The sequence below is a fragment of the Fusarium fujikuroi genome, chromosome FFUJ_chr05 (assembly GCF_900079805.1).
Source record: "Fusarium fujikuroi IMI 58289 draft genome, chromosome FFUJ_chr05".
NCBI lineage: Eukaryota > Fungi > Ascomycota > Sordariomycetes > Hypocreales > Nectriaceae > Fusarium > Fusarium fujikuroi.
In genome coordinates this window covers 3,118,611-4,071,904 of record NC_036626.1, presented here as the reverse complement: position 1 = coordinate 4,071,904, position 953,294 = coordinate 3,118,611, and the positions used below count along the sequence as shown (strand labels likewise).

At 48.6% G+C, this 953,294-nt stretch overlaps 321 protein-coding genes and 1 non-coding gene, besides 4 other annotated features; 155 read left to right on the top strand and 167 right to left on the bottom strand.

Moving 5' to 3' along the window:
• Positions 1 to 13,498: 13,498 nt before the first annotated feature.
• Positions 13,499 to 15,203, top strand: FFUJ_08031 (related to pisatin demethylase; the record flags this gene model as incomplete). XM_023578352.1 has 5 exons in its annotated part: positions 13,499 to 13,757; positions 13,796 to 14,339; positions 14,392 to 14,517; positions 14,561 to 15,044; positions 15,090 to 15,203. The coding sequence occupies 5 exons, from the start codon at positions 13,499 to 13,501 to the stop codon at positions 15,201 to 15,203; spliced, it is 1,527 nt and encodes a 508-aa protein (XP_023431175.1).
• An 855-nt stretch (positions 15,204 to 16,058) lies between these two features.
• On the top strand, positions 16,059 to 18,548 carry FFUJ_08030 (uncharacterized protein; the record flags this gene model as incomplete). XM_023578350.1 has 3 exons in its annotated part: positions 16,059 to 16,846; positions 16,900 to 17,607; positions 17,663 to 18,548. The coding sequence occupies 3 exons, from the start codon at positions 16,059 to 16,061 to the stop codon at positions 18,546 to 18,548; spliced, it is 2,382 nt and encodes a 793-aa protein (XP_023431174.1).
• A 979-nt stretch (positions 18,549 to 19,527) lies between these two features.
• Positions 19,528 to 24,229, bottom strand: FFUJ_08029 (probable ABC1 transport protein; the record flags this gene model as incomplete). XM_023578349.1 has 5 exons in its annotated part: positions 19,528 to 20,301; positions 20,355 to 21,407; positions 21,454 to 22,380; positions 22,431 to 23,470; positions 23,518 to 24,229. 5 exons carry the CDS (start codon positions 24,227 to 24,229, stop codon positions 19,528 to 19,530), a joined length of 4,506 nt encoding a protein of 1,501 aa, XP_023431173.1.
• Positions 24,230 to 24,837: 608 nt separating this feature from the next.
• FFUJ_08028 (uncharacterized protein) lies at positions 24,838 to 25,165 on the top strand (the record flags this gene model as incomplete). XM_023578348.1 has 2 exons in its annotated part: positions 24,838 to 24,988; positions 25,062 to 25,165. The coding sequence occupies 2 exons, from the start codon at positions 24,838 to 24,840 to the stop codon at positions 25,163 to 25,165; spliced, it is 255 nt and encodes an 84-aa protein (XP_023431172.1).
• A 1,738-nt stretch (positions 25,166 to 26,903) lies between these two features.
• Positions 26,904 to 28,700, bottom strand: FFUJ_08027 (uncharacterized protein; the record flags this gene model as incomplete). XM_023578347.1 has 3 exons in its annotated part: positions 26,904 to 27,143; positions 27,218 to 27,782; positions 28,537 to 28,700. 3 exons carry the CDS (start codon positions 28,698 to 28,700, stop codon positions 26,904 to 26,906), a joined length of 969 nt encoding a protein of 322 aa, XP_023431171.1.
• A 2,585-nt stretch (positions 28,701 to 31,285) lies between these two features.
• FFUJ_08026 (uncharacterized protein) lies at positions 31,286 to 31,882 on the top strand (the record flags this gene model as incomplete). The annotated part of the gene is made up of 1 exon (XM_023578346.1): positions 31,286 to 31,882. The coding sequence occupies one exon, from the start codon at positions 31,286 to 31,288 to the stop codon at positions 31,880 to 31,882; it is 597 nt and encodes a 198-aa protein (XP_023431170.1).
• A 3,320-nt stretch (positions 31,883 to 35,202) lies between these two features.
• FFUJ_08025 (related to feebly like protein) lies at positions 35,203 to 37,311 on the top strand (the record flags this gene model as incomplete). XM_023578345.1 has 3 exons in its annotated part: positions 35,203 to 36,321; positions 36,373 to 37,185; positions 37,237 to 37,311. The coding sequence occupies 3 exons, from the start codon at positions 35,203 to 35,205 to the stop codon at positions 37,309 to 37,311; spliced, it is 2,007 nt and encodes a 668-aa protein (XP_023431169.1).
• A 273-nt stretch (positions 37,312 to 37,584) lies between these two features.
• FFUJ_08024 (related to dibenzothiophene desulfurization enzyme C, thermophilic) lies at positions 37,585 to 39,015 on the bottom strand (the record flags this gene model as incomplete). XM_023578344.1 has 4 exons in its annotated part: positions 37,585 to 37,989; positions 38,037 to 38,145; positions 38,199 to 38,672; positions 38,723 to 39,015. 4 exons carry the CDS (start codon positions 39,013 to 39,015, stop codon positions 37,585 to 37,587), a joined length of 1,281 nt encoding a protein of 426 aa, XP_023431168.1.
• A 712-nt stretch (positions 39,016 to 39,727) lies between these two features.
• FFUJ_08023 (related to multidrug resistant protein) lies at positions 39,728 to 41,433 on the bottom strand (the record flags this gene model as incomplete). XM_023578343.1 has 4 exons in its annotated part: positions 39,728 to 40,543; positions 40,604 to 40,681; positions 40,735 to 41,328; positions 41,374 to 41,433. The coding sequence occupies 4 exons, from the start codon at positions 41,431 to 41,433 to the stop codon at positions 39,728 to 39,730; spliced, it is 1,548 nt and encodes a 515-aa protein (XP_023431167.1).
• Positions 41,434 to 42,069: 636 nt separating this feature from the next.
• On the top strand, positions 42,070 to 44,565 carry FFUJ_08022 (uncharacterized protein; the record flags this gene model as incomplete). XM_023578342.1 has 4 exons in its annotated part: positions 42,070 to 42,218; positions 42,276 to 42,882; positions 43,005 to 44,289; positions 44,387 to 44,565. 4 exons carry the CDS (start codon positions 42,070 to 42,072, stop codon positions 44,563 to 44,565), a joined length of 2,220 nt encoding a protein of 739 aa, XP_023431166.1.
• Positions 44,566 to 45,403: 838 nt separating this feature from the next.
• On the top strand, positions 45,404 to 46,921 carry FFUJ_08021 (related to thermophilic desulfurizing enzyme; the record flags this gene model as incomplete). XM_023578341.1 has 3 exons in its annotated part: positions 45,404 to 45,610; positions 45,658 to 45,998; positions 46,045 to 46,921. 3 exons carry the CDS (start codon positions 45,404 to 45,406, stop codon positions 46,919 to 46,921), a joined length of 1,425 nt encoding a protein of 474 aa, XP_023431165.1.
• A 653-nt stretch (positions 46,922 to 47,574) lies between these two features.
• On the top strand, positions 47,575 to 49,065 carry FFUJ_14426 (uncharacterized protein; the record flags this gene model as incomplete). Its single annotated transcript, XM_023578338.1, has 1 exon — positions 47,575 to 49,065. One exon carries the CDS (start codon positions 47,575 to 47,577, stop codon positions 49,063 to 49,065), a length of 1,491 nt encoding a protein of 496 aa, XP_023431164.1.
• A 1,590-nt stretch (positions 49,066 to 50,655) lies between these two features.
• On the bottom strand, positions 50,656 to 51,395 carry FFUJ_08020 (uncharacterized protein; the record flags this gene model as incomplete). XM_023578337.1 has 3 exons in its annotated part: positions 50,656 to 50,734; positions 50,789 to 51,094; positions 51,142 to 51,395. The coding sequence occupies 3 exons, from the start codon at positions 51,393 to 51,395 to the stop codon at positions 50,656 to 50,658; spliced, it is 639 nt and encodes a 212-aa protein (XP_023431163.1).
• A 2,264-nt stretch (positions 51,396 to 53,659) lies between these two features.
• Positions 53,660 to 54,975, top strand: FFUJ_08019 (uncharacterized protein; the record flags this gene model as incomplete). XM_023578336.1 has 2 exons in its annotated part: positions 53,660 to 54,161; positions 54,410 to 54,975. 2 exons carry the CDS (start codon positions 53,660 to 53,662, stop codon positions 54,973 to 54,975), a joined length of 1,068 nt encoding a protein of 355 aa, XP_023431162.1.
• A 426-nt stretch (positions 54,976 to 55,401) lies between these two features.
• Positions 55,402 to 55,475, bottom strand: a tRNA (tRNA-Val).
• Positions 55,476 to 56,058: 583 nt separating this feature from the next.
• On the top strand, positions 56,059 to 56,395 carry FFUJ_08018 (uncharacterized protein; the record flags this gene model as incomplete). XM_023578335.1 has 2 exons in its annotated part: positions 56,059 to 56,295; positions 56,345 to 56,395. The coding sequence occupies 2 exons, from the start codon at positions 56,059 to 56,061 to the stop codon at positions 56,393 to 56,395; spliced, it is 288 nt and encodes a 95-aa protein (XP_023431161.1).
• A 520-nt stretch (positions 56,396 to 56,915) lies between these two features.
• On the bottom strand, positions 56,916 to 58,241 carry FFUJ_08017 (related to monocarboxylate transporter 4; the record flags this gene model as incomplete). XM_023578334.1 has 3 exons in its annotated part: positions 56,916 to 57,434; positions 57,483 to 58,044; positions 58,108 to 58,241. 3 exons carry the CDS (start codon positions 58,239 to 58,241, stop codon positions 56,916 to 56,918), a joined length of 1,215 nt encoding a protein of 404 aa, XP_023431160.1.
• A 970-nt stretch (positions 58,242 to 59,211) lies between these two features.
• On the top strand, positions 59,212 to 60,498 carry FFUJ_08016 (uncharacterized protein; the record flags this gene model as incomplete). XM_023578333.1 has 2 exons in its annotated part: positions 59,212 to 59,376; positions 59,461 to 60,498. The coding sequence occupies 2 exons, from the start codon at positions 59,212 to 59,214 to the stop codon at positions 60,496 to 60,498; spliced, it is 1,203 nt and encodes a 400-aa protein (XP_023431159.1).
• Positions 60,499 to 60,611: 113 nt separating this feature from the next.
• FFUJ_08015 (related to hydrolase of the alpha/beta superfamily) lies at positions 60,612 to 61,584 on the bottom strand (the record flags this gene model as incomplete). XM_023578332.1 has 2 exons in its annotated part: positions 60,612 to 61,377; positions 61,427 to 61,584. The coding sequence occupies 2 exons, from the start codon at positions 61,582 to 61,584 to the stop codon at positions 60,612 to 60,614; spliced, it is 924 nt and encodes a 307-aa protein (XP_023431158.1).
• A 360-nt stretch (positions 61,585 to 61,944) lies between these two features.
• Positions 61,945 to 63,444, bottom strand: FFUJ_08014 (related to formaldehyde dehydrogenase; the record flags this gene model as incomplete). XM_023578331.1 has 4 exons in its annotated part: positions 61,945 to 62,223; positions 62,271 to 62,749; positions 62,794 to 63,237; positions 63,285 to 63,444. 4 exons carry the CDS (start codon positions 63,442 to 63,444, stop codon positions 61,945 to 61,947), a joined length of 1,362 nt encoding a protein of 453 aa, XP_023431157.1.
• A 373-nt stretch (positions 63,445 to 63,817) lies between these two features.
• FFUJ_08013 (related to putidaredoxin reductase) lies at positions 63,818 to 65,489 on the bottom strand (the record flags this gene model as incomplete). XM_023578330.1 has 2 exons in its annotated part: positions 63,818 to 65,220; positions 65,270 to 65,489. 2 exons carry the CDS (start codon positions 65,487 to 65,489, stop codon positions 63,818 to 63,820), a joined length of 1,623 nt encoding a protein of 540 aa, XP_023431156.1.
• A 1,451-nt stretch (positions 65,490 to 66,940) lies between these two features.
• Positions 66,941 to 69,224, top strand: FFUJ_08012 (uncharacterized protein; the record flags this gene model as incomplete). XM_023578329.1 has 2 exons in its annotated part: positions 66,941 to 67,087; positions 67,245 to 69,224. 2 exons carry the CDS (start codon positions 66,941 to 66,943, stop codon positions 69,222 to 69,224), a joined length of 2,127 nt encoding a protein of 708 aa, XP_023431155.1.
• Positions 69,225 to 69,424: 200 nt separating this feature from the next.
• On the bottom strand, positions 69,425 to 71,478 carry FFUJ_08011 (uncharacterized protein; the record flags this gene model as incomplete). XM_023578327.1 has 2 exons in its annotated part: positions 69,425 to 71,370; positions 71,418 to 71,478. The coding sequence occupies 2 exons, from the start codon at positions 71,476 to 71,478 to the stop codon at positions 69,425 to 69,427; spliced, it is 2,007 nt and encodes a 668-aa protein (XP_023431154.1).
• A 2,814-nt stretch (positions 71,479 to 74,292) lies between these two features.
• FFUJ_08010 (related to NADH oxidase) lies at positions 74,293 to 75,740 on the top strand (the record flags this gene model as incomplete). XM_023578326.1 has 3 exons in its annotated part: positions 74,293 to 74,486; positions 74,532 to 74,791; positions 74,836 to 75,740. The coding sequence occupies 3 exons, from the start codon at positions 74,293 to 74,295 to the stop codon at positions 75,738 to 75,740; spliced, it is 1,359 nt and encodes a 452-aa protein (XP_023431153.1).
• Positions 75,741 to 76,064: 324 nt separating this feature from the next.
• Positions 76,065 to 78,260, top strand: FFUJ_08009 (related to transcriptional regulator; the record flags this gene model as incomplete). XM_023578325.1 has 4 exons in its annotated part: positions 76,065 to 76,110; positions 76,158 to 77,110; positions 77,154 to 77,761; positions 77,807 to 78,260. The coding sequence occupies 4 exons, from the start codon at positions 76,065 to 76,067 to the stop codon at positions 78,258 to 78,260; spliced, it is 2,061 nt and encodes a 686-aa protein (XP_023431152.1).
• A 504-nt stretch (positions 78,261 to 78,764) lies between these two features.
• Positions 78,765 to 79,748, bottom strand: FFUJ_08008 (uncharacterized protein; the record flags this gene model as incomplete). Its single annotated transcript, XM_023578324.1, has 1 exon — positions 78,765 to 79,748. The coding sequence occupies one exon, from the start codon at positions 79,746 to 79,748 to the stop codon at positions 78,765 to 78,767; it is 984 nt and encodes a 327-aa protein (XP_023431151.1).
• Positions 79,749 to 81,153: 1,405 nt separating this feature from the next.
• On the top strand, positions 81,154 to 82,279 carry FFUJ_08007 (uncharacterized protein; the record flags this gene model as incomplete). XM_023578323.1 has 2 exons in its annotated part: positions 81,154 to 81,318; positions 81,368 to 82,279. The coding sequence occupies 2 exons, from the start codon at positions 81,154 to 81,156 to the stop codon at positions 82,277 to 82,279; spliced, it is 1,077 nt and encodes a 358-aa protein (XP_023431150.1).
• Positions 82,280 to 82,816: 537 nt separating this feature from the next.
• FFUJ_08006 (uncharacterized protein) lies at positions 82,817 to 83,933 on the top strand (the record flags this gene model as incomplete). XM_023578322.1 has 4 exons in its annotated part: positions 82,817 to 82,886; positions 82,946 to 82,980; positions 83,032 to 83,228; positions 83,279 to 83,933. The coding sequence occupies 4 exons, from the start codon at positions 82,817 to 82,819 to the stop codon at positions 83,931 to 83,933; spliced, it is 957 nt and encodes a 318-aa protein (XP_023431149.1).
• Positions 83,934 to 84,146: 213 nt separating this feature from the next.
• FFUJ_08005 (uncharacterized protein) lies at positions 84,147 to 86,005 on the bottom strand (the record flags this gene model as incomplete). XM_023578321.1 has 4 exons in its annotated part: positions 84,147 to 84,568; positions 84,614 to 85,580; positions 85,628 to 85,788; positions 85,837 to 86,005. 4 exons carry the CDS (start codon positions 86,003 to 86,005, stop codon positions 84,147 to 84,149), a joined length of 1,719 nt encoding a protein of 572 aa, XP_023431148.1.
• A 1,759-nt stretch (positions 86,006 to 87,764) lies between these two features.
• On the top strand, positions 87,765 to 91,413 carry FFUJ_08004 (related to linoleate diol synthase; the record flags this gene model as incomplete). XM_023578320.1 has 6 exons in its annotated part: positions 87,765 to 87,970; positions 88,020 to 89,851; positions 89,888 to 90,642; positions 90,689 to 90,907; positions 90,957 to 91,233; positions 91,283 to 91,413. 6 exons carry the CDS (start codon positions 87,765 to 87,767, stop codon positions 91,411 to 91,413), a joined length of 3,420 nt encoding a protein of 1,139 aa, XP_023431147.1.
• Positions 91,414 to 93,959: 2,546 nt separating this feature from the next.
• FFUJ_08003 (related to acetylxylan esterase precursor) lies at positions 93,960 to 95,000 on the top strand (the record flags this gene model as incomplete). Its single annotated transcript, XM_023578319.1, has 1 exon — positions 93,960 to 95,000. The coding sequence occupies one exon, from the start codon at positions 93,960 to 93,962 to the stop codon at positions 94,998 to 95,000; it is 1,041 nt and encodes a 346-aa protein (XP_023431146.1).
• Positions 95,001 to 95,232: 232 nt separating this feature from the next.
• On the top strand, positions 95,233 to 96,032 carry FFUJ_08002 (uncharacterized protein; the record flags this gene model as incomplete). XM_023578318.1 has 3 exons in its annotated part: positions 95,233 to 95,331; positions 95,376 to 95,559; positions 95,611 to 96,032. 3 exons carry the CDS (start codon positions 95,233 to 95,235, stop codon positions 96,030 to 96,032), a joined length of 705 nt encoding a protein of 234 aa, XP_023431145.1.
• A 132-nt stretch (positions 96,033 to 96,164) lies between these two features.
• Positions 96,165 to 98,274, bottom strand: FFUJ_08001 (lepA-like elongation factor-type GTP-binding family protein; the record flags this gene model as incomplete). XM_023578316.1 has 5 exons in its annotated part: positions 96,165 to 96,376; positions 96,429 to 96,616; positions 96,665 to 96,847; positions 96,898 to 97,854; positions 97,946 to 98,274. The coding sequence occupies 5 exons, from the start codon at positions 98,272 to 98,274 to the stop codon at positions 96,165 to 96,167; spliced, it is 1,869 nt and encodes a 622-aa protein (XP_023431144.1).
• Positions 98,275 to 99,017: 743 nt separating this feature from the next.
• FFUJ_08000 (uncharacterized protein) lies at positions 99,018 to 103,028 on the bottom strand (the record flags this gene model as incomplete). XM_023578315.1 has 3 exons in its annotated part: positions 99,018 to 99,205; positions 99,254 to 101,753; positions 101,799 to 103,028. 3 exons carry the CDS (start codon positions 103,026 to 103,028, stop codon positions 99,018 to 99,020), a joined length of 3,918 nt encoding a protein of 1,305 aa, XP_023431143.1.
• A 1,250-nt stretch (positions 103,029 to 104,278) lies between these two features.
• On the top strand, positions 104,279 to 106,134 carry FFUJ_07999 (related to nuclear associated protein; the record flags this gene model as incomplete). XM_023578314.1 has 3 exons in its annotated part: positions 104,279 to 104,305; positions 104,354 to 104,402; positions 104,456 to 106,134. The coding sequence occupies 3 exons, from the start codon at positions 104,279 to 104,281 to the stop codon at positions 106,132 to 106,134; spliced, it is 1,755 nt and encodes a 584-aa protein (XP_023431142.1).
• Positions 106,135 to 106,312: 178 nt separating this feature from the next.
• FFUJ_07998 (putative H(+)-transporting V1 sector ATPase subunit G) lies at positions 106,313 to 106,971 on the bottom strand (the record flags this gene model as incomplete). XM_023578313.1 has 6 exons in its annotated part: positions 106,313 to 106,474; positions 106,563 to 106,663; positions 106,722 to 106,730; positions 106,789 to 106,822; positions 106,881 to 106,919; positions 106,969 to 106,971. 6 exons carry the CDS (start codon positions 106,969 to 106,971, stop codon positions 106,313 to 106,315), a joined length of 348 nt encoding a protein of 115 aa, XP_023431491.1.
• Positions 106,972 to 107,417: 446 nt separating this feature from the next.
• Positions 107,418 to 107,744, top strand: FFUJ_07997 (related to cytochrome c oxidase assembly factor; the record flags this gene model as incomplete). XM_023578312.1 has 2 exons in its annotated part: positions 107,418 to 107,513; positions 107,583 to 107,744. The coding sequence occupies 2 exons, from the start codon at positions 107,418 to 107,420 to the stop codon at positions 107,742 to 107,744; spliced, it is 258 nt and encodes an 85-aa protein (XP_023431141.1).
• A 266-nt stretch (positions 107,745 to 108,010) lies between these two features.
• Positions 108,011 to 111,917, bottom strand: FFUJ_07996 (probable DNA-dependent RNA polymerase II RPB140 (RPB2); the record flags this gene model as incomplete). XM_023578311.1 has 3 exons in its annotated part: positions 108,011 to 108,173; positions 108,222 to 109,450; positions 109,497 to 111,917. The coding sequence occupies 3 exons, from the start codon at positions 111,915 to 111,917 to the stop codon at positions 108,011 to 108,013; spliced, it is 3,813 nt and encodes a 1,270-aa protein (XP_023431140.1).
• Positions 111,918 to 113,876: 1,959 nt separating this feature from the next.
• Positions 113,877 to 115,069, top strand: FFUJ_07995 (probable endoglucanase; the record flags this gene model as incomplete). XM_023578310.1 has 2 exons in its annotated part: positions 113,877 to 114,205; positions 114,253 to 115,069. 2 exons carry the CDS (start codon positions 113,877 to 113,879, stop codon positions 115,067 to 115,069), a joined length of 1,146 nt encoding a protein of 381 aa, XP_023431139.1.
• Positions 115,070 to 116,082: 1,013 nt separating this feature from the next.
• Positions 116,083 to 116,985, bottom strand: FFUJ_07994 (related to endo-1,3-beta-glucanase; the record flags this gene model as incomplete). XM_023578309.1 has 2 exons in its annotated part: positions 116,083 to 116,166; positions 116,224 to 116,985. The coding sequence occupies 2 exons, from the start codon at positions 116,983 to 116,985 to the stop codon at positions 116,083 to 116,085; spliced, it is 846 nt and encodes a 281-aa protein (XP_023431138.1).
• Positions 116,986 to 118,884: 1,899 nt separating this feature from the next.
• FFUJ_07993 (uncharacterized protein) lies at positions 118,885 to 119,731 on the bottom strand (the record flags this gene model as incomplete). XM_023578308.1 has 2 exons in its annotated part: positions 118,885 to 119,363; positions 119,413 to 119,731. The coding sequence occupies 2 exons, from the start codon at positions 119,729 to 119,731 to the stop codon at positions 118,885 to 118,887; spliced, it is 798 nt and encodes a 265-aa protein (XP_023431137.1).
• A 727-nt stretch (positions 119,732 to 120,458) lies between these two features.
• On the top strand, positions 120,459 to 120,700 carry FFUJ_07992 (probable TOM-6 tom6 protein (translocase of the outer mitochondrial membrane (TOM) complex); the record flags this gene model as incomplete). XM_023578307.1 has 2 exons in its annotated part: positions 120,459 to 120,587; positions 120,647 to 120,700. The coding sequence occupies 2 exons, from the start codon at positions 120,459 to 120,461 to the stop codon at positions 120,698 to 120,700; spliced, it is 183 nt and encodes a 60-aa protein (XP_023431136.1).
• A 721-nt stretch (positions 120,701 to 121,421) lies between these two features.
• On the top strand, positions 121,422 to 123,622 carry FFUJ_07991 (uncharacterized protein; the record flags this gene model as incomplete). XM_023578305.1 has 2 exons in its annotated part: positions 121,422 to 121,881; positions 121,932 to 123,622. The coding sequence occupies 2 exons, from the start codon at positions 121,422 to 121,424 to the stop codon at positions 123,620 to 123,622; spliced, it is 2,151 nt and encodes a 716-aa protein (XP_023431135.1).
• Positions 123,623 to 124,150: 528 nt separating this feature from the next.
• FFUJ_07990 (probable pheromone receptor) lies at positions 124,151 to 125,351 on the bottom strand (the record flags this gene model as incomplete). XM_023578304.1 has 2 exons in its annotated part: positions 124,151 to 124,551; positions 124,622 to 125,351. 2 exons carry the CDS (start codon positions 125,349 to 125,351, stop codon positions 124,151 to 124,153), a joined length of 1,131 nt encoding a protein of 376 aa, XP_023431134.1.
• A 994-nt stretch (positions 125,352 to 126,345) lies between these two features.
• Positions 126,346 to 128,103, bottom strand: FFUJ_07989 (related to component of actin cortical patches LAS17; the record flags this gene model as incomplete). XM_023578303.1 has 4 exons in its annotated part: positions 126,346 to 127,524; positions 127,584 to 127,822; positions 127,901 to 127,988; positions 128,053 to 128,103. 4 exons carry the CDS (start codon positions 128,101 to 128,103, stop codon positions 126,346 to 126,348), a joined length of 1,557 nt encoding a protein of 518 aa, XP_023431133.1.
• Positions 128,104 to 129,444: 1,341 nt separating this feature from the next.
• FFUJ_07988 (related to tryptophan 2,3 dioxygenase) lies at positions 129,445 to 130,908 on the top strand (the record flags this gene model as incomplete). The annotated part of the gene is made up of 1 exon (XM_023578302.1): positions 129,445 to 130,908. One exon carries the CDS (start codon positions 129,445 to 129,447, stop codon positions 130,906 to 130,908), a length of 1,464 nt encoding a protein of 487 aa, XP_023431132.1.
• Positions 130,909 to 132,592: 1,684 nt separating this feature from the next.
• On the bottom strand, positions 132,593 to 133,360 carry FFUJ_07987 (related to hexamer-binding protein HEXBP; the record flags this gene model as incomplete). XM_023578301.1 has 3 exons in its annotated part: positions 132,593 to 132,994; positions 133,043 to 133,206; positions 133,255 to 133,360. The coding sequence occupies 3 exons, from the start codon at positions 133,358 to 133,360 to the stop codon at positions 132,593 to 132,595; spliced, it is 672 nt and encodes a 223-aa protein (XP_023431131.1).
• Positions 133,361 to 133,423: 63 nt separating this feature from the next.
• FFUJ_07986 (uncharacterized protein) lies at positions 133,424 to 133,978 on the bottom strand (the record flags this gene model as incomplete). The annotated part of the gene is made up of 1 exon (XM_023578300.1): positions 133,424 to 133,978. The coding sequence occupies one exon, from the start codon at positions 133,976 to 133,978 to the stop codon at positions 133,424 to 133,426; it is 555 nt and encodes a 184-aa protein (XP_023431130.1).
• Positions 133,979 to 135,869: 1,891 nt separating this feature from the next.
• On the bottom strand, positions 135,870 to 137,225 carry FFUJ_07985 (uncharacterized protein; the record flags this gene model as incomplete). XM_023578299.1 has 3 exons in its annotated part: positions 135,870 to 136,094; positions 136,145 to 136,449; positions 136,505 to 137,225. The coding sequence occupies 3 exons, from the start codon at positions 137,223 to 137,225 to the stop codon at positions 135,870 to 135,872; spliced, it is 1,251 nt and encodes a 416-aa protein (XP_023431129.1).
• A 1,578-nt stretch (positions 137,226 to 138,803) lies between these two features.
• On the bottom strand, positions 138,804 to 140,016 carry FFUJ_07984 (probable U5 snRNP-specific 40 kD protein (novel WD-40 repeat protein); the record flags this gene model as incomplete). XM_023578298.1 has 4 exons in its annotated part: positions 138,804 to 138,853; positions 138,903 to 139,658; positions 139,708 to 139,834; positions 139,885 to 140,016. 4 exons carry the CDS (start codon positions 140,014 to 140,016, stop codon positions 138,804 to 138,806), a joined length of 1,065 nt encoding a protein of 354 aa, XP_023431128.1.
• Positions 140,017 to 140,442: 426 nt separating this feature from the next.
• Positions 140,443 to 141,187, top strand: FFUJ_07983 (putative protein BET3; the record flags this gene model as incomplete). XM_023578297.1 has 4 exons in its annotated part: positions 140,443 to 140,477; positions 140,540 to 140,548; positions 140,603 to 140,825; positions 140,876 to 141,187. 4 exons carry the CDS (start codon positions 140,443 to 140,445, stop codon positions 141,185 to 141,187), a joined length of 579 nt encoding a protein of 192 aa, XP_023431474.1.
• A 2,978-nt stretch (positions 141,188 to 144,165) lies between these two features.
• Positions 144,166 to 146,929, top strand: FFUJ_07982 (related to Som1 protein; the record flags this gene model as incomplete). XM_023578296.1 has 5 exons in its annotated part: positions 144,166 to 144,657; positions 144,817 to 144,983; positions 145,040 to 146,375; positions 146,424 to 146,720; positions 146,771 to 146,929. The coding sequence occupies 5 exons, from the start codon at positions 144,166 to 144,168 to the stop codon at positions 146,927 to 146,929; spliced, it is 2,451 nt and encodes an 816-aa protein (XP_023431127.1).
• Positions 146,930 to 148,534: 1,605 nt separating this feature from the next.
• On the bottom strand, positions 148,535 to 149,272 carry FFUJ_07981 (uncharacterized protein; the record flags this gene model as incomplete). The annotated part of the gene is made up of 1 exon (XM_023578294.1): positions 148,535 to 149,272. One exon carries the CDS (start codon positions 149,270 to 149,272, stop codon positions 148,535 to 148,537), a length of 738 nt encoding a protein of 245 aa, XP_023431126.1.
• A 767-nt stretch (positions 149,273 to 150,039) lies between these two features.
• Positions 150,040 to 151,185, bottom strand: FFUJ_07980 (uncharacterized protein; the record flags this gene model as incomplete). The annotated part of the gene is made up of 1 exon (XM_023578293.1): positions 150,040 to 151,185. One exon carries the CDS (start codon positions 151,183 to 151,185, stop codon positions 150,040 to 150,042), a length of 1,146 nt encoding a protein of 381 aa, XP_023431125.1.
• Positions 151,186 to 151,925: 740 nt separating this feature from the next.
• On the bottom strand, positions 151,926 to 152,327 carry FFUJ_07979 (uncharacterized protein; the record flags this gene model as incomplete). The annotated part of the gene is made up of 1 exon (XM_023578292.1): positions 151,926 to 152,327. One exon carries the CDS (start codon positions 152,325 to 152,327, stop codon positions 151,926 to 151,928), a length of 402 nt encoding a protein of 133 aa, XP_023431124.1.
• A 1,372-nt stretch (positions 152,328 to 153,699) lies between these two features.
• On the bottom strand, positions 153,700 to 156,422 carry FFUJ_07978 (uncharacterized protein; the record flags this gene model as incomplete). XM_023578291.1 has 4 exons in its annotated part: positions 153,700 to 154,374; positions 154,421 to 154,687; positions 154,734 to 155,947; positions 155,996 to 156,422. The coding sequence occupies 4 exons, from the start codon at positions 156,420 to 156,422 to the stop codon at positions 153,700 to 153,702; spliced, it is 2,583 nt and encodes an 860-aa protein (XP_023431404.1).
• A 1,612-nt stretch (positions 156,423 to 158,034) lies between these two features.
• Positions 158,035 to 160,960, bottom strand: FFUJ_07977 (related to micromolar calcium activated neutral protease 1 (capn1); the record flags this gene model as incomplete). XM_023578290.1 has 5 exons in its annotated part: positions 158,035 to 159,578; positions 159,629 to 159,836; positions 159,885 to 160,181; positions 160,234 to 160,748; positions 160,804 to 160,960. The coding sequence occupies 5 exons, from the start codon at positions 160,958 to 160,960 to the stop codon at positions 158,035 to 158,037; spliced, it is 2,721 nt and encodes a 906-aa protein (XP_023431123.1).
• A 1,169-nt stretch (positions 160,961 to 162,129) lies between these two features.
• On the top strand, positions 162,130 to 165,005 carry FFUJ_07976 (related to Modin; the record flags this gene model as incomplete). XM_023578289.1 has 4 exons in its annotated part: positions 162,130 to 162,619; positions 162,669 to 162,839; positions 162,881 to 164,224; positions 164,272 to 165,005. 4 exons carry the CDS (start codon positions 162,130 to 162,132, stop codon positions 165,003 to 165,005), a joined length of 2,739 nt encoding a protein of 912 aa, XP_023431122.1.
• A 685-nt stretch (positions 165,006 to 165,690) lies between these two features.
• On the top strand, positions 165,691 to 166,671 carry FFUJ_07975 (uncharacterized protein; the record flags this gene model as incomplete). The annotated part of the gene is made up of 1 exon (XM_023578288.1): positions 165,691 to 166,671. The coding sequence occupies one exon, from the start codon at positions 165,691 to 165,693 to the stop codon at positions 166,669 to 166,671; it is 981 nt and encodes a 326-aa protein (XP_023431121.1).
• Positions 166,672 to 169,586: 2,915 nt separating this feature from the next.
• On the top strand, positions 169,587 to 170,606 carry FFUJ_07974 (uncharacterized protein; the record flags this gene model as incomplete). XM_023578287.1 has 3 exons in its annotated part: positions 169,587 to 169,637; positions 169,876 to 170,269; positions 170,329 to 170,606. The coding sequence occupies 3 exons, from the start codon at positions 169,587 to 169,589 to the stop codon at positions 170,604 to 170,606; spliced, it is 723 nt and encodes a 240-aa protein (XP_023431120.1).
• A 2,429-nt stretch (positions 170,607 to 173,035) lies between these two features.
• On the bottom strand, positions 173,036 to 174,834 carry FFUJ_07973 (probable RCO3-glucose transporter; the record flags this gene model as incomplete). XM_023578286.1 has 4 exons in its annotated part: positions 173,036 to 173,764; positions 173,819 to 174,279; positions 174,349 to 174,674; positions 174,728 to 174,834. 4 exons carry the CDS (start codon positions 174,832 to 174,834, stop codon positions 173,036 to 173,038), a joined length of 1,623 nt encoding a protein of 540 aa, XP_023431119.1.
• Positions 174,835 to 177,706: 2,872 nt separating this feature from the next.
• FFUJ_07972 (uncharacterized protein) lies at positions 177,707 to 179,005 on the bottom strand (the record flags this gene model as incomplete). Its single annotated transcript, XM_023578285.1, has 1 exon — positions 177,707 to 179,005. One exon carries the CDS (start codon positions 179,003 to 179,005, stop codon positions 177,707 to 177,709), a length of 1,299 nt encoding a protein of 432 aa, XP_023431118.1.
• Positions 179,006 to 180,178: 1,173 nt separating this feature from the next.
• On the top strand, positions 180,179 to 181,819 carry FFUJ_07971 (related to oligosaccharide transporter; the record flags this gene model as incomplete). Its single annotated transcript, XM_023578283.1, has 1 exon — positions 180,179 to 181,819. One exon carries the CDS (start codon positions 180,179 to 180,181, stop codon positions 181,817 to 181,819), a length of 1,641 nt encoding a protein of 546 aa, XP_023431117.1.
• A 26-nt stretch (positions 181,820 to 181,845) lies between these two features.
• Positions 181,846 to 183,696, bottom strand: FFUJ_07970 (probable ATP dependent RNA helicase; the record flags this gene model as incomplete). XM_023578282.1 has 3 exons in its annotated part: positions 181,846 to 181,999; positions 182,047 to 182,159; positions 182,206 to 183,696. The coding sequence occupies 3 exons, from the start codon at positions 183,694 to 183,696 to the stop codon at positions 181,846 to 181,848; spliced, it is 1,758 nt and encodes a 585-aa protein (XP_023431116.1).
• Positions 183,697 to 184,668: 972 nt separating this feature from the next.
• On the top strand, positions 184,669 to 185,821 carry FFUJ_07969 (uncharacterized protein; the record flags this gene model as incomplete). XM_023578281.1 has 2 exons in its annotated part: positions 184,669 to 185,282; positions 185,329 to 185,821. 2 exons carry the CDS (start codon positions 184,669 to 184,671, stop codon positions 185,819 to 185,821), a joined length of 1,107 nt encoding a protein of 368 aa, XP_023431115.1.
• A 194-nt stretch (positions 185,822 to 186,015) lies between these two features.
• FFUJ_07968 (probable mitotic spindle assembly checkpoint protein mad2p) lies at positions 186,016 to 186,987 on the top strand (the record flags this gene model as incomplete). XM_023578280.1 has 6 exons in its annotated part: positions 186,016 to 186,111; positions 186,174 to 186,199; positions 186,252 to 186,290; positions 186,340 to 186,368; positions 186,433 to 186,578; positions 186,628 to 186,987. 6 exons carry the CDS (start codon positions 186,016 to 186,018, stop codon positions 186,985 to 186,987), a joined length of 696 nt encoding a protein of 231 aa, XP_023431114.1.
• Positions 186,988 to 187,376: 389 nt separating this feature from the next.
• FFUJ_07967 (related to ubiquitin thiolesterase) lies at positions 187,377 to 189,935 on the bottom strand (the record flags this gene model as incomplete). XM_023578279.1 has 4 exons in its annotated part: positions 187,377 to 187,521; positions 187,571 to 189,654; positions 189,730 to 189,797; positions 189,908 to 189,935. 4 exons carry the CDS (start codon positions 189,933 to 189,935, stop codon positions 187,377 to 187,379), a joined length of 2,325 nt encoding a protein of 774 aa, XP_023431113.1.
• A 927-nt stretch (positions 189,936 to 190,862) lies between these two features.
• On the bottom strand, positions 190,863 to 194,896 carry FFUJ_07966 (uncharacterized protein; the record flags this gene model as incomplete). XM_023578278.1 has 2 exons in its annotated part: positions 190,863 to 194,378; positions 194,441 to 194,896. 2 exons carry the CDS (start codon positions 194,894 to 194,896, stop codon positions 190,863 to 190,865), a joined length of 3,972 nt encoding a protein of 1,323 aa, XP_023431112.1.
• Positions 194,897 to 195,552: 656 nt separating this feature from the next.
• On the top strand, positions 195,553 to 196,545 carry FFUJ_07965 (uncharacterized protein; the record flags this gene model as incomplete). Its single annotated transcript, XM_023578277.1, has 1 exon — positions 195,553 to 196,545. One exon carries the CDS (start codon positions 195,553 to 195,555, stop codon positions 196,543 to 196,545), a length of 993 nt encoding a protein of 330 aa, XP_023431111.1.
• A 582-nt stretch (positions 196,546 to 197,127) lies between these two features.
• Positions 197,128 to 200,228, top strand: FFUJ_07964 (uncharacterized protein; the record flags this gene model as incomplete). XM_023578276.1 has 6 exons in its annotated part: positions 197,128 to 197,534; positions 197,589 to 198,075; positions 198,215 to 198,336; positions 198,394 to 198,578; positions 198,634 to 199,841; positions 200,004 to 200,228. The coding sequence occupies 6 exons, from the start codon at positions 197,128 to 197,130 to the stop codon at positions 200,226 to 200,228; spliced, it is 2,634 nt and encodes an 877-aa protein (XP_023431110.1).
• Positions 200,229 to 202,167: 1,939 nt separating this feature from the next.
• On the top strand, positions 202,168 to 202,817 carry FFUJ_07963 (probable ISU1 protein; the record flags this gene model as incomplete). XM_023578275.1 has 2 exons in its annotated part: positions 202,168 to 202,597; positions 202,681 to 202,817. 2 exons carry the CDS (start codon positions 202,168 to 202,170, stop codon positions 202,815 to 202,817), a joined length of 567 nt encoding a protein of 188 aa, XP_023431109.1.
• A 1,315-nt stretch (positions 202,818 to 204,132) lies between these two features.
• On the bottom strand, positions 204,133 to 205,913 carry FFUJ_07962 (related to beta-carotene 15,15`-dioxygenase; the record flags this gene model as incomplete). XM_023578274.1 has 2 exons in its annotated part: positions 204,133 to 205,746; positions 205,794 to 205,913. The coding sequence occupies 2 exons, from the start codon at positions 205,911 to 205,913 to the stop codon at positions 204,133 to 204,135; spliced, it is 1,734 nt and encodes a 577-aa protein (XP_023431108.1).
• A 1,613-nt stretch (positions 205,914 to 207,526) lies between these two features.
• FFUJ_07961 (uncharacterized protein) lies at positions 207,527 to 208,333 on the top strand (the record flags this gene model as incomplete). XM_023578272.1 has 2 exons in its annotated part: positions 207,527 to 207,857; positions 207,906 to 208,333. The coding sequence occupies 2 exons, from the start codon at positions 207,527 to 207,529 to the stop codon at positions 208,331 to 208,333; spliced, it is 759 nt and encodes a 252-aa protein (XP_023431107.1).
• Positions 208,334 to 209,749: 1,416 nt separating this feature from the next.
• FFUJ_07960 (uncharacterized protein) lies at positions 209,750 to 210,866 on the top strand (the record flags this gene model as incomplete). XM_023578271.1 has 2 exons in its annotated part: positions 209,750 to 210,329; positions 210,469 to 210,866. 2 exons carry the CDS (start codon positions 209,750 to 209,752, stop codon positions 210,864 to 210,866), a joined length of 978 nt encoding a protein of 325 aa, XP_023431106.1.
• A 158-nt stretch (positions 210,867 to 211,024) lies between these two features.
• FFUJ_07959 (related to beta-glucosidase) lies at positions 211,025 to 213,571 on the bottom strand (the record flags this gene model as incomplete). XM_023578270.1 has 2 exons in its annotated part: positions 211,025 to 213,453; positions 213,502 to 213,571. 2 exons carry the CDS (start codon positions 213,569 to 213,571, stop codon positions 211,025 to 211,027), a joined length of 2,499 nt encoding a protein of 832 aa, XP_023431105.1.
• An 8,696-nt stretch (positions 213,572 to 222,267) lies between these two features.
• Positions 222,268 to 224,130, bottom strand: FFUJ_07958 (uncharacterized protein; the record flags this gene model as incomplete). XM_023578269.1 has 3 exons in its annotated part: positions 222,268 to 223,091; positions 223,160 to 223,828; positions 223,980 to 224,130. 3 exons carry the CDS (start codon positions 224,128 to 224,130, stop codon positions 222,268 to 222,270), a joined length of 1,644 nt encoding a protein of 547 aa, XP_023431104.1.
• A 5,654-nt stretch (positions 224,131 to 229,784) lies between these two features.
• Positions 229,785 to 231,329, bottom strand: FFUJ_07957 (probable RIB2-DRAP deaminase; the record flags this gene model as incomplete). The annotated part of the gene is made up of 1 exon (XM_023578268.1): positions 229,785 to 231,329. The coding sequence occupies one exon, from the start codon at positions 231,327 to 231,329 to the stop codon at positions 229,785 to 229,787; it is 1,545 nt and encodes a 514-aa protein (XP_023431103.1).
• A 1,361-nt stretch (positions 231,330 to 232,690) lies between these two features.
• FFUJ_07956 (related to thioesterase) lies at positions 232,691 to 233,446 on the top strand (the record flags this gene model as incomplete). XM_023578267.1 has 3 exons in its annotated part: positions 232,691 to 232,773; positions 232,970 to 233,020; positions 233,089 to 233,446. 3 exons carry the CDS (start codon positions 232,691 to 232,693, stop codon positions 233,444 to 233,446), a joined length of 492 nt encoding a protein of 163 aa, XP_023431102.1.
• A 306-nt stretch (positions 233,447 to 233,752) lies between these two features.
• Positions 233,753 to 234,721, bottom strand: FFUJ_07955 (related to dehydrogenases and related proteins; the record flags this gene model as incomplete). The annotated part of the gene is made up of 1 exon (XM_023578266.1): positions 233,753 to 234,721. The coding sequence occupies one exon, from the start codon at positions 234,719 to 234,721 to the stop codon at positions 233,753 to 233,755; it is 969 nt and encodes a 322-aa protein (XP_023431101.1).
• A 2,580-nt stretch (positions 234,722 to 237,301) lies between these two features.
• FFUJ_07954 (related to 6-hydroxy-D-nicotine oxidase) lies at positions 237,302 to 238,760 on the bottom strand (the record flags this gene model as incomplete). XM_023578265.1 has 2 exons in its annotated part: positions 237,302 to 238,597; positions 238,644 to 238,760. The coding sequence occupies 2 exons, from the start codon at positions 238,758 to 238,760 to the stop codon at positions 237,302 to 237,304; spliced, it is 1,413 nt and encodes a 470-aa protein (XP_023431100.1).
• A 280-nt stretch (positions 238,761 to 239,040) lies between these two features.
• Positions 239,041 to 241,333, bottom strand: FFUJ_07953 (related to 6-hydroxy-D-nicotine oxidase; the record flags this gene model as incomplete). XM_023578264.1 has 5 exons in its annotated part: positions 239,041 to 239,932; positions 240,018 to 240,426; positions 240,480 to 240,928; positions 241,013 to 241,095; positions 241,235 to 241,333. The coding sequence occupies 5 exons, from the start codon at positions 241,331 to 241,333 to the stop codon at positions 239,041 to 239,043; spliced, it is 1,932 nt and encodes a 643-aa protein (XP_023431099.1).
• A 1,997-nt stretch (positions 241,334 to 243,330) lies between these two features.
• Positions 243,331 to 245,298, bottom strand: FFUJ_07952 (related to calcium-independent phospholipase A2; the record flags this gene model as incomplete). XM_023578263.1 has 3 exons in its annotated part: positions 243,331 to 244,549; positions 244,607 to 245,174; positions 245,232 to 245,298. 3 exons carry the CDS (start codon positions 245,296 to 245,298, stop codon positions 243,331 to 243,333), a joined length of 1,854 nt encoding a protein of 617 aa, XP_023431098.1.
• A 4,330-nt stretch (positions 245,299 to 249,628) lies between these two features.
• FFUJ_07951 (uncharacterized protein) lies at positions 249,629 to 252,286 on the top strand (the record flags this gene model as incomplete). XM_023578261.1 has 3 exons in its annotated part: positions 249,629 to 249,721; positions 249,778 to 250,166; positions 250,225 to 252,286. The coding sequence occupies 3 exons, from the start codon at positions 249,629 to 249,631 to the stop codon at positions 252,284 to 252,286; spliced, it is 2,544 nt and encodes an 847-aa protein (XP_023431097.1).
• Positions 252,287 to 252,967: 681 nt separating this feature from the next.
• On the top strand, positions 252,968 to 254,149 carry FFUJ_07950 (uncharacterized protein; the record flags this gene model as incomplete). XM_023578260.1 has 2 exons in its annotated part: positions 252,968 to 253,409; positions 253,458 to 254,149. The coding sequence occupies 2 exons, from the start codon at positions 252,968 to 252,970 to the stop codon at positions 254,147 to 254,149; spliced, it is 1,134 nt and encodes a 377-aa protein (XP_023431096.1).
• Positions 254,150 to 254,565: 416 nt separating this feature from the next.
• On the bottom strand, positions 254,566 to 256,326 carry FFUJ_07949 (related to metaphase-anaphase transition protein (Mlo2); the record flags this gene model as incomplete). XM_023578259.1 has 3 exons in its annotated part: positions 254,566 to 256,041; positions 256,097 to 256,151; positions 256,202 to 256,326. 3 exons carry the CDS (start codon positions 256,324 to 256,326, stop codon positions 254,566 to 254,568), a joined length of 1,656 nt encoding a protein of 551 aa, XP_023431095.1.
• A 764-nt stretch (positions 256,327 to 257,090) lies between these two features.
• FFUJ_07948 (probable DNA replication licensing factor (nimQ)) lies at positions 257,091 to 259,588 on the top strand (the record flags this gene model as incomplete). XM_023578258.1 has 2 exons in its annotated part: positions 257,091 to 259,283; positions 259,337 to 259,588. 2 exons carry the CDS (start codon positions 257,091 to 257,093, stop codon positions 259,586 to 259,588), a joined length of 2,445 nt encoding a protein of 814 aa, XP_023431094.1.
• A 530-nt stretch (positions 259,589 to 260,118) lies between these two features.
• On the top strand, positions 260,119 to 260,523 carry FFUJ_07947 (uncharacterized protein; the record flags this gene model as incomplete). Its single annotated transcript, XM_023578257.1, has 1 exon — positions 260,119 to 260,523. The coding sequence occupies one exon, from the start codon at positions 260,119 to 260,121 to the stop codon at positions 260,521 to 260,523; it is 405 nt and encodes a 134-aa protein (XP_023431093.1).
• Positions 260,524 to 261,054: 531 nt separating this feature from the next.
• Positions 261,055 to 261,927, bottom strand: FFUJ_07946 (probable alpha/beta fold family hydrolase; the record flags this gene model as incomplete). Its single annotated transcript, XM_023578256.1, has 1 exon — positions 261,055 to 261,927. The coding sequence occupies one exon, from the start codon at positions 261,925 to 261,927 to the stop codon at positions 261,055 to 261,057; it is 873 nt and encodes a 290-aa protein (XP_023431092.1).
• Positions 261,928 to 262,766: 839 nt separating this feature from the next.
• FFUJ_07945 (uncharacterized protein) lies at positions 262,767 to 263,428 on the bottom strand (the record flags this gene model as incomplete). XM_023578255.1 has 2 exons in its annotated part: positions 262,767 to 262,795; positions 262,849 to 263,428. 2 exons carry the CDS (start codon positions 263,426 to 263,428, stop codon positions 262,767 to 262,769), a joined length of 609 nt encoding a protein of 202 aa, XP_023431091.1.
• Positions 263,429 to 266,647: 3,219 nt separating this feature from the next.
• Positions 266,648 to 268,844, bottom strand: FFUJ_07944 (uncharacterized protein; the record flags this gene model as incomplete). XM_023578254.1 has 3 exons in its annotated part: positions 266,648 to 267,311; positions 267,378 to 268,248; positions 268,313 to 268,844. The coding sequence occupies 3 exons, from the start codon at positions 268,842 to 268,844 to the stop codon at positions 266,648 to 266,650; spliced, it is 2,067 nt and encodes a 688-aa protein (XP_023431090.1).
• A 2,117-nt stretch (positions 268,845 to 270,961) lies between these two features.
• Positions 270,962 to 273,517, top strand: FFUJ_07943 (uncharacterized protein; the record flags this gene model as incomplete). Its single annotated transcript, XM_023578253.1, has 1 exon — positions 270,962 to 273,517. One exon carries the CDS (start codon positions 270,962 to 270,964, stop codon positions 273,515 to 273,517), a length of 2,556 nt encoding a protein of 851 aa, XP_023431089.1.
• Positions 273,518 to 273,960: 443 nt separating this feature from the next.
• FFUJ_07942 (related to mei2 protein) lies at positions 273,961 to 276,340 on the bottom strand (the record flags this gene model as incomplete). XM_023578252.1 has 10 exons in its annotated part: positions 273,961 to 274,109; positions 274,162 to 274,276; positions 274,326 to 274,405; positions 274,456 to 274,528; positions 274,583 to 274,631; positions 274,681 to 274,802; positions 274,855 to 275,259; positions 275,402 to 275,656; positions 275,712 to 275,882; positions 275,936 to 276,340. The coding sequence occupies 10 exons, from the start codon at positions 276,338 to 276,340 to the stop codon at positions 273,961 to 273,963; spliced, it is 1,824 nt and encodes a 607-aa protein (XP_023431088.1).
• Positions 276,341 to 281,163: 4,823 nt separating this feature from the next.
• On the bottom strand, positions 281,164 to 281,530 carry FFUJ_07941 (uncharacterized protein; the record flags this gene model as incomplete). XM_023578250.1 has 2 exons in its annotated part: positions 281,164 to 281,236; positions 281,316 to 281,530. 2 exons carry the CDS (start codon positions 281,528 to 281,530, stop codon positions 281,164 to 281,166), a joined length of 288 nt encoding a protein of 95 aa, XP_023431087.1.
• Positions 281,531 to 286,121: 4,591 nt separating this feature from the next.
• Positions 286,122 to 288,883, top strand: FFUJ_07940 (related to secretory pathway protein (exocyst complex protein Sec15); the record flags this gene model as incomplete). XM_023578249.1 has 9 exons in its annotated part: positions 286,122 to 287,213; positions 287,265 to 287,396; positions 287,460 to 287,561; positions 287,612 to 287,721; positions 287,769 to 287,904; positions 287,955 to 288,247; positions 288,294 to 288,450; positions 288,497 to 288,750; positions 288,802 to 288,883. 9 exons carry the CDS (start codon positions 286,122 to 286,124, stop codon positions 288,881 to 288,883), a joined length of 2,358 nt encoding a protein of 785 aa, XP_023431086.1.
• Positions 288,884 to 289,228: 345 nt separating this feature from the next.
• Positions 289,229 to 292,720, bottom strand: FFUJ_07939 (related to KAP122 Member of the karyopherin-beta family, nuclear import; the record flags this gene model as incomplete). XM_023578248.1 has 8 exons in its annotated part: positions 289,229 to 289,313; positions 289,419 to 289,699; positions 289,757 to 289,941; positions 289,995 to 291,768; positions 291,818 to 291,938; positions 292,004 to 292,345; positions 292,394 to 292,575; positions 292,691 to 292,720. The coding sequence occupies 8 exons, from the start codon at positions 292,718 to 292,720 to the stop codon at positions 289,229 to 289,231; spliced, it is 3,000 nt and encodes a 999-aa protein (XP_023431085.1).
• Positions 292,721 to 292,981: 261 nt separating this feature from the next.
• FFUJ_07938 (related to FCF2 Essential nucleolar protein involved in the early steps of 35S rRNA processing) lies at positions 292,982 to 293,814 on the bottom strand (the record flags this gene model as incomplete). XM_023578247.1 has 2 exons in its annotated part: positions 292,982 to 293,338; positions 293,566 to 293,814. The coding sequence occupies 2 exons, from the start codon at positions 293,812 to 293,814 to the stop codon at positions 292,982 to 292,984; spliced, it is 606 nt and encodes a 201-aa protein (XP_023431084.1).
• Positions 293,815 to 294,712: 898 nt separating this feature from the next.
• FFUJ_07937 (probable CCAAT-binding transcription factor subunit aab-1) lies at positions 294,713 to 295,708 on the top strand (the record flags this gene model as incomplete). XM_023578246.1 has 3 exons in its annotated part: positions 294,713 to 294,790; positions 294,898 to 294,951; positions 295,028 to 295,708. The coding sequence occupies 3 exons, from the start codon at positions 294,713 to 294,715 to the stop codon at positions 295,706 to 295,708; spliced, it is 813 nt and encodes a 270-aa protein (XP_023431083.1).
• A 321-nt stretch (positions 295,709 to 296,029) lies between these two features.
• On the bottom strand, positions 296,030 to 297,295 carry FFUJ_07936 (related to tryptophan-tRNA ligase, mitochondrial; the record flags this gene model as incomplete). XM_023578245.1 has 5 exons in its annotated part: positions 296,030 to 296,484; positions 296,541 to 296,659; positions 296,718 to 296,830; positions 296,881 to 296,961; positions 297,017 to 297,295. The coding sequence occupies 5 exons, from the start codon at positions 297,293 to 297,295 to the stop codon at positions 296,030 to 296,032; spliced, it is 1,047 nt and encodes a 348-aa protein (XP_023431082.1).
• Positions 297,296 to 297,848: 553 nt separating this feature from the next.
• FFUJ_07935 (related to ribosomal protein S10) lies at positions 297,849 to 298,695 on the bottom strand (the record flags this gene model as incomplete). XM_023578244.1 has 3 exons in its annotated part: positions 297,849 to 298,397; positions 298,558 to 298,614; positions 298,657 to 298,695. 3 exons carry the CDS (start codon positions 298,693 to 298,695, stop codon positions 297,849 to 297,851), a joined length of 645 nt encoding a protein of 214 aa, XP_023431081.1.
• A 350-nt stretch (positions 298,696 to 299,045) lies between these two features.
• On the bottom strand, positions 299,046 to 299,666 carry FFUJ_07934 (uncharacterized protein; the record flags this gene model as incomplete). XM_023578243.1 has 2 exons in its annotated part: positions 299,046 to 299,477; positions 299,532 to 299,666. The coding sequence occupies 2 exons, from the start codon at positions 299,664 to 299,666 to the stop codon at positions 299,046 to 299,048; spliced, it is 567 nt and encodes a 188-aa protein (XP_023431080.1).
• An 883-nt stretch (positions 299,667 to 300,549) lies between these two features.
• Positions 300,550 to 303,244, bottom strand: FFUJ_07933 (related to translation initiation factor eIF3; the record flags this gene model as incomplete). XM_023578242.1 has 3 exons in its annotated part: positions 300,550 to 301,812; positions 301,868 to 302,844; positions 302,911 to 303,244. The coding sequence occupies 3 exons, from the start codon at positions 303,242 to 303,244 to the stop codon at positions 300,550 to 300,552; spliced, it is 2,574 nt and encodes an 857-aa protein (XP_023431079.1).
• A 755-nt stretch (positions 303,245 to 303,999) lies between these two features.
• FFUJ_07932 (related to iron transport protein) lies at positions 304,000 to 304,759 on the top strand (the record flags this gene model as incomplete). XM_023578241.1 has 2 exons in its annotated part: positions 304,000 to 304,338; positions 304,388 to 304,759. The coding sequence occupies 2 exons, from the start codon at positions 304,000 to 304,002 to the stop codon at positions 304,757 to 304,759; spliced, it is 711 nt and encodes a 236-aa protein (XP_023431078.1).
• A 325-nt stretch (positions 304,760 to 305,084) lies between these two features.
• FFUJ_07931 (probable 60s ribosomal protein L7 subunit) lies at positions 305,085 to 306,526 on the bottom strand (the record flags this gene model as incomplete). XM_023578239.1 has 3 exons in its annotated part: positions 305,085 to 305,711; positions 305,884 to 305,992; positions 306,516 to 306,526. The coding sequence occupies 3 exons, from the start codon at positions 306,524 to 306,526 to the stop codon at positions 305,085 to 305,087; spliced, it is 747 nt and encodes a 248-aa protein (XP_023431490.1).
• A 277-nt stretch (positions 306,527 to 306,803) lies between these two features.
• Positions 306,804 to 307,489, top strand: FFUJ_07930 (probable 40S ribosomal protein S14; the record flags this gene model as incomplete). XM_023578238.1 has 4 exons in its annotated part: positions 306,804 to 306,873; positions 306,959 to 307,031; positions 307,122 to 307,282; positions 307,338 to 307,489. 4 exons carry the CDS (start codon positions 306,804 to 306,806, stop codon positions 307,487 to 307,489), a joined length of 456 nt encoding a protein of 151 aa, XP_023431077.1.
• A 360-nt stretch (positions 307,490 to 307,849) lies between these two features.
• FFUJ_07929 (related to DNA repair helicase ERCC6) lies at positions 307,850 to 311,332 on the bottom strand (the record flags this gene model as incomplete). Its single annotated transcript, XM_023578237.1, has 1 exon — positions 307,850 to 311,332. The coding sequence occupies one exon, from the start codon at positions 311,330 to 311,332 to the stop codon at positions 307,850 to 307,852; it is 3,483 nt and encodes a 1,160-aa protein (XP_023431076.1).
• A 1,309-nt stretch (positions 311,333 to 312,641) lies between these two features.
• Positions 312,642 to 314,057, top strand: FFUJ_07928 (related to 2-dehydropantoate 2-reductase; the record flags this gene model as incomplete). The annotated part of the gene is made up of 1 exon (XM_023578236.1): positions 312,642 to 314,057. The coding sequence occupies one exon, from the start codon at positions 312,642 to 312,644 to the stop codon at positions 314,055 to 314,057; it is 1,416 nt and encodes a 471-aa protein (XP_023431075.1).
• A 3,073-nt stretch (positions 314,058 to 317,130) lies between these two features.
• Positions 317,131 to 318,068, bottom strand: FFUJ_07927 (uncharacterized protein; the record flags this gene model as incomplete). XM_023578235.1 has 2 exons in its annotated part: positions 317,131 to 317,358; positions 317,430 to 318,068. 2 exons carry the CDS (start codon positions 318,066 to 318,068, stop codon positions 317,131 to 317,133), a joined length of 867 nt encoding a protein of 288 aa, XP_023431074.1.
• A 5,263-nt stretch (positions 318,069 to 323,331) lies between these two features.
• FFUJ_07926 (probable splicing factor PRP8 (U5 snRNP)) lies at positions 323,332 to 333,778 on the bottom strand (the record flags this gene model as incomplete). XM_023578234.1 has 5 exons in its annotated part: positions 323,332 to 325,758; positions 325,820 to 325,872; positions 325,936 to 333,478; positions 333,526 to 333,538; positions 333,675 to 333,778. 5 exons carry the CDS (start codon positions 333,776 to 333,778, stop codon positions 323,332 to 323,334), a joined length of 10,140 nt encoding a protein of 3,379 aa, XP_023431473.1.
• Positions 333,779 to 334,448: 670 nt separating this feature from the next.
• Positions 334,449 to 334,840, top strand: FFUJ_07925 (uncharacterized protein; the record flags this gene model as incomplete). XM_023578233.1 has 4 exons in its annotated part: positions 334,449 to 334,461; positions 334,515 to 334,550; positions 334,619 to 334,734; positions 334,787 to 334,840. 4 exons carry the CDS (start codon positions 334,449 to 334,451, stop codon positions 334,838 to 334,840), a joined length of 219 nt encoding a protein of 72 aa, XP_023431472.1.
• Positions 334,841 to 335,033: 193 nt separating this feature from the next.
• On the bottom strand, positions 335,034 to 335,787 carry FFUJ_07924 (uncharacterized protein; the record flags this gene model as incomplete). XM_023578232.1 has 2 exons in its annotated part: positions 335,034 to 335,637; positions 335,702 to 335,787. 2 exons carry the CDS (start codon positions 335,785 to 335,787, stop codon positions 335,034 to 335,036), a joined length of 690 nt encoding a protein of 229 aa, XP_023431073.1.
• A 327-nt stretch (positions 335,788 to 336,114) lies between these two features.
• FFUJ_07923 (related to potassium channel regulatory factor) lies at positions 336,115 to 337,205 on the top strand (the record flags this gene model as incomplete). XM_023578231.1 has 2 exons in its annotated part: positions 336,115 to 336,831; positions 336,882 to 337,205. The coding sequence occupies 2 exons, from the start codon at positions 336,115 to 336,117 to the stop codon at positions 337,203 to 337,205; spliced, it is 1,041 nt and encodes a 346-aa protein (XP_023431072.1).
• A 324-nt stretch (positions 337,206 to 337,529) lies between these two features.
• Positions 337,530 to 339,164, bottom strand: FFUJ_07922 (related to COP9 signalosome complex subunit 1 (G protein pathway suppressor 1); the record flags this gene model as incomplete). XM_023578230.1 has 5 exons in its annotated part: positions 337,530 to 337,763; positions 337,813 to 338,574; positions 338,627 to 338,907; positions 338,966 to 339,010; positions 339,095 to 339,164. 5 exons carry the CDS (start codon positions 339,162 to 339,164, stop codon positions 337,530 to 337,532), a joined length of 1,392 nt encoding a protein of 463 aa, XP_023431071.1.
• A 5,144-nt stretch (positions 339,165 to 344,308) lies between these two features.
• Positions 344,309 to 347,404, top strand: FFUJ_07921 (related to transcriptional activator Mut3p; the record flags this gene model as incomplete). XM_023578227.1 has 4 exons in its annotated part: positions 344,309 to 344,558; positions 344,657 to 346,034; positions 346,095 to 346,479; positions 346,532 to 347,404. The coding sequence occupies 4 exons, from the start codon at positions 344,309 to 344,311 to the stop codon at positions 347,402 to 347,404; spliced, it is 2,886 nt and encodes a 961-aa protein (XP_023431070.1).
• A 974-nt stretch (positions 347,405 to 348,378) lies between these two features.
• Positions 348,379 to 350,222, top strand: FFUJ_07920 (probable prolidase; the record flags this gene model as incomplete). XM_023578226.1 has 5 exons in its annotated part: positions 348,379 to 348,491; positions 348,568 to 348,635; positions 348,702 to 348,828; positions 348,877 to 349,950; positions 350,003 to 350,222. The coding sequence occupies 5 exons, from the start codon at positions 348,379 to 348,381 to the stop codon at positions 350,220 to 350,222; spliced, it is 1,602 nt and encodes a 533-aa protein (XP_023431069.1).
• A 382-nt stretch (positions 350,223 to 350,604) lies between these two features.
• FFUJ_07919 (related to EMP47 Golgi membrane protein) lies at positions 350,605 to 351,989 on the bottom strand (the record flags this gene model as incomplete). XM_023578225.1 has 2 exons in its annotated part: positions 350,605 to 351,814; positions 351,895 to 351,989. 2 exons carry the CDS (start codon positions 351,987 to 351,989, stop codon positions 350,605 to 350,607), a joined length of 1,305 nt encoding a protein of 434 aa, XP_023431068.1.
• Positions 351,990 to 353,169: 1,180 nt separating this feature from the next.
• FFUJ_07918 (related to glucosyltransferase) lies at positions 353,170 to 354,787 on the top strand (the record flags this gene model as incomplete). XM_023578224.1 has 3 exons in its annotated part: positions 353,170 to 353,246; positions 353,302 to 354,068; positions 354,126 to 354,787. 3 exons carry the CDS (start codon positions 353,170 to 353,172, stop codon positions 354,785 to 354,787), a joined length of 1,506 nt encoding a protein of 501 aa, XP_023431067.1.
• A 1,864-nt stretch (positions 354,788 to 356,651) lies between these two features.
• On the top strand, positions 356,652 to 359,939 carry FFUJ_07917 (probable ITC1-subunit of Isw2 chromatin remodelling complex; the record flags this gene model as incomplete). XM_023578223.1 has 6 exons in its annotated part: positions 356,652 to 356,780; positions 356,835 to 356,893; positions 356,950 to 356,968; positions 357,024 to 357,089; positions 357,140 to 358,824; positions 358,880 to 359,939. 6 exons carry the CDS (start codon positions 356,652 to 356,654, stop codon positions 359,937 to 359,939), a joined length of 3,018 nt encoding a protein of 1,005 aa, XP_023431066.1.
• Positions 359,940 to 360,648: 709 nt separating this feature from the next.
• On the top strand, positions 360,649 to 361,574 carry FFUJ_07916 (related to glutathione S-transferase; the record flags this gene model as incomplete). XM_023578222.1 has 3 exons in its annotated part: positions 360,649 to 360,686; positions 360,745 to 361,139; positions 361,195 to 361,574. 3 exons carry the CDS (start codon positions 360,649 to 360,651, stop codon positions 361,572 to 361,574), a joined length of 813 nt encoding a protein of 270 aa, XP_023431065.1.
• Positions 361,575 to 361,912: 338 nt separating this feature from the next.
• FFUJ_07915 (uncharacterized protein) lies at positions 361,913 to 364,453 on the top strand (the record flags this gene model as incomplete). Its single annotated transcript, XM_023578221.1, has 1 exon — positions 361,913 to 364,453. The coding sequence occupies one exon, from the start codon at positions 361,913 to 361,915 to the stop codon at positions 364,451 to 364,453; it is 2,541 nt and encodes an 846-aa protein (XP_023431064.1).
• A 249-nt stretch (positions 364,454 to 364,702) lies between these two features.
• FFUJ_07914 (related to MTW1 Determining metaphase spindle length) lies at positions 364,703 to 365,789 on the bottom strand (the record flags this gene model as incomplete). XM_023578220.1 has 2 exons in its annotated part: positions 364,703 to 365,671; positions 365,727 to 365,789. 2 exons carry the CDS (start codon positions 365,787 to 365,789, stop codon positions 364,703 to 364,705), a joined length of 1,032 nt encoding a protein of 343 aa, XP_023431063.1.
• Positions 365,790 to 366,308: 519 nt separating this feature from the next.
• On the top strand, positions 366,309 to 367,619 carry FFUJ_07913 (uncharacterized protein; the record flags this gene model as incomplete). XM_023578219.1 has 2 exons in its annotated part: positions 366,309 to 366,383; positions 366,447 to 367,619. 2 exons carry the CDS (start codon positions 366,309 to 366,311, stop codon positions 367,617 to 367,619), a joined length of 1,248 nt encoding a protein of 415 aa, XP_023431062.1.
• A 298-nt stretch (positions 367,620 to 367,917) lies between these two features.
• FFUJ_07912 (probable IgE-dependent histamine-releasing factor) lies at positions 367,918 to 368,742 on the bottom strand (the record flags this gene model as incomplete). XM_023578218.1 has 5 exons in its annotated part: positions 367,918 to 368,002; positions 368,059 to 368,221; positions 368,276 to 368,413; positions 368,492 to 368,603; positions 368,728 to 368,742. 5 exons carry the CDS (start codon positions 368,740 to 368,742, stop codon positions 367,918 to 367,920), a joined length of 513 nt encoding a protein of 170 aa, XP_023431471.1.
• A 1,999-nt stretch (positions 368,743 to 370,741) lies between these two features.
• On the top strand, positions 370,742 to 371,929 carry FFUJ_07911 (related to SUR2 protein; the record flags this gene model as incomplete). XM_023578216.1 has 2 exons in its annotated part: positions 370,742 to 371,462; positions 371,529 to 371,929. The coding sequence occupies 2 exons, from the start codon at positions 370,742 to 370,744 to the stop codon at positions 371,927 to 371,929; spliced, it is 1,122 nt and encodes a 373-aa protein (XP_023431061.1).
• Positions 371,930 to 378,221: 6,292 nt separating this feature from the next.
• On the top strand, positions 378,222 to 379,428 carry FFUJ_07910 (uncharacterized protein; the record flags this gene model as incomplete). XM_023578215.1 has 2 exons in its annotated part: positions 378,222 to 378,855; positions 378,902 to 379,428. 2 exons carry the CDS (start codon positions 378,222 to 378,224, stop codon positions 379,426 to 379,428), a joined length of 1,161 nt encoding a protein of 386 aa, XP_023431060.1.
• A 711-nt stretch (positions 379,429 to 380,139) lies between these two features.
• On the bottom strand, positions 380,140 to 382,743 carry FFUJ_07909 (uncharacterized protein; the record flags this gene model as incomplete). XM_023578214.1 has 2 exons in its annotated part: positions 380,140 to 380,720; positions 380,775 to 382,743. The coding sequence occupies 2 exons, from the start codon at positions 382,741 to 382,743 to the stop codon at positions 380,140 to 380,142; spliced, it is 2,550 nt and encodes an 849-aa protein (XP_023431059.1).
• Positions 382,744 to 383,585: 842 nt separating this feature from the next.
• On the bottom strand, positions 383,586 to 385,469 carry FFUJ_07908 (related to starvation induced protein PSI-7; the record flags this gene model as incomplete). The annotated part of the gene is made up of 1 exon (XM_023578213.1): positions 383,586 to 385,469. The coding sequence occupies one exon, from the start codon at positions 385,467 to 385,469 to the stop codon at positions 383,586 to 383,588; it is 1,884 nt and encodes a 627-aa protein (XP_023431058.1).
• An 856-nt stretch (positions 385,470 to 386,325) lies between these two features.
• On the top strand, positions 386,326 to 388,245 carry FFUJ_07907 (probable POB3 protein, that binds to DNA polymerase I; the record flags this gene model as incomplete). XM_023578212.1 has 4 exons in its annotated part: positions 386,326 to 386,336; positions 386,461 to 387,186; positions 387,238 to 387,609; positions 387,660 to 388,245. 4 exons carry the CDS (start codon positions 386,326 to 386,328, stop codon positions 388,243 to 388,245), a joined length of 1,695 nt encoding a protein of 564 aa, XP_023431470.1.
• Positions 388,246 to 394,070: 5,825 nt separating this feature from the next.
• FFUJ_07906 (related to helix-loop-helix protein) lies at positions 394,071 to 395,369 on the top strand (the record flags this gene model as incomplete). The annotated part of the gene is made up of 1 exon (XM_023578211.1): positions 394,071 to 395,369. The coding sequence occupies one exon, from the start codon at positions 394,071 to 394,073 to the stop codon at positions 395,367 to 395,369; it is 1,299 nt and encodes a 432-aa protein (XP_023431057.1).
• Positions 395,370 to 397,293: 1,924 nt separating this feature from the next.
• Positions 397,294 to 399,708, bottom strand: FFUJ_07905 (uncharacterized protein; the record flags this gene model as incomplete). XM_023578210.1 has 2 exons in its annotated part: positions 397,294 to 398,224; positions 398,279 to 399,708. 2 exons carry the CDS (start codon positions 399,706 to 399,708, stop codon positions 397,294 to 397,296), a joined length of 2,361 nt encoding a protein of 786 aa, XP_023431056.1.
• A 7,897-nt stretch (positions 399,709 to 407,605) lies between these two features.
• FFUJ_07904 (uncharacterized protein) lies at positions 407,606 to 409,790 on the bottom strand (the record flags this gene model as incomplete). XM_023578209.1 has 2 exons in its annotated part: positions 407,606 to 408,900; positions 408,953 to 409,790. 2 exons carry the CDS (start codon positions 409,788 to 409,790, stop codon positions 407,606 to 407,608), a joined length of 2,133 nt encoding a protein of 710 aa, XP_023431055.1.
• A 1,017-nt stretch (positions 409,791 to 410,807) lies between these two features.
• Positions 410,808 to 411,773, top strand: FFUJ_07903 (uncharacterized protein; the record flags this gene model as incomplete). Its single annotated transcript, XM_023578208.1, has 1 exon — positions 410,808 to 411,773. One exon carries the CDS (start codon positions 410,808 to 410,810, stop codon positions 411,771 to 411,773), a length of 966 nt encoding a protein of 321 aa, XP_023431054.1.
• Positions 411,774 to 411,967: 194 nt separating this feature from the next.
• FFUJ_07902 (related to nucleolar protein NOP4 (NOP77)) lies at positions 411,968 to 414,181 on the bottom strand (the record flags this gene model as incomplete). The annotated part of the gene is made up of 1 exon (XM_023578207.1): positions 411,968 to 414,181. The coding sequence occupies one exon, from the start codon at positions 414,179 to 414,181 to the stop codon at positions 411,968 to 411,970; it is 2,214 nt and encodes a 737-aa protein (XP_023431053.1).
• A 284-nt stretch (positions 414,182 to 414,465) lies between these two features.
• On the top strand, positions 414,466 to 417,589 carry FFUJ_07901 (related to condensin complex component cnd3; the record flags this gene model as incomplete). XM_023578205.1 has 2 exons in its annotated part: positions 414,466 to 417,124; positions 417,174 to 417,589. 2 exons carry the CDS (start codon positions 414,466 to 414,468, stop codon positions 417,587 to 417,589), a joined length of 3,075 nt encoding a protein of 1,024 aa, XP_023431052.1.
• A 249-nt stretch (positions 417,590 to 417,838) lies between these two features.
• On the bottom strand, positions 417,839 to 420,752 carry FFUJ_07900 (related to LAS21 transferase, adding a side chain to the GPI core structure; the record flags this gene model as incomplete). XM_023578204.1 has 7 exons in its annotated part: positions 417,839 to 418,404; positions 418,460 to 418,914; positions 418,967 to 419,851; positions 419,904 to 420,031; positions 420,085 to 420,376; positions 420,433 to 420,477; positions 420,538 to 420,752. The coding sequence occupies 7 exons, from the start codon at positions 420,750 to 420,752 to the stop codon at positions 417,839 to 417,841; spliced, it is 2,586 nt and encodes an 861-aa protein (XP_023431051.1).
• Positions 420,753 to 421,157: 405 nt separating this feature from the next.
• Positions 421,158 to 421,634, bottom strand: FFUJ_07899 (uncharacterized protein; the record flags this gene model as incomplete). XM_023578203.1 has 3 exons in its annotated part: positions 421,158 to 421,294; positions 421,353 to 421,412; positions 421,472 to 421,634. The coding sequence occupies 3 exons, from the start codon at positions 421,632 to 421,634 to the stop codon at positions 421,158 to 421,160; spliced, it is 360 nt and encodes a 119-aa protein (XP_023431403.1).
• A 1,047-nt stretch (positions 421,635 to 422,681) lies between these two features.
• Positions 422,682 to 424,334, top strand: FFUJ_07898 (probable relatd to E3-like factor in the SUMO pathway; the record flags this gene model as incomplete). XM_023578202.1 has 5 exons in its annotated part: positions 422,682 to 423,006; positions 423,070 to 423,377; positions 423,430 to 423,535; positions 423,593 to 423,818; positions 423,872 to 424,334. The coding sequence occupies 5 exons, from the start codon at positions 422,682 to 422,684 to the stop codon at positions 424,332 to 424,334; spliced, it is 1,428 nt and encodes a 475-aa protein (XP_023431402.1).
• Positions 424,335 to 425,010: 676 nt separating this feature from the next.
• On the bottom strand, positions 425,011 to 427,404 carry FFUJ_07897 (probable bifunctional purine biosynthetic protein; the record flags this gene model as incomplete). Its single annotated transcript, XM_023578201.1, has 1 exon — positions 425,011 to 427,404. The coding sequence occupies one exon, from the start codon at positions 427,402 to 427,404 to the stop codon at positions 425,011 to 425,013; it is 2,394 nt and encodes a 797-aa protein (XP_023431401.1).
• A 575-nt stretch (positions 427,405 to 427,979) lies between these two features.
• On the top strand, positions 427,980 to 428,808 carry FFUJ_07896 (related to TRS33-TRAPP subunit of 33 kDa involved in targeting and fusion of ER to golgi transp; the record flags this gene model as incomplete). XM_023578200.1 has 4 exons in its annotated part: positions 427,980 to 428,296; positions 428,350 to 428,467; positions 428,521 to 428,610; positions 428,677 to 428,808. The coding sequence occupies 4 exons, from the start codon at positions 427,980 to 427,982 to the stop codon at positions 428,806 to 428,808; spliced, it is 657 nt and encodes a 218-aa protein (XP_023431469.1).
• Positions 428,809 to 429,184: 376 nt separating this feature from the next.
• Positions 429,185 to 430,674, bottom strand: FFUJ_07895 (probable malate dehydrogenase; the record flags this gene model as incomplete). XM_023578199.1 has 7 exons in its annotated part: positions 429,185 to 429,325; positions 429,379 to 429,538; positions 429,593 to 430,055; positions 430,163 to 430,250; positions 430,334 to 430,444; positions 430,508 to 430,539; positions 430,662 to 430,674. 7 exons carry the CDS (start codon positions 430,672 to 430,674, stop codon positions 429,185 to 429,187), a joined length of 1,008 nt encoding a protein of 335 aa, XP_023431468.1.
• Positions 430,675 to 433,612: 2,938 nt separating this feature from the next.
• FFUJ_07894 (related to ribosomal protein L28) lies at positions 433,613 to 434,445 on the bottom strand (the record flags this gene model as incomplete). XM_023578198.1 has 5 exons in its annotated part: positions 433,613 to 433,793; positions 433,878 to 433,999; positions 434,074 to 434,097; positions 434,181 to 434,275; positions 434,388 to 434,445. The coding sequence occupies 5 exons, from the start codon at positions 434,443 to 434,445 to the stop codon at positions 433,613 to 433,615; spliced, it is 480 nt and encodes a 159-aa protein (XP_023431400.1).
• Positions 434,446 to 435,336: 891 nt separating this feature from the next.
• Positions 435,337 to 435,729, top strand: FFUJ_07893 (probable protein precursor; the record flags this gene model as incomplete). Its single annotated transcript, XM_023578197.1, has 1 exon — positions 435,337 to 435,729. The coding sequence occupies one exon, from the start codon at positions 435,337 to 435,339 to the stop codon at positions 435,727 to 435,729; it is 393 nt and encodes a 130-aa protein (XP_023431399.1).
• Positions 435,730 to 436,433: 704 nt separating this feature from the next.
• FFUJ_07892 (probable sterol delta 5,6-desaturase) lies at positions 436,434 to 437,522 on the bottom strand (the record flags this gene model as incomplete). XM_023578196.1 has 2 exons in its annotated part: positions 436,434 to 437,220; positions 437,266 to 437,522. 2 exons carry the CDS (start codon positions 437,520 to 437,522, stop codon positions 436,434 to 436,436), a joined length of 1,044 nt encoding a protein of 347 aa, XP_023431398.1.
• Positions 437,523 to 441,204: 3,682 nt separating this feature from the next.
• FFUJ_07891 (probable transcriptional repressor rco-1) lies at positions 441,205 to 443,233 on the top strand (the record flags this gene model as incomplete). XM_023578194.1 has 4 exons in its annotated part: positions 441,205 to 441,313; positions 441,391 to 441,472; positions 441,533 to 442,487; positions 442,538 to 443,233. The coding sequence occupies 4 exons, from the start codon at positions 441,205 to 441,207 to the stop codon at positions 443,231 to 443,233; spliced, it is 1,842 nt and encodes a 613-aa protein (XP_023431397.1).
• A 486-nt stretch (positions 443,234 to 443,719) lies between these two features.
• Positions 443,720 to 444,607, bottom strand: FFUJ_07890 (uncharacterized protein; the record flags this gene model as incomplete). XM_023578193.1 has 2 exons in its annotated part: positions 443,720 to 444,251; positions 444,327 to 444,607. 2 exons carry the CDS (start codon positions 444,605 to 444,607, stop codon positions 443,720 to 443,722), a joined length of 813 nt encoding a protein of 270 aa, XP_023431396.1.
• A 1,806-nt stretch (positions 444,608 to 446,413) lies between these two features.
• Positions 446,414 to 448,666, top strand: FFUJ_07889 (related to amino acid transport protein; the record flags this gene model as incomplete). XM_023578192.1 has 5 exons in its annotated part: positions 446,414 to 446,583; positions 446,639 to 447,717; positions 447,773 to 447,933; positions 447,989 to 448,054; positions 448,106 to 448,666. The coding sequence occupies 5 exons, from the start codon at positions 446,414 to 446,416 to the stop codon at positions 448,664 to 448,666; spliced, it is 2,037 nt and encodes a 678-aa protein (XP_023431395.1).
• A 1,201-nt stretch (positions 448,667 to 449,867) lies between these two features.
• FFUJ_07888 (related to serine/threonine-specific kinase KSP1) lies at positions 449,868 to 451,772 on the bottom strand (the record flags this gene model as incomplete). Its single annotated transcript, XM_023578191.1, has 1 exon — positions 449,868 to 451,772. The coding sequence occupies one exon, from the start codon at positions 451,770 to 451,772 to the stop codon at positions 449,868 to 449,870; it is 1,905 nt and encodes a 634-aa protein (XP_023431394.1).
• A 6,156-nt stretch (positions 451,773 to 457,928) lies between these two features.
• FFUJ_07887 (related to enolase-phosphatase E-1) lies at positions 457,929 to 459,225 on the top strand (the record flags this gene model as incomplete). XM_023578190.1 has 3 exons in its annotated part: positions 457,929 to 457,974; positions 458,151 to 458,518; positions 458,584 to 459,225. The coding sequence occupies 3 exons, from the start codon at positions 457,929 to 457,931 to the stop codon at positions 459,223 to 459,225; spliced, it is 1,056 nt and encodes a 351-aa protein (XP_023431467.1).
• Positions 459,226 to 459,662: 437 nt separating this feature from the next.
• Positions 459,663 to 460,538, bottom strand: FFUJ_07886 (uncharacterized protein; the record flags this gene model as incomplete). The annotated part of the gene is made up of 1 exon (XM_023578189.1): positions 459,663 to 460,538. One exon carries the CDS (start codon positions 460,536 to 460,538, stop codon positions 459,663 to 459,665), a length of 876 nt encoding a protein of 291 aa, XP_023431393.1.
• Positions 460,539 to 461,012: 474 nt separating this feature from the next.
• FFUJ_07885 (probable ribosomal protein L23a, cytosolic) lies at positions 461,013 to 461,999 on the top strand (the record flags this gene model as incomplete). XM_023578188.1 has 5 exons in its annotated part: positions 461,013 to 461,031; positions 461,390 to 461,451; positions 461,512 to 461,643; positions 461,702 to 461,793; positions 461,843 to 461,999. The coding sequence occupies 5 exons, from the start codon at positions 461,013 to 461,015 to the stop codon at positions 461,997 to 461,999; spliced, it is 462 nt and encodes a 153-aa protein (XP_023431466.1).
• A 582-nt stretch (positions 462,000 to 462,581) lies between these two features.
• On the bottom strand, positions 462,582 to 462,923 carry FFUJ_07884 (probable mitochondrial import inner membrane translocase subunit TIM8; the record flags this gene model as incomplete). The annotated part of the gene is made up of 1 exon (XM_023578187.1): positions 462,582 to 462,923. One exon carries the CDS (start codon positions 462,921 to 462,923, stop codon positions 462,582 to 462,584), a length of 342 nt encoding a protein of 113 aa, XP_023431465.1.
• A 582-nt stretch (positions 462,924 to 463,505) lies between these two features.
• Positions 463,506 to 465,427, bottom strand: FFUJ_07883 (divalent cation transporter-like protein; the record flags this gene model as incomplete). XM_023578186.1 has 2 exons in its annotated part: positions 463,506 to 464,091; positions 464,142 to 465,427. 2 exons carry the CDS (start codon positions 465,425 to 465,427, stop codon positions 463,506 to 463,508), a joined length of 1,872 nt encoding a protein of 623 aa, XP_023431392.1.
• Positions 465,428 to 467,097: 1,670 nt separating this feature from the next.
• Positions 467,098 to 467,518, top strand: FFUJ_07882 (related to microsomal signal peptidase 12 kDa subunit; the record flags this gene model as incomplete). XM_023578185.1 has 3 exons in its annotated part: positions 467,098 to 467,148; positions 467,207 to 467,266; positions 467,336 to 467,518. The coding sequence occupies 3 exons, from the start codon at positions 467,098 to 467,100 to the stop codon at positions 467,516 to 467,518; spliced, it is 294 nt and encodes a 97-aa protein (XP_023431391.1).
• Positions 467,519 to 467,664: 146 nt separating this feature from the next.
• On the bottom strand, positions 467,665 to 468,177 carry FFUJ_07881 (probable ring-box protein 1; the record flags this gene model as incomplete). XM_023578183.1 has 4 exons in its annotated part: positions 467,665 to 467,763; positions 467,818 to 467,888; positions 467,946 to 468,024; positions 468,079 to 468,177. 4 exons carry the CDS (start codon positions 468,175 to 468,177, stop codon positions 467,665 to 467,667), a joined length of 348 nt encoding a protein of 115 aa, XP_023431390.1.
• Positions 468,178 to 469,482: 1,305 nt separating this feature from the next.
• FFUJ_07880 (uncharacterized protein) lies at positions 469,483 to 470,655 on the top strand (the record flags this gene model as incomplete). The annotated part of the gene is made up of 1 exon (XM_023578182.1): positions 469,483 to 470,655. One exon carries the CDS (start codon positions 469,483 to 469,485, stop codon positions 470,653 to 470,655), a length of 1,173 nt encoding a protein of 390 aa, XP_023431389.1.
• A 1,478-nt stretch (positions 470,656 to 472,133) lies between these two features.
• Positions 472,134 to 474,188, top strand: FFUJ_07879 (probable aminopeptidase P, cytoplasmic; the record flags this gene model as incomplete). XM_023578181.1 has 4 exons in its annotated part: positions 472,134 to 472,209; positions 472,269 to 473,361; positions 473,447 to 473,708; positions 473,760 to 474,188. The coding sequence occupies 4 exons, from the start codon at positions 472,134 to 472,136 to the stop codon at positions 474,186 to 474,188; spliced, it is 1,860 nt and encodes a 619-aa protein (XP_023431388.1).
• Positions 474,189 to 474,213: 25 nt separating this feature from the next.
• FFUJ_07878 (uncharacterized protein) lies at positions 474,214 to 474,756 on the bottom strand (the record flags this gene model as incomplete). XM_023578180.1 has 3 exons in its annotated part: positions 474,214 to 474,366; positions 474,418 to 474,497; positions 474,552 to 474,756. 3 exons carry the CDS (start codon positions 474,754 to 474,756, stop codon positions 474,214 to 474,216), a joined length of 438 nt encoding a protein of 145 aa, XP_023431387.1.
• A 508-nt stretch (positions 474,757 to 475,264) lies between these two features.
• On the bottom strand, positions 475,265 to 475,671 carry FFUJ_07877 (probable histone 3; the record flags this gene model as incomplete). XM_023578179.1 has 2 exons in its annotated part: positions 475,265 to 475,480; positions 475,537 to 475,671. The coding sequence occupies 2 exons, from the start codon at positions 475,669 to 475,671 to the stop codon at positions 475,265 to 475,267; spliced, it is 351 nt and encodes a 116-aa protein (XP_023431386.1).
• Positions 475,672 to 476,491: 820 nt separating this feature from the next.
• On the top strand, positions 476,492 to 477,300 carry FFUJ_07876 (related to F-LANa protein; the record flags this gene model as incomplete). XM_023578178.1 has 2 exons in its annotated part: positions 476,492 to 476,656; positions 476,746 to 477,300. The coding sequence occupies 2 exons, from the start codon at positions 476,492 to 476,494 to the stop codon at positions 477,298 to 477,300; spliced, it is 720 nt and encodes a 239-aa protein (XP_023431385.1).
• A 708-nt stretch (positions 477,301 to 478,008) lies between these two features.
• Positions 478,009 to 478,640, top strand: FFUJ_07875 (related to P.aeruginosa regulatory protein mmsR; the record flags this gene model as incomplete). XM_023578177.1 has 3 exons in its annotated part: positions 478,009 to 478,038; positions 478,089 to 478,460; positions 478,512 to 478,640. 3 exons carry the CDS (start codon positions 478,009 to 478,011, stop codon positions 478,638 to 478,640), a joined length of 531 nt encoding a protein of 176 aa, XP_023431384.1.
• Positions 478,641 to 479,736: 1,096 nt separating this feature from the next.
• Positions 479,737 to 480,859, top strand: FFUJ_07874 (related to ketoreductases; the record flags this gene model as incomplete). XM_023578176.1 has 2 exons in its annotated part: positions 479,737 to 479,859; positions 479,933 to 480,859. The coding sequence occupies 2 exons, from the start codon at positions 479,737 to 479,739 to the stop codon at positions 480,857 to 480,859; spliced, it is 1,050 nt and encodes a 349-aa protein (XP_023431383.1).
• Positions 480,860 to 481,508: 649 nt separating this feature from the next.
• FFUJ_07873 (putative GDP-mannose transporter) lies at positions 481,509 to 482,839 on the top strand (the record flags this gene model as incomplete). XM_023578175.1 has 4 exons in its annotated part: positions 481,509 to 481,766; positions 481,829 to 481,919; positions 481,972 to 482,352; positions 482,403 to 482,839. 4 exons carry the CDS (start codon positions 481,509 to 481,511, stop codon positions 482,837 to 482,839), a joined length of 1,167 nt encoding a protein of 388 aa, XP_023431382.1.
• Positions 482,840 to 483,665: 826 nt separating this feature from the next.
• FFUJ_07872 (probable membrane-bound O-acyltransferase domain-containing protein 5) lies at positions 483,666 to 485,575 on the top strand (the record flags this gene model as incomplete). XM_023578174.1 has 5 exons in its annotated part: positions 483,666 to 483,687; positions 483,755 to 483,799; positions 483,866 to 483,965; positions 484,027 to 485,045; positions 485,109 to 485,575. 5 exons carry the CDS (start codon positions 483,666 to 483,668, stop codon positions 485,573 to 485,575), a joined length of 1,653 nt encoding a protein of 550 aa, XP_023431381.1.
• A 792-nt stretch (positions 485,576 to 486,367) lies between these two features.
• FFUJ_07871 (uncharacterized protein) lies at positions 486,368 to 489,026 on the bottom strand (the record flags this gene model as incomplete). XM_023578172.1 has 3 exons in its annotated part: positions 486,368 to 486,621; positions 486,671 to 487,095; positions 487,150 to 489,026. 3 exons carry the CDS (start codon positions 489,024 to 489,026, stop codon positions 486,368 to 486,370), a joined length of 2,556 nt encoding a protein of 851 aa, XP_023431380.1.
• A 3,648-nt stretch (positions 489,027 to 492,674) lies between these two features.
• Positions 492,675 to 493,825, top strand: FFUJ_07870 (related to CAAX prenyl protease 2; the record flags this gene model as incomplete). XM_023578171.1 has 3 exons in its annotated part: positions 492,675 to 492,728; positions 492,821 to 493,201; positions 493,346 to 493,825. 3 exons carry the CDS (start codon positions 492,675 to 492,677, stop codon positions 493,823 to 493,825), a joined length of 915 nt encoding a protein of 304 aa, XP_023431379.1.
• Positions 493,826 to 494,129: 304 nt separating this feature from the next.
• On the bottom strand, positions 494,130 to 495,451 carry FFUJ_07869 (probable maintaining mitochondrial morphology protein mmm1; the record flags this gene model as incomplete). XM_023578170.1 has 2 exons in its annotated part: positions 494,130 to 495,348; positions 495,414 to 495,451. The coding sequence occupies 2 exons, from the start codon at positions 495,449 to 495,451 to the stop codon at positions 494,130 to 494,132; spliced, it is 1,257 nt and encodes a 418-aa protein (XP_023431378.1).
• Positions 495,452 to 495,895: 444 nt separating this feature from the next.
• On the top strand, positions 495,896 to 497,682 carry FFUJ_07868 (probable vacuolar protein sorting protein VpsB; the record flags this gene model as incomplete). XM_023578169.1 has 2 exons in its annotated part: positions 495,896 to 496,966; positions 497,077 to 497,682. The coding sequence occupies 2 exons, from the start codon at positions 495,896 to 495,898 to the stop codon at positions 497,680 to 497,682; spliced, it is 1,677 nt and encodes a 558-aa protein (XP_023431489.1).
• Positions 497,683 to 497,958: 276 nt separating this feature from the next.
• Positions 497,959 to 500,140, top strand: FFUJ_07867 (probable MTO1 protein; the record flags this gene model as incomplete). XM_023578168.1 has 4 exons in its annotated part: positions 497,959 to 498,053; positions 498,129 to 498,393; positions 498,454 to 499,527; positions 499,637 to 500,140. The coding sequence occupies 4 exons, from the start codon at positions 497,959 to 497,961 to the stop codon at positions 500,138 to 500,140; spliced, it is 1,938 nt and encodes a 645-aa protein (XP_023431510.1).
• Positions 500,141 to 500,573: 433 nt separating this feature from the next.
• On the bottom strand, positions 500,574 to 501,591 carry FFUJ_07866 (related to cardiolipin synthase; the record flags this gene model as incomplete). XM_023578167.1 has 4 exons in its annotated part: positions 500,574 to 500,673; positions 500,725 to 500,971; positions 501,026 to 501,345; positions 501,404 to 501,591. 4 exons carry the CDS (start codon positions 501,589 to 501,591, stop codon positions 500,574 to 500,576), a joined length of 855 nt encoding a protein of 284 aa, XP_023431377.1.
• A 1,441-nt stretch (positions 501,592 to 503,032) lies between these two features.
• Positions 503,033 to 505,872, top strand: FFUJ_07865 (uncharacterized protein; the record flags this gene model as incomplete). XM_023578166.1 has 9 exons in its annotated part: positions 503,033 to 503,614; positions 503,712 to 503,891; positions 503,956 to 504,131; positions 504,226 to 504,263; positions 504,319 to 504,392; positions 504,463 to 504,523; positions 504,622 to 504,779; positions 504,903 to 505,183; positions 505,419 to 505,872. 9 exons carry the CDS (start codon positions 503,033 to 503,035, stop codon positions 505,870 to 505,872), a joined length of 2,004 nt encoding a protein of 667 aa, XP_023431509.1.
• A 4,286-nt stretch (positions 505,873 to 510,158) lies between these two features.
• FFUJ_07864 (pac2-like protein) lies at positions 510,159 to 511,211 on the top strand (the record flags this gene model as incomplete). XM_023578165.1 has 2 exons in its annotated part: positions 510,159 to 511,073; positions 511,125 to 511,211. 2 exons carry the CDS (start codon positions 510,159 to 510,161, stop codon positions 511,209 to 511,211), a joined length of 1,002 nt encoding a protein of 333 aa, XP_023431464.1.
• A 252-nt stretch (positions 511,212 to 511,463) lies between these two features.
• On the bottom strand, positions 511,464 to 512,480 carry FFUJ_07863 (uncharacterized protein; the record flags this gene model as incomplete). The annotated part of the gene is made up of 1 exon (XM_023578164.1): positions 511,464 to 512,480. One exon carries the CDS (start codon positions 512,478 to 512,480, stop codon positions 511,464 to 511,466), a length of 1,017 nt encoding a protein of 338 aa, XP_023431376.1.
• Positions 512,481 to 513,776: 1,296 nt separating this feature from the next.
• On the top strand, positions 513,777 to 515,639 carry FFUJ_07862 (uncharacterized protein; the record flags this gene model as incomplete). XM_023578163.1 has 2 exons in its annotated part: positions 513,777 to 514,079; positions 514,131 to 515,639. 2 exons carry the CDS (start codon positions 513,777 to 513,779, stop codon positions 515,637 to 515,639), a joined length of 1,812 nt encoding a protein of 603 aa, XP_023431375.1.
• A 1,127-nt stretch (positions 515,640 to 516,766) lies between these two features.
• On the top strand, positions 516,767 to 517,845 carry FFUJ_07861 (uncharacterized protein; the record flags this gene model as incomplete). XM_023578161.1 has 2 exons in its annotated part: positions 516,767 to 517,122; positions 517,179 to 517,845. 2 exons carry the CDS (start codon positions 516,767 to 516,769, stop codon positions 517,843 to 517,845), a joined length of 1,023 nt encoding a protein of 340 aa, XP_023431374.1.
• A 568-nt stretch (positions 517,846 to 518,413) lies between these two features.
• On the top strand, positions 518,414 to 519,443 carry FFUJ_07860 (related to PMU1-high copy suppressor of ts tps2 mutant phenotype; the record flags this gene model as incomplete). XM_023578160.1 has 2 exons in its annotated part: positions 518,414 to 518,719; positions 518,775 to 519,443. 2 exons carry the CDS (start codon positions 518,414 to 518,416, stop codon positions 519,441 to 519,443), a joined length of 975 nt encoding a protein of 324 aa, XP_023431373.1.
• Positions 519,444 to 520,223: 780 nt separating this feature from the next.
• Positions 520,224 to 521,069, top strand: FFUJ_07859 (uncharacterized protein; the record flags this gene model as incomplete). The annotated part of the gene is made up of 1 exon (XM_023578159.1): positions 520,224 to 521,069. One exon carries the CDS (start codon positions 520,224 to 520,226, stop codon positions 521,067 to 521,069), a length of 846 nt encoding a protein of 281 aa, XP_023431463.1.
• A 300-nt stretch (positions 521,070 to 521,369) lies between these two features.
• Positions 521,370 to 522,961, bottom strand: FFUJ_07858 (uncharacterized protein; the record flags this gene model as incomplete). XM_023578158.1 has 2 exons in its annotated part: positions 521,370 to 521,651; positions 521,702 to 522,961. The coding sequence occupies 2 exons, from the start codon at positions 522,959 to 522,961 to the stop codon at positions 521,370 to 521,372; spliced, it is 1,542 nt and encodes a 513-aa protein (XP_023431372.1).
• A 3,336-nt stretch (positions 522,962 to 526,297) lies between these two features.
• On the bottom strand, positions 526,298 to 528,714 carry FFUJ_07857 (related to microtubule-associated protein; the record flags this gene model as incomplete). XM_023578157.1 has 3 exons in its annotated part: positions 526,298 to 528,237; positions 528,287 to 528,551; positions 528,601 to 528,714. 3 exons carry the CDS (start codon positions 528,712 to 528,714, stop codon positions 526,298 to 526,300), a joined length of 2,319 nt encoding a protein of 772 aa, XP_023431371.1.
• Positions 528,715 to 531,594: 2,880 nt separating this feature from the next.
• Positions 531,595 to 534,499, bottom strand: FFUJ_07856 (related to nitrate assimilation regulatory protein nirA; the record flags this gene model as incomplete). XM_023578156.1 has 8 exons in its annotated part: positions 531,595 to 532,012; positions 532,065 to 532,159; positions 532,216 to 532,771; positions 532,828 to 533,279; positions 533,333 to 533,471; positions 533,519 to 533,707; positions 533,769 to 534,247; positions 534,329 to 534,499. 8 exons carry the CDS (start codon positions 534,497 to 534,499, stop codon positions 531,595 to 531,597), a joined length of 2,499 nt encoding a protein of 832 aa, XP_023431370.1.
• A 1,858-nt stretch (positions 534,500 to 536,357) lies between these two features.
• On the top strand, positions 536,358 to 538,509 carry FFUJ_07855 (probable glutamine-tRNA ligase; the record flags this gene model as incomplete). XM_023578155.1 has 6 exons in its annotated part: positions 536,358 to 536,747; positions 536,797 to 536,804; positions 536,852 to 536,925; positions 536,986 to 537,501; positions 537,553 to 538,379; positions 538,429 to 538,509. The coding sequence occupies 6 exons, from the start codon at positions 536,358 to 536,360 to the stop codon at positions 538,507 to 538,509; spliced, it is 1,896 nt and encodes a 631-aa protein (XP_023431462.1).
• Positions 538,510 to 540,283: 1,774 nt separating this feature from the next.
• Positions 540,284 to 541,390, top strand: FFUJ_07854 (uncharacterized protein; the record flags this gene model as incomplete). XM_023578154.1 has 2 exons in its annotated part: positions 540,284 to 540,681; positions 540,736 to 541,390. The coding sequence occupies 2 exons, from the start codon at positions 540,284 to 540,286 to the stop codon at positions 541,388 to 541,390; spliced, it is 1,053 nt and encodes a 350-aa protein (XP_023431369.1).
• Positions 541,391 to 542,618: 1,228 nt separating this feature from the next.
• Positions 542,619 to 544,487, top strand: FFUJ_07853 (related to increased rDNA silencing protein IRS4; the record flags this gene model as incomplete). Its single annotated transcript, XM_023578153.1, has 1 exon — positions 542,619 to 544,487. One exon carries the CDS (start codon positions 542,619 to 542,621, stop codon positions 544,485 to 544,487), a length of 1,869 nt encoding a protein of 622 aa, XP_023431368.1.
• Positions 544,488 to 544,949: 462 nt separating this feature from the next.
• FFUJ_07852 (uncharacterized protein) lies at positions 544,950 to 545,425 on the bottom strand (the record flags this gene model as incomplete). XM_023578152.1 has 2 exons in its annotated part: positions 544,950 to 545,140; positions 545,191 to 545,425. The coding sequence occupies 2 exons, from the start codon at positions 545,423 to 545,425 to the stop codon at positions 544,950 to 544,952; spliced, it is 426 nt and encodes a 141-aa protein (XP_023431367.1).
• A 1,102-nt stretch (positions 545,426 to 546,527) lies between these two features.
• FFUJ_07851 (related to ribosomal RNA processing protein RRP5) lies at positions 546,528 to 552,008 on the bottom strand (the record flags this gene model as incomplete). XM_023578150.1 has 3 exons in its annotated part: positions 546,528 to 547,076; positions 547,131 to 551,552; positions 551,604 to 552,008. 3 exons carry the CDS (start codon positions 552,006 to 552,008, stop codon positions 546,528 to 546,530), a joined length of 5,376 nt encoding a protein of 1,791 aa, XP_023431366.1.
• A 340-nt stretch (positions 552,009 to 552,348) lies between these two features.
• On the top strand, positions 552,349 to 555,105 carry FFUJ_07850 (uncharacterized protein; the record flags this gene model as incomplete). XM_023578149.1 has 3 exons in its annotated part: positions 552,349 to 552,573; positions 552,636 to 554,552; positions 554,608 to 555,105. The coding sequence occupies 3 exons, from the start codon at positions 552,349 to 552,351 to the stop codon at positions 555,103 to 555,105; spliced, it is 2,640 nt and encodes an 879-aa protein (XP_023431365.1).
• Positions 555,106 to 555,556: 451 nt separating this feature from the next.
• On the bottom strand, positions 555,557 to 557,303 carry FFUJ_07849 (probable mitochondrial processing peptidase alpha chain precursor MPP; the record flags this gene model as incomplete). XM_023578148.1 has 2 exons in its annotated part: positions 555,557 to 557,122; positions 557,172 to 557,303. The coding sequence occupies 2 exons, from the start codon at positions 557,301 to 557,303 to the stop codon at positions 555,557 to 555,559; spliced, it is 1,698 nt and encodes a 565-aa protein (XP_023431364.1).
• A 789-nt stretch (positions 557,304 to 558,092) lies between these two features.
• Positions 558,093 to 560,003, bottom strand: FFUJ_07848 (related to dma1, component of spindle assembly checkpoint; the record flags this gene model as incomplete). XM_023578147.1 has 3 exons in its annotated part: positions 558,093 to 558,698; positions 558,753 to 558,846; positions 558,898 to 560,003. The coding sequence occupies 3 exons, from the start codon at positions 560,001 to 560,003 to the stop codon at positions 558,093 to 558,095; spliced, it is 1,806 nt and encodes a 601-aa protein (XP_023431363.1).
• A 3,098-nt stretch (positions 560,004 to 563,101) lies between these two features.
• FFUJ_07847 (related to vacuolar protein sorting VACUOLELESS1) lies at positions 563,102 to 565,919 on the bottom strand (the record flags this gene model as incomplete). XM_023578146.1 has 6 exons in its annotated part: positions 563,102 to 563,353; positions 563,408 to 563,489; positions 563,567 to 564,809; positions 564,858 to 565,354; positions 565,405 to 565,669; positions 565,775 to 565,919. The coding sequence occupies 6 exons, from the start codon at positions 565,917 to 565,919 to the stop codon at positions 563,102 to 563,104; spliced, it is 2,484 nt and encodes an 827-aa protein (XP_023431362.1).
• Positions 565,920 to 566,328: 409 nt separating this feature from the next.
• Positions 566,329 to 567,073, top strand: FFUJ_07846 (related to Autophagy protein 16; the record flags this gene model as incomplete). XM_023578145.1 has 3 exons in its annotated part: positions 566,329 to 566,413; positions 566,508 to 566,845; positions 566,900 to 567,073. 3 exons carry the CDS (start codon positions 566,329 to 566,331, stop codon positions 567,071 to 567,073), a joined length of 597 nt encoding a protein of 198 aa, XP_023431361.1.
• A 183-nt stretch (positions 567,074 to 567,256) lies between these two features.
• On the bottom strand, positions 567,257 to 568,791 carry FFUJ_07845 (related to protein-lysine N-methyltransferase; the record flags this gene model as incomplete). XM_023578144.1 has 2 exons in its annotated part: positions 567,257 to 568,184; positions 568,238 to 568,791. The coding sequence occupies 2 exons, from the start codon at positions 568,789 to 568,791 to the stop codon at positions 567,257 to 567,259; spliced, it is 1,482 nt and encodes a 493-aa protein (XP_023431360.1).
• A 903-nt stretch (positions 568,792 to 569,694) lies between these two features.
• On the bottom strand, positions 569,695 to 571,177 carry FFUJ_07844 (uncharacterized protein; the record flags this gene model as incomplete). XM_023578143.1 has 2 exons in its annotated part: positions 569,695 to 569,914; positions 569,973 to 571,177. 2 exons carry the CDS (start codon positions 571,175 to 571,177, stop codon positions 569,695 to 569,697), a joined length of 1,425 nt encoding a protein of 474 aa, XP_023431359.1.
• A 686-nt stretch (positions 571,178 to 571,863) lies between these two features.
• FFUJ_07843 (related to integral membrane protein PTH11) lies at positions 571,864 to 573,343 on the bottom strand (the record flags this gene model as incomplete). XM_023578142.1 has 4 exons in its annotated part: positions 571,864 to 572,427; positions 572,480 to 572,927; positions 572,976 to 573,103; positions 573,152 to 573,343. The coding sequence occupies 4 exons, from the start codon at positions 573,341 to 573,343 to the stop codon at positions 571,864 to 571,866; spliced, it is 1,332 nt and encodes a 443-aa protein (XP_023431358.1).
• A 1,461-nt stretch (positions 573,344 to 574,804) lies between these two features.
• On the bottom strand, positions 574,805 to 578,036 carry FFUJ_07842 (probable translation elongation factor eEF4; the record flags this gene model as incomplete). XM_023578141.1 has 2 exons in its annotated part: positions 574,805 to 577,924; positions 577,974 to 578,036. 2 exons carry the CDS (start codon positions 578,034 to 578,036, stop codon positions 574,805 to 574,807), a joined length of 3,183 nt encoding a protein of 1,060 aa, XP_023431357.1.
• Positions 578,037 to 578,635: 599 nt separating this feature from the next.
• Positions 578,636 to 580,175, top strand: FFUJ_07841 (probable eukaryotic translation initiation factor 3 subunit 6 interacting protein; the record flags this gene model as incomplete). XM_023578139.1 has 3 exons in its annotated part: positions 578,636 to 578,944; positions 579,002 to 580,039; positions 580,092 to 580,175. The coding sequence occupies 3 exons, from the start codon at positions 578,636 to 578,638 to the stop codon at positions 580,173 to 580,175; spliced, it is 1,431 nt and encodes a 476-aa protein (XP_023431356.1).
• A 6,049-nt stretch (positions 580,176 to 586,224) lies between these two features.
• On the top strand, positions 586,225 to 587,364 carry FFUJ_07840 (uncharacterized protein; the record flags this gene model as incomplete). XM_023578138.1 has 2 exons in its annotated part: positions 586,225 to 586,632; positions 586,690 to 587,364. 2 exons carry the CDS (start codon positions 586,225 to 586,227, stop codon positions 587,362 to 587,364), a joined length of 1,083 nt encoding a protein of 360 aa, XP_023431488.1.
• A 1,739-nt stretch (positions 587,365 to 589,103) lies between these two features.
• FFUJ_07839 (uncharacterized protein) lies at positions 589,104 to 590,744 on the top strand (the record flags this gene model as incomplete). The annotated part of the gene is made up of 1 exon (XM_023578137.1): positions 589,104 to 590,744. The coding sequence occupies one exon, from the start codon at positions 589,104 to 589,106 to the stop codon at positions 590,742 to 590,744; it is 1,641 nt and encodes a 546-aa protein (XP_023431355.1).
• A 704-nt stretch (positions 590,745 to 591,448) lies between these two features.
• On the top strand, positions 591,449 to 592,069 carry FFUJ_07838 (uncharacterized protein; the record flags this gene model as incomplete). The annotated part of the gene is made up of 1 exon (XM_023578136.1): positions 591,449 to 592,069. The coding sequence occupies one exon, from the start codon at positions 591,449 to 591,451 to the stop codon at positions 592,067 to 592,069; it is 621 nt and encodes a 206-aa protein (XP_023431354.1).
• Positions 592,070 to 593,094: 1,025 nt separating this feature from the next.
• Positions 593,095 to 595,082, bottom strand: FFUJ_07837 (related to translation initiation factor eIF-4B; the record flags this gene model as incomplete). XM_023578135.1 has 7 exons in its annotated part: positions 593,095 to 594,272; positions 594,325 to 594,606; positions 594,656 to 594,727; positions 594,785 to 594,790; positions 594,852 to 594,902; positions 594,996 to 595,049; positions 595,076 to 595,082. The coding sequence occupies 7 exons, from the start codon at positions 595,080 to 595,082 to the stop codon at positions 593,095 to 593,097; spliced, it is 1,650 nt and encodes a 549-aa protein (XP_023431461.1).
• A 1,143-nt stretch (positions 595,083 to 596,225) lies between these two features.
• On the top strand, positions 596,226 to 597,009 carry FFUJ_07836 (uncharacterized protein; the record flags this gene model as incomplete). XM_023578134.1 has 4 exons in its annotated part: positions 596,226 to 596,343; positions 596,392 to 596,505; positions 596,555 to 596,671; positions 596,723 to 597,009. 4 exons carry the CDS (start codon positions 596,226 to 596,228, stop codon positions 597,007 to 597,009), a joined length of 636 nt encoding a protein of 211 aa, XP_023431353.1.
• Positions 597,010 to 599,219: 2,210 nt separating this feature from the next.
• Positions 599,220 to 608,348, top strand: FFUJ_07835 (related to FMP27 Found in Mitochondrial Proteome; the record flags this gene model as incomplete). The annotated part of the gene is made up of 1 exon (XM_023578133.1): positions 599,220 to 608,348. The coding sequence occupies one exon, from the start codon at positions 599,220 to 599,222 to the stop codon at positions 608,346 to 608,348; it is 9,129 nt and encodes a 3,042-aa protein (XP_023431352.1).
• Positions 608,349 to 608,920: 572 nt separating this feature from the next.
• FFUJ_07834 (uncharacterized protein) lies at positions 608,921 to 609,228 on the bottom strand (the record flags this gene model as incomplete). XM_023578132.1 has 2 exons in its annotated part: positions 608,921 to 609,128; positions 609,179 to 609,228. The coding sequence occupies 2 exons, from the start codon at positions 609,226 to 609,228 to the stop codon at positions 608,921 to 608,923; spliced, it is 258 nt and encodes an 85-aa protein (XP_023431351.1).
• Positions 609,229 to 610,497: 1,269 nt separating this feature from the next.
• Positions 610,498 to 611,475, bottom strand: FFUJ_07833 (uncharacterized protein; the record flags this gene model as incomplete). XM_023578131.1 has 2 exons in its annotated part: positions 610,498 to 611,116; positions 611,279 to 611,475. 2 exons carry the CDS (start codon positions 611,473 to 611,475, stop codon positions 610,498 to 610,500), a joined length of 816 nt encoding a protein of 271 aa, XP_023431350.1.
• A 1,725-nt stretch (positions 611,476 to 613,200) lies between these two features.
• FFUJ_07832 (related to maltose permease (MalP)) lies at positions 613,201 to 615,172 on the top strand (the record flags this gene model as incomplete). XM_023578130.1 has 4 exons in its annotated part: positions 613,201 to 613,547; positions 613,600 to 613,913; positions 613,964 to 614,212; positions 614,262 to 615,172. 4 exons carry the CDS (start codon positions 613,201 to 613,203, stop codon positions 615,170 to 615,172), a joined length of 1,821 nt encoding a protein of 606 aa, XP_023431460.1.
• A 4,042-nt stretch (positions 615,173 to 619,214) lies between these two features.
• FFUJ_07831 (uncharacterized protein) lies at positions 619,215 to 620,993 on the bottom strand (the record flags this gene model as incomplete). Its single annotated transcript, XM_023578128.1, has 1 exon — positions 619,215 to 620,993. One exon carries the CDS (start codon positions 620,991 to 620,993, stop codon positions 619,215 to 619,217), a length of 1,779 nt encoding a protein of 592 aa, XP_023431508.1.
• A 6,265-nt stretch (positions 620,994 to 627,258) lies between these two features.
• On the top strand, positions 627,259 to 627,374 carry FFUJ_scaffold07.rrna3. Its single transcript, XR_002792843.1, has one exon. It is a non-coding gene; the product is annotated as a ribosomal RNA (ribosomal RNA).
• A 530-nt stretch (positions 627,375 to 627,904) lies between these two features.
• FFUJ_07830 (uncharacterized protein) lies at positions 627,905 to 629,107 on the bottom strand (the record flags this gene model as incomplete). The annotated part of the gene is made up of 1 exon (XM_023578127.1): positions 627,905 to 629,107. The coding sequence occupies one exon, from the start codon at positions 629,105 to 629,107 to the stop codon at positions 627,905 to 627,907; it is 1,203 nt and encodes a 400-aa protein (XP_023431349.1).
• A 648-nt stretch (positions 629,108 to 629,755) lies between these two features.
• On the top strand, positions 629,756 to 630,609 carry FFUJ_07829 (related to cel1 protein precursor; the record flags this gene model as incomplete). XM_023578126.1 has 3 exons in its annotated part: positions 629,756 to 630,202; positions 630,259 to 630,511; positions 630,566 to 630,609. The coding sequence occupies 3 exons, from the start codon at positions 629,756 to 629,758 to the stop codon at positions 630,607 to 630,609; spliced, it is 744 nt and encodes a 247-aa protein (XP_023431348.1).
• A 253-nt stretch (positions 630,610 to 630,862) lies between these two features.
• Positions 630,863 to 632,410, bottom strand: FFUJ_07828 (uncharacterized protein; the record flags this gene model as incomplete). XM_023578125.1 has 4 exons in its annotated part: positions 630,863 to 631,534; positions 631,585 to 632,095; positions 632,174 to 632,246; positions 632,296 to 632,410. The coding sequence occupies 4 exons, from the start codon at positions 632,408 to 632,410 to the stop codon at positions 630,863 to 630,865; spliced, it is 1,371 nt and encodes a 456-aa protein (XP_023431347.1).
• A 1,525-nt stretch (positions 632,411 to 633,935) lies between these two features.
• On the top strand, positions 633,936 to 637,107 carry FFUJ_07827 (uncharacterized protein; the record flags this gene model as incomplete). XM_023578124.1 has 8 exons in its annotated part: positions 633,936 to 634,032; positions 634,122 to 634,159; positions 634,210 to 634,389; positions 634,439 to 634,507; positions 634,564 to 634,635; positions 634,685 to 635,104; positions 635,155 to 636,789; positions 636,841 to 637,107. The coding sequence occupies 8 exons, from the start codon at positions 633,936 to 633,938 to the stop codon at positions 637,105 to 637,107; spliced, it is 2,778 nt and encodes a 925-aa protein (XP_023431507.1).
• A 2,444-nt stretch (positions 637,108 to 639,551) lies between these two features.
• On the top strand, positions 639,552 to 640,626 carry FFUJ_07826 (probable COP9 signalosome subunit 5 CSN5; the record flags this gene model as incomplete). XM_023578123.1 has 2 exons in its annotated part: positions 639,552 to 639,579; positions 639,632 to 640,626. The coding sequence occupies 2 exons, from the start codon at positions 639,552 to 639,554 to the stop codon at positions 640,624 to 640,626; spliced, it is 1,023 nt and encodes a 340-aa protein (XP_023431459.1).
• A 3,650-nt stretch (positions 640,627 to 644,276) lies between these two features.
• Positions 644,277 to 647,039, top strand: FFUJ_07825 (uncharacterized protein; the record flags this gene model as incomplete). XM_023578122.1 has 2 exons in its annotated part: positions 644,277 to 644,396; positions 644,454 to 647,039. 2 exons carry the CDS (start codon positions 644,277 to 644,279, stop codon positions 647,037 to 647,039), a joined length of 2,706 nt encoding a protein of 901 aa, XP_023431346.1.
• Positions 647,040 to 647,804: 765 nt separating this feature from the next.
• Positions 647,805 to 650,003, top strand: FFUJ_07824 (uncharacterized protein; the record flags this gene model as incomplete). XM_023578121.1 has 2 exons in its annotated part: positions 647,805 to 648,541; positions 648,590 to 650,003. 2 exons carry the CDS (start codon positions 647,805 to 647,807, stop codon positions 650,001 to 650,003), a joined length of 2,151 nt encoding a protein of 716 aa, XP_023431345.1.
• Positions 650,004 to 650,393: 390 nt separating this feature from the next.
• On the bottom strand, positions 650,394 to 651,773 carry FFUJ_07823 (uncharacterized protein; the record flags this gene model as incomplete). The annotated part of the gene is made up of 1 exon (XM_023578120.1): positions 650,394 to 651,773. The coding sequence occupies one exon, from the start codon at positions 651,771 to 651,773 to the stop codon at positions 650,394 to 650,396; it is 1,380 nt and encodes a 459-aa protein (XP_023431344.1).
• Positions 651,774 to 652,660: 887 nt separating this feature from the next.
• Positions 652,661 to 653,452, bottom strand: FFUJ_07822 (probable ribosomal protein S19.e, cytosolic; the record flags this gene model as incomplete). XM_023578119.1 has 3 exons in its annotated part: positions 652,661 to 653,016; positions 653,069 to 653,132; positions 653,420 to 653,452. The coding sequence occupies 3 exons, from the start codon at positions 653,450 to 653,452 to the stop codon at positions 652,661 to 652,663; spliced, it is 453 nt and encodes a 150-aa protein (XP_023431343.1).
• A 658-nt stretch (positions 653,453 to 654,110) lies between these two features.
• Positions 654,111 to 655,145, bottom strand: FFUJ_07821 (probable ZRT2-Zinc transporter II; the record flags this gene model as incomplete). Its single annotated transcript, XM_023578115.1, has 1 exon — positions 654,111 to 655,145. The coding sequence occupies one exon, from the start codon at positions 655,143 to 655,145 to the stop codon at positions 654,111 to 654,113; it is 1,035 nt and encodes a 344-aa protein (XP_023431342.1).
• A 2,055-nt stretch (positions 655,146 to 657,200) lies between these two features.
• On the bottom strand, positions 657,201 to 658,572 carry FFUJ_07820 (probable mitochondrial inheritance component MDM10; the record flags this gene model as incomplete). XM_023578114.1 has 2 exons in its annotated part: positions 657,201 to 658,417; positions 658,476 to 658,572. The coding sequence occupies 2 exons, from the start codon at positions 658,570 to 658,572 to the stop codon at positions 657,201 to 657,203; spliced, it is 1,314 nt and encodes a 437-aa protein (XP_023431341.1).
• Positions 658,573 to 659,218: 646 nt separating this feature from the next.
• Positions 659,219 to 659,309, bottom strand: a tRNA (tRNA-Glu).
• A 4,208-nt stretch (positions 659,310 to 663,517) lies between these two features.
• FFUJ_07819 (uncharacterized protein) lies at positions 663,518 to 664,720 on the top strand (the record flags this gene model as incomplete). XM_023578113.1 has 3 exons in its annotated part: positions 663,518 to 663,809; positions 663,855 to 664,219; positions 664,274 to 664,720. 3 exons carry the CDS (start codon positions 663,518 to 663,520, stop codon positions 664,718 to 664,720), a joined length of 1,104 nt encoding a protein of 367 aa, XP_023431340.1.
• Positions 664,721 to 665,892: 1,172 nt separating this feature from the next.
• Positions 665,893 to 667,176, bottom strand: FFUJ_07818 (uncharacterized protein; the record flags this gene model as incomplete). XM_023578112.1 has 3 exons in its annotated part: positions 665,893 to 666,503; positions 666,555 to 667,095; positions 667,159 to 667,176. 3 exons carry the CDS (start codon positions 667,174 to 667,176, stop codon positions 665,893 to 665,895), a joined length of 1,170 nt encoding a protein of 389 aa, XP_023431506.1.
• An 11,120-nt stretch (positions 667,177 to 678,296) lies between these two features.
• Positions 678,297 to 679,715, top strand: FFUJ_07817 (related to protein LDB19; the record flags this gene model as incomplete). The annotated part of the gene is made up of 1 exon (XM_023578111.1): positions 678,297 to 679,715. The coding sequence occupies one exon, from the start codon at positions 678,297 to 678,299 to the stop codon at positions 679,713 to 679,715; it is 1,419 nt and encodes a 472-aa protein (XP_023431339.1).
• A 4,217-nt stretch (positions 679,716 to 683,932) lies between these two features.
• FFUJ_07816 (related to dis1-suppressing protein kinase dsk1) lies at positions 683,933 to 685,387 on the top strand (the record flags this gene model as incomplete). Its single annotated transcript, XM_023578110.1, has 1 exon — positions 683,933 to 685,387. One exon carries the CDS (start codon positions 683,933 to 683,935, stop codon positions 685,385 to 685,387), a length of 1,455 nt encoding a protein of 484 aa, XP_023431338.1.
• Positions 685,388 to 686,365: 978 nt separating this feature from the next.
• FFUJ_07815 (related to anthranilate synthase component II) lies at positions 686,366 to 687,269 on the bottom strand (the record flags this gene model as incomplete). XM_023578109.1 has 2 exons in its annotated part: positions 686,366 to 686,898; positions 686,948 to 687,269. 2 exons carry the CDS (start codon positions 687,267 to 687,269, stop codon positions 686,366 to 686,368), a joined length of 855 nt encoding a protein of 284 aa, XP_023431337.1.
• A 585-nt stretch (positions 687,270 to 687,854) lies between these two features.
• On the bottom strand, positions 687,855 to 688,772 carry FFUJ_07814 (uncharacterized protein; the record flags this gene model as incomplete). XM_023578108.1 has 2 exons in its annotated part: positions 687,855 to 688,675; positions 688,730 to 688,772. 2 exons carry the CDS (start codon positions 688,770 to 688,772, stop codon positions 687,855 to 687,857), a joined length of 864 nt encoding a protein of 287 aa, XP_023431336.1.
• Positions 688,773 to 689,529: 757 nt separating this feature from the next.
• On the bottom strand, positions 689,530 to 692,438 carry FFUJ_07813 (uncharacterized protein; the record flags this gene model as incomplete). XM_023578107.1 has 2 exons in its annotated part: positions 689,530 to 691,200; positions 691,248 to 692,438. The coding sequence occupies 2 exons, from the start codon at positions 692,436 to 692,438 to the stop codon at positions 689,530 to 689,532; spliced, it is 2,862 nt and encodes a 953-aa protein (XP_023431335.1).
• An 822-nt stretch (positions 692,439 to 693,260) lies between these two features.
• FFUJ_07812 (related to myo-inositol transport protein ITR1) lies at positions 693,261 to 695,212 on the bottom strand (the record flags this gene model as incomplete). XM_023578106.1 has 3 exons in its annotated part: positions 693,261 to 693,982; positions 694,038 to 694,758; positions 694,805 to 695,212. 3 exons carry the CDS (start codon positions 695,210 to 695,212, stop codon positions 693,261 to 693,263), a joined length of 1,851 nt encoding a protein of 616 aa, XP_023431334.1.
• Positions 695,213 to 697,279: 2,067 nt separating this feature from the next.
• FFUJ_07811 (chitin synthase class II) lies at positions 697,280 to 700,873 on the top strand (the record flags this gene model as incomplete). XM_023578104.1 has 2 exons in its annotated part: positions 697,280 to 699,659; positions 699,711 to 700,873. 2 exons carry the CDS (start codon positions 697,280 to 697,282, stop codon positions 700,871 to 700,873), a joined length of 3,543 nt encoding a protein of 1,180 aa, XP_023431333.1.
• A 622-nt stretch (positions 700,874 to 701,495) lies between these two features.
• On the bottom strand, positions 701,496 to 706,559 carry FFUJ_07810 (probable sulfite reductase (NADPH); the record flags this gene model as incomplete). XM_023578103.1 has 4 exons in its annotated part: positions 701,496 to 701,525; positions 701,576 to 705,961; positions 706,163 to 706,311; positions 706,514 to 706,559. 4 exons carry the CDS (start codon positions 706,557 to 706,559, stop codon positions 701,496 to 701,498), a joined length of 4,611 nt encoding a protein of 1,536 aa, XP_023431332.1.
• A 2,023-nt stretch (positions 706,560 to 708,582) lies between these two features.
• On the bottom strand, positions 708,583 to 709,447 carry FFUJ_07809 (uncharacterized protein; the record flags this gene model as incomplete). XM_023578102.1 has 2 exons in its annotated part: positions 708,583 to 709,320; positions 709,406 to 709,447. The coding sequence occupies 2 exons, from the start codon at positions 709,445 to 709,447 to the stop codon at positions 708,583 to 708,585; spliced, it is 780 nt and encodes a 259-aa protein (XP_023431331.1).
• Positions 709,448 to 710,475: 1,028 nt separating this feature from the next.
• On the top strand, positions 710,476 to 711,377 carry FFUJ_07808 (related to D-ribose-5-phosphate ketol-isomerase; the record flags this gene model as incomplete). XM_023578101.1 has 2 exons in its annotated part: positions 710,476 to 710,878; positions 710,935 to 711,377. The coding sequence occupies 2 exons, from the start codon at positions 710,476 to 710,478 to the stop codon at positions 711,375 to 711,377; spliced, it is 846 nt and encodes a 281-aa protein (XP_023431330.1).
• Positions 711,378 to 711,786: 409 nt separating this feature from the next.
• Positions 711,787 to 712,716, bottom strand: FFUJ_07807 (probable Ras-related protein Rab-6A; the record flags this gene model as incomplete). XM_023578100.1 has 6 exons in its annotated part: positions 711,787 to 711,842; positions 711,892 to 712,170; positions 712,261 to 712,390; positions 712,443 to 712,531; positions 712,593 to 712,618; positions 712,670 to 712,716. 6 exons carry the CDS (start codon positions 712,714 to 712,716, stop codon positions 711,787 to 711,789), a joined length of 627 nt encoding a protein of 208 aa, XP_023431329.1.
• Positions 712,717 to 713,253: 537 nt separating this feature from the next.
• Positions 713,254 to 714,625, top strand: FFUJ_07806 (related to myosin heavy chain proteins; the record flags this gene model as incomplete). XM_023578099.1 has 2 exons in its annotated part: positions 713,254 to 713,408; positions 713,461 to 714,625. The coding sequence occupies 2 exons, from the start codon at positions 713,254 to 713,256 to the stop codon at positions 714,623 to 714,625; spliced, it is 1,320 nt and encodes a 439-aa protein (XP_023431328.1).
• Positions 714,626 to 714,871: 246 nt separating this feature from the next.
• Positions 714,872 to 716,999, bottom strand: FFUJ_07805 (probable NADH dehydrogenase (ubiquinone), 64 kD subunit, mitochondrial; the record flags this gene model as incomplete). XM_023578098.1 has 2 exons in its annotated part: positions 714,872 to 714,888; positions 714,935 to 716,999. 2 exons carry the CDS (start codon positions 716,997 to 716,999, stop codon positions 714,872 to 714,874), a joined length of 2,082 nt encoding a protein of 693 aa, XP_023431458.1.
• An 871-nt stretch (positions 717,000 to 717,870) lies between these two features.
• On the bottom strand, positions 717,871 to 719,705 carry FFUJ_07804 (probable uridine kinase; the record flags this gene model as incomplete). XM_023578097.1 has 9 exons in its annotated part: positions 717,871 to 718,354; positions 718,412 to 718,643; positions 718,695 to 718,764; positions 718,824 to 718,909; positions 718,966 to 719,008; positions 719,067 to 719,211; positions 719,274 to 719,323; positions 719,382 to 719,459; positions 719,526 to 719,705. 9 exons carry the CDS (start codon positions 719,703 to 719,705, stop codon positions 717,871 to 717,873), a joined length of 1,368 nt encoding a protein of 455 aa, XP_023431327.1.
• A 1,291-nt stretch (positions 719,706 to 720,996) lies between these two features.
• On the top strand, positions 720,997 to 722,175 carry FFUJ_07803 (related to LisH motif-containing protein; the record flags this gene model as incomplete). XM_023578096.1 has 4 exons in its annotated part: positions 720,997 to 720,999; positions 721,071 to 721,147; positions 721,331 to 721,526; positions 721,705 to 722,175. The coding sequence occupies 4 exons, from the start codon at positions 720,997 to 720,999 to the stop codon at positions 722,173 to 722,175; spliced, it is 747 nt and encodes a 248-aa protein (XP_023431505.1).
• A 333-nt stretch (positions 722,176 to 722,508) lies between these two features.
• Positions 722,509 to 723,233, bottom strand: FFUJ_07802 (probable NADH-ubiquinone oxidoreductase 21 kDa subunit, mitochondrial precursor; the record flags this gene model as incomplete). XM_023578095.1 has 3 exons in its annotated part: positions 722,509 to 722,818; positions 722,885 to 722,989; positions 723,055 to 723,233. The coding sequence occupies 3 exons, from the start codon at positions 723,231 to 723,233 to the stop codon at positions 722,509 to 722,511; spliced, it is 594 nt and encodes a 197-aa protein (XP_023431326.1).
• Positions 723,234 to 723,529: 296 nt separating this feature from the next.
• FFUJ_07801 (probable mitochondrial ATP synthase subunit f) lies at positions 723,530 to 724,195 on the top strand (the record flags this gene model as incomplete). XM_023578093.1 has 5 exons in its annotated part: positions 723,530 to 723,577; positions 723,662 to 723,676; positions 723,832 to 723,982; positions 724,046 to 724,111; positions 724,170 to 724,195. 5 exons carry the CDS (start codon positions 723,530 to 723,532, stop codon positions 724,193 to 724,195), a joined length of 306 nt encoding a protein of 101 aa, XP_023431516.1.
• A 1,405-nt stretch (positions 724,196 to 725,600) lies between these two features.
• Positions 725,601 to 729,434, top strand: FFUJ_07800 (uncharacterized protein; the record flags this gene model as incomplete). XM_023578092.1 has 3 exons in its annotated part: positions 725,601 to 725,660; positions 725,823 to 726,312; positions 726,364 to 729,434. 3 exons carry the CDS (start codon positions 725,601 to 725,603, stop codon positions 729,432 to 729,434), a joined length of 3,621 nt encoding a protein of 1,206 aa, XP_023431325.1.
• Positions 729,435 to 730,529: 1,095 nt separating this feature from the next.
• Positions 730,530 to 733,526, bottom strand: FFUJ_07799 (probable replication licensing factor; the record flags this gene model as incomplete). XM_023578091.1 has 3 exons in its annotated part: positions 730,530 to 730,649; positions 730,706 to 733,178; positions 733,246 to 733,526. 3 exons carry the CDS (start codon positions 733,524 to 733,526, stop codon positions 730,530 to 730,532), a joined length of 2,874 nt encoding a protein of 957 aa, XP_023431050.1.
• A 3,377-nt stretch (positions 733,527 to 736,903) lies between these two features.
• FFUJ_07798 (related to transcription factor medusa) lies at positions 736,904 to 739,400 on the bottom strand (the record flags this gene model as incomplete). XM_023578090.1 has 3 exons in its annotated part: positions 736,904 to 738,846; positions 738,985 to 739,171; positions 739,356 to 739,400. 3 exons carry the CDS (start codon positions 739,398 to 739,400, stop codon positions 736,904 to 736,906), a joined length of 2,175 nt encoding a protein of 724 aa, XP_023431049.1.
• A 13,260-nt stretch (positions 739,401 to 752,660) lies between these two features.
• On the top strand, positions 752,661 to 753,389 carry FFUJ_07797 (uncharacterized protein; the record flags this gene model as incomplete). The annotated part of the gene is made up of 1 exon (XM_023578089.1): positions 752,661 to 753,389. The coding sequence occupies one exon, from the start codon at positions 752,661 to 752,663 to the stop codon at positions 753,387 to 753,389; it is 729 nt and encodes a 242-aa protein (XP_023431048.1).
• An 854-nt stretch (positions 753,390 to 754,243) lies between these two features.
• On the top strand, positions 754,244 to 755,044 carry FFUJ_07796 (uncharacterized protein; the record flags this gene model as incomplete). XM_023578088.1 has 2 exons in its annotated part: positions 754,244 to 754,619; positions 754,668 to 755,044. 2 exons carry the CDS (start codon positions 754,244 to 754,246, stop codon positions 755,042 to 755,044), a joined length of 753 nt encoding a protein of 250 aa, XP_023431047.1.
• Positions 755,045 to 756,407: 1,363 nt separating this feature from the next.
• On the top strand, positions 756,408 to 757,421 carry FFUJ_07795 (probable CyPBP37 protein (protein binding to CyP41); the record flags this gene model as incomplete). XM_023578087.1 has 2 exons in its annotated part: positions 756,408 to 757,275; positions 757,327 to 757,421. 2 exons carry the CDS (start codon positions 756,408 to 756,410, stop codon positions 757,419 to 757,421), a joined length of 963 nt encoding a protein of 320 aa, XP_023431046.1.
• Positions 757,422 to 757,671: 250 nt separating this feature from the next.
• Positions 757,672 to 758,052, bottom strand: FFUJ_07794 (uncharacterized protein; the record flags this gene model as incomplete). The annotated part of the gene is made up of 1 exon (XM_023578086.1): positions 757,672 to 758,052. One exon carries the CDS (start codon positions 758,050 to 758,052, stop codon positions 757,672 to 757,674), a length of 381 nt encoding a protein of 126 aa, XP_023431045.1.
• A 693-nt stretch (positions 758,053 to 758,745) lies between these two features.
• On the bottom strand, positions 758,746 to 760,208 carry FFUJ_07793 (related to isopenicillin N epimerase; the record flags this gene model as incomplete). XM_023578085.1 has 3 exons in its annotated part: positions 758,746 to 759,919; positions 759,970 to 760,030; positions 760,082 to 760,208. The coding sequence occupies 3 exons, from the start codon at positions 760,206 to 760,208 to the stop codon at positions 758,746 to 758,748; spliced, it is 1,362 nt and encodes a 453-aa protein (XP_023431044.1).
• Positions 760,209 to 760,782: 574 nt separating this feature from the next.
• FFUJ_07792 (related to silencing protein) lies at positions 760,783 to 763,736 on the bottom strand (the record flags this gene model as incomplete). XM_023578084.1 has 2 exons in its annotated part: positions 760,783 to 763,518; positions 763,566 to 763,736. The coding sequence occupies 2 exons, from the start codon at positions 763,734 to 763,736 to the stop codon at positions 760,783 to 760,785; spliced, it is 2,907 nt and encodes a 968-aa protein (XP_023431043.1).
• Positions 763,737 to 764,507: 771 nt separating this feature from the next.
• On the bottom strand, positions 764,508 to 766,297 carry FFUJ_07791 (related to tripeptidyl-peptidase I; the record flags this gene model as incomplete). XM_023578082.1 has 2 exons in its annotated part: positions 764,508 to 765,084; positions 765,132 to 766,297. The coding sequence occupies 2 exons, from the start codon at positions 766,295 to 766,297 to the stop codon at positions 764,508 to 764,510; spliced, it is 1,743 nt and encodes a 580-aa protein (XP_023431457.1).
• A 1,854-nt stretch (positions 766,298 to 768,151) lies between these two features.
• FFUJ_07790 (related to cysteine synthase B) lies at positions 768,152 to 770,060 on the top strand (the record flags this gene model as incomplete). XM_023578081.1 has 7 exons in its annotated part: positions 768,152 to 768,344; positions 768,398 to 768,590; positions 768,643 to 768,766; positions 768,821 to 768,911; positions 768,961 to 769,021; positions 769,070 to 769,430; positions 769,479 to 770,060. 7 exons carry the CDS (start codon positions 768,152 to 768,154, stop codon positions 770,058 to 770,060), a joined length of 1,605 nt encoding a protein of 534 aa, XP_023431042.1.
• Positions 770,061 to 772,408: 2,348 nt separating this feature from the next.
• Positions 772,409 to 773,274, top strand: FFUJ_07789 (uncharacterized protein; the record flags this gene model as incomplete). XM_023578080.1 has 2 exons in its annotated part: positions 772,409 to 772,585; positions 772,639 to 773,274. The coding sequence occupies 2 exons, from the start codon at positions 772,409 to 772,411 to the stop codon at positions 773,272 to 773,274; spliced, it is 813 nt and encodes a 270-aa protein (XP_023431041.1).
• A 757-nt stretch (positions 773,275 to 774,031) lies between these two features.
• Positions 774,032 to 775,783, bottom strand: FFUJ_07788 (uncharacterized protein; the record flags this gene model as incomplete). XM_023578079.1 has 2 exons in its annotated part: positions 774,032 to 775,039; positions 775,130 to 775,783. The coding sequence occupies 2 exons, from the start codon at positions 775,781 to 775,783 to the stop codon at positions 774,032 to 774,034; spliced, it is 1,662 nt and encodes a 553-aa protein (XP_023431040.1).
• Positions 775,784 to 777,363: 1,580 nt separating this feature from the next.
• FFUJ_07787 (related to C2HC5 finger protein) lies at positions 777,364 to 778,938 on the bottom strand (the record flags this gene model as incomplete). Its single annotated transcript, XM_023578078.1, has 1 exon — positions 777,364 to 778,938. One exon carries the CDS (start codon positions 778,936 to 778,938, stop codon positions 777,364 to 777,366), a length of 1,575 nt encoding a protein of 524 aa, XP_023431039.1.
• A 1,132-nt stretch (positions 778,939 to 780,070) lies between these two features.
• FFUJ_07786 (probable MDH1-malate dehydrogenase precursor, mitochondrial) lies at positions 780,071 to 781,422 on the top strand (the record flags this gene model as incomplete). XM_023578077.1 has 3 exons in its annotated part: positions 780,071 to 780,124; positions 780,301 to 780,418; positions 780,584 to 781,422. The coding sequence occupies 3 exons, from the start codon at positions 780,071 to 780,073 to the stop codon at positions 781,420 to 781,422; spliced, it is 1,011 nt and encodes a 336-aa protein (XP_023431038.1).
• Positions 781,423 to 782,033: 611 nt separating this feature from the next.
• FFUJ_07785 (putative ion-transporting P-type ATPase SPF1) lies at positions 782,034 to 786,093 on the bottom strand (the record flags this gene model as incomplete). XM_023578076.1 has 3 exons in its annotated part: positions 782,034 to 782,565; positions 782,620 to 785,681; positions 785,737 to 786,093. 3 exons carry the CDS (start codon positions 786,091 to 786,093, stop codon positions 782,034 to 782,036), a joined length of 3,951 nt encoding a protein of 1,316 aa, XP_023431037.1.
• A 963-nt stretch (positions 786,094 to 787,056) lies between these two features.
• On the top strand, positions 787,057 to 788,025 carry FFUJ_07784 (related to lipase/esterase; the record flags this gene model as incomplete). The annotated part of the gene is made up of 1 exon (XM_023578075.1): positions 787,057 to 788,025. One exon carries the CDS (start codon positions 787,057 to 787,059, stop codon positions 788,023 to 788,025), a length of 969 nt encoding a protein of 322 aa, XP_023431036.1.
• Positions 788,026 to 788,116: 91 nt separating this feature from the next.
• FFUJ_07783 (related to pisatin demethylase) lies at positions 788,117 to 788,965 on the bottom strand (the record flags this gene model as incomplete). The annotated part of the gene is made up of 1 exon (XM_023578074.1): positions 788,117 to 788,965. One exon carries the CDS (start codon positions 788,963 to 788,965, stop codon positions 788,117 to 788,119), a length of 849 nt encoding a protein of 282 aa, XP_023431035.1.
• Positions 788,966 to 789,163: 198 nt separating this feature from the next.
• On the bottom strand, positions 789,164 to 790,917 carry FFUJ_07782 (related to pisatin demethylase; the record flags this gene model as incomplete). XM_023578073.1 has 4 exons in its annotated part: positions 789,164 to 789,928; positions 789,980 to 790,464; positions 790,522 to 790,557; positions 790,605 to 790,917. 4 exons carry the CDS (start codon positions 790,915 to 790,917, stop codon positions 789,164 to 789,166), a joined length of 1,599 nt encoding a protein of 532 aa, XP_023431034.1.
• Positions 790,918 to 791,223: 306 nt separating this feature from the next.
• On the bottom strand, positions 791,224 to 792,807 carry FFUJ_07781 (probable dityrosine transporter; the record flags this gene model as incomplete). The annotated part of the gene is made up of 1 exon (XM_023578071.1): positions 791,224 to 792,807. One exon carries the CDS (start codon positions 792,805 to 792,807, stop codon positions 791,224 to 791,226), a length of 1,584 nt encoding a protein of 527 aa, XP_023431033.1.
• Positions 792,808 to 794,309: 1,502 nt separating this feature from the next.
• On the top strand, positions 794,310 to 796,613 carry FFUJ_07780 (uncharacterized protein; the record flags this gene model as incomplete). XM_023578070.1 has 6 exons in its annotated part: positions 794,310 to 794,480; positions 794,535 to 794,651; positions 794,703 to 795,539; positions 795,933 to 795,981; positions 796,044 to 796,093; positions 796,152 to 796,613. The coding sequence occupies 6 exons, from the start codon at positions 794,310 to 794,312 to the stop codon at positions 796,611 to 796,613; spliced, it is 1,686 nt and encodes a 561-aa protein (XP_023431032.1).
• A 480-nt stretch (positions 796,614 to 797,093) lies between these two features.
• On the bottom strand, positions 797,094 to 798,236 carry FFUJ_07779 (related to mitochondrial intermembrane space protein Mia40; the record flags this gene model as incomplete). XM_023578069.1 has 3 exons in its annotated part: positions 797,094 to 797,556; positions 797,610 to 797,973; positions 798,026 to 798,236. 3 exons carry the CDS (start codon positions 798,234 to 798,236, stop codon positions 797,094 to 797,096), a joined length of 1,038 nt encoding a protein of 345 aa, XP_023431031.1.
• Positions 798,237 to 798,882: 646 nt separating this feature from the next.
• On the top strand, positions 798,883 to 799,776 carry FFUJ_07778 (related to THI80-thiamin pyrophosphokinase; the record flags this gene model as incomplete). XM_023578068.1 has 3 exons in its annotated part: positions 798,883 to 799,015; positions 799,072 to 799,142; positions 799,198 to 799,776. 3 exons carry the CDS (start codon positions 798,883 to 798,885, stop codon positions 799,774 to 799,776), a joined length of 783 nt encoding a protein of 260 aa, XP_023431030.1.
• A 162-nt stretch (positions 799,777 to 799,938) lies between these two features.
• FFUJ_07777 (related to acyl-coenzyme A:6-aminopenicillanic-acid-acyltransferase precursor) lies at positions 799,939 to 800,720 on the bottom strand (the record flags this gene model as incomplete). XM_023578067.1 has 2 exons in its annotated part: positions 799,939 to 800,664; positions 800,718 to 800,720. 2 exons carry the CDS (start codon positions 800,718 to 800,720, stop codon positions 799,939 to 799,941), a joined length of 729 nt encoding a protein of 242 aa, XP_023431496.1.
• Positions 800,721 to 801,206: 486 nt separating this feature from the next.
• On the bottom strand, positions 801,207 to 802,352 carry FFUJ_07776 (related to Acyl-coenzyme A:6-aminopenicillanic-acid-acyltransferase 40 kDa form; the record flags this gene model as incomplete). XM_023578066.1 has 2 exons in its annotated part: positions 801,207 to 802,250; positions 802,317 to 802,352. The coding sequence occupies 2 exons, from the start codon at positions 802,350 to 802,352 to the stop codon at positions 801,207 to 801,209; spliced, it is 1,080 nt and encodes a 359-aa protein (XP_023431029.1).
• A 626-nt stretch (positions 802,353 to 802,978) lies between these two features.
• Positions 802,979 to 804,178, top strand: FFUJ_07775 (uncharacterized protein; the record flags this gene model as incomplete). The annotated part of the gene is made up of 1 exon (XM_023578065.1): positions 802,979 to 804,178. One exon carries the CDS (start codon positions 802,979 to 802,981, stop codon positions 804,176 to 804,178), a length of 1,200 nt encoding a protein of 399 aa, XP_023431028.1.
• Positions 804,179 to 804,751: 573 nt separating this feature from the next.
• FFUJ_07774 (related to TRI15-putative transcription factor) lies at positions 804,752 to 805,517 on the top strand (the record flags this gene model as incomplete). XM_023578064.1 has 2 exons in its annotated part: positions 804,752 to 804,828; positions 804,893 to 805,517. 2 exons carry the CDS (start codon positions 804,752 to 804,754, stop codon positions 805,515 to 805,517), a joined length of 702 nt encoding a protein of 233 aa, XP_023431027.1.
• Positions 805,518 to 806,061: 544 nt separating this feature from the next.
• FFUJ_07773 (uncharacterized protein) lies at positions 806,062 to 806,781 on the bottom strand (the record flags this gene model as incomplete). Its single annotated transcript, XM_023578063.1, has 1 exon — positions 806,062 to 806,781. The coding sequence occupies one exon, from the start codon at positions 806,779 to 806,781 to the stop codon at positions 806,062 to 806,064; it is 720 nt and encodes a 239-aa protein (XP_023431026.1).
• A 958-nt stretch (positions 806,782 to 807,739) lies between these two features.
• On the top strand, positions 807,740 to 811,437 carry FFUJ_07772 (related to nik-1 protein (Os-1p protein); the record flags this gene model as incomplete). XM_023578062.1 has 3 exons in its annotated part: positions 807,740 to 807,816; positions 807,873 to 810,767; positions 810,825 to 811,437. 3 exons carry the CDS (start codon positions 807,740 to 807,742, stop codon positions 811,435 to 811,437), a joined length of 3,585 nt encoding a protein of 1,194 aa, XP_023431025.1.
• Positions 811,438 to 812,332: 895 nt separating this feature from the next.
• On the bottom strand, positions 812,333 to 813,695 carry FFUJ_07771 (uncharacterized protein; the record flags this gene model as incomplete). XM_023578060.1 has 2 exons in its annotated part: positions 812,333 to 813,193; positions 813,321 to 813,695. 2 exons carry the CDS (start codon positions 813,693 to 813,695, stop codon positions 812,333 to 812,335), a joined length of 1,236 nt encoding a protein of 411 aa, XP_023431024.1.
• Positions 813,696 to 814,708: 1,013 nt separating this feature from the next.
• Positions 814,709 to 815,545, bottom strand: FFUJ_07770 (uncharacterized protein; the record flags this gene model as incomplete). XM_023578059.1 has 2 exons in its annotated part: positions 814,709 to 814,818; positions 814,873 to 815,545. The coding sequence occupies 2 exons, from the start codon at positions 815,543 to 815,545 to the stop codon at positions 814,709 to 814,711; spliced, it is 783 nt and encodes a 260-aa protein (XP_023431023.1).
• Positions 815,546 to 816,328: 783 nt separating this feature from the next.
• On the top strand, positions 816,329 to 818,351 carry FFUJ_07769 (uncharacterized protein; the record flags this gene model as incomplete). XM_023578058.1 has 2 exons in its annotated part: positions 816,329 to 817,037; positions 817,090 to 818,351. 2 exons carry the CDS (start codon positions 816,329 to 816,331, stop codon positions 818,349 to 818,351), a joined length of 1,971 nt encoding a protein of 656 aa, XP_023431022.1.
• A 496-nt stretch (positions 818,352 to 818,847) lies between these two features.
• Positions 818,848 to 821,369, bottom strand: FFUJ_07768 (uncharacterized protein; the record flags this gene model as incomplete). XM_023578057.1 has 6 exons in its annotated part: positions 818,848 to 820,117; positions 820,168 to 820,258; positions 820,309 to 820,716; positions 820,776 to 820,875; positions 820,946 to 821,200; positions 821,298 to 821,369. The coding sequence occupies 6 exons, from the start codon at positions 821,367 to 821,369 to the stop codon at positions 818,848 to 818,850; spliced, it is 2,196 nt and encodes a 731-aa protein (XP_023431021.1).
• A 1,352-nt stretch (positions 821,370 to 822,721) lies between these two features.
• Positions 822,722 to 823,483, bottom strand: FFUJ_07767 (related to GNAT family acetyltransferase; the record flags this gene model as incomplete). XM_023578056.1 has 2 exons in its annotated part: positions 822,722 to 822,899; positions 822,951 to 823,483. 2 exons carry the CDS (start codon positions 823,481 to 823,483, stop codon positions 822,722 to 822,724), a joined length of 711 nt encoding a protein of 236 aa, XP_023431020.1.
• Positions 823,484 to 824,641: 1,158 nt separating this feature from the next.
• On the top strand, positions 824,642 to 825,536 carry FFUJ_07766 (uncharacterized protein; the record flags this gene model as incomplete). XM_023578055.1 has 2 exons in its annotated part: positions 824,642 to 825,395; positions 825,451 to 825,536. 2 exons carry the CDS (start codon positions 824,642 to 824,644, stop codon positions 825,534 to 825,536), a joined length of 840 nt encoding a protein of 279 aa, XP_023431019.1.
• Positions 825,537 to 826,564: 1,028 nt separating this feature from the next.
• Positions 826,565 to 828,460, top strand: FFUJ_07765 (related to sporulation-specific protein Sps2p; the record flags this gene model as incomplete). XM_023578054.1 has 2 exons in its annotated part: positions 826,565 to 826,634; positions 826,701 to 828,460. The coding sequence occupies 2 exons, from the start codon at positions 826,565 to 826,567 to the stop codon at positions 828,458 to 828,460; spliced, it is 1,830 nt and encodes a 609-aa protein (XP_023431018.1).
• A 622-nt stretch (positions 828,461 to 829,082) lies between these two features.
• On the top strand, positions 829,083 to 831,232 carry FFUJ_07764 (uncharacterized protein; the record flags this gene model as incomplete). XM_023578053.1 has 3 exons in its annotated part: positions 829,083 to 830,623; positions 830,668 to 831,060; positions 831,109 to 831,232. The coding sequence occupies 3 exons, from the start codon at positions 829,083 to 829,085 to the stop codon at positions 831,230 to 831,232; spliced, it is 2,058 nt and encodes a 685-aa protein (XP_023431017.1).
• A 1,035-nt stretch (positions 831,233 to 832,267) lies between these two features.
• On the top strand, positions 832,268 to 833,821 carry FFUJ_07763 (uncharacterized protein; the record flags this gene model as incomplete). XM_023578052.1 has 2 exons in its annotated part: positions 832,268 to 833,044; positions 833,093 to 833,821. 2 exons carry the CDS (start codon positions 832,268 to 832,270, stop codon positions 833,819 to 833,821), a joined length of 1,506 nt encoding a protein of 501 aa, XP_023431016.1.
• Positions 833,822 to 834,084: 263 nt separating this feature from the next.
• Positions 834,085 to 834,158, top strand: a tRNA (tRNA-Val).
• A 630-nt stretch (positions 834,159 to 834,788) lies between these two features.
• Positions 834,789 to 835,703, top strand: FFUJ_07762 (uncharacterized protein; the record flags this gene model as incomplete). XM_023578051.1 has 3 exons in its annotated part: positions 834,789 to 834,974; positions 835,233 to 835,391; positions 835,485 to 835,703. 3 exons carry the CDS (start codon positions 834,789 to 834,791, stop codon positions 835,701 to 835,703), a joined length of 564 nt encoding a protein of 187 aa, XP_023431015.1.
• Positions 835,704 to 836,411: 708 nt separating this feature from the next.
• On the bottom strand, positions 836,412 to 837,743 carry FFUJ_07761 (related to diaminopropionate ammonia-lyase; the record flags this gene model as incomplete). Its single annotated transcript, XM_023578049.1, has 1 exon — positions 836,412 to 837,743. The coding sequence occupies one exon, from the start codon at positions 837,741 to 837,743 to the stop codon at positions 836,412 to 836,414; it is 1,332 nt and encodes a 443-aa protein (XP_023431014.1).
• A 647-nt stretch (positions 837,744 to 838,390) lies between these two features.
• Positions 838,391 to 840,031, bottom strand: FFUJ_07760 (related to GABA permease; the record flags this gene model as incomplete). XM_023578048.1 has 2 exons in its annotated part: positions 838,391 to 839,274; positions 839,329 to 840,031. 2 exons carry the CDS (start codon positions 840,029 to 840,031, stop codon positions 838,391 to 838,393), a joined length of 1,587 nt encoding a protein of 528 aa, XP_023431013.1.
• A 2,085-nt stretch (positions 840,032 to 842,116) lies between these two features.
• FFUJ_07759 (related to isoflavone reductase family protein) lies at positions 842,117 to 843,102 on the top strand (the record flags this gene model as incomplete). XM_023578047.1 has 2 exons in its annotated part: positions 842,117 to 842,349; positions 842,406 to 843,102. 2 exons carry the CDS (start codon positions 842,117 to 842,119, stop codon positions 843,100 to 843,102), a joined length of 930 nt encoding a protein of 309 aa, XP_023431012.1.
• Positions 843,103 to 843,946: 844 nt separating this feature from the next.
• FFUJ_07758 (uncharacterized protein) lies at positions 843,947 to 844,710 on the top strand (the record flags this gene model as incomplete). XM_023578046.1 has 3 exons in its annotated part: positions 843,947 to 844,172; positions 844,232 to 844,389; positions 844,483 to 844,710. The coding sequence occupies 3 exons, from the start codon at positions 843,947 to 843,949 to the stop codon at positions 844,708 to 844,710; spliced, it is 612 nt and encodes a 203-aa protein (XP_023431011.1).
• A 377-nt stretch (positions 844,711 to 845,087) lies between these two features.
• FFUJ_07757 (uncharacterized protein) lies at positions 845,088 to 846,128 on the bottom strand (the record flags this gene model as incomplete). Its single annotated transcript, XM_023578045.1, has 1 exon — positions 845,088 to 846,128. One exon carries the CDS (start codon positions 846,126 to 846,128, stop codon positions 845,088 to 845,090), a length of 1,041 nt encoding a protein of 346 aa, XP_023431010.1.
• Positions 846,129 to 846,870: 742 nt separating this feature from the next.
• Positions 846,871 to 847,515, top strand: FFUJ_07756 (uncharacterized protein; the record flags this gene model as incomplete). The annotated part of the gene is made up of 1 exon (XM_023578044.1): positions 846,871 to 847,515. The coding sequence occupies one exon, from the start codon at positions 846,871 to 846,873 to the stop codon at positions 847,513 to 847,515; it is 645 nt and encodes a 214-aa protein (XP_023431009.1).
• A 1,654-nt stretch (positions 847,516 to 849,169) lies between these two features.
• FFUJ_07755 (uncharacterized protein) lies at positions 849,170 to 849,833 on the top strand (the record flags this gene model as incomplete). XM_023578043.1 has 3 exons in its annotated part: positions 849,170 to 849,440; positions 849,490 to 849,603; positions 849,652 to 849,833. 3 exons carry the CDS (start codon positions 849,170 to 849,172, stop codon positions 849,831 to 849,833), a joined length of 567 nt encoding a protein of 188 aa, XP_023431008.1.
• Positions 849,834 to 849,903: 70 nt separating this feature from the next.
• Positions 849,904 to 850,805, top strand: FFUJ_07754 (uncharacterized protein; the record flags this gene model as incomplete). XM_023578042.1 has 3 exons in its annotated part: positions 849,904 to 850,239; positions 850,288 to 850,695; positions 850,752 to 850,805. 3 exons carry the CDS (start codon positions 849,904 to 849,906, stop codon positions 850,803 to 850,805), a joined length of 798 nt encoding a protein of 265 aa, XP_023431007.1.
• A 164-nt stretch (positions 850,806 to 850,969) lies between these two features.
• Positions 850,970 to 851,667, bottom strand: FFUJ_07753 (uncharacterized protein; the record flags this gene model as incomplete). XM_023578041.1 has 2 exons in its annotated part: positions 850,970 to 851,504; positions 851,558 to 851,667. 2 exons carry the CDS (start codon positions 851,665 to 851,667, stop codon positions 850,970 to 850,972), a joined length of 645 nt encoding a protein of 214 aa, XP_023431006.1.
• A 1,375-nt stretch (positions 851,668 to 853,042) lies between these two features.
• FFUJ_07752 (uncharacterized protein) lies at positions 853,043 to 855,380 on the top strand (the record flags this gene model as incomplete). XM_023578040.1 has 6 exons in its annotated part: positions 853,043 to 853,360; positions 853,408 to 853,977; positions 854,027 to 854,129; positions 854,176 to 854,579; positions 854,654 to 855,233; positions 855,286 to 855,380. 6 exons carry the CDS (start codon positions 853,043 to 853,045, stop codon positions 855,378 to 855,380), a joined length of 2,070 nt encoding a protein of 689 aa, XP_023431005.1.
• A 435-nt stretch (positions 855,381 to 855,815) lies between these two features.
• On the bottom strand, positions 855,816 to 856,071 carry FFUJ_07751 (uncharacterized protein; the record flags this gene model as incomplete). XM_023578038.1 has 2 exons in its annotated part: positions 855,816 to 855,986; positions 856,039 to 856,071. 2 exons carry the CDS (start codon positions 856,069 to 856,071, stop codon positions 855,816 to 855,818), a joined length of 204 nt encoding a protein of 67 aa, XP_023431004.1.
• A 737-nt stretch (positions 856,072 to 856,808) lies between these two features.
• On the top strand, positions 856,809 to 858,443 carry FFUJ_07750 (uncharacterized protein; the record flags this gene model as incomplete). XM_023578037.1 has 7 exons in its annotated part: positions 856,809 to 856,926; positions 857,000 to 857,113; positions 857,170 to 857,302; positions 857,362 to 857,779; positions 857,845 to 858,046; positions 858,098 to 858,321; positions 858,375 to 858,443. 7 exons carry the CDS (start codon positions 856,809 to 856,811, stop codon positions 858,441 to 858,443), a joined length of 1,278 nt encoding a protein of 425 aa, XP_023431003.1.
• Positions 858,444 to 859,723: 1,280 nt separating this feature from the next.
• FFUJ_07749 (probable cytochrome P450 monooxygenase (lovA)) lies at positions 859,724 to 861,481 on the top strand (the record flags this gene model as incomplete). XM_023578036.1 has 5 exons in its annotated part: positions 859,724 to 860,062; positions 860,117 to 860,207; positions 860,260 to 860,328; positions 860,391 to 860,984; positions 861,042 to 861,481. 5 exons carry the CDS (start codon positions 859,724 to 859,726, stop codon positions 861,479 to 861,481), a joined length of 1,533 nt encoding a protein of 510 aa, XP_023431002.1.
• Positions 861,482 to 861,547: 66 nt separating this feature from the next.
• FFUJ_07748 (uncharacterized protein) lies at positions 861,548 to 862,847 on the bottom strand (the record flags this gene model as incomplete). XM_023578035.1 has 7 exons in its annotated part: positions 861,548 to 861,568; positions 861,624 to 861,766; positions 861,819 to 861,943; positions 862,000 to 862,385; positions 862,441 to 862,460; positions 862,508 to 862,530; positions 862,582 to 862,847. 7 exons carry the CDS (start codon positions 862,845 to 862,847, stop codon positions 861,548 to 861,550), a joined length of 984 nt encoding a protein of 327 aa, XP_023431001.1.
• Positions 862,848 to 864,994: 2,147 nt separating this feature from the next.
• On the bottom strand, positions 864,995 to 865,536 carry FFUJ_07747 (uncharacterized protein; the record flags this gene model as incomplete). XM_023578034.1 has 3 exons in its annotated part: positions 864,995 to 865,112; positions 865,162 to 865,369; positions 865,419 to 865,536. 3 exons carry the CDS (start codon positions 865,534 to 865,536, stop codon positions 864,995 to 864,997), a joined length of 444 nt encoding a protein of 147 aa, XP_023431000.1.
• Positions 865,537 to 866,268: 732 nt separating this feature from the next.
• On the bottom strand, positions 866,269 to 867,159 carry FFUJ_07746 (related to ribonucleases; the record flags this gene model as incomplete). XM_023578033.1 has 2 exons in its annotated part: positions 866,269 to 866,903; positions 866,958 to 867,159. 2 exons carry the CDS (start codon positions 867,157 to 867,159, stop codon positions 866,269 to 866,271), a joined length of 837 nt encoding a protein of 278 aa, XP_023430999.1.
• Positions 867,160 to 868,861: 1,702 nt separating this feature from the next.
• Positions 868,862 to 870,616, top strand: FFUJ_07745 (uncharacterized protein; the record flags this gene model as incomplete). Its single annotated transcript, XM_023578032.1, has 1 exon — positions 868,862 to 870,616. The coding sequence occupies one exon, from the start codon at positions 868,862 to 868,864 to the stop codon at positions 870,614 to 870,616; it is 1,755 nt and encodes a 584-aa protein (XP_023430998.1).
• Positions 870,617 to 870,672: 56 nt separating this feature from the next.
• On the bottom strand, positions 870,673 to 871,136 carry FFUJ_07744 (uncharacterized protein; the record flags this gene model as incomplete). XM_023578031.1 has 3 exons in its annotated part: positions 870,673 to 870,878; positions 870,929 to 870,986; positions 871,041 to 871,136. 3 exons carry the CDS (start codon positions 871,134 to 871,136, stop codon positions 870,673 to 870,675), a joined length of 360 nt encoding a protein of 119 aa, XP_023430997.1.
• A 662-nt stretch (positions 871,137 to 871,798) lies between these two features.
• FFUJ_07743 (uncharacterized protein) lies at positions 871,799 to 872,194 on the bottom strand (the record flags this gene model as incomplete). XM_023578030.1 has 2 exons in its annotated part: positions 871,799 to 871,946; positions 871,998 to 872,194. 2 exons carry the CDS (start codon positions 872,192 to 872,194, stop codon positions 871,799 to 871,801), a joined length of 345 nt encoding a protein of 114 aa, XP_023430996.1.
• Positions 872,195 to 873,169: 975 nt separating this feature from the next.
• FFUJ_07742 (putative HOL1-like protein) lies at positions 873,170 to 874,903 on the bottom strand (the record flags this gene model as incomplete). Its single annotated transcript, XM_023578029.1, has 1 exon — positions 873,170 to 874,903. One exon carries the CDS (start codon positions 874,901 to 874,903, stop codon positions 873,170 to 873,172), a length of 1,734 nt encoding a protein of 577 aa, XP_023430995.1.
• A 1,125-nt stretch (positions 874,904 to 876,028) lies between these two features.
• Positions 876,029 to 877,799, bottom strand: FFUJ_07741 (related to acriflavine sensitivity control protein ACR-2; the record flags this gene model as incomplete). XM_023578027.1 has 2 exons in its annotated part: positions 876,029 to 876,722; positions 876,778 to 877,799. 2 exons carry the CDS (start codon positions 877,797 to 877,799, stop codon positions 876,029 to 876,031), a joined length of 1,716 nt encoding a protein of 571 aa, XP_023430994.1.
• Positions 877,800 to 878,730: 931 nt separating this feature from the next.
• FFUJ_07740 (uncharacterized protein) lies at positions 878,731 to 879,561 on the top strand (the record flags this gene model as incomplete). Its single annotated transcript, XM_023578026.1, has 1 exon — positions 878,731 to 879,561. One exon carries the CDS (start codon positions 878,731 to 878,733, stop codon positions 879,559 to 879,561), a length of 831 nt encoding a protein of 276 aa, XP_023430993.1.
• A 40-nt stretch (positions 879,562 to 879,601) lies between these two features.
• On the bottom strand, positions 879,602 to 882,995 carry FFUJ_07739 (probable Na+-transporting ATPase ENA-1 (sodium P-type ATPase ENA-1); the record flags this gene model as incomplete). XM_023578025.1 has 4 exons in its annotated part: positions 879,602 to 880,231; positions 880,286 to 881,751; positions 881,808 to 882,690; positions 882,741 to 882,995. The coding sequence occupies 4 exons, from the start codon at positions 882,993 to 882,995 to the stop codon at positions 879,602 to 879,604; spliced, it is 3,234 nt and encodes a 1,077-aa protein (XP_023430992.1).
• Positions 882,996 to 884,296: 1,301 nt separating this feature from the next.
• FFUJ_07738 (probable ACC deaminase) lies at positions 884,297 to 885,366 on the top strand (the record flags this gene model as incomplete). XM_023578024.1 has 2 exons in its annotated part: positions 884,297 to 884,596; positions 884,644 to 885,366. The coding sequence occupies 2 exons, from the start codon at positions 884,297 to 884,299 to the stop codon at positions 885,364 to 885,366; spliced, it is 1,023 nt and encodes a 340-aa protein (XP_023430991.1).
• Positions 885,367 to 885,480: 114 nt separating this feature from the next.
• Positions 885,481 to 886,872, bottom strand: FFUJ_07737 (uncharacterized protein; the record flags this gene model as incomplete). The annotated part of the gene is made up of 1 exon (XM_023578023.1): positions 885,481 to 886,872. One exon carries the CDS (start codon positions 886,870 to 886,872, stop codon positions 885,481 to 885,483), a length of 1,392 nt encoding a protein of 463 aa, XP_023430990.1.
• An 845-nt stretch (positions 886,873 to 887,717) lies between these two features.
• FFUJ_07736 (related to hard surface induced protein 3 (sterol glycosyl transferase)) lies at positions 887,718 to 889,223 on the bottom strand (the record flags this gene model as incomplete). Its single annotated transcript, XM_023578022.1, has 1 exon — positions 887,718 to 889,223. One exon carries the CDS (start codon positions 889,221 to 889,223, stop codon positions 887,718 to 887,720), a length of 1,506 nt encoding a protein of 501 aa, XP_023430989.1.
• Positions 889,224 to 890,474: 1,251 nt separating this feature from the next.
• On the top strand, positions 890,475 to 891,767 carry FFUJ_07735 (related to alpha-1,6-mannosyltransferase HOC1; the record flags this gene model as incomplete). The annotated part of the gene is made up of 1 exon (XM_023578021.1): positions 890,475 to 891,767. One exon carries the CDS (start codon positions 890,475 to 890,477, stop codon positions 891,765 to 891,767), a length of 1,293 nt encoding a protein of 430 aa, XP_023430988.1.
• A 372-nt stretch (positions 891,768 to 892,139) lies between these two features.
• Positions 892,140 to 893,876, top strand: FFUJ_07734 (probable 3-ketosteroid-delta-1-dehydrogenase; the record flags this gene model as incomplete). Its single annotated transcript, XM_023578020.1, has 1 exon — positions 892,140 to 893,876. One exon carries the CDS (start codon positions 892,140 to 892,142, stop codon positions 893,874 to 893,876), a length of 1,737 nt encoding a protein of 578 aa, XP_023430987.1.
• Positions 893,877 to 895,001: 1,125 nt separating this feature from the next.
• On the top strand, positions 895,002 to 895,890 carry FFUJ_07733 (uncharacterized protein; the record flags this gene model as incomplete). XM_023578019.1 has 2 exons in its annotated part: positions 895,002 to 895,242; positions 895,298 to 895,890. 2 exons carry the CDS (start codon positions 895,002 to 895,004, stop codon positions 895,888 to 895,890), a joined length of 834 nt encoding a protein of 277 aa, XP_023430986.1.
• A 294-nt stretch (positions 895,891 to 896,184) lies between these two features.
• Positions 896,185 to 896,619, bottom strand: FFUJ_07732 (uncharacterized protein; the record flags this gene model as incomplete). Its single annotated transcript, XM_023578018.1, has 1 exon — positions 896,185 to 896,619. One exon carries the CDS (start codon positions 896,617 to 896,619, stop codon positions 896,185 to 896,187), a length of 435 nt encoding a protein of 144 aa, XP_023430985.1.
• A 1,174-nt stretch (positions 896,620 to 897,793) lies between these two features.
• On the top strand, positions 897,794 to 899,377 carry FFUJ_07731 (related to allantoate transport protein; the record flags this gene model as incomplete). Its single annotated transcript, XM_023578016.1, has 1 exon — positions 897,794 to 899,377. One exon carries the CDS (start codon positions 897,794 to 897,796, stop codon positions 899,375 to 899,377), a length of 1,584 nt encoding a protein of 527 aa, XP_023430984.1.
• Positions 899,378 to 899,676: 299 nt separating this feature from the next.
• On the bottom strand, positions 899,677 to 901,480 carry FFUJ_07730 (related to thermophilic desulfurizing enzyme; the record flags this gene model as incomplete). XM_023578015.1 has 8 exons in its annotated part: positions 899,677 to 899,901; positions 899,949 to 900,126; positions 900,178 to 900,734; positions 900,782 to 900,841; positions 900,891 to 900,903; positions 900,992 to 901,163; positions 901,218 to 901,358; positions 901,408 to 901,480. The coding sequence occupies 8 exons, from the start codon at positions 901,478 to 901,480 to the stop codon at positions 899,677 to 899,679; spliced, it is 1,419 nt and encodes a 472-aa protein (XP_023431456.1).
• A 768-nt stretch (positions 901,481 to 902,248) lies between these two features.
• On the bottom strand, positions 902,249 to 903,912 carry FFUJ_07729 (uncharacterized protein; the record flags this gene model as incomplete). XM_023578014.1 has 6 exons in its annotated part: positions 902,249 to 902,555; positions 902,607 to 902,827; positions 902,880 to 902,959; positions 903,006 to 903,517; positions 903,568 to 903,796; positions 903,843 to 903,912. The coding sequence occupies 6 exons, from the start codon at positions 903,910 to 903,912 to the stop codon at positions 902,249 to 902,251; spliced, it is 1,419 nt and encodes a 472-aa protein (XP_023430983.1).
• Positions 903,913 to 904,536: 624 nt separating this feature from the next.
• On the bottom strand, positions 904,537 to 906,476 carry FFUJ_07728 (monooxygenase-like protein; the record flags this gene model as incomplete). XM_023578013.1 has 2 exons in its annotated part: positions 904,537 to 906,081; positions 906,135 to 906,476. 2 exons carry the CDS (start codon positions 906,474 to 906,476, stop codon positions 904,537 to 904,539), a joined length of 1,887 nt encoding a protein of 628 aa, XP_023430982.1.
• A 641-nt stretch (positions 906,477 to 907,117) lies between these two features.
• Positions 907,118 to 907,492, bottom strand: FFUJ_07727 (uncharacterized protein; the record flags this gene model as incomplete). The annotated part of the gene is made up of 1 exon (XM_023578012.1): positions 907,118 to 907,492. One exon carries the CDS (start codon positions 907,490 to 907,492, stop codon positions 907,118 to 907,120), a length of 375 nt encoding a protein of 124 aa, XP_023430981.1.
• Positions 907,493 to 908,257: 765 nt separating this feature from the next.
• On the bottom strand, positions 908,258 to 909,262 carry FFUJ_07726 (uncharacterized protein; the record flags this gene model as incomplete). XM_023578011.1 has 2 exons in its annotated part: positions 908,258 to 908,494; positions 908,600 to 909,262. 2 exons carry the CDS (start codon positions 909,260 to 909,262, stop codon positions 908,258 to 908,260), a joined length of 900 nt encoding a protein of 299 aa, XP_023430980.1.
• Positions 909,263 to 909,867: 605 nt separating this feature from the next.
• FFUJ_07725 (quinate utilization oxidoreductase QutH-like protein) lies at positions 909,868 to 910,938 on the top strand (the record flags this gene model as incomplete). Its single annotated transcript, XM_023578010.1, has 1 exon — positions 909,868 to 910,938. The coding sequence occupies one exon, from the start codon at positions 909,868 to 909,870 to the stop codon at positions 910,936 to 910,938; it is 1,071 nt and encodes a 356-aa protein (XP_023430979.1).
• Positions 910,939 to 911,350: 412 nt separating this feature from the next.
• Positions 911,351 to 911,459, bottom strand: a tRNA (tRNA-Pro).
• Positions 911,460 to 912,069: 610 nt separating this feature from the next.
• On the bottom strand, positions 912,070 to 913,632 carry FFUJ_07724 (related to tetracycline resistance proteins; the record flags this gene model as incomplete). XM_023578009.1 has 4 exons in its annotated part: positions 912,070 to 912,765; positions 912,823 to 913,224; positions 913,272 to 913,286; positions 913,342 to 913,632. The coding sequence occupies 4 exons, from the start codon at positions 913,630 to 913,632 to the stop codon at positions 912,070 to 912,072; spliced, it is 1,404 nt and encodes a 467-aa protein (XP_023431455.1).
• Positions 913,633 to 914,745: 1,113 nt separating this feature from the next.
• On the top strand, positions 914,746 to 917,160 carry FFUJ_07723 (uncharacterized protein; the record flags this gene model as incomplete). The annotated part of the gene is made up of 1 exon (XM_023578008.1): positions 914,746 to 917,160. The coding sequence occupies one exon, from the start codon at positions 914,746 to 914,748 to the stop codon at positions 917,158 to 917,160; it is 2,415 nt and encodes an 804-aa protein (XP_023430978.1).
• Positions 917,161 to 917,781: 621 nt separating this feature from the next.
• On the top strand, positions 917,782 to 920,172 carry FFUJ_07722 (uncharacterized protein; the record flags this gene model as incomplete). The annotated part of the gene is made up of 1 exon (XM_023578007.1): positions 917,782 to 920,172. The coding sequence occupies one exon, from the start codon at positions 917,782 to 917,784 to the stop codon at positions 920,170 to 920,172; it is 2,391 nt and encodes a 796-aa protein (XP_023430977.1).
• Positions 920,173 to 920,480: 308 nt separating this feature from the next.
• On the bottom strand, positions 920,481 to 921,785 carry FFUJ_07721 (uncharacterized protein; the record flags this gene model as incomplete). XM_023578004.1 has 3 exons in its annotated part: positions 920,481 to 920,644; positions 920,700 to 921,426; positions 921,474 to 921,785. The coding sequence occupies 3 exons, from the start codon at positions 921,783 to 921,785 to the stop codon at positions 920,481 to 920,483; spliced, it is 1,203 nt and encodes a 400-aa protein (XP_023430976.1).
• A 902-nt stretch (positions 921,786 to 922,687) lies between these two features.
• On the bottom strand, positions 922,688 to 923,200 carry FFUJ_07720 (uncharacterized protein; the record flags this gene model as incomplete). Its single annotated transcript, XM_023578003.1, has 1 exon — positions 922,688 to 923,200. One exon carries the CDS (start codon positions 923,198 to 923,200, stop codon positions 922,688 to 922,690), a length of 513 nt encoding a protein of 170 aa, XP_023430975.1.
• Positions 923,201 to 933,183: 9,983 nt separating this feature from the next.
• Positions 933,184 to 934,446, top strand: FFUJ_07719 (dioxygenase-like protein; the record flags this gene model as incomplete). XM_023578002.1 has 2 exons in its annotated part: positions 933,184 to 933,283; positions 933,413 to 934,446. The coding sequence occupies 2 exons, from the start codon at positions 933,184 to 933,186 to the stop codon at positions 934,444 to 934,446; spliced, it is 1,134 nt and encodes a 377-aa protein (XP_023430974.1).
• A 1,065-nt stretch (positions 934,447 to 935,511) lies between these two features.
• Positions 935,512 to 936,324, bottom strand: FFUJ_07718 (uncharacterized protein; the record flags this gene model as incomplete). XM_023578001.1 has 2 exons in its annotated part: positions 935,512 to 935,903; positions 935,955 to 936,324. The coding sequence occupies 2 exons, from the start codon at positions 936,322 to 936,324 to the stop codon at positions 935,512 to 935,514; spliced, it is 762 nt and encodes a 253-aa protein (XP_023430973.1).
• Positions 936,325 to 937,626: 1,302 nt separating this feature from the next.
• Positions 937,627 to 938,427, bottom strand: FFUJ_07717 (related to spherulin 1B precursor; the record flags this gene model as incomplete). XM_023578000.1 has 3 exons in its annotated part: positions 937,627 to 938,054; positions 938,106 to 938,248; positions 938,303 to 938,427. 3 exons carry the CDS (start codon positions 938,425 to 938,427, stop codon positions 937,627 to 937,629), a joined length of 696 nt encoding a protein of 231 aa, XP_023430972.1.
• An 824-nt stretch (positions 938,428 to 939,251) lies between these two features.
• Positions 939,252 to 940,789, top strand: FFUJ_07716 (uncharacterized protein; the record flags this gene model as incomplete). XM_023577999.1 has 2 exons in its annotated part: positions 939,252 to 939,971; positions 940,070 to 940,789. The coding sequence occupies 2 exons, from the start codon at positions 939,252 to 939,254 to the stop codon at positions 940,787 to 940,789; spliced, it is 1,440 nt and encodes a 479-aa protein (XP_023430971.1).
• Positions 940,790 to 940,981: 192 nt separating this feature from the next.
• On the bottom strand, positions 940,982 to 942,127 carry FFUJ_07715 (uncharacterized protein; the record flags this gene model as incomplete). The annotated part of the gene is made up of 1 exon (XM_023577998.1): positions 940,982 to 942,127. The coding sequence occupies one exon, from the start codon at positions 942,125 to 942,127 to the stop codon at positions 940,982 to 940,984; it is 1,146 nt and encodes a 381-aa protein (XP_023430970.1).
• A 474-nt stretch (positions 942,128 to 942,601) lies between these two features.
• Positions 942,602 to 944,842, top strand: FFUJ_07714 (uncharacterized protein; the record flags this gene model as incomplete). XM_023577997.1 has 2 exons in its annotated part: positions 942,602 to 943,072; positions 943,121 to 944,842. The coding sequence occupies 2 exons, from the start codon at positions 942,602 to 942,604 to the stop codon at positions 944,840 to 944,842; spliced, it is 2,193 nt and encodes a 730-aa protein (XP_023430969.1).
• A 4,263-nt stretch (positions 944,843 to 949,105) lies between these two features.
• FFUJ_07713 (uncharacterized protein) lies at positions 949,106 to 950,422 on the top strand (the record flags this gene model as incomplete). The annotated part of the gene is made up of 1 exon (XM_023577996.1): positions 949,106 to 950,422. One exon carries the CDS (start codon positions 949,106 to 949,108, stop codon positions 950,420 to 950,422), a length of 1,317 nt encoding a protein of 438 aa, XP_023430968.1.
• Positions 950,423 to 951,227: 805 nt separating this feature from the next.
• FFUJ_07712 (related to GDP-fucose transporter) lies at positions 951,228 to 952,347 on the bottom strand (the record flags this gene model as incomplete). XM_023577995.1 has 2 exons in its annotated part: positions 951,228 to 952,046; positions 952,108 to 952,347. The coding sequence occupies 2 exons, from the start codon at positions 952,345 to 952,347 to the stop codon at positions 951,228 to 951,230; spliced, it is 1,059 nt and encodes a 352-aa protein (XP_023430967.1).
• Between the last annotated feature and the right edge of the window lie 947 nt (positions 952,348 to 953,294).

Sequence of the window (953,294 nt, the reverse complement as noted above, 5' to 3'; positions counted from 1 at the left end):
AATTAATTTATACTAATAAAAAGTTTCCCTAATCCTCTTATAAATAAACTATAGCAAACTATATTATTAAAATTATATTAAAGTAAAGGTTATTAATATTTAAGTATTTCTTAATATTATAAAGGTCTTCCTTACTATTCTTAGCATAATATCTACTATAAATAGCAAGGTATTACACTAACTTATTAATAAAGTACTAAAAGTAATACTTATTATTATTTCTAAATACAGAAGGCAAAAGGCTTAAATCCTTTACCTTAAAGGAATTAGGGTTTTTATTACTTATAAAGGCTAATCTACTATATAAATAGTTATTATTAAATATTATTATTATAGTAGAAAACAGAAAAGGTATTTAGTTTAAAGGTAAGGTAAGTCACTTAAGCAGTAAAAAAGGTTTTCCTTAAGCTTAATAAATAAAAGACTAAATAATTAAAAACTTCTAACTTTAGCACTAAAAGGGAAATATAATTACAATTATAAGATTTATAATTATATAAATATAAATTAAGGCAGGAATTTAAAAGTAAATATAATTATAAAATTAAAAATAGCTTTAAGCAATCTTAAAGTATAAAGACAGGCAGTTAAATTAATTAATAAAATAGAAAGTAAGTAATATATTAAATAGAGAAAGAAAAAAAAAATTAAAAAAGAGAAAAGAAAGCTTTTTATATCTATAGAAACCCTCTATATAGCTATATCAGTAATTTATCCCTATTATATACCTAAAAGCTTTTATCCTAAACTTAAAATCCTTTCTCTTTTTATTACCTTCTACCTCTTTTCCTCTTCCTTTATTCCTCTAATCTCTCCCTTAATATTTCTTATTTAATTAATCCCTTTTATTACTTTAATCTTTTAATATTAGCACCTTTTAATATATCTATTAAAGCCCTTAATAGTCTTAATCTCCTAAAAAAGGGAAAAAAGACTCTTTTAAATCTTATAATAATCACTAAATACTATATTTATAAATCTAATTTCCTCCCTAAAGTTAATTATTATTAATAATTATATAATAGCATCTAGATTAATACTAAAAATTTTAAGAATTTTATTATTTATATATTTATAAATACTACTATTTTCTATACTTTCTTTATATATTAATTAATCTCTTAAATCTTTAATTCTTTTAATATTTAGATCTATATTAATATAGCACTTAACTATATATAATATCCCTTATATATTAAACTCTTATACTGCCCTACTCCTAACTCTTTAAAACTAACTATTAAATCTACTCTTATTTTCTAAAAAAAAATAATGTGGTTAATAAGCGAGCGCCGCAGATAAGCAAGTGCCGCACTTTTCCCTCCTATATTTAACTTTTTATCCAATTAGATAATTCTTAATAACTAAAAATGCCATAACCTTTAAATAAAGCTAGAACTCTTTTTGCACTTTAGGCCCTTTAAAATAATCCTAAACTTAATATTTAATATACTATAAAGAACTATAAGATTAATAAGAGGTAATTGCATTACTGCTAAAATAGCATTTAATTATAATGCAATTTTATCTTAAATTTATAGAAATTATTTAATTTAAAGGAATAAATAATAGTCTAATTTATTCTTAATCTAGATTTATAAGGATTTGCCTTATAATTATATTTTATAAAAGAAATAATTAATTCTTTACTAACTAATTGCAATATATTATCTATTAATAAGTGCTAGGCTTATAACTTTATAAAGCAATAACTAAAGCTAAAGATATATTTATTTTAAAGATATAACTATTAGAGAGCTAAATATAAAAATCTAGCTATTATTTATAGCTAATTTAGGCTTATATAGAATATAATTGTAAAATATAATATTTATTTAAATAATATTTAGAACTTTAATAAAATAGGCTTTATAATAGGCCTTATTATAGCTAGAATGGCTATTATAGGTTTAGAAATATAAAGAAGGCTAAAATTAATATAGCCTAAAAACTAGAAATGGATTACTATAATTTAGGTAATTAATATAGAAGGTTAAGTAATTATACTATTTATTATTAATGCAGGCTAATATTACCTTACTAATTAGTATTAAGAATATAACTTTCTATTAAATTAGGTTATTATAATAAGCTAAAATAAGTAGATAAATAATAAGCTAGATCTTAAGTAATTAAAGTATTTTAATTAATTTATAATTAATTAATTAACTAGTTTTTATTATCTCTTAATCCTTAATAGTTATAAAAGCTATTACTTAGCTAATTTTAAGAGATATTATAAAGAAAATAAGATTATTATACTTTATATACTAGCTTATATATCTTATTTACTTTAGCCTCTTAATATTAAGTACTTTAGGCCACTAAAAAAGGCTTATAGTTAAGAAATAAAGTATTTAATTAAATACTTTATAACTTATATTTTTAAGATTAAGTTCTTTTCTGCCTTTTATATTATATTTAAAGCTATCTTTATAGAAAGTAATATTTAGAGGGGTTTTAAAGAAGCTAGACTTACTCCTCTTAACCTAAAAACTATAATCTTAAAGCTTAATATATAGCTATAGACCCTAATGCCTTTTAAGGAGGCTACTTAACTATTAATACTATAGGCTTTAAAGACCCTAAAGATAGTAATAAAGGCCTAATTTTAATTTAAATACCTTAAAAGGTAAATTAAAAGGCATTATAGTAATTCCCTAAAGTCTATTATTAAAGCTTTAAAGTCAGCTATTAAGGCAATAAAGGCAATTATATATAAGGTTATTTTATTAAAGGCTAAGCTTTATAATCTTTAAGATATAAATAAGATATTAAGTTAGTGCTATAAGGCAAAAAGGACTAAATTATAAAAAGAGGGGATTATAACTATATAGAAAGTATTATAAGTAATTAATTAAATAGATATTAATATATAGGTAGTAGCTAAATTATTAAGAAGTAGTAATTAAAGAAGGTTAAAGCGACTAGGCAGTTAGCACTATAGTATATATAGTAAAGGCAGTTATAATATAAAGACTTATTAGGTAGCTTTTAAGTTATTTAGGAAGGAATTTAATAAGTAAAAATAAGCCTTTTTAAACTATAGCTTAAGCTTTTAAGCTATAGGTTAAAAAGGCTAAGGAAAGTGCAGCACTTACTTGTCTATGGCACTTGCTTATTAACTACATTACTTATAGTTACTAATTAAAGTAATACTACCCTTATTAATTAGCTTATTAAATATACTTATTAATAACTCTAGCTTATATATATCTTAGCTAAATTTACTTATTATTAAGGCTAGTTCTTTTTTAAGCTTATAAAAAGCAAGCCTTACTTTAAAACCCTTTTAATTAATTCCTTTAGCATTTATAATCCTAAAATATACTAAAATTACATTAATTCTTACCTTTCTACTACTAACTAAAACAATAAATATATCTTTTAGCCTTTTTATTACTATATTTTAATTAAAAGTTTTTAAAGCAGCTAGTATTCTAACTGTATTTAAAATATAAAGGCTAATTATAACTAGCACTATCTCTCTATTTACTAGGCTAATAAACCTTAATTTAATCTCCTTAAGGCTTTCCTACTAAAAAAAGATAATATTATTTAAACTAGTTCTTTTTAATAGATTAAAAGATTTTACTAAATATCTATAAATTAATTAAACCCTTAATCTTCTTTAAAAATTACTAACCAATAGCCTATAATACCTTAAGATAATAAACTAAATAATATAGTAATAATAAAAAACATTAAATTTATAATTAACTAAATAATAGATAAGAAATAAAATATCTTTAAATAATAAAGACTTAATTTTTAATAATAAAAATATAAAATTAAATAATTAATTAATACCCTTATTTTAAAGATATTATTCTCTTATAATAAATCTTACTTTATTTAATACTTTTAAAGTCTATATCCTAAAAATATATAATTTTAATACTATATCTAAAAAATCTAAAATATATCTAATACTTATTTAAAATATTAAAAGTATATCTTTAGTATATCCTATATATTATCTAGGCATTTAAGTAATATCTAGTCTAAATCCTAAGTTCTTAAGGCATATTTAGGCCAATCTATCTCCCTTAAATCTAGACTTTACCTTTCTTATCTTAATAAAATACTAATTATCTAAAGGCTATCTTTCCTATATACTAACTAATTATTTAATTCTAATCTTCTATTTATAATCCTTAAGGCACTCTTATTTAATATCCTTTTCTTATTTTAATTACAGTTTATATTCCTCTTTTAAATCTATAAAATCTTATACTAAATTTATCCTTCTTTTTTATTATAATTAAATATATACTTATAGAGTTTATAGGCTCTATCCTATATTAATATTATTCCTTTTATTATTTTTTATAAAGATAGTATTTTATCTCTTTATATTATTACTTATTTTCTCCTTTTCTGCTAAAAGTATAATACTATAAAATACTTTTAGCATTAATAACTTCACTTTCTATATCTTAATTGCCCCTAAATTAAGGCTCTTAAAATCTCTATTAATTAATTTAAAATTAATTAATTAATTTATAAGTATCTTTCTTTCCTTTAGAAAGCCCCTTAAGCTATACCTTAAAGTATATTCTTAATCCCCTATATAGGTTTAATATTAAGTTTAATATATTTAAATCCTCCTTATTTTTATTACTATTATTAATCTTATTTTTTAAGTTAATAATTAAATTAGCTAATAGTATTAACCTAATTACTTTTCTCTTAATATAATTAGCCAGTTTTATGCCTAAGGTATTAAAAACTAGATCTTATAAAGGCTTAATACTTATCCTTTTCTCTTTTAGCTTTAGGTCTTTCTTATAAATTTACTAATTATCCTTATTCTTAATAAACTTCTAAAGTTAATCCCTATATATTAACTTATTTAATAGCCTTAATATACTAAGCTCTTAAAGTAAGTAATAGTTAGCTTTTAAGTAATACTTAATAATATAAAAGAGACTATCCTATTTTTTAGTTATTTTATACTTAACTAATATATTATTTACTTATAGCATATTATATTTAAAAATAAGGTCTTTAACTCTTAATAGCTAATATTATACCTTATATTAAAGCTTCTTATTCCTTAAGGCTAAAGCCTTTTTTTAGTATTTAATAACCTTTACTTTAGCTTTCTTTATATTTACTTCTTTTATTTATAAAATATAAATTTATACCTTAAGCCTCTCTTTTAATATATAAATCTTATTCTAATTAATTAATTACTAAATAGGGTATTTAACCTCTAAAGGGTATATAGGCTTCTAGCTATATATTAAGTAAAAAGATAAAAATCTATAGAATCCTTTTATAGCTATCTATTTAGTAAATAAAGTATATTTAAGGTTATCTACCTAAATATATTTCCCTTTATACTTAAGCTTCTTTAAAACCTTTTTAAGTATATAATAACTATACTTATTTAGGCTATTAGCTTTAGGGTTATATAATAAGATTTTAACAGTCTTTACTTTATATTACTAAAAAACCTATAGTAATTCCTTCTTTATCTCTAGGCCTCTATCTACTACTGCAATTATTATTATCCTAAATTGCAAAATCAATCCCTTAATAAATCTAGCTATTACTTTCACTAATAAGGCTTTTAATAGCTTAACTTTAATCTATCCTATTAAATTATACCAGGCCTTAAGTAAATACTTATACCTTTAGTTATTTAGTATATACTAAATATTAAAATAGACCTTAATAAAGGGATTACCTAATACAGTATAATAGACTACTTCCTATAATCTCTTAAGGTAATACTTTTAATAAGTTTTATATAACCTAACTGCAATAGCAATATCCCCCTAAAGGTTTTTCTAAAAATACCTCTTCTAAATTAAGTTAATAGTAATATTATATCCTTTATAGCTATATCTTTTATAATACTGCCTAATTACTTCCTTTTAAATTATAAAGTCCTCTTTAACTAATATAGACTACTTCTATTTTTAATATATATACTTTTAGAGCTAATAGTTATAAATAAAAAACTTCTTATTTTAGCTCTTTAAAATATAGTACTAAAAGTCTATTATATCTAGTAGCCTTTATAAGGTTAATAGATAATAGACTAAGCATTTAAATTTTAGTAAGTAATTCCTATTAAGGATTTTAGGCAACCTATTAATCTTAACTATATTAAGGTAGAGGTTAATAAAGTCCTTAATATCCTCTTTAACCTTAATATCTAACTAATTAAATAATCTAGCTAGCTTATATAATAGTCTATTAATAACCCTATTCTTTAGTCCTAATATATATTAAACTTTAAAATTAAAGAGAAGCAGGTAGTTAATCTATTATAAGATTAATAACCTAAATATATTATTTACTTTTCTATTTAATTAATATACTAATACTTATATATCAGTCTTAAAAGTAAACTTAATGCTATATATTATCCCTTTTAACCTTTAAAATATATATAATGCTACTTAATACTCTCTCTTTATTATATTATATATAGACTTAGCCTTATTCTATAACCCTAACTTAAATTATATTAAATAGTATTTCCCTTTAATAACTTATATTAATATAATACTCTAACTAGTTAAGCTTATATTAACTATAAGGATTACCTTCTTTACCTTTTTAGTATAATTAAAGGTAATTAATAAAAGTAATTAAATAATTTTCTCTTTTAGAATATCTATTACTTTTTACTCTAGCTAGCCCTATAAAAACTTAATATCCTTTTAGAGTAACTTAATAAGGGATTTAGCAATTTAAATAAAGTAATAAATCTATTACCTATAGTATTTAGTAATTCCTAAAAATAACTATATTTTCTCTATATTAATATATTTCTTTTATTTTATAATTTTAATTACTTTAGTATTATTAAGTGCCCTTTTATATATACTATAAAAGTATCTTACTATAATTATTATCTTTTAGTAGAATTAAGACTTTCCTTTTATAATAATATATCTTAATAGCTTAATATTAAAGAGAACCTTATTAATATTAATTAAATATTTAAAAATATATCTTTTTATACTTAAAATAACTTATTCTTTATTATAGATAGTAATTAATCCCTTAATATAAATATTATTAAAAAAAGCTTTATAGACCTCTAAAATAAGGTCTCTAAAGATATAAATAATATTTTTTATAAACTAGGCCATTAAGTTTATTACTCTTTAAGGTAAACTATATATCCTTAATAGCCCTATTAGTATATTAAATATAATTATATTTTAACTCTTTTTATTAAGAGAAAATTAATTATATCTTAAAAAGAAATTTAATAATAAAATAATCTTATATATAGTAAAATCTACTAAAAACTTATCTATATATAGCAATAATAAGCTATCCCTTATAGTTACCTTATTTATTAAAGTTATAAAATTAATTAAATAGAAATTACTATTTTTCTTAATAACTAAAAACTAAATATTCTAATAGATACTATAGGATTCCTTTAATACTCTATATATAAGTCACTTCTTTAATAGCCTAATAACTATTACCTTATAACCTTTAAGTATTAAGATATCTCTTACTTACTATACTTTATATAGAACTACCTTTAGGACTTATAGAAAAGTAATAATTAAATCTAACTATCTATACTTTAAGAAGTCTTATATTAAGGTTACCTCTTAATTATATATTACCTTAAGGAATATATTTAGTTCTATATCTATTAATATACTACTTATTTAATCCTTTAGTACTAAAAGCCTTTCTCTTTTTAGCTAATAACCTTACTTAATCTTAAAGAACTTAAAGGTAATTTACTTAATATACTTTACTGTAATATTTAATATATCCTTAATTTTAGCCTATTTCTTCTCCTTTTAAAAAGGGTTACTATTTAAAATAAAACTATCTAAAGGTATATTATTTATAAAATAGATCTTTACCCCCTTTTATTTATATATTATATTAACTATAATATTAGCTACCTTTTTATCCTTATTTATACCCTATTTTTCTTTCTTTCTTTTCTTAATAGCTCTATCTATATACTATTTAATTTTATTAAAAGCAGCTCTAAAGATCTCTTTATATTACTTTATCTCTTTTTTAGTAATTAACTTAATAACCTTATCTATAGATTTATAGTTTATTGCCTTAATTAATAATAAGATATTATTCTCTTTTAAGCCTAATATATCCTTAACTTCTAGCTTAATAATAAAATTAATATTTATTTTAAATTAATTAATCCTTTAGTTTTAATCTATATTAACTCTTACTTAATTAATTTTACTATAAAAGTAATAAACTTTATATTACCTAGCCAGTAAATTAATAGTATTAATCTATTTTATAGTAAATAATTAAATGTTATTTATATTAATTTTATAAAAGGCATTTTTAAAATAAAAAGTACTATTACTTTAGTTAAAATAATAAAGAACTACTAAAAGACTTAAATATTTACTAAATATATCTTAATATCTATTTAGCCTATTATCTTAAGCTTATTGCCTATATAAGATATTATTATAGCTTTAATATTAATTATCTTTAGCTTACAGTCCTTTATAACTTTTTTAGAGATAATATTCCCTTTAGATCTAGTATTAACTATAGCTTTTATAATATAACTATCTAGATTATTAAGCCTAACTATAATTTTAGGCAGCTTCTGCCTTTATATTATTAATTTATTACCATTTTAAAAGTAAAGGTTTAAGTTAAAGTTATTTACTATTAAATTTTTTAATTTTTTATTATTAATTAACTGCAGTATTATACTTTAATTAATAGTTTAGACTATTTATTAAGTTTTATAAAAAATACCTTTATTTTTAATAATTATATATTTCCCTTTTATTAACTTCTATTCTTTACTGCTTTAAATATATCTATCTAATTAATTAATTATATCTTTATTATTAATCTTAAAGTAAATAGTATTAATATTAATATTAATCTTAGATATTTCTTTTATTAAATTTTAGTAATTCTTTTTATAATTTTAGCTTATAAACTAAATTGCATTTATAAAGGTTAAGGTAATTTAAAAAGTATTTTAATTAGTTTTTATATCCTTAACTATTTAGTATAAAACCTTAATAATGCTATTTACTATATCCTTTATTCTTTTAGTAATCTCTTTACCTAGCTATAGGTTAAGTATTACTATATTAGAAATAGTTAATTTAATCTTCTTAAAATAGATATCTACCTTTATTTAAATATAAATTTAGTTTTAATAAGCCTTAAAATTATCTAATTTTTTAAGTCTCTTTTTCTACCTAAAAAGATTAAAACTCCCTAAATCTTTTTCTATAGTTTATCTCTTTAGGATTTCTATAGCCTAAACTTCCTCTTTATCTTTAATATAAACTTACTTTTTAGTATTTATATTTATATTAATATTAAAAATTTAAATCTTAAAAAGCCTAAACTTTTAATTATTTAGTATTATATTTAGGTATTTATTAAATATAATAAAATTTATTTAAATTAATTTAATATCTTAAGGCTAAGTATTATTATATATTCTATTTATAATATTTACTGGCAAGTAGGTATTACCGCTAGGGTAGGCATATAGGAGTTTATAGAGATTAAAATTAGGCTTTTTATTTAGATATTTCTAAATAGTATTTAAGACCTTTCTTTCTATATTTTAACTAATTTTTATATTATTATATATAATTATATATTTAGTATTTCTATAAAGGAAGGACTTAAAAAAGTATAAAATCTAAATATAGATTAGTTTTTTAATGCTAAAATTGGCTTTTACCTTATAAATTAAATAGCTTAAAACTGGCTTTTTATAATAACCTATTTAGGCTATACTACTTAATATATTATAATTAGCTATACTATTCTTTCTATTAAATTCTAAATTATAACACCCTTTTAAGAAATAGCCCTTCTTAATATAATACTAATATAAATATTATTAGCCCTAATTAATATAATTTATATTAATATATATATTAAACTCTTCTTTAGTCTAATTAGTTAAATCTATAACTACTAAATATATTTAAATGGTTATATACTAAAGCTAGCTTATTATTTAGTTTATAAGCTTTTTATCTATCTATACTTAAAGTATCTTAAATATCTTTTTAATTTTATTCTTTATTTCTTTAGTTAAGTTAACTTATATTTCCTTAAATAAGGCAATTAATTTATCTATTAAGGTATTTACTATAGACTTTTAATCTTTCTTTAGGATTATTTTAGTAGGTACTTTTACTACTGCCTTTAACTTTAAGATCTCTTAAGCCTAATCTTAAAGCCTATCTTTTTTATCTTTTTCTAAATATTAGTAATTGTTAGCTTTAGTAATTTTATTACTAATAATTAATCTAATTATTTAAATAAATTAGCTATAAAATATATTTTATATATTATCCTACCCTTTTTTATACTATAGAAAGACCTTATCTAAAATATCCTAATAAATTATATTAAGGACATTCTTAAACTAAATAGTTATTAATTTATATTCCTTTTTAAATTTCTTAAACTTAAATTAATAGTAAGTTAACTATTTAATTATTTAAGGGTAATTATTAAAAAGCCATTCTTAATTAAGTTTCTTAAGCCTAGCTTTAAGGCTATTTATAGCTATATTATCTTTAGCTATAAAGATCTCCTTTAGGTTCTTTTTAGCTTCCTCTTATATATATCCTTTACAGGCACAATAAATATCACCTATAAAAGACTTTATAGTAAAGGTCTTAAGGGTTATAATATATTTCTTTAATAAAATATTAGCATTATCTATATAACACTTAAAGTAATAAAAATACTCTATAATATTCTCCCTAAAAAAGGTTTCTTTATATAAAGAAACTTAATTAATAATAGTATACCCTCTACACTATTTATAAAATACTCTAATAAAGATATAGAATTAATTATCAGTTATAATAAGGGCTATAATCATACTGCTAGCCTAAATTAGCAAAATTATAGACTTTATAAATTAAATTCCTATATCCTTAAAGGTTAAAGCAGTATTAAATAAGCTTATTATAGTAAGTATTAATTAATTAATTAATTTAAAATATCTTTATAAGTTTTCTATAAATACCTCCTTTTTATAAAAGATTAAAGGAATATCCCTTTTATCTATCCTCTATAAAACTATTATCTTAATTATTATTATAATAGCCAGGTCTTTTATAAAGGTTTAAAATACTATTAATATAAAAATATCTTATAATACTACTCTTAAAGACCTTTTAATTAAGTAATTCTAAAAGGTATTTTATTAAAATTCTAAAATACTATTAATCTTAGCCTCCTTAAAAGAAATAGCTCTTTAAGTCTTAATTTTAATATAAAAACCCTAAAAAACTTTATTCTTAAGGTAGGCATCCCTTAAGGATACCATAGCTATATTATAATACTATTAGGTTAAGGCCATTCCCTTCTATTCATTAAAACGCAAAATCTTTATCCTATAAAATAAAAGTATAAAATAATCTTAATTCTATAATTATAGTATTGCCCTTTATACTTATAAGATATTTAATATTATTACTTTTAGCTTAAAAACTAAAAGATTTATTACTATCTATAGCTTCTATAAGTAAGTTATTATTTTATTATTATTATTATTATAGCCTTTTGCCTTATATCTTCTTATTTTAATGCCTTCCTTCTTTAATATATCTATAACTTTTAGTAATATAAAAGTGCCCTCCTTTCTATTTAATTAGTTAGTTCTAAAATCCCTTTAGGTAGTAACTATTAATAAAAAGAATTTTCTAGGTTTTAAAGACTAATTTAAAGGTAAAAAGTAATAATAAAAAAAAGACTATAAAAAGATAATAATTTCTAATAGCCTTAATTATAAGCTAAATATATATAGCTATAAAAGTTTAATTAAAATAGGATCTTTATTATTAAATAGGTAATTAAGTAATCAGTTTAATAATATTAAATATAAAGATAAAAAGTATAAAATTTAGTCTAAAAAAGCATATTAAAACTAAAATATTAAAGGGAATCTATCTCTTTATATCTATTACTATAGATAGCCTTCTGACCCCACCAATAAGGCTAGACCTCTTACCCTGGAATGCTTATTATAACTATCACAATATAGTATTTATAACTAAAAGCTTAATCTTTTTATATAAAGGTATTTAATCTTTCCTTTTTATATTCTTTTATAAAAGAAAGTAATTTAAAAATTAGGATTTTAATACAGTATTATTACTAGTTAATACTGCCTTTTTTTCTCTCTCTTATTAGCCTTATTTTAAGACTATATAGGCTTTTTACCTAATAGGTTATAAAGCCCTAGCCTTCTTATTTTATTTTTAAGCTTTTATTTCTCTTTTATAACTAGCTTAAGCTCTTTATTTATTACCTATATTGCCTCTTTAGCTTCTTTTTTCTCTTTTAAGGTCTCTAAAGACTAGTAATAATAAAGACCTTTTTTATTATATAAAAAGCAGGCCTAAAATATAAACTTACTAAAGCCTTTCTATCTCTTATAAATATAGCTATAGAGAAATTGCTTTTTAGGCTGCCTTTAAATATAATAGCTATTGCAATAATAAAAAAGCATTATAGAAGTCTTATCTAACTAAATTATAGCTTTTTAATCTTTAAGGGTTTAATCTTTATAAGTAATATACTATTTTAGGCGCTCTTTTTTTATTACTATAATTAATTTAGGCTTTTTTATTAGCTTTATTTTCTTATATTTTATTAATTTAAGGATTTTACTAATAGATATTACTAAAATCTTAATGCCTTAATTACTAAGCTTAATAAAGATATTAATAAATATTTTTTTTCTACTAAATTAATCTATATTAACCTTAATAATAATTAGGCTGTAATTTTTATTAATTTACTTTAAAGGCTATTTTAATTAAGAACTATCTTTAAGCTAAATATTAATAAGCTTAAGGGGATATTTATTAAACTTAAAGCCTCTTTTAATTATATAAAAATATATCTTATTAATTATATATTTAGAGATATTAGTAAGAAAATAGATTTAAGGTATAGTTTTTACTTCTCTATAAGGCACTTTTAATATTATTATTAAAGCCTAAATTATAATATCTATTTTTATATATAGTATTTTCTTTATAAGTTAAAGAGGGAAAGAATGGTATAAAAATTACTTATAGAAGATAGTTAATAAATTTAGTAGGGATACCCTATTTAAGTTTATAAGGGTAGTTGCTAATCCCTGCTTGCTGGCAAAGACTTTTGGTATAAACCTCCGTAGCACGATAGAGGATGGGTTTAGTGGTCTAGAAGGTCTAGCGCTGAGTTTAGTCTGCTGTGGAGGGGCTGGAACACAAGACAGCTTCGTTCGCATTCGTTGTCTTACCGAGGGGATGGACGCAATGTAATGCACGATCATATGCTAGTGCAAGGAAGGGAACATTAATGATCCTCTTGAGCCTGTAGAATTGTTTCTTTTTGTAAAGCCAAGTCCCCACGGGTTCGGCCCGCTGGTCCCTGATCCAAACTGTTCGCGCGAACCAACAGCTTCAACGCTTGGTGATATAACCACCGCAAATTGTTGAAGATTGTTCTTGGCAGTGCCATCATGGCTGCAGATTCTTTTCTGGGCCATTTGCGCGAAATGGCTGGTGATGTTCGTCCATCGATCGCAATCGCAGGGCTGCTTCTAGTCTTCCTGACACTCTGGTCCGCCCTCTCAACATGGCGACAGTACAACCGCCTGCGCGAATTTAAGGGCCCTCGCCTAGCAGCCCTCTCAAAATGGTGGTTAATCAAGAAAGTCGGTGGTGGAAGAGCATACCTCGACTTCTGGGAGGTGACAAAACAATACGGCAAATTATCCAGTAATCGCATCGCCATCGCAAGCTTACAATCTCAACAGGCTCAATCGCCCGAGTCGGACCCAATGATCTTCTCACCGACGATCCAGAACTAATGCGCCATATCCTTAACGTACGAACCGAGTATCGTCGATCAGATTGGTACGACGGCATGCGCTTCGATCCCGGAAACAACAACATTCTCTCATGGCGCGACGAGGACGAGCATTTCAAGCTGCGCTCTAAAATGTCAGCTGGCTACGGCGGTCGCGAAGTAGAGAATCTCGAACCAAAGATCGACAAGAACATACTCTCCTTCATGAACTTATTGGGAAAATACGCCGATGAGAAAAAACCCGTTGATTTTGGTCGGCGCGCGCAGTTTTTCACTCTAGATGTCATTTCGGACCTGGCGTTTGGTGAGCCGTTTGGGTTTCTGGAGACGGATTCGGATGTGTACAAGTATATCCAGATCACGGAGGAGACGCTGCCCGCTGTCATGGTGACAACAGTCATTCCGTGGCTGGTCAAGATTTTGAGTTCGCCACTATTCAAAAGCCTTTTGCCGTCGGAGAAGGATAGGCTTGGGTTTGGAAAGTTGATGGGGTCAGTATCATGGTGTTTAATTGACTTGGGTGAAGGTGCTGACGGATTGAAGGATTGCGAAACAGGTCACGGCTGAGCGATTTGGACCAGATAAAAAGGTTCAGAAAGATATGCTTGGGTCTTTTGTTGCTCATGGCCTCACACAGAAAGAAGCAGAGTCGGAGATTCTGTTGCAGATGTAAGTGCTTCGAGTCAGTTGGTGTCTTGGCTAACAGTCGCAGCGTCGCGGGCTCAGATACCACAGCTACAGCCATTCGCTCAACCATGCTTTACATCATCACCAATCCCCTCGTATACACCACCCTCCGCACTGAAATCTCAGAAACCCACTTCTCAGAACCCATAATCCCCGACTCCATCGGCCGTGATCTCCCCTACCTCCAAGCCGTCATAAAAGAAGGTCTCCGCATATTCCCCCCCGTCGCAGGTCTTATGTCCAAACAAGTCCCTCCCCAAGGCGACACCTGGAAAGGAAAGTTCATACCTGGCGGCACCAAAATAGGATACTGCGCGTGGGGAATATTCCGCCGTGAGGATATCTGGGGTTCTGATGCTGGAGAGTTTCGGCCGGAGAGATGGCTGGAGAGTAAGGGTGAGAAGTTGAGGGAGATGGAGAGTGCGCTGGAGTTGATCTTTAGTTATGGAAGATGGCAGTGTTTGGGGAGACCGGTTGCTTTGATGGAGCTGAACAAGATCTATGTCGAGGTAAGTATTTTGATGATGAGGGAGGATGAGGCTAATTTTGTGCAGTTGTTGAGACGGTTTGACTTTACGATTTGTGATCCTACCAAGCCTTGGACTGTGTTTAATTGTGGCATTTTCTCACAGTCTGAGCTCATGGTTCGCGTTCACCGCAGAGATTGAATTGTCAAGGGTCATCTGATCACGGCTACGGAGACATGTACAATGGACGGACCGCAATGGACTCGCTGGGTTCCTGTATGCACCATGATAGTTTACTTCCAATTGCGTTTGCTCAGATCACTGTGTTTGTAGCTGGATACCTCCAAAATACGTATACAATAATAAACGTCCTCTGCAATCCAGAACAACCTCAGCCATCACCTTGCTTGATTTGTTCTACAATAACTAAGTATCTAGGTGCACATGCAGTCGGATTGGATGGTTTTTGGGCAGTGTACGGATAGCCGTAGCGAGATGCAGCGGGCAGGATTGGATGTGGCAGATGAAACATTGGATGCAACGTAAGGAATTAAGCATAAGCGAGACAGCAGCAAAAATGGGACTAATCGGGCAAGCACATATCTATTGTAGGTGAACATTAACACAGCAGCCAGATTGACTCCACTATTCCTGTTTGTGCAACGCCCAAAACCAAGCATTCAGCTTGCAGTTGCGGACACTGTTTGTTGGTGCGGGCAGTTGCTGTTTGTTTGCCAGAAGCTGCGGCCTTACAATGCACCTGCCCTGGAAGATGCGAGAATTCATTGCAACCTGAACAGAGATTGTTGCCTTGCCACCCGACAACCACCTCAGCGCTCCTTCCATTCTGTCCAACCCCAGCCCGCGACTTTCCTAACCTCACCTAAGGTCTCTTCACCATCTCATCCCCCCCACCTCTTGCTCTCCCTCGCAACCTCTACGTCCTCATCTCTTTTCGTCACCAGCAATTTCGTTCTTATCCTTTCACTTCTACGATTGCTCTTTACCTCGCATCACCAATACTGTTCACGGAATCACGCCGCAGCCACGACCACGATGGATCTCCTTGACGGTTCATTCGACCCGAATTTGGTCAAATGGGTCAAGACTACCGAAACGGCCCTCGCCGAGGCCCAAAAGAACAAGGGCCAGCTTGTGACCGACCATCCTGACAAGGATACCGTCAACAAAACCTTCATGATCCGAGCACTCGGCAAGGCCATGATCACGCCCGGCTTATCCCCCTCTGGCGGATTTATCCGAATGGTTTGTGGAGGTGACTACCCTTTTCCAAACTCCAAGCTTGTTGAAGACCAAATGGAGGTTCTCCCCATCACCACTGTTGAAGCCCCTTATCCACCTTGTACCATCCCTGAGAAGGATCTCAAGCCGATCAGCATCTCCGAGATGCGTCTTGAAACTCATCATTGGGGATCAAAGGTTTTCCTCCACAAGTTGTCGACTATCGACCGTCATGAGGCTATCATGTTCATCGTTGAGGATCAAGCGGGTACAGCTGTCTTGCTCAAGCTGTATCACCAGCCCTTGGAGAAGGAAATCTCCTGCAACTGGACCATGTTGGACTATCACGTGTGCATCGTCAAGAACCCTTTCTTTCAGCGGGTTAATGACACCATCTCCCCGAATTTCTCTCAGATTCCCCAGCTTTACTACTCGCTGAGAGTCGACCACCCGGGCGACATCATTCCCGTGCGCCATGGCGATGGGCGAATCCCGGAGGCATGGAAAGTTGACCCATGCCGAGACGACAAGACCAGTCATGGCCACCGCGATCACGGCAACAAGGCCTTTCGCAACAAGAATTGGGCAGAAGCTCATCACTCGTCAGTCGCCCATCCTCCTTCAACTCACTCATAGCTAATATTGTGAACTGCAGGTACTCTGAAGCCCTCGATGTCGCCGAGACTCCCCAAGACAAGCAGCTGGCCCACCTCAACCGCTCCCTCACCAACCTCAAGCTTGGTCGACCCGCCCAAGCACTGCTAGATGCCACCCGGGCTTATGACCCCGAGGCGCCTACGGAGAAGGCTTTGTTCCGTCATGCCACCGCCCTCTACAAACTGAAGCGGTTCGAAGATTGCGAAGCCATGCTCATCGACCTCCTGGACAAGTCTCCTGACAGCAAGGCGGCCGAGACAACTCTTCTTTCTGTCAAGACACGACTGACAGAGCAGCACACGGGTAAATACAACTTCAAGAAGATGTATGAGACTGCCAAGGCAGCCAAGGGAGCTCCCTTGATTGATTGCGCCACCTACTCGAAGCCTGTTGAGATTCGGGAGTCGCCTGGTCGCGGTCGCGGTCTGTTCACCACCAAGGCTGTCAAGGCGGGCGACTTACTCCTCGTTGAGAAGGCCTTTGAGTACTCATTCATCGACGAGACCCGAGTCATGGAAAAATGCACCCACATGGTCAACTTCAACACCAAGCGCCTGACGTCTGGTGCATCGGCGAATCTCTGGCCCAAGGTTGTTCAGAAGTTGTACCATGATCCAGAAGCTCTCTCTGCCTTTACCCAGCTACACCATGGGAAGTATAAACCGGTAACAGCTACCGAGGCGGATGGACGTCCTGTTGTTGATTCGTAAGTTGACTTGCCCCTGGTTCCCGATGGAACACTTGTTAATCTGGTATCGCAGTTTCCTTGTCGAGAAGATCCTTTCTCTCAATTCCTTCGGTGCCCCACGATCCACTCGCGACTTCTGTGGCAACAACGTCTGGGGCGGCAACCCAGCCCCCGAAGTCTGCGCCTCCACCCGTGAGAGGCCTCTCTTCACCTCCGTCGGTGTCTGGCTTCTCGTCGCTCGCATCAACCACTCTTGTGTTGGCAACTGCCGCCGCTCATTCATCGGCGACATGGCCATCATCCGCGCGGCGCGAGACATACCGGCCGACACCGAGTTGACGTTCCCTTACCGCCCATCTACTGACTCGGAGTCATACCAGGATGTTCAGAAGGGCTTGGCCAAATGGGGATTCAAATGTGATTGTGAACTGTGCAAGGACCGACTCAAGACCACCGAGGCTGTTCGCGTTCAGCGTAAAGAGCTCAGCGAAGAATTCCACAAGCAGCTGCCTTCCGATCAGGAATTCGACCTTGACAAGGCCACTAAGCTTCTGCGTGTTGTCGAGAAGACCTACTCTGGCAAACCCGCCAAGCAGATCCGCTGGTGCATCGCCCAACTTTATGCCTACGTCGGAATTCGCTGTCGTCAGGATGAAGATTTTGTCGGGGCTGCTGAAATGCTCATCAAGGCTCTTGAGACCATGGGCTTTGTCATTCTTGCAACTCCGCCGGATGACGGTAGTGCACAGGCTCGTTTTGAAGTCAAGCAGTGGGGAATGATGGAACATCACATCCCGTGGCTCTTCTTCCAGTTGATTGAGTGCTACGAAGAGATCAACCCGTACTTGGTGCCTGTCGCTGAGCATTATGCTCAGGTAGCGTACTCGATCATTGTTGGTGAGGGGGATTCGATGTGGGATATCATGCCGGCTACTGGCAACAAGGCGGAGCGAACCTGATGTTGGAATGCTCTCGCGTGAAGATTGTCTTAATGAACAACAGGCAAGTGTTGCTAGGTAGCTAAGATCGAGAACCTTGCCATGGTAGATGGAATTGAGCACATTTACACGTATGTAGTAGTGCCACGAATTGAACCATGACCCAGAAATTTGTCCTCTCACCGTCAAGTTTAACCAAGTGCCGCGCGCATTGTTCTAGGAGGCTCTCGCCTTTGCCAGCGCACCACCGACTGTTTCTGGACAGAGTCAGTGGTATTCCTCGGTAGCTAGCGCTTATCGGTGAATCAAACTGCTTATACCCGTACATACTGAGCATCCACGCATGGTTTTGCTAGCGCGAGTTATTCTCCAGTTCCCATTGCCAATGGCCACAGAGGGCACGATTACATCCGGCGGCATGTCAAATCCGGTGACAAGACAGTCCTAGATGCTACAGCGAGCCATGATCCCGACTCTCCTGTCGACAACTCTCAACTAGGATTCTAGTGGTACCAGTACCTTGACCCGACTCTCAACTACCCCCCGTAAGCCATGGCACACTGCGCCATGAAGCTTTTTACTAGTGGCAGTGAGGCTGACGCCAACATTAGATTAAATGAATGCGGCTTCCAAAATGTTACCGGATCTGGCGTTGCGATTACAATCCTAGATAGCAATGCTCCGAGCTTCTCCAATTTACCTCGTCAGCGTCAGCAATGGCGTCCTCATACGGGAATTGACGGAATGTGTTTTCATGGCATCCTGAAAGTATCTCAGGAGGTCGTGGAGCTTTGGACACGTACTTAGGTACAGGCGCATAATCCTTGATGCAAGTACCTGGTGAACCGTAGGGAGTGAAATCAAGGACCACCTAAACAAGGCCACCGGCATTGGTATTATGAAGGAGTAGCGATTACGACAAGTGCGCTATCAAGTAACCTTTCAAATAGTAATCATATGATACAAAGAAACAAGAAAGTCGATCCCCCAACAACGCCTCTCACTCTTTCTTCTCCTTCTCTCCCTTCTTGTTCTTCGGGACTCTAACAAGCCAGTACAACGCTAAAGCCGCAAAAACATTAAAGATGATATAAACCCACATTAAGCCAAAATTCCTCCACCGCTCATCATAGTGCGACTGAACCCGCGCCAAAAACACATTACTATCCCCAATGGTACAATACGTGCATGTACTGTTACTGCTCTCATCCACAAGATATCCCCCCGCGCTCTTGATATACGCCTGCATGTACTCCCCGCATGTCTTTCCCTCTGGCGGTGGAAAAACAACATATTCGTTTTGTGCACAGACAGCTTCTGTATTCGCCACAGCGGTGGACAAAATGGCTGATATAAGGTATGTAAACGGACTGACGCGATACATCCAGATCCAGAACTTGGGGAAACTATCCGGTGGCGCGAGAACACCGCAGAAGATGAGACACATCATGAAAAGCAGGTTGGCGATGTTTCCTCCTGTTTCAGCTGAACTGCACCCTGCGATTATGAAATCGGTGAAGGTGCAGGTGAAGAGCATGAAGACGAGGAACAGAAGAAACATCAGGGCGCCGCGCTCAGCTACGGCGTCGGTGGGTTCGGCGTTGCGGTAGAGACCGATGGGGTAGTACCAGCAGAAGTACATAATCGCAGCCATGAGGGTGTTCCATGGGATTTCGACGATGATCTGACTTAGGATGAAGACCTGCCAGCTGTACGTTTTCGAGGGCCGTTCTCTGACTTCGTACAGATCTCTTTGAATGACAAAATGCGGCATCTAAACAGTCAGTCTTGCTAATTTTAGGTTAGATTTGAGGAAGTTTGGCTTACCTGTTGCTGCGTGAGTTGGCCAAAGACAGTCAAGACCTGAAAAATCGCAAACATTTGATTCTGCAGCCCAAGCGCCGTGTTAGGCGCCTGATAAAACGAAAAGCCAATGAACAAGGCCACGAGCGTACACAGCGCCGCCTTGGAGTAAATATACGAAGGCGTTCTCCAATACTGCTCGAACACTCGCGTGGTCACGTACTTCAACTGCGTCGTAAACGTAGCAGCAAACTCATCGTACAAATGCGGATCTTCATCCTGACTCTTCTCAACCCTATGATGAGATAGTTCCTGCAAGTGTTTCTGGACCTCAGCGAACTCGGAGGAATCCCTCCAGATCTGCGGCCAGTCGAGATCTGTCTCGGAGCCTGGCGCTGCGCCGATTACTTCGAGCATCCATTCTGCGGGGTTTGCTTCAAGGGGGCATGGCTCTGCACCGTGAGATTCGAAATACTGCGTCATTGTGCGGCTATGATCGCCGACGTCTCCGAAGTACACCGTTTTTCCTCCGCTCGCTAGGAAGAGTAGGCGATCGAAGCGCTGGAAGAGCATGGCTGATGGTTGGTGGATAGTGCAGAGGATAGCTTGTCCACTACGAGCCAGCTTTTCCAACAGGTCCAGAATAGCCCATGAAGTCTGTGAATCCAATCCCGAGGTCGGTTCATCAACAAATAACAAAACTGGCGGTTTCGCAGCGAGTTCAACACCGATCGTCAAGCGTTTCCGCTGTTCCACATTTAAGCCCTCGCCCAAAACACCAACGACTGCTTCAGAGTAGTCCTGCATGTCTAGCATTTTGATGACTTCATCAACGTATGCGATCTTCTGCTTCACCGGTATGTGTTTCGGCTGCCGCATTATAGCGGAGAAGTTGAGGGCTTCGCGGACTGTTGTTGTGGATAGGTGTAGGTCTTGTTGCTGGACGTAGCCTGTTTTGCGCTGGAAGGAGGCGTCGCGGAGTTTGTCGTCGACGAGGATGTCGCCGTGGATGACGCCCATGCTTGTGCGGTCCGCGAGACAGTCGAGGAGTGTTGTTTTGCCGGCTCCTGAGACGCCCTGGGCTTGTTAGTATGGAAAGAAATGAGTTAGACGGGGGGATTACCATTAGAGCTGTCATTGTACCAGGCTTGACCCATCCGGCTACGTTGTCAAGAATGCGCCTGTTTTCGCTCTTGATCTTGATATCGTAGCACACATTATTCCAGTGAAAAACACTCGTTGACTTGAAGTTTGACGGCTGTCCTTCTCCATAGCCTTCTTTCTCCGTGATAGCCACACGACCCGCTGGACTAGACTCAGCATCGACTCTGTTCCTCGCAAGTCTGTGTCCTCGACGGAAAACAAGGACCTCTCCCTTTGACTTCTTTGCGCTGACAGTTTCAGCAAAGAACATGTAAGTCGCAAGGAAAAGAAGCGTAAAAGCAATGACGATCCCAACGTTTCGCCACTTATGCGCATGGTAGTATGAGAACGACAAGTTGATGTACCTGTCCCCTGAAACCATAGGTTCGCCCTGAACAGCCCCAACAGTCGAACAAACGCGGTTCTCAGGCGCTGCATCCGGATACGTAGGAATAAACAAGTTACACTCAAACTTGCGGTTGTGAAACTCATTCACCATAAGCGACTCAAACGCATACGCAAGCGGATTGACGTAGTTGATCCATCGGCACCAACCGAGCATATAATCAATCTGGATAACGAAGCCTGTGAAGGTGACCAATGCGAGGATGAGCAGAGCAGCTGGGACCATAGCTTGCGAGAGTGTTCGCGACGCAGAAGCAATTGTTCTGAAAATCATGGACATGCAGAGCGTGACGAGGAATGTGATGAAAAGGAAGAAGAAAAAGGGACCGGGTTCTCGGCGGAGGTTGGTCATGAAGTATAGTGTGAGATTGTACGTGAAGGCGTTGAGGATCTTGTAGGGCATGTCGCAGAGCATAGAGGCCACTGCTTCAGACGAGGGATGATACAGGGCGTAGCGATCGTGCTTCTCAACGATGGGTCGTTGAGCATACAACGTAAGAATCTAAAACTGTTAGCCAACGCTCGGAACAAGATAAAGATTGATGAGCGTACCTCAAGAGCACTAGAAAACGCATTAGACAAACACGCCAAAAACAGCAAAGCCCCCCTCTGGAAAAAGCTAGAAGTCGTCTGATTGATATTATAAAACACACTCCCCACAATCAGCGCCATGATGAAATTCCCAAACAACTGCGTCAGCGTTATAGTCGGATCCGTAACCAAGCGCTTAAAGCCCCGCCAGACACAGAGCTTTGTCTGCTGCCAGTAGCTCAGCGTGTAGGGGCTCTTCTTCCGCTGATTCTTAGCCTGCGCTGCGCGTCGGTTCGCTCGAAACTCCTCTGCTTCAGGTCCATTTATCGGAAAGTCGCGTTTATACTCTTCGATCTCTCGTTGGAGGAGGGAGTTGGCTTGGGAGGCTTTCCACGCCGCTGCGAATTCATCTGGTGTTCTCGGTGCGCGACCTTCAAACCCCTTTCGTATGATTCGCTCTTGCGGACTTGTCATTGACGTCAAGAAATCAGGCACCGTCTGTCGAGCAGGACACTCAAACCCCAGATCTTCAAAATACGGCTTCGCCATTTTTGTCCCGCCAAAGAAGATCTGCCTCCCCTCATACAACACAAGAACCTTGTCAAAAATATCATAAGCAGCTTGCGGAGCCTGATATATCGAGACCATAGCCGCCGTATCAGACATCTGCGTCTGCAGCCTCAACGTCTTACAAAACTCGACCGCATTCGCTGAATCAAGACCTCTCGTACTATTATCCCAGCACTGCAGCGGTGCGCCACTGAGGGATGCTTCGGCGATGGTGACGCGTTTGCGCTCGCCGCCGGACACGCCGCGGACGTACTCGTTTCCGACTTTTGTGTTTACCGTGTGGCTTATGCCGAACATGGCCATGACCACGTCGCGGGAGTGCGAGATGAAGGTCTCGCGGTCGATGTCGCCGGGGATGGAGCGTGGGGCGCGGGCGTGGGCGGCGAAGTCGAGGGTGTCGCCGACTGTGAGGTGGGGGAAGTGCACGTCTACTTCTGCGGTGTAGATTGCTTCTCCGCGATGGCGGGTGTGCATCTCATGGGCCGTTATGCCTGGCGATGTTCAGCCAGTCCAGAATCTGAAGAGCTTGGTGACTTACCCCTGTAGTTGAAGTATGCATCATCGTTGATGTAGATACCGCTTGTCTCGCCGGAAATTGTCTTGAGATATGTTGAACAGCCAGATCCAGGCGGCCCTAATACCACGAGCATCTCTCCGTTCTTGACGACTCCATCAAAGTCTCGGATGATGTCGATCCTAGTCTTTCCATACCCCATCAGCTGCCGTGGGAGTGAAGCGACGTCAAGCCAGATATTGGCCACGTTCTTTTGATAATCCGTGGGTTGGCCATACCCAAACACATTGAGGTTCTGATAACAAACACCAGCTTTTCGATTAGTAAAGCCAGTCTCACTGTGCAATTTCGAAATGGCCTTTGCCCACGCCAAAGCTCTGAACTTGTCGCTTCTGGGGTTCAAGGGGCTGTTTTCATCTGCTGTGAAGGGGTTGCCACTGATAGCAGACATCTGACTCTGGTTGGTATACTGGCGTGCCAAGTCACGGACAATACTGTGTCTGCGCTCGAGTTCCGAGTCTTCTTCATCTTCTGTGGTGGATTTGGCTGGTGCTTCGTCCTTGGAAGCAACGTGGTCTTGAGAATAGTTGGTAGGAGTTGTATCTGAACTTGGATTCACGGGTGTATGAGGCTCGTGAGCTGAAGCAGTAGTCTGATTGTTTGCTGTCACATTTGGTCCTAGTCCCGGCAGTGGTGCTGGCTGGACGGATGTGCCGCCCATATAAGTCGATGCCATGATTGATCTGCCAGAACTTTGTGTCTTCTGGGGTGCTATGGGGTATTTTTATTACTCGCTTCTTAATAGAGATAGTATAAGTCAAGAGTTTTGAGCTTCAGAAATCAGAAATTGAGTACAAGCGACTTGTATGCGAGTGGACTCATAATGATCTGATCTCCAATGCTGCAGCCTCTCATATCAAAAGAATTTCTAATACGAAAAACTGAAACGAACTGCTGGGAATAAAACTTCAGTATCGTGATAATGAACACATAAACCGCACAGTCCTTTTAAGTCGGCCAAGCGGACTCTTGACAGATTGCGTCTTCCGAGTCGCATGTTGACCAGAATTATCCGCATCTCCAGGTTCCAATATCCTGGTATGTCAACCCCTGACCTCGGGAAGTTGTGGGGAGCTCTCGGGATGAGTGTCGAGCCCGACTGCCCGAGTGTGGCACCCCATTTTCCGCCATGGATTTGTTGCATGATCTGTTACCCAATCGTCTTTACCCTAGTCCTCTAGGGTTAGAGTTTGAGCTACATGCTTTTAAAGTCGACATCTACGTCTCATGAGATGTAAGTTGAAATATTGTAAGAAAGATAATTGTCGTAAATTTCATACGAAAATGTCGAGTCCTGCTTCGCATCGGGATGAGTCTACGGACTTGAGCCCTACAGTTACAAACACATCGATGGACTCGGAACCAAAGAAGGCGGGCAAGAGAGTGCTGTCATGTGTGCTCTGCCAACAGAGGAAAAAGAAATGCGATCGGAAGAGTCCGTGTTCGAATTGCATAAGGGTAATCCGCTCTAACAAGTCCCAATAGTCCTGGTACTGACTGCTCAATAGCTCAAAACAGTCTGCACTCCAAGTTCGCCAGCTCCGCCAAGGAAGCGCAGGCGTCCGAATCAAGATCTTCTCGAAAGGCTTGCGAGATGCGAAGAACTTCTTAGGCATTGCACTTGCATAAGACTTCCAACGCCAGAGCATAGTCCGCCAAATCAGCGCGAGCAGTCACCACTGAGCTTACACGACGGCGAAGATTTGAAAAGGAAAAGAAGCAGAGAGCCGTCGCCTACTAGAGCAAATTGATGGATACCTGGAGTCATTCTCTTCGCGAATCAATTTTCTATGAAAACACGGATGGTCGGGCGGTCGTTGTTTGACATTGAAGTCTTCCTGGTATGAAGTTTCTGGTTCTCTGAGACCAGTTCTTTTGCAATTGGGCTTTGTCTTTATGGGCGTTGAGGTCTTTCTTTGGGGATGGACCTTTTGGCAGTTATTGATGGACGACTCGCCTGCATTTATGACGATACCCAATTCTCTTTTGCAATGTCTCAGTTACTGAGGTAAGAGATAATTACTACTCTCGATCCCTCTTTATACAAGACCATCAGATACTTATAAAATCTCTATCCAAGCCTACTTGTTCAAACGCCCGTCTTCTCGTTTAGCATAGCGAAACCGAAATGCGAAAACGTAAAAAACCTGGGGCCTTTGAGTTACTCGGACAGATCTGACCCTCCATCAGCAAAGCCATTACAGGGGTGATTTACAGGGATCACCCGCCAGAGCCCAATCATACAGCAGCCCGCTTTTCAAGGGTTGCAGGTGATCAATTGACGTGAGGAGATCAGGCCAACCATAGCTTTTTTTGAGGGGATTGGTGGCGTGAGCTTAAAGTCAGTGCAGTGGTCTACGGGGTTTTTGAGTCTCCGCTTCCCGGATAGCTTCAGATTGGGTGATGTGTATGGGGGCTGGGATGGGTGAGGTGGTATTTGCTCAGCATTAGGTGAGATTGACTCGAATATGTTGACACGACGAAGTCTTGGAAGGTGGTACTCATATGTAGATAATTTGTCAATCTGAGTGCCTGTCTTGTCTACCTACTTCATGCCCAGCCGGAAAATAACACAAGACCGTACCCCTGGATCAATAATTGACATGTTTGCAAGCGAGGCGGTTATACGGATATACGCAAATAGAAATGCTTATTTCGATCCCTCGATCCATTTCTTCAACGGCGAAATACCCACCTCCACAATGTCACCTCACCATCAACACACCACTTCCTGAATCCTACGGACGGAATGTTTCTCAAGTCCGTTTCCGGCCGATACCCCAGATTTCCAGAAATGGAAGATAGTCTGATGCTCGTCGGGCCTATTTACTGATAGTCTTCTGAAGATGTGGAATGACATGATTTGTTTCAATGCCCAGCAAGATATGACTCGGATAAAGTCATCACTATTTGCCAGGATAAATTAAGCCAGTTCTGCTAACAACTATCGCCTCGTAGACATCGCGCGATACATAGATGGCTAAAGCTGTTTCTCCAACTGTCCCTTTCTCCCCAAGGTCCATTAATAAGTTGTTTATTATTTATGTATTAAACGAGAGATATCATCTAAAGACGCAGGTAAGTACGGCTGAATATCCAAATTCTTAGCATGTAACGAAACTAAGCATAAATAGTCGTATATTAAGTGAAGAATGAGTATGTTTCTTTTACTCGTTTGATGATCCGTCTCTCCCAGTCTCTGTGTTGCCGCGTTTACTATATTAACTCCATCTACTCAATTCATATACTCTATTCAGCCTATCCCTTAATTTCTCATTAATCCTGTTTGGCGATGTAATGAACATCTTGCTTGCCTTTCAGGTTTCTTCTCTTGCTCTTCTTTATCTGCCTTAGCAAGAGCTCATGTAGCGAGAGACTTCTGCTCCAGTGAAACGGCGTCCTAGCTGAGCTTTCTCGTTTTTTGCATTGAGTTCAGGTACAATCAACCGTTGTATAGCATCTTCGACAGTTTTGAGCAGCATAGGGCCTTTTTCATCTGGCGGTGTTCCTGGATTGACTTTGTGGAATCGGTGCTTTTGCTGTGGTCGCTTTGTTTGGCTCTGGAGCGTGATCTTCTGGCCGTGTTTGGTCTTGTTTCGTCGTGTGGTATATATACCGAATCATAAAATTGATACCTTGAGTCGTTTGCATTCTTTCCTGGTACTTTTGTTGTCACGCTGCCTTTCCGCATCTCATCCGAGATCTCGGCGGATCCTCGCGGACTTGCCCGTCGTCGTTGTGCATGACCGTGCTTAGCTTCAAGGTCAACAAGACTTTTTTGGAGACCGAACTCTTCAATGTTTGGGGCTTGGGAACTCCCCATGGGGCTGCCGTCGAGTAGCTCATCCGAAACCATGTCAGAAGCTAGGACAATACGACTCGCCTCTGCAACCGCAGGATGAACTTCAGGTGGCAAGCTCGATTCTCTCAAATAGCCGGTTATTCCTCGTGTATTCATAGGCTCCGCAGCTTGACTAACGTCAAGTCTGCTAGGGCTATCTACCTCGTCGTCCGAAGCTATCGGCATGAACTGCAGACCTATTAGGTCCGTGGACTGAGGGCGGATAAATGGCGGCATCAAGGTGGCTTGTTCACTCGGTTCACAGCTCAAATCAATGAGATCCTCAACTGGCTTTATGATAATAACGTTAGATTCCTGGGCCGGTGTGTCAAGCTCTCTGCGTGGTAACTCATGGCTGCGTTTTGATAGGTTCGTAGTCAAAGTCAAACTGAGTTATAGTCAGCTTGCTCTCTCGATCCTCCCGGCCCGCATAGATGATATCAACCTTTTTGCTTGTTCTTGTGATAGGAGCTTGCATCTTGACAAGTATTTCTGCTAATATTAAGTTACAGAGCTACAATAGGGAACTAAGGCAGCCATTTTATCCCTTAGGGAATGTATTAAGAGTTCTCTTTATGTATTAGATGTAATTATTATTAGATAGGCTTATAAAGGTTATCTTAAGCAATTATATTAGGTAGCTAATATATTGCCTAGACTGACTTTAATTAGAGTGTTATTTTGAGTTGATAGACCCCACAGCTGATGGCTCACATCACGCGCCTCACACGCTATCAACCGTTTCCTTATCAAGGGAGTCAATGATTGTATCACGGCACGTCCAGTAGGTTGGTATAAGAGCCGTTATGTCTTCTTTCGCATCCGCTAAAGCGCTATGTTTCTTGGCGACCAGCGCCTGGACTTCTCGTACTGAGCTCCTTTATCGATACAATTAGCTCCGTATTACAGTTTCGCATTGGACCTTTGGGGTAGGCTCACAGGCTCAGAAGTTGAAGCAACAGCAGGATGCTTTTTCATTTGCGATCAAGTCGTCCAAGCAGCCTTTTCATGTCCTCCTCCTTTCACAGAAACAAGAATCGAGCTTTCTAGTCACTTCGATTAAAAAGCAGCTCAAACTCCTGTTTGATTCACGCTAACGTCGCGCGGCAGCCCTTGACTGCAATGGAGTATCGCGAGAATACCTCATGATTGTTCGCAAGGCGTCCTCAACAACCTGGAGAGCCCCTTGAATTAATTGAGCCTCTTCTGCTAAATCCGAGAGCGAGTCGGTCGCGTCGGCGATCGTGCATTTATAGACAGCGGCGGCCAGCGCGACTGAGGCACTGGTGATGCTAAGAGGATCCATTCAACATCTGGGATCCGTCTGTAGGGTTCGAAACAAATAATCATGGTCTGATCAAGTCGAGATTGCTGGGTTTTCAGAGAATACTGTTCACCCGATGCAGCCGGCCTGTTGAGTGCTGACTCGGTCTGTTCATTTTCAACCTCCACGGTGGCTGTGCGACAGGAAGCAAATTGAGGGGTTCTAGGGCGTTGGATAAGAATGGACGTCAAACGAGGTACGGGAAATCTTGGATTTCCAGCCAATACATTCAAATGACGCTGAGCCTTGCCGTCAGACAACACCTGGTTCGATACGTATCGTCTGCGGTGCGCAATGACAACAAGTCGCGAGCAGAGCAGAGCACTCCAACACAAAAGCATACTGATTACATCGAATGACTGGGATTAATCGTCACTCATCTGGATAAATACCGAAGTTGTCTTGTCAATGGGGTTGTGATTAGGTACTTGCGCTAATTAGAGGCTCATCCCCCTACACCATTGACCATAAGCCAAGTCCTTATCACCCCCTTACACATTCGCCTTTAACAGATCAGGTTGGGAGAATCGGGCTCGAAGCTGTCTAATCTCCAATTAAAAAAACACTCTCAGTTGTATTTGATATGAAAGATAGGGAGGCCATTCACGACAGTTGTGTTCACGAAATTCCAACCTCTGTTGCTCCTCACGAAATAACAAAGTTTGTGTCAGAGCTAAAATCATCCCTGCTAGGATCGACAGGGCCAACAGGATGCTCAACAGGCCTTGTTGCATGTAGGGGGTTAACTTTGTACTCCCGACGTACCTGTCAGTGAATATTATCCGCTTTCCAATGCTGGCTAGGTACCCCGTACGTGGGATCAAACTGCGTGCCCAGGCTCCTTGTTCACCATTATCGTTGAGATCAGCGGACTCTGCATGCTTGCTTACCAGCTATAAAAAGAATATGGTCTACATAACGCGCGTACAACCTACAGCGTTTCATAGACAAGATTCATCAATGCGTTTTCCTCTTGTTCCTTACCCAGCAGCTCTAAAGAACAGGCACTCTACTTTTTCTTCTAGGAGAGTACTTTTATACGATATGACAAGGATATGAAGAGAGGTGCCCAGCTAAGAGTGGATTCCTTATGTTAGCGCTTTTGCCAATGACGTATGCTTATTTTGCCATCCCTGAGCGCTGGTGACTTGTTTCTTCATATGATCTAGACGATGAAGTATGGCTGGGCAAGGTAGGAGATTGACAACTCAACTCAATTGCTCAAACCATTACTTTAGATGCAGGAAATAATGATATCAAAAGTGTGAATTTACTTTCACAATCGCTGCGGATGAAGTCGCTCAACTCTACGTTACATGCAACCACCTCGTTTCTTAGCATCAGGCTATTGAAAGTAGAGGAGCTAAGAGGTCAAATAAACACTCATTGACCGTGTCCAGCGGTGTCGAAACCCGACGTTGCATCGTATCACTCGGCTATCTTATCGCATGGTTGGTTCTGATCAAAGAAAGCGTGGCGAGCTGACAACCCAACATGGATCTACCGTTTCTTGGCAATTCAGTTCATCCAATTAGACCTGTCCGATGATACACAGCCATCAAGGCACAGGAAACACAATTCCGCACATTTCCCCGACCCTTCCGCTGCTGGGACCCAGGATCCTGGTAAGGCCGACAGCCTAAGCCAATGGCACATTGCTACGACCTTGATGGTTCCCAAGTTTTTGGCGGCTATACAGTGCGTTGTCAACAGCGGCCGACCTCTGGTTCAAACAGCTCGCCAAGATTGATGGGACGAAGAGAAGGTTGGAGTGTTGTCGGAGGATTAATTGGGTACTGTACACGGGGCTATAAAAGCATGCTCGCTTAGAAAAGTGGCTTTGGACTATTGAAAGCCTCGGGCGACTGTCAACTCTAAACGAACCTCGTAATTCTCATCTCACTTGGGGTGACGCGGCCAAATCTTCATAGGAATTATGAATATGGGCAGCCTTTGAAACATATGTACCACGTTCAATATTAGAGGGTGCTGCTGATCATTCTGCCAGATCTGCATTCCGAGTACCCCAGATTTTGGCGATCATCATCTCTGCGTTCCAAACCCTCCTGCATTCACCGTTACACCTGTTGTGGGCAAAACGACAGCCTACCAAATGTTCGAAAAACAACACATGCTCTGCCCGGCTAAAAGCCGTTAGTCCATCAGTTGTGGCTTTTTGCTCCTGATATTTTGGTGCTTATCTTTACCCCAGCCAAGAGCTGACCAGGCCCAATGGGATACCATGCTGATATCTCCGATTGTTAAAGCCAAGGATGAAAACACAATTAGCAGCAAACAGCGTAGCAGCCAAGCAAAAGCTATTAGAAAATCATGCAGGCGGATCAATAGTTTGATTCAGCCTTTCAGCTTTCGGAAGTCGGTGGGAGTCGCTCCGGATCATACGGTGAAATCGCTCAACGGAGGCGAGGGCGTTTAAAAGATGTAAAAATCATCAGAGGGTCAACCAGAGTCTCCTATATAAGGCACCACAAGAGCCGGCTTTATGGTGCTGCATCCTCTCGAACAACTTCACAAACATTCACATTACTACTATAACAACCATCACTATGCGCTTCTCCACCGTTGTTGCTACCGCCCTCGCGGCTTTCTCCAATGCCTCCCCTTGCCTCGCGGGTGCACCTGAACCCGTCATCTGCGGCGGAAACGGCTATGTCGGTGCCACGAATACCCCTTGGTACAAGAAGTCCCAGGCCGAGGGCACCATCGAGGGCTGCTTCAACTCCTGCACTGGCGGCTGCAAAGCCATCAGCTTCGACACCCAGTACAAGACCTGCTACTTCTACACCGCCGAAGTCTCCAAGATGCGCCTTTACCAAGTCACCAACTCGCCCATGACATTCCACTACTTCGACCGAGCCTGCGTCGCGGACGCTGTTGGCAAGACCTGTGGAGCTACTGGCTACGTCGGAGCCACGAATACCCCTTGGTACAAGAAGTCGCAGGCTGAGGGTAACATGAAGAACTGTCTTGATGCTTGCCGTGGTGGATGCAAGGCTGTCAGCTTTGACGTCAAGTACAAGACCTGCTACTTCTACACTGCCGAGGTCTCGAGCATGCAGCTTTACACTGTCTCTTCGCCCATGAGCTTCTACTACTTCGACCGAGCCTGTGGATATGAACCTACCGAGACTGTCTATGTCTAGTCTGCCCATGCTACTCTTAAGACCTAGCCCAGTTGCCCCCAACCCTTGGCTTTCATTGTAGTGTAGGAGGGCGAATGCAATACGATGTTGCGAGGGTGACAAGGCTACGTTCTACAATCCTGGCCGTAAGTGATGATAGTTATATGGGGTTCGCCGTTTACGTTCAATGTAAATTAATTCGGATAAGGTAGATAGTTGTATTTACTAAACTCATTACGAAATAGCAAAACACGCGTGAAAGAACTCCGATGCCTGATAAACTGTAGATTAAAAAGTATGATACAGCTCTAGGTTATTATTAAATTACGATCTGTGTTTGTCAAAGGGACTCTTACGCGATGTGCCCCCAATTCGCTAGCGACTGTGGCGCATTGTATCCTAATCTGTGGTTGCAGTGCTAGTGTGGTGTTCTTGTACTAGCAAACTGAACCAAAATCTGAGTAAAGGTCCATAGACATCGGGGCGCCAGGGATGGGCCAAAGTTTGATGGTCGTGGAAGGAACCACGAGTCCAACAACGAGGTTGCTGGCTAGACTATCTGAAACATGGTGTAATGCATGCTGTAGGTGAGTCAGACTAAGTCTGTATGTTATGGGGAAATGATCTCTGTCGCGGACTTATCATTGTTATACGGAATGTGAAGAGAGGTAAGGTATAGCATCGCAGGTGATCGCAGCACATATTGAATGGGGCAGACTATAGCACAACCGACTGTCAAGTGCAATTGACTCATAGAATTTTCTGGCAACATTCTTAAGAGCCTTAACTACAGCTATTTGCAGGATCTGATCGGTGATCTAGGGCTCAACAATACGTATATCGTGAACTTGAGTAGCGACCAACTCATTTTCTGAGTAAATCTAAAGGACAAAGATGCTAATGAGTCCAACGAGCAGTAATGTTCTAGTCTTTTAACAATTGAGCAACCAACTCTAAAAGACTAGTGAGCATAACACTGATATACTAAGTGGAATAAATGTTATTGCTGCCAGCTACCTCCTCCCTTCTCTCCTTTACATTAACATTTTCAATTCCATTTAACCAACGACAAACATTATACATCCAGGAACAAATATGTCTCGATTGGTACGATCGATTATTCCCATGCGACAGCCCATAATAAAATCAATACAGCCAATTCTAAATATCATTCGCTCCCCCCACACACAAAGCCCTGCCGTCGACAAACCCATTGTTGGCAAAGCAGAGTCAGGAGTATACACAGAGAAGCAAGAAGCGGTCCAAGACTAACCTTGAATCAAATGGTGATCTCTCTTGTAGATCCTCGATTAAAACTCGACAACGGTGAGGAGACTGGTCTTGGTCAGGGACTGTTTGGTTGACAAGGAGGATGCCAGTGCTTATCGCTTACGCTACAGCGTGTGTACGATGTCTACGGGATAACTTTATGGTGATTATTACAGCAAACAATAATAATAGAATTTTGATATGAGTAAGGAGCAAAAGGCCATGGTGTAAATAGTAGATGTCCTATATGCAAAGTCCTGTGTAATGTATGATAGGGCTGAGAGGTGGGTAATAGAGCAAGCAGTGTTAGCACAACTAATAGAAATCAGATGTCTCTTCTTAGTCTGTCTCCAGTAACTACACTGGTGAAAACCGACATCTTTCACGTGTAGTATCAATGACAAGAGAACAACCCAGGTCTATACCCCGAGGACTTTGCTATCGTCGGAGGAAACCCTAGGGTTAGGAAAGCGACGAAGTAGAAGAGATATGGCAGTTTCCCAAGAAGCGTGGCGCAGGCTGGTTGCGTGGAAACGCCCCCTTTCCCGGCTGGGTTGTCAAGGATGAAACCTTAGGTAGGTACCAATGCAATAACACAAGCGACTCATGATGTCGCTGCCTGTTATGATGTTGGCGACGAAGAGTTCTTCACCTTTGAAGATGGTGACTACTTGACTTTTCTTAGTGGAGGAGGTCTTAAACACGTTCCCGATCTTGATACTTGTATTGCTTACTTTTATGGACAGGAGACGGCTGTTTTATCGACAATGGGGGTCCCTGTCATGAGCCGGCCGGTTGTCACGCGTCCCAGTCAGAGATTCTTTCCCTAGTCTATAGCGGACGTGCTGTCATCTTTGGACAGTGCTCGTTTTATGACACTTGTTGCCCCCAAAATGGCCGAAATTCCTTATGCGATTTCAATCTTAATCTTGTTATGTAGGATTATAGATTAGCCTTTCCAAGCCGTAGCGAGACTGACGTTTAAACCTCACTTCAACTTAGAGACAGGGCGGGCCGAAACGAGTCACCAGCGGCTCAAGATTGAAAATTCAGATTTATGAAACATGCATTGATAGGACTCAGCACTGCTTAGTTCTAACAATCTGTCCCGCTATTAGCCAGATATATCCGAAAACCTCTTAAATACAAGTACCGCCAGGCCCCTCTTGAAGGTAAAGTTTGTAGCAGAGTATGCGCGACTTGATGAAATTCCTATCGACTGACGTATGAAGCGCCTGTATTCATGTCGCTACACCTCTTTGGCTTCTTGATCCCGTCAACTTCTCATGGACCCCAACGAAGGAATCGGAGAACCGTTACCGAAAACGTAGTCCAGCTTTCAGCTGCATAGCCATGTCTCACCTGCGAACCCTTATCAACCAATCAAACACGACGTTTTCGTAACGGGAGGAGCAAGCTTCAACCACCAAATACCTAACGTATCTTCAGCCGCAGCCACGAGATAGATTATGACGCTAAAAGGCCATTTTTGGTTGTAGACCGATAGGCTATTGATCTTACGGGACACTATCACATATTCTGTTGTGGATTTGGTATGGTGCATGTTCTATACGCGCTTAGCTCCCGCCACAGGGCTGAACTATTGAGGGCTGAATAAACGCCACACGGACCTGGCCTCCCCTCTTCACATTTCACATGTTCGTAATACTCATATACGAAATGGGTCATTTGCAGTGAGCAACACATGCAATGCACAACCCAAACGGTGTGTGACGAGACTCCTGTGACTGCCTACATTAAGCTTCGGCAGTGACCGATATTACACTTTGTGGAACGCCATTTCCCTCTTCTACTAGGCACCGCCGCCTATCTTGCTTATGATAGGCGAATGGCTCGGAGGAATATGGAATGGAGGGGAGTACAGCTCTGTGAGTCAACAAATTAGCTTCGTCACATACTGTGATACCTAGCACGACGCCTCTCGCCCAACGGGTGATAGATCACAAGGAGGGATGACTTGCATGCGTCTGTATTCTGCCTAGCTTGCAGCTTGTGATTGCAGGTATAAAACGACCATGATCCCCTGCTGAAATGTAAGGGACACACGCACCATGGCTTCAGTACTCAGTAAAGAGTCTCTTGCCGTTACCTTATCCATTGTTACACTACTCATTGGACTCTCTCACTTCAACATGATCTCTTTCAAATCCATCTTCAAGTCTGTCTACATCCGTCTTTGGAAATTTGTCAACATCTTTGTCCACTGGCACAAGCTCCCCACGTGGCTCGGTGTTTTCAATCTCCTCGCTCTTCGATATGAACTCCGGGAAAAGAACCTTCACGACACCTACCCCAATGCCGAATTTCAGGGCACTGCAGCTGATTGCCCCATGAAGAACTCCAAATTCATCGCGAACAGGAACTCAGATGGTGATTTCAATGATCTAGCGCAACCAAAGATGGGTTGTGCTGGTATGAGATTCGGTCGAAATGTCCCAAGAAAGTACACCACGCCGCCAACTCAACAGGAGCTGCTCACTCCCAACCCGAGAATTATTTCAGAAAAGATTCTGGCTAGACCGGAAGGAGAGTTCAAACCCGCTGAGATCGTCAATCTTCTCGCCGCAGCGTGGATCCAGTTCCAAGTCCATGATTGGGCACAGCACTTCCTCGTCACAAACGGCGACAAAGACGTTGAGATTCCTCTAGACAAAGCCGACAGATGGTCTGAGCGCATCATGAAAATCCCTCGAACAAAGAGAGACGATGCCCTTTCGCAGCAGGATATCGAGACACCAGCTTATACCAACGAGTGCACCCATTGGTGGGACGCCTCTCAGATATACGGATCCACTGAAGCTGAGACGAAAGCTCTCCGAGCGAAGTGTGATAAATCATATCCCGGTCAACTCCATGTTACGCGCGAAGATGGCGTGCAGTTCCTCCCTCGATCGAATGATGGCATTCCCGAGACTGGGTTCAGGCAGAACTGGTGGTTGGGACTTGAACTTCTTCATACGCTATTCGCGCTTGAGCATAACGCCATTGCTACGCAGCTTCATCTTTCGAACCCGAGCTGGTCGAGTGATCAGATCTTTGATACTGCTCGACTGATCAATTGTGCTCTTATGGCGAAGATTCATACTGTCGAGTGGACACCTGGTATTCTGCAGCACCCTGCGCTGCAGATTGGAATGAATGCGAACTGGTGGGGACTTTTGGGCGACAAGGTATGTATTCTATCCTGCTCATGATGACTGATTACTGACTGGACTTAATAGCTTTGGCATGTCTTTGGCCGTGTCTTTGATAACAAATCAGAAGTCATTTCTGGTATTCCCGGATCAGGCGTCGATCACGACAATGTCCCATACTGCCTCACTGAAGAATTCGTCTCCGTCTACCGTCTTCATCCTCTCATCCCCGACAACGTAGCATTCTTCAGCATTAAAGACGGTCAACACAAGGGCACACTGCCCATCAAAGAGGTTTCGTTCGGGTCAGCCCGCAAGCCCTTCGACGAGAACAAATCTGGCCTCGGCCTTTCCTTCGCTGATGTCTTCTACTCCTTCGGTGTCAATCATCCAGGTGCCATTCGAGCTCACAATATGCCGAATTTCCTACGAGACTTAAATATCCCAGGCGACAAAGACTTTCCTCACGGTCGACACTTGGACTTGGGAACCATTGACATTCTTCGTGATCGTGAGCGCGGCGTTCCTCGCTACAACGCTTTCCGCCGCTTATTCCACATGGCACCTGCAAAGAGCTTCCTTGATCTCACAGGCGGTGATGCCAAGCTAGCTGCTGAGTTGGAAGAAGTCTACGACGGTGATCTCGAGGCTGTGGATCTTCTGGTCGGTACGCTCAGCGAGCCTCTGCCCAGGGGCTTTGGCTTCAGCGACACCGCTTTCCGTGTGTTTATTCTCATGGCCACTCGTCGCATTAAGTCCGATCGCTTCCTCGCTGGTGATGGCTGGTGTCCCGAGGTTTATACTCGCGAGGGCATCAATTGGGTGCAGAACAATACCATGAAGGATGTTTTATGTCGACACTTTCCTGAACTTGCTGCAACGCTGCACAACGTTAAGAATGTGAGTATTCTTCCTAGTCAACGATAACTCAGAAACTAACCAAAATAACAGGCTTTCGCTCCTTGGACCAAGATTGGTCAGACTGCGGCATACGCGGGTCCAGAGACTAACAAGGCAAAGAACTGAGCTTCTGGTTCACGAAAGTAAGGACCTCTTTTATTCTGGGGATCTTTTTAGGAAATGGTACGTCGGAGATATCTGGAGGTAATTTGGAATTCTACACGACGCGAGGGCTGGCCTCTTGTTGGCTTGTTTCCCTATGTATCGGAGATTAGGCTGTAGAGAGCCAAGTATCAGCGAATTGCACCCTTCGTATACAATAGCCATTTGTCTCAAGTACTAGTCGGGGTATAACAGTCTCATTTAATATAATCCGACCCATCTAACAGCCAAAACTAATCAAGTATACCAAGTAGGCTCGGGATACTCTCCCAGCAAAAGATATCTTCCCAACTCCCGGTTCTTATACGCTACAGGATCATGCAGCGTATGCGTTCTCAAATCCCTCCAGAATCTATCCAAGCCAACCTTCGCAGCCGTAGACCTCGAGCCCGTAACTTCAAATACTCCAGAAGTGATCTTGAGACCAGTGTCTGTAGTGACGACCTTGAGACTAGCGACCCATTCAGCAAATTCACCGCGTTGCTCGGCTGTAACCGCGGAGCGATCTTGTGAGTACTTGGCGTAGAGGGAGTCAGCTTCAGCGTTGACTTTCTCGGCGAGAGCTTCGGTGGCGCGGAGGTGGGCGAAGAAGTTGCCGTAGGTGGAGAGGATGTAGAACTCATCCGTTGCTTTCTCCTTGTTCTGAAAATTTGTTAGATAATGTTGTTATGGGAGACTTTGGTACTTACATCACCACCAAAGGGCCAAGCTCGAGTATTCTTGAGAGTATACTCCTTCGCAAACTCAAGAGCACCAGCTGCAATGCCGAGGTAGAGGTTGGCAAAGTTGAGTTGAATTCTGTGTCTCACGTTAGAAGATCCGAAGAATAATAACAAAAAGGAACAACTTACGTTGGCAAGAACAGACTTGTGAAAGGAATAGCCAGAATATTAGGATCAGGCTTCTTCGCCTCAATATCCCATCCTAAGGCATCACCCCACGGCGCCTCAACATTTTCAATGTTAACACCCCCCGACTCTGTAAGTCTCAGTCCAACATTATCCCAGTTATGCTTGAACTGGATTCCAGGCTGCTGCGTCGGAACAATAGCAAAGATGTGCTCTTCCTTCTCACCATAGACACCCTCGAGAACAGTCAAGTCTGAGATAACACCACCGGTGCTAAAGTTCTTGAAACCGTTGAAGACAAGCTTATCTCCATTGGAAGTGATCTTCAGATCGTTGTCGCGAGGGTTCACAGCACCGCCGACAAAGTAGTTGTTTGAGATGATTAGTTTGTGCGTGCGGTCTGCCTGCTCAGGCGTTCCGACTACGTTGGCGGTTGTGGACCAGACGAGATGGTAGCCGAGAAGCATGCCAACAGATCTACCATCAATCAGCGTTCATCCTTCAATATCATGTAGATAAAAACTCACCCATCCGTCCTGGCAACCTCACGAATTGCTCTGAAACCAACACTCCACGGCTGTTCACCGCCGCCATATTTAGCTGGACCCAGGATCTTGAGAAGGCCAGAATGCTTGAGGAGAGCAACTTCGGCCTTGGGAGACTTGTTTGCGCGTTCTCGAGCTGGAGCGTCTTTTGCTAGGACTTGAGCGACATCTTTGGCACGCTTGATCCAGCCTTCAGCGTCAGTGGGGAGAGTAGACCATTGAGCCTCGTACTCCTTGTAGACAGCTGGGTCAGAACTCTCGAAAGTGGTGGCCATGATGAGAAATGCTTGGGTATAATGACAATATGACTCTATGGAGAATAATAATCTGAGAATAGTGTCTGAGAATCATGCTGTCTATATAGGCACACGGCTCCTCACATTGCGTGTACAGCTTCGGGTATGTCGTTATCATGGCTGCAGGGACAAACGGGTAACATTGTATGCAGCTCCAGCTAACCTCGGCAGTTGAGCAATTTATCTATGGCGATCATTCTCCAGTAATTGTGTCAATGTCAAAGCGGTTATCTGAGGTTTGCACCCATGGGCTGATCTTCTATTGCGTGATTGGCGTCATCAAGGTTCGACTGGGGTATTGGCGTGTTTTGGTCTAAAATGATGAGATGAGCGGCACAGAGCATGCCATCCAGCATGACTAAGCACTATACTTCAATGGTCACCATTTTAATGAAAGTATTTCAATTATTCTTGATTGTTTGTTAATGTCTTGGGGTACTCAATGACGAGATGACTGTTTACATTATACGAGATTGTATAATAAATATATGATTCTATCTCTTCAGCTTGTTCTATACCATAGTCCAATCTAAAACAAAACAACCAAAGATAGGAAACAAATACAGTAAAAAGGAAAGAATATAACATATTAAAACCATTTGTAGACAGAATTATAAAAGATTCAGGATCATTTGGTTCCTCTCAGATAATAAAATTCCCAAATAAGGTAGCAGCAGCACAAGCCTCTACGTCAGATCTCGACAGGAAACCTTTTTCGAAGGGAAGCACCGTACAAGTAGAAGTAAATCGGCACGGGGATAAAAGCGACCGTGATAAAGGCCAGCACACTATTCCCCCAACCCAATCCAAGGTTGGCATAGAGTGTCGGAGCGGCAAGGGGCAGAAAAGCACCCGTAAGATTGCGAAGAAGAGTAATCGCTGCAAGTGCCGACGCCGCTGCTTGAGGCCCAAAGATGTCGATTATGTACGTCTGCGACGATGAATTGATGATGACGGCTCCAGGTCCGCAGATAGCGGTACCGATGATGGGCACGACCCAGTGTACTCTAAACTCAGTGGTCCAACCGTATATAAACAAGCCGATTGGAAACATTGGAGACACAAACATCATCATGATAAGCCGTCGTTCAGGGCGGCATTGTCCTTCTTTACCATTTAAAAGGCGATCACTCAGTTTGGCAAAAGTGATGACACCTATTGCGCAGCCAACTCCAACACCAATGTACGCCAGCCCGGAAACACTGACGCTCCAGTGGTAGGTATTTTCGTAGACGGTAGGAAATGTGGCGAAAAGAAGCATGGTTACACCGAAGTTGAAGGCGATATAAAGTGAAATCAAAGCGACGACGGGTGATGTGAAGAGGAACTTCATCGGTCGGGTTAGGGCGTGGAGCACAAGCTGCTTGACTGGAGTTTGCTTATCGCCAACAGCGCGGAGGTTCGGATTGCCAGTTTCTTTATGAAGTCGAGCAGCTTTGGATTTGAGTATGTTAATAGAGCTTGTTTCGTGCATGAATAAGAAGGTGAGTAGGGTGACTGCGCCGGCCTATTAGGAATTTCATCTGTTAGCATGTTTCTGATAAATAGTAGACGGCTTTAGACTTACAAGGATCAAAATGAGGTAGAAACACCACCTCCATCCGAGATGCTCAACAACGAATCCTCCCACGATAGGACCAAGGACCTGTTTTCACTATCAGCCTACTCAATTCCCCAGAACACCGAAAGGAAACATACAGGGCCGAAAAGTGGTCCAGCCGTGAAAATAGCCATCGCAACACCCCTCTCCTCCTTCGGCAAAAGGTCAGCCACCGTTCCGCCTCCCGTAGACATATACGACGCAGCAGCCATTCCCGTCAACAGCCGAAAGACCAGAAACTCTGCAACATTCGTGCTACGCGCGCAACCAGCCGTAAACCCCATGTAAAATATTGAACTTATCCGGTAGATGGGCATGCGGCCAAACACTTCAGACATTGGGGGGATGAACAACTGGCCGAGGGCGAAACCGAGTGATGCCATGGTGATGGTAAGGACTTCAGTTGTGTTGCTCTTGAAGCCGAATTCGCGTTTCATGGTAGCGGCGCCGGGGGCGAACATGGTGGTTGCGAGATTGGTGTATAGGACGGATAAGCTGATGATTATGATGTTGGTCAACTTGTAGGCTTTGGACCAGTTGCGTGGATTTTCAGGGTCGTTGGGGCCAGACCAGTCGACGATATTTGGATCTGGTATAGGAGATGCTATAGAACTCTTCCTGGTGTCTTTGCCTAAAGTTTCAGACTGGGTATCATGACGGCTCGCTTCTCCTTGGTTGTCGATATTTGATTCCTTTTCATGGTCAGTTACGCCCTGAACTATTTTATTGGAACTGACTTTCGTGCTCGCTTCATCAACGCAAACGGTGTTACCACTCTCGGCTTGACCTTTCGCCATTATCACCAGATACCTGTCGTCGTGTGGTGTAGTGGCTGGGGAAGCTATTTGAAATCTTTAGTTTTTGTGCTTTATTGCCTCTTTTTATATGGCAATCGTGTTGAAGAATAACTTAGGTATTGTCATAAAAGAAGAAACAATGGCTCTTTTAAGGCCAAACTCAAGTAGTAGTTTCGTGAACCTGTTTGCCCCGGATTTGCTCCGTTGGACATTATTAGCAACAGAGCATCCAGCGAATCAAAATCAAAGGAAATGATACCAGGACAAACACTCCTATAACTATTATCGATCTCAAATAATCTATAGCATCTATCAAACTCTCGACAGTGATTCTAAAGTCCTTTAATAGGAGGCATGAGATAAGTAATTATGATATCCAGACGATATTCCTCGTATATCAGTCCTACTTATGCCTGGTAAAGCCGGAAGCGAAAAGGTGGGACGTCGACAATTACGATCCTCTGACTGGCTCATTAAATGCTCCGTCAAATGCTCCGTCAAATAATCCGGCCATAGCCCCGCCTTTCCTCAACACCGGCCACCACTTTGCTCCGTCGATTGCTCCATATGCCAATTTTCAGTCTTGTTTTCAACCGACTCTCATTCTCCATACCAAAAAGCTAAAGCTTGCATTTCATGGATCTTTTTGAGACCCCCGCTTATACCGATATACCGAACCAGCCGCATCAGCAGCCCAGCACTGTAATCAAAGACTCGCTGCCTCAGCTTCGAGATCGTCGGAGGGAAAAGCCGCTGTTGTCATGTACCTTCTGTAGGAACCGAAAGTAGAGTCACCCAGCTATCGTTCTCACCATATGTTAGACTAATGCGTAGTTAATCAGAGTGCGATGTGACCGTCAGCTGCCATGTAAAACCTGCACGAATAGAGGAATCGGGTTATCATGCACCTATGAGTTAGGCGGGCCAAATAAGAGCAAAGGCAAAGTTAGTGTTGGTGATCGCATCCATCAGCTCGAAGAGCTTGTTCGTTCCCTACTGGCGCAGCAGCAACAAAATACGCCCGATGTTGATCCCGATGGTCTCATTCGAGGGCATTCATCCCAAACCAAGCCATTGCAGAGAAATGGCAGTGCTGAATCCCCCGCCTCTGCACTATCACCCTCACAGCCCGGCAGCATGCGTCTCAGCTCACATGGTGTCGGTGCCAGCTACGTCGGAAGCGTTCACTGGGCCGCTGTGCTCGACAGCATTTCAGAGCTTAGAGACCATTACGAGGAGGAAGAGGAGGCCCGCATGCTCGCCACCAACGACCAGGGCCTTCTCCAAAACCCTGGGCCTAGACTACTATATGAGCCGGTTCATACCACAAAAGCTGATCTTCTTACCTCTATTCCGCCTCGACCTGTTGTGGATCGTATGGTCGCGAGGTATTTCAACACACAAGGCGTTGTGCCAAGCATACTTCATTTTGGGCATTTTCTTCAAGAGGTATGAAATTTGCTACGCATCGGGTCGTATCTTATGGTTCAATATGAAGCCTACACCTGCCCCCCCCCCCTTTTTGAAATGGATTCCCTGAGTTCTTTGTAGATTGGCTGACACTTGAATAGTATGAGAAGTTCTGGCAGGACCCCTCAGCAGTGTCTTGCACTTGGATTGGACTCCTTTTCAGCGTAATGTGCGTCGCGACACTATGTCAACACTCGATCGACGACCCAACAGATCCAGAAATTCAAGAACGAGTGCGCTTGTTTCGAGAACAGACTCTTCACAGCCTAATATTGGGCCAGTACACCAAAGGCGGGGAATACGTAATAGAAACCTTGATTAATTATCTCATCTGTGAGTCGTTCATGTCCCAGAATGATGAGACCGGGCTGTGGCTTGTGCAAGGCATGATTGTTCAGCTCGCCTTGAGTCAGGGTTACCATCGGGACCCCAACAACTTCCCAAGCATTTCCCCATTTGCTGGCGAGATGCGGCGGCGCGTATGGGCAGTCATTGTGCAGTTGGATCTTCGTCTCTCGAGCCAGATGGCATTGCCATGTGTTCTTAAGTCACAGCAGTATGACACGGCTGAGCCTCGTAACTTGTTAGACTCGGATTTCGATGAGAATACCCCTGAAATACCTCCTTCGCGACCCGAGACGGAAGTAACACCTGTGCTATACAGCTTGGCTAAGGGGAGGATTGATAAGATAATGGGACTGGTCAACGATCTTGTCAACGACACCAAGGAGCATCCGTACACCGAAATTATGGACCTGGACCGCAAGCTACAACAAGCTGAGGGATCACTACCGCCAATCTTCAAATGGCAGCCCCTTAGTCAATCTTTCATGGTGGCACCCGAGATCGTCATGCACCGCGTGTTGCTCCAGCTCACCATACAAAGACTAACGATCTGGCTTCACCGGAAGTATCTCGCACCACCGTATATCCAGGCATGCTTTGAATACTCACGCAACGCTTGCGTCCAAGCAGCGATCAAGATTCTTGAGTTTCAGCAGATAGTGCTCGAGGAAACACAAGGAGATGGGCTGCTGTATCCTGCAAGGTGGGCCAGGTGGATGCTTCTGTCCTCGCGGCCGAGGGCGGTTTTCTTGCTGGGCGTGAGTATCCTGTGTTACTATGTACAGCTGGCCAGGTCACGACCGGACGTTTCGCTAGATGACAGCACAGTGACAAAGATTCGCGATCTGCTGCGCAACGCTTATCCCCACTGGCTGCACTCTGCCACAGTATCTATAGAAGCTAGGCGGGCGATTGATTATCTGAGCCTCAGACTAGGGTTGCAGGAACAAGAAACTGATCAACCTCTGGCTGCTTCTACCTCCGACACGCCTCGGGATACAGATACGTCACTTGATCAGTCTACTTGGGACATATACGAAGGTAAGTTATCCAAGTGAATAATATTTCTGGTCTCTTGTGACAGCATCCTTTTTATCCGATTCTGCCTTTGAGTATGTCTGCTAACACGAAGCGCTAGAGACTGATATTTTCTCAGAGTGCATCCCCGAGTTTCCCACGGCAGCATTCACTGACGGGTTCATAGGAATGGGGTCATCTTTTGCGACGAGAGATTCAGTATTGGGTCTATTTTCAATGAATTTGGAGACTCCAAGGTCGGCGACTGGTCAGGCGGAGGAACCTCAACAGGAGCAATAAAACCCATAATCCTCTATTTTAGGAGATTAAATGTTTAGCAAAGCTGACAATATATTTAAAATGTATTTAATTAGTTATTTTATGACTTTAATAACGATTCGGACTCTTTTATATTCTACAACCTATAATTGACTGGTATACGGGGGTTGTCTTTTTTCTTAACAAGGTACACTCAGCCTCGTGCTTACTTTGTGTTACACAACTGTAGGGCATAGTCTCTGGACACAAATATACATCGATATTTTTGTCTCTCTTGCTTCATCTTCAGGATCCTAGCTAATTTGGGGTATCAAGGTTGTGGCGCGTTTCGCCCTAAAATGATGAAATATGATATCCAAACCCTGCAGCTACAAATTGACGTGATCTACAACGCTTATCTCGGCAATTACTTACCCACCAACTCCCCGGTCCTCGGTACATCGCATAGAAAAAGGAAAAATAAAAGAAGCACTGACCCGTTTCTGTGGTAGAACATCAGAATTTCCTAAAGTGGAAGTCAGGGGTTGTCTCAAGTAAGCTGAACAGCTGTCAGGTTACACGATTAAGCCACAAAATGAAATATGAGCGGGTTTTTATATCACATCCATTTATCCGAGAAATAGTGTTTAGTCTCGTCACACCATCTGATATCGGCAATTGATGTAAGTAGATCTCAAGGTACACGCGAATGCCCCACCATCTCCGCAAGCACGCGATTCTGGTCGGTCGATTGCGCAACACTTTAATATGTCGCATTTCACTTATATGAGTAGTACACTCACCTAAAGTCTCATTCACTAATATTACCTCATTCTTTACCCCTCGTTCACTCAATTTTGAGTGATAACTTGCAGTCAAAATGTCTGAATCACAAGACGCCCCCAAGGCTAAGAAGCAGCTCATTATCAACGCCTTTGTTGAATCATGCAGTGGTCATCAATCGCCTGGTCTTTGGAGACATCCAGATGATAAATCATGGGATTTTAACAATATTAGTCACTGGGTGAAACTGGCTCAACTTCTTGAAAAGGGAAAGTTTCACGGTATTTTCATTGCTGATGTTCTTGTGAGTTTCTCTCATTGCATCATATATCATATCGCTCACATTCTCAGGGTTCTTATGATGTCTACAAAGGCCCTCGCAATCCAGATCCTGCCATTATTTCAGGTGCACAGTGGCCTGTCAATGAACCCCTGGCTACTGTGCCGGCTATGGCAGCAGCTACTAAGAATATCGGTTTTGGTGTAACTGTGGCGACCACTTATGAACAGCCTTATCATCTTGCCCGCAGACTCAGCACTGTGGACCATCTCACTGGTGGAAGACTGGGCTGGAATATCGTGACTGGCTATCTTGATTCTGCTGCTCGAAATCTCGGGCATACTGAGCAGCCGAGCCACGACGAAAGATATGCTATTGCGGAAGAATACGTCGATGTCACTTACAAGCTTTGGTATGTGACTCACCATCCTCATTTGAGTTTTCACTCACAAACTTAGGCAATCATCGTGGCGAGACGACGCAGTCAAACTCGACCGTGAAAAGGGTATCTACACAGACCCCTGCCTAGTCCGCCTAATCAACCACGAAGGAAAATACTACACCGTCCCCGGCCCTCACATCTGCCAGCCCTCCCCTCAACGTACCCCCGTGATCCTTCAAGCCGGGACTTCCAAAGCTGGAAAGAACTTTGCCGCCAAGCACGCCGAGGCCATTTTCGTCGCTGGCCACAGCCCCGTCACAGTGGCGAAGAACATAGCTGAGATCAGAACCCTAGCAAAGGAGCAATTCGGCCGTGATCCTAAAGCGATCAAGTTTTTGGCTCTGTTCTGTCCGATCATTGGAAAGACGCAGGAGGAGGCTGAGGCGAAGTATAAGGAGCTTGTGAGCTATGGTTCTGAGGATGGTGCGTTGGCGCTGTTTGGGGGCTGGACGGGCATTGATCTTGCGCAGTATGGTGATGATGAGGAATTACGGTATGTCGAGTCAAATGCAATTCGCTCAGCTGTGGAATCGTGGTCCAAGTCGATTCCAGGTGTTCCGAAATGGACGAAGCACACTGTCGCAAATCATATCAAGGTCGGTGGTCTAGGAGCCACAGTCGCAGGAACACCAGAGCGTATTGCAGATGAGATGGAGCGATGGGTTAATGAAGCTGACGTTGATGGTTTCAATCTGGCATATGCTCTCATGCCAGCGAGTTTTGAGGAGGTGATCTCTGATCTGCTGCCTGTTTTGAGGGAGAGGGGGTTGTTTTGGGAGGATTATGCTGTGGATGGAGGCACGTATAGAGAAAATGTCTATGGGAAGAAGGGCGTTGCTAGACCGCCTGCTGATCACCCAGCTGCGAAGTATCATTGGGCGAAGGATGATTGAGCCAATCAGGAATGATAGAGTTGTTGAAAGAAGATATGACACGTCATGAAATAAAAGGTTTTGGAACATGCAATCAGGTGTTTATAAACTATATTTTAGGGAAGCTTATCGTTTTCTGTTTATTTTCTTATTCTTTTCTTTGGTTGGTCTTGTTAAATTTGTTGGTTGACTCATACCCTCACCCCACTCCTGAGCCTCTATTCCAAACCTTGAGACCTTCAAGCTTTCATTCTCACACATGACCACACCCATACAAAAGTCTATACAATCATGCGCCAGCCACCTTATTTCCTTTGAAAGAATAACTTCAAGTTTTCAAAACGTTATGGCTCGCCTCACTGATTGGCCGTCATAGCCAGTCACGCTCCCAATCTTCTCATTTCGTTCACGAACTCAGAAATCAAGCTTTTATCAGATGGAAGTTTCTAACATTCTACTGTCTATAAAATCCCGTGTTCGTTCTGAAGTTGTCCCAGATTTTCTTTTCCTCTTTTATATTTCCGAGGACCTGACTCGAGTTGACCCCACCAACCGCCTTATCTCTCAACGCCAACTTCAGTCATCTCATCTCCGCGGACCACTCATCAAAATCAATATCAGCTTCACTCTCAATTTCACTTCACATCTTGACTTCTCTCATCATTGTCATCATCATGTCTACACCTTCTTTTTCTACCCTCCCTGAGGAGCTTCAGGTTCAGATCCTGGGATACATGTACAAATATTCCCTCATCGACCTTCGTCTCGTCAGTCATACTTTCTGCCGCCTCATCACACCAATCATCTTCCGCGCCATTCGCGTCCGCGCTTATAGAGATGAGCCACAGCGCTTCACCAACATCGCCATGACGCCACATCTGAGATGTCACGTGCGAGAAGTCACTTGCGATACATGGACAGGATCTTGTCCGATAGATAAACGCCAAGAGCTCATGGACGAGTTCTTCAGTGCTATTCCTTCCATCTGCGTTTTTCCTAAACTCGACACTCTCAACATACGTCTGGAGGACGATGACTTTCATCTCTACCACAGTACGCAATTCCGACTTTTGCAGATGCTGTTTGACTGCATGGAGGGGGCCTGGAAGGTACATGAATATGTTGGCAGGGATATCATGTCTTCACCCAAGGTGTCTAGTCAGCAGGCTAAGACTGGGGTTTCACTTCCTCTTAAGACTCTGGCCATCTCGAATCTCGTTGATGTCAGTGGTCTCAAAGCGCTGCTTAGTTTTCAGTCTCGCGTGAACTCGGGATCTCTGAAGGACCTGCGCATCAGCGTAGCTGATCCGCCTGATCTTAACGACTGTAAAGTCATCCCTACAGCACAGGTTATCCACGACGAACTTCTTGATGCAGTGCTCAGCCCCGGCATCGCCAGCAATCTCCAGGTCCTGTCCCTGTTTCCTTCAGTCTCATGGGGATGGTTTCCCAACATGGACTTCCGCCTGGTTGGTGCCAACGATATGCCTAATCTCAAGGTTCTTGCCTTGGGAGGCTTCGAGTTCAGTGAGTGGTGGCAGGTTGAGTGGATCGGATCCCTTGGCATCGAGAAGCTTTATCTCGATGAGTGCAAAGTTCTGCACTCGGATCGCAATCGGGCTAACTCCACTGCGGTTGCGGTTTGTCAAGAGGAGGCCCAGTGGGTAAAAAGCAATGCCTGGCGCGAGGGTTCAACTTACCATACACATACCCGCTGGCACCACATCTTTGAACACTGGGCTAATACCATGCCTAACCTCCGCGTCTTCAAATTCGGACAAGGCTGGGGCTTAGACGACGGCAGTGCTTGGAAGGCGATTGACCCTACCTACGAGGGGGACTTTTACGAACACGTCGAAGAAGACCACCGGGCTATTTTCCAGCCTTTCCGACATACCAAGCATCAGCACTTTGAGTGTCCTTTGCCTCATACCACGGGCACTGGTATTCGACGGTACGGATCTGAGGCTGTTCAGCATTATGGCGCTGTCTTCCAGTACGTGGAGCGTATTGAGGGTTGGGGCCATACTTATGATGATGGTGCTGGGCTTGGGAAGGGGTTCATGAATGTTAGTTCGGTGGAGAAGGAGAATGATCGGAATGCTTTTCAGAAGTTTTTGACCGTTGTCGAGACGAGACGAGACGGGCTACTTGGTAAGGAGTAGGATGGACATTGTTTTGATGCGTTACATTTTGCGATTGGTTGAAGGATTGGGAGCGATAAAAGGGAACTGCATTTGTATACAAAAGCGTTGGCTGCCAAGACCCAGGGAGGTATTTATTTGGCTGTATTCTCTGTTTGTTTTTTCCACTTTGTTATAGAAACAATGATTGGAGGTATACCAGCATATAGAATGAAGTACAAGGATTGCATGCAATTTATTCCAGTTCTCTATTTTTAAAGTGCCAATTTGGTCAGTCGGGTTACACAAGAAATCTACTCTGTACAAATTCAACAAACGACATTTCATAAGGCAACCAAGCGGCCCGAGATGCCTATTCAGACGACCGTACATGTTACATTGGGGGCCTTTCAGTCATGTACCAATAAATCCTTATCAGAAGTATTCTTGGCTTGCGACGTGTATTTCCTTGATTGCCCATTCGTCCTCATAATCAGGCAGATACCGCCGAGTAAATTATTTGTGGAATCGTCCTGCACAATATGGAAATTGCTCAGTTATTTGCGGTGAGTTCTACGTAGGCCAAGTGTAAGACAAGACCAAATAACGCAATGATGTTCTCATCCAAGCCTGGGCATAGGGTATCATGGTTTGGTTTTATTCACGTACTGGAAGGTTATGTTTGTATACAGTATAGTCGATTGACGCCCGAGTTGCGCTGGTTCAGCGCTGACTGCAAAGTCTAACCAATCCCCAGTCCCTGATAAAATGAGACGTGCGGCAGGGATTCGAGCCAAGGCATTAACCTCGGAAGACGGAAGATAACATTCAATCGGGCGTAGCGCCCTGCCGGCTACGCCCACGGAAGCAACCGAACGAGACAAAACGAGGAATTCGCATCTTGAACGAGGTTAGCAAAGGTCAAGGGACATTCTCAACATGTCACAAAGAGGCACAGCTCAATGCTGGGTTCTCTTTTTTTACCGGTCTAGCTCGGTAGAGAAAAAGTGCACGCGAGCCACCCGCTTGCAATCAATTCTTTTTGGCTGCATGCCAAAGCTCGGGCACTCACTGTAACGTGATGAAAATCGGAGGGCTGAAAAGTTGGCTATGCTTAAAACAGAGTTTGGATTGGATTGGATTGGATTGCAGTGCGACGCGAAATGCTTACGACAACTGCCGGAAAGTGGGAGATCCGGATTGTATCACCACGCACGCAAAAACCAACGCAACGCAACGCAACGCAACGCAACGCAAGCGATTTTCATTGTCGACGCATGCATTCGCTCGATAAGGGGAATTGATTCGGGAGGCGGGTATCTCGGGAGGGGAGAATGCTTGGACGCCCCATGGACGTGGCGTCATTCAATGATAACGCATGAGCGACATCCGAGCACCAAAAAACAAGCACTTACGATAGCACTAAAAAGCACTCAAGCAGCACTAAACACAGACCAGAACGTCATCAGAAACAATACCAAGTGGTGCCGAAAGTTTTCGGTTGAGGAATCTTGAAACTGGGAGAAAGTTTGTTTGTTTAATAAGTGGTTGGCTTTTATTCAGTGTATTTTATGCTTTTCTGGGGTATCGTTGTTACAAAAGATCATGACGCCATAGACTTTTTCCAAAACATCATGCAGAGTTCGAGTCGGTGCAGCGCTTCGTAGGTCGTTGTTCTAAATATGAAGATGTAGCAAAGAGAAATGTCGCACTGATGACATGTTAGCTTATCGGAAGAGATTTAATTCAGTCGAAGGGGACGTACATAATTCCAGCGCGACATAAAGCAGTCGCTTTAATGAGACGAATGCCAACTTGGCAGATTGGCTGATGCATATCCAGATCATCTTCCGGATCGCATGAAATGTCGCTCGCCATCAAAACGACCATGGTTCCTGTGATAAATGGACTGATGAACAAAAACCAGAACCAGGCACGGAAGAATTTCTCTTTGAGAGTCGTCGTGCTGGGGCTGGGTTCGGTGTCGAGCGCTGAGGGGCGGAGGGATGTGAAGATAAAGACTGCGACGATGCTGAGGACCTCGAGGGTGCTGATGAGAGCGGCGAGAATACTGCAATCGTTAGACACGGTTAGATGAGGCGTTGGTGATGAACGTACAGGAAATCGGGGGCGTTGTAAAGAGAGATCTTGGTGAATGGGATCCACGAAATTAACATCCCCATCACCCACGGGAGAGCGAATGCGACGGGCATAAGGCGATTGTTAAAGATTTGCTGCATATCCATCGTCTGTTGATTTTTCGTATTGTCGTTCAAAAGCGTCGATTTCTCATCATGTCCAGCGAAACCGTCCTTCTCGCTCGCGGTTTTGTTATCCTGCCATGTCGGCAAGTGGGATGTTTTGTGATCCATGCTGTCCCGACTCCCCGCTTTGCCGATAAAACAATAACTGTCGTGAATCCAAGCCCTGAGACTTGAGCAATAGTGTATAGCAAATAAAATAACGTATAGGACCTGGGGGAGAAGAGACAGAGATCAGCAGGGTGCAGATGGCCCGGCTTTTAAGAACCAAGTAGGCCCGCCCACCTACGGGAAGCTGCATGCATTCATACACTACACGGTCCCCCCCTCGAGTCGTGGTCTAGTTGAATACGGGTTAGAGAGGGAAAACAACAAGGATCGACGAGGGCCCCCACGGCAGATAAACAAGGGCCCACGTGCACGGGAGGGATGAAGCACATGTGCAAGACGATTGGATGTGGTGGGAATTATTCCTCTATCCGACACTGCACACATCCCGTAGACAAATGGCTGCGTCACATGCAAGGTACATGCCTCGAGGCAGGGAACTAAAAGGCACCAATCACTTATACCATGTGGGCGAGACTCGGCTTCGTGGGCCGTGTGGTGGGCGGGTGCTGGATGACGCAGTTTGGTACGAGTAATTAATCTAGCGGCTGGGTATGTATTTGGTATGTATTGTGAGGGGCCGAATTGCTGTCGTACCCAAGATCAATTAAGCACGTTACTCCGTGTTCTCGCGAACTGCTGCAGTTGTTTTATGGTGATCAATGAAGATCTGGGGTATTTCCCCAATGAGCACCGAATAACTCCAATCTCAATTGAGGCTCAATTGACCCAATCATAATCGCTAATCAGCCACACCACTTTTTATCCGTCCACAAATTGTCATCCGACTCCACTCACGATGTTCTCTGGCGCATCTAATCTTATCTGATCTTTTTCCCCAGCTCATTTGAACCAACCTACCTTGAATCCGCAAGTCCTTAATGGCTTTCATTTCGCTGCGAGATAAGATAGAAAGATTTTGCATTCTTTTATTAAAGATTTAGTATATAGAAATACAGACATACAATGCCATGAGCTTGGGGTTGCCTGGATGTTAATGTTCTCGTCTTTAAGTCGGCCTGTCTCTATAACTAAAGTGGCTCTTACGTGCCTTGACTATTTGTGTGAGATACAGAGGGGAAACGGTATTAGTTGAGGTTGACCTGTTTATGCGTTGATTCCGCTTTGATGAGAAACGAGAGAAGCATCCGCCTGCCTTGCAAACTAAGAGAACAACCTGGAGCAGATCCAAAGAATGAAGCCTCGTGCGAAAGGCATATTCTATTCGCACCTTAAGAGCATGATTCAATCATCTGGACATTAGTTGCGATCAACTGACGTTGCAATATACAGCTGGTTTAGCCGATTGCAAGCAAAGGGTAAGAACTGAACAGAGTGGATGCGATTCATCCAAGCGAAAGAATTCGACGCTAACTGGTGAGAAGTATATCGGTGCGGCGGAGCGATCCCTGCATACTTGGCATATGGCAAATGGAGCGTTAAGTGTCTTGACTACCGACAACCAGTCAAATGGTCCGACAAGTACTAGAGGGAGGCGGGCGGACAGTGATTTAATGACGCAACCAGGGTCGGAGAGCTTTTGGCTGACTTTGGAACAAGAGGCTGCGAAACTATAAGCTGCGATCGCTTCAAACGCAGTACCATCACCCCAGAGCATAACACTTTCGACACCAAGCGACGACTATGCTAATACAGCGTCGCCGGGCAGCACTGCTAGTCCTAGGGACGCTTACCACACAAGTTCATTTGGCCACTCAGTTCTTGGTACTCATAGCGCAAACAACAAATGGCAAGCAGTTAAGTCTCCACACCATACGATATCATCACGCTTTCTCGCTGACAATGACATCGGCTCGCTCATTGATCCTCTATGCTCGCACGTTGCGCGGGACACAACCAACCTTGTTTGTTTCTGGTCAAGCTAATTTCGATATCGATGGGCCATGGCTTGAAAGAATGGCTGAGCTATCCGAACAGCGCGATAAGCAAAGTTCCACCAGTGTTGGGAGGCTCTAGGATGACATGGAGGGTCAAGAAATAGCTACAGACAGAGCTTGCCGCACACCGAACCAAGACATCATATGAATGAGCCAATCCACGCGTTGGGACTTTACGTAAAAGGCAACCGGTTCTCACAAATAGAGAAATGAAAGCAAATCTATTGGCAGATTATTTCATTGGCCTCTTACTCGGTTGCTCTATCCCTGCCAAACTCAGCACCCAACATCAAATCCTATATCGGCCTCCGAAACCCTCAACTTGCAACGGCCAACAACCTAAGCCTTCATTCATTCCTTCTACCCCCCATGGATCCTACCGAGCGTCTACCACCAGAGATCTGGAGAGAGATCATCTGGAATCTCCGTAAGCCATATCATCAGGGGATAATATGCGGACTACGATGGAAAGAGAATGCTGAGCCTCAGCGCCCTTGTCACTGTATCACGGCGCTGGCAGCAGTCATCGAACCATTCCTGTTCAAAGACCTACACTTGAGAATAGATAAAGTCCTTGGATTCAAATGTATCATATTCCTGACACAACAAAGACTCTCATATATTCGAAGTGCTGCGGTCAAGTGCGGTCTTGCTAGCCATATATGCAAACGATCGAAGCGATGCACGCAAGGCCCTGGAGACTGCGCCTTTCGTCAACATCACCTGAAAGATGAAATCGAATTTAATGACATCGTATACAAGATCTTTGGGATCCTCAAAGATCTCCCACGTCGAGAGAAGCCTTACATGGACATGATCTTTGAGATGCCACGGATCGGCTTTGGCGTCACGTTTACGCAAAAAGGATGCAGTATTTTATGACACGTGGAAGGATTTTCCAGAACTCTCCATGATATGAGTCTTTAGAGCATGCGGATCTACTGATACACCTACATTTACGCCTGGGGATATGTGTCGACTTGCGAGTAAGATACCACGGTTGGAGAAGTTTGGGGTGAGGGTAATAAAGAACATACGGGTTAATGGCTATGGGAAGCTCTAATCAGAAAGAGTAAGGGTGCGTTGTCGCTGGGGCCTGTTCAGCTAACAGCATTGTAGGCCTTGCAAGGTCCTTGGATTTGATACCTTTGTCTGTGCAAACGTTGCTTATTGACTACCAGCGGGAGATGATTGTAGACCAGACATTTAATCCTCCAAGCCTCATCCCCATTGGTTCAAATAGAGAGGCTTTTGCCGAAGCGATGCGACCACTTGCCCCGAGACACGGTATCCGAGAAATCACCCTTCTTGCAAGCATCAACATCGCCATGTTCCAACCTACGACGGAAAATCCTTGCTGGCCGATCCCCAAGAGTTTCACATTCGCATTTTACAACGTTCTTCAGTCCTATCAGTGGGTAGTCACAGGCGAAAACCCTTTGTCGGCAGAAGAGGAAGAGTGTGAACGACAAGAGACCCGTGAATGGGTGGGTGGTTTGCATTACTGCCCCCCAGGCTGCGAGATAGAAAATAGCTTCAAATCCTACATGAGAGAGGGAACCATGGATCGCTTTCTTTTGGCGGCGGCACAGGCTGTTTGCCATATGCCCAAGATAAGAAAACTCTCGGTTCGACATGTTTTCGATCCTGCCGGTTTTAAAGAGGATATATTGCGTGGGGTTTAGCTTTAGCACAACAACGGGCCTGATTGTACTTAGGGAGACGAATGTTCCTGCAATTAGCTGCGAATCTTTGGAGGCATTGAGAACGGCTATGAAGATTCACGATGTTGTGTTTGATTGGTGTCTTACAAATGAATTGGAGATTGCGGGGAGGTATGCTAATGGGTTTGGAACTGATTTCCAATATGTCGATCAGGATGTCTATTTGTTCTCACTTATAAACAAGAAGCAAAAGCAAAAGGAGGCAAATTAGTAGCAATCAGTCATTTGTCGATTGCTTTCACACTTGAGCATTTAAGTCATGAAAAACCTTCTATAAGAAATTCAGCATCAGAGCAGTTGTTATATGTTATCCAGTTGGCCATATCAGCGTCCCCGAACGTACGAATAATATGCACTCGATAAGAGTTGTTAAAAAGAGCAAAAGAATGGTTCCGCCCGGGCTCGAACCGGGGACCTTCTCGGTGTGAGCGAGATGCCATAACCAACTAGACCACGGGACCTAACCAGGAATGGCTTCCTATTGGATGCCAGACTGAAAAGTTATTTGTGAATATAGACATGATTCTTTGTCCGTCCTTGCCGAGTGATCATCCACTACGCGAGTCTTTTTACATGGCATCGAGAAGCGAGTCAATGATAACGATTTTATAAAATGGCCTGGATTTGTGCTTATTGCGGCTTGCTTGAAATAATATTCTCTTAAGTTCTCCAAGTTCTGTATGGTAAGGAGGCAATGGCTCTGACTGTAAGTAGTGCATGTTGCTTTAATTCTTGTAGAAGGTTTATTCTTGGAACGAGGAAACTTATTGCTTAGGAAAACTTTATTTACAGTCACTAACGCCTATAGAGTTGCATAAGGCTTAAGATAATGCCTTACTATTTATGCTTTAGAGAACGGAAATGCAAACAGAATTTTAAAGACTAACTTTCATGCTCTGTTTATGTGGCCTCTCCGGAACTTGAGCAAGGTTTCCCAGGAAAGAATCTATAAAAGACTCCTGCATCCCTCTTCCTTACACCTTCAAACTTGATCTCTTTCATCATCCACTCCAATACTTGGTCACCTTTCTCAGAAACGCAACAATGGCCATTACCTTCAACGGGAATCCTTCAACTAAAGGTCATGCACTATCTCCACCCAACGACCAAGGCGTCGAGAAGCCTGTGCAAAACTCTTTTGGCGAAGCCAAGACCGACAACTCAACCGAATCCGCTGTTTTCCACCTGGAAGCCACCTGGGGTACTGAGACAATTGACGTGTTTTTGAAAGTAGGCGCTGTTGGCATCGCTTTAATGATTGCCTTGGCCCTTCTGGCTCTGGTATCCTTGACAGCATGGTTTCTGACACCACTTGCATGTCCCGCTTGAGCTTTCGGGTTCCGGCGACCATGTTGGTGCTTTCTTTGGTGGTCTTGGGTGATACAGGAGGATCGGTCGACGTGAGGCGCGGTAATTGAGGCAGCACGAGGTGTTCTCACTCGAGGCTGAGGTATTTCGGGCAATCACCAACTTCATGACCATGAATACTTTACTTGTAAAACTAGAACTTCTATTGGCTGACCCTGGGCAGTTACGCAGGAGCATATTAATATGATTAGTTAGCAATAAACTTGTATCATCCTAGGCAGACTAAACTTGTTCTAATCGGGTTTTATTATCTTTAACTCTGAGAACGTAATTCTTCAAGTCATTGAATCGATAATTGAGATTTATAATTGATGTTGATGTGAAACTACTGGCTAGTTACTGGACGCGACTGATCATGAAGCCCATTCCATTGGTGACAATATCTCTCTATCACTGTTACGTGGCAAATAATATCGGTTGCTTTACTTCTGAAGTATTTCCTTCATGTAGCTCGATACCAACCTCCAACTCTCCTGAAACGCTTGGCCATACGGATAGACACCCTACCCAAAAGAAGCGATGCTAAGTTCTCTCTACTGATTTAAGCTCTCAGCCACAAGTCTCAGCTGCAAAAGAAGGGATGCACCAGCAAAGATCTGCGCACTTAGGTAGTGACCGCCAGAACGCCTAGTAATCATACCAGCGATAGGCGGGCCAGTGAGTGTTGCGATACTATTCGTCGTAAAGATCATGCCCATCCTGACACCTGTCTTGTGCACAACCATTCTCAAATCTGGCAAAGCTGGAGGGAACAAACTCATGGATGCTCCAGCGACGATACCGTAAGCACTAGCCCATGCGTACGAGCCCGCTTCTGTGGATACTGCAGGCCACGTGAATAAACACTTAGATGAGATGAACACGACGGGTATGAGGACTGTGATGCTTCCGAAATGATGTGCGATGGCGTTTGGTAGTGAACGGCCGATGATTCCGACACCGTTGACAACAAGCAGGATATTCAATGCGGCTGAGTACGTGAGGGTTTTGTCCAATTGTGAAACTGCAAAACAGGTGAGGCAGTAGAACGGGAAGAATGTTGTCCAGAATGTCTATTCCCGCTAGTATGCTCATACGCCTTACCAATAGCATATACTTACGAAGATTCCGATTGCAAAGAACAAGTAACCCTCCCTCTTGAACCATACTAGATCAATCCACGGAACCGATTGTCTCGGTGGTATTCGAGGTCTCAGAAGTAGATTCGCCATGTCCAGTGTGATAAGCTGCATCAACCCCATGGCTCCAACCGCACAAGCAAAACCAATACTCCCAAGAAGCTGACGAGCCATAGATGGAAATATCGGACCTCCCGCGGCACTTCCAGTAGCAGTTATACCAAAGGCCCTTCTCCGCTTAAAGTAGGTCGAAACAACAGCAAGGCTGGGAGTAAACATCAGACCGTTACCTAGCCCTGTGCAGAGACTCTGTGAGAGGAGGAGTTGCCAGAATGTCGTACTGAGAGAAGTCGTGAATACACCGAGACAGGTGAATAGTGTGCCAGCAGCGAATGTGATACGGAAGCAGCCGGGATCTGTGAGACGACCAGAGAGGGTTTCTATAAAGAACAGTGCAGGTATTTGGACTGATCCTATCCAGGATATTTGGCTTGTTGAATTATCGACGTGTGTTGTGTAATAGGTCTGAGAGACGCCAAAGAAGCTGTTGTAGCCCCCAACAGAACGTCAGCCCTCATAGTGCACGGAGGATCCAAGTTTGACATACCGTGAGTTCAGCGTGACTATATGCCCGGCAATGGCTACAAATAGGTCAGTCCTGCATTTGGCCCTGTTTATAGAAGAACAAACCTGACGCCCAGGCCCAAAAGCTAAGCTCATGGTCGGAGAAGATAAAAACATAGCGGGTTCACACGTCGTAACAGTACGTCCCCAAACGAAGTAGAGGCTGGGGCTGATACATCTCACTATCTTCCACCTGGCGGGAGGTCCACTGGTTGGAGGTGTAGGCGCGACTAACAGCAAGGTGTTCGCCGCCGCTGGTCACGAAAGATAGGGCAGAGCGGCGGCCCCCGGCCAGACGTTCGTCCGTGAGAGCCGAAACAACTCGGCAAGCTTCGCTGCACCGGCTTGCGAGAATTGCGAAAGAAAAGCGAAACGAGCAGATATGCTGAGTTCCGCGTCAAAACGAAACGGACCACAACCTTTCCCATTCTTTGCCTAAATGGATATGAGATCAATCGAACGGCCGCCCTGCCTTTAATGCTAATAAAAAGTGAAACGCAGTGGTTGAACAAAGCGCAGACAGACAGACGAGAGAGGGCAATGTCCATGACCGCCCTCCGCCAAATTTCTCACCTCTTCATCTTTCATTTTGCGCACACAACAATGGCGGGATTCTGTCATATTTTGCTTCTCCTTGGGTACCAGTATTCTGGCCGTGTTGTCGCCAGCCCCCTTTTTGAGAATTGCTGTCGGGCGGTTTGCAGAATCCCCCATCCCCCCCCCCCCCTCCTAGCATAGCCTGTACGGTTCCTGGGCTCTCCCCTTTCATCGATCATGGTAGTGTGCTGTTCGCAGAGTTTGCCCTTTGACAACGAGGGCATTGTTCGTAGGTTCTCTCTTTGAGAATTACCCCACGGTTGGCAGACTCTCCTTGTTACAATTACCGCGCTATTTCTGGACTCCTTCTTTGACAATTGCGCTGGATGCTCTGGCATTCAATGCGTTTCGACATATAAACACGTCCCATGTCGTCTTTTATTGCGCATTCATCAAAATCTAAATTCATTCAGAATCCTGCGACCTTGACACTTGAGATACCTTACTGTAACAACACCTCACGTACCACTGCGAAGCGACAACTCTTGTCATGCCTCGGCTGAAACCGCTCCCGGACTGCCAAGGTCCCAAGCTCGAATGTTTCATTGATGATATCGCGACCTGCGACTTCAAACTTGTCGAGCTTCTCGGCTCTGGATGTCATTCCCAAGTTTGGAAGGCCGAAATCAATGGCAAAGTCTATGCTATCAAGCTGGTAAGTGTACCATTCAACCCCCTCCCCACAAACCCCTCTTCCATTTCCCTATTGTCTAACCATGCCATGCATTGCATCCATTAGTTCTTCAGTTTCTGGGCACACGAGCCAAACTTCCTGATGGACCCTATTGACGACTTTGAGCGCGACCTGGATGACGGATACGAGCCCCCCGAAGAAATGAGTCGAATGTCCCAATCGACGATCGCTAGTCTGCGCCTCCATGCAACCTCGTTCTACAACGAATGCCGTGTCTTTGGGCGCCTGAAGGAGCTGGGCCGTGAAGACCTCACTGTCAAGTCCTATGGGTACCTGCAATTCGATCTCAGCGACGACAAGGTCCAGCGGCATTTCCTACCATTTGGAAACGGCGCCAGAAAAAGGCTGGCTTTTGCCGGGAACAAAGAACCCACCGACGAAGATGTGATCCGCTACCTCATGCAGCACGACGATCTCCGCATACCCATGACGGCCATTGTCAAAGAGTGGGTGCCCTCTTCTAAGGATCCAAAGTTGGTGCGTGATGTTGCCGAGGCCCGAACGTATTGGCCGCCTGTCAGACCAGACCGGGAAGTGGTCAAGAGAAGCATTGGACACCTGCCTCGACTGCTGCGTAATCTTCGAGAGCTGCACAAGTCAGGCATCGTGGTTCGAGATCTCGAGTGGCAGCAGTATCAGGACGGGCAGCTTGTAGACTTCAGCTTCGCCTGGACCATCCCCCATATGCTGGGTCCAGAGAGCGGCCTCCGACCCCGGTGGAGCTTTGAGAGTATGGCGGCATGGGACCTTCAATGCTTCCAAACCATTCTCGATGATTTCGACAAGCAAGCAGAACTCGCAGTGCCTCGCCTACGGAAACACAACCTCGTCGCATGGCAAAGCGACGATATGTACCAGCGCCTTCGGCCCAGGCCTCAGTCATACGGGCCTGCCCTTCCCATGCTCGTCTACGACGCCAATACCAAACCCATGGTACATCGCCCGCCCTTTGACCCCGCCAAGTTCAACTGGCAGGCTATGCAGAAGCCAACAAAGAAGGGTGCCACCGGGCGCGTCACCAAGACAAAGGCGCCTCAAAGAAGAGCGCTAAGAAAAGCGTCAAAGAAGAGAGGGACGAAGTGACACGCCGTGCAGACACCTCGATAGACCTGATTGCGTTTTCAATTCTGCTAGCTACTTGCAATGTTTTAGTACCACTTGATGTTTGATGTAGATAGAATAAACATGCTCTGAACTTACTGCCCTGCACGTTGATCCATGAGAAACCTCAACAGCCCTCTCTGCAGCGCACACGGTGCCGCGCAACCATGATCCTCACCCTCAAACTCCCAGCACCAAACATTTCTCAAATGACGCGACTCTTTCATCCTCGCCACCAACGCTAGAGCATTGTCCCTCATCTTTCGCTGCGTCGCGCCCTTTTGTTTCTTCTCAAACTTCTCATCCGACTCGCCAGGCAATTGAATCAACGTCTGTTCCGCTCCACCAAACATGACCAGCAATCTTGGCGCGCGTCCAGTCAAAGGGTCGCGCTTATTGAAGCGCTGTTCCTGGTCGCGAACAACACTGCAATTGTTGAACCAGATAGACGGACTCGCTGCGATGAATGTATCGAAAGACTCTGGCTTGGTGAACAGCGCGTTGAGGATGAAGAGACCACCGTAGGAATGACCGAAGAGTGCTTTGGGACCTGTTGCCAAAGGTACATTCGGGAAGAGCGTGTTTTCGATATACGGCTGGATATCATTCTTGATGATATCCAGAAAGTCCGACGCGCCGCCAAAAGGACCAAGCGATGGTTTCCCATCTGGTCCAGGGGGGATATCATAAACTCCATCCGAAGACTCCGGCGTCAAGTCTCCATTCCTTCGTTTGTCAAAAACACCAGTCTTGTTAGGATACCCAACAGCCACGATTACAGCTCTCGTCTGATGCGTAAACTCCAATCTCCTTGCGATATCCGTCGCAGTAAAAAAGTACGCATTTCCATCGACAACATACCTAATCCACATTAATCCCTGGTTTGTATTTTCGGTGAGGCTTTTCTTACACGGTGGAGACGACAGTATCGTCATTTACTGGTGCGCGATGATTCCAACAAAGAGGCCAGGATACTTGAATGAGATAATCGCCTCGTCGGGTGGGGAATAATAATTGGCATGAGTTATGCGCGCTGGCGCTTTCGAGAGTGACTGGGACAAGAGTCATGGTTACGTTGTTGATAGGAGAATCAGGAGATGGAGATGGAGATGCGGCTGATGTCTGATGATCTGATAAGATTAGATAACCCAATGAAAAAAAACGGGGAACATACGGAGTAAGTAAGTACCTACATCGGATTCAGTGTAATAAGCACCATGTAACCTTTAATTTATACCAGGTGACCCTACTCTTAAGGAAAACATCTTAAAAGCCCCGGCCGTCTTATCTTATCACCCCAGTTGAGTCCGTGCGTGACGTCTCCACACGCGACAAAACAAAACACCACGACAATTAACCAAAAGTAACATTCTCATTCATTTACTCAATTCATAACTCATTACCTTTTCATCCATCCATTTCATCTCATCAATAAGTCGTGAGACTAGGCGTGGTAGGATCCTGAGGGAACGAGAACTTGGTCTCCACAAAGATCTTCTGCATCCCATCCTCCCGCTTCTCAAACTTGTAGTACACCTTATCCAGATCCTCGAGTCTGACACGGTGCGACAGCATCTGAGCGGGATCAAGCTCGCCCTTTTGAATCATCTCAAGAAGCTCATGCCAGTATTTGTGAACGGGCGCTTGGCCGTTGCCGATGAGACGGATGCCTCGCTCCATGAGAGAGCCGATGTTGAAGTGGTTGGTCTAATTCATGTTAGTCGCGTGCAGTGAGAGTGATTGGGAAGACTCACGTAGCCGACGTAAACACCAGTAACGCCGCATCGTCCGTAGTTTCGCACACCCTCAATCATCTCATTGATAATCTCACTCGTGTCCGTCTCAATCCCAACAGCCATCTCGAGCCAGTGCATCCAGCCCTTGGCATACTCACCAGCCGCGCACTCAATCGCGCAATCGGGTCCACGGTTACCAGTGAGTTCCTTGAGACGACTGACAACGGTAGGCTTGTTAGTTACGCCGTGCGACAAGTGCTTATAGTCCACCAGCTCAAGCTTGTCCTTGTGCTCAGCGGGCCAGTGGTCTCGAATGAACGACAGGCGCGGTTCAGTGTCGACAAAGATGATCTGGCTTGCGCCCTCTTTGATGGCAAAGACACCCGCCATTTGGCCGATTGGCCCAGCGCCGAAAATGGCGACCGAGTCGTTGGGATAAACGGCTGTGTCCTTGACAGCGTTGTAGGATGTAGCCAATACATCAGACAAGTACAGCGCTGGATATGTTAGCATAGCTCACTCAACAGAGAAGCGAACTTACCCTTCTCATCGGGAACATCATCAGGAATCTCCAAAAGATTCACATCCCCCAGCGGAACACGCACATACTCCGCCTGCCCGCCCGCAAAGCCACCCGTGAAATGCGAATACCCAAACATACCCGCCGTGCGACCACCATACATGGCCCTCTCAGTAGTATTCGAGTTAGTCTTCTCACACTGCGACGAGAGCTTCTGCTTGCAAAAGAAGCAATCACCACACGCGATCTGGAACGATGCGACGTAGCGCTTTCCAACGTCAATCCCCTTGACGGCTGAGCCAACCTGGTCGACCACGCCGCAGAACTCATGCCCGAGAATGTCGCCCTCGCTGAGCTGCACGACTGTGCCGTGCAGGAGATGCAGGTCTGAGCCGCAGACGGTGCTGCCTGTTACTTTGAGGATCACATCGCGGTCCTCAATGATCTTGGGCTTGGGGGCGTCGACTGTTTGTGTTAGTGGTGATTCTGTAAGTGCAATGGAGTTGACATACCCATCTGCACTTTGTTCTTGCTAATCCATGCGAGAGCCTTCATAGTCTCGCCGGACTCGCCGGCGCCTGGCTCACGGTATGAAGTGACATCCTGCGCTGTGACGGCATTGTCGCCGTGTCCAATGACCTTTTCGGCCTGGTAAGCTGCTTGAGTAGTCATTTTAAGAGTTCTGATGTGATGTACTGTTGACTGGAACAACCTTGATGGCACGACGAAAGGCGGTATTTATCAACATTTATTCGTCTATCATGACTTCATATAACAATCTTCTACCCGTCATACGTAGTATCGTCACCATGACTGTGTGTTGTTGTGGAGTTGATGCCATCATGACGATCCCTGCTCCGTACGTCATTGACTTCTCGAACCCGGGGATTATCTTCCACCGTGACATGTAAGTGGTCGCTCGGAATTATCTGCTCAACTAAGCTTCATTACCGATGAAACAATTTCCTATTTTGTGCCTGTCATCTCGATCTTAGCTCATAGCCTCATCATAGTTCGACCCGTCGCATCGCTCCCGCGCCAAGCTTTACACTACACTGATCCCCTCTTGGAGCTCCGTCTTGGTGGGCATCTTGTTAACCCGCATTAATTCTGCACTCTGGGCCATAGCTGGATCCCTTCCCATGCTGGCCATGGCGACGACCGTTTCGCCCTTGCAGTAGTAGGCCACAAACTTATTCTCGGCCGGACTACCGTCCAGGACAAGATCGTCCCAGCCAGAGGCCATGGTGTTGCCGCAGTAGCGTAGTTGAGCTCCCAGGGCAGACCAGAAAATGGGAATAAAGTGCTCAGTCTTGCCACCTGGGTTGACGATGTGGTTCGCAGCGATGCGGCCCGCCTTTTGAGCAACGTTCCAGTGCTCAATTCGCACGTGCTTACCTTCACCTCCGGGGCCGTGATACGGGAAAGTAGCGATGTCGCCGATGGCATAAACATCCTTCAGACCTTGAACAGAGTAGTCGTCGTTTGTCTTGATAGAACCATCATCCTCCAGTTTGATGCCGCTGTTGTTCTTGAGGAACTGAGTAGCAGGTGCGACACCGACGCCAAGAACGACGAGGTCCGCCTCCAGCTTGGTACCATCCTTGAGGGATACTGAGCCAACCTTGGAAGCGTCAGATGTAGAGGGCTCAGCCTTGTCGACACTTGCTCCCATGTAAAACTTGACACCTTTACCTTCAAGCGCCTTCTGGAGGCCCGAACCAACCTTTTCGCCGAGGACGCGCTCAAGAGGAACATTCTCCATACCAATGACGGTCACATCGTTATCGCCGGCTGTCGCGACCGCCAATTCAATTCCGATGAATGAAGATCCGACAACAACAATCTTCTTGCCCTTCTCGCCAATCTGGTCGACAATCTTTTTTGTGTCGTGAACACTTCGGAGAGTAAAGATGTTGTCGAGGGTCTTGAATCCCTCGAGCGGAAGTCGTCTGGGAGTGCCACCAGTAGCAAGGACCAACTTGGTGTAGTCAATCTTCTCGCCTTCGCTGGTAGTAACGAAGCGACCCGAAAAGTCAACATTGTTGACCTCGCCTTGGACAAACTTGATAGAGCCACCTTCGTAGAAATCCTTGTTTCGCCATTGCAGTTTGCTGAGGTCGGTCATGAGAGCCTTGCTCAGCTTTGTTCGGTCGATGGGGTAGTAGCCCTCGTTGGAGATGACGGTGATGCCACCCTTGTATCCATTCTCGCGGAGGCTCTCGACGACACCCAGTGTTCCGGAACCACCACCGACGACAACGACATGGTCATCCTGGACACTGCCAAATTCGGTGCACTTAACATTGGGCTGTCGCTTGGATGACTTGATTGCGCTCTCCTCTCCTGTGAGGTACACTGCGCCGTCTCGTTCGGCGACTTGGAAGACGGGAAGATGATCGAGGGCGGGGGCATCTTCAATATCGCCGGTCTTTGCGTTGAAGCAAGCTACGATCAATTAGTACAAGCATAAATGGTTGACTGCATTCGGACATACCTCCGTGCCATGGGCATGTGATGCGACCATCGCTAGTCAATACACCTTTTGCGAGAGGTGCACCATAATGAGTGCACTTGGAACCTAGAGCTTGAGTCTTTCCCCCAGTGTTGACGAGTAGAACCTTGCCGTTCTCGATACCCTCAACTTCAACCTCCTGCTTGGAGCCTGCGGAGAGGTCGAGCGATGAAACGCCCTTGAGCTTGTACTCTTGCGCCATTGGTCTGTATGTGAAGAAAGTCCTTGCTAGAAATAATCGAGGTGTTTGTATCCGAGCTGAGCGAAAGCTTTGAAGCAATCTAGGATGTGGACGCATCAAGACGTCTTATTAAAGAAGAGGGAGAGAGAGAGAGAGAGAGCTGTGGGATGGTATGACAGGTAGCAGTGGGAGACCGAAATTGGGGGAAACGAAGAAACGTGGACATGGCGCCATCAATTCGACGGCAGCTGCAGAGCAATGCAAAGGTCCCTCCCTAACAAAACGCAAGCATCACCACTGGAAGCTCCGTATCATCCATGCCCACGATGATGTGGGGGATGACAATGGGAGTGATGTGACTGGTCGAAGCTTTACGTGCGAGGTTGTGTATGACGACATGCCGACGTTGTAAGCCGTTCTCCTGTTAAGGCTGCACCACAATCCAACCGTTTCCGATTTGTATTTGTATCCGTAAGCAATGCCCCGCATAGAGCATGATGCCACTATTAACTGCCGGCTTACGAGGCATTGAACGAATGCAGGCGGTGTAAAACATGAATGCGAAAAATGATAGGGTAATGATGGCTTAGAGGGCATTTAGAGTTCGTCAAATCAGATAGACTACCCTGGACCATGTCAGTTGACTCATCACGTGCCTTATCGTCTTATCTCTGAGCGCTAACTCTGCGTCATGGCGGATTCAGCAAGGTGTGACAACCTTGTATTCCACATCCAATCACGCGCGAAAAGGAAATGAGGGAATCGCGAGCGTTCAACACGTCTTCCCTGCAACTCTATCGCGCTAACCAAGTCCAGAGTCTCTGTCCCTGATGAATGCCTAAAGAGATCCCCTGTACGAACTGTTCGCAGCCTATTACCCTGGCCGTCTTTGCATCACATGGCTTGTGCAAGTGGCTGAGGTTGGTCTCTTTTGAGGCCTCATCTGCCTTGTTTTTTACTCAAGCACCTACGAATACAAACAAGTTCTCACTGTAGTCTGTCCATATTTATCTGCTTCACTCTCTTTGTTTACTCCAAAACTTCAACTGTCGGCGATCTCGCTAAGTCAGGAACAAAACTCCACTCCTACCCAACTTAGACTCGCGCGGGAGCCCACATACCAATTACAACCTCAGCCAATTATACACAACCAAGACCCTCTTTGTTTGGCTCAACAGTAAACACCAGCCGTTCCCATCAAAACGACTCGAACCCGACGAGACGGCCATCGTCTTCTTGCCTCGCCTGGACTCTGGCTTGTCACGAGTCTAATATCCGCTGCCGACGGATCATGTCCTAACCTCGCCCTTCGATCATTCCTCATCTCCTCCGATCTACAGTATTATCATGTTGCCGACCGATCCCTTATCTTCCGCCGCCCTCGTTACCCTTCGCCAACTCTTTATCCTATTGTCTGTACAATAATCAAATTTTCAAAAGGCCTCTCCATCTCCGATTTCGCTCTGCCCATCATGGAGAGGCCGGATTTTGGGCCGGAGCCGCATATCTCTGAGATGACTTGCTGCTGTGGGCGAATCGACTGCGCTCTCCTCAAGAAAAATTGCTCCATTCTAGAGACAGTCGAAAAAGATGTCCATACCGCGGCACAACTTGGTCAGGTTAGTCAGGTACCAATCCTCAATCTTGGGGCATTCCTCTGTTTTTATACGCCTGCCACTTCTTCCACCGCCTAAACACCCGCGTGTCCCGCATGCCAGTCCCCGCTAGACACGTCAATGCCCCATCAGACTGCTGACTTGTCTGTCTCCCTTGTAGGCTCTACTCGCTAGACATGAAGCATATATGGCCGACGCGGAGAGAGATCGTCTTGATCTTTCCTCCAGGATAGAGCGTCTGGAAATGGCCAAGCAGGAATTAGAGGCTGAGAATGCCCTGAAAATTGAGGAAAATCGTAACCTCCTCGACCAGCTTGAGCTGCTCAACAACACCGTCTCCGAATCCGATACAAAGATCAAAGCGCTCGAAGCAAGTCTGCTGTCGTCTCAACAAGCCGTCCGAAGACTCGAGTCTGCTGCCCTGCGAGCCGAAGATGCTGAGAGGCATATTTCCCTCTTGGAATTGGAACAGGATGATCTCTATCACGAATTGAGGTCGACGAAAGAAGATGCTCGAACACATGCACAGCGTTGCAAGGAGGCGCAACGCGGTATCATGGACATGCAGGATCAGCTGGAGAGGATGGAAGAGGAAGCTCGAGAGGAGCGGCAAAGACATGCCGAGGTTATTGGGCGAATGGAGCGTCAACGACAAGTTGAGAAGCAGCTCAATACAGCCGCCGGTCGTCTAAAAGGCGCAGCTGCATCAAAAACACTGCAAGAACCGAAGCCAGGGAATCCTGTCGTCAATCATTTTGTTCGGGATCTTCTTCAAGACAATGCCAATCTACAACTTGGCATGGCTGAGTTGCGAGAGATGCTTCTCAATTCGAACGACGAGATTCAGTCTCTGCGAGAACAACTTGTCACCCACCAGCCCATCACCGATAGCAGTACGACTCTCAAAGACGAACTCGAGGCCTATGAGCCGCCGACGACTCCTCGAATTTCGCAAGAGCTTCACATCCACCACCATTATCACGTTACAGCCAAGGCTGACAAACAAAAAATGAGGCGGAAGCGCGCGAGCTTGAACTCTAGTATCTTTTCGGCATCGACAAGTTCTGGCACATCCACCCCGAAATCTTCTGCTCGCTGGAGTTTGGGGCCTGCCCTGCCCGCCCTCGCTTCCATCAGCACCAAGGAACCCAACTCTGTTATATCGATGCCCAAACAGAGGTGGTCCATGCTCTCAGAGCAACCCTCTGAAATCGCGTCGTCCGTTCCAAGTTCACCACGATCGAATCTACGCAACTCGATGTTTGACTCGAATTTTGGCGACAGCGATTATCCAATGTCACCAGCTACGAGCTTTGACCCCATGTCGCCCACCTGGCGGACGCACCGTAAAGGCCCGTCTGACATTTCGGCTTTCAGCCTTCAAGCACCTTCCCTCCAGCTTGATCCAGGCACGCCACCTCAAAATTCGCGTCAGTTCAACGATGATGTGATACATGAGGAGGACGAAGATGAGGGCGAGGAGGCCATGTCTCGAACTGAGACACCCGATCTCGGCAACACCCCGTCAATTGACGAGAGCTCAATCGTTGAGAGCTCTGAGGACAATAGAGACGACTACATGCCGCGTCCGAGGATTCATCGAGCTATCTCTCATGAATCCATCATGTCTCTTACAGGCGGCCTTGACATTCACACGCTCAAGGCTCGACCTAGTCAGCTCACCCTTCGACCACTTGGTGGCGCTGAAGCTGTCGTTACGGGCGTCACAGCGCAGCCCACACTTTACAGAGGTGCAGCTAAGCGAAGCACCGCTGCCCTCCGAGACACTTTCGCTGGTCTTCCCACTAGTAGAACTGTGTCCAACCCACTTAACAGGCCTGGGTCAAACAGATCTGCGTCGCCAGCTCCTTCGGATACCCCCCAAGGAAGCCCCGCAGGAGGAATAGGAAAATGGGTTGGCTGGAGGCCTTGGGCTTCAGGCAATAGTGAAAATGCCCCTCCAAAACCTGCGGAGAAGGAAAAGGACAGGAATCTTAACCGGACGCCGGGTATCAACCAGCCCGGGTCGATTCCTGGCTTTCATCAATACTGGGCTGCTCAGAAACGAAAGGGCGCGCCCGCTCAGGTCACCACTGTTGATGTTGACCGTGAGGCCCTGGTAGAAGGCTTACAGGACTGAATACTACCTATGCGCTCAAACATACATGCACCTAGATACTGGAGTTGATCTCATTTGTGGCGTTTGTGAGGAGGTTACCTGATGGAGATACCCTGGCTAGACAAGCCTAGTCCCTTTGTTTTACACGTTGGTATGCATTCGCTTGGGGTTTTATTGGTTCATCTTGGGTATAAATATCATAATCATACATATCTTTATCCTCATGCTATACTGCTGTTGAGCATAGTCCAGTACGTAGTGTCTACACCTTGCAGTGCCCAATCCTCCGGGTCGGCCGTGAAGCAGGGCCAGTTGGAGTCCAACACATCAGGCGCGAAGGCGCACGTTGTGGATAGGTCGCAGTTTTCGGAGCCAAAGCTTGGCGAGTTGAAGGACAGCGGGAACTGTGACATGTCGACGTTGCCACTGGGCGTGGTGCTGTTGGACGCTATCATGCTCGCTGTGGAGGCGGGCGGCGTCGGACCGGGGTTGATGTTCACCGTACCCAGGAACGGGACGTTGAGATGGACGTTTTCTCCGCTCGTGCCTGATTGTCTCTGCACGATGGGCAGAAGCTGCCGGATCGTTTCCGCCGCTTCAATGCAGAGCCGGTCATTATTTAGCGCTCCCATTTCTTGCATCCTCTCTTGTGTCTTTTCGGCGAGGTCTCTGTCGTGCTCTTTTTCTGTCTCGTAGCCTGGCCAGCGCCACCCGAGGTATCCCAGAAGGAGTGTCATGGCCGCTACAAGGGCAGAGTAATCGACGTGACGGCCTGATACGGATGTAGTAAAGCAATTGCGGTACTCGAGGAAACGGTCGAGCACGTCGCGACTTGCTTGCATGCATGTTGCGCGGTTGTACTCGTATCGTCGTTGGCCGCGATCGCGAAGAAGATAGGGAAGATGGAGAAGGATCAGAAGCGAGAAGTGCCGGATTTGAAGCTTGATGACGCTCATTCCGTCGCCTGACGCGTCGGATGTACCGCAGCATATGGCCATGTCGGGTAATTTCCACCACAGACCATCATCCATCATCTTGTACGCCTTTTCAAGCTCCATGTCAATGGACTGCGTGAGGACATATGCCTCGCTGCCCTTGAGTTCATTCCTATCCGCGATCTTACCCGCCATCATCGCATACACTTTGCCAAGCTTGTCGCTCGGTGCATCCGACACGAGAGCATTGTCTTCTGCGAAGCTATTATCGCGCGAGCCGATAGGCAGCCCGAGAATGAGAGAGACGTAGCGGTCGTTGCAGTTGATGCGGAACCAAATGACAGGCGGCGAAGGGCGATGCTTGTTGCTGAATGATGGGTCTACGGATTTGATTGACTTGGCACTCTTGCGATCAATGCCCATGAGCTGCGCCATGTTCAGAGCGCGACGGCCTGTTAACCACGCTTTTCGCAAATGGCCTGCATCGCTTTGGTAGAAGCTCTGTAAGATGAGACACTCGAGACCTTCTAAGCACCCGACAAAGTCGTCGTCTGACGTGACTAGACGTCCAGTAACATCAATCCACTCTTCCATCGTCTCGCGGGGCGATTTACTCAACCCGAGGGTACTCCCATCGAAAAATGGAGGCATCTGCTGTAGACAAACAGCAAGTTGTAGAAGACGCTTGGCGAGAATGGCGGGATGGCTTGTAACAGACGGTATCTGCGCCAGTGACGATAAAGGCTCAGGCTTCCCATCAATCTGATCCTGCTGCGAGTAAAACATGGCCAGGACAAAACGCGCCCCCGGACTCTGCTGCGAAATAGCATACAGAATCTGCTGCGACGGGAAAAGCGCGTGCAGCTGCGCAGACACATGCGTCGCCTTTGCAGAGCGGCTCGGGAACTTGTGCGTCACGATCGCAGCGTCAGGCTGGTCCAGGATCTGCTGCGCATTATCCACGACCGACGACTCAAACACATCAGCCGTATGCTGCGTGAACCGCTCCAGCGCGGGGTCTTCTGATTCAGGCGATGGCAGCGGCTTGTCGACCAGCTTCTCCATCAGCTCCTCCAAACGGCCGAGGCGCTGGGCAAGACGCTTGTCTTGGGGCGCGGCGGGCGGCGTGGGGACATATTCCTGCGATATACAGCTTGTCTCGCGCTGTGTGCAGCCTATGCAGATTGGATCGTCTTCCTTTGAGAACTGGCATTTTATCTTGCGGCGGCGGCCTGGGCATGTAAGCACCTCACGTTGTGTGAGTGGAGGGGAGATTTACATTCCCAGCAGCTTCGTGTTCCCTTTCGAACTTTGCGGCGCTTAGCGGGTGGTTCGGACATGGCTGTAGGAGAGCAATTCGGCCGAAGAGGAATGAGATGGTAGAGAGTGTGAATATGAAGGGGTTTGATGGGTGAGAATCTGAGAGGGTGTTGATGATGTACACGGACGAAATGCGGACGAAATGCGGACGAAGAGGTGAGGTTTTGTGGGGTGCAGCGGGAGGATTAGCCCGGCTTATGGTGTCGGCGTCCGGACGGGGGAAGTGTATTTGTAATGCAGGAGTGAACAACGAGAGGCACGGTAGTGTTGTGCTGTAATTTATCTAGTGTGTATTGATGTCGATCTATTGTTTATTAAGAGGTATTTGGTGTTGATAAGATGCTGGGGATTGCCGCGACGTGGTTCAACCCGAAGCACGAGTACACGCTTATGGTAGAACGTGATAGTAATCTCAAAAGGCAGCACGCACTACTGATTCACTCGAGCAATTGTTTCAATTTTATGTGAGATTATCTGCAGACGGATTTAGCAGTCTCGCTCAAATCTGGATGAGGTGGCCATTTGTCGACATGCAGTCCTTTCTGAATAGCTTCATTTTACACCATCGCATTATCACAGCGCACACGGCCTCTCAAACAATGACTGATGATATTATGCTCATATCAATTGCACGTCTTGGTCCATGCCACGTACAATACTCAAACTCGCAAAATTCTCCATACTATGAAGCAAGTCACGTTAAACCGCGTTTAATGAGTATTGCATTTACCATTTCCCGCTGAAAGTGCGCCTGTTATCATCGCTCGCAAACACATTCCCTCTTCATCTTGAGAGAAGCGGTACTACAATCTATCAGGTAAAAGAGATTGTAGCTCTCGATGTCACGTTCAACGTTGGAGAGGCTAGCGACTTTGCTTACAAAAAAGAAGAGATGCAGGTTTGTCAGAGGAGCGGGGACTGCAAGCATTGATGAGTTTTGATGAGTTTATGACGATTTTATGATCATTTTAGGATGAGCTTAGGGTAAGGGTATTTCATGATCATTTAATGAGATTTGATGAATGAGGAACAAGCTTTTGGTGGTGGCGATGAGCACTCATTCATTCATGGTGTAAGTCCTGGATTCGCGGTGGTTCCACATTGAGTGATTACCCTATCTCAAGAAATGACGTCCTTACCAACCCCACGATTCTGTTCATCTGCCCGAGCTTCAATGCACTAGGGGAGCAGTGTGGCATATTAGCGATCTCAATACTTCAGGAACAATAGAAAGTCATCATCAAAGAGACATACATACAACAAACGCAGATTACAGAGCAGTCTTGAATCGGTTTAGGTATACGTTGTTTAAAAGCCGCATTTGCCCCACCACCCTTCAGCAGTAGGGCACACAAACTCAAACCAGTCATTCTTTGCAATCAAGAGAACTTTGACTTGCAAAAACTGCAAAATGAGTCAAGCATACCTCAGAAGTAATGTCTCAATTGCTATGCTATGCAAAATGACTTGGTTGGTTGAGTTCGTCTCAGTGAGAGACCCTGCTACTTGGGCGTCGCCAGATATCTTGGACTGAGTCGGCCATACTGAGGTTCTCTACCATCGACAAGAGAGCATGGCACTCTGCAATGGATGAGAAAGACCAAAGAACTCTATTCAGAGCCTTTGGATTCATACAGAGGAGCGTTGGTGAGGACCATCAGAGGCTGACAGTGCCACTGCGGGCAGGGACCCTTGTCACATAGAGTGGCAAACCAACGGTATATAAGCCGTAATCTCCGAAACTCTTTCGTCCTCCGGGACACATTGGTCTAGTTCGTCTACCCGTTAAACTTTGCAGTTCTCTGCAGAGCTCGTCCGTTCGATCGCATACTAACCGGTCAATAGTTGAAACGATACAGAGAAGATTAGCATGGCCCCTGCACTAAGGATGACACGCTCAATCAAAGAGAAGCTACCAATTTTTTTTTTCTCTTTCTTTTTATTCCTCTTTTTTTAAATCTCGTCCTAAGGTTCTTTTTTGGTGTTGAAATGTATTCTTGCGTGGCTGGTAATCGCTCATCTCGCGTCGCGTTGAACAGACATCCGGAGAGTGGGGCCGTAGTTAGCCGGAGCAGGCCGGCGCACGCCGGCCTCGTGGCTCTTAGCCCGACACCTCACTTCAGCCTTTTCAACCTGAAGGATCTATACCAGTTCTATTTCCCAAACCTCAATCTGGAACGGATTGCCATTGACTGTATTCATCATAACTCTTTCGTCTTGTGACCTGATCTAATGTACTACTAATCTGGCTGTCGATTGTTCAGTTGTATCTTAAGATTCGAGGCAGTAGACGAAAGAGGGCCAGGAAGTTCGAGTCCACCGGGCACTCTTTTTCCCGAGAAAATAGTGATAGAAATGTATTAGAACTCCATGAATGATAACTTGTTATTTTCAAGGTTGCTAGTTGCTAATGCTGCATTTGTAATTCGCGCGCGCTGGATGCTGAAGAACGGTCCGACCCAGTGGACTCAACTCCGTGGAACACCGTGGAGTGCAAATCCGGGCGCGCTTGTGCGCTTATCACACAGAGACGTGCTGTTACGGAACGCCATGGATACAACGACGATGGATTGCTTTGGGGCTGTCCCCTGCTATTGAAAGCCCGTGGAGCATTTAATTTGGCTCGGACTCTGCTTCTCGGATCGGACACGTACAAACTGGAGCAGAGTCTCTCCGCAGCGCGGTGTTGCGTACTCAGCTTTGTAATGATGCGGAATTGAGATAATGGTACTCAGGATGTCGCTGTATATAAATGGCGACCGAAATACGTCGTCAAAGAGTTCATTCAACACACAGCTTTAATTACAATCACCACTTCAATCACAATCGTCAAAATGCCCGTCCGCTACACCTCCAAAGACGTCAGTCCTGAGCCCTTGGCCAAAGAACTTCAACTCTATCCCTCTGGCCGAGTCGCAAAGAACAGGTTCCTCAAGTCGCCCATGGCTGAGTCGCTTGCAAGTTGGGATCCCGAGATCGTCTCCAAGAGAGGAATCCCGACCGACGAGCTGATTGAGCTGTACCGACGGTGAGTTCATCGGCGCCGACAGATGATACAGACTGACAATCTTAGATGGGGTGAGGGCAAGAACAATTTTGGCATCGTCGTCACTGGCAATGTAGACATTGATCTCACCTCTGTCGGCGGCGCTGCGTCTCCCGGAATTCCCGTCGATGCTCCATTCGAAGGCGAGCGCTTCGAAAAGTTCAAGCAATTGGCCGCAGCAGCCAAGAAGGACGGCTCTCTGTTCCTCGCTCAGGTAAACCATCCCGGGCGACAGGTTCCCTACAAGTTCAACCCAGTCGCCATCTCAGCCTCTGACGTTCAACTCGGTGAGTCGCTCGCTGCGCTCAACAACACGTACTGACTGTCACAGACCCCAAGATGGGAATGACCTTTGGCAAGCCTCACGCCGCGACAAAGGAGGAAATCGCCCAGATCATCGAGGGTTTCGCCCACGCCGCCGAGTATCTCGAGAAGGCCGGGTTCGACGGCATTGAACTGCACGCAGCTCACGGCTACCTGCTCTCTCAATTCCTCTCGCGAACCACCAACAAGCGCACCGACGAATACGGCACTCAGACGGTTGAAAACAGACTCCGCCTCATTTCCGAAATAGCAAACGCCATCAAGGCGCGCGTCTCATCGACATTTATCGTCAGCGCAAAGCTCAACAGCGTAGAGTTCCAGGACGGCGGCGTGACAGCCGACGAGGCGAGGGAGCTCTGCGAAAGGCTTGAAGCGCTGGGATTCGACTTTGTTGAACTCAGCGGCGGGACCTATGAGCGCATGGCATTGTCGTGGGAGAAAGAGTCGACGAAGCAGCGCGAGGGTTTCTTTCTTGAGTGGGCCGAGACCATCACCAAAGCACTTGATCCAGCGCATAAAATGAAGATCTTTATCGCGGGTGGGCTGAGAACGGTGGGCGCCATGGTGGACGCGCTTGACGTTGTCGATGGCGTTAGTATTGGACGGCCTGCGGCGGCAGAACCGCGTTTGGCTGGGGATATTATCGAAGGACGCATCAAGGGCGCGATCCGACCGACTGAGATGGTTGAGAATGATCTTGGGATGGGTATGGGTGTCGCTGGGGCTCAGTTCGCACAGATTGCAAAGGGCTTTGAACCGCTTGACGCGAGCAACACTGAAGTTGTTCAGACATTTGGCCAGGATATGGGCGCGTGGTATGAGAAGCTCGTACAGGATGGGGACAAGAACGAGTTTGTTCGTGCCATTCAGTATTCGGGGCCCCAAGTTCCGTATGGCACTATGAAGGCTTGATAGATCATGGGTTGATTGAGCTTAGACATGTTTATTAGAGTGTAGGGTATTTATTCCGAGTCATTGATTGTGTTTTTCTGAAACAACTCTTGTCATGTCATGGCGTTTTAAACGGTTCTAAATTTAGGGCTGATGATCGACAGCCTGTTGAGGCTATGTGGAACCCTGCGTTCGGAGGATTTGTCAGCCCTTCAACCTCACTTCATCTCACTGCGCATCTGCAACAAAACTCTCAACATTACCTTCATCAGCTGTACCCGTCATTTTTAACCTCTGAAACTTACGAAAACAAGTCTACAGCTAAATATTTCGCCAGTTATAGCCATGTCTACTGCTGAGACAGATCCTACACCGTCTAATCGTCGCAAAGGTCAGCAACTCGAATTATGAATATGGACCCAGCTGACAAATTCCCAGCATGCGATTTGTGCTTTACGAAAAAGATCAAATGTGACATGCTAAAGCCAGATTGTTCGAATTGCATTCTCTATAATACGAGCTGTCGAACCAGCATCATTAGAAGGAAGCCTAATTCTGCGAGAGTTAGATCAGGGGCTAAGCAACAAGAAGAGTACGCCCCTATTCCTGATTTTGCTGTTCAGATTAGTGACTCTTTCAGGAACAATCGCCAAGAAGGCCTTGAAGCAAGATTAGCTCGTATTGAGGAGCAGCTCCAAATTGTTCTCAACGCTGCCAAAGATGCTCAAAACGCCAGGCCGCAGTCAGATGACCATTCCAGCCCAAGTGACTCAGCGGAATCAGTTCTCAACAACTCCGTAAATTTCGAAGAGATGGCCAAACGGGGATTCGCTTGGAAATTTGACCCAGTTAACCCAGCAGTCTACCAAGGACCTCAACCAAACATTTTGGAATTGCCCCCTCTTGATGAGATTCTACCCATAGTAGACCACTACTTCACAACATTCAACGGCGTCATCCCTCTCTTTCAGCAGCCAGAATTCATGAAGCTTCTAGCGGCATGGTATAAACAACCCGAAACTCGCGACAGAGCTTCTTGGGCGGCTATTCAAACCGTCATGGCCATTGGATATCGCACTCCGCAGCTCTCGCTACGAGACAGTCAATCAGTGCACATTGAAAAGGCAGATCAATGTTTGAGGAATGCACAGACTGTTGTGTCTGAACTTGTCACGCGCGATGAGGATTTACTCGGCGTTCAGATCTTACTAGGTATTGTGATGCTGTTCCAGAATAGTCGTGATCCGAAACCCGCGAGTGTTTTGATTGGAACAGCGGTTAGGCTGGCGCATAGACTCAAGTTGCACTCGCAAGAAGCGGCGATGCAGTTTCCGGCTGCGGAGGTAGAGCAGAGATCGCGAGTGTTTTGGATTGCGTACACTCTTGACAAGGTAAGTTGTTCGAGAGCGTAAAAACAAGAGCTTATGTTAGTAGGACATCTGTCTTCGTGCGCAAACACCTTCATGCCAGTTTGATGAAGACATCGACATAAGTCTCCCTGTACTTGCGCCACCAGATAGCGTTGGTTTGATATGGACGCAAAACGGCCAGGTTCACTTCAACTACCATCGAAAGCGCGTGGAACTCGCTTACATACAAGGCAAAGTATACGATCTTTTGTACTCCAACCGCTCGAGCAAGGTGACAGCCCAAGAGCGACAACGACGGGTATCTCGGCTTCAAGCCATGCTCGATCAGTGGTATGAGCGCATTCCAACCGTCTTCCATATCGAGCATGTCGCTGCGACAGTGGGACCGAGTCAGCTTGTGCAGATGACAAAGATGCACCACGCATTTCTGCTGACGGAAGTGATGATTCATGGTATTTACAGCCATAATGCAGAATGGGTCAAGAGGATCAGCTCTTTTAGTAGAGCTACGATAACTTCTGTTGGAAACTTGGAGAACAGGGGCTTTGATGGTGCTGGAAAGTGTCAGGACCAAGCACCGCCTTTAGCTGAGGGATGGAATCATTGCGTGGAAGTGAGCAGAGGGTGCATGAAGTTATTCCAGGAAGCTACACCAACAGAGTGTCTAATTTGGTATGTCAGTTGCAGAACGTCTCGGGAGACTACTGACCAGCGCAGGCAATGCAGCTGCTCTCATTTCTCAGCGCTCATCGTCCTCCTCGCCAACATGATCCTCAACCCCGGCCACAACTCAATCCATATTGATCAGCACCTCTCAGTAAAGGCGCTCGATCTCTTCGACAAGCTTCTAAAGATAATCGACGACGAAGCGTTCAGAGCATTGCGAAGTGTTGTTGGTGAACTCAGCCAGAGGGCGCAAACGGCTGTGGCGGTATATAGAGAGGAGCTGAAAGGATCAGGGAAGGATGTCTTTGAGGCGCTGAACGTGGATGATGTGGCTGTGCACGAGGTGGATTTCTTACCGGCGGGAGACATGTTTGATGGGCTTGAGGGGCCGTTTGTGGGGTTGGACGGACCGTTTGTCGGATTGAGTGGGGAGCTTGAGCGGGGCTTCGGAGACGGGATGAGCTTCATGGACGGCGGAGTCTTGGACATGGAGTTTATGAGATGAGATGAGATGAGATGAGATGCGACAGACGCTAATCTACATTGGCACAGGAAGGGAAAAAAAGAAGAATCATAAGCTTACCAGTGCGATACGAACAGTCACAATCGTTGAGCGAATGGTGAGAGAGAGAGAAATTGCTTCTATGGTATCTAGTCTAAAGTTCCAAAGTGCGCGACAAAAACAAGAGACAAACAACAAGGATCCAAGGTAAAGACTGACATATTACGGCGATTCTCACCACAAGCAAGGAAAAGGCTGCACCACGACAATTAACCCGCCAGACGCAAGGAAAAGAAAAGAAAAGAAAAGAAAAGAAAAGAGAAGGAAGAGACAGACATCACGACAAATAAATAAATAAAAAGGAAATGGAAAACCAAGCGCCATCCCTCTCCACTGTATGGTCGCGCCTAGGTCGGGAGGACGAGGCCTGTACCAGGTGTCGACGTCGGAGGAATGCTGAGTTCGACGTCGGCAAATCCTGCGACAACGAAAAGACGCTCAAGATGTTCAAGAGGAAGTCCCATGGGGGGAGTCCTCGAACTCGGCCCCTTCAGGAAGCTCGGCCTCGCGTTGCCCAGAAGAAGGGTGGCGGTAGAAGAACCCTTTAGGGATCTGGTAACGCGCCCAAACGTTCAGAGATCGGGGTGCAGGCAGGTAGTATGGAGGTGGGAGGTAGTGTGGGGGAGAGCCTGACAGGCGCAGGTCATCAAGACTCAGCATTACCAGAAACCAGATAGACAGACACGCGGTGAGTTCGTACGGGCCATTTACGGACCATGGAATAGCTTGCCATTCGACATGGCAAGACATGCTAGTGTCGAACACTTTGCCTCGAATGCGCATGACAACGATTTCCTTCGTGCTCATAAGGAACCCATAACGAGTTCGGGCAAGGAGACAGTATTTAGCAAGACGATCAAGGGGCCGTCTAGCTATCGTAGCCTTGTTGCCGCCAATCATACTTGAGTGCCATGCGTTGGCATGCAAACAAATGTTGACGACCAAGGTACGAGCATCAGGCTCGTTGCCGGCCACGTAGGAAAGGGTAGGAGTCTGTCTATCGAATGATCGTCCGGGCTTGACCACGACCGCAGGGAATTGATGACCGAACTGACTGCCCAGAAGGGCCGCACCTTGCTCGATGGGGTCTTCAAGCCGTGGACCCAGGTGTTCAAGGAACATCTTTTTGGCTTCTTCGATGTTGTCGAGATGAAAAGGGCCGCTCTTGGCGCCGCTGGGGGACAGAACCATTTGGCTCAGCATGTCCTTGTAGAGGTCTTCTAGGACCTCAATATTGAAGTCGGTCCATTTCAAGATGGACAAGGCCTTGACAGCATGGCGAGTCGTGTCGCCTCTGGTAGATGATGGAGCGTGCTCAGCGCCGAGGAGCGCGGGGTTTGGTTGCGAGAGAGCATATCGGATTGAAACACTCCGCTTCATGTGTACAGAAAAGTCGGGCATGGGAGTGCCTTGAAAGGTCGGAAGGCTCATGTTTCCCGTTGAGTTCGTGAATAGATAGATGATGTAGTATGGATAAATAACGAGATGCAACAATGCGAGAACCAGAAAATATGTCTAGATTTAGAGGCGAAAGGAAAAATGAATATTTCAACACAGCTGGGGGCAGGACGGATTTATCAGTGTTCATCCAAATGGTCTTGATACTTAACTCATGGACACAGTTCACAGGCCCTGAAGAACCCTTCGCAGTTGTCTCAATAAGAGCGCTAGCGAAATGTGACATGCCCTGTTATCTGACCTACGCGTCCTCACTTCTGCGTCGATACCTAGAGAGACACCACGAAATTCAGAATATCAGTTCTCATATAAGTTCAGAAGAAATTAGGCAGCCCATGAGCCGCACTTCCCGGAGCCGGGAGCAAACACAGGACATTGCGGAACGGGAGTCAGGACAGGGCACTGCCAAACGACAAACAGGTCTGCGTGCCATCGCTACTTAGAAGAGATAGATTCAGGCGGATCACCTTTGAGGGTTTGGTTTAAGATAACGACTCCATGCCTGTTGGTGTAGTGTCGTGGAATTCTTCTTGCCAGACTCATCAGCCTGTGAACCTAACACTTGGTGATAGACTACCGGGAGGTATTGGAAGTGCCAAGAAATACAGTGGACAGCTGGCAATCAGCCATCTACGCCATTAAAAGCTACCGTAAATAACCCAGACCGCTACAACGGCTAGGCAACGAACGTTTGATATGAGACTCAGACCTGCTGTTATGGCGCCGCGGCTTGATTGCTTGAGGTACGCCAAGCTCATCATTTTGTGACATGAAAATTAGGGGGTGGACTGCTGCAGAAAGCGAAGATGCGCTGTATTATGATGAGAGGGGAGCGTTGCTGCGGCATGTTAGTTGGTGTAACAAAGAAATCAGGTTCTCACTGGCGGAGCTGTGAGGTACTGATGGTCAATGCTGACAGCTAATAATACGCTACTGACATTAGAAAGACCGCCAAACGCATAAACCCTGGCGCCGACAAAGAAATTCACGGTCGGTATCTACGTTGCGTTGCGATTTGTGCGTTCAGTTGTTTATTGCCCCCCCTCCCCTTTTGAGATGCTATTTCCGGATTCCTTTTCTTTTCGGGATGATGTTCGAACAAGGAGCTGGCGACAGAAAGAAAACAACAAAGATAGAAGCTTGTTCTGCCTGAACACACTTTTCGCCCTGTGTTTTGGTGTTGTCGGCTCCTAGTTAATAAACACCCCAGGGAAGCCCTTCAAGCCTCCTCTACCTGAAACCAGGACAGCTATACCAGACAGCAAAATATCCTTACCTCCAAACAAACAAACAAACGAACGTCGGGAACTCTTCCAAAACTGTCCTTTGCTCACCATTCGATTTCGTTTCAACACCCGCCACCACTGTATCTTTAACAATGCCTACACTGAAACCGCTACCGGATTGTGAGGGCCCAAAGCTTGAGTGTTTCACCGATGATCTCACCAAGCACGACTTCAAGTTCCTGGAATATCTCGGCTCTGGCTGTCACTCAGCGGTCGTTAAGGCCGAGATCGATGGCAAGATCTACGTCATCAAACTTGTAGGCACCGTGAACAGAATCACCATGCCAGCTGCTAACTCGCCTTCAGTTCTTCCCAGTTTATGTACACGAGCCCAACTTCGAACTGGACCCCATTGACGAAGGCTATTTCGTTGGAAGAGAGGAGAAAGAGCGACTGACCGCCAGCGAAAAGATGCCCCAGTATGTTGTCGACAGTCTACGTCTTCATGCAACTTCCTTCCACAACGAGTGCCGGGCCTTCGGTCGCCTCAAGGAGCTCGGCCAGGAGCATCTTGCCGTCAAAGTGCACGGCTACCTGCGCCTCTATTTACACCAGATCGACGAGCAGATCCAAGTGGCGGTCCAGAACTCCTTACCGGAAGCCATATTCCCTTCAGAAGAAGTGATGGAAATGGAGGACGATGAAGTCGATCTACCCATCATGGCTATCGTCAAAGACTGGATCCCCAACCACCGAACGCCTACAGGTGGAATGACACGAGAAGCGGAACAGAGACAGATCAAGCATCTACCACGTATGCTTCGCAATCTTCGCCAGCTCCACAAATGCGGCATCGTCGTACGCGACCTCAAGTCTCAGCAGTATTACGAAGGCCAGCTGTGTGACTTAAGCCACGCCTGGACGATTCCACACATTTTTGGCCCGGAGGGCAGGATTCGGCCGAGATGGACCTTTGCAAGTATGGCAGCCTGGGACGTGAAGTGTTTCCAGGATATCATCGACGAGGTAAACCTCTCCGCGCCCCGGGCCAAGCCACCTCTCAAAGGAACTGAATTGGTTGCAAAGCGCAACGAAGCGCGCTATAGAAGTCTTCGTCCTCGTCCAGGCATGCAGGGACCTTTCCTCCCTCTGGTCAACTATGATGAAGGCGGCACCTGGAACTTGGACTACTATCCTTCACATGACCCGGGGCTCTTCAAATGGAGGAAAACCCCGAAGCCGACCAAGAAGGAGTCCATTGGCCGTACCCTTAAGTAGCCTGCCGGTCGTTTCTCGATGAAGCGAAAGTCCACTGCCGCCAGAAAAGCCCGACAGGCGAGGAGGGGCAACAGCAAGAGGGGGAAACGATAGACTTCTCACGCAACTCTATTGTCGCTTCTTGAATATGCGTTCAATAGCGGAAATGTATTTTGACGTAATTTATTTTGGAGTTTTAGTTTCGGTGTTTTATGTTGGTGTTGCGATTCTGTTCTTGGTGTGCCTCGCTTTAGAGTTGAGGCTCACGCACGCGTTTTGTTCACTCAGATCATTAGACCATTGTATTCATTTAAAATAGTCCATTATAATCCTGAAATATTTTTTTACAGCATCTCAAGAGCAATAAATGATGATCCCGAGAGTACTGCTGGAAACCGTCCTTGTAAGACCACCACCCAACACCGATCACCGCCGTAAATGGTCCGGAGGCGGGTTTAGCCCGGAACATTAAATTCCCGCTCGGCCCATTCCTGGAATACATCATTCCCTCCATGGCAGTCTACAACCCCAAGTCTATCGCGACAATTCCTTACAAAAATGCTATCACCGGCGATATCCTCTACAGCTTCTACTCCCGGTCGGGCCAGAGCTTCTTGCGAGCCCTGTAGTAAGTGACAAGACGTCGAGCGCCGGTTCCAGCTGGCTTATCCGTATCCAAACCCGTAGGATTGCGAAAGGTCCGATGCTCAGGAGAATACCCGGTGTGTTCGAAATGCACCGTTTCTAATCGAGGATGTATCTACTCTTTGCAGAAACGCGCTGGCAGACCAAAGAGGCCCTGCGTGATAGCGCGCGCGCCGTTCAGTCCTGCTCGGGAGGACGATCGCGGGCCGTCACCAGCGCAGTCGAATACCCCCCGAATAACGATCGCTACAGAAGAGCGACCGACCCCCGACGAAGCTAATACAGATATACCGCCATACCTCGTGGACTTTGAGAGCTTTGCGCCGTGAGAACCTGTCGAAAGAGCCGCCCTTTTCGCTTTCTAACCCTCCGCAGTGCGCAATCTCACAGCGACATCCTCACACAGACAGACATCAACGCTTCATGCGCATGCCTGTCGATCCTCTATCTGCTCCTCAATCGCCTCGGAGTCCGTACCGAACTAATTGTCACCGATGATCTAACTACTCTTCGAAATACATTCGAGCGCGCAACAGATGTTCTAGAATGCTCAAAGTGCCCAATGCGCTTCGCATCCGTGCTGCAAAATGCGGGCATCTTGGGCATTCTATGCGTCTGCATCGCCGAGTCCTACGTTAGGCTCACCAAGGCGATTGATGCAAGGGCAATTGAAGCGACCCGCAAGGGAGAAAAGTTAAAAGTCGCGCTCAATCCCCTGGGTCAGTCACTCACCGCGGGCGAAGCCGTGTTGGTGCCGATTGAAGTGTCGCCCGAACAGTGGAAGAGTCTCATGTACAATGTCGTCAAATCGGAGATATTCGGCATTGAGAACCATCGCGACAAGTCGTTCGTCGCGTTCATTGAGCGGTTGGAAGAGCGACAGGCGAGATGGCGTACGCTGCCTACAGCGCCTGACTGCCCGCCAACGAACCAGTCTGCTTGCTCGTCTTCGGATGAACTGCCGCTCTGCTTAACCATCACGAAGGCGGCGAGAAAGGTCCTTGACCAGATAGCTTCTGCTTTGGAGTGACGAAGAGAACGCGCAGATGAGATTCGGTGAAGGACACGGCTGGCTAGCACTTTTCTCGAGATGATTGAAGATAAGAACCCCCCAAATTGGTACAATATTAGCCTAGAAATTGTAAGATCATCCCTTCTTGTTACACCTGTCAACCAAATTACCCTCAATACCGTACATCCAAGCAACCGTATCGCCAACTTTCCCGTCCCGTACAAAGCTCTACTACTGAACAATTGCAGGATGCAGAGCGCCCTTGAAATGAGGATTGAAGTCATACGTCTGATGTCTCTTATCATCCTCCCAGATCAACGTATCCCCCTCGGAATGGATCTTGAAGTGCGATTCAGTCAACTTCTGCGCCTTCGCATCCTCCGACAGACCCTCAATCTCCTTCTCATTATACACCAAAGCCTTGTCACGGCCCTTGAAGCAGGCATTCGACTTGTCGCCGTGGTTGTTTCCAGGCGTGTAGCTTGAGAACTCCTGCAGTCGGTCTAGAAGAGATTGATGCAGGACTGCGCCGCGCGGAATGTCGCGGTATGAACCTTTGTTGGGGGGGAATGTAACGGGTTTCCAGCCGAGGAGCTTGACGTTGGCGTCTGTTGTGTCGTCGAGTTCCCAGCGTGTTAAGAAAGGGAGCCATTCTGGGACGTGTCAGCTGGGATTGAGATGATCTGGGAGGGACTTACCCATGAACTTCCACATGAGGACTTTGAAGAAGGCTGTTCCGTAGCCAAAAGCGAGACAGTCGTGCATGAATCCATGCGTCGCTTCTCTCCGCTTCGCAGGATCTTCCATACTCCTCTCAAATGGCTTGAGGCTATGGCACCAATGCACTCCCGCCTGCAGCGACTTATCCATCTCGCCACACTTCTTGACCTCACGAATCATCCACTCAAGGGGGATGTCACTCATCTGGAACCTATCTTTGTTCAGGTTCTGACTCGCCTTGCCAGCTTTCCTCGTCAGCCACGCGTTCTTGATCCGGCCCCAGAAAGACGGCTTCTCAGCTTCATCTTCCTGCTCATCAGGCTGTGCGGGCCATCCGCCGCCGACATCGCCGTGATTGCCTGGGAACCAGACTTCCTTGATGTCCTCTTCATCATCGTGGCTGTGCACTGCGGCTCTAATGTCCTGCGCCAACAGAGCGGGCTTGAACTTGACGCGACGCTCGTCAACGGCTACAGCATGACGAACATGCGTCGCTGTACCTGTAACAGGAACTGGCATCTTTGCTTTACGCTCGAGAACAGCGACGGAGGCGACGCAGTCCCAGATTCCGAGGAAGAACACCTTGATGTTCTCCTCTTCGCCGGCGCGGTTCGTCTCCTTGCGACAGAATGTCTGGCTGAACGCCTCAATCTCGTTGGAAGCATCCTGAGTTTCTTCACTGACATCTTCAGGCTTTGTGCCCAGAAGCTGTGTCGTGTCGAAATTTGCTGGCTCTTCTGTGTCTGAGCTGCCGTGCTTGGAAGCGCACTGCGCATGCTCGCTGTCTTTTATCTCGCCCTGGAGGTAGCGCTGATAAAGACGGTAGGCGAAGGGGACCATCTCCTCGTTGCCTTTGCAGAGAAGGCCGACCTTGTTGACCATTCTGGCGAGGAACTTGGCTGTGTAGGCGCCTCGGCTGAAGCCAAAGACGTAGATCTTTGCGTTCTTTGCGATGTCAATTGAGGAGCTCGATATTAAGAGATGTGACTTACAGTTTCATAGTAACGCATGAGAAAACGATAGCCAGCAATGACGTGAGCGTCAAAAGTGGTGCCAAAGCCTTGGTCGATAGTCTTTGAGATGTTACTCCCAAATTCACCAAGGATGCCCTTGTTCACAGACGTCTCATTGATGTCATATGTACCAATTCCAGCTATGCACAGTTAATAACCATATCTCAACTCAATGGCTGTCATCTTACTCTGGTAGTAGTGGAACTGGTTCTTGTTGTTTCGATCCAACTTTCGAAGGATCTTGACAACATTGGTATCGGCATTGGAGCCACTGAACGTGTTTCCCGTGCCGTCAAAGCACAGGATGAGCTTCTTGGGCTCAGTAGAGTCGGTGCTTTCGTTCTCAGCATGAGGCATCTTTGGAAGAAGAATGATGGGGGAGTTTCCAAGGTGAGACGGGAACTCAGTGTCTGGGGGCCAGCTAGGCTTCCTTTATGCGGAGACAACCAAGTTCCTTGCGTGGCTTTTGATTGTGCCACTGGGTTACCGGCCCGTGCAGCATAGCACACCTGCAACGGGAGGAGAGATGTATACGGTACGGAGAGTGAGATATTCACATGCATTGTTGTCTCCTCCCTTACGAGAATGAATGAAGGGATGCTAATCGGAGAATATTGATTCGTCCTTGGCATTTCGGTTCAGCCAGCCACAAGAATGCCGATTTTTCCTCAGTTGGGTGAATTGTCAGGTCAAGGGACAGCTCGGGGAGGGGGAAGAGAGGAGAATTGAGTGAGCATGTTGTGATACGGTGCGGCTGAGACTTGATTTCTGTTTGGGGTCTGTTGCAGTTGATGCTCGACACGCCACAATTCCATTGTTGGTGGTTGGAGGTTGAACGGCGGGGAGATATGCACGACTCCGGTCTTGTGAAAGTCGGTGACTGTTGTAGCTGCATGGAGGTACTTGGCTTGGACCCTGATGTTTTGGAGAAAGGTTCTGTATTGGTTGATTTTGCTTCTTTTGTCGCGGTGAGATTCATGTAATAAAAGGAGTGTTATTGCAGAGTGCAGATCAGCGGTGTTAGATAGAGTCTAGAGATCTGAGATGAGAAGAGATTGACGGGAGGGGTTGATACCAAGACGATCTCGAGCTTCTTTGGTTTGTGTAACTTGAAATAAGCAATTGATTTGATTCAACCGATAATAGCCTGAAGATATGTCATGATATGATCCCAGCTCGACCATCAGTACACAACTTGTCTCACCCATATCTCTCAATGTCTTCCGATCCCCAGCTCACAGCATAAACATTCAGATCTAGATTCTCTTTCCTTTTCTCCTCTCCCCTCACAGTCCATGTATTTCCAAGCACCAGCAAATCAAACAACACATGAACTGCAGGTCTCACAACCCCTCACTTGACAACATCCCCCCAGCTGAGACATTAGCTCACTCCGACACCTGCTATTTGCCGGACGGCCCGATGGCGATCATTCGTAGCGTTGCACGGCATAAACGCCCGTCAGCAAATGTCTAGCTTCGGCAGATCTAGCTCCAGCCAATTGTGGACGCGCTGGTTGGCCGGAACGGACCGCCTGCATTGGCGGTAAAGCTAGGAGATTTTGATGGGAAAAAGGTTATCTAGATGAGGTGAGATGTCACGTAGATCGGAAACGTAGCTTAATTCAACTTGAACGCTTATAGAGAGGAATATGGGACAGTTAATGAATCATGAGAAAATCAAAGGAATGTAGAGCACAGGCTTGGTAATTGAAATGTCAGATCATCTTTGAGGCCGCTGCACACCCTCTTTTCCAAACATGAAAGATCTCGCATCAAGGTCTCACAAAAGGCAATAGCCTGTGAGACATTGCTTCTCGCCAACCCCTCATTCTCAGAGCTTCATCCCGGTACAGCTGTACGCCAGCTTATCACCTTCCGTCATTGTCCCAGCTCGCATCCCGCGTTGGCAATACGAGAGCTTGCATTGGACAGACTATGTTATCAGCTCTCGCTGTACCAAACGCCACTTACACTCCAAAGTCCGCGATGTGGTTACCGCTCGTGAAAGAAGCTACAAGTGACATGTTTGGTATAAAGCATGGGGGGATGAAGATGCCCGTGAAGAATGTTGGAACTGGTTTCTCCTCTTTGCACACGCTTCTTCTTTCTTCATCATGTCGTTCAATGAAAAGTTTCAGGCTGGTGAGTCGTACGGGGACTCTAAGGAGGATCCGGCGAGTCTGCTGAATAACCCTGAGAAACTCGTTGCGGACCTCATGAAGGACTTTGCTGGTGTTCGAAGCCAAGCTAGTCCTGCTCAACTCCTCGGCCTTGTCAAGGAACTTCTCCAAAAGGGCCAGCCTCTTGATGACAAGAAGGGGTAAGTCACTCATCTACATCATATCCCAGAGCACGACTAACAAGCGTAGAACTACTGAACTCCTCATCGGTATCCTCACTGCCCTTCCTGCATCCTCCAAAGCTCGCACAGCTCTCACAAACAAACTCATCGACACCCTCTGGGGCAACCTTCAACACCCGCCATTGAGCTACGTCGGCGGCGATGTCAAGTACGATGTCGTCAACTCTGATAAGCCAGCCCACAAGCATAACTGCGACCTCTACGATACAATTGAGTTCAAAGTCCCAGGCACTGATGTTCTTCTTCGAGAGCAAGTGCCCCAAGCTCCAGATGGTCTGCATCAGTACCGCATGCCAGACGGTAGCTTCAACAACATCCTTGAGCCTAACCTAGGCAGAGCTGGTACACCGTATGCCAAGTCTGTCAAGTCAGAGAAGAGACTTCACGGTGTTAAGCCTGACCCTGGTTTGTTGTTTGATCTTCTCATGGCGAGAGATGAGACGACGTTTCAGGAGAATCCAGCGGGTATCTCGTCAATGCTGTTTTACCACGCTGCGATTATCATTCACGATATCTTCCGTACAAACCGTACAGATATGAACAAGTCTGATACCTCGTCGTATCTTGATCTTGCGCCGCTGTATGGTTCTTCACTGAAGGATCAGCTTGAGATTCGTACCATGGAGAAGGGCAAGCTTAAGCCTGATACCTTTCACGAGAAGCGTCTTCTTGGTCAACCAGCTGGTGTCAACGTCATGCTTGTACTGTACAGCCGTTTCCACAATTACGTGGCTGACATTCTGCTGAAGATCAATGAGAATGGACGCTTCTCAATGTCAGTACCGGCTAACGCTTCCGAGGAAGAAAAGGCAAAGGCTATTGCAAAGCAAGATCACGATCTCTTCAATGTAGCTCGTCTGATAACTGGTGGCTTGTACATCAACATCTGCTTGCACGACTATCTTCGTGCCATCACCAACACTCACCACTCCGCGAGTGACTGGACTCTCGATCCTCGTGTTGCAATTGACAAGCAATTCGACGGCGACGGTGTCCCTCGAGGTGTTGGCAACCAAGTCAGCGTTGAGTTCAACCTCCTCTACCGCTTCCACTCTTGCATCTCCAAGCGAGACGAGAAATGGATCAACAACTTCTTCCTCAAACTGTTCCCCGGCCGCAAGGCTGAGGATCTCCAGGACGTCAGCTGGACTGAACTTGGACAGGCTCTGCTCACTTTTGAGAAAAACACTCCCAAGGACCCTAGCGTTCGTACCTTTGATGGCCTTGAGCGTCAGGCTGACGGTACTTTCAAAGATGAGGATCTTGTCCGTATTCTCAAGGACGCCATGGAGGATCCTGCTGGAACTTTCGGTGCTCGTATGGTCCCCAAGGCTCTCAAGGTCGTTGAGGTTCTGGGCATCATTCAGGGCCGCAAGTGGCAGTGTGCTTCGTTGAATGAGTTCAGAGAGTTCTTTGGTCTTAAGCGCTATGATTCGTTCAGCGAGATCAACTCGAACCCTGATATTGCGAATATTCTGGAGAAGTTGTACACTGATCCTGACATGGTTGAGTTGTATCCTGGTCTCATGATCGAGGACATCAAGCCCCAGCGCAACCCTGGCTCTGGTATCATGCCAACTTACTCTGTCGGTCGAGCTGTTCTGTCTGACGCTGTTACCCTCGTGCGATCAGACAGGTTCAACACCATTGACTACACCGTGTCGAACCTCACTGCCTGGGGTTACAACGAAGTCCAGCAGGACTACAAGACTCTTGGTGGTTCAATGCTCTACAAGCTCATCCAGCGCGGTGTACCAAACTGGTTCCCATTCAACTCCATCGCAGTCATGCAGCCCATGTACACCAAGAAGGCCAACGAGCAGATCGCCAAGGAGATCGGTACTTTTGACCAGTACACTCTCGATGATCCCAAGGCACCCCCTAAGGTCGCCGTTCTCACCTCAGGACCCGCTATCAAGCAGATCCTCAGCAACACAAAGCAATACGTCGTCCCCTGGCTCAAGCCTCTCAACACTCTGTTCCCGGGGAAGAAGGACTTTGGCTGGTTCATGCTTGCGGGCGATCAGCCTCAGAACTACACTCACCGCGCCAACTTTTCCAAGGCGATGAGCAAGATTCCCAACATGCACAATGCAGTCCACGCGTTTATTGAGCGCGAGGGTACCAAGCTCATCAACAAGGAGACCTTCACTCTCAAGAAGGGTCTTGACCAGATCGACATTATTCGCGATGTCGCTATTCCTCTCAACACACAGCTTCTCGCTGATCTGTTCTACTTTGATCTTAGAACCGATGAGAATCCAGATGGTAAACTTGGTGTTGCAGAGCTGTACCGCAGTCTTCTCGACATCCGTATCTGGGGCGTCAACAACAATGATCCCGCCCAGGCATGGAACCGTCGTCGTCGTGCTCAAGAGGGTGCCAAGAGAATGATTGAGACGACAAAGACTATCGTCGCGGAGGCTGACGCTGGACGTCCTCGGGGTATCGGACTGGTATCTGCCGTTGCTAACAGGATCGGCGCCAGATCTTACCTCAAGAAGGACTCGCTGCGATCTTGTGGTCTCAAGCTTGTGGAGGAGTTGCTTGCTCAGGGAAATAATGTTGATCAGGTCACGGATAACCTCTGGCTTACTGCCTTTGGTGGTATTGGTGTTCCCGTCACTGCTGTAAGTTGAGTGACAAGATGGAAGATCATGTGCTGATGATGTGTAGTTCTACGAGGTTCTGTCGTTCTTCCTTCGTCCTGAGAATGAGGCTATCTGGGCTGAGGTCCAGGCCATTGCTCAGAAAGGTGATGATGCTGCTCTTCACGCCTACGTCGCTGAAGCTCAGCGTATGACGAGCTCCCAGCGCAACGTCCGTGTTGCGACAGCACCAGGCGAGGTACAAGGCCAACCCATCCAACCTGGCACCGCCGTCGTTCTCATGCTCGTAAGTTACACTCTCACCTCACAAGCTTATCATGTCTAACAATGAACAGGGCGAGGCTGGCCGTAATCCTAAGGAGGTTCCCGACGCGGGCAAGTTCAACCCCCAGCGCAAGAAAGAAGACGTCTCAGCCTTCAGCTACGGCCAACACGAATGCATCGCCAAAGACGTCGCCCTCGCCTTCGTCACAGGCCTCATCAAGCTCGTCGCCGACCTCAAGGAGCTTCGACCTGCTCCTGGACAGATGGGAACTGTCAAGACTATCCAGGTTGGCACTGAGAAGGCTTACCTCAACGATAGCTGGTCATACCTCGGCTTTGACGCAAGCAGTAAGTTTTTGAGTCCCTGGTGTGTGGTAATGGTGCTAATGATGTGTAGCTTGGAAGGTTCACTTCAACGGGCATGGAAGGGGTCAGTTTGAGGGGGAGAGGGTTCCGACGAAGAGTACCCCTATTCAGGAGTATTATTACTTGCTTCAGAAGAGAAAGGATGAGATTTTGGGGAAATAGGCTTTATTTCCTTTAGTCAGAGAAGTCTTGAATGATTAACGATCGTTATGAATCAGTTATGGAACTCAGTTACCTGTTATCCCTGAGTGACATATGAGGCGTTAGTCGTCACTCGGTCACCTACTGTCGCCACCTCGTTCTCATCCGCTTAACAAGGGAGCGCGCTGCCTCCTTAGCTTGAAGGGTCGGTGCTCCCTCACCTCTCGATGGTTCTCTAGGAGATTGGGGTCCGCTAACTGTCACTGAGCCTCTTATCTTTGTGCATACTTCTATTTTGTGTGGCTAAGCTAATCTAGCTTGAGTTTGATCTGATCTCTAGCATCTGAGCGTCTCCTCCACCTCATTGTATAAGGAGACTCGGGGGTTCTCTCCTAGGCCATTGCTTCTTCAGAAGACCAATTTGAGCCGCCTATCAACGATCATGGCTCTTTTATTTTATTCTGGATCCAGTCCGACCAGACGTGACTCTAGTTTGGTATTGACTCCTGCTTCTGAACGCCCCCGCTACCTTCTTGCAGGCTCCCTCTGTGCTTCATTGATGCTTCAGGACGGCTCCGAGTCATTTATCAAGGAAACGGAGCTGTACAGTCAACCAAGATTCACATCCGCAACTCCATATAGCTACTCAAACTCTCGTTGAGTAGCCCACATGATGCCCAAGAGACCGGGCTCCTCGCACCGCAGACGATGTCAAGTATGATACCCTAATGGACGAGTGCGCCACCTCTTTTCGAGGGCATTTTGGAGCCTGTAAGGGACTCATTTGTATACTCTAGTTCGCTTGGGATCGGGGCAATTGGAAGCCTATCAATCCAGTTCTTTTTGGTCTTGGTCGTGGTCTGCATCTGCATCTCCAGCATCCAGTGCCACCGGATCAAGTTATAGCCCAGGCACTGGATGAGTTTAAACACAGATCGGACTGTTAAAAAGCCCCTTTCTTGTTTACCTCAAATTAGTTCACAGTCTCTCGCATATGAACATCACTACCAATGCGTCTTCCTCTCCATCACTCAGCTTTGCTACGACCCGAGTAACGCCAGTACAGCTTGATATGAAGTTGAAAGCCAGCTACAAGTTTTACAAACAGCAATTTGGCGGTCTATGACTTACGTTTTGACCAAGAGGGGTCTTTCCAATCAGTTCTTGGGCACAATATACTCGTTGTCTATGATCAAAGAATACCACGTACACTCGAAAACTTCGAAGCTACCCGATTCAACACTGGCCACCATGACCGGCGAAGCTCACCCAAGTCTTTAAATTCCCTCACAACCTTATAACATGACTCATTGAATGTGCTGGGTTGCCATCCCCTTATGCATGTCTCTACAGACTAGTTCCCACTGACCACTCGTAGACCACGAAGATGCCGACTCTCAGCCATTTAACTCAGCAGCGAGTCTACGTCAATCGCTCAGCCTTTAATCATTGAGTAAGAAACTCTAGAGTAGAGATCGAGGTCCATCCGGTGAAGGAAGAACGAAGGTCGCAGTCCACACTAACCTCGAGTAGTCACTCTACAGCTACGAAGCAACCACTAGCAGTTTGGCAGAGATTCTAAGGAAGCTTGAAGAGTAGTTGAGTGGCTTCGCTGGTATGGCGATAAGATGAAGGTAAGGGCAGGAATTCACGAAGCAGAGAAGAAGGTACTCGATGATAGTCTCGATGATTGATGCTGCAGCGATGAGATGCTTAATAACCAGACCCAGAACGACATCTTGGAGACGTTGAGGAGCGATGAGGCCTTCTTATACAGAATTCAAGGCACGCACGGCTCACAAAGGAACGCCAACGCCGGGTATAGTTTACTCGTACAGCCAGAGATGTGACAACTTGCCCGAGCCACAGCGCTGGACCATAGAAGATACTTTACCTAGATTATTGGAAGTGGGGGAGCTTAACACTTGACCTTGAAGAAAACAATAATTGACAATTCTGTATAAACTCAGCGGGCTATTTGGCTAGACAGAGCCAAGTGTCTTATGTCTTCTGACACCCGAGGCTACGGTGAGTCCATCTCCATTTGGGATCGAACATGGCAGCGATGATCCAAGACATGCTCGGCAGACTCTTATCGCTAAACGAGATCCAGATCGTCTAGTGAGAAGTTGGCCTGGCCTAGTCCTCGCTTCTCGCTCAACTGACTCAGTCAACACTCGCTTAAGAGACATTTTCTGCACCATCGAATCAGATCATTCTAGCTGAACTGTCTTTGGATGACATCTCAAGTGGATAAAGCAATTAATTAGACTCGTTTACGGAGTATACGAACGAGTCCCCATTCTTTTTGACGTGTCGTGATTAGCCTGATTAGCCCGTTATCGCAGCGCAAATTTGCCCAAAGTCGATCGTCCCATATTTTTCTTGCTGTGGGCGAGATAGATTAAAACCCGGGGCGTCTTCAGGGGATCCTTGTTCAGCTGATGAAACAGGTTCTGTGACCGGCAACGTCGTTCCTTGTCTCGGTTCGTGTTATCATTCTTTTTCTTCTACCGTGACATGTTTTTTAATTCTTTGTTTACTTTCTTTCTCTCACCATCATCAAAATGCACAGCTCTACTACACTTCTACTCATCGCTGCTACTACAGTCAATGCCATTGGCATACGCGACGACTGTAAAGACGTACACATCTTTCTTGCAAAGGGCAACAATGAACCCTACCCAGGACGACAGGGAAAACTCGCCGGTGCCATCTGCAGTGGCTTAAAGAGCTGCGACTATGAGGATATCCAGTTCCAGAATGCTCTTGAAGACCCGTTCTGCGATTCTGTCACGGAGGGTGTCAAGAATGGCATCAAGCAGATCACAGCGTACAACAAGAAATGCCCAGACTCCAAACTCGTCGTGAGCGGCTACTCACAGGGCGGCCAGGTCGTCGGCGACATCCTCGGCGGCGGAGGCGGCGTGTTCTTCCAGAACTGCGTGGAGCCTGATCTCCAGGGCCTGAGTCCAAAGACACTACCGGGGAGCAAGATTGTCGCGGCGATGGTGTTTGGGGATACGCGACATACCAAGGATCAGCCGTACAATGTGCTCTCTGGCAAGGGAAAGGATGGACTGTTTCCTAGACCGGCGGGCATGTTGGAGAATCTGGCGAGTTATGGGGATGTGTTCAGGAACTACTGTGTCGAGACGGATCCGATTTGTGCAAAGGGTGATGAGGTCGAGACGCATCTTAATTACTTTGACGTGTTTACTGATGATGTTGCGGAGTGGGTGAAGGAGAGGGTTGGAGAGGATACGACTACCACGACGGCTGCGACAAAGACGAGTACAAAGGCGAAGAGTACAGCCAAGGAGACGAGTACAAAGGAGGAGGTTGAGTCAACCACTGAAGCTGCGTCAACAACAAAGGATGCTTCAACAGTCTCAACAACAAAGGACACTACCACTACCACCGCTGCTGCGTCCACCACGGTCGATCCAAGCTCTACCACAGACACAACCTCAGCCCAAGGTCGAGCTACAGCTGGTGAAGCATCATCAGATGCCGCTGCGCCATCATCAACAGACAACGCAGCCACGTCAAAGGGCGCATCTCTAATGGGCATGATAATCGGCGTCGCAGCTCTTTTGGCAATCTAATGCATATAAAAGCGATAGACATTTGCAATTGGATATAGAAGACGAGTAATTATAATAATAAATCTCTAATTATTATCTCCATGCTATGATATACTGAGCTGTTGCTATTGTTGCGGTGTATGCACGTTGTAAAGTCAATTGAGCTTCACGTCGTCATGACCAATCGCCCTCTCCGAAAGCGGACCCCATCACCGCTCCCGTCTTCACCTCAACATCATCACTTACAGTTGTAATGGCTCCTACTATCGTGCTCATCCGCCACGCTCAGGCTCTTCACAATGTAGCTCATAAGTCTCCCTTTACACAATCTCTAGAATACATCACTGACAATGTGTACAAGAATGGTCACTGCCTGATCCTCCGCTCACGGAAAAGGGCGAAGAGCAATGCGCTCTCCTAAGAGAGAACCTCATCTCTACATTCTCTGATAAGGTTGATAATGTAGACGATGTAGCTATCGTTGTCAGCCCCATGCGGCGTACGATGCAGACTGCTATGCTTGCGTTGGGCTGGCTTGTTGAGCGGGGTGTTAAGATCGAGGGCAACGCAGACTGGCAAGGTAAACCCCCAATCCTCCCCTCTCACACCCAAACTCACTCACGGTCATTAGAAAACTCTTCAAAGCCTTGTGACACAGGAAGTCCCCTCTCCTCGGTCTCACCATCCTTCCCAAAGGTAAACCTCTCCTCCGTCGATCCCCTCTGGCCAGACAAGACATCCCCAGCCGCAGAGCGATACTGGTACACCAAGAAAGCCATCCTCGACAGAGGTCAGCATGCACTAGAGGGTCTGAAGAAAAGACCTGAGAAGCTCATCTTTGTGGTATCCCACGCTGGGTTCTTGAGATTGGGCGTTGCGGGCTATTGGTTCTTTAATAGTGATTATCGTGTCTTTGACTTTGAGGACGAGGGGATTAAACAGCGGGAGGCGACGGCGGCGGGAGGTATGGGCTTGTCGTTTACGGAGCCGGTTGAGCTGGGGCTTGATTTGCCGGAGGAGGATCCGGGGTATGATGCTGAGGTCAAGGCGTAGATGGGATGTGCTCTTAGTGTTGAGTTAAAGGCCTTCACGTAGATCATATACATGGACTCGAGTCATAGAACAGTTCATCTTTTATCTATCATCCAGTCATGATGTTACACTATAGTACACTATATCCAAGACTCATCTCGACATGAAGCTCTGGAAAGCCGACTGATCGATAATGACATTACCCACAGCACGTAACCTCTTCCTACCCTCCTTTTGCTTCTCTAGTAGCTTCCTTCTTCTCGAGACATCGGCAGCATGCAACTTTGCAAGAACATCCTTACGGAAAGGCTTGATGGTTTCCCGCGCTACGATGCGATTACCTGCTGTAGCTTGAATGACGACCTCTGGCGAAGAATGTCAGTACATGGAAAACGGGTTTGGAGGGGGGCTACGTACCAAAATGTTGACGATCGACATGCTCCTTGAACTTGGTAACCCACTGTCTTCCAAGCCTGTCAACCTGCGATGAATGAACGACCTTGCAGATCGCATCGACAGGCTGTCTGTTCACCAACAGCTGCAACTTGACGAGGTTACTCTCCCGCCAACCGGCATCTTCATAATCCAATGTCGCGTATCCCTTACTACAAACACATCAGTATAGTCTCAAAACACCTGAGATACAAACATACGTTACGCTCTTGAGCTTGCCAAACAAGTCATCGACTAATTGAGCCGTTGGGATCTCATATTGTAGAATAACCTGTGTTGTATGGAAGAACTCTAGACTCTTCTGTTCTCCACGATTCGCTTCGCAGAGCTCAATCACACGACCGAGATATTCCTCCGGCATGGTGACTGTCGCAGTGACATATCTAGCAGATACAATCAGTAACGCTCAACTCAACAAGTTAGACAGACTTACGGCTCGAATAGCTGCGACTGCTTCACCTTGGGATTGCTCGTCTCCGGAAACAGCGCCGGATTCGACACTATCTCCTCCGATCCATCAGGCCAAATAATCTTCGACGGCACAGTCGGCTCCGTCAAAATAACACTCTTGCCATGTTCCTGCCTCAACCGATCTTGGAACACAGAACAGTGCAAACTCCCCAGGAAGCCTAAGCGCCAGCCCGCACCGAGCGCTTCAGAGTGATCCTTCTGCAGCGTCACACTTCGGTCGTTGAGGACGAGCTGCCCAATACTATCTGCCAAACGACTGTAGTCGCTCTGATCAGTGGGGAACGCTGCCACGAAGACCATGGGCTTGGGCTCCTCGAAGCCAGGATACGGCTCGACTTTTTCTTCGGACCCGACGAATGTGAATGTGTCGCCCAGTTTGGCGTCTTGGATCTTCTTCATGCCCGGGTTGAAGTACACGTAGCCGACTTGTCCTGCGCTGAGAGTCGCCTGGGGTATGGCATGCGGGTACTGAATGCCAACCTGTCCAACAGTATACTTCATCCCCGTCCCCAAAGAAACAACGTTATCGCCTGCTTTGATCGTGCCGTCGAATAGTCTCACCAGCAGCACTACACCACGGAAGTTATCGTACCATGAGTCCACCAACATCATCTTGAGCGGCTTCTTCTCGTCTCCAACAGGATGAGGGATCCTCTCAATCACAGCGGGCAAAACATCCGGTACGCCCTTTCCCGTCTTCGCGCTCAGCATAATAGCGTCTTTGGGATCAAGCTCAAAACTGTCCTTCATCTGCTGTAGCACCCGCGGTACATCTGCAGCTGGCATGTCAATCTTATTGACCACTGGAACAAGAGCCAGATCCTGCGCAAACGCGAGATGGAAGTTTGACACAGTCTGTGCCTGAATACCCTGCGATGCATCCACGAGAAGCAATGCTCCACCACAACTAGCATACGATCTCGTAACTTCAGCTCTAAAGTCCACGTGCCCTGGTGTATCAACCAAATGAAGCAGGTAATCTTGCCCGTTGTGCTTGTGAATCATAGTACACCGTCTGCGCCTTGACGGTAATACCTCGCTCCCGCTCAACATCGAGCTTATCCAGAATCTGCTTATTCGCATCGCTGGCTGATATCGTACCAGTGTACTCCAACAACCGATCGCTCAGCGTACTCTTCCCATGGTCAATATGCGCCACGATACAGAAATTACGGTAACGTTCTATGGGTATGGCGGCGATTCGGGCTTCGAGTTCAGCGGGCGTAGGCTTCGTGGCGTATCGACGGAGGTTTGCGTATATCCTCGGTGTGAGGAAGCTGGACGCTTGTGAGAGGCATCGCCGACTCCAGGCACGGCCAGCGCTCCAAGCCAGGCTCATCTAGACTTTTCTAGGGCGCATTTGGCCAAGGGTTTGAGGTAGGCGGTGGTTCAGGCCGATTCAATGGCTGAGGGAGAGTCAATGGTGGAGTCGTTGAGGCGCAATTCGAGATTGAAGATTTCCCCATGATGCACGAAATCCTTCTGAAGTGGTAGAGGTACGTACCCGTGTCCTCGTCCCGTACTCCATTTCCGTGATATTGCCGGATAGCATCTTAAGATTCCGGATTCAGAAATAAACATACTCACAATTGTTACTTCGGAAATATTTAGCAGAAAACTCATAGACTTAAAAGTAAGGTTAAGTCCTTGGCCATAAACAAACTGTCTACTCAAACACAAGCCATAGTGCAGGGCACACAAAATAACACCTGTACACATCATCAAACTGTATGTCTGCCCGTCAATACACACTTCCAAAGGGACCTATCACAATGCTATTCATCCAATCCCATTTCATAAAACTAATCTTCAACAGTGAAACATATAGATCGCTTGGGTATCGAGCCTTTTTCCCGTCACACGGGATACATCTAAGTACTTGGCCAACAAGAAAACCGAATGCATCACGCCTTGCCCATGCATTATAACGACCCATTCGTTCCATCCCATTTCATTCCCATTCCAAAAGTTCAAGTTCGTTTCCTCTCCATAGTTCCAAGGTTCATGCTTCTGCATCCCAAGTTCATCCATCTCTTGTCGTGCAAGTGCTTCGCATGGGGTCTAGTCCGTCCCCCCTCCCAATCATGTGAGAACCCATTCACTACCGCGCTTGAGATACTTGTCTAGCAATAATCCCAGATCCGACAGAACAAATCGACACACGTAGAACCCAAAGAACTCCGCTGCATGTCGCGTGCATAGTTCAAGACCAACCTGTGTCTTGTCGGCGTGTCGCAATCCAGGATCCTCAACTTGTCTGGCTATTTGGTCTAATTCGGGTTAGCATACTAAATATAATCTAGGGCTGGTGAGCTTACCAATGGCTTGAGCTGCATCAAACAAGCGTGCCAATGAGCTCATGTACATTGCGTTCGGGCCTGTGAATTGGACCTGTGCCAGATCCCGCTTGGGGGGACGGTTCGTTGGGGTAGGCGTCATTGGCAGACTGGCAATGCTGGGTATATCTTTAGACGTTTCCGTGTTAACACGGCTCATGTAAGAGCCGCCGAGTCCGACTGCGGAGTTCTTCGAACGAAGACGTCGCCATGAGAAGGAGGATTTGCCAGAAACACTCGCTGATCGCGGCACGCCTGCAGCGGCATCCCCATCGCCGGTGGATGCGTCCTTGAATAGTGCCCCAGACCCATGGACGCCAACTTCATTGCCAAGTTTGCGACTCAATGCTGTTTGGACTTGTTCTAGAATGCCCTCCAGGGATTGCATCTCTTCCAAGACTGCATCGGCATCATAGGTATCCACTCTCGCAATCTTGAGTAAAGCGGCTGTGAGGAAATCGCAGTTGGCCACCTTGTCTTCGATGTTCTTGAGCTTCACTCCCTTCACCCTCCAAACATCTCTAGAAACAAAGAGCTTGCTGCTGATGTAACCGCCACGTGGGTGAGCCAATGTCTGGTAAAGGCATCGCATCAGCCAGAAAGGTCGCAGCATAAAGTCAGTAGGGCATGGCTCAAGAGGAGCCGGAGGATCAGAGATGAGTGGGTTAGGCGAGCCAGGGCTTGTTGGGGAATAGAAATGATCATCGAACAATGACAGCCCAGCCGCGTTTGTTTCCGATCGCTCGCGGAAGCTCGTGGCAAGAGGTGTAGGCAGAGCTGGGACTGATGGAGCATTGAGAGATCCAAAAGGGTTACTTCCTGGGGTTCCAGGAGATATATCTGAGCCTTCTTCAAGATGTGTCAACGACATGTTGCGACTCTTCATACTTCGAAGACTCGAGGACGAAAAGTTCTTCCTCAGTTTTCGTGTATTCGGAGAGCCGGTGATGTCGTCATCGCCCTTCTCTGAACCCAACTGTCCAAACGGCGATGGTGTAGGTCGAGATCCTGTCATATCCGTCGGGCTGGCTTCGAACAACGGTGGTGAGGGTTGTCTATGATTCGCACTCGCGGCCTTCGTATCTGGCTCAACTGTGGCGTCAACGTTCTGACTGCTCAGAGGAGCAGACTTGGCCTGGTTGGCGTCGGCATAACTCTGCATAGGAAGAGCGAGTTTCGAGGTTTCAATCTTGAGCTGTTTCGGATTCTGTCCTGACAGTCGTCTATTTCGCACACTTTGAGCAGATGATCCAGGTCGTTGAGGTAGTTCAGGTAAAGACTGTGTCGGTGGAGGGGCAGCTGGGCCCTGAGTAAGATGCGTTAGAGGTGGTGGTAATTCTGTAACAGTAGAGAGCGAGGTGGCTCCCGTTGGGGGATTCGATCCTTGTGAGCTGTGCCATGTACGTGAGGTTACGCCGCTGGAGTCAGACTCTCGGGGCGGTGGTGGGCGATGTCTATATGATTCGAGACCGTAATCTCGAGCAATCTCATCCAAAATCCTCTCTTCTTCGTCGGATGAGTTATCGTTATAAAAGTCGTTGGGTGTCCCTTGGTACTCATAAGACTGGTATTGCTGTTGAGAATGGTTATCCCTCTCCATCTCATAAAGCTCTTGCTCAGTCTCTCTAACTTTTTGACGGGCAAGTTCAACCTTGCGCATAGCATTGGCTACTACTTCCTCGCCAGCATCCACTGACACCATTCGTCTGTGGTCCATTGGACTCATTGGCTCATACCCATCATCATAGGCGGCCTCAATAGCTGCGTCCAGTGCGGTGTCGAATTCAGCCTCGGTTTCTCCACTAACGCCCCGAATGTGCTTCCTTCTGAAACCAAGCGATGAAGTGCGCGAATGAACAGATGATGTCGTCGAGCCTCCTGATTCGTCAATGGGATCCAACCAAGAGTTCATGCTGTCTTCCCGGAAATGTGTTTGCGGCACGTTATGCTCTTGCGCATGGTCGTTCTGCTGGTCATGGCTCATGGAGAAATCGGTTCGCACAGGCTCGTCCATGTCATTGACTTCTTTTGCTGGAGATAGTGGGCGTCTGGGGGAGAGCGGAGCTGGCATGTATGGGTCCGCGGGCCGCTGTGGGAGGAAATGCTCAGGAGTGCGAAGTCGAACTGGTGATCGTGAAAAGGATGACTGAAGAAGTCCAGGCTCAGGTGTAAGACTTGTGACGATAGGTTTCGGCTTGTTCTGAGCACTTCGTCTCTTATAACCTTGGCTATCATCTCGTGGCGGTGAATTGACAATTCGAGGTTGAGGGCTGTGACTATCTATTCTGGCAGCTGTAGCGGTGTCAAAGACAGCGGTATCATTAGGTTCATCATCATCATCATCATCATCCAATCGTAATACAGACTCTGACTCGGAATGCTGTGCTAAACTCTCAGGGCGGGCGGGCAGCGCCTTGGTCTCTTCTTCTTGCCAGGGTGCCATTTGATCTAACTCATCAATTCGACTCGTATAAGTTCGTCGCTATACAGGTTAGTATGAGATATTGATGGCTGGACATGTTCTTACAATTGCTTCCAGCTTGCGTTTATCCTCATCGGCAGTTGTCTTTTGTAGTACCTGCTGCAGGAGGTCGCAAGCCTCCGCATAAGCTTCTCGTGCGCCCTTAAAATTCTGTGCATTATCCAACTGGACCGCTGTATTCGCCTTCTGCAAGGCACGATGTAACATGGCCTTTTGAGATGGCGGTTTGGCGCGCCCCCTATCATTGCTTCCCTTTCCAGAACGACTCCTTGAGTGCCCCCTTTGAGGCGGGTAAGCCTCTTGGTCCTGATCGTACTGCATATTGGGTCGGTATGCAGCCATTGAACGTGCACTGCCCGGCGTTGAAGTAATGGATCGCGCTGGAGAGTCTGAATTGTCGGATTGCTTCAGGGACTGTCCCTCCTGGCGGGCGCCTGTTGATCGCCCAGGCTCACTCGAACCAGAGCCAGGGCCAGCCCCTTCGGATTTGACGTTGAGTATATCGCTTAGCGCAGCGGGCGCCTCCAAGGGCGATAACGTTACGATTAGCGGCAGGGATTGCGGTAGCTGGGTTCGTTCCTCTGAGGGCCTAAAAACAAAGGAGTCGGGGTTGGAGACTGATGTACTTGGTCGGTGATTCTTCTGGAGTTTCCGAGGGGATGGTTTGGGAGGCGGTGGAGAGTTGTCAATGAAAGTGGTCGCATCGATACTGGGGCTTTTACCGAGTCGCGAATTGGTATGGTTGGCGCGGGGGGGTAGCGCCGAAACACGACTGAAATTCGTGGACACAGTCGAAGACGAGAGACGATTCAATAACCATGAGCTCTCGGCGGCGTTGTGGGGGATTCCGTTCCCGTTTCCGTTGCTGCTGCCAGGCGTGGGAGTGGGCGATAAGCGATCCGATCTCTGGAAAGTTACAGCTCTCGGCGATGGTTCGATATGGGGCGGAGGGAGAAGTGAGGAAGTTCGTGGCAGACGGGGACCCGGGGCCCTATGATGAGAATTGGCGTTTAGCGAGGTGGAGGGCGAGGGCGAAAGCGCAGATCTCGACGGGTCGCGATGAGGATAATAATGTGATCTACCAGTCGCTGGTCTAGAGTCGGTCGATACGGAAGCGGAGGACGCATAGGCAGGCATAGCCCAAGGCGGCGGAACTGTAGCGGTTGCGGAGGCGGTAGCAGCACCAGAGGGAGACGCGCTCGGACGTTGGTGGTGGTGGTGATTGTGATTGTGATTGAGAAATTGAGGAGAAGACGAGATCTGACCGTCGTGCATCCTCTTTGAAAATGAAATCGATCTTCTAAAAAGGAGCCAAGCCAAGACGAACGAATCCAATCCGATCCGATCCAATCCAGTCCAATCCAGCGATACTACTGGATCCTCACCAAAAAGCCAACAATTTCCCCCCTTTCCCTTGTACTCCAGTTGTTGGCGATTTTAGGGGACCTTGGACTGCTAAGGCTTAGGTTAGTGGAGGTTAGTGGAAGCCCGGGCCTTTCCCACCTCACCTCGCGATTGGCAATAGCGGACAGTGACAGACTCGTGCTTCAGTGAGAGGTCGGGTGTCGTGGAGATGGGGTCCGCTTCCGGCGTAATTAACTTAGTTCAGGTACAGAACAGAACAGTACAAGTTGCTCGTCGTAAAAGTTGTAGATCCCAAGTTGAATATGGTCGCAGATTCGCTTTCTCATGTCGATAAGCCTCTCTCTCTATCTCGCTCTATCGTTCGTATTCGCAATGCAAAATGCAACACTCGCTGTCGAAACAAAAAGGGGATGTTGTAGAAGTTAAAAAGACACAAGTCAAACATTAAACAACTCAAGTTCGTGCCAGAAGACAGCCGCCCAGTCAGCCCAGCCCAGGAAACAGATAACCCAGCCCATCCATGTCAGGGGACGAGCCGTACCTGCATCTCGGGGTTTTGGTTGGTGGTTTGGAGCCATCGGCACCCCAAGGTACAGGTACCTACTCTAGGGGAGGAAAGAAAACACAGGACCTTGATCCTAGATGACAAAAAGACTTAGGGTAGTACAGCTTAAGTTTAGGATGACTTTTGCCAAGTTTATTTTGACACCCCACAGTAAGGTTCGCTGTTTTCTTGCCCCCCGAGGCTACTGTAGGGATGCGTTCCTCTCTGTCTCTAATCTGTGACAAGATAGCGCATTATGCCGAGTGACCGGCAGTTGACCTGTGCATCTCCCTACCCCAGCCCTTCGGCCAAGTATTCCATGGTATCGGCTGATCCTAGGGATCCTGTGTGTGCCGCGTGTCTGACCCTTAGGTTCCCTTGCCTTGCCTTTAGCGGGAGCACTGTGCGGAATCTCCCTGGACCCCCTGGACGACGCTGTCGTGCTTCAGCTTTAGCGCGTTTCGTTGCCTTATGTAATAATTGTAACCGACATCAGACATCATCAGCCTGAGCGCGTCGCTGAAAGGTATCGCCGAAACGATAATTTGATCACCTAGAGATATCGAAAACGCTTGTATTATTTCTTTCGCTCACAAATCACTTCTGTTCTTCTGCCATGGCGAGCGTTGATGATATTTTCAAGGTTTGTTTACGTCAGTCTTTAAGTTCAATACCATCTAACAAATTCTAGAGCTCAGGCATCTCGGGGAAGCGCAAGCTTGATCCCATTCGAGACCCAAGTAAGCCTCAACTAAGCCTTTCCTTGTCGCGAACTTCTACTTACATTCTTCAGATGAAATCTACAAATCAGCAAAATTAAACGCCAACGGCTCGAACCGCCATGCCCAGGTCAACGATGCGCCAGACGAAGATGAAGACATGGAGGCTGGCCCAGCGCCTCCACCCGCCGACGACGAAGACTTCGGTCCCGAACTCCCTCCCGACGATGACGAAGGTCGCTTCTTCGGCGGTGGCATCACAAAACAAGAATCGGAGATCCTCGACTACGTAGAGGAAGCCGACGCTGGCCGAGCACCTGAAAAGATCGATGCGGCATGGTTGCGAAAAACGCTGACCAACTTGGAGAGGCACATCAACAAGAACGCCGAGCTTCGCGCCAAATTCGAAGACCAACCGCAGAAGTTTATCGGCAGTGAGGCTGATCTAGATGCCGACATCAAGGGGCTGTCGCTGCTGTCTGAACATCCTGAACTGTACCCAGAGTTCGTCAGGCTAGAATGCGTAGCCAGTGTTGTCGGCCTGCTGGCGCACGAGAACACTGATATTGCCATCGATGCGATCGAGATTATGGGCGAGTTGACCGACGAAGACGTTGCGGCGGAGGATGAGCAGTGGAATGTGCTGGTAGATGCCATGATGGAGGCAGATCTTCTCAGCTTACTGGTTTCCAACTTCTCCCGCTTGAACGAGGACGATGAGTCAGATCGAAACGGGATCTACCATGCTTTGGGACTCATTGAGAACTTGTGCTCCCGACAATCAGTTGCTGAGCGCGTAGGAGAGGATGAAAAGCTGCTACAGTGGCTCCTCCAACGCATCCAACGAAAGGAAGATACTGTCTCCCAGAATAAGCAATACGCTGCAGAAATCTTGGCCATTCTCGCCCAAATGGCCGTCGCCAACCGCACAAAACTCATAAACCTCGATGCTGTTGACTTGCTTCTTCAGCTCATTGCCCCCTACAGACGGCGCGATCCCGACAAGGGCGGCGATGAAGAAGAGTACATGGAGAACATCTTTGCATCTCTGACATGCCTAGCAGATGAAGCTGCAGGAAAGGCAAAATTCATCGACGCAGAGGGTGTAGAGCTCTGTCTCATCATGCTCAAAGAGGGAAAGAAGAGTAAACCACCAGCTCTTCGTCTTCTCAACCACGCTGCAGGCGGTATCGCTGGTGTGGACGTCTGTCAGAAGATTGTCGAGGCCGGTGGTCTCAAGGGCCTTTTCACGCTCTTCATGAAGACGCAGGATCATCGATTAGCAGAACATCTCGTTGAGATCTTCGCTTCAATGCTGCGCCTTCTACCAGCCAATTCCGCGGAGAGGATACGAACACTAGCCAAGTTTGTGGAAAAGGACTACGAAAAGATCTCCAAACTCGTCAAATTCCGACGAGACTACGTCGCTCGCGTCTCACTAGCAGAGCAGCAAAACGACGCTGAGAAAGCCACTACTTCAGAAGATGACCGGGAAGCAGCAGAGCTAGAATGGCTATCGCGTAGAATCGACGCCGGCCTCTTCACACTACAAACCATTGATGCAGTTCTCGCTTGGTTAGTAGCAGAAGACACAGGAGCAGCACGCAAGATTAGACAAATCCTCGCCGAGCGCGACGAAAAGGTCTCCGTAATCGGTCGTACACTAAAGGAGCAGCTGGACGCTCTGGACACAACGGAGGAGAACCAGGATCTGAGGGACATGTTGAGCACTCTAGTCGAGTTTGTCCAGTGAAAAATAACTTAATAATTCAAAATGGGCGTTTCCTTTTAGAGAGGGAAAACGCTGGCAGGGCGGACCACGCAATTTGGTCTTTGTAACACAAATCCTCCTCGTCTATTTGCATCTCCTCTCCTCGTGTGTCAAGCTGAAACGCTCGTAATTATAAACATGTGCGCGGGTGCTCCGTCGTTCAGGACTTGGTGGGGGCGACGGGGTTGACGTCGAAGACGGCGCTGAGGAGGTTCTTGATGACCTGAGCTTGTCCCTTCTTGCCAGCCTCCTGGATGCTCTTGATTTGCTTCTCGGCTTCCTGGTTGGCCTCTGCCTCGGCTTGCTCGTTGCCCTTGCTGTGCTGTACAACCATCAGTATTATTCCATCGTTGTGGTAGACCGTATCTTGCGCAGATGGACGGTATGTCTTTTGGGTGGAGGCATCGTACCTCGGCCTCGAATTTCTTATATTCGTCTTCCTTCTTGGCCTTGTAGTCGGTTATCTCTTGCTTGGCCTCATCGCGAGCTTCCCTGACGCGCTTGGTACGATCTGTCGTTCGGTACTATTAGATAGGTGGTTCATCGGTTCGTGAGGAAATGGCGCTTACATTCTCGGGCTGTGAATCGTTGTCAGTTTAGCTATAAACAAGGCGGGGAGATGAGATTGTAGCGCACCTTTCTGGACAATCTTGGAAGCATCTTGCTCAGCCTGACAGCACAGATTAGTTTCCCGTCCGATGGCAGTAAAAGCGCTCGATGCAGCATACGTTGAGCAGCTGTTGAATACCAGCTGAGTTCTGGGCAGACTACGAATCATTAGCCATCATCCTCCATCCTATTCGCGAAGCATCTAACCATGATGTCGTAGTATCAAACGTGACGATAAAGCGATCGACTCGGTGGGGGATATTATCGTGTTATCAGGTTCGAGGGGTGTTCGTGATGGCGTCGTTGTTGATGGGAGTTGATGTTGCGAATGGTTGCATACAAGCACTTGATGGAGGATTACGTCGGGTGCTGAGCTCAGGCAGCTGATTCGCAGGTACCGCTAGGTAAGGTACGTTACTTGTTTGGGGGGAGCTACAGCGCTTAGCGCGTGTGAGAACCGCCAGAGACGCTGTGCGCTTGAAACGTCATGGGCTGACAAAGTCCCTTCTTTTGGCGACTTGATCATAATCTTTCCCAAGAAATATTGTACTCAAATTGTCTTTAGTTGAGTCAATTGACCTGTCGCAAACCGATCAACTCCCCCAGCGATCTATAAACCCACCATTTCCAACCCTGAAGAAGACCTTGAGATCGCCATGTCTCGAGCATCAAAGCTCACCCTACTGGGTACATCGCTCCTCACAGTCTGCACAGTCGTCGGCGTACATTTCCAGCAAAAGTTCGAGCAAGCCGTAAGTTTTCCACTGCTCAATTGATCCTCCAATCCATCACCAACGTCTCCGAACTAACCATGATCGCAGGCCATGCACGAGGGCGTCGTTCGAGATATGGAACAACAACGAATCAAGCGAGAAAGACAATTGGACTTTGACTTGCAAAAGCAACTCGAAGCAGAATACAAGCGCGAACAAACAGTGCACGACTCGATAGAAGCAGCGGACAAGGGTCTTCCGAATCGATAACACCAAGAGCGGAGGGAAAAGTGAATTGGAAAAAGTGTACTATCAGCATACTCCTCTCTAGCGACTACGGCGCCATTAAAGATTTTTGTTGCATCAATGCATTTCGTTGTTTGCTATATTTCCTAACGAATTGGCTATTTTATACACGAGGAACCTCCCCAAACATTACAAAGCTCAGGCAAGCTGATCCTGGCTTGCAGCGCTGCCAAAGCTTTCCCTCTCCAATATTTTATGCATCATCAATCTTTTTTCGTAAGCAATCTAAATTATCGGTTTGAAACTCCAGATCTGTTAGTAAACATTCTTGCGGCGATGTTCATGGCCTGCAGCTCCTGGAAGAGCAGCTTGGCAGCGTAAGGAATATGGATTTGCGCGATCTTGGTCTTGTTCTTGCAAGGTCGGCATTCAAATGACTGTTTGGAAAGGTTTCTGAAACATGTTAGCTCTTATTCATCAGTGTTTATAGGGATAACTTACGCAATTGGTGTCATGAGTCCACAAATCTCGCAGACGTGGACACGGAAAGCATCCGACACCTCAAACAGACGCTCCTTCAGGAAAGCAGCGGCACCATGAGCAATCATACAATCACGTTCCATTTCTCCGAATCGGAGACCACCATCACGAGCACGACCCTCGACAGGCTGTCGGGTCATAATCTGGACTGGACCACGAGCACGAGCGTGAATCTTGTCGTCTACCATGTGACGAAGACGCTGGTAGTAGGTAGGTCCGAAGAAAACCTGGGCACGGAGCTTTCGTCCCGTGTGACCATTGTACATGACCTCGAAACCTCGAGATTGGTAACCGTGCTTCCTCAGAAGTTCAGAGACTGAATCGACTGTGACATCAGTGAACGGTGTAGCATCACCCTCCATACCTTCCAGCGTTGAAACCTTGCTAAGAAGACACTCAATCAAATGAGCAATTGTCATTCGCGATGGAATGGCGTGAGGATTGATAATGATATCGGGAGTGAGACCTTCTCGGCTGAAAGGCATATCCTCCTGTCGATATGTAACACCAATTGTACCCTTTTGACCGTGACGAGAAGCAAACTTGTCACCAATTTGAGGAATCTTGGTGGTTCGTACTCGAACCTTGACGTACTTGACGTTGTCGGCGTTGACTGTCAGAATGACCTGATCAACGATACCGTTCTCAGTACTTCGCAGTGGTGTCGAGATATCACGACGCTGGTGCGATTGAGTTCTTGTGCCAAGGTCTTGGTTTTCTTGGTCGATGGGTGCAGTCTTGCCGATAATGATATCCTCACCTGACACACGGACACCAGGCGCCACGATACCATCCTCATCAAGCTTGTCGTATGTTCCATGCTTCATTCGGAGTGTTGTCTGCTGGAAAGGCTTCTCGAAGATCTCAGTGTAGTTGAGACCGACCTTCTTCTCTTGATCTGAGTACGATCGGAAGAACAGACTTCGGAACAGACCTCGATCAATACTACTCTGGTTCATAATGACGGAATCTTCCTGGTTATAACCTGAGTAGCAAGCAATTGCGACAATGGCATTTTGACCAGCTGGCAATTCACGGAACTTGAGGAACTCCATGGATCGGGTAGTGGCGAGAGGCTTTTGAGGATAGTATAGAATGTTGGCCATGGTGTCCATGCGGCGAGAGTAATTTGTCAAGAAGAAACCCATGGCTTGTTTACCCATAGCAGATTGGTAGGTGTTACGAGGAGACTATTGCTGTTAGTTGAGTCCATGCATGGTCATAGGACATACATACCTGGTTGTGATCGGGGAAAGGAATGATACTGGCACAGATACCGAGAATCATGCTGGGGTGAATCTCGCAATGTGTGTACATGTGAGTTGTGGGGTTGACCTTCGTCTTCAATCGCTTGTTGCGGTCCTCTTCCTGTTCCCTCTTCTCTGCCTCTGCCTTGGCTCGTTTCTCTTCTTCTGTGAGTGTGGCCTCATCATTCTTTTGCTCACGATAAAGTTCGAGATCCTCTGGCGTCATGCAAATCATGGCTGTCTCTTCTTCCTCGGCATCGAGATACTCGACAGCTCCTTCGCGAATCAAGCCATCCCATCCAAACTTGTCCGCGGGGTTGGCAGGTGGCTCTGCCTGCTCTTGCGCTAGCCTGTTGACATGTTCCTTCGTCAACACTAGTTGTCCCTTGGTGATGTTGTTCTCATAGTCATCCTCCTGGTGGACTGTGAAGACAGGTCTCATGACACGACCAGCATCTGAGAAGATCTTGAATTCACGGTCTCGGATATCACGAACAAGCGATACTTCGAACTGGACGTACGACTTTCGTCTTGTGTCCAAAACCTGATTCACGAGATGCTTGGGGTCGGCGTGAACACCAACCCAGCTACCGTTGACGAAAATCTTTGTAGCGTGGGGATATCTTGTCGGCTCGTACTCCTCAACGACTTCCATACCTCTGTTGATCATGAATTCGATGAGAGGTTCGGCTGGAGAGCCGACACTGACATAGCACATCAGGGACAAGTTTTTGACCAGACCACAAGCTTGACCCTCAGGCGTTTCGGCAGGACAGACCAGACCCCAATGAGTATTGTGAAGCTGTCGAGGCTTGGCTAATTTACCATCTCGTCCAATGGGAGTGTTGGTTCGGCGCAAATGTGAAAGAGTAGAGGCGAAAGTATATCTGTTCAACACCTGAGAGACACCAGCTGTCGAGCTTGCTGCCTTCTTCTGATCACCCCAGTTACCAGTGGCCAAAGAGTACTTGAGACCGTTGGAAAGCGTTGATGGCTTGATAGCGACAGTCAGGTTGAAGTTTCGGTTGCTCTCAACACATCGCTTGAGGTAGTTGGAGAGTTCAGTGTTTATCCTTCGAATAATACCGCGGAAGAGCTTCGCCAGTAAAGGACCGGCCAAATCAAGTCGCTTCTTGCCGAAGTGATCACGATCATCGGGCTCACGACGTCCAAGAGCACACTGCAGAAGCTTGTGCACCATGTAGCCCAAGAAAAAAGCCTTGCGTGTCTCGCTACCCTCTGATTGGGAGATATGGGGCAGGGTCTCTTTTTGGAGAATATCCTTTGCAACACGAACACGCTTCTCACGACCCAGACTAGCCTGGTCTCTGTTTCCACGCTTTCCAATAAAGTCAAGAGCAACTTCTCGGTCCTGGACACAGAAAGCCTCCTCAATACAAGGGCGAAGCATTTCCAGCATCTGGCTATCGTTGCGATCGTAGCAAATGTGGTTCAGAATATCCTCATCAGACACAACACCAAGAGCTCGGAAGACGATGGCGACAGGAAGATCTGCCTTGACAAAAGGCAGGGTAGCCTGGATAGTCTGACCAAAGCCACCGCGCGCAGAATCTCCCTTGCCGTAGAGCTTCATCGTAAGACTCGAGATAAGACGAGAACCCTTCTCAAGAGCACTGCGGATTTCAGCAGTGTAGGTGAAAGGACTGGGCTGGGCCTTCTTGAAGACTTGAACGATGTTGGCCGCAGAACGTTCCTGGGCGATCAGGACCTTCTCACTACCGTTGATAACGAAGTAACCGCCCTGATCATAAGGACATTCATTGAGCATGAAGAGGTCTTCGTCGGAATGGCTACTCAGATGGCAAATCTTAGACTTGACCATGATGGGCATCTTTCCGATAAAGATCATCTCCGAAGGCTCATCCTCAGTTTTTATGCTTCCAGCATCCTCCTCAACTTCCCATACCAGCTTTGTGGGGTTTTCACCGGTTCGCTTGTACTCGGCCTGCTGCTCGTCGTCCATTTCGTGCAGAGGGATCTCCTTGTCGACTGCAACGGAGACTTTCTTGGTGATCTTGAGGTAGGTCGGCGCGGCGTAGGTGAGGTTGCGGTCACGACATTCGTAAGGTAGGAGGTTAGTCACAGTTCCATCAGTCTCGCTCATAGAGGGACGTGACACCATGACGCTCCCGAACTTGATTTCATATCGTCGCAAAGCAATGTTGACGCCAGGGGGCGCAGGAGGGTTGTGCTGGTCGAGGGTGATTGTGGAGTACTCGTTGACGAGATCCTGCACCATTGTCTGGGTGAACTCGTCAAAAGAGTCGGTCTGTTGCGATGCAAGACCCTTTGTCTCGAAGAAGGACGAGATTACGGTCCAGCAGTCCTCGGGGGTGATACCCTCGTCGTAGCCATAATCGTAGTCGGATTCGTTCTCGTAGTCGTCCATGATGTCGGTATTTGTCGCTATAAATACAGTGATCGAGTTCTCGGGGTATTGAAAGGTAGGCGATAAGGTGTTGCTGCTCAAATCGATGGAATGCGCCCGTTAGGCAGTTGCGTCGAAATTATTCAAAGAAGGACAAAGGAGCTACGACAGCGAAGTCAGGGCGGTCAGTTTTGGACCTGGCGCCTGATGCACCCCGTGAGCATCTGCCGATGAGTTGGACAGGTCGACAGGAATCTCAAGCCAGGAGATAGAGCGATGTTGAGGAATGCGCGAGGTGAAGGGTCGTGGTGGAGAGGTGATGAATTTGTTACAATGAATCCTCACTAAGCATTCAGGAGCCTGAGGTTGAGGCGACGAGACGCGCCCAGAGTGAGCTAGTCTTAGTATGGTTAGCGTCATAAGGAAAGCGCCACGTTGATGAATAATCCTAAGTTCAAGAGCGGGTGAGGTGTGGCGTTTACGACCCCATAACCTGTGGCTGAGTTTCAATCAACTTTTGACCCCATGCCCCCCATGATAAAAAGACAATCCTCGATCCATTTGGTCTAGGGTAGCCAGACTCCTGGTCAAAACAGCTCATATTCTCTTGAACCGACTCTGCCATTGCCTTGTGCATGAACAGAAAGGAGAAGTTGCACGCTTTTGCGGTGTTATTCAGTTCAAGTATCGACCTCGGCATCAGGTCAATTACGGTAACCTATTAAATAGCCTCTTGGTAATCGCGAGGTTAATCTCCGCTATACAGGGTGAGGTGTGATGGTCTATGGAATAAGTACGACAGGAAAACCGAGTCCATTTACCAGGTCCAACATTGAGAAAATAAAGTTAACTGTACTCTTAGCACTACGATAACACATAGAGTTCAGCCTAAACAGATAAACTAATGCACTAAGCTTATGATACACCCAGCAGAGTCAATCAGAACTTCACTGTGAACTTACGTAGATTAGCCCAGAAGCATATCGGCATATGCTCTTCCACCACACTCAGTATTTATACATTAGTCCTAATCAATCTTGATCCCGGAGCTAAGATAACATGCTCCGTACATACTTTTACTGCACCGCAACTTGAAGCCATCGCGGCTTCATAATAAGTGCTTAAAGGTGCCGACGATCCGTCGCATCCGCCATCTCAAAGTCTATGTGTTTCACCTCTTGGCGCGCGATTCGCGTCAACGTTGCATCCGGCAACGCTACAGTAGCTCACCCATCACAGGGGCACTTACACCAACGGCGGCCCCCCCTCCCCCCTAGTGCTAAACCACCAGAGGATTCTAGAAGGAGTCTCATCTTATTTCCAGCGTCTACGGTATAAACGGCATCGCTTCTTATGAACCACCTGTATCGTGCAGGCAGTCTTTACCACTTCTAGAACCATCGCCTTTATCTGCTCCTTTCAGCCTCCAATCTCTATCCCTGCCACTCGGGCCCAATCTCGGGAGAGGCGGCCGAGAGAAAGGACAACGGTTGTCAATTTCCCCACAACTGTTCCTGAAACCAAAGTCTCCTAGACTTCATTTCTCACTCGTTCGGTCCAGCCTTGCCGTCCCTTGTCCGTCAGACCAGCTCCTAGACGTCTTATTAGTGGAGGATCTGTTTCCCGTTCCCGACCTGCATCGATATGCTGACTAGGTCCAATCATTGCACCACCATCAGCTTGTCATCTTGACTTTTCGTGATCCTTGAATCTGTACCTGCGCTAGTTTGACCTAGACTAACTGACCACTTGGACGAAATGTGCTCATGATGTACGACTGTTCACGGCGCAGCATAGGCTGAATACGCGGGAGTTCGGGTTGGGCGGTTGTATATAAGATGAAGCCTGCGTCCCGACGTTCTGGTTGCTGGACACTCGAGCACTGCCTTCTCATTCATTCATTCATTTCATTCATTCTTTAGAATTACATACACTCTCTTTCAAAAAAGTCACTCTTTAACCAAAACAACTTTTGCAACAATGCGATCTTACACTCTCCTCGCCCTGGCCGGCCCTCTCGCCGTGAGTGCTGCTTCTGGAAGCGGCCACTCTACTCGATACTGGGATTGCTGCAAGCCTTCTTGCTCTTGGAGTGGAAAGGCTGCTGTCAACGCCCCTGCTTTGACCTGTGATAAGAACGACAACCCCATCTCCAACACCAACGCTGTCAACGGTTGTGAGGGCGGTGGTTCTGCTTATGCTTGCACCAACTACTCTCCATGGGCTGTCAACGATGAGCTTGCCTACGGTTTCGCTGCTACCAAGATCTCCGGTGGCTCCGAGGCCAGCTGGTGCTGTGCTTGCTATGCGTCAGTCTCTCGCACATAGATCTTAACAACATGCTGACTCTTTCTAGTTTGACCTTCACTACTGGTCCCGTCAAGGGCAAGAAGATGATCGTCCAGTCTACCAACACTGGAGGTGATCTTGGCGACAACCACTTCGATCTCATGATGCCCGGCGGTGGTGTCGGTATCTTCGACGGCTGCACCTCTGAGTTCGGCAAGGCCCTCGGCGGTGCCCAATACGGCGGTATCTCCTCTCGAAGCGAGTGTGATAGCTTCCCCGAGCTTCTCAAGGACGGTTGCCACTGGCGATTCGACTGGTTCGAGAACGCCGACAACCCTGACTTCACCTTTGAGCAGGTCCAGTGCCCCAAGGCTCTCCTCGACATCAGTGGATGCAAGCGTGACGATGACTCCAGCTTCCCTGCTTTCAAGGGTGATACCTCGGCCAGCAAGCCCCAGCCCTCCAGCTCCGCTAAGAAGACCACCTCCGCTGCTGCTGCCACTCAGCCCCAGAAGACCAAGGATTCCGCTCCTGTTGTCCAGAAGTCCTCCACCAAGGCTGCCGCTCAGCCCGAGCCCACTAAGCCCTCCGCTACCCACCCCGCTGCGAAGCCCCAGACCGACAAGCCTGTCGCCACCAAGCCTGCTGCTACCAAGCCCGCTCAACCCGTCAACAAGCCCAAGACAACCCAGAAGGTCCGTGGAACCAAAACCCGAGGAAGCTGCCCGGCCAAGACTGACGCTACCGCAAAGGCCTCCGTTGTCCCGGCCTATTACCAGTGTGGTGGTTCCAAGTCCGCTTATCCCAACGGCAACCTCGCTTGCGCTACCGGAAGCAAGTGTGTCAAGCAGAATGAGTACTACTCCCAATGCATCCCCAACTAAATGGTAGACCCATCGGTTGTGGGAGAGACCATAAAACGTCTCAGAAGGGATCCTCTCATGAGCAGGCTTGTCATTGTATAGCATGGCATCCTGGACCAGGTGTTCGACCCTTGTTGTACATATTGGATCTTCATTGTATATATTTAGACACATAGATAGCCTCTTGTCAGCGACAACTGGCTATAAGGACTTGGCAGGCTTGTTCAATATTGACATAGTTTCCTCCATGACATGGACCCGGTCGTAATGTCCTTACAACGTGAGCAAGCGAATAAGCTGTAGAGTTGATTGAGCATAAAGGATGTCATCCGTTCGTGAAAGACGATGACAAAAAGAACTCGAGAGTATATCAGGTTGATCTTTTCGGCACTATCGATCACTTAAGCAAAGGTAGTTAAGGAAGGTAAGAAAACACTTGGATAAGTTTAATATATCTTAGCAGTCACTAGCAGCCCCGACTTAATACTATGAGTTTTCATGCTCCTTGGGGGTACGCAGTTCCATGATATTCCATGGTTGACATGGATCTGGACTTCATGCCACTGGAACCCATCGATAACTCCCCCACAAGCTTGTTTTCAGGATGCTTATCGTGCCAATTACTATAGTACATACATTCAGAGAAACGAATATGGTACAGAGCTTACATGATTGGGAAAGATTGTCTCTTTCGGGCCAAAAGCACAGAAGTCACATTGCAGAGTCGGGTCTAAGTTCGTGTCATAACGTCGTGAGTCTTGTTTTTGTATCCAAGTATCTATCTACACCGATCCGCTGCACGGATAATGAACTTTGGGTATCCGCAAGTTATACAGCGGAAATGGAACAAGACAAAGCTGGGTTTAATCCAGCAAACAACCGTCGAGCCGAACAGAGAGACCAGTCTCAAAGGGACTCGATGGTCGCGCACCCTCAGATAGATGAGGGTGGGAAGAAAATGAAGAAAGTTCCAGGCAAGGCCTGGCAGAAGAAGTTTCAAACGAGTTTTAAAGAATTACTAGTTACGAGGGTAGCTAGTTTGTGGTTTCGTAGACGGCGACGTAGGCGACTTCCATCATGTTCTTGTAGCCGGCTTCGGTGGCCTTGTTAGGGTTGCCCTGCATAATACGATTAGTTTTATGATACCTTTAAACACTAAAATTGCTGGAACTTACAGGCCAGGTTCCGCCAACAGCGACGTTGAGGAGAATGTACATGGGAGAATGAGCCAGAGTAGCCCAAGTTCCCTCATCATTTAGTGTCTTGCCCGTGATGCTGTGGAAGGGCTGTCCGTCAAGCAGCCAGGTGATCTTTTCATCCTGCCAGCTGCTAGCACGACGGTCGATAACCACAGACCAAGCATGGAATTCGTTGTCTGGAATAGTGACTCGCTGTCCGAGACCCTCGGGCTCATTGCAGGGACCGCCGCCCTCATGACCACAGTGAACAGTACCGAAACCAGTCAAGTCACCATTAACTCTCTCGAAGATGTCGATCTCGCCACAAAGGGGCCATCCAGTTCCGTGGCGGAGTGCATCGCCAAGCATCCAAAACGCAGGCCAGATACCCTGCTTACGAGCTGAATCACCCATGCGAATACTAGCCTCTACACGAAGAGCTTTGTTCTTGTCTGCGTGGAAAGCCTTCTTGGACTCAAGACGTCCAGAGGTCCATTCGCCCTTCCCGTCCTTCCAGGGAACGAGCTGGAGGGTGTCACCGCCGGAAAGCTGGATGTTCTTGTTGGAGGTGGAGTACACCTGGAGTTCGTTGTTGGAGTTGATGTTGAGAGCAGTGTTCCAGTTGTTCGTCTTGGGTGAGCAGCCTTGACATCCGGTGAACTCGTCTTTCCAGATGAGTTTGAGATCGGGGCGGGTTGGGGCGCTGGTAGCTGAGACCAGGGAGGCGAGGCCTGCGATGATGGGAATGAAGTTGAGCATCGTGTAAGTCGGCGTGGAACTGATCGGAACTGTATAATGTGTCTTTGATACTGAATTCTAAAGGAGTGGACGAGAACAAATGTCACAGGTAAGGAATGTTATGCCTCCAGGGCTAAAGGAATGAAACCGGAGAAGGCGATATATATGAAAGGAACGAAAGAAGCTTGAGATACACGTATCTCGAAAGCAAAGAGGTCAGAAAAGAACGTCAAGACACAGAAAGAAAGACCGGTGTGGAGAGGAAGACAAGACAAGTTTACATGCGCATTGTTCTATATATACGGCTCTTATGAGTGGAGTCCTCCATGTTAGGGGAGACAGAAACGAGATGTGAGGACCGGATGTTTCCTGTTCACCTCGGGGCTCAGTTGCCCAAAGGGGCATGGAGAGAACATGGGGTAGAATTGTGTTGCATGAATCAAAGGCTGGGCGGGCGGGTGATGTTCAGGGACGGGAGGAGCATGACTGGATGGTTTGATGTGATGGGTTTATGGGAATGGAGCTAGCACTTCGGGATAGGTACGCCACAAAACGAGAGGGCAGGGGTTGAAAGACGCTATGTTTTGAAGATTTGTTATGGAGTTGATTCGTTGTTGAGAGGAGTTTTGATATGGAGGTGCAGAAGCCAAGTCTGGAGTTGATAATGTCTGTAGTATTCACCACCAACCACGATGTGCCAAGTTCGTCTTGTACAACGCATTCATGCCTAATATTGACCAAGATAATACACTCTCAACAACCTCAAGATAACTCTCTTCACAGAAAACGTGCGTGGCAGCGTATGAACCGGGGCTAACTAGTGCCATCGGAAATAAAACCAGGGGGTCAGAGAAAATATGGATATCATTTTCGCTTTCGCCGACCAATATGAACCCCAGACCATTCATACCAGACAAGAAATTCATCTCCGAAAAGAAAAGAGGTTTTATTCTGTGAAATTGTTTCTGAAAATAAGATAATGACTTGGTGAGCGGTTACTGGTGGTGGGCATGGATGGTGCTTGGATCTTGGCAGGTACATGAAACAAAACCGTGAGAATCATTAACCAACGAGGAAAAGCAGCCTACGCGGCTCAAGAAAGGAGGTGTCAGGGATGAAGGAGGACTAACAAGGACATGCTACGGTCTGATCTTTATCATGAAGACGCATATAGTTCAATACTGAACATCTCAGTCATTGTATTTTTAGAGATGCTTCTTTGTGTCGTAATGGCTCACTGCCATTTTGAGAAAAGTGCATCTCGGCTACCGTGAGACAATCAGTTAGAGTTTATGCTACTGTCAATCATTAAGACGATCTACGATTCGGAAAGTCAAATGTATTGAGCAGCGGGGTTTTGGCTGAGGCTTGGCTTTTTGGTAGTGTCGAGAACTGGTAATTAAATTTCCGACGCCTTGTGTTTCACGATTTGACAGGTGAGGCCAGTCACAGCCTCAATTGACAGCTCACGGCCCAGCAACGTGTAGTCAAGTAAATGGCCGTCTCGTTATTACTGTACTTGAGCAAGTCGATCAGAAATAATTCTCGAGTCGTGGTTAATTGTAGATGACTGATCCGTCGCAGATTTGCCATGATTCTCGGATATCTAACACCATGCGTGATCTCGACAATCAACTATCCGTCTGTGCTGGTGTCATTCACTTCATCCCCCACTGATCTACCAGCCTTATCAAACCCTATGTATCCCCATGTTATAGAAGAGCCGGTTCATCTCTCTTCGCAAAGCATGTCCCAAGACGGTCCTGCAGCCAAGCACCACGATCAAGGCCCACCCCACAAAATGTCCGGTTCAAGGTTCAGCTCATATCTGTGCATGATCACGCCTGTAACTAGTCACTTCAGCTCATTGAACGCGGCACCTGAATCTCCAGAATATAGTGCTTCTGTATTTAGAACACCTCAATCAGCAGACATCTGCAATGGCTCCAGATCACCGAGTCTCTCGTTGAGCTGCACAATTGTCTTCTCAAAGACCCGTGCCGCATCAAGCTGGAGCATCATCTCATCATCGTCCTCCACGCCTCCCCATCCCTTGATCCCCGGTTCTTCCGCGTCTGTGTCGGTATCTGTCTCTGCTTCTTCATCTTCTTCGTCCTCTTCAGCTGGATCTCGCATTACTTCCACCATCAAAACGCGACATTGATCAACTAAACTTCGGCAGCGGATCATTTCTGTCGTTGTCATGCCACCGCGTAGTCCGTTCTCAAATCCGGGTAATGTCTCGTGAGTTTCAATGTCTTGGCCGGAAAGAAGACTTGCAAAGCAGTGATCTAGTTTGCGGAGTATTGCGAATGAAGCCTTTGGTGCGGGAGGGAATGAGCGGACATAGCGTGTGAAGTCACTTGTGAGACGTAACAAGAAGGGTATTTGGAGGGATGCTGCCCATTATTAGTGTCAGGCTTCGATCCATGGATTTGAGTGACTTACGAGTGCCTGATTTCCACAAAATATTGGTGATACTATCGAGATCTCGGCATACTTCGCCAAATCTAGTATATCCCACCACTGTATCGCCGGGTTCTGGATTGCCAAACTTCTTGACATATCGCCGTGTTACTAGTAGAAGTTGTTCCTCGGCATATCTTCGCACCATGAACTCTTTACTTGAGTTGGGTTTCAGGGCCTTCGTTCTTGGTGTAGGAAGACCTTGGATGTTTGAGAATGATGAAGCTGATGAGGGTGCAGGTGAAGGAAGACTTGCACCAGCAGGTGCTAGCAAGAAGCCACCGGGGCCTGGCGATTCCATTTTCTATATGTATGTCGTTTGCGCGATGAAGTTCGGGTTATACGTGCAAGGTAAGTTGATGAAAGAAGAGTGAGCACAATGGGTGAATGCCGAGAGTGAAAGTGAAGCACTGTTGCTGCCTCTGTCTTTGCCAAACCGAAAACTTATTTATTATCAAGAGGGTCTCCAAGAGATTATGTTTAAGACTTAGAAAAAACAGGTATAATTCTTTGTGGGTGAATTTGATGAAGTATACGACGGTTATGACAAAGAGACTGTTCCAAGCACAATTAATAAGATAAGCCGCGATAAAGATGACGAAGGTGTTGGCGATACTCAGTCATGGTGGGGTAACTGCCGGATTCGGTACGTACTCGGTTCTTGCAGTGCCTGGGAGCTGGACCAGCATCAAGGAGTACAAGTACGATTGAGATAACAAGCCGAGACTTTTGAGTAAATGGGATAAGTTTGACTTCCTATAATACTGCTTCTAACTGAAGTTTATTGGAATCATACTGCATTCCATCTTTTCTGTAGGCTTTGAACCTCCAAGTTGCATCTCACAAGCGCGCGTCATGTGACTTTAGCCGCTATCGCGCTATCAGTGGAAAAGCTTCATTGCGAGCTGTACCGGAAATTTTCTCTCCAATTCGACGACCAGATCAACGACAACCACGCGCCCGCTTCTTCTATCGACTTAGAGTCATCACGAACCCACAGACCTCGCATACCCGACCATATAATCGCAATGCCTCCCAAGCGCATCCAAGTTGAGCCTCGAGGTCGCCGTGCCCCCAAGGGCTTCATCGGCTCCACCTATGACGCTCTTACCTCTCCCGACAACGCCGCTGTCGTCCGCAGCATTGCCATCTTTGGTGTAAGTTTGGTCTTGCGATCTTGAATTTGAAGATGAACCAGTGCTGATGAAGTATTTAGGCTGTTGTGACATTCTTGTCTAGCTCTTGGGGCGAGATCCTTCTGCCTCCGTAAGTTGACCCGGCATGCGAGCCTCGACGAACACGAACTGATCCCTCGACAGCCAGTAAATGACGCCGCAACGATACGCGATCAAGAATTTGGAGGAGGGGAAAAAAGTCATTGGTAGGGATTGCGCATCCCTCATGAACTACATAATCGAAATACTTGTACATTAGTTGGCGTCCAGTGTACGTTTAGGCACGATGGGATTTCAAGGTTGGCCTGTGCCTGACTTGGGCATTATGATATGGGCTGTATAGAAATCGACATAGCCGTTATGGCTGGGGTTGGAAATGATAAGACGTCTCCCCTACTCCTGTTTGGCTCCTAAGGCTACGTCGAATACTGAAGACTCGTCTTTGTTATGCTAACCACAACAGACTGGAGACATTTATTTCCGAGGATACGGCTTGCGGTGCATATGTACCTTGCCGTAGGTTCCAGTGCTAGGTAGCTCGGGAGGCATGTGCATCATCTACATCGCGCTTTCCATCTAGATGCGATGCGATCGGGCGAGGGTGCTCCTTCCATCTGCAATCATGGCCTTGTCGTCTCCATCTGCCAAACTCATGACATCTCTGTCGATTCTACAATGTTGTTCCAGGCAGATTCATCCTCATCTTTTGAACAGACTTCGACGGCATCGACATTCGACACTTTCTCGTGATATTATACCATCAAGACGTGATCTTCATCAATATCACAGCCTCGCCCGTCTTTGAAGGCCGCCAACATGAGCACGCATTCGTCTTCCCGCAAGAATTCACCACGCAAGTTCGTCTCCGAAAGCTCAGATACCCGCAGCTTGGCCAACAGCAAGTTCGCCCAGCTTCTCTCAAAGTTTGAGGTTCTTGAAGCAGTCTCCTCCGTTGGCAGCCCTCCTCTTCCTTCATCAAAGACGAAGCCCACTTCTGTTATCAAGGTCACCTCGACAATTGAGCAAACTTCATCAAGCGCCTCGAAGCCATCATCTCATTCATCGACAAAGAGACGAGAAAGAGGCTCCACCGGTTCTAGCCATGTCTCGTCTGGTCGTTTCGTTCCTTCAAGCCAAGAACCCTCTCGTGCCCGTCGAGTAAAAACTTTTGGTGCCCAGTCGCCTGTGATATCGACTAGAAATGCGGACTCAAAGGCAAGGCAAAAGTCTGTGGCAGAGAGACGAATAATGTTTGAGGCTGCAGACCAACAGGCGCGTATGTGTTTCGGGTGTATCTTCTGTAGGAAAGCATTGACTCTCTGATAGAAATAGAAGCCTCCAGTCGCACCCGTACCTCTATTCCTCGTTCGCCATCAAAGCTGGCTCATTCCAAAAGTTGGCAATCGATCAAGACAAGACGGTCAGCCACAGAACCACGAGCAGACGATGTTCCCACTACGCCGAATTCAGGGCACGTTGCAAAGCCATTCTCGCCTACGTCTCGTATTGTCCCCTCACCGCGGACACTCCTGGCTTCTGATGACCCTTTTGGCACATGGCGATCTCCTTTGAATCGACCAGATGACTCATGGACCTCTTTCAAGCGTAACAGTCTCGTCATGAGTGCGCCTGATGCGAGTCCAAGCTACATCAAGTCTCAGTACACCGAAATGACACCATCATCTGTGCAGGCGGTATCTACGACTCGATTCAAGCTTGATGATACTCGCGATGATGTTTTTGTTGACAAGAACGAAGTCACAATCGAAGAAACCCGGCAGAATGGCTGGGTGCGAAATGCTCGCAAGATAGCATCTTCATTGTCAAATACAGTCGCTGCAGGAGGCTCAAGCCTTCGAAGGAAATCTCGTGGATCCCATGATGTCCCCAGCCAACCTGCGAGTAACAACAGCGGTCTCATGTCTTTCAGGTCCGCGAGAGCAAGTACCCCAAGTCGCTCAAGCCTACCACGTTCTAGGATTTTCAGTCTCAGGAAGCAGTTTGATCAGTTGAAGGATCAGCCAGTGGCCCCTGTCGCTCCTCATGACACCAAAAAGCGCGAGTCAATCCTTACCAAGAACAAGGCGCCTTATTCGCCATCGAAGCATCCTCTTTTGGGATATTCCGATTCTTCGGAGTCCGAAATATTGAATGCGCCAAAATTCAGGTCCAAAAGTTATGCTCCTTGTGGGAGCCGTGCTACAGTGGAACGTCCACAAACTCCTGTCGGTCGGCGTAACACAGAGAAGTACATTTCACCGTTGAAGCAAAAGATCGACCTTTTTGAGTCCCTTGATCGCCAGGTTCCTCCACTTGATTCTCCCCGTCCGATCGATACTGGTAAGCAGCCTATGTTCAAAATCAGCAAGCGAAAAAGTTCTGTTGTTGGTCCTCTGAGGACCTTCAAGGGCACCCTTCGACAGATTTCTACATCTTATCGAAGGATACCCTCAGAATGGAGCACTACAAGTTCGAGAGACATCGCCCCATCCCAACTTAGGGGCTCTGATGATGATACTGTGGTGCAGGATGGCCAGGCTGCTGAGTTTGCAAATGACGAACCGCTATCACCCCATTCAATTGATGCGATCCCCAGTCAGCCCGTTCTCGGTCAAACTTTTCTCACCACCGAAATCATCTCGCCTCTTTCGCTGGGAAAGCCATCGTCCCTCCCTAGAAGTTCCATCACCCAGGCAGGCTTCAACATTGATGGAGAGGCTGGACTTAGTGTAGCGCCGCCTCCTTTGTTCGCAGAACCTCAAAGGCGGTTCTCTCGCACCAAGCATGCCCTCTCCCGAGCGGCAAACCGGTTTTCTCTGCCCGACATTGGAAAGGAACTGGAACTCATCGAGCTTCTTGAGAATGATCGTCAGACTGCACCCGCGCACAACACATTTGTCTCCAAGGTAGTCTGCGAATTGGAGCAACCTCGACCGGTACGCGCAAATGAGCTGAAGCGCCTTGTTAGTTTGTGCAAGGAAAAGGTCAGAAGGATTTCAGGAGGCCGCAGCGAGTAGATAAATGCCTCATCGCACGAGGTCCAGATGAAGGAGTAGGCTTGGTTATGTCATCTTGGTGCGACTCGGGCTTGGATGGTAGCTGTTATACAGTATTTAGCGTCAATCACTCACATCACATTCTGACTGTCTTACCTTCCAGCTGACAACATAGCACTCTGAAACTAACACTGGGCATCACAGTGGGTAAGGCAGGGTTGGCAATCTGAATGTATTCATCGCTATTGTGCGCTTGAGCGCTTATCCATCTTTTAACTAGAGAAGTAAGGCATGGATAGCATCGTCCATGATTAAAAGCCGTCGATTCAAAAGAGATATCATAAACTAAAGAATGTAGTATGTGAGTTATCTCAAGCATCATCAACCGCATTGGGTATGAAAGCTGTTCGCTAAGAAAAGCAGTAAATGAAGAAAGCAACTTGTGCCGATACGCCGCGCTAGAAGTTTTGTTTTGGTCGAAAACATGAACATGTAATACCATTTTCCAAAAGCAGTCTTTTCGTGGAAGCTGAAATTGAAGAGGGTGGCCTAGATCCGCTCTTCACGTTGCAAGAAGGCTTTGTCAACCCGGACATGGTCACCGTCCATCTTGCCGAGCTCAACATCCTCGGGGTTGATGTGATCGCGAGACGAAGTCCCCGCCTCACAGCGGGCGTACACGGAGACGTGAGGCCTGTCTGTGGTGCCGCTGCGGTTGGTGCTGAAGCTGGGTGCCTTGAAGCCGGTGAAGGAGCTGGGCCCGCTGACGCCGTAGCAGATGCCACTGGAGGCGCCGGAGGCGCCGGAGGTGTTGGCGCTGTTGGCGTTGCTGGCGGCGATGCGTTGTGCAGCGAGGGTGCCGAGGGGGAGGATGACAGCGACGGAGGTGAGGGTGAGAGATGCTGCTTCGAAGTCGACGAAGTGAGCCCATTCAAGAGAGGCGAAGATGACTGTGGAGTGTTAGTGAGGAATTCGAGTGGTTGTGAGGGAGAGACTTGCCTGGGATGATCATCAGGAGACCGTTGGTCATGACAAGGACCTCCATGGGGTTGAGTGTCTTGTAAGATGGCAGGATACCACGGTTGGAGATGAGATGCCAGATGAGCTTGATGTTGAAGATGGCACACCACCATGAGATTGAAGACACGTTCATGATGACCGTCCACTTGATGAGCCAGAGCATGTGCCACGGCGGAATGGTATCGAGATTCGCCTCGATCTGAACAGCCGTGAAAGCAATCCTCACACAAATCGTCATGAGAGAAATGACGAGTGAAAGACCAGTGATGATATACTTCCACAGATTCGGCCACAGCTTAACCATCGTCCAAGCCTGGCTCATGAGCATCGTCTCGATCGAGATGACGAGCAAGAGCGAGATGATATTGGCAGCAATGGCAGGTGCATACCCACTGGTAGGAATATGGCTAAAGTCATGAGACCAGAAGGGGTAAAAGTCGGCAAACTTGGAGATGTTCCAGATACAAAGCAGCACCATTCTGACCGAGCAGATGACGAGACTGAGGATCTGAAGAGCGTTGAACGGTCTCTTGAACTTGGAAAGGGGCACCATGACGAGGAGAACGACAAGCATGACGAGACAGGCGCCGAGCTGTGTGGCATAGTTGATGACGGTGTTGACCATCATGCGACGCATCTCGTCAACGAGCATCACGGGGATGCTGATGGTGGTGTTTCCATCTGCTGCTAAGAACGTGACGTTCTGCGTGAACGGATCAAAAGTCGACATTGCTTGCGATCTGATAAGCAGTAGTGAAATGAGTGAAGTGTAAGTGAAAGGGGAGTTGGCTGTTGGTAGATGTTGATCGGATCTCAACGTGGCAAAGATGGATGGATGTAGTTCACGAGCGAACGGAGAACTAAGAGGTCTGAGCTCTTCAAGATATATATAAGAGAGAGTAGAATGGAAGTGAAGTGAGAAGGGAATTCTTGTATAACGCTGAAGAGAATTGAGAAAGTGGCAACATGGTTAAACAGATCACACCAGGCGAGAACGGTCTTGAAGAACAAACAGTTAAGCTAACTTGGCAAGCAATAATTAGATATTGTCAGCGGCAAGGAAGAATGTAGTCCAGGAACAGGATTTGTATTCAAAGGGTGTTATCACATTCAACCAAGAATACCAAGGTCGGTGGGGGTGAGGTTGGCCTTAGTATTGTTCTTGCAGTTCGTGGCGTTTTGAGGCTTAGTATTGTTCTTTGAGCCCGCTAGACTCGTTCGGCGCAGAAGATCGATCCGTGCATATCTTGACAGGCCGAGAGCTAACGGTCCAAGTGACGGATTCGTTTCTTTTTCCCCGTGTTCCTGACTCCGTGCACGCCAATTGCCGTCATGGATGGGGGAAGGGGAGTGGATTTGATATGGGGTCCGTTTTGATATCAAGAGTTTAATTATCCGCTTTGGTCTCGATCGTTAGACTCTTAATCTGCCCAGTCTTTTTCCAACCGTATCGGGAGCTGTTCGCCGTATCGATGGCTTGAGATCGCAAGATAGACTTCACGGGCATCCAGCTAGCCGGTCGACTCACTCGTTTGGCTTCGTTTCAAAAGTATGTTGCAATCCACCTCTTAATTGTCGTAGTTTGCCCAGTGCCTCGCCACGTAACTGCTACTCCATGCACGATGCCAATCCTGGAGCTCCTCCCGGCTGCCAGCTGTAAGAACAATACTAAACCCCCGCTTGGCAAGGGAGCTGCGTCAGTCCAAATCTCGTATGGTATCCCATCATGAGGCCAGGCCCATTCCTTGCCCAATCTTTCGCACAAGTGCTTTTTTCAGATACCATTCTCTAGCAAGAGTTCTTGTCGTCTTGGCAAACACTGCTGGTGTAATGCGGCCGCGCTCGACAGCCCGTCCAAGCATGAATATGGCGTCACCTATAGCTCTCTCCTCTGCCACTAGTGTGTATAGCTGGTTTGCGACTACTGTAGGAGCTACAAGGAGCTCATCAACATCTGGAACAGGGTGGCTCTTGGATCCTTCGATCACTGCATCCGCTTTATGAAGAGCATCGTGTAGAATGTTAGAGTTTGACGTTAAGACATTCGACAATTGTGTCAACTGGCCACCTTCGGCCTGGAAGGCTGGTATCGCTGACAGCATTGCTGTTCTTTGTGCCTGCAAACCAGCCATGCTTGAGTCGTTCTGCTGCCGGCTGCGCATCCTGATCGAATACAGTGTCTGAGCTAACTGTCGCAACAACGCATCCTTTTCGGGATTGGGCGGGATAGGAGGAGCCGCTACGGTACTATTTGGCAAACTTAACTCCAATGGCTCATCAAGCAGATCAGGAGGTGGTGGTGGTTTTGCAGGGCTTTGTGGTGGTGGAGCTGCCTGGGCCGTCCATGCCGGAGGTTGTGGAGGCTGTTGATATTGCTGATGCTGTGGTGGCATTTGCCATTGTTGTTGTGACGGAGACGCAAACGACTGGGTATCGTTCATGTATCCAGGTTGTGCAGCCATTGGCGGTCCAGCAGGCGGTATATGACGAGTCGCATACTGCTCCTGAGGGCGAGGCAATCTTGGGTCCTGTGCATTTGGACTTCCAACTTGAGGTGGCAGAGGAGGAGCTGAGTCGTACCGTGACATGCGGTTGGACTGCGCCGGGGAGCGTCCAGGGATTGGGGGCAAAGGCGGTCCGTTTTGAGATTGTGTCTGCGCAGGCGATGTAGTCTGAGGGCCCTTCGGGGGTGGTGGAGGAGGGCGTGGCTGTTCTGAGGGATGCGGATCTTGTGTTGCAGGCCGCGAGGTTGATCCCATGCCAGGAGGCAGAGGCGGCACAGGAGGAGGTGTCGGATTGGCTTGAGCTGGAGGTGGTCGGGCCTGTGGTTGCCGAGCTACGACTGGAGGTTCTTTTGCGAAGATGTCGGTTAGGATGTTGAGGAAGTCCCTTAGGTTAGATTTCTGGTCATCTTATCAGCAACAAAACATCACATTGTAGCTGTGGCTTGGGGGCAACGTACATCCCAGAATTCAGCCCATCCCACCAAGTATGGATGATACACCAGACCCTGCGGATCGATATGCTGTCCCGGTCGAATCATCATGGTTTCAGTCGGCACAACGTATATCATGGGTGGTTCTCGCGGATAAGCGTGTGGCACCCATATCGAAATGGGGAAACGGTACGTCGTCCCGCGAAAATTAACAGGGAGAGTTCCCGAGAGATGAAGCAACAAGGCATTGGCGCCATTCGAGAACGCTGGTGAGGGTCAATATCCGAATGCGACAAAGCTGGAGTTTAGAGCGCAAGCTGGTTGATAGCTCTATGCGAACGTACTGTGCACATCGGTTCGCGGCGATAGCGAGGGGAATCGGTCGAGAGCCTGCGCGACATCGTTGTAGGCACGATTCACATCGTGATACTCCTGTAGCGCGTTCAAGTCAGCTCTTGTGAACGAGCGGGGGAAGCATGGAGGAGGAGATACGTACGCTTGTGAGAACGCTGTAGAGCCAGTTCAGCACATGTTGCTGGACAGGCATCGTGTTATTTGCCAAGTAATCCAAGTTGTTTATGGAGATATCAAGGAAGATGGAGCTCTTCACATCTGAGGCTGACCTTGAAGGTCGTCGTGAGGTAGCTTGGTTCGGTGTTGGTGGTTCGTGCGTCTTCCATGTTGGACCTCATGCGATCGACGTAATGGAGTACGTACCGTGCACCTTCCTAAAATCGACCCGAGCCGCGGATAGTGGGGGTGGGGGTTTTAAGACTTCAACACCAACTGAAGCAACTGAAATGGGAGATGGTGAGTGAGTACAGGTTTGTCTTCGTTATCGTTATATATGTAGGAGAAGAACTCTGGTATCAGTGGCTCTTAATGGTTATGTTGCCCGAGTTAATTACTTTTTAAACAAGGCTGAGGAGGCCACATCATGGGAGCCATACATAATCTGGATAACCTCTGTCTCACAACGATTGAGTTTCGGGTGGTTGAAGCCATTTGCCTGTCGCTTTCCACCAACATGACTGAAACATAAGTGAACAAAAGACCGCTTGGCCGTTGGTGACTCAACCACCAACAGCCAAATACTCTATCGAATACTATTTAGTTATGTGATCTGCGCGCCGGAAATAAAACCGAGACATTTCCCTCTAGCTATAGGGTAACAAGAACCAACCATTCAGAGACTCAACTCTATCTCAACAACACCCTTCGCAATAACATCAATTAATAATGTCCTCCCATCAACGTTATCAAAACCCCAAACCCCAAGCCACAAAACATCACATGTAAATGTAAATTACAAATCCAAACACCATCACATCGGCCGAAGACGGAGTAAAAATCCGGCTTCACGTCCGCAGACAGCCCCGTCCCTCCGCAACCTCTTTGGCACTTACAAGTTCACAACCAGGGAAAAACACATTATGCGCGCTAATTAAACCTTTTTCCTGCATCCATGTGGCGTTCTAGAACCCTCCCTCTTTACAGTGGTTCTCGCAACTGTCCACTCATCCGAATCGGCCAATCATGCTCTCTGCTCGACCGTTTCGCCGCAGAAACTAGCACGAGAAAACATAGGAAGAGTCATTTATTAGACCTTGTAGTCTATCCCCAGAACTAAATTTTTTTAAGCTGGTTCTTTCTTTGTTTCTCCATCATATCCATTATTCCACAACTACCGGCCTTGGCTTCAACTACCCCAGAGTTTTAAAAGCATCGTTGTTATTTCTTCTCTGATCTGATCCTTCCGGAGCGGCCCCACTATTCCGTCTCCGGTTCCCGGAACACGGCTCTTTCGCATCTGCTGATTCTCTGTTTCAGCTTGTGACTTCTCCTCTTTACAACCTTCAACAACTTTTAGAGGGAATATTCACATAAAATGCTTCCCTCTATCCCAGTCCTAGCCGAGTACGGCATCTCGCCAACTCACGGCTTCCTCCCGGATACTCTTCCCTTGACCCGTCTCCCAGATCCATACTACAACAAATGGGAGGCCATCGCCGCAAACCTCCAGGCTCTTATTCTCAGCCGCAGACTGCGCGGTGTTATCGACAGATTACCAGTTCTGTCGACAATCGGTCTTGAGCATGACGCTGAGTGGCGACGTGCCTATTCACTACTCGGCTTCATGGCCCATGGATATATCTGGGGTGGTGATTCACCGTCAGATAGACTTCCTGCATCTATCTCTGTTCCGCTACTGGAGATCTCTGAGCATCTGGAAGTGCCGCCCGTTGCGACGTATGCGGCTGTTTGTCTCTGGAACTTTAAACCCCTCTTTGTTGACGAGGATATCGATAACCTTGAGAACCTCGCCACTCTAAACACATATACTGGAGCTCTTGATGAATCATGGTTCTACCTTGTCTCAGTTGCTATTGAGGCTCGTGGCGCGCCAATTATTCCTTTAATGTTGACGGCTATTGCTGCTGCTCGTCATGGAGACAGTGCTGCCGTTACGCGCTGTCTGCGCACTTTCGCAGAGCGTCTCACAGACTTGACGAATATTCTTCAGCGGATGCACGAGAGTTGCGATCCTACCATCTTTTATCACCGAATTAGACCTTTCCTTGCTGGAAGCAAGAACATGGCGGAGGCTGGCCTCCCTAATGGTGTCATTTACGAAGACGGTTCCGGCACTGAGGAATATCGACAATACAGCGGTGGCAGCAACGCTCAGAGCAGTCTGATCCAATTCTTCGATGTCATTCTTGGAATTGAGCACCGTCCGACAGGAGAGTCTCGCGATCCTTCTTCAGACAGCGATCGAGGCCGTGCTGCGAACCGACACAACTTCATCATGGAGATGAGACGCTACATGCCCGGTCCTCACGCCCGCTTCCTCAACGACGTAGCCAACGTCGCCAACATCCGCGAATACGTCGAATCCCACCACTCAGACAAACAACTCTGCCTCGCCTACGACGCCTGTCTCGCCATGCTAAGCGCATTCCGCGACAAGCACATCGCCATCGTGACACGCTACATCATCAACCCGTCCAAGCAAGTCCGCGCGCGCAGCCGCTCCCGCAGCCCTGAAGTGACCCGCAACAAGCTCAACCTCGCAGTCGCATCGCGCAAGAACAAGGAGAACCAGAAGGGTACGGGCGGCACAGCGCTTATTCCGTTCTTGAAGCAGGCGAGGGATGAGACGGGCGAGCCGGCGGTTGAGGAGTGGACGAGGCGGTTTATGAAGAGGAAGATGCAGACGGAGGGGAGAAATGATTTCTTCTTGGGGAAGACGTTGCAGGATGATGTTAGTTTGACGGAGGATGTGGAGATTAAAGGTCTTGCTGGATCGTGGACCATGGACGATGAGATTGGTGGTATTTGTCAGTATTAGAGGAGGACCTCATAACAACGAAAATGATGACTGATGGGTAAATTAGATGGGTTGGGTAAGGGAGTGATTAGATAATTTATGGTAAATGCATATGATCAACTCATTGCAAGCGTTGGGAATAGATGAACAATACTACAGTGAACTGCAATCCCTTTTTTACTATTAAGTTGATACTCATAATCTTGAGCAATGTTAATTAGAAGGACAATTTCCCTTCTTTTAAGCCTTACCAGTGTTGTCATTCCATGCCTTCGATGAATTTGCCCTTGCGTACGCCTCTGATCTGTGCCAGATCAATATACCTTATACCAAACCATACCTAACAAAAACAACCTGTCGAGTCCTGACTCTGACAGGATTAGTTACCGAGTTATACATATCGTGTACCAACCGTCCAAAATGATGATCCCAAACGCCGAGACATTATGCTCTTGTCCCATGTACCAATACAAGAGCATTGCCGTGACAAACACAACGCCAGTCGTAGTACTCATGCTCATACTCATACAATACAATCTTCAGTCATCAACACATCTCGCCGCACACATTCTGCTTCGTTGATGCCACTTCGCTTCATTGGGGGTTATGGGTGCGTATCAAATCATTTACAACTCTTCTCGCCGCATCTTGCGCGTCTGTCACTAACCACCACTGCAGCCTCCACTCCTCATCCATCAGCCACGCCAAAACAATGAGCACAAGCAAACAGCCATTAGTAAGGAAGCCTCAGTACTTCAAAGGCTTCTGTCCTCACAAACTGTGTTGCTTGTCTGTTTGTTTGCCGTTCTGTAGAATGCCATCTTCCGCATCGAACGAGCTCTTCATGCATCAGCGCAATCAGAAACCCGTTACCCACAAGAAACAGCATCCTATCCCCTATGATCATTGATCATCTGGCCTTCAGCCCACCACTCTCACGCACGCATCCACTGGTCTTTTCTGCCGCCAGGCGACAACACAAGCTCTCCCGAGGCTTAATCTCACCCGCATCCTAGCGGGACATCTTCACTGATCAAAGCCTGAGTCTCTGCGCTTTTCTTTTCCAAGCTCAACAACCAACACATCGCCTCGCGGGGTATATCCTTCGCAGGGTGCCGTAATTTTCGAAAGTCGTTAAGAGCTACGTGACAGCGTCTGTCGTTCAAATCGTAGTAGTAGTCCTTGGGTGAATGATCCAAGGTTGTATCTGAGGAAAGGTGTCAGATAACGGACAAGCCGTTCAGAGACCCCCTAGTAACCAAGGATCCACGCAAACAAGTCTAGGTGAATGTTGGAAAAAGGAAATTCGTTGCTAGAAATCTTTCCTTGTCAAGTACCGACATTTCCTCGCGGGTCGTGGTAGCAACAATGCTGCATCGACTATGTACCACCGCTGGAACAATGTGGCATCGCTCAAGTGAAAGATGAAAAAGAGGTTCAAAGATGAATTCGGACGGACCGAAAATGACATGCAAGTCGAGGCCAGATAAGTGATGCTGGCAAATGCATGCTTCGGATCAAAGAACAAGAACCAAAACAAAGAAATAATTTGAGAGTAAGGATGTAGTGATATGTTCACGTGTCGGCATCAAAAAGAACAACTGTTGAAAAGCAAAAGTGTCGGCCATCCCAGAACGACGCTCTGAACCGCTGTTGGGACATACGCCACCAGGGGCATACACCAACAGCCAACTCCAGGGTTTGTTTAAGCCACGGGAGCGATAGAAGCAACGGGAGGAGCAGGAACGCTGCTGATATCAACCTCCTGAGGGATCTCGCCAACACCGGGAGCGTTCTTCTGAGGGCAGTCACGAGAGATGTGTCCAGCCTCACCGCACTGATAGCAAGTCTTGCCAGCAGTGTTGAGAGGACCGCCGTTAGGAGCAGTGCAATCCCGAGAGATGTGACCGAGCTTGCCGCAGGCATAGCACTTCATGGCCTGAGCCTGGCAATCACGAGCAAAGTGGTTGGGACCACCACACTTGTAGCAAGTGGCAGGGCGAGGACCACCGGCGAAACCACCACGGCCGTAACCACCGGGGAAGCCACCACGACCCATGGGAGCACCACGGCCCATAGTAGTACCAACAGGGTTGGGGCAGGCGCGCTATATCAGTTAGTTATGTCCATAATTCAGGGTAATGCCATCACATACAGCAAGGTGACCGGGCTGGCCACAGTTGTAGCAGCGGCCGCTGGTGCCGGTACCGCTCAGGCGGAGGGTAGGGCAGTCAGCCTGGACGTGACCAAGACCCTGGCAGTGGTAGCACTGCTTGGCCTCAGTGGTTCGGGGAAGAGGGCATCCGTTGGACTCGTGGCCTTTTGGAAATTAGATCAAGTCTGTCTTGACACATCATTGGCACGTACCAGGCTGCTTGCAGTTGTAGCAGAGACGCTCAGCAGAAGAGCAGACCTCAGCGTAGTGGCCAACATTGCCACACTTGTAGCAAGCACGTCGAGAGAGAGAAGACATTTTGAAGATAGGTCTGAATCAACAAAGTTAGTTACAGTATTCAATGCAGTGTTTAGTTGTGCATTATGGTGCTGCTGCTGTGTATCTGCTGTCGCCTAGTCGCCAGTATGGATATTTTGTCGCAACTCCAGGGTACATCAGAGCGGCATGTTCCATCGTGTCTTTGGTCCAACATGGAATGATAGATAATCCGTCCATTGATTGAGGTCGAATATGCCCTTGTAGGCGTCGAGAACCCAAGGTCGACGGCGACATGGGCTTGTTCCAAGTCGTCATAAGCTTCGTAGTGGCGCAAATGCCGTTGAGGCTACCGCAGCTCTTGTTGAACTCGGTTCCAATACTGAAGGTCGGGACAATGTGATTGTCCAATTGGTAGTCATATGATGAGCTCTGACAATCCGAGATCGTCAACCCCGCACTTCGAGTGTGCCGAGGGGCAACACCAAGATCAGAGCTCTCGAGAGAACCGGGAGATAAAAGGCGATATAGTTCGGACGCGGACCGTTGAAGGCCGGAGCTTGCGCCGGAATATCGGGTCGTACACGGAGGCCAAATACGGAAGGCTTTTGGAAGTGGGTTGTTGTGAGGCCGAAGCTTCAAACGAGGGATTTCTTGCATCGACGGATTTGAGAGCAGAAAACGGGGTTTGAATCGCAACAAAAATTCGATATTGATTTTGTATTCGATAAATTCGAGAACGGGGGCCAAAAGTATTTCGCTATTTGCGATAGGCGAGGCATGTCGAATATGGGCGTTGTTGTCGCGCAAAGGAGGGGCAGCAAAACACAGCAGCAGCACAAAACCAAAAACCGCAATGCAGCAACGCACGCTCTAGCATCAACATACCTTTATGGACTCGGAGGGAGCTTGATGGGTAGGTATAGTAGGAAAAGGGAAAAGTAAAAAACAACGATGGTCCAATAAGTGGATTTTGTTGAACAAAAATAAAGAATAGGTAGAGAGGTATCGAGACACCGAAAAATGGCACTTCAACACCAAAGAGAAACAGTATTCGTTATGTATGGTTCTTTGTTTTGTCCTAAATGGAATGGGAAAATGGGAATAATTTTTCGAATTAAAAATTTTTCAAAATGAGGGGAGCACCCAACCGCGGGCACACACACAGCGCAAGGAGCGAATGACACACACTGCCTGCCATTTCTTCACCATACGACTGGACAACCCCCGACCCCCGAGACTGACACTAACGAGGCCTAAGTCGAGTTACCACCCACAAACGAGTCGAATCAGAACGGAAACGGGATCCATTATGATGATTGTGGATGTTTGGGATGTGGGGAGGGGCGGACCTCGACTCAGGCTTGCTCAGGCTGGCTCACTCAGCGGCGCGACTGAAGTGGGATTAGTTAGCCAAGTGGACGGGACTTTTGGACTAACTTAAGAGGGAGGGAGGGGGAGGGGAAATGGAGTTGGTACATATTGAATTGCCTCGGTGGAATGAATATAGCTGTGTAACAGTTGTTGAACCTCAAGCCTGAATGAGCTCTGAATAAGTGTAGAGCGTGAATTGTGATTATACGCATCAGATAAAGTAGCTTAAGCATAACTCAGTCACTATCCAAGATCAACTCATTCTCATAAACTCACTCAGTCAACTGCAGAATCTCCCTTGACCCTCGCTTACCATCATCACACACGCTCTAAACGCGCTGAACTAAAAGGACAAAGGGCAGAGAAGCCACTGACTGGGGGTCGAGTCCACGCTCCAATCAGGACTAACCCTTGCCCTTCACATCTCGCCTCGAACCTCTCTGCTTTAGGAAAGAATGAGAGTTCACTACCTAGGGAGGAAGCGATGCTTTCCCATCTGGCCTCGCTGTGCCTGCCAAGCGAATTGATGAAGCACTGATTCACCTTAAGGTGTTCACGTGATACAGACAACCAACCTCATTCTCCAACTGGCCTATCATGCAAACGCAAAATGCAGATGGCTCCAACAGAATGCCCTCTTTAATGCGGTCTTTGTTCCAAGCTGGAATTTGGTTGAACCCTTTTTTTGGGAACTTTGATTTCCTGGCCCAGCTGCAGTTGGCAGGGGATGGGATATAACCGCGTGATGTCAAACCCCGGCCATGGCAACCCCACGCCTCTTCCGAGACTCGCCGCGAGATAATTACTCCCTGCTCAGTGCTCAAACGAGAGGGATAACCTGATCGCGAGATTGAGCAACCACCACCTGCTGAGTATCACTGCGACTGGGTCTCTAATTACCGATAGACAGGCACGAGCAACCTCACCTGAGAGCAAGCCTATAGTATTGCCTTTCCTATCTGGTATCTCGTATCTCATAGCCTGAACCTCAATTCCTTTCAAAAAGCAATACTATGCAAAACTTCACTAATATGTGATATCAATGCTGCAGATACTCGTGTACGCTGATTTGACAATGCCTCTGAGAGGCTCTGGGTCTTCAAATGTGTCTTCGCTTTCATATAAACCATGCACATTGCTCGCTATTATGCCCTGTGAAATTGTCCCTTGATGATTCCTACTCTGTTGGTACCCTAGCCACTCTACCAAGCTCCGATGGATGTGTTGGTAGAGGCACTTCAGTTGTAGGTGCAGTTGATCGAGGTTGCGCCTCGACTACATATGATATACCATCTTCAGACACATACGACGGTGGCCTGGGACCAGCTCGAGTATTAGGTCTTATTTGAGAAAGGTCCACGGCCTCGTTGCGCTGCCAGAACAGACGATCGGGATCAACTCGCTGCAAATTGTTAGCGTCATCCTGTCAAAAGTTACAGGCTAGATACATACCACTGTCTCACGCCATCGTCCATAGGCTGGTGGTAGTGTCTTTGTTGCTTCACTCTCCATACCGACAGCTTCCTCATCCTGCGCAAGAACAACAGGAATGGGAACAGGAGGTACAGCATATCGAGGCGCACGATACCGAGGAGGTCGATTTGCCCGCTCAGCGGCTTCGCGATTACTTTTTATTATTAGGAGACACAGTCTAATAAGACCGTGGAAGAAGAAGGCGGCGGCGAACAAGACGACAAGAATGAGCATGATGTTCATTTCGCGCGTGTTGACCTTGTGTGTCATGGAAAGGGCGAGATCTATTCCTGATCAGTATCGCAATTATACAGGCGGCACGATTGGGTCTTGACTTACAGACAGTGACGAGAATTATAAGAAACAGACCTGAAGTCAAACATCTCAGGATCTGTGCTCTCATGCGCCTCGATCGAACCCATGGTATACAGCCCAGGAAGAACTTGGGATGTCGCTGATGACTTCTTCGCGACCTGTGGCGGTCACGTTCTCTTTCATGGTATTCCCTCCTTCTTCGATGCCTTCTAATAGTTGATCCACCCAGGATTTCAGAGAGATGTGCTTCCAATGGGTCTTGAGGAGGGTTTCGTTGTCGTCTTTGACGTCGCGATCGATGCGATTCTGAAGGTGCAGCCACAGGTTCCGGTCTCGTCGGTGACTGAGATTCAGCGATGGGTAGAAGCGGCGCGGGAGAAGCTGTGGCAATGCGAATATCGTCGGATTGTGGTGTGGTGTTGTTACGTCCCCATATTCGCAGGAACCCCGGTACAGCAAATCTTCGAGAGCCCCCAGGGCGATTCGTATTCGAGTCTTGAGACTTGACGCTCTCGATCTCGGCGAGATGAGCTTGTCCCGTCATTGAAGCAGGTTCTCTCCGACTCAGCAACCGTGACAGGGGCGGAGGACTCGAACGAGGTTCTTGTATATTGTGCTGAGCTTCGACATCAACATTGACGTCGAGGTTGACGTCGCCTCCATTCGGACTACCACCTCGCTCCATCCTTGATCGTTGTATGAGATCAGCACGAAGCCTCTCCATGTCAGAACGGTTCAAGTCCATATTTCGACGGGGGCACCCGAGGCAGTATATAGATCCGTTACGACTCAGGTAAAAGCGACTAAGGCGGCGCTATCGTGAATTTTCAACAGTCCACGGGAGAACATAAAAAAGAACATACGATAAAACTACACGCTCAACATGAAAACTTGTACCATCTCGGTCATTATTAGTAGAGAAGGAACAAGATTTACAACAAGTAAATAACAAAAGGATTCAAGAACCTGTCTTGACTTTTTCTGAGACAACAAACGCCAAAAGGGACCGAACGAAGACGGCAGCGAGAGACAATAAAAGAGGGTCAGGTTTCGATAAAGCAAAAAATGGCACCGGCTTCAGTCATGATCTAATTATGTTAGTGGGCAGATGGCCCGTCGTTTGTCTTGTCGTTTTCACACGAGGTTCCCTTTTTCGACCCCTTGATTGAACTGAAAGGTTCAAGGACCCATGTTCAAAAACCTTAGCCTACGGGTCCTCCGAAAGGGACAAACCGCGTCAGGGATATCCCCCCTCTCCAAGGAGGAGCCCAGGTTCAGCTGTCGAAGGATGTACATAAACAACAGGGATTGAGGATGTGATTACTGTGCTGTACAATTTACGGCTGTTTGTGGCGATGGATTTTGGTTGGCTTCCACGAAATTAACCTGCTACAGTTGATAAGTTGCTCTAGCAAAATAGATTGGACGTCCCGTGCGTGTTGGAAAAACGTGGGAGGTGGAGATCTACAAATTACTACCCAGTCCGAGCTCTATCCAGGGGTAACCAGCTTCAGAGCTAGTCGAGATGCGGCTTATCTCTGGAGGTCGACCGTCGGCCTTCAGCTCAAGATGATGCCATCACATATTTTCACAATTACTTTGTGTTATGCTTAAACCGCAACTATTATGTCACGAACTTATAAGTTTCAGAGCCTTTTTGCCTTGTTGCATCTGAACGTCTCGTGTTGAAGTACGCCGCATTTTGCTTGGAGCGCCTCACAGCCAACCAGGGGTATGAACCTGAAACCCAAGTATTCTGGCTATATGCAGCTGTAACCTCACAATCATTGGATAGTGTCTGAGGAAGGGTTACATACAACTAACTTCATTGGAAGATAACATCTCCCTCGAGTTTTGATCGTGTTTGATGTGGCTTGTTTCTTCAAGGGCTTACTATTAATCGACTATTTGCACATATAGTATAAACATCCATGCGTGCCCCTAGCTCATGTCTCATCTTTTGATACAAGCCATAAACGCCTCCTTCACCCTTCCCAATGTTATCTCAAGAACTTTGTGCATGCTGTAATCCGCTTTTCTAGCCGTCTCCAGAGCTTCCCCAGATTGAATATTCATGCTCCCTAGCAATATTGGAGAGACTTAGTTACACAAAGCTCCCTGCGTCATCCTAACGGCTACACTATTCAGCCACGGTGAGGGTGAGGGGGATGCCCGTCCCTTGGTACGCCCTCAATGGTAAGCTTCAATGGCATAAAGGTTACCAGAATACTGAGCCCTGACACGGGAGCGCGCATCTCGTGGTTCAATATGTCAGGGAGAGTACGGGTAGTAGATTTAAATATCGAGTTATTGTTTAGCCTCCTCATTTCAACTCGCCAAGTAGCATTGTGCGGTCTGACGATGCAGAAAGTACTGTAACTTGTTAGTTCACCGCCTCGCAGAGGATCAGCAGAATACTTACGAATAGGCTCCTTGTTTGGCGAGAACTCTGCGCAGTTGACTGTGCCCTTATGACCGGGCAGCTTGTAAGCGAGCTTGCCTGTCTCGCTTGACCAGACCATGACTGTTCCATCTCCTGATGCTGCTGCAATTCTCTTGCCTTCTGAGTCCCAGCTTGCTCCGAGAAGGTTCTTCTCCGTGCCCGCTGTCGCACCGTCGAAGGTTCGAATCTGTCGTTCTGTTGGTGCAAAAGGTCGGATATCCCATGTTCGAACTGTAGAGTCCATGGCGTACGAGACAAGTGACTGAGAATCTGGCGAAACTCTTAATGAGGTGATGGTGTCTGAATGGCCGAGCATCGAGTATATCACCGACTTCTTGCGCAAGTCCCATACTCGAATATCGTTGTCGATGCCGCCAGCGTATATCTCGTTACCAGCCTCGGATACAGCAATGGCGGTGACAGGGAGCATGGTATCGATATAGTCGACGGCGTTCTTCGATCGGGGGTCCCAAATTCCAATTGTCGAGTCGTCGCTACCACTGACGAGTATGTCCTCTCCTCGTCTGCTGATGCCCACAGTGTTGATAACCTCCTCATGTCCAATATATCTGCGGATTCGTGTGCCCGATGTCAAATCCCAGCTCGCAAGGTGCATATCGGCCGAGGCACTGTATAGAATTTCCGAGTCGCGCGACCATTGTAAGTCCAGAATGGCACCGCGGTGACCATTTAATATTCCGTAGTTTTCACAGTCGCCATACGTTCTCCAAAGCACTACCACAGTCAGTTCGTTATCGCCTAGAAGGTATTGTTCTTGGCTCACTTAGTGATCTATCCATTCCACCAGAAGCAATCAGGTTGCCTGTAGGATCGAACTTTGCTGCAAAAATCTCGCCCGAGTGTCCTGAGAGTTGCATGACAGGAGCTTGAAGCCCGCTTGTCCTTGGTGCCTGCATCAGTCAGTACAGCGACCTAAGAAATTAGACAGTTTCCAACGTACAGATTGCACCAGCGCATTGCTTGACGCGTTCAGACGCGCGAGAGCGCCCGTAGAAGGGTTGACATTTTGTCGCTTCACGAGCGACTGAGAAGAGCTGGGATCCCCATCGGCAGGACGTTTTTCGGCGGACATGGCGAAGTTGAAAGGGTATCAAGGAAGACAACGATCGTATGCGACGCTGATTATGTGAATGCGCCAGCTTTTGCCGAGTTCAAGGGTTGTCAAGTGAGCTTAGAGCTTCCTGTTGCTTTACTTTTTGACGACGGCGGTGGTGGGCTTCATGCAAAGTAAATCGAGCTCCTGCGATTGATTGGTGGCCGGGCCGAAGATTGTTCCTGAGGTCGGTGTTTCGACCCTCCGTGCACCGACATTCCAGAGCGGTGTTGGCGCTACTGCTTCACCTCCCTGGTTCAAGCTACATCGACATAGCTCTGTTCACGTATGATATTGGAGTCTCTTCCATTTCTACGATCTTTTCACTCCTCGCCAACGTCCTCTTGATTGTAGAGCTCGGTCGCTGTTCAACTCTTCCACAACCCCTCCCTTACAGCCGCAATAATGGCGGCCAACAAAGCGTCCCGCGTGGGCGAGGAGTAAGTTCATCATGACAACTATTCAGTCCCCAAATTATTGTTAAAGACTAACCCGCTTCTAGAATCTGGAAGTAAGCGATTGCTGCTTGGGACCGCAACGGGACGCCTCTCTAACAGAGCAACAGAACTCGAATCGACAAAGTCAACGCTGAGCTCGTCACTTTGACCTACGGAACTATCGTCGCACAGCTATGCAAGGACTACGAGAGCGACTATGCCGAGGTGAACAAGCAGCTCGACAAGATGGGTTACAACATTGGCCTGCGACTTATTGAAGACTACCTCGCCAAATCCAACACCATGAAGCGATGCGCCAACTTCCGCGAGACGGCAGAAATGATCTCCAGGGTAGGGAGACTTAATGCGCAGCGTTAGACAATGACTAACGAGAGAACCAGGTTGGATTCAAGATATTCCTCAACATTACGCCCCAAGTGATGAATTGGACAAGCGAAAATGACCAGTTCTCACTGGTATTCGAAGAGAATCCCTTGGCCGACTTCGTCGAGCTCCCCGACGATGGTCGAGCGCAAGATCAACTTTGGTACTCCAACATTCTGTGTGGAGTGCTACGAGGAGCTCTGGAGATGGTGCAAATGCAAGTTGAAGCTCACTTCGTCAGTGACGTGTTGCGGGGCAATGACAGCACAGAGATGAGGGTATCGCTAATTCGATACATCGACGATGAACTGCCCCCCGAGGATGACTAAGAGATGCAAAAGGGGGGGGCTATGAATGTGATTATGTGACGACGATTTAGCAATTGCAGGACACAGATGGATGGGTGGCTATGAGAAATTCTAGATTTTCAGGGGGAGATGCCCCCAAATGATCGTCGACGGCATAGACGGCAAGATTGTGCCGATCACGACGATTGGCATGGAAGCAAACTTACTTATGGAACAAACTTCGTTTTAGCAATCTTGCGAGAGTTGGCTTGGGATCATGGCACGTGTAGATACCCATGGAAGACAGCTGTCAGCCACGTGCTAGGCTGGAAATGCCGGTTGATTGAGCTCACGCATAGTGATAGAGCCAGAATATTAAGATGAAACATTTTGCATTCGTTTTACTGGGCAATAAGAGCTGGTATATTGCGAGCTGAAGTTTGTTTTATTACGAGCAACTGCAGTAATAAATGAAAGCGAGAGCACCAAGACAACCAGGCCCTCGTCTCATTTAGTAGAGAGGCATCATGGATATTGGTTTTTAATTTCTCTCTGCTTCCACAAACGTATATTATGAGTTAATCAGCAACCGACACAAACACAATGTCAACTATCCACAAACGCGACGTAGATTGTTGGTAGATATCTCAACCCCGCCGGACATTGAACAGTTGAAGCTCCATCCCACAAGGGGCAGATTTTAGTAGATTGATAACGTCAAATCCCCGCGAAACGACGGATGATCAATTGGCAGTCAAACGGGATTTGTGAGTGGAGGTACCTGACTAAGGGAGGCAAGAAAACCCAGGGCTTTGTGAATGGGTGATGAAAAGATTCAACTAAGTTCAGGCAATTCTCAGCAGGCTTCCGACCCATTGATTTTGGCATCCTGGCTCAGCGTCAGAAGTTTTCTTGCTCTCAGACCATAATGACGGTAACACATATGCCTGAGGCAAAAGGGCTACCGTTATGTCTCCGATATCATGCCTGAGGTCTCAAGACTGGCGACATTTCGAGCAACAGTCCAAAAATTACGCACCTTGGTCTGAGATTTACGTACCAGAATGTAACGCGACAAACTCAGCGCGCCAATGGCGAGGATGGCCGTCTAGCCCCAGGGCGCGTCCCTCAGATCAAGGGTCCATTGTGTGGGGTGACGTGACCTATGATCATTCGGGTCCGCTAACGTGCGAACCTTGGTTGAGAGCCCCTGAAGAGCATCCACTACAGCTGCGGTCTAGGCCGCTGAGCGTCGCTGAGACGCGCTGAGCCTACTGAGCCTCACAGGGCACGTTGGCAGCCCTGTGCTTAACCCCGGTTAGAAGCCAGCCTCCCTTCTGTACATGTTCCATGTGCATCAAACCGGTCTCGGCAGTTTGTGGCCAAGTCGAATGTCTTTGAAGAGGATCACAGAGAACAATGAGGGACTAAAATAGTCAATTCTGACAGAATCTCGAAGGGGGTTTCAACGTCTCGCAATTGACTTCAATGTTTACGTTGGATTCGCTTATATGCGTCCCTTCGTTCTTATGATCGACCGTCCCGATTTCTTTTAGCTGCAAGGAGTCAAGGCATCCCAATTTGGTGGATCTGTCTCCAGGTCCCAGGGAAACCTAAGCTTTTGACAGACGGCCAGCCTTGTAATTTGTGTTTTTACCGTTTTGGAGCAAGGTCTGCTGTGCTTGTAAATTGCATGCATCTAACCATCGGAGGCGCATCACTGACTGTTGGTACCAATTCTAATATGCGGAGAGAGGGCTACATCACAATGCTGTAGTTGGGAAACGTTTGGTAAAAATAAATAAAGGTTTCACATGATTAATTGGCCGTTGTTCATAGACTCTGTCAATTGACAAAGTTTCAGGGAGCGATTCACAGGGAAGAAGGAAGAAGAAAAGTTTGACCGTCCTCCTCCTTTTCCTTCACTCACTGACTGGAGGGATTCCCACCGCCCAAATCAAGGACCGACCACGTTTTTTCACCCACAACCTCTGTCTTGCTCCCTTTTACTCGCCCTCACACCTTTTCCTCCTCCATCAAACAAAGCACCTCATTCCTCCTCGGCCGTTGTGCCATCTGCTTTGAAGAGCTCCAAACGGCGGGTATCCGTCGCGTTTGATAATTGCAGCCAGAGTTTGACATACGTTGATCAACCTACTGCATCTACCTTATACTGGGTCTCTCCCCGTCCTCCACTGTTCCCGTCCGTCTGGCGTTTGGATCGTTTCCGTTTGCTGTCGGTACTTGGATAGAAGGGCACTCAGCATATAATTTGGAGGTACCCGCTTGTCCTTGGGGGCGTTCCGTTGAATTCTCCAAGGTACTTGGCCTTTGCCCGAGCTGCCCGCAGAACCACAAGTACCCTCCCACCCCTGGCGAATGCCCAACCCCAGGCACTCGTTTTTTTACACTTAGCAACTGAGGCAGCGTCCATCACCTCAGGAAAGCACAAGCCCAGCGCCCACTTTCCACTCCCAGTTACCTCGACACTCCGCCAAATCCAACCTACACCAAACCAACCACACCATATTCATCCTCCATACTTCTTATCTCCTACTCATCACCGCGACATCGACTATCGGTCGACTATCGCATCGCGTACTATCGCACAACAGTGCACGCTACGCTTTTATCACTTTTGATTTCCTGCGATATTCCTTTCCGCCGATTGCCGACGCCTGACACGATCCTCCAATTCCCTCTACTCGGGCTCGCCTCCCATTCTGGTCTCCTGGTCTCGTGGTTCTCGCGATCCTCGCCCCCCCGCCCGACTGCGCGCCTGGCAACTTGGACCGCGTCCACGCCTCCTTCGCTGGTGATCCCCTCGCTCGCGACCTTTGGCTTCACTGCCCGTCACGTCCACGTTGGGACGCTATCCAGCGCTGCTCCGCCTGGTGGCACGCCCCCGTGGCTACACGAGCCCCCGACTGCTGTCGTCGCTGCAGCAGAGCCTATAGGCCTCTCTCTGTCTTCTCTCCGGTTACTTCTGAACTGTCATGGCCATGAATCCAAACGTCAACATGGCCAACATGAACCCCATGGGTGGCCCTGTTGGAGGTGCCCCCATGCCCATGATGAACAACGGCGTCGTCAACCCCCAGGCCGCTGCGGCTGCCGCCGCCGCGTCTCGCCAACAGGCAAACGAGAACCAGCGCAGCATTCTCAACACCTACATCTACGAATACTTTATCCGCATGGGAATGTACGATTGCGCCCGATCTCTCCTTTCCAGCGATCAACAGGTCAATGTCCTCGGTAAGGATGGCGCGAACCGTCGTCGCGACGAGAACGGAAATATCATCAACGGTGTTGGCGACGACCCCATGGATACCGATTCGAAGGACGACATCGACTCCAAACTCCCTGAAGACTTGCCGCCGCCAAAGCTTCCCATGCCTGCTTCCGACACCTCTTTTCTCTACGAGTGGTTCTCCGTCTTTTGGGACATTTACTACGCGCAGCGCGCCAAGAGCGGAAACAATACCATTAATCAATATGTTCAACATACTCAGGTAAGCCATCTTTTTTTTTCTGTCATGCTGCCACCCAGGGTACTCCAATCCGGCATCTCACCCACTCAATGGATGATGGTGTCAGATTGACTGCCATGCCCCTAACATTTGGTAACCACTTTGGCTGGTGACCAATGCTGACCCTCGGTGGCAATGTAGCAGCAATCCCGGCTAAAGCAGAATCAACAGCAGGAACTTCTGCGAGGGATGAGACCAGACATGGCTGCGCAGCAATATCAGATGATGCGCAACATGCAGAACGGCGGCATGATGAATATGAAGCAGGGCAATCTTGCCCGCGCCGCCATGGCTAACAGCCAAAATAAGTGAGTATCTTATTTCTCATCGTACTACAAGCCCCTCGCCTAACAGTGATATCCAGCCCTCAAATGATGCTACAGCAGGCCAAGCAGAACCAGATGCAGCGAGATCCCTCCGGTATGGATGGCCAAAACAGACCTTCTTCACCAACGTCTGGGGAGAACGCTCCCTCGCCTTCCAAGCGACAGCGCATCGACGGCGCACCGTTCAACCCTAACCAGCCTGGCATGATGCCTAATGGCCGCCCCGGTCAAGGCATGCCAGGCCAGCAGATGCCCGGAGGAGCCAATACTGCCGCCGCTCAACAAACCTTACTTGCCAATGGTATCAATCCTCACTCGTTACATCCTCAGCAGCTGCAGAACTTTGCCGCCGCCCCGCCCGCCGCTCAGCAAAAGTCGATCGCGACCTACTCGCAGAACCTGCAGCAACACCATGGTACTCAGATGGGAGGCAAGCAGATGCCCAATGCCGTTCCTCAAGGCCAAGGATCCCCAATGATGGCCCAGGGTCCCGATGGAACTGCTCTCAATGCGTTCTACAACCCAGGCGAGATGGGAGGCCCAGGCGGCATCCGGGCGGGACCTGGAGGTCCCCAAAACGGAGGGGGAAGCAACCATGCCCTCCAAGACTATCAAATGCAGCTAATGCTTCTAGAGCAGCAGAACAAGAAGCGACTCATGATGGCCCGCCAAGAGCAAGATACCGTCGGCGGCAATGGCATGCCCCGCGAAGGCCAACCCGGACAACCAGGTGGCCCTCCTGGACCCAACGGCCAGTTCCCGGATACTTCGCCCCAGGCCATGCGACCAGGTGCCTCGCCCAACCCTGCTGAGCAGATGAAGCGCGGCACACCCCAGATGAACAACTCTGGCATTCCTTCACCGGTCCCCGAGGGTGGTCAATCCCGTGGCTCTCCCAACCCGGCCATGAACTTCATGGGCAACCAGATGGATCCCAACATGGCACCTCACTTCTTCAAGCAGCAGATGGATGGCAACATGGGAGGCCAACCTCCGATGAACGGCGGCATGCGACCCCCTAGCTCTCACCCTGGTGCACCTTTCAATGGACAGATGAACCAGCAACAGATGATGGCCGCCGCACGACAACAGCAAGGCCAGCCAGGCCAAGGGCCTCAAGGAAATCCTCAGCAGTGGCAGCAAGGACCTAATGGACAGATGGTACCTCAGCAGATGCAGCAGCAAAGTCCTCAGATTCAGGGAACTCCCCAGCAACGATCGATGCCTCCTCCCCAAGCACCACCCGCTGGCGCAAATGGAGCCAACAGCAGGACGACCGCATCCCCTCAACAAGCAGCAGCTGCACCGCCAACTCCTAGCCAAACTAACAAGGCCGCGCCTAAGAAGAAGAAGGGCGAGACCGCCAAGGATAAGGTATGTCTAACTGGTGAACTATACTCTGCATGTACTAACAAGTTCAAGCGCGCTGCTGCCAATAAGAAGGCGAACCAGAACCTCAGCAATGCTGGTGCAACTCCTTCAAACGAGAATAATGAATCACAGGAGACTCCAGCTCCTGCGACACCCATTCAAAACGCCAATGCTGCCAACTTCAATAAGAATGGGCAAGCTGGCAACACCGGTCAGAATGGTCAACCAACGACTGGCCCAGCTGCTAATGCTCCCGCAGCTGCAACAACCGCTCCTCCTCCTCAGCCACCAGCTCCTCAGCACGACCCCAATCAAATGATGGGTATGGATAACAGCTTTGGCCCATTGGTACGTGCAATCTCCTTAGTGGTGAAACTAGATACTAACTCTGCTTACAGTTTGATGGCGGCGGCATGGAGTTGGCCAACCCCCTCAACTCGGGTGACGTGCTCAATGACTTTGACTTTGATTCGTTCCTCCACGACCAAGATGGTGATAACTCAGCCTTCAATTTTACGGAAGCATTCCCCATGGGAGATGAGATAGGAGCAGATTAATGACTTGCGAGAAACTTTGGGTTGGCTGGCATTACACACACGATCTTGGGTCAGACTTAATCAGGCATCATTTGTCACGGCGTTCTGAGTGGAAACTATATCATGGTCATTCGGCGATCTGGTCCTGGAGGTGAAATTCCCTCATGTGGTGGCTTCAGGGGAAAAGAGCACTTTTTGTTTTTTGTTTATGTTACCGACGCTTTCGCGGTGTTTGACTGAAACAGGTTCGACACAACTGACATGGTTCTTTCCTTGGAAACTTCACATTGTCCTACTTGGTCTCTTTCCTCTCTTGTCTTTTTGTTGTTGTTTGTTTTTGTTACCACACTTCGTCATTTTGCTTGCGGACCTGGGGTACATGGGTGGAAAAAATCCTGGAAGAGTTTCAGCAGATTTTATTTAAGGATGGAGGATGAGAGACGAAAGGGGGGGGGGGGGGAGGGCGGCTGATATCCCATCTGTGTAAAGTGTCGAAGTTTATTCATCCGGTGTATCCTTAAAGCTCACGGCGAAAAATTACATACCACGCTTATTGTTGCCGCCTTTTGTTGTTGCTTTTACTGTTAAGACAGACGTCACATCTTTTTCCTTTTCCCTTTATGGTGGTTTGGTTATCTGCGGCTACTACTCTTTTTTTTATTATCTTACGAGTTGACATGGTGTCATTTGTCAAAGATCAACATACTATCATAGTTACTGTCTCTCAGGTGGTGCAATAAAACGTCCCTTTGTCTTGTTCGATATTTGAGAAATGTGATGTGGCTTGTGTGTAGGTTTGGCTGTTGCTGGGTGAATGGTTGTACGATGGCTTCAAGAGGTAAGCGAACTTCTGACGTTAAGTCAAAGTCCAAAGCTGGTCTGAAGGCATCAAAAATTTACCCAAATCTTTTGATCGCATCGGATGGGTCGATATCTGGAGGTTTCTTGCCTTTCTTCGGTCGGTTACGAGGGTTTTTAGAGTCTACCTCTCAAATATCTTTACGTGGAGGGTATCACTTTTCATGGATTGGCTGACAGTACGTGTAGACAACGCAGCATCACGATCATTCTTAGCATGTAGACATGGCTTCTGGCTTATTGATAGCTATGTCGAACATCTCCGTACATCTTTTCGGGCCTCGTATGCCACTCTTCCGTATTTATTACTGGACAGGTTTATTGATATCTTCCTATTTCTCGGATGATCGAAGGAAAACCCATGTTCTGAAGAGGATCTCACGATTCCTACCAAAATTAACTCCGTTCCTTGTACTAAAGCATATCCGTTCCCACAAACTCGGTTGTTCGATTGCTACTCATCGGGGACAAGAATACCGAGACACTTAATAGCTGTGCTGCAGCTCCTGCTAAGCCAGTAGTCACTATCCTTCTTGTCTTCTGGACTTAGTTCTCGCGAAGACGCTTGTTGGGCCGTTTCTCATCATCAGGAACACCAAAGATATGATGCTTGGCTGCGTTAAACGTATCAACAATACTTTCGGCGATCTCGATAGCAGCGAGTGCGTGCTCCTGACCCCATTTGAAAGCTTCTTGGGCCATCATCGTGTGTTGGTGGATTTCTTGTGCCTTCTCCTGCACTTCCCGAATGCGTCGCTCTGAATCCTCCTAGGGTTTAATAGCGTCTTGCTGCATCTGAGCTTGGAACTCGGCAAGGCGTTGCTCAAAGTCGCTTCGGATACTGGCTAGTTGTTCGTCGTAGTTACGAAGGGTATCGGGGGCACTGGCAGGTACTGGCTGGGAGATATGAGCGGTGTCGGTGGCCACTTGAATGCTGCCCTTCTGATCTTCCGTCTCCGAGTCACCGTCATGAGTTAGAGTGAAGAGTGCGGTGGAAAACTGGCTCCGTGAAGAGCGCCCGACTTGTCCCCGAGGACGTGGATTCTTCCCCATGATGAGTTCCATCTCCCTCTCGGTGTCTTTCAGACGGGGGTAAAAAGGTTCCTGGACGTCAACTTGAAGATCCCAGTGACGGCCGAATTCCTCACAGACAATTCTGAGAGACTCGGACGGTGGAAAGATTGCATGTAAGACGAAGAAATAAGGATAGTAGAGCAGACGCACCCCTCTTTTAGGGCCACTTGACTGTCCTTTTATATGCTTGTATGCAGGGTGTCTACTGGCAGAGGGGGCATCGTTGATCCATCTGCCTGCTTTGAGATACTTATGGATCTCATGGATGGCTTGTGCTGACATGACCTTCTTGGCTTCCTCGAAAGATGATAAGACACTATCGACCTGAGAAGAGCGCCAGTCGAGATCTCCCTTTGAGATTTCGTAAGAGAAATAATCTCGAGTGAGGTTGTATTCATTACTAGCCGCTCGGCGGGAATCATTGTTCACCATGTTGATGGCAGCGCAATAATCGTCGCGAGAGCAAGAAACTGAAGTAGTATCAGATGCTGCAGAGAAAGAAGAGGAGTGTAACTTGCGAGTGAAAGCGCAAAGACGAGGAGTGAAAGGGCGGCAATCGAGACTCTAGAGGTTTGTCTTCTTTCTGGCTCTGTTGAAAAGATGAAAAAGAGGCACGGGCTAATAAAGAGGGAGAAAGCTGTTTGGGTTTGCGCCTGCCATACGCGATAGACAGGAGAAGGTCCAACGCGTGTGCGCCTGCAGACGGGAGTTGACACTGACTGCCAGTACATCCATGTTAAGAATGGTCGATGGCAGCAAATGGCAGATGTCTTTCAATATTCCTGCCAGATTAGCATTAATATATATCAAAGTGAATATGTACTACATTTCCATGTAAAATTCTACTGCGTCACTTGCTTCAGTACACAGACTAGGGGAGGAAAGAAAACACAGGTCCTCGATCCTAGGTAGATGACAAAAAGACTTAGGTAATATAAGGTAGGCTAAGCTTAGGATAACTTTTGCCAAGTTTATTATCTCTCGGTTATCAACAATTGACATAACTCATACATCATTAGTCTTTCCGCAAGTAGCTCTTCTATGGCTGAATTCATAATTCGTCTCGTCTTATTTGCCCTTTACCAACAGCTCTTACGTTCGGTTGCCCTTCCTTCCGCCAAAGGCGATGTTCTCTTGATCCCAAACTCTCTCCGTAACTACTCCTAGATCCAAAAGTCTTTTTGTATCCTTAAGGTAGCTCAGTCCTCACGAGCTCTCTTGTTGGTTCGTTGACCATTCTGGGCTGCGTGACTGGGACTCTCAGCAGTAGCATTGAACTCCTCGATGGGCTCGATTAGGAGATTCAAGACCTTGCTCTTTTGCTGCTGGCCGAGGGTCAGAAGACACTGGATCTTGTGGGCGGCCTCGTGCGCTTGGTTGGAGAATGATTGAGACTGTGAGAGGTGATGATGGGCCTGCTTCTCCTTCTCTTCGTACTTGCTCAGGAGAATCTGGAACTCACGGCATTGTTGCTGCGTATCGCGAAGTTCTCGTCGAGTCTCTAGCAGTTGTTCCACAGCCTGCTCATATCGCTGTTTGTACCCGAGATTGTTCATCTGGAAGTCTTTGTCCTTGAGCTGCTGTTCTTTCTCCAGGATCTCGCGCTCGAGGTCCGCGACACGTTGGTCGTACTCGAGGAACTTCTGATTGATATCGGCCAGGTGGGGGCTCATACCGATGGGAAGGTTGGTAATGGTCAATCGGCTGTGGCCAGATGTGCTAGGACCGGGAGGAGCAGCGACGATGCTGTCCTGGGTGGTTGGGGATGCGGCGGTTCGTCTTGCAGGCCCCGGGGATACGACTGCGACAAGGGATGTGGCAGGATGTGAGTGAACGGGAGCAGCAGATGTTCTCACCTGCTCAGAGAGCATGGCATGGTTTCCCAGTAGTAGTCGGAGTTCTCGCTCAGAATCAGGCAGGTAGGGGAAGAATGGGACCCCCGGAGTAGCCTGCATACCCCAGTGCTTAGACACCTCGTCATACAGCCTGCCCACTGCCTTGAGGATACCTTTGCCTTTGGGGTCGGGATCGAAGATTGCCTGAATGACAAAGAAATGCGGGTAGTAACGCGACGGTGTTTTAAATTTGCCTGTCCCCATGAAGCGCGCGTATGCAGGGTGGCTGCTGGCAAGCTTTGCCTTGTCAATCCATTCACCCGTTTTTAGGTACGCATGAAGTTCAGCAGTAGCTTGCCGAGACAATTTGGCTTTTGCTTCTTGATAATAACCACGGACCCTCATGGTCTGATCTCGAAGTTGAGCAAGATCCTCGCACCGTTCTTCTTCATTAGGAAATGCATAGGGCAGGACATATTCATCCTCTCCAGCATGACGGTCAGACGCCATAGTATCAGCCTAGTTATAAGAAAGAGCGAATAATAGAGAGAGAAGATCTAAGAAAGCAGTAGCTATTAGTATTTAGTTAAGGAGAAATAGGAAAAAGAAGGCAATATACTTTTCACTGCTTATAGAAAGCAATCAAGATGCAGTGCACCTTGCTTGCAACCACTCGGCCGAAAGAAAGAGAGTTCCTTTTTAAAAGAGGAAAGGACTCAACATAAGAGAAGGACTATAAGATCCAAGGATAGTATTTATGAAGCGTATCGAAAAGGGTGTTATGGTTGAGTGCCTTGAGGGGTTGCACTGCTTGCTGGTGATATGCTGAAGGCTAGCAGAAGCAAATGCCTACTATTTAGAAAGAATTAGTGCTATAGCATGCCGGAATTAAAATCGGCCCGGAACCAAACTTGATGGAATTTCTCTCCCTCTGGTAAGTAAATAAATGATTATATGTAGCCCTTGTTTACTTCTTGACTGACTGAATGGGATGCCTGTAACCAGGGACCAGTGATACCGGAATGATATCCCAACAATTAGGAGAATGAACCTATTCTCTCTGGACAATTAAGAGAAATTATTAACAAAACTTATGTATTAATGCTTTCCTCTAAGACACCTTATCTGGGACTTAGCTTGACAGTCATTCTCTGTCCCACGTATCACTTCCCAATATCCGTCGCTGATCATCCTTGTTACCAATGAACCCCCTTTCCCATGTCTTTGGCTTCAGTTTGCTTCCTGAAAAGCTATTCCTGGCGAGGCCGCTTGGGCTCTCTGCCGTCTGCGATCCCATCCACGGGACGCTTGGTCGCCGCCTTGAACCCTTCAACTCGGGAAAGGCTTCGTTCAGCCACTCTGTTCATGCACTGCTGACGCATAGAACTCTTGGCCTTGCGCTGTTTGTCGATCTCTTGGATCTCTATCGACAGCTGTTGGTACTGGCTGATGTCGTTTCGCATTTGACTCTGGCCGTTTTCCAGTGCATTTGCATATTGGCGTGAAATTGTCAGTTGATGCTGTGCGTATCGTAACTGGCCTTCATTCTCCCTCAGTTTGTTCTCAGCATTCTGCCGAAGATTGGATTCGTCCCGGACCTGTTGTTTTAGGTCGAAGTCTTGTTGTTGCAAGGTTCTCAATTGTCCTTGCATTCTTTGCAAGTCCGTTTCGTGTCGTTGCGCTCCGACTTGAGCCTAATTGCTCAGTTCCGCTGACAGCCTCGCAACAGACTCGAGATGACTCCTCAAGGCCTTTTGTTTTTCCGAGTTTGTGTTGTTGTTGTTAATGCTGTTGTGAGCACCGATATTGCCTTGGGTCGCGTCGCTGACTTGTCTTCCACTTGGGGCACTCGGTCCTTGGATGTTTCCCAGAATCAGAAGACGCTCTTTCTTCGAGTCTGTGAGACGCGGATAAAAAGGCTTGTCCGGGGTGATATCCATACCCCAGTGTCGAGAAACCTCTTTGTACATCCCGCGGATGGCATGGCATCATGTATAGGCTCTCCACCTACAACATATATGGCCTGGATGACGAAGAAGTGTGGGTAGTAGAGTGTACTATTGTGGTGAGACTTTCCCATGAACCGCCTATAGTCTATATGGGCACTCGCCAAATGACTGCTCTGGAACCATTTTCTACCTACCTATCTTTGAGGAGGTACTTGTGTACCTCTCCTGCCCCATCTCTCGACATGCGCCCCTTTTCCTCTTCAAAAGAAGCAAGGACACGATTCACCTGGCATCAACGCCAGGCAACATCGCCGCCATGCTGGGTGACATGCCTTTCAAACTGGGCGGCAGTAAGGACGTAAGCAGCACCAGTAGACTCTATAGTATTTGATCAGATAGATGCTAGGGAAAAGGGATGCCTTAAAAGTAATCTCTGTTAGTATCAATCCTGTAAAAAGGAAATAAAGTAAATGTAACTTACTGGCAGTATAATAGGGATAGCGGATCAGATGCGATAGTCCTTTATGATATCGGCTTCAACTCTAGATTGAGTAGGCCACTTTGATCAAAGAGAAGATTGAAAGAGAGGCAAAAAGCTGAGATTCTAAGATGAAAGCTTTGGTGTGTAAGTGAGGAGGTTAATTGAGAATAAATACTTGTCGGAATTGTGATGCCTGCATATATCATGCTAGATCGCATTTATGGTGAATCACTGATATTTTAAATAAGCTTGGTGCCAAAGCCTAGCCGATAATGGATATGCAGCCTGCACTAAGACAGATCACTGCTGGATCTCAGAGATTAAGCAGCTGCAGGAGTTAAGGATGTCTTTGTGTGATTAAGCCTGCAAACTGTTAGGACAGTGGCTGCTGGTGTTCTGAACATCCAGTTGGTATGAGATCACCATAGAAGAAGCCAGGGAATCGTAAAAGAGTATCTGATGAGATGGTATTTAAGATATATGTATGTATGTACGTGCGGCGGTAGTGTGATACCCCCAGCTGAATATGATAACTCCCCGACCATGCATTCTGGAACGCTTGCTGATGCAACCCAACGACACCCGCAGATCAATCTACAGCCAAGTCCTACTCATGCTGAGTCTCTTGTAACTGCTCACCCTCGGTTCCCCATACTCCCTCGCCGTACTCAACCCCTCATTCTCCTTTCCAGGCGAGTTGTCCTGGAAAAAGTAATGGTTCGCACTCGGCGCATACGCAACCTTCCACGGAACAACAAGGTGTCTCTTCTCAGGACCTCCACCACAGCTGCCGTGGAACGAATTACTTGGCGGACTGTTGATCGCCAGAGAGAATAAATTCTGTGGTTCGGTGAAGTCTGTTACTAGCCCGGAGCGCATGATGAAGTAGCCCAGACAGAATAAATTGATGGCGAAGACGAGGACGAGGACGACGTAAAAGATGTTCTGCCATGATTGAGTGTGTCCGGATGTGTATTCCTGTGTGATGAGAGATGCGTTGAAGGGTTGAGGAAAACCAGGTGCTGGGATGAGGTTTTCGGGGTATGCTTTAGGGTCCTGATCCCAGTAGTGACGGAAAGATGTATCGATGGCACTGATCATGATGAGAGAGCTGGAATACACAGCAAGGGCTTCGGCAAGTGAGGGATAAGAAGCTGGCATCTTGGGTTCATGAAGGGCAAGTTGAGTGAGGATACGAGCGTTGGAAGCATTGTTGTTAACAGAGCCACCATTAAGATCCATAGACAAACGCCATTGATCAGCGAGCCACTATTGTTGTCAGTCTTGTTCATACAATGGACGAGGTGAAACTTACCTTCCAGTCAAGAGAGGGAGCAGACCAGCCTTGGTCTGAAGGGAATGATCGTCGATAAGCATTCTCGTCGGCGTCGTCTTCGCAGTGAGCTTTCATGCTGGCACCGGCGATACCGGAGATGTTGAATTCGGTAGAACAGTTGGGAGATACCCATGATCGCAGTTGGCAGACGGTGTAGTTTTTGCTCTCGGGTGATTTGCCGAGGGTGTAGATGGCGTCGGCAGCATAGACGGTTGCGTTGGTGAGAAGATTGAAGTCAAAAGGGTACTGCGATATGTTAGCTACGACATTGGGATGTGTGTGGATGACTTACCATCTGGAAGACAGGAGGTCGACGTTCGTACTTTGGTCCCCATCTGAATATATCATCCACATCAGTCCGGTTAAGATAATAATCCTTGTTCTTCCCATCAAGTGGCTGAGGAACTTCGCCCGTCCAACCAGACCAGCCAGTCTTTTGACCAGGGATATCAGTGTCATTGACCTTGGCATTAGGCCACGTCGTATAAACAAGAGGCGCAAGTTCCTTTTTATCCATGTCGACACACAAGACGTTGACAGATGGTGAGACAACGCCTGCCCGAACAGTGTACTCTCCCACACCAGCGAGATCGTCAGGTTGAAGAATTCCGTTCACTTTGAGTTTCGAAGCACCATAAACACCGGGGTGAGGAAGGGCTAGAGTGACATTATTGATAATACGCCCTGTTTCCTCAAAATGCGCTTCAACGTCGCCGTGCTCAGTCTCGATCCAGGAAGAGTACATCGTAGTATTATCGTGGAGTAGTGTCGTTCCACCAGGTCGTTTCTTCAAATCCGATGAGATTTCGGTTCCGTTTTGGTTCAGGTTCGTCCACATATTCATATAGTTAAGTAAATTCCTGTAAGATTGACCCGAAAATTGAACATTCATGCACGACTCGGCGGCATGGATATCTTCAGTGATGTTAAAAAGATACGGGCAATCCTCACGCACATAAGCTGCATTAGCATACGATGCACGCACATATCCAACAAGCTCCTTATGCTCCCAGCTCCCAGACTTCAACTTGGGCGAGACCATCGCATCAGAAGCAGTCGTGTAAAACGCAGCTGCAATCGTAGCGGTAAGCGACAACATGCCCAGAAGCGTCAACGACGAAGAAGGCAGTGTTTCGAAGTGAGTGATGAGTGATCCAGGCTGAATAACCCAGTTCCTCATCGTCATCTCAGCAAGTGACATGCCATGGGCTTTTCGAATAAAAGCTCTGCGGGTGAGAACTTGGCCTAGGCATGAGACGAAGACGGTGACGAAGGACATTTCGATGGTCTTTGCTAGTAGTGCTGCAAGGGTTGTTGCTGTTGATGGTGAGAGGGATGCGCCAGAGGCGATTTTGTGTCCCCATCTTGGCTGGAGGATGGCTGTGACGAGCCAGATTCCACTGCCGACTGTTGAGTAGACGGAGAGGACGTAGATGGTAATTGAGAGCCAGCTTGATCTTGGCTGGTGAATATCTCGCGTTGTTGAACAACCCTTTGGGGGTTCCGCTGTTCAAGTAAGTCTCACACCTTCAACAACAAAATGAGAAAACTTACCAAACTTTTTATAAAAGATCTCATCATCAAACTCATCATCCATCGCATCCCCCCTCGGTTCCACAATCTTAGGAAGTTTCCCGCCCTCACTCATCTTGACTTCTCGCTCCATGGTCCTAGGCATATCGATCTTCTTCTCATCACCACGCGGCATAGACGGGGCCCAAATCTGAGAGTACGGCTCAGGCGTTCCTTGAGAATCAGCGACTCTGGGACTGGAAGAAGAACTCCCCGCCGGGTGCCCTCCAAGCAGGTTATGAAAGGAATGCGGTGTCTCGGGAGGACTGCTGCCCGTTTTTGCTTCCGGCGAGGGGCTGTGAAGATCGGCCATTTCGTGGGGCATTAGATGATGATAGCCGCTGCCAGAGATTCCGAATATGTTTATACCGGAGGGCTTGCGGGCGTGTATGTCCTCTGACTCGGCCATGGCGAGAAGAGAGGTTCCCTTTTTCTTTTTGTGTTTTTTTTGTCTATGGAAGGGGATTGCAAAATTGGACCTGGAGAAGCTGGGATGAGGGACCCATGCTAAATCCTGTCAGATTGTAATGCGTGTTGTTGGGTTGGGTCAATTCCTTCGGCAGGGATCGCTGGGCGAAGGGTGGCGCAAGCAGTATAGAGATTGAGGGATGTAAGACACAAAGAAAGACACCAAGTTTAAGATCGGCAAGGAGTGATGATCTTGGATTGCGGGTGTGTTCGTGCGCGGTTGGGCCTCAGTTAGCCTACTCTACAGTGAAGAAACAAGTCAAGCTCTGCTCTTCATCGAGGAAAAACAAGAATGAATTGCCAAGACTGTTGGTTATGAAGGATTGCTGAGAAGATGATGCAGACCCAATTTACTATACAAGGGTATATAGCTTAGCTGTAGTAAGGCTGAGCTTTGTTCAGGTTTAAAAGGGAGGCTGACTGAAGTCTGAGTGGATAAGTTACGATCGATCGCAAGGCTCGGTTACAGTAAGTCTGAGTCTCCCTGTAAAAATAGTCTTCCAATTCTTTTCGTCTGTATCCGTCGTTGTGTTACCGTCCCTTAAAAAATGTCCCAGATGAATGCAATGCAATGCGAATCATGCCTGCAGATCTTATCTTAGCTCGGCATTATCAGCCACGTCAAAGAACGGCACGCGTGTTTCACATCTCAACGTCGTTATATCATGATGAACGCTTCAATTGATACCTCGCAAATAGATCAAGTCATGCTTTCTCTCCTGGACACCGACAGTAGGAAGGGCTGTGTAACTATCTGCACCTCGCCTCTGATTCCCTAAATTGTGGATCAGAAGTTGCTGACAGTATCCACAGATGGTCCTTTTTATTACATGGTAATTCCAAGTGACAAAAAGGCTTGAGTACATGTAGGGGGTTTTTTAGACTGGGTATTTCTGGCACCCTTGCTGAGCTGTCAGCATGCCAAGGCTTTGCGTCGTGTGCTACAAAGATGAACTGATGATCTGTTGATGATGCTACAGCATAATTTCGGAGACTTTATTACTGCTGTTGTATGTAGAGGTGAGAACTCGCGGGAGCTAGGGAGCTATTTTGAGATGCTTGGCCCCCCCAGGCTTGTTAGCGTTGTCCACTATCGTGGCTTAGACGATGATCAAGGACGCTTTCGAGGATAAATACATAAGCTTGAGAGCTGACGGGATTGGCTTCTAAAGTTCTTCCTCTTAGATGGAGATGAGGAAGTACGAGATCGGATTGATGTGATCACTAATTAATAATTGATCGGTATCATGTTTCTTTTCAGGCTTGGTGAGAAATGTGTCTGGGTGGTTAGAGCTTGCCTGGAAGCAGAGCTGCATATGACAAGTTTGCGGTCTCACTAGGAACTCTAAAGCCCTTTTGCAATAGCTAGGTAATTGATCAAGTGGAAAGAATAGAAAACGGTTGTCGTGGTTTCAGCCTTATAATCTCAAAGAGGTAAGCGTAAACTCAAGCATAATTTGGCACGCGACACTTGACCACCACATAGAAACACATTCTCAGTCACAAACCCGTTTCATTCGCTATCATAACCTATCCAAACCATTCAATCCTCATCAGAACAAAGACGTAGCAGTTCTTCTCTTCGCCCCATCCCCCTTAATAAACCGAATCTTCTCACTCGCATCCCCCACAAGCGTAGCATCCTTGGCACTATCATCAACATCCAGCACCTTGGTACTGCACTTCTTCTCAACATCAACCTCCTCGTCATCCTTTCCGAAGGGGATCGGTCGGATCACTTTCAGGTTGATGTCGCTGTCGTCCTCACCCTCGCCGAGCCCGGTGTGGAAGATGCGGATGCCGGCTACTACCACGGCGTTCCAGGGGTCTTTCTCGGCTTCGGAGGCGGATGAGGACGAGGAGGTGGTCGATTCGTTGTCCGAGTCGCTGTCGGAGGAAATAGTGCCCGTGTAATTGTCGACGTGGATCCAGAGTTCGCGATCGGCGAGGTTGGCGAGTGTGCCGACGCTTTCGACATCGGTTTCGGGTTCGCTCTCGATGTCTTGCTCTTCCTCCTCTTCTTCGGCGTCGGCTTCAGCTTCCTTCTCGTCGGCCTTGGGCTCAGCTGCTTCAGCTTCCTTGGCCTCCTCCTTCTCATTCGAGTCCTCGTCTGCGGTAGACTCGGGAGTCATGGGCTCTTCAGGCTTGGACTCGACCTTCTCCTCATCTCCCTCAGCCTTTTCTTCCTTCGCGGCCTCAGTCTCTTCCTCCTTTTCTTTCTTTGCGGCTTCCTCTGCCTCAAGCTTGGCCTTGGCTTCAGCTTCAGCAGCCTTCTTCGCCGCCTTTTCAGCTTTAATTGCAGCCCTCTCAGCCTTGCGAGCTTCCTGTCTCGCCTTCTTAGCAGCCTTCTTCAGAGCAAGCTTCTCCTTTCTCTTCAGTCGCTTATGCTCATCCCGCTCAAACTGTCGTGTAGCAAGGTAGTGAGCCTCTTCCCGCTCCTTGAGAAGCTTTGCCTTGATCTTATCTCTCTTCTTCTGCTTGATCTTGGCCTCATGCTCTTTGCGGGCGGCCTTTTCTTCGGGTGTCTCGACGAAACGGCCCTTGCAGTGGCCGAGATCGTAGGCGAGACCGATGCGGAGAAGCTTCTCGCGACGAGACTTGGCGTTATCTTTGATGACCTTTTCGATGGGTAAGATATCCTGGTTGCGGGTGGCGTTGATCTTGACGCGGACTTCGTAGTCGCCAGCCTCAAGCTCCAGCTCAACGTTGACGGAGCGCGTCATGCGGTATGGTGTCTGGCTTCGTACGACATAGTCAGAGTGACCAGCTTTGTGAAGACGGAAGCCAAGCTCAAACATGTACTGGCCCTCGAGACCTCTAAAGTAACGATCATCGAGCTGAGCGAGGACAAGAACGACGGGACCAGGCTTGGAGAGGGTGAAAGAGAAGTGCGTGTCGTGGTAGTCCAATGCCCAAGGGACAGAGAGCGTAGTCCAGAGCTGGCTGACGCGCCAGTCGTCGGTGAAGAGACGGGTTCTCTCAAAGGCCTGGTACTTTCTAAGTAGGTCTTCATACGAGATCCAGAAATCTCCGTCGTCGCCGAAGCGGTGGTCGAGCTTTTGAAGCCACTCGGCAGTCCACTCCTTTGAGCCGTCGCCTGTAGTTGGTCAGCATTTGTTCATTAAGGAAAGATTTGGGATGACTTACTCCATGGACCGGTCCATTCACCCTTGCCCCAAGGGTTCTTGAGCTTGAGGAGTCGCTTGCCATCAATCTCGATAGCTTTCTGAATGGAGTAGGCGTGGAGTTCAACAATGCCCTTGCGCTCACCCCAGCCACGACCCCAGATGCCGGTGTTACAGCCAAAGAGGAACTCTTGGTTGACTTTGAGCAACTCTTCCTTCCAGAAGTACTCCTACACTCTCGTTAACACTGTGATACGTGTTGACATTGTGGAACATACCTTGTCAAGAATGTCGGTTGTCAGAAGCTCCGAGGTGACACCACCGGTAAGATCCTCAATACCCTCGCCTCCGAAGCCGCCCTCGATCGCACCGTAATCTCCGTGAGCCTTGGCGTAACACTTCTCAAGAAGGGGCAGCCAAGTCTCCTGAGGATGCTGACACTGGGCAAAGTATAGCGCACTGCTGTTTGACTGGAAGATGCGACGGTATGCTTCATCCGGATCAACGCGCTCAACGTCGTCAAAGAGGATCCTGTCAAAGTACCCCTCGTCATAGTCCGGCTTGATGAGGTACAGCTAAAGGTTTGTCAGTTCTGTATCACGACACACAAACAGGCGGGAAACTTACGAAATCGTCAACAATCTCGGAAATCCAAGCTCCGTCCCGATAAAATACAAACCCGTAAACACCAACATCTTGATCATGCGCAACACAAAGGCGTTCAATCAAACCAGGCTTCTCACTAAGCGTGCACAGCGCCGCCATGAGCCAGCAATCACCATCTCGTCCCTGCCTAACATCATTCGCAGTAGGGCCATCAATGTAAAAACAAGGCTTTTCAAAGATATCACCAACGCGCTTCACGCTCTGCGGACGGAGATCTTCACCGGGCTGGTAGTTCTCAACATTGGAGAGAGAGTGCAGACAGTCGTTGCGATAGAGCTTGAGATCAACTTCAATGTCAAAGTGAGGATCACGGTACTTCTTGTTGATGCGACGGCACTCCTTGACGATCTTTTCGACTTTGGCGCGGCATGTTGCTGCGGCGTCTTCGTAGGATGCTAGGGTTGTTGTGGTGGTTACTTGGTTGCCTCTCTTGGCGGCGAGATCAGTGTAAGTGTTTGAGGGAATGACAGTAGTTGCTGTGTCTGTTAGTTAGTACATGTTTGGTTTGGGGACTAGGGAGGGATTGGGCACCTTTGCCGGGGTTCTTGGTAGTGAATTGCTTCCAAAACTTGTCAATCGCTTGCTGAGGTGTGACTTTTGATCTATCGCCGAGATCAGCGACACCAGATGCAATCTCGGCAAACGACGGGCTTGCCGAGGAAGAACTAGAGGAAGAAGATGAAGGCATCTTGCTTGACTATTAAACCGACGACAACCATAAAAGATATGGAAAGAGAATGAAGAGAAGGACAGGAGGAGAGGAGAACTTGCTGACCTTTTATCCTCACACAATCATGCACGCCCAGAACACACAGCGCTTCACGACATTTCAGCTCTCAGCCCTGTAAGCGGACAACTCATCAAAGAGACCCCTAGATGCAACACTCATCCATGCAACAGAGTGAGTGGTAAGAAGAAAGATGTAACCAGAACGGGCGTCGCTCTACCCGCCCGTCTCTGTAGCTGTGTGAGCGTCCAACGACGATAGAGCTTGGCCCCCAAAAGTCCCATTTTCACGGGCCGTAGTACCCCTGTAGCGTGCCCGCATGTCAGCCCACCTAGGCTTGTAGGGCTGGGGAAGAGGGGGAGGTGAATTGTGAGTGGTTGTTGCTGATTACGTTTGAGGATCCCTGTTTATTGCGGCTGGATGCATGGACGGGGCGTTAATACTGTATTGGAAGGTCTTGGGATGATGCCAAGTTGAGGGTGCATCTTGAAGGATTGTCGATGAGTTTAGGCTTCCTTTTAAGGTTTCAGTTTGTATACATGGGTGTTTGTTTTGTTAGTATCACAACTCTCAAGGTTGTGGTTTGAGCTGAAGATGTTGATGAGGTGTATCAAGCCACCCTAGACTGTTCACATGCACAACCACAAACGTAGACAAACTAATGAAACTACTGTAGACCATGCATGTTCCTAAGCTCAATATGTGACACGTCTTGTAGTTCAGGTGAGTACGTAACGCATAATCTGTTTGCCCTCGTTTGACCCATCTTCTGTCATCCTCTGCCAGCGTCACACCAGACGAGAGCAAACTGAGGACAAGGCACACAAGAGACTATCCTGCTCTGTCAAGATGCACCAGAATCGAACCATGCTAAGTACATTTCCGATGATCGATCTCACTGTCCCTCATTTGTCAGCCGGACAGACTGACCCTCCAGTTTTTCGCCAAGCCAAAGATGCAAATGACTACATCATCAAGACAATATCGCTCAACAGCTGCATACCATCTACCCTATCGCAGCTAAGCAACCACAGCCTGATTTTGAGCTGAACCCTTCTACCATATCTATAGCCCCCAACCTCCGCAACGATTTTCACAATGTCGTTCATCATCAACTCGCTCACTCGGCCATGGATCCCCTCAGCATCGCCAGCGGCGTAGCAGGCCTTCTCACAGTCTCAGCCGCCGTGATCAAAACCTTCGACACCGTCAAAACCAGCATAGAGAACTGCCCCCGAACAGTATTCTGGGCACACGCTGAAACAAAGGAGATCAATTGGGCGATTAGACGTCTGAAGAGTTTGATCGATGATCCAGATTCGGTGCCGAAAGCGGCGAAGATGTCGGTTGGTATTCATGATGCGACTGTCACAATCAGTGAATTGATCAAGACGTGTGATCATCTCATCACCACGCTGAAGCCGTTGGATAAGGATGGGAAAGTTGTTCTGACGAGATGGGACCGGGTCAAGTGGTTGAGGGTGCAGGATGATGTTGTCAAGTATATTCGGCAGCTTCAGGCGCACAAGGGCTCTGTTACTCTCATCTTGAACATTCTGCAATGGCAAGTCTCATTCATCCTTGGTATTGAAGGCGCTAACACCGAGAAGCGAGTCAGACGTAGTTATCGTGGAATCACAGCGCGCGCTGGAACTCAAGATTGATGCAGTCCTCAACAGCAGCGAAGCAACCCAGAGACGAATCGAAGGTCTTGAAGCGCTGTTCAACAAGTTCATCGCCGACAACTCCACTCTGATCCCCTCGAATCGATCATCCCGACATTGCATCATTGGAAAGAAGATGACACCACAGAAACTGATTCAGTCGCTACATCACGGAAGTACGACCAAGACGAATGGGGTGGCTTTCACGCGAGCGCAGAGCGATCACTCAGCTTCCCGACATCGAGCGTCCCAGCATTAGGAATGCCGACACTCAAGCGCTCAACTTCAGCGGAAACTTCGACGAAGATTGAGAGCAACGGCGCGACTTCACCACCACGTCGAGAGTTCGAGGTAACCCTTGAGAAGACAGACGTCTACAAGCGCGTGTACAACTCGACAGACGCTTTCTCAATTCACTCTACTCATGGTCGCTCCATGACGGGCTCAGTGATGACGAGTTTCAGTCTCGCCGATGATTCATCCATCCTGTCGGCGTTTCCCATCATGAGCAGAACGGAACTCCAACACCCTGAGTTCTATACCCAGATGAGTGGCAATCAACGCATATCCCGAGATCTCATGAGAACCATCACAACTCGAAGTGTTGTCAAGTCTCCAGTGGAACCACCTCCAGGAGCACCATTCTCGCTGAAGCAGTTCAGATCGCCCCCGAATTGTGGTGAGAACGTCATGGGGAGGTGGCATCAATCCCGGATCAAAGCCTGGCGACCCAAGGAATTTCGAACAGAGATTCAATTCGAAGTCCCTGTTATCTTTGTCTCTACTTCAAAGACTGCGAAGGGACCTATCGATGGAGCGGACGTGTTTTTCATCGATGGAACGAGAAAGAGTCTTGATAATACGTGGACTGATCTCGAGCCACCATCTACCGGTACATTCACCAAGACAGGGCGCTTCATTAAGAATGAGCGCGCGACTTGGCTTTCACTGCTATCAAGTTTACAAAAGATGGAGAACGAATCGCAGAATTGGACGAGGCAGCAGATCATGGGCTTGAGGCCTCGACCAGCAAGCGCCACAGCCATACTCACTTCCATCGCTGGTAAACACACCCTCAACGCCGCTCTGCAACGCGAGAAGAAAAGCTGGGATGACATGCCCCCATCAATTAACCGCCCATACGCTACAACTACCATGAGCAGCTTGATAGAAATGCTCGCTATGCTTGGTATCTACTGGAAAGACTTCAACACCTTCCACAACGTGTATCAAGCTGAAGGAAACGGATTTCTCGTCAAAGGCCATAAGATCAGTGGACTTGGGATCATGTTTCACTTTCAAGCGTTGGAAAAGGCTGTGTTTGAAGGGAACAGAACGATTCCGACGGAAGCGGTGACGAGACTTGCTTTTGGACAACTTCCTACGATGTTTACTGAAGGACATCCTGGGTATAAGGGCGGTAACACGTTATTTGAGTGGCCGAATGTTGGATTAGGAAGTAGGACGGAGATTGCGGAAACGTTGTCTTCATTTGGATGTGGACGCAAGGCAGTCAATTACTTCCTGAGAGATGGAGCTGTGACGTCTCACATCTTTCCAGGTAAGCTCTCGTCTCGCACATTAAACTGACAGCACTAACATATCTAGTCACTTTTGAGCTCATAGGCATGATCGGCCAAGTCTTTCACATCAAGGACCTCTGTTTCAGATATATTCCCAACCCATGCTACTGCACCTGGAGCACAAGAGGCTTCTCCCTCTCTAGATTACTGGCTTCGTATCAACGATATATCCAAGACGACCCCGACATGGCAAACGGAAAGCTACCACTTCATGCGAACACCATTTTCGCTCAGAAGACAGGTGTTCGACCGGGAGATGACACCCCACAGAACTACACTTGGCAAGCACAGGATGCACTGCACTCTGTTCTCGACGAGCTCGACGACTCACTCAAAGACTACTCTTCACCAAAGCATGGAAGTCAAAGAGCATCTCTCGGGCAGGAAATTGTTGGCGCACATTTTGAAGAACTTCTCTCCCAGATGAACAGCGCCTCAGCATTCCCACCTGCAAACGCAAGCAACAAAGAAGACGCCCTGATAAAAGCATACTCCCAACAAATACTTCCCGCTGTGTTGAGGGCAGCATCAATGAAGTTCTTCAGTCTCAAGAACGCAGATTCTGAGTTTCAGGTCGTCAAGGGGGAGGCGGCCCAGACGGCTGAGTATGCAGCATATCTTCGTGCTGCGAAGGAAGTTTGGTGTACTTTTGTTCTGCGGATGATTTGTTGGCTCATGCTGCATGATTTTCACCGGGATGATGTTCAGGTTCAGAAGGGGAGTCTGTTTGGGAGTGATATGCCTGTTTACATCTCTTGACAGTAAGAGGTTCGATCAGAGCCTCGTCGAGTGAGTGCAGGTAGGAGTTGCGGATTGACTGGTATCTGGAGTCTCGGAATTGAAAGAGGAGAGACTTTTAGAGACATTGAATGAAGATGAACGTCCATTTTCTTTTCCCAACACCATCTGCACCTTAATTTAGAGAGGAGTGAGACGTCAGATGCTGGGCACTTTCTCAGCCAGCTTCAATTACTTGTAACAATATTAATGAAACTGATACTTAACTGGATTCATTGAGGGTCACTACCAATGTGGACTTTCATATATGGGAGTCCTTGTGGTATATCCAGGATATCATTGTTGATAATTGAGTAGAAGACCGTCAGTGTCATTTAAACAAAGTCTGAAGTATTGTTTCTCGCCCCAACTAAAATCTAGAAGAACATAAGTTGATGGCTAAGATTGACTCCTTAGTTCCGCAGTGCCATGCGTATGCAAAAGAACAGAGCCGCGAGCCTCTGATTCACCGTCCACACTCGCTTCATAACAGCAACTCTGCCTCCATTTATTTCTCAATTCTTCTTTTCTCATCCCCTACACAAACTCTGATTCTGCCACTCACCTACTGGCAGAGATTCGGGAGATGCACTGAAATTCTAGACGACAAGTTCAATCTTTTAACCAGGACCCTGAGATTTCCAAGGCGAAACCATTCTCACGAAAGATGGGTGAGATCCGCAGTCCCAGACCAAAGCGAATGGCACCAAAGAGAAATACCGACATGGAAAACTACAGGCTGTCAGAAGAGGGTAAATTGCTTTGGGAAGCTTTTGAAAAGGTGAAGCCACGGATGTGTGGGCAAGCGGCGAAGTTGACAATTGAGGCCATGGAAGAACACCGCGAGTACAGAGATCGCACGGGCCCAAGCAGTCACCCCTTTTACGCTAGAATAAAAGGAAAAGGTCAAATCGACGACCCGGAACGGTACTACTATCCTTATCTATTGGTCATTCAGACGATATGGCCTGAAAGTTACCACGTTCAAGCCATCGGGAAAGCGTTCTCGAGGTATTGGGGTGTCCCTGACTTATGGCGCGGCCCAGAAAATTATCCCAGGATCCACGACATAGATCGCGAGATGAGACTCGTCATGGGACGGGAACCGAAAGAGGCCAAGGTACGAGAAGACAAAAGTTCATCAGGAAATGGTGAAGAGAGAGAAGAAGAAGAGAAATACGTAAAACAAGAGGACATGGGAGAAGAAGACCAGCTACAAGAGGATGGACAGGAGGAGGAGGAAGAACAGGCGGATGGAGATCAGAATGAAGATGATGAGGACACGATTCCCGACGTCGACGCCATTACCGACATTTACGAACTCGACGGACTGGAAAATAAATTCGAAAAGAGAGAGAAAGAGCTCATGGCTCAGGTCCATAAAGCAAAGGAACTGATCCGAAAGGTCCAAGAACGCAAGAGGAACATTTTCAAAAAGAAGGCCCGTGCCTCAAAGAAGGTCGAAGAGAGATTATTGAAGAAGGCCGAGGAAAGGCGTAAGACCTCCGAGTACTGGGCCAACATGGAACGGGAGTATACCAAGAAACTCGAGCAACCTGCCGCCACGTCTTCTGCCATCTCTCCCCCGCCAGAGCAAGAGAATCAACGTCCTGCAAAGCGACAGCGGGTTATTGAATCGGAGGAGTGAGAGGCTGTTACAGTAAACGACGGGGAGGGTGTCACGTAGCTTAAGTTTGCTATTTGCAAAGCAGCAAAGGAAAGCGACGCAGGATTGGCAGGACAACAGTTGTTGCTCAAGTTTTTGGTCAGATTTGTCAGTGGAATGAAAACCACCGCGAAAGGGTTTGGTGAAAAGCAAGTCAAAAACGGGGAGTGATACGAAATGAGAGTGCTATTGCCTAGCATTAATAAATACTAAGATTGAGTTTGCAATTGTTCATCATGATGCTGAAGAAAACTTGATCGTGAAACAGTTTGTCCATCATAAATATTTGCTCTTTGCTTAGGCAGAAAGCAAGCTTGGGCAAACCGCTGAAAACACCACAGCCATCATATGATGGAATGATGGCAAGTGGAAACAAGATTATATAAAGCCTGTCTCTGAAAATTATAAATACCCCGATATCCCCGGGGTAGAACTCAGTCAATTTACAACTCAACTCAGTTACATCAGACAACATCTTCAACATATATGTGTATATATTCCTTTTTCTTTCTCTTTTTTGAGATCTCCCAACGCCTCAGTGGTTGCGATTGATCTCGAAACATATATATCTGCCCAGAATGACCCTTCAAACTGGCACCAGACGAGGGGATCAGTGTAAGAAGCGATCATGATAGTCCTCGACACCATAATGATCGGACTTGATGGATATAACAAGGTACCTTTATTACTCTGTCAATAGCCTTACTTGCAGTGCTAACCTCTCAGCAGAGAGAACTCCTGCGTAGACAAAGACTGCGAAATGTCTACATGGGGAGTCAAGGAAATTTGGGACATCGACACCAAGAAACGAAAATAATTAGGTAAGTCTAGCCCGAGCTTAGGATGACTATAGGACCACCTTTTCTGAATTTCTTTTTAGTACCTACATATGATGAACATTGCTATCGAGTCGCCCGTGGGGATCGAAGCGATCCTGTCGGTTCTCGCCATCGTTGCTCTGGCATGGAGTATTTGCAAGTTCTTCCAACCTGGCACACCTGAGCCTGTCGACCCTAGGCATTATTCTATACCCTCTTTTCACCAACAGAAGCATACAGTATTTTCGACCAACCTACTATGTCCATCCTAGTATCGTTTCAGTCAAATCGCCTGTCGCTGCAGGTTGCCTTCTTCACTTCTGGGCTTTCTCCTGCCCCTGTCGGCCCCTGACTTCATTTGTACCTGCTTTTATATATGTATTCGGCGCCGTTCTGCTATCTCCAATGGACCACCAGGACGGAATTTGTGCCTGCCATACCAGTAAGTGTATTTATGATAGTTTCCAGGTTGGCACTGCGCCCTGAGTCTCGCGCTGTCAGCCTGCGTATGATATAGCATATGTTAAAGCAATTGCTCACTTTAACTTACTCTGAAAAGCCAGCAAGATGGCATAGCGAATCGGAGAGAAAAGAAGGATGAAACAGCACCGAGAGGGTTACCGATCTTGGCCGTTTCTTTGTTATAATTATAGAGCCTGAAAGGTTTCCCATAATCTTGCAGGGCGAAAAGATTCTAGAATGTCACAGCCTGGACGACATCACGGCCACTAGGCGTTTACAGTCGCATTCAGAAAAGACACAACGACCCCCCTCCCCAACAACATCTCTCTTCACGCATGTCTTCTACACAGAACAAAACAGTTGAAGGGCGATCTTGTGTGCTTATATATATCCTTGCCATTGTCAACATATGATGATCATGGTGATTTCGACATGACGACTCATGTCTGACTGCCATGACCCCTCAACCTTATCACAGCATGCTTGGTAGAGCTATATACGAGGCTCTGTTTTCCTCGGCGACCAGTGGACCGGATTCCAGCTCTGGGTTGCCAGTAAGACAAATGAATTTAGACTGCTGTCTTGGCTGGAGGAGAAGCAGGAATTTGAGGGTGTTGAAATACCTTTTCCGGTTCCATGGGCGAAGTTTTGGGTCATGAAAAACCTTCAGGGGATCCAGCTGGACCTCTGGTGGCTTACAAGCTTCCAGAGAGATGAGTTGCGCGATATGTGCTCGGAACTGCCTGTATGGAATAGCCTCCGGTCAACCAATATGGAGAACGAAGCCGACACAGAGCTTCTGGCTATCCTGGTTAGCAAGGCAAGCCAAAGAAGGATGGGGAGGTAGAATTGTCTCTACACCAGCCATCTTTAAATGTGGCTTTCGGACTTCAGGGTTGAATAAGGCTAAAGTAGAGCCATTTCGAGCAGACCGAGACCGAGAATCAGTATGCAAACGATCCGAATGACCACCTCTGTGACAGAAACAGCGAGCACACGATCGAAAACGACGAGCTGAAGAAAAACCTGGCTCTTGCGGAGGAATGAATCGCGCGAATCTCCAGCTCTTGAGAATCGGCCGATGAGGTTCATTCCAGAATAGTACTCGATTTACATATATGTTCTCGAGAGACTCTCCGGAATATCACACTTCTATTATATATCAGAACCATAACCCCCGGTTTCCTCTCAGCATCGAAGACCAACTGACGATGACAAGTCTCACCAAAGTAGATGGGTCATTTGCTATATTGGAGCCCTCATCTTAGGATATACTCCGTACCGCTGGTATGCAATACGCTCTTGCCCAGCGATGCGTCACCGAAACATCTTTGTTGCCTCGTGAGTCAAGAGATTTTTCGGCGTAAAGAGACGGTAGTGGAGTTTACAAAAAGCATTGCAAGCATTTCCCTGTTCGCCTCTACACTTAGACGGATACAGAAGATGGGTTCGTTGCCTATTGTATCAGGCGTCGAGCTGCCTGTTACCACCTAGGCTACATATAAAAGCGAAAAGAAGCGCAATGCTGAAATTTCTCCTGATTCTTCTCCCCATATTTCAATCTCCTAGCTGCAACGGCACTCATGGGCTCGTAAACTTGCGCGGACGCGCCGTACCATGAATGAGAAGCCTGGTTCAGGAGTGATTTATCTCCCCCTCGTGGAGCTGGTCCGCAGTTTGTCGTCTTTGGATTTTACGGGGCAGAGTTGAAGAAGGCCGCATACAATCTATAAGATCCGGCCTCGCAGTCTTGCGATTACCTATACGTTCATTATATAAACAAAACATCCTGGTTGGCGGATTAGGAGGCTCGAGAAGCGGCACGCAAAGCGAGAGTGGCAGCTTGTAAAGCAGCTGGGGAGGCAGCGAGCCAGGAATAGGCTGACGAAAACACCTTATTGGCAAGTCATTAGAAGATCAGTCGAGATGGGAGTTGGATGCGAGTGACGCCGGTTCCGGTAGTGCAACTGTCAGTCGACAACATGAAGTCCGGTTTCTCTGTGGTCGTGGTCGTGGCCGTGGCCGTGGCCAAGGTGATCGGTGGTCTCAGCTTCCAATCGACGCCGCATGGATTTTGCCGTGTGTTTGTTTGGAATCATTTTCAAATTATCCCACGATTGGTTCTGGTCTGAAAAAATCTGATCTCTGTGGCCGCCACAGCAAAGAATCGGAAAGCAAAGAACTCACTGTTCTATCCCCGTCCCCCGAAGCCACCATCAGGTCTCTCAACCGACATGCTCTCCCTGTAGAGAATTTGCTCAGTGTCTCACGCGCTATTTGGCTCCCGCAAAGCCAAGCTCGTGAGTATGCCCCATTCCTGCTTTATTGAGATCTTGAAATGGCATGCTAACGTATTTAGCTCCCGACGAAGATGACCAGAGCGATGGTTCTGGCCACGGACCTGACGAGGCTGGGCCATCTGACGCCCCCCCTTCAACATATTACGACATGACGTTAGAGGAAGACCTGCCGATCTTATCCCGACCCTCCAAGGTGAAGAACCTGGCCTTGGCCATCGAAAACGCAGGCCGCGAATGGAACATCGATGGCTTCCAATCTTCTCTGATATTCCCGAGACGAGACACATGTCTCTCATCATCCACTATTCATCACAAATCTACCGACCTTCGCATATGAAGACAGACGTAGTATATAAGACGTCGCAGGATAAAGACTGTTGCTTGCGGAACACGAATATACAACCGGGCAGCTGAGTTCGCTGCAATACGCCGCGTCTTTTTGCAACCTTCACCACTTCTTTCACTCACATACCACCAAAGATTTTATTCGCACATTTCACCACATTCAAAAGCAAACAAAAGCGCCTCCTTATAACTCAAAAGCTCCTCAGTTCTCAAGTCAGTCCTTGCTCCTATTTCCGATATTGGGAATGTGTTGAGCGAAATAATGGCCCAGGCAGACTTCCTCTGCGTACATTCATTCGACGCCGAGATCTCGCCTGTCCCTTATTGGAAGAGATTTCTTGCCCAAGGACTTGCAGTCGATGACGCTGGAAGTATGAAGTCGTGGCTTATCCGTTTCGAAGTATCTGAGCGAACAACTTCCGAGAAGAAGCTGGTCGAACGTGCTCATGATTTGACTCCAAAGGCTGATTCACGTCCAGCCTGCCCAGACAATGGAAATACCGGTCCTAAATAAAAAGGAAGCGACCTCTGATCTATATAATTAAGAGTACGGTAGATATCTGAACAACTACTCATGATGACAAACGCGCCTCCGGATTCTTGGGATAAGGTACAGTCCCTGACATTGATCAACAAGTTCCTCAACGGCTTGGTATCAGGGGCTCGCACAGAAAACAACAAGACTAGACTGATCTTTCATGCATGGCCGCAACCGGAATTTATGCCCAACGTTGACCCTTGCGGATCTCTTAAGCCATCACCCCTGACTACGATGCCCACTACCATGATGCTCACCCAGAACCTGACTCTGGTGTCATCACCAACACTTGGTACTCACGCCTCCTTTCCCTCCAGGCCCTAATAAACAACGTTCCCTATATACTAACGGGCGCAATGTGCGTTTAAAGATTCGATGATTCACTGAATTCTGCAATTCACATTACTTGCCTATATAGAGAGGAAGAAACAATAAATTCTTTGGGAAAACGCGATATTATTGCAGGTTAAAGAACAGGAGGAATTTTGCGGCATGTTGGATGAAATCTGCGACCAGATGCATCTTATGCTCTTTCAGAGACTGAGTCTCCGTCGCAGGATTGACAAGAGCCCCTTGGGTAAGTTTGTAGCACAGTCCATCTGCTTCATTTATCTAACATATGAAGCAGTTGAATATAAGGGTGCATGAGTAGTGATAGGTCTTCTTAATTTTTTATCTTCCTTGACCCACATCTTCTCGGACCTTCATTTTCTTCATCTTAGATCCCCTTGGACTTATTCTCTTGGAATCATCTCGATCCTCACTACAAAGTGGATATCATCTGCTGTTGGAATACCCTAGTACTTAATAAATTCTCTGAAGGGGGATTATAAAAGTCGCAGGAGGATCCATCTGATGCTGCTGATTGGAGTGACAATGCGGAAGACAACGATGGGGATGAGAGGACCTATAAACCTACCGCACTCGGAAAGAAGGCTAAGAAGCTGGGGGCTGCACACAAACCGGCCTTGTTTGCTTTTAACTCGACGCTTACTATATTTGATGAGAGACATGTTAGTCCTCGTCGGCGATGAATCTGTTCAGATGGACCAGACTCGATTTAATTTCATTGTAGATATTACCCCGTGGCCCAGAGTAGAAATCAGCTAGGTTTAGTAAATGGCATTTAGATACATGGCTTATTGATAGTGTTATATCGAGTGCAAAATTCGGCATGGGCATAATCTTGGAATATATCCTTTGGTCATAGGTTTTGAGTCAGTAGCCCCAAACATCGTGATTTTTGAGCTTCGCGAAAGCCCGAAGTATCCATAGAAATTGTTATCATAAGTTTCAGTCTCCAGAAGCTTTTTAACGTGAGCATTTCTTGATGTCCATCCACCGCTCAGAAGCTTCGGTCCTTCTGAAATTGATTCAGAGTACCACAATAAACCAAACTCAAGTGCTCATGACATTTACCATGTTTACCCAAGTCTCTTTGTCGCTTAGATGAGAGGCACTATGTTTTCTTGCCTGCCCTTGCCACTTTACAAGTCCCCAGCTCATCGTTGCACGTGAGGGCTAGATGGCCTCACATGAGGGGCTTCGTGCTATACCTAATGGACTGCTTGACCTACGAAACAACTATATGTAATGATCGGTAGAGACATACAGTGTTTGGTTTGTCTCAAAGTTTGTGCTTCAACCTTTCTTCTTAAGAACAAATGTGAGTGTTAGCGGGGCAAATCACTCTGGGCGACACATTTTTGTATCTCATTTCATGTCACTAATCAAGAGAGATCAAATGAAGAAAGTAATAAATTCATGGATATCAGCTAGTTATTTTTCTCATCTCATAATCATAGTCTACCGACAGCAGAACTTCCAAATTCGGTAACCCAACCAACATGTTCCTCAATCGATATTTTACAAGATTCTATTCTTTAGACATCATTCTTCTCGGTGTGAGAAACCTCGCCCTGCTCGTGGCCCTCGTTGAACATCTTGCCGCCAGCTCCGGCAACGCTGTTGCGGTGCTGCCAGGTGTCATGGGGCTTCCAGTCAAGGGACTTTCGAGCAACGCTGACCTCGTCGTAGAGCTGGTCAACCTCCTCGAGGGTCAGACCCTTGGTCTCGTAGATGAAAAAGTAGACGAAGGCGATGCACAGGAAACAGCAGCCGAACCAGATGAAGAAGATCTTGGACTGGAGGTTGGCCTTGCCGGAACCGTAGTCGACGAGGTAGGGAGTGGAGTAGGCGATGGCCCAGTTGAAGAGCCAGTTGGTGGCAGTGGTCATACTGAGGGACTTGGCACGGGTCTGGAGAGGGAAGATCTCGCCAGTGACGACCCAGGCAAGGGGTCCCCAGGTTGAGGCGAAGAAGAAGATGTAGATACAGACGAAAGAGACAGCAGCCTTCTGGCCAGCCAAACTCTTGACGAAGATGACTCCATTGCTGTCTTGGCCGGTGGAGAAGGTACCGGACATGGCGACGATGAACTGAGACACACACATGCCGACAGCACCCCAGAGGAGAAGAGGACGACGACCCCACTTGTCAATGGCGTACATTCCAGGGATAGTGGAAGCGACGTTGATGGCTGATGTAATCATGGAAATGATGAAACCGCTGGAAATACCGGAGTTCTCGAAGTACTTGGTACCATAGTAGAACTAGAGCATGTTAGTTATGTCTCATAACCACGAGATAGTGAAACAGGAACTTACGATGAAGTTGATACCAGTGAGCTGCTGAAGAGCCTGGAGAGCACAGCCAGTGAACTGGCGCTTAAGAATAGGAGGCTTGAAGCAGTCAAGGTACGAAGATGTTCCGAGGCTCATCTCATGGTCGTGGTTCGCCTTGATCTCGCTGAGCTCAGCCTGAATAGCAGGGTGGTCAGGACTTAGACGGCGGATCTTGGAGAGAGCTTTGGAAGCATCATCGTGACGGTCTTTCTTGATGAGGAATCGAGGTGTTTCGGGTAGGATGAGCATGCCACCGAAGAGGACGAGAGAGTAGGCGAACTGAACGGCGATGGGGATACGGTATGACCCTGTGTCATTGCGCTTGCCTGTCGCGTTGTTTACGATTGCAGCGAGGAGGAGACCGATTGTAATGGCCCATTGGTATGCACCGACGATGGCACCTCGAATCCACTTTGGTGCTGTCTCAGACTGGTACAGGGGGACTAAAAAAAAAAGCGTGTTAGTGAGACCTAAACTCTGAAGACGTCATGTGGTAGTGAGCTTGAACTTACTAATAGCAGAAATTTGACCGACACCAAAACCGGCGAAGAATCGACCAGCCAGGAACATGGGGATAGAAGTAGCAGCAGTTTGGAGAGCGACGCCGAGATTGAAGACCCAAGTGGCGATCATGAGACCGGGACGACGACCAATGTAGTCACTCATGAAGGGGGAGGAGAGGGCGCCAAAGAATGTGCCGGCTGACAGGATGGAGACGATGCTGGACTCTTGGCCAGTTGTGATGTTGGGGTTGCCCTTGGCGTCTGTGTAGCCGGTGCTGAAGAGTCGCTGCCAGTAGGGCATGGCCAAAATACCAGAGATGGTACCTGTGTCATAACTGCGAATGTTAGCCTCATGATGAATCTCCAGGTGAGAAGCAGTGTGACTTACCCGTAGAGAACACCACCAAAGGCGACAAACAAGCCGATGGCGATAGCAGGCCATGCCTTGCCAGCCTCCTCGGGCTTGCTGAGGGATGCCCTTCGAATTGCGTTCATAATGAAGATCGACACTCAAATAAGAGTGCGCAATAAGAACTAATAGTGTATAAACAAGTGCGATGTGTGTGTGAGATGAAGAATAAAGCCCAAAAGTCAAGGCGGGAGATTGTCTCTTTTAAACCCCAAACGAGCATCATAAACTTCTGCGTTGTTATACTTAAAGCCTGCATAACCAGAAACCCTCTTGCGTAACATGACCTCTCCCCTCCACCCCCAGAAGCTAAAAAGCTAAGCTAGATATCCCACGGCCTGTCCGAGCTAGTGGATTGCGGAGCAGCCGCACCATCAACTTACGATGGTGTAGTTTAAAAACGACTAAGCTGGGGGTGAGGAGGTCATGCGCTTCATTGGTTCAGCAAAGATTTGGTGTGGTGGTGGTTTACTGTAATACTTCCCTCCCCCTCAACGAGTGTCGTCACTGGCGAGGGAGATATAACGCCTTCGCCGTGGAGAACGGCTTGTACTAAAACGACGGGTAGATGGTGGCGTTTTGATCTATTCTATATGATGATATAGCTATGGCAGAATATATAGTGCATTACAACTATGTAAACCTATCTCGTCGTGTTGCGCTGCAGAACCCGTCAGAGCAAACAAGCTTCCCCAAACAAACTCCATCTTCCCCAGGTCTTTTTTCCTCGGCGCCCTCGTGCTTAACGGACTCATCTCCACATCCAGGTTTATTTGGAGTACATGCACTCTAATGTCCCATGGCCTGGGGTTGTAAGTTAAAGAGTGGATACCCTTTTCCCCCGAGCCAAGAGCCGGGACAGGCCGGCTCGGCGACGCAGATGCCGAAGAGTCTATTACCATTTTTGGTAAGTAAATTTAACTTTGGTGAACGAGCTTAGTTGACGATACCCTTTTGCCACGACTAGAGACTAGAGATATCCAGCTAAAAGAGAGAGTAATTTTCAATAGTAAAGGTGTTACCTCGCTGATGGTGCTTGCAGCAACCTGTGAGAACGGTGTTGAAGCAGCTGACGCCCAATTCCGCTGGTGACGCTTTCGGAGCCGGCGGCTTCACGAGTAGCGCGCGCAAAGACCATCAACCACTTCGGCCCTATTGTGGAAGAGCCTCTTTTCTTTTCATGAGGGCATTCAGGCCCAACACTTTTTTTTTCACATCTACTGACTACCTACGCAGTACTCTAATAATAACCCCAAACTCTAGCTCAGTTCAGCTCAGCTCACGTTCACGAGTTACCATAACGACGCTGTCATATCATAAAAATCTGCATTGAATGTGGAAACATGTCTCATGCATTATTGTGATTGCGGAATGGCGTCGCGCCTCGCTTAGAATGAGGCGCTTGGCGCTACAAGGCTGAAGATGTGTGTGTGCGTGAGGCGGCAGAGCTGTAGCTTGCAGTGGCTGTTTCTGTGGTTGGAGAAGAGGATGGGAAACCCTTGTTCAGGCCCTAACCTTAACTTTATACTGATATTCAACAATATGCATGCAGAGAGTTGTTTGTTGGTCCTATCATAGATTTGCAACCTCGCAATATGCAATTGATGGTCTCGGTTGTACTGAACACGATCTCAAGTATGATACGGGTCCCGAGAAGCTCAGTTAAAGAATCACAATGTATTGAGAACCATTCTTAGTGTCAAAGGCTGTACCGTATCTTTCAACGACTCGACTGATCAGCGGCTGATTCTCTCAACACTAACTCAACAGTCCCGTTCCGACTAACAAACCACTCGACTCCCACATGCCTCGATTCCCCCAGACCTTGACTCCATAGGGCCATCAGCATCAGCATCGCTTAGCACCCAAAACCCCGCATATTGGGGCGAGACCAGCCTGTCAGTTGATGATCATGTCCATTTCCAAAACTCAATCCTCCACCCCAATAACACAACCCTGGTCACTAGCTTGTCGGACCGGTAATGCCACCTAGCGCCAAGTCTTGTTAACAGAAGCACCGAGATCTGCACCGTTTCTCACGGATACCGGCATCACGATATGGAGACCTCGAGTTGCGAACAGGGATAACTCGACTCGTGCAATCCTTTCATCTTTTTTTCGAATCGGCGGTATTATGGAGTCGATCACTATATGTCTCTCCATCCCCAACGTCCGTGGGTTCATGACAATCCCCGCGGGGGAGGGGGATACCTGATCACCGTTGGACGAATATAACCAATGTCCGTTTATCACTGCGACCTTCCTAACGTTAGTCTAGTCTCTTTTATCGGACCGTTGAATGCTTAACACCTCCCGCTATTGTTTGACTACAACCCCCAGGTTGTATGACTGCATCCTTCTCCATGGGCACCCCATATCCTCTCCAACATTTGTAGATTGGCTCTGCCTACTCCGTACTTTTTTGATAACGCTACCCTTCTGTGGTTGGGTATGCGGGGGTGGCCATGTCACTGTAGGATCTTGGGAACTTCCTCCGCTTACATGAAACAAATCCTTTATTGCAACTCACTGGCCTCGGGGAGCAAGAAAACACCAGACCTTCATACAGGGTGCCAAAATAAACCTAGTAAAAGATATCCTAAATTTATGTAAAGTTACTTAAGTCTTTTTGTCATTTAGGATAAAGGTCGCGAGTTTTCTTTCCTCCCATTGAAATCTCTGACGCTTGATATTATCAGTCACTTTCAGATGTGCAACCAGCGAAACGGGATAGAGTGAATTGAATCGCTTCGTCTCTGTATCGTCTATGTGACTAATCTATAATTACAACTCAAGGAAAGTTCCCATGACCTCTTCCGCTGATATACACATGAATGATAGACTTGAAATCGATATACGCTTTCCTCCCGAGCGAGAGCTCTGTCACCCCGTATATGTGGGTGGCGTCTGCTAGTCTTCTGGAATCGCGACCTCCATATCCTCGATTTTCCGTTCGTGCTAAACCATTTGGTCCATCTTCTCCCTTATCTGCTTTACCAAGCTTTTAAGATCTGTCACAAGTTGATCAAGCTCGTTGCATTGGGTAATCTTCAACGCCGCAAGCTGTTGCTGATTTCGAGAGCGTTGCCTAACAAGGCTGGATCGTTGTACTGCTGCCTCGTACAATGCTAGGGTCGTCTGTTCGTACGCAGCGAAGTCCAACTCGCCGTTAGTGTCCGACCTGTTCTCGCTACCACAGGATGTAGGGTCTGTATCTTGATCATTCAGGTCGTCCAACTGGGGGGTTTCTGAGGCATGAGAACCTTGGCCATCGTCCTCGTCAGCTGTCTCATCAGAGGGCTCACCGCCTACAGGCGATCTATAGCCATCACCCTCATCAACATTCTTAGAAGGCTCGCCCTCATCAGGCTTCCTCTCAGAAAGCACTCCACCCACAGGTGGTATATGGCCAACCTTTTTCTGAGCCTGAGATTTGCCGCAAGTGGCATGAATGAATTTCGGGACTGTGAGATATTTTTGTGGATGATCGGGCTCTGCAACTTTAGCTTCAACTTCCCCCTCAAAAGACTTTTCGTTCTTGTGAACAGGGCCGTCGACCATACTCCCGGATTGAGAACCATCCCTGCTGGCGTTGGTAGTCTTGGATCCGTGCTTGCTGGAAGCTTCATCAAAGTTGACCAAACCGGTAGTGTCCCTCCGTGCCATGATGCGTGTTGCGTCGGGCCAAGGGTCTGAACCATCCGGACCAACAATGGTATAAAAGAAAGGTACCATGCACTCGAAAAGGTACTTCTGTATGCAAATAAGAGCAAGGGAGCTTGTTAGGCCTGCATCTCCAAGAGGCACCATTCGCTCGGTAACGAATTCTCTCAAATCATGGTCTGTAATGCGTTCAGATCGCAGGCCCTTGCGGATCAATGCTCGGATGTTGTCATCATTGTCCTCACTACGGATAGTGCCGTGGAAGACGTAACGTGGTCTACTGTCGGGAGCTTGACCGAAGAAGGCGGAGATTCTTGCTATAGCGGCTTGCTCAGAAGCATTTGGTGCACTGACAAAAAATTCGGAGACGCTTCTTTCTTGATCTTCAGTGCTGATGAGATTTGCTTTCAGTTGATGGTAAACCATTCGTTTGTGATTTTGCATTGCCCTCGTGATCGTTGGAGGTGATGGGGTAGGGAATGAATATGGAACCGTGTCAGGAGTTGTTTGTATGTCTTTTTGTGATGAAGCTGCAGCACTCTTGCTGCTCTCTCCTTGCTGCTCGCCATTTTCTTTCTCGTTCCTGTTGGCCATATTTGCCGATGTAAGGGATGCAGTGTGTGACGAATGTTGTGGATGTGGATGAAGATGGAGATGATGGAGATGATGGAGATGAAGATGAATGAAGACATTTGGTTGTTGTATGGACTGATTTATGACCCAACTGGCTCATACCTAAATGAAGTAGTAACTGGAAGCATGATTGATATTCGGCAGGCTCAGTCCATGAGGTGAGTAGAGCCTCTGCGGGCGTTGGGGAGTCTTGGGGGGCAAGAAAACAGCAGACCTTACTGTAGGGTGTTAAAATAAACTTAATAAAGGTTATCCTAGACTTAATAAAGATACCTTAAATTTAATAAAAATATCTTAAATTTATACTAAATTACTTAAATCTTTCTATCATTTAGGACCAAGATCCTGTATTTTCTTTCCTCCCCTAGGGGAGCAAGGAAACAACAGATCTTAATATGATTAGAGGTATCCTAGACTCATGCCTGCCAATCTTCCTATGTTACCTAAATCTTTTTCTCTTGTAAGATCAACCTGGAAAGTCCAGGGTTCTTTTCACTCCCTAGGTAGGCACAGGTAGACCTTACCTTATAGAAGTCCCCGACCTCCATGGTCTCAAGATACAGGTAAGTGCCCTCGACCATGACGCGGGACAACAGTTGATAGACTTTTTTCTCAATATCCAAGTGTAGGGTAGGTAGTATTAGGAGATCTCTTGCCTTTTGACGGCTCCAGCCCTCAAGGGGGCAAACAAAAAAACTCAGCAAAAGATATCCAAACTTATGCCAAGTTACTAACCTAAGTTTTTTTTCCGTTCAGGAACAAATACATAAGGCCATGTAAGGGCTAAAATGGAACTCAGGTTCTTTAAAAAAAAATATTAAAAAAAATGAGGTAAATTCTCATAACTTCAGGGCTGTTGGATGATTCTATATCGGCATATCTGATATTAGTCTGTTTTCTTCCACCCTATACCTGGCGGGACCGCCCTGCATTAGCACTCCCGCACCCCCAGCACCCACTGCAATCCACTGGAGCACTGAGACATCCGCGTTTCCCATCAACACGTGTCAAACAACCCGAGATATCTTCATCTTCAACCTCGTCTCATCCTCCCTCAACCCACAGTCGCTCATTTCTCCCCCAACCGCCAAAATGCCCCCGTCCACTGAAAAAGAAAGCCCGCCGGCGCCTTCAATGATCAAAGGCGCTTCCCTCCTCATCATCCTCCAGCTCGCCTCCCGCCTCATAACTTTCATCGCCAACCAGCTACTCCTGCGGTATCTCACTGCACCGCTACTAGGTCTATCAACACAACTTGAGGTTTACTACCTCTCAGTTCTCTTCTTTGCTCGCGAAAGTCTTCGTGTTGCTATTCAACGCCGAGACTCGGGATCGCAGGCCAAAGAGGAGAGTCAAGCTGTGGTAAATCTAGGATATCTCGCTATTGGACTGGGGAGTTTTGTCAGTCTTGGGTTGGGGTGGATGTACCTTGCGTATGCGAATGAGATCACGCTTGCTACGCCGTATTTGGTTGAGTCGTTGTATCTCTATGGGTTTGCGGCTATGGTGGAGTTGTTGTCAGAGCCGTGCTTTGTTCTCATGCAGACAAGGCTGCAGTTTGGGACACGAGCTGCTGCTGAGTCGATTGCTACGTTTTTGAGATGTATCGTTGTGTTTGGTTCTGCTGTCTGGGCGTCCAAGCACAATGATATCGGGGTGCTGCCTTTCGCCCTTGGACAGATCACGTATGGTGTCTCACTACTCCTGGTCTACTTGGTCTCAGGATATCGCCTCGCCTCATCAATCGGGTTCTCACTACTCCCCAAAACAATCACCTCAAAGGACAATCGCTTCTGGGCCTCCTTGTTTGACCAGTCAACTATCGGTCTCGCAGGGAGCATGATGGCCCAGAGCGTGGTCAAGCACCTCCTTACCCAAGGCGACACATTTCTCATCTCCTTCCTCGCATCCGCCAGCGTCCAAGGCGCATACGCTCTCGCAAACAACTACGGAAGTCTCCTTGCTCGTCTTCTCTTCCAACCTGTTGAAGAGAGTAGCCGAAGTTACTTCTCTCGCTTGCTGTCATCTGTAACACCTGTCAAACAAGGCGGCAAGCCAGTTCAGGAAGTGTCAGAAGCGAAGCAGAACCTACAAACCCTTCTTCGTCTTTACATCCTTTTGGCTTCAATAATCATCAGTCTTGGCCCTTTTGCTGCTCCGCCTCTTCTGGCTATTGTGGCAGGCAAGCAGTGGGCTGGCTCAGGGGCAGGTGATGTGCTTGCAGCGTACTGTTTCTACATTCCCTTCATGGGTCTTAACGGTCTCACAGAATCATTCGTGGCGTCAGTCGCTACTGAAGCCGAAGTCCATATCCAGTCTGTCTGGATGGGCGCATTCTCTGTCATTTTCGCTGCTTCGGCCTTCCTCTTCATGAGAATCTACCCTCTCGGTGCTATCGGTCTCGTACTAGCCAATATCATCAACATGGGATGTCGCATCATCTGGAGCGGAGCATTCATCAAGCGCTTTTTCAGAAGACACGGAACCGACTTCAAGATCAAATCACTTATTCCCGAGAGCACACTCGGCGTCTCAATCGCTACAGCTATCCTCCTCAAGCAACTAAAAGTCGTAGACAACGCAGATCAACCGATCAAATCTCTCGTCAAGATCGCTGGCTCCGCTATCCCATTATTGCTTCTAATGTACGTCTACAAAATTCCAAAAGCAAACTTTTTGAAAACAACATCTAATCATCGCAGCCTGGTCCTCGAGCGCCATTTTATCCTTGAGTGTCTAAACTCGGTCCGCGGTCGCAAAGCCGCAAAACAATAGTGCTCCACATAATAGTTGTAATTCTCTTAATCAAATGTGATCTTGGTCGACTTGGCGTTCATGTCGACATCCTTGAAGAAAGCGCCGTACATGTCGTGAGCCTTCTTCTTAACGGTGGTGCCGAACTTGAGGAGATCTTCGGGTACGGGCTGGTTGGCACCTCGGAGAATGTTGACGAGCCTGAGAGTGTAAGTATATATTCAGTTGCGTGAGTATCGGGTACTTACGAGCCGGAATGCGACTTATCCTCAACGGTAAAGAAGGTGATAGCCTCACCAGTCTTGCCGGCACGGCCAGTTCGGCCAATGCGGTGGACGTAATCTTCAATGGTCAAAGGGAACTAGGCAAATTAGCGGATGTTGGGTGGCAACTTGGGTTGAACATACTGTAACGTTGATAACGAGCTTCACCTCGGGGATATCAAGACCACGAGCAGCGACATCAGTGGCAACAAGAACAGGAGTGGCTCCAGACTTGAAAGCCTCAAGACTCCTTGTTCGCTGCTCCTGTCGCAGATCACCGTGAATACCACCAACACGAATACCCTTGCGGGCCAAGGTATTCTCCACACGTGTAGCCTCCTTCTTGTACAGACAGAAGACCAAGATACGGTCGTTCTTCTGCTTGCCCTGTTGGTGCTCCTTCAGAAGCTGAAACAGGCGGAATTCCTTCTCTCTAGGCTCAAGAACCTCAACTCGCTGTGTAATTCTTGAGTTGGCTTGCAGCTCAACGGATCCATCAGCTGTCTCCTTACCGCCAGATCCAATGGCGATCTTGACAGGGCTGACCATGAAGGAAGAGGCGAGGGACTGGACGGATTGAGGCCATGTAGCTGTAAACATGAGTGTCTGGCGCTTCTCGCGAGGTTGGCAGGCACCAAGGATCTGCTTAATATCCTCCTCGAAACCCTTGTCAAGCATACGATCAGCCTCGTCGAGAACGGCGAAAGTAACTTGGCTCAGATCAACGGTTCCATCAGACATGAAGTCCTTAAGACGACCGGGGGTAGCAACAATAATGTCAGCACCACATCGGAGAAGGTTTCGCTGATCGTCCTTGGAAGCACCACCGTACAGACACACACACTTGAGCTTGTTCAGCGCAGCGACGGAAGCCATCTGCTCATAGGTCTGCATGGCGAGTTCTCGTGTAGGCGAAACAATAACGGCCTTGGTGCCCTTGTACTTGATTTCAGAAACAGCCTCAACGCAGGGAAGAGCGAAAGCCATGGTCTTTCCGGATCCTGTCTCAGCGACACCAATGACATCGCGGCGAGAGAGAGTGAAGGGCCATGAAGCGGACTGGATAGGTGTAGGGGCCTTGTAGTTGGCGAATGGCGAGGGTTTCTTCTCGAGGAGGTTTGTGGCAGGGAGCTGGTGGAATTCCAAAACAGGGCGAAGAGTGACGGTCTCGGTCTTGGGGTCGGTGATGGTGATCTGGTTCTTGGAAAGGAATTCGTCAATCTGGGCTTGAGGGACGTTGGAGAGGCTTGCGGTCTGGACGTAAGCAGCATCGGAGGATCCGTCGTCAGAAGATTCGTAAGTGACCTTGGCTTTCTTCTCCTTCTTAGACTTCTTCTCCTTGGGGGCCTCCTCCGTGGCTTCGGTAGTCTCAGCAGACTCCTCAGCGGCCTTGGCCTTCTTCGCCTTCTTCTTTTCCTTCTTAGCCTTCTTGCGCTCAGCACGCTCAGCCTCAGAATCGCCAGTCTTTTCAGCAGGAGTCTCCTGCTCTTCAGTCTTGCGCTTCTTGTCCTTCTTCTTATCCTTGCGCTCCTTCTTCAAACGAGCCTTCTCGTCGTCGGTGACCTTGGTCTTCTTGGAAGGTCGGTCGACGACGGCATCCTCGCTATCAGCGAGGAGATGCTTTGTAGCAGCCATTGTAAAAGATTATATGTGGTATTCGACCGAAGGGAAGGTCGTACGAATGGCGGTCGAGGGTATCGCAGAATGGCTGGGAACAAATTGCGACGTAAAAATGGGTGGGATGTTTTACAGAGCGAGCGCAAAAAATCTCTTATCGATAAGACAAAAACCGTTCGCCTTCCAGCTTAGACCCACATTCCGCTGCCCCCGGTAAAAGGTACGTACCCAAACTCCTTTCTTTGAAGACCCTGGATTGAACCATTTCATGAGGTGCTTCTAAGTCGCTTCACAATCACTATATTATGCCTTAATAGCATTTCATGTTGTGACATTGAACTAATTCTTGTACGATGCAATGCGTCGCTTTGTATACACTAACCTATGTCCACAGTTCAAGCAGTCGGCGACACGTGTGCCCTGTTGTGTCTTCGCTTTTCAACCCTTCAGGTTTAGACGATATACAACATTTGAAGTCTCGTGCGTAACGATCGTGTATGCTCCCGTTCAAGTCGGTATCCGAATGCTACAGGTGTCATACCATTCAGTCCTGTCACAAGACCTATCAAAATGCAAGTTGCCGTTCGGTTCTGTCAAGCTGGGGATGGAGTTACGTTGATGCCTCACTTACCGGGCGATGTAACAGAGTCATGATTGGGTCAATTCTGGTTTTCATTTAATCGCCTTGGTTTATATGACATTTGGTTTGTTATATTTAGTCCTAGGGAAGTCATGAAGCATCGCTTGTCCTCCTCTTTGCCAAAAGCTTCATAGTCTCTGTTGGACTACTTCATGATCGCCTTGGGCGTCTGTTGTGAGAGCTTGACTAGCATGTCTGTCTCATTCTCTAGATGACTATTCGAGAGTCCCAAATAGGTGTTTGAATGAGAGATGGCATACAAGTGTACGCCGGCCCCCAGTCACCATGGGGGATGAACTGTGTTCCCCATGTTTCGCATTGGTCTCTTCAGCGGCCCATGAGACTTCACCATGAATACTAGGAGCGAGCCGCTTTGTTCTCTCGAGGGTCGTTCTGACGTATACGGAGTCGGCATTCGAGCCGCATTTTACGCACAATGGCTTGGCTCTCTTCTCATGGAATACCTCTCTGAGGAGAACCTTACAGATTTGCGGTTTATCAGTCTGTTTTCTTCAGCAGCCGCTTCCATATCTTTCGTCATTGGAGTCGCTTACAACTCCCTTGAGCCACTCGACATACACTTCTTGCTTCTTCTAGCCATGGGTTTCCACATATTTCAGATGCCATTATACATCTGGCGTATTCTCACCAGATGTCAAGCTCACCTTGACCCGTTCCAACTCTCGAAGGAGAGCCATGGGCACTTCTATCATCTCATGAGTCTTACAGTACTCTCAGCTAACGTGTCTATTGGAACATGGTACTTCACGACCTTTCTCCCTCAACTGGACCGTGATTGCCGTGACCTGGTATTTCTATTTGGTAAGGTCAGTCTGGAAAATCAGGGATATAGCATGGGTGGCTCCATATTCTTCATTGGGGTTCTTGTAGGCATTGGCGGGTTTATCTTTTTAAACGCTTGTTGCACTATCACCAAGTCGAGTTCACGACATAGGAGAGCGAGGTAAGATCGTTCCAAGCTACTCAATTTCAGTACTGAACATATTCAGGTCGAGAAATATCTGGCGACTCAGAATACTCCGCGCAACATCTGGCTTAATAGTATTTACACTTTTGGTTCTCTCGATCGAACTTCCTATACAGTGGAACCGTATCCAAGGCGTTTACGAATTTACTACAGTGGCACAATTACTGCCCCTTATGCTCACTATTGGAGTATTTCTTCGATCTTGGGCTGTTTATGCCAGCAGAGCCAACGATACGTCGGGAGGACGAAGGCATCGCAGATCTCCTTCAAGGTCCTCCTCATCAACATCTACATCTACATCTACATCGACCACATCAAGCAGCAACTCTTCCCCAGTCGTTGGCTATTATCACACGTACCCTACTTACCAAAATGATCAGGAAGATCCCCAGTACGACTACGATGATTACTATGATTATTATAACGATTACAATAACTACAATTACTCAAATACAGCAGAAGATGATCAAGCCCAGATTCAGTGGCCACAGGGAGTTCATTTTTCACGTTGGTAAATTGGCAATAAATACATCCTTATCACCAAAACAAGGTGAAGCTCGGTGACCTCGGTGAACCCCGCCGCACAGACCCTTGAGACCCCTTCCACCCCGCAACCGCAAGTAAACAAAACCACCAATTCCCAAACTCAACCCGTCACAATCGCCTGCAGATACGCTTCATTCCAATTGATATCCCAGTAGCGCCGAAAATGTCGTCAAAGGAAGCTTCCAAGAGTAAGGACAAGGATAAGTCCAAGGTCCATAAGCTCTCCCTCAAGGGCAGCGCTCGTCTTGTCGCTGAATTTGTACGTTGAAACAAGCTGATTTCCTACTTGGGCGAGAGTTTGCTAATCGTTGGGATTTACAGTTTCAATATTCTATTCACAGCATTCTGTACGCGAGCCTACACTTTATCGGTCGGCGATTTTGGTTAACGATTTGATAGCTTCCAACGAGGTGTCTATCCCGCTGAGGACTTTACAGTGTACGTTCGTTGCGACCGATGTCTCCAAACACCAACTGACAGAATCCAGCGTTAAGAAATATGGCCTCAACATGCTGGGTAAGCCCGCAATCCTTGACTCCACAACCACCCCTCTACGACTCTTGCGACTAACACCATCTAGTCTCGGCCGATGACCAAGTAAAAGCCTACATCAAAAAGATCATGTCCCAGCTCGACAAATGGATGGTCGGCGGCAAGATCTCCAAGCTCGTCATCGTCATCACAGACAAAGACACGGGCGAGCACGTCGAGCGCTGGCAATTCGACGTACGCCTTTCCACTCCCCCTATCTGTGCAAACCCCCTAACTTCAACAGGTCCAAATCTTCCAACCCGTCAAGAAATCCAAGTCCTCCAAATCCTCCTCCAAAGACCAAGAAAACGCCGCTCCCGCTGGTTCCGCGCCCACAGCCCCCGAAAAGACAGAAACAGAAATCCAAGCCGAAATTGCAGCTATTTTCCGACAAATCACCGCATCTGTTACGTTTCTACCTCAGCTCAGCGGCGATTGCACATTTAACGTCCTCGTTTACGCTGATGCGGATAGTGAGGTCCCTGTTGAGTGGGGTGATTCGGATGCGAAGGAGATTGAGAATGGAGAAAAGGTGCAACTGAGAGGATTCAGCACGGCGAATCACCGTGTTGATACTTTGGTCAGCTATAGATTTACTGACTGAGCTGGAGGATCTCGAGTGTATAATGGAGGGAAAGAGATGGATGAGTTGCTTTTGGTGGATTTCGGCATAACTCAGGTATGATTTATCTTGAGAGGCGTTACAAGGCGCCTTGAGGACTTTGCTTGTCCATATTCAATATTCAACGACCGCGATGGATTTGTACGATACGTATCAGGATGTCTTGTTATCTGATCTTCGCAGGCATAATATCCCAGTCACTTCTACATGCGTGTCTCATCTGCTTTTCTAATGTCCAGGTACCAAATCATGACAGCGTAGACATAGCTGCCATCGCCTCTTCAACCTCGCGCCATTCACCGTCTCATGCAACCGGCCTATCTTCAAATCAAATGCGCCTCACCCATTGCTATACAATCGATAGCCTGGACCTAAACTCGCTTGAAAAAGTACACATACGCAAACTTGCGCATCTCATCAACATCATGGGCTTCAACGACCTTCTCATCATTGAAGAGCACCCAAGTTGGAACATTAGCATCTCCCAGAGCCTTGCGGATGAAAGCAACGTAATGTCTATAACTAATTAGCATGCTGTGTGCTGTAATTGCGTAGAAATACTTACCCAGCATGGATACTTGTGCCCTTGTGGCACACGATTGATCGAAGTTGGAAAGTAGCGGGCAAGTCAGCACTTCCAGCAGGTTCCTTAGGAGCAGCTGCTTCGGTGGGAGCATCATCATCAAAAGTGCCTTGGTCGTCAGGATGGCTGAACAGCCACTCAACAGCCCGCTCGACATCGCCACCTGTCTCTTTCAGGGCCTTCTTGGCCTGAGGGGCACCGAAACCCATAGCTCCGAGCATCTCAATTTTCTCAGGGTCAGCGGTGTTGGCGCCGCCACTTTGAGCACCAAGATCAAGGGGCGCATCAATGTCGGGGTCCTCCATGTGTCCGAACAACCATTCCATCGCGGCGTTGGCATCGGAGTTTCCGGTGGCATGAAGAGCACGCTCGCAGCGGTTGCGAGGGAAGCCCATGGCTTCGAGCTGAGCAAGAGCGGCAGCATCGGGTTCAAAAGCAGGGGCTTTGACCTCAGGCTCGTCTGGCAGCTGCTCCTCCCCAGGCTGCAGTCCCTTGGACAGATATTCGTCCATGTTAAAGGGCTCGTCCGGTACAAGAACAGGAACATCAACCTTGATAGGAACCCAGTTGACCACAGTCATCTTTCGTGCGTTGACAACCAGGGTATCGGGGAATGTCTTGAACAACGATCGCTTGGCGAAGCCATCCTTGCTTCCGCAAGCTGAGCAAGTCAGCTCAACCTTCTCCGCTCCTGTGAAGTTATCGAGACACTCTTTGAGTGACACAGGCTTGTAAGCATCTGGGCCCTCGGAACCCTCCTCCCGAGGTAACTTTTCTAGGGGGACGTCGATGAAAATATTATCTTGCTCGTTGCTGCTGTACCGCACCTTGTGGCATCCCAAACATTGAAGTCTTTGCTCTAGGACAAATCGGAAAGGTTGTGTAGGGTCCTTTCCATCGGGATGGGGAGATCGAGTGACGAGTTTGAATAGGTGCTGAAGGAATTCGAGGGCATCCTGCTGTCGCATTGTAGAAAACTCTTCATGTCCTCGGCCGATGAGGTGCTTGAGCATGGCTGGCGCAAGACCCTTCTGGTGTGTGATTCCCTCTGTAGCAACATCAGCGTCAGGTTTAGAGTATCGTCCAGACAAAAGTCCATCGGCTGTCTTTCGGAGCTGGGTCTCAATATCCGCAGCTGGTTCGGAAACGATGGGTAGGTCGTCATTGGGTCGGAAGTATCGCTCCTGGAATGATGGCATGTCAAACAGACACTGGATGATACTGGCAAGGTAGCAGCTGTTTCCGAGGTTCTTCAGACCAGTGAGGCCAGGACCAAACAGGGGCTTGAGCTCCTTTCCGTCTTCCGTTGTCATGCTGAAGTCCCATTTGAGATTCTGCTCGATCTGCATCTCAGTCAAGCTCTTTTCCGTCTTCTGACGCTCTGCCAATACGATGCCCCAGTGGTTCAAGTGCTCGCCCAGGTTGTCGTCCACTCGTTCGTCATCACACTTGTAGCAGTAAATATCGGCGGTTCCCTCAGGAGTGATAGATCCGAGCTTCACAGCGACGCCATGACCGGACTCGTTGGCGTGAGCAAGAGCATGCGAATTTCCGTCTACGCCACCCATCTGCTTACGGCCACATCCCAGGTTGCCACACTCGATACACAGCCAAAGGTTCTCTGCTAGGTCACAAGCATAGCAATGGCTCAGGTCGTTTTGCTCGATCTTCTTAGCAGGCGCTTGCTGAAGCATTAAGATATGCTCGCAGCTGGTCAGCTCCTGTTCCCATGCCTTAACCTCTTCCTTTCGAGAGAATGTGTTCGCCTTGAGAATACCGTCGACCACAGGTGCGAGCTTGGGATGCGTTCGGTCGAGTTCGGTATTACAGTCAAGGCACTTCACAGTCAGCGCTGTATCATATCGGTCCTCCTCAGTTTCAGCAGCAATAGCTAGCTTGGACATCTTGGCGGGTGGTTCGTCTCGTTCGACAATCTTTCTTGTGCGGCGGATGTTGAGAGCGAGGGGATGCTGGGTCAGCGCATAGTGGAGTTTACCATGGTTACGGTCGCCAGCGCATCCTCCGTTGAAGCACTGAAGGCAGACATCGAGTCCAGCAGGATCATCCTGTTCAACTTGGTCAGTAAGCTAAGCTTGAAGGATTTCGAGGGCTTGGCACTCAGCAAGCGGCGGGAGTCTTACGATGGAGTCGAAACATTGAGTACAATCTTCGCGATAGACGGACTGAGAAGGGTTAGGGGGTGTCAGCCCTACAGTATAGTCAGTCCACAAAGTCCTACTGAGGTCGACCGCGAGCTTGTCGCAACTATCATGACTGGTGGTTGATCAAATGGCGGGGTCGATTTTAAGATTCACGTACCGATCAAGTCGAGATGCTGGCAAGCCATAATGGGGAAATTTTGGTTTTTCTTCCTCTTATTACAGGCCAAGGTTTGTTCAGGACAAGTAAAAGAGAAGATTGAGGTGATATGTGTAGGAGGTGGATGTGGAATTAAGCTCGAGCTGAAATCAGCACTGCCTGGAGTTGGAAGCTTCAAGTGCTTTAGTGATAGGCGGCACACGTCACTGGGGTAAGGCGGCGGGGCATTCCACCAGCCACTCATCCCGTTTGGTGGCGCTGTGGCGTTATTCCTTTGATGATTCCATCCAAGATCCAAGTCCAGGCTTTGTGATGATTCCATATGGCAGCGGGAATTGTGTTGAGTCTTGACTGGTTAATCTCTGTTCGACCTCTATCTCGAAAACGACATGTTGACAGGTCAAAACGTTGCATTCATTGATGGCATTTCCTGATTGGCACCGGCTTTCTAACAATCTTGAATCACCTTGTAAGTCTCGCAACTCCAACAAGGCCGCCTGACGTTATACAACATGGTCTCGACTTATTTGTCAACACTGCAAGCTAGGGGCTTGGATTTGAGTATTCCTACAACTGGGATTCAAGGTGAACAGTGCGTCTAAGGCATTCATTCATTCGCATTGAATGGTAACTAACACAACAGATGGCCTACCCTAAAGACACTGACTGATCTACATCTGGCAAGCACCAGGCACAGAATTCACCAATAATCAAGTCACTTTGTAGGTTCTGTCTTGCTAACAGCAATGCGATTAAATTTATGAGATTTGAATGCTGGTTAACACTATCTCGCCTTGCAAACTGCTCTTACTAGGTTCTCTGTGGCTTCGGGCGCAATTACAATTTCTTCAAAGAAGCCAAAATACCAGGTCTCCCCTCATCTAAAGTTCTCTCTGCTGATTTAAGCTCTCAGCAGAATGTAGAGGTATAGCGCCGTCGGATCCTTCACATGTCACTACCTATTGTGCAACGACTTGATGTCCTGTCCCGAAAGTAGGAATTGCCAACAGCCGTGAAGCACATATCCTGCCCATCTATAGAGAGGCTCTTGCTTCTCATCGTCCATGTCTTGGTTCGTCGAATGGTCCATCGCTTGGGCGGCGACCTGCATTGCTTTGGCAAGATTCACTATGAGGCTGCCACCAGCTTTGGATGTATTGCCATCTGTGGAGGTGCTCTGTTTAGAGAAAGAGTCGAAAAACAATTTCGAAAACCTCGACCCGTGTGTGTCGTTGATTTTCCACAGCGTCGATACAGTTGAACTGGCCCCAGAACACATCAGCGCAGGGACAAGTCCCAAGACCTCGTCTCCTAGAGGCACATCCACGACACCCCCCTGGCACGCTATCATGTTGATGTGTGTGCCTGGTGAGACTAGAATATCAAAGAATTCTCGGGCCGTGACACTCTCAACCGGGCGTTGCTCGTTAGGTGGCGCAAACGGCATAGGAAACTCGACCATGTGATCCAAAGGATCTTTCGATCCCCAGCCACAATGAGTGTGCATATGGAGGAGACGAGACTTTCCAGCAACAGTCAGGAAGTCCTTCTTGGAGGCAGTCCGGTCTATCATTGGATCTGTGTGGAACTCACGGGCAAGCGTCTGGATACTAGCCCGTCCTGCTTTAAGGTATGTGGATTCGGATTCTGCGATGCCTGATATGAATTTGACGTTGATAGGCGCTAGCGATGGTCGTGCCACCTCCGTGGCCGCGAAGCAGGAGCGCAGAAGTGACTGACTGTGTGTGTAAACGACTGGATTCCGGTGTATCAACGCTTGATGTCCTCCGATCGCAAGTGCGTGGAGCGGAAGCCGGTGGAGAGAGGAGGATGGACACAGGACAACGAGCTCACCCGGCTTGACATGGCGGGAAAGCGGCGCAATGAGACCACCTAGCATGCTATCGAATGCTTTGCGTGCCTCTGGGGTGTCGAGATTCTCCTCTTGTATATCTTTAAAACTTTCTGGGGTAAGATATGTTTTCATCCAATCAACCACATCCCCTACTTTCGTAGCCAACATATCCATGGTTAGTTTTATATTTATGTTTCGTTTAGATCGGTTCTTAGTTGTGAACAGGAAGAATCTACCGACGTCGCCAGTGAAATATGGAGGGAGGTAGAACCAGTCAACCAGGACAATGCTTGTACCACTCTGGGCTGTGATTCTGGCCACATCAGACAAGTCAAATGGCTGGGCCTCTTTCAAGTCGAGGAGTTGCCTCAGCAAGTCGTGTGTGTCTCTCATGGTTCGGCGATGCATGTCCAGCTGCCGACGCAGATTGAATTTGGCCATCCCCTCAGCCTTCTCAATACGCTGTTCCAGCTCCATCATCTCATCGTAACCGCGTGCAGCTTCAGGATATGCCTTGATCTTACTCACAAGCTCGAGTGGAGCGGACATACGCACTCCGATGGTCCGCGCCAGTGACCGTGCTTTGAACTTCTGCACCCACTGCCATACCTTGGTGATAGTCTCATCAGATGGCTCACCTGGAGCCGCGAGGAGCAGCTCGATGGCTGTGAGGACCGTGAATGCATTGGCATTGCCCGCGGTGATGCTCTGCCGGTGTGTGATTCCTTCTAGGCCTGAACTTGTGGACGCATGGAGCTCGCTCATCGAAAATATCTCATCAGCCTCTTCAGCCTGACTGATCCCTCTGTTGCGGAGGTCGTGGATTTGAGCCTTGGCATAGTCTGAAAGGCAATAAATATCATTCTCTGCCACTTTATGCCTACTTTCTGCTGTTCTGCCTTTGGTATCGTTGGAGCTCGCTGCTTGCTGCTCCAATTGTCTTATCCGCCTGATCATGAACATGCAGATTTGCGCTCCAGATCGCTGGTGAAGAGCCACCCGAACGAGGTCCTTGTTTCGACGAAACTCAGCCAGAGCACGGTCGTTGTATGTTTGGGCATTTGACAATCGTTCTCCTGATTCAGCGCTGGTGAAATCCGCCCAGTAATCTAGCGGTGCCATGTATGTGAGTGCTATTTGGGACAGCCAACTGCCCTTGCTACCTGGAAACTTGTCCCGGATGATCTGGGGGAGGCTTTCTTCGAGCTCGAGTAGACTCTTGAGCTCAGAGAGGCGAAGGTCCCAGAGCTGAAGATCAGAAAAGTGCATCTGCCTCCCGAATCTGAGCATGACCAAACAGAACAGTCGACGGTTCTTTTGATGCACAGGGGGTTTACTGAGCCATGCACAGAGACGCGTGTACCGTTCTTCTGTGGGCTCATCGATGTCGGTTGCTTTGGGGAAGACAATAGCTTTCAATGCGGCTTCTTTCATACTCTTGAACTCTTCAAGGGCAGAGTTCCCAGTGGCGATGTCTTCAAGCAGCCATGTCAGTACCAGCTGAATGGACATTTCTTGTATTTTTGCCTGGTCTCCAATAGCATCGCTCCAGCCCCAATAGAATGTCTCCTCCCCATCATCGTCCTGAACCTGATTCTGGGTATCTTGTTGTACAGAAGGAGTGGTACCCCTTTTCGTTGGATCGCGGCGGCTCTGTCTCGAATGCATCCAATTGCCCACGGATGGTGTGGATGTCTCCAATCGACTGGCCTCCTCGTCGATCCTCCCAGCCTCATCCTGCCGACGAAGACTTCGCAGGAGTGATGCCTGACTCCTAAGGAGCAACGCCCGCACCACTGGGGCGTCGAAGTGCGGATACTGCTTAAAGAAGTCATCAATCCAGTCGAGAGCCTTATCGCGATCAATTAGGCTCGCGAGCGCAACAGAATTGAGGTCAACATGATGGTGCACCAGATCGCAAATGTCCTCCGATACAGTCTGATCATACGTATCGAGGCGCCTCAGCACATCAAAATACGTGGTCCTGAACAATTCCATTCCAGTGACTTCGTAATATTTCCTCGAGAGATCAGCAGCTGCCGCTAAGCAATAGCCAGTCTTCGTGCCGTCGACAGCTTCCATATGAGCGGCTAGCTCCTCTGTCCGCTCTAATTTGTCGATCGGGTCGTTGATGCATGACAGCCTCTCGTAGGCCATTGCTTGCATATGCGGTGTGGCCTCCTTGTTTCTAATACCAAATTCATCACAGAACCTCTGGAAAGCCGCCTCAGATTTGCCGAACTCCTCAACGGCGCTTTCTGGTGCTTGTAGCTGAATATGTGTGGTCGCCCACTGGAGGCGAACCACAGCATCGATGTAGTCCCGACCCCGACTCAGAGGGATGCTCGCTACAGCCTCCAGAAACTCGTTGACCACAGGGCCTCGGTCTTCTGGTGGCGTGCGATTCAGCTCCGCGCGGAACAGGGCATTGGCCTCGTTGAACATGCCTCGCTGCGTCAGGGAGCGCCGCAGTAGTTGTAGCCCACCCCAGGGTATCCTTTCACCTGAAGCGTCTGTCCTGCCATGTAACGGGATGTGCTCTGACTCTGGATTATTGTATCCCGAATAGAGCCTGGTGAACAGACTTGCGATGACATATCGGCGAATGCAGCCTGCCTAAACACGATGTTAGATCGGTCACCATATCAAGTTCGACGGTTTGGGGACAGCAGTCATACCTGGATGTCAGTATACTCCTCTACAGGTACTCCAGCAAGCCAATGCTGGGTTCTTTCAATCTCTATAGCTGACGACGTCACATCACCTCGATGTCTCGTCCCGAGCATGGCCCATGTCAAAAGCATGAGTCGATGTTCGGGTGATTCAAGGTCTTCTTTGGCTTCTCGCAGCCGTAAAAGCTCTGAGTTTAGGATGCCCCATGCCCGGCCCCATTTGCCCGCCTCCAACTCGAGGTCGGCGTGCTCAATAGCGACAACCGGAACTGCTGCAAAAGATCCGAGCTCATTGCCGAATATTGCTCTGGCTTCGTTGGCGAGTCCTGACATCTTGAGCCAGATGGCACGCTCGAGCTGTTTGACGGCCTCCGGGGGCAATGAACTGTACAGGGATGTATATATCCCCCAGTAGCGAGGAGATATCGACATCTCACTCAATTGTTCTAATGAAACATCCATTTTGAAGTTCTGACGTTGCAATAATGTTAGAAATGCTCAATTTGGATCAGAGCAAGTGAGAACAGTGTATAAGATGAGAATCGAGATGATGCTTTGAGTATTTGTAAATGTTGTATCGCTTCTTACAACAAGGCCCAACCCGGTCTTACTATACCATCCCTTTCATATTATCTCTCCTCCTCTTTTGCTCTTCGAACTTGCCGTCTTGTCCAACATGCTCTTTTTCAGCTCGTTTCAGCTTCTTTCAAATTTGGGAGTTGAGGGGAAGTCACATTGATCCTATTGGACCGTATGCATCGATAGCGTCCAGTGTGATGCGCGAGATAAAGCAATAAAGGTGCATGACAAGGATGTTCGGGACGACTTAAATTTCTGAAGATACGTTACAACAGCTGTTACGCGCCGGTGGCGTGGTGGTCTAGATTCGGAAGCCTGATTCTAGAGCGCGCAATGAAAATGGATGTGTTGCAGTGAGGCTGAGTGCTGATAGTATATATCATGGTGCATGCGTGTTGATCCAACACCTGATCCAACGGCTGATGCTGTGCGAACCTAGAGACATTTTGTTCATTAACGCTGCTCAACATACACTAGCCCTCTATCAAGGACTTCAATCCCACTTACACACAACAAGCGCCTCCATTAGTCTGGGCATAATGTCAGAACTCCCTGACAAATCGAATTCACCAATCCCGCCATCTGTGTTTGATAGCGACGTTGATGACACCAATTCGTCTCCAGTCCTTCTACCATTGACTGTGTCGATCGATGATGATGGTGCAGGACAGCTCTCAGCACCGCAGACGAATACCACGGCTGAGCTCTCAGAGCCGCGACAGATTATATCGTCTGGAGACCCTTCCAAATTTCTCCAGGCTGAGCTTGGGCGACCTGTTTTCGCAGGAACCTACTTCAACGAGCCTGCGTATCTCGTCCAGCTGCGATTGCACTTGTCACTGTCAAGCGGAAATCGAAGCTGGCTCAGCCGTATCCAAACGGTTGATATTCATGTTCATGTAGAAGACGCACCGAGAGATGATGCACAGAATGCTTCGGAGAATTCTGATAGCAGTGACAGTGATTTCGAAGAGGAGGAATTTCCGCACCCAGCAATCGTCAAAGCATTCCCTAGTCCCGGTGGTTGGGAGGGTACACCACAATCCGCTGAGGTGTCATTAACGCACGGAATCGGCATGCAACTAGGCTACAATCCCGCTTCTGTTTCCTACAACATCGGCGAATCACGCACCTGGACCAAGACCGGAGCCGTCAAGGTCAAGGTAGCACACAAAGGCCCTGGACAGAACAAGTTGCATGTTCGGGTCGAAGAGAGCTCTGTGGACAAGGCTGGAGTGCCGGACTATCTATTAGTACCTTTTATCATCAGACACCGGTCTCGTCGCTTCCGTATGCGTGTTGGCATCCACGCCCGCTTTGGTTTCTGGCGCGGCAAGCTGGCGGAAGTGGTGCCCATTCTTGGTCGCGCTGATGAACCTTTGTTCTTTGATCCGCTGGTTATGCGCCGGGCTATGGAAAAGGGACGGAGGGGCGTTAATGGGGAGAAGGTCGTTGAGTGGCGTGGTGCACTGGATGAAGTTGCGCTGCAGGAGTACTCGTCGCTGATTGATAAGAATGCCACTCAGGCGTGACAGTGATTTATTAGGGAGGGTGGCATTCAACTCTAAAGCCGATATATCAGGGAGATAGCTGTCTAGGTTAATAGATGTGTTTCAATGGCCTGCATTGCTCGCTCGAACCCGCCTCCTATTGGGAACTGTGAATTTGGCTTGGCCTCATGACGCTGTGCTGTTCGGTATGTGGCGATGCTTCAAGTCTCAGTTCTCGTTCCTAAAATCAAAGGTATTTCGAGATTATTGGAATTCTATACTGGTCGCAAAATCATCTGAAGGTCCTATTCAGGTATGGTAGAGTAGAGGGAGGGTCCGATAACGTGAGAACGCCTCACGTTGACTCAGCATGCCCAAAATGCCTTGTCATTGACTTATTTTTGTGCTTTTCTCTTGCGATTTAGGTGTGTATTGTTGTTGAAAGTTTCCTGAGTATTCCTGCAGAGGAACCCAGAAAGCCTTGCCGTCCAATAACAGCTTGCAGCTGAGAGCCTGATCAGGCTGTGCAGAATGTACCATCAATCATCAGAAACCGAGCTCTGTGTCATCTTTTCAACTCTCCTACAACATCTCCATCAGTACAATCGTCGATATTTCTACTAAATGGCAGAGCTTCTGGGCATCGTCGCTGGCGGAGCTGGACTTGCCTCTCTGGCACTCCAGTTAGTCGATGGGGGCCAGAAACTACGACAGCGCTACAAGAACGTCAAAGGCCTTGGAGGTAACATTTTGTGGCTGAGTGAGGATATCGAACTCATCGGCAAGCAGCTCATCCAACTCGAAACCAGCGCAGACGACATCATGCAAGAGCAACTTGGCCCGATCATGATGGGGAGATGTCGAGACCGCTCTGCGAGAGTGGCAGATCGCTTAGCAAACCTGGCTGGTGATATACCAGTCAACTCTCCAAGAAGACAGATCATACGGACTACATTCAGGTCGGGTCAATGGAAGGGTGAGCTTGACGAACTTCAGGCCCTCATCACTGGTCTCAAGCAAGACATATCACAGTACGCTATTCCTCTACCCGTGGTGAGAAGTAAAACTAACCATCAAACTTACAGACTCTACATTATTCAGCAACACTTATACATGCGTAACAGCCGGAGTTCCTTAGTCACAGCGGACGCTACATCGTCAACGACCCCAATCTCCGGTCTGTCAACAGAGATTACTCCACACGATAACACTTTAGGCACTACTGCGACTTATCAAAACGATATCATTCAATATTCTTCATGTAACTGCGATTGCTCATGCCACAAGAAGCGCACAATAAGTGGCACCTTCTGGCGTCTGCAATACTCCCCACTGGCTGAAATATTCCAAGGTTGCGATAATCCGGACTGTTCTGTGAGGCGTTACCGTTTTGATCTTCGATTGACGTTGTATCACTACGGAATCCCATTGAAAGCAGCTCTTGGACTTGATCTCATCACTGAGCCAGGACGATATTCTCTTCAACCATGTCTACAAATCGAAACTGTCGTTGACTTCGATGCACCTGGCTTTGTGATTCTGGAAAAGCTGGTCTTGGAAGAAATAGACTGGGTAACAGCCGAGACCGAGTTGAAAGGTCTATATAATTCTTGTCCTGGATTTGTGAATCAGGTTGATCCTTTAGGTCGTGGCTATCTTGAGGATGGTCCCCCCTTACACAAGTTTGGAGTATTGCTAACGTGAGCTGTAGGTAGCTGCTCGTTATTTCGGAGTATATACTGATGTGAATGTTGAAGACTCCAAGACTATCACGAACCTGATCCAGCTTTTCGTTTCATCGCTTCGTACCAAAGAAACATCTCACAGCGCCGGGTTGGTCCCCCTTCCCTCTCACTGCTATGCTGATTCGCGGCCGTTAACATGTAGCAGTCTCTTGAGACAACTACTGGATCTGATGGAACTGGGCTATGTGGGTTCTGTTGACTCTCTCGCTGCTCTTGGATGCGATTTCAAGACTGTGGTACCCACTTTGTCCTCTTGGCCAACACCCTTCATTTACCAAGATGACCCTTTCAATTTCCAGCGTATGAAAGCATTTATAGGAATGGGTACAGGTGAGTCTGGCATACAATCTCAAGGTTCGGCCAGTCTAATAGGAGCCTGTCCAAGATTTTGGAGATAGTCCTCCGCTTCACACCTCAACATTGTTTGACTCGGATGAAACTTTTATGCTTTGCCTTGAGAGAAACACACAACCATTCGATACTGTTGTTAACTTCTTGGGCCAATCGGCACTTCACATGGCAGTACAACAGCCTTCACGTGTGGCCCAACTTCTAGCTGCTGGGCATCAAGTTGATCAGAGCGATAAGTATGGCGGGACCCCTTTATTGTATGCCGCAGCGATGAATATTCCAGACACAGCTATGATGCTTGTCGAGAATGGTGCCAACTTATTTAGCACTCTAGATACTGGCTTTCCGATTATCTGCATAGTTGCGGGACGGCAGAACTGGACTTTGGTATGGCGGATCATCGATTTTGCAGCAGCATCCCATCCTGATCTTACCCCTCGCCTAATTCGAGACCTATTGGAGTTTAAGTTCGACGAAGCTTACTGCGTCGCACACGGACAACATGATTCAATAGATTTCTGGTCCCGGGTGATCTCTAAACTTGGCAGCCCCAACTTCTCCTTCCAGGATGGCAAGACTTTAATGCATATGACCCATGGTGTCAGATCGGCGAGAGCGTTGATAAAATTGGGCTTCACCAAATTCAAGCAAACGAAAGGAGACTTACTTGAGCACATCGCTTCGTTGCATGATCTGCCGTTGTTCCGGTATGCTATCACGAATGGTGGTGATGCGCATTTGCACAAAGTCTGGGGTTGGCGCATCCTTGACATGCTCCTTCGAGATCTTGCAAGAAGTCACTCAGTTAGATTTCCAAAGATCTTGGAATTATTGCAGGCCCTCCTTGATAGTGGAGTCGAAATTTCGTCCCATGATGAACGGGTGTGCAATTGTTTGGTTGGTGGATGCGTTCCGGGTTCTAAATGGTTATCGACTAGACCAAATCTACGTTTATTTGCGTGGCTTGAGGTATTAGAAAGGCAGAGAGGTATACAAGAGGCTAGGAAAGTTTCCCTCGCCCTTCTACGACGAATGGCTTTTGATCAAGCTGGTCTACATCACATTTGCGATACAAAATGCCACTTTAATTTGATCTCTGATGTCGACAACGATCGATTTTGGGATATTGCTGAGCAAATCAGCATCAATGAACTTAAGAAAGAGATGGAAGACCTGGCTACCAAGGCGTACTCGGAGTTGAAGATCGAGATCATGGTTCGCCTTCGAGGTATGTGGAGGAAGGTACGTGCGAAAGAAGGGCCTCCCAAACTCTCACGTAGCCTGATACAAAGGTTTTCAAGTCGCAGGGCGAATTATCTGAAAGAATTGTTGAAGGTAATTCGAGTAAGTCTCCTTTGCCACTAAAAGTTCCCAGCCTCAAGCATTGTTCTGATGAAGCGATAGGCCTCGAGTTATCCCAGTATTCCAGAGCCTTTCTCAAGCTCTTGGGATCACATACTTCGGAAGAAAATGGAATCAAATCAGTGGATAGTGGGCCATGATCTTGAAGTAGCGATGATCGAGCTTGGGGTTGGGCTTTATCGATGCGGAGGTGATCAGTTTGAGAGCTGGATTCCACTACTGACCCAATTGACGGGTATCCTACTTGCAGAAGAACCGGAGGTGTGAGAGCCCTGATCATCCAGACATATATCCATGGAAAAAATACGAAGATATATGCTGTTCGATAATAGGCAGCTATGAGGTATTATTAAATTGCAAATGCCAATTGGTTCATATGGATCTACATGTAATACGTGGAAGCTCAATCCTGTAGCACCCAACCCGGTGACATACTAGAGATCATCCTCTTTGTGAATAACATAGCTCCCCATCATCCCCTTAGATGCCTATTTATCGTACCACAAGTTGTTGGGCCATATCTGCACCTGCAATTTGAGACGAGATCCATGTGAAGGACAGGCAAAAAAGACTTCAGACCTTATCTTTGGGTAGAAACCAATCTGGAGGGATCTTCAGTTTTGACTAAGTTTATCATCTATGCCTTGGGATAAAGTTTCTGGGTTTTCTTGATCCCTGAGGCATGTGCATAGAGAAGAATCCCCTTAGTAAAGAAAAGCAGAAACTAGGCCCTATACTACACTGTGGTAGTTCACGGAATGTATTGTCTGAAATGCTATATACTTGTATATATTCTCGTTCTAGTTCGAGGAATGGCTTAGCAGCTTCTATGATAGTCGACGCCGGACCGTCGGAGGTTGGCCCCGGAGATTTGGGCAGGGTCCAATACCTTTAGACTTCCATCGCATTACTGAAGCATCATGAAATGTCCTTCGTGAATAAAATATGCCACATGTGATATTTTAAGCTAACGTCACATTGTTGCAGCGGCATACATATCGACGTAACCCAGCTTCTTTATTCGTCATTTCCGTTAAAGTGCCAAATGCCCGGGACCATATCCCCGACTCCGTGTAAAAAGCGAGCGGGGATTTCAACGACCGAGATCCACCAACTTGCAATTCGTCTTTGATCTGACAGTCAAAGTCGCAAATTAGATCATGCATTGACAATGGACATTTTTCTTTCGGTCTCGGGCCAATTGATAGCATTCTTACCCGAAGGTAGGCATCCTCAATTTATGACCCCGCGGACTGTGCACGGAGAAGCTGTGTCGATTTATCAATCTGATGTTGGCCTTATCAGATGGACAAAGCCATGCACGTTGACAAATCATTTCCAGTGCCGGTACGCCAACGCCGATGTCGCCGGGTTTACACCGAAGGTCACGACTTTATTAACTATCAGCATCTTCTTATTTGGCCAGTAATAAATCGATCTGCACTTTAGGGTTGAGACTACAGTGTCTGTACGGAGAAGAATACCGATGGACCGCTTGAAGGGTCGAGAATCAAACGGATAAATTGCCGCTCCATGTTCCATGACGATGTGTGATTCGCCTCGGCATGTCATTAGTAATGAATGTTTTTGGTGTCAAAGGCTGGCATCTTATCAGATGCAGACTAGTCCGGGTCCCCGGCCACAACCTACACCTAAGCTGTCGGTTTACTCCTCACCTGTGAATCCAATCGGACTGACTTTCCTCCTGAGGACGGGAGAGCATGATGGTCAACAATAAATAAATAAATTAGATGACCACTTAAAGACACAAATAAATGTTAACAGTAAAGACAAAGTCAGATAAACGTCAATATAAAAAAGAAGTGGGAAATGGGCGGGTCTTGAATCTGTGTCTCTCTTCTCCGAGGAGTACCGAGCTAATAAAGACGTAATGGCCGAGCAATCGAAGCTCACTGATTGGCCCCGGTCTACTCCACACCACCGCAAGCCATTGCCCGAAATCGCCATCTCCTCAAGTCCCGCCCGCAACAAGAGGAAGAGCATCTTTTTTTTAGCCAAACCCCCAGACTTGATCCTCCCTCCGTCATCGCTTTTCGCCTCCCATTCAACTCAACTTAACTTTTGATCTTTGCATCACATCACTTTTCAATCTTGCATCTTACAACAATCCTGACAACACGACCTACGCACAGCCTGATATTCGGCAAACCTCGATATATCACCAAAACCTACTACACATATCACAATGTTCGCTAGAGGAATTCGCGCTGTCTCGCGGCGAGCTGCTGTCGCTGCCCCCCTCGCCCGTCCTACCATCCTCCCTGCCCGCCAGATCTCTCCCGCCGTCGCCGTCAACGCTACCCGCTCCTACCACGAGAAGGTTCTCGACCACTACTCACGACCCCGAAATGTCGGCTCCATGAACAAGAAGGACAGTGATGTCGGAACCGGTCTCGTCGGCGCCCCTGCTTGTGGCGATGTCATGAAGCTCCAGATCCGCGTCGACCCTGAAACCCAGAAGATCTCCGAGGTCAAGTTCAAGACGTTCGGATGCGGCTCGGCCATCGCCTCCAGCAGCTATCTCACCGAGCTCGTGCGCGGCATGAGCCTGGATGATGCTGGCAAGGTCAAGAACACTGAGATTGCTAAGGAGCTTTGCTTACCCCCCGTCAAGCGTAAGTTTACTACCCTGATATTTCGCTTACCGTTTGCTCAAATGCGGTATATTGCGCACTGTGATGCTAACTTTGTTTGATAGTGCACTGCTCCATGCTTGCTGAGGATGCTATCAAGTCTGCCATCTCAGATTACTACACCAAGAACCCCAACGCCAAGGTCAGCAACCTTAGCGGTACCGGCATGAAGCTCCCCGAGGCCGACGCCGCTGCTGCTTAAACGTGGTAATCCATCAAGAAAATCTCAACATTAAAAAAACACGAATATTGCATTGCTTTTACGCCATGTCACAATACTTGGGAAACTAGGAAATGATACCCTCTTTGAGGCAGGATGAAAAAAAAGAAAGTCGTTCGGAACACCAACGAAGGAGGGGGAGTCATCTTTGGATCTAGTTTGGAGTAGGATTGTCTGACGCAACACGTCTGACTAGTCTTGCCCTTCTTTATCCGCACACTATGGGATCAGTATTTGGGAGTCAGGGGTTCTTTATTTATTTTCTGCCTGAAATCACTATGGTTGTGATTGGGCTTACAGGGGATGTGGCGAAGAAGGGGTCTGTCTACATTGGAGCGGGGTCGGTAGAATGAGATGAACAACTGTATCAAATAGCACAAGCGCGAAATGTCATATGCTTTCGATTGAACGAGTCTTGTTGTTTGTTCGTGAGTCAGTGAAGATTGATAAGCCGTTATCTGATGGGGTGATGAATATCGGCCTCCGCGGAGATGGTCTGTCGTTGTGATGCGGCTCGTGTTATCAATCGTACAATTTTCAGGGTCCATGCCTCGGTCACCGAGGCTCCTCGCTTCTTGCGTTGGACAACCTCATTTCTGGAGCCTAATAGTCATCATCAGTTCAGTGAGCGCTCACCACGATTAACTGATTAACCTTGTGCTCATCTCCAGATGATCTCTCCATAAACCCAATTCCTGAGACCCTGTCCAATCGGTAGCAAGCGATCCTAGTCCCAATCTCGTGATTCACCCTCAAAACTCCTTATCAATCACCCCACCACAGCATATAAACAACAAGTACAATAACTTCGCTTCCAAGTCTCAAATTCACGTATACGAACCCAGTTTACTTCTAGTACCAGCGTCATATGCACTCAATTTAGAAAAAGAGATCTCTCATCCCTGCCGCAACTCATGCAAGGTCCGGTTGCTGCTCGAAAAAAAATCCTCCGTAGCGCGTCAGCATCAGGCCATTTTCCACCAAAAAAGTAAAGCCACCGTTGCATTTCGCGGGGTAGCTCGATCGAATTGAGATATTAGGTTCCGAGGGTTTGGGAGAGGGAAATTGAGTGCCTGTGGGGGTTTTCGTATCGGATTTTAAGGTGGTGAGGATTTGGGCGGTGGTGTAAGTGAGGGTTTGAGGTGAAGAGCACGATTCGAGGCCGAGGCAAGTCTTGATTACTTCAATATGCTATGATTTGCTAAAGGGAATACTTTCCATCTATGAGATTAAACGTCCGCTCCTGGTAAATCCATGTCTATCTATATGCACGCATCGCTCGATTCGCAACCCTCGATTAAGCAGCTGGCAAATGAATGCCATGGAATCCCTGTCCAATCGCAAAATCAGCCTCTGCCCTCCCCAGCTCCTCCATAGTCTTTCCATTTAAGCACAGTATATATGCCTTCTCATTAACTCCATCGACGACCAGACTGAAAACAATCCCATCATCTTCTGCCTCTGCTCCAGGCCTTGGCACAAAGACTGGCTCGCCAGGGGTATGTCCTTCAGGTCCTGTCCATATGAATGCTTCACTGGTATCTAAGTCGGTCTTTACCAGAGCATCAACTGAGGTTGTTAGGCCGCGCAGTGAGGCGCTGTAGACGTAGCGATAGGGTTTGCCGTTGCGAAGGGGGTGAATAGTTGGGAGCTCGCCGGCGTGTGGACTAGGAATGGCAAGGACTTGTTCTGCGCTGGCGGAGAATGTTGTGTCTGGTGTTGGTGCCGAGGGAAGTCTGAAACGGTATCTTGTGAGAGTTGGTGCACAATTCTTGTACCGGTCATTCTTGAACCAGTATTTCTTCGTAGCGTCGTCGCGATCCATGAGAACATCGTAGTAAAAGCCCTTGATAATATCCATATTGTTATACTTGGCCAAATCAAAAAACAGATCTGTCTGCTCAGTACCATCTTCATCTTCAATGTTCTTCTCAAATGCATTGATGCTATGGAAGAAGAAAGCAGCGGGCGTTGAAAAGGTAGCGACAAGCCCCTTTCCGTGCCGGCGATCGACAACTAGCCACTTGCATTTCCTCTCTTTATCGAACGGTTTCATTGAGTCAATAATGTTTCCCTCCCATTGCGTCTTCAATCCTCTCCATGCATAGTGTGATGCAGGTATGCATATCACAACGTGGTTTTCTGTGAGGAAGAAACTGTGCATGTAGGCCGGTGGAACGTTGAGATCGGAGATGGTAGCGAGTACCTCTGTTTCTCCTGAAGCAGTGTCGACTCTGAAGATTCGATATGTGGGAACTCGGCCGAATGCAAGGTTGAAGTTGAAAAGGTCTCCTGAGTCGGGGTCGCGTTGGGCGTGTGAACAAGAACAGGGACCGCTGAGAGAGGGGTGTAGATCGTACTGCGTGGTCTCGGCCAGGGGTTGGAGCGTTGAAGGGTCGATGCGACGTATTCCAGTGTAGTCTGTAGAAACAAACAGATTGCTCGTGTTCACACGATGCCCAAGAGGTCCCGGCACTCCATTCGATACCTCTGTCTCCTCATCCTTCGGTACACCAGGAACGTTGGCCAAAAGCGCAACATTATGATTCCCCAACTTTGGTTCAAAGACAGTCATGACCTTTGCAAAGATCCCGACACAAGGATCAGCTTTCTGTCCAAACGTCATTCCTGATCGCCATCCTTTCTTCTTCACATCGGCAATCCACTCATCGGCCTGTCGTCTTGATGAGTACCACACTTGTGTCTCGCCATCTTCAGAAGGAATGATATCAAAGCGATGAGTCTGTGCAAAGCCGTCGAACCAATGAGTTGTGAAGTGTGTGCCGCGCGCTGTGTCTTCAACGCGACTTTGGCCAGGACCAGTGCGGTAGAGAGAACCAGCAGCCCATGAGGGGATGGTGCCTTTGAGAGTCAGACGGAGAGGACCACGATGTTCTTCTAGACGATCAAACTGAACATTTTAGTTTTAGTAGTTGGATCAGAGACTTAGGAACTTACAGCGGCTTCGTTGGGCCATGATTTCCATGATTCGGCGAGGATGTTCTTGGTGATGTCTGAGGCGTCTTCTTGCTCATGCTCTCGGGTGCGGTGATAGACGCCCGGGCCGTTGAGCGCCATATTAAAGTTTATTTGCGAAAATGTCTAATAATAAGTGAGAAACAGTCGCTTGCTCAAAGTGTCTCGTTTCGTTTGCGACAGTATCGTTTGGCTTTTGGGAAACAAAGATGCAAGAACAAGGAGGCATGCTCTGAAGAAATGTATATAAAAACAAGCGTGAAATGAGATTCAGCTCGTGTGACAAGTGAGAAATAAAGCGTTGGCTGTATACAAACACAACACAGTGCACCCTGCTGTCTGTGTGTGTGTGTGTGTGTGTTGGATGTTTGCAACACAATGCAGTGTTAGCACCAATGATGAACTTGCAAGTGAAGATAGCCACTTTAAAGCTTCACTGTCGTCATTCAACTTCAAAACAATAAAACACGGCTCCTTACAAAACGCATCATGATAATAGGGTATTTTTAATATGGACCTCAAACTTATTAAGTACAAAAACCCGCCCCGTTGTACTCCCATGCATGGGCTGTGTAAAGTCAATGACGCTACCATCAGAAAATGAAACCGGATTCCGCGCCAGGAAACGAAAATACTAAGCCCCGACACTTCCGCATCGAAGAAATCACCACAAAACAACTCATCCTTGAGATGTCGGCACCCGAAGCTGAGGTTGTCAAGTTGATTTTACTCACTCACTAGTGGCTCAATACTTTGTGCGCCTTCGCGTGTGCGGTATTGTTCCGCTCGTCGCTTGGGGAACCTATCAACGGCTGAAGACGACGAGGGAAAGGTGGTTAGTTTGGACGTTGGCGTTTAAGGGGATGCATCTGCGTGTACTTGCGATACTGCCTTAGCGAAAGCGAGTATGGCTTGACGAGAGTGTGCTTCGTTGGCATGGGCATCGTGGACTTCTTGTTATACGGCAGGCGGGGGATTGACGACTCGAGGTTACGGTGTGTGACTCTTGGCTGGATCCTGGCGTTTATTGCTTGTTGTGCTAGATTTAGAGTAGGCTATTAGATTCCGATGTAGTACATACTATCAGGCGGTGATGGTTTAGACTATTGGTGATGGGGATATCGATGTCGGTGAGAGAAGTTGGTCATGATCAACACCTGTCCTGGTCGATATAATCAAGACAGTGGCCCTATCGAATGAGATGAGAATATATGAGTAATTTCTGGAATGAGCAAAATTTAAAGAATCACTGTTACTCAATTGCAGATCTCATAAATACCAGCCTTTCGTCTGAATAACCAAGCAAATCATGCATAATAGCCAGATGGGCTCTCAAGGTATTGGATGTTTTCTTCATGGCCGACTCCGTTCTCTTTACGATTTTTATTATCTTGCCAAGCAAACAATAATTGATTCCATGGTTTCATTAATTGCTTCCATGAAAACGTCTAGCAGAACATTGAAACTTGATTCATGTTGAGTATTCTATTCAAGACGGGCTCTAATCTTTAGGTGATCATCCAACCTGATGAAGAAACCAAACAATTGGGTGAGGGCCGTTAGGGGCTCACCCACTAAATCGGTGCTGATCTTAGTGGACCCTTCTGAGCGTCCATCTCTTTACACGTGATTGGCCAAGCATCATCAACTCAATAATTCATCAACACTGACTGTAATCACGATTGTCAGAATCCAGACTACAAAGGAATATCACCATGTCATCTCGTCCAGCAGCACCGACGATCCCTTCGTTGAAGCAGTCTTTCATCACCAGCCAAACAACACTTCTCTCTCAGCCTATCGCTCCATCCCCCTCATGGCAAGAAACCAACGACGCGTCAGATGAAGCTATCCCGGAGCGCGTCGTTCAAGAAGTCTTATATAATCTCAACCACACCATCCAGCAGCACTGTCGTCGCGTGTACCCTCCGCAAGCTAGTCGTAGTATCGCTGAGCAGATCAATGATGTTTACACTAAGGACGCTGAGCGCAAGGTGGGGGGTGCAGCTGATACTGAGGGCGGTATCGGCAGAGAGCTTGACTTGAGTGAGTACTTCAACAACAGATGTTAGATCTTGAGACTGACTTTGGTAGCCGAAGATAAGTCTATAGAAGCATTGCCCACTTCATGGCACCTAGAAAAAGACATCAACGACCATCCCATGGAAACTAAGCGCTACGCAGACGCCGTCCAGCGACTCACTGAACTCAACGACCAGCGCAAGCAACTTCGGGACAAAGTTGCGCGCTTAAAGCGCCTTCAGACTATCGTTGAGCCACTTCAAACAGATGAAAATGGAGCCGGTATTCAAGAAAACTTACTCACTCGGAATGGACCCGTTGAGAAGGAGCTCGAGAGAATGAGAATCTTGTTGGCGAGAGTTGGTGGCCGTGTGCTTTCGCTGCCTGAGGAAGCTCCGAATGGTGAGGCGAAGGAAGTCAGCTTGACTGAGATGGGTGCACAAAGACGGAAGAGACGTGTTGATCAGTTTCTTGCTGATGATAAAGTGTTTCCGTCATGAGCGTGGACTGAGATCTGGTCACGATGTGACACGAAATCTCTCAAGCTGAAGAGCAATAATCGGCCTCACTTGCTATATGGAGCTGTGAGGAATACGACTCTCAGACTACGCGATAAGCCTTGCCCACTAGTTCGCACCTCGCATTGTCGGGTCTGGCTGGTCATCGCCCTTTTGAAGTGATGCCAGGTGCCTCACGTGAGAACCACTCATCACACGGAAGAATGATGACAAGCAGAGTGTCCCCCAACTACTAGAGTAGCTAGCTTCGGATATGGGTGGTTTTCTATATCTGCCTTCGGGTTGAACGTCCGGGGAAGTGAGTGACTGTCGGGCTTGAATTGCGGCAACCAAGAGTACGCAATCAGCGGCTACGATCAGGGGAACTGACGCCAGTCAGTCTTCGAAACGTCTCATGTATTCATAAACGACTGGTTGTTGGACAAAGGGATATTGTCGCCGAGGCTCAATGTCCAAGAAATAGCCACTCATATTGCATGAAAGTTTGTTCTTTAGAGACCCTTCTCGCTTATGGTGGTGATTAAGATGTTTGCTGGTATTTGTAGTTGGTGAGACCTACGAACGGTAGTCGTTCAAGCCATTGACATAATCGTAGTCATATATCGAGCTTCAATGACGGTCAGCGTCAATAATTAAGAATTTGGTGCGCTTAGTACGGAGCAGTCACTGATCTCTTGGCTTGTGTACCACCAACGGCCTCACTGCCGAGGCTAATACAGGATCTCTGTACTCAATCTGGCACTGAATTGTCTTTCTGATACGGTTTACAGTGATCTATCCCAATGAATTGTGCCCTGTGCTACCCTTGACTCACACATTAGCCTAAGCTTTCATCTCGCGTACACGTGTAGACAATGCGTGAGACACTGTTTAGCCTTGCTGCATCACTACTCTCGTCGGTAGCGAATCATACGGACTGTCCATCCAGTGTCCTTGTTGGTCAAGTGCTCCTCCAGTGTCGTCTGCCGCACGATATCGTGCCCAGTTGAAGGATTGGCCGTGGTCGAATACCCGAGAGTGTACAAGCTCAAGAGAGAACCAAAAACAGACGTCTAGTTCTAACCAATCAGAGTTCTGACGAATCTAACGGATATCTTGATGTGTATCAGTGGCTTGATGGCGATCTATTGTGCTGCGTTTGTGTGAGAAACTACCAGTTACTCAGCACACAATGGCGGCGTCAATCATCAATGATTTGGTCGAAACACTGTATATTGGGAATACATTGAGCTAGTGCACGGTAAATATCGATAGTGAATCTAAGTATGCTGCCAGAGAGGACACGAATGGGTCTTCGTGCTCGGTCATAAATACCGGCGCGAGGGTAGGTTGGATATGGGACATCTTACTACCTATACGCTCATTCTTACACGCACATATACATATAACTTCAACAAAATGGACCCTAACAAGCCTCAAACTTTACCTTACACTACCCGCTTACAGCGTATATACCGCGCCTTTGGCTTCACCAAGGGGTACAGCTTTGTTCTTTGGTTCCTCTTCGGCGGAGCCTTTCTTGCTTTTACACTATCTCGTTTTATATATCTCGACTTTGACGGGCAACTATGTCCTAGCGAACCACCAACCAACAGACCATACGGCTCAAGAGGAGCTGTTCCCGGAGAATGTTACTATTATCGACATGGTGTTGGCAAGGCTGGTATAATCATGCATCTAGCTGGTATTCTCCCGGCAGCTGTCCTGGTGGTCTTTCAGTTTCTGCCGGTTATTCGACATAGAGCACTCGTCGTTCATCGAATAAATGGCTATATTGTTCTCCTACTGTCAACAGTCGGAATGATTGGAGTCTTTATGATCGCTAGACACACTTTTGGTGGAACGTTGGAAATGCAGACTGTCACTGGTGCTGCGAGCATATTGTTTGTTACATGCATGTTGTTGGCTTATATCAACATCAAGAAGCTCCAACTTGAGCAACACCGAGCATGGATGATCCGAGGGTGGATTATTGCGAGTCTCCATACAGAACTTCAATAACTGGCTTGCTAACACTTTGAAGGCCGCTCATGTTGTCACCATGAGGCTCATCGGGATTATAATGGCCCAGATTACCAGCCGAATGGACCCTTACTATACTACTACACCATGTGCAGTCTTGGACTCAATGTTCTATCACAACAAACCTGCCGTGGAAGCACTATACCCCGACTGCATTGGATTCTACACGGGTGTAACTCCAGACCAGCGCGTCATCATCAAGGGAACATCGGGTGGACGCCCCGATGAGATTGCAGCCAGTCTCAATAGTGCTTTTGGGGCGAGTGCCTGGCTTGCTCTGCTCATTCACACCATCGCTGCGGAGTTGTATCTTCGACTTACATCTGCTGAGAGCGAGAGATTACGAAAGGTATCTTATAGGTGGCAGCAAAATGCCGGGATGAAGGATCCGGGCAATGCTGGGCTGACGGCGCAGAGACTTGGTGATGCGGAGCCGTGGGTATGCCCTGATGATGACCAGACGCTCTATGGTGATGGAGAGAGTTTTAGGTGAATGAACGGTAATTCATGGAAAGGGAGAGGACACGATCTTATCACCTACAACTTCATAGTAGTTAATACGAAGCACAAGCTGCTATTGACAAAATGAGCCGAGTGAATCAACAGGTCAAATTATATCGAGTTATTGCCCAACGGTTTATGATTCATACATCAAATACCAGACCACCAGTATGTCTCATCGACCTTGAACGAGCCCTTGAGCGCCTTGTCGGTCACAGCACTGCTATCACTAATAATCACCTCGTACTCACCAGCCTCAACACACCACTTGTCCTTCTCCTCATCAAAGTATGCAGCGGCATATTTCTCCAACTCAGTGATATTCACTGCCTTGGACTCGCCAGCATCCAGCTCAACCTTTGCGAAACCCTTGAGCTCCTTGACGGGACGGTTCACCTTGGCGGCTTGCATTGGGCGCACGTAAAGCTGCGCAACTTCTGCACCACGTATGGAGCCTATGTTTTTAATGGTAACACTTGTGGTAAGCTTGCCCTCCTTGGAAGAGATATTCAGGTCTGAGAAGGCAAAAGTGGTGTATGAGAGACCGTGGCCGAAGGGGAAGTTGACCTCACGGTCGGCAAACTCGTAGTATCGGTATCCCATATACACATCCTCACCGTAAAGTGTTCGCCCGGCTTCAGTTCGGAAATTAAGGAATGCTGGCACATCGGTTAAGCGCTTGGGGAAGCTCAGTGATAGCTTGCCAGATGGGTTTGCATCACCAAAGAGAATATCCGCAATGCAGTTACCCGTCTCGTTACCACCATACCATGCCTGGATCACAGCAGGGACTTCATCCAGCCAGGGCATCTCCTCCGGCGTGCCAGTCTGCATAACAACAGCCGTCTGCGGATTCGCAGCTGCGACAGCGGAAATGAGCTCATCCAGAGCTCCGGGAAGCTTCATGCTCTCACGGTCGGAGCCCTCCGTCTCCCAGTCAGAGTTGAGACCAGCACAGATAATGACCTGATCATGCTTCTTAGCGAGAGCGATAGATCGCTCGATTTCCTGCTTCGCATCGATGACCTTCGATGCGCCGACGCGAAGCGATCCGTGGCCGACGACGGGGTTGTCCAGCTTGAGGGTGAAGCTTGGGGCCGAGGCAAACTCAATTCTGACCTTGTACTTCTCGCCTTTCTTTAGGTCCTTGCGGCCGAGCTCCTCCCGTGTCGCGGTGCCGAAGAATGCGTCGCCGGCGATTTGCTTGGTCGAGTTGTCGACGACAAGCTCGTCGTTGACGTAGAGGTTGGCAGTCCCGCATACGATGACGCCAAACTCGTACGTGGAATCTTCCTCGACTTCTAGAATGCCTTCTAGGTTTGCGAACCAGAGATCTTCGAGCTCAGAGTTGTAGTAGTCAACGAGGTGCATTTCCGACTTGGCGAGCCACAGCTCGTCGACGGGCTTGCGGGATGAGTCGCTGGGTGGCTTGTTGTACACCTTCCAGCTCATACCAGCCTTTCCATCTTCACCCTTGGTCTGGCTTCCCAGTAAAGGACTCAGCTTATGGGTGTATGCGCCGATAGTGTAAGCAGGCTGGCTACCGAGCTTTTCAGCGATACCATCGTAAGGTGTCACAGCGTAGTAGGCGGCTAGAGAGGCAGAGCCACCACCGTGGTAAGTCGCAACCTTGGCGTTAGGTCCAATGACCAAGGTCTTCTTGTCCTTCGCCAATGGAAGCAGGCTCTTCTCATTTTTGAGGAGGACGATGCTCTCGTTTCCTATCTTGCGGAGAAGAGCGGCTGTCTCAGGTGTATCAAGTGTTTTCTCGGGGCCGTTTTCCTCGACACCAGAGACAGCGCACTTCTTGACAAACTTGAGGACCTCTCGGGCGCGATCATCAATAACATGCCCCCAAACCTTCTCACAAGCAGCTGCAAAGTTAAGGACATCGCCTCGCCAGCGAGTAGGACCAGGCATCTCTAGATCAAGACCAGCTTTGATGGCATCCGTAACGCTGTACGTACCGTACCAATCACTCATGATCAGCCCCTCCCAACCCCATTCTTCGCGTAGCATGTCGTTCAGTAGCTTCTTGTTCTCGCTGCAAGCAGTTCCGTTGACACCGTTGTAAGATGTCATGAACGCACCGGGCTGTGAGTCTCGTACAACCAGCTGGAAGGGGAGAGCGTAAATCTCTCGGAGTGCACGCTCAGTGATAATAGCCTGAACACTCATACGCTTGTGTTCTTGATCGTTGCATACGAAGTGCTTGATTGTTGACTGCACACCTGTGCTCTGGATTCCACGGACAAGCGCAGCGGCACCCAGACCAGCGAGAAAGGGGTCCTCGCCTATAGACTCAAAACCACGTCCTCCAAGAGGTGAACGCTGCATGTTGATGGTAGGGCCGAGGATTACATGAGCACTCTTTCCAATGGCCTCTTCGCCCATCTTCCTTCCTGCTTCCTCGAGCAGTTCCTGGTTGAATGTTGCACCGAGACCAGTGCCGCAGGGAAAACATGCTGCTGGGATTCCGTTGAAGAACCTGGTGCCTCTTACACCGTTGGGGCCATCTGATAGGCGTAGAGATGGGACTCCATGCTCTGGGAGTGACTTTGTGTGCCAGAAGTCAATTCCTATGGAAATGTTAGTTGCTGTTGTTTCCCTCATGTGATGCTACTAACCTGCCAGAAGAGAGACCTTCTCAGCGAGAGACAGCTTTTCCAGGACCTCTTCAACGTTTATATCAGCCATTTTCGTCGCTTCCAGAGAGCCTGAGTCACGGTAAAAGCAAAAATAATGAGAAAGTAGATCAATTGACAGAAATTAGGTCCTCTAGTTGTCAGATAAATACTCGGGCCCTGAACAAGCTGTGAACCTGCCTGGGTAAATGACAACCCCGCAGCAACTCAGGTGTCTCTGCTATTCTGCCTGATACATATGCATCCATCGGGCGAGAAAGAAGCTCGTTCTCCTCTATCATTTGCCAGTCGAACAGACCAATTCATTCTCATGATGCCAGATGAGCATCTAGCTGGTGGTGAGCCCCACGGATGATGAGCTTCTAGATTCTACCCGTGGCTTAGCCGAGATTTCCTCCAATCATTGAGCGTATCGACAGGAACTCATTCCAGGTTGTCGCTTCGTCGGGACGAAATTCCGTCTCGTAAACCTCGGGCGAAAACAATACGAAGCGGGGGATATCAGCGTATTGCGTCTTGAATATCATGAGATACGCGATGCCAGAGTTGAATCGATGAATGGAAGGAATCGAATGAGCTGATCATGTGAAGAGTCACGTGGGGCTGGCTTTGGAAGGTTCGTGGAAAGTGGGGAACCGCTCGGGGGTGAGCTTGTCTTCACCTCGGTAGGGGCAATTCTCATCTCGATCAATACCCGAGATTTCCACCTCTCAAACTCGGATTAACAAAGGGACCCTGATGAATCCGGCACCGAAGATCGTGCCTTTTCCGATGGATCCTTCAGGATCCGACTACTTTACGGTACTTTTCCACGCTTACTACCAACAAATTAAACGGGCCGAGATTTAGCAGCAAAGAAGAGATACAGGCCAAGACCCGATCACTAATCGTAGCGGTCCGTTACGATCCGGCAAATGGACCAACATGTTTGCTTTGTCTCGCTCCCAAGTCCATGGTATCGTCGCCGCCCCAAGGCCCAGGCACGAACGGAGGGGCGGTGGTTCCGCTGAGCCTAATCGTAGCAGGTCCACAGAGCTCTCAACAAAAGAACCACAGTAGTTGAGAGCTTTGGGAATAGCTAGAGCTTCTCCGTCCCGAAGAATATCCGAAAGAGACGGCGCCGATTGCACCCGGCCCGAACTTTTCGGACTCGGGCCGGAAGATACCCGGTTACGGGTGTCTTCCGGCGACTGCGCTATGTATGACGAGTAAATGGTGGCAGATGAGACGAAGAAACTTCTTCAGCCATCATATCATACACGGCAATCGAATTCTCATCCCCCATCTCGATTGCTTCTCAATTATCTTGACCAACTATCACGTATTTTGCAGATCGAATTGTCATCATGATCCGTATGAAATGCCAAGACTTATGCTTCACTGCATTCACGTGTATCTAACACCATTGCTACGCTGTGCAAACCGGATTAGACCAGCCGTGGCAGAGTTTTGGGTTCCTGTTTCCTGGGACTAGGCTGAGTCCAGATCACCCCGCGGCATTCACTAACGTGGAACTAAACCCTTGGTTTGCTTTCACCTTGCAGGATGGATACCCTGGATCAAACCAAGTACCGGTCTCAATCTCATGATTTCTCGGCTTTCGCTCCGACCGTGATGCATCATGGCTTCAGGGTCAATGACACTGACGACTGACACGACAAACCTTCTCGCAAAATCACCAATGGACGGATGCCATGCCTGCCGCGACAGAGTTAAATTACTACCGCCATATGCGCTACAAGCGGCATTTGTTGCGCTTGTGGCTGCCTTGCTGTTACCCAGGGTACCAATGGTATCAAGACTTCGTTTGACTCTTGTCATGAATATAAAGTTTGAAGCAAACAGATGACTCTGCAGAGTATCACGGGTGTGCATAAACAGCAACACTCTATCACGAATTGCTCACTCGATTTGATCTCACGTCGTGCTAGGGTTGCCGTTCGCTGGGGTTCGTTGTCGAAGATCCAACTCGGCCGGGCCTCGAGGATCTGGTCTAAAGTGACATGCATAGCTGGAAAGTGAGGCCTAGGGGTCTGCGACGAAATGACGGCAACGGTCTCTAGGCTGATGTTGCAGTTGATGACTAGGGGTGATCTGCCACCAATGGGCTGCCTTGATACACGCTTTTGGCGCTGTCCCACGAGGGTGGCATGCGGACCGCCCTGTGGGATCGAAAGTATGTTTACATGCATCCGTGACCCCAACGTCTTGCACGTTTCTTGGCCTGAGTGCCGGCGTCTAGTGATAAGACTAGTTACCAATAAGTGAAAGGGTCTGAAATTAGGAAAGCGAGCAGGACAAGATGAGAACGAATTCGAGATGGATGGTTAAAGCGGGTCGTGGAATGAAGTTATGGAGCTTGGATATCGGCATCTCTCCTCCCCGAAACAACCCTTGCTCAAATCATCGACGGCTCCCGTTGATTTGACATCGGGCGTTGAGACCCACGATAAAGTCCCACAAGGCCGCCGAATAGCTCTTGAGTCCGGTGTTCCTCGCGACCGAGTCCGTCCCACGCCAAGAGTCTTTGGTCGAAGCCATAGACCGTGAATGGACATGATAGATCATTATCCCGCTAACAATGATTGGCGACGAGAGCTTCATGTTCGAGGGTTGCCGAGACAACCTCATGGCGGGTTGCAGTCGGAGCGCGCTTCCCGGTATACGGACACTTTGCTCGGTATCTCCAGGTCCAATCACCGAGAGAAGTGCCCTGAACGGGGAGACTGGGAATGAAACGGGCGGCACCACCAACCCGTCTTTGATCAAGGCTGAGCTACAAGCTCATAGAGCACAGGCTCCTTCCTATCTCTGTAAGCCTCACAGAAGCCAGGTTTCAGCCACAGCTGAATGAGTAAAGCATAATGAGGATAGGCTCAGTCGCGCGGGTTACGACCAGTTGGGTTTCTTACCGCGTTGACGATGATCTTCACAGACATGCATTCTTGGTCATGGATACGGTACACACTTGAGTCCTTCAGACCGCTTCCAGAATTGATACAACAGTCCACCAAGTCACACCTGTGTGAAAGCTCGTGTTTCCTGTCCAATCCTGGCTTACCAGAATGAAGCCCTCCAACTCAAGGGTTTCATTTGCTGGCATGCTTATCATTGCAACACTTCCAAGGAAGCTTGCATATCCTACAGGCAATAGCGCATCCTAGAAGAATACAATCATCTCGCGGGAAAAGAAAATCTCATCCTTACGGCCGAAGAACATTGCAAAAGGACTATGGCACATGTCTTGGCGGTTCATCCGTTTGGAAAGAACACTGCCAAGACTAATTCTCAAGGAGGTTGCAAGGTGAGACAGTCTCCCAGCGCAAATTCATACCGTTGGGTACCAGCCCCGAGTGAACCCTGTACCCGTTTCGAAGAACGTCATCAGCCACATAGTTCTATCCTCACCGTCACGGTGTGTGAGAATATGATTGTGGACGCCTCATCCGAGGTGCTTACTGGAAACAAAATAAGACGAAAGTCAAAATGGTGTACGGAAACAAGATGAGGGCAAATGGAAGCTTCTGTACGTTCCGTCCAGCCTTGCCGCGCACGCGTATCACCACGTCCACATGGCTTGCCGCTGTGCAAGCAACAACCGTCAAACTCTGTCGGTCTAGCTCGCGAAATGCCCCGTATCTTTTGGCAGATGAGATGGAGACACGGAGGATTTTTGACACACGAGTATCGAGTACTTGAGATACTTTGTCCTTGACCCCCTTTTTTACATTCGAGCGACCCCATTGCATCGCATGGTTGGCGCCTCGCCACGTGCCTGGTAGCAGTGAGGGCGTGCATCAAAGATTTCAGATGCTGCAAGAACAAACTCTATTGTCTTCTGCACTTGGTTCGAGAAGAACCTTGCTGTTAGCCACACTCAGCCACAGCAAGTACATATTTCATGATGAGGGTTTGATAAAACATCGAAGTTTTTACGTATGAGATATTAACAGAGAATGCAACACCTCCTCGGGCCTCTTGAACGAAAGCGGTGGATTCTCCTTTCATTGAGTAATGAGTACTCCTTACGGCAGTCGGTCTCTTTTCCTGCAGCCATCATGTCTGTGCAACGCAGGGGGCATTCTTCAGACTCTGCTTGTGTCTCCTGTCACCTCAGGCCCTATCCATGCTTGCCTCGTGGTTTTTAGGTACAGAGATGGAGCTAACTGATCTGGTCTCTTGGTTCTTCTTAGGAAGGGAGATGGGAAGTTGGGAGATCCACCTGCGTCCAACCTCATCTCTCCTCGCAAATCGTGCCGCTACTCAACTAATCCCTGGCTTTAGGCCTAATTGAAGATCATGGGCTCTATGGATATCCGGCTCATACGTCTTGGCGCAACTATTCACACGGTTGTTTCTTTTTCTAACTGCACATCACTTCACCGTCTAGCAATTTTAAGCAGCCGCGCATGAGTTATATGCCGCGACGTTATTTGCTGATGGATTGAATGAGATATTCTAGCGCCCCTACTAGCGTCATGATCTCCCAAATCCCTGTCAACAAATCCATGCAAGCCACGTCCCCTCAGTGTGAACGGGGGTCCATGGCGAACGACCCAGGGGTTGTTGCAAAGCCTGTAATTTGCAGCCAGGATTACCCCAACGGCTCGAGGCGGATCGCCATATTCAATTTCTACACCACGATATTAGTCAAATGACTTTTTTATGATGTGCTGGCAACAGCAGGGCCGTATCTTTGCATATGACAGTGTACAAAAGACAGTACATATAAGAATGGCGATCAAGCAGCGGTATAGGCCCTTTTCCTATCCTCGCATTTGCCAGTTCTCAAGGGGAGAATGTCATCATTGCAGAAGACAACCACAGATAATGCAACTCTATACTTGATCGGGGAACCGTAACAACCCCTGGCGCGGCAAACCCAATCTTGAGCCTTCAACTCAGGCTGCCCCCTAGTAACGAACGAGCCAACAGATTGATATGAGGGTATAATTACGGTGATTAATCTCGACAGACTGTGGTATCTCTCAAGTCAGCCCCAAGAGAATTTGGCTGATGTTAGTCCGTTTTGAGCCATGTGTGTCTGTGTGGTCGCATGGCCGACACGACAGAAACGGTAACAGGACGGAAATCGACGCTGACGAGGACACCATTAGAGAAGAGATGGAGACAACAGGCTGACGCCTTTATTCGGCAGGACTTCTTTCCATCTTCTTTTGACGTAGCATGTCTCACTGTTGGTTACTCCTGCATGAGAGCCCCCATCCTACAGTTCCAAGGCCCCCCCTTGGGAGCGTCGATGATTCCTCGATCATAGCACCACACGTCAACCTCTGACTTCCATGGAATAGAAGCTGCAGCAACCTTCTAGCGCAAACTCTATGACCATACAGAACCCCTTGATTCTGCAACTCTAGGGTCCTCGATAAATTCAGCCTGTCATATACCGTTATTTGTCTAACAGTTCTCCACACCTCGGACCGCTTCGCCCTCTTCAGTTAGACGTATTTTCTCCAACTCAACGCAACTATCTTCATCTTTCAGTCACGAAGAAACGGCTTTGCAGCAGATGAAGTTGGAAGCAGGACAGTACGTACAGGACTTTGAAGCGCTTTGGGGGACTGTAGCCTCTTCACCCTCCCTCCCGAATGGTGGCTCTGCATCCACACAACACGTGCCGATGCCATTCTCGCCTGCAGATTGGCCTTGCATTGGCTTCGATCACCCTTCTGAGCAGTCTTCCAGGCCCCTTCTAGGTTTTCTAGCCCTGGAGCTGATTTGCTCCCATATTGCGGTGTACAGGATAGCACAGCACAACGTATTGTACATTGTGCATCTCACACATCTGGGCGTCTTCACCGCAAACTGGGCGTCAGACGTCAGATGCAGGTCATTGTTGTACATACAGGATCTTGCGGCCTTAACGACATCGGGGTCTGAATTGCGACGGAAAATTGAAACAAAACAATTAAATGCCCGCGCTTTGCGTGAAGAATGGCTCAGACTCAAGCAGGCCAAGCCACCTACGCAATGAAGCCCTGAGTTGCTGTTGTCAGTGTCTCACGGGACTGTTGCTTCGTTGCACCGCTAGGTTGGGAAATGCCTGTGCGTCCCTTCTGCTGGCGAAGTGCATACTCGGAAGGGAAAAGTCACGATTCTACGTACAGTACAGTATGATAAAAATACAGTTCAGAAGAGGAGGATAGGTAATAGCCAACCGAAAATTGGGGGATGTTTAGTGGCCGATCTTCAGTGTCACCAGTTTCACTCCCAACGTCAGCGCAGGCCTTACCTTGAGGCTTCAGGTGAAAGTCAGATGCAGATGCGGAGGGAACTTTTTAGTGCCACCCATGCCCATTGTTTCCCGCGGGAACAACCCGGTCGGGTCGGTATCTTTTGGGTTTGTCTATTACTGCAAGGTACTTTTCTTTACTTTGAGCCAAGCAATTGCGTGACGAGGCCTCTGTTTCGCCCTCTCCGACCAGCCGTCGTCTTCTTCCGATGGTCGGTGGTACAAACCGCCGTTGACGAATTGAGGCTCGAGCCGCAATGCTGTACAATCGCTTCTTTGCTTTTGCGTGTTGCTAATCGAGAAAAACGTCCGACTCGACGGGATCACGGAAACAAATAGAGTTTCCGCGAAACATAACGTTTGAGGCTGTTTTACGCCCTTATTTCACGGAATCTAGACGGAACTTCCGCGAAGAATGTCCATTACGTAGCTCCGGAGGGCTGAGACTCTGTCTCTCTCTCTCTCTCTCTCGCTGTGTGTGTGTGTGTGTGTGTGTGTGCGTGTGCGACTGCCTCTCAGCCTGTGTCTGCCTGTCTCAGTGTCTCTCTCTCATTGAGTGTGTCGGTGTCGGTGTCGCACCGATAGACAATATGGAAATCACCGTTTTGGGCATACAAGACCGTGACGCCACCCCGGCTCTTGAGAAGAGAGACAAGAGAAACGGCACAGCACAGCACAGGATGGAACATTTACTGTACCTCGGAGCTCAGTTCGTTCAAGCCTAACCTGAGACTAAACTTTGTGCTTGCTCCCTCGGGATCGCAAAAGTCCATGTTTAGAATACGCATGTGGCCGTATGAGATTGTGTCAAGCTGTCATTGCGAGACAAGGGCCATATGGTATGGATGGGCCACGTGCGTGTCCATGCAGTTTCGCCACGATCTTTTACAAGATTGGAAAAACTTGTACTTGAGAACGTGGGAGGCAAAAGCAGGTATCTCAAGTCACTGTACTTGGTATTGTTGCGGCTCAATGTTGCGAATTTTCCCTGCTCGAGATCTCCCGCAACCGCAAGGGGCTCGAGCAGTGACATGTGCGATGCAACGCAACTGAGAAATGATATAGTTGTAGCCAAGGTGGACAACTGACGTCTTTGGGCAGAACAAAAGTAAGCTACCCGGTGAGTATTTCTTACTTAGCATCGGTATCAGGTATATCTGCTCCAAAACTCCAAGGTGCGATACCAACTAACACTAACAGCACAGCACAGCAGCATGCATGCCTGTCGTCGCTGGAGCAGCTTTTACCCCTTGGTGCATAGGGGGATAATCAACTAGACCATTAGCAGTATAAGCGCTGGACCGATACATATCAGATATCCTCTCCCTGGTCTATGGGTTTAACCGTACACTGTAAGTGGGGGACCCTCAGACTGCCCAATGCTCGACACTCCCCCTCCCTCTTTGGGACTCTGAGCCATGTGCGTGACGGGAACATGGCGGTGGAGATGCATTGTCGATGTAACTCTCCTACGTATGTAGAAGACGCTTACCAGTAAAGAAAAGAGAAGGATAATTTTAACAACAACAACACTACATACATACATACACACAGCAGCACAGCAACGTACACACCCTTGTAGATATGGGAATATGCCATCAATTACAGGTCGAAATTGGACAAGGGTCCATGCAGGGTTTTGGAATGTCATCGACCATGTAAGTGTATGGGGTAAAATGAAACCAGAGGATTTTCATCATCGGACCCGCCTGCTAGTCGAAAGATAGATGCTCATAGTAGAAGTTGCAATCACGATCCATGAGACGAAGAATTGAGGCCAGAGTGTGAAGATTCCAACGTGTGTATCTTGATTCGTAAAAAATGTACCTAGTAAGAACATGGGTAATACCATCTTACACCCAGTAATGTATGTCAAAAACACCTCTAAAAACAAGAACCCCATATCGCCAATGGTGAATTTCCTTAGATTTGTCCCAATGCCTGTTTGTGTGTGTGTGTGTGTGTGTGTGTTCCAAATTGCACGCCTCCGTCCCGTTCCTTTCATGTTCAAGTATACATGTCTAATAACAGTATTGGTTTTCCCATAATGTAATGTTAACAGTACAGTAAGAAGTATAGTATGGCCGTTAGAGATCTTGTGGGGTACTTTGATTCCTCCTCTAAAAGTTTCCTGTCATGTTATGTCATGATTTGTGTTTTTGTGTTTTTTTTTTTTTTTTGTTGAGAAGATGATGACGATGTAGTAGTGGTAGTTGATAGATAGATAGGGATGTAGGTATGTATGTGGATGTGTGGGATGGGGCATGATCGACGTAGGTTGGAGTAGGATAGAGACTTGCCGCGGCGGATGATCCCAGCACACGGTAAGTTCTTGGATCGATGTTCTGTGGTGCCGTGTTAACCACGATGTCATGACATGCCTTGCAGCATGTGATTTATGATACAGGAGTCGAATCATGTGAAGTAAAGGTGAGGTAAGGTGAAGAGTCATGTCAGAGTCAAAAGGTGTGGTCGATCCCCATCAGACAGACTTTCTACTCCAGAGCCACTAGCCCGCAAAGCTCAGGGTATCTTTGGGCAAAGGTCTCAGCCAGACGCCAGTTGGAACCGTTCATGGCATGGGCCATGAGGGCATCCGTGAGCCCAACGTGGCCCGTCTGCGGATCTGTGACTAGGCCGTCTAGCGGCTGATAAGGCCAATTGACAAGGCGCAGCGCGTCGAAGTAGACCCTTTGAAACTCGTCTGTAGCGTAGAGATCCTGCCGCTCGATGGCGGCCTCGCGCAGACTGCCCCAGAGGAGCAGATCGAGCCATTGAGGGTGCGGAGTTGTCAGCTGGCGCTCTCGCGGCACGTAGTCTTCGCATAGTCGCGCGCGTCTCTCTGGAGTAGGCTGCGCAAGCCAACAGATCATGGTTTGCAGAGGCGCAAAGATGGCGATGCGCTCAGTCAGTCGTGCCATTCCTGCTGTGTCGATGAGGCTGCGGATGAGGTCGGTGATGGGATGAGGTGAGCAGGCGATCTGACCATGGCCATCATGGCCGCGAAACAGTGAGCGCACGTCTATCTGGGGAGGACCCAGAGTGTGAGCTAGAGACTCTGTGGTGATCATGCGACGGCAGTCCTGGAGGAAGCCGACTAAGAGCTCATCGAAGCGACAGGCCGGCGGAGTGGTGAGAACGGGCCCAGATCCCGGCCAGGATGAGCCCGGTTGAGTTTGGCCCTTCAATGGACCGAGGACTGAGCCTGGGGGTAGTAGACGGGATACATGTTCCAGGCGGGCTGCTGCTGTTGAGCCATGTAAGTATGGGACACGGGATGAAGCGAGGGGTTGCTGAGGCGGAATCCGGCGTCTAGACACTGAGTGTGATTAGTCTCCTGTCCTGAGAGCGAGAGCGAGATTGCTGGGTGCTGCTGGATGACCGTACCGTGAGAGTCAACATCTTCATACTCCATCTTGATCACGTCCTTGTGAGCGTGGCCCACGCTGATGCTGGAGGAGCTTGTGTTGTTTGAGGGCATCAGCGAGGTAGGCACGCTTGTGGGAATGTAGCCGGCGCTGTAGTCGTCGGCAGATGAGGAAGGGCTTGAGACGTTGGAGGGGACGGGGCAGGGGACTGTGCTGGCCCATGACTCGCAGTTGTTAGGGAGGGGGACATATTGCTGTCCATAGTCGGGGATGGGGCTGTAGTCGCCAGAAGGGAAGGGGGAGCCGCGAGGACTAGGGATGGCACCGCTGCCTGTGCTGAGGTTATCATCGTATACTGAGGGGCTTGTCAGAATGCTGTTGTGCGGTGACGAGGACGTCGGGATGGAGACTGAGAGAGCCGTACCAGGTGCAGAGTAAGGCGACGAGGTCATTGAGACGCCCATGTTCTCCTTGAGTCGCATAAGCTCCTCCTCGAGCGCCTGGTTCCGTCGCAGAAGCTCCTGGACTGTCTGATCACGGCTTTGCTTGCTCTTGAGGTCCTCCAGCTCGCGCTCCAGGCGGTCAATGTGCTCCTTGGTTCGCGCCCGGATAGCTCTTTGAGCCTCTCGGTCGTTGGCTCTCTTGCGCGCGAGTTGTGAAGGTGTGAGGGTAGAGACGCTTCGTGTGCCTGTTGTTGTTGCGTGTCAGTCAGTGTTGATCATGGGTATTTGTATGAATCGAATTGACTTTGCTGTCTGGGCGCGATGTATGCAAGTGTATGTGTGTTTTTTTTTTTGCTTTTTCTGTCCCGCGTGGCTGGTTAGGTTTTGTTTACTTACCCTTTCGCTTAGAGCTCTTTGCGGGCTCGGCTGATGATGAGCGGACCATGTTGTCGGTGTTGTTGTTTTGTGAGGAGTAGGTGATTGTTTGAGAGTCGGGTGAAGAAGAGTAAGGCATAGACGACGGCGACGAGGTGGGCGATGCGATCATGTCAAGTCAAGTCAAGTCAAGTCGAGGTGAGTTGACAAGATAGAGTGTGTATGTGGATGTGAAGTGGGTATATATATATAGAAGGCCAAGACTTGTATGTGACGGATATGTTATACAAGTATGAAGGATGAAACTCCAAGTCAAGGTGAGGAAAGGAAGGGTCCCTGGATGGTGTATATATGTAAGTGAGGTGAGGTGTGGTGAAAGTTAGGATGAGAGGAGATGGTAGCAATGTAGTAGGTAGATGCTGTTGAAGTCTGTGGAGTCCTTGTAGTCTTAAGTCAAGGTCAAGGTCAAGGTCGTGCAAGTAAGTGTTCGCATGGAGATCGGCCCAGCTATTCGTACTACTGTACTAGATTTGATCGACGAGGGGACAAGGGGTGTTGCTTATAACCATTTTCCCTATAGCGTCTCTGGCGTAGAACAACGAACGAAACCATCCTCTTTTTTCTTTTTTTCGCCTTGGAGAAGGTGTATCTCCAACGGAGGAGGCGTGCTCCAACGTATACGTACAGTATGTACTGTCGTGACGGACCCTTCAGGCATGGCTAGGCACACCCCCTAGAGTGGGAGGCCATCATGCTCCCTGTTGGTATTAGTGTTAGCGTTGGTCTGTCCGGCTCATGGGCCATGGGTGAGCAATGGAAATGGAACAGCAACAACAAGGCTGGTAGGGCGTGGGTCCTTCTGGTACGTGCTGGAGATAGATGGAGCTGGTCCTGTTGCTGGTGCTGGTACTGGCCCTGGTGCGCGGTCCGGTGCGCCACGCTTCTTGTTAGGTTGGCTGAGTTTGAATGAGAGTGTACTTTGAGCTTGTACTGAGGACATCGAATGTGTACATCCTCCTTCGAGAGACTCTTCTTCGTCTTCTTCAGTCTGGGGTGGCTTATCCCTGCTTCTCGAGCGTTTCTTGCTTCCAGATTATCTCCTTCGGCCAACCCCATTCTTCTTCAATGTACGTCGTCGATAGGTTGACTTTCAGAATAGCATTTGCAAGAATGTCCAGTTTTTCATATCCACAAACCAGACATGACCGTAGACATTCAATGGCATGCTCTCGTCTGGCCTGACCTGGCCTGACCTTGATTTGACGCAATAACCAATTCCTCCTCCTCCTGCTCCTCCTCCCCCCCTCTCAATTGTCTTCAATGAATTCTTCAATGAATGGATAATAACACCACAACACACTACCGCAAGTAAACTCGGCGGGTCCCCATCTTCCTCGTGGTCGTGGTTCCAAGATTAATTGACGCTCCACTGCAAGCTCTCGGACCCTTTCTCTTGCGCTGAGCTGAACAGAGCTTCGCTCGAGGGCCGCTTCTACCGTCAAGTTAATTCGTGTCTCGCCTCTATTGTCTGCAACAGGAAGAGCCCCCGTTTTGTCCTGAACCATCAATCGTTATCGATGTGGGCTCTGCGGCTGACTGTAAGGCAAGTATCGTAATATGCTCCTCGCTTGACAGCACGTTAGCAGTTAGAGTCGCCGTTCCCTTGGACGGTTAGCTTTTTGGCTCCGATGCATCGAAACATTTCAACGCATGTCTTTTTGCATTTCATTTGGCACGTCAGAAGTATTCCAGTTCGCCGCGGCTTTCGATTCTACAGTACCATCTCCGATAGCCATGCCCATGGTACAGATGAGCCAGAGGATTAATGAATCCAATCATCTGTCTTGCTATGCAGTAAAATGTCACTGCAATTAGCGGTGGAGTCATTCGGCGGGCGTATTGCTCCCAACCATGCCTTGCTTCGAGGCGTTGTGCTGTGCTCTGCTATGCCATCCTCGATTAATCATGGAATATCGATGGCCATGTCTATTGTGTGTGCCTCAGTATCTCCCATCCTGATAAAACAAGGGTGTACTTTGTTGTCTCAGAGCCTATATGCCCGGGGTGCCCTTAGATGATTGGGCCCTGAAGGAAGTCTACTGTTGGCCATGACCTTGAACTTGAACTTGAACCTGAACATAGAGCAAGGTACTGTAACTCGTGATGTAGTGCACTGTAGCGTAGCGTGGCCCCCAGGGAAGCTCCCCCAGAAGCGTGGAAAATGGACAAGTCCCAGGGCACCAAGATGACACTCTGCAGCACTGAATCGAGAGCCCATCCCTACCGCGCTCCCCCCACTACCCACTATGCACTGTCGTAGCCTATGACCCCTGCAGGATTAGACTTTCATCCCTCTAACCTAGCCGATTTCCGGCGTAGTCGGAGTCGGGGTCAGGGTGTGAGGGGACCCAGTCGGTCGCCAGTGACGGCTCCCTAGTTAGCGCGCTTCGCGGTTCTAACCTCTCTAAGGACTCTGGGACTCTTCCACAGTTGATCCAAGGATCGTAGTGTAGTGGTGGAGCACGTGGAACCAGGGGGGCCATCAGTAAGTGAGTGTATGTACTGTAAGCCAAAGTAAACCACCACCAGACGCTCGTCCTTGACTTTAGTACAGTATCAGAAGTCGGACAAAACGTGGGAGCGTTACCATGGAGTGGAAACGGCACAAGCCATGCCTATCGTGAGTCGTATCACTGATCCTCCCTTTCATGCTGACTCTACTGTACTCGATGGCGTCGATCCAAACCCGCCCCCATATGGCATCATCACGGCCGCTCGTTTGATCTGTGAGTACAGTACCGTCGACCATCTTGCGGTCAAGTCCAAAGCCAAGAACCAATCCCCAGATCAGGTGCCGGGGCACATGGCAATGGAGATGGAGCCACGCTGCGGTCCTCTGTATGTATCAATGATATCTCTTCTGCAGTCTTCGGATTCCCCGCCAACATTTAATAAGAAACCATACAGAAATCCACCCCATGCAGATCCCCCGTGTAAGTACACCTCGGGGGGCAAGAAAACACCGGACCTTGATATGAGGTGTCAAAATAAACTCACCAAAAGGTATCCTAAAGGCATCCTAAACTTGTACCAAGTTACTTAAGTGTTTTGTCATTTGGGATTAAGGTCCTGAGTTTTCTTTCCTCCCCTAGGTACAGTACAGTACAGGAAATACTTGGCTGCAGCGCACGGAGCCAGCATTCAGTGCCCAGCGGACAAGATGCCCCCTTTGAGGAGTTGTCGGCCCTCAAAGTGCAAAAGCCATTTCCACTACATGCATCCAATCTGTCACTCTTCAGCGTGGCAATTCGTAAAGCACTGATAGACTCGGACAAATGGGCTGCACATTTCGCAGTCGCCGTAGGAAAAAGCAAGACAACCTAATAAACCACGGTCGCAATTCGGGGCTGAAAGTCTATGCTGCGGCGCAGCCAGGAGTAACTCCCCCAGGAGGAATAGCAGCACAGGGCGGTTTTAATGATGTGGCCCCCTAAAACTCAAGGCCGTGGTGAGCCGCTGCTGACAGCTCATCTGTGCTGCTTTGAGTTTTTGGGGCTTGCAGGTGAGCTCCCTCTTTGAGACTTTGGAAGGAAAAAAAGAATCTTCTCTGCCAGGTTCCCCGAGCATGGTCCCGCGGGACCTAGACAGAGACAGACCGACAGACAACATCCTGCATGGCGTCATTCTTTGGTGTGAGGCACCTCGAACGTAAGCTTGCTGAGAATTTTGTTTGTTCGTTTGTACTGTATTGCGTGTGTCGAAGGTCCTTCAAACTCACGGTTGCTTCACCAAGTTCCGTTGTATTCTATTCTTGACAATGATGACCCAACGTGTCTCGGCAGTTGAAAAGCTGAGCTGATCTTGATCCGCGTCCGTCAGCTGAAATCGTCAGCAATCCATAATTCTCAACCGTTTTCAGCATCTCTCTCCAACGCCGCGTTGCATCAATGACGTCTCACTTAAAGGGTTCCTTGCTCCCATCCCAGCAGGGCCTCCCCCCGACTAGAGCCATCTTTCTCCCGCCGCCAAACACAAATCTTGCTTTTCGATCTTGCTCAGCGTTGCATTCAAGATGAGAAAAACTCTGATCGTGAGGTTCATCCCGCGCAACTCGAGCGGCATGGACCTTTGACAGTTTGACTAAACTTTAGCAGCGCGAATTGATTGCCATTCCCAACTGTGACCAAGAACCAAGACCCGGGGACTTGGTAACTGCTGCTGGCAAGGGTGAAGAGAACCGAACCCGTGGAGAAGGAATGGGTAACGCAGAAAAAAGCAAGCAATTCCCAATCATGAACTTGTCTTCTTTACCCCAGAAAATAGGGAAAAAAGAGAAACTGCCGCAAATGGTCACCCGCAGCGCAGGCTTCGATCATGGCTTGCTTGCGTGCTATGATCCATATCTCGCCAGCCACAATTCCGTTGCTGTGCTAGAGGATGGACCCCTTGCCAGCGATGATTAAACCCATGCATGCTTCGTGGAGCTCACGATGTGATACGGAGTACATACATAATGATGTGATTCGACTTGACTGGGGCTTTTTTGTTTTAGCCAGTCCAGTGGGTAAAGCAATTGAATGAACTTCATCAAAACCCTGTCAGGGGCCTTGTCTCGTCTTGATATTCTCGTGATGGATAAGGTCGCCAGCAGTTGTCTGGTGAGGCTTCAATCCGTATAATTGCACGTAATCAATGCTCGACCCAAGATCCCCGTGAGGATCTACAATGGCCCCATGACTCTCTACCCCATATATCGAACACCAGGCCCATGATGCCTAGTCGGAGTTCTGTTTCTCCATCTATTGGCATCTATCAACCCAGTGAACTCTCTGGCTCCGGACCCGGAGCGCGTCGAGCAATCTTAGACCTGTCTCATCATCGACCCTATCTCGAGCTACTTCGCAAGTCTCGTAGCCAAGGCGGTCATTACGGACTTTGTCGGTTGGCATAGCTCTTGGCAAGGGCATTGCGTTCAACTCTGGGGTCCATCTTTCTAGGGTCCTTCGTATGTTCTGATCTTGTGTGTTCACTGTGGAATGCGTTGAGAGCTTGAGCTTTGAGTGCCCCATATTGGCTGATTGCTGCCCCATTAGAGACTTACGGTACTTCGCTTAGATTGACCCAATCCTCCGAGAACCATTGGCCTTGATTCCTCCCGGTTCCGCTCCAGAGAACTGGGTTCCGAGGGTGAGGGATGAGTTTAGTCTGTCAGTGGCTTCCGTGCTGGTTGCTTTATGTTGCGCCTCTGGCGTCGACGAAGCCTATAGTAAGTGCCCGTTGTTAGCCACCGTGAACCACTGAATTGTCTTAAACTTTGGGCTTATCTGTTGTAAATCCGCGCTCCCGGGTGAAGGGTATCCCGAGAGCCATAGCTAAGACAGATATTGGTCGCATGCCTCGCATCACAACAACACAAACCCTAGGCTTGCAATTTTGAAGAATGTTCAAGGGTTTCGAAGCCAAGCCCTATCTTGGCTCAGCCTCCAGTGTATACGGGCTAGGAACCTCATGCATAAGCTAAATAGTCATAGTCTGCCTGTATTACTGACGGGGATAGGCCGACCCTGGTCACGAATAGTAGATCCACAGGATGATGACCCGGATATCGGATCCTCACCCTGGCGCCGGGGGATCAAGCTGGTCCTGTCTGATAGGTTCGGCGGCTTTGCAGCTCTCATCCGAGATGTGCTATGGTTCAGCTGCTCATGTGTATCTACGAGTTGCCATCTCGTTCTATTTGGTGGCGTTGTCCACGCGATGGTCGTAATATGTATGTAGTGTAGGCATCTAAAGTTGCTTGGTGCTTGTTGTACGGAATGGCAGTTATCATGATATCTCAGGGTTCTCGTCCTTAACCGCCTCCACCAACTCCTCCATCCCACCCACCGATGTTGGGCCACTCATTCCCTTCGGTGGAAGAGCCCATCGAGGCAACGGGCTAACATATGACCAGGCACCGCCTGCATCTTCATACCGAAGACTGTGGAGCCACAGCGATAGCTCATGTTCACCAGGGTCTGAGTATAGAGGTGTCTCGCAAATGTCGCAGAGCTCGCCCGTAAGCTTCTCGGCCCTCTTCTCTTCATATCTATCCACCATGGCATCGTAGTAAGCAACAGCTTCCGCCACTTCGTCTTTGCCCATCCGAGACAGCCGGCTGACAATGTCTTCGTCTGTGTTCTGAGTCGCATCGGCGTCGTTTTGTCCCAGATCAACGCCCCAGACCCGCCGGTTAGCATAGATAGGATCATTTTGAATAGGATGGCCGAGATGTTGAAGGTGAACCCGCAACTGATGAGTGCGACCGGTAACAGGGAGACATCGAACAATGGAATACCCCTTCTTGTTTACCCAAGGGCGAAGCTTCTCCTCTTGAACCTGTTCAGGAGTTTTAGGGCGCTCGTTTACGTCGTTCTCTCCCTCGGCAGGATAGTAAGCCAACTTCTTAAACACAGTTCGGGCTGTCTTGCCATTCGCGCGCACCCTGTTAAGGCCAAGCTTGGGAGATATTTGTAGAATGGGCTGGTCGCAAACGACCTCTCCATCAGGGAACTCGCCCATCACTCGAGCGATGTATTCTTTTCTTACTGTGCGGTCCTTGATCTTGATACCCAATGCTTCTGCAGCCGGTGGGTTCTTTGCAATGAACATGATACCACTTGTGAGACGGTCCAGGCGGTTGCAAAGGTATGGCAAGAATGCTGGGCCACGGTCTGATTTCATAATCTCAACAACCGAGTTGAAGTTGTACCTGCCGGCAGGATGCACAGGAACTCCCGCAGGCTTGTTGATAACGATCATATCTTCATCCTCGTGGATGATCTGCACAGGGTCTTCTGTTACTGGAGGTTCATGACGGTGCAGAGTGTGAGAAATGAGGTCGCCATTTCGAAGAATATAATCGGGGCCGACTCGCCGACCGTTAACAAAAATAGTTCCCCGTATCATCGACTGCCGATAGTACTCTAGCGGTCGGTCCCTGAATTCAGATTCATAGATCTCAAGGAGGGGCCTGTTCCGCCATCTTTCTTTGCAATGTGTGTTGTAAGTATAATGGTATGGAACTACCCGACGCAATCCATCTCCCTCAAAGTGATACGGCCGAGGCCAGGGGTCCCCAACTGGTGTAATGAGGGGCTCGTCTGACTCCGAGACCTTTGGCGGATCTTGCTTCTTCTTTTGCTTTGGACGTCTTTGATTTTGTTGTTTTTTGTTGTTGGTGGCGGTTTGTGGTGGATCGGAGCTTGGTTGGTTCGGGACAGGGCTTGGTGTAAGACCCTTGTCACTCTGAATATCAAGATCCTGGAAAGAATTCGCAAAGATATTGTCTTCGGAAGACGAAGCCTCGAGCTTCGGTGACGACGTAGCCATTGCAAAGGGGCGCCTTTCACGAGGGGGTAGCGAGGATGCTCTGACTGTGGCCCTGGACAGGGACCTAGATGTTCGTAATGCGGAGGAGTGCGGGCCGAGGCGAAGAGCAGCAGCCCTCATTCCTCAGTAGCAGTCGAGGAGTACAAGCAGCGCTTTTTGCGGCGCTTTTTCAAACTTGTGTGCGGTAGGCAACGGTATGCATGAAAGAGAAGGGCGTTTTTTCGGCAAAGGGCTGAAAGAATGTGTAGTGACAAATTATCACTGAAGTCTACGTTGTATGCGTGGGCCCGGGGATTGGCGAGACTCCCTTGGCAAACATTGTCTTTGAAATTCTGATGATATCTTTTTCTGTGGGTTGAGGTAACGGCAGAAATGAGCGGTGACATACGGCAGGAATGGACCCCTCGCCTGTTCTAGGTAATTAATCCCCGGGCGGTCTGAGCCTTTTTGGATGAGTCGACTCCTCTCCAGGGCAAAGGCAAAGCCGTGATTTGCCCGTGTTGGCAGATGGTTTCAAGATTCCCCCGCCAAAAGCCCAAAAGGTCAATCTAGAGTCCACTGACGAACAGGGCTTGGGGGGCACTGGCCTGCAGGCGTCCAGCCCAGTCCAGGCCAGGCCTCCCCGTCACCCACTGTCTCTCGGGTGCTCTAGGGGATTTGAGTGCCCGGCCTTAGCTGCCACGACCGCAGAATCTAGGTCAACCGTCCACTAAAGTCAGCCCCGCGCGCGGACAAACCGCCGCTGTTGAAGACGGGAATGCCTCATCAATTCCCGGGGCTGGGAACAAACAATTCAGACAGCGCATCCAAGAAAGAGTTGGATCGAACCTCGGCTTTTCCATTTTGAGATTAGGCAACCCAGAACCTCGGAAACACATCCAAGAGTGAATACCCCAGGAATTCACTGTTTCTCGGATCTCATCTTATTCCATTTCATTTCAATCCATTTCAATTCTGCCTCATCGTGAGATTGAGATTTTGCCCTTGGCTCCCGATTCTCAAACATTGGGGCTGTTTCCTCATCGAAAACATAAACACCATCGAGGAGACATAAGGGGTCCAGACTACAAAGCTACCCCATAACTATTTCACATATCGCGCAACTGTCGAAGGATCATATCATCAGTCTCAGTCCCTTTAGTCTAGACTCATTGACCTCGGTCGCATTTCTTGCTTGATTTGTTTTATTTTCTTGGCAATTCGCCCAATAGACTTCACGTCTCTCGACCCACGCAGACCGGCGCTACCGGTTGTTTACTACAGCAAAACAAGTCCTTCGTAAAGTGAAAAGGGCATAAGCAAAAAGCCACGGTCGAGAACGCTACGGATCCATTAACTACCCCAGAGAATCGAACCGCGGAATGGGTAACAAGGCTTCACCAGCGGAGCTAAAGACCCGCAAGAGAGAAGACTATCGTTTCTTCCTCGACTACCGCACGCGATGGTGAGTTTGCGCCTCATTGATGCTTTAACTTAGTAGCTAAAGCCGTATCCTTTGCTCCGGATTATTACCATTGCTCATCCTTTAACCCTACCTTGTCTTTGCGATTTGCGGAATGCGTCTACTGTCACAGTGACATTTCTCACGTGTAAAAGGGATATGATTTATCGCTCCGATAGACTGACTCCCTTGTTAACAGGAACGACAATGATATGTATGACCACATGAACAATTCCGTTTACAACTTTTTGTAAGTGTGATCAAAAGCGACGATCTCTCTAAGATCTCGAGATCCAGCGAGTAACCCTCAATTCTCAGATTCGACTCTATCATCAACGCATACCTCATTGAGAATTGTGGTCTCCATCCTCCTACAGCACCACAGTTTGGCATGTGCGTGCACACCCACACAAACTATTTCTCGTCTATCGCGTACCCTGCCGTCGCGGAGCTTGCCCTACGTGTCAACAAGCTAGGTAAATCTAGCGTCACCTATGAGACTGCGCTCTTTGAGAAGGGCAAGGAAGAGGTGAAGGCGGTAGGGGAGTTTATACAGGTGTATGTTGATCGTGAGACGAATAGACCGCTAAAGGACGGTATGGCTTCAACGCTTCGTGAGAAACTGCAGGAGCTGGTTGTTAGTGACGATGCAATTAAAGGAAAGGCTAAGCTTTAAGGATATATGTAAGCATATAAATGGCCTACATGGGCCACTATAATAAAGAATTAATGCTTTAGTGCTACTCACCTACCAGCCAGTATTGCAGACCAGGATCATCAGGGCCAAGAGGCTCAGTACTGCGAATTTAGAAAGTCACAAACTTGGCTTGCATCCAGTAAGGTGCATTTGCATTATTCGGTTAATGTTTCGTTTATATTACTGTTAGCTGCTGTATCTGATGCCTGTTCATATTCCTGGCGCAATATTACTACTATTCATTGGCTTACACACCGGCCTATTGCTTGCACCAAAATCTCACCTTCACAACTGACACTCATACTTCTTAGCCTGCCCTCCATTAAGGCCACTCTCAAACATCAACTCCAAAAACTCGAGATCCGCCAACGCCTCCTCAACGCTCTGCCTTTTATCCGGCTTTCCCTCAGCCAACGCCTTCGCCCACGCCTCAACCTCCTCCGTCACACCGCTGGTCCTCTCAAACTCTTTCACAGCAGGCTCACCATCCCACGGCTTAACGGTTACCTTATCTCCGTCGACCACCACGGAGCCCTTCTCGTAGCCGAATTGGAATACTGAGGTGCTCATCTTGGAGCCGCAGGACTGCTGGTACGTGCCACTTACACCGCCCTTGAGTCGGATCACTGCGTTCACGGTGTCGATTGGTGCCAGGTGAGGTTGTGTCTGAGTCGTGAAGGCTGTCACATCGACTGCTGGATCTGTGAGGAGCTGTCGTGTCGCTGCAGAGAAGTGCACTCCGCCGTCGAGCAGGAAACCACCCTGAAACTCGGGCTTTGCGCGCCAAGCGGTGCCGTACCATTGAGAATCCTCGCTCATGTAGAAGAACACACGTACACTGAAGTGCTGCAGCTTTCCGAGCTTGGAGGCCTCTGCAGCGGCATAGTCGAACGATGGCTTGTAGCGAAAGTTCTCTGCAATCGAGAAGGTAGCTTTGCCTCCTAGACCACGGTAGTACTCGATCAACTTCTTGCCATCAGCTACGGTGGGAGCAAGCGGCTTCTCGGCAAGGACATGCTTGCCAGCAGCGAGAGCAGCTCTGATGTGCTCGGGCTGGCTCGGGATGGGCAACGCGATGATAACAGCTTCAATGTCCTCGCGAGCAAGAAGGTCGTCAAACGACCTGCCGGATCCCGAATCGGCCGAGTACAAGTCCGGGTCTTGGCCGGAGCGGGTGTTCAGGGCAGCCGTCTCCTTGGCCGACTTGAGAGAACGGGAGTAGATGGCCTTGAGGGCGAGGTTATCTGCCTTCATGATAGCAGGCTGCAGGGCCTCTGTTCAGCATCCTGCATACGTAATTGGGCGGGCGGTTGTATTGGGGGTTTCGCACCATGTGTGCCTGTTTAGCGAACAGGCCTCCGCCGATCAATGCTACGCCGATGGGAGCCATTGTTGATACTGTACTGTAAGTAGAGCTATTTTGAGGTTGTTGTTTGTTATCTCTGGGGGTAATGAGTTGCTATCATATGTCGGCAGTTCTCTTGAGAGGATAGAGAGAACAAGAGTTATGATGTCTTGAAGGGCGGGGTTTCCCCTCCATCATGGAACCCCCACTGTCAATTCCACCTTGTTCTGTCCCGTCTACGTAGAAATTTGTCAATCATGTTGGCCAAGGTGCATATTCAGTTTAGCATAACCATATGTACAATTCTCTCTCTATGTACGTGATGTCGTTGAAATCTCTTCAACTCTATCATATTGTCATGATGATATACAAGTGAGGTTACCATCTCCCTTGTCCTTCAGAACCTAGAAAATGCCCTGTGCTTCTTGAAACCGTTACTAGTCCAAACCACCACGGAAATAACTCACCCACCAAAAATGCATGCATCATGGTAACATGGATCGCATCTCTCACCGCCGCTACAGACCCCTGACGTCACTGAATATAAATATTCCGTCGGACACTTTCGGTATACTGTAACCTACTGTATGGGATGTAACTCCACCCCCGACTCTTGTCCGCCAAGTCTGAGTGAGTTGAATTGACCGCCGCTGCCAAGCCAACATGCATAGAAGGGGAAAAGACGCATGAGAGAAGCTGAAAATCCAACCCTGCTATAACTGCCCAAAGCAGCTCAGGTGTGGCAGGGCGTGTGCATGCATCGGCCGCATCTGCAATCTCCTCTGTTGTATGTGCTGGGCTGTCAGTACATACGTACATACATAATTATTGGCTCCAACTGCCATGAAACACAATAAAACAAGAACAAGATAAAGAAGAGGACCCTGCTCAACTACCGCGATGCACTTGTACTGATCGGGTATGCATAAGCATCGCAACCGTTGGCCTCTTCTGTGCCGCGGATCTCACTCCGCAGAGCCTATGTGGCTGTCAGCTAACTAATCGACTACAACCGTAACATGCAACTATATCCGCTACACTACACTATTACACTACACTACCTTGCCAGGCAACCAGGCTTACCTTACAGACTGCAGCTACCTACTAGGTATCCAGGTAGGCTAGCTACAGCCTCCTTACACCTACAGGCAGGACCTGTGCGTGATGGATGCGATGTGATGCGATGCAGTCAGTGCATTAACTTCGACTTATCTGTAGCATGTTGCTTCGTACCTGTTCATCACTTTGCTTTTTCCTTCTAGGGCTCGGTATACGGTGAGCCTCATCATCCCATCTCCCTACACCTTGATCAATAACTCAAACCTTCAAGTATGCACTCACTCCCATGACATGACACCACTTGTAAGACAAGGAATTCCGCTTTACGCATTCTCAACATCGCGATACCGTTACATTCAACCTCCACCAAATCCCCTGTAGATCCCTCTGCATTGCTCAACGAACCCCCACAAAACACCAGCCCTTGGGCATTTTCCATCGCCTAGAGCGTCTCTTGTTCCAAGCCAAGCTCACAGACAATGACATATCGTAAACTTGTGCGGCATCTTCCGTACGTTTTGTCGCGCCATAACATATGTATGTCGCTCACCAGTGCCATTGACCTAACTAACTAAACCTTGAAACCCTCCTATCTCCGGGACTCGGGCCCAGGAACGCACTCGCTAGCGTCACTGGCATCATCTACGTGCCCACGGTACGGTGCTAGAACTGGCGTGTCGTCTCCCGTTTCTCGATGGTCGCCAAGCAAAGTCCCCTCCATCATCACCAACGTGACCGAGTGATTCTTGAAATTCCAAGTCGTAGCCGAAACTCAATTGTAATCCAACCCCTTCAGGTTTGCTTCACTTCACTTCGCTTATGTTGGTTATTGGTTGGTGCGCTTCAGGCGTGAGACTTTCGGACTCTATCAAGCTGCCGCCCGGTGCAGGGCGTTCGGTTGGTTCCAACCAAGGTTCTATTCCGCAGCGCAATAAGTGAGTCGTCCATAGTTGAAACAGCTGATGTGGAAGGCAATTGCCTCCATTCTCTCTCGGCAGCGTCCCGTCAGCTTCATCATCTCTTGTCTTACAACCGAACTACTCATCTTCCGAGAGATGCGTGGAGAGGCCTAGGGTAAGCTTTCTGGAGAAGGACATGTTCAACCATGGCACCAGCTTGGTGTGTGCAATTGAATGAAGCAACATGATAATGAAATCAGGCCAGGTCAGATATAATATCAGTGCTATCGTTCACGTACGGACAGCTATAGGTGTCGTGCGGCTCTGTCAATAACGACAACGAATGGCCTAAACGATAGCTTTTGAAAATTACGACACATGTACACAACCTCGTAAACAGAGATTAGCTCCTCTAGGGATTGCAATGCAGTTTATCTTCCAGCTTATGTGAATAAATCTCAAGCTCAAATTGTTAGAAGGTAATTGAATTTCGTCAATCATGATGTCTCGAATGGCTTCCCTGCAATCTCATTACGCCGTCCCAGCACCATCTTCAGCAATACCATGCCACTTGTTAAACACATTATTCGGATCACACTTCCTCTTCAACTCCCTCAACCTAGGCAGATTCACCCCCCAAGCATCTTTGGGCGATATACTATCAGCCTCGATATTGATATAAACCCCCACCGGCCCCTTGCTCCAGTGTCCACCCGCCGTAGCTGAATACCCATTCGTCTTTCGGATCCTCTTACACAGGCTCCTATTGAACTGCCGTATCTCTGAATCGTAGTCTGGGTTCACCCATGCAAATGAAGTCATGGCGTCGTAGTAATCGCCTCGATTGGCGTAGGCTGTTGCATCTTGGGGGACTTCTCGAATCTTGTCTGTTGGGAAGAACTCAATAGCCAAGACAGATTTGCCCATTCCGTCGCGCGATTCGCAGAATTTCCAGAAGTTTTCTGCTGTTTGTAGCATTGGCTCGATAACAAGGGGCATTGTGATGTTGCCTGAGCCCATGAGTCGTCGAATGCCATGGTCCATGACGGAGTTGAGGAGCGTGTTCGTCTTCGCCGTCGTCATCATCTCCGTATTATTAGCTATTGCCTCTATCTCGAGGAGACCAGAGAAGTATCGCTTCGCATAAACTTCTGAGCCGTGAAATAGAGGAATAGCGGACACGACACGGGTTGCCTCATCAGGCCCAAAGCCAATGCCCAATGCGAAGCAATGCCCCTCTGGGTTCGGTCTTCCATACAACACATTCGCAAAGCGAAGCAAATCAGGTAGCTTATCAGCCGAGTACGCCAAAGTTCCACTCCAGACTTTGTCTTGTCGGTGAGCTCGAGATACGAAACGCGTTACGACTCCAAACTGTGCACCAGCGCCTCGAATAGCCCAGAACAGATCCCGATTCGTGTCTTCAGACGCTTCGACGATCTTCCCATCTGCAAGAACAACTTCCGCCTTCAACAGGTTGTCGATGGTAAGACCGTGTCTAGGTGTGAGAAAACCATGGCCTCCCCCGAGTGTAAGTCCTCCAACCCCTGTGTGATTGACGACACCTCCAACTGTCGCCAAACCATGTCGCTCAAGGGCTGTATCAACATCTTTCCATAGACAGCCCCCTTCGAACTCGACGGTCATAGCTTCTGCGTTAACTTTGACCTTTCGCATCTTTCTTAAGTCAATGATCATACCCTTGGATGATGAGGCACCGCTGGATGAGTGGCCACCACCGCATACAGTCATTGGTATTTGATTCGAAACTGCAAATGTGACTGCAGTGGACACCTCTTGCGAGTTAATCGGTAAGACGATAGCTGCCTACGTCATGTGAGTATCGTGAGGGAAGTCGATGCGTTTGACATACTGCTCTCTTCACGCAAGCCGCGCTCCATCGTTGCAGCCCTTCCTCATAGCCCTCATCTCCAGGCAAGAGAACACTACCGTGCGATGTATCGTCTCTAAGCGGTGTGAAGTCGTACATGGTACCGCGTAACAACCAGATTCAGTGCCGTGCAACTTTGTGGACTGCCCTCTTTAAGTAGTAAGAAACGGCATGAGAGGGAATAGCAACCTGTACATAATTCGAGGAGAAAGCGAGTATTTGACAATTTTTTATTGTCTCAAAATTGTTCCCAGTTGAGACATGTCGTCATTGAACATCTAAACGGATATGATCTCCGCGTTCAGAGACAATTCATTGCTCGTATCTGCATGTGACCGAAGACGGAGCTTTGTACTTTTCAGAGCCGAGGCCTGCGTATTTAAATATCTTCTGATGATTCCACATCAGCTGGTATATCGACAGGTGGTAATGCGCCTATCATCCCAAAGCCATATTTGTCCACCACTTTCTCTCCTCCCATAAGGTCATTTGTATGATCTTGTCCTCCTGCCAGCCATCTTTGCAGTCTGAAGGCTGTTTTCGCTATATGATTGAAGACGTCCCAGTTCTCCATCCCGATAGACATCATTGTAGACATGGTCAAGGTCTTGATGAGGCGGCCAGGACCAATTTTGTGACAATTTGTTACAAGGGCAATCATGACCCATGCGAAGATACCGAGGACTGATTTCCAAGTTGCCAGACCGGAATGCCAAACTGATAGCCAGATCGCTTGAATGTCTTCTTCAGAACAAGCAGAGCTGATTGGGGAACGATTAAGGATTGCTTGGCAGTAGATCAAGGCCACTTTGCGGATGACGCGATACATGATGTCTGGAAGTAGGGAGGGTGATGAAGACTTGTCACTTCTAAGTGATCCCGCAGAGCTGCCTGGGCTCTCGACCGAGCTTGCTCGAGATGACTGGGAAGGTCTTGGAGATTGAAGAGATGGTGTGTCCTCCGGCAAATCCAGGATCCTCTTGTGAAACCACTGAGCCGTTGAGAGAACCCTTTGGACGTGTTCAGAACTTGGATTTCTCGGTAAAGCTAGAACTGCTGAGAATAAGCCCCTCATGTCATCGAGTATTTGAGCAGTGCTTGGGTGTAATTGTAGAGAATTTGAACATTCTTTGAAGGATTGCCAATTGCTAATAAAGGGGGTGTTGAAGGCCGTGTTGAAAGGCATGGATCGAGAATCCCGGAACTCAAAGCCGGGATGCCCATACATGGAGGGCTTGATCTCATGTGCGAGCGCCATGACGATGTCGTGACTGTACCACGTCAGATTCTTGTGCGATGAAGGTCAAGGCACCGCAGCTGCAACATTCTATTGGCAACTTCTGTGCAACAACTTACATGAGAACCATCTTGGCCAAGTAACCACGCAAACCGAGCTGTGACAGTCCACCTCTCAGGTTGATCATCCCTCGGAGACCACTAAGGTGTGCTTTTAAATCATGTGTAGCGCCCCAGTACCAAGAGTCCGCAATCATCTGGACAACACCAAGAACTAAAGTATCGCTCGTCTGTGCTTGCTGATCCGTGAGCTGAGAATTCAGCATCCGATAAACCTGGTGCTTGTGTGCGTATTGTAAAGCCTTGGAAAAATGACGAGTTTCGGACAGCCAGCATGACGATGTAAATAAGACGATTTGCAGAAGGAGAGGATCTTGCAATGTGCAGGGAATCCAGAAGTTCATGAACTCGTTGGCAGGGTCTGGATTGCCGTCTACTGCGCATTTGAAGCGTGAGAGTAATTGCAAGTCTAGACCACAGGCATTAGTGAACAAGTAGACAGAAATGATAAACGCGACTTACGAATGCGTACTAACTCCTTGTTTAACTTGGTAGGTTTCATAGGAAGATACTCTAGCTGCACTGCAGAGCCATCAACTGGCGGAAGGATATTGTATCGCTCATCGTGATCTTGAGACCCCAAGATCTCTGTGACACGTTCCTTGGAATAATTGAGTTTGGCTTTTATGGTGCTCTTTTCCGTGATGATCCGGACAGACTGAGCTATCGTGTCGTCGTCGTCACCATTTGCTGATGAATGAATCTTGTAAGGTAACCAGAGATCAGTTCGTGGTTGTGTAGCTGAAGTGGCGACGGATGTGCTAGGACTAGTTGCCGAGGAAGATGGTGATTTTTCATCCTCGAGATAATAGAGAGCGTCTTGGATGGACGCAGGGTTGAGATGTGAGTAAGGACCTTCTCGTACATCTACCACCAGAGGCGGTTTAGGCCGTGAAGCTATTGGATGATGTCTAGGGCATGTTAGTCGCTGTAGACGAGGTCTCCTGGAAGGGCGATGATGAAGAGTTCACCCACGGTAGTACAGATACACTGACCTTTTGGAAGACTTGACTTCATATATACATTCAGGTGAGGGAAACCGACGAAAGCAATTTGTACATGGTTGACTTTGAGAGCACTATAAGCATTGAGTGTTAGTCGGGTTCTAGCCGGTCGTAGGTAGGTAGTTAGTTGAATATGGCAGTGGCAAACAATTAGGCTGAAAAGACCAAAGATATACCGATTCGATTGACAAGTTGTCAGTGAATAAAACTCACCTTTTGCTTGCGACGACGGCATTCAAGGCACGATGACGTTTGTCGCGGAGCTCGTTGTCGAGGTGCGACTTGCATCGGCGTGGCTCCAAGTACCGGCATCATCGTTCCACCAACAACTCTAGCGATTTCACTATTTTTCCCTCTCCCACTTTGCAATACCCCCAAAAATGCCCAAATCGAGAATGACAGGCGATCTATGTCGGTAATACTCGGTGTCCCCTTGACGTCGCTCAAGCGATTGATTGGCTGAGCACTCCCAAATAAGAACCCGTCAGAGACACTGAGTGAGGTTGTTGGTTCGACGACAGGCCAGGGGTCAACCAGGATTGTAGCGGCGGGTGGTTGTTGGTTCTACTGTAAATCGAAGACGCAAGTTTGTGTGTGCAAACTGCAGGGAGCGAAAAGAAAGAAAGATGGGTGTGTCTGTCTTGTCTTTTTTTTGTTTTTGGGCTTGATGACTGAAATGCCCTGATGTTGTAGGGGTTTAATTGAGAGCCATGTTTGTTCCTCAAAGAGGAACAGAGACAGAGCCAGGGAGAAGACGAGCAGATGGGAATATATCTGATCTCAATTGAAGCGCGAGGCCGAGCGTCCTTCGCCTGTTGACCAAACGCGGCAACGGGCGGCTGTAGGCTGTAGCCTGCGTCCTTCTTCCAAGGCCTGGTCCAGGGAGGGATTGTCTGGTTGCAGCGCAGTATGCGTGTCTCTGGCGCAAAGTTGCGCGGATACAGGGAGTCTCTTCCTGTCGCCTCTTCTCTTGTCTTCTCTTCCTTGGGATATGCGGGTTGTAGATAGAAGGATCCAATATCGATGCAATGTCACCCCCAGCACAGTATCGAAAGAGAAAAATAAAAAAGACCTGGTTTGTTTTCCCCCGTCGTTGAAGATGACAGAAACCCCCAATTCTTCAGAGGCGTTTGACAATATGCCAAGCAAAACCAGAACAAAGAAATGTCGAACCAGGGCCCGCGTGTCTTTCCGTGGGTGCCGATCACAGTGACGATACGCTTGCTTGCTTTTTCTTCTTCCCTCCCTTCTAGCGGATGTGATGGAACAAAGAGAAGAAGTTGCCTGGAAGAGAGAACGAAGCCGTGCTGAAACTGTTATGCACCTCTTGTCTTGGTGATGGCTAATCGTATCGAGTCTCGAACTTGAATTAAAATGCCCTAGCCAGAAACGTTTGCTACAAACTCTCCAATTAAAGACGACGAGCTCAACCTGAATCGAAGGTTAAATCGTGAAGCTATCCTAAACCGGTCAAGCATAGTCGCGAATACCGACGGACGGGGGAATGGAGTCTCATTTTTGGCTCCAAGGCGAGCCTTCAGCTGCCTCGTGGTTAAGACTCGATCAGTCCATTGTCTCAGTTGATGGTTGCTGATAATGAAAAGAGCGAACCGTGCGTTACATCTTAAGAGAACGTATAAGAGTCCTACGACATCCCTTGAAGGAATATTCGTCGTCTCCGTGGACCAGAGGCAAACAGGGATTATTTACGACGTTCTTACCTTCCGTACGATCTATCAAGGCCTAGGCCTCAGCAGGGAACAATCAGTGGGGGGGGGGGGAGGGGGGGGGGGCCGGACCCTTCCGCGAGTCCGTCGTATTGAAGATCTGCTTACCCGCGATCTTAGAGCTCCCAAATCCTCCGAGCCCCAGGCTGATCGAACAATGAGACGGTAAAATTCCAATACATCCCATTTTTCGCTTTAATTAACCTTCATATTTCCGAAGAGAATAGGCAGCCGTTATAAATAAAAAGCTAATTTCCATTATACAAGTACAGCCACTTTGACCAACAGATATATAGTTATTAACCCAGAATCTTTCCATCAATTTCATAGCATCAAGTACATTCAAAGGTTCGCATCCAAGTAAAACCAGGTGGTATCTAGTCGTGAAGAAGCAGAAGCAAAAGAAACAAGAATCATCATCACCGATTCCTCCACCCTCAACGCCAGTCTTATAATCGTTCTAGTTCTCGTTTCATGGATTTTTCGTGGATTCGAGCTCATGGTCAAGCTCGAGACGTCATTTTTCATAGCCAAACTCAAATTGCAAGGATTGTCTCATGACGAAGCGGCATCAAAATATGCTTATCTTCCCCGGTAGTCCGGCTTTCGGGCCATGTTCACAGGCGGGGGCTCGTCATCGTCTAACGGATAAGGAGGCGCGGCTGTAGGCACTCTTCGACCTTGATGCTGCTGGCTCTCGGGGAGAGGCGTCTTGGGGGGCAGCGGCGGCGGTTCAATCCGTGTCGGTGGCGGCGCGGCCATGTTGGGAGGCGGCCTAGGATACTCATCTGGGCTCACAATAGCGATCAAGTCTTGGCCCGACACACCTTCGCGATACTGCGCAGGTGTAGGTGATGATACTGCCAAACGATCCTCTGGGTGTAAAGAGGGAGCGCTGGCGCTAGGACCTCGGGGTCCTAGGGGAGGAGAGTTGGGAACGTTATGCGTTTCTGCGTGCATTCGTTCGTTTGAGGTTCGTGGCGAACCGTTATGGTTGTTGTTGCGGATATGCAAACTATCCGAGCCCGACTCGAACGAAGACCGGCTCGCGGGACTGTGAGGAAGTGGAACAGTAGTTGGAATATCGCCTGCAAGCTCAAATGCCATAGGCATCTCCCATGTGGTTGAAGTTGACTTGACAAGTTCTGGGATTCCTTCCGGAGCTCGTGCATGACGGATCCTGGCTCGGTGAATTTTGGCAAGCTTGGAAGAAATGCCCTGGATCATCCTTTGCTCGGCCTCCCTTGACATATACCGTCGAGTACCAGTGCTGATTTCGCCCAGCCGGTTCCACTCATTCATTCCAAACTCACCAACACCAACTTCCACATTAAGACGGTAGTAGGCGTCAATACTGACATTTCGCCTTCCAAGGTGCTCGCGCATCATGTACTCGTGAATCTTCTCGCAGCCTTCGATCTTGGCGATCAACTTCCTACGCGCGTCGGCAAAATCGCCCAAGAAGCCTTCATACCACATCTGTGAGTTCGAATCGCTGCCCTTAGGCCGTCTGCCAGTACCGACGCTAACAAAAACACCCACTTCGCGACCGGGCCACTCGTTGACCACAGCTTCGTCCAGGGCTTCTGGACTAGGGTTGAAAGTGCCGACACCATCATCGTGAAAAACTGATTGACCAATGGTGATGGGCTTGAAGGCCAATCCGATCGCACAAGTGGCTCGACCAGCCTGCCAAATCTTGCAGTCGAACTCGGGAGGAGGTTCTTTTCGAGAATCGTAGGATCGCAAAAGAGCAGCGGGTGAACCTCGAGGAGAACCCTTATAAACTGCCGTCACCGCACTAGAAGATATGTTAGTGATGCTGTCATGGGTGGAAAGCAATTGAGGTATGACTCACGTTTTGGTGCGGTTTTCTCGATGATCGTATAGGCGCGCATTAGGATCGCCGTATCTTGAGTTATACGCAGGTCGATACGCCATTTGCGAAGCAGGACTGCGAGCGCTAAAGCTAACGGTGCTTGCGTTGCTCTGGTTTCGGCGAGGGGCACCGGCGCTTGAGTACATCGCAGCGTTGAGGGGATTGGTGAGGGGAGAATCTGAGCCATCGTTGCCTTCCCTCTCCTTCACCGTGTGTTCTTGGACAGCGGCCTTGATAGCCTCCTCGAGCTTGCTGGCCTTGAACAAAGTCGATCTATAAGGAATGCCCGCAATAGTCTTGTCGGTCTGGAAAACCATGCGCGTTAGACGAACGTAGAGCTCCTTACACGTCTCGATGTCAAGACGCAGTCGACCCAGCATCAAGGCAATCAGGCCGCCTGTGCCAGTACCGACGATTAGGTCGAAATGATCGCATGGCTTGGGAATTTCGTGTCGCTTGGGAGCGCGGCCTTCGATCTCGACAAAAGTTCGGTGCATAAGCTCCTGGATTATAATAAATATGGAGTAACCGCGGACACCTCCTCCATCTGGCGCGTATTAGCATTGGATCAAATGAAGCAGACGTCATCTTGGCGGGCGCTTACCGAGTGATAGAACTCGAAGAGGCGGACCTTTGGTGGTATCCTTTCTCCTGACTCCGCCGGAGTCCATGGGCGCAGAGGGCGTAGTTGTGTTGCGGCTTGCGCTTCAATCGAGTGAAGAAAGTTGAGATACAGGCGATTTGGGTGTTTGTAAAGGTGTCACTGTCGCGCAAAGCTGTTGGTGAGCTGTAGGTCTTGGCTCTTGTCGCTTATCGAGATCAGGTGGGCGGCTGTGTTCAGAGAGGGTTGAAGCTGATCACGCCGCGTGGGCTAAGATGAGTGGTCTTTGATGTTTTGGAGAAGTTGAAAGCTCACGTCAATATTTGATTGATCTAGGTAGGTACAGTAAGGCAGATTGTGGGCAGCCCAGGCAGTCATAGTCATAGTTCCCAGCAGAGCAGTTCTTGGCTGGCAGTGAGCAACAACCCAAGACTAAAGAGTCGGCACTACGTAACGTAACGCAGGTCGCCCCGCCTCATGGGAAGCCCAGGGCACCTCTCCTCAGCCATTTTTGGATCCATCATCCCTGGAAGCCCTGACGCAACAGTGAGCGGACCTCTCGGATTTGCGCGGGAGCCAGGCTCGTCAGTGGAGGAATCTTGGAAGCCTCTGCTGGGAACAGCGAGATGGTGCCCCTCGACCCCTGTAAATTTCGAGTCTTTGACTGCAGAGGCGACGGGAACTTGCCCAGGCCTGGAAACTCACGCGCCACTTGACATCCTGACAGCGGCTTGTCTTGTGGTTGGACACAGGACATTTCTCCTGGCTACTGCACGTTTAATAGAGGACATGGGGGATGCAGATGATGATCGCTGAATCCCTCTCTGCTCGTCCAGTACGCGTAGAAATCATGAGGTCCAGTTGTCTGGGCTGAAACGATGATACCATATAAACTCTACATCCCGTCCGTCCCATGTGGTTCGCAGACACGAGACGGCTAGAGAGTGGCTGTGTAAGCTTGGCTCTTCTCTTTTCGACCATCCATGCTCTCCCGCCCGTTCACGGGTCCATCGATTGTTCTTGGCGTGTTCCAAAAGCTTTGGCTTTTTTTGCCTCGATGATCTTGGCCTGTGGTTTGTAGAGATGAATCGCCTGCGTTTGATCTACAAAACGAATGAACGGGAATGAGCAGCTCCGTCGGAAAGCCCATATCCCCTCAGTGGCATTTTCCACAAGAAGGGATGGGATTTACAGTCACGGAAATAGAACGACCGAAGTTGGAAATTGTTAGTCCGTTGTGAACTATGATTGGCTGTGTAGATCTCCAGGCTGTGGCTGTGCTCGCCACACTCCCGCAACCGAGCCCTAGGGGGAGAAAACATCAAATCTTGAGAGAAGGTGTCAAAATAAACTCAGTAAATGTCGCCGTAAGCTTAGGCTATATTACCTAAATTCCTTTGTCACTTAGGATCAAGGTTCTGAGTTTTCTTTCCTCCCCTACCGAGCCTCACCCACTTGGCTGTTAGTTGTCGCTATCTTCAGGGTTTCTCATTAGAATCAGGGACGTTAACGATTTCGTCTCCATATTGGGAATGCTGGGTTTCTCGATACCAATTCTTGAAATCTTCATGAGGCAGCCAAGTGATACCCAAGAGAACCACAATTGCCTCCATCGAGTTACATGGAGTACCTGGATTTCTTGGGCTTCGACGGGAATCCACGGATTAGTTGAACGCTACGCCCAATCTTCGGCACACGGCACCAAGGCTGTATCTTTACTTTACACGAGCTCTTGACGAGACGCGCGGTCTTTCTTTTCGTCAGGAACCTTCTGACTGAGATACGAGGATTAAGGATTCAACCTCGTAATCAACCTTGGGGCTCAACAGTTTTGCTGACGAAGTCCGATCAAATGCGCGTTTACTGTACTCGTCAACCTATTGGCGAGGTGTTACTTACAATAGAAGTATATTAATAAAAACTTCGAGCCTTGTGTTCCTCAAGTAAGTATTTGTAACCCCCAAAGATGGAATGGAATGTCAAGAATGCAAACTGATCTGATTACGGTAGAATGAGGAGATACAATGTCTCCGCTTACTGCAGCAGGCTCTGGATTCCCTCCCAGTCTACCAGCCTCCACTTACACCCACCTGAATCTATTTCAGAGCCCTACAGAGTATCAACTGAAGCTGTCAGCATCCTTCCACTTTCATTATACCAGTTGGTACAATTATATTCGAAAGGAAGTGAAGGATGCATCGCGCATTCGGTGATATAGATGGTTGCTTCGCTATTCTCTACTACCTAATCTTAGACGATGTTTAGACGAAACCTCCTCCACATGCAACTTGAGCAGTTGAGTTTTGCCGAACTCAACAGGGATATGTGCTGCATCTCAAACAATAGGATTGTTTGGATGCGTCAGCCCTGCCCACACCGAGGCTCTGCTTTTGTGGTTGCTATCTGCAGACGTACCTCAGGATGCTAGGCTGCGAGGCAAGTGATTCTTATCACTTATGCAGCTCAATGGCCTTATATGTGAGCGACCAATCCATTGAGTTTCAAGACATCTACTATCTACGCTGGAGGCTTCGGGTTGCATGATCCCGTGCCAGAGAGCATAATGCGGCAAGCTCAAGGTCTACAACGACTGGCGACACAGGCTGTGCTTCTGCACACTCAGTGTTACCGTCGTGCATGCTTAGGACAAGGTTGCCGAGCGGCCCTCTCGCCGTCTGCTGCATTCATTCGTTGGAGACCCGGCTGTTTCGTGTCCTGTTCTCCTACTCGTCCTCCACGGCGCAGCAAGCTGTTGCTGGCTGTCCACAGCCGTGTTGACAAGTCGACACGGCTCGTCCGGGGCTTGAGTTGGGTGCGCCATTTCTCCACCCCGAGAGCTCATTGCTGCAATACTTTCGATTTGGTTATGCCATGGTGACATTAAAGTATGAATCGAATGATAACCGAGGACGATAGCAAGTGTTTGGGTGTAGACGATTGAGGGGGGCTTGCGCCGTTGAAACTCTGAAAGCTGATCAGCTTGAGCTAAAACGCTGCAACTGCAAAACACATCTCAGGGTCTCAACAAGCGGCCCACAAAGGACAGACCCCAAACCAGCCTCGGTGCTCTTGGTCTCGTCGTAGTTAGCGTTCAGGCGGACTGGGATAAATTCACACACTGTAGTACCTCGACGCAGGTGAGATAAGTAAAGTAAGTCAGGTAATGAGGGTGTTGTCAGTAGAGGCCGTTATCAGAGTTTGGAGAGTGAAGTCAACTGAATGAGAGTGATTCACTAACAAAAAAAAATACTCCAGATTTGACTCGACCGTCCCCAATGTGTCAATCTTATCGCAGCCCACCCGGCGTCTCAGTGAATCTGTAGCGTGTAGTGAGAATAGAGGGGGATGGGGCATGAGGCTCGGATTGGCTGGGGGAGTTGTTCAAAGTTGTGTGAGAACTTTAGCTGTGCTGGCCATGGATGATTTGTGCAGGTCAAGCTCAAGGTACTATAGGTAAGGCGCTGGAAATAATGCTGATCTAGGCTTTTCCTCTCCTGCCTCCTCCTCCTTCTTTTATCAGCTGAGAACTTTTGTGAAGCCTTCCATCTTCGGTTCTATTCGCCAAACCCCCTCAGTTCAACATTCAACCCCTCCATGGTAGTTCCAGCTACCTTTTTTCTTCTCTTCTCACAGGAGCTGCTGAGACAGACAGCTGAGTTTGCTGCTGAGCGAAGTAAAGGTGAAATAACCTGATACTGGGGAAATTGTTCAGAAGTGAGTACATGATCAGACAATCAATCAGTATGCTCTTGTTGCTCGTACAAGGCGAAACAGCCCCATCTTACCCAGCTCTCGCTGAGGTGCACGCGTTGACTTGACCTTGCTCTTGGCGAGTGAGAGGCTGACGAAGTGGAGGCGGAGGCCGCCACTTTCAGTTTGGCTCTCCTCTTCTGTGGCATTTCTGCTCGGCTAATAGCCAATGAAGAACCGCTAGCACCAACTGTACCCATCTTCCATGACCTGGGTCTAGGTCGGCCACGATAGCCTCGCCGAGCCAGCCTCACCTGTTTCTCTCTGCCATTTTCTTCTTCTTTTACCTCTTGCGACTTGGGGGGTATCTCTTTGCTCCTGGACGCGCTTTGACTTTCCACATTTTTGTAGCCATTGGCCTCTACCTTGTCCCTCCTTCTGACCTCATCAGCCGAGACTTTGTTCGCACATCGTTCGATTTCGACTTCAATTCCCCTCGCCTGCCCGTATATTTTTGTTTCGCCGTCTCTATTCACTTCTCTTCGACGTCAATTATACCGAAACTGCGACGATATTGACTCTTAACCACCGACTAGGTAGCAGGAAATTTCGTGCTCGATCCCGTGGCCGATTCGTCCTCGATTGATCAATGACCTCCTCCGGCTTAACCTGCTGACGACTGCATCTACATCGACTCACAGCCTTGCCCGATGGAACCTTCGAGTAAAAAGCGAAAGCTGGCCCCTAAGGTCAACACGACTCCCAGCAAGCCGCCGCCGCCAACACAATTCCCTCACGAATCGGTCAGCCTTGTTTTCCAGCTTTCCGCGTGTCCTTGCTAACCCAGGCTCGGATATAGCCCCAGCAACATTATCCAGCTCAGGAGGTCGCAGCTCCTCTTTCCGAAAGACATGATTTTGAGTCTTTTGCGCGGCATCTACAGGATGCTGCTATGCTGATCCAGAGACAGACCGAACGTCACCCATACACTGACGTTTCTGTGTTACTATTAAGGTGGGAAGAAGACAAGTCTGTTGATGAAGACCTGGCTGCACTCGAGCAAGTGTTCCAGAAGCACTACAAATACCGAACTGAGCGATGGCATATTCCCACGGTACCGAACCCTAGCATAAAGCTCGGAGTTCAGATTGCTTCTTTTCTCGAAAATGCAAGAGCCAATCATCTGCTCATTATCTACTATGCTGGCCAGGGCTACGTAAGCTCTGATGGCCAGCTTTTCTGGGCTTGGTGAGTCGAACATTTCTCAAATGTCCTCTTCCTCCTGCCTCTGACAGCCTTCACATAGTAATGCACGAGAAGATGCTGCAAAACTCAAGTGGGATGGCGTCCGTTGCCTGTTCGAGGATGCCCAGTCCGATATCCTCTTGTTGCTGGACACATGTGCGTTACCGGATCCTCCCATGGCCGGTAGTCACGGCGTGAAGCAAGCCATAGCAGCCTGCACATCCGACCGTAGCCCAGACAGTACAGAACGCTCCTTTACGTCAAATTTGGTTGAGGCTTTACAGAAGCTCAGTAGCGGGCGTCCCTTTACGACACAGAAGCTCCACGAGGAACTGTTATCGCTGAAGCAGCAACAGCAACTGGTTCAGACTCCTCGGCAAACGAATGGCAGTACCTCGAATACACATTCGTCTCCAAATCATCCGGTTTTTATGCCATTGACACCAGGAAAGGGTCATAGTATTGCTCTTGCGCCAATGCCCTCAAGATCTCGTTCAGAATCACAGAATGGAGTCGACACAGAGGGTCAAGGGAACCGCGAAGAACAGCTCATTGACCCAGAGTCAGTTGTTGACCTTAGGTTTGAAGAGCACCGTGTCCTCGTTTGTACGACTTTTGTTGGTGATGCTAGCCCAGATATGTCCTTTTTCTCCCAATGGCTACAAAGCACGCCTCCCCTGGGCGATAAAATTGCGGTGGAAGGCATGTTCCTTGGACCACCTACGATGCTTCTTATCTCCATGCCCCACTCCATCTGGAACGTGGTACAGCACGACAAAGTTTGTTGTTTCTTGGGATATATAAGCTCTCACAACATGATTCACTTGTATCACAGACTTGTAGGTTCTTCTGGTATTAAGCCTTCTGCAAGAGAAGTCGAAGATGGCCGAATTCTTCTGGAGGCAAGGGACCACGCATATGGGACACCCGCACGTGTTCGACGAGACGAGGGTCACGATATTTCTTTCCATTCCCCGGCCGTGAGGGAAACTCCCAACTCCGTAGAACGAAACGAGCATCTTCCACAAACAAGTCCTTCAGCCCCATCGTATGCGAACCCGGCAGGTGGACATGGCAAACCCAAAGACGAAGTGGAGGACTCTGCGGAGATGCAGGAAGCTGCTGAACAGTTGAAGGCCTTGAGCCATGTGCGGCATCGCAGCGACGAGACCCAAAATATCAACAGGCCGCGCACGATCCTTCCTGACGGGATGCCTGACATAAGGCCAGATGGCGAGACTGAGGAGCATGGTAACGATGATCCTTTGGCAACACTTCGCAATGCCAACGCGGCAGCCAAGCCGCCACGACGGTCCCTCCCCAAGCAGGACACTCGCTGCAACCATTGCAGTCACGCCCCTTTTAAGGACTCGTCTTCGTTGAGGAAACACATTGCTGCGGCCCATACCAGGCCGTTCCCATGTGCGTTTTCATTCGCTGGATGTACCAGCACTTTTGGATCCAAGAACGAATGGAAACGACATATTGCATCTCAACATCTGTGTTTGCAGTACTATCGTTGTTCATCCTGCCCTCAGAGCACGGCCGAGGGCAAGGGCAACGAGTTCAACCGCAAAGATCTGTTCACCCAACACTTGCGACGCATGCATGCACCCTTCCAGATCAAGAGAGCGATTGCTAAGGGTGATAGTAAACTCCAATCTGAGTGGGATACGCATGTGAAGGACATGCAAGTGTCGTGCCTTGTTCAGCGTCGCCTACCACCTCAGCGCTCAGCATGCCCGAAGCAAGGCTGCCAGAGCGTCTTCGAAGGCCCATCGTCCTGGGACGAGTGGACCGAGCATGTCGGTCGGCACATGGAGAAGGGCGAAGGTGGCAGGCTTGGAGTGGATGGCCTTCTGGCCCAGTGGGCACTGGATGAGGGCATCATCGAGCGCAAGCCTGATGGCGAGTACCGGTTGTCGGCAAGCAACGGTATGGGAAGCGGCGGAGCTACTGGGGGTACGAGTGGCAGCAGCACAGCTGTTCCCCCTGTCTTTGAACAGAAAGAGTCGACTATGACATCAACATCGACAATTGAACCCTCACAGCCGGCGGAAGAATCCCTGATCATGGACACAAAGCCTTCAGAAGACAGGATGGAGGTTGACACTCCAGAGTGAAAGAAGAAATTTGGCGCTTGGTGACTGACTACAGGACCCATGTTACGAATCAGTGTAATGCACTCAACGATATGACGAAACGAAGTAAATGACCTGAGATTTTATACAGCTTTCCTTTCTTATAGTAGTGACAGTCGCTACCTTACTCAGCAGTCACTCGCTTAGATGACTTCTCATAAAGACTACCCTGACGGGACGGATTGAGTTCAATCCGACTGGAGTTATGAGAAATGTAAAAGGATACAAAAAGTCAATGATCAAAATAAGAGACAATCAAATGAGCTTGCTAGTATAAGTGATCCATCTTTTGTATTGTACAGGTTTAGCTTGTTCCTGAATATAAGTATCTATGTTAAGAGATATGACCAATTGGAGTTTGTCTGGAAGTGCTAAATAATTAGCAAGCTTCATTGAACCATTACTTCTATCAGAACTACGGAGTAAAGATCTTTCTATGAGCATTTTGTTCAGGGGATTTCTTCAATCGTTGTCAATCAAGGCCCACCAACATCGGTAAAATAATTTTGCGCCCCTCCGAGTGCTGGTGAAGTGTCGCAACACTGAGGGGGGGAACCGCTAGGCTATACCAAATCAAGCACCCAGCTCCATCCACAAACAAGGCTAAGACAACCAACACCATCCTCCAACCGCTCGAGGCCCAGGTTCCCGAGTGGACAAGACATGAGCTTTCAAGCGCCTCCAAGCCCAAGCCCCCACGACCCATCACTATCCTCACCTTCTTCTCCCGCGCCTGCGCCATCTCCAACATCCACGGCGCGTCACTACCAGCAGCAGCAACAACAACAACAACAACAACAACAGTACCAACAGCAGCAGTACTCCCCGCAGCCGCAACATCAGTGGCAGCAGCAGCAGATCGCTATGATGAATGGTATGAATGGGACGAACATGGCTGCCGGGATGCCTGTTCCTACACCTGCGGGCCACCAAGCTGAACTTAACTACATCTATGGTATGGTTGAGGAGCTCAGCCGCCAACTTGCAGAGAACCGAAGGGTTACAGAGGATATTGTCAATGGGTTGGGAAGAGTGAGGAACAGGGCGAGGGCACAGGGGGTTAACAATTCACAAGTTATTGAAAATGCTGCCGATGATATAAATGGTATGTCTTCTATCTTACACTCACTGAACCACAGCTAACCTATCCCAGGCCAAGAACAAAACATCGACGCTCTCGTATCCCTCCTCACAGAATCTCTCGAAAAGGCAAAGTTCAGCCGTGACTCCAATGCCAAACTCCTCTCGCAATACGCCAACGCCATGGCAAACCTCCTTCGACAATTCCACGAATACAAGACAAAGCACGTCAGCGACGTAGCCGCCTGGCACCGCTCCTACCGCAAGCAACTCGCCGACGCACGCGACGAGAACGCCCGTCTTCGCGAACAAATCTGGCAGATGCAAGCGCACGCAGGTCGCGCGAACGAGAGCCTTCGCGAGTACCGGCGCAAGTACGACGAAGACGAAGGGCGCTGGAACAAACTCGTTGATGAGAAAGCGCATCGTCAGGAGTTGCGATTCTGGAAGCGCATGGCTATGCCTGAACTCGACGATGATGATCCTTACTGGAGTGACGATGATGATATTATCGACCCTGCTGAAAAGCAAAGGTTGCATGAACTGGACCTCAAGGCGGCGCAGGAGCAGTTGGACAGTCAGGCAGAGGATAGTGATGGACAAGGTCCGCCGCCTCAGCTGCCTCTACCGGGTATGGGTATCGGGATGGGCATGATGGGAGGTATTCCGATGCAAAGGGAAGATTCTGGGGCTTCGCATGGTGTACCTGCGTTGCCACCTCGGCCGTCGAGCGCGGCGTCAAGTACAGGGTCGACGGGACAGTAGGGGGAGTGTTTGAAGGGCAGGGAGACGACTTGAAAAATGGGACTGTTTTGATTTAGCGATACCCAAGACATGAATGGATATGTACTATAGGAATAAATGGATTTTATGTGTTAAGAAACATGCTATTGCTCAGTTCCTCAAGCATCAGGAGCCACGAAGAATGAAGCAGTAGCTTGCCTAGCCAATTCAGTGTTTATGATGATGAATGGAAGCCATCAAGAGAAAAACTGATCAAGAATTGTATGAAGTATCGTCTTGCACTATCTTGTATCCCCATTTCCGGTATCAAACTATGGCATGCCGCCTTTACTGTACACTACTCTTACACCAAACAACCCAACCGTGTATCTAGTCCGGTCAACTCCCCGCTCACCCTTATAGCATCGATTTCATGTTCATGTCTCACATTTTAATGATTAATAACCACTTTGCTCCTTTCGCGAACCTCCATCGCCACTACCACCACCCTCACCATCCTTGGCTCCAGCAGCTGCCTCCTGAATACCCTGCTCATCACCTCGAAGCTTGGCAAAATATGCTTTGATATCCTCAGCGCCAATGGCTTGTCCGCTCTCGGCAAACTGCTGAAAGAATGGCTTGAGTCGTTCCTTGAGGTGGTTGTAAGCCATGACACCCTCGATGGCTCGTACGCGGTCGACATTGCGAAGTGCGCTCTCACCACGCTCAAGGAGACTGCCACTGCCGTGAGAACCACCGCCATTGCCGCCTGCTTGGGAGCCATCGTCGGACAGGGGTGGTTCGTAGACTTCTTCCTCTTCGAGGAGCTGAGGGTGGGGGTTGAGGTTGGGATAGCAGGATGAGCAGCGGCAGAATGCTTCGCGAAAGTCTTCCTTCATGAAGAGCGAGAACTGTCCCTGAAGGGCAGGGGGAAGATTCTTCAGTTTGCAGGGGACCGTATCGGTGAATGACGTCTCTGCGGGCTTCGAATTTTCGGATAGGGACTCGCTCTTGACACGCTTAACTTCTGTAGACTCCTCGGTATCATCTTCGGCCTTGCGCTTTCGCGAGTCTGATGCGGACCCGTCTGTAGGTGCTTGCTCAGTAGCAGTAGAAGATTCCTCTTTGACCGAGGGTGCCTCAGCTTTTGCTTCTGAGTCGGCCTGGTTGACAAAGACTGCGGGAAGAAAGCCCGAAGTACCAGCGTAGCGCTTGATCCAGGGATGCGCATCGACACACTTGTAGCATAGGAAGGCCTCGAAGGCATCCTCCTCTGGAAATCCTGGGGGCATGGGGACATCTTCATCCTCTTCCTCTTCCTCGGCAGTAGGCTGGGCAGTACCGTTCGTCTCCCCAGACTTCTCGGCCGGATTCTGCTGCTCTTCGTTACCCTCGGTGATCGTCGTCAACTTGGCTTCGTCAGCATTCTCTTTAGCTGCCTTCTTAGGCTTCTCCATCTTCTCGAACCAGTTAGGCCCCATGCCAACAAGACAACCTGGATGATACCAGTCTTCGCCGCATCCACCTGTTTCAGTAGTTCCCAGACCAAGACACTGGAACATTGTGCCCTTCTGTTGGAACGGATCATAGTCGCACTCGCAGCCGCAGAATCTATTGCGGAAGTTGTGATTGTACTTATTGTTCACATCGGGCTCCTCGGAGTGAACCCCACCTCGAGTGTTGGTGGCCTCGTTCAGGCGGAGAGTACATGGGCTTGTCGATGGGATGCGCTTGGTACCGCAGTCGCATGTGAAGTTGCGCTTCTGGAAAATCTCGACGAGTGTATGTTCGCCGTGACATTGGATAGAACAAGCATAGCAGACACCTGCGGGGGTCCAGTCGTCGCCTTCTTTCGCTGGTGGGGGGTTGCAGGTCAGGCAAGCAAAGACAGCTTGTCGCAGAGGCCCGAGAATTTTGGTACATGTATCAATGCTCTACAGAATCGTAAGTCAATGCCGCAACCGGAAGAAGAGTGGAGTGGAAACAAACGTAAGGAAGTGCCTCGCGGGCATCGGCTTCAAGAGCTTCTTGAGATCGAATAAACCTAGTTGGTGTTAGAGAGCTACTACATGTTCAGAGAAACTGGCATCCTACTCGGCAGCTGTTTGCGATGTCTCGGAAGTTTGCGACTTTCCAGAAAAGCTATCCTTGCGTTCTCGAGATTGTTGTTGAGGCGCATCTTGCGCGGGCGCAGAGGCCGAGGGGGCGTCTGCAGACATGAGTGCGATTGATGAGATCAGAGAGAGGCTGTCGAATATTGAAGATAAATGTGGAAAAGAAAGAAACAGATGAAAGATGACTGTCAAAAGATCGGATGACAGATTTGTCAGAATTGATGGGTGATGCAAGGTTTGATACTTGTACAAGTACAAGATGAGGAGAAGGGTCAGTTAAGGTCCTACCTTATCGACAGTGCGACAGTTCCTTAACTACAGCTCGAGTTGGAGGTTGCGAAGCTCGTAGGGTGCTATAATAACGCGGGCATCTATAGGGGAGCTTGTTGTAAGGTTTAGGCCAAGTAATTCTGTCAGCAGAGGCAAACCACTTTACGCGTGGCACGTCAGTACCAATCAATTAACGCGTCGAGCCGCGCCTTGATACGCGAAATTACCCCCTGTCAACTCCACCCACTTTCATGCTGTTGTTTCCCTTCCAACCATGACCACGAATTGAGCCCCTCAATCTTGACACTTTCAGTTCAAACCAAACTTTTGGTCTCCAGAATTACTCAGATACTCTATCACGATATCACCAACTCTCGATATCTTTGAAGAGTTGCAATCATGAGGTTTGTCTCTCCAGGGTGTTCTTCACCATCATTTAAGCAAAAGAAAATTAGCTAACAGCCACTTGAAGTTCCCCGCTACACCCTTCTTCGGCTCGTCCGAACAGAAAGCGATCGAGAACAGGAGGAAGCGATGGCCCTTCACCAGCAGGCTTCGGCTCAAGCCCTATGCCTTCTTCGCCCCCTGCCGAGTTCAACATGGCGCACGGTGTCGAGGACGACGATGACATCGAAGAAGAGGCCCAGATCCAAGACGATATCGATGAGCTAGACGAAATGGCAGAAGACGACGTTGATCTGTTCCGTGAAGGCTACGAGGCCGATTACCAAGAACGAGAGAATGACATGTACGAAGGCATTGGCATTGACGACGAGGGCGATTATGACGAGATGAACCTTGCCGATCGACGTCGGCTAGAAGCTCAGCTCAATCGAAGAGATCAGGCAGTCAGACGGGAAATTCCCAATATCTATCTCGATGGCGATGAAGATGATGGCGACATTGATCTCACAGCCCAGCCCCGACGTCGCCGTCACCATTACGATGAAGATCCCGACGATTTCATGGACACCGACATCATGGCCGAGGAACTCTCCCTCGAAGCACTTGCTGATGTAAAGGCTACCAACGTCACCGAGTGGGTGTCGCAACCCTCAGTCCAGCGAACCATCAGACGCGAGTTCAAAGCTTTCCTCACATCCTACACCGACAGCTCTGGTTCATCCGTCTACGGTAACCGAATCCGAACACTCGGTGAGATCAACGCCGAGTCTCTTGAGGTCTCATACGAACACCTCTCCGAAAGCAAGGCCATTCTGGCTTACTTCTTGGCCAATGCGCCTCAAGAGATGATCAAGTTGTTCGACGAGGTTGCCATGGACGTCGTTCTGCTTCACTACCCCGATTACGAGCGCATTCACGCCGAGATCCACGTTCGTATCTTCGATCTGCCTGTGCACTACACACTACGACAACTCCGCCAGTCTCACCTCAACTGCCTTGTTCGAGTCAGCGGTGTCGTTACCCGACGATCGGGTGTCTTTCCTCAGCTCAAGTACGTCAAGTTCGACTGCAGCAAGTGCGGTGTTACTCTCGGACCTTTCCAACAAGAGTCAAACGTCGAAGTCAAGATCACATTCTGCCAAAGCTGCCAGTCGAGAGGCCCCTTCACTCTCAACTCGGAGAAAACTGTCTACCGAAACTACCAAAAACTCACCCTCCAAGAATCTCCTGGAACAGTACCCGCTGGTCGATTGCCACGATCGCGCGAGGTTATTCTTCTCTGGGATCTGATCGACAAGGCAAAGCCTGGTGAGGAGATTGAAGTGACTGGAATCTACCGCAACAACTATGATGCTCAGCTCAACAACCGCAACGGCTTCCCTGTGTTTGCTACTATCCTCGAAGCAAACAATGTTGTCAAGTCTCATGACCAGCTGGCTGGTTTCCGAATGACTGAAGAGGATGAGCACACAATCCGCAAGTTGTCTCGCGACCCCAATATTGTGGACAAGATTATCAACTCGATAGCACCTAGTATCTACGGCCATACTGACATCAAAACCGCCGTGGCTTTGTCGCTCTTCGGTGGTGTTGCCAAGGTTACCAAGGGTGCTCATCACCTCCGAGGTGACATCAACGTACTCCTCCTTGGTGATCCAGGTACAGCCAAGTCCCAGGTTCTCAAGTATGCTGAGAAGACAGCTCACCGAGCTGTGTTTGCTACAGGTCAAGGTGCCAGTGCTGTCGGTTTGACGGCCAGTGTCCGAAGAGATCCTCTCACCAGTGAATGGACTCTGGAAGGTGGTGCTCTGGTGTTGGCTGACCGTGGAACTTGTCTCATTGACGAGTTTGACAAGATGAACGACCAAGATCGAACATCTATCCACGAAGCAATGGAACAGCAGACCATCTCCATCTCCAAAGCCGGTATTGTCACCACCCTACAAGCTCGGTGTGGTGTCATTGCTGCCGCCAATCCCATCGGTGGACGATACAACTCCACCGCCCCCTTCTCTGCCAATGTTGAGTTGACAGAGCCTATCTTGTCTCGTTTTGATATCCTGTGTGTGGTGCGAGACACCGTTGAGCCCGAGGAGGATGAGCGTCTGGCACGATTCATCGTCGGATCACATAGCCGAAGCCACCCTCTCAGCCAAGCTCAGCAGGACTCGATGGAAGTTGAACATGATACACAAGCTGAGACACAAGCCACGAATGGTGGTCGCAAGGCCGAGGGTGATATTCCCCAGGAGTTGTTAAGAAAGTATATCCTCTACGCGCGCGAGCACTGTTTCCCGAAGCTGTACCATGTCGACGAGGACAAGATTGCGCGACTGTTTGCCGACATGAGACGAGAGTCTCTTGCCACCGGTGCCTACCCCATCACAGTAAGTTCTTCCTACATCATGAAAACCGCGACATCTCAAACTGACAAACTTAGGTGCGACATCTTGAAGCCATCATCCGTATCAGCGAAGCCTTCTGCCGCATGCGCCTCTCAGAATACTGCTCATCACAAGACATGGACCGAGCGATCGCCGTCACAGTGGACAGCTTCGTGGGCAGCCAGAAAGTTAGTTGCAAGAAGGCTCTCGCGAGGGCATTCGCCAAATACACGCTCGCGCGGCCTGGTACTCAGAAGAAGACCGGCGGCAACAGCCAAGCGAGACGGCAGACTGGTGTTGTTGGTTAAAACGGATAGTGCGTCTGTGATGTTGTAATGAGGACGGGTGTTTTGGCGAAGAGGTTTGGAATGGATATCAGCTTTGCAATGACGGCTTGTATGAATGAGTTGAGAATACCTCGCATGTAGATTTAATGTATCATGAGATCAAAATACACGATCACAACGTGCGGATCATTCCGTGTTCGCAGAATTGCCCTTTTCATCATGCCAGTTTCTGTATCATTGCCTTGTTCACGAAGCACAACGAGTGTTCGCATTTCACACCAGATATGGTCATTGCCCGAGCTTATAGAGTACTCATAGTGAGAACAGCGACACTTTCTATGAACAATGTCAGTATTACAACTTGCTCTGCGGCTCGTGCACATAGTTATGGACTGGGAATGCTCACTCAATGAGGGGGATTTCAAGCAATGAATAGGCGTCGACTCATCTGCTGACTTCACCTTTTCCCCTCAAGACATTCCATCTCAGCAATCTTATATCAACAAGGAAATACCTTTATCTGTCAAACGAACTACCCATCGACAACCACCATGAATTCCTTTATCGCATACACTGCTCTTCTCTTCCTCATTGTCCAAATCATCGGCACAGCACCCCCACAGCATATCTTCCACAAACCCCGAGACTTTCAACCCACTGGAGACCGGAGAGAAAACGGCCGACGATCTTTTGCCAACATGCATGCATGGTATGATATGCACATGGACAGTCGCGTGTGGGATATGTATCTCGGTCTCTGGTGGACCAAGCTCGTAATCGCTCTGCTCATTCTTGTCACTACTGGTCAGTTTCCGGGAACACTGATTGGATCGTTGGCTTACGTGGTGTTCTATTTCTTCCTGGCTCTGGTGTTGATAGTTACAGAGAGGCTTTGGGGTACCGTTTGCGGATTATTTGGGTTCCATGACCTACTTGCTACGTGGTTCGACCCGTGAACAACTAACTACATTGTATTTCGAGGTCAGGTGCCTTGTCCGAGTGAGTATAATGTTGCTGGCTAAGTCAATATTGCACCATTCACTTGGAGCCCTCTCCTGGGACTGCACCGTAAGTTGGTTTGCTAACACAATTATCAGAAATATCAGCATGACAAAGGTGGCATTATGTGAAGCCGGCAAGCCCATATACAGGACAGATAAAAAATAGAAAAGAGAAAAAGAAAAGTGGTAAAAAGACTTCTGCTGTATCAAACAAAATGCCCTCGTATTTCCAGCAAATGTTATGAATATGTGACTGTACCCAGTCTGATCTTCCCCCAAATCGTAGCTCTGTTGGTAAGATCGTGATAAACCTCAAAGATATTCAAAGGCTGTAATCAAGGATACATATTGACAATCAGAATGAAACAATTTTCATATTCCTATGTAACAGGAGCTTCTATCGTGAATATGGATGAAGAGAAGTCTTCTCACACAGGTTTTCTATTTCTAAACTCTTGCTGCAGTACAACTGACCCATACATAGACTCAAGGGATTGGTGCTTCAAACCATTCCTCGATAGCCTTGGTGAACTGATCAGGATCCTGAAGCGGCGCAAAGTGACTCACGCCAGTCAAAATCTCGACGTGGCTCCCATTGATAGCCTTGTGCAACTTCTCCGGCACATCTCTGTTCACAGCCTCCTCATGCTCAGCCCCAACAATGATAACCCTCGGTCCATCGATAGATCCAAGCTGCTCATCCGTGAACTGGGGAAGCGTAGCCTCCATCGTGGCAACTTTGGTGCCGAAGAGGGTGAAGTTGGCGTGAGGCTGTAGTTCAGCGTACTCAGTACGGCAGCGAGATACAAACTCCGAGAAGATATCTGTACTTGAGAACGTGGCGTTGGTCTGCTCGGGGTTGGCTGATCCTCCAAAGATGAAAGCCTTCTTGATGGGTTCTGACATGACAGGGTCGATGAGTGCAGCGAGAGTTGTGATGGCACCATCGGACCAGCCAACGACGTTGTACTCGGAGATGCCATGGCTCTTCAGCAGATCATTCGTATCTTGAGCGAACCCTTCATAAGTGAAGACATCGTTCTTGTTGAAGGTTGAACGACCGTGGCCTCGGCGATCAACAGCAATGACATAGTATCCGTGCTTGATAAGACGGGAGATGACGGATCCAAAGTATGCAGAGTAACCTAGACCGCCATGGTCCATAACAATAGGGATAGCATCCGCTTTTTTGTTGTACTCCTGCATCCAGAGAGAAACATTGTTGATGTGGGTTGTTTTGTGGGTGATGGGTGCTGGCAGGTCTGGCGTGGGTGGGAGAGTCAGCCAGATTGGCTTCTCCTGACGGGTAGCCAGACCGTTGGCGAGAGCTCCGAAAGCGAGCAATTGCTTGAACAACATTTTGAATGGATTGCTGGTTTCTTCAGTCACATTTCAGGGGCTGTAGAGGCATTATATATTCCAATTGGTGGTCTAAGCTGTAATACGAGATGGGCTAATACATCCCAGTCAATGCTCAACTGCCGGCGAGCACGGCTGTGAATAGAAACTCTAATCCAGGGAGCATAGTAATTTCCCTTAGAAAGACGCTATGCTAGGATATCCTAGTCGAAATACTGTGTTCTGCTTGGTGGATAGTATGTCCATAGAACTTTTCGACGCCGTTGCAAACTCTATCTTTCGCTTAGCGGACAACTCGGAGTCGATGATTATGCTATCACAGCGCTTATTAACAAAAGCGTCGTAATTTATACGACTATCCGAGGTTTCCGAGGAAGATTGGTCGCGTATACTTTGTGTTTCCAACTCTTGATTGAGCGTATGATAGGCTGTGAGTGTTTATTCGACACCAACTTGCACATCTTGCCATTTGCTTAGCATCAGCGATTGGGGAGTGAAGAAACCGTATTTTCAAGTCTCAAAGACTGGTTGGTCAGTCACATCGGCTATGACTTCAGGTGGAATGGAAAAGAGATGTGTAACAGGGAAGGGTCACTGATCACTCTAGTGATGCAAGGTCTCACGATATATCTAGGCAAGTTGAGATAATTGAAATATTAGATTCATTCATTATATAGTAACCCTCGCCTTCAAGCCATCCAGTGACCATGAGAAAGCGAGCCCAGTCCTAATCCATTCCCAGGGTTGATAGTTCATTACACGTGAAGGGTATGGCTTGACCCGAAGCCTGCCCATATTCAGGAGTACCTGCCCCCTCATCAAGTAGACTCCCAGCCTCTTTACTTGGCAATGATGATGTTGTTGTTGACTAGTGAAGAGTTAGCACTTGTTGAAAACAATCGATTCGATTTGATCACTTACCCTCTTTAGAGATGATAGTGATCTGGGGCTTCAAAGCAGCATCGATGAACTGAGCCAAGTTCAGGCCAGCAATGCCGTTGATGAGCCCAAGGTTCAGGTTGCCAAGGTCCAGTCGAGACAGCTCAAACTGGTCAAAGATACCAGTCTCGGCAATAGCAAGCATGGTGGAGAGCTGCTGGAGCTGGAGAAGAGACTGGAGGCTAAAGTCCCGAGAGGCGAAGAGATCTTGGAAGACGACGACGTTGAAGTTGTTTCGCTGGCTGAGGACCTGGAGCTTGCCGAGGTTGAGCTGGTTGACCCGGAGAAGGTAGTTGAGATCGACTTGGCTAAAGGCGAGGCCGCCTCGGTTGAGACGATCATCCTGGCGACCACGGCCAGCACGGTCCTCTCGGTCATCCTCGCGCTCGCCCTCACGGCCCTCCTCTCGTCCAGGCTCGCGGAGATCAGCACGGCCGTCCTCGCGGTCTCGGCTGGGGGCACTCTCATTGAGAGCAGCGCGCTCTTGAGAGAAAGTGGCAACACCGGGGGCGGCGGCAGCGAACGCGGCAGAGGCGATAACGAAGAAAGCTGAGAACTTCATCTTGAAAGGATTGAGAAGGTGGTTTGGTTGTGTGTTGAGTGAGTGAGTGAGGGTTGGAGTTGGACAGTAAATATCAAATGGGTATATGAATGTTGCGAGCACAGCTCTAAGGGCGAAACGGTGGAAGGAATGAAAGCCGACAAGAGCACAGCTGGAGAGTACAGTGTTAGTAAACTTGATGTTTGCAGTCGGGAATAGTGTTAATGGCTCACCTCTTTAGGAAATGACTGGTGTTTGGAAGGATGGACTGGGAGATGATTCTGAGATGAAGATTCGAATTATTTCAGCGGGAGTTCTTCCCCATCTTTATAGGTAAACTACTCACAAACATTGTCAGCTCAGATTCAGCGTTGTTTCTTGATCGGAAGCATTCCATCCCCAGAGCCGTGCTGGTCGAGCACGTCAAAACCGCCATGAAAGGCTCCTTGTCACCGGCAACACCAGAGGCCGGAGCTAGCCCTATGACGATACCGTACGGAAGCGTAATACAATGTCTCATGGTATCGATCTGGCGTGGTAGAATGCAACATGTCCCCGGAAGTGGGAACGCCAAGCTGGGCTCTTTTTCATCCGCTCAGGTCTTGCAGGGATCAAAGTGTCAGAGCTTCGGGGACTGCACGAGAGAGCGGAGCCGATGTGACTATAGGAGACATCAGATAAAGCCCAAGGCTGAGTTTCAGATCTCGACTTTGCACTGCAGATTCCTGTCTCCAAAAAGTTAAGGTTGGGTTTATGCTTCTTGGATCGACAGGGGTCTGGTGCATGCCCTGTCAGAGCGTGGATGGTTGGCGTCTCAACCTGTCAATCAGTCAGCAGGCATTAACACGGCTAGATGAACAAACGTCTCAGGTTTGTGACGGAAGAGCCATCACCGAAAGATACAGAGCCGCTCATTGGATGTAGTTCGTCGAAACACTTTCAGAACCTTAGTCGAACGGATGACGGGAAACTGTCATTGCCGATCCTTGACTTTGCACTTGACCGAATCAGAGAACCAGATGGCGAGTTGGGATTGCTCAGAGGAACTGCCGAAAAGTTGGACTAGAGTAGTAAAGTTGCCAATAGGGTAACCGGCCGTGAATATCAAGCCATGTTGAGATCTTTTGAATCTCAAGAGTTCAACGAAGCTCTTGCAGCCGATCAACATCTGGAGTGATGTGTGAATCGAGACTGAGAGCGGCTTTCGACAATTGGCCCTTCTCGGTAGGTTCGCTGTATCTCGTGGGACTCATTATTCATCTGATAATTTGTCCATGTCATATCCGACTCGACTGAAATCTTGGCTGTGAGACACTCGTCCAAAGTTGTGAACTTGCACAAACCATCTTGGCATCCATCAGACGAAGAATATTGAAATACCCAGGCCATAGTGCTTCAGGTAACTCGCTTCAGGATACTGAGAGCCTTTTTGCGTTGCAGTCGAGAATATGACAGGCTTAAATATTGACCGGGGGCAAATGAATATCCTTTCTTGGCAAGTATCGCAAGGTGCCCGGCCAAGTTTGTGTCTCCTCGGGCTTGGGTTGGGTTGAGTTTCGAAGAATAAGACAGGCAATTGCTGGGTTATTTGACCGGCTTAGTTCAATGTTAGTGTCTGCGAAGCAAAGAGAGTGACCTTGGACTCACTTGGTGTGGTAGCTATTCCATTGGGGAACTCAGCCAATTGCTCTTTCTTGGCCAAAGTCTAGTTGATAGTTTGAAACATCTCTCACAATTTCTGTGGCAAGACTTTGCTTATTCTTCGTCTGGTGTTGATATCAAAGCTGCCTGCTCGATTCGTCACAACTCGTCAGCGATATCGGACTCCCTCATCGCTCCCAGCACTGCAGACCGCCGTACCCGCTCGTCGAAGCTCAGTAACCGGTCTGAAGATCTCTCCCGATCTTTGAGAGAGCTTCGAATTTCTTTCTCTTTTGTTGAAAATCAAAGTGGTGCCTTGGCGACGATGCCGAGGACTTTGGCCACGGCGTCTGAGGAACTGAACAGCAAATAGAAGAAATCAATTCATGTCCGGCCAAGCTACTGCCGGCCATCAGCCGATAAGAAGTGGGATATGCTTCTGAAACCTCTTGGCTGGGAAGAATTCAATGATCAGTCCCGGCTACTGAGTTGGTTAAAAGGTTTTTGTCTCCCCTACCAAGTTTGGTTGACGATGAGGAACTGTCTGGCTGCTCTCAACTTCTGATTTCATATTGGATCTTCTCATTATCAGAGCATCAACGCTTACAAGACCCGGAACGGCTTCCCATCGCCGAACAAGAAAGAAGGCTCAGTACAGCATACGACACCCGACGGACCACGGTAGTATCTTTATATGCCCTGTTCCCCGTTATCTGTTTACATGGCTGACTTTTCATTCTACCTCCCAGGTTCTTAAATAGCATCTCAGGCATCCTAGCTACACGAAAACACCCTCACAGAGCCTCCAGCTTCCGAAAGCCAAAAGTCATGTCCAGGCTCTCAATATAACCTCCGAACGAGGCAACCCCTTTTCGTTCAAAGACACGACCCATAATTATCCTCTCCATTTTCAAGAGAAACATCATTGTCCTTCGAGGAGAGAGTGATAGTTCCCTCACTATATCTATCTCAGGAGAGAAACGAGACATCAGACAAGACAAGTCCAAATCTTCTCGACCTCAACACATAGTTGAGGTCCAGGAAGCAAGAAGACTTGTGACCTCTTTTCTAAGTTATGACAGAACTCAAGTAAGTCTAGGATAAGCTTGGTAGGATTTGAGGCCAGTCTATTCTATTCCAACACCTTGATTCAATATCAGAAGTTTTCTTGCTCCCCAAAGACCTGGCTCCGACCCAGGGTCCAAGTGCCAAACCAAGTGCTTTCCCTCCAATTTCCCAGCTTCAATATATGCTGCCTACCATTCTGCAGATTAGTCTCATCAGATGGTGCGCGGAGCTCTACAATGGTTGGGTGTATCGGCTTTCTCAAACGCCAACCGCACATGGTAATATCAAATTCATTGATATTAGGAATAACATAGGATTTTCGGAAAGGAGTCCCAACGTCAAAGTCGCTTCAAACTTGCTTGCCAAATAGATTCATCATGCTTGGACTACAGTAATCGCATCTGCTTGCATTCTCCTCATCGCACCTCTGTTGATCAACGCCTCTCCTCCAAGAGTCAGATGAAGAGGCCCTGGCTGCGAAGCGGTATTCTGCTCTGACGGCAGTCTCACCGATGCCGCCTCGGCTTGATGTCACATCTCATCAACTCCCACAATACCATTTATCTGCCTCATATCCGGTCTGGGCTCCCCCCACTCCTTAAGCTGACTTCCTATATGCGCCAAAGCATCAGCATCAAGAGTCTCCGTCCATGTAGGGGCACGTAGAATGAACCACATCAACGCAAAAAGCCCCATAACTTGAAGACATATCAGTACAGTGACAGTTATCACCGCTGCTGAATCCTTTTTGGGCTTTATGACTGCAGTTCCCGGGCTATAGAAGATGGGGCGCTTCTCAAATAGCGAGGCGGCTGTGGTGAGAAGGGCTTCGTTTGCAAAGAGCATGGCCTTTTCGAGTGCTTGTGTAGTGGCCTCTTCATTCTTGAGGCCATCGAAATAATAGTAAATCAAATCCTGCATTTTCAGACTATGCTTCCGATTTCTCACAGATGGACTGCACCAGCCCAGGTTGTACTCGCGCGGCATCATTCCAAGCAGTGGAAACAACGAGTTGTCACAGATATTTTCGATGGTCTGATTGTAAGTGTCACGATCAGCAACCCTAGCTGCTTGAAAGAAAGAGGAATTTCCAAACATAGCCAGAGCCACGGTCATGAGTGGACCTGGCACAGGGGGCCCTTGGTAGGTGTTGCTCGGTTTACCGCGATACTTTTGCAGTTCTTCGTCCGGGATTCTAGTCAGCGGTAAGTGGTTAGCCAGGGGCTGTCAAAGAGATATCATGACTGAATGGGGTGCATACTCTGCTGCTGGATATCTGTCACCTGGAAATGTTTGATCCCACTGAGGGCTATTGATATAATAATCGTTGAACTCATACTTGAGTTCTCGCCATGAAGGCCACTCGTCACGAAAGGGCCCAGGCTTTCCGCCGTTTGCGTTGTTCGGGAGCTGGAACCATCCTCTCCTTGAGACACTGTCGCATCTGAGGACGTAGCTATCATTATTTCGAAATTGTCCGGAGCTGTCTTGACCTCCAGGAATACCCCATTTCATAGACAACCACAAAGTCTCGTTGTGCTCTTGTTTGTCTCGACTTCTGTTCCAAGCCACAGTGTCATGACTTCCCTCAGCACAAATATCGACATTCAGCCACTCTTCTGTGAAAGATGGCGCGAATGGCTTGTCCCCCTTGCACTGTTTCGGAAAGCTTTTGGTCAAGTAACAATTTGCTGTAGAATCCATCCTGGCTGCGTGATGTCGATAAACTCCGGTGGCGGTGCCGTTAGGGACGGAAGACGCATAATATCGCCGTTTGCCCTTACCGTACGACGACTCCTGGTAGTACCAGTCGAAAGTCCGTCTGTTGTCCGTATAGTAATTTGGGCTCTCTCCAAGAGAAACCTCATCAGACCACAGATTGATTTGGATATCACTATTAGTGGAGCCGAGTAGCTTCTGGCTGGTCTTCATGACGACAACGTCTTGTGGGCAGAAGTTCAGATCGATGGGCTCCGCGTCCCGCGCAATGATCTGAGTATTTAAATCCTTGAAAGGAAACTTGCAAGCTCCCGAACCGCAATCCCGGTACGCCGCGGGATGCCCTTTGCACGTCAAAACGTTAATCTCTTCGTCTCGGACTAGGGTGGCTTGTATGGGTGGTTGGATAGCGGCTGTTCAGAAACGGTCAGTGTAGGGGGCATATGGTGCAGGATCAGGGGGCGTTCCCGGACTTACTGATCAGGATGAGGAAAGTCGCCAGCCAAAGGTAGAGTGACCGTTCCGTGATTTGAAGCTTGCTTGGAGGTTTAACCAGATATCGCGGGTCTAGCCATTCTCTATCTGTCAGCGCAAATAGCTGCAAGACGCTCAATTTCTGAGCTGGGCTTCGACGCTGCGTGTAGACGACCGCTCCATGGGCAAGGAGGCCAGAAACTATCGGGAGTCCAACAACACTTGAGAGTGCAGTGAGAGACCTGAGAGCAACACGCGATCTGTGCCAATTATTTACGTCTCCGGGGGTTATTGATCCCGCCTGGTTGAAGTATGATTCCTCGTTGATGGGCCTGATCATCAAAACACAAGTGAATATCCACGGTAGGACGAGAATAAGGAGATGGAACCCAAAGATCCATAACGAGCGTTTGTAGTAGCGAACGACTTGCTTATCTTTTGCTAAGCTCGAAGACTGCCGTGGTCGATGAGGCTCACGATCTGGATCATTGGTGAGTGTAACCACCGACCTGAGTTCAAACTCTTGGGGACCCATAATGAGTCAAGGGCGCGCATAATTAGCTGGTAAGTAAGGCTGATGATCGACGGGATTGTGGCTTCTTTTCAGCGCGGACGTATCATATATACCAAACATTAAAAAGAATCAGGGGGTTCTCGCCCAGCCTCACATTGCTGTTCGTGGTGATCTTAGGCGGCGGCAAAGACGGGATTGAACGAGGTTTGAGCCTTCTTGGCAATCCCACGTCAATTAAAAGTCGCTGCACAAGATCAGATGATGGCGAGTTGGGTGTTGCCTCTGGCCAGGGGGTGTTTTGTTTGTGCATGCTTCCAAGGAAATTCCTATCTCCTAATTGGCTTGGAGTTTCTCATCAAGGCCTCACGGCTATTTGAACGTGCCTAGAAATGAGGATGAAATTGGCTCTGGTACTTTTGTTCTTGGCAGGCCAAATTGTCACACGCAACACTGCGGCGTGGCTCGGACCAGCCAACGTTGAGTAAGGTTTCCATCGGTACGGGTTTGGGCCCCGGACGTGAATCGCAAAAGATGACATATAATATCATGATTGTCGACCTCGAGGAATGAGAAGTCTGAATTGGTTGGAAAGCAGGCACCCGATGGAGAATTCTGTAGGCCGGAGGGTTTCGTGGGGCGGTCTTTGCGATGTTGATGTTGATTTTGATTCTTCATGTAACATCTTGTCGATAATTTCTTCGCTATGACTCTATATTGAAGGGAATATGGATGAGATCATGAGCCGAAAGGTGCGTATCCGTTGTCGTAGAAAGGCAGGTATTTTTGTTTCTCATGCCAAGTCGCGATATGACACGAATCTGCGCGCGAGAACGTGAAGGATAGGATAGGGAAGAAAAGGCTAGTGAATGAAACAATTGGTCAGTAAGTTATGCGCATTATCTTCTTTCATTACTCACAGGGAAGCAACAGCGACGAGCTCTTGGACTTTCAATGGCAACGAGGCCGGGATCTGGCTATACACGCCAGCGCCCCCTCGAAAGTCGCAATGCATGCGGCGGCGCAGGAATGAGGCAGACGGCAGGAAATAGCAATATTACATAAATCTGGCATTAAGGGTACCCGAGCTTCGATTAGGCTGGTCCCTGTTGCGTTTGCGATGTTGGATTGGATTTAGATGAAAGGTCCATGTAAAGTAGAGGTTTGGCCACAACCGCAAAGTGTAACTGACAGAGGAGGTAGGCATCCGTGCAAGCAACAAAGTGTGACTCAAATGAAGGGAAATTTATATGAAAAAACATCTTGAAATGAACTTGATAACAAATAAAACAATTTACTCACCCCACAGGTTGCTCTAAAGCAAACCGTTTCGTCAGTATCAAGCAAAGGCATTTTACATGGATCTCAATTCTTACATATCTACCATAAGGAGAGTCACCGTCTCAATCTGGGCTCATCAAACACCAGATACCCGAGTTTATATACTTTGGTTATTCTTTGTAATTTTTCTGAACCTCAAAACACACTGAAATCAAGTCATCTAAAGGCGTTGCTATTCCTCCAAGCCATTTTTCTAAAGCACAGGACCCTATAGTGAAGAACTCGCATTATCCGCAGATGCCCATCATTAATCAATGTATGCTCTACTAAGCTTCTGTGTCTCTTGTCCTGATATTTTGGGCCTAGTATCAACAAACAAACAGTTCATGATTAGCTGAATGCCCACCAGCTTGGTATCTCTCTTCTCAAATCTACTTCGTCCGATGTCAATCCACCCTGTTTCATGGCATTGGCCTCAACAACGAGGTCACGTCTTTAGTCAAGTCCCCAGTTTCGAGTCTTTTACGAATTATAGAGGCCATAGTGAACGTGTGTTTCCGTGTGTAAGTCATCAACGCCCAATTTCTATTTTTACCTCGATCTAAGAAATGGATCTAATCAACAAGACACACTTTACTGTTGGTGCACCAATCAGCATCTGACAACGTCAGTGGGCCACGCTGAAGTTAAACGAGCCTGGGCTACGGGGTAAGGTACGGGATACGCTACACCTACTTCGTGTCTAGTTCGACGCTGATCAACGACACGACACAAACCCAACCTCCATCCATAATTCAACACCATTTCCATTAATTCGACCTCAGCGACGCTTCAATGTGCCGCCAACACTCGAGGTCACGATGCCTTCGCTAGGCTCAGCCCTTCTACGATCCCTGGCACTCATCGCAGCCTGGACACAAGCCCAGACCGAGGCCCAGTCCCACGAACCCAATGTCATCCCTGACCTAATCGACTTGACCTGCGATGCCCGAACCATCAACTACATTACCCACACGCTGCCCCAAGCTTGCCTCACAAGCTCCTGGACGAGCACTTCTGTGAGCGCAACCACTTCAGATGCCAATTCGACCTCCGACGCCTCCCCCGACTCGACACAAAGCGATGCGCCACCCTCAAACACACAAAGCGAGTCCCCTTCCCAATCCCAGTCCCAACCGTCAGCGTCCACCGCCACTGCCGCCAAAGATGACCCGGAAGACGCCGCTGCAGATGGAGATGCAAAGCCTTTCATGTCTTTCGAGGACTGGAAGGCCATGATGTTGAAACAGACCGGGCAGGACCCTCAAAACCTACACAGGAACGCCAAGCCCCGCGACAGGACACCCCCGGATATGGGCTACGGCGGTCTCGGCGAGGAAGATGAGATATCCCTGAACTTTGGCAGCTACATGGATGACACGGGGGAGCAACAGGAGCGCCCTTCAGATCTCGAACAAGCTAAGAACGAGGGATCAGGAAAGGATGGCCGTGGTGTTGCAATCCATAGAAACAAAGATGCTGGCAAGACTTGCAAGGAACGCTTCTCATACTCGTCCTTCGATGCCGGCGCCACCATTCTCAAGACGAGCCCCGGCGCAAGGAATGCAAAGGCAATTCTCGTCGAGAACAAAGACTCTTACCTACTCTTCGAGTGTAGTGCCAAGGAGAAGTGGTTTATTGTCGAACTGAGCGATGATGTCTACATCGATACCGTTGTCCTCGCCAACTTCGAGTTCTTTTCTAGTATGATCCAAACTTTTACTGTCAGCGTTAGTGACCGGTACCCAGTCAAGAGGGACGAGTGGAAACAGATCGGAGTGTTTCAGGCAGAGAACTCACGAGCTATTCAGCCCTTCTTGGTAGAGAATGCCCAGATCTTCTCCAAGTATGTCCGCATCGACTATCTCACCCATTACGGAAAACAGTACTACTGCCCCGTTTCATTACTTCGAATCCATGGCTCGCGCTTCTTCGCTGCATTCAACGAAGATCGTAACGATGATACGAATGAGGCTGAGGAGGCCAAAGTGACTCCTCAAGCTCTCCCTTCAGGAGAAGAGCCGGCCAAATCCCAAGAGCTCGAGAGTCCTCCTGAGCCTGCTAAGCCCGCTAAGCCCAGCTCGATGGGATTAATGCCATTCTGTGAGGTCAACACCGCTTCGCAACTACTTTTTGAGCCGTTGTTCTGCTCTGCCTCCCTCAATCAAACTACACAACCAATCTCAAACCCCAGCAGCTCTGCTGAAGTCACCAGTGCTGCATCCACAACCAACTCCCCTGACGAGAGGGCACAAAAGGGGACTTCAACACCACACATTCCCCGATCAGAGCACCCTGCAAGTGAAGAGCCCACGGCCTCATCATCTTCCACCACTGCATCTCCAAGCGCCACGCCCGCTGTGTCCCCGACCAGCCCATCCTCCATCTCATCCTCCAACGTCGAATCCCCTTCAAACTCCACCACTTCTGCAGCAGGCACAAAGACGACCGCAACACCATCTTCCTCGACGTCATCATCTACTCAGAAGCCCTCCCCTGCCAATACTGTTAATGCCAAGAAGGGCTCCACGGGAACGGCCTCTGGCTCACCGGCCTCGCCAACTGTTCAAGAAGGATTCTTCAAGTCCATCTCCAAGCGTCTTACAATCGTTGAAACCAACCTCACACTCTCCCTCAAATACGTCGAGGACCAAGCCCGCCACATGTCCGAGACTCTGCACCGCACAGAGCAGAAGCAACTTTCAAAAACGACACTGTTCCTCGAGAACCTCAACAAGACCGTCCTCGCCGAGCTGCGCTCCGTTCGTGAGCAGTACGATCAGATCTGGCAGTCAACGGTCCTGGCTCTGGAGAGCCAGCGCGAGCAGTCCAACAGAGAGATAGTTGCCCTCAGCGCTCGCCTCAACCTCCTGGCCGACGAGGTCGTCTTTCAGAAACGCATGGCCATAGTACAAGCCGTGTTACTCATGTCATGTCTGATCCTCGTCATCTTCTCCCGAGGTGTGCCACTACATCACCTCGCACCTTTTTCGGACCAGGCTGGTCTCGCTTCTTACGACGGTGCATCATCGCCGGCTCGCGTTCGAGCCATGCATGGAGGTGCATACGACGGAGAAGATGCAGTGTTACTGGCAGCCCGTCAGAGAAGCCAATATGCTCCTACATCAAGAGGAGACGATGGTGCTACTGAATTACAACGAGGGCCTTTTGCCGACGACATACATCATGATCGTGTTGAATGCGAGCAGCTTTCACCTCCTCCAACGCCAAGATCTTCTGGGGGCTTTTCTTCTTCGTCTGATCTATCGCCCCCATCCCACGACACAAAGCCGAATGTGTTGCGTCGCTCGATCGCGCAACCTACCAATTCGCGAAAACCGTTACCAGCGCTGCCCGAGAATCCATCTTCTCCATGACTGTTAAAAGTTAGCTACGTCTTAAATAGAATCAATAAACGAAAAGCGTCATAGAACTGCAGTTGAACATAAATATCTGTGTCTCGCGTGATCCAGCGTCTACTTGGTGACCCTTGCTACAATGTTACCGTCACAAAACACATCCCGAGGTTTGGCTGATGAAATCTATTCTGCGCTTGCCAAGTACTAGGTATCTACGTGCATCAAGATGCTACCAGTTGCTGCTACTTAGGGGTAGAGTCCAATGGAGATTGTACCAAAGGAGATCCTGCAGAATAGTCAGACCATTCAAAGGTCTTCGAAAATTTAGTTACGGCCATGCCCAAGACCTCAAGATCTCAAAGAGAATCAAAAGAGATCAACCACTCCAAAGCTCAAGATGACTTTTGAAAAAAAAAACGATCAAAAATCAAGATAGTCTCCGGGTGATGTCCGGCGCTCACTTAGTAGCGGCCACGACCGTGGTAGGGGATGACACCTGACCCATAGGAGATTTCCTCCAGTTCAGCCAAGCGAGTGCCGCGATCGTACTGCGAGTGACGACGACGCTGCTCGTCACGGAAGTATTGCCCAGCTGTAGGCGTGAAGAGTCCTATAGTATGTCAGTGACTTGTCATTGCGGTTGATCATGAAGAACTGCTTACCAACGTGTTCAGCGTTCTCAACCGAGCGCTTCATTTTGGACTGATTGTCCGGGCCAGGGAACGGTTCCTCTCGACCCACGAGGTTGGGATCATCACTGTGAATAGTGTAGAACAGCTTTATCTATTAGTTGGTGAAGGTGAATAGTAAGCCATCGGCCACTGACCTTCGGACGATAGTGCTCTGCCTCAAGCATCACGGACGAGTTGCGAAACTTCTGCACAAGGCAGTCCTTTCCCTGGATAGCTGCTGTATGTCAGTGACTGCGGCACAATAGGAGAGAAAGGAAAGCTTACTCGCATAGGAGATCTCAGCGACCTTGTCCGAGCGGAAGCAGTTCCAGCGTTTGTTAGCTCGTGCCTGGAAGAACTACCCTCAAGTTAGAATATCAACAAGATGGGAATATTCTCAGCGGTAACTAACGTCGATGATGTACTCCGCTTTGACGAAGTTGATGAAGGCGTAGCCGACGCTGGGGAATGGTCAGTATTGGAGTCAGGTATCACTGGGGTTGTACTTACTTGCAATCGTTGGCAAAGTCAATTCGCAGGTACATAAAGTCGTACCGACCAAAAGAGGAAACATCCACGATCTTCTTCAAAAGAGGCTGGTCCACCTTGTTCGGAATGTTGCGAAGCATTATCTATCGAGATGTCAGGGCTGATGGTGATGCAAGAGAGGGCGGTAGGACTTACGGTGGTTCGCACGTCACGTCCGGCGATGAGCTCGTTGAGGTCAACAATGTTGTTCAGCCCACGAGAGCCACGACCATACCGGCCCGCACCTCGACGCGGGTCGAACCTCCCGAAGCCGTTTGGGTTCGTAAGCGCCAGGGTGTTGGACGCGCCGGGGGGCCCAAACTGCTGCCCAGTAAAAGGATGTTGCTGAAGGGTCGGGGGAAATGGAATGCTGGCAGCGCCAGCTGCCGCAAATGGGTTTCCCTGTGGAGCGTTGAGCGCGAAGAAGCTTTGGTGACGACCTCGGTCGACACCGCGGGTACCTTGCTGGATGGCCATATTCCCGAAGGCACCAGCGAGTTGGTTGTCGACAGAGGCTGCATTGCCAACGTCCTCTGGTTTAGACAGGGTAATGACGACGCCCTGACCAGGTTAGAGAATACAACTTGAGAAGAAGGATCTGAAGACGGAGCTTGTTGGGAGAGGAGGGGGGAGATGTATGAGAAGAGATCAAGAGGAAGAGATACTAGAAAATGGGAAGAGAAATTGATGAGAAAAGACTTACGCCGGTGGTAATGCCGTTACCGAAGGCCTTGAAAGCGACGAAGGCGTCGGCAGCTTTGCAGAACTGGGCGACACCGCGGAAGGCTCCGTTGGGGTAACTCAAGTGTCTGAGCAGCGCAAAGAGCTGGCCGTAGACATTCAGGGCTCGCTGGGCGATCTCATCAACATGAGCTGGATCGATGATGGAAAAGTTAAGAACGTTGACCTCGATGCTGAGCTGTCTAAGCTCGGAGAATCGTACAAGGCCAAGGTCCAGCTGTACAATGTAGTTAGCAAAAGAATGAAGAGGTGAGATGAGGAAAGAAACTTACGCGCTCAGGTCGTATCTTCACGTACGCCGTGAACCAGCCTTTGGGGGCCTTGCGAATGGCGTAGAAGGCCCAGGCGGCATCACGGAGGTCTTCGAAGACGACGTACACATGTCCTCCGTCAGTCTCCAGGTTGCGTCCGCCGTGGAACCTGACTCCCTTTTGGGTAAGCTCCTATAAACTCGTCAGGACATTTTGCGTTTCACTAGATCACAAATGGTACTTACAGTGATGTAATTGCCGAGTTCGACGATGGAAGGCGCAGGAGTGTCACAGACCTCGATGCGGTGTGAGATGTCCATATCGTGGCTTAGAGCTCCAGCGACAGTGGGACTACCCTCTGGGTAGAATACGAGTGCGTTCTTGCCTCTGAACCTCTGACCAAGGGGCTCGAAGGAAGAAGCCGTAGCAGACAGAGTACTCCCATGGGAAACACTGCTATCAACGAACGGGTCTTCCGGGGCCTGGCTTTGACCAAGATAGTTGTTGCCCTGGACAGAAGTGCCCTGGGAGCTCTCGGCAGGAGAGAAGACGGTGATCTGGGTGTTGGGGGTACCCTGGATCGAGTCAGCAGCTCCCTCAGCAGGAGAAGACATGTTTGCGTAGACACGATGGTCCGCACGAGAAGACATGTTGTCGATGGAGGACAAGATGTCACAACAAAATGATGAGTAGATGAAATCTGAAGTTTGACTTGTATGCGTGCTTCTCAAGAAGCTGAAAGAAAAGAAGAAATGCGACCGAGATCAAAACCCAAAGATCCTGTTCCACATCCAAGTTGGATAGTGAAGTCGGAATGATGTTGAGGTGGGTGAAGAAGAAAGGAAGAGAGGGAGGGGGGGAAGGAAAGCTGGGAGCGGCTTGGGTAGGAGGGAGATGCGTGAGTGGGGCTGCCTCAGGGCAAGTTGAGAATAGGCGGAGTGCAGGTAGGAATAATGGCAGGAGCAGACGGGTGGGTTGTAGGCCAAGGTAGAGGAGAAGCTAGCCTCAGGGGCCTAAGTTGCAGGGACGTAGTAGGCGAACTTATTGGTTTACAGAGACTCAGCAGATGGGACCCACGTGTAATAGAGACATATCAACAGTGTATTTCCCCTAGTAAACTCATCCAGCCCCCTATTGCGTCTGATATATATGCGGCTCAGTCCCTAAATCTCAACGACCAACGCGTCTTAACCTCTTGCTGCCCCGGCAACGGCTTCTCTCCTCTCCTTGATTCACGAGGCCATTCCTGCATATATAATTTCGTTCTCCTTTACTGAATTAATATGTGTGTGAGTTGTGTGCTTGGTCTCATGGGGTCTCGTGATATCACGATATTGAACTCCCAAGTTGAGACCGATGATCGGTCCTTTGGGCCTCCCAACCCCGCCCGTGACTCCGAAGCTTTGACTAGGTACCTTGATGCATCTCTTGATTTCGTAACTATCTATTTATCATGGTGTCTCCGTGGTGTTGAGGCTATTCGTGACGGTGATCCGTATACTATACATATAGATATGCTCGTCTGTTACTCCGCGATGATGCTTCCAACATGCGTGCGCTTTTGAAATAAACTATCCTCGCTCATTCTCTGGCATCTATTGTATACTAAAAAGTGATATTTGCATTGTAGATATGTTGTGCTGATGTTTCGGTTGTCGAGTGTCTGGCGGTGCGAGCGAGGTTATTCACAACGCTGGGCCCCTGGGACTCGCTGCCAGAACTACCCCTCCACTAATTCCATGCAGCCCGTACGTCATTCCCAGTATAGGCCCCCTATAACATTCCATTTTGCCCTAATGCTAGTGAATTTGATGCTATTCGGGGATTGCGTTCTTTGTCTAACATCAAAGTGTTTGCCCCAGTCTTTGGGTCATGGTCCTTGATTTCCGGTATTTCTTTGATACTTACAGCAATCAACGATGCCTGGCCTTTCCCAACGAGTCAAGCTTGCCCAGAGCGACGGCTAACAACTTCCCTTTGACTTGTCCTTCTTTCGCATAATGGAATTCATGTGGCGGTGATGGTGGTGACTAATATCTCAACGTAGTACATGTCCCATCTTTCCAGCACTCTATTGAAGTCCCCAACATCCCAGGTACATGCCCAGAGACTTCTCTCATCTTTCCTAAGCTTCTTCCTCGTACTGACCGTCATGAGATGCAGATAAGTGTAACAAACCATGTGAGACGGTACAAGAGACGATATCCAACGAACGATCAAGCAGCAACCTCAGCGGCAGCGCCCCCTCAACCCTACACATCACAGCAGCAGCGCCATCATGAGTTCTAAACAATCCTTTCTCTCGGTCCCAAGAGGCATTGGATGATGTAGGAACAAGGGCTAATGTGCCCAGGGGCGCGGCGCTCTTGAGCCAGACGGCCAGCTCGAGCTCCTCAGGAAGCGGAGAGAGTGGAACAGGACGCTTCTATGCTTTCTCAATATTCTTTCAGAGATAATGAGAGTATCAAGACAAGAAGCCGCTGGGTGTTTGGCTCGTGGGTGTCTCGCTTGTGTTGAGCGCCTGTATGGTTTATGAGAAGGCAAGTCCACGAAGACACGAGAGATAGTATCACAATGACAGCTCGGCTCCTCAAACCTTCAGAGATATATAGGGATTTCTCAGAAACTCAGAACTGTTTCCTTCCGTCTGGCTCTCCTTCCCTTGCTCAGAGACCAATCACGACACTGCGACCAAAGGACGTGAAGAGCTGCCACCAGATGGCCCAGGAGGCTCTTCGACTCCTTGGCCTTCGATGACTCTTACCAAGCTTTCTTGAGCTGTTTCAGTCTGTCCTTATTTGTGCTTCGCAGTCTAATCAAGCGTGCTGGTCCTGGGGTGGCTAAAGGGGCGTTCAGGGGTAACTCGGAGTGCAGGAACCGACAGCCAAATCCTCTTCCACCACGAACAGTTGCGCGCCTGATAGCGACAAATCCAGCTTCTTATATGCTTCGACAGTAATCTTCTGTATTACGGAGTGGCTAGGTGCTCGCACTCAAGTGTTAGATTCAAAGGGGGAAGTTGGTGCTGCTCACAGATCCCACACCCCAAGGTCTGACCATAAACAAGGGCGCCAATGACTCTAAGTAATCATCATTATTGGTAACTGATGTTGCTTCAAAACCTGGAGCCAACTGGTTCGTACACAGGATGCTGTCTAGCGTTTGAATTTGAGCTTTTGGTTGAGATTTATCGAATCTTCAAACGCGGCGCTTTTTTTTCTGGGACTTCCTATGCGGATGACTGGTGGCCAATCATGACCTCATTATAATCACCTACCTTCCCTTTATGTATTATCGAGAAATATACAGTGTGCTGACTTCTATCGTTAATTCCAGGTTTCTGTTTTCGCTGAACCTCTGAGCCCACCGACCGCCGCTCGCAAGACACGCCAAGTATCGCAGTCGACCAGACAAAAGGCTTTCCCCTGTCATCTATAGTTATATGAACAAGAAGGGCGTCGAGTATCTCTGGAATTGGGGTCGAGCGTAGCTCTTGGGTGTGATAGGAGGTGGATGGTCCTTTAGTAGACCCAGCCATGCAGAAGTGCGCAGGACTCTGTTGGACTTCACAAAACATACAGATTGTGGAACTCAGAAGGATAAGAACTCTCATGTCTTAAACTTCAGGGTTCGCGTTTCTGAGAAATTATCACTTTGTCCGGTGGTGTTGGAATAGCTGCTGAGAGAAGACGGGTTAGGAATCCAAGCATTCATATACATTCTGTGTATATTGTCGTTTATGTTGCCTCAAAACTCCTGACTTCTGAAAGGCTCAGCGTAGTGTATATGTAATACCTTGGCTTGTCCTCCGATCCAAGATTGACATTCAGGAGTAGTTAAAGACACTTAGAGGATGACCTTGTGCTTACAGACTTGAAATTGGCCAGTCCTCCTTCCCTTCGCTATTCATCAGATGCAGGATCATACTTGTCCACGGACTCTAAGTCCGATCGGAGAGCGAGGATGTCACTACTGCACCTAAAGTTGTTGACTCCAGCATGATAAAAACATCTCAATCATATTTATAACAATTTGCGATAAAAGATCAAAACTGTTCTTGTAGCCTTGGAATTGTTCTTGACACCTTCAGCAGCGCGGTGTATTGAAATATTTGACTATTCTGGCTATCATAAGAATCAGGCTCCTCAGACACTGGCTCCTCAGACATTGAATGTGGTATTTAGCATGCGACTTTCCAAGGGCCTCTGTTTGTGGAATAGCAGTTCATGAGGTGGGTCACTATCCACTGCCATCTTGTCATCTCACCTAGGTTAGGGACATCTCACAATCTTCCAGTTTTCGTGAAACAGGCATTGCAGAAACCGTCAAAGTATTTGGGGCAGGTTTGAATTGAGAACTAGATGTGTTACTTGCAGTTGATACCAGAACCCTGTCGTCGTCCCTTCAGCCATGCACCAAAGCTCTCACGGCTTTCTTTCATCTTGGCGACTATTTCGTTAATGCCTTGAACTGTCACGGATGTGCTCCATTGAATGCTCCTGATATATCCTTGATCAGCCTTCCTGCGTAGTTATTGCTGACGGTTCTTTGTGTAAATTTACTAGTTGTTAGGGCCCTCAGCGGTTGAGACCACCTTTCGTGGCTTGGGGTTGAGGTACGCCTTGATCTGGTTCAGGATGGCTGCTGTTCGACCTCTGGAGCCCATGACAGACAGTCATTATCCAAACCAAGTAGTACAGAGAAGATAGAGGGGTCGTGGTATTTAGTCATGATAATGACTGCCTACCATGGGTTTTCTACGTCGAAACGAAGATAGTCGTTCGACTCAAATATGTCCAGTGCCGTATGACGATTACGGTTCTGGACTCCACGATGTAAGTTGTATGAGAATGGTGGATCGGACTTTTCCATGGGAAAGAGTTTTGTCTCTTTCCATTTCCCCAAAACGCTCGCGGCTCTCTTTCATCTTGGCCACAACTTCTTTGACGTCTCTCTCCATGCGGATCCGACTGTTGTAGTTTGATATGGAACACCCACGACAGTCTGCGCTGATCCCAACCAAGAACAGCAGTTCTTGATTGGGATATTGACAGCCCGCCGTGGATATCCCGGACCAAACCGAAGATGGCCATTCTTCTCAAACATGTCCATAGTTAAGGATCTTGTCTGTCCTCATCTCCACGAAACACTCACAGCTCTCTTTCATCTTTGCAACAACTTCTTCGGCATCTCTCTCCATATAGATGCGACTATTGTATCTGGTCGGGATGATGATAGCCTGCTCGGGATGTTCAAGGTCAAACCGAAGAAAGTTGGTATCGAACATCTCCGTGGTCAGGGGGTAGTGGTGGCTCATATATGGTGACAGCCTGTTCGAGATATTCGAGATCGAAACGGAGAAAGTCGTTTGTTTCGAACATGCCGGGGGCTAATGACCTTGTCTGCTCCGCTGGCGGGTGTCGTCGATTTGTTTCTGCTTGGGTTCTGTTCGCCCCATCGCGCCGAAATGCTCTCATCTTTTCGTCATGCTTGCAACGATATCATCTCCGCCTTCCTGCATCATGCGGCCGTTGTATTCGTAGGCACTAGATCAAATGTGATGTCAAAAAATCGTCCGCTGGTATCGACAACTCAATGCAGTTGAGCTTGATATTGGCAACATACTTCTTAGCAGCGGCTGAGTCTCGAAAACCCACACAGGCGAACTTGAACGCAGTTCCAGTGCTGGCTAGGTCATCCTCGACGAAGACTCGTACTAATGCTGCCTTTCTAGGATGCTCCAGGTCGACGCTCAGATAATCATTGCTCTCGAACATGTCCGGGCTCACCGGCCAAGAGGGACCCCCTTGGCCTTTGAGGCGCCACATTTGCCTTTCCATGAGGAAAGACGAGTCCCTGTTACTAGGCGAGTGACGTTAGCGGCCTGCAGGATGAATACCAGGATGTCTTCCTCGTACCGAAAACAGGGCCTGTCCAAGCCCAACAGCTAGTCGGATGGTCTTGAAGCTGCAGCTTTCTGGGTAGTGAATTCAGGATGGAAGCACTATTGGCACAGTGGGTGGCTGTCGTTGAGGAAGGTGGCGTTGAACTTGGGGCTGTTAAAGGTGAGGTGTGTAGTGTATGGTTTTAAGGCTTTCTGCACAGTATGTTTGCCTGCAGGTTGGATCCCAAACACCAGGGTCTTGGGCATCTTGAAGCCTGGCTCGTCTGTTCATGTGCTGACCTGTTTCTGGCAATCCAGAAGCTTTATCCAGTGCTGCAGCAGATGTTAGTACCGCTAGTACTGCTCAGACTAGAGTGAAAGAAAGACGAGACAAGCTCAGAACATCCGCGTTCATCTTACCTAACGAGCTTTGTGGTGTAATATTTGACAGTTACATGCAGGAGTGACGAGAGCTTGATGTGACGTGTTGGCAGCAACGAGTGAAGTGAAGCCTACGGCAGGTCAGTTCAGTGCTTCATCCCAAGCAAAATGCGCGTTAGACTTACTTGAGAGGACGAAAGGGAGTTCAAGAAGTCGGTGTATTCGGAATGTGTGACAGCGTGAGGGGGGTCGAAATGTAAGGGGATGAGACATCGGGGACAGGATCCGATGAAAGACCAAGGGTAAAATATAGACTGCCGAGCATAAGAAGACTGGATGATGTTTATTTGGGTCATGGCTGGTGTTTCTGATGATATGGGCGAGGCAAAAGTAGAGAACTCCTAAGATGGCAAAGTGAAGTGGGGAGGTGTAGTGTGCAAGCCATGCAGTTTACAACTCGACGATTTCTTGGGCAAGACTTTGTGTTGAGCAGCTACGATTGGGTCTTTCAACATTGGAAGACTCAAATATGAGCAGTAACTGCAGCAATCCGGGCAGAACTGCTCCAGGGCTGGCTGCATACGGTAGCGGATATCCCCTGTCCCTCTCGCGGGGCCACCTAACTTGCTTCTGTTACACGGAGCTACCCACCTACAAACGGTGGCCCATCCGAGGCCCAGGCTTATTTGCTACCTACCTAGCCTGTTTAAAAGTACCTGTCCAGCAGTCTGTGGCCGGCCAGTCTTTGTGAGATGTGGTCAGGCAATCACAGTAGTCAATTCAACAATCTCTTTGCTCAACACTGCCACTCTCTCCTCTTCCTCGAGCAGCAATTCCAGCAATATCGTAGCTGTCACCTTGTTGATATCCTTTACTTCGACATTCATAGCTTCAAGTCGTTGGAGCTCTCTCGGCCATCTTCTTCTCTTCAAGTTTGTCTGACGAGCTCAAGATCCTCAAATACTTGCAAGCCCCGGTACGTTCTCTTCAGCTCCAATGGCCTTGATTAAAGGCCACTCCAACTTTTACTCCTGTTCTAATATTTCCTATACATAGGTGATTGAGCTTGGCCAACATCATCCCAGCCTCGCCAGATGCTTCGTAGCCAACTCCAGCAAAACAATATAATTCATAAGCTAGCCACATTCATCTTGCAAGAAGAAAGCAGTTGCTGGTTACTTGTAGCCTCTTAGCAACACAAGCAGACTCTCATCCCAGAGAAACAAGTATCCACACGGATCCTGGAACTCGATGCCTGACGCATCTGACCATCATGTCTCAAACAAGCTTGAGACTCTTAGCGCTTTACCTATCTCCGAATTCAGCATCTGCGAAGTTCCCGTGCTTTCAATATTGGGGCCCAGCTTTAATGTCAGAGCACATCGCTGATATCTACATGTAAGATACCTTTCGTTTACTTGGAGCTAATCCACACCTTGACACGATTCGAGGCTTCTCAAGGTATATTGTTCACTTCTTGTCTCCTCTTCATATTCTCCGGTCGTAGCTGATAACTCGAATAACCAGATGAGTCCATCGGTGCTTCAAAGCGCCTCGATAGCTTCCCCTGAGCTCAGAAGTTCTCGAATGTTGTTCTGTTTCCGACTGGAGTTCTACCCTTGATCGCAATTCGACTTCCAGGCCCTTGGTACCTTTTCCCATTGCGTCTGCTGTCCTGGGGCTTGCGGCGGCGCCAGGTTTTGCCATGTGCCGACCCTTGTAACATGCTGGCAGGTATCCGGGGGCGTCTGCCCCAGTCAGTCCTCTATCTTGTCATCTTGTCTTCTATGGCCACTTTCCAACGACACTCCTACTGCATTACCTTCCACACAGGGGTACTGATCTTTGGCAACTGCACCGCGCCATCCTGAATGAAGCTGTGGTCACGCCAGGTCTTTTCATCACAGGATCTCTAGCGCTGTTATTGATCAAGCATGCCACGTATCAGTGTACTGGCATTGTGAGTGCCCGTCTATCACTCCTTTCCTCTCAGTACCAAACCTTGACTAATGCAGAGTGAGTGAAGACTACCAGCTACCTCAGGGGCAAAGTACGAGACTCAATAACCAGTAACCACGAATCCTAGCCATAGCCTCCTCCGACGCATCCTCGGTTTCTTACCCGGAGAGAACCAAGAAAATCTTGTCTAGATGAATCCGTTGTAAATGCTCCCACCACCGTACCTTGGACTAGAGCCACCACACGAAACTGCAGATATGGTATCTTCTCTTTAATCGAGCACTCGTCGGTCGTCTGTGTAAATAGATGTTCCGCCTCATGTTTGACTACTTTCTGGGTTCACCTAGATGCCTCGTGTTGGCTGGGCAGGGGTTGTGCTCTGGAAAGCCTGTCCTAGCCGTAGGATCAGGATGACCCCAAGCTTCTGTCGTTACGAACTTCTTGTTCTTCGATATCCGAGTGTCTTCAAGTGGAAGAAGATTGTCTTTCTTTTCAGGAGTCATTCGTTTCATGTAGATGAGCTGGAATCTCTTCGAAGCTGAAAAGGGGTTACCCTATTTCGATGTCTCCCTTATCCCTCGCCATCTTCTTTCACTAACATAAGTTCTCAAGATATTCAGCCTACATCTCATGTAAGAACCCACTTTCACCCTTACTCCCCCCCCCCCCGGAACGGTCGAAGCGGTCGATACCTACGAAGCTTGGCCAGTTCCTCTCTAAACCTTTTGGCTCTTCCTCCATGTTCCATCTTGCCAGTCACCACAGACCGCTCAGGATAACTGAGTGCAGCCAAATAAAAACGATCCAAATTATGGTCATCTGCGATGGGGTTTGAAAGAGTAAGGGGATACGGCAGGTCTAGCATCGATGTGTATCCTCAGAAACGACTTTTAGTTCTTGATTTCGTCAGAACAGCACTTCCGAGGTGAATACACCTTTCGACTTGTGTGACGGGGTGGCTCCAGGGGATTTTGGCTGGTCTGCGCAAATCCCCGGGGCCATCTTCTGACCAGGAGTAGACTTCACGGATGACAATGACCATATAGATAATGCCTACCGCCCGGTTTCGCTCCACCTTTCTCTTCAAGAACATTATAACTTGCCAATACACGCGAACACCATCTTTACTTTCAGGCGCTTGGCATGAGATATTGTCCTTCGCTAGCAATAGGACAATGCCATTCAGCTTGTGACACTGGGCCGTTAAGTTCCTTGGGTCGTGCCAAAACACTGGCAGGTAATCCAGTATCCCCATATCAGTTTTCCTACCATACACACTCTACAAGCATACTGACAAAATCATTTCGGTCGCCTCTTCTCAAATACAGTTCAAGTAACTCCCTTGTCGTTGCGACATTACTTCTGAGACAGAGGTCGCTCAATGGTCCCCCCCTGGACTGCCGATTATTCCCGGCTTAGGATTATCTTAACGTGCAGTTTGTCTATACTCTACCAATATAATAATAGTATTTCTACTCTTCACTACGTATGATCTTAAAGCAAAAATAGTAAATAAATTCGACCGTTGAACAACTTGCATATTGTGATGAAGAGTTCGTCTCGAACATTACAGGCAAATATACTTCCTTCATGATACGGCTTACCCTGGACCCTTTTCTTCCTGAACTCCGTCAACACTGCGCTTCTCTAAGCATTCCTTATTTCGATAATAAACATACTGTCTCTTGTCGCTTTTGGATTATTTATATTATTTAAAACTGATTTAGCTGCGTTTTGATGCTGGGTAGCCAAATTCTTGCTGGACTTTGTGAAAGAACATGTTTCGGTATGCAGGCATGCGCAATCACTTCTATCAACAACCCTCACATATGATTCTTGCGAGTAATAACAGACTTGAAAACATACAGCAGAACTCTGCTGTACCATGATGAGTACGAAACATGTTATTTCGATAATGATCTACTTCTACATATCGAATACGCTCCCCTGATCCCATGTAGTTCTGAGTGGAGTGTCGGCTTAAGTAAGCCTACATAAATGGGAACGGGGCTTGTGAGGCGCTGTGGCAGTGATAGTTGTTATCTTATCTTATCCTGAAGCCTAAGCGTCACTTGGTCTTAGTGGGAGGGAGCTTCAGGGCAGCTTGCGACACGCGACGACTAAGACGATACCCTCATCGCTAATAGCTTTAACCATACGAACGAAGGCTATAGGCATGCCGCGACGTCCGCCTGCCGTGGACGATTATGCGTCCGCTGTTCCGCATGTACAACTCCCGCCTCCCCACGATCGTAGCAGAACCATGCGCTAACCTGCCACCTCTTCAGGTCATCCTCGCATCCTCTGATGCCGAGTTCCTCGATCAGTTGATACCCGTCCTCAAAGATGCCACACACTCAAACCGAACACCTCTTTTGACTCAATGCTTAAGCCGGTACTATGAAGAGCGGGAAGCTGAAATCGAGCGCATCGGTCTGACCAGGCATGAGGAGTTCCTTGACTCCATCAATCACCTTCAAACCGTCCGAGCGGAAACAGTGACCTTAACGCAAGAGATCTTGAGTTTGAACGAGTCAATCGCTGAAAGCACGAAGAAGCTGGCTATACAAAAGGAAGCTCTGGTCAACACTTCAGCTGTGAGGCAAAACATCGCCGATGCGACCAACGCCTTGAACGACTCCCTTACCATTCTCCGCGCCGTCAATAATGCCCACGAACTGGTTCGTCGCAAGAACTACTATGCCGCCCTCAAATCACTCGACGATCTTCAAAATGAACATCTCGTACCCATCATCCAAAATCGCTATTCTACACAGCATCGGCTGGCCGATGTCATCCAAAAATCTATACCCGCGTCCCAGAAAGCGATATCGGAAGCTGTTATGACAGACTTAAATACATGGCTATTTCGTATTCGAGAGACATCTCAATTCTTGGGCGAGGTTGCATTCTACCATACTGAAATGAGGAGGACTCGACAAAAGAAGAGAATAGAAGAGGACCCATTCTTGGCCAATTTCAAGCTCAACTCGGCCATTGAGCTTGTCAGCGATGAAAACGAAGACTTCGATGTGTTGAATAACGAGGAGTTGCAAGTAGACTTCACTCCTTTGCTCGAAGCGCTTCATATCCATGAGGCCCTAGGCCAGCTCGAGAAGTTCAGATCAGAATACGGTGCGACTCGACGTCAACAAAAGGACCTTTTACTTCCCGGGTTTGTTGAACTCTTGGCGGAAGACGAGCAATCCTTGAGTAGTTTGCTGGAAGGAATAGCAGGATTCGCCATCATCGAAAAGGCGACCATGCAAAGAGTTCCACATTTGCGCTCAGCGAACGATGTGAGTCGAGACAGTCTTGGATGTGGTTGCTTGAATTAACATGACACAAAGGTTGAGGAACTGTGGGAATCCATGTGCACTGCTGTGATAAACCTCACCTCAAAAGCTTTAAGTGATATCGAGAATGCTGAGGCCTTGATTAAGATCAAGACCATCATTGCTCTTTTCATTCAAACGATGGAGGTACGACAATCTTGATGCTCGGCGGGCAACCGCCATTTGCCACGGCCATGCTAACGTATACAGGGCTGGGGATATACAGTAACAATGCTGGACAACTTCCTCCTGAAGCTGTTCGACAAGTATGCCGAGCTATTGAAGAATCGTTTTAGCGTAGACTTCCAGGAGGTGAGTACTGCACAAATCCCTATTGTGGCCATTTGCTGACAAGCCATCAGATAGTGTCCACGGATGACTACATGCCAATGGCCATCAATACACCAGAAGAGTACGAAAAAGTTGTCAATGTCAGTTGGTTCACCCAAGAGAAACCAACAGATCAACTCACGTAAGTTCTCTCATCCTGACTGCAGCCAACCCCTGCTAACGAAACAGGTACCCATGCGTACTCCCCTTCTCACAGATGTATCCTTTATGTTGTATAGACATCCGGAACTTCTTGAACCAGTTCTACTTCTTTTCGGACGACCACTTCCAGCATCCCAATGTCATTGATGAAACGCTCAAAAAGGTACGACACCCCTTTCCGGCACAAGGTTCATTGCTCACAAACTTCGATAGTCTCTTGACGAACTTCTTACAGAAAAGGTCTGCAAGTCGTTAGTAGAGCGTCTGAGCTCTCAATACCTGGGCCAGATCGTCCAAATTCTCATTAACCTGGAGCACTTTGAGATTGCCTGTCAAGAGCTTGAGCAATTACTCATTCGTGCACGCTCATCAACTTCAGCTGGCGGCCCAGTCAAGCTTAAAGCCACTGACTCGTTCCGCAACAACAAGAAGACCGCGGAGAAGCGAATCTTTGAGCTTGTCAACTCCAAGATCGATGATCTGATTGAAACAGCCGAATACGAATGGTACGTTCATGAGCCGATCCTTTGCGGCAGGTCTGACTAGTCTTAGGACCGCATCGACAGTGGAAAAGGAACCAAGCAACTATATGCAAACTTTGACGCGGTACCTGTCCAACATTATGAATTCTACTCTTCTTGGTTTACCCCGAGAGATCAAGGAGCTTATTTACTTTGACGCTCTGAGTCACACAGCTGAAAAGATTCTTGTATGCCCTACTCTTCCTGCAAATATGCACTTGTTGACCACTCTAGGCCCTCCCCCTTTCTCCTGACGTGAAGCACATCAACCCCAACGGCGTAGCCGCGCTTGCACAAGACGTAGATTATCTTGTCCAGTTTGTCAGCAGTCTAGAGAACGGTCAGATGCTTCGAGAGAACTTGGATGAGCTGGCACAGACCATTGCTCTCCTCCAGACAGATAACCAGGACGAGTTCTTTGACATTTCTACGCGCAACAAGAAATACGGACGTGTAGATGCCCTCAACGGACCAATGTTATTGGAGAAGTATGCCAAATCAAATTGCGATCAGTCTTTCGTGTTGCTAACGAACTGCAGGTTAACGCCCATTACCGCGAGCCCCGTTAGAAGCGCGCCGCTGGCCAACTTTTCCTCACGATTTGGTATTAACCGAACATGATGTAGTAATGCGACGATAATGAGAACATTGGGGGTTCTTGGGCACGGGGAATGATGATAGCCAGAGCAACAAGAAACGATGAGCTGTGTCTCTCAGAAGAAAAGATAGAAGGCTACTGATAGATCTACAGACCCAACTGATCACACCATGGTCGTTATGAAGTTGATACGTACGAATATCATTTGGTGAAGATTCATCGTCCCATATTATGATATGTATTTGCAGGATAAGCAATCTCCCCAAACTCTCATGCCCAAGGTATCTTCATGTGCTCATTTTGGTCTAACCATCCTAGTACTTGATCTAAACTGTCCTTCTATTGACTTATTTTAACTCCTGTTTTATTCATGAGGCGTAAGCAAAATTCGAGCCTCGCGCCGACTGCCAGAAGTCTCTAACGACCTGATTTGTGGCCTTGGCTCCCCTGAGACTGTGATATGGTCAGTACTGTATGAAGGAATTGGATGACGTTCAGATGGCAATTGTGGGGGTGTTTCAATGCGGAGCGTTTCGAAATACAAAAAAGATGCTGTACCTAATAATCTTCTTCAAGAACATCGATTTATCCTGAGGAGAAACCTTTGTACTGGGAAAGGTCTCATGTGTGAGACCAGCCTCAAGCCAGCTCTTGGCCATGGGGTACCGATATACTAGCTTCTTCAGGGGCTCACTCAACTTGTCGAGCTCACTTCTGGAAGCATTGCCTCCGAGGTTCCTAGCAAGAGTCCGCGAGAGCAGAGGTCCCAGCATTTGCATCGCCTGCTGGGCAACATCATTGAGTTCCTGAGACTCATACTTGATGCTGACAAAGGTAGCCTGTTTGCCTGATGTTAGCTTTGGTGATGGCGTCTAACTTTCAAGGGCCGATCTTACCCAGAACTCTGCAGCGCTTGCTTTCGGGAGTGGCTCCTTTCCGTCCAATACCTGAAGGGTGAAGAGAAAGAAGAACTCGGCAGCGTCGGAAGGCTGGAGACGAAGTAAAGTAATGGGGCGCTTGTTCAAAAGGCGTGTTACAAAGTCAATGCCGTTTTGTGTAAGTTCGGTGTCTACCTCGTAGTCTATTGTGAAGTTGATGGTTAGATGAGTACTGGGCGTTGGTGGCAGAACTTACTAGGTAGCTGTTTAAGCAATCCAATTACCCAGAGGAGCACAGAGTTTAGCATGTCTTGCTGGTTTTCGAGTCCATCATGTTCGAGGGAGCTGACGAAAGAGCAAGCAGTCTTGACGAGCAGGCCAACTCTTGGTGTCTGAAGGTTCTGGTTCGTCAAATACTGTGCAACACTCTGTGGTGGCAGTACAAATGGACCAGGTTCGGATTCTGAGAACCCACTGCGTAGGACATTGCAGATGAGCTCAACAACCTCGCCGCTGGTGTTGAAGGCCTCTTGAATCTGGCTGATCATCGACATGATGCTTCCTTGGAGCTGAGCAAGATGAGGATCCACGACTCGAGTGCTGGCCCTGCTACTCTCCAGATCAATCGATAACTCGGCTGGGGCTTGGAGACCTTTCCCAATGCTGGCCAGACATCTCAGAGACTTCAGTGCGGTGTGAAGGGCAGGAGTCTCATCGGGGGCAGCATATGAGCAGGTGTAAACAGCACAGCATGGCATAGGGCTGCCGTCGTAGGATCTTAGAAGGTCCAGAGAATGCTGGACATCAGTCTGAACAAACTCGAGAAGGCGACCGCACGCTAGATATTTCTGGTTTGAATCAGGCATCGCTTGAATGACTGATGCAATACCACCGACTACCTTCTCGCTTGCTCCGCAGTCAAGTCGTCTTCCGGATACTAGGCTCTGATACTCGTTGAGAAAGCTGTTGGCTTCTGTATGAAGATATCCGCGACAGGAACCGCATAATCTGTGAATGGACTTTGCTGCTGCGTTGGCCATTGCATGTTCTCCGACCACGCCAAAGATGAAGTTGAGCACGGGATGCAGCTCTGAAACATTGCGCTCGAAGTACTCTGTGTAGCGGGCAATGAGAGAGACGCACGTTTGCTGAACCTTGGGAGGAATTTCGGACTGGCCTGAACGCAAGATGGCGAACAGAGATGACTTGAAAACCACGGACAGCGCATCGTCACCCCTGTCTGTCTCGCTGATACAATCGGCAAGTCCACCCAGACAGAAGGCCGCCGCTTCGAGCTGAGGCCACGACGAGTCAGACAAAGATTTCAGAACAAAGTCCGCAAAGGTAGACACGAGCTGCGGTCCCACCAATGTAAAGACGGACTGAAGAAGATCAACTACATCCTTTCTTGCGTCATGGAAGCTTATCCGTTCGCTTGAGTCCCACGAATGGAATTCCTCCGCAGGCGGGTATATGATTTTCTGCCATGCATTCGAAACAGCTTGCAGAAGATGAGAACGAGCTCGAGGAACCCAGGTTCCAGTTGACTCCTCGTCTGAATACGTTAGATCAGTCAAGGTCTCAGCATACGTCAGCCAGAACTCGAGAGCTGGGACAAAGATCTTGTCTTCCTCAATAACATAACCTCGAGCAGCGAGTAGACCGCATAGGTTTGAGAGCAGTTTCTCACTCCTGTCGTCACCGCTTTGCATGAATCTCTCAATCTTGGCCTCTCCAAAGGCCAATAAGAGTAGGCCATATTGTAGAGAGTCAAACTCAAAATCTCCTTGCGCCAATTTCTCATAACGACGCTGAGACCAGGAGGAGTCAAAGAGCTGAGCAAGATGGTCAAAATGGGTATCGCTCAGAAACATCAGGCAGTTGGATAACAGATCGACCATTAGTTCGACTGACACGCTGTAAAGTTGGTAGACTGTCAAGGAGGTGATTACTGCCGTGATCAAGGGTCCGATGGGCTCCGAGAGCCTTGTATCCTTGGAGGATGACTTTTGAGCGAACCATACCCACGACTGTATGTTTCGTCAGTGAAATTCAGGGGAGATAGCTGTGTTTGTTTACCTGTAGGCATCGAATTGAGTCTTCATGGGCTTCTTCTGTTGTCGTTTGCGGTGACATGCTGCGACTCATCAAAGCCACTGCATCAGAGCTATTCTCCAAGATGGAACCATAGATACCAATACTGCCATTAGGTTAGCCGCGAAAGGACAGAATAGTCGATCATGAAGCGGCGCGGCAGGTACATACTTTTGCACGGAGTTCAAGTTGATCTTAGCAACCTCATCGAAGATGTTGGTCAGTACCCAAAGAGCAGCCTGTGCCTGTGATGGTTCCATGCGCTCCATAAGCGAAACTGTATCGGGTCCTTCATCGAGGGCACTTGGAAGACACGACTGGCCTGAGACTAAGCAGAATATGAGATGGCGGATGAAACGACTCCATAGTTGGTGAAAGTTGATGTAAAAGGTCGCAAGGGCTGATGCGAGTTTCCGGGCAACCAACGGCGAGCTTCGACTGCGCAGCGTATCCAGGTAGTGATTTATCAATAACAATAACAGCTCAGAGGCATCTTCGGGTGAGAGGGATGAACTTCAGAGAAGGTTAGCGAGAGGCCAGTAATAACAAAGACATGAGTACCTCTCGTTATTGAGTTTGATGACGATGGTGAGGGCGCCAAAGAACCTGACCTGCTGATCAGGCTTCTCCAATAGGATACGAGCAAGACCCCAAGCTTCAGGAGTGCCTTGAAGACGAGATAAAGTTGCTTGTGTCTGAGCAATCACTTCGGGAGGATTCGGCTGGTACAGTGAGAGAATGAGCTATAGAGAGAGAGAAAAGTTAGTCAAGACGATGCGATTTGCTGCGCACCACGACAGCAGAAGCTTCTCCTTTATTGGTTCAGGCGCAGAACAGAATAGAATCGATTATACATACTCTCTCGACTTCTGCTGGGTCTTCGGCCATCGTTGGAAGGATTGTGTATGGAGGTCGCTCTAGCATGCGATGCGATCACTGGGCTTCCAGAGGCATGCCCCGCCAAAGAGTCAAGGCTGGTGGGGGTTGAAAAATGGCAGCCACAATGACCATGAAAGGAAGCAGAGTTGAGTTACAAGCATCTTTATCCTTATTTGTTTAGGCCATTACTTCAACATTCACCAAAAGGCACGGATAAGTGAATAGGGACATCACTCAGAGACAAGCATCATTATTTGACAGTATTATTATTTAATTACGTTTACGACGTTGCGCTACAACGTTCTTGTAGAATGCCTTCTTTCCGCTGGTCTTTTGCTTCTGGATGCCAGCGTACTTGTCGGTGAACTTGTGACTATCAAGATCCCTTGTGACCTCCTCGAGGAGAGTGTTCTTCCTCTCCTTGCGCGTTAGTCTCGCGCTGAAGAACTCGGTCGGTCCGGCGATGATCTCGCCGACCTGGGAATACTCGGGAGCGTTCGCGCGGAGGTTCTTCTTCTGGTGCTTGGGGTCCAGGATGCCTCGCATGCGGAGGACTTGCCACTCTCGCTTGAACTCGGGGGTCATGTTCGTCTTGGGGAGATCGAACCACTCAGGGCCTGCGGTAGACTATTGCGAAACTTGTTAGCCATATTTGTTGGGCAGCGAGTGTCGTGCGATGATGTGCCAAAGTGTTTGCGCGAGGTAAAAGTCAGAGTAACTATGATATAAAGAGATCACGTTGTCATGGTCCTTTGATCCAAAACGGATACTGTCCCATGTCACAAAGGTTTGGGATAAATTTTCTTCATGCAAGTGGCAAACGAAATAGGCTTGGAGAGAGTTTGTCTTCTTACCTTTTCCTTGGCCTTGAGTCCCAATTGCGGTCGAGGCGGTGCTCGAACAGTCAGGCCATCTTTCTTGCTGCTGCTGTTGGAAGAGTTTTGCTGCTTGACATGTTGTTTTGTTGTCGCGGCGTCGCCAGCGACTACAGCATTTGAGGTTGTGGAAGAGACGATAGCACAAGCAGAAGCAGAGCCATCTTTCAGACGCTGCTCAGCCTTGCGCAGCAGCTCATCGACCTGATCATCTGAGATGTCTGTCATGGTCTGCTGTCGACCGAGAGGGAAAAAAGAAGAGAAGTGAAGGGAATGAGAAACGAGCGCGTAGAAATAGTTGAGAGACGGCAGAAAAAATGCAGTGGAGACAGATCAAGAGCCCCACTCCAGCCGCTTCCATTTGCTCTAGATTACGGAGCATAGCGTAACTTAACTACCAGGGGGAAGCAAGGAAACCATTGAGGCCTCTGTTTATTCCGAGTAATAGACTTAAGATAATCTAAGGTACCTAAGCTTAGGGGACTCTTTATCAAGTTTCTTTCAGCATCTTCTTTTGCCAGCAGTCTTACGTTTTCTTGTTCCCTGAGTGGTACTGAGCTACCTTAGTAAGTTAGTAGGTAGGTAGGTACCTACTACCTAGAGGTAGTTGATTGCTGGCTTACAGACAAGGTTAAGCCTTGGGCTGTGAACACATGTGATGATTACTGGCAGGACACGATGTGTTTTCCCCAGTATAAGCTTCTGCCCAAAAGCTTTCACGATAGGGTTACCCATAGTAGATAGGTACTCAGCTACTAAGATTCACGTATCTCTGATCGTGACCTCTAGCCTCAGATTAAGTGGTGGAGGGACATCCTGCCTCCCAAAGCCTCCACTGGTACAATATGTGGCGTATAAATCATTGACCAATCAATGCCTACCTAGGTAAGGTACCCTCAGGGAGCAAGAAAACACCAGACCTTTACATAGGGTGTCAAAATAAACTTCGTAAAGAGTCTCGTGAGCTTAGGCTAGGTTTACTCAGGCATTTTTATCACGTAAGATCCAGTTCCTGAGTTTTCTTCTAGGATAGGTACTTAAGCCAAGCCCCACATATATACCTACCTTTCGTCACAGGTGCACGCTCACACTCTCTCTCTTCATCCATCATCTGCCACATTCAATCATGGATAACCCAGCAGCAGGCCGCACAAGGCCAGTTTATGATGCCTCTCAAGGCGGACATTATGGCGCCAGCGCTTTGGTAAATCAGACTCCCTTCCTTGCCTTGGTCTTGCTTGCTCATGATGTGTCGCGACGCGACGCGATAGCTTCAACCTCTGTTTGACATGGCGCTAATAACTTGTTCAGCTCGCAACCCAAGGCTTTGCGCCCAGTGAGCTTTACACCGGTCCTTGGGCAAATGTAAGTCAACAATCTCATATCATGCCATGCCATTGTAGGTGGTAATGATTGCGCTAACCGAGTGATACCCCTCCAGGCGCATCAAGGCCTTACCGGGCAGTACAAGGACATCTTGACTACATACTGGCAGCACACCATCTCCCACCTCGAAAATGACAACCACGACTACAAGCTCCATCAACTACCGCTGGCACGCATCAAGAAAGTTATGAAAGCCGATCCCGAGGTCAAGATGATATCCGCCGAGGCCCCGATCTTGTTCGCTAAGGGTTGCGAGATCTTCATCACAGAGTTGACCATGAGGGCATGGATTCACGCCGAGGAGAACAAGCGCCGTACTCTGCAGCGTTCAGACATTGCATCCGCTCTTGCAAAGTCCGACATGTTCGACTTTCTGATTGATATTGTCCCCCGCGAAGAAGCATCCAGCCATGCCAAACGAACACAGACCGCAGTTGCTCAGCCGGCACCTGCTGGTCAGGCTCCAATGTCAGGACAACACACGATGGCCCAGGCACCCAACCAAGGCCATCCAATGGGTGGTGATTACATGGCTGGGCATGGCCTCGCTCCCGATCAAGACTACCGCAATCAGCCCAATATGTATCCCGACCAATCAGTGCCTAACCCCCAGGCCGCATACGGTCAGACCCAGCCTCCGACTATGAATCCGTACGGCAACATGGGCGACATGTATCCCTACTCAGCCATGCCACCACAACAGACAAACATGCCCAACGAAGAATTTGAGCAGTAGAACTCTTTGTCTTCTTTTCGACAGCTGTTGCATTCGCTCCGCGGACCTCCTCCACAATTCGGTAAAAGAAAATGGTACAGTGAAGACTTGGAGGAGCATTGGAAGCGGTAACGATATGGATATGGGTGTGCAAGGACTACGAACTTTATTCTTCTTAGCAGCGATTCCCCAAGTATGATTTGATATGATATTAAACGCCCTTGTCCTTTCCCATCTATGTGAAACTTTATACAAGAGTTGTGAAAACCAACACCCGTCATTTCCTAACCATGGTTTCCGAGAAGGCGGTTTCTAATGTACAAATGATTTACATGAATTCTTTTAAAGCCCAACAGCACCTCGGACAACTTGCATGGTTTCCTCTGCACTTTTTCGTGCCTTTTCAGCGCCAATTGCCTCAATCGAATCGAGGTACTCGTCCCCCTTGTCCAGCAGCTCCGTATACCGATCACGAATCCCATCTAAACCACCAACGACAGTATCGCTAACCATCTCCTTGAGCTGTTTGGGTGAAAGGTCACTATATTGCTCTCCAAGCTCTTGGGCCTTTCTACCCTCGGGATCAAAAATAGCCATGATATCAAGCAGATTCGAGATTCCTGGTCGTTCTTCTCTGTTGTAACTTATCCCCGGGATGGAGTCTGTTGTTGCGGCTTTGATTTTGGCCTTGATCTCTTGAGGCGAGTCGATGATGCTGATTCGTGATTTCGGTGACTTACTCGACTTTGACATTTTCTCCGTTGGGTTCTGGAGAGACATCACCCGTTGCACGGGAGCTGTACATAGCATGTTAGTCTGGGTCAGAGAACTAAAGGTGAGAGCTTTGGCTTACAGGTCGTAGTTTGGGGGGATACTAGATGGTTGCCGTAAGCTGCATTGAAGTTTGTTACACACTCTCGCGCAAACTCGAGATGTTGTCTCTGATCTTCACCAACGGGAACATGAGTTGCTCTGAAGATGTGACTGTCAGCCTATCCTGTGCTGTGCTGGGAATAACTACACAACGAACCTGTGTACAAGAATATCGGCAGCTTGAAGAACGGGATATGAGAACAGGCCGAGTTTGAGATTGCTGGCTGCTTTATCGTTCATGTTCGACTTGTCACTTATATTGAGCTTGCTCTGGATGAGAGTTAGCCTTGACGTCGACATCTTTTGGCATATACACTGACCTTCCACTGTGTCATTCTTGATAGATATCCAACGGATGCTGTACAGCTGAGAATCCACATGAGTTCTGAATGAGCGGGCACCTTTGCCCTCATCATCAGTAACGATATTACGAGTTGGTGGTGTAGGATCTCTCACAGAAGACTGATAGAACAAAGTCACTTTCTCAGGATCAATACCAATGGCCAACAAGGCAGCCAATGCCTCCCTCTTACTCTTCCTTAACACATCCGCCGGTTGAGGTGTTGTGATAGCGTGGAGATCTACGATAGAGTAGATGAGCTTATCTTCTTTATGACCTTCTTGCAGCTTAACCCATTGCCGAAGTGCGCCTGCATAATTTCCGAGGTGAGGTATGCCCGTTGGTTGGATGCCCGAGAAAATCACTCGAGGTTTTGTGATTGCTGATTTTAGCATGTTTGGTGTGATGCTTAATGAGAGGAGTTGAGTCTGCGGGTCGAGAGAGTCTAAGTCATGCTGAGATTGAGACTGAGACTGAGACTGAGGTTGAGTCGTGAGTAGTACGAGATTGTATATGCATCTACCGGGGCGTCTTTCTTCATGTCGTGAAAAGGCTCAAGATTGTCGGCAACTACCGAAAGATAAGAGACATAGTAATTATTTCATCCGTTACTGTTTAAGGGTGCGGTTGGAGTTCTGAATTAATTATTTATCTCCTGGTGTTGTGAGGTTATAGCCTCAGTAAGTACATCACCAAATCTGATTTCTGGAAGCACGAGAATGATATTCTAATGGAAATGAGAAACAATGAACTTGATAAAGCTTCCACTTGCTTCGATCATAAGAGATTACTTTTGTCATTCCAAAACGTTGATTTTACATAATTGGAGCCTTCTTTGGGCTATTGTACACATGAAGTCCTTCTCCTGCCTATGTTAAACAAGCCGGCCACTTCTCAGGACCACAGTACGAGGACTTCAAACTCATTCTCAATGTCTCCAAATCCTCCTTACACGCTCGTCGTAGGAGGGACCCTCAAGCCAGCAGCCTCACGGAACCTCCGCTGGTTAAGCAACTCCTCGACCTTTTCCACCGTGCCAATCGTCTTCGTCTGTCCAAGATGCGACCACTTGGCATCAATCTCACCCTTCTCCGCCTCCGGCAGTGCATCCATCTTCTTACCGACGCCCAGCTCGCTAAACTCCCACATGTTGGCTTTCATTCCCACGCCGTAGAGCTGGTGCTTGCGCAGGTACGCCAGCCACAGCTGCACCGTCTCGGGGTTACCGTCGCGGATCTGTATAAGCCGTCGTAGCGTCTTTCGCTCAAAGTTCTCCTGCGACTTCTTGAAGATGAAGTTGTCTCGGGGGACGGTCCAACGCTCTGTGATGCGGGGGAGAGGCACGGGGCCGTAGGCGGGCAGGCCGAGGTAGTAGGCGGCGCGGAGGGCAAAGTCGGAGAAGAATTCGAGAGGCTGGACGCTGTAGGATCGGAGCTGGAGATCGCACGAGGGGATGCCGTGCTCGGCCTCGCGCTTCAGAGGCTTGAGGTGTAGAGCCTGGATGGAGCGAGGGTATCGGAGTTCAGGAGCTTTTTCTGGTTGTGACTCCTCCACTTTGCTTGGGGTCAGATCTTCTGGCTTAGCCCTAAATCAGTCAACATCTGTGGTCGTGCAATCGATCGTCGTATCAAGTTGATGTTCGGCAAGGAAGACGTACAGTGAGGCCTGTGTTCGGCGGGCAATCCATGACACCTCGGACTGGCACAAATGTTAGCTGTAGAGCCAATTAAGAGTGGTTTTGTCGTAGATTTCATACCGAGAAAGCCCGCAAGGGTCTAATACTTTGGCGCATCATCTTGCCTGCCTGTCGCTGGGCGTCGATCGATAACAATGATGCTCAAAAATTGGTTCGAGATGTGTACGGATGGAATATCAATTATCCCCACTCACGTACAAAGTCGTAGGATCCACACTCTAAGCGCGCGTGTATACAACTAACAAAGAAATCCTCCCAACTTGTCAATTTTAAAATGTTTTAATAAATAGTGTAATCTATACATTTCTTCTGAGTCGCTTCTTATACCTTTGGCCTGGCTTCAGGGGCTCAGTGTCAAAATCTTCGTATCTCACTCATATAGACATCCCCATTCCTCTACGCAAGTCACATTCTGCTCTTTATATGTAGGTACAAGTCATACGCTTCTCTCACATGGGCAATCTCATCACCTCCTCCTTGGTCCAATATTTCCTCATATTGTTCGCCCCCAACGTCTCAACCTCTTGGTCAAGATGCTTCCACAGCACCTCACCCCAAGTCTCCATCTTTGTCTTGAGCACGCTGAGCTCAAACTCCTCGTCCCCTATCCTGCATTTCTTGAGGTACTCCTCAAAGTGGTCCAATCCCGCGTGGATCTGCTTGTGCTGGCGGAGAAGTTCAGCGCGTCCTCCTCTGAACTCGGGCATCTTCTTGGCTAGCACGGGGAAGATGTACGTCTCCTCGATGTTGTGGTGCATGGTGAGATGCTCAGCGAATTGGAGACCTTCCATAATGAACTGCTTTAGGGACATGCCTTGGGGTCGACGGTTGTTGGTACAGGCATTCCATAGGAGATTCCATGATCTTCGAAAGTTGTTGTGCTGCGCATCACATTAGACAAGTGACTTATATGATAGATATGAAGTCAGACTTACAAAATATTCCATGTGGTCGGCCGCCCGGTTATAGATCTTAAACTCATGGTCTGACAGCGGCGGTAACTCCTCCTCCGTCTTTGTCTCAACATTCTCGACAGGCTTTGCCTCTTCTTGAGGTTTTGATTCAGACATGACTGTTTGCTGGTGATTACGTGAAGGTGTGAAAGAAGCAGTCGAAATACGAGATTTCGCGGATATAGCCAACCGAAAAGAGGGTATCGAAGACAGTCCAAGTGGCAACGTCTGAGAATTGATCTTGCTTACAGGTTTGACGTTTTTACAGTGTTGCAAACGCCAAATAGCTCTCATTATTGACACAAAATGTCATAAGGGAGAAAAAGAACAAAGACATGGAAAATCTCACTAAAATACACAAAACCAGAAGAGTCTATCTCATGATGTCTCCAGATTGGGAACCCTTTGGACCACTCACAAGCCGCCCATATCCGCAATGGAAAAAGTCGACAAGATTGGAAATCGCTGACTGATGGACTCGGTCCTTATCCGCGCGCCAACTTAGTCATCACGTCTGTCTCTCGTTGAAGTGCGCGCTTCGCTCAACCTCGAAAGCCCGAAACTCCGGGCAAGAGTTGCTAGTTTCGGAGGTGGAACTGGTGTATTGCATCCAGATACATCAGGTCTTGTCTCCATCCCTTCATGGTTATGATTGGTGTGGACATGTTTGGTAGTCAAGCACCTCAACATCATATCCTCACTATCTGTGACCCTCAGACGGTACCAGTCGGTCATGCAGCTCAAATAACTTTGATCTCATGGATTCGTTCGCTACAGTAAAGACTTTTGATCTACTCTTCCTGTCATCTCTCATCTCATCTCACAGCATAGCATCAGCACCAGCACAAGCAATGTTGACGAGTTCTATGTATCCATATTCCGTTTCGACCTAGTGACACGTAGCGAGTGCTTCCGCATCTTCGCCCCTTTTCATTAAAAGAAACCATCCCATGCAAAATGCAAACGACTAAGACGCCTCATCTCGTTCATTCCCCAATTCTTAACCCCGGACAGCCGCTCCCAGCGCACCACCCGTGAACTGTGTTCCACCAGCTTGTCGCTGCGTGTTGCCACCTGCTCGGGCTCCTCCTCGGCCCTGTCCACCACCCCGTCTCTGTCCTCCTCGGCCTCGGCCTCCTTGTCTCTCGAATGCATTTGAAGTTCCTTGTGTCTTTTGCTCCAGAGTTCGCTCGTTGCTCTCGATGAGCGCGCTAGCCTTGTCTGATAGCGCGAGGGCAAGCGATTGGAGACGGCTGAGCTCGACACCCTTGCGGAAGATGACGGTGGATGTGACTTGGTCCAGAGAGGCAGCGAGCTCCTCGTGGCTGATCATCTTGCTGATCACTGCCGCAACCTTGGTCGAGTCAAGCTCGAACATGGCGCTGAGGGTTTCGATGGAGAGGGTGTCGTAGAAAGGGGCGTAGGTGAAGAGGTATGTTCGCAGACCCTCCTCCTGGATCTGCTTGGAGAGCATGGTCTTGATCTCCTCGGCGCTGGGCATCAAGTCCCAGATCTTGATGCTGTGGATGAAGTCAATCGACTTCTTCCACTCACCCGCAGCCAAGGCCTTGGACGCTTGCATCACGTGGTCACGGGTGTTCTCAGGAGGACCAGTGAAGATTTGTCTCTCATGGTACTCCAACATGCGACGGTAGGTCTTGCTGATCACTCGCTTCTTGACATCAGGAGATGATCCAGTCTGGGCCAGCAGAGGAATCTCGAGGAGCATGCTGCATGTCAAGTACACACACTCGAGGAGCTCGAGGTTGATGTGCATGTGGAAGGGCAGTTGTCGCTGCTTCTCAAGACGCTCCTGCTCAGGAGACACTTGGTTGTATCGCTGCATCATGACACCCTGAGCGAGCAACTCCTTCTGGCGACCACTGCCGCAGATCTCCTGGAGAGTGTTCTGGGCCTCGTAAACGAGACCCTTGCGGAAAGCACAAAGACCAACTTGCACCAGAGTGCGGTTGTAAAGAATTTGGCTCTGCACATCAAAGTTGGGGATGTTCTCCTGAAGATGGGACATCAACATCATATCACGAGCCTTGTAGTACTCGCCGTGGAGGGCGAGGAAGTAAACCTGGCACAGCATGGCTCGGGCACGGATAATACCGTCGCTGTTGCTGAAGAGGTAGTTGCAGAGAACATTGACGAGGTTGCCAGCGTTCTGAGCTTGGTCGCGGGGGGTGATGACAGACTCGACGGTCTCGCCAACGACCTTCCAGCAGTTCTCCTCAAAGGTCTTGACAACTTGGGCGGGCTGAAGAGATGTTAGTTACTGCGAAAACAGGTAGAAGGAAAGACTGGGAAATTACCTTGAAGTAGACGTGTTCCAAGCGGCGCATAACAATTCGGTTCACGCTATCCTGGGGAATCTCAAGCGAGTCATCCTTTCGGAGGTACTCATAGTAGAGGAGGCCGCGGAAGATGATGTTGTAGAGAGCACCCTCGTCTTGCAATCGCTCGATGTACTCGGAGGTGTGAGGGTCGATGCTCTGGAGGGAGCGGACGAGCTCGTCATCAAGACGCTCGATGTAGGAGACAATGCTGCCAGGGACCTTGATGTGCTTCTCACCCTCCTGCAGGGTAGGGGGCTTCTCGTCGTCATCCCACTCCTCAGCGTTCTCGACAACGACATAGTCGTGGTTGTCCTCGAGAACTTGGAGAAGGCTTGAGAGCTCCTTCTCAGCAGCCTTCCAGTGCTCAACAGACATGGCGGCAGCGCCGCCAGAGCCAACATCGAAGCGAGTAGAAACCAGGGTAAGGAGAACACGGATCTTTTGGTAGGGTGTGTTGGCGATCTCGTGGAGCTTCTCCATAGTCTTGATCTGCTCTGTTCGGTCGGTGTTCTTCTTTCCTCGGGACTCCATGATGGTTCGCAGGTGCTTGAAGATGCTCTCGGGGGTGTACTGGAGTGTGCGTCCACCCTTGCCAACGGTAGCGAAACCATCGTCGTCGCCCTCCTCAGTAGGAGCAGCGTCGACCTGGAGAGAAACCTTCTTGGGCTTAGGGGCAGGGGCAACGGGCTCGTTGTCCGACGACTCCATGAAACCATCCTTGTCCGCTCGGTAGGCATCGATTTGGGTCTGGTACTCCTTGTTGGTCTTCTTGACCTTTTGCTTAACGGCGTTGAGAGATCGGGCTTGGATGGCGTTCATCTTCTTGGGTGTAACCTTCTGCTTAGCGAGAGACTCATTCATAAAGTCCTCTAGCTCGGCAAGGATACGGATGTAAAGCTTGGGGGGTCTGCTGCCAGGCAGCTTAGCGACCTGACGGTTGAGCTTCTCATATTCTGAGTGTTTTTATTAGTATTTTGACCAAATAATTGACAAAAAAAATTCGACAGTGTTTCTCGTACCGGCAGAGATGAGTGTCCAGTCGCCGTTCTTTTGACCGTTCTCGATTTGCTTGATGGATGATTCTAACTCATCGAGGCGCTTGTCCTTGGCGGACTTGACTTTGGCTCGTACTTCATCGTCGCTGTCTTCGCTATCGGAGGATGCGTCCTTCAAGAACTTGTTGATTCCTCGGCCGCCCTCGTCATCGCTGCTCGAGTCGTCGCTGTCGGCCTCGGAAGAATCCTCCTGGGAGTCTTGCTGCTCCTCCTCCTCCTCCTCCTCGGAGTAGAGCTCCTCCTCGTCGCTGGAGCTGTCGCTAGAGCTGTCGTCGCCGCCGCGGAAAAATCGAGACATGCTGGGCAAATTATTTGACACTGAAACTTGTCTGTTGGGCTGGCCTGGCTCAAGTCAAGTCAGTGGGCGGGGTTGTTCCTTCCAAAAACAAAATTCATTCAGTGTGGGATGTTAGGGTGGGGCTGGGGCAACCGAGCTGATAGGCGCACAGCCACAGGTTGGGTATAAGTGGCTGAGATAGCATGAGTCACAAGCTTCAAGCTGAGTTACAGATATGAATTCTGAGTAGAGACTGTATTCTATATAGTCATCATGTCATCTGGTATGAATTATCTATGATCAGAGAATGGCGGCTACAGTGTTGAATTGGGTTATGCGTAACCAGCCGAAAGTCTGCAGCCATCTTCTGTGCCCTCCCGCCTTCATACCTGTCAACGGTGTATTCTTCGACAAACTTTCCGCAGCATAAGGAAAATGAATCATTAACAAGAGGAGATGATGGATCGACAGAGCCTTCATAAGGATAATAAAATTCAGGGTATCAATGTATTCTATTCTCGTAATGTTGTCATATAAAGATGTCTTCATCGGTGAGCCTCGGAATACAACGGCGGTAAAAGAGTCTTATCCGTCGTTGAGCCGGACCTTGCCCTCCAGGTTCTCTCGGTCTCCGGCCCGTAGAAGAATTTCGAGCTCCGGGAGGCAAGCGGAATCGGTCTGTGACATGGATTTCTCAGCAAAGATGCGCTACGTAATCCCACTTCCCTCCAACATCATCTTTACAACCTCAATCCCTTGAAATTGTTACTTACACCATGGCTCGTATTCACTGCGCTAATGCGCAATCGACCGCCAATTCTTTTATTCAACTCGCACGACGAAGCTACATAACGACGCCCCAGACGTCAACGCCTCTCGAGTTCCTTATTCCACGATGCACTCCCCCATCTCGACTACGAACCCCTCATATCACTGTTGCGCAATCCAGAACATATGCTCATCCCAGACGGTCGTGGGACTTTAGATCAAGGGAAACAGCTACGAGGCAATTCTCGACTACTGCTATCCGAGAGAAGACGCGGGCTATACTGAATCCCCAACAAGATGAGGATGGCAATGAGATGATGCTGGAGATTACTGAACGAGCTGCCAAGGTAATTGCAAGAAGCAAAGATCCCATGAAGACACTGCTGACTCTCAAAGCGTCTAAACAAGATCATGGAAAAGGATGGCAACCCAAACCTTGCCCTAAGGATTCAAGTCGAGAGTGGTGGTTGCCATGGCTTCCAATATCTCATGAGCCTTGTTACTTTACCAGCCAAGGACGCCGCCGAGTGGTCATCTATCGTGAACGAGGACGATACAATTTTTCAGTACATCCCCGATGACGCTGATCCGGCCACAACCTCGGAAGAAGGCCCCAAGATCATTCTTGACGAGCCGTCTCTCGACCTCCTCAAGGGCAGCAAAGTCGACTTTACAATGGAGTTGATCGGCTCGCAGTTCAAGATCATTGATAACCCACTTGCTACCAGTAGCTGTGGTTGTGGCACAAGCTTTGATATCAAGATGTAGAATACCTATCCGATCTTTGGACATGAAGATTCAAGATCCATAGATTTAAAAGTGGTTCTCCACGTGTATAATTGGCATTATTAATACCCCTCCCATGTATGGCGAGAATGCATACGGCACGTGAGAAAACTCTTCACAGCTGCTTCACATCACAGGATATCACAGATAGAATAATTTGAAAACTCGGGTGTCATTAATCACGGTATCAATTGCCATTTCCCCTGTCATGATAAGAACGCCGAGCAGTCAAATGCAAATCTTTTTTGAATCCGTTAGGTCCTAACGACCGATCCCTTAAAAGCCTTTTTTTAAAAGAAACCAACGCTTAGTTCATCTGGCGGACGAGAGCGTTGATAGCCTCCTCGCGGTTGCCAAGGTCACCACCCTCGATGAAGTGCTTGAACTTGCGGGGGCGGAAGCCACCAGTGGGGTTGGAGAGCTTGAAGGGCCAGAGGAAGTTGGAGGCCTGCTTGAAGTTGGGGCCGACGGTGAAGATCTCGTGGATGAGATCCTCAACACAGACAATGCCGTACTTGCCGAGGTTCTCCTCAACGATGGCGTTGTCGGTGAGGGCAACACGCTGCTTGTTGACCTTTCCGTAACCGCGCTTGTAGACGAGCTCCTTGACGGTCTTCAGGTTGGGGTAACCGTAGGCGATCCAGGGTTCGACGACCTTGAGCATCTCAGTGATGGCCTTAGTGACCTTGACGAAAACACCGTTGTTGATCTGAAGGAGACGGAGGAGCTGGAGGATCTTGCGGGGCTTGGGGGGCATCTTGTTGATACCCTTGATGCGGACAACGAAGATCAGCTTAGACTCAGCAGGAACGAAGGCAGAGTCCTCGGCCTTGGCGACGCGGTGAAGACGGATCTTCTCACGCTCAGCATCACGGTACTCCTGGACGTACTTCTCAGCACGCTTGAAGATGACCTGACGCTTCTCCTTGTTGGCCTATTTCAACCTGGTCAGTTCATGTCTTGCAAGTGGATGAAGAAATGATTGGAATCAGTCAGGCAATGTCAGACCCGAAAGAAGGTTAACTATCAACAGCATCGACCGGAGTCTAGTTGATGAATGTATGTTTTCCATCATAGTGCCAGAGTAAATAGAGGATGGTACTTACAGCCTTCTTCTTCTCAACGGCGTCGGTGCGCTCAGCGCGGGCCTTCTCCTGAGACTTGCGCTTCTTGAGAAGGGTCTCGGGGACCAGGATCTGGTCGTTGGTAGGAACGCTATTGAATCAGATTAGCTCGCAGTCCACGATACCACAGGACGTGGTATGGAACAGAGCGCCGGTGCGAGAACTGTTGCAATGCAGCATTCTCTGCTTGGCTAACTCGAAAGATGTTTTTAATCGGTGAGCTGGAAGACCATGATACGAGGATCGAGGTGATTTCTTTGACCGCTCATCCGACAACGCCTCAAACACAAAGTTCAAGAAAGGTATTCGAAGAATTGATCTGTGGTGCGTATTTCAGCGACCGCGCGCAATTCGACGATAATGATTTTGGGAAAGAAGAGTATGCCATCTTCATCTCCAACACCCCAAGCAACATCTCTCAATGCCCAAACTATGTTCCAAGCCTAGGACAATTGAGGGAGAAGCTCAAGAAAGATCGAGCTGGCGGTCGACGACTCAATTCAGAGACCGTGACTTTCCAGCGAGAGGACCACGGCAATCCGCAAAGCAAAAGAAATCTCGAGAACCAGGGCATCTGCCCATATTGTCCACGTCCTCAGGGAGGATTCACATACGTAGCACCCATTTTGTCGGCGACGGCTGTTGGAGAGGTCGGTTAGTGGTTGTCGGTCGGAAGCGTGGATTGAGGAGAGGAACTGCCAGCCTTTTTGCTAACAGAAATTTTCAGCCGAAATTTCGCGTAGGGTTTGGCAAACCTTCCTGCCCCACTCCACCGCCTACCCAATCTGGCTGGTGGGTCGTAGGGTTTTCCAATTCTACCCACCGAACCCAAATAACATTTGGAGATCCTCATTCTCAACCGCCAAGTGACGAAATAACCAGCAGTCGCCCATCCCTTCAAAATGGCTCCCAAGAAGACCACCACCCGCGCTCCCCAGGAGAACATCTCCCTCGGACCCTCCGTTCGCGATGGTATGCGACCACCCTTGCACAAACTTCGAGTAGATTGAAGATCGAGGAAGAGAGAGATCATGGACTAACGAAATTGTTACAACAGGCGAGCTGGTCTTCGGCGTTGCCCGTATCTTCGCCTCCTTCAACGATACCTTCGTCCATGTCACCGATCTGAGGTTGGTCAGCCCGTGAATAAGGAACATGAAATTTGGAGGAGAAATTTGCTATGTTATATGGTTCATTGAGGCTAACTTGGGTGATTCCAGTGGCCGTGAGACCATCACCCGTGTTACTGGTGGTATGAAGGTCAAGGCCGACCGTGACGAGTCCTCCCCCTACGCTGCCATGTTGGCTGCCCAGGACGTCGCTGCCCGCTGCAAGGAGCTTGGCATCAACGCTCTTCACATCAAGATCCGTGCCACTGGTGGTAAGTTCAATTGCGACTGCCCCTCACTCACACAGTCATTCTAATTCACAAGCAGGTAACGGTACCAAGACCCCCGGTCCCGGTGCCCAGTCTGCTCTCCGTGCCCTCGCCCGTGCTGGCATGAAGATTGGCCGAATTGAGGACGTTACCCCTACCCCCTCCGACTCTACCCGCAGAAAGGGTGGTCGCCGTGGTCGTCGTCTCTAAGCTGCTCGCACATGGGTGGCTTGGATTGGACAGGAGATTCGCTATCTGGTTTCTCTGTGGCGTTGAGAATCACGAGGAGAACGGCTTTTTCGCCTGGTCTCCAGTCTACACTGCAGAGCCTGGTCAGGTTATGGGTTAGGACGCAGTAGACAGTTATGAATTCGCCCGAAGAAGGCCTATGAATCATCCTGCTTGTCAGATTTGTTCCATGACGTGATACCTTGCAGCCGTACGCTTGACCATATTCGATGACATGAGATAAAAGCAATTGTATACATTTATAAGCCGCTATGTCTACTATATGTGATCTTGATGTCCCCTGAACTCCTCGCCAAATCATGCCTTGTTAATCCCAGTTATTTATTTTACGCCTGGCTTGAGTGTCCATATTCCTCTACCAGCACCTCCAGTTTTGTTCAATACTGCAACCTTATCCAGAGCAGCTTTGAACTCGTCGCTCTGCTTCTTGCCGGGGCAGTAGGGATTGAAGTGGTCTACCAACATCTTGCTGGGGACTCGACCATTGTGGCGGTTGATGAATGTTTTGATCATGGCCACAAAGTCTTTGGACTTTAAATTCTTGTCTGCGCCAGGAGTTCCGGAACGAGAACTTCCCCCACTCCCTGTATCAAGACCCTGGCGATCTGCCAGGTTACTCATGATGGCTGCTGAGCTTGGCCCTCCGCGGCGACGATTAGCTCCAGGGCGGCCAGCCTGGCCGACCTCGCCAGTCCATGTAACAGTACCTATGGGAACTCTTCGCGCCTCTGCGCCAGCTTGGCGAAGGTGTGCTGCAGCCTGGCGGGCTACCATATTTGCTTCTTGTTGCAGAACAGATATGTCCGCCTTTGCTTTCTGGGGCCCGTTCACAATAGCCTCGTGGTCGTAGGCATTGTTGACTGACTTGGCGAAGATACCGTCCAGCATGCGCTTCTCATCGTGGACAGACTTGTCTTCTCGGAAGTCTTCCATAGCAGCTACCAGGCCCATCTGCCGGAGCTCTTTGCTCTCCACGTCTGCTCCGGCTGCTATATTCTGAGCTGGTTCTGACGTTTGCCCCTGTTCGCCATCGCCGGAAGGAAGTTCAACTTCTGCTTTCTTGAAGAGCTCGCTTCGGTTGGCACTCGCATCTTCCCCTGTGTTGTAGCTAAAGAGATCGTAGAGGTCTGACAGGTCATAACTGCTGCGCTGCTTCGGATCCTTCAGAACTTTGTTCGTCATGAACTGCTTGAAAATCTGGCGATGATAGATCTTCTCTTCGATGGTCCCTTCCGTCATAAGTCTGTAGATTTTTACCGGCTTCTTCTGACCGAGTCTCCATGCTCTTTCTCGAGCTTGGAGATCTGTTGAAGGATTCCAGTCAGGGTCAAAGATGATGATGCGATCAGCACCAGTGAGATTTGTTCCCAATCCTCCAGTACGAGTTGTCATGAGGAAGACATGAATATCCGGACTTTCGTTGAATCTATCAATCATTGGCTGACGCTGGTCAACGGGTGTCTCTCCATCCATTCGTACGTAAGAGATTCCACATTCGCTAATGCACTTCTCAATAATGTTCAACATTTGTTTACCTTGCGAGAAGAGGAGCGTCTTGTGTCCGTTGGGAATCATGACCTTTTGTAAGAGATCTTTTGTGAGCTGCAGTTTCGCAGATAGCTTGGGGTTCCCAAAATCGTAGCCAGCCTTCTTTGCAAGAGTCTTGTCGAGCAGATCTGGGTGGTTACAGATCTTGCGCAATATATCAATGCCGTAAAGTGATTGTCGTCTTCGATTCAAGATGGCCGAGACCTCATCCGATTTGATGAAAGTCTCATACGCCTTATGCTGGCCATCAGTCAATTTGCAAAACAATACTTGCTCTGTTTTTTCCGGGAGATCGGATGCGACATCGATCTTCAAACGCTGAAGTAGATATTCTCCGATTGTTTCTTTCAATGCTTCTGCGCATTTCTCTGCCGTCATGACCTGCAGATTAGATGCGTTGGCATAGCCACCTTGACGAATCGGGATCTCGAATTGGGCTCTGAAATTGACGAGGGTTCCCAACCGCATAGGATAAATAAAGTCGAAGAGTGACCACAGTTCGGTCAAGTTATTCTGGACTGGTGTTCCCGAGAGAATAACACGGTTCGGCGTGTTGAGTTCCTTGCAAGTAACAGTAATTTCGGCGTTTGGGTTGCGGATTTTGTGTCCTTCATCCAAAACTGCGTAGTCCCATTGAACTGGCAGCAAAGTCTCGGCGTATGTCTGAAGGCCAGTGTACGTCGTTACCAAGACATGCCCACTCTTGACGACTCCGTTGACGATTCTTTGAGCAGCCTTTTCTGACTTGGTGGCTAAGGGCTGGAAATGATCCAGATCATACTCGTCTTCGAACTTGGGGTTCATCATACCACTACCAGAGGCGTGCAAGATGGACACGCGAAGTGGTGGCCACCAGCGGTGGAATTCACTCACCCATTGTCGCAGAAGTGTAGCAGGCGCAACAACAATGACAGGACGGCGTAGCTTTTTGCTGTAGTGGAGAGCTGCGATGAAGGCAATAAGCTGTACAGTCTTTCCCAGGCCCATTTCATCACCAATGATGCCTCCGACATTTTGCTTATAAAGTTCGGCAAGCCACTGCACGCCTGTTTTTTGGTATCCGAAAAGCGAAGGATGAATATCTCCAGGCAGCTTCAGATCGTCACCAAAGTTGTAGTCGGGAAAGTCAGGAGCCGGTTTGAACCATTCTTCCTCTTCTTCATCACTCTCTCCTGTATCAGCAGACACGTCGACCGCTTGCTTCCGAGCCCTCCGTGCACGACTTCTTCGAGTCACCCAGTCGTTTAACCGGGCCTTGAAATGGGCTTCATTGCCATCGTCGATCTTACTGAGATCGATCTGCTCTTGATCGGCAGCCTTAGTCTTGGCTTTTGTCTGACGGCGTCGCTCTCTAATTAGATCATCCTCGTTCCCTTGCTTCCAGACATCATCGTCGTGAGATTCAGAACCGGATGCTTCGGGCTCAAAGTCCGCAGACGGGCTACGTTCCTTTTGAACCCGACGTTTTTTCCTTGGCCTTAGTGAGAACTCGCTCTCAACAGCTGGGGCTGGTTGAGGGGGTTCGGGTTCCGAATCAAGCTCGTCAGCAAATCCAGGTCTGCGAAGTCGTTGATGCGAAGCAGGTCCTTCAAGTTCCCCTCCAAGTTGTTCAGCTGCTGCCTCTTCTTCTGCATCCAGAATCGTATCGGCGAGTTGGCCTTGAATTCCGGCAGGTCGTGGTCCTCCAATCTTGGCAAATGGTGTAATCTTTCCGGTCCGAATCAGAAAGTCACGGTGGCTTTCACCAGGAAGCCTAGTAGATTTGGACTTGATTGAATCGTCCACAGAGCTTTCTTCATGACGCTTCTTTATTCGTGCCTGGAAATCAGATATGTCATTGCTCACTTGTCTGATTTCTTCATCGAGTTTTGTGATTTCCTTCTGGATGTTTCGAGTTTGGTAGACATTGCTGTGAGCAACTTTGTCTAGGCGCTTCTTCTCTTTGTCCAGTTGAAGCTGAAGTCGATGCTTGGTGGCTTCCAACTTTTCGATGCGGTTTTGATCCTTCTTGTCCTCAGCTTCGTTGAGTGCAGCATTGGCTTGGAGTGTGATGTCGCGTTCCAGGTCATTCTGATCTCTTACGGTGCCAGTCAGATTGCGCAGCGCATCTTCTTCATTGAGACCTTCGGTGTTGGGCTGCTCCTCTTTGTCTTCTTCATCTTGAGATGCGCTTTGTTGTGCAGCAGCAACCATTCGATCAAGAAGTGCTGCTTTGTCGACTTCTCGATTATCTGAGACCGTATCTTCAGATGCCATGGTGAACGACGTGTTGGTTACGGGGTTCACGAAGGTGCGCTTCTTGTGCTCTCAGGTAAGGAGAAATTGAGCAGTCGACTCTGCGCTTTACAAAATGAGAAGATAGCCGGGTATGGTGAGTTAGCACTGGTGAGTCCTCATCCTCATGATTCAGCGCAAGCCTGAGATGGGTTGAAACTTCGGGATAATGACAGGAGGTTGAAAATGTGCGTGAATCAGAATGGACCGAATTTGTATGGATTACGTTGCACTGGATTAAGAGCTTCTAGCTTCGCTGAAGCATCTAAGCAGATCTGAAAGTTATCTGAGGCTGAACTTCTGGAGAGAAAAGTGAGGAGACGATAATATCAATCAGTTGCGAAAAGTTGAATTCGCCTTTGTACGCAAATAATAGGCTGTAATGACGTCGAGGAAGTGAAGATGAAAGATGAGTCTAGGCTGCAGGGCGTACTAAAATTCGGGAGAAACATGTGCTGATTGGTGCGCACAGGAATCCAGGCACCAAGCGGGCCACTGTTAATTGGAAATCGATGTGCGACTCATCTCAACCGAGATATGTACTAGCAATAACTACCCAGGAACTTCATCAGCAGAAAGGCAGCCAAGTTAATTATATACCTTATAATATGCTTACTGCTATACACTTTCTTTCTTATATCCTTCACTTACACTGAAATATGTTTCAACCATAGTTGGGCTCTTCTCGTCAGTCTAAGCCTAGCTTAGGCAGGCATGAGCTGTTGAGACCACTTCACGGCTTCAAGTGTGTTGCAAAGCCACTTCGGATCGTGATTTGTTCTTAATTTAATAGCAACATTATGTTAGTACTTACTATACTGAGGTACGCATGTTAGGTATGTGAAGATCCCGAATCTGAATTACAATTACTACCCAGTTAGGTAGTGCATTGCTGTCTTGGAAATACAGTACAATCATCTCCAACTTTGTTATCTACACTGTGAGACCAACTCCACCCGCCCCAGCATTGAGTTCAGATCACCACCTTCCTTATTTTCAACTACACCCACAATGAGCTGCATGTAGTCGAACCATAACAAATCATCATTTTCTGGGTTATTCCACTCTCCAAACTCAATAGAAGCCATGTCTTCTCTATCGGTCCGATAAATATCTCCCAATTGGGTCCCGTCTTCAGCTTCCCAATGACAGACAGCCCGACTCCATCAGGAACATACGACACATCTAGCATCTCTGATCGACTGACGACGAGTCCGTCTTTTCCTGCAAGTGCCGGCACTACCGGTCCTCGTATAATACAGTCAGACTTTCCAATCTATTAGGGTTCAAAATGCGGTCTATCCTCTTCAAATTTAACCAGCCTCACCGCCTTAAGATTGCTACCCGTCCACGCCGGATTTGGCCTCTCGCTTCAGTCGCTTCAGTCGCTTCAGTCAGAATGTATTCTCAGAGTCCCTCATGGCTGGGAGTTTGTTGCAATGACGTAAGACCGACCCCTACGCTCTTTGCGTGGAACCTGTCAAACCTTGCTTCTTACCATGGTTCTGACCCTTCAACCTCGTCTGCTTCTGGTGATTCCGACCAGCGCATCTACGTCCTAGGAGTAGGTAACTTAGGCCGCCTCTTCGCAAGTTCACTGGCCCAAGCGCCAGACAGGCCTCCAATCACACTGGTTGTTCACAGAAAGGAGCTCTTGGAGCAATGGATCGAGAGTGACGGCATTGAAATCTTGCGTCAGGACAAACTGGAGAAGAACAAAGACTTCGATATTGAATGGTGGACAGAGAATGAGCCAGATTTCGGCCCAGTGCGAGAGGTTGCCGATGGCGAAAAGCTAAAGAACCTCATCGTCTTGACCAAGGCTTCAGCTGCCCTTCCGCAGGTTGATCGAGTTCGAGGATACTTGGACCGGAACAGCACTGTGTTATTCGCTCAAAACGGAATGTCAAAATTGTGGCCTCCCCATGGATCCTTATACGTTTCCCACCGCTATCATAGCAGCCATGAGCCCAACTTTTTAGCTTGTGTTACAACACATGGAGTGACATCCCAGGGAACATTCAAAAGTTTTCATGCCTCCCAAGCTGATGTTGTCGTCGGAGCGGTTCTCCCGAACTCCATTTCGCTCAGGAAAACAGCTTACTTAGTCAAGCAGCTACTGGAGGCCCCCTACCTAGAGGCTAGGTCTGTGCCTAGGGGAGAACTATGGATTCTGCAATTGGAAAAGCTCGTCGTTAACGCGGTAATCAACCCTTTGACAGCTATTCTGGGGTGCAAAAATGGAGCTCTATTCACTGAATCAGCTGGAGTGCTCGCACGAGTCATTGACCAACTTCTAAGCGAAGCAAGTCAAGTGCTCCAACTTCTAGTGGCCCACGAGAGCAGCGCAGAAATTATTGGACGGCAGGAAGGACGTTTACCAGGCGAGCCAGAGACGACCATCGATCTCTCCCCCAAGAGCCTGCAGGAAAGATTCTCCCATCCTCAGCTGAAGGACATGATCTATCGAGTGGGCCACAAAGTTAGGGAGAACACAAGCTCCATGCTGCAAGACGTGCGTGCCGGCAGATCAACCGAGATCAGGGACTTCAACGGCTGGCTAGTTGAGATGGCAGTGTTCCTAGACCCGGGACTAGACGTTACGGGCCACGGCACCTTGGTCGAGCTGGTGGAGGCTGGCAGAACCCTAGATGTGGATCAACTCGGAAGTTGCTTCAACGGTTCCGGGACAGATGCAGGAAAATGATGACAGAGTCATGGCTACTGGAGATCCGGGGACGTGCCCTGCCATCGGTTGTGGTCAATCCAACTTCCCTCCACACATTGGATGAGCATGGGCCATAAGTGTTGTCCGAATAGGCACCTGGCAGATTTTGGCTGACCAGGGTTGTGATCGGCTCCGGGCCAACGTCTGCATCCTTGCAAAAGAAGCCAGCACGAGATAATGAATTAACAAGGCTCACATCCGCATTGGGGGATATGTCCTGTCGCATTTGACAAGGCGACTGGGAATTCCCGGAAGTGGCGTGTTTCGTTTCGTTTTGTTTGGCTGCGTTTGTTTCTTCCTCGGTCTCGATTACCAGGGGTCTAAACTCAACCCAACTTATAAGACCGAGTTATATAGGCCATAAGACAGGTGGTTATCGACTCGCGCTAACCCTCTCGAAAACCGCTCTGCCAACCAGATGAAACAAACGTTTTAAAGCCCATCTCTCTCGTGGGGCGAAAAAGAAACATGCAGGCATATTAACCAAGTTCAGCGTCGCAATGCATCATCACCAAACACCGCCGTCATCGACCCAACCTCCCTGAGTCCCTCCTCTCTCCTCTCCTCTGTGTCCTATCCATCTCTGGCCGCCGATGTGACCTGAAAACTCAGACCGTTATAGCCCTGGGATGGGTCAAAAAGTCTCGGTCGACGGGGGTTGACAAATCCATGACCAAGACTGGAAGGGGGTGTTGTGCCCCAAGTTTTATCACGCATCGTCAGTGTAGCAACCGGGACTTGAAGCCAGTTTCAGGCCTAGTTTTTCACAGATCGGGCAGTCTGCTTTATGATATTATGCAGTACCTACATCAAGTCAACAACATCAGCCAGCCATAATGCCTCGCTTAGAGACTGCACATCGGAGATTTCGAAAGACATGTTTCAGCGGCGGTAACCCTCTACCTTCCCCGGCTCTCCGACATGTAGGTACTGTTGTCTTGCTTGCTTGCTTGCTTGCTTGCTTGCCTCCTAGCTAGCTACCTGTGATGAGATGTGGCACAGCTGCTGCTCTTTCATGCTCTCAGCTCTGAGATGACCTCGATAGCCGTGGCTCGACACAACCTCAACCCCGGAGCATGAAGATCATCCAAACACAGCAAGCTACGCGACCTACATCTTGTGTTACCTCCTCTTGACCGCTGTGCGACTGCACTCGGCGTCGTGTGACCGCTCAACGCGTCTCTTACAGACGCGCGCTCGCACATGCATACATACTTATGTACTGTCCCATTCCTGCTCACCTCCCAACACGTCACAATGAGACACACCACGCAGCTCGTCACAGAGCCAGCACGCATGCGCACCCGCATATTTGAAATAACCGTTACTCTTCGTAGCTCCAGCTCAAAAAACGCCATCGTTTAGCGCCGTGACTCGCATCCCATGCGGTGTAATGCAGCAAGTTAATCAGAACCAGGCGGGTCTCTCTCTCAAAGTCAGGCAAACAGCAAAGCGCCATCAACTCATCCCATCCCATCACAGCCAAGATCGGGCCTTCTGCACTCTTCTGGTCATATAGCCTGTCAACAAAGTATTAACATCACGAGGACACCGGTGGGATGGACTCGACCGCCTTAAAGCCACAGGTGACATGACACCCAAAGGGCCCTTTGCCCTCCGTTTCATCGGCTCCATCCGCTCACTGGCAGCCTTTTCTTCAGGGTTGGCCCCCGCCAGTCGGCAACCATGGCGATTGTGCCGCAGCAGTACTGTCTCTGTATAGATAGCTACGTGGCAAGGTCCCGCCTTACCCTACCTATATCATAACTGATCGCAGCGCCCCCCCTATACATGCATAGATACACATACATGCCTACATCTCATGGGCAGGGACGAGATGCGCGGAGTGTGGCAGGGATTTAAAGCATAAACACTTTCGTTTCGTCTAGCTCAACTGTGGAGACCGGTTCCGGTGAGACAAAGCATACAGGGGGGGTGCTCTGAGCCAGATCCGAGGGAACCTTTGCAGTTTGGGCGTTATATATTGTTTCAAGGCTTCAATTATAGGGCATCACAACGTTCGGAGTCGAAGTGAACCGGCTCCATTTTCTCGTCTTTCTAGCGTCACGACTCTGGACCTGAGAGAGAGGAGCCTCATGGCGTGATTCTGATGATGATCAAGCAGATCTTGTCTTCTATTATCTAGCGCCTTCGTCTTCCAAGTGTTCCTGAATCATGGCACCCCGATAGCTATAATGGACTTCGTCTCCCGAACCCGAATCCAGCCACCCCAACCCCAGCCTCTCCTTTCGTGCTCTACGCTTACATGCTCCGTTTCCTCTTCTGTGGTATCAAGAAACATCAGAATATGCTCCTGTTCGTCCGTCGTTCTACATACACAAACCCGAAAAATACGCTGCGCCAAAAAAGGAAACCTGCTCCGCCCATGATCCTGCTTTTGCTCCCGTACATAAATGATTAAGAGGTAGAATATAGTTATAAGATAAGGGTAATAAGTGACAAGAAAGTGTGATCAGCCACATATCCCAAGCGATTGGACGGTTTCCCCTGGCTGAAGGATGGGGAATATTAAGTGCATGTAAATAATTCTTTCTCCTTTTCCGGGGCTCCCAGGTCTATAGATTTTTCGTAAAACGACATAGGAGATCATAGACGTAACAAAACGGAATACAAGACAATCTTTTGAGAAGGGGAATGGGGAAGTGAAGTATGATTAATGTTAAAAAAAGGGTTTGTGACAATAAAAGGCCAGTCTCGAATACGACAGAATAATGAAAGGCCTGTAAGCACAGAACAAAAGAAATTAATACAGGGATAAAAGAAACAAGTCGTGGGTGCGTTGTGCCCTACCTGGGCTGAAACCGGTGTGCTCAAGTCGACAACTCTAGGAAGAAGGCCTTGGGGTCGTTGATAAAGTTGTCGTAATGGTTATTATGTTGGCTGAGAGCAGCCAAATGCAAAAGCGAATGTGTTTAGGCGTAGGTCGAATGATCGTAAAGAAATAAGGAGCGTTCTGAAAGGGGAATGTGGTGTTTTTGATGCGTCGCGATTATAGAATGAACCCTCCGCTGGCATAATTATTTTTCTTTTATTATTGAAGCTGATGATGGGAATATAAGGGCTCTTCGGATTCTGCGTTTGAGGCTACAGCTGGTGATAATGACTGTGACAAAGCCGCCAAAGTTGCTGGATCCTCAACCATTAGCTGCTCAGCCCGTTCTCGACACGCTGCAGGAGTAAAGCCCGTGCCAACTTTATTGGCGACGATTCTCCATTTCTCGTTCTCGTAGTCTTGAAGGGCAGTTCGGAGCTTTTGGTCCTAGGGGGAAAGTCAGAAAACTCTTCAATCACACCACCAAGGTAATCAATGGTTAGTGCTGGTTAACGTACCGTCTCGTCGGTCCAGTTCGTTGTTTTGGCTTTGAGCTTCGTACAGTATCGAACTTGTAATGTCCCTGAAGATCGTCCTGGAAAGAAGTCTGCTATTTGCTTCCACGTCAAGTTCTTGTTTTCCTTCAGTTCGATCAACAGTTGGTCATCTTCTGGTGTGAACTTCAGTTTAGGACCTCGGGGGCGAGGTGCTGGATCCGGCATTCCAATTTGTCCCACAACGCTTGGGGCTCCCCCTAAGCCGTCGTCGCGGCGCATCATCTTGGATGGTGGCTCCGAGTCGGGGAGGTGGTGGTGGTGGTGTATAGGTTGGTGTTGAGGCTGTGAAACTGCCACGGCGGCAGCGTGAGCATATGCTGCTCCTAAAGGTGTCTGTTGCATGCCACTGAGATCCGAATGGTCCAAGTCAGTCATTCCTGTAACAGATAGATCAAGATCACTGGGTCGTGGCCGCTTAGAGCCTGGTGGAGGCACAGAATGCTGAGGGTGATTCGGTGGTGTTGGGGTCGAAAGAGTCTGGTACATAGGGGCCATCACTTGTCCTGGGGCTCCAAACTGAGGCGGCCCCAGACGATGATGTCCTAGATGAGACGGGTCCATGACCATCTGTGGCGATGGATGCTGATGGTGTTGAGCCATTGCTGCGTGCTGGACATGAGGGTTTCCGTGATGCGGGTCGGGAGTACCATGAATACCAGCAGCCGGGCCTCCAGGATGGTGAATAGAGGCCCGAGGCTGCTGGTGTCGTGAACGCTGATGAAGTGACGTATCATACGCTTGCTGATGTTGATTTTGCTGTCCTGATTGTGAGCCCTGACCCGAGTAGTCCACGGTATAATCCCCCACTCGATAGGTGCCCGCCAGCGTGCCTCCGATACATGAGGTCCTCCAGAGCGAACCGCTCTGGACGGCCGCTGGGCTCTGAATGGAAAGAATTTGACAGGATGAAGCCCTTGCGGGCTACGGCGAGGAAGAGAAAGGGTTATTTAGTGGTGTCCAAAACGGTGTGATTTGTGTGCGTCGAGCTAGGCTTCTGGGTATTGTATTTTGCGTCTGAAGTGTAAGTCGATAGCGTTACTAGCTACTAAGCAGCTTGCCACATATATTGTCTGAATTTTCACTGATTGGTACCGGGCCAGAGGCTTTCCCGTTTCCGTAGTTGAGTGAGACGCTGGTGACTGGCGTTGGAGGGCCGTGTTGGGGGGGTGAGCTCAGGCAGGAGTTATAATAGCGTAACGGTTGTGAGTAGTCCAAAGGAGTGTGTTGAATGCGCATTCAATCCGTAGCTGCTGTCTTGGAGAGAAGGTATAAGAGAAGGACTTGATTAGGATGAGTACTATTAGGACATACCACTACTACACCGAGTAAGGCAGTCGATAAGAAGGCGAGTTTGTGGAAGCGGTAATGCTTTATTTTGTATGATAGGATACGTCCCCTCACAAGATCTCTTTTAGCTCCCGGCCTGGGGTCAGTAAACGTATTTAACACAAGGGCTAGTAACCTGGCAAGCGTTGCCAGTACCAGGGCAGGCCTATATCGTCTGATGACGGAGTAGCTAGAGCAGGGTCGCAGAGGGAGTGGATCACTGGCCTCTCTGCGTTCATGCTGCAGGTTAAAGCACTTGGAGATTTTGCCCAGTCCGGTATGAGAACAATCCCCGTCCGACAAGTGCTGGGCTGCGGAGACTACCTGTTAACCAAGGCCAGGGTCTGGAGGGTGGTCAATTTGACGATCTTATGTCCATTGCAAGGTCTCCAGGGTGCCTGATATAGAAACAAGAGCCACCCCTGGCATCCATCATGACTAGCAAGGATAAGAGCACAATGCAATAGCATTGCTTTGAAGACAAGCTCTCCCGATTAGATGGCAATTTGCCATTGTAAAGCCCCTGCGCATAGAACAATTAGGGAAATGTACCTCTGCTGGAAAAGATGACACAGAAAGGACGGTGGGCGGAGGTGCTTATTGGGGCACAATGCCAACTTGAAACGCGCTTCGCTTGAAGAGCGTGAGACTAGACCACACTGAGGTGGCCAAGAACAGCCGTAGAAACACAGCAGCAAAACGGCCATTGTCAGGTTTTTCGCCGCCTTTCCAAAGAAAGAGCCACAGAGAGTGGGTGCCGAGCTGATGGCGTGGCAACAAGGGAGAAAACAGTTATGGTGCTTGGTGCAGGACAGGAGTAACGGTGTGGAGCGGAGGGTTATAACAAACCCAGGGTTTGCTATAGTAGATGGCTCAACCGGGATCGTGTCTATCAATTGGACTAGATCGCAAGCAGAACCATTCTCCACTGTCCGGGAACCTCCGTTTGGCAAATCTGGATGGTAAAGCAGGGAGAAACCCATCATGGATGGATGAGTGTACACGCCGGGTTGTCGGGGCTGGTCCAGATTTGATCAATGTGAGCGCACGCCATGATGTTGTTCCGCACAAGCTAGATCGACATCCTGGTTAACGGTGGCTGAATTGAACAAGCTCCCGCACTAAAGTCAGGGACCAGATACGTGCAACAGTCAACTAACAACTGCCTAGAGCCAGAAGTGGCCTCGCGGCTCATGGACAGGGCACACCTGGGTACGTGACCATGGGGCTAGTCCAGCCAACGGGAAAATCGACCCTGCGAACCGATTATCTGGATCGCTCAATAGGGGAGGGCTGAGAGGAACGGTAACGGGCAGCGACATCCACATCAGAATTGGTGACCGAGATGAGTCTGTTAGTGACTGCCTTGGCAAGATAATGGATGCAAATGAGAGCTTCTGGTAAAGGCCATGACGCCGAAAAAGATGGGAACTCAGACGTATGCGCAGCTTGCTTGTCTGAGAAGCATGGAGCTGTGTGTGATGCGATACTGCATCAGGCTGGACCTACCCGGTTCTGAGCCGGGACCAAGATAGAAAATGTGTCTTGGCTTGAAACCTGACGATATGTCAAAGGGACGAACGCCCCATATCGAAGCCGCTATCGACAGTGGCTGGTGCTGGTGCGTGTGGCCGGAACAGCCCTATTGAGCGGGCATTGACATTCCGTTCGGAGTGGCCAAGATTGCGCTGCTCAATGCCTCATGCCAATCAATCAGACGGCCCTTGAAAGGCGTGCACCGCGTAGGGTAACAGGCGTTTTGAAGTCGAAACACGCATGATGTTGAGGCCGAAAGCAGCCTGAGATTCCGGCAAGATGGTGTTCCGGCGGCAGGGACGCATTAGCAAGCATCTCCTGATTTGCGAGTGTGACAAGTCGAGTCGAGTCGAGGGTTCTGTCACTGCCATTGTCGTCATGAAGGAGACGTCAATGGGGGGATCGGATTCCAGGGCCCCGGTTCAGGAGGTCGGGGATGGCCTTCTAGAAGGACCTTCTAGCGCGTACAGGGCCTTGTTGGGAGTCGGGACCTTGGCTAGCGCAGAGGACCCTAGTTGCTGGTGGAGCGGAATGAGCACGCGCCGCTCTGAGTGTGATTGAAGATGGGCAATAGTGGATGTAAGTTGTCGGACGGTAACTCCTTAGGGGTATCCGGCGATGGATGGGCTCAATTTTGAGTGGTGATGCTTGCTTGAAAGTAGAATGAAGAGGTGATGATACTGTCAAAGGGGGCGGATGATGAGTAGCAAAAATGGAGGCTTGGCTGAGAGGGGGGAGTTGGAACAGGGGGAAGTTGCCCGAGCATGATATGACCTGTTTGAAGATTTGGAAAGAGCCACCAAGGCAGACTGAGGATCAAAACCGAAGAAAGAGCAAGTGTCACTGTGCCTTCCAGGAAAATGTCTTGAGGCTTTACGTAGTACGCGGGCACTAAAGAACGAATGTCATCGATCAATGTCAAGCGGCGGGCGATGGTAGGTAGCAGTTGGTCTAGAGAATGCAACAGTATCGCTTCCCCACGATGACAGCAACCTAATCTCAGCTATATCCCGAGCTCAATATTACTTTTATCAACAAATCCATCACAGCCAAATAGTGCCAAAATGACAAGCTAGATCGTGGATCAACGGATAGATCGAGGTTTTTAGTCTATGAATAGTATTGTTCTAGCTAGGTTGGCAGCTCATCCAAACCGTTCTGCATCATCTATTTGAAACGCTGAACACACTAGATATAGTGATTTGACAGATCGATATAGGCAGGATTGTCTATAAGTCAGTGATATATACCGAGATTTAATATCATTAATTGGAAACATTGACACGAACGGGTCTTGTTCTGTTGATCTTATCTAATCTCCTTGCTCATGATGTTCATTCTCAATAAATGAAGCTTTTGGTGGTTAACTAACTGATTTGAAGCTGACGATTTGGCAGTCACGCTTGAACCAGCACAACGCAATACACTGCAACTGCAAACCTAGGGTACCCTAAACAATGAGACAAGACTATTGAACAAAGCTCACTTTACGTGATGTTGAATAAGCCAGCCATGGCCGGAGCATTGTCTCATCAAGTGATAGTCTAGCTCAGCTCAACGGCCCGGAAACTAGAATGGCCGTCCGTGTCTGGTCTGCCTGCCGTGAACCCTCAAGACCCAATCCTGGGGAGGGATCGTCCATCTTACCGAGCAATGGCAGCCCAGGGCCTGGTCTTTGACGCCATCTTTGGCTCGAACCACCTTGTAACCATCCCTAGTCAAATCTTACCTCACCTTACAGGCTTCTTACTGCAGGTACAGAATGCCTAGACTAAGGCATGTAGGCATGCGGGTCACTTCACTTGTCAAGGAGGTAAAATGACATGGGTTCGCCTGACATGGCCGGGCCTGGCCTTGCCTGGGTTGACAAGAATAGTAATCGACGTCAGCGAAATTCGCGTAGATCTCCAGCCCTCAACCCCTGAAAACCCAACGGCCAAAAATAACAAGATACGCCCGTCCTAATGCCATTCGCCCCACAACGTAGAGAGAAAAGATCTTCACTGAGTTTCCAAAGATACCGTTATAACATAGGCGACTATAGGTAAACGAGAAACCTAAATAGGAGGGGGAAATCTCTGCTGATCTATCTATGTATTTGAAAAATCTTTACCGAAACTACCATGAGATCTTCTATCAACTAACTCAACTTAACTTAACTTGCTCCGCCACTCAGACTATCAAACTATCCAAGCTTTCGAATTTCATAACCTCGCTTCGAATATTCGCATGAATGCATAAATGACCAATTTTACTCCCCCACGCAGCTGACTGACAGCTCAGCGCGCTTCCACGCCTTCGGTCAAGCCGCCTTTTAGTACAGTACAGGCCCTTGCACAAATCTATTCCCAATTCTGCCACCTACAGTTCAACATGTCCATATTCCATCTCCCTTTCCAACGACATGGTCAATTATCCGGCTATCGACGTGGGTCATCTATGCGAACCCCTGTCGCCATCCGTCATCCGTCATCTACATCCGCATGCATCTTCGCTGGTCGATGTCGATGACTTCTTTTTAGACTTTGCACCCCCTAGAGAGAAAAAGCAAAAAGAAAGGAAACCAATTTCTGTCTATACTAGATCCCGTCCAAGTGTGCGATCTAGATCTTAAGAGAACTCTACATACATTATTTGGATGACTTTATGACGAGAAATAAATGTAGTCTAATTTTATTCATAATTTTAGGGTTTATGATAACACATCCTAAATTTCGACCATGTTAGAGTACCCAAGGTAAGTATGTTCAGCTCATCAGGAGGATGGTGTATCCAAATCCTCTGCCAATGTCATCAACACCATCCATACCAGGAAATCATCCCGTCACTAATCAAATCAAGTGATGCGTTATCTCGGCTTCAATTTCTCCATCTTGTCATTTTTACCATAGCTATTTTACAACATGCATAAAGAATACACCCAGTCTGCCCAGGTCAACTAATTGATTACAAAATGAAATGCTCCCTTCTTTGATAAAACAACGCCCGTTTACCCACTACTTTAAGCAAAGTTATCCGATCGGTCCACCCAAATATCCTCCAGTTCCGCAAAGTTAACGAAATGCACTGGTCTGTGCTGGTCGCTATAGAACGGGAGTGGCGTATCCAGCTTGACGTGGACAGGCCTCTTCTCCATTCCAGCAAACGCGTTACCCATAAAGCTGTAGTTCCACTTGCCATCATCCGGTACTAAGAAGAATCCCCTGAACCTTGGGCTCAGCAACAGCTTTCGCTTCTCGCCCATTGTTGTAGTAAATCCTTGAGGTTGATCACTCTGTGTGTCCTTGTTCTCAGCTCCCCACTTGTAGCCTGCCGGTGTAAGGCCCCACGCCGATAGAGATACACTGCCAGGTGTGAATGCAACCGAGACCGTGACCGTGTTGGTCTTGTCCCACTCATTATGCGCATCGAGGAGCTTTGAGTGTTCTGTCACATCCATGGCAGACATGTAAGGTAGTTCGCTGCCAGAGAAGGTGTGGATCACACCCAGAGGCTCCATTCCTTCGAGGAACTCGCTCTGAGGAAGTTGCTGGGGTAATTGGACGTTGCGGAGGCCGCCAATCTGGGGGATCATGACAATACACTTGATCTCCTTGACCTGGTCGTTGTCGGGGGCTGAGGAACCGTACAGGTAGCCGGCCACTTGAACTCTGAGGTCAGCAATGGTGATGAAGCGCTTCAGAATGTTGTTTGGCATGACGTATGTGATATCGTCAAGATCATTATCGACCGACGAGACGTAAATGTTCTTTGCTCGTGTGCGCAAGTTGGATGTAGCAATAGCTCGTGTTCGCCATTCGGTCTTGGAGGCAAACGTTTGCTGCTCGAACTGCGAAGTTGTAGTAACAATGATCTCTTCGCCATGGACATTCTGGGTCTTGGTCGTCACAGCCGTCAACTGTGCCTGCTCTTGTTGTTGCTTCTCAATCTCGGCGGCTTGTTGACGTTGCATTGACGGGGCTGAGATTTCCATACCCAAGATAATGTCTCGCACTTCACTGGTTGTCAAACTGGAGACATTGACATTGTTCTTCTTGCCGTAATCATTCAGGATAAGATCTCGAAGCTGCGTTTCAACCTTGATCCAATCCTCATCTGACAGTGATGGCCAAATGTGGTGCTCATGTGTAATGACAGTCTTGTCAGGTCGGAGGATGAGCTTGGTCTTGTCGGGGTTGACGTGGAGCGCGCGCAGAATAAGAACAAGACGAGAGAAGGCAGTGTAAGATGAAATACTCTTCAGCCACTCGTCGTACAGGTTGAAAAGCACCATCTGAGGTTCAGTGGCACGCAGAATCATGTCTCCAAGCTTCTCCACCTTCATAGCTGCCTGGAAGGGAAGCTGAAGCTCTGAAGCCCGAATAGAAATATTGGGGAAGTCAAGCAAGTGGACCTCGAGAGGGTCCAAAAGACCCTTTCTTGTCACAATGAGCTGCTTGGGTTGTTCTTCCACAGGCAATGATCGGATCAGAGCAGCGACTTCTTCGGCTGTCTTCCATTTGGCGAGCTGACCAAGACGCTTTTGTCCAGCCCAGACACTAGTGTGAATGATCTTCAGGAAAAGCTGTCCGGTCCTTGGGTTGAAGATGAAAATAGCACCGTTGATAGGCTTGGTTGTCAAGTTGCCCTCAAAGGTCTTGTGAATGGTGACACGGTAGACGTTTGTGTCATCGATAAACAACTGTGTCTGGTTGCTAAACAACTCCGAGTAGTTCTGGGAGTTCAAGAACTCCTGGTTACTCTCAGAAGCGTAGAGCTGTAGACCCTTTCGAATACGCTCGCGCAAAACGTACAAAGCGGGGTTGGCCTTCATGATCTTGGCCATAGCCTGCTGCACAAGAACCTTGAGACCAGGGAAGTACATGCCATAAGCAGAGTAGAGGTTGTAGGCAAGATCAATACCAATCATGAGACCAGTAGCTGAGGGGTAAATACTGGCACTATCTGTCGTATAGTCGAGATACTTGGCACGTGTGTACCGTTCAATATCGTGTGAGTCGTAATCGCCATATCGGAGCTGAACATCAATCCAGAATTTGTTGGTAGTGGTCTGTTCAATAACATCCTTGGTATCGTAAAGAAGTGAAGGTCTGGTCACATTCCACTTGTGATTAGAGAAAAGAAGGATATCGGCACATGAACTGTTCATCTTGTAAGACTTTCGAGGATGAATAGTCTCTTTCTGAACTGTTTCGATGCCGAGAGATTCCAGTTCCTGGTCGAATACCTGGCAAAGATCCATAACAACAGACTCGTGGATCTTCTGCCACAAATGAGCTCGGAAGATCTGGATAAGCGAGATCTTCAGAGTAGGAATCTTTCCGTGCAAGAAAATGCCCGTCAAATCAAGCTGAACCTGGAAACCCACATAGACGTTGGCTCGGTTGATGGTGGGTGACCACCACAAAGTGAAGCGACGGTTGGGAATCTGGAGAAGAAAAATATGTTAGTTTGGCTTCATTTTTGAGAGTTTCTTGATAAAAACTGACCTGATTAAGCCCGCTACGCTGAGCGTTAGTCAATTTCTTGAATTTCATCGATTCTGTAAGTGTCTTCGTTAGCTGATGTTCCGTAGAGTGACTCAAATTATGCATCGTGCACATACCTTCAAAGCCACTGTTGTGGAGTACGATGTAGTCGTGTCGTAGATAAAGTTGATCACGATCAACTCGGAAACCAGCCCATTTCGTACTTTCTTCCTCCAGCCGTATATCCTTGATCACGAAACTATGACTCTGCGGTACGAAACGCTCCGAAGCCTTCTTACGCGCGAGAAGACACGGGATCTCTACGACGTTGCCTCGTATTTTAGCAATTAGTTGAGGAGTCTTGTGCGTACCCCTCGGTACCCATACTTCTGTTTTCGTAGTCCATACGGTGAAGCCAAGAGAACGGGCGAGGGCGACCGTATTCCAGAATAGTCTAGAGTGCCAAAGCTCACTTTGAGTGAATACGAAAATGTTGTCATCAGGCTTATAATAACCATCGGTGTCTAAAAGGCCGGCCAGAAGACGAAGTCGAACGGAGCGTGAGTTATTCAGGTACTCAGTGGGTATATGCTTCTTATCGTGCTCATGACCGGTGACTGACTTCGGGGTATATAGATCAAGGTTACGAAGCGCTTCAAGGAGCGTGTTGACACCAGAGGGCCCTGCACGGTGCATAGTTACCTCTTCAACAAGTCGGTCCTCTTCTTCTCGAGTTAGTTCACCGTAGGCTCGAGCACCTGTCTGCAAGCGAGTATGATGTTGGTTTTGGGGCTCGCCATCTTCGTCATCGAATTCGATACTCTCACTGGTAGTTTCAACGAGGTCGATGTTATCGGCATCGTCGTCGTCGTATTCTTCGTCGACGGCAGGCTCACCAACGAGACTCATGAGCTTATCGTCAGACCTCAGTTGGGACAGAGCATCCTCGGGAATCGACAGTGCAGGTGGCGAGTGTCGTTCACGGAAGACTAGGGACGACGTAAATGATGAACCAAGGTCAGGCATAACATCACCAACACGGCGTCGTTGAGGTGACACCGGAGCAGAGCTCAGGGGACTGCTCAGCAAGTGCTTCAGACTGACTGACTCTGGTAGGCCACGGCCCTGTGAACCAGCATCCTGTGACATAGGCTGCGGTGGATCGGAGGCCATCGAAGCAGACTTCTGAGACTCGGGGTCCTGTGCATCGTGCTCGGGACTGATATCGTGCACAGGACTGGAGAGTCTGTCCTGAGAGTCAGTCTCCTGAGAATCGTGTACGACATCTAAAGCTCGTTTCTGTGCTTCGTGCACAGGACTGGAGAGTCGGTCCTCAGAGTCAGTCCCTTGGGAATCGGGTACGACACTCATAGCTCGTTTCTGTGCGTCGTACACGGGACTGGAGAGACGATCCTGAGAGTCAGTCTCGTTAGAATCGGGTACGACACTGATAGCTCGTCTCTGTGCATCGTACACGGGAGCGGAGAGTCGATCCGGGGAGTCTGTCTCGTTAGAGTCTACGACACTCGTAACTCGTTTCTGTGCATCGTGCACATCACTAGAAGCTTGCTTTGGTGGTTGCCAGATACGAGCTTCACCGGGCAGTCGGTTTTCTTGGAACGTCCACCCAGCCGCAAGACGCTGCTTGATAATAGAGCGCCAAGTCTGACGTCTCTCAGGGCGGTTGAGAGGCTTGGGCACGGTGCACGCCGGAAGAGGACGCTCACTGACGGTGGTGGTTCCTACGGTTGAGTACCTCAATCCTCCTTGCCAGACCAGGTGAAGATCAATCTCTGCAGCGTGCTGAACCAAGAAGTCCCGAATCTCAGCCTCATGGTTGTTCATTATTACGGTCGATGACCGTGAACCATCGCCAAGCCAGAGTCCTAAAAAGTACGGGTCAATGGGCACCGGCTGCTCAAGCAACTCGAAACCAGGGGACCTAAAGAGTCTGTACTTGCTCCAATCTTTAGCATCCAGTGCTGCAAACTCCTCGGCGGTCATCTCTACGGTATCGTAACGACGGCTGGCAGAAATTTCCGGGGCGTCCAGAGCTGTCAGAGTTGGGTCATCCACTTCGGAGTCATCTTCACCGGAGTCGTCTTCACCGGAGCCGTCGTCAAGGCCAGAGTCAGTCTGGATACGAAGACTGTCGCCATCTGGTAGTGATGGGAAGGCAAAGTAACGTTCAACCCTCTGGGTTGGTCCACTATAGAAGACTCGTATCCTCAAGTTTGACCGGTTCTTGTTCCAATGCAGGTAGAGGCCTGGCAAGTTGCTGTCGAGTTTGATATACCCATATTTGCCGTTCGACGACTTTTCAAGGAAACGGCGGCGAAGATTACTGAGAGTGACTTCTCCTGCATCGTGCAGCTCACGACTCTTGGCAACCGCTGCCGCGAACGCTTCTTCCTTGCTTGAACAGAAGACTACCGGATGATCGGGATGACCACGAATGACTTTCTCAGGGTTACCCCAAGCATAGACCTGAAATACGGAGTTACTCCCAGTACCAGGAATCCTGACCCTGTAGGACTCTGGGCACGTTCCAATACCTTGCGTACCATTGAGAGCATTTCGAAGGCGGCCTTGTCCTTGTGTGTTTCGCTCAGCCCTTAGTAACACGGCCAGGGCACTCCTGAGGGCGTCCATGAAGCTTTCACGTTGTTTAGTGAGATTCTTTGGTCGACTTGGATCACCAGGATCAGAGCTAGGCTCTGGCAAATCACTAATTTGCTCCTCGATTCGTGCACGGTGCTCAATAGGAGCAGGGCCATCGTAGACATTACTGCCTGCTCGTTCTTTATGAAGGACCAAGATATGGTTAGGAGTAACCACGAGATCTTCCTTAGCATGGCCGAATTTGATACGATACAGACGTTCTGCACCGTTCACGATGTTGAAAGCTCTTCGTGGACCTCCATCGGGGCCGAGTAGCAGGTCACCCTCTTTGACATCTTGGACCAAAACCTCGGAATGATCGTAACGTAAAAGGCGTGTATTCCACGCAAGACAGGCCTTCTCCCAAAAAAGACCTTCCCAGCTAGGGAACCCAGTGGCTTTGAAGAGGGTGTGTTCAAGGATGGTCTCAACTCCACCCAATGCCTGGATCACATCGGTACGATAAGCGTTCAGGTTCCACAATTTTCCATCATGACGTTGACTAGTCCACCAGAAAGGATTATTCTTCATCAATTGATAGATCTTGAATTCAGCTCGAGCTCGGAAACCCTTATCGAAGCTCAGGGTGCTTCGGTCCTTTTGGAACAGGGTGTTGATTCGAGGAAGACCGCGGTCCCAACTATCTTCGAGATCCTCGAGTGTAAGACGACGGTTCTGTTGATTGGCTTCAAGACGTTTCTGAGAATATTCTGTCCAGACACGTTGAGAGTCGATGAACTCAGCCTCCCAAGGAATGATGTATCGGAAAATATTCGGGATGAGGGTCTCCTCATCGTGGGTCATTCCTGCCCTGTAATGAGTAACGCCAGTGTCGGTTTGCTTTGACCAACGCTTATCACTGGCAGGAATAAGAATATGTGAGCCCGAAATCATACCAAGACCACCAAGCTCCTTGGGGGTGTAGAAGACGGCAGGAGGGAAACGAGAAGGCATCTTGGAGTTCAGACCAATCTTGACTCGAGTTTGGATCTTGGTCTCGCACTTGACAATCGTATCAAGCAGGTCGACGGTCGATACGGCCGCCTCACGATAATAAGTAAAGAGTGCAATCAGCGCCGTGTTCCACTTGTTCGCAATCTTGGTGAAAGTTGTAGAGCCCGACGACATGAGAATCTGTCGAATACGATTGTTGAACTTTTGAATATCCTCTTCGGTGACTTGCAGGAAAGCGTGCGCCGTCCTCTCCTTTGTGGTATTGTCGACGAGGGACCACACACTGTCCTTTACCGGGAATTCTTCATTCTGGTTGCGAATCTTGGGGAGAATGCGGACTTCGAAACCACACATAGAGAAGAGCAAGTTCGGGTTATCACGACTGTAAACGCTGACAAAGCTTTCATCCCACTCAATCGTTGTTACGGATCGGGGCAGACGGTTCTTCATATCCCAGAAGACAGCTCGTCCGAGGTTCACATCATGACGCATCAGACGCATGCGAGAATCTCTTGGCCAGCACTTCTTACTCTTGTATCCGATAACGTTCTCAAAGTTAGGGTCGGGTTGTTCGGTAAGGAATCTTTGGATGAGGTCTCGAGACTCCTCAGCAGTAAATCGGAGGAAGATCCAAACCTTGTCGATATATCGAGTATAGAGTCGGATAGGATGACTGGACTCAGTCTCGCGGTCGCGGAATTGCAAGAAGTCGTTGGGGCTTTGAGGAGGTCCAGCAATCTCGCTGGCTCGCTGAGGACCCAGAAGCAGAAGATCCAGTACAAGACCATAGAATTGGAACACGAATGCAGAGAACTGTAAGCCACGGATCATGCCATAACTGTTGACATGGTTCATGTCCTTGTAGGTGAGCTGGACATTGTTCTTGGCTGTGATATAATCCGCCAAATTGTGGTCCATAATCAGTCTGAGAAGAGAGTTCAGAAGCGTGAGCTCCATCTTTTCGTAAACCTTGGATAGTTCCGTCTCAATCATGACATTGCATTCACCGTTCTCAGTCTGCCATACACGGTCGAGGTTGTTGATACCCTGTGCCCACTTGTAAACAAGCAAAGGCGGGACCTCGGAATCTGATGGCTTGATCCAGGCAGGGAAAAGGTGTCGCTGATCTGCTTGATACCACAGATATTGATCCAGGTAAGCATCGCTAATCTTCTCGATAGGCTCAATATCATAGACAGGGTTGATGGTGCTGTAGTTGTCATTCATGTCGATGTTGACTTCCTTGAAAGCTCGCTGGGTAAGCAAGAATCGCTTGATTCGCTCCAATGTGGTTCCAGGGCTATCATATGCTTGCTCAATCAAAGCTAATTCCTCTCGTTGACTCTGGTTGAGACGGCCCTTAACTGAATATGCCTCCCTGAGGCGCTCAAGTGCAAGAATGAGGATCTTGGTGTCGTGCTTATAAGAAACACTTGGGAAGGGAATAGGAGAGAACTTGCGAGACTCAAGCCAATGCACGGTAGTTGTGTAGATGGCAATGGCTTCTTCGGAGGATACGTAAGGGCCATCCTTCATGTGGTTATGCTGGCGTTCTTGCTCAGCCTTGAGCCAAAGTCGAGTCAAACGACCAACGTTCTTCTTGGCGACAGTCTTATCAACGGTAGCTCCGCGTCGAATACGCTCACGGTTGTAGTGGGCAACTGAGATCCACCAATCGGCCTTGGATTTGACGTATCGAAGAATGATGTTCTCAATGGGTGCAGGCAAGCCTGGAACCTTCCAGGGGATATTACTCTTCCAACATCTCCAGGCCTCGGACAAATGCTGAAGCACGGTATTGACCTTGTTCTGCTTGATACCCTCGGGCATCATGTCCATAAGATCAGCCATAACGGACGCGCGGAGCTCCAAATCGAAATGAGACTCCACACGCTGCTTGGTGACGGTCTTTGCAACTCCCTTACTGTGGCGACCCTCAAATTGACGAGACAAAAGGTTTCCTAACCATCTCTCAAGCAAAGGAATAATTCCTCGCATGAAGAAAAGCCAGACCCTCCAAGCGGGAGCCCAGAAACCACATCCAGGACCCTTACCGACAGGTCCAGAATTGAACCGATAGTAAATGAGATGCTTCAGATCCTTGCAGGTTCGAATCTGATGCATCAGCTTATATTTGTATCGGTACATGCCCGTCAGCTGACCAACGTGGTTGAAGGCGTACAGGATACCATCTGCAAGTTGGAAGGCATCAATGTTTCCAAGTCTATACTGAACTTGGGCATCAACGATAAGCTTTGTAAGTCTCAAGATCTCTCGCATGAGATGGAAAGCGTTTCCGAAACGTGACTTCTTTCGCTCCTTGGTAGTCAAGGTCTTGACAGGCTTCAAATTAAAATTGTAATCGAGGTGAAGATACGTCAGGTTCTTGCGGTGGATAAGGAGGTTCAGCATGTTGAAACCCTGGCGACAAACCTGCAGACCAGCCTCGACCCAATCGATGGTTGTCTGTTGGAAGAACTTAGTTTGCTTGAGTGATCGCATCAAGTTCTGCTTGTTTTGCGCCTTGGGCTTCTTCTTGTGCAATTCATTCAATACAAAATTTTTGAGGAGTTTCTGGTACGAGACTCGGACCTTGACTGGAGGTCGATCCGAGGGAGGATGCTCGAGGTACCACTGTTTGACGAGAGGCACATCTTGTGCTCGAACCATGCGTCCAGATCGTCGGTCAAATGGGTAAGGTGCCCACCAAAGTTCGACAGCAGATGATGTGTTCTCATTCTCGATATCCTCGTCGGCAAGGAACGGCTCGACTCCAGCAGGCAGCTCAAAGGCATCGTCTTCGGACTCCTCAATGTTACCAGCGCCAAATATCTCGTCCTCGTGGGAAATCTCCACATTCTTGGGTGCGACGGTTCGCGACGAGATGGGGTTGATGCGACGATCGAAATGGAACGTCGGAAGATCAGGGTCATCCGCACGATTGAATACGACCTGAGGATGTGAGTGCCACGACAAATGAACGCTTCTTGGTAGTGAATTATAGAGGTACGGGTAGGCGACCCTGAACTCGGTTCGAATGGGGTTTCGGAAAATGATACGATCAATCGCATTAAACTCGCCGAAGTCTTCGTCGTTAGGGTCGATATCCTTGTACAGTGGTTCGAAACGAGGGCCACCAGGAAGGGCGACGTTGAGAGCCTTGGCTGTTAACAAGCTCTTAAGGTCGAAGAGATAGAAGTAGTTCTTGTCAACGACATCAGAAACAAGTGGTCGACTCAGACGGAATAATGTCGCCATCTGAGGTAGTGTGAGGTTCCAGGCCTTGTAGCTTGGGCCGTTGACGTGCGGTGTGTCCAGAAGGGGTCTGTGATCGTAGAACCATTCATATACGGCCTCGTCATCTTCTTCGTCCAACTCCATTTGAATGGGCTCGAGGGGCTCAACATCCTCCAAGTTTTCGGCCCACGACAGGGGAGGCTCTTCGTCGTCGAAAGGTGGGAATCGCATGCGCTTGAATAGTCGTCTGTCGGCCTTTTCTTTGCGCATAAATGTCCACATCATAGCCCACTGCGCAAAGAAGACAGGCTCGATAACACGCGGGATCTCGTTGACCAAAGTCAAGCATCCGTTTACATGATAGAGCACCTTGACTTCTCGCGCCGATTCCCATGGCATCGGCATGTTCTCGAGGAGCTTCAGAACTGCGTGTGGCATGAACTTCAGTGCCCCTAAATAGCTTCTTTTATCGTTTGTGAATCTCTTCTGTGAGACATCACCAATATCCTTGACGATTTTTCGGAGATGTTCGGGAGGCATATCAGCCTTTTGGGTCTGCACAAACCCACCCTTTCGTTTCTCCCCAAAGCGGTTTCGGCGCGACCTCACCCATTCGTTCTTTTTCTGGGCGAATTTAGCCATCTGGGTGTCTGTTGGAGGCCGAAAACCTGGAGGAGGTGGAGCTGGGGTTGAAGGAGGAGGAGGCAGCGAAGAAGAGGGCGGAGGAGGAGGAGGAGGAGGAGGTCCCCCATCCTGGGGGAGGAGGCGGAGGAAGCTGCGACATGATTGTTTCTTGATGCGCTGGGGAGAAAGGAATGAATCGTGAAGCTGTCGCTTTTAGGCTGAGCGCCGTTGCGCGTGATTAGTCACGCTACCGGTTCCAAAGCGCTATCAGTATTAATATTAGTAGTAGCTGCTTTTTCGCGGTTGCTTGGTGATGAAATTGATGCTGGTCGCGCAGATTTTGAGCGAGCACGACCAGGGGTAGATGGTAGGGAGCTTTTGAGAAAGTTGCCTTCATCACGATAAATTCTGGGCCATGGTCTTGAGACGCGCTCCAATGTGGGTCTCTTCACGTGACTCTCGCACCTTGGGTGTAAGTCGAAGTTTATACTGAATACAATCCATGGTGCCTGCGACTTTTTTGTAATTTTAGCTAGTATTCTACCATTGGGCTGTAATAGTATTTACTGTTCAGAGTCAATCTCATCTATTCTTTTGTCTATTTGTATATGCCGCTATCTCTGTTCAAACGACCAAACTATCGCTTCCAGTTAGAAGGCCAACTTGTTCTATAGTTTATAGCGAAAATTATGAAGTCAGAAAACCCTACAGCTTCAACTTCGATATTAAGTCATTCATAAAAATAACCTACGCGATGATTTCTATCTATGAAGATTTGTCGAATGTCACCCGTATATAAGTCGTCTTTGCTTTTGGCATTCAGATGAGCCATGACTGTCGCGTCCAGCAGTTTTGTTACAGCCAGCAGAAATGGACCCATAGAATTAAACCTATAAATTCTAAAAGCTTAAAACAAATAGATGCATCACTTATAAACTGAAATAAGTGGTACTTGTAGAAGACCGTAGTTTACCATGCGAGATATGGCCAAGATACAGGGTAGCCTCATCCCGATGGGAACTGTCCAATGATAGCAGCCATAATTCAGACACTGACTTAGGTAATCACCAAAGCTACAATCATCGTCCAAGGTTAGCATCATTCAACTGAACATCACGACGGCCAATTCGTCCCGCAAACCACTTTAGCACGACACAGATCACCGTCAATCAAAATGGCGCACCTCAGTAGGTCAAATGGATACCAATAATTCCGAACTATGCTAACCGCTGCCCTGCAGACGTCAAGCCGGACCCGGCCTACCTCAAATATGCCGGTGCGTGACTTCTCCCCGTCCTCGACGGCAACACTTTCGACTCGAGCCCATCCTGACAATGTGAATAGCTATGATGAAGACGCGCCATCATTACTTCCGATGGACGCCCCGAACTGCCCGGCTCACCTTCATTTACGTGGCCGTGGTCCCCGCCATCATGGGCTACATCGCCTACAAGACCGACGTAAGTCAAGAAGTAGGAACCGCGACGACGACCGAAATGCTGACAAGTGAAGGGACTCTGGGATTTCCGAGCGAAGCGAAAGGGCGACCTCATTTACGAGAAATAAACCTGCCAGGCATTGGAGGGTTGAGTTGTGTACATATAAAGCACCCTGATTGGGATAGAGCCCATGGTAGGGATTCAATTGAACCGAGGTCAACAATGAACGAATGGTCGCCGAGATTGTGACATGTCTGATGAATTGAATGGAAAATGGGTATCATTGACGTGACGCCATCAAATCAAGCACTGGGTGTCTGTTACCACCTCCCTCTGCCTCTTGATCGCCCACCAGAGGTGTCCGGTAATCTTTCGCCTCTTCTCCAATCGCCCATAGGAAAATCTCCCCCGACATCATCCCTCCGGCCAGCCCGTCCTCCTCTCGAGTTCCTGCGCCCAGTACCGTTATCTCGACCTCCTCGAACTTCATGTGGACCCGAAGCCTGCTCCCTTCGCACGCTTGAAGCGGGCGCCACTGAGCCATCCGAGAGTGGTGGTAATATTGCGCAAGTGATGTAGTCGCCAACTACAAATCGACAATCGCTTAGTGTCTTGGTTTTGTCGTCACTGCCTCTTGTGCCATCCATGGAAATGTCACCAGATGTGTCTGCTACGGAACCACCACCCAATACAATGCTGCCGAGGTCCTTAACCCCGTATTTGGGGGGAGCATTTGTGACTGCGGCGGTGTTTCGAAGGTCTGGAAATACCAACTGGAATACGAGACGACATCCCACAGAGGGCGAAGGCAACGCTGACTTTTTGGCGCCTGCAAGTTCCAGAGCCAACTCATTCAGAGTACAGTCTGACCATGTATACACAGGTATATGTGGCGGCAAACTATGCGACTCAAATTCATCTGGCCTATAAGTAAAACGTTAACTTCTTGGGATCTAAGGCCATCTATATTGGATGGGGTCATGTATACCTGTGAAGAGATCCTGTACGATAGAAGAGATGTAGCAAAAAAGGTGTTGTATCTTCGCGTAGTGACTTTTCTGGAGAGGAAGACATTTTATAAGACTGACAAGAAGGTAAAAAGAAAAATTGGGAGACTCTGTTATTATGGTGAGGCTTTGTTGTTTAAGTTACGAATGATGAGAGGCATAACTAAAGTATCCAAATTAACCGATCTATATCCGCTGAAACCATCATGACTTCGCGCTCCGTCAATAATTTGTGAACTCTGACCTGACCACTTACAGACTGCGACAACAAATTTTTGATGAGCAACGCAATCTTGGCAATCTCCCGATATAAAAACAGACCAATTCGAACATTGGATCAACGCTCCTATAGGAAACACCAACACGTCGATAAAAACGCCATCCAATCCACGCCATGGATTTCGCAGCGCTCATGAACAAAGAGCTCTCAAAGAGCAAGAAGAGCTCCGGTAGCGAGGAAAAGAAGTACCTGAAACGTTCAGAAATCGAAGCGCAAAGAAGAGAAGCATACCTTGCCGAACAAAAAGCCCTTGAGGCCGAGCGAGAAGCCAAAGCAGCAGCAAAGCGCAAACGAGAGGAAGATGCCGCCGCCGAGAACGCCGCCCGCGAGGAGAAGCGTCGCAAACTTGCTGAGGACATGCGCAAAAGGCGCGAAGAGCAAGAAGCTGAAGAAGAACGCGCCCGAAGGAAGCGACTTGGTTTGCCAGAGCTGGTCAAGGCCAAGAGCGAAGACGTTAAGGATGGTGAGCATGCCAGCGAGGATATACCAGAGGAGGAGCTCGTTGAAAAGTTGAGGGGGCTGGGTGAGCCAGCTGTATTGTTTGGGGAGAATCACTCTGCGAAACTGAGAAGATATCGCAAGTTGACGACAGTCATGACCAAGGGTCCTATACCGACAACGCTAGAACTCGTGGACGAGAAGGATATGAAGGTGACCACCGAATTACCAAAAGACAAGGAAGGTAGGAAGTGGCTATTTCGACAACTGGCAAGCTACTTTACGATGGTTCTTACAGAGTACGAGCGAGCTATGGAGGCTGAGAAGCGGGATACAAGTGCCAGTAAAACGGCATATAATGCTATGGTACAGACGCGAGAGAACATGAAACCAGTAAGTCATCCTTATTGCCCACAGACAAGATGCGTGCTAACAATCTGCAGCTATTCCGCAAATTTGAGCAAGGTGAACTCGATGACGACATTCTCAAGCCTGTTACAGAAATCGTTCAAGCTCTCCAAGAGCGTCGTTACGTGGACGCCAACGACGGGTATCTACGTCTGAGTATCGGCAAGGCAGCGTGGCCTATTGGTGTTACCATGGTAGGCATCCACGAGCGTAGCGCTCGTGAGAAGCTGCATGATGGAGAGAAGGGCCATGTCATGGGAGATGAGGTTACCCGCAAGTACCTTCAGAGCATCAAACGCTGCCTGACCTTTGCGCAAGTTCGATGGCCGCCCACAGACTTGCGACAGTTGATGGGCTAAAGAATAGTATATAGCCGGAGGCAAGGGCTCGAACTTAATAATGATACCCCCCTTGAACAGGAACAATTGAAACACATGCACAAAAACAGCATTAGATAGAATGATTGATTTCGAAGAATGCTCCTGACGCCTCATTTAATCTACCGTAGTGTAGTTCCATACCCGTAAGTAGATAACCGTGATTAGGAATTCCTAACGCCTGGGTTGTAATGCGATATGCAGACCCTTGGTTAAGGTTGTGATGCCCAGCTCGCCCTGCTCCTTCACTGGGTCAGTTGATAAGGGCCAAGACGGACAATCTTTTACCATTATACACCGAAATTTCTAGGCCTCGACGGCGCCTGGTTGTCCCGGTGCGCTACCCTCACCGTACCACTGCTCATCTATTCCACGACCACCAAGGCCGGGTCCCTTTGTCCTTCCTGCAGCCTCAAGACCAGCGGCAATGAGGCTGATGCGACGGAGTCTCTCCTTGGCCTCCTCCTCGTACTTGGCAGCTACCTCAAGTGCCTGCTTCTGCATCTCAAGTCTCGGGTTGGGTTGGTCTGCAATGAGCAACTATACAGAATCAGTAAGTGGCCAAGTGGTAAAAGAAAGAGTTGCCTACCTGTTCCTTGATATCTAGACGGGCCTTGAGTATTCCTTCGCGGATCATAGATACGAGCTCCATCTCAACTGACTCTCCATCTTGTGCAAATGCTTGGTTCAAGCTCTCAAGGGTGACACATGAGAATGGTATGAAGTACTGGACAATGCATTTTCGTCGGATCTGTGAGTAGAGAGATAGAACGTGGCGCTGTAGGTAGATGTCTAGGAGACAGTCGTTTCGAATGGACTCGAGAATAGCAAGACAGCTTGAGTATCTACCATTGACAAAAAGACTGATGGCCTTGCGAACGTGCGACTCGTGTTCTAGGAACGAGCGGAACGACTGGTTGTCCAAGACTCGACTTTGAAGTTCCTGTCTATCCATAGTCGCCAGGGCAAGGAGACCTCCGTAAACGGCAATGTCGTTTGGGCTAGCGATGTGGTTGTATTGCGCAGGCGGTATGGTGAAGTCGACTTGGAGAAAGTTGTTGGCTGCATCCTTGTAGTGCTTGAGACCAAGGAGCGCAATACCGGAGACAAGCTTTGTGTATGGCTGATATAAACGTTCCTCCTCACCACTCTGAACACCGACGATTTTACCCAGATTGTTCAGAACCATGGTCCAGTCTCGTCTAGCGATGTAGACGTTCACGAGGTGGACGCCGCAATCGATAATGTGTTTGGTGGTGGTTACGTCCTGGCGCATGCGGGTGTACGCCTCGGCTGCTGCCTCTAAATATCCGGTCTTTTCAAAATGCAAACCCAAGTCTTCGTTTCCCATCTAATAAAGTTAGAAGGTTGTATTTTCACAGAGTTTTGAGATTTTCACGCACTCGAATGCTCTCTTTGATCAAATTGTGTTTGTATTGCTTAAGCTGGGTTTCGAGCCGTGCAGCTTCCGTCTTGTTCTCGCGCTCGACTCTATCAATCCATGCTTGATCTTTCTGGGCGTCGGGTTCGTCAGGAGCGGCAAGGCGAATGCAGCCCCAAGCGTCGATGTATAGGGCCACATCTGAGCCTTTCTTGATCTCAGCGATAGCAATCTTGAGCGCGTCGACACAAAGTGATACGGAGGACTTTCCGATGTGGATGAGGCGATCGATTTTTGTTCGCCCTAGATGAGCTATCAGCGGGCACATCGAGAGGGCACCAGTGGGATCAAATTGACTGACCGGTGTAATTCTGAATATAGAGATCGAGGTCGAGCTTTGGTTGTTCTGAAGATGCAAGTCAGCACATGATTCTAATCGCATGTTGAAGCCCATATTCACGGCTTTGCCGACGACACCAGCTCAACAAACCTTGGACAATGATGCCACCCGAGTTTCTCATGTGGGCAAAGTAAGCCGCCAAGGGACTTGATTCGGACATTTCGAAGCTGTGCAAAGCTCATACACACCCAGACACACCTATTAAACAATGAGGGATGGTTACAAAGAGCTATCTGTAACTTGACATGTAGTTTGGTGGATAGCAATCATTTGCTGCTAGGCTAGGCTACAGTGGGGTAAGACAAGGTGGGGGAGGCTCGGTGAGGGGCGACCCAGACCGGGGCAGCATGGGTCAATTTCGGTGAGCCAAGGTGAGGATGTGGATGGCGGTAAGTGGGGAGCCGATTCGGTCCCGAGTCTCCCACGACACTCAGCATCACTTCTGGGGTGCTGAGTGCTGACGATCAAAAAGAAGCTTTTCTGACTACAGCAAGGCTAGCCCTAGGTTTGACTCAGGACTTGATGATGACGTTCTGCGACTTTTCCTGGCAATTAATACGTATCATGTAACTTTCAACTGGAGACTTTACGTACAGTTTTCTCCTGCCATGGCAGAGGCACAGATGCATGTTGGCACATCAGCAATATTCTGAAGCCGAGCACATGGATGGGTGTCCCAATGCAGCATTTCCGCTCCTCCACGAGGACAAAGTGAGTGCGACATTCAGGCCCGGGCAGGAAATAACCACCTGCCTAGTTGCGAACAATATGAGCCCTTTTCACCATTGAGTTAACGTTACGACGATCAACAGACCCTGAATTATCAGAGAATCTAGACAATGTGCTGGAACATGGCTGCAGATACTGTGACTGGCAGGGTAATGCTAGTTCCGGACATGTTAACTCTATTCAATTATAGTTGAGTTAGGTTGGTTTTGTCCAGGAGTTGATGTTTCTGGAAAACAGACGTTGTTTATTAGGTTCAAGCAAGGCCTGATCAAGTTTGATTGAAACTTTGTAGACGAGGTCAAAACAAAGCTTGAACGCCAAGACCAATGCCAAGACTTGTTGCAACACAAATCTACGGCAGATAATTTTCATCGCTCTCTGACCCGACTTTATCGGCCGAAGGAGATGCATATTTTTGGACCAAAGAGCCACGACGATTCCAGCTTAGCGATGGGTCCATAGAGCGATATAGAACCACCGGCACCTTTTCCACCAATAGACCACGAAGCTGAAGTGAATCAGAACCGCGAAGACGCGAGAGGGCGTGCTGTCTGATTCGGCTGCGCCGTTTAGAGCTAGGGCCCAGGCAGGACAGGGCACGGAGGAAACCCGGATGAGAGCCGGAGATTGAGGTTAGGATCCATACATCCACCTCCATCCATTCTGTGTCAAGTTCGTTTTAGTTGGGTGATGTCATGTCTAACGCACAGATTCTTCATCTGGTCGTCGTGATCATCTTCCCAATTCGATTCTCGGGTACGTGAAGAGGATTCGAATCACATTGCATAATGGTCACTACCCAACATGCATGTGGCGCCTTGTTCTCATGCGTGGCGGGCCAGAAGCCACATGAATGGGGATCATCCCGTCCGTCAGCTTCCGTGACTCCCGGAGCCGATGCAATGGTGGTTTCTAAATCCAGTCAATATCAATTTGTACTAGAGGTACTGTACATACCTACCTAGACAGAACCAACACTCGCTCTGCATCTGACCATTTTGATTTTGGACCCTGCTTCTTATCGTAAACGCTACGGATTAAAGCATCTCTATTAGTGTTTGGTTTATCTTATGCTTGTCTCCGTTGCTGCAGCCTGGGTCACACTTCAGCCGGTGCATTAGACTAGACTCTCAATAAGGTATGAACAAAGTTGGAGCGGTCTACTGCTGTTGCGAATAGAGTTGCCTGTGATTTTCATTGATCAACACGCAAACTTCAACGCTATCAATCGACCCCCAAACAAGATACAAGCAATGACGTTTGGTTCCTGTCGTCAACACCATCTTCAAAGGCTTTATCTCGCGATTCCGAGACCCTCTTGGCCTCTCCTCCAGAGACTCTTGCCACGGCTTGACCAGCGCAGATAACACGGAAACAAGATCAATCCCCACAAGTTTATGCCGCTGAGGCTTAGGTTTGCCTAGGGCAGCCACTCACAAGCCTGCCCGGGCTAGGCCATGCGAGTCTCGTCAGAGTGGATTGGATTGGATGCGATCTAGCTGACGACAAGGTTGGTCCAGAGCGTTTTGCGTTTCTGGACGGTTCATTCATTGCCCCTAGGTAGTTAGTGAGTGTCTTCGACCCCCAATTAGCGGGTGCTTAAAATTACTTTCTGGGTACCGGTACTCGCGACTCGAGGCGTTGGAACGGTACAGTACCAGAGCGTAATCAATGGCGTAGTGGTTGTCCACAGCAGCCAGCAGCGTGCAGTCCCTGAAAGTTGTATCGGTCTCATTTCAATGCTTCAATTAACGGCATCCATTAAAGAAAAGAGTCGCTGGCCATCTTGAATCCGCCGGTGCAACAGCTTGTGCTTGTGCATACGACGGCGCTGAGCGGCCGGTTGGTCCCAAAATGCAAAGGGGGTCTGTCCCTGAGACTGACTGCGAGTTTATTTTGCGGCCGCGCGGCTTTGGGGTTGATGGATGTATCCGTCCACTGGCAGGGCCCTGAGTAGTGGAGATGGCTTCTCTTTTCTAGAGGTCGCCGTCCCGTCATAGCCGTGATCCCGCTGTAGTTGCGCACGAGTTGGTACTGCAATGTGTTATTCGTGTTTCCAATCCCTTCTTGTTTGATGAGAAGAAGCATTGTCGAAGAAAAGCCCCAGTAGACCAGCCACCGACGCGTTTTACGAGGTGATAGTCTATTTGGGGGCATGGACCTGACTCACCTGGGCAATGCGCCAAGTGATAGTCTCTAGAGAATCTGGGTAATTAGTCAAGCACCATCAACGACATCTGTAAGTCTTCACCGACGTAATGGGACATTATTGACGTTGCGCGCGTGGTTTCTCAGGGAAGCCCACAGCACAGCACAGCACAAAACAACACATGAGGCATGGAGATATGGAGATACTGTAGTTATCTCAAGACGAGGGGGGTTCTTTTGTAAGTCAGTGATAGTGAGCAACTCAAAAAACTGGTACCTGTCTAAAAGGTATACGCTGGACCCAAAGTCACCTCACCTCCCTGCCCTGGTAAACTTGAAGGCCGATCCCCCCTGCAGTAACAAAAGGACTTTTAGAGGACAGTGTGGCATTTTAGAAGCCGTCTTTTCCTTGAACCCTTCCGTCTCGGTCATTTCCCCTTGGAAGAATTGCGCAACGCCGCAATGTGTGATGCACCAAAATGAGGTTCCTCAACCCGACATCGTGAGTTGATGGCGACTGAGATTAATATTCGTATTTTTAAATTTTGAATTGGCTGAATAACCTCTCTTGCTTTCTGTTTCTTGGCTGGCCTAACTGTACGGGTTATTTCATGGCTGTTACAGCCGCAACCTTAACTCAATTATCCCTTGCTCTACGTCGCATTCAAAACATCAAGCTTTCAGTCTCTTGACGCGTCCGCAATCTCTCCAATTGCCGTTCTTCCTTTTCATACTGATCGCTTAGAGCGCAGCGGTTTCACAGCGACAGTCATTCTTGGGCCATTGGAGGCCCGGCGAAATGACATTGCGCGTCTCGTGCTGGGCTGCTCCCTCAGGTGCCCATGCTAGCCATGCCACTCATTCATCCACTGGCGTTTGATTTTACTTGGTTTCAACTCTTGGCTCGACATGTTTTGTGCCTTGGTATTGCTTGGCATTAGAATTTCCTAGCCTTTGTGTCTCATCATCCCTTTGGCAACTCTTGTTTGCCAGCCCTGGGTCTTGGTAGAATCTTAGCATCTGCTACCGTCTCTTTGGAGACCTGAATATTACCCTCAAAGATGGCCTCACCTGTCGTATCTGCATCCTCTCACTAAGTACCTAGTCACCTAAGATTGAGACATGAGCGCGAAAGACCGAGGTACCAAACTGTACCGTGCTGATAATACGGTATCAAGTACCGTAGTAGTTGGCTCCGCCCATGGAAGGACCCCGATCCAAAGCCCCAAAAGACCAGCCCAGGCTCGGGCAGGCTCAGACTCAGACTGGACTGAGACTCAGGTCCTTTTGGAGAGCCCGTTCGAGTTACCGTCTCTGCATCTCCACCTCCACTCTTTCGTTGTTCTGCCCTCTCTCGTTCGCTCACCCCGTTTAACTAAGTACCTGTTGTTGTGCGCTGCTGTAGTATTGTTGCTTGTACTGAGCTTGTTACTCTCCTGTTGTTGCTCAAGCCAAACCAAACCGAATCATCTGTACCCGCCTCGGTCGCGAAACCCGCCCGCTACAACTGGGCTTTCCCTCACTCATCCCTTTCTCTTTGACTTGGAACAGTTTAGTCCCTTCTGGCTCAGGCCATACCCATTTTAGTTCAGTTAGGCTCCGTCAAGTCAAGTCAGTGCAGTGCAGCACGCTACGGAGCGGTACTTGCTACGACAGGCTATCCCCCGTCTATTGCCCAACATCAGCGCCAGCACCAGGGCACTCACTCTCAGACTCTCTCTACCAGGGCGCTTCCCCCATCACCACCAACTCATTTCAGTCTTGGATACCTACCTACCTACCTTACCTTACTCTTCTATTTCTATTCTTGATCCTGCCACTTTCTGCGCGGGAACTTTAACTGAACTCTCTTGAACGCTGATGGCCTAGGCCGTGAGTCTTGGGGGCGATTGGGATATGGGCTACCACTTGCCTCACACCTTACGCTTGCGACCCTGCATCTACAATTCATTCACTCTGTAGTCCCTTTGACTCTCTTCGACTATTCTTGACTGCCCGCTTCAATCAATTTCCAGTTCTGCCGCACGGCGGCGGCGACAACGACGACGACATTTCCCTTCTTCTTTTTCTCTCATAATAATACCCAGCTCGTTATTCCCTTTTCATCGTGGCCAAGAGGCCTATTAACTGGTGAGTGAAAACCTGCAACATCAATCACCCGCCCCTCGGCTCCCCTCGTTGCTCCTTGGCGCCTCAGCGTTGTGCCCCCGAACTCACCTCCTCTTCTCTACCTGGCATTCGCATCAACATTGTCCGTTGCCCTGTATCCTTACAAGGAAACCATCCCATCTGCGAGTTCAATCGGCGATGGGGCCCTAGGCTTTGCCAAGACCCTCCAAATTTCATACCCCGATCGCCTTATCCCCTCAAGTCACCAATGTCGAGCAGTTAACTCCATGGTTCTTTGCTAATTCAACCAAGTTCGACATGCCTCCGGACGTCGGTGACAACGACGCTGGCCAGTCGGCTCACGACTGGCACGATGACGCTCCGTCGCCATCAGCGAGCATCAAGTCCGACAACGATCTTGACGAAGACGGCAACCCACAACCCGGCGCGTCATCCCAACCGATTCAGAAGCGACGACGAGTAACGCGCGCATGCGATGAATGTCGACGGAAGAAGATCAAGTGTGACGGCAAGCAACCATGCACGCACTGCTCCGTCTATAGTTATGGTACGCGGCTTCTATCTAATTTATCGCTCAATCGCTTGTTCTCATACACTTTAACCCTCATACTGGAAATCGGCGCGGTGGCTGACCGTTACATGCAGAATGCACGTACGATAAACCTTCAAACAGGAGAAGAAACCCGGCCCCACAGTACATCGAAGCCCTGGAAAGTCGACTGCAACGCGCCGAGTCTCTACTTCACAAATTTATGCCCGACGTCGACCTGGCCGACCCGAATCTTGATCCAGCAATTCAGCAAGAATTCCGCAATCGCGAAAATGCTCGTGCCCAAGCCTCCAAGGCTCGACAGCCTCCTCCACCACCACCCCAGCCTGAGCAGAATGAAGCCCATCTGACCTCGATGATCGACTCCGTTGGTCAACTTGATATCGACGAGAAGGGAAGTTTGGAATTTCACGGGAACTCCTCAGGCGCTGTGTTCTTGAAACGTATGAAGGATCATTTCCGAGGAATGCTTGGTTCGTCCTCAAAAGCTCCGTTTCTGCCTCGTGCCGAACGACCGGCTGGTCTGGAGTCCCCCTCATTATCTTCAGTCGGAACACCCTTCTCAACAGCTCCAAGCTACCCAGAGCTCCCACCAAAGGATGTTGCCCGGAAGCTGTGTTATTATTCCCTTAGCTGCGCGACATGTCTCGTTCGAATCCTTCACGTTCCCACTTTCTACGAGCAAATGGACAAGATCTACGAACGACCACTGGACAATCTAACCAAGGACGAAACGCAATATCTTGGACTATTATTCTCCGTCATGTCTCTTGGGTGTATGTACAACAATCTCGACGATAATGACCCAGGAAGCATGCCCTATCAAGATGCGACGGAAGAGGGCCTCAAATATTACAATGCTGCGCGATCTGTATTACACGATGTGACCGATTGTCGCGACCTTATTTCACTACAAGCTCTTCTATTCATTATTCTTTTCCTCCAAGCCACCTCGAATCTAAGCAGCTGCTATTCCTTCGTTGGTATTGCACTGCGCTCGTCACTCCGAATAGGCCTTCATCGACACTTGCAGCACGAGAAAATCGATCCGATTGAGCAGGAAGTCAGAAAACGCGTATTCTACGTGGTTCGACAAATGGATATCTACGTTTCTACATTACTTGGCTTTCCGCTCCTCCTTAACGTGGACGATATCGATCAGCCATTCCCTTTGGAAGTTGATGACGAATTTATCACACACACCGGCATTTTACGACCACCGCCTGGATCTCCATCTTTTTTCCAAGCATTCAACGCCCATTCAGAACTCATGGAAATCTTAGCAAAGGTCACGAAATACGTCTATCCAACGAAGGGATTGGGCCAGACCGCTGCAAAAGACAACAAACCTGCCTCTACCTATCTAATTAGTTATGGCCGCATCAAGGAAATAGAAGCTGAGCTTCATTCTTGGTTTGAAAGGCTACCCCAGCATTGGCGCCCAAGTGGTGAGGGGCCAATTGAGACGGTTCGGTAAGTGCGGCAATGAAGTATTTGAAGATGTTGTAAGAGCATTACTAACCAAGGTGACAGAATCCGTCATTTGTTAAGATTTGCCTATGCACATGTTCAACTTGTGCTGTACCGACCATTCTTGCACTACGTCTCTCCTCGTCTGAGTCAAGGAAGCAAGGTCGATGAGCTATCATATGCTTGTGCAGCCGCAGCCATCAGCGTCTCTCGTAACATTGTGCACATTGGATTGGAAATCCGCAAACAGCGGGTTCTCAGTGGACCGTACTGGTTCATGTTGTACACTGAGTTCTTTGCCGTCCTGTCACTTGTGTTCTACGCTACAGAAAACCCTGAGAAACCCGGTTCTGGTGAGGTTCTAGCAGATGCTCGAGCTGGTAGACAAATGATTGCAGCACTGGCGGAGAAGAGCATGTCGGCTGAGCGAGTTACCGGTGCCCTCAAGGTATGGCTCTACATTCGAACTCTAGTAATTCTTACTGACATTATTGAAACAGGCTCTATTTGATCAATTACCTGAGCAATTGGATGCTGGAGCGATACGACAAGCGCCTTCAAAGAAGAGACCTGCCCCTACAGGACGGCCTTCCTCTGTTTCATCTCACCATACTCCAATTCCCGCAAGCATGTCCTCAATAGGAACGACGGACTTCACTCGTGCTAGCCAGATGTCAACAAGCTCGTATCCTACAACTTTGTCCCAAGGAACAATGGATCTGCCCGGAGGAGGCATGACAGCCTTCCAAGATAACACTTTCTCAGCCAACTTCGGTGATTTCATGTCCCCCGATTTGCAGCGAAGCACCCCAGAGTCGACCAGCAGCGCAGCGACAAGTACTCAGCGCTACCCCTACGCAGGACAGCAAATGGGTATGCACAACCCTGTCAACAAACTGGACTCGCTCATGTTCCCGTCTGAGGATCCTTTTGCCTATCCAAACCAGCCTATGATGGAATTGGGATTCCCGGGCAAGACAGATCAACCCACCACCATGGGAGACCAAAATCAAGATATGCAACTCTTCTTGACTGGAACTTTCGACGATGTGGAAAGTCAGATCTTTGGACAACCACCGCCCTACATGATGCACCAGCAGGGCCAGCCCATGATGAGTGCACCGAGCCACCAACCGATGTTCGCCAGTCCATCAGCCATAATGGGAATGCAGCCCGGTCAACCGATGATGCAACAACGGCGACCAGTGTCACAAACGCACGCGATCCACCAAGGGCACGCCATGTCAAACCGACGAGCGCACGCACAACGGCATCAAGAAAGGCAAATACAACAAATGTTTACGGAACAGGGCATGCAGGCGGATTGGGGAGGCTTCTTTGGCTCTGGAAGAGGAGGATTCCAAGGAATGTAACGGTCGCTACATTTGATACCCACTCATGATACGGGAGGACGGCAAGCGCGCGAGGCGTCGGCTAGTGATTTTGATCTTGATTTTTATTTCATGGGAAGAGCGATTTTGATTTGGAACGGAGTGCTTGGACTGTTAAAGGGGCTAGGATACCACGGTTGAAGAAGATGGCAAAGGAATGATCGCGTTTTTAGATATGGCCAAAGCACATAGACGGCGGCTGGGACTGGTGTACACTTGGACAAACATTGGATTGTCTGTTGAGGTTCAAGTTGAAGTGGATGTGAACAAAGGAGGGAAGCTGAATGAAAGGTGTAGGATCATGGAGAAGAAGACTACTCGTTAGCACTGCAATGAATCCAGCTTTGAGTATAGATCCATCCAATTGTAATGAGACTCGCCATAAGGCATATGAAATATCATGTTGAAAGTGGTTGACCTGAGTATTGTGCAATATATACTGCTTGGCTCGGAGATACGAGATCTCTCAGCCACTGAAGCAATCATTTGCGGATACAAGATCGGATCGTCCCGTAATCTAATCCACCTACCTTTTCCTCAACAATTCCACGCGGCGGACTAAAAGCGTCTCATTATCGATCTGGTTGCGTCATGAAATGGATGAATTAGTGCAGTTGGGCTTAGAAGGCTTGTAAGGGCGTTATCGGGGGGTTACGATACGCTGTGACCACTCCCGATGCGCACCGCAAGGAAGCGATACGGGGGAGACTGTGGCTGATTGATTACGGACGGATACTGTAACTCCAACTGTAACTGTAACTGTAGGTGAGGTAGCTTAGTACCTAGCTTTAGTGTATGTGTTATCACATGAAAACTTGAAGCTTCCTCTCTTTTCAATAAACATCACATATTCTTGAGCAACTCTCCTTGTCCATCTCGGCCCTATTTAACACGCTTATTCGATCCTACGTACGAGTAAACAAGGCTGTACTGTACTGTATTTATAGTGCACGCAGATGGCACCGCCGATAACGCCGCCGAAGCCCGTCTGCGGGGAGCAGAGGCCTCAAGCACGTGAAAGAAGGTCGATGAGCTACGAGTTTGTGCTTGAGGATGAATTTGATGCGCTGTGAGTTGATCTTGGACTCTTATGCCCCTGTTGATGTGGTGTAATAATCAGATCACTGACTCGAGCTTCGTGGTAGATGTGTTGAGGTAAAGAAGAGTGACGATGACTGTGGCGGTAAAAGCAGCAGCGGTAACAAGTATCCCGGTATGTTCAAAGAAGCTCTGTCTCGCACGTTATCGATATTCAAACGAGTACTGACATACCATGAAGCCAAACTCCATGCGCGCAAGGTCGTCAAAGAGCTCGGTGTTACTGATGGACTCATCTATCTTCCTGGGGAGCCTACACGCCTCTATGAGGACTCAGACCAGTCGCCTCCTTTCAAGCAACGCAGATAGTATGCTATCCAGTTCCCATGAAAGAAACCCCGCTGATGAAAACACAGCTTCTATTACATGACTGGCGTTGACTTTCCCGACTGTGCCGTCACTTACGAAATCGCCATGGATCGTCTCACCCTCTGGATCCCTTACGCTGAGCCGCGACAGGTCTTGTATCACGGCCCAACTCCTGACGCAGCAGAGGCTATGCGCAAATACGACGTCGATGATGTTCGATACACTGCTCAGCTGTCGAAATTCCTTCATGGCCAACTTCGTCCCGAGAAGACCCTCTATGTCCTTCACTCCGATCAGGCCCCCAAGTTGACTGATCGACCACGTGGACAGACCCAGATCAACTGCTCCAAGCTGCGACCTGCCATGGATGAGGCCCGTGTGATCAAGACGGAATATGAAGTTGCACTCATTCGTCGCGCTTCACGTATCTCTGCCGCTGCTCATCGTGCCGTGGCCGAACGTCTCCTCACTATGCGCAATGAGCAAGATGTCGAGGCAGTTCTCCTTGCCGCTTGTACTTCACGTGGTGCTCACGCCCAGGCCTATCCTATTATTGCTGGCGCTGGTGTCAATGCTTCGATTCTACATTACGGAGCTAACAACCAGCCGCTCGAGGGTAAGCAACTGATCGTTGTCGACGCTGGTTGTGAGTACCAATGTTACGCCAGCGACATCACTCGTACTCTTCCTGTCAATGGTTCCTTTTCTAAGGAGGCCTCCGCGATCTACTCCATTGTGCAGCGTATGCAAGAAGAGTGTATAGCACGTGTTCGACCCGGCACTGTCTACTACGAACTTCAGCTCCATGCTAGTGATGTAGCTCTCCAAGGCCTGCGCAAGTTGGGTCTTCTGAAAGGCAACTTTGAGGAGATCCAAAAGGCGGGAACCGTCGCTGCTTTCTTCCCCCACGGTCTCGGTCATCATGTTGGTCTTGAGGTTCACGATGTCACTGGCCATGAGCGTCTCTTGATGAGAGATAACTTCCACGTCGAGGGTGGTAAGCGTGAGATGGTGACCGCCACGGCTCTGGTGGCCATGCATCGCATGGCTTCATCTTCCCCGCCTACAAAACCAAGACAATCTCTTCAACCCAATATGATTGTGACAATTGAGCCAGGAATGTGAGTACTATACCTTCTCTGAAATCGAGGTCCATGAGCTAATTTATCGAAGCTACTTCTGCCGCCCTTTTATTGAGGGGTACTTCCTGAACAACCCGTCACATGCCAAGTTCATTAACAAAGACTTCCTCGAAACATACTACCCAGTTGGTGGTGTTCGCATCGAAGATGACATCCTTGTCACACCCGGTGGCTATGAGAACTTGACCTCTGCTGCCCCCAAGGGTGACGAGATGCTTGATGTGATCAACGGCAGCTTTGAGAAGATTTAATGACGATATGAATGCTTGCATTTGGCTATGGAACTGTCGGTGAGCAAGGCAAGCGAGTCTGGAATGTTTAGTGTTTGAATGCGTGGATGGTTATGGGTGGTCCAGGAGTGGTCTAATGACATTGAGGATCTGGTCCAAGTAATGAGAATGAGTTTCGGATACATAGTCTTTCAGATTTGCAATATTGATTTATGATTTTCTCTAATCATCATACTCATTTCTTTTCCTAACATAAAAACTCTCCCATGTACACACGGCTCATGCATCTAATTTACAAAGCACTGCAATACCAAGGAACAAGGGGTGAGGTCAATACTCACTATCCAAACACAAGTTCTCCCTTGAATCCATATCCCCGTCTTTTTAGTCCTCCTTCATGAAACTACAGATACTTCTTGGGCATGGATGAACGCCGTTTCTTGTAAACCACATAAGCCGCAACGAGAAGACCTTGTGTACCAAGGAAAACAAAGATAAGGAAGCGGTGGCCAGGGGTCTTGGCCATGACGGTTTCTGACAAAGAGTTGTGGTGGTCAGAGAGAGTGTCCTTGAAGGTACGCTCGGTGGATTGCAGCTTGCGGTTGAGTTCCTTTCGGAGACCCTGGATATCCTTCTCGAGCTCTAAGACACGGCTGTGCAGAGCAGTGATATCGTCGAGCTTACGCATATCGGCACGGAGCTGGCCGATCAGGGCAGTCAAGTCCTCGTGGCGCTTCTCATCCTGCTGCTGGTGGCGTGAAGAGGTGCGCTGCAGGGAGGCGAGCTGGTGGTTGGTGTTCTGGAGGCGATTGTGCAGATCCATGAACTGAGCCTTGGAAGTTTGGAAGATATCGGGATCTTCATCTGCGTACTCGCCATCGTTCCGCTTGTTGTTACTGTTGGAGGCGTCCCTGACGGGTGGAACACGTTGGTTCTGGTTCTGGCCCTGATTTTGGTTTTGCTTAGGGGGGTCACGAACAGGACCACTGTCGCTGTTATCAGCCATGACAACCATCTTGAAGATCTCAAAAGAATCAGGGTTATCAGGGGTAGCAGCAGTAACACCAAACTGATAGCCTGTGGGAATGCTGAACTTGTCTGACTCGAAGCACAGGTTGCCATCCAACTCAACACGGAATGTCCTGGCGGTCTGTCGAAGCTTGACCTGCGAAGGTCGACCAAGGTTGCGATAGTTGTAAGGGCAGTGTCCGAATGAGAGCTCATCGACATTGCTTTGCCTCGAGTAATCGGTGTTTCCGTCGTTCAAGAAACCTCGAACCATGCCACTGGAACCGCCAGAAGTGTCAATAACAAGAGCCAAACCGTCGAACTTTCCGACAGTGTAGATGCTCCCAGAGCCGATCGTAGCAGGACCGTTGCGAACAAGCCAGATGTTGAGGTTGCCACGGCCACGATCAGGGCCGTTGGCTCGGAAGTCAACGTCGGCGATCCATTGGTTTCGAAGTAAAGGTTGCTGGCCCCAGACGGCACCTCGTTGATTACCAGGAGCAAGAGGTGTCAAGATAATTCGGTTTGAGAGAACCTCGGGCGTGTTGGGGTTGCCTTGGACAGCAAAGTTGGGGATCTGTCCACGGGCTTCGGCTGGGCTTATCCTGTAGACGCAGGGCGAGTTAGCATCATTGGGATCCTGGACAGTGCAGTACCACAAAAGTACCAAAAAGGTAGAACAAACCTTCCGGCATGACCAAAACTAAGTTCACTGATGAGATACTGAGCCTGCGACAGGCTTGCTGCCAGCAGCGCAGCCAAAGAGAAAGAGACCTTCATAGCAGCGTAAAGATGGATGCGAATAGAGAGCTTCCAATGGGACCAAAAGACGAAATAAGAACAAGGTTAGATCAATATTCCAACCGCAGACAAGACAAGACAAGCAAAGACGGGCTCGCTCCTTTTCCCAAGTTGGGGCCACGGAAAAAAACGAGCTCGGGAAGTTGAATGGAATGAGCCGAGTTGGTGGAGGCAAGGCTGAGGTCTAAGGACACTTTGCACTATCCAGCCCCTGGAACAAGCGTATACCGTACTTGGTGGTTGGAGTTTGGAGCGGGGGTTCACTGTAGACCAACAATCAAGAATTCACGCTGGGCTTCTGTAAGATACAATAACGAGGCCTGTAATTTAAGAATTAAGATTATGAAAGAACAAATAATCTATCAATTGATACTCAAACCCAACAAGGGAGAGGGAAAAGTCTCACAAGAAGCAGGCATTGGCTTGATGAAGCCACATGCTATCATCCAACTCAGCCTTTGAAAAGGGTCTTGTGGCGCAACCTAACTGGAGCGGCGTGGCTTGATGATGCCCAGTAAAGAGCATCATTGGTGGATTTGCTAGCTAGCTAGGTAACGAGATGGAAGCTGGGGAAAAGAGCTCGGGCTGTCGGTAGCTTTAAAGAGAGGACGGTGAACCCCTTTCGAGGTGTTTTGAGATTGTGTAATAGAATTGAATTGAATAATAAGTAGGCAAAGACTGGCAGTTTGGGAGCTGTCTCTGTTACTTAGGCGTTGACGCCTGTGGCCAGAATAAAGTCAAAGCTATACCCCTGAAAGTACCCCTACCTCTGGCTGGACCCCAGATTGGGCATGTCTATGAGGGTTCCTAGAGACCATTGTGTGTCTTTAGATTTGCCTGGGTTACTTTAACGGTCTGAAAGTTTTGGTTAAGGCTAATTGGCCCTCTAAGAGATTAGCCAATAAATTCTGTCAACTCACATGGTGAAATGGGCTGAGTGTTTGAAGCTTTGTTGTACCGGTCCCTTGGCTGTCAACTCATGCTAGGGTGTTTTAGTGGGGACGTGTGCTTGAACAAACCACCTCATGTCCAAAAAAGAACACGAGCCAATCTCCTTCTCGTCATGACTTGTATCAAGATCTACTTCAACTAATCCCACAGCAACAAGGTCATGAGGCCATCCCCAGCTCCGCGACAACACAAATAGTGACCGCGCATCATGAGCGAACATTACCCAACAATTGCGCAGACTGCGCTTGTGGCTGCTGCCTTCAAAATCCTCCTGTTCCCCGCATAGTGAGTCTTGTTCCATCATATCCGTCGCGTGCCGTCGCTCACCACCACCGAAAAGCAAATCGACCGACTTTGAAGTCCATCGCAATTGGCTCGCTATCACCAACAGTCTTCCTCTAGAGAAATGGTACTTCGAAAAGACGTCGGAATGGACCTTGGATTATCCTCCCTTCTTCGCCTACTTCGAATGGATCCTCGCACACGTCGCTCGTCTGATTGATCCCCTCATGGTCAAAGTCTACAACCTCGATTACGAGAGCTGGCAAACGGTCTACTTCCAGCGAACTTCTGTCATCATTACAGAGCTTGTGTTGGTCTGGGCCCTTCAGACCTTCATCGACAATGCGCCTCTAAAGTCCCGTCGCGCCGCTCAGGTCGCCGCTCTATCTATCATCCTTTCTCCTGGACTTCTGATTATCGACCATATTCACTTCCAGTACAATGGCTTCATGTACGGAATTCTTGTCATGTCTCTTGTTCTTGCTCGCGATAAGAATGAGCTACTAACCAGTGGGCTCATCTTTGCTGCCCTCCTATGCTTCAAGCACATTTACTTGTACTTGGCGCCAGCTTATTTCGTGTATCTCCTGCGAGCATATTGCCTGTCGTCTAAATCCATCTTCCGAATTCGCTTCTTGAATTCCATCAAGCTGGGTTTGGGTATTGGAACCATCTTTGGAGCTGCTTTTGGACCATTTGCAGCTATGAATCAGATTCCTCAGCTTCTGAGTCGATTATTCCCTTTCTCTCGTGGTCTATGCCACGCTTACTGGGCGCCTAATGTCTGGGCTCTTTACTCTTTTGCGGATCGACTCTTGATTCACAGTAAGTTCTACCTTGATTCAGAACAGCTACCTCAGCCATTGGTCTAACATTATCTAGTTGCCCCACGCGTTGGCTGGACTGTCGACAAGAACGCCTTGCAGAGTGTCACTCGTGGCTTAGTTGGAGATACAGCTTTTGCCGTTCTGCCTGAAATCAGCCCCAGGACATGTTTCGTTCTCACACTATTCTTCCAGGTCCTACCTTTGATAAAGTTATTCTCTCAACCAACCTGGGAGACGTTCATCGGTGCTGTCACCCTGTGCGGTTATGCCTCCTTTCTCTTTGGCTGGCATGTTCATGAGAAGGCCATTCTTCTTGTCATCATCCCCTTTAGTCTTATTGCCCTCCGAGACAGACGTCATCTCGGAGCCTTCCGGCCGCTGGCTGTTGCCGGTCATGTATCACTCTTCCCCCTGCTATTCACGCCGGCAGAATTTCCCATCAAGACACTCTATACTATCACCTGGCTTGTTGTCTTCCTCATGGCGTTTGACCGCCTTGCCCCTGCTTCCAACAAGCCCAGGATCTTCCTACTAGACCGGTTCAGCACACTGTACATTGCCGTGAGCATCCCACTCATTTTGTACTGCTCACTCCTACACCAGATCATATTTGGCAAAAGCTACGAATTCCTTCCTTTGATGTTTACGAGCTCGTATACTGCGATTGGCGTGGTTGGAAGCTGGTTGGGTTATATGGTTGTGTATTTCACAGCATGAAGTGTTGATGATAGATACCCAATAGATTTCATATCTTTTCTAAAAATAAAAGACTCTGGCATGATGTTTTCTGAGTAAAACGTAGCATTCTGTTGGTAGTTTGGTAGCAGGAATAATCACTGCTCGACCTGTGCTTCAGAGACCCTGAGTCTATCCAGGGGCACAATCAAGCTGGCTGGCTTCTTGGGGTCTATTCACGATAGTTTGTCATTCTATTGTGCTTTTTATCCTCGCGCGTGCGGAAGCAGTGGCAGGCAAGTGTACAATAGCATGCGATACCAAATGTGGAGCTTCATAGAGCACAACGCTAGGTTATGTCCCTGGAGGAGGTTGTGGCTCCAGCTCTGGCAGTGACATAAGGGCGCTTTTGCCGGTGCCTAAAAGTGCAAAGATATTTCATGTGGTCTGAATAGATTACGCCTGACTGCCGGGCTTCGTTTGGGGGCATTTATGAAGTGGTATGGTTGTATAAAATTCCAATATGACTTACACGACGCGATTTACAGAGAGGCTGAAGAGGCTCTTGTTCTATGTCATGATGCTCTGTTAATTCCAGGCAGTCTAGATATAATCTTACTACACTGACAGAGTGCCATCTCCAGAGGCTCTATGACTCTGAACTGCTCTTTGCTGGTGATTATCGTGAGTGATTGTGGTATCAAAAGCTTACTTGGCGTCCCGAGATGACGGTCTGGAGTGTCTCCCAGGAGAATTTCAAGATTAAGCTATATTAGGTACAGCTTCCAGAATCTGTATTATCTGTTTCGGAATCCATGTTTTCTGGGTGCAGAGTGACGTGAGGATTATAAAGAGTCCAAGAACGTGGGCAAAAAGTTAAGTTAGGCTTGTTTTATAGGCGGGCAAAGTTGAATGATGGATCTTGGACGAGGAGGAGGAGGGCCACGGGCCGACAGGGGTTGGAGGTGGAGAGGATGGAATGGATCCATGAGGAGCTAAGCTAAAAAAAAAAAAGCTGGGACATGACAAGACATTTTGACGCGCCTAGAATGTTGACTCCAAAAAAGTATGAATATAATATAATGGACAGTACACAAGTAAATTGTATGTAGTAATATATCATATATACACTTGTTGATGTATCACTTCTCTCACTTTTAGTACTGTGTTAGTCTCATCCTCGGGTATCTGCAGCCGCATTCTTCATCAAAGCATTGGATCGGACCCTAATGAGGTGCCAGCCGTGGAGGGCACCTCAGGGACGGCATTGAGTCCAAGTACCTGTACTTGTAAGTTACTGAATCATGGCGCATATCTTAGTGGCGGCCCGGGTATCTCTCAGCTCCCAGTGACCCACCGTACTACCGGGACCTGACCTGCCCGTTAAACTCCCTCCCGCCAGCCCAGGTCGCGTACTTGTAGCCCGCTTCTTTTCCTTCTTTGGATTCTTCTTTTCTTCCTACATCATTCTCCTCGCTCTAGTCACGCCCGCAGCTTGTCTCTGCCTCGACAACGTCTGCGCATTGCAAGAGATATCTCATATATCATCTTTTTTCGCGTCTTATACCTTGCTTCTTCACCCTTCCTCGACCTCCGCTGCCTGTGAGCGTGTAAGTCGTTCAACTCCGGACTCCGTCTCTCGAGGAGCCCACCCCCGATTTCTATTTCCCACCTACGCGCCCGCGGTCTCCTCGATCCGCCCACGCAAAGCGAAGCGACCCCAAATTTCGTCTTAGCACCGTTCTTCAACGTCGCGTCTTCCACCACAATCACCCTCGTGCTCATGCTGCAATATAGCATCGCTTTCAACCTTCAATCTTGTTAGTGGGGGCAGGCTATACCTTAGCCTTGCAGGTGGTTTCTATTGCACATCCGACTCGGCCGCTTGCGCCTCGATTACTTGACCATGGTACGCGCTTCTCTTGCTTGCTTCTCGGCCACTTCGCCTTTGCTAAACAAGTATCACCAGGTCCTCTTCAAACGTAAACCGGTCCGCTTCTTGCCGGCACAGGAAATTGAAGATGAGAATACTGAGGTACGGCTAACTTAACATAGCTATAGGTTTTGCGCAATGGCTGAACAGTAATAGGTCTGGCACATTCCTCAAACAGGGGAGATCTTTACCTCATATGAGGACTATCTTGATCGGTAAGTGCCATGTACCACCCGAGTTCAATATTACACCTTACTTACACACCTTTTAGAATGGATTTCTATAAACAGGTTAGCCATGATATCTGGTTTACACCTCGACATCCCTTGCTTACCCATCCTGCAGCGTCGCTTTAATGATCAGATTACAGGCCATTCCGGTCTGACTTTCTTTGAAGCTCTAAAGAGCGAGGTTTGTTTTTTAAACTTTGATTCATCGTTCAACGGCTAACAATGGCTTAGCTTGCTGGCGGCAAAGAAGTCGAAGCTTCGTTTCCTGAGGCGCTGAAAGGTCCTATACTGCGTAAGGTGCAGTTTCAGACCGTTTCTCGCCTGGATAACCTCGTTGATCAAATCTACGACGAGTTCAAGCATGACTATTACCCTGGTGAAGAGGTCACGGTGACCATGAAAGGGGGTGATCGCGCTCACGGATTGGTCCGCGACAAGACAACTTTTGGTCCCCGCGCTCTTCCTGATGGAACTCACTCTTTACCTACAACCCGCTATCTGGTGGATCTCAAGGACACAGAACAGGACACGATTGTAACCGATGAGCACATCTGTCGCGACCGGGGTATCTTCACCAAGGCGATGCTCAGATCTTTCATTAAGAAGACTGTCACCCGCGACGCATGGAATGGGGCACCGTGGTTAGTTAAGCATGACTATGCGAGCCAGTATCATATCGATACTCGTGTCCCTCCTCACCTTCGATACGACACCAAGGTTATGGAACGTAAACAGCTCCAGGCCCAGAAGCGAGCCCACCTCAACCATGACACCAACGGACATGATCTGACTTCTGCACTTCATTCTGGTCCAGTACGTTTGCCGGAACTCAAGCCGGCCCCCAAGAGTAAGGCGAAGCCTGGTCAGCCGGGTTCTGGTTCCAAAGGTCTCAAGTGGCCTCTTAACATGCCGGTTCATGGCAGCAACCCATTCAGCTCTCCTTCGGAATATGGCATCCAGACACCAATCCAGCGTGAACCTACGCCGCCGCCTCCTCCACCACCTCCCCCAAAATATCCCATTGAAGATTTGCAGCTTGAGCCCCGAGATGATCGCAAGCGTCCGCCACTTAAATTTCTCTGCAGAAACCCACCTGTCAAGATTGAAAATGACGACATGCCTCAGAGTGAGTATTGCGACAAGATTGAGATGGAATCGATTGGCCCATTGCTGGAGACTTGGGACACCCTCAATGTGTACTGCGAGGTGTTCAAGCTGGACTCGTTCACATTTGACGATTATGTTGAGACCCTCTGCGTTGCATCAGAGGATGTTCCGATTCAATTGCTTGACGAGATCCATTGCTCAGTATTGAAGATTCTGGTGGACTCCGAAGCCGATGGTGGCAAGGTTCGCATCACTTTACCCGAAGTCGACGAAGAAGATAGCGACGAAGACAGCGATGAGGATGCCAGCGCTCTGCCAACTCCTGAACCTGAGGCTCGGCCAGTTGGACGAGCTACCCGCAGTAGTCTTGCCAAGGCAGAGGCAGAACGTTTGGCTGCTGAGGCTGCGGCCGCCGAGAATGAAAGCGAGGAGGAGACTAAGCATCGTGCCGAGCAACTTCTTAAGGATTACGACTGGATCGAGCACCTTCGGAAGCGAGACTTTACTAACGGGGGATGGGAGCGAATCATGGTTGGCCTTCTCCATCAGTTATCAAAGAACGAACGTCGACATGAGGTCTGCGAGGAGCTCTTGCACCTCCTTGTGCCTGCTGGGGTTGACGCTACTCAAGAAACTGTCAAGCAACGATATGCCCAGCTCGATGTCAACCAGCGTGTCAAAGCTTTGCAGATAATCTGCATGCTGACCACTGAGACCAAGGCCATGCGAGGCTACATGGAAGATTGCAGCGAAACCATGACCACGTACCGCAAGGAGAGGATCGAATGGCAGCGGCAACGTAAGCAAGCGTAAGTCAAGAGCCAAACTTTCCCATTTGGCAGCGAATGCTAACAATCTATGCAGCATTGAAGATCTACGCCAACTCAATGAGCAGAAAAAGATCCTCCTACCAGACAACATGCCTCCTTCCCCACCAAAGGAAGAGGATGGAGACGTGAAAATGGCTGATCCCGAAGATTCCATTATCTCGCGAGGAGGAGACGGCGAAGAGACGGAAGATGACCCATCGGCTCGCAAGCGCCGACGGCCTCAGACAGCCAAGCAGCGTAAGCAAGAGGAAGAAGAGGCTCGCAAGAAGGAGAAGGCTGCCAAGATTACTAAGACGCCCAAGCCGCCTGCCCAGTCAAAGCAGTTCACCAAACTTTTGAAAGATATTCAGAAGAAAGAGGAAGTCGTCAAAAAGTGTGAGGAGGAGATTGCCGTCATCGAAAACGATCTACGCGAGGCTGACTGCCCTCGAACCCGAGTACTTGGAAAAGATCGCTTCTGGAACCGGTACTATTGGTTCGAACGAAATGGCATGCCGTATGGTGGGCTTCCCGATAGCTCGACCGCATCAGCCGATTACGCCAACGGCCTGATCTGGGTTCAAGGACCCGACGAGCTTGAGCGAGAAGGATACATCGACCTGCCTGCTGAACTCCAGGAAGAGTACAAGGAAAAGTTCAACATGACTGTTCCTGAGCGAAAGGCTATGGAAGAGGCCAACACCAGTGTCTTCAATGCACACCAGTGGGGTTACATCTCGGAGCCGGCGCATGTAGATGAGCTCATCAAATGGCTGGACCCTCGTGGTTTCAACGAACTCAAACTTCGAAAGGAGCTCTTAAGTTTCAAGGACAAGATCGCCAAACATATGGAGAGCCGCAAGGCCTACCTCTCCAAGGAGGAAGATGGCGATAAGAAAGAGGAGAATCACAAGCGAATGAGCACTCGCATCCGGGACAAGTCGCCGGAGACACCCAACTACCGCAGCCTCCAGTGGGAGAACACGACCGCGCTGGAGGAATTGGGACACTTACACAGTGATCCCCCGCCACCTCCCAGATCTCGAAAGCAGACTCGAAAGCGGGAGGCCGTTAACGACGCGCCAGCCCCAGCAACAAAGTCTCGCCGACGATGAAGAAAGTTGTGTGTTGCTTATGAAGTAATATCCGTCTCGTATCAAAACGGTGTCTGATGTGCGAATTGACTGCATAGCAAAGGAATAAGGAAAGCATCCAGAAAGAGGATCTTGATGGATTTTTTTTACAGCGGATTTGGCGATGGTCACAGCGTGTTGATTTTGGCGCGAAGCCCTGGATTGGAGGAGTCTTAGAGCAAAAGGCGTTTGGTTCCCTATATTTGCTTTTGTGGAAGGGGTTCGGGGAGGGAGAGGAACGGAACGCATCCAATGGCATCGCATCACATGGCAAACGGCAGCATTTGGGAGTGAGTGGCATAGAGAGAAAGAAATACTGTAACTAGATTAGAGGCTCTGAAACTGGGCTCTGCCTTGTATGAGACAAGGGCAAGACAAATGAGAAGATACATGCATACATACAATCAATGAATACTTGCTAATAAATAGATCGACCCGAGGACTCGGCACATGTGATGCTCCCGGTCCTCTATTTAATTTATGGATCGACATTCACTAGCCAACCAAAAGTGATGCATCACGGTCGCATATCATATTTAGGGCGGCCTTATTTGGAACCTTGGCCGAGACTAATGGGCCATATAAATTTGAGGCTCCCGGATATTTTGTGAAGATGTCATAGACTCAATTCCTATTGTTGTCAGTTGATTCACCTTGATACACCGTTTCACGCCGTTTGTAGTATCCAACCATGGCTTCAAACGAACTACCCCACGTCAAGCTCTTCTGGTATGTCTCATTTATATATACACCAATGTGCTGTGTCTTCAAATGCTAATCAATTCAGGCTCGAGAAGTCGCGCTCCCAGCGCATCCTCTGGCTGCTCCAGGAGCTCAATCTGCCCTATGAGCTTGAAATCTTCCACCGCAACAAGAAGACCATGATGGCTCCCCCAGAGCTGCAAAAGGTGCACCCACTGGGCAAGTCGCCTGTGATCCAGATCAAACCTGCCGGTGCCGCTGAAGACGCTGAGCCCATCACCCTGGCTGAGAGTGGCTTCATTACTCAGTATCTTGCAGAGAACGTGCCTGAGGGTAAGAAGCTGGTGCCTCAGCGATGGAAAGAGGGTATGGAGGGCAAGATTGGTGGCGAGACTGAGGCTTGGATGAGATATCAGTACTATCTTCACTATTGTGAGGGCACTCTCATGCCTCCTCTGGTCATGGCCCTCGTTGTCAGCGGTATGTTGACATTCTCTCTCTCTCCTCAACCTACGATCACTAACTCGATATACAGCCCTCAAGTCCCCTCAAGTTCCCTTCTTCATCCGCCCCATATCAACAATCCTCGCCAACCGCATCTTCTCGGCCTTCATCTTCCCCAATGCGCATGTTAACCTCAAAATGATTGAAGGCCATCTCTCTACATCAGGTGGCAAGTACATCTGCGGACCGCAACTCACTGCCGCGGATATTCTCTTGAGCTTCCCATTGATTGCTGCCAAAGAAGATCTTGACGAATTTGGAAGCTTCGAGAATGGCTCTTGGAAGTCAGAGTTTCCAAAGGTGGCCGAGTATATTGACTTGATTGAGAATGAAGAGGGCTACAAAAAGAGTGTAGAGAAGATTGTTGAGATTGATGGAGAGTTTTCTGCTACTCTTCGGCCAGGACAATAAGCTTGGAGCAGCCCGGCAGAAACGAGGTATTGATATACTAGATAACAAGTATAAATTGAGATATGATTTTGTACTATCAAAGTATGGCAATCCCAAAAGTGACATATAGAAAATAGCATTATATCTCACCTCTCAAGCATAAGGTAACCTCTTGGTGAGGTAGCGACTTACCCGGTACATGCCACACCGAAATTTACCGAGGTGGGATGCAAAAAGGCATTTGATTGGCTCCTCACCTCTGGTCCATCAACTTGATGAAAATAGTACCTACTAAGTGACCCTCAACTGAGTTACATATTACAACTCATTCACCAAAACCCTCCTGGGGCCTTTACGCCATGTACGCATCTCGGACAGCCTGTTCAAGGTGCTCATCACAGTTGCGATCGGTTCCGGCCTCAGCCAAGCGGCTTGGGAGTGTAGCTTCGTATTCAACCACAGCTGACATTCCTGATACACCCAGAACCAGGCCAAAGGCAGCTTCACAGTCAGCCAACACCGGCAGGGAGCCAAAGCAGTCACACAATGGACCAAGAGTAGGATTCAATGCATTCAAACACAAACAGAAGCCAGACCAGGACCCGGCATTGGCACTGTTCAAGGAGATCGTGAGCCGCGCCGATCATGAAGAGGCTGTCAGTGAGCCTATGCCTGTTCTCACTGAGCTCGAAATCAGCGCAAGACTCAAGGAAGTCATGTCTAGAGGATTCAACCCAGATGAGCGCTACGGCATCTTCCGCGACGAGATCTGGCCGAGTATCGTTGGACTTGAAGGCCAGCTCCCCAAGAATATCTACACAGCTGTAACCCAACTACTCGGCACTGAGTGTAATCACATGTTTCAAAATGGTCTATACAAGAACAGCCACGATATAGCTGAGAAGTACCGGGCATTTGGGGACTACAGCCTCCGCCTACGAAACGATCTCATTCTCAACATGTGCGCTAGGTTCTTACAACCCAAGAATGCGTCCGGTGACCGCACCGCAATGAGGGTGGAGATTCTCAAAATGTGGCAGCATATTTCTCAGCTCAAGCGACCCAGTGAAGCCAATAAGGAGACACGTTTCGCACTACCCAGCGTCACAGAGGTGTTGAAGGATGCAGAGTATAGCAGGGATGGCGCCCCAGCACAAGCAGGGACACAGGCATCTCGAGCGCTGGCCTCTTTGTTTCTTCAGCTGCCGCCGCCCCAAGCCATTGAAGTCATCCCTTCACTACTGGCTACCCTCGCTATCACTTCAGATAACAGATATTCTGGCTCTGAATACAAGACACAGTTGTCGCCCTTACTAATACTTGTCCGAGCGGTGCTATCCAAGCACAAAATCAAACAGGCTGATATCGATACTATCGTGTCAGAATCCTCAAAGATTTCTCCCGAGACACTGACCACACTCAAGGAGTATGTCACACAACAATGGACTCTTGCATTGGATATGATCATGGGTGAATCTCACGCCTGGGTGAAAGCCTCATCTCAGGGTCCATATCCGGGGGCAAGAAATAATCTCAACAACTTTCATAAGCAATTGCGAGCAGCTTATAGGGCACGCAACAAAAGTGCCATTGGATCCGTCTGGGACGCTATGTTAGGGGCCTTGCGCGACAACCCGGGCATCAAACCCCAGCTGGCTCACGATCGCGAATTCCTCGATTTTTGGATCTTTGTGTGGTGTGCGATCCGCCGTTATCCAAGAGTTCAGGAGACTCTAGACCTAATGCGCTCGCTTGACGTTGAGCCAACAGTCAGAACTTACACAAGCATGATGCACGGATGGAAGATGTGCAAGGATATTGGCAAGATCGAGGCATTATGGGGTCAACTCGTCAAGTCTGGCATGAAGCTCGACGCTGTCATCTGGACTGAGCGTGTGTCGGCGCTTATCGAGCTTGGTCAGCATCAGATGGGTCTACAGGCACTCGCGGAGTTGGTAGAAAACTGGCAACGTGCAGTCAAGCAAGGAACACAATCCCAAGCTGTTGAGCCTACTATCGAAGCCGTTAACGCTGCCTTCAAGAGTCTGTTAAATGCAGACCCCAAGGCCGCACACGATTTGTTGGCGTGGGCTGGAAGACAGGGTCTCGCTCCAAATACTCGCACCTACAACATCCTCATTCGTGAGACGATTCGCATGGGCTATCACAAGAACGTCGGCGAGCTCTTACAGTCCATGCAGAAGGAGGGCATCGAGCCTGACTCTGCTACCTTTACCATTCTACTCGAGTCTGTTATTGGGCGCATGGAAGATGCCAGTGCTGAGGAGCAAGTTGTCGCTATCAAAGAAGTCTTCAGCCATATTGAACAAGCTGGACTCAAGCCTAATCTCGAGACATATGGCAAGATGCTTTACGCTCTTGATGGTCTTCCCAACTGCTCCGACGATGTTATTTCAGCCTTGCAGCAACACATGCGCAGCAACGGCTTCGGTTCTGTTTTGACACCTCACATGATTACTATTCTGGTTGAGCGCGCCCTTCGTCATGATCCTCCCGATATCAACAAGATCCGCACTCTGCTCAAAGACAACAATCTAACAAAGGTGTCCAGCGGCGACCAGACCCTGTGGGAGCGAGTGATGACCGCCCACGCCATCGGTGGTAATGTTCGAGAAGCCATGTCAATCTTTGACGATCTCGCTAATTCCGGTCGCCCTGTCACGTCGCTCTCGTGTCTCAAGGACCTGATGCAAGCGCTTCTCGAGAATGGAGACACGGAGTCGGCCAAGAGAGTCGTGGATGTTGTTCTCAAGTATAAGCTTCATGATAGGGAGAGCAAGAGTGCGAATGAGAGATACTGGAGACATCATTTCTGGTATGTGGCTCAGCATAATGGTTTGATAGACAGCCAGAAGTTGAGGCAGTATGCGCGTTCATAAGGGAAAAGGAGGAGGCATGATGGGATGAGAGAATTGTACCATTTAGCAGTCAAGGGTTAGACATGTAATAGAGGTATATACCTCGCTGGGATAGATGTTGTGCTGACTATGCCTTGAAGCATCTGTTTTGTATATTGAATGACAAAAGTTTTCATCGCCAAGACTATGATATAGACTGTTTTCTTTATTCGCCCAGCGCCTTTCAATATCACCAACTCAACTTGACATATCAAAGATGCAGTTCTCAACCTATGACTGATCCATCGGTTCTCCTTCACCAGAAGCTTCGTCTGTCGTCGTTGATTTCTGCCCAAGCATAGCAGCCACTTGTTCCAACCCCTCAACATCGCTCCTCGTGATTTTGCGTCCTTCTCCCTGCCACTCCCCATCGCGTACCTCGCCCTGATCTCCCAGCTCTAGACCTCTAGCTGTCTCGAGATATTTCCGCGAGGCACCCTCGACGTATTCCACACGCTCACGTCTCCAAGTACGTGAGCTACTCGAGGCATCCTCCATTGAGGTGTCTGCGTCCGTGGGACCAAGGTCTGGAAGCAGCGTGCGTAGTGATGTTGATAGAGCGCGGAGGGCTTGTAATTGTGAGAGGGTGAATTCTGTTGTCGTCGCGATGGGCTTATCGGCTCCAGCGGCCTGAAGACTTGCCTTGTCGCGCAAGAATCCAAAGGCTGAACCATCTGGCGCCTGAGCCTGTCCCTCCTCTGCTTTCACATTGCCAGGCACAACACCCAGCACAGACCTCAATTTGCCGAGCAGCGCATCATTCCGGGCCCTCTCAGATTCGAGTGCTGTGTGCAGTCGCTGGCTAGCATGTAATCTCCTCCGTAGCGCAGTCACAGACTCTGTCGTTGGCCGATCCGGAACCTCTGACCCAGAGAAATCCAGGCCCTCGTAGTGTGCCAGACGCATAAACGGTTGATCATCTGGCCGCACAGTTAGGATATTGCGCATCGTGTATAGCTCGAACAAATCGAAGTTCTTGTCGATGGACGCGTTGAGAAGAGTCTCGAGCTGGTGTGTGCCGTGTTCAATCTCTAGCTTGGCTGCCTCGTCAGGCGGTAGAGCCGGCGTTCCATCTTTCGAGGCATGTTTGCTGGAGAAGCCTAATGATTGCGGTGGAATGGAGAGAAGAAGGCGTTCGACTGAGTCGAGGGCACGGTCGGCGAGGACATTGACGGTGTTGATGATATCGTCGAGGAGGGACTGGGAGGCGTTAGTGCTGGTTGGGTGATATTGTGTGTTACCAGTGCCAACTTACAACTGGAGGGTACCCAAAATGCTCTGTTAAGAGCTCATAGTCTGAGTTTTGTTGCGATGCCATTTTGATTTGTCGCTATGTATACAAAGTTTGTAGTGTTGAAGTGCTTTAGTTCAATAAATGATTAGACGCGTAAATGGAAGAGACGCGTCTGAGAAATGCTCAATTCCTGCGCCAGTAATTAATTGCCTGCTAAAATGCTATCTCGTCCTCCTTAAACAGGGCACGTGAATTGAATCAGTAATCTTGTGTAACATTTCCATATATCAATTGATATGATGTGCTGTAAACTTATGGACTCTCTATCCCATCATGAGAAGTCAAGTCTAAATAATTGACACCTAAATCGCAAGGCGTCAGCACTGAATCTCAGCTGTCAAGAAAAACAACCCCGCGAACATTGTGGCTTGACTGACTGACGGATCTTCAGTGGCTCGGCCGAACTGTACGTCACTCTCCCGTGCTCAGTGGACTCAGGCCCAACCCAAATGGAACTGCGGGTAAACCTTCAGCGGCTCGTCTATCCCAACCTCACCTCACTCCTTCATTCCTATAGCAATCCGATACCTTTAAGTCTTCGCCATGTCCAAATACAAGGATATTATGAAAAATGGGTGGCATCCTGAAAAGCCCGGCAGCAGCTTGAAAGGTCAAGTTGTAAGCAGCCTCTCCGCTCTCTTTCTTACCTGCTTCCGAAATCAATGGCTGACATACTCGCAGAAAGGACTCGTTGGCAGAGGAAAGTCTGAGGACGAGGACCGAGGTAGTCACGTTTCTGTTCCGCTGTCCCAACTAAAGGATCCTTCAAGCTTTGCACCACCGCCCAAACGTACCGGTTCCGGTCTTCTTCCACCACCTCCAAAGGCCGAGTCGGCACCTAGAAAGGTTATCACCGCTCCTTCGAAATACCAGGATCCGAGAGCACCGGCCCCTCAAGAACCCGTGCATGCCGAGCCTGAGGAGGAATATGAGGAACAACCCCAACATCGTGGTCCTTATCGCACAAATACTACAGGTCTTTCAACAGATAACCTACCGAAGCCTCCCGGCCGCAGAGATGGCGCTGACGGACGTTCGGGGCAACCGCCTTCATATCAATCTGCAATGGCGGGTGTAGGAGGCGGAGGAAGAGCTGCACCTCCAAGCTTACCACCACGACTACCCCCAAGGACAAATTCTGGAAGCACCATTGCAAGCTCACCCGCTGCTAGTCCTGCGCCCACAGGCAACGGTCTATTGAACCAAGGAGCAGTCAATCGCCTAGGTGCAGCGGGGATATCAGTTCCTGGCTTTGGTATTGGCCGTTCCAGTCCGGCAGCCGAAGCATCGCCTAGCCCACCTCAACCTCCACGACCTGGTGTCGCGTCACCACCTCCAGCACCTGCTGCATCACACATGAGTGAACTGCAGAACCGATTCTCGAAGCTTGGAACATCATCTAGCGCTAGCACAGCACCACCTCCACCGCCTAGCGAGGGCACCACGTGGGCTCAAAAGCAAGCGGCCCTCAAAACCGCCTCGTCATTCCAAAAGGATCCTTCTTCGGTCTCTCTCTCCGATGCTCGAGCTGCTGCCAGTACAGCCAACAACTTCCGCCAACGTCATGGCGAACAAGTTGCTGCTGGAGCCAAAACAGCAAACAACCTGAATCAAAAGTATGGACTTCTCGACAAGGCGCAGAATTCTTATTCTAGGTTCCAAGGCAACCAAACACAAAGTCAAAATGAAGAGACTCCCTCTGCACCAGCATCGCCCGGATTGGCCAGCGTTGTTGGAAAGAAGAAGCCTCCTCCACCCCCGCCAAAGAAGAAGCCGGCTCTTTTGGGTGCTTCAGCTGCTCCCGCCAACGATGAACCACCTCCCATTCCTATGGCAACCAGGCCACAATTCTAAGTTACAAGAATCCGTGTTATACGCACAGCATTGCCAGGCGCGCATCTAGGGGAGTTTTTGATGTTTCTTGCTTTCTTTGCATCGAGAATCGCCTTCATCACTGCACACAAAAGGGTCAAAAATAAAAATTGGTTGGAACTCATGACTGCTTTCTTTTTGTTCATCTCATCGCAATATCTCGGGGATATACCAAGCGCCGAGAACGAGATTCGTGTGGCTCGTAATCTAAATAACTGCTCGTCCGTCTGTCGTCACAAACAAGGCAGACCAAAAACATCACCACGTCACTACCTCCGCTTTAGACCTTCATCTCGGTAAGACCGTGCTTCCAGACGGTGATGTAGGGGGTGACACCATCATCACGGTAGTTGAGGAGGACAACCCTGTAAATAATTAGTCTCCTAGAAACCACAGAGTCGGTAATAAGTGGCAAACTTACATTCCGTCGGGGTTCATGGACTCGCCAGTAAGGAACTCGAAGTCCTTGAACTTGGCAAGGACGACGTTCTTCACATAGTTCTGGGCACCCTTCTCGAAGGCAGTGATCTCCTCGGCGGAAGCACCCTTCTCCTGGAGAGCAGCCTTGACAGCCTTCATGTAACCTGGAATTGTCAATTTCTGATATAGTGGATTTCGATGGGATGGCTTCTATGTACCCTTGAGGTAGGTGAGGTAGCTCTTCTTGTCGAAAGAGGTCTCCTGGAGACGGAAAGAGCTGACGATGTTGTTGACCTTGACGACCTGGTCCTCGAGATCCTCGGCAGCCTCCTCGGCGGAAGCGTTGGCACCAATGTCTGTAGATTATGTTGTTAGGGCAAAATTGAACCTTGTTTTACACCAGCCCTGGGGCTTTGATGCTGGTCGTCACGTACCGACGTTAACGCCGCCCTCCTCGATCATGGCACAGTCGGCCTCGTAGACGATGCCATCGACCTCCTTGAGATCGTAGGAGTCGGAGATGAGCTCGTCACCGGTGAGGATATCCTATTGTTGCGGGGTTCAGCGACAGATCATGCGAATAAGACAAAACAAGACAAGACTCGAGCGCGGGGTAAGAGTAGGCGGGGTACTACTCAAGGTGATGAGACGGATTTGTTCGTGGTCGTACCTTGTAGATAAGCATTTTGGCGGTTGGAGTCGATTAGACCTTTGAGAATGAGATGGGATGGAGAAGAGGAGAAAATGAAGCTGATGAGACTGGCAAAGAGGAGCAAAAGCCAAAGGGAGAAACAGAGCCTGATGATAATAAAAATCTAGAGCCAGTGGCGGGGTAGTGGGGGCTCGAGTACATTAGCGGCACGCAAACTGAAAAAGCTCACTGAACAACGCCGTAAAATTTTTCCGTGGCCGGTTCTTGTCAACCAATTAGATTCATGGAGTGGGCCTCGAAAACACCAAATCGGTCTCTCTGCTCATATCACGTTTTGGATGAAGAGTTAAACTGCCAAATGGGAAATGCTAAATTAGAGCATAGATCTTAGCATTGTGGGCTTCTTAGCGAGAGGCTATTAAGCTAGGAGAAACGAAAAAAAACTTTTCGGTGTAGTTGTAAGCAACGAAGGATTGTAGGTGTTTTGATCCTCTGGCTACGGTAGCGAAAACTACACCTGAGCTTACCACCAAATAGGCTATGCGCTGACGAGTGGTGGAAGCGAACTTTGACTGATCCGCGGACGACACTGTAATATAATAGGCCAGCTCTAACCCAATAGAATTACACCGCGGACGGCAATGCTGAGCTGCATCTCATGCGTCATGGAAAATACATGTACTGCCGATTACCAGCATTGCATGTCCCATAACGAGTATTTTTCCCAAGTCCCAAGCAGCCGAAATCAGGCTTTGCACCCGGAGTCCGAGAGGACCTGTGATCTTCAAGGCCTGACAAGATCAACCAGGGGTTCCGTGTTTGCCCCGGATTTATACGCGGATTTGGAACCGAACGGCTTCATGCGATGCCATGCTCAGGGAAAGGGAATCTACGAAAGAACGGGTGGGCTGGCTGGGCTGGCATGATCCATCTGCCTCTCGGTTCAGTTAATCTCAACATGCAGACGAGCTGTAAGAAGCTACTCGGCCTTGACAGCAGACATATGACCTGTTGGTGACGTTTCAGTGGTATGAGCCACGAGAGGCTTCGCAAGGCTTGCCCTGTGTCTAGAGGAATGAACAGGCGATAGAAGGCCAACATGAATTGACAGGGAGGGCAGGCGTAAGATATTCGTACGTTTTCTGAGTCCATTGAGCAATGACAGAATGTGAAGCCCCTTTAATAACAGAGACATCACAGAGCTGACGAGTGTGATGTTAGATTAACACATGTGATTTCACAGAGTCACTGACTGTCTAACGCGTGGGCTGATCCGCCACTCCCGGCCACGGCCATGGGCATGATGCGACCTCATGGAATTGCTCTTCAGGAGATGACGATTGTGAGAACTGTAAAGACACTTGTACATGAAATAACGCATGAGAATGTCGCATTCGTAAAGTATCGTCTACAAAAAGGAGATTGATTAGTCTCTTGGCGTGGGTTTGGAATAATTGGACCTCTTCCCAGCTGCACAGTACAGTCCTAGAGTCTGTCCGCTGATTGATTCTACTTTGCACTCCGAAGCTCCCGGGCCAAAGCAGGGCGCAGGGCTGCCTCCGTGTCTGCAGATACTGTATCATCAGTGTTTTTTTCGCTTGTACCTGAGGTGGGTTGCCACTTTAAGTGACCCAGCAGCGCGAGCGATTGGACGACACGAGCCTTAATCTAATCTTCTGGCCCCAAATCAAGTTAGCTAGCTACCTTGGGTACTGTATGTACCTTGCCTTGCCTTGCCTCCATTTGCCTTGGAGTCGGGTTTTATTAACTTGCCATTGCCATCGCAATCGACATCGACGCTCCCTTTTCCTAAATCTCTTGTATCCTCCAGGTCTAGCCTCCAACTCTTCCTACCTTCATTTGTTGATCGAGACTCTATTAATTGTTTGTTTCGTTTTGTCGCCTACAGTTTCGCCTCACGTACGGAACTGAATAAATTGTCTCCTTTCACTCCTTCACATCATCACCAACTGAAACGTTATAACGCGACCGCAGCATCGATACCTTAGCCAACTTAATTCCTGAACCCGTCATGGGCAACGACAGCTCCATTCTCGCCGACGGCTCCGCCATGGCCGTGCCCGGCACCTCATTCAACCATACGCTCTTCGAAACAGCTTTACCACCGCTGCCAACATTTAGTCTAGAGGTCCAGCCTGATCTCTTTCCTTGGGTCTCCGACTTTTGGCTCAATTTGTTACTCCCGGTTGTTGTGTACTGGGTCCTGTCCCTGACATTCCATGCAATCGACGTCAACGACTGGTTCCCCCAATATCGACTACACACGCCCGAAGAAATCACCAAACGCAACCACGTCTCCCGCTTTGAGGTCGCCCGCGATGTTATCCTGCAGCAGATCATCCAGGTCGTCACCGGCGCTCTTCTCGCCTTGTCCGAGCCTCCGGAGATGATTGGAAAGAGTGAATTCGACGTTGCAGTCTGGGCTACTCGCATCCGTATCGCGCAACGAGCTCTGCCAACTGTGCTCGGCCTCGTCGGCCTCAATGCTACAGCAATCTCCAAGAGTCTACTTGACACTCATCCCCTGCTGGCCGGGGCTGTTGCTGGCGGCTACTACCCATCGCTGGTGGGCGCGAACAATGAACCTGCTTTCGCCTCTTGGGAGATGACATTGGCCAAGACCATCTACTACTTCCTGATCCCTGCTGTTCAGTATTTTATTGGCGCTGCTATCATCGACACTTGGCAATACTTCCTCCACCGATTGATGCATGTCAACAAGTGGTTGTATGGTAAGCTCCATCCACACAACAAAGCTGCTTCATTTCAATGACGCGATCGCTAACTCTGTTCAATAGTTCATTTCCACTCTCGCCACCACCGTCTTTATGTCCCTTACGCTTATGGTGCTCTCTACAACCACCCTGTTGAGGGATTCCTGCTCGACACCCTCGGTGCCGCCGTCGCATTCAAGGTCACCCGCATGACTCTGCGCCAGGGCATCCTCTTCTTCTCAATGTCCACAATCAAGACAGTCGACGACCACTGCGGCTACGCGTTCCCATGGGACCCTCTCCAGATCGTCACCAGCAACAACGCTGAATATCACGATATTCACCACCAACACTGGGGCATCAAGACCAACTTTGCTCAGCCCTTCTTCACTTTCTGGGACACTCTTCTCGATACCAAGTACAGGGGCTCCAAGACCAACAAGCCTAGCCAAAGGAAGGCCAAGGTCGAGGAAAAGGCTCAGTAGATTTTGATTTTGAGGCATTGGCATATGAACTTTTGGATTTCAGCATAAGGAGCACATGATTGTACAGTCCCAACAAAACAAGAAAACCAAGCATCAGTATTTGATTAATTGGGAATCGCCGGATTGCGATATGGTTGTTTAATCTTATCAAGGGGGGCGCTTTTTGTTATGGTTTTGGATCGGTTTGGGCATGACGGCAATTTCAACATCGACACTTATCATCGCGGCTCGAAGCTTGCCGTAATTTTTATCAACCTTTAATTCATGGCTTTAATGAGGCACCTGATGGACCAACTCCTTAGGCCTAATACGATCTTCCTACTTTCGTTATTCTTACAAACTCTCATTCTTATCCTGCCACCCGCCCCATCGCCACAATCCAAGGATCTGGTAGTGCAGTGCCAGGGCTGGCCTTCCGAGAACGGCGGTGTTGGGTAGACGAGGGTCTTCCAGCCTATTTTCTTTTCATCTGGATTTGTAACATTATTGTCAAAAATGAGATACAGAGTCGGGTTGGTTAACGGCGCGCAATTAGTATGTGATATGATAGGCCTCGGGTCCCTGTTCCTGTGTACCGGAAACGGGTATGGCCAGAAGGAGGAAGAAACCCAGTGAGAAGATGAATAACTGCGCAGATGTATGACGCTGTATTTCAGTTTGGTTCTCAGGATAGCCCCCACGAACGGAAAATTAACCGTTCTTTCTGTAACCATGTCGATAACTATTGGATGCCAACGTGATCCTATCCACTGGTAGTTACTATGAGTCTCTATATGTGGTTTGAGATGGGGCTGGGAGCTCCCTGTGGCGAGGCCTATAGCCTATAGGCAATACTAGAATGACATCAATGAAACCATCTAGATTAGTAGTTTGGGCATCAAATATCGATTCTTGCGGTCATTGTTAGAGTGGCAGGTGGGTCAATGATTCATTAATTCAAGGTCATTGGGCAAGTAATTGGCCACGGTACTTTAATATCTAGCATTTGAGAGGTACTACTGAGGCAAGACCACAGTCAGGATCTCGACTTATGTCTGCAGGAGGACTCTTCCCATATCACATATATTAGCGTCAGTTATCATGTGAATGTAAATGTGTAATGCATCACTCAGCAATAGTCAAAAATCGGGACTGCCCAGCTCCATCTCCATGTCAGTCAGCCTACCCTATAGAAACAACCCCGTTGAGGAAGAAAGACGTCTCCGATATTATGAAGAGATAAACCATATGCATGTCATGTATCGTAGACCCAAATTTTACATGTCAAGATGAGAATGGCATATCGCTGCTCACTATCAAGTGATACGTGATATGTTAAAATTAGTTGAGGGTTTGTGGCGTGTAAGAATACGCACTGAGCCAGCGAACTGAAAGGGTGATGAGAATTCGTGACGAGCATCATTCCCTCCGACAGAAATAAACTCCACACTTCAGCTCTACGATAAACAGTCTTAATAAGTCCTAAGACTTTGATGGAAATTTAGTATAGGCCAGGGGAGTAGCTTGTAACAAACGGCGGTGTTTTCCAATTAACGACGAAACAGCGAAACAAACGCTTTGATCAGATGGAGGCTCTCTACGCGGGGGAAATGACCAAATCACCAGCCTCGAAAGTAGATTTGAAGTGCTAACAGCGGCTGGGGACAATCTAGAAACATTGAAGATCACCAAGCGCCGCTTTTGGTTTGTTTGGAATCCAGGACTAAAGTCAAGTTCCGGACCGATAGGTTCGGTTGATGAGGCTGGCATCGGAGATGACGATATTCGCCTGGGGTAGTTCATTAGATGTTGAGCATGTCTGTCTTCTTGTGACACGCTTCACATTGACAGGACGGGATGAGTTCCTGCGAACCCGGGAGAGACATTCAACGATTGTTTCGGCCTTAAATTCTGTACGTGGTTGCACAGGTAGCCACCCATATGTTTGGAGGGAAGAGAGAAGTTCACAACATCCGAAGCCACAATCAGGGAAGATCCATTGTTGTTTTCCGTCTTGGCGTTCTGTCACGATGAACTGTCAATTTTCTTGATTAAATGTTTTCTTTCTCGGCATATTGACGTATCCACATCCACGGCCAGGGAGAAGCTTGACGAGGTGGGAAGGGAGACATTCCCCCACCAGAAACCGGGTCTCTTGAAATTGGGGCTGAGATATCCGTAGAGATCGGGATGAGAAGCAAGAAAGGGCATGACTTGGCGATGGTACTTCCCTGGAAAGATCCAGACATGAGAACTTGGTGACGTGATTTACTGATGAAAAAGAAAACAATGAATACGGTTGGGGGGACGATGATGCAGGGCGGATGTAGGCTTGATGCATCCGAGACAAGACAAAAGATAAAACAGAAAAAAGCAAATAGAGTTGATAGCATGCATTCTGTCAGTCAGTTGTGTAATTAATTGTGCATATGCACGTAGAAGGCGTTTTCAACGTTGACGATATTTTGTGGCTGTTGTCAACGGTGATGACTGACGTGGTTGATCCAGATACCAATAGATAGATATCATGTGGTTGATGCCATTCCTACTGCAATGCAAGCCGCAACCAGCGTTGTCTCGTCTTGTTGTCTCGTCTTTCCCTAGGATAATTGATGCATGCGGCCCATTCTCTCCGGTTCTGGTCTGTTTTTCGTCAAGAACCCGCCGACTTTCTGTCTCTCCCTTGAGCTTTGAGCACTAAACGCTCGCTTCTCAAGACAGCTCAGGCGAGTTTCAGAGCGCAGGTTTTCACTGGCCGTAGCTAAGAGGACCCTGAATTTCCACTCAAAGTATGTATTAGTATTAGTGCCCGGGGGCCGGGAATGGAGCTCACCCTCTCTGTCCGCCCCCTTGGTCACAGCTGAGTAGCATTGGTTTTGGAGCCTGCATTTTCTTGATTCTGTCTGAAGAATGATACATCCTGACTTGATTTCTTCATGATGTCGCGACGCAGAGACTGAGTTTGTTTATCCCAGCTGATCTCTTGCAGGAGGCTATTGGCAACTTGCTGAGCTGTAGTGCAGATGTGTCTGGCCAATCCTGACAGCACCCGTCCCTCCCCTTTTGATTTGCCAAGACAGGATAATTAGCGAAGCTCACAGTCAGGAATAAATCGTGCAAAGCCATCAGCTTTGTCAGACAAAATGGCCCATCTTTTATGACGCCCTTCTTTCGTGCTAAGGAGTTCCCAGAACCCTGGCGGAGCTCCACAAAGACCCCTGCCACAAGCTGACCCACCAGGTCTCAGGCTGAGAACTAGAGCCTATTCGAGTTAAGGGGATCAGGTTCGGTTCGATCAGAGAAAGGCTAGTGGACCAATCACGGCTGACCAATGTTCCAGAGACTTGGGTTCCTTGTCTTTGGCCCTTGTTCCCCTGAATTCTTTGTCTCTTTATGTCTTTGTTGATTGTGGTACAATGTGCAGAATGTCTCTGCCCTTTTCTTTGTCTTGACTGTGTTTAAGATATCTGCAAGTTGTTGATCAACAACCATCAAACCGAGACATGAAGATGCCGATCCTTACAAGACGCATGCGGCCTGTGAAATTCATTGGCGATGATCAACAGGCGGGAAACTTCAAGGAGCAAGGCAATACTCCATAGCGCATGCTCAAACAGACCAATAGGCCAATACTACCCCCAGATGCATAGATCGCCCCCCTTGACGCCCTCGTGCATGGTTTGGTTGGTCTCACTGGCGAACCGGAACGATATCGCAACTGGAAAGGCCGATATTCAAACCTGGCTGAGCTGGGCTGAACCAGACCTGTCACTTGACAGCCACGGCTGAAATATTACCTGTCTTCTCCAATGACAGTGGCATTTCTTGTTCCAAGCTGGCCTTAGATTGGCGAGGCCTTTGGCTTTTTGACTAGCTAAGGTAATTAATGTGAAGAAAGGAAGGAGCATTATTTCCCCATCTTGGTCAGAATTGGGTCCTCTCCCGCTCTTTCCGCAATCTCGAATCCAATATTCCTCTTCCTCCCCATCCGAAAAGTCTCACCCTCTTTTCTTCTTCGATCTAACATTCTGCATCTGTGGGCTCCCTTCTTTACTTTCCCCCGTTCGATCCTCGTCTAAGACTGCGACTGCGACTGAGACCACCCAAAAGCAAACTAGCGAGAGTCCGTTCTATCCTCGACTTACGTCCATCCGTATTGTATTGCCTTGTTAGTGGGACCGTACTATCCAAACTGTCCGCGCGCACCTTTGCTTTACAGCATCGACCACTCGTAGGTCACGACTTTTGCTCAAGCGTCGCAAGCAAACAAGCAAGCAAGAGCTTCACTAGCCGCCCTCGGCTCTTCGTCTACGGCCTTGCCCTGCCTTTGCTGTAAGGTACTTCGCTGTGCCCGACTGTTGCATTGCTTCGTCTCATAGCCGAGCATCCTCGTCTTGCCTTGCTTTAGCATTTTGCGCTGTCTTTGACGCCCTGCGCTTAAGCGCCCGTCCTGTGCCGCATTCCGTACCTTACTTACCCAGTTCTTGGTACACGTCAACATTCCTCGAGGGCTGTTCCAAGACTCCATTACGGCGCTTACTGCCCATCACCTTTCAGGGCTCCTCGTCAGGTCATTGGCTGTCAACCACCTACAACTAAATTCGCCCTAATTTGAGAGACTCACATCCAATCGTTGGCAGCCAGTATAGAGTCTCTAACACCACTTCGCGCCTGTCTGAACATGCGACGAACACCTCATGGTGTTTCATCAGCCTCCTATTATTGCTTAATCTCGACCTGTCCGAATCCCCGGCATCAAAGCCTATAGGCGCTGTCGTGGATCTTGGCTGGTTTCCCAGATTAGTACCAATCTCATCATTTATCCCCACGGCGACCTGTGTAACGGGTGCCTACATATTAACTGTAGTAAGAGCCCGTCGCCCGTCGCCCGTCGCCTGTCATGGATCCATCAACGACTCTCTTCACTTTCTTGTTGTGAGTTCGGACCGTTTCTTCTTTCTTTTGTTACTTTATTGTCGTTTATTTGCTTGTTTGCTCCCTTACTTCGCCTCTCGCTGGTCGATTATTGATCCGCTACTTCTGCGGATCGCCTCCTACGGAACCGTTGAGTCGGTTCATTATATCCAATCCAATCCATCTTTACAACAATCGTTCTCTTCAGCAATTGGACCACTTTCACTCCGACTGCGTCAGCTTCATCTCTCAGCATTCCCTTTGTGTTTCAATTATCGAACGCTGTCATTCCATTCTCTACCCCGGATCGGTACACATTACCTAGAAGTGTCTTATTTGCCGTGGTATGCTTCAATTGTCTTATTTTTGTACCCTCGCATGAAAATCATCTGAATCTGGCTCCGTCCCCGACCAGCCCCCCCGGCCTGTGCCTCAAGACATAGACGGACGCCGTGTTTAGGAAAAAAACAAAATGTTTGAGTCGCATGGTTTTCTTTTGTATTGAGGGCGTAAAAAGTCGGAGCTGAAGTCAGCGTCCGGCCAGCCTCTAGCTGCAGTGCTTGGTACTGCTAATATGCTGTATGCATCAAAATGGGGAAGACAGCTGAGTTTGATTGCAGATGGAAGTCTCTATCTGCAGCTACCTTGGGATCGATCCAAGGGTTCCCTTGTCTCCCCACGATTGCCAGCTATCGTACCAGTTTGTTTCTCAGCTTCTACCCCTTGGCCCCAAAGCGTGTGGCTGGCTGTAACGTACTGCAGTGCAGCTTGGTGCAATTTCCCTGCCCTTTTTTTCTTTGCTTCTATTCCCCTTCCATGCCGTCACCCGATGGCTTTTAACGACGGCCGCTGACAAGCACCCCCCAGTCAAACTCCCCCTTCGACACAGTCCGTGCAGCTTATTGGGTCGTGGGACAATTTCAGCCAATCTCACCCCATGCAACGAGACATCCGGCGGGGCCGTGATCAGTGGAGAGGTTGCTATTCTTTCCGTGACATTGTCTGTGACGACGTTTCCGTCTCGGCTTCTGCGACGTGCGCTGGCGTAGGCGCTGGAACAAGCTCAGGCTCAGGCTCAGGCACTGGCACAGCACCTTCGTATCCTAACAAGAGGCACGGTGGTCTTAAGATGGGCCATACCTATTATTACTACGTATGTTGTTCTATCCCTTTCGGTATATGCCATCTTATTGCATTGCATTGCACATCACCTCATAACAAACCCATTCCTCTCCCTTACCTTAAACTAGTGAACCCGACTACATACATCAACACTCGTTTACCCAACCACCTAAACACATTTAATCAACATCGCCTCTCTCACTTATTTCAATTCTTCATTCACTCATTCATTCACTATTTGTTTATTATTTAATCCAGTCATTCATTTATATTAACAATGGGTTTCCAGTATGAGCTAGATGGCTCGGTCGAGACACACGACCCTAGCCTCCCTTCAACCACAGCATGTCCATACCTACCTGGTCAAACTGTCAATACTTTAATCGTTCCTGTCGAGCAGGCTCTCAGGCAGCGAAGTGCTTCTCTCACCTCTATGCGTGCCACCGATCTCAAGACCATGAATCCCGAATCCAAGTACATCGCACCTCGACCTGCACCTTCAGTACCAGCCAGCCACATTCCCTACCGGGTTGGCTCATCTCCATCACTAAATCATAAGTCTTCGTCCCGATCATTATCACCTGCCCCGGCGGCATGGAAGCGCTTGTTTGGTCGAAAGGTGAACTCTGAGGGCGAGCGTGGGCGATCTCCCATCCGCAACGACTTGTCTGGTCCCGCCGAGGATATCGACGAACGTTGCACGACGCCATCAGAGGGCACTCGAACAAGAGATATCTCACCTGAATCTCTTCGACGCTTCTTATCGGATGATCTTCCTCCTCGCCCTGGTTCTAACCTCAGTGAAAGACCGTCTCTAGTCATCCCTGAAGATGTTGTAGAGGATAACGAGAACGATGACGACGATAACTTCGCTACTTCAGCAGCATCTGATGGACAGCCCTACGTCACTCGTCTCTCCACCCCCTCCCTTCAGGCGAACTATTTCCTCCGAGTCAGTCAGGAGTGATGCCGCTCATTCAAGCATGCTGCCTCTGATCCCTTCAAAACCATCTAGGAAGGACTTATTAGAGGTCAGCGGTGTGCCTGCATCGGCTGTGCTTCCTTCGCGACCTAGGCTGGAGACTCTTCGGGCTCCTAACCCTCGAATCAACCCTGCCACGAGCTTCTTCTTGTCGCCGGCCACGCCAAACTTTCCTGAAGATGAAGGAAACAACTTCTTTGATCTTACCGATGATGAGGACGACGTTGTATCAAGCAGCAACAGTGACATCCTCGCATTTCAGCCTGTTCCTGGCATGGCCCCTACTACCGACTCCTTCGAGTGCTACAGTCTCCCGGAGTCTCGGGAACAAGGACGGAAAATTGTCGAGTCCCAATCGGCCTACGCCAAGGTTAACTCTACATCGCTTCTTTCTCGCGGTGACAGCGGAAACTTCCTCGGTGCGCCTATCGATACCGGCCTGGACGACTTTGCGGCCGAGCTGGGCTGGATGGTTGACGTTATTGGCTCCAAGGCCAACTAGTCAGCTACAACATACTCACATAGTATCTGATACGATACAGCTTAATTTTGGGCTTCAGCGCCTACCACACTCTATGATTAACATTGTTTCGGCGGCGTTCAATACTGGGTTTCAAAAATTTGGGTTCAACATTTGATGAACATAACACAGCGGGATTTGCATTTGGAGTTTTAAAAGGAATAAGAGGGGATGGCGCAAGCATAGGCAGCTCAACGAGATGTCAAACGTACAACAATCCCCAAGGGGTAATAAGAAAAGGATCTGGGCGAATCGAAATAGACGGCCGTGTAACAATGGAATTCCAAAGGAGTATGTGAGGGAAGGGTGGTATGGTTCACGAGACGGACGACATGGCAGTTATCGAAACACGAATCTTGGGCCTAAGACGAGGATTATGGGTTGGAGTGATTTGCTCTTATCTGCATGCGTATGTAGATGACATCGGCAGGTGGCACAATCTTGATAGATGAGATAAGACACAATTATAATCAACCTACAACACTGGTTTTACCAGTTACACACTTCTGTTGACACGTCAAATGGTGAATAATCTCAGCCGTGCTTTTATGCTGTCAAAATGCTTTGTATTCATACATAGTGGTACATATTGTAGTTGCTGTCATGTTATCATGCCAATTCCTGCGATTCAACAGCTCTTTATCTATCCAGCAAAAGTACCATAATAGTGATCCATGCAATTCTTCTCGAATATTATTGAGCTGTCTGAAGTGGTGATAGGGGCTTTTCTGCGGTAGTTGGTTGGGGGTTTGTCGGAGCTTGAGCTTTTGGAGCAGGAGTAATATTTGGCGCTTCTGGTGTTGCGGCCGTTGCATTCGTAGCCTCCGTAGGCTGAGTGACTGCCTGCGGCGCCATCTTGGTTTGTATCGTCTGATTAGGCTCAGAGTTTGGTAGTGCGGAAGCCCCTTGTTCGACCCCAGTCATCTTGTCCCCCGTAGTCGGGATACCCGACGGAACATCAGGGGGTTTTGTTTGCGGGTCCTGGGCTTGATCCGGGGCCTTGACAGCATCTTTGCCTTTGAGGCCCTCGTCAGGCGTAGATTTCTTCTCAGGCCCCTTCTTGTCAGGGTTCAGGAAGCGTTCGGGGACGCCTCGTGCGGCATATGTGCCGCTACCGACCCAAGCACCAAGGATGTGGCTCCATCGGTACTCGCCTCGGGTAAGGCGTTGGATCTCCCGATACGCGTAGGCATTGTAATAAGGAAGGTCAGTACGCGGATCCCGATACCGAGCGGGATGATTTGTGATTACGCAAAGAGGCGCAGGGGAAGGTTCTAACCAGGGTTAGAGAACGTGACGTTTATTGAAGATCATCCATGCAAACTTACTGGAAAGCTTATTCATCTTGCGGCCAAAGATGATCTGCGTTTGAATACTACGATCCTTGAGGGCGTTGTCGTCGAAGTTCTGGAAGACGATGGCATTGCGGGCTCCGGTTGAGGGCTGAGAAGGTTGCGTTTGAGAGTCAGGGGCTTGGGCTATAGCGGGAGTGCCGGGACTGGTAGACTTGGTTGGGGGAACGGGCGTGATAGTTTTGGGTTGAATATTCGTTGTAGAGGATATGGATGTGACTCCTGTTGAAGGGTTTGACGGAGGGGGTGAGATAGTTGATGGAGGAGTGTTATGAAGAGGAGCAGTTGCAGTGAGTGTAGGAGGCATGGCCCCTTGAGACGTATTTGGTGGTGCCAGGACATTGGATTTGGGATTGCCGAAGCCCATCATGGGGGGTGCATTTCCGTTGATACCAATACCTGGAGGAGGAGCAAGTATGGGCGCTGCTAGAACGCCAGACGGTTTAGAATCCGGTGGGCGAGATAGCCCTGATGGAGGAGCCACGAAGGAATTTGTCGTTGACACTGACCCAGCGGGCGTAGGTGGAGGCGGTGGTGGTGCAGCGAGACCACTTGGTGGATCCTGAGATCGAGGAGGGCTTGGAGCTGGCACGAAGGTCGATGGTAGATGAGCTGGAGCAGCCAAACTGCTTGGAGGTGTAGGCGGCGGTTGAGGAGGTGGTGGCATAGTCATCGGAGGAGGGATGTCTTCAGTCTTGGGAACCGCTGGAGGAGCACCGTTCGTCTCTGAAGTTGAAGATGCATCTGTGGGTTTCGTGACATCTTCAACAGGTTTAGGAGGAGTAGCTGGTTTTGTGTCTTTGGAGTCAGATGCTGCTGTAGGCTCTGCTGACGTTATGCTTGGTGGTATGTCCTGTGAAGGTTGCGATCCCTCTTCGGCGTTGACGATTTCACCATTTGTAGCTGGCGTGCCATTTTGACCGTCCTCCTTCTTGTCCTCTATTGGGCCAGCTTTCTCCTTGTTTTTGTCTTTATCCTTACCCTTTGCCTTCTCGCCTCTCTTCCTCTTCTCCTTGGCAGGCTCCTCAATCACCATATGCCTTCCCATCCATTCACCAATCCCACTCCAAAAAGTAATAACAGGTCCCTTCAGCGTTCTGTTGTGCAGTGCCGCCAATTTCGCTCGACGTTCTTCCTCACGCTGTTTCTCAGCCTCTTCCCAGCGATTCAAACTCTTGCTATTGCGCTTCTCGACAATGGCTGCCTCTCGTAATCGCTCCTCCTGGGTCATGGGTGGTTTCTTCATCGCCTCCAGCTTGGCAGCTTTCTTCTGCATTTGAGCCAGCTGTTTTATCCGGCGCGCCTCTCGCTCAACCATTTGCTGATGCAGTTGCTCCTTGGAGAGTCGAGTCGTTTGTCGGGAAGAGGCTCGTGTCGGTAGGTCCGCGGCAGACGGCAGCCATGAAGTGCGCTCAGATTTCTTCTTAGGTCGTGGCGCGGGCTTCACAGGTGCAGGCGTTCTCGTTGTAGGATCGATACGGACTTTCTTGCGGAATTTGGCAGGGATGGCTTCTTGCGCCTTTCGCTTGCGCTGAGCAGCGCGACGTTCCTTGGCCTGCTTTTCCAATTCTTTCTCGCCCTCGAGGTCATCATCATTATGGTCGTTCTCGTCTTCATCGTCTGAAGAGTCCATCTGGACATCCGAACCGTTCTCTTCAGCATCGGAAAAGCCCTGGTCGTTCTCGTCTTCGGCGAAAAGCAGTTCGAGATCTGAATCAGGTTCCTCGTTGGCGAGCATCGACTTCATTCTGTTGCCCGCGGTAGAACGGCGCTTTCGAGTTGTAGCCAGCCATTCTACCGTGTCTTCGTTATTATTCTGGCTATCGGTGTCGTTGTTGGGGCCAGCAGCCTTCGAAACTTCAGCGTCACTGTCGCTGTCGCTGAGGCTAGATAACGTGGAAGACAAGGGAGTCCCCATATCGGACGGTTTGGATTCCGTTTCCATCGCGAGTTATCGATTATCGGGACGAAATGGGCGTAAAGTTATCACATTGCGTATGTTGAACGATATCCAAGTTGATATAATGGAGCGGTGTTGTGCCGTGGCTTGTCGCCTGTTGGGATTGAAGCTAAAGATAGAAGATGCAAGGTTGACGAACGCGTTTTTTGGTGGGGAGAAGACTAGTAGACTTGGGGATGGGGTTTTTTTCAGTAGGTTGCTGACATCACGACAGACGGTCAGGGAGAGGCAAGAAAACTTGAGACCTTTATCCTAAGTGATGAAAAGACTTAGGCAATTTATTCTAAGTTTAGGAGAATCTCTAATAAGTTAAATTTTTTTTTTTTTTTTTTTTAACATCCTCCTCTAAGGTCTCATGTTTTCTTTCTCCATGAGAACGGTGTAATACGATAGGCGCATTCCAGCGACACAATGTTCGCGACGTGTTGAACAATAATAAATTGTGAATGATTTAATAATAAAATTTATTCTGATATTTAATATATCTCATTCGTCTAAATGTGCGAATCTCATATGTAGATCGCATGTGTTCAAAACTGTAGCCCGGTCATTTGTACCTAATCAAACGCCGTATCCTCCAGTATGCAAAACAAAAACTCCATCCTCATGATTTTCATGAGTGTATCTAAAACGCTAAACTTATCATGGCTAAACGCTGAGCGGGTCCCTCTATATCGCAGCCAGGTGCCCGGTCAAGAGACAGAAAAACGGAAATCAAGCTGCTATAGCAGGCAGAGGTGCGTGTTGCTTCGACCAATGATCGATGTATGAGATACGAGAGATGACCTGCACATTGCTGCTAGGATTGGACCCCTCAGTGCCGACCTCTACATCTCATCTGGGGCAAATTCCATGTCTTCAACTGCCCACTCCTTGCATAACCCAAACCAGTTACGAGTGAGACATCTCTGACTTTCTGGCACGCTCGTGCTAGGAGCGTCTTCCATTGTACCTGTGGGCGCAGCTGTGACAGGCACGTTCGTAACCTGGCCAGGTTCAGCTGTTGTTGTGGCCTCAACTTCGTCGCGGCAGCCCCAGAACCTTCCAGGAGTATGGCAAGTCGTCGTAGGAGTAGCATCTACGGTCGTTGTAGTGCTGCTCTCGGTAGTCGTTTTATCCTTGCACCCAAACCAGCCAGGCGTCTTGCAGGTCGACGTGGAGGTCGACATAGTCGAAGTCGTGGTCGAAGCGGGTGTGGTCTTGTCAAGACAACCCCACCAGCCGGGCGTCTCACAAGTTGAGGTGCGGGTCCGAGTACGGGTAGTCATGGAGGTCGAGGTTGGTGAGGATGAGGTTGTGGTGGTTTCGGTGCCATTACTTTCGTACATCTTCCACTGAGCACAGTCCCTACATTCAGGAGTTCGTCTGCACTCGGGAACACCATCGTATTTCTTGATGACATCGTCAATGACAGAACGGATCCGATGTGTACCAATTCCGACCCTCCATCCCTTATCGGCGACAACGTCGTACACACATTCGTAGCCAGCATGGCATGCGCTTTCCATAGCATAGCCACCATAGGTACAAGAAGCTGTTGCGCCGTTGCATGTTCCGATATAGACAGGGTCTGCAGTGTGACCAAAATGGAATGTGCCTGTGTTCTCGCGCATTTGGGGATAGTCGGCACTAGCACCAGGAGGGACAGGCAGACCTAGTCTGGAAGCTGGAAGCGCCTCTGGGACGGCTTCAAATGTAACGACGGGAAGACCATATGTCATACCCAGCATCGAGGTGACGGCGCCACCAAGCGAGTGCCCTGTCAGCCAGACTTGGGCATCAGGATAGAGTTCTGTGACATTCGAGTATAGCTCGCGGGCAGCGCCATAGTAGCGGTTCTCTTCCCTTAGAGCCTGGACAACACAAGTGTTGTTGCATGAATACGTGCCTGTGGCACAATCACAGACTTGATGCCAGGTCCACTGACCTTGTTGGGCACAACAGCAGCTGAAGAACAAATTGTCGTTGACCTTGTCATTGGTTGTGGTGCCTTCTCCATCAAAAACAGCCATCGACGTGCCTTTCAATCCGATGACAATAGTCGAGTTCGTATCGTCAACAAAAATATGGCCGCGAAGACCATCAGACTCCCATCCGAAATCGGCGCTGCGGTTCCATCTTTCTCCAACATCCTCCCAATCGGTTTCTGTTTCATCTTTGACGTACGCGTTGGCCGTCATAATAGCCAAGGTCAAAACAGTGTCCTTATCTTTGATGTCGGGTGAAGAAACCTGATCCATAGTCCATGCTGATGCATCAAGCACAGCCGCGTATCCTCTCTGCCGAGACTCAGCGACCATAGGGTCGACGACGGATGGCCTCCGGTCTACTAGACGCTGGATTGTCTGGGGATGGCTCTTGGCTTTTAATTGAGAGACATCATATTCGCCATATTCGTCTTCTGCAGCTAGGTAGACTCTTGACTCGTTATGAACAACATCTCGCTTCCGATGGAGGCCTGGGTGGAGATGTGTGCCATGATGGTAGATGTGCCGGAGGCTGAAGGTATGCTCAGCGGGTGCAGGAACTTCTGGCGATACTGGAAGTGCTGGCCCAGGAGGTAACAGGACGTCGTCGTGAAATCGGTCGCCGATGTTATTGTGAGCAGACGATGGCGAGAAGGCGAGGAATGATAGCAACAAGGTAGCGGTTACGCGGCCAGTCGAGGCGCATCGAGAGCCCGACAGTCGGGAGCGGCGATTTGTTGTCATGAGGGTATTGACCATCCTACTGAGCAGAAGAAAAGACGCATATACGATTTGAGTTGAAGTTTGTTGAGTAGGTTGATGGAAAGTAGAGAAAGGTATCGATAGTAGTAGATCATGAAGATGGATGGATGAAGGCGGCGACAGTTATCAAGCCTATGATGTTATGCACCTTATCGCTGGAAGTGGAGACTGGAAACCGGAGAAAGGGTCACATGGAGGGCCGACATAGGCAATGTTGGGGAACTAATAGTGCACGGGGCCTAAGGACTCGGCGATGACTTGCTATTTTGTCGATTTGGTTGAATTCACATGCTACCTACCTTGCATTGTTTACCTCATTCCATGGATTTCTACGCATTATTCACACAGATATTGCAGCTACTCGTGGTGTCATTAGCGACAGTTAAGGTTCCATGCAATGGGTGGTTAGGTCATCAGCAATTTAGCTTCTGTTACCAAGAGCAGACAGCTAAGAGGATGCACAGAGACTTGGATGTCACAATATAAATTGAATTCCAGCTTCCCCATTCGATATTCAATTCTGGGCCTCTTAAGCTGTCTGTCTACCTTATAAGTTACCGCGTTATCAGGTTTCAAGTCTCGGCATCTATGATATTGTGTTAATGCCTCCAACCAGTGAGACATGGAGTAACATATAACTAAAGTGGGTCATCTTATAGTGGCCGCGTGAAGACGCGCGCCGACCGCGGCCTGAACCCTTAAGCTGAGGGTGCACTCAAATTTCAGACTAAACCGTGCCTTGCATCCAATCGTAACACATCGTCACTTCACAAGGACGACAGCATCTTCTTGTCACAGCATATTTCCGCGCATATAAAGCTTTCTATCAGTCGCCAAAATGACTGCTATGTATGTGATTTCTCATAATTCCCCCTTTTCTCTCGCCACAGAACTTGAGGTTGCTCGATCCTTTGATGGCCCTCGTAAGCATTGCCGCAGCAACAGCTAGCTAACAAAGCCATCAAAATCACAGCGAGAGCTTCGATAACATCTACTTGGATCTCTCCAAGGAGAGCGGAAAGTGCAGATTCGCAGAGACCGGTTTCGGATGGAAGCCTGTGGGCGGCGGCGATACCTTCACCCTCGATCACAACAACATCGCCTCTGCACAATGGAGTCGCGCTGCCAAGGGCTATGAGATCAAGATTGTACAGCGCGCCAAATCCGGCATAATCCAACTCGATGGCTTCCAACAAGAAGATTACGACCGTCTTGCCAAGGTCTTCAAGAACTGGTACAGCACTGTCCTTGAGAGCAAGGAGCATGCACTGCGAGGCTGGAACTGGGGCAAAGCCGAATTTTCCAAGTCCGAACTCACATTCAGCGTCCAAAACCGGCCCGCATTCGAATTGGCCTACTCGGAAATTGGAAACACCAACCTCGCTGGCCGCAATGAGGTGGCAGTAGAGATGGCACTCCCTGATACAGGCGCTAATGCCCAGCTCGGTGGTGCCAGGTCGAAAGGATCCAAGGCTGCCGCTGGTCGGGACCAGCTTGTCGAGATGCGATTCTACATTCCTGGTGTTACGACTCGCAAGGAGGCTGAAGGAGAGGACGCAGGCAGCGATGCCGGTAACGACGAGCAGGAAAAGAATGCCGCTACTCTGTTTTATGAGACTCTGATTGACAAGGCTGAGATTGGCGAGACTGCTGGCGATACTATCGCCACTTTCCTGGATGTCCTACATCTCACGCCCAGGTATGTCCAGTTTCTGCCAGTTTTGTGCCCACGCTAATACATTATCTATAGAGGTCGTTTCGATATCGACATGTACGAAGCCTCTTTCCGACTCCGAGGCAAAACCTACGACTACAAGATTCAATACGAGGCCATCAAGAAGTTCATGGTACTTCCAAAGCCTGACGAGGTGCACTACATGCTTGTTATGGGTCTGGATCCGCCCCTGCGTCAAGGTCAAACGCGATACCCCTTCGTTGTGATGCAGTTTAAGAAGGACGAGGAAGTCACTATTGACCTTAACTTGAACGAGGACGAGCTTAAGAGCAAGTATCAAGACAAGCTGGAACCTCATTACGAGGAACCCCTCCACCAAGTTGTCGCCAAGATTTTCCGTGGTCTGGGTAACAGGAAGATTTCATCCCCTGCTAAGGACTTTATTACGTATGTCCTCTGTTTTCTGCTGCGCCATGAGATTACTGACCCGCGTGCAGACACCGCAGCCAATACGGCATCAAGTGCTCTATCAAGGCAAGCGAGGGTTTCCTCTACTGTCTGGAGAAGGCCTTCATGTTTGTGCCCAAGCCCGCTGTCTACATCGCTTACGAACAGACACAATCGGTTACTTTCTCTCGTGTCAGCGGAGCTGTTTCAGCACTATCGACATTTGACATCACAGTTCTTCTAAAGAATGGTGCCGGCTCGTCCCAGTTCAGCAATATCAGTCGTGAGGACCTCAAGGCCCTTGAAAGCTTCTTCAAGCTCAAAGGACTGCGGGTCAAGAACGAGATTGACGAGGATGCCAACCTCCTTGCTGCCGCCCTCGATCAGCAGATGGACGACTCCGAGGACGAAGTTGCCGCCAAGGCTGACCGTGGCTCCGCTGATGAGGATGAGGAGAGCGTGGATGAGGACTTCCGAACCGATAGCGAAAGCGATGTAGCAGAGGAGTACGATAGTGCCCACGAGAGCTCTGGCTCAGGCAGTGACGAGAGCAATGTGGATGAAGATGAGGAAAGGGATGATGATGACGAGGACGCTGAAGAGGAGCGTCCTAAGAAGAAGAAGAAGACAGGCTAAACGTAGCATACCTAGGCATGTGGTTACGGAGTGCGTGTGTGTCTTTGACGTGAGACACGTGAGCAGTTTAATGGGAGCGGGACTAGGAAAACTCTTGGTCTTGGGACTGAGATACCAAAGGCGTTTGGGCTAGAAAGACGATTTGACACTTCCACCTGGGTTCATGTAGTCGTAAATTTTTCCAATTACAATTATTTCCGCTTTGATAGTTTGGTCAGCAAGTTGCCTTTCTGCACGACTCATGTTGAGAACAACTTTGCGGTGAGCATTGGTCATGACATCCATGGCATTGACATATAGTAGACCAGACTAGATCGATTGAGGCTAGATGAAATTAAGCTTGCTTTACGCTGAGTTTCTTATTATGGAACATTATTCATCAACAAACTATAATAATAATAAGTCATCGAGTTGAAAGAGCCTCGGGATGTCCTTTAGCCTGTAACATACCTATCTACTGCAGGCTCGTAATTGATCAAGCCATCTGGGGTATTCCTTGTTCTCGACACCTGGAGAGGGGTACATTTGGATCGCCCGTCAGTTGTCAGCCGCAAAGAGCTAGTGACGACTATTAAGAGAGCCCCCCATAAAATCTTATCGTCGGCTTTACAACGAACAGTCTAATTACCATCGTATCAGTCTCTGTCATGGTGCGCTCACGAGTCGCAAACAACGTACGAGCGCCAAGGCAAATACGTAAATAGGGACACTACCTAGCTAACAGTTCTGTTGAAGAAAAGAAAACATGGATGGATATTCTCCGGAAGGCTGGCTGCTTACTGTAGATCACGATCCTGCACTCTCGTGTGCGTTCCTGTACACCCAATGTGAGTCTTGCTGATTCTATAGGTGGAGACGGATAGTTGCTGAACGCTCTCGGTTTGGCTCCGACGATCAGGGGTGGCCCTTGATCAGCGATGGCAGGTTAAGAGACTAAGATACATACTGCAAAGCTGAGGTACGTAGAACTCTTGCAATAGTTGAAGGTGATCTGATACCAAAACCTCGTGGTGATGTTGATCAGCTCAATGCACCAAGATTTGGTGTCATAGAAATTGCCCTTTCTGGTAATAATAACGAGATCCGAGGGGTAAAATTCAAGTCTCGTATTATTGGGTATATTTGGAGAAAAAAGGTGCCATTCAAAGGTCCAAGACCTTGTCGTTTAAGGTTTGGACAAAGATCAGATCAGCCGGGGCCAGGGGTGTAAGCGAAGTTTTGCTTCTGCCGAAGTTCAGCGTAACATGGAGCGCAGTAAATGAAAAAGAAGAAGAAGAAAAAAACATTTTTCATGTATTACCGCATTAGTATGTGACAGCTCACACACTCCGGCTCCGACGTGGGTTCACAGGAGGGGGGCCGTATCCGAGTCAGCGCATTGAATTGGCCGGGCCGTTGGTAGGGTCACCTTGGAAATGCCTAGCTAATTGTCGTGTGAAGGATGGGAGCCTGCAGATGAATATTTGTGTCCCGTCAGCGATAATGCACGAGAGGGTTCTGACAACCTGAACGACCGGCTACTCGGCCTGCAGAACCGAGGATCAGGGGTACCTTGAGCATGGAGCCTGGAGGGTATCACAAATAATGCCTGGGTCCTATAACAGAAGGCCCCGTCAGTCGAAGGGGAGTCCGTTCGAGTCGAATATCCATGATCTGACCCTTCCAGGGTTCTTAGGAGCGCTCGCTATCGCTGTCTTCTGCAGAACAAGCTTTTGAGTTATAGAAAACGTTTTCTTACATGAGTTCAAGACGTAACTATGACTCGCTGGACCTGAACTGAATCTGTGTAAGTGGCAGGGAAGTTGACCTGTCACGATCTCTATAAATCCTTCGTCTTTTCGAGCAATTCCTTCGGTTTCCCGTCGAGTAACGAAACTAACACCACAATTCTCTTGTCCGTTACCTTGCTTTTATACTACATCCAACTTTCCTCCTCATCAGCTCCACACACAACGCGCACATCGTGTAATACCTGGCTGGCATGAAGAAGGTACCCGTTCTGCGTCGCACCTTCCCAAACACCTTACTCCCCGTGCAGGACAGGGCAGGCGCAGGGTTGGCAGCTACCTAGGCGCAGCAAGTATCTGAGGTGTATGTGGCATCCAATCCATTCGTTCCATTGTCCTAGGAAAGTGCGGCTGCCTTCCGAAAGGACTCTTTCCTCTGTTTCATATGGTTGACTAATTCCGCCTGTATTTGATCTATCCCAAGAACCTCCCCTCACAAGGCAACGTACTCACAGCCAACTTGCAAATGTAGATCAGGGCTGAACATGAGCTATACAACATTTTCGATATGAATTGCCAGGGCTGCGCAAGCCACACAAACCATTATGCAAGCCCTGCCACTACATAATCGATTGTCTGTTTCACAAGAGGAGAAGCAGCTCCGGGCTGACTGCACCTTGCATAGGGTGAAGAGGGATGTATTCCTCTTCCTTTCCGAAGTGACGTTGGCTTTCGGCCAACGACTGATCTGCACTGTCTCGGTCGACGAGCAATAACTTGTTCACACTCTGCAGCAAACTCAGCGCCAAACAAAAAAAAAAAAAAAAAAAAGAAACAAAAAAAGAAGAGATGTCACCACCGAAAAGAGGAAACAAGACCTAGAAACAGTGACGTCGAACAAAAGGGCTAAAAAAGACTACCGCCACGAAGACGGCAGCGATAGATGTACATGGTTTAGCCCACAAAAAACCGTTGTCTTTCCCGTCCGTCATGTTCAATCCTAACGACGCCCCCCAAAACGACATATCAGCTCAACGGCCAACGACCACATCCGGCTCCATTGGTCCCCAACTCCCCTCGAAACGTGTTAGCTTCATCATCCAACGTGAATCCCTTTAGCCCAGGGTCCTCTTTTCCCAGGCATGGCATACATTTTCGTTGGGTGGACTACAGGCTTGCGGCCCCCTCCCCCCTGGTTGTAGCCAGCCACCCCCCCCGCCTCCTCGGTTGCGAACTTGGATCAGACCACCACAATACAGACATATACATACAGAATTGTGTGGTCAGTACGCGGTCTGATTTGGACCATAAGCCATCCGTACCTGGTTGGAGTGTTCCTGTCAAAATTACCAAATCAATGGAACCATCTAGTTACAGTTATCATCTCCGTGCTGCTGGATCCGAAACAACCGGGCCACCGTACGAAGTCATAGCAAAATGAAGAAGCTTGTGGTATCATCTACTATCACGATGGCCGTGCCTCAGTCACCTGGTCGTTATTCCCAGCATGCCCAGTGAGCTTCTCAACTTACGAGTGGTCCTTCTTTCGATGAGCCACCTGAATACCTGGACTGGTCAAGCTGTGGCACTTGACAGAACGGACTCTTGGCTTTTATGAGAGATAACGGATGAATAACGTCCTTCTCTCTCCAGTTTAGAACGGGCAAGAGCCTTATGGAGTGGCCGGATAGCCTAGTTTAAGAAGATCCAGATCTGACCGCTCACAATTCTTGCTACAACATGATTCGGCATCGCGCCAAACTGACAGAACTCGGAGAACGACACTGACAGGGAAGATATAGGCGCTTCAAACATGCACTCTTCCGCGCTTGACATGTGAGCGGTAGGGCTTTTCAAGCCAAGATGTCCAATAAAGGCTGGATGGGCAAGGTCTCGATATGCCGATCACTTTACAGAGCACGAATGCCCGAAGTACCACTTACAGTCGGTCCCCGTCCCCTTCCCGGGCCTAATCCCAGCCCCGGTTTCCTGTCTCCTCCCCCCAAAGGAGTCCACCTATTTCCCAGGTCCAATTCCAGCTCATGTTTCCCAGAAGCTGTCCCCAAATCCCCCTTTGGGCGGTAAAGGCGGGGGCACTGGCCAATTCGATTGTCGAGTTAATGCAAACACAATCAGGGCGTCGACTTGAATCCACACATGGCTCCTCCATCATTCAGCATTGGCTTTCCCACGGCCACGGATTCATACCAGCCACATCTTCCTATTGGAAGCCTAATAGTTCACGTGGGGAAGGGACGAGAAGCTTGTCCTGCTTTGACACAACACCATCAGGTTGCCCTATGTTTTTTTTGACAAAACAGATCTCACCACATCCTATAACTAGGGCGAATGCGTGAGCACGCCAGAGTGTAGTCATCAAGGGCCTCGAACCATAATACCGGTCAGGCCTCGGGACAACGTTGGATGTCCCCGTGACTAGTCACTCGACTCTCAAAGCCTCAGGGGAAGAGGCGACAGACGGAGGAGGAGAAGGAAAGGGGCCGGAGGCCGAAGTACGAGAAAAGGAAAGACCACCACGAGGATACGCAGTCGATAGTGCGGCTGAAGAGGGAACCTGTGAGTAAAGATGTGACGATATGGGCAAATGTCACCCAACCCAGCATGTGCTCTGACGTTAACAATGGTGTGAAGCAGGTACGCGGAGCGGCAGTGAGGAAGACCTCGAATGCCGTTAGTGGAAACGAAAGGTACGGCCACTCATTCGCTCATCTTCTAAGAAAGAATTAAGGGCCGGGAAAGACATTCGATCCGTCACCTAATAGGTGACCAGTTGTCTCGTGGTGCCGAGAAATCTCTTCGGTGGGGTGACATTTATCTTGTGTTTGGTGGGAGCACGAGACTACCGTACAGCATCGCCCCTTCTGGAATGGGAATAGGGCCCTCGATCTTCTAATTTGCTTGTTAGATGCAAATCGGCGTCCGTGGTGCTAGAACTATTGAGCAGGTTCTAGTGACGTCGGAGTCTGCGGCTTCAGATTGCTGTATAAGCTGTCGGGTCCCTTAAACTATCAACCTCCGTGGTGAAGTACGGTGCCGGCCACGGGCCCAGGCCGACTGAATCAACGGAAGTTGTTTATCAAGACGTTCACTGATCGAAGCTCGATCGCACTTTCACTCAACATCATACCTTGATCCTTGGATCACAATCGACGACCAGTTGCTATTAAAGTGACAGCCAGGGCACGCCTAGTTGCATAGGCAAAAACGATACCCGGCCCACTCCTCCAGACACCTAAACACAAGAGCCGGACGAACACTCGAGTGGCTACGCAGATCCTGAATTTGCTGCAGCCTTCGACCTCCAATCCCACCATGGCGGGGGATCATAACGAGGACCAGTCATTCTATGACTTTCTCATAGAAGAGCCAGAGGTACGTTAGTTGACGACGAGGCGACGGATGGAGAGTGTACAGCTGCCCCCTTGTGCGATGTGAATTAAAGTTGAAGAGGTAAGTTTGGCCAGTTGGAGATATCCTGTCGAGGTCAATGCTCAATAGCATGTCATGGCTGCAGCAAAGCAGCTGAGACATGTCAACACCATGCATCAGGCCAGTGGCTAAGTCTCGACCCAACTGGTGTCTGTCTCGATTCCGTCTCTCCCGAAGAATGACTCGAGCTATTGAATCATGGTTTGTTGTCGCGCCCTGGTTTTCAATGGTACCACAGAAAAACTCGTTTAGAAGAGGCCATTTTTCGCAAAAGTTTCCTCGTCAAACGAGACGCATGCAATTCAATAGCTCAGGGGCAAAAGAACCGACGGGGGGAAAGAGCTGAAGCGAGTCGAGACCAGGAAGAGACAGAGTGGCAATTTTGAGACAGAAAACAGGAGAAAGAGAAGAGTGAACAATCAGTGAAGATGGAATAAAGTCTAACATTTGGCGTTTCCGTTGGAGCAGATGATAGCGCCGGCGCCACCCGGTCATTTTCCACATCAACAGCCCATTTCGTCGCCGAATCGAACCAGCCGCGATGCGCCGCCGCGGCCAGAACCGACCGAAATCGAGACCCACCACCACGCGAATCCAAACGCAAATCATCACTCGAGTCCGGTGACCTTACCGGGCCCGGTACTCGGAATGCAACTGCCGGGCACCGTTCCTGAATCGTCACGTGCAGAATCACGCGCTCATCTTGAAATTGACCTTGATATCGACTTACACGCGCAGCAACACCCCCATGGTTCCCATCTTTCTCATGGTGCGCATCCCCAGGCGCATGGAATTCATGGTCACAGCCATGGCCATGGAGCTCATTCAGCTCAGAGTTCAGCGAGCCTTCCGCCCGCTGGGTTTGCAAGTCACATCCCTCCCGCCTCTTCTGGCCCAATGTCGATGGATTGGAGCATGTACCATGTTCCTCCAAACTTGCAGCTAAATCACCCTCAGTTTGATTTTGATATCTCAGGGCATATGGGCGTTGTTGAGCATCCGAATCATCTTTCGCATGCGGCGACAGATCCAGCCTCGTTTTCGTACGGAAGCAATCTCGTTTCACCTTCGAGCATTCACCCGAATAGTGCCCACTTCGATACCAGCGTTCCAAATCAATGGGACGATTCTATGAGCCATGATGCCAACACTCCAAAAGTGCGGACCCCCGTTCATCATGTTGCCAGCAACCCCTGGGCCGAGATAGATGAGCATACAGGAGACAATAATGCAGCACCTGCTTCTCGTCCACGAAAGACTCCTCGACCGAGACGACAAAAGAAAGAGGCTCGCAAACTATCGGACGCTTCTCAGGGGGGTATGAGTAGCAGTACTGGTGGGACAGCACCTTCCATATCCGATGCTGCCAGCCCCAGCTCTGCGTCGCAGAACAGCCGTGCCAGTATTGGCTCCAAATCCGTGACCATGTCCTCGACGGCATCGACAGCATCTAGCCGCCAAAGCAAGCTCCGCAGTGCTTCTCGGACATCCAAAAACAGTCGAGACAAGCCCAACGATACTCCCGAAGACCGTCGAACACGAGCCTCTCATAATCTTGTCGAGAAGCAATATCGAAATCGCCTCAACGCTCAGTTCGAATCTCTCCTCAGTGCGCTGCCCGATCAAGTCCGCCATGGGGAAAGTAGCACCGGCAATGGAAACGAGGATAACGAATCCGACCATGCAAATGATGCTGACAGACGTGTCAGTAAGGGCGAGGTGCTTGAAATGGCTCGCAAGCATATTCAAGCACTAGAACGTGAGAGAAATCAACTCGAACTCGAGAACCTTGAGCTTCAAGGCAGCCTACGACGACTCAAAGAATCAAACTCCGAAAGCGCAACATCCTCATCAGGACAAGAGAACTCTGTCGAACCCGACACAAATAAGGATCCCAAGAGGGAGCGGGATGATGATGAGGAGGAGGATGGGAAAGAAGATTCATAACAAACAACATATTATGGGTATAGGGAGGCAAGAGTGGCACACTGCATCCAAAGTTTTTGAGAGTCAGGCTTCTCAAACGACATGTTCATAAACGAAGATATGTTTGATAAGTTTGCATCTCTCTTTAACCGCTTCGTGCGCTTTTCATATTCCTATTGCTGTTTGATTATCCTGTGGCTTGCTTCATTTGTTTGCACAGCATGTTGGTCCCATGACGATTTTTTTGACGTGGACACTCCTTACCCATGCGAGCTATTACCAGGCGCCCTGTTGATATTCGTTTTCATGCTTTGGTTCTCAAGTTGTGGCAGATTCAAAAGGGGCGTGGCGCTCAGGCAGTATCACGAATGGAAGTGACTATGTCCTTTCATGGGTACTTGCTTGCATGTTTGTTTGGCCTTGTGTGTTTGTTTTTGATATTTCTTTTACATTCCCTCACTTAGACATGTTGTTTGATTGTCCTTGTTACACCTCCTTGCCTCATTACCTGTGCCATCCTTTCTATGGACTTACGACTCACATGACACAAAAGCCTCAACACCCCACACAACACATAGAGACATGGGCTTGACTTGATTGGACTGGACATATGTTCTGTGTTACATCATGTTGCCGCGCCTCCTTACTTGAATCTTCTTCTTCGTCTACATTGGTGTGGAGCATAAGCATTCTATGAGGGAGCTCTACGGTTTAGTGTTTTACATGGAGCAAGCACGGGAGGGCAGAAGGAACAAAGAAAGACTTTAGAAAATGGGAAATGGATAGACATGGCTTTTGAGCATGGGTTATATGACACTGGCTTATCAGAGACATGTCTGTCTATAATCAAGTTCATGAAATAGACTTATGGTTGCGGTTTGAAATTCATTCCACAATTATGCATGACAAGCATCTTGGCTTGACCTCCTTAATTTTAGTGTACGTTGGTTCTACCGTGAAGAAACTATCCAAGAGTTCGAAATTTATCCTGGAGAGCTACATCAGCCGATGGCATGAACAAGACGTTGTCGTATACTCTTGGTTCCCGAATCGCCTTGCATTGCGTGAACCATTGCATTCAATGCGACCCCTGACGCATGACATGACATGCAATGCAGGGATTCAGAGGCAGACATCATCTCAAAGAATGCATCATAATTTTCAGTTGTTCAATAAAATAAGTTGGTCACTTAGCATGCGAATTATTGAATGCTTGGTTGTTTAACTTTAACATTTTTTTTAGTCATTTTTAACTTAGAATATATACAAAGAGCAAGTAAATGTCTCAAAGTCAGCGCGCTTGGCAGAAATGCATTTTTTAGCTGTGGTGCCGGTATGTTGTACAAGATAGCTTACTGCTATGTGCCGCTGATTTTTGTCTAAATGTTCATAAATCCATCACTCATCATAACTGGAAATATTGCGCCAGTTGGTTCCCAAAGGTCTCTCGCATAGGGCTGGACCTTGTTCTCACCCGTTGGCCGACCCCCCAGTGGTCGACTCCGAAAAAGACATTGCAGTAAAGATGAAAAAATAAAAACACACCCAATGCCTTGTTTAGCTTTTGAGTACCTCCCCCAATGCCCTGAACTGCTTTCTGCAGATCAAAAGTACGCCTTAAATGACCTGGTTGCCCGAGGCTGAAGGTCAAGGCCTGAAAGCCGGACTGTAGGACCAGAGACCCAAGTATAGAATGCCTTTCACGGCGAAGCTCAAACCCATACAAAAGAAATCCAACCATGGGCTGACACGCCCAGGAGCACAGTGTCTTGTGTAAAAGCAGTGTAAAGGCGACATATGCCGCATGTGTGTGTGTGTGTGTGAGAGAGAGAGAGAGAGAGAGAGAGAGAGAGAGAGAGAGAGATGAGACGGAAATAAAAGAAAGTTGCCTCAAGTGTTGAGGTCGAAAACAGGTAACTAATCAACATGGAGGGATCAAATCACTTTAGATACGATCGCCATTGCCCTTGGCATATGTACGAGGAAATAGGGCATATTGACCCACAGGAGGGGCCTGAGTGCTGAGACTTGTAGTTCTAGCACGAGGACGTCGGATCCTAGGAAGGTCGACAGACTTAGTGTTGCTAGGGATATCATCCCTGACGATAGACTCGCTTGCATGGCTCTTGTGGTGAGGCTTCTTGGTGACGGGGACAGAGGGGAATGGTGTGAGCTCAGGGACCGTGTCCTTCTCGGTGGAGGCAGGGGGAGTAGTGTCTTCTTCGTCGCTATCATCGTGTGATTTGATGATCTGTGACTCGCGGATTGTGTTGTTTGACTCAACCCACTTGTTCAGTGACGTGCTGCTGGTGAGACGAGTCAGGTTAGTCCAGGTGGAGTTGGTAGAGACATGGCGCTCTCCAGTAGAGTCAGAGAGAGATGTAGAGTTGGTAGCGGTAGTGGAAGTGCTTGCGCGTTGATGAGACATCTGAAGAGAGGTGTGACTGGCAGCGTTGCTGACATCCTCATAGGGGTGGCTGGGGTCAACGATACCATGAACCACGTCATCCTCACCCGAATAACTCTGTCTCTCAGTCTCATTGAGGAGCATCTGTTGATGGTAGTCACCAGGGATGAGTAGCGAAGGGGACAGGGTGAAGCCATACGACTCCTTGAAGCTGGATGCTCGAGAGTCGTTTCGACAATGGCCAAGATTGGACGGTCGGTGGACCTTGTCACCGCGTGGGAGCGAGAAGTTATTGGTCACGGCGACTCCCGTGCTTGGGGTGACGGCCTCGAAGGCACTCTCCGGCGAAGCCTGACTAGCTGGGCTTAGAGCCGGCATATCAAAACGGGACGCGGAAAGCATACCGGGAGACGACTCAGCGGTGCCGATGGTCGGTAGCTCCCTCAACTCATCGTCTTCAAACAAAGCCACTTGAACTCCAGGTGCATGCTCTCGTCCACCTTCCAACGACGGTCTCTCCCACTCGTAATCGAAGTTGGCATCCGCCTCGTGTTCGTAGCAGTAGTCGATATCATCCTCCCAACTCTCTCTAAAGGAGTGAGCTTGGCCGTTGTAGTGTCCAGCACTGTGTTGGGCAGCATCATTCTCGAGAGTCTGGGAGCCCCGAAGAAGAGGGACCGATTGGCTAGCACGCAATGAAGACCTGGTGCTGATGATACTCGTTGGTGATCGTCCAATGTTTACTGTATGTTCTTCCTCCTCTGGCACATCTGGCAGCGGTGGCTCATAAGTTGCGGCTACCGGAAGTGGCCAGGCTGCATCATCGGGGGTGGTGATCGCATGCGAGAATCGGTGATCGTCTACTGGCAATACTGCCTGCTCAGGGGCTATGGCGTAACCATGAGATGTTGCTGGAGGTCGCTCCATGATCTCACTAGGGCTAAAAGGCTGAGGGTGTCGGAACCCACCACTCGTCAGTGGACGATCAAACCTTGCCACTGCAAGTCGGTCACCATCTTGCAGGCTGGACTGTCGGCTTGAGCCTCTTGGGGGAGGAATAGGGGCACCCAAAGTAGGAGAGTGAAGCGGCTCAAGGGGAGGAGGTCTTGGGGGTCGGACCGGCCGAGGTGGGCTGGTACGGAGCTGCTCCTGGGATCGAGCGTGCTTGATCAATCGACGTGGAAGGTTAGAGGCTCTTGAACTACGGGGTGATACTTCATGTTCGACGACGCGGTCTGAGTAGCAATTGGGTTGAGGTTGCTCCTGTCCCGGAGTACGAGATGCTGAGTTGGCTACCTGTTCGCGTGGAGTATGCGTCACATGCTGAAAGTTGAAAGGCCCAGAAATCTGAAGCTTCTTCTGGAGGGCCGTCTCGTCGCGAGATGATTTCCGGCGGGCAAAGATAGTAGGCATGATGGCCTCCTTGAAGGTGGTCAAGGAAGTTTCGTTGCTCAATTCAGTCGAGTACAATGAACTGCCCGATGAGCTCTGGGCGCTGCTCTCACGTCTCGAGCGGCCTGACTTGCTCGACTTCGCACGGCGATGGAAGATGTTCTTGCCCAATACTTGCACACTGTCGGGTCGGTCTCGAGAGGAAGAAGTTCCGCTAGTCGTAGATCGTTGGGATGAGTGCCGAGTAATGCTCATGTTTTCGAATCCCTGCTCCCATCCTCGCTCACTATTCACAAACGACGAAGACCCAGACGATACAGCCCGGTGACCTCGATTAAGGTGAGACGCATGTTTCATCTGCTTGCTCAATTGGCGAATTCTCTCGGGTGATGGAGGGCCCTCTATGGCTGGCACCATGTATTCATCCAGATCGATGGGCGAGTGCCGGGTGTGGGGGGATACATCGCGGTAGCCATGTGCATCATTACTGGCACTGGCTTGAGCATTCTGGTTTGTATCGCGCCTGGAACGATCCGACTGGTATTCTGAGTAATAAGGCATTGTAGCAGCCCACATGATTACACAAGTCCTCCAAGAGGAGGGCGACGGCGGAGCGTGCCCTGTATGTAAACAATGACTTGCGAAACTGGACTATTCCGCAAATTCTTGTTCTTGATTTAGACCAGGCAGGGCAGTGGGATAAAGTAAGGAATGGAGTAAGTGAGACCTTAAAGAGAGACTTGGGATAGGGCAGATCAGATGCCACGAGGTTTCAAAAACGTATCGAAATGAGGGGTGGGAAAGGTCATCGGGAGATCAAACAACAAGATTATAACAACGAGGATGCAATGTACATATAAGTTAACAAGATGAGCGAGAGATTGATGCAATCTTGGGGCAAGGCAGCTTGTACCCTCCCAAAGATTAGACAGGCCCTAGGAACTGGGGCTAAGGGAGACTAGGGCGGTGGTAAGGGGGGACCCTCGACGGGGCTTCGAGTGGGTTGCGTTGGGCTGTCCCTGGCCCGTCTCGACGGACACAAGCCCCGGGAATCTGGGGGGTTTTCCTTCTCTGCAAGGCCCATTCTGGCCGGGATAGTCCAGGTTGGACATATGCAAGGATACATCGATCAGGGAGACTTGAGTGTCGGTACCGCAATGCGTACTGTGCGAGTTTGAGTGTATGTGCCTGTGTCTGTGAGTGCAAGTCCATTTCCCTAACCGTAACCTCAGACGATGCTGGACTCGTCGTAAGGCGACATGAGGTCCGTGGTGGTGCCATGGACGCCCTAACCGCCTACCCAGACAGAGACCAAGTGGGTGCAAGATGTTTGAGCATAAGTGAGTGTTATCTTGTATGTCAGGTTAAGACAAGAGGAAACAACACAAGCCGTTACACAGACACGACGAAACGCCGTCAAGCAGAGAATGAAGAGGTCCAAACAGTCAAAAATGACCTGCAAAACTTTTCACATCCACAGAAGCAACTATAAATAAGTGGATGTTGACACAACGATGCGATGGGTCGTTATGCGTGCGTCAATGGGCAGGTTTTTCTTTCTCTGCAGCTTGAAACAACGACAAGAGCTCAAAGCCAAAGCACAAAAAAAGAAAGAAGGAAAAGTCGGTCTCTGCAGTTGCGTTAGTTAGGAATGACAACGCAGCAACAAGTTGTGGAATCTGGACTCTATTTCTTTCTCGGCTATGCGTCGTTCAATACACGATACGTGCAGTTCAGCACACTGAGCTCGTGGCAGATAATGACACTGGATTCCGGCGCCCGGTTTGATAGACTTTCTCTTCAAGATATACTAGCAAAGCTTCAGAGTGACACACAACTGACAGACTGCGTCAAGCCTGCTGGCCTCAGTGCGATGCTCGAGAGAGAACCAAAGCCTGTTCCCTGTTAGCTCTGCTTTATCAGTAGCTTTGGAGGAGCCAGCTCCATGAGCAATGCAGGAACGAAGCCATAGCCACTTCGCTTGGCTCGGATGACGAATGAACCCACAGAGCAGGTTACGTACTCGGCCATTGACATCGTGGGGAGTTCCGGAGACTGGAGGTGTGACATGAACACAGTGAACCGCCTCTATGATCAAACGATTCGTTATCTAGAAATGGACATGGACAGAATGCAACCGGGGAATCCTTTCCATCAAAATCGGAGGGATCTAATGAAAATTCGAAATTACTTACCGAGACCTTGACATGGCAACACTTCACAAAAGACGAGAGGGGATCGGTGAAAACTGCAAGGGTCTTCTCACCCAGCCCTTCTACCCCACTGCATTTCCATCCGTATATTCGGAGCCCTTGGGACTCTCGCTTCGTGCTTCCCCATGCATGGCTTGATGATTCTCTTCATTCTCATTCACGCTGTGCCGTCTCCATGCATTCGAATAATAATCCTTCATCTGCGAGACTTGCAATCTCAAGGATGCCACAGTAGCTGCGTGTTCATTCATGAACCATGCTATGGTCTTAACTTGACTGAGAGGACTGGACTTGAAAGCAGGGCAACAGATGACGCGCTAGTTCAAGAACCTTTTTTGTGGGTCATCAGAAGGAACGCGTCCGACGTTGCAAGCTCTGGAGCTCTGGAAGCCCACTAAACATCTTGTGGTTCGTTTTAGCGTCGGGGATGGCGAGGATGATACAGACCATGGCCAAGGTTGAGCAATGACCACATCTGCAGATTGCTTCATCTTCTCCTAGTTTAAGGAGTTTCCTTGCTGTGGAGGATAACCACTGATGGTATGGAACAAGATCTAGCTAAAGGCATGGTATAAGCATGTCTATCGTAATCAGCCCAGAAAACACGTGGGATCTGGACGATAAAGCCTGCTTTGAAACGTGTGTAATGCCTACTTCCGTGATCATGGACCAGATAACGTTTGGCGATGCAGCCATTATTTCAGTTCGAAGCATGCTCTCCAAGCCATGAGATCCATTGAGTTGCTTGAATCACAGACTATCGATACGAGGAGATTGCTGGCTCATTTCATTTCATTGGAGGCGCCATAGTGTTGCCAAGACGAGTCTTGATCTTGATAAACTACATCTTCATTTCCTTGTTGGAAGGGACGGCAGAACACTCATGGACTGTTTTTAGACGCCTATGAGACCAGGGAACGAGATTTTCTCATGTCGTGGAAATCTCAACTACCCCACGAGAGATAAGGGCCGGATGGAGAGAGAATCATGAGTCTGGAAGCTAAGCAAGGTTAGGGGCTGAGCTAGACTGGCTGTTGTAGCACACAGACGGCGTGGCACCCAGCCTGAGCATTGAGGTGAGCTTTGTGCACAAATGGCACCGACGCCTACGGTAAGTAAAACAGGAACATCAACAAGAAAGGGAACCAGTGGCTGCTCAGACGTCTTGGTTCTGCCCTGACCCGCTGCGCTGGGACGGGCTGTGGGACGACGGACGCGTGGTGGGCTTTGCAAGACATTGGGCAGTCCAAGAATCCGGGTTTGGAAAAGAAGATCGGCTCGTGGATGACGCGGAAGGGCAGCCGGATGAGCGAATATGATGAGACAAAAAGCTTGATGCCGATGCGACGAAACAGACGCGGTGAATCTTTTTCTGGGACATTGCCGCGACCTTGTTGGCTCTTCCAATTGCTTGCGAGTTAGTGTTCCAGTCTGGGAGGGGTCAATAACGGAGGGAACCAGGGCCCTGCAGTAACGCGCAGTAGCGCCAGGGTCAGGATTCCTTTACCGTTTGTGGTTAGCGGTCAGGGGTAGGAGTGCCGGGCCTTGAGCGAACACACTGAGGCAGGCCATCAAGAACGTGCGTGTAACAGAACTCAGCTGGGGCTTGGGAGAGCTTTGATTTCCCAACTCCTGCTTGAATCGCGCGTTGGTGCGTAGGGAGCGATATGGCCCCCTCTGTCTCGATTAGTTCATCACGGGCCTAGGAACTGATCACGCTGATGACCCAAGTGGCATCCTGCCCCTGTCCCGAGCTCCATAAGAAGCTGCGCCAGCTGTTGAGCTAAGGAAATACGTACAGAGCGTCCTGGGCAACGGCAGACGGATGTTTGCCGCCACTGACCTTGGGGCTGCAGGAGCTGCTTTGGGGGCTTGATGACCCGAGACACTAAGGCTGGGCTTGGGTAGCTTCGAGACTGTTAGAGGCTGCTAGATGGAGGCCAGGTGGCGCCAGAAGCCGCGATGGAACCTTCGATTCTCGACGTCGTCACGATATGGTTTTGCTGTTGAAAGTTAATATGTAGATTACGATCAGAATGACGCGATGATCGAAACGGTAGAGTGAATTTAATTGATGAAGAAGGGAATTCTGAGCACCCTTGGCGAGATGCGATAACTGGGGAGTTGATAAAAGTTGCCCATGCCCAGGTGTTCCTGTCTGTGTAGATGCCGAAGATGGACCTTCCTTCCCTCCATTATAACACTCACTTTGCTTTCACCTCCCCTGCACGCCCAACCCAGTTTCTAAGGTAAGTACCTACCCTACGGGTTTCCGATTAACGCAGGCATATAGGTAAGGGAAGGCACCTGCTAGACTACCTATACCTATTAATCAACTCAACTACCTGACTATTCGAGAAGGTGCGTTTGAGCTTATCTCTCGTTAAGCTGGGTACCTGTCAGTGAGATGTTCAATGAGGCAGTCGTGTCTCCCATCGCTATACGCGGTTGGTCCCGATATTTGACTCCGGGTACACTTTTCCATGTGCATACGATAATTCGAACGAATCTCACTGACCCCAAAAGTTCCCTGCGACAATTGCGTGAAAGCTGCATCTCAGTATGAGGTAAGCATACAGGTCAGGACAAGTATAGTGATTGGTCACGAGCGTTGAAATCACCAGTCACACTCTAACCTATTACCGAGTAGGCAAATTAAACTGCGCCGTATTCCTTCATGCTTCGATGAAGAATGTTGGGGATTTCATCTTGACACCTCATGCACCGGATAATCGGAGCAGATTGACGCCACTGACACAACCAATTGCTTCACTTTAGCCGATGGCTGTCAGGAACGGTGGCAGGATCAGGGCCAGGAACAGGAACACAATTCTCTGCTGCTGCTTACCCTCCACTTAACAAGTCAAACCGATGCCTTACCTAACGAGGTAGGTTCTTCTAGTGATCGTTGGTGAGATTGACGAATTCGCTCACTGGCAGGCGGGAGCTTTACTGCTTTGGCCGTCTCCTACATACATTCAACCTGGCAGACCAGGGACCCGGGTTTCGTTGACATTGGCATCATGGATGTCAAGCATTGAGTTCGGAATGACAGAATCTGCAGCGCGGGGGAGATTGAGGTCTTTCTCTGACGATCATCGACCTACCACACTTGGCTAAAATCTACACCAGTCCCATAGACTAAGGTACACCGATGAGGAGACGTGCCTCTGAAGGAATACGTCCCCAGCGAACTCTTGTATTTGTTGGTTGTTGTTGATGGAGATGCCTACCTGATGCAGTAACACAACGTCTTGCTTATGCTCTTGAATCTCCTGATACTAAGGGTCCCCATATTAACAGTCCATCCTGAATACTACATACTGGTCTTTGCTTTTGAATAATTATTACTTCATTGTCCAAAGAGGAAATGCTTGCTGACTTGGCTTGGATTGCTGACTGTGCTGTACCTGTCAATAAGTAAAGCAGCCAATCGGCGCAGAAAGGGCCGCGATGGGCCGCCTACGACGCCTTCATCACTTGCAGTCTTACACCCGACCCTTGCCCTGTTCTGCCCTGCGGAAGCTCGCGCGCGGTGCCTTTTACGGCATCAGAAGCCCCTGTGACAACCTTTACTGAACCAACCAGACCACCGAAAACTGCGGATAACTACCCTCCCTTGCCCGTTTACAACGGCCACCCACAGACTTGGGCTCAAGCCTGGGTTCGAGTTGAATGAATGCTGTACAGACTGGCTGGACTCTTGCTGTACCGCACACGAGCATACGGTACATCAGCGCGGGTATGCGCATGTTGCAGTTCCAAGGGCCGGATTCATATCCATTCTCTCAGAGCCAACAGCCAACACCTACACCTACACCTACTCTTACAACGGCTAGACAGACAGACACAAAGTCAACTTAGCTGCTGTACATATGCGGCCACGGAATGTACGACGTCGAAATTCATGCAAACCCCGGACTCTATAATAAGTCGGTGTGACTATCTCTGTTGACCATGCGCATGCCTGCGTGTGAATCCTCGGTCCTTGCAGCTGAAGGCGTAGTCAAACCTTGGGACACAGGTAAGGGCGGCTCATTGACGTTTTTTCTCTTCCCTTCCAAGGGATGTCATTAGGGTTCGTGTTATGGATATCGATACGACAGAACACGACCTGGTGTACGTGGAAGCGGATACAACATGCAGAACTGTGGAACAATACATATGTAGGTACGGATACAGAGGAGCTCAAGGGAAACAAGCATCAACCCTCCATCGGCAAACCTTGATACAGTGTGGCATCTCTCCAGCCTCCGCCCGCCTACAGTAGGGAATAGCGAATATGTAGGTAGACAGACTGTACAAATTATCACAGATCTCTTCGCGGGGATCGGGAACCTAAGCTCACTCACCCATCCGATACCGATTACCCAGTTCTTTCCACGAGAGTTGGTCGGGTGTTGAGCCTCTCGACCCTTGCATTCCAGGTCTAGGCGTTGATATTCAGTGGAGGATTCACTGGAGATTTCTTTTATTCCTGGTCTGCCCGTCGTCTCCTCGGGCCTCTGGCCCTTCCTTCCCGCCGCTAGAGAGGCCTGTCGGTTGTTGGTTGTTGGAGGTCTAGCGCCGCGGAATCAATTCTCGTGTTCCGTCGCTGGGTCTTTGTATGTCTATCGGCCTCACTCAATCTGTTTCTTCTTCTTCCCTACCTGGGTACCTAGGCTCCTTCAGTGCCTTTACTGCATCTCATGTTGGTCGCTTCAATTGCCGCACTTGAAAGGAGCTGTCACATTATCTTGGCAATGCATCTTTGCAAGCCAATTCTGCAAGGAAGACGATCTTGTCAACTCTGGCTACTGATACTCAGGCCCTGTACCCAGCAGCTCAATCTCTAGTAACTTTGCTAGTATGTACCTGTCTGTTCCTGAACTCAAAGTGCCACGTCCCAAAAGTCCAAGGACAGGGATCTCACCTACTTCCCTGGTCCTCCAAGTCCAAGATAATGGGATCTGTCTGGGCCTTGAAAACAGGCCAGTCTAACTGTCTATGCTGCATGGCATCAGAGCTACCTACCTGTCGGTAAATGAACAATCAGTCTCTTGGGTCTCCCATCCATGAATGCCTGTATATACATAGCAAGCACAGTATGTATGTACATACATACGGCGGATATGCCCCAGTCCCGATTTAGAGCTCTTTGCAGACAGACATCAGACAGCTAACCATTCGCTAACAAACTCAATTCCGAGGTTGCGCAAGACGTTGGAGCCAGACACATGCTATCCCCTCGCTCTTGTGCTCCCTCCCACCGGGCACCGCAGCCCAACGTTCATGGTTCACAAGCTCGGAAGCACTACGACTTAGCTTAGCTTGCGAGTAACCTACAGGGCCACAGGAGCTGATCGTATCCCAATTGGGGTCTTGTAGCCTCGGAGAATACAACACCTCCCCCTGTCAGGCCAAACGGGAAAGGGGCCTTTTCTTCTCGTGGCTTGGCCTTAATGTTTGACACTTTTGCAACTTACAAGACACCATTCGGCGAATATCCGCCAGTTTGTATTGCGCCTAGTTACACGAACTACACTGCCTATACCAGAGCTACCGACCAACCCATTATACCTGCCTACTGCAGTGCCTATACTCACCTACATATGAGATAGATGCTACGGCTACATGCATGCATAGATGCGTTGAATATACGCTGTTCTCGGACACTCGCTCCGCGACGTTCCTCCTCAAGACCCCTAAGCGAAGCTGAAGCAGGGTACCATGATAGCACAGTGCACAGTCTTATGATCTTTTTCAATGCGACGCGAGAAGCGAGTTCTAATGTTTCAGCCAATTACGGCACTTGTCACATCTTCCATCACGATCGACAAGAGCAGCACTCGACTGTTTCGTTTCAGGACTAGGCGTCCAGTCGCTAACTCACTGAACCTCAAGCTTAAAGACACCAAGCAAAGCGATGGTTCAAGATAAGAGACGGGAGAGAGAAGAGAGGCCCCGCCACTGATCACCCCGAGGCTACCAAATTCCCCTGTCCAGCTCCGGTTCCGGCTTGTAACTGCAAGGCGAGCGAATATCCATTGGATTCTAAACATGGAAGCAATCAAATGCTGCTAAACATATGCTATCCCAGAACTGAGCTAATCTCATCACCCCCTACTCCAAGACCCCAAACGCCAACGCTAGAAGCCTGGACAACGAAATGACTCCGGCGCCAGTAAGAAGAGTAACGTGCTAACCAACGCCGGCTCGCAATGTGTATGTGTTTGCATAAACATGGTTATTAGATGCTCCGCGTATTATACTTCTCGGCAATCCCCTTGACGATCTGTCCGATCTTGACCTGGGGTAGCTCCTCCTATTGCCACATCTTCGACGTCGCTCGCAAAATAGCCATCATGGCGCTTCTTGCGCCGGACGCCAAAAAAATCGCCTAGTGTATCACTAACACTACGTGACCGCCGACGCACCAGATCGTCCTCACCTACAGGCCCCTCAGCCTCGTCTAAGGCGCCAGGAAGATTTTCCACTGATACCGGCGCTGCTGATTGTGCGGGGAGCGTGTTTGACCGGGAGTTGTTCTCGGGATCAGCATTCTCATCGTCTTCGTTAAAGAACAGCCCGGCTCGGATGGTGGAACGTATACGACGCATCGAGGACTGGCGCACACTCGGGTCGTCAGATGCGCGCAGAAAGGCGTCCTTGACCACAGCCGTAACCGTAGACGATAGAGGGGACGGAGAGATGAAGGTCCTGGATCGGCTTCCGGTACCCCCGGGCTTCGAAGGACTAGCTTGAGGCCGTGGGAGAAGCGAGCCATCAGCAGCTAGGGCATCTCTCATCGGTGTTGTTGGGTGAGAGGCAAACGCCGCTGAGCCCGCGGTCCCCGGTGGTGCAAGAACAGAGTCTGTAGAGTACGCCCTAACGCCTCTTCCCGGTGGTGTTGACGGCCCTCCGAAATCGTTCCAGGGGAAACCAGAAGCCATAGTCTCCTGACCTGGGGACATTTGAGAACTCAGAGCCTTGGCTGATGGGAGATTGTTGTTGTCCTGATGAGGTGTAACTGCTGCTTTCAAGACTCTCTGTGCATCAGGGTAGTTAAGACCTGATAGGTGACTGGACCGTCGTGACTGTGACTTGGGGGTAGAGAACCCCTGACCGTCTTGGTAGGACGCTGTACCATTCCCTTCCTGGCTCGCAAGGCCTATCGTATCCTCAAAATCATCGTCTTCAGACAGGACCTCATCGTCATCATGGCTTTGCTCACGGCCGCTAGTAATGAGAAAAACGCCGAAGAAGGTAAGGAGACAACCTCCAACAAACTTGGCCGCCTGTTCAGCGTTCGTTCGTTCGAAATCGCGGTAAAGGACGGCGCTTCCGATGATCACACACAGCGTAAACATTACGAACTGGATTGGAATAACCTGGGTCGAATCGAAACGTTGCAACGCCTTGTTGACGTAGCGAATCTGCATGACTGCTGTCCCAAGGAGAATAACGATGAGAACATAAGTGACAGGAGTTGCAAAAGCGCGCCAAAGAGTGGAAGACAACATCGACGAAACGCCTTTTGTCGCAAGGGCAGTGTAGCCGCCTAGAGCTATAGTCAGTGTCTGCACAGCGAGCTTCTCTATCGTGTTACATACCAAACAAACCAACAAGCCCCAGGTCGATAAGAATCGTGCGTCTTCCGTACCTAGGACTTGCCCACATCAAGACCAGGATAAGGAATATGGTCACGCCGAGATAGATCTCAAAAGCCAACGTAGTGATCGCGTCCCATACATCATGGGGGTTCAACTTGGTCTCCTCTTGCTTTGCGCTCAGAACAACAGTAACAACACCTCCAACAGCGATAACTACACCCCAGAAATCGCGCTGTCGGAACTTCTCGTGGAACATGGCAGGCGCAATGATGCAGTTTGATATCAAGGCGACAACTCCAAGAGGAGAGACAATCGAAGCGGGGGCGAAGCCATATGCGAGGAAGTTGCCCATCTCACCAAGAGTAATAAGAACCTGACCCAACCACCAGTACGGAGACTTGAGGTATGATGACGACGTATCATCCTCTTTGCTATCGGTGCTCTGCGATGCCTCGGAGTGAAAGGACCCGGTCAGCGGATCAGTTTCATGGCTCTCGTCCATGCGATCTCCATCATTTGTACTTGTTCCGTGACCATTTTGATACCCAGCTCCATCGCTACCTCCTCCAATTGTGCCGTATGAGCCACCATGATCTCCAGGGTGAGGGTGCTTCAATGCTTCTTTCGCCCTCTTCCGGTTCCTACTCCGTTGCTTGTGAAGTCGAATATGTGCGTATCTCTGAACATTGAGCGCAAGAGCGATGAGTACGTTGCCTACAATGGCTGTGACGATACCGATAAGTGAGGACCACTCCTGTATTTTATCGCCGGGTTTGCCGGAATGGCCGTGATGAGAGGAGTTGTTGGAGGCGCCTTGCGCCCAAGGATCGACCACCATTGATGGCCATGGCGATTCGACATTGGCCAACCGCATCATCTGGCGGGAGAGGTGAACAACAGGTTTTGGATAAATTCGCAACGGTCGATAACGAAATTAAAGGCGCAACACTCAGACAAACGTCGGGAAATTCGGAGGATCGGTCACCGGGAACGGATAGTAAGATGACCGAGCTTGGACGGATAAAGCGTGATTGACGTCGTGGTGGAGGAATCGATAGTGTCGGTTTGTTGGTAGTCAGTAATTAAGAGTATCATGGGGGGAGCGTATGGTCAGTATCAAGCTGCGTTGTGCAGTACATGGCCAGCCGTCGCAGACGGAGAGGATGATGATGCGTTTATGATTATGGCGGTAGGTTTTCTAGGGAGAATTTACCAAGAAAAGAATAATGTGTCAAAAAGACAAGACAAGAAGCTTGCCTTGCGAGAGTCAAGTTAGTAATGGAGGTGATGTATGCCCGCGGTTGGCACGGCCTTGGCGAGCCTGGGGATCCAATGTCATCTCGCATTTTTAGGCGAGGCAGAACCTAAGCAGAAACTGAGGTGTCAAAGTGGAGCCCTGTCTCTGGCTCAGGGTCTTGTCACTGAAATAGACCAATAGAATCAAAAGATCAACTGTAAGCCACTGGTTCGATGCCTTGGGGATGCCCGTTGTTGCCCGCTACCCCCACTAGCGTTGGACTTTGCCGTCATAACTCGCAATGGAACGAGAGCTTTCGATTGTCACATGGTTTTCTCAATCCAGTTCAATTCTGGAATCACGACGAATCTCGCATCAATTCTGGCACTTTCTCCAAGAGTTCCTTACTATCACTCATCTAGTTAATAAAACTTGTCCATGTACGCGACCTGCTAAAAGGCGCTTCTCAGCGAAGTCATCTTCCGACGTTTCTGATACCTCACGGAAACCTGATTGCGAACAGAAGCTACATAAACAACTGGGCTCTAACTTGATTGAGTCTCAACTGCATCCCAACTCACAACTCACTACTACAAACAATACACAAACATATCCACTATGCTGGGACCTTTGGATCTTGGCTTCGCCTGGCCATCTGAACAGAACATGACCTCCATTGCTTTCTCCTCTTATTCCCCGCTGGCCCTTCGAGATATGCCCCAGCCTAGACCAAATGATGCACCCTCCGACATAGACGCTTCCATCTTCACCTTCGAAGACGCCTTCGAGGATCTCCTTGCTGAGTCACAGGGAAAGGAACTACCAGACCTCAAATCCCGATATGAGCAACGGAAACTCCTCCGATCTATGTACCCAAATGGTGAGCCCGCGTACTTTTGGTTGCACAGGTTGAGATCCCAGGGTCTCCTGGAAGACTCTGGACCCGCCAAGCTCATGAAATCGCTTGCGAACAATAATTGGGACCAACTGCACGAAGAATTAGATCGCAGAGGTCAAGAAGTATGGCGCGCTGCTTTTGGCGTGGATGACAGGAACAATACCTCGAGAGATCATGTCCCGACTGGTGAAGAACGCAATGAAGAGAGAAGTCGTCTGGAAAGAGAAAGTCAATCTGAGTATGACATGGAGGATCTCCGTGCAGAGCTTCATGGGCACCGCAACCTGTGCAGAGCACCTAACGACTTTGATGAACTATTCTCTGCAATTCAGTCATCCTTTGCTAGCGACCGATCGCCCTGGGATTCATTTATGAAGCTGATTACCGAGGACCATCCCGCGGCACCTTCTAACAGTGAAGAGAAACAGCTACAGAAGCCTGGAAGGGATGAGAAGCAGGTCGTTACTAAGGACGAATACGTGGATCGATTCGGCTACCTACACACAAAGACATTGGTCAAGACACTGGATGACGATGGTAACGAGATTGGAAGCCACAGCCACTACACCGTTCGACCAGCCCCAAAGGATGACGAACTTGCACAGATCGAGGATAAGGATGGCCAGGAGTCTGGCACCAAGGTGGAAGGAAGTGTAAAAGTAAAGACTGGCTGGCTCTGGAAATAAGGACTTCGTACTCTGAATCTCCCAGCTCAATGATGTATGATTTGGTAAATGTAATATTATAACGACAAAAGAAGCTTCGAGATCAAGCTCTTCCAGTCAATCGAGCGATAGGCTGATCTCAAATTGCAATACACCCCTAACCATGGATTTCAATGTAAACACTTTTAAGTAGATAGGTATCAACACTCTAGCACTCATTTCTTTCCCCGACTCAGAGCCTTCTTCTTGCGCATCACTCTGGTCCGCGCAATCAGTCTGTGCTTCATCTCGGCATCTGTCTCTGGCTTCCGGCCACCCTCTTCCTCGGCCTGCTTACTGCCTCTGTCCTTGCCACCCTTATGGACCTTATCACCCCTATCGCCCTTGCGTCCGCGCTTCTTATCATCCCTAGTATGCTGAGCATTTGTCTTGGGCTGAGCCTCAGCCTTTGCAGCCTTGTTATGTTCTGGGTTGAGTTGCCTAGACCTCTCCTCGTTGGCACGTCGTCGTTGAACAACTTGGGCATTCTCGATAGCGAACTCCACGACCAGTCTCTGTTTCTTACCAGCTTCGTTCTCGAGCTGATGGCCGTTGAGATAACGCAGTCCCATCAAGGCCCAGTGGTGTGAGGTGTACTCAATGAAACCATAACCACGACTCTTGCCACCATCCTTCTCTGGCATCTTTTGTCCCTGTCCACTCTCAAACACGATCTTGGCTTGACGAATGATACCCTTGCCCTTCGCCTTGCGCTCGTGCTCCTTCTCCTTAGCATCCTTTCCATCTCGTGCGTTCTCTTCCTTTGATAACGGCTGTCGGCGACCTGCCTTGACCTCCTTTGCAAACTCAACAACAGCCTTTCGCGCAAGCTCCTTAAGATCTTTGGAATCCATGTTTCGGGGAATGTTGCGTATAGCCAACCGAGTCAGACTCAAGTGCAGACTGGGGTTACCCTGCACAAGCTTCTTTCGTTGAGCGGCACTGGCTTGTCGCACTTGCATTTCTGAGGGTGTGAGGAGATTAAATAGAGGCGAGCTTCGGTCGATCACACCCTCGTTCAGCAAGAAGAGCTTGCGCTTGTCCTTCTCGTTACGCTTGGCGAGGGAACTGTCAGCGAGGTTGGTTGCCTCTTGCTTGTTGACTGCCTGTGCAACCTGGAGAAGACGTCCGTCGAGTGTGTACTTGCCATCAGGATCAGCACTCTCGTCTTGGAGAATTGAGTTCTTGGCAGCTGCAACAGATGGGTCAGGACGAGGAGCGCCTTTGATGCACTTTTTGGCGTCGTCGACGTCGTAGAAGCAGACGAAACCAGTACCTGCAGGTTTCTCTGTGACCTTGTCCATGACCACTCGTGCGTATCGAACCTTGCCAAAATGATCAAAGAAATCTTTGAGTTGCTCATCTGTGGTAGTAAATGGTAGGTTGCGAATAAAGACAGTTGAAGTGTTATCTGTCATCCTTTTCGGAGCCAGGCTCTGCACCTCCTTCTCAGCCTGCTTGTCGGCTTCATCATCTTCGTCGTCCTCTTCATCATCATCCTCCTCATCCTCGAGGTTCTCCATGTGATTTTTGAAGAAGTTCTTCAGATCAGCATCCAATTGATCATCCCTATTAACCTCTGCGCCACCCTCCTCTTCATCCTCATCATCGCTTCCCTCTGAAGAGGTTTGGTCATCCTCGTCTTCCTCATCAACTTCCTGCTTCTTGGGTGCCTTCTTAGGCTTAGCCTCCTCCTTTGGTTGTTGCTTCTCCCAAGTATCCTTGTCAACAGCCCAGTCAACAGCCAGGGTTCTTCCGTCAATCTCCTTGCCGTTGATGGCTTCCAAAGCACGTTCGGCGTTCGGCCTTCCCCTGAGGGTAACGAAACCGAATCCTTTGAGCTTGCCCTTGTCTTGAGGGAGATCGGCAAACTTGACTTTTCCAAAGCTTCTGAAAAGATGGCTCAATTGTTCTGATGTCTTAATGCTCCAAGGCAGGTTGCGCACGATGAGCTTAGGGGGTCGCTGAAGCTCCTCCTTGCGAATCTTGTGAGCAGGCAATTCGCCGGTAGTATTGTTTCTTTGTCTTGGCTCAGCAACATCAATGCGGATTCGGCGTCCATTCCAATCTTGGTTGTTCAGAGCTTTCTTGGCCTCTACGGCGTCCTCAGCGTCGGCCAATGTGACGAACCCGTAACCTCTTGACTCCTTGGTCTTTTGGTCGACAACAACAGTAGCGTGCTTCACTGGGTAATGCTGAGAGAAGAAATCGGTAAGACTTTCGCTCGTGGCACCGGGAGGTAGTGATCGAACGAAGAGCGATCTTCGATCTTCGACTCGGGCTCTCTTGGAGGCCTTTACCGCTCCATTGTCGCGATCTTCGAAAGAAGCGGGATCGAGCTCCTCTGCCTCGGTATGAGGACGCTTTCGGTCATTCTTTGATGCACCCATTCTTGCTATATGGTCGTGCAAAATGGGGTTTAATAAAGTAGAACAGAATGGTTTTGCGACCAGAGCGAAAAAAAAGTTCGATAAGGTCTTATCGATGGAAAGACCTGGGGAGGTACGTACCGCACCTGGTGGTCCGTTAAAGTGGAGCGTCTCAGCCCCTCAGTCCCTCGTTGCGACTAAGCCGTAAAGGGAATACTGGTAAACAAACAATGCGAAACCTCCTTGAGCAACTATCAACATTGCTCTCTTAACAACAGTCAATGGACTAGAACGACACACGTAAAATGCCTGCAAGAACAACCGCCCGTTCTTCGAGGACGTCAGCTACGCGAAGCTCTGCTGCGTCTCGTGTCTCACCGGTCGCCGAACCAGTTGATACCCCCGACAACGCTCTACGAACCAAAGTATGTGCTGTCTTTCGTGATGCACAGAGAACCACGGCAACACACCGCAAGCTTGTTGTGAATCTACGAAAGATCCAAGAGTCTTGCGCTTACGAGCCAACAAACCCCGACCAATCTCATGCAGATGATTTCGACGAGGATGCTTTTAATCACGAATTTATACGTTGCGTTAGCAAAATCATGCCAATCAAGAAGTCGGAGAGTGTGGGAGAAAAGTCAATCAAATTCACCGGCCTCTTTCTACAGCACGCAAGTGCAAAAGACAATGAACTTCTTGGAGAGATTGACCAAGATGCGAGTGTCATGCCGGAGACTCCGAGCACTCGCCTAACCTCACAACTTCTGGAAGCCATTCTTCCTCTTCTGACCGCTAAGGATAAGGTGGTCCGCTTCAGGTCGACGCAGCTCATTTCTCACATCATCAACTCGCTCGACGCGATAGACGACGATCTCTTCCAGAAACTGCGCCATGGGCTACTTAAGAGGATCCGAGATAAGGAGGCCATGGTCCGCTCTCAAGCGGTGCTGGGTCTTGGCCGTCTTGCAGGAAATCAGACGGAGGGTTGCACCAACTCTGATGATAGCGACGACGACGATACCGGACTGCTCGAGAAGCTGTTGGAAGTTCTACAGAACGACCCCAATGCTGATGTGCGAAGATCGCTCCTCGTCAATCTTCCCATCTTACCCGAGACTTTGTCAGTCCTTCTTGAGCGAGCGCGCGATCAGGATGCAGCAACTCGAAGGGCTGTTTATTCCAGACTCCTCCCTGCCCTAGGTGATTTCCGCCACTTGTCTGTTAAAATGCGAGAGAAGCTCCTTCGCTGGGGCATTCGTGACAGAGACGAGAACGTCCGAAAGGCTGCAAGCAGACTGTTCCGCGAGCGATGGATTGAGGATTGCGCAGGTGTACCACCTCAAGAGGATGGCGTGCCTGCAGAACCAGCACCTCCCAACTTTGACGGCCTCCTTGAACTGCTAGAGCGAATTGACGTGATCAACACTGGCGTTGAGAACGGCGTTGCACTAGAGGCCATGAAAGGCTTCTGGGAAGGGCGCCCGGACTACCGTGAAACAGTAGAATTCAATGACAACTTTTGGGAGACCCTATCTGCCGAGTCTGTCTTCATGGCCAGGAGTTTCAATGATTTCTGCCGCCTTGAAGGCGATGGCAAGTACTTGAACCTCTTGGAAGAAAAACTCCCCGAGGTCACCAAGCTCGCTTTCTTCTTGGAACGATACCTTCACGTCCTAACTGCTGCCGTTAAGAGGGTAGCAGAGGCAGACGACGAAGACGAAGAAGAAGACACGGTAGAGCAGGAGTTTATTGTTGAACAACTACTCCAAATTGCACTGACCCTCGATTACTCTGACGAAGTTGGACGACGTAAGATGTTCACCCTGCTTCGACAGGCTATTTCGATTCCTGATTTACCAGATGAGGTCACAAAGCTCGCCGTTGAGACACTTCAGAGTATCTGTTCGCCAGATGCTGCTGGAGAGCGAGAATTCATAAGCATTGTCTTAGAGTCAGTGGCAGATGTTCATGACACAATTGTCGACGACCTTCCTGCAGATGATGCAGAAGACAGCTTCCATTCAGCCAGATCAGAGGTTAGCGGTCAGAGCACGCCAACTAAGGGAAGCAAGCGAGGCGGCACCCCTGAACTGAGCGAGGAAGAAGCGCGTGAGAAGGCAGTCAGAGAAATTGTTGTCAACATGAAGTGCTTGCATATCGTCCAGTGCATGCTCACCCATGTGGCAAGCAACCTCCAGGACAACACCGATCTTGTGGCGATGCTGAATAACCTCGTTGTTCCAGCAGTCCGAAGTCACGAGGCACCCGTACGCGAGCGAGGCTTAGTTTGTCTTGGCCTTTGTGCCCTCCAGGATCGCTCACTTGCCGAGGAGAACCTTAGCTTGTTCATGCATTTTTTCACCAAGGGTCACACAGCACTCCAGATCACAGCTCTGCACATTCTCACCGATATTCTCAATGTCCATGGCGCCCAGCTCTTATCGTCAACACCTGGCCTGCTGAAGATTTACGTCAAAGCTGTCAAGGGTGGTGGCAAGTCACCTGAGGTCCAGGCGGCTGCTACTGTTGCTGCCTCAAAGCTGCTGCTCGGTCGTGTCGTCAGTGAGGAGGAGGCCTGCCAGGATCTGCTCAAGTCACTCGTCGTTGCGTACTTTGACCCCTCGTCTGCATCCAACCAGACTGTTCGACAGGCACTCAACTACTTTCTCCCTGTCTTCTGCTTTTCCCGAGAAGAGAACCAAAACCTCATGCGGTCCATCGCCCTTGACGCAATCCATGCTCTATTCAATGTCCGCGAAAGCCTGGAAGATGATGATGTGGATGTTGACGAGGATATGGTCAGCATGACTACCATCGGAGCTTGCCTCGTCGACTGGACCGATCCCCGAAAATGCTACAGATCTACAAATCTGCTGGAATCTGACAAGAAGGCGGTTAATGGTGACGTGCATCTTGATTTTGCCATGGATATCCTGGAGAAATTACAAGGCAACATTACGAGTGAGTGAACAATTTGCATTGACAACGACGCATACTGACCCATCCACAGAAGAAGAAAAGAAACTCATCGGCACTCTTCTCGGAAAGCTCCACATTTCCCCTGGATCAAGTGAGGAGAAGCTGCGTGAGGCCTATAATGAGGTCAGCATCGCAGTGGAAGAAGGCTTGTTGTCTGATGCCACTAGCCGCAGCGCTCTCTTCAAGCTTCATGTCAGTTTGGGCAAGATCGTGAATGCCCTTGATGAACAACAACCAGCCTACCGACGTACCAGCAGAAGTACCTCTGTGATCCTAGATCATCAATCACCTGAGGAGGAGAAGACGGTCATGGAGGAGCCAAGCATCAAGGAGGAGGATGAAGAAAGTGATGGCACTGTGGTTCCTAAGGAGGAAAAGGACGAACGAGAATCTCTTGTGGATGACCTCTTGTCAGATGGCGACGATGTAGAGATGACAGACGTGTAAGAGACGAAGATTGATGAAGTAATGACATGGGACCTGGGATGATTTGGTGTATCGTGATGGTTGGACGGATACCTTGGGTTTGATTATGGGAGGGATCTTGGTTTTGGCGACGTGTTCTCGATTTACTATTGTTTCTAATTATGATGTGCTTATTCCATGAATTCCTGCTTAGATACAAGGAGTCATGCTTACACAAAGTTCTCAGATACTCATACATGAAGATACCCATCTCTGAGAAGCTAAATGATGCTAGTTACGCGTCCCCAACCAAAATAGGAGACCACCAAAGCCAATGTTGATCAACAAGTGTTGACCGAGACTCCAGGCCATACAGTAGAGATACTTGGGTGAGAAAACTGTCCAAATAAACAGATGAGTTCTCAGTGAAGTGCAAGCCGCCATGACTAATGCGACTGTCGCAGAGACAAAGGCAGTCTGCAGAGTAATGTACTGCCAGAAGACATTGCGCTGGCCGTCGTGGCATTTGCGCAGTAGGAGAAGGTTGGCGGCAGATGTCCAAAAGATTGGCCCAGCCCAGTTGCTGACCAAGGTGAGAAAACCAACGGCAAAGAAGTTGAAGCCACTGATACCGTTGTATGCGCTGGAAAGATCGACGGAGGAGATGGCATTTGAGCCACCAAAGGCGAAGAATGTGGTGTATTGAAGAAGAACAGCCGTGATGGTAATTCCAGTTACGGAGAGATCGGTGGCTTGAAGTGCGTGGAAGAGGATATCAAATAATAGAAAGAGGGGGATGTTTGTAGCACGAGACTGGGTCATGCCAAAGATGGTATAGAGATGATGGAAAAGATATGCTGTAATGTGTCAGTGGCTATAGTGCACCTATGGTGTGTGTATGAGAGACGTTACCTGACTGTAACTGGCCATTTCGACCGCCAGTGAACGACCGATAGATGCCATACCCAAACAAGATGCTGAGAAGAATAAAGGCAGTCCTGGCCCTCCAAAGCAATGACTGTCCCACGAACATATCGTTCAAGCTTCTAGCGAAACCAACAACGAGCTCTGGGGCATCCTCGCTCGTGAAGTCAAGCTTGAAGCTATACGCAGACATGAGCAGAACTGAGGTAGCGCTTGTGCTAGCCAGAGAAGGGAGACTCTTGAGACGGGCAAGCAAGCGGAATGACATGAGAATGTATCCAAAAGTGACAATAGCCCAGAGGAGTTGAGGATGCGTGTTGATGAAGCTCTTCACGATGTCAGGACTTCCTGCAAACTTCTGGCCAGTTTGATTCCAGCCCCTGGTGAGCCTCAAAGTCACAAGCGCAACGAAAACCCAAGCGATGCCAGCAAGGCTGTTTCTTCTAGTATCTTGGTCAGTATGAGAAGGCATTTATGTACTCGGCAATCACATACCTTCGGATATGAAGCACTCCTTGTATTACAAGCCAAATACTAGAAGACCAGTACCAAAAGTGCTGTTCCTCCTCAACATAGCTACTCGCATACATCATGGCACCATAAGATAATGTCATCAGGCTGAATGGAAGAATTTGTCCATCTCGATGAGTCCCAAGACTGACAAGAACAACTGTGCTTGCAATAGCGGCAACAGCAGCAATCGCTTGGCCAATGTAAAGCTTGGGCATGTCGTAGTTTGAAGCCATGCTGCTCATGAGATCTTGGGCTCGGCGGAGCCACTGTGACATGTCATCAAGCCACTTTTGGTCCAACTTGTTACCAGCTGCGAGGACATGTGCCTCCTTGTTGATCCTTCGCCACTGACATGCCAGTTCGTTGATCTCGGTCTGCTCAAGAGCACAGGGGTCAATGCTACCCTGTGCGTCAAAGAGCTCACTTCCAAAAGCGGCTGTGACAATGTTGAGGATTTGTCTAGCATTTCGAACTAGAATCTGAATCTGATCACTGGTCTTGTGCCAGAAGGGAAGGAAATCAGGGATGAAGGCTCCAAGGTTGTTCTTGGAAACGGGGAAACCCAAAAGGGCGGCAATAGTAGGCGCCAAGTCAGATTGCTCGACCATGGAGTAATAATCAAATTCATTCTTGGGCTGAGCTGGAGCAGAGAGCTTATGGGAGACCTTCTTCAGCTTTGGCGACATGAAAACCAAGGCTGGTGAGGTTTCGCCAGGAGAAGAAGCACCATGGTTACCAGCATCATTCATGCCATGATCACCACAAAGGACGAGAAGTGTCGAGTCCAGATGAGGCTTGGACTCCATAGCTTCGAAAAGAGTCTTGACAATACCGTCCATTTCCCGCTGCTTGGGAAACATATTCGAGCTTTTGACGTGTTAGTGAAATGATGAGAGAAATAACCGCCAGTCAAACAAACCTTTTTGGTCCAGCCTTATGCCCGATATGATCTAGACCAAGATAATGAAGCACCATAAGACCCCAATCATTGTTCTCAAGTTCAGGGGCGATGTTTCTAGTGACATTGTTATCAACCTCTGTGAAGTCCTGGTAAGATGTCAGTCGGGTTGAACATGAGAACCATGTTTTGAGTCACAAACCGCCACAAAGAAGCTGGATGTTCCATCTTCGCGATCGAAAGTGTTGGGAAACAACTTCAGCCAAGTGTCATCACCGTACATGAGAAGCTTGCCCATCCCTTTGGCCTTAATCTGAGCTAACCAAGTATCTTGAGAAGCGAGTGTGGACGAAGTATCTGCCTCGTCAAAGTTCAGGATAAGATCAACAAAAGAAGGAATTGAACCGGTTGTCATGGACTTGATTCTCGGCATAGTAACTGTGGGTGATCGAGCATTGGCTGTGAAAGGCATTGCGCTGCCATCTCGGATGAGACTGGAATTTGATAAGCACAAGTATTGATGAGATACAATACAATTGGCATGTAATACCTTTGAACATAATCAAATCCCGAGGCGTCCGAGTACACAAAGTCGCTACAAGAAATGTCAATTGAGAGTTCAGAATGAGATATCTGGGGTTCATCAAAGCTCTACCTTCTCAGGGCATCGACAACCATAAAGATTAAACGATCAAATGGCGCAGCAGGAGGCGATCCAAAGTCAAGAGACTCGAATTCAGCCAATCCAGGAAGAAACGGTTTATATGGGAAGAAGCCCAGCGCAAAGACGACAATTGAGACCGGGATTAGAAGATTGGCTGCGACAAGCAACAGAGTGCGCAGTAACGAGCCATTGTGAGAGGACACCATTATAAAAGACAATTATAGAATAGGACAAAGGAGTGACTAAGACGAGGCAGGATATCGTATTGATACAGAAAATAACCCGTCAATTATGCGCCATCATTATATAGAACAGTTAAAAATGTGTCAGCTGTACGGAGTGGAAGTGATGGACGTGTCGAGATGAGCGCGACAACCTATACGATAGCCTTGCCAAGACGAACCAAAGAGGTGGTGGTTGAAGGCGGTAGTGTGATTGGCTGCTCAACTCAAATTGAATGTTGAGCCACACAAGGCTGAGGGGCAAATCTAGATGGAAATTTGGGGTATCACAGATTCAGATTGATTTAGATTTTGCTGCTAAACGCCGATGAATGGATAAAAAAAACCCCAGAATAAAGACCAGAAAACAATTTTACCCCAAGTTCAGTTTCAAGAGCTCTTCTTCTTGCCCTTGGATCGGCTACCGTAAGACTTGAAGACAATCTTGGAAGCCTTTTGCTTGCGCTTGTCGACTCGCTTCTTCTCAATGCGACCACTTGAAGGCTTCTTTGAGTCCACATCCATTGCTAGACATGGCTGGTTAGTGAAAATGAATGAGACAGAGGCGGTTTTGTCAAAACTCACATGTGGCTTCATTGTCTTGAACATCCTCCTTGGCATCGCCGTTGGCGTCCTCTTCTTGTGCTGAGAATAGGTATGTTAGCGCTTAATCGTCTTTGAGGTGGTTATACCATGCCACTCACTGTTCATGTTCACATCTGAAGACTCAGGCTTGGGCTGCTTGGCCAACTCAAGGAGCTTAGCAGAGAGACGCTCATTTCGAGCGGCCTCGGCGGGACCAAAAACATTTTTAACCAGCCGCCTGTTGTTGGCCTTTCTGGTGCTCGCTCGTGCGCTCTTTGCCATTTTTGTCGATATGGTTGAAGATGGATGCTTGAGTAAAAGTCGTTATCAAAGTTCCCTGCTGCTAAGAAAAAAAGTTAGGACAAGCTACCGAGGGGCAGTGGTGAGTTTAACTGTGGCGGTGTGTGGCTAGTAAAGCAAAGATCAACATAGGGAGACGCTGGGATCCTAGTCCACTCCCTGGGTGTGCCAGGGATGACCGCCTTCTATTCTTGGACTCTGGTGCGACTACACTCTAAAGACTGGGCAAACATGACATACCTAGCGTGAGAGGACGACGACGAGTTTAGAGCACGCGTGGTGGTAGAGATAGTTCGATCGATTCTCATATTCAGTGTCAGTCAGAGTGGAGGGCCCATTACCTTACCTTTTATAATCCGATTGTACATTCATCTTCTAGATATAACCTTTATATCGCTTCTGTTCATTCACTCGGCCACTCACTCGTACCTTGCCAACCTACCTTAGGTACTCTTTCTCACGGTACCATTCAGTCTGATACAACCAATTCCATTCCTACAGGCTGCACCCGATCAGCCTGCGCATCTGCCTTGGATGCCGTTGCGCGCCTTCCACAACCACTGTTCGCGCCCAACACTGGCAGCACCTTCCTCCACACATAATCTCCCTCGATAACGATAACGACACCTTCCCTCGGCCCAAAAACGCAAACATTAGCGACCGATAAACGGAAGGAACGACCGACCGACCATTCGACATGGCTTCCGCAGGTTTTGGGTCCGCTACGGCCGCACCCTCGCACTCAACAAGTGCACACGCAAGTCTTCGATCAGAAGCGAGTTCTCTTGCGCGACAAGTTAACCGCTTGTTGAATCGCCAACTCTCTTCTGTGTGCCAGGTGAACGGAGTCAAGAGTACTGGCATCAAGGCTGAGCTACAGCGTCGCATACATAATCGTGAGTTTAGGGCCTGCTCATGCACAATTTCACTCTTGTTTTCGTCTGCACTGCGCGATGGCTTCATCTCTCTTCCGCATGCTTCTTTGGCCGTGAATCACTGCTTCCAAATTCCTCAGTACCATAGCTAATCATGCCCGCTTCGCCACCAGTCATCCAAGAAGCCGTCAACGCCAACGATCCCGTGCGCCTGCAGCAGATTCGCCAGAGCGTGCACAATTCCATCTCGAGCTCTCAAACCGGATCTTCGCCCTCTCGGTCGAACTACCCGATTTCACATGGTCATGCTTCCTCAACACCTTTTGGGTTGCACAGCATGTCGTTCCCTAGCACCCACGCCAGCCTGTCTAATGGTCAGCGGCCTGTGGTTAACTTCAGCTCGTCAGTGGCACTCACCTTCAAACCGAGCCCGTTTTATCAGATCGAGGCGGTTGCTGGTGATATAAAGACCTGCGATGGTACGTTTTGCGCGTCGTTCTGTGTACCCTGCCCAACTTGCTCATACTAACACCCCTGTCAAGTCATGTCGCAGCACCGTAACACGATAACCTATCCCATTAGACTAGACGATCATCCTGTTTTACAGAAGTGCGTTAACGACCCTTCGTACCGAGTGATGGTCTTTTGCGCCGGGGACACTTTAGGAATTCAAGATGTCGCATTTCCTCACCAGTCAGAACTCAAGGTCAACGGCGGCGAGGTCAAGGCCAATTTGCGCGGCTTGAAGAACAAACCTGGATCTACTAGACCGGTTGACATCACAAAAGCGCTTCGCCTTCGTCCGAAATATACCAACAACGTTGAGTTCACATACGCGCTGACATCCAAGGTGAGCACTGTGCACAAGCGTTGTTACAAACATGGTCTGACACCGAATACAGAATTTCTACCTTGTGATAAATGTTTGCAAAATAACATCTGTCGAACAACTTGCGGAGCGCATTGCCAATGGCAAGAAGATATCGATTGATTCTGTAAAGCAAGAACGTAAGTGCCACTCACTATTCGTCCAGTGCTCCTGAGTTATCACTGACATGCAATTAGTCAACGCCAAAGCACAAGATCCGGATGTAGTAGCAACTTCACAGGTGCTATCTCTCAAATGTCCATTGTCATACATGCGACTAGCACTCCCTTGCCGTGGGTTGAGCTGCACACACTTGCAATGTTTTGATGCCACTTCTTATCTCCAGCTGCAAGAACAAGGCCCGCAATGGCAATGTCCTATTTGCAACAAGTCCGCCACTTTCGAGCAGTTGGCTGTTGATGCGTGAGTTTATAGGCAATGATTATGAGGGGTCTTTCTTTTCTAACCTCGAGCAGATATGTCAAAGACATCCTGGAAAATACACCAAAGAGTCAGGAAACTGTGACCATCGAGCCCAATGGTGAATGGCATCTCAAGAGCACCGACGACAGTAGTCAGGGGCACACAAATGGAAACTCATCTTACGCAAATGCCTTTGACGATGACGATGACGATCTGGTAATATCAGAGGTCAATTCTATTGGTCACCGCCGTTTAGAGACGCCCAAAATCTCTACACCGACCATTAGTACGCCAGTAACAGCAGGTCGCGATGTATCATCTTCTGCTGGACCAAGGGGCATAGCATCTACCAGCGCCAAGCGCCCAATGGCCGCTATCATCGACCTAACGCTATCTGACGATGACGATGATGATTTGCCCCCGCCCCCAAAAAGGCAAAACACGTCGATGAACGGATACTCAGGCAATCTACCTAACAACTCTCCAATCTCGCCAGGTGATCTCGGGTATCTTTAGGGGGATGCTCGTCCTCAGGGACGCAAGAAACATAAACGGAATCGTAAGACTCTCTAGAACGAGTCTGGTGGCAGTGAAATATGTCCCAGGGGGGCAGTCTATATAACTGCTTGGTATTAGGGGTGTTGGTTGATGACTTTTACTTTGGCATGTTCTGATCCGGCGTTGGAGGAGACGGAAAATGATTCCCCTGCTAATTACCGGCATTGCTATCACGGTTGTTTTTCGCGAGGTGTAAGGGAGTATTCAAAAGATAGGGGATCAATCGTTCAGGCGGTACGTACTTTAAGATATGAGACAGGGTCCAGTCTCAAACATGAAAGGAGGCAATAGAAAGACAAGTAGCCTCTTCTACATGTTCTCATTCCAAATAGGGACGTCATGGAAAGCAAATAGTACAAAGTCTGCCGACTGTCCATGTCACGAACCAATGTTATGACGATAAAGTCACATGGCGGACTACAAAGGATTTTCACAGGAAAACGCGAGTATAGAAACGCACGAATCAATTTTCATTCATATGTATTGGCTTCAAAGAAAAATATCATCTCGAGCATGCCTTCTATCTCGCCCTCAAATCATCACATTCAACCCTAATGTTAAACCGAATTCCTATCCCATCATGACCCAATTGACTCCATAAATCACACATACTTTTTCTTATCGCTTTACCCAATTATGCTCCAATGTCCTTTCTCTTGCTAGGCACCGCGGTATCAGCCTTCCACGAGTCAACGTTGTGGATCAGGCAAGCCTCGCCTTGGTCACGACGGGTGAGACGACCGATGCGGTACACCTTCTCACCAGCATCGGTAAGAGCCTGAGAAACGCTGTCGGCCTTTGCAGGGTCGACAGCAATGACCATACCGACACCAGAATTGAAGGTGCGGCACATCTCGATGGGCTCGACGTTGCCAGCCTCACGCATCCACTTGAATACAGGAGGGATCTCCCATGAGCCGAACTCGATCTCAGCAGCGAGAGACTCGGGGATCATACGAGGAACGTTCTCTACGAGGCCACCACCGGTGATGTGAGCAAGACCCTTGATGTGGGAGAGGACTGGCAAAAGAGACTTGACGTAGATTCGTGTAGGGGTGAGAAGGGACTCGCCAACGGTGGTGGACTGGTCCCAAGGAGCAGGGTCGGTGTAGCTGAGGCCAGCGCGAGAGACAATGCGACGAGCCAGAGAGAAGCCATTGGAATGGACACCAGCGGAGCCAAGACCGAGGAGGACATCGTCTTGAGCCATGTCATCCTTGCGAGGAAGCTTGATATCAGCAGTAACGGTACCGACAGCGCAACCAGCGGCGTCATAATCATCATTCTGGTACATGCCAGGCATCTCAGCAGTCTCGCCACCAACAAGGGCACAGCCAGCTTGTCGACAACCATCAGCAACGCCCTGAACGAAGTCAGCAGCAGTAGAGAGATCCAACTTGCTGCAGCCGTAGTAATCGAGGAACATAACAGGGGTAGCACCCTGAACAACCAGATCATTAACGTTCATGGCAACCAGATCGATGCCAACGGTGTCGTGCTTCTTCATTGCCTGGGCAATCATGAGCTTGGTGCCAACACCATCAATAGCACCCACGATAATGGGAGCTTGAGGGTAGCCAGCTTGAGACAGATCAACCTCGCCACCAAAGCCACCAATCTCAGCATCGGCACCAGGTCGCTTGGTGCTGGCAACAGCCTTCTTGATCTTCTCGACAAAGTCGTTGCCGGCTTGAATATCGACACCAGCCTGGGCATAAGTCATGGAGGTCTGAGCAGTGGAGCGGAAAGCTCGGTGAGCGATATCCTTTCGGTAGAAAGCACCCTCAAAATCAATGACCTTCTTGTCAAGAGCGGCATAGGCAGCATCAACAGCAGCTCGGAGCGAGTCGCCAACAGCGTTGATAGCAATGACACGGCCACCAGAAGTCTTGAGACCAGTGCTGTCGAGTATGGTACCAGCGTGGAAGATGTTGCAGCCAGCAGGAGGCGTCTGGACAGACATAGCCTTACCCTTGGGGTAAAAACCGGGGTAACCGCCGGAAGCAAGGACAACAGTGGCGCTGAACTTGTTCTCAATGGTAAGCTTGCAGTTGTCGAGGTAGCCGTTGGCACAAGCAAGCATGATCTCAGCCAAATCAGTATCGGCAGAGAGAAGAGGAAGGACGGTTTGTGTTTCAGGGTCACCGAATCGGACGTTGTACTCAAGAACCTTAGGTCCCTTGCTGGTGATCATGAGACCAGTGAAGAGAACACCACGGAAAGGCTGCTGCTCCCGTCGCATACCGGAAATGGTGGGCTCGAGAATCTCACGGTCGATGAGCTCAGTAAGCTCCTTAGTAGCAATATTTGTAGGCGCATAGCATCCCATGCCACCAGTGTTAGGGCCCTGGTCTCCATCGAAGATACGCTTGTGGTCCTGAGCGAGAGGCAGAGATCGGATGGCGTAGCCGTCGCAGAAAGTCAGAACACTGAGCTCATCACCAATGAGAAGCTCCTCAATAACAACCTCGTCGCCAGCGTCGCCGAACTCCTTATCAACCATAATTTGCTTCAAAGCAGCCTTGGCCTCCTCCTTGGTCTGGGGAAGGATAACACCCTTTCCAGCAGCGAGACCAGTGGCTTTGATAACGACGTCATGGTCAACGCTATCGATGTATGCAACGGCCTTGTTGTAGTCGGAGAAATTCTCATAAGTGGCAGTAGGAACGTTGTACTTCTTCATGAAATCCTTGGAGTAGGTCTTGCTGCCCTCAAGTCGCGCAGCTTCCTTGGAGGGACCGAAGCAGGGAATGCCAGCCTTTCGGAACCATCCCTCAACGCCGTCGACGAGGGGAGCCTCAGGGCCAGGAACAACAAGGTTGACGCCGTTCTCCTGAGAGAACTTGACAAGACCAGCGAAATCCTCAGCCTTGACTGAAGAAACATTTGAGGTCTTGGGGCATCCAGCAGTTCCTCCGTTACCGGGGACAGCAAAGATCTGCTCGACTCGAGGAGACTGACTGAGCTTCCAAGCTAGGGCATGCTCACGGCCACCGTTGCCGATGAGCAGAATTCGTAGGTCCGCCATGTTGGTTCGTGAGAATATGTGCGAGGAGAAGAATCGGCACGAATGCGATTCCGAGATTCGGCGGCGAGAATCGGTCCACAGAGGTTCTCAACTCAAGATCGTTGTAGATGCTAAGAGAGCAAATAGTCAGTATCTCGTGCAGACACTTGAATTCGGAATAACACCTACCTTAATTGATTCCTTTGAGAGGAACCAGCTCCGTAAAGAGACAAAAGTTGGTGGTGGACTGAACTAGAATCGAACTGACTCTGCACCTACACTAAACTTTTTCTAACTTTTCAACTGCCCCGCGCTCTGCTCTTTCCCTCAATTGAGCCCCGCGTTGTATGGACCCTCCAGTCTTTTATTACCTTATCGTTATCGATAACGCTGACTCAGCGAGCTTGAAGCTCCCGTCCAATCCAACCAGGAGAGCACTTCGGTGAGCTTGGAAGTACGTATCCCTTTGAGTTCGACGCAAACGACGTCCTTCACTTATCACACCCACGAATATTAAATCATACTCCAGATCACTCATAGCTCCGGCCATTCTCTATTATTGATGATCTAAAGTGAAATCTACCAAGTCGCCCATCATGTCTTTCGAACCCGTCATGCCTCCCTTTAACTCGAGCGATCCATCTGCCAACTTCCTCAGCTCCTCCTGTCTCGACTTTCTCCTTATTGAGCTCGTTCCTATGGCCTACCGCGTAACTCATGAGCGAGATTCCATCGCATCAGAATCAAATGGCGCACCCGCAGATACCGCCTCAACTAGCCATGCAGTAAGCTCCAGCGCAGCCGGAATAATGGCTGGTACAGCGACAAGGAAAGATGAGGAAGAGGATATGGACGCAGTGCACTATCGTCTTGAGATGTTGGGGTACAGAGTAGGGCAGGGTCTTGTAGAGAGGTGCGCATCAATGTCTGGAGTTCTCTACGCCCTCATGGCTTACATCGTAACAGATTCTCAAGAGACCGGCCACGATTCAACGACACACTCGACGTTATCAAATTCCTCTGCAAAGATCTTTGGACGCTAGTATTTGGCAAGAATATTGACAATCTCAAGACAAATCATAGAGTCCGTTTTCTTTCTCTGTTCGGTATGAGAACATTACGCTAATATTGAGCCAGGGAGTATACGTATTGACTGACAACCTATTCCGACCCTTCTCGCGCATGAGCACAGAAGCTGGCGGCCAAGCAATCGTTCGCGCACAACCGGTATTGTCCCAGAAAGCATCAGTCTCTTCATGATATGTTCTTATATTGACTTGCTATACCCCGCAGTTCTTATGGTTCCCATGCGGTGTCGTACGGGGTGCATTGGCCGCCCTTGGAATAAACACCAGTGTCCAAGCTGAAATCAACGAGTTGCCGGGTGCCGTGTTTCAGATCAAAACCATACCAAACAAGCCCTGAGGGATTTGTCTGTCTAGCTATAATACCACGATACCCTTCTACCAAGCCTAGGCACACCACACCAAACATCCAACCAACGAGTGCCATGAACGCGCAAGAGCTAAATTTCGCCATGGTTTAGACCAACTCTTGACCAAAACTCCAATCATACCTGCAGCAGTCCCCAAGATTCATCAACATCGGGGCTATAAAGACATCGACCGTAAATCATCGCCCGGAACATTTCACAGCCTGCGCAAAGTCATATCATCAGCAATCGTGCTCATGACTCATATTACTATGTCTAGTGCCATAGCTATGGGCATCCTCAGGAGTGTCCTTGCCTGCTCTGGAAGCCTCTTACTGGGTATTAGGGAAGATATCAAATTGGGGGTATTCACTTTTGGGGAGGGTTGTGGACAAAGCTGACACCCTTGGAGATGTTGCCCTTGAGGCCCTCGGTGGCCTTGGCCAGAAGAGCCTTCTCCTGCTCGGTAATGCCCTCCAGTGGGTTGTTGGCCTGCTCGGCACCGTCGGGCTATGTAATATTAGCACATATCCCATCTAGAAACGAAAAAAACTGTCACTTACGCCGAGCTGAATGGGAACAGAGAAGAAGTCGGTGCCAGTCACCTTGGCGATAGCCTCGCCTCCAGGGATACCACCTTCAGAGACTTTTGGAAGGTAGACGTAACTAGGCTCAACGAGTCCCTTCTCGCCCTTCACGGCACGGAGAACCTTCTCGGCAAATCTACAGTCATATTAGTTACTGAGTGGAGCAACATGAAGTGGTTAGGCAACCCACCGGAAACCAGCGTAAGCCATTGAAAGAGTGGCGCTGCCAGCACCATCCTTGGCCTTGACGACCTCGTCACCGCCGAACTGGACGCGGTTCACGAGAGCATCGTACTTGTCCTTGGGGATGTCAACAGCAGGCGTGGCCTTGCTGAAAAGAGGGACGATGGTCTCTCCAGAGTGCCCACCAATGACGGGGATGGTCAGCTCTTGGGGGTTAGCCCTGCCAGTGATCTCGGCAACGAAGGTCTCGGCACGGACGATGTCGAGGGTGGTGACACCAAAGAGACGCTGGGGGTTGAAGACGCCCTTGGCCTTGAGGACCTCAGCAGCGATAGGGACGGTAGAGTTGACGGGGTTGGAGATGACGAGGATGAAGGCCTTGGGGGCGACCTCGGCGACAACCTCGATGAGACCCTTCACAATGCCAGCATTGATGTTGAAGAGATCGTCACGAGTCATACCAGGCTTGCCTGTGCGGGGGATGTGGTCAGTAGAGTAAAAACTGGGGGAGGGGCTCCGGGGTCTGTCGGACACGCGGGGACCAACGCCGGATGTCCGGGGTAAGAGCTTTACATACGGGGAATGCCAGCGGGGATGACAATAATGTCGGCGTCCTTGAAAGCAGCCTTAGCGCCATCGTTGGCGGGAAGGTAGCCAGTTGTCTTCTGCAGAGGGTGTGAGCAAATAGTGTGTTTCGGTGGAAGGGAATCATGCATGTTCGACTGGGGGAAATCTGGGGTCGACTCACAGCGCGGGAAGAGATATGGGAGAGATCGGTGGCAACGCCGGGGGTATTGACGACATCGTAAAGAGCGAGCTCATCGATATGAGGGGATGTCTTGAGGAGAAGAGAAAGAGGCTGTATAACGATCATTGTCAGCTGGTGTAATTTTAAGATTTGAGTGAGCAAGTTTCAGCGTACCTGACCAATGCCACCAGAGGCGCCAGCAACAACTAAACAAAACGTCAATTATTGCTCTGATAGGTGCTGAGAGACGATACCGAGCTGCGAAGAGCGCGAATATAATAGGCAGACATCAGGGTGAAGGAGTGAGTGAGACGACGGTCGTACGTACCAGCCTTGACCATTTTGACTGATTTTACAGGTATATTGGGATTGAAGGAGGGGTAGTTGCTCTGTTGAGACTTTGTAGAAAAGCGAAAAGATGGTAAGAGACGAAGAGCTTGGATGGAAGAGTCAAGATGTGGGAAGAATGAGGAGAGTGGGAGGAGGGTCAGGAAGTGGGAGAGGGTTCAAATAAGTAATGTAGAGGAAGAGCCTCGAGGGTTGTTAATGCGACACGACGGGACGGAGGAGAACAAGCGATGACTGGGCTGCTACTGGCAACCACCACGGCGATACCTGCTGTACTCTACTAAGGTGAGTTAGTTCCAGATCCATTGTGTACAGGGCAGCTCTCCATACAGTAAGGTACCTTAAGGTAGGTACGCCTCTCCATACGGGTACCCTTCAAGCCCGCTGAGACACTCCCGGCTCCCGACGTAAGTATTCTAATGGATGTACCTCAAGGTCACCTAGTCCCTTGCTAAGGCATCATAGCACTGCTCTATTGCATTCATTGCATTACTACAGTGCCCGAGTTAGTCTCTCCGAGCTGACCGGGAACCTTTACGGCGATTCACGGAGCTGGGCTGGGCTGGCAAATTTACATGTCCGAGATTATCACAGGCGTCTATATTTGCCTCCATCTTTTCTGCCGCAGACATGTGCGACAGCCTACCTAGGTGCCAGATGTCGAGCGGGGAAAGCAGCAGAAAAGAGCTGTGTATGAGCTCTAGTGGGGGGTTCCAGGAGGAAACCCCTCCTTGCAGGGGTCAGTGGCTATCATCGACAATTGAGGGGCAGGGCATCATCCACAGTCCAGAACCCACTGCCCATTGCCAGGCCTATTGAATAGTCGAACCAAGAGGAGCGGCATCATCATCTCGCCTCTCTTTCGCCAGCTCTTGATTGCTTATTACCATCTATCACGAGTTTGAATTTCGAGCAATTACGTAGCTGTCCTGATATCACCCACATTTTCGGAGACCTTTGATGGGCTTTTGCTAATACTCATGATATTATCTCAGACTACCTACATTCTTACGTACCTATCTTTCATGCATCCACCATCATGGATTTCTTCTTTCCCTTCACCCATTGATGTTCTTCCCCTCTCGCCCGCCCACTTTGACTCGCAACGGCGATCCGCTCCAGTTGTCAGAGACCTGGCGCAATACTTGGCGCGAGGCCTTGAGCTGAGACTGGTGCGCAAGCGCCCTATGCTGCCGTCGGGGAGCAAGAAAACATCAGACCTTGCTATAGGGTGTCAAAATAAATTCAGCAAAGGAAATCCTAATCTCATACTGAGCCACTTAAGTCTTTTTGTCATGTATGATCAAGGTCCTGAGTTTTCCTTCCTCCCCCTACACTGCTTCCCTTTCTCTTTTTGGGGGATCCTCAGGATAGACTATAAATTCTGATGGAGAACGGCATACGATAGCAACGGAGCAACGGACAAGCCCTGACCACTTCACGCATCAATCGTCCGCTACATTCGATTGGGTCTCATACCAAACCAACATCAACGAGATGTCAATCTTGTTTTGACAGACTATGCTAACGATCACGGACCTGAGTCTGGTTAGCTTCTGGAACCTGAACCCTCACATCCAGCGTCCCGTGGGGAAGGCTGTCAAGGGACCGATGTTCCCCTGCACCTCCAACTCGACAGCTCTGGACAACTCACCGGGCCTGACCGTCGCAACCCCGAGTTGGGAGCGTTCTTTACCCCGACCCAACTCCGGTGAGCACACCAGATCCAAACTCAATTGTCCAACCAAGCTCTACGAGCACGATCAAACAAGTCGCTCATGTGAAAGTGTTGGTAATCCTATCGTGTAAACCCCACCTTGTATATTACTGAATCTGTTTCTCGCCTTGCTGGTTATGTGACTTATAAGTGGACAATGCCCTCTCGTTACAAGAATTCGCTGTTTGCAGAAAATCAACAAACAAGGTGTTCAAGCCACCAAGATGAGGGGGCGGCTGATCCCTCCCCGTTACTAAATTTGGAAGTTTTGCAAATGTATCTCTGCAGCCTTGGTGGTTGGCTGTTATTAGCTCACTTTGAGTATGAGCCAAGTCATTTGAAACATCATCACGAATCTTCATTGATATCTTGTCAAACAAGTTTCGTCTTTTTCCGATACCTCCGTGGGTGGTAGCCTCCAGCATCCGGATGTTGATATGCCTCAAATCGTATAGCAGCCGGATATTTGTCGTTCAGAAACTGATTTCGGTGGATGATTTGCGTCTATTGCACCAACCATGTTTCGTGCCCTTCAAGTTGGCCAGCGTCTGGAAATTAACATGCGTCTAACTCAAGAAAACTAACTCCGGATTGTGGCTACATGAGGCCTTGAGCATCAAAACATTCCGACTTATGATCTTGTTGTTCAAAATATTGCTCCGATCTTATCCGGGACAGTGACGTCTTGAATCGCACTCATGAGGATCCTCGGCGCCTTGACACTCGGCATGATCCTCGGTATCCCGTGGTACCGAAGTCATGACCCGAATTCTACCGCTTCGCACTTATACATCCAGACAACATCGTGAGCTTCCGCCGATGATCAGAGAACTGGTTAGTGCAGGCTTTGTCCAGACCGGCCATGCCAATCACGATTTAATTATTAGCTGAGACTCTTGTTGTGCTACGTCACTGAAGGTACATCAAAGAGTAGTTGACCATCGAGGGTTCTTGACATGATCTGCATCATACAATCACGAACATACACTTTCTTATACTGAGACACAAATTTTGGGTTGCCGACGATATTGCCAGCGAGATATTCATTCATTTTGAGCTCACTAACTCCAACAGTGAATGACCCAGAGACCTCGGTCCATGTGCTATTCCCACACTGATCGCTTTTTCATCAGTTGTGGGCTACGCAGCGTGCCTCCCTTAGCTTCATGCCCCAGCCTTATTCACAATACATTTCTATCTTGATATTAGACAGCTTAGTTCTCCTCAGCAGCGGCGGCGGCCTTCTTGGCCTTGTTGCCACGGAGCTTCTGCTCGGGCTCGGGCTTGACGGGCTTGTTGGACTTCTTGAGGGCGGAGGCACGCTCAACGGCAGCGGAGCGGAGATCAGCACGGTACCCGTTCTTGGCAGCCTGGTTGGCAACAGCCTGGTAGGTCCTGTGCGAAAGAATCACGGTCAGCCCCGTTCCGCAAATGCTCAATGTCGAATAACAACGACGGTGTGGGCAGTCGAATACTCACTTGCGGTTGCTCTTGGATCCGCTGTAAGAGGTCTTGACAAAGTTCTGGGCGGGCTTGTTGGGCAGAGCCTTCTTGGAGGTGACAACAATAGCACCCTTCTCGCCAGAGGAGATACCGAGAGCCTGTTAATTCGACTTGTTTAGCATCGTACGTTCATCGAGTCGAGGAGTCTTCATCGGGGCTGCTGTAGCCGTACCTTGTCGTTGACGAAACCAGCGTGCTGTGAGGTGAGTTAGCGCACACGATCTACCATGACCCTACGACTATCCAAGAGGGTATCAAAACTCGGGAACGGAATCGTACCTTGCGGGAAGTCTTGTTGGTCAGGTTAAGGGGGTCTCGGGAGAACTGAACACCGCCGTTCTTCTTGCTCTTGGCGGAGAAGCAGTTGTTGTCACCTGCGCGATCGCAAAAACGTTTCAGTAATTGACTTCTTAAATATCAAGGCGCATTATCGTAGGCCAAAATTCATATCATAGCAGACGAGAAATTTGTCGAAGGGAGACTCACGGACGATCTCCCAGATCAGATCCGAGGAAATGTTGGAGAGCTCCTGGGCGGCAGACATTGTGAATGGAGGTTTTGGCGTGAAAATTGACCGGGGAGAGTGAAGCTTGAGGTTGTCGTCGTCGAGATATCCAGTTCCAAAGACTACCTTATTCACCAAAGTCGGCGAGAATTGTGCGTAGAGAAATTATGGGGCTCGCCTAGCATGCCAAACAGGGCTAGACACCGATGCTGACTTTACTGGCCAAACCAAAGGGGGCCGAGGGGCGGGAGCATCGAAAGACTGGGCCAGAGTGTCAGTGGGTAAATTCATTGGAACAGAGTTGAGAGGCGAATGGTTGATACGACCGACCCCTGATGTCATACAATAAGACATTCAAAGCTCATTCCTGTCTATAATCTACTATACAGAAGGGGGGCACATTGCTCGGTGTAGGGATCAAATATATTACAGCATATACCTCCATCTCTCAACAAACAACAGCTTCAGAACCAACTTGCGTGTCCTTGTGCCTGTAGCGGCTGTGCCAAGCCAGAAAACGCGTGGCTTAATTGATTGGGAGAGGGAGCCCGAGGCCTCGCAAACAGAGTCACGTCAGCACTTTCATTCCTGAGACAAAGGGAAGGAGGCTCGTCTCTTCACTTTTATTGCTGGACTTCCACTTGCACTTATTCAAATCCGGACCTTGCTTTGCCTTGCGGAGGGCGAGAAATATCATCCACGGCTAATAAACTCTGCACTTGCGACTTTTTATAGTCCGTCTTTTACCAGAGACGGGCTATTTATTTATCATGCACCTTTGAGCTTCTATTCTCTTTTATACGCCTGCGACTTGGCCGTTCCTTTCTTTTGTACCCCGATCGTATCGTATCGTATCGCTGCGTTGCACATAAATCTGTCGATCGACCTCTACTCCCAATTATCTTTCTCTTTAATACAAACTCGCCCAGCATGTCGTATCTTCTCTACTCGATCTCCTTCTTCGCCCTCGTCCTCGGCACAGTTCTCTTCTTCACCCGCGCCCACTGGATCCCCCACGTCCAACATCTACGACCCAGACTCCCTGGCGCAGACTACATCTACTCGCGACTCCCGAACAGTTTCGCAGGCGATATCGAGGCCGGTCTTTCCAGCAATACATTCGATCTCTCCGGAAATGTCGAGTCAGGCGATTCGCGCGCTGGTCTTGACGATGCGGCCAAGGCTGAGGTCCTCGCTATCATGAAGAAGAGACGGATGAACTTTGACCAGGCGAGGAAGGTCTACATGGAGAACCGTTTCAAGGCCAACGGTATTGGCGCTGATGGATTACCGAGGGATCCGAAGTTCGTGAGCTTTTCATAAGAGTTGCGTGAGCATGCGAAGTACCCGACGAGAAACGTAGCGCATTACGACGCCATTCGACTACGAATTCTGCTCTCAGATTATTATTACTATTCCTACTTTACCAATTTCGATGCTTCCGCATCATCCAAAAAACTACACTATGTCGAAGCGATAGATTGCTTGACGCGCGAAACCCTTTTTACGTTGGCACACCAGATGCAATTTCCTATACCTATCAAGTCTTTTTGGTTTCCCTGATTTGTTCGCTTTTCTTATTCCTCTATGTTTCGGCAGCGTTTGTTGGATTGCTCAATAAAGGACTTGATATCAGCAGCCTGCACTCATATATGATATGCAAGGCAAGGAGTTAAGGTGGGATGCGAAATGGTTATTATTAACTGAGCAGACTCTGTCTGCCCAGTCAACTATTGTACTTTTCTTATCTGCTAGTACTAAATATGCAATCGATGAATTCTCCACATCATCGTGATGTCCGCCAAACGCCGTGAGTGAGTGACTACACATACAAGGGTCAAATCTATATACAAAGAATGCCCAACGCTAGACTGAGGGATGGGTAACATTGTCAACTGGTAGTGTCGTTTACTGACAAGGGCCTGTTCTGCTGATGAGAACGCCCAAGATTAGGTCCTGATGCAAGAAATTGACCGAACCCAGTTTGCCAGACTGGCAATGGACTTGAGGACTAGCCAGAAGCACATCTATTGAGTCTTCTTGGTGCTAGACGAACCGTATGTGCGGTTGTCTTTACCCTCAATCTCTTCAATAAGCTCATCGACCTTCTCAATCTCCTTCTTCCATCGACCCTCTGACATCTTCATATTACGCTCGAACATCCACTGCTCAGGCATGAGATATGTGCCACCCATTTGGTCAAAGCCAGTGAAGAACTGGCCGTAATTGACCTCAAAGCGAGAATGGTGGAGGGAGTGGCAAGCAGCGCCGTTGACAACGGGATTGTTGGTGAGATATTCGCCATCGTGAATCATGACAGACCAGAGGTTCACGAACACGAAGAGCGCCACATATGCCATTTTCTGGAGCGGGAAGATAAAGGGGAAGATGTGGTATGGCAATGACTGGGTGAAGCCATCGAGAGGGTGGAAAGCATGGCTAGCAAAGGGCGTAGGCATGATCCACTTGTGGTGAAGCTTGTGCAGGTACTTGTAGACCAGGCGGTGGTGAAGCCAGCGATGAGCCCAGTAGATGCAGAAGTCGGTGAAGAGGAGGAAGAGAGGGAACTGGAAGAAGTCGTACCAGAGCCCGGGTCCGTCTTCGGTGGTGTCGTAGAGCTTGCCGTATCCGCGTACTTCGAGGAGGAAGAAGGGTGCCGTGATGATAGCCATGACGGGCATGGCCTTGTTGGCTGCAATGATTTCAAGACGGACTTGGTTTTTGATGAAGCGAGGATGGTCAAATGTTCGCTTGTCGAAGATGAAGATGTATGAGAGTGTCGCGACGATGAAGTAGACGAGAAGCCCAAAGATCCTAAAGCTTGTTAGCTAAATCCGTGAATCTCAGAGTGGAACTGACCAAGTGATGAGGTATAGAGTCAGGGCTTGCCGAAGAGGGTTGTCACGATCCCAAGCGCTCATGTATGCCTCCTCTGCTGGCTCAAGCGTGATGAATTGAGTGGCCGGCTTGTAAGTCCATGTTGAGAAGGCCTTGGCCGACGTATCTGTCGAGTTTGAGGGCGACGGGAAATCATAAGGAGCTGGAGGCTTTGGGTGAAAGTAGGCGTATGCGTAATCAGCGATGAATGTATCGACAACCTCGAGGACGACGTCCATGGTCGGCAATTGGGTTTGTTGCAAAGTTATCAAGCTGCGGGTAGATAAATGAGTGGACTTGTAGAAGTGACGGGGCGAAGACTGGTGTAAGTGACCAAGAGAAACACCACGAACTCAGGTTAACAGTCAACCAAACGGAACAAAGAATCACTGAAAACCCCCTGCAAGACGCAATGCAATGACTTGTAAGCCAAATCTATTCACAGAGGGGCCTCGCCTTCTTTATCAATGAATCGACCAAGGGGAAGGATATCGCATTGTCTGATACTACAAGGGTCCATCGGCGGCTTGCGAGGCGGGGCCGTTGTTTCTGTCAGGGATGCAGAGACAAGTGGAGTTCTGGGAAGGGCCTTTAGAGCTCGATTGAGCCAATTGGGGAGCTTGGAAGTGAGAGCTTCTAGATTTATCTTATGATGTAGGACGTACGAGAAGAGGAGCTCCTGGTGACTTGGACGAACAAGACGAGTCTTTGCCATTCAAGTCAATTGAGGCGCTGTATGCATGTGAAAGGATATTCAAAAGATGGAATTCTCGCCAGAACGTAAATACGAATACAGAAACCTCTACATCTCTCATTGGAGAATTCCTATGCTCGAGATGAGATTCGTCAAGTACCGGAGCCAGTAACGGTCGTCTTTGAATGAGAATCGCATGATGAGCTCCGAACGAGCCCGGGCGAGTAATAGCTCTGTTCAGCGCCATTTCAGTGCCTCATCAACCACCAGGAAACAAAATAACAAGGGTTAATATCATTTCTTGTGTTGTTTGAAGTGGTCTGTTCCGGCTTCTCAGAGCCCGAATGCTTGTCAACCAATTGGCTTTTACAATTGGAATTGACGTTCCACTCTGAATCGAGGACCATTTATTTTCCGATATCACGAAGACGAGATATCGAACGATCCAGCTCTGGGTAATTCAGCCTTAAAGGGGGAAGTTGTCAAAGTACATCTTCACCGCAACACTACGTCACGAGAACGTGCTGATACTGCGAGAGCGTGATATACTGGGTGAATCGATATACTGTGACATTCTGCGCAATGATTCTAGGGTTTACTATGAATTGCTTCATAGCCCTGCAATAAGAGGGTTTTTGCAGTCAACATGTCATATTCCACATTGTAATTATGTCCATAGTGTGTATTGTACTTTGCTCGTTTTCATCTAAATACTTGATGTCAATATCATGGTTCGACAATGCATTGTCGATTCATCTATACAGCGTGGAGATACGGAAACGAATACGTCGGGGAAACCCTGGAAATCTAACACAGGGACCGTTATGAACTGACGTCTTGTGGTATGCTGACTTTGGACCCCTAATAACCTACGGAATTTCGGTTATAAGAGGGAATAGCTGTCCTCAGACTGACTGCCTTGACAGCCCTTGTTTCAATGGGATCATGCTTTCTGGTTACCCTAATTCTATGATCATGATTCATTGGGTCAACCCTTTGAACTGTATCTACGCATAATTCTGTTGCCTCAGAAGTTTGCTCCACGTCAGTGACTTTCATCTGAATTCGGTTGGGCAACTTTATTTTGACGTCTATGATTAAGAGCGTAACGGTAACAAAACTCAGAGTTTCAATTTCAAGAACCGGAAAGAAAACAACCGAACTATCGACCGTGAGTGGGCTAACGTTCTTCCTGACAATAAAGTGCAATCAAGACATCACAAGTGACCATTTTACGGTCTAAGGTGTGTGTATGATGAATTAAAAAACTGCGAACTATCGGATTTATGTGAGTTCCTACCCTAGGCATCCTACCCCGCAGGTGGGCGAGTATGATGACAAAGGCCGGCTGCGCGATACTTATCAACATGTTCCGAGTCAGATACTCAAGCCTTGTCACCATTTTCTCAGCTATTGTGAGTCGTGTATCGCCCACCAATTTTTCTGGCCAGAATCGAAAATGCCCGAATATGGTGACGTTACTCGATTAAATGGAATGAATGAGTCTTCAAATATGAATCTTGATGCCACTCACTGTTCTCTATCATCCACTCGCAACTCATCATTTCTGAAAATGACTAACGATACATGATGTTCGCGAAAGGATGAGGCATGTGGCACCAGTCACTTTCCAGTAAATGTCGCACAGAATGTCACACAAAACTGGCCAAATCCGACGAGACTTGCCTGTCACTTCCGTTTTATGTACTTGAAGGTGGCGCGGCTCTGTTGTGTTCAGTGGTGCTGCGCTGTGCTGTGTTGTGTTGTCACAGATGCAAGCAAGGTCTGCAGACGTTATTAGACACAGGAGTACAGTCCACTCCTCGCAACTCAATTGGCTCGGAGAAAGCATCTTCGAGCTAAAGGGACAGCATGTATGTGGTGGGAAAGGGTTGTTGTGAGGAGAGAGCTAAACTTACTTTAACCTGCATGGTTCTCCATCTGTTGCCATAAACAATACCTAGTTGACTTCGCACCGACTCCAGAAACTCGGACCTTTGGCAACAGTATGTATGAACTGCGCCACGATAAACTCTCCGGCTTCGCTATCATAAACTCAGTTTATGATGGAGAATAGACGTTGATATGAACGATCCGCAAAGTCAACGATCAGGGCAAGGGTGGTTAGGTAGTCTCGGCCAAACATCCGAGAATGATACCAATCATGGTCCGAGTAGGAATTCACGTAATACCCATGCATTAAAGCCAAACAAACATCTCTTTGCCCATCCTTTCACACGTCCACAACAGCAATCGAGTTTCTCGTGAGACTGGAGGAGTCCGCTTCCAGTAAACACTCTGTGATCTGTGGCGTAGTGTAGTGTTCGTTCTGCTGCAGCTTGGCACCTCTCAAAGTGCCAAGGTTAGGTTTGTGACAGGGAGGGGGAGCACGAGGGATACGGGCGTGCGCTAACTACCCGTCTTAGACTGTCGTCAGAAAAAAAAGAGAAAAGGGTGTCACAGCGTCAGGCGAAAGGGCCAAAAACTGCAATGACAAGACAAAAGAAGGGGGACTTCAAGGGGAGGCGTTGAGGCTTTGAGGCGTTGCAAGGTGTATTCCTAGCAAACCAACCAATGCAGCCACAGGGCAGCCCCGCCCAAATGGAACCAGCAGATTGCCCCGGACCGCCTAGCACCCACCTGGCTCAGAGGGTGGGGACCCACTTGGAGGCTAGCCGCTAGAGGCTGATATCTACTAAGGTCCCGTACCCATGCACTACGTCCATGCTTTGGGTCGGGTTCTTGCTTCAGCACCACTCGCTTCCGTTTCCTCCTCGGCCAGGCCTCGTCTTTTTTTCCCCTCTTACTCTTCCATCAAAACATCATCACAATTAATCATATCTTCCCCGAAACGTCGACAACTGCCCAACCCGTCGGCGCATATCATATACTACGCCTATCTGAGTTGGCCCTTGCTCCTCAAGGGCGTCCACACGCTTCGATTTTATCGGCATCTGTCCAGCTCGCGTTCCTTGGTTCGCGTCTGCAATTAGTTGCCTGGCGTCGGTAGCAAACGCCAACATCATTAATCAATCTTGACTTGGCACCCAGCCTCACGCGCCAACTCCTCGACGACGCCGAATACACGAAGCATACCGCGATAAACACTTTCATTTATCGTCGACCTCACCGCAATTGACTTTCGTCTTAAAAGGGCCCCGTTCTCGAACTTACTTACTCATCGCTGAGACCCGCCTTGCGCAATGTCGATGTATCCGCATCGCGCCATGGGGGGCGGCCCCCAAGGCAATTCCACTCGGCTGAACGAGTTGCTCGAACAGATTAGGGTCGAGTTTGATACTCAGATGCGCGCGACGGAAAACTACGAGCATCAGAGTATGTCCACTACTCGTACGGCGATAGCTCATATCGCGTTTTCCCCTTCACCCCAGCTAACACATGTGTATCTTTAGTTGCCGCGCAAGTCAGTGAAATGCAACTGGTCCGTGAAAAGGTCTATCAGATGGAGCAAACTCATCTCAGCCTTAAGCAGAAGTAAGCCGATCTCTTGACCCCATTAATTTCTTATGTCCCTGTTAACCTCCCGAATCACAGGTACGAAGATGAGATTAGTGCTCTGCGACACCAACTCGAGGCTGCTCGAAAGGGAGGCATCCAACCTGGCATTCCCGGCCCGCCTCAACATGCCGCGCCCTCCCAGCAGCCTCCTTCTATCGCTCCTGGCAATGGTCTTTTCAGTGGCATCATGGCTGGCGGTAGCCAGGGAGGTCTCGTTCCTCCTCAGCCAGGCCAGCAGCAGGGTCAGCAGGGCCAGCCTCAGGGTGCGCAGCAGCAGCAGCAAACGCAGCAGGGACATGCTCCTCCCCAGGAGCAGCCGCTGGGACCTCAGCACCAAATGGGCCAAGGGCCTCCTGGACTTCCCGTCCCCCCTCCTCACCCTAACGCGCAGCAAGCACCTTACTCTCAGAACTATCCTCCGGGCCCTGTCTCCAATGGGATGGGCCCCCAGCCGCAGAGCACCGCCTCTCCTGGCCCTGGTAGAAGGGGTATCGGTCGTCCACCAGGTGCCGTCGGACCTGCTACACCCCAGGTTAATACCCCCGTGCCTTACCCTGGAAGTGCAGCCTCCCCTCAAGTCAGCCATCCAACTCCTGAACACGGTCGAATGGGAGGCCCACATGCTCCCGCCGTTGGCAACGCTCTTGGAGACCTTGAAGTTGACTCTGTGGCCCCTCATAATAAGAAGACTGGGCAGGATTGGTATGCGATTTTCAACCCTCAGGTCCAGCGTGTCCTGGATGTGGACCTTGTCCACTCTCTAAACCACGAAAGTGTCGTATGCTGTGTCAGGTTCAGTCATGATGGCAAATATGTTGCAACTGGTTGCAATCGATCTGCCCAGATCTTTGATGTTCAAACTGGTGAAAAGGTTTGCGTGCTCGAGGACCATAATGCCTCTGATATGAGCGCCGATCTCTACATTCGCAGTGTCTGCTTTAGTCCCGATGGCCGCTACCTGGCTACTGGTGCTGAAGACAAGTTGATTCGAGTAAGTTGTATCAGAAACGCAAAAATGTTTATCCTACTAATATTGGATAGGTATGGGATATCCAAACTCGAACCATTCGAAATCACTTTTCTGGTCACGAGCAAGATATTTACTCGCTCGACTTTGCTCGTGATGGTCGAACAATTGCCTCAGGCAGTGGCGATAGAACTGTACGCCTGTGGGATATTGAACAAGGCACAAACACTCTCACTCTGACAATAGAGGATGGCGTCACGACTGTCGCCATCTCTCCCGATACCCAATTCGTTGCTGCAGGCTCACTCGACAAGAGTGTGCGTGTATGGGACATCCATTCCGGCTTCCTTGTCGAGCGTTTGGAAGGACCTGATGGCCACAAGGATAGCGTCTACTCGGTTGCCTTCTCGCCCAGTGGTAAGGACCTTGTTTCCGGCAGTCTCGATAGGACTATCAAGATGTGGGAGCTCAGCGCCCCTCGTCAAGGAAACCAGCCTGGTCCTAAGGGTGGCAAGTGTGTCAAAACCTTCGAGGGCCACCGCGATTTTGTTTTATCAGTTGCTCTCACCCCCGAGGCCAACTGGGTACTGTCTGGTTCCAAGGACCGGGGCGTGCAGTTCTGGGACCCTAGAACGGGTACGACGCAACTCATGCTGCAGGGACATAAGAACTCCGTTATCAGTGTTGCACCTAGCCCACAAGGAAGATACTTTGCCACTGGCTCTGGCGACATGAAGGCTCGTATCTGGTCTTACCGTCCCTATTCCTGACTAAACAAGGAACCGACTCAATGGGTTGCTTTTTAGATGCTGTGCCTAGAGAAGGTCATAGGGTACGAACATGGGCGAACTGATACACGACGGAGAAAAAGTGATGTGCTTGGCGGCGGTGGCTGTACTGGGACGGATATCTTTGAGGGGAAGCATTCTGCTTTTCACGTGGTGGCTAAACAGAGTGAGCGACGGAAATTCTTGTTACTTGGATATCGGATACAGGAATTAAGCTCCATACGCTCAACTTACGGCGCGAAGCATGATCTTCCAAAGAGGCGCACAGGGATACGGGGAATTTGGAGAGCAGGATGAACGTAGAGTGGACCATACCTACTCGTTTGCAATTTTTTTGTTTCTAATTTTGCAGTGTGTTATAATGAAAATCACCAGTCCTTGAAACAGTTTGCTGTATCTGTAGTGGTTGCTGACATGGTTATTGTTGGTCAACTCGAACTATGTATGTATAGTAAATGGCAAATATCGTTATAGAGAGTCGAAGAGGCTGGAAAATGCGTCGCCTTTCTTCTTTTTCTTTTTGGGCTTATCTGCAGTGCCATTTTTCGATGAAAGAGAGCCGAAGAGACTAGACAATTCATCACTGTTCTTGGTTTTCTTTCTTGGTTTGTCTACGGTGTCGCTTTTGGACGGAATGTTCTTGGTGTCTGTATGTGTCGTTTTGGTCTCATATTCTTTCAGCTTGAGGTCTTTCGAGTGGGAGTCTACTCTCGGTACTGGTTTCGTTTTCCTCCGAGTTGACTGAGTTGACAGAAGCTCGTCACGCGAAATGGCTACGCCCATGTCTACTCCGGTATCAGGTGCGTCGTCCGCTCTTGAATCGGAAGTCTTAAGCTTGCTTGGCTCCGAAAGCATTGTCTTTGTACTAGTCGAGATTTGAGGGTTGTGGTCGTGGTCAGGGACGAGTTGGGAGAGTATAGTGTTGGTTCGAGCAAGAACTGAGAGGAGGAGCAGTCCGAGAGGCGCATGCTGGTTATCAGCTGCAAGTTGTGAGAAAGTGCTGTAGGTAGGGAAAAAAACATGCAATTAGCTATCTACATGGCGGGAAGACATGGTAGCAAAGTCATTGACCTACACAAAGGCGCCAGGGACTACATGGCGCATCATCCATTTTGCACGCGCGAGAGCAGGATGGACATCACGCTTGACATTGCCAGATTTGACCTTTCTAGGCCGGGAGTTGAGGTCGTCGACGAGGTTACGGACTGCGCGGCGCAGCACAGAGAAGGAGGACCACCAGTGCGAGGAAGAATGCTGGTTCTTGTGACGATGGGCGAAACCATTGAGGATGGGGATGAGCGGCGCGAGGGAGTCGCTGGTCGTTGCTAAGAGGGCGGCATCGGGAGGAGTTGTCATGATGGAGGTAGATGATGTGTGAGCATTATTGATAATAGGTCCAGGAGAGAGATTGTGTAAGTCCGAGATTCGGCCGAAAGATTCACTGATTTGATTCCGAATATGGAGAGTGACGTTGAATTTGTTGGAGATGGATGGATGAAGTTGAGAGGTCGCAGCAACTTTTAGTTGCGATAAGATAAGAAAAGATCTGAGTTCACCTACCTATAGTACCTAGCTAGGTAGCAGCACCGCGGAATAAATACCTACCTTAGGTAGGTAGTGATTTGATCGGTGTTGGAATTATGATTTCGAGAAAAAGAGTCTAAACAAACGTCATTTCTCAATTGTATATGCTTGAATCTTAATCTTATTCTTGCGCATAGTTTTGTTGCTCTGGCTTGCGTACCTTAGTAGGTAGTAGGCCACGCATGCTGTAGGTTGGAATAAGGTGAGGCCAGTTGATGGGTTAGGTGTATGTTTGTATGGGAGGTGCATTCAACCTGGTTCCTGCTGTGGTTTGCATAGGCAGGTTGTCATGGACGTAATGTAACATCAGAACAAGATTGACGCTGTGGTCTTTATTACTCCTCTTTTAATAACATCAACAATCAGCAAAACATGACATTACCTTATAACATCTGCGCCCGCAAACAACGCGTTACTTGCAGAAAGTCTCTTACATATTAGTTACTGCCTTGCATCTGGTCTCGTGAGCCCCTAGCACATTTCTCCACCATGGAGCGTCGAGCGTCCACCACCCCATACCCAAAACGAAGCCATATCCCGTCAAGCCTGTTAGAGCTGCGCAGAAGTTGAATTACAGGTGGGGTTCAGTGCAACGACGATGTCTCTGCGTCTGCACTCAAGCGGGTACAACCGCCAACCCTAGCTGCTGACTCAGGTCGTCAGTTAGTCATGATAGAGCGCTCATGAGTGAGACTTTGAGCGTTGCTGTCCTACGAAACCACGAGACATTCCTTTGGTGCTGACGTTGCTCATTCTAGTCAGCCATTGGCCGCTTGTCGCTTGTCGCCAGTACGCTTGGGACGTTGTCCTATCATTCAGACGTATTCTCCGGCAGTTATGGTGCTGCTACCAAACGTGACCCTCCATCAAACCCCGAGAACAGGCTAATCAACCTAGTGGCGCTCAACTGCAGCTATCGAGGATCCTGAAGATTGAGACGACAGCATCTTTAGTCAAATAAACGTCTTATCATGCCTGGTTGAACTGTTTTTTTGGTACTATCAGTAACCTGACCCCCTGTTGGTTCCATCCAACCCTGCCAACCCAATTACAAGCTCAAATCCAAAACCAAAGCCCAAAACGAGGAGACGCTGACCATCGGCTATCGTGAGCACAGGGCACAGGCGTTCTTGAACTATCCTTGGCTGCGATAAGCGTCATGTCCTTCGTCTGTTGGCGCGCCCACTTCCACTATGGTCCAAGTTGAGCCGCCTGCCATATGACCCTGAGCCGAGTCTGCCCTCTTTCTTGTTTTGTTTGTCCGCTTGTCTGCTTCCTTTCAATTCCTTTTTTCCTCTGCACCTCTTCCAACTGTTCGTCCACAGTTGGTGAAACCTCGTCAATTTGGCCGAGTCTGCAGACCCTGCTCGCCGTTGCGTTGCAGACCTTGATTGTAACCATCCTTCCAACTTTCTAGTTTTTTCTGCAGCCTTCGCCACCCCGACGCTTCACTTGGCGGTCCAGGACGATTGTTAAGAACCACGGAGTTCCTTCTTGGATCTAATCAGGCAACGCGAAACACGACGAGAAGGCCACACCAATAAACAAACGTGAAGTTGGCGGCGATACACAATTACAATGTCTCCGGCGCGGAATCCTACGAGCTGGGATGACTACCAAGGGGGAGCTTCGCCTCGGGGAAGCGTGACCGACAGCATGCTTGAGCGCGAACAAGCTCTTGTGGACGACGAAGGCGACGAAACTGGCGACCAAGAAAATGGTGAAGGATTTTCGAGGCCGCGAAGGCGGTATGTCTAATCTATGAGATTTCATCAACCAGTTCTTGTTGCTAATAACTTTAAGGTCTTCCGTCACCTACCAGTTAGCAGCAATCGCAGACATTGGTGGTGTAAACAGTTTCCGATCTTTCGCCAGGAGTTGGCAGCGAGCAGCAGGATTTCCTGAGGTTATTCCTCGCCGACCGAGCTTTGTTCTTGCGCCAGAGCAAGATACAGAAGACCTTCAGTATGGTCGCAGTCATGTTCAAGGATTGTCGCAACAACAATCGGGTCTTTTGCGCCAACATCTTGATGCCTCGTCTTCGCATGCGAACGGCGAGTCAAGTTCGGCCATTGAGTCCTCGCCGAGGTCAATGAGGATTCCCCATCGTGATGGCGAGACGAAACCTCTCCTTGATGTCGAAGCTGGCTCATCCCTTGTTGGGTCACCCCGATCAAGTATCTTCGCCGTCCCCCCTCACCTCGCAGCTCCCGATATCGTTGGAAGCTATGGCTCGTTCCGAGACTCTTCTCCTTTTGGAACTATGGACAGGAGTTCGCGCCATCGCATTTCGTTCAGTGAGGGCAGCGGCTGGGGCGTAGCTGATGAGGAAGAAGAAGAAGAGGGCGAGGGTGCAGCGCATGGCGAACACCAGCCCATCCTGGTCAAAGAGGTTAAGCAGGGCAATAAGGTTGTACTTGCTGTTGAGGGCCAGAGCACTCTTCCTCAGTCCGTCTTCAACTCGATCAATGCCTTGATCGGTGTCGGACTGCTCAGTCTCCCACTGGCCCTGCAGATGACAGGCTGGATCCCTGGCCTGCTTCTTCTCACTCTGACAGCGGCTGTTACGTCGTACACCGGCAAGCTACTGGCCAAGTGCATGGATTTTGATCCCAGTCTCATTACGTATTCCGACCTGGCGTACATCTCGTTTGGAACCCGAGCGCGGGTCATTGTCTCTGCCCTTTTCAGTCTTGAGTTGATAGCAGCCTGTGTCGCTTTGGTTATTCTCTTTGCCGACTCGCTCAGTCTGTTGCTTCCGGGTCTTGCGAGCGTCAACACATGGAAGGTTGTAGCTTCTGTCATGGTGCTGGTCCTGAATGCATTGCCTCTACGCCTGTTAAGTTACACCAGCGTCGTTGGTATTTTCTCGACCTTCTGCAGTGAGTACATCATCATTTCTCAGTCGCCAATACCCATTTGCTAAATATGATATAGTTGTCGTGATTGTCATTATTGACGGCCTGTACAAACCTCACTATCCTGGTTCACTGCGAGAGCCAGCAACAACCTATCTTTTCCCCGAGAACTGGCTTGCTGTACCTCTTGCCTATGGTCTCCTCGCAAGCCCTTGGGGTGCGCACTCTGTTTTTCCATCCGTAAGTTATACTGATGTCAAGTCAAGTTGGACACCCTTGAGCTAAAGAAATTCAGATCTATCGTGACATGCGTCACCCTTACAAATGGGGCAAGGCTGTCAATGTTACCTTTTCCTTCTCCGTGAGTATATATAGTACATTCATATTTTGGTAGCTTCTCTGACTTGTTTAGTACATTGTGGACACATGCCTGGCTGTCATTGGTCTCCTAATGTTTGGTGATGGTATCAAGGATGCCATCACCTCCAACATTCTCAAATCGAAGGGCTATCCTGACGCTCTAAAGATCATCATGTCAATCTTCATTGCTATCATTCCTTTGACAAAGATCCCTCTCAACGCTCGCCCTATCATCACAACTTTGGACGTCATCTGTGGAGTTCACGATCAACACCATCACCATCATGACCAGCCTCACAGCCAGCCCACTCGTTCCTCGGTTCTGGTCACAAAGGCAGTACGAGGTCTCGTGCGCGTTTTCGTGGTCATTCTTTTATTGTTTATCTCTATTGTCTTCCCGGCATTCGACTCTGTGTGTGCATTCCTCGGTGCGGCCCTTTGCACACTTATTTCTATCATCCTGCCCATCTCATTCTACTTGAAATTATATTGGCAGGACGTAACAGTGCGTGAAAGGATTGTTTCTGCTATTCTACTGGTTGTATTTGCCATCCTTGGCACTTTGGGAACAATCTGGACATTCTTGCCCAAGCATCTGATTGGCGCTGACTAGACTGTGTTTGTTTGAGTATGAAAGGCATCTACTGGAGTTGTCAAGCATTTGTGGGCTATGTCCCAAGGAATCGAATCGTTGTTTACGAGAAAGGATATAGGACTATGAATAATACGTTACCAATGAGCTTCGTAGCTCTATTTGTTCTGGCTACTTTACCAACACTTTTTGTCGCAAAATGCGCCTTCGACCCCTCGACCCTCGACCTTTTTGTTGTGAGATACATATGTGATGTTTCACCGCTATTAACTTCACACACTTACATCACGCATGACGGCACCACAGTGTGCATATCCATTTACCCTCATGTCCTTTTTATCCGTATCTTGGCTTGTGTGAGTGGCAGCGTCATCAGTGAACCTCCTCATATTCCTGATGGTCAGACAATACTTGAGAATTGAGTCTCTCGAGACGTAATGAGCGTACCTAACCATCATTGTCGATACATACTTCCGAGTACAATCAAGACCACCTCGTCAGTGTCTCCTGTCTCTCCCAAGTTCATCTCTGCAGTGCTTCACCCCGCCGCCGATCCCCCAACTGCCGCTCCCATGACATGCCATACCCCAGCCCCGACCCCTCTCTCAACTTGTTTCGTCACGCCATTGCTTCGTTCGCTCTCACCCAATCCGACCTTCCGAGAAACGAGAGAAGCGGTAACAATGGATAGGAGAAATTGACAAGTCCCGAGGAAACAGGCCGATCGGGCCGTCCGGGGGTGGGTTGCGAGTCGTATACCTATTTTGGTTTAGAAATGTCATGAGTGTAGCTTCGTCTTAATCACTATTAGTTAATAACGTGTCTTGGTTCTGGAGCGGCATCAGTATCGTGCCATGATGCGTTGCGCAGGTTCAGGAGGCAAAAGCTGGGCATGACGTTGTGCCGAGTGTTGAGTGAGATGGCACGTATTGTCTCTACTCAGTAAAACATCAGACAACTGAGAATTGAGGTAACCAAGTCCAGCAGATGGTAGATGTGAATTAGTATGGTGAAAAGGAACAAAGACTTCACATAGACAAGATAAACAAATGGTGTTTGAGTAGGTACTTCTGGTATTTGCATTATTCTAGAATATCCTATACACAGAAAGCGAGTAAGGCTCTCATCATAATCCAAGCAACGCCCGAAATATCTTCGAGTATCGCGCCAGGGACTCAAGACGGCCAAACTACATTTGAAGGCTGATGGGAATCAATCCCATTTACCAACCTCCAACCCACTCAACGTCTCCAAGATCGGTGCGTCGATCCCGACGCCAGTTCCAATCTCTGCCCTTGTTCCAGGGACATTCCTTGCTGTTAGACCGTTCTTTAGCGGCCCCAAATTTGTGGTGATAATTAGAATGATCCCAAACGCCCGCTTCATAAGATTTGTTGTATCCAAAACCAAAATTGTGTCGTCGTGGCTTAGAAAAGTCCACCGACTTAATAGAATCCAAAGCAGCGGTTTGACCGCGGCGTCGCTCACCCAATGCCGCCCATTTGTCCAGAGAACTTTTCGGTTTGCTCATGGGCGACTGCGAGTAATGAGGAGTGATGGTGATTTGTTGAGGCTTGGGGGTTGGGGCTTCCTGGAAGAAGAAGCCATCAGCGACCAAGTCATCATCCACATCACCCTTGATGTCGTGAGTGTGCGACGCCGGCTCGGACTCAGGCTGTGCAGTGTCGACCTTCATGGCCTGTTCCTCCTCCTCCACTACCTTCTTCTCCTCCTTACTCTCCTGGCTCCAAGTCCTGGCATTGAGCTCCTGGAGCATCTGTCGCTGTTGTTCCATTTCCTCCTCTTCCTCATCCTCGTCCCACATGTCACTCCAGCTCTTAGACACAGTTTCCTGGCGTCGACCAAAGACCATGGACATAGCTGGCATTGGCTTGGCCATGTTGATTGGGAGGGAGCCAGCAGTTGCCGAAGATCGATTGAATCGGGCAGTGGGCTTGATGGCAAGAGACTTCATGGATGCGCCCAGGTGAGAGTCGTAAACAGACGACATGGGGGTCTGCATGTTGGCAGAGCACCAGTCGGTGGTAGTCGCCTCTGACTTAGGGAACAGCTCCTCGGTGTAGCTCTCGTCATCGGGGATGACACTGAGTTGGCGACCAAGATGAGTGGTACCATGGAGAGCCTTGGCCCAGGGAAAAGCACCGGTATCGACGGCGGGAGACTGAATTGATGGGGTACGGAGGGGCTCGCGGTTGGCGGTGGCCACGTTGGGGGACTCGGCACCACAGTACTCATCATCATCCTCGTCATCGGTGGTGAAAGTGACCACGCGGAGCAGAGCTTCACGGGCACCCTCCAGTGAGCGTCGCCTGGGGTCAAGGTTCATGCACTGCACGAGGACCTCATACGTGTCCTGAGACATGGAGGGGAAGACGTCGAACAAGGACTGCTTGTCCCGAGAGTAGTCGAGGAACAGAGGATCAGCCTCGGTAGGGGTGGTGAAAGGGTTGCGAGAGAAAAGGATGTTGAGAAGGCAGATACCAATGGCCCAAATATCCGCTTCGGCAGGCGAGTACCCGGCGCCGGCCGAGTCGAACTGTTCAGGAGCCATGTAACGATCACTGCCAACAGTCATCTCGTAAGACCACTTCTCTGTAGTTGCCAGACCGAAATCGCCAAGCTTCATGGCACCATCCTGGGTGAGGAAGATGTTCTCGGGCTTGATATCGCGATGGTAGACTCCCTTAGAGTGCATGTAATCAACGGCATCGATGAGCTCGATCATGAATTGGCGAACATGCTCCGTCTCGAGAGGACCGTGACCTTTTCGGATTGCTTCGTAAAGATCGCCCTGACCACAAAACTCGAGGACAAGATAGATGTGAGAATCGGTCTCGAACGAATCAATGAGGTTGACGATGTTTCTGTGGGTTCCGAGGCGGCTGTGGAGGGCCTGTTCCTCCGACTTCTCATCGATAGCAAAATCGGAATCGGCATCGGGGCAGGCACTTCTCTTGGTGAGGCACTTGATAGCAACAGGCTCATTGGTTACAAGATCCTGGGCCTTAAACACCATACCAAAAGATCCATGATTGAGAGGGGAGATGGTCTGATAACGTCCCTTGAGAAGGGCCCCGCCAACGAACTTGTCCTTGAGGCATTCCATGGCGAAGAAATAATAATGTTCAAAAAAAGAATAGAAATAAAATGGGAATAGTCGTACAAACGATTTTTTGGTGTTTGTCAATAGCCGGGAATGTAGGAAGTCCGGAGAACGATGTTGAAGCTCTTTAAAAACGCTTGAGCCGATGGAAGAAAATTGATGTTCGCGATATATAAGCAATGTACAGTGTCGTAATGATGAAAGCAGAGTTGAGCAAATTCGAGTTGTTGATGGTGATGTAGTTGTTCGTTGGTATTCAGAGGCTCATTTGAGGGTATTCGATAGGCTTAACAAAAGAAATGATTATCGAATTGTCGTGACGGTGAGTTTCGAAGACCGAAGCGGCCGAAGAAGTTGAAGACAAGGAAAATGAAATTCGTTATAGTAACATGGGTACGTTTTTTTGTAACTTGAAAAAAAAGAATGACTCTGACGATGAGAGGTGATGAAGTCGACTTGGGACGAGATCGACCGGAGAATTGAGTTTTGGTCAAGACCAGGTGAAGTCGTATTAATAGAGAGGGAACCGGATTCGACGATGCCGATATAACGACGTGTCGGACCAGTCAGACTGGCACCGGGGGATAGGGGAGCGAACTCGCCCGGAGCGGAGTTCCTAATGCTCGGCCGGTAACGGTTGAGTCACGAGGGCCAACTAGGCCGAGTTGCGGTGTTGAGTGAAAGACCGGAAAGTAAAACGCAAGTCAATGAGGAAACCCTCGTCGACTCAATGCAGCACAAGACGATCCTTCTATGTGACGTGTCCGACTGTATAAGCGCTTTTGATTGCTGACCGAGGCTCGTGATATGCAGCTCAAGGGATGCGGTAACGGAGCGATGTAATAGGAGGTCTAGGCGAACAAGGACTTGGTCTAATGCAGCGGCAGACAACACAAGTCAAGGACGCTTCTTCTTCTCGTTATGGATTGTATAGCTCAAGCTTTGCGTGATCGGTTGGTGATTGAGTGGTTGGCTGTTGATGAATCACCGCGATAAGCGTTGGGATTGAGTGCTTGCTTCGGGAGATAAGGTGGCGATGGCGAGGCGAGGCGGAGCGGATTCGTTCGGTGAGAAGAACGGTGACTGACGTGGTGTGATGTGAGTTGGGATGGGTTGGATTAGATAGGAATAGACAGAAGAGATGAGATAGTGAGAGAAGAGTGGCAAGCTCGAGAAGAAAGAAGGCCTTTGAAGATGCGGAAAGCGTACAAATGAAGGGAAAGAGAGGTGGAGAGATGATGATAAGAAAGCAGGGGAAAGAAGACAAGAGAAGAGAGAGGGTGAGTGAGAAGGGAAAGGCGGTGATGGAACCAAGTGGAGAGGGATGGATAGATGGCGGATGGTGGATGGTGGAGGGCCATGGGATAAGACAGGACAGGTTGGATTAGTGAGGGTGGATGATTGTTCATACTGTCCAGCACACCCATTTCCAAGGCCGACCCCTTCCAAGGCAGGCGAGACAGCGACTGAGGGCCAGGTCTAGAATTGACGGGGGTGTACTTGGAGTTGCCTGCTACAGCGCTGCGGCTCCACCTGCCCAGGCCCCAGGATTAGAGAGGGCCGGACCCACTAGCTAAAGACATGCTGTCGTACCTTACGTGCTGTGTTGTTGCTTGTACCGGGCTAGCCGGGGTTAGCAGGACGCAGGAGGAGGTACATAGGCACAGGGGAGATGCAAGCCAATTACTGTGCTGCACTGTACCGACTGTACACAGCAATGGATGCAGACGGCACACATGGCAACGTAACGACAACTACGACAACTACGGCAAAGAGGACAGGTCAGGTACACGGAATTACAAGATGCACTGTGACCCTGTGTCCCGTTCGATCCATTCAGGTGCCTCAAATGTTGGGGGAGGCTTGGACGCCAGCAAAGAAGGAATGGCGCTACTGTGGGACGATACCACGACGGGCAAGGGAGGGAATGGCGGCATAAAGAAGTCAATCAAACAGAAGCAGCGATCAGAAACATTGATGGCCCAGGATTGGTGATGATGATACCCCTTCGTCTCAGGATTAGGAAGCATTGCAACGCCAGACAGACAAGTTCAATCCAAAACATGACGGCAGAAATGAAATGAGGTCAATAATGAATACATACACGCGTTATCAAGACACTGTTGCGACATACTGTATACTGGAAGCAGCCAATTCGTGGCATAACTTGTATAACTGGTTCACTTTCCATGTATTGCCGCGTTATCAAAGTTATCCGTTCCCCGGACATCACAATAGCGACATGACGGAATACCTACTGACATGACGACTTGCCAAATGCAGATCTAGCACTGTGCTATCAGGGAGCCGGCGCTGTCTAGCTCAGTGTCAACAAGACCTCACGCGCACTGAGGGTGGAGAGCATTAACCAGAACCAGGGCAAACTCAGCAGAAGCCAGATCACTCACTCAGTGACTGGAAAGTCAACCGGGGGAATAGGGGAGTCATCCAGAGGCCGGTGCCGGGGCTCAGCATCAGTCATACGGACGAGTACGGGGCCCCAGCGCCGAATCTTGGTGGCGATTCGAGTAGCTTCTGCCGGCGTCCCTCCCGCTGGACGCTGCCGGCCCAACTTACCATTGCCTTTTTCTTTTACTTTTATCGGTGGTCGGCGGGAAATGACATGTTAATCAGCGTGATCATACAGTGTGCGCCCCTCTCATCAAACAGTACACCTACAGCAATCCCCTCCAGCGCCGGGCTCAGACACTGGGAAATGGGATTCGCGCAATCTGGACCTCCGTCGATGCAACGCTGATAGCGGCTTCACCGCCCGCTACCCTTCAGCAAAGTAACCTTTACGCTGTACTCTGGTGTTTCAAGGACAGTGCTCATGTGTATTGCCTGATGCAGATCCCAACAGACTGCTAACCAAGCTACCGCTGGGCGTAGACAAGATGGTGTACGGCCTCGAGGCATGAATGGAGCACTTGTTCACTGGCTGCAGCGACGGAGCGTAGCAATGCACATAGTGCGCATAGTGCGCGTGGCACCAGTGTAGAGTAGTCCATGCCATGGGCTAGTTAATCCATCCCATGCAACGACGATGGGATGCTGTCCCCAGGTTTTACTGGCTTGGCTCGGCAGCGCAAACAAGACGAGAACGAGCTGTCAGTTGCAAGGGTTCTTCTCTGTCCCCAACGAAATCCAACCTGGGAAATCCGGCTTCTGATGTCCTACTCAATCTGAACTGAACTGTCTCGTGGACAGGAAAAGTGAGCCCATTCTTGACTATCCCGAATCCGAAATCAGGGTCTCGTTTTCTCTATCGCTATTTCGGTTTACAGTTTTGATCCGTCTCAAACGCAATTCGGGCTTTTTCTTACATAGATAGTCGGCGCCACGGCACAGTCACAGTCCGAGTGACGGACGGACGGTGCGCAGCCAACATTGCAGTCGGGGAATTGAGGCAATGGCTATCAGCGACTACGCAATTAGACTATTCAGAAAACTGATTGGATCTTGTGCCACGTTTCTCTCGTTCCTGGACTGGAAGCCTGCCAATTCTTCGATTGCAGAAGACCCTTGTTATCGCTGGTTATCAAGTTCCAAGTCTCCAACTTTTGCCGCCAGTCTCTTGTCGATCACCCTTCTGACGCCTTAACGCTTACACCCTTGCTCGTCTGCTAATCTAAGTTATCAGTGAATTAGCCCAGCGTGGTCACTAGGTCATGCACTCCTGGATCCTGCATTCCAGTGGGCGTGCCTGCGGTGCCATGGGGACCCTTTCGTCTCAGGGACCAGATGAACTAATAGACAGACAATAAGACTCGGCCGCCAAAAGTAAACAGATGGTTTCTTCAGCCGCCGAGTGTGAATGTGTCATCCAACAAACGCCAGAAGCTTCCAAATATTGGTCAGGGACTGGGATGGTCCAAGGAGATCTTACTGTGTTGGTGTTTACACCCGTAAATAGAAAAGGGGCGTGCGTCAGAACAGGCTATGCTTCCAAGGCTGGCTGTTGGGCTGGGCAAGCAGGAATTGCGTGTATGTAACGATCTGTCGTCAATCATCAAACGTGACTGGATGGATTTTCAAGGGTCCGTGTTGCTCAGCCATGCGCAAATCTGTGCAAACCTTCACAAAATATCACCATGACACGAAACAGCTGTGCACAACTGAATGGCCTGCCCAGGACACTGTGATGCTACATACCGTTTTGGGAAGAAAGACAACAAAGAGCAACGAACCTTGAATTTCAACTCGACAGACGAAATGACGGCATTTCGTCTCCATCAGAGCGGGGTGCAAAATATACGTGGACACGAGATTATTCAGGGAATACGGGATTACGAATCTCGGATGATGGAATTCTTCGAGATTACTCACCTGCTCCAGTCTCCAGTCTCCAGTCCCCAGTCTCCATTATTCAAGCCAAGACAGATACTGTGCTGTATGTATGTATGTACGTATGTACCTGCGTGTACTGGTTTGTTTGGACGGACTTGACAGTCGGTGCGGGTCCCCGGGCCTCGTGAGATCTGATGTTTGCTGTTCCCTTGTGGAGTCCGGACAAATATGGAGACGGAATTCGATATCGGCGTTCCAAGGACAGAAGACTTATTAGAGTCGTGACTCAGTGAAGATGAAATACGGAGATGAGATGATGAACATTGGTCATGTCACGATGGTCACAGGTGAGTAAGTCTCTTGCTCTAAGCCTACATGTTGCACAATTGCACGTTGAAATGGTTCTAGACACGACTCCCTATTTCGGTTGGACGTGATATAGTTGTCTCAAGTCACGTCGTCCTCGGTTCTGATTCGTTGTCATATCGGAAACACAATATTTACTTACATTGACAACATAACATGCTATTATGCGCGGATCTTGTCAACAAGGGCGGAGAGGGGGAGGGCAACAAGGGATATCGAGGGGAAAACTGAGACGCTGAAGGGATTGAATCTCATCATCCAAGATGATCTCCTGACTCAACAGATTCGCTCTCTAGATATCGCGTGAGAGTTGCAGCTCTTGTCCAGGGTAGCTACAGTACTGTCAGTCATGGGATTGAATTGAAGCACCAGCAAATTGTGACCCATCAGCTGAAGTGAGGTGATGGGTCAGACCCTTCATTCATCTTGAAGTGGCTGGACGACAGAGTGACATGTGCAGCGGTAGGAGGGGCCGCCCAATCACAAGTACCCTCACTGGATCCCCATACCACGAGGCCAAGAATTGAGACTCCATCAGACATGATGAGAGAAAAAGGGTCCTGCTGTGACTGTGGACAACACATGTTTTTTTCTTTCACCGTTGCCAGGGGCTGTCTGACTGCTGCGTTCCGGAAGCTGCATGAACTGGCCACTTCAGCTCGGGAACAGCAGGGGATCTGTTAAAAGCTCCGTATCGAGCTGCAGCTTGGGTTGCTTTGCCTCGGGACCACAGCCTGCAGTGACACGGGGTTTGGCGACAACCGGCATAGACTAGGCCAGGCGTGTACAATGCTGAGCAGACCAGACCTTGGATACGAAGAGATCTAGTTCACGACCTGTGACAGATGAACTGCCAGTTGTCATTTTCGTGAACAGGTTTCTAATTAGAGATCCATTGTATTTCTCAGAGCCAATTCATTCGGATCTGGCCGCCGACCCCTGTAACACAGCCAAGTCCTTCTATCTAGTTCCTTCACAGCAGACCTCTTCGCTGTCCTCCTTACCCTGCAGTCAATAAATACTAACACGTTATTGGTCGGTTCACCTCGAACCAGCCAACCTCACCTCTTGACCGCCTTTCCTCTAATGCTCACATGGCTGCAAACCAACCCCTCCATTCGCATTAGATTCGATCTACTATTGCATCTCATCAACCCACGTTCCCAGCTGCATCAAGCTTAACACGGATACCTCGTCCAGGATCTTAAACCTCCAAGGAAATCACCTCACCAAAAGGCGCCAAGCTAGATAGCGGCCCGCTCTTGAATCCAGGAACAAGGACCTTCTGCTGCCACCGCCGATATTGGTTTTTTTTTCTTCACGCTCTCTTCCTCACACTTCAAGATCGTAGCAGGGATCCCGAATCGGAATTGGTGTCTGACAGAATTTTCTTGTCATCTCTTCTTTCTTACTTTCGGTCTAATTCACCCGTTTCATCTCTCACATTGGACGTGTCAATATTCAGGCTTGACCGCTTTCTCACGAAAAGAACTCATTTTCACGATGACGCTCAACCTCAATGAATTCGACGTCCTAGTGTTTGATATTGGTAAGATTAAACTGGCTCCGCAGTTGCTGTTGGCGACTGCATGTTTTGTTGACTGCAAGGACTGTTTTGGACTGAGTTGTCATTTATTGTATTGGCATATTTTTGTACCTTACTTTACACTCACGCTTTGCTTGGATATCATACACTCAGAATAGCCAGAATAACACATATAACAGAAGGAACCGTTTGTCCCATCTCCTTTGTCAAGGACGTTCTCGTGAGTCGTCCCGTTTTCTTGTTTGTCTCACTTCGCAACCCTTCCGATTTTACTCCCTTTACCTACATACGACCACCTCCGTCCGTCCCCCTTACCACCTCCGGGCCCGGACCTCCGTATGGATACCACCAAATTTCGTCCCAGCCTCCTCTTCCGGACGTCCTCCGTCCAGCTGCCGGCCTTTGTACCCAGATCCCGGGTGTCCACGCTGCCGAACCAAGTTCTGCCAAGTTGCGCAAGTCTCGGGCGCGTGCAGCTGAAAATTTCAAGCCGAGCACTTCTTTCCCAACCCCCCCCTTTGCACTCTTCACCGACTTTGCCCGTTTCGTGACAGCATGCACGATGTCGACAACACTGCAGCCTGCTGACCAAGGTCTGTTTGTTGTCATTAGTTTCCGTATGCACTCGAGGCACTTCCCAAGGTGTTGGATCGAGAGTGGGATAGCCCAGAGTTCGCAAAGTACCGCGATGCCTTCCCCGAGGAGTATCGCAACTCGCGCTCTGACTTTGAAGCGCACGTCCGCGACCTCGTGAAGCGTGATGTCAAGATCGCCTATCTCAAGTCGCTCCAGGGTTACCTGTGGCTGCAAGGCTACAAGTCGGGTAACATCGTGGCGCCCCTCTTCCCAGATGTTGAGCCCTTCTTCAACGAGGCCACCCAAGCTGGAAAGAAGATCATCATCTACTCATCTGGTTCAGTCCCTGCGCAGAAGTTGCTCTTTTCACATACCAACTCCAGGAAGTCAGATATGACGCCTCTTATCGCAGACTACTTTGATACCACTAATGCGGGGCCCAAAACCGAGGTTGATAGCTACGCGAAGATCATTTCTGAGCACCCGGAGCACAAGGACGTCGACCGATGGCTTTTCCTGAGCGACAATATCAACGAGGTCAAAGCTGCTGTTGGGGCTGGTATGCGCAGTGTGCCCGTTGTTCGTCCTGGTAATGCGCCTTTGCCGCCAGACGAACCTCTGTCCAAGCTCGCCATTACCGAGTTCAAGCACTCAGAGGTCGCTTCTTTGGGAGTATGATAGACGGCTGTAGCAAAAGGTCGCTCAGGGTGTGGGGAAATGATAATCGTCGAATAGCGTGGGACCTTTGTGCGGAGATACAAGAGTAGTAGCTCGCTAGGGAATTCTAGTCCCCTCAAAAACTGAGACCACCGTCCAGCTGATCCTGTCTACTGGTGATCTGGTGTCCCCAAGCTGCATAAGTGTCACCATGCACCTTATCAGTCGTGCGACGTAGCAAGTTGCAGATAGTCGATCCAGACGATACAGCACAGTACGCGCTCTCCAAGAACTGTGTAGATAGGATCCTCTTATCAAGAGTTCAACATTCGTACCGCGCCAGCTTATTGTCGTGTGCTCAAAACTCCGTATGTTTTGCTGTGCTGATAGTTTGTTGGGCAGTTCCGCATATGCAGCTCGTCGAAGCCCCACGCGTTGTCGTGTCTCCCCTCATCGTTTCAGTTTGAATGACTCGTTGAAGCTTTGAGCGTCATGACAAAATTGTTCCGCGTCCGTCCTGGATTGACTTCCTTCTTGGTAAAGTCCGGCCGCTTTTCGGAGACGGTCCCGATCCTCTTCCAAAGAGTATATGCCAATTTCTGAGTCATCTTGGTCTTGGTGCATACATAGCCGAGAATCGTCATCAACTCCTCGAAGCGAGTTTCTGTAAAGTATCGTGAGTTGTCAACACAGCTGCGAGGTAGAACCACAAAAAGGCAAGGAAAGGGTTCGTCAGAACCAATTGCAGGTTCAGCTGCAGGCCGAAGAAAGGAGAGAGTCCGAAGAAGCATCTGTCCACGCCCCTCGGCCTCGGGCACGAAGTTGAGCACTAGACTCAGAGAGATGATATCGAACACCTCAGAATCGTCTTTGGGTAGGGGGCGCTCCATAAAATCTTGCTTTGTGATGCCTGGCTCCTGGCTGTTGAGATCGATATGCTTCATAGTAAAGATACCGCTTGTTGAGCATGCGTTACGAGTACTTAATGCCCCAACCTCCAGCATATGAAACGGCCGAGCACGCTTCTTGAGCTCTGCCACAGGGAGCCATTCCAGAAGCACTCTTGACGTGTCACCTCCTCTATCGAGACTCTGACCTTGCAAACTGGCCTTCTGATAGTGGTCAAGACCACCCAGCTTGGCAATCTCCGAGGCAAGGCGAGTTTCGGTGACCGTGTCGCCCTTGGCTGCAGCTTGCCGACGTTGTTTCTCCAGTTGGTGATGAGTGTTGATGAGACTCCTGCTGGCTTTCCTAGACATTGACCGTGAGGACTTGACAGTTGGCGGGCGGCCACTTGAAAGGCTCTTCAGTCTTATTTGCTTCTTGGAAACCATTTTATGAGTGCAATGAGAATGACCCTTGCGTGTTGACCTCTTGACCCCTTAATGCATTGAAATCTGAAGATTTTCATGTTAGTCTAGGTAAAGAGGAGGCTAACATTGAAACTCACCGATTCTCAAATCGAGCAATTCCTCAGGGGAGACCCAGGAGATTACAGTGATCTATAAGGCCTCGGAGAGCATTTTGATCCCTATTTATCGATCGAATTGCCCAAAAGTTCCGTGTGATTGAGTGCGACATTCATTCTCTCGATGACTTTTTGCAGTTGGCTTACCTAAGGTAGATAGATTGGTTTAAGCACTGACCAACCACATCATGTAGAAAAGTGGGACCGGCACCTGCCCTAATTGCAAAAAAATCACAAAAATAAATAGATTTTAAATCCGCGAACCTATTTGTGAACCTTTGACCACTCCGACGACAACCAGCACACCCGACAATCTTGTGCCCTCGACAACACCGACGCAATGGCCGCCAACAAGAAAGGTACGACATGATATGAAACAACAAAGAGGGAAGAGAAGAAAGGGAAAAAGAGGAAAATCGGACGGGCGAAAGCGAAATTGAGCAAGAAATTGAACGACGATGATATGGCGACTCTCGAGAGATCAAATCATTATATCGCCTCGATGTAACTACATCCATTGCGACAACTGCTATGACCGGTCTGCTTCGCTTCTGAGTTGTCGTCTTGTTCGCTTCGACATCGCCGACCTTTCGACTCGATCCATCTTCTGATTCTCCTCTTCGACTCTCACCCTCCGAGTTCATACTCTACCGCATCATGCTACAGCAGATTTTGCGAGTTCTGAATAAGAGCGAATGCTGATGCTTTCAATAACAGTTCAGCCTAAGGGCAAGGGTAACAAGAAGGCCCAGGATGCCGCCAAGGCCGCTCTCAAGGGCGTAAGTTGAACACATTTTGCTCAAGACCACCGTCCCAATATGCTAACTTGATGTCAATAGTCCAACTCCCACAAGAAGGTCAAGGCTCGCTTCAGCACCTCCTTCCACCGCCCCAAGACCCTGATCACCTCGCGAGCCCCCAAGTACCCTCGCCGATCCATCCCTCACCAGCCTCGCCTCGATGAGCACAAGGTTAGTCCCACCTGGAGTCAGATCTGCTGGGGAAACGATTGTATTAACCACATTCAAGATCATCGTCCACCCTCTCAACACTGAGAGCGCGATGAAGAAGATGGAGGAGAACAACACTCTCGTCTTCATTGTCGACATCAAGAGCAACAAGTCAGTATTTCCAAGAACGATATCAGATCAGAATCTAACATCGATACAGGGCCCAGATCAAGCTTGCTCTCAAGAAGCTCTACGACATTGACTGTGTCAAGGTCAACACCCTTATCCGCCCTGATGGCACCAAGAAGGCTTACGCCCGCCTGACCCCCGATGTCGATGCTCTCGACATTGCTGCCAACAAGCTCTCTCTCGTCTAAAAATATCACCGGGCTTGTGGGTTTCTGGCTTCTCTGGCGTGTCTTTGGGTTGGTTTTTGGCCTGCTGAAAATGCAAGGCATGGGCATCGGAATAGGCGTAAAAAGAACTTCTCGTTGAGAGTGCAAATGATCATGAATTCAATACCACCCGGGACACGGCTCCGCTTAGTCGTCCAAGATGCTGCCTTGATATGATTTAAGTGATAATACGTGAATGTGATTTGTAGTTTGGGGTCGCAAATAATTTTTGCGTTTGTTTCTAACAAGTCTTGGGTTTCGCAGAAACTACGGCTAATACACTTAGTGGCATACCATGAACAATGTGCCAGTTAAGTCAAGACAAGCCATAACCATTTTAGATGAGCCATTCCCAAACAATCAAGGTTGAGATCTGTTCTTTCTTCTTCTAAATCGTTCGTGATATACATAGCCCAATTGCCAGTCTCTTTGACCAACAGAGTCTCGGTCGTCCGTCCTGGTCACAGCCTGAATTTTCCACCATGACCACGGCCCATCTATTCATACAAAAAATCTCGTAATACATAGCTGAAATAACCTTGATCCCATTCAGAAATCAGTTTCTTAGTTGCGCATGCCGTTGAGGTGCTTCATCGTAAGGTAGTTGACGTCAAGAAATCGCTCGACGCAGTTGGCGAGACATGTCTCCTCGGACTTGTCGAGCTTGGGGTTCTTGATGTTTCCAGGAACGCACTTGGTCCAGCACATTTGGGTCAAGCTATGTGTTTCTAAAGACATTTCGTCAGCGATTCCGTATCCCATTATGTCTTCCTCGGTATTGTACGTACGGGCTTGGATCTGAGAGCGCTGCTGCTCATTGGCGAGGAACTGGCGGAGCTCGAGGCGATCCTTGTCGTTGAGCTTCTCGAGGTCGGCGTTATCGATGGACAATTGTTGAGCACTCATTTTGGCGATCGTAAGGAGATTGGTCGTGATTGGTGGCGGGTTGAAGTTGGTTTGTTGTAGTAGTGTAGGTTCTGCTCACAAGTTCAAGATTTTTGATGATGCGCACCTCTAATCAACTGACCAATAATTGGCCACGGATGGGCTCGTAGTCCCACTCTCAGCTTTCACCAGGAGAGTAACAATAAGTGTCCATTGCCTTACGCTACCATTTTTTCACCAAGAGATACAAGCAGCTTTGATTTATATGGCTGTCGCTGCCAGTCCTGTAGATTACTCAGAGAAAGAATTATTAATCCGACGCATTATAATAGCTAAGGTGTACTGAGAGTCTTTTCACCATCACATACAGCTCAAGACAGACAACTCAGCGCCATGAAGCTCTCTATAAACAGTATCTGATTTATAAATACCAAATAAGTAGTCATAATACCACTCTAAAACAATTCTCATGTAACAACTCTAACCAGAATATGCCACCGAGTAACACCCATCTATACTGGAAAAGAAACAATAGTAACGACCGATTGGGTTCTCAGAACCAACATATGCATGTACGGAGGTAGCATCCATGCATCGCTTTCGCTAGATGTAACGCTTCCAACGGGCCAAGGCCATAAAAATGATGCATAGGAAAACCATGAAGCTGATGATACTGAAGAAAGGAGCCAAGTTGTTTGCGGCAACGGTTGCAAACGGAACTGGTACGTTCATTCCAAACACACCACTGACCAAGTTGAGGGGGACCAGGATCGAGGCCAAGAAAGTGATTTTGCTCAGAACCTCGTTAGTGTGTGTTCCTTGGGCGATGCTGTTGATGGAAACCGTAGCAAGATAGTTGCTGTGTGCGCGAGACAAAATCTTTTCGAAGTGTCCCAAGTTGGTGGCCATTGTCACAACGTGATCCTGGATGTCACCAAGGTACATGCCGATGTCCATCCGTGGCGTGACCTTGTAGTTCTCGTTGCATCGCTTCGTGAAACCACGGAGAACATCTGCCTTGCCACCGAGGAGGCGAAGCAGGGCAAGGCAATTCTTGCGAACCCGGCCAATGCGACGGAGAAACGAGTTGGAATCATCCTCACGCATGACGAACACCTCGTCTTCAATAGCATCCGCTTCAAGCTCAATCTGGCGAATGACAGGTCCGAAGGAATCAACAATGTCGTCACTGTGGGCAATTAGTATGACTCTACAGGTCGTATTCACAGGTAAACTTACATCAAAGCATAGCAGATCCAGTCGCTGCTGAGAGAGACATAATCCTTGAGGGCAGTGATTCGCTTACGAACCTGAGCCGCGTGCGAGTTGGGCTCAAAGCTGAAGCTCAGTGTGCCCTCACGAAACACGATGACGTAGGTGTTGAAAGGCTCATACTCAATGCCATCAGGCTCCTGGACAACTGAGAACGAACGGAAACAGGCAAAGTAGTACGACGGGAAGAGTTCAATCTTCTCGCGAGCCTCCTGAGTGATGATATCCTCAATTGTCAGAGGATGGATTCCGAAAGCTTTGCAAATGCTCTGGACCTCCTCCTTGGAAGCCGCATTAACATTGAGCCACCAGACACCATCTTCGTCTTCATCAGGAAGCTCGAAGAGGCCTCGAAGGTCTTCTCCTGGGAGAACCAAATCGCCAAAATCAGCTGCGTGGATAGTTGACTCCCATGCTGAAGAGAAGAAACTGAACCGGTTGGGGTCGATAGGCGCAGGCTGCTTTTCAGCAATTGACCCCTCGGCATGAGTCTGCGCTGTCTGGTTCGTCTTCTCACGGGTCATCGAGTCATCCGAGACGGGTTCCAGGATATCACCATCAACAGTGACCATCCGCTGAAGGCGCGATTCATTCTGCTGAGTTCGCATATCCTCAAAGCTCTGCTTCTCGGCAGCAGCAGCGTTACGCTCAGCCGCTCGCTCAGCCGCGCGTTCAGCCGCCTGCTCATTGATGAAGTTCTCGAGATAGTCAAAGTCAATATACAGGTGGTCCTTGTGATAGCTCTCCTTGACAGGGAAGCAGACATCCTCCTCTGCAGTTGTGTTGGTTGAGAGGCTAGCAGCATCATTGTCGATGGTGCGAGGCTTGCTTCGGTAGCTGCGCTTGCTTGAGATAGACATGGCTCGGCTGGCTACATCTTCGATATCAGGCTTGTTGGGTTCCGAGAATGACATGTCACGTTCTCGACGGCGAGCCTGGGCAAACGCCTTGACCGAGTTAGGTGGCGAGACAGATCGATCCGTGGAATCCACAGTAGGTCGGCGACTGCGACGAGCAGTGGGTGAAAGATCACCTACTTCCTCATCGATGATGGCCTCCTCGAAGTCACGAACTACAATCGCAGGAGGGGCGGGGGGCTCAGGTTCGAGCTGTCGGGCACCATACAGACTGTCGAATGTGCCACGGCGAGGGCGCTCAACTCTGGTTGAACCCGACTGGTGACGGTGGTCATCGAGCTCCGGGACGGGAGTGTCGTACCCAGACTGGGCAGCGGATTCCTCGTGGTCTGACATTTTGGCTTTTGGCTAGGTTTGTAGCTTGATATTGACTATATTGGCTCTAACGGTGGCCGTGTAGAGTAGATGGATACGTCTCGAGGAGGGCGGAAGGTGTATTACGGACTCGGTATTATAGTCCCATAGCTTGTTGTTGTTCCAATCAGTGTCGTCTGATATAGGCGGTTATAGACGTCGCACCCGGCGCGGCATGGGCGCGCCGAGTTGGAGTTTGTTCAAAACTGAGCTCTGCTCGGCGGTTGTCGCCAATGGCTGCTGATTGTTAAGAGTAAATATGTACTAGCGGGAGACGAAGAACGGGTAATGCGATCTAAAGACCAGTTACGGGGGCTTCTTGTTTACTCCGCTGTAGACCCAGAAGCTGGGACCGAAGAGCGAAGGGAGGGAAACGTTTGAGAAGGCGAGTTGAGCCAACTTGAAAACTTGTATGGGATAATGGCGAGACGCCGATACTGTATGATGGCGTAGAGTAAGCGGTTGCTCGAAGGTGCCAACAGTACTGAAGGCAATTGAAATAGAAGCCGGTCAAGGTTCGATAAAGGAAGCTTTGCGATAAAGTACTCGGTTGGTGCAAGTGGATTTCTATCTCAGGAGTTGAGTCAGGCTGGTTTATTTGTAGTAACCAGAATTTGTTTTGGGCCTTGGCAGGGAATAAAGGCAGGGTGACGATGCCAGGGCCTATCGTCTGAGGAAACTAAGGTCAAGGGCCAATTTCGATACTGGCACGGTTAGCCAGACGAGAAATTTTCTCGTTACTGGACAGAACAGAGACCCGGTTAATAGTGCACGGGCAAAACAAGCATGAATGAATAAGAAAACCACGTAATATTGGGTACAAAAGGAGGTCTTAGTGTCGAGAGCGACAATGTCAGGGTGAAGTTGGGTTTAAGAGGAGTTTGAGGAACTTAATATACTATAAGTGGGAACCGAAGGGCTAGGAAGAAAAAAATTGTCTTTGGTGGTATCAAGTGTCGGGTACCGAATCGCCGTGTGCTATCACAAGCAAAAAATAGGTCATCCTGGTTGACTCGTTGGTTCTTACAGGCCAGACAAGACGGGGAGAGGCCGCCACTTTTCCTGTCTTGGGACACTTGCTTCTGCAGAATGAGCTTGGCCTGGACCATCGGTGTCCGTGTCCGTGTTAGATATCAGGCTTGTCCTTGGTCAGGCCTAGTTTAGAACCTAGGAACTCCCTGTTGTGCCTGTCCAGCTTTGAGAGCCGATTCGCCACTGTCGGGTGGTGTAGGGTAGGCTATCAGGAACCTTGATCACCTCAGCTGATTGACCAGCAGAATGACTGATTCCCCAGAGCACCACTGCATTAATCCCGGTAAATAACTGTAAACGTTGTCCTTTCGTAGAGCGCCAGATGAATGCACTCAGAAGACCAGATCACAATTCGATCGTCAGAATATTACTTACTCACATCTATTCATGGTTACGGCATCTTGATCCTCATTCGCTCAGACATCGAATCTTCTCCAGCCTGCAAAAGCTTGTTAACCGAAAGCGGACTAGTATATGAGTTTCCTAACAGCCAGGTGTCGAGACCAATTCCGAACTTGACACTATTGGCGATCGCATTCACATCGATCTCAATCCGACGGAACAACATCTCCAGACACAGTACAAACACGACGAATACTCCCACCCGATCGTCATCCATTATGGCTGAACCAGCTCTTGATCAGATCCGAGACGTCGTCGATGGCCAAATTGTGCATGATCCCGCCCGTCGATTTACCTGACCAACAGCTGACTGAAGCTCCACTGTAGGACTTTGAAGGACAGAAGCTTGCCGAGCTCCTCGCGACAGTTCTCCTTGTCGTTTCTGGCGTACGTCTTCTTCCTCTCCAACCTATGCTTGATAACTCGCTGGATTGTTTGGCTGATGATTGCAACTAGCTGATCTCCTTCGTTGTCGGCTACTTCCTCCAAGATATCAAGCTCGCGGTCTACCTAGGCCTAGGAGGCACGGCGTTAACCTTCCTCGTCGTGGTGCCGGCCTGGCCCTTCTACAACAAACATCCCGTCAAGTGGCTTCCAGCCGGGTACGCATACGATCTTGCAAGCAAAGGAAATCAATAGATTGTGTGCCGTGCACTAGGCCTCGCTGTGTCATGACCTCTGCAGCTCTCGAGGCTGATTATGACACCTAAATACTACTATTTCCTTGCAGTTGTCTTGTTCTTTCCTTCATAATCCATCAAATTCTGATATCGACCGCATTATCTTTATCGACCGTACTTCTGGAACTCCCAGTCCCTGTTGTCCAAAGGACAAACAGATCGAGCCTTGAGCCATCTCGAAATACAGTGAAAGTGGAACGCATGCTGTGTCTCTGTTAGCCGAATGCCACGAAAAGAAAGGGCGTGTAGCAGTCTCACGTTGCATATTCCCCATGCCACGGTGCACTCTTCGCTTGTCGCAGATGCTTGGTTTGCCTGGCATTCGATGCCTAATAATTTGTGAGCACTTGATGACATACATCCAATAAGAATCCGAGTAAACGTACATAGATCCATGATGTGGTTTCGGCAGATGGCACAGTTGTCAACAACGATGTCCCATGCCCAAAGAGCGACCGCATTCCACTGTTTGTTTCGGTCAGCATGACTCTGGGAGGCTCAAGACTGGTAAGTCTGTACCTTCTTGACCTCGAATTTCTTCTTTCCCTCGACACTCTTGCTGCCGGAGCCCTCGCCCTTCTTAGCGACGGGCGCATCGCTCATCTCAACGTCGGCCATGTTTCGTACGGTGCGGGTCAACCTGCAAGACCACGCTATGGTTGATTTCGTTGACTGATATCGAGGTACACTGGTTGGCTAGAAGCAGTCAGAATTATCCATTTGTCGGTAATCTTCACGGACGGAAAAAGGGAGATGTAGCGCGCAGATTCGGGTTGAAGGTAAGAGGACGTACGGATTCCCTGCTCGATAGATCAATATCTACAGAGTTGTGAATGCTTGTAATTGTCAGCAATGAGAAGAGAATGAATAGAAGCTTTGGGCATGGGTTGATTTTGTTAACAAATGTACCTTGATGGTGCATTCGGGAGGAAGGCGAGGGGACTTACAGTGAGTTTGGTTCCTAGCAAGTGATGATGCGGCTCTGAACGTCTGCTCTAAAAGCTTCGGATACCACAGAGCTCCTCTAGATAGGCGGACAGGCAGCTGGAGGAGTTCAAGCCTTAGGTCACCTCACCTAATTCAGGCTGCGTCTGGCGGGACAGTGGCGGGGCGGGGTCGATCACAGACGTCCTATCGCTTATCAGTCGTGATGGGACTTCCGTTCGCTAGAAACGAAACATATGAGTCTTACACACATGATATACTTTTGTTATATTGCTTTAGTTTTGCATTATTTAATTTGAATTCTAAACGTATCTCGAAAGCTCTTAGTTTCTTGGAATACGTGACTCGGATAATAATAAGGTTCTCTTGCTCGAAAGCAACCTAAGGCTGTGAGATGCGACATCTGATCCGCTCGCCGCTTCGGGCGCTGGAGCTAAACGCTGGCCTGACCCACTCTTTGTGCTGGCAATGCCTGGAATCCGCCCGCGTCATTGCTTGGACTGGCCATGCTTTGCGCTTAACCTGACGGGACTGACCTGACTGACTCTTATTAACCCAGACGCTTCCGCCCTTCACTTCTTTTGTTGTTCCCCTCATTACTTGATCTTGAATCACCCACATCACACTTTCTCCTACAGTACAGCCATGGTCAGATTAGTCGACTCTCTCTTCACCAGAATAGTAGTTGCTTTATGCTCAATCGTAACACCTGCCTCGATTTTATATTCTCTTTCATACACCCCACCACCATCTTAATCCGGCTCGATCTTTTGGAGTCCTCTTTGGTCCTGTCGCATAGCCAGATACCAACGAACGCCTCATCAATCAACCAGCCAGCCAGCCAGCTGCACACCAAACAAGTACGGGACATCGCATATTCGACTTGACTGTTGTCTAAGTCTCAGTCTTAGCTTCAGCCGACACTCGTCCTGTCTTTTCCCTCGTGTTTGATCGATTCAACTTGTTGCCACAGACGAAATGAGTGAGACCCCATCTCAGCCTACAACTACTCCCGCCCGCCGTCGTAACGGTCGCGGCAATGGCCGTCCTGCTGCTCAGAAGGCTTATGCCTCCGAGAACGACGTCGCCTCAATTGATCCCGCACGTTACGATCGCGCTCCACGAACTCCTCAGAAGGGAGCTGGCACCGATTCTCCTCATGCGCAGCTGAGCCATACCAATTCGAAACAGCGACCCAGGAATGCAAACAATAATAATAATACCAACAACAACAACAACAAACATCGTGGGAAGAATGGTCCTCACTCACCCGAATCTGCTCGGCCTGGTCGTCACACTCCACCGCATCAATCTTCATCTATGAAGTCGGTCTCTGCCTTTGCCGGAGCCACTTTCCATGCATCTCCTGCGCCATCTGCCCTACCTCTTCCCAGTTTTGTCTCTCGTTCGGTAACCGAGTCGCCTAGCGTAAGCAAGACATCTCGAAACATCCTACAGGAACCCTCGCCGCCTACCGATACTGAAGCGCCAACTCCTTTGCGCCAGAGTGCATCGGATGTCCAGGAATCTCCGCTCGATTTCATGTTTCGCGCCCACCGTCAAGAGAAGGAACGTCAGCGCAGCGAAAGCACTAGCAGCTTCCGCCCTTCAGGCCTCGTCACTGAATCACCCTCTGCCCAGTCTCCCTTTGGGCCTGGTAGTATCCCAAAGCCAGCAACACTCCCCCAGACAGCCCGCAACCCAACACGCTTCCAGTCTGGTGGTATCGACAGTGTTGAGCTGGACGGAACTCCAGGCCGTCCCATGGGGCCGGCATTTTCGACACCCTATCAAGAGCGCATTAAGGCTGCTCGCTCTAACTCTGCTCGATCTCCTGCTGATCTATCCGCCACCCAGCCGAAACCCAACGTTGTACCTGAAGATCCTACTGAGGCCCTAAAGAAATTCCTATTTATCGGAAACGGAACAAATGTCTCTCAATCTGCCCCTAATGGATTTGCACCTGCACCTGCACCCGCACCCGCTCTCCCTGCTCAACACTACAACTATGCTAGGAGTGGCCATAGTGTCCCGGCTTCTTGCGATGGCCGCTCAAACAACCTCCAAGCTATGGAAAACGATCTTCGGCGTATTCTCAAGCTGGACTTGAGCACTGGATCGCCAGGAGCGGACCAGCGTTTGTTCTCATAAGACTTCATGTCATGGAGTGATTATTCGTTCGGCGTTTTTCCTGCATCTCTTCTGCATAGCTTTTTAACTGCCATCAATTCCCAGGCGGCATCAACGGAACGTGATATTTGGCGGGACGGTTTTCATTGTCTAGGGGTTAAGGTATAGCGGCATTGTGTCTAAGTTTTGGCGTTATCAGAGAGAGGATTGAAGATATATTGAACGGACGAATGGTCTGACAACAGATGATGGGATCATAGCTTGACGTATACAGTCGAATCAAACAGAGGCACCTCTGATCTAGAGACAGATTGATCTCGCCGTATCTATGGCGCCTGTATCCAAATGAAACAGCCTTGATCGAATGGGGTTTGGCGAAGGAGAAGAGAGGATTCCCTCCTGTTTCTTTGGAACGTATATCGTACGCGAGATTAGACCTAAATACAATTTTGAGCGTTGATTCAACTTTGTTGATTCAACGCATCAATTGATTCTTGATTTTGGAAGAGTGAATGATATATCCTTAGGAATAGATACAATCATCTTATGTAGGGCCATACCACTTAAAGAACTGAAACAGATCGACGTAGTTGGGTCAAGCTTTCATACAGCATAGGAGCCATTTCCTGTCTCTGATTGTTCCCAGATCCATTGACAGGGACTTTCGCCTGGAACATATCCCCTCCCAACAGCGCCAACATATTAATAGGGACGAACTGAATGCCTTCAAAGTCTGGGGTGCGGCTTGCTTCGGGGTAGCGGTCATTCCAAAGATCCGCTCCTGCCCCACCATCCCACGCTTGCACGCTTGCCCACACTCATGGAGGAAGGTGCCAGGGCGGGTACGTACTTGCACTAATGGAACACCTCACTCAGGTTCCCTGCTCTCGTGACGAGGAACTCATCGACCTTTGATTTCATAGCTCGATTCGCTACAACTGAGGATAGCCTCATCAGCGTCGTTTCTTTCTGTTCGTGGGTGGTTCTGTTCGCGGTGTTTCCTCCCTGTGCACCATCAATCCAACTTGTACTATCAAGGTAAGTGAGCCAAACCAACAAAAGATCGTCCAAAGCATGCAACTTATCTGGGTCATGACTCCATCTCCAAGCCCCTCATTAGCTGTCCTCATAATTACGCTTCCCCATGATACTCAAACCTCACCCTTGTGTGAATGCTTCCAGCCTCTGTTGAAATGTCCTTCTGAGTTCTCAGACTGCTCTCACCATATCTCACCAGCCGCCTCTCAGACATCGAGATATCTCTTGTCACCGATCCTGTACTGACTCTTATCTGTAAAGACCTTGAGTCCTGAGCTCCCAGTTCGCTCTATTGCTTATCTCCAAACCTCGAGTGTATTTATCCCCAGCCGAGGTGTCTTGTTGCCTGCGTCTGATTGTCAATGCTTTTCCAGACTGCTACTTCACTCCTCCGTTCAGCTCCACGACGATTAGCCGCAGCTTCACGAATATCCTCTCGCCGTTGGGCCTCATCTGAAACAATGACCAAGCTCGATACTACCTCCAGGCTCACCCGCCTGAGAGGCTTGATGAAGGAGCGCAATGTTCATATTTACAGTGAGATTTCATGATATACGCTTGCTATTCACTGCTGCAGTACTAACAATGGCTTGTAGTTGTCCCTTCTGAGGATAGTCACTCGTCTGAATATATAGCAGATTGTGATGCCAGACGTGCTTATATCTCTGGGTTCACTGGTTCTGCTGGATGTGCTGTTGTTACACTCGAGTCTGCTGCTCTTGCTACTGACGGTCGTTACTTCAACCAGGCCACATCTCAACTCGATAGCAACTGGACACTTCTGAAACAAGGCCTTCAAGACGTTCCTACATGGCAAGACTGGTCTGCTGAGCAGTCTTCTGGTGGAAAGAATGTTGGCGTTGACCCAACACTCATCTCCGGTTCAACGGCCAAGAACCTTGCCGAGAAAATCCGAAAGAATGGCGGGGCTGAGCTTGTACCTGTTGATGGAAACCTTGTCGATCTGGTATGGGGAGATGAGCGTCCCTCTCGTCCCTCGGAACAAGTCATCATCCAGCCTGACGAGCTTGCAGGAGAGTCTGTCCTGAACAAGCTCACCAAGGTCCGCCAGGAGCTGGAAAAGAAGCACTCCCCTGGTTTCTTAGTGTCCATGCTGGATGAGATCGCCTGGCTGTTCAATTTGCGCGGTAACGATATCCCTTACAACCCCGTCTTCTTCGCGTATGCTACTGTTACCCCTGATGCTGCTAAGCTTTACATCGACGAAGCCAAGCTGGACGACAAATGCCGCTCGCACCTCACCTCGAACAAAGTCGACATCAAGCCATACGAAGCTATCTTCGACGATGCCCAGGCACTGCACGCCGCTCATGCTGAAAAGAGCAAGTCAGGCGACAAGGTTCCTACTGGCAACTTCCTCATTTCTAACAAGGGCTCATGGGCACTAAAGCGTGCTCTGGGAGGAGACTCTTCGGTCGATGAAATCAGAAGTCTAATTGGCGATGCCAAAGCCATCAAGACTGAGGCTGAATTGAAGGGTATGAGGGACTGTCATGTGAGAGATGGCGCTGCACTCATCCAGTATTTTGCCTGGCTTGAGGACCAGCTTGTAAACAAGAAGGTTAAACTTGACGAAGTGCAAGCAGCCGACAAGCTTGAAGAGCTTCGAAAAGAAAAGAAGGACTTCGTTGGCCTCTCATTCCCCACCATCTCCTCTACGGGTGCAAAGTAAGTTCGATATAAAGCGATATGAGAGAGATTCATGATACTTGGCCATTAAGTGTTGTAAGCTTTCGCTGACCATCAAATACAGCGCTGCAATCATTCACTACGGCCCTGAGCGTGGCAACTGTGCCACTATCGACCCTGAAGCTATTTACCTTTGTGATTCAGGAGCACAATACCGCGATGGCACCACGGACACCACTCGTACCTTGCACTTTGGAAAGCCCACAGAAGCAGAGAGGGAGGCGTACACTTTAGTTTTGAAAGGTCACATCTCTTTGGATCAAGCCATTTTCCCTAAGGGAACCACAGGCTTTGCACTCGATAGCCTGGCAAGACAACATCTTTGGGTATGTTATTAGCAGCAACTTATGAAGTTTGGCCTCTAACATATACTATAGAAAAACGGATTGGACTACAGACATGGTACCGGACACGGAGTTGGTTCATTCCTGAATGTCCACGAAGGACCCATTGGTATTGGCACTCGTGTCCAGTATGCTGAAGTAGCATTGGCTCCAGGAAATGTGCTGTCAAACGAGCCAGGCTATTACGAAGATGGGAAGTACGGCATCCGCATAGAAAACATGGTCCTCGTCAAGGAGGTTAAAGCCAAGCACTCCTTTGGTGACAAGCCGTTCTTGGGCTTCGAGTACGTAACGCTTGTGCCGTACTGCCGGAACCTGATCGACACAACGCTACTCACGTCTGAAGAGAAGGAGTGGCTCAACACTTACAACGCCAAGGTTCTGGAGAAGACGCAAGAATATTTTGAGGGAGACAATGTGACATTGGCCTGGCTCAAGAGGGAGACCCAGCACATTGAGTGAAGTGACGAAACCGGCCTGAGCAATACTATAGACGTACGAAGGTAGCTAGGATAAATGTTACAAGAAACGACGCAGTGAATAATGGCCGTTCCTTGCTCTTGTTCCATACCGAGCTCTTCTTCAGGAGCTTCTCGATACCAAGAGTCCGAGGAATATCCAAACCCCAGCGAGACGCGACCTGAATATGTGAGACGATACTGGGTGAGCCTATTGGTAGAGGGTGACTTACATGGATGGAAAAGGCAATCAATCCAGTGAGAAGTGCAAGGGTGCGGGAGAAGAGGGCTACTACAACACCAATTCCAAATCCTTAAGACAGACTGTAAGCTTAAATTCGCATGACAAAAGGTGAGGATGACCAACCAGCAACACTTCCACTAGAAAGCTGACGAACCGTGTCAGGGGAAATATCCAGAGGACGTCGGCGTGAAGGAGGCCCTGTAGCAAGTGTCGGGGCATCACAACGGATGACTGGTCGAGTTGCAATGAAAGCTCCTACGCAAGTTGCGGGGGCAATGCCTCGGCCCATGGCCCGCAAGGCTACTCGAGAGTTGAAGGCTCTATACATGTTCGTGGAAATACCTCGTTTTGAGAACGATAGAGCCAATTGGTGATATGTAACTGGGAAAGGAAAGTTTTAAGTGTAGGTCGAGAGCTAGAGGGAGCTCGAGTCTGAATTGCTTATTACGTCAGTGACAGTTCAACAGTCATGAGCTCTCAGCCAATGACTGCTCAGCGTGGGGAGAACAAAGAATATCCTAGCTCCCCTGAACATGACACGAAGAGCTGGTGGTACCTCGGTAACAATTTTGAAGACGATAATTGATTGACCGCAAATATTACATTTACAGAAAAGGGCTCCTTTTGCCAGCTTCGGGTATCGAAGCCGATGAGATCCTCAAAGTAGTAGGTAAGAAGAAAGCAAAGTAAATCAGCCAACACAGAAGGCCAGCAGGTATATCTCGAAGCGCCCCGACGCCATCCATAATCCCAAAACCAAAGTCTCGTGAGTTCCCATGCAGATCCTAGACTCTTTTTGATTTGTTTTTCACATTTTGTTTCCGTAATCCCCTTCTCTAACCCAGCCCACCCCAGATACCGCGTATCCTCCTTGCTAGTTGAATATCCTTCTGCATGATTGTGACACGCTTGGCGTGAATTGCGCATAGGTTGGTATCTTCGAACAGATGCACCATGTAAGCTTCAGCAGCTTCTTGTAGTGCCATGATGGCTTGGCTCTGCCAGCGCAAGCCTTCGTCTCGTGGGCGCATTGTCAAAGCGATTTCTCGAACCTGTTGACCTAGTGTTAGTTTCCAACTGAGCGAATACAAGGCACCGAGGAACTGACAAGGCGCGCAAATGGGAGCTTTCGGAGGAGCAGTTTCGTGCCACTTTGGTAGTGTCGAATTTCGCGAAGAGCGACTGTGCCAGGACGGTATCTACGCTTTGCGCGAACGGGAACAGGATCGCCAGCTAATGACATTGTAAGTAAAAAAAGCTACTAGGACAAGTCTGAGTTTCTGGGGATTCATACCTTGAACGTCACTCGGCCGCGATTTGCCCGCGCCGGAAGCTTTAGATTTCCTGGGAGGCATTGAAAGGAGCGTGGAGAAAGGACAAAGAGTGTGTTGTGGGTTTGCGAGAGGAGCTTTACAGCAAAGGAAGTGACATGCGGAAAAGGAGTGAAGCAAAATATCTTGCACAAAACGCTCGAGTTCGATCAATGCTATTCTCGTTAAAAGGAGGTTGTAGGAGAGATGCGAGAGTGTTGGTGGTGGAATCGCAAGGTGGGAAGGACCACCGCGAGTACGGGGAGCGTGTGAGCGAGCGCGCCTTCCCCCAGCCCCGCGATTTTATTTAATTGATTTCCAGCCACTCTGTCGCGAAACTGATGCACGGCCACATATCTGCACGGCCACATCTAGCATGAGCTGGCCAAGCGAGGTACGTATTCCCGGACGGAATGGTGGGGGTCCTGGACACACCTAGGTAAGGTAAGTTACCTGTACCCGTCAGTCTCTCAACGTGGCGCGTCCTATTCCGTCATCTTTCAGTTCAACAACAAAACTTTACATGCTTGAACTTTTACAGCATCTGACGCCTTGCTCTCAACAAGAGTCGTTGGTGTTGCCTGATACCCAAACCCGATCTCTACTCCTTCCGTTCATAAAATAAATCCATTACTCGACTACCTTATTCATATCCGATCATCGCTCACTTGGCTGTTCCCACTCAGCACCACCGAAAGGAAGATATTCTAATCAACATAGCACTGCGCAAAGCTCTCATCGATGGATCAAGTCATGGATGGAGGCCGACTGCCTCTTGAACAATGGTTCTGGGAGATGCCAACATGCACTCGTTGGTGGACAACCGCTACAATTCTGACTAGTGCCTTGGTTCAATGCCAGATGGTCACTCCTTTCCAACTATTCTACAGCTTTCGCGCGGTATTTGTGAAATCACAGGTTCGTATTCTTCCTAACCATTTGTTTTCTTGATTTTATGACAAATGGTTGAAATGCGAACGCTTATGCTGACATTGCATCTCCTACAGTACTGGCGACTATTGACGACGTTTCTCTACTTTGGCCCCTTCTCGCTCGATCTCCTCTTCCATGTCTACTTCCTTCAACGTTATGCGCGCCTGCTAGAGGAGTCATCGGGTCGATCGCCTGCTCATTTCTCGTGGCTACTACTTTATTCAATGGCCTCCTTGATCGCTCTCTCGCCCCTTGTTTCCATGCCATTTCTCGGTCACCCGCTTTCCTCGACGCTGGTCTACATATGGTCCCGACGTAACCCAGAGACTAGACTGAGCTTCCTTGGCTTACTTGTGTTCACCGCCCCTTATTTGCCCTGGGTATTGATGGGTTTCAGCCTTGTGCTGCACGGCACTGTTCCCAAGGATGAGATCATGGGTGTCGTTATAGGACATGTTTGGTATTTCTTTTCTGACGTTTACCCTCCTCTGCACAACGGTTCTCGCCCCCTCGACCCTCCTAACTGGTGGAGGCGTCTGTTTGAGGCTCGACCTCGAGTTGATGCGGATGATAGTACAAACGACATCATGGTTGCCGGGGCTCGAGAAGCTGCGCCCCGAGAGCTTTGAAGGGTCAATTGCAGAGAAGGGTATCCGTTTCAGCAAGGAACGATAGAGCCATTATGCTCAATATTTGCTATGAATTGGCGTTCAGGATTGGTATGTTTCGGAAGCATGGCACTGGACAGATGTATTGCCGATAGCGTTGATTTACTATGGCGCTGTCAGATTGGAATGAACAATAGCCTTTGAACATTTGGTAAAACTGGTGGTTATTTGTGATACACAAGGTAAAGTAGGTACCTAGGCATCATGATGCTGTCTCATGATATGATAGTAAATTTGTATCAGTGCAAGGAAGCGCTAAGGTACCTAGTGCCGTTCGTCCACTGTAGTTTGGGTGGACACCAAATAAGACACAAGTCCTGCCTGCACAACCTCTGGGTTGATTTACGAGCTGGTCCATTGAGGGCCCGGCCTTTGAAGGCGTGTGCTTGTGATGTCAGCGCAGCAGGGACCTTTACCTTTTGCGTTTTGGTGTAGCGCTGATGCGCTGACGTCGCTAGCCTTCGCCGGACATTCCATGGTTGACCCCGCCATGGAACCATTGGGACGCTGTAAAATGTAGGTAGGTACATAAACAGCTTGGGGCCCCGGCCATTTCAAAGCTTCAAAAAGAGCTTCCACCTGCTGACACTTTTGATCTTGCAATACCATTCCTACTGTACTTTTCTCTTTCCCGGATAATATCTATACACGTCGAATCAATTAACAACTATGCGAGCTTACTTCTATGATGGCCTTCCCGTGAGTATAACCTCTTTTTGCTGCACGATCCCACTAACAAAAAATTACAGGGCGACCAGCGCCTCCCTCATAACTCGGGCATGCCCGTCAGTGTTGACGATCTCATGAATATCGGTGTCTACTACTATCACCTCCCTGAGCTCGAGTCGGTCGATAACCTTGCCAAGGAGCGTGGCTACAAGAACCGTGACGAGATCACTGTCTCTCCCCAAGCCATGGGTGACATCTACGAAACCAAGGTCAAGTCCTTCTTCGCCGAGCACTTGCACGAGGACGAGGAGATTCGATACATTCGTGGTGGCCGTGGATACTTTGATGTCCGAAGCAAGGATGACGACTGGGTGCGCGTGTTGCTCGAGAAGGATGACCTTCTTATCCTACCTCCTGGCATTTACCACCGCTTCACTACTGATGAGAGCAACGTAAGTCAACAGAAGTACTCTGCTGCAAACCAAAAAGGCTGACGACCACAGTATGTTCATGCCATGAGACTGTTCAAGGAGGACCCCAAGTGGACGCCTCTGAACCGAGGCCCCGATGTCGACAAGAACGAGCACCGACAGGAATATGTGAAGCAGTTCCTGGGTGAGCCCAACCAGTAAGAGGCCCACGTGGGAGTCAAGCCAGTATTTGATAGTAGTGGAGGGTGCTAAGTACCAGGAGACCGACCGAATTATCAGTCCAACTGAAGAACCGTCAAGCATGAACGGCGCCGCTTGAAGCTGTGATGGAAAAGCATAGGGTTGACGTGATCTGGGAGCTATTTTACGTCATTTTGCATGGTCTGTCTGTTGCAGACCACAAACATACGACTTGTGAGCGGTTTTGTGAGATCTGAACCGAAAACAACTCAGTCGCAAATTGGTGACAGTCTAAGCAAGTCGATTGCCAATCGTTCAGATATGGTATCTTATTACGATCTATTTCTTGAGGGGATGAGTTAGCGGGAGTTTGGAGAAACCCGGTTCCATATAGCATACAAATATATCATATCTATTCATCCTTGTTCCAGACTGAAGTTTTCACTGAAATGCTTGTGAGCTCCTACTACATTTGCAGTGCATATCTCTTCTATGTGAGGGTCCCAAACTTTTTACGAGTGAGCGCATCATACGGTCAGCAAAGAATACCGCTCATAGCATTGGCTCCAGCGTATTTCATGGATCGTTGCGGGGCGTGTAAGTGGGAGTATCTTGCAGTAGTAGTTAGAGCATGCGGCAAAGGCGCAGCTCCTTAAGATCTAGTTGTGCCTCGACGAATCAAACCTTGAGCTGTCTTGTTGGGCTCAAGTCTGAGGCATCTAGAATATTCTCAAGATGCCTTGAGCGACCTGGACCAGGCAAGCTTTAATGCTGTGAAAGCAAGCATGAACGGGACATCCAGGGCATAACATGCACAGATTCATTCTCTGAGAGCATAATTTACAATTCAGGATAGAGACTGTTGCTCTTCTCAGATACTTCTGATAATGCTTTATTCTCAGTCAGATTGGAGGCATTGTGATTACCTACTAACTAATGATTAGCACTGATACGTACAGTTTTGGACCCCGCCAGAGCATAACACGAGACCCTGGAGTTTTATGGTTTACAGCTTTCAAAGTAAACCTTCTCTTCAATTCAGCCAAAAACAACAACAACAAACTTGAATAACGGGAATCTGCAGCTCAATTGGGGATACCAAGACTCAACGCACACGATGGACACCAGAACTGAAGTCTCGGATGTTACTGAGGCATCGTCGAGGCCGCGAATAGCGCAGCTTCCTGCGAGCTGTGATCCTCCACAGCCCAACACCCCAGTGAAGCAGTTAGTCTGGGTGGTATGATTCATCTCCTGCACAGCACAGCGCTCTTTCATTCGTTCGATATGCTCACCGTTGGATGCACATACAGATCTTTGGAGGTACGGGTCAGATGGGGCACTCCCTTGTCAAATGTGCACTTTCACATGGAGATTTGGTAACGTCGGTTGGCCGCGTATTCGAGACAAGTCTTAAAGACATGGAGAATATCCATGAGAACTGTCTCGGCGCCTTGTGCGACGTCCGCGCTCGCGAATCTGTGAATCGCGTCATCGAGCGTACGCTCCAGCGCTTTGGCCGTATCGATATTGTCGTCAATTGTTCTGGCTACGGTGTCATAGGCGCCTGCGAGGACCAGGATGAGCATGACATACGTAACCAGTTCGAGACCAACTTCATGGGCACGCTTCACATCATTCACGCTACGCTGCCGTATTTCCGCAGGCAGAATGCAGGCCGCTATCTCATCTTCAGCTCAACGTCTGGCGCTTTGGGCGTCCCTGGCCTGGGCCCTTACTGCGCGACCAAATATGCGGTGGAGGGCCTAATCGAGGCCATGCTCTATGAGACGGATGCGTTCAACATCAAAGCTACACTCATCGAGCCAGGCCATGTGAGACCCGAAGAACCAGAGATGCAAGATACGTCGCTTCCAACGTCATGGGGTCATTTTCTTGTGAAGCCACCCAGCGAGACATACGGGCATCCAACATCCCCAGCCCTACATGCACGAAGAATTGTTCAGTGGCTCGGTGACAAGTATCGACCCACGAGCGCTATCAAGTGCGCTGAACTCGTATGGCAACTCGGACACTGCTCGTACCCGCCGCTACGATTATTATTGGGAAGCTATGCAATTGAGAGCATTCGCGACCGCATGCGGTCTGTGACAGAAGAGTTGGAGGATTGGAAGCACCTCAACTTTCCAGCTGGACCAGACGATGACAGAGAAGCTGGAGAAGAGACAGCAGCAGCAGCAGCCCCTGAAACCAATGAGGCTGCTGCTTCTGCTTCCTGAATTTTGAAATGAACATTGTCGTTAGTTATGGGTGCTGTGCTAAGGCACTTCTGAGGCGCAGGCGCAGTTGGATTTCTCGTACCGGGTGGAGTGACTATTAAACGCTAATTCTATGATACAGTACAACACAAATTCTTTTACGAGCTTACTACCCATTATTTCTGGACCCTGAAAGGAGATGCCGTGTGATCGAGACGGATCTGGACCGGAAAAAGGCTGAACATTCTACTCTCTTACATTCTCTTACTCTCCAAGTCACATACCATTCAACACCATAAAGTTTACCCCTGTCCTTCTGGATGACTCAGCAGGAACGCGCCCCAAATCCAAGTCAAGTTCCATTTGCTCCACGTCTCCCTTTGAGCCCCTCGACCCTGTGGCTCGTACCTCGTACTTTCTTTTACAGGGCTCTTTAGTTTAAGGGAGAAAAGACTCCAACGGGGGTTAAAGAGCTGAACACTTTGTCCAACGCGCTGTAATTTCCTTTTCTTACACAATCTGCGACCACGATAGCACCCAACGTTAGAACGAACCGATCAAATAGCGTCTCGTTTCGATTCTCGATAGCGAAACCCGGTACTTCCGCCGCATCCCAGCGCTGATCTCGACGTTTTACTTCCACGATCGTTTCGTTTCGTCCGCTGCCATAATGACCGACAAGAAGAACGAGGACTATGTCGTCCAGATGGGCAATGACAACTATGATAAGAATGAGAAGCCTTCTTTCCAGGCGCGATCACCGCCTCCCGCAGCGTATGGATCAAGTCCAGTCAGTGGCCTTGAACAGTTGGAAAAGAGCCCGCCCTTGTCTATCTTGGCGTATTGTTTGTCGTCAATCAGTATGACCGTTGTCAACAAGTATGTTGTGTCGGGTAGTTTCTGGAATCTCAACTTCTTCTACTTGACTGTCCAGGCAAGGAAATCTCCATGACGAGGCATTGTACCCGTTTTTGACATTGGACCGTGTAGGCTGTCGTGTGTATTGGCGCAATCACTCTGTGCAAACAACTGGGCTTGATCAAGGTTCTTGCTCCTTTCGACTCTGATCGAGCAAGAAAATGTACGTTATTGAGGCTCAAGTTGTGACCTTCTAATGCTAACACGAAAAAAAGGGTTCCCTATCTCTCTTCTCCTCGTCGGCATGATTTACACCAGTACAAAGTCGCTTCAGTTCCTCTCGGTCCCCGTTTATACGATCTTCAAGAACTTGACCATTATTGTCATCGCATACGGCGAGGTCCTTTGGTTCGGCGGCAGTGTTACACCACTGGCCCTGCTCTCTTTCGGTCTCATGGTGCTGAGCTCGATCGTCGCAGCGTGGGCAGACATCCAGAGTGCCATCAACGGTGACTTTGGTACTGCCGACTCAGCTGCTGCTGTCTCTACACTCAACGCTGGTTATGCCTGGATGGGAATGAACGTTTTCTGCAGTGCTGCCTACGTGCTGGGCATGCGCAAGGTCATCAAGAAGATGAACTTTAAGGACTGGGATAGTAAGTCATGCACTGTCGGTGTGAATGTCTCTGTTGCTAACATTGTGTAGCCATGTACTACAACAACCTCCTCACGATCCCTGTTCTAGTTGTCTGCTCGCTTCTTACAGAGGACTGGTCCGCCTACAATTTCTCTCGCAACTTCCCCGACGATACCCGTAACAAGATCATTATCGGCATGATCTACTCTGGCCTTGCAGCTATCTTTATCTCATACTGCTCTGCTTGGTGCATCCGCGTCACCTCCTCGACAACATATTCTATGGTTGGAGCCCTCAACAAGCTTCCTATTGCAATTAGCGGCCTGGTCTTTTTCTCAGCCCCAGTCACTTTCGGCAGTGTGTCTGCCATCTTCCTCGGCTTCATTAGCGGTCTGGTCTATGCCTGGTCCCGTGTACGACAATCGATGTCCTCGGGAGGATCACTGCCTACGGTGCGGCCTACGATGAGCGCGAGCGCCAAGAGCAACCGCGATGCCAACTCTTAGATGATACGATGCAAGGCGCAACTTTAGAGGTTAGGCTACTGTGCATGGCGTTGATGATGTGGATAAACATGGCTCCTGCGAATCAAGGGATAAAAAGGCCCCGGGTGATTTATAGAACAGAACCCGGGATAGGGTTTTTGGGTGTGTATATTATTGTAATGAGCACGACGGTGACTTGTTTTCTAGTGAGAATAGACGAAGGAGTTTCGGACAGGGGTTATTATTCGCTGAATGCATTCTTCTTTTGAGTCCGAATCCTATAATTGACTGAGCTCAGTCATGATGGACGCGTTGGTGATTACGCCAGTTGACAGACAATTTTCCACAACTTGAGTCGCTTAAAAACGATACTGCCCTATACCAAAGCTCTACATAAGCACGCTTCTGCCTCATTGGCACATAATACTTATAAAGTCCGAGGCTCATGATCAGCCTCAAGGTCATGTCCAGTTTTGAAGATCGACACGTGAAGTGCCCCACGTGGGTCCCTAGGACGTCATTCTGTAAGGTAGGTGCTAAGTTTAGGTACCTGCTACCATGGAATGTCCAAGCTTTTTTTGCTTCTTCTCCAAAAATGTTGGGGATCTTGTCTTCCACTCTATTCTAGATAAAGCAAGGGATGGAAATGACGTCCTTCACCTATTGATCAATCAACCCAAAAGAGCTGTCTCTTCTGGCCTCTCTCAAGCCATGATATAGCTGAGGCCGACGCACAATTCCTATTATCTCCCTTTTATTTCCTCTTGGATTGTATAGCCTATAGTTTGGAAGCACTTGGACTCCACAGGTATTGATTGTGTCCCGAGCTACCTCAACCGCTAGCAAGATGCTGTACTTTCTGCATAGGCGTAAGTTTCAAGCTGCATTCTTCTTGTAACGGCGACTCTGTTTTTCTAACTAATTTTGCTTGTATAGCTTTTGTGGCCTTAGCAGACACTGTTGGTGCTGCCCCAGACGATCGTGGGTTACTCCCCCTGCCCTAGAGCTTCCTCAAGCTCAATAGACCTCTACCTAACACGACCTCAGTCAAACTCGTCACCTCGTTCCTGATATCATTCCCCCTCGCCGCTGTCCTCAAGCGAATCCCCGACTCTAAACCAGATCTTAAGAACCTCTTTGCCATCAGGTACAACATCAACGATCTCTCAGCCCATCCATGTTCAGTCGCACTAACATGTTCAACCAAGCGTATCAATCTTCTACCTCGTCGGCCTCTTTGACCTATGGGATGGTGTCCGAACCCTCTTCATCAGCGCAGGAGGAACATACTGCATCGCCAAATTCCTTCGAACGAGTCCCTACATGCCATGGATTGGCTTCGCTTTCGTCATGGGCCACATGTCCCTAAGCCATATCGCTCGTCAAGCCGCCGACGACCCAACAAGGGCTGATGTCACAGGCGCCCAGATGGTGCTTCTCATGAAGCTGAGTGCATTCTGCTGGAACGTTGCTGACGGCCAACTCCCTGAGGAGTATCTGTCTGATTTCCAGAAGAGGAATATGCTCAAGGACCTGCCTCCCATTCTCGACTATGCTGGCTGGGTCCTCTTCTTCCCTGCGCTCTTCGCCGGCCCGTCTTTCGACTTCACCGACTATCGTAAATGGCTTGACACAACCATGTTTGACGCACCCAATGTCGATCCAGCAAAGAAGCCTCCTGTGAGGAAGAAGAGAAAGATTCCTCGAAGTGGTGGTCCCGCAGCTTGGAAGGCAGCAAGTGGCCTCTTCCTTATTGGGATGTTCATGGCTCTAGGTGGTTCATACTATCCTAGCCTGCTCACTTCTGATATTTATATCAAGTATGGTTTCCTCCGCCGTGTCTGGATCATGCACATGGTTAGCTTCACTGCACGACTCAAATACTATGGTGTCTGGTACCTTACAGAGGGATCTTGCATCCTCGCGGGTATGGGCTACAACGGTGTTGATCCTGTTACGGGCAAGGTCTTCTGGAACCGATTGCAGAACATTGATCCCTGGGCTGTTGAGACTGCGCAGAATCCCCGAGGATATCTTGGAGGCTGGAACATCAACACGAGCAACTGGTTGAGGAACTACGTCTATCTGCGTGTCACGCCTAGAGGCAAGAAGCCTGGTTTTCGCGCTAGTCTCATGACCTTTGGTACAAGTGCTCTTTGGCATGGCTTCTATCCCGGATACTACCTTAGCTTTGTCCTTGCAAGCTTCATTCAGACAGCTGCAAAGCGTGAGTCTATCTTAAAAGTTGGTTACGCTGAAACGTATAGATGATACTGACAATGGTTTCTAGATTACCGCCGTCATGTTCGCCCATTCTTCCTAGAACCCATCACTGGCAACCCCTCGCCCAAGAAGAAGTACTACGATTTCGTATCTTATCTCGCCACACAACTCACCTTCACCTTTGCCACAGCACCTTTCCTAGTCCTCACACTTCAGGGCTCACTACTAGCCTGGTCCCGTGTCTACTTCTACGCTGTCATCTGGACCTTTTTGTCACTCGTTTTCTTCTCTTCCCCCGGAAAGGCCGCCCTGAAGCAGCAGCTCGAGAAGCGTCAGGGCCGAGCTAGCGCTAAGTTGGTGCGCTCAATCTCAACGGACAGTCTAACGGGCAAGGAGCCCATTTTGGGTATTTCCAAGGATATCGAGGGTGACTTCAACGAGGCTGTGGAAGAAATCAAGGCCGAGATGGAGATGAGACAGCGAAAGGTCAAGGCGGAGATTGAGGCGCATAAGGCAAAGGCCCAGACAAGCTAATTAAGACTTCATGTGCTGCGGGTCTGTCATTAACCATAGCGGCGTACTCATCACGGAGAGCTCTAGTCTCAAACGTGAAAGACGCATCCGGTGTTATGATGGTGTGTTTCAGGTGTCTGGAGACAAAGAGTTTAGAGCTGATTCTCTGTCATATACGGAGTAATGGCGAATTCATTGGCAAAACTATACAATATCTTTAGCAGATTATACATCAGTTCATTAATCTATCTATGCCTGGGATGATCTGTAGTGGTTTGCAGGTCCAGTTTATGTCCCTTAATCTGATTAATTACATGGTATCGTGAAGTGAGTGTCTATGCTGACGGCCTTTTTTTCTCGTCTCAGCATTGCTGCCAAATCCAAACATAGTTGTACAAGTGTATATATCATCCACAATTCCTGATTATACAAAGGTCCATTACAGGCTTTCAGGCCAAACTTGCAAGACGTTCGAGAGAACAGTAGAGCGTGTAGTTGCATGAGAAGCCCCGGAGGAAAAAAAAAAAGTCGTACGTCGTCGAAATATTGAGACAGAAAAGTGTAAAGGCAAAACATCGTGTCTCGTTGAAAAAGGTACGCTCAGAAAGAAGAAATCGTTGGTCGTTGAAGGTCTTTTTGACAAGGTGCATAAAGATCGTGAGTTTTGCAAAGTTCAAATTGGTTCGAGCAAAAATGGAAAGAATTCGTAATGCGTCGTAAATTGATGAGATGACGTCAAGTTCCATGATAGGTTTCGGAATCAGGACTGTCCTTCTGATCCAGGGTCATCATCATCTTTTTCGGTAAGTGGTATCAATGTCCCCAACGTTGTTTAACACCGACCACGATGAGTGTGATGATGGCGCCGAGGATGAGTAAACCGATGAGGGACATTCCTCGGTTGACCTTCCTCCACCAGATTGCGCTCGTGAAAACGGCATCCTCTTCGCCGCTTGCCCGAGCTGAGGCTTCGTTGCGTTTGCTCAGCTCAGATGTACTGTTGTTCCGTTCAATGTCTTCTGTCTGGTTATTCCGTTGAATAGGAATGAGTGCGGCAAACATCCAGGCTGCAACTCCGTTAGAACCGAGTCTCGATGCTCAATTTCAGGCACTTACCTAATGGGAAGACAAATCCCACTACAAACATAGTGACTTGAGCGTTGCGTCGGCCAGTCAGTTCGCTGCGTGCTTCCCATTGCGAGGCGGGAGGTTGCCAGATGCTTTGTGAAACAGGACGTCGGTCTCGAGCCAGGTGAGGTGACCAGATGCTAGAGGTTTGCTTCTTGATGTTACGCACGACAGCAAGCACGGGGTGAGCTGGAGCTGCGCTGATGTCCATGGAGCCTGTATTTGAATGTTGGGGAGGTAAGGCTTCACGAGGCCGGCGTCGAGGGTTGCGTATGTTGGGAGCATTGGCATCCTGACTCGGCGATCGGCTGAGCTGACCGTCGGGAGGCTGACTCTGGCTGTATTCAGAGTACATGGACTCCATAGAGGGTTGGGCAGCCAGCCACTTTCGCTCGCCACTGCCATAGTAGACCCTGCAATCAATCAATTAGACAGCAATCTCAGGCCGATTTTATTTGTTTACTCACCTAGCCCAGGCAGGAACAGCAGCATTAAAGCTAGCAGTCGATCGCAGACTCCGATCAGAAGAATAACTTGACAAAAACCTCCCCATCCGCGACCGAGACGAGGGATGATGGTAGACTTCCAAATCAGCCAGACCATCGCCATCCTCGTCGTGGTCGCGAACTAGTCGAATAGTACCGGTTGCTGGATCGCGAGGCATGCTTCGCGCGAAGGTCGCTGCAGGAGCTTCGAGTGAATTGCTTCTTGAGTGGGACGGGGTTTCGATATGCTCCTCAAGACCGAAAAGTGAGGATGCCATACTTAGCACATGCTTGCTGTGACTGCTTCCAACCCCACTACCACGTCGACCTGGGACAGAAGAGAGTGAGAGGGCTCGAGACGCAGGCTCACTGCCTCCTTCGCTTTCTGACATCACTGTTGACAACTGTCCACTCCATTGATGAGGGCGTGCTTGAGGTCGGTTCTGAAGGTCTGGCCAAGATGGACCAGCGTGTTGCAAAATTGTCGGGGGTCCAACAAAAAGGGCCCTAGTAGCCTCTTGGGTGAAGATGGTCGATAACGAGGTAATTGATGCAGATCGGGATCGTAAAGTTTCACGAGAGCGGGATTTAGCCAGAGCAAAGCTGTCTGAGGATCTCCTTTTCCTTGGTTGCAATGGGGGAACAATCAAGCTTTCTTGCGAAAATTCAGGTCTCACGCGGTTCCTAACAGCGACGACAGAGGAAGAAGCTGAGTGGCCACCATATGTTACGACGTTAACGTTGCTGTCCTCGGTTTGTGGACGAGTGCTGATATGCAAAGAAGCCTCAGCTGAGGAAGGATCCCCGAGTAGCTCAATATTGGAATGGATCGATGAGGGTGGCAGACTATTTAGGTCTGCTACATTCATGGGAGAGCTGAATCCGTATGTTTTCACATTCGTTCTCTCAGAATATGTTGATCTGGTTTGTTCGGATAACGAAGATTGAAAGGATGTCTTTTGAGTGAGCCACTGAGAAGAAGGGCCAGCCTCATGATCAGGCAGATCAGCTTCTGGCAGCGTAGGCAGAGGCAACTCGGGTGGAGCGTCTTGAGTCTGCGGCTGTTTTTGCTTCACGTCAGGTGTTTTAGGTACTTTACGGAGACCCCCAAACAAACGATAGTTCCATGGAGATGAGTTTGAGTTGTCCGGGGTGGACGGATCTCGAGGCCGAGGTGAAATAACTGGAGAACTGGCGTTTCGTTCCGTGAGAGGAGTCATAGGCGAGGCTGGACGGCTCTGGCGATCGTCACTGTATGTACCCATTGATCCTCGACCATAAGATGTGTTACCGGTGGTGAAAGATGGGGGGAGAGACCAGAGAGATTCGACCCTTGACGACATAGAAGCATCTTGAGGAAGTATGGAGAAGGTCTTATCGGCGTGAACATTAATGACCCTTTTGCGAGAAGGAGGTCTTGGTGAAGTTGAGGGTTCCCGGGAAGGTGGGCGTGAAGCATAAGAAGTATGATCATCACCATCGGTATCATAATGGGGCAACCAGGGTGCAGGGTTTTGGTCAAATTCGGAGGATGGATATCGAGTAGGGCGCTTTAATGGCGATGGAGAAAGCACTGTACTTCGAGTCCGGGTCCGCTGCAGGGATGGTGATGGCGTTTCAAACTGAGAGTCGGAGGAATGTGTCGGGGAACCATGTGTCTGAGCAAGCTCTGAATCGGTCTCGGTACTCGCATCAGCGTAAGTAATTGTCTTTGATGTGACGGTACCATCTGAGGCAACCCGTGGAGGGCTGTAAGGGACGACCCGAATTCCGAGACGGTTATTCTGAGAGTTGTTCTGAGAGTTACTACGCTCATGTAATGCCTTGCGCGGCAGAGAGCTCGACGGTGAGACCGACATGCTCTATGCACAAGGCGATAATGACCGTGATTTCCAGGACATCAGGAGACCAAGAATAACTTCCAAAAGAAAAGCGATTGCCCTCGAAATTGGCAATGCAATGCAATTGAGTCCAAGATCTCGATCTTGAATAATATCGGGCTGGCGAAGTCGAGCTCAGTCGGGGCCGGAGGTGGGTCAATGAACTCGGAGGTCGTCACAAGGGCCACGGCCGGGGGACTCGGACAATGGCAAAGATATTAAAAACCACCAAAATAAAAGCGACGATATTATTGAAGCGTCCAATGTTCCAAGGAATAGGACCAAGCAGAGACCAAGCAATTCAATGCGAAACGAGCCGGGGTAGATCGAGTTGTCGCGCAGTGGATCGTTGGTGTTTCGGCCGTGGGAGGAAAAAAGACTCGTTCGATATAGCAATTGAAGGATTAATTACCAAAATTGAAAGAAACCATAAGAAGAAGAGCAAGACAAGAACAACGATTAACGACTAACGACTAATGAGTCCAGATAAAGAGTGTGTTGAATATCAAAGGCTTGAATGAGTGACTGGCCAGTGGCCGATTATAGCGAGTGTATGTAGTTTGGTTGGAAAAGCACGAAACGAGAGGCGGAAAGAGAAAGACAAGATCATGGGGAAGGGACGGCGGGTAAGTTAGCTAAAAGGGAAGCAACGGTCCCTCCACATGCGACCAACGGCGGCAGGAGCAGCGGCCTATGTGCCTGCTTCCTGCTAAACCGACTTGACCTGGAGGCTGCCCTGAACCTTGGAAGGTGGACAAGCTGTACTGTGGGTATTCCAGCTTCTCGTTCTGCTGGTCTTACAGTAGCAACAGTACTACCTTGTCCAAGACACAGCCTAACTCTCGTGGTAATAATGACTAAAGAGCCCAGGACCAGACGAACGACGAGGGTATGGAACGACCCGAGCACACAGACCTCACAGCCTCTCACCCTTACAGAGGCTCTTGACACAAGCAATTGGTATTGGATCATAGACGTGTACTGGGCAAAACCACATCAGCCAGTGGTTGCAAGCGCCATTCTGCAACTAGCGGCCTTGGGATATTACCTTCGCTGCAGCAGGGTTGCCCCTGCAGACGGGGCGCGGCGACGATGGGACCGTTGGAGGACAGGGGCTGTTGGTCAAGCTAGGAGACCTGAGGGAGATAGGGGCGCTCTGACTGACGCTGAGGACTGAAAAAAAAGAAGAACAGGGCATGGAACGACACCGCAACTTTGACGAAGCAAGGTTGAGTGAGTACCTATGTACAGAGGTTTTCACAACTTGAGCATAATTCAAGCAAGAGAGAAAAGGACGAACCATATCTGTGAGAATAAAAGGAGCAATCTCAAGACTTGTCTTCAGGACCTATTCTGAGCTCTGATTTGTCCTCCTCAACACACCTTCAACTTTTAGAACTGTACTTGGGGTTGTGCCGTTGTGGATCGGATCTGTGAACTGGAACTGGTTGGACTGCACTATCGACGCTATTGCGGGGAGCCTCTTCCTGTGTGCCCAATTGGCAATAGCTCCGGTATGTTGTATCGTAAGATACCAATAGTATCTGCTGCAAGACAGGACTTGGATACCTTGAGCAAGCTCTTGGGCAGCAGGGAAACTTTGTACCTCGACACAAGATGCCAAAATTAACTCTTCAAGGAGTTTCCTTAACTTACGATGAATCTACATCAAGCTTTCTGTCGCTTAGGATCAGTATCTTCAGCTTTTTCTCCTCCACTGCGGAAGAGACATGGCCTGGAGAAATTACTGGACCACCTCTGCCAGGTGGCAGGCCATCAATGGTGTTGATCCTGGATATGATGAAGCACGTACTCCGTACAGATTCTATATGAGACGATTGGGAATCGATGGACGGGTTCGGCTCTCATCAGCCATTCAATCCGATAAAATTCTGGAGGAATCAAGCGTGCAGCCTGAAAACCGCAGTTACTCAAGTACAGCTGTCCTTGAAGGTCACTATTCCGGCGGCCTATGATGTTTTCTTCCAGGCGCTTGTTTTACCTAAAGTGTTCCACTTGCTCTGAGCTGGCAAGATACATCCCTCGTCTAACAAGCTGAGTGTATGTCGGTGTACCTTCATCTGGATCAGAGCTCTGTCTTTGCGCCAGTTCCAGTTTACCAGCAGAGAAACAGCGCTTCTCGAAACCAAGACCTGCAGAAAGGTCAAAACATGCAAGTTCTCTCCACTTGGTCGCCTTGAGGTCTACGGAACTCTTTGACTCGTGCGTTTCGGGCAGCGAAAGCCATTCCTCAAAGACAGTCGGTAATATAACCAGACATCCTTTTAAGCTTTGAGCTGTTGGCGCGCGCAATCTCACATGTGCCTTTTTCAACGTGTCAAACTCGCGTTGTCTGCTTATTGAATCGCGTGCATGTATGTTATCTTTAGCATTCGGCTTACATGGGCTTTTTGAGCCGCTTCGATCTGTTCCGGGACAAGGGGTTGAAGCCACTGGCTCCTGAAGTTTCGGAGGGTCGCATGAGGTTGCTCTTCCGAACAACTGCAGTCAACTTTCGAGATACTCATCATTTTCACCTTCTCTTATCGTCCAAGGAGAACAAAAGTTGAGACTGCCAACGTTACCATGGTCTCACCATGACCCCTTCTGCGATAGCGAAAGCAGGTTCATCTCCTTTTCCATTTGCCTCTGCAATGTCACCGGCTCACTCGTAGTCGGTACGGGTAGATGTTAGCTCTGATCATCGCGTCTTCCAGACGATCATCCGTTCTTGGGGATCCAACCAGAGCCATCACCGCCTCTCCTCTGTTTTTGGCATCCAAGTCCCGCTGGACCTAGCTAATGCAGGTACCGTTGCTCATTGGGGGTCCTCTTGATTCATGACATTGCCCTGCAAACAAAAGGGATATATCCTGGAGTGTCTACCCAGAACGTGGCTGAGCATGGGAAAAAGTCAAGTTTAACTGGCCGAGATATTCAAGACTTTGATGCATTCTAGTCATGCACGAGTGTCGATGAATATTTTGTATTTTCACAGCAAATAGCATTGCTCTAGCATTTTAGTCTGTTCGTTTAAGCTAGTTTTGACCCTGCATTCGTATCTTGTTCTCAGGCTATGAGATGTTTTATACCATCTCCACATCATTTCGCTTCGTTCAATAACTCTTGTGCCGTGCAGCTCACCGCATGTAATAGTGCATGCGACCCATGAAGCGATATGCAGAGTAAAATGAAGACGAGCAAGGCCTTGTGGAGGAGAAGTGCCCAGCACAATTTTTCTGTTTTTGTGATGTTTCTCAGTGCCCAAGCCAACCAGTAAAAGAAACAGCTATTCTTGGATTGTTACTGAGTAAGCGAAACTGAAGACGCAACCAACAAGGACAAACAATGGTTTTGAACAATAGGAGTTACCCAGTTTGTGGCTGGTGAGGGCTTCATTTTTTTCGGCTTTTATTTCCTTAAGCAGCAGAGCAGTCTTACTTGGTTAACTCCTCGAATGACTTCTTTCTTTCTCTGACAAGAGCCACCATCTTGCTCTGCCCCATGGAACATTCCCGCAAGTGTCTTTTTAGCTCTTGACTTCCTCACCTCTTCACCCTTGCGAGTGAGATAATTCGCATTCATATCCTTTTTCAAACTCGAACCATCGATTCTGACATCGTTGCCATGTCTATCTTGAGCTCTGCGGGGTTCGCACCGCCTCAAGCCGTAGCCTTGCTGGTGAGCCTCACATCACATCACAACCTCCATAAAACTCATACTCAGCCTCGTGTCATGAGTTCATCGAAATTTGCTAACATACGTATCCAAAGGTTGTCTATTGTCTCGTCTACGTCATCCCTCTCTACTTCTCAGCCGCGACAAGGCCTTCGCCCACTCGCTCTAGAGATGCCCCTGAGGCTATCCGCGCACGCATCTTTGTCGTCTCACTCTCAACGGCAGCATGCTCCCTCGTGACGCTGTACCTGCTCTCATCTCACGGTGCAATTGCCGTTGAGAAGCCCTTGCATTTCATGGGCTACTGGCCACCAGGGTTCGTCGATGCTGTGCGTGCGCTTTGGCTCACAGCCCTGCTGTTTGCAGGCCCCTTGTATGAGTCTCTCGTCATCGATGGCGCGGCTCATCAATGGCTTCGTCTTCAGCCTCTGAGGCATCTGTGGACTGACTGGCCAACCTGGAGAAACATGGTAGCGGTACGTTCATCCTGAAACTGTTTGATCTCGCTGTCGATTCCTTCATATTCCCCCTTGTCAATCTCTTATCCCCACAGTTATCTCGTCTTGAGCCTCCTCGTCATCTCACCGCTCCGCAATCCATGTTGACTAATTATTCTGAAGGGTCCTATTACCGAAGAATGCTTGTTCCGCTCTGCTGGTGTCCCACTGCTTCTCCGTTCTGGAGCCAGCCTGGCCGGCACTATCTTCATGTCGCCGCTCATCTTCGGCCTGGCTCACCTTCATCACTTTTATGAGTTCCGTGTCACTCACCCACGGACTCCTCTCCCTGTGGCTATCGCACGGTCATTGCTCCAGCTGTCGTACACGTCCTTGTTCGGAGCATATGCCACTTTCTTATTTCTAAGAACTGGCAGCTTGCTGGCCGTTGTGCTCGTGCACACCTTTTGCAACTGCATGGGCCTCCCACGTCTTTGGGGCCAGCTTGATCCTCACTGGCTGCCAGAGGGTGATCCGTCCGTAGCCTCGTCTAGAAAGATGTGGACTGTGGCTTATTACGTACTTTTGGTGGGCGGCTTAGTTACTTGGTGGCAGAATTTGTACTTGTTGACCGAGACACCGATGGCGCTGGCCAAGTTCTAAGATTATCTAATTCATGCATTTCGCAATCGAATTGTTGAATATCGTATGCACAAATGAGATGGTCCTCTCACAGACCACGCTCCGGCCCCATATGAAATGTCAAGCTAAATGACCTACATGAGCACTGGGGCTAACAGTAGCCTCGTTGTCTGTGCATGGAAATAGTAGTCAGGTGAAGGAATAGCCAACAGAATTAGATCGTCATCTGGTCTACCAAAGTCCGGGAGAACCGAAAATTGTTTCAGGATGGAATGAGTAGAGCTTTTATTTCGTTTACAAAGCCTGACTATACGTAGGTATCTAATTATGAGGCCGCGACCTGGAAATCAGGCAGTGACCCTGGCATCGAGAAGTCATCGCTGTCATTGCTTCTCGTCCCTCGTCGATGCCGAACCGTCCCTCCGGCTCCTCTGTCTCTAATCTCTGCGTCGCCTCCTCGCCCACGTACCTCTTCTCGATGATCCCGGCCAGCATCATTACCCCGTGATCGACCGATAGATTCGCTTCTCTCAGTTGAAGCATCCTCGGGACCTCTTGTGTTCTTCTTTCTCGGCCAGAGACTTGGAAGGGCAATTTCCTGGAATCGAGGCTCAACAGCTCGCTCATCAAACCAACGGTGAAGGCGAGCTTCGACAAGTTGAGCAATCTTGGGTACGTTGTGCAGTTTGGAGCGACTACCGAGAAGGCTCCGAATCTCAAAATCCAGTCTGTAGTCGTCCAGGAAATTGAAGATCATCCTCGTGGGTGTCGATTGAGAGGGGTTGCTGGGAATGAAGGAGATGGAAAGGGTGCCACTGAATCTGATCACAGAAACAGCGAGTTCCACGGGTAGAACCGCAGATAGCTTCTTTGGATAGTTAAGGATAAGTTTTGTCCTCACGGCCAGAGTAAGCATGTCGCTCAGATCGACGTCCATACGCGCCTGGAGACGTAAGCCATCTCTCGCTGCCGTTGCCGGATCGAACTTCTTTCCAGGAGCAAGGCTCACTCCATCTTCATCGACAGGGATAATACGGCAATTGCTCAGGATCGGAAAGTCTTCTCCCAGACTCAACTCGGTAACCCGAATCTCGTCAATGAAATCCGGCCTTGAATCTCCATTCAATGCCTTAGTAAGTGAATCAAGAATGGCATCGTCATGCTGAGCATCACTTCGAAACTGAGCAATCGTTTGCGCAATAAGAACATTGAACCAATCGAGACTTTCAGGCTGATGACTGTCGACATTGTAGTACGCTTTACTCAGGATCGATCCAATGGTGAGTGTTGGAGGGTTCCTGAGGACAGTGGACTTCTTACGGCTAAGAGATCTGTCTTGAGATCTATCTCCACGGTTTGCCGGGCTCCTGACACTTAGTAATGAGCGCTTGTGAGCAAGAGTTCTTGACCGTCTCTCAGTAGCTCGTAGCGAAGCTGTGACGTCTGCTGAAGGAGGATCGCCGAAGATGAAGAATTTGATGAATGCGGCCAATACCAGAACCACGGAGAGCTGTCCGACTATGAGGCCTTGCGTAAAGGATAGACTATCAGAGCATCAGTCAGCTTTGGTAAGGACTTCTCATGATGCAGGGTTCTTTGATTCACTTACGTCGGCTCTATCAGCCGGGGACAAGTATCTGCTTCCATGGCAGAAGAATAAGGTGTTAGATGCTACTCAAAGCCACTGCGCTCTGTTTATACTGGAAGCTCCAAGCTTAGATGATTAAGAAGACATGGATACCATTTCAGCTCTTGTGGGCAATGATCTCATTGATGTCACCAAGAGCTACCATGATGAAGGTTGAGGCTGGTAGCGCGGATAGCTCATGTATTATGTAAGGCATCCAGGCCAGACTTCCAAGGCTGTGGGGCGCTCACCTACAACACATAGACTACAGTGGCAGTGGCATCTTAGAGGTCTCCCTGTTCACAACATCAATCATTAACAACAAGAAGTTCTCTGAATCGCGGCCCTGAATACTACTGGAATACCTGGTGTCTCTCACTGCATGACACGTACACTCATAAAGACCTCATATAGCAGCTCGGGAATAACACGTTACGCGGCGCCGGTGACCCCCAGCCATCAATATGGACGTCGCCCAAGCAGTATCAGGGTACATCAATAAGGTGGTTACGACGAGCGATACGTCGTCTGCCAAGATGAAAATTCTCTTACTCGATAGAGAAACAGTCTCTATCGTCTCGACTGCGGTCACACAGTCTTCTCTTCTCAACCATGAGGTCTATCTCATCGACCGTCTGGACAATGCTGCGCGTGAGAAGATGCGACACCTACGATGTCTATCATTTGTGCGGCCATCGCCGGAATCAATTCAGCTACTCATAGATGAGCTTCGTGATCCCAAATATGGCGAGTATCACTTGTACTTCACAAATGTTGTCAAGAAGTCGTCCTTGGAACGCTTGGCTGAGGCTGATGACCACGAGGTGGTCAAACTGGTGCAAGAGCACTTTGCTGATTACAATGTCATCAACCCTGATCTCTTTTCTTTCAGTTTTACCCTTCCGCAACAGAGAATCTGGGCAGGGAGTCCTGATACATGGAATCCCGACTCTTTACAGCGATGCTCAGAGGGCTTGGTTGCCGTATTACTCTCACTCAAGAAAAAGCCCCTCATTAGATATCAGAAGACAAGCCCCCTGGCGAAGAAGCTCGCGTCAGAGGTCCGGTACTTGATGACCCAAGAGGATTCACTGTTTGACTTCCGAAAAGTTGATACTCCTCCCATTCTGCTTGTGTTGGATCGCCGGGAAGATCCGGTGACGCCACTGCTCACACAGTGGACATATCAGGCCATGGTTCACCATCTCTTGGGTATTCAGAATGGGCGTGTCGATCTAAGCGATGTTCCAGATATTAGCCCAGAGCAAAAGGAGATCGTTCTATCACAGGACCAGGACCCATTCTTCAAAAAGAACATGTTTCTGAACTTTGGCGACCTTGGAGGCAACATCAAGGAATACGTTGGCCAATTCCAGTCGAAAACCAAGAACAATGAGAACATCGAGTCAATATCGGATATGAAGCGATTTATTGAAGAATATCCAGAATTCAGAAAACTCTCCGGCAACGTCAGCAAACATGTTACCCTGGTATCAGAACTTAGCAGGCGTGTAGCTGCCGATAACCTCCTAGAGGTTAGTGAGCTGGAACAAAGTCTGGCTTGCAACGACAACCACGGGACTGACGTAAAGGTATTACTTGTCCTCTTGTATGAACCTTGGGCATGAGCTAATACAATTCATAGAATATTCAGCGACTCATTCAATCACCGAACGTCACACCAGAAAGTAAGGTTGGCCTTGTGGCTTTGTATGCTCTCCGCTATCATAAACATCCTTCCAACACTTTGCCCATGCTTCAGGACCTCCTCGTCGCTGCCGGAAACGTATCTCCGCGAGAGGCGGATTTGGTCAGCAAGGTGACGGCGTATCACAACTCCCTTCAAGCGTCACAGTCTCAGGGCGGAATTTCAGAAATCTTCGAATCGGCTGGCATTTTCTCCGGTACTGGCAGCCGCTTCAAGGGCCTGAAGGGAGTAGAAAACGTCTATACACAACACAGCCCATTGTTGGAGACTACCCTCCAGAACTTGATCAAAGGGCGACTCAAGGATCAGCAATACCCCTTCGTCGAAGGTGGTGGCACGACCAAGGACAAACCTCAGGATATAATAGTATTCATCGTCGGGGGTGCGACTTATGAGGAAGCCAAGATGATTGCGGAATTGAACGCGTCGAGTCCGGGCGTCAGAGTAGTTTTAGGAGGGACAATAATTCACAACTCGGCGACATTCTTAGAAGAGGTGGATGATGCTGTCAGTTCATGGCCAGAGAGCCGTGGTAGGAGGTAGAGATTACAGTCACATGAGAGATAGTATAAATTGCAGCGAGTATTTTGAGCCATTTTAGATCAAATACAGATAATGCCTACCAGTGAATTGTACCTAAACTTCCTGTCTGTTGCAAGGATGTATCATGATGAAGTACTGATGTGGGTGAGGGAACGCCAATTTGTAACCTGATTGGATGAAATGCCTTGACTAAACCCGTACTTTCTGGTGCCAACACTCAAAATTTGGAGCTTGATCCCGTCATGAGGGCAAATTTTACGACGACAACAACATGAAATGCGTGCGCTACTAAGACCTAGGGCAGCCGCACTACGGCATCAATGGACAATTACGAGACGGCGGTACCTTGCGACTGTTTCCGGTGATTTACAGTACGTCTCAGCAAACAATATCTCGTCGTCATGACACCCATCGCATCGCAAACCATCACTGACACCCCGCTCTAGACCTTACGATGTCGTCGTAATCGGAGGCGGCCATGCGGGCGCTGAAGCATGTGCTGCTGCTGCACGATCTGGCGCAAGAACAGCCTTGGTAACGCCGAAAATCGACAACTTGGGAACGTGTTCCTGTAACCCGAGTTTTGGCGGCATCGGCAAGGGCACGATAATCCGAGAGATCGATGCGCTCGATGGATTGGCGGGGAGAATTATCGACAAATCAGGTGTACAGTTTCATACTCTGAATCGGCGAAAAGGCGCTGCTGTCTGGGTTCGTCGACTCTTGGGAATCGTTGTTGGAATAATCAGTGACTAATGAACCCGGCGACAGGGACCCCGCGCTCAAATCGACCGAGAACTCTACAAGAAACACATGAAGGCCGAACTCTCTTCGTATCCCAATCTGTCGATCGTACTCGACAGCGTGTCCGATATCGTCACTGAGCCTCAGGAATTGTTCGAAGGCGCGTCAAGTCGCATTGCGGGCGTGCGCCTGGAGTCCGGTCAAACTCTCCCAACAAAAAAGGTCATCATAACAACAGGGACATTTCTCGGAGGCGAAATACACATCGGGCTGACGGCATATCCAGCTGGTCGACTCGGTGAGGCGGCGACATTCGGGCTGAGCAAGTCACTGCGTGATGCGGGCTTCGAGCTGGGACGCCTCAAGACTGGCACACCCCCCCGAATTGACGCAGCGAGCATAAACTATGATGTGCTGGAGAAGCAGTATGGCGATGACCCACCAACACCATTCAGTTACCTCAACGAAACCGTGGCCATTCAGGAGCAGATGACTTGCAGTGTTACGTACACGACGGAGGATACTCACCGGATAGTGCGTGAAAACCTTGATAAGACCATACACATTCGAGAGACAGTCAAGGGCCCACGCTACTGCCCCTCTCTCGAGTCAAAAGTCATTCGCTTCGCCGACAAGGAACGACACATAGTTTGGCTCGAGCCCGAAGGTTTGGACAGCCCTGTCATCTACCCTAATGGCCTGTCCATGACAATTCCTGCTGAGGCGCAGGAGGAGGTCTTGCGCACAATCCCAGGTCTCGAGAACTCAAAAATGCTTCAGCCCGGGTACGGTGTTGAATATGACTACATCGATCCACGTGGTCTGAAGTCGACCCTCGAGACAAAAGCCATCAGCGGTCTGTACTTGGCTGGTCAAATTAATGGCACAACTGGGTATGAGGAGGCTGCTGGCCAAGGTGTCCTTGCGGGCATTAACGCCGGTCGTTCGTCTCAGGGCTTTCCACAGGTTTTTCTCTCAAGAGGGGATGGGTACATTGGCATCATGGTGGATGACCTTATCACGAAAGGTGTCACTGAACCCTACCGGATGTTTACCTCTCGAAGTGAATTCCGCATGGCATCACGTGCTGACAACGCTGATGTTCGACTGACATCCAAGGGCTATGGGTGGGGCGGTCATATCGGAGAAGCGCTGGAGTCGTTTCCGTGATGAGAGACAGCAGATTGATGACCTTACCAAACTCCTACAGTCGGTGTCATTGAGCCCCCTACAGTGGATCGAGAAGGGGTACCATATGAAGCGCAACACTCAGCGTCGCGATGGTATAGATGTCCTCCGTCTCTCAAACCCTGAAACACGTGTCGACGTCGATCGGCTTGCACCAGTCATCCCAGGCGTAATGGACTTTCCGCCTCGCGTACGCCGACGTGTTGAAATCGAGTCCTTTTATGCCCCGTACATCAAAATCGCCGAGTCGGAGCGCAAGCAGCTAACAAACGATGAGCGCGTCAAGATACCTCTCGATCTCAACTATGACAATATCCCTGGGCTTGCAATGTCAGAGAAGGAGGCACTCAAGGCAGCGAAGCCAGAGAACCTCGCACAGGCGAGGCATGTCGAAGGCGTGACTCCGTCGGGCAGTTTACGTTTGCTCGCTCACGTTCGTCGAAGGCCTGAAGCATACTTGTTGGAGAATGATGCTTCACGTGGGCGCAAGACAGAAAGGACGAATAAGAATCGAGGTAGTGTATAGGTTAATTGGGATCAATCGCATATAACTGGCGTTTCATTTAATAAGGTATCTGGGGGGGGAAAAGAGAGGTTTTAAATAGATCTTTTAAAAGTCAAAGATTTCTGCCACACTCTCAGCATTATCGTCTAATTGGGAATTCGAGTCTGAAAGTTCGAATATGCAGTTTAAGATTTGTTCTATCATCATCGACGCTAGTGTTGTACATTAAGGGGGTATATGCAGGATATTCTAGCTCAAGCTCAAGCTCAAAGTTCTGTTGGAGCCTTGCTGAACTTTGTCTTGTTGTTCGAATTTTGTCTTTTCGTTCAAACCTTGCGTTTCCTGCTTTCTGTATGACCCTAGGCTCGGGCCGCGTTAGGTGAAGCCAAATTTGTGGCCTTTTCTGTTACTATCGTGGTCTGCAGCTTGATAGACTTTGAACGGCGATGTCAAATCAGTCTCTTTTAGAGTTCTGCTTATTAAGGATTTTTACTGCATCCTTTGTGTAGATGTAGCTTGCACCACTCCAAATGGTGGTAGCAGCAACGACGTATCTGGGTACTTTTAGAATGAGAGTTATGGAATGCCAGTATGGTTTAACCTACTGCATGACTGTCAGGGCAGATGACAAGTCGGTGCTCAAAAGGGGCGCAGCAGTCGTGACTCCGACGAGCGCAAGTTGCAAGAAGGTGTTGTACTTGCTAATAGTCGTGGGGCGAACTTCAGCTGATGGAAGTGAAAAGTCCCAATAGCGGGCAAATGTCTTTGGTGGAGGGAGAGAAATCCATCGGTAGTAAATTGCAGAAATAGCGAGGCCGACATCACGACCCAGGATGATGCCAGCGCACCAAACTTTTACACATTAGCTTTTGAGTTATCACGGGTCAACAGGGAGCATGGACGCACTCGGCAATGCGCCCTTGGCAGCCAGACAAATGGTCAGGATCGTCATGAGAGTTTTATCTGCCATTGGATCAATGACTGTGCCCACGACTGTCTTGCTGTCCCAGCGACGCGCAATCCATCCATCGAGGAGATCTGTTACGCCCGCATAGGCAAAGAGGCCAACTGCCCATGCGTGCTGATCGTGAAGAACGAGGTAGCCAATGACCGGGGCAGCGACGAGACGTGTGAAGGTTAATATGTTGGGCAGCGTGTAAATGTCTTCGTGCAGGACGGCAGCGGGGCGTGAGGGCTTGGTATTGTTATCGTGTACAGGTTGAGTCCTATGTACGATGGGTCAGTACAATGCAGTCAATCGGTACAGCTGGACCCTATACTCACCCGGGAGGATTCTCCTCTGGCTTTTTCTGTTGGGGCTTGTGATCCGACCATGACTGGGCCTTTGTGAAGAAGAGACACCGCGGGGTTGATGCTATCGTGGATCTGGGTGCGGACCTCACGAGAGCAGGTATTGACCTCGCGGTACACCTCGTCGTCGCCCGCCAAGCCAATCTGGCAGAGAGACTCATCTCTGCGCTTGTCTTGTCCTTTTCGAAAACGGGCGCTGCCCAAACCCTCTCGTCAGTCGCTCAATTGGTCCCGGGAAGGTATAATCTTGTTTGGTTATTCTGGCGATGCAGTTGGAGCAAAGTTGGGAAACCCCGTTTAGAACCCCGGACCCCGCTTATCTCATGTCACGATTTGGCAATATCGAGATGTCACCAACTTCGCGATCTTGAGTCTCATGATATATAGTTGAGTCTCGTACTATCAATTATCTATTCATTCGACTTTATGAATTTCATACCATCATATATCATGAATATTTAAAGCGTCTGCTACTATCCCCAGGCCCTCTCGTTTTTGAGTTTGTCTCAAACCCTGTTGGTAAGGAAGCCGGTATCATTGGTTGTGAGACTCTTCAGTATAATTGCAGTTTGCGACGAGTGAAGGCAAATCGGATAATTAACGTATCTAAGCATTTTCTGTCTGAATCAGAGTTTCACAGGCCATATAAAGGTTTTACTGGATACATCTGTAAACTTAAGTTGAGATTGCCAGCAGCGCAGTTCAAGATGATCAGAGAATGGAAAACATGGGCTTACCCTAAAGTGCCAGTATATGCTGATACGGAGCATGCCAACTGCCCAGTTCTCGGGAGATAGAAAGCTGGATCGAGAGGTCCTCATACTTGGACATTTTGGGGGGGGATTGTGAACTCCCCGAAGATTGGCCTGGCAGTATAGCCGTAATAGGTGGTAAGTACGGACAGCCAAATCTGGATGAAGACGTGTCGGTGGCTTCTCAGAAGAGCGCTCCAGATTACAATACGACTATGATCATTACCACGGTGACTATTCACGACACTTACAGTCGTCGCGGGCAGGCGGGGTACAATTCGTATCATGGCCATTCTGGCGCCCCCCCGCACTGCAGCGTCGTAGTACAATAGCGCAGTGTACCTAGGTGGTTGGGGTTGACCAGAGGCGCAACTGGGAAAGCTGGTGGCTGTTTCACAGACGTCACTATGTTCCCACATCTTAGCTATTCGAAATCATTAGACCGTGGACTGGCCGCTAAATCATAAAGAACTACGCAGATGCCGAAGGGACTGATATGGATCGTCTGCCAAAAAATGGCTCTGGCGTGAAAGAATTGATAGTCAAGGTCGAGATCGAATTGACAGGACTGGACCGGACTGTTTAGGGCGTAGCGCTAGCGCTAAGGAACTGGCAGATCAATCCGAAGAATGTGACGCGGTCCCACGTGACCCCGCGTTGTCACCTTCCACGTCCCTTGGAGAGACAAGGATCATAGACAGGGATACCAAATCGATAACTTAACTCAGACGACACCCAATACATTAAACCATAACTCCAGATTTTAGAAATCAACTTCAAACCGTCACCCGAAACTCAGTCGATCTGGCCAAACTCTTGTTCTCAAAACCGCTGGAGTCAAAAGGCAAAGATGGCTGGGTCCCGAGAGGATCCCGTCGAATTGGGGAGCGACATGGACGAAGATGAAGCGCTACGCTATGCTATCGCCCTTTCACTCCAGGAACAAGAGGGACAGGGAGACCAGAGTTCGCAGATACCTCCCGCCTCAACCTCGACATCCCACCGGAACGGGACTGGCTCGGGCGGGGCCTCCTTGGGTTTGCTTTCGCTTGATCGCAAGAAGATGGAAGAGGAAAGGTTGCAGAGGTTAGCCAAGCGGCGCCGCTCGCCAGAGGACGAAAGAAGTGTTGACGAGGTCCCGCCGGCAAAGAGGATGACACCATCCGAACCTTCCAGGCCTGTAACCGCACCGGCAACGGCACATGTATTACCGAGCTTCGTTCCCTATCCCAAAGGTGCTATCAAAAGAACTTGGGCCAAAGGGTACCCGCGGACTTCCGATGATATCAAGATCGAAGAAGTGTTTCAGAAGGACAAGTTGGAGCTTGCTCTTCTAAGCTCGTATCAGTGGGATGATGAATGGCTCATGTCCAAAATCGACCCGAGAAAGACCAAGCTGTTGCTCCTGGCATTCGCCGATAGTGAAGCCCAGGTGTGTATCAATGACCAGTCCTGACTCGTTCGGGATATCCCTCGCTGGGCCCCTCAAATAGACAAGACTAAGAGGCTGACGCCGAAACCTGCCGCAGAAATCAGAGATGCTATCAAATGCGCCACCGGGAATCAAGTTCGTCTTTCCGGCAATGAATGGGCCTGGGGCTATACATTCCAAGCTGCAGTTGCTAAAGTACCCTGAGTATCTTCGAGTTGTGGTCCCAACTGCCAATCTCGTCCCCTATGATTGGGGGGAGACTGGCGTCATGGAGAACGTTTGTAGCTGAACCGAGGCGATTTTGATGCCGTCCGTGACGGGATTGCTAATGAGTTCTCCAGATGGTCTTCGTGATCGACCTCCCTCGTCTAAAGGACCCCGCGAATTATCGGCAAACCGCATTCAGCACCGAGCTCGGCCGATTCTTGTCAGCAACTGGTGTTGGTGAGGGCATGGTCAGCAGCCTTGCTAACTACGACTTCTCACAGACAAAGCACCTTGGCTTTGTGTACACCATGTAAGCCTATCAAGACCTTGAAGATTGGGTCATGCATGGCCTGATGATCATCATGCTTGACCCGCATGAACGATGCACTGATACTAGATTCTAGCCCTGGTGGACATCAAGGAGATTCCTTGAAGCGAATAGGTCAGTGGACGCAAGTTTCGATGAATGTTGTGCAACAACGGCTCATGCCATGTAGGATACAGCGGGCTGGGCACCACTGTGGCTGCTCTCGGGCTAGCCACTGACGAACCAATCGAAGTGGATTTTGTCGTGGGTACCATTAAAGTCGCATACCAGTCTAAAGAGCATTGATTCTAACCACGGATGAGCCTTACTGCAGTGCGCCTCTCTTGGATCGCTAAACTACGACTTGGTGGGCGCAATCTACAATGCATGTCAAGGTGAGGAGTCGTCGATACTGTGTACCCCCCTCTGCTGTTTACCACACATATAGTCATTCACCTGTAATAGATGTGGACTGACGAGTGGTGAATTGCAGGAGATGATGGCATGGCCGAATACAAGTCGAGAATAGGCCGAACGGGCGCAGCATCCAAAAGCAAGGCGTCAAACCCGTGGCAGAAGAAGCTAAAGGACCGTTTCCGAATATATTTTCCGACGGATGAGACAGTTGGCAGAAGTCGTGGTGGGCGTAACGTAAGTTTACCTGGAGCATGGCATTGCATGGATGGATGATCTTGGATAAACTGGAGAATCCTCACATGCGACAAGAAAGACGCAATGAAAAGCCAACGCTAACTTGTGAGCGCGCTGATGCAGGCTGCGGGCACCATCTGTGTCCAGCCCAAATGGTGGCGCTCGCCAACCTTCCCCACTGAGCTGGTGCGGGACTGTGTTAACACCAGAGATGGGCTCCTGATGCACAGCAAGATGATCATGGTATCACAGACGCAAGCGGGAAGTCAATTGCAAACGCGTCCGCAAACGCGACCGGAGCCGCGACACCACGATTCAGGGCCGGCTGCCACGGAGCCGAAAACGGAAGAGATGTCTCTTGGCTGGGTCTACATTGGCAGCGCAAATCTGTCAGAAAGCGCATGGTGAGTGAGACCCTGACCCTGCCCCCATCGAACCCCCTCTTTTCTGTAAGACATGGGGGAAACTTGAGACAAGGCAGCAAGCGAGCGAACATCAACGGCCAGTGCGATGGTGCGGTTGTTTAGGTAGTGTAGCGCGCTACTAGCTGCCTCTTGAGGAGAATTTCAGCATGACTGGCACGAAACTGTGACGATCTCATGAATCTAACGCTGACGGTTGCGGCTACGTTGTGTACAGGGGCCGCATTGTCAAGGACCGAGCGACAGGACAGCCAAAGATGAGTTGTCGCAATTGGGAGAGCGGTGTTGTAGTGCGAATTAGCAACCCCAAAAACAGCAGCACCGTCTCCGCCAGCTTCAGCACCAGCGCCAGCGCCAGCGCCGGTGCCAGTTCCAGTACCAAGGTCAAGGCGGCAGAGGACCAGGCACGGTCACCGGTGCGGGCGGGGAAGATATCGGCGGAGCCGGACAAGGGATGTGATACGAGCCAACACAATCATCACCACTACCAGATGCAGAAGCAGAATCAGAAACAGAAACAGGAGGAAGGGCTCACGGACACAGATACACACGCAGATTCAGACATGATGAGCGGCGCTGTTTTCGAGGGCACAGTCCCAATACCAATGCGACGACCAGGTCGACGCTATGGTGAGGGTGAAGAGCCCTGGTTTTACAGTGTGCAGGGCTGATCGACCAGGGCGCGTTTGTTACCCATTTTTGGGGCACTAAGCGATCAAAGATGAAGAAGAAGGGCAGAAGATGCACTGAACAGGTGATAGATGTTGAGGACGGCAGTTGTGAATAACCCTGTCATCTCAGTTTGATATTACGGTATTGTAAGATGGATTGGACGGGCGTTGGCCTCTGCGCAGTACCGTATCAGCCGTATGTACATATCTGGCAATCTGCAGATGCTCACGTTTCGGATTCGGCATCATTGATCAGTCGACGCAACGGTATTGCGATGCGGGCATGTGAACAGAACCGGTTGATAGCAAGGTCACGCCCGTTTACCGATGATAGTGATACCACCATATATCCCGTAAGGTGGTTAGTTTAATTACTATAGAATGGCTCTAGGGATTAATGACCCAGGTGTTTGCCAGGTCCAGGAATACAGATGGAGATGAGGAGACGTAATGAGTTGATTCTCTGAGTGTTAGTATCGTGGCGATGCGATGGGATGCGATTGGGATGCGACAGGGCACAGCCGATGCCAAGATGGGAGTTGGATCATTTCAAACGGAAGACGGAAGCACGACGAGCATCGGTATCTCGAACTGGGGGTTTGGGGTCGAATTTGCAAATCAAATCATCAAGGCCAGGACCAGGTATCTCGGTACTTGGCGGGCTGACAGTCTTCACAGTAAAACCCATGCGAATGGTCTCAAGCGATGACACACGATTACAAAAGTCAATTGGGGGATCCCACCCAATGGGAGGCTGAGTGCCGCCTCGTCAGTCGGCTCTCCCACCTGTGTGTGCGTTCTTTCCCAGTCCCAGTCCCCTTTCCCCCCTCCAGACAAAAGCAGCAGAGAACAAAGAGCAAGGACAAGGGACAAATGGCCAGGTAGCCAGGGTGTGGCAGCCCAGAGGAGAAAGAGTGATGGGCGGAGTAGCCAATCACGGTAAAAGGCAGAGATGGCCTGCAGTACGGCAGGTGCGATAGCCAATCAGAAGCCCCTAAAAGGTACCTGGGAAGAGGAACGGGTGGAGAGCACTAAGAGCGACCCAGAGACCCATAAGACAGGCACCAAAGCCAATGCCGGAGGTCGCTGCATACCATGTCCATGGACTTGACCTTGTTCGTTTTCATTTTCATCATTTTTCAGGTCCATGTCCATGCCTAAGACATGGGCTCCTGCTATTTTTTCTGTTCCTGTTTGCGGGAGTAAGGTAGCAGTGTCGGTCCGGGGAGCTGCTTGCGCGCGCGCGTTCCACAGTTATGGAATCAATTAATCAATCTGGGCAGCAGCGTCGCGTCGCAGATTCGACATGACACGGGAGACGGTGTTTAGTCTAAATGCCGATAAGGCACAGCAGAGCATCAAACACGGGCACCCATGGCATGGCAGTTGAGGTGACATGATGTGAGATGACTTTACATGGAATACGCCATGATATCCGTCCGCATCAGACTCCGTAACTCAATTGACGCGCGGCAGGATAAGGCACGTTAAGCTAAGGCAAGGCGAGCAAGACAACCAGACCCAGACATCCAGACAGCTCGTCTAAGACTAGACGAGCAAGGCCAAAACACAGGGATCAGCCAGGCACACACCAACACCAAGCCCAAGCCAACCCAACACCAGCGAGATTTGCATATCCAACGGGCGAAGGAGAAAATCTGGAATCACCAACTAAACCACGAACCGACTAACTAATCGCACTAACTAATTCTCTACTACTTCGGCATCTTCCTGTGATTTCATTTTAATACAGACCTACCTACTCAAGATTGGGGCAAAGCCAAGAGAAATGGATAAATCGGACCTCGCGTCAGGGGCCTTTTGCTTTACACCCCCAAACAATAGAAGAGCCGACTCAAGAGTGAGTGATACTGTCATGGACTGTAGAGAGGAGAGGAGCTCAGCCCAGAAGTGATGTGAGTGAGCTGTGATGGTTGTCTATGGGGGCTGTGGTGCTTTGGCCCTTCTTCTCCAATGTGGATAACAGAAATCATCCAAAAAAGAAAGAAGAGGGGTCGATGAGTGTCAAAAACAGCACAGACGAAAAGTGATGATGAACATCCAATGACAAGGCGGCTCAAACGAGTTCGCATATGATGGTGTAGAATGTCGTCCAAGATGATAACAAAGAATATAATGGTATTGTTAGAGAGGGAGGATTGAATTATTCTGCAGCGCCAAATCAGACACATCACATACATGCCACACACATATCGAGATAGACGAAAATCATAGCTAGAGGCATTGTGATGGAATATTCTCAAGACAGAACGGCATAGTGCGTCACTGATGCATTAAGGAGGGTGAAGGGAGGAGGGAGGAGGGGTGCAAGGGGTGAGGAATGTGTCCCCAGGCGTGTCTCTATCAAAGCTGGATCCACCTCCAAAGCACTTCTCATGAGGAGAGGTACCGTCTTCAGGGACGAGGTGAGGTAGTTCCAGCTGGGATGGGACGGGGGATGGGGATGTAAGTTTTCACTGCATTAAGCTTCCCGTCGATTTGGAGAAAGGCTGAACAGCTCTAGCTAGATCTGAATCTTAGAATTTAGATAGTGAAGAGCTTCTTTTGAATTGAAGAAAGCATCTTGAGAGAATGATTCGCCCAAGCCCTTGCACAAATAGCGATCGAATTCTTCTAGAGTGAGACACAGACAGACCTGGAGGGAACCCCAAAGATGATGGCAGGTAAGGTACCTAAGTGACCTCGACACAGCTCGCGGTCTCTCGGCCGCATACAAACAGCCCGCAACTACCTCTAGAGTAGATCCGGAAAGCCACCACCCACTTCAACAGCAGGTGTGAGACACCACCACCATACGCACGTACCGATACGGGAGCCAGGCTCTTGAAGTACTTCGGCACATGCTCCGACAGCGCGATGTAGGGGCTTTACTGGGGTATTTGTTCAGTCAGCGGAAGTACCTGCCCAATGGTGAATTCAGGACGTTTCCAATGGGCCTGACCCCTAGGTACCTGAAGTTAGTAAGGTAAGGTAGAGTCGAGGAGGAGGCAGGCACCTACCTCGTAGGCGGGCGTGCGGGTACGTACCTTGCTCATACCCTGCCGTACATCTTTTTGCTGCCCTACCGACTCAATACCACCTGTATGGACTGCCGTACTGACTGACACTGACCCGACCTGTCCCCAATATCCCTGGAAAGATGGCCGCGGGTACCGTAGGGAGGTTAGGACCAGGTACACCTTACCTGCTTGCAGTTCCATTTCTCTCTTCCTCCTTCCTAGGAGGTCCAAACGACATGGATGGCAATGGCAATGTGAATGAATGACACGCGTGGATATGGAACGGCATCTAAGCTGAGGGAAAGGCCGGATACAGACACTACCCAGGATGTGGTTGACGCAGACGGGAGCCAGCCAACAACCTAAGTGCCAGGCCAGCCGGGCCCCAGATTCAAGCCCAGGGAATTACTAGGTACCTACCTGCTCGTTCCTAAATCCAAGCTTGAGTCCATCCATCTATGCCATGGAAGCGCAAGTGCAACTAGCCTTTAGCCTGCCCTGTAGTGTAGATTGCCTACTTGGGTAAGTGCATTGCATTGCATTCGACTACATTACATCCAAGCCATCCACTTACACCTCAACTTCACTTCACCACATTTCATCCACATTGCTCTCTTATTCTTTATAATTTTCTTCTTCGTTTTGCCGACCATCTATTGTTGACTTTGACGAACTGGCTTTTACAATCATTGCCACCTGGCGCTTGAACAGGATACACACACGCTTCGAACCAATTACGTCGTGCCCTCATTTTCTCAGATATTCTTCACCCAGAAAGTTTATGGTGAAATAAAGAAACAGCTCACGCTCTCCAATACGCCCGCCCTTTTGCCACAACTGGAATACTTTCGTCTTTTGCAAATAGCCTTTTGTTGAAGGCCCTCGTGATACCCATTTGCACGCACTGTTTGGTGCAATTTTACGCTGTCGACTCTGCCCCCCCCCATTGTTCGGTGCGGCTTCTTTCACGATAAGAGGAAAGGACCTATCAGCTTTCGTGGCTGGAATCAACGCTCGATCAGGCGTTCAATTGCTTTCCGCCTCATTCGCTGCAGCGACCTGTTATAAGGCAGTGTTCGCCAGGAGGAGGCTCGAGACTGGTACATAAAACCCAGGCCATCCTCGACTTAAGACTTGGAACTTTCTTCTTTAAAGACTGACTTAAAGTCCAAGGGTTTAAGATCACTCACACACACTCAAACCACCCTTCCACTATCCCTGCCTTCTCCATCTACCTCTCTAGCCTTGAAGGGCATCTCTTCCAACATGGCTGGAACTATGCCACTTCGACCGACGTACGTCGGTTTCGTCCGGGACACTACTGATGCCCTCCTCATTTTTGAGGCATGTCTCTCTGGCACACTCTCTCATGTTCCTCGTCGACCACATGACCGTGAGCGTCAAGATCTCATCAAGAGTGGCAATATCTTCGTCTACGAAGAGCATGCTTCTGGAATCAAGCGCTGGACCGACAGCATCTCATGGAGCCCTAGCCGCATCCTGGGCAACTACCTCCTCTACCGCGAGCTTGAAAAGCCCTTCCCACCCGGAGAAAAGAAGCGCGCCAGGGGGAGGAACGGCAAGTCAACCACGCAATCCGGAGGCATCTCAAAAGCCCGACAACGGAACACTGTCCCTTTCCCACAAGGCCTCGAACATGGTAATGAGTATCCTTCTGTGCCCAGTGATGATGAGCGCCATCTGGTCGGCTCGCTAGTCGACTCGTACGACTTCAAGGAACAAGGACTGGTCAAGAAGACAATCAGCATTACCTACCAAGGCGTGCCTCACCACCTCGTTAGCTATTATAATGTGGAGGACGTCAAGGCAGGTCTGTTGTCTGGTCCTTCGGACGACCCCAGACTCCGCGGCGTTGTCCCTCGCACCGAGCTCATGAATGGCCAGAACTTCCGCGCCCCGGTTGAGGAAGCAATGGGCGGCAGCTACATGCCAAGCATGGTTGCCTCTATCGGCTATCCGACACTCCAACACCAGTCACAGATGCATCAGTCACAGATGCACCAACCACAGATGCACCAGCCACAGATGCACCAGTCACAGATGCACCAGTCACAGATGCACCAGCCACAGATGCACCAGCCACAAGCGCACCAACCGCAAGTGCATCAGCCGCAAGTGCATCCGCCTCAAGTGCATCAGCCACAAGCACACCAACCACAGGTACATCAACAACAGGTATACCAGTCACAGGTGCCGTACTCACTAATGCAGTACCAGTCACAGACGTTGCACCCAACACATGGTTACCAACAGACCTATGCTGGTCAGCCTAACGCGCCTTCTTCAACGTGGTGGTAGGAACACTCAGGACGCCGATCCTGAATGACAAAAAAAGACTTAGATATCTTAGCATGAGTTTAAAATAAAATACCTTTGCTGAGTATATTTTGACATCCCATACCAATCAATGCCGTGTTTCTAGAAGTGAACTCTGCTATGCAATCAATCACCTTAAGCCTTGTAATCCTGACAAGTGAGCCCCTGTATACCCAGTAGTACAGAATCGATTTAAGTGTTGGGCAGCTCCATGGCAACGAGTCTCGTATCCCTCTAGGCTGTCTGGCGCCACACACTCTTCATCATATTGGTAGCGGGCCATGTAGCAATAGCTGCGACCATCAGCTCTGGCATCAGCCCTTCTTCAGTGCTCCAGTGAGCCGACAGAGGCATCCATGGAAGTGTACCAAGGACCTCAGCCTTCCAGTTATTCTTCCACTCCTCTTCATCGGCGACATCGCTGCTTGTCGCTCGGCGCGCACGTTCAACCAGCAAACGGACGAGCTCGAGGGCGACCCACGCACACCATGAGCGGGCGGCCATGATACCTAGCTTGGCGCTCGTCTTTGGCGACAGGTTGGTAGCGCCCTTACAAGTCAGCCAGCAAGCGCCCTCGCCGACGTTGTAGACCAAGTTGCAAATGATCTGTACAGTCATGAAAGCAGTGTTGACTCGATTCGGAGCAGGCACCTTTGCACCATTTGCGTCGAGTTTTTGACCACGTAGACGAAGGATCAGATCCTTGGCCTCGAGATATGTACCGATTATACCCCACATACGGTTCATAGTGCGCCACTCACCCAGCATGTTGGTGAAGCCCTGGATGTATCTGGACAGGTTGAGGGCTAGAGTAGCAAGAGGCGGCGCAGTCGCGGTAGAGAGGACGACTGAGGTCGAGGGCGGTAGCTTGAAAGCCATCTCGACGACCTTGCGAGCGGAGTGACGAAGAGTAGTCCGACCCAGGATGTTGAGAATAGCACCGATCAAGCGGGCGGTATAAGTTGTGAAGAGGAGGACAGTATCTGTGCCTCTTCGCGTCTGAATGACGCGGTTGAGATGTTCGACGAAGTCATCTACGGCAGATGGCGACTTGAGGAGTCGCGCGAGAGGACTAGATTTTTGTGCGACATTTTTGCCTTTGCTGTTGATGTTGATGTTGGAGTTGGAGTTGGAGTTGAGGCTCTTTTCGATGGGCTCGGCCGGAGGTGCATCGGCGACGACGGGCTCCGCTGAGGGAATGACGATGGCCTCGGCGGGGGATTCAACTACAGCTGTTTCTGTTTCTGTCATGGCGGCGGGTGATTAGGGAGGGAGAAGCTCACGGTGAGCATCGAGAATAGCAAAAGAAAATAGAATAAAAATAGAATAAAAATAACCGAAGACAAAAAACTTGGCAAATGGAGGTCAACGTAAGTACTAGCAATGTAATGAAGAACCAAGCATGGTATGGTAGGTATGGCCTTACCTAGGTTATTAGCGGTCTCAGGGACGACGTGGGGACATGAATTTTTATCAATCAGTACATCTACCATGTACCTTTATCCTTTTCGCTGAGTTGACCGAGGCCGCAGGTGAAAACTCCGTAATCCTTAAAGGACCCGTGCCTCGGTAGTGGAGTTGCTCGGTGCAGGCAAGGACGATGAAGCAAATGATAGAGCTCGTTCGCTTATATACTCCCTATATTGTGATAAATGTAGCTATCGTATTCGATGTACCTATTTCAATTATCTGTGTTAAAGGCCTTTCGAATATCTGATTATACTGTTGAGCCTTGAATAAATACCCAGTATGGCTCATCGTTGAACTCCGACGGAACGCCCCGGATATGTGGAATGTCCAGATTAGGCAATTTTCTCCCGAAGCTTTCCTTTGTGACCAAAATGAGGCATCACGACATTCTTTCTTGAGAGTTATTCTTCAGTTGGAATAATAGAATAATATAGACTAGGCAATATTTGTCTTTTCCTTGACGTTTGAGATTTGTCGGGTCTGTTTCCGAGTAAAACACATGCAATGCAATGCAATGCAGTGCAATCTTGAAAAAACAAGAGCTACGGGTCGTGAACCGACCCAAACTACGGATTACACTGCGTGATTGCGTCAGACCGACAATAACTTACAATTATGGATGTTTTATTCTCAGATTCCTAGACTTTTCATCTTGCGATAAGTTGATGACCTGCTAAACATACTTCATGTATTCATGACAACCTCCATATCGGCAGTCTTCGAGTAACGTGACCTCGTGTCCAACCCGTGTACAGAATGTGGACGTTCGCGTACACTCTTTCTTCCTCCATCGCGTTGCTGCCTTGAGTTTACGAGAGTCAAATGCTTCACTTCACCCGAACTCGGTATCGCTTCAGAGCCCACGTGGGCCTGAACCTTTCAGCTGAAGTCCTTATTCAGCCAAAGCTGAGCTGAACGAGGTTAGCGGAGGCTGGTGCCTTATTGGCTTGGCAAGGGTCGATATTCTGCCTCTCTTTCTTTTACTATGTAACAACCTGCCTCAGTCTATATAAGGTCATGTTCAAGTCTTTCACTCGGAGTATAACGACATCCATCGCACGCTTCACAAGAAGCAACATGCCAACGCCTCAAGAAATCCAGCTCCCTGGCTTCGGCCTTCCCATCAGCCACGCTGGGGCTCATTTTCCAGCCGTCCTTGGGACAGAAGACGGAGATGGAGAAGGAGACTGGAGAGCCAGCACTTTGACAATTCGAGAAGTCTGCATGATCAAAGTCATCGAGGACCTCACAAACAAGCCCGAGTGGTGGATCAAAGTCAATGATGATGAAATTACTGCCAAGTGGAAGAAGGAGGCTATGGAGATGCCATGGGGAGAGTATCGAGTATACGGTGATTTCACCCAGGCCATGGCCGATGCTGTGAGTGACATCTCTCAGCCAAAATACAATGGTCTCGCTAAACCACGATAGTGTATCAGGGAATTGCGCAAAAAGGCAGATATTTACCAAAAGACCGGCCTCATTCCGGTCATGGATTACGCTTCTGCAGCCATCAAATCAGACAACTTGGTCCCCAAAGATCTCCGAGATGCCCTCATATCTGCCGTTTCCCCTTTGGAAAATGTTCCCGAGAAACACAAAGACTGGCATCCTGGCAGTGATGGCAAGGTGCTTGACATCGTCCACCCTTCGCTGTGGCCGCTTGTCTATGGGCGATCTCTCATCCTCCCCGACAAGCGCATTAATCTCGAAGAAGCGCTGCCGCATTGCGGGAAAGGCGTCGTTATCCCTGTCGACGACAGTGATGTCAGCAAGCGGCATCCTAGTGCCTTTTCTAAACGCTTCCAGTGGCTCCCTTGCGACGTTGACCTGACTGGCGAGCACCCTCGCATCGACAGCTACATCAACAATGTGCACCCGGTCAAACATGCCGAGCTCTATCCCGTCATTGAGAAATTCGTAGAGAAATCGCTGCCGGCTTGGGATGTCATCTATCGATGGCATAAGGACTTCGAAGTCCAACGTGTCTTCACGAACAATGTTCGACCAGATTGTAAAGTTCCCGAGATCTGCGGAGATGAGTGGTGTTCAGCCCAAAATCGGCCACTGGACGACGATGAGGAGCCTCGTAGAGAAGACGAGGACTATGAAGAAGATTACGAGGAATCTGATCGCAACAAACGCGATGAGGAATGGTTCAGGGAGACCCATGTTCCAGAACTTCCGGACCCTAAGACTGAATTGGAAGAGCTCGTCAAGATCGACCCTAGAGACGTAAAGACCTCGGGCTTTTTTGGCAACGCTTCTCGAGTGCAGGTCATTGTCAAGCTTGCGAACATTCACCTCACCCCTGAGAAGCCAACCTACGATGGTGGTTCATGGCATGTCGAAGGCCAGTTGAATGAGCACATATGCGCGACTGCACTCTACTACTATGACTGCGATAACATCACTGATTCTCGCCTTGATTTCCGCACAGTTGCCAACAGAGAAGACCAAACTTTAGACCTGAGTTACGAGCAGGGCGATTTCGACAGCATCGAACGAGTTTTCGCGATTGATCCCGGCGCAGACACACTCCAGAACATCGGCAGCGTTCTCACACGCCAGGATAGAATGCTCTTCTTTCCCAACGTGTATCAGCATCACGTCAGCCCCTTTGAGCTGGTTGATAAGTCTCGTCCCGGTCACCGCAAGATTCTAGCCCTTTTCTTGGTCGACCCTCAGATTCCTATCATCTCAACTGCCAATGTTCCTCCCCAGCAGCGCGACTGGTGGGCGGAGGGGTTGCTCAGGAATGATCGCTTCAATAACTTGCCCCCCGAGCTGACACGGATGGTGGTGGATAACTTGGATTTCCCTATTGATCTGGAGGATGCTAAGAAGATCCGAGGGGAACTCATGGCGGAAAGGACTGGTATGCAGGGTACCCTTAACACCAACCTCAAGAATCTTGAGTGGAATTTCTGTGAGCACTAGGTAGGGAGTCTGTATGAACGGTCTGTTCTAGCTTTTCGTTATACCCGAGCTCAAGGTATCTGAAACAGAGTTGTGCACTTGATTAAACCTCTTCAGACAGAGTTGATCGGGGGTCTATCTAGTCACAATATATGTCAAAGCTATTTACGCAAAGATACAGAATACTACATTAATTAGTAGATTCTCATATAAGATCAATCCTGATTCATTAGTGTGCCATTAGGTCAGATATGCCATAGGTCAACGAGTTGTGTAAGTCAGTTTCTAAACACCAACATGCGAGATTGGACTTGTTGGTGCCGATCTGTACATGTTCCATGATCTGATTTAAGCACAAACCTGATAATTAGTCTAGTTTTGATTGAAGCTTTACTGTTACAAATTAACCTTGAACCCTGAGCATCCATTGTCAAGGCACACAGGGGATAGCTTCAGTATAACCGTGGGCTTCTCAAGCCACCCAGTGCATGGTTTCAAGAAGCAAATTGTTCAATACAATACCCAACAGTAAATAAAAAACTCCTGCTTTATTAGTATATTCATTCCACGTCAGGGCGGTAAGAAATTAGACTGACAAGCGGATATGCCAAGCAGAAATCTACAAGGTTGATCTTCCATCTGCGCAGGATCAGACCAGAACCGGTAAGTATGATGGGAGCTGACCCCTGACTATGGATACAAGTCAGGCTTTTTACACGAAAATCAGAAAAACCAAGAGATGCTTTGGAGGATTCAATAGGTTCCTGTCTGGGTTTGAAGGATTAAACGAAGGTCTTGGTTGAATGGGTCTGAAGTGGAAATCAGGGCTGAATGTGGAGTTTTGCTGGGCTGAGCGTTGCATCGCTTCGTTTGTCAAGGCGCAGTTGTAGTTGTATATATCTGTGAACTCCTGACTTTCCCTTGAGAAGAGTTCTCTTGATTTTGGCTCTTTTGGCTCTGCCCTTTCTTCTTAAGTGCTGCTGCTGTTGGCATCATCCTAACAAAGTTGTATACTCTCTCACTACCTACGCTCGTTACTCTTGAGATCGACAAAGGCTACAAGATACCCAGTCTTGGCTTGTCAGTGTAAGTAACTCAACTTATTGGGAAACAACATATAAACTCAGTATACTCCGTGCGGCATCATCATGGGCATCCTCGACGATCTTATTCCCAGGCCTACGGCTCCTCCAGCTACGAGAACGCTCAAACGACGAGCAGTAACTAGTAGCCAAACAACAACGGAAGAGATCACCATCACAATCGCCCCAGATAACACTTGTGGGTACATCTCAGAACGACTTGGAGCCAGCAGAGCGTGTCCACTCAACGACTGGTGCTACTTCTTCCCACCCGTGCCAGCCCAATCATTCACAAACGGCGGTGTTTTATGCTGTGGAGAGACATCTTTTCAGTACCACGCAACATGTATCAACTCGGAGGAGTACTTTGTGTCGAGTAAATGCGATGGTGGTTGCGAGGTTGACAACTACACTCTGAAATGGTAACTCTCCCTTCTTATCATATATCATCAGGCATAGGTACTCAAGAACGCCATAGTACAGACTCAGCATCTCCTTACTGTAACACTGTATCATGGGAGGGAAGCACATTCGATTATTGGTGCAACGACCTCGATATCTCCACAGCACAAAGCGCCGCTCTCACCTACAAGGGCCAAACATCACGAGATTTCGGCACCATTAATGAGCGAGACTACAGCTCTCTACTTTCTCAAATGACGGAGGCGCAAACTGAACGCAGTGTCAATGCCGAAGCGACAGGAACAGCAACATCCCAATCTGCCGCTACCGAGACAAACAAAGATAGTGGCAGCTCAGGAACTCCGGTAGGCGCAATCGCTGGAGGAACAGTTGGTGGTGCAGCAGCACTCGCTCTCATAGGCGTGGCAGTGTTCTTCTTCCTCCGCCGAAGGAAGAAGAGCAAAGCTTCAAGTTCATCGAACTACCAACAAGCACCTGGAGGTGACAAAACGGGATGGAACCAGCAACAGCAACAGGGTGGCTACTACTACGATACAAATTCACCGTCCACGGGTTATGATGGAAGCCTAAATGGTCAGTATGGATATCAACAAGCTGGAGGCTATCCTGCTGGGCATCAACAGCCTGCTATTCATGAAGCGGGTGGTGAGGCCGCGGGGAGCATCCCTCAAGAGCTTCCGGATAGTGGACCTGGGGAAAAGAAGCCGGTAGAGCTTGCTTGAGTGTTTTGATTCAGCGTTGTGGAGGCTCGAGTTTTGTGCCTACTGTAAGCTGAGACGGTTCAGTCCTTATATCTTAATCTGTAAATATCCTCTTCATTATCTCGACGTCACGAGAATACGTTATGCAAACAGATCCACTATCAGGGCTGAGTGCAACCACAGCCTTGATACTTGCTGCGAAACAATGGGAAACGAGTAGAGACGATTATATCATAGATACTCCATAATAATTTGTTTCAATTTTTCCATCACGAGAAGAGTGGATTTGACGTTGAATAATTGTTTTTATTTATTTATTTATGATGTTGATTTAGATGCCCCATTTCTATGCCAACTACGTCATGGCCTGACCAAACTTTATTATTTGAGTGCACATAGGTAACTTATGCGCTTGCTCACTCGCTAGCATGCGACCTCATGCCTAAACCAAACCAGACCAGACCAAACCGACCATCTTCAAGCTTAACCCAACTCAATCAATTCATGCAAATACTATAACTCGCGTACATCAATCAATTTAGCGGGCCCCCCCTACGTCGGACATCGGACATCACATTCATACCCTATCATGTCCTCTAAATGGACCTTCAAGGCCCAACCTGGCATCTTTGTTGAACTCGCTGACATTGCCCATGAATATCCTGGAGAAAAAGTCACAACGCAACCAAATCTGGGCCTCATTCCAGATCAGAAATACCCTTCTGATGATCCAGATGCACCCGATCAAAGGGACTGGGCTCGTCTCGCGGCATATGTGAGATGGCTCAATGAGAATAGCTCCGACAATGTCTCATACAAAGTCTTGTACCTCACGCGACATGGCCTTGGGGTACACAATAAGATGCACGCCCAAGTAGGCTCCGAAGCGTGGAATGTATGTATTATCGTTTGAGCCATATCAATATTGCTTCATTTACTAACATGAGAAGACAAGAGTGTCATTCCAAAATGGGGACGGCGAAGAAACCTGGTTTGACGCGTTTCTCACCAAAGTCGGTGAAAAGCAAGCTCATGATCTCAACTCCTTCTGGACCGATCTCATCGAAAAGCAAGGCGCACCACAGCCCAAAATCTTCTACACAAGCCCTCTAGCGAGATGTCTTCAGACAACGGACATCGTCTTCTCACCACTTATGACCTCACAATCACCGCCCCAACAACCCATCGTCAAAGAACTCCTCAGAGAGCGCATCACTCGCCACACCTGCGACTACAGGAGGGATCGCACATGGATAGCCCAAAACTATCCCAGCTACAAGATCGAAGATGGGTTCGAGGAGGAGGACCAGTTCACCAACAGAGTTGAGCCTGAGACTGACGAGGAGCATGTTGTGAGGAAACAGAGGGCTTTGGAGGATATCTTTAATGAGACGGCCAAAGACGACGACTTTGTATCGTTGACAGTCCACTCGTACGCGATCCGGGCGATTCAGGCCGCCGTGGGAAGTGGTGTTTGTCGGACACGTGAAGGGACAAGCATCGCGATATTTGTCAGGGGCGAGAAGGACGGAGAGGCAGATGGCCCAGAGCTGCACATGAATGATTATGGGTCTGCAGATCCTGCGGGCGTGAGCTCGTTGAGAAGATTCTCCATGTGATGGACGTTAAGAATAGATGGGTTAGGCACATGATATACCGTTGTATCAAAAACATAATGTAACGATGTTGAGTACTAAGTTATCTACCTACTAGATCGGCGATACGGAGTGCTTTTTCTACTTTCAAGATCATCACCTCTAAAGTCTAGATACCTTACCCGAGGTACCTTTATTACTAAAACTACCTACCTTAGAGCGGGTGCTGTCTTGAATGACTTTCTACGTTCCTTCTATTGCCATATTTCAAAGGTCGGATAACTCAGAGCAATCTACCTACCTACTACCTACCTAATTTGGTAAGATCTCAAGCCTTTCACCGATGGAAAGAGATACCACTTATCATAGATCTACCTAGGCAGGTACCTACCCAGGGTGCTTCTTTTGGTAGGCGTTACCTGCACCCTAAGGCTTTCCTCTAATGGCAGCAAAACCCATCAGCACCATTATGCTCCTCACATCTTCCATCTTCCATCTCCATCTCCCATCTCCATCTTCAGCCTTACACAGAAATCAGTCAAAATGCCGTTAAATAATTATGGAGTTTGGAAGGGCAAGCTCAAAAGCATGAGTATAGACCCGGAAGAGGAATTCTCATATCACATGAACGTCCACTTTCTCGATCTCAATCTCGATACCAATGGCCAGCCCCAAGAATACCGCGCTTGTATCAATTACCGTACATTCGCTTAGGAAAGTGCCCGGCTTGTATATTGGATTGAGCAAAACCTACGTATTGTTGCGAGAGACACCATTGAAAATTTGCCATATGGCTGGACCGACATGACATCGGCCGTGAGACAGCACATGGCACAACCCGTTACGGCGCCCATGGCATCGTTTCATCGCCCAGCCAGGCTTCATTATCTTCGAGGATTCATCAAAAATATCTCGAGTGGAGTGGAATGTTGTCCATCAGACAATATCTCCGACCTTCTTCAGCTCTTCTTTGAAAACGCGATTGTGAAAGGGGCTACGGCCTACATATTCGGGGAGCTCCGTCGGGACCTCAAAAAGATAAACCAGATTCACATGAATCAAGGCAGTGTCGGGCGGTTTGAACATGAAAACGCTGCCGGTCAAGACGGGGGAGTTCTACTCCAATTCCCAGATCATCATTGGGAGGCCTTATTCATCGCCTTCCAGGAACAGGGCTCTCGAACCAACGAAGACGGTCAGTCCATCGGTCCAAACCTCGGTAGCATAGTCGAATATTGCAAAGAAAATCCAGTTGTAAGCGGGACTGATGCCGGATGCCCGCCTGTCGGTATCACCGCCCTGCTCTATCCAGATTATAAGAACCCGAACTTGTATCCCAACGCCGTACCAGTGTGTTATCTCACCATTTCAAATATAGCAAAGCAAGATGTGGTGGATCTCGAAGGTTGGGAAATATCCTCTAGCGAGTCGGAGGAAGTCCACACCATCGAGAATGTACAGCTTTTGCCAGGTGGGGGCCGGTTCAGCTTTGCAGTTCCACCTAAATGGTTTCCAGGCAGCTTGGGCGCCATATTTCTGCGAAACCGAGAGAAGGAGACAGTTGACCAGGTGCATTATTACCGAGAGTGGAAGCGAAGGTCTGGAAGACTTCTCTACTTTGGGCGGAATCGTGAAGGGACTTTTTCATAAGCGAGGTCAGGGCGCAAAGAAAAGATGATAGATGCATGTCTTTATGAGAAAATGAGGCTTCAACGAATCATTATTCGCAGAAATACTTAGCACAAGAGCTCGTTCGACAAAAATTCTGAAGTCAAAGAATTAAAAATTAAAAGGGCCACGGGAATGGCATTGGCTGCTATGATGAAGTCCTGTTTCCCTTGCACTGTCTCATGAACCCAAAACGACCGTTTTCGACTCACTATTTATACGTAACAACATATTATTGTCGAGTGGCCATTGTTATATAGAAGATGTGCTGTCGAGCCATGCTTACCACCACTTGAATGTACCACTGGCCCATGTCTTCCATGGACCGCGCCTGGAAGGAATCTTGTTTTCAGGGACAGAGATCTCGTAACCATCATCGACATCCTTGGAGACACTCTTGGAGGTCCACGAGTTGTCATCGGTCTGGAGCCACTTGTTGAATCGGCCCTTGTCCTTGTGGCGGTAGGACTCGACGGGTTGAGGGAGGACCTTTGTGCACTCGGTGAGGCTGTTGATATTGTTGACGCCCAAGAGACTGAGACGGACATAGGCGCGGGCATAGTCCTGGGAAAAGTCAGTGCTTGCTTCACGAAATATTTTTGAACAATACTCACCACGTTCCAGGCGGCTTGGCCAGTGCTGCCGCTGGCAAAGGCCTCAAAGGCAGGTTGGGTAAGGGGGTGGTTGGCGAGTGCCACATCACTGGGGAACTTGTAGACACGCTTGGGGGCGTTCTGGTCAATGGTTTGCTGGTAGAAGAGAATATCCCAGACACCGGGAGTGCTGTCCTGAGGATCACCATCACGATCAATGTTGGTGTGATGCTGCTGAGAGGTTGTGTGCGCGCCGATAAGAGCAACAAGGTCATCGGGGCCAATTGTCTTGTCCTTGAAGAGGTTGATCAGAGTGAGAGCATCAGAGTGAACGCTGGGTAGAAGACCGCCGAGGTTGGCCTTGGTGCTATCCTTGCGTCCAACGAAAGAGCGGACACGGGGACCGAGAGGGCAGGTAACGGCAGCAATGTTGGAGCCCATTTGGATCAGATCAGCCATGGTGACCTGGGCGAAACCATACTGTGTGTGGTACTTGTCGTAGATGGTCTGGTAGTACTCGCCGATCTGCTGAAGACCCATGTTCTCGCCACGGGTGAGCTCGTTGGAGAGAATGATGGAGCCATCGGCACCACCGCCTTGGGAAGCGGTCTTGAGAGACCAGGTACCGGCATCGTGGAAGCCAATGCGCACAGCGTATCGAGCCCATCGTGTACAACGACCAGCCTCGCCCCTGAATTTGTCCTCGAGTTCGTTGGAGATGTACTGCCAGACACAACAGGTATCACGCTTGCAACGTTGAGAGTTCATGGAAGGGCAGCCAAAGTAGCGCTCGCGGCTGGTGGGGTTGCCATTGCCTTGAAGGATCTTCTTGATGTCACTGCCGACCGAAGTGAGGGACTTGTCGCTGAGGGTGGCAAGGTCGCCGATGAGGGAGTGGGCATCGAAGCTGTCTCCGGACCAGCCACTGCCACTGCCACTGTTGCTGCCGCTGCCACTACCTCCACTGCTCTGGCCGGGCCATGAGCTAGATCCTCCTCCATTTCCACTGCTCTGTCCAGGCCAGGAGCTTGAACCGCCACTGTTGGTCTGGCCAGGCCAAGAACTGGAACCACCTCCATTGCCATTGCTTTGGCCAGGCCAGGAGCTTGAACCGCCGCCGTTGCCTTGTCCTGGCCACTTGTTTCCACCCCATCCACTGCCCCAGCTACGAGCAGCAATTCGTTCGATCTCCTTGATGGTCTCACCCATGCCAGGGTGAGCAGCAGCCTCTGGGATAGGCGCAGCAGCCAGAGCAGCTGCAATGAGAACGGTAAACTTCATAGTTGCGATGAAAGATAGTTCGATGGTAGTGAGAAATATTAATGAGTGATTCAAGTTTGGATAAAAGAGTGAATGGTGCTTCTAGCGAGTGTATGAGAAGCAGATTAAGAACGAGCGTGTAATGAAAAGAATGACAGGAGAAATGAACGTAGAGTGATGGTAGCTCACCTCTTACAGAACTCAGCAGACAGGAGGGGAGCATCATGTATATATATATATATATATATATATGCCAGAGGCCTCTACAGTCTCCATTGCCTCTATCAAGTCGCTTTGACCAGACGCCGAGAACTCTCGGCACGATAATTCCAGGCCCCTGGTCTCCCCATAGAGCTTTCTTTCTAGCCCTGAGACTATGAAGGGCTCGATCGAGAAACAAAAACCAACAAAGGACGCTTAAATAAACCCTGCAGTTCATCAACGGGACGGCATGTGTCTAGAACTCCTCAATATGGGGTCCCCTGTAGATATGACCGTCAGTGCGTAGTAATTGCTCACACACCACTCGACGTTGTAATCTCTTCCCGGTGAGAAGCTGACTTGTCTCTTTTCTCTGCATCTAATTAGAGAAAATATCTTTGCAGCTTCAGTAGTGTCGATGCTACGGTCGTATGCGGATCCTCGGGTGCGTGGAGAGCGTTGAGGCGTTGACGCATGACGCCTCGTCCCATTAAACAACGGTCTAAAAGTTTCACGTCGGCTGAACCACTTGGTTTTCTTGCGAGACTATCGGAAACCGGATGGGCCAAATCTCTTGGTAGCGGGTTTAGGACGGATGAGCCCGAGATTGCATGTCACCAGATGGGCTTGGTAGTGTAATGCCACGCTCATCTGTCAAATGTAGGGAACGTTGACCATTGTGACGAGAGTTTTACATCGAGGTCTCGAGTTATTGTTCTCTCTCTCTCACCGTTGAATCCAACGTTCAACCTTTGGCTCGTGAATGTACGATTCGTCGCCTGCAGTAGTTCCAGGGGTACATGCAGCTGCGTGTAAGATGATACGTCCGTGTGTATCCACATACAGGTCGATCACCAACAAACAAACATGCTCTGCCTCCTTTTGGTGGTTACCCGAGCGAGCACAGCACGCACAGCACAACCACAAGATCAGGCTGGAGAAGCTTTCAGCGGAGAATCACATTGTTCCCATTGGACGTCCAAGGTTAACCGAGGCGAACATTGCCCGCTAGGCAAAGGCAAGCGCCTGGCGCCAAGTCTCGAATTGCGGTGGATCGAAGGGACATGATGGAAATTATCCTTTTTCAGGTGGATACGAACAAATCCGAAGAAGCGGCCGAGAATGAATCTGCTGGGATCGAACGGGAGAACTTCTCTATCTCTTGGCAATTTCGAGATATTCGAGAGTCTCGGTTGTTTTAAAGCAATAGTTTTAGATCACTGTTGAAAAGTTGACTTGTTGAGGGAGGACGGTAGGAGAACGATGAATTGTTAGGTCAGCGACCATCACATGACTCAACAGCACTTGGCTTGCATCTTATTATGCTTAATTGACAAGACTATTTACTCTATTAATTAACAGTAAGACAAAGGCTATTCTTGATCTAAACAATACCATCATTAAACCATTACGCTTCACTAAATTCAGGCTTCACTCACCACTACCTACCAACAAGACGCAGTAAAAAGGAGACGTCCAATCAGGATGCTCTGAAAAGTAATGGCAATTCGGAAATTTACCCCTGGCGCTAAAACGCAGTTGTGGCATCCAAACCAAACGAGCTCTTCCGTTGTTGGAATAGTTCGTCCACCGTAGGTAAACGGTGAGTTGAGGCATGGAGAGCTGAAGAATTCAACCTTGCGGCGGAATCTGAAACAAATAGATCCATGCTACTTCTCCAGATGCAACTCTTGTACTCCGTACCAGACCGATCATATGTCACTTGCCTTATCCGGGCCTTTTGTCCATAACCTGTTGGTTAAATATAGATCCCATATCTGATGCTGGATGGAAGGTATATCATCGCCAACGTTACATGTAAGGTACCTTGGTTGGCGGCCGATACTTAACGTGCTGATCAAGGTTAATCTTGTCGGTCAAGAAGGAATACTTGGGGAGCAAGAAAACACCAGACCATAAATAGGGTATCAAAGTAAACACAGCAAAGGATGTCCTAAATTTATATAAATTTAAGGTACCTAAGTCTTTTTATCACTTAGGATGAAGGTCCTGGGTTCTTTTTCCTCTCCTAGCGAATGTACGTCTCTAAGTTGAGATCGAACAGCCTACCTACCTACATCGAGGTTTGTTGCGACAACGCTTCACGTCCGGGCACTGGAACCCCTCTCTGATGCCAACTAGGGGCAAAGATACAATCTTGATTTTGATATCTTCTTAGACGTCAGCCTTATTTGAAGCATTCTATCAGCAGCTATGATTTGACACTTCGTCTTGAGAATCCTAGTGTGGATGCTGGGTGCAGGGTAGACAGTCCCAACTTACCCTGTAGCAAACGACTTCAGCGAGCTCATAAAGGAACCGGCTTAGAGCATTATTGACACTTGCGTCTGGCAGCGCATAGAAACGTATACACAGTAACGATCAGGCTTCTGTAGGCCCATCGCTTCTGTCTAGAAACACGCTAGTCTTCGCCGTCACGGGATAGCTTCCGGTATGTCTTGACGAGAGTTCTACAATTTGACAAAGACCACAGATACTATAACTTCACATATCAAAGAACAATCTTTCAAAATCAAGACAAATAGCATTGTTGAGAATATAGTCGAGCAGCTCGACCTACTCAGGATATACATTAAACGCCAATGATCCTGGACGCCTGCCATCCCTACCTAATCCAGTTTTCCAGCGCCCTCGACCCCCTTATGCACATCCCACATTATCCTAGGGCCAGCAAGTACTCACTTGGAAGGCCCTCACTCTGTAGGCGGGGAGCCTGTGTACGATATCCCGCCCAAGCTAGAAGAAGAAAAGAAAAGAAAAGAGGAAGAAAGAATACAAAAAATCCTGGCGTCGGGCCCGGCGAGATGTAACTTAGTCAGGAGTGACTATCGAGAAAAGTCAAAATTGGAAAAGAAAAAAGAAGAGCTCGTTGGCAAAAGATGTCCAAAGGAGGTGGAACTGTGACAAGACAACTGTCTGGCGTCATCGTAGAGGCATTCAGTCGTGCATCAACGTTGCGACTAGACAGGCCGTGGTCCTGCGGCGTTCTGTTGTTCGCTTGCTCACTCAAGATCGTCGCGAGATGCCTGCATCGTCATGAAAAAAGCTTGCGTGAATCCATCATCGTTCAGAATGGTACGATCGTTTGACATCATTCATGGGTAAACGTTGAGTGAAGGTTAATCAGGGGAGTGCTCAGTAGGCATCCTCATCTGTCCATTCACTGCCTGAAATGATGCGGTTACCGTCTTGGTCAATCATCACTGGCCCATTATATGATGCCGTAGGAGGTATGCCGCGTATGCGCTTGGATTGACTGCTCGTGGGTCGACCTGGCTCGGGTGAGAACCGTTTATTGCGAGTCGCCCTTAACTTGGCGTAGTAGGCATCTGAAACGTCAAGCTCAGGCTCGCTGTTATCGTCATATGTCTCCCAGTTTTCAGATCCAGAGATGTTGGTTGATGCCATTGAGTTGCCAGAGATCTGTCTCGGCGGAGCCATCGGACGATAGCCTTGTGAGCGGATGGTGGAATATGGGTCATGGAAGCTCTCTTCGCTATAGTATTGAGAGTTATTGCTTGGGTGGCTGCTGAACTGAGAATTGTTGCTGGGATGGCTGCTATACTGAGAATTGTTGGAGTTGGATCTCGCTGTTCTAGGGCGATCATCATACACGTCCTCAGGCTCAACATGGCGAACAATGCTGGAATTGAGGCCCATGGACTTGTATGGATTCATAGGAGCTTCGAGATCACCCCGAGCCATCAGGTCACGCATCTTGGGAGGAGGTGCCCGCATCAAAGGAGGACCAGGCCGGAAGGTATCAGCTCGCGACTCAGCACGAGGCCGTTCGGGAGAGTTGTTTCCGTGCTTCATGTTTGACAGCGGAACTCGAGCAGGAATTCGCGATGGACTCCTTGCAGGGCTTCCAGGTATACTAGAAATGGAACCCGTAGCTTGGTGTCCAGGCCGCTTGGGAGGCATGCCAGCGGTTGGGGTTTTGGTCATAGATCGAGGAGGAGCAGACTTAGTTGCAGCTCGGTTTGGTACAGACTTGGGTGGTTTGATGGTCGAGGGAGGCGGACCAGCGGGTGTCTTAGAACGGGGCGGTAGTGCACCCTTCTTTGGCCCGTCAGAAGCCTCAATCTCGTCCAAGTAACTCTCACCATACACGAGGAAAGGTCGCCCATATTCGTCTTCCCATTTAGAAAGTATCTTGCGTAAATCGGCAGTGATCTTGGGGAGTTCTTTGGCGATACGCTTTCGCATCTTTTCCTCGCGGAGCAGTTTGCCAGGATCTCGCTTCTCGCCCTTCTGACCACGTGCCATGAGTCGCGATGCGTCCTGACTGGAGGCAGCGAGATCATCACGCTCCTGGATCAAACTCTTGTGTCTATCGATGAGTGCCAATGTGGGCGCCCGCTGTTCCTTGAGAGCTTCCAGGCGGGCAATTTCACGCTCATGGGCCTCCAGGAGAGCGTCACTGTAGACATCGGAAAAGGCAGGGGTGAACTCAAGCATCTCATCCTCGCAAAAGTATAGCGCATCCCAGAGTTCTTGAAGCTTGATGCGGGAATCTTCGACGAAAAGGTGGAGGTTTTGACGCTTGAGCTCGTTCAATCGTGCGAGCTCGTCTTCAAACTCATTGATCTGTCGGACACCGCAGCCACGGTTCGCGTTAAGGAATGGCTTGGTCTCGCTCTCGTCGACACCAAGCTTGATCCATAGAGCTTCGACGGAAGATCTGAGCTCCTTGAGCTTCTTCTCGCGGTTCTTCTTCTCATCTGAGAGTCTGTCGCGCTTGGAGCGGAGTCGGCTGATGTCTTCCTCATGCAGACCAAGTTGCTCAGGAGCATCGCGATAGTACTTGACAATAGCACCATCTTGTTGCGCTTGGGGAATGCCAAGCTCAGCCCACAGGCCAATGGTCTGCTCGGCAAGGGCTTGAACAGTAGCGATGCGACGAGAATACTCCTCATATACTCGTGTGAACTCATTGTCAAGCTTGTCGACGTAGGTGGAAGAAAGGTCAAAGTTGGGAGGGATGGACTGGTTAGGCCCTGTGGGCGGTAAGGGGATTTGAACAAAGGTGGGCTCAAGGTGAGAGGAATAGGATTCAAGGGCCATGACGAGTTCTAAGAGATATTAGTGAGTGAAAGACAAACGTTGTAGCTGCGAACGCACTCTTGACTTGATCGAAGCGCTCCTTGTGGAGGCGACTGATTTGTATATGTTTCTCCTTCAGTTGTTGGAGACATTGTGTCAGAGGATATGTGATGGTCAAGTCGTCGTCGTCTTCGTAGTCGCGGCGACGTTTTGAATCGTCCAACGATGCCTCCATTTGGTGAATCATGGTGATGATCTTCTTTGCCTCGTCGACCATCTCCTTCTTTTCCGAATTGACCAGTCGCACTTGGCTATTGAGTGCTTCAGACAATGCTGAGAACAACTGCTCAAGTTAGTGAGCTGCGATATGCTTTGCGACCAAGTAAACATACCTCAGATTCCCGAGCTTCGCGGTCATGATCAGGGACACCGATCTCATCGAAGAGACCGTGCAGCTGGGCAATGCTATTGTTAACCTGCTGCGCAAGGTAACTTGTGTCCACCATTTTGCTTGGTATCGCGACTTTCGCCGTTCAGGGGATAACGTGATCGGTAACGATGCTATATACAAGCAATGGGGTGAACAAAGGCGCTTGCGAATAAACGTATGTAAAATGTATTTAAAAATGCGTGCAGCGTGATTCGCAGTCTCGGTTTTATTGGGTTGTGTGCAATGCAATCGTGTGTGTCCAGTTGGTGTTTACTTTCTCTCACATGTGGTCATCGAGCAGTGAAGTTCGTCGAGGCGGGAATAGCATCCTATGCGCAAAGCGAAGTTGGGGGAGGTAGGTTTGCGAAAATTGAGTACAAATGCCATGCACCGCAAAAGCGGATTCGTGATGGTCGGTTTTACGAGTTGGAGAAAAAAAAAAGAGAGACTTTGAAAGCGGCTGAGACAAGAGAGCGTCCAAGGTCAAGACGGAGGATCTAGCGACATAACATGAAAGTATTCACGGCGGCATCTGGCGCAATATGGTAAACGATAGGAAGCGGCGAGTTGCTACAGCAACCTCCCTTCCGGTACAGGGAATGTGTAATTGGCGGGCTATTTCGGGGCGCCCCAGTGTTTCAAGCAAGCTTACCCCGCTGAAGCTCGCTTTTGGCAGGGATGTTCCAGGGCTGTGAGGCCACTGAAAGCTTTGTAGAAGCGCGGGCTGATCACCTGTTGCTGCTGAGCTCCAGTTGTCAGTGCCCGTGATTGGCCTGGAGTGGGAATCCCATCTAGCACCCTTGGCCCCTCTGATTTCCAGGGACGGACGGGCAGCTTTTGGCCCGTCCGCGATGCGAGAACCAGGAAAAAAGATGGCATTTAATTGAGGACGGTTTCCACCGGAGAGATCGAATGATCAAAGTGTTACGTGCAAGCAAATGTACCTATTCTCGCTTAGACATCTGAACCAGCGGTCTAGCCTATCTAACTAACTAAGCCTTGAGGAGTAATAAAGCTTCCGTCCTTGTACCCAGGTAATGTTGGTTCCTTGTTTTTACCCCATGGGTCCAATATCACCCAAACATAAGGTCTTAACCAGACAAGCATGAACCCGCAGTGGTCCGTATATCATCCTTACGCAAGTGTGTTCGGCGTCTTACTCCAACTCCTTGCATACAGTAGTTCAGTTGAGTTGACATGCATGTGCAGAAGCGATATCTAGTTCACAGGATAAGCGAATCAAGACTCCGCAAGCAGCAGAAAAACAAGACGAAACGGCCGTGGATGTTGGTATCACAAGAAAAGTAACAAAAGCTGAGCCGCAAGCAGAATTTTTTTCATGCCGTAACGGGGTAAGAAAAACAAAAAAGTTAATGTTCACATACAGCAGCTACCCGGGTTACCTGTTGTTACCATCCATTTCTTCCATGGGTTGGTCTTGTAAAAATCATGGTTTTCGTAAACAATCGTTTCAAAACTCAGCCTACGATTGGCGAAGAGCACCTGCAGCTGCAGCTATAGTCGATGTTTGTTACAGCCCGGCTTATGTACCTCGAATCCTTTCCGACGTTATATTTCTCACCACTGAACATCCTAAACTACCACTCACTCCGCATGTAAACAAAGAAGCATAACAGCGGGTTCCCTGGCATTGCCATAGCTACCCATCGTCTGCAGCACATCTCAGACATCCCCGAGGCCCCACGAACCTTACCGTAATCGATCTCCGAGGTTTAATTGATTAGGTTGTTTACCTATCATTTATCGTAAGGCCCAAGCTCCCCATGACATCTGCCATTGCTTCTTCCCCTCCAGTCCCAGCTCTTGACGTATTACCTGGTGCGTGCTCTAAGCCAACGCTCGAGACTGTCTCTTGTAATCAAACCGTCCGTATCATTGAGTCGCCTATTCCTCCCTTCATAAAAACTCTTCCCATTACCCACGGTACAGCAGCTGTTCGCTAAGTTAGTTTTCGCACCATTTGGTGAAACAGGCTAGTCTGTCAGTTGCTAAAGTGCTTCTGCGTCATTCTCACGAGTCCACATCTTGAGCGGAGTGCGTCCAGATCGTGGTCGATCGATCTAATCCTTGTATTTCACTGTCGCTCGCTCCGAATTTGTACCGTAAACGGGAAGTTCAGCTCGCCCAGGGCAAAGACGCGATGCCTTCACTGGATCCTGTCCACATTTCTTTGTCGATATTTAGCAAGACTTCAGAACAACCTTGATATCTACCGGGTATCGAAAATCTATTAAAGCATCCATCCTGTGTGCCCAATGCTCCAATGCTCCGATGCCAAGTTTCCCCCATATTGACAATGAACAGGCAGCACAAACACCAACAAGAAACCCCCATATACATTGTAGAAAAGTTAAACAGACATATCCTAGGGGAGGAAAGAAAACTCAGGACCTTGATCCTAAATGACAAAAAGACTTAGGTAACCAACCTGGCATAGGTTTAGCCTAAGTTTAGGACACCTTTTGATGAGTTTATTTTAACACCCTATATTAAGGTCGCATGTTTTCTTGCTCCCCGAGGATATCCAAAGAGTTCCAATCAGGTGCTGGAGATCCCATAGACCTCAATGCAGCAAATAGCATAGAGTGGTGGCCATCGGTGGCCCGAAAGTGCTCTTTAGAGTCATCGGCTCTTTTCAGGACGCCCTGCGCATTTGAAATTCCTGGAATGGACGCTGAAGCCAAAGACAATACGTGACGTTCCGTTGCCATATTGTCGAGCTCATTTGGTTGTCGCTGCATTGCGTGATACTCATTACATCTGGTGTCATTGTAATCATTGGGCGATGTTCCGAGACCGATGGTCCGGAGTCTCTCGTGTCACCATTTTCCTTCCATCGTAAATCGATAAAAATGACATCCGGGTCATTCAAATGACCGTCGGAATCTGGTTCGCTTGGTGCAATCATAGCGTCCTTGGTATATGGGCTCCGTGATCACATGGTACTCCAGGATGGCATGCCGTTGTCTTCTATACCAGCCTTCAAGCCATTGTCGTTCATCTCCATGATTCCATACATATCCCACGATAGGTAGTTCTGCAAATCGCTGAGATCTACTGCCTGGTGGTCCATGTGTGAAGTCGTAGCTCCTGGGGGTGTCCGTTGAGATACTGGCTGCTCGTGCTGTAGTTTGGATCGTGCGGGCGTTACTTCGGGCTGACTGCTTGCCCCAGAGACGGATCCAGCTCCTCTTTTGCTTGCACTTGAGCTGCCGCTTTCCACCTTGTTCCAAGCATCGCGGTCTATCGGCTTCATATCACTGCTTTGGCCTTGCGCAAGACGAGCCAGGCCAAGAGCTCCCATGGCCTCGTCAGGACTGCTTGTGACGGGGCTCCCAGTCAAAATCGGCGACCTAGAAAATGCTTGTTAATATCGAACTACATTGAGGGATTTGTATTACGCACCTTTCCTCGTCACCATGTAGAGGACGGTCGCTCATATGTTCATCCTGGGCAAAAGTCTTGCGAATCTTGGCTAGCCATCTCTCAGTCGTCGTTGCCTAGTACCGTAGTTAGCAAAATCCACGACATATATCACACTTATCATTTCACATACTAGAGAATCCGCGAGTGGAAACAGAGCCGCCATTGTCCGTAAGATCTTGCTATTGCTTTCGACGGCATTGATTGCATCCACAACAATCGTTTCTGCATCAGGTCTACTCAAATCAAGCAGCCTTGCAATGTAGTACAGCATCACGCGGCTACTATCATAAGCAAAGCAGGGAAGGAGACTGTCGGCAAGATATCGTGCACCATGTTGTACCGCCTCAGCCAAGATAGTAGAAATCTGCTTCGCGTGGTAAAAGCAATCGGCTTGCAAAGATTGCAGGAACTCTTGCTGATTAGGTGGGAAGTAGAAAGGCTTGATCAACTTGAAAAGGTCAGGCATAGATATTCTGTAAAGATCTAGGAGATTGTGGTGATATGTGCAATGGAGTAAGACAAGTGATCCGAGCTGATCGGATTCGAGGCGTGCGTAAATGGTGTCAGTGGAGTATGAGATGAACTCGGGAAGATGTCGTCCCCATGATCGCAAATCGGCATCAAGAGCTGCAAAGTCGGACTCGGGAAGCCACGGAGGCGGGCTCGTATTCAGATGCTTTACATATCTGTACTCAGTTAGACGCTGGTGTCGTCTGAAGGGCATTCTGGTTTTCATACGAACCTGACTACCCGTTTCCATAGGGTGACAATTCGGATGTAGTAAGCCATGATGCCCATGTTGGCAGCCGGCCTTCGTGGAACAATCGCAGGAGGGAGAAATTGCAGAACATGTCCTACACCGAGCGTCTCTGTTACACAAGGGATCCGAAGTCTGAAGTTACGTTCGTTACAGGGCAACTGGATTTTGATATCGGCTTCTCGCAGTAGTGTTAATTGATCAACACCACTACCCGTCCAGGCATCTAGGATGTAGCAGGCCCACATGAGTCTACGGCGACTCTCCTTCTCAACGGCTGGTGGGGAGGACTCGTTGGCCTCTGCGCAGAGAATGTCGGGTGAGAACTCGACGTTGAGCTGTAGTGCGTGAGCCATTCGGACTGCGAGACCACTCAGCATCAGAGCTTGGGTGTATTCGCCTAGTCTAAAATGGAAGTCGTAAAGTAATATGCATGTCTGAATAAATTGTGTCAGTCATTTGCGAGCTCGAGCATTGCGTGAGAATTTACCATGAGTCTTTGGACTGAAATCTTGCCAAAGTTGGTGAGTACCAGCATTTCAGCCTTTTTTGCCCAGTTGTTGCCCGCAGCTCGGATCAAGCTCGCTTTGGCATCTTGATCCTCCAAATTGATAGACAGTGCATAGAATCTGGATAATTAGTGTCATGTTCACATAGTTCAGATTGGGGGACATACTTGGCTCCCTGTGCACAAATAATGTGCAGCAGTGCCTTTTCGTCATCGGACTCAAAGCCCTTATCTAACAGACGAGCAAATGATGGTCTATGTACAAAAGCAAAGCATCGGAGAGGATGGATGTTGGCAAAATAGTGGTCGACTACGGTACGGATGTTGTTCCCAGATGGGAGATCTGGTGATATAAGCCTAGGAGGAATAAGTCAGCTGGGAATTGACCCGGATCCTCGGGAATGAAGCATCGGTTTACCATGAATGAATAGACAACTCGGTATCATCGGAAAAGTCTATGGGTGGATTGATGCTGCTGGTATCTCTGGTGCTTGACCGATGAGACGTTGCGACATCGTTCTCCCGTGACTGGATGAGACTGTGTGACCTTAGACTCTCCCCGGCAACTGAGGAAGCATCCAGAGAAGACTCAAAATCTTCTTCAGTCGAGCCTGAAGTTGGTGCTTTGCTGAGGTTGCGTGCCCAGCGAGGAGCCGAGCCTCCGTCATATTGGCACTCGAGATTGCGGGCGCTACATCGTGAACATCTCGGGCGGTCGCCGTCGCATTTAGTCTTTGATACGCGACAACTGGTACATGATCGATAAGTCCTGATCTTCCTGAGGGACACAGGAACTGATCCACGCCGGCTGCCAGACTTTGAACCGTCATCGTCAACACACTCGAGTTGGAGACGTTCACAATTGCGACAGCCGTTGGGCCGACCGTCGCATTTGACCTGAGGTTTATCTCATGTGAGTTGAATGAATCTCTTATCAGACAGACACTGAAAATGAAAGAAAAAAATTACGGCACTTACCTTTCTCGCGCGACAGACTCGACAGCCCATGCTGCTGCTTCGGTTGGCGCTGGCGAGGCTCTCACTATCAGCAAGACTCCGTGAGGTCTTGTGTCCAAGAACCAAGTTGAGATCTTCCATGGTCGTCGCTGTAGAGTTCCCTTCTGCAGGTTGTTCCCCTGCCCTGCTCATGGCGAGCTGGCGAGCAGCCGATGGCGTGCGAGGGCCCTCTGCTATCAGAGGCTGGGCTGGGCTAGCACTAGCAGCCCGTGGAGCGGAGGTGCTTCTGCAGCGACAGCAGGTGGATTGACGCCACAGTAAATCTTCGGGGAGATTGATTTAGGCGTCCTGTTAGAGCCTAGTTTGCGGTCAAGCTTGCGCTATGTGGGTTAAGTAGCCCTTGTAACCGCTGTCAGCCATATCACGACATTGGCCTTGAGGATGGCGATGGGCCTTGGTTCGCTGAGCTGAGTGAGGGCATCCCACGTCTGTGAACGGGGACTTCGGATGTCGGAAATCCTTGGCTACTACCACGTCCCTCGTAATTAAATACGTAAAAGCGCCCGCTCAATTCTTTCGAGTTTGGACTTGCTCATGATTCCTATACTTGAACCCCCACTCTCGTCAGATCTACACCATCGCCTCTTGGTATGATGACAACCACCATCAGCTTCTTGTCTCACGGAGAATATTGAGCAGAAACTCAAACTCCGCTTTGCGCCATTGAACCGTTGCAACTTTCCCCGCAGCAACTGTGATAGTGACTTAACGCTGTGACACTTTGAGCCTCTCTAGCCTCTCACAGTTGAGCCATAGTTAGTGTGCGAGACTACTACTTGATGACGAATATCGTCAATACAGACTCACTCCAATTTGGTGCGACGACTCGTTTTTCACATGAATATTCCTGTTGCTCTTCACTGCGTCTACGACTCTGAGCCGATTACAAATTCCCAAGAAAAAGTTCGTTTCAACAGCTGAACGGCAGAAACAAATTCGAAATCTTGAATCCTACATGATGAAGTAGTGGAACATGCACGTTACCATCACGATCCTCCCAGGATCAACACCCACTTTCTGACCATGACAGTCTCTTTTGGTCTTGCTTGGATTCACTCAGGGGTGCCTCTGTGATAAATCGTATTAGAGTCTGATCCCCAACATACTTGGAAGCATAAACCCCCTCTATGTCACGACGATTTGAATTACCTTAGGTTTCTCGGATGACATGTAGTGTTAAAAATTATCGGGTATCCCATCCAGCAGCGACGATCCGATCATAAACATTGATGGCCGATCGACGTTCCGCTGTTGCTACAGGGTAGCTGATTTGTTCGAGTATGTCGACGATATGGCTTTCTCATGATAGAAGACTCCACCAACTGACATTCAGAGCTTCTCAAGATGATACAAACTTACAGAACCTAAGGTAAGGTAACACATTGATTAAAAAGAACCGTATGTTCGCAACCAGTGTACGTGAAAGCAAGACAACCAAAAACTGTTCTCATGGAAGATCTATGACAGATCCCCATGCCCGATTTCGCTTGCGCTTCCGTCCTTGAACTCTTCTACAGAGACACATGCTCAAACTCTAGTTACAACGATCGTGCTCGTTGGCCAATCCTGTTATCCTCATAGTGACTGTTAAAGTACGGCAATGGAGAGCAGTGCTCAACGATAAAACCTACCTAGGCATGACCAATATCCTCTGACCTTTTATTCCGGGGTAGTGACATCGAAAACAAAAATAGAATTAGCCAGTATGAGTCAAGTTCTCCAACTTGGATAGTTGATGCTTGTCACTTTGTTATATCGGACCTCTCTTATCTTTTTATCTTTCCCCTTATGACTCAATGCCGCCCAATTGCAGCCCTCCAAAAGACCCCTCCACCCCTCCCCCACCAACATCTCGATAACTTTCCATCTTCAAAAATAACCCCACCACGAGCTTCAACATCGAACACAGCCGAGAACTTTCTAAAGCAAATAGAAAGGATAGAGACGATACCATACGAAGCCCGTTAACGATATTGCACCAATTGACATCATGTCCGACCCTGTCGCTGAGGTCACCGAGGGCACCGTCAAGCTCGTGCTTGACGAGGTGACGGGGGAACAGGTCACGCGCAATGAGTTGAAGAAGCGCACCCAGAAGCGAGCCAAGAAGGCTGCTGCCCAGGCCTCTCGAGAAGAGAAAGCGAAGAACCAGGAGGCTAACCCTAAGCCTGCTGCGCCTAAGCCCAAGGCCCAGGAACCTACCCAGCTCGACCCCGATGCTATGTTCAAGCAGGGCTTCCTCGCCGACGTTTACAAGGAGCGACCTGTGAAGCCTGTAGTTACTCGATTCCCCCCCGAGCCGAACGGATATCTTCATTTGGGTCACGCAAAGGCTATTGCCATTGACTTTGGCTTTGCTCGCTATCATGGTGGCAAGACGGTAAGCTCGGGAGTGGGCTGTTGTGATTCATAGTGCTAATATGTGGTAGATTCTTCGGTATGATACTGTCTGACAAGTGCTTTTACCCTAGCTAACAAGAGAAGATTCGACGACACGAACCCCGATGAAGAGGAGGAAGTTTACTTTGAATGGATCCTCAAGATTATCCGATGGCTTGGTGGGCACCTTCTATTCGTGATCCTGGAAACCGACTTATTCTAACCTGATATTAATCCAGGATTCGAGCCCAGTGCCATCACTCACTCAAGTGACAACTTCCAGAAGCTCTTCGATCTCGCCAAGGAGCTCATCAAGAAGGAGAAGGCCTATGTCTGCCACTGTAACGAGGCCGAGATTAAGCTCCAGCGTGGTGGAAAGGAAGGAAAGGAGGGACCGCGTTACCGATGCAAACACGCCGAGCAAGATATTGAGACGAACCTTCAGAAGTTCCAGGACATGCACGATGGAAAATACGAGCCTCAGACCGCTTTCCTCCGCATGAAGCAGGACATCACAAGCGGAAACCCCCAGATGTGGGATCTTGCGGCCTACAGAATACCCAAGAAGCAGAAGCCTCACCACCGAGCTCCCGAGTGGAAGATCTTCCCTACCTACGATTTCACACACTGCCTTTGTGATAGCTTCGAGGGTATCACTCACAGTCTGTGCACGACCGAGTTCATTCTATCCCGTGAAAGCTACGAGTGGTTGAACAAGTCTCTCGAGGTTTACGAGCCTATGCAGCGAGAGTTTGGTACGAATCCCCCCTTGCGTTGAGTCTGTGTGTAATGCTGACGGAAAACAGGCCGACTTAACGTTAGTGGAACCATTATGAGCAAGCGAGCTCTCAAGAAGCTGGTTGAGGGTGGGATTGTTCGCGGCTGGGATGACCCTCGACTGTATACACTCATTGCCATCAAGCGCAGAGGTATTCCTCCTGGTGCTCTTTTGGCCTTTATCAATGAGCTTGGTGTTACCACTGCCAAGACAATCATCCAGATTGCTCGATTCGAGCAGACCGTCCGCCGATACCTCGAGAACACAGTACCGAGACTAATGCTTGTCCTGGATCCTGTCCCCATCGTCATTGAGGATTTGGAAGAGACCCAGGAGCTCGAGGTACCCTACTCACCCAAGGACCCCAAGTTCGGTACACACAAGGTACGCCTAACCAAGACCGTTTACATTGACCGCTCCGATTTCCGAGAGGAGGACATCAAGGGCTACTTCCGACTCGCCCCTGGGAAGACTGTTGGTCTTCTCAACGCTCCCCACCCCATTAAGGCCACTTCATTCGAGAAGGACGAGTCAGGCAAGGTTACCAGCATCAAGGCCGTGTTCGACAAGGAGAGCAAGCCCAAGACTTACATCCAGTGGGTGCCTGAGGGCTCCATCAAGCTGGAAGCCCGAGTGCATAGCGCTCTGTTCAAGTCTGATGACCCCACAGCCGTTGAGGGCGGCTTCTTGAACGATGTCAACCCCAACAGTGAGGTTGTTTATCCCGAGGCCCTGGTAGAGGAGGGTTTCAAGGAGGTGCGCGAGAGAGCTCCCTGGCCTGTCACTGCTGGAGAGACGAGCGAGGCTAGCGGCCCCGAGAGTGTTCGATTCCAGGCCATGCGTGTTGCCTACTTTGTGAGTATCTGTCACCCTGGACAAAAATATATAACTAACAATGCTGCAGGCTATGGACTCGGATAGCACAGATGACAAGATTGTGCTCAATCGCATTGTTTCACTGAAGGAGGATCGCGAGAAGAACTAGGAAAAGGTGCTATACATGAAGAAAAAGAAAGAAGTGCACACCAGATGGCTGACAATTGTTATCCTCTGTTTTGCAACTGAGATACACTGGACTTGTGGCCTGAAACAATATGTAACAGAAATGTATTCATGATGATGTGGGAGTGTAGACGAGAGTGGTAGTAAGGAGCGAGAGATACCTAAATATAACTATAACTATAGCTGAAGATGATTTGTATTCTATATAGACCAGGCGTTGTACTTTAGCTCAACGCTACTTGTCACAACTAGGTAGTCTTAATTAGAATAATTAACCGTGATATGATGCATGTGAGGTTTGTTGATAGCCAGATCTATAAGCCAAAGTCATTTCATTATACAGCCGCTGTCCACCACAGATGGCTTCATATCTACCAAAGCGGCGTTATATAACTGATAGGTTGAACTACCTAAGAAAGGTAGCACTGGGTTCCGCATGTTCTGTAATGCTGTACCATAAACCCTGCTCATTCATCCTCAAAAGTCTCTCAATAATCATCATCTGTGAATGTGCTACCCAGCAATAGCACTGAAATACTTATCTCGAAGAGGGATTCATGAGTTTTCATTGTCGATTTGGCCTGACTTGTGGCTGTGAACGGGTAATGGCATCCGCACCTTGCAGGGCTGAGATCGTAGATTCGGGTATTTTCCCTGATTGGGCATAGAGCATAATTGAAACAATATGCGGATCAGCAATGGGGAGATGAGAAGCCCAATTGCTCAGCATTATACCGGGCGCCGGAGCTCTAATTAGCGATGGACGGGACCGAGATAGCTTGTTCCATCTCTAGGCTGGTAAATATTCCTCGCATTTGTTGACCCATGCAGGCTTGTGTTTTCGTGATTATGCCTTTTTATTCGTTTGAACGTGAGGTGTGATACACAAGCAGACTTTCCCCTTGTCTCTTGCATAGTGAGCGACACGGGTAGTGACAAGTAACGAGAAGTGAGTCTATGTCGTTAGAGAACAGCTTCAAGAGTTGACCGAAAACAAGATAATCAGGATCAAGTAGACAATCATTTGTATCCAGTTCTGAGCTAGCTGCAGAAGATACGATGTCGGCTAATTGCCACCCGAAGCGCTGCGATGATTGATTGATTGATTGAGACAGAAGGATTTCCTTGCCTGTCATTTATCTCGGTGACGATATTTGGGGGCCAGAAATATCATCCCTTGCAACTGAAGCACATCCTCCTCAACACCAGGACCAGGGCCAGGACCAGGGCCAGGACCAAGAACTGATCTCTGAGAAATACCCGTCTTTAGAACTACTCTAGAAGTTCAGCTCAAGAGACTGATGGAGTTTGAAGGAGTAGCTTAACCCACAAAACTCAAGACATGAGAGGGTCGGTCATGTTTGACCAAAACTCAAGCTACACAGCCCTATCAAGAGGTTGAGACTTGGCTTTTGACTAGCATATTTTGGGTATAGGTGGGCTGCATACCCAATTCGGGTTGATGGCGCCAATAAGCGCTTATGGTTAATTTCTTAGCTCCTCAGCCGTTCACACTTGTAATGAGCTAAGGGCGTTGGCCAAGGCTGGCTGTGTTTCGAGAGATGGGCTGACTTTGAATGATTGGCTCTTTTATGAGCTAGATATGGTGGCAGGGCTGTTTCCTAGTCGATTCGAAAGGCAATCCTTCATAAGGATTGTCTTCCAATTTCTCTAATTCTCTCACCACCTCCCTCTCTTCCTCTCTTACACCCTCCAGTCTTGGCTTCAGTTCAATTCTCCGTATATCGACTTCAGAGATGGGTTCCTCGATGAGATGGCTCGCTGTGGCAGCTCTGGTGTCTTTCTCTCTTGACAAGACGAGTGCTCTTGAGTTTGATCTGCCACCTTCAGCACCAGAACCTACTTCACCGGCGAGACTTGGTGCTATCCGTCATGTATATGCTCGCGCAGACGCAACTACTGAGACTCTCAGCATCACTGTCGCCCCGGACAACACTTGTGGTTTTTACACGCCAAACACATCTTTCTTCTTCACATGTACTGGCGGTGTGAGGTGTATGTACGAGAATGACAAGTACAATGTTGCGTTTTGTGGTGAGAGGGACTTCAAGACGGCCTGTATGAACAGTGCCGATGCCTTGAACCCGGACAAGTGTGATGTGGACTGTAGACGGAACACAAACATTCAGAAATGGTGAGTCAAGTCCGAGTTTCACAATATGAGGCATTCGCTGATTCAATTGAACAGTACTGCCGATACAAAGACGGAGTGTTACACCATCTACTTCCCCAACAACATCGAGAAGTACCCTTGCCATACACAATCAGGCTTCAGCAGCATGAACTTCCCAGATGGTGTAAGCGACTTCGAACAGTCAACACTAGGCGTAGACGTCTTCCCAGCCCTGGCCACCACCGAGGCATCAAGCACAGAAGAATCAACCACCGAAGTCTCATCCAAGTCGACAACCGCAGCATCGACCACAACAGTCACAGGCGCACCCCAGAACGACGACGGTGAAGAAAACAAGGACAACAGTGGAGGAAGCAGTACACCCGTAGGCGCTATCGCTGGCGGCGTCGTTGGAGGTGTCGCCGTTCTCGTTGCCGTGGGCCTCATCATCTTCTTCATCCATCGACGAGACAACAAGAAGAAAGCAGCAGCTCAGCCATTGATGTCAGACCAAGCACACACGCAGCCGCAAATGCCGTACGGAATGGCCCCTCAACAACAACACATGCATCCTTACCAGGAATGGCATACTGGATCACCGCCCCCTCAGGGCTGGCAACAGAGCCCTTCACCTCCCATCCTAGGAGGAGCTCCAGTGCTGGTTGAAGCTCCTGATTCTAATACTGCTCAGATTCATGAGATGGGCGATGGAACCGTCAAGTACAAATAAGCATACGAAAAAGGGAGGGCATTGTTTTGGATTGGTGGAAAGCGATAGAAGGCGTCTTAAGTGCTTACTTGTATCGTCCTGTGTTGGACTAGCTCATATTAATGGCTGCGACTAGTTTCACTTCTCAACTCTTGTGTGTGTTAAGCTCGTGACTTTGTTTGATAGACATGCCTTATTCGGATCAGATAAAAGCATAATTTGAAGGGAGGGTTGTAGATGAGTGGTCTAGATCTCTGGATGAAGATCTCCCGGCCTAGATGCTGGTGGTTGAGTGGCAATATCGCAGATCAAGGTGAAGGCTCTTGAGGGAGCAGGAAGACTCGGGACCTTTGTTCCTAGTCATAAAAAGATTTAGGTAAACTCAAAATAGGCTTAGAAGGCTTTAGATGGTCTTCTTTGTCACTTAGGATGGGTCCTGAGTTTTGCTAGCTTCCCTGGGACTCTAAGTAATAGACATTGCTGAATGTGAAGGGGAAACTGGACTCAGGTAATGGCTTCATGGATCGGAATAAGATGACGGTGTTCTACGAAAGTGAAGACGCCGAACTAGGAGCTGATTCCTGTAAACCATTCTTCGACAGCAAATAGAAGCTGAATAAAAATAGCAGGATTAGTTAGAATTGACAGCGTATTACTCGGTACTCTACAGGTTGAATTAGCCACCTAGGTACCTAGACTTATCCGTACCTAGGCACGATTACGAATCTTAGCGACTCAATGACATGCAGCTATCCCGTCCGTCTCCTTGGTAACCCCGTGATCTGGGTCTTGCGCTGCCAAAAATAGCCAGGGGTTTTGTCCTGCCAGCGCTGCCGACCGTTTATGTTGGCTAACCTAAGCCAATAGAGGCTCTAGCGCCCTTGAGGGGCCCGAGACTTCTGTGCTACAGGTGGAACATCCCGCTTAAGGTCCCTGGAATTCGCGGCTGCTCTTAATGAACTCTACTGAGGTTCCGTTGCAGCCGCGAGCGAGACGTGAGACGTTGACGTGAACCCTGCCAGTCTCAAGTCTCAGACCCCGACGGGACCCAAAACTTTCAACTCGTGATCTATACAACATCTTATCCGATCTACCCATCATCTCACCTTTTCCTCATCAATCATCAACCTCAAATCTCCAGTATATCCTAGATATCCGACCTCTCATTACGACCCCTATTGCACAAACCCTCGGATGACCTCATATCGCATTCCTTAAAACCTTCAATGTCAATGCCGCCTTGACGGTGATGACTCCCGTCGCTGCCCATACGACGGGCTCTTCCGATGCTGCCGCTGCCCTCAGGGGCGCAACACTCGCCTTCAACAAGACCAAACCTGCTCCTCCACCTCCGCAGAAGGACAATGGCGCCTTAACCGCTGCGACATCAGCCGGACGACCTCGAAGCCCTACTAAGAACCTCGGCGCGCAGAGCACAGGCGGAAGCACAATCGACAACGAACAATATGGACAAAATGGACAAAATGGGGGATCAATAGCGGCGAGGCTGAGACAGCTGGGCCATAGTCCGGGCCAGCTTCATCCGAGTGCAGCTAGGGGAGGCACAGATCCCAAGAGCGCAAGCTTCATAGCTGCCACGCTGGCAGCAAGTCGGAGTGCTAGTCCTAGTCCCAAGGCTCGAACACCGCGGAGGAGGACGAGTATTGAAGGTTCGTCGAGCAGTGGTGAGATTGTTGATTCAGGGCCTATTGCGCCTACTGGATCACTTATCTCAATGTTTGAACAAAGCCGCGCGGGTGACCCTGTGAAGCGAAGCTCTCCCAAAAGGACTCCTGTCAAAGCGCCTAAAGAACAGGTCGATAGCATCTCGGAAGAGGGGATAACGCAAGACGAGAGACGTTCACTGGAAACCAAACCAAAACCTAAGCCCAAGCCAAAACCAAAACCGTTGACACCGGAGCCTCGGACGCCCACCAAACCAGCTCCCGAGGTATTGTCACCTAAGCCAACACTTCCTCCCAAGCCAGTTCTGAGCCCGAATCCTGCTCTGAGTCCAAACCCAGCTTTGAGTCCAAACTCATTTAGGAGACCAAAGACACCTCCTCAGATTGTTACACGTCATGCAACCAACCTTATTCCGACGCCATCGCCGGATCCTCAGAAGCACAATCCCAAACCTCGGGAACAACCAAAACAGCGACCCCCGACACCACCGCAGCCCAGAGGGACAAGCAAACCAAAGGTAGAGTCTAAGAGTGTCTTACATGAAAAGTCCCCAACTATCACACAAAAACGTGCCGCTCCTCCACTCGAACCTCGACTATCTCGTCCAAGGACAACGCCGCCTACTCCTACAGAAGCACGGCCGACATCGGCACTGACAGTATCTTCGGACGATACCTTCGTGTCTGCATCATCTGTTCAGTCGCCGGTACGAGAATCTCCTCCGGTGATGCCTGTAAAGAGGCATTTTACGGGTAGTGTTCCGCCATCACCGACTCGAGATTTTCGACGCAGCCAGTTCCAAAGCTCATCAGCCACAAGCCTCCCACTCGAGTCTCTCACGAGCGCCATCGTGGCTGGTTCACTCGCGTCTGCTCGTCTTACACCACACAACACGGGAGGCAGTCTAGCGCCCCCATTGCCTCGAAGGCAAAAATCACCTCGTCTGATGCAGACTTTACGGCAGCCGCCCAAGCCTCTAGAAGAGGACACAGATCGACACAAAAGGAAGGGGTTGAAGCTTCACAAAGGAAAGCACGCGCACCACGAAGGTTCGCGAAAGAAGTGGAGAGAAGAAGTAACACCACGAGAGCGGAAACGATATGAAGCAGTTTGGGCTTCTAACCGTGGCTTGTTCCTTGACTTGCCCAACGCGCCTCTGGATGCAATGAACGGAGACCCCTCAGAGTATGTTCTCAACACAGTTGTTCGAGAAATCTGGAAGCGGTCCCGTTTACCGGCAGATGAGCTGGCCGAGGTATGGGACCTGGTTGACCGCAAGGGACGAGGCGTTCTGGGACGTGCAGAGTTTGTTGTTGGCATGTGGTTGATCGACCAACGCCTTCGTGGACGTAAGATCCCAGCCAAAGTGAGTGACAGTGTCTGGGGCAGCGCCAATGGTATACAGACCAAGAAACATGGCCACAAGCATTAGGGAGGCAGATGGGCCAGATAAAAATCGGGAAACTTAAGCAGAGGATTACAGGTAACAGTGTCCCGGTTTTTATCTGGGACCCCTGGGAGGTTAATTCGAATTCGTTCTTTTCTATAGAGTGATACCCTATATAGACTACTTGCCTATTGCCTATATAAACAATTGTTTATGTCCCTACTATCTAATATGACATTGATGAATAAGTGAGTTACATCGCTGATGCAAAGAAAGAAGCACAGAAGAGTATAGAATAAGCATCAAGATTCATGTCCTCAAGTATTTTCATAAGCAACGTCTATGTTCTAATATGCAAAATGTGACAAGAAGATATAAACAGTTCATTTGCAGACCAGGGAAATTCGACTTGTCTACACAAGACAACCCCCATCCAGTCTCCATATTCAACACCACCACGTCAAGGTTTTATCCCCTGACACAGGTAGGTAATCAAACTCTAACAACTCATGATGAGCTAGCATACTCCTTGCTAGTCTTGTCACCAAAAGTGACGGTGACATTGTACTCGCTGATGGTAGGGCTTCCAGAAGCACCGTAGATGCTGAGAAGAGCAGCGGTGACGAGGCCCTTGCCCTTGGTAGCGCCCTCGGGGATGGTGAGCTTCTTCTTCAGAGGCTCGACCTTGTTAGACTCGGCTGGTTGTTGTATTAGCAATGAGATCAAGATAAAAGGAGGGGAAACATACCCTTTCCGAGGGCGAAGGAATCGGCGACTTGGCCGATGGTGCCGGGGTATTGAGACTCAGGAGCATAACCAAAGACGATGGAGGAGTCGAAGACGCTCTGGATGTAGTTCTCGCGAACGATGATGGCCTCGAAGGGCTTACCGACTGCGATCTCCTTGGGGACCTTGATACCGGTGATGCGGGCCTCAGCGAGAGCGAGGAGAGCGGTGGAAGCGGCGGCGATAGAGAAACGCATGTTGAAGGTTGTCAAGAGTTGTGTAGTTGAAGTGTTTGAGTGTTTGTGTATAGGTAGGATGGAGTTGAGCTGAGTATAGGAGAACAGGAAGGATTCAGTTGAAGAGTCGGCGATCCTTTATATACATAGACAACACTCAACTCTAATATCACATTATTCATGCATGTCCAACGTGAATGGATACAAACAACACAAACCCTTGCATACCCATCCAAGGCCAAGATCTATTTACAGCTCATGGACATGGCATCTGTCATAGCTCGCCCCAATCAATTTCCAGTGCCGATCACTACCAACTCCAAAGTCAAAATGCGGTCTTCAGCTCGGCAATTCAACAAGTTGGATGCTTCCCCGGATCTTTCGGGGGGAGCAGATCTGACCGTTTCTCACCTAGAACTGATGCATTCTTTGTGGCTGCGCCAGAATCTTCTTTGGCGTTGACCGTTGAAATTCCAAGGCAACGTTGCTGCACTGTATCTGAAACTGGGGGCTAGCACAGGCCGATACGAGCTTGATCGACGCTGTGCATGCTATATTCTCCGCCCAATGGGGGCTGTACGTGGACATATGAGTGACTATGAGTTGATCGAGGCTTCTATGAGCCAATCTAGTTACCGCTTCCATCTTGCGCTATGTCAGCTCACGATGACGCACTATCTGTTAATGCCCAGACTGGAGTGCGGATATAAGTGCCGGCTCAAAGATATTGCAGGGGGAATAGTGCCACTTTTTATATATTATCCTAGGCATTTATAGTTGTACAAGGTTGTAAAGGGCTGCTATACCGCCGGCACATATATAAACATCCATACTGTACGTACGGATACTACATGCTATGGCTTCGTCATTCCCCCAACCAATAGCTTGCCGATACCCGAACCATGAAGATCACCTCGTGTTAATGCTTGGCTGATGTTTGTCCGTGATGTGGGCAAAAATTACGAAGTATGTGGAGGGATTCTATCACTTGGACTCATTTACCTGGAACAGATCGTTGATGCCAATATATGCTGAAAATAATTCTATCGTTAGTACTAACTTTTGACTTGCCAGGAGTATACTATGGTATCCCAAATTATTGAAACAAAAACGAGCGAGTATTCTACTCCTCCATCTCCTCGTCCTCAGCCGCAGCCGCAGCATCAGCCTCCTTCTTCGCCTTAAAGGCAACAGCCCACTCCTGGGCCTTAGCCATCACCTTGTCCTTGCCCTTGGGGTCAAGCTTCTCCTCCCAGTCAGCCCAGCGCCTGAACCACTTCTCAGCCATCTTGGGCTTCAAGCCCTTGACCCGTGTCCTTCTATCGAAAACGTCACGGATAGCGGTGGGGTCAGCATCAGAGAGACCAATCTCGAGATCGAGAAGCTGGCTCCAGAGATCACCCTTCTTGGGGTAGGCAGCCAGGAGAGTCGCAAACATAGTACGACCACGTTCGGGCTCGCCGTTGGGAGATCGGAATTCTAGAGCGGCGAAGCGGCTCACGAGGGTCTGACTGTGACGATCGCCGAGTTGCTGAGTGGCTCGGGGCAGAAGAGCACGAGCTCTGTCAGGAGTGTTGCGGGTAGCATGCAAGAAATGGGCATAGTTGAGCCAAACGTTGGGAGACTTGGCACCGAACTTCTTGACCATTGTTTCGAACAAAGCGTCGGCGTCCTGTGATGTAGTTAGCGCGTGATGACTTGTGTAATGCATTGTGAAGTAGCTTACCTTGAGCTTCTCGGACTGGATGTAGATACTGGCCAGTCGCTCATGGACCTCTTGTGAGTCGTTGTATTGACAAGCCCGCTTGAAAACCTCCTCTACTGTCTGCTTAGTTCCGTAGGCAACCTCCAAGTTGAGGTAAGCAACCCAGACGTTGAGCTTCTCGGTCTCTTCACGGATGTTGATAGACTTGATAGCTCGCTCAGCAACCTCGCGGGCCTTGGAAAGCTCGGACACTTGCATCTGGAAAGCCATGTAGGCAATCCACAGCTCTGACGAGTCAGGCTGTCCAAGCAGTAATCGCTCGTAATCGCTAGAGGTCTGGGGGCCATTGGCATCCAGCTCAGCAGTTCGGTCGACCTGGATCTCGTCTCTGTTCCGCCTCTTCTTCTTTGCCTTCTCATTGTCCTTTGATTGCTCCTCTGACTCTGACTCTAGCTCATCGAAGGGGTCGGCTGACCACTCAGACTTCTTTCCTGCACCGAGACCCTTGGACTTCTTCTTAGTCGGTTGGTCCTCCATTTCCACATCCTCATCGTCCTCGTCCTCGTCGTCCTCATCCTCATCCTCATCTTCATCCTCGTCGTCTTCGTCATCTTCATCTTCATCTGGATCTCCCGCATTATCTGTTCCCAGGATTTTGAGAAGCGCACCGGCATCATCCATGTCCACATCATCGTCACCGTCGTCGTCATCGAGCTCAACACCGGCATCCGAGTCATCCATATCAGTATCAGCATCCTCGAAAAGTGAAGGCTTAAGTCCAAAGGTGACTCGTCGCTTATTGGTGTCGACTTCTAGAACACGAGCCTTGACAGCGTCACCCTCCTTGTAGAGCTTGGTTGCGTCCTTGACAGGGTTTTCGGCCATCTGACTGCGATGGCATAGACCGCTGACATTGTCGGAGTTGTCGATCAGGATGAAAGCACCAAACTCCTCAACCTTTCGCACCTTTCCGGTCACAACCTGACCTTCCTTGATATCATTGTATGTAATGGGAGGGGTGTAGTCCTCGTCAACAACAGAAGATTTCAAGCTCAACTCTACATGGCGAGTCTGCTTGTCAACAGCAATGACTCGGCCCTTGACAAGCTGGTCAATTTGGAAATGATCCTTCCACTCCTTCAGATACCGATCCGACAAGTTCGAAATCTTGACTAGAGCAGTGACTTGTCCACCAAGGAGAACGAAAAGTCCCTTGTCTGAGACATTCTTGACAAATCCTCGAACAATATCACCAGCATCCAATTGAGAAACGTCGCTGATCTCTTTATCCTTGACTGGGAGTGTAGAGCTCATGATACGAGAAGGGCGGGTTGATAGTCGGAGTCTCTTGTTGCTTGCGTCAAGTTCCACGATAGAAACGCGAACAATGTCACCCTTCTTTTGCTTCAGAGTGTTGACAGTGTCAAAGTCATCGACCATGTCAGGGAGGTGAACGGGTCCTGACACAAGCTCGCTCAGCTTGACGAGAACCTGGCGTTCGTTGACCTTTGTGACTCGTCCAGGAAGAACCATATTTTGCTTGAGAGCACTCCATGTAACAATTTCAGAAGAGTTGGAAGAGCGAGCAGAGAGGTCCAGGCGCTTGTTGCGAGCATCGACACCAGTCACTCTCACCTTCAAGGCTGAGCCCACAGGGAAGTTTGCCTCGAGATCGTTGAGTTGAGAAAGGTCATCCGACGCTTCCATGGCAGAGATTCTGCCACGAACAGAGGGAGAAAGATTGACCCAGAGATGTTGAGGGCTGGAGTTGTTGACGAAGGCGACATAGGTGTCACCAACCTTGAGGTTCTCAAGAGCAAGGGGTTCGAGAGTCTTGGCCTTCAGGTCGCTAGGCTTTGCGGTAAGCTCGAGCACAGAGTGGAGGGATCGGTGAGAGAACGGCAAGAAACGGTGGTCTTTGGCGCTGTGGACTCCCATCACGCGTACTGACACAGTCTGCTTCTTGTTATACTTGTCAAGAGGGTCCTTGGGGTCGGGTATATCCTCCCACTTGTCGAAAATTTGAGAGACATCAATTCGGCCCTGAACCTTGCTGTCGACAAGCTGAACGTTAAGCTGTGTATCCTTGATGGATGTAATCTTGGCCTTAGCCACAGTCCCAAACTCAATATCGTCTGAAGCAGCAGGCTTGTCACTGGCCTTGGCCTTCTTATCTAACTCGGCAGACTCATCGAAGTCAGCAGGGGCCACCACGATACGCTTGTGATCGGGAATAACGGAGACAATCTTGACTTCGATTGACTGGTGCTTGTGCATGCCAAAGTCAGGTAGGTCCTGAATGTCTGCAGCAAGGCGAGCCTTAGGAAGAAGAGCGTTCACGCCTCCGCCAAATTGAACGAAGACGGCTGTAACAGTAATGTTCCTCACAAATCCAGCAACAACCTTGCCTTCCTTAGCATCCTCAAAGCTGGTAAGCAAGGTCTTGTCCTTTCCAGCACTGACGAGACTGGGCTTGTGACTAAGAATAACAGCACGTCGGTTCTCGTTCTTCTCGATGATCACCAAGTCAGAGAGGGTCTGGCCAACAGCAATACGTTTGAGTGCATATTGGTTCTTGGATGTTGACTTATCAGTAAGGTGTCCAACAGGGAGGATAGCTTTGAGCTGCGCGTCGGCCAATTCAACAAAAACCTGATCTTCGGTCTTTTGTGTGACCTTGGCAGAGACGATGTCACCAAGCTGGAGCTTCTTGAGGGCATTCTGCTTATCCAGGCCAAAAGCGGAAGGGTCCTTGCAGGATACGACGAGTCTCTTAGACTCAGGCTCGACGTCAAGGACATGTACACTGACAACTTGGCCAGTTCGGAAATGCTCCTTGGGATCCTTGATGTAGGCTTCACTCATCTCTGAGATTGGCAGGAATCCTTGGACAGCTCCAAAGAATTGGATGATAGCGCCGGAAGACTGGATCTTGATAATGGTACCAGGAATCTGCATACCAACACTAGCCTCTTCGTAAGCCTTGATAACAGGAGCTTCCGAGTTGACGAGTGTCTTCTTCAAAGTAAGGCGCATTTGCTTCTTGGATAGGTTGGTTGAAAGAACACGAGCCTTGACCTTCATGCCCTGTCGGAACTTCTTCTCGGGGTGTTGTAGTTTCACATCGGAAAAGTGTTGTTCGGGAACGAAACCAGTGATTCCCTCAGCAACCTTGACGACGAGACCGCTGACACCCTTCTCATCAATAAGGACCTTCTCTATATTGCATCTTACGACGGCACCAATAGGAACATCTTCCAGTCTGAGATATTGCTGCTCAAGCACGGACTTCTCAAAGGATATCTGGAAGAGGCCATCCATTTCATTGTAGCCAATAACACGGCCCTTGTGCTCTGAGTCAGCCTTATAAGGGCCACTTGCTTCGTAAAGAGCCTCCACCTTGCCATCCTTGACTCGAGAAATATGGACAAATCCGCTCAAGCCAGGGATGCCAATATCGACGAACAGACCAATATCAGGCTCAACATGACGGACTGTGCATTTCTCAACAAGAGATGAGATTGGAAGAACCTGAGTTGGGTTCCTCTTGGAGTCAGTTGACTTGGTAGGTCGCTTCTTCTCGAGGGCGGTAATATGTGGAAGAAGGGAAATTCCAAGCTTGGGCTCTCTGGCACCAGGGAAGTTGCAAATTACTCGGGCCTTGACTCTTGAGCCAATCTTGTAGGCTGTGTCCAAGCTCACACCAGCAGGACCAGCCCCAGATTGGATGATATCTGCAGTCACGTCTAGGTGACCCATGATCTTTCCAGAAAGACCTCGTCGATCGGTGTTGGAGATGAGGACATCTGCCATGGTACCAGGGAGGAAGGTATTGATGGTAGTGGCCTCGACGGGGACGCTCTTGGGGTTACCGATCTTCTTCTGTTGAAGTGAGAGTTGTGCGATCTTACCATTGGCACCCTTGCTAGTGACCTGACACAAGAAAACAGCGCCTGGCTGCAATCTTTGCTCGTCAATGTTCTTATCAACCTCACTCTTGGCAAGGAAAGCACCGAGATTTTCAATACCGGTATCCATCACAAAACCACGATCCTCAACACTGACAATAGACGCCATGACAGTAGTGTTGGGAACAACATCATCCTTCGACAGGCCCGCGTTGGCCTCATTGGGCCGCAGGGACAATTCAATGCGTCGTTTGCTCTTTCCAGCAATAGACTCCTCGGCAGTAGATGCCACGTACACTCTCAAGTATTGACCAACAGAGAAGATAGACTTGAGGTCGATACCCTCATCATCCTCTGCCTCATCCTCCTCCTCGTCGTCCTTCTCTGCAGTCTCGTTCTCGAGACGTTCCGTCAATTGTTGAGAAATGGCGACGATTGAGATGTGTCCGGTAAGGTTGTTTGGTAATGCGACTTCGAGATCGAGGTTGTTGATCCGTGTGACCTGTGCAAGAACAAGAGAGCCTTTGACTAGATTCTACATCAAAGTCAGTAGGCAACGTAAACGAACGTAATAATTAAAGATTACCTTGAAGCTCAGGCTCTCAATTCTTACTGCCTGTTCCTCCTCTCCTGTCTTCTTGTCTGACTTCTTATCACCCTTTAGGACAGTCTTCCGCTTCTTCTTCTTTTGGACCTTGTTGCCAGTGTTGAATTCTTCGTCGCGCATGGCATCAGCCTTGGCCTCGAGCTGAATCTTCTTCTGCTCGAGAGGAGTGAGGACGCTAGCACCGCCTCGAGGGAACATTGGCTCGTCTTCCTTCAGGAGCGACACAACGGGAGCCTTTTCGGCTGTCTCAGCACTCTTCTTGGGAGCGGGCTTCGCATCTTTGCCGACATTTTCTTTTTTGGTAGGTCTGGCTTCTTTTGTATTCTTTGCCGATTTGGCAGGCGGATTGCCGCCGGGGGCGTCTTTTCGTTTGAGGTTGCTCATTGTGAAAGACGTTGGCGCATCACCAACTGTGCTTTCTCACTCTTTAAGATCTTTTTCTCCGTCGAAGCTGGATGGACTGAAATCTTTTTCTTATCGATAACGAATAATGGGGCTGTCTAGGTAGGCGGATCCACTTCCGTGCAGTTACCCTTTATGGCGGGGGGGCCAAGCCGCCGTCCAGAACTGCCATAGCTGTTGGGTCTAGGCGCGGGCATCTGAATCAACACATGACGAAACTATGGAAATTAGCACTCTAATAAAACAACAACAAAACGTATAGCTACAAAACTTGTCGCAATTCAAGTTATCCATGGCATACTCACGCCATATTTGATACATAATGTTGTCACGTAAAAAGGCACGCCCCAATCCGGCCGGATCAGCCGCGAACAACGACTCTCAGACCCCGGTCAGCAACTCAACAACAGAGGCCCCTACGTCACAATCACAGGCATCAAAGGCATCACCTGCAGTAGAAGCGGATCATAACAACAACGCAAAAGCGCCATCAACACAGCAGATCATGGGCGATCCAGGCTCCGCAGCGCAGAATAAGAGCAAAGACGTCGGTTTGCCTATTACGATACCTTTTCTTGTTCATTCCGTCATATCTAACAATACATCTAGGTTCGGAAAACGAAGAGCTGGTACGGTTCCTGGCAACGACCCTCCAAAGCCTCGGCATCTACATCGGTCGCAAAGGAAAACATTTTTGGAGGGTCCGTCAAGTTAAATAAAACATCAGATCTAAGTCGATACGAAGCGAGGAAAGGCGACGATAACGCTAGTATTCGAAGTACGGCCGGAACGATTAAGACGATGCCCAAGGTTTCCGAGACGAAGTCCGATGTGACTATGACAGAAGAAAGCGCGCAAGCCGAATCGCAGACTCAGAAAAAGTCAGATCCCGAGCCATCCCGGGAGTCGTCCAAGGTCATGGAGACTCGAGAGTCACTAAAAGATACAGTCGTTGCAGAACCGACGCCACCCAAGGCACCCGAGTCGAAGACCGATGATAATCAAGGTCAACCCGATACTCGTACTGAGGCTGCTGTGTCACAAACGGACCCTCAACGTCCAGCAACATCATCAGGGTGGCTTGGATGGTGGTCGAAAACACCTTTCACAGAGACGCAGGCTGCTCCAGCGCCCCATCTAAATGGTACACCAACAGCTGAAGCCGAGGCCACCAAGGAAGTGGACGAACCGAGGCCTGTCACTCCACCAGCTCAAACGGCATCTACAGATCAAGTCGCATCACCTAAAAGCATAAAGGCTCCGCAGTCAACCTCTTGGTTCAGTTATTGGTATACAGCAGCTGAGTCTCCCAAGACTTCAGAAGATAAACAGGACAATCAACCACAACCAAGTACAGATGCACCCTCTGAGGATGTCACTATGACGGATGCGCCGCCTCCACATCAGCATGAGCCACCGCCCAAGGCTGGATCGACTTGGGTGTTTTGGTCTAAGGAATCACCAAAGTCAAAGGATAGTACACCTATGCCGGAGTCGGGAGAAGTGGCTATCATGGGTGAGGGGTCAGAGGCTCATCCTCGACCTATGGCAGAATGCGACGTATCGCCAACCAAGGACCGCGCAAAAGCTGATGCGAAACCGAAAGAGGCCCAGGCGACGGTGAAGTCAGGGTGGATGAAGAAGAACAAGCGCGGTAGACCGCAGTCGATGGATCTGGACCCTCCATCACCGTCTGTATCTGGCACTTCCACCCCTACCAGTACAGCACCCGCAACACAAGATATCGACAAAGCGGCAGTCAAGGCTGCTTCATCTAGCCCGTCCATTGCCGAATCAGAAACTTCATCGAAAACTTCTACAAATCTTCTTCTACCATCTTTCTCCAGTACTTACCGCATGAAGGAGAACCCATCCATCCTGAAGCAATTGACACAGTTCCTTCTTCGTACACAACAAGCTCCCCCGAACCATGTTTTCCGAGTGGACAGCCCGCCCAAGATTCGAAAGGCCATTGCAATCGGCGTCCACGGCCTGTTTCCTGCGACTTACCTACGTCCCATGATTGGTCAGCCAACAGGCACATCTCTTCGTTTCGCAGCGCTTGGTGCTGAGGCAATCCGAAGATGGACCGAGTCTCATGGATGTGGTGACTGCGAGATTGAAAAGGTCGCCTTAGAAGGAGAAGGGAAAATCAGAGACCGGGTCGATAATTTGTGGAATCTTATGCTCAACTGGATTGACCACATTCGGAGTGCTGACTTCATTTTGATTGCTTGCCACTCGCAGGGCGTTCCTGTGAGCATCATGCTACTCGAGAAACTCATTGACCTTGGCATTATCACAAATGCAAAAGTCGGTGTCTGTGCCATGGCTGGAGTGGCTTTGGGACCATTCCCGGACTACAAGTCTGGTCTGTTGATGGGCTCGGCAGCTGAGTTGTGGGAATTTGGTAACCCAGAGAGTGACAATTCGAAGCGTTTCGAGAAAGCTCTCAAGCGGGTAGTAGACTACGGAACTCGTATCACATTCATTGGCAGCATCGATGACCAAGTCGTGCCAATGGAGGTAAGTCTATCTTAAGCGTCGCACATATTCAAACCGGGGCAGCTAACGTCAATAGTCTGCTATTTATTCGCCAGCAAATCACCCTTACATTTACCGGGCCGTCTTCATTGACGGGCGTGTCCATGCCCCTGACTTCATTGCCCACTTGGTGGGTTTTGCTCTTAAGCTTCGCAACCTCGGCGTTTCTGATCATGGCTTAATCCGCGAACTCTCTGTGCCTCTGGCCGGATCTCTTTACTCTGGCGCTGGACACTCTCGCCTTTATTATGATGATGCAGTTTACGATCTTGCTATTGCACACGCACTTGAGACAGCACCTGCTGGCCCATCACCACCACCCTGCACAATCTCACCTCGCGGCGGGCCTCTAACGTCTCAAAACCCGTACGTCTTACCATGGATCATGCGTGGACTACTAGAAGAAAACTTCGTGCGAACCGAGTTGAGCAACGAGGCAGATGAGTTGCTTAGGCAATTTGACGACTGGAAGCCTACCAACAAAGCTCTTAAGGATGTCAAGTATCGACTTGAGGCAGTCCGATCTAAACTCTGATTGACAGATTTGTGCAAAATGTGATTTTGTTTGATAGAAATTCTGGACGGCGAATAACAGGAATTATGGCGTATTGCGAAGATGGCACGAATACATACCCAGAATGGGAAGACGATACAGTCAGGAGTTATCTGCTAACACTATATTTTCTCATAATAAATCCTAGAATAACAGTTCTATAGATTCATCGGATTCGTCTGCATTTTTCTAGTGGTATACATTGAATTTTGAGTCTAGTAGAGTAATCGTGTGGGCTCATATAATACATATCTTCCAGGTCATCACCTCTATGCTCCGGATAATGCTACAACCATCCCGATGCCCGATAAGCCCTGTACATACCTGACAAACCCTCTCTATTATACAACTGTTCATCATTTGAGGATCTCTTGCACGTGACCAACGACATGCATCTCATGCATCGCCTCTTTAGAATAATCGTACGCTGCATCTATGTGCTGCCAAGCTTCCAGCTGTCGATACGATCTTGGATCTGGTCCCAGCTCATTGAGTGGCTGCTCACGCCATAGGCCTGAGCTTCCTGAAGCACCACGGTAGGGGCGCCGCTTCCACCACCAGGGTTCTTCACCTTGCCGCCGACAACCATCTTAGCCACACGGCGAAGGTCATCAACAGTCAGGTTCTCGATGCGACGGCACATATCCTTGACAGGGATCTTGCGGCCATGGACCTGGATGGAACGGCCGAGATCTTCAAGCTCAACCATACGGCTCTCTAGATTCATTAGGAGACTGGATCGCAGCTGGTTCTTCGCACGAGCAACCTCTGTCTCTTGTAGGCGTGAGAAACCTGTTGTAAGGGTCAGAGCACGGAGCTCTTGGCACATAACGTCGAGCATGTTGGCGGTACGGCCAGGAAGACAGCTTGCTGAGATACCGAAGAGACCAGAATCAGTGTAGGAGTGGTTAAATGCCATACATGACTCAACCCAGCCATGCTGGTTCAGCACATTAGTATACAAACGAGAGTACATGCCCTTGCCCGGTCCACCAGCGGAGAAAGATCCGCCGCCACCAAGAAGCGTCTGGAGTGTGGCAAGGGCATAGATATCATCCGAAGCCACGGGCAGACCCTCAAAAGCGAGGTGAATATGTGTGAAAGTAGGGAGACCGCTCAGGTTAGCTGGTTGAGCGGGGAGTGAGAGGAAGCCTCCAGTGTATTTAGAGGGCTTTGTGATGTCGTTTTGAGAGGGGAGATTTTGAAGGTTTTGAGAAGCGGAGGGGGTGTGCTTGAAGAATCGTGAGAGGAGGCCTGAGGAGGACTGTGGTGATGAAGACGCTGAGGATGAGCTGGCTTCGCTATCTGATAGTTCACTCTCACTTGTCTCAGAGCCAGTGATCTCTTGAACCCGTTCGCTACCCTTCTTCATATCACCGAAGAACTTTTCGGTTAATCGGACAGCCTCTCCATGCTCAACTCCAGCATACGCTACAACCATTCTCTCAGGCCGGTAAAAGAGGTCTCGGTATGCCAAAACAGTATTTCTGTCAATAACGCCTAACCTCTCTTCCGGGCACAGTAATGGATTTCCAAGCGTATTATCCTTAAATGCAGCAGTGTGCACCAGCTCGGGCAAGATAAGCTCGGGCTTGCTCCAGATCTCTCGAATTTCATACCGCGCGGTCTCGATCTGCTCGGCTACCTCCTCCTCCGTAATTTGAGGGTCGCGAATCGTTTCGGCGAGAAGTTCGATTGTCGGGGGAACAGCGTTGTTAAAGGTAGCGGCTTGGTACATCATGCTCTCTCTTGAAGAGGCGCACTGAATATTTCCACCCAAGGCCTCGACCTGCTCGAGCATATCGTCTGCGGAGCGCTTCGATGTCGATTTGAAAGCAAGACGGTCCATGATATGAGATACACCGCGGAGAGAGTCATTTTCGAATCGAGAACCGCCTTCGATATAGACACCTACGCCGGCGAAGGATCCGGGGAGGGCTTCTGATGCAACTCGTAGGCCATTGGGAAGTGTTGTGACTCGGTCAAGTTCTGTAGGGTCCTATTACACATTAGCTGAGTGTTTTCAATACATACATCATGAAAAATACCTTCTCGATTCCCTTCACATGAACGGTAGCCATAGATTTCCGCGCCAACGAAAGCTTGGAAGCCTGCCCTAAGACCCTTGAGCATGATGCCCGGGCCCTTGTTGGCAGGTACTGAGTAAATGGACGAAGCATTATTGTGATGCGCCTGCTAGCAAGAATAAGAGAAGGACAAATCTCGATTCAATTCTAGCAAAGTGCAAAGGGCAAAGAAATGCTTGGTCGGAGTATTGGCGCTGGCGGATGAGTTTGCGACTAAAGCCCGTCGAAATTTAGCACAACCCCGGACAGGCCGCCCGCACTCGGCGATTAGCCCGGATCATCTCGGTGCCGGGAACAACGGTGATGACATAATGCCATTTCTTAAGATGCGAGAAAGACAAGACAAATGAAAGCTTTTCGAAATCAACGAAAGGATATGAATTAACAATTCCCATTTTCCAAGGCTAGTGTTGACGCTGGAGATAGCACATCAAGGTCCATTTGCCTACGTATGCAGTGGCGTTCGTTATACGAACGCCTTCATGAAAACAGCATCCCATCTTGCGAAGCTACCCGACATCTTTAGCATCTCAGTTGGAATGATATGAGAACAAGTCTATTCCATTAACTCCTGCTCATAGGCCCATATTTGGCCGTTCGCATCCTATCCCTTATAAACGTCCACTCTCTTGCGTCTAAATTTCCCTCAAATATCTCTTAGGAGAATGAACCAGGACAACGCTGTGCCGCACCAGCCCAAGCAAACCAATTCTGTATTTTTCGACAGATGACTGTGTTTTAAAAAACCCCCAACGCCTTTGCTGCCATGAAAGCCAGGACAAACCAACAGAACGCCATATATGTAATCGTTCCCAAGCCCCGCTTAAGGGTTAAGTGGTCTGTATATATGTAGTAATTTGAACTAGGCTTCGAATGAAGTCATTATCGAACCGTGATGTCGTGTTCGCTCGTATCTGGCTGTGCTGCGGCATCTATACTTGTCATTTCGCCTTCTGTGGCGCTCACTGTACGGCCGGCACTGCCATCAAAAACCCATGGTCCAACATTATTTCGTGGGGTGATTGGTCCTTCAGTGCCGCCTGGAGGTGACGGTGTTCGACTATCTCCCAGCTGGCCAACTCTTCGTGGAGCTGAGGCCGCATTTCGAATAGGCAACGGCTCGGATATAGCATGGCTAACTTCATTTCGCTGAGGTGTTTCTGGTGTGATGTTGACAGTCACATCCATGTGGTCTATGTCGGCTGTGTGCGATCGCTCCGGTGTCGAAGTTCCCGAGTTAGCAGCGGCAGGCACCGGATCCGTCTCAGGCTCAGTGTCAGCTTGAGCTGGAGTTGATGCTTCCGCCTCGGCTTCGTTCTTAAGCTGCTGCCATTCTTCGGCCAGTTCGTCGACATCGGCCTCTAAATCGGCACCAGCTCGACAGTTGGGGCAGATGAAAATGGGGTATTGCGGGGAGTTGAGCAGTGATCTTACACACTTGAAATGCCAGGTGTGAGAGCAGGGTGCTACAAATAAAGACTGGCAGGGCTATATGGTCGTCAGTAAAATGAGGCGGAGAATAAAGTTATAAGTAAGGCTCACAGCAATAGAGCTCAAGCAAATGGAGCAATCTTGAGAGTTAGTACCAGCTGCTCCGCTAGAGGCCATGGTCTGCAACCTCTTGTGCGCTGCCATGCTAATCACAATGTCAGTATTCAAAAACTTCAAGACTCAGGTAAAAACTTACTTAAATGTGTTAAGCTTGTTCTGCCAGCCACGGTTCAACTCTAGTCGCATCTTGACACAGCGGAAGATCATCTCTTCTCCACCTTTAAAGTCAATTCCGAGTTGAACGATATCTCCATCGTTGACGGGGAAAGCTTTGCTTTCCTGAGACGGTGGGCTCAAGCGAATATGGTTTAAGAATGTACCAGAAGAGCTTTTAACGTCCTTAATGTACCATTTTCCATCCTCGTACCAGAACTCGCAGTGGCGACGACTGACGACCTTGCTCTTAAAACCCACTGGTGCAGCTGATGGCTGGTTACCAGGCATATTCGACATGGAGTGACTATCGCGTTCTGAGTAACGACCAACACGAATCTTCTCAGACCCCGTCGGCAGAGTTCTGGAAATAGGAGGGAATGTCAGGGACGGGCGTGTAGAGCGCGGGTCGTAGTAGGCTGAGAAGCGAATTGATGGGACAGTTTCGGGAGTCGACGAGCCCCCTTCGCCAGTGGTGGCTGATCGTGATCTCGTCATGGTAGGCTGGTCCTGGTTGGAGTCGACGGCGCCAGTGGCTGCGGCTGCGGAGGCCTCAGTATCTACAGCCATTGATAATTCTGTTGCAGCGGTAGCGGGGTCGTTGATGTCGGTAGAATGCTGTGAGGAAGCTTTTGGTGATTCAGTAGAATTTGTTGTAGCAGCGTCTGCAGCAGCGCAAGCGGAAGCGGAAGCAGGAACAGAAGTAGGAGGCAGCGCAGGTACCGATGTTGTGGTGGTCGCCGATGTCAAATTCCTCACGGGATCGGGCGTCGAACTGACGAGTGTCAAGTGGTTGATGTTCTGGGTTCCAGTGGATGGTCCACTTGTAGTAGGCGAATGGCTGAGGGATCGCGTGAGGCTAGAGCCGTGTCGATTAGGGGACGTGCTTCGTGCGCTTGCTGTGCCTGTGCCTGTGCCGCCTGCTGATCCAGTGCTGGAGCTGTTATGGTGGTTGTCGCGAGACAATAAATGATTTTGTGTGTAGTTGCGCAAGTAGCTCAAACCTCGGAGACGACTCGGTCTTGAGGTGGATGTTGAGGACGATTGTGGCGGGCCCGTAGGCGTGGAAACCACTGGTTGAGTAAACATATTTGGAGGGAAATCAGGCACCCGAAGGAGGGGATTTGAGAAAAAGGAAAACAAAGATGTAACTGGGCGTATGTAAGAGGGAGCAGGGCCCTGTATTAGGTGGGTGCCTGCAAGGGTATAGCTTTCAAGCAGAGTGACAAGAAAGACAAGACGACGGGAAAGGGATGAACTGGAACAGAAGCAAATGCAAGTACAAATGCAGATGCAATGAATGGCCAGGCGCTGGTAGGTATTTGAGCAGATCAGATCAACTCTAATTCAGAGCCAGACGGAGCCAACCGAGAAAGGGAGAAGAAGTACGTAGAATGCGGCGCAATCTGGACTTGGACACTATCAGGTCAGGCAAGAAGTGAAGAGAATTGCACTGCAGAAAGAGACGAGGCTTAATTTCCAGTCTAACCCTTGCTTTGAGAGTCTTGTCTTGTTTCTTGTTGTGTTTGCTGCCGACGGCGATGTGACTGAAACCTCTACTGAGACAGACGCTGGCTTTGGTGTTGCAGAGTGTTCGGTATGACGAGAGCGTTGGTAAGAGAAACAGGGTCTTATGATGGATGGCGTGGGCATATGAAGCAGGCGATATCACTCAAGTTTATCGTTTCGCCTACTGTAGTCGCTGATGGGAATTGCTGAAGTTGAATTGCCTTCTCCTGTTGTCCCGTACGGTTCAGTTCCGCCTTGCAGATCAGTTCTAGACTTGGGGTCGATGGTTCGTTATTCCGTTAGAGGCAGGGAGGTAGTCCTATGAGGAGGGAGGATTGATTCCGACGCAAGATTTGATTGATGACAAACGGAAAAGCAAATAAACAAGACCAGAAGCAGTCGAGGAAGTACGAGGTAGAGAAAGAAAAAGGAAGAGGGAGGTTGGTGAGTTGATTTACGGCCTGGTCTTGGCGATACGATGGATCAGAGAAACAACAGTGGCGGCGGTACAGTATTTCGTACAGAGCCCATTCAGCGGGTGAAAGAAAAGAAGACCACTAAATCAGTGACGGAACCTGCTGTGCTTTCTTTCACCATACCTAAAGAACCGGGGATCAAGACAGGGGGGTGTCATGTTCTTGAGCTGACAGGGGCATCGAGCTTGATTTGTTCTAGCGAGTGGGAAGGGGGGGGGGGGGGGGGGGGGGGCGACGTCGTCCTCCAGAATAAGAGAGGGGAGTCGATCAGGATATGGGTCCCCTAGCGAGAACGCCCGAGTAGAGGGTGAGATCCATGAATTCTAGGTAGCCAAGGAACGAACAGTTTTGGCAGACGTAATTATAAACAAAGGTTACTATTTTGCAAGGTTGAACTCATGGATCTTTCATCATTGAGAAGGTTCTTGGTAGCTGACTCAACACCATTAACCATTGAAACCTGATTCTCTCCAGGCTGGCAATCCCTCTGTAGGACTCATGTTAGTCTCAATAAAGATTGCATTAGTGGCCCATCAAGAACAGACAATTACAAGGATCATCTACGAATAGCGAATTGGTTCATGGCGATATCAATCAACAGTGCCCTAACTTACATAGTAGAAAAGCAGGCAACATCACGCACGCAGCCAAGTGATCAAATCTACCTGCCAGTCAGAATCAGAACGTGATTCGGGGTGGCCGCTCCAGAACATCTCAGCTTCACTGACTCTCGAGAAAAGGCGTCTTGGCAAAATATAGCACATACGTAGAACAGGGGTTCAGTATCGGAAACGGAGCGCGGATCCTTTTTTGGAGGTGGCCAAATACTTTGGGACCTCAGTCTCTGGACTCTTTGCTGGCACTATCAGTGGTAATCCTTCAGTTACACGACATGTTCTTCGTCATCAAATATCGGTAAGAAAAGGTCGCCGGTAAGAGACCCTTAAAAGATGCAATGTCGATTGCCCTGAATTTCATGCCTCCATGTCCCCAAGCAGCTCCACAGTCTAGATCCATCATGACATACATTCTCCATCTTTCATTCAAGATATCCCCAGCTTAAAGAAGGCCATTTTCCACAATTAACATCTCCCAACCGCTACCCAATCTCTGATACCCACTCATTGCCCATCTAGAAACAGTCCATCTCAACCAAAACGCCTCACATGCTTCTAGAAAAAGAAGACTCCCTCAACCGTTTCTCAAAGTTCCTTCTGTTGAGGCTTAAACCCAAGTTGAGTTACACTCCGGACTTTTGGTGCTGGTGTTTCTGATCCCGCCACCACCAGACTCTTCCAGACCTTAGACCATAGCCCAAAGAGGAACAGGGCTTAAGCTTACGATGCAAAGCAAGCAAACAAAAATGCTCGGGGGGCGAAAAAGGGGGTAACGTTAAACCGGTCGATTGAAGTTTCTCTCAGGTATCACGATAATGAAAATTCACTGACATAAAGTCTCCGAGTTTGTGTTACTGAACAGTTCCCCAGCTATTGCCTACCTTACCTTGTAGTTGGTTCTGTACATGCCGAGGTCATCCCCACATCGGAGCCAAAATGTAACCCATGATATCATCATCCTACCCTCCCTCTTCTCGACCTACAGCACCATACAGTACGATACAGGGTCCTCGGCTGTCATGCCACCAACAGGCATCATCTGCTTTACTCGCCATGGAACGGTTTCGGTAGATCCCGACCAAGCATAACGTTATCTCGAGCTCACACGCGAAACCCTCCGTCCCGTCTAGATGCCCGTTAGTTCCGCTTAATGTCGACTAATGTTAAAGTGCCAAACACTTTATCGCGGATCATGAGACACCAACAGAAACATGACTTGCAACTGGGCGCGTCACGAGACCCTGGGAACCATCACGCGAATGTCCGTGATATCTTCCGAAACAACTGCAGACTCTCACATTCCAGTCGGTAAGTGCGGAGCTGTATTGAGGCGTTGTTTCTCATGGCTCAATACACAATCGTAAAATGCATTCATCAATTTATGTCACATCAACTATGCAGCCACTGCAGTAGATGGCTTGGCTTATAGCTGACTGGCCTTAAACGCGGTTCCGATCGTATCATTGTGTAACTTGACGAGAGTCATAATCGATCATGGCTGCTGCATGTCTGTGGATATTGTTGCTATGAAAGTACGGTGAAACGAGCTATATGTGTCTCTTAAGAAATTATAGTAGAGCTGGCTCTACTTCTTGAATACGGATTGGCCCAGGCGTTCGATCTCTCTTCCCTCTTGTGAACCCTTTCCTGCAGCCTCCAAGAGCCTCTCCCAAGACTCACTGTCCTTGAGTCTCACGGCTTCTTGCGCGGCCTTCACCCGCATCCCACATTTCTCATACATGGTGATCGTCTCTCCAGCTTCTACTGATGTGCATTTGGGTACAAATACAGATGCTAATCGTGGGTTACCTGCTTGGAGCGTGAGGTTGAAGAAGGGCTACGACTGTCAGTCTCAGATCTCAATTCATAGAGTTCTCATTCTGTAACTCACCTCCCAACCAATGGGGCTCCTCCTTGTCTTGGAGATCTCCTCGATCTCGTTCCAGTCTCGCTTCGCGACTAGTGCTCGTAATCTGCAGGAACAAAAGTTAGCCGTTGTCCAACGTTGTCGTCCCGAAGCCAGGGCCTGTTGGAGAAAAGTTCCACATACCGAATCCACCACGCCACTTTCTCGGGGACTTTGAACTCGCTTTGGATCTTCTTAGCCCGTCCGTGGTAGCCCAGTCGAATAAGCTTAAACATGGTTTCATTGACGCTCAAGCCAGTAAAGGTGTCTGTCAAATCCCGGTCGAAAGCTTCGTGCATGCGCAGAAGTGTCGTAGCCTCCTTCAACGCATGAACCTCGAACGTCGACTCCTTTGAGTCAGCTAATAGTTTTGCAGCCAGTGCCAATTTGTCAGACGCTGTTCGAGCATCAGGTTGTTTCAATGATTCGCGGATGAAAACGTTGGCACCATCTTCTCGTCGGTCATCTTGATAATATAGGTCCTTTAGCAGCGTGTTGTCGCCCTCTTCCATGGCCAAAGCTTCCACCAGTGCTGTTGCTGTCGGTCGTGCATTGATGACCCTGAAGAAAGCGGCGAGGGGCAACTTCTTCTTGAGCTGCAACAAAACTGACAGTATTAAGTCTGTGTCACCACTCTCAACAGCTTTGTCGAGAGCAAGCTCGTCCTCCTCCATACTCAAGAGAAGAGGAACCTGTCTACCACCACGAGGCTCATGGTTGAGCAGTTCAGTAGCAAGTCGGCCCCTGCCTTCTTGATATGCTGCACGAGCGATTTCCTCAAAGGAAATTCCAGGCTTGCCAGATAGTCTCTCCACGATCAACCGGCAGATAGTATCGTCATCCTCACCACCTACACGGACCTTGCTAGACGCCCAGTGTACGTAGATTCGATCCGTTGGTAACTTGAGATAGCCTGCGATCTTCAAGGCAAGAAGATACTCGTGTCGATTGAGCAATCGTCGAATGAGGCTCTCTGGTGTCAAGCGGTGATACTGTTCAAAAGACAGTGGCATGCCAACTTCATAATATCGCACAGCGTTGAGCACGCGTAGAGTCTCGCACATGTCAACAAAGTCGTCACTGTTATATATATCGAGTACAGATTTGCCAAACGAAGCTGCTTTGAGCAAGCGCTTCTGCCAGTGGGTATCAAATTCGCGCCCAGCTGCATTGACACAAGTGTCCACAGCCCCGGTAAGATTAGGTCGTATTAGTTGGATGTAATCATCGGCTTTTGGAGACTCAAGCTCCAGTTGGCCTACAGCGTCGAGAAGAATTGAAGCAGGCGATGAATCTGAAGCCTGGCCAAAGACTTCGATGGTGTCCCTAGGCACTCTTTCAAGGAACTCGCAAAAGTCGTTTGTAATTAGACGGGCACCATCGTGTTCTATAAGAATATTAGTAGTCTAGCATTGAAGTTCAACAAGGCACATACCAGAAATGACATGCACACGTGTGCTATCGTATATATATGAAGATGAAGAGTCACCAGGTCCAATAATATGCACTTCATCCTCCCAGGCAATGAGGGCATCGGACCCGCACCATTCAACATATAGAGGAGGTGTTTGAGAGTCGGAATCATGTTCGAATAGCCGTTCTTGGAAGTCACTTGATATGACATGAGCTTTCCCATTCACAGCATAAAGATTGACGTAGCGACCATCCGGAGAGACACTAATATGGCTGAAAGGCCCAATATCGAGGAAACGGTCTTCGCAGTCAGTAGCATCGACGACGTACACAGTCTTATCGACGCTTAATAGTACCTCGACAGACCTAGATAATGTGTGGTTTGGTGAAATGATTGACCAAGCATGGATCTCGCTTTCTGGTATCTTAGCAAGAGCTTTGGGTCGGGGTTCGGTATATGATGAGACTGTGACGAGTGAGTTGTTTCCAAGTAGTGCTACCATGCCATGGTCGTAGAAACTGCCACTTGTCAGCCGCGGAAGTAGACCATATCACCAAGAAGCACCTACCGACATGACTCGACACTGTAGTTATCGGCACCATGGCCAAGGGAGAATTGTGTAAAGTCTCCTTGCAGATCATAACAGCGGACCGTACCGTCAGTGGTAACAATGAGTAGAGTCTCATCTTCAGACCACCCAAGGCCTTTAATGGTACCATTATCCCAGGGGATACTTCGGAGTTTCTTACCAGCAAGACTATAGATGTCAATTGCTGGTTTTGCTGATCTTCCTGGTTGATATGCGAGAAGCTTTGTGTCGTCGCGCCATAGTGCTGAGGATGTGGTCAGTTACAATTACATCAACACTGAGTGAATCATAAGTTTCCAATACACTTATGATTCAATGATCCTAGGTTTTTTTTGGGCCTAGAACTCACCTAGGGCTCCTGCATATGGAGCTCCCGCAACGATATAATTATCCAAGTCAAGATCTTGGTCAAACACAGCTGTATACTGCTGTGTCTTGCGGAACCATCTGTCCCCGACACTCTCCCAGTCAGCTCTGGCGTGAAGTGTGTCCATCTCGCGTTATCTCATATTGTAACCCAATCGTTTTGGATTTGTTGGGGAAGAGACGCGCCTGTAGCTGAATGTTATTTGTCAGCTAGGCACCTGTACAGTATGAATGAGAGCTGGGAGCTTTAGGTGCTGCATCATACAGTAGGTAGCTCAGGTAAGTGGAGGTTAGGTTGCCAGGCGCACGGCTATTCTCCGGCTGGAATTAGCGGTCGGGTAGCACTTTGTCCCGCTAATTTTAGTTTCCTTTCGGCGGTTGCATCATCTCACATGGCGGGAAAGAGTGAGCGGTGCAAGTGCATGTAGGTCACTTTATCGACCCAACTCATTCTCCCATCACTTTTACTCAACCTCATTTCATCCTCATCAACCCTTCTTCATCTGTCGACCATCACACACACCATACTCACTCATAATGCCAAACTGGCGTGACCAGTATCTCTCATCCATTAAGGATGTAGAGCTCAGTAATCCCGTCAACATGGAGCTTGTTCAGGCTTGTTCGTAAAAGCACCCCCACATAACCCCTCCTCCAGCATGCGACAGTATCACGCGAGGATACGACAGGTTCATCAGACTGACAATGATTTCAAGGCTCGCAGATGGCAGATCGCATATCTGCTCTTGAGTCCGAGAAGAATGGGCTAGAATCGCTGGTCGCAAGTAGTGGGACACCAACTGCGCAACCCACCGAATCCTCAACAAACGATCCTGGTGTTGCACAACTAAAACAGGATCTCGCCGAAGCCCTTCGATCAAAGGGTGTTACCGAAAAGCGATTACGCACGAGTGAGGAAGAGTTGATGCAGCTACGCGCAAAGCACAAGGCAGATACGAAATCAATTCGGGACCTCATGGCCGATAGAAATAGCCTTACCACCAAACTAAAGGATCGAGAACACGAGTTGAGGGAAAAGCGCAAGCTTCTTGAGGTACGTGTGGCCCAAATGGTGCGATTCATCGTCATTGTTACTCATAAAATTCAGCAAGTACAAGATGAGATGATTGCGATGGATCTACAAATGTCCATGGCCGAAAAGGAAAGAGATAAGGTGAAGAAAGAGAACAAAGAGCTGGTGGACAGATGGATGAAGAGGATGGCACAAGAAGCAGATGCTATGAACCTCGCCAACGAACCCATATTCGAAAAGGGTCGATAGTTAAGGATCCATGAGGTCAAACAGAAACGAGCCACGATGTCACGAGAAAAAAACAAATGCTATATGGAGTATCCTGTAAGTCCGAACATACCCTTATACCCCACGCTGATGTAACCGTCTGCCCTATCCCTATTTCTCCAATACCATAATCTCTGCCACTGAGTGCTTATGAAGCTCTATAGTCTACTTACGCGTCGAAATGAAGTACGATCCTCCTGCATTAGTCCAACTCACATAGCCCTCAGGGTATGTGCACTCTTCCACCTCCAGGATGGTGCTGCCAACGTCGTTGATGTTGTGGTTGTTGCTTTTTTCCGCGACAAAGGATTTGAGCGACACAATCTTGCAGCCCGACTTAAGATCCAGGAACATACGGACCAAGTCATCGTTTAGCTGCGAGGTGAAGGCCTTGTTGTTTACAAGCACAACATCTGCCCGCTTGAGGGCCTCATGGATGGGCAAGTTCTTGCGGAAATCGCCCCGTTCCAGGTGAACCTTACCAGGTCGAACTCCCCAGAGCATGCATCGGGCATCAAACTCCTTCTTTTGCTCCTCGGCAAGATTGCAAGCATTCTCCATCATCTCGCAACCCCAACTCTCACAACCAATCTCGAGGCCCGCTTGCAAAACTACATTACCAACACCTGAGCCGAGATCGACGAAGACCTGACCAGAGGTCATTCGTGTCTGCTCTACCAAGATCTTAGAAATGAAGGGGTGGAGTAGTTCGCCATAGACATAGTCGGTTCCGTTCTCATACTTTGAAAGAAGCTCCACCTTGAGAGCCACTGTTCGGTCATAAATTTGATCCAGAATGAAAGCCACAAGGTGCTGGGGAAGTTCATGCATCTTATCGAGGTTCTTGGCAATTACACCGTCCTCGACTAGAGCACGAAGCTTTTCGTTGTATTCGCGCAGAGCTGCCTTGAAACCCATCAAATCCTGGATGTTCCGGTTGGAGGCCTTTTCCAGTCTTCGAATGATACCACCGTTAGGATTTGTGAAAGGCTCTGCTTCCTCTTCGGTGAGGTATGTTTCAGCAACGTGGCGAACTACCTTGATGCTAGCTTCAACGGCATCGATCTTGTCTTTTCCCCATACTAGCTCATACCTGTAATCATGTCAGCATTTGTTTTGAAGGTCGGGGTCGCCGGGACGACTCACTTTTCTCGAGGTTGTAAGCTGGGGTATTGTAGTCGGATAGCCACATCCTCTTTCTGTGCGCCCATCACAGGCACACACTTGTGCTCAAGCGAGGCCACGTCTACGGCATGGATGAAGCTTCGACTGTCCATCCGATCCTCAAAAGCTCTTACGCTTCTCAGTTTGCGGTTAGGGTCAACAAAGCTGCCGTCTTCCGCGCCTTTGCGTTGTCTCTTGGTATCGAGAGTCATCCACCCATCGTCTTCGCCATCACTGTCTTTGTCGAACTCGATACGGTCGCTTGCTGGTGACCGACGGGTGACGGAGGGTGCCTTGCGCTTACGCTCGAGTCGCTTCTCGTCGGAAGATGAGGGGTACGGCGAGTGACTAGCCTGTCGTGCCTGTGGTTTCGGCGAGGGACGGTGAGAAGAGGAGGAGCGTGATGCTGAGCCGCTGAGTGCGGAAGTGGATTTAGGCTTGGGCTTCTGGGCAGGTCGGTCGACGACAACCTTTTCGATCCTGATCTTGGGAGGGTCGACCTTGATCTTGTTGTTCTTTCCACCGAAGAGACGCATCCTGTATGAGTGAATAGTAGGCCGGTCCTAGTAATCCAAAAATGTCCTTCAGAGTAGAGCGACGACGGGGTCTGACTCGAGTTGGGTCACAGGTCAGGGATGGAGGGGTTCGCGGTGGCGTGTGCGTTTCGCTCCCGGAGTCGGCAATGTCGCGCAACGGGGTGGGACTAGATTAAAGAAGATGGTAAAAACAAGAGAGAAGAGTACGAGAAAAGGAACGTGAGAAGTGAAGTACGGGGAGAAGTTCCAAAAGATAAGCGGTATTAGACAAAGTATTGGGTAGGCTCTGTTGTAACGTGACTATTCAGTATCGCATCGTGGTACTTTAAAGATAACTATGCAGAGTTCAAGTTTCGAGGCGACACTCGGCAATCCACCACAAAATGGCTGAATGGCTGCCTTCAGTTAAATGAGTGGATGCCCCGGAGCCTTACATCAGCTGGGCTGGCGCTGGGAGGGAGCTGGAGCCGGGGCCATCTTGCGCTGCAGGAGGTCCCCTGGAGGAGGCCGCTAGACCCACTATAAATGCCCTAGATTTTCCAAGGTTGAAAGAAACATCTTGACTGGTCAGAATTTTCAAGGTGGGTACGTAACGTTGGGCACGTGGGGGGTTTCCCTTTCAGCCGCAGACGGTTGCCTGGAGAGCTACCCTACAGTGGTCATGTGAATAGAGGCATGCGGTCTTTTTAGGTATCGAGTCGTCTCTAACAAGCGTTGCATTTTCCTCTGTCTATCCACTACCTATCTTCTTTAACTTCTTTAACTTCTATCCAACTTGTTGTATATAATGATGGTCTGGTAACTGAAACTCGTCATAACAATCACGTCATTTTTATTTGCATGTTTAAGCAATAGTATATAATTTAAACGCTATTTCTCCTAAGACAACTCCATAACTCCCCCCTAATGACACGAACAATTATCAAATAGGTTAGAGCAATGAGTAATTGCGTTAAAAGCACCCTCTTGCCAGTATAGCTCGGGGAATCCAGCTTCTACGTCGCGGAACTCAGGATCATCGTACGTATGCTTTTCGGGCAGCTCAAAGTCAAGCATGTCGATCTCGTCCTCCAGGTGGAAGTCCAAGGCATGCATCTCATGAGCCTTTGAGAACTGAGTTGATCTATAAAAAGAGATTAGCTATACATATCATCGACAAAGGGGTTGGGATAAAAACTTACCGAAACTTGATCATTCGCAGCCCTCCAGCACAGTGGTCAACAACAATATGAATGCCTCCAACGTCGACATGCCCGAGCTTGCTGTTTAGACAAAGCCGCTCGGGACGAACTTTGACTGGGATACGAATCCCAGCTACTTTTATGGCATACGTCTTTGGCTTCTGAAGGGGTGGCTGAGGGAGTGCCTGGCTGTAACAACATTCCTCGCACTCCATGTAATCTTTACCTTTATCACCCATAAGGATTGCAAGAGCGTTTTGGTGACAACAATCAGGGACAGGGTTGGAAGCCTTGTCTAAGGTGGCATAATATGGGTTCAGGACATCGGGTAGATCATCCATACGACAATGTGCCTTATCAACCTCGATGTACTTACCCTGACATGGCAACTCATAGTTGGTACACAATGAGCACTTGAGAGGGCGGTCCTGGTTTCCAAGCTCACAGATGGGTCGTTCTCCAGTGGCCTCAAGGATTTGTCGATGGTTGAGCGTCACCCGATCACTGGCATCATTGATCTGCTGGCGTAGCTCGGCCCTAAAGTCTTCAAGGGTCTTGACGGTCCAGGCCTCGTCACAAACAGGGAGAGCCAGTTTTGAGAAATCAGGCTTCTGGGTCAAGCCACCCCTGACAACTTTTTGAATCTGACGGTTCACCATGGATTTCCGCCGAGAGTACCATCTATCTGCAAGTTGCATGAAATGCTCCGTGCAGAGGGTTGAGAACTCATCGTGAGGATAGGCCTGGAAGAACTCAAAGTTTCGCTGCTGTCCGATCTCTTCCCAGCTTTTTGTAAAACTTCCGCATTGGAACGACTTGGGTCCAAGCTTGGACACCTTCTCTTCCTCATCTTCGCTGGTATCTTCCTCGACAGCCCCTGAACCGGCAGGAGTCGGAGACTGAGGAGGTTCAAAATCCTCCTCCTCAAGGTCTGCCAACCAGCTGAGAGTTTCAGGGCGAGTCACGGCTCTGGAAGTTGAGGTTGTTTCCCGCAGCTTGAGTGGGATCGGGCTATCGCGAAATGTGTTTTTGCGCTTTTTGGGTGGTGTAGGGAGTAATGCCCGTCTAGATTTAGGCTTGGCTTTTATAGGTGCTGCAATGGGTGATTCTGGTGCTGTTGATCTGGCGGGGGTCATCAGTGAAGCTTCAGAAACGGTTCGAGTTTCCTTGGTCTTCGATCTAGTACGAGGTGGTGAGATAGCCATGATGATGATTTGTGTATACGACTGTTGATGGTTTGAACTCTGTGTTGAATTGTCATATGGAGCATGTTGAGTCTCTTATATTCAAAGCTATGAACAAAGGCTTGGTGATTCCTTGATCCTTTGCTACGTTGTTCACTGTCATTGAAAGAGCCCATTCAGTTCAAACAAATATGACTCTCTACTGGCCATTATTTTATTGAATATAGGCCCCTGAATGAAGAGAACAGCGCTCATAGTAAAGAGAATAAGCTCCAACAAACAACAGAGGCCTGGTGTGTTAAGGCTCTAAAGCTCTTGAGGGTATATTGCCGGTTTGGTAGTTGTTCCGATGGAGTAACACCGAGGGTAATACTTCACCATGGCGTTTCACAAGTGATGAACAAGGAAATATTTAAGTAATAAGTACAGTATCTAAGTGTTTCTGATGGTTGAAGTGAATGAAACTCGGAAGCGTGGTAGTCTGCATGCTAACACACGGAGGGCCTCCAAAGCTACTCATGTTGAACTCATAATAAGTAAAGCAATAAAATATCATAACCAACCCAGAAACGAATCTATGAGCTTTTTTCTATTTTCGGTAATTAACGTAGAATCATGAATCATGTAGGTTGATGGAAAACGTGATCATCTTTGTCGTAATTTCGTGTCAGGAGACAAAGGCATTATTGATGTTCGTAACAAAGGCGTTAAACGTGCTTGCTGTATCCGTGGTGAACACGGGCTGAGAGCAAAGATTCTGTTCCTTCAGATTGAGGCGAGTTCACCAGAGTTTCTGACCAGGAAACAACTGAACTGTCACTTCTCGTGCTCAGTCGACCATATGCAGGGTCTGGATCAGCAGGGGCTGAGGTGTCGATGCGTGGGAGACGCATGGCCGCAATCTTGTGTGTAGTCTTGGAAGCTTTCGGCTTCTTGATGCTTGAGTCAGGGATAGTATGAATGAGGCCAATTGAGTTCATGTGTGCTTCAGTCTCACTGGCAGTAGGCGACATTGGGCTAATGCAAGTAATGCGAGATGACCCTCGGCTCTTTCGCAAACTGCCTAGAGACAGAGCTCCAGACAACCTGGAATCCACGATAGTGTTTGGTGGAGTTCTGTAGATACTCAGAGAGGACCCAGCTCTTTCGACAATGGGAACAGCCCATTTCTTAAATGTTGGGAATAGCATGGGGATGTTTGTTGTCATGATGGCGACAAAGGTCTCGCGAACCGCCCAAGAAGCTGCGAGTTGAGGGCCATTGATTGGATCCTTGTTGATGTTAGATGCATGTGGTGTGACTTATGGGCTGAGTTACACTTACAGATACAAGCAGCACAACTCGAAGGATAGCGGCCATGGTGACAAATAACCCACAGCTGAACAGAGCAATGAGTCCGACCTTTTGAGGCCAAGGCATAGCAGCCTTCCAAAGCATGGGCATAGGAATCATGATGAGGTAAAAGTCAGTGGCCAAGTTGAAAGCGAGACAAGTCCATATCAAAGCAGGCGAAATGGCAGCATGGCAGAAGGCTCCGGGGTCAGGGAAGATCTGCCACCAGTGGTCGAATGGGCGACAACTGAGAAGAAGATTCATCTGCACAACAACAAAAGAAGAAATGATGAAGCCAAAGCCGATGATAACCCGAACTCGGTGGCCTTGAAGGTCTTTGGTAAGTCGATAGTAGAAAGTGCACATGGCTGCTTTGAGGATCCAGAGGAGGGATGAGTAAGTCGCCCATAGAACGATTTGGATCTTTGAGCCAATGATACTTCAAGTATTAGCACACAGAACCAGATATATAGAGTCATTGGCCTACCGAAGCTGATATTCATGATCTTCTGGTTGCAAAGAGGCTCGTTGCTCGTCCGTCATCGAATTGTTCGCCAGACCTTGAGCAATATTCCCGACCGAGTATGCCAGTCCTGTTTCTATAGCGTAGATTCCCTAGTGATGTTAGTGTAAGGAATCCAGAACCAGATATTTGTCACTTACAGCGGCCAAAATGACAAGATAATCATCTGCCCAGAGGCTGCTGCATCCCACAGTCCTGATCCGCACACACGATCTCAACACGGTGACGAGCAACGCAATGCCAAGTAGCGTGAAGGCCTCTACATTGAAGGCTTTGAGATTGATATTTGTCATTGTTGCAGCACTTTCTTCAATAGACGTCTGGGGATCCATGATGAATTGAACTGCAGCTTGTATCTGTAGTAGAGCAACGACAACCAGCCCCTCGGGAAGGAAACCCGTGATATAAGATTATCAGAAATATCTGCTCTGAAGCCAGCGGCGAATTTGTGCGTCTGGACAATCTAGTCCTCAATTTTTACTTCTTTTAGGGTCCATCTCCAATACTCCACGTAAAACTGCTCCATGTTTCTGAGTCCAGCCTCTTCATCCCTCACATGCCTCAACGGAAAAATCAAGACCTACTAGATCATTATTGCAAAAAGGAAAACTCGGTCTCTGCAGATGGCCTCAAACCAAACGAGGAAAAGTCGAACGGGCCGTCGTGTTTCGTGGCAGAGACAAAAAAGCAACGTTTATCCACCGGGGACGCCCGGGTTCTCGTTAACTAAACGTTAGCTTGCCGAAATCGTGGAGAAAGTGCCGAGTGTGTGGGAGCAAGGGTTAAGACCGTCAAGGGTCAGAATGTGATAGTCTCTCTTTTCGCAGTTGACATGTCACCGTTTGATCTGAGGGTAGTGGAGAAGAGAGACTCAGCCGCGGCTCTCGCCAAGTTTCAGCTCGTATCGGCAAATCAGGCACTCTGCATAAGAGACCTCATATCGGATGAGGGAAGCTCAGCTCAGCCACCGGCCAGTTGATGTGAGGGGAGGATATCCGATCTGGTGGTGAGACACAACAAAACGTGTACAACGTGTACTCACAACATAGGATTGGGCTGGCCTGTCTTAAACATAAAGCAGGAGGGAGATCATAGTTGGTTAAGTAAGTTATGGTGTCCAAAAGAAGTTTGGCTTCTATGACTATGTGGATGAAATCCTACAGGGACCTGCATGAGAAAAACCTTGGAACTTGCAGACTGTCGACTGCCTGATGTGCTTTTGACGATTCTGACCACAAGGTGATGACGATGTAGATGCAAGTCATCATGATTCTCGATGAGAATAGAGGAAAAAATGAATAGAAGATCTCGATCGACTACTTCTATACGTGTAGGAAAAGAATAGAGACGAAGAGAAGGACGAGGAGGAGAGAGCGACTTTCAGCATTGTCTGTCAGGGACGAATGTCACGGAATGCCATAGAAGTATCTCAGCTTAGCCCACAGGAACTACCAAAACCAGTACTTGAGTGAACACTTTGCAGTTCTACCTCTAGGGCTTTACCAACAGGACTGTCTCCGGTTCACTCAGTTGGTTTGTTATAGTAAAAAAAAGGCTGTTACAGCTTAGGTGCCGGGAGCCATACTATCCATAATTCCCCCACAAACCCATCTCAAACCTTACGTCTGTCAAGAAAAACCACGGAGTTGTGCCTGTTACAGATTCATCTGATCTCTATGCAATGTGGAAGAATCCATGTTACACTGCGGCCGATGAACGCATGCACACTACAACTACCCTGTCACGACAGCCTATATCATAACATGCATAATTGTATTGCTTCTCAAACACATCTACCTCTTTAGTGTCTTTTGCTTCTCTGCGTCTGTGGCAACATTTCTTCCTTCGACAAGCAATCCCTTCTTTCTCCTCACTCCATCCATATATCGCTTCGCCACGTTCTCCTTGTCAGCCAACTCACCAAGGTCCTCGAGGTCATCTTCTGTGAAAGGTACCCAGAAAGGATCCTCATCCAGAATCTCAAAGCCAGCAAAGATCAGCTGTGGCTGGGCCGCACCACTGGTACGCTTACGCATCTCGTCGGCAAAACCGAAACTCTCCGCTACGGGAACCAGTGCTTGAATTGTGAAGAATGGTGTACCCTCTTTCATGAGTTCGGCATTGACACGACCGCGACGACGGGTAAGAACATCGTATACACGGCCGAGGACTTCTGTAGATGCTTGAATCTCGACACTGTACATGGCAAGCATGAGACGGGGGGACCAGTCCATGAAACCTGCGCGAAGAGAAGATTGGAAGGTTCTGATGATCTCACCAGTGAGACGGCCAAGTTTGTCGCGTACAGAGGAGTCGTCCTCGGCGAGGTTCAGGGTGACATCCTCGATAAAGACTGCAACGCCCTGAAGTGGCTCGCTGCACAGAGGACCCTGAGCCGTAGCAAGTTGGAAGGCGTATGAGATCTTGTCGGTAAGATGGCTAGGGTGAAGAGACTCATCAGCACGAGGTGCAGTCTCCACAGTCTTTTCAGTAGCAAAAGCCTTGGAGAAGGTACCATCTGCAGTAGCATCGATAAGGAGGTTTGGTCCGGTACGTCGAGGTCCGAAAGCCACAATCTTATCAATAGAGTCCTTCCAGATATCTCTGCCCTTTCCACTTTCAAGCTTCTCCTTAAGTTGCTTCTTAAAGTCTTCCACGGATAGAGTGTTTCCAGCTGCAACATCAGCTTCAGCCACTATTTCTTCGTCCTCATCATCCTTCTTCGCTCCACGGTCGTAGACTCGCTTAACAGCGTCGCCATTCTTGACCAAAAAGTCTGTTACATTTTCGGGCATTGGCTGCACACGGAGCGAAATAGTCACTTGCTTTGAGCTTGTTGTAGCTACAACCGCACCACGACCGAGGTCCTTGTTTGCGGGAGGTCGCATCTCTTCAGCTCGGACAATTGTCTCTCGGTAGGGAACAATAGGAGCACCAGGTTGAATATCGCACAGAGCAAATCGCTCCTTGAGATCAGTCAAGCATCGCTCAAGATGCAGCTCACCTGCAGTCAACAACACATGCTCACCACTGTCTAGAAGCTCATACTCAGCACAAGGGTCGCTCTGAACGAGAAGCTTGAGGCCATGGATCATCTTGTCAAGATCGGAGGGGTTCACAGGTTCCAGTGCAACACGAACGATGGGCTTGCCTAGCATGGTGACACCCGCGAGGTTGACGGCGCCGTCACGGTGACTGCACAAGGTACCGGATTTGAGAATTTTGCCCTCCAGACCACCAATGCCAAAGACACAGCCGGCAGGAACTGAATCGAGAGCCTCGAGGTTTCGTCCCATGAGCATGTAGAGCGCAGTAACTGTGACTTCTTGAGGCTCAGGGTCGGCGTTCGGCTCAGCAGGTGACCATTTTGGAGGAATGACGTAGAGCTTGTCGCCGACTGAAAGAGTCCCAGAGTAAATACGAGCGAAGCCGATAAGGTGCTCAGGATCAACCTTCTTCTCTTCCAACTCAGGGGCGTAATCATCAAGGTTGATGGCATCCATCGAGTCCGCCATGCTATCAACGCCGTTCTCACCAGCCGCAGCTTGGGCTCGAGCGGCTTCAGCTCGCTTCTTGCGTGCAAGCTCTCGAGCCTCTTCGCCACTCATTTGGGTTCCAGCACGTCGCTTGTTTTCGGGAAGCTCACTCTCAGGAATAGAAACCATTTTACTGACATAGGCAACCACGGGGTCAGACTTTTCATGCTTGAAAGAGATCATGGCGTCCTTGATAGTCTGGTCGATGTGCTCAGATCCTGGGGATTCTTCGATCAGCTCGGGAAGTCGTGCAGCCTGAGCGGCCGGGGGCGAAGGCAACGATTCAATGACGGACACCAGTAGTGCTGTCGACAAGGGAAGCCAGTTTGCGAAAATTGTCGTCATAAGAAGCTTCTGGTCTCGCGACTTGAGCATGTGAGGGGTGATCTTGATTCCGAGGGACTTGGTGACCTTTTCCAGCAGATCTCGATCACCCTGCCCGTTGTCACCTCCCACTGTCGCCTGGTAGACAGTCCATACTGGCTCCAATACCAATTGCACAAATAATGGCTTCAGATTTCTTCCCTTAAGGTGCTTGGGGCCCAAGATCTTCTTCGTCTTGGGATCCAGGTAGAAATTGCCCCATAGAACCTTTTCCATGATTCCTCGCTTAATGCCCAGCTTCTTCTCGTACATGGCAGCGAATTGTCGGCAAGTGAAAGCCCATCCATCAATGGCGCTGCTGAAAATAACGTTGTTCTTCTCGGGGGCAAAGTAGATATCTTCGTCGTCTCTCTCCTCGAATTGTACCTCGCCGGTATCACTGACTTGATCGGCAATTGCTGATTCCTTGGCTGCTGTGGCTGCATTGACTCGCTCTTCCATTCTTTCCCTCCAGTTGAGGTCCTCCTCCATACGCTCGCCCTGAAAGAAACTTCCTAGCACAGCGTTTACCTGTTCTAATAACTTATTCAAGTGGATATATGCTTCTCCTGGTGTCATTTTGAGTTCTGTCACAAGTCGATCGATCTTGTTAATGACGAGCAGGGGCTTTAGTTTCTCTGTCCATGTTTGACGAAGAACAGTGACTGTTTGACTGCAGACTCCCTCGACAGCATCAACAAGCACAACAGCTCCGTCACACAACCTTGAGGCTGTTGAGACTTCTGAGCTGAAATCGATATGACCAGGTGAATCGATCAGGTTGACGAGGTACTCCTTGTCCTCGGGCTCAGCATCGGGGGCTGCTTTCCGACGCATGGCGAAGTAGAGTGAGATGGCTGATGACTCCATTGTGATTCCTCGGATCTGTTCATCAGGTCTAGAGTCAAGATATCGGATCTTGCCCGCCAGCTTTGGTGAGATGATACCATTTGTGGCAAGGAGGGCATCCGTAAGTGAAGTTTTGCCATGGTCAACGTGGGCCAAAATGCAAATCTGTAAGATGTTAGACTCTGTAATCTCTTGTTCAAGAGACTGTACTGACATTTCGAATATCACTGGACTGTCTTTGCAGACTTGCCAGCTTATCTGGAGTGACGACAGGCATTATGACGACAGTGATTTGAGTAGGGTAGGTTGAAGTGATAGTGGGGGTCAAAACGGAGGCCGTCTGAGATGTCAAATAAAATTTCTAAATATGGGGAGAAAGAATCTGCTGTGCCAGCGAGGCAGTAGTTCCTGTAGCCTCTAATTTCAATCTTCCGCACCCAAACTTATATCGATCTTTGTAGGTAGTTGTTTGAGTGATACTTTGCCTGGCCGTTACCCGTAGTGTGACTAATCTAATCCTTAACTGCACACGATGGTCAGCAAATTTTAGACTTCATCAGGCACTTTTGGCTCAGTATATCTGCAAATCGACTAAGAATGACTCATACCAGTACATACGCAAAGAGTCTGAGACACCAAAAAAATCAAGGTAAACCTTTTTGTCCAGCAAAAGCTGCTACACCTTGAAAGGCCGAATTCTCAGACTCACCTCACAAGCTGAAGCACCCCACTAAATCCGAATGACTAAGCAGTGACCCCGCGCAAACCAAACGGAAGCCCTACCACCACAAAAATTGCATCGAAAATTTCCCCCCTCACCGCGACGACGAGACGAGACGAGCGAGACCGACGCGCGACTCGACTCTACAAGACACGATGGCTACTTACCAAAACGGCGTGGCTCCGGCCCGTGCCATCGATGACGACAGCGATGTCGAGGAGGAGGCTCTGGTGGCCGAGTACAAGGAGCATGTTCAGTATGAGGATGGTGATGATCTCAGCCGCACCACTTCTTTGAACCTCACCGCGCAGACCGACGATATCCAGGCTCGACTTGTGCAGGCCGCCCAGCCCCTCGATTTCCAGGCGCCTCTCGAGGCCAAGTTCCAGAGCTACGATGCTTACTGCAGCTTGTTTCATTTTATCTTGAACTCCGAGGGCCCCGTCGATCTCGAGCCCCCTTCTGTTGGTCTCACCAAGTTAGATGTTGAGTTTGGACAGGGCTAATAAAAATTTCCGCAGTACTACTGGGCTTGGGATGTTATCGATGAGTTCATTTACCAGTTCAACTCTTTCTCCTCGTACCGTATGCGAATTGCCCGGCAAACAACCAACGAGGAGGAGCGCCAGGCTCTCCGCGAGAACCCCAACACCTGGGGCTGCTACAGTGTTCTCAACGTCCTGTACTCCCTCATTCAGCGATCCCAGATCACCGAGCAGCTCGCAGCCATGAAACGTAACGAGGATCCTCTGGCCGTTGCCGGTGAATATGGTTCAAAGAATCTCTATAAGATGTTGGGTTACTTCTCCATTATTGGTCTTCTCCGAGTCCACTGTCTCCTCGGAGATTTCAGCCTGGCTCTCAAGACCCTTGATGATATCGAGCTCAACAAGAAGGCCATGTTCGCCCGCGTCATGGCTGCTCACTTCACTACCTACTACTATGTGGGTTTCTCCTACATGATGCAGCACCGCTACGCCGATGCCATCCGCATGTTCAGCCACATCCTCATCTACGTCTCGAGGACCAAGAACTTCCAGAAGAGCGCTCAATACGACTCTATCACTAAGAAGAACGAGCAGATGTACGCTCTTATTGCCATCTGCGTCGCTTTCCAGCCCACTCGTCTGGACGACACCATCCACAGCGCCCTCCGTGAGAAGTATGGCGATCAGCTCCTCAAGCTCCAGCGTGGTGGCCCCGAGTCTCTCCCCATCTTCGAGGAGCTCTTCCGCGCAGCGTGCCCCAAGTTCATCTCCCCGGTTCCTCCGGACTTTGAGAACCCCGAGGCCAACATCGACCCCGTCGAGCACCACCTCGCCGTCTTCATGGACGAGGTCAAGACCAACATGTGGAGCCCCACCATCAAGTCTTACCTCCGCCTCTACACCACCATGGATCTTAACAAGCTCGCTGGTTTCCTTGAGGTGAAGCCCGAGGAGCTTCGATCATGGCTCCTGGTTACCAAGCAGCGAACTAAGCAATTGCGATGGCAGGACCAGGGTCTGCTTGAGGGTGAGCTCGTCAACGTCAGCGACCTTGACTATGCTCTCCAAGGCGTAAGTTTCATGGCCCAATCCAGTATCTCAACGTAAACTAACAATTCTACAGGACCTCATTCACATCTCTGAGGCTAAGGTGGGACGAAAGCTTGTGGACTGGTATCTCCGAAACCTGTCCCGCACCTATAACTGAGGTGCTATAGGGAGAACTGACTAGTCGTTTTTCTCACATTTCATGGGGTCTTCGATTCAAGCCAAAAACAAGCGCATATAGCGCTGTGGTTGAATCCTCCAAACGACCCAGGGTCAGGAGAATACCTGGGGTTATGCAGGCCGACTTGATAGGATGCATGGCATGGCAAAGGCGTCTTGGAGTTGGTGATGCTCGTGCAAGAGCTTGAGAATTTCTCAAGTTTGGCTGTATGTGCGGCAGAGATATGGTACTTTCCCCTAGAGGTACGAGAGCCTGTGAAAAGGCTATGAAGAATAAAAGGAATCAAAAGTCGTTTAATCAAATATCATGATCCTAAAGTCTACATCACCATTATGAATTATGTCAGTTCTGGAAACCGGTTCTTGTACAGGCTTCGCAGTTACCATTTGCATCGAGTTCCCTGTACAACTGAGAATAATTTTGATGCGAATCGTTCGTTGTTGCACACTTAACAATAACATGGAAATCACAATTGGCGTCTATTTGTGAGAATCTGGCCTTGAAATATGTTCGAGGAACCCTAATAGTGCGAAGATCATATGATGGTCCACGACGAAATTGAGTAACAGGTTACAAAACCAGAAAAGCCGATCAAGCCACTACCCTTGACGAATGGCGAAGGTTTGAAGCATAGTCACATAAAGTCCTCTGTTGTTTTGGGGCTTGTGAGGTACAGTTCCTCAAGTTTAACACAACATTGGTGATGGGCTTTGTGTACCTTGCTCTAGCCACTCAGATCACTCTGTAATGCCTTACCACCCAAAGGTCTTTGGATTAATACGACATTGGAATATTTGGAGAAAGGAAGTTATATATCTATATTACTTATGCGTTGATGTCAGCCCCGGGGTTGTGCCACTTAGAGTGATATGCCAAACCAATCCTCATTTCGTAAGTACCTAATCTGGTTGACAAATACCTTAGCTTACAGATATTCCGTTATTCTTGGCTCAATTTTTTCACTGCGTAAAGTGTAGCTCACTCATAGGCAGAAGCTATACGAAATGCTTCCCTCCCGGGGCTGTGAGGTTCGGTCATCAGCTAGTATCGGACAGAAGGAGGCACACTTTGATTCACTGATGAGGACTGTTGAATAAGCGACATAATCGATTAGCGCGGCATGGGCCAGAAAAAGGATTCAAGGTTGTGTTGCGACGAGGACAGTCCTTCAAGTTTTGAGGCCTGGCGTGTTAGCGATTATAGGCTTGGTGAACTAACGGTTATACGACTTTTAGTTTTCGTGGATACTTATTACCCGTATGTACAGAATCTGTTACGCTCTGGGAGACCAAGAAATGCCAACTAAGCCTTCTATTGTAATATGTTCATTTCAAGAAACACTTTGTAGGAAGTCCTACGAAATGTTGGGGATAGGTTTGCTCTGGAATAGCATTGATGGCACTCCTCAGTCTGCCGCCTGATGCCTATAATGTTTTAGCGCGTCCATGTATACTCGCTGGTTGAAGTCTCAAGACGTTCAAGATGTAACTCGGCATTTGTGTTCCCGAGTCTGTGGCACTTGGTGCATTGGCTCGTGATTCCCAGAGCCTAGGTTAGTTCAGCTGGCAAAAGCAATGAGACATTGTGTTCTCGTGGCTGATGAAGATAGCTTCACCGCCGTCTTTAACGACATATACGTGGTCGAGTCAGACCATGTCACCATGATGGTGCGCAGGAGAGCTTCCGAACTTCCGGTTCTTTGGTAGCCCTAGTGTGGAGAGGCACCAGTATCCGCAAGGTGCTCTGCCATTTCCATGCTCTGTCGGAGAATGGCAGGGCTGATGGATTATTTGACTTTGACAGCTGAAAGAACAGGGGATCCTCATGTGGTCTCCATAGGGAAATTCACTGGCTGAGACGTTGTGCTTGGTAGTGGCTCAATAATTAATCTGGTGCAACGAAACGATGCGGTGAAGAGTTGCACGAAGGAAAGACGAGTGATGAGCTGACTGTTCCTCGCTTGAGGTTCCCTGCATAAGATAACTGTCTGTTGTCCGCCTAGTGAGAAATTCTTGGTATTGATCCATAGTAAAAACCGTTTGGTTAGTGCTGTCGAAGCTGATTCGGCTTGTCGTATGGGAGGCATGATGGATCTCAATTCATCTGCAGAGGCTCTGTCCTGACCCTCAGGGGACAAGAAAACATCAGACCTTGATGTATAATGTCAAAATAAACTCAGCAAAAGTCATCATCAGTTCAGGCCATAGTGCTTGAATACTTTTATCACCAAGGATCAAGGTCTTGAGTTTTCTTTCCTCCCCTAGCCTGAGTCGGCTCGGCCCCACCATTAGCGTGCGTGTCTCTCCACTGAAGCCCGAGCGTGAGATGACTCCGCCCGGGGGGCAGCGGGATCAGAGGAGGGCTTCCTGTACCGAATCGTGCCCAAAGAACCGGTTCCGACGCCGCCATAGTACATATCATAGCACAAATACAGTTTGCTACGTGATACGCCTGTGCTCTTGGCGGTCACCGGTGGGAGTCACACTCGGGACATTGTTGCCGGGGCCAAGACATTGACACTTTACCTGAAATTCGTGCTGCCTTCTATTGCTGTGTATCTTGAGCTTCACTTCCTTCACAACAAGAAGATCATTGTGTGTTTTTGGCTGCCCAAGCAAACAAGGTGGCATTAGTGAGGGGAAGACGGCCAAACTAAGCGCCCCTTATTAAGTGGATATCCATTCGCCGGTAAGCTGTCCTACTTGCTGGAGTGGCATCAAAGAGTGTTGAAAGGGTTTCCATGTGATCAAAAACTCCCAGGGATCATAATACCTAGCGTTGTGTTGTGTTGAGTTGAGTTGTGCTGCTTACCTGGCCTGGCCAGCCTGGGGCCAGTATCAGTGTGAGTGGGCTTGTGGCCAGTCTCCTTGCTCGCGTGTCGTTCATTTCCCCTTCTTCTCTGGATAAACTCAAGAGGCCTCTGGTCTCTCTGTTATCTCTGTGTCTGTGTTGCAGAAATGATAGAGACCCTGCCCGTGGTTCATCCTGGTCAGCCAATGGTTCAGCCCAGTCAACACATGCTTTCTCGCATGCAAATCGAGCTGTGTCTTGGCCTGCAGTTATTGTCACACCCGACACACAGTAATCCATCCAATCCCTGGAGAGCGGCACTGCAACGGCTTACAGTACTTTGGCGTATTTACGTCAGCTGTACGGTTTGCACTTTCGTTATCATCAACCTTGTTTTCACCTCAAGTCTCTTTTTATTAGCTGTTGGTGATCTCTGCAGATTCACGCCATCCTAACCCTTGGACGTGTTTTCCGACGCACGTTCTCACGTAGCTTCTGTAATATATCATAAATTCAAATCTCGGCTGATGATAATAATACGTACATCACTCCTGTTGACGACGTTGCTGCCCAGTTTAATTTCAACCCTCCCAGACCTTTTCGGGCCTACACCCAGTCAGTCCTGACGTGGACCAAGGGCCGATCCGTTCGGCACCGTCCCTCATTCCATCCCATCCATCTTTTTGGCCTCCTCACGTTGTCTCCCTCGTTAAATGTGACCAAGCCCATATTATCCAGCTACCGACCTCCTCGCTAACTTGGGTTACTGTACTGTATCATGACATCTCTCTCTGCCTAAGGAAACAATAGTGAGAACTACGGATACCTGGACCTCCCACTCTCCCACCCACCCGTCTTTAGGTGATCTTGGTTTTTCCCAAACCTAAAAACCAATCTGAAAACGTGGTCTCGTCGTTCCCTGGCAATAACCTTAAAATCTTATTGTTTTGGGCTGAATCTCGGCTGGCCTATGTCTTGATTGTGGCTTCATCTCTTTCACCACAAACTGATTGCAAACAAACCGCAAACGCCCACACCGTCTTCTGACTTTACTCACTCGACCCTCTTACAAAGATCAAGAGTCTTTGCTCTGTGCTTTTACTTATTCGCTGTCCTCCACTGCCTTTCGTAATCTGCGGCCACTATCAGCTCCGCTTCCTCAGAAAGGCCCAGACTACAAACACCACAGCCACCACCAACTTTCATCTCCGTTATTACGACCACTTGCCTTTCTTCTATATTCACAGCCACTCCGGTTCGGTCTATTGATGAATCAATTGTAGAGGTCCTTCTCCACACTTTCTACTACCTATCGCCGCCGGATCTGATCGACCTCGGCGTTGCATCTTAGCTCGAGGTCCGCGTCTCAACTTGCGCCCGCATCTGTATCTCAACTTGAGCTCCCATCTTCCTTCTTGACTTCGGAACCGCGTCATTCAACGTCACAAACTTGACTCTCCTAAGCCCCACGCTTTCTTCAGCCGCGGTCACTCCCTCCTCCTTGTGATTTGGTGTTTCCCTAGATCAAGAGCCAAGCCAAGCTTACCTATCAACTAACTGGTTAGCCTCTCCGTCTTGGCGGCAGTTGCATCTTGGCAATACGCATACCCTTGAGGAGGAACTACCAAGATATTTGACTGAAGCTCAGCTCCGTGCAAGCTCAAGCTTTCTTTCCCTTCTCATCAACCAGAAACTCCTTACAGAACAAACCCTTTTGACCTTGACTTTTCAACGTCATCCGTCCATTTTATCCCGTCAAGCTTGATTATCGATAAACTTGATTATCGTTAGATCTTACACACATTCGTTCCCAGATATACACGATCATTATTGAACATATCGACCCGGCGCGAACGACAAGCTGAACTCAGTTTGCCACCAGATCGTGTCTTCCGTGACACAGTATCATAGGCAACATGGCAACAACCGCAACGAATCACCCAAACCCGCCCAAGCGTTCCGACTCCGATGTCTCCCCCAGAACAGTGAACCCTCCCAAGAACTCAGCTTCAGAAGACGCAAAGGCCGATTACTTCCCAGATTCCAACACAGCCGATGGATCCAACACAGTCGATGGATCCAACACAGTCGATGGATCCAACACAGTCGATGGATCCAATACTAGTGTCCGGGCCAGTGAGGGTGACGATTCATCTGCTCGGAAGTCAAGCATCTCATTCGCACCAGATCCTCGACGTAGCTCAAGCTGTGAAAGCAACCAAAATGCAGCTTCAGCGCCAGGCCAGGACTCGTCGATCCAAAGGAAATCGTCCACCGGCTCTGTCTCTTTTCGTAGAATGACAAACCCTCAACTTCCCCAAGGAAATCCTCAACAGATGAGCAACAGTCGCATCCGTGCGAGCTCACCGGACCACTCAAGGTATGTAGCAACCTTATTTATCCTTTCCCCTTCCCGTTGCACAAAATTTTGCGGTGATCGAATGCCAATGTCCTCAACCCAATACTGGATTGCACTTGCAACCTTCTATCGGCCTGACCAAACCTGACACACGGTACGGCAATATGTAAACTGCCAAAAGCCTCCATGTGGATCGCCGTGGTGCAAACTGGAATTTCTTGTTTTTGTTTTTGGAAGAATCTTTATTTCACCAATGGATTTCATTCTGCGTACTGCACACCAACATCGGCGAAAAAGGGTTCAAATTGGTCCGGCTGGAAACCTATGTGACGCCATGCCAAGCAACATGTCGCGTGGACTGTGTGTTACCATCGAAATCATTAATTCGGTCCACATGGGTCAGCCATTTCCATCCAGGTCGAATACGAGCATTGCGATGGCGGCATCGATTGTTTAAACACCCATCGTGAAGACAACTCACTGCGGAGGTGTATTGATGGAATCTGCTCGGACTTTGGGTGGAACTGGGTCGCTTGGCTGGAACATTCCTCGCGATAACCTTTCGACTCCACCACTGGCCTCCCACTATCAATTATGGTTACCCCGCCGTTTGCGACAAAGCTTCCAGTAGACGTGGGGAAATGCTCTTCGCCTATGATTACCTGCTCGTTTGGTCTGGATCGTCAGGCCATCATCCTTCATCACAGCCACTGACAAGTCGTCAGCCCCCAAATTCCCGCAGAACCCTCCTCTTGCCGTTGACATAGTCGTCATTGACAATTCTTAACCTTCATCCCCATTATCGCTTCCTCACGCATCCTACAATTGCCTCAAAGCCATCGTTATTCTCAGTCTCTATTTCGTGGTATTTTCACGACAATGTCGACGCTAACCGAGACCCCGTCCGATAGGTTCAAGAAGCATGTCGCATTTGACAATGTCACAACCGGCGAACCGACTAAGAATAATGCTATCTCATTTACGCTCAATGTTCGACATAAGGGTTACCAGGCTAGGCGCAGATCGCGGTGTTTCATGGTTGGTGTTGACGAGCATACCTACTCCGATTATGCGTTGCAGTGGCTGCTTGACGAACTGGTCGATGATGGCGACGACGTTGTTTGCGTGCGAGTAGTCGACAAAGAACTGCGACTTACGGACAAGCAGTACAGGGACGATGCAGACTCGGTTATGAAGGGAATCGTTGCTCGGAATGGTAACAACAGAGCCATCAACATTGTCCTTGAATATGCTGTGGGCAAGTTACACACGACTTTTCAAGTCCTAGTACGTAAAGAGAGAAGACACTTCCTTTGCCAAATTCTGGTGCTGACAAAATGACAGATCCAAATGTACCAGCCTGCAATGCTCATTGTGGGAACTAGAGGACGCACCCTCGGTGGCCTTCAAGGCCTGGTTAACACCCGCAACTCGTTTTCCAAATACTGTCTCCAATATTCACCAGTCCCAGTGGTTGTGGTTCGACCTACCGAGAAGCGCATCAAAAAGAAGGCCAAACGTGCCAATGACTCTGCCCGACAGACCTACGTGAGCATGTTGGCTGCAAACGCCGGGAAACATGAGGCCGATAGCGAGGCAAGTAGCATCTATGAGCTCGAGGTCCATAACTCGCCCGATGAAGAAGCGCACCAAGTCGCACGTGCTTTAGGACTGCCTGCATCTTTCGACCCTACGATCAAGCCCCTCAACCATAACCAGATACCGAGTCGCAGGTCCCCCGACCCTACTGCTACTGCGGGCCCTGTCAATGAGTCCTCGGAGAGCCAGAGAGTTGCCAAAGACGATGCCAGTGTCGCTGCTGAGAGTGATGACGATGACGATGATGACGATGACTCTGGAGAGTTCGAAGTTATGAGCGGGCAACAAGCTTTGGACAGGCAGAAGATGGATCAGCTTCATAAGATGGAGGTCGGTGAGGCAGCAGCGCTCAAGATGAAGGTGGACGAGGAACTCGACGAAGAAGACGATACCCCGTCAGGCGCGAAAGCCACATCATAGAAGATGAAGGGCAAGCAGAAACAAGGAACAGACGATATCAATGGTGAGAATAGCACGGGAGATGAAGTTGCCGAAAGCAACGACAAATCCTCTCAGGAGAATAACCAGCTTCCTCAAGTTGCTCAGCCAGATTCAGGAGCAAAAGGAGGTCTCTCATCTCTGGGAGCAGAGGACGACACGACCGAACTGCAACATCTGGATGATTTACAAAAGTGCATGGCCATTTTTGATATAGAGTTTCAATTATCGCGTGGAGCTTGGTAAGAAACAGCGCCCCAAAAGCACGGGGTTTCGATAGATTCTCGGATCCAAGACAAGGATCCCAAAGTTCCCAGCAAATCAAAAATTGAGGACAATGAGGGACCTTCTAGTCTATCCTTCGAAAAGCCAGGTGCCGCTTCGAAGACTCTACAGGTACCTTCAGACCGCCAGATTTGTACGTCGTCCACAGAAGACCAAGCATCAAGTACCCTAGTCGGAAGCCCATCTACCGGGTCGCAGGAGTCGGAGGGTTACAGATCTCAATTGAGCATGGAATTTCCTCCGACTCCGGATGGAATTTCAAGTGGAGACTCTGGAGAAGAGGTCCATCATAATAGCGATGGCGATGGCGATAGTGATGGCGTTAGCGATGGTGATGGTGATGGTGATGGCGATGGCGCCAGTGGTAACAACAACAACGAAGAGATAACGAACCACCCAACGTGGCAGAAGCGAGGACCCGTCCCAGCAGGTTGTTATGGGCAAGTCGCTTCAGAAGTTGCTGTAGGGCATGCATATGTCCATGCTAGGCCTACGGTCTGACAAGATGATAAGTGCATTGGTGATTATCCGGTGGCTCTCGTAGAATTTAACAGCGCTTCAAAATGAGATTACACAGCGATAGACTGGTTTCAGTTCTTAGCTATCTGATACGTATTAGGGTTGAAATTCATATGAAGTTTGGGACATCATAAGTAATGGCCGTGCGCCGAGGTTGGTGATTCAGATACTATGTAGATATGCATGTACGTGCGTCTAATGAATCCGTACTATATATATCTTAGTAATGCAGGTCTGTCGCATGTCATGTCATGCCATGATGCTGCATGCAAACAAGGACCCATGACAGGCATAAATAAGGATGTGTAACCTGAGGCATCAACACGTCACTCATGTACTGTAGGTACTGTTATATGTGCGACCAACTCAGGTTCTAGACCCAGGGGCTAATTCCATATGTCGAGTCTAACAAACAATCCTCGACTTGAAAACTCAAATGCTGTACAACGGCTGAAAGCAATTGTACTTACTTGTTGATTGAATTCAGCCAGGTAAGGTTGTCAAGGAAAAGGCGAAAGGACCCTGGAAGTGACGTTGCGCGGCATCTCTTATTTGATACGAGTTGTCGCAACGGCGCTACGTTTTCGCTACGCTACGAGGGGCTCAAGCTCAAGGGATCACTTTGAGTTACTGGCAACGTTTCAGTCTATTTCAGTTAGATAGGTACCGAGTCTCCCCTCCTCTGATGATACTGGTACAAACTCAAGGGAGGATTTACTGCGCCGCCGCCGCCAAATCCCGATTAAAATAACTACCTGAGGCTAAGGGAATCTGACATTCCTACGACCTGCGAGCAAAGAACGAACGATATACTCCTCTGGCCCCGCGCCAAACATCGATGATCATCACCACGACTCGCACTGCTTCGATACCGATATAATTTCAATTTTCAATTTCAATTTCAAATTTCACAAAGAATGTGGCCCTTTACTCGCTGCGGCGAAGACGCCTGCGAAATCCAACCCCGCCCTGTCACGCTCGCCTCGTCCATCGCCGCCCTCCCATTCCTCCTCATCTGCATCTCGACATCAATCCTCGTCGTTCGACATGTCTTTCCCCGTCTGAGCAGCGATGCCGAATCTCGCGACGGCGAAGATCACGTCCTACCCACACATGCACCAGCGTGTCTGCGACAAGTTCACGCTGAACATGGTGCCAAGAGCTGGAGACGGCGCGGCGCAGCCTGGACGTTTGGTCTTACTGTGGGATTGGCTGCTACATTGGGCGCGCTGATCATGGACGAAATCATCGAGGTTGTCAACACCGACTCGAGAAATTTGGCTTTGAGAATAACGGTGCCAAGCTTGCTGTTCCTGCTGGTCGTGTTGGTGCCCTGGCTGGAGTGTCGATCGGTTGTTTCGAGTGCTGGATGGAGTTTTCAGAGAACCGCCAAAGGAAAGCTTCCTCGGGTCGCTTGGGGACTACAAACTGCTCTGTTTATGGGATGGTTGTTCGCCTTCTGGTCCGTTGGCCAGGCTGTTCCCGAGGGCGCGATGCGCAGGACGAGCGTTGGGAGTGGAAGCCTCTCCGAGATGTTGACGCGCGGATGCCTGGAACGTATTGGTGTCGTCGGCATCTCACTGATGGCTTTACTGTCTGGCTTCGCTGCTGTGTCTTCACCGTGGCAGGCATTCATGGATCTTACAGCCCGTCGCAAACGGCCTGTCACAGATGCTGATGTAGCGAGAAAGCAAGCTGGGCTGGATACTGCCAACGAAATGCTTCTTACCAAGCGTCACCGCTTGCAATATCTTGAACGCAAGACATCTGGTCCTCAGAATGGAGCCTCTGCCAAGGGTAGTGGCCTTGTTGGCAAAGTCATGGGTTCCCTACGTGGTCCAACTGGCGATGAGGCAGAGATGCGATCGCTGCGCCTGGAAATTGCTGGTCTCGAGACGATGGAAGCCAACCTGGCTTCAGGAGTTTCTCTACTCAAGAGTCACCGGGCTGCTACAGTTCGCGCTTCAACATCCATTGGACGTATTCTTCTCATTCCCTCGCAGCTCTTCAGCTTGTACTGTGTGTACCGCATTGGCGCAACTACAATCACAACTATTCGCCGAGCATATTCACCCACATCCAGTTTCGCCAACACGGATCCCATCAACCGCTTTCTTAGTATTCTTGCGCGTCATTGGGATCCCAAATTGGATCAACTAGCATGGGCACGCCTTATCAGCTTTGCTCTTAGCGGTGTCATTCTCCTCGCCAGCGCCAACAGTGTGGTCCAGACGTTCCACCTGTTTGCTAAATGGACTCCAGGCCTGCTCCGCCAAGCGCAAGCGAATCTGGCGCTGGTTGTCGGGCAGATCGCTGCGACCTATGTCATCTCAGCTTCACTTCTCCTCCGCAGTCAATTGCCATCTGCCTTGGGCTCGGCAGTCGGAAGTGTGTTGCGAGGTGCCTTGAGTCCCGCATTTGTGGATGGTTGGTTTGAGGGTTGGTTCCTAGTAGGCAGCCTTATAACAGCCGTTGGTATCTGGATAGGCAGAAAACTCGGAGGTGATGACGAGTGGGATGAGTACGGCATGGAAGAGATGGGCGCCAAAATGTCGTAGGTGCCTGAGTAAGGTGAGGGTGGTTCGTTTCTATGCTTTTTGAGGTTCGGGTTAGCACGCAAGCATTCTTTTTAATAAGCGAAGCGGGTGGATGTTCTGTACGATACGATTGATCGAGTAATACATGTCTGGGTTGGCGTTTGGACGACAAGGCTCTTGAGAGATGAGAGGCATTGATACATAGAGTACAATTTGGGTATATTACAGGGATTAGGACTATACCTACTGAGAAAGGATACAGGTAGAAGGGCTTGTCAGGCTCTGCAATACATTGCAATGTTACCAAGAAAAATGGCAGCCGCATGTAAATTTTGACTGAGAATGTGATTTATGCAGTGATATGCAGTAGCCTCAGTAGTTGGATGCTGGGTTGTCTCACGAGTGTTAGCTGTAAGAAGAGGTTGACTCACACATCTAACGAACGCTACGGGCTCAACTGCAAGTCACTTTGGAGGATACAAAGTGCCCAAGAGCCAATCTCCTCTATAGTACTTCTACGCAGAACTTGCTTTACTATCACATGCTCTATTCACACTTAAGAAGTGTCCAGTGCTTAACAATTAATACATGCGCGGTATTTCTTTCCCAACCAATCATCTTCAACTCGCAGCCTAAACCAGGTATCGATTATCAAACATATAAAATCTTCAAGACTATAAATACCACAACCAGGACAAGGTCAACATACATCACCAACCCTCACAATGCCGACCTCACCTTCGCCACCACTATCCTACACACAACCCGCATCTCTCGAGGCCTTCGCCTCTACTCCAGATGTCTTCCGAGCTGCCCACCCCCCAATTGAGCACCTCATAGCTGGCGCCCTAGTCACCAACCCTCAAGGCCAAGTCCTTCTTCTTCGCCGTGCAGCTCACGACTCCTGGCCTCTACTATGGGAAGTCCCCGGTGGTTGTGTCGATGACTCAGACCATGGCCTCGTTGCCGCAGCAGTGCGTGAACTATGGGAAGAAGCTGGACTGCGCGCAAAAGCCGTGAAAGCCGTGGTAGGAATTGCACCGAGCACAGAGCCGATGCCTGATGATCCTCTAGAGAAGGACTTGGAGGTTCTGTATGACATGCTTGTGTTTCGTGCAGATGATGGAGTCTGGGGAAAGTTGACGGTCTGGGTCGAGGTGGAGAGCTGTGGCGAGGTCAAGATCGATGAGAACGAACATGTCGAGTTTGCGTGGGTGACAGAGGAAGAAGCACTGCAGAACAAGTTCAAGGATGGCAACAAGTTGGAGTTTGTGAGCGAGGGAGTGAAGAGGAACGTCCTCGAAGGCTTCAGACTGTGGAAAGAGGAGAACGAGGCAAGCAAATGAGCCAAGGTGGTCAGCAACAAGAATCATCAGCGGTGATGATATAAATCAGCATGAGAGGAGACTTCATGCGCTCATTACTCGTCTATTGTCACACACACACATTCCTCACCCCTTTCTAAAAGCATCAAGAACAAACACCGAGACCTCGTTGAGAAACCAGGAAGACACACAAAAGACAACACACCACACCACACCACGCCGATCGGAGATGAATAAATAACAGGACATTTCATTGATCCCATGAACCGCCTAGCATACAGATCCGAGTTCATATCGTAAGAGTCGACGTCTCATCATCTTTGCCGAGTCTAGAGAAAACGAACTGCCTATAGTAGCCTTGCCTCATTGTTCGTTCAGCCAAAGCAAGTAAACTTTTTCAGTCCCTCTCCTGCTTTTCACCCCTCCCTCACATTCATCAGTCAAGGAAGTCAACATGCGGCCTAGACGTTTTTGGGGGAAATCAAAAAGAGTAAAAAAACAAAAAGGGAAACATAAAGAGATAATAAAAAAAAGAGCTGTGATCATTCAAATGCATGCCACGTTTCAGTCCATTCATCCATCCGTTCATCCATCCATCCATCCATTCGCCGCCATTCTTTTGCTTTTGTCTCGAAACGCCAAAGGTCAAATGCTCAAAAATGCCCTCTCCAAACCCCCTGAGCGAGTGAAGCGGGTGTCGAGGTTGATCATGAGTAAGTCCAACGTGTGGCGGTCAGACGAGGAAAACAGGATGCCGTGGTCGATTAGAACCGGCGGAGAGATTTCAATTCCATGCCCTGAGCAACCTGTGATACTAGATTGTCGAGGATAACGAAAAGAGCAGGCAGCAAGTTTCGAACCAGCCTTGTTTAGAACCAGCTTCAAAACCATCGCTTGCAATCGAGTGCAAAATGGGTGTCATTTACGAGAAAATAGCAAAGTCCAAGATGATCACTACTCTTATCTACGAGCTAGGTGACTCGCATCTTGTAAACAGGCATTCTCAGTCGTCAAACCATAGAGAAACGAGGCGATTGGTACACATTCTAGGGTGCCATCGCACGTCCCTGGCGACCTTTCTTGTTGGGCACTGTAGTCCAACCGTCGTCGTCAGCTGTGGGTGTAGCAGGCTCGGCATCAGTAGACGCGGGTTGTTGAGCAGCCGATCCGTTGGAGCGGAGAGGTCCAGCCCGTGCCTCCCGAATGCCGCCACGGCCACCGCGACCGCCTCGAGGTCCAGCTCCTCCACGGGGTCCTCGCTGATCGTTTGAGGCAGAGCGCCAGCTTGAAGCTTCGGTTGCTCTTGACTTGGGAGCACCCTCTCGGGGCTCGCGGTTTCGGATAGGAACCTTTTGCTCGCCATTGGCGCCCTCAGCAGCTTCAGCCTTGGGTTCTGTTGCCTCAGGGGTGGCCTCAGCGGCCTCTTTCGCCTCTTTCGCCTCGGCAGCCTGGGCAGCTTCAGCGGCTTCAGCAGCCTCAGCCTCAGCCTTGGCAGCAGCCTCCTTTGCCAATTTTCGCTCCTCCTTGGCCTTCTCATCGGCCTCCTTCTTCTCTTGAATAGCCTGCAGGCGCTTGACCTCAATCTCCTTCTCCCTTGCTGCGGTATCGATAGGACGAGCGGCGCCGAAGGGGCTAGCCTTAGCATCAGAGCCCTGGGATGCTGATGAAGCATCGGGGGCCTCGGAGACGGTTCGCTTCTGGAGGTTCAAGCGAGGACGACCGCCTTGGGCAGGTGCGGCGTTAGAAAGGGCGGGAGATGGGGGTGCGCTACCGTCGGGGGAGGCAGCCTTAGCAGCATCGGGGCGCATTCTCTCGCGCCACTGCATGTCCTTCTCAGCAGCAGTGGCAGTTCGCTCAGGTCGCTCAGGGCGTTCAGGACGAGGACGAGAACCACCTTCGCGAGCCTCGCCCCAAGCAGGAGAGTCCCGGCGGTTTCCTCGGTAAGACTCACTACGGTCACCAAGCACATCGGGAGAAGCACGGGGGTGACTTCCGTCTCGGGATCCGGAACCCTCTTGAGGAGAGAGAGGAGCCAGGGGTCCATGTCGCTCCCAAGTGAACTCACGTTGGGGACGAGACTCGAAAGCAGGATCACGAGGTCGTCGCTCACGGTCACCGAAATCACGAGCACCACCCCTTGAAGGGGCATCGGGCAGAGGTCCCTTGCGGTCCCAGTTACCCATCTCACGGATAGAGTCACCTCGGCCAGGATCACCGCCACGAGCTGTAATTGACGGTTAGATAAAGGTTGAGTGTTCAGGGATATGCAATCTTACGAGGATCGGCGACCTTGATCTTGATCATTCGGCCGTTAAAGTTCTCGCCGTCAAAGGTAAGAGCCTTCTTGAGGCCATCCAGAGTCTCGAATTCGACATAACCGAAACCTTTGGGGCGCTGCAGCTCACGGTCCTCGATAAGGCGGACGTTGATCACACCGCAGTCAGCGAGATATTCACCCACGGCATCGTTGGTAACATCGTAGGAAAGGTTGCCCAAGTGAGCGGTATAAGGAGGCTTGTCGGGAAGGGTTTGAGGGGCAGCTTCGCGAACGGAGAAACCTGCGCCAGTTAGTTTTGACAGCCTAATTACGGCGACATAAACACATACCCCGGTCCTGCCAGCTGGAAGCAGCGTTGTTGTTATACCGAGGGCGGTCGGAAGGGGGCAGAGCCTGAGTGCCTAAGAATGATCAGTCCACCTGGGTCGAAAGCATCGTATGAAAGCGACAGGACATACCAGTGACTGGAAATGAGTTAGCGATGAGACACATATATAGATTTGAAGTGAAAGTGAAAGTGCTTACCGTAAGAGGTTTCCTCTACCTCATCAGCCCAAGATGAGCCTCCACCAAAACCTATAAGTCCGAGTCGTCAGTATGGGGTCAACGAGGGGCATCGCAGCCAAGTCCGCTGTGCGGCGGGGTGCACAGGCGAGGGGCGGGACATACTGTCAGCCAGAAAGTCCCCAAGGGACATCTTCTGCTGTTCCTTCTTCTTAGGAGCTGGCGAGAGGTTAGCATCTGCTTACAAGACATGCTGAACTGTCATAGAGGGGTGCTCACCCATGATTGCGGTTAGGCGAACACGCGCAACGATTCTAGGACCGATGCGCGCACGAATGCAAAGGGCGAAGGCGACCGGGGTTTCAGCTTTCGCTTCAGAGAGGATAACGAGATCGGATCGCTTTGTAGCCGGGAACGGAAGAACCGAAGACCGGAATGTCGATTATTTCTGTCGAGAAACTTGTGTTGTAGAGTGTTGATGTGCCCCGACTAACGTTGCCGTGTCTGGGGTTGACGAGTTGAAATTTGCTCGGCGTATGGGAAAAAATGATGATGGAGGCGCCAGTTGAGGGTTGCCTTAATTTTCCAGTCCTGGTCTGAAGTGGGCGCTAGCCCTTTTTAGTGCGGGATCCACCAATCAACCCCTCCACTCGATAGATGTCTCGCTTGCATCTTCTCAGAAGGACCAGTAACAACAGCCCCTAAAAGACCCAGAAACCGTAGTTACACTTTGAGGTGGTTCAAGCAGTTGATTTTGTTTGACAGCCCGAGCTTATGAGATCTCGGCCTGATATATCAAGCCGTAGAACGCAGTCCAGAAATTCTCTGGTCTCTTGCATACGGTATTTTATGCGGCATATACAATTACATGCATTGGTAAAGATCAAGACGACTCATAATTTCCACACATGGCCAACAAGTATTAATGGAATAGCCTTTCATTAATTGCCATTCCCCTCATGTCCTTACTGAATTGGATAATTCATTGCATGTTATCACATTGGTTCATATTCATCTCAACTACGTCTAGCCTTTCACGAGCCAAACTCCCCCAAAAAGTATACCAGCTCGACCCTCACAGACATTTTTTATGTGTGCCGATTCAAGCCCACCCAATTGGCCCACGGCCCATGTCATGTCACGGGTTTTCATCCCCAACTTTATGGTGGCTCTCTACGATTGGCCTTTGCCTGCTTAGGAAAACTTGAGATTCAGATGCAGTGAGAGCCTCATCAACCTCACAGTCAAGTTCGACAAACGGCCGGCGAAGCAAGCCATGTAGCATTATTCTTTTTTCTTCTTAATATTGTAATTATATGCGACATTTGAAGTAACCGACATTCATTCTCTTCTCCTCGCCCGCCTCCTCCATATCCAGCCTCAGACACAGCCATCATGGCCAACGATAGAAATCAAATAGTTTCTGTACGCCAACGGCAGTCCTCTCGTGGTTTGTTTTCTCCCGAGGTTGTTGACCTCGTGGTACCTCCATTGAAATTCGGTGGTTACGCTGGTAAGCTGCTTCATGCGTCCTCGCAGACCCCATATTGACATCAAGCAGGGACTGTAGGTGTTTTGGCAGGTGTTGGAGGCTCAATCTTCCAAGAGGCAAATCCAATAATCTGGGGGACAGTTTCTGGATTCCAATGGTTTACATTGGGAACAAGCTTCTGGTGTAAGCTCTCACTAAAACCATGCATTTGCCATCGGACTGACCCCTCAAGTCACCAGGAGTATTATTGTTAGGGGATGGGGCGGTGAAGAAAGACTCAAAAATGGCGACAAGACAATTGCCAGCGCAATAGCTGGCACAGCAGCTGGTTCGGTGGGTGGCTTGATCCGTAAGTCATACCACACTGTCGCGGCTTTACTCTTACTGACCCTGTGACCAGGAGGGCCGAAAAACATTCTCCCTGCTATGTTTGTCTTCACGATAGTGGGAGCTGGTGGCCAAATGATTGCAAACAGAATGGCAACTCGAAAACCGAAGGTTCACGACGAGAAAGAATCATTTTGGAGCCGATGGTCTCCCCTTAAGAAGCTTACGGATCAGGAGTATAGGGATATGATGTCAGAAAAGATGCTGAGGATAGACGCTGATATTGCACTTATTGATGATCGCATCGCTGAATTAAAAAAGCAGGCCGAAGAAGAGGAACTCAAAGGCTCATCAACATAATAATACTCATGTTTAAGTTGATTCAATTCCCTCTGATTTTGTTGTGGCTTGTTGAATCCCATCCTCTGCTTGCTGGCCTGAAAGGACTAGTGACTGTCAGAAAGCGGCATGTAATCAGCTAGCAAGATGCAGAACATGCTAATCGGCTTCCTTGACAAGGTATGCGGATAATTGTCGAGTGAAACTATGGACTAATCAAACATCAGTGGAATTTCTGTTGTTTCAGAGCCTTGACATGCTAGACATCTTTTGTAGAAGCTGGAGGGAGCAAACAACGAGTTTCGCGTGTTTGTGTCCTTCACTAATCTTGAATCTCCCAGACTGACAACGCATAACACAGCAACTTTCACTGTTCGATGCAACCTCGTAACGAGTATTGTTACTGAGTAACTGCTAGGGAGGGATGATACGACACTGCTATGACACGCCACTGTATTACGACTTGGATCACTGCCACAGCGGAATGAAGCAAGAATGACGCAGCTTGAAGGAACTAAGTCGAAATTTGTGGTAGACGAAACAACAATTCCCCTGGGGAACAACGGAGCGACAGGCTGTGTGACTTGGCAGCGTCAGATGTTGTTTCTTGTACCTGACTGTCGAGATTCATGCCTGATGGTGCGCACGTTTTGGTGGCGCTAGGATAACGAAGCTACCATTGCTACAGTAAAAGCATTCTGGGATGTGCATGTTTGATAACGCGGTCCGAGTTCGAAGTACGGGGTAACTCTAACAACGTTGCAGATAGACTCGAAACTTTGCTGCAAACGAGTATGTCAGTGCAGCAAAATGACTTGTGCGGTTAAATCACATAAGAGAAATTTATTGCGTACGTATGTATATCTACGAGAAACTTTAAATAAAAACAATTACAAAACGTTGAAGGAGATGAATGTCCGATCCTCCACGGAACTCGAAGAGACATGCATTCCCCGCACTTTGACTGGAAGGATGGGTAACCAATGACAAAGAAAGCGCTGTCGTGATTTGTCGATAAGGCACGGGAAAATTCTAACGCTCGTATGTGGTACAGCAGAGTACACGCGGTTCAAACGGAAGATCGGCTCAGACGGTTGTTGTTGATAAGGCTGGTATGGAGATCCTTAGCATGGTGCATTACCCGGTGCCGCAAAGGAGATGGATGCATTTTTAATATCTCATGAGAGTTGGTAATCAAGTAATATCTCCTTTAATGTCGACAGTCGTAACACTGCGGAGTTGTTGAGATTGGTGATCATCAACAAATAAAATGTCTTAATTACTACCTACTATAGCTACTAACAGACGTCGTTTGTTCCCTGCTAATGAGCTAGGCCCGTGCTTCTGCCCTAACTGATCTAACGAAGTGAGGCTCGTGGCTTCAGCTTGGAGTCCTCTGAGTGGAGGCCTTCTCGAATCTATCCAACCTGAGCTTGGGTGCATGCAGTAGTTGGTAGCAGTACGTACTCGTTATCGCTTCGTGGGTTCCATGTAAGCAGTTCGTCCAAAGACGGACGCATGAGTCTAAGCGACCAATCTAGTCCATCGCCATCCAATATCCGTCCATCTTCAACGCTACGTATCTCGGACCATAGCCGTTCCTTTCTTTTCAAAACTTACCTACCTACTAACTTTTAACCTAATAACTTTGCATATCCCCCGCCAAAAGTTACGATTTCAAGGGAATCGCCGTTTTTCGCATCCGTCCCTGCCTTGTACTCCTGCAGCAGAGTAACACTCCTTTTCCTAATAACCTACGATCCTCGTGGATCCAGACCCCCTTGACGTCACAAATCTCCCCCGAATCCCCTTAGAGCATCGCGTTTCGATATACTTTCCGTCGATCCCGATAAATACATAAGTCAGCTTTGAATTTACTTTCCGCTCTGCTCTCCGCCAACCATCCCTGCCCCGGACGCGAGGATATATACTTGAACCTTTCAACGTTCTACTCACAGCGCATCCTCTTACGCGTTGCCGTTCGGTCAAGCCTCACGGGAGTACCAGCAAGGAACTCAAAATCCGGCAATAACGACACCTAATTCGTCAAAAGCCCGCGGCGATGGCATAGCCCGCCTATTAATCGGGTGCATACAAAGTGAAGGCATGATATCTCTTCCACAAGCAGGAAACGTAAGTTGCGATACCACGCCACCTTACACCGCTCGTAGCTAATTCCTTGTCTCTTCGCAGTTGACTTGGTGGGAGAGGCTCGTGGGGGCCTTCGCAACATGGCTCTCCTCAACCCGACCTTCGTCTTCGGCTGTCTAGTCCTCTTATATCTATCGTCCTTCGTCCTCCTAGCTGTCTTTCGAATCATTACCGGTATCTCTATTCAAAGAATTGGCTACTTCTCCTTGCGCCGACTAGCATATACACCTCGAGATGGATGTAGGATAGAGATTAGGGGCCTGGGGCTCCACGTTCATCGACCAACCTTCGCGCAGCCAACATGGCTCAGTATTGTTCTGAGCGAGCTCGTCGTAACATTGGATATCAACGAGTTGGAAGGAAACAAGCAGGTCGACGTAGGCCCCGAGGACAGCGATGCCGAAACGTCGAAGGATAAGAAACCGGACTCTAAAACTACTGCCCGGCAGCAACCACAGCTACCGCGACGAGCTACGAGCACGGTTGTCCGCAGCGAAACATGGAAGAAACTTACGAATATCAAAGAAAAGATCAAACGGTTGCATAGGAATATCAGCTGGCTCAAGCTGGTCGACGTGGTCGCGACAAACTCAGCAGTGAATATCGTGGATGTGGGAAATGTCCAGGTTGGAAGCTTCACTCTCGCGGTCGATACACGCCGAAAGATGGTCGATCGTGTACGCTTTTTCGCCCGTCTAGCTGATCGCCATGGCAAGGACCAACAAGCGGAATGGACTGTCTCGTTGCGTAGCGTCTTGTTCACTGCTGATGGAAGTGAATCCATGGAAGTTCTTGACCAATTGTTTATCAACGTTCATGGACATCTATACAAGTCCATGGATGGCTTGCGCGAAGCTGCCGTGGCTATCAAGATGGGTCGACTACATATTCCATTCGATGATCTGCAAACTTGCATGAGTCGACTCAAGCAAAGGAGAGCTGAGGTCAAAACTCCCGGGGTAGAGGAGGAGCCCGTGGATATCTTCTTGGGCAAGGTAGCACAGGAAATCGATGAACCTGGAACAACGAACGATGACTTGATGAGGACAGTTTCCGATTCCAAAGAGTTTTTCAGCTCTATCCTACGCGGCATCAAAGAGATTCAATTTGCTGTGAGCTTCCTGGGTATGAGCAAGAAGGTCCAGTCTATCAAGCCTGGGTCTACCCCAATCCAGCTGAACGCAGCTATGAAAGAGGTTGGAATAGATCTTCACAGGCTAGACTCCAAGTCGCCAGCGCACAGGATGTATTTCCCCGCCGAGGCCATTGCGCACGAGGCATTGGCTGCTGCTCTGTCTATATCTGTTGGCTTGGATGATGGACATGGTCAACCTGAACGCCTTCTATACGTCCCGATGGCCACGACGACGATCAAGACAACGCTACTCTCCAAGACCGTTGAAGTTCTGCGGGCCAGTACTGTGGACGAGAGAAACGCCAACATCATGTTTGCGAACTCTGTCGTTACGTCGCCTTCGGTAGATCTCGACCCTCACCATTTGCCGCTCCTTATCGCCTTATTCAAGTCGAAACCTAGAGCACCAAGAGCGCAGAATGATAACCACCATCTGATCTCGCGCTTACTGCCCAAAGCGAATTACAAGTTCTCTATGCACGAACCTGTAGTTCGTATAAAGCTACAGCCTTTGCAAAAAGCCGAGGATCCAGATGATTTCGATCTCATCATTTCCTCTATCTCCTCGATCTCACTCGACATTGAATCTTCGCATAGCCTTATGGCAGATATGCATTATTCCCTTGATGGCTCCTTCAGACTTCAATCGCACGATCTTTACTACCAGACCAATAATGGTGAGCGGTTTAACTTGATTACCACAGAGTCACTCGACATGAAACTACACTTAGGCGCTCGACCAGATGTTTACGTTGATGTATCTGGTAACCTTCAGTCTGCCTCCATCAGTATGGTCAGACCCGAGATTATCGATGGACTTCGTCAAATAGTTCAGGAGTTGCGCATCGATGTGGAACCAGAAAAAGGCACGGTTTCACGATCCAGGGGTGGCCAGAACTTCTTACGATCTATGCCCAACTGGCTATTGAGAGCACAGTTTGACGCGTCGGATTTCAACGTGGAGATCGCAGGCATTGACGAGGAGATCTCAGATGATACTCGTGGAGTATTCCTCCATTGGGATACTGTCTCCACCGAATACCGTGCCCATCGACTTGACGGACTTCAACGCCGGGCTTCCAGGAGACGCGCCAACAGTCGTTCTATCAGTCAGTCCGACTCGGAGTGGACTCCTCCTTCGAGCTCTCCACGGCCCAAAAAGAAACCGCAGAACATTGGTGATGGGCGAAAGCTTACACTCTTTGCCAGTGGAATCGAGGCACAGATTATGGATGCCGTTGATACACTCGAGCCAGAACCCTTCCTGAGTGTACCAAGACTTGAGCTTTCTCTCAGCGCGGCAAGTGATGCCAGTGGTCCAACCTTTAATATACAAGTTGGTGTCCGTTCGATCCGTGCTAAGTACTCCCTCTATCGGCATTACGCCATTGGGGTTGCTGTCATGACATTACGCAAAGCTTTCATGCAAAGCGGACGTGACATTCCGCGAACGAAACAACATGGAAGCTATGTTGATATCATTCCTACCGCCAACCGACTGGCACCGCCAGGAACTCCTGATTTCGATCCTGGCTCGTCCACTATCACACCCGAATTGGTTACTCTCGATTTCAAGGCAGCGCTTGTGCAGCTGAAGGCCGACATGCCTCACGATCCAGCCATGATGCTACATATGTATGGTTTAGAGTTAGGCCGCCAGAGATGGTCTACGCCCTACATTGCAGCAAAGCTTGTACGACTTTATACAGAGCCACCACGCATGCGCAACGTTTGGGCGAGGTTAGTCAGCATTAAGTCAGGACGCCTTGATTTCCGAGAATCTCGTCGAAAGACAGCTTATGGGGGTGTTGTTGACGAGAAAATGGTGGACATTGTGACTGAGGCCGTTCGTATCGCTGTTCCACACGAGGTCATCGTCAGCCGCGTGAGTGACAACTTCGTCAATGTGATTAAAGCAGTTCAGCAGCTCCACCATCGCTTCAAGACGGGCACCAATGAGTATATCCTCGAGAAGAAGCCCGAAGGGCCAAAGTCGGTCCCCAGGGTGTCAGTACGCACACGAAACTTTTTATTCGAGCTTGAAGATGGTGGATTTGAGTGGAAACTAGGCATGATTTACCGCACTGGCCTCATTGAACAAACACAGCGACTTGCTCGAGAAAATGCCTTCAAGGTTAAACTTAAGAGAGTTCGCGAAGAGGAGATAAGAAGAGGCAGCAGCAAATTCCGATCTCGATCAACCTTTCCCAGAGGACGGCCTGAAATGAGCGATAGACCAAGCAGCAGAAGTCGGAGTGCAGACGCTTTCGAAGAAGGAAGAGATGCACGACCAAACTCCCAACATGGAAGAATTCCACGATACAACCCCAACATCGAATCTCTCCGTGTCAACGGTGTTTCAAAGGTTACTGAACACTATGCCCGAAGCCATCTGGATATGTTCAATGCCCAGAGCTGGAAGAAGCGGATTGATCGCGCTTACCAGATGTCTCAAGACAGCATGAAAGAGTCTCGGGGCCAGTTCTGGGGTGCCAACCAAATCCCCGAAGACCTGGAAGACTCCGAAAATCTACTGGAGGTACCCCCAAGACCAGCGCTCATGGCCGCCGTCATCAGTGACTTGCACTTTATGATCGACAAGCCTACATTCCCCATAAAAGATCTTCCAGACTTCCTTCATAAGATCGGTAAAGGGATGCCAAAGGATATGCAGTATAGCTTACTAGTGCCAATGCATCTCAGTATTGCCATGGGCGAGGCTAAGGTGACGCTACGAGATTACCCATTGCCTTTGGTGCATATCCCGCCGATGAAATATGGACAATCTGCAAAAATCCAAGCTGTGTCATTGAAGGCAAATTTCGTCGTCGCCGAGGAGTTCAGGGGTATTGAGTCGACGCGGAGGGTTCGAGTCAATGTTGTCCCACCAAGGAGCTCGCTTCCAGGTTCCTCAAATGAAGGCAGTTTTGCCATCGAAGTCAGGCGTACGATAGGGCCCGTCAAGTCTTACTCAGATGTTTACATGGATGTCAATAGTGCTCTTCCTACGCGGATCACCTGGGGTCCTTGTTACCAGCCTGCCATCCAGGACATGATGATGGTAATTGAATCGTTTACCAAACCTCAATTCGATCTATCAGAACGTGTCGGTTTCTGGGACAAACTGCGACTTAACTTCCACTCCAGGATACACATGTCTTGGAAGGGGGATGGAGATGTTCATCTGGCTCTCAAGGGTACACGCGATCCGTATGCAATGACTGGCAATGGAGCCGGCTTCCTCATGTGCTGGCGAAATGATATCAGATGGAACATAAACGCCGACGACGACCCCAAACGATTCATCTCAGTCGAAAGTGGCGAGTACATCCTCGCAGTGCCTGATTATAGCCATGAAGTTCGAGACCAGGCCCGGCGACTTTACGATGCTGAAGGTTACCTGCCTGAAGACAACTACAAATCCGAGGCGAGCTTTAAAAAGGTTGTCATGAAGCTATCAGGCAAGGTCAAGGTCATGGCTGGCCTCATATTCGAACGAGCTATTGAGGACGGCCAGCGAAGCTTTGAGTTTCGCCCTCATTATGACATCGTCCTCAAAAATCCGCACTTCGCGAAACCTGATGCGAATGGTCTTCCATACGATGCAATGCGTGGTTTTCGAAGCCGACACATCCATCTTTCTATTGCGATCCATGCACCAGCTGATCGTGACTGGCTGTCAGATACTCCAGAGCCGTCCCGAAGCTACAACACTATCCATCTCACCCCTCGTTTCTTCACCCACTTCTTCAATTGGTGGGGCTTATTCGGACAGCCGCTGTCATTGCCAATTCGTCAAGGTAGTCTCTTCCCTGGCCGTGAGAAGAACAGCAAGAAATTTGGCCGACATCTTGCAACCGTTAAGTACAACATTTTGCTCGCGCCACTTTTCCTCAGTCACATCTACAAGCACAAGGATGTCGAAGATCATTCTGAAAATGCAGTCTCTGCAACTGGTTTGAAGGTGCGATTTGACAGCTTTTCACTTGACCTTCATCAACGCCGAGAAGAGTTTAATACCCTTGGCAAAGGCAAACACGGTGACGACACCAGTAAAACGTCAGGTATCAAGATTCATGCAGCCCAGCTCGACCTCGTTAGCGCCGATGTTCGAGCAGTGTCAGCAAGCTTGAAGGGAACTACCACAGAGGCTATTAAGAAAGGATCTATCGCAACATTGATGAGCGAATCTGACGAGAAGCCTGACTTGTCTCGGTTTACTATTCCGGACAATGACTTCAGTTGGATCGATATGGACGATTTTGTCGAGCTTGACTGGATAACACCCACGGAGCCTCACCCTGACACCAAGATCTTACCCCTGGCATACGCCCCTCGCCTGACATATTTCCGACAAACAGATATTGGTGGTGTTATTGCTGGAGACCCAACACGAACTAGTCCTTTTGGAAGCGAACCCACACATTTCTGTGTGATGAGACACGATGACGATCCCCGTCGAATCCAGGGCCAGCTTATTAAGGATCGCCTTGATCAGCTGGGTAGGCAAATGGAATCTCATGATCGTGAGATGGGCGAAGCGGAGTTGAGGGTTATCAAATGCGATGCAAAGGATCGAGTTGCCGTGGAAGAATTCAAGGCTTTCCAGAAACATACCGACGTGCTGCAAGAGAAGAAGGAATTCCTTGAGTCGATGCTGAACCAGGCCAAGATTCGTGCTCCGTCAAGTACCAATAGAAGCAGCAATGACGGCCGCAAGCAATCAGGCGAGTCTTCCATCCCTTTCCAGGATGAGACCATGGAAATCCCAGCCACCAGTGAGTTCGAAAGCGAGTTCAACAATCGCTTTGTTATCCACAACTTGCAACTCAAGTGGAACAACACCCTGCGAAATATCGTCCTTCGATACCTTCATCAAAACAGCCAAAGACGTGGTTTCACCTACTACCTTTCGCGGCCCGCTATCAAGTTTATCCTTGACATTGTCGAGGAGCAGAACAAAGCCAAGTCAAACAACAAGCCAGGCAAGGCCAAATCAACACACAGTCGCCAAGGTGGCAGAAGGAGTTCTCGCGCATCTAGCGTCCATGATGACGAAACACCTCTGGATATCGAAGAGCGCATTAAACGCATTCTCAATGACGGTCGCAAGTTTACGTCGGCTACCTGGGGCACCAACGCCGAGGGTGTTGTTGATGGATCGATTGAAGATCTGGTGACTGGAATTGCCGAAGAATTCACTCCCCAAAGTAGCTATCACATTCGAATCATTGCTCCGCAGATTCAACTCCAGAGCGACAAGAACAAAAAGAATGTGGTGCTTGCAACTGCTAAGGGTATGGAGCTGAAGGTTATGGAAGTCATGGAGAAGGAGAGAATCTCAGACAATGTCAGTGGTCTCGTTCAGCGCCGGTTCTTGGTCAATATGGATAGCGTCCAATTCTTTGTCACACATCGCAAGTGGTTCCAAACCAGCCTTGTGTCGATGTATGTTGGAAGCAAGTATGGCGCACCAAGCGGTTCCGCTTGGCCTCCATGGGTTCCTATCGAGGTGGTCTTTGACTTCCAGGCGGATCCTTTCGGTTTCAAGCGCGTCGTCCAGAAAACTTCGGCCATGGTTCGGTATGATAAGTTCAATACCTTGCGCCTGAAGTACAACGATGAGGTGAATACGGACGGAAACGAAAACGCTTCTCAAGTCAATATGGAAAACCGCATGGACAATCTTTGGGTCGAGTTCCCAACCGCAAGAGCTCTCTGCAATTCATCGCAGTACTATGCACTATACGTCATTGTACTTGATCTCCTCATGTACAACGAACCGATGGAGAAGACGCGTAGTGAGCGTTTGGAAAAGATCATCCTCGCCTCGGACTTCAGCGACTTAAGTGGTGCTCCGGCTATGGTTCAGAAGCTGCAACAACGCATCAGGCAGATGGAGGAGATCAAGGACCATTTCCAGATCTATGCAAAACATCTCGATAAGAAGGGCTGGCAAGACAGAATGCACCTCGAGAAGGATCTGGCAGCTTGTGAGGACGAATTGTTCTTCATGATGAAGGCCATTACCTCGTCGCAAAGAAAGTATGATGTCAATTCGGATGACAGCACTGGTCTTCTCAAGTGGAACATTACCATTCGAGACATTGTTTGGCATCTCATGCAAGATTCCAATGAACCCTTGGTGGAGCTGCAGCTCAAGGATCTTGAGTATGACCGCACAGACAACTCCGATGGTTCTCATGTAAACCTCATTCGTGTTGGTAAGGTCCTTGGCCTCAACCTGTTACCGGATGCCACATACCCTGAGATGATTGCACCATACATCGACCCTGAGAAGCCGCATGCCCAGGAGGGTGAGCACAAGGAGATGATCCGAGTGTATTGGTACATGTTGGAGGCTATAGCAGGCATTCCAGTGATGGACCGCTTCGAGGTCAATTTGTTCCCAATCAAGGTGCAATTAGAGCGAGAAGTTGGTAAGCGACTTTTTGAGTATATTTTCCCTGGTATCAATGGAGAAAAGTCGGCCGGCACCAAGAATGACTCCCCGTTCATGCTGAAGCAGGTCACGGCTGATGGAGAGGAGGACGAGGATTACGAAGATGGCAACGGCCTGACACCTTCGTACACACGACAGTCATCCTCATCGTCTTTCTCAGCAGGCTCAGGTTCTCTTGAGCTTCGACTTAGACCTACTTTGACATCCAACACCAAGGCTGAAGCGCCTCCTGGGAAGGCCTTGAGCGTCAATACGGGCAATGAAGGTCATTCTTTCCGCCTCTTCCGTACTCCTGGAACTTCCAAGACGATGCTTAAGAAGGCATCCCATGAGTCTCTCCGGTCTAACATGGGTCCAAGAGTTGGCCTTGTACGTGCTCCCACAGGTCTTTCTTCTAGGGAAGGTCGCGAGTCAAGGGACGGCGATAAAAAGTCACGCTTCGGACTCGGAAAGAAACATCACAACGAGAAGCAGCAGTCAGACGACCTTACCAAGATGATGACCCGTGCCAGTCAGTACATGACATTTTCATCAATCAAAATGCCTTCTGTGGTACTTTGCCTGAGCTATCGTGGCAAAGACAATCGCAACATCGAGGATGTACACGACTTTGTCTTCAGAATGCCCAGCATTGAGTGGGAGAATAAGACATGGTCCAATCTGGATCTAGCCCTGGCTCTTAAGAAGGCGGTTATGAAGGCCTTGATCTCGCATACAGGTGCACTTATTGGGAACAAATTTTCAAAACATCGACCCAATGCCGAACAGCGAGACAAGCTACGGGTACTGGCCAACAGTTCAGTCCTCATTGCGCCGTCCTCTTCAGGTGGCTCTCAACACTACCCGGGCAGTCTGAACGACAGCGACGACTCCAGTCTATATGGCTCATCTCCTGTGGACTTCTCCCGATCACCTCCTAGAAGTATTCGGGCCGGAAGCACACACAGTAGTGTACGGCCAGGGTCTACTATGCGACGACGCAGTCGAAGCTCGAGTGTCAAGAGTCGAAGGTCACATCGTAACGGCGGCACAGGCCATGGCCCTCAAGCTCCCCCTGGCCCTAATGTGCCCGCTTTCCTAATGATGACGCCGCCAACCCCCATTGATGATCATCATCGTAACGACAGGCATCATCACGGCGCGGAGCTTTTGCGGCCAGCTACCGCAAGTCCACAAAGCAGCATACACAGCATGAGCAACAGCATGTATGGCCAGCAGGGCCAGACATTTGGAATAACGCCAAGCAATTCCCATGCTAGCAGTGTAAACAGCGCCAGCACTCACAGCAGCATTCCAGTGCCTGTCGCCCAACAGCACAGGCCCGGATTCAGAAGAATTCCGACAGGCATCGAACGACCTGCCTCGAGCATGAGCAATCACGATTCTGGGGTACGAAGGAAGAACGGCGCAAGCAATCTCAAAGACAAGCTTAGCGCGCTCACATCCCGTATTGGCAACAGAGAGAGCAGCAGCCCGTCGCAGCCAGAGGATGATTCGGAGGCCGTTGACGACCAGCTGACACCCGCAGGGCCCAAAAGCAGATCTAGGCGGTCTTCAAGCCACACGGGGTCACGACTCAGCTGGACTCCCAACAGGATGAAAACGGGGTAAAAATAGGGAGATATCAAGTCACTTGTTAGTGGCATTGATTTGGGTGGTGTAGTATATAGAATCTAGGTAAAAGAAAAGGCGTATTGGGTAGGACTAGAGGTGGCATTTTTCATTCTTTTGCATATTTGACGTCCAATATGAAGGAGGAATATGGAGAACATATATCATAGCATAGTGAGCGATTGGATGGAATGAGTGTTGTTCTATGAACAGGATAGGGGTGAGCCCTAGATCAGTCTTTATGGAAACGAGGGCAACCTCAGCAAAAGACGGGCTGGTGGGAATTTTTATATGTAATACAAAAGAATTGATATATCGTGCTCATTTATTACGGTCGATCTTGTGTCAAGTTTTTAACTGTTTATTCATTGATCAAATTAATGACTTCCATGGTATATGCCACCTCCAGTTTATCCAACCACCAAATGCTATGTCCGTCTCTTTGCCCTGTATAACCAGGCGATGTTGTAGACGTAATAAAGAACGCTTAACGTGAAGAAATTGTATATGCGTATGCAGAAGCAGATCTGTAGGATCCTTTATGATGAAGTTTTGTAGACAAACAAGACCATCTACTGTCGTCGACCGAGGATGTTGAACAGACTTGTCCTGGGGTTCTCGATGGCGCCGTCAAAGGTCCTTGCTCGGTTGGCTTCACTCTCAGGGGTGTTGTACTTTGCAAAAGAGCGATCGAACTTTGCTGATGTGGTGGCCAGTTGGGAGGTCACGTAACTGGCGACGAGAGCGAAGCTGCCGACAGCGACGACAACGGGGAGGGCCCTTTAATAATTGTTAGGATCCAATATTGGTGGAGATGCATGGGGACTTACTTGGGGTAAGCGGCAGGCTTAGCGAGCGCAGGTCTAGCGATGGCGGCCATTGTGTAAGGGGGTGTTGGTGTAAGTGTAAGTGTAAGTGAAGATATAGACACTTTTTGAGATGATGGTGAGCTGAGAAGACAGGACTTGACTGGACTGTATTGATGATGATGAGAAATCACTCCATTTTGACGAGTTTGACCAAGTCTCTTATACTAATTTACATTGTTGTCAACTTTTCTTGCGCTGTTGATCATGAGCCGCAGGATTCTCAATTGCCAATTGAGAGTCGGTCGATGGTGGTATGATTGTAGGTGCTGGCCCCTGGCCTGTCTGACCTATTCGGGCGATTCCGGGGACCCAGGGCATTCCAGATTTGGAAACTTGGGGAATGGAGAGGATATGATCATTGTGAAACGTATTTTTCAATATGACAATAATAATAATATGTGCCTTATTATCATTTTTATTCAGGTTAATGATTTGTAGTTTGTTGATGTTTTAATTGTTATGTGGAGCACCAACAGCCTTGCATAGACTGCTACCTACTGCTCTGTGACATATATAATACTGTATAAGTATGTATCTTAAAGTATACAACTACAACTACAGACACTGGATATGACTGCTATGCCAATATGTCTATGCAATTCGGCTCTTGCCGGAATGAAGCCTTTAGTAACTGTCGACCTCTATCAACCCCTGGCCTCATGCTCCCTCTTCAGGCTCTGAACATCTGACCACGTCAAGGCGGGGTCCACCGAACACCAGCAGCAGCCAACACAAGGTGACAGCTTTTGGCTCAGCCTGGCCTTGTCTCCTGTCAGTGGCAAACCTGCTGAACCCAGCTCAGTGGTGCCATACCCCAGGTAACATCGAACAAGGACGAAAATGCAACGCCCAGTCCCGACGATGGGGAACCAACTTGGAAGCCTGATTCTGTCTGTCTCTGTGGACCTGTAATCCACGGTATGTGATTTGCAGTTGGTGTTTTGCTCAGAATTGACTTTGCCATAATTTGGGTCTCGTCAGATCATCTTCCAGTCTTGGGAAATGATCTTGAGCGAAAGACGTTCTTACTGCTAACATACACGTCAGCCAGTATTACCTGGCTCACATGAGCGACGACGACGAGTGATATCGCCCAAGTTGCAATCACGGTTCTCATCTCGATCAACCCTTGTACCTTCCTCCATCCTCATTAATATTCATTTCTCCGTTCCTTGGTGAGCTTTCTGATGAGTCTTGTGTTGCCGCTTGTGGTGAGACCTGTCTTTAATACAATACCCAGCCGGTCTTGATGTGGATGTGCAGTCACAACCAACGTAATTTCAATCCGTGAAGCCATGTCGTCCTGGACATGGGACTTCAGCCCGAACTATTTTTGTAGCTAGGTCGTACCAGCTTGGGATAGCACCGAGCCCATCTCCCCAATGAGTCCACTCGCGCCAGAAATCCAGAACTGCGAGTCCAAGGAGAGTCCTCATGGCGAAATGCGCGTCGTTTCCCGGTTCGTGCAGCTTGCCTGCGTAGCGGATCCTCAGTCTGTTCATCACAACTGCCAGCGATGGTGCAGTTGCGTTTTGAAGTGGAATGTATTGTGCTAGGGCCAGATCGATCCAGCAGATTGCGGTCAGGATGATCTCGAATTCTTTCAAGAGGGCCAGGTCGTTGTGAAGCGTGTATGCAACGCCGATCACATCTCTTCCTTTCTGCCACTCAACGAATCTGCGCTTCAAGTCCTCTCGAGATATGGCCTCTGTGTCACCGAAACAGAAACGGTCCACTTTGGGCACGCGGTCCTGGACGGCAAACTGATAAGTTCGAATGAGGTCTGATGGATTATCAAGTTTGAAGCCATTCTGGATGACGTCTCGAAGATCCCTGGTGTCCAGAATAGCCACACCGAGATGGAACGACTTGGCTCCCTTCTGTCTCTCGGACAGGTTCCTAAATTTGTCAGTGTCAAGACAGATGAGTCTGACGTCTCGCATATTACTGCCCCGAAGTCGGTATGGTAGCCTGTCTGCTATCTCTCTTTTCAAGCGTGGACTGAGCTGATAGCCGAATACCATCCGAATCAGCTCAATTGCTCTGCGCCTCCTGACCAACCTGAAATCCTGAGGCGCATGGTACAACTCTCTTGAATAAGGCATCTCGAGTGACCATCCCATCATATCAGCCAATGCCTTCTGTCTATCTTTCCAAGTCATGCTAGTTCGTCTGGCCTTGTACTCAGCCTCTTCCTGTTCCAGGTTTGCAATCAAAAACCGTTGATCCCACTCTGGTTTGTCCTGTTTTAGGTGCATTTCTGATGGTTCCGGTCCCTGTTTTGATATTGGTGGTCTCTTGGGAACCCATTTTCCCCTCCGTGATCTTTCTGCCTTGTCTTTCTGTGAATTGTGTATCGGGTCTCTTAGTGGTCTCCACTCTGATTCTGGGACAAACGTGAACCTTGTGGGTTGTGGTGGTTTCGCTTCTGATGAAGGCTTTGATTGTGGTGGTTTTGATGATGATGGCCTCACTGAATAGCTCCTTATCGCGTGATTCCGAGCTAGCGATAGCATGCTCGGCAAGGCCCACCGCCTCGCATAGACCTCGAACATGAGTATGTCTTTGAATGCCGCGTTACTTTCCCGCTAAAGGTTGATGGACTGTGATTCGTTAAGGCTCGGGACAGCACACAGAGTGCTTTGGTGTTGAGTTCCATTGATGAGAATTCAACAGTTTGGCACGTGACCCCGCCTACAGCCAGCATGTGGCGCAGAGGAAACAAGCTGTGCATAGGTAGCTAAGTTCCATTATTGCAAAGTCACTCTTCGCAATGATCGCAAATATCTTGAAGCTACACAAGACATCTATTCATGTCGCCTGGCATGTTAGTAGATGTCATCCATACTTGGAAGCATCCAATGGTTCAATGGCGGATGATCGGCGATAGATAAGCGGGCTGTAGTCAGTTGCTACAAAACATGGTTGATAAGCTTAAACCGAGTCAAACCCAAATAGAAACCACTCACATCAACGAGAGAGGAATATGGCAGCTGTCACAGACTAATAATGATTATCAACACATTGTGGTGGTACAAAGAAGCATGTTACTCAGAACTACGACTATTAGACCATACACGAGCTGACTGTACGATTGGAGTTCTCGCAAGAAACACCAATCTTCTCCCTCAGGTTTTCCCCTCGTGGCTTGGCTTATAAGAACTCTGCTGAAACTCTAAACTTCTACAGGCAACGTTGCCGCCGTCACGCCAGACTTTTTATTAGATGCCAAACATTTAATTATTGGGGAACCTAGACCGAGGTAGAGTAAGGGGATCGGACCGACTCCAGATTTTTGCGCGAATGTTGGTGGGTTGAAATTCTTTACAGTTCCACATTGGAGCTTACTTGAACCTGGTTGAGAATCATAAGATGGGGGAGCCTGGGTTGCTAATCAAGGGATTTACTGAGTTGAAGAGAAAAGAAGTGTTTATTATATGGACTACTATCCTGAATGGGACAATGTAACCTTCAGCTCTCATTGGCTGGGTATGATCGCGTACCTGTTTACAGGGCCTCTGCTGTAAAAATAAATAAAAAGACTCTAAACCGTCCCCCATGGGCAATTATTCAGCCCACCCAGCCCCAGTAGTCTATACAAACTATTACCATTGAATATCCACCAAACTCCGTGGCCCACGGCCCGAACAGGAACCCCAAGCACAAAAGTGACGTGTTTGGTCACCAGGTTTAGCTCTCATCTTCGCCTCTAGCTGATTCTTCTCTACATCGCCATTGACCAATCGATCTGCTGCCCCCACAATGCAACCAATGCCAATGTTCGTTCGTTCCAACTTTGAGTTCTCTCTTTCTCTTGGATGGATCTGGAGACTGAAACTCTCTCCATCAACAAAACAAAACTACAACCATGAAACATCTGGGGAATCGTCAATAACCCACCCCGGACATCAAAAGAGCGAGAGACAGAGAGAGGGAGCCATGGTCTCACTCGCTTACGACCTTGGAAACCCGCGTAATTCGACATGAGACTACACTGGTGGAATTCAACACCATCCACCAGCACCAACTCAAAGATGGGCCCTTCCAGCGAAGCTATACCCATCCCCACTGATGCACGCCCCATTCCTCTGCCAGAGTTGCCAGAGTTCGCGACAGGTTCGCCCAGGAGCAGCGAGCCCGAGCTGGAATCTCTACCAAACGACCTCACCAATTCACTATGGCTACCGCATTCTCATGCCTCTGATTCAACAACGAGGCGAGTCTATCGCGGTTTCGCAGAAGAGAAAGAAGCCACCTTCTTTTCATGCTGTCGGCAGTACCCAAAGGCAGTGGGATGGTCGTTATTGCTCTTCCTGACAGTGGTCATGGAGTAAGTCCTAGAATCATATCATATTCAGACTGCACAGCTAAAACATTCTCAGAGCTTATGACAAGTCACTTGTTACTGGCCTCTTTGCTTTTCCCGCATTCAGAGAGAAATATGGAGAGCCAATTCTACCAAAGGACACCCCAGCTGAAGATCAGATGTACGAGATCTCGCCGTCATGGCAGATGGGTCTGCAGAACGCCGCAATTGCATGTGAAATCATTGGACTTTTGGCACACGGCTACATCACGGATCTTATTGGGTACCGAAAGATGATGCTTGCCAGTTTGTTTTGGATGTGTATCGCTGTGTTTCCTGCCTTTTTCGCCGACAGTATCGGCGTCCTATTAACCTCACAAGCTCTCTCTGGTATGTTCACAACCCCCTAGTCGTACGAAAAAGACTGACCGTATCTTCAGGGCTGTCATGGGGTGTCATCGAAATTCTTGCTGCGACTTATTCAGCTGAAGTCGTGCCAAATGCTTTGCGACCGTTTGTCCTCAGCAGCATCAACATGTGCTGGCTGGTCGGACAAGTCATCGGCACCGGCATCCTCCGGTCTCTCGTTCATGAAACCTCTCAATGGTCTTATAGACTTCCCTTTGCGCTTCAATGGGCGTGGGCGATACCGTTGTTGTTCGGCGTTTGGTTCGCGCCCGACAGCCCTTGTAAGAGAACTCGCCCTGCTAATCACAATGCAACTAACATGGCAAACAGGGTGGCTAATACGCCATGAACGAACGGACGAGGCGAGAAAATCTCTGACTCGTCTTACTAACAAGAATAGTACTGATATAGAGGATACTATCTCACTAATGAAGCACACCAACAAGATGGAGAAGGACTCCAACTACGGAGGAGCCAGCTATCGAGATCTCTTCAAAGGAGTCAATCGTCGACGAACAGAGATTTCATGTATTGCCTGGGTCTGCCAAGCATTCAGCGGCTGGTCACTCACATCTTATGCACCTTATTTCTTCGAACAGGCTGGTTTCAGCGCCTCCATATCCTTCAACCTCTCAACCGCCTGCTATGGCGTTGGCATCATCGGCGGCATCATTGCCTGGATCCTACTCCCCTTCGTGGGTCGTCGGAAACTATACATATACGGATTGCTCACACCCATCTGCTTGTTGACCGCTGGCGGCGTGGTATGGGTGGTGCTGAGCGATCGCACTGGTGCGAACTGGACCTTGGGCGGTTTGATCATCGCCATGACTTTTATTTACGACATGACCATCGGCCCCGTTTGTTATATCGTGGTAGCCGAAATACCTTCCACCCGACTGCGAGTCAAAACCGTTGCTCTCGCACGGGTTACATATAACCTCTGTTTAATATTCAATAACATCATCATGCCCAAGATGCTCAACCCATCTGCTTGGAACATTGGCGGCGCGTCATGTTTCCTCTACGCAGGAACGAGCTTCTTCTGTCTGATATGGTGTTATATCAGATTACCCGAGACGAGAAACTTGACATACCTCGAATTAGATATCTTGTTTGAGAGAAAAGCACCCACGCCAAAGTTCAAGGAGCTTCAGGATAGGCTTGAGGACAGTGCGTATCTGTCCATGACGAGGGCGGAGCGATTGACGAACTGGCATGGCTGGTTAGCATATTCATAATAATGATTTTAATGATGTTCATCTGGCGTTCACCATGTTCCAGCTACGTGATTGTTCAGTCAAGTTATCGTGGTGTATTGCATGCGGCTACCTAGACTTCAGACACAACTCGGAGGAAGAATACATTTCCTGATACCATTATCGGGCTTTCAACGCTACCTATGATGTCTTCATAACATATACTGCAGTTATTCGGTGACACCTTACCTGATTTACTTGCTGAGAATAACCTGTTTCAGGGGCTTGGTCATTTGACGGGGCGAACATACGACACTGCGCATTCATCTTAAATCACAGCCGATCACTAAGTCACGGCATTACCCCCTCTAAGCAGCATTTACAATGCAATCCCTTAGACCATCTCTCTACTGGCTGTCGTGAGTCAGGGCTTGGACCTCATTCGTATGAGGCTCGGTCAGTCCTCTCAAACATGGAGCTGCGATAAATTCGACTTGATCCCACCAGACATCTTAGTATAGAATCTTCCAGCCATAATCGTCTCTAATCGTTCGGTAATGGCTTGACAACAACCTCCAAATCCGATTGCTCAGGGTCATGGCACGTACTCAGTTAGTACACCATGGTCTTAGGCACAGATGTCCGGTTTTCATTGCCTGTCACGAGTCGCTCTCATAATTTTCAAATCTGTTTGTTCTACCTGTATTAATCATACACTCATCCCTTTCTTTAAACATGCCGACAACATGCATCATCCATGCTGGTGATGATATGGTCCTAAGGTGACCACTGTAGAACGAAAGATCCCTAAGATTTGGGGCGTATTTATGCTCACCATCATGAGACTCTATAACCAGCGGGATGTAATTAAGTTGGCTCAGTTGTCCAAATATCAAGATTCATTTAGATTCAGTGTTGACGAGTGTAGTTCTGTTAGATCAGGCTGGTCTCAAGAGAAGGATCCAATGCTATCCTCCGGCATTGGTGTTTCTTTATGTAATTTTTTTTTCGTCTATATGATCATGAGGCTTTCAATATGAACGCATCTTGCCCATTGACAGTGGTGGAATAAAGCCTACATGGAGTTCCCCAGCTCAACGTCAATGTCACCCAATAGTCGGCGCATTATCAATCAACGACTTTACTGGGAACTCTTGCTAGAGCGATATCAGGTTCTCTCGACAATCAAGTTTAATCAACAGGAATTGGACTCTGGGTGTTCATCATGTTGGATCATATGGCAAACGCTCGCAATATACAAAGCTTGAATTGACACAAGTCAACATTCAGGTTAGCGCATTACGATCCCCAGCTCAACAGAAAGGAGCGTCAACTCTCTCGTGCTTCTTTGAAATGTCTTTAGGTAAGGGTGGGTACAACGATCTCGATGTGTGTTTCTCCAAAGAGACAGCAACTTGGACTACAAACTGTTGCACGGAGACATGCTTCTGATCTGACCGCAGTCTCACATTATAAGTCGAGTAATCATTTGTCCCGGAATATGGCTCCTTCGGCCTTTGAAGGTAACCCATACAGTTAGCATCAGCAGTTGTTATTGTAGCTGCCGACTTTCGGTTCCCTTGGCCCTGACCATGTACTAAACATGCTCGCTCAAATGAATGAATCAACTGTAATATTCTTGCTTATAGTAGTGCACCCACATCAAATATGTACTGTCATATCAGGACCAAGTGCCAATCTATGGATCGCACTCACATGCTGCGCACATGCGAATATCACTATCATCCACCTGCCCATAGCTCCCCCATGGTCAAGAAACCACAGTCAGGGTATTTCGTATCTCTAGGCACTTATGTGAGGGTGTCTATCGTAGGACCTTTTGCCCTTGTTACAAAAAGTCTTGCCTCCTTCTCGTCGTGGCTAGTCCCCCGACTATCATGCCAAGCATCCTACAAAAGACCACATGCTCGCATATTCATATCCAGGATACTCCTTATACTCGAAGACTAGTAAATATGTCCAATATGGGCAGGTTGATGTAGGTTTCTCGTGGTCTTGGATGAGCTAACCCTGTCCATCGTCATCAGGGCTCACCATGCCCTATCGCGGTCAGCTCGGTATACATATCCGAAGGACAAACAGGAGTTTCCCCACAGAATAGGAATCAATACACCGCCTGATTAAATGGCTTCATATACTCTGCAGTCACGAGATAGTAAACAACATGTTGTAAGAAGCGGTCTAGAACATTGTTGCCCTCCTGGGCATAGGAGATTTGTCTCCGCTACACGCCCCTTGGGGCCCTGAGGGCATTATGGAGCCAGCTACTGCACAACAAAGTACAGTGCAGCAAAGAGAACCCTGTTGAAAATCTTGCCTTTTTGGCGTTATTTCCCTTATCGCAAGCGGGGAGTTGTCGATTTTTCCCGTGGTCAAAACATCGACAATTAAAGCGCTTGTAGCCCTGCTCTTCACCAACCCCTGACTAGCGTCTGACTCAATCCAATGTCGCGGCTTTTACCCCCACAACAAGAAGGAAAGGGTCTTCTAGAAGTTCTTTTGTTCTTTGTCCCACATCTGAGGAACTCCTGTCACTGTTGCTGGCATCATCGCTCCAGTTTTGCCCGGATGAGAAGCATAAAGAGAAGGTCCATAACCGAGCATATAGACTGATGGAGTGAAATACGCTTGATAACCGAGATTGCCAGCAAGGCCTTGTAGTGAGATCCAGTAACCGTTGACCACGCAATCTCAACAATCGGTGTCTGAGACAACAGCCCAACGTGCAGGTAGGTAGTGTATCCAGCGCAATATTATTTTTTGATGAGGTGGTTGGTTGGGCATTCGTGCATTGCCCAGCCCAAATGTCGCTTTGCCGCTTTTGGCGAAGGTAATGAGAGATCCACGAATTGAATGGTTAACCAAAAAAAAAAAAAAAAAAAAAAGTACGGGCTAGAAATAGCCGAAGTGTCCAATGTAAGAGGATATTCACAGTGGATTGTGCAACACGAAAAATAATAGTAATATCTTGATCAAAATATGTAAATGTTAACAAATGGATATCCAAGTAAATACACCGCTCAATGTCTTCCTTGACGTGCCATGCCGCTTGCGCCTATGCCTCTCCTCGTCTCAAAAGACGATTGCTTTGTGAATGTGATATGTATGTACCGATGACAGTCCTGCTTATGAAAAAAAGAAAATGAAAAAGATCATCTCCCAATTCGCCGGTCTCGATGCTCTGTTCCTGCGGTCCTAAATGCCAACTCCTCTCAACAGATGCAATACTCCCTCTCTGTCCGAGTCTTCTCCGACCGCGTCCCAAGGCTGTCCATAAGCCCGGCCTTGAGCGGGATTTTATTCAGTTGCATCCGATCCCGTTTGGGCGGGGGTCAAACGCCGAAAGGGCCTGTTTAAAAAAAGAAATATGAGAAATTTTGGTCAATGTACAAGAGACAAATAAGTTCCTGGCAATCCGGTGATTGTGCGCTTTTTCTCCACCTCGCGGTGATAAGAAGGGGGAATAAGTAGATAAAATAACGTGTAATGACGGGAAACTCCTGAAAATGCCACTCGCTTTCTAGAATGATGAAGTATTCCCATGTCTAATGGAAATTGTGATTGGTTGTCAGGGTGTGTTTGGCCGATGCCCTTCATGGTGAAATAACCATGAGTGCCGAGGCCCAGGCTGTTTCGGGTTCGTGTTCGGTGGCCAATCCCCGTGAGTGATGTTAATTTCGACCCGGTTTTCCCGAGTCAGAACCAGGTCAATCGCTTTGCTCTGGTTCCGTCAAAAGTCGTGTTGCACTTTCTCCAGGGCCTATCGTCGGGTGGTGGGACCATCGCTCGTGGGCATGCTTCTAAAACCCTTCCATTGAGATGGGGGGCAAAAAATTTGCATCATCGCATCCAATGGCATGGTTAAACGTCAGAAACTCCATAATGAGTCCACGAAGTGGGTCCCAAATCGGCTGCACTTCCGTGGATTGTCCTGCCTGAACCGGCCTCGTTGCAATGCAAAGAAACCATGGCCAGGTACATGACGTGTTGCATGTCGTAAATCGAGAAATTCAAGCCTTTTGATCTGTGGTGTCGATTCTGGGTACGGCACAGCGATGGACACCTAGGCTGTGATAGGAATCCAGCGAGCCGGAACACCGTTTGCTCCCATCTCGTAGGGCTTCGTTGAGGTTTGTCGTGGAGGAAGTGCGAAACGAGCTCGGCCCGGTCGCTGGTCGTCGAGCTTTCCGCGCTTGCGCATCGCCATTTCCATGACAGCGATACGGATGAAGTCGGAGTTCTCACGCATTTCCCGCTGTCGCATGCCTGGGACCGATTGAGTGGGGACCTGCGGCTGTGGCTGCTGAGGGACAGGGGCTGGCTGCGACTGGAGCGATGTTGATGGATAAGAGTTTCGGGTAGAGCCCGGGGCTGTTCGGGAGCGCTGGATCTTGTAAGTTCGCATCTGAATCGATGCAGCAAAAGTTCCGGCAAAAACGGTCTTGGTTGGCGGTTCGATTCTTGCGTTAGTGGTAGGATTCAGATAGCGGCGAACTGCGGCGGAAGGCATTTCCTCGGAAACGGGTGGCCGACGCTCATCAGCATAGGGAACGTTGGGGTCGATGGTGAGAATAGATCGAGTCAAGTAATCATCCGGTGGGATAGAAGGAAGGTTTAAAACCGAGAAAGATCGGGCCGCTGATCGAAGAGCTCGGAGTGAAGCGGTAAGATTTGACTTGAAGACGGACCTCAAGGGTTTGAACGGTTCCAGGAACTGAGACTTGGGCTGAGCCTCCTCAGGCTGGCTGAGAGAGCTGAAGTCCAGCTCGTCGACGTCAACATCATCCCCAGCCAGTGGGTGTTCGTCAACGGAGCCAGGTGGAGAGATAACAGGCTCCAGCGACTTTCGCATGGGCGTTAGGTTAGTCCTGCGAGAGCATGGACTAGGTGTTCTTGGACTTCCGAGAGATGAGAGGCATTCGCTAGAGAATGACTCGTCCAGTGATGGGATGGAATCGATGGAGTAAGTTCTTGTTGACATGCCGGAACCAATGTTGCAATCGCTCACACTATCATCATCGTCGGCAACTTCCTGAGGTGGGGATAGAAGCATGTCCAGAGGGCTACCGAATGTCCAGCTCAGTTCCTTTTCCGAAGCATGCTGACAGTCAATAACCTCCTGAACTGTCAGGGTCTTCTCGGAACGGCGGCGGCGCCTTTGAAGTTGCTTATGTCGAGGAATATCTGTAACAGCCAAGAGTGCAACAAGAGACGGTGAAAGCTTATCCGAAGATCGTGAGTCACTGCTTCGTTTCCTCTGCGATGAGTGACGCTTTTGAGGATGGGCGCCATGTCGGTTGTTGGTGGTAGGAATCTTGACCGGGCTTGTAGGTGTCGTTGATCTCATCGTCAGACTAACTGTTGTCTTTGGTGGGCTCGAAGGGGCAAGACTTGAAGTCTCCCGCCAATCCTTTCGTTTAACCATTGTTGCATTGGAGTTCGGTTGAGCTGAAGATATGGTGGCTGTAATGTTCTTGTTGCTATCGTCATACTTTGGCGACCAGCGCGGAAGTGAGAATGTGGTCGACTTCGAAGTCGCTGCTGTTGAAGTCGCCAACTTGGTATTGTATGTAGGTGATGGCTGGTATGGATAATGTACACTGTTTATCGGTATTGATATTTGGTGATGAGGAGAGGAAGTATCTAAGAGAACAGAAGAAGATAAAGGTGAGGGTGAGGAGGAGAATAAACGTGTGGGAATGGGAGTGAAGGCAGGAGATAAAGAGGGAGTCGGAATAGACAAAGTATTATGATGACTAGCACCGGTAGTACAAGGGGAAGGAGGGCGCTGATGGTGGCTCTCCCTCTGACGCTGCGCCAGCATGAAAGAGCGTGGAGTCATCATCCTGCCTGAAGTGGCCACCCCCCAGTCCGAATTCCGGGATCCAAGACAGGGCAAGTGCGACACGACAGGGTGAGACTTGGGGTCGGTACCTTTGATCCTGCCCTCGGGGCTAAGAGCCAGGGGGGGTTTGGTGTGCTGGCAGGAGTGGACAGTGGGAATTGGAAGGTGGCAGGCGGGCAGGCGCTGCAATCAATCTGGCAATAGCGGAGCGGAGTGGGTCTTGTTGGTGGCTCTCTGGCTTCCTAGGGGTTTTGGCAGGAGCCAGAAGGTCCTCACCTCTTCAAAACTGCCCTGTGGGCCTTGTTGCAGCGGCAGTCAACTTCCAACGCCTCAGCCTTTTGCGGACGGGCTCGGGGAGGAAAGAAAACTCAGGACCTTGATCCTAAATGACAAAAAGACTTAGGTAACTTAGCATAAGCTTAGGGTACCCTTTGCTGAGTTTATTTTGACACCCTATATCAATGTCCAATATTTTCTTGCTCCTTGAGGACGGGGCAGATTTGAAAGGTTTCCCGAACTTCTTTTTTCTTTTTTTTTTTGTCTTCTGGGCCCTGGATTGCTTTGTCACAGGTCTCACTTATTTTTCTTTTCTTTTTCCCCAATTGAGGCCCTCCCTCGTTTGTCGATCAGTCCCCTGATCTTGATTGCCCTGACTTTTAATGATGTTTCCTCCCTAAAAGGACCCTTTTTCTCGGATCAAGCTGTGTGACCCTGCCTAGGCTCAATAAGCTTCGATTCCAGGCCCAGCCAGTGCCGGATATGAGATCCGCACCGCGAAACCGGAGCGGCAGAAGTGAAGCAAAGCAAAGCAAAGCAAGGAAGACCAGTCCGGGGATGACCGCGTGTCCGTCTTGTCCCCAGCGAACTGTGTGCAAAGTAACGAGCAGTTTCAGTAACGTAAACACGAAGCTCAGGATTGGTTCGTCGATCAAGGGTGACGCTTGCGAATTCGTTAAAGCCCTAGAGCTCAGGTGAAGAACGAATCACGTCTTTGATGGCCAAGTGGCTCCTCGAATCGAAGTTTGTTGAAAGAACGAGCCGTTTGGATTACGCTACCGCGAACAACGGGTCGTGTCGTGCCTTGCAGCGCTGAAAAGGGTTTTGTTGCTGTCGTGTAATGCTCGTGTGTCTTCATCCAGATGCTGCAGGGGTCTGTTATTGACAAATCAAATTAGACAAGGTTGCTGATCTTAGGGCCGCGGAGAAGCTTGCTTGCTGTCCATATCGGCTTCCAATATTGTTTCAATAACACAGAACTGCCGTCCAGGCAGACAGAAGAAACACAAAGTTGTTGTTCGCAAAAGATGTGGTCCTTTTCGTCTTCTGGTGAGTGATAACGACAACAATGGATGTATTTATTCAATATCGACGCATGGCTACGAGGCCACGGGAGGGGCGTGTTCAGACTGCAATAACGGGACCTTGGGCAGGGCAGCGTGCCAAGCAATTGTCTGAGATTGAGCTCGACAGTTCAAAAGCCAAACCACAAATATTGGTCAAACTGGCGAGTCACAAGGAAGCTTGTGTTTCGGGGTCCAAGGTCCGCTCGAAGCGCCAACGAAGAGCACAGCCCTTGTAGTAGCCAGTAACCGTGTCAAAGCCTCGCTCACGCTTTTATCGGCCACACGGAAGGAAAATGGGTGAGAATTGGTCAGGCTGGTTGTCCAGTCGAGCAATGTCGCATGCAAGGATCTCAAAGGGATTGATGAGCTGCACAATTTATCAATGTGACAGTGGACTGACCAGACCTTTTGAAAGGACAGGACAAATAGAGAGGAGCCAGCTGGCGCAACAGATAACGAGCCGTTTGGATTTGTTCCACTCAGAACCCAGCAACTTCACTTGCCTATGATATGATAGATACGTGCCAGTATCTGGAGCACAACTGATGGGCGAGATACGAAGACTATTTGAATCTAGCTGCCTACTAGAGGTAGTAGGTACTTGATTATTCGTAGTGCAAGTTGGGGGTCACGTTTCGGAACTCTATCGCGTGCCCGAGCTGATAAGACACCTCACCGAGCATCCAGCCACCCACCCACCCACCAGTTAGAGCTGCGATAGCAATCTAGATTGTTTTGTCCGATCGGAATGGTCGGTGTTGCGGACGGAACGAAATAATGTCTATATGAGTTCACTCTGATCATCGCCTCGACCACTGATACTACAACTTACTCGTCCGGCACTTGGAGAGCCCTTAACGTGGCGATCCACGAGTCAGTGGAGAGAAGAGAGGGCCGAACCGGAGGTCTTTCAGCGGCCACTCCGGGCCTCGCCCGAAAAACACCGCCGGAGCCTCGGGGCGGGAATCTCTTATCTATACTTTCCCATTCCTTGTGTTCCCGCGTGATTTCCATCCGCGTCCGGCGGTTGCACTATCAATCAAGCACAGCTTGTTGTAAGTACTTCCCGGAACCAGCCATTCCTGATACTTTTCGTTTGTTGCATTGTTGTGAGCACGTGTACAAAACGGCATTCTTGCGGTTGACTTTTTGTGGGATGAGCATCACGCTGTACAAGAAACAAAAGTCAGGGGGCCTCAAAGCCCTCCTCCTGTCATTGTCTGCAGGGTCTTGGGTGCACGAATGACGACCAGTTGTGCAAGACATTGATTCGCTTTCTTGAGTGACGCCATGTCTTTGGTGCCGATGGGTCAGCTCTCCCCTTTTGAGCCTGGCCAGTCTGCCAGTCTACTCCCCGCGATTGAATTCCAGTGTTCTTCAGATGGTGGGAGGGTGAAGATTAGTGGTGACGCACAGTAACGTGAACACAACCCCAACCCTTCTCTTAAGCTCAGTGCTCAGTCAGAGAAGAGTCCATTGTTGATTGCCAGGTGTTCATTCCTACGGGGCAGAGAGCACCGCACTCCTGTTTTTCGCACTGCTGATCGGAGTCATCTCCCTGCGCGTCCTTGGTATAATCAGCGTTTCGAAAATTGTTTGTCTTTTTTTCCTTGGTTACCATTTTCTCTGGTCTTGATCGCCGTGACATCACTGGCAACGTCTTCTCTATCTTGCCCCAACCGAGTCACGAGAACAGGATTGAGCTGTCACAGCTGAAGTGGTTCTCGACTCGTTTTGGTCATGGGCCGAAACTCTAATACCCCCCCTCCCAGAGCTTCCCTCGTGCTCTCAGTCCCATCTCAGTTCGCTGGGTGTCTTTCTTATCGCTGCCTCCCTATTCGTGCTTAGATTTTGACCCTGCGCCCCCCATCACCCATCCACTGGCTTGCCAAAAACGCGGGGTCTGTTCCCCCACACGCTGCAGGGTCTGTTGGTAATTTTGTTGATTCGAAGGTGAATCTGGGGTTGCGCTGACTTTGTTATCTATCTTTGTTGGTCATCTTTGTCGTGGTGCAGAGTTGTGGGGTAACTATTGCATGTTCGTGTGCCAGCTACTGCGACAGTCCTGCCCAGCAATCTAGATGATGCTCAGATCGAGATTTCAGCCATAAAACTCAAACTGCTGAGCTTCTTCGCATTTGCTCCTGGATAGGCAATTCAGCCCAGGGTGCCGTGTTGAGGCTGGCCTGTCTTACTGTGTTATTCAAAACTCGCGTACTAGTCTACGCAACTCGTGAGCAGCCTAGACTCACCAGACTAAAATCTAAATAGATCGCTCGGATGCCTGGCTAAGGCTCCCGCGAAGCCATGTTTCACTCAGCCGTTGTCAGTTGTCGTCACGGGACCAGTTACGAGATGACCCTTGGGCGACCTGTCAGGTTTGAGATTGGGCTGTGCAGCGTCCGCCGCTCCTCTCCTCGCTTTCCTCTAGGCTCTAGACTAATGTCCTCTCATGCCCTCTACTGCCCTGTCGGTGATCTGCAGTCCGCTCGACTGGCTAATGCCCGCCAGCTTCCGTGCCTCACCCCAACCTGCGATATTCCGCGCCAGATCGCCAATAACTAATGTTGGTGTTTATTTCGTCAAACGAATACGTACTTTCACTAGTTTGCTGGGTTGCCGCTTGCAGTTCAGCGTGCAGGTAGTGTGTTGCCCAACCCACTGTTAGCCGCTGCTTCATGACGATGGCCAAGCGACATCACCTTGAAGACAGAAGAGAAAGAAGAACGAGATTGAGTGACTTGATCGGGCCTCATCTGCGATTGAGGTGCATAAAATAACGAGTGCTGACAACAAAAGTGCCATACTGAAAGGAAATTCTGATCTTTGTGGGACGGCCAAAAAGCACCAAGACAACATCCGAGACATCCTTATCAGCACGTTTCGATCAACATTGACGGCGGTCGGCATCAAATCATGGATGCATTGGATGTGAGGCCCGTTATTATTGACCTATGATCCTTCACCCAGATTGTCCTGGTGAGCGAGTTGTTCTAGGAAAGGCCGCGGCATTATCGCATGCATCCATATCCAAGAATCCACAATGCATTAAGATGATTGAATGCCCATAGGCTCTTCTCTGGAAGCCTGCGTGACTTTTTAGGTTACTCAAATCCATCTTTCGTCTCGAACTCAATTCAAAACAATCGAGACAAAAACAAACCAAATATCGATGATCTCGCCAACATTGGTGAGCTGCCGGCAGTACCGTGCATGTCACCAAATTCAAGCTGCTCGCCAAGTTATCAGGCATGAGATATAAACTGATATCTCATGTTTTATGTTACATGCTTGAGTACACGCATTTATTCCAAGGGAATGGGCCGGTACAGCTTGCTTTCAAAGTGGCGTGATCTTGAATCTCAGTTGATACTACGTATGGTTACACTCGACTCGACGAGGGTGGGAGGCCTTTTCAAGGTATTGGAGCAGATTGGTAACATCTGGATGCCTAAAGAATGAAAAGCTGCATCTTGGCCGTAACCGTCGCATTCTTCCAGAAGGGCTGCTTCTGTTTCGGGTTTCTGTCAGATCCTGGTGAACAACGGTCCTAACGATCTAGGGTATCTCGTCCGAGGGAGCAAAGGTGTTCAACGCCAAGGTTTGAGGTGTCGTACAAACTGTTCAAATCACTTCAAAAGGCTGTGACATATCAGAACACAGGGTAGTTCAAGCCTTGCACCCACGGTTACAAGATGTTTGATAGCTGATACAACAACTCCTAAGCTTGGGGACACCAGTAAAAAGCAACGTCATATGACAAGCTCGAGCGTTGTAAGATCATTCTTTGCGCGTTACCTCAAAGATCCAAGCTATCCTGTTCCTTTCTCACGATCGTTTCTTTTGTACAGGGTAATTGGCATCGAGTCCGACGACCCATACACCCATCATAGAGGTGTGGCTTTGCCGAACTCCGTCATCGAGTGGGTATAACATCATTGACAGGCTCATTGGACGCTATTACTTAAATTTTACAAATTCATTGGAGTCGGCATATTTTTGTCGTGATGCAATGATCATTGAGTCTCAATTGAGTGTTGAAGCAAGCGACGTTGTTTGTCGTACAGAATTGAAAGATACTGCATAGAGGACGGAAGACGCGAGACAACTGCGGCAGCGAAAGTGGTGAGTACTCAGTCGTTGATACCCAGATCGCCACAGGGTAAGTTGTATTTCTGGATCTTCCTATTTTTCCATCCGGCTGCCTTGTCGAGCTGCAACTTGGTTCTCATAGCCAGCCTGCAAAGAGACGTATGGCAATCTTCTAGAGTTTACCAAACTACCTATCTCTTAGTCACAATTACAGCGGTATTGTTAATATAGATCATTCCCAGATTCGTTTCATCCTTCGGTGTTACGGCTATGAATATGACTTGCCAGAAGCAATACCTGAAACAAGCACCAAGACTCAACTTTCTCCAACGAACCTGATAATGAATTTAATTACCTACAATGGCTCTGGTTCAGGAACTAAAAGAAATTGTAAGCAACAAGAAATGACGTCTTGTCTTCACTGGTAGCTCGGCAGTTGACGATAAACACTCTTCTTTAAACATTTCGATAAGTAGGAAGTTTATTATCATGAACCTAGACACTATCCAGATTGAATGGCAGAAAGAGAAACTGGCTGATAGACATAGGACTTTCCGGGTATGTATTGCTCAATCTCTCAAAGAAGGGTTAAAGTCGGCTGTGATTCAACGATATGACAGCGGTACATCATAGGTCAAAGACACCACCAACAGCGTGGACATTTCTAAACAGTCCTTTCAGTCAGAAGAAGCCTCAAGGTTTGTAGTATGTTTGAAGGCAGCACTAATAAATCCATATCATATTTGGTGATGTAATCGCTTGGTATTAACGTTATGTGCTTGTGTTGTTCTGGTCTTGAGACTTCTCAACACCACGATCTTTCACATACGACCATACCTATCAGAGAACTCGGGATCCCGTCCGCTCTCCCATAGATAAGCTGATAAGGGGCGGATTAGTAGTTGGGTCGGTGACGACCAGCGAATCCCCGCTGTTGTATGTTTTTTGACCTTTTTGCTCCTGGTTCAAGAAGCCCAGTGATATCTTGGAAGATAGGGGACCTTATTGCCTTGTGGTTACAGACGAGTTGACAGAAAGTTGAAAGTTACTTGCAAGAAATTCGAGAGTTCTAAGGAGAGTGTTTAGAGGAGATTTCGATTCTACTAGAATGCCGAAGTGGGAATCTCGGTGGGAACGTTGTGGGTTCCTGCTGAGATAGGTTAATAAAATCCGGCATTTTATTGTATGGCATATGTGACTGAGATCGAGTTATGGATGTTGGTAAAGTAAACATTATTTAAAAAGGAGGTAAAAGGAACTAAGAATAGGTTGCGTTTATCCCAAGTTCATAGACAATTAGACAAGGAGCGGGAAATCCAGCAGGGGCCTGGTAACATGGCAGTAGTCACCATATGATAGTTCAAGATATCTCTCTAAAAGTAACTGGAGTACAATGACCTTATTGAAGAAGAAAAGTGGTTGATGCCATTTAGTTGAAGAAAAAGTGCTTAGCTAGATAGTGTAGCCTCTAACCTACTCGACCGTATCAAATCTAGGAACGAAAGCACGTTCATACGCAGTGTTACATGGTCCAAAATCTCCTGGAACAACTTTGAATGGGTATCCTTCGACTCTAAAAACCTCCAAGGACTCTGAAGCAATGTTCTTGATTGCAATCAACGACCTAGATGGCCAATCAGGAGGTCTGTCAAAAACAACATCCAACACCCTGAGATTCCTGAAGTATTTGAGGCAATCCATAGTATCCCTGGCTTCTGGAACCGAGAGTCTCCATGCTTCTTCGCCTCCCACACACACCTCAGACTGGGTTTCTAGCTCTTTTGGTCCTGGAGTAACCCACCTGCCATTGACCCATTCTCTTTGAGCAAGAAGAGGGTCAATAACAGCTTTAGAAGATGTTTTTCTTTTTCCCAAGTAAAGCTCCTTCAGATGAATACCTTTGAACTCAAAGTATCTGGACCATCGGCTGAAGCCTTCAATACCTATACCATCGAGGACCAGGACTTCTAGATTTTCGTGCGGCTGATTGGAAAGAAAGTTCTCCATACCACCCAACGTCCCATTACCAAAGTGAAGACTTCGTAACGAACCTAAGAAGGGTCGTGCTCCAGCCCGAGCCTCCGCGAAAGATACTCGCAGATCTCGCTCTTCTTCCCAATTTGTAATGAGGTCTGCATCAAGCTGTTGGAAAGAAAGCGTCTCTAGCTCCGTTACCATATGCAAAAGGGCCAAGAGTGCAAACTCTGTACAGTCATCGTATACAAATCCTTCCCAGCATGTCCAAGGAATATCTGTTTCGTTCCACCAAGGAGGACGTAAACCTTCTGCATTGAGGGTGTCTTGGAGTAGTGCCGCATCGTGTGAGTGGTTCAACAGCCAATGCTGTAAAGCCTTATCCCGCTCTGTTTCGGAGTGAAGCTCCGTGCAGCACCTTATATGACGGATAGACGGTCCGACTTGTGGATGTTTGACAATATTGGCCAGAGCGGCGACTATGTCGGCAGCATTCCCCAGGATTAGACAGGTGTAGAGGAGGTGTCGACTATGATTGTAGACGGTCTTGCATGAGAGGACTAGGTTTGAGAGGTCACGCTGGTGTTCTTGCGCCTTTATTGCCTCTTCTTGATTCGTGGGTTGGATGAATGGGGATGCATTTCTGATGTGCTGAGCCGCATGTTCGGCAATGAGTCCCATGACCTCCAGCGGTAAACGCATGGTAGCTGAGAACCGATCGATTGGATTTTGATACAGTATCTGGCAGGCTTAAGGACGAATTTATAGGCAGGGTTTTGATGGTGATGGTGATGGTGATGTTGTCTGTTTGGTGTTTCAATGCAGTGATTGCCCGTAAGCCATCCTGATATCACGTGCTCCTCATGATGGCGTCTACAATTATCTCGACTTCTCAATATCTCCATCGACAGGTCATGATAAGAAGGCCGACAATCTGCAACTAAACCCTTGAACTATCCTTGGCTAGCGAGATGTGAACCAGTGGCCGTCAATTCGGTCGCGGAGTAAAAATAAGGTATGATGCTTAATTGGGATGATCATCGAAGCTCCGAGCTTTCACTCCCCAATTGGGGAATTCACCCTGGCTTTCGTTTAGATCATGAGAGTCTCCAAAACTAAAGTATTGAAAACATTTGTTTGAATGGTGGAAATACTCGAGGGTGTTTCATCTACATGCTACCGGCCCTTGCCAGTCAGTGTCTATTCAACATCGTCCTCATCGTTATATAAGATGGCGGTCTTTCACGATAGGATGTGATCGTCAAGCTTCTACACCCCAGATCTCGGATCATTCTTTCATTTTACCTTGTAGCTCTTCCATACACCCTTATAGCTTTAAAGATATTCAGCATGCACTTCCTCTACTCACTTCTCGCAACTGCTGGCCTGGCTGCTGCCCATGGATATGTCGAAACAGGCATTATTAATGGACAGACATATCAATTCTACAATCCTTACACTGACCCTTACATGAACCCTGTTCCCAAGCGCATCTCCCGTCCGATTCCGGGCAACGGACCTGTTGAGGATGTCACCTCCATCGACATGCAGTGCAACGGCTACACTGCTGGAGGTATCAAGGGAAGCTCACCTGCTGCTCTACATGCCGATGCTAAGGCTGGCTCGACTGTCAACCTGAAGTGGACCCTCTGGCCCGAGTCTCATGTTGGACCCGTCATTACTTACATGGCTCGTTGCCCCGATTCAGGCTGTGATACTTGGGAGCCTGGTACCCAGAAGGCCTGGTTCAAGATTCAGGAGGCTGGACGTGACGGAACCAGCAACAACTGGGCTACCGTAAGTATAAGTCCTCATTATACGAGATTCTAAGATTACTAACGCTGTCATACCAGACCCCTTTGATGAAGTCTGGTAACTCGGGTGTTAACTACACCATTCCTGAGTGCATCAAGCCAGGCTATTACCTTGTCCGCCATGAGCTTATTGCTCTTCACTCCGCCTCAGGATATCCCGGAGCCCAGTTCTACCCTGGCTGCCATCAGCTCAAGGTCTCCGGCTCCGGTAGCACAACTCCTTCAAACCTTGTTGCTTTCCCCGGAGTGTATGCCAGCACTGACCCCGGTGTTACCTACAGCCCTTACCAGGGTGAGTATTCTTCCGTCTGAGCTGAAGTTTAAGTCTTGCTAATAGAGATAACAGCCACCACCTACAAGATCCCTGGTCCTGCCGTGTTCAAGTGCTAAATGCAATATTGACTTGTACTGAGCGTCAAGTTCCTCCCACAAGTTGGGCTTATCATTGCGACTGCGAGTCAGTCGAGGACACAAATTTATCATTCACTAGCACCGAGGTCAAGGACAATGTAGCTGTATATGTCAATTCGTATTAAATACATGTGGTTTTGGCGCTAGAAAATACACTTCGATCAAAAGATAGGACCATAACGAAGTCGAAATAATAGAAAACAAAGGCTCAAGTGATGGACTGTAAGCCAATTCATTTGGCATTGCCATTGGGTGGCGTTCTCGTACCGGAAGAACTGAACGTCGCCGCCCTCTTGACCACCTGCACAACCTCTCCTGTGGGAGACTCAGTGTGAACCCACCAATGCCAGATGATAGCCAAAAGAACTACAAATACAGTAAGAGGAATAGAAATCCACAACATGGTCCAGAATAACGGTGTGAGCCTAACGTCCCAGCTTGTACCGTCCTTCAGAATCTCAGATGTAAACAGCTGGGAGCCAACGACAGTGGCTACACCAGTTGTTGGTAGAAAGATCATGGTAATAGCTGCAATGACCTTCATGGAGTTGGAGTCCTGGATCATCACCATTGAGTCTTGCTGAGTGACTAGGTTGAACGATAGCGTGATGGCGTTGTCGATACGTTTCTGGAGACTGCTGAGGCGGAGTTGACTAGACATAAATAGCGAGCGCCGATACTGGAGAGTTTCGCGCAACTGTTTGATTATTGGTTCTCGCAGAGTTGGCTGCTCTGAATGTTGGTGATTCCCGACATTGTGGAGAGTTGCGTCAACAAGCAAGATGCATGAGTCAATTGCCTCTGCAATGTGGATGATGTGCTTGGCGCAATTGTGCATTGCAGAGAATGGGACTTTGGAGCTCATCTTGCGAATGTTCTTAGAGTTGGCGTACTCGAGGATTAACTAGATCTATCAGTCAGTTGTGCATGATGTATTGGAGGTAGATGACTTACATGCTCCAAAGGACCAAAAACAGTGTTCATCTTCCAAACAGTGTTATCAACCTCAAAGTAAAGAGCTTCAAACACAAGATCAAACAGAATATACGGATCAGTCGCAACATGCTGCCATGCCTTCGCGGCGACGAACTCATTAATCCTCTCCCTCACCTTCTGCATGACTCCAAAGCAAACAAGTGTGATGCAGCCATTGTTATCAACTCTCAAAAAGAAGCCTGCGCGATGCCAACTATAGTCGGCCTGCGGGAGGGTAGAGATGTGATAACCCATTGTTGCAGCACGGTTGTCAATTTCGGGGGCATTTCCGTGAGTTTGCTTGATGTCGATGTTCTTGCAGAGGAAGTGAAACCACGAGCTGGAGCCATGAGCGTCGGTGGAGCGCCCGAAGCTGTGACTAACAGATTGGAGACGTTCTTTGGTGAAGTCGCTGGGGATGTTGAGGATGCTGAAGAGCTCGACAAACTGGGAGAGGGCATCTCGACGGGGAAGATCAAGAGGTGCAAATCTGGGGTTGTAAGTCTCTACATTTTCTGATGATGCAAAACAAAAGGCCTCGTTTTGTTCTGTGATGTGATCAACTTACACAATCCTCAAGCTGGCCCTCTGCCGCAGACAACGGGCGTTAGGCTCCAGGTACCAACGGCCTTCTGGGTGATCTACAAATGATCAGCGAGAGATTCCAAGGGGAGGATTCCAGTCACTTACCGTGGGTTACTTCCCAGATATTCAGCATCCATTGTGGAAAAGCGACTGCGAGCGGCGTTTGCGTCGCCTCTTGAGCAAAGGCATCATAAGGATTAGATCTCTGAGTCCAGGACATGGTGAATACCTCGTGAGCTGCGACCCAAGATCACTTTGACCGAGTAAATGGACTGTTACTTTGCTTGTCTTATGATGGGGAAATCCTCCTCAGGGTCTCAGTCTCTAACACTGGGGGGCCTCAATTGTATTCCTTGCTCCTCCTAAGCACAAGCGCCGAACCCTTTGATCTAGGACCATGGCGTCGTGATTGTGCATTATCATTTCATGTATGTATTAGTTTCTATTTCAGGGATATCGCAAGCTTGCAGCCCTGAGGTGTGTCCAGACCAAGCCATGTTTCAACCACCAAAACGCCATATCCCCGTCTCTGAACGGAAATGGGCCACCAACGAGTCTAGATACAAGATCAACACCTCATTGGCCCATCTCTCGCGTAAAAATAATATAGTTTAGATTATCAAGCTTCCCGACCTCCCGGGTTGGGTTACACTCAGACCGGTCTAGTTCCCCAGGGCTGAAAGTCTTGCTGACCAGGGGTTTCATGTTATCAATGTTGCTATTCGCTACGGCCTCAACGCTATCGTTTACAACTCCCGCACTTCTGATCATGTGGGTTTCACAACCAAACGGAATATTAGTGATCCTGGAGAGGTTTTCGGATAGATGAATAGATCCTTGAAGAGACAGCCCAATGGCAATCCCTGGTGAGACCTCTTCCAACTCGCCCAGCATGCCGCTTTTGGTCAAGGGGTCCCCTGTGGCTCGTCTCCATGGCGCCAAACCTCACAAGGCGTCCTATCCTGACACTGCGTTTGCGACAATATGTCTGGGGTTGTGATACTCTCAAAGCCGCGGGTAACGCCATGGCTGAATAGTCCTAACCCCCGGCCCCCAACGGCCCATATCACAGTTGCAGAGGCTGCGAGTGACATATCGAGACTCAGCCGCTTCTAATAGTTTGCTGCTCGAGCCTCAACTCCACGGAATATGCCGTCTCTCGACTTGTCACCAGTGGCCTATCACCGTTGCAATATTGTGAGGCTGCATGCAGGAGGTCAAGAATAGTCACACACGTTCACACCCTTTGATACCAGGCCAGGGGGGAGGCGGGAAAACTCAGGACCTCTTTTCTAAGTGATTAAAAAGTTTAGGTAAGTTTTAGTATAACTTAGGGAGCCTTTAGACCAGTTTATTTTAGTACCCTGATTCAATGTCAGAAGTTTTCCTTCTCCCTGAGGCAGGCTCTGGACTCAAGAATGAAGGGGCTCTGCACTTCCTGAAAGGTCTAGGTCTCCGGTGGCAAAAGGAACGGCGCTATCAAGCACATATATTAAGATATAGTTGCAAATCGGAGCCTAGGCTCTGCGTTCTCATAGGATGTTCGTGTTACACCCTTTCAGCTTGATGTCCAGCTCCTTTTTAGTCAGGCTGCGGCTTCTTTGTGACATATGCCGTAGGGCTTGCTTGTGGTTTATTAGCGCGGAGAAGAACCAGCTGTCGGTCTGAAGGACTTTGACCCTTTCTATTTCCTTCATCCTGCTTTTCGTCACTTTCTCTCCATCACAGCTCTGCATATTTGAACCATGGTATTTCCCGCTCGTCTTCTCCCTTGCTTCATTCAGTCGTTGACACCTGTCACAGGCACACGGAGGGCACTGGGATCCCAACTCTGTTGGAAATGTAAGTCAGCTTCGCTTTCATCTGCAGAGAACCGGTATTAACAAGGTCCAAGTATAATCAGACACCACCCCCTGCTGTACCTCACCAAGCCCACGGCGGTGCGTATACTCCAGGCAGCTCGGTCGTTGTAAGTATCTATATATCTCGATGACCCTCCCAGTCTCTCATGCTTTACAGTCTTACCAGAACCAACCGTACACTCATCCATATCAACAAGCTGTATCGCCTTCTACAAGCCCACTCTCGGCCCAGTCCCACAGCTATCCTGCTTCTCCTGGGTCACTAGGATACCAACAGTCTGTTCCTCTTGGACAACCCCAGACTCACAATACAATGCAGTACCAACAACCATCTATGGTCAGTAACTACACATCCTCTACTGTTGCACCCGCTAACAAGAGAGCAGGCCTACAATGGTCAACAGGGTGTCATCTATCAACAGGGTTCTAGCAGTGGTCAGCAGGACGGACCAATGGTAAAGCTCTTCCGTGGTTGTTTTTGTTTCTAGTCTCTAAATTGAACATTTCTTAGCAGAACAAAGGTGCCATTGTCCCCGTAACTACCACGCCTCTCACGACTTCGACCAGTCCAAATGAGAAAGAAGTGAATACTCTCCCATTTTATCACAAGTGCTTGCTGACAATGCTTCCAGGTTTCTGAAAAGGAGTTTCCTGTCAAGCTCAAAGGAAGCAAGCACTTCTTTGACTCGCGATCCATCTACCGATGGCGCAACCCTGTATTGTATCAGAAGCCTGGTTACACTTACACGAACAGTGAGGTTAAGTTGAGACATAGAGACTATGCGGGTCGCGTCTCCTTCAAGCCTCGTTCCGATCGGTATCTGCACCACAATGATGGCTACCTTCGTAACATGTATGTTGCATGTGTTGATTCCATCTATGAAGGCCCTGGTACTTCGACTTGGAAGAGAACTTATGTTCGCAAGGTCGCTCCGATGAAGGTGCGCATTGCTACATGGATCATTGACTTTAGCTACGACCCCAAGAGTTGGGAAGATTGGGGTATCATGGTGCTGAGAACTTTCCCGGCTGCTATTGCCATGGCTCTTGTTGTAAGTTGCATGTTGACAAGATATTATGACAAGTACACTGACATCAGCAGTTCTGGGATGGCAAGCCTAATGTCATCAAGCGAAACCTCGCTTATGCTCCTGTTCTTTACAGGTATCACGGTGACGCTAAGGTCTGGAGTAACCTGCTCGAGAACCGCAAGGGTCTATCCCTCATGGCTCGCAACAACCAGATCTATCGCATGCTGCGACCTCGCTATCTCTGCTTCCTTCGTGAGCCATTCAACGATGAGAACAGAGGAGTAGATGTCCGTAGTGTTGTCGAGTGGGAGAACAATGATGGACAAGACACAAACCTCGCCTATCTCTTCGTTGCCTACTCTACTGAGCATTTTAGCCATAGCTCTGAGCAGGACATGATGGCTCTTCATCACATCGCCGAGACTGCTTGTCGAGCTGCAAAGCTTCCTGCCTACTGGATCGCTTGTAGCTGCATGCGCGATGAGAATGAACTTGAGTCTGATGTTTACCGCATCTCAGATGTTCTCCGCGGTTCAGACAGGATGGTAATTGCTGTTGGAAGGGGTAAAGGCTCCAAGACTGGACACTCAGGCAAGGCCAATACTGAGTCTCTTCTTCGTGAGTGGGGAAGTCGAATGTGGACTTTCCCCGAGGTTCTACTGAGCCCAGGCCGAACTATCTCAGTTTACACTCGTGACGGAAACCTCCAGTCCCCCCTGGTTGTTGCCAAGAACCAGTTCGCTGCTCTGGTTTGGACATATATGGACTCTGATATGGCTCGCCATCTGATTGATCATTATCTCGGCTCAATCAACCTGAGTCGTCTGGAGCAAGCTGTTCTGGCACTCAAGTGTCTTTACAGCCGACATACTACGGAGTATCTCCCTGGTGACCAGGCTTATGCCCTCATGGGTCTCTTGAGACTTCGACCTCAAGTTGACCGAACCGACACTGCCTTCCAGGCTTTCTCAAGACTGTCTTTGGCAAACGACTCTGACAGACTCCTCGAGAGGTACATCTGCACACTGCCTCGAGACAAGGATCAGCCATGGTACGACATGGAGGATGCCTATGAGTCATCTCTCTGGGACATCACTCCTTACTGTCAGGTAGCTGGTATCGCCGACAATGATACCATCATTATCGATGGTGCCTGGGGCATCTCTATCCGCTGGAAGACTTTCTACCCCGTGTACTGGTCTACTGGACCGTCTTGGAAGAGGTACTTCGCAGCATTGGCAGTTGAATGGAACGGAGTCTTCTTCGTCATTGCAATTGCACTCATCGCAAGTGGTGCATCCGCTAGCAGCTCTTCTGGTACTTCCTCTAGCAGCCCGTATGGTTATTCCACCGATGCCACCGCTACTTCTGGAACTGCCATGATTGCTCCTGGTGTCATCTTCCTCCTCCTGTTCGTCTGGATCTGGTTGATCACACCGAACCTGGTTCGAGTCATCTACGGTGGCAAGTTTGCTGATACTCAAGCCGAGATGTTTGGCTTTGAAGGACATCTCAATGCGCCCACTATTGAGAGATCCATCTTTGGAGGTAACTTTGGTCGCTTCTCCTGGAGCACCAATGGAAGCCCCCTCAGCCGAAGCGTCGTTAACGATGATGGCGAGCGCGTGGGCGTCGATCCTTACAAGGATCCCGAGGTGAGGATGAAGGTTGAGGCAGCCAAGCAAGCTCGGCCAGGCGACATGAGGGTGAGTCACTTTATCTTCTGTGGAGTTTTGATTGTTGACTAACAAGGACAGATTTTCACTCTTGTAGATACGTACAACATGGAGTTGACCTTGTTCGAGGCTGTCAGGCCACCTGTCACTCTCATGTTCTGTGCTTCCGAGGGTGGCATGCAGCGAGCTATTGGATGCTCTTATGAGTGGGAGACTCAGACCATGTATCGCGAAACTGTCCTCAGAATGCCTACAACAGCCTTGAACCGAATGGATCGTGTTCCTCGATTCCGCATGGGCATTCAACGACCTGTGTATCCTTCTGCTCCGTTGAACGGGGCTGTCTAAGTATTATGGAATTCTGGCTTGCATAATTGTTTTCTTCACTGTAATTCGTCAAAGATCGATCATCAGTCAGTCTGTTTGTATCTAATCTACTTTTCATTTCTTCGACTTTCGTAAACTTTATATGGTGTGAAGTAAAGCAAAACATAGTTTCACCAGCCTTTATAAAGCCCTGCCCCTCGCTTTAGAGGCTATTCTCTCTCTTAGTTTCATCTTTAATGACCTGGCGAAGCAGGAAGCCAGGCTATATCCTTTGTACACAAACACAGTCGCGCCAATGATGAACCCATGACAATTGAGCTATCCAACCTGCAGGGTAGAGATGCCCAAGCAGGCAGCCCACTCTGTGGGCTGTTTGTTATGCTGGGAACTGAGGCACAGGAATTATAATACATGTTACCATTGTGGTGAACGTCATTGATTTATTTCTCTCCTTGCTCATCGCCCCCTTCAAGGGAATCCACATCTTGTCCTCGCCCTGATACTTCTCATGTTATTTACCAGAATCAGTCTGGCATTCCTAGGTGTCGTAATCCATCCATGAATAGAGCCTTCCATTGGGAGCATCGCACCTCGCTGGTACTCAAGGACAATCGGTGTGTTTTCCAGAGAACCGTAGGGTTTCAGCTTTTACTAAAATTAGCGTTACGAATAAACATTTTCTATTATTGTTTTCTTCCATTCGCTGTCTTTTTTTATGCAATTAAGTCTTTACAGAGGAAAGGCTATCATATCTTGCAAGAGCGGCGACTTGTTGCAAGTTTTCTAACCCCCATAAATGCAACACCCCATTTAACCATACCTCAAGCCTTACTTACTCCTTTCCCCTCTCCCCCTCTTCCTTCTTCTTTTTCTTCTTCTTCTCCATGTCCCAGCAAAGCGGGTAGTCTGTCGAGAGATAGTTACCACTCGACTCAGTTGCGCCTATAATGAGACCACGGGACCCTGGTGAAGCTTTCCTATCCACGGATAGATTCGCAAAACAGAGGGATTATATCCTGCCCGCTTGTGTGGTCACTGAAGCACGAATAATTCAGTCAATTCTTACCTTGTAGTTTCTTCTTAGCCCCCGTCCCCACTGCACCGATTTGCAAATATCTTCTACCCATTCACTACTAGTGCAGTACCCAGCTTGGTTGAGAGATCAAGAGGGACCTGGATAAACATAGGCGAAGTCATGTTAGTGTTTATGCGTCGTTTTCGCTAGGTTTCGTAGTGATCCTGGGTGAGATTTGTGGGAATTCCTAAGAGAGGTACAGGTCAGCTTGTACTGAGTGAGCGGCACGGTCGCTTGCGATATCTCATCGTTGGGCTCTGAACCCTCAGTATGATCATCGTCTGCATCATCGCCCGCCTTCAACTGAGAGATTAAGTTCCGTGTAATGTTTACAACACTGTAAATCGGCTCACATATTCGCTCGAAAGCAGAAAGCCTGGGCGGGCACCTTGCGTGAAGTCAGCGAGCAAGAGAGCATGGCCAACTGAAAGAGTCGAAGTGCTCAAGCTCATTGGTACTATTAGGTAGCGAGACTTGTTCGCAATGGAACAGCCAGGGAGTAAAGGGAACATATCAAGATGCTGGGAGAAAATGGGAGAAGCCATGGAGAAGGGAGAATAGGATAACCCATCCTTCTTGATTCATTGCACGTCCCGAGCGAGAGTCACTTCAGAAAGGCCTACTGTGACAGATCATATCGAGTGAATGAATACCATGTCAACTATACCCTGCCACGGATCAGCTTTCATTGCTTTTTAGGCTTTTGGGAACATTACTGCCTGGCACAGTGTAGTCTCACCTTATAAAACATACTTTTTATGTGTACATATAACCACCATGCGCCTCACAAATCTTCTGATTCTCTTTTCTCATTCACTCATATCTGAGCGGGCAGTTATTTATCACTGTTACCACTGAACATAGTCGCGCCAATGATGAACCCATAGAATGCATTCAGCAGGATGACAACGAAGTCTCCAAAGCTGCCCGCTCTTAGATAAGGTACTGAGATCCGCATTTGACTTTTGGTTTCGTTTGTTGTTGTGCATGCAAGCAAGTGTCTTCATTTTCATAAATCAGACGCCTGGTCTATTTATACCATTTACATGAGGTGGCAGTATCTCTCTGTTGCCTCCCTGATAAAGAAGAGGAGAGGCATATGCGGTAACAAGTAACATCAATAATATAGAAATGAAGCACAACAAAGTAGCAAATCAGAGACATATTATGCTACCTCTTCACTACCTAAGTAAGGTAATAAGACTTTTAAAATAAGATTGTTCAATATCGACTCCAGGGCGTCTCTGTGGATATCAATGTACAGAGGTACCTTCACGGAGCTCTTATCGATAAGAGGCGGGGCATGCATCCTGTCTGCCTGGAACCAACGTCAACTAGCTGTGTCTCACACCCTACCTTCGCACCTTATCAAACATTCGGAGTCTTCACGATGGAGGCATCTGCTTTGAAGGCCTGGGGTATGTCTCACTGTTGAAATCTGCAAAAGTCTGTAGCTAACATACGTGCCAGAGTTGGACAACAATGTCCAGCTAGTCGATCCCAAACGCGATGCTCTCTACAACTTCGACGCCGATGCTCAGAAGGCCATAAATAACGACAAGGCATGGAAGCAAACACCAGACTACTTCAAGCATGTACGAATAAGCGCTACTGCTCTTATAAAAATGACCATGCACGCGCGATCCGGCGGTAATCTCGAGGTCATGGGCTTGATGCAAGGCTACACCCACCAGGACACATTTATCGTCACCGACGCATTCCGACTGCCCGTTGAAGGAACAGAGACTCGTGTCAACGCCCAAGGCGAAGCGAATGAATACCTTGTCGAGTATCTTGATCTATGTCGAGCGCAGGGTCGACAGGAGAACGTGGTGGGCTGGTACCACAGTCACCCAGGCTACGGATGCTGGCTGAGTGGTATCGATGTCGATACAGAGGCCATGCAGCAGAAGTGGCAGGATCCTTTCCTTGCCGTCGTTATAGACCCTGATCGTACTATCAACTCAGGCAAGGTCGACATCGGCGCTTTCAGAACCTACCCGGAGGACCACCAGGCTGGTAATGGCACAACCACCTCTGATGGCTTCCAGGCAGTGCCGCTCGCCAAGGCTGCCGAGTTTGGTGCTCATGCGAACCGTTACTACAGTCTTGAAGTGTCCCATTTCAAAAGCTCTCTCGACTCGCATCTCCTTGAGCTCCTCTGGCATAAGTACTGGGTACAGACTCTTAGCCAGAACCCACTGATCACCAACCGCGACTATGGCAACAAGCAGATGCTCGATTTGAGCTCCAAGATCAAGGAAGCGACAACAGGCATTACGAGAAGCCGAAATGGACAAGGTATGATGGGTACAAGCCATAAGAGCTCCGACAAGGCTGTGGACAAGCTGGCAAGGGAAGCCAGCCTCATTGCATCTAAGGAGAGGTCTGGTCTGGTTGCTAATCAGGTCAAGGCTAGCGTTTTCAACGACCTTGGATCAAAGGCTGAAGAATCAACATCGTGAAAAGGAATGACAATGGGATTATGGGAATGCATGTAGCACAACGACTCGGCATAGATGGCGTTCAGAGGTGAAATCAGCAATATTTACTTTTATCTGCGCTTAGAATCTTAAGTGCATTCTTCCTCCGTATTAAACCTGTATGGTAAGCTGGGTGTTTGGTCTTTAAGTGTCCTGAAGAAAGGGTTTCCGATGGCATGACTACTTCCTAGAACTCAGTAAATTACAACACGGCCTACCCAGTCAATAGCCTCCTCAATTGATTATTCACTAATTGATAAATTTCGCTTCACCCAGACACAGATCTATGCAAGGTGGATAAAATAAGTGGGTGGAGGATCGCCGACTTTATGGATAAGCGTAAAACTCGGCAGCACAAAGAGCTAGGCTTTCAGTTATACTCTCATGCACATCATGATGAGAACGTGTGACGTTGTTGACCCCGGGAGATACTTTCATTGAATTAGGTTAGTATAGCGCTATTCGTTTGTGCTTCTTGATACCAGTTGATCTTGGTGTCGGGGTTATGTTCAACAGTTACGATTAGATATTTTCGCATTACACGTTACAGTTAAACCTATATAACGCATCAAAGAAAACTAGAATGGGGAGAAAGATATATTTCGGGCATTCCCCATCCATTGTGACCACAAACAAAGTCTTGCTTGCTAGCCAGAGCATGTCGCGAATTCGACACCACGTCGGCTTGGCAACGAGAACTACCCTAGAGATCGATGGCTCATCTGAACGGGATACCTCCCTCAGAAGATATTACGGACAGGAACACAATGAGACACTGCATTATAGATGATACTTTTTGTCAATGTAGCAGATGGAAGCTTGCATAGCCTGTAGCCATGTGCCGCCGTCCAGCCATCGGTAGTGTTACCAATGGCAGTTCAAAAAGACGGAGATGATGAGTCTCCGGGAATCTAGATGCTACGCTTGTGCAACTGAGCACGTTGTGGTTCGAGCTTGACTGGGCAACGATCGCCTAGCAGCCGAGCGCATGACAACCCGAGAGGAAAAAGCGATGCGTGGTGACTTAGGCTGAGGAGATCAATCGGTATCATGTAGGATAAAATTCAAACTCAAAGAGTCATTTCCTTCCGTGTGTCGGTCCTTTTTCCTGTCAAGAAACACGAAGTAGTAAATTGAAGTAGCTGAAAGGAGACGCTGCTTGTGTGGGCAGAATGTGATGGGAGGGATGCATTGATGCGTTCAGTGGCTCAAAGCTAAACCTGAACTGACGAAACACGGTTAAGTCTTCAGTCACCCTTGATTACAGTTCGGTACGAAACTCATCGGATCGACGTCTCAGTCTCTCTCACCCATCACATGCTGTGGTTGTGGTTGTTTTACGCGGGAATTGCCTCGACAGCGCTGATGCACTGACTGTCAATGTGACTGGGGACAAGAGCTCCATGGATTGGATGCTTGCTGACGATATCGGCCAGCTGTTGGATATGCCGTATCCAGATGCCAGCCAGATTCGATGCAATCCTTGCCGTAGCTCTACACCATCTTCTCTTCGAAATTTTCCTAATTCATGGCATCCTGACCGGTTTTGGGTTGCGATGAAACCCTAGCAGACCTGACGTCGGTTCTCTTTTTTCTTGGGAGCTCAAGCTACGATGTGACGTCATGAAGCGCTCACTTTAACGTTGAGCTAACGAAAGCTTTGACACGATCGCGGCATTGGCCACGATCAAGATCAGCCCACGCGGCCAGTTAATTAACCTGAAGATTACGGAGTAGTCTAACCTACCATGCCCAGTCTCGTACAGCACCCGTAGAGAATTAGGAAATGAAGGGGGAAATCAGGGCACGCGATGTGTCGACTTCAATCGACAAAACGTCAAATTAGGCCATTACGTGTCATTGGGTCTGGCAATTGAGCTATGACGATTTGCAGCTCATGAGTTGGGGTTTACCTATGAGGCCATCATGTTAAAAGCCAGTGGAGAATGTGGGGAGCGAGCTAAACAGTAACAGCTCGTCCAGCTCCATCTGCCAGTTTTAAAATTCATCATTCCAGCCAAGAATGGGCATCCTTGTTTCTTAGTTGACGGGCAGAAAAGATATAGGAGGCTCATTGACATCCTTGTCGATTCCTTCAGCATCAGCTCTGAACTGCCTGCAAGGTGGGAATTATTATCATGGGACAGGGCAGATCATCGACGGAATCCACATTGGCGATCCGGAGAGGACCTCGGAAATAAGGCGATATCGAACTTTTGAAGATACAACGACAGAGACAAATGCCAAAGTCAATGCCAATGCCATGTCACTCTTTTCGATTCAGTAACAGCACGCAAAACACAAGAATACCGGAAGACAAGACGTACAGAGTCAGACCTGCACCACCGGCCAATCCTTGGCAGAGCAAGCAGACGAAAGAGAGAGAAAAATGCACCTTGCATTTGACTAGACTGGTGCCCGTAGTGTTGTCTTACCAGGCTTTGATTCAGCGAACCAGCCAGGGGTCTGTGAGACATGTCGCAACATTTGATGGATTTGCCTGGGGCAACCTTCGTTATGGGCCCATTATATAGACAGTGAATGCAATGAATAATATCACCAGCAGCGAAGAGCAAGCCGTGGCTTGCGATATCAACGGCTGTCATCTTGTTGCTGGTCAAGAGGTCCAGATCGTCGTCGAGGTAGCATCGCGAATGGTATAAACATCGAGGCTTAACCGTCTCCCCTGACGCGGCGAAACGCCTCTAATTGAGGATCAAACAGCATCATCATCGCAACGCAAAAGAGTCTAGAGCCCACCCCTGTTATCTTCAGCTGCTGCCCTGGTACATCTGCCCTTCCCTTTTTCCCGCTTGTTTGCAGCTCGATCATCTGCTCGACCCCTGCTCAAGTTGGTAGGGTGCCTTGCTTGGCCGTAGGATCCGCTCCGGATTTCAGTGTCATAGCCAAGCAGGGGGTTAGCAGAAACCAGTGATTCAATGAATGTATGCCGATGCCAGTCCCATGCCAGTGCTCAGAAAGAGTGCCTTATTGAGAAACGATAGCGCATTGAGGTGCTTGTATTGTAAAATTGGTCTGTAACATGGCCAGTAGCGTGCGTTGGCGCTGGGCCTGGTCAACACAGTGGAGGGCATCTTTGTGAATCGACCGATGACGTCCTCGATCAACATCGTCGCCCTTAGCAAACGTCAACGTCACTGACCACACTCCCTTTCTCCCGCCCAGCCCAGCCAAGAACAAGCCAACCACTGCCCGGATCCAGCCATTACCGTGTAACTCTCGTACCTGCCTGTCACAGGCAGTCCCCCTTAGAAAAGTATATCTAATCCTGTCTCTCTCCTGCCTCGTACCAGAAGCTCTTTCTCTATTTCATATCCCGTCCAATATCAATTCCTACCTAATACAATACCCAACTGCTTTGTGATACCCATCCCTTCTTACCAGAGGATACCAAACAACAGCTTCTTCATTTGTTACCTACGTCTACGCTACGCTTCGCAACGCATCGCTTCCTGCCCCTCTCATAATAAGATCGACTTCTACTTCGTCTCTTATCCACTACATCATCACCTCAACTCTAAAAAGAGTTACCGTCCTAACATCTTTTAACGTCATACTTTGCGGTGGCATAACGACTTAATAACTAGATACCCAATACACTTTTGCCCATCATGCCCGGTGCCCCAGACGTCAACAAACCTACAGACATCAAGACGAAGGAGGCCGATGTCAACCGAAAGCTCCAAGTCTACGGTATCATTTCTGCCTTCCAGAACGGCAAGGTTCCTTCAGTGAGTATTCTCTTCACGATTCTGCCATTTCTCACATCCTAATGCATTCTCCTCCAGAACGACCAAATCGATGTCGCTCTAAGCAGTTTCCTCGCCTCTCGCGCCCTCTCTGGTCGCCACGAGAAGCTCTCCGCCGAGGGCCAAGAGCTCGTCAAGGATGCTGCCAACGCCATCAAGCAAGCCAAGCACCTCCTTCTCTCCAAGAACGAGGGCAACCTGATTCAGGATTTCATCTGGCAGACCACTCAGTTTGACCCCAAAAGTGTCAACACACCCAATGCCCCCATCAGCAAGGACGCTGCCAAGCAGGATGGTGACCAAGCTCTTGAAGGGTTGAGAACCCTGGGCCAGCTTCTCATCACCAACGGACAGTTCCGAAAGCTTCTTTCTGATGCTACAGTCCTCTTCCGCGATATGGCTGGCGATGCCGCTACTAACGCCGCTGCCCGTGTCCGCCCCTCTCAGGAGCAGCTCCGACAGATTGATGAGCCTGCTCAAGACAACGTCTGGCATGAGGCTCCCGACTTTTCTAAGGATACCCTGAAGCAGCAGGCTAAGGGCTTCTACAGTGGAAACCCCAAGGAGGATGCCAAGGACGTCGCTTCCGCTGGTATCAACGCTGCCGCTCCCGGACAGCTCCAGCAGAACCAGCAGTCCAATGCTCAGCAGGGCACCTACCCTCAGGTCACCACCGGCACCGAGACTGGTAATGTGCCTGCTTCAAGCGATGCCGCTCGTGGCGCCGCTCGCCAAACCGACCCCCAGGCTGGTAAGAGTGCCGCCAAGCAGGCTGCTGAGGCCAAGATCGACAACAAGATCGACCCCGAGACCAAGGAGAACATCCTGCAGCGCAACGAGGAGTACCGCCGCAAGGCCCGCAACTACTTCGACAAGAAGATGCCTCAGGAGCGTAAAGACCAGACCATCTGGCGTCTCAAGAAGATGATTCTGGAGTGCCAGCAGCACGAGGACTACTCTCAGGCCATCCAGACTCTTCTTCGCCTGGCTGAGAATTACAGCCGCCACGGCCGCACTCTTGGCCAGGGCTCTACCGATACTGCTAAGGAAGCACGCGGTGGCCTTGCTGCCGCCGAGCGTGACCTCCGCACTATCATTGAGCGATTCGCCAACGGTACCTCCACTGAGGATCTTTGGGAGGCCATTGGCCAGATCTACCGCGACGCCGATAACGACCGTGAGCTCAAGGACTGGTTCAAGGCTATGGATTCTTACATCCGCCGATGCCTCCTTCAGCAGGGTTACATCCTCGAGGATGAGTCCACTCGTGAGTGGGATCAGCTCTACGATAAGGGACGATACCTCCTCCGCAACAAATATCGCGGCCACACCGACCGTGTTGTCGATGAGATCAAGTTCCTCGCCGACCAGTTCGACCAGGACCCTCAGAACCACGCTTTTGCCGAGTCTCTCCAGAAGCTGTTCAAGGACCTTGGCAACGACCAGGATGGCAAGCCTGTCTTCAAGCCTCATCTGCTCAAGGACTTGAGGGATGTCATTCTCCCTGCCGCCCTTGAGAACATTGCCTACATCCCAATTCCCCGAATTGAGTACACCGACTCCCAGGTTGATGCTATCATCGAGAACCTAGTCCTTGAGAGTGACAACTTTGCCCCCAACATCTTCGAGGTCTCCAGCGAGCACTACTTCCGATGGGGTCGCAAGAAGATCGCCAACAAGAACCACCAGACCGTTGAGGTCAAGGTTGCTGGCATCCAGATGGATCTTCGTGATGTGAGCTTCCACATCAAGCGCAAGCAAGGCTTCCCTACCATCACCGATACTGGTGTTGCTGACATCATCCTCCCTGGCGATGGCTTCTCCTTCAAGATGAAGGTGTCCACCGCCGACAAGAAGGATCGCCAGAACTACTTCAAGGTTGAGAAGGTTGATGTTGACTTCAACAAGCTCCAAATCAAGGTCAAGAAGTCGAACCATAAGCTGCTCTTCTCTTTGTTCAAGCCTTTCATGCTCAAGGTTATTCGCCCTCCTCTGCAGAAGGCTGTTGAGAAGGCTATCAAGGATCAGTGCAACAAGTTTGACCAGCTGCTGTTCCAGGTGAAGCAGGAGGCTGATCGCGCTGCTGCTGAGGCCAAGAACAACCCCGAAAACGCCCCCAACATCTACAACCGTTACTACACTGCTGCCCAGCAACAGTTCACTAAGGGCAAGAAGAAGGCTGAGGCGGCTGCTTCTGATAAGAAGGCCAACATTGCCATGACCAAGGAGGACAGCATCTTCCCCAACATTGACCTCCCTGGTGGTATCAGCACCAAGGCTACCGAGTATAAGGAGCTTGCCCGTAAGGGTGATAAGTGGGAGAGTCCTGTCTTCTCTATCGGCTCCGCCAAGAAGAGCACTGACATTCCTTCCGCTCCCAAGATCCAGCGCAAGGCTCATCCCGTGTCAGACCTTGGATCTAAGAACACTTCCAACGCTGACTACGACTTCTACCCTGCTGGTGGCAACACCCACACTGGTAATGGCGCGTTGAATGGCGGCAATGGTCTGCAGATAGGCAACGGTGCTGTAAATGGCAAGCACCCTGCTGGTTACACCAATGGTCAGACCGGCCTGCCCACTAGCCAGGCTCCTCTCACCACTGGTCAGATCAATCCCGTTTAAATCCATGTGACAGAGTTGTCAGCTAGGCACAGGAAAAATAATAGTGGAGGATTGTTGACGTTATACCCATGCTCATGTACCTGAGTTGTCTTTATTCTCTTTGTTTTTGATACCACACTGGAAGCAATGACGATGGGTGGATAAAGCACGATGCGAGGATTGTGCTTGGTTAGGGAAAACTACAGGTTTATTAATTAGTGATGTGACGGCCGTTTCCTTTGTTACGAGGGTATACACGATTGGTTGATAGTTGAAATTGATGCTCTACCTTTAATGTGTTTGTTTCATTTTCATGTGATATCGTAACATAAGCGTTGTTAAAATGTTCGATCGTCGACATCCCTTTAAGCGGCCCCTATCTGCGATGAAAGACTTCATTGTTGAACAATATGTAGAGACTGAGGTAAATGCCTACCTATGAAGCCGTAATCATACGTCAACAACCATAGTGGGGGTTGTACAGAAAAGGTTTAGCGAGTACAGCCTCAAGACTACGTCACCCACCATGAAGGTAAGGCACTCCGTGATTCTTGCCCTCTGAGGCCTCATTCACTTGTTCATTGATCTAAAGTTTAACAGTAAATCGTCCACTAAAAGTCAGTGGATCTTTCTCATAGCAGACACTATATCCACTGAGATCACTGGAGCATCCCATCACATCCCATCAAAAGCCGCTGAAAAAAGCACAACCTCACACGTCTATTTATTGAGATTCCATCTCCTTTCCTCTCTACGCCGTACGCCCTCGATGTGACATGAGATATCATGACGTCTACAAATCTCGCACCTGAGCAGGTGCATGCCTTGTTTGATATCCTCACGCACCACGAAACATACGCAGAAATACAGAGCTTCAAGTATCCAGATGCAGTCACAGGCTATGGCTATCCTTTCTCAAGAGCAACGGTTGAACTTCAAACTACACAAAGCGCACCCCCGAGCACAGGATGGAGGAGCTGGGCTGGAACACCTGTGAGCTCAAGACCAGGAACGCCAAAGCAAGGAGCTGCGAAAGACGCCAAAGAAACTCCTAGCGACGATGACGATAAGAAACCTTCTTCATCACCTATTCTTCATACCATGTTAACGCGGTTCATTCTAAGACTTCCGGGTGTGCGAGATCTACCACGCGAGTTTTGGTCTGTTAGAGTGCAGGGCTTGTTGACGAGACTCGGAGAGGCTGAACTGTCAGAGAGCTATGATAAGGGTGCTTTGGGGACGAGAAAGGTGCTTGCGACTGGGTCGAGTGGACTTCTTGAGATGGTTGGTCGAGGAGTTCTTGGCGGTGTCAAGAAAATAAATCGACACGATAAGTCTTCGGATAAAGAGGTTGAGTATGATCGGACCAAGGCCGCAGACCTGGTAAAGGCGTGGGATGATGTTGTTGAGGGCTTGGTCTATGGAGGTTTGGCAGATGAGATGTTTGATCATTTCAGCAAAACTTCGGATCTCGAGAGTCACTCTCCAGTCATTGGAGCAGCTGCTGAATATGCCATCATCCAGTGAGTTCCACACGAGATATTCTCTACCTCCCACTAACAAAACCAAAGCCTGGCTACCTTCATCCACCACATCTTTGTCCTCTCCCCAGAAGGCCAATATCTTCTCAAACTCCTCGAAAATGTCCACAACCTCATCCCCTACAAGATGGTCAAGCAGACTCTGCGGATGGGCAATGCCGCTAGTATGATTAGCGCCATGATGCGCCTACTCCTTGCAAAGTTGAGCGTTACGAGCGTCACCAACTGGATCGGCTTGACCGCCAATGCCGACGACGGCATGAACCTCTTGCAGCGGATCATCTCATTAGTGTTGTCGTGGGACGCTGGAGAGTTCCGAAAAAGTGCTGACAAGGTTGAGAGAGCTAAGGATCGACCAAGTGACGAGATGCTCGAAGCTATTCGTCAGTATATCGCCATGAGTCGTGATGAGCATAAGACGGTTCGTAATGCCAGCGAGGAACATGCTCAGTCTATCATCACTGCTATTTTTAACGGGTCCAATCCCACGTTAGCAACTCAGCTTGATGATCAGAAACACGCGCAGTGTCTCGAGTATTATTCTGCTCTTCTCTCCGTGCGCGATCGTGAAAGTATCACAACCGCCTTCTGTCGTCAACCTCCTGATCTCTTTACCGCGACTATCAAGGATCTCTTTGCCGCCTATGAACCCATGATCCGCATGGTACACTCCCAGATAGATTTGCGGGAGCATGTCGAAGCGGGTCAATTGTTCATCGACGAGTTTATCAAGGCTGGCAAGCCTAAGAAGGACGGTAGCATGCCAACTGTGGACGATTACGTTGGTCTTTTCATGAGAAACCGAGAGCTCATGTATAGATGGGTTCATGCGTTTGCAGCATCATGTCCTGATGTTTGGGAAGAGATGAAGAAATGGACCAACGATGCCGTACTAAAGTTCCGCCAGGAAAGGAAGCCTGTTCAAAAGACGAGCAATGCCGACGCTGGAGATCAGGCGAGTAATGGTACTGTTGATGTGAGTACCATGGACGACCAACTGAATAAGCTATTTCAGTCGGTTCCTGAGAAGTCCCAAAAGGATGTTCTCATTTCATTGGATAACCACGCCGCATATCTTGCGCAAGTCGAGGCCCTTTCTCTCTGCCGCCTACAGCGCATCATTGACTCAGACGATTCAGAATCTGGCAACATGTCAGGCCCTGGCATGTATCTCTCCCGATGGCAGAGTTTAATCGAAGACACGGCTATAACACCAGAAAAGCCAAAGGGGCCTGTCAGGCATGGAAAAGATGTCAAGAATGCGCTTACTATGGGCAAAATTGGAGCTGAAGGCACGGAAAAGGGGAGAGAGGAAGCCCTTCAAGCAGCGATCGAAGAAGCTGAGGAGGGACCTGAAGCTCCCGATGTAAATGTGGTGATAAAAGAGCTGGCAGATGGGTTCAAAAAGCTGCTACAGGAGAGCGCTGGAAAGGATATGAAGTAATGCAGGTTGAAGCGGCACAGAAGCGAAGAAGGTCTTATGAATAATAGAAGAAATGAATACACATGGATACAAGGTAAACAGTTGATAGCAAGTTTTACCAAAACTAAGATAGTGCTGTGAAATCATGAACGTGATGATACACCGATGCTGTGATCTTCTGACAAATGTTCCCCGTTTCGTGATAGATCCATGCAGTATCCTCCCCTTTCGCGGTCTGAGAATTATAGTAGATTCTTGATCTCACACAGACATTGTTGGCTTTAGCCTTCCAAAAACTGGTGGCGCCTTGACAGAATTTCTGTGTCCTTCAACAGCACTCAAATAGTTTCCGTGTGCTTTATCTTGTAAGTATTCTCATAAAACACCTCTTGATTATTTGATGGCATTGAATCAGCGAATAGAGCGAGATCGTGAAGTGGCATTAGCCGTGGACCTCCCTTGAGGAGCTTCCGTTGAATGGCGTCCCAATGGTCCCGAGTTGTATCGTCGTGGCGAGCGGTCTCTGACTGACTGTGCCCGACGCTTGGGAGAAACACTCCTTGCTCTCGAGCCATTCTTATCATGTGGTCCACGAAACAGTCTTTTTTGCGCACGAGGAAACGTATGCCGTTGCCGCTGTCGATTGTCACCCTCGAGGAATTCTGCTGGTGCTTCTATAACCGGCGTCGCTGGTAAGGGCTTGCTGACTTTTGCAGCATCGAGAGACTTCTTGGCATTGACTCTGATACTGGCAAACTCGACGATAGCTGATCTGGCACCTTCTGGGCAGTCTTCCATCTGGCCTACTCTATAAGCGAGACCATCCAGATAATCATCGATCTCTTGATTCCATGAAATTGGTGATGTCGATCGAATGTGGGTAAGGTCAATCTTGTCAACCTCTTCTTTGGCACCCTCGTCGTCGGATATGACTTCTATGTCAGAATCGTCAGGCAAGATGTCTCCAAAGTCGTAGTCTTGAGGCTCAAACTCCTGTGCTCCCAGGGGCTCGCCAGGTTTTCGGTTTCGATCTATTGGTCTGAGGATGTATTTCTTCATCACGAGGCGAGGCTTCCATACAAGTCTGATGGTAACTCCAGTGGCATCTTGTAGTTTCTGCACAAGAGACTTGCAAGGTTTGCAATACTTGCGAGAGAAATACACCTCGAGAACTGGACGCGATCCATCTTCCCAGCGAGCTTGTCGAAGTTGGTTCAGTTGGTTCATCGTGACGTTGTTAAAGTCCTTGGTGATCTCGAAAGTCTGAAGAAGAACACAAATACCATGAACTGCGAGTTTGACTTCAACATGAGACCCGAGAAAGATGCCCTCAGTGTTTCCCACTCTTCGGCCAGGATTGTCAAACGGTCTCCTCATGTTCAAACCAAGGTTCTTACCCATGGACACGACTCGCCTGGTCCAAATACTATTTGGAAGAATGCCTTTCTTCTTGTCCAACACATCGCCGAATTTCCCAAGACCATGACCTGATTCAGCTGCCGCTAAGACAACACGCTGGGATGTTGAAGATACGATGGAAGTAAACCCTGTGGTTTTGTTTTCGAGTTGCGCTTCAATTCTGGATCTCCCTATAACGGCCTTTGCTCGGCGGTGGCTAAGGACGAAGGAGATATTAGCCCCGAGGACTTGAACTGTAAGCTTTGTGGTTTCAGGATCGATGACATGGTGGAAGTATATAAGGGGTGATGGGCTGCTAATAGCAGACACAAAGACTGGAAGAACCTCTTCAACCTCATCCGAGCTTGACGCTGCTGATTGCGGTGTGTTCATTTTAAAAATTCGGAAAGGGGAGTTGTGCCTGTGAGTGAAAGGTGTATGAGTTTCTTGGAGTAGTGTATGACTTTCATGAAGGAGTTGAGGACTTGAAGTTGAAGTTGTAACACACTTACAGAATCACCCCACTCCAGAAGCAGATTTTAGTGAAGAGAGTGAAGGGTAAAATGCATCGTGATTCAGGGATGCTTCAATGAACGTGGATAAATTTGATGATTTGGTTTGCACAAGTTGTGCTCTTAAGAGGAACACGCACAACTCTTCAAAGCCGGACCATAACTGACAATATAAGAGTATTCTTCGAGATCAAACAGAGAATGAGTGCTTAGTCGTATCTTGTAATTCGTGACTCGTAACACGTAGAAATGGAGTTGCAAATAGAAAGCTCGGCGCTTTAAAAGAAGCCAAAATCAGAGGACTCACAATAACCTCACTTTGCGAAGATTAAGAGAAGAGAGATCCCTGAGATCAGAGACTATCTCATGAGATGTTGAAGATAAATAGAAATCATGAAGAGAAGAGGGGCAAGAGAAAAGCGCATGCAAAGATGTGCCTTGCTTGACCCTATCTCCAGGAGGTGGTTGTTGAAAAGAGATCAAGGAGAGATCATGAGGAGAAGAGAGTATAAAGAGGGGTAAAGGAAACTCTTTCACAACTCGAATTCAGGTTGCGACCATGAAACACACAAGCACATTAGAGATACACATTCACAAGAGCAGATCGACCATAAAATGAACGACAAGTTGGACGGGTCCAATTTGACCAAACCGAATGACCCAGTGTCGGGGGAATCTCATTCATACATGACAAAATCTATGACCCAACGCCCAATTCCATTGCCATTGCTACCTTTGACTTTGACCGGAAACCGCCAGTTTTTTAGTTTACTCGTCATCCTCCTCCTCCTCGGCCTCAGCGGTGGTCTGGGCAATTCGGTCCAAATCACGCTGTCCGGCCTGGGTGATGCGGCGGCCACCCTTGTCCTCGTCCTGCTCAAGGACACCGATCTTCTCAAGAGCCTGCATGACCTTTCGGTCGACGGAGCCGGAGGCATCGACGTGCTTGGAGGGGCGGCTGCCACGGTTCTTGGCAGTGCCGTGGACCTTGCGGAGACGGCCAACACCGACGGTCTTGCGGAGGTAGACGTGGCGGGCGATGGAGGCGGCGCGGACGTAGAACCAGTCAATGTCCTGGGGAGGGAGCTCCTTAGCAGGACCAGTCTTGACGGTATCGACCCAACCTGAGAACAAGTCAGTATTTAGCAGATATCAGAAGAGTTCAGAATGTCTTACCAGGGATGGGAAGCTTGCCCTGACGCTTCAAGAAAGCAGAGTAGGCAGTGATGAACTTCTGCGCCTGCAGTCACAAAACCCATTAGCATGATTCCGTCGTCAGAAGTCTTTCGACTCCCTCGCGCCTGCTCCTCAATCCCATTTGTACCCAGCCCTTTGAACACAGCAGCCGACACAGCGTTTCAATTATTATTTGAGACATATATAATCATCGCGCTGCGTCAGCGCCATGGCGGGCAAGCGGTTCTCTTGGAAGATTGCGTCGCCAAGTCGTCGAGTAGAGATCGTGTGATATTTTCGAAGAGTATTTCGTTTCCTGTGATGGGTTTTTGTTTTTCAGGGAGCACCTACATCGACATCGCGAACGGTAACTCCGCCGGCCATTTTTGCGGTATTGTTGGGGTTGGGTGGGTGAAAGGGGAGTTTGGTCGTTGGTGTGGTTGTCGAAGCGTCGCGATAGTTGAGCTCAAAGATCTCACTTTGCTAGAATCGTGATCGAAATCTCAACTATTGTCGCTTAATTTGGTACGGCCCTATTTTGCAAGCACACACGAATTTTTCTCAAATCTTCGGCATTGATTGGTGGGTCCCACAATTTATTTGTACTGTGTGACTTACAGTGTCTAGATCTGTGCACTGTATAACAGTGGAGCCCTCTTGTTGAACATCACCACTGAAGTCGAACCACTGTCCAAATTAGGCACATATTCATGTAAGTGATTGGGTCCTGATCATCTGTGGCATCTGTGCAACTATTCACTCTCACGTGGTTCCACGCCGGGACTTTTACTTCGTCTGTGTCACTTGCTGTTCACAATCTTCAACAAGGCAAACACTAGTTGATTCACTATTCACGACTTCAAGCGAAGAAAAAGGCTCTATTTCCTGGCCATAACTAATAGTAACAGGGTCGAATAAGCAGACCAGGTATCAATTCTATCCGTCTAACGCAATGCCAAATGAGTTTATTATGACCCAACCTTGTTCGGGTATACACCTCGAGAATATCCATTTTAACCACTTTCTTCCACACGAATCTCCTTTAAGCCCACTTGGCAAGAATGGCCATGACAGTGACACCAAAGGCAACGCATGCAAATGCGAGCAACAGGATCCTGATAGGGGCCTTGCGCATGTAAGGGTTGAACATGAACTCGTGGGCGAGGAGCTCTACAAGACCAGTGTACATGAGGATACCTGCACTGATAGCGTCGAAGATACCGTTTGTAAGCTTCTGGTCGTTGGCGTTGTTGGGCTTGGCTCCTATGCCAGCCGCGATACCAATGGGAGTTGACAGAGCAAAGATGCAGCCGAGCAGGTAGGGCATCCACTGTCGGTTACTGGGCCAAGGAGCGACGGCCAGACGAGAACCGAGACCGAGACCCTCGAACATCTGATGGAAGACGAGAACAATCAAGAGAACGGTAAGCTCGTCGGAGGCGATCGTGCCGAGAGTAAGACCGATGAAGACACTGTGGAACACGACACCGAATTCGAGAATGAAGATGGCGAGCAGCTGACCAGCAAGCCCGCCCTGAGCATCACCCTCCTTGTGCTCACGGCCGTGGGCGAGGTGGCTGTCACCACCAGGGGCATAGCCAGACCCCCTGCGGTCACCGTTCTCGATGTCAGGGTTGCTGGGCTGCTTCTTGGCGATAAAGTCCATAGCAGGATCGAGCTCGTGGTCAATCTCCATTGAGTGGTTGTGCTCCATGTCGGCGTTGCTGAGACGAGCGGCGAGCATTTCGACAAAGAACATGACAATGACAGTCATGAGCGCGATGGCTTCAGCCCAATCGTAACCACCCAATCTATCTTCGAGACAGGGGTCGGTCAAATTCTCGACAGCGGGAACAAGCAGGTGCATGAAAGCTGTCGCTATAATGACTCCAGTACCGATGAACTTGCAAATAAAGAAGGTCATCTTAGGAACGGGGATTGTCTTTTGGCGTGCCAGGAAAATGGGCAAGAGTGCGCCGATAGCCGAAGAGGCCATGATGATGAAGATGGAGCCAATTCGAAGACCTCGTCGGCCGAGATCAACGGCCTCGCCGCTGCAGGTATCAACGTCGGCCATTCTAACAATTAATGGATGTCGAGAAGGATAAAGGTAAGGATGCAGAGAGCAGGGTCTTATAGGAAGCGCGAGACGCAGAAAAGAGGCGCGGGCCTATAGGTAATAGGTGATGTGAGGTTGTAGTCGGAAAATATGTCGCCAAATGCCAAGGCGCAAAGATGCGAAGCCAAGGATTATATAGATGCGTGATTCCCCAAAAAGGAAGCGACCAAGGATAATCGCGCTGTATGATTCGAACGGTGTCGAAACGCCAAGACGCGCGCTAATTGTTGAACTGTTTGCTTGGCCTGAAGCTGATTGCAACTCTCGATATACCAGCAAGTTGCGATGTTTTATAATACAGCGAGCGTTGCGTGACCTGCAAAATAACGAGAGAAGTCGAAATTCGCGACGAACCTTGATGGCGCAGACTCGACTTATAGAAAGTGGGCAAACCGGCCTGGCTGACCAGGTTTAGCTTGACAGAGGGTCCAGCGGACGGAAGCGAGTTGCCGAAGGCTGTAGACTAGATTTGTTCGAGCCGCAAGCGCGTGGGATGGTTGATAGTGAAGGGTGGGTTGTCTTGGAACAGGGGTCTCTTGGGACAAGATATAGTTACTGCTAACGAGATAGGTGTGGTATCTCTTGAACATATGCTTATGATGCTTATGATGCTTATGATGAGTGTTAAAGTTAAAGTAATAAGGTTAAGAAATAGAGGACCTTAGAAAAGCGAAGCATTGTTGCATCAAGCGATAGAATTCGTATATGCGAAGTTTCTAGACTCTGGTCCTGGAACAAAAGTAGACTAGAAAACTCAGCACAACTGATAACGTCTTACATTATACCCTCTTCGGCCCCAGGGCCGCTGGATGAACTCTAACACAAACCGTGTTTTAATCACTCGCTACTCTCCTCAATAATTCACTCCAATGGCCGATTCTCTGTGACACTCGGAGAGTTAGTTATTCACGTCCCAGGAACATGGAACTCGGCAACTGCCACATTCCTTGGCATCACCGTCATGATCCACTGTGACCAAAATGTGTGACCTGAGATGTGATAGCACAGTCTGTCTCTGGTTGAATCTTGAGCCGTGGGAAAAGACGAACGTGGTGGTTTGAGGTGGGAGTGGGTCGAATTAAGGTGAGGACCTTGATGGCCATGTTAGCCTCGTAAAGCTCGGCTAGTACCGTTTCGGGCTGTAGAAGTTTCTGAGCTGTGGCTAGTGATTCTCCAGGTACCTTCATACGGTGACACGAGTGTGTTTGCTAGAGTAAAAGTATCATATGATAGTCAAGCATTGCTACAGCCTCCATATGACTGCCCCTGATCATGAGTCACTTTGGGTTGCAATAAACGTCACACGAATGGAATCAATGCTTAAAAGAGCCTCAATCTCAAGATGTGGCGTCATTATCCGTTATCAATCAGCAGACATCTTATTGGCTCGCTAACTCCAGCAGCCACACTTGACATTCCGGAGAGATCGCGGAGACCATCAAGGTTCTCAAGCAGCGCGGGCATGATCCATGTCTAAGCCAAAAGCGCCTACGCAATTAAAAGCGCCAAAAGGTCTTGCAATCGGCTCTGACGGCATCTCCAAACCGTTCAGCTGGACGATGAGTGTGTCTTGAGTTGGTTGCACTTATGCATAAACGGTTATTTATACAAGGATTGTCACATGAGAGTCATCAAGAGCTGATGCTAGATGCTGTCCGAGAAGAGTTGACAAATAAACAGTAGTAATGGGAGAAGTACTATGCCACCAATCGCCAATTCCAAATCTATGCCCCTTGAAAAGCAATGCCTCCAACCGGTAACGCCATTGAGATGCTCATGATAATACATCCAACCTAACCGATACAAAACACCGACATCTGCAGTGTTATAGCCACCATCCGGGTCGCTATTCCCGTTGATACGCACCATGCACCATCGTTAATCCAGTTGCATCACACACATGAGCTACCACATAGACCATGCTGACATGATCCTACGGGCCGACTGCAGTAGTGGGCTATTGCCGTCCTGCAGTAGTCAACGTAGATGACAGGGCCTGTGTTTAATATCCGATCATGATGAAAACTGGATTTCCAACCCGAGCGTTCGGAATGGCTTGTCAAGTTTATTCAAGTCGATCGAACTTCCGAGACTGAATAGGAGAGATTTGACCCGCCCTTCCCACAACACCCCTATTCGCATGTTTTGGTCAAGTCGAGTCTTGAGTACGCCTGCATATCTCTCCTCACCTGGCTTTTCAGGATCTATCTCCTCTTTTGGGGGTGAAGGGGGAGGCGGTGGTGGCTTGACGATAACTGGTTCGGGATCATCCAGACGCCATTCCAACTTGGCTTGAAAGCTGCGCTCCTTTGGCCGCTTCACCTCTGGTTTATCGTCAAGAACCAGTTTATCATCAATGACTGGCTCATCCTCGAGAACCAGTCGGGTAAATGGTTTCCGCCAGAGCTCCATACCAATAGCCCAGGCGCTTTCGTAGCTGAACACGTTGAACTCCATCCGCGTAGCAAGACTACAATGCCGGCCTGCCACCACGGCATAACTTGCACTGATATTACCCATCAAGGGATTCAGTGTCAACGTCGCAGATAGAGGCGTTCCCTTGTGCGCGGGTAACGTTGCAAATCGGGTTCCCACGCTGATTCCACCCGACTTGTTCAGGGTGCCGTAATAGATTTCTCCACCGGTGCTGAATCGACCATAGATCCTTTCCCTGTCGGCGTTTCCATTGTCGTTGGCAGCCTGGTCCTCCGGCTTCTCGGCATCGCCGCCGAAATTATACACGCCCCGGAACCCGAGTAGTCCTCCATCTGAGGACGCCAATCCTTCGAGCGCATATTTCCCTACGTCATATTGCGCCAGGCCTAGTACAGTGCCGCCGTTCTTAAGGTGCTGGGCAGATACAGAACTGAGCTGGACCTGGAGCGCAGGAGACAGTCGTTTGACGAATAGAGCTTCCAGTAGCGATTGGGGTAGGTAGAGTCGACCATACAGGAGTGACGATTCCGGTTTATCTTTTGGTGCCTGGAGGAGAGGATTGGTTCGGTGGGGGAGTTCGGTGAGAGGTCTGTACGAGCGCAGAAGCTCCGGTAGATTGACCGCCTCCGACTGCGGTGTCAAAAGAAGTCGAAGCGGGACTGATGAGAAGAGGTACGAGATGGATCCATCAACGATGCCGACTGAGCCAAGTTGGTAGGATGTCGCAAAGTTGGGGCTCGCGAGGGCAGATAGGGTGAGTCGTAGCCCACGAGGGGTCTCGAAATTCAGAAGAGCTGCAACCCTCTCGTCAATACACGGACGCGAGCGCTACTGAAGAGAAAGGCTCCATACCATCACTGGTCACATTCAGCGCTGCGTACGAGTTGTCGCGATTCCATCCTGTAGCTTCGTAGAAGGCGCTGTGGACATAGTCCATAAACTCGCGCATGTCAGGCGTCGATTATCATGCCTCCCTAGAGTGACAACTCGTCACTCCGGAAGCAAAAAGTTTCGATACGTACTCGGGATGTTGAACAATTGTATGAATGACGGAGGTTGATGTCTAGTTGACTTGAGGCGGGAAAATGTCGGCAACCTGGCATCATCGCTACCCTGTACTCCTACTTCTCTTGAATGAGCTGGACCTGGAGGACATTACTCCGAGTCACGGTAGAATATTACAATTTTGGTACTTTAGATCACGCAATTGAGATGCTTGAGCCATTTCAATCAATGCTTATTCTGTATGTCATGAAAGCAAGCTGGTTTGTCATGTAGTTAGTCAAGGTACAGCAAACCGCTGCAGGCTTGCACTGCAAAGACGAAGAAACCAGATTGTAGACTACAGGCATAAAACATTTCAGAACTTAAAAAGAATATAAAGCAGACAAAATCGGAGACTTGTCGCCATCTCCTCGTATTATTGTATGTCAATCTCTAGCTACTCAGCTAGTTCTAGAGTAGTAAAAGTACTTATCCAACCTCAAACCAATTGACAACGCTACAATGGTGGCGACTCGGTATTGTGATTAAAAACAGATACGATGATAAGCAATAAAAAACTGCAAAAAAAATCATTCACAATGCAAAAGAATCTCCGGTGCGGGGAGTCGAACCCCGCTCGCCGCGGATTTGATTACGAAGTAATTGAAAACGCGGAATGATAAACCGATACACCACACCGGATGTGATTTGTTGAGAAGGACTGTGTAGCTTTGGTATATATCCAAGTGTCTGCTGCTATTGGCGCCAGCCTTGGCAACGCACCAACTTTACCCACCAAGTGGAAGCTCAGATGGAATAATAGGAAATTAGGACGATGGAAAATCTGATTTCTTCGACCTTTGATCGCTGCCAGAGATACATCTTTATTGGCTCACTTCTTTCTGGATGGTCGTCTTTGCATCCTCCTACTCTCCACCTCCTGCATCAAGGATACCTAGAGTAATGGAATGATGAAATGACTCCATGCAGCAGGGCCAAATAACTAAATATATATTTTAATACAGACGCCGCGCAGCTACAATTTACTTTGGAGGATAGGGCATTGCGAAATCAGTAGCAGAGAACACTGAAGTGAGGTGTCAGGGTCATGGGAGAACCCTCTGCCTGGAAACCACCCGGAGCAACGTACGCAACCGCTGTGTAAGGTGAATTACTGAGTAATTCCGAGACCCAGAGTCACCTGAAATATCGCAAATACGATCTTTAGTTATCCTCTCGTGTCAATGTGTGTAGCGAATGTGGTTCGGCTCCCTCCTCTCTGAGGACCATCAGCCCAACAGCATTTATGACATCTGTAGCCAAGGGCTCGGATTATTCTGATCAAAAACAGAGATATATGGTTATATTGATTGATATTTCTGACTATATAATGTCTTTACGTTCCCTAATGCAGGGCTGGTTATTGCTTCAGCACAGAAAAACAGCCCATCACATTGTCGTCGAGCACTGAGAGCAGCAGCATCGTAAAAGATTTCACCAATAGTTTGTGAAGGTAAAAGAAAAGAGAAGCAATGTGACCCCAACTCATATTGAGTCTACAGATATTCGGATTTCGAGTTCGAAATGGCTTCTGGCCGTGCTTCACCACAGTTACATCAAGACTGGACGTAATGTTGTAGCTACAACACCCGGAATCACCAACCATTGATGATATTACACAAGAAAAAAAAACATCCGAATGGGACCTATTTACCTTAAGATGAGGTACTGCATCAGGCTATTACAGAAATCACGAAATTCGCAACAATGAAGATGACGCCCAAGATCTATCCCAACTAGAACGACACATGTGAACTGGAGCCACTTCTGCTTGAAGCTACTCTGATCTCTCATCTGTCACATTTAATGACTGATTCAGCCTTCGCTAAATATGTGAACAAGATTTTACGACAGTCTCGCAAGCAGCGATCCAAAGAGGCAGGTAGATGCAATTATGTTAGGCCATGCCTTGGTCAGACCCAGAGATCGACATAACTGATTCAAGATGCTTAGATGATTCATCTTGAATTTGGTGAGGCGTAATAGGTCACATATAGGGGTAGAAACGGCATTTTCCCTGCTTTCTTCCGTTACCAGGAAGAATATGTCCGCCGGGTGAAGGGAACTGTTGACGCTTGAGGTAGGATGGACACCTCGAAAAGTTGAAGATTTCATGTCAAATCAGCTAGGTTGGAATAGGGGCTGATCGACAACTGTGTGAGACGGGAGATCAACTAGAACAACGGTCGAAAGGCTTGGCTCTGACTTTTGCTGCATGATGCTTCACTGATGTTGTAGCGATATGCACATTTTGGGGGAACAACCAACCGAAGCACCCTAGCGCCTAGCAATGGCTAAAGTATCACTAGCTTCGCCTGAGTTTGGCTGAAGTGTCTCACGTCCAAAACGCCATTCCACGTGGTGACTTAATCATGCGGATTTTAGGAGTGAATGAGGGGGAATAAAGCCTCCGCTGATGGTGTGCAATATTCAGACGAACTAGCTTAGTACTACGACACAATTCCCGGGAAGAACTACTAGTGCACCCGTGAGGCAATATCGTATGACTTTCCGTTACTATCCTTTTTATAGCACTGTAATGGGAATGGCACGTGCCTGTTGACAACGGCGGATTCTTGGGGCGTTTGTCTTTAAGCAATGGAAGACAAGACGTAGCTGTCATGCTGCATTTGAGGCTTCAAGATGGCTTCAAATCGAGGGGTCATTGGATCATGGGGATGTGCTCGGACTGTTGTTGTATTTCTTCCGTTCAGCCTTATTTGCAATGAGCTGATAACTAAAGTCTGACACTGACCTAGATGACTCGTTCCAAGGATGTATCAAGTGTCTTCAGTCCAACGTACACTCGGGCTGTAGACCAGTTCGCCTTGCAGGGCCTAAGGATTCGTCTGGTATGTCGGACTAAGCTGTTCCGTTCAATGAATAGGAAGCGGTTTCAGTTTCTGTGCTTTTGACACGATGAAATCATGGCTTGCCTGATAGACTGTTGTTCCACGTGGGAATACCTTGCGGCTGCTGTCGGACGAAGTCGAGGCTGACGAGATTCAGGTGTATTCTGCTAAAGACCAGAGTCTTCATTGGCCATACTCCATAGGAGGTTTACAGCCGCATACTTGAATTTGGCCTAAGGGGGTGGCGAATCTGGATAATAGATATCCGTCTCTGGAGCACTTTGTGTGATTCTCAACATAGCTCTTCGTAATGAGTAATCTCGCACTTGGAGGGAGCAATTTTAGCGATCGACGCAATGTTAACGGGATTCTTATCTTGCTACAAGGCTTGTTAACCCCAGGCTCGCTTCCGACTGGGGATGGCGACGAAGCGCAATCTGGCCCCTGGTTCTAGTTCCGCACGGTCGTGAAGCTAGGTGCAATAACCAGCCAAGCTAAACCCGTAGGATGAAATGCTTCTCGCTTTTCACGCCGCAGATCATATATTTTTGGCCGAAGTGACCGTAGTGCCTAGGAGATCAACGGTGAGTCGAGACGTTTGTATCTGTTCTCTTGAATAGTAGGGCGCTTGCAAGACGGCCCGTCTGGACGATATCGGCCTGTCCTCCTGTGGTGCCTCTAGTGTCGGAACTTTGGGATATGAGAAAAAGATGATAGCGCAATTGAATAGTTAATCGATCTTCAGAGACTATCAAAGGCAAACCATATCCCTAAGCATACATGCCCAAGCCTGCGCCAAGAGTCTGCCTGTCTCAAAATAACAGACAAAGATCCATGACAATAGAGTTTAGGGGATCCGGGGTCTCATCGTTCCGGGAACTATTGTGGATTCTGGAGAAAGCCATGTAATCGTTCTCCCCCTCATTGTACCCCTGTTTCTTGAACCAGGTCGTTGGGTCACTTGCAATGGATGGCTCTCGAGTCACTGAGACAACAAAATGTGATAGAAGCACAGAATTGCAACCCAAAAGTCAAAGCGGGATGTGAGCCATTCTTCCGTCAATTGTGGACCCAACGACTGACTAACTAAAGCGATTTAGTTGTCGATCTCAGCCCTGTTCAAGGCCTTGACTCGTGCACTAGATCCTACATAAGCAACTAACATCGCAATCTTATCCGGACGTACGGAAGTTTTATATACGACCAGTATTCACTTTAGGATACGACTTTGCTGAAACTGAGTCTAGAGATGAGGGAAAAAACCACCAGAAAGATCGACATTTCATAAGGAAATGGAAATTACGGGGATCTTCCCCGGACTTAATGCATGTAGGTAAGTAATATCATAGGTCAAAAAAAAGCAATGAAAGGAAGGGAAAAGTCTATCGACAGCCAACAATCCTCTTCGTCCGGACTAGATGCACCAAGTCCAAGGCCCTGTATTCTAGACGCGCCCCGGAATTTACCACTGAACTGACAAATTGGCTCACAGAAGCTTTTGTGGCTTTCTGCAGTCCAGTTTCAGCGGCCATGCAACGCCACTGAAGCCCTCGTGCCTAGCGCATCATCACTCATGGAACAAGGACGTGGAGAGACGGAGTCAGTAGGGATCATGCCTGTTGATTGTACCAATGCACCGGATGCAAATTCCGCCACTGCAGATTCATTCTACCACTAGCTTTGGCCTGTATGTACTGTACGACTCGGATCACCGCCTTCCACTAGCTTTTCTGAGGCCCCAGGGTTCTTCCCTTGTACCCGGCAAGCCTGGACCAGCATTGGATGCACGACTATTTCCTGCTGAGAATTCAATCTTGCTCCAGTGGACATTGATATAAACTACTGCATCCCTCTCATACAGGTCATTTCTCATGTTGTGTTGTGTTTCATATCGACTTCTACAGTCCCCGTTTTCTGGGGTAACCTGATCTCACTCTCTTCATACGAACCAACCAACATCGGCGAGATCAAGTCACTCGAGCTCGTTCTATTGCCATTATGGCAACCGAAAATGGCTTCCTCGTCCCTCCAAACTTCAAGGAGGAGCCTCCTTCTGACGACGATATGAATTTTGCTTCGATCATCTGGGGTTTATCCCTGGGCGTCACCATCTTCAACTGCGGAAAAGCCATGCGTCAAACTCAAGCAGCGATCAGAAGGCGTAATCGATTGACTCTCTATATTATGTTTATTTGGCTCGAGGTCTGCTCCAGCACTGTTCTTGGAATAATGGTCTGGTTATACCTCCGTGGGATTATAAAACCGAGCTTCCAATATTACTTCTTTATCAGTACGTCATCCACACTTTTCCATTTGTCACATACTGACTCTTTAGTCGTCTTTTGGTCGATACAGGTTCAATGCTTGATTCAAATCATCATCAACCGAGTCAGTCTGCTCATGGTTGTCCGTCGGAATGGAACTATTCTCAAGTGGACTTGCTTTGGAATCCTCTTGTCCATCAACATCAGCGTTTTCTGTGTCTGGATTCCTGCACGTCTTCAAATTAGTGAGAAGTACATACATGTCAACGAAATCTGGGACCGTATGGAAAAGGTCCTCTTCGCCATTATGGACGCAGCCCTCAACTTTTATTTCATTTGGGTTGTTAAGCAGCGTTTGGTGGCAAACGGTCTTCAAAAGTACACCCGCTTGTACCATATGAATATGTTCCTCGTCGCAATCTCGATTGCCTTGGATGTAAGTTACCGTCTCTCAAACTCGATTTGCCACCCTGTACTGACTTTGTTCAAGATTCTCCTTATTGGAATGATGTCTTTACCAAACAGCTTCGTTTATGTCCAATTTCACCCTCTTGTTTATCTCTGCAAACTCCACATTGAGATGAACATGGCAGACCTTATTGGCAAGGTTGTCCGAGCCGGCAACAACCAGGCAGATGGAACGCACGATTACAGCTCTCGCTCTCGAACTACTGTCAAAACTGGTACCCGACCTGCCGGAGCCAGTCGATTTGGAGGCGGTCTTACACGAACGCATATCGAACTTGGCGAAGAAGATGAGATCGAACTCAAGCATCGTGAGAACCTTGAAGGAATCAAGAAGACTATCGTTACAGAGGTCATTCGATCACCAAACAGCGAAGATGACGAGATCATGGAACATCACGAGAGAGCAGTCAGCGAGGCGAGCTCTACGAATGCTCGTCACGAGCCTTATAGTATTGAACATGCGAAATAAGCGATTTAACCACTGGATACTGGGAACTTAACATATACATATATAATTAGAGGGAGCTTCATCCTCTGTGTACCAACGATAGAATATAACGCAATTAATGGGACCTCGCAGATGCACCGTGAAAAATCTTCAAAACTAATGATGTACGACTTGATTATGACAACGAGAGAGCAGGGCAAGTCCCTGTTGAAGGATTTCAGCTGGCTCCATCCATCTGCAGGTCCCTTTGAGGATCTCATGCAGTCCCCGCAAAGCCCTGACAAGGATGGATGGACGAAGGGGATGCAACTCCACCAGATCAGGGGGGTTTTCTGGGGTATCCAAGGCGTCTTCCGCGTCTGGCGCCTGCAGCTGACGAGTTCCCATTGTCCGATTGTGACTGTGCAAGGATTAGTTTACGAGGGATTTGATACGAGTGCCAACTCATCCTCATTTTCGAAACTGCACGACTCATACCCCGTTTCTCAACGGTGGCTACCAACAGCCTCACATGCCAAAGACTTGGTTTTTCCCATCATCGATAGTTTTCTCGGTCCCGAGTCCCTGTTGTCTGGCTCTTTCCGGCAATAAGGCTTCGTAGGAGAACCCGTTTCTAAGCCTCTCGATTAACGTCGCGCTTACATAGCTTAGTTCCGCTTCCGGGCGATGGGATGAACGATGCCTCAAAAAGGCATGGCCATGACGCTATCCACAGATGGCATATACTAAGCAAGTTGGGATGATTAAAAGATGGGGTAGAGCTATTGACTGCGATAAGCAAATACTTTGCATTCGACAATCTCGGCCTTGTTACCGTTCCCCGGACTCGAAATATGAGAGCTCAGACATGAGGCAGTGGCTTTCTTTAGCAGACGCCACTGTGATTAACAACGCCCTGCAGGGTTCCAGAACAAAGAGCCTTCACTCCCCGCCCGTTCTTGCTCTCTTGCTGCCCAATGCCTTTTGATACCCCTTCAGAGAAAACCGGTAGTATGGAGTACGTACATGTTACATTGCAGGGCTCCTGTGATCCCGCAAAGGCCCCTCCATTGATCAAATTTCCATATATGTACACAAACAACTCTGTTTTTTGACAATCTGCCCTGGTTCTATAGCCCAGACACTCTCCATAGTATAGGGCCGGAGAGTGTATCAATGTTTTGAGATCACACCAACTGCCTTGACAGAAACACTCAAAGTGACAAGATGAACTGCTCAAGGTTGATGGCTCTGGCCTCAACTTCGTCCAGATCCTTCCGATCCATACGTGCAAGCTCGATATGTGCTCGTATCTCAGCAACTTGGTTACCAATATCGACCAATGTCTTTCTATTCTTCTTGAACTGGTCAATCATCTCGGTGTGCATGTTCTGAATCTGCTTCGTCGTCTCGGTATGCATCTTGCGCATTTCACTAGAAACATCTCGTTTCGATTCAGTTGTAACATTGGTAATGAGATTTTTCAACTCGAGGAACTGCTTGTTTGAAAGTACAGTCTGGGCAGAGTCATCCTCAGGAGAAGATTCGTCGCTCGCCAAAGATTCAACGTCTGCTTTTTGCATAGCGCTAGGACTGATGCATAGCTTTGTGATGTCGGGAGCATAAGTAGATACGTCTACTGGCGCAGTGCTGGACTTCGACTTCAGAAAGTTGCTGTAAGAAGCACTGTGAGGTTCTCCAAGAACCATGCCTCGCATTTTCGACTCGACCTCCTTCAAACGCTGGGCGGAAGGTTTGTCAGGTTTAGAGGAGCGGATCTGGTCCAGGTGAGGCTCAAATTTCGGGATACGGATTACAGTATCGTCTAAGGTGAAATTAGTAACAAATTATCCATGTCCTGGATGGCATATCTCACCAAAAGTGCAATCCTCTTCTTTGAGGGACAAGTCGCTAGGGTTAATCTTATCATCTTCCTCAAGCATGTTCTTCTCAAAACAAGGAGTCACAACCTTGAGCTCACGCTTCCTGGGAATGCGTTCCTGGGGAGTCATGCAGGAAACCTTGGGAATAGGACCGGTGAAGGCACTGAGATCTATACCTGGATACCTTTCCATGAGAGCAAGTCTGAGAGCTGGAAGTTTCTGATCAGGGTATATGCATCGGAGGATAACCCAGAGTCCGAAGGTGATGTCATGTTTGTAGAGTTTGTGTTTACTGGGGACCTTTCGGTTTGTAGGGTTAGTTCGCACCTCAGGGAGGAGACGATAGATATGCATCTTGTCTTGAGGGCTCCATCCTGAGGAGAACATGTCCCAAACCTGTTTGAGTCGCCTGAGGCTCGCCTGATCTTCAAGCTCTTGCGATAGCCAAAGCGAGGTCAAGTTTGGGAAAACCAAGTCTGCGACAATTTCGCGAGTTGAAGAGGGAGCAGTCTCTTGTGCGCTCTGCTTTTCGACCTTACGATGCAGTTAGTAAGGTTGTGTAGATGAGTAACTTGGGTCTAGCTGAATGTATTATACCTGCTGGGTTGATTCCATCTTACATCTGATAGCGGCCAGTTGAGAGCTGTCGGAAGTTACAACACTTCAGAAATCAATCGAATACGACAATTTTCCTCTTCAGGACAAAAGATGGTGGAAGAGGAGAAATCCAGAAACAAGTCTCGCACTTCTTTGTTTTTCTGTCGTAGTGACGCGTCAATGTTTGCTACAACCTCAAGCCGAAGTTGGCAGTGCTTGTCACTTGGCAAATGCTTTGCCACTACTTGGAGGTTAAATAGACAGTCCGAGAAGAAACATTCATCGAAATACCCAGGTACCTAGACAGATAAGTATCTCATTATTAGATCAAAAAGAAAGTTGACCGGAATCTGATTGAGAAAACCTAGTGCTCACATCCTCCACGTTAAAAAGACGTTGGTCAGTGATATAGACAACTCAGTAGATTTCTAGATATCTCCATAGGTGGGTAGGTAAGATATTCATGAAAGTTAAGATTGAGGTTACAAGCTTGAGTTAATGCTTCTCCTAGGCGGTTTGAATAAAAGAGGTACCCTTGTCATGAACTGCTAGAGCGTTGTTGCCCAACATAAGTAGCATCTGCTCTTCCCAGTTGATAGCAAGCCTAACTACTATATAGCAGAATCCTCCTGCTCGCTGTAACTCCTGGGATCAAGATCAGAACAGCAACTGCGGTTCCCATATCTCAAGATTTGTTACGTTCTTCTATCATTGCAAGTCAAGGCCATCTCTTGTCATTGACAGGTCGATCTCTATTCTTCAATCTAAGCATCGTTCAACATGACTCTGCACCAAGAATCAACAAGGCCGGCCGTTGGATGGTGCGCGGCGCTCAGGTCAGTACATTCGACTTTCATATCCAATCTAACAACTAGATCATCCAGAGACTCTCCCGTCATCATTGCCGTCACCTGGAGACAAGCAAGCGAGAGGCAAGGAGGAGTTTTTCTCTCCTCCTGTCACCAAATTTCCGCCTCAGCGGCCTACCCTTCGCGGAACCAAGAGCTTGGGAGATTATCCTCATCGCTCTGACCCCCAGAGTTGCACAGCAGCCTGGGCTGCACTCAATGCAAATCTTTTCCGGCCCAATCAGCCTTCGGCTGAACCTTTACAAGCTCCTACGATGACATTTTCACCTCCGGCAGTACCAGAGCAACCTCCGACAATGCCGCATCAATCGTCAGCGACACCATATAGCCTTCTACAGCACCATATAACCCTTCAACAATACCATATCAGCCTTGAAAAGCATCATAAAAACCTTCAACAGTACCATACCAACCTCCGCCTGTGCATTTGACATACCTAGCTGCACCAAATAGATATCTCAACCCAAGCAAAGTGTCTAGTGCCCGAAAGAGCAAACCACAGCTCCAGGACAACGATCATTTGAAACAGGGGCCGGAGAGGCACCAGGCTATACCTCGTACTATAGCTACTATTCCGCTGGTTGCTCCATTATTGGGACCAGTGGTAGAAGCCCGAACTTCTAGAAGTTTGCAGAGAACCCGGTGATAGGGAGCAATAGCTTTACTGCAAGGTGTAGCTCATATACAGCTCAAGAAAGACCATTAATGATGTAGCTCTTCCTAAAATACTACTGCTGCTGTGAACAGAACAGATTTGAAACGTCATGGGATTGACAAGTAGAATCTCCCAGATGAATATAACTAGGTATCTTAGCATTCTAGTTTCCCCAGGTAACAGAATGTCACCTCATCCTCAAGCAAGCGAAGGAAAACGCCATGATATGGCCTTGTAACAGAACACGGCTACACAATCCGAGGATTATGAGTATCGCCATGGTGTCATAAACTTTGGAGGTTACTGCAAGGCTCAGATCCAATTCATTGGGTATCTGACGCAGGTATTACTCTTCATTTTCCTCGAACCTCAGAGTCTGGCTATTGCATGGCGGCTAGAAACTTCACAGTCCCCTTCATCTCTAGTAGTAACGTTTCCCCAAACCCCCAAGTAACTCCAATTCGAGCTTCCACCTAGCGTTCGGCCCGTCCACCGGTCAAGTCCGATTTTGACGATCTCGATACCCCTAGACCTTCTAGAAACGGTCTACCCCTCAACTCAAAAAGGTTCCCTCACAAGCAAAAATAGAACATTCTGGGTTTGAGGCGTAGAATGATCTGGCGGAAATGACGTTTGGGGTAGAAAAAGATCGAAGATATGTTACCCACTTGCCTTGTAGGGAAGGGATTTGTTGCTCTGTGCATTATTCCCGGAGGTTAGTCCGGCGCTTTACTAGGACCTGGGCTTGGTAACGTCCCCCACCCAAAGACCGGCCACCCCCACAGACTGGCCACCTCATTCTCAACCCAGCCACCCAATTTATATATACTTTAAACAGTTATAACTCCATCAATTTAATTCCAATTAATTTCAAACCAACGCCAATCAATTCAGAATGCCTTCTTTTACTGAAAAAGACATAAGCGCCGCACTTCAGATAGTTGCAGACGGTATATCAGTAAACAAAGCAGCCGAAGCTTGTGGCATCAACCGTTCCACGCTCTAAGGTCGGATCAAAGGAAGCGCAACACCAAGAGAAGCCCAAAAACCTCGCTAAAAGCTCTCTGATATTCAGGAAAAGAGTCTTCGAGACTGGATTGTTATCCAAGCTGATCTAGGATGCCCTGTATCGCATCAGCAAGTCAGAGAGTTCGCCAGCAAGATCGCCATCTGCAATAGCTTCCCAGAAGGCATCAGAAAGAACTAGTTACAGGGCTTTTTAGGATAAAATCCTAATATCAGGATATTAAAAGGCAAGAAAATTGATTCTAACCGATATCACAGAGCTTCTTCTAAACTGATAAAGGCATTCTTTATGCTCCTTATAATGCCGGCAATACGCCTAATTAAGCAGGGGAATAGATACAATATCGATAAAGTTGGAATGATAGAAGGAATAGGAATGAACGGTCTATTCCTTAGTTATCAGTCAAAGAAGTCAGTACTTATTTATCAGCCTGGTTCTCGTGCCTAGATTACAATTCTCGAGTATATCTTAGCAACCAGGAAGGTCCTAAGACCTACAGTCATTTTCAAGGGGAAAACAGTCTAACAATAACATTTCCCTAAGAATTTAGACTTCCTGGAAGACTGGGAATTCGCATATAGTAATAAGGGCTAGATAAGCAATAAATTGGCGTTAGTTTAGTTAAGAAAAGTCTTTATTCCATCGACGCAGCCTAAAAAGAAGAATGAACCCCAACTTCTTATTCTTAACGGCCACGGAAGTCATATTACAGAAGATTTCCTCTGGGAATATTATAATAATAACATATATCTATTATTTCTTCCTGCTCATGCTTCCTATATCCTTCAGCCACTAGATATTGCAGTTTTTAGTCCTCTAAAGAGGGCATATTATTATCTTCTTTTAGATCTTACTTCTATCTCTAATGACAGTTATATCGGCAAGATTACATTTCTATACACTTATAATAAGGCTCGAAGAGAAGCTATCATGAAGTCTAACGCAATTACCGGCTTTAAAGCCACTAGACTGTGGCCTGTAAACCTGGCGAAGGTCCTGATGAACCCGATAGTCACAGAGACACCTTCTCCTGCTGTCACAGCAAATTTGCCGGCAAAAGAGCAGGATTTAAGTCTCCTAAAGACTCCCCGTTCGTCTATACAGCTTTGGCAAGCTCTAGGCCAAGTCCCAGCTTCTGCAACGCAAGATCTGACCGTCAGGCTGCTTTTCAGGAAGATTGGCAGTCAATTGGACCGTCATAACTTTAACATTAAGCGACAGAATAGAGAAATAAGTATTCTACAGCGAGAAAATGAAGAAAATCGACTAAAACGGCATAAAAAAGTTATCTATAACCTAAATGCAGAGTTCGCAAAGATTCTAGCAATAAAGAAAGCTCGTAAACAGATATAGAAAACTTTACAACCAGAAAGAACAGCAAACAAGATCAAGAAATTAAAACTTGAGGATCTTTATACTAATTTCTATATAAATATTCACTGACTGAAGTTTCATTTAATATAAAAAATGTGGTGTTATGATAATTCATTAATTGATCATGATATCGGGTTTTTGGTGTTTTGGCCGAGGTGGCCAGTCTGTGGGGGTGGCCGGTCTTTGGGTGGGGGACGTTACAGGTTTTTTTTTTCTTTCTTTTTTCGTCTTAACGGCTTGAAAATTTGCTAAACACCATCGTGAACGGATGAGGCCGTTGTCGGAGAAAGAGGTTCTCACTTTGACTCATTCATTTCACTAGTTCAGCATCGTGATATTCATGCGCCAAAGGTGTGCCAATATGGCTTCAACCTATCAATGTCTCTTGTGCAGCCTGATCTGGCAATTCCTTATCTCCCAAGCCTCGTTATCATTCCCCGGCGTGGGAACTTATCTCTTGACCCCGGAATCCCCAGAGTTTGAGTCTCGGTAGAATGATCAGAGATAAGGCTAATGCTCTTCAAATCCGGGCAGCTCTGCAATTGGGCCATACACTTGCCTTATCTCTGCAATTGTTGGAATCCCTACATACATGTCTTGCATATAGTCTATTTGGATCTGAGACCATTTCTGGGATACAGATGACAGACAATACATTGACCTGCGAGGTAGAGTTGGTCACATGATCGGAGTCCTGCTTCGCACGCCGTAGAAACAACTACATGCTTGTTTTTGTATGCGCATCATCTATTCAGAGGCCATCGAGGTGTCTGGCATACACGAATGCAAGTGCTTGTATCGATTCAGGTCAACAGCAGCCATAAAAACATGTCATGTGGAATCATGTTCAACGCTCAGAAAGAAGTGGCTTTCGGAGAACAGGCCAACCTTATTCCCGGACGGACAATAGACCAGTGGCATCAGAATTGCATTGAAACCAGCTGGTGTCCAATGAAGTGAATTCCCATTGCTAAAATGGCATCACGGCTAAAGTTAAGCACTCTCTGTAACATCGTGAATAGAAAAGTCGTATGTGTTCTCATATCATCTTGTCGGCTAAGCTAGACATTGAAATGTAAGTATTATATGACAAGTCTATTTGTGATGGCACGTTACTCATCAGTGTTCCAAGAAACAGTCGATTGATGCACGGACGTGGCCGGTGAAGATTTTAGGCACATGACGCACAGGCCCCTGGCTTCCAGAGAGGTCACTGTTGGCAGAGAAACAACCCTGGGTGTACGTGTAATCGCGAGGATACGGTTCAAGGTACCGTAAGCACTGTGTGAAAACAGAGGAGCCTCAAACCCGCCAAATCGCTTGGTTTCTTGTGGGAAGGACAAGTGAGAGCACTTCACAAGGCAGACAAGTTTAAGCCAACTGCCTCGAGGCGTGGACATCACGGAGTTGTGTTCCGCATATTAAAATGTTGTCGGGTACTGTACCGAACCTCTTACCTTAGTTACAGCATCTGCCGCCCTGCCGGCCGAGCTCAGACCAACGCCGAAAGACAAATTTTGGTGTGTGACGATCGATCTGGATGTAAGTTCATGCGAATGGAGCCTCATCGACTAATGGGCGTCGATCGCTCGCCGTTGCAACCGTGCTGAAGCCAAGCTCAAGCTTTATTGCAATTATCCCGTCAAAACATCTGCCGTGGAGCCCAAGAGCCCAACTTTCTATCTTTGTTGATGCCAGATGGGTCTTTGTTAAAGGCCATTGCATGTTTGTGACTCTGCTAATCCTGACCGCTTCGATTCATTGGTTTCAGGAGTCGTGATGCTAGGTACTAAACACTCCTTGCATTTTCGTTTGTCGGAATGAGACGCTTCACATCGGAACGCTTAGAGAACAAGACGGGCCGCCAGGTCGTCGTGAAGTGGAAAGGGCCTTGTAAAGGGAGTTCCGAATCCACCTGAAGTCTCAACTCGTCTTGTGATGCTCCATGCCCCATTGTAAAGGAGGATCCAATGGTATAATTATAGCGTAAATTTGCACCTTGTTCCAGTGCGGCTCAAAACTGGCCCACGCGTTTGTCTGTGCAAATGAAGGAAAATTTTCCAGAGGCGTGTAATTAGCAGGACGGTCGTGCACGAAGCTTCTACCACGCAAATGTTTATTCCCAGCTGAGTTCAAGGGTCGCCAAGAAACGATCTTGGATAGTTTTCCATGATGCGATGGTCTATCGAAAATGGTGCAAGCAATGGCGAATATTTCTGGTTAACCGCGAAAACTGTTCGCACCTGAAAAATGCTGCAGGCCAGCAGCCATTGAGAAACGAGGACCAGCGGCAAATTCTAGATGCTGAGGCCTGAAAACACGTTGCGCTGGTTTGAGCCGTGATTGCACCATCGTGACGGCGCCCTTCCCGAGATGTCGACGTACCATGGTCACTGACAGGGCTGAGTAGTGAACGCGCAAGGACTTCCCACGATGGGCACGGGCTGCGAATTGAATGTTGGCTTGTTGTTCAGGGGGGCTCCAACTTTTAGGTAATGGCTGAGGCACTGTATGGCTAGAGACCGATGCATGATCTTCAGGAACGGGCAATGCGTTATATGTTTGTACCCTGGCATAGAAGCGAGGCTCCTTAAACCGAATCAATTTTTAGTCAAGAGCCGCATCATCTGAGATGAGGCTCTCCTGCTTCGGTCTCGGCCGACGAATTTGGTGGTGTGCACAGTGGCACTTGGTGATCTCGTGTTAGACAAGAACGTGGCATGAAAGACGAGTTAACGAATCAACAGTGACCTCTTGCGTAAGTAAGAGAGCTTGAGTGTGTGTGGGACTTCGAACTGTGGCGATTTACACTGATGCCAAGGTGGTGATGGTGCTCCACTTTCAACTACACGAGCTGACGAGGGCATCTAGAATCAATCCCTAGAGACTTCCGTGAGCGTTCCATTCTGGAGGCGGGGAGTCTTTTGGCGCTTCCTCGGGGCAGGGAGTAGCCGCGGCTAACAAGCGGGCGCCGGAAGCTTTGTTATGCGTCTATGCATCATATTTCGGGAGTTGTTGATGAAGAATAGGGTTCAGGAAGATGGAATATGATCCCCTGAACTCGGTTTACACGGCAATTGCATTGCTGTGATGCCGTTCCGTTTCATGTCTGAGTTTGACACGATATGATTAGGTTCTCGATTACGAGTAATTTGATATCGACACAGTGGGTGACGCAAGTTGCCTCAACATGATGAAGTCAATGTGTATGCCGCTGATGTATCAAAATAGGTCCGTATAATCCGTGTGTCAGACTGAACAATATGGTTCAACCACGTGTATTGACCAAGACCAGTCAGTCACTGATGCTGATACAGTCATTCATTACGGAACGTTTCTCACCAGGTAACGGTGACATCCAACAAGGTGAATCCAACCCTGCAATGGTGAGAAAGACTCATTTTCAGGAACCCTGATGATGGATCAAAATTGCTTCACGATGCCGCAATAGGCGGTTTGATTGGGGGTGTGTGATGTGAATCTCCCCTAAGGTCCCAAGCCAATTAGGCGTCATGGTGGACAAGATCCAAGGAAATCCGTTTCTGATGCTTGACCCATCCCCGAAAAAAAGCTTGGTCTCTTTTCCAGATCGAAGTTTTGAATCAAGAAACGACAGCCCAAGTTGGTTTAGTTTTGGAGTCAGGGAGCAGATGGTCAGCTCTCTCAGAGATTTTCCCAGGATCTTGGGGGTACCGATGACACCGTTAAACCTGGAACTTGTTGGAAGCTGAACGGAAGGAATTTGCTTGATGGAAAGAATCCACATTAGGATACGTACCTGTCGCGTATAAGTTTTTCATTGGCCAAGTTCCAGCCGCGGTCACCTCTTGGCTTCTCTCACCTTAACATACGGTCAACGACGTCCACTTGACTGTAAGAAAAAATTCTTCATCTTGTGGAGACATTTCCCCACTGTGTCTTTGATGTTCTTTTGCAGTAGGAATAGCCCTTCAAGGGATGGCCCACACCGTGTGCATTGGAACTTCATGATATAATAATTGCAGCGTCCAATACGTAAATCTTTGATCAGTGACACCCGCATACCGTTTTTTACTTAATGGATCGGACTTATTGTGGAACCAGCTCAAAAGAACTCCAAAATGTTCTCTTTCTCTCTCTTCTAGGCCTGGCTTTGTTCAGTGGGACCGGGACCGGAGATGGAATGGAAATCATCACACCTTGCTTTGCCTGTAACTGACGAGATTGACAACATCGAGGTTAGTGACTTTCATGGCTAAATGATGATGTCCACATGATTCATAATGCAAAAGTGAATGCAATTCTTTACCCCAATCCAGCTCCAATTTCACAGCCTACCGTGCAGAGAGAACATCTCCGAGTAGTTCAGCCACATAGCTAGAGTTTGATCAGATAAGTCCATCATGTACTATTGCTACTGTACCGATTCCATCTACCAGTAGTTACGAAGCTTGAACTCTGAGTCGACTGAGGCTTGATCCCGTGCTGATCTCACTGAACTCTCAGGCATAATAAGTTAATAAGTAGGCAATGCATCCTCGTATGTTAATTTGCCCATGGCCGCTCGTTTCCGTTGGCCGACATTCGGAGTTAGCCCTGCCAGGCCTCTCAGCCTATAATTGCCCTTTCTGGGCAATACAACTCACAGGGATTGGATAATATGTTTCGTTTAGTTCTCTTCTCTTCTCTCTCTGCTAGCAGTGTCACCCACAGGGGTTCTTACTTGTAAAACAGCACCTGATGTTCCTCTCGACAGGGCATTCGAGCGCATACACCGCTTATGATAAAGGCTTCAGAGGGAGTCATGTTGGCTGAAGTTTGCATCCACTTGAAATATCCCGAAGAAGAAATCAACACATTACCTACTAGTCTTAGAGTAGGAAAAAACATCCGTTCCTGTTCCCGCCGGGTTCTATGACTCTATGGCGTGCAATCTCCCCGAAGGCTCCCCGGAGAAGTTTTTTTTTAGTGGAATCTAGCGCTGGAACTGGAAATTTACAGCGCTACGGGCCACTAACCGCCCTTTGGCAATCCTTCCATCAGCGCTGTTGCTTAGCCGCACGTGGCCGTGGTGCTGCCTATGCTTACCATTCCCGAGGTTGGGTAGGTAAATTTCCAGATTTCCGAGGATACCTAGACCTCAACACCGAGGAAAGCACATCATCACGAAATGAGCATCAGCAAATTCCATCGTGTTAATTGATTTGCGGCAATTGCATAGTTCGGCATTGATTATCAACAAATTGCTTGTCTGGGAATCAGCATCTGACGAGACGTATGCAGCCCAAGACTGGCTGGTGATGTGCTCTGCCGCGTCATGTGCCGCTACATCGAATCATATTTTGCTGGGCTGATGCTGTTTCTGATGTTGCGGCTCGTCTTTTCGATCCTTTCCGTCAGTTGTTCCCGAGGAAAACTAACACTGGCACTGCCTAACTGGGCTAGGGGAGCAAGAAAACATCGGATCTGGATGAAGGGTGTCAAAATAATCTCAGCAAAAGACATCCTAAACTTATGCTAGGTTACCTCCATCTTTTTGTCGGGGTTAGTGAGATCAAATCATCAAAGGGTCCCCCCTTGATCAACCCTGTGCGCCCTCTAGGCCCTGTGGCTTACCGGGCCGGTCTTCGGACTGCTACGCCGATTCTCACGAGTGAGAACTCATGAGGCTAGTGTGCGTCTAGAAAGAAACAGACTCACTCACTCGGAGACATGGCCCGTCTGATCTTCAGTGCACAGTCTAGACAGTAAAGAGCTGCGGGTGCTTTGCCGAGACAGATCAGGAGGACATGCATGGACAGAAGAAAACAATGGCTGGCTAGACTAGGTTGCTGCATGAAGTTACACTTCGTTCAACTAACACAGTTCACGACACAGCACAGCATAATTCCATTCCAGGACTCATATGAAGAGATTTCCTGTATGTAGCAGATTGCTCTTTTCAACTTTCCAGCGGCCACAACCGGTCAGCGTCGGTACGCGTCTTTGCAAAAGGACTCCGTCGTCGTTTACTTGGTCTATTCCACCCATGGGGGAATAAACCTGGTCTTACGATCCACGATCGAACTTCGCAAGATCCAACATGCTCCTCGATGACCCACAATGCACGACGTTGCGCTACACTGTGCTTTATGTCCCTGATGGGCATCAGATCAGAAACGTTGGAGCATGCCAAGGGAGCACATTAGCCTGGTGCGTACCGTTCGTGGAACATTCTCTTGGCCAACCGTAACACCGCATTGCACCCATACGGACTGTGCCAGGGGCTAACGTAGACTGTGCTGATGCTGATGCTGGTTTTGAATCCACCTTGTTGGTCGCACGCCCTTCGGCGGTCTCCAGGCCCTCAGACCTACCCATAACCCACACGCCCAAAGGGGTTACAGGGCTTCCAGGGCGCGAGCAGAACTCCATGGCAGAGTCAGGCGGGAGCCGCCTGTCAGTGCATATCCACCAAGGCGCCACTTAACAAGCTCGCCATAGCAGGGCATCTTTGGGCTATGACACATCGTTTCCCCCAGGGACTGAGCACGAGTCGAAGGCTCTGAGTTCAGATATTTAGTCTTGGTGATGCCCTCGATCTTTCCACTCGAAAGGACTCTCCATATCTTTCCCCAGAATCATCTTGGTCTATCTTCAACTTCCCCAGACTCACATCTACATCTACTATCTATCCCGGGTTGACAACACTTGACTAAAGTTAGTCCCCAGATATATCGACTTACAAAAAAGTTCACTTACACACGATCGAAACAAGACAACGATCAACGACAGCTACAGCTACAGCTACAGCTACAGCAATTGGTTATCTAGAAAGACACTCGATAACAATTGATATCTCAGTCACTCGCTCGCTCTTCACAGAAGTTACGAGAAAAACGAAAAACAAATCTACCACTTACTCGCGGCATCCGCAGCTAGCAGCCGGCACTCAAAAATCCTTGCACACCACCTCGGAACAGGTTTGAGTGGCAGCATCGTCATTACCGACTTCGCATTGACGCAGTTTGCAACATTTGCAAAGTCAGAAGACCAGTTGCCCCTGGCTATCTCCCGCCGCATACACCCACATCACAGCACTATTTCCGGTATTACATCACACTGAAGAGTTTTTGCGAAAACTCGACTCGTCCACGCGGAGTGCTTTTTTAGCCGCCAACCCCCACCATCCAAAGCCCGTAAAGTCAACCACAAAAGAGGGCGTCTTACAAAAGGATCGCTCACTACCGCCGCCATGCCCCACCGCGTGGCTAACTTCATCCGCACCTCTTCTGGCAACATTGCTCAGATCAAGAAGGTTGCTCGATCACGCACAAACAGCCCCTACACATCAGACGGCGAGGATCGACCTCAAATCCACGCTGTCAAGATGACCGAACTCGCAGATGCCGTCAAGAAGCATCACCGAATTTCTCTGCCCTTTGGCAAGTCCCACAAGGAACAGCCCTCAGATGTTTCCATTGACTGGAGCATCGAGAGCCCACCTGTGGTTTTCCACGGCAACACCGAGGAGAGCACTGGCGCCCTCATCACTGGCCAGATGTTCCTCGATGTCAAGGAGGAGGTTGTCGAGGTTGGAAGCTTTGCAGCTTCTCTCAAGCTTCACATCTACCAGAAGAGGCCCTACCAGAGCCACTGCACAGATTGCCAGAACCAGTACACTGAGCTCAAGAGCTGGCAATTCCTGGCTCTGCCTACCACGCTTCGCAAGGGTCGTCACCCATTCCCTTTCTCTATTCTCCTGGATGGCCACCTCCCCGCTACCATGGATACTCCCCTCGTCGCCATCTCATATGAGTTCAAGGCTGATGCCTATGTCACCAAGAGCGTGCACTCTTCCAGTGGCTCAGTCACACCTGTGAGATTCGAGCGAAGCGTCCCTGTTAAGCGATCTCTTCCCGAGAACGAAATTCCTCACCACTCTGTCCGCGTCTTCCCTCCTACCAACATCAAGGCCAGCGCCCACTACAACAACATCATCCACCCTACCGGATCCAACACTGTCAGCCTCCGACTTGACGGTCTCATGAGCCGTAATGACAAGGCGAAGACCATTGACTTCTGGCGACTAAAGAAGGTCACATGGAGACTCGAGGAGACCATCAAGACCGTGGCCCCTGCTTGCGACCGACATGCTCCTGCAGCCGAAGACACCGAAAAGAAGAGCCTCCCCCGCAACGAGGTCCGCGTCCTGGGCGAGAAGCATCTCCACGATGGCTGGAAGTCTGACTTCAGCGGCACCGATGGCAAGGTTGAGCTTGAATTCGATTACTTTGCCAATCAGTACAAGTCTCACACCAAGGAGCTCAAGTATGCCTGTGACACCAAGTCTGCTGAGGGCGTCGAAGTGACACATTCACTCCTCATTGAGCTTGTTGTATCTCGAGAATACGCTCCCGAGGGTAAGCCTCAACTGGCTACCCAAACCGGCACCGGCCGCATTTTGCGAATGCACTACGGTGTTGTCATGACTGCTCATGCTGGCATGGGTGTCAGCTGGGATAACGAGGCTCCCCCGGTCTACCAAGACGTGCCTCCTAGCCCCCCTGCCTACCCTGCCGTTGAGTCCCCAGTTGAGTACGAGAGCCTGGAGCACCTCGATGCCCACCGACTCAGCAGTCTTTCCAACTCATCAGATGATGGCAGCCAATAGAGTTACCATCGATGAGCTTCAACATTTGTCTTTTATTGCTTAATACTTGCATTTTTCCTTTGTTACCACCTGCATGAGACACGCGGCGATCCGATTTGCGAAAAGAAGATACCCCAGAAGCGTTGATAGGAAGGCTCAGTAACTTCCACCTCTACATTATAAAGAAAGGGAATACAGAACACATGGGAAATGACTTTTGAAACGGAGTTTTGGAGTACAAAAAGTTACAGTGGATTGGATATCAGGGACGGAAGAGCCCCATGTGTTGTATAGCTATCAAAGCTTCTGTATCTAGTTATGAGAAAAAAGGCCGCCCAAAGAAGCAGGCTTAAAAACATTGAATAATTATGAACCATTTCAACTCTCAAAGCTTGACGCGATACTCTCATGTGAATTACTGGTTACTTGGCAATGAGCCAGTTTCTGTTTGCTCATTGACTCGCATAGAGTAGTCAACCGGATTCTTGGTCTAGAACAAGATAAGTGGTGTGAGTCAGATGCAGCCAAGCATGAGGCGTCCGGGGTTAGATAACCGAGGCACTCTTTTACAACCCAAAACAGAAGCAATCTTGAAGTCTGATAAGCAAAAACCTGGGGTTTGCGGGCGGACAACAACCCGCACTCAGCCATGATAAGCCGGGTAAGAGGTCAGTGTCACAAGCAAAAGTGGTGCATACATTACACAGAATAGTTTGGTATGTGAGTTTGAACCTGAAAGGCGGGGTGAATTCTCGCGTCGACCAAGAACATGCAGTGTTGATCATCAAAAGTGGTGGTCAGTCTGTGATGCATGACGGATCACACGACGTGCAGAGACAACAGGATTCTGCATACAACAATTGTGTCATTGGCGTGCGGACTTGGACTCCCGGTATAACTTGCCAGAAGAGGGCGCAGTGGCTTGTTCAAAGTATTGCCCGGATGCAGCATCCGTTATGGCTTTGGTCCGGTCTTGTTTCCGGTCTTATGTGTCACATCTCATGTGAGGTGATGGCGTGCATGTTTAGCGTGATGGTGAAAGCTCAAGAACAGAAATTACAAGCTTGGTTAGATTAGCTACCCAAGCTATCCGCGAAGAATATGCTTGTTCGATGGGGCTTGTCTTGGCGGGTTTGGGAGTTGGAGATTGCTTGCAGAGATATTTGCCGGTGTCGTGATCGGATGAGCTTGAAGAACACAAAGAGGTATGTTTCGTTCTTAGCTTTCAGTGTAAAGCACTGGAAGAGGTATTTTCTCCTATACCGCATACGACAAGACGCCATGCAATATGAATATTTCTCTTTAAGTGACTGGCTGTGTATTTCGTCGCAAAACGCTGGCATTACAATTGTTCTTACTAGACCACCTTGGCTTGGGGAACATATAGCCTTTTGCATGTTTAAACATATATCAGGCGGTAAAATTGCATTCAGGTTGATGCTAACCAGCCAAGAACTATATAAGAGAGTTCTTTGGCGTCTATTTATCCGTTACTAACATGGTCACATAGTGATTTCGAGGGTAGAGCCCAGTTGCAACACTTGGGCAGAATTCCATGTTGTATAGTGATGAGAGGTTTGATATACCGTTCGAGCGCCAGTAAATACATAAAAAGTGAATTTGGGTCGTAAATATAGAACCTTGAGTTCCAACCTGTGAACTATCTCGGGATGGGGATTGATATACCTGATATACCCCTCAAGGCATCACCGAGCATCCCTCTACAGCCAATGTCTCCCCTCCACAATGGTAATATATGTGGCCAGATCATAAGCTTCTATAGTATCAGTCTCTGGATGGTTGCTTCCGTCATAAGATAGCCCGCGATTAGGATAGTTAACCATACCTGTGTAAAATTGGGGATAGCTTTGACAAGCCGAAGGATAACTCGCCGAACTTTCCGACTAAGTTATCTTGAGAAGATCATGAACTGAGATGTTGTAAGCTGCAACAGATGAGGGCCGTCTTGTGAGCCTTAGAAATGCCTGTAAAACACCCGGATACATGATACGATGACGATAACGCAAAGAAAGAGTTCATCAATCATGTCCACAAAAGATATCTAAGGCTTACACGAGCCGATAGTAAAGTAAACAGCCATCGGGAAATTTGCGGAAGAGTACAGGTGATGATATAATTGCCGCTCGAGTGAGACATTGAGTAAGTCGTCTCAATCATACAAGAAAGACACAAAATGCCACCTAAGAAATGTCGAGTAGTCTATCTCCTATATAGCTATATCTCTTAGGCCCCTCATGTCAGTGAGCTACTATTCTACCATCATTGATTTAAGTTTGTCTAAAGAAGGGTCCGGCAACGCTATGATAAGACAACTATATTGGTTCCGACTTCTGGTGAACCCGGGGGCTTTACAACAATGGACTCGCGAGAACTAACGGATGGCACTGTACTTCTTATTACAACTTCAATCTACAGTTCTGAGTAAGCTGAAAGTTCAACAAAATGAGAAACAGGAAATGGATTACAGAGCAAGACGGATCTTGAGGGAAGAATAATGCTGTGTCAAGTGGATGACATAGAGCACAGCTACAGAGATGCAGTTTTAAAAGACTTCCTATTATCGACCAGAACAAATGAATTTACACCGAAGAGAGGAACCAGAAGGAATTTAAGGCTTATAATTTGAGTAGCGATCGTCAAAGTTGCGGCTCACTCAGTCAACAATAACCAGCGCCCATATTTCGAAAGTAAGTCACTATGTGATACAAGAGGCAGGGCAACCGGAAACCGAGATATGCCGAGATCAATTCAATGCCTAAAACACTGTGGTATCATGGGTGGGTAGCAAATCATCAGAGTTGATTGCAAGCTATTGATAGAACATCGGTTCAGCATCGGTCGCATCAAAAAAGCTGTTTGAGGCTCGTTTGAGAATCGAGGACTCGTAAGTCGACCCATAATATCGAACATTTTTAGAAGGTGATCTCCTGATAAAGCCCTCAAGGTAACATACCTAGGGGAGGAAAGAAAACTCGAGATCTTGATCCTGAATGACAAAAAGACTTAGGTAACTTTATATAAATTTAGAATATCTTTACCAAGTTTAGGATATATTTTACTGAGTTTATTTTGACACCCTAAATAAAGGCCTTGTGTTTTCTTGCTCCCCGATGCATACTTGAATGGTCTCTTGCTACCAATAAGCCAGTTGTTGCATGGTTGTTATAGCTGATCTTATGCATCATATGATGGCGGTCAAGAAAGTGTGACTGATGCTGATTGGGTAATGGCATGGTTGATCAAAGTCGAGTCTTACAACATCAAATGTGATAGTTAACTAGGAGATGCTTGGCCTTCATTGTATTGCTCAAGAGGTCCTCAGTGATGAACTTATTGGGGGCACTTGTAGACGGAGTTGCCAAGCAACTGAAGGATCTAGCAATAGCTTACCCCGGATTTTGAAGCTGTTGCTATAGATGGAGCTGTAGCTGTGCTGTAGCTGTGCTGTAGCTGGAGTGTGGAGACCCCGGGTGTCCGGAACCGGCATCTATCATCAGGCACAGAAAAGAATGGCTCTTATCACTGGTAATGTATCATATCATGATGATACTGCAAATGCCCAATTCTTCACCTCAAGCACCCAATTACCCCCCTGGTTAAACATGCCGGCTATCAATTACTCCTGATACTCGTCTAGAGAGTCACACGACTCGACGGTTTTTCTAGCTTCCTCGACTAAACTTGCCTAATCTCAACCGCGGCCCACCAAACAAGGTCAAGATACAGAAGAAGCTTCAGAGTCTTTCCTCCCGTCAACTCCCGTGGACGACAAACAACCCCGGGAGAGCGCCAACGCTAACGCGTGAAACTGGCGATTCAATGCGACTGTTCCAGGGAGTCAATCATATCAATATCAACAGAGTCTCACACCGTAACACGGAACTTGGCCGAAACGATGCCTCAGGCTCTGCCCGGCTCCCGTATCCACTTCCCTTGAGCCGAGAGTGACCCATGATAGCTCCGAGCTATGAGTAACAGTTTAGCACATTCTACCCCGGATTTCGGCTTCTGCGTGTTACTCATAAACTCTTGCATTCCTCCCCTTCCTATATCTATCTTCTGTCTCTCGTTCTCTTGACCTATCGAATAAATTGCATCTCACCTATTATAACTATTACACCTACCTAATAACAAACATAACGGAATGGCCCCATTTCTGAATACGCCCATGGACACAAGAAATACCTACACCGACAGACGATAACCTCTTCGTGAAAATGGCTACTTGCAGTCTCAAGTCGCTGCGGCGACCATCACTCACCCTCATGTCTGGAGCGAGGAAGAGGTCTTTTCGTTTCAATGGCCTTATCTCAAAAGCTGCCACTCGTGGTTTGGCTACCGTCACCGCTCAAACAACACAGCCGGCTATGATGATGGAAGACCACAACACTAGACTGATCAACATGGGCTACAACTACAACTACATCGAACATGTCGAAAACCTCGAACAGTACCGCCTTGGAGGCTTCCATCCCGTATCCCTAGGTGAAACCATCAACAACCGCTACCTGGTCCTCAACAAGCTCGGCCACGGTGGATATTCAACTGTATGGCTCTCATGGGACATTTTGAAACAGAAGTATGCCGCATTGAAGATTGTACTAGCAGACTTCGGTGAAGACTCAACAGAAGTCGATGTCCTTCAGCGTCTGGAAGCCAAAGCTGGGAAGAAACATCCTGGAAGGTCTCTCATTAGACATGTCACCGATAACTTTCACTTCGATGGGCCCAATGGAAGACATACCTGTCTGGTTAACGACCCAGCGATGATGTCGCTGCGTCTTGCAAAGGACGCCTCTTTCACAAGACTCTTTCAGCCACGGACTGCCCGAGCTATCGCCGCTCAGGTTGTGCAGTCCATCGCGTACCTCCACGAGAGCGGTGTAGTACACGGCGACCTCCACCTCGACAACATCTTACTCCAGCTTCCAGACCGAATCAAGCGACTGTCGCCAGATCAACTTCACGAGCGACATAGTCATCCAACGACAGTTCCTGTTACAAGACTCGACGGACTTCCTCTTGACGAAAATGCACCCCAAAAAGCAGTGCTGCCAATCTGGCTGGGCCAAAAGAGCGAGGATGTAGCTCTGGCAGATGCAAAGATCTTACTGGGCGATTTCGGCGAGTCCTATTTACCAAGTCAAGAAAAGCGCCAATATTCCAACGCTCCGATTCGCTACCGGGCACCCGAAACTCAATTCCCCGATGTGTGTCAACCTCTCTCGTTCAGCTCGGATATTTGGAGCCTTGGCTGCCTCCTCTGGAACGTCGTCGGACAACGCCCGCTATTCGACGCCTGGACCCTCTCAGAGGATGACATTCTTCAGGACCAAATTGATCTTCTTGGTGAAATCCCAGAAGAGTGGTCTGCCTACGGCGCTAAGCGATCAGAGTACTGGGTTGAGGACGTCGAAGAAGAGGCGTCGACACAAGCCACTACGCGGGGCGGTTTCACATGGGATGACCGCTTTGAGCGTTGTGTGCAACAGGGACGAAAGGAGAGCGGCATGAAACCCATGTCCAAGGATGAGAAGGAGGCTTTTATTGATATGATGAAGAAGATAATTATTTTCCGCCCCGAGGATAGGATAACAGCTAAAGACCTGCTGGAGTCACGATGGATGAAACAGTGGGCGTTGCCGGAGCTGAAGAAGCTGGCGGCTTCATGATTGATGCTAAAAATGGGATTGGTAGTCTGAATTAGCGAGTTTGGGAAAGGCGTTTGTTTATATCGATCATCAATCAGATTTACTTAATACCAATTGATGCACAATTATACTTATCATAACCTTGGAAACTGGGCGATTGCTATGAACTCTCAATCTTGTAAGTGACCAGTGAATAATGTTCTTGTGGTCACCGGATATTTCACACATGTTATGCGCATTTATACATAATTTCTACCGCCAAACTGATGGTAAAACAAACAATGTCCCTGCAAAGCACAAAGACCAAGTAACCTATCCCCGCAAAGGGGGATGTTACAAGCAAGCCTGTATACATTTGGTTGAGAGCTTGGTCTTGATTCTACAAGTTTGTATCATGCCTTGGTTTCCATGACCTCCATAGTGCATAGCTTTGGGCCAGCAGACTAGAGGAAATTGAAAAGATTGAACCTCTCAAGAAAGGGATACACGATATCTAGAACAGCTTGGAGTAAAACTATGCGGGATCTCTGTTTTCAGACTCAAGATTGTAGGCTCAAGCACAGACTTGTGCTCAAAGTGACGTGTATCAGCAACATGCACGAAGATTTTCGGATATAAATGCTAAGCCTATACTGGTCTCCATGTGCTCTTTCTACGCAATGAATTATTACTCTACAAGAAGCAATGTGATATATTGTGCCTTCCTTGCCTTTGAACTGTTAATTCACTATTTCATTCTGCCAATATGGTAACTAATAACCTATATTTTAATCTACGTGGTAGGAAAACTCCTTAATTCAAGGTAAATTTAAATATAGATGATAATATTAGAAAGGTTAATTCAGTGACATTGATTATCAGATCTCATAGCCGAAGAGAACCAACAAGTTGAGAGTTTATCTCTCATGCGCGAGGGCAAAAGGACCATGATATTAGACCTGCTTTTAGAACATTTTACCCAAATTATTGCCATCTATCTTCCGGTCTATTTAAACCAACTCAGTCCCACGACATACCATCATCATCGTACCTAAACAACCTCAGAATCGCTGACGCAACTTGCTCTCCATCATGGTCCAGATCCGCCGTCTCAGCCGCCCGATCCGCATGCTCTAGATCCTTGATCCCACCACTATCAATTCTCATCTGAATCTGTCTCTTGACCATGTCCTCGTCAAACGCCAGATGCGCCTGTGTTGTGAATAGTCGGTTGGGGATATACAATCCCTGAATGGATGTGTGATTACTCGTACCCCAGACATGAACGTCGGTGTCGGGCTCGAGAAGGCCGTTTGATGACTCAACGGTGGGGGCTTCGAGGACTTGGTCTTGGTGCATTTGATGGAGGTAGACTTTGTCATCGTGTGTACGGAAGAGGCGTTTTCCTACGGGTGTGAGGGTGATTGCATTGTGACCAAGTTCCCAGTCGTTTGTAGGCGAAGGGCCAACTTTGCCTCCTAAAAGACGGGAAAGAACCTGGTGGCCAAAGCAAACGCCTGTGAAGTGAAAGTCTGGGCGCTTTATCCATAGTTCTAGGAACAGTGAGTTTACATTCCAAGAGAGAGATAACGGGCTACTCACGCTTCAAAAGATCGAGCAAGTCATGAATCCACTGGTTGTCGCCATGCGCGTCATACATACTGCCCGTGATGAGCAGTCCATCGTAGCCCTCAAACTCCTCCACCTTGGGCATACGGCCGCCCTCTTCTGTCACGACAAAGATCTGCTCTGTCTCAACGCCCAGCGGAGGATGATGCTTACTTCCAGCCTCTGAAAAGTGGCGATGCAGAATCTCACCAAACGAACCGCGCTCGGTCTGAGTGTGAGGATGAGGAGTATCAGTCTCGAGAACAAAGACTTTGACGACTTTTGCGTCGATTGTGGGCTTGTAATGCTGACCCATGCTGCTCGCTGTTGTATAGAGCTTTGGTAGCGGTGATGGTGTAAGTGTGCGAATGTGAGCTTGTATGGAGGGTGTTGGAGGGGCAGTGAAGCGTGGGAGATGCTTTGCGGCGTTGAATGTATTTAAACGGCAGGACAACGACCGAATTCCAGTTTTGAACATTTTCAGAATATGACCACATGTAATTGCAACAAGATTTTCCTTGGACTCTAATATTCTATAGACTTGATCTTTTTCTCGTCTTGACGTCAGCTAAGACTCTTGACAACGGCGGACTGGGCGAGCCAAGCCAGTGATGACGGCAGCGGGTCACGAATAGTGGGTTTGAGGCGGCTTTTCGATGTTGACATTCTGCCTGCATCTGCGGTAGGGGATGCACATCTTTCCTATTGCATGTAACCTGCTGTCAGAGGTATTTGTACCTGTAAATCAGGGGATTGGTAGGGGTCTCTGTTCCAATGGGAGTGAGATGGAGTTACCAATTAAGGTTCTGACATGAGGGGCATCCACACTCAAGCTTGGCTTACAACAAGCATACCAAATAACCATGATACTCTGTTCAACAATGCTAAATTCAATAAACATCTACAGTTTGCTCTCTTCCTCCGATCCCCAATAGAAGGTACTAATTTCAACTCCAACATACTCATCGTTGTACTTTCTCGTCTCTTCTCCCTCCCTTGCTGCTCCCGCGCACACAAGCAATGGCATAAAGTGCTCTCCTCCATTAGGCGGGTGCATCATATCGGCATATGGAAATTTCCTCCACCCCTTGAGAGCCTTCCACCGCTCATCTGTATCCTTCTTGAGTGCCGCCTCAGTCAATGTGTTGTTCCATTCATCAGACAAGGTTCGGAATTGCGCTTGCTGTTCAGGTCCCGAGCTACCCAGCATCATCATGGCGCGAATGTTATGAAAGCTTGCAAATCCTGAGCCAACGACGGCAATATTATTGGCTCGCAGTTTTCGCAGTGCTGCGCCCATGCGGAGATGTTCTTCAGGATCTTCTGACTCAAGAACCGAGACCTGGACTACGGGGATGTCGGCTTTGGGATTGACGAGCAGGAGCGGAATAAAGACTCCGTGGTCCCATCCTCGCTCGTCATCCAATTCAGGTGTAAGACCTTCTCCGCGCAGAGCATCGGCGATCTCGTTTGCGATCTCTGGATGTCCGGGTGCTGGGTACTTGAGAGAGTATGATTCACGAGGGAACCCATAGTAGTCGTAGAGTAACTTATGAGATGCGCCTGATGAGATGGTGGGCTTTGCAGTTGACCAGTGAGCGGTGACAAGGATGATGGCTCGGGGTTGATCTGGGGTGCCAAGCTTGAGGATCTTGGGGACGCGGTTCTTTAGGGAGTAGACAATGCTTTCATGCCTAGGGTCGCCAAGAACAGGCATCGGGCCTAATCGTGTCAGCTATATCGATGATTGAGGCAGATCACATGGTGTTGACTTACCACCGCCATGGGATAGCGCAATTACAGGGGCAACCTTTGACATGGTGGACGAATGTGAATGTCTCTGAGATGAAAAGGAAAACGACTTGAATAAGGAGGTCGAGAAAGTTCGTTTTGCAATAAGAGGCCAATTCCACATGAACTGCTATTTGTTGACTGCTAGTTATACTGTGCTTTATCTTGTATATAATTCTACTGTACCTAGCTCATTCATCATGGCGGGGTCCTCAAGCTATTTATCCTCTTGGTCCATGATAATGGGGCTATCATGGCTTGTGGAGCATTTTCCGTTTTCCGCTCGCTACTTCCGAAATCCTCTGCCGAAATCGACCAGATTCACGATCTCAGCCAATGGAATCGCTCTTGGTCATTACCCGCGCGCGATGCTCCACTTTGTTCCCGCGCGTCACTGTTTGTAATCCCCGCTTCCCGAAGGCTCGGCTCCCACTGTATTTCTGTTGGCGATGGCCTCATTTGCAGATTGCCACTCATATTATAAATCTACAACAACATTCATATCAAAGGAGATGAGAAAGTGTTTATCAAGAGCATATGCTGTACTCAACTCTCAAATTGCAGCATTATGAAGATCTTAGTAAATTTTAGGTAGGGTCAGAGAAACAAGAATGACGTCTTTGCGTAACCTGGTCTAGATAGGCTTGGAATTTTATCACCGTCTTGTACATAGTATCAAGTTTCATGTGGGCTATACAAATAGTGGATTGAAGATAGGCACATATCATTCATCCAACTATTCCTCGATTACTTGAAGAATCGTCCCTACCAAAAGCTACCCCTAGCTAGATAAACACAGATACATCACCCCTGCCATGTCCCACAGCCTTGATTCTCGATCCAATCTCAAGAGGGCTACCCTCTGTCACCATAAAGTGACCAGAATCCTTGGCTGAGTTTTCGTCTGCCCCAAGAATCTTGTAAATGTTGCTACTCACAAGATCAATAGCCTCCTTCTCATTCAATCGTCCACCTCCATTCTTGAATGCAGTGCCAGCTGCAAATCCCAAGTCACGAAGCTCCCAGTCTTCTTGCAGCCCAATCGCAGCAATCACACCTGCGTCAACCAAGGCATCAATGGTTGTGCCATTGGTGAGTGGTGCACCGGTCAAGGCGCGACGTGAGTCCCAGCTTTCACCCTTTGCCTGCAGTGGAGACAGGATGACTCCAACGCCAGCTTCTCCAAGCTCCTTGGCCACCAGGTGAGCCTCAGCACCACCAATGATGGCCAGTTTGAGACCCGCGACTCTCTTGCTTGAGTCTGCTGCTGTGAGGACACCCTCGATCTCGGACTTGATTCGAAGAGCTGTTGCAATGCCATCTGCACTGTTGATGGTGAGGGCAAGAATTTGCTCGCCACTGATCACCTTCTTTAGGTAGGCCGCTTCTGAGAACGGATTGCCCGCGGGTTCCGGCGTTGTAGCAGCAGTGAGTAACTTGTTCCTCAATCCACCAAAAGCGGCTGAGTAGCTCGTTGAACCTCTGACATTCAGGTCCAGAGTGTAGTGAACTGCCAGGTCGGGAGCAAAAACTGCACCTTCTTCGAGGGTCGTCAATGCCGAAGTCAAGAATCCGACACTGGTACCGAAATGGGTTGCGCCACCTACAAAGACTGGTGCTGAGACGGCTCTGGTAACTCCATATCGAGAGGCAACATGCAACTTCTTGGAGTCAAGAGCAAGGCCATCGATAGCCCGAGAGAAGATCAATGGGTTGGGTCCATTGTTAGTTGCGTCCTCGGCATCAATCTCGCTAAGACCCAGAGTACCACCAACAGCTGTGAAAGATCGGGTCAAATAACCATTCTTGAGTGCAATGGTCTTTGCGCCAGTTGCAGCCACAGCTTGGAACTCCTGGTCGCAAGTGCCAATGCAAGAAATCTTGCCGTTTTGAACGACCACATTGACGGGCTTGTCTTGAGATTCGTAAGTCTTCTCATCTTCAAGGAACACCTTCTTGACGCCAGTGAAGAGTAGAGTATCGAGCCTGCTTGGCTCCTCAACAATCTCGGCAGGCTTCTCCACGAATGCAGCTGCTTCTTGTGATTTCATCAGCTCAATAGGGTCCTCGAACTGAGCTGTGCCGTCAATCCAGACTTGCACAGGAGTTGCGCCAACGCTAAGAGGGTTACTATCCCAGACAGCAACGTCGGCATCAAAACCAGGCTTGACCTTTCCTAGACGCTTGCCCAAACCGAGCAGTTCAGCGGGAGCAGATGTCACACTGGCCAGTGCGACGTGGTAAGGAAGCCCGTAGTGGTAAGCCTTGGCTGCTTCAAAAAGGACATGCTGGGCGTTGATCACAGGGTTGTCGCTGACATACACTACCGTGAGGTTATTCTCATGAAGGATCTTTCCAGCATACTCTGAGCCAATGTATGCTTCAGTCTTGTAGAACATGTTATCGGCGAAAAGAGCAGATGCAGGAGGACGTCCGCCCCAAGTTCGCTTGAGGATCTAATAGATATTAGTAAAAGAAGCCTCTCAATACAACAGGGTCTTACCTCTGGAACCAGATAGGTCTGGTGAGCATGATGGAAGGCTCGGACAGGGAACTTGAACTCGTTGGTGTGGTCCACCATAGCCTCCAAGTCGGGGATCGTGTAACAATGTGTGTTGATATGAACCTGACCACGAAGCGCAGCAGTGAGAGCCTCCCAAGCAATCTCTCCAGGAAGATACTCATCCAACGACTCAACACCCTGAGACTCAGCCTTGGCACACCAGTCATCCTGCTTCCGGATCAAATCTCTTGCTTGCTCAAAGGCGTGGCGGAACTCATAGCTTTCACCCATACGGCTGAATGGCCTGTTTCCAACCCGGCCATGGACGCGCTTCGCGTTTTCACCACATGCCATCTTCATGTATCGCCAGTTACGGTCTGGGTCGGCAAGCAAGTCCACGGCACTGATTTCTTTGCGGCCATCGGGTTTGCCAACTGCGTGCTTGATGACATAGGCCTCTCCGCCGATGTTGTTGCCGGAACCAGGAAGGATAAGTGAAGTTGTAACACCGCCTGACTTGATGACCTCGATTTGAGGATCAAGCGGAAGCAATGAGTCGATAGCTCGAGCCCAAGGTGTGATATTATCCGACATCTCATTGCCATCTGAGTTACCCTCCAGAGAGGGCAAGGGATAGACTCCAGCGTGGCTGTGAGTGTCAACAATACCGCTGGTCAGGCGGCGACCATGAGCCTCGTATATAATTGTGTCATCAGGTAGCGAAGCAGTCTTGATGTCCTTCTCAACGCGTTGAATGAGACCCTTCTCGAGAAAGACATCTCCCTGCACCCACTCCCAGCCCCTGCCGGCATACGCATCCTCTTGGCTAGTTCCCTCCGAAGGCTCTCCAATCCAGATAGTAGCATTCTTGATCAAAGTGGGCTTGCCGCCGTCGATATAACGAGCATTCTTATCTCGGCCGAGACCAGGCGGGTCTTGCGGCTTGACACGGAACTTCTTACACGTCTCGAGGTCTTCATTGAGTTTCTGGATAGACAAAGCAGTCTGGTTTCGCGGTGCCAGTTGTCGCCATTGAGCAAAGACAATAAAGGTCAAACAGGCTAGAAAAAAGAGCCTGATACCGCGTGAGCGACGCAACAACCATCTGTTCCGCTGTTGACCAGGATGAAGGCCAACTGGCGCTGGAAGCGAAACGGAGCTGTAAGGCGGAAGTTGGGCCTTTTCATCCATTGTTGCTTCTTGGCGTGAAGCTTCACAATGTCAATGGATGGGGCTATACAAAGATTTGAGAGGTAAAAGAGGAGATGGGAGCTTTGGAATGAAGATCCCGTCTCATCGCTCAGTGATAAGAGGTGCTTCGCAAGCCTCGGCTGGGATCTCACAGTGATTGGTCTCCACTATGGCGAGCTATCTACGGTGGGTAACACAGCTACAGGGGACCCCAAGCTCTGCCCTCAAATAAAACTCATACACAACAGTCAGACTGAATGACGCCTAGGTAGGTCTAAAGTCATGGTGTTGTGAGCTCGCTAGATACGACGTTATCTTGCGAAATTGCTACGTAGAAGTCAACGGCAAATTGAATTGATATGTTGCTTCTTTGGAGTTGGTGCCTGAGCTCTATACTGTCTTGTTTGACGATCTTTCATCAATGGCGAAGTGCTCGTCTTATTGTCACCTTACACTTTGAGACAAACGTGCTCTGGAACTTTTGTTTATCGTCTTCCTCCCGAACAACGATAGGGTTTGTAGCCGTAATCAATAGTATTGATTCATAATCGCTTGGAGCCTTCGTTTAATCTTCCTACTCAAACGATATATGCAAAAAAGTCTGGGTGGGACATGGAGGCAAGTTGAACGCTCTGAAAGGCAACACTATGGCATTCGGCATTTAGGGCCTTTCTCATAAAACGCATCATAAAGAGCCTAATTTTTATAGAGACATCAATTGAACCTTGCCCAAGCCTTGCGCCCTAATCATTAATTGAAACTCCCAGCCCTTAATCTGAGAGAATGTCCTGATACATTACATCGATCACTCACGACTACTTCTTAAGCAGATGAGCCATTGGTCTGCTTGGCTGCCACTTCGGACACTGATCCAACGGTGGAATTCTCCAACTCATATAACGGTGGCATGGGATCCGGGCTCCGACCCATGAGCCTCTTTGCGTACCATCCCATTCGCTTGGAGTAGTGTCGAACATGATCACGATTCCGGACGCTAAACACGATATCCAGTTCCTCCAACGACAGTGCCTTCGTCTCTGGAAGCAGGAAATACGTAAACACGAATCCGACCATGTTCCACGTCGCATACCAGTAAAAGGCGCCCGATGGTTTAAATGCTTTTTCCATCATAGGCCAAGTAAAGCTGAGTAAAAAGTTAAATGCCCAGGTAATTGATGTTGCTGAGGCCATACCAAGAGCCCGAATATGCAGGGGGAATGCCTCTGCGCTATATGTAAAGGGAACCGGACCGAGACCAGGTGAGTAAACGGCCATGAAGATGTAAATACTGGTGGCGATGAGAGGAAGACGAAGCCCGTTGTCTTCAATCCCGAAGCATGAGCCGGTCCAGTACAGGCAAGCACTCATCATGGGGAACGTAACTAACAGGAGGTTACGGCGACCAAAGGTATCAATAGTCCAAATTGCAGGCAGCGCAAAGATCCAGTTGATGGCACCGCCACCGAATGAGGCCAGGAGGGCTTGAGATCGAGTGTATCCTGCATCTGTGAAGATCTTTGTGCTGTAATATGCGATTACATTAACTGTAGACTTGTTAGTTACATAGTACTGAAGGCGTGGGTGTTTTCGGGGGCATACCGCCACAGAATTGCTGCATGAGCATACAGAACCACGAAGATTGCGCAGCTCTCCAGTTCCTCCGTGCTGCAAAGAGCTCCTTCAAGGTTTTCCGGCCTTCTTTGGACTTTTGCTCAGCCTCCAAGAACTTCCAAGCGAGATAGAGATCCCGAGCAGCTTGGAGGTCAGCCCGACGAAGCTTCCTAAACGAAAGGTATGCCTTCTGAAAATCTCCCCTATCCATATACCAACGCGGACTCTCGGGGAGAAGGAAGACCAAAAGACCAACAATCAATGGTGGAAGAGACGTTGAGCCAATCATCCATCTCCAAGGTGCGTACTGGTTCGGCCAATTGAGATTCTGGAAAGCTAAAGAGGAAGCAAAGCCGAGCATGATGCCGAAGGCAGTCCACATCTGCCACATCATGGTCAAGGCGCCTCGGATTGCCTTTGGTGCACATTCGGCTGCATATACGGGAGTGGTGCTTGACTTGGCGCCGACTGCGAGTCCGAGGGTGAAGCGTGCAATGAGGAGACATATCCAACTGTTAGCAGCAGCTTGCCATATTCCTGTGACGAAAGCTAAAAGACAGGAAAAGGCGATGGTTCCTCGACGGCCAAAATATCTATTCAAGGGGGCGTTGAGCCAGCACCCGATCAGGGCAGCAGAGGCATATGGTGCGCCGTTTGTCAGACCTTGCAGCGCTCTATCTTTGATGTTGTACTCTTCGAAGTAGAAGTGCTGGATTATCAGTCTGTTTGCCTCTTGATACTCAGGGAGGACTTACCTGTGCACCATTGATGACTGTCTGATCCATGCCCTGCACAATAGCGCAGCCCGCACACAATGCGCAGAGGAAGTAAAGCATCTTTGGCTGAGACTTCCAACGATGTTCATCTTCGTCCCTCAGAAGCTGCTTGTCCTCTTCTGTCAACTCCTCTATCGCCTCGTATCCTTTGGGCGTGTTGACGACTTTGGCTATGAGTGCGCCTTTGGAAAACCACGACCTGTAGCTGTCCAATCCCTTATCCTGGGCGAAGTTCTCTGCATCGGCGACCAGTTCGTCCTGCGTCATGTTGGCTAGTGGATTTTGTAGCACTGCAGTTGTTGATCTCGTCTTGGCTTCAAGAGGTCTGGCATCTTGTGGTGTCGGGTCGGAGCGAAGCTCACCTTGAATTTCTTCAATCGTTTCCATTTTGGCTGCGCAGTAATGATCCAGTGATATGAGATGACAGATTTTGCAAACCCGTTGGAAGCAGAACCTCGAAAAGCACTGAGCAAACTTCCTCAAGCCCCTTTCGAGGATGAGACCTCTTCTTAAAAGAACAGTTCACGTGGCATCTCGGGGGTTCTTCCTGGATACTTTGAGGGGAAAGCATGTTATGTAGCGTGGTGGTTGGATCGATGACAACTTTGCCTTCTCTTCAAAGCCATTGACGTGTCAAGGTCCGAGGTATAAGAGGACAAGAAACTCGCCTTTTGGTCTTGCCATTCTCTCTGATGATCTCGGCTATCAGAAGCATCGGGTCGGCTCATCAGCTTGATACCGTCTCTGTTGGCTTCGTTGGCTCACGAACGTTGACTCCCCCTCAATTTGCAAGTGGTTATGATGATGTAGAGTTTCCACGTCGTTTATTTAACGTTCACCTTGAACGGGGTTGTGATAACAGCCTTGACTACTCATGAAAAGAAAGGCCTCATTGGGAGCCGTTTGAAGACCGCCTATTCATATATGACACGGAATTTTTGGAACTGCAGCTCACCGTCTTGTATCACAGTTTTATTGTCAATCTTTTTTTCGTGATGGAGTTCTTTCTGGATACGCATTAATAACTACCTTGTTTCGAATTCTCGTGGCTGTTCTAAAATCGCATCATTGAGTCTAAAGCTCGTTTATGCTGTGACCCGCCCGCGTATCTATATTAAACTGGATGCTTGTTTTGTGATCGTGATCTCGCCTCGTGGCTGACGTGTCCAGGGTATGGCTCATCAATCAACGCACAGTCTCACTTCAAGACGCTCAAGCTTCAAGAAGAATGTGTCTACCCTGACCTTGGAAGTACGAACCACATCCAAGTCAAAATATTGGTCATGTGTTTGTGGCGTCGAAAAGGTTATTGAGGTTGTCCGAAAACAAAGCTTTGTTTCCAAGGTTAGGGTGTACGTAGAGCCTTGACCAAGGTTCGACCCTTGATATCAGGGGATGAAACTACTTTGATAGTCCTGCTATTAGCTCTACTCTTGTTCTCGCCCTCAAGTTAGTTATACCAATGAATTGGAATTTGAAATACTCCGAGCTTACGTCTGTGATTGCTTGTTATTTACCGATCAGGTACAGTGTAGGATCGAGACCGTTGAATGGAGGATCCACTCTCAGATGCTAAGCGCCATGATCCATGGTTCAGGGAAGGCTGTGTCACTGTTGCTAGGTGATCGTCACACCTGTTGTAGTTCATCCACGGGTGTCTCGGGGGGGAGAGTAAACAGTCGAGTAAGAGCTCTCAGTGTCATGATGGTTCTCAATTGAGCAACTGAGAATATAAGCGAGAGACTAAAAGCAATGAATTGAATGTTGAAGAAATGCAAGCAATTAATCAACCTCCACTGATGGTCTCCCAGTCACTGAAACAAAGCGGGCCGCCAGAAATTGTGAGACCTGGTGTAAGACAGAGCTGTCCGAATTGGGCTACGTTGCCATGCCAACAGTGCGACGTAATTTGTTTGGAGTACCATCCTAAGCTCCTCCCCCACCATTGGATCCTCACCTCTCTCATACCCGCAACCAAACCCGATCCAAAGCTCCGCTCGCTCCGTACTTTACTTTATTCTACTATACTTTACCTGTCCTATTGTACTACAACATTTTAACGAAAAAGGAGACATTCCGAAGAATCATTCACTGTCTTGCATTGCGATACCAATCTGCGCGTTGTTTGTCTCTGCTGTCTTTGTCTTGTCCCACCGCCATTCGACGACGATCTAAACCTACACCGGCCATAAGCTCGTACACAATCAACGCCTCGTTGATATCAGAGTTTGAACCACCAACAGGAGGCGCAAATCAACATCAACACCAACACTGCTTTCACCATCTCTAGTACGCGATTCGGATCGTCTCAGCGGCAGCAGCCGTCGAGATACAAAGTATCCTTCGCTTTTCAGACCCTGAACCGTTACTCGAATAGCTCAGCTCGTATTGTCGCAAGTACCCGTGTCCACTGCATTCCATTCCAGCCTCTTCTCGCCAGTTATGGATCCGAATATGTCGCGCCCGCCCGACTACAGCCTCCCTCCCTATGATGACGAGGACCTTCACACACCCACCGGTTACAGTCCCGCTGCTGTGAGACTGTTGACATCCGAAGAACACTACGACTCTCATACGTATGTACCACCCTCATCACCTAGCCAGAATCACACACAGGCACCTCCTGCACGCCCTCCCTCATCTCCTTCTGTTTCCCCTTCTACCTCACCTTCAAAGACAACACCCTCCCCTCTCAAACCGCCAGTAGCGTTTCCTCCTCCATTGTCAATTTCATCTGTGAGCATCACCATGTCTTCAGAAAGGGGGGAACGGGCCTTCAGGTCCAGCCCTGTCCAACAAGATGACACCCGAGGAAAGATCTCCAACCAGAATCAAGAACATCCTTCACCAAATCCCCCTTCATACGCTTCTTCAATGGCCGAATCCCAGACCTTATTGCCTAAGAGGCCAGTTATCCGCGGCCAGACTGCAAAGCTGCAGAACAAGAATAGAACTAGTGTCCATGTCGCATTTGCACATCTTCCTCGGGATCTACCAGAGATTCCCGGCGGTATCAGCGACAGACGAAGAGTTCACAGGGAACAACAGCACCTTGGATTAGACATGACACCTCCCGTACCACCGCGCCCATTGAGCCGCTTAAGGGATGTAAACTCACATGACAAACTTCCTAGTATCCGAAGTCCTCGAAACCTCAACTATCAGCCGAGTGTTCGATCATCGAGATCAGGTTCCATCTTCGACGATGCCCCATCAATGGCGCCCCCTGGGGGTTCCTATGTGTCCTATGGTACGCATGATGATGGCTCTCCCCAGCGACCCTGGACGCCCTCGTCACGAGTATCCGGATTCACAAGATCCGACCTATCAAGGCCTCCTCCTTCAGATGGCATGTATGAGCCCTCCGACCTGAATGGGAGCCCCAGACCAGGAACACCATCCTCGAGATACGGCGGCAGTCCAAGACGTCCACTTCCTCCGGCACCTCTCTTTTCAAACTCAAGGCAACCTGTCCCGCCAATTGCAGACGATGCGACTATCTCTATTCCTTTGCATGATACTTATGACGACGATGTCTTTGCGCCTGAATCCGACCTGAGTGACGCACGACCTCATCCAGTTGACCGCAGCTCATATATGTCCTCTGAGTCGCAAGACACACTGAACGAGGGAGACATGGAAGACTACGATAAGGTAGAGCATTATGGGCCCGCCCCGACTGGCGCACAAGAGAGAAGAGGCGTTCGCGCGCCTCAAATGGTGAGAAAGGAGGTCCAGCTCATCAACGGTGAACTGGTGTTGGAGTGTAAAATCCCGACAATTCTGTACAGTTTCTTGCCTCGAAGAGGTGAGGTTGAGTTCACTCACATGCGCTACACCGCTGTTACGTGCGACCCTGATGATTTTGTTGAAAGAGGCTACACATTGCGACAAACCTTTGGCAAGACTGTTCGAGAGACGGAATTGTTCATTTGTGTCACCATGTACAACGAAGATGAAATAGGATTCACTCGAACGATGCATGCGGTCATGAAGAACATCTCACACTTCTGCTCTCGAACCCGCTCCCGTACCTGGGGTGAGACTGGATGGCAAAAGATTGTCGTCTGTATTGTCTCTGATGGTCGAGAGAAGATCCACCCTCGTACTCTGGATGCGCTCGCTGCCATGGGTGTCTACCAGCATGGTATCGCAAAGAACTTTGTCAACAACCGCGCTGTGCAAGCACACGTCTACGAGTACACAACCCAGGTCTCCCTCGATTCCGACCTCAAGTTCAAGGGTGCTGAGAAGGGCATTGTTCCTTGTCAGATGATTTTCTGTCTCAAGGAAAAGAACCAGCGTAAGCTGAACTCTCACCGTTGGTTCTTCAATGCCTTTGGAAAGGCGCTTAACCCGAACGTCTGTATTTTGCTGGATGTTGGTACTCGTCCTAGTGGCACCTCACTGTACCATCTCTGGAAGGCCTTCGATACTGACTCCAACGTTGCTGGTGCTTGTGGAGAGATTAAAGCGATGAAGGGCAGACTGGGCGCTAACCTGCTCAATCCTCTCGTTGCGTCTCAGAACTTTGAGTACAAAATGTCTAACATCCTTGATAAACCTCTTGAATCCGTCTTTGGATACATCACTGTCCTTCCCGGAGCCCTGAGTGCGTACCGGTACCACGCGCTTCAGAATGACGAAACTGGTCACGGTCCTCTCAGTCAGTACTTCAAGGGTGAGACATTGCATGGTCAACACGCCGATGTCTTCACAGCCAACATGTACCTCGCTGAAGATCGTATCCTTTGCTGGGAGTTGGTCGCTAAACGTGGTGAAAGATGGGTTCTCAAGTACGTCAAGGGATGTACTGGTGAAACCGATGTGCCTGGTAAGATATTCCACTACTTTAAATCATGAAAGCAATACTAACTCGGTGTAGATACTGTTCCCGAATTCATCTCTCAACGTCGTCGATGGCTCAATGGTGCCTTCTTTGCCGCTGTCTACTCCCTTGTCCACTTCAAGCAGATTTGGTTCACTGACCACACCCTTGCCCGTAAAATCCTTCTGCACATGGAGTTCTTGTATCAGTTCATTCAGCTCATGTTCACCTTCTTCTCGCTGGCCAACTTCTACCTCACCTTCTACTTCGTTGCAGGCGGTTTGACAGACCCAAAAGTCGACCCGTTCGGACACAACATCGCTACCGTCATCTTCCACGTTCTGCGGTATGCCTGTGTGCTTCTCATATCAACGCAGTTCATCCTTTCGCTCGGTAATCGACCTCAAGGCTCCAAGAAGCTGTACCTGATCAGCATGATTATTTACAGTATCATCATGGTTTACACGACATTTGCTACATTTTACATCATTATTCACCAACTCACGTCCAAAGACAAGATCCAGATGGGTGATAACGTCTTTACGAATATGATTGTGTCTATCCTGTCTACAATCGGCATGTACTTCATCATGTCTATCATGTATCTCGATCCATGGCACATGATCACATCTTCGGCCCAGTACTTCATCCTTCTTCCTAGCTACATCTGCACCTTACAAGTCTACGCTTTCTGTAACACACACGATGTTACCTGGGGTACCAAGGGTGACAATGTCATGAAGACAGATCTTGGTGGTGCCGTGGGTAAGGGTGAGACTGTCGAGCTGGACATGCCCAGTGAACAGCTCGATATTGACAGTGGATATGATGAGGCTCTTCGCAATCTCCGTGATCGTCTCGAAGTTCCTGAGTCACCACCTAGCGAATCTCAACTGCAAGAGGATTACTACAAGAGTGTACGAACCTACCTCGTTCTCACATGGATGATCGGCAACGGTATCCTTGGTATGGCTGTATCGGAGATTTACAGTGCTAGAGGCATTGGCGACAACTATTACTTGCGCTTTCTCCTCTGGTCAGTCGCCGCTCTCGCCGTCTTCCGTGCGATCGGCTCCACCACGTTTGCCGTCCTCAACGTGATCAACATGATAGTGGAAGGTCGCGTCCGCTTGAGTCTCAAGGCACCTCGATGGATGGGCGGTCTAAAGGAGAGGGTCAACGACAAGATGAGCAGTGTGTCGAGCAACCTACGCAGTTGATGCACACATCATCTTAAAGTATTTGCGCTTGATTTTTTGTTATGCATTTAGAAAATGGGCATCTGCATTGGCGTGGTTTGGCGTTTTGGCATTTACATCTGCATGGAAATGAACAACTCTCCCCAACTATTTTCGCTGGGAGGATGACGATTGAGCAGATGAGTTCTCGGAAATTATATGATGCCGGCCATGATTGTCGAGGCAACGAATGTTTTGATCAGAAAGTTTTGTTTAATGGGTATATGTCAGGAATTCGCTTCTGGGGTATGAATTGTGTAAATAGCAGAGGATAAATGTGTATACCCCGGGTTCAATACGATGGTGCTTGTTAAAATAACATGGATGTGACGCAAGGGTTAAGTTTTAAGCTTGAAGTTGAAATAAAAGTCTATGTAATTCAACAGTCTAGATGATTCAAGCAAAGTCTCAAATCATTGCGAAAGTGTTTCTACATGGAATAAATGCGTTCCTATCAGTTGCGCCGGCCAAGTAAATTCCACATCAAGCTATGCAAAATAAAGCAAAAAATCATGATATCAAGGTTCGTCCAACAGATCCTTCATTCTTTTCGTGTCCCGGTTGATGCTAACCACAATTTTCGTTCAGTCTTTTTAGTCGTGATTTACTCCTCGTCCTCTTCTTCCTCGGCAACCTGGATGGCTGTTAGTTATTGTTACTTGTAATGGGCTCGAAGGGACTTACGTTATCGTGGAAGTTCTGGCCATCAGTGGTAGCAACAATGATACCAGAGCGGACACAGAAGTCACCGAAGCGCTCACCCTCGTTGCGCTCAAGAGCATATCGCTTGAGGAGAGGCTTCATGATGGCGAGGATCTCATCCTCCTTGATGCTCTGACGATATAGCTTGTTGAGGCGCTGGCCGTGGTAACCACCACCAAGGTACATGTTGTAAGCACCATAAGCCTTACCGACGAAAGCAACCTCGGCCAACCAAGGACGAGCACAACCGTTGGGGCAACCGGTCATACGCATAACAATAGAGTCCTGGCGAAGACCGTTCTCCTCAAGGCATGACTCAAGCTTGGAAATGAGTACAGGCAGGTATCGCTCAGACTCAGCCATGGCAAGGCCACAGGTAGGGAAAGCGACACAAGCAGAAGAGCTGAGACGAAGAGCCGAGAATTGAATGTTGTCGAGCTTGTACTTCTTCATGAGTTGCTTGACATCATCAAGATCCTCATCAGCGACATTGCTAAGGATGAGATGCTGGTTACCGGTGAGACGGAACTCAGACTGACCCTTGAGAGACTTGGCAATCTCACGCAGACCAGTCTTCATCTGGAACTCAGGGGTATCCTCAATACGACCGTTCTCGATGAAGAACGTGAAGTGGTTGAGGCCATGCTCATCCTTCTGCCAGCCAAAGGTATCAACGTTGCTCTTGAACTCGAAAGGTCGCTCATTCTCGAACTTCTTGCCCCAGAGCTCCTCAACCTTGCTGCGGAAGACAGGCACAGTCATGTCGTCAATAGTATATTTGAGACGAGCGTGCTTTCGGTTCTTGCGATCACCGTTGTCACGTTGGACAAGCATGATCTTCTCGCAGACGATGTGCACATCCTCGGTCTTACAGAAGCCGAACATGCGACCAGTCTGGGGATATGTCTTCTTGTTGTTGTGGGTAGCACCCATACCACCACCAGCAAGAACGTTGAAACCGGCAAGGTTACCGTCCTCTCCCTTGATAGCAATCAGACCAATGTCGTGAGCATACACATCAGTGTCGTTATGAGGGGGGATCGCAATGGTAATCTTGAACTTTCGAGGCAGATAAGTAGGGCCATAGAGAGGCTCGAAGTCCTGGACAGCATCACCAGCAACCTGCGTCTTCTTGTTGTCATCATCAGTCAACCAAATCTCGTGGTAGGCAGTGGTTGATGGCAAGAGGTGGTCGCTGATAAGCTGCGAGCAGGCAAAGACTTGACGGTGGTACTTAGACTGGGTAGGGAGCGAACTGCACATGACGTTTCGGTTCACGTCACCACAGGCAGCAATGGTGGTCATGAGGGCTCGGTTGATAGCTTGCATAGCAGGCTTGAGCTTGCTCTTGACAACGCCGTGGAACTGGAAGGTTTGTCGGGTGGTGAGTTTCATAGTCTCATTACCAAGCTCATTGGCAATGTCATCCATCTGAACCCACTGCTTGGGAGTGGAGATACCACCAGGCAGACGGCATCGAATCATGAAAGAGTAGGCCGGCTCAAGACCTTGGGCCTTTCGTTCATCTCTGATATCACGATCGTCTTGCATGTATGTTCCGTGGAACTTGGTGAGCTGCTGGTCGGAGGCTGAGATAGCAAGAGTTGTGGGGTCGTTGAGGCCCTCAACAATGGTACCACGGAGGTAGTTGGAGGCCAGCTTGATGTCCTCGTTGGTGATAGGCGGGGGCTCATCGGGAAGGCCATCGACCTTATCGACACCGAGGGCGGTCCAGAGCTTGGGCTCCCACTCCTGGTAACCGGTCTGGAAGCTATCGGGGTCCTGGTCATCACCAAGGCCGATATCGATCAGATGCTTACCACCAAGGTTGGTCAAAACACGATCAAGATCCTTGGCAGGCTTGTTGTAGTAGATCTTGTCCTCCTTTCGAGGCCAGTAGTGGCTATCACCGAGACCAAAGATAGAGTAGTTGACAGCAGCGAGGTCGAGACCAGTGTTGTCCTTAATGGCGTCCCAGAAAGGCAGACCATTCTGGGGGAACTCACCCTGACCAGCGGTGGAAGTGATGAAAACAATATTCTCCTCAGTAGGGAGATCTTCGACTGGGTAGTCCTCCATAGCCAGAACAGCAGTCTTCAAGCCGCGAGCACGACCTCGGCTAGCCAAACGCTTGGCCAGAGTAGTAGCATTGCCGTTGTCAGAAGCATATAGAATTGTGAGAGGGGCGCCCAACAGGCCTTCGAGGAGCTGGTTGTATGCATCCTTAGCCTTCCTCTTTTGTTGAGCTCGCACCTCACTTCCGAAGTCCTTGACAAGGGCAGCGGCAAACTTAGGCTCCTTGGCAGCCAACTGAGTGAGCTGGTTGTCACGGGCAAGGAACTTCTTGAGCTCTTGCTTGATCAGTTCAGAGTCGAGAGAGAAGTTGGGTTCACCCTTCTTCTCGTTATCGGGGTTCCATCGATACAGAGGCCAGTAACCAGTGTCAACAGCCTTCTTGGTCTCCTGAAGAACAGTGAGAGGAGAGTCGGTCTCACCGAAGTATGGGAGGTAGGCAAGAACGACGGAAGGACCCTCGAACTTGTCAGCCTCAAGAAGGGCCTGAAGAACCTGGGTGTATGAGCTGTAGACAGCAGTGGAAGCAACATAGACGTTGCCAAAGTTCATGGCATATAGACCGATGTCTTTCTTGCGGCGGTTGGCATCAGCAGCAGCCCTCTCGGAATAAGGAGTAGAGTCAATGATGAGCATGTTAACATTCTCGCCAGAGGCAAGGACGTGGTGAACACCGGAGTTGCCAAGATCGTATGACCAGGCATCAGAGCCAGTCAGCCAGAGGGACTCCTTTCGGAAAAGACCCTTGGCAGAGAGGAGCTCAGCAGCCAGCGAAGAGCCATCGGTCTCAAGTCTAGCAATGACATCGTCGGCAATCTCAGTGGACTTGGTGGCATCATCAGCGTTCATAGCCCATCGCGCCAACCAGCTCTTAGGAGCATCGGTAGTGAAGCTACCATTGGTAGCAGCATCCTTAACCTGAGAAACGAACTGGCCACGGCGTTGCTTGCGAGCCAGGAGGGAACCGAAGCCAAACTCAGGGCTAGCAGCAACGTTAGGAGAAAGGCCAGTGGTAGAAGACTTGATAGCATTGGCAATGTAGGCTCGCTTGCCAAAGAGCTGATCAAGAATCTTGGTATAGGCGGTTTCGAGCTGAGGAGTCTGGAGGTCATAACCAGTAGGCTCCTTCCAAACCTCCTTCTTGCCGACCTCGAGGTTTTGGATAGGCTTCTCGGCAGTGAGGTTCTGCAGAACACCACGCAGGGCCTGAACGACAACATCCGGGGCAATGTAGCCAAGCTGGTGGCCAACAATAGCCTCAACGCCACCAGGGCCGCTCTTCACAGAAGTCAAGACGTCAATGAGGAGAGGACCCCACTTGGTAGTCTTGCGGTGGATTTGCTCCAACACAGCGATTCGCTTGACCGATCGAGGAATGGCCTCGACAAGTCTAGAGCCGATCCAAGGTCGGTAGAGGCGGGGAGTAAGGATGGCGGTGTTGGCGAAAATCTCCTCAGGCCGGGCCTCGTCGATGGCTTGAGCGAAGGCACCGGCATCGGAACCGAAGATGAAGAGGCAGTTCTCAGCATCAGGGGGGCCAGAATACTCGAAGGCGCTGTACTCCCGGCCAACTGATGCCTTGAGCTGAGCCCAGATACGTCCAGCCGACTTATAGATATCTTCGGATGTAACCTGAGGGGGGGCAGTCTCGACGGTGGTGGCGACTGATGAGGGAGCAACAGGAGTGCTGGCCTCGCTGTCTTGGCTGGACTTGACCGATGTTCCAGCTGAGGGAGCCTTGGAGGCGTTCGCGCTAGGGGGTACAGTGAGGTTTCCACTCGCGGCGGCACCGTTCACTGCTGGCGCATCATGGTCTGAAGAAACGGCAATGTGGCCATCGTCCGCATAGATTCCGGTCTGTGAAGAGGGGGCAGAGCCAGCCTGGAATCGGCGAACGCTCTCGATATCGAGAACGTCGCGAACAACAGCGGCATCCTCGATGGCAATAGGCTTATCCTTTGATGATGTGGAAGGAGCAAAGAAGTGAATGACACCCTTGCCAGTTCGGACAGCAAGAGCGTGAGCAGTCAGAGCCAAATCCTGGGCCTCCTGAAGGGTCTCAGACTGAACAAATGTGAATCCTGAGTTACGAACGGCAGTAATAACCGAGTAGTCGGGGAACGTCCGGGGCTGAAGAGAGACGTGAAGGACAACAGGGTAGTTGGCCAATTTGTATAGGTGTGAGACGGATGGGAGAAGGATGTTGGATGTGGTGGTGACTGAGACGAGCTTGCCAGCTCGAATGGGTGTGTATACTGAGAGAAGAGGATCCGTGTTGTGTCGTACAGGGATGATCTGGTTTGATGGTCAGCTATATTCAATTACGTGGTTCAACATCGCAATGGCTCGGCCAGCGAACTCTATGCACAAGCCATTCAATTCATTTTTCCATTTCATGGATTATGAGTAGAATGGCTTATAGAGTCCTCCAAAAAAGAGATCGGGGATTTTTCGGAGACCATTTAGGAGGGGTAAATGGCCCTTGAGTAGACTAACCTCAGGAACTGTATCAGCACTCTGAGCGACCAAGCTGCTGTCCTTGCGGCTGGCGTATCGGTTCAGGTGAGAAGAGAATTCGGAGTCGGTGCCAATGGCGGGCTGGACAGAAACAACGACATCGCTGGAGAGGTAGGCAATTCGAGCCACTATGAGAAGCGCATTAGCAATCGATTCGTCTTGTTGCGGGGCAGGCTAGATTGATTGAGATTGAGAACTGCCTGTTCACTCTGAATTGCAGATACTATATCTGCGCAGACAAAGCTCAATCGCTTTGCAGAGTAGCAGGTTATCTCCAACTCATGCAGCATCCCGATACCGCCTCCAACGTATGGGATAAGGAAAACTCACCGGCCTCTTCAGGAGTCTTGATCTGGTGCTGTGAAGCAGCGTCCATTGTGTCGCTTTCCGTCTTCGTGTTCGGCTCGTCGGGTATTATGATCGAACTGTCTTTTAAACAGACAGAGCAGACAAAGCTGCTTGCGCTTCACTCGGAGAAGGGAGAGTGGCGTATAAGAGGAAAATGGAGGACAGAGATGGAGAGAAAGGAAAGAAATCTCAATGACGGGCTCGCTCAACAAAGCAAGATCCGAGGATTGTGAGTGGTTTTCTTCCTTTTCTATAGAATTAGAAGAAGGTTTCTTCCTGCTGCTCAACGCTCAAGGAAAAAGAAGAAGTTTGTAAACTGGAGCGAGCAGAGACACGCCCTTTTGCCTGAACTTTAGAGACGCCCCTCGTTCCGTCTGGTCTGGTCTTGTCTTGTCTTGTCTTTTGGGTCCGGTCCCTCGGCTGTGCTTTTGCTCATTCGCACGTCTTATTTTTTCTTTTCCATTCGCCGATTTTTTCCCCGCGCCATTAATCTAGTTGCAAAAACAGCTGCAAATTCCATCCAGACGCCGCTCAATGGCCACAAGATTGGCTTGTATGAATCCTCGCCCTCGATTGCGTGATCGATTAGCGGGATGCTATGCCCCGGACGGCGGGGCTCACTGCGTCCTGTCGACAGTTTGGGGGTGCTCTCTCAGGGTCGCGTCTTCCGCTGGAACAAGGGCCAGTGCACGACTCCGCGCCCACCGATAGCGAATGAGGAGCTTTGGATTTGCTTCGAGCTGATGTTCAATTGGCCTGCTGGGCCTTATGTAATGCGATCAACCAATAAAGCTCCCCGCGCGAACACAGGCATTGGGCAGGAGATACTTACAGGGGTACATGGCGTCCCGGACCCACCCCGAGTTCCTGCTGAGGGATGCTGTTGGGCCACCGACGGTCCGCGCAAGAATTACCAAAATGATGAGAGATTGATTCTGCAGTATCGTTGCGAAGAATTGCATGACCACCCCAGAAACGAAAACTCACTTGCGAATTGCAGGGATCACTCCGACTACCGGCCGGTGTCCGTATGTTTCTCACTTCTCCCAATGGCATTGGGCCCTGAAGGCTCATGAGCTTACTTACGATTTCATCATTCATGTCTGAGGCGGAGGCAGTTGGTAATCCTGTCGGCTATGTTCACGATCCCACGATGCCTGAGGTCATGCATCGGAAAGAAAAGAATCACCAAAGAAGCACAGACATTAGCCATCTATATCGGAAGATACCCTCTCGCTGCCTCCGTAGGCGGGAGTGTCCGAGGACGGAGGCCAGCTATTTTATACTGAGGCTTACTGATTGATTAACTGCTCAAATGTCATTGGCCAGTCTCATCAACAACCATATCACAATGAAAGTAAACAGTGATGACAATAGCAATTTGTGAAAGAACAGATCTTGGTATTCAATTTCATTGTCTAACCAAAAGGTGTATTAGGTGCTAAGCTGCGTAGCAAGTATTATCATTATCCCGAAATTTTGTACTCAATGCACCCATTTCATAATCCAGAACAACTCTAGTGTACAAGAGAAGAACCTTACGCTCATCGATCCATGACGGCCCAGTGTGCAATGACGAGATAATATCATGTGCCTCTCACGTCTTTCAGCATTGAACTGGGATGGTCCTATCACGCAATCCGTAACACAACCTCTTGTGTCGGCTCATCCGCTCTGACAGCCCGCAGTGGCCGTTCAATGAATCCACAACATGCCGCGATTTCGCCGCATATGCCGCCCTTCCTCCGTGTCGGCCGAGTCATCGTCGGCATGCTTTCCGTGTTGGACTGGACATATGCTTGTTTCCTCTTGGATCTTCAAGATGCCACATTCTTACTAAACAAACTCCGTCTATCGTCTCTGTTCATTGACCATGAACATGCGAATTGCTGAACCCGAAACACCGGTCCTATGTTGCACCACGAAATGTAAAAAAAGAGAACATACTCTCCCTCCCGGCCTGTCCGCTTATTATTCATCCGACTTCTAGCCCTGAGAATGATTCATCAGGGTCGCCCAGTGATGTGCGGCAGATTCCGCATGAAACGGTTTTAAACCTCGCCAGAGAGCGTGCCCGCTGAGACGGGCTTGTTGGGTCCTCCCAGGCTGGGAGCCCATTCATCGGACTCCCGGGTGTCAAGCCAGTAAGCTCTGCCACATGATACCATCAAACGGCCAAGGCGGCCCCGGCGGCCCTCTCCGTCAGGAAGATCCTCAGCGAAGGGGCCTTCTTGGTCATCAACGCCAGGGCCTTCTAGAATCATCAGCTGCATATACTTTTGCAACACCTGCTGTGCATACGCCATGACGATGAAACTGAAATACACACGGATCAACGTCGCGCCAACAATCAACAACATGCTGGCAGCCGTTTCCTGAGGAACGACTTTTCCATGCATGGCAGCCTCCTTGCGCAGGCCTTGCATACCCTCAGCCACAAAATTAGGCAGATCCGTCTTCTTGGATTCGGTTGTCTCGCTCAGTTGAGTAGAGAAGTACCAGTCCAAGCCAAAGGCTGCGGTGTATGCTGCATTGATAACGGTGTCGATGATGTAAAGCCATGCGAGCGCCAAACATTCAAAGGGGCTTTGTCGCCTAACGTGAGGAATAAGAATTGCTAGTCCGACGAGAATCGCAATAGAGTAGACGTATGTTGAGAGCTGGAGGAGAGATAGCTGATATCCAGTAAGAATGGCCAGGAGTCCGTAAACGCCAGTGATCTTGTTGAAGACGAGAGCCAAAGCAATGAGTTCGACGCCGGTCTGGAGGCTGGTGATGCCGAATAGGCTCTGCAAACACTTCAGTTAGCATTTGTTGACCTCATCGCCGTCCTTGTGAGGCGATATCAGGATCGAGTCGCGTGCTCCTCCTTACCTTAGGCCGGGGTACCCGGAGGGATCGAGTAAACCGAGACATGGCGGCGCGTTCTCTTGTGAAAATGTGATTTTTCCTTCCGGGACCTTCGAACTCAATGAACTATTCCTCGTCGTTTGTTGATATCGAGACTGAATAAGAAACGCGAAGAAGAAGAACGAAATTACAGGGACAAATGAATGATGCAACCAGGGTCTGCCTCAAGAACTTGCGCCCGAGACTGCCGGTGTAATCTTAAATCACGTGGTGACCGACAAAGCTGGGCTGAGTTAGAAACTTGTCAGCCAATCATGATGCTGACTCATCATCTTTAATCTTTTGAGTTTTAGGGTGGTGACAGCAAGCCATCACGTCACTTGCTGCAACCCCAAATCCCAAACCCGCCCCAAACCCGCCCAAGCTGTAGATAATCTTTCTGCGCTTGGGCTTGCCTCTTCTAGGTGAAGTGCGGTAGGTTTAGAAAAACCCATTTGGGGGTCTCTTGATCCCTCTCAGATATTCGTTTCGCTGGCCCACTAAATTACAGCTCTTGATTCGTAAGACAAGACAGAACATCGTCCTGATCTGACTCCCATCGAGTTGGGGTGATTGAGGGAAGTTGATCACATGTGATCCTTCTCGACTGCCCATTCGTGCCCTGGTAGATATCCTGACTTTCTAATTTGCCGTGCTTTTCCAAGCTTGCTTATTGATTGCCCTTGGCAAAAAGGGTCCATTTGTCTTCCTACATGAAGTGGCTTTCACATCTCTCCACCAGAGAGTCACCCGCTCTGGTCGGAACTGCATCTTTTCTTCCTACAAAGTCTCTCGTGAAACATTATATTATCCCGAAACCACCCATACTGTCATCAGCTTCTACACATCACACTTTCCACTCAACTACAACATTGGCTCGAGGTGCTAGGTTCTTCTCAACTCAATTAACTCGATTACCCTACACTTCTCCACGATATCTCCCCACCACCCCTCGTCATCCGCACCGCGGGGTCCTGCACATCCCACCAACCCACATACGCAGCTATAAACCGACTCAAGGTCTCAGTCTCACTTACAGGTCCAATTCGAGAGCCATGTCTTCGGCAGCGAACCTAGTCGAATCGGCCAAGAAATTGGCCGCCTACCAGGCAGTCAATGATCACCTCGATGCTTCTTACAAATTCGTCGGCATTGGTTCTGGCAGTACTGTTGTTTACGTTGTCGACGCCATTGTCAGCAAGGGTCCTGAGTTCTACAAGGGAATGACCTTTATTCCTACTGGGAGCCAGTCAAAGGGTCTCATTCGCGCTGCTGGTCTCAACCTTGTCAATCTTGATGAGAGACCAGTCGTGGATGGGCTTCCTGTTCCTCTTGATGTTGCCTTCGACGGTGCTGACGAGGTTGATGAGGACCTCAACCTTATCAAGGGTGGTGGTGCTTGTCTGTTCCAAGAGAAACTGGTAGCAATTGCTGCAAAGAAGTTCATTGCCGTTGCTGGTATGCACTGAGTAGTTTTGTCCCCGAAAAATTTGAAACAGACTGACAATTACCAGATTACCGAAAGCAATCTCCTAGATTATGTACCACCTGGAAGACCATTCCCATCGAAGTCCTTCCCCTATCTGCCCCTGATGTTTTGACCCGTCTTCGAGCAATGGGCTCAGCCAACCCTGTTGTGCGTTCAGGCCTCCCTAGCAAGGCTGGAGAATGCGTGACAGACAACGGTATGTGGCTTATCGACGCCCCATTTTCTCCCTTGCTTCTTCCCAAGGATGTCAAGTCGGAAGGGGATGGTCGTGGAAAGGACGGTGCCTGGGAAGTTAATGCGCTCGCTGAGGAATTGGTCCGAACCCCTGGCATCGTTGAAATTGGACTGTTCCATGGCTTTAACGGCAGTGAAGCCGTGAATTTGGGCAAGCGACTTCAAGCACAGAAGCCAATTGCTGCTTATTTCGGCCTCGCCAATGGTGAAGTGCAAGTACAAAATGCGGCTTGAACGGTTCATAGTACAAACCGGAACGGGGCATTGAAGATGCAACAGTTCTTGACGCATAATTGCCAAGCCCGATAAAAAATGGGGAGAACACTTTTAATGAAGTGAAGGGAACGGATCGTTTACCATATCATAAGATGTTCTGAAGCGGCATGGCTGATGAAAATGTAACGAGATAGAAGCGAAATGATTGACCAGCGCAAGCCAGTCGAATCAACATTAAAGTTTCTTATATAACGATCGTAGGCTCGTAGTCCTGGTTGTATTATACAAGCTCCTGCACTCAGATCCACACGCTATGCTTGATATCCTATGTTGTGTGCGAGGTAGCCAGGCTTCTTTCGCATATTGAGTACGGCTCACGTTTTCCCAGGTACTCCTGTACTCCATTCCCGAATCGGTACTGGCATATTTAGCATGCGCAGCCTTCTTGCGACTGCTGCGAGTTGTTCGTCTTGACATCAATCACTAAGCATCGTGTTAGTTACCCTCGGAATTGCCGGGCATAGATACTCACTCTGGTTGGAAGCTTGCGCCGCGGCATCGCTTCCCTCCATGCCAGGCAAGGCTTGTGCTATCCTCTTGAACAGGTTCTTGACGTTGTGGCCCAGCTTTGCGCTTGTCTCGACAAACATGAGGTTGTTCTTCTTTGCCTCCTCTTCTCCCTGCTGTGTGGTCACTTCCCGCTTGTCGTTCAAATCCGTCTTGTTTCCAACCAGCACAATAATAACATCGTTACCTCGCTCGGCTCGTACGTCGTCAATCCACTTCTTGGTGTTTTGAAATGACTTAGCGTCTATAAGAAGAGCGGTGTTAGCACGACTCGTGCATAGCCACATTGAGGGCGAGGGGGTAGCCGGGTAGTGGGGTCATCAGGGGCACATACTAGAGATGTCATAGACAACAACAGCTACGCTTGAATCGCGGATGTAAGAAGGAATCAAGCTTCGGAATCGTTCTTGTCCAGCAGTATCCCATAGCTGCAGTCGCACCGTCCGGTCCTCGAGGTACATGGTCTAAGTGGGCAGACGTTAGTTTGGCCTAGGGGTCGGCTGTCACGGTCCTGACCTTGGAGAGGAAATCAATGCCAATTGTCGCTTGATACATGTTGTCGAAAGAATCATACATGAATCGTGTGATTAAAGAGGTCTTTCCGACTGTTGTTATGGTTGTTAGTGATTTTGATTCGGACGCTTCCACAGTCGGACATTGACATACCGCTCTGTTCTCCTAGAAACACCAACCTGAACATGTGTTAGCTGAATGATTTGAACGTAAATTCTCAATGCACACACTTGAACTTCTTCAAGGGGTTATTGTATGATCCGCCAGCTTGCGACATCTTTGCGGTTCTGTTGTCTCGTTCGGAGGCTTGTAAGGGACGGTGGATTTGACAGCTGTCAAGCTAATGGATATGAGGCCGCTGGAAAGGATAGGATGCGATCTCGGTTTCTTCAAGGAATAGATTCTTTTCTTGGCGACGCAAGAAAAGGAAGAACAACAGAATGATGCAACCTCAGAGTGGCAATTTGTATCGTAGGGATAAAAGGCTAATTACCAGCTAGAATCTGGAGAAAGGAGCGTCTAGATCCTGGATTTGGCAGGAGCATATGACATGGAGGCCACCCTGAACGAATCCGAGGAAGGTGCACGTGCCGATAAGAACATATCTGTCGCCGTCCATTACGGAGTCCCCATCAAGTTAAGCGTTTGATTGATTTGCTTCCGTATTTTGTATGGAGGTATCCTTAGCGGGTCGAGACTCCCGGCTCCACTAAAAAATTAAGAAATCGGTCCCCCACCACTTCTATCAACAAGCAGCATTTTCGTTCTTCATTATCGACAACGCGATATCCTTTTCCAGAGAGGTCTCGCAAATATGCCAGTGTTACAGTCCAAGAACGCCACCGGGGGAGATGCTCCCAAACAGTTCAACCAGCCTTCGCGAAAAGGAAAGAAGGCATGGAGGAAAAATGTTGATGTAACCGAGGTGCAGAAGGGTCTTGAAGAATTGAACAAGGAGATTATCGCTGGGTAAGCTAAACTCTAAGCACTTCCTTCTCGCTCTGCTAATATATCTATATAGTGGTGTTATCAAGGAGAAGTCCTCTGAAGACTTGTTCACTCTCGATACTAAGGGCGATGCCGGTCTCCCCAAAAAGTTCAACAAGCACATCAAGAAGGGCCTCAAGGCTGACGAGATCATCAATGCCCGTTCTCCCGTGCCCGCCGTTTCCATGCGCAAGCGACCGGGTGATAAGACAACAAATGGAATTCTTCCTGTGAAACGCCAAAGGACTGATTGGGTGTCACACAAGGAGCTGGCGCGACTAAAGCGAGTGGCCGATGGAGAACATCAGAATACTGTCCAAGTACAAGATGCCACCTATGATATCTGGGACATGCCTGCAGAGCCACAGGCGAAGGATCCCGAAAACTTCTTGGAAGAGGAGGTCAAGCCCAAGGCTCCAAAGTCGATGAAGAAGGAGCCCCTTTCTTTGTTGGAGAGTGGCAAGCAGGTTCCTGCTGTTCTCAAGCCCACGGGAGGATATAGCTACAACCCTGATTTCGACGAGTACACACAACGTCTGGAAGAAGAGAGTGAGAAGGCTCTTGAAGCTGAGCGCAAACGCCTGGAGAAAGAGGAACAGGAGCGCATTAAGCAGGAGGCTGCAGCCCGATCAGCGGCTGAGGCCGAGGCCGCAGAGGCTCGTGCCAACCTTTCGGAGTGGGAGGAGGATTCCGAATGGGAAGGATTCCAGAGTGGTGCTGAAGATGATAAGCCATCCGCCAAGCGCCCACAGAGAAAGACCCAAGCTCAGCGCAATCGCATCAAGCGCCGCAAGGAAGAGGAGCGTCTCGCGAAACACAAGGCTGCCCTTAAGGCCCACCGTCGCCAAGCCCAGCGCATCCAGGAGATCGCCGAGGAGATCGAAGAGAGAGACCGCAACAAGGCACTTGTCTTGCAAAAAGACGACGAATCCGACCCCATTGATGAGCTTCGTGCCGAGAAATTGCGCCGCAAGCAGCTTGGCAAGTATAAGCTTCCTGAACGGGATCTTGAGCTTGTCCTTCCAGATGAGCTCGAAAGTTCGCTGCGCCGTCTCAAGCCCGAGGGCAACATGCTCCGGGACAGATACCGAAGCATGTTGGTGCGTGGCAAGGTTGAGAGCAGAAGACATATTGCTTTCCACAAACAGGCCAAGCGCAAGTTTACGGAGAAGTGGACATACAAGGACTTCATGATATAATAAAGATAGATGGGCGTCTAGGTGTTTTAGGGAGAAAAATAATATTTCGACTTTTGCTGCGAAAAAAAGGGCCCCAGAAGCGTAACTCATAGAGCATAACTCCATCAAGCAAATTAGACTTGCGATTCCTCTGCTACATCGCGTCTACAAACGTGCTTTTCGCAAGTCCTGCTATGCCTATATACTAAGCTCCAACGCCTCAAGATCTAAAGAAATGACAAATATTAAATATTCATAAGAATAGATTTAGAAACTCATTAAATCTGTTTATTGTCAGAGATGCTCGTGAGAATGGGAAGGGATACGAACCTCGTCCAAATAGACCTCGCTTGGTCCAGTCCATAGCCATCAATAGTCGTGTTCGTAGACTTACGCTCTGCGCAAAGTAGACAGAGCGCCAAGCATAAACAGCCCAGAGGCCACCAGCCAAGCTTCGACCCTCTCCAAGATCAAAGATGGCAGAGTTACCAACATAAGCGAGGCTGCCTAGGTGCTTGTACTCAAAGGCCTTGTAAACAGCAGCATCAACATCACCCTCGCGAATGTCGTTGGCGTTCAGGCCCTCATGCATGCGTGCCATCTTGTTGAACTTGCGAGCAAGATATTGTCCTTGCTGATGAGCGCGCTGGGCAGTAGCAGGCAAGGATGTGAGCTTGTTGTCAACTTGTTTTAACAATTGTGTCAACTCATCAAAGTCGAGTGTGCCGGATTTGTCCTTATCGAATTCCTCAAATAGCTTGTCCACGCGCTTGAGATGGTTGATAGACTGGGGGAATCGTTTCTTGACGTCCTCAGCAACACCTCGCCAGTCAGCGAAACTGAGCTGAAGCGTCTCGGGGTCCTTGCCACGCTTCCAGGCCAAGGATCGCAGGAAGGTGACTACATGGTCGGCAACATTGTTCTGGACTGTAGAACAATCTCCGATGGCGTATACATCGCCCAGCGGGGAGCCATTAAGACGAAGGTGGGTGTCAGTCTCCAGAGCATGCCGGTTTGTCTGAGATTTGCCCAGTTTAGCAGCCAGTGTTTGACAGAACTGAGTTTGCGAAACGCCAGTCGACCAAAGGCAGAAGCCAATAGGCAGCTCCTTGGTGATTATTGTGCCATCGTCCTGTTTCTGTGTGAAGATGATCTTGTCAGGGAGAACCTCCTTGACACGAGAGTTGGTGAGAACGTCAACTTGGTCGCGAGCAAAGCGTTCCTCAGCATACCGTGACACAGTCTCATCGTATGTGTTCAGAATATGTCCACGGCTTTGGATAAGATGGACTGAGATCTCATTACGTAGAAGTCGGGGGAAGTGCCTCGTCAGATCCTCGTTGAGAAGGTCAAAAAGCTCAGCAGCGAACTCGACACCTGTAGGGCCACCGCCACTGACGCAGAAGGAAAGCAGACGCTTTCGTTCCTCATCTGGACATGTAGGCAAATTGGCCAACTCGAAGTTTTGTATGACCTGGTTTCGAATCATGCGTGCGTCATTGATATCCTTGAGGAAGTAGGCATTTTCCAGACCCTTGACACCGTGAGGGTTGGTTGTCGAACCGACAGCAACGACAAGCTTATCGTATGGCACATAGAATTTGAAATCCTTGCCGTTTGCGTCAACTTGCGACACTTCTACCATCTTGTGCGAAAAGTCGATATCCTCAGCCTTGGCGCGAATGAAGTGACCGTTAACCCGGCTCAGGATTCGTCGAATAGGCTCAACAAGAGATCGCAGTTCAAGAGTACCTACTGTAGCTGAGGGAAGCATAGGGGTGAAGAGGAAGTAATTGGTTGGCGAAATAACAGTAACGTGATAATCTTCTGGGTTCAGCTCTTTGAGGAGCGCAACCCCTCCCCATCCGCCACCAAGAATCACCAGTCGTGGCTTGTCTTTGAGGCGACGCTTCTCCTCCGAGTCGTCATCATCAATGAACACCTCGGCGATTGGCAGGTTCTTTTCACCACCACTGCGAGGCTGCAGGGCAATCTTTGAGACATCGATATCGCTCTGAGTGGGGTGCTCGCAATATGTGCTGGCATCGTATATGAAGAAGCCAACAATACCAACGCCGATGACTGATATTGAGATGCCAACCCAAGCCGCTAGGCGATAGCAAAAATTAACGACTTTAGACTTTCCTTGGGGAAGTGGTTTCCCTGAAAGGGCGCGCACGAAGAATTGGGAGGGTAGCTGGCGGGTGGTTCGGCTCGTTGCTGGAGAGCCCTTTGTGATTGACGGCCAAGCCCCTGTGAGCTTGACGAAGCTTCGCGATTGCGACGAGTATAGTGGGCGAGGAGCGAGAGACGGTTTGAAGCATCGAGAGCTGGTAATGGCCCTGTTTTGACCGGCGCGAGCCAGTCGCGCGGCCATCATAGAAGAGACAGGCATTATTTTGCGGAGTTGGTGGGATGTTCGACGTCAATCAATGATAAGCCAACGAGGTCAAAGAAAACGTTAGGTGCTTTCTAGATCATGACACGAGCGGAAGCACAGAATGTCAGTGAGAGAACACTCAATGGATGATGCAGGAAGAGAACAAGAGTGAAGCAGAGGAAAACAGAGTCTTCTAGTTTCGATTGTATTGTGTAATGCATGCATCTAAAAAAGGATCTTCCCGTTTACGGAGCTCAATCAGGGATGAGCTGGATGTGGTTGCAGCTGAGACTTCCAGAGGCGGTACCTACAGTACGGTACAGCTACGTCATTACCAGAGCTCTCCCCTTCATCACCACCAATTTCTTGGCGATCCTTGACAACCGAAGATCGGCGACTCCACTACTGTACAGCAATATCGCACTTCAAACATCAATATCTTATTTTCCATCATCATTAAACCATAGGCCATACATAGACGAACCCATGTATTCATTTGAAGCCATATCGACCTCTCGGATACGTCGGCCGCCATGCCCATGACTTTGGCTGGCTTGCGTCAAATATCACACAGTGGCTCCTCTTTTTTCCCAAGTATCCTGTTGGGTTTCGGACGTCCCGTTTCGTGGATCCCAGCCGTTGGATCAGTCAGTTACGTTACAGATGCTGATGAGATGCCCATTGCGGTGGATCTCAAGATTGTGAAGAGCTGACGCAGCAATCAAAGGCAGCGCTATTCGTATATTTGCTTCCTTTACGGATATAATTACCGGACATTCCGATAATCCCTATCGTCAATCTTGATTTGACTACCACAATCACTGCGTTGTTTCCAAGATTCTGCCGTCATATGTCATGACAGACTATGCTATATATGAGTGGTCCATCAGCAGCGGAAATACCTCTTCTCGACCCATCTTTCTTGTTGGTAGTCGAGCATGTTGCAAACCACGACCGTAATCTCTGGGAAAACAGATGTCAGTCTGTGAAGTCCAACCTTGCCGGCCGAGTATGTTGCTAGAACAATACGATCCTGCTTCACGCCGTGATCGACCAGGACTTGCACCGCCATCAACGCTGCACCTCCAGTAGCCATCTGGGTGTCCAAAAGTAGGACGCTTTCTTGGTCTGCAATATCGTCAGGCAGTCGCAAGTAATGAAGTTCCGGCTCTCCCGTGGAATAGTCGGATTGGATGAGAAGACGGCCCGTTCGGCAATCGGGAATAGTCTTTCGAAGCGCCGGCTCAAACGCCGATCCTCCTCGGAGTACAATAACGGCGCAGACCTCACCCGTTGATACAAGACCCTTGTATTCGTATCCTTGGGGTGTCACAATATTCTTGGCCTCGAAATGGGCATTGTTGAGGGCTCTATAAAGTGTTAGCGAACAAGCAGTCTTTCATACTCACAGTCTCTCAATCTCTTACTGTTCAATGATCAGACTCGCAAGCCTGTCAAAGTAGAAGATAAAATCCTCAGGATCTGTGTCAATATCTTGAAGGATGGTGTTCATGAATTTGAGCTGTCGTGTATCATCCAAGACCACGACCCGTTCAGAAAGCGGCGAATCCTTACTTGCTGCTTCCAGGCGGGACAGTGCCTCTCGGTGATGTCTTGATTTCTCGAACAGCTTCTTCTCAACAAACTGAACCATCATTTCTGCAAACATGAGCATTTTGATCGGGGATTCAAGGTCTTATGACAACTCACCAAGGGCAACTCTGTTCTCGATTCCTCGTGGTACGATCAAATCAGCGACCTTCCGTTGGGGCTCGACGAACTTGGATTTGTCAATTAGCCTTCGTAAGGAATTCCCTGTTACTGATACCGAGAGCTTACCTTCTCAAAGTTTGGCTTGACAAATCCAAACCACTGCTTGATGATGCCCTCGATATCTCGCCCACGCTCTCGGACATCACGGACAACTATACCAACCTGGTCAGAAATCCCTTCCATAGGTCTTCCTAACATTAAGACTTACGTCTCCTTGACAGGCAAGTATCAGCATCTGCCTCACAATAGATCTAAATTCAGTGTTAGGTTCAAGTCATACGCTTCAACAGGGCATCGGTTTTAACATACACCCATATCAAGTAGCTCGAGCACTCGAGGGTCGTAAAGAGCAAAAATGCCCTCCAAGACAAGTACATGAGGCGAGTAGATGGATGTTGTATGGTCCAGTCGAGAATGTTTGGCGAATGAATAAACAGGAATTTCGGCCCGTTTTCTATAAGTATGGTGAGACGTTAGTGAGGTGTAAATCCCAGAGCCGTCATCAACTACACATACCCAGCCTTAAGATCCCGTAACTTATCAACCAGAACATCGAAATCGATGGCCTATAAGAATAGCATCAGTTGTCATTCTGGAGTTCACCCGATATCACATGAAGCATACGTCAGGCGAGTCGAAGTCGTATTCATTTGCGAAAGCCAATTTAGACTGTTCAGGTGTCAAGGTCTTATAAAAAGAGTCCTGTTATATATGAGCTTATGTTCGAAGTATAGTTTCAGGAATTCATGCCATTGACAAAATAACGACCCAGGGTAGGTTCAACTTCTTGACGATAGCCTGGGACAAGGTCGATTTGCCTGAACCTGAGCTGCCCGCGACGCCGATAATGCTGACATCGGCCCAAGGAGGTGAATAGTAAGCTCGCTTCTGAACCGTGACATGACTCTCGAGCCCGCCATTGACTTCAGGGATTGCAGAGGCGGACATTGCGGTGGGCTAGTTCTCGAGATGAGGTCACCGTCACCTGAGATTTGGAGCGAAGAAGACGAGGATTGAATGAACGAATGGCGAGACTGGAGAACTCAAACTTTCCTCTCCGAAAACTAGCCCTGCAATGCCCACGAGCTGTACGAATATGGTGCCTTCAAAGTTTCGACTTGAGGGTTTGGCTTGCTCGTTGTTGGTGGAGCAGTGAGCACGGTCCTGTCGCGTGTGTGATCCACAGAGGGCCAAGAAGAAGCGGGACAGTGGCGAGAGCTTCAGTGAAGAAATGGGCTATTGCTAGCAGCTGTAGCTATAGGCCAGAGGAAAAGATGAGAGTGAGAGTGATAGCAGATATATTGATATATTCTGGTGTTTGAGTCAGAAAGCAGAAGTGTAAGAAGATAAAGCAGCTCAGCCCTGGCCCTGCCCATGTTTTAACGATGGACTTGTCCTCGTCAGGGTTCTCCTCATACCGTATCTGTATATCGAAAGACGGCGATGCCCGAAGGCGCATTGCGTTCTCCGCACAATCAAGAGAGATAAGCTACTGTAAATACTCCGTAAGTCTAGCCCTGTTCTACTATAAGGTAGGTAGGTATCACGCCTCTAGCTCGATCATGGTGACCTCTGCAAGCTCTGTGGCATGTAATTCGTGGCTTGGCTCATGACATCGATCTCATGAGTTAGGGTACCATGACCCTCCTTGATGCCCGGATTAGAGCCCATTAGCTGTATTACAATAGGAGGACTATACCGAAAATATCGAATCGACATCTCAAGTTGTGATTAGGGTCATACCATGGATGTTTTTGCACAGCCCAAATCGATTCATTGAGAGCAGTGGCATAGCCGCGGCATACAACGGAGCTCATTCTCAGGGACTTTAGCTTGATTTGGTGGGGCTGTCATTGATGGAGACCTGAGGCAGACAGAACAGAGCTCAGTGGAGATTTTCGTCGACATGATTGGTTCTCAGGCCTAGTAATGAGGCTACAGGCTTTGGACCCACGAACACGGCGCTACTTTTCCTCCAGCCCCAATCATATTTTCTTCTCCTCCATCTTTCGTCAACCTCTTCTCTTTTTTCCTTTCTTCTTTCTTCTTTACATCGTTCGGTAAACACAGAAAGTTTTCCTACGAGTAGCATAGAGATCACGAGCCTGGATTGTGGCCTGATTCTCGATGCGCTGAATCGCCTACTTCCGGCTATTGCTTCTATACCGTGCCGTCGATTAACCTGTCTCCGTTCAAGCTTCGACTCGCAGCGATCCCCGTGCTGGGATAGTTACACAAAATGGTGAGCTTTGTTGTCGACAAGCCGAGCTTCAGCCCAAGCTTTGTATAGCTGGGTGCTGACTCGAGAATCAGACGTCATCTGCTTCTACAGCTACTCCCGTCAAGCACGCCTTTGACCGGCGTGTCCACGATGTCAAGTCCCCCAAAAGGTACGATCCTCTTCCCCTTCAGCCATGTCACCTACCTTGGTCAAGTGATGAACGCACTATCAATGGGAATCTCTCCTAGCATATAATGCGGAAACACGATATCAATCTTCTTTTTCTGAACCCACCATTCAATACATCTCGTTGTACGCACTTTCTTGTCAGCAGTTGCTAACGTCTTTGAAGTGATATCAACGCTCTAATACTGGACTATCTTACTATGGAAGGTTATCCAAATGCGGCAGCAAACTTTTCCAAGGAAGCCAATCTTGAGCCTCACCAGGACACGCAGTTTATTATAGCTAGGCAGGAAATCCAGAACTGCATTCACAGTGGTGATATTAAGACAGCGATAACGACACTCAATGAGTTTGACCCACAGGTATGCGCTTCCACTTGCTTGAACCCATCTTTTATATGATTAGAACACGAGTTTTACATGCACCACTCATAGAGCCTTCGGGCCTTTGATGAGGAACAACCACCTTTTATGATTGTCTTTCTTTTCGCTTCTTCATTTCATAAATTTTGGAATGTATTGTCGCTAACTCGACACAAAGATCTTAGATGGAGACAAGGCACTGCATTTTACCTTGCTACGACTTCAACTCATTGAACTTATTCGCGCTTGTAATGCGACTGGAGATATTCAACCAGCCCTCACTTTCGCCACTGAGGAACTGGGCCCCAAAGCACCCACGAACCCCAAGTTTCTAGAAGACTTGGAGAGGACCATGGCATTGCTCTTGATTCCATCTGACGCGCGCGAGCCCCAGTTAGCAGCATTGCTAGAGCCAGAGTTGCGACGAGAAGTTGCAGACAGCGTAAATCGGGCCATCCTTGAAAGACAATCCCGAAGACGTGAAGCAGCTATTCGCCAGCTCGTCAGAATGCGTGTCTGGGCCGAAAATACTGCTCGGGATAAGCGTAAAAACTTGCCTGACCGACTGGATATTGGCTTGAACGGAGAAGAACCCGACAGCCCTAGACCTCACACTGGAAACGGCCATGATCCCATGATTACAACGTGACATTGATACCTGACCTGGAGGCATGTTCGAAGAGTAGTAGTTTTGATTGTGTGGCGCTGTTTGTCCAAGTAGCGCATGGCGTTTGGGATAAGATTGACATCCTTATGGTAAGGATTATGAATAAGACAAAGGCTGGCTGTTGGGCGTTCTGAAAAGGCTGTCATAAATAAGCTATAGACCTCGACAGCATCCTAGAGGCAATGTTAATCATTCATTTATCATGCATGGCAGTTCATGGGTGACATTGCCTAAAAAGGGTTTATTGTAGTTGAAAGTCACTGAACTTAAAAGAGCCTTTATAACATTTACATGGAGCCGATCTGCCCGAGCCATCTATTTCGTCCTGATATGCTTAAGCTTTCTGGCAGAGTACAGAAAGTTGTTGGCATAAGCCTTAGGTGCAAACTTGCGAGAGTTTGGCTCCTGAACAAAGTACTCGTAGCCCTGCTTCTCAGCAAAGTGAATGGCATCCTCCTTGCTCGAGAAGTTGATGTGGGTGCCTTGCATAAAATCACCCGAAGATTGCCAACCGATCAAAGGGTTCTCCCATCGATGTCCCTTAGGAAGAATATCCCAATCCATTCGCCAGCGTCGACCGCGCCAGTCGCCGGACTGAGTCGCAGGCTTAGCTTCCTGGTAGATGCTGTAGTAATTGTTAGTTGCTGAAGCTTTCGACGATATTCGAGTTCATGTATGTGGGCAGACGAACCGAACCGTTCGGGCCTGGAGTTCCATGGGAGCGCCTGAGATCACAGCAGCGGGAAGGATCTCTTCGGTGCCATTCTGGACGGATCGAGGGACAGGGGTGTAGGTGCTGGCATCAAGTCAGCACTGATATTATCTTTTTAAAATTTTCAATCGCGCTTCGAGGAATCGTACGAGGTGGCCTTGTCAGCTTCGATATTGTAGTCAGGCTCGCTGGTAACAGGGCCAGTGATGGTGCCGCTGGCCTGGGTGACGTTGCTCTGGAATCGTCGGGGTGCGGCGGAGAGGGCGACTCTGGGCGCAGCAGCGCTTCGCAGCATACGAGCCGCACTCTGAGATCGGAGGGCGGCCATGGTGCAAGGCGTTAGCTTTCAATTGGCGATGAGGGCGTGTCGTTTCTTGAGTGAGTGATGGCTGCTGCGGCGATATTCTGAGGTTGAAGCAAGCTTGAACGGCGTGATTCTGATTGGGTGGAGCGGATCAGTTGTTTTGCCGAAGTCGCGGAACGAGTGCTTTTCGGCAAGAACCTGAACCTGGGCGGGACCGTTCATTTCGACAGAACCTCAAACTCCAGCCCTTGCAATTGAGCGTCACGCAGACCCTCGACGGACCAATTCTCGAGACTCGAACCCCCCGAAATACCAACATCATGAGCTTCGTCACCCGCCGAGCGCTCTCGACGCTCATCCCCCCCAAGGTGAGAGAGAGCCCCTTCGGTTATGGGCGCAAATCCCCGGTGCTCCGATTGATTCCGTTACTAACACCAGGTTTTCAAAAACAGGTCGCTTCTCCTAAGGTACGCAGAATACGATGAAACTATTATCCTACGCAACTTCGTTTTCGATCTCGACGAGTTTTGGATGGATGAGGACTTTTATGGACGATCGACAATGGAGGGAAATTTCGTCATGATGGAGATTCAGAAGGCTGACAGAATTCGATCCACCACAGGCCATTGGCGCTGCTCCTGATGCTATCCGCATGCAGCGTGTCGTCAGCTTCTACGAGAAGCTCCCCCGAGGTTCCGCCCCCGAGGTCAAGGCTAAGGGTCTCCTCGGCCGATACCAGGCCAAGCACTTCGGCAAGAACCCCACTGGCAAGCGTACGGACACCCTCTCTCAAGATTGGATTTAGTTGTTGGATTCTGACAGTGATTGTGTTATAGCTATCATTCACCTGATTGTCTTCCTTGTCAGCATCGGTTACGTCCAGAACTACTACTTCCACCTTCGTAAGTCTCCCTGTCACAGGGTTGAAGGGGAGCTGTTTGCTAATGCTGGAATCATAAGGCCACCACAAGAACAACGCTCACTAAGCAGCTTAAAATGGCGTTTAGATACCTTAAGATGGATCATTATGTGAGAGGGAGCGGGGGTCGTGTACATATAAACTCCGGAAACTTCGCGGTCGAGCACGCGCCTTGGCTTCCCTATGTATCTCTAACAGGCAAGTGATGTGACAATGCCATCACGTTTTTGGTTATGAGCTGTTCTTTGGTTCTACGTAATGCTGTGCCTCCGGAGCGGGAGCTTTCTGTGTATCCGTAGCTCTGTTAGAATTGCAAGCTTTTGGGTGGTACTGCGTTCTCAAGCTCTTCCGTATTCTGCACAAAGAGGCCGACCGATATTTGAGTTGCTGCACGTCAAGAATTCCTCTTGGCTGTCCTTCGGGTTGAAAGTCTACACAAGCTGCGACACTGTAGTGTACACTAATAACTTTCAACAGATCATGTCACAGTGTTGACTCAGCCGGTCCTCGTAGTAAGCATAAATCCAGTCTTGATAAGGTATAGACGTATATGTACTCATTTAGCAGGTGAATGAGTTGGCAGGATGATTTGGACAATGACAAATGTAATGTGTAAACTGCATTGTTTGTAGAATTTGAGGAGTCACCAAAGGAAGTCAATTAGACGACACCTAGTGTGCGTGCCAAAGCCTATCATAGGATGCTTGCTTGCCTTATTAACCTATTTTCGTGCAAAAGCAAATGCTGGATAACATTTACTGATACTGAATGACTCTCATGAATATTGCCATCAGGTTCCTTGCATCCAAAATTAGATCAGATCCTTTCTGATCAGCTGAGTGGCCGGTAGAGTCATTCGGCTCCATGATGGCAAGGCATTTGATGATGCCCCTAAGCTCCAGGGCGTACCGGCCTTGTAGCTGGTAGCTAGCAGCTGGAATTGGTCCCGGTAGCCCTGCCACTGGCAGTCAGGGGCCGGGTACGGATGGCCAATCCCAGCCCCTTATCGTTTGGCCGCTAAGCCTAGCCCAGCCTCCAGCATCACTTTCGGGTCTCTGAAAACTGGCGTCTGTCTGTCTGGCCTTCCACATCACAAACACCAGTGCATCAGCCGCAGTTACTCCGGGTTCATTGAAACCTCACCTTACACCTCGCAACTGACACGCCTTGCAGTTTGGTGATTTCTCCTCTTCATATCCCACCCCCGACTCCTGGATCGAGCATCGTATCAAATACCTCGCAATCGGACGAACGAAGATCGCCTTTCTATACCCGTCACATCCTCCGATCCCCACTACCGATACTCTTGCCCTCCCCGCCCCACGGCGTCGCAACTGACCCGACCTCGAGATCCGACGTTTCGTCTGCCTCTAAACTCTAGTCCGACCAGAAATCGACGAGACTAGCCGGAGAAACTCATCAAGAGGGCTTCTTTTGCTTAACACACGACCGGCGCATTCTTACCACGTATGATGGCAACAGAGGCTGCCGTTGATAAAGCTGCCGATGCCACTGCCTCTCAGTCACAGCCTGTACGTTTCATCTTCCCTGCTTTGCGAAACTAAAATTCCAACCGTTTTGCTTTTGGCGAAATTGGCACACTGCGGCCTTCTTCATTGCCTGTTTGAACCTATTGCTTCAGTTAGCTGAGCTGCTGTAGCTAGCTTTGCTAACAGACTTTCTCATGAACTTAGTCGCCCGACGCCGAAAATGTCGACCCCGTCCGCTCGAATTTGAATGGCAGTGCCGGCAACGACGACTATGAAAATAAGCACATTACAAACGTCGAAGATCAGCTCACCTCCGCCGATGCTAGTGCCAGTGGAGGTTCAGATACAGAGGCATCACGCGCTGATGCTTCAAAGACGAAAGATGGAGAGAAAGTTCATGGCCGCGCAGGCTCCACAGTCAAGAAGCCTGCCTTCAAGGCTGTCTCGGTCAATAAAACATTTCTCGCAGCAAAGGCGACTGCCAACAGTGCTGCGACCAAGGCCGCCGAGAAACAGCCTGCCGGTTCCAGTACGCCCCCGACGACATCAGCCACCTTATCCTCTTCAAGACCTCGCCTTATAGCAAAGACCGGCAGCAGCACTCGCGATTCATCGCCTCGATTTTCTGGTGGTGTGAATGGGGGAAAGCCTGGTAGTGCACCTGATGCAAATGCAGTTTGGAACAAAAACCGACGTATGTGCAACATCCTGAATCAGCCGATTTAATGAACTAACGAAACTGTAGCTGTGCCGCCGCCTGAACCCAAAAAGTTTACCGATGAGGAGCTCAAGAAGTATGGAATCCATATGGCCAGCCGTTTGAACGAAGATGATGCACCGGGGCAAAACAAATGGGCAGACATCGACGATGACGATGAAGACTGGGCCCCTGAAGCTATTACTTGGGGAGATGGCACAAAGACGACGCTCCCCCACCCAGACGAGCATCCACCACCGCCATCAGACAGTGGTTCTGTTGCGTCTAAGGGCAAACCCCTCGATAAACCACGGTCTCCAGCTCCACCTGTAGCTGTGAGCTCCCCCCTGACGAAGTCGAGTAATCTGGCCCAGGGCAAGGGTTTGATTTTGAAGAGTGGCTCCCAGGAAAAACCAACTCTTGTTGCCAAACCTCCAGCTCCTCCGGCACCCGTCAAGTCCCCGTGGGCGCCTCTACCTCCCGTCGAGAAAGCTTCACCTATTCCAGAACCGGCCGGTCTTGCTAGACCGCCACATCATAAGGGCATGACTCCGCCGCCTCCAAAAGAATTTGCGGCGGATGATTTCAATCGTTGGAAAGACAGTTCATCTCACGGAGGCCGGGAATTGTTTAACTCCCATTCTGGCCGCTACGAACCTGTGCACGACAATCGGCGTGGCTCGATGAGAATGGAACAGCACCCAAGGCATCATCCTTCCCTATTACAGCGACCAGCCCAACCAGATTATCCAGCTGAACCCTCGGGTGCTTTCCAGACCAATAGAGTTTCTCAGGAACCTCCTTTCGCTAGAAGACGGGGATCATCTAATGTTAGTGGCGGAAGTGGCTCATTTATGCAGCGTATGAATAAGGGAGGCGAAGTGCCCATGCCCCCTCACGAATTACAGGAAGGCCGTAGACCGTCTTTTGTTGGTTCCGTTGATGGCCTCGTCTCCCCCAATCTTTCAGCCTCAGTGCATGGCCCAACAAGGGGCCAACATCATTCTAGCTGGATGCCTCCTCGGAGTTCTCCAAATCCTGCCTTTGCACAACCACACCACCCTGCACCTCTTCCTGAGCAAGTTGCCGGTCCACCCCCTCCCCTTCAACCTGCTAGCGAGGAGGTCGAATATCAGAAGAAGCTCATGCGAGAACGTGTCGAGTTAGCTAGGAAACGACGTCAGGAAGAAGAAGCCCGTGAGGAAGCTGAACGTCGGGAGCGCATTCAGAAAAAGCTGGATGCTATGGGGCCTGCGCCAGAGAAGAAGACCGAGAAGAAGGAGCCCGCTGAGAAGTCTGACGATGTTTCACACCCAACACACATTCAACAACGTGAGCATAGTAGCGTGGCAAACCAAATTCCTACACAATTGCAGCAGGATGGTGATCACTCTGTAACAGCTTCGTCAGCCCGACAGCATCCTCAAGATTCTGATGCTAAAGTTGGACACACTCAAGGCACAGCGCCAGCGGCGAGGCGTGTATCTCACAGCCAAGAAGCGAAGCCTAGTGAGCTTTGGGGAGCAGCTGCAGCATCACGCCAGGATAGAGCCGTGTCAAATTGGGGTACAGGTTCGCAGCCCCGAAACAATGTTTGGGGGTCACCTAATAATGATCGAGGCCTTGGTAACGGCACATTCAATACCGATATCGGTCGTGCGCCTCTGGATAATCGCCCAGGCTCTCAAGGAAACAAGGGGCCATCCCCTATCGCCCCTCCCAACAATCAACGACAATCTTCTCAAGCTCGACCTCAACCTCCAGCGCCAATCGGTTCTGGACCTTCACGATACGGCTCTTCTGGTCCTCACCCTCCGGCAGGATCTGATGTAGCAAGCAAGTGGATTACTGCCGTCGGTGAAAAAGACAAACAACTGAGCGCTAGTCGATTAGCAGAGCGGGTTGAGCGCGATCGCCTACTTGCTGAACGTGGTGTTAGCCTTGAGGATGCCCAGCCGGTCATCAAAGATACATGGCGCCAGGTTCATGCTCCAGGTGATGGTACAAGACGCGCTATTGGTCCTCAAGAAGCACAGCCAGCTGGCCCCTGGAGGAGCCATGATGATGATGCAAAGGAGGATCCTACTAACGTTGGAGTGGTGGGAAGCGGAGTGCCGGGCCAAGCCGGAGCTTCACAGAACCGCACATCTCGATTCTTCCCTATGAGAGACTCGCATGATAGAACCAACGAGAATGAGCCATCGCGATCCAAATCGCCAACCCCCCCGCCACCTACAATGGAAGGCCACCCAGCTTACGAGGGTGATGTTATGAAACCTCATGTATCGCTTCCAAAGCCTCACCCTGTGGTGAAGCTACCTCCATCTATGATGGCCTCACAACCTTCCTCAAATCGTGGACAGTTCGGCTGGGCCCACCCACCATCCTTCAAGGATGTCGTTCGGGGCCCTGTGAGCCCTAATCGTGTACCATTGACGGCCGGAGAGTCTTCTCAAGAGAAGTGGCAGAACAAAATCAACAGTTTGCTTGGTAATAGTTCAAGATCTCCACCTCAAAGGTCAATTGGCGTTGACCCTGCAAGCAAGAGTGCTCTGGACCATGTTGCTCACCACGACTCTGCCACTGTTTCTCTACCTAGGAACAATGTTTCAGCTCCCGCCCATTTTGACCAGGGCCTTTCGTCACCTGTCACCAAGCCTATGGCCGAAGAATGTTTTGAGGAGCAAGAGATGGGGTCCTTACCCCAGATTCGACTTCCACACAAGGCCCCCGAAGCCGCTTGGCAGCCGGCATTAGCACCTAATAAGCCTCTGCCGAAGAAATTTGCAATTCAGCCAACTGTTATGGAACCATACTACTTCTCTGCCGAAGTTGTTGGTGGCGGCAATGTTATGAGAATCATGTTCCCTAATATGCAAGAAGCCAGAACTGTCACTATACCTTTCTCAGCAACTCGAGGTGGTCGAGGCTCTCAAGGACGAGGTGGTCCTAGAAGCCGGGGCTCCGGCTATGAACGCAGAGGGGGCAAGCGAGATGTGTCGAGCTCACGAGGAGAGCATCCCCCAACAAGCTCAGGTCGAGGAGGCCGTGGTAGCTACCGCGGTCGAGGTTCTGACTGGGGTCGCACACCAAGTAATCCTGCTTCTTTGGCTGCTTAGGAAAGCAAAGCAAGCTGGAGGAAACCGGCCGAGACACCGGCATGACACCGTCCTCAGCCTACTACATAATACTCGCAGCGCATCTTGTGTTTATCGCTCTATCTGCTGATGCATTGGTCTCACTTCCCAGTACATAGCGGACCCCACCATTTCGATGTCCGTCTTCAGGATATCATGGAATGAGCTTCTACATACATTGTCTGCACAGCCATATACTGCAGGCTTTCTCAACGTCCCAGCATTTGCTTCTTATGCACATGTTAAAGACGCTATACCTTTTTTCTGTTTTTGCTTCATCTCCCTTTATAACACTGGGGCTCTGTTTTGTCTTCATAAAAGCATACATGGCGGGCATTGCTTTTTGTGAAAATGATAGGATCACCTGGAAAGGGAGGACTTGACAGGCTCTTTAAGGGCCAAATACAACCCAAATCAAATGATACGCGCCATGTTCTCGATGATAGGGGAAGGGAGGACGGCGTCTGAGTAACAAGTTCGATGACCTGCTTTACTTTGGGTCGGGACTGGGTTCGCGATAATCGAATGTGCTAGGTTTTTTCCCCTTCTTATTTTTGTACTTCTTGTATGAAGGAGCTGGATCAGATAAACCTGGAAATCAGAAACAGCCGCAACGGACTTATGGAGAGAGATCATTATGATGGGAGCGATGAGCGTTTCTACGCCTTGATGAAATCAACGAGTGCGTACGAGGCTCTGTCAGACAGACGATTGATCAATCATATAAATTTCGCGAATTATAAGTGCATGAAGTGAATGTCCCTGATAAATCACTGTATGTGGTGATGACATGGTGAGACGAGATGTAATCGCTACAAGTTTACCACACTTATTTCCCATGTTCATATATTGTTTGTACATTAATGGTATCTATCATATTCAACATCTTGTAACAAGATTCTCTTCTAAAGTTCCACCCATCCCATGCATGATATACAGTCGCTCACAATAAGATGAAACAAGTCGACAATGTAGTATCACAAACTCCTAAAACGCCCGTCTTCCAAGGCGTTAAGTCATGACGTGCATATTAGCCTTCCTCCATTTATACTCTCTCGTTTATTTTTAGACAGATAATTAGACCTCCTCGACTGCACAGTTGGGATGCACAATATACATGATTTGTGAGGGATCTGTTGAAGAGCTTGCTTCACCATCAGTAAGGCCTTCGCCGCGGAGAGCCATGAGAATGTTTTCCTGTAATTTCAAGTTAGTATAAGCCTTGGAAAGGGGAACAGATGTAAATAACTTACCTTGACCATCTTTTTGAGCACCATGTTGGCGAGGGCCTTTTCTCGGTGATAATCATCCTCACCTTGGAGCTCATCCTCCTTCTGCTCCAGGTACCAGTTGACCAATTCATCGCCGTTAACACCTTCGAGGTTGCCGACCTCAGCATTGGTGATATGCTGAACAAACATATTCACCATCTTGATGTAGTTGTCGTATGTAATTGTTTGCTTCCTTCTTTCAGGGGCAACACTGCTACGACCAGGCTGTGTGTCATTTTCCTCCATGACTGCGTCTTGTTCTTGGCCACGGCCAGAAGCAGCATCAGCGGCTCGGAGAAGTGTCTCGCTATCTTCTTCGGGTTCCTCGTCGTACACCTCAACATCATCGTGCTCAACGGAAATGATACTCTGTCGTAGGAGGTTGTAAGCCTCGACAACCATCTCAGTGCTGATCTCTTCCACACAGTTGACCTTCGCAATAGCCTCGGACAGACGAATCATACTCTCGAGCTGACGGACTGTAATTCGGTACGAGTTCTTGCCCACACCTCCTTGGGCATCGTCGGCGCGAAGTTCCTTGTACTTCTCCACCAGGACATCCTTGGCCTCTTCAGTAAACTCAGGTCGGAAAGTCTTTGCAAAACGGATGTATCGCTGAAGTTGCTCTGTGCTGAACTCGGGCTCAACAGCCTCGTCACGCAACTGGTGGATACCAACAATGTGCTCTGCCAAGTGGCGGTCGACTTGTTCGTTACACTCGTCGAGGACAACAAAGAAGAGATCGAAACGAGACATGATAGGGGCGGACATGTTGATGTTGGAGCGGAGGGTCGTCTTGCGGTTGTAACGGCCACCAACAGGGTTAGCCGCTGCAAGAATACTAGTTCGGGCATTCAGCGTGGCTTGAATACCGGCCTTTGCGATCGAGATGGTCTGCTGTTCCATAGCTTCGTGGATGGCGACTTGATCTGCGATATCCATCTTGTCGAACTCATCAATAGCACAGACGCCATTGTCTGCCAACATGAGCGCACCAGCCTCGATGGTAAATTCACCTGTTTCTTCGTCCTTGACCACCGCAGCAGTAAGACCGGCAGCAGACGAAGCCTTGCCGCTGGTGTAAACAGCACGGGGCGCAAAAGAGCACACGTATTTCAAGAACTGAGACTTAGAAGTAGAAGGATCACCGACAATGCAAATGTTGATATCACCACGAAGTTGCATACCCTCAGCCGTGCTCTTGGGGACACCAGACATGAGCTGGAGAAGCAGACCCTTCTTAACGACCTCATGGCCGTAGACCATGGGAGCAATAGATTGCACAAGACGGGAATAGATATGATCACCGTGGACCATTGCTCGTAGGTCCTCAATTTCAGAGGGGTTCATGGATGCTAGAACAGCAGCTTGGGCATCTTCGACTGACTGCTCTCCCTCGTTGGTTGTGTTCTGCGTCAAAGCATTGACAACATCTGCAGCACCACTGGCAGCCGACTGGCCAGACGTCGAAGTGTCTGGGTTAACCATACAGGCAAGGAAGGCAAGACGATATGTCAAGTCTCGTACACCCAGAGCCTTGAGACCGCTGATTCCACTTCCACCAGCATCGGCTCCTCTAGGCGCATTGCGGTCGTCGCGGATAGCAGTCGGTCGCATTCCTGGAAGGCCGAGTTGGCTGACATCGGGAACGACGATCAAAGCACCAGTGAAGATGCACTTCTCTCCAGCCTTGGCGCGATCAACAATTTCACCACGCAGAATAACGTCCATGGTTCGAGGCATGCTGCCTGTAGGAATCTCGGAACTGTTCTCCTGAATTCGAACCTTCTGCCAATCGACGAAGGTACTGCGACGAATGTCAAGTTGCCAGGCCACGCGGTTCTGGCATGTCGAGTTGGGACATTGCGTAGGTTCTGTGTATCGAAAGGTCTGCTCAACATTTGGCACAACTGTGCGACAAGCCTCGCAGTTGAAAGTGGCCACAGACAACTCGGGACGGACTTCGGATGTTCTAGTGACTGTTCCAGAGATAGAAAGGAGCTGGCCAATGTTGGCGGCTCGGAGGGCACGGACTCTGGAAACTAGAGGCAAGTTGTAGAATGCGATGGAGAAGAGCTTGTCGGTTTGTTGGTGCTCATTCTTGCGGTGTGACGACTCGGACTGGCTGGCAGAGCCGAGATGACTGGCTGCAGAAGTCGTGAGATTGCTCGAGGCTGTGGGCTGGCGATGCTCGCGGAAGTACATAGGCTCGTACTTTGCAATCATGTTGTGTAAAGCAGCGGTGAGAAAGGGGAGGAATCGATAGTATTGGCGCATAACACCATCCGCCAAACTGCCATTCTCCCATGCAGCCAAATGTCTATAGTCGACGTAGAATGTCGAGAGCGAGTATGTGCGCATGCCTTTGATCTGGGCGACATAGTACTTGTCTGTAGTGACAGCGCTGGGTGTCGGGGCGCTGGGTGTCGGGGCACTGATGGGGTCCTCGGCAAAGCTATTTTCCACACAGAACGGTTAGAAAACGTTCCATGGGCATGACGAGTCTATGTAGATGCACTCACTTCTCGATAAAGGACTCAAAGTGTTCCTGAACCAGCAGGCCAATTCTGTCCTCAACACGACTGATCTCAGTAGAATTCGGGATCCTTGAGCTTCGTGGAACCTGATCATCCGCAAATCCATCGCCCTCATCATCGCTTGGGGCACCCATATTCTCTGAAGGAGGTCCCCGCGGGCGTGCTGAGGAAGACGAGGGGAAGCCCATATTGCGTCTAGGGGTCGGGGCAGCCCGCGAGGGGGCATCCGACATCATGAAGCCGGCATCGCTCGAGGGAGTAGCCATTGCGGCGCTTGAATTATAGTGATCGTCTGTACCGGGTTGACAGTTGACAAGTGACGATGCACGCAATGGTTTGGTTGATCGAGTCTTGGTAGATAAATTGATTGTTGAATGTCGAGGGGAGATTTTAGTTGCCAGGGCAAAGGCACGGATGCTGTGTGGGGTTATCCCTGGCGCTTGAGCTTATTACAGGGCGACGCGTCAGAACGCGTAGAGGGGCTCATTACGTGACGCGACTTTAATTGATTGCATCCAGAGTTGACCAATTGGCTCGCGCTATTCATGTAGCATCATGAAGTATCTCGATCATAGATAGAGATCATAACGAGGTTAATGCATCTCTATATTTATAGACTCTTGTGCTTAGAGTCTATATAAATAGCAGAATGCCTAAGCTATCCAGATTCATGCTAATATCGTGGCTCATAGTCACAGCAGCTTGTGTTGCCAAACATCAAGGTATCAAGCGTACATACACACAGACGTGATCTTAACAATATGTTTGAGCCTGGTGCATCATTAATACTAATGCCATCTAGTAGGTAACATTATGTCTTGCTATGGAACTGTGCGAAGGAATCGGTAGGGCATAGCGTTGAGGCATGAAATTCAAGACATTTCCCTGTGGTGCAAGCCTGTTGAAAATTGCTTGTATTTTTCTCTTGCTTACCATGGTAAAAATACATAACAGACGAGGCTATTACATGTCAAGAATATTTCAATGTAGAAGCAGTTGTGGTCATGCATTGAAGTGAAGTTATCCAGCTTGCCCATTTCCAGTTGTCCAGAGACTCAAGAGTCACTGTTACTATTATTGACAGTCAATGGTCGCACAACTCCAGATTCAAGGGCTTCAGAAAGCTACTCTACAAATCACATAAAGGCTCCTGTCGTCAATTTCTCCGGATACAAATATAAATCGGACAACTAGAAGAGATGAGAGTGCTCCTCTTCCAATTTGCGTGGCCTACACTAGATGGAATCGTTTGATGTACCTATATTTCGAAGATCATTTCCATAATACCATGATGTATTCTGCAAGCCAAGTCAGGTTAAGATACAAACTACATATTGCAAAATATGTTTCGCGACGGTAAATCTATATCGGGCTATGAGTGCTTCGCTGCCTACACTCGCAAATGGTCTTCTGACTTGTCTACCATGCGCATACAACTGAGTCATGATCAACAGATCATATGCCAAGCGGATATAGCCACCTTGACATCTTTTGCCCAAGCCCACGGGTACTAAATCCTTTGTTCGAATACCAATCTGAATGGTCTTATACTTTCAGCCGGTTGTTATAGGCAAAGAAACACAATGAATGGTGCAAGAAATACAACCCTAGATTCACTCTGAATTCTCATTTGTAATTCAAACTCAAATCAAGGAACAAAGCCGTCAAAGTTAAGTTACCGTTTTACCAAAAGTCCCTGACTCAACGTTCAAGCCAGGCGAAACCTAAATCATGGACCCAATGTGTTCCGTCCCGTCCGGCCGTTGAGAGTTTCACAAGACGCTAGACCTGAAGAGATGCACCTCAGTATGCAATACACCGTCATAAAATACTACGGTAGCAATCTGATGGCAGACCGACCATCCGGAAAATGACACACATATCCAAGTGATCGACTGGTCACTGCTTATCATTAAGTAACCATATGTACCTCCAGGCTCCGAATGCAACTCTTATGCAGGGACCTTGTGACACGCCCGACTGGCACTCACTCGTACGCCCCAGTTGAAACGTCCACGCGCAATTTTAACACATGCCATTCGACAGGTCTACTCCACCACCATCTGCCTAGTCAACGGTCGAGAATCACCGACTCTCCCAGAGCAACGATTCATTCATTTCCTGGCCTCGTATAGGCCAAGACCCAGCATTCTTTGCATCCCAATAATGCCCCATGATGGCCTGGCAACCTCCGCGTGGGAATGTCGTGCAGATGTTACGTTCCCATGCCTTCAATACCCATGGAATCGAATCACGCCAGTTTCAACACGACCGTGTAAACTCATCTAAGATTAAGATTATCCACTATCTAATGGTAATTTGACCACAGAACCATGTCCATTCCTCTGCCCAGCCAGTCACTATAAAACGCCAGTCTACATAACCGATACCATGCTGATGCCGACAAGGGAAGATTGAGATACCCATATAGAACAAGGGCCATAGGATGCACACAGGGGTATAATGCCTATTGATCAAAGTCCATCCAAACCATATTCCCCTGCGACTAGGGTAAATCGACATAAATAATAACAACCCATATAAATCCCCTCTTGACATTCCATCATAGTGCCTCCATTCAACATTTCATTCGTGTCCATAATCCCAGTCACGTTTTTCCGTCTATCCCATGTCCATCCAATCCGGTCAAAAACAATACAGTAAGAGCCTCTATGGTGTAGATACCTGAGAGCAAACGCAGTCCAATAGCAGAAAAAGAAACAAAAAAAAGATAAGCATGAAATAGGCGACAAGTCTATGCTACCATACATGACCCCCCATGTTAGTAAATGAGGTCACTGCCTCGATAAAGGTATGAAAGATAAAGAAATGTCATAGTGTGCCTATCAGGCCGAGAAAGCATGACTCGAGATTGACAAAAAGGCTCAAGCAGCATCAAGATGAAAGAATAAGAAAGAATACGACGCCTAGAAACGTCGTGCGCAAGCCCGGGCATTGAGTGCGGTGTCGCGCTAGCGTAATGTTGTATCGTGAAGGTGGCGCATGGCGTCGATGGTGCGGTGCGGCGTTATGTGATTGGTTTGGCGGCCAGAGGCCTACAGCTGATCCCTGCTTTGCGCTCGACGGATCTACCCGCCAAGTCGTGGTTGGGTCTCAAGTCTCTAGTTCCATTGATCCATGGCCAACAAGAGGGTGTGATTGAATGGTGCTGTAGAGTGCCGTGCTTTGACCGCATGACCATCCTGCGGGCACACGCTAGAAGAAAGAGGATGGGAATGGGGGTCAAAGAGTTGCAATATTCCCCGAGGGTGACGCCCGAGCCGTGGATCGTCTTGTTGGTTGCTCTTTCACCTGAGGTCTAGGTCAAGCTTAGGCGCAGGGCCTGGCGCGGATAACATCACCCAGCCACAACCTGCACGTCCAATGGCGCCATCATCAACGGGAACCTCAGAGTGAACATGGATCTGGGAGGGCTGCTTCGAGACAAGGTGGTGTCTCGTTGAACTCCGCCATTGGCGTGCGCCACAACACCTGACTATCCCCCACGACCCTCCTTCCATGTTCACGAGGCTGCTTGATACAACCTTCCGACACAACCAAGCCATCAACACGAGGTAGAAGGCCCGCGGGGCACTCAATGGTCATCCGATGATGACCTAGGCGACTGAGCGCCACGGCCCTTTCATGCCCTTGGTGCAGGCTCTGCATATCCCGCTGCACCATACACTGGCTGAGCTGTCTGTGATGTCAGGCTGGGAAAGCCTTCTGGGTATGTTGCAGGCGTGGGGTCCCATCGAGGAGGAGTTGCAGTCGGTGGGTGATGGCTCAGAGGGGTATGCAAACCGCTTGTCCCATATCCTCCGCTTCGGCTGTCGTAAGTCGAAACCGCTGGCAGGGGTGTTGTGTTGATACGCAGAGGCGGCTGCTGCGGACTGTGATGACGAAGACCAGGGCTCAGCGTTCGAGATGCAGCCGTAGAGTATCCCGGAGCTGTAGTGTACGGTGTCCAACTCGGTTGAGAGCCTGAAAGTGATCGTGGGGAAGGTATCGAGTCGTGATGCTGAGGGAGCGAGTATTGCGTGTGAGCATCAGGATGAGCTGGGGCCATGCTTTGTCCAGGAGGCGTAGGCAAAGGCGCATACCCTCCGTTGGTCTGGCTCATCATTGGGGGAGGAACCGGCGTGCTGGGATTGACGCTGTACTTGCCGATAATCTTCTTGAGGGCAGACTCAAGAATTTTCCATGGGAATACCTTAACATCCTTCTCAATGTTGCGGGGTTTGGGGTTGGGAAAGCCCATGATGATCTTGAAGAACTCCTCACTATCTGGCTTAGCCTTAGAGACTGTCTGCGGATGGAAGCCTTCCAAGTTACGGCGGATGCGGTTCTTCTCCTCGACACTGAAACGGTTCGGCGCTGCGACCAGTTGCTCGAGAAGGTGGATAGTGTCGACCGATGTGACATAACACTCGCCTTTTTCGGCCCACCAGATGCATGATATGCAGATGCTGTTGGTTGGTCGCTCATTGACGCTTACCGGTTGGCAGGTAGCGTTCACTGTAGATCCCTTTTGTGTCTTGCGGAAGAGGACAATCCGACGACGGTTGGCCCATTCCTCTGATGTCCAGTTCTCAGCCATTGATTCCAGTTTGCCTGAGATCTTCAAAACCGCCTTGCCAGAATAAAGCGAGATAGGATGGTAACTTGTGCTGTTTCCAGCATTGGCAGTGATGGTGCTGGTTCGGACAAGTTGAGGAGCGCCGTTAGAGTGAGACGGAGAAGACATTCCCAAGGGTGTCAGAGGCGGGCGTCCAACCAAGGAAGTGTCCAATCCACCGGGGCCTCTCCCTGTGCTGCCCAACGTGCTCGGATAAGGACTCCATCCCGTCGTTGGACGCCGATGGTAGTGAGGGTCTGTGAAGCTCGTGCTTCTGTTGTAAGTACTAATCATGTCGCTGTTTGCTTGTGGGAATGTATTGGCATATTGTCCTTGCTGAGGTGGATATTCATAGGTATTTGTACCAGGCTCTGATGGTAGCTGAGGCTCACCTTTGGGTGAGGTACTCGGCTGATCGATCGTGGTGGCAGGTGCCGCGTCCTCATGCTTAGGCATCTTAGTCGACCTCGTGATGTCATCCCCGGACCCTTCAAGATACTGAAAAGTACCAACGGGAATGCGAGAAATTTCTTCTCCTGAAGGGCCGTCGAGGACGAGTGACAATGGCACATTACTGCTTGCACAGTTTGTGACCAGAAACTGAGGCGCATCTCCACTGCAAGTGTAGATAAACCCTGACCCCTCTTGTATATCTCGAGAAACGTCTTGGGCAGAGCACTTCTCAGACCCGAACACCAAGAACCATGTTGGAATCGGTGTCGATAACGAGAACAAATCGTATTGGGAAGAGAGTTTGACGTAAACCTTAGTACCAAAAATACCCGTTGCAGGTTGGCAAGATAAAACTGTGGGGCCAGACGGCATATACTGTGCCACAGCAGCACTATTGGATGCAAAAGATTGCTGGTTCAAGTGAGCAAACTTGTCAGATTGCTGCTGAGTCGGGTAGGCCTGCGTAGAGTACTGTTCGTAACCTGCATCTTGGTATCGGGCCACATCGTAACCTGCTAATATTGTGTTAGCAAATATTCAGTTGGGATGCTGTCAAAGTTTCTCCAACAGTCCTGAGACGGCTCCAATACAGCACTTCATTGAGTGCAGCCTCTCATGGGCTGTCTTATCGAGCTTCGGGAATGTTAACTTACCATGCATGGAAGGCAGCTGGGCCTTAGTGTAAGTCGCCATCTCTAAGAGCCTAGGAGGGGAGTCCCCTCGTGGGTCTCCCCCGGTCTCTGCTCGAGCAGCTTCTTCGTAACGAAGCGCGATCGTGTCAGGCGATTCAAGCCTGTCGTCAACTCCGACGATAATGGGCTTTTGCGGATGGTAGTCAGGCTGTGGATTGTCGAGGTCAGTGTTGAGCTCCCAAAACACTATGAAGGCGAGACGTTGAAAGACAGCAGAAGCCGATAAGAGGAGACAGAAGAGAAACGCTTTGCAGACTCGTGGGCGGCGTCCAAGAACAAAAAGGATCCGTTTGTCATGAGAGAGTTGGAACAAGGTCTAAGTTGCGACTCACCTCAAAAAGCTTGTAGGGAGGACACTGGAACTTGACAGTAGACATTCAAGCTGTCGTGAAGGGAGAACGATAGAAAATGAGTCTTGGTCCAGGGAGGCGAGTTAAGAATGTTGGCCAGTTGTCTTGGATAGAAGTAGTCTCGGTCGTAGTTTAAACTAGGTCTCGACGAGGTCTTATGCAGTGGGTTTGGGACGACCAAGACAACGATCGATGTACGAGCCTTGACTCTCGGAGATTTGATCTAGCACAGGGCATGCAGCAATATGCAGTGATGATGCCGTTGAATGCTTAGTGTTGTCGGTCAGGCTCTCCCTTGAATTGCTTCGGCGTCCTGGAGGTGGCGCTTTGAGACAGTCAATGTGAATGGAGGGGATCCTACTGGAGAGTTATGAGGAAGTGAGAGGGGTAATTTTGATTTCAATCCAGTCCAAAGACACTGGCATTCCAAGAGGACAGGTTTACTTGCCCTTAGTAGCAGCAGAACCTTCAGTGGAGGGAGAATGATAAACAACCTGGGGTAGTGAACTCTTTGACGCGGGAAGTTCAGGCTAGGGTGCTCAGGTATGCTTGGCGATGTTGGTCTAGACACCTTGTAGAAGAAAACAAATAAACAGATAGTGCTAGGACTGCTTGCTAACGGCGGTCGTTGGGGGAATGTTCCTGGAGACTCGTCAGGTTTGGTCTTTTGCTGTGCATTATGAGGAATGATGGCATGGGCTTGCCGCCTTGGTTGTTGTGCTTCAAGCAACGCAGCTTCGTAGCATTAACATATTACGTACCTTGTAGACAAGTTTCCAATTGCGATCAACAGGGACAAACTGAGACTAAGGGTCAAAAGAATGTCTCCAAAATTGTAAGAAACGTCGTTCAGCTGCAAGGGCGTACGGGGCTGTTGTTGGTCAGTTCAGCTTCAGGACATAGCTGTGTTCACGACAGATCCCGCGAGCCTATGTATCTGACTTGCGCGGATTGAAGCTAGAGCATGGAAGAGAGACAGACAGACGGGTAGATGGTTCAGTGCGGGTAAGTGACTTGACTTAGATTTGGGAATTGAAGAGCCTTGACAAACAGTGTTGGTGCAGGTGTTGGAGGCAGATGAGGGAGACGAAACATGAGAGAGCATTTCTTTGGGGAAGTTGGACTTGTGCATGCAAGATATTGCCCTGCATCAAGGGGAGATAGTGATGATTCAGATGTTTTTCGAAAAGATATTGGGCCGAAGGGCGGGGAGGCAAGGAAGAAAGGGCGAAACAAGACGGGTAGTTTGAGCTTATGGAGAGATGTATCTATTCCATCCCTTCCTGACGGAAGCCAATGAAGATGGGGAACAACCTGACTAGAGGAGAAATGGAGACGAAGTGCAAGGGTAAGGGATGGAGGGAGCAGCAAAAGGCGCCGCCTGGTTGCTTTTGGCCTTGGACATTGTTAACTCGAGTCTGTGGGACCCTGTCTGGCGATCCCGCCCCCCACTCGTCTATCTTGAAAGTAGTGTTTGGAGACGAGGGAACAACCATGAGCTTGCATAGAGAACAAGTCTGCAGTAGCGGCAGCGTTGGTTACAGCAAAGGAGCTAGGAAATGCTGGTAGGAAACGCCGTGGTTGTGGCATCTGCGGAGGCTAGCAATTTACCACCTTGGCCGTTATGCCAGATCCTCAAGTGTCTCAAAGCCTCCTGCAAGGGTGACGGCAGCGTCAACAGGTGGGGAGGGGATGTATCATGGGCTCGGGAAATGGTGGAGAAGCTCGATCTGGGTTCCTTTTGTGTGCCAGTCCTCAGGAGGCATGACTTGAGATACTTGACTGGTGCTCACATATAATCCATCATGTGCAGCCCCGAGAAGGCCTTTGCTGTTTTAACATCTACCCACAAGCATCCCGAGGTCTCCAGAATCCATGTTATCATGGTACGCCATGGCGGCAATAAGGGGACACCACAAACCCGTGGCAGCGTTGACGACGAACAACCTGGATACACCCCCTTGGATGAGACGTTGTGACCTTCTGTGATCTCGAGACCCCAAGAAAAGGTGTAGGAAGCAGCAAATGAACGCAAGGAGACGAGGCACACTAGCCTCAAAAAGAAATATGTTTTCTTGGTATTGTGCATCTCAGCTAAAGCGCCGAAAAGAAGAAAAGGCAAGAATTTGAGAATCAAAATTAAATAAAAGAACGGTTTGTAACGTGCCTGAACGATGGAATGTGTGCGTAATGCATCCGGTAGTCTATCGGGAAGCCTAGGGAGTGTCGTTAGCAAGGGTTACGATGATTGGTTACGCTTGGACGAGCGAATCGATAGTGGTGTGCAAGGGTGTCGGTAGTGCATGGTGCACGGCGCAGGCGGCATCAGCTGGATATCAAGGGCCAGCCAAGATCATTTATAAGGGCTGATGGGCGCTGTCCAGTAATGGACGTGGAACCCCATGGGCCTCAAGGGAGGAAAGACTCAAGGGAGAGCAAGAGGGTCCCATCCCAGAAAGGTGCGGTCCTAACCGTACTGGGTCCGCTCCCGTCTTCCCGTCTCCATTTGTTTTCTCCTTTGTGAATTCCCAGTTACTCGTTGGGGGGTCATATTCCTCAATAGAACAGACCCCCAAAGTTCTTACAGCATGCGAGAACAGGATGTTGCAGCCGGCAGACCAGGGTTGATACGGAAACAGATCAGAGCCAAACACAACTCACCTTAGAAAGCAAGCTTGAAAGAGAGATCTTCGGAAGCGGACCGCTGAAATTTCAATCTTTCAGATCACCGCGGAGCGAAATTGCAATGGAGCTCGCTGTTCAGCTTAGCCTCCAACAATTCTGTCCCGATGATCAGTCGCCAAAGGAGCAAAAACTTTTGAATCAACTGACCACCACACATCAATTGACAGTATTCACGTCAACGATCAACTTTATCGACCACCACTTCAGTCAATACCCCAAGGCGAGGATGCACCAGGCAGACTAGGTGTGCAATCGTCAGCGAAGCTGGGACGGGCTTAATTCTTGCTCGCCGGGGGTGCTGGGAGTCTGTGTCGCTGAACAAGGATTAAACTTGATCAAAATATGACCCTGGTCCGCTGGCGTAGGATGATCAGTGATCGCCTTGTCGGCACTCTTCTGAGTCAAATCTGTCAACCCATTCCAATTAGTCTCGTTTGTACTCCGTACTTTTTGTGCGTATGTGAACATTCTGTCAAATCCCCTGGTTTTAATGGAGGCCTTTCATTTCTTCATAGATTGGTACCCTCAGGAATTGACGCCAAATGGTCAACAATTACTGTGTAATTATATGACCCGGGTGGAGTAAAAGCGTGGGGCAAGGGAAAAACGATGGGAAAGTCAAAGGGATACATGGGCCGACGTGATCATTGAAGTTTCTCACTCAAGCGCCGCGGTCTCTCACAGTCCAAAGACTTTGGAGGCACACAAACGCCACTGGAGTCGACTCTTGGACGAAGCTGAGGAGCGACATGGACCGTTGATACGAGTTATAAAGCGGGGAAGAACAACGAGAAAATAATCAAGGAGGATGGCGATGGTTAGGGTAGTGGAATCAGAAGCCCAGAAAGATCGTATTGAGCCATACCTCTTGAGTATAGGTGGAGGTTCCAGATAAGGGCGATAGCCCCTTGTTCTTCAATAGATACAATGGCTGACTCGGCCTTGTTTGAGAGAGATGTCAATAACTGTAGCCAAGCGTATGCCATCGGTGGCCATACCCATTCCAAGTTAACTTCCTTATTTCGGTATGCCCTGGTAGTAATGGGATCCTTGTCTGGCTGAATTTCTTGGAGAGACTAGAGCCGGATATATGATCTGGTAATTGAATAGACTCGTAGGATAATAGGTTCCCGCCTGTCGAACTGTTTTGACTATCTGGACAAGGCAAGTATGCACATGAAGTATTGAAGGGGAGTGCTACTTATCTTATATAACCTCGTCACTTGCCATCGACAAGAGCCACTGGTTTTGTGTCCCCATCATGGCAATTTGCACACATATACAAGTAATTGCCTGATACCCGCAGTCAGAAGCGCGCAACGCTACAGGCAGGGGTGTCCTCTGCGAGCCATGCGCTAGATCAATAACCTGAATCGTTGAAGGTAAACATGCGAGCCATGTAAACCAAAACCCTATGATTCAATATGAAAGAACTGAGCGGCTCGAATTGCAGTTGCCAGTCTCGCAATGGAGCAAGCATCTAGTATTGTTTCTGCTCCCAGTTGCCGGGGGGCTATTGATGTAGCATGACATTACCAGGGCTAGGTTGAACAAAAGCCTTTGAACGAACGCCACCTCGGCTCTTGAACGGCTCTCAGACATTCAACGGAAAACCCAAGGGAATATCGCACTGGTCCCTCTGCTTGAGGTTTCCCACAACTTACAGCATCAAGGTTCAGAGCTCAAGACACTTGACATGGTCTTGTGAAAAGGTGTGGGTGTGAGATCTGCACAGGGAACCGGGGTCATCACTTCAGGGGTGCAACAGTAGCTGTAGGGATCGTCCTTGCTTGTAGCGCCTAGCTTTACCCAGACCTACTGATTGACCAAGCGAGCAAGCAAGGCTGGCCTAACTGGGTCGTGAGATCCTGCAGCATGTATGTACTATTGGGATGCTAGTGATAGACATGGCGCGCGGGCCGCTCGCAAGGGAACCGCCTTACAGCAGTCATCAAGCTCTTGGTGGACGACGCGAACCAATTCAAATATTGGTTCAGGAGACCAATCATGCCTCTCAACTGTAACGACAGCCCTCTTGAGGTAACGAAGTTGGGACTTGATTAGCGTCAAATTCTCGCACCCGCTCCCCACCCCACCTTTGGGGCCCAAGAACCCGAATCTCATCGGCCATTACCTGAGAACATGCCTTGGCATTTCATCGTTGTGTTATAATGCTGGCTTTCAAACATCATTTTCGATGCTGTCGTCTGTGACTATGCTTTCCAGAACCATCTTCGGACAGCACTTCCAGATGCAAGGCCAAAATCCCTTGGCAGCTAGGCTGACAACCCTTTGGCTTAGATTTTGACGACATGAGGCGGTTATTCGAAGCAAAACTGGGAACCCGACACTCACGGAGGCGAAACAAATCTTGTTCTCTACCCCGCCTTGTTCCCCCGGATTCCACTCCGTCACAATGGTTGAGTGTCTTCCATGTACCAAGTCGACCCGGACGGGCGAGTTTATAGGGCAAAGTGAGTTATGGCTCACGACTTCGCTTCACAGTTGTTGCACGGGGGGCCTATAAGACATCTTCAGCGACGTTTCACAGATTTGCTTGTCCCAACCCGCGGTCTGAGTCACGCATCCTTTAAGTCGAGCATGCAAGATGGGGCTTCCTGGTCCAGTTGTTCACCATCTCTGTCTGATATAAGACAGCACGTTGGCGGGATCAGCTCCATGTGTTGAGATTTTGCCATGCTGCTCAGTTGAAACCATCCCGATGACCAGGGTTAGGCAGCTACAGCACAGGCTGTTCCAGGTCCGGGACATGTCTCAGTGAGCTCGAGGTGCATGGGGCCGCATTCGGGCCACGTGCTAAGGATTGTCAAGTCTGCAGAACAATGAGTAAGGTATATTGCTCGGATGCTTCTTTGCTTCGCCAATGATCTAACGTTCGTTCCTCGAGATTGGTGTAATGCCCTGGTATACCATGACAGTCCAGAGTTGAATAAGCATCAATCGAAACGCTGGTGAAATTCGAAGCAGCCAAGCGATACATGGCTTATGTGGCTATGCTTCGAACCCGTTCAAAGCCTTCGGAGGAACAACAAAGACCTCGTGTTGTACGCTTGGTCAGGGGCATTTGTATTCGTCCTGCCCGCGGGAAGTCAGACTAGTGACAGGGCCATGGTGGCGGTATTGCACAATGGATTTGTTGCAACTGGTCGGCTCAAGCCGAGGGTATCCTCAACTACCACGCCAAAGTTTGAGTAGTAAAAGCTGAGACAGGTATACAGGGGAACAAAGCGTGTACCATCATTCCTCCAGAAACTCCATGCCTCGCCATTGACACTCCTTGCTTGTAGGAAAAAGCAAATGCCCGCATCTCTGCACTGCAAGCTCAATGTCGTAGCGCCAAGTTCTTCGGAAGGAGGGCAGAAAAAGAATCCGTTGGCTGGCTGATGTAAAACTGGATCAGCGAATCGAGCAAGATGTGTGCATTGCAGGCGGAAAACAAGCGAGCGAGGGCTGGTGCCGATGAGGTTGGTGGTTCTCTGAGATCATGCAGGTCATGTTGCACACGCATCGCACATCGCACATTAGAGATCTGGCACTTTCCCTAACGTCGTCTCTTCCCCTCTTCCTGACCTATCGCGCGACCTCCCTCGTTCTGGACAGCGTGGTGTGGTTGTACATGACTGCGCCTCTAGAGAAGTGCGTGCTTGTGTGTCGATCAAGCTACCAATGGGACGGCATTGTTCGCGTTGTACAACTTTGCAGGCCGATGTTAGTTCGGAAGCCCATAGAGCTTTAGCTTTTAATTAATTGAGGGAGGTATGAACTGAAGCTCGGCGTTTGCTGATAAGCCCAGTAAATACCTGGGGTGAGATTGAACGTCGCAAATCAGGTCCATTTGCGGACGCGTTTGCGACTTCACATCAATTGGAGGCCTTAATTAGTAGGTATATTGGCAAGGGTTTTCGTGGCATTGAGAATTATTGTGAAGTTGAAGGAGGACGTTTTACTTCAGCGTTAAAGTCAAGATAAGGAAGGAAGGAGTTCGCCCTTAGGAACTAGAGTTGTGATGTTGGAAGGAGTCAGGTATTGCCGGGAGAGGAAGGTCTTGCTCCACTTTCTCCCGTTTGCGTCCAAATTTCCATCTCGCCTTCTCAATTCCGGACGTCAACAGAAAATGCTTCCTCATACAATAAAACCAAGGATCAGACTGCCTGAGGCTAGGTTAGTACGTAGGGAAATAGGTAGGATCAATCTTGAGACTGCTGCCATCCAATGCTTAAGGTTATGATTGTGGTCTTCACACAATCAATTCCGTTTTCCCAATGTGGTATTCCATCACGAAGGACTCGACCTGCTGAGGTACCTAGCACAGATGCGACAGAAGACGTTGGAGAGAAAGGGAGCCCGTGCACCATACTTGCACTACATTTTTGCTCTTGTTGTTGGGCTTGACTTATCATTGTGTCTCAGATGCTGGTATTTTTGGCCGTTGCATCTATCAATCTATTGTAACTCACTGATGGCCCGTGAGCGAATGCTAGAGGTGTTCGGGTCTTTGTCCAAAGTCATGTTGATGCAATTGGTACTGCTTCAACCCCACCTCAAGGTTGTACAACCTCTTGCAGCTCCTTCTTCTACAGAGCTACCCTGGACTGATTCACGGAAGCTGACCCTAACACCAAGCTCGTTACTTACGCGTGCGTGAGAGACAATACTGTCAAGGTATTGGTTTCGCACTGCGGTCAATGGTACCCAGAAACACTAGACCGCTGGTGAAACCGGGGGCACGAAATCTGGAAGTTCGACGTGATGACCGCAGCCAAAAGCAACAACCTTGCCCGCGTTTTTCGGGGACGGTCCAGCCCGCAACAGAGTCGGCGAAAGAAAAAGAAAAAGCAGTGAACTGAGCTACTGGACTTTCGCACCGAGAAGCGATTGGATAACCCATCTTAATCCCTTCAAAGGCCGGCCGTGCCCGACAACTCTATACATGTAGCCTCCCGTGGAGGGGCGATACTGTTCAAGATCCAGATCCTAGCTCTGTCCAGAGCCCACATTGGAGCAAAGTCTCGCTACTACAACGTCTATCACACGCCCCCCTCCTATGGCCAGTCACTCAGCAGTCTTCCATGTCGTACTGTACGACATGTGAAGCCTCCCGCGAAACGATGGGGTTGAGGTTTACAGCATACATCCGAGGGGAGTGTTTCCAGTTCGGCGTTGGTGATTCAAGCTTGTTTTTAGTCGTCGAGCTCTAGTCGTTAGTTGACAGGATTAACTCCAACCATCCCCCTTGCCGACGAGACGCAACCAGTACAAAGGAATACTTGTACCGAGTTTCTATATCAGGAGACTGAAGGGAGAATGAACTCAATAGCTCAACGATACAATGCCTCCTTGCAGGAGCTAACAAGGGATGAACTTACGCAACCACAGCCTCGGGAAAAGCTGTTCAGGTAGTCAGGCCCTCAACTCCCTGTTGTCGGGTATGCAGCTGTCCGCCTCAGTGAATTGATACCTGATCTGATTTGATGAGGGATCTGTACTCCGTAGGCAACAATGATCTGACAAAGTTCCTCAGCTGGCTTGGTCGCACCAGGTTACGAACTGTGTGGTTAAGCCGACCCCTGTTAAGCTAATGGGGACCCGGCTCTTAAGCCACTGTGAAGCGCGTCCATTACCCAATTGACCACAGGCAGACGAACCGTAAAACGTCTAATGTCGCGTGGCTATCGATCACCGGCCCTATCGCCCCAGTCCATCTAGCAGTCATTCTGATATATCGAATATTACATATCCACAGTGCACACCTATAACCTGTCACAATTAAGGATTCACGAAGTCAACTTTGGATTTGCTTGTGGCAAGTATGTGTCCTTCATCATAAGAATGACAAAAGCAAACAATCGCTCTCTCCGGCGTTGCGAATTGCTTGTGTAGTTTCCAAACAGGAGATTTTCCGAAATGAAGTATCTTAGTTATTATCTTTGGTGCAAGGTACGATCTTGACTTGCATCCCAACTTCAGATGAGACAAGCACAGGAGATTGTGTAGGGTTGCCACCTCTTGATTCTCGGCAATCTCGAACTGTTTCGTTGATAGTGGACACTGTAGCAGTTTGGTGATTTATCTTGATTTATCCTTTTCCATGTGGTATATGAAGATGAAGATGATATGCTTTTGAGAAGTGATACTTAGACATGAACGGCCTGAAGGCAATATGTAATGTATTGAACGGCTAGGGAAACCTTGACGTGATGAAACCCAACGTTGAATGAATTCACCGAGTTCTAACGGGGCTCGTTGACACTGTTTCTGTATGCATGTATGCGTGCTTACATCCATATCTCTGTATCTCGAACCCGGCCAGGTAATCTGACTATCGAGTTTTAATGTTCTCAGGCTCTCAAGACCGACCCGGTTCATCTGAAACCGAGTTGCTGTGAATTTTACAATGGATATCATCTTGATGTTTTCAAAGCACTTTGTGGGGTGTAGTCCTGGCCTTTGGACAACTCCCCGCAGGTGCAGGGCAGCAAGACGAATACGATATTTCTGAACGGTCAAGACCAATTATAGAGTAGTTACTGTAAGGGGCTTCCTTGCTCTGTAGTTGCCAACTGTTGACAAGGAGCCTCCCAGTCAATGATTGGGCAGCAACAGGAAGATAGTCTAAGGTAGGTAGCCGATCCGTAATCTTTCGTCTTGGCAAGTTTGAGTGTTATCATTGTATCTACTGCCTGGCAGGCTGATTAACGAAATGTTGAGGCTCTACAAGGGCAAGGATGCCATCCTTCTGGACGAACTCAATCGTGCTTTGACAGTGCATCCTTCAGACCGACATTCAACGCGAGTCAAATGCAAATGGAAACCAGACTGCTCATCCTGGATGATCGCTGGGGGGGCCTGAGCGCGCCCAGTAAGAAAAAGAAAAAAAGAGCAATCATGAGCCTTTAGCTCTCGAAAAAGCAAAAGCTGCAGCAAAAGAACCATGTTCATCTACGTATGGTCTGCATATTAAAACCCAAGCCTATAGGCTTACATCCGTGTGGAGATCCCGGTAATTTCGCATGGCGTGCCGATCTGTCGCAGTTAGTCTAAGCCCGTTGTTGTCTCTTTTGTTTTAATGCCATCGCGCCCTTACAGTATTAAGAAAAAACCCATATCACATCGGACTGTGGAGAAGAGACAACTCCCACCGCACGCTACTGCTCTGATGGACAAGGCTGGGCTCAGGTGAGGCTTCTGAATGGGGACGGCCATGTGGTCTAACGGAGATATTGGATGCCGCTACGCGGGACTAAGGTCCTGGTCCGGGGCGGGAAGAGTGCATTGACGGTATTTCTCTTTTGAGGCTGCTGCATATTGTCCCCTACTGTACATACTGTGCTATGCTGTGCGGCGACGGAGGGGACACCGCTGGTTACGGATATAGGGGATGCTGACGGGGACGGGGATGAGGAAGAGAGGCCGACAGGACCGTCAATCTTGCTTGGCATGATCTATCCGTGACCCGTGCTGCCCCCTCCCGGTCCTGTCTACCTACAGTACCTGCCTGACTCTGCTCTTGTCTTGCCTTGCCTTGCCTTGCCTTGTGGGCGGCATCTGGAGTCTGGTGAGACACGGGAGTGTCAACTGGGGTATCCGCTGAGATCGGGTCTGTTATTTCGCTTCTCTAGCCTCCAGGTCATTACGATGCGTTAATTATCGTATGCCTGTCGAAACTAATTTTGAACAGAGTTTAGTGCTGTGATGGACTCCAAACAGTCTCGATCTAATGTACATGACCGAAATCATCAGATCACTGGATGGATGTGTTGCTACCCTAAGTTACTGCACGAATGGGGCGGATGCAATGCTCGATCTGCCCTGATCTACAGAACGAGGCTGCATGGTCAGACTTGCATTCTTTGCCTGCCGAGTCTCCCAATTAGTCTGCACTTCTCAATGGGGTTACTCCAAGTCTCTCAGATTAACCCCTCGTCGAATCTTCAAACCCGGTTCCTTTCAATGTAGGTAGGTATCATGTGCATCACTCGCCATATGCAAATGAGAAGAGGATGCTCCAAGATCAAACCTCGCAGATCTAACCTCAGTCTGAGACATTGCGTGCTATCGGCTGTGATTGGATTGTTCACAATGCAACGACTTCGCTCACCGCCATCTCAACAGCGAAAAGGAGGGCATCCTGTTCGTTCTATAGCCTCACACATGGAACGAAGGCAAATGCGCAATCACCGAATGGGCAAGTTTTTTACTCTTGTTGAGGACTCTGCTTGATGCGCTTGATGCGCACATGACTATTCCCCTCTCTTGAGAACGATGCTACTGCGTCTGCAGTCAACTTCCCAAACCAGAGATACCTGCATCTGCGCTGCGGAAGACGTGGTGAACGTTGTTTTGTGAGCGTCTGTTCATGAGGCATTCAATTGTTCACCGCTACAGAGTTGACGAGTCTCGACTCGACACTTAAGCAGAAGAAATGAGGCACGAAACGTAGAGCATGCTATGCAGGTGTCATGCATCTGTTACAGATTTAGAGAGCATCATTCGTCAGTCACCATGCACACTTGGATGTCATGTTGAGGCTCTTTGGCGGTGTGGCTGTTTCTGTCGACGAGCATATGCTCAGGAATGTGTTGCCCAATAGTCTGACTTAGGCCAAACCTTGAGCGTGAATACGAGAGCGAGAGCGTGAAGCTGGTGAGATTGAGAACAGTAAGGGGCTGTGACTGTGGACCCGGTACATCACCATCGCTGACTGTTATCGAAATTGTCTAGACACGATGAGAACACCGTAGGGTAGTTCAAGCCTCTTTGAATAATGTGTATGTCTGTTGTTTGCAGTGGAAACGAGGCCGTGAAGTTGTGAAGCTGTGATGCTCGGCCGCCTGATGAAGCTGCTGAGAGGACGCTGTTGAAGACGCTTGAGATATCACATAAGAGAGCTTGTAGTCGAATTAAATGAATACATAAAAGCATATACAACAATCTAGCGGTTTGAAAAGAACAATATGCAGTGAATGTCGAGTTTCGATCCTTTTCAATGTGTCCTTCTCCGATGGTATCCTCATGAATGCTAGCCAATTGAGATACAGCCCCCAAGAGTGGTTTAGACTTACAAGCTATACCTTGAGTTAACCAGAGTTAATAGACTGATTTGTTTGAAGACGTGCTACCTTTCAACTACTGTTTCTAAAGCCATTATCGCGCGTCCCTGACATAGGCCGCACACCACAGTTATATATAGGAACGAGGCAAATGCCAGGTGACAGCTCCGTCAAACATCAACGAAGAAGACATAGACCTCCATATATGTCTAAGTATCTTAATGCGACTGGATTGTATAGGAATTTGAGTATAGTTGTCGATACGGAGCTACGTTTGCCTGACTTACACTTGCAATAGGGTAAGTCCTGAAGAAGGACATCGTCGATAAGAGCGTTTTTTATGCGTAGTTAGTACTCTTGAGAGACAAAAAACCAAGAAAGAGATGTAGTTCAACATTGTTTGAGACGTAGTATAATTTAGGTTGTACGTGTAAAGTTTGCCCCGTTGTTGCGTGTTTGCTCTCTATAACGATAAGGTAATCACCTAAAGTAAAAAGCTGTGGCTCGCAACAGACTTCGTGCAACACTTTAATGGGCGTGAACTAAAGAGTTAACTCGATGATATGACTCAAAGACATCGCTTGGGCCTATGTATAACAACCCTTGTGTGTTCTCACTTAACCTCTGTTGCAACCCTTACATCTGTGAAGCCATGAGCTGAAGCTCGAATGAACAAGCAATGAGGCTGGTATGACGCGACACAAACAGAGATGAACGAGTTATCATTAAAGAAAGAGGTGATCTTGGGTTGCCCTTCGGAAGCTATAAAAAAACCCTTCACCGCAATCTTCCAGGTACTGCTTCACAGGATTGAAGTCTGGTTCGGAGTGAATACAAGCCCCTTTACCATTCTTAAACTAGGCGGCACATAAAGTATCAACAAATGACCAGTGTTAAGTTAGTCTTAGTCATAAGATTGTTGCCTGTGAGAGGTAGGGCTTGGTCTTGCGATGTAATTATGAGTGAATGTCTGGTCCCTCTTGGAACTCTCCTCCACATGACTCCTGGCCTGGACATTACACGAGATTTAAAGCTAAATGGTAACTCAAACTGTCCAAAAGTCTTAGGGAAAGATAGAAAAGGCCTCCGGATAGACCTGCCAGTCACCATCTCACTGTTTGATAGGCTGGAGCTCAAGATCAAAACCCTACTGTTTTGCCTAACTTACAACCGGAGCCTTTGTCAAACAGCACTACATATTTTCCTCTTTATAATACTCAACTCTTATAAAGGAGATTCGCATATTTCTGTTTCCCTTACTAATATGTACTTGCCGCGAACTAAGTGTGCATCATTTCAAGCTGTGAGTAGATGACCTACAAAGGCTGGGTAAACTATACCCTCGCCTCCTCCATGTTCATATGCATCAGTCACCCCTGAGTTCAAGTTTGGCCTTTAGTAGGTTAACACTTCTTGCTGCCTGTTTTGTATCAAGTGAATGCCTTCAAGCTGCCATATAAATAGTCCGGGTCTCCTCCGACAGATAAGAAACACGAGACAACCTACAGAAGGAAGCCCTCACACTTTAGCGATGACGCCTCCCCTCGACTCCATAGAGCCCATTAGGGTGCTAATCGGTTTTCGTGTGGAATGCCACGACTCCGACCCTAGATATGCCAGCAAACAGCAGATACATCTGGAAACGAATGGCCGCAGTAGCTTAACCACTGAATGCAACATACCTGACAACAAACATCACTTCATCGAAGCCGCCGCAAACCATCTGTCCCGGAAACAAGTCCCGAGCCCCTTCACCTCGCTTTTTCGATCCTGGGAGAGTGCCATCCAACAACGAGACTATTTGATCAAAAAGGGAGCTTACGACGTCCTGATTATAGCAATCTGGTTGAAAGACCGAGTAGTTTATGATGCAGAAAATATTACAGTGTCCCTGGGCTATGTGGACTGCCCAGCCACACCCGACGAGGAAACAAGACAGCTGTATTTCCATAATGACGAGATCTTTATTACGGATGGCATCTCAGCATCCGAAAATAGGATATTTGCAACTTTTGGAGGAAAGAAGAGCGAAGATGAGCCGGTACTGATATCAGAACTTACCATTGAGAAGCAAATGCTATTGTCTGAGTTGATGTCTGCAGAAGTTGAGCTGGAAGACGTTATCGGAAAAGGTGAAATTACTAAAACGCTGGCGTCCGAGCTATTTCACCGCACCGGAGTTCTGGCTTACGGGCAGTATTACCTTCTTGTTCGGGCAATCTGTGGACGTCCTCCTAGAGACCGGGATAACAGAAGATGATCTTTCGCAATGGTAATCAAGAGTGCCATTTCGAACTAGAGGATGGAATGATGCAACATCACTCGACACAACCGGCCAACACTTGGAGAAGATGGAACAATAAAGAACAGATTGTATAGTGGTGGACGGCTATATTGATGGAAGCAGGATTGTGCTACATGCAAACACGAGATGAAAAGTCGCTAGTGCAATTGATGTCAAGTCAAGACAACTCATGGATCACTGAGCGAAACTGCAATACGCAACCGAGCCTCATATTGTCATAAATGAAGACCATTGCATTCATTCCCGACCACTACATTAATTCCAGCATCTGGTGAGCCATTCAGGTCCTGGTCGCTTTTGAGGAGACAGCTCTGTCCGGATCGAAATCCTGAACCATGCCAAACATGGAGGAAATGAAGATGCCACCAGCTTCAGAAACATAAGAACGTCTAGCTGCGGGAGCCCATGGTATCCGGCATGTAATTGTCAAATGAAAGGAACACTTGGATAACAAATTGTCGTTGTATTAAAGCTTCTAACGTGTTTTATAAATCTGGTGCCAAAATTCATGAGTTTCTACCTTGCCGTTGATATCCATTAGAAGTTCATGAAGTCACTTATCCAACTCCTCGAAATATATATATATATATTACTCTTGGAAGGCTCGTTTTTATAAATAAATTTGTTTTCATTGACCTGTTGTTTATTAACAAAACCACGTGATTGTGTCATTACGTTCTGCAGAGTCACCTGTGCTGTGTGAACCTCCTAACACAACAGATGAAGTTCTCTTTTCTCCCCATAAATGACAACTTGGAAACGATCAACACTCACAACCGAAACCAAAGCAATAACCTCCTTTCTTCAACATGAGCTATCCGCGAAAATTGCCAGAGGCCGTAGATGCACTGATAGGATTTCGCGTAGAATGCCACGACAAAAACTGTGACTTTGCCAGCCAGCACTCCATAAACTTCAGCAGCATTCGACCTCGTTGTGGCATATCTGTCGTCGACTTCTGGCATGCCGCTGAGGACCATCTATCTTGGAAGCATATTAGAACACCATTCGTCTCATTCTTTAGATCATGGGAGAGGGCTTTGAACTGGAGGAAACGCCTTATTGAGAGAGGGGGCAAGGGAGTCATGATTGTTGCGGTTTGGTTGAAAGACTTGTCTGGAGTCTACGATGCATACAATATCGCACAGCGTCTCGTAGTCCGTCAAGGCCCGAACTCAAACAGCCGTCTGCGATGAAACCTTGATAATTGTCGTGGAGAACTGCTCGTTCAAGGTGGCATCAACTACATGGAATACAGAATCCTGGCCTGCTTTAAGGGCGACAGCCTCGAGATCGAAAGACGATCCATATCGCCACTGCTCAAATTCCCCGAGCGCGAGCTTGTTGTATCTATTCCCAGAGGAACTCTGCCAATATACGGCATTTCCAATCTGAGCATCACCCACCAATTGGAGTACGAAATGCTGAGCCTCACGGGGGTTCGAAACGATGCCAAGCTGTGCGCACTGGTACTCGCAATGTGCGACTGCGAAATGGAAATGAAGGAGGAGAACAAGAAGATGACGATTAAGGCAACAGAGTACTGCGGACACTACATGTCGAAAAGTGTAATTGGCAGATATAACTACTCTTTCGACATTTCCTATTAGCCATGTCGATGGCACTCTTATTTGGACGCAATGCAGTATAGGGTTATGAATGTTATTAGATATTCAAGCTGCAAGGCTAGGTTGGTTATGAGTGCAGTCGGCTCGCTTAGAGAAAGATCATGCCACCTGTTGCGAGGCAAATGAATACAGCCGATGTCTCTGCAGTTCATGGGTGATATACATATCGCTCATATATGTAGCGATGCAACTCAAAGAGAAGCCAAGACTGCTTGTGAATGCTTACGATATATCGTGATATTTTACACTTATTCAATACGTATTAAGCTCATACAGCCGACCTCAACTTCATATCATGAACTCTGCCATCTAGGTATTGCTTTATTGCCAGATTACTTGGTGATGCAACGCAGTGCCGTGTCAGCACCGAAGCCCTGAACCTCGCCAATGAGCTAGATAATTACACACTGGATGATTGGCTGATCAAAGAACCATTCGACTCGGCATTACACCTCCGATGCAGCAACAAAGTTAAAGAGTGGGTTGTTGACATGTTCATCCTGTCATGTCATGGCCGGTTAAAAGCCGCATTCAGTGGAACTGAGGATCCCCCACTTTGAAGGCATTCACATGCTCAACAGATGGACTTGTCTTTGTATTTTGCTCAATATTTCTATTGTATGAGGTACTTTGTTAGCTACTAGGTACGAGATGAGTGATTGGGGATGAATCGAAGGCCAATTGAAGTGACTGAGTTGACATCATGATACATGATATGATGGAGGGAAATTGCTCATGATGTGCAACAACCCCCCGGCAGTCATCTTCGACTTAACAAGAGACCCCCACACACTCACCTATCAAAAACACGCGTCTATAGTAGGTAATACTCGGCATTGCATTCTGTTGGCCAGCATCGGCCGCTTTGCTCCGTCATGATATCAACGGGCTACTTTTACCCCTCACCTGCGGGCATAAAAAGATCAAGGTCGTTCCATTCTCATCTCTTCGTATCCTTTCCTCTTCATCAATTCATCAACTCGACCCAAGAAACTCGAAAAAACCCAAGGTTTGTATCTGAATTGTATGAAAGGCCTGCTCTGACACATATGATATGCTAGATATCATAACCTGTACGGCCCTCCTAAGCTACCTTAGCAGCCATGGAGCCTTTCAGCGGTAGTCTTGTCCAGACCTGATTGGGACCTCTCAGGTAAAGTATCATGCATGAGCCGGTGCCCATTCTTTTCTCATCAACATGGTCAGTCCAGACTGGTCATGTTGATGATAGGGGGATGTGGCTGAGATTAGACGGCAAAACTTGATCTGGATAATACCAGCGAAAGGATCATGTCATCTCCCCTATTGACCACCAGACTCTAACAACAACAGGCGAAAGATCAAAATGGCCCCTCCCGCTGCTGTCTCCCCTCCCTCCCGCTCTGCAGAGCTTGCTACATCTACCAAGCTCCCAGTCATGAGCAAGAACATCAACACCAAGACCGTTGAGGAGATGCTCGGTCAGTGGGATGACTTCAAGTTTGCTCCCATCCGTGAGAGCCAGGTCTCCCGTGCCATGACTCGTCGTTACTTCCAGGACCTTGATAACTATGCTGAGTCTGACATTGTTATCATTGGTGCTGGTTCGTGCGGTCTGAGCGCTGCCTATATTCTTGGCAAGAAGCGTCCCGATCTCAAGATCGCCATTATCGAGGCTTCTGTGTCTCCTGGTGGTGGTGCTTGGCTTGGTGGACAGCTCTTCTCTGCCATGATCATGCGCAAGCCTGCTGATGCTTTCCTCCGTGAGGTCGGTGTCCCTTATGAAGATGAGGGTAACTACGTCGTTGTCAAGCACGCCGCCCTCTTCACCTCGACCATCATGTCCAAGGTTCTTCAGATGCCCAACATCAAGCTCTTCAATGCCACTTGTGTCGAGGATCTAATCACCCGACCTTCCGAGGAGGGAGTCCGCATTGCCGGTGTGGTCACCAACTGGACTCTTGTTTCCATGCACCACGATGATCAGTCTTGCATGGACCCCAACACTATTAACGCTCCTTTGATCATCTCCACCACTGGCCACGATGGCCCCATGGGAGCCTTCTGTGTCAAGCGTCTCGTCAGCATGCAGCGCATTGAGAAACTTGGTGGTATGCGTGGTCTTGACATGAACCTCGCCGAGGATGCCATTGTCAAGGGAACCCGCGAGATTGTTCCTGGTCTTATTGTTGGTGGAATGGAACTTTCCGAGGTTGACGGTGCCAACCGCATGGGTGAGTTTCATAATGTCAATTCTGATATTCACTTCATCTAACGTACATTAGGTCCTACTTTCGGTGCCATGGCTCTCAGTGGCCTCAAGGCTGCCGAGGAAGCTCTCAAGATCTTCGACACTCGCAAGAAGCAGAATGATCTGTAAGCGACATCATCGAAGGTCATAGCTGGGAAATGGAATATGTGAATTCAGGATCCTGGACCTCGTCTCTCATTCGAGGCATGGAACCTTGTCATTCATTTAGTCTGAGCGACTCGACTTTGGAAAACATGAACCCAAAGTCGAATGTCACTCGAGAGAGATGCTAGATAAAGCAATACTAAATTGAACAATTGCCTGCAATGCCATCAATCTCGCTGTCGTGATATCGTCATTCCGTCCACTGGTAATACCATCACTTCTTATCCTCCACCACCTCTGTAACCTCAGTAGTGTCCTTGGCCTCATTCTCCCTCGTAGGAGGGAACTTCATTCCCCTGTTCTTATCATTCGGGTGTGCACTCGGTCCCCAGCCTCCAAGGCCATCGGCCATGGCAACTCCTCCAAGCCCAGAAATCGGTCCAGCTGTTACGCTACCCGCAAGTTGGTTCTTTCCGACGCCGGGTTGAGTATCAGCCCATGCGCTGAGTTCATCGCGAGTCTTGCCCGTGTACTTCAGCATATCTTCATCGCTGAGTGGCACACTCTTTTTGCCGGCTTGGAAGCGCTCATACAGCGTCTTCTTGTCCTTGGCTTCCTCGGAGGGATTTGATGATGAAGACGACGAGTTGCCCATGTTGGTATTGTTGATAAGGAAGCTTCTGAATTTGTTCGAGATAGTGTTCTTTGCAGTGAAGATGACTTGCTGTGGGGTAGTAAATATTATTACTTGGCAGGTGAGCTTCTGGAACATCCGTATTTATAGAGTTGCTGAGGCGATTGGCCGTTGGAAGCTGAATGCCTAGCGTCACGAGGCGCACAGCGTATTCATACAAACAGGGCGATTGATTGACACCCTCAGCCCCTACGGATCCCTGCCTGTCATTCCGTATTCCCGATCTGGGCTGCGAATATCTGCAGGGCGTACACGATCAAAGGCAAAGTATTGCCGAGATCGAGTTATCCTATCCTGATTCAGCAAAGCTTCGCCTCGATTCTTCATCCTTCATCACATCTAGACCACCAACACATTCTGGCCGAGTCAATAGGATTAAAGACCATACTAAATGATAAAAGTGCGATGCAGGGCTCTTTTATGAGGTTCTAGCATCTGTTTGCAAAGTCTGAAGCTTTTCTCTCTAGGGACTCTTTAACATTGCAACGCTTACAGAAGCAACTGCTTCACGGGGAAGATTCCTGATCGTTTGCAATTTGGTACTGAATACACCTAGATTATATCTGTAGTACCTCGTGATATTAAAGCCTGCCGAATTAGTCTCATCTGCCACTAACATTTCCCCAAGCACCGAGATCCCATATACACAACACTCTACTTGAGATACTCCTTCTTACTAACCCTCTCACAAACCTCCTTCAACACACCACCCAACCACTCATAATCCCCAATCTCCAAATAAACCTGCGCACTCGTCCTGATCCAAAACCTTCCCCCGTGTAGAAACAGCGCCACAAACGTCTTGTAATCACCAATGAGCGTATTCAGAATCCACTGGAACGCCGTCTGTGTCTCCTCCGCTGAGATGACAACCTCACCCTCTTTACCCTCCACTGTCCAAACGGGCAACGCAATGTTGGCCATACCGCAATTTCGCAACGTACCTGTGCTGTTCTCCATGTATGTCGTGCCGAGCTTTTCAGCTACTAGTTCGCTGCCTTTCTTGTTCAAATCCCAGATATACTCCAAGATGGCATCTTCTCCGCCGAGAGCTTCCTCTCGCCATTTGATAGCGTCTTTTACGCAAAGATAGGGCGAGTTGTCAAGCGTGCCGACGAACTCGAAATTGAGGACGAATGGAGATTTGGAGCTGGGAGGGAGCGGTGTGATGCGTTTCACCAGCTTGGGCACGTACCCGTGGCTGGTCGCGAGTGTCGTTTGAATAAGTGCCTGATTGCGCTGAGGTACGTAGAAGACGGCGCATCCACGTGGTACGTGAAGCCACTTGTGACAGTTGGACACGAAGAAGTCTGGGTCAGCGGCGGAGATGTCCAACTTTACCATCCCGATGCCCTGAGCGCCATCAACCATGCTTAGCACGTTGAGACGGCGGCAAGCCTTGATCATTTCTTCCCAAGGGAAGACAACACCTGGTCGAGAGGAGACGACATCAAACGTACAGATACGAACCCGCTTACCCTCAGACTCGATCTTCTTGACAGTATCTTCGAATTTCTTGATGATCTCGTCGTCATCGAGAGGATATGTGAGCTCGATCTCACGATGAGTCACTTTTTCGTTGTAGTAGTCAACATAATAATCCGCGACCTTGCCGCAAGCTTCGTAGATGGTCGAGAAGCTGATGATGACGTCCTTTCCGTCTTCATTCCACTTCATGTTTCGATACACTGTGTTAACGCCGGTAGTGGCGTTGGAGACAAACACAACACTGTCCACTGGGGCATTGAGAAGCTTTGCGACAGCAGCGCGGTTCTCATCGAGGATTTTTGGATATTCATAGCGAATGAATGGATCAGGACGAGCTTCACTACCAATTATTAGACCAAAGATCAGTATCAGGCGATCGAGTGTCTTTACCTCGCATCCTGATATTCGCGGAATTTTGTTCGGACAGCCTGAGGATATGTGCCGAAGGAACCTATAACTCCTGTCAGTTTGAGGTCTCACTCCCGCTTGGACTCTTTCATACCGTGATTAAGATTTCTCCATTCTGGATCAAACAGAAACTCCTTCTTGATAGCGCTTCCAAAGACTGAGGTGTTAGTCTTGCCCCGCACAGGAAGCTGCTGAGAAGATCCTTGACCAATAGAACCCATGATGATGATGATGTGTGTTTTGTATAGTTAGAAGCTAAACAAAGGTTGAATGCTCATCCCACTGAGCGTTGTCTATAACTGGTTTGACACGACAACTTATACATTCTCAGCTCATGCTATCATGAGTCAAATGATACTGTCTAGTACGAGCTGAATACCCCACATCTTCAACGTCAACGACGCCCTTAGTCGCCAGACCCGGGACCGACCCCGTGGGTACCCGCATCAGGGCGTGGTAAGGCGCTCTTCGGCGAGCAACAGGAGTCATTGAGAATGCTCAACGTCAGTTAAACGAGATACCCAGAGCTTGGGGAGGGTCTCCAATTCTTCAAGAGTCACCTTGGCATGCGCCGATCGCGGCGAACAATTAATCAGCATGTGAGTAGTGAGTCTTGGAAAAAGAAAAGTCAACTTTCATTCAATCAATTGTAGTGTAATGCTACTTGGCTTATCCGCCATCCCCAACGCCTTGTCATAAATGCTCCGAGGGATTTGGGCCCTAATGTTCTCGCTAATCTGCGACTCTTTGTATGTGAACTCTGCAATCGTCCGTCATAAGACAACAACCTCTGCCCTAAGTGCTCGTAGGCGTGCCAGACCTGTGAATCAACCTTGCCGACTTTCGTATCCCGACGCCCGTACACGGTGGTATGGAGAACTCTTTGGCGATGACTGGGCGTGCATCGCCCTGGCTCAGCGCAGATAGCGCCAGAGCTGCATCCGCCTCTCTCTGTGAGCGAACATGCTTCATAACGAGGTTGCACCGGTCATGCGAAGATACCAACAGTCCATGCGACATCTCTGGCGGCAGCATAGGCGCCGGACTTGCAGCGAGATCCTGGCCGCGCATGAAAGATGCCTGGCTACGTCGGATATGTGTCTGCTTTCGCGTATTATGCGAAACAGGCATTAACGGTTCCGTATGATGCATCACCGGTGAGATAGATTGCAATTGCCCAGTTTCTGTGAATGGTTCCGGGGTATCTGGAGGGAGTTCCATTGTTGGCAATCGGTCGAAAGGTATGATATCGCGGGGATCTGATGGCTGAGGCCTCAATGGAGCCAGTCGTAGTGAACCTAGTGTTCGCTTGGAGGGAAGAGACACTTCCTCACCATCAATCTTCTTGCGCTTGCGTTCTCGTGCTCTAGACTTGACTAGACTGGCTATCGAGCTTCCGTGGAGAAGCACCCTTTCAGGTGTAATGATTTCATTCGGAGGCGCCATCTCATCACCCAAGAGGTGTGCTCCTGTCTCGGCACTTCGCAGAGTTCGCCCATGATTGGGATTGAGTGTCGAGGGAGGCATACTGGCTCGCTCTAGAACACCTGGTGCAGATTTGCGCGACCGCTGGGCTCTAGTTCTGACTCTATCAGGTTTGCCTTGGGGTGGCTTCAGAGGCGCGTCGGCAGGTGGTAGCGTCTCTGTTGTGGTGACAATGGCGGGTGGCGTAAAAACTGGCGATTCTAGGGGGCCGTGGCCAGTTATTCTGTGCAGTTCCTTTACTATTCTCGAGCTCCAATATGCCCCCGTAGCTTTTGTATCACGGAGGGCAACTGGGTAAGCTGCAACAGGGCGTTTCGTCTCCGTCTTTTCAGCGTCCTCAGCAACACCACTAGACTCCCGCTTCTTCTTAAGTTTGGGAGGCTCGGGCGTTTGCCATAGCTTGGGGATTTTGCCTTGTAAATCAGATACCCAGGCGTCGCAGTCCCACTCAACCCAATAGTCAATAACGTCACCCCATGAACTCTCTGGGGGCTTGGTGTAGTTAACGAAGACGACTTTACCACCCTTTGCGTGGACTGCCTTGGCGAATTCTCTGACCATAACCTTCAGCCCATGGACTCGCAAACTAGTACCAAGGATTAATAGGAGGTCGGGACATAGAGCCAAGTCGTGTGTCACAATGGGGCTGATCAGGTGCGCATTGGGATGCTCCTCGCCGTAGAGCACAATATCGGGCCTTAACTTTCCGACACCCAATGCTCGTTTGCCGCGTTCTTCTCGAGCAACCGTAGCGCCTACACAGTGAGGGCATTCAGGCTGCTGGCCTGACATTGTCTCCAGCTGGCGTTCGTCGTCATCCCACGAGCACACTCGACCGCACAAGAAACATCGCAGAAGCTCCAGTGATCCGTGGAGGAAAACACATTCCACGCCTGACTTTGGAAGGTCGCGACGCAGATTTTTTACTGCGGTCAGGGCTTCATCTGTCGCACATTGGTCGGATTCTGCTTGCGAAGCAGGCACCGTGCTTTCAAATTTCGGCTGACTGCATTGAGACTGCTGGCTAGCTTCGTTATCCGACGACTGCTGGGACTTGTCTGAAGAATTTGTGTCCGTCATTGCATTCACCTCATCAACCATCCTGTTGAGCTGGTTTATGTTGGCTGTCGACTTTCTTGAAAAGCGCCCACGGCTTCCAGGGCCATCGTGGAGGCATGTCGATAGTCCAACCTTTTCTTCGATCTGATCAATATTTTGAGTGTAGCAGCGTACAAGCTTGCCACGATCTCTCAAATGACTGATGAAACGATGTGAACTTGTAGGTTCCACGTCCCTAACCTTCTGGCGTAGTGTGGTCGCGAATGTGTAGAAAACGGATGTCCGGAGAGGATCTGACCATATTGACGCGTCGAACATATCCTTTCCTTTCATATTAGGCAAAGTATTCTTGCCAGAGCCAAAACTTGCTTGCGATAAGTTGATTGGATTTGAGGGCGGGGTATCGTCGACCTCTGATGGCGATGTGCTGCTGCGCCGACTTGGGGCGTCTTCTGAGGATGTGCCGGAAGAGAAGGGATCAAACAAAACGGGCGGAGGTGATGATAGAGGCGAAGAGCTTGGTGGAATTGTAGAATCGGCCAAGTGACTGCGCCGTGTCCTCCGGAACACTGACGGTGGTGGGATATTTAGACCCTCGGGCGGAGGTGAAGATAGAGGAGAACTCGGAGGCTGGGCCACAGCTATTGTTGAACGGGTCGTCCTGGGATTGACCACGGGCATCCCATCTAAGCGGACCTGCTGCTCTTCATCATCTGGGTGGCCTTCGACCTGGATTGTGTCTGCGATCTTTTCCTGTTCCGGTTCGGGATCTTCCAGTTGAACTTCTATTTCTTCCTTCATAACGACCGGGCCCTCCTCAACCTTAGCAGACACATCGTGAACTATTCTTCTCCTCTTGGCTGGCCGGCGAATGTCCAAGTCGGTGGATTTATCATCGCTCGAGCCTTCGTTCAGACGCGCCTGTTGCGCTGCCGCGTCGAATTGAGCGCTTATTAGGGAGTAGAGACCGTTTTCAGAACGAAAGTCCTAGTCCGATTAGCTATTACCGACAATTGAGTGTACCAAGAAGTCACTCCAAAGCGCATCTGGCAAGCGCTGGAGTGTCTGATAGAGCTCACAGGAATGCCCGAATTTGTACTGATCCCAGCACCGGTTACTACGATGACCTTGCGGGCTTTTAGCAGGCCATTGGCGATGTCTTGTAGTTCGTCCTGGGAGTCTCTGGAGACGTGTATAGTCGGCATTATGGGCAATGTGAACAGAGAAAGTCGGCCGCGTCGCGATACAGTTGCAGGCGGGTCTAAGCCGCGATCGCGTGAAGCCGACGACGAGAATCACAGGTGAAGCTTATAGCAGAGAAGTTCGAGAGAAGCTTGTCGTCATTATGGTACGGGTTCGGTGGTTTCGCCAGGAACGTGATTGTCTGTGAGGTTGTTTGTGGTGTGAGGTTCAAGTTTACTTAGTAAGGTTGTGGCGGGCAAGTGACTTGGAGTTAAAGAGGTCCAGAGCCGGGGTCGCGACCGGGAGGGGACCGCGCCGAAGTCGAGCGATCGTCAATGGCCGGTATAAGCAATGATAACAACAAGATTATTACGAGCTAACTTGAACCCGAACCGTGCCTTTTTGTGCTGCTTGTTCAATCCGCAAGTGGCAGAGCAAAGAAAAAGATATCCAGAAAACTGCCACAACGCGAGCTCAGGACTTTTTGTCCGAGTCCCTGGTAATTGTGACGCGCTCTTCCAGAAGGCTGGGCTGAGGGACCCTACCTAGGGAACTGCTGACGGTACTGTAGACGCGGGACTGCCGCTAGACCGCTGAACTGCCCATCACACGGCAGTGGTTCCACTGATCCAAAGCATTGGATGGCGGATTTGATTGACTGTGAGCCTCTGAACAAACACGCGACGAGAACGATTAAAGCACCTAATGCAAGCACCCAACTTGTATCTCAAATGAGCTACTAATTCTATTAAAAATACACTATTTAGAATCGAAAAAGGACAATTGACCTCTCTTCAGATATCGACCAACACGTCAAACAGTTTCTGGAAATCAGATGGAACTCCCAGGCCCGTGATCGCATCCCAGCCCTTTGCTGCCGGCCAGCCTCCTGGGCTGCCACCATTTCTGAAATCGCACGATCGGCTCTCTCCTTTGGTAACATCCTGGAGAGCTGCTTGCACTTCCTCAGAATATAGAACTTCATTGAGCCAGCCCAACACTTCTTTGCCTTTTCGAACACGCGCGTCGTTAACAAGCGCAAGCATAGCTGCGACGACAGGCGCACTTGCGCTGGTGCCTCTAAGACCAACTGCCTGTCCTTTCAAGCGAGTGATGAAACTAGTGGCCGAAATCGAAATGTCAGGCACTCCTCGGTTGCTGGCGTTATAATGGCCGTCGAGATGGCCATCAAGAGCCTTGACATAGCTCTTGATGGAAGAATCCTGCCACTTCTCGCGAGGGAAGTACTGAGAGAACCCGCCTCCACTGAACTCAGCACCTTCAAAGGGTTCGACCCCAGAAGTGACGCCGCCAACGCTTGTGACCCATGGACAAGTTGCGGGGAATACAGACATGGTAACGTCCTTGTCGCTACCGTCATTGGTTCGACAGGTTGAGTTGCTTGCTCCCTTTCGCACCACCACTCACCAGAAGCTGCCACAATGGTTGTACCACGTGCTGTCAGAAGACCGAGCAAGGAGCAAACACGCTCGGCGTACTTGCGAGGAACTGAGACTTCGTTATCGCCATAAGAGATGGAGAGGACGTGAGGGATCTCATCGTCAGATAGATCAAGAAGATAATCGAGGAATTCAAGATAGGGTTCATTGTCGTTGTACTCCTCGGGAAGTTCTTCACCTTCGTCGTCCAAGGTAGGCCCACGGCCATCGGCAAGATAGTAAGTGATGTTAGTCGGATAGCCCAGGGCCATACCATATTGAACATCAAGAGCTGCCTCATTTCCTGAGTCAAAAAGTTCTTGCGAGTTGTTCGCACCATTGATCAACTGGACCGAGAAGTTGTAACGGGCTTCGTAAAGCGGCTTTGCATAGATTCTGAGAAAGTCGTTGCTGTCTTCGTAGTTGGCGTTCTCCTCCAGGAAACCAGCAATACCGAAGCGAATTTGAGAGCTACCATTATAAGCAGGGTAGCTGATGTTGTATTGCTCACGGAGACAGTCGGGGGTAACAGCCCGACTGCAAGGAGTGGCACGCTTCTCGAGCTGTAGGCTTTCAAGGATGCTTGGTGTCAGAGCTGGATCGGGAGTGGTGAGTTCCTTCTTGGGTCGCATGAAGTTGGCAATCGGGTGAATGAAGATGACGGCATCGGCAACAGATTCAGGTACCGAATATTGGTTTGTCCGAAGAACAGGCCTTTGGTCCTCAAACTTGTAAAAGCCAATTTTGGTATCGAGTAGATCTTCCGCTGCTTTGACAGTTGTCTTGACATGAATCCAATCTTTGTCCGACGTTGCCTTTGCTGCGACTCCTTTACTCTTCAGCCATCCCAGTACCTGGCCGACATCTTTTTGATCCGGATCTCGGAGGGCGAGTGCCTCTTTTTGGGTGAGGTGGTCCTGTGTGTATTTCCCAGATGTACAATCGCGTCTTCGTAGGTTCGTCTTCAGGTTGTCGATATCAGGCTGTCGCAAAGCGATAGAGAGCCGCAACGTATGGCTAGGATCGACAGCCTGGTCGATCTTTTCCCATCCGACTGGAAGGACAGAAGTATCTTCGACTTTGACAAATTTAGCCGTACTGAAACCAGCCAGGATCAAGGCTGTCAAGAATATCATAGGAACCATGGTCCTACTTAACACAACCAGTGTGTGAGAAAAGTATTAAAGCAAGAACTGGATCTTGTAATGTGAAAAACTGATCAGAAGATTATTGTGTAGGTGTAAAGACGGGAGGTGCCGTGTGTCGAATGGAGTGATTGTTATCCCTTCTTCCAAGTTCCCAGTAACAACTGTATGCGAGAACCCTTCCTTCCGATCGACGAAACAAACACAACATGATCTGTGAAACGACGCGGCATTGTCTACAATTTGTATGCTACCAACAACTCCACTACCATAGGGGGATCGCTGTAATGCCGTCATATTAACGGGGTCCAGCAGCTAAAAATGGCGGATCTGAAACTTCATCTCTTCACATTAAAGCGGGTTTATAATAAAGGGAGGCGTTTTCTCGTGTTGCTTGCACATCACAATATGGAGCTTTGAACTCCAAACAGGGCAATTAAATCGCATATTGAGCATTTGAAAGCGGAAATTTTGCTAAGCGAAGGAAAGAGAGTTTATAGCTGAGTCGTGCAGGCAACTTGTTTGTCCAGTTATAGCTTTATCTTGGAGGTTGTTGGGTTAATAGTCTGGAGTATGATGCCATGAAATGGATCTTTTCAACAGACTGAGTTGATGCTAACGGCTTCCGGTATCGGCTCCACCAAGTTTCTTTCGATTCCACTCATGGAAGTGGATCTCACGTGCCTGATCACCTGACCATAGTCGCTGGTGCTTCCAGGCGGGGCAGCACCAGCGGGGAGTACCATCGAGCCTCAAAATTTCCAGATGGACCGATGAACTCCCCGCTACACAACGCCACGCTCTTCTTGTCGTGATTTCTTATTATCCACAGAAGCCGAGGTTGTGCAGAGACTCCCGTTTGCATTTCCAACACAATGTTCCGTAAAAATACCGCATAACTTCGGGCTTAATAGTCTTGCAAACTCCGACGTCTACCAGTCTTGATCGACCATGGATGAATAGAGACTACTGCACCTGTAGGGGCCGGCTCAACTATCCGCTTTGATCTCAGCCCAGAGACTTCAACTTTCTTGACAGGGCGAGGAGAGCCAAGACTCAGAACGCTCAATCAACTCCGCCTTGTTCGCCCCCATCCGCCGCTAGCTTCAAGTGATGATGCTCAAGAACCTGTGATTTGTTCTCTTGCTGTCAAAGGGTGCAACTCATCGTTCCCGAGTCACCTCAGACCCATTTGTGCGCAGTCAAGTCCACCAACCAATATCCACCATGTTGCAGGATTCTTTGGCCTTTCAAGCTCCACAGCCGATGGTCCGAAGAAAGTGACGACGACCCGAAGACGCTAGTGATTCTCGTCGAGACTACTCTCACTGTATTGGTCAACAAGTTTCTTCATCCTGGTCTCGGGTCACTGGTGGCTTCATCGTGGGGTTTGCAATTGGTCAAAGAAACTACATACCGCAATTCTTATGCATCTTAACCCAGCCGTTTCATTTGAGCTTACACGCTGTGTGCGTGGGATTAATTGTTACCCACGGCTTCACGCCAATTAAGATGGACGCCGGTCTATCGTGTATGCTCTCCCCGGAGTTGCTCAGGCATCCAGCTCACCCAGAAGTCAGTTGTGGATGTGACATCTCCGCTGTTAGACCCAGAGAAGCGTGGGTGCAAAACCAGCAGGGTTTTATTTCAGCAGCTCGTTTCGAGAGCCATGTATGCTTAAAAACTTGGGCCTATGCTCGGATTCTTGATCCAACTTTTCTCTCTTCTTTCTCCCTCAACCCATCTGCCCATCTGTTTCTGTGTCTTTCAGCATCAAACTTTGAGTAACCTCTTCATATTCACAGTGTTTATTTGTTACTATTGTTCCTTGCAGACCATACGTGACCTCCCATAATGACTGCTTCTGAACATCTGAATGTTTTCAAGGGCCCTGAGTCGGTTCGCAACTATTTCGATCCTGAACAATCACCACCTTTGCCCCTTGTTGAAATCCCTGATAGCCTCAACCCATACCGTCAAGATGGTGTCCGAATCTATGCCAAGATGATGACCATGCACCCTGCAACAAACGTCAAGGTGATGCCAGGTTAGTGCTTCATTCTCACAAAAAACCACCGAGTATGTAGCTGATTCCCGCAGCTATGAACTTGTTAGAAAAGGGCGTGCAGCCCGGTAAGACAAAGACAATCGTCGAGAGCAGCTCGGGTTCAACTGTCATCTCGATGGCCATGGTTGCTCGCGCTTTTCACGGTATCGACGACGTCCACGCTTATCTCAGCAACAAGACAAGCGAGACAAAGCTGCGCATGATGCAATTCTTTGGCCTCAACGTGTAAGAAACCTAGAAAATATGGCCTTGGAGACAATTGCTAACACATAAGAAGGACTCTGTTCGGCGGACCTGCTCAGCCTACAGCTGTTGATGAGCGAGGTGGTATCCGAGCTGCAGCTCGAAAGGACGCAGAATCTGAGTCTGTGTGCAGTCCCAACCAATACATCAACGACGATGTGAGTTCTGTGCTATAATTTGGGCCATGAAAAACTAGAACTAACAGCTTGTAGAACTGGAAAGCTCATGTGCGATGGACTGGTCCTCAGATTCACCGTCAGCTCCCCGAGATCAATGTGATCGCCGCGTCGATGGGCACAGCTGGTCAGGCCAATTTTCCCCCAATTGAGTCCGTTAGTTAACATCGGTACAGGCACTATGACCGGACTAGGTACTTATTTCAAGCAAGCCAAGCCTTCTGTGTACAGAATTGCGTAAGTCCACCGCTCTGCGCGGACAAGAATGAGAACTAATGTCCATAGCGTCTGTACTAACTCTGGAGAACGTGTCCCTGGCCCTCGAGAATATTCGTTAATGAGTGAGGTTGAGTTCCCATACCTCACATCTCACGATGCTCTCGAGGAGGTTGGCGCGCCAGACTCATACTCGCTTTCATTGGACCTTACTCGACAGGGTATTGTCTATGGCCCCTCATCGGGCTTCACGTTGAAGGGATTGTTCCAACGTATTGAAAAGCACAAGCAAGAGGGCACACTATCAAATCTCGCTGGCCCTGATGGTGAGATTCACTGCGTTTTTATGTGTTGCGATCTACCCTTTCAATACTTGAATGAGTATTTCCAGAACTTGGGTCCTGAGAAGTTCAGCCCTCTTCGCAATGAGGTACGTCAGATGGTTTCATTATAGGGAGGATTAAGCTTACAGACTCAGCGTTTGAGGAACGTTGATCTTTACCGATACGATGATGCCTGGGAGCTCGACTCTTTGATTGCTCTATCTAACTACTTCACCATTCACCCTCTGGGTACTCATGACACCGTTCTGTCACTCGCAGACCAGATCGACAAGGCTTTGACACCTTCTGCCAATACTCAGATTCTCGATTTCCGATGTTCCTCAGATTATGATGCTTTCCATCTCCCCAACTCAGTCAATATGCCCCTCGATGCACTTCGAAATGGACTTTCCAGCGGTAGTCCATTCGCCAATCCTGCCGATGACTGCGCCATGCTTGAGGAGCTCTGGCTAGAGCTTGAGAGCCTCTTCAATGTCAAGGACAAGGCCGGTAACCGAAATGCTAGCGCTGCAGCTCTCATGTCCATCCTTCGAGGAAAGAGAGTCTTGACACTTTGCTACGATGGTGACAGCTCTCGTGTTGCCAACAGCGTCCTTCGTGCCAAGGGTGTTGAGGCAGAGTGCATCCGCGGTGGCTACAGCGCTCTCGCCAAGTTGCAGATGCCATGTAATGACACGTGCGAGGTTGTGTCTGTTCCCGTTTCTGTTGAGGTCTGAGCTGGAGTATCTTCAAACTGCTTGCTAGTATTTGGAGTCATCATTTCTTTCACACATGAGATCCGGTCGGACGTGCAGTGGGCGTCCGGGGCCGGCCGATGTCAGCAAGACATCGGAGTTGAGCTGTACAGGAGTTGTTCTTTCTTTTTGCCTGATTACGATTTATGACCGAGATATAAAAGAGTATAGTCGCTGGTTAGTGCAAGCTTCAACGCCACAACGCCATGCGAATGGAGAGGTCAAAACCAGAAGTGCAGTGGGTTTCTGGGTTTTGCGATGGATTTTCTTCAGTGCGAAATATACGAAATTGCAGAGACCTATGGCTATCCTAAATTCGACCCTGTAAATAAGAGCCCTCTGTAGCAAAGTTTTCAGTGAAGTTCACGATGCTGACAGCAAACTCCCGAGAGCGGCAGTATATGGGCTCTATCGCATTCAATATGACCCAGCTTGAGAGATCAACCATCCTTCTAGCGAAGTTCTAGAAGGGTTATGGAATAATTCTAGAAGAGATGGGTTGATTTCGCGGATGTTGCTGGCGCCCCGCGAAACGTGTGGCGATAATGACTTATGCATTCCTCACAGGCATAGTCATGGCTGGAATAGGTAATTCAAGCTCCGACGAGCCAACGTCTAGGCTTATACCGTCAGTGAGGGTGTTGAAGATAGTGTGGTTTGGAAGGAATGTAGAGGGAAGTAAGAGTGCTTGTCTCAGACATAACAAATAACCTAGAGACGGACGGACGGACGGACGGGAGATTGACTCAAACAGAACTCTTACATAGAGGAAGGCCTGGAAAGGTAGTATGACTTGTGTCAAAATACCCAGCTTATTGTGTCTTAGAGCCCAGTTTGTTCGGTTGAGATGAAGATCAGTGGATCATCACCAATCTACGACAGCACCAACACCGGCATTGCTTCACTTTGACACATCAGAGGCAACAGAAGAACAACATCCATTATTTAGCCCCTAGTTACAATTTCGAACAGTTAAAGTTCCCGTTCCTGCATCCATTTCATAAGCCACAGTTCATAAACCCCAGTAGTGCCAGTTACAAAGTCTCGACTTGGCGATAGCAGACCATCGAAGATGCAAGGAATGAGGGACGGGTGAGCCGGTTTCCTAGCGTAAAACACCAACCGGTAACTAAACGCCAGGCACAGGTCATATGATCTGCGGTGACAGCACGTCTTATCTTTGACGCCGCTGGATACAGCCTTACTGGTAAGCTTATAAGGGATGGGCTTAAGTGAAACGCCTCTGTGAGTGTGTATTTGAGTCAGTTTGTTAGGGGTTCCTAAGGCAGAAGACATAGGGGGAAGAGAATAGAGATGGATAATGGCTGCTTGAGGATTATCACCACAACGGCCAACTAACATTCCAGAATAGAACGGTTTACCGATACATCGGAAAGATGGGCATTGGCAATTCTATCAAAAAGCTTGATAGTCTCCTAAAACACATTCTTTTGAACCGCATTATTCCCCTTTCAGTCCCCAAACCGCCTCCACGCCAAAAGCGTCAATAGTTCACTTCCGCATTCGACCATGCGGCGTCAAACTCGATATCCACACTGAATAGTTCTCCACGGGCCTCTTTTCTATGTCCGATGAGTATTCTTCTCCTTGAAGGCTTGGAGCTAGAAGAACTCAGGAGTATTGTCGCCGAATTGAAGGCATTGAATACAGCGTTTAACGGTCCATGCTGAACAATTTGCATTATCGTCATACAAGCGACGAGATGAATACCCTTGCTTCCAGATCGTCGGGATGAGGCGTCACACATGTCTCAGAAGTCTCAGGGTCTAAGCGAACCAACAAACCAAAGACGCCTGACATTTCTGTATCCGAAACAATCAGCAGCCCTGCATCGAATCATGTCACCAATAGAACCGCTGCACGTAACGCAGAATCATCTGTTTAACACCACCTCATAATTAGAAACAATATACACACTTCAAAGCGCCTAATAAAACCCTTAACTCTAAACCAGGCACGAACAAACATGCCGCCCTAGAACAGGCCATGGCGTCGGTCGAAGCCGTATCACATCCCCGTCTAAAGAGTCTAGCCTAAAGCTTATATCCTCTCAAACCAACTCTTGAAATGGGGGGGAGGGTTGCGTACTTCGTAGAATATGGGCACAATACAGGGCCCCTGCCTTGTGGATATAAACTCGAGCCTTGCCCAACCCGTTCTCAAGAGTGAAGAAGAGAAGACGGAGCGCGGTTGATAGTGTCTCACTTTGATACACATTACGTTTAACATTCTTTCATTTTTCTTTCTCTTTTTCAATTTGTATACCACATCACACTCCTTTTCTTCAACATCAATCATTCATCGCCATGATGAAGTCTCGACGAACTCAACGATCCAAGTCTCTCCCTAACAATCAATCGCCCAAGAGATCATTCTTTTCTATCATTTCTCGCCGGCTCTCTCTTAGTTCCAGACGACGCGCCGACTCTGTTCGCTTGTATGACGACAGTGAAGATGATGACACCGTCCAAGTGATTCCTCAAGAGGTAATAAGCCCCCAGTTCCCCCTTCAACGGTCCTTTCTGACATATCTTCATAGATTCAGCTACCCACACAATCTCGCTTTTCTAGACGAGCCTCCCGCTTCTGGTCTACCTCAGCGGCCAATCAATTCGACGACGATGACTCTTCGCCTCAATCGCCCACATATCCCGCCTATGGGGGCGCTTATGTTCCCCGACACGCTGCAAGCGACTTCTCAAAGACAGCTTCCAACCGCCTCACCATGATGGCAGAGGCAGATGAGACAACTCTCTGTTCATACAACTTTCGCACCAACAGGACTACCAGAAGCTTCGGCACAGACGATGAGCTCGACGTGGACCATCGGGAACAAGCCCTCAATGCCCTTACTGCCAGACGTAGTATCGCCCTCTCGAGCGAATCAAGCAGTGAGAGCACCAACGACTATACTCTTTTCTTGGCCGACGCTGCGACTGGCTCGGATGCGCGACGACGAAGGTCTGCTGCTGCATGGGCTGAGCTCGAGCACAGAGCAACGGCTGCGAGTCGAAGGACCAGCGGCACGGATTTTCTCATGGGTCGACCAGGGCGCACACAGAGTAGTTATCTGGGCTTGCCTGGCAGTGCATATGACTCTTCCAGGCCAGCAAGCTCGGTTGCTGTGAGCATCACCGAGTATATCAGACCAGCACAGACTGGCAGGGTTTGGTGATGGTTCTGTTCCCGGAGTACAAAAACCAAGTATGAGATGTGACATATGACTGGGTGGAAATCTTCGTTAGGCGTTCTTGGGCTGGCGTTATATGCAATATCAGAGTGTAAATCTGGCTAGGGTTATCCAGGTGAAACCCAAATGGCTTTTGACCACAAGCGCGACTGCGCACACTTAAGACCAAAATAAACCACGTTCTCTTTTGATCAGTCCGATCGTGACTGGGCCTAGTTCAAGCGGCCAAATATCGGTATATGCTGAGCATGACTGGGCAAAGTCTTCAGTGAAGGAGTCGCGCCACGGATGCAATGTGGTATTGATAGATGCCACAGCGCTATATATGAAACCAATTGCCTCAAACGCCAATTTTGTCATGGCGATATTCGCGATATCGCGGGACACATGATTCGTCTTATGCCTTCATGTAAGAAGCTCTGCTATCCCATTATACACAAATGAGTATCCAACTGTGGTCAGATGCACCATACCGTAGTTAAACAAGCTGGTCTGTAGCAACACAGACTGATATAATACTCCAAGGCCACAAATGCCAACTCGTGCCGTAACTCCTCTCATGCCATTCTGCACCGACAGTGATAGGCTCTTTACACTTTCATAACTTGGCTCTCACAAGGGCATAATATGACAAGTCGTGAGGCCCAAGCGCGGCATGAAGATACCTGAAAAACAGACCCCTAGGTGGTAAGGCAACCCGAACAAGCGGCGCCTATTATGGCCACGCATATATATCATCCCCTTATGACTGCATGACTCCCGCGACAGCCCGTCTTGGAATCAGAATCTCCTCATCATCAGAGCTGTCGGCTGCCTCCACGCTCGCCTTGTCCAGCATCCTTTCTATATCCTCATCTCTCAATGGCTTTCTTGTTTTCCCGCTCCCTAGCCCGATACCACTTGGCAAAGAGAGAGTCCCTCTTAATTGACTTCGGCTACCAATGGTTCGCCTTCTAGGTGCTGCCCTGTTCTGTGCAGCATAATGTTGCTGTGGTGAATCCAGGTCCATTGGTGATCCAGGTGGCGGGGCCATGGGTGATTTATCATAAGGAGCTTTTCGCGTTTGCTGAGGTTGCCGCTGTGATGTGGGAAGCGGTTTTCTCGGCCCTGAAGGCAACGCGTGTCGTGGGGGAGGGGGTCGAGCCATACCAGCATTTGGCCCCGGTGATCCCGTCGGAGAGAAAGCGTGCTTCAGATTGGCAGAGTTGCCTGGACTACTCATGAACAACAAAGTCTCAATAGCATCTTGTTCCCTAACATTTTGATGCGGTGACATGAGAACAGGGTCGCCCATGACGCGCGATTTGGGCCCATGCGGCACAGTTGAGGGTTGACCAGGCGTGTGAGGTGAAGCGGAATGAGAATGTGTCAACATATTCGGAGTTCGATTGGGGTGGGAGTTGCGGCGTGGGTTCGCATGGGAGTTAGGCACGAGGACTGACGGCCGGATGGGTGCTGGAGGCGCCAGTGCAGGCTTGTTCCAAGATGAACTTGGAGGTGTATTTGATTTTCGACGTTGGCTAGCAGCGCCGTATGGATGTGGTAGAGGAGCTGACGAGGACGGTGGGTTGCTCATGGGTATTCGAGGGCTTGCCGAGGAACCCTGTCGGTTATGTATTGTCGACGTGGTTGAAACTGGAGATGCGGCCTGGGACGCCATATTCTCGACTTCTTCAAGTGAGTTTGATTGCCAACCCTTATTAACCTTGATCATGGCATATGACAGACGCGTCTTTAACTCGTTGGACAACTAGAACAAGCGTGTTAGTCGTGGGTTCACAAGCGATTGATCACGTCCTTGAACGGAGACGCGGTTCTCGGGAGACCGCATTCGACATACCTCTCCAATATGGCCACCTGCTGCTGATGTCCTGCTCACAGCGCTTGGGTTTCTTGAATGGCCCTTCACGGGACTCTGGCTATCCGTCCGGCTTTTAACCTCTCCATCGGCCATTCGCTTCCGTGAATTTGTGGGATCTGTTGCGATTCTGTGCTGAGCAGCAGCAATCTCTGACAGCTGTAACAACTGACTGTCCTGACTTGACGGGCCGGGTGCGCAGTTGCTGGCATCGCTGGCTGGAGGTGTGAATGCGGGATCTGTAGAAGTGGTCATGGTGGTCTCTTGCGAATCGGTGTTTGAGTGCGGATGGCTCTGCGTAGAGCCATCGTCGCGGTCGACAGAGGTGCGCTGCATTTTGGCGATAGCTGCGACAACGACGGCATGGGCGGTTGTAGTTCCCGCTGTTGAATCAACAGCAATATCGCTGGCAGGCGTAGGCGATATCGATGCAATCGGATTTGAGTGGGAGGCTCGCGAGAGCGCGTCGGCCTGGGGTGGTACCGCGAAATCCCCACCTTGTCGCGCTCCCGCAACCGTCGCTGGTACTGTCTCAGCGGGAGCGTCCAGTCGGGTATCTGCCGCCTTGAACGGGGGAGGAGGCGCAATGCGATTGTTATCCAGCGCAATTTCAACCAGAGGCTGATTTGGACTCATGACAGGAATAGGAAGCCTCCAGGTTTGGAGTTGTGAACGTTGTTAGGGCGAAGATAAAGTCGCTGAAGAGGGACCACAATTGGAGGGATTCCAGAACGTGTAAGCCTAGCACGTAGATCCGCTGTACAAGTGAACCCTCACTTTTAGTTAGGTGCTGGAGAGTGCAGACCGACAACTGAAGTGGAGGGCGACGTACACGTTAGAGGGCCCCAGAGAGAAGGGTCTAGGGTCTAGACAGATGCTGAGACTGACCACGCGGCGGGAAATCCGGGCCACCAAGGGAGCTAGGGAATAATTGGGGGTTTGACGATTTGATACGATATCCAATGTTGTCTTGTTTGTTTACGATGATTCGACATGGAGCAGTAATTAGATGAATTTGAAAGTGATGAAGTGAAAACTCAGCAAGAAGCCCCAAAAAGATAGATGTGAGCTGTAGTGAGTCAACCTACTGAATTAGGTTACCATTTAACACCTGCCCACTGGTGGTTTGCGGTTTGGCATGGTCTCAACGCGGTCTGATACGCGACTTGAACTTGACTCGAGCACAGAAAATACCTTAAAATGTGCGGCTGCATGGGACCCGAGAAGCCAAGCCCAGACCCGAAATCTGCTAAAGATACACTAAGCTTTAGTGGCTGCAGGGTTGTCCTCGGCCAACTTGCAGGCGTTCATCCGCTGAAGTTACAGCACTGACTTTACCATATCTTCAGTTGCACAAGCCAGTCGGGTCGCGTGCTAGAATAATGTAACAACAGAATATGGGATGATACTGTAGGCACGGGAGCGTTTAGTCTAATGAGTCCTTCAACGGTGCGATGGGAGGGCCATGATCTGAGGTGTCCATTAAAGACCTCATGCACCTCGAAAATACAAAAAAGCCGCGTGGCGCTGCAAGGTTTTGGGAGGGCTTTTGAGAACTGATGGAATAAGGAGCTTGCGCAACGCGCGTAGGCATCAGTATAAACATCCACGACATGATTGTTGGATAGAGCAGCACATGACACTGTAGCAAATCATTTTCGACATCATACCTCAGCTTGAATCCAGACGAACGAGTACAACAGCAATGACCTCACCCCTGTAACCCCAACTTCGCCTGTCCCCCTCATTCAATGGGACCCCATGACACGCTCGGGCCAGCCAGAGACGTTGATGACGCGAGATCACGTGGCAATAGTAGGCTATCTAGAGGTAAAAAGAAAACTCAGGACCTTGATTCTAAGTGACAAAAAAGCTTAGGTAACTTAGCATAAGCTTAGTATAAACTTAGACTGAGCTTAGGATACCTTTACCAAGTTTATTTTGACACCATGCATCAAGGTCTGATGTTTTCTTGCTCCTGGAAGACCAACATGATCGTGTGTAGTAAACATTGTCCGTCCACATACAACGGAACCTAGATACAGACTGGGACACGACATCGTTCGGAGAACTCTTGGAAATGTCAGGTTTTTATGTCTTTCTTTTCAATTATGATTTCTACTGTAATTTGGCAGATCAGCCTTTGCACTGAACGTCTATCATAAGATGGAAAATGTCTATCTTTCCCAGAGATGAGTTTCATCATGGCCGCACAATCATCCACAAGCTGGCTCATCACTTCTATCATGCCCTTGAACGCCTCCATCCAAAATCACTTCCTCATTATTATTCAGATCGTGCTGGACCCTCTGCCATCCCTTCTTCTTTCTCGACTCTCTTCCCTCGACCTCCGCACCCTTGCCCTTGGCATCAAACACAGGCTTGATCAGCGCTCCCAGGAGAGGATTGCCGCTGAAGGCTCCGCCGCCTCTTCCACTGTTCTTGTTCGCTGATGTCTCCCCAAGTGCGCCGTTGTCGACAGGGTCCTCGTCGGACTCAGGAGTCACAGGTCTTTCGACTGCTGCCATCTTGCGAACAACCTTGCCGCCAACCACGTCAATGCTCACAACCTGCTTTCGCTTCTCGTAGTCTGGCCGCGCGTTCCACTCCATTTCTCGAAGCACTTTCTGTTGACGCTTCAATTCTCTCGCTCTCTCCTCAGGAGTTGCCCACATGCTGCCTGTCCCTGTAAGCGCTCCACCAACATCAAAGTCAGCAGCCTCGTCGCGGACTGTCGTTCGCCTGGCATTTTGTGCTTGGAAATTGAGAAGCTTGTCGCGATGCGCACGAGCCTTGGCTTCAGCGTCGCTTAGTGAAGCGCCGTCGTTGCCGCGTGGTTGAGTAAACGGCGCTGGAGTCTTGGCAACGTCAGCACGGCGATTGGCGTCTCGGTTGGCTGCCATTCGCTCGCGGCCTCGCTCATCCTTGAGCTCCCGGACCATGGCTTGGACGTCATCTGGCGTCAACAGAGGGCTACCGCAGAACGTGCAAGGTCCGAGACCTTCCTTCATGCATATCACCTTGCCGCATGAGAGACAATTTGGCGCAGCGCCTTGAAGAGGGTGTCGTGTAGCGACACAGTTGCACTTCCTAGACTTGAAATTCTCCAGTGTAGGATTTGTTGAGATTTCCAGCGCCCTGATAGCTGCGTCGAGATCAGAAATGGCAGTCGAAGCTCCAGCCATCGGCATGCCTCCAGCTATAGATATCTTCGTGCTTGTAGCTGGCTTTGGTGTAGAACTTCTTGATACAGGCGTAGATTTAGGTTTGGGTTTCGATGGCCCTTCCCCTATAAGATAACCAGCTGATGCATGCTGCTTAGGTGGAGGCTTTGCGACAGGCTTAGGGTCTGGTTTCGGCGTGTTCGATCGTGAAGCATTGTTACTGCTGGGTGCGCTCGAACGCTGAGGGATGTAGTCAAGGCTCAGATCCTTCTTGCTGTAAGTTGTACCCGCAGGTGCAGCATATTCGTTGACCTGTCTTGCTTGCGGTGTGTGAATATTTGCCTTCTTCTTCTTTGGCTGCCGTTTCGCCTTGGGTACAGCCTCGATATTCTGTGATTCGGGTTCAGGCGGTGCAGCGGCACTGGAGTACGACGAGCTCCCAGGGGCCGAAGTTTGCCGTCGGGCGTTAAACGACGATATAAACTCGATGGCCTGTGGAGAGTCTCCTAGGAGGTTTCCAAAATGCTCTGCAGCTTCTGTTGTGGAGAGAGTCGAGGCGTAATCTAGTATCTGTTTAAGCTCCTCGTCGGGAAGCGGTAACAGCTGCGATAGCTGTGCGATCGACATGTCTCGTTCTTGTGAGATAAGGAGCTCCTTAAAGCTTTCTGGATCTTGAATGTGGCTAAGCGACTGGCTTCTTTTCGCTGACAGTGAAGAGCGAAAGGTGTTAAAAATGGAATGTTGACGTCGCTGAAGAAGATAGCTTGAAGCTCCCCCACCAAACCTCTTAGCCCCTCAAGAGGTTTAAGAGCGTCCTGTTTGCTGACTCACACGCCGACTTTTGCCCTTCAGTCCCTCCGTCTTGATGGAGTTTCCATTTCATAACAAATCAACAGCGTTTGAACATTGGAGATTCTCTTTTGACCCATTGGTGCCTTGAGAAATAACCTTTCAGTTAACTTTGACTGGCTTTGACAGTTGTCTACCCGGGTTAATCAGCTAAGAAATAAATTCACCATGAATGCAACATGGCATTAGTGCTCGGCTCTTTGTCGTATGCCGTACACGTGCAATTGTTTTATGACAGCTTTTCTGTCTTTCCGAGGTACCCGTAGAAATCTGATATGAACCATCATGTGGTTCTACAAGCGTACAGCCATTGATCCGCTTTATGCTGGATGCTCATGGCGCATGGATCCATGAGTCCAGCAATTCGGTGCAAGTCGAGGGAAGCTTCTTACAGTACCGGATGAATGGATAAGTGAATGATGTCGAAGCGAGCCAACCAGACAACCAGGATGCTCAACTAATGCAGTCTCGGTTTGCTTGATTCACTGACATATTCCACCTAAGATCTAGTGATCAGATGGCCTAGACAAAGTGATTGTCAGCGCCATAACCTTGGGACCTCTATGTTTACTGAGAGTATATGTAGCCGTCAGATATTTCAAAATTCAAGAGATTTGCTATATGATCATAGCTGGTATTTCATCATGCAAGAGGTTCTTGTCTGGTTTTCCGTGTCTTCTCAAAAATCGAAATTCCGAGCCTCCTCCGCTCCAGCCCCTCAGCTCGATGCGCTAAACCCGAAGGGGCATAATATGCCTTGAATTGCGTCGCACTGGAGCTTCCCCATCCTCCTCCTTCCGGGTCTCCCTCCCCGTATTTAAAGTGCTCATCGCCAACCTCTTCTTCTTTCCACCCGCATCCCGTCCTTTCTTACCCTTTTCCCCAATTGAAGAGTTAATCAATCGCAAAAATGTTCGCCGCTTCTCGTATCCAGCGCCGTGCTTTCTCGGCCACCGCCCGTGACGTAAGTTTAATGCCCTCACTCATGAGCGCACCGTTTTGTGCCTTTTGTGGTTTTTTTCCTCTTCACCGACCGACACCGGCCCGGCTGTTGGGGGGCCATCATGAGATCAGATTTGAGCTTCAGAAAAGCCGAAATTGTTTCAATACTTCCATCAAGTACTGACATGCCTTCTATAGCTCTCCAAGGTCACCGTTCTCGGTGCTGCCGGTGGCATTGGCCAGCCTCTCTCTCTTCTCCTCAAGATGAACCCCCGCGTCACTGACCTCGCTCTCTACGATATCCGTGGCGGACCCGGTACGTAACGGTATTAGCAGATTCTTTCGGTCGGGGTCAAAACAATTGCAAATTGGCACAAACGAGAATCGAGCAACGATCATGTTGACCACGTTCGCTCCAACTCAGTTCGCCTTTGTTGCCACCTCGCAAGATCTGGACCACCAGCTAACAAGAGAAATGCAGGTGTTGCTGCTGACATCTCCCACGTCAACACCAAGTCCACCGTCAAGGGCTACGAGCCCAACGCTGCCGGACTCAAGGAGGCTCTCTCTGGTGCCGAGGTTGTCCTCATCCCCGCTGGTGTTCCCCGCAAGCCCGGTATGACCCGTGACGATCTCTTCAACACCAACGCCTCCATCGTCCGCGACCTCGCCAAGGCCGCTGCTCAGGCTGCTCCCAAGGCCAAGCTCCTGATCATCTCCAACCCCGTCAACTCTACCGTCCCAATCGTCAAGGAGGTTTTCAAGGCTGAGGGTGTCTACAACCCCAAGACCCTCTTCGGTGTCACCACCCTCGATGTTGTCCGTGCCTCCCGATTCGTTTCCGAGATTAAGGGCACCGACCCCAAGGACGAGAACATCACCGTTGTCGGTGGCCACTCCGGTGTCACCATCGTTCCTCTCTTCTCCCAGTCCAACCACCCCGACCTCTCTTCCAACGCTGAGCTCGTCAAGCGTGTCCAGTTCGGTGGTGACGAGGTTGTCAAGGCCAAGGACGGCGCTGGCTCTGCCACTCTTTCCATGGCCATGGCTGGTGCCCGCATGGCTGACTCCATCCTCCGCGCTGTCCAGGGCGAGAAGGGCGTCATTGAGCCCTCTTTCGTCGAGTCTCCTCTCTACAAGGACCAGGGTATTGAGTTCTTCAGCTCCAAGGTTGAGCTCGGCCCCGAGGGTGTTGAGAAGATTCACCCTCTCGGCAAGCTCGATGCCAACGAGGAGAAGCTCGTTGACGCTGCTCTCGTCGACCTCAAGAAGAACATCGAGAAGGGCGTTGCCTTCGTTGCCTCCAACCCTCCCAAATAAATGGTCTCTGGGCTCATTTTGAGCTTTTAGAGAACGACCTAGATTAAGAGAACTGGGTATTGTGGCGAAAAGGAGAAAAAAGGATAGAGGTAAACTCTCAGTACGGATGTCTTTCGTGTGAGGATCGGGAATAAGAGGCGGGGTGTATGAGCGATTGATATACCCATGCTTTTCTTCCTATTGTTTTACCACCTCTATAGACTTGGAAATCCGGTCTGTGTCTGTACTATAGCAATGAATGAAAAAAATACCCCAAGAGATTGTATCCTTAGTGACTGAAGTTGACTAGCAAGCGAATGCCAGTACTACAATCAGAAATAATCAGTCCTGGACTTGGTGATACTAACTGCATCGTTACAATGAATTATAGCCTTTGGCTGTTTAAACGAATGGTCACTTTAGGCCTCAAATGCAATTAAAATAATCGGTTGTGTTCATGATCAAGTCTACCCATCAATAGTATACACCTCCAAATTGGCCGGCTCCTAACTTCCCCAACCTGCCCAACCCTAATAATTTCCTCCTGTCTATGATATAGTATGCTTACTCTAAAGCCTCTCATGAGATCTAAACCAAAATCTCAATCATCTCATTATGATTGAGTAAGACTATTAAGTTCTTCCAGCTCGCCACTCCTCAATCTTTCTTCGTCGCTCCTCGACTTTGCGCTCAAACTCGGCAACCTTCTCGAGTCTCTTCTGCTCCTCTTCCTCGTCCTTCTTCTTCTGGGCGGCGGCGCGGCGAACAGCCTCCCTCTCCAGCTGCTCAGGTCGTCGCTCGGCAATATCGCGAGGTCGGTAATCGCTGAAGAACTTCTTCAAGCTGACCTCGATAAGCCAGCAAGCAGCGTAGTCGATGACCATGACAGCGGTCATGTTGGTCTTGAACTCGTCCGAGAAAGGAACAAGCTTCATACCCTCGTTGATGTCGGGGAAGAGCTCGAGAGCACAGGCAAAAGCAAGTCCGGAGACACCAACGATACCATAGAACATACCCTTGTTCTCGGAGAGAGATTCACGGAAGGGACGGCCTTGATAATTGATGGCGAAGGTGGAGATTTGCTGGATAAGCTGGAGAAGGTAGACGGCAGAGTTGAGCAGAGATGGAGCAAATTCAGCCTCAAGATCAACATCCTCAGAGCGACTACAACATGTTAGCTATTATATCAGAGTCATGTAGAATGGAGTGTTAACTTACGGGGCAAGTCTATCGCAGAGTCGGGCGATGTAGATCAGAGTGACGATGTGAACAGCAAACTGTCCCAGAATCGAGCCGATGATATAAACGTTGAAGATGTTGGGCTGAGGACGTTCCTTGCTAAGGCCCTCGACGACACGAGCGCGAGAAATACTGAGGAAGCAAACCGACATGAGCATACCACTGATGGTATACTGTGTGTCACCAAATTTGATACCCTCAAGATACAAGACGGACAAGGAATAAGCGGTAATAAGACAGTTGAGGGCGAGAATCTTGTACATCTGAATAGTGGCAACAAGAGTGCAACGGCCCTGGCGGATGATGTTGGGGACAGCAACGACGTTTCGGAGTTTGGATGTGAAAGGTGCAGCAACTGAGGCATCGCCAAGTTTGAGAGTAGGGGGCTCGTCATCTCCCAATTCAGCCTCCATCATACCAGACGCAAGCTTGTCAGCGAAACCGGCGGCCTTCTTAGCAGCCTCGCCTTGACGGTTGGCGTGAGGACCAGCATCCATAAGAGCCTGAGCGCCAGGAGAGGTGATGGTTTCGTAATCGAAGCCTTGCGACTTGGCGTATTCCTCGGGGGTGACGTTCTTCTTCTGAGCTTCACGCTCAATAGCCTTCTGAAACTGAGGGTTCTGAGGTCCAGGGGGGTAAAGGTGGGCAATCATAGCAGGGACAGGAGGGTTAGGTTGGTTGAAGCGCTTCATGAGATCACATTGCTTCTGATACATCTCCTTCATCTTGGTGTTTCGGGAATGTTCGGCAATACGAGTGAGATCTTCAGGTGTTCCGTTCAACAGAGCAATACCAATGTGAGCCTGCTTTAAAGCACCGACATCGTTGGTACCGTCACCAGCCATCAGAGTGTAGTAACCCATATCCTTGAGACCAAGAAGAATATCCTCCTTTTGCTTGGGGGAAACACGAGCGTAGACCCAGGTATGACGCAGAATCTCATTCCAGGCAACTTGTCCCTTGAACTTGGCAAGAGCATAACCGGTAACGCAGATATCCTTGGAGCGAATGATCTCGGGGTCAATGGGCTTGGTGGGGTCGACCTTGATGCTGACCTTATCGTCAACACTCTTCCAGACGAGCTTGTCACCGTTGGAGTTATCTTCGGGGGCATCAAGAATAAGGACGTCACGATCGACGATCTCAACCTCACGAGCGACATGTACGGCGGTAAGGGGGTTGTCTCCAGTAATCATGACCACGCGATGGCTGCTCTCGTTCAACATCTGGACAGCCTCTTTGGCATCATCCTTGAGAGGGCAGTGCAGGACGAGGAAACCGGCGAATGTCAAATCAGACTCAACCTTCTCGCGCTTCAGATCATTGATCTTTCCAGAACCAAGCTCAGTATCGATGGTAAGTTGCTTGTAGGCGAGAGCCAGAACACGGGAACCCTTGCGAGTGAAGTACTTATAAGTCTCCTCATAGTCATCGGGGATAACCTTGAGCATCTTCTGGATGGTCTCGGGCGCACCCTTGACGCCAGCGAAAGTACCCTTGATCTTGCGACCAGTCTTGATATCGTTTCCGTGAACCATAGCAACAGAACTTTGGCGCTTGAGGGCAGAAGAGAATTGGAATCGGCGCTTGATCTGAACGGTACCATGTGTGCTTCCAGCCTTATTGGTGCTCATAAGGGTATCGTTGCGACCAAGAGTCCAGCCAAGAGATGTCAGAGTAGCCTTCTCCATGGGGTCACCAACGATATCTCCCTCGTCAAGCTTGACAAGGGCGTGGGCGGTTGCAAGAACCAGCTTGGTCTCGAGAGAAGCCTCTGTGACAGCAGTCATGGTAGAGTGAGCACCATCCTCCTCCTTGGTGTCCTTGATCTCATCTTCGTGTCCAAGAGCCAGACCAGCGATACCCTCTACGACAAGATCCTCGCCAGTCAGGGTACCTGTTTTGTCAAAGCAGGCCACATCAACACGACCAGCGAAAGGAATTCGGAAGGGTTCAGTACAGAAGATAGCCAGCTTAGCCAGAGCTGCCAAACTGGTGTTGACGGCAAGACTAAGCTCCATGGGAAGCTCAGGGGGGACGACACTGGTAACAATCAAGACACAGTCGAGCATGAGCTTAGAGCGCTTGCGATCCTTGCGAACACCCTCATCCCAAACATACCAAGCGGCAGCAATGGCGAAGATCAGAAGGAACAGAATGAAGAAGAGAGCCTCGGCGTTGTTGGCAGATACTCGTTCAGTTGAATAGATCATAGTTCGAACCAGGTTACCCTGGGAAGTCTCAAAACCAGTCTTCATGACGATGGCCATGGCGCCGTTATCCGGGGGAGGTGGAACACCAGAGGAAAGCTTAGGCTTCTCCTGGTCAGGGTTTCCGTGCGTGATCTGGAGAACCTTGGTACCACCCCACAAGAAAGCGTTCTTGTCAAGACCCTCGGCGTCCAGAGGAACATCGGAGGGTCGAAGCTGGATGGAGTCCTTGAGGAGAGGAGTACTCTCGCCGGAAAGCATAGCCTCGTTAACGATAGCGGTACCTTCGACCAAGAGCATATCACAAGCAACACCACTATCCTCCTTGGTTCGGTTGACAGAGGCAAGGTCACCAGGGAGAAGCTCGTCGCTCTGTACCTCGGTCCACTTGCCCAGACGGAACACCCACATATCGTAGGGCTTGATGCTCATGCCACGGAACTCGTTTAGTGTGCGCTGACGCTGCCAGACGACAGTGCTCTCGAACACGACAAGCATGAAGAGAGTAAAGAGCGAATAATACCAGTACTCATCAAGCATCCAAAGCCCAACACAGAAGATCTGGAAGACGAAGAATGGGGCGACTGCGTGCTCCTTGAAAAGCTCGGTGAAGGTGGGAACGGGAATATCGAAAGCGTTCTTGCCATAGTGTTGCTCAATTCGCGATAACTCAGTCTGGGTTTGGATACCCTTGGAAGTCTGAAAGTGGCCGATAGAAGGCTTGGGCTCGACATCGATATCGTACTTGAGGGTAGTGAAAGACTTGGTAGTGGTATCGTAGAGGAATCGCCGCTTCTGGAAGAGGAACGAGGTGTTGAGCTTGCCACCAGCCTGCAACGACGATGTTAGTAATTTGAGTTGTTTCTGAATATCAAAATCTCCCCACCTTATCGCGAACAAGCTTGCAAATCTCGGCGGAACCGGCGTTTGCGATAGGGATGACCTTGATCAACTCCGCACCCTCGATATCCTTAGCCTTAGAGGCCTTGAACTTGCCCTCAAGATCAACACTCCAATGTGTGCTGAGCCAGACAAGAGACTGTAGAGTGATGATAGTTCCAACCCAGACAACAGTCCATTCCTCCGCACCGATGTACTTTTCGTAGAGCTCGGGGCTCAAGTAAAATGCGAAGAAGATGGGCCAGATAATAGTAAAGGGCCAGATGTATGCGTGGAAATGGAATGACAACGGGCGCAGCAGCTCGGCATGCTTGATCTGGGGGTTGTCGACGAGGGGTGCCATGATGGGCGAAAGGGGTCGAGATAGGCGTATCTCGATCTGAGGAGTATTTTCGAGTTTCAACTATATCATTAGATAGAATATTTGACTCTCTTCGAGTGTTTGCGGTTGTTTGCCCGCCGAGTGGCTAAATTTCCCAATTTCTTGGTTGCAACCTGCAAGTCGCGATCTGTACTTTTCGTCGAGGTAATCGATGGGTTAGGCCCACGCCACGCTTAGTACGGTATGGACCGGCGTCTCGGAGCTTGTCATCCACCGATAGCGTCACGTGAGGCCTTACGGCACGCCATTTGTTTCCAAAAGTCTCCATTGCCTTCTCAACAATACCAGTAGCTGCCTAAGCACTTTTTCAGCGGGAGACTTAATTTAGGCTTGATGCTGCACGATTCAGGCCGATGAGGAATTAATGTTTTTGAAAACGCAGCAACAGCAGTTGCATCCCATCGAGACATCAGAGGACAGCCCAGTAACAAGGAAGACACTTAAAGAAATGTCTCAGACCCAAACCTGAATCAGGGCACTATTTTCAATCTCTTGGATCTAATCTTATCAAATCTTATGTCTATGCAGCCAATAACTATAACCCCAGCGCGCTACAGGCATCCCTGAGATCTTTGTGTACAGTAAGCTTGTCTAAACGAGAAACCGTACGAGCCAGCCAATCATACAACCAATCTCTGACATCTTCAACCTCAACCTAATGTGTACTGTGAGTTCATTTTGCTCGTGATGACAAAATCGCTCGGGTCAATGGTTCCGATGGGTGATGTTATTCCCCCATTGCCGACCTTAGACAGGCAATGCCAGAGTTGAACTGCTTTGTACCCCTCACAGCAGCTCAACCTTCAGCCTCGGCATACCATGTAGACTAGATATGTATATAAAGGCCTAAGGAGCCGTAAATGTTCTCTCAAGCCAAAGAGAAAATTCAGCAGCTCACGATTATTACATACCTACTACTTTGTCATGCCTGTTCAATATGATACTGAATTCGCCGAGGCGCTGGCTCTTATCAAATCCGGCCGCCCTCCAGCTCCCCCTGAGACAGCCCTTGAAATGCGTCACAACAACCACGCTCTATTCTTAAAAGTGTTTCCCGAAGCACCCTCTCATGATATCGTTGAACAGACAGATTACTCGGTTGAGAGCTATGATAGCGTACAAATACTCCTTCGCCGGTATGCAACACCAAAGGTCCAGAGAGCGAAAGAACCACAACCTGCAATTCTTGTGATTCACGGCGGTGGCTTTGTCTCGGGTACTGTGGATATATGTGGGGGAACCAATGCCGCTATAGCGCTCGAAATTGAAAGGCCAGTGTTCGCGGTTGATTATCGCCTTGCACCCGAGCATCCCTATCCTGCAGCTGTGGAGGATAGCTTTGCGAGTCTCAAGTATCTTATAGATCACGCAAAGGAGCTAAACATCGACCCATCCCGGATATGCGTGAAAGGTAATAGTGCCGGCGGAGGAATAGCTGTCGGGACTGTACTCATGGCCAGGGACAGGGAGCTCGATCCACCAGTTGCAAAGCTAATGGCCATATATCCTGAGCTGGACGACAGGACCTGCCATCCTCCTGATATCGAGTTTCTTAAGCTCGCCACTTGGACTTCGCAACATAATCAACTCGCATGGAAGGCTTATGTCGGTGAAGATAAGGCTGGGAAGCCAGACGCAGATGTTTCACCCTATGCAGCACCAGCGAGGGCTCGGAACTACAAGGGGCTACCATCTACATATGTGGACGTCGGAACGCTCGACTTATTCAGGGATGAAGATCTTGAGTTTGTGAGAAGGCTATTGGAAGACGATGTTGAGGTCGAGTTTCATCTCTGGCCTGGAGTGCCGCACGTATTTGAGTTCCTTGCGCCTGGTACAAGATGGCATCAGCGTGCTAAAGAAGCACAAAATGACGCCTTAAGAAGGGTTTGAGTTAAGATGGAGGAAAGATACATAGAGATAATAAAAGGCTCCTTCAATTATGTCAATTTCAGCCATCTAGTCTAATCAGTGCGAGTTGGCATCAATGTTTCCCTAGAAAGCGGATAAGGAGCTCTGATATTTTCTCTGGTTGATCCTCAGGAGAGAAATGGCCAGCATCCTCCACAATTATCAGTTCTGATCCAGGAATAGCATTGTGAAGCTTGTGGGCCCAATCAACCACCTGCCACACATCATCGGCACCCCAGATCAACTGCACAGGTAGTTTCTCCAGTTCGCCGAGGCGGGGGGCCACTTCTAACGTGTGCTTCGGATCATAGTGTCGAACTTGATGCTCAAACAGACTAGATTGTCCAATGGGTCCTGAGATATAGTCCAGATATGTATTGAGACTTGACTTCTCAAGCTTATCTGGGTTCTTGACGGCGGATAACAGCCATTCTCTGAAGTGAGCTCGATGTTGGTCGCTGCCTGTCTTAATCAGGGCTTCAAGGCCATTCTGCATTTGCTGTTTGGTTCGCTTCGAGGGGTAGCTATCGAAGCTTACGACGTCGATCAGAGTTAGGGACAAAACCCTCTCAGGCGAGAATATAGAGAAGCGCTGTGCGATACCGCCCCCAATATCATGGGCAATGATATGAGTCTTCTCCAAACCCCAAAGCTCCAAGAGGCCCTCTAGGATTGCGACTTGACCTGTCATTGAAGTGTCAACGACTGAGTCCCATGGGCGTTCTGAAAGGCCGAAGCCAAGAAGGTCAAAGACGTGGACCTTGTAGCCACCATCAACAAGCTTTGGGACAATGTTGCGCCAAATGAGGGATGAGGACGGTGTGCCGTGGATAAGAACGACTGGCTTTCCAGTGCCGTAAACGCCATAAGCGACACGGCTTCCCTTGATCAGGGCGTTCTCTGTGACGATTGGTATCACCATTGTGGTTCCATGAATTTGTATGCTTGAAAAGCGATCCAAAAGCCATCTCTTGGGTACTTATAGAAATGCATTAATAATGCGGAGTATGTCGACTGAAGGGCGTACCTGGAGTCAGATGGCAGATGTGATGGAGCCGACACACCAGCAACCCTTCCAGACGGGCATCATAGTGAAAAACAAACCGCAAGGATTGAACACTCATTCTTCGACTGATGTTAACTCCGCGTCTCGTTCAATGAAGCGGGCTTTGACCCCTATCAGCATTGACAAGAAATACGAGCGATTCTTGTCTTCGGGAGGCAAGTCGACCTCGATCTTAAACTCCTTCACCAAAGCGGGAACGGTTTTAAAGACTACCAACTCTGCTAAATGTCGTCCCGGACATGATCGAGAGCCGCCGCCCCAGCTGAGATTGACACGTTCCATTGCACGTGCTGCGTCAGGATCTGCAGTCAACCAACGGGCTGGGTTGAACATATCCGAATCCGACCCAAAGATATCTGGATTCCGATGTAGAGCTACGGGATTGCAGCCCACAGTTGTGTTTGGTGGGAAATGGTAGCCATGGAGATGAAGACCTTCTGAAGGAACCTTGCGCGGCAATGACATGCTGATGACGGGATACAGCCGCTTGGCTTCCTTGATGAGCGATTGCGTCTCTGGTAAGCGTGGTGCAGTGGAGTATTCGGCGGGATTACTTGTCTCAAGGATCTCAAGAGATACTTGTTCCTGAACCTCTTCGTTTGAGCCAAGTAGCGCAAAGATCGAGGTAAGTGTTGATGCCATGGTCTCATGCCCAGCACCGAAGTTGGTCACAGCCATTTTGCGAAGGTAAATTTCTGTAAAGTTAGGCTTCTTTCTGTGCAGATGGATCAAATCTGCTAGGAGATCTTTGCGACTATCTTTATTGAGCTTGGACTTCGTGGCTGCGTTGACACGTCTTGAAACTCTTTTACCGACATCCTATGCAAATCAGCACCGCAACCTTTTACGATATCGGCGAGATTATCTCACCGGAAAGAATGGCCGGAAGTTCTTTGGCGGTTGGAAGTTTACGCCCCAAATTGTACTGAAGAGTCGCCCGATCGACTTGTGTAAGAACTCCAACTTAGCGGCCATCGGGAACAAACCAAAGACACTCTTTCGTCTCCAGCCATGGTATGCGTGAGCACCAGAGCCATTATCAGTACCATTCTTTAGCATTCCTGGCGACCAGGATAGCACGACAGCACCAAGGCATTCGACGGCGATGATGTGCATCCACTCATTGAGTTCAACCTGAGCACCGTTCAATGTCTTTAGCTTGGCGATAGAGCGTGCAAGAACCTCATCAATTGCAGCTTCATACTGAATCAGATTGGAGGTCTGGTACACAGGCCCAATGAGTCGGCGCTGAAGACGGTAGCGTCTCACATCTCGCTCTGATAGAAGATCGAGATTATCTTGGAATTCGGGGTTGAGATGCCAATCAATGTGAGGTTTGCTCAAGGCAGTTGCCACTATACATGGATGTCAGTTCTCGCTCTGCTATTTTATGTGAATAATTTGGTATTTACAGTAAAAGTCGGACTTTTCATAGCCACTCCCACTACCTGGTGAAACTGTCAGTCGACAGTTGTGTATGAGGTGAGACACGAACTGTAAATGGCATGAAAAGCCTCTTTGCTATTGAACCATACTTCATTAGGACCAACACGCACAACAGGTCCGTATTTTCTATGAAGCGTCTTCCCAAGATATGCCATACGCCCCATTCGAGCATTATATGCATGCCAGAAGCTTGAAATCGCTGCCAGTCTTGGTCCAGGAACACGGGCCAGAGGATGGAAAGATACCCTGTAGATGGCGATAGTGATCGTCAAGATGAATAACGAGAAAACTATTCGCGAGAGGACCTGGGCCAAGAAACTGCCGAGCGATTGGATCCCGGTGAAAAAATAAGAGAAAGGCATTGTGTTAAGGGCGAATCATCGCAACGGGCGGGACTGACAAGATCCAATGTGACACCATTCAGTTGGAAGGTCAAATTTTGCAGGTGTAAAAAGATGAGCGTCAAAGAGGTAATCCCCACATTCTCGGCAATAGTAACCTCGACACTCTCATTACCAACAAATCATTTGACCCTTAAATTAAAGATAAATCATTCTATTAAAATGTGTCTCTGTTGATAACCAGTCTGATCGAGACTCTACGTTGTATTCCATGTATCAGATCCCTGCATTGGGTGCTCGTTGCTTCTTAGCAAACTCTATTCAACTTCACTCTTGGGCATCCTCGGCCTTTTGTTTCTTCTCTTCTTTCACTCTCAACTCGTCCCGCCATTTAACTCCACGTACCATGACAGTGATCAAAATAGGGCACCCTAGGACATAGAGTCCTCCAACGAGGGTGAAAGCCCAGCCAGTACCCATGGCATCAATCATGGGCACAATCGCTGCACTGGCTCCCGCCCCAACCAAGCAACGCGTCAGGTTATTCGCAGCGCTTGCCGTGCCAGCCTTCCTGGGATGGATGTCAATCAGCAGCGAATTGACTGTATTGTTAAAGCCAACGACTCCTACGCCCAAGATTCCACTCAGCACGCACGGGACAGCAATATGAGCCCGGGCATGAACGGCCCATCCCCAACAGACGAGCGTAGCAGCTGCGAGCATCAGGAGAGGAAAGCCGATTTCCAGACGAGCACGCTCAATTGGAAAACCGGATAGGTCTTGCTGCTTACTTCGCTCGTATGGGATGCCCTGTTTCTCGCAATGCCGCTTAAAGTTGCGATTTGTAAAAGCACCCACGATGAATGCTGCAATGACTGATCCAGCTGCCATGGGGAGGAAGGTTAGTCCAATCTCAAGTTCGTTGTAGCCATATATCTCCTTGAATAGCGTGGGCATGGCGGTGGCTATGCAGTAGAATCCTGCGAAGCAGATACTGCTGAAGCCGAGAAGGAAACCGGTTTCTTTCTCAAACAACATCAAAATCGAGTCGAGGACATTGGGGAACTTGAACTTGAACTTCTTGACGGTCGAAGCTCGTGAGCCTTGTCGACTCAGACCGTTCTTCTCCGACTCAGACCGCTTCCGTCGGGATACAAGAATCTGCCATACTGAACGGTACACCAAAGGCGCTTTGATACTGCCATCTCCGACGATCTCACGGCATGTTTCTGGGTAAAACAAAGCGAGAAGAACGATGGCTACACCGGCGAAGATGGCGAGAAACCAGAAAATTGACCTCCAGCCTAGAAACTCTGCGAGCACGCCACCTATAATTGGACCTAGCGATGGACCCAGCACAGATGGAACAGCTGTCAGACCAATGTACTGACCTCTTTCGGCTGAGGTGACAACATCAGCCACAACAGCGAAGCATAGCGCAACAGTGCTAGCAGATCCAGCAGATTGAAGACATCGAAGACCCAGCAGAGCACCATAGCTAGGAGCCAGAGCAAGACCAATGTTGGCTGCTATGTAAATGGTAAAGCATACCAGGTACGCAGGTCTTCTTCCACCACTGTCAGCTAGTGAGCCAATGAACATGGGTGTTATACCCTGGAAGATCATGTAAGTCGTGACAGTAAGGTTGATCTGGGATGTGGTCACGCCCAAGTCGTTGGCTATAGCGGGTAGGGCAGGGAAGTATATCTGGGCTGTCATTGGTGAAAAGAGGGCCGTCGAAGCAGCAGCCAGAACAATGAGACGCTTCTGCCATAGTGAGAAGCTTGAATAAGGAGCATCTGGGACTTCAATTTCCGCATTGGATTGTTTTTCGGGATCATGGTCTGATACGCGAGTGTGAGTGCTCTCGCTATCGCCAATATGGTCGTCGTCTTGTTTCGGTGCACTCATCTTCCAATAACTCTTCAAGTTTTACTGAAGAGACAAAACAATGTCATTTTAGTCATTGAAAAAACGAAGAATTAGTGACATTAAGAAGAAATAAATAACGATCTGAGAAGCAGGGTAGAATGCTAGAATTTGATTCTGTTTGGATCGCAAGTGCTAGAATCCACATCTTTCGGTGCCGACTCGGCACCAGCCTTTGAGGGTGTGCTCTGCAGCAAATCAACCACTACTTTGTAGTACAACTTGCCTTACGATTGGTCGGAGAAATTGATCTGGAGACTCGCTAATGGAGACTGACGATATTATTTCCGGTATAAGTTGTGTCAGTTGGCGGCTGGTTGTAAGACGGCACTCTTCTCCGACTCCGACTGCGGGATGACTCAACTTGTTGGATAAGTATCGAAGGTGGATATCTTTTTAGAGGTTTGAATTGTTGAGCAAAGGCATAAACACAGTGTCTTATTCCTGGAAATCCCAGACTGTTGGGCAAGCTTGAAGTCATACATGGTCTTCACCGTGCTGGGTCGATGCAGGCGGTGTAACAAGCTGATCGAATCACTATCTTACCTTTCTGCGAAGCCAATTATTCAGCCTGCTTCAAGTCGATAATGGTTCAATGCATCTTGATGATGTTTCAACCAACAGGACTTGGCGCTGCATTGGAGTTAGGAACGAGTGAGGCAGACTATAACTAACCTCAGTCTAAGTTCTGGGCGTGACCATTGCAACAATTCGAGGGTTACAGCATGTCACGAAGCGCCCCGAGTATGTTATCTAGGACTTCATGTCCATTCGAAGACGCAAGATTCTTCGAGCTTCCATCATCTAGGAAAGCTGAGATATTGGTGGTCTGAACTTCTTCAAGAGAGGCAAAACGTCTAACTACTATCCTGAAAAGCACAAGATTTAGGTAATTGCAGTACAAATTAGCAAAATTCATGATAGAATTAGAGGGCCTTCGGACTATAGTCTCGTCTTTGACATCTTGGTTGACTATTAGAAGTCTCATTCTCCCGGATGCCCCATTCTTGATGATCGCAGGGCTCCACTTTGATAAGCCAGATGGTGTTGAGGGTACGTTCATAATCAGATACGGCATGATTCTCAGAACCTGTGACTTCGATCGATACGGGGGAAAGGAATTCCACCGTAGGATACAGGATTTTGAGGTCTCGAGGTTTGTGGTGAAGCTTCACGTTGATGCTGAGGCATATCGTCAATTATTGTTAGTAATTGCCCGCGGAAAACTATCGGCGCTAGAACTTGAGACCGCCGCGGAAACCACCTTGACTATCTATCTATACTCAAATTGTAAGGTCATCATCACTGTAAATACCGCTCATCAGTGAAATAATACCTCAGGTCCGTGATTCAACTGAAGCAGAAGAAGTATAAAGTCGAGCAGACGCTTCTCAGTGTGCTCGACATCACTCCCCGCACTGCTGGATTTGCCCCACGTTGAACACTTTGATCATAGAGCCAAAGTGACTCAGAAGCTCTTCAAGATGGACTATTCACTGGAGAATCATAAGACATATACCGGAAAGCACGTCTCAGAGCTTCCTACACCATCCCTGGTTGTCAATCTGCCTGTTCTCAAGACGAATGTCGAGACGTTACATCGCGATGTTGAGAAGCTCGGCATTGGCTTTAGACCTCATGTCAAGACATTGAAGGTATATTGCGCCTATAAAATTTGAGATATTATGGACTAACTCGGTGTTCTACAGTCTCTTGAGGTGACACGGTTAATGATGGCGGATGGGAAATACAGAGGAATCATTGCCTCCACCATCCCTGAGATCCAAGGTGCTTTACCCCTGGTGAAAGAGGGCCTCTTGGAAGAGGTGAGTTTCACCGAAGATCTACGAAGATGACAAGCACTGAATATTCCGCAGTGTCTCTACGGTCTACCTGTCTATCCTGGTATCCTGCCAAGGTTGGTTGAGTTGCGAAGATCACTACGTATCATGCTCATGGTCGACAATGAGCAACAGGTTGATTTCCTCGAAAAGTCGGCTTCAAGCAAGCAGCCCTGGGATGTCTTTGTCAAGCTCGATGTGGGATCGCGCCGGGCAGGCGTTGAAGCCAACAGTGCTGCACTGAACAGCTTGGTAGAGCGTGCACAGAAGTCGTCTGCCATTAGTATCTACGGATTCTACTGTCACGCAGGTCATTCGTATGGAGGTCGGTCGCGGGACGAGGCTGAGAAGACGCTCAACATAGAAGTGTCGAGCGTCTTAGCCGCGGCCAAGCTTCTGCCCTCTGATCACCAGCTTGTCATCTCCGTCGGCAGCACACCAACAGCGCATGTCGTCGAAAGCCTCAAGGCATCAATGCCAGAGAACATCAAGCTGGAGCTCCACGCAGGCAATTTCCCCTGCAACGATCTCCAGCAAGTGTCAACTGGCCTTGTGACAGAGACACAGCAATCCGTGTCTGTAGCCGCCGAAGTATGTAGCGTGTACCCGGAGAGGAACGAAGCGCTCGTCAACGCAGGTGTGATCGCGCTGTCGCGTGAGGCCAGCGCCTTTAGCGGATTCGGCCGAGTGGTGGGCAGTCCGGCGTGGGGTGTGGTCCGATTGTCGCAGGAGCATGGGATCCTTGGGACGAGCGAGGGACGAAAGGTCGATGAGGATTTCGAGGTCGGGCAAAAGATTCAGCTGTGGTGCAATCACGCTTGTATAGCCGCGGCTGCGTTTTACGTGTATTATGTTGTTGATGAGCAGGGCATTGTGAGGGACACATGGATTCCTTGGAAGGGGTGGTAGGGATTCTAGGGAATAAGCAAGTCATCAATTAATCGACTATCACTGGAACTTGATCAGCATCAGCAAAGAATTGGCTCTTCTGATTCGCTACCCCAGCTCCTGTTCCTGACTCCAATTTCTCCCGAGCCAAGGGAAATCCTGCTTCCTTGTTGAAGGAGAGCGTCTAAGTGGGTCTCGAGCCGCATACGTCATCGGCGGATTGCGGAAGCTCAGGTTCAAAAGGTGCGGGCTTCATGATCTGCGTCACATGAAGAGCCATCTTCTCTCCTCCATCTTTTCCTCGGCCACGATACTCTTTGGTTCCTCTCGATCAAATTTGCCCTTTGCCACAAACACAACAGGATAATACATCCCCAGCAACTCAAGTCTACTCTTTTATCCCCCTCTCTACCCCGCCTTACCATCAGTAAGTATACACGTCACTGTAGCGTATTTGTGCCCAACATCAGATCACTAACTTTATCATAGTGTCTTACGCCGACGTTGCTGCCAGTGGCCCCAAGCAGAGCCCCGAGGAGGTGAGTTACTTTCCATCCAGCATCATGTGTCTGCGACCCCTCTTGCTAACCCCTCCAGGCTGCTGCCCCTCAACCTCCTCAGGTCATCACTGACGAGTCCGCCTCCACCGCCTCTTTGGTCGATGTTGATATGCCTAGCGTGCACACTGTCCCCAACGACTTCCTTGAGCAGGAGATCAAGACAGAGACCCAGGCTGCTCGCGTAGAGCGAGAAGAGGAGGCCCGCGAGGAGAAGCGAAAGCGTGACGAGGCTGCCGCCAAAGCCAAGAGCGCCGACAACTGGCTCATCCAACAATTCTCTCGCCTGTCAGACGGAAGTGCTACTGGCCTTGTTATTGCCAACTTTGCTACCGTTGTTGGTCTGGGAGCATACCTTGGCTACAAGGGTTGGGGTCTCTACGAGAAGGGCAAGCTTGACTGGAAGGCCGTCACTCTCGGTGCTGGTATCCTCGCTGGTGTGACAGCTGCCGAGGGTGCTGTTGGACGATATCTGTACAAGGGCAAGAAGGGCGGCAACTAAGAGTCGAGCGGCGATGATACCCTAAAACGACGCAATTGCCGATGTGCCTGACGGGCCACGGTCTTCTTGAGGCCTAAAGCATCTAAACAGATAAATCCTTGCCTTGTAATTGCTGAACGCTGAAAGGAACGAACGTTTTTGATGGATGATATGATATAGTTCTTTGTTTTACTGCATTTTCACTTTGTTTCATAATTCTCTACTCTGGCTGATACCAGGCTACTACTCATCTCTTTCGTTTGGGGGCATAAGAATTGATACCTATGTTCAACAATCCCATTCTCAAATCAAACTTCGCAAAAGTTGTTTGGAGATACCAATAACCAAAGCATTGAGATGTGATCGTATCTATTAATTTCGTGGCTTCTGTCCCTTCTCATCAGACAGCGTTGGTACAGATGGACACTCGCCCATATCAAGATCCTAAATATTTTACAAAATGTTGTTCTTCTCCCTAGCAGCGCCAATATTTTACACCTTCTACTGCTTCTTCTCCGCCTTCTTCTTGGCTTCCCTCTCCTGCTCAATAATCTTGATCTCAGCATTGGCAGCAGTAGCATCATGCGCTTGTGAAGGCTCAACGAAAACCTCCTTTACAGGGACCTCGGACTTGTGCATATCCTGCCACAACTCTGGGTTATGCGGCTTCTCTATGGGGGTAGCGACATCCTGGACCTTTCGCGAACCGTTAGCGAGGGTTTCCTTCTCGGCTTCGTTGGAAGTCGCTCGGGAAGGAGCTTTTTGATCGGGCTCAGCTGCGGCAGAGGAATCTCCGGGGAGAGACTTGGAGTCGGTAGCGGGTGCCTTGTCGGTAGCAGGAGCCTTGCGAGCGTCGGGGGCGGGCTGCTCATCGCCAAAATCGGGAGTGGGAGCACCCTCCTCGTCATCGGCGAGCTCGGCGCCGTAGATTTCTGGGTATTTCTTAAAGCACTCTTGCATGCCCCTGTTGCTGAGTTAGCAAGCTATGAAACAAGACCAGGGTCCGATATAACGTACTGGAACTTCTCGATACAGTCCATACCTTTGGGCTCCTCGGTCGAGTACACAAAGCAGCTGAACGCAGTCTTGAACTCCTCGCCGCAGGGGCCGTCGGCCATACCACCCAAGCAAGGGCAATCCCAGTTGATCTCTCCAGTCTCGGGGTTGAAAGCGCCTTGCTGGTCGGCCTCCTCTTCTAAGGCAGCAGGTGATCCATCGGCGGCAGCGGCTTGAGTGTTGGATTGTTGAGGCTTGGAGGGCTTTGATGAGTCGGCGGGCTTCTCGCTCTTGGCCTTGATCTGTTTGCGCTTCTCCTCGAGGACAGAGTCGACAGTGGGGAGGTCATCGTCGGAAAAGGCAGCGGGTGCGGGAACCGTTTTTGCTGTTCTATATTAGTCGTATAATCTCGAATTCTGAGCATCATTGCAACGCACAGATAGCCTCATCAGCGAAGATGGGGCTTGTGTTATAGTAATAGACAGCACCGAAAGCCAGACCCAATCGTGCCACAGAGCTCTTCCATGATCGGGACTTGTCGGCGGGAGTTGCTGTCGAGTTAAATCGTCGAGGGGCAGCGCGGATCGTGTTCGAGCGCAGGCTGGCAATTACAGGCCTCGAGGCCGATCGCATAGTGGTGCGATACATTTTGAATTACAGAAGTCGACAAAGGAGCGAAGGTCAATACAGAAAATCAAGAATACAAGAGGAATTGGTCAGCAATGGTGGAGCATCGAAATCTTGGAGTATGATGCTTGGAAATACTTGGCCCTGGTCTCCGAGATGCCGGCCGGTTGCGTGAAAAAAGTGTAACCGTAATTTAACCGTCCGTACTCTTTATCTGATAACAGCCTTATCGCACCATGACGTTCCCCCACCATCGGCTTCTACCTAACTATTGGATCCAGGCGGTGCGCATTCATTCCTGATCATATGAGCTGCTTCTATACCCTCATAGGGCTTAACGTGCAGGCTGCGTCTAGATCTCTTTTTGACTTTCGACCTAGATTGTGGCTGTTAAAGTAGACCAAAGTTTGTTTTGTCAAACAAGTTGGTACAAGTGAATCAGCAGAAGACAAAGGAAAGAAAGGGAGAAAGCTGTCGCACAGGAATCGAGGGGAAGTTTCTCGAGCTAGACATTGTCTCGCCATTTCTCAGGGAGAGGAAAAAGCAAAATCATTCTTGACCTAACAACTTGCGAATATCACCCAAGGGACACGACAATTTAGATCACATCAACTTCATCTTTTTCTACCCATTGCAAGTCGCATACTAACCAAAGATATCCTCAGTCATGGCGTCCAAATCTTTCGAATGGCGTCCGGCAAAGCTGCTCCAGGACTATAACATAGGCCAGGACTTTGCGCTGCTCATTCTAAACCAGCCGTTGAAGAACGGCGTCAATTTGCGCAAGCTCTGGAAGAACTGTACGTAGCTTGACATGCTGCTCTTGCGGTCTCAGTGCCTAACGTCCATTTCACAGCTTCTGTGAGAGTAGCCGCCGATGGTGGAGCGAATCGCCTACACAAGCTGTCGTCTTTCCACGGAAAATACGTACGTTGCGATACTGCTCGTGGACGATAATGTTAAATGGTTGCTAATCCTACAGTCTAACCTGCAACTCATCATTGGCGACCTCGACTCTCTCACCCCACAAGTCCGCGATTTCTACTCGTCGCAACCCTCCCCTGCGACAGTCATCCACGACGCTGACCAAGAGTCGACCGACTTTGCAAAGGCTATCAACTGGATTCGCAAGGAACACCCCGAAGGCATCGACATCGTCGCACTTGGAGGCATTGGGGGCCGAGTCGACCAGGGTCTTTCTCAGCTTCACCACCTGTACCTCTTCCAAAACGACCCCGATTATGCGACCGGTCGACTGTTTCTACTTTCCGGCTCAAGTTTGACATTCCTGCTCAAGGCTGGTAGTCATCAGATCCAGGTTCGCGAGGAGGGAGAGGAAGATGCCTTCGGCAAGCATGTTGGTATCATTCCTCTCAAGGAGGCTGCCAACATCACGACAAAGGGCTTCGAGTGGGATGTCGAGAACTGGCATACTGAGATTGGTGGCAAGTTGAGTACTAGCAATCATATCCTGCCCGAGTCTCAGGTTGTTTCAGTGACGACGGACAAGGATGTGCTGTTCACAGTAGCACTCAAAGAAGGGGACGGCGATGACGAATAGCATAGTGCTTCAACAAAGAACATGTTGACTTGGCGTGGTATGATACAAGCAAAAAGACAACAGAAGACACTCAAAAACTCCATGCGCCGCGCTGATACCCCTAAGCGTACATTTCTGTGACATTCCTCTTCCAAATACTTGAAGCCCAGTTCGGTTTCTTTTCTACCGCAAGAAATGGAGCACCAGCCAACAAAACAGGAAGAATATCAAGACGCCCGCAAAGAAGATCCATTTGTCCTCCTTTGCCCGTCGTTCTACCATACGGATCGTATCGCCGCTTACGCCAAGGGTGTTGGCGACGTTGTAGAGTCGCTTCTGGGTGCTCTTGAGCATCTCCCGTTGTTGGCCTAGATCGCCCAGTACAGCCTGTCCGCGCGCAATGTAGTCATCCAACGCTTGGTTTGTGTTTGCGAAGAAGTTCTGCTCCCTGAATGCGTGTGCCTCACGCATCTCGTCTGGTGAGCCGGTTGTCAAGGCGCTGGCTTGAGGTGGGTGTCGAGGCTGGAATGCAGAGTGCGTGTTTGTTGTTGTAGCGTTCGCATAAGGGTTCTCGGGTGTAGCATTATACGGTCTTCGGCCAAGAAGTTCTGTGCGATTGGCCTGGTGTTGGGCATCATCACGAACTTTCTTCAGCGAATCGACTTGAGTTCGAAAGTCGGAGAGATCTTCGCGGAACCTCTTTACTCGCTCAAAGCCCTCTTCTTGCTTCTTGGGAACGATCTCCTGACGGGCGAGGGATTGGTATTCATCGAGGGTCTTGGTGAAGGAAGCGATTGAGGCGGACACGTTGCCAATTTCGGAGGGAGATGCTTGAGGTTTGCTGTTGAGGTTGGAGAGCTCTGCGCGGAGAGACTTGCTTTGCCGCAAGGCGGAGTTGTAGGCGATGTTCTCAGTTTGGCGTCAGCGGGTACACAGTTGGAAGTTTGTTCAATCTAGCTTACCATGGCGACGGACTTGAGGGAATAAGCTTGAGGTGTCGAGCAATGCAACGACAACTTTCACCATGATTTCTAGGTGTTCGGATACATGATAAGGCCAGATCTCGCGGAACGGATTAATGACACACCGTCTAAGACAGTCCAAAGCAGGCCACCCTGCATCCTCTGGGCATCCATCTGGAGTAAAGGGGCAAGACTTAGATCAGAAAGCTTTACATTATTTTTCTATGATTTTAATCTTATGCGCTTTCTATAAGTTCCTCTTAATAAACTCTATGCCCATAAGCTCTCGCTGTTCCATGGCAGGAATGCATCGGCGTTTTCACTTAAAGTTAGCCACAACCTTGACCTTATAATGCCACAGTTTTGCAAGGTTCAAAACTGAATTTAATCTCATCAGATGACTTTAACTACTTTTCAGGAATGAAAATAGGGAAATAATAATGTTTTTCCTTCATTTCGATTACAAGGCTTATGATTATGCTCTTCCGCCTAAGCTAAGCCTGGTGATAGTTCAATTCTCTCAGTCCAATTCGTCGGCCTCCCCATAGTCACAATCGCTTTTCTCTTGGCCAAGTCCATGTTAATGGTGAAGAGTGTTGCTTTGCCGTTTCCGGGTGAGAATTGATCGCGGTTGATTGCTGTTGGATACCCTTGCTCATCTTTGAAGAAGTCAAAGAATGAAGAATGGTCGATGGTCAAACTCGCCAATCTCTCATCAAGAAGCTGGGCGATGCGCTTGATGCGGTCCGTAGAATCTGGTATCCAGCCGGGCTCATCTACTCCGGGATGGTCAAGTAGTAGATGGTTCGTATGAATAAGTGTTCCGTTGCCGTCAAAGTTGATCTCTTTAATCCCTATGCTGGTGCATTCTAAGCCTATAGCTTCAGAAGGATCTGACACGAGAATATGACCACTGCCAGCCGTACCCAGTTCATAAAGCTTATCGGCTGCTTCGTGAGCCGAATGCGACTCTAAAGCTGTTCGCAGGGCGAGATGGATGGGAAGTTTGGTGTTATCAACGCCTCGAGCTCGGATAGCGTTTAGACAGGTTCCTACACCAGAGGAGTTGATGCCAATCTTGCCAATTACACCCCCTTCAGTCACCATGGAGATATCAGGAATATCTGTCCCAGGCTGGGAAATATGACAGACGAATAGATTAGGTGCCTGTTCAGGCTGCCAATCCCAGTTCTGCGCAAGGAGAACCTCCCCGTTAGGCTGACGATACGCAGCACTCGTGCAGCCATCGGTCTGGATAGGTGCACTCGGGACTCGGGTATATAAGCCAAATGTGATCTCTGTTCGAACATTGAGAGCAACGATATCAACTAGCTCGAAGCCAGCGCCGTCTGCTAAGCCTTGGAGCTCCTCAACATAGCGTGGAGATAGTTTCCGCAGAGGTTGGATGTATTGTTGAGCCTCTTGACGTACTGTTTCCCAGTTCATGGCGCATGATTCTTGGAAAAGATCTTTGTAAAAGGCGATGGACCCAACAACCCTATCTTTCGCAGCTGTGCCATGTCGATGGCCGATCTGTATTTGAATAATAAGTCAGTCTCTTAGCTTAGATTAGGGTATTCCAAGAATCAAGTTCTTTACCTCATAAGGCGTGCCAGAGCAATGGACTTCTAGCATGGTGAGTTGTTTACAGAGAATGAATTGATAGTGTCGGAGTTAGAAGTGAGCCCGCTCCCTTACCCCAACACGAGGATTATATAACCATCAATGCCGTGTTTCCAATCAAGAGTGGGGGTTAGCTCAAGTAATATTACAGATATCCTAGAGATCCTTTGACGTATTCGATCACTCTTTCTAGCACAGCATTGCATATGGAGTTGACGTGATCGTCGTGATTTTGCAAGGCTAATCTTTTGAGATTTGTATAAGTGTACTCCCATGGATGCAGCGCAACATAGTCGAACTTAGTAATTGCATACAAGAAGATTGCTGGCAAACTAAATTCAAAGTCCTCGTACTATCACAGGTTGGAGCATTAGATGCCAACTTCAGAGTTCGGAGGGTTATAGCGGTTTGGCTCGGCCGAGTCTGCCGATAACAGGCACTTTGGGTGGACACCACAAAAGCTAATGATAAATCATGATTGGAGGTCTGATGAACCTCTTATTAATCCCGGTACCCATCTCCGTTATGTAGCTTCGGATGCGACCCGACCTCAAAATAGCCAAACCTGAAAATCTCAGTAACAACAATACTGGGCTTCCTCTATTAGACTTATCGAAGTTTGAAGACTTACAATCAAGATGGGAGACTTGCCACATTTGAGTGATCATATTGGGAAGTTCAGCTTATCATCTATTCACCCGGCTGATCCAGCGTACACTCCGCTTCTCTATCGGCTCCGCGAAGAAACCTTCCAGAACCGAACAACGCAAGTCAGACATGGCTCATATCTCAGACGCTTTACTCGAGATACTTCTTTCAATACAGCTGAAGCTATCAAGGAAAACTCTGGGATCGATCTCAACAATTTCATGCGCCGGTATGGATTGACTGGCTGCGTTGTCGTTCAGAATGGAGCCATCAAGCTCGAAGAATACAGGCACGGAAACTCTCAAGCATCTCGTAACGACGTTCAGTCAGTCACGAAGTCGTTTGTTGCAACAGCTCTGGCCATTGCGCAACAAGAAGGAAAACTATCTGTTGACGACTCAGTATCTCGCCATGTCGAAGAACTGAAAGGAACTGCTTGGGCAGACGTGCCACTTCTTGCTCTATCCAGCATGTCTTCAGGGGTAGTTGAACAATCAGAAGAAGAGCGACCCGCAGATGTGCCGAATCCCATGTATGCCACTGAGCTGTATCCCCAAACGGATCCCGAAGCTGTTATCAACTGGCTCAAGACGTCGAGGAAAGTGGCTGAGCCTTGGGAAGAGTTTCACTACTACAACCCAAACTATTATGTGCTGTCGACGGCGATCTCACGTGCAACTGGAGAACCTCTGAATGAATACATCTCGCGCACGATATGGGATCCTGCTGGAATGCAATACGATGGGTACATACGAACAACAGGCGCAGGACACGTGGACGGTCACGGAGGTCTCTCGATAACTTTGACAGATATGGCACGCTTCGGATGTTTTATTCTCGAAAGTTTCAGAGACGAAGGGAAAGGCCCCAATGTACCACCTGGTTGGTTCCAAGACATTTCTGATGCTAAGAACAGTGTTGGGGCCAGAGCTCTTCAACCGGATAACTTTGTCTCCAACTTTGGCTACGAAAGTGGTTGGTGGACGACAGGCAGGGGGGGCAAGGAGTATAAAATGGGAGACGATGGTGCGTTTGCGGCGATTGGTATGTATGGCCAGTCTATTTACGTAGTTCCAAAGTTGGACGCCGTGATCGCTATTCAATCTGGGTACCCGGAGCATGAGTTGGACTTATTCACGAAAAACGCAGAATTGGCCACTGCGATACTCAAGGTACTGAGGGAACGGTGATATGTTATAAAAGTTAGACAGAACTAAGTTTGTTCCATTGAGGCATCTCACACTTTGCCTTTAGTATATTGTCTCTTAAACATCATAAGGTTTACGTTTCATAACAGTAGCCTATCATGCTGAGCAGCATGGTAGAACGTCTGACCGTTTTATCTTTAACTTAAAGTTGTGATCTGTCAGTAAAAGTTAGCTCTCCTGCTCTGCTCCTCTCGTTGGCTTCTGATACCCGTGCTGTTCGGAGCCATCATGATGTTCATGACTTATTGTCTTGGCCTGACCACAAGATGATTTTGATCGACTTTCTAAAAAGTTATACCAGTTCATGTCGTAGTCAAAGGTTTCAGGAGTGACTATAAGAGGCACTCTTTGAACATCTGGGCTGAGAAATTCCTTCTTCCTTTATAATCTCTCAGGAAACCCCAAACCCAAGTCAAGTGTACCATAGACAATTTGGACAACTGCTGCTCTTATTCTTTTTTCTTTGTTCTCTGTACCCTTTTATTTCTAAAATAAAGAGACATCTCCAAAGAACAACCCGAACTTGTATCTCCAAGTCTTCACCATTCTCCCAACATGCAACTTGGCAAGCCTTGGTGCAGCACATGCTGCATCAACTTCAATACTTTTGAGGAGCACCGGGAACACTCAAAGTCTGAAGAACAGCAAGTTCTATATCTTCTCCTCGCTATATCACATACGCTAACCGACCTTTAGTGTTTTCAAGATCCAAATTCGACATAGTGGCCCATCTATTCCTCGTTATGTCGTGGAGAAAGCCATGGAAAACTGGGATCGAGTCAAGGAATCATGGAATGAGCCGTCGCAAGAAAGTACAGGAGATTGGTCAGAGGTCTGTGAGGTAGAGACTCCAGAATTTGACGAAGAACTCTGCCTCTTTTGCCGCCACACGAGCTCGAACTTTGACAATAACATGGCTCACATGAAGGCATGCCATGGCTTCACCATCCCAACCCAGAAAAGTCAGGACATTGAGCCTATATCTTTTGTAAGATGCCTTCGTAGCATCATATTCGACTGCTACGAATGTATATTTTGCGGCAAGCAACGCCGCACGTTGGAAGGGATTCAACATCACATGGTTGCCAAGAACCACTGTCATTTTCAGATGACATGCGAGATTTCGAGATTCTGTAAGGAGGAAGAAAGATTTGATGCTCAAGAAACCCGAGAAAGCCATGATACTCAGCTTGTACGACCAGCTCAGGCTTCCCATAACGACGGGACTATCATTCAGCGTCCCCGGCTGCAACGCATGCCGAAGTTTCTAGGATGTGAGAGCACCGGAGACGGCCATCATATGTACGAAGAGGAGCAATGAGAATGCTGTGTTTTTGGGTAACTAGCACGCGACTGTCACCAAGGTGGAAAGAATGGCAGAGGATCATGCTGAGGTGAATTAACGACCACATACAGCTTTCCACGAAATGACCTGAAAGGCGAAGCATTGGCCCGGGCTTTCTAACGTTCATTCTGAGATAACTTCCTTGCTGAGAGAGCAACGAACGGACGATCTTATGGCTCATCTGAATGGCATCGGTGAACTCTGAGAAAGAGTCGCAGAACATACGGTTGTAGTTTGAAGCAAATGTTGGATTGGACAGAGTTTAGTATTGATTTATTCGATTATTTAGTTTCTTGTTTTAAGTTACATATATCTTGTGATCTTGTCGTTTTAAGAACATACTGCATCTATACACAAAAAACTATTATTCACTCCATTTATCACTATGGCGTCTCGACGGAGATCTTCTCTATTTCCTTATGAGAGCGCCAAATGAAAATTTACACATTTCGCGGTCAAGCATAGTATGAAGCCAAGGTCATTCTTGTCGGCACTTTGACTTATGAAGGATATAAATTAACTAAAGAATAAAAGGAATAAAGCGAGCTGTTCGTGCATGCCAACTTTCCCAATCCTTCCCGAAGGCCCCCTTGAGCATCTTCTCCTCTTCAGATACTCTGGTCCACACTCCAAACATGATACCTGATATAGTGAAAGGAAGCAATCTTATAGCCCAGGAACAGAAGATCTCATAGATATTGGGAGGAACCCAGCAGCTCAAAACACCATCCAGTCTACCAAGCAGCGCCACGTTGGATATCATAAGAATAGCAAACCCAGTATAACTTGGGTGTTGGAGATATTGATAAATACCGGTAGTTTTCAGTCGATCTGGCTCTTTCAGAGCAAATGTGAAGTTTTTGCCCAGTGATGCATATGGTACCAAACGTAGAGGAATACCGGCACAGAGGATTAGAGCTAGAGGAATCGTAGTTGCAGCAGACCATGTAACCAGGTCTGGATTGAGCCCATTTTCAATTCCATGATGAATAAGAGATCGAGGGATATTGGGGTGGCGCAAAGCCAGGCTAGCAGTGTGCAGTGATAGCAGCCCAAGAGGGGCCAAGACGACCTTTGTAGCGTGCTTTGTCGTCAAAAACAGCCACCGAACTGAGTCGCCCGTTGATGGTGCTGAATGTTCGCTGGGATTGGGAGGAGATAGAGCCAGGTAGGTTCCGTAAGTTGAACCTAGGATGGCTGCTGCTAGAGAAGCCTGAGATAGGGAGAATTGAAGAGCCATTGTGATCTCAGTGGAAGTTAGGTCTGAACGAGAAATCCGAGCTTGCACTTTTGCGATATATGAGGTTAGAATAGGCTTCCTTCAGCCATAGGAGAGATGCCGATCAATGATGCAAAAGCTCAACCGAGGTTCAGTCTAAAACATCGGAAGCTAGCAGTTTCACGTGACACACATTCAAATGACGAAAGGTGTTTGATCTTGTCGAACTGGTTAACAGAGGCAATGCCGTTGACAGAAGCCTGCGAGAGAGTCGATTACATGGTGATAGGGTGTCTATGCTCCGTTACGCAGTCATGCAAACATACTTTCGTATCTTGTACTCGGTACACACAAAGCCAAATAGCGTGGCGATCCGAATGTTTCTACGGAGTGAGCCACAGCCACAGCCACTGGACAGGGGTCTGATCTCAGTTTCTTCTCAGGCGGTAGTTATATGTCAACGCCAAACCCCGTTGGCTAACCGCGATGGTAGCGTTTTGTTTCTTGACAGTTGACGGACAACAGTAATTATTTGTTGTTATACGAAAAGATTCTAGAAACGGTAGTCATCTGATCGGGAGAAACGGCAGCACAGACGGGTGAACCTGTTTCAATCAACAGCCCGTATCGTGGCTTTCTAAACGGAGGAGCAGCCACCAATCCAAAGCTGAAGACATGAACTAAAGGGAGTGACTATGACATGATTCTCCACTTGGACTGAGACTCGCGTCCCCAGCTCAACCGCAGATTTGTCGATCGCCGCTTTTGTGGCGATTCTAGCATAATCGCCGAGTCTAGACTCTAGACTCTAGACTCACCCTAGCTAAACTCTACCTCCCGGTCTTCGGCGTTTCGCCTCTAGGGGCAAGCCCAAGGAACCCAGCCTTCAATGCTCTTCTTCCGTCTTTAACAAATGGTGAGAATGACCGTTGGGAGATACCCTTGAAGATTCTTTTCGAATGTGCACGCACTGCTGAGAATGGCCAGCCCAGCTCGTGTAAAGGTGCCCAAGAAAAGCATCGTTTCTGAGGCTACTCGGGAGCGCGAGACGTTCAGGTAACGAGGCAATTTCATCCTAGAAATATTGAGTTATGTTACTGAGATCTAATTAGGTACGACGACTCGCTTTTCACCAATGTGCGCTTCAACGATACTGGATTGCCTGTTCCGAGCAATGAGCTCTCCACATGTCCCGATGTCATATTGACGGCTCTGGCTCGTCTAGCAGCTTCTCAAACTGGTGCAGCGCGCGCAATGATCTCATTGTTTGATCAGACTCATCAGTATATCATCGCGGAAGCTTCATCGATAACCCCATTGATTCCAAGCTTGGGACCGGACGGTCACCCGGAAACTCTTTGGCATTGTGGAACTGCAATCCCGCGATCACATAGTGCTTGTGAAAGCACGTTATGTTCCGATGAAATTCAATCAGATGAATCTGGACCAAGGGTCAACCACGACTTGCCCGTCATTGTAGTTGATGATGTTACTCTCGATCCCGAGTACTCAACTAAACCGTACTGTCGACCTGGAGGCGCCGCAAGATTTTACGCTGCAGTTCCAATTCGCACAGATCGAGGTGTCAATATTGGAGTTATCTGCGTAATCCATACCGAACCTTCGTTGCCATGGGAGGATAGACATTCAAGACTTATGAGAGAGCTTTCAAGAGCCGTGACAGAACATCTCGAGACCATCAGCCTGAGAAGCCACCAACGAAGGAGCGAAAGAAAGAGCTGGGGTTTGACAAGTTTTGTTGAGGGGAACACAGCACCTCTGAGCCAAGTCTCCTCTACCGGACGAGAGTATGCAGAGCATGAGACGAGAGGTGACGGTATTGCCAGGTCTACAAGGCCAAGAATCGACGACTTGCAGCAAGCTTTGGGAGGAATGAGTGTCAGAAACTCGATTGCCACAGCCGACCCCCAAACGACAAACGCTCTTCACACCAAAGAGGTTATCGTGTGCGCTCCTCAGGCCAGATCGAAGTTTGCCCATGACCCAAGTCAGCTCCTGGAAACTCCAAAGCAAATCTTCTCAAAAGCAGCCTCAATTGTCAAGGATTCTATTGAGACTGATGGGTGTTTGTTCCTCAATGCAGACATGCTGGAATTTTCAAGTGCAGGCTCTTCCACAGAATGGATAGACGAGGACCTGGCGACTCGACGACCTTCAACATTCAGTTACAATGAGAGTGAGGATGCCTACACAACTGTCTCTTCTGATGAACGCCTTAGACCCTCTTGTCAGGCACTCGGCTCCTCCGAACATGGGGCAGCTCGTATTGCTCTCCCACAAGCTCTTCTCGCCAGGATGATTCGACAATACCCCAGGGGCCATGTGTTCAACTACGACACCGATGGAAATCTACTCCAAGACGAACTGCCTGATGATTCGACTCGTCATCAACAAAACAACAATGACTGGGGAAACTTACATAACAGACAAGACCACAGGTTTCGAGTTCAGCAGAGAGAAGCAAGTATTCTCCTCGAAACGTTCCCTGGTGCTCGAAGTATTGCATTCGTTCCTGTCTGGGACCTGAGGAAGAAACGATGGTCTGCTGGTGGCTTTATTCACACTTACAATATCAAGCGTACATTCACAATCGACCTCGACTTGAGTTATCTCAGAGCTCTTGGTATGCTCGCAGCGGCCGAGGCTTTCAAACTGGAAACCCTAGCTGCCGACAAGGCCAAGACTGATGCCCTTGGCTCACTGTCTCATGAGTTGAGATCACCGCTTCATGGTGCTGTTCTGAGCGTTGAGTTGCTTAACGATACAGAACTGACTATTCCACAACAAAACATTGTTAGGACCATTGAAACATGCTGCCGAACGCTGTCCGATACGATAGACCATTTACTTGAATATTCCAAGGTTAACAAGGCTTTGCCTCAAGAAGCGACTCGAGAGACCCAGGCAGACGGAAGTGGTATCAACAGATCCTCGTCCGTTAGCATAGGCTCGAAGCCGTCAAGAAAGGTCGTGCAGCTAGATGTTCTGGCCGAAGAGGTTCTAGAGAGTGTCTACGCTGGATTCAATTTTCAACAGGTCTCCCTTGCCCAGTCATCTAGCCAAACACCTCGACGACCTGGCCACACATCTATCCGCCGAATGGACACCATGCAAGCTATGGAGGAGCTTCAAGCTCCATCGAAGAAGACAGGGAATCTGTCAACGAAGATCGGAGACGTCGACGTTTTCCTGGTCATCGACTCACGACCATCGTGGGGTTTCTACACCCAGCCAGGTCCCGTGCGTCGGATTATCATGAACCTCTTCGGCAACTCGCTCAAGTACACGCAATGTGGAATCATCAAGGTCTCTTTAGAGCAAACCAGCGCTTTTGGTGCTGATGATAATGACTGCTGGGTAACCATCAAAGTCTCCGACACAGGCGTGGGCATTAGCGAAGACTTTCTGCAAAACGGTTTGTTCAAACCGTTCTCGCAAGAGAATCACTTGTCACCTGGCACAGGCCTTGGACTTAGTTTCGTAAAGCAGATGACTGCACAGTTTGGAGGTCACATCTCTGTCGACAGCCGAGTTGGCGTCGGTACTACAGTGACAGTGAGACTACCGATGAAGCTTGGTGACGACTGCCATCACAATGTCTGTGAGATTCGGCAACGAGAAGAAGAGTTCGACGCGCAGACAGAAAAGCTTCGAGGGCTTCGGGTCAAACTGGTTGATTTCAACAAAGACTCCGTTGCAGGAGGCGGTTCCGCACAAAGAACGATTGAATCCCCTGACCAACTTGTGCAGGATTTGTGCAAGGAATGGTTAAACATGCAGGTCAACACCACCTCGGAGACACCTTGCTTCATGCCAGATCTCGCAATTTGGTCTGAGGAGGGGTTTGAAAGACCCAGTGTTCCGCAGGAGGCAGTCCCGGATATTCCAAACATTGTGCTCTGTGCCAATGCTGTTACTGCCCATCAGTATGCGACTGGCACAAAGACAGTACCACGCCCCGGAGTTTTCGAGTTCATCTCACAGCCGTAAGTAACATTCCATGATGCACCATATGCCGTGCTCTAGGCTAACCATAAATCAAGACTCGGTCCTCGAAAGCTTGCCAAAGCATGTTCACTAGCCTTGTATCGCTGGACAGTCATGCAAACATCTCCCCAATCTCCAACATCAGCATCAACAGAGCCCGAATCTTTGAGCATCGTCACCAGCACTGCTCCTTCGCTAACAAACCCAAGCTCACCCTTCCCCGCGAGCGAAGATGAAACTCCAACGCAGCCAAAAAGCTATTTCAGAGCATCCGAGTTCCTTCTCGTTGACGACAATTTTATCAACCTCAAGATCCTCTCCTCATACATGAAGAAGCTCAAACAGCCATATCAAACAGCTTCAGACGGTTTAGAAGCCGTCACAGCCTATGAGGCAGACCCTGGACGATATAGTTGTATCTTGATGGATATTTCGATGCCGGTCATGGATGGGTTTGAAGCAACGAGGAGGATTCGTGCTTTTGAGTCACAACAGGGGTTGAGGCCTGCTCTGATACTTGCTTTGACAGGGCTGGCTTCTGAAGAGGCGCAGAGAGAGGCTACTGTCAGCGGATTAGATTTGTTCTTGACGAAGCCTGTGAGGTTGAAGGAGTTGGGACCCATTTTAAGAGCCAAGGGTGTCCTGGAGGAGGAGTCGAACTTGGGCTGAGTATCATGATCTATAGGAAGAAAAATAAGGTGCATGGAATCTTCAAGAACTAATTACTACGGGACAAAATAATGGATAGATAGAAAATAATTATGTTAATGGGATAAGCCGAATGTGTTGTGAAGATGGAGGGAGAGGTAGGTGGCATCGATTGATATCATGAGTTTTGGTTCGAAAGCCAATGTTTTTGGTTCAAGAAACAACCTCAAGGTAGATGTGTAGGAAGTGCAACTTTTGTATAAAGTAATGTTTGAGTGGTACTTCGGAATAGTTCTTGAGCCTACGTATATTATATTCACATTGTAGACGATGGAAGAAAGTCGATAGATGAACCCCCTATCAACTTCATCGTTCCTACAAGGCCACCCCCAATCTTGATGAAGCCCCAAAACGTCTAGACTCGTCTTCTATCATGGACATGGAGTAGCGAGAGTTGAGAATTATATATATTAGGTATCAACAAAAAAAGACATGGCAAAGCACGCTTCATCAACCCACCACCAGCTCCATAACCCCTAACAATCCCGTCCTTTCACATAACTATCACCCGTTCGTAGGCAAATGTCCCGCTAAATGCAACGCCTCAAATATGGAAAAAACAGAAACAAAAAGCAAGAAAACAGATAGATGTTTTTGCCCAAATAGAACGCCGTGCTATCATATCCGTAACCCTTGGTATCTTCAACACGACCCAATAAGCGCCAGACCATACTCTCTTGGATTTCTTTTGTTATCACTCCTGCCCTGATTGCTGTGGATATGTGTCTTTTGTTTCCTTAGATTGTTGTGCTTGATGTTGATGCCTCGAGGTTCATGGTCCACCGCCCCCATCCTTGATGCTTTCACAGGCATCGGTCTATAGATGCCTGAAAGACAAGTCGCAAGGCTCGACATATTACTGCCGGAGGGGAGTTTCCTTAAAACGCTTTACCCAGTGCTGTCGCACGCGGCTGGGCATCTTGCAAAACACCATAGCTTTGCACTCATTGATGAGCACGCCCTCAGAGATCTTGACCTGCAGATCAAGATCCTCGTCTGCAAAGTCACGGAAGAATATGTCCAGCGCTTCCTCTTGCCAGCGTAGAGTATTTCGAGATCGTACAGCCTCGACAATCTCCTCCATAACGGGCCCGTTGGTGTTCTGGCTATCCGCCTGGGAAGGAGACGCAGCACTCGGGCCATCACGCACAGCCAAAGGAAGCATGGAGGAGTTGAGAACAGACGCTGAAAGAGCACGAGAGCCATCGTTGGACGAAGTACGGCGACGCTTGCCGGGAGATTCGGGGGCCGGCTGACCCATAGGCATAGTAGTAGCAGGTGGTGTGGATTCGAACATGTTCGAGGTGCTTGTAGTGGGCAGCTGTCGCTTGCGGCTCTGTGTGATAGTCTCGTCGGGCGGGGTCAGAGCATTAGCATTTGCTACAGTCGGTGGTCCGCGTGGAGGAATTGTAGTAGACGTCGGTCGCGGCTGGGTCGCCGACCCGGTGGAGGATGTAGTGGGAGTTTGAGTCAACATGGGTCGCGAATTCGGGCTCTCGAGGCCAGGAGGTCGAGGAGGAGGAGGATCGCTTGTCAAATTGAGTATACCGGTGCCCGGCATATCAGGGTCATCGGTCATGGGGCCGTCTGTTCGTCTCCGTGGTTTCATTATACGTTTGGGAGCGCCACCCGAGCCGATGACGTCTGGATAAAGAACTTCCATAAAGTCTTCGTGATCAAAGGGTCGGCCGCGCAACGCCCTAGAAAGCGGTTCCCTCTATTTGCGAGTCAGCATGTGCTTGACACAGTCGTTTTGTATGCGCGAGGCTATAGCAACCGGGCCTCGTCGTCCGCGTGATGGCAATTCCCGTTCATTGCATCGTCATGGTGCAAGGAATGTTTACCTCGATATGGGCAGTCCACGCCTCCTCCGTAGCAGTGACCGTTCTCTTGACCGGATTATAAACAAACTCGGGGTCCTCACGAAGGCCTCTCCATAACCGAAACCGTTTTCTCGCGTTGTCACTCTTGTTGATCAGGTGGCTCTTAGCCGGATAGGCGCCATGACTCTCCTGCAGAGCCAGAGCAGCGCGCTCCCAGGCCTCTGCTTTGAAGGAGGAGTTTTCGCGGAGACCAAGTTGGACGCTCTCGCAGAGACTTCGGAAGAAGGTCGCTTCGTATGCGGGAGTCCAGCTGAAGCGCGGAGCTCTTCGATCGCGGTCGACTCGAGCTGGGGGCTGGCCGTCTGGGCCGAGGACATCAACGTCTTCGTCGGACATTGTTCTAGAAGGGGAGGGGAAGAAAGGAAGAAAGGAAGGGAGAATTAAAACAAAAGCCCCCTCGTGAATTTTCGGTGGGAGGCTGAGGCTGAGGCTGAAGCCGAAGCAAATGCTCCAACAAAGTCGTGTGTTGGTACAGTCTTGACAAGACCTGACCTGGATCAAAAACGATGGGAACCAATTCTAAACCAAACCTTAGTGCTAGCTCGCCCAGTCGGGACTCGGCCGGGCGGTGAGTTTTTGGGTGGGGACGAGAGGTCACCTGGGCCACTGGGAATTTCACTATGCGTTATCACGTGCGACCACTGAAAAAGGGGAACAGAGGTCGACAGTTGCTTGGAACAGCGATTAATTTAAGCTGGACGTTCAGAATCGACAGTAGAATAATGATATCACATCCATGTTGACGGTCTTGGTTCATTGTCTATCGAGATGCGACTCACCGGAACTTTTGCTCCTTGGCCTCGATTCAGGGCCGCGGACAGGGATTGGTGAGAGCTGAGGCTCAACTCCCCGAGAAAAGTCCATCTCATTGGTCTGTTTGAGACTGTGACAGGTCAAGGCGATACGACATAACGGTTCTGTATTGCAAGGATTAATTGATCTCACCCAACATTATCATTGCATGCGCCAACACTTGCATAGTTCCTTGGCCATCTTGATCGCACGTGAGTCGGTACATAACTTTTCTTTGTGATAGAGTCTTTTTATTATGGAGATGTCCCACCGTCAAATGGAGCATCTTGCCCGGTATAGCCGCGGTTACCGCCTGTAGCATTAACATTACGTCGATGCCTATAATCTGGGCCTTGACAATCTTTACTCTGTTTAGAAGGCCAAGGTTGCACTTTGCGTCACTCAGACTCCGATATCGATGAGAAATGTAATTGAGTTTGCAGACCCAAAATAGTGAAATTATTGTATCGACCAAAATATCTTGGCTCATGGCTTCGAAAAATGTAAGAGTAAATGTCATCAGACCAAATTTCATCACTGAACTTCCAAGAGAAAGATCAGAGGAACAAGAATTGAATAAGAGCAAAGAATGCAATACCAGCACCAGCCAGTCCCAAGTGTTGACTCATGGCGCCAGATACAATAACAGGGTGATCGGTGGACTCTCCTGTTCGGGCGTTAGTTTTGATACGTTTCACGAGATCAATCATAGTGGACTTACCAGGAGATGCACTCTCTGGGGAATTAGGGACTGGGGTAGGCTTGACGCTTGATCGGAATCCACTGTCGTCTCCAGTGACCTTTGGTGCAGCGTTTCCTTGCTCCTCGGGCTGCTCCTTACCGGGCTGCTCCTTACCGGGCTGCTCCTTGCCGGGCTGCTCTTTGCCGGGCTTTGCCATTGGCATTTCAGTTGGTGCAACTTCATTCATGTAATGACCCGAAACAGGGTGCGTGATAGTCGCGGTAACAGGCTCGGGGCCACAAGTAGTACACGTCTGAACCTCACACGTGAATCCATACGGAAGATCGTGCTCGTTCTTGGTAGGCTTTGCCTCCATGCCACTGTATGTCTCCGTGATGACATACTCCTGTTCAAACAGACCAGTAGAGCAGAAAGCAGGGTACTTGGTAGTGTATTCAAGAGTATGGACACAAGTTGGGCAGCCGCAGTGACAGTCGGGAGCTTGGACTTCGACAATGATGGCTTCTCCTGTCACAGCTGGCTTGTGAACCACGCATGTCGGGCCGGGCACGGTGACTGTAGCCGGAGGACGAAGGCCATCGCGGGTGAAGCATTGAGTTATCGTTGCTGTGCGGGTTTCATACTGGACATCTTCTTGAGCAACTCCCAAAGCGGCGAAGAGCGCTGGGATAACGAGTGACTTGGAGTACATGATTAACGAGGGCGAAGAGCAAAAATGCACCAAACGAATGACTGCAGCTGGAAATCACACAGCCTGAGCAAAGAAGCAGAGAAAGAGTGTTTTGAACGGCATAAAGGGGACTTGGCGCTTATTAAAGCCTCATGCTAGTAGTGAGGAAATGTTACTTCCATACCTCAACGTCCATCTAATTACCTAAAGACTGTGGCTTACCGGCGACATGAATAGTTTCATGCCAGAATGTGATAGTGACCCGTGTAGCGCGTGACGCCATGCTCTATTTGCTCTTAGCGGTCATTGTTGGTGCTCGCTTACTTTTAAATTTCGGTTCCCATGGATAGCTTGACAGTGGCTGACTGAAAGGCCAAAATTCGTTACGGTGTTTTGTTTCGTGGAATCCAGTGATTCTGTTGGTACCAAAATTCTGTGCTGTTTACTCTCTGGTATGCAAGGGAGCAACTCAAGGGAGTCTTGGTGACTAGCTAACGTTAGTTTAGTACGATGGTTGATGTCTTGTCTTAACGTGGGCGCGATGACATCTAATGTCAAAACTCATATTCTAGACCAACGCCTCACTAACTAGATTGAGACATTGTCCAGTTGTTGCTCGCCACCAAATTTTTTATTGTCTTGAGATATTCACAGCAACCAACAGATGTCTTATGCTTCATGGGCTGAGTGTATGCAGGGCTGGGCTGAACATTTGAGTGTAGAGCAGTTAAGAGTCGTAGAAATTCACAGTATTGGCTCAGTCCCTGGTTTCCGTCTTCCCAGAGTTTTCATTGATTCTTCATGATGTCTCCCGTTCGCTTGTTCCTGTTTTCCCTTGCAACTCTTTTTGGTTCATCCATTGCTCTTCAAGATGGCCAAAGGTTGCCTGAATCTTGGTGCATAACCTACCTATCAACTTATCTGGTCCCGAGATCAGATGATCACACTCGCCCTACAGCTTCATCTGCTGACGAATCTGTTTTCTCAGGGGCCTCTGGAGCAACTTTGGCATTTCCAACAGATCTAGCTATCCCCTCAACCTTTCCTGTTCATGATGATCTAGTTATTACCACTTCGGTCCCAAGTCCAACAACTGGAACTTCAGTCCCCGATGCCAGCGGTCGATCAGTGATATTCCGCGTCGTTCCAGAGTCGCTGGACACCAAACGGGATCTCCAGGTTAGGGCAGTTATCGGTTTCGTTGGTAGCCAGTCAGAGATCTGTGCTGCAGCCACTATCTTCAATTTTGTGCAAGGTCGTTTGCTAGACGGCAACTTGCCCATATACTACAACGGCGAGGATTTCAAGGAGCTACGTGGCTATCCAGGAGCGTTACCTCGAGATGCTGTTACTGAAACCTTTGCTGATGAGGCTGGATTTCTCCGATTTTTCAGCTCAGTCTTACCAAACGGTGAGGCAGGCTTCTGTCAGGATGCTGGGAGCGGCCAAGTCTATATCACTTTCACCGCATCACCTCCGCGTTGCCAATCTATAAGACTTTCTATTACTGGAGGTATGGGCATCCTTTCGTGCCACTGATGCTAGGCTGACTCGTTTTCTTCTAGTTGACGAATGCCGAGACGGTGATATATCCTCGAATCCTTCTTCTCGACCTACCAGTATGCCCCTGCTAGCAGAGTCTACATCAGCACTGGCCGTAACGACACCTCCCTTGAACTCAATAGCTTCTCCGACCACAAAGGATATCCAGAAGGGTTCTTCCACTATAGATGTCCCAACCTTCACTTCTCAGGTCAAGCCTGTGTATACGAGCTCTGTCCGATTTTACAACAGCTCCTCATCTATTGAATACCCAGTACGCCCCGCTATCACTCAAATATCCTCTATGTTAGACATTTCAACCCCTGTCACCGATATCCCACTTACATCTCGGCTGAGCTCCTGGACCTCCAATGCGGAGACCCTGCTCACAGATGCACTATCCACGGATGTCTTGGGAACGTCGCAAGAACTACCTTCTATCTTTGATCCCACTACAACTGCCACGTCAACTACTATGGATGCTCAAAATACAATTGGCACTAGCTCTGGGACTGCCTCCACGGCAAGCTCTATTGTTCACTCTTCTACCACGTCTGGCCCATCATACAGTTTCGAGACTGATACTAGCACACTATCAGATCTGCCATTGGATGCCGGTTCATCTTTTGACTCGAGTTCAACCTTCACGACAACTATCGATACCACAACTTCAACCACTACAAGCTCTGAAGCGACGGGCACACGTGCGTGTCCAGAGGGCCTGTCTAAACCATTGACACTATTCGATGGCCAAAGGCCATCTGACAATGGTGTCGAATGGCTCGTGCTCCCTTTTCTGATAACACTCTACGGTGAAACCAGCGATATGCTCTATATCAGCCCCAACGGACTTGTTACACTCAGAGATTCGTTTGGGGCCGATTCCGTCTCAAATATGGCCTTACCAGATGAAAATGTTGAGTCACTGGCTATTTTTCCTTATTGGACTGACATGATAGTCCCCGAAGGTTCAGGGGCTGAGGTTACATATCAGATTGAGGATATTCCCAACCAACCAGGGGTGTTGACCATAGATTGGTGTGTTTTCACCACACCAGATGGGACTGAGCCAAATCACTTTCAAATGGTAGTCTCAGAGGATCAGCTGACCCCAATTACCTTCTTATACTATACTATCCACCTCGGGGGAAGCTATGCTACTATCGGTGCCCAAAATCGCGATTCAGGTCAGTTTTTGCAGTACTACGGTCCTATCCCAGATAGAACATTTATGGAAGTCAGCACGTTCAGTGACGGGGAAGATTTACGTATTGGTCAGTTCTAAGACCCCCCAATCCTTAATGGCCACTTCGTTATTTCATTATTCTTTCTTCTTTTTGTTGTCGTCCCTTTAATCTCTGGATTAGCTAGGCTTTTAGGGTTACGCGAAGCTTGATCTAATATATTGTCTACACGTGATCCCCTTCGCGGCCAGATAAGATGTTGGCAGAAGAATATTACAGTGTATAGTTGATTTGCCTCCAAACCTTGACTGTATTAGCTACACTACAATATCATCTCAGTCTTGGCTGCCCCTCGGCTTAATCCCTCAAAGAATGACGCCGAGCATCCAAGATCCCGTGCTAAGTAAAAGACCAGAGATATAAAGCTGAACCATCCAAAGAATAGAAGCATAGCATTTTAACCAACCCATTAAAGACCGAATCCAACAAGTTACAACAACGGCGGGAAAAATCAAGACTCGGTCAGATTACCTCATCAATGAACGTAAAGTCGTCTCTATGTACACCAACTATGTGAAGTGAAAAGAAGAAAAAGCGCTATGTTGAGCTCTGGATAAAATCCAAGTTAAGGCTCCTCCAGTCCCAGAGCTGCGAAAAGTCCCCGAGGTCCACATCGGTGATGTTGCCGAGACCATAATCGATATTGAGATCCTGGGGATGATAATCAACGTATGTTGGAGGAACCATGCCACCCCCGGTATGATCAGCATGTGGCATGCCATAAAGACCCCCTTGGACAATGCCATCGATACCAGCGCTTGGTGATGGGACTTGCTGAGGTGGCATGTGGCCGGGCGCGACACCCATGTTGTAAGCGACCTGAGGTTTCACAAAACCTTCGGCGGGAACTTGGTTGTTCATGACATAACCAGTATTCTCATGGTTGTCATAAGAAGAGTGAGTGCTCTGCGGCGTCGATCCTGAAGGCGCGCCTTCTGAACTAGCGTAATAGCTCGGCGAGCTTTCCTGTGACACATGTTCCGGATGATATCCATCCTCAGGCTTGATGGCGACATCATGACTGGTATTTGAGGCTGGAGCGGCTGGAGAAACTGGAGCGACTCGTTGTTTCTTGCGATTCACAGTCTCACGTGGCGGTGGCGATCGCCTGGGCATCTTCTGAACCATCTTGACAAGAATGTCATGAGATGTCTTTGCTGTCTTCGATAGAGTCTTGAGACGCTTCAACAATCTGATTGCAGTATCCACTGAATCGACAATCTCATCCTTTCTGGGGATTGTGTCGTCCTGATCTTTGATAATGGCAGTGGAGAGAACAGCGGCTGTATCGAAAAGAGAGAAGATGATAAAATGGAATCTGGCGTCTCGATGGGAAGCATGATCAGCCCACCGAGTAGTTGTGTCTAAATTCTTGAGGGAATAGAAAACTGCATCTTCTCGGACTGCTAGTAGATCCGCTGGTGAGTTTTTGGTGTAAATTTGCGCCATGAATGCTCGCATAGGGTTGAGAATCATGAGATATGCCATCGTATGGATATAGAACCGGTGGTAGACAATCCATGGAAACTTGTAATCCTTCGACGTGTCAGGGTTGTCGACATCATAAACTGCAGGGAAACGTCGGATCCAGTCCTCAAGCATGGACTTGTACTCTTCAATATCGCTTGCTGAGGTGATGTTCTTGGGAGCACCCCATCGCTGCGCGAGTTGCGTGACCAGCTCTGACTGAAGTTTCATATGAAGAAGTGGTGAAGGAGAAAAGTCCTCGAGGGTGAGACTCGGTGGCTCTACGTTGATATCACTGTGGTCAATGATCGTCGGGCGACCTAAGCCAGAAGCGAATTGCCTGAAAAGAGTCAGCATACCATGCACCTAGACTCTGGTGTTTTCACTTACCAATCCCAGCAATCCAAGATACACCATACTCTCCGACGCATCTCGCGTTCAAATTCTGATAACCCTTCGGCAATGGCAGTCCGATGAAGACCTAATGCAAGAGTTAGATCACTGATGTCGCAGGAAGTCGAACGTACTCACCTAATTCATGTGCCTCTCGAACAGCAGCACCAATAACATGCCACGCCTCAACGAATTTCGCTTCCGACTTGTACCAGTAGATTGAGTGAAGCATCCACTGAATATTCAGCAGATGGCAGTGACCCACCGGAATCACCCTTCCGAGTTCCGTAGCGGCTTTGTGGTATTCTACTGTGAGCTTTTCTGCAGGCTCAGAGAGCTCAACTTCGACAATGGGCTTTATCTCAACATCTAGGTGCTGCGTGGCACACGCGCAGACCATGACGAGCAAGATAGTCCATTGGAGTGAGAGCGACTGATTACGATTCCTTCGCTCCCACCATTGTTGATATTCCTGGAGGAAAGTTGGTGGATAGATGATGTAGTAGTGATAATTCATGTTGTTGAAAAAGCTCTGAACAAGAGCATCTGGCGGGTCGTCAGTAAACGATTTCTTGAAAATATGGTTACTTTGAGCCACTATTTACCCATTTGGGGGCGTCCAGGCAAGACATCGAGGGCATGCTTGAGCTGGGAACAGGTACTGGGATGGACCCAAGTCAGTTCGCCCAAAGGCTTCTTGTCCTTCTGAGATGAATTTTAGTACATAATTCGACTGAGGGGGCATTTTTTATCAGTATGAAGTGAATTTCTTTACCTTTGCATCAATAGTCAGTGACTCAAAGAGAGGGCCAGCGGCATAGCCCATTGCTCCCAGCCCAACGTCGTCGTCATCCTCATCAGGCTCGGAGTCGTCGGGTTCAACGTCATCCTCACGACTACGCGAGCGCTTCTTATCGCTGTTTGGTGTGAGCCCGTCAGACGGTGAGCTCGCAGTCGTCGGCTGAATGAAGCGGCATTTATCTGCGACCTTGCGCTTCTGGCAATGGTTGCAAGGCCATTCTCGATTGCACTGCTGGCAGTGAGTACAGTGACTTCATAGGCCCCGCGGGGCGGTCGAGAGGTTCCCCAGAGGGTCTGCAGGTCATCTCTGAAGGGCTGTGACGTACCTTTTGCTTCCTGCGATGACACTCAGCGCAGGCAGAGCGATACTGAACTGTATGCGAGCTGTTGTCCTCCATGTTAGTGTGGAGTTGACGTGTGGAGATCGACAGGGAGAGACGCGAAGAATCCAAGGATGGGCAGAGGAAAAACTTTGTCGCGTTATTCCGGAATTGCTGTAGTTGAATACGGAATGGCTCTTGTCTGGTTGTGGTCTAGTCTAAGCGGATAATGCCGCCCGTTTGTCTTAAATCACCCTGCTGTTCCTTTGTTTTTGTCCAGAGCCTCGGCAGTTGATTTTATGATGATATTTCAGTGATAACTTACGTCTTCGAACAGGATTTCAGGAGTTGCAGGCCGTCGTAGTAAAAACCACCCCCGAGAATTGAATATCGGTCCGAGTTTCAATCACCAAGAACGCCATCGTTACCTACATCTGAGACCCCAAATCTGTTGTGGCACCTGAGAAGCAGCCAGCCTCGGACTACACGAAGTTACAAAGCCACATTTCTCACACTTGAGGCAATGCATTCCAGACTAAATTGAATGGCTTTCTCATCTTTGCGGGGCTGTGACATGATGCTAGGTTGTAATGCCAAACGCCTTTCCAGCAAGGCTGAAATAGACTCGCATATTATTCGTCCAACGTCGCACAAAGGGTCCAGACTCTCAATTGCGGGTAAAGATTCCCTTGATAGGACTCAATAAGCGCATCCCACGAAAAAGTTTCAATCGTACGAACAGGTGATTGATGTCGCTGATGTCCGAGCACGTATGTCACTATCAACAGTGTCAAAGCTCAGACTTACGTGGCAATCAAGGTGAAACTAGTGAATAGTAATCACGAGGATCCTGGTATTTGGAATTATTCCACTTTAGTGTTCGCGGCACGGCAAATTCATCCAGCGCTCGAGCTACGCTGAACAGAGCGGCCGGCAAGCTCATCTTGGTCTAGGCACCGGGGTAACGTGGATGGTTCCGCCACTCCGCATGGTATTTAATTGATTGATTTGAAACCATCGACTTCTCGCCACTCGGTGAGGTAGATCTCTCCATGGTATTTATTCGCCAATCTCCAGATTGATCTTAACACACCGGTATTGATGTGCCGAGAACTATAGGCAGAGTTGTGGGTTCAATGAAGGCATAGCTAAGTTCGAGCGACTTCGATAATGAATGAATAGTGAGTGCAATGTATGAGAATTAATAGACAGAAAAGAGGACAATTTAATGGCCTACGATGAAGCCTCGGCCATTAGAATCCGCATGCCGACATTCTATGATGTAAATCGGCCTCAAGGATACAAAGTCTCGAGTCCGGCAAAAGGCAATATCTAGATCAGATTCACAGTTCTGCCGTCATTACATTCCACGTTCTTCCTAATCAGTAATTTCAGCACGGCTTCATTGGTCAAACAAGTGCCGACCTCCTTTAGTCCTTTGTCAAGCCTTGTCTAATATCCTTCAAAGACTTGATCTGCTTTCCGTTTGTATCAAAGTTATTTTCGCTGAGCCAAGCCTCAAACGCCTTCTTAACGAGAGGCCACTCCTCGTCAGTAATGCTGAGCCAAGCAGTATCTCGACGCCTTCCTTTGAGAATCATATGCTTTCTAGACCAACACGTTAGCAGGGGTTCTCCAGATGGTATCTATGATAAATACCTGAAGATACCCTCAAAAACAAAGCCCAGTCGCTCAGCAGCTGCGAGACTAGGCTTGTTGAGATGATTGGCTTTCCACTCGACTCGTAGATAACCAAGATCCTCAAAAGCGTGCTTGATAATCAGATAAAAGGCTTCAGTAGCAGCACGTGTCTGTTTCAACTGAGACCCAAAGATGATGCTCCCAATTTCAATCCTTCTATGGCTTGGAACGATGTTGAGATAAGACATTTGCCCAACAGGTTCAGACTTGGGGTCATCGCGTGGCCCAGAGAGAACAGTATAGAATAATGGATCCTCGGACTTGCTGAATCCTTCAACAGCCTCTCTCCATTGTTGCTGATCAAGGTATGGTCCTCCAAACATATATGTCCAAAGATGACCGTTTTCCTCGCCGCCGAGGTGCTTGTAGCTTGGATCGGCGTGAGAGGGTTGCAATGGGATAAGGGAAGTGTAGCGTCCGTCAAGGGACCCACGAGAGGGTGAAGACGCGGTACCCAAGGGGGTTATTGGGCCAACTGGTTGTTCACTCATGATTGTAGACGTGAAGTATAGGACTTAAGTTCGCTTTCGAGACTTTGGAACTCTTGAGCTTAATAGTAGAAGCTCGGGGCTCGGATCCGAGAGAACACAGAGTTCGGGGCTTAACTCCGAATGTGAGTCAGCCTATGACTACGCCCTCTGGTTGACTGCTACAGATAGATAGTGAGTCACGCAATTTATGATAGCCAATTATGGTTAATCCGTCGTATTAGGGACTTTCCAATACTAGAAGCTCGATTGAGACGCAGGAGCCTATCAAATGTCTCGGCCAAACGCCCTGCATGACAAGGAAGTATCGGTGATCTGGTGGCGTAGACGTTGCCATCATACACGATGGTATGGGTTTCAAAGCGGCGGTCTATTCTGTTTTGATCATCATACAAGGTACAGTGAAGGTATTTGTTTTCTTGTTTACAATCTATCCAAGCTTCAAGGAGCACTTGCTTTTTATTCAATCATGATGGTCGTCAGAATAGCTTGACATATGTTATGCCACTTCAAGAACTGGTATCAAATATGTTGCATTTATAAATAAGTCTTGTTTAAGTTTCAAAGCCTTAGGTACTCTGCCTATTATTATACGAGCTATAAACCCCCTGGTTTTTGTGACAATTCATGACTTCTTTATTTCTTACGCGCTTTTATATTCCCCTTTACTAAATGGTTTTTCGTTTTAGTTCTCGATCCAGGCTGACTCTCCTATATCTTCATATCTGAGTATGATAATCGCAATCGCATTGAGACACAAATACGGGAGACTTCTCGGTTCCAGTTATGTTGGTGAGTTGATGTAAGTCATTGGCAAGTAATCTTCACAGCCATCATGAATCCATCATGTACCCTGGAGCCACTTTTCGGAACCTGGGAGCGCCTTGCTTGACAATCGAAGGATTCGCCAAGCCAGCAAATCCCAATCATACAGCACAGCGCTACAAGGAACCTATTATGGAAACGTCATGTGAATACTGCGCCTTGCTAATAAATGGCGACTGACGCTACATTCCCAAAGTTGGGATTCAGCCTTACAATCCACGAAAAATTGATTAAAATTGAAACAACGAGATTTCCACTTGCAGCTCAAATAATTCTTTCTAGAATCTTTCAAGTATCTCAGATATTAATTCTCATCCACCTTAAGCGACATAAAAGATGACAGACACGAAAGACCATTACAAAGCTGGTGAAACAGTAGACGCTTCCGCATCAATGCCAACGGAGCTTCCTCCTTCATACGATATCACTCTATCTCAATCTGAGTCTCAACAAAAAGAGCAATCACAAGCCACGGAGGACTTTCCTACTCTTGTTCTTGATGGCACAAAGATCCATTCCTTATACGCACCCAATCGCATACTCTATCAACTTAGCAACGCACCATATGACGCCACGCGGAAAATCTATGCCATTGAGAAACTCCGATACCGCATGACGAATGGCGACGCTGAACAGAAGCTAAAACACACTGTCGATCATATCTACGACTTCAGGCACGGCATCTCGATAGAATCGTACAAACAAATCACCATCCTGGGACAGACGAGTCGGAAGCGTACTTATCCCAACATGATCATGCACCGCTGTCTCAATGGCTGCCACACGATTTGTGAAGGTGGCCAAGTGAAGATGGCCCCGGACTATGTACTTAAAGCAGAGTCTCCTCTGAAAGATCGGCTGAATCAAGGGAAGAACAACACCACCATATGGAAGGATGAGAAGGGAGAGGTGGTTGCCATTGAGACGAAACTCCAACGTGATGAGAATGGTATCATACAAGAGCTCCCAAGGCTTGCCATCAAGGCTAGGATCGAAGAAAAGCTGTATGATCTGTTGGTCACTTCTTGGTGTGCACATGTCTGGAAGGATGCCCAGAAGGATTTGAAAGAGCCAATGAGTTGGGATAAATGTGAGCCACAATATTGTCACCCATTTTGAGGATCTTGACTGACCAATGAATCTAGTCAAACGAATTGCGTCGACCATGCCAAATAAAGCCGCAGGTATATACGGCGGCGCTGGAATTGGTGGCTCTTCATTAGGCTTCTAATCTGTTCGAAATGCGCTCATCAGAGATGTGATAATGTGACAGCGAGATTACAAAATACGAAAAATTATTCGATTAAATCATCGGCTTTCCTGTCGCCTGTGATATTGTCCGAGCGCTTCTTATTCGTGAAGTGCTTTGGCCTCGTCACACGGCTCGGCTTGATATTGTATAAAATACATTGTCTCATCACAATCAAACAGCTTCGCGCCCAACAATTCTTTCAGCGCCACTGGCTTATCGTGCACATTGGCGAGGCTGATAAGGTCATTTTGAGTTCAAAACGTCTCTCAATCTAGCGAGAATTGATCTCGGTTAACCGCCACTGAGACTTGGCTGGGATATTCATCCTGAAGCACAAACACGGCAAATCCCGCGATTCTTCATGATACATCTTTGATGCAACGCAAGCGGTGCAATTGGACCCTGAATCGGATGCCAAACAACTCTGATCGTTTGCACGGATAAGAGCTAATCGTCTAAATATGGATTGTTCGTTGTTTGTGCATGGATGCGTTCATAATGTTCATGATTATCGACCAGGATTCACGATTTGCATAAACACGGGCTGACCGATATAACCTTATGCTATGCTTAATACAGCTCTCCACTCGTCAGAACAAGCAAAGAGCTCGTATTGTTTCGTGAAACTTGGCTCATCACCTGCCAAGATAACAGTTCCCGCGCATCGTCCAAAGCCACCCGTGAAATAACCCAAGAACTAAAGGGCTCGAACAACGGGATCATACCCAAACAAACGCTCGTGGAAAGAGTCCGGTGATGTATCCACCGGAAATGTGCCCCTTTTAGTGTCCTCGTGGCGTGAGCTAGCCCCAAAATCAATTTCTCTTGGCGGACGTCGGTGGTAATTTAACTAAACGACCAGGGGCAGGGAAGCCAACAGCTCCTCTAGGCGAGATGAATAAAATGAAGGGCCACCCCTAGCTTCTTCAGCTGGATCTCAGCTGTTCTCTTGCTGGTCTTGGTCACGTTTCTGAATGAAGTCGTAGATGGAGGGCAAAGAGTCCAAGATGGCTCCGACAAGTCGCATCGCCTTTTTGGCGCTGTCATTCCTCCTTTCAGGCCGTTTCGCAGCAGCTGGTAAGCAGACGTTCGAACAACAGTCCCTGAGATGAACAGTCACTAACACGCGATTGAACGCGCTAGAATGCGACATTTCTGGCAATTACACAATTATCGCTGCACCCGACGACCAAGATGGAGTTCAATCCTGCAAAGATGTCGATGGCTCTTTGTCGCTCCTCTTCGATAAGGATCCCTCTTCCTGGCCATCCGACAAGGCCACAGTAGATCTCGGCGACATCAGTTCACTTACCGGTGACCTTGTCATTTATCCCCACCACGACTCGAAGAAGACGGTTGTTACGGCGTCGAGTCTGAAGACAATTGAAGGAGCCCTTACGATATGGAACACAGGAACCGGGAAGGACCACACGATTGAGGAGTTCGACCTGGTATTCGGCGCGTTGGAGGAAGTGGGCAAAGATTATGTTATCACGGAAGCTTTTGCCAAGCTCTCACTTGAGCACAAGGCTGATATCACAGTGGGAGGTATGGCGAGAGTCTACGATACCGATGTGGAGGAGTTGCAGTTGAACGGAGTGTATACCGTCAATGGAGACTTCTCAATCGACTCTAATAGCGATATGAAGGAGCTCGATGTCCCGGCGCTTACATACGCTAATAAGGGCCTCATTGTCAAGGGCAACAATGCTCTTGAGAAGGTCTCATTTGCAAAGCTGAAGGGGGTCAAAGGAAATATGCAATTCAACCAGAATGGTGCGCTGCAGACTATTTACCTCGCTGCCCTGGAGTCAGCTGCTACCATGTCTATCACCGCCAACGGAAATGATGGTACCGTGCTGCTCCCTTGGCTGTCGTCCATCGGAAACAGCACTACTACTGCGACCTCAGACTTCAGCGGACTGGGCAAGATTGAGTTTTCGTCCCTACGCACTGTCAATGGTTCACTGACCTTTGAGTCTAACTCGTTTGAGGATCTTACTATTCCTTTGATCAAGGAGATGAATGGTGGCATTACTGTGGAGGACAACCCTTCTCTGACGACGTTTGCTTTGCCGAGAGTTACATACGTGGATGAACTAGACATCAGCAGCAACGACAAACTCACCAATATCACAGCCAACGCTCTCAAGTCTGCCGGCACAATTGCGATCAAGGGATCGTTCACAAACGTGGAGTTCTTCAACCTCAAGAAGGTTACGGGAGATTTCAAGGTCGTTGGTGATGAGTCTATGGATTGCAGTTGGTTTGATGCTAATATCAAGAGCATTGTTGAAGGAAAATACACTTGTGTTGGCGATCACGACAAGAAGGAGAGGAAGCCTAGCACTGGAGGCATTGAGGATACTGAGGGCAACCCTAAGGATTATATGACATCCCCCGATGATGATGATGGAGGTAATGGTGGAAGCGGCAGTGGCAGCAGTGGAAGCGATAGTGGTTCGGGCAGTGGAAGTGGAAGTTCCGACGGTGACAAAGAAGGCTCAAAGGGAGGGCTTTCAACAGGTGCAAAGGCCGGCATTGGAATCGGCGTTGCGATCATCGTTGTTCTCCTTATCGTTGGCGCGGTTATGTTCTGGCTCTGGCGCCGCCGTCAGACCGCAGCACCCGGTGAAAAGCGCCTCGGCAGCAGTGGCAGCGGCTCAACCAAGAAGGGCATCTTTGATGGGCAGCAAATGGGTGTCCAGACAAAGATCGAGGCCACCAACCCCAGCCCGTCTCCTAGCATCGGCACTTTGAATTTCGGCCGCAACTCCCTCATCGAGTCGACCGGTGGCTTTACCGAGAAGAGTCTCAATGCCTGGAAGACGATTCGAAGAGTTAGTGTTTCTTCGGGTGGTTCTTCGACTGTCAAGGAGGGAACTAGTATTCTCAAGGGTTGAGGAGGAGAGAAAAGAACAGAACAGATAAGATGGCGAGTGTTTTAAAATGCAATTCAGCGTATAGTGATACCACAGTCCTTTAATAGACATCAGCAGGAAGCGGCCTGCATCTCTTTTCATAGGGTAATTTTAATATTATTAGGTTAAACAGTCTATAAGAATTCACTCACTCACCTCACTCGTCAGTCCACTATCTATCGTACATGATAAGGGAACGTCAGCTAGTTACGACCCCAATTAAACTGAACCGCTCGACCCTTAAATTTCCAAGAAAAAGAATGGCAAAGAAGAGCTGAACCACTTTAAAAGAATCCACGCAAGACATTGGATTTGATGTGGAGATGATCTCCAACTTTTCTCACTCAATCACAAAGCTTCACATGCGCATCTACGGCTTCTGACTTGGTGAACAGAGACCCACTGCTGATTACGAGAGGTAAGTGCCCCTCATCAGCAGAATCCCTTTAACAAGTGATCGTCGCGCGGTGAAAGCACCAAAGTTGTCATTTTCATTCATCTCGACAGTCAATCTCTTGCACATGATCTTTTCTGTTACAATTGAACCTTTTGTTGGGCATTTTATACTGCAAAAACGCGCCTTATTAGTCTTATCGCAGCTAAAATGACGTACCCCCGTCCTGATTTCGAGCGTAACCCACTTCGTTGGGAGTCCCTCAACGGACCATGGGATTTCCTCTTCGATGACGGCGATTCCGGCCTCAACGAGAATTGGCAGCGTAAAGGCCTTCCAGAGAAGGTCAATGTCGACACCTCTGCCAACCGCAAAGAAACTGGTCAGAACGACAGCGTGGTACAGAAAATTATGGGTGATGCCCATTCTCTCATTCAGAACAACGTCTTCGCCTCATCTACGCAGACTACCAACTCAAAAACCAAAATCAACGTCCCCTATGTATTCCAATCTCCTGCTTCTGGTATCAATGACCGCGGAGTTCATGAGGTTATGTGGTATGAGCGTGCCATCTCAGACTTGCGATCAGCGCAAGAGAAGGACAAGGGTCACAAGCTGGTCTTGAGATTTGGTGCTGTTGATTATGAGGCTACTGTTTGGGTCAATGGAGAGTATGTCGGTGGTCATCGGGGTGGACACGTTCCCTTCGAAATTGACATCACTGATGCCGTGGATGCCGCCAAGGATGCTACAGCTCACCGAGTCACTTTGCGCGTCTATGATTCGGCTTATGATCTTACACAACTTCGAGGCAAACAATACTGGGCTGCCAAGCCAGAGACCATCTTCTACACTCCCTCTGGTGGTATCTGGCAGTCTGTCTGGCTCGAGGTTGTTCCCAGTGCTCGTATTGCTGATAGCTCTTATGGCACTGTTATCAAGTCCAATGATATCCACTCTGGCCAACTGAGAAGCACCATCGTTGTGAAGGGACGAAGAATTGGAAAGGGCTATTCTGTCGACCTTGAATCCAGCTTCGCTGGCATTCCTGTTGCCAAATCGGACAAGAAGGCTCTGCCCCGAGAGACGAGCTCCGTTGGCGTTGAACTGAACATGCGTCTGTCCGAGGAGCAGAGATCCAAGCTACCCAAATCTGTCACCGAAAGTGCCCCTCTTGACAACGACTTTGCTTGGCGCGATGGTGTTGCACTCTGGTCTCCTGAGCATCCTCAGCTCTATGACCTCGTTATTCGCCTGTATGATGACGCCGAGAATGTCATAGACGAAGTCAAGACAACCACCGGCATGAGAAACATCAACTGGACAACGGGAGACGGTACCTGGCGACTCAACGGCAAGCCCTACTTCCAGGCTCTCTGTTTAGACCAAGGCTACTGGCCTGAGACCTTCATGACTCCTCCTAGCTCCGAGAGCCTCAAGCTGGATATTGAGCTCGCCAAGAATATGGGTCTCAACGGCTGTAGGAAGCACCAGAAGGTTGAGGATCCCCTCTTCTACTACTGGGCTGACAAGCTTGGTTTCCTCGTCTGGGGTGAGATTGCGAACGCTTATGCGTTCAGTGCCGAGTATGTTGATCGATTCAACGCCGAGTGGACTGAAGCTGTCAAGCTGGTTATCAACCGTCCATCAGTCGTGACATGGACTCCTGTGAACGAAAGCTGGGCTTATCCTAACCTTGAGGATAACGTTGATCAGCGTAACCACATCCGTCAGCTCTACTATCTTACCAAGTAAGTATATCGGCTTCAGTTTCAGATTATGCTAACAGCTCTAGGGGTCTTGATGATACACGAAGTATTAACGATAACTGCGGATGGCAGCATGTCCTTACTGACCTAACCACATTCCATGACTATAGCGATGGCCCTGAGATCGAAAAGACCTGCTCCACTCTTGAGGGCATCATTGGCCCGAAGGCTGGTCGAGGCGTTTTCCTACCACCTATTCCTGGTGTTGACGAGGGCTCTAAGCATAAGACTGGCGCTCCAGTCATGAACACCGAATTCGGAGGTGTCAACATTGCACCAGCCAAGAAGGAAGATGGCGATAGCCTCGATTGGGGTTACACCACTGCCACCAACGCCGATGACCTGGTAGAGAGAATTGAGCGCCTCGTCAATGGCGTTGTTTTGGGAGGACATTGCTGTGCTTTCGTCTATACTCAGCTGTAAGTATGATTTAACTCCTGTGTTGATATGAGACTAATGATATGCAGGGCGGATATTGAGCAAGAGGTCAACGGACTGTACACTTTCAATCGAGAGGAGAAGTTGGATGCTTCCAGGGTCAAGGCTGTGATTGACAAGGCCCTTGGTGCTTACTACAACAGGGTGAAATAAGGACCACGTCAGGTATGTTCTAGATAGTGCACCGAGTTGAGGCTGGCCTCTGAATGCTTAGCCTCGAAATAGATATGATACGAATGATACATTCTTCGCATGATTACGATCCTGAGTCCCTCTTAGCTTCTGAAACAAAAACATATGTATAATTCCAAGTTCTTCAGCAAGCACCAACATACTATTTCGAAACCTACCGAGTCGACATATGCCTGTAGAACCAATCATGGGTTGATTTAGTCGTTGGCATTACTCGAATCTACTGCTATCCTCTTATGAGGCTGACCCATGCACCTATTAAATGTTGAAACGATTCCCATTTTGCTTCCGAAACATACTTTCAGGCTATCAAATGCGGCGCCTGTATCCATCGTCCTTGGGATGATGCATCGGTCAAATTGCACAATCATGCTTACTATATGAAGCTCTAGTTGGGCGAACAATCAAGGTGACATATATATATCTACACAAAATGGACTTTCGTGATAAGAGCATTGTAAAACTGATTTTCCATTGCTGCATGCTGGGATTTCATGTCTATGTCAAGCCTCGACGAAGAATCGGATGATGTTTGCTTTTGTAACACAGTGCTAGTCCTCGCTAAGAACGCGGCCAGTCCGAGTTTGATGATCAATTGAAAATCACCAAAACAAGACAAACTCGTTATGTAACATGACCAAAACGCTTCTCAATAATATCTTGGAGATTCTCACATAAAATCAAATCATTACAGCCTCTGCATTGACCATAATATGGCATCATGAGTTCATGACTGCGGGGATCGGGAAAAGAGCTGTCATATCACGTGATTTTACATGAGATCGGGTCGACTCACCAGGCTTAGACCCGACGCTCCATGATGTGGCTGGGGGGATCATCACCAGTTCAATCACGGCGCCAGACCCGGCTTTTTGCCCGCGGTTGGGAGCATCACTATCTTATCGCATTATCACAGTATATTATATCAATTACGTTCCATCTAATTGTATGCTGTAGTCGCGCGCGCTTCCTCTCCCTCGCCTCGCCTCAGGCGCGATGCCTTCGACACGGCCGCCAAACGCGCAGTCGCCCATCGTCGATGTCGACAGCGCCCTCGATAACATCGACACCATTCGCATCCCCGAACCCCACGGTACATACTTACAAACACGCGGAGCTCGCGCAGCTCGTCGAATATACAAAGCTATGGGTGTCTGGCCATGGGACATCGTTCCCGAAGCACCTCCTAAGATGTGGGCCATCAATCTGCTAGAGGACCTCGCCCTTGTCGCAGACCATGTTGCCAGAAATCCAGGCGATACGCTGCAAGACCTTCAATCAGAGCTTCGGAAGTCTCTTGCGCGCGACCGCAAACCTTCTTATGCTGGAAAATTGATGGCGCAGGATGTCCACGCTGCAAAGAAGCGATTCGTTCGAACAATGCCTCAATCACCCGATGCTCAAGACGACACTGGTGATGATGCTGGTACTGCCGAGCGACGGTCCGGGCGACGACGAAGAACCGCAAACTATAGCGCTCCAGACTCGCCAATTGACCCATCGCGATCGCGTCGAGATACTTCCTCAGAGGAGAGCGAGGAGCACATGGCCTCGTCTATTACCGTCGCCTCGGAGTTTCCTCCATCTCCCCCCGTACCTCGCAACATCAAGCATCTCAAACGACCAGCCACAACAATACCCACGCCAATTGAGAAGCGTGTCCGTCATAGTTCGCCAGAAGGTTCGCGCCTGTCAGCTGCGCAGAGCCTCATGATGTTTAGCTCTCCAATGGCTACGTTCCAAATGGCCACATCTTTCGGCCCAAATGCAACTGTCTGTTTGCTCGATACGCGATGAGTCCCTATGCTAATACATTGATAGGCCAATGCTACTCGCTCCCTCGAACCGAATAATCTTCAGGAAGCTTTAAAACCTGCGACCAATGTCTTTGTCGCAGCAATTGACGCACACGTTCGGACGATACGTTCCTCACTTGCTATTGCTCAACAGGAAATATTTCCACATAGGTCCAGATCCCAAGAAGCTATGAGCAAACTTCGCGCCGCCCAACTGGGCGTGCAAGCGATCCAAGATGATATAGCTGAGTCGCAAGACAGGCTGCGACGACTTGTCGAAGAATCCGTCGCCGAGGACGCTCTTGCGCCACAGCTCCATGCACTCCAAGAAAACAACATGTCTTTACCACCGGAAATCGCACAAGCAATACGAAGCTATGAGAGTCGCCGAGCAGCCAAGAGCGAAGAGATAAAAACCCAAGAATCAGCCATCAATGCTAAACGTGATGAGCTAAAACGAGCGGCTGAGGAACTCGACATAGCGGAGACGAACTCGAGCGGCATAGAAGCCGACATAAGAGATCTCCAAGCAGCGGTGACGCGTGGAACGGAAGCAGCCCGGTTCGCCAACATGTTCAGCGTGATGGTGCAGCTGGGGCCGGAGGGATTGGCGAACATTGAACAGATATACCCAGAGATTGGCTCTCTACTTGAGTCGCTGCTCGCGTCGAGGAATAGCCCTTCGCAGCAGAACCATAACAACAATCATCATGTGCATAATGCGGTGGATGGAGACGAGGCTAATGGATTGTAGGGATTGGGCACGACGAGATTAACGTTAGTATAGCGATTTGAGTATTCCTTGTATGGCGAGAATAGATTTCCGCAGTATCTAAAGATTAATTTGACGTTAGTATCAGTTGACGGCGCATTTATTGCATCTGATGTTTATTTGGCCAACATCCTCTGAATGAGTTCAGGGTAATGCCAAAGTCCAGTGGTTGGGCCAACTCAATTCGTGTCGCCAACAGTGGCGTATGAGCTGCTACTCTTTCCATTCTCACATCCAATTAGCTCGGTTCCGTGGTCTAGTTGGTTATGGCATCTCGTTAACACCGAGAAGGTCCCCGGTTCGATCCCGGGCGGAACCACGTTTTTTGCCCGTGACTCTCTTTAATCGTTTTAGTTTACCGGCCTCAATGTGCAGTCTTTTTATTAACTTCTTTTCGTGGTTGCATCATGGTATTTTGACACAATTGGCCTTGTCTTTTGGCAATAATAGCCTGTAATAACTTCAAGTAGTCTCAAGCATGGACGAACAGTATACTGTTTGTTCTTATATATGTCTACCGCCTTTTGCTCCTGAGGCTCCATCGTGGTCTAATAATACGTACCATCGGAGTCGTCTGCACATCCATGACCTTATCGTGATGTCTAGAGAGCCTGCTCTACTGGCTTGATCTTCTCAGCTTCGAATCCGACTTGGATAGGATCGCAGCTTTCCGGGAGTAGGTAGTGACGACGCCAGGCTTGTTGATGACTAGCTAGCCGTCAAGAATCAGCCGGGTGGCAATGTCGTAGACCAAACTGACAGTCTTGGCTATGGCCGAGTAGCCGCTAGCCCCCCCAAAGAGTTCGAGGGTAGACGTGATCGTGTTCTGGCGCAGGCAATATCAGCTACTATTTCTCTTCAATAAGAACCGATAGATACTCACTTTAGCTCCGTCAATCCAATTGAGAACGAACTTGTGTTGAAGCATTACCAGATCTCGCTCACAGGCATGGAAGCTGCATACCTTGTCCAGTTGATCGGAGAGAGTGCCGAGGGGGAAACGGCCACTTCATCTGAGAATAGTCCCGTCTACTTGGAGCCGTTGAAGATCTTACCGCGTTATTCGGGAGAGCGAAAACTGCAAAGTCCATTTACCTTGGCCAGACGATCAACCTCAGCGGTAGACGCTGCGCCTGTAAGCTGGTGTTGAATGTGTGACATAACCCCCCCAGCCAAGTTCAATAGAAACCTTTAATAGAGAAGAGTTGGTATCGTATCTGACTGAACCTCAGATGACGGTGTGTGTTTCAAGGATGACATACGCTTGACGAAACAGTACGTAATCTCGATTGGGATACGCAGGAAACGAGTACCCATCAAGAACGTGGTATAGAACTGCCCTGCTGATTAGGTCCTGGTCGGAAATCTCAATGACCTTGCCATCTTGAAACAGATAGCACAATTCTGTAGCGAAAACAAGACGCGGCGTGGCGGCCGAGGAAACTGGAAAATTAGAGGTTACGCAGGGAGGTACATCAGTACAGGGGATAGGCCAACGTACTTCGAAACGCAAAGGGCTGTCAGATACTTCAATGGCATGAATTTCACCACGGTACGAGTAGAACTTCACGAGATATACAGGCCAGAACCTACAGAACAAGCGACGTTGCATCATACCTTTCACCCTGGCTTTAATGGCGTACAGGGGATAGACACCAGGATTGACACTAACCTCGTTCAACAAAGTGATGCCAACAGCCTTGGCTTGTTATTCGAGTTCACGAATGGCAGGAGAATCGTAGCCTACGGTAACAACGCCTGCAATGCTCTTGGTAGCCGATCGAACGATCACTGCATGATGGACAAACGGTACGAGAGGAATGACGAGATCATATTCGGCGACGTGATTGTCAAGCTCCAGTGAAGCGACGTCAAAGGCAACGGCCTTAGCTGAAGCCCTTCAAGCTGCAATACCTTGGAGGGAAGAAAGAGAATGGCAGCCTGATAGTGCACAAAGAGTCAGCGTATCAAAGGATGGGGAGGACACTGATCAATTGTGAGACCATTGTTCTTGTCCTGACGTAGGTAACCAACATATGGGTTTGTAACCATGCCACTTCTCAGAGCAAGAATGTTCTGCTCTGGAACGATGGTAAACTTAGTGCAATACTGGGTAACACCTACGAGAATGTTGATCGACCGAGATGGATGTGCTGGACTTGGGAGGATGTATCAAGCTAACATAGGGAAAAGAAAAGCAACAACCTTCAGTTACTTGAGGCATCAGACAAGCTATTTCAATAAAGGTGATAACCATAACTTACATACAACAAACTTCAAGGATCGAGCGTCTAAGCATCAAGGGGCTAGTTCCTTGAACTTTTGAGCCCCTTGAGAAGCCAGAAGATAGGCAATTTGGTAGGCCATTCTATGTTGTCAATTGATTCAATTACCTTATCTTCTAAACCTTGTGTCAATATACTCTCAAGATCTACATTAATGTATGAAGTCCATTCCAAAACCGCGAATAGCATCTTCTGGACACTTCCTGATCTTAGTTATGCCAAGTAAATATAAGCGTTCAGCTCTAGGTCTTGGCCATAGAGGACACATGGAGTTGGCAGTTTAGATCTTATACACGATGTAAATAATCCCAGACAGCCAATGCATGTACCTTTGTAACGTGGTGAAACTCTGCAATTGACGCTGATTCATCCACAGACGCCACTGGGGAACCATCAATAAAAGACTCAGACTTATTTAGTAGGAAGTACTCACTTGTGTCTGGGCTGCAGCCAAAGATGTAAGCCGGGATGCCTGCATATCGATAATGCTTACAATCTGATCCGCCCATCGAGGGGATCGGAATTGGAGAATCAGAATCTGGTCGCAGGCTCTTGGCGTTGTCCTTGAGATGGCCAATGATAGGGTGATCGATGACCGAGTAGTTGAAAGGATTACTCGCAGCAGCTTGCTTCTTGATCGTAATACTCGCGGGCTCGTGCTGCGGGATGATGGTGTCAATCAGGTCCAGGATCGTGTCTTCTCGCATCCCCACTGGCATGCGAATATCCAGTTCGACGATACATGTTTCTGGGATCATGTTGACTTTGAGGCCGCCCTGAATTGTCCCAACATTGACGGTCGGCCGAGCAATAATTGTTGTCGTTCCAGGGCCCATTGCTTGATCGACAGCTCGCTTGACCTCTGGCTTTTCCAGATGCCTCTCCATTTCGACTGGCAGATCGACTGGCAGTGCTTCTACTGACTCGATCACCTCATTGATGAACGCGCTGGCTGTTCGGATGGCGCCCTTGCTGAGATGAAGATATGGCCCCAACGCGCCTTTGGTCTTGACAGCACATGTCAATCGTAGCGTTCCCTTTTCTGCGAATCTGATAGTTTCAAGACCACCTGGTTCAGCACATAGCATGAGATCACCGCCCCATCTGTGCTTGTCTTGTTCAATGAGATATTTGGTACCCCATTTCCCACCCGTCTCTTCGTCAGCGACAGCGCAAAGGGCTACACTACCCGACAGGAGATGGCGACGCTCGTACAAAAATGCATATGCAATGATGAGCGAGGCAGTCCCAGACTTCATGTCTACGACTCCGCGCCCGTGGAGTCTTCCATCGACTATATCGCCCGACCAAGGATCTCGAGACCAGCCGCTACCATCACCAACGGGGAAAACATCGACATGGCCGTTCAGCACGACGCGCGGGCCAGGGCCTTTTCTGCCTTGAAAGTCGCTAATTACATTAACTTTGCCATCCCCGTTGACGTCGAAGAATTCGTAAGGGATATTCTTGCTGGATAAATATCCTCCGATGACTGCTGTTGCTTTGATTGTGTCTCCGGGTGGATTTGGGGATGCGGCTTGTACAAACTTTTGGAGAAAGCTGGTTTGGTTGTGTTCATCGGCTGCGAGAGCCTGAAGAAAGGATTGCTTTTGAGGCATGATATACAAATGTAATTGATGAATACGGGATGATGGATTGTGCTTGCGTCCCGTTTGGCTTGCGTGGGTTTAAATACAATTCCATTGTCGGTGATCATCGGAGAGTTTTTGGAGGCGATGTGATGATTCACGCCGGCTTGGGGTTGCAGAAGCAATAGCTGGGTCAAGGTCATTAGATTGCCTCCACATAACTGTTAAAAACAAAAAAAAACAAAAAAACAAAAAAGTCATTTAATTCTTTATTTAATTTTATAAACTCATCAAAATTTCCCAACTTGGTATCACTCTTGTAAATATCTGCCTAAGGGCTGTCTATATCTTCCATTAGGTCCCTGAAGGGTGGTACCAGTTGGGGAAGTTAGCCCCTCTAATGGCGGATTGGATTCGGAGCTGTGATGAGTGCGCCATGAGCTGACATCGATTCACCCGTGCGTGGATGACTGATTTTGAGGCTTGTTCTTCGATACGCCTCAAAGCATGCAACGATGGATGGCAGTCAGGCTGTCATAGCTCATACTGGTACAAGCTCATCGATTGACAGTCAACACAGAGATGAACAGCGGCAACCGTAGTAGTGAAAAGCCAAGAATGCATTGCTACATATGCTAACAATTATGATACAGGGGTCTTGGTGGTATCTGTAGAACTTAATTAGAATCCTTTTCTGGAATATCACTCGCCCCCTCATGTACGGGCGCACTACCTTCCTGGCCCTTAAGGACCTGCACGCCAGGCTCAAAGGAACCGTCATCGTGGACTGGAGGTCCAGTAAAGTTCTTTCGAGCATAAGCAGCATACCAAACGATGGCAATAGCGGCAAAGCCAGCAAACACAGCAGAAGCGTAGTTCATGGTACCGGGTTCAACAGGGAGAGAAACGGGCATGCAAAAGATGACGATGGAGAAGACGATCCAGACGACGCAAATGCCATTGATGAGAGGGCCAAACTTGCCCAGAGGGTAGGGGGAGTGCTTAACGATCTTTCGGCCTCGCACCATGTTGACAGCGACCGGGACACCATAGGAGGAAGAGAGACAGATGGTAGCGACACCAGTGAAAGAGTTGAAAGCAGCAGAAGAGCCAAAGTAGATGCACCCAAGGATGCAGTCAACAACAGTGGAGAGGATGAGAGCATTGACAGGCATGTCGAGACGGTGGTTGACCTTACTCCAGAGCTTGTATCCGGGAATGGCACCATCTCTGGCGAAAGCATAGGTGCAGCGAGACGCAGCAGTGAGGGCACCAATGCCTGCGAACATAAGAATGCCAAGAATGAGGAAGAGGAGACCGAAGCCACCAGCCGCAGAACCAGTAACAACCTTGAACAGGGTGCCGATAGGCTGGGAGTTGGCGACGGAGAGAAGCATCTTGACATCGGGAAGGACGAAGAGAATGGGGATGAGGTAAATAATTCCGGTGACACCAGCGGCAGCGACGGAGAGGACGATGGCCTTGGGGACCTCACGTTCGGGGTTCTGGACTTCTTCACACATGGCAGCGACCATGCCGTAGCCAGTCAGGACATAGGCACCTATTGGTTGGGGATGGTTAGCGACCGTTTAATTGAAAGGCTTGGCATACGTACCTTGCAGCAGTCCCACGAAGAACGACCAGCCTGTAGGCCAGCCACTTGCCGAAGCATCATAGTGGGTAAAGACGAACTCAGCAGAGCGACGCGACGGCGCCATGACAAGCAACGTGACGATAATGATGATGACACTCGCGCCTGTCCAGTAAATGCAGACCTTGTTGATCAGGTCCAAGTACCGCGAACCAAAGGCGTTGACCAAAGCACAGACAAGCATCACAGCCCAGAAGCACAAGACCGTCTGCCATGTATTCGCGACAAAATCCTCATTGAAGATGGTAATGGCGCTAAGAATTAGCTGCGCACCAGAAAAATTGATCGACAGTGTAACGGTCCAGTTTCCCACGAGCGTGAGCCAGCCATCGACGAAGCTGACGATGGGAGCGTAACGAGGCGTGCTGAGCATGGCGCTCCAGTAGTACACGCCGCCGGCCGTCGGGAACACAGCGCAGATCTCGGCGAGAGAGGCGGCGATGCACATGGAGATGAGCGACACGAGGACCCAGCCCCAGAGGACGGTGACAGCTTGGCCGTTGGTCAAGGTGATGTACATTGTCGTCGAGAGACCGAAGGGGACGGCCATGATGGCGAACGACAGGCCGAGGACGCTCAGCATGCTGAGGTTTCGAGGGAGCTCAGCCTTGTAGCCCAGACGGGCGAGGGCCTGATCGGCGTCGCCGCTTTTGGTGGCAGACTCCATGATGGACAGCAAAGCAATTACAGATGGAAGAGGCAATTAACAATGGAAGTAAGATGTTGTAATTATGGCGTGGTACTGTGTGTACCTTTGCTGTGTTGTCGCGTCAATTATGATCAGGGGAAAGTGGACATTATTATCTTTTTAAAAAAGCAGACGAGAAATGAGAAACAGGAAACGGGCCGTGAGGGGCCTAGACTCGGCGTCCTCCACGATCTAGGTCCTACTTATCTCTGTCCTCAACAGGTTAGTCCATCTGGGGTACACGAGCATTAGTGGCTTGACATTTCGGTCATAATACCGCTGATCCCACGCATCAACGCGGCTACATTCCGCCGTCTGTGCATGTGAGAAGAGCGCGATCGCGGCTATTCATCTTCTCCAAATACGAACATCGAAAGACTGCAACTTGAGCGATAACAAACCGACTCATCCTCACTTATATCTGATAACAGGGCAGCATCTCCACATGATAAGCATCGAGTCATTTCCCATTTCCCCAGATTGAGCTGATACGGATCCCAGAATCTCCTACGTAAAGACAAGCCCAAACAAGGAATCGTTTGATAGCGACCCCACCAGGAGATAACCGCGCACCGAGCTGACACAGCGCGTCAACTGACTTTACTGGGCAGGACAAGTCAACCAAGATCCTCCGTTAATCTTCTCCGCATTCTACGTTTCGTCGGTAGTTGCCACGCTTGGCCTCTTGCGGAGATATCCCTGTCTGACTCGTGAACTATCGCGTGTCACGCCTCGTGGATGGGCTTGGCGGTTTAGTGATTCGGCCCTTGAGGGGTAACACCATCGTTACAAACTAAGTAGACGTTGCATCTGTTGATTGGATACCGTAAAACACTCTGTGCTATTGTAGTTGTAATGCTGGACTGCTGGTCATAGCTCCCAGTCAGCAGTATAGGAGCTCAGCCGCGAGCCGCGCTCTCTATCAAGACGGCATGATAGCTGGAATATGCTCGAATCCGCCATCTGCCGATGCATCCGGCTTGTTATTAGAAGGCGACGTTTAATTTCCATACTCATCCCTTAAAAGACTTCCCATCATCAGCACTATCTGCTTTATCAGGGTCACTTCATAGCTCCCTTAGATCGGGCGCGATCGTGAGGGTGGCGAGGAGCTGCTCCGTGCAGCTTCCTATACGCGGCTACAATTTGTGAGACTGCTATACTTGACACTGCGGCAGCATCATACAGTGATTGCAAATGTTGAGCCAGCTTTTCTTCGCGGCGATGTCTGATCCTTGACACGTGAAATGATCTGTGCCTGACGCAGCACAGATGGGCCAAGAATGCACATTGAGGAGAACTACCCAGTAACGATATCCTATATCGTTTATCAACATGAAATCGCCTATAGTTTGACACTGACCCCTTCGTGTCGCCTAGCATAATAGACAAGCCCTTCCTGTTAACGTCACGTTCACTTGCAGCGTTGGGGGTAGCAGGAGAAGAACCTGTCTTTAGCAAGAAAACACGAGACTAACCGTGCCATCTTCACAAGGCGCAATACAACAAGACCACAAGACAGAATGTATAAAGACTAATAAAGGAACGTGACACGGGGTTCGGGGGCAACTTCTGTCGTTTCATTCCATTCATATTATGCTTGTTCAGCCATCATTCCCCTTACCGCTAAAGCGGTAAAGAAGATGAATGTCGACTTATACATTTACTTCCTCGCGGTTCCATTGCTACAAGATGTAGAAATCATATAGTTTGCCTATAACATGGACTGAGCTGGTATCGATCTATCCATACTTCACCTAACCAAGAACAAGATAGCCCTCCTTATATGGGTAAGATATGATCAGATTGACATATTAATAGCTATTTCTAGCATAATAGTCAACTTTATTATCGAGACACAGAGCATTTAAGAGATAAAGATTTTATGTCAAATGTAATTCATCGCTGTATTGGAGTCTACTTAAGCATCAAGTAAGCTTACATCATACCCTAATGGAGAGTATAAATTACCTTTAGGTCAGATCTTGTTCCCCAACCAACCACCTACTCGCATCTCACTTATCGAACTTCATACTACTTTATGCAATTCGTTCATCTTTAAAAATGTCTGCTCTTCCAACTGTAGCAATCGCCGGTGCGACTGGTAACCTCGGTGCCAAAGTTACTGAGGGGTTTCTCCAACAGCCATTTCGCGATAGGTTCCATGACATCATAGTCCTAGCACGCTCCCGTTCACCCAAGGCCGAGAATCTTGTAAAAAACGGCGCATCATTGCGTCTGTATACCGAGGAGAACTTGCAAGAGGCACTAGCTGGGGTCGATATCCTGATAAACACGTACGTTTACCTCAGATTGACTGTGACAAGGCCTGACATCTCTTTCTTATATACAGTGTAGGCCCCAGTGGTCATCACTTCAAAGAGACCCTTCTTCGCAGCATTCCTGGTTCCAGCGTCAAGCTCTATTTTCCATCCGAGTTTGGTGTCGATCATTATGTGCACGACTTTTCACATGAAGAATGGGATGCTAAGAAGGCGCATTTCCAGCTTGCATCAGAGCTCATCTCCGACATAAGCATATGTCGCGTCTATGCAGGCTTATTCCTCGAGGACTCAATCGGTCCGTGGTTTGGCTTCGATACAAAAAATGGCAAATACGAGGCCGTTGGGGATACCGCGCAGAAGACCTCGTACACAAGCATGTACGACGTTGGCAAGGCGCTCGCTATACTCGCAAGCCACCCAGTCGGCACCATACCTCCTGAGGTACACCTCAGTGGTGACAGCAAGTCTATGACTGAGATAGCAGAGATTATGGAAGAGAGCGGGGCTGGCCGTATCCAAGTGACGAGTGTACCGCTTGAAACCTATAAGGCTAATGTCCTAGCGAAGCCATCGCCGACGCCAGAGCGATACCTACGGTTCTTGATGGGTGAGGGCAAGATACACCACTCTACTGATGGGATAGGTAATCAGAATGATATAGTGCAGGTAGCAGGGGACCTATCGACTTGGATGTCAATGTCTCAATTGGCAAAGGAGTCGCATGGAAGGCCCTGGGCTGAAGCAGAATGGGAGCTGGATAACTAGTGACAAATTTGGATATTAAGAGTGAGATCCTATCAGACGCTTCTGGTTCAGGGTAGCATATCACTATCGCAGATGGAATGACTTGATTAGATTATAGTCTGAAGATCGATAATGCCGAAGAGAATGCCACTTCCGCTTTTCGCACCCCAGGCCAGCCCCATGTGACATTGATCAGACTTGATTCCAGTCAGTATTTAGTGACGAGATTCGACCGCAATTAGCATCAATCTCAGGAACGTGAACATTCTAGACTTTTTGACTCCATCATCGAGGCATTTTTGTGACGCGACAGAATCTCTGCCGCAAACTAGTATTACACCGACTGGGCTTGAGTGACTATAGATCTGCAATTACATGGATGGATATTGAATAGCTGAACGGCGGCCGCTGCGTACGCGTTTAGATTAGATATCTAGATGCTGTATGAAGAGCTTTCAGCCGCATCGTGAAGGACCTTTTGACCCTTGAGCTGGCTAGTGGCTAATGCGGGTTCATTTCAGCCAATCCCATCACATGGATATTTTGTATGATTGGCCCTTCACACGAGGCGGATAACACGGCATGGCACTCTACGCATTGAGATGGCAAGGTTGGAATCTACCGAGATCTTTTGTCTTTTTGTCCCAGATGAGATGGGAGTCATGAGGCACAACTGTATAGCTCTAACCTCACTTTGGTAGCCCTATCACTGTGCCTCCTGAATGCTATTTTTCAAGGACGACAACGAGAAATATAAAAGGCTTCAGTTTGTCAGTCATGGACATTGAATTCCTGTCACTCACCTCTTTCAGTCTCAGACTATTCCTTCACTAAAACCTCCTATACCTCAAAATATCTGTTCATCATGAAGGCTACAACCACCATCCTTCTTCTGCAGTATGTTGCTGCTTGCACGGGATTCACGATGCCAGAGCAATTGCCCAATGGTGTATACAGTGTCCATGTCAACGACCAAGGTCTTGAAGTCTATGAAGGACTCACAGTTGACCACTCTACCACCGTGACTCCGAAAGCACCTTCATCTGAGCTGGAAGCTCGTCAATGGAAAGATGAGGGTGGATGGGACCGAAGTCAACCGGAGATGTACTGTGGATGCGGGTATGTACAAACATTGACATCTTCGTCTCAGTCGAGTTCATGGATAACCTATTGGCTGCATATTTTAGTCTTTCCATGAACCATGGAAATTGCGATACAGCAGTCGACATGCTTAAAGCACAGTTTCGTGACTCCGACGGCGGCGTGGGTGAGGTTACCCAAGCTTGGTATTCCATTTGGGGTGATGTGGTGAGTTATTTCTGATACCCGTCCTTGGATGCATTCGTACTCAAGTAGGACGGGGACACGTCTTTTCCCAACTATTTACTTACACTGGAATAGGTTGCATTCTGCTGTACCGACGGTCAGTATCCGATGACTGCCACTAATTATGCCGGTCTTCTTGAGCGTATCACCGATCGATGTGGCTGGTATGTACCAGGAACTTTGGTACCATCTTCCATCGGGTTTGATACGATTGGTTGTGGCTATATGAACTATTCTCCTGGCCTCGACTTCTGTGGCGCTTCAGACACCGGAAGATTCATGGGTGATAAGGGACGTTGCTGAGCCTGAGCATGTTCACAAGTCATAGCCATAGGAGACCTCCCTCTAGTTATGCTATAACCCACTAAACCCATTGCTTTCTTCCTTTCACAGTAGAAATTTGTCCATAGCCGATATACTGATATTGACTATACTGAAAGACCCCTAATTATCTATACTCTATTCTGATTGGAACAACGTGGACCAAAGAAACTCACGATAAAGAATATAATTTAGTGATTTAGAATGTGTTATGATTTGGCCCGATAGTTCAGACGTATTTTAATTTTGAGTTTCTTCTACAATATTCATGTCTTGGAATGATCATTCCAATCAGGTTTTGTTTTCTCTCTTTCTCCGCCTTAATCGAAAGCCACGCTGACCTTTTGCTTCTGAGTCTTTTAATCAACTTCCGGCATTATAATAGAACCTTGAGTTGAGTTGATATGTGTAGAATTCCCATCGCTTAGATGACGCTCAAGCTCAATTTCTACAAGCCACGGATACTGCGTGAGTCCCTTGCTTCCCATAAGTGCCGCATTGATGAACAAGGTCTCCCCGAGAGCCAGTTGCTCCTCATCGCCCTGGCAGTAACTGGCGACACAACATCTTTGAGAATCGTATCGCTCCAACCTGTCCTGTCGAGCTTTACTGTCTTCCGGAGACTCCCATTTCGTCCCCTGCAAGCGTGGCAGACTCTCGACAACCCGCGACTTTGCATTGTCGATATCGCTGAAATGGGATGGATTTTCTGATATCTGGGGTCGCCAAGAAACGATCTTCGCACCCCAACTGCTGTGGACATGACCGAAACAGTGAATTCGGGGCTGCGCTTTTGCAATAGCAGAGAATAGTTGAGGGCAACCGATTCGTTGCCTTTCTGGCGTCATATCCATTATGCCATGCGGTGGGCCATGTGTCACCACAAGGTCGATCCCTCTTGGAATAGCAAATTCATGGGCCCCATTGTACTGAAAGCCCCAATCCGTGCTTCCGGATGTTGTAGGAGTATATGGACTGGCATAAATATTCATGAAGGCGCCATTCTGGAGACGAATCTCATGCGTTCCTTCGTCGAGGAATATGATACCATGGCCTGCTTCCATGAGCAGGCTCTTAACCTCGCCGTTGTCTACGTACTCATCTTTGATGCTTTTCTCGAGGTCCTCTTGTGCTACTCTGCTTGCTTCTGCAATCTTATTTCTGAAAACTCCGTCGTCAAGAGAGAAGTCATGATTTCCTGCAATAACAATCTTGGTGGGGGCATCGATTTCCTTGAGAAGTTGAATTGCTTCTCGGAAGCCTTCCAGCTTAGAATCTTCCGTGAGATCACCGCAATGAATGACAAGGTCGACCGGTGCGAGGGGTTTCCTATCCTCCTCGAAGCGTAATCCATGAGTATCTGACAGGATAAGAAAACTTGTCTTGATGAGAGAGGGCATCTTTCAGGTCCGATTTTGTAAGGTATTGAGGTTTTTAGAGAGACAAGATAGTAAATGGTAAATATGGAACATTTCATTGAGTATAAATGCACGAACAAATGCACGATTAGGCTGATATCTAGTTACAGGAGTTCGGCGGGGAAGTTTATTTAGTGTTTTGACCTAACCAATGGACAGTTGCATATCAAGATAAACTTCCGAGAATGAGTTTCAGCCAAGAGCCTAATCCCGAAACTTTGCAGATAGAACTCACTTTATGGCTCAATAGAAAAACCATGTTGTTCGTTGCATCAATGAACGTCCACGGCTAGCACGTACAGAGGCCAAGAGAGGAAAGAAAACTTAAGATCTTGACCATAAGCGACAAGAACATTAAGGTAAATTCAGCCTAAGCTTAGGAGACTCTTTGCTAAATTTATTTTAACATCTTGTATCAAGGTATGGTACTTTCTCGCTCTCTGAGGGTAGGTTAGCCATCTTGACCAAAGAAAGTATGTCGGAGAGAACGCACCATACCAAGTTCTGTGTGAGATATAAGTTTTCTCAACTGCAAATCACAGTGCCATGCAAGTACTTTCGACAAACTCTATGCTGAAGGTTGCCTGCGCCCGAGCATCTATATAAGAGCATGAAGTAGTCTTCTTTCTACTACATAAATCTCTTCTCTTTTTATCACCAGAGACTCCCTTTCACTTAATCCTGACCACCGATTTCACAAATCTTGAACCGATAGCAGAACAACATGGGCATTTTCGACTTCATACACCGAAATTTCCCTCCCGCGCACCCTAATGCTCCCCCTCCTTCCTACCAAGATGTTGCAGCACCTAGGTCATGGAAGGTTCATCTCAAGTTTGGATCTGACCCCGACCTGTTAAAGAGGGCAACCCCGCAGGTGAACCTGACCATCGGCTGGCAAGCCCACCTCATACTTTACACGTCAGATATCGTCGGCTTAATGAGGGAAGGGCTGTACGTGTCTCAAAAGAACGTCATCGTGGAGGAGAGTTGCTTAGCCCTACGTCCCCACGAGCAGGAGCACAAGACCTACTACCATGACCGTCATTTTACTCTTACCGGCCCCAATTGGAAAGGGAATTTAGTGGTTACTACGTTCAGTGGCCCTATTGCAACTAACTTCCGCGTGGAGCATCTTTCAGCAGATAAAGTGTTTCACTGTGATGCATCGGATGTTTCTAAGACGCCGCAGTGCTGGGCATACTATTTTATGATAGATAGACCTCACGTCAACGCAAATTACATCTTGGACGACACTCCTTTGGAAGGCTTATGGCCGTGGCCTCGGAAAGAACCTAGCCCCCAAGGAATGGAAAAGGAAAGGGAGCAGGAGGGAACTGAGGAAGGCGATATGCTCGACCTGCTATGAATAAACCTGTCGAGCTGCATGAATTGGAAAGGACGCACTTGCTCTTTTGATAGACACCAATATACTTAAACTCGAACTCGCCGTTCTGCCTCTTCTTTTTCCTTTTCTCTTCTTCAGAAACATCATCATGAACAAATTGTATGTCTACCTTGAACTCTACCCAGCTCTGTTTCACAGCCTCCTCACCACTCTGATTCACTGTGCTAACTTATATACCTAGTCTACTATACGAATTCAAATTCTCTTTCCGGGGCCAACAGCCCGACCCCGAAGCTGCCCACCCCAACCCCCCGTCAAATTCCCCCCTCCCCAAAGATACGTCTCCTCCCGCCGGTCAGGGTCAGGCCGCCAATGCCGCGGCGGCTCCCCAGCAGGTGCCGACCCCTCCGTAAGTCCAACTATTCCTTCAACAAGGTCACATTTACCCTTTGATCCAACGAACGAGATGCTAACTGCCCGGCTTCGTTTAGTAGCTCAGGGGGAGCACCCCCGGGGACCGCCGTCGGCAGGCAAGAATCATCGGCCTCGACCGCCCCTGACAGCGGGAGTCCTGAGACGTGGGGAGGGGATATGACATTAAACACGGGTTGGGCTGGGGTTGTGGCAGTCTTCGGGGTGGTGCTGTTGGTCACCGGATATATATTTATCCAAGCGGTAAAGGTGTTCCATACATCTTTATAAATATCAATATAACAGCGTCATGACACCATTCTATCATTCGTTTGCGACTAAATCTCTCCTTCCCTTACCTAAGTTAAGTGAAGATTAGGTAGGTAAGTTTAGAGTATCTTTAGAGAGCTTTAGAGTAGTAGGTTTCAGTATGTGGATAGTAGCAGATTGCTCGCCATCACATCCTCCATCCAAGACAGTAATGGGTTTCGGCGTGTGGACTTGCTTGCCAGTACAGATTGAAGATTGCGGACTTAAGTTCTCCCTGCTGATTTAAGCTCTCAGTCACAAGTCTCAACAGCAAATAACACATCCTCTTGCTATTGTGTTAGCACCTACTCTTGGTGCTCGGTTTGCCATCATGGCTGTAGCAGTTATGCAGGTTGGGAATAAAACCCTTCACTTTAAATTAGAGAGCTAGAATAATCTAGTCTTAGGTTCTCTAGAGATACTATAAACCTACCTAGTTCAGGTGACAAAATGTTTAAAACAAGCATCTGTTGACACGTCCTACAAAGTTTCATACAGTCATGTCATTTCCGATAGCAGGGAACTACCTCTTTCTGGCCGCCAAAAGTAGACGGGATATTGAAGACCTTTTCCTGTCCTGCAGCAACGGAGGCACTGCGTACGTCACAGGGCATCCAGCCAATTATAGAGCCTAATGTGCAATCCTATATTTTGCTTACAACCTGGATGACGACGGATCCATGTCTGCTACAGCCTGAATGCACATGCACATGCACATGTTTCAGATTGCTACTCCGGTGTGATTCGCCAGCTTCCTACAATAGATGTGACTCCTCTTATCATGCAGGTAAGAGGTTTTAAAGGGTGGCCTGCCCTCACAGCCCTACGACAAGATTGTCGCCATCACCTTCACCGCGAAAAACGAACATTCAGTACCAAACAGGCCAGGACAAGGTTGCATCATCACAAAATGCCTATAAAAAGCAGATATGATGGCCATAGACGTACGCTACCAATGTCGGCGACAGGCTATGCCAGTGGCTTTCAACAGTATCCCATAAACTTCTGGCTCTGCACGCTCCTGTTATTTCTCGTGGAGCTCGGTTGTGCGATCCTTGCTGCCCCTTCGCCAATGCTTCTAGAGACAGCCGTTTGTCGGTACCATTTTGAGAAAGGCAGACAACTTCTTAATGGAGAGCCAGCAGATGAGTTTTGCAGGAGCAAGGAGGTACAAGTGCATTTCGCATTCGTGATAACTGTGCTATCAACGCTGTCGACATTGGCTGGTATGCAAGATCAGAACAGCGCTCCAAGACAAAAGCTGACGGTGCAAAGCGACGATGATGCAAGTCCCCATGGGCCTCCTTGGGGATAAAGGCGGCCTTCGGCTTGCCTTTTTGCTGAATGCCACCAGTACTATCTTTTACTGGGGATGCATAGCAATAGTAGGTATGACATCCCTCATCGCACTTGAAGTTGGTCTACTCATCTTGATAGGATCGCAGCAAAACCTTCCACTCTGGAGCTTCTATCTCTCACCAGTATTCGTTCTCTTAGGAGGAGGACTATGGGTGACTGGCACACTTGTTTTTGCTGCCGTTAGCGACAGTGTCAAGCCAGAACAGAGGCATGCTCCAACCTCATCATTCTCAACCCCAGAACTGACGTGGCCGTCGTAGAACAGCGGCATTCTCGATCATGGAGGCGATATCAGGGATCGCGGACCTCCTCGGGCCGCTTATTGGCACAATGACGATGACCATTCATCTAGGGATTCCGTTTGCTCTCGCACTCGTGGTCTTCTCTTTGATGTTCTTTCCTGCGAGCCATCTTCGTGAGACTACAGTGAGCAACATGGAGGGTGTTGAGTCATCACAAGATGAAACTGGGTCACTTCTCAGTGTCGACAGCGCTTCGAATCGCGAAGAGACTGATTTAGAGCGCACTGCTGGAGACCTGCTCCCGTCGCGAGCCGTCATATTCAGTACATGTTTTATCTGCTTCTTTTTCTTCCAGGTAGCAAGGGACTCCACGAACTATTTGATCCCTTGGGTATCTTTACGTTTTGGAGAGACCATGGCCCGGGTATGCTCGCTCACTCAACAACGATGCTTTTAATTGACTTTGTCACAGGCCGGGCTTCTGTTCTCACTACGCGCAATCATGTCGTCCCTTCTATACTTCGTTATCTTGCCACTTGCAACTTCTTGGATAGACAAGAGTTGGCCAAGTGCAAACAGAGATATTACACTTTCTGCATCTGGTGCTTTTTGCTGTACATTGGGCACTCTCATTGTCGCAGCCGCACCAAACCTTCCGACAGTTGCTTTTGGATTTGCACTATCGGTTCTTGGATCAAGCATGACCGTCACATTGCGATCTTTCCTTGCCTCAAATGTGCAGAATGCCTTTTCGGGGCGGTTATTCGCGGGTATCTCGATGACAGGGACGATTGGTAGCCTCATTGGCATGCCCATCATGGGAGCTGCCTATTCTTTGGGCATCAACTACAATATTGGGCTTCCTTTCTTGGTTTCAGCAGTAAGTTACACAGTGTCAGCATGTAAACCCGTCGTGGCGAGCTAACATGGCATCAGCTATCGTACTCCCTCGTACTTGGACTCCTTGTATGGCTTGCATCGAGATTCTGATATAGTGAGGGGGAAAGTGGATGTATAGCGCGAAGGGTCACAAATGTCAAGACACTTCTGTATGAACATCAAACACCTATTCAATGAATTGAGGATCATAGCGAATTCACATGGATATGTTCTGACTACCTGAACTACCTACACTCATACTTCTCAAAGCACAGTTATACATGCTTTGGACAGACCCAACAAGCCCGCGCAAGTTTGATTGTGGAATCATTCAGACCACTCTTGCAATCGAACGACCAGACAGACGGACTATGGGTCGGGGTGAGGTCAACGCTAAGGTCCTCAGGCCTAGAGGCAGGTACAGTGAAGTTGACACGACCTCGATTCTTCTCGATGCGGCCGACGATTTCATCTTCACCAATGATACAGATGCCCAAGACATCCAAGAGATTTGTCTCATCCAAAAAGGCACGAAGCCGTTCCACAAACCCAGAGGGCAAGGGGACGTCCTTGTACTCCTCTTGGCCAGGATGATTGAAGCCAAACTCGTATGGCTCCAGCATATCATCCCAGAAGCGCCAGGACCGTGGAACTAGGTAGCCTCCGGCCATTCTACCATCTGGAGGAACAGGCCAAGGGGTTGAGACGTGGCCGAATTCCACGACACGTTCACCTTCTTCAATGGAGAAGTGTTTGTGAAGAAGAGCGAGGCCAACCGTGTCAGTAACTTCAAACTGCTGAAAGATGTCTCTGTTTTGATCATGAGAAGAAAGGTCTGTCAAACATCAACTGGAGGGCCTCACCTCAATTCTGCCAGGTCAGCTCTGTCTCCAAGCTTGGCCAAACGTTCACTGAGAAGTTTGTTGGACTCGCCCAGTGTAGACAAGCTGTTGAATACGTCAATATGCCACATGTTGATAAGCTATTGTGCAAATAGAAAACGTTGGAACTATTGGGAACCCTGAGGTTGGCAGTTGATTCGGTTTAGCTAATGTCGAGACTTTCCGATAGCGTTAGAACGAGGGCCTCGACACATCATATTTTATGGCCTCATCCTATGAGCCTCTCAGCCTGAACTTCATTGCATCCATTGTATCTCACGTACATCTGAACTTGCCCATCCAACTCATTGAATGACCCCACCATTTATCAATAATTTGCAGGTTATATGTTGTAACTCGGCCACTCATATCCATCAGTTATATCCGATGCCTTACTTAAGGCCTACCCTACCCAAGACTTCTATGACATCAAGCTCCATGCGGAGCCTCAAGTTAAAGAATGTATTATATACGGGACCGGGAAAGTGGCCAGAGATGGATGTGACTTGACCGCTTTACTTCGGGTCATGGGGCTCTGAGATCAATTTGTGCATGGTGCATGTATCTTATCCTCGGGGGTACGAAAGCTTCCGATATTGAATCAAAGAACCAGAATAAACTGGCCTAAAGGCCCGAAAATATACACTAAAATTGTCTACGTATTTTTCTTCACTTAGGATGAGGTACTCAGGCTAGCGGATATATGTACAAATATACTGATGGAGTGATGGGCAAGCCATTTATCCTGATTCCAGGCTGATCCATGCAGCGTTCCCCTGCACACCGGCTTCAAAAAATGTGCCCGCGTCAGCGTTTGCTGAGTGGCTTTGCACAGCCTCGTTTCGGAGCGGACAGGATATGCACGCCGGCATCATTATTGTTTGGAGTCTAGATGCCTGTCATTTTCTACATGATTTAGTCCCGTTGCTTGGACGTTTTAGCATTGATGAGCTCAAACCTTAAATAAAACAGATATAAGACAGGAGCCTCCTGTTTTCCAGGCCTTCTCTGGTCCTCAAAAGCGGTCTGACACTTTAGAAAGGTGATATGATTCATCCTTGGTTGTGTAACACACCAAGATAACATATTGCTTATTCTAGCTTCTTGCAGCTGCCTAACGTGTTCAATGTGCAAAAGCCATATCTCATGCAATAAGCCGTCTTGAGACATACATGTCGTCAATCTCAACCAAACGGAGGATGCACTCCGTTTCGATTATGTTCTGCAAGTGAGCAGCCTCCGTAGGTCGTCCAACCTGACACCGTCACGCCTCCATTCTCTCTCGGGGGTCAATCAATTAAGGAGCATCACATGGAAAAAAGAAATGTTACAAGAAACCACTGGGGAGTCTACGACTGCCGTGAGTGCTACCAACCATCGGACATGTGTGAAGCATTTACAGGCAGTTTCTTAGACTTGGTCTAACCGTCACACAACTTTCTCATTCACACTTGCCATCGATTAGCCATGTCACATCACTATTCACCTAACTCTAGTATAATCTCCGGTCCCGGTGGGGATACTCGCACTGCGAGTGACGTATGCGATGGAACTGAACCATTTGGCTACACGAATGACGATTCCCGCCGAGACCATATCCACTTTGCTGCTGAATTGGGCAGTGCCGTTGAAGAAGCTGTTGCATCGATTGTAACAAAACATGGAGGCGCTGGTATTGACAAGAGCCTAGCCTGGGAAGCCATTCAGAGTCTCGCAAGGTCCAAGCTTGACGGACTTACAGGCAGCTTGATAGCGCAGGGGACCCAAGACTTGTACACGTCCAATGTAGGTATCACTTAGACCTAGTTAATATAGAACTAATGATTTGCCAGAATTTTGTTTCTGCCGCTGAAGCTTCGCTCTTCTTTTCTGAAAATGCCGGCTTTATGAACCACGATGTCCCTTTGATGACAGACTTGGATGCGTTCTTCCAGAATGAACAGCCTTCTGGTTTCGAAAGTGGTCAGGCTCTGCAAGTTCCAGACTTAGGAAATGCCATTTATGATGATGGTCCCTTTTCACAATGGCAGGCGCCCATTCCAAGTCCCTCCTCTGCAACGATTACTCTCCCTACTAACAGTCCATCCTTCCAAGAGCCGTGGCCCGATGGAAATTCCGTTGAATCTTCTGTGACGGATAGCACACGCAATATCACAGTCAGCCCGTCCTCTAGACAGTATGCTGCAGCGTCCAAACATGTGGGACAAAGACTCACGATTCCTCCAGCGCGGCATGACGGTTCTCGGCCCCGGACAAGCCCCAGACCTTCGTCTAAGCGTTCCATGAGCCAGGCTGGTCGCTTGATGAAAAGCCATGGGATAGAACTACCTAGTAAGCGATCTAGGCTTGGGAGGCCGAGCGTGCGGCCCAGTTGCGCTCGTTGCAAGATTCAGAAAAAAAGAGTGAGTCAGAAATCTTTGAAATAAAGGACAGAGCTCACAAGTGTCAAAGTGCTCTGGGGACGCCAAGGCCTGCGAGTCTTGTGATATGTCGACCGTGTATCGCGAGCTTTGCATTCCCGCAGATTTCAAAGGCTCGCGAACTCTCCTTCATAGTCAGTCATCAAGTTCACAAGAAGGCTTAGTGCTAAGATATTGTAGGCTTGTACCAAACACGGATTCAATCTTTACTTGATAACGTCGATAAATGGTTCCCGGTAAAAAGCTATAAGACAGTAACCATTGAAATATCAAACGGGTTTCCACCAACCACGCAAGTGAGGTTAAAGCCATACGTTCCTTTCAGCCACGGGGCTCTCACTCACGTTCTTTTCCGCGGGACTGAAGCTGGCATGATTACTCCGCGGGCTGAAAGTACGGCATTTTCTCTTGAGGATGGTACTTTGAGACCGGAGAAGATCGATGCTTATTGCGATAGTCTCGCATTCGATCTAGCACTGGATGAGGGAAGACAGGCAATGGACAGGAATAGACTGGCAAGTCATATCCTTATGTTTGCTACGACACAATGTGCAGGACTTCAAGAGTCACCAAGTATAGAAGGGGTACGTAACTAAGTTGAGAGTAACACTGCTTCAGGGAATCTGGAGTGGATAGCCTATACTAACTCAAAATGTAGATCAGCTTGGTACGGCTTGCGTTACGCTTCTGGGCTATGCAAGCTGTGTTTTTCAAGTATCCATGGACGATAGTGAAAGGTGCTTCGGATATAGGAATGCGTCCACTGAATATCCCTGGATGTTGGTTCGGAAAGACACTACTCCCGCGACTTGTCAACCAACAACTTGACAAGGCCTTTGAGATCCGAATGGATGAAGTAGAGCGAGTGATCCTTGAACAACTTCAAGACATGATCCTTCGCGGCGACCGAAGCACGTACTGGTGCGCCATATTCTTAACAACTTTCATACTCTTACACAGTCTCGAGAAAGACTCATGGAACATGCACGCCTGGGAGTACGAGAAGAACCGCGAAGGGGGAACTCGTTGGCCTTTGAGAAGGGACCCGTGTGATTACTACGGCCAGAACAAGCATATCGCAGATACGTTGACTACATACTTCCGTATTGTGACGAATGGGCATGCGCCGTTTGCCATAGACTGGACCAAATCTTCAAATCAAGGACTCCTGGGTAAGAGTTTACATGCTCGATCACTGATTGAGGGCATACAGAAAGACCTACAGAATCACCAGTCCAGTGAGTAAATTGCCCCTGGGACTTGAAATGATACGTGCTAATCTGATAACAGACTACAGGAGGGAACTGGACTCCCCAAATGAGTTCCGAAGGGATGATGTTGAGAGCTTGAACTACCACTACACCAAGCGATTAATTTTGGGTTAGACCATATCCCAAAATTAGTTTGTAAATGTCTCCACTATCAAACTATATACGAATATTCATTGCCAGTGCTGAAAAGTCAAAATTGCTGCGCTTTGTTTTTTCCTACATCCGCCAACCTTTGCCACTCTCTATGATACGTTGTCATCAAACAAAACGCCCTACGCCCCTGCGCATAAGTTCCCTGTAAAGCTGCGACACTTTCGGGCGGATCTGCGGGTAACCGATCTTAGCTCAGGGGCAAGGCAGAATTTGCTGTTCGCACTTACATATATACTGTATAACGTATATTCACTCGGTAACCTGGGTAACTTTTTGCCATAAACTCAAGCCCAACGCAATTGCTTTGCCAAAAATCTCTGCCGTGTCTTGTCCTTCCTCGCATGAGGTGGCCTCAGCACCTCAGCTGACAGTTGGTGGGTGGTGAGACAAAGCCTGTCATAGCTTCACCTTTGGCATGCCGTCATTTGCGTTTGCACGTCTGCTGTAAGGGTATGGATCATCGAGATGTCGGAGCCACATCGAGATTGGAGTATCTTGCTCCGAGAGTGACTTCAAGCCGTGTAACGCGACGTCTGTGATCCTTTCCTTGGAGCTCTCCGAATAAGGCTGCAGTGATGGTCAGCACGACTGGCTACACAAACGGGCGCGTGCTGCTGACCTTTTGATTGACGCATTCCGCTGTCTTACTCATTTTTTGTGATAGATCAGGTAACAGTACGGTACTCTGGCTGGCTGGGTACGTGTAGTCTCGTTAGTGATTCAGAAATGATTTAAATTCTTTTCTTTTTTTTTTTTTTTTTTTGCAAATTACAGCAGCAAGGGAGGGCTTCTCGACTCTCATTATATCACCATCCATCTTCATCCTCTTCGCCCTCCTTGAGTTGTATTTTCTTAGTGTCGGAAAGTATTAAAGGAATATAAGTATTCTTGTCTTTTCCGACCATCTTTCCGCTTTCTTTGAAGCTGCGTGATTGAGGCCATCAGCTACGGAAATTTGTGACAGGATTATTGGGCATATTCGACTAGCGCAGCCTGATTTGATCTCCCCTTCTTTGCAGGATGCAGCCAATTTGCCATGCGGGCGTAAATACATAATTGTACATACGTACATACGTGGTAGAACAAGGCAGGTTGGTAGGACTCAATGGTGTGACAACCATTGCAGCCGTTGTCTTTGTCCTTATTTGGCGAATTGGGAACCATCGGAAAGCAAGAATTGTCTCATATTTCCGACTCGTTTGTCCAATAAGCTTCCCCTTCAAGATCTCTCTTCCCCCCTTTGATCCGGTCCAATGCCGGCGTCTTAGCGCTCTCGCCCGGCGAATATACAAGAATGCCTCGCGATCAGTCAATTCCACGTCTCGCTAGCTTTCTGCTGCAAAAATGATGTGGTCTGACGCCTGCTTGGCATTGGTCTTCTTGGGTCTCATGACCTTGGGCGACTCCATCACTGACAGTCTTCTCCCCGCTCTCGCCGATGACGCTCACACCCAGTCAGGTCGTTGGAATCTAGGCACTGCGGCTCTTGTACTCAAAGGTGTATCCGGTAAGTTGGCGCTTCATGCTTAGCGAGCGATATTTCCAGCTAAATGTGGCTTGATTACTGACATAAAGCACAGATATTATAGGCCAATTTGTGATTGGCTATTTTCTCAACACCAGGTCTAAGCATCATGCCATGAATCTTAACGCCACGAGTATCCTTGTCGCCAGTCTCGTCACATTGTTGAGCTGTATGCGGTTACCAAGCAGGCAATTCCCACCAACTCAAAACTAATAATAGTAATAGTATGTAACGAGCAGCAATGGCCTATCTTGGTTGCCATCGTAAGCCCTCTAGTAAGATGTATCGGAGGAGGATCTCATGCCTCGGCATTTCTCATACTCGCCATACTCCATGATCAGGCCCCCCCTCATTACCGGTCTGCTCCCTCATCCCTCACATCCCTATGGCCATGATTTTATACTGACTGTTTCTCAGGTTCGCAAGTTACTACTGCACAGGAGCTGTTTCAGTCGTGGCCCAATCTTTCGGTCCATTCTTTGCCTCTATCCTCGCTGATTACAGTCACTTCTTGCCCGGGATACTATCCGGAAGCTTTTGTCTCATAGGCTTTGGGATTGTTGATTCACTGAAGTCCACGGCTTGTGAGAGCAATAATTCTAGTCATGATGAGTCCACTTCCTTGCTGCCTAACCACCAAACCGACGCTGAGCTTAAAAGACTCAGCATATCGGCTACAGAGTACCTTTCTAGATGCTTTGGCAAGAAGTCTCTCCTCAGAACTTCGAGTCTCATATTTCTGCCACAAGTGTTTTTCCTCATGGCTATTTGCAAATCAACTCGGCCACTTTTCAAAACCTACATTCAGCACAGAGACAATGTTAGTCCTTCCGAGGTATGTATACGAAGTACTTATGTCTATTTCATACGAAAGACTACTTACCGCGATTGCATATGTAGGCTGAGGGCTTGTGGCTTCTCCGTACTGTCATGAGTGTTGTCATCTTTGGCATCATCCTACCGGGCATCGTTCTGCACACTGCACCGGGGGTCTCATATCCTAACAGTATTAACCTCCACTCCGCCCGAATCAGCGTTTTGTTTATCTCGATTGGTGCTTTCATGATAGGTCTATCAGGTTCTCTACGTTCCATCATAGCAGGTATGCCGTACCCAAAAGCTGAAGATGTCACTTTCTAAGACCAAGTCCAAGCCCTTGTGATAAATACTCTCGGCGTTGCAACTGATCTGAGCCTGCTTGCCTTTGGGTCATGTGGCTTCAGCAGCTCCGATGCAGGAACTGTCATGATGACCCTGGCATCGGTTGAGAGCGCCGGAACATTGCTCGGGATTGGTGTTTTATATCCGATCTATCAATGGAGTATCAATGAAGACCTGCCGTTTCTCGTAGGAGGCGTTCCTTACTACATTTGTGGGGTGAGTATCCACAGTTCAAGTCTATGCAGCCTACCTACTAAGTCCAACTACAGTCTCTTTATGCGGTCACTGCCGTAGTTGTGTGGTCTTCAAGAACGAGAAGCCAAGCTAATGAGTCATGAGCTGTGGTATGTTAGATCACTCTTGCAAGAACTGTGCTAATAGATGTTCTATCCGCTGCAGGGGATCCAAGGATCCCATGAGAACAAGGTCCTGAGACTCATCATGAGAAAAATATTCATCAACAAACTTTGGCAATCCGTGGGAAATCTTCAGTGCCAGGTTTTTCGGAAAGTCTTAACTTGGGGTAGAAATAAAGAAACGGTTGAGGTAGGAACTGGGAACCTAATGATAAATATGGAGGTGTGATGAGGTTCCAACTCGGCAGGGTTCACAGGACTGCAGAACGGGGTATTTGAGAGCTCGTTTCCTTTTTTTCATGCAAAGCCACAGAAGCCGGTGTCTATTTTCCTCGTCCAATATAAAGTCACCGGCTATAAGTAGTATCAGAGGGTAGATTAGCCGTTCTTAAAAATCAACTGGCCGAATCGTTTTGCTACTACTGTGGATAACCTGTGATAATTTTGAGTCAACTGCCGGTCTTGGCGTAGTTCGGCTCTTCTCCCATTATCTCAATATTTCTCGCTTAGCTATATCGTAAGCTTCATGTCACTGGGTGGACCTTGACAACACGAAGCGTCAGGAGACTGGCATCAACACCTCGGACTTCTTCAGTCTCAGAACCCGAACGGTTATCCATAGAATGATAGAACTGCGTTTGTGAATGGCTCGGGTTGTACATGAAGTCCGCAGAACCTGCAGATATTGACGTTCAGTTGTAGACTGTAACCCAACTTGAGACAACTCTCATGCAGCCAACCAAGACAGGACTATTTGCAAAGCAAGGCGCCATGAGCCATCGTGTCTCATCAACATCGATTATTCGTAAACTGCTCGTAGACTGGCCGATCGTCGCCATGCGAATACGACGGGTCCACAACGGCCATGCCCGTTCACATAACCTGTCCTGATCAAGATGCTCGCCTCTCCACTGCACTGCATGCACGCGTGTCGATACCGTTACATCACCCACTGAAGCGAGTCATTCAAACGGAGCGAGTCTGTTTCACAGAGTAATTTCGCCAAGTCTTTTACGAAATATCCACTTGAGATGCGTCCGTAGCTGAGAACATGCTCGGGGTCGGGCCCATGAAGGTCCCCGTCATATGAGCTTCGGGCTTTTGGGCGGCACTAGCTGCAGATCATCTATGCCACTACAGATTCAGTTCTGTCGATCGTATATCGGATCTCGAAGTATAAATTCTATGCATCATGAGAGAAATGTCTGTTCATCAAGCTCAAGACAGGACAGGATAGTCCAAGAGTTCAACAATCCTCTCTCATGCCGTCCTATCTTGATCTCCATCTGGGCAATCCCCAGTACGCCATCTTTTGCGGCGTCACATTGTTCACTCTCTTCATCATACGATATTCTTTACTCGGCCATGTTACAAAGTTCCCGGTCTTGAATCCAAAAAAGTCACTCGAGCTTACCAGCAACCGTGTGACTCAGGACTTTATTGTCGACAGCAAGAATATTCTCACGAACGCCAGAGCTTTACACAAAGACCAGCCATATAGAGCCTACACGGACTGGGGGAAAGTGGTCGTGATTCCACCCAAGTTTCTCGATGCGCTGAAGAGCCATAAGCAGCTAGACTTTGAGATTCCTGCTCAAGATGTACGTTTCATTTTTCATAGTGGCTCGCTGATCGCAGTGACTGATTTTCAGCAGGACTCTCACGCATATGTTCCCGGATTTGATCCTTTTCTTTCTGACCCAAACCTTTCGAAAGTTGTTACCAAGTACCTGACCAAAGCTTTAAGTTAGTTTCCTGTTCGTCCTTGGCCTATGAAATACTGACTCCTTTCGCTCAGCCAAGCTCACGGCACCACTCTCTGAAGAGGCATCTCTGGCCTTTCGTCAAGTTCTTACAGAATCCACTGGTAAGTAGCCTCCACAAAGACTTTCAGGGCCGAATACAGATTAATCTTGCCACGCGTTGTAGAATGGCATGAGATGCACCCTCAAAATGATATCGTCCGTATCGTATCGCGTATGTCATCACGAGTATTCATGGGTGAGTCCCTCTGCCGCGACGACGAATGGGTCAGAGCCAGCGGTGACTATACCGTTGAGTCCTTCAGGACGGGTGACATTCTACGGACGTATCCTCGATGGTCACGACCCTTTGTGCATTGGTTCCTCCCATCATGCTGGACGCTGCGCAAGAAACTCAACGAAGCAATCCAATGCCTAAAGCCCCATCTTGAGCGTCGCAGTGTTATCTCAGCAGAGGCTGAAGCACAGGGAAAGCCCTCGCCTTTCGACGATTCGATTGAATGGTACAAGAAAGAAGGCTCTACACGTAACCCAGCACTCCTACAAATCTCACTATCACTCGTCGCTATCCACACAACGTCCGATTTGCTTATGGAAACACTTTTCAACATTGCCCAGCATCCTGATTTATTCCAGCCCCTTCGCGAAGAGATCACAAACGTGTTGACTGCAGAGGGACTCAAGAAGACAGCCCTGTATAATCTGAAGCTCATGGATAGTGTCATCAAAGAGTCTCAGAGATTGCGACCAGTGTCACTCGGTAAGTAGCTCAACAAGTATTCTGCAATCTACATCTTGCATCTAACCACTTTTCAAGGCTCCTTCCGAAGGCAGGCTATGGCAGACATCACTCTTCCAAATGGCGATGTGATCAAGAAAGGAGAAAAGATTGTCTGTGATACGACTCACATGTGGAACGGCGATTACTATGAAGAAGCTGCAAAATTTGACGGCTATCGTTTCCTGCGAATGCGGGAGGCATCTGAGCAGGACAAGCACCCTCATCTTGTTAGCACTAGCTTCGACCACCTGGGCTTTGGTCATGGCAATCATGCGTGCCCTGGGCGGTTCTTTGCGGCGAATGAGATCAAGATCGCGTTGTGCCATATGCTTTTGAAGTATGATTGGAAGCTGGCGGATGGTGTAGTTCCTAATCCGTCAGGTTTTGGAATGGCTTATTTGCCTGATCTCCAGGCTAAGCTGCTTATTAGACGAAGGAATGAGGAGTTGGATATTGACTCTATCGAGACTTATTAGGTTGAGAGTTGCAAATTCAAAGCTTTTACTCATTAGGATAGTTGGACAACGATGAATGCAAAAGGTTTACTTTATCCTCATTGAGTTCTGTTTGCAAAAATATGAGTATTTTATAGAATTTATGTTTGATGTATTCGTATACTTTGGCTAGTTGGATATCGTTATCAACACGGTTCTGGATAGTCGTCTCTGTCATATTCTCCAGTCCGCCGCGAATAAGAACGGAACATGCGTCTAGGCTTCGAAACACTTCCTCTGTCGCCTCGTTCTTCCAGTCTCGTTTGGCTGTCTAAACCTTGGATATCTTCTAGATGATATGTCCCGTTGCTAAGCCTACTCGAGAATGTGCCGTCGGCTATGATGCCGCAATGCTTGTCGCGGGCGATCTTGCCTATGAGATCCGCCATTGACATCTCGATGTGTAATTTTACAGTGTATGCTAGTGGATGAAACTGCATGTATCTGTGAACAGTTAGCATGCTCAAAAGTAAGTCGGGGACTTAGGGTCAAGGGCATACACAAAGGTATTTCGTAAACTCATCATGGCAATAATAAGGACATCCATGCTCAAGGAAAACCCAATGATAAACATATTAAAATGCGTCAACCTCTTGTACTTCGTGAGGCCGTGAATGATAAGATTTTTGCGAACGATGTGGATGAAGTAGAAATTCAGACAGCCGTCGACAATGAGATAGATGACTTTTTCGCATCGGTCCCACCATTCGTTGATGTGGATATATCGTTCTGATACTTGCAATCGCGCCGGAATCCATATGCAGTAGACGGAAATATTAACGGCCGTTATAAGTGTGCCGATGAGGACTTTGAGGCGGTAGGCTTTCTTTTTGTTGGTGAGGAGGATGCCGCAGCGGTTGACGATGATTTGGAGAAGGAATTGGACCTATCGGGAGAGGGTTAATTTTGGCGGTTCGCGCGCATGACCTTGAAATTCGTACCTGGAGAGCCCATGTCGTAACTGAGAAGCGGTCAGTAAAACTCATGTTAAAGAGACTGGCAACTTACGAATTGTGAAATAAAATGCAAAGCTGTAGTTGGTGTCAGTGAACATTCTCATCGGCCAATATGGGACAACTCACCTTGGGGGTATAACGTCCAGTAAATGCAAGATACAAATAACCATAAAAATCGTACAGACCGTCAACTCCCCCCAGACCATTATAATATACGCATTTCGAAACACCCGCCGGCCATGGCGCTGATACACCTGCCAGGTCTGCCTGATGGCCTTGAAGACAGTCAACCATCCAAAACCAAGCGTGAAGCCGAACGCCGTCGAGGCGATGACAAGGTCACCTCTTGTAACCTCCTGGGCCTTGTAGTGGGGAGAGAGGAGGGTTAACATGGCATATCAGATGGGAAATCATTTGGCCTTGATATCTCGGGTGATGTTTTCCATGGTTTGAGGAATTGGAGATGCATAAGAGGGAGAAGGAAAAATTAGCAGAAGGACATCATAGACTAGAGGTGAGAAAAGCAAAGACTTGGCCGAGGGCACATGCAGGGCGATATGTAGCGGTGGGCTAATGATTGGGAGTTGTTGAGATGCTAAGTGAAGCCTCTTCATGCACGTCGGCTCAATAATGTATCATTGACGTAACTCGATCAGCAATGTCTGAGTGCGAACAAGTACCGTCTACTGTAGCATCAGCCAATGGGGAGAACCTTAAGAGTGCCTCTTTTCGCCCCTAATCTCCAAGGTAGTTCCAACCTTTCCCCGCGCCCCGGCAGATTCCAGACCGAAAGAGGCGTCTTCACTGCCGTCAGCCGTTAAGAACCGTGCTCTCGTGTGCTGCACAGTACTGTCTGTAGTCCGAGTCGTGCTTGTGGCTTTGCTTTGCTATGCGCTGCTTTTCTTGGAACATTGGGTAACAAGATCTGCGTGCCAAGTGACGTTCTGCGCTGGCTGGTAAGTGACACATCGATTAAAGGGTTGCGCATCAACCAATTGGTGGTCGTGAGTGGCTGCAGATCGGCGGTGATGTTGTGAGGCTGAGACTTTTGGGCGAGTCAAGCAGGGAGAGTTTGAGGGAGCAGTGTCTTGACTGCGTCCAATTGCAATGTAGTGAATTGATTCATTTCGTGGCAATCCAGCCTCTTTGACCCCTCATATTCGAGCGGACGACATCACTCAAACTCTATCCGTTCTCTTCAAGGACATCTCTCGTATCGTGGCATCTTCATTTCGCCTACGAAGCCACTCTTCTCACCGCCTTGAGCATATCGCCTATCAACATTCACATGAAAAAGAAAAGAAAAGTAACGTAATTAGGGTTATGGAGGGCGCAGGTCATCTGTCTTCCCAACGACTCGGTTCGTCGCCCGCTTTCTAAGGATAATCCCTCCCCGCTAGCAACCGGATCGTCAAGCCACAGCTGCCGTTAGCACAACCAAAAGATTGGGATCTTCCATTGCGATGAGGATACTGCTTTCAGCTTTGCCGCGCTGCAAAGTACAGTAGCTGAGTCAGGATAGAGACGAATCGGGTGCGGCTCGTGCCGAGACCCATGACTTCAAACTGGAGTCGACTTTATCCCCTGAGGTGATCAATCGAATTATCGCTTATTATGCTGGTGCTGAAATCGACACTAATGGACTCGAGTATTTGGGGGCCAGGGTTGAAATGTCAGCTGGACTGCAGATGCAGGTTTTGGCGGCTGATGGCTGAACAGGTAGTTAGGGTTGAGTGTTGAAGCGCCTCATGGCTTGACACCGCTCAATTTGGATGAATTGGGTTTGGCGAAGAGTATTTCCAGCGTGACACTTGCGAACCGAATTCAATGAGATTAAATGAGCTCTGAAGGAGTCCTGTAACATTTAGGAAGCCGTGCCAAATGCCCCAAGTTGTAGTATCAAGCCCAAACCAACATGGGCGACCCTGAAGCTACCTAATTAATTCCATCACTTACTTCCCCCGCAGATTCAGGCTGGGTGATCAGCCTCTAATTGAAGCTGGTGCAGATGAAACGGCACTCACGACACTAGCTAGTTCAGGAGGCTTAAGAAAGGGTCTGTGCAAAGATCGATCATTTCTCTGCCGGTTTTAGAACTGTTAAGTGCGACGATCAGGTTTCAATGAGGCTGATTTCGACGAGAAGAATGCCATGTCGAGGTAGCTGTTCGCCGATGGTGCCCAGTCTGACTCAACTACCCTAAAGCTAGTCAAAATGCTGAAACTGTCAACGTTGATAGGCCGTACAGCCCCATGCTTTGAACCATTAGAGCTTATTATGTGTATGTGAAAATGACATTCGAAGGTTTGCAATTTCTTTTCCTTCCACGAAAGAAATACCACATTAGGGACTAGGCACTGGCCACTCACTACAGCAGCGCGCACTTGGGCCCTTGTATCCATGAAAGATTTTGAAAAGAGGCTTATATATCATTTATTAATGGACAGGGTATATACTAAGAAGTTCCCGATCTCTTTACCGGTTCAAGACGATACTTCAACCATCCTAGCGATGTGAGTCTTGCTTCGGGATTGACAGTCTATTTGCAGTTCGTTCCGCCATGAACAAAAGTCCCGTCAGAGTTCTCGCAGCCACATGTTCCATCATTGGGATCCTTGATACAGGTTGTACCAACTCCAGAAGACTCTCCATTGTCGCTAGTAATCGTTAGATCTGCATCATAAAGATTTATTTTACAGCACTTACTTCCAGAAAAAGGTCCAGTAATCCGCATCAGCAGTGAGCTCATCGGAAGTGGGAGCATCGCATTCATAAGCTTCACAGGTGCCGTAAGGAGCGCCGTTGTTGGCATCATACTGGTGATCGACCTTGAAGATGGCAAAGGTCTGCTGGCCAGAGACACGGGTGTTGTAGGCGCACTCAGCGGCCTGGATGGCGTTTGAGGTCTTCGATGCTGGCTGTAGCGTTAGTATGGGATATCAACGGGAATGAGGGTGACGTACGAGAGCATGGTGGGCTCTTGGGGTATTTGCCCTTGGTGTTGCTCTGTGCAGGCTCGAGAGTAGCAGTAGCGACGCCTGCAATGGCAAGGACTGAAGCTAGTGTAGTGAGAGGATACATGATGAATGATATGAGGGGTTGAGGTCTTGGCGACAAGAGATTGATAGTCTGGCAGAGTCAAGATAAGATTGTAGCTCCAAGATATCCAAAGCTTTTATATACGACAATTTCTCTCCTTTGTTTCAAAGAAATTGAAGACGTGTTTTCGAAACATGCCATAGTGGAGATATCCATGATTCTCTTGGTGGAGCGCTCGCCCCTTGGCCAATTCTAGCAAGGATAGAGTGGCTCAAGCTCAACGGCAGCTGTCGTATTTATACGCGGCTTAAAACATGCATGGATATTATCTGGGTCTGTTAGCGTTGTTTGGGTGAAACAATAGGTTTTGAGGTTGTGACTGGTGGAGATATTTGACTGAGCAGGCCGATAATCCGATGGTGATGTTTCGGAGATATTGTAAACTGGGGTATGTTTGCTGTGGATTGAGTAGCTGAGCTGGCCTTCATTGCCCACATTCCGTGATCCTGATATAGAGTGCTCCATATTTGACTTACATCTGTATACTCGATCAACCTCAAAGCCTGGCCTTTGGTCGGAACAAGTCTCGACGAAGGCAAGAAGTTGCCCGTAATCTTGAACTATGTCCTTGGCAGATCACGTCAAAAAGAACAATCAAGAACTGGCAAACGGTATTTAGCTAGCTGCTAGTTTCAGGTAGTGTATGTGTTGACATACGTAATTTATTAAAATGTTATCTAAGCTACCTAGGGTGAAGTATTCTCATGAACTAAACTAAAGGTCCTCCACGTCCGCAGCAGTATGCGGATGAAACGTCTCAAAGTTAAAGATTGCCTTCTTGGTTTCCCCTTTTGGTTCATACAATACCAGCTCTGGACAATCTCCCAAATCGCCGAAAGCACCTGAGTCAGTAAAGACGCCATCTTGTAGAGTGCCTGTCACATTGAAGTGATACCCAATCGTCCTTATTCTTTGTCCAGCGCAGCGAAGTGACACGCGGGAGCCATGATGATCCTCAAGTGTATCTTGGATATCAGAAAGCCGATAAAACATGGAATATGAAGGAATAATGCCGTCGTCACGAAGCCATTCATATGTCGGCAGCCTCTTGTGGAGAGACATGGCTTTTTGGAAGTAAGGGGCTGCTTCTTCGGAGACTTCATAGTGGCTGAAGCACTCCGGGCTCAAGCTGCTGAAGCATGTGCCATGCTTAGCCCATTGATCTTGCCAGAGCTCATCGTTATCACCACCAGGTGACTCCCAGAGCTTGCTCATATAGTCAATGGTATCTTCAGCGCCGGCATGGTAAAGGATCTGCGTGATGTTTGTGTATGTGCGGTTGGTATCGCAGTGGGTAGGGAGGGAGCCGTCGTTGTGAATTGGCCAGAGTCCACCAACAGTCCAGGAGTCTGAAGAAGAAGTTAGACACAGCTGATTTGTTTATACTGGGGACAGAGACTCACCTAAAGGCCCAGTGACTGGTCGTGTATCCCAGACTTGAGTCTGAACCACCCTCGCAGGTGATGAATAGCAGCAGGTGTCTTCAACTGCAGCATCATCATAGCATGAGCCTCGGCGGCTACCAGCGTCGAAGTTTGGTGTCCCAGCAAGTGCTACAACAGAAGTAGCTGCCGTGATAAGAGACAAAATCTGAAACGAAGACATGTTGCTGCTTTCTCAAGGTACTGCAGTCTTCACTTGAGTTACTTTGAAACACTTGGTTTTGCGAAGATACGGCCCCTGGCTTTATAATTCTCACTGGCACCCCCTCTGACCACAATACGAGCGATTTCTACCGTATACACTCCAGCTTGGAAAATCACCGGATCGTAGCCCGTAACCGAGCATCATAGAACTGTTGGTTTTGGGGCTGATACAAAGCCTCACTCGGCAAACTTAATATCCTAATCGCCAATCACAAACTGAACCGCGTCAGCTACAGTCTGAAAACGTTCAGCCTCGTCTTGGGGCTACGTAGAGTTTGTGAAAGTCAACTGACACGATACCAAATGCGGACTATGCGGGACAAGCAACGAGTGATAGTCTTGCAGATCCATACCAATTCACCAATTCACCAATTCACTTTTGAATTTCTTGGTTTTTCGTTCATGCAAGGCTCTGATATCGTTATTTGTTTTCATTCAAATCCTGGTTTTCTTGGTCCTGCAAGCCCGTTTAGTTTCAGTTGAAGCCACGATGATCACAAATTCTCCTCATCATCATGAGAACACAAAGCCTGGAATGCGGACCGGTCCGTATAACTGCAGCTACAGTGGTTGAACGGGTGATGATGTGTCCCTCTGGCCCAAGCTCCTCAGCCATGGGCTTACGTTAGAAGGAGTTGGAACTATTTGAACCGTCATTCCAGAGATTGTGAGGGAAAAGTTATTATCGGAAGATTAAGGATTGCCATGCTGCGGTGCTAAGAATAGGATTGTGTTTGCGTGACTGCCAAGGTCCAAGAGATTCTGGATCATTGTTGCCAGTTTCACGGCTGGCTGAGCTTCATGACTGAGACAGATATCGATCCTCAGATGGTAGTCTGCGATCGGACGGGATGTCTCAGATGCGCCGGCGGACGGGACATCTACCCGGACTTAGTAGACCCATAGGATCGGAATTGAGATCTCAGAATATCCCATCTTGCGTATCACTCAACACCATCACCAATCTCTTCCAGCTTTTCAAAATCTCGCAACCTAGTCTTGGCCGAGCCTAATTCGTTTCCCGGCCAGCCTAACAAAAGGGCCATGAACTCTCGCCATCATAGAAACCTGATTGTCGGAATGTGATGCTTAGAGTTTACCTGTCAAAGACTGGACCACCGCCACAAACACGAGGACAACGGCGAGAACACCACGGAACATATGCAAGCCTCCAACGATGAATGCCATTCCCCTTGACCTTGACTCGTGCGAGAAGTGTGACTCGGTTGCGCAGACTAGACACGGCCCCAGAATTTAGGCTATTTGAGCTTGTGTGGAGAATAAAACGTCATGATGTTGATACTGGAATGCCGGTCCATCACTCGATCAACCTGGCCTTCGGGGTTGCATGGGAGTCTCGCTGCTTAATTACTGTGCCGTTGAATTCAATTCAGTCGTTGAGATTTTCAACGGTTCAGAACCACAGGACGCCTGTTATTTTCCAGCTGATGATGGCTTCAGAAGATAGTTATAAAGACTCGCCCCGTATTACACCGAGGCCGATCAAGGATGACACTCCTGCTCGGACCGATGCAGGCTTTAGGTTACATAGTAAAGAGGGGAAAGGCAATGACATCAAGAACAAGATAGTTTATAAACCCGTCGTCAATTGCAATCTCCGCTTCTTTTCCGCATAATCTTATCATGATGCGCCTGGAAAAATGAAGGTTTCAAGTATCATCGCGTGCCTTTGCGCATCCTCGCTGGCTTCAAAGCCACCACAGTTTCACAATTCGGCAAATCACCCCGGCGCCGATCCTTATGTGATGTGGGACTACAAAACAAATCAATACTATGCCTATTCTACAGAGGGAGCAGACCCAGGAAGTCTCTTCGCCATTTACAGCAGTCCTGATCTGTCAACTTGGCACAAATATCCCGGTGGCGTTCTGAAAGCGTGCTACGATGATGGCATGAACCCCATCGAAGGTGGCCAGGCCTGCTGGGCGCGTGACTGGTACTGGGCTCCCGAGATATACTACAATGAGCAAACTGGATGGTACTTTTTCTTCTATGCTGGCCGGTTGCGGGAGGACTTGACCAAGGATTACTTCCGATACTCGGACTTTGAAGAGCCGTCTAAGATTGGCGTGGCTGTCGCTCGTTATCCGACGGGACCGTTTAGGGAAATCGAGTCTAAGCCGATTGAATACTACCCGTTCGATCCCGACTATCACGATGTCAACCTCATCATGGACGAGAAGCAGATGCTGCCACCGCAGAGTCTTGCAGGGGGCCAGACAGCGCCGAAGGGAACGTATATCCCCACCATTGATGTCAATATCTTCTTTGACACGGATAAGCGCATTTATCTGTATCTCTCACGGAATGCGTACCGAAACTGGAATTGGGATAGCAAGCTGGGCAAGTACATCGAGGAGTCGAATATCATCGTAGTCGAGATGGAACGCGCTTGGTGGGATGATCCAAATGCATTAACCATGCCACAAATCATTGCCACGCAGAGGAACTTCCATGCCCCGAATGCTCCAAAACTTCCTTCTAACATCACCGCTTACAATGGCACTGGTGAAATTGGATCACCGCCTCGCAAAGACGGCTGGAAGACTGTGATTTCCTACGGCGCTGATCCGCAAGATTGGGAGAACTTCCATGTTGACGACTATCAACGGTTCAACGGCACGAAGAAAGATCGTCGTTGGGCTGAGGGGAGCACTATCATCACGAGAACTGGTAAATCCGATTCAGAGCCTGTTTACCTTCTGTTATACAGCGCCAATAACTACGAAGCATCCAACTACGGCGTTGGCTTCGCAACTGCAAAGTCCCCATTTGGTCCATTCCGAAAATCTGCCAACAATCCTATCCTATCGCAAGACTCTGATAGCGAGATTCCAATCTACTCAACTGGCCATGGTAGCATCGTTGCTTCACCTGGTAAGAATAGCAAGATAATCGGTGCTCAGGAGGTTACGCATCAAACACCTATCGGTTCTGAGCTGTTTTATGTGCACCATGGCCGCAATAGCACGGACCGTGATCGTTCCATTTACACAACTCGATTGCATCTCAATGCGAGTGCTGTTGAATTCGGGAGTAAGGATGCTTTGCACATGAGTCTTACACCGCTTGATCAGCCTTTGCCAAAGAACACGTATCCCATCAAGATGTTCGCAAAATGCTCTATTTTGCACTTTCTGAACAACAAGAGAGGGCATGAATATCACGTTCGTGTTGATACCAAGCGAGGCGCACCTTTTGATATTCGTGAACGAACGAATAGGGTTGTTGCACTGCCTGGAGATAAAGCTCCAACGTCTGTGACAGCTGACGGGCATGATGGTTCGTTTTTCCTGTCTTTTGATAACAAGGTTGTGAAAGAATTGGCTTACCAGCGCCTAAATGTTGATGGATCTTGGACAACAATCACAAAGTGCACAATTACCTGCAGATAGTCTTCATTCAATTCTAACGAGTTGCCTATTGCTAGAAATACTAAAGTTTTCAAGGTTCATAGACCTCTCTCGGAAATGCGAAGAAAAACAGGGGAGGGATCTATGAAAACCTCCATCTTATACGACTTTAAGCTTCCATCATCGTCCCTCTTCATCAACATCGTAGCGAATGCTGGAACTTTGATTTCTTGCGTTTCGGGATCGTCTCCCTTGACAAGATACCGAACATCACAACGATGATAGATGCAGGGGCTCACATAATCTAGGTTTGTGAGAAAGTTGTTGGAGAACCAGTGATGTGTAATAACTTACCAACATGGACAATATCATGTTTTAATCCATCTAACTTGGCCCATATAGCTTTGAACATCTGGATATACCATCAGTATGTCAAAGGAAACAGATTCTGGTTTGTGCAGTCTACTTGTCTAGCATCCATAACGGAGCGCGCCGGGCTGTTCGCGTATTGGATTGTGGCATCTTCTGTATAGAACTTATCAAGCCATACGTCTACATCCATTTTGGCACTATAAGTGTTGTTCTGTGAAGAGAAATGTGTCAATATCAACAGCGTTCAGTGTGCAAAAGATACAAAAGATACACCTACTTCAACCAGCCAAGCCACGGCATCTTCTTTCGAGAGCTGAAGATCTGAAGGCATTTCCAAATTGATCGTTTATTGATTTCCCCTTCACTTGTGTTCGCAGCTGTTATAATGTGGAAGAACCCAGAAGCATTCCCATGTATCGTGAAATCTATACCCCCTCACTAGTCAATTTAGCTTTATGCTTAAGCTTGACCGCTACACTGACTAAGCCCGCAACTTCCGGACCATATAGTTACCTAGGTACCCAGATAGTTTAGATAGCGGCCAGACTATGTGGAACTTCATAAATAGTACATCACCAAATTTTGGGCTCCAGTGGGGAACAGAGGTGAGATTCAGCCTTGACTATGAACATGTATCTTCCAGATATGAGGTCACGAGTCTTCAATAGCGATTTGCGAAAGCTTGTATTCAAGACCTTAATAAACTATCTCGTGTCTACATGTTACCAATCGTCGAGCTCCCTGACGCCTTGGATCCAAGTGATACCCTGATCATGTCGAACTCAATGCCGCCCTATCTCTGCAATACATCCCGTGTTGGGGGTCTAAGAAACCCGGTAGGCTGGAAACAGGTTAAACATAGACAACCTTGGTAACGGTGGGAGTAGGCGCCGCAACGGTAACAACAGAGGCACTAGCACAAGAGCAAGCCGTAAGATAGCGAGGCTCTCCAGAGCAAGCACTAGCATAGGTAGGAATAGACTTGGTTACATAAACAGTGCTTGATGTTATTAGTCAAAGGCCCAATGAGTATTAAGTGCCTGTAACTTACCTTGCATCAGGAGTAGTAGTAACCTGAAGATAGGCTTCACACTCGGCCTTGTATGAAGCAACGACAGCAGGGCCACGGAAGCCAGGAACAACGGCTCGGGCACAGTTATCACCACAGCCAGAGCGCTCCTGGAGTTCCTTGGGAACGTTGACGGCCAGGACAGGGGCAATGAGAGCGGCGATGAGGGTGAACTTCATCATGAAGATTGTGGTGTTTTTGGCAGAGAAAGTTAGGAAGCTTGATTCTGTATTTTGTAGCAAATTTGAGTGAAGAATGTACTGAGAATGATGAGGAGATGTGATGTTATGGTGCCCTTTATATAACAACCCCTTCGGCACAGCTGCATCCCAACTGTACTCCGAACATGTCCTCCCCCTGAAAGCCCCTACCACACCGATAAGAAAGCTCAACGGTTTTAATAAAAAGAACACCTAGCACCACGAGGTTATCGCCATCATTCATCGATTTCCCACGTTTTCTACAGCTAGCGCACCGTTGGCAGCTCCTAGTCAGATATCCTAAACGCCACAGACCCAACCGTCAAAGGGGCATGGGCTGTTAAGCAGGTGATCTAGATCGCACTAAGTACAAGCTGAGATCCATGAAAGGGAAGGTCAAAAGGTCTTTTGGAGGGTTTGTCGGACCTCGTGATAATTTCGGGAATAGAAGTGGAAAATAAGGGGGAGACTATTTAAAGTCTTGGTCCACGAGTTCCGGATTGGGAATTTAGCTGGATTAAGGGTCTCGTCTGAGGGGCTGATATACTGAACGGATAAGGCTTCACGGAATAGAGGGATGATAGGATAGGGTTGAGTCAGTGTCAGGGGGTGCTTGATGAGGTGTTGCTTCTGCGGCAGATATTCGCAAGCAATGGATGGCATAGGGTCTGCAAACAACAGGTGGATTGGCGGTACGGAGTCGTTGAGCAGCAGGACAACGATTCATACAGCAAAATGTTAATTAACGGGGTCAATACTCATGAAGTATACATAACCCAATATCTGGAGAATACAAATAATGACGCTTCACTTCAGCGAAGAGCCCTAGACTCAAATTTGTTACACGAGAGTAAGCTTGAACTATTAGCAAGCCATAACTCCGATCATCAATACAATCTGTCGATTCAGACCACTCGGTCTACCCAAGGAAAAGGAATGATACCTATTCTCCTTTCAACCGTCCATACCATCGCGAATGCGCAAGAAGTTGGCATACCGCTCCAAAGTCCAGCGACGCGACGCCTTGCCCCAAATAGCCATGGGCAGCGACGACATGATGATGACGAAGCTAAGAATACCAAGCTCGATGAAGGTGTTCTGTAGACCAGTGTCAATCCAGTAGCTGCACACGAATGTGAAGATAGTGGCGAGGGTGTTGTTGATGACAGCGACACCAACCATGCCCTCGAGAACCATGTCGGGATAGCTGTCGGCTAGGTACGTGATACTCAGATCACCAGCGCAACCGTAGCCGAAGCCGATAAAGCCCAGCGCGACGTAGGGAACAGGCCAGTCCCAACCATGCGCTGAGCCGATACCGAACAGCCACATACCCAATGGGAAGATGATCACGCAGAGGGCCATGAGGTAGAGACGGAACTCGGCCTCCATGATGCCGTTGTTGCGCTTAGCCTTCCAGAGGATGAACTTGTCGCTGCAGTATCCGCCGTAGAAACAGCCGATGACACTTCCAATCAGACAAGGAATGTTCATGTTGGCGACAGCAGAGTCGCTGTAGTTGTACGGCTCGTTCACCCAATAATCCTCCTCAACGGTGAGGTAGAAGGACAATGCAATGTTCTGCATTCCCCACTGAAGACCAGCGAACCAAACTGCGGGAAAGGAAAAGATGCGCATCGTGTGCCACAGGCGGTGGACATACTGCGTCAATCCCAAACCACGCAGGTTGGACGCTGGAGTGATGAGAGCAATGCGCTGCCAGTAAGACTTCTTGCGCGCGAACGCAGCCTCCAGTCTGTTGCGCTCGACCTCCTCTCGTCGCACTGCAGATGCGGTTCGAGAGATCGCAGCTTCTTCGTCAACTGGAGGCGACATGTTCTTCTCCTCGGCATCCTTGGTAACGACATGGTCGCCAGTAGCCGCGGGAATACCCTCAACATTACCGCGATTGGCGTCGCGCTCCTCAGTCTGGTGGAGATTGAGGTAGCGATTGCGCTCAAAGGCTGTCTCCTCAAGACCGAAGTAAAAGAGGACGAGGGTAAAGCCAGAGGCAATTGCGCCCATGTGGCCAATCCAGCGCCAGCCGACATTCTCTGCCAAATGGCCTCCGATCAAAGGGCCAACATAGGTTCCGACCGTAGTGGCAAGGGTATACATACCCAGCGAAGTACCATTCTGGTGCTCGAACCAAATGTCTAGTAGAGACAATTGGACAACCGCCTCGGCGACAGATTCGGAAGCCCCGACGAAGAGCTGAGACCAAATCGTGTCGCCAGTGGTCTTCAAATGGCCGAACCAAATGTTGCCAATAAGACCCCATACCGTGCCTACCAAATATAGAATTCGTCGTCCGTAAAGATGCGTCGCAGGCGAGCTGAGAAGCGTCCAGTATCCGATCGCGACAAAGAGCACACCAGCGCCCGTATTGAAAACATCGTAACTAATCCCGTATTGCTCATTGACACCTGTGCTCGCAGCACCAGCGACATTGGAGGTGGCGGCGGTCAAAGCGACAATGTAGCACACGAGAAACGAATGCCAGGTCTTGCGCGCAAGACTCCAGTTCAATGGATCATTGGGAGACTTTGTCGGAGGGGGAACGAGGATGACATCGCCATGCTTTTCGATACTGGCATCGCCGGAAGCGACGCTGGCGTGCTCGTCGGCGAAGAGACGTCTTGTGCCCGGAAGGACTTCATCGAGATCGTGAGCAGACGGAACGGCCATCCGCGTCGATTTGCAGTAGTACTTGGTAGTGGGGTCTTGTTAAATCGTCTTGGGGCAAACGGCTCCTCGGAGCCGCATTCACACGCGTTAAGGAGGATAGGTATGGGTATGCAGGATATCGATCGAGAGTCAGCAAGACATTGTCTGTATGCGATAGTGATTTCCTAGCAGGTTAGAGACAGAGCAGCGACCGCAGACAGAAGAGGAGGGGAGGAAATTTTTTATATTATGCCCCAGGATCCATATCTTTCGGACCAGTCCCCCACCAGAAGGTTCATTCCCATGTCGGGCCGCAATGGGGAGACCGGAGCGATTCCACAAAGGGCAGTGCGTCTGACAATTTGTGGTACGTTGGCTGGGTAGAATTGAAAGGGTTTAAGCTGTTGATGTCATGGTGTGGAAGACGGCACACCACTTCCGTGATGGAGAGATAAGGTCGCGTGCATGTTTTGCGCTGGCATTGGACGGATGATCCCTGGGGTAAGTTGCCATCGTTTGTGTCGACGGTCTTCCCCGATGAGGTTCGGCGATCACTGTCGGTTTGAAGAGTAGTATTCTGAGTAAAATTGAAGCGATGCGACATACGCGATAACACTATTAGACAAGTTGAAGCTGACGTTGCTGTACCTGTCTGTTCGCGAAAAATGTCCACTCCAGCAGCCAGTGACAAACAGGCTTGGCCGATTGATTAGTCACCGGCCGACTTCCGTCTAAAGCCACGGGGTAGTACTGTTACAGCCCTCGACGGTCACGATCAAATGGGACTTACCATTAGCTCAACTTCATTAAACCTGACTTGGACGTATCGAGGTCGCCAGCTCGGTTCAGTATCGCGATCGTGATGCAAGCACATGCTTCCCCCTTTCTCGGCCATGGAAGAAAAAAACCGCATGGCCCATGCCTCCTAGAAGCCAGGTCAAGGGCCAGGATTACTGGAGCCTAACAGCTCACCAAGTCAGCGACATGATTCAAAATTTCTGTCAAATTTTTCATTCATGAAACCGAGTACGTTGCGGAAAAGTCGTGTCAAGCATTTCTACATCGCTCTCATAAATAGTTGCTGTACATCATTGCCGTGGTATCAAATATGTCCTGTTTTCCCATGATCCCATCTCAGCGCCAGGCCTAAACCATCAAAAAGTCCATGTTCAAATCCTTGAGTTTCTGCAGCCAATTCATACATCCATCATTGCCATTCTCATGCTTCCACAAAATCTGCAACGTATCAATCGCAGAGTATAGGAATCCCCATGGGTTGATTTGCGCTACCGCCTTCAATCGATCCATAACCCACGCCCGGCTCTCCGGAGTCGTTGCCGTTGTTCCATAAATAAAGGTGGGCCAGCCCGTGGCTTTGAAGTTTGGGTCTTCGTCGGGCTGTGGTAGGAGCGTCTCGTAAAGATCCTGGATGAGTGTTTTGGGAACTTGGTCGGGCATCCTGGCTCGTAGTGCGGGAGCTGCCTGGATGATGTAGAGACAGGTTGCCAATCTGTGCGCAGAGCCGGTTCGGGCACTACTCCACAGAGCAGCTTTGCTTGCATCTGGCATTCTCTCCTTTGCCCATTTGAGGACGTCGAGACGTTGTACGCGGTCCAGTAGGTTGGTGAATTCGATAAGCACTTCATTGCTGGAGACGTTCCCTTGAGCTTCGGCATGCAAAAGTTGTGCCGTCTCACGGAGGATGTCGAGAACTTCAGGCGGGCAACAGAAGAAAGAGTTGTTGGTTCGTGATAATGTTTCTTTGACTTGACTTGGTGCAAATGATGCTGCCTGGGTACCTGGTTGTGATGGGTTGAAAGACAAGCTCAATGTGCAATAGCTACATGAGTCAGTTAGCATCGAGTCAGTCTTGAATCAATAGTATCTCCACTTACACATAACAGTCCGCAACAATATAGTCTCTGAGAGTTGTGTCAGAGCCAGTATATGGTTCTATCATATTCAAAAGCTTCTTCGCGCCTTCGAGATGAGGCCGCCAACTTTGCCAGCCAGACTCGATGAGTTCTGAGTTGATGAGAAACAAAACAGTAGCAAGAATCACATCGGCTCCAATGGTGTCAATATTCCGCAAGGCATCAGGCATCATTTGCAGTCCTTTTTGTTTGGCAACGAGAGCATCCATAAGCAATTTCTTTGGTGCCTCTTCTCTTTCATATGAGTTAGGGCCTAGCCATGATCTTGATAAGTTGCACATATGAGATGCAGATACTGCAATGATAATTTGTTGCAAAAACGAATGCTCGTTTGTGAGTTGCAGAAGATTTAGATATGGATTTCTGCTACCGTTGGTTTGGTCATCACCAACGAGATCCAGACTAACTCGAGTTGAATCTGAGTTGAGGGTTAGCATCATGAAAGACCAATGTCTTGAGAAGTTCATACAATAATTCAAGTACCATCTCTGGGAATGCGTCATGTCCTGAAATAATGGATCGACCAACGTCCACGGAGAGTTTGATGATGTTGGTGAAGGGGGCGAAGGAGGGGACCATGGCTTAGTTTTGTTCGGAACAAAGAGTTGATTTTCCTGGGGCGACACTAAACCCCATGCACCTGGCTCAAAGCCTTGAGTATCGAAGGATCCCATTTGCATATCGGAAGATTGAACATCGGATGGCACATCAATAGTCATGTCCGATTCACCTTGCTTGGGTAACCGACACACGGAGGCACTAGAACTCTGTCCGGCCAATTTCCCGCGCGTGGCTACTGAGCCAGTCCATAGAAATAGGCGGCCATAGCCCAGGCATTCGACCCCCCTGGAAACGCATTTCGAGCAGTGCGGGATAGACCTATCGCAGCGGAGTCTCGCACGGCGACAGCTGTGACAGGCTTTCTTGGCTACTTGGACGGTGGTTGATGAGATACTGTCGCTGTCGGGGGGCGAAGTTGACATCGGATAAGATAAGGATGAGATGAGAGAGATTGAGGCCTCAACGTGTAGTCTTGCCTCGTTGCTTATTAAGATAACCAGAAGCAAAACAAGGGGCGATTAGCGAGAAAAGTAGATGAGCGAGACAAAAGCAATGGCACGTCGTGGGTAGAGTCTCGTTGCTGGTAGAAATGGATATACTCTTGTTGATCCTGGGATCCTGGCACCTGGTTTGTAAGATGTTTGGTTGATTTTGTTAATTCCGAAGCCCAGGCTGGGGAATGTCAAAAGAATCGAGGTTCACGGGTTGGTGCCTTGAGATTCAGGCCATCATCTCGGCTTAAGCGGAGCAATGCCAGGCATAGCCACGGGGAGGATCTGGGCCAGTCTATACCTGGATCAGCTAGAGCTACGTGCCTCCGCATGCTATCGTCGTCAGCTGAGGGAGGCTTTGACTTAAATACCTGCCAGAAGAGATAAATTCACTTGCTTGAAGAGAGTTCGACACGAGATCAAGGGAACTATCGAAAGTCTAAAGATAAGTATCATATCTCATTGCCCGCCTATCTAGAGCTATCAATTTCAAGCTATTTGAAATACAGGAGATATGCAGATACGTGAAATCACATTGCAACTTGAAAATGAGTTATAAATTCGTTATGAGGCTCTATCACCAGACCGACTTTGTTTGCCCCGTCTTCCCATCATGTGATCCTCAATCATGAGTTATGATTATGAGATAGAAACTGTGTTTGTAAAACATGAATAGTTCTTTCTTTGGGCCTGGGCATCCCTCGAGTCCCGTCAGTACTGACCACGCAAAGACCAACAGCAATCGGCGCGCTAGTTGATTGGCCCAACCTAAGTGATGCACCATACGTTGCTCAGAACCTCAACAACCGTCAACCCAACGTCATTCACTCCCTCACCGCCAGCTTTTACGCCGGTTTCAAAAATGACGAACTTACAGAAAAATGCTAATGTGAGGATGCTTGCATGTCTCCTCGATGGAGATGACATTATAGAGAGCGATTATCGTTTTCTCGTCGATGGAAGCCTCGCAAAATACGTGAAAACGGCGCCGGGTATATTTCTCTGCGATCATCACGACCGTGCTTTCGAGCCTATTATCCTTAGGAATCTCTTCCCCCAATTCCCTTCCGGAGACTGGAATAATGGCCATGTTGCTCGAAACCCCGCTACAGGGGAACCTTCATTTGTCAAGACCGAGATCGTGCAATTTCCTGGAGTACAGAACTGTTGGCATTCACGGAGGTTTGACGAACTCGATTTTACTCGGCAACAACGATTGAGACAGAAAGTTCACGTTTCGACGCACCCCGATGTCAACGCTGGTAAACCTGTGCTGGTAAAATTTGCTGTTTGGCCCTGGGAGGTTCATTACGTCGAGGCTGAAACTACAGCTTATGAATGGCTTCAGAACATCGAGGTCGTGCCCAAATTTCTTGGTCATGTTACAGAAGGTAAAAATGGACGTGTCATCGGATTTGTCACGGAGTTCGTTGAAGGCGCAAGACCGGCAGAGCCAAGGGACATTGAGGGATGTGAAAAGGCTCTGAGGAAGCTACATGAACTCGGTATCAAGATGGGTGATACTAATAAGTTTAATTTCCTGATACGCGATGGTCACGGCGTGATGATAGCTGATCTAGAGGCAGCTGAGCAAGGATGCTCTCAAGATGAGCTCGAGGAGGAGATGAAGGGTCTCAAAGCATGTCTCGAGGACACTTCTTTCCTCGGTGGACAGTATATTGTGAAAGAATAAACGATCTCACTTTTCTATAAATGCTTCTATGTATACATGCCTAACACTTCTTGCCAACATCGCAATTCGACTCACTGCCGTCCTCTGAACCATCCATATATCTACCAAAAGCATAAAGCTCAACATCAGTGATATCCTTGCGAAACTCTTTCGCCACCGTACGTCGGAAATAAACTCGCTTAGCCCATTTATAGCCCTCCGCTCCAGCAAAGAAAACGCCAACTGCAATGAAGATAACCGCCCATTCCCAAGTTATGGGATTATGCATAAAGACAACATGATTGATGACAGGGATGTAGAGTGTTGGTGGAATGAGAACAGTACTCAAAGTGACAGACCAAAAGAGGAAGGGATTCTTCCAGAGGCGCTTAGTCCAGGCCTTGAAACTCCCGCCCTTTTCGAAAATCTCGGCAAAGAATGAGCGGCGGAAGTCAACGAGCTGCCAAGCAAAGAGTAGGAAGTCCCATGTCATGGTGGTGAAAGCTGTTGATCTGGCGGTAAAGACTGTGTCGCAGGAGGCAGAGTACGTGCTGTTGCAGTCATGTCCTAAGCCTTGGTTGTTGAAACCGTAGAGAACGATGACTGAAGAACCAAGGATGCTGATGAGCATGAGGATACCATAGGCCACGAGGTCAACTAAGAACTCTGGGGTGAAAACACCATACTTGAGCTATTAAATACGTTAGTGACAGGCACGTGAAAATAAGGTAAAATCTTGACTTACACTGTGAGGTGGTCGACGAAGGATATCAGGACTCGCCTGCTCAAACCCAAGGCCAGTCTCGGTAAATGCTCCAGCAACAAGCAACATCCAAATAATCTCAACAGGTGTCAAGACAAAAACAGATACACCGCTGTCATCTTTAAAGGACAAACCTACCAGAAGACAGGTGACGAAAGCGACGTTGGCAGCAAGGACATGAAGGATGAACTTCTGGATGTTGTCAAATATCCGGCGGCCCTCTTCAATGGCATTAAGGATAGAGGCAAAGTTATCGTCGGTCAAGATGATATCAGAAGACTCTTTTGCAACATCTGAGCCGTTGAGACCCATCGCAATACCGACGTCAGCGTGCTTCAAGCTAGGACTGTCATTGACTCCATCACCAGTCATGGCAACGTAACGTCCACGACGATGCAAAGCCTCAATCATGCGAACCTTTGTCGTCGGAGAGCAACGCGCTACAACAAGCGGTAACTCTGGCATGGCGTCAAGGTCCGCATCTGAAAGGTGATCAAAGTCATGAGCTGCCATTACCATCGTGTCGGCAACATCCCTCCTGACCATTCGCATTCGTTCTGGGGATGGGATGATAGCGACTTCAGCGGCAATGGCTCGTGCGGTCTCGGGATGGTCGCCGGTCAGCATGTGCACGCTGATGCCAGCTTTTTGGCACATCTGAACACTACCGCGTGTCTCCGGGCGTGGAGGATCATAGATGCCGATGAGGCCGCGGAATACCAGGTCCTTCTCAAACTCGGACCTGTCCATGGCTGATGAGAGATCTTCAGGGAGGGCAGTGATGGGAGATCGGCTAGCGAGGGCAAGAACTCGAAGACCAAGACGTGCAAAGGCCTCCATGTTGGCCAGGATGGTTTCCTTTGCCGGTTCATCGAGGGGCTCAATCCTACCCGATTCCTCCATGGACACGCAGCTGCTGAGTACCCGCTCGACTGCGCCCTTGGTGAAGATATATGTCTCTTCTGAAACAGTATCTTGGAACACGACCGACATCTTCTTAACCTCCGAGTCGAAAGGGAACTCGGCAAGTTGCTTCCATCGTGGACTTTGACCGGAAGATAAAGACATGCGGTTCCAGTTGAAGCGAGTAACGAAGACTTGAATGGCAATCTCTGTAGGATCGCCTTGTACAAGCCACTCTTCCGGGCCATCGTCCTTGTGTCCTTTCTCCACGACTGCGAGATTGGCGAGGGAAGCGATGTCGAGGTAATGCTTCAGTGCTTCGTTGGCAGCAGGTTCATCGTGAGGATTGATGCTATGCGACCTTTCTTTTTCGCCTTGTGCCGATAGTTCTGTAGGCTGTACGGTAGTAAAGTCGATGCTGCCAACTTGCGGGTTGTATGGTTCGTTTGTAGATTCCACTGAGTAAATACCGTGTCCTGGAAGCCAAGCCATTCTGACCACCATCTTGCCTTGGGTCAGAGTGCCCGTCTTGTCAGAGCAGATGTCTATCCTTTTGTTAGTCCTTATAGTCACAGACGTCATGAAAACACACAATACTCACTGGTGACTCCTCCAAGTGCTTCCAAACTCTGCATGTTCCTCACAACAACCTTGCGGCTCACCATCTGCTTCGTTCCCGCTGCCATAGTAATGGTCAAGACCAAGATCAAAGAGACAGGCAGTGTTCCCACAGCTGTAGCAACAGCGTAGATGATAACATCTTTGCGTGGGTCGAATTTGTTGGCTGCGAGGACGATGATGGCACAGACAATCGCGAAGCCAAAGACGTAGAGGAATAGCTGCGATAGCTTCCTCTGCAAGGGAGTTCCAACGTTAACGCCCAGAAACTCGCCAATAACATCGTAGGTCGTGAGCAGCCATTTGGCAACGTGTGATAGAAAGGATGCTTTACCGTTCTCATCACGTTTGACCTCCCGCCTCTTCCGTCCAGTGTCTTTCAAAGCAGCTGCAATAGCGCCTATCTCAGTATATGCCCCAGTAGCAAATACAACGCCTCTGCCACGACCCTTGGTAACTATGGTAGAGCTATAGCAGACGTTGAGGCGATCGCCGGGTCCTGTGTCGTCATCGAACTGCATCGTAGGATTCTTTCGTACAGGCAGAGACTCTCCAGTGAGCAGTGCCTCATTTGACTCAAAGTTGGAAACTTCAAAGAGACGAATATCAGCTGGTACAGAGTCGCCCATTTTGAGATCGATGATGTCGCCCGGTACGATTTCGTTTGTTTGGATCGTAACCGTCTTCCCATCACGGAAGACGTTGGCTGTTGGGAGACTGAGAGACTTGAGGGAATGGACGGTTCGAGCGGCTTGCAGGTCTTGGAAGAAACCTATGACAATATTGAGGAGGATAATTAGAGCGAGAGCACCGCCTTCGATCCAGGCTTGTATACCGAAACTTGCGGCGAGGGCTAGAATCAGAACCTATATGTGTTGGTTATTAAGAGTCGGTAATAGCGGAAGATTGGTACTACCAAGGTCATGCAATTGCAGATCTGTTCAATGAAGATCTTGATGGGCTTCACGCCCTCTTCTTCTCCAAGATCATTGGGACCATACTCGACAAGTCGTTGCGATGCCTCAGAAGCACTCAATCCAGTAGCCGGGATCGTGTTGAGCTCTTGGATGACTACATCAGCTGGCAAAGCATGTGCTGGGCGCGAAAGTGGCTTGTTGGATTGACCAGAAACATGATGCTCCATATCTAAAGGAGCTGACTTAAGAGACATTGTGGTCGCTACCAAAGGAGAGTGATAACTCAAAGAGAAAAGCGTAGAGAGGAATTCCTTCTCGAGTCCTTGGCCAAGCAGCCCGGTCTTATATGCTTGGAGGCTCGCATGGCAACTTCCATCAAATGCACCTTGTGGGGAAGCCAAGAAACGGTGCAGCCCTCACGACTAGACCGACCGAAGCAACTTTTGACGTTGTCATTCTGGCTGCTTCGTCAACCGTCCAGTCGTAGCAGATTTCATGACAGGAAATGGGCTCTGTCTTGGCCTCCACGGGCCCCGAAAGTTCCATCACCCCGGCCAAGCTGTAGATCTACCGATTTTAAGTCTTAATACTCCGGTTCCAAGTCTTAAGTGCCCGATTTGATGTCGTGTTAAGAGTCATAGTGGCAGAAAACGATTCGAGATTGGCTGGCGGGAATATTTACGCTTATAACGAGTCTAAACTGTAATAGTGAGCCAAGACTCCAATGCATTAGCGCCTTCGCCGTCAACGTCATTGGTCAGGCACTGTTCCCTTGGCCAGAGATCCATCGAGGCGCGCTGTGAATTGCCTAAAGCAGTAAATGACAGCGGTGATGGAGATTCGCCAAGAGCTGTGTTCGTTTATGCTTATTCATATTATCTCGAATTCGTGGCTATTTCTGCCTCTTGGGTCAAAAAGTCGGATGAAACGTGAGTAATGCCCGTTTCTTATTAATTCCTGTGATTCTTTGTCTCTTGAAGTCACATAAATGAGTATGGGTATAGGTTATGAGACCCCACTGTCCATCCCAGTTGTTGTCCACCAACATTCCGGCAACATCACGACCGAATGGCGGAAATGTTTCAAGTATCTCGGTTAATCATGACTTCTACAAATTGTTGTATGATATCATATGCAACACCTTCTAGATCTTGGCTGAAATAGTCACTGGCACATTGACATAAGCTTCATGATAATGGCTGTAACGTATGGTAAGACAATCAGAATGTGCAACATTCTACATGAGCGGATTCTTTTGTAGTCAGTCAATCACAGTGAGCTCATATCTGGAAGCTTTTTAACATTTCCGTCATAAATTCTGCTTTATATGCGTGATGTAGTAACGAAGGTCACTTATCTGTAGTATTGCGTGGATTGACATAAGCCCAGCCGATGTTGCTTAATAATGCACCCAATGTCAGATTCACGCCCTTTGGACTTCTCTGTATTTAATTCTGTCATTTCTCTTTGTCCTCGTACACTACCAAACAACAAGCAGCCTCTAACAGACATCAATTAATATTCTTTAATCTCGCTCCACGTATATAACGCCATCATGGTTAAGCTCCCATCACCATTCGCCGAGATTCCTCGGGTACAGTTAATTTTCGATCGACCCTCAGACATTGAGCGATTATCTTGCCTCAGCTCATCTATAGATGGGGGTGCAAACTTATGGATAGCCCGTGAGGATCGTAATTCGGGCCTTGCTTTTGCCGGTAATAAAGTACGCAAGCTCGAATATGTCTTAGCGGATGCCCTCTCGCAGGGTGCCGATACCCTTGTGACTACGGGCGGACTGCAGTCAAACCACATGTGTCAAACCTCTGCTGCTGCGGCTCGACTTGGTCTCAAGGTGCGTTAGTTAATAAGTCACAAAAGATCATTGGCTGATTTAAAAAGGTTGCTCTTTATCCAGCCAATCGTGTTGCATCCGAACACGCTGAGTACAAGTATCTCGGCAATATCCAAGCAAACTCAATTCTAGGCGCTGAGACCTTCACCCCAGACACCAGCGAAGAGACTGTGATCCAAATTCTCAAAGATCGTGGGCAAAAGCCTTATTCGATCCCAGCTGGTGCGAGCACGCATCCCCTGGGAGGCTTGGGCTATGCTCGCTGGGCATTTGAACTGCTTGAACAAGAGGCAAAGTTCGGCGTTACATTTGACGTCATCGCTCTTGTGGCGGGTTCTTGTTCCACGCTCGGAGGTATACTCGCAGGCCTCAAGTTGGCGCAAAAGCATGGTATTACAGGGTCCAAGAAACATGTCATTGGATTTTCAGTATTGCATCCGAAGAAAGAGGATGTCGTTGAAAAGGTATTGAGCATAGCAAAGAACGCAGCGTCAAAGATTGGCGTGTCCCCGGATGAGATCACGGAAGACGATTTTGAAATTGATGCTTCTTATATCGGGGAAGGATACGGACAGGTCAATGAAAGCACCGCTGATGGGATGAAGGAGCTAGCAAGGGCGGAAGGTATTCTGACTGATCCTGTCTATACGGGTAAGGCTTTCAACGGGCTGCTTCATACGGTCAAGAGCGGCGGACTGAAAGACCAGAATGTTCTCTTTATTCATACGGGAGGGCAGGCCGTTCTTGGAGCTTATCCGCAGTTGAGATAGTCAGCTTGCATAGAGCCATTATCGAGACTACTAAGATAGAAGGCCATTAAAATTCATTAACATTATTCAGCCGTCTCGCCACTACTCTAAATAGAGTCATACAGTGAGATATACCTATCCCTCGAAACATAAGCCCATGTCTTTCAATAGATCTTCTGCCCTTATATCGATTCCACCCGTTCTAACATCCTCAACTCCGAAGCCCAGGAACATCTCGTCTCCAATGAATCCATGATACTTCTGCTCGCGACTCTTCCAGCTCATAGATGTCACGTAAAACATATCTGAAGTCTCCTTCTCAGGATACTTCTTTCGGCCATGAATCCAAATAGGCTTCCTTGACATGGCGTGAATCTCAAAAGGAGCCTGCTGCTTGAATAGCATAACATATGGCTCATACACACTGTGATAGTTGAAGTAGGATTTATGCTGGTATATTACCATGATGAAAGTGTTGCTGTCGTCAGGGACACAAGAAGGTTCGTCTCTACGACACATGGTGACTTTGAGAGAATTGGTGGTCTGGTGGATGGACTCGAGGTCGGTTTGGAGTTTGGGGAGGTATTTGGCCAGGCATTGCTCATCGCCTACTGCAGCTGGTGCAAGATCAGGACCAGCTGAGCCATCTGGGTTCATTTGGGCAAACACCCTCTTGGGCTTTATATCGTAGTGCGTATACATATTGCCGTTAGAATCCCAGAAGAGGAACCAATTCTTCTCAACCACGTTCCAAGGCAGTGGTCTCTGAAGCTCAGTGCCGACTCTGAATACACCCAGATTCTCCATATCACCAGACCAGCCTGTTAGTGTACGAAAGTCCTGAACGAACTGGCCAAAGCAAGTGTGTATGGAGTTTGAGCCATATGTGGTGTAAGGTCTATCGGGGCCATAAAACACGCGAGCATCGTGCGGACCCATGTTCATATGGAAATACGCCATGTCGCCTTGACATTTGTCTCCTCCAACAGTCGCAGTGACAGGCAGAGTAGTGGGTGAGTGAAGACATCGAAGGACGCCGTCTTGGAATGCAGCATTGCAAACAAGCTCGGCAAACCAGAGTGAATTACCGCCTTCTTGCAGCCATTGAGCTACGACAATCCATGTGTTTTCCAGTGTAGGATGGGGGATAAGATTGGGGTTGAGAGCAGTGAAGTCTCTGAAGTCAATCTCGAAGAACTTCTTGTCCTTGGTAGACAATGAGAAGACTTCAATATGTGTTGCGCTGACATCTTGAGGAATGATACCCTCGCCGAAAGGTTTGTCTTCTGGCGTATCTGTCTTGGCAGCCGGTGACGATTGGACAGGTGATGCTTTTGTTGTAGATGGCTCTTCATCAGCCAAGAGTTCTTGCTCATCCCCAGGTGACTTCTTCAGCTGCGATGGAACCCATCCTTGAACATGTGCAGGGAAAGATGATGGATCGAGATAGAGCTTCAGAGCAAAGACAACAAGAAGAAAGACTGGTATCACGAACAGCACCAGCTTTCGGGAATCTCGGACGAGCATCTTGAAGCATCCAATGCACGTCGTAAAGAAGCGAGTGTGTTGGAGGATGGAGTTTGACGCAGGCGGGGTCCAGTGAAGCCCTTGAACGATCAGAATGCAGCTTTGATTGCGACTGTGACTGCGCCGTACGTCATTTAACTAATCCTTATTCGAGCCATGCTCCGTGGACAGGGGTCAATCGTAAGATGACCCTTTACGCCGAAGAGGAGCTGAGAGATTATTCACGCGGGAGATGCGGAGTCTGGAGATGGTGATAATCATGCAGCCACGGCAATTGGCTTCTCACTAGAAGGCCAATGACATTTCAAGGACCCTACCCAGCTGAAGATAAGTTGACGGGGAAAACCTGGCAGATTGTGACATTCAATGCCGCCGCAATTCGACGTCGACACATTTTTCATATGCATGCCGAGGCTGCTGAGGTACTTTTGCGGGGTGACATTGCACTAGTCAACGGCGCATGTTCCTGAACAGGGGATGTTCTTTTCTGATCGTGGAGGTGTGCAGATCTTAGTCGCGGGAGCGGGGATTAGCGTAATGAGAAGAGGTTGGGGTTCCTGACATGGCTTGGTAATACGAAGCCGCTGCCTTCTTCAACGGCAATCTCATGCAGGTGACCCTCCATCACTTGGCGGTGAGCCGAGGATCACAAGCAAAACAAAAAAACAAAAAAAAGAGCATGCGACATTATGCCCCAAATTGATCTGACATCGAGGGTCTGGGGGTACGGTAGATATCCTCAGATCTAAGTTCTAACGGTGGGAGAGCTGAGACTAGCATGGCAATGACACATGTGATGTTACTGAAAAGAATTAAGCTTGATTTATTCTGCATCAAGATCTATGCTACGCTTTGGCCTGCTTGCTAGTTGGATCCCCCAACGCCTTCTTATAGAACCACGCTGCAAACTTGACGCTGGGCGTGTCGATAAACCGTGTCACGACGTCAGCTAGCCCGAACGTCAAGGGCACGAGAATCAGCTGAGGGAGGAGAAATGAGATCTCCAACCCCAAGGGTCCAGACATTGGCAGGGCTAGCTTGTTTGCCCAATGAGGAATGTTCTTCATGATCTCCTCGTTCTGCCACCCCACTGCTACGTAGAGTCTCTCGCCAATAGTCCATAGCACTGGACCATGGACAAGATATAGAGCGAACGAGATACGCCCAAGCCACTGACAAAATCTCGTCTCGAAGAAGCTCTTCAACCAGAAGATTCGAGGGATAGACGCAACCAAGAAGACAGCTGCGTAGAAGAGGTAGAACCATTTGTAGTCAAACACTGCTTGAGGCTTGAACCATGAAAGGTAGTAGAAGCCCCTGTTCTTGGCAAGCTGCTCAACATTGCGGTTCTCAGATGGTACTCCACCAAGGAACAAGCTGAAGATGAGGAGATGGTAAAAGATGAACTCCTTGGCAGGCTCCAGACGTGCCATCCAGCGGGGCAGATCGCCCTTGCTGGCAAGAAGATCCAAATCGCAGAGGAGCATACCAGCTGCGAACATGGAGTAGAATGATCCATCTGCAATGTACATGAAGTAAAAGATCAAGCCCGTCTCACACCAGAGGCGGGCATTCTTCGAGCATCGAGAGAACGCCATCTGTGCTGTAAAGATGACGACAGATCCTTTGAATTCAATGGGGATAGACCACAAGTGGCGGTTGTAGGTCAACCATGGCTCGCCACCTTCTTTGAAGACAAAACTAAAGTTCTTGAACTCATAGTAGAAAGCCCAAAGCTCGTCGTACCAGCTCTTTTGCTGTGTCATGATTCGTACCCAGACGCCAAAGATGTGTAGTAGTGTGATGTAGGCGAGCATGGACATGATGAGAGGCAGGTAAAGGCGAATCCAGCGCCTGAAGAGCGAAGATGCTATGACATCGCCCAATTGTGCATGCTCTCCAGACTGAATTAGTCCCATTGGCTTGAGCGACAGAACGTAGCCTGAGATGATGAAGAATGTCGATACTGCGTAATGGCCGCCTGTGAAAAAATGCCTTATGAAGGGGAATGATGCAAAGTAATGCTTTCCTCCATAGCCAAAAGCATTCTCGAGGATTGCGTTCTGGCCAACGATGTCGTGTGCCCAAAGTTCATGATGATGGAAGTACACGAGAAGAGCTGCGAAACCTCGGAGACCGTCTAGGTAGGCTGTTGGACGGAGGTTCTCTAGAGGCCGTGTTCTGGCGCGAATAGCGGCTCTGGTGGTGTTGATGATGTGTTTTAATTTGCCGCCTGCAGCCGCTGGTTTCCAGGATGAGTAGGACTTTGCAAGCGTCCAGTCTGAGCCTGAGTCCGTCTTGACCTCATCCCAGTCGTCGCTGTCGAGGAGACCGCTTGTTCGAGGCGACATTTTGGACACGAATTGAGGCTTCGTAGCTGAAATCTTGACAAATTCAAGATGTTGTCTGCTCAATTGATGAAGACGAGGGACCTGATGTACTCCGCAACTCCCGATATGCGACTCGGAGAAAAGCCCCAACTAAGAGTCACAAGCCGAGGAAAGCATGTGTAAAAATATGACAGACAAAAAACAAGGCCCTTGAAGATGGGGTAATTATCACGAAGCAGGGATTGGGACTTTTGGTGTGCGGAGACCAACGGCGTGAATGAGAAAATCATCATCTCGATGGAGGCATATCTTGGCTTCTCATGACGTTGCACCGCGGTGATGTTACATGAGGGGCGCCAGCGTTGCAGAATCCTTCCGTAAAAGCGCCTTTAGGACAGCCAGCGGAAATTCGGCAGCCACAGTGAGTAATTAGCTCAACCAACAATGGATGAGGATTCGTGGGTTAGGGCGGGAGGCTTGTATGGTTAGGGAATGGTTCGTGTGCGGGGATTGGGGACAGGGGCTATATCCGAGGCTCGTTCCCCAGATCACAAGCCAAGACGGGAGTTGTATGCCTAACGATTCTATCCATTCCATTCCATGGGTGGCTTGACATTAGACTTCTGCAAGGCACGTTAAAGCCACAATGTCTGTGGTATGTTGATCTTGATATACTGCCAATTACAGTTTATACACACGTGTGACCTATTCTTAGAGAGTTTCACTACGGGTAGACTATAGCTGGACTGACATCAAGACGACTCTTCACAACCAGCAACCTCACTTTCTGATGCATCACCAAAACTCGGCCAGTTAACTACCCCATGCCCCATAACATCCCCCTCCCCCAGAAGCACGGCCTCGTAATACCCCAGGCCGCTCCCAAGCCCACCTCCACGATCCCCCCCCCCCATCCTACGGAGGAGCTGCCTTTCCTGGAAGTTCTCTACTCGACCCCTGCCGAGATGCACAACAATCACATGGGGTCAGCCATGGATTCTCTCTCCACAATCCTTCTTCGGCCCTCTTCCGCAGCTGCAAGACGGTAATTTGATAAGAAAACGGCTCTCTCGTCTTGTGAAAAGGTCCGTAGTTCTTTTCTTGGTAAAAGCTTGGTTACGTCGAGTTCCACTTAAGGGTTCTAGGGCTCAGCTGCATGTTGCATTTTCCATCTGCAGATAACTCTTTTTTTTCTCTCTCTCCCCGTCTGCTCAGTGTATCTTCTGCTTTGTCTGCAGAGAAGCTTCTTGCCTGTGAATACGTCTCCTGGTCATGGCGAGTAGCCCTCGTCGAAACATCCCGTCTAATCTTCGTATCCCTCCTACCACTGTTGAGTGGACCGTTACAAAGACCGACAGCCACGATACCAAGATGGGCACTCCATTGGGCTCGCCAACTCTGGCAGCCTCGACAGCAAAGTTCAGAAACAAAGTCCCAGCCCAGATGCAAAGATGTATACCTCTGTACATGGCATGTGTCATCGTCCTCTTCATCATCCTCAACTTCGACATCTTCTACTCTATACCCAGCCCCCTCGGCGTGTTCCGAAAAGAAAAAGAGATTGTATCAACACCATCACGCTTTAGCACATTTCCCCAAAAGATCTGGCAAACGTGGAAAGTCGATCCATTAAACTTTGAGGACCGTGACTTGATCACTTCAAGAACGTGGGTCAATAAGAATCCTGGAATGCGATATGAAGTTCTCACAGACGACAATGAGCTTGCGTTTGTGGAAGAGCACTTTGGTGCGGGGAGTGCGATAAATCGACCGGATATTGTCAGGTTTTACAAGAGCATCAACTTGCATATTATCAAGGCTGATCTATTGAGATACATGATCATGTATGCTCAAGGAGGTGTCTATGCAGACATTGACGTCGAAGCGTTGAGACCCGTGCATCGTTTCATCCCCGAGCGATACGACGAGAGAGACATTGACTTGATTGTTGGTGTTGAGATTGATCAGCCAGAGTTCAGCGATCATCCTATCCTGGGCAAGAAATCAAAGTCTTTCTGTCAATGGACTATCATTGCAAAGCCTCACCAACCAGTCATGCTACACCTTATCGAGCATATCATGGTCTGGCTCAAGGCTGAAGCAAAGAAACAAAAGGTTGCTCTCGGAGATATCGAGCTAACCTTTGACCAAGTCATCAGCGGCACTGGTCCTTCTGCCTTTACAGGAGCTTTGCTGGAACAGATGCGCAAGAATCATCGTGGCGGAAAGGTCACATGGGATCTATTCCACAACCTAGATGAGTCTAGAGTTGTCGGTCGGGTTCTTGTCCTCAACGTCGAGGCCTTTTGTGCAGGACAAGGCCACTCAGACTCTGGTAACCACGACTCTCGTGGAGCTTTGGTCAAGCACCACTACCATGCCTCCAACTGGCCCAGCAAGCATCCTCGCTACCGTCATCCAGCATACGGTCAGGTTGAGGACTGCAACTGGAACGTGGAGTGCGTGAGGCTCTGGGACGAGAACGTCGCCGAGTGGGACAAGCTCTCGGAGGAAGAGAAGAAGCTGAAGATCGAGCAGGCCAAGAAGCCTGATCTTGGTCTATAACCCAAAGAGATCGGTTGATATTTAGAAGTGCTCTGGGGATCGGCGTTGAGTTTGAATTTCGGAACCCAGATACCTGAGGTCGTATAAACGCGTAATTGATGAATGAGACCATGTAAACTCTACGACCGCCTAATCAGGCCATTATCCAATTATTGCATCCCGTGTGAAGTGCCGTCTCTATATACAAGTCTTGCATTCCTTGCATCTGCGACTGTGGCTTGGCGCATATCCATCGAGCCGAGGCATCGACAAGGGTAGGCCAACTCTATTCGGTGTGATCCAACCCCGCGCGTCCCGAACCTCCGTCTTCATATACTGCGAGTCTGCGCCGCTTCTCTCTCTTTTCCAAAACATAATCACTCAATTTAAATTATGGCTTCTCAAGAGAAACAACCCGTCATCATCGTCGGCGCTGGCCTGGCTGGCCTTGTCGCAGCTTTTGAACTCTCAGAGCGCAAAGTCCCCGTTCTGTTGGTCGATCAAGAAAATGAAAACAACATCGGCGGACAAGCTTTTTGGTCGCTGGGTGGCTTGTTTATGGTCGACTCTTCATATCAGCGAAGAATGGGGATTAAAGACTCCAAGGAGCTGGCGTACAGAGATTGGATGGGCTCAGCGAGATTTGATCGTGAAAAGGAGGATTACTGGCCGCGTAAGTGGGCCAAAGCCTTTGTGGACTTTGCCACCGATGAGCTGGAGGATTATGTCAGGGCGAGGGGCCTCGGCTTCTTGATGAATGTCGGATGGGCTGAGAGAGGTGATGGCACTGCAGATGGCCATGGAAATTCTGTTCCAAGATTCCATGTCAGTTGGGGCACAGGACCAGAGGTCGTCAAGATCTTTGCAGACCCTGTCAAGAAAGCTGCAGAGAACGGCATCGTCAGCTTCAAGTTCAGACATAGAGTTGATGAGTTGATCGTCGACGACAATGGACGTGCTGTTGGAGTACGTGGCACAATTCTGGAGGATGATGATGCTGCCCGTGGCGTCAAGTCGAACCGGGTTGAAAAAGACAAGTTTGAAATTTACGGCTCAGCAGTTGTCGTTTCTTCAGGCGGCATTGGAGGAAACGTCGATGCCGTCAAGGCTGCATGGCCTGTCGAGAGATTAGGCCCCAAAATCCCAGAGACCTTTGTCATCGGCGTTCCTCATCATGTCGATGGACGCATGATCGGTATATCCGAAGATGCCGGTGCAAACGTCATCAACCGCGACCGAATGTGGCATTACACTGAAGGTCTTCAGAACTGGAACCCTATCTGGCCAGACCACGGTATCAGAGTTCTCCCTGCCCCCTCATCTCTTTGGCTCGACGCAACTGGCAAGCGACTGCCACCATTCCTCTACCCAGGTTCCGATACCCTTGCGACGTTGAAGTATATCTGCAGCACAGGATATGACTACACCTGGTTCATCCTCGACCAGAGCATCATCGCCCGTGAATTCGCCCTCTCTGGCTCAGAGCAGAATCCCGATGTTACTAATAAGAGCATTTGGTTGCTTCTCACTCGAATCTTTGGCAAGAAAGGCACCGTCCCTGTCCAGAACTTTCAAAAGCACGGCAAGGACTTTGTTGTCCGCGATAACCTGGAAGACTTAGTAGTCGGTATGAACGAACTCGCCAAGAAACGCAATGGTCCACTACTAGACTTCGACGCTATCAAAGAGGTGGTCGAAACAAGAGACGGCCAGTTCAACAACCCATTCTCGAAGGACGCGCAAGCAATGCTTATCCACAATGCACGAACATACTGGGCCGATCGCCGAAGCCGAGTTGCTCCACCTCATAGACTCCTTGACAAGGCCCATGGACCTTTGATCGCTGTGCAGATGAACATTCTTACGCGCAAGACCTTGGGCGGTATTGAGACGAATCTGGATAGCAATGTCATGCGTGCAGACGGCACACCGTTCCCTGGGCTATACGCAGCTGGTGAAGTTGCAGGCTTTGGCGGTGGAGGTGTACATGGGTATAATTCTCTTGAAGGAACGTTTGTTGGAGGATGTATCTTCTCGGGACGTGCTGCTGGAAGGGCTCTTGCTTGTGAGATCTTGGGTGAGAATGATTCCGATGGAGGAGAGCTGAAGAAGGTGAACTCTCGCCTCTGAGCTGGTGATCGGAAAGGTTTCCTATGTTTTGGCTTGATTTTGGCGCATTTTGCAAGTAGAGATACGTTTGATGTTGATACAAGATCAGTATGAGTAAGATGATATGACAATCCTTTATGTTGATGAAATGGTGGTCTCGATATGCGTGTGCCGTGAGATTAACGTTTCATTTATCTGCAAGGCACAGCACAGCTGCCACAATGCTGTAAGAATTCTATCTACAGATGTAACCCAACCGCATGCACACAGTTGAGTCATTGGAAACATAAGAACTAACTGGAACCTCATATTGGACTCGACAGACTGACTAAAAATTCATCCTTTGGTCGCTTCAGGGTAGTCAATACCTGCTTTCATGGCTGAAACACATCGGCCGGCAGGGCCCTACCCGAAGCCAAGCCTCGGAGTGGCGCCTGAACCCATGGATATCCATGGCTAAGGCTGACTGGTTGCAGGGATCATCGGGCGTCTAAGCTCGAACTTGGGCCTGGCTAGCTTGGATCGCGTGGCTTGGTAAAATTATCCCTCAACGGCGGTGATTGTTCATTTTTAAATAATACGGTTGATTTTAAGCTTTATACGTAAAGATTGGATCCAATTAGAGTGTAAATATAGCTTTGTCAGGATATTTGGTCAGTGGCTCAAGTTGTTGATCCGAAAACCATCCTCCGTCGGGTATCTCAACATATCCGTGCTATGGCCACTAACTCAACTTCAATTTCCCGTCGGTGCAGCCTCAGTCGGAATCTCTTATAAATCCGCTCCTAATCCACGCCATTAAATTAATTTTGGTATCAGAAGGATCCGAGCTAGTGGTCTCGAGTGTAAGAAAGCGGAACTCCTACCTGTAATCTCACCGTCTCACTGGACAACACCCCGGCCACCAAAATTTCCTCTTCAACGCTAAGACAGGGATCTTCGCCCATCGGGGCTGAGTGATGAAACAGATACTGGACTGAGTGACTGAGCGTGGTGTCTCCCCTACTACTGCTTTTCCTCTTCTGCTTTTTATCATCTTGGTCTGCTGAAGACTGGGTGATCAACAGAAACTCGTGATAGCCTCTTGTTAAGGATCGCGAGGCTGAAAGTTCTGATATTCTTTGAGAGAAGCTCTATAACGACATAATGATTGCCATCTTGCCCTTCACCGTACTGCTGGGCAGCTTTGCCGCCAAAGTTGCTGCTGACACCAGTTTTATCACCCCTGGAGGATCTGGTTCGTCGGGATGGAAGAACAACCCAACATACGATGTCGATGATAGCATGAACGTGGAATGGAATACGGACCTTGAAGAGACCAACCTGTTGCTCTGGCAGGACTATCCTCAAGCTGGCGGCGGGACCCAGTTCTTCGTCCAGCTGAAAGGTACACACGCACGCGTCGACTCTGAAGTCCCTATCAGCTAACATCTGATGCTTAGAAAACACAACATCGACGAGTTTTATCTGGACAGTCAACTTTGGCGGTTTCTCTACAGAAGTTGGTGACAATCGAGACGCCGTCTTCCACTACTCCCTCTTCAAGTCTGGCACAAACGATATCGTTGCCAACTCAGCTGCGTTCAACGTTACTGTCCCCAAAGACGAGACGACATCTGCCTCTCTTGCTTCAACAACCGCCCTCCCCAGCCCTTCATCGACTGGTGCCCTCTCTGAGACGACAACGACCGACGCTGCGACCGAGACAACAACAGACATTTCCTCCGACAAAAATGATTCAGGCCTCTCCACTGGTGCTGTAGCCGGCGTGGCGGTCGGCGCGACCATTGGAGGTATTGCCCTGCTCGCCGGTGCTGGCTTTCTTCTCTGGCGACATTTCCGAAAGGGCAAAGGTACTACAGCTGGAGGATACGCGCCGCCCAGTGAGATGCCTGTTGGTGCGCAAAACCAGCCTGCACATGAGTACTACAAACCTCCCTCGCAGCAGGCTCCGGCTGAGATGGCTGGTCAGCCTTGGGTTCACCCATCGCAGAACGGATACCAGGGACCTGGTGGTCTTCACGAGGCACCCTAGTTCGTAAATGGGATGGACGCTGAGGGGAGCTGTGTTTAGCCCGAGGGTAAAAAGGTTTCAAGATGTTGTATAGCAAAGCATGGAGTTGATTGGTTCAGCCGGTTATATTTCTTAATTACCCATTTCAATACCAAGAATTTATTTTAACAATCCTGTCTCATTCAAGCACTTGTAAGTGATGAGCAGCAACGAGTGTGACGTGTAAGTAGCTTTGACATGATGCTTCATACGGAAGTGAGGTATCAACACCATGTTCCCCCACAATACCATCAAGAACAGCCTGATGTTTAATTGTTAATTCCGTTCATGTTGCTTCTCAAGATCCTTGGCGAGTTTCTTCTCCCTCTCCCTCACATCATCCGTCACACTGTCCCCAAAGTCATCCAACTCAGCAATCTTCCTGACCGTAACCTTGCCCTCCTTGAATGGAATTTTCTTGGCCCAGCTGACAGCTTCTTCGCCATCTTTGGTCTTGAGAATCCACCAGCCACAAACGTGCCCTTCTCTCGCAACGTCAAAAGGCCCCTTGGTGACCTGTGCAGGACCATCCATGGAGTATGTAACGCGGTAGCCATCTTTGGTTGGACTGAGGCCGTCGGCTGAGAGAAGAACTCCAGCTGCATGAAGCTCTTCGTTGAAAGTGGTCATTTCTTCAAAGATCTCGGGTCCAGTGGAAGTTGGGTTTTCAGCTTCTGGAGAAGCTTTGATGAGGATCATATATCGAGGCATGATATGTGCGTGCCAAAATGACAGATATGAGGTTTGAAAGCTGATAAATATTGGCAGGAAAGCGGTTCTTTGAGTGCAGATTCAACGGGAGCAAGCCCTTCTTTATACAAGCTGAACTTCAGTCCTTTCCACCAGACGTGGTAAGCTGAGGCGCTTTTGGGCCAAGACTATTGGTGAACTTCATCGATCGTCACCGTTGCATTAACTACAAGTTAAAACAGCACTATACCAACTCAGTGGCGTTCGTGATCCAATGACAACAAGGCAATGACTAGTTGCTGCCTGTTGCGAGGACGAAACCGAAGAATGATAGTAATTGCAGGATAAGCAAGCTTCTTGTTGAATGAGAGCTCGGCATGTTTCTTTATCCGCAATGGCACCCGTGAAAATGTCTGGCGAGCTATAAAACTTTTCTTCACGGGCGTCGTAAAGTTTGGGAAATGATACTCAAACGCCACAGACGTATTAGGCTTCGTACTTCGTATTCCGATGCACGAAATCAACAAAAATTTCTTTGTGGTAATTCTTGGGTTATCATGAAGTTCGCCATTCAAGTTTCATCAGTTCTTTAGGTGATACTGCTTCAATTGGCAGCCATGATGGTATCTCGTTAGACATCGGCTGAACGTTCATCGGCTGAGACATAATGTATGTATGACATGATTACAGTTAACCAGTGGGCTGTTCCGTAACACTGGCTCAGGATGAGTCTTTTGCAGCACTCGCAGTTTAATGCCCTGGTTCACTTTAGTGGTAGCCTGGTAGACTTGTGCTGTATACACTGTATCCTGCATCTTATAAACCATGACTCTGATATTGGCACTAACGTCATGAATTACTCTACATTGAGAAACTCGTATCTGTTGTGTGAAGAATTTGAATAGGTCGTGTAGTCTTTCCTCACACCATTTAGCTCCTAATGACGTGCTTGGCTGGAGTTCAGATAATGGGTCGACATGTCGATTTGAGTGGGCATGATAAACCAAGATAGGAAGCTGGAGTGATTATCCTTGATAAATCACTCCACACAACGTGGAACCTGTTGGCTTCAAATGAATAGGATGCGATGTCGACATTTTCTTTTCATCAAACTAAAGATATAAGTATGACACCCACCAACAGATTACCATGGCGGCTACTTTTCATGCAAACTCGCCTGCTCTCTCACTGAACTATGGCAGATGACAAGGCAATCGAGCCAGCTCCCATCGGGGCTGATGAACCAGACTCTTCTAACAACTCGGCCAAAAATGCCCATACTGATGTAAATGACATATCAAAACATGACCATCATGTTCACAAAGACGGAGCAGATGCTGCCCTTGACTTGTTGAACGAAACGGGCGGAATCAGCCAACCCTTCGACGCCAAAGCCAACAAACGACTCATCCGCCGCATCGATACTCATATCATGCCTCTTATTTGTACCGTCTACTTCTTACAGTACATCGACAAGACTGCAGTTTCCTACGCGAGCGTTACTGGCATCCAACAATCAACTGGTCTCAAGGGAAACGAGTTCAACTGGGTCGCTTCGATTTTCTTCTTCGGCCAACTCGGCTTTCAGTTCCCTACTGTTCGTCTTCTTCAAGTATTCCCTCTCGCCAAGTACGTATCAGTCAACGTTACACTCTGGGGCGTGACGCTTGCTTGTATGGCTGCATGCCATAACTTCAGCGGCCTCCTCGCTTGTCGGTTCTTTCTGGGTGCCCTCGAAGCTGCGATTGTCCCAGCCTGGGTCCTCTTCACATCTCAATGGTACACGAAAGAGGAGCAAGCTTTTCGAGTTGGAATTTGGTTTTCCGTTTGCGGCGCCGCTCAGATGTTTGGTGGATATTTTGCTTACGGCGTTGCAACGCACGTTGGCAAAGATCCAGATGCTGCTTTGAAAGGATGGCAAGTTATCTTCCTCGTTCTCGGTCTTCTCACTGTTGTGGTAGGAATCAGTTTCTGGTTCATCATGCCCGATTCTCCTGCTGTTGCTGGATTCCTGGACAAGGAGAAGAAAGCCATGCATCTTGAGCGTATTCGAGGAAACGTGCAGGGCATTGGCACTCAGACGTTCAAGTGGGCTCATGTCAAGGAGGCTTTGACTGATAGCATGACCTGGCTATATGCCTTCTGGGTTTTTGCTGCCAACATTCCCAACTCCATTGCCACCAGTTTCGGAAATATTCTTGTTAAAGGTATGGGATACACCAATGAGGAGTCTCTGTTGCTGGTCACTCCCCTCGGGGCTTGGGAGATAGTTTTCCTGATTGGCCTGACTTACGGAGCTATGAAGACAAGACAACGACTGTTCTTTTGCATTGCTGGCCATATCCCTGCCATCATCGGAGCCATCTTGATGGCTACCACTGAAAAGGTTCCCGCCCTCATTGGATATTACACAACTGGAGGTATTCCCATTGGCTGGACCACTATTCTCGGACTTCAAAGCTCCAACGTGGCTGGCTCTACCAAGAAGATCACCGTCTCGTGTATCGGAACTATCGCATATACTGTCGGAAACATCATCTCACCTCACACCTTTCAGGCTCGTGATGGACCACGATATCTTCCCGCCAAAATCTCTATCTGCATTATTTACTTCCTTTGCACCATTGACTTGCTAGTCATGAGATGGGTCTTTGATCGAAGGAATAAGAAAAGGGATGCCGAGAGAGCTGCGCTGGGTGATCAGTACAGAGTGGAAGAGAACCACGAGTTTCTGGATCTGACGGATCTGGAGAACAAGGAGTTCCGTTATGAGTTGTAAATAGGACTTTCCAAAGTCATACGCCGTCTGACCAGCTCTACGAGTCTACCTCCAATGTAATCATTACACGCCTTGAATTCAAGAGGACACTACATGATCCATAAACTAGCACATCATCAAAGTAAAACGATAACAATATCTTCTCGTAGGCACTATATGGACTCAATCGCCTGTATTGAATGGATCTGGAAGCTCATCGTCTGCGATTTGATTACCTGACAGAGTCCGAACCTCACATAAATTTCCCACTCAAATTACTCTTGACTTTATTTATCTTTTTGAAGCTATTTTAGGCATATCTACTGCGGAATCTTGTGCTCACTTGCAGGCACCCCAGCAGCCCACCTATACTTGGAAGCAGCATGCTCATCAAGAGGATACTTCTGCCCAGGAAGGCCATAGAAGTTCTCTCGGTAGCTACCACCAGGCACTGCGTAGTCGTCCCAGAAGAGACCCCTTGATCGAAGCTCAGGGAGTAGTAGCTCGATGATATCTTTGAAGGTACCCGGGAATAGGACATATCCCTGGTCAGAGTTAGTAACATCCCGTGATTGGCTACATATGAACTTACAAAGTTGAACCCATCGACGTCTGCCTCGTCGATCCATACTTGCAGACTATCAGCTACCTGAGAGGGTGTACCGACGAATAGCGGTCCGTTGCCTCCAAGGCTGACATGCTCGGCGACAGTATGCTTCGTCCACTTCGAGTTTGCGGGCGAGAACTTGGCATAGCCTTCTACAGTTGATCTGAAGAACCATATGAGTTGAAGAACTTAGGGTTATGAGGACGAAACTTACCGAACAGCGTTACTTTCAACCTGTCGAAGTTCTTCGTCATCGCCGTATTGGTTCAGGTCCATACCAGTCCATCCACCAAACAGTGACAGAGCACCTTCAGTTGAAGCATACTTCTTTGCTTCATCATACTTCGCCCGGGCTTCCTCCTCGGTCCTACCAAGAATAGGCGTGACAAGAGCGAGAACCTTGATGTTGTTCGGGTCTCGGCCAAACTGCTCCTTCGCAACCTGTCGGATCTCCGCAATGTTCTTCTTACACACTGCAGGTGCATGTGCAGAAGTAAAGATAGCCTCAGCATGCTGTGCTGCAAAGGCTTTACCTGGCTTACTGGCCCCTGCTTGAAGAAGGAGGGGTGTTCGCTGCGGGCTAGGGTCCACGACGTGAGGACCGGGAACGTTGAAGTATTTACCGTTATGGTCGATTTGACGAACAAGGGCGGGATCCGTGTAGATACCTCGCTCACGGTCCAGCTTGACAGCGTCGTCGCGCCAGGATGAGTTGAAGAGCTTATACATGACTTCCATATACTCTTCGGCCTGGGCATATCGTTCATCGTGCTAACTATCATCAGAAGCTGAGTTATTACTTCAAGGAGACCACTTACGGCAAGTTGAACTGGATGGCCAAGGTTGCGAGCGGCTGAGTCTAGGTAACCAGTGACAATCTGTACATCTCATTAGCGGTGACTGTGATATGAGACTCGACGACCTTACGTTCCAGCCTAAACTGATAAAAGCGTTAGTTGATTTTCGCAACGAGTTACAAGAAACAAGAAACTTACCGGCCCATTGTCAGGTGATCCACTGTAGATAACCGTCGAGCAAGATGATATGGCTGCTCATATGTAACAGAAACAGTGGCACCAAATCCAATATTCTTAGTCGCAGCAGCCATGGCAGGAATAACGGCCAATGGCTCTGTAAGAGGCCATTGAGCTCCGGAGATGATAGCAGGTTCCAAGGACTTCTTGTAAACATCGTATCCTCCTGTTTTAGTAGTCAGTACTCCGAAAACAACCCCTCATGACACAAGTCTCTTACCCAGCACATCAGCGATAAAGATGCCATGAAACTTGGCGTCTTCTAGCAACTTGGCCAATTCGACCCAGTGCTCAGTGTCTTTGAACCTCCAAGACTCATCTTCAGGGTGCCTCCATAGTCCTGGAGATTGATGACCACTACCTAAAGTCTTATCAGTATATTTTCTAAGACTGGGATGAGGGGTACCTACACATCATGACAAAGGCATTGACGATAAGGCTCTTCTTCTTGCCCTGCTGGGCCGTTTGATCTTGTGAAGCCATGACGTTGACTGTCAAAAATGGAACTGATCTGATTGGATTATGCCTCACTTGGTTGTTTAGGTGGTGATGTACTGGTTCCCAGCTTATTCTTCTTTTAAGACGCTCCGGATATCGGTGCCGATACAGGACTTCCACACGACTATTGCGTGATTCTCAAGCCCATGACTGAATATGCAAGTGATAACTCTAGACAGGGTATCCTTAGGCTATAGATGTGAGACCTTGGCGTGTAAGAGCGTTTAGGTGGACTAACCGATGGCGCAATCATCACTGAGTCTTGCTCATATGAAATGCCGATCAACCCCTCAATTCACATACGATAAGCTCGGGGAACTTCCACAAATGGGTAAAAGATTGAGAATTACTATCAGGGTTGTTTTCTCGGGTGTTTCTAGCTCGGAAGTTTCAAGTCAGAGTGCCGAGTTGTCGGGAGTGGCAGGCATATCACGCCCACGTGGGCTGCACGCGTGGAGGCTTGCAGAGGCGCAGAATCTGTAATCATCTGAGACAACAGTTATTCTAGAAGAATTTGGTCATCGGATTTTTATTTTCATACACAGGAAAGTTGGAAGGGTGGTAAAAGGCTTGATACCGTCTGCGTTTTGATCTTCTATGAACAGGCATTTCAAAAGGTGCACGGCTTCAACTCTCATATAAATATTCTAGATTTAATATCTATAAAATCTCTATATTCACAACTTTGTGGAGCCATACCCTCTCGGACTATTTTGATACCTCCGCAGAGTCCATAAATAAGCTTATCAATGTCTAGTGCTTCTTGATATCACTGTCCTCGCCGGAGTTAGATCCATACTTCTGACTATCAACCTCCTGGATGGGGCTCTCAAGAGAAGGAGCGGCATGAGAACCGAAATCCTTGAGGACCAACCAAGCGGGGAAGATAGAAAGACCCCAAAGCGCGAAGTTGAAGTAAACTCCACCAACCTCAGCGAAAAGAGGCAAGGAGGTAATGCCGTAGCTGAGAGCTTGCCAGGCGGACTCGGTACCTCGGAGAAGGGCCGAGAAACGAATGATTTCGTCTTGAGTGTTGGCGAGATGATGGATAACGAAGTAGCTAGATAATCATTAGATCATGGTAATGTAACGTGCGTTCATGTATACTCACAGGAAGAGGTAGTTCAGCTGGAATGACAGTGTAAGGAACAAGAAGATGGCGAATGAATGGCCGAATCCTGAATCGACCCAATCGTAGGTTGGTCTTGTCTCGCGGAATCGGGTAACCAAGACTGTGGCCCAGATCCAGCAGGCACCTTGAAGAGTAGCAAGGAAGGCGAAAGAAGATCGGGTGCGGAATCGGAGAGAAACCTTGGTACGGTCGAGCCAAGCCTATCAAAATGTTGTCAGCAACAGAGGCATGATGGGCGGTTGAATGACTTACACCCAGAATATTACCAGCGGTGACGGCGACAATACCGCCCAAGAAAGATCCAAGAGCACGGGATCGGACAGAAAACCACACTACATCAGTTAGTATCATACCTGAAGCGAGACCGGGGAGCCTTACAGGCAAGATAAGTGAAGAATACGGATTCCGCAAAGACAGCCTGTCCAATGAATAGAACGACCAGAAGGAACTTCTTCGTAAAGAAAAGTCTGGCGGTCTCCTTCAGCTCGAAGCTAGGAAGCTTATCAATCTCCAACTTGACCGTGACACCATCTTTCCTCTGAACCTGATGCGGCTTGCTGAGCAACAGAGCAACGAACGGACCAACAGCTTGGAGAGCAATAAAGATGAGGTAGACAGTGTAAGAGACCTTTCCAGCCTCGTTACGGTCGGCATTGAGGCCAAGGTTGATGGCACCACCGAGGATCTGACCCGATAGACGGTATGTGAGCCAGTAACCCAGAGCTTTACCACGGTTCCAGGGCTCAGGATATGCGATGGCGATAGCAGCTTCGGCCATCCAGAAGACACCAGCTGAGATACCACAGAGAGCAGCACCGACGAGGACGAGCCATTCTGTTCCGAAGCGGTTGTTGGTGTACAGACCAGCTGCATAAGGTGCATAACCAAGACTACCTCCCATCAGCAGTGTTCACAAGTACGATCGTGTGAGTAGACTTACGTTCCAAAGATCAGGGCACCTTTGATGCCGATATATCGAACCAGAGTACTTGAGAAGTAACAAGACACCACCATGAGACAGAACGTCAAGGCATTGGCAGCGTTGATGAGCTTAGGCGAGGCTGCACCACCGGCACCAAGCGAGTTCATGGCTACCCAGATACCCGGGGCAGACAGGTTACACAAGCCAAGCACTGTGATGTTGAAGAATGTGGAGCGATACCTCTTGACTGGGCAGTGTTAGTAGACGACGTGCATATTGGGGGTGAATCTTACCAGGAAGAAGCTGATCCTTGGGAGGAGCAGCAACCTCGCTGTCCGCATGTCGATTTTCCACCACCGTCATCTTGTCTGAATGATCCTGTATGAACTGAAGAAAGTTGAGACAGAAGGGAAAGCTTGATAGCTGTCAGAATCTTTAGCGAGACATGGCTGTAAAATGTTCTGTAGAAGTAGGCACAAGATCAACATTTATATTTCCCTTCCCATCATGAAACCACCGCCCAACACGATAGTACCAGCACGCCATCCAACCCTTGACCGCACCTACAGCTCAACTGCCGAAGTCCCAGCCCTTTGGGCATTAACTCTTCTAGCGCAAAACGTATATCTGTGGCGGCATTGCGTTTACCAGAGTCTCGGTATGTATCCGGTTCGAGACTCGAAATGTTTTGCTCGCTAGCATAGTCTCGTCGTTTGGCTTGTCCTCGGTTACGGCTCCAAGTTTCAGTCTGCGTACGTGGAGGGAGGATCTGAGATCAACTCCCCGAGAAAGGTGGTCCTATTAACGAAGCTAATGCAAGGATGTTTAGCGGCTCCGATGCTTTAGTGCAGTCGTGATAGATTAGACGGGCTCTCCACGTGGAGGTGCGGGCGAGTCGCGCGATTACGTGCGTGGGACCATGTCATGACGAGATCTTGCCCCAAAAGCTCATCTTCACTTTATTGTCGAGTCTACTAGACTAACTATCTATGGAATGCTCCACCACTTCTCGTGAATATCCCGCAAATCGATCTTATCTGGCCTCTGAAGATACGGCGTTTGGTCAGCCTCTATGTCCGTCTCTCTCTTGGTCCATCCATTGCCCAAGTAATGCGCAAAACGGTTCCTGGAGTCGCCGATATACTTGTACTCCCAATCTTCCCATCTAGGCTCCTGTCGCACAAATGTGATATGGCCTGCACTGCCTGGCCAGAGCCCGTGAATTCTAGCTCCAGGTCTCCCGCCATTGTACCATGAACTGCATTTATCTGTAAGAACTGTCTTGGCGAAAAAGGCATCTGAGTACTCCACAAAGTCGTCCGCTGCTTGTTTAGAAGGGCTCAAAGACTTGATGCCCTGTCGCGAAACCTTGCGGAGGACCTTGGCGAAGTATGTCAATTGAGTCTCGACGCTGTGAGGGACTGTTCCCGATGGCCCTGTTGCTTGCGGTCCATGGACGAAGAGAAGGTTGGGGAAGCCAGGCGTTCCCAGTCCAAAGTATGTGTAAGGATATCCGTATGTTCCATCGGCCTTCCACAGGTTACTGAGCTCCTGCCCATGAGCCCGGATTGGGAATGCTGGAACCATATCAACGTTTGCGCCAGTCGCGCAAATGACAGCATCGACATCTCTCTGCTTGCCATCCTCAGTCTCAATGCCCGTCTCTGTGAAGCGCTTAATTCGTGTACGAATGTACTCTACGTTGTCTTCAGTAATGGCCTCGAGATACCCTGGTCCAGGCGTGAGACGTCGACAATTTGGTGAGAAGTCTGGTACGATGTGCTCAAGAAGTTCTGGCTTCTTGACTAGACGCTTCTTCATGATGTCGATGAATGCTTCGCGGAGCTTCTGATTAGACTCGCTGTTCCGGAAGAACGAGTCAAATCGGGTCCAGTATAAACTCTCGAGGTCCTTTCGGAAGGCCAAGTAAGCGTCGGGGTCCTCTGCCCATTTCTTCTTCTCTTCATCTGTATATGGCTGGGCTTCAATCTTTCGCTCTTCACCAGCCCAAGACGCTGCAATCCAAGTTTTATTTCGGGCATAATGATCGAGTCGCTTGACAATTGGCTGGAGGTTCGCTGTGACCTGGATACCGCTCGCTCCATTGCCAATGACTGCGACCGTCTTGTCCTTAGGATCAAAATCCGTGCTCCAATTTGAAGCATGGCGAAGGTGTCCTTTGTACTCGGATATTCCAGGATAATCGGGCAATTTCCAATCATTGAATCGTCCGATACTGGTCAAGATGAACTCGTTCTTCTCGACCGTCTCTTCGCCCGTCTTCACGTTCCGCAGCTTCGTGACCCACACGCCCTCTTCATCGTCCCAGGTTGTGCCCTCGACTCGAGTATCGAGCTTGACATATTTGTAGACGTCAAACTTCCGCGCGACCGATTGCCAATATTCTCGGATCTCGTGGCCAGGTGCGTACTTGTCCGACCAGTCTGTCTTGGGCGCAAATGTGCTTTGGTAGACGTGCGATGCAATATCGCATCTTACGCCGGGGTAAACGTTCTCGAACCATGTTCCTGCCTACACAGTTGTCAGTTATATCAGTTTTCAAGCAATATGATGATTTGACGTACTACATCGGCATTCTTTTCGTAAATGGTAAGCTTGATTCCAGGGACTTTGGCTGGTAGAAGAATGCCTGCTGTGATCCCGGCCAAGCCAGCGCCAATGACACCAACTCTTAGCGGACGTGGCTCGTCAACAAATCTATAGACCAGTTTCAGGCGAGGGCTGTAATAAGGCGATGTCTCGTCCACGTCTGGTCCATCTCGTACGGTTGTTGATGCGCTGTCCTTGGTCTGGATAATTGGAGTTGACTTCTCAGCCGGCGCACTCTCTACAGCAACGTGCGACAAGTCTGACTCTCTATTATTGAAGCCATTGATTGCACCGTTAATTACTGCTGCGGTAGCCATCGTTAATTGACGGGAATATCGTGCTCGGGAATGATGGTGAAGGTTCAATTGCCGATGAAGCTCTCCAAGCGACAGGACTGGGATACTGAATGCCTTGAGCTATTCTTCTATCCTTATCGCATCTTTCCCATGAGCACGTTAGCTAGCTCTTCTGTTACATCATGTCGTAATCTAATCATTCTGCATGGCCATTCGCTGTCGTATCTCCCGTTCCTCTTTCACCATATTGCGTCTTTGTTAGTCTCAATCACGCTTGTGCCCCACGCTCTCACACCATCAAGGCCCTGCCACTCCAGCATGAGACCCTGAAATCTCGATCCAATCACCTCCCAAGCAATTAATTACCGTCGCTTCCGATATGCGGAATGAACTTGGAGTAGTATCCGAAGTTGGAAGGTTTACTCCAGTAGGCCATCATCGCCTCAATTGGTTGTCGCAGGTTCCCAAGGTGCGCAAAAATGCAAGACCTTGACTCTTCACTCCTCTTGCCCCGAGCCTTGCTTTTGGGCCACTCGTAAATATAATACTGAGTAGCTCTGTTATTTATTAAAAGTTTTCGAAACTAGTCCGTTATGCCACTGCATCCCTTCAGTAGACACTCATCGCATCTAACCTATGTTCGACCTCAACACATTACAATCTTACTTGTCGAGTACAAATTGCTCCCCAGTCCACCCATAAGTTCGGTAAAGTCTCCGCCCATGGCGTCTAGCAATGACAAAGGGTACTTTATTATGTGGGTGAGGTTCGTGAAAGTGAATACTCCCATTGGCTTCCAGAGTATATGGTGAGAATTGCCAAACAGACCCGTATAGCTTCTCGGCAGCAAGCCCAACTGAAGTCAACGCATGCAAAAAGTTGTTCCATGGAACTTCACCGGGGGTAGAAGTGACATCTGGATCGTAAAAGAGAATGCGGAATGTCTTAAGTGCTCGTCGTTCGACCTTGAATACCGGCTTTGGATCCTCGAGTGCGACTTCGGTCATTGCTTCAGGTGGAGCTTCATCGGTCTCCATTGATTTAGTCGTAGTTCCTCTTGTCTTGGGTTTCGTCGGCTAGCTTCGCCGAAAGACGACCTGATGCCTTAGTGTCTCGGTCGTCAGTGGACAGCCCAAAGAAAAAAGTCGACAAGGGTTGCTCAATGTCAAGGACTTTTCTCTTCTCTTTCGTGGGCTCAGCCCATTCAGGTGTCCTCTACAAAACACGGGGACTTTTTAGGAGTCCCATCAGGATACTGTCATTCATGTTCTTTGTCCGATCGTAGAGATACCGGTTTGCTCTGGCCTAGAAAGTATGTAGATTGGACTCTGCTCGCCACATCATCTCGACTTTCTCCCTATTCCTGCGTCGGTGTTCTGGATATGTAAACTTCCCCAGCATATTTTAGACAAACGGGAGAAGAGCGGGCGCGGGTGTGCTTTCGAAAGCTTCGTTAATTTGTCGCAAAATGACAAGCCTGGCTGTGATAGAGTCTGTCGACCAATCCATAGCATTATCGCCACGATCACCACCGAAACCTCGATTCCACGGCTCGAAACGCTCGAGCGCATGCAAAGTCTGAATGATTATAGTAAAGTCACCCATCACGGCACGGGCAGTTGGTGACAGCAAGTCGCGAATTGTCTTATCCCTCTCCGTCTGTAGTTCCAGATCATCCACGGCCATATTCATTTTAAATATATTAGGAGCTACGTCATTCGCGTCATCAAGGATGACCCTTTTCGAATGATATATAAGCCAGAACACCCACTTGAGCCAAAATTGCTCGTTATATGTTCTCTCTATCCTCGGGGCGGAGGCGCCAAAGTTTCATAGCAGCTCGATATGTGATCCTCTGCAGCCGTGGCCCTAGCCGCAAATAGCTTTTCGAGATTGGCAAAATTGAGCCGAGTCGGCACGCGGTAAGGTGCTTCAAATGTAATCTCGAGAAGGGAGGTATGTAATCCTCCAGTCTGCGTAGTCGAAGGAAGCTCGGGCTCGGGCTGAACAGGATACACATCACTGAATAAATTGTGCGGCTCAATTTAGTGCAGAGTTCGATAACAACACTTGACAAGGAAGTCCATCAAACGCTCTTGTATCTCTAAAATCACTATACCCGATGAGGTAGGGAATTGACTCACCGGCCACTCCTTACCATAGAGGGTAGTTGTAGACCAGGCATAGTCTTTATTTGACAAATGAAGCCAAACTCCTGGGGTAGCTTCTGGGAATTTCTTCACCATCCCATAATCGTCTTCGGGAACGCCTCGGAGGAGCATATTCATGCCGTCTGTAAGGAACGGCTTGCTCACTACCATGTAGGTCAATATTGCTCTGTTTATGTACTGGTTATCCTTATTGAGGAACAAGGGAGGCGGGTGACGGCCTCTAGAATTGAGAAGTAATAGGAACGGCGTGGGCTTGCCAAGGGACTCCTTATTGATATAAGGCCACAATATGGAACTATGTTGTTTGACCTTGAGTTCGGGATCCGTGTCTACTTGTCGCCAAATGTCATAAAAAGGCCGATGGGTCGGTGGCATGTCTGGCCATGCAGTGAGAAGGACATCCAGTCGTTGCTTTCTGTTTTTCTTGAGCCATCGCTTCTGTATGGTCTCTTCATGCCGCTCCAGAATTCTTCCAAGAATCCCATAATTCTGATAAATGATTTTTCCTCTTCTCTTTGACTCGATCTCAACCTCGTCTGCTGGTGTGTTCTTCAATAGGAAAGGGTATGAATCCGGCCCTTCCTGTCCACTGTCACTTCCGGAGACATCAGGGGAAGAGGCGTCATCACGAGACATTTTCTTTCGAAGCGTGATCCTTGTATGGGATTCTTCAATTTGGTTGTATTGTCGTTTACTCAATGTGATGTTGATGTTTTGAAACAGGGCCTTCCTCAAATCACGCGTCGCAGTTACCCAGGACTCAATGGTCGAACAATATTCCGTCCAATGATTATCTAGCTGTTGGCGTCCTTGCTTCTTCTAGCTGCCGCAAGCTTATTCGTTGGGCTTTCAGTCCCTACCTTACCTAAGTATCTATAGTACACATCCAATTCGAACTATCTATTGTGTTGGACGCCCACTCGAATCCACCATCCTGTTTAAAACTGTCAGTCTTCAGCACATGGAAGCTGGGTTTTCCTGTAGTGGCTTAGCCTTGCTGCATAAGCTATAGTTTGTCAGATCATTTTTGGGACGGTAAAATGTTTAACGCGATACTAAAATCCATCGCTCCGATGGCCTCAATTAACATTCCCCATACCCCGCCTTTGACACATCAAAGGGCCTGGGGTAAACATTTTGGCGATAATAATGAGTCACAAGAAGCCGATATAGAGGTATAAATTGCGTAGAAGACCATATCATTTGCGATTATCAGAGAGCACCGATTACTCCAATTCAATATGTCTTCTGAGCCCATCACATTTGCCATCATTGGCGTCGGCCTAATTGGGCCTCGTCACGCCCAGACTGTGATCAAGAACAGCCAGGCAAAGCTGGTAGCTGTCGTCGACCTAATGCCAAATGGTGAACAACTGGCTCAAGAGCTTGGAGCTGCCTACTTCAAGTCCGTGGCCGATATGCTGCACTCGTCGAATAAACCTCAAGCAGCCATTATCTGCACGCCCAATCACACGCACGTCCCTTTGGCTCGCGAGCTATCTTCGGCGGGTACTCATATTCTTATTGAAAAGCCTTTCTGTACAGATATTCAGAGTGGAAAGGATTTGGTCGATCATCTTGATAAATTAGACGTCAAGGCTTTGGTCGCACATCATCGACGATTCAATCCCTATATGATGACTGCAAAAGAAACTGTTGGTTCTGGTTCTCTTGGGAAAATCATTGCAGTGAATGGAATTTGGGCGACTTATAAACCAATGGAATACTTTGACCCTCCACGGGAATGGCGAAGAGAGAATACGGGTGGTGTTGTTCTCATCAATCTTGTCCATGAGATCGATCTGTTGCACTATCTCTTTGGCCCCATTACGCGGGTTCATGCAGAAAAGACCATATCACAGCGTGGGTTTGAGGCTGAAGAGGGTGCAGTTTTGACACTTCGCTTCAAGTCTGGTGCTGTGGGAAGCTTCCTGTTCTCCGACAATGTCCCGTCACCGCATAACTTTGAGTCCGGTACTGGAGAGAACCCTTTGATCCCCAAAACTGGCAAAGACTTTTACCGTATCTTTGGCACTGACGCATCATTGAGTGTGCCAGATATGACTCTATCTTCCTATGCTGAAGGCCAAAAATCATGGCACCAGGAGCTTGTTCAGAAGAACGTCCCTGTCCCAGATGGCGTGCCTTTCGAGCTACAGTTAGATCACTTCATCAAGGTTATTCGTGGTGAGGCGACCCCGAGTTGTACGCCGAGAGATGGCCTAGCTGCACTTGTTGTCTGCCAAGCCGTGAAAGAGGCTTTGAAGGAGAACAAGACTGTGGACATCAGAGCTTCTGATATTGGACTCTAATTGAGAGGTGTTTTGGATTCTTCAAGACTTGTTAAAATTTCAATACGGATTATAGGGTATATTGAATAGTAATAGTGCCTTATGTAGAGATTCATCTGGGTTATACTCTGCAACATACATTGATAATGAATAAAAACTACTGTGTTCTCTGAGCTACAACTAGTCTGAAGTGTATGATTCTCCTAAACTTCTACCTTCAATAAGTTCCCATGATAAATGAAAGTTCAATTTCCAGTAAATACTGACAAGGAAGAAGGTGTGCATTCACAGCAGCAAGTTATCTTGTACAATGTCCCTCAACAAGTAAACTCATCAGCATAGCGCAAGTGCGATACGAAGCTATCATATATCGTCTCCCGAATGTCATCTCGATCACGAAAAAGAAAACCAAACAACCTGGCTAGCAAAAACAGGGCCTGACCGGGGATTGAACCCGGGACCTCTCGCAAACTATAGTTCTTTCTAAACAGAACCGAGATGTCACTCCCGAAGCAAGAATCATACCGCTAGACCATCAGGCCAGATACTAGATCCTGGGGATATCAGTGCGGCCAGAACCGGGTGCCTATAGACATGCGAGTTCCAGCACAGCTCTCACTGCAGATCTAGGGAATTGATAGACATTTATCTCTTATGTCAAACAACTCAAGCCAATGTATCCTTTAGCATCAAGTCACAGGTGGAACGCTCGTCTATCTGCTACCTAGTTTCCGTAGAAAGTTGTGGCTATGGGCGATTCGTCCATGAGGGGCTAGCAGGCGGCACGGCTCGCAGGATCTACAGCACTAGCCCGTGATGGATGAGAACTTATGATTCATGAAAGCATTGAGTGGCGGTTCGGACTTTGATCGTAGCCCTTAAATTACTATCCTGAAAGCTTCCGGATTTAATGATGACACTTAGGGTATGTCTTTTAAAGGTCGAGTTACCTCCGGGACGCAAAGGCTCGCTTGGGATTCTGGTTCTTCAAGACTTCATATCATTTGGCTGTTCTATGAAGAAACAATTGACTTTCTATAAGTCCTCGTTCTATCATTGAGCGAAGTCTAATTTGTTGGGGACGGGAGCTATAGTTGACCTGACTTTAACAAGACAGTGACGAAAGACTGATTGTTGCTGACCCTTAGGGCCTTAATCCCTCTTCTTGCCAATTCTTGGGAGACATAGCCAAAGTCCCAGCAATGCAGTCAAGAAAGCCAGGATAATCGGCTGGAGAGTCTTGACGCCCTTGGCTTGAGCAATAGCACCCACGGCAAAGGGTAGAATTGCAGCACCACTACCACCAAAAGCGGCTGCGAAACCAATAGTGCTAACATGTAAGTGCTTGGGCAACATTTTTGTAGTAGCAACTACGACTGCAGGGAATAATGGACCGAGAAAGAAACCCTGGAGTGCCACTGTTACGGCTGAGACATAAAAGCTCGGAACCAGCCAGAAGATTAGCTGAAGGGCCATAGCGGCAGGCAAATACAGAGATACTGCAACTTTGACTCCAAGAAGTGGAGTTACAAACCCCAAGATAGCACGGCCGACGGCGAGGCCCAACCAGAAGCCCATGGAGGTCATACCAGCTGGGTAGTTCTCAGCCTTTCGTACGCGAATCATGAACTGGACGATCCAACCGCCGACAGAAACCTCAACACCAACGTAACAGAGGAGGAATGCGGCACAAAGCCAAGTGACACGAGCGAAAGGAAGCTTGAACAAGGCTTCCTTCATGCCCTGGTTGTCCTCGTTGCTTGCGTCCATGGTTTGGCGATAGATTTCTGGACCATTGGGCCAGAATGCCCAGGTGCAAGTAACAAATTCGATAGTGGCCAGCCCGATCTGAGCTCATCGGTTAATATTGTGCCTTTCATAAGCTTATCTACATATGCGACTCACCATAACATAGTAGAATGTATACCAAGGCAAGTCAGCCTTTGCGATCATGTTAGTTGCGATAAGAGGACTGATAACTCCCCCAACGCCGTAAAAGGCATGAAGGAAGCCAAGAGTCTCATTGGCCTTATCGAGATTGCCAATCCAAGCATTCCAAGCAGCATCACTGATTCCGTTTCCGAAACCAGCAAGACAGTACGCAAGAACCAAGACGGGGTACGGAGGGTGAACAGCGATAATGATGTAGGCGAGAATATGGCATATTCCGCAAGTAATACCGATTCCTCGCTGTCCAACCCGTCGATGCAGGGTATTATTCAAGACTGCTGCTAAGATATAACCAACAAAGGGTGAGAGGAAAACAAGAGATACTATGATGTAGCTCAAGTTGTAATATTCTTCTAGCTGCAATCTGTTAGTAACTCAGCTCTCGGAGGAGCCGGTTGACGTACGTATGGGATCAAGGCCTGTCATTTTAATGTCAGAAATGGTATCAAGCAGAGAATTTCACAGGGGTCGTACGCCGTATGCAGCATCATTGGCCCCGGAGGTCAAAAGACTCCAAAAGGCCGCTCCGGTTCTGAAAACATTCTGACGGGGATGTTTCCAGCTCTCAGCAACCTCCGCGGGAGCATTCTGTGCCGCGACACTCTCAACACCACCGTCTGAGTAATCTTCACCGTAGCGAGAGTCAAGCCTCCGAGTTTCGTCAAAAATACCCGATCCCTCGCGGACCGCAGCGGCAGGGGGCTCGTTGATTGCGCGAGACGTCAGCTCGTAGGAGCCAATTGTGGCTGTAGAAGAGGCAGCCATAGTGGAGAATATGTGCTGACAGGAACGGAGGTTTAGGTTAAATTTAAACGCCGTCCATAAAGGAAGTGGAAAACAGGAGGAGGATTTCCAGCGACATGATGAGATTTATTTATTTCTTTAAACTTGGTTGTTGACGACATCATGTGGATCTTGGATACGGATAATTGTTCAGCATTTGACGATGAGTTGACAGTATAACCTGATCAGGAATGGATTCACGAGAACCAAGACGGTTCGTCGGACCGTAGAGGAAGAGCTTCGGGTAACAAATTAGGGGCTAGCATTTTAAGTGAGGTATGCTTGTTCCTCTTACGATTCTGAATCATGGGTTCGTATACTCAACCTCAAAGAAGTGACGGTAACAGTAAAAGTAACAGTAAGCAGAGCACATACGTAACGTACAGCAAAAATCCTTTATCCCGTCTCACATGCAGAAACAGCATCAGCCAATATGCAATGGACCAGCGTTGGATCGCATCGGCATCGGCCTTCGCCAAGACACCCACCAGCGGGTTGGACGCATGGTAGGTAATCTGAGGTGGGCTCCATAATGTAATTTGGGCACCACCTTAGCCTGGGGCTCTCGCTATAAACACACTGGCAGTGGCGGAGGCAGGGGGCTCAGTAGCAGTCAGCAAGCGCAAGCTTCTTCCAAAGTCCAGACCACGTTGGCGTGAGACCATTGGACTCTGTGGCTTTTTGCTCTCCCTCAGCTGCTCTCCCAGGAAGCCAATCAACGAAATACCAGCCCTACCAGGAACCCAGCCATGTCACCCCCCGACAGAACAAAAAGCTCAGCCCTCAACGGTGACATTGCAGAGATGGGTTTAGTGCTGAATCCAACAAGGCTGGGAATGGGTGGGAAGTGCCGTGGTCTCTTCTTTTAACCCTTCAGGGTCTTTTTTTCTTCTTCTCATCCTCCTCTCAGACACCAACTAATCAATCACCTGCGAATAAAAGTCCCAACTCGTTGCCAAGCAAAGGCCGACCTCCTCCCGCTTTTAAGCTCAGGGCACTGCGGGGAACTGACCGGGCCGCTAGGGCCTCTCCAAACCATAACTCAATTTACCTACAGCTCCAGCTGCAGTTGAGTTCCAGCTCCTCCCCGTCACCATGGAGCTGAGGGATTACCCTGATCACGATCCCTCTGCACAACACGCGCAATCGAATTGGGAGCCCACGAGTCCGTCTATCGCTAGGAAACCTATCGGATCCGTGAAGAATACCTCGCCGTATACCTCTCCCGACTACTCGACCTCGTCCTTTGCCCAGCGCGCAACTCATCAACCATATCTACAGCGGCAAACCACGACCGATACAACCTACTATGGCGCTTCGACACCGCTGGGAATATGGGAGCCGGCGTATCCTCACACGCCGGGTACCGGTCGACCTCAGAATTACAGGGAGGACAGCAACGCTTCGCTCTTGATGGCTAGTGAGCTGCCAAGGAACAGTCCTCCCGATGTGCCTCAAGGTCCTCCCGGTATGCCTGGTCCTCCCGGTGTCCCTCCAAATGGGCCTCCCCGAAATAGATTGATAAATTGGTGGATACATGAATGGAAGCCATCATGGAGCATGTACGTCCTCGTCTTCTCGGGGATCGCATTCGCCGTGGGCCACCATTTCTACTATCGGGGACTCCACGGACAACTTGCCAACGACCAGCAGGGCAAGTTTCGATACGGCGCTCTACTAGCATTCCTTTCCAAGGCCTGCTTTCTCAATGCCGTGGTGCTCGCTTTCCGACAGCGCGTCTTGATGATGATCCGTCGCAAGATGCTTACGCTCTCCACTCTTGACTCGCTTTTCGCGGCCTCCGAGGATCTGACAGCCCTTCTCAATTGGGAAGCTTGGGTAAACGCCAAGTTCGCAATGGCGCTGACAATATTCATCTGGACGTCGCCTCTAATTGTCATTTTTACATCTTATACCCTTACTGTCGTACCTCAACGGAAGGAAGAAATAACACGCTGTCAAAATGTTCGCACTCTCAATTTCACTCATGAAGAGACTGTGTACTGGAGAGACCCCGTCAGAGTTGATGGCTATTTTGAGTCTTCCGTCTCCTTGTGGAATTCCACTGCTCCGGCGGGAGAAACACCCGATAAGAACAAACCGGAGGAGTTTGACTACTTCACAGCATCGAGTCGTCAATTCAATACCATCGCTTTAAAAACAGCATACACGCAGCAGGCCATTATGCGCCCGAAAGCGCCTGCGGAGATTTGCGGCAAAGGATGGAATTGCTCTTATACCATTGAGTTCGTTGGTCCAGGATACAAATGTACGGATTTGGCCTCGGGAGTGAAAGCCAAAGTGAAGAAGCTCGGTGACGCAGAGTGTCCTTTTGACACATCAGTCCTCGCTCCCATGGGAAACCTTACATACTATGCAATGCTGGACCGAGGAGATTATGAGAACCCCCAGATGGTCGCGGAAGCTGGTGGAAGACCAAAGGCGAAACCCCCTTACCCGAGGAACTTTGCTGCCTTCCGGACAGAGCCCATCCTCTGGTTCGGTTACGCTGATGTTGAGGACAGAACCAAGCCCCAGCCCGACAAGCCTCAAGAAGGCGACTGGTTCAAAGCCTACACCCCCACCATTTTTGGCTGTGAGCACTACCAGACCAAGTACAAGGTTCAGTTCAACCACAGTGGCGGGGTTCAGTATCACGATGTCCAGGAGCGCAAGTTCCTCAAGAAAGTCATAGATACGACCTTCATCCCCGATAAGAAGGATCCCGACAAGAGGCTTAAGGACCGGACCTTGGCGACGCCTGAGGATAACTACGTGTTCCCCAATGACACAAAGAATTATCGCTTGACAGCCGCTTACCACGCCGTGGGAAGTCAATTGCGGGCCATTTTGAATGGTACGACTACAATGCCCAACTTCAACGTTAACAGCGAAATTCTTCAGACGAGATTGCTTGATCGTCTCAATTACCTGCCAGTGGCAAACTTCCCCCTCGAGGTGCAAAAGTTCTACGAGGAAATTCTGATATCATTCCTGTCCGATCCGCAAATGTCTGCGGTGTCTTGGGCAGCTGACCCGTCGAAATACTCAGGACGATTCGACAGTGGCCCAGACTTGGATTACCCCTGCGTCAGATGGCAGAATAGAAACTGCTTCTTCTATAATTATGCGCAATTATGGGCAGTGTACGCGTTATCCATGGGAATCACCATTCTTGCGGTGGCGTCTGGCGTCAACGCCATGGAAGAGGATGCCATGATGCGAAGTCTAAGCTTCTCTGCCATTCTTGCAGCCACGAGAGCTTCCAGTCTTGACAAGCTTCGATGGGAGAGGGAAGCTGACGTCAAGAGTAGCAAGATTGGATTCGGAATTGTGTCTGATCGAACTGGCGAGAGGACTTACTCTTTTGGCGTTGAGGGTGACGTGAGCCAGGAAAAGGCTATGGCCACAGGACGGTCACCAGGTCTTTCGGTGATGAATTGGGGCGACAGGGCGGCGCGCAGAATGAGTTATGCGATGGTGAACAGGAGGGAGAGACAGGAAAATTAGATGCTTTTCTCTTTTTCTTCTGGGTGGGTTCTGGTATAGGCCGGTGCATTGTTAGCGTATGGCATTGAAGCAATGGAAGCACATTTGGATATCAGAGCATAGCGTTGGATATTTAGTGTTGCGAAACAACATTTTAATTTACGAAGACATGACCTTCATTTTTACATTGTCCATTGAGTTTGACTCTGTGTAAAGCTTGTATGATGTCCCGCCGAGACGCCCGAAGAAATTGTTAAAGTCCCCTCAATATTTTAATGATGCCCATCCAACAACGCAGTTAGTGAGGTCATGGCCACAATGGTGTTTTTAATCAACGTTTCCCACCACGCCAAAAATGTATAGTGGTCCCAATGCCAAAGTGTGAAGAGATCATACAGCATATAAATCCACCTCACTGTCCTCATTTTACAGTTTCTACTGATCATTGTTCTGGCGCACCCGTCAAATGATCCATGTCAATTACGGTGATACTGGTGCCACACCGCTAAGAATAGGGAAGCCAAGCATCACAGTGGAGTACTTTAGAGCTCAGCTGTGCTGCCTGTACTGTGCCTCCAGTCGCCCCTTCAGCTTGCGTGTCCCGACCGTGTCCTCCGCTTCACACGCTCACTCACACCCAAGATGTCCATCCACGCAGCAGCTGACCTCTCGGACGCTGCGTTAGGCGGTCCAATTCGTATCAAAGACGAGTACTTCGTCGACAACTACAACCGCGTCCTCTCCCTTCGCGGCCTAAACATCTCGGGTGCTTCTAAGCTACCCACTGAGCCAAACGGCCTGTCTCACCTGGATCATGGCTTCTATGAGAACCATCGCATCGTCACTTTTGTGGGAAGACCTTTTCCATTGGAAGATGCGCCGCTGCACTTTCGCCGTCTGCAGGCTTGGGGTGTGCCCTTTGTGAGATTGCTCGTTACCTGGGAGTCAATTGGCCATGCTGGACCAGACCCTGAGGACCTGGATACAGAGTACATCGACTACCTGCGCCAATTGATTGAGCTCATGCCTGAGTATGGTATTAAGTGCTTTGTTTGTGCGCATCAAGATGTTTGGAGTCGGTACAGTGGTGGAAGCGGTGCACCTGGCTGGACGTTTGAAGTTGTAGGTCTCGACATCGAGGCCTTCACTGACACAGGCGCTGCCTACGTCCACAGTCAAGATGAGAAGAAACGGGCGAGTGAACCACCAAATCCAAAAGAACCAGGTGGTCCATTCTTGTGGCCTTCAGGTTACCAGAAGCTCGCTGCGTCGACAATGGCTACTCTCTTTTGGGCTGGTGATGCTTTAGCTCCCAATCTCAAATGTCGTCGCAAAAAGGACGCCGGCGATGAAGTATCAGCGCAACAATTCCTCCAAGACGCCTGCGTTGAAGCCTTCGGTCGCCTCGCAGATGAAATCAGTCATCTCGAAGCATGCATTGGCTTTGAACCTATGAATGAACCCCATCGCGGCCTCGTCAACCTTCATCATTTTCACTTCTGGAACTACGACACCGACTTACATATCGGCCACTGCCCGTCTCTCGCACAAGCTCTCGCTCTTGGAAGTGGCTATGCCCAAGATGTCGACTACTATGTCAAATCATGGCCATGGCCAACTCGTGTATCCCACAAGTCTCGCATTGACCCCAAAGGTCGCTCTGCATGGTTGTCCCTCAAAGACCAACCTATCGGCCACGGTCGGGGAATGGGTGAATGCCTGTGGCGCGCCCATGGCGTCTGGGAGTGGGACGAAAAGAAGAAGACAGCACGCATTCGTGACGATGATTACTTTGAAGTTGATCACCGACCAGGTCGTGAGGGAAAGCCTATTGAGTGGTACAACGACTGCTATGCGCCTTTTCTGCAGAAGTTTACGGAGCGTGTGTCGCGCAAGAAGGCGAAGCAGTTTAGCTTCATTGAACCGATCCCCAATGAGTTCATCCCCCCTTGGCCGACGCAGGATCCTGATAACAAGAAATGGCTTCGGCAGAAGTATGCCGAGAAGGAAGTGATCAAGGTTCCACGCCCACGGAACTTTGTGTATGCACCTCATTTCTACGATCTCAATGTCCTTTTCAATAAGAGTCATTCGTGGATGAGCGTCAATGTCCAAGGTCTCACGCGAGGCATGTTTGTCCTCAACGCGCTCTACTTTGGCGTCGCAGGACTTCGACACAACTACAGAAGGCAGCTTGGCAACATTGTCAAGTACGGAAAGCAATCCTTGGGTAAAGTTCCCATGGTTATTGGCGAGATTGGCCTCTCGTACGACATCAACAAGGCAGAAGCTTTCCGCACAGGGTGCTACGACACGCAACGCCATTTGATGAACGGCTTGATCTCCGCCATGGAGGACAACAAGCTCAACTACACACTGTGGAACTACAACCCAAATAACAGAGTTGAGTACGGTGACGGGTGGAACAATGAGGATTTCTCTGTCATCAATGGCGACGAGGTCAGCGAGAATGGCCCCGTACGACCTGACTACCGGAATCATCTCCACGAGCATGACGAGCTTTATAAAGGTGGTCGTATCCTCGACGTTATCATCAGACCATATGCTGTGAAGACAGCCGGCATTCCTAAAAAGTCCAACTGGAACCATAAATCACTACGCTTCGAATATGAGTGGACCAGCACAGCGACCAAAGAACCTGTCGATGAGAAGGCACACCTCACTGAGATTTTCATCCCGGGGTATCACTACGACGCACACAAGTTACGTGTCCACGGAACGAACGTAGAATGGACGTATGACAAGCCTCGTCAGACGCTATACGTGCGCAGTAGTTTGGCTGGGTACCACAGCATTATCGTGGCTGTCGAGAATGAGGCACATCATCTTGTTGAAAGGGGACGACGACGAAGGGAGCTGTATCCTCCCCAATTCCCTTTCAACTTGGTTTCTCCAGGTTTGGAGGACTTGATAGAGGATGTTGACTGGTCCAAAATGATTGCGTACTTGCCGGTTGTTATTGTTCTTTTGATCGCTTTTTTCATGAGGCCTTTGATTTCGTGGTTGCTTTAGAGGGTAGAGCATAGATCTTCTTGTAACCTCAACGGTTTAGATTTGAATAGATTTGATAATGGATTAAATGGGATGTCTTTGCGCATAGACAACCAAATACTGGTTGATAAGAACGATGTGTTTTGAACTTGGTTCGATGAGCCTCATATCCCGCAGAGATATCAAGCAAACAAATCAAGACTTGAACGAGGGAGGGGAAAAAGGCATAGAGTAATCACATTCTCAAGGGATTCATTATCTTTAACTGTTATTATTCTTATATGCTAATTTTTGTGAAATGATGACCGCTAATTTATCAAAATGGACTTTTACTCTGCATCTAGAGGGCATCTTGGTGCAGTGTTGTTTACCTGAATACCTCCTCTCTTCTTCTCCTTGCTATCATGGAAAGGTAGGGCCCATCCGCCCTCAGTCTCGGGAGTAGAGAGCCATAGTCGAAGAAGATGTCTTCGAGGAACGGGAGGAAGATGATCTGTAAGATGTCAGTACTCTCATACCTGGCATGATTGTTGAATGGGATATCTTACCTGTGTATGCTGTTCGTGCATGGAGGAGATGCGTGTTGCTGACGAACTGAATATCTCCAACCTCAAGAATCATATGCAAAGCCAACTTCTGGCAAGTCTCCTCCAGCACAGTCATAGCATGCTTCTGCTCCTCACTCAGAGCAGGAATAAGACCCTTGTCGGAGAATCTTGTGAGAGATCTCACAAAGTAAGGATCCCACTTGCAGTAAACTCGACCCTGGCCACCGTTCTCGATGTAGAAGATGGGGTTTCGGATCCATTCCTCCTCGCCAACTGATGTCTCACCCTTGCGGTCAAAGTACCAGATTGGTTGTGTCAGAAGCTCAGCAACATCGGGGTTGTTCTTCTGAAGATCGTTCCAGACATTGTGAATGCTGACAATATCACTCTCGCCACCTTCCTTGGCACGGTGGACGCAGAGAAGACCGACGATATCGGAGTCGTCAGCATGGAAGTACTGACGGGCTGTTGTGCGGTAGATACGAACGCGGTCGATTTGTGTAGCGTCATCACCGACATCCTTGACGTGGCCGAGGACATGGCCCAAGCCGTTTTGGGAGACAAAGTAACCGATGTATGTACCGAGACCCATGTAGGCTACTGCGTTCTTGAGAGGACCCCATTCTCCAGCTGGGAAGCGTTTGAAAAGGATGAAGCCTTTGCCGTTGAGAAGGTCTTCTCGAAGGATCTCGAGGACTCTACCCAACTTTGGAAGAGGGAAGTTTGACTGAACATGTTAGTTTTGAAAACTGTCTTGTGATACTGCCATCATACCTTGGAGATACCAGTGAGGGGAGTGCCACTGGCGATGAAAGCATCAGCGGTATCGCTCAACTCTTGAATCTCCTCATCGGTGAAAGGATGAGTCCATCGCTCAGGTGAGTTCTCGTAGTCCTCCTTCTTCCAAAGCGTAGGACCTGTGATCTCCTTGGGGAATTCAGAGTAAGGCTTTAGTGCGTCATAAAGAGGAGGATGTTGACCCGAGGTACGGATGCCATCGGGAAAGATTGAACGAGGGGCATCTGCGTTCTTGACTTGAGGGAGAGGAGTCTGAGAAGACTCGTCGATGAGAGCACCTGGAGCCATTGTGATTGATGAAATCGCTATAGAGACAAGACAAGAATTCCAATTTGAATAGTGAGTTAATTGACATCGAATGCTATCCTCGGCAATCATCTTATATATACCCTTTTCCCCAGGTACCATCCGTTACCGGCCCCCGCAGTGTAATGACGCCTTTGTTGGTGTATTGCGTGCTCGAGCTGCAATATCACGGAGTCGTACTCCCACCATCAACGAAACAGGCTAAGCATGTCAACGGCGAAACTAGCCAATCAGGACCCCGAATTGAGGATGACGTTATTTACGAGGGCTACGAATCTGGGGATTTTGTTAATTGAGGTGGTGCCAATTGAGGCTTACACGGTTTCTAGGTTCAAGAGAGATAATCGCGGCGTTGATTAGCCCTTGGAATTTCCTAATGGGGATGGAGGTTGCGATTGCGCCATTGCTTGGACGGACAATTGCCGTTGAGGTGGCTTCGGGATTGTTAGTCACAATCAGATCAGATTTATCTTCTGACAGCTCGAGTTTATTATCTGATGGGACTCACTATCTTATCTGTTTAGTGAGCTTGGGCGTTTCAGTGGTAATTGAAACGAGCCTCCGAAAATGGTCACTGCGTGATCCAGCTCCCATCTCGGGATAAGCCGCACCTCTACAGCAGCGGAATTGAGCCCTCCTTCTGGAGCGAATAGCTGGTACCTTACAGAGTAGGGTAGAGAGCTACCGAAAACTTTATATTTCAAGCTCGGTTTTACTATCTCAACAGTCAGTGCAATGTATGACATGACCCATGTATTCTGCCAAGCGATGTGTTATTTCGGGCTCGTCTACCTAGTTGTATTTACTGCTCCTGACTCAAAATATGCTCTCCAACACGCCCAAGTCCCTCGCAGTTCTCTAACCTCATAACATCTGCCATACTCCTATACATACTCGCAGGCAGCAATGTGGAATCTAGTACGATACCCGTCCGGAATGAAATAGCGCACATGCTGGTTTCTTTGTCCCGGAACGTCATTCTCCCACCCGACACCATCCATGCGAACCTTGACAAACCTCCTCCCGTTTTTCTCGAATATAACATCAGGTACACTAGCCCCAGGCTCTATAGGCCTTATTCGCTTCAAGCCGTAGTCGACAAGAAAGACTCGGCCAGGTGGCGCAAACCAGTCGTCAAACCTCCACACAGCTAGACGGGCGCTCGTGCGATGTAAAGGGCGTTTGATATCAATCAGGAAAATATTTTCTGACTTTATAGCCCTGCCAACTCTTTTCGTAATGGTTTGGCCGGGTTTTATCCCCATGGTGATAATTTCGTCCAGGGGATAGGGGACACGCACGAGATGTATGATATCCGCATTCATGATACTGGTAAGTCGAGCTGTGAAGGGATTATCGAAATATGATTCGATTGGGCCTCTGGTGCTCGTTTTCATGACTTGCCTGGAGTCTCTGCATGCCCTCCACATGCCCCTGTCTCTTCCTCTTTCATCGTGCTCACTTACCATCTCACCTTTATGCATCATGCACAAATCATACTCTCTCTCGAGGATGAAATTAAGTGTCAGTCTACTAATCGATTTATGGTCAGTGTCATCTTCGAAAGGGTACACGTGGACTGTATGGTGAGGTCGATCAAGAGCCATTTCCCATATCATGAGTCGCAGTTCTGGTGGTAGCTTAGGAAAGCTGGTGAAGGCATTAAGCTGTCTGCGTTCTGGTACTGAAGAAGACTTGATGTAGGACCTTGGAGTTATTTCTCGATGATGGTTGCCTTTCAGAATCCAAAAAGATCATGATTCTTATATGGTTATCTTATACTAATATCTAGGCTATTGAATTACTTACGCATATATCCCACTTTCAGCCAATCACTGAGAGATCACGACCTTCATCATGCAGCTAACCTATTTAATTTGCCTCTGTTCAAAGGATTAGTGATTGAACCTGAATCCAGTACTACAAAGAAAAAAGCGCCGGACAGTATGTTCAGTTGCTCAACAGGTATGTTATTCCTTCATGCTCTAGAGTTCTTATGCATTAAGTGCTTTAAAATTATAGTAGGCCGGCAAAAGTTCTAATACATTCTAGGTCTAACCCTACTTTTAATAAAACCTTAATATTAATACTATAACTTTATTATATTATTTCTATAAATTAAAATACCCAAAATAAGGTAAAAAGTATATTATTCTCTTTATATAAAAATAAGGTTTATAATAATATATAAATTAAATATTTATATTTAGGAAATTATAAATAAAAAGAAATTAAGTTATTATATAATCTATAGGATTATTTAATATAAATGATATTAAAAATCTATTAAAAATAAATTATATTTTAATAGGCCTTTAGCTTTATTAAATTAAAATAAAATATATATTAAAATACTTATTAAAAATAACCTTTTTATTTTATATAGAGATATTATAAGTTAAATATATTTAAGATTATTATTAAGGATAATTTATTATTAACTTCTTAATAAAAAAATATAATATAAATTTATATTTTAATGCCTATTTTTTATTAAAAAAGCTATTTAATTAAAGAAAGCTTTTATAAATAAATACTATTATAAAGATAAATCTTTTTAATATAATTAATAGTTTTTTAATAAAGTTATAATTAACTATATAAATAGTAATTATATTAAGTAGTTATTTTATTAAGCTATAAGTCTAGAGATTTCTTTTTTAAAAGCTTCTTTTAATAATACTATAAGGTAAAAGGCTTTATAAAAATAAAGTCTAAATCTATAGATAGCCTATAAGATATTTATAGATATTTTATAGTATAATTAACTATAATAAACTATTTATAATTATTTCTCTTTTAGGGAATCTTAAATTTAAAAAAAAAGGGAATATTAAGTTAATATATTCTATTCTATTTATAATTTTATATTTTTAATCTTATTAAAGAAAGAAATGTTACGACCTAACACAGTCTTACGCACGTGCATATATACCCCCACTATTTTTCACCAATCGAAAGCTACCTACCCTGTAACAGTTAAACGCATGCCATTTGACTTGCATAACAAACAGATATAAATAGAGTCAAACTGACCACATTTAACTTATATACATTACAGTATATATATATATTTATTTAGCAGTAGATAGAACTTAGCTTACTAGCTATTAATAAAACTTCTTTATATTAATAAGCCTAATATGCATTACTTAATTATTAAGAGATATAATAATTAAGCCAAGCTTAGTATATATGCCTTATATTTCTGTAAATATAAAACCTAATATAGACTAGTTTCCTATTTAAAACCTATAACTGTTATACGTTAATAGCTCTTGTTTAGCATATACTGCGTATATACTGAGTAATATCATACTATTAAGATATCTAGCAACGCCAGCACCCCCGCACTGCCTTATACTAAAGCACTACCTAGCAATACTAAAATGGCAGCTAAAGTTCAACAGCTTCGCAATACTATTCATAACTTATAGGTATAAATGAACTTACGACCTGCTATGACTAATGAAGGAGGCAACTATAAGCACCGCAGAAGGGATTCTGGAGAAGCACTTAAGCCGCCTAAGCCAGAACTATTCAAAGGACAGGCAAGCGACATAATTCTATTCCTTACCTAAATAAAAGGATACTTTTAATTATTTCCTAATAGGCTGGATAGCCCTATAAAGAAGCTACTATTTACTGCACCACTAATCTAAGGAGATGCTAAGGACTGGTTTAAACCTATTATAAGGGACTACCTTAAGAATAAAGAAAACCTCTAGAATTAAGATACCTAGAATATCTTTAGAAACTAGGAAAATTTTAAATAAGCACTTAAAGATAATTTCAAAGTAGTCAATAAGGAACGACAGGCAGCAGCTAAACTGCTTGCGCTTTGATAGCATAAGTTATACGCAGCCTATTTAGCTAAGTTTCAACAGCTAGCCACTAAAACTCAATAGGACGACAACTCACTTATAGAAATCTACTACTGAAGTCTAAAAGAAGAAGTTAAGGATAAACTGTACTTAGCTAATAGGCCTAAAGACCTAACCACATATATTATTATAGCAGTTAAAATTAATAAATGACAGTATAAATGCAGAAAAGAGAGAGCCAACTATAAAAGGGGAAACGATTTTAACCCTTACTACCCTAACCAACAACAAAACAACAATAACTAGGGTAACTCTCAAAACTAATAACAGTAACGAGGAAGTAACTAAAATAATACCTTATATGGATCACATAAAGGACTGATGACTCTAGGAGTTACTTAAATGGATAATAGAAATCGCGGACCATATAATATATCTAAGTGCAAATATTATAACTGTAATTAGTTTAGATATATAGTACAGTAATATCTATAACCTAGAAAGCTATAAGACCCTAATTACGGTAAGTAAATATTAGGACTAATATAATAGCTTAAACCTTAAATAGCCGTATAAACCTAAATACTAGGAATAACACAAAGTAGATATAAAGGATAATTTAATGGAGAAAGTGAAATCATATGGTTAGAACCCGAAGAAGAAGGGAAACTAGGAAAGAAGAATAAGTTATACACTCTAGAAGAACTCGAATAGAAAAGAATCTGATGAAATAAGCTGTAAAATCAGAGATACTACAAATATATACAAGACCTAAAGAAGTGAGAATACTTTAATGAAAAATAAAGAGAATAAAGAAAAGAAGTAAATAGAAAGAAACTTAAAGAATTTAAGAAATAGCTAAATATAGAAAAACTATAAACACTAGAAGTCATTAGGAAAGGAAAAGCTATTATCTCTAATATAGAAGATTTAGGCAAACTATCCAGACTGTTAGATAATATTCCTATTAGAATGATACTTTAAGATAAAAAAGAATATTAGAAATAAGAGGTTAAAGCAGGAAACTAACTTTAATAGAAGAAGTAATGAAACTCCTGCAGTATAGGACATAAAGGCAAATACGCTAAGATAACCGCTTAGTACCTCTATTATTAAGATAAATAGATCTTATAGAAATAGAAGTAACCCTATAAAAAGAAGATTAATAAGGACGGTTTAAGGATTTATAATATGTAAGAAGATATCTGTATATAAGAAGCCAGGGAATATTAAGACATAGAAACAGGAAGCAAGGTCTATATTAGGGCTTACCATACTAATAATGCTCTAAACCTACTATACCTAGAACCTATCCTTAATGTATAGGATAATGTATAAATACTGCTAATATACCTTTAATATAATGAGATAGCCTAGGTTTTATGCAAAAACCATTAATGCAAGCAATATAAGCTAGATAAAATAGATAATGACTGTTTTCCTATATCTATAAATAGAATACCTAACGATAAACCCTATCTAACGAATGAAATAAAAGGATACTCGGTATACCTTTAGTATAACTACCTTAAAGTAGCAGAACTTTAATTTAGTATAGCACTTTATAGAAAAATACATAAAGTTAATAAATTAATATAAGGAATTAAAGAAAATATAAAGATTATTAAGGACATAGAAAAAGAATTTAATGATATTACCTAAGGAAGATATAAATATCTTTAAAAGGAACCCTCAATTGACGACACCAGCTTAGAAGATGCTAAGGAAATTCAATGTTAATGGGAGGCAGACGGCCTACACCTAACATAAGATATCCTATCAGGACAGAAACAACTAAGCGAACATAAGACCTTAGATAAGAAGTCAGAAGAAGAATACCGATAACGGCTATTTAATAAGGAATTTCTTAATAACTGCCCTAATGGAAAAGGATGTAATAACAGTAACTGCAAATAAATGCACTAAGATATATCAGGAAAAGTCATATGCTATCTGTAACTAAGCTACAGATAAGCCAATAAACTAGATGAGAATAACTCAGACCGACAAATACGCTAGGACTATACAAAGATCCTACACCATAATGCCTAGTACTAAGAGTTCAGATTAAGGGGAAATAGCTAAATGCTTAGATTGATTATAGAGCTAAATGAAATTTTATTAACCTAAAAATAATTATATAGCTAAAACTACCATAGAGAAAGAAAAAGAGACCCTACCTGCTAATCAATGCAGAAGGATAACTATTCAATTATAACGATAGGATCATTAATCAAGAGATTAATTACCTTAAGGTCTTTATCTAAGGAAAAAATCAGGGAATAGACTTCAATATCCTTCCTCTAGATCAGGAAGTTAATATCCTCCTAGGTATTAATTAGTTACGAAAGAAGAACCCCTATATTGACTGGAAGACTGGCTAAATTACCTTTTCTAGTAATGCTAATAGAGATAACAGGATAATTATAATGAATAATAAGAGATCTTAAACCCTGACTGATAAGGATAGTATAGGTATGCATAAAGCAAAGAATTTACCACCTCTAACAGGAGTTAAGCATAAGTACATAAAAGGCAAGAAATGACAAAATTAATAGATCCTAAAGCTCCTCAGAATATAATTACATAGCCTAGATAAACAATTATAAATCTAAAAGGAACTCAAGAAGAAGGAACAGTAAGACCGACTTAAAAATATACTAGAAAAATACTGTATCTATAAGAAACTGTTTAGCGAAAAACTTAAAATGAAGGTACCACAGTACAGCCGCTAGGACTATGAAATATGGCTTAAATTAAAAGACTTGCCATTCCAGAAGATTTATAACCTTAACAAAAAAGAATTAATAACTTTAAAGGAATACCTAGAAATAGAACTGGCAAAAGGAAACATCAGGATATCTATATTATTAGCAGGATTTCCAGTAATATTTATTCCTAAAAAGAACGGGAAATTACGACTTATTGTAGACTATAGAAGGTTAAACGCCCTTACCATTAAGGATAGGACCCTACTTCCACTTATTACAGAACTTAAGAACTGCCTATAAGGAAAATAGATCTTTACCGCTCTTAACCTTAAAGGAGCCTATAACCTGATCTGCATTAAGGAAGGAGATAAATAGAAAACGGCATTCAGAACTAAATTTAGACTCTTTAAGTATCTAGTAATGCCATTTAGACTTACTAATACACCTACAACGTTTTAGCGGATAATTAATAACGTACTTTAACAGTACTTAGACATCTTTATAGTGTGCTACCTAGATAATATCCTAATCTTCTCAGATAATAAAGAGGAACATAAGGAATATATCTATAAGGTTTTAAGAGCCTTACAAGATGCCAACCTACTAGTTGAACCGGAAAAGAGTTACTTCTATATAAAAGAAGTAGACTTCTTAGGATATACTATTATACCTGGAGAAATTAGGATAGAACGAAAGAAAATCTTAGCAGTAGCAGATTGGCTAATACCTAAGATAGTTAAGGAGGTATAGAGCTTCTTAGGTTTTGCTAACTATTACTAACAATTTATTAGAGATTTTAGTAGGATAGTAAATCTATTAATAGAACTTACTAAGAAGGAATGAAAGTTTATTTGGATACCTAATGTCTAAAAAGCATTTGAATAGCTATGAGATGCAATCCTTAGCGAACCTATACTGGTTATATTTAACCCTAATAAGGAAATAGAACTTAAGACTGACTTATTAGACTTCGCACTAGGAGGATAGATTGGTTAACGCGATGATTAGGGCAAATTACACCTTATTGCGTTCTACTTATATAAGTTATATAGAGCAGAACTCAACTACCCTATTTATAATAAAGAATTCCTAGCAATTATTAACTGTTTTAAGGAATTCTGATACTACCTTATAGGAAGTATGCACCAGATTAAAGTTTATACTGACTACTAGAATATTTTATATTTTGCCATGATGCAAGAACTTAATTAATGATAATTATGCTATGCCAAATACCTATATGAATTTAACTTTATAATTATTTACTGGAAAGAATTGGATAATAGAAGAGCAGATATAATTAGCAGAAGACTAGATTATAATACTAGCATAACTAAGGCAATAGAATAACTCCTAGAGAAAAATAATAAAAGAGAATACCAGTTTATATAACCAATACAGATGCTGGGATGGATGTAAATGATATAAGCAAGGGAAACCCTAAGAGATATATAGAAATTTATTAGAAGCTTTCACTTACACCTGATACATAGATATTAAGAAGTAATAAAAATTCTGAAATGACTGTTATAATAAGGGTATAGGATTTTACGAAAAATAGTAAAAGAAGTTATTAGATAATGCGACCTTTACATAAAAACCAAAGCCTAATAATATAAACCTTACGGAGAACTATAACCACTACTAGTGGTATAACGATCCTAAGACTTAATTATAATAGACTTTATAACTAAGTTACTACTATCAGAAGAACCCTTAACCGGAATCTTCTATAATAGTATTATGGTTATAGTAGATTGACTTATAAAGTTCTTTTATTACCTACCCTATAGAGAAGATATAGATGCTAAGTAACTTATATATATCTTCTATAGATATGTTGCCAGTATATATAGAATGCTAATAGAGATTCTCTTAGATAGAGGAGAAATGTTTGCATTAAGATTTTAGAAAGCACTTATAGCGCATTTAGGATTGAATTACAGGCTTATAATAGCATTTAGACTGCAAGTAGATAGATAGATAGAATGAATAAACTAAGTACTAGAATAGTATCTGCAGTGTTATATCAATTATAAACAAAATAATTAGGTTAAAAAGCTACCTTATGCCTAACTTGCTTATAATACTGCTTATAATGAAAGTATATGACTTATACTATTTAATGCTAACTTTAGATTTATACTAGATGCATATTACGATATATAAAAACCTAAGATAATTAATCTAGCCGCTATACTTAAAAGTAACGATCTAAGAAACCTATATAAAGAACTATAGATAGAACTAGAATTTGTAAGAAAATAGATATAACGGTACTATAACCCTAAAAGAGTAGGAAGGCCTACCTTTTTGGAGGGAGATATAGTCTACCTATCTATAAAAAATATCACTATTAAACGATTAAGTTATAAACTTAACTTTAAATATATCAGACTATATAAGATTGTTAAGAAGGTTTTAAAAAATAACTATAAATTAGACCTACTACTAAAGGTCAGGATCTACCCTATCTTTTATATCTTACTACTTGAATTAGCAGCAGATATAATTTATATTAAAACCAGCAATAAACTAGAAGAAATTAATAGACTAGAACTCTATAAAGTAGAAGAAGTCAGGGATATGCAAAAAATTAATAAATAAATAAGGTATCTAATTAAATAGAAAAACTACCTAAAAAGTAAAAATATATAGGAACCACTAAAATACCTTATTAATGCCCAGTAACTTCTAAAGAACTTCTATTGACTCTGAGGAAAAAGGAATTAGGTATAGAACTCCAGTTAATAACCCTATAGTCTTCTAATAATTGAATATCGTTTAGTGCAGATAACTTAGCAGCTTGACGATTAGATGACTCTTAAGTTTCTAATGCCTCTAACTTATTAAGATCCTTATAATTATAACGAACTATTTTAGTAGCCTTCTTATAAAGATGCTTCTCTTGATAATGTAAATGCTGTAGATGCGCTAAAGCCTCTTAAAGATTAGCCTTAGCCTGCTCTTTCTGCTTATTAATACGGTCTTTTTTATGTAATATATATATAACTACCAGGTCAGTAAGTAAGGGAATATGGAAGAAGGAAGGATAAATAAGCTTAAGAAGTCACTCCCCTAAAATTATAATTAGTATACTTCTTAGAGATGTAAAAATCGCATTACTGCTTGCCTTTAGCCACTATATATTATAGACAGTTAGCCTAAAAACAAGCCAAATAACAAGGTATCTTAAAACCGAATTTATAGATTAATTTAGAAATATCTTTGTGGCGTTTAGAAGCTATTTTAGGACAATTAACATGCTTAGAGACACGGCTAGATATATTGTTAGCAGGAAAAATGTTTATAGGAGTAAGTTTAGGACATACTGATAATTCTACACTTAGTTGCTTATAGGCCTTAAGGATAAGACCCTAAAGAGGGGAGAGATTATATTACAACCCAACACAGTCTTATGCATATATATATGCATCCCTACTATTTTTTACTAATTAAAAGCTACCTACCCTATAACAGTTGAATGCATGCCATTCGACTTGCATGACGAATAGACACGAATAGAGTCGAACCGATTACGTTCGACTTGTATATACTACAGTATATATATATATTTGTTTAGCAGTAGATAGAATTTAGCTTACTAGCTATTAATAAAACTTCTTTATATTAATAAGCCTAATATGCATTACTTAATTATTAAGAGATGTGACAATTAAGCTAAGCTTAGTATATATGCCTTACGTTTCTGTAAATATAAAACCTAGTATGGACTAGTTTCCTGTTTGAAACCTATAACCGTTATAAGAAAGACATTTTAATATAATAATATCTATATATTTACTTATTAAAAAGTTTAAAACTAGCTTTATCTTTAAGTAAGAAAAAGAGAAATATTTTTTATTAACTAGCCTTTATATAGTTTTAACCTTAATTTTATTAAAAATCTTTAAAAAGTCCTTAAAAAGAGAATATATAAAATATATTTTAAAATTATTATTTATTTAAAGTTAGTTATAATACTTAATTAATTAATTATAGCTATAAAGAAGTTATAAATTAAAATTAAAGATAATATAATTAAAAATATAATAAAATTAATATTAAACTAATTAAATAAGTATTATTATATAAATAGCTACTATATTAAGTATTAAGCTATATAGCTAAAATCTCCTTTTAATTCTTTATAGATTTATATATATATTATTATAATTTAATAAATATTACTTAATTAATTGTAAAGTAAAGTAATAGGATATATTTAAGGTGGTTAGGGTAAAATCGGGATATATTAGAACTTTTGCTGGCCTACTGTATGAATAATAAAGAAGTAATCTTAAATATCCGTCTTCTTTTAATGCATACCTTGCAGAAACAAAGAACACCTTCATAATATCCATGATCACGGCGATTACCATCTGAGTGGCCGGTGAAATTCAACTTCATGAGCTTGATCATATCATCAAATGTGCGGCCAACGAGATACGTTTGTTCTACTTGCATGCTTGTGCGAAAGCGCTTTCTTTCTGGCGGGCGACCTTGTTCTATCTCGTTGAGATATCAACGGAATTTACAGAACCTCAATTGTTTGCCACATCATTTCAAGATCGGAGAAGCACAGTAGAAGTCCTATGATAAGCAAAATCGGTGATAAGATTACTATCGACTGTGTAACTTGCTACGGAGTACGGAGAGATAACGAAAGCGGATTTATCCTCGGAGCAGATAAGAGAGATAGGCGACCGCCGCGACCCGCTCTAACGATGGACCTCAGATAGCGATATAAAACACAAACAGATCCCCTCGACTTCGCTGGAACAGATTCAATACCAGGATTTTTTAAAGACTTGCTACAAGAATTCTTCAGATAAGAGCATCGCAATGGCCTCTCAAATAACAGTCACTCCCATCTCAACACCCGCCGAGTCAAACATTGACTTTGGCGCCATCGTCTCAAACGTTGACGTTGAAAACATCAGTGGTAAGATATCAAAAGCATATTCGTGAATGATTGAAACAACGCATAGTGGGAGAATACCCGTGAAATCGGTAACCTCCTCTGGTAAGACACATCTCTCATCAACAATGAGCTCAGGCTGACTGTTTCCAGATGCCGACTTTGACGTAATCCGTGAAGCACTCTTCACCCACCAAGTTCTCGTCTTCAAGAACCAGAACCATCTGTCTCCCAAGGCCCAGTATGAGATTACCCAGCGCTTCGATCCTGAAGCTGCGGGCTCTTATGGCCATGGAAAGACCATTGACGCAAAGCGCTCAATCCTCCACCCTGATCTCAAGACCATCCCTCATCAACCCCAGGTGCAGGTCATTGGAAACGGCTTTGTTGAGGAGTACGAAGGACTGAAGAACATTCAGCTCCGCCATCCTCACCATCGCACATTCCACTCCACCACTATCCCAGATGAGAAGGATCTGGACTTCACCAGGTTCTACAGATGGCACATCGACGCGGCTCTGTATGGCCTAGCTCCCCCCGTGGTAACATCACTCCTCGCTGTCCGTGTTCCAGGAGGTCGCAAACAGACCCTCGTCTACGACGACGGAACCAATGAGGAGTTGACTGTCCCGCTTGGCACTACAGCGTTTGTGTCGGGTTGCGCCATGTACGACCGGCTTTCGCCTGAGGATAAGGAGTTTGTGCGTACTACAAAGGTTGAATACGCTCCGCATCCATATGTTTGGATGAGTGGTGCAAAGTCTCGCTCCGATGGTCTGGGCTTGGTCTCTGAAGGCAAAGAGATTCCTGTCGAGGATCTTCCACCTGTTGAGGAGGGAAAGATCCAGATCTTGCCTATGTGCTGGCGTAACCCTGTCACAGGCCGTTTAGCACTCCAGGTCCATCCCTCTGCCGTTCGAAAGCTGCACCTCGCGGACGGAACCGTGATCGATGATCTTACTGCCGTTCGGGAGCGAGTCCACGAACTTCAGCGTCCTGGTATTGCTCCTGAAAAGGTCTATCCTCATGATTGGGAGCAAGGAGATCTTGTTCTCTTTCATAACCGAGGAGTGATCCATTCAGTGGTTGGTGCTTTTGCGGAAGACGAGGTCAGATTGTTCCGACAGTGTAACATTGCTGGTAGCAAGCTACCTGAAGGGCCAGTGCCTGTTGCAGTTGGTGTTTAAACGATGCATGGTAACTTGATGGGATAAGAAGGAAAATGCTTGGTAAGGTAATTTTAGAATTTTAATAATAAACTTTTCTCTTACATTAAATCTCTTATAAAATTAAAAATAGAATTTAATAATATTATATATACTTATTTATAGTTAAATACTTTTATTATTTAAAAAAGGTTTATTAAATATCAAATATTACTCTACAAAAAAGGAAAAACTTGATTATATTTTTTATAAGAGATATATTTATATTAAAATAAGAAAATAACCTCTTCCGGCACTTAAGATGGCTTTAAGAAGAGATACATATAGTAAGAAGAGACACGGCAAAAAGAGGCACAGCAACAAGAGGCGCAGCAACAAGAGGCACAGCAACAAGACCGTAGGTCAAGCTACTATAGGCAAGGGCATTTACCTTGCCAAGGATGACACCTTGTCAGCATCGAGGTCTCGTTACGTATATTTATAGCCTAAAGCTTACCCTTCTGGACTGCAGTTACCTACCTTCCATAGTTAGAATTCTCGAAGGGCAACATGTTGTCCATATACAGTGAAGACTTTACCAAAGGTGAGTACTGTTGACATTGAAGCCTTTCACACCTCTGACCTCGTGGCAGTCTTTTTCTACACTTCCTTGGTACATCTAAGCCTCCTGATGACTCTGCCGCATTTTAGTGGCCGTTTTCTTCCTAACTACGACGGTTCGCAGTCCATTGAGAAGTTGGCTTCAGCTAAGTGTAACTTAGCTGTCTTGTCATTTCTCTCCTTCTTGAACGGGGCACTTCTCGTCGTTTGGGGTACCCTTGAAAGTACTCCTGCGCCTTTTAAGATCCAGGTCTTCGTTCTAGGATTGGTTATGTTACTGGCGTGGCTCGTCATACAGTGTACTTTTCTCGAGCCGCCACCAGATAGGCCGAAGACCCTCTGAGCCAAACATGACTTTCCTCTGTGGCCAGGGCGCTTGTGGAAGAGGTTCAATGGGTTGCATAGTCGAGTAATAGGCTCATTGGTACTTTAAACTAGTAAAACAAGATTATAGAGGAGAGATAATCCTTCCCGCCGTCCAACATATCAAGACTGACCCATCCACTGTTTGATCTCGGATATTGCATCCCTAAACAACAAGTCTGCATAGAATTCATGAAACTTGAACAATATCCGTGGCCTGAGAGGCTTGTTTTGCATAGGGTTGCAAGTCATGGACTCATAGTGAATCTGCACTTTCTCTTCACTCATCTCTTGCTTCGTTCTCACAACCACGAATCTGTGGACTCCAGCAAACACATCACTGTCACTTCCAAATCCAAAGTCGATGTGGCTCTCAGTGCGGTTTGGCGCAACTTTGGCACCAATCTCAGTTTCAAGAACTTGAAAGACTCCGTATAGGATGGTGTTGACTGGAGGTAATGAAATTTCAGGAAGTTCTGTGTAAGACCACAGCTTTCTTGGAGCTGGTCCTGATTCTGTTGGATTTGTTAACTATACAATCACACTGAGGCAAAGGATAGACTCACTTGAAAAGTTGACAAGTGTCATACCAAGAGTTGAAAGTGCAACTCGTTCCGGTCTAATCACAGGGCCTCCAAAATATCCTTTGACGAACTTTGCCAATAGAACTTCATCAGATACATCACGATGTTGAGGCGGTATGTCGAGCGTGATGTATCTAGAGTCAGAATCGAATATGTGCTGTTTCGCATTGACAACCTCGCTAACAGATCTTGACTTCTGGAACTTCTCTGGCACGGTCTTGAACCGAGTTATCAAGCTCCGATCAACCTTGGATACGCGTTTCTGGATCGAGTAGCCATAGACACCGCCAGCAGTGACTACAGCAATTAGTGACGTTGCCAGTATCTTCCGAGTTAGGCCTTGTAGTGCCATCGTAGTAAAGACGTAATGATGATCAGCAATGACTTAATCGCATGATCGAGACATTTGCCTCTATTTAACACTGATAACGAATTGACTCATCGCATCGAATGCGAAAACTCGTGATTGATGCATGGGCCAGCTGACCTAGCGTGGCATGTCCTTTAGCTGGCCTGAGTCCGGTTCTACCCGTCTTGCTCAAGCTCAGCGTCAGCTTTGGGGATAGTTTCGGAGGCGAATCGGGGCAGAGTTGAGCCGACTCTGAAGAAAGCGGCGCGACATAAATGCATGATATGATATGACGGGAGGTTCATTGTTCCGCTCATCGTTTTGTCGCGAAAGTGCATGGTTTCTTGGCTTCAATTGAGAATAGATGTTATTGGTGGTTACATCGTGCAAGAAAGTTCACCAGGGTTGATTTAGAGTTCACTGACCAATAATGATCTGTAAAAATGTCATTGAACGGATATAAAACATTATTAGAAGAGTTATTATTTAGAATAACGTAGCGGAAGAGGCGAGCGACGCCTTGCCCGAGTCTTGAATGACGTTGGCCTAGGCTCAAATTAACCCCCAGATCGTTTGCAACGCTGTTATTGCGAAATAAAAGGCTCAAGTTAATAAAATTGTTCACTTGTTCTAGCTTGCTCCCCCTGTTATCAAGCCACAGCAGAGCACTTGCAGAATCAATGTCCAGACATTGTATGAAGCGGTATTCAACTCTTGTCTTGCCTTTTTCTCCTGCTGGGCTGTCTTTGGCAGATCTCTCTTATCTTTCTTTGCCATTGCTGAATCTAAAAGCCATTTCATGTCAGGTCGTTCCAATGAAACATCTTGGTCTTCGGATACATACGGGTCTCTAGAGTGTCACAGTCATGTAAATAGAGTAGATTTTCGAGCTAATATCGAGGTCTTGGTAGTTACACGGGAATTATTAGGGGACAGGATTCTGTCAAAGCAAGATTTCTGGTGGATTTGACTGTTTTCCCAAGCGAAGGGATGTGGCTGGGTTGGTTCACACCGGGTTTACCATTGGTGGCATGACTGGGCACACCCAGTCCCTCAAAGCAAGGAATGCCCGTTCAGATTACATTATCATGACGTTGCCAGATCTGATAAGATCGGTGTTCACCTGACATGATCAGATCACAGGCCAATCAGGGACTCGGATCATGATTCCAGAAGAGCTCCAGGAGAAATCTATACCCAACTAATTTAACTACCTTAAACTCTATATCTCGCAATTGAAACATAGTAAAAGAAAGAAATACTCAATCAGAAGTTCAAAGCTTAACCGCAATTAAGGCCCCATCCTCAAGCCTGACGCTTCTGCTTACCGCACTTGGCGAGACACTCATCAACCTTGATGCCCATATCCATGGGAATAGAAGCCCTGATCTTCTCAATATCCTCACCATCAACGGCCTCTCCCAAAAGACGAATGACAGCGTCATCCTTGATAGAGAACAGCCCAGGCGCAACAGCAGCAAAGCCAATATCCTCGGAGGGGAATGCAGCGATGGCACTGGCGGGCTCGCAGTCGGGATTTACCTGGTAGTGCTTGGTTCCCTGGTAGAAGATGGTAGCTTGACCAGCGCTAATTTCATTGCGGATGACGCGAGGCTTTCCCTCGGCGTCGAGGACGCCGGCTTCGGGAACGGCTTCGGTGTAGACGCGGCCGGACATGACGGCAAAGAGCTCGGAGGCTCGGGGGTGAGTGTGAAGCATGATCATAGAGCAGCCTGAATACAATTAGCATGTAATGTTCAAAAACGAGAAGGGTGAGTATATACCTGGGATTTGAGCGGAAGCCAGACTGAGGCCAGAGCCTGTAAGAGCAGGGAAAGTCTGGCTGTTAGCTATAGCACTGGGAGTGCTGTTAAAGTTGAAGAGAAAGTCTTTGTCCTCGGGAAGAAGACTATAGCGATCAACGAAGCTGATATGAATGTTAGGAGACCTGTAGTTTGAGAGTTCAAAATTCATGACATACGTGTCGGCGAGTCCCAGCTTGGTAGTCAAGCTAACCTCAGATGTCTTGCCCTGAGGAGCTGCGGCCGCGAAGGACGAGCAGCCCAAGAGAGCAGCAGTAGCGTATATCACGGCGTTAGGGAACATTTCGATGATGTTGCGATTGGGATTGTTCAACGAGTGCGAAGATGCGAAGGTTGTTGAGTTATTGGGAGTAGGTTGTGTGAGGATGTTGAGCGATTGTTGCTTGATCGGATCAACTTCAACAAGAACATCAACTAGTTTATATACTCAAATTATTCAAGCATTCACATATAGACAAATTGTTTTTACACTGACCACCAGCCTCGTCATGGCGTATCAGGGTCCCCCGTAGCCGGACACTACCAGCCCTATCCGCTTATACGCAGCTAACTTGAAGATCATTAGCTAACTCAATCTTGTTAAATTAAGGTTGATCTTGGCGTAAGCGCCAAACTTCCGAAAGACTACTTTTCCGATCATAGATATTGCCGCGGTGGATTTGGTTGGCGTACGTCGTGGGTATGGCCGGCGTATTCCGGCGTATTCGAGCGTACCGGCTAAGAAGCGACGCAACGGCGGATTCGTAGGTAACTGGAAGATTGAGGCGCATGATACTGCAGATCATACTCGTGATATTCGCAATCAACTATTACAAATCTTGAGATGCGATGTAACCTATTGGCGGGCTCAATACTTTGCTTCTAATCGTATTCGATCCCAACCGCTTGGCTACGGGATCCAGATACCACCATCATCAATTCCAAATTCGTGGCTCAGCGGCCTTTTTGGATATCACATTAGAGATATACAATTCTCAATGTGTGGTGGTATCGTAATAAGTTGTTTATGAAGTCGACAGATCACAACATAGCGATCTTCTATATAACCTAGATCAACACCTCACTAACGACGACGAGGCAACCTAGCATATCAGACATCTGAACACAATGTTCACAATCGGCCTTAAGAGCGTTGTTGCTCTTCTCATTTTGTCTACCTCCTCCGCTGTAGCACGGAATCCCTTCCCAGACACTACCACCTGTGACAAGACATGCCAGGCCCTGGCCCTCAACGCATCCTCCTGGATCTCGGAGCAACAGTCTGACCCAACATTCTCCTTCTACAAGACCCCTTCAAACTTCTCTAGCAAGCTATCTCCTGGTGTTGTGCTCAAGACAGAGGATGTCACTAACCTGGATAACTACGTCGTCCCCAGCGGTCTGACCATGTCGCGAATCATTTACACCACTGAGGATCTTGATGGAAAGGTCATTCCCACTTCAGCTTATGTCCTCTGGCCTTATACTACGTTCCAAACTGGTTCAGGCTCTGCTAAGAAAGGCCTTCCGATGGTTGCTTGGACACATGGCACAACTGGTACCTTCAAGCCCTGTGCACCTAGTAGCTACAGAGCTTTGCAGTACCATTTCCAAGTTCCTTTTGCTCTGGCACTTCAGGGGATTGCAGTTGTTGCGCCCGACTATGCTGGTCTTGGTGTATCTGAGCTGCCTAATGGAGACACCATTCCTCATTCTTGGGTCACAGCACCGGCTCACGCGAGTGATCTTGCTTTTGCTGTAACAGCAGCTAGATCAGCGTTCCCGGATCTTCTTAGCTCTGACGGTCCTTTTGTCGCTATGGGTCACTCTCAAGGCGGAGGAGCATCTGTAAGTGAATGTCCCTCTACATAACGTATTCTTTGTGCTCGATTGCTATGGGCACGGTCTACTACCATCAAAGTACTGACGCTGACTATTTTCTCCAGTGGGCTTTCGCAGAAAGACAAGCTAAGAAGCCTCTTGATGGATACAAAGGCACAGTCTCCATAGCGCCAGTGACTAGAATCCTCGATGACTATGCATACTGGACCGAGAACTCGATCGCATCACCAGGCCTGCTTGCGCAATCCGCGGTCATCGACTCAATCTCTAAGATCTACCCCAAGTACAACTACACAGGTTTCACTACTACAGGCTACGATCGCTGGCACAACGTGATTGCCAAGATCAAGGGATGCTTCCCCGTGTTAGCCTTGGTGACAATGGATCTCACTCCAACCGATATCGTGAAGTCGGGCTGGTATAAAGATCCGACTGCCAAGAAGTGGGCTGATCGAGTCGCTGTGGGACGGAAGAGTTTCGCTGGTCCGTTGCTCGTTATCAACGGTGCAGATGACCATGTCGTTCGTCCCGGGGGTATTGACGCTGCTGTCAAGGACACTTGCGATTTGGTGAAGAAGTCTAGCAGTAAGGAAACTTTGGAACATGCCACTTTCTCTGGTATGGATCACTTTTCTGCCATTCAGGCTAGCCAAATGAAGTGGATGGACTGGATCAAGAGTAGACTTTCTGGCAAGACCCTCGAGAAGGGTTGCTCTGAGGAATTTGTCGAAGGACTGAGGACCAATGACACTGTTCATACACTGGGCCCAAACTTTTTCTTGTCGTATTTTGACACAGAAGAGAGTTGGAAATACAGTCTGTAAGGGACTGCAGTGGATGGATATTGTGTTTCAATAGTTCTGAGACTACTGCGTTTGTTAGCTAGACTTGGATAAGTGTTATACTGAATACGAGGGACAGGGCCACGGCACGAAACAGATTGACAAAATGGAATATTACTATGAATGGGGTTAGAACAGATGGGATACAGTACAAAGATAGCGGATCAGAGAATACTACATGGCCGCATGCCTCAGATGCTTCCCTCCCACGTAACCCTCAGCCGTATCAACAAACAATTTCCTCCCCTTGACATACGATACCATGAATGAGAACAGCTTCCAGTTCCCAATCTGACCCGTCGCATACTTCTTACCCAGTGACACGAATATCATCTTCTTAGTCGCAGGCCGATACGGCTTGATATCCCCCTTCCCCGTCAAAGTCGCATCTAGGGCTGTCGCCAAGTGAATGATCTGATTGTCCGTGATGGTCAATTGCTTGGGGTCGATGTTGCCTACGTCGCCAATGCCCCAGATATTTTTTGTCCCCATGACTCTCATCTTTTCATCCAGCTTGATGCTTCCTCCAGAGTCTAAGAATGATGGTGGTACGAATGAGGTGTTGAGTTTGATGCCGTGTAGTGGTAGATAGAGATCTGTTGTGAGGGTGCTTCCATTGGACAAGTGCACTTCTGTCCCTTGGCCTCTTTCACTCTTCTTTGCTTCGGTGACGCGCGCATTGTAGATTAGTTTGACCCCAAGGGTCTCGAGATCCCTCGAGATTGATGCGCGAACTGAATCAATGGCTCCTCCCAATGGTTGTTCACCACTAATAACGAGGGTGATGTTCTTGGAAGAGCCGTATCTTGCGGCCAATTCACCAGCAACTTCAGTTCCAGTAGCACCACCGCCCGCTATTACTATTGACTTTGAGCCTCCGACTTGGGTTTGCAATTGCTTCCATGCTGAGATGGTCTCTTGATGTGTTCCAACAGGCTTTAGTGGAAGATCACTAGCCAGTCGAGACCCTGTCGCAATGACCAGCTCATCATACCTAATCTCGCGCCTGGTATTCTCATTAGAGATTGCATGAACAGTATTCGATGCTGCATCGACTCCATCTGCTTTCCCAAGGAGGAACTCAAAGTTCTCAGAGGAGTATTGATCGAAGCCCGGCTTGACTGGTAAAAAGAGCTGCTCATCTGGGATGGCGTCCGGTATTATCCCACGAGTCGCAGCAACATTCCAGAAGAAGTGACTGTTCGGAGAGACAAGAATGATTTTGAGATCAGGAACCTTGGGGAGGGTGTGTTTGAGAAGCTTGTGGGCGAGTGGAAGACCAGCCCAACCTGCACCGAGAATGACTACTGTTTTTGTCATGATGGCTGGTGATGTTGTTTAAATTATATGGAAGCGAAGGAGAGTATAAATGTTTAGTCGATTACGTTTACTATGTAGTACTGTAATGTCATTTATACAAACATACGGGTGCTCGGTGTCGGTGATGGACGTACGTTGGTGTTGAGAATGTTTATCTAGAGGTACGTCTGGCCAATTACAAACTACTCGTAGATCTATGTATATTTGTTAGTGCTCTCCGTCCTCACACTCGGTGGTGAATGCTCCGGTGACAGGGATCACGACCGAACGCCGTGTCCGAGAACGATGACGATCCCCCGATCCTTCGACTCCCTTCATCAACAGCTCCAGTAAGCAAAGCGTACGCGATCTATTCTATCAATTGAACCTTAATTACCTCAAATTAATTGTTCCCGTCTCCTGTTATCCAAATATCTACTCGTTACCCACAACCACCCTATACCTCTGTGTCTCTATCGGAGCTTATAACCCCCGATGGACCGATCCGTATCAACATCAACATCCCATCATGAGGTCACAACCAACCTCAAGATCTGGAGCTGTGTAACCTGTCGTCGCCGCAAGATCCGCTGCGACAGAAAAGAACCATGCAATAATTGTATAAAAACTAACATCGACTGCCATTTCCCCGTGACAGGTCGTATACCAAGACGAACTCGCGATGCCAAGACTCCAGCTCAGAAACAATCTGAACTGCTCAGTCGCCTTCGTCGTCTCGAGTCAGTCGTTACTGAACTTGCGGCGCAGGTTGAGGATGAAAATGGGGCAAAGACTATGGGTCAGATAACAGTGGATAAGGAGCCTACAGAGTCTTCTTGGGCTACGTCATCTGTCAGTCTGGATCATCAGACTTCGGAGTTTGATGAGGACTTTGGGAGGCTTGTTATTGACAAGGACGGTACTCTTCACGTTGGAAACCGCTTTTGGACGGTATTTTGCAGCGAGGTTGGTACTCAACACCCTAGCGATGATCTAAACACTAACAAGTGACAGGTTGACAACATACTCCAAGCTGTACACGACGTTGCAGATACCTCGGAAACCCCAAGTAACTCAATCATGACAGAGCCTGCCACTAACGGGGCTCCGGCTCCTCTAAGCCATCTTGGCTTTGTCTTTGGCAGCGCAGAGTTCGCCAAAGCGTTAGATGGGCTCAACCCCATGCCCTCTCAGATGCTCTTCATATGGCAGACATATATCGAGAATGTTGACCCTTTCATCAAGGTCCTTCATACTCCAACAATTGAAAATATTGTCAAACAATTAAAGGGCAGCTTTAGCTCTTGGGGTCCCAATGTAGAAGCCCTGTTGTTTGCGATATGCTTAGCGGCCATTGCGTCTATGGACGAAGAGACAGTCTCGTTGAACTTCAACACATCTAGAGAACAACTGCTGCAGCGGTATCAATTCGGCACTGAACAGTCACTTGCTCGTGCCAACTTTCTGACTACAAAAGACATCACTGTCCTTCAAGCCCTGGTCATATACTTATCGCTGTTACCAAACATTGGGGCTCAAGATAAGGTATGGTCATTGACAGGTTTGCTCCTCAGGCTAGCAAAGTCAGTAGGACTTCATCGCGAGGGAGAGCCACATCAGTACAATCAGCTCGAGAGGGAGATCCGACGTCGGCTCTGGTGGCACATCTGCTTCATCGATTCTAGTAGTCGAAGGGCTGACGCTCAAGACCTGTCAATCACCCCAGCATCATTCAGCACAGGTCTCCCTACAAACTCAAACGATGTCGACCTAGACAGCTGGACCACTCAGATTCCAAATCCTAATCAAGGGTCGACAGGCGTGACACTCTGTCTCATCCGCTGCGAGCTGTGGTATCTCACACAAGCCATCCGCGCCGATACAACCGACTCTCTTGAGACCCGTCTCGGCCTCTTCACCGCCCTGAGACAAAAGGTCGAGAAGACTTACTTCCAGCATCTACGGCCCAACCAACCATGGGACTCCTTCATCAGGACGATGACAACTCTGTTCTTTGCCAAAGTTGAACTAGTTATTCGACGACGATCCAAGACTCTACCTGCAGCAGATGAGCTATTGAACCCCTCTATCACAGTGATCAAAGCGGTCCAGTCTCTCAAATCAGAGCCTGCGTGGATAAAATGGCGCTGGCAGTTACTAGGACAAGTGCCTTGGCATGCAATGGGTGTCTACCTTCGTCAAGCATCTCGACTCCCTTGGACACGAGAACTAGAAGAAGCATGGGGCGCGACTACAGCTTTGAAAGAAGGAGTCACAGAAGAAATGAAGACTGGATCACCGTGGAGGTCTCTCATGCAGCTGTTCTCGGAAGCTGAACAGCATCGTGAAAAGGAGCTCAAGCGCCAAGGAGCAAATGCCCAACATACCCGAGAGAAGGGAGACCGCGTGAACTCTAATGTCCAGCAGATGCTCAACAACGCTGAAAACCTGTCAAACGAGATCCCTGTTAACCATCCTCTAATTGATACTTCGACGTTTAACTCGTCTCTACATATATCTCCGCCAGCAGACAATGGGGCTCTCTCCGTGGAACGTCTGTCAACGAGTCTGGGTACAGCGACTGATGATCTTCCTTCATGGGTTGAAGCAGGAGGCCATATGAACTTTGCCCAAGGCCAAATTTTCGGAAACTCGTCCTCTGACGGAACCGCTGATGGGGTGGATTGGGATGCCTTGATGGATCTAGATGAAACATGGAATTGGGACTTCCTATAGACCACAGTGGATTCCTTGAGCGGGCAATGGTGAGCGAACTTGCTCATTCGGACTTGAGACACTGAGTATACGAGAATAATAATTGCCTGTTTGTTCTTTGCATTCCTTACATACGCTCGTGAAGACGAGCTCACTCAACCTGCCGAGTTCCGGCCGTTCCTTGCGATACATTCCCATCTTTGATAAGAGGTTACAATAGTTACGTTTCGCAAAGATTTTTGAGACTGCTAATGATAAACTGATTTATCAAAAGCAGATCCTACCGTGATATCGACCCTTGAAGTCCCTAGTTGGTTGCTTTTACGAGCCGTACAATGAACCGTCGCTGGTGACATTCCGCAATTCACATACCCATCTCCCACCACACGCACTATTGAATGGGAGGGTCTGTCTCTATTCGGAATAGAAACATTTGTTTTTTCTAACATGCGGAAAACCGGCACTCGACTGTGGACTTAGTAAGATTCTATGTAGGACAGCCTGCAGCTCTACATCCCTTGGCTTGACGACCAGTGGCATCTGTCACACATCATTATCAACATTCAAACGTACAAAGAGGATGCGACGTTGAATACAAAGTAATTAAGAACATATCTAGTGCATGATCTACTGCCAGGAACAAAGCGTTCCTGGATCCTTTAGTTAGATCTCAACAGCCTTAACTCCATCAAAGTTGCAACGTCGATATTCACATATCCAGGAACGATTCTCCACGCCCCAACACCGGCACATTCGTCTATTACGTTTCGCAAGGCCCCAAGCTATTCAGGGTCTCGAACAAATAGTGCAAGTGTAGTGCAAAAGTTACACTCCTATTCACAGCGTTGCTAATACCCCAGCTTCGTATTACGGCAACCGGAACGTCTAGCTCTGCAAGGGTTCAACCTTCTGAACCTCGAGTATCGTGACGGGTCAGGGGGTCCCCGGCTAACGGCAACGACCTCATTGTTTGTCAACGGAGTGCAGCTGATCGTATAGACAATTGTATCGAGTCAAGCGAGGACTAGTAGCTGAGTTTCCAGCTGCTGAGCCTCATCAGGGCGACGACCCGCTGTCACAGGGCCGAGAACACGGTCAGTGATGTGCAGAATATCTAGAATGGGGTCTATACGAAGGCATCCCTTGGCACCATGTGGTTTTGACGCTTGACACAATATCCGCCTATACGGATCAGTCTGCCGCCTTATTCCCAGGGTATGGCAATGAAGTCTACATCATTCCATAAGCGGAGTTTCAGAATAGTAGCACCCAACTTCGTAATGATGGAATACGGGCCATATTTCGGCAGCCGGCAGTGACGGTGGGATAGTCTCAATAGTTTACGACTGGACGGGAGTTAGCAGTGGGACTAGTGGGCAAAGTGTCGTATAGCAAGTCATGATGTGATTCCAAGACTCGGCCGAAAGTTAATACGAGGAATTGAAGGGTCGGTTTGTCTCGGCGGTTATAATTATCCTGTCAAGCAGTCAAGTCTTGTCTCGTCTTGGAATGTCTTGTCATGATCAATAATGACGAATCTGAGACTCATTACCACGCGTACGGGCTACATATCCGTACAATCGGTTCAGCGTTTGCCGTCCCTTGGAATGATCCAGAGCGCCTCTGCCGGTTTCCCAGAGAACAAAGCAAACGATGATGCGGGTGTCTGGTGGTTGAACCAGATCTGTCAAGATATTCCCATGGAAACGTTTGATCGAAAAGTCAGATTCTTTCGCTCCCGCCGTTGGTGGTCACACCAGATCTACTCATCCTCCAATAGAAAGACCAATGTATTTCTAGCTGCTGCAAACAGTGGCGATTCGAGATAAATAAAGACACGAACCAACCGATAGAGGGTCAGGCGTGGATGTTACTGGACAGGCTAGACAGGCTAGACAGGCTATATGCAAGCCACGCGAAGTTGCCAGGGCAGAATGCCACCCGAGTTTAAAAGGCCCCTATGCGCGCAAATGCAATACAACAGAGTGTCATTATCAAGAGGGCATAACTGCATATGCATATATCGCTGTACACCGTTCCGGACATAGCGCAATCGGGCACTTGCACGTCCCCCCGTGCCAAGTCGCAGATGCCAAGAGGCCATTGCAGATTAGGTGCTCAGTCGACAAGTTTCACGATAACGGCTGCCAATTTGAGACCCTGCTAGCATCTCTGAACAATCGCAACAATCACACCGAGATTTCAACTCTGATCGTCCTCGATGGGAATTTCCAACGCTAATATCCAAGCGCAACGCGCGACCGGACGATTAAGGCTATCGGACTAGACTCAATCGCCCTTGAACCAACTGCAGGGAAAAGGGGCGACGGGTAAATTGGGGGCGGACCGTTGTTTAATGAAAAGAGGCACGGAAACGAATTAGTGGAACTTGTTCAGTGGACGGAACAGCAAGTTTCACGGTTAGAGGGTATTCAGTGCGCGTCTCAGCTTTGAAGAGCCGGGCTCTGTGTCACTTTTGGTGCCGAGACAAGACAGAGGCAAGACAAGACAAGGGCAGTAAAGCTGATCGCCGAAGCTCAAACATAGGCAGTCCAGTCATACCGCAATTACTCGATTTCAAGGGAAGCCTTGATTTGTCTCTCTGGATCGCATCAAGTCATCCTTGCAGGATATGACCATGCTGAGTATGTCTCCTGAATATCACGGGAAGGAATGGAGTGGAAGTGGCATGGAAGGATTGGGATTGTCATCTTTTGCGAAACGTCCTAGATCTGCAGGATTCCAGATTACTATGTACTCCGCAGTAAGCAATTGGATAAGATGAAGGAATTGGCGCTTCTCGAGCCGTTATTTGGTTCGGTACGGCTTTGGGTAGTCTTGCGTAGTGTCCTTTTTCTTTCCGACGCTTGTTGAGGGATTTGAGTATTGATCGTCGATTCTTGAGCCCTGGCTTGGATGCTTCGAGAAAGAACTGCAGCCTGGGCTACGCAATCCAATGCAACCTTATTCAGACGAACAATTTCAGAACTCCGTCACAGTTGCGCATACCATAGAATGGCTCTGCTGGAAGTTATATACATACGGCTTTGGGTAGTGAGGCTCTATTGAGTTTTGGTGATAATTGAACTCAATTGAAGTATCGATTCACATGGCGTCCAATACGAGTTTTTACTGGCCTAGCGAGGTCCCTAATCTCGAAGATCCAATGTGGCTTTGCCGATGCTGAAGCCACGTTCTATTTGGGGTTCTGTTTCAAGCCTCCGACGCGATGTGTGTCACTGTGGGGAGATTGAATTGAAGAGCAATTGAGGCGATGCAAAAAATGAGGCAATTGCGAGGAATAGTTTGCATTACATTCCGAGTAAGCGTCCGTGTTTAGCATGTTCGCCTGGCATTTGTCTCTTCCTGACTTCCATGTCTTGCTTACATTGTAGGGAGTCTTCTCTGCAACAGGGAAACCCTTGGGGGTTGAAGCAAAAGTTTGAAGCAGGCTAATACCAAGCTTTTTCTCTGTGGTAGGTCGCGGGCGCCTCCTACGCCTGCCGAGCCCCTGATGCGTTTGGACGGTGTCCCCCGTAGAAACGCCCCCTGAGCATCTCATCAATTGGATGGTAGCCAAGAGATCCTTCAGCGTGGTAAAGGCGAAAAAGCCCAGCTTTTTAAATCGCTGGGGGCTTCTATCGCTCGCTTTTGGGCTCAATTAGGATTCTTTTTTAAAAGGGGCGGGAAGCGTCGAGATAACCGCCCGAGAGTAAGCACAAAGCGGGCAAGGATGGATTGAGGCGTAAATTCAGTTACAATCATTTCCTTTTCTTACACTGTTCTGACGAAGACGAGAGTTTTTGGTAACCAGGCCCCGCTTGCGCGTCACGTTAAAGCCCCTATCTCTCCAAGTCCAAGTCCAGGTCCAAGCAAGCCCGCCCGTCCCAACCAACCAACCAACCAACCTCCACTAGGTACAGTAAGACTAAACTTAACTTATCTTTTGAGGTCGCCTTCCTTTCTTCTGCCTTAAGGCTTATCCCCCCCAGGAACCCCCCTCTTGTCCAACCTTTTCCTTGCTTGTCCCTCGTCGTCCCCTCGTAGCGAAAAAATCTCTTGGCTCATTCAAGACTTCTTACCTGCATCGCCGGACTCGTTCTTTTTTCCCGCCGGTCGAGGGTTGTGATGATTTGAAATTTCTCTCCTTCAACATCCATCCACTCGTTGCAATTTTACATCGGATCCGACCGTCACTGAGACTGAGACTGGGACTGGGACTGGGACTGTACAGGTACAGACAAAGGCTCAGATCGCATCGTTTCGCATCGCAAATCTCACATAATGGCTGTCGCTCTTCCAAGGCGATTTTACTCGCTGCTCTGGGTCGCTGTCCTACTTGCGCTCGTTGTCTTCTTCATCTTCCTCCGCGAAGACACCTGGTCTTCAATTCCTCGACCTCCCAGCGGCTGGAAGATTCCCTTCACCACAGACGATGGCGTTCTTTCATCATGGATGGGCGGTAGCAAGAAGAAGGGTAAGGACCCTAAGGAGCCTCTGCGCATCATGCTCGTAGAGTCCTCGGGCACACACGACGAGGTCGCCGCTGCTCTCATGCACGCTTTCGGAAACCAGGAGGGCTCTTCGCTCGACGTCTACTTCGCCAACCAGCGCTTCAACATGCAGGGCATCATGGCCAACTTCACCCTCGCTGCCAACGTCACCATCAACAAGTGGGACAAGTTCGCCAACGATGTCACCGAGAACCCCCCGCATATCCTCGTCTCTACCACCTGCGAGTTCGATCTCGACCGTGGCACCGATCCTATCGTCAACCTCCTCAAGACCGCAAACACCCATCTCTTCTGCACAATCCACCACGCTGATCGATGGGCCCAGGGCAAGTACGTCCAGGCCGTCCGCAGCTGGGCAGAGCACGAGCGTGTCGACTTCGTTGGTCTGAGTCAGCACACCGTTGACTTCTTCCTCAACGACACTATTCCCAAGTGGCACACGGCTGCTAACCTCACCACTCGCGTCATTCCTCCGGTGTTCCCCGTCCACATTTCCGACCCTGATCTCCAGCCCGGCATTTCTCTGTCTCTTCAGGGCGATTACTCTGACGGCAGACGTGACTACAACGGTGTCTTCAACCATCTCGGCAGCGTCATCCGAAAAGCCAGCGAGGAGTCCGAGGGCCACTCACCTCAGAATGTCAGCCTTCACCTTGTCGGACACGGCACACATCCCGAGGTTCCCGATCACGTCAAGGACCACGTCTTCTTCGATGAGGGTCTTTCTTACCCCGATTTCTACACATTAATGTCCAAGTCTTTCGCCGTTCTTCCTGCGTTTGCCTCTGAGACATACTTCGACCGCAAGGCTTCTTCAACCATTCCCGCGGCTTTGATCGCAGGAGCCCCCATCGTTGCGACAGAGGAGCTACTCAAGGCTTACTCTTACCTGCCCCGGGAGGCTACCTGGGTTGCCCGACCTGGTGAGGGCGAGATGGACGTTATTGAGCGAGTGATTGATGACCGAGACGGTTTCATTAAGCGAAGGCAGGCGGTGAGGGATTTTACTAAGTCCCTGTTGGAACAGAACCAGGCCAACACCAAGGCCTGGATCAACGAGGCCTTCGAAAAGTATAACCGCAACTAAAGACAATTAGATATGATTTATTGGGATTTTTGCACTTTTTTTATTTGTACAATTACGCGGCACCATTTCACATGATCGGGAATCAGGATGAGCGGCTCTATATTTCCAGAGTTTTTTGAACCATGCATGAACATTCTTAATATACGGTTTCTCAGTACATTGACAATACTATCACGAATTACCACTTACACCAAGTTTTCCTCCAACATTCCAATGATGTCAGTTCTCAACATGTCTCCATTTAATTTACGACGGGTGGCTGGCGGGAGTCTCATAGCGAGCCGCAATTCTCCGGCTCCCTTGCGTGAAGCCATGTAATCGAATCCGGCATTTGGAACATGAGAAGAGAAAAATAGTGAATCATGATTCCCGAAAAGCGGTTGGTAGAGCGCCACCAATAGAAAACGTGAGATATTTCCAAGGAATAGGTAAGCTTAACAGGCTGTCCCGTCTTGGCTCTGCAAGATTAGATGAACAATGTCTTTCTTCGGTTTCTCTTACGTGTACACTTTTCATTGCGGAGCTCAGAAAGATTTGATTTGAACGTGTATTTTGATCTTGAAGCTTCTCTCCCTCGTTGCGCACTGCTGAGGGAGAAGAAATAAGGGCTAAACTGGATACCCCAGATTACATAGTAAATCGTCTCTATGTCTAAGGTATATAGAATCTGAAAAAAGTATGCCGAAAACCTGATCATCCAAACACCTGTCGTCATGATGAAGCCCGCCATACCCAAGAATAATAAAATAAAAAGGAAATGGTACATGTTATTTCATCTCATGACCAGCAAGAGGAAGTGAAGATCTTATTGCTTCAGATCTTTGGCTTCCTTGCTGTCCACCATTTCAGCTCGGCCCTCCTCTTCACGAGGCAGAAGCTGGTAGCTGCCAGCGGCCTTCTTGGCCTGCTGGTATCGGTCTCGGGCCCAGCCGTATAGGGCACTTCCGGCAAGAATAAGAGCCATACTGCCGGCGCGGTCGGCAGTCAAAACCTCGCCGAGCAGAACAACGGCGAGAGAGCTCTGGGCGACACCTCGAGCGGCAGTGACGATCATGTGTGTGGTCGGGCTAGTGACCTCGATTTGCATAAAGGTAGCGATGGTGAGGAGGAAGGCTGAGACGCCGGTCAAACAGGCGGAGCTGAGGAACTGGCGGGCGACATCCATGGACTCGACGGTAAAAAGGCTGCTCATAGTGTTCATCTCTCCAGAAAGAGGGAAGAGAGGAATATAGAAAAGGATGGCCATACAGTTGGACATCCAGACCATCTGCCACATACCCTCCTGGCTCTTACCGAGAAATCGCTTGACGACAACGGACTCGACGGCAGTGGTGAAACTAGATCCGACACCGAGGAGAACACCCTTGCCGGAGGTGAGCATCTGGCTGTAGTCGGCCATCATTCCAGTTCCGAAACCAGCCATGACCATGGCGCAGCCGACGAGAGAGATAGGAGGGTAGTAAGGACGAGGTCGGAGAACCAGCAGAGACAGGAAGAGAGTAAATGGTAGTAGGAGACCACGGGCGATCTGGTAGACGGAGGCGTTGACCGAGGCGAGGCAGTATGTCTTGGCCAAGATTCCAATGAGACGCGCGACCGTGAGGGGTAGAAGAGCAATCCAAGCCTGAGGTCATATGTTAATGGACTGTCTTTAACCAAAGAGACATTTGAGTTGTGTCACTTACATTGAGTGGTCTGTACAGCTTGACCCATCCTGTAGCAACTCCAATGACTGTGAGTAGTACTACTTGTATCGTTGTCTGGAGAGCAAGCAATGTGACGGGGGCCTCAACACCATTGAGGGCCGACTTGGATAGAATAGTGCTCCAGATAGCACATGATGAATGGAAGAGCACCACCAGGGCGACTCTCATCCGTGAAGGCGGGGGACGGTTCTCGACCTGAGGTTGTTCGGCGGCAGCCATTGTGACAGAAAAGATATTAAGGTTTATGTCGACTTATATGTGTAGAACCAACAACAACCAAAATAGTGTGAACGTAATGCAATGTAAGGCAAGGCAAGGCAAGATAAGGTAATGAAATGAAAATGGATATGAAAGAGTAGGAAGAATACGAGAGAAGAGAGTAGAGTAGAGTAGTAATAGAAGAAAACAACAACCAAGTCAGTCAACGTGATGTGGGTAAACGAATGTCTGAAGCGAGTTTCTGAGTGAACAAGCTTCCAAGGGTCTTCTCTCTCTCAACTCGGACTAGGAACCAAAAAAACACGAAGATGTATGAAAAAGTCAAGACTCTCTGAGGGGGGAGAGGCTGGCAAATACGGGCTGTCCGGAGGTTTTGTTGATTGATTGATCAAGTCTATTTCCGCACTAGGACCCAAATACGCAGGCACAGAGAAGGCCCCAAGACTAAAAGACTAGGGTGTCGTCAGCGAGAAGTAGTGTGTGTATCTAGTGCCACAGGCGGAATAGGGGGTTTCCGTTTGCCTGCTTGCGTTGCTTAAATGGATCGAACGCGTTATCCCAGTGGGGAGCAGGGTAAATCTGGCGCCACACCTTGGCCTTTGGTTTTAAACTTGGACACTGGATATTTGCTTTAGCCTCACTAACGAATGAGAGGACTCGAGAACCATCGCTATACTCCATCTCGACTATGTTCCTTGACCTTCCGGGTCAAGGGCCTTGTTCCCTGGAAGCTCTACCGAAGTACCGCCATCGAGGGGGTTTATTGTGCTGGAGCCCCATGCCATGCCATGCCAGGGGACGGGGGAGGTTCGTTGATGAGATTTGACATTGGCCTTAGCTTGGCCTTAACCTAACCTAACCTGACCTAACCTGACCTAACTAACAGGACGCGGGGCGTTGGCGAAGAATCGGCGGCTGTGACAAGGCAGAGAGTGGCACTGCATCTG